Genomic DNA, 1153433 nt, shown 5'->3' on the forward strand with positions numbered 1-1153433 from the left:
TTCGAAATTTAGCAAAAGGTGAAACACTACAGCCACAGGAAATAAGAGTGGGTGTCCAGGTGAGATGGAGTGAGGGAGGGAAGTCAGAATGGTGGGAGCATTTATAGGTAGAGGCGACTAACCTATGGTGCACTGAAGTGAAAGTGTCAAGATAGTTCCAGCTTCTCCGAGGAGTGTAGGAGCGCCAGCTCCAATGCGCTAGTGAGGGGTGCAGGAAGACCTCCCAGACCCGACCAGGCAGTGGATACAAATAAACAGTTCAAGTCTCTGTAGGTTTCATGAAGAAAACAGAAATAATGTAAGCCACAATTTGATTTCTACTTTTCTATAAAATGCTCTGCTTTTTCATCCCAGATTGTTCTCCAGTTAAAATGGATAGTTGTATACTTCCATGTAACTGAACAGATTTATTTTGGGCCTTGTAGTTTACTGTGTACATTTGTTGCAGATGGTCTGCTGACAGCACAACATTTTCTCGCATATTTTTCTTTCATGTGTTTCTTGCAAATGCTTGGCACAGAATGCAATTAATATTTATTTTTCAATGTGACATTTTTATTTTCATCCTTTCGTATAGATTTACCCATATAATCCACCCTTTGCTCTAGTTCCTTGTGGCAGCAAAAGGGGAAAGGACACAGGATTCTTCAGACTCTTTCTGGATGGCTATGGATGATTCTTTCTTCCATCGTCTTTTCTTCATTTTTAGGAAACAAAGGTTTCTTTTATGGACCTTATCCCCGACTTTGACTTCAGATGGCTCCTCAATCATCCTCGGTGCTAGTCAATGGTGACCGCTTTTCAGTTGATTATATGGAACCATTTTACCTCAATCAGATCTCCGTTTGAGATTTGGACCTTATAGGTGACAGGACCTTTTTATCAACAATTACAAATTCTCCTTGTCAAGTTGGTGAAACCTTTTTTCCCCATGGAATGGTTCCTCTGAAAATGTGAGAGAAACACAGTCACCTACCTCATACTACTCGTTTGTTAGGTCTTCATCCCTTCAGCAGACTTCTCACTATTGCTTTGGACATATGAAAAAGCATGATGTAGGCGTTTTCTTAAATTCTCAATGTATTCATGAGCAGTTGAGGCATTACTCAACATCGGCACCTGAGTTTGGTAAAGCAGATGTTGATAGAATGTTCTAATTATGGTATCCTCCTTTTGAGCAGTGATCAAGTCTGCATCAGGCGCATAAGTACTGCACTCAGCAGCTGAAAGTTCTCTGTCAATGCGAGTTTGTAATCTGGTCACTGCCGTGACCTGGATTTCTCCCAGGAGGTGTTGGACATCTTAGAAGTCTCCTTGTAAGGCTCCTAATTTTGCTTAGTGGTCAACCAAATAATTTTCAGTTTTATCAGGACCTGTGATCGTGGCATGACCTTTGATCTTTTTTCTATAGATGGTCATTTCATTAGACATCACCAGATCATCAATAGTTTGGATCACTCAGCTATATTTTAAAAGTGTATTATTTGCACAAAGCATGCCTCTGTTTTTCCATTCACATGTTCCACAAAACCATTTCACACATTCCTAATCTGTAATTATCACCAGTTTTGTGATTTGCTGGTTTACAGCAATGAGGACAGCTTCTTAAATTGACATCAGCTTTGCCACCTGACTACTTTGGGGGCCTATTCTGTAACCAGCAAGGGGCTCTGGAAGATCATTCAACCACACTTTTCCAATGTCAGCAACTAATTATTTCTCCCCGTTGTTAGTCATATGGTAGGAACATCCATCCACATAAACTCTGTGCCCTGACAAGTTTTTTCTTACTATACCTTATGCAGAGATGCATGGTATGCATGCTCCATATTATCAGTGGTTTTTAGACTTTTGTCCTCAAGGCAGTGTTCTTCAGCAAAATCATGTAAGTGCCAACCCTTGAACTATAGGTCTCTTCTCATTTTGGCCGTATTTGACTGCCACAAGAAAGCCCTGCTTTGACAGAATCCAAGGAGTAATTCTTGAATTAGAAATATTTCCAGCCCCTATTCCATCACATGGTATATATTGTAATTGTTGATGGGAGGTCTGCGCTGTGATGTGCTTGCCCTAGATAAACAGGCAGTCATATTTCAATGCCTGCACCTTTGCCACAAGTGCTTTCTCGCAATAATTTATATCTGTGCAGGACAATGTTCTGCTCGCGTAGGAGATTACCTTGTTCACTTGTCATGTTTCTGATTCAACACCGCTGTGAAGCAGGTATCTCAGAATCTAGTCACTAAGATAAACTCCTCATTGGAAGGGATTGTGTCCTGATCACTTCCAGCTTGCTGGCCTCGAAAAACAAATTCAGTAGAGGGCGCTGCGCGTCGACGTTCCTCGAGTCGGTATCCCTCAACAGCCTCCTTATCGGCGTCGACGTCATCATGCGTATAAATAGACTGCTCGAGAGCCTTCCGAACCCTCGAGAAAAAGAAGTAAGACTGCGTCATCAACATCTTCGTCGAAGGCGCCTTCGACTCATAAATCTGCGTCATCAACGCCATTATCGAAGGGCCCGTCGACGCATAGATCGGTCGAATCGACACCATCCTCGACGCCGATGTCGACGCCGATAAAGGAGAAACCTACGACTGGAACTACTTTGCAGTCAATAGTCATACCGACGGCTCCCATCATGACCTCGAGAATGTCGTTGATAACCTCAACGACTCCGAGTAGGATTCCGATCCTCTCGAGTTCTTCGAGGTCGCTTCATACCTTTTCAACGCCCTTTTCGGTTTCTTCAAATCCTTTGACTTCTGCGTTGACGTCATCGATGTTTTCTCAACCAGTTACCACAAGCTTACAGTTACTAAAGCTTCTGCTTTAGAAATGGGTTTTAAGCCTTTTCCAAGGTCCGATTATTTCAATGCCTTGTCCTCAATTTATGAAGAAGGTGAGGATTCTGATCAGGAAAGACCTTTTGGGTTGCAGAGAATTACAACACCTGTACCAGAGGAATTGATCTCTGAAGAAAATATGTTGAAGGACCTGCAAGATTCCTTGCATGATGCAAGTGGGTTGGATACTTCCCCAGATGCAGAATTTGCCAAACCAGACCCAGGGGAACATGCTGAGACCCCTTATAGAACTTTAATGGCCAGAATAAAGAATTCATGGGTTGGTCTACACCTTTACCTACTTTTCAACAAGATGATCTTACAGACATCTTGATTAAAGGCCCACAGGAAGATCCTGTGGTTCCATTCCATACTGCATTGCAGAGGAAAATATAGTCCAACTGGGAAACTCCTGAGGTTATCCCGGCAGTCAACAAGAAACTATCTGCCAAATATAGGGTATCTGCTTCTGACCCTGAATATTTGTCAAAACATCCAACTCCAGAGAGTATGGTTGTTCAAGCAGCAAATTCATCGAACAGTAGATCTGCATACCCTACTGTTCCACAAGACAGGGATGATAAGAGATTTGATGCTATGTCAAAAAAGGTCTTTTCTGCATGTAGCATGGCACTTAAATCCATTAATGCTACTTGTACGCTCGCAAGATTCAGCCATACACTTTGGGAGTGCGCTTCATCAGCGGCTGACTGCCTCCCGGAAGGAGAAGAAAGGGAAGCTTTTCTGAACATCATTAAAGATGGTAAAGACGCAATGTGCGAATCCCTTCAAACTGGCATTGATTCTGCTGACAGTATCAGCAGGGCCATGGCGGCAAGTACTAGAATTCGCAGGTTTGCATGGTTACGAAAGTCTGGTTTTGCTCCAGATGTATAGGCCAGACTTTTGAATATGCCCTTTGACGGCTCTTCTTTATTTGGTAAAAAGGCTGATGACAGTCTAGAGAAGTTACAAACATCTAAGGCAGCAGCAAAATCCCTTGGAGCTGCAATCTGTCAAACTCCCTATCGCCCCTCAGGAACCTCTTGGAGAGGTAGGTCCTTTCGCTTCTATTCCGCATTCGGAAGAGGCAGGGGACAGCCGGCTCAAAGAGGCCAAAGGAAATTCACCCGAGATAGGCGGGTTAAAAGTACAAAAGCCACAGCAGCAGCAGGTGCCTCTTTACCCTCGGCATTTGCATCAGCCGCTTCTAAACCGCTCTGACGACTCTCCTCACAAAACACCAGTAGTGGGCAGGTTAACTCAACATCTGACGGAATGGCAGGCTATTACGTCAGATGCTTGGGCATTGGAGACAGTTGCCCAAGGTTACTGCCTGCCTTTTCTACGCACCCCTCAGAGTCATCCACTGGGGAACAACTCTTTAAAGTTTCCAGATCCGCTCCTTTTGCAGGAGATTGTAGACCTGCTGGGGAAAGGTGCCATAGAACCGGTACCTGTAGCGGAGAGGAACAAGGGTTGGTATTCCCCCTACTTCTTGATACCGAAGAAGGACGGAGGACTGAGACCCATATTGGACTTAAGAGAATTGAACAAATTCCTCAGGAAGGACAAGTTCAAGATAGTAACTCTCTCAGATCCTTCAGGCGCTCCAGCTTCAGGACTGGCTGGTATCTCTAGACCTTCAGGATGCTTATTTCCATGTGCCAATCCATCTCAAACAGAGGAAATACCTGAGGTTCGCAATTGGCAACTCTCACTATCAATTTCGAGTACTGCCATTTGGGCTGACCTGCGCCCGAGGGTCTTCACCAAGCTAATGTCGGTAGTGGCTGCAAGTCTAAGTAGGGAAGGGATCCACGTCTACCCCTACCTAGACGATTGGTTGATCGGAGCAGTATCTCCAGAACAAGCTCAGATCCAACTAGATTATGTCTGCCACTTCCTTCACAAACTGGACTTCTCCCTCAATTTAAAGAAGTCACAGATGATACCATCACAGAGACGCCAGTTCATTGGAGTGGTCCAGGACACTTCGCTGGGGAAAGCCTCGCCACCAGAGGTGAGGGCTCAAGATATTCTGCAGATGGTCACCAAGTTTCAAAATGCCCAACATCTCCCAGCCTTTGACTTTTTGAGGTTGCTAGGCCTCATGGCATCCTGCATTTTCCTTGTGCCAGAGGCTCGCCCGAGAATGAGATCTCTCCAGTGGGCACTAAGAACTCAGTGGTCGCAATTCTCAGGGAGAATGACCGCTCTCCTTCAGGTTCCGGACAAGGTGGCTCGAGACCTTCAGTGATGGGACTGTCATGAGAACATTTGGAAAGGAGAACTATTTTGGCAACCATGGCCGGAGATCACAGTAGTCACTGATGCATCACTCACGGGGTGGGGAGCCCATGCCAACGACTTCACCATCAGCGGTCGTTGGTCTCCATCGGAGTCCAGACTACATATCAACTTATTAGAGCTGAGAGCAATCAGACTAGCGCTTAAGGCTTTTCTGCCATCTGTACAAGGGAAAAATGTCCTGATAATGACGGACAACACAGGGGCCATGCACTACCTCAACAAAAGAGGAGGCGTAGGATCACTGCCTCTGTGCAGAGAGGTGATGCAGCTCTGATTTTGGGCAATCCAAGAAGGAATCTCTCTATCGGCAGTTCACTTAGCCGGAGAGAAGAACTTGACAGCGGACGCTCTGAGCAGGCAGAACACAGTCTCTCACGAGTGGCAGATAGCTCATGAAGTCCTTCAAGAGATCTTCGCCCTTTAGGGAACCCCTCAAGTGGATCTGTTCGCCACCAGTATCAACAGGAAGTGCGATCAGTTTTGTTCAAGGGAATTTCCCCCGAGAGGAGCTCTAGGGGACGCGTTCGTAGTGGACTGGGAGTTTCCACTTCTGTACGCGCTTCCTCCAGTCCCTGTCATTCCTCAGATGATCAGGAGGTTGAGAAGATTCCGGAAGACTATGATCCTAATTGCCCCAGACTGGGCCAGGAGAACGTGGTACCCGAACCTTCTGGACATGTCATCTGCCCTCCAATTCGTCTTCCACACAGGGAGGATCTTCTCTCACAGAAGGGAGGTCAGGTTCTCCATCCAGACATCAGAACCCTCAACCTTCACACTTGGTTTCTGAAAGGTTGAGATACAAGGATTGGGACCTCCCCTTTCAGCCAGAAGGCCAGCAACAAAGACCTTATACCGCTGCCGTTAGAACAAATTCTTCAGCTGGTGTAGAGAAAAGAATATGGACCCCTTTTCATGTGGTACACCAATGGTGCTATCGTTTCTACTCTATTTGGCGAATTCAGGTCTTCAAGTTGGTACAATCAAGGGCTTCCTTGCAGCGCTGTCGATCTTCAAGCGCACTGCAGAGGAGCCATCATATTTCAAATTACCATTAATAATACAATTTCTGAAGGGGTTAACTAATGTCTATCCCCCGAGACCGTTCCAAGTTCCCTTATGGGACTTAAATTTAGTTTTGAATTTCCTGATGGGTAATCCTTTCGAACCACTTCAGTCTTGTTCGTTAAGATTTCTCACCCTTAAAACTGTCTTATTAGTGTCTTTGACATCTGCCAGCAGGGTGAGCGAATTACAAGCCCTATCTTGCAAACCTCGTCATACAATTTTTCACAAGGACAAAGTTTTCCTGCAAGTGAGGCCTAATATCCTCCCAAAGGTGGTTTCTGAATTCCACATCACTCAGAAAATAACCTTACCCTCATTCTATCCTCCTCCCCATCCAGGGAAAGTGGAAGAGAGGCTACATAGGCTGGATCCAAGGCGAGCCTTGAGTTTTTATATCAGCAGACTGGCTAGGATCAAGCAAGCAAACCAACTGTTCATAGGTTACACAGGGCACAAATTAGGATTGCCAATTACAAAACAGACCATCTCCAGATGGATTATCTTAACCATTCTAGAATGTTACAAATTGGCAGGGAAAGAGCCCCCTCAAAATCTTAGGGCTCATTCAACAAGGGGTATCGCAGCCTCCGGCACTCCAGAGAGGGGTACCGATTCGAGACATATGTGCGGCTGCCACATGGTCGTTCGCACATACCTTTACTAAATTCTACAATCTGGATTCCTCCTCTAGTCAAGAGACTAGATTTGGCAAAGCTGTGTTACACTCTGTTCACTCTTAAAAGGGAAAATGACAATTTTACTCCCACCTCCGTTTACACACCAGTGCTATGGGAGTCTATCAAGATAAGGAATACGTCGGGAGGACACAATCCCTTCGAAGAACAAGTTACTTCTTACCTGGTAACGTTCTTTCGATGGAATGTTCCTCCGACGTATTCCTTATCGCCCCTCCCATCCATCCCCTCAGTAAAACGTCCCTTGTGGTTGCAGCTTACGCTCCTTCAAGGTCAATAACCAATTCATGAACAGATAAATCCAAACTACAAAACGGAACTGAGCAACGGACACTGAGCGAATCTATTTATACGCATGATGACGTTGGCGCCGATACAGAGGCTGTCGAGGGACACCAACTCGAGGGACGTCGACTCGCGCAGCGCCCTCTAATGAAAAAGATTTCTGAGGCCAGCAAGCTGGAAGTGATCTATCAAGATAAGGAATACGTCGGAGGAACATCCCATCGAAAGAAAGTTACCAGGTAAGAAGTAACTTGTCCTTCTTGATGGGTAAGCCAAACAAGGAGCTTGTGGCAGGCTTCTCTTGAAATGCTTTACTGCCTCGGGTTGTGCTTTTCCCCACTTCACCCTGGCTTTCAATAAGTGGACCAAAGGGTGAGTGTTCTTTGCATGATCCTTAATTAATTTTCTACTATAATTAGTCCAAGGAGGCTTCAGAACCCAGAGTTGTGGGGTTCTTTCATTTTTAAGTAGTGCTTCAACCACCCTTTTCTGAGAATTGAGGCCCTTGGCAGTGATTTAATGTCCCAGGAATTTCCCTCTGTTTTGCACCATTGTGTTTTCTGGGAAGATGATTCCGTAATAGCCTTTTGAAACTCGGCAAGACCATACATATCGGATTTCTCTCCAATGTTCTTCCACAGTTGAGCTTTTGATCAACAGATAATCCACAGGCCAAGTTTCCTTTTTCAGCAAAATCAGGTATGGTCATGTGAAGAAAAATGTACTCATTTCCTGAATTGATGTATCTCAATTGTGTACCTGTCCAAGTATATTGTTGCCCCCGAAGGTAAAAGCAAGCATATACTGATCTTCCCTATTCACGGGTACTGTTCAATACCCATTTGTCAGGTTAAGGGCTAAATACACCTTTGCTCCTTCGATCTGGGCCAGTGCTTGGTGAATATACCGAAGAGGCTCCCCAGATATATGGGCCTGTTTATTTAACTCCCTCGGGTTGGCACACAGTCTCCATTGTTCATTTGGGTTAAGGATCCCGAGTAATGGACTGTTAAAGGTACTGTGGATAGACCACATTACTCCAGATTTTTCTATGATCACTGTGAGCTGGTATTGCTGTACAAACACTGGAGCATTTTAAGGGTCCGTAGGTATTGTTGGTTGAATGGATGCCTGCAATCATACAAGTCAACTGAGAAGATACTGTGGAAATCCAGGAATACCTGTCTCAGTTGTTGTTAATTGGTCTCACAGGCATCATCAATCTGACCTATGCTTTGACCATCTGCTGGAAATGTTGAAATACCTCTGTTTTTGTAATTCAGAAGTATCCGGGTGGGGATATTTATTTTGATGGTGTTTATCTAGACAGGGGGGGTCCTTGGATTTGAGATAGTTATTATTAACTCTAAATACTACCTCATCTTCCAAGATGGCACAGGTAACCTCTTCTACCCCATAAAGGCATGAAGAATACATCAATAATTAATCCTTTCTGGTCAGATACTGTCTGTCTTGTAGCAATCTTCAGGAATGTGACCTAGGATTTAATTTTCTAATTCAATAGAAATAATATTGGGAGCCGACTGCCATTCCAATAGAGGTGTCTGTGCTCAAATTAGCACTTTGAGGATCAATATTCAAATGATGGTGTCATTGAGATTGACTAGTGGTGTTAGCTGTAGGAAAAATCCTTGTTACAAGTTAGGATTACAATTTATAAATGCTTCCTGATCCATCAGGGCTCTGCCTTTCTTTATTTTGAGTGCTACTGTAAATTGCTACACCTGTCCTGTGATAGTAACTGCTTCTTTTTCTTGGTCAACCGCATAGGTAACAGTTGAGCTGACCAGAATGCTTCCTCCACATTTTCAAAGCCATTGGGTTACACCCCCAATCTTGATCAAACATTAATAAAAATCCAAATAAATTGCAAAACAGTGGTAAATGTCACTTCTGAATTGTATCTGGGTAGTGACCTCTCTAAGGATCCAACAATGGTTTTATCATCAATTGAAATCTTTAACATGCACCTGCCAGGTGTTAAATGCTTTAACCAACTTCCCATTTATTCGTTAAATTAAGAGGGAATGGTTGGATCCTTTTAGAGTCACCGAAAACAGGTCTTTCACTTAAGAAGCTTTTTCCATTGCTTAGACTCTGGCGAGCAAGGGATCTTTCCCTCCATTTATCTGAATGGGGAAGAATGTGTGTTCACCCCTTTTCTGAATGTCTGAAATTGTGAATGTTTTTCTGGAGTCTTCTTGGGAGAACTTTTTTGGTGTCCTCTGTGATGGGTCAGAAATGCGAGACGGACACAAAGGTAACGTTTTCTCATTTATTAAATGAAAAGGGGGGGGAGATAAAGCCTATCTTTCCCTATCCTAACAAGGATGTTCCTATATAGCAAACTAAACTAAAGAAAGAGGGCCTAGTGTCCAACCATCTCTGACCCTTACACTAATACATACAACAAAATAACACTGCTGCCTTATTCTTTATGTACTGTTAATTTTTGCTTGTGTTAAACTGTAACATTACTGTAATTCTCCCAGATACCCCAGGGTTCGGTGCGCTTTATAAATCAATAAAACAAACACAAGTAATATTTGGCTGTCTTCAATTCAACATAATTAAATAAAAGTAAGTTCAAATGTATAGATTTTTTTAAAGTACTCCTTCTCCAGCATGGGGTCTGGCATGGATTCACATGCTCAAGAATATTCCCCGTCGTCAGACTGGGAATCCTCAGTAAAGAAAAAATCAGTTTGTTTCGTTTCTGAACTGCCTTTCTACTAGTAACCAATCACTGGTCTCTGGGACATACTACCCCCAGCCATTGACTGCCCTCTACCTAAGCCCTTCCTCTGGCAGCCATCTTCAGATTTTTACCGCACGTTCAAGTGTTGGGAGTCCTCGTGCTATAGCTCTCGAGCTTTTACTGCGTTTTGAGATTGTTCGAAGTTTACTCTTATTTTTTTCGGTCAATCGAGCCTCAAGCTCCATCGATTCTACTTCCAATCAACGGGGACCCGTTTCGGAATTATTGTACGCCCCTCAATAGCGGATTTTCATCGAGTTTCGCTTCTTGGAGGATTCCGGAAGATCTTTGAGGCCTACCCCGCGTAGACATGGCCCAGGACAAAGGAAACACAACGCCTGCATCCAAGCTGTTCAGGAGCTGCCCTGGATGCTGATTACAGAATGTCTTCAAGGAAGATGAGCACTCTCAGTGCCTCTACTGCCTTCACAGTGACAAATCGCACATGGAGAAGGACTGTGCGTTTTGTAAGAACATGTCCGAGCGGACAATGAGGGATCGTCATAACCGACTCACCAAATGGCTGGAAGGGAAAAGCCCAGCAGCAGGTGAGAAGAAGTCCGAGCAGTCTTCTAAGACCTTTGAGGGCGCTCCAGCGACGGGGGCCCAACAAAAGGCAAAGCACCGCGAGTCCGCGGGCACCGGGAGCGCCGATGGTTTGGGCTCTTTGGATGCAAGGCAGGGCGCGATGTCACCAACGCCATCAACCACGAGCCAACACTCTTGCTCGGTGAAGAGGAAGTCTGAGAACCCGGGTACGCTACGGGAGAAACCCTGGTCTATCCCGACGGCGGCAGCCGCGGGGGAGTGAGGTAATGACCCTCCCCCCAAGGTGAAGGCCTCAGGCGCGCCCAAAGTCGCTAAGGCCTCGATCGAAGGAGTCGTGGCGGCCCTGGCGAAGCCTGTGGAGGCTACCCCAGTGGAAGCTACCCCAGTGGAGGCGACTTCCGGGCCTAGGGTTTCCCTGCCACCCCAGAGCGAATCCTCTTTTCAGCCTATCGATAAGACACCCGTGAAACTCCGGGTGGAGAAAGAGGGCGGGGGGCATGGTAGCCATAACTGACACAGATACCACCTCCGAAGATGAGCTGGCTGGCGTCGCAAAGATCCTGGACAAGAAGTTCGAGGAAGCCCGGTCCTACGGGAGTTATCCCGACAAGGCGGACGTAGAAAGCAACAGTGGAGCCAATGAGGAGCCGCGGACCGTGGAGGAGACAGAGGACCCTACTCCCCAGCTGTCGCTCCCGACACAACCGGTGCCTGTGCCACAGGACAACTCGGGAGCAATCTTGATGGCTATCCAGGCCCCTGGGTACATAGATAAGGACAAGGTTGCCCTTAACCCCAGCGGACGATCCAGGGGCCCCTGAACCGTCGGGAAGCCCACCGAACAAAGCAGAGGCAAATCCATTCTCCCCCCTCCTTTCCAGCCTTCACTTCCTTCCCCTCCACTGAGGGATGAGACGGGAACTGCGACGACGGGGACGGACGACGACGACGTTGACGACAGATATCCCATACCTTCCTGCCTGGGCCTCCCCTCCTGACGAGATTGGCTCTTTCCACGCCATGATCGCTAGGGCTTCAGAGCTCTTCCAACTTTGTCACGAAGAACAGCGACGGGAGGCCAAGAGGAAGACCATCCTCTCAGTACCATTATTAAACGACATCAAGGGGCGAAAGACTGTCGCTACTCAAGAACCCGTCCACGGCTCCTGCGAAGAGGGACCGGTATTATAATAAAAAGTACCAGGTCCCAGATTCCGCCCCGATGTGCCTCAGAGGTCAGCCGTCTCCGGATTCAGTGGTCTCCGCAGTGGCCAAGAAGAAATCGGCAGGGGGGACAGGATCAACTTCCACTTCCCCACGGCGAGGGGAAGAAGCTGGATGCCATGGGACGAATCATCTCGTCGGCGGCGATGACCATCAAAGTGGCCAACGCCCTCGCAATCGTGGCACGCATACGAGAGGGAGCTGTGGTTCAAGAACGCTCTCCTCCTTGACTTCCTCCCAAATGACAAGAGGGCGGAAGCCCTTGAAATCCTGCAGAAAGGCGAGGTGGCTTCGGACCACGCCATCACGGTGACCACGGACATCGCCGACACAATGGCTTTCGACAGATGCGCAATGGTGATTGCCTTCAGCGGCGCGGTTGGCTTAAGGCCACCAATTTCCATCAAGATGAGCAGACCAGGGTGCTGGACATGCCCTTCGACGGGAACAACCTGTTCGGCAAGGCAGTGAACGAGTCACTGCAGGCCATCAAAGGCAGAGACCGAGACGGCCCGGGCCTTGGGTTCTCTCCATCAACGACGGCCGCCCTTTCGGACCTCCGGAGGCTAGTCCCAAGGTGCCCCCTAAGGATTTGGTGGCGGTTCCTCATATCGCCAAGCGCCCCTTTTATCATCGCAAAAGGCCTACAGAGGCCGCAGCAAGGCCAGAGGATGTCGTCGCCAAGGAGGCCAAGGCACCAAGGCCTCGATGAAGCAGGATTGAACCGTCCGCGGCATCGGCCCCCACCAAAGCAGCCCGGCGAGAGGCCGGCTGGCGAAATTCATCAGCATGTGGGAGTCTCCACCGATTGTTGGGTGCTAGACGCGCTGGCCCACGGGCACACTCTGGAGTTCCAAAGAAAGTGTCCCTGTCTACCACCTGTGGCCAGGAAGGAAAATCACGTCCCACAGCTACTTCTGGAGGTACGAACAATGTTGAAAAAGGGAGCGATAGAACTCGTCCCGAAGAGGCTCTGGGGCTCCGGAGTGTACTCACGGTACTTCCTCATCCGAAAGAAGACCGGCAGTTGGCGACCCATCCTGGACCTTCGTCATCTAAACAAATACATCAAGTCCCAGAAATTCCGCATGGTCACCCTCCAGCACGTGCTGGGACAGCTGGAGGAAGGCGACTTCCTATCGTCGCTGCACTTGGAAGATGCCTACTTCCACATCCCCATTCTCAAAGGACATTGAAAGTTCTTACGATTCGTGGTCCAAGGGCGACATTATCAGTTCAAGGCCCTTCCCTTCGGATTGAAGTCGGTGCCCAGGGTCTTCACCAAGTGCCTGGCACCAGTGGCGGCGCAGCTGCGCCTGCAGGGGATCCACATCTACCCCTACCTGGACGATTGGCTCATCCGAGCAAAGTCAAGGGAAATTGCTGTCGATCACACAGCGAAGACCGTCCAACTGCTCACAGATCTGGGATACTCGTTCAACTTCGTGAAATCCCACTTGGTACCGTCGCAAGACGCCCTGTTCCTGGGAGCCAGACTCGACACAGTGGCATGATTGGCTTTGCTGTCGGAGGAGAGGACGAAAGCCATCCTGGGCAAGGTACAACGGCTGTTGACCATGGACGGAGCCAGGATGAGTTCCATCAAGTCCCTACTTGGCATGATGTCCTTGTGCATCTACCTCGTGTGCCTATGCAGGTTGCGGATGCGTCCACTGCAGGAGTTCCTCGACGCCCGTTGGATGCAAGGCAGCTTCGAAGACAGGATCTCACTCAACAAGACTTTCCGCCAAGCAATCCGGTGGTGGGGCACCCGCGCGCATCTAGCGGCGGGCATGGACTTCCAGACCCCGGCGCATCAGGAAACAGTGACAATAGACTCCTCCCTGGAAGGATGGGGAGCACACACCAGAGATCTCCACACAAGAGGCCTTTAGCTCCCGCAGGAGAGGTCACTACACATCAACATCCTGGCGCTCCGAGCCGTGTTCTGGGCCCTCAGGTTGTTCCTTCCGTCCCTCAAGGGCAAGGTGGTAAGGGTCTTCACCGACAACACCACCACGATGTTCTACATCAGGAAGCAGGGGGGCACCAGATCCCCAGCCCTATCCAAGGAAGCGCAGGATCTGTGGCACTGGGTCGTTGCCCAGGGGATGTTCCTGGTGCCCTTCAATCTGGTAGGAATAAAAAAACACCATCGCCGACTCACTCAGCAGGGAGCGGCGCTCGTGCCACGAGTGGGAACTTCGGCAGGATCAAGTGGATCTCCTATTCCGATGATGGGGCAATCCCCAGATCGACCTATTCGCGACGGCGACGAATGCCAAGTGCCAGAGGTTCGCCAGCAGGTTTCCCCAGCCGGGGAGTATGGGCGATGCCTTCTCATTCCCCTGGGATGGCCTGTTCCTGTATGGGTTGCCGTTGCTGCTGCCACTCATCAGTCAACTCAGATGGTCCCGGGGCAGGATGATCCTTGTCGCACCGGCGTGGCCGAGGCAGATCTGGTTCCCGGACCTTCTGGACATGTCAGTGTCCCCCCTGGTCAAACTACCGACGGACACGGATCTTCTCACCAGGGAAGGAGGCGCCATCCTCCATCACGACCCAGGATCGCTGAACCTGCAGGCCTGGCTCCTGCAGCACTAGAGTTCGGAGGGTACGATATCCCAGCGGACTGCAAGGAGGTGCTTGCAAAGGCAACGGCGTCCTCGACTCGCAAGTGCTATGGACACAAATGGAAGAGGTTCTCTGTCTGGTGCCGTGCACAGAAGATTAACCCTCTGCGGATTACAGCCACTCAAGTGCTGCTATACTTGCTTACGCTGGCCAAGGCAGGGCTGGCACATGCCTCCATCAAGATCCATCTGGCGGCTATCTCCCGCTACACCAGAACTCCGGGACGGTCATCTCTGTGGTCTCATCGCCTGGTGAAGGAGTTCATGAAAGGACTGTTCCGATCGTTCCCGCCGGTGAAGGCTCCGGCCCCGGCGTGGGAGCTCAACGTGGTGCTGACCAGGCTCATGCGGCTGCCATTCGAGCCTCTGCGTTCGGCACCGTTGAAGTTCCTGTCGTGCAAGACAGCGTTTGTTGTGCCTCGGCGACTCGCACGACACGGACGGCTGCTCGAAAATGCCAGTCACTGACTGCAAAGGCCTTGCGGAAGAGGAAGCTCCAGATAGGTAGGGGCTTGAAGCTTGTTAAGTCCGGTCTTCCAAGTCCAACAGGATTTCCACCGATGACTCGAGGGGCGACTCTCTGCGTCGGAAGGAATCCCAGGGATCTCGGTCCCAGAGTGGTTTCCGCCACTCGTCTTCCTCGTCCCGGCACTTGCGGAAGCGCCATCACCGGTCGCCTCCCCCGTGCCTCGAGGAAGGTTACATGCCCTACGAAGTCCTCGACTCAGGAGCAATGGGCAGTGTTCAAGAAATATATGATGGTGATTTTTCAATTGCAGGACACGGGTCCAGTCGCGCCTTCTCGGGCTGGGGTTCGCGACTCGACACTCATCAGGAGGCGTCGAGGTCCCGTACGGACAAGGAATTGAAAGGTCGCAAGAGATGTGTCTCTAGGTCTCGGTCCTCATCCCTAGCAAGACCGCAGAAACCTATTGAGGGCTCGGGCCGGGGTCGACTCGTTCAGCGCCGTGTCCGTCCGATTCGGACATCGACGCCTTGCCGTCATATCAGCCCACGGTGCCGTCGGCACATGTGTCGACGCCGAAGCCTTCGGCGATCCCGACGTTGAGGTTGTCAAAGCTCTCGACGTCGAAGCCTTCGACGCTATCGGCACTTTTGGGGATTTGTTCTCTAAATTTGCCGTTGGAGTACCCAGACATCGTGGATCCTCCAAGGAAGGCTACATCGAAGTCGGTGAGGCCAGCTTTGGCCTCCAGACCCTCTTCTGTCCCCAGGCCTGGGTTTCAACCCCGTCTGGATGATCATTTTGAAGAGGAGGAAAGGTCTGAGGTTGAGGAACCTGGTGACCTTGATGATGCTCCAATTTTTTCTGGGGACAGTCAGTTGGAGGAGTTGAGGCAGACCCTCCATGATGCAAGTGGACTGGGCACGTCCCCTGAACTGGAGTTTGGTAGACCTCAGCTTGGGGCTCATGCTAAGTCTTCTTATAGGAGACTCATGGCACGAGTCTCGGAGTATCTGGGCTGGTCTAGTCCTCCAGAAGACTTTGTGCAAGATGATCTGACGGACATCTTGGATCAAGGTCCGTCCTCTGACCCTGTTTTGCCATTTCATTCTACCTTGCACAAAAGGGTGGCAGCTGCTTGGCAGTCCCCGGAATCTCTTCCGGCTGTGAATAAAAATCTAATTAAGAAATACTGCCATTCCATTATCGACCCCAACTATTTGTCTACTCATCCCACTCCTGAGAGTTTGGTGGTTCAGGCGGCTACAGCCACCTCGAGACAGGCGGCGAACCCTACCATCCCTCCGGATAGGGATGACAAGTGCTTCGACGGTTGGGCCCGGAAGGTATTTTCTGCTGAGCATGGCCTTGAAATCAGCCAACTCCACATGTGCCTTGGCAATGTTTTCACACTCTCTGTGGAATTGTGTTTCCTTGGCGGCTGAGCATATTCCCGAGGGGGAAGAAAGGGATGGTTTCCTTGCTCTCGTGCAAGACGGCAAGGATGCTATGTATGAATCCCTTCATTCGGGGTTGGATACGGCCGACAGGTTAGCCGATCCATGGCTGCGAGCACTGTGATACGCAGATTTGCGTGGTTGCGGAAGTTGGGGTTTGCTCCGGATGTGCAAGCCCGTCTTCTCAAGATGCCCTTTGATGGCGCACTTTTATTTGGCAGCAAGGCTAACGAGAGCCTTGAGAGGTTGCAGACCTCGAAAGCTGCGGTGAAGTCTTTGAGCGTCGCGGTGCATCAACCTCCGCCTTTTCGTCCTAGGGGACAGCAGTGGAGGGGAGGTTCCTTTCTGTACTACTCCTCCTTTGGTAGTACGAGAGGGGCTGCCAGTCCAAGGGGCAAGCGGAAAGGTACCTGTGGTGGACGAGGAAATCGTGGTGCCAGAGCCGCTCAGGCAGCTGCCTCTTTTCCTTCAGGCACTGCCGCAGCCGCTTCCAAACAGTCATGAGGCCATGTCCCATGGTTAGCCTGTTCGGGGCAGACTGTCTCAGCATCTCGAAGAATGGCAGGCTATTACTTCCGATGCGTGGATGTTGGATACCATAGCCCACGGCTACTGTATTCCCTTCCTTCAGAGGCCTCATGACAATCCACCGGGGAAACTCTCTTTGAAGCTTCCAGATCCGCTTCTTGTGCAGGAAATGTTGTCCTTGCTGGAGAAAGGTGCTATAGAACTGTTGCCTGTAACGGAGAGGAACATGGGATAGTATCCCCCTTATTTTTTGATCCCAAAGAAAGACTGGTGTTTGAGACCCATCATGGACTTGCGTTGGTTGAACAAACTCCTCCGGAAGGAAAAGTTCAAGATGGTCACTCTTTCTCAAGTCCTCAAGGCTCTTCAACTTCAGGATTGGTTGGTGTCTCTGGACCTCAAGGGTGCTGTTAGGCAGAAACCTGTGCAGTTCCCTTAGGGACCACTGCAAAAGGCTTAAGACTACAGGTGTTGGCAGTAAACCCAATTGGTATCAGCCTGTACCACCCAGATTTACCTGGTAGCTGTTGCTGAGCAGCCAGACTTCTCTCAAGAAGAGTTAGACAGTATATAGAGTATACAAGATAGGTACAAAAATACAGTAGCACAAGCAAACACTGACCAGAGCTTGGGTATAAAAGTATATCATTATTTATTTAAAAACACACTTTGTAAAATACACTAACACTTATATGGCAAGCAGGTTCAAACACAGTCACTATTAATATATATATATCCCTGATTACTTATTGAACAAGACTTAGTTAAAACACCACTTATTTACAGACAGAGGTTAGCGCTTAACCTAAGATGGCACTCCAATAAGTTAGTTAAAAAGGGAGGGGAAAAGGCAGAATTAAGGAAATACACAATACCAACACTTTAAGAGAACCAGAGCAAGTCAGAAAAGGCAGAATCTACTGAGGAGCAAGAAAGTCATAGGCCAGGCCCACTCTTGGAGAGAGCAAGGCGGAATGTGTCCAAGATCACACAGTTGAATAGTACTTTAAAGAGTCGTTGCAGATAGTTCAAAAAGGGTTGGATCAGTTCAGAAAAAGTTAGTTAGCAGGTCCCAAGTCACCCCAGGATAGAAAGTCAAGGATTTACGGGACACCTTGAACAGTCTGTTGCAAGGGAGACCAGGCGGGACACAGTACCTGAAATGGTGAGAAAGTTCCAGCGGGGGCAGTTGTTCCTGGCAGCGGGTGCAAGTCAGTGCTTCGTCCAGGGGAAGAGAAGATCTCGACGTGGAGGAAAGCTGAAGGTCGTTGCACTGCCAGGGAAGAAACCAGCCGCGGAGTTTCCCGGTTAAAAAGTACTACCAGGGCAAACTGGTTCTCCCCACCAGTTCAGAGGAAGAAGACTCTCCGGGTTGAAGATCTTCTCTGTCGTTGGGAAGTGGTGAGACAGTTCAACAGGGTTCCACCGGTGGTGTCGTCGTTGCAGGTCGGCTCAGCTTCTCCCTCTTCGGATTCTTTGGTCCTGTGGCGACTTCTGAAGTTCCAGTCCCCAAAGCCCTGCTTTTATGCAGAAAACCGCCATTCATCAGTCCTAGCTGTCACTCAAACATGCTAAGTGGTGAGCCGGGCGGCTCACCAATGGGCCAATCACACAAGAGTGCGACTTGAGTTGCCGAGGCAACTCAGTCTAGGGTGCCTAAAACCACCCCCCTCTCACACATCCTGTAGACCCAGACAGAGTGGCACCACTTTTGGAGGCTTCTGTGTAGAAGCCCGCCAAAAAGTGGAACAAAGGGCTCGACTTGGGTTGGAGTTACAGAGGCGAACACAAACGCCATTTTAAAGCCGAGGAATAAATATTAAATAAATAACCCAGCGGTATCTTTAACATTGCACCAAAAAAAGTGGTTTGTTTAAAATGAATGGGAAAATCCCCTAGGAAATATTCTGGTGGAATATTTGACGTGGCAACCACTGCCACCAGCCAGAAACTCAACGAGGGGGGACTGCACAGTGCCCCCTCGAAAAACAGACCCAGGGGCAATCTAATTACCCCTACCAGTACTTCCACAATATGATGGTTTGTACTGGTTCTGTTCACAATTTAAGACTAGTAAAGTCAATGGTGACTTTACATGCCCTGGGAGACAGTAGTCAGTCCCAGGGTATGGAGTCTATGTTTGCGAGTCACTATGACACCCCTGTGTTACTGCACTGAGGGTGCTGTGTAACACACTTACCAAAAATACATGAAACCCTATGGAGTAAAAGACCCCATAGCCCATAAAACACAGTCTAAAGTCAAAGTTTATCTCAAATCATGTCTGAGTGGGAGAAAAAGAGTCTCACTCTTAGCAGGAGAAAAAAATAAACCCCAAAAATCCAGCAAAGCTGCTGGGGGACTCACTAGGTTTGGGAAATTAGCCTTAACAGAGAATTCTCCCTAACAGGTGCTTACTTCCATGTGCCGATCCATCCCACGCACACAAAGTACCTGAGGTTTGCGGCTGGCGATTTACACTTTGTTTCGGGTCCTGCCATTCGGATTGACCTCCGTCCCGAGGGTCTTCACCAAGTTCATGGTGGTGTTGGCAGCGTACCTCAGGTGAGGGGGGGATTCACGTCTACCCCTACCTGGATGACTGGCTGATCCAGGCGCGCTCTCCCGACCTAGCTTTGGATCCTCTCGGTGTCACCTGCCGTACCATCCACAGATTGGGCTTCTCCCTGAATTTCAAGAAGTCGCACCTGACACCTTCCCAACAGCTCCAGTACATCGGGGCTGTGTTGGATCGTCCTTGGGGGAAGTGTTTGCCTCCCAAGGTAAGGGCTCATCACATTGTGCAGATGTGGACAAGTTTCATCATGCCCAGTCTCTCCCGACATTCGAATTCTTAAGGTTGTAAAATTGTAAATTGTAAAAGAAAGGCAGAATTTGTATTTTCAGCCTCATGGCTTCCTGCATTTTTCTGGTGCCAGAGGCCAGGCTGCGGATGAAATCCCTGCAATGGGTCCTCAAGATGCAGTGGTCGCAGTTCTCCGGCAAGATGACAGATCCTGTTCAGATCCCACGCTCGGTCTCCCAGGACCTTCTGTGGTGGATGAACGAAGGGAACCTGATGAAGGGGGAACCGTTTTGGCAACCGTGGCCGAAGGTGACTGTAGTGATGGACGCGCTTCCCTCACAGGATGGGGCGCTCATGCCAACAACTTGACCGCCCGCGGTCGTTGGTCTCCATCGGATTCCAGACTCCACATCAATCTGTTAGAGCTGAGAGCCATCAGGCTAGCCCGGAAGGCTTTTCTGCCCTCGGTACAGGGGAAGAGTGTCTTCGTCATGAAGGACAACAGTGGCCATGCAAAAAAGGGGGGTCAGGGTCACTCCCATTGTGCAGAGAGGCAATGCAGCTCTGGTTCTCGGCCTTCCAGCAGGAAATTTCGATCTCAGCAGTTCATCTGGCCAGCGATGAAAATGCGGCAGTGGACCCTCTAAGCAGGCAGAGCAGAGCCTCTCACGAATGGGAGTTGGCTCAGGAAGTCCTTCAGGAGATCTTTGCCCTTTGGGGAAACCTGCAAGTCGATCTCTTTGCCACCAGTGTCAACCAGAAGTGCAAGAGATTCTGCTCAAGGGAATTTCCTCTAAGAGGAGCCTTAGGAAACACGTTTGTGGTGGATTGGTCATTCCCACTGTTGTATGCGTTTCCTCCAGTCTCCCGTCATTACTCAAGTATTGCAGAGGTTACGGAGGTTTGGTTCCCACATGATCCTCATTGCTCCGGATTGGGCCAGGAGAGCGTGGTACCCGGACCTTCTGGAAATGTTCAACTGCCCTCCACGCTGTCTTCCCCACTGAGAGCATTTGCTCTCGCGCAAGGGGGTGGTGGGTCAGGTTCGCCATCCAGAGGTCAAGACTCTCAACCTTCACGCTTGATATCTGAAAGGTTGAGGTATAAGGATTGGGACCTCCTGGATGACGTGATGGAGGTGTTGCTTTCGGCCAGGCGGCCTGCAACAAAATCCCTGTACCGTTGCCGTTGGCGTAAGTTCTGCGACTGGTGCAGCGATCACAATGTTGATCCTTTTCAGTGCTCCATTCCTATGGTTTTGTCTTTCTTGCTTTCTTTGACCCACATGGGCCTTCAAGTGGGTACCATTAAAGGTTACTTGGTGATGCTTTCTATCTTTAAGCGCTCGTCTGAAGAATGTTCTTACTTTAAGATTCTTTTGATTTCTCAGTTTCTTTAAGGACTGACTAATGTATTGCCGCTGTCCCCTTTCCAGGTGACGGTTTGGGATTTGAATTTGGTTTTGAGATTTCTCATGGGTACTCCGTTTGAACCTTTTGCACTCTTGTTCTTTGAGATTACTGTCCTTCAAGACTATGTTCTTGGTTGCTGTTACTTCAGCCCGCAGAGTGAATGAATTGCAGGCACTTTCAGCTAAACCAACCTTTACTGTGTTTCACAAGCACAGGGTTGTACTGCGAGTACGTCCTTCTTTTCTACGTAAGGTAGTCTCTGAATATCTTTTGAGTCAAAGGGTGGTTCTTCCATCTTTCTACCCTCCTCCTCATCCTGGTAAGGAAGAGGAGTGTCTCCATCGGTTAGATCCTAGGAGAGCTCTTAGCTTTTACATTTCTAGGATGTCCAGGGTCAGAGTGGACTGTTAGGCAGAATTTTATGCAGTACCCTTTGGGAACACTACACACTACACACAATTAAGACTACAAGTGACAGTACAATTTCACCTTTGGTACAAGCCTACACTACACAGTTATTGGAGCAGTCAGACTTATCTCAAGAGTAAGTGAGCAGTTCAAATAGTTGCACAAAGGACATCAATTACTATGATTTAGGCAAACACTGACTCAAGGTTTCTAAGTAAAAGAATATATATTTATTTACTTATCAGTTGTATAACAGTTTGTTAGGCAGAATCCTGTGCAGTTCCCTTAGGGACCACTGCAAAAGATGTTACACTACATGTGTTTGGCAGTAAACCCACTTGGTAGCGGTCTGTACCACACAGATTCACTTGGTAGCTGTGGCTGAGCAGTCAGACTTCCCTCAAGAAGAGTTAGACAGTATACAGAGTATGTACAATAGGTCAAAAGAACACAGTAGAACAAGCAAACACTGACCAGCGCTTGGTGTAAAAGAGATATAATTATTTATTTAAAACACATCTAGTTAAACACACTGGCACTAATATCAAGCAATTCAAAAACACGGTCACTAAAAGATATACACTCCCTTCAACGATTATTAGACAAGTCTTAAGTAAAGCAACACTTCTTTTCAGACAGCGGTGAGCGCTTAACGAAGATGGCACTCTAATCAATCGGTTAAAAAGGGAGAGAACGGCAGAGCAAAGATAGAAACAGATCCCACACTTTCGGAAGAACACAGTAGGAGAAAAAGGCAGGTTAAAACCATAAAGTCAAAGTTAACAAGGCCGGACCCATTTTACGAGGCTCCGGTTGAAATGTGTCCAAGGTCACACGGTTAAAAGTGCCCAAAAGTCTCGCAATAAGTTCAGAAAGAGTTGGACTAAAAAGAAAGGGACCAGTTAGATGGTCAAGGCGGCCAGCCCAGTCCAGAAGGTTAAGGGATTATTGTTACCTTGTAGCAATATTTAGAAAGGGAGGCCTGGCGGACACGGTACCTTAAAATGGTGTGAATGCTCCAGCGGGGGCAGTTGTTCCTGGAGGGAAGCAGGAGTCCGTTGCACTGCCAGGGAAGAAACCAGCCGCGGAGTTCTCAATTAAAAGGAGCGGTCCTTATATTCGCGGTCCAGTGGTGAGTGGCTATCCGGTTGCCGGGGTGCTTGGCACGGGCAATTCAACCACAAGACGTCCTGGGATGCAAAAAAAGAAGGTAAACTGGTTGTGCCCACCAGTCAGGGGAAGAAGACTCTCCAGCAGTGAGATCTCCTCTGTCGTTGGGAAGTGGTGAGTCAGTTCAGCAGGGCTCCACCGGTGGTGTCATCGTAGCAGGTCGGCTCAGCTTCTCCCTCGTCGGATTTTCAGGTCCTGTGGCGACATCTGAAGTTCCAGTCCCCAAAGCCTTGCTTTTATGCAGCACACCCCCATTCACTCAGCCTAGCTGTCAATCAAACATGCTAAGTGGTGAGCCGGCCGGCTCACCACTTGGGCCAATCACACAAGAGTGCGACTTGAGTTACTAAGGTAACTCAGTCCAGGGTGCCTAAACCCCCTCCAACGCCCCCTGTGGTACCCAGACAGAGTGGCACCACTTTGGGAGGCTTCTGTGGAGAAGCCTGCCAAAAATTGGAACAAAGGGCTCGACTTGGGTTGGAGTCACAGAAGAGAACACAAACGCCATTTTAGAATCGAGTTCTGGCAAAAAATACCAACCGGCGAATTAATATTAAATAAATAAACCGGCGGTATTTTCGAGGCTATAAGAATTAAATAATTAAAGTTGGTAGCCTCGAACAATGGGAAAAACCCATAGAGATATATTTGCGGTCGAATATAAAAAGTAGTATCCACTGCCACCAGCCAAAACTCGATCAGGGGGGATGGAGACGTGCCCCCTCGAACAGTAGACCCCAGGGCAATCGAATTGCCCTGACCAGTACGTCCACAATATGATGGTTTGTAATGGTTTCTGTTCATAATTTGGGACTAGTAAAGCCAATGGTGACTTTACATGCCCAGGGAGTAAGTAGTCAGTCCCAGGGTATGGAGTCTATGTTGGGGGGTCGCTACGACACCCCTGGGTTACGGCACGGAGGGTGCTGTGTAACTCACATCAAAAAAACACATGAGGCTCTATGGAGTAAAAGACCCCATAGCCCATAAAACACATGGAAAGTTAAAGGAACACCTCAAATCATGTCTAAGAGTGGGAGCAAAAGAATCTCACTCTTAGCAGGAGAGAAAAAAAATAAGCCCCAAAAATCCAGCAAAGCTGCTGGGGGACTCACTAGGTTTGGGAAATTAGCCTTACAGAGAATTCTCCCTAACACAGTTCACCTTTCTAAGCAAGTTAAAAATCACAATCATAAATACACCACACCACTTCCCTTAAATTCTAGACAAGTTAGGATCACAAAATGAAGTGGCAGCAAAATGGCACTCAAGCAATTTAAAAGGGAGGGAAAAACAAAGGTGTCAATAATTAGGCAAAACCAACAGGTAAGTATTCTGAGCAGTTGAACAAGAGAGACTACAGTGAGGAGATCAGCTAGAAAAGGCTTAGGGCCAAAGTCAATAGGTCAAAAGTAATTTGCTCAAGATCACACAGTTAAGGGTAGTTCGCAGTAAAGTTCATGCCACAGATTCCGGACGAGGTTGGTTGGTAGAAAGGAAAGTTCAAAGTGAAGAGAAGGACAAGCCCTCGGATTGGAGAAAGATTTCAAACATTTTCACCGTGGCTGAGCGAAACGCACAACCGGATTTGCACAGTACCTTGAAACTGAGAGGGGGCTGTTGCTGAGGCAGACGTTCCGGGTAGTTCCTGCAGGCTCACGGTTCCTGAAGCGACTGTCGGACTGATCAGAAGTAGGAAGACTGGAGGGTCCTGCTTTACCCAGGGAAGAAACCAGCAGCAGCGCCAAACAATGAATATAAGGTGTGCACCCAAGCAGGGTTCAACCTTCCTGGCTATCCGTCCCACTGTAGCTCTGTACAGCAAATTTGACCAGAGGAGGGGTCCTGGCTTGTAGTTTGGGCGAACTGGTTGGTCCCACCATCTTAAGGGAAGAAGTTTCCCGGAGGATCTTCTGTCGTCGGATTTGGAGATTCGGACCTACAGCAGGGCTTCACCGGGCGGTTCAGTCTTTGGAGGGGTCCTCTTCTTCCAGTTCTTCGTTGGTTCTTTGATTCCAGTGGCGACTGTCTTTCCAGTCCTAGAGACCTGCTTTTTATGCAGTTTTCCCCCATTCATACAGCCTGGCTGTCAATCACACAGCACAGTGGCTGGCCTGGCAAGGCCAGTCCCCTTAGCCAATCAGACAAGAGTGCGACTTGGGTTACTAAGGCAACCCATGGCAGGGCTCCCTCACATCCTGCCTACCTAGACTATCAGGCGCCTTAAGGAGGGCTTCTGTGCAGAAGCCCGTAAAAAAACAGCGAACAAAGGAATCATCCCCGGTTTGGCGCACAGAGTAAAACACGAGAAAGACTTTAACAAAAAGAAATGGCGAGTAAACCCAGCCGGAGCCAAAATAAAATGTATTTGGTCAAACACAGGTTTATGTTCGAGGCTAATATAATAGCCTGAAACATTACCACATTATACAATATAATCGTGGTAGAAAATTTAGGGTAGATACCACTGCCACCTGCCAGGTCTTAACGTTAAGGGAGCAAAACAATGCCCCAAGAGGTGCAGACAAAAAGGGATAGTAGTTAACCCTTTCCAATACTCCATGTAAGATGGGGTGTACTGGGTCTGTGGTTTAAAGTGACTATATAAAGTTAATGGCAACTTTACCTGTTTCCGGTTGACAGTAGTCAGCCCCAGAAAAATTGAGTCAGTGGGAAGTCTCAAAGACAACCCTGTGTCACTGCACTGAAGGTGATGTGTAACACACACAAAAAGTGGGGCACATGGAGTAGGTGAGGCTCCAGTGCCCAAGATCACACAGAAAGTAAAAATACACATAGCAAAACGCATGTAAGAGTAGGAAAAAAGGCTCACACTCCTACCAGGTGAAATAAATGAACCTTAGAAATCCAGCAAAGCTGCTGAGGGACTCAGTAGGTAAGGGAAATTAACCATTTATGAGACTTCTCCCTAACATGGATGATCAACTCTTTGTAGGATATGCTGGACACACCGATTGGGCCAGGCTGTTACCAAACAGACCTTGTCCAGGTGGATTATCCTTACCATTACGGAGTGTTACCGGTTGAAGGGTAAAGACCCCCCTGAAGGGTTGGGAGCTCATTCCACTAGGGGCGTGGCTACTTCCACTGCCCTCCAGTGGGGTGTTCCTATTAGGAATATTTGTGATGCCGCTACTTGGGCTTCAATCCATACATTTGTAAAACATTATTCCCTGGATACAATCCATGGTCAGTATATGGCCTTTGGGAAAGCGGTTCATTATTCTGCAATCTAATTGGGTATTCTAAATTATTTTCCCTCCTCCATTTACTGGTACTGCTTTGGGAGTCTGTCAAAGATGTGGAATGCATTGGAGGACACAATCCATTCAAAGAACAAGTTACTTACCAAATGGTAACGTTCTTTCGACTGGATGTTCCTCGAACGCATTCCACATCTTTGACATGTAATGTCCACAGCTATGCACTTCGGAAACCTTTCGGCAGAGGGTGTCCTGTGAAGTGCACAGCTGTGGACATTACATGTCAAAGATGTGGAATGCATTCGAGGAACATCCAGTCGAAAGAACAATACCAGGTGGTAAGAAACTTGTTCTTCTGTCCCTTACACTTGCAACTAAACTAAAGATAAAGTAGACCACATTGGCCCAGAAGGAGGACTCTCCCCTTAAGAACTGGGGATACAAGTTCACTTCCAGGCTTGGACTTCTTCTTAGAGGAATGACTCCTTTCCATGAATCAGAAATTGTCATCGAACACAAAAGACAAAGTTCCATCACTTCTCTTTGGCAGGCACACTAGGTACCAGAAAGTCCTTGCAGCTTTGGTTACCAGGGTAATGACTCCCTTCTCCTACCATCTTGATTTTGCAGTTTAACACAACCAGAGGGAATGATTCCCTTCCTCAGGTCTGGTCAAGAGAATGCCTCCCTTCTCATGGCCTGGATGAATGACTCCCTTCCCAAGGCTCCATGTCCCTTACTCACAGTTAGGGTTACTAGGAGAATGACTCCCTTCTCCTGGTCGTTTAATATCCTCTCCTCACAACCAGAAGGGGAATGACTCCCTTCCCCTGGCCTTGGTTACCAGGAGAATTATTCCCTTCTCCTGGTGTCTTGCCTTCAGAGTTTGATCCAACCAGAGGGAATTACTCCCTTACCCAGGCCTCCTTTCAGTTGGTTGCACAGTTCAATAGTTTCAGTATTTCACTTTAAGGGTCCCAGACCCAGGTTTTCCCTTTTTCAGGCTTGGATAGACTTGGTTTACTCTCCTGCCCAAAGTACTGCCACGAGGAAGATGGTTGGTATGTCTCTTCTCTTGGGGGTGCACGTCTCAGACCCACATTTTTTGATTGCTTTACTTTGGCATACCTGGTTCACTCTCCTACCAGGTACTGCCACAAAGAAGATGCCTCGCGTCTTGATTTGGGTCACAGAACCTGGTTTCTCTTGTTCTTCGGTTTGGCCCACTTGGCTTACTCTCTCGCCAAGTAATGCCACGGAAAATATGCCTCTCTTCTTAATCTGAGTCCCAGACCCCTTTTCTCAACCTCCCACCAGCGTCTGTGTCGAGCCCTTTACCTTCTTGTGCTCTGGGACGCATCACTGGTCTTCCCTGGGTGCTTGCTGCTGTTGGGCTGCACAGGTGTTTCTCTGATTGACTGGTCTGGCCCTGCACCTCTCCTTCCCGACACCAGTTTCCAACTTATAGCTCCTCTCTGGACCAGCCCCACGCCACTGGTTTCTTCGCTTCCTCAAGGTCGGAGGACTTATTCTTCTGAGCGTCCTCTTCAAATCTCCCCCGGTCTAAGCAGTCCTTCACTCTTGTCTGCTGGTGCGGCTGTGGCTCTCCCGAATGCAGCATCTCGGGGACAACATCTTCTGCATGTCCCTTGTTGGTTTTTATCTCTGTCTCACATCCACGCCTCTGCAGAACACTAGAATGGTGTCATGGCCACAGGCCCAACAACGCAGAAACCACGCCATCTGGTGATGGGGGCAAGGGGTAACATATCTCCTTGTTGTCCCTTTGGAACATTTAGACACAGGGGGCCTGGTTGGACTATGTCCTGGCGTCGCGCCAGGCCCATGAATGAATACAAGCTGAAATGTTTATTTAATGCAGGAGTGCTTTATTTCTATTTACTGGAATTCTCCACTTGCATACTGTTTGGGCGTGTCAATGTGCAAACTGGAAGGCACTTGCAGAATCCAAGAGAGGCAGGGAGTGGAGACTGAAAAGAACGTGTAGTATCTAGGTGGGGCAGGGTGTGGCAGGCAGGCCAGAACCAATGGGTGTGGCCAAGAACTAGACTATATAAACCTGCCTATCCCTCAGACAAGCGCTTCATGTTACTTTGCACCTCCGTGCAACGTGACACTCACTGCCACCTGACACAGCTAACTTACCTTGCGGGAACCTGCAGTGGCTGCAACCTTACCTGGACACTGATTCTCATCAGCCTGGCAGCACCCTATCTTCTTGGCGGATTCTGAATCCAACGCCGCAGCATCCTCACTCCTGTGCCCAAAACCGAAGACCTGAAACGAGAAAGAAGATGAGACAAGGTTAGAATAATTAAGAACACCAGACCCAGAGTCGCACCTCGCGCAAAATCATACACGCACCCATAAAGATTGCTTACCAGCTGCCGGACCTTCGCTGCTCCTCACCTCCGTACCGCTGGCTGCATTTTGATCACTGCAGCTACCACCTGGACCGCTACAACACCTGCAAAGGAAGAGAGAGCAGAGAAAGTGACATTACATGTAAAACAGACTTAAGTTAAGAACAAACTTTACCAATTCAATTGTGAAAGTCGGAAGACAAGCAGGCAAGTGGAAACAAGGGAAACGCCAGCTAGAGAAGTGGATGAGTCGCAGCTGGCCTGGACTTCCACAGCACGGAACCAGTGAAGAAACTTGGTCACCTTCGGCAAGCGCCCCTGCCAGAAGCAGCAGGATGGAGAGCTCATCATTATCATTCAGCAGGTGAGCCTTCCAGAATAGCACAACCCCAGGGCAGCCACATCAAGGGAGAAGAGGTTGGGAAAAGGGATTATAACCACAGCCTGCATGTCATCATAATCCCACTTTACTTTCACGTAGGAACGGCGCTTCTAATCACTGCAGTTCCCATTTAGATGCAGAGACCAGGTGAGCGTAACAAATGGTCATTACAGTTCCACCAGGTGTTCTTCATGCCTCTGCGCCTCATCGTCTCAGTCCTGGACACACATGTTTCCCTTGGGTAGTCTGGACTCTTCCTCGTCCCAGTAGTTGTCAGACCTATGGCCCTAAGCATGTACCTGGGGGTGATGAGAAATGGTGTTGGGTTGTAAAGTGGGGGTGTGAGGGTTGGTTTGAAGGTGACTATACCATATTTTCCCTATATGGTCGTGCTTTTCCCCAAAGTGAGAGTCTATCTACTTGACAGCCTCCCACTGTGTACCAGCCCCAGGGGGACTAACGGGTAGTAGTCTCGCCTCCGTGGCCTCATGGGAAGAGGCTCCCCGTTGGGGTGAACTGACAACATCTAGGGATTCATCACAGTACCCTCTTAATGACTGGTTCAATTCTTTCCTTTTGAATGAGGGTTGAAAGACCAAGGTAGGAATGTTTGAGGGAGAAAGGACTGAAGATTATTTTTTCGAAAATAACCTTCAGTCTTTTCTCCACTGAACATTTCTGACTTGGCCCACACCACTAGCCACGCCCCCTCCCACGCCACTAGCCATGCCCCCAACCCCACCCCCACCCTCGTACTTACCTTTCTTCCAACTGGCTGGGTCTGGCATCACCGGGTGCTTTCCTTTTATTTTTTATTTTTTTGGGGGTGGCTGTGGGGGACATAGTGAGCAAGGATGCAAGGACACCCCTGCAGCCCACAGCACCGAATGCGTGATTTGGTCAAACATTTCGGCCGTTCGGATTTTTCAGCCAAGTAACGCATTCAGTATTTATTTTTTACCTTTTGGCCAAAGCCTTCCTTTTAGTAACAGCTTGGCATCAGTCAGCAAGATGAGTTAGCTTCCCTCCACTGCCTGGTTTCTCTGCACGTAAGCCTCTCTCAATGGTCAGCCAGCAATCAAAAAGCTATCCTTTTTTTTCCCCTCCGTCGTTCTTTCTATCTCGTTCCAGTCAATCTCTTAGTCCCCAAGTACATCAGTCTGTTCCCAAAGTCTATGGGTTTGGACTTTTATAGTTCAGTAACCACTCCCTTTAGAGGGGCATATCGTTTCTCTATTTTAATTGGTCGGTCTGTGATTGGAAAGTCTTCCAAAAGTGACATCAAACTAACAATCCTCCTTGTACTCCTTGGACATATTAATGAAGAGGGCAGTCCAATGTGTAACATTCTAATCCAGTGTCCCTCCATTTGATGTGGTGGTATCTTGGAGATTTTACATTAAACAATTGTGATTCTCTAAAACATTATGTTCCACATGTGATAAAGTTACTAATTAATTAACCATTTTTCTCTCTCGGGTGAATTAAGTGATGCTAGTCTCATCTCTGCACAATATGTGATGTATGTGTAACAGATTTTTGCTTTTTGTTCTCCGATACCTTTATACAAATAGTCTGAGATGGGAATAGAATATCTGCCTAGGCTGAATGGACGCTATGTAGAAATGTAAATGCAGCTATGCCGTCTTATTATATATCGGCCTAAGCGCACTCGTATCACTTTCACATCATGAAACAATGTCGCAACATGTGAACCTGAAACCATTGCTTGAGAAGCCATTTTGTGTAAGGAGGCCATTTTGAGTTGTTATTCTGCTCTCTGCTCATTGTGTATATATATATTCTGGTTTTCAGCTTGAGCACAGTAACCGACTGCTGCTTGAACTTTGAGTTGCTTGCATAGTTAGGAATGCCAGGCTGCCACATTCATTGTTTAGTCTTATAATGAGAGAACCTTGAAGCTGTACATAAGCACGAGTAATCTCCAAACCCAGGTGCCGCTCTGTCTAGTTAGGCCATTGTAGCAGGCAGCTAGAAAGAATTATACATGGCTGTATGTGCTCCCCCACGGGAGTTGTTATTAATTTCTGCTTCAGAACTGTCTGACCTTAGCACAGAGAGATAACATTGGCTGGTAAGGCAAGGAATGCCACCTCATTATAGGAAACATGATATGCTTTCCTCCATCCAGATTCACCCGGTTCTCAGATAGTACATTGTCTTGGCACTGGCAGCTAGAGTGTAGAATGTTTTAGTATAATGAATTACGCAGTAACCCCTTGAACCCTAGCCTGATGATGCCTGAACAAAGCAATGCCTTCTAATGCTGCAAAGTTTGCTATAGATGTGTCTGTTTTACTTGTGCTCTCTCTCTCTCTCCTCACAGTGTCCACCGTCTTACACATCGTGGGGCACTGAGATCCATTTGATCAAATGCTATCATTGAATAAATATATTGTAGTTTGGATCCTCATGACTGGCGTGTCATTAGTATATGGTTGGATGCCTTAATTCCGGTCTTTGATCCGTTAGCTAGGCTATACGATTCACTGATGTGCAACATTTCTGTGCAAAAATATCTACATTCATATAATTTTCATAATTAACAGAAGACCATATAAATATAGTTTTACAACCAGCTGATGTTTTTCACCCTGAGCAATTTCTAAATAAAAATGATGTCTGATCCCATATGTAAACATTTAAACATGCATTTTTTTCCTTAGTTTCTTCTTCCTTCTGTTAACCACATTTCCCTGTCCAGTAACAATGGAACCAATGGAGCAATATGACAATGTCGAAGGATTCCCTGAGAAAACTGTCCCCAAAAACCAAGTGTATCATAAGTGAGCACCCTGGCATGATTGCTTCCAGAACAGAGTTCCGTGTGATATCTGCTTAGGAGTGTCATTGGAAACCTATACAAGAACATGGTGTAAATCTTGCCATCTAAGTGCTTATCTTGATGGTGTGTCTCCTACTTTACGTAGGAAACAATTGAACACTCCATGTTGGCCACATGTTTATGGTGCTTATAGAAGCTGAACCGGGCTGCTATGGTGGTGGGATTTAGAGTGGACATTAATAGCAGCAAAGAGCATTCCTGTAGTATGTTCACTTTAACAGGTTTGCTAAGTATGTTGAGCAAGAAACTCTGGTGTTTGCGTTGCAATAAAGGTCAGTATTTTACATTCTGGATATCCACACTGGTGTATGATCTTCTAGGCCATATGTCAATAATACAATCTTTTTCCTGTTGCTTTCTTGTGATATGTTTTAGGGAGCACATTGTTCACATGCATACTTGCCAAAAGCACTCCTAATCCTCTGCAACAGGAGGTAAAGGACCTCTCAGCCTCAGTGCTCTGATTAACCCACATTGACAGCCCACATTAATCTAGACTATGCAGGAAGTTGGAACTTAACTCCACTCAGTATGGTGGCGTTCTCATTTTCTATGGCCTGCTTCAACACAATTAAGACCAAGGTTAATTCAAACCAGGTCTTGTCTTTAAGTATGTCTTGAACCCCTATATTGCCATTCTGCTACCTGCACCAAGCCTACCACAGTGACATGTTCCACTGCAAAATATGGTAAACTGCAGCCAGATTAGAAGGGCGTATACCAGTCTTTAGTATATATTGTCACAGATGGTACAAGGACTGTTCACTGTTTTTTTTGTTTTATTTCTTGTTATTGGTTTATTTAAAACTTTACAAAATTTCTAAAACATCAATAAAAATCTAAATATTAAATCGAAATTAGCAAATAAAAGCTCATTACTTAGCATCATACATTTAGATACACATTCTGTACATTTTCTTCAGTAAACCAATTCACAATACTTCTTATTCAATGTTACAGATATTTTTCAAGAAGGCATTAACTTCGATTTTCAGTGAAACTGAATTGCTGTGTAGTATTATGTACCAAAGTTGATCTCTATCAACATAAGAGATGTTATTAACAAATTTGCGAAAAATGTGTGTTTCTTTGCAGAGTCAATTTAGGACATATTAGTAACAAATGCATCAATGTCTCTTTCGCGCCTACAACTTGACGATGTCGACAGTATTTATAATCACCAGAGGTTGGATAGCAGATGTTGCATATCTCCTGCGTATTTAGAACGTTAAATCTGAAATGCATAGTACTATTCCTAAACACATGTGAAGGGTATTTTACATATATCTTCGGATACTATGTACCACTTCCTACAATTTGATGTAGGTGACACGGCTCTCACCCCCACCCACCAGTTCTTCTGCCAGCATTGTTCTCCACCCAATCAAAAGATTTAACCCATTTATTTTTTTTTACCTTGGATGGATTTTCAATAAGAGTTTGTAAAGATGATCCGAAATTCATTAACGTGATTTCTGCATCCTTTTTAAGATTACCCATAAATTGTCCAGTTTTTTTGTCACCTAGTTTATAATACATAGAGTTTTTATCACCGATTATACATTTTCTTAACCGAGCTAATTTTTTCCAATTCATACAGCTCTTCAGTGATTGCAGACCAAATCCGTAACGTAGGATTTCCATAGGTATACATTAAGGAAGAAGGAACAAAACATTTCTCCAAACAAGTGCTTCAATAGTTTTTAAATAGGATGATAGCTCAGAAGGGAAAAATGCTAAACCATAGGAAAGGCGGGGAATTACCTTCATACAGTAGAACTCCCTACATGGCCACATCGAAAACCTTCCATATTTTCTTTCTATCACTCTTAATTATTTAGAAGCATCCATAGCCTTCAGCCTTAGACAGGTTTTGGAAAAATTGCTTGACCAGGTACTAGAAAACGAGTACCCAAGGTAACGAAATGTCTGAGGTTTAATCCTTATTCCTTCACATCCCTAAGTATATTTGGAGATATTTTTATTTTGTTGACCCAAGTGTATAGCGATTGTTTTTAACTGATTAATTTTCAATTTCAATTCAGCAATGAAGCTCTCAAAAGTTTTTATGAGTCTCTTTACAGTCTCTGTAGGCCAATCTTCATACAATCAAGGAGTAAAAAATTGTCAGCATATGCGACCCATTGTACTCTAATTGAGCCTAACGTGGGTGCTATTAGGCCACTGTTGTCAAGTACTTTCCCCGTTGCAGATATTTACAGATTAAAAAGGGTTGCACCCAGAATACACCCTTGTTTCAGCCCATTATGAGTCATTATTTCTCTTGACATCAGACCATCGTTATTCAATCTTACTTTCATCACAGTATCTGAATATAGATGTATTAACAGTTCTAGTAGACCTTTGTCAATCTCAAGTTCAATTAGCCTTCTCCATAAAGTCGGTCTATCAACCCTGTTGAAGGCCATCAACAGGTCCATTGATGCAGGATAAAGAGGATGTTGACCTTTCCCCCAAGCATTTCTCTGTAACAACGTAACAAGAAGGCCACCAGCATCAGTCTCCATCTCTTTTCTAAATCCTATCTGTCTGAAGTCCAGAATTCCTTTCTCTTCAATCCAGGCAACAATTTTTTCCAATACTATCGAAGCAAAAATCTTTTACTCGACCTTTATTAGTGTGATTGGCCTGTAATTCATAGGGCATAAGTGATTACATTTCTTAAATATTGGTAAAACATAAGAGGTTTTCCATGAAACAGGAATTCTCTTACTTACAATGACATCAGTAAAGAGAAAATGAAGTATACATGCCCACATTGTTACATTCTGTTTTGGAGTTACATAAAAGAGATTATTCGGTCCAGGAGTATTAGATGACTTAGACCTGTTGAAAGTGTTCTGACCATACATTAATATTTATAGGATTTATATTTAGTTGTGTTTGAGTAACTTCAGTGCTGTTTATTAAAGACCAGAAGTTACGCGAATTATGTCCTTTCATAGCAGTTAGCATTTCCTGACTGTGTTTTTGTTGAAAAGCAGAACGATAATTAATAATCCAATTTTTAAAGCGTTGTCTGCAGTTTTTAATTTGTTTATTAAGACTTCATCTTTCTGTTTTTTTAACTCTCAAATTTCTTTCTTTAGCATGGCTTTGCGTTGTTTAATCTCTATATCAAACTTGTGTTTGTGATTATGTTTCGTTACTATTTGTCATAGGTAATTATTGCAAAGTTTTTGCATCGTGCAGCCAAGATGGTCATTAAATTTATCAACTGAATAATGTATCAATTTAGTTTCAAAAGAGTTCGAATTGAAGGTGTGTATCATAAAGTTGGTAAATTTTACAATCTTATGTGGTTCGATTTTACACAAGTACCTCCTACATTAACCTCGGTGGACTCACAATATGTCTCACTGCTGATTACTTTCTTGAAATAATCTAAATTGATGGATAGCATTGCATGATCACTATATGTTGAAGATTGTACACTCCTATCACCCAAGATGCCATAAAGTTGTTCACATACAAATTTGTAGTCAATTATAGATGACTCACCACAAGCTTGCCATGTTGATTTGATGTTATGCATTGGTTTTAGACTCTAGCAATTCACGAAAGACAACCATAAACTACCTCTATACATTTTGCTACCATTTTTGAAATGCCCTTCGCCCATGGTGGCCACTGCCCATTCCATATTAACGACAGTCAAATTACAGTCGCCGTTCAAGTCACCAGCCAGAATTATAAAGCCCCCATGGTTTATATCAAGCCAATCGTCTATCATAATGTTTAATTTATCAATCATTCTGCCCAGCTCAGTATCAGTATATTCTGATACATTGCAGTATATGTTTATCAACACCAGATGAATAATCCCTCTTTCAGTACTTACTTGGAAAGCAAGATTTGTCCTTGGCCTCAGGCCCACGGATTGTATCTCTCCAGGACTGAAATCTCTGCACTGGCTCCCAGTGGCTGCGAGGATTAAGTTCAAAACCCTCTGCATCGTCCACAAGGCCTTCTGGGGCTTGGGGCCTCAATATCATCAGCTCTCTCTTCCTAAATGTTTCTTCTCGTGCTGTTCGCTCATCCGCCTCCAACTGCCTCAGGGTCAGTCGCTTCCCCAAGCAACGAGTTGGTGGTAGATCTCTCTCCTCGGCTGGGGCCTCCCTCTGGAACAGCCTCCCTGAAACCTGAGGAGAACCATCTTCTGTTCCGGAAGCACCTTAAAACCTTACTCTTTGCTTCTGCTTTCTCTCCCCTGCTGAATTCCTGGCTGATGCTGAGACTGCACTGGTTACCTGGCCACCCTTCTGTTCTCGGGCCCTAGTTCTGCCTGTTGTATGCCTGCACTGCCTCCCTGGCAACCCCTGCACCTGGGGACTGTTTTTCCATATCCCTACAGTCCCCCCCACCAGCACATATGTCTGCACTCACCCTGCACTTGCCACCAGCTGGCCGTTTTTATTTATCTCGTTATTTTATTATCCCATGTACTGCACTCTCCCCTACCCCTCCCCCCCGCACTTTTTCCCTTTCCCCCTTCCCTTGCACTTGCGCGATCTGAATGTCACCTGGCCTAGTAAAATCGTTGTCTGTCTTCCCTTTGTTGCCCCTCCCTGCCTCGTCACACCTTGAAACACTTGTGTATAGGCGTGTTATAAATGCCATATCATATCATGGTATCATAACTAACATAGTGGAATCCAAAGTCTACAAACTCTAAATGGGGTACCTATTGGGAAAAATGTAGTACTTAGTTCAGATAAGGGGCAGGTCGACACCAAGACACCAGTATCCTGGCGATTTGTGAGGGATCAGATGATGCGTTAACAAGCCTGTACTTTCATTGAAGACCTTCAGAGATGGGTGGCGTCTGAGCTTAGCTACGCTCATCCCCCTGTCCTTACACCATCAAAAGACTACTCAATCAAAACTTGAAACTTTAGGAATGGACAAATCTTTGCAATCTCCTCGTCACCAATATGGCATCCATCAGCAGTGCCAAACAGCTTCTACAGATTCCCCCACCCCAGTCTCGCCTTCGCAGATGAAGGGCAAGTCATCACGAGAAGATCACCCTGTGCCTGAACATAATCATATTCAATCTTGTGCTAAGCAAAATTTAGTGGAGATCACCAAATCTAAGCAAGTGAACTTAAGGAGTTTGCACCTAAGGAAATCTCAGATGCCTAATATTGACAATTTGCGTACCATAACCTTTGTCATGGACCAAAGGAATTTTGTGATTTCCAACATTAATAGGATGGATGGAAAAGAGCCTACAGAAACTTTGCGAAACAAGGTCCTTGCTTGGCTACCTCAAGAACTGGGCCTGGGGTTGTCAGGATGTCAGACCGGAAGATCGTACGCAGGATCGAGATGAATGACTGGTGCTCACAGCAATCAAGTGATTGTGTTCTAGTGGGCTGTGGATTTAGCACCTTACCCGTATATCTTAGATCATGTAGCTACCTCCCAATGGGTTGCTCGGATTGTAAAATAATAATCTGATGATGTATGAACACTTGTAATCTATGCTGATTGGACCCATGACACTCTTTGGTCTTTTAGACTCCATACCCTCTATCCAGAGATTGTGTTTGCGTCTTTATAGTGTTTTCTGCCCTTTCTTTATGTTTTATGTTATTGATGCTTTCTTCATGTTTTTATGTCTGTATGCGTCATCATGCCTCAGGGTCCATTGTGCGCGATATAAATAAATGTAAATGTAAATCCAGTATATGCGATTTTGACACCATTTGAATTGAAGAGTCTATACGATATGCAAGGGCAAGGCCACCTCTCGGACGACCTCTAACTTTGCATTTTGCAAGTAAACATAAAACTACAAAATCAACCCATAACAATAGGCCTCTTGCCCTCGATTCTTGAATTAAGATGAAGTCAAACTGGGCCAATTCATCTCTTACTTTGTTGTTCAGTACTAAGTTAGAACAGCCTCTTACGTTCCATGGCACTAAATGGTAAGGCCCTTCTTTGCTAAAGAGGTTTTCCAATTGTTTTTAGCTGAGCAATTGACTCTTTTAAAGATATGGCTAACCATCGCCATTCCTGCATGTCTTTCAAGTTTATGCCCACTCCATCAACAGTCAAGTTACCAGCACTTTGCAGGGCTTTTCAACCGTCAGATCTTTAGGGATTACATTTTATGGCAGGAATCATTTTAGCAGGTTCATGAAAGTTAGATATCTTAAATCACTGCTTCTGTAGTAAGCCTGCTTCCTTCAAGATCAATGACCAGACAAGAGGCAATGAAATTATCAGCCAGACATAGTCCTATCTATAAGCATGTATATAGTCAACCAACTTTATATCGGCTGGCGTAATCAGGCTGAGCTGCAGAATTTTTGCAGCTAGACCAAGAATATAAGGTCTATTCAATGAATCGGGACCTCCATCATCAAACACATAGTTCATTATTAGTCTTGGCTTGTTTGAGTATACTGAAGGTCTCAGACAGTTCTCATTTTCAATGGGCTTTTTTTTATCAGTTATTTTTGTATCAGTGTCTGGTCTATGTCGAGACTCGATTTCATCATTGTTGTTTGCATGTGTGTCCTCATGAGCATTGTTTCCCTGGTGAACAGGGTAAATCTAAGGGCCAGAGTTAAGTATACCACCATATTCATTATTAACCTGATGTACAGATATAAGCGTAGGGACCTGAGCTAAGTGTACCAGAATAACTCAAGCCTTCCCTGGTGTTCCCCTGCTTAGTGTCAAGAGTTTTTTGCTGAAGTATATTTTCGATTATAAGCCGTACTGATTCCTCACTCAATCCACTGTCCGGCAGTGTTACACCACTCCCTACAGCCACATCATGTTCAACAAAGTTTGTGGTTCCTTTACTGTCTCAGTTTTAGAAAGTTTTTCTGGGTCACCTCTACCTTCTTTGGTACAGTTCTATTTTTATCATTAACTTCTGCACCTTTTGTAGAGTTAATCAGTCTTAGGTGCTTTGTTTATCACTATTATCAATTCCAATAGCATTTAACTCATGATTCTGGATAGGTATCAGAGCGTCTAACTCAGTGGGAACAAGTATAAGATATGGTTCCATATCTTTGGAGTTAACCGGACCCACTGAAGTTGGCATATTTGTACGGGAAGTCACATTAAAAATATTAATTATGTCTAGGACTCCCATCTCTATGGATTTTAGGTGTTTATCCTTCCAGGGGTCTGTGTATTCTTAAGAGCCTAAAATAATCTTATAGTTCCTTCTGAGTATTCACATTGAATGGCTCTATTTTCGTGAATCATTTTGTTTAAAGATGCATCGGGGGCCAAGGTGCTGTTCTTTCTTGGACTCTGTGCATTCGATTCTCAAATAAGTATGACGTCCTTTCCGTAAGTTTCTGTCTCTCAGAAATGTACAGGAGTTGTTATTGGATGCCTTCTGCACCAATACCTGTTTACGTCTGGGTTTTCATTCTGTTTTTTCAATATTTTTACAGTGAATTGGGCAGAATCATCCCTTTGTTCAGTGGAGTCAGCTTTAAAACTTTCCACATGTGTTTCCGCATTGGAATCAGGCTCGCTATTGTGTGGTCTTGTCTAATTTTTTCTGTTATTTCTTGCATATTGCGTGTGAATAAATCATCTTCCTTATAGGGAAGCCCCATACCAGAGACGGCTTTGTCACACATCTCCGGCATCGACGTTAGTACAAGCATAATTTTGTTTAAACTTCTTTTGTGTTTTTTTAATTCCACTAGAATCTGATCATTCAAGGTTCCGTTCATCGTCGACGCTTCAGGAGCGCAATTCATGTTACGTACAGTGTGACTGGGCACATTCGAATACCCAGACAATGTATCAAAATGTTGGCTAAGACCTAGTAAGGAAATTTCCCAGCGCAAAAAATGTGCCGTGTATTCATGTGAAGATAACTTCAGTCGAGGTCTTTAGGTAGAGTTACACTTTCAGAATCTGCAACAATATATTTAGAAGGTTCAATATAGCGATCCTCACCAAATCAAAATTGCGAAGTCTCAAGATTGTCAGTTATTTTTGAGTCTACACTCTCACTCTCTGTGTAAACTCGCTCGTTGGAGCACTGTTGTGCACATTCCATCAAGTCGTCGTCAGTGTCGGATGACACAGGAAGGGGAGTGCTGCTGCGCGCGAGATACTAATTTGGCGAGTCAATGGCACAGACAGCGCTGCCACAGCTTCTTTCTTTGTAGTGGCGTTTTTTCTCTTCATTATTCCGTCAGGAGCACGCCACAATTTTCCCAAATAGTACCAACACAGACCAACACCAAAACTACAAACACACTAAGTCATACGAGATTGCGCACCACTTTGCAAGAGAATACTTTTAGTAATAGTAGTCACAAAGCACAGTATAAAATTGTGCACCAACAGCAATTTACTCATATTTGTTTTTTAACAAGCCCCATGTATCATGCCCCATGCCTAAGAGGCGTAACAGGCCACTTCGAAGTCCTCTTCCACAAGGGTGTGCGTGCGCCTCTATGTAGGCGTACAATTACGGGGGACGTAGCTTCTAAAAAGAATTAAGAAAATAAGACTTGTAAATGTTGTCAAGTAGAAATGATGTATAGTCACTTAAAGCTGTGATAAAAATGTCCATCAAGGCGAACGTACAGACTCCGTAACGGTGACAGACACAGGAATGCTTTATCCAAATGCAGAAAGTTCCCAGGCGTAACAGGCCACTTCCACAGGGTTTTTAATAAAGTATTTGTGGGGCATATGGCTGTCCTGTCCTTGCCTCGAACCTTCTCCCTAACCCAGACATCCTTAGTTCCTGGTTAGTTCCATGAATAGTTGACCCTTACTGTCTAACAGCTGCATTAGTCTGATGGTGTTCCCCCTGAAGGTAGGCTCTCCAACTCACTCAGGGACTTACCAGGTTCCCTAATCTCGCCAGATGTTAGTGTTCTAACGGGAAAGTTAGGAATTGTGCCTTACAGCTACTCTGTAAGACTCACCTGCTTCCACTTGCATGTCCACTGTTACTCTCCCTTCTACACTTCCTTCTCCTTCGCACCAACTTCTTGTCCCTCTGATGTTTCACTCCTCCTCTTTCCTCCCATGGTTATTCTTCAGTCGATCTTACTATCACTACTCCCTCTGCACTACACCTTTTTATTCTTCACTGTACTTCGCTCTTCACACTACTGCTCATACACTCCTTGTACACTACTACTCTTCTTTTCTTCCTCTCCCTGCCGCACTCTCCTTCCCTGCCACACCCTCCTTCCCCGCCGCACTTTCCGCCGGTCCTGTTGACAAAATAGCCTCTGGAGGTTTCTGTGTGGCTATTCTGGGTATTGGTGTGGGCGGGGTTGGCGTTTGGTGTGTCCTTTTTTTGCGGCAATGCTACGATGCACAGAATTCGGACGTGTGAGGGTTTTGGTTGTGCTGCAGGCGGCTCCCACTTCCCTTTTTTCATTCTCTTATCTTGGTGGTTCCTAGTTCTTTCCTTTCAAGGCAAAAGAGTATATGTAATTTGAGGCAAGTCGGGAGACGGGGTTCATCACAGAAGCCATTCTAGCAGGGGGCGGCAGAAATTGGACCTCCCCTCTGTTATTTTGAGGGTAAGTGCCTCTGTCTCTCTACACCTAATCTCCCAGGTGGAGGGGCTTAGGCCTGGTTGATGAGACCAAGGATTTGACCTTTACACAATATGTAAAAATTGCTTACAAAATACTCCTCTAAAATGGTACATGTGTATGCTCCTGATAAATGGAATTAATAATAGCCTTCCTATCTACCTCGTAGACCCAAGACCCTTTTCACTCCAATTTTACAAGTGGTGATGTTTTCAAAATATGCACATGAAATCAAATATCCCCCCTCATTTTCGTGCACTTAAAACACCACACGCCACACCACAGCCCACGCCTCATTGATTCTCTCTGCCCTCGCTCACACCATAGACCAACACGCTCCACTGCAACCAATTACCTCCAAAATAGGTCAAAAACCCAACAAATGGTTCTCAGATTAACTTGTCTCACTCCGAAAACGCACACATGCTCTGGAGCACGCCTGGAAGCAATCCCCTGCACCAACTAATCTCGCTGCTTACCTCAATGCGTCCAAAACCTTCAAAACCTCCCTCATTCTGGCCAAAGCTAACTTCTTCAATACCAGATTTTCGGAGGCCAGGTCCAGTGCAGAATAACTTTTTTTTCATCCCCGAGGAGTTAGAAATCCTCTCTCCCACACCTTCCCTAGTACACATTGACAAATCCTGATGCACCAATATTCAAACCGCACCCTCCACCATAAAGAACTCCCGAGAAGCCAAAATCGATGCCAAGAAACATCTGCTCGTTGCTTAACCACCCTTTGACGCCCCTTACCAGGCCTGCACCTTTAGCCCCATGGCCCCATCTTCCGCTTCTCCCCTGTCACCCCAAAAGCTGTTTCCACTACTATCTTACACCACAAATTGCCCAATTGTAAAGGCAATGTTTGCCCTGCACACCCCCTCAAACTATGTGCAGCAACACTAGCAGCTGCGATCACTGACTTTGTGAATGCCTCCTTTGCCTCCAAAAATGTCCCCACCTGCCTCAAAACTGCCTGGGTGTCTCTGCTTGTCAAGAAACCCTCACTTAACCCTACCTTCCCCTCAAATGACCAACCCATTACAACTGTACCCTTCCTTCTCAAAATCCTAAACTGTATTGCCTACTCCCAAATCCAGATCCACCTTGAGCAACATCAGCTCCTTGGCTCCAGACAATCAGGTTTCAGACCTAAACACAGCACAGAAACAGTGCTCTTGGATCTCAAAATCCAACTTGACAACCTCCATGACTCAGGAAACACTGCCATCCTCTCCCCCTTCACCCATCACCAGCATTTGACCTTATTGATCATGACATCATTTGCCAACACCTCCTTACCAACTTCCACCTTTCACACCAAGCCTCCCAATGCATCAAATAATTCCTGAGGGAATGCACTTCAAACAATTTAACTGCCGACCCTATCCCTGTTCCATTTGATGTTCCTCGGGTATCCTGCATCTCACTTGCTCTATACAACACCTATAACAAGCTGCTCTTTGACCACCTTGATGCACTGGACATTCCATACACCAATTGTGCAGGTGATACGCAAGTCTTACTTCCATTATCAGGAGACTATGCCCAAGGCGTTGCAACTACCAACCAGACACAGTATTATCCAGAACTGGATGGCTAAACTTATGCCTCAATGACGAGAAGACCAAGCTTCTTTTTGTAGGCTTGGCTCGTCACCTAAGCGTACTGGACCCTGATTACTCTTCCATCTCCATCGATCGTAACACTATCCAAGTGTCTAAACATGTAAAGACACTCGGGGTCTACCTCGATACGTAGCTTAACATGTCCCTCCATCAGTGCCCTCGCCTCTACTACCGCCAACATCCCCAAAATAATTTCCCTCAGTAGGAAATTCATCTCACCCCAAAACTGCCTGACACTCGCCCAAGCTATTATTGGCAGCAAGCTCGATTACTGCAATGTGCTGTTTTCAGGTTTCTCAGCCAAAAACCTTGCAAAACTGCAACTCCTGAAAAATAAGGCCCTGAGATCAGCATTGGGACTAAACCTCTCAACCCACATTACAACATCAAGAAGGGAGGCTCACTGGTTTCCCATAAAAGCAAGAATTGAATTAAAAACATTGACTATCACACACCGCTGGCTGCGTAAGAATGACCCTTCTTACCTCATCCCAAGTATCTCACCAAAGCCTGTTAGACGCCCACTCCGCTCCTCCTCCAAACTGACCCTACAGATGCCTCGCTTCAACCTCAAATGAGCAGGGGGCTCCAGCTTTAGTGTCACTGCTCCCACTCTTTGGAACTCCCTACCAGACCACATCCAGAATGAACCTTCCTTCACTGTCTTTAAAAATAACTCCCCAAAACATGACTATTTAACAAATATTTATAACCTGTTGTACTATGTTCTTTTTCTGTTTTTGTTATGTAACCACTTGCTTTGTACAAGCGCCGCGATACCCATGGGACTGGGCGCTATATCAAATGAAATAAATGAATATAAATGCTGAAATTACCCATGCATGTTTGCAAAAAGCTTTGGTTGTGATATGTTGTCAGGTCATGTGCTCTGTATTACACTCTGTGTTGCAGTGCCAGTTTGGCGCTGTATGAAGTCTGCCTGCCTTAGCCTGCGTATGACCCTTTGTGGTGGCATGCGCTTACTATTAAGGCTGCAGTACCTTGGCTTTCCTTTGTGAGTTTTATAAGAGATTCTCCTAGGTTTCAGGAATCATCCCGTAGGCAGGTGCTACCAATGGGGATCCAGGAGAGAGTACCCAGCTTACTGCCAATTTAACTTCCACGTGAACATTTTTTGCCAGTTATGTATGTCCATTATGTTTAAATGTGTATCAGATGTGTTTGAATTTTTATTTATTAACAGTCTCAAATACTAAAGTTAATTTCACTTGTGCTTGTTTATAAGGCTCAATTTGGCCACGGGTGCCAAAAGTAGCTCCTGGTAGCTGTTGGTTTCAAACTTACCAGGCTCTCCTAGGCCTGAAGCAGGAGCTGAGTAGCACCCAACAATTTTGAACCCTTTGAGACACTCCACCATTGTGTTTGTGTACTGAGATACGCGCACAGAAGTACTGGGCCAAATCCGACAACACACCTATCCCCCCAAGCCTCCACAGAGGCCATCAGCGTTCGCAGCAGCACACTGTGATGAACTTGCCCTAACCCCTGCCCTCACCCCCAGACGATCGTACATCATTCCTCCGTGCCCCCTTCCACTGCTCAGGCTCTCAATCTAGGTAGTCCTCAGATGGTGAGACCAGCCAATCGCATTGGACCTTAGCAAAGCAACATTGAAGATTAAGTCCATCCGGGTTTAAAGTATGTATATCTTGCACCACAGCCAGCCAACCATGCACTTTAGAATACAGCTATGGCTATGCAAATCCAGTCTAGCAGCTCGCATAGCTGTCCATACTGAAATCCATGACGTGCCTCAACACTTCTGCCATTCGTATACAGCGGCAAGCTATAAAAAATGTCGTCTGGGCACACATCGAGTCTCCGGCACTAGTACTCTATCCTAAACCACAAGCAGCACCCGCCCACGTACCTGACCTCCAGGCTGCTTACTGGAGCCTAGCCAGCCCACCTAAGTCATAACCTGCCAAAATGCACACACGCATCATAAAAATAGTTCTTAGAATCTCCCATACATGGACTTTGGTCCCCGAGGGCGTTCCAACAACAAAGCGCATTGAGGCCATACAAATGGGGAAAGGGCACTATATAAATGACAAATACAATATTTAACAAAATAAATATAGTTCCCTTTCTTGGCCTGGCCATATGGTGTTGGTCCTTTGGGGCTCCGAGCCAATTTTTGATAGTTAAATGCCCCTTCAGTGATTACAGCAACTTGCTGTCACAAATGCCAGACTTTGATGTCTGAGTAAGCGTGAATGACATCCTTCAATGGAAGACTTGTTTGAAGCGATTTTTTTGATTATTTGGGGCAATCCACTGCGAGCCCATGTTTCAGGATATATTTCTCTGTTATTTTAGGGAATTGTTGGATAGGCCAGTGACAAATGGAAACTGTCAATAGGCATCATTTGTTTTGCGCCCCAAAGCCAGCTTCTAACATGTGTTCCTTTGGTGAATCCAGGCAGTGTCATCAAGTCTATAGCCCAACCTCAAACGCCTGGTTTAATTTCCTTTGTACAAACATCTCCTCAGTACAGTTGCTGAGGTCAGAGAAGATGCAATTTTGTTTACTGGCCCAAAGTTACTTTTGTTCACCAATGTAGCATGTAAAGTCACTTTCTTTTCCACATAAACATATTATAATTGGTACTTTAAACGGGCGCATAATAACATTTTTGCAATCTGCTCCTGTGGATAAGAATCTACACTTCAAGTCTGTGTAGCTTTCATGAAGAAAGCAGAAATAGTGTAGGCCTCAATTCAATTTCCACTTTTCTATAAAATTCTGTGCTTTTTCATCCTAGATTAACTGTTCTCCATTAAATACAGATTGCTGTATACTTCCAAGTAACTGAACACATTTACTTTGGCCTCGATATTTACTGTGAACAATTAACCTTTTGTTTTAAAGTGGTTTGCTGACATCACTTTTCCTCACATTTTTTTCTCTACAATGCTTTGCACAGAATGCAGTTTGTATATTTGTCAACGTGCAATTTATATTTGCATCCTTTCCTTTTGTATAGAATTCTCTACAGATTAGACACTTAATTTCAGATGGGATGAAGTTCCAGCTGAGTGAGAATGAACAAATGAAAGCTGGAAGCTCAATACTTTAAGTGAGGCAAAGGAATATCGATGGAGCCACATGATGGGGTGGAAGGATTCTATCCAACTTTCTCAAAACAAGAATGGACTTTTGAGTAGAAATGTAGGGTTCTAGTGGAGTGATGGATGAGGTCAGGAAAGATTTTGCAAACGTATGGATGTTTTCATTGGCAGCCATAGAAGTAGTTGTGCCAGATAAATGGAGTTTGATATCACCATCATAGATGGCCCCAGGTCCAGAGCCTTGTTAGAAGGGGTAAGGATATTAGGAAAAAGGATATGGGAGAAGAAAGAAAGGCTTGAAGGAAGAGCACCTCTGTTTTGGAAGAGGTCACCATTCCGTAGTTGAGTGCCAGCCAACTAACGCTTCTGGAGAGACCGCAGAAGGTGCAAGAAAATAGTTAATCTGCAAAGGGGAAACATAGGGTGTTGTCATATGATGACATTTTTATAGAGCAGACTGATACCACAGAGGCAGCTCCATGCGTTAATACGATCAGAAGTGAAAGAAGAGTTAACTAATATATGAAAAGGATGGAATTCAGCCTTTTTCTGAATTGGTTACCATAATTGTGTCCTCAGAGATTACGTAGTAGTATTTGCATTAGAAGATACGTTTTCCAAGCTAAGTGTTGGGGCATGAAGGAAAGCGAGCCGAGCGCCGATCCTGGAGAGAGACCTATTGGAATAGGGGTGGCAGAGGAATATAAATGGTTCCATGAGGTGGAGAAGGTGTGATTAGATAAGCAGAAGGCTATCCAAGCAAGGGCAGTGTTGTAAAAGGACCAAGTGAGGGGGGCAGGGACGGCAAGAGTGAAGGGAAAAAGAAAGTGCGAAGGAGATCTATTGGAACATATTTTGTTACTTAAAGACAACTATCGACGGTGTAACAATTATGTATGGAATGGTTTTCATACCACTATGTTGGCATGATATCTTGCCAATAATTGTTTGACACAATTATCTTATAAAGAAACAAGCCACTGATTGTATTCTATCAACAATCTAGCTAGACAAGTACATTTCAATATTTCTCAGTAAATATTAATATTTTATCTCTCTTCGCACACAAACATGAAATGCTTGATCACAGGAGATTAATATATGGCAAAGAAAGACTAATGAAAATTTCAAATCATTACCTGTGACCACTTAGTTGATCGTGTTTGTTAATGTCTACAACTAACAATTGGGCTTTTATAAAAAACAAAACTAAAAAAATAAATCCACTAAGTTCCAGTAGAATGATGGTGTGGCTATCAATTCTTCCCAGTTGTCTTCAGGACAAGAATTGTTCACTCCATTTTTTTTAGACCAGGCAGGTGAAAAATTCCCTGTAAAAGAGAAAGGAAAAAGCAAAAAGTGATAAGCTCACTGCTCAGATGCATGTTGAAAATCACATTCATCTAGAACGGCACAGACATTTTGTCTTACTCGACATTAAGGAACCAGTCATTCAATTTTTAAATACAAGTAAATGGTTATATTTTTAGCCCTTAACCTCAGTTATATTTATTATAATGTAAGGATATTCCAAATCAGCTGAACATATCTTTATCCTTCTAATTTAATATAAAGCTCAAGCCTGCAAGCAAGTATCTCCAACTTGCTAACAACTTCCTCATTTGAGTGCAAATAACATTAATGATTAACCCTATTGGGATCTACTGGCCCACTGTTTTACGTGTTGGCCACTACTATCCTAACATCAAATTCGTATCACTTTTGGCATACTGTCTTACCTATTGATTGCTTGTGACATAATTGGTAGTCCCTGGTCACTAAAACCCCCCACCACCACTTAAGTTCTGCTCCCTATTCTCTTGGCTACCAAACACAGAGCTATATCCCTGCTATTATACTCCTTGCTCCCTCCCTATCCATCCCTGCTGTCCCCCTATGGAAATTCCTCTTCTGTATGTCACTGCTGATCCCTCCATCTATCACTTTGCAAAAAAGACTTAATACTCTACCCACCTGAAATGTATTGGTTCCACCCTCCTATACAACCTATACAACCTCTCCCCCTCCCGATCATGTTCAGTGGAATGCCCAATCACTCTGCAACAAGACTTCCTTCTTCATTTGCTTATTACCTACGCCTCTGACATAGGGTGCAGAGACCTAGATCACTCCCCCTACCCTGCAGACAATGCAACAGGTGTATTTGTAGAGTACACATTGACCCCCACAGGGGGCATCTTGGCTCTTTAGACAGATAATGGATGTTACCATTGTTCTTCGCCTACCAAGCCATTACAAAAGGGGACAACCCATATACAAATGAAGCTAGGCCAAAGAATAATGGTCTGGAGGGTAGCCCAGAGCAATGCCAGCGGTTAAGATTAGTTCTAAACATTTCAGCATCACCTTTTGTTTTGCATAGTCCCCCCGAGTGGGACGGGTACGCCCAGACATGGGTCCCATGCCTGCTGGGCCTAGAGACCCAAGATACTCCTCACTGATGAGGCCCAACAAGGCCAAAACATTTGTGGGGATGATTGTGGTCTCATGCAGAAGTGATGTGACCAAGCAGTTTGGGATGGACTGCCCCTTTTGGGATTGAACCAGGCCTCATTTGCATATGGTTTTCCCCTTTTGTGATGGCTTGGCAGGTACGGCAATACCAGAGGTTAAGGTTAATTCTACACCTTCCAGCCATCACCTCTTTTGTTTTGCGCTGTCTCCATTCCCTCTTCACTTTCTCCTTCCACCACAATAACGAAACCTACATTCTAGCCTGACTCCATATCTAGATGTAGTTCAGTCCTCCTACCTGCCCTCCCCACCCAACACACACTCCATTGAGCTGGCCTTTATAGACTTCATCCCTGCACTTTCCTCCCAATTTGAAAGCCTTCCCACTGCTTGCTCTTTTACCTCCTCTTGTTTATGCCCTAGACCTGGACCACCACTGTTAAGACAATATGCGACTCCACATGAGACTCAAGCAAAAGTACGGAATTCTTGCTCCCCTTGCCATCTATAAAATATACCTTCTTGCCCTTTCAACTGCCTTTGACTCTAGGGAGGATAGCTAAGGGGCAACGCATTTGTCTTGGAAGCAGGACAACGCATAGCAACAGAGGTCCGAATCCATTAAAGAACAATGATAATTATAATTATAACCTGGCCCGGTATGGCACCTAGCCTGTTGGGTTTTATTGCTTAAACAATCCACCTTAGAACACACAGATTTGAAAAAGCTGCTAGGTGGCGCAGTGTGTTTCCACGGTTTCCACGGTTGACTCCATCACAGCTCCTTATTGCCCTTTGTGGTAGAAGTGAAGTTATCCGTACATATACCTCGGGCCACCAACCCCATTTCCATCAATACTTTATTTTCATGGTCGACTTTGGAACAGTCCCATTTTTTAAAAATCATTTCAAAGAATGGCTCCTCCCAAGTTAGGCTTTAAGCCTTGCAAAGTTTGGACCGATCCATTTCAGTTTCTGACCCTGAATTAGCGTATTAGTAACGTTCTTTTGAGGGTCACTCCTAAATATGTAATTCCTTTTTCTGCAATCTTTAAGTGCGTTCGGCTCTCAGCCTATCCAGCGTGTCTGGATGCACAGATAGGGTCAGGATTTCAGATTTCTGCCTTTTCATTTTTAACCCTGAGATTAACCCGAACCCTTCCATGTCCTTCAGCGCCGGCGTGGAGTTTTCCGGGTCCTATAGCGCCACTAGCATGTCATCTGCCAACGCTAGTGCCTTGTGCACCTCTCCCGCCATTACTATCCCTTTATCTGATCTGCTTTCTGAATCCTGGCCAATAGAGGTTCTAAATAGATAGCGTGCAGCAGCGGGAACATGGGGCAACCCTGTTTGGGGCCCTGCCCAATTGTCACCTTATTTGACAAAGTCTCATTGACTGCAATTCAAATTGTTGGGGATCTATAATTGGCCTGAATCATTTGGATAAATTATATCCCCTTTTGCAAAGTCTTCTTACCTTGACAACACCCCCACAAGAACCCTTTTTATCCCGTATTCGGGGCATATACTGAGGCCAACGTAACCTTATACTCTCCCAGGGTAACATTCAGAAAAAGGAATCTCCCTTCCTGATCTAACTGGGTCTCCAACACTTGTATTCCCAACCTGTCATGCAGTGCTGTGAACACTCCCACCTTTTTTTCCACCGCATTAGCCTGGTAGATTTGAAAATACCCTCTAACTCGTAATTAGCATTTGTCCCTTGTGCTTATATGTGTTTCTTGATGCATGACAATATCTGAGTTCTCCCCCCGCAAACATCTTTCCAATTGTTTCCTCTTGACAGAGGTATTAATTCCCCTTACATTATATGTCAATACTTTTAAGGGCCGACTAGGCCAGCGATGACATTTGACTATCGATTAAATCATAATAGCGTTATATTTATTGTACACATACAATTATATAGACATTAGCAATTACATCAACAGAGTTAGGCTCTATATGCCAAAAACACATCCCTCCATACCTTGTTCATTCAAAAATTTCCACACGCATTCATCATACCTTCCGGTACACTAGTGATATATCATTAAAACCACAATTTCAAAATAAATGTCAATTTGGCACTTTATCATTTTACAATGTGGCCCTCTGTCTAAGTTCAGGGGTTTAGAAAACTGTTGTCGACATGTTTAGGTTGAGTTCTCTCATCAAGGGTGGAGGACCCCGTGTCCGTTAAGTTGTGATCAACCTTCTTCAAGACGGAGAGCAACCGCTGATTCTGTGTGGCCTCTTCAAAACATACACAATAGGGTGTGTGTGGCTTGGAAGCCTCGGTTCTAAAAAAATAATGGAAGACTAAATTAGTCTTATATTGTCATCTCTGTTATTTAACCCTTTTCTAAATAAAGAATACTGCTGTGTAGCTTAGCTATATGTACCCGGCTCACCTCCTCTGAATAAACAGGGGACGCAACCCGGTGTGTTGGAATAAATCCTTCCGTGTGTGCTCTCACTTGTGGTGCCCCACGTCAAGTAGAGTGTCCTACAATGTAAGGGACAATGCATCAAGGAACTGTCTAAGAGCATCATAGTGGCTATATATGTCCACATGGGCTGGTACTCACTATTATGGAGAGTTCTTAATAGACCAATGCCAGGTCCCCTTGCCATCCAATATGCTTAGTGGCCCCTTGCTGCGTCTCTACGCCCCCCTGGTCTGAGGGTGGATGGGCCATCTCCTATTCTTCTTGAGTGCCCCAAGCTCTGATCTCTCTGCTCAGGGCTTCCTTGATCACCTGGTGCCCATTACCGCAGCTCCCCCCTGTTCTCCTTGTCACTCCTCCGGTTCTGGTCACGGGCACTGCAACACCCCGGCACACACTCTCCACTCTTCCTGGTTGGACCATTCCTCTGGGAGTCCTCCCCCTCCTCGTCGCCACCTCCAACTGCTGCTTTGTCCATGGCTGCACTATTCCTTCTCCCGGCCCTAGCTAATCCCCTCCAGCTGTGGGCCTGCACCGCACTCTGTCCGCAGCTCCAGTTCTTCCGCCTTTGTTACGGTGGCCGTGGCGGTCCGCTCCATCTCCCCTTCCTCCCTGCCGTTACTGGTTCACCTTTGGCCCTCGCTTCAGGTACCAAATAGCTTATCTGCTTGATCACGACAAGCTCCTCCCCTTCCTCACGTGATGCCTTCCAGACGGTCCCCTTCGGGGGGTAGAGGGGCGGTTCGCTATTCCTCCGCACTCTCAGCGATGTTGCAGATCTCCAAACCTCAGAACATGTTGCTTTATTAACTGCTTTATGTGTGGCCCGGTGGGGACGGAGACGCTTACACGTCCTCCTCCACCAGCCTCCATCTTGGAATCGCTTTGTTTTTTTATCAGGTTTTGTTAGTAGTTCAAATAAACCGCAATAAGGCAAAAACTTCACATGTTCAAAATGTAAATATGATTCTCCAACACAACAAGCAATTGCACTAGATATAGTATTATGTTATATTTATTTATTTTTATTTATTGGTTATTTGTAAAAATAGATTTAAGCTTTACAGTCTAACCGGGCAAGTAAGTGCGCTGCAATAATTTTTTGTATAAGAATGGGTGCCATACAACAGAAACGTTCTTAGCATTCCCACAAAGGTTTGCAGTCAATTCCGTCATAACTAACATATTCAGACTTTTATGAACCCCCCTCTGAGTCAGAAGTCCTTACTAGCTTGGCTGCTATCAGTAAGTGAGAAGCTTATTCTCCTCCTTAAGTTAAAAAAATTAAAATTGTTTTATCCTACAGCTCCTAACTGCTCAAGTTAGAGCCCAGAAGAAAACACCATGTATGGCTTTTTTAGACTGCACCCTGGCCTTTGACTGTGTTAACAGAAACAAGCTTTGTCAAAAATTATGAAATAGGAATTGTCCAGCTAATTTACTAAATATTTTAATTGCATTACATGCGGATTCGCAAATCCAAATTAGACTGGACAATAAGGATACATATAGCCAATTGATTAAGACTAGTCATGGCTTAAGACAAGGTTGCAATGGCACGGTTTCTTTTTAACTTTTATATACTTTATATTGGATTGGCTTTTAATAATCTTAACTCATTTGTCATGACTAGGGAGGTTTTATGTACAGTATTTGCTATATGTAGATGATCTGATAGTTAGTGATCAAACCGCAATAGGCCTGCAAAGTGGTCTTGCTGTGGTAAATCTTTTTTTAAAGGATTTAGGGCCTCATTCCGAGTATGGCGGTAAGGGATAGCGGCCACCGGTAACGAGACCGGTGGCGGTAATCCCTTACCGCCATACTCCGAGTTCCCTTTGCGCCCTCGCCCTTAACGCCTGCTTTGAGCAGGTGTTAAAGTCGAGGGCGGAAAGGGGCCTCCAAGCCAATAACGGTGACCGTAATGAAGGTCACCGTTATTTGCATCTTCCCCATTCCCATTGAGCCCTATGGGGGCTCATTTGGGAATGGGGAAGAGCCTTGGTGAATGGGGAATTACCGCCCCGCCAACCTTGGAATGGGGCGGTAATTCCGCCATCCACCAAGGCGCTTCCGGTCCGGGTACGGCATCAACCAAGGCGTTAATAGCGCCATTGGTTAGCGCCGTACTCGGAATGAGGCCCTTAGACTTGTCTGTTAACTCATGAAAGACAAAGGTGATTGTCTTGAAACACAGAAAACATGCCGTGAACCGTATTTATAACTTTAATTTTAAATCAAACAATCTGAAACTGGAAACCGTGATAGATTTTAAGTACCTGGGCACGACATTCAAAGAAGTTTGGAATAAATGTAAAGTATTCTGTAGATTGATGGCCCAGACAAACATTGCTGAAACAGAATTGCGGCTTTTAAATAAGCGATTTTCAAAATTCTCGATGAGACCATTGTTGCAATTTTAGCAACAAAAGATTATTCCTAGAATTACTTACAGCGTGCAGATAGTGTGTCGAGTGGGATAAAATAGAAGCTTCCATCTGGAGGAAGACTTTTGATCTCCTGCACAAACTCCAACTGAGTATTATCCGGCATGAATTAGGCTTGACTAGGTGTGTCTTATTTGACAAATGTTACAGCTGTATGCAAAAATGTTTTCCTCTCGTTTTTTCTTTATTTCACCAAATACGATCTCAAATAGAACTAAAGAATTGTAAAGTGTTAGTGAGCTGGGTAAAAGTTTGTAACAATCTGTTATTGCACATAGAAGCGATGGCTGAGGATTAAACATTGACTGCGTCTAAGGTAAAATGAAATTTATTTGAATTGGATTGGACGGACAATCATTAGAGAATGTTTAGCTATCGGATGTCAGACCATTTTATCTATGATGTTAGAGCTTTCAATGTGTTGCCAGTGTATTTATTCAAACATCCCTATTAGACAAGGTTTTCTAAGATTGAGACTTACAAATGAAGTAATTGGGGCGAGATCTGGGGTACTGTGAGTAGAGAGTTTGCCGACTTTGTAAGGTAAAAGTGGGGACTTTAAAACATGTAATAATTTAATGCACTCATTTAGCTGCACTAAGACATCAAATATTTCTTAGACATGTAAAATACAAAATGTATGTTACAGCCAACTTTTTGCCATTTTATTTTAAATTCTCAAAAATTGACTATTGCTGGTCTGAATTTTCTAAATATTGTTTTTAAATTTGATTTTATGAAATAGTAAAATGCTTTTATTGTTGAATTTTAGCAAAAGGTTTATGATAAGCCATATTGCAATAAATACATAAAGGCAAATGGATATCATGTGCAAATTCTAACAGAGTATACTTTGGGTTGTTCTGTATATCCAGAGCAGTTATGTCCTTAATGTTTCTTTCTTGTTTAAACATTAAAGCGTGTATCATACGTCAAATTAGAACTGACAGAAATTAATACATTAAAATGCCATTATTCATGCAACCTGATAACATTTGGAAATTCCCATAAACTGCAGCAGTAAATTCTGAATTCATTGTAACCACGTCACCTAATCCATAAAATCAATAGCACATTCAGAAACAAGACAGATATAAAAAAGCAAATAAATCAAATTTTCACACAAAATCACAAGTAAATAAAAACTCAGTGGCCCTGTGCAGAGCCCCCTTGCACCACAGGTTGTAACAGGCATGTTCTCTTAGCCCAAGATTTCTGCAGAAAGCTTGGCAGGGCAATCACCACCTTCCCCTCCGAAAACTGCACTAAAAACTGAAAGCAAGTTTATAATGCCTAAAACGGTTTATAGTGATAATTTCGACAACAAAAATGTCGAAAGTCAAAATTTCGAAAAAAAAATGATGACTTTTTTTTTCAATGCATTTTTTTTTAAATGGGGGGGGGGTTCCCCCCAACCCCCCTTTTTTAAATTTCGACATTTTTTTTTTCGACATTTTTGTCTGTCGACATTTTTTTTCGAAATTATGACTGCCCACCGCCTAAAACCACTCCCTCTCAAAATTTCCACCAACCCAGTTCTCCTTATGTCTACATGAAATGGACCAGTGTCTCCCATTCCCCACAAAGGCATAGGGAAGAGTCTCTAGGTGATAAATCATGATTCTATCTGTCCGCCACAGCCCTCCGTGGTAAAGCATTAAGCCTGGCCCTGGAAAGAAAAAGCCAGTGATGTGAGTCTGTGACCATTGACAAATACCTGGCAGCCCTGTCAATCGGAGAGAGAGAGAGAGATGTTTGTTATATGAGGCATCCTCTCATCCTCACAAAATCTAGCAAAATACTGCATAATCTTGTGTTTCAATATATGTTTAGGTACTCAATTTAGCAAAACTACTATATTTTCACAGTACATGCCCATACCCAGCTTCTAAAGGTGACATCTAACAAAGGCAAGCCATTCTACCTTGTACTAGCTTAGATGCTAAATTAAATTTGTAATTAATTCTAAACCTTTCAGCCAGCACCTCTTTTGTTTTGCTTTGTCACCCCAAGTGGGACGTTTATGCCCAGACCTGGGTCCCGTGTCTGCTGGGCCAAGAGACCCAAGCTAGTCCTCACTGATGATGCTCATTGAGACCGAAAACATGTTTGGGGATGCTTGTGGTCTCGTGCAGAAGGTGAGCAAGCAGTTCAGGCTGGACTGCCCCTTTTGGGGTGGGAGCAAGCCTGATTTGCATATGGTCTTTCCCCTCTTGTAAAGGCTTGGCAGGCAAAGTAGGATGGTCTGGAGGGTTGCCCAGAGCAATGCCAGAGGTTAAGATTAATTCTAAACCTTCCTGCCATCACCTCTTTTGTTTTGTGTAGTCACCCAGAGTGGGACGTGTAAAGAGACGTGACCCAAAACCCATACGATAAAAAAGAATTAAAAAGGCCAAATAACCACTTGACCGCTTTGCAAGGGAAAACAAGGTTTAATACATGCAAAAAAGTCTGACGGTCCCATAGAATCGAACTGACACAGAGCTCGCCATGCCCCAAGCAGTTACAGGTTATAAAGCGGAAAACATCTTGTTAGCATACATAGGTTACAAAAGTCAGCCCACCTCCCTCATTGGCTACCACCTATATGATATGCTAATACCCTGCTATAGACCCTGGACTAATTGACCACACCTTATCTAGGCCCATTCCCCTATGCACGTGGCCCACTGCATCGTCGCTATTGAATCCTAGTACATTATTGGCTAACAGGTATATTGATACACTAATAAATCGTAGCCGTCACTTGATGTGCACAGCTCCAACCCATGCACGTTCAAAGCCAGACTGGTGAGGCCCACTCTGCTTTGATAAGACAACAGGCCTTCTCATTATACCAGGCACCACAGTGCACACAAGCTGCATCCGACCTTAGACTAAGTTTACTGGCATCCCTTCTGCTCATACTATCCCAAATCATGCAAAGTTCCAGACACGGCTCCCCCCTTATATCCTTTAAGCCCTAGGTGCCCAATAATGGCGTGACCAGGGCACCAATCGAGTCTGAATTTCAGGGATTTATTTGCTTTGGTTGTGCATCTATTTGTAATTCAAATGGGATGACCGCTCCTTGGGTGAGGTTAGTAGTGCTCTAAATCTTCGCCTGGCCTATTGGCATTACAAATCCTTCATTCCCTGTTCTCATGAATTTGTACTTCAAAGTCCACATCCCTACCAAACATCCCCACAGCTAACATTCCATTCCCATCACCAGGCGCTGCAGCTCGATACAATTATTGTTTATCTGAGGAATGGAAAAGGTATTTGTTTTGGGACTGAGCTAAACCGAGCTGCAGATCCACATCAGGGCCTTCATTCTGTTCATTGTGTACTAGGTCTTAAAATCCGATATCGCAACACTCTTCCCATGTTGACCCGCTGACATCACAAAACCTTTCTGACTCCTCTTCCATCTACTTCCGCTCTCTCCTCGCAACACACTCAAAATGCAACTTTGTACACTACTTATAAACACAGGGCCATTAACACACTGCCCTATCTATAATCTCTGCAACCGCAACATTAATATATGTGTTGCTTATTGTGTGTTGCTATATGATGTATCTGTTGTGTCAAAACTAGCTGCAAGTGATAGGCGTGCTTTCTGCTGCGCAAAGCTCAACCTGCTCACACTGTGACATGAACAAATAGGTTTTTCTGAGCCTGAACCTTTATGCTTGGCTGGGATGCTGTAAGTGCCTCCCAACATTCCTCCCTTCAGATAATACTTCATTAACTAACCCTGCTGCTTTCCTTCTTCTATAATCCTATATACATGGCGTAAACTCCACCCCCGGCATGTTCTTCCAGAGTGCACGTTATAAAACAACACCCATCTCCTGCTAAGTCAACCCAGTGCTCCACATAGTTCTCAGGGTCAGGTGGAGGGAAGGTCAATGGACCCAGGGGTCCAAAATCCTGCTCTACTCTTAATATTCTTGGCTTTACAATGCCATCCCACTTATCAGTCTGGGTATGCACGTGCTTTGTGAGAGGAGGAGCTCTACCCATTGTGATAGACACCATCATAGTCGCACTCTTCAGCAGGGTCTTTGTACAGCATCTCACAATCATCTGGGAAAACCATGATAGGAACCAGTAACTTTACTATTTCCAGCCACGACGGGGCCCACGAGAACATCAAATCGAACCAGTCATCAGCATCTATTCCTGCTTCCTTCTCAAAGGCAATCCTGAAGTTGTGAAGATCTCCTATCATGTACGTCAGGCACTCATATCTGCATCATTTGGGAGTGGGGGGGCTGTATATGCAACAGGATAAGCCAATTGTCTTGCACATGCCCCCTTCAATAGCCATGAGAACGTCTGTGTTCTGGAGGGTCATGAGTCATATAGGCCATAATTCAGTCTCCGTACAATTAAGACCCTGCTATGACTGGTTTGCTAATTAAAGCATCTCCCACCTGGTTATCTGCAGCCACTTGGCATTTTCTGCATTTTGGACACCAGGCACCAGGATGGTGGCAAATAATGTTTCTTTCCTGGTGAACAAACAAAACTGTTCTGGGATCGCTTTTAGTTTGTCGGATGAGTCCTGCAACCAGTAAAATATTTTCTGGCAATGAGGCCTTGGTGGACAGGGACTTGGTTGTTCCTGGGGCAGCACGTTTATAACTGTCAGATGGGCGTCGGGAACTACCAAGACCGCCGAATGCTAGGTGGTCAGTGAACAGACGCCCCTCCAAGATGGCAGCAGGTTGAAGTACGCGTATTCTCCACACACCCAATACATATTCATCAATCCTGCTGTTCCTTCAGTTAGATCAGGAATAAATAAGGTTTTGTTACAACAACTATTCATCCCTACAGGTATAGTGCTATTTCCTCAGAAGCAAAAGGAATAATCCACGTGAATCTGCACTTTTTCTGGTTTATCGCTTAACTCGATCCATGTCAAGTTTGGCACATAATCTCCTCATATTCTGGCACAGTTCTGATTGATGCATGCCACTACATCCTATGAGAATCCAGTAAGCCTCCTGGTGCACAGCTCACTACTTCAGTCACCCATCTATCATTGGAAAACAACATACCTCCCATTTTCAGCAATGGTCTTATTTTACAACAGGCTTTTTCTTTTTCCTTGGCACACTCTTCCACATCTCTGCCCATTATGACAGCTTGGACCATATCCCCTTAGAAAAGACTTTGTACTCTGAACAGGGCCAGGTGTACTAAACATTGGGTGATAACAGACAGCATTTATTGAGGTATAAACAACGTGGGTGTGCCTGTTGTGTGTGGTTTCAAAGAGCATACATAGCAGCTCTCTCCCCATTTCGCGCATGTGATTATACCACATGTTGTCTGTCTCGGGGTGGTGCACATCTGCTATGGTATCCAAAATTACTCCTTTGAACTGATTGTACTCTACCTTTGTCTCATTTTCCCTTCCCCCCGAATCCTGTACCTCTGTGCCATTCCCATACCCCCTTTATAGTCCCCAACCATATAAAATGACCACAAACACACAATATAGAAACAAAGGTAAAACAACATATACAGCATATCATATATATTACGCAATGCTTGAATTTGTGAACCTGAAGAGGGGTAGAAAAAACAGAAAAACATGCAGAAACATCAACACATTTCATCAATTTAAAGGGACTGATCACTTTCAACATTGTAATCAAACAGGATGCTAACTATACTGTTACAGCTATCAATGTGTTCGTCGTTTTCCCGAGATGGTGGAGTGGTGCCAGGTGCTTTTTGAACATCAGACAAGTGAACCCAGTACCTCAGCTCCTTCACACGAACTGCGAATGGGGTGGTGTAGACTACGATTGGGGCCCTGGAACTGATGTTCATACCACTGCCTCACAAATTTCCAAACATACACCTAGTCCCCGAGGTACAGCTATGGCACTGGTAAGTTCACTGGATCAGTTGATGTTGTTGCAGCTGTATATTCTCTTTGTGGAGCAATCTGTCGAGACAAGAACTTAATAATTTTGGTCAGCTCCCTCAAATACCCCTGAAACTCCTCCCCCAATACTTCTTCTGCCCTGTGAGCATCTGATGCTGTGCGAGTAGGTGTATGCATTCTGCTCCCTGTCACTATCTCATGCAGGGACAAGTGGTTGTCATTACTTGGCTGCGTTCTCAGGCTAAACAGAGCCAGAGGGAGACAGTGTAGCCAATTCCTCCCTAACGTAGTACAAACCTTAGATAATCTCATTTTCAACAGTCTGTTCAATCTTTATACAGTGCTGTTCGCCTGAGGGTGGTAAATTGAGCACAACTTATGTCGCATCCCTAGTGAGTCCCATTATCTGAACCCCTGAGGGTGGTAAATTGAGCACAACTTATGTCGCATCCATCCCTAGTGAGTCCCATTATCTGAACTTCACATATACCCCAGTGAGGTAAGCTTGCGTACTAGAAATGTAGCTTCTGATTTAGCATCTGGTTGTGCACAAGGGCCAGCCTCAATTGTGAGGAATCTGAGGGCATCCACACCTTTTTACCCAAGATATTCTCATCCCAGGTGGCCAGGGAAAGACCATCCCTGTTGAATCATCCTGACCCTGTGGGTGCCTATGCGAAGTAAGATCACCTGGGCAGGGAAGACTCCAATGTTGAGACATGAAATTCCCACTTTATTTATTCCAATGAAATTGACCTTCCCCAGGTCTTTATAGGTTATTCCCAGTCCCTTCCCTATCATTCCAGTGTTTCCTATTCATATAAACACCAGTTAGGTACTGAGACGGGGAGGCACAATTAAATCAAAAGAAAGACTGGAAGAAGTAACATGAATGGTCTAGTTGTTGGGCTCATTATCCTCGAGTCAGGAACTTTAAAAGTGGCTCAGTGAGAAGTCGGGAAATCGGCGGAAAGAGCACCTCCAGTGGAGTTGTGGCAGTGACAGGAGGAGAAGGCAGAGCCAGAGTGGCAGCTGTGCTGATGAAAGCAGACACGTAGTTGGCAGTCCCCAGAAGCTGATGGGAAGTAATGAGAGTACCTAGACCCAGTATTATCAGGGCCTGGTTACCGGTTCCGCAATGATGCGTCTTCCCCAGAAGCAGGGTTTGCCCGAGGTCGAGCAGCAGTAAGCATGTGGGGAAGATACCGAGCTGCAGGAGAACCACGGATAGAGATTGTGCAGCAGAAGACCTGAAGGAGATGGTGGTAGGTGTCTAATGTGTGCCCTGTAGTCCCCGGACTGCGGTGACCCCTCAGTTTTTGAAAATCTACTTGCCTGAAGTTAAAATGGTCTTGCTACCGAGCTTGCCGGTGAGTAAATCGAACGCTCAGGAATTTTGTTTAAATGGGAAAAGGCAACAGTATCCAGTAGAAGCTCCTGCTTGTGACCGCGGGTAAAAGAAAGCCGCCCTAAGCCATTTTATTTAACCGGCCTGATACAAAAGTAGCACTTGCGAGGGAAGAAGTAACTGTGAAGTTTATTGAGCCTTATCTTGAAAGCCATATGGTGTGTGAGTAAAATTGATTCTGAAGGGTCTCTACAGAGAAGAAATGTTTTTCCACGTTACAGTTGTCATAATGTAACTTTGGGAAATACCAGAAAGTTGTATGCAAATAAATAGAGTCAGCATGGACTAATGTGAAGGCTAAGATAAGCAGTGCCAAGAGCCAAGTGAATCAACAGGTGTTGAAAAAAAGCCCTGAATAGTGGCGTAAAAGAAGTATAAAGACTGTGTACAAGATCAAGCTGAGCAGAAAGGCACCAGGTGTGGTATGAAGAAAATGTGCATCAGTAGCTGAGTTTCCTAGCAAGAGAGTATACTGGGAAATCTGTGATGGTTTATAAGAAGATCTGAAAGAAACAGTAACAAGTAGAGTTGTGTCTCGGTTATGTGACCTTTGGTGGGTGGACCGTGTGGTCCAAAAACTGTGTCTAGAACGAGGACAAATATCCAGTGGAAAAGCTGTTCTGACAAGATGGAAGAATATGCTTGCCTGGCCTTATTTTGTGAGCTTTGAGACACCAAGTAACATTGCTTTTTGAGCTTTCAGAACCAAGGAACAGTTTTTTGCGAGCTTTGAGAAACCAGAACTTTGTTTTGTGAATGCACTCCCTGCTTGTTGTGAAACTATAGTGAAACGGCTCTGTACAAACTGTGTCTCAGGGAAAGAAGATTCCCCTTTTGTGATAAACAGAGTTTGAATCATGGAAAAGGGACACCTTTTTTGTGATTGGAACAGTGTAAAGACTGGGCATAGGAGACCACACCCCCCCTCTCCACTTGAGAGCTGGAAGAAGAAGCTCTGAACTTTTGGTTAGAACACTTCATTTTGGTGTTGATATCCCTGAACATTGTATTCAGTTAGATGCGAGAGCAAGAATAGGTTTTGGGACACAGACAATTGATTTGGACATCCTGGCTTAGACCAAACTTAGTTTAATTTAGGTAGGGAGATCATCCCCTTAGCACAGGGCAAGTTAAGATTTATACCAACCCCCTTTATTTCATTTAAATAAAAGTGTATAGCCCAAACTATACTTTTGTGTCTGTGTCCACTCAATGAGGCCTTCACATAATCCATCAGAAAATGGGCAAACCACAGCAATAAGATGAAGGAAATTACTGCATCTATTTAACATATCCATGTAGTCAATGTGACGTTACCAGAAGGGTCCAGTTGGATGGGACAATGTGCCACGCAACACCCTGAAGGTGTGTCCTGTAGTATAAAGGTGACATGTAGTACAATTCGCCACAAATTCATTAACATATTGAGGCACGTTGAGGACAACCTAGTCCCCATGAACATCAGCTGCAATATTCTGCTTAGGAGTATGCACTGGGTAATGCAGTTACTCAAGAGCAATCATGAGTAATTCCTGTGGCGTTACTACTTTACCTGCAAAGTTTTGTCTCAATACCAAGTCAGTTGGTGAAAGTGAGCACCCCCTTTAAAACCACAGATCCTTTTCATCCTGGTGAGCTTGGCTTTGTACTTCAATTATTTGTGTATGTGGTGCTGCTTTATGCGTTATTGCTAACTGCAGCTGTTGAATGGTCACCTCAGGATATGCAGTGATATCAGGTTTTTCTTAAATATGCTGCTTCTTTGGCGGCCCTGTCTGCTGAATCATTTCCGAGTGAAAACAGTCTTTATTTTGGGTGTGCATGGCGCATTTAACCACTGCCACTAGTGTTAGGCGGGACAAAGAATGATGCATGCTCTGCAGGTGTGCCGTCTGATCTCCGAAATACCCTCCTTTTCCATCTAGACAATCTTGAATCTATGGTGGAGATAACGCATGCATAGTCAAAGTATATAGATGCCAAGCACCCTTGTGACGCTTCTAATGCTTCAATTAATGCAATCAGTTCTGCTGCCTGTGCCAAATAATGTGTTGGTAAACTCTTTTCAACCAAACCTCGTACTCCCCCTCTACAAGGCGCACCACGGCTGCACCTATATACTTCTGTCCCATCTCCTAATCAATCGCTGATGAACGATCAACAAAGAGGGCCTCCCCTTCTTCAAGTGCACCCTCCCTTGCATTAAATCATCCTCAGGACCTTCATATGTAACACAATCATGCAATTACACTCCTGGCTCAAAAGAAAAGGTATTGTAAACCAGGGTTTCCTGTGCGACACCTTACAATGTGAACAGACTGGCTTGACAAAATAACTTCATATTGTAAGTGATTTCAATCCGGCACTCACATAGGTCAATGCCTAGCGTGTAATTCACAACTGAAATCCTTATTTATTTGTGTCTAAAAGTTCTTTTATTCTGAGCGATGTACCACTCATATCACGCCCCTCTCCTGGAACCCCTCTCCCCCCCACCCCCCGGTCACACTGAACCAGGAATCAGGCTGGTTTGCAAAGTTAAATATTTATTTATGTAGTTACAAATTAATCACACTATGTTTAATGGGTATACAATAATCACAAATGGGGTGATGTAACACTAAGCAATCTCTTTAATCACAAGGAGTAATAGTGAGCAAAATCAATTTCAGCACAGAAATAATACTTTTCTGTGTGTGTTCAGATCAAAGAGCCGTGTGGTTACTATTTCCCCCTGCACACCCCTCAATCCCCCAATAAGCAATGTAAAGAGATAGGAGGAGAGAGAACAAGTATTCAGGAATGGTAAAATTCAAACAAATATCAATCCCAATTTCCCCCCAGCAACACAAGAGAAAAACAGAATTGATTGGCAAGCTGTCAAATGGTTTTAAAGTTATCTTGAGAATGGATTGGGTAAAACATAAAATATGGTTTAAATTGCTGAAATTGTTTAAATTCTTATGGGAGCCGCTTTGGATGGTTACACATAGCACTAGCAATGATTTGATACTAAGATACAATGTGAAATCTTAAAATTAAGGTCGGAAGCAATCAAAAGCTGTTTTACACGTTTCAGAAATTCCATAAACGAAAATTTGCGGCAAACGTTTCTGTGCGCGATAATCGCGATTACGGGAGAACTATATGGATTTGGATGTGAATTAAAGCTGTGTTTGTTAGCTACAAGCAGAAGTTGAAATTTCGTTTCTAGCATGAAAACTGAGGAAGTTATGGACATGTTAGTAGAGGTCGTTTTTTTCAGGTAGGCGCAAGAATGGGAAGCAGGAATGCACTTTAAAATGACAAAAAGGATTTCTTACACTAGAGGATAACTATGAATAAACGAATACCACACAAGAACACATCCTCTTGATCAGGGAGACTGCTTGCAGTGGAGCTCCCCTACTTCAGATGAGAAAGATCAGCGCAGAGATGGTTTTAACAATACTAACACAGGAGGAAAGATAGAAGGGCTAGGATAGAGGGTTCAGGCAATTCAAAAAGATTTCTAACAATGCAAGTTCTGAAGACAAGATAGGATGGATTTCAGATAGGGTTTGGACTAAGCCAGGTACATAGGCTAGTGACACAGTTCTATTCTATAGAAACTCACTAGATATGTTTTTACACGAACCATCAGGATTCTGGTCAGGGACTCTGATCAGGACAGACAGCTGGGCACACCGGATTGGACTGGGTCTGTTCACAGCACGGCACAGGACTGGATCGGGACGGCAATGGCTTTGGTCACAGCTCGGCACAGGACTGGATTGATCTCTTGGTTCTGATGATAATTTTATTCAGCAGGCAAGCAGTACAGCATAGCCCCGCTGTCTTTTGGTTCCTCTTAGGTTTCTGGGGTTATTGAATTGTAAGGCCTAACTGAGAATGGCTCCGCTATGTAATGGGCCTTTCTGCTTTACCAAGTTTCTGGAGTCTGGAGCAAGGAAGATGAATGGTTCTGCTGCAGGGTGCTCCGCCAACAATAGGTTAGTGGGTGAATCTGTGTGTGTTTTCTAAGTGCTGAGCTGTCTCTATTTATGCTTATGATGAAGGGGGGTGTGTGCTGGTTTATCCTAAGCGCGCCCCTTTGCCAGGGTTGGTCAGGGTCTCCTCTCTTCCTTGATAGGAGGAGAAGAACAGGGTGTTACCATGATAATGTGGGTTTATGAGTCCTAGAGTCCACCCCTAGCCTCTTGAACACAAAATCTACTTTTGGTACAATACATATTTCCATGTGTGCAACCTCTATAACAATCATATATACAGATTACATATTTTGTGTAGCAGATACTCCTCCAAACCCCGTCGCTGTACGATCTTGTGTCTGCATTTTACAGAATGTTGTCCTTTTTATCTGGAACACAATGTCCAATTTAGGAGCACATTTCTACAAATGTGCACATTGAACATGGGCATAAGTGTATGAAGTTTCATGCGTCTATCAAAAATACATTTTGTGTAATATCGTATTTTCCGCCGTTTCTTCCTAGAATATGTCACAAAGTTCCGGTGCCTTTTAAAATGTGCAACCAATATTTACATTAACAATGCTGTTATTTTTGTGTTTTTGACAATTTTACACAGTAAGTTATCAGTCTTTTTTTAAATGTGTTTTTGGTCCTTGTTAAGCAACAAATGGTTGTTTGTCTCCGCCTCCTTCTATCTCCCTGCATTTCAGAAGCAGTCTCCTCCCAGTTCCTCCTGGGCCCATGCCATTTTACGACCCTTCACACTTGGCAGTTCCTGTAGCTGGAGGATGTCCATTGTCTCCTTCCCACTGCAGCCCAAATTCTCCTCCCACCCTATAATCATCACTTAGGTGTGATTTTCTGGTGGAGGGAAGCAGAAGGGAGAGGCCTTGCCTCTTTGGGGGAAGCTGTTATACTGGTTTGGTTGCTTTTAGCCAGGCTTAATTCAAATGTTATTTCTGTTGCATTTTTCCTTTGCTTAAAACAACTTGTAATTTCAAACTAGCAGCTAGAACACTTATTTCAGATTCTAAACCATGGGATTACCAATTACAGCATAGGTTACTCTCAGGAACAGGCCACTTAGATTTCAAAACATTTGATTTCAGTTTATACAGGTTTTTAAAGTTTATCATACAGGCTTATGACAGCTGTCATTCTGGCGGCCAAGGGTACTGCGCCCAGATTTTGACAGATTCCACAGTCAGGCAACTTTTGCTGTGGATGTTTCTTTGACAAATTCAGCTTTCCAGGACATTGTAATATCACAATGATTTCTTGAACTAAATGAATTGGAGCACCCAGCAAAAATATTGGATGTTTGAGGGTGTTTTGTACCGGCATTCTGCAGTTTCATCAACCAAGGAAAAGGATATAAAAGCAAGATTTTGGATTTCTTTCAGCAAAACACTGCTTTTCCCTCTGTGCTCCATTTTTACTTGTTGTGAAGCCCTGTGGCATATTTCAGGAGTGAGATCTCTGTTCCACCACTGACAACCTGTGTTGTAGATTTGGCAGCCATCTTTTTTTGTGTTGCAAAATGCGATTTCCATAGGTTTTGGCGCGCACAAGGGTTTTTCGGCCATTTTGATATTTCTGGCACCATCACAACACCAGGACCCTCGCGTATGGAAACAAGTCATAATCGCCACACACAAACTGATACGCCAAACACGAGGTTCAATTCCCAAAAGATAGGGTTTATTGCAAAGCAAATAGTCTCAGTTGGCCAACTGGGTCTCACGTCCCGCAACGTGTGTCTCCAGACCCCGAGGGACGCAAGAGAGCAAACATTTTACATCAGTTACATATATACAAAATGAAAATCTCACTATCAGTAATGACATGTTCAATACCGCCCATAATGTATTTCCATTGAAATGGATTTGATGATTGACAATTGTGACAAATATGACACCTTCAGACATTCATTCAGCAACAGTTTGCAATCTGCGGACTTGCAGACATTATTCTTTGTTTTAGGGAACACACTGCTCTTATTCTTTCAAGCAAGCTGCGTGCAGGGGAGAGACACATTCCAGGCCTTGCTATCTTCTAGTTTCTATTCATGTGCTAGGGGTCAACTCGCTCTACAGGGCTCAGTGAAGGGGGGCCGTAAAAGAGAGCATAATTCAAGCCATTAATTGTTTGTTCCTACCATTTCTACCGCATCAGCGAGACTAGCTGGCACCTGCGTAGTGAGTAAATGCCTTGTTGCTTACTTCGAAGGACTTGTGAGGGAGGAGACCAGGCATTGCTGTCGAAATTGCCTGTGTTGTGTTTTAACATGTATCTTGTGGCCTTGCTCTATGCATGAGCAACAATGGAATAATGGAATAGAATAATCTTAAAGCAAAACTGTTTGAACAGAAAGCAAGAAGCAAAAATTAGACAAAATGGCGAATTCTATACCATCAAAATGGACGTACTCTGGTCATGCTTATGAATCTGTATTACTAATACCGAATATATGAGGCAGTTGGTCTTCGGCCAACAAAATACATTGCCTATGCTATGGGGGGGGGGTAATTTCTAAACTCACAAACCCTCCTCTTGGCCATAAAACAACCGCATCATCCATACATTGCATCCTCTTCTGACAAAGTATCTGATTCCGAACTTTGCATACTACTATAATCGTCATCATTGTCATCAATATTGATTGACATGAATTCTTTCACTGTCTTCATTTCATGATTCACTTGAGCATCCAACCCAGGAGTTTTTTTTGTGTTACTATATGTACACACTCCTCACTTATTTCAGTGCAAATTATTGGTAAACACTGTATGCAACAACAACATGTCATAAATATCCCTAGCACTGCTACCAGGATTGCAACTAGTTTCCATCCCCATGAGCGTAATATTTCCCAAAACCAGGAGCTTATGTTTCATTCCCAACTACCTTCTGGGGGATGGAGGTCGGAGCTCAAAACGTGCAACTTTTTTATTGCTTCAAAAATAGTAGGCGATGAGTCACTTACAAATACGCAACACGATGATCCCACGATTTTGCAACCCCCCCCCACAATCAGCCAAAATTATGTCAAGAGCCATCCTATTTTGGAGTGTCATCAATCAAATCCCTTTTTCCTCCAATGTCATGTTGTATAATATATCCTTTGTCCCATTTATCGGTTTCTCTAATATTCTGGACAGTTGTCTTATATTATAGAAGTTTATTGCTTGGCCCTAAAATGGTATAAATGATTTTGCTATGTCCTCCGCAATTAATCCTCCCTCTCGTCTCGTCGTGGTCTTGAGATGGATAGTTTGGCTATGTTAGCTGTTTTTGAAAGAAACACCCCTGGAAAGAGAATCTGCAAATAACAAGTACCTCCCCAATTTCTAGGCAACCAGGGATAAGCTTTTTCTCCACATATGAAATAGACAGCATCACCTATGTACACTGGTTCCTCCTCTCTCTTAAGGATTGCAATGTTCTTACACCGGGTGTATGTCCCTACTGAATAGGAGCCTTTTTTCTTTAAACAAAATGGAACAGAGCGTGGACTATAATTTACTGCATAGGAGGGGGGCACTGTATTTTTATTTACTTCTAGGTTCATATGAAACGTGATTACAGATGATTGATATGGCACATATAATCTTTCTTGTGGTGTGACTGCTGGTCTTATTAATCTTGCTTTGCTAAATATAGAGCAACCTACAGGTTTCATTACCACCTCCTCGAATTCATCCATATTTGTTCTATCTAATTGACCCGTTTCACTCTTATTCCATTTCCCATAGTACAATGCACTTAAGGATGCATAACATGCAAAATTTAATGGCAATGGCTGCACATACCAACCTATTCCCTTGCCACCATGCTGTGGTAAGTGAGCACACACCCAACAATTGTTTTTTCTCAGAATTGAGTGTGTCATTTTCATTATTAGCAGTAATGTGTTATTTCCATAGCCTTCCCTGTGTCTCTCTTCCATCGGGGACAAGGTATAAGTAATTACATGGACCGGGCTTTCAGTAGTGGAAATATTTCTAATTGGCAAGAACAATTCTAATGGGTGTATTTCTTCTAAATACCATAATACCAAGACTGTCATTATCGGTGCTAATATACTCATAACGCACAAGACTATTGTTAGAATCAGCATACAATTTTTTCGACAATGTTTTTTCTGTAACCTTACAGGCTCTACAGATAACTCATTATCAGCAGCGGTGCAGGAGGGGGCAAAAGCTGGTGCAGGCATGTTTCTCTCGTGGTCCTTCTTCTCCAACAATGTTCGTCGTGAATATCTCTCACCGTTGCTCTTGTTCTAATGTTAATAAGCTCAGGAATGTCAAAGTGTTTTGCTAGTTCTCAGCAGCCTGGATTGCTATACGTTGGGCAAGATTTATCATGCTTCTGCACATTGCTCAAAGAACTCCAGAGCGGTTATCAATTGCCTTCGTACCATATGAGCCCCTCTTGTCCGTGAGGGGTGATCTACACATGGATTTTCAAAGATGGCACCGGGGAGCCGCGTTCTTGAGCTGTCGGATTTTCACAACTCCCACACCTCTCTCCCCTAGACCTCCGGTTCCCACTTCATCCATGATGGGAAACAGAGGCAACAAAGATCAATAAAACGAAGATTTGATCACTCCTTGTTTCGAGGCTGTAAATTATACCGCCTTACTCCTGGTACTGTGTGATCAATGAATAGTGCGGGTGCACTTTCAGACTCAGTGCCATCCTGCGGCGCATCGATAAGTGGTGGGCACCAAAGTGTTGATGCCGGCTTTGTGTCAGCCAGCAGTGATGCAGATTCTGCTGGGCAACGTTGGGGCACTCGTTGCCCTCTTTCCTTAAAGAAATCTTTCCAGGCTTTGTTTCAGGATCAGACAGATTGTGTGACAAAGAGCTGGCAACAATTTCTTTCGTTTCTGGGGCCGCTGTCTCTCTTTGGTCATCTGGATCGGTCAATTCTTTCAGTGGCGATGGGACCTTCTTCGTATGCGTTGCATGTATCCACGCCTTCCTACCGTCCACACGGACTGCAGTCTATGTTGCCAAAATGATTTGGTAGGGTCCACACCACCTGGGTGCGAGCAATGACTTTCTTTCAAAGTTCCTCACTAGAACCCATTCTCCTGGTTGCAGTGAATGCCCCGGACCAGTATATCTGATGGGAAGAGCCTCCTGCACCAGCTGATGAATCAAACGCAATTTCTGTATTAACAGGTTACAATATGTACTGAGCACAGGATACTCGACTTCTCTCAATCGCCTCGGCTGTGGCACACACCAAACATTCGCCGGCCTCCCCATTACAATTTCATACGGGGAGAGCCCAGTCTTTGCCTGCACAGATGTGCGCAGGCACAATAACACTAGGGGCAATGCGTCTGTCCAACGCAACTTATTCCCCGCACAAATTTAGCTAATTTTGGCTTTCAATATGCCGTTTTGGCGCACCATAAGACCGGCACTCATGGGATGTGTGGCGCAATGGAATCGTTTGTCAATCTGGACACCTGTGCAAATCTGTAGTACCACTGTGCCCACAAAATGCAGGCCATTATATGACCATATGACCCGGGGGAAGCCAAACTGTGAAAAGTACTCCTTCAACATCACTCTTGCAGTGCTCATGGCAATGCAGTCCTTCAATGGATATGCTTCCACCCACTTACTGAACGCGCACACAACCACTAGAATGTATTTCAAGTTTTGACACCTTTCCATTTCTATGAAATCAAAATGGATTACCTCGAATGGCATGGAAGGTGGGCCAAAACTACCTGTTGGAGTTGCTGTCCCCTTCCCCACATTGTGTTGCAGACACCTAATGCAATTCTGTACCAGTCTTTCTGCATTTTTCTTTGTGTGTGTTTGGCCATACTGTGGCTAAGTGCTGGACTATCTTTTTTGCACAAATTTGTGCGGGACTGTAGGCCATTGTGACCATCGCGGTTACCTAGGAGTTGGGCAGCATCCAATTTCTACTTTTCTTGTCCACCCAGCAACCTTCTAGATCTAATTCTGCAGAGCCCTCAGCCCATTCTTGTATTTCATCAGCAGTGGCTTCTGCCTGCATCTCTTTCACCGTGGCTATCCCATTCTCTATCATGCAAGGCACTTCTTCTGATTGTACTATAAACATTTTGGTATTTAAATCAGTGGCCGTTTGCTTCGCAATCTTGTCTGTAAATGTGTTTCCCTCTCCCACTTTACATGTTACTTTTTTATGCGCCTCGCATTTCACTATTGCTAGGCGCTTTTGACACTTAAGTGCAGACAGCAATCGTACAATCAAAGGTCCATGTTGAATTCTGGTTCCATGTGATGTCAAATAACCCCTCTCAGCCAAGAGTCGACGAAAGTTATGTACCACCCCAAATGCGTATTGGCTGTCAGTAAATATGTTTACACTCAGATTTTCAGAAATTTCACATGCTCTGGTTAATGCTATTATCTCTGCGGCTTGTGTGGAGTTATAGGGGATTCTTTTACTCTCTACAATAGTTTTCTGTGTCGTGATAGCATAGGCAGCAGTTGATGGGCCATCGGGTAATTTGAAGCAGGAGCCATCACAAAACTGTTCTCCACCTGGCTCTTTCTGTGGGGTTTCTGTTAAATCAATTCTCCCTTTTGTTTCTTCCTCAGTAACCATTAAACAATCATGGGGCGGTGATTCACTCTCACCTCTTTCCCCATTGGGCAGTGGCATTAATTCTGCAGGATTCAAAGCGCTACACCTCATAATTTGGATGTGTGGTGCAAATAGGACAATTTCATATCTAGTCAATCTAACGGATGTGAGGTGTTGAGTCTGCGTTCTATTTAATAGAACGTCTATGGCATGTGGCACCATTAAAATTAAGGTGTGCCCCAGCACCATTCCTTCAGTTTGTTTCACTGACGCAGCAGCCGCTGCAACAGCTCGCAAGCGACAGAGTCCAGCGTGGAAGAAAAATAACCACATGGTCGATTTCTTCCACCTTGTTCCTGTGCCAAAACAGCCAACGCGCAGCCTTCATTCTCATGCACAAACAATCTGACATTTTTTTCATAGTTTGGTGGGCCCAAAACTGGGGCAGAGCACAATGCATTTTTGAGAAGACCAAATGCTGTTTGGCATTCTTCATTCCATTGCACAGGCATCACAGCATCCTTTTTTGTCAATGCCACCATTGGTTTCACAATCATTGCAAAGTTTACTATCCACTGCCGGCAATAGGAAGCCATACCTATTATGGCTCTGACTCCTTTCTGTGTTTTTGGAATAGGCACACCAGAGATACTCTCTATTCTTTCTGGTGTCAATCTTCTCCCCTCTTTCGAAAGTAGGTAGCCCAAATAAGCCACCTCCTTTCGACAATACTGGAATTTCTTCAAACTATCTTTATGGCCATGTGCTAAGTGTGACAATAACAAGATAGTACTTTCTTTACAAATTTTCTCCGTATCGTAGCAATTAACAGATCATCTATATATTGTAATAATACACAACCTGCTGGTAGTGCTAACATATCTAATTGTTCTTTCAATACCCTGCTATAAATACTCTGACTCTCTGTATAGCCTTGTGGAATGCGCATGAATGTGAATGACCGCCCTCCTAATGTGAAAGCAAACAAGTATCTCCTATGTTTGTGTACCGGGATGCTGAACAAAGCATTTTTAAGGTCTATCACGCTAAAATAGTCTGCCGAGGCGGGTATCATTGTCAAAATCGTGGTGACGTCTGGAACCAATGGAAATTGAGGATCAACCACTTTGTTCAATGCACGCAGATCAATTATGAAACAATACGGTATCTCATTCCCTCCTTTCTTATACACCGGAAGAATGGGGCTGTTACGTGTGTTATCTGTAATTTCTTCAATTAACTTCAATTTTACCAAATCTGAAACAATACTTTTCAATGCTTTCTCTCCCTCCATTGAAATCTTGTATTGAGGAATATGTGGCAATGTTACTCCCTCCTTCAAAACAATTTTTACTAGCTCTATTTTCAAGCATCCCACATCATTGTCATTCATTGCCCATATGCAAGCTGGTACTTCACTCAACTCCCCCGGAAAAGGTTTGGACAAAAATTCGGACCCTGGTATATTATGTGGCTATATTGTCAAGAACACTCCCATCAGGAGTGCAATGGATAACTGCACTCAGTTATTTCAAGAAATTTAATCCTAAAACATTCTCCCCACAATTGTCTGTTAAGAGAAATGGACAATATTCAGTAAATGGACCTAATGTTACTGGTAGGGATTGGGACACTGGATTGATTACCTGCGAACCCTACTGAAATATTCCTTTGCCCTGACAGCGGTATTTCCGGAACCAAGTGATGGTCTATTGAGCACTTTTGCGCACCTGTGTCTACGAGAAAGCTGTGCTCCCTATTCCCGACTTTCATTTCTATGTAGGGTCCTTTTTGATCCACGGGAATAGACACTGGATCCGACCCCTGTCTTTGCTGTCCTATTGGGGAAACAACACATCATCCGATGTGTAGTCGCCACTATAATATGTATTGGGTTGTGTGTCAAAAATGTTTCCCCTTCTGCCATTATTTTGCCCACTCTGATTTTGGTTATAAGGAACCTGACTTTGATCTTGGCTCTGATTCTGAGTGCCATTTCCTTGATTATTCTGGTGTTGCTGCATATTATTATTTCTATTCTGTCCATTTGTTCCCGGGTGTTCCCTGTGTGGTCTTCTCTGACCAAACCAATTCCTATTCTGCAAGTGTGGACATTGCGCTCTCCAATGACCCTCTTCTCTACAATATGCACACTGATTTAATCCCAGGGGCCCTCCATGCATGTTGGAATTACTTCTCCCTTGCGCATTCCCTCTCCCTCTGTTGTGTCCAATCACCTGCTAAAGTAACACCCTCGATTTAAAATTTACCCAGTCTTTTGCCTCTTTCTCTGGGTTCACTCTATTCTCAGAATACTGGGCCATATGCAATACTTCAATCAATGATTTTGCTTGCCATGCACTTTCCAATGTCATTATTAAGTTAGTTTTGAATTGGAGGTATTAACCCTCTCACATACTTATCAACAAATAGTCTTTTACCTGCCTCCGTGCTTACATCCTGTCCACTAAGATCTGTAAACACTTACTCAAATCTATTAAAATAATCTGTGGACAACTCATCTTTGTTTTGAACACATGCAGTTAATTTGTCCCATACAATTATTTTTTCTGGAACGATTCCCTTCAGTTTTTGTATTATTCGTCCTGGTAGCGCTGCCATATTTGGCACTGGTTTCTCGCCTGCTTTTCTATTCCTATCCTCTATTGCTAGATTTTCCCATGTGGCACCGTAGGCATCCTCATCATTTACTTTCCTTATTTGCTTCCATATGTCTGCTGGCACAATTACTGGGAATATTAAGTCTATATCATTCATAGTAAAAATGGACAATCTCAAATAAGACTCTATTTCCTTATAGAATCCCGCCGGATTCTTCCTCAAATCGGGAATCGTTTGTTTTATATTATTCACCTCTTGCCTGGAGAACTGGACATGTACATAATGTGCTGTATAATGGGCTTCCGTTACCTGCGCTGGTTGATTACCTGATGGAGGAATTTCTACTTTCGGCACAAAAGTAGGTGGGACTTCCCTCATAGGAAATACCGCACTTACTTTTCCTCCTCCCTCCCTCATATGCAATACTATTCCCAAATCAAGTGATAAGGCTGTTTTTCCCGTTCCGCGTTCTATTGCTCTTTTATATATTGCCATCAATTCGGGGGGACTAGCTTGTTTATTGTCTATATCTCTGTCCTGCAAATATTCAACCATCACATGCAATGCTTTTCTCTTCATTGGCAATGTGTATTGATCAAATATTTCGTGCACTTCCATCGTGGGAATACTAGGATCTGTAATCCATTTCAGCGCTTCCCGTGTACATATTTTTAATTTGTCACTCGCCTGTTTTGACGGCAGAAGAAATCGCCGCTGCACATATGGTACCACCTCTTTCCTTCTTATATCTTTGCCCCTATACCCCGGCATGGCAAACATTTCAGCATATGCATCATCAAGTTAATTTTTAAATTCAAAAAGCCTGTCCACATGTTCTTTTATCTCTTCATCTCTCTTTCTACATCGTGCTAAAGAATTCAAATCCCGCAACTTCTGCGGCGGTACCATTCCAATTAACTGCTTCCATCTCTCCATTAAATAGTCTCCCATACATTCCAACAATACCTGTCTTTCACTATTCTTCCTGAAATCATACATCAAGTCCAGCGTTGATATGTCATCATTTCCGTCTATATACATCTCTGCCTGTTCTTTCAACCCCCGTTTTCTCTCCTCGCTGACCGCACTACGGGTTACTCTAGTTCACTCACTTTGTGCCATCCCCTCTCTCCCTCTATTGTCTTCTCTTGTTACAGTGAATTCAAGTTCAATGGGCGGAGGGGGAAGTGGAATATCTTTGGAGGGAGGTGCGGATGGAACAACCGGACCGGGAACAGGGAGTGGCTGCTGCGGCGCTGGAGTTGCGGACCTCGGTGCTGCTGGCTGTATGATCTGTGGCTGTACTGGGATCTGAGCAGCTGGGAGGGGCTGGACAACTGAAGGGGGTTGAGCAATAGGCACTGGTGCAATCCTCTTAGTCTCTCTTTTTGGGCGCTCTTGCTTTGTCTCAGTTAATATTTTATTTATTACCTCATGTGATGAATGCAATTCTCGTTGAGGATATATTTTGTGTACCCCGAACTGACCACATCTCTCTGACTTTCTCAAATTTTCATCCCATTCCTTTTCATCCTGCTCTTTCACTCTTTCTGGTTTTGACTTGTGCCTGCACGCATTTTTCTCTCTGCTTTTCCAACGAAGCATGGCTTCCTTCCTTCAATCTCTAATGACGTCAAATGCCACAGGGCGTGTTTTCTTTCGCAGCAATACTTTTTCCAAATAATCTATCCTCACAATCTCATAACTCCTCTGTTTTGGCATTTGTAAATCTTCTTTGTGTCTGGTTTGCCTATGCCAAATTTCACAAAACATTACCGCCCCTACACCATACTTTACATACCTTTAATACGCCGGCGACCCCATGGGTGGCGCGACATGGCCAGTTTCCAAAAGATTGTCTACCACAGTGGAAAAAACCCACTAGGCAGGAAGACAATACCCCAGGCATGTTTTAACCTTCCCCTTGGTTCATTTTAACCTTACCCTGGGCGTTTGATTTTGCAAAACCAACTCCCAACCAATATCAGGGTTATTTAGAATCGTGGCACGACTCACCTGATCAACCAATTCGTCTTTCAAGACGCAATTTGTCCGTATACTGATGCAACCAAAAATCATTGTGACTGCGTATCTTGGATCACTCTGACTCATTTCAGGACCCTCGCCTCCTTTTTCTCTGGCCGGACACGTCGATCAGGGATCAGCTATGTACAGATCTGCAAAGGAGTCTCTCATCACTTTCACAGGGGCGCCCCGAACACCTCTTGATCCCGGCTCGACCGTCTCGTCCTTGCTTCGTTTTCTCCTCTCTCCTTCTTTATATTACAACGTACACGATGGAACAAGTGGGGGAGGGTCCCTATTCGGGCGCCATTTTGACGGGGCCCCTATGGGACCCTCGCGTATGGAAACAAGGCACAATAACCACACACAAACTGATACGCCAAACACAGGGTTCAATTCCCAAAAGCTAGGGTTTATTGCAAAGCAAATAGTCTCAGTTGGCCAACTGGGTCTCACATCCCGCAACGTGCGTCTCGGGACCCCGAGGGATGCAAGAGAGCGAACATTTTACAACAGTTACATATATACGAAACAAACATATCACTATCAGTAATGACATGTTCAATACCGCCCATAATGTATTTCCTTTGAAATGGATCCAATGATTAACAATTGTGACAAATATGACACCTTCAGACATTCATTCAGCAACAGTATGCAATCTGCGGACGTTTTAGGGAACACACTGCTCCTGTTCTTTCAAGCAAGCTGCCTGCAGGGGATAGATACATTCCAGGCCTTGCTATCTTGTAGTTTCTATTTGTGTGCTAAGGGTCAACTCGCTCTACAGGGCTCAGTGAAGGGGGGCCGTAAAAGAGAGCATAATTCAAGCCATTAATTTTTTGTTCCTACCATTTCTACCGCATCAGCGAGACTAGCTGGCACCTGTGTAGTGATTAAATGCCTTGTTGCTTACTTCCAAGGACTTGTGAGGGAGGAGACCGGGCATTGCTGTCGAAATTGCCTGCATTGTGTTTCAACATGTATCTTGTGGCCTTGCTCAATGCATGAGCAACAATGGAATAACGGAATAGAATAAGCTTACAGCAAAGCAGTTTCAACAGAAGAAGCGAAGAAGCGAAAATTAGACAAAATGGCAAATTCTATTCCATCAAAATGGACATACTCTGGTCATGCTTATGAATCTGTATTACTAATACCGAATATATGAGGCGGTTGGTCTTTGGCCAACAAAATACATTGCGTATGCTATAGGAGGGTAATTTCTAAACTCACAGCATGGCAGAGCAAAAGTGGGTTAAGACAGCCCACAGAGCCGCCCTCACGACTTGAGGTTGACCGCCCGTCAAGGGGAAGTCAGGAGATTAGGATGTCCTTTCTTTCTTTTTGGTCCAGATGGAGAAAGTAGTCTGCTTCTCCCATCAGTGCTGGATCGACAGGTTCTGCTCGCCGGTCCCGGATGGGAGTATGGAGCGATACTCCGGGCCCCTTGGGTCTTTCCTCCCGGTCCCCGAGTGGTCCTCCTTGGTGCTTAGAGTCCATGATTTCAGTACTATTAGACCGAACAGAGCATGGTTATGGACATTTCCCCACCACTATTCATGTAGTGGGGCAGATGCATACATTTGACATATAGTTGACAATCTTTCCCGCCTGTAATTCCTAATGATTTTAACAGGTGGAATGGTTTTAACAATTGGAATTTTCTAGGGGGCCGGAATGTCCCCCTCTGGGTTTCCGGATGGCTCCTTTATTTGCCGCAGAGTATGCCTAGGATGGCAACACTTCAGCTGGTTGATGTTGACCCACTTGTGTTCCCCTTCTGCCAAACTGCTTGGCGATGCGAATTTTTGTAGGCAAATGGCGAGATTCTGTCTACAATTTCAAAAGGACCCTGCCAGCTAGGGAGGAATTTGCGCTGTTTGGCTTGGTTCCTTTGGAAATTGTACAAGTAGAACCGGTCTCCTACTTGGTATTCTTTTTTAGTTGTCTTAAGGTCATTGTGGGTCTTCATACTGTCTGCAGTTCTTTCTAGATTCCGCTGAGCATAGGCAAAAGCATGTTGAAGGTGCTTTCTCAGATTCTCAACATACTCATGAGTTGTGGAGGCATTTATCAAGGTCTGCTCTTGAGTTCTGTAGAGCAGATGCTGGCGAAGCACCATCCTTCGTCCAGTCATCAGCTGAAACGGAGACATTTTTGTTGCAGAAGAAGGGGTAGATCTGATGGCCATCAGGATAAGAGGTAGTCGAATGTCCGGCCCAGAATCTGCCACAAACTGTTTTACTATGCTCACAATTGTCTTGTTGTATCTCTCAACTCCACCACTAGAGGCTGGCCGGTAGGCAATGTGTAGTTTCCTTTTGACCCCAACTATCTCCCACAGTGTTAGGCAGAAACCTGTGCAGTTCCCTTAGGGAACACTGCAAAACATTTAAGACTACAAGTGTTGGCAGTAAACCCACTTGGTAGCAGTCTGCACCACCCAGATTTACCTGGAAGCTGTGGCTGAGCAGTCAGACTTCCCTCAAGAAGAGTTAGGCAGTATGCAAAGTATACACAATAGGCACTCAGATACAACAATACAAGCAAACACTGACCAGAGCTTTGGTATCAAAGTATATAATTATTTATTTAAAAACACACAGTTTGAAACACTCCAGCACTCTTATTGTAAAATATTCTAAACACAGTTACTATTGTAATATATACACCCCTTTTTCCTTATCAGATAAGTCACTGTAAAACACCACTTATTTTCATACAGAGGTGAGCGCTTAACTAGATGGCATTCCAATAAGTTTGTGAGAAAGGGAGGGAAAAAGACAGAATATGGAAAGGTACACCACTCTAAGATTCAGGAACACTGTTAGCAAGGCAGAAGAGCAAAAGTCACTGGTGAGCCAAAGTCCAAAGGCTGGGCCCACTCTTAGAGAGAGCAGAGCACAAATGCGCCCAAGATCACACAGTTGCACTAGGCTTAGAAAGTCTTGCAGAGGGTTCAGAAAGGGTTAAGAGAGGCTTAGGAAAGTTTAGCCAGGGTGTCCCAGGCTAACCCAGGTTCAAAAGCCGGGGGCTAAATCTACCCCGTACAGTCGGTAGCAGGGGAAGCCAGGCGGGACACGGTACCTTAAGTGGGAAGGAACCTCCAGCGGTGGCAGTTGTTCCTGGTAGTGGGTGCAAGTTGCGTCGTCGTCCAGGGGAAGAGAAGATCTCGACTTGGAGGAAAGATGAAGGTCGTTGCACTACCAGGGCAGAAACCAGCCGCGGAGTTTTCCCGTTAAAGGTGGTACCTTTGTTTCGCGGTCGTGGTAAAACGTGGTATCCCGGTTGCCGGGGTGCTTGGCACGGGCAAGGCGGCCACGAGGTACGTCGGGAAAGCGAAAAGACGGTGAAACTGGTTATCCCCACTAGTCAAAGGAAGAAGACGCTCCGGCGGGAGATCTCCTCTGTCGTTGGGAAAAGTGGTGAGGCAGTCCAGCATGGCTCCACCGGTGGTGGTGTTGTGGCAGGTCGGCCCAGCTTCTCCCTCGTCGGATTCTTAGGTCCTGTGGCGACTTCTAAAGTTCCAGTCCCCAAAGCCCTGCTTTTATGCAGCAAACCCCCATTCACTCAGCCTAGCTGTCACTCAAACATGCTAAGTGGTGAGCCGGCCGGCTCACCACTTGGGCCAATCGGGATGGAGTGCGACTTGAGTTGCCTAGGCAACTCATTCCAGGGTGCCTACATTTCCCTCCACCCCTCCTAAGTACCCCAGACAGAGTGGCACCACTTTGGAGGGCTTCTGTGGAGAAGCCCGCCAAAAAGTGGCACAAAGGGCTCCACTTGGGTTGGAGTCACAGAAGAGAACACAAACGCCATTTTAGAATCAAGTTTTGGCAAAAAATACCAACCGGAGAATTAATATTAATTAAATAAACCGGCGGTATGTTCGAGGCTACCGTAAATAATTAAATAAAGATAGTAGCCTGAAACAATGGGAAATCCCATAGGAAAATATTCGCGGTTGAATATAAAAAGTAGTATCCACTGCCACCAGCCAAAACTTGATCAGGGGGGACGGAGACGTGCCCCCTCGACTAACAGACCCCGGGGCAATTGAATTGCCCCAGCCAGTACGTCCACAGTATGATGGTTTGTACTGGTTCTGTTCAGAATTTAAGACTAGTAAAGTCAATGGTGACTTTACATGCCCTAGGAGACAGTAGTCAGTCCCAGGGTGTGGAGTCTATACTGGAGGGTCACTATGACACCCCTGTGTCACTGCACTGAGGGTGCTGTGTAACACACATCACAAAAACACATGAAGCCCTATGGAGTAAAAGACCCCATAGCCCATTAAACAAATCTAGATTCAAAGAAACACACTCAAATCATGCCCAAGAGTGAGGGTAAAAGAGTCTCACTCTTGGCAGGAGAAAAAAAAATTAAACCCCAAAAATCCAGGAAAGCAGCTGGGGGACTCACTAGGTTAGGAAATTCAGCCTAAACAGAGAATTCTCCCTAACACACATCTTTGTCATAACTTCGCTAGTGAAGTGGCTACCTCGGTCTGACTCAATCCTTTGGGGTAGTCCAAAACGCGAGAAGATGTGGTTGATCATCAGGGCAGCTGCTGTTTCTGCCTTGCAATTTGGGGCCGGGAGACATTCCACCCATTTAGTGAACAAGCATGTTACGGTCAACATGTGCTTGTTCCCCCTAGAGGAGCGAATCACGGGCCCGATAAAATCGACTTTTAAATCTGACCAAGGCAGTGTCATCCCCCTCTTTTGGAGGGGAGCATGGTGTGTGCGTGATGTTGGCTGAAATTGTGCACACACAAGACACCCCTTCAAGTATTGGTCGAGGTCCTGCCTCATGTATGGCCAGTATGCAACCTCTCGCAAGATTTCTAGTGTCGTATGAAACCCTCTATGACCGGCTGTGGCTGCATCATGGGCGTGACTTAGCATCAGGCTTCGGAAAGAGGTGGGGACCACCCACTGGTCATGGACAGCTATGGATCTCCTTACCAACAAACCGTCTTGGATTCGGAACATTTTTGGACATTTCATCAACACTCTGAAGTCCTCTTTCCCTATGTAATCGGTTTCCGTCAGGGGAAAGTTCTCAGGGTTCAATGTGTTGATAAAACTTACCAATTATTGGATCCCCTTTTTGAGCCGTAATCAAATCAGCATCTGGGGTCTCCTTAATCCATTGTGCAGTTGAGAGTTCATTGTGAGCATTTTTCTGGTACCTAGTGATAACAGTGACCTGGATTTCCCCCTTTAGGGACTCGCTCTCAAGTAGATCCCCTTGGATGCCTCCGTTTTGGCCAGCTGATCAGCTAGGTCATTTCCAGTTTTGTCTGTTCCCTCTACTTTAGAATGACCTTTGATCTTTTTCCAGTAGATGGTCATCCCATTCGAGGTGACCAGATCATCAATATTTTGTATTAATTTCCAATGTTTCAATGGTTTGTTATTAGCACAGAGCATGCCTCTGGTTTTCCAGTTAATCAGGTTAACCACGAACCCGTTCCGTACATAATCCAAATCAGTGATTATGACCAGTTCGTGGAGTTGGTGTTGGACAGCAGTGAGGATACCTTGATGCACAGCAATCAGCTCTGCCACTTGACTACTTCGGGGACCGATTTTGTACCCAGCGGAGGGTTCTGGGGCATCATTCACCCATGCATTCCCTACGCCGGCCACAAATTCCTTTTCCCAGTTGTTGTCAACATGGTAGGAGCACCCACCACATAGACAGTGGGCATTCCCTCACACTGGTCTTCTTCATAGACTTTGCGTGGGGAATTAAGGTATGCCTCCATGTTGTCCTTGATTTTAAGACTTTCGTCCTCGAGACAGTTTTCTCTGGCACAGTCATGCAAGTCATCCATGATGGGAAACAGAGGCAACAAAGATCAATAAAACGAAGATTTGATCACTCCTTGTTTCGAGGCTGTAAATTATACCGCCTTACTCCTGGTACTGTGTGATCAATGAATAGTGCGGGTGCACTTTCAGACTCAGTGCCATCCTGCGGCGCATCGATAAGTGGTGGGCACCAAAGTGTTGATGCCGGCTTTGTGTCAGCCAGCAGTGATGCAGATTCTGCTGGGCAACGTTGGGGCACTCTTTGCCCTCTTTCCTTAAAGAAATCTTTCCAGGCTTTGTTTCAGGATCAGACAGATTGTGTGACAAAGAGCTGGCAACAATTTCTTTCGTTTCTGGGGCCGCTGTCTCTCTTTGGTCATCTGGATCGGTCAATTCTTTCAGTGGCGATGGGACCTTCTTCGTATGCGTTGCATGTATCCACGCCTTCCTACCGTCCACACGGACTGCAGTCTATGTTGCCAAAATGATTTGGTAGGGTCCACACCACCTGGGTGCGAGCAATGACTTTCTTTCAAAGTTCCTCACTAGAACCCATTCTCCTGGTTGCAGTGAATGCCCCGGACCAGTATATCTGATGGGAAGAGCCTCCTGCACCAGCTGATGAATCAAACGCAATTTCTGTATTAACAGGTTACAATATGTACTGAGCACAGGATACTCGACTTCTCTCAATCGCCTCGGCTGTGGCACACACCAAACATTCGCCGGCCTCCCCATTACAATTTCATACGGGGAGAGCCCAGTCTTTGCCTGCACAGATGTGCTCAGGCACAATAACACTAGGGGCAATGCGTCTGTCCAACGCAACTTATTCCCCGCACAAATTTAGCTAATTTTGGCTTTCAATATGCCATTTTGGCGCACCATAAGACCGGCACTCATGGGATGTGTGGCGCAATGGAATCGTTTGTCAATCTGGACACCTGTGCAAATCTGTAGTACCACTGTGCCCACAAAATGCAGGCCATTATCTGACCATATGACCCGGGGCAAGCCAAACTGTGAAAAGTACTCCTTCAACATCACTCTTGCAGTGCTCATGGCAATGCAGTCCTTCAATGGATATGCTTCCACCCACTTACTGAACGCGCACACAACCACTAGAAGGTATTTCAAGTTTTGACACCTTTCCATTTCTATGAAATCAAAATGGATTACCTCGAATGGCATGGAAGGTGGGCCAAAACTACCTGTTGGAGTTGCTGTCCCCTTCCCCACATTGTGTTGCAGACACCTAATGCAATTCTGTACCAGTCTTTCTGCATTTTTCTTTGTGTGTGTTTTGCCATACTGTGGCTAAGTGCTGGACTATCTTTTTTGCACAAATTTGTGCGGGACTGTAGGCCATTGTGACCATCGCGGTTACCTAGGAGTTGGGCAGCATCCAATTTCTACTTTTCTTGTCCACCCAGCAACCTTCTAGATCTAATTCTGCAGAGCCCTCAGCCCATTCTTGTATTTCATCAGCAGTGGCTTCTGCCTGCATCTCTTTCACCGTGGCTATCCCATTCTCTATCATGCAAGGCACTTCTTCTGATTGTACTATAAACATTTTGGTATTTAAATCAGTGGCCGTTTGCTTCGCAATCTTGTCTGTAAATGTGTTTCCCTCTCCCACTTTACATGTTACTTTTTTATGCGCCTCGCATTTCACTATTGCTAGGCGCTTTTGACACTTAAGTGCAGACAGCAATCGTACAATCAAAGGTCCATGTTGAATTCTGGTTCCATGTGATGTCAAATAACCCCTCTCAGCCAAGAGTCGACGAAAGTTATGTACCACCCCAAATGCGTATTGGCTGTCAGTAAATATGTTTACACTCAGATTTTCAGAAATTTCACATGCTCTGGTTAATGCTATTATCTCTGCGGCTTGTGTGGAGTTATAGGGGATTCTTTTACTCTCTACAATAGTTTTCTGTGTCGTGATAGCATAGGCAGCAGTTGATGGGCCATCGGGTAATTTGAAGCAGGAGCCATCACAAAACTGTTCTCCACCTGGCTCTTTCTGTGGGGTTTCTGTTAAATCAATTCTCCCTTTTGTTTCTTCCTCAGTAACCATTAAACAATCATTGGGCGGTGATTCACTCTCACCTATTTCCCCATTGGGCAGTGGCATTAATTCTGCAGGATTCAAAGCGCTACACCTCATAATTTGGATGTGTGGTGCAAATAGGACAATTTCATATCTAGTCAATCTAACGGATGTGAGGTGTTGCGTCTGCGTTCTATTTAATAGAACGTCTATGGCATGTGGCACCATTAAAATTAAGGTGTGCCCCAGCACCATTCCTTCAGTTTGTTTCACTGACGCAGCAGCCGCTGCAACAGCTCGCAAGCGACAGAGTCCAGCATGGAAGAAAAATAACCACATGGTCGATTTCTTCCACCTTGTTCCTGTGCCAAAACAGCCAACGCGCAGCCTTCATTCTCATGCACAAACAATCTGACATTTTTTTCATAGTTTGGTGGGCCCAAAACTGGGGCAGAGCACAATGCAGTTTTGAGAAGACCAAATGCTGTTTGGCATTCTTCATTCCATTGCAAAGGCATCACAGCATCCTTTTTTGTCAATGCCACCATTGGTTTCACAATCATTGCAAAGTTTACTATCCACTGCCGGCAATAGGAAGCCATACCTATTATGGCTCTGACTCCTTTCTGTGTTTTTGGAATAGGCACACCAGAGATACTCTCTATTCTTTCTGGTGTCAATCTTCTCCCCTCTTTCGAAAGTAGGTAGCCCAAATAAGCCACCTCCTTTCGACAATACTGGAATTTCTTCAAACTATCTTGATGGCCATGTGCTAAGTGTGACAATAACAAGATAGTACTTTCTTTACAAATTTTCTCCGTATCGTAGCAATTAACAGATCATCTATATATTGTAATAATACACAACCTGCTGGTAGTGCTAACATATCTAATTGTTCTTTCAATACCCTGCTATAAATACTCTGACTCTCTGTATAGCCTTGTGGAATGCGCATGAATGTGAATGACCGCTCTCCTAATGTGAAAGCAAACAAGTATCTCCTATGTTTGTGTACCGGGATGCTGACCAAAGCATTTTTAAGGTCTATCACGCTAAAATAGTCTGCCGAGGCGGGTATCATTGTCAAAATCGTGGTGACATCTGGAACCAATGGAAATTGAGGATCAACCACTTTGTTCAATGCACGCAGATCAATTATGAAACAATGCGGTATCTCATTCCCTCCTTTCTTATACACCGGAAGAATGGGGCTGTTACGTGTGTTATCTGTAATTTCTTCAATTAACTTCAATTTTACCAAATCTGAAACAATACTTTTCAATGCTTTCTCTCCCTCCATTGAAATCTTGTATTGAGGAATATGTGGCAATGTTACTCCCTCCTTCAAAACAATTTTTACTAGCTCTATTTTCAAGCATCCCACATCATTGTCATTCATTGCCCATATGCAAGCTGGTACTTCACTCAACTCCCCCGGAAAAGGTTTGGACAAAAATTCGGACCCTGGTATATTATGTGGCTATATTGTCAAGAACACTCCCATCAGGAGTGCAATGGATAACTGCACTCAGTTATTTCAAGAAATTTAATCCTAAAACATTCTCCCCACAATTGTCTGTTAAGAGAAATGGACAATATTCAGTAAATGGACCTAATGTTACTGGTAGGGATTGGGACACTGGATTGATTACCTGCGAACCCTACTGAAATATTCCTTTGCCCTGACAGCGGTATTTCCGGAACCAAGTGATGGTCTATTGAGCACTTTTGCGCACCTGTGTCTACGAGAAAGCTGTGCTCCCTATTCCCGACTTTCATTTCTATGTAGGGTCCTTTTTGATCCACGGGAATAGACACTGGATCCGACCCCTGTCTTTGCTGTCCTATTGGGGAAACAACACATCATCCGATGTGTAGTCGCCACTATAATATGTATTGGGTTGTGTGTCAAAAATGTTTCCCCTTCTGCCATTATTTTGCCCACTCTGATTTTGGTTATAAGGAACCTGACTTTGATCTTGGCTCTGATTCTGAGTGCCATTTCCTTGATTATTCTGGTGTTGCTGCATATTATTATTTCTATTCTGTCCATTTGTTCCCGGGTGTTCCCTGTGTGGTCTTCTCTGACCAAACCAATTCCTATTCTGCAAGTGTGGACATTGCGCTCTCCAATGACCCTCTTCTCTACAATATGCACACTGATTTAATCCCAGGGGCCCTCCATGCATGTTGGAATTACTTCTCCCTTGCGCATTCCCTCTCCCTCTGTTGTGTCCAATCACCTGCTAAAGTAACACCCTCGATTTAAAATTTACCCAGTCTTTTGCCTCTTTCTCTGGGTTCACTCTATTCTCAGAATACTGGGCCATATGCAATACTTCAATCAATGATTTTGCTTGCCATGCACTTTCCAATGTCATTATTAAGTTAGTTTTGAATTGGAGGTATTAACCCTCTCACATACTTATCAACAAATAGTCTTTTACCTGCCTCGGTGCTTACATCCTGTCCACTAAGATCTGTAAACACTTACTCAAATCTATTAAAATAATCTGTGGACAACTCATCTTTGTTTTGAACACATGCAGTTAATTTGTCCCATACAATTATTTTTTCTGGAACGATTCCCTTCAGTTTTTGTATTATTCGTCCTGGTAGCGCTGCCATATTTGGCACTGGTTTCTCGCCTGCTTTTCTATTCCTATCCTCTATTGCTAGATTTTCCCATGTGGCACCGTAGGCATCCTCATCATTTACTTTCCTTATTTGCTTCCATATGTCTGCTGGCACAATTACTGGGAATATTAAGTCTATATCATTCATAGTAAAAATGGACAATCTCAAATAAGACTCTATTTCCTTATAGAATCCCGCCGGATTCTTCCTCAAATCGGGAATCGTTTGTTTTATATTATTCACCTCTTGCCTGGAGAACTGGACATGTACATAATGTGCTGTATAATGGGCTTCCGTTACCTGCGCTGGTTGATTACCTGATGGAGGAATTTCTACTTTCGGCACAAAAGTAGGTGGGACTTCCCTCATAGGAAATACCGCACTTACTTTTCCTCCTCCCTCCCTCATATGCAATACTATTCCCAAATCAAGTGATAAGGCTGTTTTTCCCGTTCCGCGTTCTATTGCTCTTTTATATATTGCCATCAATTCGGGGGGACTAGCTTGTTTATTGTCTATATCTCTGTCCTGCAAATATTCAACCATCACATGCAATGCTTTTCTCTTCATTGGCAATGTGTATTGATCAAATATTTCGTGCACTTCCATCGTGGGAATACTAGGATCTGTAATCCATTTCAGCGCTTCCCGTGTACATATTTTTAATTTGTCACTCGCCTGTTTTGACGGCAGAAGAAATCGCCGCTGCACATATGGTACCACCTCTTTCCTTCTTATATCTTTGCCCCTATACCCCGGCATGGCAAACATTTCAGCATATGCATCATCAAGTTAATTTTTAAATTCAAAAAGCTTGTCCACATGTTCTTTTATCTCTTCATCTCTCTTTCTACATCGTGCTAAAGAATTCAAATCCCGCAACTTCTGCGGCGGTACCATTCCAATTAACTGCTTCCATCTCTCCATTAAATAGTTTCCCATACATTCCAACAATACCTGTCTTTCACTATTCTTCCTGAAATCATACATCAAGTCCAGCGTTGATATGTCATCATTTCCGTCTATATACATCTCTGCCTGTTCTTTCAACCCCCGTTTTCTCTCCTCGCTGACCGCACTACGGGTTACTCTAGTTCACTCACTTTGTGCCATCCCCTCTCTCCCTCTATTGTCTTCTCTTGTTACAGTGAATTCAAGTTCAATGGGCGGAGGGGGAAGTGGAATATCTTTGGAGGGAGGTGCGGATGGAACAACCGGACCGGGAACAGGGAGTGGCTGCTGCGGCGCTGGAGTTGCGGACCTCGGTGCTGCTGGCTGTATGATCTGTGGCTGTACTGGGATCTGAGCAGCTGGGAGGGGCTGGACAACTGAAGGGGGTTGAGCAATAGGCACTGGTGCAATCCTCTTAGTCTCTCTTTTTGGGCGCTCTTGCTTTGTCTCAGTTAATATTTTATTTATTACCTCATGTGATGAATGCAATTCTCGTTGAGGATATATTTTGTGTACCCCGAACTGACCACATCTCTCTGACTTTCTCAAATTTTCATCCCATTCCTTTTCATCCTGCTCTTTCACTCTTTCTGGTTTTGACTTGTGCCTGCACGCATTTTTCTCTCTGCTTTTCCAACGAAGCATGGCTTCCTTCCTTCAATCTCTAATGACGTCAAATGCCACAGGGCGTGTTTTCTTTCGCAGCAATACTTTTTCCAAATAATCTATCCTCACAATCTCATAACTCCTCTGTTTTGGCATTTGTAAATCTTCTTTGTGTCTGGTTTGCCTATGCCAAATTTCACAAAACATTACCACCCCTACACCATACTTTACATACCTTTAATACGCCGGTGACCCCATGGGTGGCGCGACATGGCCAGTTTCCAAAAGATTGTCTACCACAGTGGAAAAAACCCACTAGGCAGGAAGACAATACCCCAGGCATGTTTTAACCTTCCCCTTGGTTCATTTTAACCTTACCCTGGGCGTTTGATTTTGCAAAACCAACTCCCAACCAATATCAGGGTTATTTAGAATCGTGGCACGACTCACCTGATCAACCAATTCGTCTTTCAAGACGCAATTTGTCCGTATACTGATGCAACCAAAAATCATTGTGACTGCGTATCTTGGATCACTCTGACTCATTTCAGGACCCTCGCCTCCTTTTTCTCTGGCCGGACACGTCGATCAGGGATCAGCTATGTACAGATCTGCAAAGGAGTCTCTCATCACTTTCACAGGGGCGCCCCGAACACCTCTTGATCCCGGCTCGACCGTCTCGTCCTTGCTTCGTTTTCTCCTCTCTCCTTCTTTATATTACAACGTACACGATGGAACAAGTGGGGGAGGGTCCCTATTCGGGCGCCATTTTGACGGGGCCCCTATGGGACCCTCGCGTATGGAAACAAGGCACAATAACCACACACAAACTGATACGCCAAACACAGGGTTCAATTCCCAAAAGCTAGGGTTTATTGCAAAGCAAATAGTCTCAGTTGGCCAACTGGGTCTCACATCCCGCAACGTGCGTCTCGGGACCCCGAGGGATGCAAGAGAGCGAACATTTTACAACAGTTACATATATACGAAACAAACATATCACTATCAGTAATGACATGTTCTATACCGCCCATAATGTATTTCCTTTGAAATGGATCCAATGATTAACAATTGTGACAAATATGACACCTTCAGACATTCATTCAGCAACAGTATGCAATCTGCGGACGTTTTAGGGAACACACTGCTCCTGTTCTTTCAAGCAAGCTGCCTGCAGGGGATAGATACATTCCAGGCCTTGCTATCTTGTAGTTTCTATTTGTGTGCTAAGGGTCAACTCGCTCTACAGGGCTCAGTGAAGGGGGGCCGTAAAAGAGAGCATAATTCAAGCCATTAATTTTTTGTTCCTACCATTTCTACCGCATCAGCGAGACTAGCTGGCACCTGTGTAGTGATTAAATGCCTTGTTGCTTACTTCCAAGGACTTGTGAGGGAGGAGACCGGGCATTGCTGTCGAAATTGCCTGCATTGTGTTTCAACATGTATCTTGTGGCCTTGCTCAATGCATGAGCAACAATGGAATAACAGAATAGAATAAGCTTACAGCAAAGCAGTTTCAACAGAAGAAGCGAAGAAGCGAAAATTAGACAAAATGGCAAATTCTATTCCATCAAAATGGACATGCTCTGGTCATGCTTATGAATCTGTATTACTAATACCGAATATATGAGGCGGTTGGTCTTTGGCCAACAAAATACATTGCGTATGCTATAGGAGGGTAATTTCTAAACTCACAGCATGGCAGAGCAAAAGTGGGTTAAGACAGCCCACAGAGCCGCCCTCACGACTTGAGGTTGACCGCCCGTCAAGGGGAAGTCAGGAGATTAGGATGTCCTTTCTTTCTTTTTGGTCCAGATGGAGAAAGTAGTCTGCTTCTCCCATCAGTGCTGGATCGACAGGTTCTGCTCGCCGGTCCCGGATGGGAGTATGGAGCGATACTCCGGGCCCCTTGGGTCTTTCCTCCCAGTCCCCGAGTGGTCCTCCTTGGTGCTTAGAATCCATGATTTCAGTACTATAAGACCGAACAGAGCATGGTTATGGACATTTCCCCACCACTATTCATGTAGTGGGGCAGATGCATACATTTGACATATAGTTGACAATCTTTCCCGCCTGTAATTCCTAATGATTTTAACAGGTGGAATGGTTTTAACAATTGGAATTTTCTAGGGGGCCGGAATGTCCCCCTCTGGGTTTCCGGATGGCTCCTTTATTTGCCGCAGAGTATGCCTAGGATGGCAACACTTCAGCTGGTTGATGTTGACCCACTTGTGTTCCCCTTCTGCCAAACTGCTTGGCGATGCAAATTTTTGTAGGCAAATGGCGAGATTCTGTCTACAATTTCAAAAGGACCCTGCCAGCTAGGGAGGAATTTGCGCTGTTTGGCTTGGTTCCTTTGGAAATTATACAAGTAGAACCGGTCTCCTACTTGGTATTCTTTTTTAGTTGTCTTAAGGTAATTGTGGGTCTTCATACTGTCTGCAGTTCTTTCTAGATTCCGCTGAGCATAGGCAAAAGCATGTTGAAGGTGCTTTCTCAGATTCTCAACATACTCATGAGTTGTGGAGGCATTTATCAAGGTCTGCTCTTGAGTTCTGTAGAGCAGATGCTGGCGAAGCACCATCCTTCGTCCAGTCATCAGCTGAAACGGAGACATTTTTGTTGCAGAAGAAGGGGTAGATCTGATGGCCATCAGGATAAGAGGTAGTCGAATGTCCGGCCCAGAATCTGCCACAAACTGTTTTACTATGCTCACAATTGTCTTGTTGTATCTCTCAACTCCACCACTAGAGGCTGGCCGGTAGGCAATGTGTAGTTTCCTTTTGACCCCAACTATCTCCCACAGTGTTAGGCAGAAACCTGTGCAGTTCCCTTAGGGAACACTGCAAAAGATTTAAGACTACAGGTGTTGGCAGTAAACCCACTTGGTAGCAGTCTGCACCACCCAGATTTACCTGGAAGCTGTGGCTGAGCAGTCAGACTTCCCTCAAGAAGAGTTAGGCAGTATGCAAAGTATACACAATAGGCACTCAGATACAACAATACAAGCAAACACTGACCAGAGCTTTGGTATCAAAGTATATAATTATTTATTTAAAAACACACAGTTTGAAACACTCCAGCACTCTTATTGTAAAATATTCTAAACACAGTTACTATTGTAATATATACACCCCTTTTTCCTTATCAGATAAGTCACTGTAAAACACCACTTATTTTCATACAGAGGTGAGCGCTTAACTAGATGGCATTCCAATAAGTTTGTGAGAAAGGGAGGGAAAAAGACAGAATATGGAAAGGTACACCACTCTAAGATTCAGGAACACTGTTAGCAAGGCAGAAGAGCAAAAGTCACTGGTGAGCCAAAGTCCAAAGGCTGGGCCCACTCTTAGAGAGAGCAGAGCACAAATGCGCCCAAGATCACACAGTTACACTAGGCTTAGAAAGTCTTGCAGAGGGTTCAGAAAGGGTTAAGAGAGGCTTAGGAAAGTTTAGCCAGGGTGTCCCAGGCTAACCCAGGTTCAAAAGCCGGGGGCTAAATCTACCCCGTACAGTCGGTAGCAGGGGAAGCCAGGCGGGACACGGTACCTTAAGTGGGAAGGAACCTCCAGCGGTGGCAGTTGTTCCTGGTAGTGGGTGCAAGTTGCGTCGTCGTCCAGGGGAAGAGAAGATCTCGACTTGGAGGAAAGATGAAGGTCGTTGCACTACCAGGGCAGAAACCAGCCGCGGAGTTTTCCCGTTAAAGGTGGCACCTTTGTTTCGCGGTCGTGGTAAAACGTGGTATCCCGGTTGCCGGGGTGCTTGGCACGGGCAAGGCGGCCACGAGGTACGTCGGGAAAGCGAAAAGACGGTGAAACTGGTTATCCCCACTAGTCAAAGGAAGAAGACGCTCCGGCGGGAGATCTCCTCTGTCGTTGGGAAAAGTGGTGAGGCAGTCCAGCATGGCTCCACCGGTGGTGGTGTCGTGGCAGGTCGGCCCAGCTTCTCCCTCGTCGGATTCTTAGGTCCTGTGGCGACTTCTAAAGTTCCAGTCCCCAAAGCCCTGCTTTTCTGCAGCAAACCCCCATTCACTCAGCCTAGCTGTCACTCAAACATGCTAAGTGGTGAGCCGGCCGGCTCACCACTTGGGCCAATCGGGATGGAGTGCGACTTGAGTTGCCTAGGCAACTCATTCCAGGGTGCCTACATTTCCCTCCACCCCTCCTAAGTACCCCAGACAGAGTGGCACCACTTTGGAGGGCTTCTGTGGAGAAGCCCGCCAAAAAGTGGCACAAAGGGCTCCACTTGGGTTGGAGTCACAGAAGAGAACACAAACGCCATTTTAGAATCAAGTTTTGGCAAAAAATACCAACCGGAGAATTAATATTAATTAAATAAACCGGCGGTATGTTCGAGGCTACCGTAAATAATTAAATAAAGATAGTAGCCTGAAACAATGGGAAATCCCATAGGAAAATATTCGCGGTTGAATATAAAAAGTAGTATCCACTGCCACCAGCCAAAACTTGATCAGGGGGGACGGAGACGTGCCCCCTCGACTAACAGACCCCGGGGCAATTGAATTGCCCCAGCCAGTACGTCCACAGTATGATGGTTTGTACTGGTTCTGTTCAGAATTTAAGACTAGTAAAGTCAATGGTGACTTTACATGCCCTAGGAGACAGTAGTCAGTCCCAGGGTGTGGAGTCTATACTGGAGGGTCACTATGACACCCCTGTGCCACTGCACTGAGGGTGCTGTGTAACACACATCACAAAAACACATGAAGCCCTATGGAGTAAAAGACCCCATAGCCCATTAAACAAATCTAGATTCAAAGAAACACACTCAAATCATGCCCAAGAGTGAGGGTAAAAGAGTCTCACTCTTGGCAGGAGAAAAAAAAATTAAACCCCAAAAATCCAGGAAAGCAGCTGGGGGACTCACTAGGTTAGGAAATTCAGCCTAAACAGAGAATTCTCCCTAACACACATCTTTGTCATAACTTCGCTAGTGAAGTGGCTACCTCGGTCTGACTCAATCCTTTGGGGTAGTCCAAAACGCGAGAAGATGTGGTTGATCATCAGGGCAGCTGCTGTTTCTGCCTTGCAATTTGGGGCCGGGAGACATTCCATCCATTTAGTGAACAAGCATGTTACGGTCAACATGTACTTGTTCCCCCTAGAGGAGCGAATCACGGGCCCGATAAAATCGACTTTTAAATCTGACCAAGGCAGTGTCATCCCCCTCTTTTGGAGGGGAGCACGGTGTGTGCGTGATGTTGGCTGAAATTGTGCACACACAAGACACCCCTTCAAGTATTGGTCGAGGTCCTGCCTCATGTATGGCCAGTATGCAACCTCTCGCAAGATTTCTAGTGTCGTATGAAACCCTCTATGACCGGCTGTGGCTGCATCATGGGCGTGACTTAGCATCAGGCTTCGGAAAGAGGTGGGGACCACCCACTGGTCATGGACAGCTATGGATCTCCTTACCAACAAACCGTCTTGGATTCGGAACATTTTTGGACATTTCATCAACACTCTGAAGTCCTCTTTCCCTATGTAATCGGTTTCCGTCAGGGGAAAGTTCTCAGGGTTCAATGTGTTGATAAAACTTACCAATTATTGGATCCCCTTTTTGAGCCGTAATCAAATCAGCATCTGGGGTCTCCTTAATCCATTGTGCAGTTGAGAGTTCATTGTGAGCATTTGTCTGGTACCTAGTGATAACAGTGACCTGGATTTCCCCCTTTAGGGACTCGCTCTCAAGTAGATCCCCTTGGATGCCTCCGTTTTGGCCAGCTGATCAGCTAGGTCATTTCCAGTTTTGTCTGTTCCCTCTACTTTAGAATGACCTTTGATCTTTTTCCAGTAGATGGTCATCCCATTCGAGGTGACCAGATCATCAATATTTTGTATTCATTTCCAATGTTTCAATGGTTTGTTATTAGCACAGAGCATGCCTCTGGTTTTCCAGTTAATCAGGTTAACCACGAACCCGTTCCGTACATAATCCAAATCAGTGATTATGACCAGTTCGTGGAGTTGGTGTTGGACAGCAGTGAGGATAGCTTGATGCACAGCAATCAGCTCTGCCACTTGACTACTTCGGGGACCGATTTTGTACCCAGCGGAGGGTTCTGGGGCATCATTCACCCATGCATTCCCTACGCCGGCCACAAATTCCTTTTCCCAGTTGTTGTCAACATGGTAGGAGCACCCACCACATAGACAGTGGGCATTCCCTCACACTGGTCTTCTTCATAGACTTTGCGTGGGGAATTAAGGTATGCCTCCATGTTGTCCTTGATTTTAAGACTTTCGTCCTCGAGACAGTTTTCTCTGGCACAGTCATGCAAGTCAACCAGACCTTGCATGAGGGGACTCTTCTTTTTTGGCCATATCGGACCACCACAGGAAAGCCTTGCATTGACAAAATCCAGGAAGTAATTCGGGAATTACTCACAATTCCAGCCTGGATTCTGTCACTTTGAAGATACTGCAAAGGTTGGTGTGGAGTCTCCACTATGATGTGTCCCCCTGGATAAACGGGCAGTAATTCATCAATGCCCACACTGTTGCCAGAAGTGCCTTCTCACAATCATTGAATTTTTCCTCCACAGAGGATAAAGTCTTACTTGCATAGAAGATTACTTTATTGACCTTGTCATGCTTTGGATATAATACTGCAGTCAAGCATGTATTTGAGAACCCTGTCTCCAAGAAGAACTCCTTGTTTTTGACAGGGTAACCTAGGCAAGGCGCTTGTGAGAGACTTCTTTTGAGTTGTCTTACTGCCTCGGCTTGTTCTGGACCCCACTCCCACTTGACCCCCCCTTCAACAGGTGGATCAGTGGTCTTGTGATCTCTGTGTTTTCCTCAATGAACTTTCTGCTATAATTAGTCAGTCGAAGGAGAATCCTTAGTTCCCACAGAGTTGTGGGGTCTTTTATTTTCTGGAGTGCTTCCACTTTCTTTTCCTGAGGACAGAGACCCTGAGGAGTTATGTCATGCCCCAAGAAATTGACATGGGTCCTACACCACTGTGCCTTTTGAAAGGAGAGTTTTGCTCCGGCGGCCCTCAACTGTGTCAGGACATAACAAATCTCTGCTATGTGTTCCTCCACATTTGAGCTTTTGACTAAAACATCATCTACATAGGCCAGCTTACCCCTTTCACCCAGGTCGGGCATGGCCTTATGTAGAAAAATGTTAAATTAATTGCCAGAGTTGATGTATCCGAAGAGAGTCCGGGTCCACGTGTACTGCTGCCCCCGAATGTAGAGGCCAGCTTGTATTGGTCCTCCCTACTGACAGGTACAGTCCAGTACCCATTGGTCAGGTCAACTGCAGTAAATACCTGTGACCCTTTGATCTGGGCCAGCCCTTGGTCAATGTGGGGAAAAGGCCATCGGGAAGTATGCACCCATTTGTTGAGCTCCCTTAGGTCAGCACAGAGTCTCCACTGGCCGTTCGGTTTCAAAATCCCCACCATCGGATTATTGAAGGTGCTTTGGACTGGACGAATTATCCCACGGGACTCAAGGTTCTTAATTATTTCTGTAAGGGACTCCATTGATGCGAGAGGCAATCGATATTGCTTCACAAACGCTGGAGGCATGCCAGGGTCCGTGTGAATTGTTGTGTGGATGTCGGTGCGACCACAGTCGTATGAGTCCACCGCAAAGAGATCTTGAAAATCTAAGAAAACTTGTTTCAATTTTTGCTTTTGCTCCAGAGTCTCACAGGCATCAGCTAGGTTGACTCTCTCTTCAACCATCTGCCTGAAGCCTGGAAAGACTTCTGGTTTGGCTATCTCAGCGGCCTCCTCCAGCTGGGTGGAGAAGTCCCTGGTCAAAGTGCTGATCGTGACAGATGGCTTCAGGTGGGGAAGGCAGTCCTCCTGGACTTGAAAGATCACCTCATCCCTCCTGAAGTCACAGGTCACATCTTCCTTACCATAGAGGTCGGAAGTGTACACCAGGAAATTCCCCCCATACCGGGTGAAGATCCTGTCTGGTGTTGTCATCGTCGCTATCACTGTCAAAACAGTCTTTGGGGATTGGTCCTAACAGTTCATTACCTAAATCTATGGAAAAATGTCGGTCATCAACCGCCATTCCAATAATGGTACCTGCGCCCAGAGTGATACTCTTTAGGTCGCTGTTATCCACCTCTATTGGAATGGTGTTGTGTTCTATGTTGACTAGTGGTGTTGGGTTTACCCACAACCCTTGCTGTTGAAAATGAGCATTACGATGGACATAGGCGTCAGGGTTTTTCAGTTTCTGTCCTCTTTTAATTTTTACTTTCAGTGAGAATTGTCGGGTCCATTCTGGGATGGTGACTTCCTCTCCAATCAGAATTTCAACTGTTTATGGCAGCAGTTGAGCTGACTGAAATGCTTTCTCTGGGTCATCAAAGTCCATTGGATTACCCGCTAATCGGGACCAAGCTTTGAAGTTTATTAGGTCCAAACTAATGGCAAAGTGATTGAGAATGTCACTGCCTAAATAAAATGCAGCAGGGACATCTCGCACGACCCAACGATTATGGAGTATGCTCTTATTGCCTATGGAAATTTTGAGCATAAACCTGCTAGGCAGGAGATGTTTGGAATTGGGTGTTTCCAGGTCCATTTCCCATTTGTCTAACAGTTTAAATGTGGGAATGGCTGGATCATTTGGCAGTTTGTGGAAAATGGCCTCACTGATGAAGCTCTTACCGTTGTTCACACATACTCGATCGAGAAGAGAGTCCTTCCCTTCATTTAACTGAATAGGGATGAACAACTGCTCTCCAATTTTCTGAATATCACCCAAGCTTTGAGCTGATTTCTCGTCTTTTTGGACTATAGGAATGGGATTTTCTGATTGTGAATTAGTGCAGAATTTCAGAGTGTTTCCTTCCAGTGTGGAATGCCACCTTAGACTGGAAGGAAGGTTGATTTTCAGAAATAGAGAGGACTTGCCATCACAACTATGACCGGGTGTTTCACCTTGTGTTGACCAATTTTAATGTCCAAATCCGCAGTCCCCTCGACGGGAATTTCCTTCCCGTCGAAGTTCAAGTTGTCCAGGAAGAGGGGTGAGAGGAATTTGGTATTTCTCCCCCCTTCCCAAATTCAGTTGATCAAAGGCCCTTTTTGACAGAAGGGTGCTTGGGATCCAGTGTCCACCAGTGCCAAAATTGTACATTGCCCCTGTATTTGGACCTGGGCATAAAATCTTCCCTCCTTTTCCTCAAGGGGGCAAAGATAATGCACATCTTTGGCCAACTGGTGGGTTAATCCCCTTGCTTTGGTTACTGACAGAGATGTGATTTGGGCAGGATTCTGTTTGGGATCTTGGGAACCTGTAAGAAAAAGGTGACAGCTAGATATGGGGGAAGTTTTGGGTTCCATGGTTCTGATTCTGGGCTGCCCCCCCTTTTTGGAGGCAGTCACCAGCATGGGTTTGAACCCAGGGACTTTCCTGCTGGTCATTCTGTGTACTGATGATGGGCAGTTCTAACTCTGTCCCCACATCTAGTCAGTCTGGATTTGGATCCTTTGGAACCCATTTTTCTTTGGGAGGAGTTCCCCCATCCCTGAAGGAGAAGATCCTTTTCCCAGGATCCTCGGAACAAAATCTCAGGTTCCTGGGTTTCCAGAGGCTTTCCACAAGTGCGGAAGGAAGCTTCCTCCAAGGCTTTATACCCCCCTTCCCCTTGTGCCTCCTCCCTGGGAACCGGTGGGTTGTCGGGGTTCTTCCCCTGTCATTGTTCTGCAGCACCAGACCCTGGATTCGAGGAGTTCTGAGCCGCCATGCTCATCTGTGGGTTCTGTTGAGCCCTCAGCATGCGACCCAGATCCTGTGCCATGTTCTGGACCTGGCACTCTAGTTGGGACAGCTACTCTGGCTGGTACGGGGTCCTCAAGTCTCCCCTGGGTTGATCCCGGGAGGGGTAACTATCCTTTCTTGTAAAATACCTATGGTTTGGAAAGTTTGGGTACCCCTCCACCCTTGGCCTCCCCTCTCCCGGATTGGGCTGTCTGGGCTCAGGAAAGTGGGAAAAGAAGGATGGGTTGTTTTGGGGGTTGAAATTTGGCCGGTACCTAGGAATGAAATTTGGTCTGGCATTTGGGGGATTACTGCCCTCCTAGGGGAAGTGAGGAGGGAAGTTCCCTTGGTTTCCTGCTGTCTGGTTGGACCACCCCTTGGGCGGGAGGAGTCCACACATAACCCAGGATGGGTCTACTTCCCTTGTAGCATGGGCTGATGTAGTCAGGGGAGTTAGGGGTCCCATTTGTGGGGTTACCTCCCTGGCTCCCTGTTTGGGATTGGCCCGAGGGCCTTCTGGGTTTGGGGTTCTTTGGATTCTGTACAGGAAGGTTTTTAGACCCCCATCTCCAGATTTAAAATGGGGGCGACCTTCACCTCCGCCACCTTAGCAGCCGCAGGGGTGTTGGTTGTTTTGGGTCTTTTGCTACAATTTATATTTTCCAACGGCTTCTGCACCTCATAGATGCGCGTTGCTTGTTCAATGACCCAGTCTGGTGATCTTTTCTCGTGAACGTCCCTCACTAGCTGGGTCATAATATACTTAGGGAGAGCATGAAAGAAGGTGTTGACAAATTCTTTACTGTCAGTGCGCACCCTTCTAGTAGTCTGCGCAAAGACACGTTTTAATTCCTGAACAAATTCTTGCAGGGCCTGGTCTTCCCCACATTGTAAGTTATAGGATGCCTTGCGAGCCTCTTGAGGGTTCTGATTAATGGAAAAATGATGGCCGCCCTATGAGTGGACCACCTAGAATGGTTCTGATCCTCCAGCCCCGCAAAGAAGTTGGAATAGTCAGGAGAAAATGTCCACTTTACATACTGTATACAGCTTTGGCTGTCCTTCAGATGGAAAGTTTCCATCATCTGTTCAAATAACTCAAGGTGCTCCCAAACCGAATATTTAGCATTCTTGTGGTAGGGCATAATCACGCTCCTAATAGCTTTTATTTGTTTCAGGGGATCCTTGAGCAAGGCCCTATTGACCTTCTTAGCCTTTTTACTTCTTGTCACCCTGGTCCACTCATCCTCTGACTCACAGGCACTGCTACCAGAGGTGGCTGTCTGGTCTTCTAGGCTCTCCCGGATTCTGCAAGCCTGGGAATGGCTGGCAGAATGTGGGGGCCTAGTTCCTTGGGTCCTGTGGCGCTCAGAATAGTCTTCTGACTCTTCCTTGCTCCCAGGATTGGTCCCCACTGTCCTAGCTGGGAAGAGGTTTTTAGTATGCTCTTAGTGGGCCTAGTCCCATGGAGTTCCCCACCAAATTTTACTGTCTGATCTCTGGGTAAGTTACATTTCTGAGGATCCATTTAGCTGATTCTCCCCTCACTGGAGCCTCGCTCATCAGAGAAGATGGCCCTAACACTTGGGAACCCATACACAGATGCCCGCCCATCCATTTCCAGGAGGCACTGACCTATTAGCCCTATATTCCTCATTGGGTTGAAGTCTACCATCCCCATGGCCCTTGGCTCATGTGAGCAAGTGGACATGGGGGTGGCAGAGTCCATGGAGTTGAAGAGATTGAAGTCTCTGGTGCCAGGGTTCCTGAGGTTATGGTCCGGTCAGGGGTTTCTCTCTCCCATCTAACCTCATCTCTCTCAGCCCCTACTCCCTGTTGGCATGCAAGAATCTGACCCTTTTGTTCTTCTGTTAAGGCCCTACTGGTCTCTATTAATTTTTCCTGCATGGCTACCTGTCTATGTAGCCTGTCATTTTTCTCGCAGAGAGCCTCGTTGTCTCTCTGTGCTTCCTGCCTAATTTTGGAGTTTTGGGCCATTTTTTGCTGCAGGAGGGTCACCTCCTGAGTCCTGTCCTTACTGGACACACAAGAACACAGCCACTTGATCAGGGTGACTGCTTGCAGTAGAGCTTGCCTACTTCAGATGAGAAAGATCAGTGCAGAGATAGTTTTAACAATACCAACACAGGAGGAAAGATAGAAGGGATAGGATAGAGAGTTCAGGCAATTCAAAAAGATTTCTAACAATGCAGGTTCTGAATACAAGATGGATTTCAGATAGGGTTTGGACTAAGCCAGGTACATAGGCTAGTGACACAGTTCTGTTTTATGGATACTCACTAGATATGTTTTTACACGGAACCGGTAGGAGTCTGGTCAGGACAGACAGCTGGGCACACCGGATTGGACTGGTTCTGTTCACAGCACAGCACAGGACTGGATTAGGTCTGTAATGGCTCTCGTCACAGCTCGGCACAGGACTGGATTGGATCTCTTGGTTCTGATGATAATTATTTTCAGCAGGCAAGCAGTACAGCACAGCCTGGCTGTCTTTTGGTTCCCCTTAGGTTTCTGGGGTTCTGGTTCTAGAATTTTAAGGCCTAGTTGAGAATGGTTGAACTATGTAATGGGCCTTTCTGCTTTACAAAGTTTCTGGAGTCTGGAGCAAGGAAGATGGATGGTTCTTCTGCAGGGTGCTCTGCTAGCAATCGGTTAGTGGGTGAATCTGTGTGTGTTTTCTGAGTGCTGAGCTGTCTCTATTTATGCGTATGCTAAAGGGGTGTGTGTGCTGGTTTATCCTAAGCGCACCCCTTTGCCAGGGATTGGTCAGGGTTTCCTCTCTTCCTTGATAGGAGGAGAAGAACAGGGTGTCACCATGGTTGTGTGGGTTTTTGAGACCTAGCGTCCACCCCTAGCCTCTTGAACACAAAATTTACTTTTGGTACAATACATATTTCCATTTGTGCAACCTCTATAGCAATCATATATGCAGATTACATATTTTGTGTAGCAGGGACTCCTCCAAACCCTGTTGCTGTAAGATCTTGTGTCTGCTTTTTACAGAATTTTGTCCTTTTTATCCGGAACACAATGTCCAATTTAGGAGCAAATTTCTACAAATGTGCGCATTGAACATGGGCATAAGTGTATGAAGTTTTATGCTTCTTTCAAAAATTCATTTTGTGTAATATCACATTTTCTGCCGTTTCTTCCTAGAACATGTCACATAGTTCAGGCACCTTTTAAAATGTGCAGCCAATATTTACATTAACAATGCTGTTATATTTGTGTTTTTGACAATTTTACACAGTAAGTTATCAGTCTTTTTTTGAATGTGTCTTTGGTCCATGCCTGCTGAAAATAATAGTGGGGCTAACTCCTCTTGAGTATCTACCTTGGTAAATCTTCTGTAATGGGAACTGATTTTATTGCCCCCGAGAACCCCTTTTTGTCTATTACCTTTCATAATAAGGGGAAGCAGCCTTCTTTTATGCATGATTTTGTTGCACCTGCATCAACCGTAAAAATGAATGAGTAGTTACCTATCTTTACATCTATCAGGGGTCCCTCTTCCAGGTCAGCAGTGAGTGACAGAACTGGGCATGTCAGGTCTCTCTGTGGGCTATCCTAATCCGGATAAATGTTTGTCCTTGGAAATGGGAAGTGGTTACCTCCCACCGCACTCAGTCCCTGTTAGTGCATCACTGTGCCATGCGACCAAGCATTCTTGTCATATGGTGAGGATACTGGCTGTTGTGTTTGCTGCTGTATATACGCTGGTGCAGAATTTGGGGCTGGGGATTGCATTTATTGTGGTGATAACGCCTGATATTGATGATGTTGCCCCTGCTGGGACACCTGTGAAGGACCTGGTCCTCTGCGGTAGGCACAGGGATCACAAGAATACACTTGTCTATGTCTACATTTTCACACAAAATGGCCCATTCTCCCGCATGACAAACAAGGTCCCGGCCCTCCAAATCTTGGCCTCATCCCTCCAAATCCTCCTCCTCTATCTCCCCGTTCTCCTTGAAATCCCCCTTTCCCTCATTGATAACTTCCCTGATTCCCTCTGTCATCTGGATAACTTTGGTACCCTCCCGTCCAATCCGGTGCCACGCTCATGTCCCTCAGCCCAACAGGCGGGCTCATAATCACTGCTCCATCTATACTACACTTTGCTTATTTCTTCTGTATTAACCAAGCTTTAGCATTCTGCGCGTTGTCCACCACTTATTAGTTCCTGAATCTCTGTCCATCCCTTAGCCTCAATCCCCACCACTTTGTCCAAATCACACTGTACATCCTTTGGGAATCCCTTCTTTAACATGTTTTAAAATATTGCTATGTTTTTGTCACATGGTTCCCCTGTCTCAGCCCTCCACATCTCCTGAATTTGGGTGATATATTGTGCAGTGTCATCGTCTAATTTCATAGTGCGCACCATCATCAAATGTATGTCTGGTTTGTTGGGTATGTTGCCCTTAAGGCAACCCATACTTTTGCACAGCAATAATTAAAGTGTGCTCCATCATGATTATCATTGCCCATTTGTACCCCTATGAATCCCGCTTTCATCCAAATGTCCTCTGCTTGGTCTCCTAACAATGCAGCAAGCAGACTTTTCATATCTCCACTCCTAGTGTACTGCCTGCTGTCTGCTTTTCAAGTGCATATATCCACTTGCCTGCTCCTGCTGTGAGCGATGGCAGTGTTTATCACATTGTTTCTATCCATTTGTGGCCATGGCAGGTATTGTGATCTTACAGGGCCTTTATGTAGCAATGGAAGCTGTGTGCCCATCTGTTAGGCTGGTATTGTTCTCCCCCCTCGATTCCCCTTTGCCACCACTATGCGAGTTGGTCACACACAGAGAGACTCTCTACTCTTGGTGTCACCCTGAATGTTATCTCTTTCCCCCTTCTCCTCCTCTGCTACTCCTGCACATATGTCTGCTCTAATCAACTCATAGGCCCTCATTACGAGTTTGGCGGTAACCATGCCGCTATTGGCGGCATGGCTGCCGCCGAAATCGTGTCGGGGTCTGGGTCCTCGGAATGAGGACTTACCGGGCCATTCCGAGTTCGGAAGGCCCGGTAATTCCTCCCTCAAAGGACCCGGACACGGTCCTTCCCCATTCCCATTTCAGCCCCCATAGGGCTGAATGGGAATGGGAGAGGGAGCAAACAACGGGCCATTACGAGATGGCCCGTTGTTTGCTCCCTCTTCCCCTCACGGGACCCGGTAAGCACGGCTGGTTTTCCGAGGCGTGCTTACCGTGTCCCGCAAGGGGAACTCGTAATGCGGCGGTACGGAGTGAACGGCGCCGGCACCTTTTACGGCACCGTTCACTCCGTACCGCCAGGGTCGTAATGAGGCCCATAGTCTAAACTGTCAGCACGCTGTATGCCCACTCGATGCTTTTCATCGGTGCACCCAACATCCTTCACTTCGACATGTACGTCCACAATCGCCCTATCAATTTGAAATCAAATATCACCTGCTCTCCATTCATCTGTATCTATTGTCGCTCTGTGCCCCTTCTCCGTTCCAGCGTTACGCGCACAAGCTCTGCCTCTGTCCTTCGAAGCACTCTTTCTAACTCTTTATGCGCCATGTTCTCTGTCTCCATAACTAATAGGTCGCACGTCGCTTTCGCTGCTGGGGCCTGCAGGATGTTTTAGTAGGTGGCGGGGGCTCTCTGTCGTGGGGCTGCAGGAGGTACATACTCGGGATTGGTGTATCCTGTAGCTGCTTGCATGGAGTAACATCCCTGTTGGGTGGCAGGGTTGTAGAGGCATCACATGATGTAGGAGTTACACAAGCAGCAGGGTTAATGGGTGTTTTTCGGTTACAGTTTCTAATGCCTTAGGTTCATCAGCAACATCTTCCAAATCCTCAACTATCCTCCAAAGCTCAAGAATCTCAACTTTCTCCCTTTATACATTGCAGCCAAATATGTGTACATATGATCCAACACATCCTTATTATTGGTTCCTTTTTTGGGCCAAGGTTTAAAAATCCCTCCTCTCGTGACTCACGGTGGTACTTAACTATCTTTTCCCAGTTCCGCGGAATCGCGGTACACATGTATTCGAGTGAGGTAGTAATACTCATAGTTGCCACTGGTTATGCACTCATTATAGCTTTTTGTTTCCCTAATCACCAGTCCAGCAATGCTGTTTTAGCTCACCCCTCAACACTATATATATATACATATATATATACACACACACACACACACACACACACACACACACACACACACACACACACACACACACACTCTCTCACTCACTCACTCACTCACTCACTCACTCTCCCTCTCTCCCTGTTCCCCCTCCCATTTTATCTCACCACACACTTGTTAAACCACACCTCTCTTCACGCAACTCAACAACAACTACTCCACACTACAACAATTCCATAAACACCATAAACTACAATTCAATTAAATGCAATTATGCACAATGGTTTACACACTTCATCAGCCTCCTCTTTGAGACAGAGGAATTTACCTCCTTGCGCCCCCTTATGCTGGGTGAAGGGATCCCAGGCCTGCCATATAATTGACTTACACAACAAAAACACCCTTATTTACACAATGGTTTAGACCCTTCCTCTGTCCCCTGCCTCTGGACGAGGGAACTTCCCCTCCTCACACTCCCTTTTGACGAGTGAAGGGATCCTAATACCTTAATATATGGGAACTCTACTCTACTTGCAGTGCTGCCTTTTCCCCTGTAGTGAAAGGGATCCGGTTTCCTCTCACTTCTCTTTCTCTCGCACTATGCTACCGTGACGCACCTTTCCTCTTGACTGAGAAGATCCCTCTGGCCACCTCTATATAAAGAAATATTGCCACATGCTCTTTTACAACCCGCACACTCCCAATCAACTCTTTCCACATACCCTCTCCGCTCGTTTTCTCCCACAAAGGCGCCCTCACATCTATGCATTCTCCCAAGCCTCTCCAATATGGGATCCTTGTTAATTCACCTGCATAACTGGAGCAGGCAAGCCTACTGGCAACACAACGCCTGGGAACCTCTTCAAGTCGTGCAAGGGGGACTGGCCACTGCAGACCGGTGCCGCATCCTAAGATGTGCGGCTGGGTCACGCCCAACCTCACAGCGAGTCTGGGATCATGTTGGGTCACCAATATTGTAAAGAGACGTGACCCGAAACATGTATGATAAAAAATAATCCATAAGGATAAATAACTACTGCACCGCTATGCAAGGGGAAAACAAAGTTTATTACATGCAAAAAGGTCTCAGACGGTCCCGTAGAACCAAACTGACACAGAGCTCTCAATGTCCCAAGGAGTTACAGGTTATATAGCGGAAAACAGCATTTTACCATACATAGGTTACAAAAGTCATCCCAACACCCTCATTGGCTACCACCTATATGACATGCTAATTAATACCTGCATATAGTCCGTGGGACGTTTGGCCACACCTATCTAAGCCCATTCCTCTATGCACGTGGCCCACTGCATTGTCACTTATGAATCTTAGTACTCAATTGGATAACCGGTATATTGATACACTAATAAACCGTAGCCATGACGTGAGGTGCACCCCTCCGACCCAGGCACGTTGAAAGTGAGACGGGTGAGGACAATTCTGCTTTGATAATACAACAGGCCTTCTCATTATACCAGACGTTGCAGCACACACAAGCTACACCCCAACCCTGAACTAAATTAACTGGCATCACATCTGCTCCTCCTATCCCAAATCATGGAATGTTCCAAATATGGCTACCCCTTATCTCCTTCAAATCCCAGGTGCCCAATAATGATGTGACTGCAGCACTAGAGTCTGAATTTCAGGTATTTATTTGCTTTGGATGTGTGTATATTTGCAATTCAAGTGAGATCGCCGCTCCTTGGGTGAGGGCAGTAGTGCTCTAAATCTTCTCCTAGCCTATTGGCATCACACACCTTTGTGCCCTATTCTCATGAATTTGTCCTTCAAAGGGCGGATCCCTACCTAACCTCCCCACAGCTAACATTCCTTTCCCACCACCTTCAGGCTCTGCAGCTAGATACGATTAACATTTATCTCTGTAATGCGGGTGCCTCTGACCTCAGTTTCTCTCTTGGGGAATGGAAACGAGATTTGTTTTGGGACTTAGGTAAACAGAGCCGCAGCTCCACATCAGGGCTTTCATTCGGTTCATTGGGTACTAGGCCTTAAAACCCAATATGGTGGTACTCTTGCATTGTTAACCCGCTGACCTCGCTCTTACCGCAATACCTTTCTCACTCCTCCTTCCACATACATTCACTCCCTTCTAGCACCTTACTGAAAATGTAACTTTGTGTACTACTTCTAAACACAGCACCTATAAAACACTGCCCTATCTGTAACCTCTGCAACATTAACACATTTGTTGCTCATTCTCTGTTGCTATATGATGTATCTATTATGTGTCAAAATTAACTACAAGTGATATGTGCGTCTTCTGCTGTACAAAACTCCCTCTGCTCACCCTGTGGCACGTACCCAGCCTGAACCTTTTTGCCTGGCTAGGACGCTGTAAGTGTCTGTCCCAACAGACAGGTACACCCAGATGTGGGTCCTGTGCCTGCTGGGCCTAGAGAACAAAGCTACTCCCTCACTGATGATGCCCAACAAGGCCAAACACATGTCTAGGGATGCTTGTGGTCTCTTACAGAAGGGATGTGACCAAGCAGTTTGAGCTGGATTGCCCCCTTTGAGGTGGGATCACGCCTGATTTGCATATGGTCTTCCCCTTTTGTAAAGGCTTGGCAGGCGATGATCAATGGTCTGGAGGGTTGGCCGGAGCAATGCCAGATGTTAAGATTAATTCTAAACTTTCCAGCCATCACCTCTTTTGTTTTGCTTTGACACTCAGAGTGGGACGGGTATGCCCAGACGTGGGTCGCATGCCTGCTGGGCCTAGAGACCCAAGCTGCTCCTCATTGATGACGCCCAATGAGGCCGAAACATGTCTGGGGAGGTTTATAGTGATCATTTCAAAACCAAAAATTTCAAAAGTCAAAATATCGAAAAATCGCATTTTTTCAATTACATTTTTTATTCAAAATGGGACGTTTTTTATTCAAAATGGGGGGGGGGTTTCCCCAAACCCCCTTTTTTAATTTTTTTTTGTTTTATCCATTTATTTTTATTCCCGGACCCCAAAATAAATATATAATAAAAAATTAAAAAATCAATATTTTTTTTTGATATTATTGTTTCAACATTATTGTCTTTCGAATTTATTTTTTGAAATTATGACTGACCACCATCTGGGGATGCTTGTGGTCTTGTGCAGAAGTGATGTGTCCAAGCAGTTTGGGCTGGACTGCCCCTTTTGGGGGAGGAGGAGAAGCCTGATTTACACATAGTATTTCCCCTTTTGTAATGGCTTGGCAGGCAAAGAATGATGGTCGCGGGGGGTTGTCCATAGCAGTGCCAGAGGTTGAGATTAATTCTAAACTTTCCAGCCATTATTTTGCATGTAATGTCGGGGTCGAGCAGGAGAAGGGAACCAAGCAGTGTTGGAAAAGCAGAAAGCAGTAGTAAAGGTATGTTGCTGTGGTCTCCTTGGTCTGGTTGTTACACTGACTGTGGATGTTCCACGAAGATGAAACTTGCTGTGGACCTCGACATGTTTCGGGAGGTGAAGAAAAGTTATTTAGTTTCCATGGATGAACTTCAGTTTCGGCTAGTGCGGTGGCAGAAGTAGGTGTTGGGTTTCTTCAGTTTGCGGTTTGTCACAGTTCGGTTCTTCGGTACTGCAGCCACAGCATGGATGACAGAATGGCTTTTAATGAGTTGGACCCTGGAAATGGACTGCGCTGCAGATCTCCACAAAGTCTGGGTCCTCAGGACATGAACTTCGATTCAAAATGATGGGAAACCCCCTGGCGGGCACGTCCCTGCAGGCAGCGACACTGGGCTCCTTCAGCTGTGGAATAGTGTACAGATTTAGTGGTTGCAGTGCTCTTTGAGGATTTCTTGGTTGCTTGGAACTTTGCAAACTCTGGGTGTCGGGCAGCACTAGGCCAGGGTAACCCCTCTACTGGCTGATGCACAGTAATCTCCTTTTCTTCTGGTCACAGACAGCTCCCGGACACAGGATGATGCTGCAGACTTCTTCCTCCAGCTGGATTCAGCGTACAAGCTTCAGGAATACTCCAGGCTTCTTCTTTTGGTTTATAACTTCAGCTTCTGACACAAAGATAAGTGAAGGGGTCCCTTGTTATACACACATTCCCCCCATTCACTCAGACTGAACAAGGCTCAGCCAGCCAATCACACACTACTGAATTCAGCAAGCAGCATCCAATCAAGCTCACATGCATTTAGGCCATTCACCCAAACCCAGACACCCAAAACAGTGAATGTGTATTGGAGGCAACTCCCAGCCTTTCAGCGCACACACTGCATTCATTCTGGCTCAGGCAGACCACAGAAATTGTGACACACAACCAAAACCAGAAACAAATACATGATGTGATTTGACAACTCTCTCCATTCATTCAGGTCCCACTCCTTAGGTGTAGCCAAAACAAGCAGTCCCCAGGAGGGCTCCTACTAGTCTAGCAGGGGCATCCCCAGAGCCATGCACTGTTCTTCCGCCCAACATCAATTGGGGGAAGGAACAGATACATGGCTTCGCAGGACTTTGAGAAAAAAGGGGGAAAGGCAAAAGGCTACAGTGGTGTAGTGAAAAGGGAAACAGCACCCCCCTGGGGCCAGCCCTTAGTGCAATATAACTCCTAATCACCTTCCCTCACAAGTAAGAAACTAAGTGAGACACAATGAACTCAGTCTGGATGAAAGCCACTCAGAAGATTTTATGCTTGCATTTATGTACTACATAAACTAATCAGGCAGCAGTTTTCAATAGTATGGGAATTAAAGCGCAAGCAGAGTAATACAAATTATCAGTCACAGATGAATCTGCAATTATTCTTACGCTCCTAGGAATCATGGAACCGATACGATACAATCACACTCAGGACCCACGCCACTCTGTGCCCGGCAACGCTCTGGGACTGGTCTAGCCCCCGAAAGCCTGCACACGAGCGGGAATATGTCACTGGTTGCTCGCCTGCGATTCTTTGTCTCAAATAGAGCCCGTACACTGCAGCAACTAGTTTTTCAAGCAGTTTTTCAAGCAGAGTATATCTTGTCATAGAATCTGTGAGTTTTCTTGACCAAAAACCTTGCGGCACTCTTTTCTGTCCTTGCTTTTGCCATAAGCTCCACACAGCAACATCACTGTATACAAGAATTTCCAGTTCTAAAGGATCCGTTTTCGTCATGGGCCCCAGCGTAATGTAATTCTGCAAAGCATCCTTAGCCTGTTCAAAGACAGACTGTTGATCTAGGCCCCATGTAACATCATGTTTCTTTCTTGTGACTTTGTAGATTGGTTTCAGTATCAGGCTTAAATGAGGTATGTGATTTCTCCAAAAACCCATTAACCCAATGAATCTTTATGCCTCTTTTTTAATTTGCTGGTGGACTCATCTGTTGTACCATATCGATCACAGGTTCAGGGATTTTCTTAACGGAACCAGACCAGATTACACCTAAAAATGTCACCTCTGGAGCGGGCCCCTGTACTTTCCTGGGATTTATGGCCCACCCCCGGTTTTGCATGTGTGTGATCAACTTTTCAGCAGCTTCTTCCACATGTTCTTTCTCAACACTGGTTAGCATGATGTCGTTGATATAGTGAGCAACATACACATCATCCAACTGCACCATCTTCAAGTCTCTGGCAATCAATCCATGACACTGAGTGGGACTATGCAAATACCCCTGGGGCAATTTAGTAAATGTAAATTGTCTGTCCCCCCAAGTTATAGCAAATTGGTCTTGCGATTCAGCATCAATATCAATGGAGAAAAATGCATTGGCCAAGTCAAGGACCACATGCCATTCACCCACTTCTCTAATAAGGTTTTCAATCAGAGTAATGATGTCTGGCACCTCCATGGCCAAAGGTGGCACCTTCTTGTTCAAGGCGCGAAAATCAATTGTTAGGTGCCACGCCCCATCTGAGAGGCGGATGGGCAGGACCGGAGAGTTGAATGGACTGACTGCCGGCCTCATTACGCCAGCTTTCACCAATGACTCAATAGTTTCACCAATCTTTGTGCCCTCCTGGCAGCCTGTACTGTTTCACGCACACTGGCTCAGCAGGAGGAGGTAAATGCAAGGGGGACCATTTTGCATGCCCAACCACCACAGGGTTAACCACTCTTACATGGATTTGTCAATTGCCAAACACAAATTCACCCAAATCTGTTGTCACACTCTTTTCCAACAACACATCCATCCCTAGTATGTACTCGGGTATGTCTGCAATCAGGACATTTGCTGTGAAGGGCAATCCCTCGCCAATTGACATCTTTACATTAAAGGCTTTCGCAACAGTTTCCGGCCACCCATAACCATTGACCAAAACTCTGGGACCAGATAATTTATTGGGATTGCCATTCAGAATGGTTACCTCAGCTCCCGTGTCTAATAGAGCCAAAACCTGTGTCACTTTGTCATTCAAATACAATGTAAGTGGCACAAAAGAGCGTCTGTCTCTGGGACTGGTTATCTTTATTAACCGCACCTCAAAGACAGAGCCAGCCCTTCAATCAAAAATGGCGTCTGGGACCTCCCATTTGTCCTTTGCCAAATCAGAGTACATTTTTGCAAGCACTTTGGGCTTCAACACATCTTCCTCAGGGGGTGCAGTAGGGCTAGTTTTCCCTGGCCCCCGCTTCTGTAATTTCTTCCATTTCTCAAGCAGCACAGGTGTGGGTCTACTGTCTATCTCTTCCTTCGGAACGCCTGCTTTTATCAGGTCTGCCCACATTTGCCTGTGTGTAACTTTAATGGTGTCAGCTGTCTCTTTAGACTTTGCATTTTTGCCAAGCTTTTTCTCTGAATCATAACTCGACGCCACTAGGCGCACAGCTTTGCGCACATCCAGCCCTTCAAATTGTTCCAGTAACAGTGCGATTTCAACAATTGCTTTACCCTGCGCTGGACCCAGCAATGAAAGCAATGCTCCTTTCATCTGACCAAGGGCATTTTGCCTTAAGCGCGCGTGCATCCATGACGTAAACAGCTCCATATCGGGTCCTGCAAAATGTGCAGTGTACATCGCGCACTGTAACCCCATCTCTCTAAGCTGCTCTGTAGCCTCGGGCAATGAGTTCCATGGCCCCCAAGTTTCCTCCATGGCAATAGGACTTGCATACAATGTTATTAATGCAGTCTTAAACCAATTGAACAAGGAATGCGACCCTTGCTGCCCTAGCGCGCTGCACAACATCTGTCTCAGCATTGCATTAGTAGTGATTGAACCCATCTTCAATAATTCTTCTGTGGTTAAGAAGATACCTGCCGGTGTCCCAAACTCTCAAAAACCACTTCAAAATCAGTTCACCTGCTCTTTGTCTAAACAACTTGGCAATGTCTAAAAGCTATGTATAATCGCAGACAATTCTAGTATTCCACCGCCAGCTTGGCCTTTTGATTTGTTAGTGATTAATGGCTGCGCTGGAGAAACACATTTCTTTGGAGCACATTCCAGCTCCTCTCCCTCGGAACAGTCTAGCTCTGCGATTCTGACTTCAAATGGCTCATCCCAGTCAAATGTCCGTTCTAATTCACTATCGCTTGCATCGCCAGACCACAAATTTGGATCCCATGTATCTTTCCTAATTAATGCTCAAATTCTTATCTTTGACGGATTGCCTTGCCGCTGTCTGCGCTTGTGCATGGCTACACGCACAGCTAAAGAGGCACATCTATCCTTCATCTGATCAGCCCGCTTAACGGACGATTCCAGAGTTTCCCTCATTATATTCTGTTGCTACTGGAGCATGGTAATCTCATCAGTTAATTTCCGAATTTGTGCATCTTTAAGCAATTCCTTCTCATTAAACTTTTGGAGCGCCTGCAGAAACAACCAGCCTACGTTTCCTGCGGCATTCTGCTCCCTTCAACATTTCCGAAGCGGTAAGCTCTCCAAACACTCACTAATTACCACCGGGGAAACATCATTTTCAAGCATTTCCCATGCCCTCGGCGCAGAGTACCGATGCAAAATGTCTGCCACACCTGACCATGCATTTGTTACCGGCCACCCCGGAATGTGAGAATGCACTTTTCCCTTCATTGCATTCATCCTTCCCCTGTTTCTTCCAGAAAGGCATTGTGCTTGCAAATCCTGCTGACTACTATGCCAAATGTAGTGAAAGGGGAAACCGCACCACCCTGGGGCCAGCCCTTAGTGAAATATAACTTCTAATCACCTTTCCTCACAAGTAAGAAACTATGCGAGACACAATGAACTTAGTCAGTCACAGGTGAATATGCAATTATTCTTATGCTCCTAGGAATCGTTGATGCCGATATGATAGAATCACACTCAGGACCCACGCCACTCTGTGCCCGGCACCGCTCTGGGACTGGCCTAGCCCCCGAAATCCTGCACACGAGCAGGAATGTGACAACAGGAGCCTCTGCCCTCTAGTGCTGGCTGGTTGTCCAAGCGCTGTTTTCTACATGCACGCTTCTCTCAAACAGCCCAGGGAGAGTCCCTGCCTAACTTGCTCAGGTAAAGATCTCTTATTAGGGGCTGAATGTCAATCACTATGATGTACCAGCTCTTCGAGAATCTTCTAGGCCAAACCTTCCATGCAGCAAAACATGTTTTTGCCTGGAAAGTTCCAACTAGAAACTCCCAGTCTTGGCTCCCAGGTTCCGTTTACGTTGTTTTGGGAAGCCTCTTCTACATTTCTGTATTATCAGTGCACCTGACTCGCAGATCGCAGTGGAGGAAGGCTGTGCCTGGCTCCTAAAGGCTGCGTTGCAAAACTAGATGTTTATGTCTCAAAAGGGCCTTCTCAGTTAACCTCTCGCAAGCATGCTGGCTCACTCAGCTAGAGAGGCCTGGCTGGTCAGCATTTTCCTCCAAGCTTCGAATAAGCTCTAGATATACGCAAGATAGCTCAGTAGGTTAACACAAGTGCCTAGATGCTTTTCACTACAAGTGGTCATCTTGCCTTTGCTCAGGACTCCATTGATTCCTAGTGTAAGGCCTGGGTGTCCCAAAAATGGAGGACACCCAAAGCCACTGTCATGTTAGCATGTAGCTGCCAACAGCCCATACTCTGCTCTGTGGGCAACACACTAGTCCCTAAAAACATACTCTAGGGGTGGCATAGGGATATCCCATGAGGATAACGGATATGTTATCTATCACAAAAACACATTGACAGGATTAGGGGGTAGAGGGTTGCTATGATTGTCAGAGACTCCATCCATGTTTTCCCATCCACAATAACAAGCACAGGATATGAAATATTACATCATAAACACCCCCCCCCCACAAAAAAGTGTTGCATTAATATTATCCTGTTATACAGACCCCCCTATCTCTCACATCAGATTTCAATGACAATATTACACAGCAACTAAATATCCTGAAGGGCACTAACACTGCCACCCTGGTGCTGGGTGACTTCAATAGATGGTAAGCAGTCCGAAATATAGGGGGTGCTTACCTTGAGAAAGCATTAAATAACATAGACTTCAGAGACCAGTGGATATAAAACCATGCCAATTATCTGGTCTGCCTTTCCTCTCCTTCCCCGTAACGCTCACCTGACTCCCACGGAGGCGCTGGCCTGGTTTGCGCTGCTGTGACCTCTTCTAAGGTGAAGCGCAGGGTTCGGAAGACGGACTGGACCGGGCCCCCAAATCTGGCTTGTCTGGCTCGCAGAAGTATCCTTCTGTAGGCGAAAATAGGGGATTAACTGTCTGCGGGGTAATTCAATCAGCCTCCCACTTTCCCCTCTCACCCTCCTCGAAACCCTTCTGTGATTCCTCGTAGCGGCTCACCTTAGGGTCTGGAAGGACGAGCTCTCCAACCTGCTTCTGATGCAGGGGCACTTTGGTATCCAGTTACTTCACTGGATTTTCGGATTGGTGAGAACCAAACTTGCTTGGCTTCCAGGTAAGTTTTTTGATAAGAGGTTCCCCTTGTGTCCATGCATTAATGTACTAATGCTAGTGTCTTTTTCCCCATAGGGGCCGGGGTACGGAATGCCGGGGAACAGGCACCGACCCGAGATGAGAGGTGAAATCCTTGTAGAAATCAGGTAAGTCTTTAATGAGCGTTTTTTGGTAATGTCTTTTCATTCGCTCATTAACGCTGATGTCTCTTTTTCCTCTTAGGGGCCGGGTTCCGGAAATGCCAGGATGCGGCGCGGACCCGAAATGAAGAGGGAATGAATCAACAGGTAAGTCTTAACATGGAGATTTAGCTTTCCTTATTCCCTTCTCTCTCTCACCTTTTGTTCTAGTCTTTTTCTCCCTAGGCGCTGGGGCGTGACTGCGAATCCGGATGATCGCTGCTGAACATGGAGGCACCCAGTAAAGGTGAGTGGAATGCGGCGCTGCAGCGATCGACGCGATGAGCTTTTAAATAAAAGTCTTCCTTTTCAGGATTGACGGCGAGATGTCTCCGGGATGCGGATTTAGCAGGTAAGGACTTTTCCTTCTTCTGTTCTCTTCTTCTCTTCCTTTGCAGGTGATCCAGGATGCTGGCAGGCGTGGCAGAAGTCAGTATGCAGGAGCAGACACGGTGAGCGTCCAGCTGCTAGATGCAGAACAACGCGAAGCACGTGTGGCTGTTCGGGTGGGGTTTAAATAGCCTTGGAAAAAGTTCCAGATATGTATCCTTCCTCCAATCAGGTATGTATCCTTCCCCGACCACGCCCGGATGGTAAATTAGTCCCGCAGGTAAAGTAGTTCCTTTCAGGCCTCAAGGAGGCCGGGATCCTGCAGCATGGTCTGCATCAGGTAAGTGCACCCAAGCACATCCATAATGAGCCTGGCGCCTATGGCACCAGGACTGATGTCTTTTATGAGCCTGGCGCCATAGGCGCCAGGACACTGTCCAAAGGGCCCCTATATGGGGTTGCTGGGTCCTTCCTTGGGGACTGGATGTCCGCTTTCGGGGACGCAGGGCTTGAACCGGCTCCCCGGGAGCAGGCATCATGACAGCACTCCCCCCAAGGCCCCTCCCAAGCTTGTTCCCTCTGGGGGTTTTGGTTTGTCTGGGAAGAGTCGGTGGAATTTCCTGACTAATCGAGGTGCATGCACATGGTCGCTGGGTTCCCACGACCTCTCCTGAGGTCCGTACCCCTTCCAATCAATTAGGTAGAACAGTTTTGACCTAAACATTTTTGAGTCTAAAATGTTCTTCACTTCGAATTCGGGCTCCCCATCTATTAGAATAGGTTCTGGAGGTTTGAGTAGTCGGGTTCCGGGTACCACTGGTTTCAGAAGTGACACATGAAAAACAGGGTGAATTCGCATACTGGCTGGTAAATCAAGTTTAACAGCCACTGGGTTAATTATTGCCGTAATAGAATAAGGTCCCAGATATTTTGGGTTAAAAGTTCGAGGCCCTTTGAGTGATAAATGTCTGGTAGCCAACCACACTTGATCCCCAATCTGATACGGAGGTGCTTCACTCCGATGTAGATCAGCATTCTCCTTGTATTTTCTCTTGGCTTGTTGTAAATGCGTAGTTGCCTCTTTGAAGGCTTGGGTAATTGTAGAATGCAGATGTTCTACTGCAGGCATTCCGAGGTTCTGAGGTGAGTCAAGGTTTGAGGTTCGAGGGTGATGCCCAAACAAAGTATAAAAAGGACTGTGGCCAGTTCCAGAGTGTACCGAATTATTATATGCGTATTCGGCTACCCAAAGAATGTCTTTCCAGTTGCTTTCAGATTGCTGTAACATACACCGTAAGTATTGCTCAAGGGTCTGATTTGTCCTCTCGGTCTGACCATCGGTCTGAGGGTGGTGACTGGTCGATAATCTTACGTCGATCTGCGCCATTTGACAACATTTGCGCCAGAAGTGGGAAATGACTTGGCTTCCCCGGCCAGAGATTAGTATAGATGGGAATCCATGTAGCCGAACAATATTTTCGAGGAATTCTTTGGCTAGGACAGAAGCTGAAGGTAAACCTTTCAAAGGAATAAAGTGGGCCATTTTGGAAAACAAATCCACAATTACCAGAATAGTATTGTACCCCGAACAAGGAGGCAGGTCCGTAATAAAATCCATTGATAGGGTGTGCCAGGGTGCTGGCGGTATGTCTAGAGGTTGAAGGAGACCGGCTGGTCTTTTCTTTTGACTTTTATTTTTGGCGCAAACACCACAGGACCTCACAAAAGATTTAACATCTTTTCGCCAAGAGGGCCACCAAAATTGTCGTTTCACCTTTTCCTCTGTCTTGGCAATACCGGGGTGTCCCTCTATTAATGCATCATGATAACCGGAAATAACTAGTTTGTGTAATTCCTTATGTGGCAGGAATAAGCGTCCTTGAAAATAAGGTAAACCATTATCTATGGTAAAGTCTGATCCCTTTTGTATCCAATCCTGTAAGGTTGTAGGGTCCAGGAGTTGTTTCACTCTGACTTGAATGTCTTCAAGCGTCTGTAACAAAGTCATGCCTAGAATCCTCTGTTCGGGAATTATTGGTACTGGTTCTGAGTTTGTATCAGATTCTCCCATTCCAATTCGGGATAAGGCGTCTGCTTTGCCATTCTTGCAGCCAGCTGGATAGGTAATCACAAAATCAAATTCAGTGAAAAACAAAGCCCATCGGAGCTGCCATGATGACTGAGCCTTGGCGGTTTTCAAATACTGTAAATTCCAGTGATCAGTGATCACTGTGATGGTATGTCGAGCGCCAAGCAGATAATGCCGCCAGGCTTTAAAAGCGGACTTAATGGCTAACAGTTCTTTGTCCGTGATTGCATATTAACCTCGGGTGCCGAGAATTTTCTGGACCAAAATGCTACGGGATGCAGTTGGTTGGTTTCGGGATCTCTTTGGGACAGGACAGCTCCCATGGCTAGGCTGGATGCGCCAGTCTCGACGACATAAGGGAGATCTGGACGCGGGTGTTTCAATATAGGTGCGGAGGTAAACCTTGCTTTTAAATCCTGAAAGGCCTGCTCGGCTTCTTCAGACCATTCAGAACGTGTATATTTCCTCAAGAGTGCAGTAATGGGTTGTACCACGCGTGAAAATTCCGGGCTAAACCTGCGATAGAAATTGGCATGCTTTGAACCCCTTTTACAGAGCTAGGTGATGGCCATTTGAGAATGGCATCCACTTTTCTTGAGTCCATTCGGACTCCTTTGGGTGTCAGGATGAAACCTAGAAACTCGCCTTCTGTGGTATGGAAAACACATTTCTCCAATTTAGCAAATAGTTTGTGTTGGCGCAGTTTTTCAAGTACTGCCCTGACGTGTTTTCTGTGATCAGATTCCGAAGAGGAGTACACCAGAATGTCATCGATATATACGACAACACAAACATCGATGAGTTCCCGAAGGACATCATTCATGAAGTATTGGAAGGCAGCCGGCGCGTTACACAATCCGAAAGGCATCACCTGGTACTCGAATAATCCGTATTTAGTACGGAAGGCAGTTTTCCATTCGTCACCTTCTTTAACTCGTACCAGATGATAAGCCCCCCGGAGATCTAACTTGGTGTATATGCAAGCATCCTTCACCTGGTCAAGGAGTTCAGGGATCAGAGGCAGAAGATAACGGTTTTTAACCGTTATCTGGTTCAATGCGCGGTAATCGATACAAGTTCTAAGGTCGCCTTCTTTTTTGGGCACGAAGAACAAAGCCGAGGATGCCGGGGACTTTGACGGGCGAATAAAACCATTAGCTAGGTATTGATCCAAATATTGTCTCAAATGCAGATTCTCAGGTTCGGTAAGGGCATAAATCCTGCTACAAGGGGGTTGTGCACCGGGCACCAGATCGATTTGGCAATCGTACGATCTGTGAGGAGGTAACATGTTGGCCTGTTCCTTTTGGAAGACGTCCTGAAAGTCTTGGTATTCCGGAGGTAGTTGCCTGGAGGCAGAGGTTACAGATGCTAGATTAATCTTCAGGTTTTCTGGGTAGCAGGTTTGTGTACAATCTGGGAAGGTTATTCTCTTAGCTCGCCAATCAATTCGAGGATTATGTGTCTCTAACCAAGGGATTCCAAGAATAATCTGAAACTGTGGAGCCTTGATTACATCAAACACAACACCCTCCCGATGGCCGTCGGGACCAATAAGAGTCACCTCAGTAGTGGAATGTGTTACCGGTCCAGAGGCAATTTCAGTTCCATCGACTGTGGTGATGACATCTTTGCTGGTTTTAGGACAGAGAGGGAGGTTAATCCTAGAGACCAATTCACGATCCACATAGTTTCCAATAGCCCCACTATCGATGTATGCCTTTATTGCATGCAACCGCTTAGGCTGTTCTGGATCTACGAGAACCATTGGCACAATGAAATGCGAGGTCTGAGAGTTAGTTTTCAAGCTCGGCAAGCGGACCCCTACACTTGTCGGGCAGAGTCGTTTCCCGAAACAGAGTCTTCATGGTTTTTATCAGCGGCTCCTACCGCCTTTCGGGGCGGTTTTGCCGGGCAATCTCGTAGAAAGAGTCCAGAATTCCCACAATAAAGACATAATTTTAACTGCCGCCTCCTTTCACGTTCTTTTTGAGTTAAGGGTCCTTTAACCCCTCCATTTTGCATAGGCTCAGAGACATCAACTCCCTTGGGATTAGCATGGGTCTTGACCAACACCCGGGTCTCAAACCTGAACCGATCTGCTTTTCTGTTTTGAAGTCTGTGATCCAATTGGATCACTAAGTCTATATACTCAGTGCATTCTTGGGGCGGATTTACAACTTGGGCCAAGACATCTTTAAGTTCTCCGCGTAGGCCTCGATAAAACAATGTGACTCTTTTATCCTCTGGCCATCCCGTTTCCACAATTAGTCTATTAAAGGTTGCAATATAGGATAGGAGGTCCTGATTGCCCTGTCGCAGGGATAGAAGTTCGTCATCCAGAGCCTGCCCCTGAGAGTGTCGAGCAAATAACCTTTCCATGCTTGCTTGAAACCTTTGAAAATCACGGATAATCGGGTCATCTTGAGTAACCAGTGGAACTGACCAATCGGCAGCGCAGCCGCTGAGATATGACAATACAAAGCCTACCTTGGTCTGATCATTAGGGAAGGCCCCAGGTCTGCATAGGAAGAGCAAACTACACTGATTCATGAATACTGCGAATCGTTTGGGGTCCCCAGCAAAGCGTTCGGGTGGGGCCAGCGGCATGTTTCCAGGTAGATTAATCTGCACAGGGTTACTGGAAACCACAGGAGCGGGGTTCCCTCCGGAACCGGGTAGAGGAGTTTGCCCAGCTCGACCTTGCAAAAGCTGTCTGGCCAGGTCATCAGTTCTTTCCTTTGATATTATTAATTCCCTCCTGAGGGCATTAGTCTCTTGACGAGCGGCATGTACTTCGGCCCGTAATTCCCCCAGTAATTGGGCCAACTGATCAGTCTCAGAACTTTCCATAGCGCCTGGGTGGGAATTTGTAGGAAGGCTTCGCGTTCTGTAACGCTCACCTGACTCCCACGGAGGCGCTGGCCTGGTTCGCGCTGCTGTAACCTCTTCTAAGGTGATGCACAGGGTTCGGAAGACGGACTGGACCGGGCCCCCAAATCTGGCTTGTCTGGCTCGCAGAAGTATCCTTCTGTAGGCGAAAATAGGGGATTAACTGTCTGCGGGGTAATTCAATCAGCCTCCCACTTTCCCCTCTCACCCTCCTCGAAACCCTTCTGTGATTCCTCGTAGCGGCTCACCTTAGGGTCTGGAAGGACGAGCTCTCCATCCTGCTTCTGTTGCAGGGGCTCGTTGGTATCCAGTTACTTCACTGGATTTTCGGATTGGTTGAGAACCAAACTTGCTTGGCTTCCAGGTAAGTTTTTTGATAAGAGGTTCCCCTTGTGTCCATGCATTAATGTACTAATGCTAGTGTCTTTTTCCCCATAGGGGCCGGGGTACGGAATGCCGGGGAACAGGCACCGACCCGAGATGAGAGGTGAAATCCTTGTAGAAATCAGGTAAGTCTTTAATGAGCGTTTTTTGGTAATGTCTTTTCATTCGCCCATTAACGCTGATGTCTCTTTTTCCCCTTAGGGGCCGGGGTCCGGAAATGCCAGGATGCGGCGCGGACCCGAAATGAAGAGGGAATGAATCAACAGGTAAGTCTTAACATGGAGATTTAGCTTTCCTTATTCCCTTCTCTCTCTCACCTTTTGTTCTGGTCTTTTTCTCCCTAGGCGCTGGGGCGTGACTGCGAATCCGGATGATCGCTGCTGAACATGGAGGCGCCCAGTAAAGGTGAGTGGAATGCGGCGCTGCAGCGATCGACGCGATGAGCTTTTAAATAAAAGTCTTCCTTTTCAGGATTGTCGGCGAGATGTCTCCGGGATGCGGATTTAGCAGGTAAGGACTTTTCCTTCTTCTGTTCTCTTCTTCTCTTCCTTTGCAGGTGATCCAGGATGCTGGCAGGCATGGCAGAAGTCAGGATGCAGGAGCAGACACGGTGAGCGTCCAGCTGCTAGATGCAGAACAACGCGAAGCACGTGTGGCTGTTCGGGTGGGGTTTAAATAGACTTGGAAGAAGTTCCAGGTATGTATCCTTCCTCCAATCAGGTATGTATCCTAAAGTAGTTCCCTTCAGGCCTCAAGGAGGCCGGGATCCTGCAGCATGGTCTGCATCAGGTAAGTGCACCCAAGCACATCCATAATGAGCCTGGCGCCATAGGCGCCAGGACTGATGTCTTTTATGAGCCTGGCGCCATAGGCGCCAGGACACTGTCCAAAGGGCCCCTATATGGGCTTGCTGGGCCCTTACTTGGGGACTGGATGTCTGCTTTCGGGGACGCAGGGCTTGAACCGGCTCCCCGGGAGCGAGCATCATGACATTCCCCCAGCAGCTCATGGTATCCCAAGCTCTGGTTCTCTCTAGGTTGGACTATTGTAACAGCCTCTTTCTAAATCTACCTGCCTCTTCTCTCCGCCCTCTGCAATTAATCCATAACAGGACTGCGAGACTTGTCCTTGGCCTCAAGCCCTGGGATCAAAACCCTCTGCATTGTCCACAAAGCTTTCTGGGGCCTGGGTCCAAAATACCTTCAGCTATCCCTCCGCAAATACCTCCCCTCTCAAGCTCTTTGCTCCTCTACCTCTAGCTCCCTCAGGGTCAGTCGTTTTTCAAAGAAACAAGCTGGGGGTAGATCTCTGTCTTCGGCTGGGGCCTCCCTCTGGAACAGCTTCCCTGCCACTTTAAAACTTGAAGAACCATCTCCGGTTCCGGAAGCACCTCAAGACCTTCCTCTTTTCTTCTGCCTTCGCTCCCCCTCTCCCCTGCTGATCTGTTCTCTCTTGGCACGGTGGCACCAGGGATCATATCTCTCTATAGACCTATAGGAAGGGTATTTGTTAGACATAAAATTACTTTAACCAACAAATTAAGTCAGCTGACAACCCCGCTAGTAGATTGTTTGAAATCCTCAAATCAATTGAAAAGCCTAAAGCATTAGCTCCCAATTTTTCACCGTCCCAGGATAACTGCGATAAAGGTCAAACAGCCTTCACAGGTAAAATTTAAAAAGCCAGGGACTTGATAAAAGAAGCCCCAAAAACATTGCTAGACCAAGCAGAACCGTCTACAGGGAGAGAGACACCTAATCAACAGGAATTCTTCAATTTTCACAAAGTTACTACAGAGGATATGATTAAACCGCTAGCCTCGATGAAACCAACTACATGCGCTGAAAACATCTTTCCCCCGAAACTAATCCTGGAGAATATCAATATATTTGCTCCACTTCTGCCAAAAATTCTTTATGCTTTTATTGTCCCTGCTAACATCAAAACGGTAACCATTACACCATTGGTGAAGAAACCGGAGTTAGATCAAAGGGACCGGGAAATCTGAGGCCCATCACGAATTGCAATTTCATCCTTAAAGTGCTGGATAAGATTGCCACGTCTCAACTATGGGCATTTGTAGAAGCAAACGAGATCTTGCACAACCAGCAGTCAGGCTTCAGAGCATCTCACAGCACGGAAACAGCAATGCTTCACTTACAGACGCATATGCTGAGCATAATTGAAAAAGGGAACACATGGTTACTCATACTTCTTGATCTGAGTGCAGCTTTTGATCTCCTAGATCACAAACAGCTTAAACAAGCACTTGAGAAGGGGGCAAATTGCTTTAAAGAAGCAATTAGCTGGTTAACATCATTCCTCTCAGATAGGAAATTCAAGGACCATTGAGGGGACAATTTCCCCTACGAGACGACTATTTGCTGTGGTGTTCCACAGGGGGCAAGTTTATCACTGTTCCTCTTCAACCTTTACATCAGGTTCCTCTGCGTAGTTCTAGATAAAATCGGTGCATACTTCATCAACTATGTAGACGATACTCAGACGGGGGTAGAACTGAGTGGTGACAACTCACAAGATAGTGCAAATGGTAAGACAATTGGTTGTACATTAACAGCAAGAAGACAGAGCTGATGGTCATTGGAACTAATCAAGCTCGGGCCGTGTTAAATCATCAATATGAGTTCTTCCTCATTAATGACTCCCTTATAAAAGTAGTGAACAAAGTGAAAACACTTGGTTTGTTCAGGGAAGTATCTTTCAGTGCTGAGGCTCAAGTCATGCAAATGAGCAAGAACTGTTCTTATTATTTACGGCTCCTCAGAGCAATTTGACCTTACTGAGTGAGGAAAATTGTGCATCTGTTGCCATAGCAACAATATTGTCCCGATTGGACTATGGTAATACACTACTGTTAGGGGCAAACAAATGGTGCATTGCAAAATGCCAAATGATTCAGAATAATACAGTAAGAATCATTAAAAAAAAAGAAAACTAAGAAGGAACATATCAGTGAAGACAGAAGAGACCTGCATTGGTTATCTGTAGAAGACAAAATCCAGTTTAAGGCTCTGACCTTGGCACATAGGTGTATACACGGGAAAGCGCCAGCATACCTTAAAGAGAAAATTGTTTGCTATGTACCGGATCGAGCCCTCAGATCAGAAGCGCTGGGACAAATCTCAGTTGCAACGCATAAGAGAGCAAACGGACTGGGCAAAGCAGTCCATATTAAGGTTGCAACCAAATGGAATAACTTACCCGCACAACTAAGATTAGAGCCCACATACACCATCTTCTGCAAAAAACTAAAAACCCACCTGTTCAGGTAACACCAGCCATAGAGTTAGAATGGTATTCCCCTGACAGCTCCTATATGTTACATGTTATGTCCTGTTTGCTGTAAGCTTTCCTGTTCCCTGTTTACATGTTGGCACCCAGATGCCTGTGGGATTACGGCGTGGTACAAGCACATAAATAAATGAGTCTTGGGTCACAAAAAATAACAATGAAGAGCTGTACTGCGAGGGGTCCAAACTGGACTTCTGTGCAGAAAAACACACATAAAACACATACAGGGAAGTATTTGGACAAGGACAAGGAGGCCCTGTCCGTCCAAAAGCATGTCCAGCATCAGAAACACCTTGACCAGAACACAGATCGGTCTAATAAAGAAAAATGGTGTTTGGCACTCCATCGAGCCCTAGGGATTTGTGGGCCCTCTGCCTCAACATAAGATATGACATTTCCTTTATGGAGATCTGACTTATTTTAATATCTGCAAGGGGTCGTGATGTATGTAAAGGTAAGCTAGGCCAACCATTGTTAGCATAAAGTAATCAGTCAACGATGTGGATATCAGCCACATCACGGAAACCAATATCCAGTTCAGTTGAGTTCCTTGTCACTATATGCCAGTACATTCTACCATGCTTTCTACTGGCAGCATCACATAGTTATCCCAATTTTCTGAAGTTATCTTTGCTCTTCTTTTGGAAAGTTCACCTTTCGATATCTGGCATAGGATTCTTTAAAATAGCTAATAATGCCTTCTTTTTGAATTTGCATGTCGTCGATAGCCAAGATATTTGCTGTGTCCCCTGTGATTGCTTATCGGGTGTGGAAGCTTAAAGATATGCTGGCAGATCTCGATTATAATTTTTTAACTGTATTGCCATTTTAAACAAGTACATACACCCGGGGACAAGGGCAACAAGCCCATAACCAGCCTACCCCCCCACCCCCAGACCCATCATTCCCCATCCACCACATTGCGTTTGGGCAGTGAAAGAGCAAAATAAAACAAAGGGGCGAGGGTACACAAATCTTACATGAGAAAAGAGGGAGAAGAAGAAAAACCTGCAGCAGTTGGTGCATTGTTACCTTAGGATAGCATCGGGACACATTGCAATGCGAATCAGGCTAATCGTAGGACCCATGGACCCACAACATACCACGTGCCAGGACTTCCATTCTCCTCCGGACAACACCTTGTAGGATGGGTGAGGTCAGGGGGACTGCCCCTCTGGTCAGCATATATGATCTGAAAGGGGCCCAGAAATCCAGAGGTCTAATATTGAGTGGGAGCGATTGGGCCTATTGCATTTTTCTCCTCTTGCACATTCACATGTTGTGAAGCTATTCACAGAAGCTAGGGGGCTTACCCGCTCCCCAATATTTAGCGATACATGATCTTGCCACCACGGACGCCATTCCCACTAAGCATTTCTCAGACGGGAGACCGCTCTCCACCAGTGCCAGGAGCCATCATTCGGGTGAGTGCTGCACCGGGGCACCCAGCATCCTGGAAATCGCTACCTCAACATTTTCCCAGAGAACCTGTATCCGGGGACAGCAACACACCATGTGTTGGAAGTCTGCCGGATCCTGACCACAGTGCGGGGAGCTATCTGGGTAAAACCTGTTCAAGTGGGCCGATGAATAATACATCTGGTGCAAAAATGTAAAGTGTATCAGGTGAAACCACTATGTCCCACTGTTCTTCTGCCAATGCCTTCCCCAAGGAATTCTGCCACTTCCCCCTGTAGAGGCCCAGCTGAATGGGACTATTTGAGTGGAAAATGTTGTGTAAAGAGGAAACCAGCTTACTCGTGGTCGGCGGGAAAGGTAACATACTGCATTATAGGGGACATAAAAGGTGTGTTTGGGAAATCTGGCCATTTGTATCGGATCGACTCTCGAAGCCGGTAGTACAGGAGCATTGTAATAGGAGTCCATTCAACCCTTTCCTTCAATTCCTCCCACATGATAAACTTGCCATCAGGCGCCAAGTCCCCCAGGGTATTAATATTTAGTTTAACAAAGTGTTATCAGAAAATCTCATGCGTGATTGGGGTGCCCCTGACATAATATACAGCCATACAGGGGGAGTACCACTGCTTCAGGCCCACCCTACGGGCTAAATGGTCCCAGGCTTTAAATGTTATATCCAATGGTTGCACCTCAGCTCTCGATTGCCTCTCTGGGGTGCCCCACAACAACCCTCTCATATCATTGGAATGCAGTGTGTCCTTCTCAGGGAGTATATGCTGTAGGTCAATCGTGGGGGACCACCACCAGACCGAATATTGAATTTCAGACATCAGGAAGTAAAAAAATAAGTCTGGGAATTCAAGTCCACCGCGCAAACAGGGACGACATATTGCGTCGAGTGATATCCGGGCCTGGCCGCCAGGCCATATAAGTTTGTTCAGCAGCCCTTTGAGACTTATCCAAAATCCCTTAGGGGGCCAGATCGGGACATTATTAAAAATATATAACAATTTTGGTAGGATCACCATCTTAGCCAATGAGATCCTGGCTGCCTGGCAGATAGGAAGATGAATCCAATCATCCACGTTGTGCTCTAGAGACTCCAGCGCTGCCAAATAGTTTTCCTTGTACAATGTCCCCGGGGATGAGGATACCCGAATGCCCAGATACCGAATATCCGGTGGACACCACCAGATGGACTCCCCAATGTCACCCGGGGCAACACAGGGAGTCAAGGGGAGAACCTCTGACTTAGTCCAATTGATCCATAAGCCTGAGAGTTCTCCAAAGTCAGTGATCTCCCCTACCATAGGTTGCAAATTCATTTTGGGGTGTATAACATATAACAACATGTCATCCGCATACAGGGAGACAGCGGATTTGTGAGAATGTATCCTTACACCCCTATGCACACGATGCTCGTGTAGTGTGCACGCCAGGGGTTCAATTGCCAGAGCAAACAGTATGGGGGAGAAGGGGCAGCCCTGAGGGTTCCTCGCGCTGGGTAAATAGCCTCTGATTGTATACTGTTGGTATACACCAATGCTTTTGGGGCTGTGTATAGGAGTGGTATCCACTGCATAAAGGAGGTACCCAAGCCCGTTCGGCAGAGGACCTCAAAGAGAAAAGGCCACTCCACCAAATTGAACACCTTTTCGGCATCCAGAGCTTCAACTATGATTGTGATCTCTGGGTTGATGCTGTGCATCTACATAAACAATCTATGGAGATTATTTTGGGTAGAGTGACCTGGAATAAATCTGGCATGGTCTGGTAAGAGTTTAGCCAGGATTTTTTTGTCGGTGTTAATTAACAAGAGGGGCCTATATGAGAAACATTTGCAAGGGTCTTTCTCCGGTTTCAGGAGAACCGTCACCAGAGCAGTCCTAGTGGACTCCGGTAGTGTCCCTGAGGACCAGGCTGCTTCATACATCTCCCGTAAATGGGGAATCAATAGCTCTGGGTATGCTTTATACAGCTCGGCTGTGATCCCAACTGCGCCTGTGGCCTTACAGTTGGGGAGAGGGCGGATCACCTTAAGGAACTCCTCATCAGAGGGGGAGTCATTCAACAGCGCACCCTGAGTGGGATCCAGCCAGCCCAGTGCAATTCTATCTAGATATTGTGGAATTTTGTCATGTCCTGCAATGGTTTGGGAGGTATAAAGGCGGGCATAATATTCTCGGAAGGCCGCATTGATCCTTCCACTATCTCTAGTGATCTCTCCATTGCTCTCTTTGACCTCCCCTATTTTATCTAGTTGTCGCTCTTGTTGAATGTCCCAGGCCAGCGTCTTGCTCGGGCAGTCACCCTGTTGCTATTGGATCCCCCAGGAAACATTCCTCCCTGGCCGTCAGGATACCCATTTCCTCACGTTTAACCCTCAATTGGGACTGTATCACTTAGGAATCGCGGAGTGCCTGTTGGGTCTCAAGTCTTTTAATGTCCCGCTCCAAAGTGGTGATGGACCTGCAAATACATTTCAGAACCCCCCTTCATTAGACATACAGCAGCCCGGAATATATACTTAAAATTTCTCCCACACCACCCCGGGGTCGGGGACCGAACCTGCATTAATTTGAAAGAATGTTGTAATGGCTTGCCTGATCTCATCTCGGAAGACGGCGTCCTCCAGGGTGTGGGCCCTGAATCACCACCGACGCTGTCTGGGTGGGCGACTAGGGGTGACAAGGTGACCAAGACTGGGGAGTGATCAGAAAAGGTCCTAGGCAGGATACGGGCCTGCTGAGTAACAAGAGCCAGCTGGGGGACACCATGACGTAATCTATCCTGGAGGAGCTACCGTGAACTCTGGAGTAGAAAGTATATTCCCTAGTACTGGGGTGCAAGAGACTCCATGTGTCGACCAGGTCGTGATACCCCACTATGGTTGCCCGTTTCCGGGCTGCCCTTGAGAGGGTGGTCTGAGTGGAGGAGGATCTGTCCATATCCAGCCGACACTACCTTATAATTCGGGAAAGTGTGAAAGTGATCAGCACAATCTTGGAAGAAATCTGAGCTATCAAGGTTAGGGGCGTACACATTAATAATGAGAATCTGCAATCCCGCAATTTCCCCTGCAACCAGGAGCTACCGGCTGTCCCAGAACCCCCATCTGGTCATGTAGTTTAAACTCCAAGGAGCGATGTATGTAAGTAGCCACCCCACGGCAATGTGTACAGAAAGATGAACTATGCCTATGTATTCCCCATCCCAACAGGCTGGGAAGCTCACATTCCTTCCCCAAATGCATTTCCTGTAAACACAGAACATTAACCCTGTGGTTCTTGGCATAGTTTGAAATCAGGCGTGCCTTCTTCCCATTTTTAAATCCACATATGTTCCAAGTTAGCAATGTGATTTCATCACCACGGTCCTCCGCCCCCACTAGGGTGTTCGTCACAACCTGTTGTAATTCTATATAAAAAAAGCCAATCTTGGTAATCTCGATGCTCGAAAACTCACATATCAAGTATCGCCCATACGGTATTCTAAATAACCAGGGGAAGCTGCAACACCCCCCTTAACATTGCCCATACATTATTCCCATCGCCCCAATCCCCACAACACAACTTAACTTGCACTACACCCTCATGCCCCTCCCTCCAACCCCAAGCCACGCCAAAAACACCAACATACCGGCTTCCTAACTCCCACCCCCACCCTAACCATTCCAATCAACTTCCCCAAACAATGGCTTCTATGCCACTGGGCAAGGGGGGCTGTCAGCAGCTGTAGCGACTCCAAGTGGCAGAAGGCCTAATACCACACATGTTACTTTTTGACCAATTGCTAGCAATGATCCTACTGCGATCTACGGGGTTTCAGCCTGCATGGGGCGTCCACGCCGGAGTGCATCCTTAAATTCCACAAGACAGTGTTTACAGCACGATAATCATGGTGATCTGCGGGGGGATACCCTTGGGTCTGGGATGTCCACGGAGAAACGTTCAGCTGTTCCGAAAACGTGAAAAAGGTAACCCTGCCTTAGTGCACCACCCTAAGCTTGGCAGGGAATATCATAGAGTACCTTATCTCTTTCCTTCTTAGGATATTCTTTACCATCTGAAAGGTCTTTCGTTGGTCTTGAACTTGCTGGCTGAAGTCCGGGAACAGGCGAATGATCGATGATCCCCAGTGCAAAATCTTCTTTTCCCTGGCCGCTCGGAGCAGTATGTCTCTGTCCTTATGGTTAAAGATCTGTGCTATGATCGCTCTTTCTGGAGCCCCGGGGGGGGGGGCTTGGTTGCCAGGAATCGATGTGCGCGTTCTACCATGAACATGTTCGTGACCAGCGGGTTCTCGAGGACCTCCATAAGTAGTATTTCCACAAATAACTTCATATAGTCTATAGGGGTAGATTCAGCAACACCTGTTATACGAATATTGTTCCTTCTCGATCTCCCCTCGAGGTCATCATTTTTTGCCACCATCTTTTTAATTGTTTGCTGGAGGGTGACAAGCTTGTGTTGCAACACAGCCACCTTATCTTCCCCTTCGGCTATCCTCTGTTCAGCTTCTGACATCTGGCCACAGAGCTTGTCGATCTGAATTGCCGACACATCCACCTTGCAAGTCAGGGCATATATCTTGGCCCCAAGGCTGTCTGTACTGTTCTTCAATGCCAACAAAGCCTGATTCAGAGCAGAGACATTGAGATGGGAAGGACCTGGCATTTCCACTGGTTTGGAGGCGGCCTGGTCAGATTTGGCGAACTGATCCATCTTAGCTTGCTTCTTGGGGTTACCCATATTGAGGAAACAGTTTGTGGCTAGGCCTAGGATACCCCACCAACCTTCCTTCTTCTCTTATTTGTGGAGTTCTTTTGTCTCCCCCCACCTGTACATTCTCACCTCTCTTGCTCACAGCAAATCCCGGCACAAGTGATGGACTAGTGATGGACTGCCACCACGTGTTGGGCGTCATTGGCCGGTCGGAATGTGTGCCTACAGATCCCCTGGGGGGGACCTGAGATGATCACGTAGGAAAGCGCTAGTAAGCAAATCTGCAGACTTTGCATACTTCTGGAGCGTCCCGCAAGAATGTAACACAAGGGCGGTCAGCAGCGAGATTCAACGACGTATACACATGATATATGTCTGGGAAGGAGCCCCCACCGCTCCTGGGGGGATGCGTGAGTAACTCAGGGGCAAGCGGCTTTGCATCTAAGACAAGTGCTCCTCTTCCACAGGGGGACTGGCCTCCACTGGTCCTACCACCAGATGTAGATCAGCCCACTGCACAGGACCGCTTCCAGTGCCTGCCCTGGGTCCTGGGCTGTCGTGTTCACTTATCACTCCCTTCCGGCCAGATAAGATAAGGGGGCCTGACACCATCAGTCCTGATGAAGGAGATGTCCCCAGGACTCCCCGGGGAGAGACTGCAGTTGGCCTCTCGGGCTCAGGGAGGCTTTCCACTGCCTCAGCTACGTAGGATATAGGGAGCTGAGCCCCTGCTGTTGGTAGGGCCCAGGGCTCACAGGGTGTATATTCCCGGTTGACGGATCCTGCCGAGAATTCCCTCATTACTTGTATATCTATGCCGCCTCACACCGTAGTTCCCCGTGGGGGGGGTGGCCGGTGGGAGAATGCTGCTCTACGGCTCCAGTTTCCACACAAGTTGGGGCTATGACAAGCCTTGGCTGCGTATTGGTCGGCGGGACGAGCTCTGGGTTAGGATGTCGGGCATCAGAAAGGGACCGATGTGAGGGACAGCTCCACCTTCGCCCGCACTGCGGGCGCCTCAGCCCGGGGCCCCACCAGGAAGAGTGAGGCACTCGGCTCATGTAGTGGCAGTGGGGTCCGCGGGCGTGGAACCAAGCTCCGTATCCCAAAGAACGGGGAAGCTTCACCGATCGAGCTGCAGGCTGCGCCACGCAGTGCTATGGGGCACTCTGACTGCCTTGCAGGATCACGCCCCCGGGGCCTTCAGTGGTACTCGGCCCTCATCCCACACAGCATGGACCATCTGGCATGAAACCAACATATAATTACAGATCAGTGTTTAGGGCGTCGGATCACCGCTTCCTGCTGCCGTAGATGCAGGAAAGGTAGACCACAGGATGTTTCGGCCTCTCCCAGAGCCCTCCTAGGCGGTGGGCATTTATCAGTTGTGCAACAGCATCTCTGTGTGTAGTTTGCACAATGATTATTTGGCCAATCCTCCAATCCTCATCTGTAATATTACACTGCATTTCTTCAGGTATGTTAAATTATAGGCCCAGTTTCTGTAGTCATCAAGTGTCTCCAAAATGTATTATAGTTCAGATAGCAAGCCTTTCAAAATGTTTGCCTTTTGCATAGTTAATTCGAGAGTTGAAAGTGTCCTTATCGCTCCCTCCCATATCATGGGGTATAATACCCATGTTGGAGTTGAATCTCTTGCATTCTTCCAATCCAGAGTCCCTATGCCCTTTAGTACAGCTCCCTTTTGTCCACATATTCAGAGCTGGGGGGAATGTGTTATTCCTTAGACTTGTTGCAAAGTGGGATGGATGAGACAGAACCCTGACCGTCATGTGACTTTATTTCAGGCTTCTAGAGTGGTTTTCATAATCGGATTACTACAGAGGTTCGAAGACATTTGATGTTTTTTCAGCCTTGGCTGTTTCCAGAAATATTGTCCAACTATGGATTTTTCCATGTGGAACCAGTGGATATTTGAATCTAACTTGATTCCACTCTGCAACTACTCTCATTTGGGATTGTGGGTAGTGTGATGAATCTGATGATGTCATCCCCGGTGGTAGCATCTCCCCATGTGGCCAGGGCACGTCAGCCGCTATCTGATCCTTCGGCGGCTATATGAGGGAGGCCCACGTGGTGGGAGGCGACCCTCAGGGGGATGACACAACATCATTGACAAAGTCACATACCCCCATTCCCTTTTATGGATGTTCCTTCCATTCCTCATGTGCTGATGACATATTGTAACACTGTCCCTAAACCACTTGCTAGGTCTACTTCAAGGATTCCCCCAACATCACACAAGGAATAGTGTCTCAGCAACTGAGATGAGGAATAGGCAAGGAGTAGTGATGATCATTCCCAATGAGTATCAACATCCGCTTCCTCAACACCACATAAATAATAACATGGTAACAACTGAAACGAGAAAGAGGGTTGGTGCAATGAAGATGACTAAGACTGGTAAATGAACAAAACGGTCTAGTCTTCGAAAGTTGTACAATCATCTCAGAAGATTTAAATCTACCAAAGCTGACAGACAGCAGGGAGAGCAGCAGAGGCTGAGTTGCGCCGCAACCTGGGCTGACATCAGTCAGAACGCTGAAAGAAAGCATGCTGTGGAAAGCGGTATGGAGGCGAATCCAGACAGCGGTAAGAGGAGCCGGAAAGCAGAAAGCCCACCTTCTGAGAATTCGAAACAGTGGAAACTTGGCACCATAGATAAGGACACGGTGAAGGTGCATCGGCTAACAGAACGTATGCCGAGCCAGCAAACTGAAAGGAATAGAAGCAGAGAAACGCAGGGGACGCTTAAAGTACCCGGTAAGCCCGGGAAGATGGAAAGGTTACCGCGTTGCCTGCAAGTGTGTACTGTTTTGTGAAAGTAACACAAAAGAAACAATGTGAAGGCTGTAAAGCGGTTAACACATTTATGAACCATGCTACGAGTGAGTCAATGAACCCATATCGCACCAAAGAAAGCAAAGCAAATGCAAATAGTCTTGGAAAGGGGCAGAACTCCAATGTGTGAGAGAAGAAGAGAATATTGAAACAAACTTTATTAATAAAAGGCTCAATTAGCCAACATTGTACAATATAATATTTATTAGATAAAAGGAAAAGGAACTGCATACACGTCCTGGCAGGCGAGCATATCAGGCAAAGCCAAGTGTTTGAAAGGAACTGCAAGTCAAGTGTTTGAAAGACTGTATCAAAGTCCTGGCAGGAAAGTATACCAGGCAAAGTCAAGCATGTGTAATAAGTTACAGTAAGAGGAGAGCCATGCCCTTGAGAGCTTGAATGATAGTAACTGTAGAAAAAGGCCTGGCAGGGGAGTATACCAGGTGACCTGCGAGTTGGGTCCTGCACCCAAATTGTAATACAGCAGAACGGAATCCCAAGGTAGATACATTCCCTTAGGATATTTGAAGTATTTTTAATGTAAACAGAAACCTGGGGAAAGGTGCCATTTGCCCAGGAACTGTGAACAACCAGGTGACCTGCGAGTCTGGGACCCACACCCAAATTATAATACAGTGAAAAGAGAATCCCAAGGAGGATATATTTGTATTTGTATTTATTGTTTTATATAGCGCCGTATGCCCTTAGGATTTTGAACTTTCTTTAATGTGAATAGAAACCTGGGGAAGGGAGACATTTCATCGAGAAGTGTGAATACACCATGAGGAGGGAAGATGAGGGAAGCTATCCTCTTGGGTTTCAAGAAAATTGGTCATTCTTTGCTTGAATTTTTAGCATTAGTAAAAGGGAATTTGGGACCGAGAGCCATTCCCTAGAACTGTGAACTTTGTCTACTTAGGACCTTTTGGTTGGATTTATACCTTTATGTTGAATTTGAACACTTGTACACTTTGAAAACCAGAGACAGTGGGCCTCATTACACGGATTGCGGTAAGGGTTTACCGGTATTTTACCAGTACCGGTAAATCCTTACCGCCTTACTACGAGGTCCCTTTGCGGGTTGGGGAATTTAACGCCTGCTTTTTGCAGGTGTTAAAAACCAACCTGCAAAGGGACCCAGGGAGCTAATTACGGCACCGCAATTTGCGGTACCGTAATTAGCGCCTTCCCCATTCCCATTATGCCCTATGGGGCAAAAATGGGAATGGGGAAGGGCAATGGTGGAAGGGGGAATTACCGCCCCGCCAACCTTGGAATGGGGCGGTAATTCCCCTTTCCGCCAATGCGGTGCCGGTATTTTACCGGCATGAACCATGGCGCTAATAGCGCCATGGTTCTCCGCCATCCGTGTAATGAGGCCCAGTATCCTTTGCACCTTAGTTTTAGAGTGTGAGGAACAGGATAGGATTTCAGAGACAGGACATATTTTTGCTTAGGACATCTTCACAAAATACAGACTCCTTAGTTTTTAGTTCGGGTAGGGAAATATCTCCTACATTAGGGATAGCAAGGCATTTCCCAAATGCTTTTTGATTTAATACAAGTTTATGATCACAATCCCGAGTCCTCTGTCTGCGTCTCATTCCTGTCTCCTCAAAGTAGTATCTGCAAACTTCCAGAGAGGCCAGACCTCTTTTAGCAATGAGGTCAAATAGTATTGTTTTCATTAACTCGTGTCTCTCATCTCCCCAAATATATTTCATATTATTTGCTTGTATGATCTATAATATTTTCCATGGATTGATAAAAGGAATTGCCTGAAATGGGTAAAGAAGACTGGGCAGAATGTTTATTTTAACTGTAGAGATCCTGGCCAACCAGGTGAAGCACATTCCATTTCACTTCACCATATCTGAGTTTTTTGATTCAATGCGTTTAGGGTAATTTGCATTATATATTTCGATCTATTAACAATGACATTATTAGCAAATAGGCTTATTTTGTGTTGGTCATTTCCTATTTTGATTACCAACATATTATTGTGAGCCCTGATTTTATTTCTGCAAATCGCTCCATTGCGAGAGCAACAAGCATTGGCAATGCCTATAGTTTGGACTTTTGTATAGGCATGGGAAAGGCACTTGCCAGGCACAGCCATGATGGTCTTAACTGGCCATTGATGGTAGCAAGTGCAAATGATGTGAGTACCTGGGCATCTAATAGCAGTGCCTGGCAAATGCCTAATACCTATACACAAGCCAAAACTGTTGGCTTTGCCAATGCTTGATTTTAGCAGAAATTAATCAAAGGGCATGCATAGAGCTTATAAATCGAGTGGATGAAGGCAGACCTGGTTAAGACATTGTTATTACACCAGTAGCAGGTTTACAAATCCAATTAGCACTCAAGGCGGGGCACAACCAATCAGGTTCTGTGGATCGCAGGTTGAAACCTGTAATCTAGCCCACTTTCCACGGGAAACCCACATGCTGCCTCCACCACTGTGGTCTGCCATCTCCCCCTTCACCCTCCCTTATTTTTTGGGAGGGGGGAAGAAATATCCCAACCCGCGTCCCCATCCCCTCTTTACTGATTGCAGTGATGGCGCTGCTGCCGCCGCTTCCCTTTTCCGGCCACCATGGTCATAGAAGAGGGTCTCCGTACAGTGTACGTCAAAGAAATGGACACATGCATACAACCATTCCTCCATGCAAGCAATGCACATCCCAAAATGTCCCATCCTGGAAGACCATGTAGCAAACAGTGATAAACTGCAACTTAACGGCACACAGAAGCACACCCGGAGGATAGCTCAGTGGCAACACGTTTGTATTGGAAGCAAGACAACGCATAGCAACGCAGGTTGAAATCCTGGGCTTGCACTTAGAAACTGGTCCCCGGTATTAAGCGCGTTATGAACAATTATAATTAGAATTATGCAATTTTAGCTATAATTACTAGATCCTTCCTTTATACTAACTTTCTGCTCACATCCCCATAAACCCTCCTCTATCCTGCAGGGCCATGCTTGAACAACTCCATTTCCTCATCTGCTTATTCCACCTCTCCCCTCCTGTTGTTTTCACCTGTTGTTTTCACCCACTACCTAATATTGACCAGTATCCCTCCTCCCCCACTACAATCTCATCGCATCCATTGTCTCTGTAATCAACTCATTTCTGGTTTCCACAGCGGGTTCTCCACAGAAACTGCATTCATTCAAATATCAAACTTTCTTACCAGTGACCACCATGCCATACCCTCATTTTTACTTAATTCTGGATTTCGCTGCTGCTTTTGATAATGTCTTCCACCCCTCTCTTCTTACTCTTCCTACCCTTGGCATCTGCTCCTAAACCCTGATTTGACTGGTGCTTCTCTATCAGACCTGTCTTTATACATTTCCTGGAATACTGGCATATCCACTCCTACCTCCTTCCCTCCTGGATGTTCCTCCGGGTACTCTGCCCAATTCTCTTCACACTCTGCACCTGCACCTCCTCTCTTGGCAAACAAAGCTGTTCCTCTGGATTTTCATAACACCAGTTTGCTGATGACACACACATTGCTTTCTCCTTGCCTTTATGCACCTATCCTCTTGCTTATCTTGTCCTCATTGAGGCACTGTTTGGGTTCCTCTTTCCTCCTACCACCTCAGTACGCTTCTCAACCTCCTTTACTCTAGGTGTTCCTCTCCTTTCACCCTCCTCTGTTTTTATGATTTTTCTTCCTTTGATCTTTGCTGAACTTCCCCCTCAGAAGCCTTTTATTTTAATTGTTTATTGAAATTAATTGAAATTGTACATTTGTATGGCGCCTTTAGAGCAGAAAGTGTTTCCAGGTGCCACAAGACTAAGGGGGTACAGAGAAGGAGAAGGATAAACAAGAATAAACAGTCCTATTAGTGCAGTAAACAGGAAGAGCATGGAGGAGGCAGGTTGGGCAAAAGGAAGGGGGGGGCGAGTGGAATGAAGGAATACCTCCGGGGCTGGGTTAGTGCTGGGGGGCTGGAGGGCAACTGTACAGGGGGATGGGATGAGGGTCAAGAGTAAGAGGAGGGGGTGGACCAGACTCAGTAGTCTGATCAGGGAAGGGTGCCCGAAGGCAAGTGCTTGTAAAGGAAGGTGGCAGGGGGATAGTGCTTAAGCAGACTGGTCGAGGGAGGGCCTAGACCCTGTATGACTCAGAGGGACCAGGCAGCCAGTCGCATCAGCAGAGGGGCGTTAGAAAGGAAGGGGGCAAAAGGGGGAGAAAAGGAAGTTCTTGAGAAGCTTCCAGATCTTAAGGAGATCCGGCTCAAGTCTGTGTGGGGCTGGGAGGCCATTTCAGAGGGAGGCTTCTGCTGAAGACAGAGATCTCCCCCCCACTTTCTGTTTCGAGAACCGTCTGACCTGCAGAGAGTTACAACAAGCAGACCAAAGGACTCTAGCAGGGTGGTATTTAGGGAGAGAAAGTTGGATTTGGTGAGGTCCCAGGCCCCTGAAAACCTTGTGGGTGATGCAGAGGGTTTTCAATTTGAACCCTGCAGCCACTGGAAGCCAGTGGAGAGATTTTAAGGATGGAGAGATGCAGTCCCTTGGCTTGAGGCCAAGGATATGTCTTGCAGTCCTATTCTGAATTAGTTGAAAAGGGTGAAGGGAGGAAAGAGGCAGATTAAGGAAGAGGCTGTAGCAGTAGTTCAGCCTGGAGAGAACCAGAGCTCTGGAGACATTGAGACTCATTACGAGTCCGGCGGTAGCCGTGCCGGTAACACCAGCAGGATGTCGCTGGACTCGTGAATTTTTCCACCGCCTGGCTTGACGGTAACAGCGGGGGATTCTAACCACGTTGTACGGGAAGTCAGGTGCAGGAAAAATGGTATTCCCCATTCCCATTTGAGCCCCATTAGACTCAATGGGAATAGGTAACAAAGAGGCACTGACACCGTAAATAATGGAGCCGGTTCCTCTGTGAAATTTGCGAGCAGCTGTAATTCCGCCCGCCAGGTCAGACCAGGTGGGCAGGACGGCAGCCGCTCACAGAACTCGGAGTGTGCCAGTCCGGTAACAATGGTGCTGGTATGTTTACCGGCAGCGTTGTTACCGGATCAGCACACTCATAATGAGGCCCTTTGAGTTTCTGGGGAAAGGTGAGGAAAGGGAGAATACCTGTGAGGAGGTGAAGCTGAATGTAACTTTCTGCACCCCTGTGTATTTCTTTCCTTTCCTCCTTCCACTGCAGTGCTTTTTCCCCCCAACTTCCTCTTGTGTAGATGTTTGGTACCTTTCATGTGCCGTTTCCTCTCTCATCCTGCCGCTGCTATTAGTGTGCTGTCCTTTCTTCCTTCCCTGTTGCTTTCTCCCCAGTTTTTTCCACTCTCCCCTGTCAACCTCCTTACGTTCCTTTTCTGCTTCCTCCTGATTTCTCTTCAATACCTCCCTTTGCTCCCTTGCTTCATCTCTCCCCTCCTTCTCACTCTCTGCCACACTCGGCTTCTTTCTCCTTGCCACGCCTCAAAGCCACTGGCATCCTCTGATCAACTCCTTTGCCTGCCATTGGATGCTCAGTGTTCTGATATTATCGCCGACTTCTGTGATGAACCTGGTAGAGTCCTCACTGATTTCCTGGCGGTGACCTCCTCCCATGTGGCCATGGTACGGCAGCTGCTACCTGATCCTGACCCTGGGGGCAGCTATATGAGGGGGTATCACATGGGGAAGGCAACCTCTGGGGAGATTTCATGGCTTCCTTGGGTGAGATATGGTATCCCCCATTTCACTTGGAAATAACCCTCCCATACCCAACACCCTCATGGCTTATTTTCATCTACTCATTCTCCTCTGAAGAATAGTGAAGGCCTTTTCCCCAAACCTATAGACCAACCATCCACCTTTAGTCTATCTTGTAAAACCTTTGAAAAATGCTTATTCAAGTTTCTTTGAGTTAGTTTTCAACAATGGACTTCCTTTCCCAGAATTCTCCAAATACTGGGATGCAGAAGATGGGTTGAGCGATGCAGAATGAAGAAGACCACAAGCCCAGGAAGCGCTCTAGTATTTGCTTGCATGAACCTGTGCCCAGCAAGTTCAAAAAGCAAAACAGGGTCTGCATTGTCTGCTGCTTGTGGAAGAGAGCTGAACCTCTCTGCGAAGGTCGAGACACAGAAAGGTTGGGACCGGCATGGTGGAGCCACCCGGCTCACCGATGGAAAAAGAAAGAAGCTGCTGCACTGGGACATGCATGTTGCAGACCACAGTGCTTCACTTACTGGAGCCAAGAATGAAGCAAGTGTGACAACTGGAAAAAGAAGTGGCCGAAAGAAAGCATTTCACTGGCTGACTGCGGGAGAGTTAAGGAACGGCATCAAGAGACGCTGAGACCATTCAAGACAGCAGGGACACTGGGGCTACGAACCCTCGGGTATCTGAGTGCTGCATATTATTACCCAAAGTGTGTGGTGCTCATTTATCGACCTTGGAAGGATGAAAGGCTGTGTTTGGCTTTGCCGGGATTCAAACCTGCGTTAGCAAGCGCTGCATGGATGTCAAAGCAAGAGCTCTACTCGCTGTGCCACTTGACTGGCTTACTGTTAATTCCAACCAAGCTCAAACAGTACATTGCAGAATGGGCAATGGGCACAGCTGACAAAAGGTTCATTCCATGGCCACAAGGGGATCATTGTCAAAGGGAGTATTTTAACACCTGACCACATATATGCACGCTGCACACATGGGAAAGAAGTTAGAGAAAAGATTGGCAGTTTTAGAACTTTGGAAAATGTAACAAGAGGAGAAAGAAGACCCATTACAGGAGGAGTGGATGCTTAATCGGCATAAAGGGGAGGGCGTTGAGCCCCTCGCTCCTCTTACTCCACCCGAGACTAAGAACGTAGATGTAGAGGAGATAGGATTCTATCCTGTAAAGGAATGAAAAGCAGCGGTGGGGTATAGTAACCAGACATATGAATGTACCATTTATAGTAGCGATGACAATCCAGAAGATAGTAAAAGAAAAGAAGATGCCTATAAATTCATACAAGATAAAGAGGAGAGATATCGAATATATCAACAGATGTAGATAGATAAATCAAGAGATGGCAAGGAGAAAACGATAGGGTCGATGAGGTAATGCTTGTACAGAACAAATGGATGGGAGGACAGATACTACTCAAGTTAGATGGGAAAAGTATTGATGAGGTTAGGCAAAAGGAAGACAAAGATGAGCAAAAAAAGAAGGATAGGGAACAAGAAAATCAGTTGAGGGAGGATGAACAAGGAAGGAAAGGCAGGGAGCGATGGGAAAAGATATATAGAAAAGAACAAGAGAAAGACAAAAAGCGGGCAGAGGAACAAAGGAAGTAGGACAGTAGGTAGACAGAAATAGTAGAAAGGGATAGGAGAGAAAGAAAGAGAGAGGAAGAAGAGGCACTACGAGTGAAGGAAAAACGATTACAGAGAAGAACAACAACGGGTAGAAATAAGAAGGGAAGCATGAAGAAGAGAGGGCAAGGAGAGATGCAAGGGAGCAAAAGAAAGTGGAAGAAGGAATAGAACAGAATAGAAGGCAGCAAGGTCTTAATGCCAGCTTCGTTCTTAAAGAAAGAATAAGACAGAGCGATGAAATACAGGGACGATGGGACACAGTGAAGTTTTCCTGATGAGAGAAATAACTCAAGAAGTACCTAGAGTAGCACAGGAAGAGGAAAGATATGATGCAGAAAGTATTGGAGAAAGGATTGATAAGATATATCAGCAAAAGAGGCAGAACAGCAAGTATGGAAATCAAGGGAGCAGCAAACAATCCCAGATACCAAAATCACGGGATTAAGAGGAAAACATATTCAGTAATGAATGAAGAGCATTGTCTTAGACTAGATTAAATCTAGACAGAGCAGAGGAGGATGATAGTCATACCAGTTGTGGTATAGCAATGTCAGACAAAGAAAGGGAGTCGGGTCGTGGGATAGAAGAGGAGGGTACATGCGTTACCTTGGGAAGTTGAAATCTGGATAAGGAGGAAAGATGGTCAGATCAGGAACACCCTAAGGAAAGAACACCAGATCCTATACCATATCCTGAACTTCCCTGAAGTTGATAGTGTAGTGTGGGAGAAGAATCTCCACCTTGTGCGAATAGGTTAGGGTTGTTAGCAGCACAAAGACGGATAGGGATGATTACCCCTGCATTGGGAAAATGAATAATGGGATCCAGTTAATGGATGGGGTTCTCACAGTTCCCCTTAGTGGAGATGGGGGGCAAGACTGCAATGTATTTCATGGCCTCAGATGGATAAGGATAACTTAAAATGCAAGTTTCCTAGTTTGACTTCGGGGGCTGGAAAGTGGGTGTATGAATCAGAGAAAATGACAGGGGGAAACACGTTAGCCATAGGGGACATAAAAGGTTTATTGGCAGCTATTCTTGGAGAGAGAGCTGACGACACTTAGAGACGAGCGGGATATGCAAGTGTGACAGTACAAAACACAGTGCATGATGGAGTGCTATGTCCCGGGAGGATAGCTCAGCAGCAACGTGCTCACCTAGGAAGAAAGACGACATGAAGCAACACAGGTTCAATCCCCGGGTCCGCGCTTAGAAACCTCTGGGTATTTAAGCACATTGTAAATACGCAACTAAGACACCAAAAACAATTACGCAACTAAAAAAAAAATAATAATAATAATTCCTGTAAGAGCGCCTTGATGCCCGCGGGCTGTGTGAGTGCTTTGAAAAAATGCAAAATAAAAAATGTAACAATTGCAGGGCTCCCAGGGTGCAGTATCCTGATACGTCAGATGTGGCTGCAATTATGACACATAAAATTAAAGAAGATGAGGACCCTATTGCTTATATTCAGGATGTTCAAGAGAGATGGCAGTTTGAGTTGCCTGAACCATAAGAAAAGACACTAGCGCTATTCTATCACATTTTGTGTCAGGGGTTGCCAGAACAGGTACAGGTACAGAGACAAATGAAGAAATAAATAGGAATGGAAGCAATGCTGAAGAGGGAAAATCAAGACCAAACCCATGCCCCCTCACCCCAAGCGCATATATAGAAGAACAGCAGGAAGAACAAGGAGCGCACTTATCATTTGAACCAGGCCCCAGCGCACCCATGGGTGACAAATATGCTGAAACACACCCACTTCACCAACAGTGCAACTTCCATGCTACATTAGAATCAATGCTGCAATATCAGAATCTACAAACACAAAAATCCCTGTTTAAAGGCTTGCAAATGCCTATATGAATTAACATGGTCTAAATGCACAATGTAAAGTCATGTTTCAGGAAAATTACAACCAAGTTCATTTCACTCACTGAACACTGGCTGCGGGAGCCTCATCAACATTCCTCGCAAAAACCCAGTCCGACCTGCCAAGGCCGCAAGTTCAAGATAAAATTGCTTTCTGCAGACAGACATTTTTTAATTATCCACAAATGCGAATAAATCACGGCAACCCAGTGTGCTTTTTTTTCTTTCCGGGAAAGAAAGACATTTTCTCAAGGACTCGCACAACATGTAAAACATAACTTGTAACAAGAATGGCGCAGCCCAGCCAATCTGCGCCCAGAGCCCAGGTGCGAACTGTTTGTTCAGCTAAAAAGTTATGGGAACAAAGTCACATTTCAACAAGTTAAGAATTAGGTAATGGGGGCTGGCACAGCTAAATCAACCCACTGACGCAAGAGGTTAATATCCAATTATCAGGCTCTCTATAAAGGCTACATAGGTAACCTACCACTTTGCAGCCAATAGCAGGAGGAGATAGGTTTCTGGGAGCTGATCCAATTCTGTGAGGTCAGCCTGCAGTGTGATTATAAAGCTGACTTGCAAGACAGCCCCGGGGGAGACGGCGCCTGAACTCGTGATGCACGATGCTCTGTGCTTTTCTTTTGCTTTTTTTTGCTTTTTTCTTTGCCTAGAAATAAATGCAGTTTGAAACATGCTGCTGCCTGCTTGGGACTCTGTTGCATTTCTGGGGGCCGTATGGGAGGTGTTGGGGCCTCCCATAGCTGGTGAGGGTATGGCTGCTGGCCCCCCACTGCCCTGGGGGGGGATCCAGCTTCTCCCCAACAAGTTGGTGCCCTCTGTGAGGCTCATTGCTCATTGTAACATGGGTAAATGAGCTCTGCCTGCGCAAGCCCTGCGGTGGACTGAGCTCCCTGCCGCCGACTCAAGGAAGCTGTGGGACCCTCGCCTGCACCTGAAGACCACCGGAAAACGCGTAACCGGCTAAAGGCTTCGGGGGCCACTTGGAAATACCCCGCTTGAGGGCAGGTGAGAGCCCTGCAGGAGAAGGGGTCCGGTGAAGCGCATTGAGGGGGTGTCCAGCAGCGGTGCAACTGCCAGTGCAGCATAGGAAAATGTAAGTCAACCAGCAACATGGGCTTTGAGGGGGGGAAATGTTTAAAGTATTATGATGCATTGTTGATCAGTATGTTGCAGAAATGTTAAGTTTTTTTGTTTGGGTAGAAACTAAGGGAGGGATTGTAAATTGGGTGGTGGGTGATTGTACATTGTCGCAAAATTCAGCGCATTGGTGGTGATCGGCACGTGAATTGTAGTTGGGACTGGGGTGGTGGCAGTGGTCCCTTTTTGTGTTTTTGAGCATATTGGGTGGGGTAGTGACTCCCTACATATAGAACAGGAGTGCCGCGCTGATTGGTTTGGATGGTGATTTCATGTACGGGGGTCTGGATTTCCTATGAATTGACGTTATAGATCAATGAGTAGATGAGGTTCCCTGCTAATTGAGCGTTTTAGTTCAGTGAGTGGATGATGTTTTCCCGCAGGAGGTAGCTAGATTGTTCCCGAGTGCGGAAGATAGTTGGCTGGTTAAGGTCCCCTGGTGAGGAGCGTATCACACGTGAGGCGAAGCAGCGTGTGCAGTCCAATTATAAGAGTTTTTGTGGTTTACCTTGTTCCAGTTGAGACAGGAAGACAGCTGTGGGGATTGTGGGGTTTTATTTTGGGATTTTTGTGGGGTTGGGAGAAATGGGTTATTGTTCTGTGTATGCACATTTGTCTTTTCATTCGCATTGGGTTTTTAGTTCGGTGACGTCACCCTCAGATTGATGCATAGGACACAAAGTTTTGATGGTGAGGAGATAGTGGTGTGGTTTTGGATTTGGAGAATAGGTGACCCAGAGGTGGTGTGTGGAAGACACATACGCAAGATTGTGGGGGTGTGCCGGAGAAGGCAATGGTTTGGTGAAGATGGGCTGCACGTGGAGTGCACTGGCTAAGGTGCGGAGCCAAGAAGGTTCACAGTAGTTGAAAAATGTTCAATTATCTTCTAACTTTTGCTCCCTGAACAGCGGACTATCGAAAATTTTCGAATTGAATAGAGGTAAAATGTATCACACAATACAGAAATGACTCCCCTTCACCTGTTGTGTAGCACACAGCTTCCATGCCGAAATAAGTCAGTAAAACATAGTGTGCAAAGATTCAAAAGTACTGAAGGTAAATTAAAAAGACCATGGCTGCTCATAGGCGGCTTCTACAGAAGCGTGCAGCAATCGCTAAGGACACACATACACAGCACTTACACGGGAATAGCTTTAAAAGCACATGGCTACAGTTGAACTGTGTGCATGAAGGAAAGGGAAGATGCGAGGGGTCAGCTGATGCTGAACCAGCACGAGCAGAGGGAAGAGGGGACTCACCCTTCTGAACCTCTGGGAGTGTAATATTTGATGACACAGGGGCAGAGAAAGGCAGATGAGGACAAGTAGGCACAAAATAAATCATTCAAGCATGCGATGGGAGGGGCAGTTAAAAACAGCTTCAACACACACGCACAAGAATGACAATAGCAGTGTCAACAATCACCACAATATGCACCGCCCATGTGGGGAGGATACATGGGGCAGGATGGGATCATTTCAGCAGACACCACAAGCACCAACGCAGGTACTGTCACCACTACATGTACAGACACAACAAATGACAGCACCACTACCCCAGGACTGACTAGAATAACAACACAGGGGCACTGCACAGCAGCCAGCACCCATACAGAACACTGACACAATAGCAATGGTACCGGTTACATGACTGGGAGGGGTCTTCCTGATGGGGAACAAACTTTTCAAAGGACATAGATTGACATTATACCGCTAATAGGACAGCCCAAGACAACCTTGATTTGACTCACTCTGCCACACACACTCATGCTCCACCTCCCCGACAGAGCGGGCGAGACGCGCGCCGACACACACACTCACGCACACTTAATAATGCTGAGGACAATTGCATAGGGCTGGTGATAGGTATCAAAACATTTTCTTTTCTGGGTGACAGTGGGTCGACTAGGCCATGCATTAGGGAAGAGAGATTTGTGGCATCATGAGCAATGTGGATATGACCACCTTATTAACAGAGAAATCCATAACTTGTTAAACACCAGACATACACATGTTGAAAGTAAGGAAGATTGTTTAAGCATAATGGGGGTGCACGGTACAGAGGGGGGTGCATAATGATAGCGCATCACAAAAGAGTACATTTAGCTACATTTTGAGCACACATCTTTCAGTGAGGAGACTGGGCTCATGAATACACGATTAACACAGAACAATTAAATGAGACACACAAGGTGGAAGAAGGTGCACTTGAGGGGGGAGGCCTACATTTCATTGACAGTTCACCACAGGAGGAGAGAAATAGGGGTAAAGGGTGGATGATCCATGTTCCCAACAGAATTAATTTGGCGACACAATAACAGTGCAAGTGGTACTGCCACTAGCACTTTTGAAAATAACACTGGCACAAATGCATTAGCCAACACACATAGGGAAAGAGGTCATTGCTGCACGAACTGGAGAATAATGCTTGTATTAAAATTTGAGAGCAGATATTGGGGGGAGAAATATATATTGTTTAAATGTAACAGTAATTACAGTAGTGGAGTAATAAAATACTAGACTAAATGAGTAATTAACAGAGTAGGTAGGCTTTAAAAAGTGGACATGGGGTGGGATAGAGAGAATGTGAGTAAATTGGTAGCGGATTTCATTAGTACCAGCTTAAAGTGCCTGCAGTTCACTGCGAGGCACGCCCTGAGAAGTGTGAGAGGAGCCATAGAAAAAAAAGAAGGATTTAAAAACCCTGCGATTATTTTAACTAAGTAACATGGTGCACTTAATTTAGAAACACAGCCACCCTATATGACAAATTTACCACCCTGATGTTTCCCTATTTAGCTTGTCAGTGCCTGATGCCCCACGGGACAAAGGCACGCACTATAAATAGCTTACAACAAAAGCACAGTAAATATAAAGATCCAAAGGCCCATTTGTACACTAGCACCCAAATTGCATATATATGATCCAAGTGTGTAATGAGTATCTTCACATAAATTAAGTGCCTACCCATTTTCTGGGTACATTTCGAATTGTGTAACAATTTACAGTCAGACCGCCATTGAACGCCACCAGGTGGTGACAGGATGGTGCATAGGTGTACCAGTGGCTCCTCCCACTAGGACACTGAATAGTGTGAGAGTAGTGCAGAGAGGTTAGGTCAGAAATTGAAGAATATGTAAATTCTCAGGTCTCAAGCGCTTCCATTTCATTTCTCGCCAGATACAAAGGACCCAGGGCAGGCCTGAAGACAACGGACAACCAACACCCAATGGCTATGGACTACAGTGGGACATTTTCCCCTCCTGACAGACTTTGTTAGAAGTGTAAGGCGTCAAGCCCTACAAAGCGGTGGCCACCCTGGCAACGAGGGAGCAACGATCAACAGGGCCAACGCAAGAGATTTTCATGAACTGCAAAATAGCAAGAACACTCCCGAGTTAGGGAAACATGGCCATCCCATGGTCCAACGCACACTAGCAACTAGAATAGGGACTGACACACGCATTTCCAAAGTTTAATTGAGTTTCATATTACATTTTTTGCACCTACAGCTGTAACACTGTTTTGTTTCTTCTCTTTTCCCCGCACATGCAGGTTGTTGCGTATGTATGCTGTTAGAAATGTGTAGGAAATTTCCTTAATGTTATCCTCCATTAGAAACTGTGAGGCCTACTGATTAAAACATTGTGCAGTATTCCCCACTCAATTGCCCACCCTATCAAGAACCTCAGACCCCTTAGAGCATGTTTCACTGAAGTATATTTCCTTGCTTCCATTGAATAAACAGCCCAAGATTTTCCCTACCCATATTGAGAAATTTTGAAAACACGAAATGTCCAGGGGGAGGTTTGATTTTTGCCCTTAGTGATTGTTTAGTTCGCGGAGCTTGAGGTTACTAACAAGTACTAACGTATTAACGCCTTTCTTGCGATTTTCAGGCGGGCAACTTTATCATCTCATCAGCTGCAAGGACCCAGCAGCGTAAGTGGTTATGGGCACGCAAATAAGGACTTTTACCTTCACGATGGGACTGTTAATGATGAACGAAATTATGGGGGTGGTACTTTGAAAATTATTTGTAATAATGAGCATTACCGCTATATCCCCTGCTAACATTCCCTAACCTAAGCAGGAAGAGTTACGGCGTCAGTGGGTGAGGAAAAGCTGCTGCTAAAGTAAGGAGAGTTAAAGGCAGACACAAGGGGAGTAAAACATACACATAACACACATATCAGAAGTGACCAACAACATGCGCACATGTACAAAATTGATAGGGACACCACTGGAGAGAGCTGTCCTGACTGTTCTTTAACATATGCCGGAAGAGAATTGATTACAACAGAAATTACTACAGCAGAGCACGACGCCCATGTATGACAAGGTGCGAAGAAGATTGCAAGGGAAGACAGCAACATTGAGATTGAAAAATAAATAAATAAATAAATACTTAAAGAAGAAAGAAAAACAAAAAGAGAGAAGAAAAAATAAAATAAAAGAGACATAAATATGATAAGTGCCTAACGGAGTGGGAGAAAAGAGCAAAGATGGTTACTGAAGAAGGACGTATACTGTTAAGGTACCAACGTTATGTTACCAGCACAACAGTGACAAGAAGTGGACAATCATGCTGGATGCGAGAAGGTTGAGAGAAGTTGCGAGATGAGAGCAGGAACATCACTGCTTATGGACTACTATTGAGCACATGCATCCAAAGATCAAGAGAAACTACCACTGAATTGGGGAGGAGAGTGTTCATTGGTGCGCATCAGCATGCCCTTGTTGGTGATGACCAAGGAAGATGTGAAGAGTGACACATTAACAAAGATGGAAAACAACGGAAGAAGAGAAACAGACAGAGGAGTAAAAAGAGGGGGGGGATTACTTCGAGCGAGACAGAAGAATGATTGGGTGAAGTACCAGCATACCAAAGAATGATCAGCAAAAAAAAATGCATCTGAAAAGAGAAAGCAAAGAACTAGCTAGTGCTTGCATGGTAATGGATGACATCATGACTGCCTGGTTGATTGAAGGTGATAACGGAAGGACGAGTACCGAGCACAGCACCATTGTGCAAGATAGAGATACATTGCAAGAGAACAACAGAAGAAGACATCGGAATTCAAATAAGAGACATGGTGAAAGGAAGAGCCGGACTAAGATAGCGGTGTGCAACATGGTTCCAGCAGTAATAAAGGTGGCCACTCCCTGTGATAAGAGGAAGTACGAAGGGAAGTGAGTGTGGTGGAACACAGAAGGAGAACACTCCTATATGTACTGTTCATCAACAACAATGCAGAAAATTATGGACACTTCAAGGAATTGACAAAGATATGCAGAGCGGAAGGAGGTGAATGTTGCTTGGTGGTGTGGTCGACAAAGTCGACCAGAGGGGGGACTGAAGAGGGAAAATCGAGACCAAACCCATGCCCCCTCACCCCAAGCGCATATATAGAAGAACAGCAGGAAGAACAAGGAGCGCACTTATCATTTGAACCAGGCCCCAGCGCACCCATGGGTGACAAATATGCTGAAACACACCCACTTCACCAACAGTGCAACTTCCATGCTACATTAGAATCAATGCTGCAATATCAGAATCTACAAACACAAAAATCCCTGTTTAAAGGCTTGCAAATGCCTATATGAATTAACATGGTCTAAATGCACAGTGTAAAGTCATGTTTCAGGAAAATTACAACCAAGTTCATTTCACTCACTGAACACTGGCTGCGGGAGCCTCATCAACATTCCTCGCAAAAACCCAGTCCGACCTGCCAAGGCCACAAGTTCAAGATAAAATTGCTTTCTGCAGACAGACATTTTTTAATTATCCACAAATGCGAATAAATCACGGCAACCCAGTGTGCTTTTTTTTCTTTCCGGGAAAGAAAGACATTTTCTCAAGGACTCGCACAACATGTAAAACATAACTTGTAACAAGAATGGCGCAGCCCAGCCAATCTGCGCCCAGAGCCCAGGTGCGAACTGTTTGTTCAGCTAAAAAGTTATGGGAACAAAGTCACATTGCAACAAGTTAAGAATTAGGTAATGGGGGCTGGCACAGCTAAATCAACCCACTGACGCAAGAGGTTAATATCCAATTATCAGGCTCTCTATAAAGGCTACATAGGTAACCTACCACTTTGCAGCCAATAGCAGGAGGAGATAGGTTTCTGGGAGCTGATCCAATTCTGTGAGGTCAGCCTGCAGTGTGATTATAAAGCTGACTTGCAAGACAGCCCCGGGGGAGACGGCGCCTGAACTCGCGATGCACGATGCTCTGTGCTGTTCTTTTGCTTTTTTTTTCTTTTTTCTTTGCCTAGAAATAAATGCAGCTTGAAACATGCTGCTGCCTGCTTGGGACTCTGTTGCATTTCTGGGGGCCGTATGGGAGGTGTTGGGGCCTCCCATAGCTGGTGAGGGTATGGCTGCTTGCCCCCCACTGCCCTGGGGGGGGGGGATCCAGCTTCTCCCCAACAATGCGCTGAGATACAGTTAACTATAGTGCATCATTGTCAGTTATTACAAGAGAAGGACAGAAAGAAAGATGAGAACAGAAAAATCGAGGAAGCTAAGTTAGTTCTGAATAAAGTGTCAAAATTTGCTATAGAATCGGCAGTATTGACAAGTGGAGGAGTAGGAACGCAAGAAATAAAGGAGGTGTCACAGGTTAATAATGTACACCCAATGAATCAAGGTGGGTATGGGCTTTGGCCACTTGGTTTAGGTGGAGGATTTATAGGAATAGGAGGTGATTTCAGAACACCCAAGGTGGATTTCAAAATGCCCAGGGTGGAAGTCAGAATACTCAGGGAGGATATAAGGGTGGGTTTGCCAGAGGGCCACCCCTAGTTTGTTGGAATTGTGGGATAACAGGCCATATTGCACGTGTATGTCGAAGCCAAGGAAACACGCAAAATGGACTTTGCCCAGGATCACACATCCTATCAGACACAGGCACTGCAAGCACAGCAGACAGAGCAGCAGGGTTCAGTGCAAATGCACCCACCCTAAGGGCAATCACAACAATCACCTATGCAAACACAACAGAATGCGAACACGAGGCAAATATGAACACCTAGGATAGGGGGTGTCACTGTGGTATGAGGGAACATTTTATGGGGACAGGGATCAGTTTGTACCCTCAATAGGACAGCTCACAGGGTGACTTGATGTGTTCAGTATTATGCGTACCACCAGACCCACAAGAGGAACCAAGGGTCGATGTGATGATAGGAGGCAAATCTTTTTCTTTTCTTGTATTCACTGGGGCGACTTACTCTTGTATAAGGGAGGGAAAATACCCAATGTCAGGTATTGCCATGAATGCTCAAGGGTTCTCTGGAGCTACAAATTTAGTTCCTTTTACTGATAAACTACCTGTTTCTATAGGGGAATGTGACATGTCTGTCCTCTTGTTATATTCGCGACAAATGCCAGTAACCTTTTTGGGTAGAGATTTAATGACAAAACTTAACATGACGATTTCATTCACTGGTCAAGGAATATTGTGCTCCACTCCAGGAATACACTATTTACAGGTAGGAGAGTTTATGCTGGCATTTACAGGGCAAGGTGCTCTACGAGGAGTCCCACTAGATCCAGAAGTCTTCATGTATGTAGTGAGCATTATATTAACATGGCTAACTGGATTAGTGGGGAAAATTGTGAGGATACCTGATTAATTTTTATTTAGACCACAAGTACCTATGGATGAGGAAGAAGGGCAGACTACTCTTATAGAAATGGAAGATGCTATAATACAGGGCAAATAGCAATGCTTGAAGGAGTAGGTGACGAAGGTAGAGCATGGAGTACAGTGATATCTCTTGAGGAGGGATATAGATTGACTGACATAACAGATGAAATATGTTCAGAGATGAACCTATAGATGATGAGGTAGTGTTTTTATAAGCATTATATTTTGGATAAGAATTGAGAAAAGGAAAGTCCCACAGCGAATGAAACTAATGCGACAACGACCAGTGTTCTTTCAGGAAGACCTAGAAAAGGTGCCAAGTGTCCTTTGGACTACAGGCCCATATGATGTCGGACTATTGAAGGGAATAGGAGAGGTTAAAATAAAACTCAAGCCAGGAGCAATTTTACCCTGAGAAAAACAGTACCAAATGTCTCGAGAAGCTGATGAAGGCATATTTAAGATTATTTCAGCGTTGATGAATCAGGGAATCCTAGTGCCATCGGAGTCCTTGTGTAATACAGCTGTGTATCCGATTAAAAAATCTAAAGGAGGGTCATGGAGTTTTATCCAGGACTTGTGCCCTCTAAATCAGCACAGCTCAAGTTTTAGGAATTCCCAATTATAGTGAATAATTGTATTTGTTTTCACACACCAATGGGTCAGTATTGACAGCAGTACTCAGACAAATAACAACACTACAGTATAAACCTTTGGCGTATTCCAGTGGGATTCTAAATCTAGTTATGAGAGGACATTTTCCATGCGAATAATCTTTGGCTGCTACGACATTTACAATTAAGAAGTCCACAAGTATTACCATGGACTGTTCCATGACTCTATACGTGGAGCATGCCTAATTTGCCATTTTAGAGAAACACAAAGGTACATTGATGTCCCAAAGAGCGTCTTCATACGAAGTAATGATTTCCAATCCAGAGATTAAAATTGGTGTAAAATAGTGAACCCAGCCACATTTGTAGCGAAACCTGTAGAAGAAGGTGATCATGTGCATGACTGCTCTAATTATGTTGAATTTTATGATGATATACCCCGGGTGAAAGACAATGCTCTAGTGGGAGGGGAGATTCTCTTTATTGATGGTTCTTCGAAAATTGGCCAACCTAGTGCGGAGAGGCATTCAGGATCCGCAGTTGTGAGACACAGATTAAATGGTGAATTTGAGGTAGTGGCAACTGAAAGACTACCATTCCATTTTTTCAGCACAAGCAGCAGAATTGGTAGCAATTATTGTTACGCTACAGAAACACAAAGGTCAGGACTTGACGGTGTACAGGGACTCAGCCTATGTGATGTCAACGGTACACGCAGGGCTGTCACGCTGGAAAAGGAGGGGTTATCTCCATGCAGACAGCAATGCAGTGCAACATGCATCTTTATTGAACATGTTCACTAAGGCACTACAACTAGTAGCCATAGCGGTCATAAAATGTGCAGCGAATACTAAATGAACAGACTTTATCTCTCGCTGAATCAATGCTGCCAACTTGTAAGCCAAAAGGATTGCATATTCCTTAGAAATGTTGAGTTTTGAAACTGAAAATGTTAAAGAAGTATCGAATAGAAGCATGCTGCTACGAAAGGGGTTTAATATGCTGTCAATTATGCCCCACAAGAACAGCAAGAGCTATGGAGACGTAGGGGGTGTTCATTATCCACCACGGAAGCACTATGGAGATAGGAAAGCAGTGGAAGGCCAGTGATGCCAGTGGCATTACTAAAAGTCACACTTGAACAGCTGTATTATCCCGCACATATAACCCAATAAAGTCTTGCTGCCACCATTGTAAAAGACTGGTTTGTCTTTTAGAACACATTGCACAGTTTATTGTGAATTGCATCATGTGTATGAAATTCAGAGCTGGGCATACACAAAGAACAATCAGAGGTGTGATACCACATCCAAATGGCCCATTTCAGCATTTGCATATTGATTATGTCAATATGCTGCAGACATGTAATGGATATAGGTATCTATTAGTGTGGTATGTCGCTTTTCTCAATGGATCAAGCCAGGTCCTTGTACACATCCTGATGCCACCTGCGCAGCAAAGTTTCTAGTGCACAAAGTATTTCCAAGATGGGGAGTGTGTAAAGTATTGAGGTCAGATAATGGGCCACACTTTGTCAATGAGCTGTTTGAACAAATATGGCCCCTATTGAGCATAAAACATACATTCTTTTCTGCTTATAACCCACAAGCAAATGGAATATGTGGGAGATTCAACAGCCTGCTTAAGGAAAGGATAGCAAAGATCAGATTAACATTGAAAAAGGGACGGCTATATTGCCGACCCTTAGCCGTGTATGCCCTTCACAATCAGCCAGGTTCGGACCCTCACCTTACGCCCCATGAACTAGTAACTGGGCACTGCATGAGCATGTCCCTTATGCCCCGTCTAGAGGCAGGCGTGATGCCCAGAGTGTAGCACAGACTCTAGGTGATGAAATGCACGATTATTTGACATGTATGACTACCAGTGTTTTTTCATTTCAGATCAAGTCAAGCATCAGAGGGAGGGGTCAAGGACCACAGAAGAGGACAGCCCAGTAACCAACCCGAGTTAATTATTGCCGCCACCAAAGTTTTATGTTGGAGACTAAGTGCTTATTAAAACCTTTACCTGTAGATGGCACGAGCCAAGGTTTAATGGACATTTCTGTGTAGAAGAATGTTGCCCTACTGCAGTTAGGGTATCTGGAAGAAGCACTTAGTTGCATTTGGGCAACGTAAAAATATATAAATGAGAGACCCTCTATCTAGAATCCGCTGACCAAGAAGCAAGACAAGAAGAAGAATCTGTGTGCAGACCCGATCGATGACCAGGAACAAGGACGACAAAACAGTGTGCGATTGAAAAAGAGATTTCTTTTGGACTGTAATTCACTGGACACTCCCTAAAATTTTAGCAGGGAGTGCATGGACTTGCAGAGAATTTCAGAGCTTAAACATACATTTAGGGATTCTTTGAAAAAGTAAAATCATATCGCCATTATGCCCAAATGCCAATTCCTTATTAGAAATTGGAAGAGAGCTCAATACCAAGATTTGTTTTTAGGAGTATATCTGGTTCAAGGATAATACATGATACCTGGCAACAGTGACACACATAGGCTTGAAGGTGCTATTCTTGTGTTTATACTTCAGTTATACCCTACCCTTGTTAGGAGCAATGTTTCTATTTTCACATTTATTCATGATCCGAAGAGCGGCCCAGTTATAAGAAGACTTTTAATTGCAATAGTTGAGCAGATTTTGCAACTACGAATGTGAGTTGAACACTTATATATAAAATGATTCAGGATGAAGAAAATGCAGTTGCTGGGAGACTAGCAATTTAAAGAGAAATGGCGTAACACACAAAATGTTTTACTAGACTCTTATGCCTGATATATACATGCATGTGCTTTCTCTTTTTCTTTCTCTATCTTACATTTCGAAGTCTTTATCATGCTGATGGTTCAATTGAAAACACGACACATGTCATTTTTCCTTGTATGAGTACACATAATGATAATTTGGTTAACCTATTTGGGCATGTCAGATGACATAAGAGGGATGCAGAAGAGGATAACCAGGGGATAAATACCTATCTTGATAATTCAGCTCAACTGGGGAATAATATGCGGCACCAACGTATGAAAAGGGCGGGGGAGAGAGCATCTGATGAGAGCTGCTATGTCTGCTCTCTCATCCCCTAAGCCATGAGCACATTTACAACATTGATTTTAAAGGAGATGCCGGCACATGATGCGAAGTGCCTCAGCCATCTAGCAGCATGCACTACCAGATGGACAGTTCCAAGGGAACTGGCAACACTTGGGTGCCGATCAAGACAGTCGTTCCCATACCAGGATGACTATATCAAGACAAAGCAAATGGAAAAAGAGCCTGGATTGACAGACAAGATGCTTGTATATCCTTCTGCAGGACAAGACAAGGTGATAATCGAAGAAATGTAGAGGATGAATTGCTCTGACAAAACTGAAAAAACTGGAATGCCTGGATTCTGGGAGCGTTCACAAATGTTAGTCTATGGACGAGTGATTACGACTAAAGGATGGGAGGATGGAATGATGTCCTGTGCAGCTCGTCTACTAAGGAAGGAACAAGTGTACAAGGTGCAGAAGATGAATGATGAGTGCTTAAATGTGGGCCAAATACTCTAAACTGCTGACATATGGGTGGATGATGAAGCAAGACCACTGGCTGTGGTCCCATTGATTAACGCAACAATGTGCTTTCGAAGCACAGGTCAAATCCGAGTTGGAGAAAATAAGGGGTGCAAGAACATAATTGATGTCCCAGGAATGAGGAAAGGGACTGCTGTTTTAATTGATCAATATTGGGCTTGTGGGTCTAGAGCATATATGAAGTTGCCCAGGAACTGGGGAGGAGTCTGTGCCACAGTACTCATCCATGTTCCAGCCTTTGTGATTCCTCAAAGTGACCTAATGATCGAGGGATTTCCACAAGTGGATGAGCACTTGAGAAAAAGAAGGTCACTTGCACTGTGATGGATGGAAAGAGAGAACTATTTCTCATCGAAATTGATAAAGGCTCATAAAGACATTCCTGATGACCACAAGTTGATTAGCAGGACTGCTATGATAATGATATCTATATTCATGCCTGGACTCCAAACAGCAGTGCATGCCAAATGGCTTCAGATTACCATATGAGACAATCAATGCCACTTTAAAAGGATTTAATGCCATAAAAGAGGGCCATAATGTTAATGATCCGCCAGAACAGGTATGTCCTTAACATGATTACAGCAATAGAAGCAGGTGTTTGTGCCAAGATCGGGCCTTCTTGCTGTACATTCACACCATCTCATGATGGTGAGAACATGATTCTGACGGATGCTATAACTATGTTGACAGAATTGCACACGGAAATGGAGGAGGAGACCGAGGCTAATGGAGATGACCATTGGTTCTCATACCTGTTTTCATGGATTCCTGACTGGATGGCGAGTATATTCACGGTCCTTGGAGCAATATTCGTGATGATAATGTTCGGATTCTGTGTTATAAGGATAGTAATTGGACAATGCCAAAAAAACAGCAGAGAAAGCAGTGTGAATGGAGATCATGATCGGTGTAAAGGGTCAAACAGAAGACAACGCTCAGACTGAAAGTACCATCAAAGACTATATAAAAGCAAGTATTGTGGCACCTGATGGAACGAAGTTCCTGTATCCAACAGATCCCAAGAATTACGTGGGATGTTGGGTCTTCTGTACCCCCAGTGGAGAATGCAATTACATGACCTGGAGTGTGGATGAACATATAAAAAATGCAGGTACCCCTGAGGAGGTGATGAATATATGGATACCAAAGGAGCCTTTCTTCAAGAGGTGATCCAAAGAAGCAGAAAAACTCGAGGAGGTGGTCAAGGAGAGGGGGGAATGTAGACGAGCAGGCGTATATATCCACAGGAGATCCTACCCCCCCACCGCCCCTGTATTGGAGCCATGAGACCATATCCTGTCTAACTTCAGCTACTGTACCAATAATACAGCGAGCATATGGAAGACGGTATCCATTAAGACGGCCATATCGAATGTACCCTCGAGTTGATATCAGCCTACAGGAGGAACTCCCTGAAGGAATATGAGAAAGGGCAAAGAAAATGAAGTGATGACATCAAAAGAAAGTATGCACGACGTCCTGAGATACTGAGTGAAGACGATGTATGGATCCTGGAGGAGAAATGACGAAATGAAGAATCAAGTGAACCTTAAAATGAAAAAGAAGAAGATTACACAGTAAAACGTGTCCTAGAAATCAGACGTTTTATGACTATACAGACACAGAAACACAAGATAGATCAAGTCATTGTATAGGCTAGCTAGAAGTAGTGAATAGAATGCTGGCGAAGCTGCCATTCTATATAAACTGGACATTGATATCATGAAATAGTAAGCCAAAGAATCATTGAGAAAGGAAGAAAAGCTGTGTCGCAGTAGAAAAGCAGGCTAGTGGAACTGCGTGCAAAGGATGTCTGGCCTGAAGTCAAGAACTGAGAAGTCGAGATCAGCTATCTACACTGAAGAAGAACAAGGGTTTGGAGTATGAATCCGCTCACGTTAAGGTGCAAGAAAGAACAAAAAGGATGACAAGATTTAAAGCATTTAAGAGCTTGCAGAATGAACAGAATTGTGGTCTCTTGTCACGTGAGTCAAGGATGGAAATAGAGTTTGAACCTGGTGTTCCAGATACGATAGCGAGTGCCCTCACTCCTGTGCATTCCCAGGACAAGAATACTCTGCAAGGCCAAAGTACAACGAGAATTTAATGGCAGAAGGCATGGGTGAATAGAGATGCTGGGGTAATTGGAGTGTAGGGCAGTCTCATGTCCTATCTAATTGCACCTGGGGCTTGGCCTACGTGCTGCTAATTGACAGACTAATTGCTAATTGGCACAAGTGTGCCAAACCAATTGTATTAGTACGTATAACAAAGGACCTTATAGCTTAAGAAACCAATGAAACACTGTGTAACTGATTTGTCTTAAAATTATATGTATAAAGAGGTAGGCATCTGATATTGGACAGCCAATAACAAACATAGCTCCTATATGACTGTATATCTAGATGTGTCCCTTCACCAATCCCAACCCTTCATAGGTTTTTCACTATTGCCACATAGTATGATGTCACTCCGACGCATAAAGAAGTATATAACTGTGTTTTTTGTGAAAATCACTGTGAGACTCTGTACGTCCGTTGATGTTCGTTGTAACCTCCCTGTTGATAATAAAACAGCAACTTGCCATCTTCTTGAGTTTGTCTGGTTATTTGGACTCAGAATTATTCCTGTGTGATCCCATCCAGCCATAAATGCACGTTCCAAGAGCCATAAGTTCAATAACCGTTTATAATGTTAAATAGAAAGGTTTTTCCAGGGCTAAACAAGTTGGAGAATTCCTACTTGGAGGATAGACTTAGATATGACCCTATTTCTTATCTTGAATAATGATTCTGCAAAAAGAAAGTGAAATTCTAGAACTCAAAGTTTTATTTGAACACAAATAGGTATACTTTTTTAAAGAAGGCAATTTGATTCCTGTAAAATGTAAATAAAAATAAATACAATACAAAATATTATTGTAATTTTGTTACAAAGCATAATTCGCGTTTGAGCATAGAATGGAAGAATACGAGCAGTTTTCAGATTAACTGTAAAGAAGTCAGGTTTAAGTGGTTTGTAGTGGAGGAGGGTTATAGTAGTAATAGTTACTGTGGGAGTACATATTATGATGTGGAGTGTCTTTGGGATGGTATCAACAAGGAATGAGTGTTATAAATCTATCATTGGTAGGTGAAGAGCCATGTTTTTTTTCAGAATTAAATTGTATTGAGTTTTTGCAGAAACAATGTACAATAAAGTATTTTCCTTTTGCATTTAATGAAACCCCTCATGCTTCACACACACTTTTCCTGCTTTTCAACTCATCAAGTACCCATAAATGGTTAACGTAGAACTACATTTTAAAACTGTTCGGCATAACTGGAAGAGGCAAACATATTTGACTTTAAAAAAAAAAATCCTAACTGAATAACTTCTGGTCTTAAACACAGCTCCACAGTTTGTGATGCAAGTAATTAATCCAATCAGCTTGGCGAGACACAAATATTGCACCCCCGCTCACCTGCAACCCTCGAAAAGCCTCTCAAACACTTACAAGAATGATTTTCCCTGTAAACAACGAAAGTGAGTGTGGCATTTAATTGATGATCCTTGGCCAACCTGTAATTCTGATCATAAAGCTGCACCGATACTTTCTTTCCATGTCATTTCTATACCCCTGTTTGCCTTCCGAGCCAGTTTCTCTTATGCATTTTCTTAGAAAGGGGTGCAATTCCATTTCCAAACTACTAAGTGTTTCATTTATTAGAATGGTCAACTTGTCCATCACCTATGTCTGACGAGTTTTGTACACCCACTCCACATGTATCGTGGGAAATGTCTGTTGCTGGATGAGGTCAGGCACACCCTCACTGCAAGGAGTACATTATTAACCATATATAGGACTTCTTCCCCAAATGTCTGAACATGGCACCACTGTCATCCAAATATGTCAATAGGTCCCTGCTTCCCTGCATCCCCTCCAACACTGGGAACATTCGGGCCAGCATCTTAGGTGAATATTGGCACCTATGTAGAAAGTTGATCCCATGCATTGTTTATACTGGGAGAACAAGAATGCTCCATGCCAACACATCTGATCTGATCACCTTTGCTTGTCGATCTCCCCTTTTTCTATGGCCCTATCTGACTGTGTGATCCTTTCTTTCACCAACATCCTTTATAGCTGTGAGCTCTAACCGCTGGGAGTGTCCTGAGAGGTGAGTACTTTCTCAAATGGAGTAAAGTCCCTCCCAAGTCCGCCAGACCATTTAGAGTTCATCATCACTCCCTTCAACTGCATGTACATGAAAACAGATGTAGGCCCAATTTCCTTACCAGCCCAGCCTTATAACGTTCCTGAAAACTCAAGTGGCTATATATAGCCTCCTGAATTTGAGGTGCACAAATACTGCTAGGAGGCAATGGATTTGTGGATAATCTTATGTTATTGTCCCTACCTTGCCATAGTTCACATACTAGTGATAGTACAGGGTGGAATTCTATCCTTTTAGGTAATGCTTTAACTCAGGCCCAGAGTTTATCCCCTACCAATACCTGGGATAGAACGTAGTTCTCAATCTTTACCCACTGCTTATCTGTATTGTTGTTCGAATGGTCTACTAGCGCTCTAGGTTGGGCTGCTCTATGATATTCTTGATCAAGGGGAAACCACTGTAAGGAAGGCATGGTGTCAAACAGTAAGACGGATGCAAGTGATCACAGTTCAAGGGTGTTTATTGAACTTCAATTGGGTTTGAAAAATGCCTATCTAATCCTAAATCTAAAGATGGAAGCAAGCTGCTACCATCAAATAATAATAACGCAGTCCTAGTGGTGTCTTGTAAAAATAAAAAGGCCTATACTAATAAACATATTGCCTATCTTTTCTTCTAAATACAAATAGTGTGGGAAACAATGTTTATGAAGAAGATGAATGATGAGTGCTTAAAGTTGTGGGCCAAATACTCTAAACTGCTGACATATGGGTGGATGATGAAGCAAGACCACTGGCTGTGGTCCCATTGATTAACGCAACAATGTGCTTTCGAACACAGGTCAAATCCGAGTTGGAGAAAATAAGGGGTGCAAGAACATAATTGATGTCCCAGGAATGAGGAAAGGGACTGCTGTTTTAATTGATCAATATTGGGCTTGTGGGTCTAGAGCATATATGAAGTTGCCCAGGAACTGGGGAGGAGTCTGTGCCACAGTACTCATCCATGTTCCAGCCTTTGTGATTCCTCAGAGTGACCTAATGATCGAGGGATTTCCACAAGTGGATGAGCACTTGAGAAAAAGAAGGTCACTTGCACTGTGATGGATGGAAAGAGAGAACTATTTCTCATCGAAATTGATAAAGGCTCATAAAGACATTCCTGATGACCACAAGTTGATTAGCAGGACTGCTATGATAATGATATCTATATTCATGCCTGGACTCCAAACAGCAGTGCATGCCAAATGGCTTCAGATTACCATATGAGACAATCAATGCCACTTTAAAAGGATTTAATGCCATAAAAGAGGGCCATAATGTTAATGATCCGCCAGAACAGGTATGTCCTTAACATGATTACAGCAATAGAAGCAGGTGTTTGTGCCAAGATCGGGCCTTCTTGCTGTACATTCACACCATCTCATGATGGTGAGAACATGATTCTGACGGATGCTATAACTATGTTGACAGAATTGCACACGGAAATGGAGGAGGAGACCGAGGCTAATGGAGATGACCATTGGTTCTCATACCTGTTTTCATGGATTCCTGACTGGATGGCGAGTATATTCACGGTCCTTGGAGCAATATTCGTGATGATAATGTTCGGATTCTGTGTTATAAGGATAGTAATTGGACAATGCCAAAAAAACAGCAGAGAAAGCAGTGTGAATGGAGATCATGATCGGTGTAAAGGGTCAAACAGAAGACAACGCTCAGACTGAAAGTACCATCAAAGACTATATAAAAGCAAGTATTGTGGCACCTGATGGAACGAAGTTCCTGTATCCAACAGATCCCAAGAATTACGTGGGATGTTGGGTCTTCTGTACCCCCAGTGGAGAATGCAATTACATGACCTGGAGTGTGGATGAACATATAAAAAATGCAGGTACCCCTGAGGAGGTGATGAATATATGGATACCAAAGGAGCCTTTCTTCAAGAGGTGATCCAAAGAAGCAGAAAAACTCGAGGAGGTGGTCAAGGAGAGGGGGGAATGTAGACGAGCAGGCGTATATATCCACAGGAGATCCTACCCCCCCACCGCCCCTGTATTGGAGCCATGAGACCATATCCTGTCTAACTTCAGCTACTGTACCAATAATACAGCGAGCATATGGAAGACGGTATCCATTAAGACGGCCATATCGAATGTACCCTCGAGTTGATATCAGCCTACAGGAGGAACTCCCTGAAGGAATATGAGAAAGGGCAAAGAAAATGAAGTGATGACATCATAAGAAAGTATGCACGACGTCCTGAGATACTGAGTGAAGACGATGTATGGATCCTGGAGGAGAAATGACGAAATGAAGAATCAAGTGAACCTTAAAATGAAAAAGAAGAAGATTACACAGTAAAACGTGTCCTAGAAATCAGACGTTTTATGACTATACAGACACAGAAACACAAGATAGATCAAGTCATTGTATAGGCTAGCTAGAAGTAGTGAATAGAATGCTGGCGAAGCTGCCATTCTATATAAACTGGACATTGATATCATGAAATAGTAAGCCAAAGAATCATTGAGAAAGGAAGAAAAGCTGTGTCGCAGTAGAAAAGCAGGCTAGTGGAACTGCGTGCAAAGGCTGTCTGGCCTGAAGTCAAGAACTGAGAAGTCGAGATCAGCTATCTACACTGAAGAAGAACAAGGGTTTGGAGTATGAATCCGCTCACGTTAAGGTGCAAGAAAGAACAAAAAGGATGACAAGATTTAAAGCATTTAAGATCTTGCAGAATGAACAGAATTGTGGTCTCTTGTCACGTGAGTCAAGGATGGAAATAGAGTTTGAACCTGGTGTTCCAGATACGATAGCGAGTGCCCTCACTCCTGTGCATTCCCAGGACAAGAATACTCTGCAAGGCCAAAGTACAACGAGAATTTAATGGCAGAAGGCATGGGTGAATAGAGATGCTGGGGTAATTGGAGTGTAGGGCAGTCTCATGTCCTATCTAATTGCACCTGGGGCTTGGCCTACGTGCTGCTAATTGACAGACTAATTGCTAATTGGCACAAGTGTGCCAAACCAATTGTATTAGTACGTATAACAAAGGACCTTATAGCTTAAGAAACCAATGAAACACTGTGTAACTGATTTGTCTTAAAATTACATGTATAAAGAGGTAGGCACCTGATATTGGACAGCCAATAACAAACATAGCTCCTATATGACTGTATATCTAGATGTGTCCCTTCACCAATCCCAACCCTTCATAGGTTTTTCACTATTGCCACATAGTATGATGTCACTCCGACGCATAAAGAAGTATATAACTGTGTTTTTTGTGAAAATCACTGTGAGACTCTGTGTACGTCCGTTGATGTTCGTTGTAACCTCCCTGTTGATAATAAAACAGCAACTTGCCATCTTCTTGAGTTTGTCTGGTTATTTGGACTCAGAATTATTCCTGTGTGATCCCATCCAGCCATAAATGCACGTTCCAAGGGCCATAAGTTCAATAAACATGTATAATGTTAAATAGAAAGGTTTTTCCAGGGCTAAACAAGTTGGAGAATTCCTACTTGGAGGATAGACTTAGATATGACCCTATTTCTTATCTTGAATAATGATTCTGCAAAAAGAAAGTGAAATTCTAGAACTCAAAGTTTTATTTGAACACAAATAGGTATACTTTTTTAAAGAAGGCAATTTGATTCCTGTAAAATGTAAATAAAAATAAATACAATACAAAATATTATTGTAATTTTGTTACAAAGCATAATTCGCGTTTGAGCATAGAATGGAAGAATACGAGCAGTTTTCAGATTAACTGTAAAGAAGTCAGGTTTAAGTGGTTTGTAGTGGAGGAGGGTTATAGTAGTAATAGTTACTGTGGGAGTACATATTATGATGTGGAGTGTCTTTGGGATGGTATCAACAAGGAATGAGTGTTATAAATCTATCATTGGTAGGTGAAGAGCCATGTTTTTTTTCAGAATTAAATTGTATTGAGTTTTTGCAGAAACAATGTACAATAAAGTATTTTCCTTTTGCATTTAATGAAACCCCTCATGCTTCACACACACTTTTCCTGCTTTTCAACTCATCAAGTACCCATAAATGGTTAACGTAGAACTACATTTTAAAACTGTTCGGCATAACTGGAAGAGGCAAACATATTTGACTTTAAAAAAAAAAATCCTAACTGAATAACTTCTGGTCTTAAACACAGCTCCACAGTTTGTAATGCAAGTAATTAATCCAATCAGCTTGGCGAGACACAAATATTGCACCCCCGCTCACCTGCAACCCTCGAAAAGCCTCTCAAACACTTACAAGAATGATTTTCCCTGTAAACAACGAAAGTGAGTGTGGCATTTAATTGATGATCCTTGGCCAACCTGTAATTCTGATCATAAAGCTGCACCGATACTTTCTTTCCATGTCATTTCTATACCCCTGTTTTCCTTCCGAGCCAGTTTCTCTTATGCATTTTCTTAGAAAGGGGTGCAATTCCATTTCCAAACTACTAAGTGTTTCATTTATTAGAATGGTCAACTTGTCCATCACCTATGTCTGACGAGTTTTGTACACCCACTCCACATGTATCGTGGGAAATGTCTGTTGCTGGATGAGGTCAGGCACACCCTCACTGCAAGGAGTACATTATTAACCATATATAGGACTTCTTCCCCAAATGTCTGAACATGGCACCACTGTCATCCAAATATGTCAATAGGTCCCTGCTTCCCTGCATCCCCTCCAACACTGGGAACATTCGGGCCAGCATCTTAGGTGAATATTGGCACCTATGTAGAAAGTTGATCCCATGCATTGTTTATACTGGGAGAACAAGAATGCTCCATGCCAACACATCTGATCTGATCACCTTTGCTTGTCGATCTCCCCTTTTTCTATGGCCCTATCTGACTGTGTGATCCTTTCTTTCACCAACATCCTTTATAGCTGTGAGCTCTAACCGCTGGGAGTGTCCTGAGAGGTGAGTACTTTCTCAAATGGAGTAAAGTCCCTCCCAAGTCCGCCAGACCATTTAGAGTTCATCATCACTCCCTTCAACTGCATGTACATGAAAACAGATGTAGGCCCAATTTCCTTACCAGCCCAGCCTTATAACGTTCCTGAAAACTCAAGTGGCTATATATAGCCTCCTGAATTTGAGGTGCACAAATACTGCTAGGAGGCAATGGATTTGTGGATAATCTTATGTTATTGTCCCTACCTTGCCATAGTTCACATACTAGTGATAGTACAGGGTGGAATTCTATCCTTTTAGGTAATGCTTTAACTCAGGCCCAGAGTTTATCCCCTACCAATACCTGGGATAGAACGTAGTTCTCAATCTTTACCCATTGCTTATCTGTATTGTTGTTCGAATGGTCTACTAGCGCTCTAGGTTGGGCTGCTCTATGATATTCTTGATCAAGGGGAAACCACTGTAAGGAAGGCATGGTGTCAAACAGTAAGACGGATGCAAGTGATCACAGTTCAAGGGTGTTTATTGAACTTCAATTGGGTTTGAAAAAATGCCTATCTAATCCTAAATCTAAAGATGGAAGCAAGCTGCTACCATCAAATAATAATAACGCAGTCCTAGTGGTGTCTTGTAAAAATAAAAAGGCCTATACTAATAAACATATTGCCTATCTTTTCTTCTAAATACAAATAGTGTGGGAAACAATGTTTATGCAGAAGATGAATGATGAGTGCTTAAAGTTGTGGGCCAAATACTCTAAACTGCTGACATATGGGTGGATGATGAAGCAAGACCACTGGCTGTGGTCCCATTGATTAACGCAACAATGTGCTTTCGAACACAGGTCAAATCCGAGTTGGAGAAAATAAGGGGTGCAAGAACATAATTGATGTCCCAGGAATGAGGAAAGGGACTGCTGTTTTAATTGATCAATATTGGGCTTGTGGGTCTAGAGCATATATGAAGTTGCCCAGGAACTGGGGAGGAGTCTGTGCCACAGTACTCATCCATGTTCCAGCCTTTGTGATTCCTCAGAGTGACCTAATGATCGAGGGATTTCCACAAGTGGATGAGCACTTGAGAAAAAGAAGGTCACTTGCACTGTGATGGATGGAAAGAGAGAACTATTTCTCATCGAAATTGATAAAGGCTCATAAAGACATTCCTGATGACCACAAGTTGATTAGCAGGACTGCTATGATAATGATATCTATATTCATGCCTGGACTCCAAACAGCAGTGCATGCCAAATGGCTTCAGATTACCATATGAGACAATCAATGCCACTTTAAAAGGATTTAATGCCATAAAAGAGGGCCATAATGTTAATGATCCGCCAGAACAGGTATGTCCTTAACATGATTACAGCAATAGAAGCAGGTGTTTGTGCCAAGATCGGGCCTTCTTGCTGTACATTCACACCATCTCATGATGGTGAGAACATGATTCTGACGGATGCTATAACTATGTTGGCAGAATTGCACACGGAAATGGAGGAGGAGACCGAGGCTAATGGAGATGACCATTGGTTCTCATACCTGTTTTCATGGATTCCTGACTGGATGGCGAGTATATTCACGGTCCTTGGAGCAATATTGGTGATGATAATGTTCGGATTCTGTGTTATAAGGATAGTAATTGGACAATGCCAAAAAAACAGCAGAGAAAGCAGTGTGAATGGAGATCATGATCGGTGTAAAGGGTCAAACAGAAGACAACGCTCAGACTGAAAGTACCATCAAAGACTATATAAAAGCAAGTATTGTGGCACCTGATGGAACGAAGTTCCTGTATCCAACAGATCCCAAGAATTACGTGGGATGTTGGGTCTTCTGTACCCCCAGTGGAGAATGCAATTACATGACCTGGAGTGTGGATGAACATATAAAAAATGCAGGTACCCCTGAGGAGGTGATGAATATATGGATACCAAAGAAACCTTTCTTCAAGAGGTGATCCAAAGAAGCAGAAAAACTCGAGGAGGTGGTCAAGGAGAGGGGGGAATGTAGACGAGCAGGCGTATATATCCACAGGAGATCCTACCCCCCCACCGCCCCTGTATTGGAGCCATGAGACCATATCCTGTCTAACTTCAGCTACTGTACCAATAATACAGCGAGCATATGGAAGACGGTATCCATTAAGACGGCCATATCGAATGTACCCTCGAGTTGATATCAGCCTACAAGAGGAACTCCCTGAAGGAATATGAGAAAGGGCAAAGAAAATGAAGTGATTACATCATAAGAAAGTATGCACGACGTCCTGAGATACTGAGTGAAGACGATGTATGGATCCTAGAGGAGAAATGACGAAATGAAGAATCAAGTGAACCTTAAAATGAAAAAGAAGAAGATTACACAGTAAAACGTGTCCTAGAAATCAGACGTTTTATGACTATACAGACACAGAAACACAAGATAGATCAAGTCATTGTATAGGCTAGCTAGAAGTAGTGAATAGAATGCTGGCGAAGCTGCCATTCTATATAAACTGGACATTGATATCATGAAATAGTAAGCCAAAGAATCATTGAGAAAGGAAGAAAAGCTGTGTCGCAGTAGAAAAGCAGGCTAGTGGAACTGCGTGCAAAGGCTGTCTGGCCTGAAGTCAAGAACTGAGAAGTCGAGATCAGCTATCTACACTGAAGAAGAACAAGGGTTTGGAGTATGAATCCGCTCACGTTAAGGTGCAAGAAAGAACAAAAAGGATGACAAGATTTAAAGCATTTAAGAGCTTGCAGAATGAACAGAATTGTGGTCTCTTGTCACGTGAGTCAAGGATGGAAATCGAGTTTGAACCTGGTGTTCCAGATACGATAGCGAGTGCCCTCACTCCTGTGCATTCCCAGGACAAGAATACTCTGCAAGGCCAAAGTACAACGAGAATTTAATGGCAGAAGGCATGGGTGAATAGAGATGCTGGGGTAATTGGAGTGTAGGGCAGTCTCATGTCCTATCTAATTGCACCTGGGGCTTGGCCTACGTGCTGCTAATTGACAGACTAATTGCTAATTGGCACAAGTGTGCCAAACCAATTGTATTAGTACGTATAACAAAGGACCTTATAGCTTAAGAAACCAATGAAACACTGTGTAACTGATTTGTCTTAAAATTACATGTATAAAGAGGTAGGCACCTGATATTGGACAGCCAATAACAAACATAGCTCCTATATGACTGTATATCTAGATGTGTCCCTTCACCAATCCCAACCCTTCATAGGTTTTTCACTATTGCCACATAGTATGATGTCACTCCGACGCATAAAGAAGTATATAACTGTGTTTTTTGTGAAAATCACTGTGAGACTCTGTGTACGTCCGTTGATGTTCGTTGTAACCTCCCTGTTGATAATAAAACAGCAACTTGCCATCTTCTTGAGTTTGTCTGGTTATTTGGACTCAGAATTATTCCTGTGTGATCCCATCCAGCCATAAATGCACGTTCCAAGGGCCATAAGTTCAATAAACATGTATAATGTTAAATAGAAAGGTTTTTCCAGGGCTAAACAAGTTGGAGAATTCCTACTTGGAGGATAGACTTAGATATGACCCTATTTCTTATCTTGAATAATGATTCTGCAAAAAGAAAGTGAAATTCTAGAACTCAAAGTTTTATTTGAACACAAATAGGTATACTTTTTTAAAGAAGGCAATTTGATTCCTGTAAAATGTAAATAAAAATAAATACAATACAAAATATTATTGTAATTTTGTTACAAAGCATAATTCGCGTTTGAGCATAGAATGGAAGAATACGAGCAGTTTTCAGATTAACTGTAAAGAAGTCAGGTTTAAGTGGTTTGTAGTGGAGGAGGGTTATAGTAGTAATAGTTACTGTGGGAGTACATATTATGATGTGGAGTGTCTTTGGGATGGTATCAACAAGGAATGAGTGTTATAAATCTATCATTGGTAGGTGAAGAGCCATGTTTTTTTTCAGAATTAAATTGTATTGAGTTTTTGCAGAAACAATGTACAATAAAGTATTTTCCTTTTGCATTTAATGAAACCCCTCATGCTTCACACACACTTTTCCTGCTTTTCAACTCATCAAGTACCCATAAATGGTTAACGTAGAACTACATTTTAAAACTGTTCGGCATAACTGGAAGAGGCAAACATATTTGACTTTAAAAAAAAAAATCCTAACTGAATAACTTCTGGTCTTAAACACAGCTCCACAGTTTGTAATGCAAGTAATTAATCCAATCAGCTTGGCGAGACACAAATATTGCACCCCCGCTCACCTGCAACCCTCGAAAAGCCTCTCAAACACTTACAAGAATGATTTTCCCTGTAAACAACGAAAGTGAGTGTGGCATTTAATTGATGATCCTTGGCCAACCTGTAATTCTGATCATAAAGCTGCACCGATACTTTCTTTCCATGTCATTTCTATACCCCTGTTTTCCTTCCGAGCCAGTTTCTCTTATGCATTTTCTTAGAAAGGGGTGCAATTCCATTTCCAAACTACTAAGTGTTTCATTTATTAGAATGGTCAACTTGTCCATCACCTATGTCTGACGAGTTTTGTACACCCACTCCACATGTATCGTGGGAAATGTCTGTTGCTGGATGAGGTCAGGCACACCCTCACTGCAAGGAGTACATTATTAACCATATATAGGACTTCTTCCCCAAATGTCTGAACATGGCACCACTGTCATCCAAATATGTCAATAGGTCCCTGCTTCCCTGCATCCCCTCCAACACTGGGAACATTCGGGCCAGCATCTTAGGTGAATATTGGCACCTATGTAGAAAGTTGATCCCATGCATTGTTTATACTGGGAGAACAAGAATGCTCCATGCCAACACATCTGATCTGATCACCTTTGCTTGTCGATCTCCCCTTTTTCTATGGCCCTATCTGACTGTGTGATCCTTTCTTTCACCAACATCCTTTATAGCTGTGAGCTCTAACCGCTGGGAGTGTCCTGAGAGGTGAGTACTTTCTCAAATGGAGTAAAGTCCCTCCCAAGTCCGCCAGACCATTTAGAGTTCATCATCACTCCCTTCAACTGCATGTACATGAAAACAGATGTAGGCCCAATTTCCTTACCAGCCCAGCCTTATAACGTTCCTGAAAACTCAAGTGGCTATATATAGCCTCCTGAATTTGAGGTGCACAAATACTGCTAGGAGGCAATGGATTTGTGGATAATCTTATGTTATTGTCCCTACCTTGCCATAGTTCACATACTAGTGATAGTACAGGGTGGAATTCTATCCTTTTAGGTAATGCTTTAACTCAGGCCCAGAGTTTATCCCCTACCAATACCTGGGATAGAACGTAGTTCTCAATCTTTACCCATTGCTTATCTGTATTGTTGTTCGAATGGTCTACTAGCGCTCTAGGTTGGGCTGCTCTATGATATTCTTGATCAAGGGGAAACCACTGTAAGGAAGGCATGGTGTCAAACAGTAAGACGGATGCAAGTGATCACAGTTCAAGGGTGTTTATTGAACTTCAATTGGGTTTGAAAAAATGCCTATCTAATCCTAAATCTAAAGATGGAAGCAAGCTGCTACCATCAAATAATAATAACGCAGTCCTAGTGGTGTCTTGTAAAAATAAAAAGGCCTATACTAATAAACATATTGCCTATCTTTTCTTCTAAATACAAATAGTGTGGGAAACAATGTTTATGCAGAAGATGAATGATGAGTGCTTAAAGTTGTGGGCCAAATACTCTAAACTGCTGACATATGGGTGGATGATGAAGCAAGACCACTGGCTGTGGTCCCATTGATTAACGCAACAATGTGCTTTCGAACACAGGTCAAATCCGAGTTGGAGAAAATAAGGGGTGCAAGAACATAATTGATGTCCCAGGAATGAGGAAAGGGACTGCTGTTTTAATTGATCAATATTGGGCTTGTGGGTCTAGAGCATATATGAAGTTGCCCAGGAACTGGGGAGGAGTCTGTGCCACAGTACTCATCCATGTTCCAGCCTTTGTGATTCCTCAGAGTGACCTAATGATCGAGGGATTTCCACAAGTGGATGAGCACTTGAGAAAAAGAAGGTCACTTGCACTGTGATGGATGGAAAGAGAGAACTATTTCTCATCGAAATTGATAAAGGCTCATAAAGACATTCCTGATGACCACAAGTTGATTAGCAGGACTGCTATGATAATGATATCTATATTCATGCCTGGACTCCAAACAGCAGTGCATGCCAAATGGCTTCAGATTACCATATGAGACAATCAATGCCACTTTAAAAGGATTTAATGCCATAAAAGAGGGCCATAATGTTAATGATCCGCCAGAACAGGTATGTCCTTAACATGATTACAGCAATAGAAGCAGGTGTTTGTGCCAAGATCGGGCCTTCTTGCTGTACATTCACACCATCTCATGATGGTGAGAACATGATTCTGACGGATGCTATAACTATGTTGACAGAATTGCACACGGAAATGGAGGAGGAGACCGAGGCTAATGGAGATGACCATTGGTTCTCATACCTGTTTTCATGGATTCCTGACTGGATGGCGAGTATATTCACGGTCCTTGGAGCAATATTGGTGATGATAATGTTCGGATTCTGTGTTATAAGGATAGTAATTGGACAATGCCAAAAAAACAGCAGAGAAAGCAGTGTGAATGGAGATCATGATCGGTGTAAAGGGTCAAACAGAAGACAACGCTCAGACTGAAAGTACCATCAAAGACTATATAAAAGCAAGTATTGTGGCACCTGATGGAACGAAGTTCCTGTATCCAACAGATCCCAAGAATTACGTGGGATGTTGGGTCTTCTGTACCCCCAGTGGAGAATGCAATTACATGACCTGGAGTGTGGATGAACATATAAAAAATGCAGGTACCCCTGAGGAGGTGATGAATATATGGATACCAAAGAAACCTTTCTTCAAGAGGTGATCCAAAGAAGCAGAAAAACTCGAGGAGGTGGTCAAGGACTCAACCAGAGGGGGGAATGTAGACGAGCAGGCGTATATATCCACAGGAGATCCTACCCCCCCACCGCCCCTGTATTGGAGCCATGAGACCATATCCTGTCTAACTTCAGCTACTGTACCAATAATACAGCGAGCATATGGAAGACGGTATCCATTAAGACGGCCATATCGAATGTACCCTCGAGTTGATATCAGCCTACAAGAGGAACTCCCTGAAGGAATATGAGAAAGGGCAAAGAAAATGAAGTGATTACATCATAAGAAAGTATGCACGACGTCCTGAGATACTGAGTGAAGACGATGTATGGATCCTAGAGGAGAAATGACGAAATGAAGAATCAAGTGAACCTTAAAATGAAAAAGAAGAAGATTACACAGTAAAACGTGTCCTAGAAATCAGACTTTTTATGACTATACAGACACAGAAACACAAGATAGATCAAGTCATTGTATAGGCTAGCTAGAAGTAGTGAAAAGAATGCTGGCGAAGCTGCCATTCTATATAAACTGGACATTGATATCATGAAATAGTAAGCCAAAGAATCATTGAGAAAGGAAGAAAAGCTGTGTCGCAGTAGAAAAGCAGGCTAGTGGAACTGCGTGCAAAGGCTGTCTGGCCTGAAGTCAAGAACTGAGAAGTCGAGATCAGCTATCTACACTGAAGAAGAACAAGGGTTTGGAGTATGAATCCGCTCACGTTAAGGTGCAAGAAAGAACAAAAAGGATGACAAGATTTAAAGCATTTAAGAGCTTGCAGAATGAACAGAATTGTGGTCTCTTGTCACGTGAGTCAAGGATGGAAATAGAGTTTGAACCTGGTGTTCCAGATACGATAGCGAGTGCCCTCACTCCTGTGCATTCCCAGGACAAGAATACTCTGCAAGGCCAAAGTACAACGAGAATTTAATGGCAGAAGGCATGGGTGAATAGAGATGCTGGGGTAATTGGAGTGTAGGGCAGTCTCATGTCCTATCTAATTGCACCTGGGGCTTGGCCTACGTGCTGCTAATTGACAGACTAATTGCTAATTGGCACAAGTGTGCCAAACCAATTGTATTAGTACGTATAACAAAGGACCTTATAGCTTAAGAAACCAATGAAACACTGTGTAACTGATTTGTCTTAAAATTACATGTATAAAGAGGTAGGCACCTGATATTGGACAGCCAATAACAAACATAGCTCCTATATGACTGTATATCTAGATGTGTCCCTTCACCAATCCCAACCCTTCATAGGTTTTTCACTATTGCCACATAGTATGATGTCACTCCGACGCATAAAGAAGTATATAACTGTGTTTTTTGTGAAAATCACTGTGAGACTCTGTGTACGTCCGTTGATGTTCGTTGTAACCTCCCTGTTGATAATAAAACAGCAACTTGCCATCTTCTTGAGTTTGTCTGGTTATTTGGACTCAGAATTATTCCTGTGTGATCCCATCCAGCCATAAATGCACGTTCCAAGGGCCATAAGTTCAATAAACATGTATAATGTTAAATAGAAAGGTTTTTCCAGGGCTAAACAAGTTGGAGAATTCCTACTTGGAGGATAGACTTAGATATGACCCTATTTCTTATCTTGAATAATGATTCTGCAAAAAGAAAGTGAAATTCTAGAACTCAAAGTTTTATTTGAACACAAATAGGTATACTTTTTTAAAGAAGGCAATTTGATTCCTGTAAAATGTAAATAAAAATAAATACAATACAAAATATTATTGTAATTTTGTTACAAAGCATAATTCGCGTTTGAGCATAGAATGGAAGAATACGAGCAGTTTTCAGATTAACCCTAAAGAAGTCAGGTTTAAGTGGTTTGTAGTGGAGGAGGGTTATAGTAGTAATAGTTACTGTGGGAGTACATATTATGATGTGGAATGTCTTTGGGATGGTATCAACAAGGAATGAGTGTTATAAATCTATCATTGGTAGGTGAAGAGCCATGTTTTTTTTCAGAATTAAATTGTATTGAGTTTTTGCAGAAACAATGTACAGTAAAGTATTTTCCTTTTGCATTTAATGAAACCCCTCATGCTTCACACACACTTTTCCTGCTTTTCAACTCATCAAGTACCCATAAATGGTTAACGTAGAACTACATTTTAAAACTGTTCGGCATAACTGGAAGAGGCAAACATATTTGACTTTAAAAAAAAAAAATCCTAACTGAATAACTTCTGGTCTTAAACACAGCTCCACAGTTTGTAATGCAAGTAATTAATCCAATCAGCTTGGCGAGACACAAATATTGCACCCCCGCTCACCTGCAACCCTCGAAAAGCCTCTCAAACACTTACAAGAATGATTTTCCCTGTAAACAACGAAAGTGAGTGTGGCATTTAATTGATGATCCTTGGCCAACCTGTAATTCTGATCATAAAGCTGCACCGATACTTTCTTTCCATGTCATTTCTATACCCCTGTTTTCCTTCCGAGCCAGTTTCTCTTATGCATTTTCTTAGAAAGGGGTGCAATTCCATTTCCAAACAACTAAGTGTTTCATTTATTAGAATGGTCAACTTGTCCATCACCTATGTCTGACGAGTTTTGTACACCCACTCCACATGTATCGTGGGAAATGTCTGTTGCTGGATGAGGTCAGGCACATCCTCACTGCAAGGAGTACATTATTAACCATATATAGGACTTCTTCCCCAAATGTCTGAACATGGCACCACTGTCATCCAAATATGTCAATAGGTCCCTGCTTCCCTGCATCCCCTCCAACACTGGGAACATTCGGGCCAGCATCTTAGGTGAATATTGGCACCTATGTAGAAAGTTGATCCCATGCATTGTTTATACTGGGAGAACAAGAATGCTCCATGCCAACACATCTGATCTGATCACCTTTGCTTGTCGATCTCCCCTTTTTCTATGGTCCTATCTGACTGTGTGATCCTTTCTTTCACCAACATCCTTTATAGCTGTGAGCTCTAACCGCTGGGAGTGTCCTGAGAGGTGAGTACTTTCTCAAATGGAGTAAAGTCCCTCCCAAGTCCGCCAGACCATTTAGAGTTCATCATCACTCCCTTCAACTGCATGTACATGAAAACAGATGTAGGCCCAATTCCCTTACCAGCCCAGCCTTATAACGTTCCTGAAAACTCAAGTGGCTATATATAGCCTCCTGAATTTGAGGTGCACAAATACTGCTAGGAGGCAATGGATTTGTGGATAATCTTATGTTATTGTCCCTACCTTGCCATAGTTCGCATACTAGTGATAGTACAGGGTGGAATTCTATCCTTTTAGGTAATGCTTTAACTCAGGCCCAGAGTTTATCCCCTACCAATACCTGGGATAGAACGTAGTTCTCAATCTTTACCCATTGCTTATCTGTATTGTTGTTCGAATGGTCTACTAGCGCTCTAGGTTGGGCTGCTCTATGATATTCTTGATCAAGGGGAAACCACTGTAAGGAAGGCATGGTGTCAAACAGTAAGACGGATGCAAGTGATCACAGTTCAAGGGTGTTTATTGAACTTCAATTGGGTTTGAAAAAATGCCTATCTAATCCTAAATCTAAAGATGGAAGCAAGCTGCTACCATCAAATAATAATAACGCAGTCCTAGTGGTGTCTTGTAAAAATAAAAAGGCCTATACTAATAAACATATTGCCTATCTTTTCTTCTAAATACAAATAGTGTGGGAAACAATGTTTATGCAAAAGAAAAGTGTTCAAGAAACGATATGTTGGGATATTCAAGCCTTTGGTTTCCCTTTCCCACGTTTTCAGCACAGGACAAGGCGGCACACTCGAGTTTAGCACAGTCTCTGGCTTCCGTAACACCAGGATGCAGTTTGGGACATAAGCAAGGGCCTTCTCCGACAAAGTCTCTTTGCCATTCAAAGTCTCTTATTGCAGAGGGCCCGATGCAACACGACAAACACCAAAATTCACTTCTTCCCAGGATTTCACATGTACAAATTCTCTGGTGATTTTCTGTTCAATCCGGGCTCCCCTCTGCCGGGCTCAGACCCACTTTAACACAAAAGCTTCAATTGGTCTCCCTCTGCTGGGCTCGGACCAAATTCACATACTTTTCCAAACTTTCTCTATTTTATCAAAATCGAAGACTTTTGACTGTATGCTGGATTTTGCTTGACCCGTCGGAGGACCACTTCGATTCACATTTATTCAATCTCTTTCAATAAGTCTCCCTCCGCCAGGCTCAGACAAAATGTATCTACTGTTATTACTTCTCAGCTGGAGCCCTTACAGAAACCTTTGATTGAGCACCCACGCAATGCCGGACCACTCAGTCAAAGTTGTTGTAGCTGGCTTTAAAGTTAAATCACTCATCAGCAGTTTAACTTCACTCGCATCTCTAATCAAATGCGTTTTAACAATGTTTGTTCCAGCGCTCGCCATACAATATTGCTGCTTGAAACCTTCAACACAGACCGGTCTTGTATCGGTCTCCCCAACTCACCGGCTGTGTTGACTTTCTCTGATGCAGCTTTGTTTTTGAAGCCAAGGACGATTCCACGGCGGCTAGTGATTCTACCCACCTTGATTACACACTCTTGGAGGGCTCCGGGTATCTCCAAAACACAATGCAGGATTGTTCAACCTGGTTTCTTGGTCTTATGCTTTCTATTCTTGAGGGCTCTGGAAAGTAATGCTTCCTTGTCGAAAAGGTCAAGGGAATATCACTCCTTGCTATCCCCTTTGGTTTTGCTGTCTTTTCCCTCTTGCTCAGCTGCGTCTCGAAACTGCTGTTTCTGAGTGTGCTTTGCCTCACTCCGAGTGTGCTCTTGTGCTTCACCTTTTATCTGTGTGGGGAAGTGTAATGGAAGTCAGGCGCGAGTGATTGTCGATAATTGCCTGACCTCGCCTAACCATAGTATTGGGACATGTCAGGTACACGGCTCAGGTGCTAGTCTGTTTTCACTTATAGTGGGATGTCCGTGAGAAAGTGTTTGTGTTGTAAAAGGGGGGTAGGAATCCTAAATATCTTACCAAGTAGGATGAGTTAAAGGTGTTACAGGGAAGGGGATACCGCCTCTCACCATCCAGTGTCTCACTCCCACTCCCCGAAGAACCCTCACCCAGGTGATCCTCCTGCACTGGTCCACCCCCAGGAACTTGATCCAAAAGCGATGGCCAAAATCCCTGGGTGCTAGTGGGTGAGACACCGTCTGGTTTCTCACACCACACACCCTGTTCTTCTTTAGGTTTCATTACATTATCCAAATGCATTCTTGCCTTATTTCTATTCCATAGAAATCTAAGTAGGACTTTATTAACCTCTCTAAAAAATCGAGTATGGCACACTGATGGGCACCGTTTGGAACAAAAACAGAAATCGGAGTGCAATATTGATTTGAATTGTTACTAACCTCCCGATCCATGAATTTATCAGTTAATACCATCTATTCAAATCTTTTTTCATTGTGTCCCAGAGTGGTGCATAATTAGCTTCATACAGCTTACTTAATGCCCGCGTCAGGATCATGGCCAGCCATTGTATTTCTTCTGACTATATTCCAAATGGGAACTCAGACAGTCTCCAAGTGTGACCTGTATCCTTTTCCCAAGCGCATGTCTACTGACTTACTCATACCGACCTAAAACTGAGAAATTCCCAAAAACTGAGAAATTCCCAAAACGAGCAAGACAAGTATTTACTCTCTTCGCTCTTTTCTCCCCTGAACATTGCCGAGTTAACCAAACCCCCACCCACACCCCCAACGCACCCCCACCACACCCCCACACCCACCTCCCTACTTACCTGGCATTCCGTCTTGCCATGTCCCTGCAACGCCTGTTCCTGTTCGCTTCGATGATCAGGAACCGCCGCCGCAGAGTCCTTTCCTTGTTTTTTTCTTTCTTTTGTTTGTCAGTCCCCAGCACCAACGTTTGTGATTTGGTTGAACTTTTCAGCCGTCGGATTTTTCGAACAGCCGAAATTCGAGCAAATCACGCATTCAGTATTTTTTATTCAGTCATTTTGGCCGAAACCGTGTCTTATGAGGGATACATTATACGAGTTAGAAGAACAAAAGCAGAGGCCACATGTGAACCAGGCCCTCTTTTCTTTGTGCAGAAGGTGCGTCACTAACCTCTTGTTTGGTTCATCCTGCTGTTGTGTAGATCTCTGGTCCAGCGCAGAAGCAGCACGAACTCCTACCTCCCCTTAATGGTTTTAGTGTCTGGAACTAAAAGTGCACAGACCTCCGCAACCACCAAGGGGAAAGAGGGTTAGGGTCCAAGGATTGGAGCTGTAGGGGGTTGAAGGAAGACTGGAAAGAAGATTAGGCAGAGGTTCTGGACAGGGAAGGGGAGAACAGGGGAAACATGCTCCTTGGCTCTTGCTCCATAGACCTTGGAGCTTCTTATCTCACTTAACGTTAGCTTGAAGATAACCACCAAGAATTCGTTCTATTACACTTTCATAGAACAACCTATAGTTGCACCTTACATTGATGCACCATGAATGTACCACTTGAAAAGCTCACCACCCAGTTAGAATGCTTACAAATCTTTTAAATGGATCTGACCCTCTGACACAAATTCAGGAGTGAGAACTGGATTGCTCATACACAGTAACTACGAGAAGAATTGTCAAAATGAAGCACAAGCACTGCTGTGTGCTCGTACCAACCAAACATAGGATTTGCTCTCAGAACAATGGGCACATGCAAAGCGGGAAATTGGATCCCCAATTACAGTACACACACTTTACCCTTTCACCCTTCCCTTTTCTGTGAATTCACACAACTTAAATGCACAGCGTGCCAAATAAACAAACAGCACTTAGCTATGGTTGCTGCTCTGAAGTCCGGTGCCCAAATCCGGTTTCAGCAATGTCCGGAAGACAAGAAAAGCACACAGCGTCTGCCAGAAGAAAATACAATTAGTATGCGCTCACAGCGTATCGTGGTCTGAAGGGTTAACACAGTAGGATTAGTGCATCCAACATGCAGTGCCTCTCCGTTGCCATGCGTGTGTTAGTTCCCACAGAGGGTTAAGTTAAAGCGCTTCTGCGCGAGAAGTCACGTTCCCAAAGCACTTTCACAACATTACTCTCACGGCCAGCTGCGGCCGTAATATCAGTCACCAAACACTCTTCACTTGTATCGAGTCGGATTGCAACCGAAGGATTACTTATCTTTGCACTCGCGGGGCTTCAGGGGATGTCTTGAGGCGAGGAGCGGCCCTGCGTGTGTTTTCAGCCAAAACGGAGCTTCTGAAATTGCGTCTGCCCGGAGGAAAGTCTGAGCGCGAACAAGCGTCCCGTGTTCACGCATGCGCAGATGTTAGGGCGTTGGCGGGGGCGTTCCCAAGCAGGTTTGCAGGCTCCGTGTGCCTGTCCTTCCCGTTTAGGATGCATGGAGACTTCTGGAGGCGCTCAGCATGCTGGGAAATGTAGTCTTTGGCCCCAAGTTGCTGCAACACAGGTTTCTTTCCAGCAGATGCCAACTTTCCCCACCTGATGATCCTACAGGAGGGACAAAAGTGGCATCTGCTGAATAAATATGCCCCCATCATAGTGCTAGCCACAATTTGTCCCTTAGCACACTGGGGCTTTATGACACCTGCATTGGGCCTTGTTTAGTGGTGCTTTTTACCCTTTGACACATTGATCGTTATGCACCACTGTTCAGCAAGTTGGGCAGATATCATGCAGACTATCAGAAAAGACAGAGGCCTTTATAATATACTCTGCTATATGCAGACTCTTCCCAGATACCCTGTTCCATGTTCTTTGTGGCACGGATCACCGCAACATGGCCATAATCTCCCAAGTAAATGTCAGTTCTGCATGATGTCTCCCATAATGTTGCACTGATTTCAGGACATTGTCGTGGCCACAGTCTTGTCTCAGACTAAACCAGTTGTTCCTGGCTTTGCGTCAGCCGTACAGGCAGGGGTTATGCCTCTCAGTCTCACCGGACTGCTACTCGGGGCACTCATCCCTTCCCTTTGGTGGTGACACCAATTCCAGCCCCTGCCTCCACCATCAGGTACATTTTCTGGATCAGCCGGTTGATCACCCAAAACGCCAGCTAACCATGATCAAGGCAGAAGTATTGGTGGTAAACTGACTGATATGGATCTTTCCCTCCAGCTTCAACATTGGATGTAGCAGAAGGGGAGGATGATGTAAATTTGTGTACTAAGCCGCTAAGGACGAGGATTGAAAAGTGGGTGGAGAATCGGCCCCCTCTCCTGGCGCAGAAGGTCTTAAGTGGAAGACGGCAGAGGTTAACAGCAGTTCTGAAAACCTGATCCTTTGTGGTCACACTGGATCTAGAAGAATGGAGTGTGTTCCTTGATCAGTTTAACTTTTAAAGAATTGTCAATAAAAGAGTGGAAAGACCAAAGGAACTAACCCTTCCAATGGAAGGGTGGGGGAGGAGTAGGTGTGTGTGAAACATCCCCCTAGCCCTTACCCATTGAAGATGCATAAAGTGTGGATTTGTTCTGTGGCAGAGCGGTCCACCAAGGGCGTGCTCCAGGAATGAAAGATTTGGAGAACTTGATGTGAGGCTTCCTATTCATATATCCTGCGATTGAGTCTGCCTGCTATGTCCTTGAGAGGAACCCACCAGATGAGTGGTCATTTGTTAGGCACTTGTGTATGACCCAATTCCAGCAGTGATTGCTGATAAAAGTATGAAAGATATGGTTCCTGCTGCTTGTTTATTGATCATACCTCTGGCTCCCTTTTACCAATAAGAGGATGCTCTACAGCTGGGAAGATAGCCATAGGATCTAGTTCGTTTGAATGTAATATTTGTCATTTTCTAACCAAAGATCATGAACTTTAAGGGGATCCCATGGTGCCCCATTCCCAGGAGAGGAGACTGCACTCCCACCATCTGAAACAGAGGATAGACATTCAGGAGACAAATGCTCAATTAACTCTTGGGACAACCACCAGCTCACTTCTTCCACTTTATTTGTAATTGGTACAAGAGTTGACTAGGACTGGGTGTCCAGATATCAAGAATCCAGAAAAAGTCTACGTAGTTATCCGCATCCTAGTAAAGGGGACTACTAATACCGCTGGGGACACAACCCCTTAGCCTCTGGGAGTCTATGGCCCGAGTGACATTACCTTCATAAAACCCTTATGCCAAACTAACGCCAAATGGAAGCACCTTCAACTGGTCATGAACCCAGTATGTTGCAAACTGTAAGTATTTGCAGTGCAGGCCCAAATGGATCTGTGCATCATGCCACAATGGCACCCCCTCATCATTGCTTCAAGACTCCATCTCAGAGTGACATTTTGTTTTCTTTTTCAAAAGAAACTACAATTACAAGAGGTCCAGAATCCTGTGCACACCTGCTATGTCCTCCTTCGGGATTTCAAAGAATCTGGAGTAAAAGCCCTTGACACTGTTCTGTCTCTGGCACCTGCTCTATTGCTTGTAGCAGGTTCAGGATCGCACCATAAAGATTTTATCAAAGCTGTTGGAAGGGTGGGGGAAGGCAGGGGCAATGGAAGTGAATTTGGACCGAAGGGGTGAGGGGAGGAAGGTGAAGGTGGTACCGTGTTAGGACTGACCACAACCAAGAGTCCTTTGTTATTATTGTCCAATGAGTTGCAAAATAAGGCACGTGACCATTAAATGTTAGTGTGCTCTCTGGTTATAACTCAAGTCAATATAGATGCTGGTCTGATGGAGTAGAAGAGGTGGGGCAGGTGGGTTTGAGGGGAAGGGGTCCCTTGGTTTGCTGTTTTGCTTTGGTTGGGAACTAGAGGATATGTTCCGCTCTGTCTTGAAGCCCCTTGAGGCATTCTCTATCTCTTTCTGTATTCTGATCCTTTGAAGGTGGATTGGAAATGGGCAAGAGGGGCATGGCCATTAGCGAACTACTTTTCCCATTGTAAGGGTCTCATCGGCTTGAGTTGAAAAGCTGTGTCCCATCAAAGCGCAGGGATCTAATCTTGGCTTGCACCTCAGAGAGAAGCTTGTTAGTAAGTAACCATGACCCTGTTCTAATGTTTAATCCAATGTTAACGGAATAGTTAATGTTTAAGACCATTGGAGACTCGGGATATCATAAACATCCACAAGGCTTAGTGAACTCTGCATTTTGCATATGGCTGTCTTTCACAAAGAAAAGGGTATTCGTACATACTCACGTATCCTTTCACCCTAACACGGTTTCAGAATTTTGCTTGAACTAGATAACTTTGGTTCTCCCCACACACCCCGCCATACCCAACAGCAGTGAAAGCCTTTGGATATTTCTGGAACACTTTGCTTTTACATGGAAAGCACCAAGTAGTTTAAGGACTTGGAGCAGATTTGTCACCGTTTGGGGATTCTTTTGGCAATAAAGTGGCATTGTTGTCATTGCATCATGTATGTTCGAATGTTGCAAGTTAAGGAGGGCCACCCATCCCCTAACCCATTCTCCTAAGAGGATGCATGCACACCTCAGATAATGGCTAAATAAGTTTCGGGTGCTTTAGCACCCGAAACTGATTTAGCCATTATCTGAGGGGTCCACTTTTGTGGGTTGGGGGGCGAATGTGTAAATCTGTGCTTTCTCTGCTCTGCATGCATTTTGTAAACCCGACTCGATGTACATGGGATATGCATGCACCAAGCGCCTTCTGTTTGAATAAGCAATGCTGCTCCGTATCATTCTTCCCCATTAGTGTCCCGAAGGTCGCAATATCCCATGAGTAGGGTTGGGAGAGGGTGAGGGGGCGTTCGGACTTTGAACGAAAACTACAGTAGTCCTTGCCATGAGTAATCTTAATTGCTCTTCAGGAGTGAGTGCCGCTGAGGTCCAAGTTAGATGGCTTGATGGGCAGTGCTTGAGAAGATTTTGAAGTGGGAGTATTTGTTTGATTTTTTTCTTAGTACAAAAGTAATTCTTATTCCCAATGGGGGTTGCAGGGTTATGTTTTCTATAATTGCTATTAGCCAAATAAGTGCCCATCGTGTATTAATGGGGTGCGGGGAGTCATTGGATTTACAAAATTGTGCTGTTGTTGAGCATGCTTTTAAAGTACATCTTGCTCCCTGAGAGAAAAATCCTGCATTATCTATGTGCCCATGTAGTATGGCTAAAAGGAAGCTCCATCGCATTAGTAGTTTTATCCGGGATAGAGCCTCACTCCAGGAAACTTACTTGTACATCCGTATAGGTCCACCGTTTCTGTACTAAAAGTTCAATTTTCTCGATGGCTACTAGCATAAAAATGAGAAGTTGGGAAAGATCTTGCCTACCTGCTCAAGAGGCTTTATACCACCTGCTGTTCTCTCCATATACCAACAACCGAGAAAACGTGCAATTGGATGGTCAAGTGGACACGTACTATGTTTTGGCTCCAAAAGAACCCCTGTTCTGGTGTATGCAAATGACGCTGCCTTATTGCCAGGACATCATGTTCTCTTCAAAAACTCATTACTACATATGTGAATTTCATGGGCAGTTTATACCTAAGTTAATGCAACCAAATCTGTGGTAGTTAGTATCTCAACAAAAAAGAACCTCAAACGCCATTTCACTTATAACACAGGGACTGACGAAAAGATCCTGGTGAAAGACTTCTTTTATTTGGGTCGCCCTTGCAAAAAGGGGCCTTTGCACCTTTAGTATTGCAGTTTCAAAGATAATACAAAGTATCGGTGTCCTCCATAAATGTTGCCTACAGGCTTCAGTATCAATTATTTAAAAAAAAAGTATTTCTTATATAGGGCTACCCACCAATAGGTCAGAGAGCGCTGTGTGAGAAACCTGAAGATGTCTCCCTTACTAGGAGCCGGGGATCTGTCATCCAGGTGGCCATCACAATTGGATCCAGTTCCTGGGGGTGGACCAGTGCGAGAGGATCAACTGGATGAGGGGTCCTCGTGGAAGTGGGACACCGACAGGTGAGACGCGGTACACCCTTCATATAACACATTTTCCCCATCCAACCTCGTAGGATACTCCGAAGTCCCCCCCATCTCCCTTTCAAACACGGGACACTTTCCTACCCGAGACAGACAAAGGACCAACACCCGGGCCGTTTACCTGACATGTCCCAACACAAGGGTCAGGCAATTAATCATAACTATGCACACCTGACTGCCCTTTCCCTTCCCCACAGGGATACAAGGCGGAGCACGAAAGCACACTTCAAGCAAGGCCGAATGCATAAGGAAGCAGCAGTACCGGACCAGCAGTTTAAGAGGAGGAGAAAGCGGAGAGATTTGGAAGGACGACCAGAAGGGAATTGCCCTTTTCAACCCAGACCTGTAAAGCCTCCATGAAGGCAAACGCAAGACCAGGAGTCACAGCTGGCGAGTGGTGTATTGGATGTTTGCTGTACAAGGAACCCTCCCGCACTGATTGCCAGGACGGGGCGAGACGGTCCTCAACGTGGTACCGTCCTTGACTCCGGCGACAAAGGGAAACGCCAACGAGTTCAACCCAGCTGGTGAGTCGGAAGCAAGTGATGGTGAACCAGACTGTGTTGAGCCCAAGGTTGCAGTGGCAACATTGTATATGCAGACGGAAGATAATGGACAGAGGTCTTTTGTGAGGGAAGTTGGAAGCAGACATAGAGTGGTCCGGCGCCACATGGGTGCTCATTCGAAGGACTCTATATGGTATTCCTTTGATAACGAAACTGCATGTCCCAAACACCAAGAATTGCTCCCGTTCAACCAGTTTCACATGTAGGAAGTAAACCCTGAGACATTACTGTGTTTAATTTGCCTGAGATATTACTGTGTCTTATTCTGACTGAGACATTACTGTGTTTTATATTTCCTGCCCGACTCACCTAGAAATTGCTCCCTTTAGCCTAATTCGTACATATAAAAGTGCCCCAGGGATAATACTGTGTCTTATTCTGACTGAGACATTACTGTCTTTTATACTTCTTGCTCGACTCACCTAGAAATTGCTCCCTTTAGCCTAATTCGTACATATAAAAGTGCCCCAGGGATAATACTGTGTCTTATTCTGACTGAGACTTTACTGTCTTTTATACTTCCTGCCCGACTCACCTAGAAATTGCTCCCTTTAGCCTAATTCGTACATATAAAAGTGCCCCAGGGATAATACTGTGTCTTATTCTGACTGAGACATTACTGTCTTTTATACTTCCTGCTCGACTCACCTAGAAATTGCTCCCTTTAGCCTAATTCGTACATATAAAAGTGCCCCAGGGATATTACTGTGTCTTATTCTGACTGAGACATTACTGTGTTTAACTCTGCCTGTCCCACACTCCTAGAAATTCCTCCCTTTACCCTGATTCACTTATAGAAAGTACCCCCTGAGTTATTGCTGTGTTTCAATCTCCCTGAGATATTACTGTGTTTCTCTCTGCCTGAGATATTACTGTGTATTATTCCGTCTGAGACATTTCTATGTTTTAATCTGCCTGAGATACTACGTCTTATTCTGACTGAGACATTACAGTGTTTAATTCTGCCTGCCCCACACACCTAGAAATTGCTCCCGCTGCTTGATTCGCATCCAGAAAGTACCCCCTAAGATATTACTGTGTTTCATCCTCACAGAAATATTACTGTGTTTCTCGCTACCTAAGATATTACTGTCTTATTCTGACTGCAACATTATTGAGGTTTTATTCTGCCTGTCCCGCACTCCTAGAAATTGCTCCTGTTGGCCTGATTCACATCTAGAAAGTACCCCCTGAGATAGTACTGTGTTTCATTCTCCCTGAGACATTACTGTGTTTCTCTATGCTTAATATATTACTGTGTATTATTCTGCTTGAAACATTTCTCTGTTTTAATCTGCATGAGATTTTACTGTGTCTTATTCTGACTGAGACATTACTGTATTTGTATTTGTATTTGATTTATTTGTATAGCGCACTAGGCCCAAGAGCAACCAGGCTTATATCTTAAGGTCTTCTGAAAATGTCACTGTATTACAATGCTCTATTTTAAACCCTGCAAACATGGCGTAGATACAGTTACAGGCATCGAATAGATACACACGTGTTTATCTTAAGGCACATAGGTACAAACAGGCAAAAACATGAGTTCTCAAGCAGTGAGGTGCTGGTAGTACGAAAAGTGGAGCTGGAGGCTTAGGCTGGTAGTGGTTATTTACCAATAAGAGGATGCTCTACAGCTGGGAAGATAGCCATAGGATCTAGTTCGTTTGAATGTAATATTTGTCATTTTCTAACCAAAGATCATGAACTTTAAGGGGATCCCATGGTGCCCCATTCCCAGGAGAGGAGACTGCACTCCCACCATCTGAAACAGAGGATAGACATTCGGGAGACAAATGCTCAATTAACTCTTGGGACAACCACCAGCTCACTTCTTCCACTTTATTTGTAATTGGTACAAGAGTTGACTAGGACTGGGTGTCCAGATATCAAGAATCCAGAAAAAGTCTACGTAGTTATCCGCATCCTAGTAAAGGGGACTACTAATACCGCTGGGGACACAACCCGTTAGCCTCTGGGAGTCTATGGCCCGAGTGACATTACCTTCATAAAACCCTTATGCCAAACTAACGCCAAATGGAAGCACCTTCAACTGGCCATGAACCCAGTATGTTGCAAACTGTAAGTATTTGCAGTGCAGGCCCAAATGGATCTGTGCATCATGCCACAATGGCACCCCCTCATCATTGCTTCAAGACTCCATCTCAGAGTGACATTTTGTTTTCTTTTTCAAAAGAAACTACAATTACAAGAGGTCCAGAATCCTGTGCACACCTGCTATGTCCTCCTTCGGGATTTCAAAGAATCTGGAGTAAAAGCCCTTGACACTGTTCTGTCTCTGGCACCTGCTCTATTGCTTGTAGCAGGTTCAGGATCGCACCATAAAGATTTTATCAAAGCTGTTGGAAGGGTGGGGGAAGGCAGGGGCAATGGAAGTGAATTTGGACCGAAGTGGTGAGGGGAGGAAGGTGAAGGTGGTACCGTGTTAGGACTGACCACAACCAAGAGTCCTTTGTTATTATTGTCCAATGAGTTGCAAAATAAGGCACGTGACCATTAAATGTTAGTGTGCTCTCTGGTTGTAACTCAAGTCAATAAAGATGCTGGTCTGATGGAGTAGAAGAGGTGGGGCAGGTGGGTTTGAGGGGAAGGGGTCCCTTGGTTTGCTGTTTTGCTTTGGTTGGGAACTAGAGGATATGTTCCGCTCTGTCTTGAAGCCCCTTGAGGCATTCTCTATCTCTTTCTGTATTCTGATCCTTTGAAGGTGGATTGGAAATGGGCAAGAGGGGCATGGCCATCAGCGAACTACTTTTCCCATTGTAAGGGTCTCATCGGCTTGAGTTGAAAAGCTGTGTCCCATCAAAGCGCAGGGATCTAATCTTGGCTTGCACCTCAGAGAGAAGCTTGTTAGTAAGTAACCATGACCCTGTTCTAATGTTTAATCCAAGGTTAACGGAATAGTTAATGTTTAAGACCATTGGAGACTCGGGATATCATAAACATCCACAAGGCTTAGTGAACTCTGCATTTTGCATATGGCTGTCTTTCACAAAGAAAAGGGTATTCGTACATACTCACGTATCCTTTCACCCTAACACGGTTTCAGAATTTTGCTTGAACTAGATAACTTTGGTTCTCCCCACACACCCCGCCATATCCAACAGCAGTGAAAGCCTTTGGATATTTCTGGAACACTTTGCTTTTACATGGAAAGCACCAAGTAGTTTAAGGACTTGGAGCAGATTTGTCACCGTTTGGGGATTCTTTTGGCAATAAAGTGGCATTGTTGTCATTGCATCATGTATGTTCGAATGTTGCAAGTTAAGGAGGGCCACCCATCCCCTAACCCATTCTCCTAAGAGGATGCATGCACACCTCAGATAATGGCTAAATAAGTTTCGGGTGCTTTGGAAAGCACCCGAAACTGATTTAGCCATTATCTGAGGGGTCCACTTTTGTGGGTTGGGGGGCGAATGTGTAAATCTGTGCTTTCTCTGCTCTGCATGCATTTTGTAAACCCGACTCGATGTACATGGGATATGCATGCACCAAGCGCCTTCTGTTTGAATAAGCAATGCTGCTCCGTATCATTCTTCCCCATTAGTGTCCCGAAGGTCGCAATATCCCATGAGTAGGGTTGGGAGAGGGTGAGGGGGCGTTCGGACTTTGAACGAAAACTACAGTAGTCCTTGCCATGAGTAATCTTAATTGCTCTTCAGGAGTGTGTGCCGCTGAGGTCCAAGTTAGATGGCTTGATGGGCAGTGCTTGAGAAGATTTTGAAGTGGGAATATTTGTTTTATTTTTTTCTTAGTACAAAAGTAATTCTTATTCCCAATGGGGGTTGCAGGGTTATGTTTTCTATACTTGCTATTAGCCAAATAAGTGCCCATCATGTATTAATGGGGTGCGGGGAGTCATTGGATTTACAAAATTGTGCTGTTGTTGAGCATGCTTTTAAAGTACATCTTGCTCCCGGAGAGAAAAATCCTGCATTATCTATGTGCCCATGTAGTATGGCTAAAAGGAAGCTCCATCGCATTAGTAGTTTTATCTGGGATAGAGCCTCACTCCAGGAAACTTACTTGTACATCCGTATAGGTCCACCGTTTCTGTACTAAAAGTTCAATTTTCCCGATGGCTACTAGCATAAAAATGAGAAGTTGGGAAAGATCTTGCCTACCTGCTCAAGAGGCTTAATACCACCTGCTGTTCTCTCTATATGCCAACAACCGAGAAAACGTGCAATTGGATGGTCAAGTGGACACGTACTATGTTTTGGCTCCAAAAGAACCCCTGTTCTGGTGTATGCAAATGACGCTGCCTTATTGCCAGGACATCATGTTCTCTTCAAAAACTCATTACTATATATGTGAATTTCATGGGCAGTTTATACCTAAGTTAATGCAACCAAATCTGTGGTAGTTAGTATCTCAACAAAAAAGAACCTCAAACGCCATTTCACTTATAACACAGGGACTGACGAAATGATCCTGGTGAAAGACTTCTTTTATTTGGGTCGCCCTTGCAAAAAGGGGCCTTTGCACCTTTAGTATTGCAGTTTCAAAGATAATACAAAGTATTGGTGTCCTCCATAAATGTTGCCAACAGGCTTCAGTATCAATTATTTAAAAAAAAAAGTATTTCTTTTATAGGGCTACCCACCAATAGGTCAGAGAGCGCTGTGTGAGAAACCTGAAGATGTCTCCCTTACTAGGGCCCGGGGATCTGTCATCCAGGTGGCCATCACAATTGGATCCAGTTCCTGGGGGTGGACCAGTGCGAGAGGATCAACTGGATGAGGGGTCCTCGTGGAAGTGGGACACCGACAGGTGAGACGCGGTACACCCTTCATATAACACATTTTCCCCATCCAACCTCGTAGGATACTCCGAAGTCCCCCCCATCTCCCTTTCAAACACGGGACACTTTCCTACCCGAGACAGACAAAGGACCAACACCCGGGCCGTTTACCTGACATGTCCCAACACAAGGGTCAGGCAATTAATCATAACTATGCACACCTGACTGCCCTTTCCCTTCCCCACAGGGATACAAGGCGGAGCACGAAAGCACACTTCAAGCAAGGCCGAATGCATAAGGAAGCAGCAGTACCGGACCAGCAGTTTAAGAGGAGGAGAAAGCGGAGAGATTTGGAAGGACGACCAGAAGGGAATTGCCCTTTTCAACCCAGACCTGTAAAGCCTCCATGAAGGCAAACGCAAGACCAGGAGTCACAGCTGGCGAGTGGTGTATTGGATGTTTGCTGTACAAGGAACCCTCCCGCACTGATTGCCAGGACGGGGCGAGACGGTCCTCAACGTGGTACCGTCCTTGACTCCGGCGACAAAGGGAAACGCCAACGAGTTCAACCCAGCTGGTGAGTCGGAAGCAAGTGATGGTGAACCAGACTGTGTTGAGCCCAAGGTTGCAGTGGCAACATTGTATATGCAGACGGAAGATAATGGACAGAGGTCTTTTGTGAGGGAAGTTGGAAGCAGACATAGAGTGGTCCGGCGCCACATGGGTGCTCATTCGAAGGACTCTATATGGTATTCCTTTGATAACGAAAATGCATGTCCCACACACCAAGAATTGCTCCCGTTCAACCAGTTTCACATCTAGGAAGTAAACCCTGAGACATTACTGTGTTTAATTTGCCTGAGATATTACTGTGTCTTATTCTGACTGAGACATTACTGTGTTTTATATTTCCTGCCCGACTCACCTAGAAATTGCTCCCTTTAGCCTAATTCGTACATATAAAAGTGCCCCAGGGATAATACTGTGTCTTATTCTGACTGAGACATTACTGTGTTTAACTCTGCCTGTCCCACACTCCTAGAAATTCCTCCCTTTACTCTGATTCACTTATAGAAAGTACCCCCTGAGTTATTGCTGTGTTTCAATCTCCCTGAGATATTACTGTGTTTCTCTCTGCCTGAGATATTACTGTGTATTATTCCGTCTGAGACATTTCTATGTTTTAATCTGCCTGAGATACTACGTCTTATTCTGACTGAGACATTACAGTGTTTAATTCTGCCTGCCCCACACACCTAGAAATTGCTCCCGCTGCTTGATTCGCATCCAGAAAGTACCCCCTAAGATATTACTGTGTTTCATCCTCACAGAAATATTACTGTGTTTCTCGCTACCTAAGATATTACTGTCTTATTCTGACTGCAACATTATTGAGGTTTTATTCTGCCTGTCCCGCACTCCTAGAAATTTCTCCTGTTGGCCTGATTCACATCTAGAAAGTACCCCCTGAGATATTACTGTGTTTCATTCTCCCTGAGACATTACTGTGTTTCTCTATGCTTAATATATTACTGTGTATTATTCTGCCTGAAACATTTCTCTGTTTTAATCTGCATGAGATTTTACTGTGTCTTATTCTGACTGAGACATTACTGTATTTGTATTTGTATTTGATTTATTTGTATAGCGCACTAGGCCCAAGAGCAACCAGGCTTATATCTTAAGGTCTTCTGAAAATGTCACTGTATTACAATGCTCTATTTTAAACCCTGCAAACATGGCGTAGATACAGTTACAAAGTGCAAACATGGCATAGATACAGTTACAGGCATCGAATAGATACACACGTGTTTATCTTAAGGCACATAGGTACAAACAGGCAAAAACATGAGTTCTCAAGCAGTGAGGTGCTGGTAGTACGAAAAGTGGAGCTGGAGGCTTAGGCTGGTAGTGGGTGGGATGTAGAGGAAAGCCATAGCTTGGCTTTGTGTTTGAAAAGCGTGGCGGATGAGAGGGTTCTGATGGATAGTGGCACGGAGTTCCAGAGTTTGGACGCAAGGACTGGGAAACTGAGACCTCCGGCCGTCTGTAGGTTGTATTTGGGAATTGTGAGTGCATGCGCTTGGGCAGATCTGAGAATCTGTGAGGGAATGTACTGCGAGAAGCGGGAGGTTAAGTAGGTGGGGGCTTGGTTGTTGACACATTTATGAGCCAGAGTCAGTGATTTGAGCGAGATTCTTTGGGCGACCGAGAGCCAATGTAAGCTCTTCCTGGTGTCAGAGATATGCGCCGATCTAGGAATATTGAGGGCTGCTCTGATAGCATTATTTTGGGTGATCTGCAGTTTATTAAGATTATGTTGGTTGGTGCCTTGGTACAGTGCCTTGCAGTAATCGAGTTTAGACATAACCAACGTCCTGGCGAGAGTAATGCAGTTCTGGGAGGAGAGGAATGGGTGGCAGGCTGTGATTAACTTGCATGTGTAGGCCGATGCAGCGGCAACTGCGTTCGTTTGTCGGTTTAGGGACAGCGTGGAGTCCAGGTAGATACCTAGAGTTTTGGTCTCTTTAGCCACTTTGGTGGAGTTACCATCAATGTTGAAGGTGCTAAAGGCCGGTTCAAGCTTGCTAAGCCTTTGTTGGGTGCCAAGGATGAGGAGCTCTGTCTTGTCATCATTAAGACAGAGCTTGTGGTGCGCCATCCATGCTTGGACGACTTGGTATACGTCGTTCAACGCTTTAGCGTCTGCAATGTAGTCACCAGTGATAGGGATGAGTATCTGGGTGTCATCCGCGTAGTTGGTGTAGGTGACACCCAGATAGTCAAGCACATCGAACAATGGTTTGGTAAATACATTGTAGAGTGTCGGAGATACGCACGACCCTTGAGGAACTCCACAGGTGACCGGGGAAGGGTCAGCTGATGCAGTAGGTGAAAATACTCTCATGAGTCTATTATCCAGGAAGGATCTCATCCAGTTAGTAGCTTTTTTCGAAAAATGGGCAGCAGATTTCAGGTGTTGGCATACGATTTGGTGATTGACCAAATCAAAGGCTGCGGAGAGATCCAAAAGTAGTAGTAGGGCTAGTTTACCATTGTCTTTTAAGTCCTCTATTTGGGTTTTCAAATCTAGTAAGGCTGTTTCTGTCCCATGCCTAGGTCTGAAGCCAGATTGTCTTGTGCCAAGTAAGTTGTTAGTCTCCAAATATGTCTGTATCTGGAGGTAGGCCGCTCTATCTATGATTTTTAGGAGGAACGGGACCGTGGTAACTGGTCTGTAATTGGTGGGTATGGACGGATCAAGTGTAGGTTTTTTCAGCAAAGGGATGACCCACGCGTCCTTCAGATTATTGGGGACAATTCCAGAGTGAAATCAGGAGTTAATGAAGGTGGTAATAAAGGGAGCAAGGCTAGGCTGTGTTATCCTGCCTATCCCACTCACCTAGAAATTGCTCTCTTTAGCCTGATTCGCATATCAACTACTCAACTCCTACTTCTTGGAGACTTCAACATCCACCTGACTGTCTCCTGTCCCCTCTCTGACTCTTTCGCAAACCTCTGCGACTCTCTCTCACTCACCATTCTCCCCTCTGGCCTGACTCATTCTGCAGGGCACACTCTTGATGTTCTGATCTCCTCAGACCTTCCCCTCTCTGTCCCTCTCTCCACTCCTCTCTCCTGGAGTGATCACTTTCTCCTATCCTTCCACCTCACCCTCCCTACCCCTCAGGTCAAGCCACCTCCATCACTGCCATCCATCTTCTCGGTCATCCGATCCATGAAGCGCGTGTCAGTTGAGGCTTTTGCCGCCACCTTCTCACCTCCTCCTCCACCTTTGGCTGACTCTCACCCTGACACAGCCCTCTCCATGCTCCATTCTTCTATATCTGATACTCTTGATATCCTTGCCCCTGTCATGAGAATCGGCCTGAAGCCCAAAGCCAAGTGTAACTCCTGGTATGAGTCAGACCTCGTCACCCTAAAATGCAAGTTCAGGGTGGTCGAGAGGAAATGGCGTGCTTCTTGCTCATCCTCTGACAAACTGGCCTGCCGCCTGCTGCAAAGGCAATACCGGCTCTACGTCCTCACCAAGAAGAGATTCCATATCCAAGCCTGCATCTCTGTGGCATCTAACAACTCGTCTGAACTCTTTAAAATCTGCAAGGAACTGGCCAGTCCTGCTGCAGTCTATACCTCTCCTGTCCCTGCCCAGGCCCTCTGCACGGCACTGGCCTCTCACTTCATTTAAAAACTCAGGACATCCTGTCCTCACTCTCCTCCTATCGCTTCCGTCCCTCTTCTGTGCTCATCCTCTGGCCCATCTTCAGGCACCCCCCCCTCCTTCTCTGCCTTTCCCCTTTTTTCTGCAGACAAGGTTTCTAGACAGTCCGATCTATGAAAGTCTCATTGAAACAGGTTCACCCCTATTCCTCCAAAACTATCAAGGACCACATTGACTACTTGGCTCCTGCCCTGGCTGATTTCTGCAATCACTCCTTCACCACTGGAGTCTTCCCATCCCCCCTGAAGCACTCCCTTGTGCACCCTCTTCTTAAGAAACCCTCTGACGACCCCTCCTCCCCGGCTAACTATCGCCCAATCTCCATCACTCCTTTCCTGGGCAAGCTCCTGGAGAAACTGGCCATCTCCCAGCGTAATCTTCACACATCTTCACTGTTGGTTGTCTTCATGACCATCAGTCTGGCTTCAGAGCGGCCAGAAGCATGGAAACTGCTCTCCTGAACATCCGTGAAGATCTGCTCTCCAACCTTGACTCCAATACCCCTTGCGTCCTCATCTTGCTTGATCTCTCTTCTGCCTTTGACACTGTCAACCATGCCATCCTGCTCAACCATCTCCGTGATAACCTGGGTATCACCCTTCAGGCTCTGGCGTGGCTGACTTCTTTCCTCTCCGACCGACCCTCCCAGGTCCAACCTGGGTCCTTCTGCTCTGATATCTTTTTCTCTACCTGTGGTGTCCCCCAGGGATCTACTATCTCTCCCTGGCTGTTCAACCAGTACCTGGCACTCTTTGCCCACCGCATTGCCGCTCTCTGCCCCAACTTTCAGTGCTATGCGGATGATACACAGCTCATTTTCAGGCCACCCTTGGCCTCCTCCTCCCCTTCCCTCATCTCTGACTGTCTGTCTGCTATCCAGGATTTGTGTGCCACCAATGACCTCTGCCTTAATGCCAGTAAGACTGAGATTCTACTCATCGGCACACCCGCTCCCTCTTTCCCTGCAGCTCTCTGGCCGGCCTCTCTTGACCCACTTCCTGTTCCCACCTGCAAGGCTAAAAATCTTGGGGTTATCTTCGACTCCACACTATCCTTCTCATCTCACATCTCCGATGTCTCTAAGAAGTCACACTACCAGCTGCACCTCCTCAGAGGTATTCTTCCTTTCCTCTCCTTCCCCCAGAAGCTGACTGTCTCCAGAGCCCTGGTTCTCTCTAGGCTGTACTATTGTAACAGCCTCTATCTAAAACTGCCTCCTTCTACTCTCCGCCCTCTGCAACTTATCCAGAACAGGACTGCAAGACTTGTCCTTGGCCTCAAGCCAAGTGATCATATCTCTTTAGGACTGAAATCTCTGCACTGGCTCCCATACTTGTGCGAGGATTAAGTTCAAAACCCTCTGCATTGTCCATAAGGCCTACTGGGGCCGAAATACCTTCAGATCTCTTCCCAAATATCTTCTGTCTGGAGCTCTTCGCTCATCTGCCTCCAACTCCCTCAGGGTCAGTCGCTTCTCTAAGCAACGAGTTGGTGGTAGATCTCTCTCTTCGGCAGGGGCCTCCCTCTGGAACAGCCTTCCTGCCTCCCTGAAACTTGTGGAGAACTATCTCCGGTTCCTTAAGCACCTCAAAACCTTCCTCTTTGCTTCTGCTTTCTCTCCCTCTTTCCCCTGCTGGATTCCTGGCTGAAAACTGCACTGGTCAAAACTACCTGGCCACCCTGTCTGATTTCGGGTGCAGGCACCGCCAGTTGCCCACCTGCACTGCCTCCCTGGCAACCCTTACACCTAGGGACTGTTTATGTCTCCCTACAGTTCCCCTACCTGCACGTATGTCTGCACTTACCCTGCACTTGCCACCATCTGGCTGTTTTATTATCTTATTTATTCTACTACCCCTTGTACTGCACTTTCCCCTCTCCCTTCCCCTCTCACACTTTTCACCTTTCCCCCTTCCCTTGCACTTGCGCGATCTAAATGACACCGGGCCTAGTAGGATCGTTATCTGCGGTCCCTTTTGTTCCTCCCCTTGCCTCGTCGCGCCTTGAATCACTTGTGTATAGGCACGTTATAAATGCCATATCATATTATAGAAAGTGCCCTTGAGATATTACTGTGTCTTACTCTGCCTGAAACATTACTGTGTTTAATTCTGCCTGAGATATTACTTTGTCTTATCCTGCCTGAGATGATAATGTGATTTTATTCTGCCTGTGCCTCTCACTTGGTAATTGCTCCTGCTGGCCTGCCTGTCTTACTCTGCCTGAGACATTTCTATGTCTAACTCTGCCTGAGATATTACAGTGTCCTATTCAACCCGAGACATTACTGTGTTTCGTTCTGCCTGAGATATTGCTGTGTCTTATCCTGCCTGAGATAATACTGTGATTTTATTCTGCCTGTTCCTCTCATTTGGTAATCGCTCCTGTTGGCCTGATTTGCATCCTGAGGGTTCCCCTGAGATAATACTGTATTTACTGTGGGTCCCCCAATAATGTGGTAGTGTTTTGCATGTACCGCGCACTTAGAACTGCTCCTGTTGAACCTGGGCCACACCTAAAGCCTGCCACTGTGATTGATGCACTTCCAGAGATCTGCACTCTGTGATGCCTCTGTGATTTAGTTGCCTTTCCCGCCCACCGGGAACTCCATACCGCTACCTTCTTGGCCCCTCGGCCTGTGTCCAGAATCCAGTCGCAGTCGCTGATTGTACATCTTGGACCTTAGCTCACAAGTATCCTCCCCCTCCAACTCGTCCTGATCTGTATCCTCCCCCTTCCCGCTCACCCCTCATCACTCACCCCTCACGGCCCGGCCCCTGTTTGTCCCCCGCGATCACAACCCACCCCAGCCTCCCCTATCCCACCACACCCACTCCGCTCACCCCTCGCAGCCCATGGCACACGTTCTAGCACCCACTTTTGCACCCGCCATCTTTTTCCCCTGATCAAAACCCAAGACACCTCCACTCGTACTTCAATACACCCTGACGCCACCAGCCCACTCTCCTACCACCACCTTACATTCAACTCTAAAATCAAAGGTGCACTCTGGCGCACCAAACACCTCCCTCCTCAAATGCCTATTCCCCTTCCCACTCTAACACTTCAAATACCACCCGCCATCTGACACCTATTGAGAACACCTTGATACCCCTCGCCCAGACACCACGCCCCCTATCAAACTCCCAAACCAGGGGAGCCCTCTGGCGCTCCAAACAGCGTGAATCCACCTCCTCTCCCACCGTCACCATGCCCCCTCCAAGGAAAACCCCTCTCTCCCTTCCGATCCCCACTGCCACCCTGTCCCTCTCCCTTAACCCACCGGAGAACTCACCACCCTCTCGTCCACCCTCCCTTGCCAGTCTCTTCCCCCATAACCCCTTCCCGAACCCCGCCAACAAACCACCCCCTTCATATCCCTTCCCCTCTCTGAAAGGAGCACGTCTTGCCCTCGCTAGAACGGTAGCCTCATCTCCCTCCCCCTCCAACCACCCCCAAACTTTCTCACACACCTGTAGCACCAAAATGCAGAAAATGTGACTGGTCCGCTTCCTTGACGCTCTACTCCTCACCACTTCTGCCTCAACCCATCCTCCCATCCTCCCAACCTTCCCTCCCCTACCCCTTCTCACTCCCCTTTCCCCTTGCTCAGTTTCCACCCTGTCTCTCTTGACTTCCCACCATGTACTCCAGAACCCCCATCACCTTCCAGACTCACTCCAAAATCTAGCCACCCAAACCCCCTCACACCTACTGATCCTGTCTCCACTCTCCTACCCCCCTCGACCCTCCCCACACCTCTCACACATCCAACTCCGACTCTCCTACTCTTCCTAGCCCCCATCTAAATATCCACTTCTCCCGTCTCTCAAAATCCACAGGGACCTTGCCCCCCCAGCCCACCTCAACCTGTCACAGCGACCCTGAATAGTCCACCCTCACCCACCTCCCCTCCAAGCTCCCTCGCTCCTCAGGCTCTGACTCCGTTGTCCTCCACTAAGACCTCACCCCCTCACAAAGTCAACTGCATCCTTTTTAATGCCTGCTCGGTAGCAAAGAAACCGACACAGCATCTTTGACCTCCCGTCCTCTGAAAAGCCCAACCTTTTTTTTTTTATCACCGAAACCTGGTTCTCCGACGACTTTGCCCCTATTGCACATGAAGCCTTCCCCAGTGGCTATTCGCTCATCACCCTAAATAGACCCTCCACAGGAGGCAGAGAGGCAGTCCTCTTCAATTCTCATTTCTCGGTCTCACTCGTCGAATCTCAGACATTCATTGCCTCTTGTGAATCCCTTCTAGTTAAACTTGCGCTACCACCGACTTCCTACTCATCTACAGACCCCCTGGTTATGACAGACATTTTGTCAACAACATCTGTGACTCTGTAGCTACCATTCAAGTAAATCACCCATCTCTCACTCTCCTAGGAGACTTCAATATCTGGTTGGATATTCCCAACAACCCCATGACCCATCCTCTGGTTGACAGTCTTGATGCACTCAACCTCTCCCATCATACGACTGGTCCAACACCCTTTAGGGGGCATACCCTTGATGCAATTTTTAGCTCCCATGACCTGATTTATATATCTCGCCCCTTACCACTCATCTGGACCAACCACTATGCCATCCTCTTCTCTATCCACACCCCTGCCCCTCCCCCTACAACCCGCCCGAGACGTCAAATGCTGGAATAAAGTGAAGATCTTTCCCGACCTTGCCGAAGGCCTACTTCTTAGTTCCCCTACATCGACCCCCCCCCACCAGGCAGAGGCTTAACTGTCGACACTTTCGACTCTTGGCTCAATGACTCACTAATTCCTCTCAACCCCTTGCGCCCAGCTTCCTCACACACCGGACCATCCCCCAAATGGTTGCCGTCCCACCTGCGGAACGCCAAAAAACAAAATAACTCTCTGGAACGCAAATGGCGAGCATCTAAAACCGATCTCAGCCGATCCATGTTCGCCTTGCACCACCGTAACTACAAAGCTGAAATTCGAAAGGCCAAAAAAACCTATTACAACAAACAAATTCTCAACTGTGGCAACCGCAGCAAAGAACTCCACAGAACCATATCAGAATTCGTCAAACCCACTTCCACATATACCCTATCCACCCCATCTCAAACACTCTGCGATTCCCTCTCCCTACACTTCTTCACCACCACCTGGACAGGACGACTTCTCTCAACTCCAAGCTGTCCTCCCTCTCCCCAGTCCCTCCGCCGAACCACCCTCCCCCTCTGCTCCGATGCCCAACTCCCCTACCTTCGACTCCTTCAAACCCATCTCCAAAGACGAGTTCCTTGAGCTACTATATGCCAGCAAACCGTCCGGGTCACCCCTCGGCCCCTGCCCCGCTTCTGTCCTGAAAGAAATATTCTCATCTACCTGCACAGGAGAACATGCAAGAACCATACTAAATCACTCCCTCATCTCTGGCATCTTCCCAGATGCCTTCAAAATAGCGCATATCAAGCCTCTTCTTAAAAAGGCATCCCTCGACTCCCTTGACCCCAAAGGCTACAGACCAATCTCCAACACCAGATTCCTGGCAAAACTCATCGGCCGAACAGCATACTCCCAACTCAACGCCTTTGTAGAATCCAACAGCCTCCTCGACCCCGCACAAACAGGCTTCAGACCACGACATGGAACTGAAACCACTCTGACGTCGATCTGGGATGATCTTACGGTCACTAAAGATTCAGAAGGATGCACTGCACTAATTCTCCTCGATCTCTCTGCAGTCTTTGACACGGTTAACCATTCAATCCTCCTTCACCGCCTCCTCTCCCTTGGAATCCGTGGCACTGCTCTTAAGTGGATCGCCTCCTTCCTCAACAACAGGAAACAAATAACCCTCCTCTCCCCTTTTGTCTCAACTGCTCGCTTTGTGAACACTGGGGTACCGGAAGGCGCATGCCTATCTGCTCTCCTGTTCAACCTCTATAGGTCACCCTCCCTGGAATCATCTGCATGCACAACATCTTGTGCTACAACTACGCTGACAATACCCAAATCATCCTAAGAATCCCCAAATCAGGCACCAACCCCAACTCTGATCTCGAGACCTGTCTTCGAGATATTGATCGATGGATGACAATAAACCACCTGCTCTTAAACCCTACTGAAACTGAAATCATGGTGTGCAGCAACACTGCCCTCGTACCTCATCTGCTCCCATGGCACACGTCCCTCGGCCCACCTCCCTCCCCTCTCCGACACAGTAAAGAACCTAGGCTGCACTATGGACTCCGGCCTAACCCTCTCCCGTCTGATCAACAACGTGTCAAGATGCTATCACTACCACCTCAAACTTCTCAGCCGCATCTTTCCTTTACCTCTCCTTCCCGAACAGACTTGCAGCAGTCATGTCTATTGTCATGTCGAGACTGGACTATGCCAACTCCCTATACCTAGGAGCCCCAGCATACCAACTCAACAAACTCTAAATAGCCCGAAACGCTGCTGCAAAACTGCTCCTTGCCCTAGGTGCTAGATACCACATCTCACCTGCTCCCAGAACCCTCCAATGACTCCCGGATGGATGAAGGACCACTTTCAAGACACTATACATCACTCACTAATCTGTGCACAAGTCTGGCCCATTGTACCTACAAGAGAAGTTAAAACCGTACCTCCCATTGCGCACCCTAAGATCAAGCACCTCCCTCCTTCTGGTAATTCCAGCCGCCAACTCTGTCAGGATTGGAGGGTCCGCCTTCTCACCCTTGGCCCCAACTCTGTGGAACTCGCTTCCCCCTCATACTCGACACACCCAGGATTATATGACGTTCCGCAAAGCTCTAAAGACGTGGCTCTTTCCATAATACCAACCACAATTATTCTGTAGCGACTAACCTAGCATCCAACAACTAATTGCCTTGACGTGATTGCGAGCAATGTCGCTACTGAATATGCCTAATGACTCGCTACAAGTGACCCACGCCGGGAATCTGGAATGTTGATCTCCTTAGACTCTAACTCTACCAAACCCTCCCTCCACATACCGCAGTGCTTACTCTCTGCTCTATACCATCACACAGTTAGAGTGCAGCTATACCTCTCGATCAATTCGGCCTAGCTGCTCACATATGGACACTACCCCATTGACAACTCATCACTCTAATAAAACACAGCTATACCCCTTGACAAACCGGCCTAGCTGCCTACATAAGCGTCCTTCAGGCCTAACGCAGCCAGAACCAGTCTGGATGTCCACCTGCCAGACTGCACACATTCAACTGATGTCAAAAGCACCACACCTAATGCTAGGATGCAGCTACCATCTCCTGCACACATAACTGGTGCACTCATGCACCCTACTACACTTTCCTCTCTCAACTGACCTGGACTACGGTCCCCGAGGGCGTTAAACCTACCAGCGCTTTGAGGCCATACCAATGTTATATAGAGCACTATATAAATGCCAAATAACATAACGTAACATAACTCATATGATAGCTTCCAGAAGGCATTTAATACCCCTACCAAGAATGGGAAAGCTTCTCAACAAAATTACCTGTAAAGTGTGATGTTGAATTGGTCTCTACCTAGGGCCTTTCCTGGCTTTGTCTGCTTAATGATTTCATGAACCTCCATCTCCGTTATTGGTAAATATAATCCTTGTGGATCCCCCAACTTCGGGTGACTTACATTTTGCAGATATTTACATATTGCATCTGTTTCAAGATGTCTTTGTTCAGTATAGAGCAGATTATAATACTGTCCAAATTATTGGAAAATATCACAAGGACGTACTGTTCTATCCCAGTCTGCATTCTGTATTTTGGGAATTCCCCTCTCCCGTCTATGAATTCTGAGTCTGTTAGCTAGTAATGTATGGTCATAATCCCCCTTCCCATATTACCCTCTCTTGGAGATAGTGCATTCTCGTTATTTAGAAGAGCTTTCAGCACCTGTCACTTTGCCTGTATCCTTGCCGAAAGATCATCTAACGCCCTGCACCCACCTTTTTCACCTCTATGTATTTGGTTTTCCAGTGACTGAATCTTTCTTGAAGGCTGTCTTCTATCAAACCCGTCATTCTTCTTCTTAGAGCCTTCAGCAGTGATGACGCCCCTAAAAGGTGCTGTATGTAATGGTACCACATCTGTATGGTTGTGATCCCTAAAAAACTCTTCCTGTATTTTTTCCTGGAAGAACAAATCCTGGCGTAGTGTATCATTACTTTTGCAATGTTTCCCTCCTGGTATTAGCCCTCTGACATCGATTGTCAGGAGGACTATGCCATGGCCATACCTACCCCCGGGCTGTATCCATCAATCTGATGGTAAATATTACTTTCCCATTTCCACATGGATGTGGTCCATTCATGAGTATGTCTGATGAGGTTGTGAGCAGAAGGTAAAACCCTTATTTGTAATTTATTTTCTTCTTCCATGAACCTACTGAAGAATGATTTGCCAAATGCCAGTTTAACCTGTCTAAATGTCACACTGGTGCCTCAACTGCCTCTATGGATTTCCAATGAAGGAAGGGGTCCATTATTCTGTTGAAATGGCTCCACAAATTCAAAGGCCCCCCAGCCAGCCTACAACCCTTCTAAAAAGTGGATTGCACCTGGTGAGTGCAATATCTATGTTAATGTTATCAGATTACATATTTTCCCCTTACCACAAGCATTCTTCCTTCCAATGCTCTTTTGTTGTCTTGGATCTGAAACCTAAATGAACTGAAAATTAAAATCCCCATTACCCCCCTTCTTAGATTCTCTTGATGCTAAAATACATCCTATTTATCCACTTTTAATCAGGGGATCCTCTCCCTTCTGATATCTGGTCTCCTAAAGGAACATTTAAATATGATATTTTGTAAATTCACTAGCAGCCAGGCACTTTTGTTAGGTGAAGCAATACCTTTCCCATTCAAAGTAGCTACTTCCAAGGGTTCCCCTCTTCTTCTCCACCAAAACTGCCATCATTCCCACAAACGCATGTTTTTCACACAGTTTCTCTCCCACCAACCCTATGGAAGGTGAACAGGAGTTGCCTCCCTTCCAACAACTGGGATCCGCAGAAGGCATAGCAATAATAAACACACAGACACAGGGATATCAGAAGCCAGAATGCCACTCATAAACATGAAGTGATCAAACAGACACACTGATAAAAAAAAGGATTTGCACAGGTAGAGTTTGCAGCATAAGCAGCTGCTTATCTCAGACTGTCTTGGAAGGTCTCAGACCAGTAAACACCTTGCCTGGGTGCATCAGAGTTCTGAGAAATATTTCTGGATGAGGTCCTGCATATAGAGACATGGATGGGAACATGATGTTGTGCACATGCAAGGACAGTTCTGGGGATGCAGACGTAAAGAATGCGAAAAACACAGATTTGCAAATACACAACATGGGAGTTTTATGTGATTTTAATGCTGGAAAAACGGTCAGAGGCCATGCACGCAAGAGTCTGCCCACTGATTGCAAGTACTGAAATAGTATGTGGACAGGGCCTGCGGCAGCTGCCTTATTGGACTGCCCCGAGATTCTTGAGTGTATGAGAGTCTGCCCACTGAGAACAAGAATTGTAATAGTATGTGTACAGAAGTGGTCAGGCACTCGGGCACCTGCATTATGTGTGTGAGTTGTGGCCACTGGCCAGATTTTTGGGTGCATGGCTGTATTATGCTGTGGTGGTTGTGGTCTCCCCCAAGACTCTTGGGTGCATTAGAGTGTGCCTATTGTGTGCAATCACTATAATAGTATGTGTACAGAAGTGGACAGGGCCTGGGGCGTCTGGATTGTGTGTGTGGGTTGTGTGCACTGGCCAGATTCTTGGGTGCATGGGTGCATTTTGCTGTGATGGTTGTGGTCTGCCCCTAGAATCTTGGGTGCCTGGCTGTATTATGCCGTGATGCTTATGGGCTGCTCCTAGACTTTTGGGTGCATGGCAGTCTGCCCACTGGTTGCAAGATGAGTAATAGTATGTGTACAGAAGTGGATAGGGACTCGGGTGTCTGGATTATGTGTGTGGGTCTTGGCTACGGGCCAGATTCTTGGGTGCATGGCCGTAGTATGCTGCAATGGTAGGGCCAGGCCCTAGACTCTTGGGTGCATGGTCGGAGGCCTCCGGCCATGCACCCAAGAGTCTAGTGGCTGGCCACAACCACCGCAGCATAATACAGCCATACATTGAAGAATGTGCACACTGACATGAGCATTGCACAAACGTGTATAGAAATGCAATTTGCCCATTACAAAGAAGCATGACACCAATAAGCGTATACTCACTGTACATTTTGTTGTGCTACTGCATACCTTTTTGGAACACATTGACAGAATACCATTGAAGTGGAAATGGCACATTTGAATATTGTGGCACTGCGGGCACACATTTCCCTTTGTTCCATGTGGAAATGCAAGAGCAATCTTTGTTTCATTGTCTGTGATAAAAAAACATAACATGTTAGGGAAGGTACTTCATAATGTATTGTACACAATTTCAGACATTCATGTACTTTGTGGACCCTCATAATTAGTACATTACAAGTACAATGCTTCAAACAAGTGTACTATGCAATGTGCTCAGTTCCAGTGTTTGGTTGCTTAATCATTGGGTCTGTGGGAAAAAAAATCCATTCAGGATTAAGAAACAAAACCTTGTACATTTATTTGATGGTACGTGGCACACTATATTTCATTGACGTGTGCAGTACTTTCATGAATGTTTAAGGTGCACATCTATGTGGTCTTGCTATTATAAGCACTGTTGCAGTAGGAGGAAATGAAATGGTGCATGTGTTTTGCTTTTCGGAAGTGGTGGTACTAGGGTTGCAGTTAGATTCCAGTTGGCGTATTCTGTTTATCTGTTTCCTCCTTTTAACAGTATCCCTTTATGCTGTTAGATTGCTTTTAGTGTTTTCTAAGTACTGTACTATTGACAACTAATATTGCAGTATTGTGGGGGCAGTTAGATACCTGTTGGCGCATTCTAACTGTTGCTAGTTTGACAGTTCTCGAGGCTATGTTTTGTAGCAGTTTGATTGTTGAAGGTCGATCTTAGCAGTTTGACCGCTGGATGTGAAATTGTAATACTGTTGGTGTACTGGGACACCAGTTGACGTATTCTGGCTGTTGATACTTAATAAGTCTTGAAGGGCTTTCTCAGAAGAACTTCAATTTTTGCTAGTGGATTTTAAATTGCGTAATAATGGGAAGTAATATTGCAGTATTATGGTTGCAGTTAGATACCAGTTGGCGTATTCTAAATGTTTACAGTTTCACAGTTTTGCAGGGTATGTTTTCAAGCACCTTCATTCTTGTTGCCGGATTTCCATTTTCCACTATTGCCAAGTGCCATTGCAGCATTATGGGTGCAGTTAGATGCAGTTGTGTATTCATTGCAGTGGTATGGGCATAGTTAGACAGCCGTTGGCTTATTGTAACATTTGGTAGTTTTACAGGTTAGTGAGGACAGTAAGTAGACCTTCATACTCCGTACTTTTCTTTTTAAGTACTATGGGTGAAACAATGTTAGTGTGTGTTTTCCACAGTTGTTTCTGTGCCTATAATCATTGGTTCATTGGGTAAGAAACTGCATAGCAGCGCAACTGATGTACTCATGGGCCAGTTGGTTTATTCTAAGGTATTACAGTTTCACAGGGCAGAAGGTTATTTTTTGTTTACAGTTACATAACTATTGGTGGCTATTCGGCGTAGGCTATACTACTTTTGTAGGTCAGTGAGCAAATTTGGGTTTCAGGAATATTAAGTAGGCATTGGCAAGATTTGCTGGTAATCTCTGTTTCAGAGTAATGGCAGTATCATTGCATTCAAACCACCCACATTTCTTTTTAATGTATTTAGTATTGTGACCTGCACTGGTTGTGGCATCCGTGTGGTAGATTATGGCTACTATTGTGAAGGTTGTCTTGCAAAGTGATACTTGCCTGTGTGTGAAGCTAGTAAGCTTGCAGTTGTTTTTGGTACCATCTGCATTGTATCATAAAAGCATTACTATTATGTATTGGCTATGTGAGTTTATCTTTAAGGTGGAATGATTGTCTGAATTGCAAGTAGTACCTAATATGCCTTGATTTGCAGTTTGCACCAGTTACTGCAATTGAATGGATTCACGGTTAGGTATAGATATATACACAAAGCGCTCATTAGGGACTTGTTCCTGAGCCACATGGCTGCAAAGAGTGCATTTATGTTTCCACATGTATGAAATCTGCAAGATTTCATTTATAGGTATGTTTTTGCTTTCCAGCACCTGCAGTAAGCACATTAGAAATTCTTGTGGATCTTCTTGTGTGTTTATGGTGATTCTTACCATTCCCGCACAGTAGTCCAAGTCCTGCCTTATTCCTGAGACATCATAAGTGTTGTCAGGATTGTTTGTTGCATTTCTATGAAGGAGTAGCATTTTCAAACACAACTGGCCTGCACCGTACAAGTAAATGTTTTCAACAATTGGTGGCAATTGGAATAGAACATTGATTGCTACATTTACATAGCAATTTACACCAGTTGGGTTGGAAAATGTGAATGGAACAGACAGTTCTGTGTCTGAGTCATTTGATGGAACTGCACCTAAAGAGATACCTCTGTTTGTTTGTGCAGTTGGATATGCATTTGCCTTTTGACTACATCCTTGTGTGGTTGTACTAATTGATGGAGTAGCAGTTGCATTCCATTTCTTTAGTGGTACTGTTGGGAGATCTCTTATAAATTGTGTTTGCACTAATTTTCTTTTAGCAGGTTTTCCTTTTTGAGGAACATGGTATATTTTGAGATGGGGTGTGTAGAGTGCACGTAGTCTGTTGTACTCTACGATGCAAGGAATGTCAGCCTTTACTTTGTTTGTATCAAAATTAATAGTCTAGTAATAGTCCTTCAAGTGTACGTAGGCGTTACAGTGCTAGGTAACTCATGCCTTCTTTAAAGACTGTGCTGCCAATGTCAATCAATGCATGATCTAGGGTTAGACCTTGTGATTTATGAATAGTGACTGCATATGCAAGAGACAGAGAAAACTGTTCTCTGTGTATATACTTGTCTTTGAAAAGAAGGAATCGGGCTGTTCAGTGTTCTATCCTTTTAACTTCGGAATGTTTGTCAAAGTGGATGTTGCCAAACTGAATGTTGTTGTCATGTGGATATGTCTTGAAGCCAACAACTGTATCAAGTGCTCCATTAACTAAACTTTGCTCCGTCAAGGTTACGCTTTAGCATTGCTCAACAGTTTAAACACAATGTTAACATTTTCTCCAAACTAGCTCTGTTGGAGATAGAGTTTTCGGAGCTATTTACTAGTGTTGTTGCTTGTTGACACACAGGCACTGTCATACCATGCACTTCCAGTTTGTCTGTGGAGTTAATTTTCACTAGTGGTTGCATTTCTTTTTTCAACATTGTTTCATTGAATTGTGCACAGCTTGCTAAGGTTGGCATTAAGGACATACATTTTACATTTTTGTGTGCTAATTGATCCATGACATCAGTAGCAGATGTGTTTTGTCCGTATAGCTCATGGATGAGTATGCTATTTAGGATAGACTGTGCTTCCTTAGAAAGCACACCAATCCGAATGTTTTTCAAAATGTTAGCATAGTTGAGGTCTGCAGACTGACGCATGTTTTGAGTTAGTTCTCTTTATTGGAAATGTTGCCAGAGATTTATATTTCCTATGCTGCCAAGTGTGTTGCGGCACAGATTGTGTCCTAAGGTTTTAAAAATAGGTCCACCTTTCACTGGTGTTAATTGAGGAAAACCTCAGAAACCAATAATGTTTTTTCCTACAAAGAGTTCCTCATAGTTCGTTTCAAGGACCTCTTGCAATCTGAAGTGAATCAAAGCCAACATCTGGCCGCTGTACTTTTTAATCTATACCTGGCTGATATTGAGCAAATTCGGGAGGGAAAAAACACATTGCCGGTTACTCTGGGTAAGCTGCGTCTCCATTGGTTGGCATTTGCCGATGAAGTCATCCTATTTGAGAAAGTACCCTTTGGCCTTCAAAATAAATTAAACATCTTTCATGAGTATTGTAACCAGAACAACCTGACTATTAACTCAGATAAATCTCATATAATAGCATTTTCCCATAAGAAGAAAAATTTGAGATTTAAGTATGCAATAAACTCTCATCGTATTATGATGAAGGAAGAGATCACGTACCTGGGGTACCATATATCAAATGGTATGTCTGTCGGCAAGTGGTGTATAGTGTTAGAGACCAAGCTTAACCATCTGTCTGCACAGATGAGGATTATTTTCTCCAGGTACTGCAGATATTCGCTATTGCCTTTGCTGAATTACTATACCATGAAAGTAGAACCTATCCTCCTTTACACTTTGGATGCTTGCTTGGTACAGTTGGGTCCACTATTACATCTTCCCGTAGGCAAGATTTGGAAAAGGGTCCTAGGGCTTCCTGGTTATTTGCCCAATCCAATTCTCTTGCATGAACTGGGACTCTATCCCTTGTAAGACAAACACACTGGCGTATGTTAAATTCTTTTAGCAAAATGATCTTGCCTCCAGCAAATTCTCTGTATGAGGACTTTAGCTTAATGCTAAATGAAGACCATCCTGCTTCTATGGTTGAATTGAAGTTACATATGTCGGCGATCTTGAGATCATTAAACATGACACAACAGGACCTAATTGACTCTCCACGGAAAGTCAAAGCTAGATTTTTCAGGAATGCATGGGCTTGCAATGCAGATTTGATCTCAGGTTATTCCTCATTTCATACCTATGCAAAATTTAAGTTACAAAGGGTTGGGGCTGTGGGACTGTTGTTGGTTTTGCTCTATGGTTGGGGAGCGTATAACCCTGGAACACTTGACTATGTATTGCACCCATTTTGCTCACCAAAGGCTCTGCTGTTTGGGACCTTTTCTTGTATCGAATTCTAGTATGGAGCGACAGCTGGTTTGTCTGCGTTGTATGTGGGGCCAGTCTAACTCCATTATGTTAGCAATAGTGAGACTTGTGAACAAGATTGAGAAAGACCTCTTGCAACTAAACAAATCGATACAGATGAGGAAGGTCATAGATGCCTAACTGGTATACCAACAGCAATTGTCCATACCAACATACATATTACAATTGGCATTATTGAGGTCTATTGCTATTAAGGGAGAGGTAAATGTCTTGTTCTTCATTGACACACACTGGTGTTACTCTTGTGATATTTAGACGTGCATTCGCCTAAATTGTTGTATAAGTGAGTTCAAAAGTAACAAGTGTTCTTGAGTAGTGTAGTAATTTGCAATCATTTGCAACCATTATGTGGAGAAAGCATTTGAAGAAAAACTATTGTATCATGTGTCTGATGAATTTTTGAAAAATGTGTAGTTTATAAGTTTTGACGGATTTATAATTTGTGTTGTACATAACAAAATATTGAAGGTCTGTATGTATGATGTCTATGAATGATATTATGTTATTTAAGGAAAAACTTTTTGTTAATTTTTGTTAAAGGTCTAAATTTATTTTTTGCTACCAAATAACAAATAAAATAAAAAAAATAAAAAAAGCCAACATTAGGTTGGAGACCATGCTCACATTATCTATTAGGAGCATTTTCATTTGTTTCAGAATTCTGCGTAGCTCCATAGCAGCTTCTGCTGAAAGTTTGTAGTACTTTCATTTGTTTTGGTGTTCTACTGGAAGGAGTAGCAATCCATGTAAAGTAACACCACCTATGTTGTAGACAGCTAAACCTGTGGGAGCAGTTACAACAGCTGAAAGCTTGTTGTTTGTCAATTTTTGGAGGAACTTGCTGATGATTTTTATTAAGAATGAGGTGCCTGAACCAGCTTCACCACTTACATACAGGAGTACAGGTTTATAGCTTTGACAGGTACAGGTTTTAGTTTTGTGCTGCACACTCTATTCAATTTCTTTAGTTACTTCCAGGAAAATGCTACGCTGTTCATCATTCAGTTGTGATTTCAGTAGAGCAAAGTTTTCTTCAGATTCCTCATACTGACACGTGGTGTTTTCTCCTTCAGTCATGGCTAATTCTGCTTCATTCACTATGACTGGCTCTCAAAGTGGTTCTTGGCTTCCTGTAAGGGAAGGGTGAATGCCCTCAGGAGTGTCTACATTTAGAAGTTGAAGTTCTTCCTCTTGTTGGCGTTCATTGTCCAACATGTTTTTGTACTGTTCACTTATAAAATATTTGCTTTGGATGTGGTCTATTTCTTCCAGGAGTTCTTTGGCTGTGCCATGTAGTAGAATGTGATTTAAATGCTCCAGCGCTAAAGCAGGACTTTTTTCATACTGCAGTCTCTGAACAAGATTGTGTATAGTAGAATGGTGTGTTTCTAACATTTTAATGTGGTGGAAGGTGCTTCTGCAAGCAGGCCTGGAAATGCAGGCTAATGAATGTCCTCGCAGTCCTGTGTATTTGCGCACTGGACAGGAGTCCATGGTTTGTAATATTTTCATTCTTAATTTTTCTCTGACTTTCACATACTGATTGAGGAATTACCGTAAATATTTGAAGGATTGTTTTCATACGTTACTCATTAAGGTGCATGGCCATTTGTAGACGGGACAGATTGGTTCGGTGCAATGTAGGGTTGATTGTACGTTTGTTGGGGATATTCTTTCAATCAGTGTTTCTTCTCCCCTAATGGTGCGGCCTACCTTTTCATAACCTTGGCCACTGATATGTATGGCAATTGGGTTTGTTTGCTCTTGTTTGTATGCCTCTTCATTGAAATATGGGTCTGCGCTGGTTGTGTGAATCGACTCACCTGCACAGAAGTTTGCAAAGTTGTCTATGTTGATATGGCGTATGTTGCAAAGTACTTTTTGTAGTTTATTAATTAATTTTGTTAGTGGTTTAATTCTGTTTAAAATTAATATAAACAATTTCCTTTTGAGGAGCATTGCACTGTCTATAAGAGCTTCCAGGAGCCGGTTTCTGTAGTATGTTTTAAGGGTTGAGGGTGATTTCTCCCCTGTTTTTATAAGGTTATGAAGGACTCTATCGTGGAACATTTTTTGTAAAATAAATGTTTTGGAATGCATACCTGTGGCTACGTTAACATTGCTAGATGCAATGTTAGCACTACTGGTAGTTGCAGTCTTCTTAATACATTTCTTTTTAGTTTTACATTTTGGAAGAGTTTTCTACAGAGTTGATTTTTGGTAGGCATTCTCTTGTGTCTGTTGGAGAAACAAGGAAAGTGTGGGTTTGGAAGTTGTGCAATGTATTCGTGTGCACTGTGCATGACTGTCTGGATATGAGGGTAGGCATACATAGAGAGGTGTGTGATTGTGGAAAGGGCTGTTACTTTTAATTGGGATGGGTTTACTGGTATGTGTGTGGGTTTCTGTGTGAAAGGTTTGCTTCAGTGTGTATGACAGTGTACTGTGCCTGAATAAGTAAGGACATTACAATGTTTTCACAAAACTAGTTGGGGTTACCATACTGGTGTTCAGATGACAATGCAAAGAGTGGACCTGCTAAGGTGCAATGAGTAAAAGTGAAGCAAATGCTGTTGGGTTGGATAGAAATGTCTAGGCTACAATACAACAACACTGCAGTGTCTGAGTAACAAGCAGAACACAACTACAGCATTGCACTTGCTTTGTTGGATGTGAAGAGTAGGTTTCTTCTGGGTTTTATCTTCCAGTAGTAGAGACATCAATGGCTTTCAGGAGGCTGTTCTTCACTACAATTGAGCAAGAAGGAAGTTAGTGGGTATGTGTGTTAATTGCACAGTAATGGCATTAGGAGAACACATTTTAAATTGCAGGAGGATTTGATGGCAGGAAGAGTTAGCGTGTGTCCAGTTGTACAGCACTACATAGTAGTGGGGACTTTGGAGCACCAGCATCATTTCTATGGGGACCAGTGATGTAGTGATAACTGTGCCCTATGGGGCTGCAGTTTCGCAAGTGTGTGAGATGCTGTTGCCACTTTCCCACACATAGATGCGTGTTATATGAGTGCAGAAATCTTTTCCTGTTCTTGCATTTATTTATTAAAATTTACAGATAGCACTCTTGCCAATGTACATAGGCATTTCTTTGCTTTTGTTCCAATGGTGCATTTTGGTAATTTTGCAATGTGTGTACTTGCCATGCTTTGCTAAAATAAATGCAGTTTCCCTTTTCTGTGTGCATTCTGGGCATTTAACATAGGATCTGCCACTTGAATTTGCTGTGCAAATGTTCCCAATATGGCTTTCTTTTTTTGTTTTACAAGAACAACTGAGAGAGTGTGATAACATTGAAATATGTGGTTTGCAGCTGTTCTGTAAGTGGGCATTAAAAGACAACTTTGAAAGCACACAGTATTGTAAGTAACTACCACTTTATGTCAGGACCTGGGACAAATGAGAGTACCATTATTCAGTAGGTTATGCAGGTAAGTGGCAGGCAGCCTGTTCATATGCAATTTGTGACAGAGTTGCAAATGTACTCTACAAAATATATGCATACCTGTAGTTTGTGCTGATGGATGCAGAGGTGGATGAATCTGGAAGCAGAAATCTTGGAGAGTTTTGCAGTACCTTTTGATGGCGATGCTTTTGAATTACAGGAGATCTGTATTCTGAGAGTTCAACAATACATCTAAAGTGTTGAACTGTGATGACAGAGTTAGATGTAGATCGGTGGATGGTTGTGTGACTGCTTAACAGTAGCCAATGAGGTAGTGCTGCAAAGAGTGAAGTGGAAAGGGAAGAAGGGCTGCCCCTGTTTTACGGGGTCCACGGACACCACAGTAGTTTGCGGATAGGGCGTGTCACTTCTGTGGTTTTGCAGCATGCCTGGCATAGAAATGGGACTTTGGGGATTAACATTCAGGTGGTCAGGCTGTGCTTTACAGGAAGGGAGGGTAATATTTTCTTTCAATGCTTTGTTGGTTGTGTAGTGAAGATGGCTGGTGTTGGAGTGAGGCAGGGACTTAGTGTAAGGATAGTGGGAGATTCATTTGTGTATGATCTGGAAAGGTATGCCCGGGCTAGAGGTGTTTCTGGTGATTTTGAGTTTCCAGGCCCGCAGGCTTCATAGTACAGTGTGCCTGGCCGCAATTTGGGTATTTTTGATAGTCCTTATGTTTTGGTGGTGCACTGTGGAGGAGCATTTGGGCTACATCAGTGCTCCAAGTTTGATTTATGTGCTGAAGTTGTTGGTGGAAGAACTGATGCTGCTCTTCCCTACTGCAACAGTGTTTTTTTCTAAAATACCACCTAGAGCACAATGGAAAAACCCCAATGTCCTTAATCCCCAGCAAAATGCTGGAAGGTGCCTCATTAATAGAGGCATTGGTGTAGTTTTGTGACGTGCTGAGAGGTTTGTTTTCTCTAATGACATTATTGACTCCCTTAGTGTGCACTATTTTACCCAGACAGCGTTTCATTGTCCATTCTTTGAAATGTTCATTTTTTTCGCAATCTAAGGGATGCTTTGCAGAGGTTGATTTAAGTCAGTAAGGAGGAAAAGGAGAGAACCCCCTGGCCCCAAAAAAATGGAAAAGCAAAGGTGCTTGTTTAGTAGCACCTAAAAAAAGGCTTTTTTCAGAGCCTACCCTGGGTTAAATTTCTCTTCCCACCCCCTTGATTTGGCCAATTTATCTGTGAACAGTGCGGTAGTTCGCGGATCGAGCATGCCACATCCTAGACATTTAAGGATGGCAGGCATGGAAATGTGACTGTGGAGGGCAGGGGATTGGCCAAAAGGTTCCCTGGGTGTGGTGTGCAAAGAGAGAGTGTGGCAGAGGCTCTGTTTGGTGAGAGGAGTGCAGATGGCTATGGCTATTGCTGTGTGTTTTAGGAGGCATAGTGTCTGGATTTTGGGGGACTCCTGGAAACATTGGTTGCAGGTGTATGCAGAGCACTGTGGAGTGGCTGCACATCTTGGATTCCCTCATGTGGATGTGCGTGGAATGAAGTGGCTGGATTTGGGTCTCCTTTGTGCCACTTTGGTGACGCAGCATCATCCAGCCATTATTATTGTTCATTATGGAGGGAACAGTTTAGGCCATATTACTGGAATCTCTCTGCAGTTTGCAAGGAAGCAGGCACTTCCAAACTCCTGAATCATTTTTTTGCGTTTTGCCCTGGGACAGATGTGGCTGTGCTCTTGTTCATTTGGTTCGCAAATGGAGAAAGCCAGGAGCAATGTCAACAAGGCTGTTTGTGCATTTTTGCGAGATGTTGGCATGTCCTCCTTCCACAATGAAAACATTACATTTTGTAGCACCAACATTTTTTGCAGGGATGGCGTCCATCTTACTGATGTTGTCAATCACCTTTTTTTGCGAAATATCCAAAATGCTTTGCAGCCACTTCAAGCCTTCAAAAAACAAAACAAAAAGGCAAAAATGCTCTTTTCAGAGCCACCACGTTCTCCCATAAAATAATGCAATGGTTTACATGCTGCTACCACCTGCATGCTTTGGAAGTCCGCGGACTACCGCGCTGTCCGCGGACATCACGGACTGCGCAGGGACCTGCACCATTTCATTGACACTTCTATTTATAAACTGTGAAAGGTGGCTCTGAAAAGAGCAGTTTTTTTATATGTTTTCTTGTTTTATATTTATTTGGGTATTTTTTAACATGACACACAAGGAAGGGAAGGGAAAGGAGGCTAGGGAAGGGGCACCAACCACAGGGACGAAGGGGCAGATGGAGAGAGGAAGATGTTGGGTGGGACTCGTGCAGGTAGGGGGACCGTAGCCTCGAAAGCACTCCGGAATTGCTCACCCTTGCAGAGTACCGCGTTGCAGTACATGCTCAATGCAGTGACCTTTGAAAGGTAAGGGTCAGCTGTGGTGCGTATGCCCTGCAAGACTGGCTTATGGATCCACTGCCCTACAGGAGTGTCTCTTGTGGTGACAGGAGCAGACGCTGAGGATGCTGCAGAGGAAGTCAACCTACTACAATGTTCGAAGGGGACGACCATCCGAACTACTGCCTTGTGGTTCGACCTCAGGTGTCACTGCATGGAGGTGGTGCCGTAGCTATACAGCCCAAGTTTGCCGCAACTGAGTACTCATTGCAGCAAACCTTGGCCACATGAGCCTTGGCTACCCTCCAACGGTGGTAAAGAGCCTCCACACCCAAGACTCACGTTGGCAGCTGGTAGCGTGGACTTCCACTACCTCATCCTCCTCCTCTTCTTGATCCCCTCTATATCACCACGCCTGTCCCCCTCCCCAAACCCTCCAAAAGATGGTGATGGTGGGGTTGGGGGCGGTGTTGAGGCAGAGGCAGCAGCAGGAGCAGACATGGGTGCTATTATCCAAGTAAAAGTAATCAGGAACACAGCAATCTGAAAAACAGCCAAACAGCAACCTGCAGCAGCACTCAGAAGTCCTAGTCAGACAGAAACAGAATGAGGAGCAGCAGTGGGGTGGGGCCTTTTATAAGGGTGCAGGGGAGCACTCTACGAACAGTTGTGCGCTCTGCGAACACTTCAAACCCTGAGCTGGGCTCAAAAAGTTGCAAAAAGTCCCTAGATCACCAGGGGCATGGTCTGGGACCTCTGCAAGGGTGATATTTCACAGTAAAACACCTTGGATTGCTGTAAAAAGCATTTTTTCGGTGTCCGGGGGCCTAGACAGTGTTCGAGAATAAGGACTGATGTTCAGCGTGGGTGCGGTCACATGGTGACATTGTGAACGTTTGCGAATGGGACGGCTGTCCGTAGGACTCCTATTGCACGGTTTGCAGTTTGTGCATGCGCCTATATGGACAGGGCCGGGATCCATGAACAAATTAAAAGTGTGACACGTGCTGCAGACCTTGCGGACAGGCGCAGTGTTCAGAGGGAACAGGGGATCGTATGTGCATGCACCCCAGTGGCCGTAGGATAGGGGCGGGATCCCCAAACTAATTAAAAGTTTAGCACAACTTTACAGACAGGAGCAGTGTTGGGAGGGCACAGGGGATCGAATGTGCATGCGGCCAGGTGTCCGTATGACAGGGGTGAGACACCCAAACTAATTAAAATTGCAACACAACTTTACGGACCATGTGGACATATGCAGTGTTCGGAGGGCAGAGAGGATCAGATGCGCATGCGCCAAGGTGTCTGTAGGACAGGAGCAGAACCCCCAAACTAATTTAATTGCAACACAACTTTACGGACCTTGTGGACAGGCGCAGTGTTCAGAGGGCACAGGGGATCAGATGCACATGCGCCAGGTGTTTGCAGGGCAGGGCCCCAAATCATATAAAGGTGCGTCATCATTTTGCTGACATGTCCGGATAGGTGCGCTGTCCGTAGGACACCTCCGCTTTGATTGCAGACAGCCCGGACAGGTCTGGTGTCCGTAGGACACTGCCATTTTGATACAGACAGGCCGGACAGTCGTGCACGCTGTGGATCCCTAACAGGGCTTTTTAAATTAAAAAAAAAAAACACAAAAAAGCTCTTGCAACAGTAAACACATACAATTTATTAAGCCACATTAAACATTCCATTAAGAAAGGGGGTATCGGAATGGGAAACATACACAGGGGAAGTGGGGTTTTCCACAGGCTGGTTATCAGGGGAGGACGGGAAGGAGATATCATCATGCTCTTTACACGTGTTCTGTTTCTTTGATGCACGCTGCAACAATGTAAGACAACCCCTGAGCTTTTGGGCACTGCAGACGCTCCCAAGATCCGCAGACAGTCGGACAGTCTGCAAACTCTGTGACTATCACGTTGGGCAAGGAGGCTCAGTATGTTGCATGGTACATGTATACAAATTAAGGGTATACTGATAAAAACCTGTGAAATTCAGTGAAAAAATGTTGTTAAAGGGACATTATGGTTAAGTTGCGCTAATAAAAACCTATCAAATTCTGTGAAAAATCTTTGTTAAAGGAATATTATGGTTACTTTGCACTAATAAAAACCTATCAAAACCAGTGGCAAAAGTGTGTTAAAAGGATATTATGGTTACCATAACTGGATATAATGCTTACCATAACTGGTGAATTTCTGGGGTTTTCAATTTTACTTGTAACCATAATATCCTTTTAACACACTTTTCCCACTGGTTTTGATAGGTTTTTATTAGTGCAAAGTAACCATAACCTCTCTTTAGCAAAGTGTTTTGACTGAATATATATATGTGTTTCTTTGGTCCATATGTATGCTACAAGTTCTTTGTACCTTCCTGCAGACCCCTCTCCCTCTTGAAATAAGCCTGTCTGCTCTACCAATGCTACTTACCTTGAGTGGTACAAGCGTATACTAAATGTTGGAGCTCTGTATTGCCAAGTAGATAGTTTTATAAAGTCCTTTGGGTGGATTTTAGAAAAATTGTCCTAAAAAGCACCACCTAATAGCCAGAACTAAAAAGGTTTGTACAGTGTGTGAGCTCAGAGGTGGTCCTCACACTACTACCCAGCAGACAATACCCCATTTTATTGCAGCCTCGAAGTTCCGTCCACAAACACATTTACTGCATTAGGAATAGCATTGGCTTTGAGTGGCTTATACCATTTTTGTGCAATCATATTGGAGGGCGGCGGTGCATACAGTTGCTGTGGTACTCCTGGTGCTCCTACGCTTGTCATTACCGCCCCTTCCAAGGCGTATTTGGATATTTTCATCTGGCCACATCTTGTGGGCCATAATTGCACTAATGTTTGATGTGTCTGGGTATTGTGTCCTTAAAGTTTGCCATGCGGCTGCTCTGCAGTTTGCAAACGGCGAACCATTGTGTGCTGTGTCCTGGATGGTCACTCCTGGGAACCCTGCCCTTTTCCACACAACATCAGCACCCTCCTCTCCAAGGATCACCATTAGTAGTCCCTTTACGTCCCCCACTGCTAACCTCTGTCCTGCTGTCATTCTTTCTATTTCATGTATCCATTTCCCCACACCCGCAGTTAATGATGGTAGCCTGTTCTCACGTTATCCTTGTCAATGTGTTTCCATGGTATATATTGAGGTCCTCCCCCTCCCTTCTCCAATAGGGGCAATTGTGTGAACCCCACTTCACCATTCGCTCCTCAAGTCAACCTGATCTGCCGGTCAGCATCTCTAATGCCAGTGTATACATATGTTGTCTCTCCCCTGGGCAGTTGCACACAATTGTCAGATCCCCTTGTGATCCTATCACTAGAACATACTATAGCTGTCTCCCGCTTCCTTCCTGGGAGATCCCCGAGTCTCTCAATGTATGGGACTAGGTCATCGATGTTGCATAATTTGTCCACCGACCATGGAGTTCAAACCTCATCTCCCGTAGCTCCGCCAGTACTATTCCCCCTTTCCCATGTCACACATTTGTCCCCACTTGTCCCCATGGACTGAGGCTTGAGTCGCACACTCACCTCATCCCTGTTGTCCCTTGCTACGTCATCTGAATCTGAGCTCATATTACTATAAAAGTCATCCACAAAACTCCTAGAAGTGTTGTCTGTGTTAGGCTTCATGGTAAAGTCAATGTCATTCAAGTCGTGCCTGCCCTTCCCCCGCTGGACCACAGTCCTTCTCTATCTGGTACAGTGGTAGTCCTATCATGTGTGGTCATGCTGTCCAGCTCCGCTCGTCCACCTCCTCCTGCTCTGTCATTGTCATTTCCCCTGCTCACTGTCCACTGTGTCTTCATGTTTCCAATCGAGCAGCCTCCTCCTCCTCCATCTTGCGTGCGAGCGCTACGCTATTCGCTTTATCTGGCATTTCCTCTGTTCCCTGTCTAATAACATTCCTTTTCCTTCTCATCTGCTCCCCTTCGTCTCATGATCTCTTGTTGGTCCCTCCCGTCTTCTTTCCCTGGTCACCTGTTCTTTCTCTTCCTCTCTCTGCGCTCCCTCTCTAGTCTCTCTTCTCTTTCTCTCTCCCTTCTATCCGTTTCCTCCATTATCTCTTCCCAGTCATTGGCTTCACTGCTCCCCTTAAAGCCCTCTATTTATTTTGGTTATCCCTGCTGCCTCTCCCGTTGTCTTCCCTTCATATGTGGCTATGCCCTCTAGCCTCTTCTTTTCACCCTTCTGCGCCTCGCTGCTCGCTCCTTTTTCGCCGATTGGCTGCCCTGTTCCTTTCTGTCCCTCTTCCTTGGTATATGGTGGTGGTTTATATATATGGTTCGAATATCCCTCTGCTTCTTTTGACTCCCATGATGGGTACAACCCCCTGCTCATCGTCTGTGTCTCCGGAGGTCTTGCTTGCAGGAGCAGGAGGGGGAGTAGAGGGTGGGCCTCGGGGTCCTGTACCTCCTGCTGGCTCAGCATCCACTGACAGCTTGCTGCGTCCTCCTAGCCCTCCTGAAACATTCTCCATAACTTGGATAGTGCCATGCAGCTTTCTAGCTTCTTCCCCTTAAAAGTATCCTGTAAGTGTGTCAAAAGTGATTGCTGCGCAGCTTTAGAGAAACTTCTGCATGGTGGCCATGGGTTGACAAATTGCCCCTTGGTGCTTTTAGTCGATTCTATGTTATATTCATAAATCTTGTCTTTATAAAGTGGGAGGGTCTTACACAGGTGCTGTAGGGCCATGTCACCCATGCACTTCCCCTGATACATTGTTCTTGCTCTTACCTGACCTCAAATTGAGGATTTATTTCGATATTCTGCTGTTTAGGGAAAAAACACAGTACAATAGCAACTCCTTTAATTCTCTCTGAGCCTCTCTGGCTCCACAGTCACCTATTAGGCCTACTCTGTGCACTGCCCCTTCACAGTCTCTGCCTCCTCAGGCACACCCACAAATCTTGCACGTGTGCCTTCCGCGTGCCGCCACTGGATAACCTTGTCTACCAATCCCAAGCTTTCCAATGCTTATCCCTCACTGTGTCGTATTCTCAAGTCCTATGCACAGACCTTCAGGTGATATCACCAATTCACTAAACAAGGTAGTGCTAAGAAGTCAATTACAGCGTGCACAATGCTAGAATCATGTTGGCCAAAAATACACACAAACCCAACACAAACCCCACAGATGTCTTCCTGCCTCCTAGCAGAGTATGCCAATATTCTTTTGTGTTTGATCTGTACTTGAAGCGTCACCTTACAAGTAAAACGTTTCCTGAAGACTTAATCAGTTGACTGACCTTCCGCAATCTAGGTCAGCTCCCTTTGATTGATTGATAGTTTATTTGTATAGCGCCTATACACAATGTGTTTCAAAGTGCTTCAAGGCAATGGAGGGAGCAAGGGAAAACACAGTGACATTCCTACAAGGCCTTGAGACATTAAGAATGTGAAATTACTATTGTACTAATCCTGGTGCCATTTCAGATAGTGCAAGAACTATGGCAAAGATAAGGAGGCGAGGAGGAGTAGGAGATGGGACACACAAGCAACTACCGTACTGTCATGATTCCTGCGCCTCATGTCCCCAGCCCTCCAAGATGTCATGCTGGAGCCAGGCCACAATCACCTACATGGCCCTCAAGGGCCTCTCCATCCCTCCAAAGACCCACTTGGAGTCAGACTTTGCTCTTGCAGCACCAGACTCACTCATTCCCATAGGATAACATTGTGGATTGGACTTGTAGTGCTTTGATGGGGACAAGATGGATGCCCTCACGTATTTCGGTTCCCAGAACTGCATGTGCAGTCTAGTCTTTTGGGTGTGGTTCAGCCCAGAGACACCTGGGATACCCAGAGACTATTTAAGCCACGCCCAGGCTGAGAAACATGCTTTGTGTTTTCTGCAGCGTGACACTCACCGTGTTCAGATCGGTCTCCAGTAGGCCTGCATCTTTCTTCTGCGCTCAGCTCCTGCAAGAACAGGAACAGCCTGACCTTGCAGCGCTTCTGCCCATCATTCACCGCTTCTTCTGTTCTGCGGGCATCTTCGGCAGTGTCATTCCCATCCCGGCACGCCGCTTCCTAAGGAAAAGGGAAAATAACAGAAAAAAGGCATTAGTAAGCATTCAGCAAATATTCGCTTATTTTTAAAGACTGTACAAGCTTCAAACGCTTACCTGAATCCCAGCCGCTCTGGGGGAACTCTGTCTCCGGAACTTCTCATCCATCTGCAAGAGGTAAAAGACACTCCAGGTTAGCGTGGAAACATCTGGGGCGCTGCATACTGCGCTTACTCACCGCATTTCTTCTTCATAACCGGCATCCACGCTGAAAACGTCGCGCCACCTAAAAGACACAGAAAAAGAACTCAGTTCAATACAAATACGAAAGGGTTACATTGCGCTCTCACTCACCTTCAGTGCTACTCATCTCAGCAGCACGTCGCCATCCCCGGACGCCGGCCATCATCTAAGGAAGGAAAGGAACGAAGTTAGAGAACTATTCAAAAGACTCATTATACTTACCTGTCCGACTCTTGCCAGTGAAGTAACTAGGCAGAAACGAGCCCGCACCAATCAACGCGCCCCTGAGCTGAAAGCAGGACGGAGAGCACACTTTCCAAGAAAACAAGGCCCCATCTCCAGTCGAGTAGACTCCAAGGAAGGGTTCGAGGTCGTAAGAGGTCAGAACAGGCTGAGTGACGTCCCCGTGGATACCAGGTGAGCGTTACATGTACTAGGCCTGACAACATTTCTGGTAGAGCCGGAGAGTTGACATGAGGTGCGGGGGGGCAGTGGAGAGGAACAAAACAAGCGACTATCGTACTAGTCCTGACGACATTTCAGGTAGTGCTGGAAGGGGAGGAAACAAACAAGGAGGGAAGGGGAGGAAGACAAACAGCTACTATCATACTAGGTCAGATGACAATTTTGGATCTCAGGCAGTTCCTAGTACGGATTTAGTGAAGCAGTGTTAGCCTTTTATCGCTTGAATGGCCCTCAAGGAACCAAACTGTTTCCCAGTGATGGTCGTTAAATTGTGGAACTCAATTTCCATCAAACACAGACCAGAACAGTCCTATTTCCGTTTCAGGAAGAATACTAAATCTTGGCTCCTATTGCATGATGTCTAAATGTACTTTCTGTCCAAGCACTGGAAATATTCCTGCATGCAACACTGGCTCCTTGTAATTATCGTGTAAACATCTTACTTGACTTGTACTACTGTTCTGTTTCTAACGTGCTCTTTTGTAATTATTTGTAAAACCACCATCTGTCTCTATCACTATCTTGTTTTCAATTTATTTTATTTATTTTGATGTATAGAGCGTACATCTGCCTGGGGGCATCGTGGCGCTAAAGAAGTCTTACTTGTTCCAGGCATGCATGGTGAATATACAGATACACAGATTTGCATAGAAGCATATTTTCATACATTTGCTGTTATTTCTATACATACAGTGGTGAGAATACAGGTGAGGCGGGGTTAGTTGAACAGCGTGGTTTTGAGTAGTCTAAGGAAGGCATGGTATGATTTTTCGTTCCTTAAGGCGGTCGGGAGTGCGTTCCAGTTTTTGGGTGCTAGGTGTTGAAAGCTGGACCCTCCGGATTTGCTTCTTTTAAAGGTGGGTACATAGGTCTGGTTGGTCATGTGTGACCTGGTAGGTCTAGTGGAAGTATGGGGGTGATCCTTTCAGAAAGATAGGGTGGGGCAATGGCAGAGAGGCATCTGTGGGTGATGGCCATGGATTTGAATAGTATGCGCTCTTTTATAGGTAACCAGTGTGCTTCTTTTCTGGCTTGGGAGATGTGCTCCCTTTTTGGAATGCTTAGGGCTGCTCTTAAAGCATTGTGTTGTGTGACTTGCATTTTTTTTAATGTTTTGTGCAGACGTGCCCAGGAAGAGGGCGTTTGCAGTAGTCCAGTTTGGTACCTACTGTGGCTCTGGCTACATTCAAGCAGTTTTTCGAGGATAGGAAGGGTTTAACGGCGTTGATTATCTTAGTGGTGAGTGAGTGCAGCAGAAGAGGCTACGGCATTGACTTGCCGTGTCATAGAGAAAGTGGAGTCAAGATATACTCCTAGTGTTTTTACTGCAGTGGAGACTGTGATGTTGGAGTTATCAAACTTAAAGGATTTGTATAGAGGCAGGAGTTTGTTTAGTGTTTCTTTGGTGCCAACTAGTAGGATCTCTGTTTTGTCCCCGTTAAGGCAAAGTCCATTGGCTGCCATCCAGGTTTGAATGGCTGTGTATATTTTTTGCTAGTGCTGCAGCGTCTTGTTCATATACCCCAGTAAGGGGGAGCAGGACTTGTGTGTCGTCAGCATAGTTGGTGTAAGCTATGTGGCGATGGTCGAGGTCATTGAACAGTGGGAGGGTGAAAATGTTGTATAAGGTGGGTGCAGTGCAGGATCCCTGTGGGACACCACAATGGATAGTGGTTGGGGTAGCCTTGCCGAATCAGAAAGGACTTTCATAGGTCGACCCTTGAGGAAGGATTTGACCCAGGAGATGGCTTTAGGCGAGAAGTGAGCTTCATTTTTGAGTTGCATGCCTAGGATGTCATGGTTGACCAGGTCGAAGGCAGCAGATAGGTCTAATAGTAGGAGGAGAGCCGGTTTGCCATTGTCCATGATGTCATTAAGTTGGATTTTAAGGTCTAATAGGGCCGATTCTGTCCCATGCCCCGGGCGGAAGCCCGATTGCCTTTTGCATAAGATGTGATTTTCTTCGAGGTAGTGCTGTATTTGTGAGTAGGCGACTTTGTCGAGGATCTTGAGCAGGAAGGGAACTGTTGTGATGGGTCTATAGTTGTTGGCATTTTCTGGATCTAGAGTGGGTTTCTTGAGAAGAGGGTGCACCCAAGCTTCTTTTAGACTGGTTGGGACTGAGTTTGAGTTGAAGGAAGCATTGATGAAGGATTTGAGGAACGGTGCTAGTGTTTCAACGTCGCCTTTGCAATTGGAGGGTTTGATTCTGTTGACGATATCGATTACCTCTTTGTCTGCGACTTCTCTAAATTTAAAGGGTGTAATGTGACTTATCTTTTTGTTCTCATTCACTGTTTCCTTAAGGGATGCAGCTACGATTTCCTGAGTGAGATTTTTGTGATGGTTTAAGATTTTAGCTTGGAGGAGTTCGATTTTTTTTAGAAGGGCTGATTGTATGGTGTTGCACCAGGCTTGGTCTTTGACAATCTCTTGGGACTTAGTGGCCGGTGTGGAGAGTTCCTTGAAGATAGCGAAGAGCTGCTATAATGCTTTTTTTGTATTGGGTGGCCAGTGATTTGTAGGATGATAGTGAGGAGGCATTGGGTGCTTTTTGCCATAAGTTTAGGGCTTTGCATTTTTTGGTTCGTAGTTCTTTTAGTTCTGCTGAGAACCAGGTATTGGAGTGTTTGGAGTTTTTGGATTCTTTCTTTTGTAGGGGGGAGATGATGTCTATGGCAGTGCTAATGGTAGTTTTGTAGATATCTGCCAGTGCAGCTGGGTCAGATGAGGCAGGGAGGTTGTTCATGAGAGGCACTAGATAGGGTGAGATGCTTTCTTTGGTGACGTTCTGGCCATGGCTGGGGGTGCGGGCGTGAGTTTTGTTTCCAAGTTGTAAGGGGATGAAGAAGTGAATGAGAAAGTGGTCGGACCATGGGGTAGGCGTGGTGGAGCTGATGTCGATGCCGCAGTTGTGGTCAGCTACCCAGTCAAGAGTGTGCCCTTTACTGTGGGTAGGATGGAGAACTTTTTGTACAAAGCCCATTTCTTGGAGAGCTTGTGCTAGCTTGGTGGATGGTTTATCTTTCTGGTCGGGGAGCCCCAGGTTAAGGTCTCCTAGGAGAATGGTTTTGGTGGTGGTTTTAAGGTTTTCACCTAGCAGGTGTGTGAGGTTGTCCTGGAAGTTCAGTAACGGGCCTGGTGGGTGATATACTAGATTAAGAGTGATAGTGGTGTTGGGAGATCTTGGCTGATCGAGAGACAATGTTGTCCCCTAGTTTGGAGGGAGTTTGTCTTAATTCAAGGTGGTCTTTGACTTTGAGTGCCACTCCTCCACCCGCGGATAATGTTCTGTCCGGTCTGAGGATAGAGTATCCAGGTGGGATAGCTAATGAGATGGCTGGGCCGGCGGCGATGTGTAGCCAGGTTTCGGTAAAGGCGAGAATGTCGAGGTCAAGGTTGGTGAGAAGGTCATGGATTTCGGTGGCGTGGGCAGAGAGAGATCTGGCATTAATTAATGCACACTGTAAGTCTGGGCAGGGTGTGGGAGTGGTATTGGGCCTTTTGGCTACTTTCTTGGGAGTGGTCAGTTTCTTGTGTTCAGGGGTAGCTTTGTTTTCAAATCTGCTTGGAGGGGTTTGCTGTGAGTGTCTGGAGCGGAGGCCTAATTTTTGATTTCTAGAGTTTGTGGTTCTGGGGCGTGTTGAGAGTTGGTTGGGTTTGTGTTCTGTGGGTTTCGTGAAAAATTATGGGAGGAAAGGCGTAGGGGGGATGAGTGCGGATGGTGGGGGTGTGATGTTGGCCATGATGGGTGAGCACAGGGTAGCAGTCATCTGTGGGTGCAGTCATTTAAGGCACAGTGTGGCAATCCGGTAACAGAGGTTTGGGCACAATGCTGCAGTTCATTAGCAGTGTAAGGCACAGGCACAATGCGGCAGTTTACTAGCAGTGTAAGGTACAGGCACAATACAGCAGTTCATTTCAATGACTAAATGTATATAATTTGTAACCTGTAATGCGCCCAGATACCCCAGGGTTCGGGGCGCTTTATACATAAAGAAAGAAAGAAACAAACAAAGCATTAAGAAGCTCCTCACACATTTTTCCCGCGCTTTTCTGAGCTGGTCCAAAGAAGATTTTGAAAGAATAGAGAGATGGTTTTCTGTCGTGGAGTTATTGCAACAATTGCTCACCTAATATGGAAGCCCTAAACCTTGCTAAACCTTACGGGGATACCGTCATCTATGACCCAAGCTAAACCACCCAACCCACAGGAAATCCACTATTTACATAACTTCTGTCATCTGTACCCTTGAGTCACTAGTCTAGGTTATTCAACAGAACCTTTTACCTTGAAACCGAATGTGCCCTAGCCACATAAAATGACATCTACCTCCGCTCCTGTCCCTACTAAACATAACAATACTAGACACTACTAAACAATACTCAACTATCCTCGCCAAAATACTCCATAATACTCCATAATACTTAATACCTCCTTCTCACCCCCGTTACTCTCCCTTACCCTGGATTGCCGTGTGACTGTGGTCAATACTTACACTCTGTGTTCTGCTGGTGCTTTTCTGCTGCCGCGTCCCCCAAAGCTTCCACCACCCTTCTTGTATGCTGGATGCCTCACAGACTTCGGACAGGATATTTCCCAGGCTGGCTCCTGACAGCCTTTCCACAGGGCACGCATTCCCCGTTTTCCCAAAACACGCGAGAGGTCCCGCAGCCCTCCAGGCTCTGCGGTGGGATAGTCAGCTTCATGCCAGACTGGCGCAGCCCAACCTGATCTGCTACCAACTTATTGGGGTAATTCTCCCAGGTATACCAGAGTTCGTCTGGGGGTCTGCCCGACTCTCAAGGGCCCAACACCCTTCCCCAGAATAAGCAGAATACTCGGCCAACGGCAAATTAGAACTGCAGTTTATTACTACAAACAACAACAGGGATTATACAAGACAATCAAGATTCTCCACTACTTCTCAGCTCTCCATCGCGTGGGTGCCAATTCTGTGGACAAACCACGTCATTCCTAGGCCTTTCTCTGAAAAACCTATCATCACAAATGATTGGGTGCTGAGAGAGATATTCCATATAGGAGTACCCTATAAAGGTTATTCTACTGGTCCTTGCATGTCAGGTGGCTGGCCTCTCCCGTCCCCAAGAAACTATCCATTACATTGTTGCAGAGTAGTGAGCTTACCATTGGTTCTTGCCCCTTGCAATCCACCCCTGATTTTCTATTGTGTGATTGGCTAGAGTTGATCTCCCCAGGCCTGGGACTAAATTAGGTTCTCAGCTCTCTGTGCACCTCTTCAAGGTGATGTAAATGTCTGTATGGTATCTGTAGTGCCTATTCCTTTGCCACCTTTGCCTATGAAAGTGTGCTTCATGCTTGCAACACTTGTTTCATCCCTCAGCTGGTGTGCTGGGATCGGCTCTTCTTTCCCAACACGGGTGAATGCCCATTGTCTGGCTCAGCTGCATCACATGCTTGTAGACCACAAAAATCGAGCTCTTGAGGTTGCATTTATGAGGATTGATTCTGTTTCTCAGCAGCTGGTCCCTTGTTGTCTAAAGGTTGGAATGTGACTGCGTACCTCTGACCTTGACTGTGAGCCAGCTTTGCACTCCGTACAGCCTGAATCTGTTCTTCACGTTTTGTGCTCTGTGTCTTGAGGCGTTCTGGAATTTTCCTTAGACTTATATTATGATTTCTATATGCTTGTGTTATACTGAGTAACCTAGAGGGCAGTCACACATGGTCCTACCAGGCTCCATATATACACCTGTAGTTCCATTGGGTTATTTTGCATAATCATCTGCAAGCTTGCTCAGGATCTCTTGTTGCCTTGCATTTCTGTGTTACTGCACTTGACTGGTGAGAAGAATAAAAGCTTTGATAGTATGTGTATGTATTCCTCCTCTACCTATATAACTGTGTACGCATATTCTTTGTTTATCCAAAGGTGTGTTTGTGTAATACGGTGCAGGGCTGCGAGTATGCTTCATGACTAACACTGCTATGTCACTAAAGACGTCAGCATTGTGGCTTCTTGGTGCTTAATCGAGACTGTCCATCAGGGTACTCCCATCCACAATCTCTGTGGTCTCCCCGATACCTGTAACAACATGCACTGGATTGGGTCTGTATGGCTGAGTAAAAGGACATATTTCTGTGTACGTGTCAGCCAACGATGCACTTTCATCCGAAATAAGATGGATGACTACGAGCATTCCTGCCTCTACGTCCTGTCATGTTCTTGGGGGGTGAGGAGGAGTATTCCTGGGACCCTCTCTTCAGTGTAAATAGAAGCTCATGTAGCAGTCACTATGCAAGCAGAAGTACATTTAAAAACATGAATGAAGTATTGGGATAGGTGCTGCAGTGAAACATGTTTTGAAGCACAGAAAACCAGTTACTGTTGAAGTGAAGTTAAAGGCAAGGTTGTATAATAATGTGTACTATAAATGTCTGCTATAGTTTTCCCAGAAGGCAGGTCATTTTAAAAAAATGTAATTATTTGTTGATAATTGAGGTATTTTATAATTATAGAATTGTGCAGTGCTATAAGTAGTAGCCCATGTAAGTTGCTATGTAAGCAGAAATACTTTAAAATGCACTAATTAACTATTTGGATAGATGCTGCAGTGAAGGAGGTTTTGCAGCAGAGAAAACCAGTTGCTCTTGAAATCATATTATAAAAAACGTGGTATAGAATATTACTTTGAAAATTAAAAGATTGCTGTAGAATGTGTTCTTAAATGTGGATTCTGTTATGTAGATCCTCTTAATTCTGGAAATAGAAAACTTTAAAAATGTATACAGTAGGTTGTGATAGATCTGAATCACAGCACAAATGAACTCTCAGAGTTGAAAGATACATCTGCATTGTTGAACTATGGTGAGAGGGTTAGATGTGGGGTTTTTGGGTGTGATGGGTGTTTCACTGTTTGAATATAGCCAATCGGGGAGTGTTGTGGAGATAAGGGGAAAAATGGTAAGAAGGGATGTCCTGTGCCCTTATCTCCGCAGACATATGCAAATGTTTGTGGACAGACTGCACATGTCATCCGAGCTCTTTAAGCATGCCCTGCAAGGAATGATGTCTGCAGAGACTGCAGACACACACAATGTCAGGTTCCTGATGCCCATGGACGTTGGGAGACTCAACCAACCAGGCTTTTTCTTTCAATCTATACTGGTTTGGCCGTGGCACAATTTTTTGCAGCGGAATTGACCGTGGTCAATTCGGCCGCAAATCTAGTTTTCTGCAGCCAAATCAACCCAAGCTAAAACCCACAGACTCCCCCACCCACGCTCTACTTATCTTTTCACCGTACACTCATCTTCTAACCCTGCAGCGTTGGATCCGTCCCTCATACGCGGGATGGATCTGACGCCGCAGGATCCGCTTTTTTTTTCTTCCCGCCCCCTGCTTCCAAACCTCCAGAAGCAGGGCCACCCCTGCCACCCCAAAAGCCATCACTACCAAACATGGGGAGTGGGAACACCCCTGGAACCCCTGGTCCCCATGTTTGGTAGTTATTACCCGAACTTATAGTTTACAAACGATTGAATGGTACTGGCCGAATTTGGCCAGATTTACCATATGAACATTTGTAAACAATCAATTTTGGTAATACCTTTTCTTTCTGGAGGAGGAGTTGAACTGCAGTGGAGGACAGGGCAGCAAGTGCTTCATTTATTGTTTGAATTGCTGAAATCATGGAGTTCAACAAGAAGATTCTTTGGATTGTAGGTGATGTGTGGGTTAAGTCTCTGCTGATATATGCAGAGCAGCTTGGTATCTCACATAATCTTGGCTTTTAAAAATTGGACGTGGTATGCTATGGAGTTCGTGGCATGAAATGGAGTCAACTATTACCCATGTGTGAAGATATGGTGTGCGTTTGAAACACCGAGAAATGATTGCAAAACATTCTGGAGGTAATAGTTTAGAGTATGTAACTGGTGAATCTCTGCAGTTTGCCATGACAGATGCTTTCAAAAGTCTGAAACTTTTTTCCCAAACAACGTTTATTTTTTCACAAATTAAACAGAGGCAAATTTGGAAAAGATTCAAGCTGTTTTGTACGCAAATCGAAAAAAGCAAGGTTGAATGAGAATAAAGCTATATATACATTTCTGCGAGATTTTCGAATGTCATCTTTTGAAAATGATAATATACGACATGATGGAGTGAACATTTTTAGAAAAGATGGAGTACATCTTACAAGTGGTGGAAATTACCATTTTCTTTGCAATATTCGGAAAGCAGTGAACATTATTTTGTGACGCAAATTAAATTTGCAAGAAGAATCGTATGTAAAATAAATATGAGTACATATTGCATGTGTAAATATTAAGATCAGTCTTACAAGGACCTAAAGCCAACATTAAAGAGTACCAAAAAAGGAGTTAAGTTGCAGCTTCTTTTCTATGTTTTTTGATTGTATAGTCTGCAGACATTCTCCTGTACGCAGACATCAAGGGTGGAAATACATAGAAAGGGAGCTCATGTTCTTTAGTGGTGTAATCTGAATGGAAGGTGTAGAAGCCTTGAGTAAGCCTTTAACACCTTCTATTCCCACCACACTCCATTTTTAACTGTTTGTATGGCAGAGAAGAGGGATAAAACAGAACTTCATTTCTGTCATCTTTTTAACTCTGTGATATACAAATGCACCAGTATTTGCACTGGCATGGATTTTAATGCCGATGGAAATGCTGGAGATTCTTATGGAGTCTGCCTGCGTCATGCATCAACATATCAAGTAGTCGGACCCCATAAGGATCTGGTGTACACTTTTTTAAATTCTATTTTTAGACTTGAAAGGTGGTTCCCCCATGGAACCTGACTTTTAAAAAAGAAAGGAGGAGGAGGCAGAGGGTGGGTCACTAACCACTATAAAGGAGGGACAGGTGGAGAAGGGAAGATGTCGAGCACTGCTGATTAAATTAAGGTAGGAGGCAATTCCTTTTGTGGGCCTTTAAAGCAGCCATGAAGGCACTGCAGAATTGCTCCCCTCTGTAGATGAGTGTGTCGCAGTAGGTACATAACACAGTTGTCCTCTGAAGGTAGGGATCAACTGCCTCTTGTATAGCTTTTGATACAGCAGAGGGAATCCCCTGCCCCACTGAGGTTGAACGAGTGTGGGCAGGAATGGAAGGTGATGGTGCAGTAGAAGAAGTACTTCTCTGTCCTGAGAAAGGAATTGCCTTTCTCAGGGCTGTTGGGTGGAAAGCTCAAATTGTGCAATGCATGGAGGTGTTGCGAAGAGTACTGCCCCTTTTGGCCATGACTGATGGCGACACCACACGCAGTGAACATGGGCAGCTTGATCCTTCGGCACTCCCCCAATGGTTGTAAAAAATGCCCAAACCCAGGACTCTCTGACCACCAGACATAGAAGGCACCTCCTCCACTGCATAGTTGTCATCCTCCTCCTCTTCCTCCTGCAGCTCATCTGCTGCAGTGCCACTGTTGCCTTTTCCAGGTGCTCCAGGTCGTGGCCCCTGAGGGGGAGGGATAGCCATGACAGACGCTATTCTGAACAGGTTGGCAGCTCAGTTTAGTAGGTCCCAAAATGTGACTCCTCTCCCCTGCTCTACCAGATTGTGAATGAGTATAAGAAATGGGTGTGTCTATCTTTGGAGGAAACGTCTACAGTCTTTCCTCCTGTCTGCAACTGTCAGAGGCTGAAAAATGGAGGTTAAAAGTTATACAAAGTTTTGAGAACAACCAAGAAAGTTAGTAGCAGTTATGGAAGGGTAACGTTTCAACTTGAGAGTTGGTAGGGTGGGGGGAAAATTGGATTTAAAAATGTCCACGAAGCACAGACATCAACTGCAGACACGTCATGCCATCCACGGCTGTCCGTCACCACTTCACTGCATTCATGAACGTTAGCGCACCGTGTGATGTCACCCACATGTGCTGTCATGAACGTGGCTATGTCCTGACGTTCACACACTGATTAAAAGTGTGCCACATCATTGCAGACACGTTAGTTGTTTGCAATGTTTGCACAACTGGGTGAGTTCATTTTGGGTGCGCTATGAAGACCGCACCGTGACATTCACAAATTAATTAAAGGTGTGTCATTGCTGCCGCAGACATAGTGATCAGTTCTTGAATGTGAGTACGCCGCGTGCCGTCACTGTATATGATGGTGCGGACATGAACATGTATATAGTCCACAGACTTCAAATCACGGTTTTATAAAGAAATTAATTTAACAAATATTTACATCACATTTACCTCAATATACATCCCGATAGGGAGGGAGAATCAATGTGGGAAACAAAATTAAGGGAATTTATGGTTGGAATGTGTTCATGATTGGGTGAATTGGGCATAGATATCGCATCCAAATGTGCATCTGCAATGTCTCCTTGAAATGATTGGCGGAAAAGGGTCACATGTACAGATAGGGCAATGAAAAACAATATTTTGAATCACATGATTTTTTTTTACATATGTACATAGTTCTGTAATTTGACTTGTAACTTGATTCATACATACACATAATTTGTTCAGAGTTTCAATATTATTTAATCTATTTTTAATGTTTTTTTCTTTTTTTATTCATGATTGTGTTCTTGTTTTAGATAGTAAGGTATAAAAGAGTTTATAATGCATAGAGTTTAATAATTCATGTATACATACCAGACTTTTATTATTTTGGAAAACACATAAAATAATGTGATGTTAGTAGACTGGTCTTCAGTTATATCTTTTTTTGGGAAGTATAACTCTAGCCATTCCAGAGTGCTTGCCATTTCTATTAAAATATACAATGTTTATATTTAGCTATATAATGTTTTCAAACAGTTATTATAATTACATACTGCTTGTTTATAAATTAAATGCAAAGGCACCATTTACTTACTGAACTTTTTAAATTATCTTCCTTGCTGAAACCAATGTTGTGCTTCAGTGCCTGTCGGGTGTTGAAGTGAATTGTTTAAACAGGGTGTACAGTGTTCTTCAATATTTGGTACAATCCATAATATTGTGCTATCAATTTAAAAATATTATTTAATTTTCCAAAGTTATAAGGGATGTAAAACATGGTTGTACTCATTGTTTGCATTGTTGCTCTAAGTATACTTTTTCTACTAAAACCAAAAATTGAATATTGTGTCCTGTGATTTTGGGTAACATTGATGCCACCTGTCTCCAAGTACATCCGCAGACTATTGATACTATACCAGACATTATAGCTATTATGTGGCATAGGAGAATGCTTTTTAAGTGCAAAGTTTGTGAAGAGAAATTATGAAGTTGCTGGAAATGTAGGTTGCCCTTCGGTGAAAAAACATTGTTAAAGGGACGCTATGGTTAAGTTGGACTAATAAAACTCTGGAAATTCATTGAAAGAAACATTGTTAAAAGGATGTTATGGTTGCAAGGTAAAAATCAACCACCTTTGATTCCCTGGGTGTTAGTCCTAGCAGTGCATGGTGGTGGCATGGGTAATGGTCTCATAGCTTACCATAACTGTCGAATTTCTTTGGTTTTTGATTTTACCTTGCAACCATAACGTCCTTTTAACAAAAAATGTATTTCATAGGTCTTTATTAGTGCAACTTAACCATAATGTCCCTTTAAGTAAATATATGTATACTAGCTGTTGCCTGCGACTTCGCTCACGTGGATTTTGGGATTTGGTACAATAAAGCAGTCTTCCCTTAGGTCAATCCCTGTTAACTATAAAGTCTGCCCCTGAGACTTGTTGATGGTCATGGCAAAACAAACCTTTAAGGGGAACTGAAGTCTCTTGAATTCAAACGGCTATTCTGAAGGTATATGCAGTATTCGTGGTACAAACACAGACTCCCCCTGACCAGAACCGGTTAGCACAGTAGCCTCAATTACATTTCTGTGGAGAGCTTTCACTCACAATCTGGTGCCATTACAGGTGGGTTGAGGTGCCTCAATAAGATCACATGTGCTCCCACTTTGAGAAGAAGTTTGTGTTCTGGAAGAGCAGAGAACTCCACAGGGTTGTGGACTGTGCCATCACTTTGAACCACTGAGTTTACAGATTTGTACTCCATTTGGACTCCTCCGAAAGAATTAATAAGTATCTTATTGATTACGGCAGGCATGCTGTTCTTGGGCATTAAAATGCCATGCTCACATAACCATTCTGTAGATTTCTCCATTAGATTTTTTAATGTCAGGGCACATTTTGAATGTGAGGTCTGCTAGGGAATTTACGACTATGCCTAGGTCACAAGGGATGACAATTTTGCTCTGAAATACGGGATACTCTCTGCTACTAATTTTAAGAAGCAGTTCGGAAACTTACTTTATAAGATTTAAAATGTGCTACTTTTCTAACATCTTTGGTTTGTATGATATCGGTATCCTTAAACAAAAATTCACCGCCCTTTTCCACCACCCTTTACTGGATTTTCAGAAAATGGTAAAACACATGTTTCTCTATTTTTGAAAAATAATCTGAATACCAATTTTCACATCTGTAACATCTTCTATTTTTGAGATATAGGTATCCTCATTAAAAAAAATCACCACCTTTCCAAAAATCCTTTCTTAGTGGGAGCCTATGTCATGAAAAGAATGTACCCTACACATTTCATGTTCCTAGGTTAAACGGTTTGAGCTGGGCGTTGATGAGTCAGTCAGTCAGAACTTCTTTTATATATGCATAGATTGTTTAACCTTTATTCGAGCATAAGTTCATTTAGGTACAAATCTCATCAGCAAATAAATACACACAACAGTTAATTTACATCAATCCAGCAAGCACACAACAATATGAGACAATGATAGATGAAAATCCAAATATCTAAAAAGGATAAAATACCCCCCGCTAAAATGTCCAGCCATAATGGAGCAAAATCCATAAAGCTCAAAGCAAAAATTGATCATCAGTTTGCTAAGCTAGCTCATATTTATTTTTAAATTATTGACTAGTGCTGTAATTAGAGAGTTTCTCCTCAGCCTTGTTTGGTGCAAATATTACGATACAAAATGAACAGCATTCAAATCAAAAGTTGATTTGCAAAAGGCGAGGGCAGCCGGTATGGTGCGTAGTTGTAATACGTGTTTAAGGTGCCATTCTACGAGTGATTTGAACCCCTCGTAAATGAACATAAAATGCACTAGCATCTCCACATCCACATACGAGACACCATATACAAGACAGCTTGCACCAGACAAAGGTTTCCAGTTACCAGTGTACTTCGGCTCTTTAAGGCACCCAAAAGTAATTTCCAAATACATGGCCTGAGCACTTGGAGGACAAATGATATCTAGATAGCCCTCATGACCATGTTCCATCCCCTGAGTTAGGGGGACACTAGAACTCTCAATTTTTGTCAGCATGGTTTCACGTATGGCCTTCTTCACAGGTGCTTTGGATTTCCCAATGATGCTGGATGGCTCGTCCCAAAGGCTAAGTAGTCCCAGCATCAGAAGGCAGTTCCTCACATGGATAAACCATGGGCTATTTAATTTCCCCCATCTAGGGACATGATATAAGTCAATGCCATCCCATATTTACTCAATTGGGGGTTATCCCAAATCCATATCTAATAGTAGACTGGCCTTAATATAGCCTCGTCCTCTATTGGGCTCAAATCGCACTCCATGCAAACTAGCACTGTGGGTGCATTTTGTAGCTGATGCAGGATGTGTAGATTCAGAATATATATATATTTGAACTAAAAGGATCAGGGAGAGATCAAGGGCTCTGTCTCTTCAGGAAAAGGGTAATTTGACAGCTTGGAATTTGGTAGCTTCCAGAAACTGCCACCACCCATCCTGCATCTACTGTCTATTCGGGTATACGGATCTGGGATTCTACTCAATGGCACAGAAAGAGTCAGTCAAACCCAGGATGGTTGGAGGAGCACACACTAGCAAGCTTCAAGATAGTGCTGGTTAATCTGTTAAAGTAAGCAGATCTTGGCGCCCACTCAGGCTTGATGACATGGTGGTCCACATGAGATGAGAGGTGCTCCTATTCCACAGGCCAGTAAGGCCCCACAAGAGGAAAGGAGAATCTATTGGAGGTAGTGAACAGGCCTACAAACAATGTAAGTCCTCTGCAACACCTTTTTCTCCCCCTCCCAGGCCAGAAGTATTTATCAAAAGGGCTGCAAGTGGGTGGGGGGGTGTTCTGTTGAGCAGCTGAGAGATGAAGACGTGAGCTCCGAGCCACCACATTCAAATTCTGTCATTCTCAAACATGTGAAAATTCGTAAAGTTCGAAGCGGCACCAGGATCCGGATAACACAGGAGCAGAAAGTGAGATGTCTCCTGGAAAGACGCCCCTCAAAATTCTGAGAATCCAAAAGCTTCCACGCAATGGATAACCCAGCACCATCCTTTCAGGTGAACTGCTCATGCGGTGCAATCTGGCATAGATATCGCTTGTGCCTGAGACATTGCTCATTGATGGTGCACCAAGCGACTGTGCCCGCGGAGACAGCTGCGGTGAACATCAGAAGTGATGCAGAGATCAAGACCCAGAGGGGACAAGTGTGAAGGGGATAGCATGTAAGGGTAAGGGGTGCATTGATATAAGAACGGGCAGCAGGGGGCTCACAGACAGGGGTTCTTTGGCACACACTGGTGGGAGACAGCAAATTCGACCCTACTACCAGCCGAAAGATGAGATGGTGTTCCCCTATCCTTCCACTCTTCCCTCTTCTACCCCATGTGACACTGGGGCTCTCCGGTGCAATGAGGATGACGCACAATGCGGCATAGCATATCAAGAGATACACTAGCAGTGCTGAAAGATATAAGAGGGCCAGGAGGTGGCAAAGCGATTCTGCTGGGCACGCCGCTGAACCAGCAATACTATGCAGCTTTGACACACTGTCCCAGGTGCACCCGGATGACGTACTGCACTCAAGAGGAAGAGTGTCCCCCTCACCCTGCATATATATATATTGCGAAGGACAAAATTTAAAAAATGGGGACACAAAATAAGATGGATCAATGCACGATGGCCCAGCCAAGTCCTCCACAAACCTCCATGTGCCTCACTTATAATCACGTACATGATGACTGCTATCAATGATTCACAGACATCCCTGGAGGGCAAAATGGACGCACTTAGCTCGGACATTGCTCCCTCCACCCAGTTGATCGAGTCTCTGATATGGCACCTAGGGTAAAAATGCTTGAAGATAGGTCTGAAGAGAGCAAGGGACATTCCCGTAGGAGTAACATTTGAATTTTGGGACTTCCCTAAAAAACGGGAGGGCCCAGTGTACAACTATTCCTTGAAAAATGCTTGGCTGAATTGACGAAACCTAGAGGGCTTTCGAGCTTCTTCTCCATCGAGAGGGCATACCAGACACGGCCACCGGCCCACCTAAAACTGGTGCGTCACCTCGGGCCATTGTGGCCAAAACTGTTAAATTGTGATATGCTTTCACACAAGGCGCGCAACAAGGGGTGATAACATATGATGGAGTGAGGATCGCCTTCTTCTCGGATTACTCTAGAGCGGTCCAGAGATTTAGTTAAAAAGATGCAGAAATCCTTGGGAATAACATATGCCCTTTTTTCCTGCACAATTCAAAGTATACCTTAAAGGGAAAACACACCTCTTTACGGTCCCTCAAGAAGCATGGGCATGGATGAAACTATGGGCCTCATTACGAGGTGGGTGGTAAGGGATACCGGGCACCGGTAAGGAGACCGGTGCCGGTAATCCCTTACCGCCCTATTCCAAGGTCCCTTGGCGGGGACCGTAAGGAACGTGTGGTCTGACCACACGTCCCTTACGGGTCCCGCTAAGGGACCAGGGCACTAATAACGGGCTTGCAAGTCACAAGCCCGTTATTAGCACCCTGCCCATTCCCATTGAGCCCTATGGGGGCTCAAATGGGAATGGGGAATGGTTTGTTCAATGGGGACTTACCGGTCTGGCCAGGGTCGGACTACACCGGTAAGTCCCCATTGAACTAGACCAGACTCGGTCACGGTATGGGAGGCAGCCATGGTGCTACCACCCATCTCGTAATGAGGCCCTATGTCTTGAGAACGCGGAAGGAATCCACCACCGAAAACCTAAGATTACTCTCAACCGAGACCCTAAATCCTGTGATCAACAGGCCCACCCGTAAGAAGGTGCAATGAGACAGTGAGAAGGGAAGGCACCCTGTTTTAGGGAGTGGGCTGAAGAATCGTGCAATTGATATGTCTAAAAACAGGAACTATAAGATGGGATAACACATCCTGCAACAGAAACAGGGGCCAGAATGGAGTCGCTTGGTCTCTGCAGCTGTGACGCCATAGTTAATGTTAACAATTGTTGGTTGAGTCAATGCTGTTGGTGGGTTATATGTTTGGGTGAAAGGTACTTCATGTTGGGTTGAAGTATGGGGGTGAGGTGGATATGGGTTTTTATGTTGTTGAGAGGCTTAGGAAAGAATACTATGATTACTCCCTTTGCATGCCATCAATTGACTTGTTTCATCTTGATCATGCACATGCATACCCGTTTCACACACCAGCCACATCACACCATAGATGGCGGACAATAGGGGAAAAAAAGTATCGCTCCTCACATAGAATATAAATGGTTTGGGTAATAGGATTAAGAGAACAGTTGTCTTGCAATATATTAATAGACACACACCGGATATAATTCTCCTTCAGGGGATGCACTTGGTAGGATCAGAATGTAGGTTCAGGAGAACCAACTATAGGACCTCCATACACGCTGGTTTTTCACTTGCGAAGCAGAAACCCAAACACTCACACTAAACTGTACACCTTTGTCTCTCCGATGGGCATGTCGGATGTTTGGAGATCACTCCACACCCAAGAGCAGGAGTTTTCCTTTCAATCAGGAATCCATGCCTCACTGTCAAGATTAGACTATTTCATCATTCCAGAATGAGAAACGCATAGACTGACATTAGCTAGATTCCTACCAAGGGGAATATCAGATCACTCACCACTGCTAATAGAGATGGTGCTTAAACAGCTATTATTTGGGCTTCGCTTACATAATGGATTACTTGATGGACAAAACGGAAGAATACATTACGATTAATGCACCATCGGTTGAAAACCCAGTGACACTGTGGGAGGGTTATAAAACAGTGGTGCAGGGGGAAACTATAGCGTTAATCTCAGCACGACACAAGACCCAGCACAGACTTATTGAAGAAGTAGAAATGGAGGTAGGGAAGCTAGAGAAGGAATTCCTTGGCACAGGCTCCACTGACACAGACACACACTTGCTTATGACTAGAGACAAATACTGCAAACTTTCCTTCATTAAGATCACTGGGAAGAAACGAAGCAGAATCTACAACACAGAGGACAAGGCAGGGAAGCTGTGCAGAGCCTTTATCCACTCTAGATTGAGAAAAAACACAAACCTCTCTTGTGGACAATATGGGATCTATGAAGGTGGAGTAGGTTCATGACCAACATCTGATTCACCAAAAGGCCAAGGGAAAACTGAGCGCATGTCATCTACATAGATCTACTATCGGGGATTGGCCCAGCGAGGCATCCAATTAGGGAAATATATGCATTCCTGAAAGGTTTAAAAGCAACATTTTTGGAAATCCTGCTACCATGCTTTGCTGCATGTTAAGAAAATGGGGTGGGGGAAATAGGTTCCTGAAAGAGCGCTTACGTCGTATTTGAGAAGGAAAGTAGGTATGTCTGTCATGATGATTCCCCTGAACCTTTGGTAGGTGGGCGTGGGTTTTAGTGCTCAGCCATCTGTGATGGCTTCATAGAGGTGTGGCAGTTGCTTCTATGGAATGATAACTTACAGAGCCAGGGAAGTGCTGGGCTCTGTAGGAGAATGGGTTGGTGTAACATTGTCTGAAGAAGGGGTGCGAAATGAAGAAAAATACATGTGCTGTATATGGCAATTGGCTTGTTTAGATGCAGTGGTTTGGATAGTGCAAGAAGAGGATACATAAAAAGGAGTGAAAATAAATCATTGTAAATAGAATAGAAGGGTTTGCGTAATTGACCCTGATTAACATGGTGTGTTCTGGTTTGACCCTACATAAGATTTGTTTTTTTGGAACTGGGCCACGGAGCTGAGAAGATGCATGAACTCTGCAATCCTGTGAAGCTTTCACCAATCAACCATTTGTGTTCTTGGGGACACTCCTGTCTTGAAACTGACATTTTGAAAGAAAGACAATTGGCGTTTGAGAAAATAATGGTTATGGTTTTTATACTCCCAAGAATTCCTGGTGAGTCTCATTTATGTCACTGATGGTACAAACCGTGGCATACGGCGGCAGCAGTGGGATGCAAGGTATGCTGTAAGAATCATCACCCATTCAATTAATGGGACACACTCCAGGAGGCAGCTAATCAAATACAAAAGGTGGGAGAAAGCGGAGAATCCCAGAACTGTGGAAAATGGAGGAAGGATTGGAGGGCAGACACAATGCCATGGATGGGAAGAGGAGAATGGGTTGTCCCTCCTTGACAGTCCGAATTGGATATGTTCGGAAACACCCTTGCTTTTCAAAACTCCCTCTCACTTCAGGAAGAATGACTCCTCTAGATTGTGGCACAACAGGTAGTGATGGAGAAGAAAAGATTGCGAATGGAGAAGCAGCAACAGAAACAACAAAATAAAGACCAAGGATCAGTTAAAGGATTTAATTAAGGAGATGAAACGGGGGAGAAGTAATCCACCTGAGGCAACACAACTTAAATATCTTCAGCTGACCAGTGAGGATGGTATTGAGGCTTTTTTGTTTTCCTTTGAAATGAGGTGCAGGGCAAGTCAGAGGCCTTAGGACAGGTGGGTCCTTTGTTTATTGATAAATATGACTGGTTGAGCATAGAAAGACTATACTAACTTGAGGCCGGCTGCTGCAGAAAAATATGGGAAGATGAAAAGCACCATGTTAAGCCAAGCTCACCATCTCTGGCAACTACAGTGTTGACGTCATTAGGATCAACAAAATCTTCTGGCATGGATGGCCACACATGGCCTCTGCTTGAATGATGAGAAGACCGAACTTCTCCTTGTCAGATCACCTAACAATTTACAGAAAGTTAGCCTGGACTACACCAACATCATTATCGATGTTAACATTATCCCCATCGGTAAAAATGTGAAAACCCTCGGCTTTTATCTTGACGCCAATACAAACCTCACTAAACAAGTAAACGCAACCGCCTCAGCCACCACCTACACCAGGAAACTAATTAAAGCCTGCAGACCTTTCTTATCCACCAGCAGCTGCCTCACGCTGGCTAGGGCTCTTATACAATCCAAGTTAGACTACTGCAACAGCCTTTATCTAGGTGCCAACCAATCCATCATCAACAAACTACAGGTTCTCCAAAATAATGCGCTACCAGCAGCATTAAACATCTCTAGGCGCGAGCACATCTCTGCCACTGGAATCGCATGCAAATGGCTCTCCATTCAACAAAAAATTGACTTAAAAACCCTGTGCCTTACCTACAAAGCCTTAAACCACCGAGCCCCTCCCTATCTCACGAGCAAATTCACCATGAAGCCAGCCACCAGATCCTCCAACAGTCTATGCCTCACAGTGCCCAGATTCACCTCTAAAAGAGCGGCAGCTCGAGCTTCACGGTCCTCGCCTCTGAACTTTGGAACACTCTGCCTCTGAACATCAAGCTGACCAAATCCTTCCAATTATTTAGGAAACTTGCCATTGGATGGTTACTGAATAAAAAAAAAAAATCAACCTTAGTTTGATTTAGCCCACCACAAATTGTATATATTGTACATGAATAAAATGCCACAACTGTATGTCTAATTACCTCGGACTGTATATATTGTACATATTCTTACAAATGTATCATTGTAATTTCTATTTACTGTACCTGTAACCTATCCTTAAGCGCCCTTTTACTCCCGGGTCTGGAGCGCTATATAAATAAAATAAACAAACAAACAATACAAATTGTAGGGAGAAACATTTGAACAACCCTTCAGGAATTGCAGATTCACACCAGCTGAAGATGAGATGCTTATGCTAGGTTACTGGAGTTTCTGGAAAGCTGGGTAAAATGGGAGGAGAAAACTGTAGAACCAATATTGGTGTTGATGGCTAAGGAACAATTGCTGAAGAAACTGCCAGATGAGGTGGGTACAAGAGCATCGTTCAGAGTCCACTGGGAAATAAATCACTCTTGCAGAAGATCATGTCAAAATGTGCAGAGGAGGACAATGTCTCAGCTCGCCTGTACCTATGTCTCGATGTCTCCACACAGTATAGTGGTAGAGGAGTGCCTTCTAGAGAAACAAGAGTGCCGTCATCATTTTGAAAAGTTAGATATTCAGCTGGAGCTTGTAGAGAAAGCCAAAGTTAGTGGAGACAGAAGATGATTGAATGAACCCAGTGACTATCCTGGGGGGAAAACAAATGGAGGCTCCGATTGATCTGGGAACCCACAAGTCCTTGATTTGTTGGAGCTTACTATCTGGATTAGAAATTAGAAACCCGAGGGTATTCACTCTGTGCACGGGCCCAGTGAACTATGTAAACCTGTGGTGGTTATAAGATCAGGGCAAAGTGGAAGTCATGCAAGTAGGGATGGTTCGGAAGTTGTCATGTGGTGTTAGGGCGAGACATTCCAGAACTGTTGGTTATGTTACCCTAGTCAGTTGTGGTGGTAGTAACTACTCCTGCACAAGAACAGTGAAGAGTAGTTCAGAACTTGTAAGACTGTTCTCATGGGATAGCTTACATATAAGGACTTTTTTTTAGAAGAAAGTAAGAGTTTGGAAATGTTGGCGAGAACAAAGATTGAGGGGAGACCAGGAATGTGTACCCTGTAAGATATGCAAGCAAAATGTGGACAGGGACATAAATATCAGTGAGTTTCAACCGAAGGACCTCACTCTTAAGCTTTTTTGCCCTAGATGGTTCCAAAGGGCTAGGATGAGGTTTGAGAGGGGGTGGGGGTGGACCCCATGGTAAAGGATGCAGGAGAGGCCGTTTATACGAGTGAGGTAGACCATGAAACTAAGTGGCAGGTAAAACGGGTGTTGGTGCTTAGTATGTTATGTTCTGGAAAAGGTTAATTGGAAATGGCACACAAAGTTTAATGGTCTGGTCCAATGGGACGCGATCAAACCCTGAATCAGGTACTGGACTATATATGGTGGCCAAATGTAACAAACAGTGTACAGGAGTTTGTAGCTTCCTGTGAGACATGTCCAGAAGTTGTTCCAATGTAAGGAGGGGAGAGAGTGGGGCTAGTTCCTAATCCTGTGGTGGGGAAGATGCCTTTGAGAGGGTGGCAATGGATATTGTATGGCCCTTTGAAAAAAGGGAAATCAATTTATTTTGGTTATATATTATTATGAAACTCTTTATCCCAAAGCTATTCCTTGAAGAATGGTTAATGCACTTAGGGTTGCACAGGTGCTTTTGGAGGTGTTTACCAGGCGTGCTATACCACAATCATCTCCAATCAGGGACTCCTTTTACTTTTGCCCTGATGACAGTGATACATCTGTCTTTGAGGGGGTGATAAGGAGATGTTCGTATTGCCTACGCTGCTAATGGTACTTGAGTGGAGTGATTGCGAACTGTACTGGAGACTGGTTGGGTGTTTCTCCGTAGCACACCACTCGACAGAAAAGAAAACAAAAATACAAGCACAGTGTCTCACTGGGCGCCTTACTCAAGAATCAGAGAAAAGGGAAAGATGAAGATTCAAAGGATCATATTGAAATAGTACTTGCTGTATTGTGAATTAGTTAACAGATAATCGCAAGTTGATTAAAAACAACTATTATGTTTATGTTTATTGAGTTTATATAGCGCTTTACACCAAAGCGCTTTACAGAATAACAACAGATACACTAATGAATGAAGCATAATATACAAACGTGAAACAAATCAGTGGAACATTATCTAGAACAATTCGCTCAGGGGATGGAGCGGAAAGGAGGGAGGGGTGTTGGAAACTTTCAGGTGACCTACGCACTATGGTGGTTACAGTGTCCAATATGAAGTTGACGGGAGGAGGGGGAGGGGAAGGGACAACATAAGCATGAATCAGAATAGGCCAGCAAGGATGACTGATCCTGATTCAAGCGGAACAAATAGTACAAAATGATCTGATTTAACAACTCTCAAAACTTGAACAAAAAATTGACGATTTGGTCATAAGTGGACATATTTGGTCACATGGAACACAATGGGCCTCATTACACGGTAGGCGGTAACCATGGTGCTAATAGCGCCATGGCTGCCTCTAAAACCTTATTGACTCCGCCCTGGTGAATGGAGCCATTTCCGGTCCATTCCAAGGTTGGCGGGACCGGTAATTCCCCATTCACCAGGGCCCTTCCCTATTCCCATTTGAGCCCCCATAGGGCTCAATGGGAATGGGGAAGTCGCTAATAACGGTACCGCAAATTGCGGTACCGTTATTAGCTCTAAAGTCCCTTTGCAGATCCTGTCCTTAACGCCTGGAAAAACCAGGCGTTAAGGGAGGACCCGCAAAGGGAACTCGTAGTAGGGCGGTAGGGGATTACCGGCACCGGTGCCAGTAATCCTCTACTGCCTACCGTGTAATGAGGCCCAATAAGTGTGTTATTGGGGGTCATTCCGAGTTTGGAGGCAGCCATGGTGCTATTAGCACCATGGCTGCCTCCAAACCCAGGTCCGGGGTCTCTGAATGGGGACTTACCGGGTCATTCCAACCTTGGAGGACCCGGTAAGTCCCCATTCAGAAAACCATTCCCCATTCCTATTTGAGCCCCCATAGGGCTCAATGGGGAAGGAGCTCATAAAGGGCCCGCAATTTGCGGGCCCGTTATTAGCTCCAAGGTCCCTTAACGGGTCCCGCTAAGAACGGCTGGTCAGACCAGCCATTCCTGGTGGGACCCGCTAAGGGACCTCGGAATGTGGCAGTAGGGGGTTAATGGCACCGGCATCTTTACCGGTGCCGTTAACGCCCTACCGCCATACTCGGAATGAGGCCCATTGTTTCAAAGGTCACATGTGCGGAGTCTTATTGTTTTCAGAACATGTGTGTGTTCAGCCAACACGTATTTTCAAGCACAAGCTCTTCCTGAGGGCGGTGACTGATGCTGTGGCGGTTCCTTAGAAACCTGTTAGGTAGCAGCGTTATGATCGAATTCGCGTGTGAACGCTTCCAATGTTACAAAGTAGCGAATACCAGCCTAATAACTGGAGTGAACCAGATAGTACATTTGAGTTTAGCCTGTAGGACTCCACTTGTGACTGCTCTGCGTTACTTGGCTCTAAAGGTAGATGCTGCAGTGTGGTATAAACACTGCAGATAGGAGACCCATTTGTGGTGAGTCCAAGAATTGTAGTTGAAGCGCAAGTATATCAATCGAAGAGATTGGTTTAATTGTTGGATCAGTTTAAAGAGGTGTTTGTGTTACGTCCGGAGTGTATGGATTTCAGTGAGCATCTGATGGATAATAGAGAGGCACAAATATTATTAGATGCCTGAGAATCAAACCAGATTGATAGTGGATCAAACCAGATTGGTAGAGGAGGAAGTGGCGCAAATGAGAAAGCTACGAGTGATTGAACCCCCAAAAAGTTAATGGTTTTCCCCAGTGGTAACAGTGCCAAATAATAAAAGGAAAAAAATGAGTTTTTTGTGGGGATTACATGAATCCTAATCAGGTCGCTGTTGGATGCTTATTCTACACCAAATTAACTGTTGGACCTTTTGGGAAAAGCCAAGTACATTAGTACTTTAAATTTGACCCAAGGGTATTGACAGATTGCAGTAGAGGAAGGATCCCCACAAAATCTGTGCATTTACAACACACAGGGGGTTCTACGAATTTCGAACAATCCCTTTTGATTTTCATTGGGCTCCAGATACTTTTCCGAGGTATAATAAAGCGTTTGTTAGGACAGGAGGAGTTTCTTCTGCTTATTTATACAATGTGATCATGTTTAGGAGGAATAGCTGGAACCTCATTGATTCAGGCAGCGGGTGGGACCATTCATCCAAAAGTGCTCGACTTGATTTTCAGGAACATGGTACATGGGTTACATGTTGGAGAACAGAGCATTGAGACCTGCGAGTGATAAAATGTGAGTGGTTCGGTAAGCCTCCATACTCACAACAAAGAAAGCAGTGTGTTCATTCTTGCTTTTGGTGGGGTACTACTGCCATTTTATTCTACAACCGTACCACTGACTAATTTGACCAAGCAGTCTTGTAAAAATAAAGTGATCCAAACACAGGAATTTGAGTTGTTCAGACCGTTTTCTTTTTTTAAAGGCTACTGGGCAGTAGGCCTGGAGTAAACGTCCTGATTTCGGTAGAGGATTTCTTGTTCTTGTAGTTGCCTCAGAGGTTGGAGTGGGGGGCTATAAGGAGTCCAGTGGTGGATGGGGAAAAGCATCCAGTGATATACCCGAGTAGAAAACTGTATCCTAGAGAGCCATGTTATGCTACAGTGGCAAATGAATGGTAGGCAGGAAAATGGGCATTGAGTCAATAAGGCATTTGTTTGGGAGACCATTCTCCTTAGTAACACAATATCATGAAATGACCTGGTTAAATAGCACGAAAGACCAGAATGCATGTTTAATGAGATGCTATTTAGCCATGCATCCATATTAATTTAAGTCAGTTACCGACCAGGGAGTCAACATAAAAATGCAGATCTATCCAGTTATGGAACAGAAATTGAAAGGGTAGACATTTTGGCAGCCGTGTGGGACAGCTCAGGATATGCAATATGGGTTTGGTAGTTTTCACCTTTTGTTCTCATTATAAAGGAATCTGAGAGTAGGTGGGCTGAAGTTCCCAGCTCCCACCAGAGCACCCTGCAATGCGGATGCAAGAAGTGAGAGCAAGTATCATCCCTGATGGGGTGGATATGCGCAGGGTCACTGTTAACGTGCGAGGTTAAGGGCAACATTTAGTGAAACCTTTCCTTCCTCTCTTATTTTACAGAGTGCATTCTATTTTCTTTTCAATTTTGTTCTTATATTTTATTTTGCCTGCGAACACCTTTTCTAATTATTTCAAAAATTAACATTAGCAACAGAACTCTAGTTGCGACCCCGATATGCCTTCTCCCCCGCCCCCTCCAGCACCCAGCCCATAGAACAACATGAAACTATCGGAGGTTAGAGGCAGCTTTGTTTCTTTTGCATTCCCTCTCTGTTTCGGTCTGTCAATCTAGTTAACTGCCATATTGAGCAAAAAAGGGCAACCACATCTCTCCAATCTTTACCCTGGGCTCATTGAGAATATGCATCAAATATACCATTTCATAAATCCCCCTTACTTTCCGCAACCATTCCTTTTGTGTGGGGGTTCTGTTCAGGTTCTGTTCAGTTTCCAAAATTGTGCCAGACAACACCTAGTGGCCACCTCATGGTGCGGGTCATGTGATTTCCTTGGTCTTCCCTGTCATTTTCATCCCATACCCCAAACAAGAGCCCCCATGGGGACCGCTGTCGTGAAATCCCATCAATCCCCTTAATCCATGAGAGGACCTCCCCCCAATAAATCTATAAATGGGAGCATCCCCACCACATGTGGTACTAATTCATGCTGCAGTGTCAGCACCTCCAGCCCCGTGAGTCTATACCTGGGTACATTTTAGCCAGGCAGGCTGTGCCAACGATGAAGGATCTTGATCGCCTGCATTGTATATTGGAGGGAGGCCGTGGCGTGTGAGTGACCCTTTCGCACATAGTGAACCATAAATCATCATCTCCCGCTGAAAATCCTTGGCCCATCGTTGCCTGGCCGCTGGGCACAGTAAGGCGTATGCCCTTAACAGTGCCTTATATAGCCATACGGCCCTTCGAGTCTCTGCCCTGCAAAAGAAAGTTAAAATTCAAAAGTCGTGAAATAGTGAAATGGGGAGAGTCGACCTATCTGGAGACAGTTCTCCAGTGCCTCCATAGATAGGAACTCCCCCTTCTGTCACATCTGTCCCACACTACTGAGGCCCGCCTCATACCATTCCTGAAACTGCGGGGGTTCCGCTATCAGTTTCCTTAATGGGGGGCCCAGATACAGCTCAGTGGGGAGGGCCATGTCATAATCCTTCTTGTGCTACTTCCCTCTTTCCAAATCAACCACAAAAAAAGACAGTCACAAGGGGATGTAGCAGGGGATGATGCAACACCCTACATGGAATCTGCTTCTGGGGCACCTACAGCCATTCACACCCAGGGAGACCGGGCTGAGAATTAAATTGTCCATGGCTACCCATTGCTTCTCAAGTTGCGGCCCTAAATGGTAAATGAGTATCCGTAACTGAGCCATTTTATAGCAGGTCTCCAAGTCTCGGAGCACGACCCTCCCTCGTGAGTGTATTATATGCTATCCTGGGCCTCTTCCCCATCCACAAAAACTTCAGGAGTTTGCGTGTGACCATCTCAAAGAACGCTGTGGGAACATGGAGCATTTGGAACAGGAAGCAGAATTTGAAGAGGACTACCATCTTCATACAGTTAAGTCTGGCCATCCAGGACACGTTAAGCCTGGACCATCGGTCAATATCTGTTTTAACTTGACCCCATGGGGGAGGGGGAGTTTTTACTGAACAGATTACCAAGGACCCTCAGGATCTCCACCCCTAGGTACCGGAACCCATCACTCCTAACATTAAACCCCAGTCCCTGTGTATATTCTCTGATTTGGTCCCTCTCAGATCCCACCAGGTGGGCCACTGATTTACTGATCTTCACCTTGAACCCAGATAGTTCGCCATAGACCTCCAGCCTGTCTAATAGTTCCGGGAGGGCCACCTGGGGGTGGGTTATATATAGGCGGGCATCATCCGCACAAAGACTTGGTTTATATTCCAGCTCTCCTACCCGGACCCCATGGATCTGGCTATCCGGCCTAACATCTATCACCCATGGTTTCATTACCAGCGCGTATAGGAGAGGCGACAAGGGGCAGCCCGGTCAAGTGTCTCTTGCTAACTCGAATGGTCATAATTCCACCCCATTTACTACCACTTTCGCTCTGGGCTTTGAATACAGGGGTGATACAAAGTTCGCCCATTTCTCTCCCATTCCTACTTATGCCAAAACCCCCTGCAGGAACAGCTAGCTAATGCTGTCAAAGGCCTTTTCGGCCAAGGCAAGTGCTGCACGTGGAGGGTTTTACGTAAGTTGCCTTCCCCCTGCCTGTTCCTGATAAAACCTGTCTGATCGGGATGGATCAGCGTCAGGAGGTATCTTTCCAACCTTGTTGCCATTAGCCGCGCGAAAAGCTTGGCATCGGGTAGAAGTATCTTAATCACTAGGAAGGGATTTGTATTACTCTTGCATCTGAACACTCTTCCACCTTACTAAGTTATTGGGACAAATCAAAACAAAAAAAGAATATCTGGCAGCATATACTAGGTGGCTGTTAATGAAAAGGTAACAGAGTAGTACCTCCAGGCCAAAAGAAGAATGTTCTCTGGAAGCAACATTCAAGGAATAGTGCTTACAAAACGCACAAGTGTCCACCCTACAGACCTAAGAAACTAGCACGCCCCTTTGGAAAGCTACAGATGCTTCCATAGATCTGGTGGAGTATGCAGGTATTCTCTCACAAACCACAAGACCATATAAAGTGTATACTTTTTCAATATAAGACACAATCAATCTGGCAATTGGCCTTGAAAGACTTGAGTCAAGGTGAAACGCCATCCATGATTGTTGGATCTGTCTTTTACAAATAAAGCTTCAAGGCCTGGCCACACATGCAGAACTTTATCAGCTCAAAGGCTTCACATAAGGAAATACCAAATTATAGTCCCACTGAGGGGGAGGCTGTCTAACAAGGGGATATGGGTGAAGCAACCCATCGAAGCGGAGCTCGTTAGCTTCCTTCTGCAACGAGCGAACATTCTCACTGCTATCAAATAGACAAATGATAAAATAAGAAACAACAAGATGTTGTATATCGATTCCATCAAAGGGTTGATGATAAGGTGATCCAGAGCTCAATGACAGAACCTCGTACATTTGCCATTGTATTTCTTCTTGATTTAATGCTTTCTGGCTACACACCATTTCAAGGTTAGGCTCTGAAATCCCCTCATGAGCATAAAGTAGTATCTCAGGTACCAGGGTCTCAATCTGAGCAATGGAAGTGTCGAGTTGGGCCAACACTTTCAATTGGGACAGAAGGACTTACCCTATGGGACGATCAAGGAAAAACCCAGCCGAAAAATAGAAATAGAACCAAAAACTGGCCATGCAGTTTTAGGTTCCATCAGTCACACTGTGCCTGAACTTCTGTGGAACTTTACAAATTAAATGTCCTGTATGAAAGGTGCCTGACCAATCTAGAAGAAGGGCACCCTGCCTCCCACAAGAAATTGTAATCTTTCCCCATTTTGACAAAGGCAGAATATACCCAACTGACCCTGGGGGTGGCTATCTGCAGGAGGATCACGTAGGGGAAGAGCAATTCCAAAGAGGTAGGAACACAGTTTCAAAATAGACTTGCAGCTACAATTCCACATGACACTCGTGTGCCTTTACAACATACCTGTATGGCCTATTGCGCCATAGATAATGATTTTCCAGGTTTTCCCTAACCAATCACCCTATTTACTTCCCCGCCAACCCTTTTTAGTACTGAGACGAGGAGGGATAGAGCAATGAAGATGACTAGAAGTGGGAAGCTAACACTGCATTCTAGTCTTTGGAAACTTTTGAAAAATGCCGGGAAGTTTAAATTTGCCACAGTTGCTCCGTGTGCGAGAGAGAGGCAGAGTCAGAAGCTGTAGGTAACTTGTTCTGATGCCTGTCGGGATGCCAGCGATGAAAGGGTCATAAGAAGCAGCACAGAGGCTGACACAAACAGTGTGCAGGGAGACCGAGCTGGAGGAAGCTTACTGCTTATGGACCATGGGCAGCTGGAGCCACCCGGAGCTTAGGAAGGAAAAGAGAAAGCTGACTGGCTGACGAGATGCACACCCAGTCAGCAGATTGAGAGAGAAGTGGAAGACGAGACGCGAGAGCCACCAAAGCAGCCCAGTAAGCACAGGAAGAACGAATGGGTTACTGGGGCATGTGAAGGCAAATGCAGTGCTGCAGTGATAACGCAGGAGAGCACAATTGAAGACAGGAAAGAAACTGACACGGATGAAAACAGTTGAAAAAGGGGCACTGACCCAATGCTTGAGAAGAAGATTTGATATACATGCAAATAGTGTTGAGAGAGTGTCGGAGACCCAACATGTGAAAAGAGGCATTAACACAGTTCTGAACTTTTGCAAAGAAAGGGTCAGGGACCCAATATTGGAAACATATTGGAATGTGGATAAAAGAAAGAGTGAACATAGAAAGGTAAAACAATGGCAGGTTAGTGCACCGGGCAACCAGTGAGTCTGGGACTCACACCCAAGAAGGAGTGAGAATAGAAGCAAAGTAATATCCTGGCAGCAGAGTAAACCAGGAGGAAGAAGAGAAGCAATATCCTTGCATGAGAGTAAACAAGGAGTGAGAATAGAAGCAAAGTTAAATCCTGGCAGGAGAGTAAACCAGGAGTGGTAGGAGAAGTGAACCTGAAATTGTGAATACAAAAGGGAGGATTCATACCACTTTTAAGAATCAGTAAGGAAGTTGCAAATACCCTGGCAGGGGAGTAAACCACTGGTCGAAAGACGACAAAGTGTGAGAATTTGAACTGTGATTAAGTGACATTTAAACTACCAGAAGGATTCTAAGGGAAGGGGAACACCTTTCCTGGTGGAACTTATTTCCTTTCTATTTGGTACTTTAGGTTGAGAACTTTGAAAGAAAGTTAGAAATACATATTTTACCAGAACCCCCCCTTATGCACGTTATACTGAGTTTAGAGTGTAAGGGTCAGTTTAGTATTTTTGGACACAGAACACTTGTTTAACATCCGGACACAGACGTTCCTTAGTTTTGTTGAGGCAGGGAAACCCCTCTTAGGATTAGGGATGGATAGGATTTCTCCCAATCCTTTTCATTTTTCAGCTGGAAATAAGTCTATAATCCAAACCTAACAAGCCAATGTGTCAGAGTCTTTCTCTTGATCACTTACTCCATACACAAAATGTAAGACAGAAATGTTTATTACTTAACAAATATGACAGATCGAACAATGTTCTGAACTGCATCTTGGTTAAGCTCCCAATCGTAGGAGGAGTGACAAAGAGAACATGAGTCACCACATTAACACACTGAGCACATAGTGACTGTAAAGAGATTGTTCAAACTTGCCCAGTCCTGTGCCACTGCTGGACTGCCATCACGCACAGTCAGTGAAAGCAGGTGCACCTTTGTATGTCCAAGTAAAACACTGCAGTGGTGCAGTCCATGTGAACATGAATCCCCACTCCCCCAAGAACGTGAAGCAGCATTTATGGACAAAAGCATGGCCTTCTGGTCTAACTCATTTACGTATTTCCTTTGAACCAGCAACTGGTACTGCAACGCAATGGCCCACCCCCATTTGAACTCTGAAGCATCCATGATCCAAGCAATCAAAAGCGTAATGACTCCAAAATGTGACTCCTGAAAGTAGGTGTTCTTACTGAGTGCAACATAGGAGAGCATGTAACACCTGTGGATACATCTCCAACTGCTTGTGCTTAGAATCTTGATACTGGTCCTATTTTCCACACGGCTTAAACTGTATCTTCTGCATTCTGAGCCTTACAAAACATAAATGCAAAAGGCTACGAGACATGGGTCACGTTTGTTTTCCTCGCAGACTGTGATAGTTTTTGATATAAACATTTAATTAAGGGTCAGGAAAAGCAATTTTTGGTTAAGTTTGAAGAATAGTCCTGAAGAACAGAATCCTCTACACTGAAGCCAGGTTGGACTTCTTCTGGTTTATCAAAAGTCTGAGGTTGAACAGTGTTGCAGATCTTTTGGACATTCTCAAAAAGGACCACTGATCAGCAAAATGTCCAGGAAGCGATGCACATGGATCTGTGCCCCCCCACTACAACAAGACCTTTGTGGAAAACGTTGGGGGCATTTATTAGTACAAGGGGAAAACATTTGAACTGACAACCCCCTATTAAACTTAAGCAGTTCCAGTGTTTTTTCCTCACACAGATGTGAAAATAGGATTTCTGAAAATCTGGCACTGCCAAACATTTTCTTTCTTGTAGAGTCTCCAAGATGTCTGAAATCTTCACCATCTGATCCTGTTCCTAAACTGATCCGTCAGCTGCTCCTAAAAAATGTGCCAAGAACAAAACAGCAGCATGTAATTCTAAAATCTGACACAGCCACCTCATCCTGGTGAATAAAGAAAAGACATGGGAGAGCAGGTCGATTCGATCAGCATACGACCAGGAAAAAACCTGTCAGAAGGTAGTTGTGCATGGACAGGAAGAAAATCAAAGGCATCTCTGTATATTGGCCAAATAACACCACAAGCAAGGCTTAAAGATTAACCCCAGTAAGAGTGCTATGCTGGTAACCGATGTAGAGGCTAATCCCTGGCATTTCATGTTTAGCCCAGATTGCTTTTGCAAGTCCGTACTGTATTCTGATGATCCGACACCTTCAGTTGTTAAGTCTTGTGTTTATCATTCGAGAAAGCCGAGATTTTCTGTCCTTCCCTCATAAGGTTATGGTGGTCAATGCCTCTCTTGACCTCTGGATGCCTTGACCACGCCACTCCTCGACTCAGGACGTGGCATTGGTAGTACATATTATTTGTCAATACAACACACACACCCACCCACAACTCTGTTCCTTTTTACTGTATGCTCAGCAAGGTGTTTGAGAACACTTCTCACATTTTATGTCAGAAAAATAGTTTGACGACGACATGTTGGGCCAAAAGCCACCTAGTTTTAAGGGCTGCAAATCCGCAGCTCGAAAATGCCCATCACAGATCCGCACAGCATCTGTGTGTGGTGTCTCAGCGGGGAACATGTCAAGAAGTGCAGATCCTGTCAGCACATGCCCAAAACCTCAACCTCCCGAGAACCCACGAAATGGCAGGTATTGGGGAGGGAAAACAAATAATGGAGGTCAAAGACCCATTCCACCGGAAACTCTTCTTCCAATGCCCCCCTTGTTGGGAATTCCCATAAGCAAGACTGCTTGCACTTTGCGTCATCCTTCATGGCAAACTGATGCACAGATTGGGTTCCCCACAGGGAGAAGAGCTCTGCAATGACCTCCAGGCATATCTCCAACCGCGGGAGACACTGCTTTGCCTGCTCAGAGCATCCGCCAACTCGTTCTCCACCCCTGCTAGATGGGCTGCCGAGGCAGAGATCCTGTTCTTCAGAAGCCATAACCATAAATGCATGGCCTCCCAGCACATGGGCAGTGACCGAACGCCTCTTTCCTTATTGATGTAATGCATGGCTACTGTGTTGCCTGTCAAAATGAAGACTTATTTCCCCCGAGGGAATGCACGAAAGCCATCAAGGATAGCCTAATTGCTTGCAGTTCGAATCGGTTGATGTGGAAGCAGCGTTCTGCCAGGGAGCAAAGATCTTGTTAGGAAAGACGTTCTTTTAGCAACTTACCCACTATCGTTTTCTATGGAAACCCATTCATTTTGCTCTGTTTCGATCCTGTCCTGACTCTTTGAAGGGAAGTAAAGGCTTCAGCTTCTCATCACTTGCCTTTTACTCATTTGTGATGGGGAAACAGACTAGTCCTTCAGACCATCAGTGCTGGGAAACTCCATTTTGAATTCTTGTATTTTTAAAAATCGCACAGCACAGTGCGGAGGGAATACTTCTGTGTCAACCTAACATTTTATATATGGGATTTTTGGTTACTTTTATATGTGCCTAAAAACAAGCTGGTGACAGCAGATACATTTTGCATTATTATTGGTGCGCACATTCGTGTTTACCACGTATAACTAGTAAACGTGGCTAGTGCCCTAAAATGGCTGTACCACAAGGTTTTCACTTGTTCTTTGGCCCCATTGTTGTTTGGCCATCTTCCTGCCTGCAAATGTCAGGAAAGCCCTTAAAAGGTCATGCACCTTCCGAGGAAAGCTGCTACTTTCGCAGGTTAGTGAGCCTTTGCATGTTGCCCAGGAAGGGGGCTGGGACTGTGAAGTCCCAGTCCTCATCCCTGCTGCCAGAAATTCTGCTACTGGGGTAGATCTGAAACCAGTAGTTGTCCCCAATTGGACAACTACTGACTGTTTGAATGGTGCAAATCCTTTCTGTTGGTGGGTTTGGACTTGCTTTCAGCTCAGATTTTGGATAAGAGGATGACTCATGAAGCCATTCCTGAGATTTACGTTGGAGCCTAGAATCATTCAAAGAAGGGCAGCCCATTGAAGTCCCATGGACGACTTTTGCTGTACATAAGCATCCCCTTCAGCAATTGGCTCGGTGAAGTCCTGCTCCTCTGCCTGATCTCCAAAGATCCTCGTTGGTGCTTCAGCTCTTGCACTAGTAGGACCAACTCAGAGCCTTCAGATGTTTCCCTGTACTGCCCAGTTGACGGACCATCTCCCTTGTGGGCTACCTCGCCAGAGAATGAGAAATGACTTACCAGTAATTTTCTTTCTACGGTTTCTCCCACAGATTCCTCATTTTGATAGATGGCTATCCAGCATCAGCTGCTCAACAAAGCTATTCGACAGGGGGCATAGTGCCGCTCTATATGGTCTACAACTCACTCATATGCGGCCACGCCATTCCTCAACAACAGATGTGACATCAGGCGTTGTATAAAAGGATGCACTACACCCCCTTACCTCAGTTCCCACCTTTTCGCCCCAGGCTCAGCCTGTGAGAGGAAACATTCAATAATGGGGAAAGGTATAAAAACAGCAAACAAACATTGCTTGCTTAACTTTTTCTTCCAGATTTCAACTTTGAAATGCAACCAGAAGCAGGGCAGTCTAATCAGCAAAACGCTGCAGCACCAAAATGTAGCAGTCCTCATGTCACTGCACACAGAACTGTGACCACAGAATGCGATTAAGACCATGGACTTTCAAGCGGGATAAGCTGGGAGGGTGATGAGGAATCTGTGGGATAAGACTCAATAGAAAGAATATTACTTGTAAGTAATTTCTCCTTCAATGGATTGCATTCTCCCACAGATTCCTCATCATTACATCTGTGATGCTTGGCAAACGAGTTCCGAGAAGACCACATTGCAGCGTAGAAATTGCCTCTAACCGGCACTCCCCTTTGAAGGGCTGAGGAGGCCACAACCCCTCTGGTAAAATGGGCCCCAAGCCCTGCTGGAATCTCCTTACCTGCAGTCTGGTAGCACTCAGAAATGCATAGCACTATCCAGTGAGTGAGTTTGCTTAATAACTGCTCGCTCCAACCTGGATTTTGAAAAAGACACAAACAACTGGTCATTCGTCCCGGAAGAGCCTTTTCTAGCCAGGTAGAAACTCTGCGCCCTCTTGGGATCCAATCTGTGGAGCCTATCCATATCCTTTGAAGGATGGGGTGGAGGGTAGGCCGTTGCTCTAGCTCTGGTGAAATTCAGACAATACCTTTGGCATAAACTTGGGGCACACTTTCCAGGAGACTTTTTCCTTAAATAAACATCAGGAAGGGGGCTTTACTGGAGAGCGCTGCAATTCACTAATCCTTCTCACGGACGCAATTGCCACCAAAAATGCAACAGGACGGAAAATTTGCCAACGACCTCGAAGGTCTTAATGAACTTATTAACCCACTCAATTGAGGATGAATCAGAGATGGTTGTGAAAGAGTAGGATTTACAAGTTGTACCGGACGATTTAGGTGGCCAGTTGGGCCCAATAATTAAAGGCAATAACCATTTGAATGTTAGAACACCAGAAGCTGCAACTGCCGATTCCAACCTGGTATTCCAAACGCTGGAACAAAAACATTGTGTTCTCAAACAGAAGTAAAATCAATGAGGGTTAGCACCGTAGATGAGTCAAGTGTCCAACAAAGATCCAGACCTAAATCATATAACACTCAAAGCTGTTGTATTCGGCTAGAAAGACTTATAGATGATGCCCTGGTGTTGAATCGGGGGAAATGTCTAGAGGGTTTTTCATCATGTACTTAAATTAAGATCAGTAGGTTCAAGGGAATTTCCAAATGATAATCATTTGGACAGGGTGCTATCACATTTGTCCTCCAACCTGGTGAAAGAAATGCTTTTAGGGGAGAGCGAGGGGTTTTGATTTAAGGGAGGTAAGCACGCAATAGTTTCAGATTTTGGATAAGAAGGGTAGTTATGATGATCAGCAAAACAAGTCGGACAGACCTTTAGATGGTTCAGATAAAGATACAGGTCCCCCAATTATAACATCAGGTGACATGGGTCTGACTGGGAACATAAAAAATGCTGACATATCTAATCAAAGACTAACCTTTACAAAACCAGTCGGTAGGCAAGAATGCACACAAAGAATGGTGGGTCAGGAATGTCTAGGGGTGAAGAATGCCAAGCATTTAACAGCAAAGAGTCATGGGCATGGCTAACACAGGCCTTGGTCTTGAATAAGAAAAATGATCAACTGAAGGCCTGAGCAAGAGATGGTGAGCTTTCCCTCTTGAAATACAAGAAGCTGCAAGCATCTTTGTGCTCAGGGTGACTTTTGCTTTGAGTCCTTCGCTGTTTTATGTTTTCAGGAGACCTGGAAATGTGCCCTGCCAGCTCTTGATGGATATTCAGTCTTCCTGAATCCCGCTTTTAAAGGGTCAAAGGGCCGGCTGTGTTCTGGTTTATTGATGGCTTTGAAGTGCAGGTTAGAAATGGACGTATTTTCGATTCATCATCCTAGCCTTTTCATTCAGATACTGGTGATCTGGAGAAACTTTAAGGTACCTGATCAGTGTGCCTGGTACATAATGCACAATCTATACTAGAACCCTAACAGTATCACTGAACAAGACTTTATGGAAACCTTTGTGGACACTAGCTGAATATTGTGAGCCATTGTATGACCGAATATTGTAATTGTTGGGGATCTAAATATGTAATGTTTGACAGGTAGAAATGAGCTAAAAGGGGTTGAATGAGGCTATATTAAACCAAGCTGACAAAAGGGCTCTGTGGCTGGGAGAAAAGGGCAGCAGAAATTTGCATATGCTAAATGGGTTAGTTGAAGGAGACATTCTGGGGTGTTTGGCTTGGAAGCAAGAAGCCAAGAGTGCAATAATCAACTACATCTTTGTAAGTAGGAACTTTTTACTAGTGGTAACTAGATTTGAAGTCCTACACTCAAACAGTAGTGATCATAACATTGTAAATATTACCTGGCCCAGGAGTAAAGTGGCTGCTAGATCAGTTTATACAACAAAGATTGAGTTCATCCAAGGGCATAACCGCTTAAGGATGAACTCACACAATATAGAATCCTTGCACCATAAATGTCTGGAATGCTTAAATGACCAAAAGAACACAAATCCACTGTCCTCTATTGAATACGCACCGTTCTTGGTGGACTTTACTGTTTCCCTGGGTATGGGTAACAGGAACAAAAATATTACTACAAACATCGCTCAGGTCACAGCTTAAAGGGCACTTAAAGTGGATTTAAGGAAGATAAAATTAGACTGCAACCTGAGAATTTAGGCCTCTTAAAAAGGTGACATCATATGGGTCAGATCCCACAAGCGTATAATGGCACAAGACGCAGAAAGCATGTTGATGAAAATTTGCAATAAAAATTTGGGAGAAATTTAGCAACTAATGAACTCCACTGGAATGCCTCAACAGGCTATACAACTAAACGCAGTCTCAGAGGAGGCTTGGACAAATAATTTGTTTGGTATCAGATGAGAACTAGGAGCCACTAGTTGATGGTGGACTGGCTAATTGGTCATTTTGCCTTAAAAAAGCAGATTTGATCGCCTTGATCAAAGGGGTTAGTAACTCGAGGGTTCCCAGACCGGATGGAATTACTAATGTAATATTAAAGTAGGAGGCCAACGCATGGGCAGCATTTCTCTTGGTTCTGTGTACTCAGATCATCAATTTGAAGACCATAGCAGACTTATGGAAAACATCATTCATGGTCCCAATTTCCAAGAAGGAGTTTAGGGAGGATCATAAGAACTACCACCCTATTGTCCTTCTTGATGTGGAGAGTAAGTTGTTCACTTCCTTAAATTTAGAGAGGCTGTCAACTTGTGTGTTGAATTCTGGGTGATATGATTTACATCATTCAGGCTTCGTAAAAGAGGTTGGTAAGAGCTTAAATGTTTTCCTGTTAAATATATTGAAGACTTGTGACATCATGAATAAAGGGAAAACATATTTTGCTTTTGTTGATCTCGCACAAGGGTTTGACTCAATAGTCCGGGACCTTCTCTGGGCCAAACTAATGAAATGGGGGTGTCCATTTGGTCTGGTCCAGGCAATGATGGCCTGGCGGTATCTGTATAGAGTGCCATCATTGCCTGGACCAGACCAAATGGACACCCTCATTTCATTAGTTTGGCCAGTTTGGTACAGTTGTTCAATGCAGGAAATCTATCAAGAGCTATAGTGTCCAGGCAATGTCTGAAACAGGGATGTCCACTAGACACAGCCCTTTTTAATTTATTTATATCTGATTTGGTGGATACCATGGGCGAGTTTAGAAGCCTCCTCAACCTCCTGAGATTGAATGGCAGGCCTGTGGGGCATGTCCTTTACGCAGGCGATCTAGTCCTCACTGACCAGATGCCAATTGGGCTACAGCATCAATTGAATGCCTTACAGCTATTTGCTGAGAATAACAATCTAAGGATCAACGTGGTAAAAACAAAAGTTCTAGTACCTCACTTGGCTGTCGGTAGAAGTTCTAAAACCATGACCTGGAGTCTTAAAATCACTAAAGTGGAGTCATTTACCTATTTGGGTATGCTATTAAATATTAGCCAGAACGATACCCCAAGGGTTGCGGCATTTAAGGGCGAAAGCTAAAAATCTAGCCTCTAAGGAGCCAATTCTATTGAGGAGGTTTGGTTGATTATCATTAATACCAGTGATGACCTTCTATAAGATGAAAATGGTCACCACATTGACATAGCGCTGAAAATCTTTTATGAATTTCATATACCATATGGTCTGTGTTGGAGGGTCTCTTCTGGGGGGGGGGTGTTTTGAAGCTCCCCTGGGGGACTCTGATGCAGGAAATTAAACAAGAGTTGGGTCTCATCTCACTATACACAATGTTTTTGTGAAAGTCCCTTTCACTATACTGGAAATGTATAGCCAGGTGTCCTGTCAGAGGCTCTGAACAACCAAACTGGCTATCTCGGAGCAGGCACTGGACTGGCTGACTTCCAGCCTTAGTAACCGACCATACCAGGTTATTCAGGGCACTTTCTCCTCCCCTACTGCTTTCTCCACTTGTGGTGTTCCCAGGGCTCCTACCTCTGTCCCTGGCTCTTCTACGCTTACCTTGCTACACCTCATTTCCACCTTCTCTCCAAACTTCCAGTGTTAGCGAACTCTTCTTCAAACGCCCCACTAACCCTCTCCTTCCTTCTTCCATCATTCCGGACTACCTTTCGGCCATCCAGTCCTGGTACAATTCCAATTATCTCTGCCTCAATGCCAGCAAGACTGAGAGCCTTCCTATTCTTCCCTTCACTCTGGCCATCCTCTATGGACTCTCCCCCATCTCCTTCATCCGAAGCCAGACGCCTTGGAGTCATCTTCGACTCCTCTCTTTCCTTTCTCCATCACATTCAGGACCTTGCCAAGAAGTCCCCCTTTTAACTCTTCCTTCTCAAAGGAATTATCACTTTTCTCACTTTCCCACAGAAGCTCAATGTCTCCAGCGCTCTGGTTCCCTTTAGGCTAGACTACTGCAATAGCTTTTTCCTGAATCTACCCTCCTCCGTTCTATGACCCCTCCAGATAATCCAGAATAGGGCAGCAAGACTGATCCTTGGCATCAAGCCCAGGTAACGCATCTCTCCTGCTCTAAATACTCTCGACTGGCTCCCGATTGCTGCAAGGATCAAATTCATATCTCTCTGCTTCGTCCATAAAGTTGTCGGGGACTACACCATCTACAACTTGCTCTTACTAAATACTCACCCTCCTGACCCTTGTGTCCTCTGGTACCAACTCTTGGTGTGTCAATCGCTTTGCTAAAGAGAGGGCTGGTGGCTGATCCCTTTCCTCAGATGGCTCTCTCTTATGGAACAGCCGCCCCCTTCCTCTCGAGACAGATCTCAAATTCCAGAAGCTCAAGACTTTCCTTTTCACTTCCTTTGCTAATCAAACAGTTGCTGAGTTTTGTGACCATGGCCCTTATTTGTCCTTCTGGGCCCTGGCCTCCCACACCCATTCACCCTTCAGCCCTGCCCACTCCCCGCACTTGTCTCAGCACCCACTGGCCTATGCCAATATAGGCTTGCACTTACCTATTTATTGGCAACTGGCCTCTCCCTAGCACTTAGTCTACTGGGCACTTACATCTGCTGCTTACTCAGGAGCATGAGCCCTAAAGCACCCCCCTCGCTCTGCATCCTCTCACTGCACATGCATGTTGTGAATGCTCACAAGGTCTGCCTTTATCCTCTGTGTTTAAATTGATTCTGAATCCATGTTCCCTCCCTGTTGCCCTGTGGGCGCATTGAAACACAATTTACTTGCTGTATAAGCGCCTAACAAATGCACAATAAAATAAATAGCGAGCCAATTCTAGAGGAATGGCGTGCTGCCATAATATATGATTTAGACACAACTGAGAAAATGTTACTTGTTAACCCAACAGTGGTAAAAACCAAACTATGGAGAAAAGACTGGGCTGAAACACTAGAACAGAGATGGCAATTTAAGCTTTACCAAATTCTCCATGCAGAATGTCAACCCTATAATACTTTGCCCAAATACTTGTTGAGGTTTCCTTGTAGTTTCTAAAGATCACAATCTTTTCAGTTTCAAATTGATCTGTACCCTGCAAAGGATGTTTATTACAGGAGGCAATGGAAGGGAACAGATTTAACTTGTAGGTTCTGTAATGACATGGAATCGAGAGAAACACTGCAACACTCATCTTGCTCTGGTTTAATTGTTAAAAAAATATTTTATTTGGGTCAGATTTGTGAAGAAATGAGAATGATCACTCTAGATGATTGGTGGACTTTATTCATCTGTGTTGAGAGTGTCAATGGTAATATCCCTGATAACATTTTTTGATGATACATTTATAGGGGTGGACTCAGTGGGTTGTAAGAAAGGTTCTGTGTCAGTAAGGAAAGAGAACGCGTCTTCTGAAAATGATATACAAAGTTGGGGTTAAATTAGCTCAAAGAAGTGTGAGTAAAAAAAGCAAAGGTGTTCACTGAGATTGATAGACTAGATTAGATTAGGGTCATACCAGGAATATATGAGTGTTTCCATGATCATTACTGAATGGGTTTCCTTTCATGATTATGACAAGGGGTTTTAGATGTGTTAAATGTGTTTTTATGAAAGATAGTATTTGGTTTGTAAACTGTAGATTATGAAATGACAGTTTGTATTCTTTTTTTTATATGTGGGTGAAAGGTTTATAGTAAGCCAAACAACAATAAAAGAAAAATAAATACAGGAAAGCAGATCCCGGGGACACTGTTGGATTTCTGGAAGACACTGACCATATTTGATACCTTGACGACGCCTCAAGAGGAAAAGCCTTACCTTCCCAGGTGTTCGAGACTGCTCTGATGAACTCGAGCTTTTGCACTGGTAAAGTCTGTAGTTTCTTTAAGTTCAGGATGAATTCCAAGTCGTGCAGTAGTGAACAGTTGTCCTCGAGATGGCTTGAAACCTGTTCCGGCGACAGTGCTCTGATCAGCCAACCATCCAAGTATGGAAACACAAAGTTGCCGGCTCTCCTGTGATGGGCTGCAATAGCAGCCATCAGCTTGATAAAGACTCCGAGGACAGAGGTCAAAGCAAAAGAGAGCACTTTGAATTGGTAACACGCATCCCAGATTACAAATCACCTGTGCTTCCTGTGGATAAGCACGTGAAAAAGGGTGTTTCCTGAAGGTCTACTGACATCAGCCAGTCTTGGAACTGCAGAGCATACGGAATTTCCTTCAACGTCATCATCCTGAATTTGTCCTTCCTCTGGAATTTGTTCAAATCCCTGACGTCCAGGATGGGACTGAGTCCTCCTTCTTGGGAACCAGGAAGTATTGGGAGTACTAACTCGGGCTCACTTCCTCGGCTGGAACTGCATCTACTGCGCACTTCTAGAGAAGGGCCTGTAGCTCCCATTACAGCTGTTGGGAAGGAAGTGGAGGTATTTTCGATGGTCTCTTCAAAAACGGGAGGCAGCAGTCCCACTCAATTAGCTGAAGGACCAATGCATTTGCCCAAGAATCTGTAGACTCTCCCTCCAAATGGGGAAGTATGGGGGTCAGGGGGGAGACCTCAAAAAGGTTTCTGAGGCGCAGTCAACCTCACAGTAGTAGTCGACTGTCTCAACCCTACTCTACCTGGCCATGGGAATGTGTGTTGCCCTTGTTTGGCCTGTGGCACTAGGAAAGGTGCAGTACCTCCTGTAACCCCGTTCTCTGACCCCAAAGGCAAAAATCGGCCATGGAGGCAGCTGTAGCTGCACTGCCAGTTCTATTTGGCCATTAGCTTGGAGTCATTGAATTTGTCTAGGGACTTGTCAGCTTTGGGGCCAAGAGGATGTTCACCATCAAAGGCAAGTTCCAGCAGCTTTGATCGAATGTTGGGGGCCCCTCCAATAAGCAGGCCTGCGCAACAAGTACCCATAGCACGACCCATATAGTCTGCCATGGGAGAAAGGAATCTATTGGACTCGCTGTTCTGTGTTCAAGACTGGAACTTTGGCTGTCCTCACCTTGTGCCAAAAGTCAATTCCTCACGAAATGTCTGCTTCCTATCTTCAACCTGTCCTGTTTCTTCTCATAGGACTGAGATTGGAAGGACCTTGTCGTCGCCTGTGAAGGGAGACATCACGGGAACTCACCTTCCTCCATCCCATGAAGTATCCGGACGAGGTCTGCATTGTTGGAATCTGCATTAATTCTGGGTCAGGGACTGCATCTTGCAGTTGCACCAGACTGGAAGAATCCTCGAACCTGCAACTCCATTGCACCGCTCAACCGAACAAAGGATGGAAAACTGTGCTGCTAGCAACCTCAAGATGACTCATCATGATCCCTGGGGAAATCTCAGTGTGGGGAGGGTAAGTAAGCATACCTGTGCCGATATCCCCCACCCTGCTCCCTCCCCCATCCTCCATTGGATAACCTTGGGAACAAAGCCCTTTGTCTCCTATCTCCCTCTTACCTTTGGTCGATGAATCTGAGTGAAGTATCCTGTCCCTGAGACAGCCTTGGATCTGGCCAAGAGCTTACCTGTCTTCTGGTAATTTGTTTCTGAACTTTTAAATAATTTGAAGCTATTCTGAATCACCACCACAAGTCCATTGCATCCCCTTAGAGAATACATACCTGTGAGACACCTTGGTGTGCGAACGTACGACGTTTGGGCATTAGGCCCCATACTTCTTAGGGTTGGACTTCCAAAGCATAGAGAATTGAACTTGTGATTGGTTCTCATGATTTGAACTACATCTGCATTACTTGCCTTTTTCACTTGGGTTATTTGATAATGTAACATATATTTCTAACGTGCCTTTACACAAGTGTTTCTAGGCACCACAAGACAAAGGGGAGGAGACAGAGGGTTGACAAGACAAACAATCTTAGTAGGCCTTGTGAAAATCAAATTGTGCAAGTGCAATGAGAAGTGGTGAGAGAAGAATGCAGGGAAGGGGTTCAAGGGGAAGTGCAGTCAGGGCAGCCGGGCTCTGAGTAGTACGAAGACGGCAGGGCACTACACAGGTGCAGTCCCACACCAGAAGTGCTGGGTAGGCCTGAAGGTAGTGCAGGTGATTAGTCAAGGGGGGGGTGGGGGGGGCTTGGTACCGTATGAGACTCTGAGGGCAGCCACGCCACCAGTCAGGAAGAGAAAAGAGATAGATTAGCAGGGGATAAAGAAGGAAGAAGAGGAAGGTCTTGAGTAACTTCCAGAACTTGAGATGATCCAGCTCGAGTCCAACAGGGCCACGCAGGCCATTTCAGAGGGAGGTCCCTGCAGAGGAGATAGGTCTACCCCCACACCCCGCTCTCTGTTTGGAGAAACGTGTGACCCACAGAGTTTGAGATGGCTCTAAAAGGAAGGTATTTAGGAAGAGAGTGTTGGATATAGAGAGGACCACAGAACCCAGACAGCCTTGTGAATGATACAGAGGGTCTTCAACTTGAGCCTTGCGGCCACCGGGAGCCAGTGGAACGATTTCAGAGCTGGAGAGATGCAGCCCCTGGATAAGTCTCACAGTCCTGTTCTGGATTAGTTAAAGAGGGAGAAGAGTACAGTTGGGAAGATTGAGAAAGAGGCTTTGCAGTAATCCAGCCTGGAGAGAAGCATAGCTCTGAAGACAGCTTCTGGGTGAAAGTGATACCTCTGATGAGGTCCAACTGGAAGTGGGCCTTCTTGGTAAGGTCGTTGATGTGTGGATAGAAGGAGGGTGTGGAGTCAAAGGTTTTTTGCCTCCCATGAGGGTGAAGGGGCCCAAGGAGGGCAGCCAGAGGGAGAGAGGCAAAAAGCAGAAGCCGGGGTCCCAATGAGAAGAATCTGTCTTAGTGGCATTAAGGCAGAGATCGTTAGAGGTGCACCATCCCTAAATAGCGGATAGACAGTCCAAAAGGAGGGAGAGGAGCTGAGGGTAACCTGAAAGAGAGCTGTGTGTCATCTGCATAACACTGAAAAGGGAGAGGAGAAAGTAGAGATCAGGTGGGCAAGATAGACATTGAAGAGGCAGGGTGAGAGGAGAGAGCCCCAGGAGAACACCACATGTGGAGATAGAGGTAGTGGAGAGAAAGGACCCAAGTTGGACCTGGGAGGGTCGGTCCAAGAGGAAAGCCATGACAGAGCCTGACCAGTGATGCCAAGGTTCACGCTGAGACAGTTAATCAGGGTGGCGTGATTGACCGCGTCAAAGGCAGAGGAGAGGTGAAAGAGGATGAGGACAGAGTGAGAGCTGGAGTCAAGGTTGGAGGGCAGATCTTCATGAGAGTTCAGGAGAGCAGTTTCTGTGACTCCTGCCAATCTGAAGCCAGACTGATGGTCATGGAGATAACTAGCAGATTCAGTGTGGAGGTTCAGCTGAGAGATAGCCAGTTTCTCAAGGAATTTGCCCAGGAAAGGAGTAATGGAGAGTTGCCAATAGTTTGCAGGGTAGGAAGGATTACCACAAGGCTTTTTCAGGAAGGAGTGCACAAAGGAGTTCTTAAGAAGAGAGGGGAAAGATCAAATGGCAAAGGAATGATTGCAGAAATCAGCCAGCGCAGGAGCGAGGGAATCAATGCTGTCCTTAATGGTTCTGGAGGAGCAGGGGAGCACCTTTTTGGATGAAACATTCGTATACAGGACTTGTAAGCCCTCCACCTCCCCATAGCCACTCTGAACCTGCGTTTCAGAGTGGGCAGGTTTGAGTCATACCAAGAATAGCACTTGGAAGCAGGTTTCAGACAGATCCCCATGATAGGGGCAAGGATATCGAGAGCATTGGAGATAGAGAGATGAAGGTTGGAAAGGGCTCTGTCCGCAGGGGTAGGAGGTGATAAAGTAGAGGCAAAAGTAGCAACTGACACCCACTTCTTAAGTCAAATGACTGCAGAGGAAGGTGGCAGTGCTGGGGTAGGTTTTGCCAGGGGGACAGTTTCATGTGAGAGGAAAGCAGAAAGTGGTCAGTCCAAGAGAGCAGAGTAGTGAGAGGGTTCGAGAGGAGGGGATGTCTGAGATGAGAGCATCCGAAGTGTGTCCGGCTGAGTGTGTTGGACAAGGTGGAAGAATAGAGAGTGAGAGTCTCAAGGGTTGCGGAAAAGCCCAGTGCGGTCAGAGGAGTCAAAGTGGATGTTGAAATCCCAGAGATAGAGAAGCTTAGAGGTAGAGGCAAGGAGAGAGGAGGAGAGATCAGCCCATTCAGAGAGGAAGAGGGCGACCTGGCCAGGTGGCCTGTACATGGTGGTCAGAGTCCAAGAGAGCCACACAAAAAGAAAGTGCAGCAGTCTAGAATTCACACCCCTTCAACATAGCCCTACGTACAAATGGAATTTGAAAGCATCTAATTGTAGTTGATGTATTCATTTATTAATGAAAAGACCATCATCAAAATTACAGACATTGTGACATAACTATTTCAACCTACAAAGCATAATCTAACAAGGTTTTTTCAGCGCAAGGCCGAATATCCCTTAGAATTACAAAATCTCAAAACAAGGAACACAACCCTGACAATCTCATCTGCAACCATCCCATTTCATACACACCTTCCATACCCATGCATCCAAAAATCACTATAAACAAACATCTATGAATCTGGGGAAACTTGTGTGCCATTCCTACTTGAAGCATCCTTGACTTTTTCCAGCCGCCTATACTGGTTAGCAATTTCAGGAAAATGTACAGGACTTGCTGGTATGGAGAATGAATTGCTTTGAATACAAAAAAAAAGTCTGTTTGTATTTTGACGGTCAGATTTGTTGACTGTTGACTCTAGTTTCAGGCTACCAAAGGTCAGAGCAGTGACAAGCCCTGTGCAGGACAATGCCATTCATTCAACATGACAAGTCTGTCAAGCGTTTTACGGCATGCTGGAAACAGGTATCCGTCACCCGTGTTAGCACGTATCAAAAGCCGGTTGTGTCGGGCACCCTCTACTTGGGGGGAGGGGAGGGGATTTGTCACCACCACGTACGGAACGTGTAATTGCAAGTTGTTCTGCACCGCTGATGCAACGCCCCAGCGTAAAGCTTTGCTGGCACCAGGTACGATCCAACGCTGCTTCTCAAGCCAGAGTAAGAGAGAGGGCAAGAGAGATACAGAGCCTGCAGACCAGGCATTCAAAGGAGAATGACAGAGACAGGGACCCACTCAGGAAAGATCAGGGCAACTCCACCTCTGGCCGATTGGTCCTGGATTTGGATAGGATCTTGTAGCCCTCAGGGAGGAAAGAGTCGAAATTTGTGACAGAGTTGGCTGTGAACCAAGCATCAGTGAGAGCAATGACCATCCAGGTCAAGATCTTCGAGGAGGTGGCAGATGTCAGAGGAGTGCTCGACAGCAGGTCGAGCATTGAGAGTGGCTACGTGGACCAGGTTGCCACTTTTGAAAGACTTCTGGGGTGGGGTACAGGCGAGAGGTACAACCAGTGGAAGAGGCAGAGGGGGCCCAAGGAGGAGGTTGGGCTGAGCGCCCTGCACCATGAAGGTCCCATTTAGATAGACATTAATTATGGTTTTGGAGCCCAGGAAAGGACCCAAGAGCACCTCCCAGCTTGTGCCACCATTAATGGGAGATGAAGAGAAAGGAGAGAGAACAGCAACCATATATAGGGTCCATTGAGGGAACAACAAAGAGGATGTCAGGGAGAGTCTGAGAAGGCACTGACATAGGTGTCAGAAATGGGAAGGCCTGAATTGGAGACCAGGATGTCCTTCTTGAATTTCTTCATTCCAGACTGTGAGAGGGCTAAAATAGGCGATAGAAAAGCAGTTTGAGAAGATGGGTGAGACCGAGCGCACCATGGAGGGGTGTAGGTAGAAAAAAAGAGGGAACAGCAAGAGGAGAGGAAGCACAGCACAGAACTACACCACACAACGACACCTCACATGCTGCACCAGGTGGGACAGAGCGGTGGGCACCACAGAGGGAGGTACGGTAAGGAGTGCAACAGGGAAGCACAAACACGTAGACTCAACAGTGGGAACGATCACGCAGGCAAAAATAAGTAGCGAACAAAAGCCAACAGTAGCCCAGGTGTAACATAGAAGAGCAGGCTCCTAGAAGGGAGAGAAAGGCCTACTGGGCACCAACAATAACGAGCAGTAAATAGAGGGGGTAGGCCTAGGGGGGCACAACAGGAGCAGAGTGAAAGAAACAGCACAGGAACAACATAACCAGAGGGAGAGAAACGCAAAAGAAACAGCAGGGAACACAAAGTGAGGCAACCGTGAGAGAGGAAGCCTATTTGGTGCACGGATACAAGCGTTTAAGTGGAATACACGCAAGGGCAAAGCAGTTTAGTAGATAGCAGTAATGGCTGCTCCCCCTGCCTGCACCTTCTTAACGTACGGTCGCTGATGGTTGACGGCTGCGCAGTGTACTTGCACTCTGGGCTGAAACCCTTAATCGCCAAACACCTGCATCGCACAACATTGCACCCTTTGCCACGGATGGTCTGATCCTCGGTTCTTAAAGGAACCGCTGCGTGGGCATAGTGTAATGTGCTATGTTCAATTGGCCAGCATCTCCTACGTCGTACAACACCACGCACTTGGCCTATGTGGGCTTTGATGATGTATTGTGAAAGAACATACTGGCGATTGTTTATATATTAGTATTGTGTGATATTACTACCTGCTATTTTCATGTGTCAGTGTGTTCTAAAGGCCTAAATAACCATTTTTCTAACTGTCTAAGCTGAATTATTGTGTTATTCTGTTTTGACTCGGGAAGGACCACTGTACATGCTCACACTCTGGGACCAAGCCTTAACTGCGCTCCACACTACCTCTATTGGGTTTTGGCTAAACTCTCAGAGATCCCTGGTTCATCATAACTGAGGTTACCTCCTAATCTGTCCAACCAGGGCTTATTTTAGAACTCAAGACCGCTCACCTGCTGTTCCCCACAGTAAGCACCCCCACCCTTCAGGGACTCATCTGCGACCACTTGTACCTCTGCCCAACCTGGCTACAAAAGGATTCCCCTGCCATCATGCTCTCCCTGTTGGTCCACCAGGAAAGGTCACTGGCCCTTGACATTCTGAGTACATCCAAAATGATTGAGCCCTCAGAAGCCATTGAAGGGATCGCATTTGCAGACTAGCCTCTGGCACCAGGAATATGTAGTAGGCAGTCAGACCCAAAAGGAGGAAGGAAGCTGCTGAAAGGCTGTAGGAGTTCTGTAAAAGTGTGACCATCTCACTGAAGTTGGTGACTCCCTCCTCATGGGTTCGGGAGCACATACTCCCCCCTGACGCCATACACCTGGATGTCTAGGACCACTGCAAAGAATTGGAGCCTCTGAGTTGGTGTAATATGGGACTTCTGGAAGTACAGTGAGAAGCCCAAGCTGTGTAGCAGGGAACAGGTTCCCTTGACATGCCTCGATTCCTGTTCTGGGAACTTCCCACAAATCAACCAGTCGTCCAGGTAAGGTAACACATGGACCCTGGATCTCCTGAGCTGAGCCGCCGCCACCACCACCATCAGCTTGGTGTTAACCCTGAGAGCAGGGGGTTAGGCCAAAGAGGAGCGCTTTGAACTGGTAAGGAGTATCCCCAATGACAAACTTCAGAAATTGCCAGTGCTTCCGATGGATCGGCACGTGGAAATATGCAGCCTGAAGATCCAGCAACATCAACCAGTCCTGGAGTTGCAGAACATGGAGAATTTCTCTCAACATCACCATCCTGAACTTGTCCTTCCTCAGGAACTTGTGCAAGGCCCTGAGGTCCAGAATGGGATGGTGCCTTACCCTTTCTTGGGCATCAGGAAGTAGACGGAGTACCAGCCTGACACTCCCTCAGCTGGTACCTACTCCACTGCACCCTTAAAAAAAGTAAGGCATTCAGTTCTTCCTGGAGCTCTGGCTGCTAAGGGATGGTGGCCGTCTGTGCAGCGGTCTTCTGAACCACCAGGCACAATGACTTAGCTGCAAGCTTCGACTCCTTGAAGCTCTCCAAGGACTCATCAGTCTTTGTCCCCAAGAAGTGCTTGCCGAAGGGCGTTTTTAGTTTTATTTTTTTGCACTTATTTACAACACACATAACCCGTAGGTATCTAGGCGCTAGTTCCATTTTATAACGCGCTTGTTTTTTTTTTCTTTCTTCAAGCGCGGGTCCGTGATCCGAAACTGTATTTGCTCAGCGTAGCCTTGCTTCCAAGACCCCCACATTGCCTCAGAGCTATCCTACCGTCCGTCGGGGAAAAACTTATACCTTGGAGTTTGTTGTCCTACGGAGCACTGTTGATGTTCCCATCGAGTGGTCAACAGTCCACGGCATCAAGACCCGCCGGGAGGGCTTGGCATAGCATCTGCTTGAATGTTGATTGTGGTGGAAAAAAATAGACCACTCACTAATAGGTGGATTGATGAATAATGTATTAGTATAAAGCAAAACAAAACCAAGAGCACCAGACTCCGGCTCAAGTGAGAACCCCTTCCTGTGAACCAGTCTCTTCTACCCCAAAGAACACATGCCTTTCAATGGAAGGGGTGGTCTTAAATTGGCAAGTAATCATACTGAAACTTGCTGACAGAGAACAAAGCATCATTAAACAAGACTTTGATAACAACTGCGCTTTTTCATGTTAGGGTTATCAGAGAGGACAGCATATCTTAATACATTTAGTCAAGGTGAAAATGCTCCTTAAAGATTCACACTCGCGTTCTGAGCCAAGCGAGGACACTCGGACAATGTGCGAGTCCTTGATGGACATTTTCAAGGTGCAGTCATTGCAGCACCTAAAACCTGATGGCTTGGGGCCCAACATGTTGGTGTCGAAAAGTATCTTTCTGATGAAAAGCTTGAGAATCATAAGGCAGCATGCTGATCGTGTAGATAAAAAAGGAACGGAAGTATGGGGTGTAGTGACCATGTATGTGCTATCAAAATCACGTCCGGAGTCTAGGAATGGCCTGCTAAGGCATGCAGAGGTCGATGACGCTGAGCCACAATATGCCGTCTGTCAACATTTGCCGAGAGCTGTTGCTGGAAGGGATCTCTATCAAGATAAAGACTCTGCTGGAGAATGCAATCCATTGAAAAGTAAAAACATGACCTTTTTAGCTGGTAAGCCTTAGCTCTTGTCATTAGTTATCTCTCATCGCAGTTTGCTTAACTTTCTGCCTTACCAAAGCTCCAAGATGCTCATGGGTGAATGTCCACACTTTATAATGCCAACCAATACACAAACAAATACACCTCGTCAGTAAGCACAATACATGAATAATAATGACACTGTTCATCAGCCACAGAACATTTCACCAAAGACCAAGCCTGGTACCAGGGACTTCGGAAGTGCTTTGTAGGCTCCCACTTGTCTTCATCATGTCTCTTCTTTTTACCGTACAAATATGGAAATAAGCAACAGAGCAGCTCTACCAGTGGCAAATGCGGATTTTGTAGGCTGCCAGAAGCTTGTGAACCGGGGGGGTGGGGGCTGCTCAATCTCCAAATGATGAACCTGATGTACCATAACTGCCTTTTAGGGCGATTCAGCCACACCCTGATTAACCCAAGATCTGTGCCAAGCTGGGCAGCGGTTTTAAGACCCTTCCTCAATACCATAGTATTATAACGGAGATCATACTGTAGTTACTCAAGACTCCAGAGTCCGCAGGTAGACATTATTTACATAATTGCTTGCAGTTCCAGTTACTCTTAATGGTACAATGGGTCCATCGTCAGGCACTCACAACTCAGGTCTAACTGACATTCATGGAATCATACACACATCACATTCACCCAACATTCTCTGAGCTGTCATTCATCCACATGCACCAACATTCTACCAGCAGCAGGCAAGAAGGACCAGTGACAACATTCAAGTTAGATATAACACCTCCCTCTCTTCCACAACACACACACTTGACACTAAATATAACACAAAGTAATCTTGCCCAACAGGGAAAGGGTATCGGTTAATGAAGGATTGCTGGTGGTCACACCAAACACTGGTCTGCCAAGTAAGTAGTTGCGTGCCTGAAGATCCAGGCCTAAAATTCCTGAACCACCCTCAGAAGCCCACAAACAGGGGATGGTGCTTTTTGACAGGTACCAACAGACCCAACAGCAACCTGAGACCGAGCCTCCTATGTAAACCTCCTTACCTACGTCTAAAACACAGTGGTTCGAGGAGGAAATCCACTATCACCGCTGCTACTGAACTGCTTTATTTAACTAAATATGTTGAGACTACCCCCTTATAGGATGGTGGCGCTATTCCTGCACAGAAGACCCAAGACTGCACCAGATGTACATTACACAGGTATGTGATGCAGGTACTATGGGGGTTGACAGTCAACATGTGCATCAGATGCATGCTTTGAAGAGAGTGCATGAGGCATGCATCTCTGTGGTGAAAGGCGGTACTGTAAAAGAAAAATAATAAAAAATAGAAAAACGGGGAAACCAATTGAATTAAAGCTCCACACACATGCAAAGAGCCTTCTCTGTTAAATGCATCAGCAGGGACACATTATTTAAATAACATTAAGAAAACACCCAGATGACACACTTAAAAGGACTTGAAAAACAGATACTTGACCAACTGCTAAATGGAAGAAAAAGGAGCTGGTAGTTTGGCCCATGTGGCAAGTTACATAAGGCATTGGGGTAGCTGGGTGCTTAAAAGAAGGCTTGTGTACTGGAGAGTCTAAAAGTCTAAATTCTGAATTTGTTGTGCAGCATCTGAATAGGCATTCCTATCCTGTACGAGCAGGCTTTGAACAAGTTGGGAAGGAGAAAAAGCAGCTGGATATAAATATAACGTTTGGGACCTTGGGTGATGGTAGTACAGCGAATTTGTAGTAGAAAGCAAGGTCCCTTCAAAGATATAGTTCTCATTATTAGCCCTGTTTATTAGCATGGTATGCTATGGCGTTAGCTAAGAAATTGCTTAAATGGAAGGATTCATGAGATCATTGGCTCATGGGCTGTTCACTTGAATGAGGGGGATCCTTGACCTTTCTATCGGTGTTAGCCCATCACAAGATCCTTCGGGTTGCCCCAGTGTTACTGGCAAACACCTGCTATGCCCAGGATGGTACCTCCCGGAGACAATGCTGCCCAAGTAGTCATCTGGGTGACGTGGTTGCAAAAAGTGGGTTTGCAGTTTCATTTTCTCTACACGAACCCCTGAGAAAAGGTGGGGCCTGGGGGCATTACCCAAGTGAGAGAACCAGGAATCAGTCACAGAGAACAAAGATCATATGAATGGTCTGTGCAAACACTTAACACAGAGCATGAGAGCCCAACGATGGAATCCTCTGCTCATAAAACCAGAAAAGGAAAATACATTTGGGGCATAGGGTCTAGGAGGTGCTTTCCCAGGGATCATGATCAACATTAGTAGCAGATTCAAAGGTGAATCCTTTGGGAATAGCCCAATCAGTGAACGTTGAAGTAGTTGCACTAATTTCAGCAAATGTTCCTCTTGAAGGGGAACGATTCGGTTAATGTTGCTAGTTGTGATGTGAAAGAGCAGGCCCTCATTAGTTTGGGCATGGGTGTGGTCATTGATGCCCTCCTGTTGGTGCACCATTACTTATGTAGACATTCCTTATTCTGAATACCAGTTACATATAAAGGCATGTACTTGCCCACTTAGCTGTAGCTATGGCAGTAGGAGCATACAACTGGCAAAGCAACTCATCCTAGACTTACAATGTGTCTTTGTACACAATAATTGTTAAACACATTTGTATTGCCATCAACACCGTTTTCCCGTCAGTCTAATGTACTTTATTGCACCGTATATTTCCTTCTGTACTAATTTCTCCTTCATAATGATTTAATAATCATTTACAAATACAGTTCATTGTACTCCCTCTTAATATTGTCTTGGTACTCTGCACTTTGGCACAAACCTACAAGTTAATATGTCTACTGCAACACACAATGTAAAGCTTGTGGAATGTGCACTGAATGTGTTTTATTTACACAATACCACTGTTTAAATCCTGACAGTTTTATTTGCTTGCTTTGACACAAAGTTCTTTCCAGGAAAAACAAGATACAAATTAGCCAAATAGTGTGTTTTCCTGATATTAACTTCCTGCTTTGGAGAGGAGAAAGGATCAAACATCAAACTGTAAGCACACATTACTGTTTTCACTTGCATGTTCAAAATCATCCTACAATGCAAACATTATATTAAGTGTCAAAGCTGTTCGAACCCTCTGAAGCATCTTGTCATCATGGTAGATTATCAAGCATTTTCACCAAGGCCATCATATATTTCCATCATTGCCCTCAAGCTCTAATACAACTATGCTTTCTGTCCAGCTGCAGAGCGCAAGCAAGTCCTTTTTCTTGGGCACGATGTAACGCATCCAAGCTCAACGCTCTCTCGGATGGCAGTGACTAAGCTTCTGCAACAATGATGTCACGAGTCACTTGGAAGGCAGATATCAGAGAGCTGAGCTGGATCTTCTCACTTGTGCCTGAGGCTAGTCTGTACCTAAAGAGTAAGGAGGACATGCAACTTTAATTACTCACAGTGGCTTAATCCAGAAAACAATGCAAATTCAGATATCAACGGTCTAATGAATTTTCACCATAAACTGCAACAGTCTGAATGGATGGTTAATATAACGTTTTTAAAGGAGAAATTATTAAAAGCAATGGGACCATTGTTCATTTGATCACTCCCTCCAATGATCCAGACAACAGATATTGCAATATAAATGTTAAAGGGCGATGTGAGTCAGTTCTCTTAATGATGTGGGATCAGAATCGCAATGTTGCCTGCAATACAAATATTTTAAACAATCCAATAGACAATCCACAAGTGATGTCAGAGCTAGAATTCTGACGGCAGCCAGTTGAGGAAAACTCACTACAAGATGTGTCGCTCCAGTGGAGCAAATTCTTTTTGCCTACACATACCAACTGCATGCACATATGTGCTACGTTGCACAAGGTACCTGAAAAGCAGGATAGCACAAACCTCTCTGCTGCAGATATGCTGTTTGGGTATCCTTTGCTTCCTGTAGAGACGAACAAGCTGAGCAGGAGGCAACTCTGAGGCACATGGTGAATGACACGCAGTATAGAAGGCAAGGATTGATGCAGATCTCTTTCCCAGAACCCAGGCTCTATTAATGACTAACAACCTGTATGAATCTCTCAGCCAAGACCATGTTCCAGTCGAATTAAAGGAAGCAGCTGTGACTCCACTTAAAAAGAATATATAATTGAGCCCTCAAGACACAGGCAATTATTGCACCATCTCCAATCTGCCGTACATCGGAAAACATCTAGCGGGTGGTAGGGAACAAAAAATGTTAGGTATGAAGTAATGCTCTGCTCAACTTTCAGGGGCTGTCTGACTTGACAGGGGGATCAAATCAGTATTTATCTCATTACTCAAAGACCCTCCCCTTATATTTGACAGGGACTTTTTTTGCTGCAGTGGATACAGTCAATCAAGATATTTTGCACAAGAGATTGGCAGGCATTGGTGAGATAGCCATGAGTTGGTTTGCCTACTTCCTGCCTGAAAGGAGGCACCAGATGTCTGTATCGACCCCACCCCCATCTCTTGTCGTGTGGAGTCCTAGTGATTTACCCTTGCCCCGCCTCCCTTTTTCTAACATATACCTTATCCTGTTGTCAGCTTTGTTTCACTCATCTAGTATGCAGTTTGGAACTGTGAACAGTGACACCCATTATGTAAATCCCCCCCCCCTACGTAGCTTACTATAAAATCTGCCACCATTATGAAAGGTTTTGACACTGTAAGGCCAGTACGGTGGCGATGTGTACAGTATAATAGGTTCATCCTAATGTAACATCCTAGTATTAAACAATTGAATGAATAACGTTTTGCAACTCAATCCTACTAAAATGTTAGTCTGCTTGCTGGTAGCCAACTTTTCAGTGGACCTAGGCTACATCTGGCATTATTCTTGAATAGCTCTCCCATACCATCCTATTCGCCTCACCACTATTTCGAAGACCTCTGGCCTCCAAGGTGGTAAAGCTGGGATTTTTTAATAGGAAATCTCGGAGACTATATCCATATGAAAATGCCTACAGAGCTGTCATCACCCTAGTTCAGTCTGAATTGGACTATGCAAACTATATATAAGAGGGCGGCCAGGGAGGAAAAGAAAGTCGGAAGACGTTGGCCACCACTGGCCACACCCAGGGATCCCCAAATAGGCAATGCCAGCATGTCCGAGGTAGGGATAGCCTGCCCCAGTAGATTAATGTTCATCTGGCTCGCCCGGGCACTGCTTTTTTGGAGTGGGAGGGGTAGAAACCTGGCTGGTTTACTCCTATGTCTGCTGGGAAAGAAATTAGATTCGATTTCCTTTTCTGGTAGCCACGAAACTCACCAACGGACCTCTGTTGTGGCTATGGAAATTATTTGGAAACCGATTTAGCCCGGACCACCAGAGACTTGGCGGTTTGTGTACATATTTTACATTTGTTCAGTTCCAAATCGGTAGAGGCATTATACAGTTTGAGACGATCAAAGGGTAAGTCGAGTATTCCATGCTCAACCTCCTGTGTAATCTTAGTGAAATGAATCCAGTAGACCCTTCTCATATCTGTCTGCTGGGCCGGCCCATCTTGCTATGTCTATGTGATTCATGGATGCCTCCAGTATATTCTCCACTATAAGCTTGGCCTCCAAAAATTCACATTTAAAAGGCACCATATTTCACAGCTGGAAGGAAGGACTGGAAGTCACCCAACGCCCTCCAGAGCTCATGATTTCCAGCCGCCAAGAGAGCATTCGGCATTAGCCTGCCTGATGTGAAATGGAGCATTGCAATACATCATCTGACTATATGCCTCCAGTAACTGGTTCTTCTTTTTAAGGAGCACTGCTGAAGAAGATTGAGCTCTTGACCCAGCAGGCTTCGCATAGAAGGATGCAGCTGCTACCACAGAGGGATGAGGCTGTGGTTTGGCTGCTAAGAAAGGGGCTGAAAGTATTCTTCCATCCCTTTTCTTGCAGAAAGCAAGGTATGGGGCTTTTGGCCAAGCTTGGTGGCCTCAACATGAGCATCCCTTTGGATCACGCCTTCAGATCTGTAGGCTGCTTTAAGAGGCAACACCTCCAAAAGAACCCCCTCCCCCACCGACTCAAATGGGGGAGCCTCTAGAAACTCTGCCAGACCCAATCCGGCCATGGAATGCTCCGATTGAGTGGATAATGTCCTCCCTCCAAGGATTTCTTGCCGATATCCGCAGGCTGGAACCAGGACAGACACAGGAGCATGGACATTGCCAGATTCTTGTTTGGAGGGACAACTGTTGGTGCCAGAGTTGTGCTGGGTTGCAGAGCTACAGGCAGGGCATTAGTGCAGGCAATCTTACTGGCCCATGAACTGGAGTTGGACTGGCAAAAATCAGATGGGGAGCCACTGGATGGAGTCAGAGGCCGGAGCTCCTTAATTAAGCCCTTGAAATAGTTTGACATCGCTTTAGATCTCATAAGCGACTGAAAACTCCCTGGGCATGCACCCAGGAGGCCCAGACTATCCTCAAGGATGACGTCCACAGGAGTTCCTACACCCCTTTGGACAGCAACAAAGTCTTGGGTACAGAGATGGTAACTGAAGGACCTAATGGGCTGCTCCTCATTAAGAAACCCCCGGAAAGAGGCTGCAGCAGCAGGATTAAAAAAATTCAAAGAGGACTTTGCTCAGATGCATGGGAGTTGCTTCTTCGCCTCCTCACAAAAAATCCTCTAAAATCATATAAAAGATCTATTTGGCATTTATCTTGGGGATAATTGCCAAATGGATCAACCACTGATGAAACATCTTGCGAAGTGTGAGCGAGTCGTAAGCATCAGAGAAGATGCATACATCCCACTTACAGTCAGGCCTTTGACAATTAAAGCAGCCACAGGTATCTGCTGCTGGGAAACACCCGTTGTAAGAGGCATAGTTTGCAAACCCAGTTATCACAGACATACGCTGAAAAGGATCGAGGGTGGTGGTGCAACAGAAGCGTGCAAGGATCACACAAAAAAGCGGGAAACATCTGCAGAGTTCCTGATGTCAAGTTGGCACAGCATACCTAGGAGAATGTCATGGTTCACGGTGTTGAAGTTCACCAAACGATCTAATAAAATAAGAACTCTGGCACCACTGCTCCCACTAGTCTTTTGATCTCACTGACTATAGCTATGACCACTGCCTCTTATCGGTCAGTCTGAAGCAGAACTGCAGGTGGGAGATCTAGTATTCTGCGAGACTACACATTTGTGAAGCTGTCAAGTGGTTGTATCTTCCAGAGGTTTGGCTAAAAGAGGGGTATAGTCCTGAAACGATTGAGGTTACAGGAATGCAAAGGCAGCCTCTTTAAAAGGGGCTTCACTGGAGACCAGCAGGGGGTGCGGACCAAGACCTTTCATTTTTATGCCAAATCCCCTTGACCCGTGAGACCCCCCCCCGCACTTTTTTCTGGACATCTGGACCTTTTTCTTGTTCTCCTGAAGGAGGGGGCACATTTTCCCCCCACTCATTCTTTTAGCTCTGACCACGGGAACCCTGTTCATTGTGTTTTTATTTTGGTTTATGGAGTCCTGCTTTCCTCCTTATTTTTTAAAGTCATCTGTGTTTCATTGTTGTAGCAGACAGCACCTTTTGTGAAGTGTTGCCAAGAGCCATTTGGGTTCTCCTATTTATATTCTTTTATTTGCCTTAAGAAATACTGTTCTCAAGGTTAGGGGATACTATTTATTTATATAGAGTCGAAGGCATCAGGGTGCTTAGCATACAGACAAGAGGACAAGGTGAAATGGGACAACCAGAACAAAATCATCAAGATTCCGCGGATAGCAGGAAGTAAAAGAAAAATATGGTAAATCAAATAAGGTTTTCAAATGTTTTCTAAACACCAGATAGCGAGGCTCCAGACGTACCTTGGTGGGAAGAGAGTTCCAGGCTTGAGTCGCAAGAACAACAAATGATCGTTCCAGGCCTGATATCTTCTAGCCCTGGGGGGTGGTTAGCAATACTTGGGTGCTGGAACATAGCAACCTTAAAGGATTGTAAGGCTTCAGATGTTCCTCAAAATAGGAAGGAGCATTGTCATGAAAACACCTGTGGACTATTGAAAGAGCTTTGAATTTTATTCTCGCTGAAATAGGGAGCCAATGCAACCTTCTTCTCGCCTGCGAGATATGTTCGTGTTTCGGGATTTCAAAAACAGTACGAACAGCCTAGTTTTTTAACATTTGGATTTATGTATTATTTTTACTCGCACACAGAAAGAGGGTGTTACAATAATCCAGGCGAGGCCTAATGATAGCACGGACTTGCACTTAACGTTTTTCTGGGATAGAAGAGGCTTAATATGTCTCAGTACTTTAGGATGGTATTTCGAGCTGTTTAACACCCTCTCTACATGGGCATCAGCATTAAGGGAGGCATCCACATGCACACCCAAAGTTTTAACCTTGTTTAAAACATACAGGCAGTGGCCATCTATCTTCCACACTGTATATTCTGAGCTGAGTTTGGCACTGGCTTGAGGAGAGCCAAAAATCATGAACTCAGTTTTGGTGGCATTTAGACACAACCAGCTTTGGGACATCCAATCCTCTATGGTACTATGGATGCAGGCAAGTCTGGTTGAATCTGCTATGTAATCTCCACTCAGTTCCATCAGGAGCTGAGAGTCATCGGTAAAGATGGTAAAGTGGACACCTAGGTTGTCTAAAAGATTGCAAAAAGATTTTATGTATAAGTCGAATAGGAAAGGCGACAAACGGGCTCCCTGTGGAACTCCGTAGAGTATCATTCGATGTCCGAAGCAGCGTTTCCTCACACGCGGCATTGCCCATTACTCAAAAAGGAGCTCATCCAGTTTGTGGCGTCACTAGAGCCTTTGCCAGTAGTTAATAAGGTATCTAAGAGTTTCCTATGGTCGAGCAAGTAGAAGACTGCTGATAGGTCCAAGAGAATCAGCAAGCCAGACTTTACCTCTTCTAAGATCTCTAACATGTGCAATTGAAGACCTAATGAAGCCTTTTTCAGTACCGTGATTGCAACGAAAGCCGGACTGCATCAGATGGAGAATTCCCAAAATACTAAGGTGATCTTGTAGCTGAAGAGTGGCTATGTTGTCAGCGACCTTTAGAAGAAACAATGCACTTGTGATGGGTCGCAGGTTACTGGGATGCTTTGGGCTGAGATTTGGCTTTTTCGGCAAAGGGGAGACCACCACTTGTTTGATGGAACAATTTCATGGGTGAAAGAAGAGTTTACAATACGCACCAGAAAAGGTATAAAAATTGAGGTATTATTTAAGATAAAAGACAGAAGAATTTCCCCAGGGCAGTTAGTGGGGTGCATAGTTTTGAATGTATGGAGCATGTGCCCATCCAATACTGGGTGAAGGTGAAATGAGGAAGCCCGGTCTCTCATCCGATGTGGACAGATCTTCACAATGAATATTCTCTGTAATGTTGGCAATTGTATCCCTTGCTAAGGCAATTTTCTTAGCAAAGGCTTGTTGGATTGTGAATCAGTCTTCCCTGGAGGGCAAGAACGTTTGAGGTCTGAGAATAGGTTTCTCATAAACCTTGAATAGTTTCTTAGGGCAATTTCCTGCCATCTCGATTTCATGGTTCTAAAAGTTTTTTTGGGGACTTTATACATCTTTTATCGCAATTTCCAAATGGATTTATTTTCAATGGTCTGTTTTTTCCCCAGATCCTTTCAGCTTACCTTTTATCTCTTCTTAGGTCAGCCAGGACGAGGGTGAACCAAGAGTGTCTGCAGCATCTGTCTCTGACCAAATTGGATTTTACTGGGGCTACTCTGTCCACTAGCTAGTTCATTTAGCTTTGCTGAGTAAATGTTAATCAGAGTTGCAGGAGAATCGGTATACAGGGTGTTATCTATAACAAGTTTGAGACAATGGTTCAGATCAGCAGAGTTTATTTTATTTTAGAGTAACTGCACATTTTTGGCAGATTATGTAATTTGCAAGGTTTATTGGGGAGATGAAAACAAAACACTACAAAATGATGATCAGACCAGGCACAAGCTCTGGTGTTTGCAATGGCTATTTGAATATTTCTGGGCCCTTCCCAATCCAGTATGTTGCCGCCCTAGTGTGTTGAGTCAGTATTCAAGATGGTGAACTTTGAGATTTTGAGGCGTTCTTCTAGCTCCAAGGCATCCTTGTCCCTCAAGTCACCCAACAAGTGATTCAAGTCACCAAGCAGGATGCTGGAACTACAAGGGTCATCAAGGGAGGCTAGGAGGTGGCTCAGCTCCTCATTAAACTAGTTTTCGTTAGGGAAAAATTTCAAATGCAGTGTTTCACATACTGCACAGGTGATGATGCATTCAAAGAGAGGCAGATTTGATTTTGCTAATAAATCAGCAACTCCTCCCATTCCAAGGTCACGGTCTTTCCCAAAGAAACCATAAATGGGCGGGATAGCCATACCTACGTTGGGGCCGCTGAAATCTTTAAGCCATGTTTCAGTAATGGACATCAAGTCAAGATTCTCATGTTGGATATATATTCGTGAATGTCAATTGCATGTTTATATGTGGATTGTCCTCTTGCAAGAGACCCGTTAAACACATGGATTGTAGAGCAGAGTTGTTCGAGCAGTCCAAAGGGTAATGGCCCAAAATGTTGCCCTCATAATTGCAACGGCCGAAAAGTCTGATTTTTTTTTAACACCCCCTTACACTACATATATATGTGGGGGGGTATGTGATATTGTAGTAATATGGGGGGAGCTGCATGGGATCTCCCCCCACATATCTATGTGTTGTAAAGATGGATACATTAAAAAGTCTGCATTTTTGTCTGTCGCCATTATGGGGGTCGCTGGTGTTGATATAAATAGATCATGATGCAATGGTTCAGAAGAATTGACCTTAATCTGCTCTAAGTCTGATCTTATGGAAGACGTGTCAGAGGGAAGTAGTGGCAAGTCGGTCTGTAGTTCAGCAATACATTTTTCTACAATTCTCTCACGTCGCAGCATTTGAGATGCGAGCAGCACTGAGATGTCTGGATGGCGCTCCATACTAGCTAGTTATGAAGACAAGTACAAGGTTGAATGCTGAATTACGAGTAGTTAAAGGTTGCTCACCGTACCTATGGAAGACACCACTGGAGTTCTGAGGAGGCAGCAGCACGTCCGGCGTAGACCGGTTGGCTTTGAAGCACCGGCTCTGAAGCGCTTGATGATTCAACAAATAGCCCCGGAAAGCAAGGCAATGTACTTTACTCAGAGTGCTTTTTCTCTCTGCAATTAGTGATACGGTTACAGAATACAAGGTTAAATAAAACGACTATTCTTGATGCTCAATACACTTCCCACAAAACACAGAAGGAGCAATTCAAATCACACTGCAAACAATAACTATACAATAGCTTTTCCTTTTGTGAGATCAGCACACACCACCCTAAGTGGAGTGCTGAGCGGTTACCTTGCATCCCCTTTCTCACTGCTCCTGTAACATTTCTGTTACAGTGACAAGCATACCCCTATGGCTGGTGGCAGTGGATGTGTTCTACCGACTTTTGTGCAATTTCTACTCGCAGGCTGTCTTCACAGCTGGGGTTATGCAAAGAAGGATCACTATTAACCCAAATTGGTGGCTTCTTTCTTTTATCGCTGTTTCTTGTGAGCTTGTCCTTTCTTATTCCTTCTTCTACCACTTGGGGTGGGGGAGATCGTGGTTGGAATCTGATCTTTGGCGGGAATCCTTTATGAAGCCCGCTGAGCCTCCAGCGTGTCTGCAAGGACAGGAAACAGGGGAGCATCCCAACACTCTGCTATCCTTGGTCTTCTGGTGTGCCTGAGAGAAACCAGTTCCCATTGGGGATTGGACAGCCACCCGCCCCGTTCTGTAAACTTCAGTGACAGTTTGCAGAGGATGATTGTGAATTCCTGATAAAAGGCAAGGATCGTGAGGCAGAATGCATGTCGACCACTGGAACAGAAGAATCGAAGACGACAAGAGATGTATGCAAAGAAACCACTGCTGTCATGAGCCAGTTTTCTAATTGACATAGGAGCGCCAAAGAGGACTCCTTCCCTTTGGCTGGTTGGACATATCAGCCACAAGACTACCTGCAAAACGAGCCATCCCACGACGTGCTGCAACCTTCCTGGGCTGCAAACCGCCAATACCCTGGGAGCTCCGACCATACTGTAGTGCATCGTCTTCCCATAAATCGATCCTCGTACAACTTTGGTGGGCTCCTGTTGGACCACCAGGGGCAAGATCTCCCTCCTCAAAGTCCCCACACCAGAGTGCAGGACTGAAGAACTAAGCTGGACTGATCGGGAGGCAAACGTTCACTCTTGAAGCCTGTGAAAAAGCTGCCAAAACTGAAGAAATAATCATTTGCTGGGAGTTTTCACTCACTCCTGCTGCAACGTCCCTCCTTTTGTCACCACGACCAGGGAACAGGAGACCGGGTCCACCACTGCTGCACCGTGAAAGAATACAGCTGCATCTTCTTCACCACTCCTCAGGTACAGTGGCACTCGTGGTTGTACATACCTTGAGTCATTCTGACGTTCCTTTGATGCTGGAGTGCCGATTTCGTTGTTTCCCAGGCCTAATGCTTGTGCGTCCATAGGGAGCCTTTCCTAAGGCCCCTGAAACCTTTTTGACCAAAAAAAGTCCTTTACTTATTTGCTATTGAAGAATCCTCTGGAACTTTTCCTTTTCTGCATCTGTGCCTTACCTGCTTTAGCCCCAATCTCACTTTGAAAAACAGATACCTAGATAGGGATGAACCGCTAAAGCCTTAAGGCCTCTGACAAGTAATACAGATTTATTATTCTTTTATTTGTATATAGTAATTAATCTTTTACAAACATACACTTAATCAAATTACAAATTCCATTACTAAGCAAAGTTTAAAATCTAAAATCATTATTCTCTCATAGGACGAGTACTGTAAATTCAAGACATTAACAGTTACTGTTCCTCACGATTTGTCAAAGTTCTCAAAATTCATTTATATCAATTTATATTCCTAAAATCATAAATACTAAAAATGTAAGAATATCTATATATCATCTTACATAATAAAACCCCACACTTCATCTCCCAGTACCATCCTCAGACAGCCCAGATCCTGTACAAAAATTATTTATCTTATACCATCAAGCCTCTAGCTTTCAGATTGTACACTCGGCAACATTTTAACAATAATTTTCCACAACCTTAAATCGTTGGGTTCAGACAATATGTCCACAAAGCATCTGACTTAATAGAATCAATGTCGTGTACATAGCACCACAAGTTCGCAACTATGGGCGCCTTTAACCCGACACATTCGGTGAGCAAATGTCCAGCCGATTCCACCATATTTTTTATTACAAACCCGACATATGCAATCCTCCTGGTCTATATTATATATTGGACCAATTTTTAACAGAGTAAGTAACTGGTTTGTCTGAAGTTTTAACAAGAACATTCTGAGAGACGGGCTAGGGCACACCTTATGTACCTTTGAGCCTTGAGATACATATGCATAACATTAGATACTTCAGAATGGGACCGCAGCATATATAAATGGGCACTACAAGTAATACAAGTCTTTAAAAGTACTGACCTGATATTGTTGGTGTTGCTTAACCTTGTTATTAGAACAGTTTGAGTTGCTATGGTTAATTCACAAGAATTGCTTTGATTTGATATTGTGTTAGTTTGAAATAGCACTTACCTGAGATTTAACTTTAACCTTGTGTATATCAAATAAATAACTATTTTACTATAACTACAAGTGTGTGAGAGTTTCTTTGGGCCTATGTATTTACTGAGTTCATTGTACTTACCAACAGCTCACATCTCCCTCCCAAGATAAGCCTGCTCCCAACACCTTGAGCAGTACAGACTTCTACTAGAAGTTGGGGGTCTGTAATACAAGGGATAGGTTTATAAAGTGTTACCACAGGTAGAATTTGGGAAAACTCCCCTAACACACCCCAGCCCTCTATGTTGATCGATGCAGTTGTGCACTTGAACCTAATTGCAGTATTGCCGTGAGGTTTCCTGATGCGGGGGTCGAGTGCTGAACCACACCCCGCAACCCCCAGAAAGCAGAGTTGTGGTGGAGCAGTTGGAAGTCCCAGAGAAGAGTGCAGCAAGGCTCTTCTGGAGGGCGTCATCCCGCAAAGGTCTGACGGGCCCGATTGTAAGCCTGGAGCAGAATGGCGGTATGAAGGTCCCAGGACGTAGCTGGAAGCCTGGGGATATTGTGTCTGACCCGTGCCGGAGAGGATGAGATGGCCGTGGGGAGCCGAGTGGAGGCAGGCCTGGACGGTAGGAACAAGGTCCTTGTAGGAGGGGTCCTACACAGTGCAGAGGCAGTGAACCAGTTCTGAGATAGTCCGGAAGGACCTGGACACTGCAGGTGTTGCCGCTGCTGCAGAGCAAGGATGTAGGGCCCCAGAAGCGATCCTGTTGCTGGAGAGCATACAGACCCTGTGAGGAGCGTGGGCCCACTTGTGAGGTGAGCGTTAAAGGGGCTCAAGCCTAGAACGCAGGGCAATTTCAGCCTGAGGTGGAGCGTGCCGTTAAAGACACAGGTGAGATCCTGCTATAGAATGTGCTCGCAGATGTCCAAACAGAGGGGAGGTGGGTGCTAAAGACATTGCATTGCCTGAGAGCCCAGGGTGGCCATTTCGGGGAGCTGGTCACAGGGATGTGGTGGAAATTGTCTGGTAGTGCCCACGGAATACCTCAGTGGCAGACGCCCTGAGTGGAGGAGTTGTGTCTGCCGCTAGCCTTTGGACACACCCCCACCCACAGATCAGCGAGAATAAACTGAGTGGTATTGGAAATGTGCACTGGTTACCAGGTGGTACACACAGAGGGGGGCTGAGCCGGAGTGAACACTGGAGAGGAAACCTGTGGCAAGAATACAGGCCATGCAGCAATATAGTAAAGGGCCCATGATGGCAAATTAGACGAAAAATTAGACACTCCAGCTGTAACCGGGGAGAGGGTCGCAGAACTCATCCATGAAATAAGATATTAGAGACATTCTGCATGAGATATAGGCTCTGAAGGGGTGTGGGGATATCCAAGCTTGAATCGCCGATCTGCATGGAGAGTGGAGGTACTGGAAGATAAATAGGAGGGGGTAGAGAATAAGGAACAAGTTACTTACCTGTAACTGTTGTTCTTCAGCATGGGTCTGGCATGGATTCACATGCTCATGAATATTAATATTCCCCGTCGTCAGGCTGGGAATCCTCGGTAAAGAAAAAACCAGTATCAGTTTCGTTTCTGATCTGTCTTTCGTAGTAGTAACCAATCACTGGTCTCTGCGTCATACTGACCACAGCCAATGACTGCCCTCTACCTAAGCACCGCCTCTGGCAGCCATCTTCAGATTTGGAAGCACGTGAAGTGGCAGTATGACCAAGTGAAGAGCCGCAGAGGGGTAGGCGGGAGGGTTCGCATGTGAATCCATGCCAGACCCATGCTGGAGAACAACAGTTACAGGTAAGTAACTTGTTCCTTCTCCAGCATGGGGTCTGGCATGGATTCACATGCTCATGAATAAAGAATACATAGCAGTACACACATGCACAACCACGGGAGGTGGCAAAGGCTCAACATTAAGCATTACATCAAACTCAACATTAAGCATCTTACCTCCTCACCAGGCTCACCTCAGGCGAACAGGTTGCGCAGCACTGCTTGGCCGACCCTGGACTCCTCCCTGGAATCCCGATCGACGCAGTAGAATTTCGTGAAGGTGTGCGTCGACCTCCACGTAGCAGCCCTGCATATGTCCAGCAGGGGCACACCAGAAAGGAACGCCGTGGTAGCTGCGATCGATCTGGTGGAATGGGCTCTCGGACGGCCAGGCAGCGGTCGGTTTGCCAACCGATGACAGTACATGATACAGCCGGAGAGCCATCTGGAAATGGAAGCCTTCGAGCGAGCCTTCCCCAGATTGACAGGTCCAAAGTTCACAAAGAGTTGTGACGTCTTCCGAAAACACTTCGCGCGGTCCACGTAGAACTTCAGCGCTCTAGCCACATCCAGCGAGTGCAAAGTCCTCTCAGCCGGCGACGAAGGCGACGGGAAGAACACAGGCAACACCAAGGGTTCGTTGAGATGGAAGTCTGACGGTACCTTGGGCATGAAGGAGGGGTGCGTCCTGAGCACTACCCTCGTGTCGTGAAAAGTCAAGTACGGGGCCTTGCAGGAAAGGGCCTGGATCTCTCCCACCCGTCGTGCGGAGGTGATGGCCACAAGAAACGCTGTTTTCCACGACAGAAACTTCAACGGGGCCGAGTGCAGAGGCTCGAACGGAGGTCCCATGAGCTTGGTCAGCACCACGTTGAGCTCCCACGCCGGGGCCGGAGCCTTCACCGGCGGGAACGATCTGAACAGTCCCTTCATAAACTCTTTCACCAGACGATGAGACCACTAGGACGTCCGCCCCGTGGTTCTGGTGTATCGGGAGATCGCAGCAAGATGAATCTTGATGGACGCGTGTGCCAGTCCAGCTTTGGCCAGCGTCAGCAGGTACGGCAGTACCTGGGGAGCCGTAATCCGTAGAGGGTTAATCTTCTGTGCGTGGCACCAGACAGAGAACCTCTTCCATTTGTATCTGTAGCATTTAAGAGTCGAGGACGCCCTGGCCTTTGCAAGAACCTCTCTGCAGTCGGCCGGTATGTCGTATCCTCCAAACTCTAGCGCTGCAGGAACCAGGCCTGCAAGTTCAGCGATTTCGGATCGTGGTGGAGGATGGCGCCTCCTTCCCTGGAGAGTAGATCCGCGTCCACCGGCAGCTTGATTGGCGGGGACGTTGACAAGTCCAGAAGGTCCGGGAACCATATCTGCCTCGGCCACGCAGGTGCGACGAGGATCATCCTGCACCGTGACCTCTTGAGCTGGTTGACGAGCCGGATTAGCAGTGGCAAAGGAGGGAACGCGTAGAGGAACAGGCCCTCCCAGGGGAACGAGAAAGCATCGCCCATGCTCCTCGCCTGGGGAAACCTGCTGGCGAACCTCCGGCACTTGGAGTTCGTCGCGAACAGGTCGATCTGGGGTGTGCCCCACCGTCGGAAGAGGCGATCCACTAGATCCTGCCGTAGTTCCCACTCGTGGCACGAGCGCAGCTCCCTGCTGAGTGAGTCGGCGATGGTGTTTTTTATCCCTGCCAGATGAAACGGCACCAGAAACATCCTTTGGGCGACGGCCCAATGCCGCAGGCCCTTGAGGGACGGAAGGGAGGACCTGAGGGCCCAGAACGCTGCACGGAGCTCCAGGACGTTGATATGGAGGGACTTCTCCGTCGGGAGCCAAAGGCCTCTCGCGTGCAGATTTTCGGTGTGCGCTCCCCACCCTTCCAGGGAGGCATCCGTGGTCACTGTCTCCTGGTGGTCTGGGGTCCGGAAGTCCATGCCCGCCGTCAGATGCGCGCGGGTGCCCCACCACCGGACCGCTCGGCGGAAACTCTCGTCGAGTGTGATCCTCTCCTCGAAGCCGCCCGTCGTTTGGATCCAGCGCGCGTCCAGGAACTCCTGCAACGGGCGCATCCGGAGCCTGCACATGGGAATGAGGTAGATGCAAGAAGACATCATTCCGAGGAGGGACTTGATGGACCTCACCTTGGCCGCGTCGGAAGCCAACATCCGCTGTACCTTGCCCAGGATGGACCTGGTCCTTTCCTCCGACGGGGAGGCCAGAAGGGACACTGTGTCGAGCTTCGCTCCCAGAAACAGTGCGTTTTGCGCGGGTACCAGGTGGGACTTGGCGTAGTTCACGAAGAATCCCAGGTCCGTGAGAAGTTGGACAATCCTTGCCGCGTGCTCCACGGCGAGCTCCCTCGCTTTGGCTCGGATGAGCCAGTCGTCCAGGTAGGGGTAGACATGGATCCCCTCGCGGCGCAGCTGCGCCGCCACCGGTGCAAGGCACTTGGTGAATACCCTGGGTGCCGACCATAGTCCGAAGGGGAGGGCTTTGAACTGGTAGTGACGCCCTTGGACCACAAACCTGAGGAATTTTCGGTGCCCCTTTAGGATGGGAATATGGAAGTAGGCATCCTCCAAATCCAACGACGACAGGAAGTCTCCTTCCTCCAGCTGACCCAGGACGTGCTGGAGGGAGATCATCCGGAACTTCTGCGCCTTGATGAACTTGTTCAGACGTCGCAGGTCTAGGATGGGGCGCCATCCTCCCGTCTTCTTCTTCACGAGGAAGTATCTCGAGTAAACTCCGGAGCCCCGAAGCCTCTTTGGGACGAGTTCGATGGCGCCCTTCCTGAGCATCGCCCTTACCTCCAGGAGAAGCTGAGGGACGTGAAGCTCTTTCCTGGCCACGGGGGGGACGCGCGGGCACCTTCTTTGAAACTCGAGCGCGTGGCCCCGGGCTAAGGCGTCCAGCACCCAACGGTCGGTGGAGATGGACTCCCACACGCTGACGAAGCTCGCCAGCCTCCTGAGACGACGAACGGGCCGCTTGACGGTAGGTGGAGAAACCACCGCCGGAACCTTCGGAGGTGCCCTTGCCTCCACTGCTTCGAAAGGGCGTCCGTCGTTGCTGCAGAACCCCAAGGGCCCGGGCCGTCTCAGTGTCCGCTTTAATGGCCTGAAGGGAGTCGTCCACTGTTTTCCCAAACAGTTTGTTCCCATCGAACGGCATTTCCAGGACTCTGGTCTGTACGTCTTGATGGAAGTCCGTAGCCTTGAGCCATCCACGCCGCCTAAGGCACACACCGTTGCCCAACTGGCGAAACCCAGTGTCGGCGATGTCCGTCGCAATAGTGATGGCGTGGTCCGACGCCACCTCACCTTCCTGTAGGATCTCCAGGGCATCCGCCCTCTTGTCGTCCGGTAAGAAGTCCAGCAGGGGAGCCAGTTTGTACCATAGCTCCCTGTCGTAGCGGGCCACGATAGCCAAGGCGTTGGCCGCTTTAATCGTCGTCGCTGCAGACGAGATGACCCTGCGTCCCATAGCGTCCAATTTCTTTCCCTCGCCGTCCGGTGGGGAAGTCGATGTGGAGGCCGCACCCCCCCCCGCTTTCTTCCTGGCCGCTGCGGAGACGACAGAGTCCGGGATAGGCTGCGCCCGGAGGCACAGGGGGGCCGCGTCCGGGACCCGGTACTTCTTCTCGTACCGGTCTCTTCTAGCTGGCGTCGTGGAAGGGTTCTTGAGGAGAGCGAGGCCCTCATCCCAAATGTCGTCCAGTAGAGGCACCGCGAGGACCGTCTTCCTCTTGGCCTCGCGCCGTTGATGAAGGAATCCTTCCTTTTTCTTCTCCTCAGGGCAGAGTTGGAAAAGCTGGGATGCCCTGGCGATCACGGAGTGGAACGATCCAATCTCGTCGGGCAGAGAAGCCCTGGTGGGAGGTGACGAGGGTAGATCCTCGTCGTATACCTCGTCGTCCGTGCCCGTCGCTGCCGTGTCAGTCCCCGTATCATCCCCTCGGGTGGACGGGGAGGGCTGGACGGGGCGCGACGGCTGAAAAGGAGGTGGAGGGTGAATCCTTCTTTTCTTGGGCGGGGGAACACCAGAAGGTCCCGGTTCAGGATCCCCCGACGGGAGAGGTTCCTCCGTCGGCACGGTAGTCTCGTCCTTATCTCTGAGCATAAGGACTGTATAGCCAACAAAATGGCCGCCGAGTTGTCTTGCGGCGCTGGCAGAGGGGAATCAGATGGGCGATCAGGGGCCCCGTCGGCACCCTCGACGATGTCGTCGTCACCCGCGTCGGGATCCATCCCGACGGGCCGGTCTTCTTCCACGCCAAGGCCGTGGCTTAAGACCTCGATCAGCTCCTCCTCCGAGGTTGAAGCCGAATCTACGACGACGCCCTGCCCCCCCTTTTTCTTCCCCGCCGGGGATTTCACGGGGGTCCTATCGATGGGCACAAAAGAGGACTCCCTCCGAGGTGGCAGGGAGAGACTGAGCCCCGAGGTCGCCACCACTGGTGTAGCCTCCACAGGCTGAGCCAGGGTCGCCGCGACAGTATCGATAGAGGGCTTGGCCGGATGGATTAAGGCCTTCACCACCTTAGGTGCGCTCACCGCCTTATCCTTGAGGGGGGGGGACACTGCCTCGCTCCCCCTCCGATGGGGCCTTCGAGCTCGACCGGGGCCTCTCCAGGAGCTTTGCCGGGCGCTCGCCCTTCCTCTTACCCGACCTAGAGCGTTGGCTCGTGGCTGAAGGTGCTGGGGAGGGTGCGCCCTGCCTGGCGCCCGTAGAGCCCGACCGTTCGGCGCTCCCGGTGCCAGCGGACTCGCGGTGCTTGGCCTTGTGTTGGACCCCCGTCGCCAGGTCGTCCTTTAAGGTCTTAGAAGACCGCTCGGATTTCTTCCTCTTCTTCTCGCCTGACGGGCTCTTCCCTGCCAGCCAGTTGGCGAGACGTTGATGGCGGTCCTTCATGGTCCGCTCCGACATGTTGCCGCAAAACGCACAGTCCTTCTCCACGTGCGTCTTGTCCTCATGTAAGCAGTAGAGACAAAAGGAGTGTTCGTCCTCCTTAAAGACGTTCTGCAGCTGGCATCCAGGGCAGACCCTGAACAGCTTTCCGGGCGTCGAGCTTCCCTTCTCCTGGGCCATGTCCGGGCCTGAGAAGCTTCTGGAGTCCTCCAAAGCGTAGCTCGACGAAATCTTCACCCTTGAGGGGCGCAGACTAATCCGACACGGGTCCCCGTTGATCGGATGGAGAGTCGGTGGAGCTTGAGGCTCTTTTGACCGAAAGAAAAACGAAGTTTTTGAGCAAAAAACGTGAAAAAATAGCACTAACGCTCGAGAGCAATAGCACGAGGATCCCAACACATGAACGTGCGGTAAAAATCTGAAGATGGCTGCCAGAGGCGGTGCTTAGGTAGAGGGCAGTCATTGGCTGTGGTCAGTATGACGCAGAGACCAGTGATTGGTAACTACTACGAAAGACAGATCAGAAACGAAACGGATACTGGTTTTTTCTTTACCGAGGATTCCCAGCCTGACGACGGGGAATATTAATATTCATGAGCATGTGAATCCATGCCAGACCCCATGCTGGAGAACCACCTTAATGTTGACCTGTCTGAAAGGAAATACGAAGACAGGATGACTGAATCCTCAAAGGAGGATGACTTAGAAAATAGGGAGCAGAGATATAACTGGAGGGTCTTTGGCCTGAAGGAACAAATGGGGCAGACACCCAAGGATGTTCAACAGAAAGAGCAGTGTGAACCTCCTATTCACCAACGAGGGAGGGAAGGAGGTGTAAATCGAAAGGGCACAAAGAGGTGGCATTTGTAGGGAACAGGACTCGAGATCTGTGGTGGTAAAATTCCCCAGGTTCAGTGACAAAGCCGAAGTGTTGGACAGGCAGCAGAACACATCGTTTGAAGGTGAGAAAATCCAAATTTACCAAGACCTTTTGGCACGGACACTGACTCGTCGTAGAGATTGCCGTCCCCCGACATCCGGGCTTACAGAAAAAGGGATTCGCTATAGGGGGGCATATTCCTTTGCCCTGGTGTTTGAGAGTCACTATGGGGTCTGAAGCGCAGGCTTCCCTGCAACATCTGTCAGAGGAAGACAGATAGAGGGCGGCAGTCAGCAGAGGGCGACTTGACAGCTGTTTGAAGTGCTGTGAAGGGGCCCATGTCTCTTAGGAAGGCGCTCAGAGGCAGGACATTCCAGAGGCAGAATACCCCCTCTCCAGGGAATTAATGTGGATTTGCAGGAGACTATGTTGTCTAAGGAGTTCATGTTTGGCTGCTTAACAGTTGTATTATGTTCAAGTTTCATATTATTGTAGTGTCTGAAGCTAGGGCTGTGGTGGGAGCAAGTTCCCTATGGTGGCCCCTTTTTAGATGGGAGTCTCGGGAAGGACTGGGAAATGTGTGGGGAGTGGGGATAGTTGTGGGATGGGGTAGGGGAAGGAGGCAGCAGACACTATATGAAGTTGTAAAATTTGGAAACCGATATTTCCCCCCTCCCCGAGTGTACAGGAGAGGATGGGCTACAATGTCATGGCTGTGGTAGGAGCAAGTGGAGGGGGGCGGACTGACCAGCTTGTGGTGGGGACATTAAATGTTAAGGGATTGAATTTGCCCACCAAACGCTCTCTGATCTCAAGAGTTGAGGAGGTCTGGATTAGACATCTTAATGTTACAGGAGAAGAGACTACTGGATGGCGAGGAGCAAAGTATTATCTAGTGGACAGATTGGGCAGGCATACTGGGCATCGGGAGATACGAAGAAAGAGGTGGTTGGCCTTTTTGTTGCCAAAAAGGGCTGAGGATGGGAGATCTAAAGGTGTAGAAGAGAGCAGATGTACAGGGTTTGTGGTTTCAGGCACCGTAGGTGGGGTGCCGATGCCAGTGGCCACAATTTACTGCCATAACAAGAGCCAACTAGGGTTCTTTAGAGAAGCTATGATACAAATATTTCAGGAAATCAGGTGGGTATTCATATTGGGTGCCGTCAGACAGGCATGGTATCAAGACGAATGACAGACAACAGATGTACAATTTCAAACAAAACTTTATTAAAGATCAGGATGGTGCAACGCCTAACTTGACCTATGTTAAGATGGGAGGTGATGGCAGGAAGGTTTAGAATTAATCTTAACCTCCGGCATTGCTGTGGGCATCCCCGCAGACCATAGTTCTTCACCTGCCAAGCCATTACAGAACAGGAAAGACCATATGCAAATCAGGCTTGGTCCACCCCAAAAGGAGCAGTCTAGCCCGAACTGCTAGGCCAGTACCATACTGCACGAGAGCACAAGCATCCCCATTCAGGTTTCGGAGTCGTTGGGACTCATCAGTGAGGCGTAGCGTGGATCTCTCGCAACCAGTGACCCTGTACTTTATCTTTGGCTTGATGCTTAATGTTGTAACTTTCACATTAGGAGACTGTATGGACGAGGTGCTGCTGTCAGACCGTATGGTTCACCCATCAAAGGTCGCACAACCATAAATCTCCCCAAAGCTGTTACTTCATGAAGCTCAAAACAACTCTTCAATTTCATCATAGATCTTTAGTTGTTTTCGTATTGCGCTTTGCTGGCTGTGTGCACTTTGATTTGTCTATTTGACTTAAAGTGTCCATTTACCATTCAGCACACTGCAGTTTGGTCAAATATCAGCTTTCTTTCAGTTCGACATTCAATAAATACAGCGTTCACTTGCTCCTGTGGACTGTAAATTATTTACGGTTCCCAAAAGCACTCCAGTCTCCCTAGTGTCTTCTGAAACTTACCGTCTTTTCGCAGCTCCTCTCGGCCGCTCTCCCGAATTGGAAACCAAACCACCAGTTCACCGGGCACGTCGACATGCACACACCAGCTTCTGCGCTCTGCTCCACCTCAGCTATACGGCAGCACCTGCTGCCCGCCTTCTCATACGAGGGTTCCTGATCCTGCCCAGTCCCTCTGGCAGGTCTCCTGGGATTGTTGCTGGTGTCTCAGCTACCTGGTCCTCCAGCACAGCAGATTCTCCCCGCTCTCTCCTTCTGCTGCTCCTTGTATGCTTCTGGGCTTCACCTTTTATACTCTTTTACGTTCGTTGCAAGCTGCAGGTGGAGTGAGTTAAACTCAATTGCTTGACCATGTATAAGCCTGTTAGTGTGACATGCCTGATCTTCATTTCTGGATGCCTCCAGGCCCCTCTTCTTCGTCCCAGCACTAGAGTGGTGTTTGAAATGGGAAGTGTGCACTACTCTTAGCTGCCTCTGCCCCCCCCCCTTTCAGTACTTGGTAGGAAACAACAGGAAAGGATGGGATAAGATTGACAATATCCCATGAAGACTGAGGGAGGGTCAGGTAGCTCACTGTTAGTGAAGGGGGGATACCATGTCTCGCCTTCAGGTACCCCTCTCTCCAATCCCCAAGGATCTTCCACCGAGGTGATCCTCCCTCGCTAGTCGACCCCAGGGTTGGGATCCAAAAGCGATGGCCCTTTCTTGGCCACCTGAACAGAAGATCCTTGGGGAGTATATGTGAGAGTACCTTCAGGTATCTCAGAGTGGTGATTTCAGTAAATGGGTCAACCTGGGTTTGGACAGGTGTGGGACGGTGGAGAAGGAAAGTCAGGTCCAAAAGCAGGCACAGGTGAGTTTTAGAGAATACCTAAATGTGCAGGCTATGTCAGACGTGTCTTCTCCCTGCCACATGGTATGCACACGCGCATTGATTATTTGTGTTTTCATAGGGAGTTGCTGGGGAGGGTGGCTTCTTGTGTGCTGGTTCCCATTAGTTGGTCGGGTCATGATATGGAATATATGAAATGTGTGTTGGCAGGGTTACACACCCGGGATCGCCTCTGACGGTGTAATGACAAGTTATGGAAGGATGCAGTTTTTCTAAGGGAGATGAGGAAGGCAGTCACTGAATTCTTCCAATTTAATAATGCTGAAGTGGATTGCTGCATAGTTTGGGAAGCAGATAAAGTGACGTGGAGGGGGCATCGCATCAGGGAAAAAGCAAACAAAAAGAGGGAAAGGACTCTGGTTGGAGAATAAACTCAGAGGTGAGATCCGGTCTCTGTAGGAGAGAGGACAGGTCGATGAGCAGTCGGAGAGGGAAAGGATGAGGGTAGCTAGGGAGAAAAGGCAGGAATTGAAAATACTGGAGATGGGTAAGGTGGTGCGATAGTTACAGTTCCTACGCCAGAAATTCTATGAGAAAGGAGACGAGGCTGACACTGCTGGCAGGTGGCAGAGGGCAGAGCGTTGGGTGGAGGGAATTTTGGGCACACATGGGAAGCTTTGCTCGGCCCCGGAAGAGGTCGGGAATGAATTTGGGATGTTTTACAAATGCCTGTACGCTGTGGAGAAGGAGGTGAATGCTTCAAATTTAGATATATATTTGGAGGGTATCCCTACCCAGTAGGGGGTTAATGAGGCAGCAGGGATTGAAACTCCATTCACGCAGGAAGGTGTCTCGTGGATATACGCTTGGTTTTTACAAAACATTTGTGGGAGTACTTGTCCCCCATATGGTGATGTTATAGAATTACATCATGGAAATAGCAAGAGCCCCCGATCTTGTGGTCAAGCTTTTTTTTTTTTTTAAAATTTCTTTATTGGTTTAATAACAGAAGGTAACAAAATCGATATCATTAGAAGTTGGTCAAGCATATCACAAAAAAAAGAAAATAACCCCAACTCCACCCTACCCTCCCCTCCTCCCCACCCCACCCCCGAGACCACGGTAAGTTCACTGTCCTCTCGAGTCCGTGCCCAGGTCCAGGCAACCCTCTCCGCCCAGTTCACTGTCATCCACCTCAGGGTGGAGCAAGGGCACTGTCAAGGCCACCCAACGGTGCAGTTCCTCGCTGGAATCAAGCCTCTGCACTTGGATCGCCGTTTCCCATGCCGCGGTTTCATCTGTAATCCACTTCGTAAGGTCTCCCCACCATAGGGGCATATACAGTCCTCTGGGGCTTTTCCACCCCATGGCTATGGAACAAGTTACTTACCTGTAACTGTTGTTCTCCAGCATGGGTCTGGCATGGATTCACATGCTCATGAATATTCCCCGTCGTCAGGCTGGGAATCCTCGGTAAAGAAAAAACCAGTATCAGTTTCGTTTCTGATCTGTCTTTCGTAGTAATAACCAATCACTGGTCTCTGCGTCATACTGACCACAGCCAATGACTGCCCTCTACCTAAGCACGCCTCTGGCAGCCATCTTCAGATATGGAAGCACGTGAAGTGGCAGTATGACCAAGTGAAGAGCCGCAGAGGGGTAGGCGGGAGGGTTCGCATGTGAATCCATGCCAGACCCATGCTGGAGAACAACAGTTACAGGTAAGTAACTTGTTCCTTCTCCAGGATGGGGTCTTGCATGGATTCACATGCTCATGAATAAAGAATACATAGCAGTACACACATGCACAACCACGGGAGGTGGCAAAGGCTCAACATTAAGCATTACATCAAACTCAACATTAAGCATCTTACCTCCTCACCAGGCTCACCTCAGGCGAACAGGTTGCGCAGCACTGCTTGGCCGACCCTGGACTCCTCCCTGGAATCCCGGTCGACGCAGTAGAATTTCGTGAAGGTGTGCGTCGACCTCCACGTAGCAGCCCTGCATATGTCCAGCAGGGGCACACCAGATAGGAACGCCGTGGTAGCTGCGATCGCTCTGGTGGAATGGGCTCTCGGACAGCCAGGCAGCGGTCGGTTTGCCAACCGGTGACAGTACATGATACAGCCGGAGAGCCATCTGGAAATGGAAGCCTTCGAGAGAGCCTTCCCCTGATTGACAGGTCCAAAGTTCACAAAGAGTTGTGACGTCTTCCGAAAACACTTTGTGCGGTCTACGTAGAACTTCAGCGCTCTAGCCACATCCAGCGAGTGCAAAGTCCTCTCAGCCGGCGACGAAGGCGACGGGAAGAACACAGGCAACACCAAGGGTTCGTTGAGATGGAAGTCCGACGGTACCTTGGGCATGAAGGAGGGGTGCGTCCTGAGCACCACCCTCGTGTCGTGAAAAGTCAAGTACGGGGCCTTGCAGGAAAGGGCCTGGATCTCCCCCACTCGTCGTGCGGAGGTGATGGCCACAAGAAACGCTGTTTTCCACGACAGAAATTTCAACGGAGCCGAGTGCAGAGGCTCGAACGGAGGTCCCATGAGCTTGGTCAGCACCACGTTGAGCTCCCACGCCGGGGCCGGAGCCTTCACCGGCGGGAACGATCTGAACAGTCCCTTCATGAACTCTTTCACCAGACGATGAGACCACAAGGACGTCCGCCCCGTGGTTCTGGTGTATCGGGAGATCGCAGCAAGATGAATCTTGATGGACGCGTGTGCCAGTCCAGCTTTGGCCAGCGTCAGCAGGTACGGCAGTACTTGGGGAGCCGTAATCCGTAGAGGGTTAATCTTCTGTGCGTGGCACCAGACAGAGAACCTCTTCCATTTGTGTCCGTAGCATTTAAGAGTCGAGGACGCCCTGGCCTTTGCAAGAACCTCTCTGCAGTCGGCCGGTATGTCGTATCCTCCAAACTCTAGCGCTGCAGGAGCCAGGCCTGCAAGTTCAGCGATTTCGGGTCGTGGTGGAGGATGGCGCCTCCTTCCCTGGAGAGTAGATCCGCGTCCACCGGCAGCTTGATTGGCGGGGACGCTGACAAGTCCAGAAGGTCCGGGAACCATATCTGCCTCGGCCACGCAGGTGCGACGAGGATCATCCTGCACCGTGACCTCTTGAGCTGGTTGACGAGCCGGATTAGCAGTGGCAAAGGAGGGAACGCGTAGAGGAACAGGCCCTCCCAGGGGAACGAGAAAGCATCGCCCATGCTCCTCGCCTGGGGAAACCTGCTGGCGAACCTCAGGCACTTGGAGTTTGTCGCCCTCGCGAACAGGTCGATCTGGGGTGTGCCCCACCGTCGGAAGAGGCGATCCACTAGATCCTGCCGTAGCTCCCACTCGTGGCACGAGTGCAGCTCCCTGCTGAGCGAGTTGGCGATGGTGTTTTTTATCCCTGCCAGATGAAACGGCACCAGAAATATCCTTTGGGCCCAAAACACTGCACGGAGCTCCAGGACGTTGATATGTAGGGATTTCTCCGTCGGGAGCCAAAGGCCTCTTGCGTGCAGATTTTCGGTGTGTGCTCCCCACCCTTCCAGGGAGGCATCCGTGGTCACTGTCTCCTGGTGGGCTGGGGTCTGGAAGTCCATGCCCGCCGTCAGATGCGCGCGGGTGCCCCACCACCGGATCGCTCGTCGGAAACTCTCGTCGAGTGTGATCCTTTCCTCGAAGCTGCCCGTCGTTTGGATCCAGCGCGCGTCCAGGAACTCCTGCAACGGGCGCATCCGGAGCCTGCACATGGGAATGAGGTAGATGCAGGAAGACATCATTCCGAGGAGGGACTTGATGGACCTCACCTTGGCCGCGTCGGCCACCAACATCCGCTGCACCTTGCCCAGGATGGTCCTGGTCCTCTCCTCCGACGGGGAGGCCAGAAGGGACACTGTGTTGAGCCTCGCTCCCAGAAACAGAGCGTCTTGCGAGGGTACCAGGTGGGATTTGGCGTAGTTCACGGAGAATCCCAAGTCCGTGAGAAGTTGGACGGTCCTTGCCGTGTGAACCACGGCGAGCTCCCTCGTCTTGGCTCGGATGAGCCAGTCGTCCAGGTAGGGGTAGACGTGGATTCCCTTCGCGGCGCAGCTGCGCCGCCACCGCTGCGAGGCACTTGGTGAACACCCTGGGTGCCGACCGTAGTCCGAAGGGGAGGGCTTTGAACTGGTAATGACGCCCTTGGACCACAAACCTGAGGAATTTTCGGTGCCCCTTTAGGATGGGAATATGGAAGTAGGCATCCTCCAAATCCAACGACGACAGGAAGTCTCCTTCCTCCAGCTGACCCAGGACGTGCTGGAGGGTGACCATCCGGAACTTTTGCGCCTTGATGAACTTGTTCAGACGTCGCAGGTCCAGGATGGGGCGCCATCCCCCCGTCTTCTTCTTCACGAGGAAGTATCTCGAGTAAACTCCGGAGCCCCGAAGCCTCTTTGGGACGAGTTCGATGGCGCCCTTCCTGAGCATCGCCTTTACCTCCAGGAGAAGTTGAGGGACGTGAAGTTCTTTCCTGGCCACGGGGGGGACGCGCGGACACCTTCTTTGAAACTCGAGCGCGTGGCCCCGGGCCAAGCCGTCCAGCACCCAACGGTCGGTGGAGATGGACTCCCACACGCTGACGAAGCTCGCCAGCCGGCCTCCCACCGGGGTGCTTCGGTGGGGGCCCGACCCCACGGCCGGTTCAATCCTGCTTCGACGAGGCTTTGCCGCCTTCACCTCCCTGGCGACGACGGCGGGGTCCGCCAGACTTGACTCGTCCTCTGTAGGCCTCCTGAGACGACGAGCGGGCCGCTTGACGGTAGGTGGAGAAACCGCCGCCGGAACCTTTGGAGGCGCCCTTGCCTCCGCTGCTCCGAAAGGGTGTCCGTCGTTGTTGCAGAACTCCAAGGGTCAGGGCCGTCTCGGTGTCCGCTTTAATGGCCTGAAGGGAATCGTCCACTGTTTTCCCAAACAGGTTGTTCCCATCGAAGGGCATGTCCAGGACTCTGGTCTGAACGTCTTGACGGAAGTCCGTAGCCTTGAGCCATCCACGCCGCCTAAGGCAAACGCCGTTGCCCAACTGGCGGAACCCAGTGTCGGCGATGTCCGTCGCAACGGTAATGGCGTGGTCCGAAGCCACCTCACCTTCCTGCAGGATCTCCAGGGCCTCTGCCCTCTTGTCGTCCGGCAAGAAGTCCAGCAGGGGAGCCAGTTTGTACCAGAGCTCCCTGTCGTAGCGGGCCACGATAGCCAAGGCGTTGGCCGCTTTAATCGTCGTCGCTGCAGACGAGATGACTCTGCGTCCCATAGCGTCCAATTTCTTTCCCTCGCCGTCCGGTGGGGAAGTCGATGTGGAGGCCGCACCCCCCCCCCCGCTTTTTTCCTGGCCGCCGCGGAGACGACGGAGTCCGGGGTAGGCTGCGCCCGGAGGCACAGGGGGGCCGCGTCCGGGACCCGGTACTTTTTCTCGTACCGGTCTCTTCTAGCTGGCGTCGTGGAAGGGTTCTTGAGGAGGGTAAGGCCCTCATCCCAAATGTCGTCCAATAGAGGCACTGCGAGGACCGTCTTCCTCTTGGCCTCGTGCCGCTGATAAAGGAAACCTTCCTTCTTCTCCTCAGGGCAGAGTTGGAAAAGCTCGGATGCCCGGGTGATCATGGAGTGGAACGATCCAATCTTGTCGGGCGGAGAAGCCCTGGTGGGAGGCGACGACGGTACATCCTCGTCGTATACCTCGTCGTCCGTACCCGTCGCTGCCGTGTCAGTCCCTGTATCATCCCCTCGGGTGGACGGGGAGGAGGGCTGGAAGGGGCGCGACGGCTGAAAAGGAGGCGGAGGGTGGATCCTTCTTTTCTTGGTAGGGGGAACACCAGAAGGTCCCGGTTCTGGGTCCCCCAACGGGAGAGGTTCCGTCGGCAACGGTAGTCTCGTCCGTATCTCTGAGCATAAGGACTGTATAGCCAACAAAATGGCCGCCGAGTTGTCTCGCGGCGCTGGCAGAGGGGAATCCGACGGGCGAACAGGGGCCCCGTCGGTACCCTCGACGAGGTCGTCACCTGCGTCGGGATCCATCCCGACGGGCCGGTCTTCTTCCACGCCGAGGCCGTGGCTTAAGACCTCGATCAGCTCCTCCTCCGAGGTTGAAGCCGAATCTACGACGATGCCCTGCCCCCCCCTTTTCTTCCCCGCCGGGGATTTCACGGGGGTCCTATCGATGGGCACAAAAGAGGACTCCCTCCGAGGTGGCAGGGAGACTCTGAGCCCCGAGGTCGCCACCACTGGTGTAGCCTCCACAGGCTGAGCCAGGGCCGCCGCGACAGTTTCGATAGAAGGCTTGGCCGGATGGATTAAGGCCTTCACCACCTTAGGTGCGCTCACCGCCTTATCCTTGAGGGGGGGGACACTGCCTCGCTCCCCCTCCGCCTTCGAGCTCGACCGGGGCCTCTCCAGGAGCCTCGCCGGGTGCTCGGCCTTCCTCTTACCCGACCCAGAGCGTTGGCTCGTGGTTGATGGTGCCGGGGAGGGTGCGTCCAGCCTGGCGCCCGTAGAGCCCGACCGTTCGGCGCTCCCGGTGCCAGCGGACTCGCGGTGCTTGGCCTTATGTTGTACCCCCGTCGCCGGGGCGTCCTCAAAGGTCTTAGAAGACCGCTCGGATTTCTTCCTCTTCTTCTCGCCGGACGGGCTCTTCCCTTCCAGCCAGTTGGCGAGACGTTGATGGCGGTCCTTCATGGTCCGCTCCGACATGTTGCCGCAAAACGCACAGTCCTTCTCCACGTGCGTCTTGTCCTCATGTAGGCAGTAAAGACAAAAAGAGTGTTCGTCCTCCTTGAAGACGTTCTGCAGCTGGCATCCAGGGCAGACCCTGAACAGCTTTCCGGGCGTCGTGCTTCCCTTCTCCTGGGCCATGACCGGGCCTGAGAAACTTCTGGAGTCCTCCAAAAGCGTAGCTCGACGAAATCTTCACCCTTGAGGGGCGCAGACGAATCCGACACGGGTCCCCGTTAATCGGATGGAGAGTCGGTGGAGCTTGAGGCTCTTTTGACCGAAAAAACGAAGTTTTTGAGAAAAAACGTGAAAAAAATAGCACTAACGCTCGAGAGCAATAGCACGAGGATCCCAACACATGAACGTGCGGTAAAAATCTGAAGATGGCTGCCAGAGGCGGTGCTTAGGTAGAGGGCAGTCATTGGCTGTGGTCAGTATGACGCAGAGACCAGTGATTGGTTATTACTACGAAATACAGATCAGAAACGAAACTGATACTGGTTTTTTCTTTACCGAGGATTCCCAGCCTGACGACGGGGAATATTCATGAGCATGTGAATCCATGCCAGACCCCATGCTGGAGAAATGCCTTTTAGCCGTTATATATATAAGGTCTCTGAGCTTGTTTAGGGGTTTGTTCTTCCTGTTTCGCCTATATCTGCCCAGAATACAGGCCATTGGCTCGTCCACCTCAACTTCGATGTCTGCGCTGGCCACGCTTTCCTTCACTTGCGACCAGAATTCCCATCACTGGGCAGCCCCTGAACATGCGAGTCATTCCAGCCTTGGGCTCACTGCATTTGGGGCATGATTGGGTTCCAGCACCTGTAAATCTTGATATGACTTCCGGTGTGAGGTATGCTCCGTTGGTGATGTACAGCTGGATAAACTGCAAGCGGGCGTTTCTGGAGACTTTCTTATGGTAGTGGGTTATATCTCCCCAATATTTGTCATCGAAAACAAGGCCCAGTTCAGTTTCCCACTTACTCTTGCATTTAAGGTCACCCCTGGTCGTGCCCCACAGCAGGGCCTCGTAGATACCTTAGGTTTCATGGCCCCGCTCGGCGGAGTTCAGTATCGTTTAAATGTATTCATTTTCTACGGTCTGGTCGGCAGCGACCAGCCATCTATTGTTCAAGGCCTGTATAACCGCCCTGTGCAACAGGAACTGTCCTGCCGGAAGGCCCGTGGCCTCAGTGTTCGGCGAAAGTTAAGATTTCCTGTTCTTGGATCAAGTTCCCAAGTGTGGCCACCCTGAGGGGCTCCCACTGTGTGAGTGTTTCAAGTTGCCCCCACGAGTGATTAGCCATAAGTGCAGCAATGGGGATCTGTGGGGAGAACGGATCCTCCGACCCAACCAGCTTGCAAGCCCTTTTCCAAAGCCAGATCCCGAGCTTGGCGAGGTAAGGGCAGTGTCTCATAGCACCCTCCCCGGCCCACAGCATGTCTCTTAACAGCCGGGGAAGGGCCGGTTGGAGGAGGCGAGTGTCCGTCATGCTCTCATCGGCCATCCATTGCGTGACATGTCTCAGCTGGCTAGCAAGGAAGTAAAGCTCAAAATTGGGGATCTTCAGTCCGCCCCTCTCGTATGGTCTCTGGAGAGTCTCCAGTGCCACCCTGTGCCTACCTCCCTGCCAGAGGAAGCCCCTACAGAGTTTGTTGAGGTCTTTAAAGAATGATGGGGGGGGGGTGTTGAAGGGGACATTTAGTGAAGTTATGTAGTAGGCAGGGAAGGGCGACCATCTTAAGGAGACCAGCCCTCCCGGCCACTGAAAGCGGGAGCCGACCCCAAAATTCCATGGATTTCGTGAGAGAGTCTTTGGCCCTTACAGTTTTAAGGATATGTTCTGTGCAGGGGTTACGGTGTATGGTTATCCCCAAATATTTGAAAGATGTCGCATGCCATTCGAGGTCTAGAGGGGGGAGGGATCTATACTCATCACTGTATAGTGCTGCTAAAACCCACATTTTTTTTGTAATTCTTACCGACCCATATCTCTCAAAGTTTAAGCATTTTTCTTTTTACTAGGGTGTTGACTACTAGAATGAAACAAGTTATGCCCCGTTTGATTCAGAATGATCAGGTTGGATTTATTTTCGGATGACAGGGGATGGGATACATTAAGGAAGACCCTGCACCTCATGGATTTCGCAAGAGGAGGGGGTCTCCCTACGCTACTTGACTTGGATGCAAAAAAAGGCTTTTGAGAGGAGTGGACTGGGCCTTCTTATACGTGGCCATGTATAAATATGGCTTTGGACAGAAAACTCTCAATGGGATAAGGGCATTGAAGACAGACCCACGAGCAAGGGAGGAGGTAAATGCAAAATTTGGTCTGCTGAAGGGGGGGGGGGAGTGAATAGGCAGGGGTGCCTGCTTTCACCCTTGTTTGCATTATCTCTTGAACCACTTGCAGAGAGATTAAGGGGGATAGATGGTGTGTAGTGTATAGGAGGGGGAGAACAGGAATTTAGGGATGTACGCAGACAATATCCTCCTACACCTACGAAACCCACACAGTTCTGTTCCAGCAGCAATGGAGGTGATCAAGTAATACAGGTCTTTCTCAGGGTACTGTGTTAACCGGCAGAAATTGGTCCGGTTCCCCTTCGATGTGGATGGGCAGAGAGATGTATCAGTTCTCCAGTCATTGGGGTTGGAGGTCCAACTGGAAAGAATCAGATATTTGGAGGTAATATCACCAGATCCCGGGTCGGGTTGTGGTAAGCCAATTATCCTCTGCTGTTGGCGACATAAAAATGAATTTTCTTCCCAGAATACTGTATTTGTTTCAGATGTTGCCCATAATGGTGGCAGAAGCAATGCTGAGAGAAGCGAAAGGTTGTATGCTTCGGTTTCCCTGGGAAGGGAAAAAAACACGAGTGGCCTACAGCACGATACAATGTTGGCAAGGATATTTTAATTTATAACATACTACTGGTTTTTTCTAATAATTTATTTGGAAATGTGATGATTATTATACATGATATATGTAACTCTAGTCCTGTCTTGATAAAGACCAAATGGTTGAAACATGTGTGGACATAGGGGTAACATGATTAAAACTCTATTGAAGAGACACATAACCGATTGAAGTCAAATTATTGAATATGCTAATATATTATATCAAGGAAGGAAAAAAGGGGGCAGGCGCTCACAAGGGATGACGCACTTAGACATGCTTTAATCAAATAAGGTATTGGGGTAACTTAGTTCACCCTGTGATGCGACAGCCCGGCTACCATAACATATCTGGTAAGCGCAGAAGTGACGACATAAACCCCATCCCCAACCTATTTTCCCTCAACCTGTTTTGCAGCCCCTCCCCCCCCCCCAATAGGCAATCAAGACACGAAGTCTGAGACCTGTAAAAAGGTCTGAAATGTGGCCCAGAAACTGGGGCCACCAAAAATGCAGTAGCCACTGGAGTAACCTCATGCATAGCTGGTCCAAGGCACCACCAAGATGCATGCTGTTAGGGAGCACTCTCAAAAAGGTGCTAATTCCCTTCACCTTAGAGACCCCCAGCAACTTTGCTGGATTTTGAGGACTTGATTTTTTTACCTGGAGAGATTGTGACCCTTTTTTCCCCACTCTCATATGTATTTTCAATGCGTTTTACTGTTGTGTTCTTTGATTATGGAGTTTTAGACAAATCCATAGGCATCATCTTTTTATGTGTGTCACACATCACCTTCAGTGCAGTGACACAGGGAAGCCTTTCAGGCTGTCCCAAGGTTTAAATACCTTATCTGGGATAAACTACTGTTTCCCAGAGAATGTCAAGTGAAATTGACTTTGCTAGTCTTTTCAAATAGCTAGACTTAGCACACCCTATCTCACAATAGAGTGCTGGAGGGGTTACCTAGTATCCCGTGTCTAGAAACTCTGTAGCAGTCAAATGCTACCCTTTCCTCTTGATGGTGGCAGTGGTTTTACAACGAACTACCATGATTTTTCCCGACCACGAACACCGGTAGAGTTAAATCACGGGAGCCATGTTTTTCAAGATGGCGCCTGAGCACCCTTTGTTTAAACAGGTTGCAGTATTCTTTTTTCACAGGTTCTTTTTGGAAAGGTCGTTCAAGAGTCTGTCTCTGCACGCCAAATCAGGTTTGGTCCCTTTGTTTCATCGCCTTTGGCGGGCTTCAGGACTGAAGACCGCCTCTGGCGCCCGAGTGTCTGGGGTGGGCAGGAAGTGAGGGAGGTGCCCGAGACTCCCTGTGCTTAGTCTCCTAGGAGACCCAAATGCACGCTGGCGTGATTGGCTGGCTGACTGTCCGGCATTGACAGCCACCCTGCTGGGTGAGTGGCAGCTAGGCTGGAATGAATGGGAGGAAACTGGATAAAAGGCGAGCCTCTGGGCTTGGAAGGCAGAGTCGACCACTGGAACAAAAGAACCGAAGACGAGCTTGAAGTGGGCGGCTGCTGCAACTCCTGGACTGTTGGTTTGCCTGGTGAAGCCCTGCTGCAGGTCTGAATCGCTAAATTCATCTCAACAGAGAAGCCCTGCAAGGACGACTTCTCCCATTGAGTTGGTGGGACCAATCAACTCGTAAGTCACCTGGATACCATTCTCGGAGCTGGTTGTATTTTCCTCAGAGTGCTGTTGGAAACTCAATAACCAGGGAGAGGGACACCAGTTTGTGCGCTTGCCTACAGCTACCGGAATTGAAGATTTGCAAGTGCCAGCATTTCAACCAGTCCCAGTGCAGTACAGGAGTCCCCCGACGTCCTCCCTCTTGTCCGCACGACTGAGGCTCAGGAACAGCGAGATCTGCAGGAACTGCCAGGAACAGAAGTCTTCAGCTGCATCTTTTTCTTCATTGTAAGGTACTGTTAAAACCCGACCAAGAGAACTTACTTCTTACTGCGAAAGTGCATGGAACTTTGGCAACTTGCAGGCCTAGTCAGGTTGTTTCCCAACATATGAATCTTTCTTTTACAAACTACTTCTGAGAACTTTGGCAAAGACTTTTCTGTTTAACTACCAGAACTGCTTTATCCTATATAAGATTTTAGCCCATTGACTTTGGCCTAACCTATTGGATTGAATTGACTCCTCTGGTGAACTCAAACTATTTGAACTGTCTAAGAGTAACTGTATCTTCTTTTTATTAACCTATGCCTTTTTGCTCCTCCTTCAAAGTAGTTTACATGCCTCAGAACCGTACAGTGTAAAGTATTGAAGTATATTTTGGTGTGATAGATTGCCTCCTTTTAGTGAATGTTTTATAACTGACTGTTGAATAAATTAATAAGCGTTTAACCAAGAAACCTCAAGTGTAAGAGTTTATTTGAATACTTGTGATTGTAGGCCTCTGTGTAACATCCTTACAGCTCACATTCCCTCTTGAAATAAGCCTGGATGCTCAGCTCTGCTACCAAAAACTGTGTAGTACAGACTTCTACCAAAGGTTGGTTTTGCTTACACCTGTAGTCATAGTCGTGTGTAGTTGTCTCAAAGGGTACTGCATACAAACTCTGCCTTACACACGCGGCCCAGAAGACGCAGAAAGGTGGATGCCTGAAACAAGCCTCTAGGACTGAAAGACAGACCATCTGAAGGAATTTTGCCGCACTCCTCCCCCACTCCTCATTAGTAAAAGCCCTGCCCAAGACCACTGAACTGGGAGCAGGCTTGAATGGGAAGAGAAGACCATGCTTTTTGGTTAGGTCAAAATATATTTCAGGCACAGACGTTAGCGTCTCGCAGGCTGCCAAACAGGACTGCACAATGTTTGGTTGAAGAGCAAAAGGGTGTCCTGTGGTGGATGCTTGTCCAAAATGTCCATATGGTCATGATGGACACTTGATTTAGTAGGACTGGATAAACCCAAAGTCTCCACAACCTTGGCAATGGTCCTCTGAAAATGCTGTTCGGATAATATTCAGCTCTGGAGATGTGTAACATACCACTAACCTCCTGTAGGTCTATAGCCAAGTCCAGTAGATACTCCCTATCATAGAACTACTCATTTGGAAGTCCTCGGCACCACCGAAGTAAAGAGGTTCCAGATCACAAGGCATACATATCTCCCTCCTCATCCAAGATCTCACAATTGAAAGGCATTGACCTCTCAAAAGAGGCATAGTCCAGTAAGGCCCTGAACGAAGCAGCCGCCAATGACGCTTCAGCACCCGAAGGTGTAGATGTACAGTGTCTGTGTGGCATAGTGACCATTGTCAGAGCCAGAACTAAGGCAGCAGGTGTAAAATTGTGGTCCAAGGAGGTGCCTCTGACGGCTTTGGGTGTGGACTCTGCCACAAGCACCTGGGCCAAAGCCGCCGGAGTCGAAGACTTAGTCGGAAACTGTTCCTTAGGTGCAGGTTGCGATTCCTCCTAGGCTCCTCTGGTGTATGAGTGAGGACTCCACTACCTGGAGGAAGAAGAGTGATGCCTAGGAGTGTCGCTGGAGGAACGGGACCGCTACCTGTGCTGTTGGCACTTCTTGTAATTCAACCACAACATTCTCTGCCTCCAAACCTGGGTAACTTGGAAGATGCACAGTCTCCACTTTTGTGGAAATAAGGACATTTTTATGCAGCATGATCCCTGGGGGGCCTTTGAGGGCATGGGCTGGCAGCAACCGCAGTCCTCCAGGTTGTGGTTCTCCGAAAGGCAGTACAAATCTGTGGGGGTCCAACTGGATATTCTCCTCCTGCAGTCGGAGAAGGGCTTGAAGCCAGACGTCTTTGGAGGGATATGCATGACACCACAAAGTAGAAAAATGTATGTGGCCTTCCAGAAGCATACCGAGTTTGTGGAAAAAGAAATTGAGCTGGGGCACGGCGACTCGCCATATATTGATCTAGACATCACATCTGGAGTCGGGGTATGCAGCGCCAACAAGGGGCTGCTGGGACCCCCGTTAAGAGAAAACATTTCTGAAAAGTACTGGTGCCAGATAATGACATACATTACTCACCGTAATTGTATTTCTGATTATTATATCTGCTTAGATTCACGTGCTGTGCATGTAGTCCGACATCTAGTGGTGATCAGTATTGCATCTTTTTTCCAAGATCGAAAAAAGGGACGTTGACATGGGCGTGACTGTCACACTATACCCAACGTGACGTGTAGTGTACCCAAAATCCTTCACATTTTGTGGTCCCACCGATTGATTTTGTTCTGCCGTGAGGGAGACTTACAAAAGCGTGTGTACAGAAGAAGGTATAAGATGTCTATGTTCTTCTACTCCAAGAGGGGAGGAAGGGTGGGAGCATGTGAATCTAAGCAGATACAATCATCAAAAATATGAATACGGCGAGTAATGTATGTCTTCTGATGCTTGTGAATCTGCTTAGAATCACATGCTGTGCATAGACTAGCGAGCAGTACCAGCAAGATGGTGGTGGAATGCATGAAGGAACAGTAGCAAAGAGATGTCTTAGCACTGCTTGTCCCATCTGAGAATCAGACTTGGAACGTGTGTCTAAGCAGTAGAGTTGGGTGAAGGTATGAACAGAACTCAGTAACACCCAATTTGATCGAAGCCAAAATAACCGGACATCAGGAGCAGGGGCTGCAGGGGTGTCCCACGCTGCCCATGTTCAGTATTTTGGGGTTTCGAGCGTGCTGGGGACATGCCCGCAGCCTCCGCTACTCATGTTCGGTGAGTATTGGTGGCGGGCAAAAAAAAAATAAAACCATGAATGAAGAATACGTGGGCCCGAGCAATCAGACTGCAGGCTGTTCAGCCACAAATGAATTGCGCACAAATAACCCAGATCCCAGAGTCTAGAGGAACATTTGCAATGAATGCTACGGTAGCCTGTGTGCCACGAGTAGAGTGAGCTCTAGGCGCAAAGGTTAAGTCTCTCTTGGCCACAGAGTAACAGTGTGATGCAATTAACAACCCATTTGGAAATAGCCGATTTAGAGACAGGGTCCCCTTCTCTACCAGCTGCCACAGAAATAAAGAATCTTTTTTCTCCAGAGGTTTAGTCTTTTCAAGGTAGTAAGGCAGTGTACGACCGTTCTCTAGTGTATGGAGGCTTAGTTCAGCTGAGTTATTGGGGTTCTGAAAGAAAGTAGGAAGTTTGATTGATTGGTGCACACAGAACTTCGAGATCAATTCAGTTGCAAAATGGGTGTGTGCGTGCAAAACCACCTTATCCTTGTGAATAGTCACAAATGGGTCCTGAACAGAGAGCCTGCAGTTCACTAACTCTCCTTATAGAGGTAATGGCAACCAAGAAGGCAGTCTTATAGGTTAGGGGCTTAAGACTAGCCGTATGCATTGGCTCAAAAGGAGATCCCATTAATCTTGTGAGAATAACATTCAAGTGCCATCCGGGAGTTGGGTTGGAAATAGGGGGTTGAAGTCTTTTTAATGTCTCTCGCATGAAGGCTTTAATCACACAAATCTTCCATCATGAAACCTTGCTCTCAGAAATTGTTATACGCAGAGAGGGCTGCAAGGTGGACCTTTACGGAGTTAAAAACAAGTCCTGAATCTGAAAGGTGTGTTGGTTAAAGGACTATGGGCCTCATTACGAATCCGGCGGTAACCAGGGGGTTTTACCGCCTCGGTTACCGCTGGACTCGTATTACTATTCCGCCTCCGTGACTCACGGAAATACCAGGGCATTACGACCCTGGTGTCCCGGGAATTCCGGGAGGCGGAATTCCCATTGAGTCCATTAGGACTCAATGGGAATGGGGAAGTGGAAACACCGGCACCATCTCGTGATGGTGCTGGTGTTTCCACGTCTGCCTGCAGGCGGGCAGGGAACATCACCTCCCGCCTTCAGGACTCGGGATCGGACGGTCCGGAATTAACAGTGGCGGCGCGTTTACCGCCACTGTTAATTCCGGACTGCCCGACCTGTAATGAGACCCTATATCTTTAGGTGAACAGTCAATAGTACTGACATTTTTAGTATTGCACCAAATGACAAAACGTTTCCATTTATTGGAGTAACAATGTCTGGTGTTCGGTTTCTGTGGCTCCGAGTATGGAACAAGTTACTTACCTGTAACTGTTGTTCTCCAGCATGGGTCTGGCATGGATTCACATGCTCATGAATATTCCCCGTCGTCAGGCTGGGAATCCTCGGTAAAGAAAAAACCAGTATCAGTTTCGTTTCTGATCTGTCTTTCGTAGTAGTAACCAATCACTGGCCTCTGCGTCATACTGACCACAGCCAATGACTGCCCTCTACCTAAGCACCGCCTCTGGCAGCCATCTTCAGATTTGGAAGCACGTGAAGTGGCAGTATGACCAAGTGAAGAGCCGCAGAGGGGTAGGCGGGAGGGTTCGCATGTGAATCCATGCCAGGCCCATGCTGGAGAACAACAGTTACAGGTAAGTAACTTGTTCCTTCTCCAGCATGGGGTCTGGCATGGATTCACATGCTCATGAATAAAGAATACATAGCAGTACACATGCACAACCACGGGAGGTGGCAAAGGCTCAACATTAAGCATTACATCAAACTCAACATTAAGCATCTTACCTCCTCACCAGGCTCACCTCAGGCGAACAGGTTGCGCAGCACTGCTTGGCCGACCCTGGACTCCTCCCTGGAATCCCGATCGACGCAGTAGAATTTCGTGAAGGTGTGCGTCGACCTACACGTAGCAGCCCTGCATATGTCCAGCAGGGGCACACCAGAAAGGAACGCCGTGGTAGCTGCGATCGCTCTGGTGGAATGGGCTCTCGGACGGCCAGGCAGCGGTCGGTTTGCCAACCGATGACAGTACATGATACAGCCGGAGAGCCATCTGGAAATGGAAGCCTTCGAGAGAGCCTTCCCCTGATTGACAGGTCCAAAGTTCACAAAGAGTTCCGAAAACACTTCGTGCGGTCCACGTAGAACTTCAGCGCTTTAGCCACATCCAGCGAGTGCAAAGTCCTCTCAGCCGGTGACGAAGGCGACGGGAAGAACACAGGCAACACCAAGGGTTCGTTGAGATGGAAGTCCGACGGTACCTTGGGCATGAAGGAGGGGTGCGTCCTGAGCACTACCCTCGTGTCGTGAAAAGTCAAGTACGGGGCCTTGCAGGAAAGGGCCTGGATCTCTCCCACCCGTCGTGCGGAGGTGATGGCCACAAGAAACGCTGTTTTCCACGACAGAAACTTCAACGGGGCCGAGTGCAGAGGCTCGAACGGAGGTCCCATGAGCTTGGTCAGCACCACGTTGAGCTCCCACGCCGGGGCCGGAGCCTTCACCGGCGGGAACGATCTGAACAGTCCCTTCATAAACTCTTTCACCATACGATGAGACCACAAGGACGTCCGCCCCGTGGTTCTGGTGTATCGGGAGATCGCAGCAAGATGAATCTTGATGGACGCGTGTGCCAGTCCAGCTTTGGCCAGCGTCAGCAGGTACGGCAGTACCTGGGGATCCGTAATCCGTAGAGGGTTAATCTTCTGTGCGTGGCACCAGACAGAGAACCTCTTCCATTTGTGTCCGTAGCATTTAAGAGTCGAGGACGCTCTGGCCTTTGCAAGAACCTCTCTGCAGTCGGCCGGTATGTCGTATCCTCCAAACTCTAGCGCTGCAGGAGCCAGGCCTGCAAGTTCAGCGATTTCGGATCGTGGTGGAGGATGGCGCCTCCTTCCCTGGAGAGTAGATCCGCGTCCACCGGCAGCTTGATTGGCGGAGACGTTGACAAGTCCAGAAGGTCCGGGAACCATATCTGCCTCGGCCACGCAGGTGCGACGAGGATCATCCTGCACCGTGACCTCTTGAGCTGGTTGACGAGCCGGATTAGCAGTGGCAAAGGAGGGAACGCGTAGAGGAACAGGCCCTCCCAGGGGAACGAGAAAGCATCGCCCATGCTCCTCGCCTGGGGAAACCTGCTGGCGAACCTCCGGCACTTGGAGTTCGTCGCCGTCGCGAACAGGTCGATCTGGGTGTGCCCCACCGTCGGAAGAGGCGATCCACTAGATCCTGCCGTAGTTCCCACTCGTGGCACGAGCGCAGCTCCCTGCTGAGTGAGTCGGCGATGGTGTTTTTTATCCCTGCCAGATGAAACGGCACCAGAAACATCCTTTGGGCGACGGCCCAATGCCACAGGTCCTGCGCCTCCTTGGACAGTGCTGGGGACCTGGTTCCGCCCTGTTTCCTGATGTAAAACATGGTGGTGGTGTTGTCGGTGAAGATCCTCACCACCTTGCCCTTGAGGGACGGAAGGAAGGACCTGAGGGCCCAGAACACTGCACGGAGCTCCAGGGCGTTGATATGGAGGGACTTCTCCGTCGGGAGCCAAAGGCCTCTCGCGTGCAGATTTTCGGTGTGCGCTCCCCACCCTTCCAGGGAGGCATCCGTGGTCACTGTCTCCTGGTGGTCTGGGGTCCGGAAGTCCATGCCCGCCGTCAGATGCGCGCGGGTGCCCCACCACCGGACCGCTCGGCGGAAACTCTCGTCGAGTGTGATCCTCTCCTCTAAGCCGCCCGTCGTTTGGATCCAGCGCGCGTCCAGGAACTCCTGCAACGGGCGCCTCCGGAGCCTGCACATGGGAATGAGGTAGATGCAAGAAGACATCATTCCGAGGAGGGACTTGATGGACCTCACCTTGGCCGCGTCGGAAGCCAACATCCGCTGTACGTTGCCCAGGATGGACCTGGTCCTTTCCTCCGACGGGGAGGCCAGAAGGGACACTGTGTCGAGCTTCGCTCCCAGAAACAGTGCGTTCTGTGCGGGTACCAGGTGGGACTTGGCGTAGTTCACGGAGAATCCCAGGTCCGTGAGAAGTTAGACGGTCCTTGCCGTTTGCTCCACGGCGAGCTCCCTCGTCTTGGCTCGGATGAGCCAGTCGTCCAGGTAGGGGTAGACGTGGATCCCCTCGCGGCGCAGCTGCGCCGCCACCGGTGCAAGGCACTTGGTGAATACCCTGGGTGCCGACCGTAGTCCGAAGGGGAGGGCTTTGAACTGGTAGTGACGCCCTTGGACCACAAACCTGAGGAATTTTCGGTGCCCCTTTAGGATGGGAATATGGAAGTAGGCATCCTCCAAATCCAACGACGACAGGAAGTCTCCTTCCTCCAGCTGACCCAGGACGTGCTGGAGGGTGACCATCCGGAACTTCTGCGCCTTGATGAACTTGTTCAGACGTCGCAGGTCTAGGATGGGGCGTCATCCTCCCGTCTTCTTCTTCACGAGGAAGTATCTCGAGTAAACTCAGGAGCCCCGAAGCCTCTTTGGGACGAGTTCGATGGCGCCCTTCCTGAGCATCGCCCTTACCTCCAGGAGAAGCTGAGGGACGTGAAGTTCTTTCCTGGCCACGGGGGGGACGCGCGGACACCTTCTTTGAAACTCGAGCGCGTGGCCCCGGGCCAAGCCGTCCAGCACCCAACACGCTGACGAAGCTCGCCAGCCGGCCTCCCACCGGGGTGCTTCGGTGGGGGCCCGACCCCACGGCCGGTTCAATCCTGCTTCGACGAGGCTTTGCTGCCTTGACCTCCTTGGCGACGACGGTGGGGTCCGCCAGACTTGCCTCGTCCTCTGTAGGCCTCCTGAGACGACGAGCGGGCCGCTTGACGGTAGGTGGAGAAACCGCCGCCGGAACCTTTGGAGGCGGCCTTGCCTCCGCTGCTCCGAAAGGGCGTCCGTCGTTGCTGCAGAACCCCAAGGGCCCGGGCCGTCTCAGTGTCCGCTTTAATGGCCTGAAGGGAGTCGTCCACTGTTTTCCCAAACAGGTTGTTCCCATCGAACGGCATGTCCAGGACTCTGGTCTGTACGTCTTGACGGAAGTCCGTAGCCTTGAGCCATCCACGCCGCCTAAGGCACACGCCGTTGCCCAACTGGCGAAACCCAGTGTCGGCGATGTCCGTCGCAATAGTGATGGCGTGGTCCGATGCCACCTCACCTTCCTGTAGGATCTCCAGGGCATCCGCCCTCTTGTCGTCCGGTAGGAAGTCCAGCAGGGGAGCCAGTTTGTACCATAGCTCCCCGTCGTAGCGGGCCACGATCGCCAAGGCGTTGGCCGCTTTAATCGTCGTCGCTGCAGACGAGATGACCCTGCGTCCCATAGCGTCCAATTTCTTTCCCTCGCCGTCCAGTGGGGAAGTCGATGTGGAGGCCGCACCCCCCCCGCTTTCTTCCTGGCCGCTGCGGAGACGACGGAGTCCGGGGTAGGCTGCGCCCGGAGGCACAGGGGGGCCGCGTCCGGTACTTCTTCTCGTACCGGTCTCTTCTAGCTGGCGTCGTGGAAGGGTTCTTGAGGAGGGCGAGGCCCTCATCCCAAATGTCGTCCAGTAGAGGCACCGCGAGGACCGTCTTCCTCTTGGCCTCGCGCCGTTGATAAAGGAATCCTTCCTTTTTTTTTTTTTTTCTCCTCAGGGCAGAGTTGGAAAAGCTCGGATGCCCTGGCGATCATGGAGTGGAATGATCCAATCTCGTCGGGCGGAGAAGCCCTGGTGGGAGGTGACGAGGGTAGATCCTCGTCGTATACCTCGTCCGTGCCCGTCGCTGCCGTGTCAGTCCCCGTATCATCCCCTCGGGTGGACGGGGAGGAGGGCTGGACGGGGCGCGACGGCTGAAAAGGAGGTGGAGGGTGAATCCTTCTTTTCTTGGGCGGGGGAACACCAGAAGGTCCCGGTTCAGGATCCCCCGACGGGAGAGGTTCCTCCGTCGGCAACGGTAGTCTCGTCCTTATCTCTGAGCATAAGGACTGTATAGCCAACAAAATGGCCGCCGAGTTGTCTTGCGGCGCTGGCAGAGGGGAATCCGACGGGCGATCAGGGTCCCCGTCGGCACCCTCGACGATGTCGTCGTCACCCGCGTCGGGATCCATCCCGACGGGCCGGTCTTCTTCCACGCCAAGGCCGTGGCTTAAGACCTCGATCAGCTCCTCCTCCGAGGTTGAAGCCGAATCTACGACGACGCCCTGCCCCCCCCTTTTCTTCCCCGCCGGGGATTTCACGGGGGTCCTATCGATGGGCACAAAAGAGGACTCCCTCCGAGGTGGCAGGGAGACTCTGAGCCCCGAGGTCGCCACCACTGGTGTAGCCTCCACAGGCTGAGCCAGGGTCGCCGCGACAGTATCGATAGAGGGCTTGGCCGGATGGATTAAGGCCTTCACCACCTTAGGTGCGCTCACCGCCTTATCCTTGAGGGGGGGGGGGAACACTGCCTCGCTCCCCCTCCGATGGGGCCTTCGAGCTCGACCGGGGCCTCTCCAGGAGCTTTGCCGGGTGCTCGCCCTTCCTCTTACCCGACCCAGAGCGTTGGCTCGTGGCTGAAGGTGCCGGGGAGGGTGCGCCCTGCCTGGCGCCCGTAGAGCCCGACCATTCGGCGCTCCCGGTGCCAGCAGACTCTCGGTGCTTGGCCTTGTGTTGGACCCCCGTCGCCGGGGCGTCCTTTAAGGTCTTAGAAGACCGCTCGGATTTCTTCCTCTTCTTCTCGCCTGACGGGCTCTTCCCTTCCAGCCAGTTGGCGAGACGTTGATGGCGGTCCTTCATGGTCCGCTCCGACATGTTGCCGCAAAACCACAGTCCTTCTCCACGTGCGTCTTGTCCTCATGTAAGCAGTAGAGACAAACGGAGTGTTCGTCCTCCTTAAAGACGTTCTGCAGCTGGCATCCAGGGCAGACCCTGAACAGCTTTCCGGGCGTCGAGCTTCCCTTCTCCTGGGCCATGTCCGGGCCTGAGAAGCTTCTGCAGTCCTCCAAAGCGTAGCTCGACGAAATCTTCACCCTTGAGGGGCGCAGACGAATCCGACACGGGTCCCCGTTGATCGGATGGAGAGTCGGTGGAGCTTGAGGCTCTTTTGACCGAAAAAAACGAAGTTTTTGAGAAAAAACGTGAAAAAAATAGCACTAACGCTCGAGAGCAATAGCACGAGGATCCCAACACATGAACGTGCGGTAAAAATCTGAAGATGGCTGCCAGAGGCGGTGCTTAGGTAGAGGGCAGTCATTGGCTGTGGTCAGTATGACGCAGAGACCAGTGATTGGTTATTACTACGAAATACAGATCAGAAACGAAACTGATACTGGTTTTTTCTTTACCGAGGATTCCCAGCCTGACGACGGGGAATATTCATGAGCATGTGAATCCATGCCAGACCCCATGCTGGAGAAGTACAAACATCTTTGAGGAAGTTGGAGATGCCGTAACTCTAGGACTTCAGGAGCCAAGCTGCTAAATTGAGTGTTTGGGGGCATGGATGCAGTGTTTTCCTACGTCTTGTGATAGCATGTTGTATGGGCAGGGCTACTTCCCGAGGGGGGAGACTGACATTTTCATGAGCTGGGAGAACCATGGCTGTCGAGCCAACATTGGTGCCAAGAGGATCATTGTGACTTGTTCCTGGCGCATCTTGTGCACTATCCTTTTGAGAAAGGGAATCGGGTGGTAAAGCATAGGCAAATCTCCTGGACCATGTTTTCCAGAGACCGCTCCCTTTGGACCGTCTCCGTGGGTACCTGGAGGTGTAATCTGGGCATTGGGCTTTCTCCAGAGTGGCGAACAGGTCAATGTCTAGAAAACCCCATTCTGCAAGGACGTCGAGTACAATGTGATCTTGCAAGCGCCACTCGTGCTTTACGCGTAGGTGCAAGCCTCTCCTGAGCACGTCTGCCAGAGGATTGTGTTCCCCTGGAACATTTTGAGATAGTAGCAACATGTTCCAGAGGATTGTGTTCCCCTGGAACATGTTGAGATAGTAACAACATGTTGTGTTTGAGTGCCCAATTCCAAATGTTCTGGGACAGTTTGGATCGCCCTGGAGAGTGAGTGCCCCCCCACACTCCCCCCCGTGTGTTTAGGTAATACATGGCTATGGTGCTATCTGTAAGGACAAGAACTGTCTTTCACTATTGGCGTGCTTGGAAGGCTTTTAACACCAAATAGTTCCAGCATGTTGATGGGATTGGATGCTCCTAATGGGGACTACATACCACGTGAGCAGTCTGTTGAAGGAAGTGAGCTCCCCACCCCAATAGAGATGCATCCGTGGTGAGAGTGGCCTCTACTGCGGGGGTGGTAAAGGGTTTTCCCTGCAGAAGGTTTTCCTTTGACCATCACTGCAGAGACTGAACGAGAGCTGTCGAGACAACCACTAGATTATCCCGCTACCCTGACACCATTGGCTCTAAAGCCACTCCTGCATGGCGCACAGACGGGCGTGTGGAACTAGAAAGACGCAGGATGCCATAATTCCCAGCAGCAGCATGGCTTTGCATACAGTTACCTGGCGACTGGCTACATAATCTGGAACAACATGCTTTGAACCATCTCGTTGGAGGGAAAGACGAGACTGTCTTTTTTGCGAATTAGGGACCCCCGAAACTGTTTGACTTGGTTAGAGACCAGGCTGATTTCTTCTCGTTGATGGAGAACCCTAGATTGAAAAGGAGATCTACTGTCCTCTGGGTATTTCCCAGACATGTTCCATACGAGTTTCTGGTTATGAGCCAGTCATCAAGGTAAGGATACATGGGGATGGATTGCCTGCTCAGGTTAGCCGGCACTAACGCTAGTACCTTTGTAAACAACCTTGGGTCTGAGGCAATGCTGAAGGGGAGAACCTTTAACTGATAGTGGGTGTTGTCCATCTTGAACCCGAGGTACTTTCTGTGCGCTGGCAACATTGAAATACGAAAGTATGCATCTTTCATGTCCAATGTGGCCATGTAATCCACCTGTTGCAACTTTTCAGGGTTGACATATTTGTTCGCAGGACGCAGATCTGAAACAGGGCGCATGGTTAGATCATTTTTGGGTTCAAAGTAGTATATTGAATAAATACCCTTGTTTAACTGGAGATGAGGGACGAATTTGATGGTTCCCTTTTCTAGAAGGACCTGGACCTCTTTCAATAGGATATGTAGATGCTCTGCTGACAGTCATCTGCTCCTGGGTGGATGGTAGCAGGGTGGCTGGAGTACACCCTGATTTGACATGATCCTCCTCCCGTGGGTAAAAGATGTTAGACGTCCCCCGACTGGGGAAACATGGGAGGAGACCTGTCCTGAAATCCACTGGAGGTACCCTGACCAGAAGACCAATGGGTTCCTCCTTAAACTGTACTGTCCTTGCGGGGAGCGGGAGAAAGACTGCCTGTAAAAGGGCCAGCGGGTATTGAACACTCCTATCTGAAAAGGAAGGGTTTGGCCGAGATCCGATTGAGTGATTTTAAGGTCTTGTGCTCCTTCTTGGCGTTTTCCAACACATCATCGACCGCCTTACCGAACATTGCGGCATTCTCCACCAGCCTATTGATGAGGGGAACCTGGGTTTCTGGCTTAAATACCAGAGTTCTTCAGCCAGGCGTGGCATTTTAGAAGGGTCCCTTGAGCAAGGACGCGTCCCGCTGGCTCAGCAGAGTCTAGTGTGTTTTTAAGAATATTTTGCGTGGCCTGCCGTCCTTCTGCAACTATGGCAAGAAGTTGGGTGTAGGCTGGTTCCGGGACATTCTGGAAGCTCTCTTGAATGAGTCCCACTGAACGTCACTGTAGCTTGCCAGGAGCGTGGTGTTGTTAGCTATCCAGGTACAGAAGGCAGCAGAGGTGGCGACATGTTCGCAGAGAGCGTACAATTTTTTGCAATCCTTATGCAATCTCCACCCATCGACAAGTCAACTCCAGCACTGCACCCCACCTTCTCGGTTATCCGACCCATGAAGCGTGGGTCAGTTGAGGCTTTCGCCACCACCTTCTCACCCCCTCCACCTATGGCTGACACACCCTGACACATTCCTTTCCATGCTCCACTCTGCTATATCCGACAGGACGTTCTTGCCCCTTTCATGAGGACCTGCCTGAAGCCCAAAGACAAGTGCAATTCCTGGTACGACTGACCTTGTCACCCTCAAACGCAAGTGCAGGGTGGCTGAAAGGAAATGGTGTGTTTCCGGTACATCCTCGGACAAACTGGCCTGCCGTCTGCTCCAAAGGCAAAACCGGCTCTGTCCGCACCAAGAAGAGAGCTCACATCCAAGCCTGCATCTCTGCGGCATCTAACAACTTGGCTGAACTCTTTCAAATCTGCAAGAAACTGGCCAATCCTGCTGCAGTCTCTACCTCTCCTGTCCCCTCCCAGGCGCTCTGCACGGCTCTGGCTTCAACTTTCGTCTCAAAAACTCAGGACACCCTGTCCTCTCTCTCTTCGTCTCCCCCCCTCCTCCCTCTACTCCCTGCTCTTCCTCTGGCCTTTCTTCAGCCACCTCTCCTCCCTCCTCCTCTGCCTTTCCCCTGTTCTCCCCAGACGAGGTTTCTAGACAAGTCCGATCTATGAAAGTCTCATCAAAACAGGTTCAACCCTGTTCCTCCAAAACCATCAACGACCACATTGACATCCTGGCCGATTTCTTCAACCACTCCTTCGCCACTGGAGTCTTCCCTTCCCCCCTTGAACAACTCCCTTGCGCACCGGCTTCTTAAGAAACCCTCTGCCGACCTTTCCTGCTGGCTAACTATCGCCCAATCGCCATCATTCCTTTCCTGGGCAAACTCCTGGAAAAGCTGGCCATCTTCCAGATTAATCTTCACACTGAATCTGTTGGTTGTCTTTATGACCACCAATCTGGCTTCAGAGCTGCCATAAGCACAGAAACTGCTCTCCTGAACATCTGTGAAGACTTGCTCTCCAACCTTGATTCTAACACCCACTTTGTCCTCATCTTACTTGATCTCTCTTCTGCCTTTGACACGGTCAACCATGCCATCCTGCTGAGCCGTCTCTGTGATAACCTGGGCATCACAGATCAGCTGGCTTGGCTGACTTCTTTCCTCTCAGATTGTGCTCCCTCGCCCCAGGGCCAACTTAGATCCTTCCTCTAATCTATCTCCATCTCTACCTGTGGTGTTGCCCAGGGTTCTAACCTCTCTCCCTGGCTGTACAACCAATACCTGGCACATCTTGCCCACCGCATTGCCGTTCTCTGCCCCAACTTTCAGTGCTATGCGGATGACACTAAGCTCATTTTCAGGCTCCCTTCAGCCACCTCTTCTCCTCTCATCTCTGACTGTCCGTCTGCTATCCAGGAGTGATGCGCCGCCAATGATCTCTGCCTTAATGCCAATAAGACTCAGATTCTCCTTATCGGCATACCTGCTCCCTGCTTTCCTGTCACTCTCTGGCTGGCCTCTCTTGGCCCTCTTCCTGCTTCCACCTGAGGCTAAAAACCTCAGGGTCATCTTCGACTCCACACTCTCCTTCTCTCACATCTCTGACGTCTCCAAGAAGTCACACTACCAGCTGCACCTCCTCAGAGGTATTCTTCCTCTCCTTCCCCCAGAAGCTCACCGTCTCCAGAGCTCTGGTTCTCTCCAGGCTGGACTACTGCAACAGCCTCTTTCTAAATCTGCCTGCCTCTACTCTCCGCCCTCTGCAACTCATCCAAAACAGGACTGCAAGACTTATCTCTAGTATCTCTCCAGGACTGAAATCTCTGCACTGGCTCCCAGTGGCTGCAAGGATTTAGTTCAAAAGCCTATACATTGTCCACAAGGCCTTCTAGGGCCTCAATACCTTCAACTCTCTCTTCCTAAATATCTTCCTTCCTGAGCCCTTCGCTCATCCGCCTCCCACTCCCTCAGGGCCAGTCGCTTCTCCAAGCAACGGGTAGGTGGTAGATCTGTTTCTTCGGCTGGGGCCTCCCTGCCTCTAAAAAATTGAGGAGAACCATCTCTGGTTCCGGAAGCACCTCAAGACGATCCTCTTTGCTTCTGCTTTCTCTCCTCCTCTCTCCTGCTGAACTCCTCTTGGCTGAAACTGAAACTGCACTGGTCACATGGCTACCCTCTGTTCTCGGGCCCAGGTCCCCTCCCCACCAGTTGCACACCTGCACTGCCCCCCTGGCAACCCTTGCACTCTCCAAGTGATTATGTATCCCTAGAGCCCCCTACCAGCACGTGACATCCGAGGTCTGCACTTACCCTTGCACCTGCCATCAGCTGGCCACACTTCTTATTTATTGTTTTTATTCATTTACTGTTCATCCAGGTGGCTGCATGGCAGATGTCTGGCAGCGGTATTCCGGAGAGAAAAGCAGTAGTCGCAGCCACCACTCTGGTGGAGTGCGCCCTGGGCCTGCCGAGCAGCGGCCTGCCGGACTGTTGATGGCAGAATTAGTTGCAGGCTGCAATCCATCATGAAACGGAGGACTTCGAGAGAGCATTCTCAGGCCCAGAAAGTCCAAATGAAACAAACATTGTACGGAATTACTTAGTACATGCCACATAGCATTTGAGGGCACGCACAACATCCAGCCTGTGCAGGGTTTCGCTCCGCTCGAGATGTCGGTGTGCCAAAGAATATGGGTAAAACCACTTGCTGATTAAGATGGAAAGAGGATGGCACCTTTAACATAAAGGTTGGGTAAGTACTTAGTATAGCCTTGTCCTTATGAAACGTCAAGTAGGGCGGCTTTGATGAAAATGCCTAGATCTCACCCACTCGCCTGGCCGATGTAATGGCCACTAAGAACGCAGTTTTCCAGGAAAGGTATTTAATGGAGGCTCGGAGGGTGGCCCCATGAGCCTTGCGAGTAGCACATTCAGCTCCCACGCCAGAGCAGGGCGAAGGATAGGTGGAAAAGAAACAGTCCATGCAAGAACTCCTTCACTAGCTGATGGGACCACATAGATGGCACGTCTGTGGAGCGGTTGTACCTGGAGATCGCTGCCAGGTGCACCTTAATGGAAGAATGCGTCAGGCCAGACTGAGCTAGCGACAACAGATAAAGCAACAGGTCCTCCGGCAGGATGGTTTTTGGTTGCAGTCGATGGTTCCTGCGCCATTCTTGAAAACTTTCCCACTTGCTTTTGTAGCACTTCAAGGTGGATGGAGCTCTTCCTCTGGCTAAGACCTCCTGACAGTCTTGCGGAAGGGACAGAGCCCCAAATTCTAAGAACCCAGGAGCCAGGCCGAGAGGCCGGGTTGTGGTGTAGGTGCAGCACCGCCCATTGATTCCTGGACAGGAGCGATTGGTGCGGGCGCAGCTAGTGCCGCTGATGAGAGGGAAAGGAGGTTGGAGTACCAAAACTGTCTCAGCCACGCTGGGGCCACTAATATCAGTTTGCACCGATATAGTCTGAAGGTGTGTAGGACTCGAGGCACCAGAGAAATGGTGGGGAATGCATACAGAAACTTCCCTTCCCATGGAAACAAAGGCGTCTTCCATGGTCTCCGGATGGGGGAAGCGGCTGGCAAAGGTCTTGCAGCGACTGTTGTCGTAGTTGGCAAAAAGGTTGATTTCCGGAGTGCCCCACGAGTGAAACAGGCAAAGCTGACCGTCGTGCAGCTCCCACTCGTGACAAGAGAGATACTCCCTGCCGAGGGAGTCCACCAGAGTGTTCCGAAATTCCCGGCAGATGAAGGGGAATGATAAACTTGTCGTGCTGTAGAGCACAGTGCCACAGAGCTTGGGTCTCCCTGGAAAGCTGTGGGGACCTTGCACCTCCCTGCTTGCGGACACAAATCATTGATGTTGTGTTGTCGGTGTAAATCCGAACCACCTTCCCTGTCATGAGGGGAGGAAGGACTTCAGGTCCCAAAATATCACCTGTGGTCCCAACAGGTTGATGTGCTGGCTCTTTTACTCCTCCGACCAAATGCTTCTGGTGTGTTCAGATTTTTACTGCACGCTTCAGTGTTGAGTCCTCGAGTTAGCTCTCCAAACTATTTGTACTTTTTTGTGTTTTTCGATGAGAAAAGTTCAATCTTTGTTCCAAAGTGCCAGTGTGCTCTTTTCCTCATCTGCCGGCAACGGGAATCCGTTATCGGTGAAGTTACACGCCCCTCAAGGGCGAAGAATCTAGAAGGCCATCTTGAGCCTACATTGCACCTTCCGACCATGTCCGAGGAGAAGAATGCGTTTGTAGAAGACTAACACCTACAATGCCTCTACTGTCCACACCTGGACCATAAGGTGGTAGAGTGCGAGATACCCCAAGGGTTTTCTAAGACGACGAAAGACAGGCATAGTAGGCTGGCGGCATGGCTTAACTCGAACAAGGCCTCTGACCCGTGCTCCGAGCAGGGTCATGCCTCGTCCGAGACCGGTCGTTCCAAGGAGCGGTTTTGCAAGTCCTTTGAGGGTGCCCTATTTGTGGGGGTCTAAAATAAGGCCAAGATCTGCAAGTCCGCCGCTGATGCGGGTCTCAAAGTGGATAGGGCACAATCAACATCACCCACTGCCTCCATAGCCAGCCTACCATAAAGCTCCTCTTCGAAAGGAAGTCATTCAACCCGGCAAATCTATGGGAGGGATTGATAAGCCAAGGGCAGAGGAGAAGAAGGCCGAAGCCCAAGCAGGCTCAACTGGCACAGTCAAAGTCTTTGTGAACAGCTACCACTATCATGGCAGCTGCAGGTGCTGATCCTACAAGGGTGGCTCCCGCGGGGCAGAAAGTGTCCCTGCCCCCAATGCGCAACACTGCTGCAGAACCCTTGGCGAAGGCTGCAAGCACCCCAGAAGGGGTTAGGACACCAACCCAGATCCCGGTACAGGCTTCTCAGGGGCGGGTGAGGTGGGCAGGGTGCGTGGAGGCCCCCGAAACAGTCCTCCCAGGTCTCTGCTCAAACTATGGAGGTTTCGTCCAAGGACGCTGAGGATCAAGAGTCCATGCATACGGTCCACAAGGACGATGACGGCGCAGGGCCTAGTTTTCCTTCTCTGCCGTCTCAGCAGAGGGACATTTCCGTGGACAGTCTATTGACTCTCCACACACCTTGGTGTTGGAGATCCAGATGTGGATGCCCCCGGCACTGGTACCTGCAGCGCCCCTGGTCCGCGACCAACCGTCGACGAAAAAGTGGAAGCGTCATTTGATGCCCCCATATCAACAACCTCCACCACGTGGGGCGCAACTCCCCCAACGGACCCAGATACGGCCATGACTACGGATGAGGACGACGACTTTGTCCCAGCCGACAATGAATCGCCACATTTGCATGCTCCTCATATGGTTTCCACACTGGACGAGGTGGGATTTTTCCACTCCATGATCGCCAGAGCATCCAAGCTCTTCCAGCTGGTTCCCAAGGAAACTAAGGAGGGCCTTCTTGTATCAGAGGCGAGAGGCCAAACAATGACGATCATGGCTGTACCCATTCTGGACGATATTTGGGAAGAGGGCCTGGCCCTCATGAAGAACACTTGCATGGCTCCAGCCAAGCAGGACAGGCTGGAGAAGAAGTATAGGGTGCCATACTCCGCACCCAAGTGCTTGAGCTCACAGTCCTCACCGTACTTGGTGGTGTTGGCTGTAACGGTCGGCTAACCCGTCTTCGTCGTCATCAGTCCCGCCTGACAGCGAGGAGAAAAGGATGGATGCCATGAGGAATAAAGTGATTTACACAGCAGCATCCACAATCAAGGCGGCCAATGTAGCCAGGTACGAGAGGAAATTGTGATAGAAGCTAGGACCGATTCTGGAGTTCCTCCCAGATGATAAAACAAAAGCCCTCGCCCTCTTCCAGGAAGGAGAAATGGCATCCGACCATGCCATCATGGTGGCATTGGACGTCACCGACACGCGGTTCCGTCAGATGGAGCACAGTGTTTGCCTTCGTTGACAGGGATGAAGGCCACCAACTTCCGTCAGTAGGTCCAGATCGAAGGTACTGGACATGCCCTTTGACAGGGAGAATCTGTTTGGGAAGGTCGTTGACGAGTCCCTACAGGACATCAAGACTGATATGGAGGTCGCCCTTTCCCTCAGCACCCTCCAGTAGCACCACTCGTCTTCTTTTCGCTCATGCAGGGGAAAATCGAGCAGGTCATCAAAAGATTTCTCAACATCTTACAGACAGCCTTCCCAGTCCTCAAAGCAAGAAGCCTACAGAGGCTGTTCCCAGGCCAATGGTAGCAGGGTGCCGGCGCCCAAGCAAACCTGAACCGGCCAAGACGTCAGGTCCCCACTCGTGCACCCCAGTGGATGGCCAGCTGACAAGGTTAGTCAGCGAGTGGAGAAATATCACCACTGACAGATGAGTGCTGGACGCTCTCGCGTATGGGCACACGCAGGTGTCCTCATTCTGCCAGTTCCCTGCCAGGAGCAGCACATCCCTCCGCTTTTGGAAGAGGTTCGTACCATGCTGCGAAAAGGGGCGATAGAGCTAGTTCCCCAACGCCTCCGGAGTCTGTTCCAGATCATTCAAGATCTTCATGTTGCAGCACGTGCTCGGCCAACTGGAGAAAGGGGATTTCTTGACGTTGTTGGACCTGAAGGACGCCTATTACCAAGTCCCCATTCACAGGAAACATCGAAAATTCTACGCTTCATGGTGCAGGGACAGCACTACCAGTTCAAGGCCTTACCATTCGGCTTGAAGTCGGCTCCATGAGTGTTCACAAAATGCCTGGCACCAGTGGCAGCCCATCTATGTCTACAGGGCATACACGTATACCCGTACCTGGACGACTGGCCGACATGCACACACTCACAGGAGCTGGCCGACGAACAAACCAAGACGATCTGGGATTCTCCGTCAACTATCCGAAATCCTGCTTAACGCCATCGCAGAACGCACTGTACCTCGGTGCCAGACTCAACACAGTGTCTTGCCTGCGAGAGGCGAGGCTAGCAGCCATTCAATGAAAGGTGCAATGACTGTCGTCGGCGAAGACGGCCACAGTGCAAGTCATCAAGTCGTTACTGGGCATGATGTCGTCCTGCATCTACCTCGTCCGTCTCTGCAGATTACAGATGCAACCCCTACAGGAATTCCTGGATGACCGTTGATACAGGTGTCTGGAAGTTTCACAAGATCACTCTCAACAAGGAGTTTCGACGGGCGATAGAGTGGTGGTGGGGTCTGCGCCCACATCGCCCAAGGCACAAGATTTCAAAACACACCAGACCGTCACCACGGATGTCTCCCTGGAAGGTTGGGGAGCACACACCGGATGTCTACACGCCAGAGGCCTGTGGCTGCCAGAGGAGAAGGATCTGCATATCCACATCCTAGAGCTACGGGCGGTGTTCTGGGCCCTCAAGTCATTCCTTTCGTCTCTGAAAGCCAAGGTGGTGAGGATCTTCACGGATAACACCACTACCATGTTCTACATCAGGAAGTAGGGAGGCACTCAATCCGCAGTGCTCTCCAAGGAGGCCCATGACTTGTGGCACTGGGCTGTTGGACAGGGGACGTTCCTCGTGCCTCTTTACCTGGCGGGAGACAAGGACACCATTGCAGACTCCCTCAGCAGGGAACTGTGCTCCTGCCATGAGTGGAAGCTTCCTCAAGATCAGGTGGATCACATGTTGGTCGAATGGGGCAGACCCAAGATCAATCGGTTTGCGACAGCGGCGAACTCCAAACGCCAGAAGTTTGCCCTGCAGGTTCCACCAGCCGAGGCGCTTGGGGGACGCGGTCTACTTCCTGTGGGAAGGACTGTTTCTGTGCGTGTCCCCTCTCCTGCTACAAGTCATCAACACACTCAGACAGTGTCAGTGCAAGATGATACTTATCGCCCAGGCTTGGACAAGGCAGATTAGGCATCAGGATATTTTCAGCCTGTTAGCAGCACCGCCAGCCAAGTTTCCGGATCTTCTCACCAGAGAGGGAGGCACAATGCTTCATCACGACCCAGAATCGCTGAACCTGAAGGCTTGGCAGCCTTGAATTTGGAGGTTGCGAGTTGCCAGCGGACTGCAGCAAGGTCCTTGCCAAGGCCAGGGTGTCGTTGGCGTTGAAGTGCTACGGCCATAAGTAGAAGCGTTTTGCTACGTGGCGCCGGTTGTTAGGCAGAATTCTCAAAATGTGCTAATTTCGCTTACCTTTTGAGACCCCCAGCAACTTTGCTGGATTTCTAGGATTTTATTTTTACCTGGGAAGAGCGTCAGCCTTTTTTCCCCACTCTTCCATGTCTTTTGTGTGCGTTTTACTTTTGTGTTCTTTGGTTATTGAGTTTTAAAACAACTCCAGTGGCATTATCTTTTTCTGTGCGTCACACAGCACCTTCTGTGCAGTGGCAGAGGGGTGTCTTTCAGACTCCCTAAGGTTTAAATTCGTTCTCTGGGACTGACTACCATCTCCCAGAGCATGTAAAGTTAAATTGGCTTTACTAGTCTTTTTTAATTTACTGACCCAGCACACACTATCTTCCTATAGAGTGCTGGAGGGGTTGCTTAGCTTCCCCTGAGTCAAAACACTCTTGTAACAGTAAAATGTTAGCTTTTCCTACTTTAAATGGCTGGTGGCAGTGGTTTAGATCAACTGCCGTGATTTTTCCCCGACCGCTAAGAACGGTAGCAAAAAATCAGGTGTTTTTCAATATGGCGCCCCAGACCTGTCTGTAAAAACAGTCTCTGGTCATCTTTTTTCGCCATTTCTTTTAGGAAAAGTCCTTCTTGTGTTTGTCTCTGCACGCCAAACCAGGTTTGGTCCCTTCGTTCGTTGGCCTTTGGCGGGCTTCAGTACTGAAGCCCTCCTCTGGCACCTGAGTGTCTGGGGTGGACAGGATGTGAGGGAGGTGCCCGAAACTCCCTGTGCTTAGTCTCCTAGGATACCTGAATGCACTCTGGCGTGATTAGCTGGCTGACTGTTCTGGAAAGGACAGCCTCCCAGCTGTGTGAGTGACAGCCAGGCTGGAATGAATGGGGGAAAACTGTTTAAAAGCAGGTCTCTGGGACTTGGAAAGCAGAGGCGACCACTGGAACGAAATAACCGAAGACTAGCTGAAGGAAGAGGACTGCTGTAACTCCTGGACGAGCGGTGAAGCCCTGCTGCAGGCCCAAATTGCCTGAAACTCCAATTGTCAGAGAAGCCTTTCAAGGTTAACTTCTTCCCTTGAGTTTAAAAGGAACAACCAACTCGTAAGTCACCTTGACACCGTCCCCATCTGGTCGAATTTTCATCAGAGTGCTGTTGAAAACCGGATAGCCAATGGGAAGGAAACCAGCTTGTGGTCTTTAAGGCACTCGCACCTTAAACCAACGTCTTGCTACAGCTTTTGGCCTCATCCCTGACGTCATCCTTCTTTTACCCACTACGGAGGCTCAGGAACAGCGAGATCTGCTCGAACTGCCAGGAACAACTGGCTCAGCTACAGCTTTCTGCATTAATAAGGTACTGTGCAAACGCGGTCCGGAACTATTTTCGGCTATCGAGAAAGTGCGTGAAACTTTACTCAACTTCAAAGGCTTGTCCTTCCCTAAACATTCGTCAAACTTTTCACCTAGCCAAATTCTTCTAAACTCTGTGGCAAAGACTTAACCGTTATCTACCAGAACTGTGCTATCCTATACAAAGACTCTGAACCATTGACTTTGACCCAGGCCTATGAGAAGAATTGCTGGTTATATTTAACTGAAACGCTTTGCACTGCCTATTAATGTATTTGGGCTGTCTATTCTTATAACCTTGTCTTTTTATCCCTTTAATAAGTATCTGAAGTGCCATTTTGCTCCCACTTCACAGGAGCTAAACTTGTTCATTTACTTACCGGTTGACATTTTGTGGTGTATTAGTGTGTCATATTGAGCTGCTTATGCTAGTGTAATGTTTTCTAATTGAATGAGTAAATAAATGTATATTCTTTTACCAAGAAACCTTGACTAAGTGCTTACTTGAATCACTGTATTAGTTGGTCCTTTGACTAACGGGCTTGTACCAAAGGTGAAATTGTGCTTACACTTGTAGTCTTAATTGCCTGTAGTGTTCCCAAAGGGTACTGCGGGTGATTCTGCCTAACACCAGTCACAGAAGATTACCCATCTGAGGGTCCCGGCTCCTGAGATCCTGCCATACTTGCTGTCCTTGGAAAAGACTGGGCTTGTACACGCATCCATCAAGGTAGATCTGGCAGCTACTGTAACTGGTTATTTATAACATGCTCAGTAACCAGAGGTTTCCAAGCGCGGACCCGAGGATCGAACCTGTGTTGCCCCGCATCGTCTTGCTTCCAAGGCGAGCGCGTTGCCCCTGAGCTATCCTCCTGAGACTATCTCCTGTCACAATAGGTCCCTCGGGGAGATCCTCATTGTGGTCCCAAAGACTTATCAAGGAGTTTCTCAAAGGAATTTTCCGATCCTTCCCGCCAGTGAAAAGCAGCTGCTCCGGTGTGGGAACTCAATGTGGGGCCCCCTACGTGCCTGTGCATCAGGCCCTACTCAAGTTTCTCTTGTGGAAGACGGCTTTCCTTGTGGCCATCACCTCTGCCAGACGTGTAGCTGAGCTCCAGGCCCATCCTGCAAGCAACCAAACCGGACTTCCAAAAATCAATGGTGGTATGCGTACGCACCCCTCTTATGCCAAAGGTTCCGTCAGAATTCCACCTCAACAAGCCTTTGGTGTTACCTGTTTACTTCCCGAAACCTTTGTCACCAGCGGAGAGGGCCTTCAGAGTTTTCGGAAGACTTCACAATTGTTTGTGAACTTTGGTCCTGTGAGCCATGGGAAGGCCCCGTTGTAGGCTCCCATTTCCAGATGGCTCTCCGGCTGCATCATGCACTGTCATCGGTTGGCGAACCGACTGCTACTGCGCCGTCTGAGAGCCCACTCCACCAGAGCGATTGCTGAGACAGGCGTTCCTGTCTAGTGTGCCCCTGATAGACATCTACCGGGCTGCTACGTGGAGGTCCAAGCACACCTTCACGAAGTTCTACTGCGTCGACAGGGATTCCAGGGAGGAGTCATAAGTCGGCCAAGCAGTGCTATGCAACCTGTTCGCTTCAGATGAGCCTGTTCCAGGGGTATGTTTAATTGCTTCTGTTGAGCCTTGCCCCACCTCCCGTGGCTGTGTCATGTTGTACTGCGGTGTATTCGATATTCATGAGCATGTATACATGCCAGACCCCATGCCAGAGAAGGTTTAAGTTACTTACCTGTAACTTTTGTTGTCTGGCATGGATTCAGATGTGAACCCTCCCTCCGGCTGCTCTGCGGCTCTTCTTGGTCATACTGCCACTTTACGTGCTTACCAAATCTGATGATGGTTGCCATTTCTGGGGCTTAAGGAGAAGACTGCCATTGGATGGGGCGGTATGACCCAGAGGACAGTGATTGGTTTAGAGAAGGAATACAGTTTGAAAGTGAAACTGTTTTTTCTTTTACCGAGGATTCCTAGCCTGATGACAGGGAATATTCACGAGCATGTGAATCCATGCTGGATAACAATAGTTACAGGTAAGTAACTTAAACCTTCCCTTTTGTCTTTTTACTTGTTTGGGTAACTTTTTAACAGTACAAACATCTTACAACGCAGTGGGCTGGGTATACTTTTGTATCACCTTAGTCTAACACTGTGGATTTGGTTACTCTTATATGTGCCCAAAGACAAGGTGGTGCCAGCAGATACATTGTTTGCAGTATTTTTAGTATGCACATTCGCGCTTACCATGTCTAGCTACTAAACGTGGCTAGTGCTCTAAAATGGCCGTGCCATGATGTTTTTCGCTTGTTCTTTGACAATATTGTTTCTTGGCCTGGTCCGGAAATCCCTTATATGGTCATGCATTAGCCCAAGAAAGCTGCTGTTTTCGTGGGCTACTGCATGCTATTTGTGTGCGGGCCCAGCAAGTGGTGCCAGAGAGTCTGGGTGTGTGTGCATGAGTGAAACCCACAGTGGTCCCTGAAAGAACCACTGCTGGCTGTTTGAATGGTGCAGATCCTTACCATTGGTGGGATTGGACTTGCTTGCAGCTTCCAGCCAAGATTTGGGCACAGGTAGAGGAATACTGTAGCCATTTCTTTAGATCATGGTTGGAGCCAAGTACCCGGTGTTGAAGAACAGTCAACTGAAGATCAGTGGATGACTCCAAAAGAGGCCCGACATCCCTTTCTGTGTTTGGTTGCGGTGAACTGGTGGGATCAACCAGTCTTGACGCCTTCTTGAGATCCAGCCGTTCTGATCCCTCAGAATCATTCCTGGACCACCTGTTGGACCGACCAGCTCTCCAGTGGGCTACCTCGACTGAAGCGTCACCGCTCTGAGTTTTCGTCCGGAACTTCAGTGGTCACCAGCATGTTTCACAATTCGTCTTCCTGCCAAGTTTCTGCTTCCCAGCATGAAAGGATCCTGTCCTGGAAAATCTGATTCTACCGCAACTGGAGAAATGCCTGCTGTCGCCTGTGTGCGGTGACTGACACTGGAACCAGCACCCCCCCTAACCCCCAATCTGGTAGTGTGTCCTGAAGAGACATGCATTGTTGCCTGCTGCCTTGCATCATCGCAAACTGTTGCACTCGGCTTCTGTACCCGACCGGAAGAATCATTGCACCGGCAGCTAATGGGCATCTTCTACTGGATCCAGCAACAGAAAAACCTAATTCCATTTACTCCCAATCAACCTGCCTAGTCACTTGGGAAAATCAGAGGCAGGTGGGCGAGTACTTACAAACCATTCAGCCTCCCCAGTCTTCCCTATAAAAAACCTTAGAATAAACTTCGGTTTATTACATTCCATCGCTTTTTGATTCCAAGGCTGTTCTAAAGGATAGGAAAATAATCGTACTTACTGCTAATATTAAGTCTTATGGTAAATATTTCACCACCACAAGAACTCTTCCTACATCTGCCCCTCTCCTAAGCAGAAGCTTTGTGACTTTTGGTCATAAGGCCCCACTCAGCATAGGGATTGGATTTATAAAGTTAGGCTGGGTCTTGGTCTACACCGTCTTGTTTAGTAAGAATGACAAGACTGTCGAATGGAAACCACCGACACATAATCACTGGGACTTGGTGTTCGAAAGAGACGACATCCTAAGCGCAATCAACAAAGCACGTCCCTCAAGAGCGCCCGGACAGGACGGACTGACTAACTATACCATCAAGCGTAATCTGGAGATATGAGCAGACTTTTGTGCGACCCTTTTTGAAAGAATTGTCATTAGATGTGCCACCCCAAAAATGGGGAAAAGTGCGGTAATCGTTCAGATTTTCAAAAAGGGTGACATGGCCAACCCAAAAATTATAGACCAATAGCTCTTCTCGGCGTTTTAGTAAACATCTACGCAACCCTTCTGCAACAAAAGCTTCTAAAATGGTCCATCGAAAGTAACCATGTGGACCCGAGACAAGCGGGGTTTGTAAAGGGTGTGGGTTGTGGCCTAAATTTATTACTGTTGAATTTGATCAAGATGGAAGCTCTAAGAACTAACACCAAAGTCTATTTGGCATTCAGAGATTTCTCCCATGCTTTTGACAGCATCAATTGAGATCTGCTGTGGAAAAAACTAAGCATGTGGAACTGTCCTCTTAGTTTCTTTAACACAATTAGAGAACTCCACATTGATACCACCATCAAGATCAGATTGGACTCTAAAGGGACGTTATCCGCTCCAATTTGCACACTCAAGGGCGTCAAACAGGGATGCCCTTTGGTCTTCAACCTGTTCTTATCAGACATCGGCGGTGCCTTTAACAATGTCTCTACATTTCCACCTAAGATTCACGGATCCCATATTAGTTGGCTTGTTTACGCTGATGACTTAATTCTATTTGACATGACCCCCCATTGGGCTACTGTGTAAACTTGACATCCTTGAAATCTATGTAGTAAATAATGGTCTACAAATCAACAAACTAAAGTGCAAAATAATGATCTTCGAAGAGTTGATGGGCAAAAGCAATAAGCGAAACAATGTATGTATGGCACCTTGAAAATGAAAACTAGAAGACTATAAGAAACACTAACTACTTGGTCATGAGGGTAAGTGCCAACAGAAATGATGCCCCATGGGCCGAAACCGCGAAGAGTAAGTGCCGGCAGCTGGCCTGCCAAGCTTCCATGATAAACAAGCAATATGGAAAATGTTCACTGAGGCCAACTATTGCCTTCTACCAACAAAAGGCAGTGCCGGCCCTAATCTATGGTGCGGAAAACGCATTTGGGTGCTCATACGACTTGTGAAACACATTGGGAAACATCTTTTGGGTCAAGGTACTTCAGTTACGTAAAAGAACATCAACTGTTTGCATACGTTACGAATTGGGTCTCATCTCAATCCATGCAAGAGTATGCTAGAACTTATTAAAATTATTCAGGAAAATGATGTTAACAATACCAGTACCTCAAGTACAAATATCACACAACCCAGGTAATGACAAAGTGTATACCGTGTTATGAATGTGGAATAAACAACGTCTTGAATTCCTGAAAGAACATGATATTGCCTTAAGAACACTCTTAGATAACCCGGACGTGGCCAAAAAAAAAAAAAAAAACTATGGAGATCTGACTGGCGCCAAACATGTGACTCAAGGCGAAACTCAAGACTGATGAATAAGGTCCCTAGTGAAGCAAGAGCCTATGGTGAGCTGCAAGTTAACTTATCCCGATTTTCTGATCAAAAATCGAGATTGCTGTACATGCAGTTCAGGCTTAACATGCTGGCAACCAAAGAACGTCTAGGTACATGGGCTCAACATGCAGAACTGGACTCGATGTGCCGCTTCTGTAACCTATATAGGGAGACATTGAAGCATCTAACGCTGTTTTGTCTAAAGTTACGGAACCTGAGAACACAAACTTTGGTTCCAGTGATTAATAAGCACCAAACATTGAACGCTGACAACTTTTGGCACGCCATGTTCGACGGGTCAGACAGAAAACTTATGTTTGCACTGGTTGTCTTCTTGCGAGCATTGTCGGAACGTCTTGATGCCAACTAACAAGACTGTCTTGATGCCAACAAACAAGACTGTCTTGATGCCAACAAACAAGACTGTCTTGATGCCAACAAACAAGACTGTCTTGATGCCAACAAACAAGACTGTCTTGATGCCAACAAACAAGACCGTCTTGATGCCAACTAACAAGACCGTCTTGATGCCAACTAACAAGACCGTCTTGATGCCAACTAACAAGACTCTGAATTTGGACATCAATGCGTGCTCGCTGGGGAAATGTGAAATGAAAGTTACTTTGGTGTTAATTCTAACAGATGATATGAAGTACCGGAGTGTAAAAAGATTTTATCTCGTTTCTTTTTCTCTTTTTTTAAAGGTTTGAACAAACCCAAAAAAAAACAAGTTAGGCTATCGTTCCTGTGAACTGGTTTTACATACTGTGTCTCTACGTAGCTTCTTTCAGTTGAATAAGTTATTGTATGCACTTCTACAAACCTAAGGAGAATGTATATATGTTTGATAACACTGTTGTGTGATAATACTACTTGCTGGATTCATTTCTCTAGTGCATGTTTCTGGGCCTTCAATAACTAGAGTATTTCTGTACCTGCCTGTCTAAAGTGGACTATTGTGTGCTTCACTGGGTGGATTCATTGTGGACCCCTGACAGCACTCACTTCTGAGACCGAGCCTATACCACTCGCCACACTTACTTTGATTGCGGTTGGCTAACCTCTCAGAGTATTCATATTCATCAGAACTAGGGTGGCCTTCTAATCTGTCCACAGATAGTAGAAATCCATCTTAACGAGGAATCTGTGAAAGGAAGGAGCCCATTAGAAATATTGTTTTTTTAAGACCCTTTTGTATTCTGTCCTGGAATGAAAGGAATAGGAATTGCGCAGATTCAGCTGAACTTTCCAAAGCGGTTTTACTTTAAAATTAAGGTCTTAAAAGTGCAACAACATTAGCTATGTTTGGGATCAAATGACTACCACTTGGCAGGAGTACAGGGATGAGTTGTGGCTACGGCGCCTACTCAGATTCCCTTGGCAGGTCCTTCTTATTACTAAACATCAAGTTACACTTTTACTTTGATCCCTATGGGTAAGCGCTAAATAAATCAATAAAATAGAAAAAATAAAACTACTACTGAAAGGCTGATGAGCATTTGGGAACAAAAGTGAACCCCTTAAAAGGCAATACTAATATCAATAAGGAATAATCCAAACAATTCAATGGGATGTCATTACTGGGGTCTGGAATGGTCTTGAATGTATGCAATGCAATTCTTGAAAGATGATCACTGTTAGAATGTGCTTTCAGAACACAGTGTATACATTTGGGGAGGAAAAGTCGTACTTCGACAGATATTGCATAATTCTTCCACTGAGATCCTCTCGATGTGTGACTACAGCCAGAACCCTGACTTTATTTTACAAATTAAACAATAGTGTGGGAGCCCCTCTACTGAGGACAAACATGGTTCAAATACCCTGTTCAATGGAATTTCTGTTCTTCAGTAGGGGGCTTCCATACACTTGTTTAATTTGCAAAACCTGGGTTTTCACCCCAAGTAGCCAAGGGTAATCCAGATGTAAACCTCTTGCTCACTTGCCTTCGAGAGGCTCAGCTTCACCTTACTGAGGAGCCCCAACAAGGCGAAACATGTGTCTTTGGTTGCTGGTGGTGCTCTTGTTCAGAGGAGAATTGTCTAGCATTTCGGTCCTGGACTGCCCTCGTGGATGGAACCAAACTGATATGCAAATGGATATTCCTACTTCTGAATGGTGTAGTGAGCTAAAACAAGGTTGTAGACATTCATGAGTGGAAGAATTCCATACAACACGTTATTTCACTCACTATACAACACCAGCAAAGGCAGAATCAGGAATATCTGGCCTCTGCTTGCACATGGCAACAGGCCACACCATGAGGGACCCAGCAGCATCAAGGTGAGGCCTAGAAGGCTCGTCTCTCCTTAATCCTGCATGTCCCATCTTCGATGTGGTGAGCGCTGAAATAGTTTTTCCCCCCCATCACACTGATTACAGCGCAGTCGCGTTGAGCGCTACCCACCGCCCTCTTACTTTGTTACAATATGTTGGGCTGTTTCAGCACAGTCGGGCTGTGTATGTGTGTAAGCGCAGCCCTTCACCATATTTCAAACATGGCCACCTCCTCCTCCTTCGAGCACCGTAATGCTCTGAAGCAGGCCCTGCCCCCCCTGTGATTCACCAAACCTGGCACATAACGCCCAATCAGGGAGCCAGCAGGCGAGAGCCGTCCCCCCAACAAGGCCCACGGTAAGGCCCTTGCCTGGCCTGTCAGGCTGTGGATGCTGGTGCCGCCCCACATGAGCCATCTACCTGCTGCTTTACTTTTCAAGTGGGCAAGTGCTTTCAGCTGATTTTTTCTCCTCTGCACTCCTGGCCCAGCTCCTCTGCCTGTCTACAGCCCTCATTGAGCTCTCTCTGAGCTCAATGAGGGCTGTAATCTCCTCTTACCGCCATGCCATTGGCCCTGGACCAAAGCCAGCATCTGACACCCCTTCCCACCAGTTTCATTTCAACCGGAGCAACGCTCCTGTACCTCAACTCGAGTATACAGTTTGCAGTTTCTTCCTCTAAAACAGCACAATAATCCTTCAAACAATGACCTATACAACTTGTGAGGGACTGGGCTTCCTGCACTGCTGCTCATTTGCTGCTTTCTCATTCTCCCTAATCTGGATGTACCTACACATGTAACCTGCTGTGGCATTTCTTTCTTATGCAGTCTCTCGAATCTTTGTATTCTGACTTAGCTGGCCTCACCTAAATTGTTAGATTTCGATTATCTGACTAGAAGCTGAACCTAACTGCTCTTATTCTCGGTTGTGCACCCACCATTTTGCACTGCTTTTAGTGCTTTTTGGAAATATTCGAATTTAGGTGTGCTGTCCAATTTGCATGTGATCTGTAAATCTAGGCATTTCCAGTGTTTTCACTGATTTTGTATACCAGGCCGCCTGGTGAGATTTTGATGCATAGTGCTCCTGCCCTTCTCCCATGCTACAAACCGCCGATTCTCTCCCCCTCCCCCATCCCTGCCCCCATGGTGCTCTCTGTCTCCCCTATCTTTACTAACTGCTTTTCCCATCACCTATCCTCCCTCTCTCACGAAGTCTGGATGTAAGAAACTTAAAAAGGCACTGCTTCATTCCAACCCTGGTCTTCCCATCGCAGACACCGACATCAATGTTTCTGCCAGACAGACTATCACCAACATTCTCTTTGCTGTTCCTTCTTCTAACCTATGGACACCCTATATGGTCTCTGTCCTCTCCCCTTTCTGCTCCTCACACATTACAGGCGGCACCAGATGGGAAGTGCTCTTGGCCCACTTCATATCGTCCAAATGCACCATTAATGGCTATCACTATGGCACTATCATGGCCCAGGGTTCTCAGCCCAACCATCTCCTTCTTGACAGGCATCTTCCATCTCTGTTCAACTCCCCCTCCTCCTGGCACCCCTTCATCCCTCATCTCCCCTCCCTCCCTGTAGTGCCCCCCCACCATGTGCCCCCTGCAAATCTTTTAAAGGGGGCAAACCACTTTACTTAGCGACCCTCAGTTATCGCTCTGCTATTAAAATGTCCTCTCACATCTGTCGCCTCCTTGAAGACCTTGACATCCTTGCTCTCACCGAGATGTGGTTCAAGGCCACTGCTTTTGATACTCTTCTCACCGAGAGCTACAAGATCCTGTCCAATCCCAGGCCCTCCAGGTCTGGTTCTGGAGTGGCCCGATCTTCCACGAGTTGGTTCCTGCCTCCATCATCCCCACTCAAACCTACTCATCCTTTGAACACCTAGACTGCAGGCTTTGTCTCGCCTACCTTCTCAATTACCATCACTACCATAGATAGGCCCCCTGGACCGACCTCCCTCTTTCTCTCAGAATGGGCTGACCTGTCCTCTCTTCTTGCCTCCTTCCCCAATCGTATCCTCCTTGGGAAATTTAACATCCATCTCGACAGATGTGGCTACTGTTCTCTTGTGAGACCTCTGCAACACTCTTTCCCTCACTATCCTTCCCTCTGGCCCAACTCACTCTGCCGGACACACCTTGGATTCTCTCATCTCAACAGACATCCCTCTCTCCAACTCTCTTCCTACCCCCCCCCTCTCCTGGTCGGACCACCCTCCTCTCTTCCCACCTTGACCTCCCCTGTCCCCTGAGGATGCCTACGGCTGCACTACCAGTCTCCTTCTCAGTCTTTTGATCAATGAAGTGTCAGTTGCTGCATTTGCCTCTTCCTTCACTCCCATCCCCTTCTTTTGACTTTCCTTCTGACTCTGTTCTAGATAACCTCCATCTCTATCTCTAACACCCCGAACATCTCCTGGCCCCCATCATGAAGATCTGTATGAAGCCTGCCTCCAAATGCAACTCTTGGTATGACTCCGACATGGCAGCTTTGAAACGCAAGTGAAAAGCGGAAGTGGCAGGCATCTAGCTCATCCTCTGACAAACTGTCCTGCCGCCTTCTCCAAAGGCATCTGCTCCAAGAAGAGCAACCAATAAGATGGCTGAACTCTAAAATCTGTAAGTAACTTGCCAATCCTACCACAGTCTTCTCCTTTCCTCCTCCCCCCCAGGCCCTCTGCTCTGCACTGGCTGCTCATTTCTCCTCCAAAACTCTTGACATCCTGTCCTCTGTCATCCGCTCCACTCCAACTGCCCTTTCTCTCACCTCCCTTGGCCCCCCCACCCCATACTCTCCTCCTCTCCCACTGCACCAGATGAGATGAGTTGTCCGCTCTATGAACGTCTCCTCTAAACATTTTGCCCCCTCCCCCCTTCTGCTCCTCCAGATCCATCAAGGACATCGCCTCGCTCGCCCCAGCTTTGGCTGACCTCTGCAAGCATTCATTTGCCACTGGCTCCTTCCCTCAACCCCTTAAGCACTCTCTTGTGCACCCCCTCCTAAAAAGCCATCTTGCCCGGCTAACTATCGCCCTATTTCCATCACCCCTTTTTAGGCAAACATGGCGAGGCTGCTCATCCCTCAACTGACCCACCAGACCGAAATGGCACGGAAACTGCTCTCCTGAACACCTGTGAAGATCTACTCTCTAATCTGGACTCAAACACTCCCTCTGTTCTGATCCTCCTCGATCCTTCTTCCGCCTTTGACACAGTGAACGACTCCATCCTCATAAACCGTCTCCATGATACCCTAGCCATCACGGACAGGACACTGGGGTAGCTTACCTCTTCCCTTTCAAACAGACCATGCAAGTGCAAATGGGTCATTTTCTCTCCTCCACCTCACTCTCTACCGTGGCGTCCCTCAGGGCTTTAACCTATCGGCATGGCTCTTATATCTGGCCCACCCGATCTCCACTTCTCCCCTCATTTCCAGCGTTATGCAGACACGGCTCTCTTTCAAGAGCTGCCATCCTCTACCTCCTCCTCTCCCCATACCTTACTGCTATTAAGGCGTGGTGTTCTGCCAATGATCACTGCCTTAATGCCAGTAAGACAGAGATCCTTTGCACTGGGACGCCTGCTCCTTGTTTCTCCCCCACTCTTATGGCCAGACTCCTTGGGTCCCCTCCCCTCACCCGCTTTTGAGGCAAAAAACCTTGGGATCATCTTGGACTCCTCTCTCTCCTCTCCACACATCACAGACCTCGCAAAGAAGTCAACTTTCAGCTGCACCTCCTCAGGGGAATTCTACCGTTCCTCACCTTCTCCCAGAAGCTCAAAGTCTCCAGAGCCCTGGTTTGTTCTATGCTAGACTACTGCAACAGCCTCTTCTTTAATCTGCCCCTTTCCTCCCTTCGCCACCTTCAACTAATCCAGAAAAGGACTGCAAGAATTATCCTTGGCCTCAAGCCCCGGGACCGCGTCTCTCCAGCCCTAAAATCTCTCTACTGGCTCCAGGTGACCACAATGATCAAATTCAAGACCCTTTGCATCATCCACAAGGCTGTCTGGGGCATGGGACCACTACATCCAGTGTTCCCTCCATGAATACCTCACGGCAGATTCCTTCCATCCTCTGGCTCCAACTCTCGGCTGGTCAAACGTTTCTCCAAGAAGAATGGGTGGTGGATCGACTAGCTCCATCCTATGGAATGCCCCCCACCCTCCCAAGACTTGAGCTGGATCTTCTTAAGTTCCGGAAACTTCAAGACCTTTCTTTTCTCTTCCTTCCCTCTCACCCTCCCATGCCAACACTCCTTCTGCCGCTGCGACTGGGGCCTGGCCCCTTCTGAGTCTTACAGGGGCCAAACCACCCCCCCCACCCATCAGTCCCCCCTGCATCGCTTGCCAGCATTTGACCTTGGGCTCCCTTTCCCTGAATAGCCTCCTGTTCACCGGACTCCTCCTCAATCACCCCCTCCCCCTGGCACTTGACGCCTTAGCTCGCCCAGCACTTGCCTGCCCCCACCGTTGCGGGGCACCCCTTTCCAGCACTTCTCCCTCTAGCCCCCTCTGCACTTACCATCTTGTTCATGCACTTGCATGGTAGGATTGTCACAAGGCCAATATAACAGTTTGTTCTAATTTTGTGATTCCCATGCCCTCCTACCACCCTCGCCCCATCCTATCTTGTGCAACCTGCAAACACTTGTATATAGGTGCTGCGCCATACAAATGTCCAATAAGTACATTTGACCCATGTTTGTTCTCAGTAGAGGGGCTCCCACGATCCAAATACATTAACTAGGTGCCTAATATGTCTTTCGTTTGTGTTGACATGTGCTTAAGGTATAGCACAGGTGAATTTCCATCCCATAAACAAGACTGGAACAGTAGTTTGACAACCACAAAAAAAGACTGCTTCTCAAACAAAAAAAATTACTCACTCAATATCTGCCATCTTGCTTAGTAAATGGATCCGAACCGAGGGTGGAAAATCAACTGTGTAGAAGGAGACAAAATGTAGGATGAGTGTGATAAGTATGAGAAAATAATGTTAAACAATACCGCTAAACTTCCAGCGCACCAGATGTTATTGCTGAATAACGACAAACAATTCAGACTGTGACAATTCTTTCACAATCTTTAAAACAAATCTATATCCAATTGTGAGAACAGGACTACCTGATCCAGACAGTGGAGAATGTGCATTCATACATTTATGCACACTAGCCAGTCATGTATTTTGCAAAGTGTAACACATGGTAACTTGTCAACATGCAAACTATCTAAATGACAATGCTTGAACAACCTTAAGGCAGGCTTTGGCAATCAAAAAAAAGAAAGATTCTAGAAAAGACTTGTTATACAAACATCCATTTGAAAATATTACTTCTATATTGCACTGACTCAGGCATGGAACTTCACCAAATATGATAGTCAAATCTGAAAACTTTTGCCAAATTTGGTGTTTTGTTATTTTCATGTAGAAAACATATATATAGAGGAAAAGTGTTTTTTGCGCTTAGTATTCCATCGACCCACCAAAAAAGCTTCCGGGACTCGCATCTCAAAATGGTCCCCTACAATTTGAGAGATTGTTGTCACACCTAACCCTTGCAGCCAACATGTCAAAAATCTGATCTGACAAACATGGAATATGTAAAAAGTTATTTACCTGTTACTATGGTTCGCCAGCATTGGTATCTTTCATAGATACACATAGTCAGGCCTCCAGATAAGTATTGCACCAGGACTTTTTATGCATTTAAATGTTGTAAATACAACACCTTTTGCATTTCAATTTGTGTCATTTATGCACTAGTTGAGAGCATAGGGCAGTGCAAAGGACATGCTAATTGACAGAAACCAGAGCACATCTTTTGATTTTTATCAGCATGGATAGAATTGGAAGCCATGGAGGAGCTCAAACGTATTCTCTCTGAGCTGTGTGCACTTGAGCGCTGAGCCTGTCAGAAACAGCACACTGGTGAAATAACAAATTGTTTGTTTATGTTGAACTTTTGCCATGCTTTGTGTCTTTAGTTGCCCATGTGGTGGTGGAGGGGAAGGGGACAGGGGGACACAGGGACACATTATGCATTTTAGGGCCCTTTCAGGAATACAATTTCCACAAAACACTGTGTGAGGTACCAGGAATGAGACACGGACACAGAATTTATGGTTTTGGCAATTGATACAAGAAAAGGGTTTGGAAAATGCTTTTCTGTCCCTGAAATAAGAGGCGTTTCCTTATCGCAAAAAAAACTAAGGGTCTGTCAGATGTCAGTGTTCAAAGTAAAAATACTCTGCATCCAAAGTTCTATTCTGGCCCTCACCTTCTAACAAAATTAACTCCAAGGTGAAAAGGGTAATGTCTTGGTCCTCGACCGATTTATAAATGTTCAAAAGGAAAAATGCATAACCCCAACAAAAAGGTCCAGAAGGGCAGATAACCTTGTTCAGGAGAGTGGTTCCCTTCCACTGGATTTCTCTTCCCTCTGTGGTATATTGAAAGCTATCAGTTCCTTGAGTTTCTCTTTATCTACAACATAACTGGTACACAAAACAACTTGGCTCTTTATCTTTGTCCTGTGAGAATAACTGGTGCATCCTCCTGCCAGGTTTTTACTCCTCTTTTCTTGACCCGCAACACAAATGGTAAACAAAAATAACTTGGCTGTAAGTCTGTATCTCTCTTTGTCTAGTTAGGATACCTGGTGTACTTCCTTGTCAAGTTTTCATTTCTTGTTTCTTGTTCAACAATACAAATAACAAGCAAAAACAACTTGGCTGTGAGTTTGTATTTTGGCAGGATACCTGGGATACTCTCCTGCCAGGTTCTCACTCCTCTTCTTTTTAGCTCCGCACAACATTCTGCTAGTCCGGATATATCGTTCTCAGGACCCCCTTTAGGTGATGTATTTCTTATAAACTTTTCAGTTCATCTTTCCCTGGTATGCTTCCCCACCAAGGCTTTCCCACGTGAATACATTTGCACTTGCCTGGTATATACTCTCCTACCAGGACTTTCTTACATGAACACGTCTCGGGAGGATAGCTCAGCAGCAATGTGCTCGCCTTGGAAGCAAGACGACACTGAGCACCACAGGTTCGATCCCCGGGTCCGCACTTTGATACCTCTGGGTATTAAGCACATTATAAATAACCTATCATATCATAACACACTTGTAACTTTATCCTTGCCTTGTGCATTTCCCTAAAATGACTTTCTTATGTGCACACACTTGCAATTGCCTGGTATACTCTCCTGCCAGGGCTTACCTAAATGCACACACTTGCAACAGGCTTTCTTAAACACACTCGCAGCTTTACTTTGCCTGGTGTACACCCCTTTCAGGGCTTTTCTCGTGTGGACTCTGCACACACTTCCTAACGTGATATATTCCTGTATTTACTTTATCTAATACGGGGTCTGCCTGGTACACTATCCTGCCAGGGCTTTTCTTAAAAGTGTATTGCATACACTCACAGATTTGAAGGTCTCTTACTTTCCTTCTTGTTTCCCATTCAACAAAATGCTTACTGGCCTCTTCTCCTTCCATCACTTAATTTGCTTTCTTAACATGTATTTGCATGTGCCATGGCTGCCAATATGCTGCGGTGTCCCTGCTTCCCTTTCGGAGACTCACTGGCTCTTGCTGGCATACTTCCTTCTCCCTGCAGCAAGTCGGTGGTGCCCATTCTGCGTCTTTTCCCGTCTTGCCGCCTTCGTTCCTCAGCTTCTGTGGCTTACACGGTTACTAGTGGGCTCTTCTGTTCCAAGTCCGTCTTTGATCAGGTAAGCGATGTCGCTCAACAGCTGTGAACACCCAGGAGTACTGCATTGGCTTCTTACGTTTCCACAGTGTGTCTTCTTTCGAGCACAGCCTTCCTCTTCTGCCTCCTTGAGCCGGATGGCTCCATGGCACTCTGTAACCTCACGGTCTCTCGTCCAAATCGAGAGAAGCCGTTTATTTCCTCCAGCAGTGCGCCCCAGTCAGCTGTGGCTCTGGTTTAAATCTCCCGGCTATAGGTGTGCACAGAACAACTAGAGCACAACCTGTATTCTTGTTCTTATACGCTCTGCATTGCTCGGTTCATCTTCCTCGTTCCAGTAGCCTTGTAGTTATGGGAATGGTAATCTGGCCAAGTGTTATTTAAGGGCAAGCCAGTTCTGAAAGACTTGCAGGTAGAGTCTGAAAATATGTTTTCATAAGACTTCCATACAGATCTTGAGAAAAGGTCTTCTGTATTCTTCCTAGATGGATGAGGGGATGTGCAACAATATGCCATTAAGGCATTGGGTATGGATGGGGTATCCTCAAGAGAGGAAGGGGTATACCATGCCTTATCCAATGGTGCCCTGTTACTTTCCCGGAGGTTGTCACCCTCCATGTCATCCTCCCTCATATAGCCACACCCAGGTTCAGGATCAGGTAGTGGCTGCCGTCCCCTGGGGAGAGGTGAACACCAGGAAAGAAGCGATGCCACCATCAGATTCATCACAACTGTTTGAAGTCGTACATCTTTGCTACATAACTCTGGTTTGTTTTTAATGTGTTCTATTGATTTTTAATTCTAGTCATGTTTTGGGTGCCTGCCGCATTTGTTTTACACTCTTGCAAAGCCAAATCATGGTTATTCATACAATTTAATTTACACTCAAATAATAAAAAGTGCATAAAATACCCTCACTTCAAAACCTTATCTGAGGCACGGATAAGTATGGCATATCTAGTTTTAACATCTATTCAACCTTAACTTGGAGACAATGTTGTAAATGGTACTTAAATGGTCAGAGGCAACAGGGTCCTTGCTCAGGTTTGAGTGATTGCCATAACTATCACAGGGGCCACCACAGCCTCGTTCAGATCTTCAAGATTACAATTAATACATTAAAAACCTTACTCCCCAACCAGCGCAAGCGTTTTTACAAAACAAAAAGGTAGTGATAACATTTATAAGTGAAATAGAAACTCAGCATGTCTCTGTAGTGGCAATCCACTTTTTTTTTAACGTAGCGGTTCACGCAGAGTTCATTCAATTCTAAGCACTGATTAGTACTTCTTTCGATAATTTACTGACTTCTGAAGGATGTCAGGCTAACTGTCCAGTCAACATTTAACCATGACATTCATTACATGTAAGGAATGCTCAGCATTAGTGCTGATCCGTTGCATTGGTGAGAGGGTGCTAGCGCACACTGTGCTTGGTCTCATTATTGTGAGAAACTGCCATTTCTGTCACAGTGTGGACTAATGTATAATAATGATTTTCATAGTTTTAACTTTTAGCACGCGTCAGCTGGATGTCGCAATATTTACACTTGCAAAGGAGAAAACATTTTGAATCCCTTGAAATTGCATTTACTCAGTTTACTATGGGGAGAAAAATACCCTCTCAAAATCTTATCTGGAGCACTGCATATTGCTGAATATTCCACCTCATCAGGCTGTTAATACTCAGTATCAGTAAAAAATCAGTTCCAGTTCGAAGCACAAGAAACCTGCATTCACTTTAGTGTTCTCTTAAGACTTTTTGGGCCTTTTGCCCTTTAGTCAATAGGCACTCTCCCTTAGCTTCACCCCTGGGAGTCATTTAAAGATTCTTTTCAGAGTTGGGAGCCTTTTCCAGAGTGCTCACTATTCATCAACACTTTTAGTACTATCTTTCAAGATACAAAATCAAGATTCAATTTATTTTGAAGCTTGGGACAAGTTTTTCCACAATTGCACTCAGACTCTCCGTGCACAAGGGCAAAGATGCATCGGTTGTTCCCTCAAGGTTAGAGTCCTCTGATGTGTTGTTCCCAGTCACCTCACCATGACTGATCACAAACCAAAAAAAGAGCCTTTTTAAACCTTGCTCCACCTGCAAGTTAAAATAAATGTATGTGGGGGACAAGCACGAGGAGTACTTATATTTCCTGTACACTGGACGCGACATAAGGGCCTACTCCACTGGTCAGTCTTTCTTAAACAATAGTTTAAAGGACAGGAAAAGAAGAATGATTGCATGGCTGGATGAAGACACAATAGCTTTTTATTCTGCTCCAGTTAGGAAATCTGCTTCAGTGCGTTGTAACCGACCATTAGAGAAGGTTACCACTAAGAGGTCACAATCCCCTGACAACCCCTTAGTGGCGTAAAGGAAATATTCCACCAAGGCTCAAAAAGTCTCAGATAAGCCCTCCCTGCTTGAAAAGCCTGCTTCTTAATCTTCATCTTCATAAGGACAAATGTCACAAGTCCAAGTACTCGACAATGTGTCCATATAAGACTCAAATGTTTCTGCACAGTCAACAAGTCAAAAGTCTTCTCATCTGTCTATGACACAGTGAACAAGAAATAACATACGGACGGCAGTTAAAGCAGAAACAAAAAGGAGTCTGCGACACAGTTGCCTCATCGACAGCCACGCCACCAGCAAAGCCTTTGATGGTGATCCAGTCAATGGCAAACTCATCAGGATTACCAGCCTTGTTTATGATATCAAAAGCAGGCCCATCGATGACACAACCTCCAAAACGTATACTAAATTCATCAAGGCCAAAATCTAAAGGAATCTCAGACCAGTACGGCCACCTCACCATTGCGGAGTCCTCGGACATCACATCAGAGGACATTCTAGAACACAGGATACTCTGATGGGCCAATGCTGGAGAATCTATTTTCAAGAAAAAACTATTTTTTTCTATATTCATACATATGCAGTAGGTCCGGAGTGACACAGATAAGTGAGAAAGGATCAAAACACTTAGTGCTGGTTGAAATGATTAACACACCACACGTATGGAGTGACACCAATATGTGCAAGTGTAGAATTGTTTTATGAAAACACAAGACATTTGATGGATGAAACTAACAGCTGAATATTGCTAAAAACAACCCATGTGGATCAAATCTCTTCTCTAGAGCAATATACAGTAAGAATTGCAAAATAAATAACAAGCATGGAATGAAACTATGAACAAACACATTGCATGAGATAACAGGGAGAAAAGCCACAGACATTTGGTCCAATGTATGTACAGGCATTAACAATGCGATATAACAATTTAAACAAAGGAAATTGATGGAGAAAAAAAGTTAGAGCATCTGGAAAAAGATAGTCTAGAAAAGTTAGGAATGCCATCCTTTATGCATACACACACTTTGAAGTGAGTAACATTGTCATTTCCACTTTCTGAAAACTACTCTTTTGTGCATTGCCATTTCAGCCAAGTCTCAGAACACCGCTCCACGCAGTAGCCAATACTGGAAGTTCACCACCTGTTCAATTCTATTCATCACCCCTTTTTTTGTCTTTTTTTCTAATCGGGTACCATGAATTCGCCCTAATGAAGGTGGCAGTTCAAGACCACCAAAACGCGAATAATACTAAGGGGAATCTGCTTCTAGATTTTGGACAGATGAAACATTTTCCCTCCTGTGGGAACTAACAGATTGTCTGGAAGCAAACCCTCTCTGGTTCTCTTTTGATTGTATTCCCCTAAATACGCGTTGGCAGACCCAATGGGGGTTTCCTCATGGAATCCATGGAGTGAATCATTTAAACTTATGAACTCCAGCATATGAGTACAACATAACAAACCAATATAGTAGCAAGAACTATAGAACTGATTGGTTGGACTATCTACAAACTTGGATTTAGCACTGCATTTGTGAAAATCAGACTAACCTTGAATTTAAAATACAGGGTAAATGTGTATACCCACTGGACTCGAAGTATACACAAATAAGTTTCTGGTGTAATAGCTCAATACCCAGAATTGTCATTGTAAATTGCTCCTTTATTAATTTTCATTCAACTTTTGTTGTGAGAACATTTGGCTTAGATTTCACCTTGAAACCAAGCCCTCCACTTCCAACCTTTCTCTCTGACTTTACTATACTCAGAGACGTTTGTTTATTTATATTTCTTTATTTATTTCTTCTTCCCTCCAGCACTGGGTTTCTGTTCACTTGCATTTTTGACCCTCTTATTTCCTTTTCTACTCCATTATCTTTAAACAACAGGATTGTTAAACGAGTTTCTACTATTTCTTCTTTTGTACTCACATTTTGTGTTTAATATATCAAACTCTTGTCTGTATACATTTCCTTTTTATGTAACTTGAAATGTGCAAGTATCATATTAATAATTATCTACTCAAAATGTTATGGCTTATGTGGCATTTATTTACATGAATCATGCATGAATATGATGGAGTTCGGGGCAAGATTTGGCACATTAGCCCCGGCCAAAAAGGTACTTTACTAATTTAACAAATGTCTAAGGTAAAGAGTACCATTTCTTTTGCAGCTATTGTTTTTGTGTTATCCACCACCAGTTCAGAGCCAAGAGGGCAATTTATTGTGGGTATGTATGCATATAAGCTCAAATGTTAAAGGATAGTTCCGGGACTTTTTTTTATTGTCCCTACGGTTCGGCCATGTGTTTTTAAGCATAACTCGGTAGATCGTAGAAAACTTTCCTATGGACCTTACCCGACTTTTCGTCCATTAACGCACTCGAAATCAGCCGCCATTTTCTGATAATCCTATCATTTCCCCCCATCGCCCTGGCTCACCTGCTTTTGCGGCACTAAATCAAATCCCCCGCCCCTGAAACAGACTTTATCAAAACATTCATATTCCCCGCCTCTATCCGTGACGTGACTGAGCTGCGTAGGCAAACGCGCCCAGGCGTCTTCTACGCGACTCCACACAGAACCCGGAAATCAACACAGATGAGCTCACACAACACAGCGCGCCACAATTGGGAATATGAAACTGTACTTTTAAATTAAACCGCAAGATTGTAAATTTGGTAAAGTACATTTATTTGACATCAAATGTTTTGAGAATATTCAGCGATTTTCATTTTTATTTGCTCACGTTCCAAAAAGTTCGTTTTGAGGCACGCGATGTTCCTTTGCTGTACACAGGGTCTTAGATCATCTCACAATACAGCGCCACAATTCGGAATATGAAACTGTGGTTTAAAAGCAAACGGCAAGATTGTACATTTGGCAAAGTACATTTATTTGACATCAAATGTTTTGAGAATATTCAGCGATTTGCATTTTTATTTGCTCTCGATCCAAAATAGTTCGTCTTGAGGCAAGCGATGTTCGTGTGCAGTACACAGGGTGTTGGTTTACGATAAAATAAGCTCTTTGGTCGCACTGATAATCGCATGGCTGTTCCAACAACGAGGCACTAGGCCACCACAACGGTCTGTATGTTGCATCTAGCCGTTAGTACCGCGTAAGGGCATACTTGTACTTGGCGATCGTCCCATAAAATGGTCAGGGTGGTAACGTTGTTCACGCGGAGAAGCAGCTGGCGGTTAAAAAAGCCATCCGCCGGTGTCTGGTACTCGTGACACATATAATGAAGGATGTACCCGTTTTAAAAACATAAAAAATGAAATTAGTCTCACCATCAGATCTTTATTAAAATTATTCATTTTATATATTAGGTCGGGAAATTATTTCATAGCTAGGACAGTGCAACTGGGTATTATACGTCAAGGGGGGGCTGTAGGATACTGAGACAGTCCCCCAGTGCAGGGGTTGACAGGGAGGCAGTGCAGGTGGAGAGTGGAAGGGCCCAGGACCGAGGTCGCAGACAGTGGACCAGTTGTAGCAGGGGAGAGGGAGAGAGAAAGCAGAAGCAAAGAGGAAGGTTTTGAGGTGCTTCCGTAAAAGGAGATGGTTCTCCTCAAGATAGTGCGCGGTACAAAACAATATGCCACATAGAACGAACAAGTACAACTTAACCCGTCTTTAAAGCTACTGTATAGTAATTAAATTGCGGTATAAACTCATCTAAAGAGTTACTTATATTATATTTGCATTTTCCATTGTGTCTGTGCGTAGGGCAGCCCCGAAATACCACTCCTATGCCGACGTTATTTCTTCTAATGAACGAACATTAAATGGCTTTCGTTTCTGAAATTATATTCATTATCGTTTCTTACGTTATTGCCCCACACCCCCAAAAAGAAGTCTTTCGGGATGGTCCCGGCCTGTCAAGGTCAAATAACAATAGAACCTTATACTGAGTCGTGGGCCATTCCGGCACCCGAGCAAAAAAATCAAAGCAGCTGACCTTCACTTTGAACGAGCACACATTCCTAGTTAGCTACATTCAGTGTAAGGCCATCTCACAGGACTTGAAATTTACACTCCATCTTTGCATTTTGTCTGCGTGCATTTGCAGCCCCAGAGAACCATAAATACGGAGACATTCTATATTTTTTGAAAAATGATTTATATTACTGTTTGGTTTAATTTAATGCGCAAATGAACAAGGTTGGATAGACACATTGCATGTAAAAATGGCAGAGTGACCAAGAGTAGCAAGGGAGCCTTACCCAACCAAGGGGCACTTTGGGGGCATTTAAAAAATAATCGTTTAAAATTGTTCATTTTAGAGCACACTTTTTGAAATATCGGGTAAAGAAAATCCAATAGATTAAAGTCACCAACAGTGCATGTGAGCATTTCGCCAACACATTTTAGTGATCCCTTTGCCCGCAATATATGAAAGGATAAAAACATTTTCATGCTGGCTGTACCTATACATTTCCATGCTGGCTGCACCAATATATGCCAGTACTCTCATATAAGAACATACTCCTGTTTGCTGTGCCCCCAATGCCAGCAATGATACTATAAGAAAACATGTCCACGCTTGTTCTGCCAATATATGGCAGTATCCCCAGGTGAGAACATACTCCACTCAGCTTTATCATCAAAAAGCCATGCCACAATATGAAAACATGTCCAAACTGGAAGCATCAAAATACCAATCTAGCCTTATTGCACTTATTTTGTATTGGACAGCTTTGATAAAGAAAGCATGCATGATGTCATGCCACAGAAAGAAGTGGCAAGACCAGCTGCAGCAAAATGCCAGTCTAGCCTCATAATAACACTAGGCTTGCTTTTATCAACGATGCCCAATACAAAATATGCCATAGTATGAAATGGCAAGACTGTCTGCACCAAAATGCCAGTCTAGTTACACCATAACACTTAACATGCTTACTTTATCAAAGATGCCTAATACAAAAAAGGTATACCACAATGATATGATATGGGATATATTACTGACCGTAATCCTGTTTCTGGTGCTTGTATCTGCTTAGATTTACATGCTCTGCATAGTCCGGCATCTAGTGGTAGTTGCAGAGTATTACAAGATTTGTTTTCCAAACTCGAAAACGGACGTCGACATGGCGTGTTAGCAATACAATCCCTACTGTGACGTGTACTGTACCCATGGTCCATCACACGTCGAGGTCTTCAGATTGTTTGTTTCTGACATGCAGTTGCATGAAGTGTAGCGCGAGTACAGTTGTGATAAAGCAGAAACATTGAAAAAACCCAGAAAACATGCATGCACCTCCTACTCCAGAAGGGGAGTCTAAGCAGATACAAGCACCAGAAATAAGAACGGTGAGTAATGTATCCCTTCGGAGCTTGTGGATCTGCGTAGATCACATGCTCTGCATAGATTAGCAAGCAGTATCTGGAGAAGGAGGTGAGAAGTGAGAAGGTACATCGGCAAAGAGATGTTTTTAGGACTGCTTGTCCCACCTGTGAATCTGCTTTAGAGTGTGTATCAATGCAATAATGCTGTGTGAACGTATGGATGGAACTCCATGTAGCAGCTTTGCAAATGGCTTCTAGAGGGACCTTTGCAGTGAAAACTAGGGTAGCTCCTGTACCTCTGGTAGAGTGAGCCGTGGGGGTGAAAGGTAAGACTTTCTTGGATAGGAAATTGCAGAGCTGTATGCAATTGACTATCCATCTGGAGATGGCGTTCTCTGATAAGTGATCGCCTTCCCTTCCAGGTGCTATGGAAAGAATGAGTTGGTCTGTTTTCCTTAGAGGTTTCATTTTGTTCACATAGTACAAGACCGCCCTCCGTACATCAAGTGTATGGAGGCTTCTTTCTGCAGAGTTAGATGAATTTTGAAAGAAGGTAGGAAGTTATATGGATTGATTAACATGGAACTTTGAAATATACTTGGGTGAGAACCTAGAGTGCGTTCTGAGGACAACCTTGTCCTTGTGTGTTATGAAAATAGGGTCTTGCATGGACAAAGCCTGTAGCTCACTGACTCATCTTATAGAGGCCATAGCTACTAGGAATGCAGATTTGTAAGTCAGGTGTTTTAGGCTGGCCTTGTGCATAGGATCAAAGGGTAGACCCATAAGCTTGTAGAGCACAGCATTAAGAACCCAACCCGGAGGAGCGTTGAAAATTGGGGGGTATAGCCTCTTCACCCCTTCCATGAATGCTTTAATGACAGGAATTTTCCACCAGGACACCTTGTTTTGTGAAGTGGTGCAAGCCGACAGTGCCGCCAGATGCACTTTGATGGAGATGAATACTAGCCCGAAGTCTAGTAGGTAAAGCATGCAATGTAGAATGTTAGCTGGGGAACATTCTGTTGGGTTTAGTGTTTGTGACGTGCACCAGGTCACAAATTTCTTCCACTTATTGAAATAGCAGTGTCTGGTGTTGGGTTTGTGTGTCCCTTTTAGGATATCCATACACCTTTGTGGAAGATTCAAGTGGCCAAATTCTACTAAATTCAACTTCAGGACCCAGGCTGCCAAGTTCATAGATTGAGGGCGCGGGTGGAGGGATTCTCCCTTGTGTTAGCATGTTGTACGGGCACGGGAGCTTGATCGGTTCGCACATCGCCAATTTGAGCAGATGTCGAAACCAAGGCTAACCAAGGCTGTCTCGCCCACATAGGAGCAACCAGGATTAGAGTTGCTTTTTCCTGGTGCATCCTGTGCACTATTTTGCTCAGGAGTGGTGTCGAGGGAGGGCAGGGGTGGCGTAAGCAAATTTCCCTGACCAGTTCATCCACAGGGAGTTCCACTTCCTGTGCAGATGTGCTGCCACTACTGCAAGTACTTTTGTGAATACTGTTGGTGCTGAGGCGATGCCGAAGGGGAGTACCTTGAACTGGTAGTGAAGTCCCGCTATCTTGAAATGCAGATTTTTTCTGTGCACAGGGAGCATTGAAATATGAAAGTATGCATCTTTTATATCCAATGTTGCCATGTGGTCACCCCGTTTTAGGAGTGGGATTATTTCTTGGAGAGTGGTCATGCAAAACCTTTGGGGTTTGACATATTTGTTTGCAGGGCGCAGATCTAGTACTGGGCGCATGAAAAGGTCTCAGCGAAGTACTTTGAATAAATACCATTGTTTACCTGATTTGCTGGGACGATCTCCATGGTGTCTTTTTCCAGCAGTGTCTTTACTTCTTCCAACAATATGCGTTTTTCTTCTGTTGACAATTTCCTGTTTTGGCGGACGGTAGGGTGGTTTTTGTTACAGCTCAATACAGTACCCGCGTGCCACGGTGGACAACGCCCACTTGTCCAACGTTATCCTCTCCCATGCATGGGTGAAGTGTGAAATTCGGCCTCCTACTAGAGTGGCATGGGAGGGGACCTGTAGTGGTGCGTCTGTTTGGAGGAGTGGAGCCTCTCCCAGGTGAGTTTTTGCCTCTTCCTCTGGCCCTTTTATTTCCTCTTTGAAAACTGGAAGCAATTTGTCCTTGGGATGGGTCCCGCAATATATATATGATATGATATGGCATTTATAACGCGCCTGTAGACAAGTGTTTGTAGGTGCGACAAGACAAGGAGGGGGAAACAAAGGTAGGACAAAATAACAATCTTACTAGTCCTTGCGTCATTCAGATTGCGCAAGTGCGGGGAAGGGGAGAAGTGACGGAGGAGAAGGCGGAAGTGCAGTTAACTCACAAGTGTAGCCAGCGGGTGGCTCATACGTGCAGAGAGAAGGGACTGTAGGTTTGCAGATACAGACCCTTAAGTGCTGGGCAGCCTGGAGGCAGTGTGAAGATAACTGGACATGCAGGAGCCTGGGCCCAAGTTGAGAGGGTGACCAGGTGACCAGTGCACGGAGCAGTCAGGTGCATCAGCAGGGGAGAGGAAGAGAGAAAGCGGAAGCTAAAAGGAAGGTCTTGAGTTGCTTCCGGAACCAGAGGTGGTTCTGCTCAAGTTTGAGAGAGGCTGTTACTGACGGGGGCCCAAGCCGAGGAAATAGATTTTCGCCCAACTCTTTGCTTGGAGAAGCGCCTGAGAGTTGGGGATGGATGAGCGGAGAGCTCAAGAAGGAAGATGTTTTGGAAGAAAACGTTGGAAGTAGAGCAGTCCCAAGACCCAGAAAGCCTCTTGGACGATGCAGATGGTCTTGAGGTTTGTCCTTGCAGACACAGGGACCCAGTGAAGAGATTTCAGAGCTTGAGAGATATGATCCCTGCGCTTGAGGCCAAGGACAAGTCTCGCAGTCCTGTTCTGTATAAGTTGTAAAGGTTGAAGTGAAGAGGCAGGAAGATTTAGAAAGAGGCTGCTGCAATAGTCCAGCCTAGAGGTTCCATGTGTTAATATCCCTGTAAAGATATTGCGATACAAAAATATCGCCATATTTTTGCGGCGATATTGACCCATCGACCCTGCGAGGGACCCCCCTGCATTATTTTAAAATGTGCGGGGGACACCCCCGCTCCCACAAATTATCCCCCCAAAAAATATCGCCTATGGGGAGACAAACGGCCATATGTACGGCGATATTTTTGGTGGGGATATTTTGTAGGGATACCAGCCTAGAGAGGACCAGAGCTATGGAGACAGTGAGCTTCTGGGGGAAAGTGAGAAAAGGAAGAATTCATCTGAGGAGGTGCAGCTGATAGTTTGAATTCTTAGAGAAGTCAGAGATGTGAGGCGAGAAGGAGACAGATTCAGTATGTATATTAAGCTGGGAGATGGCCAGCTTTTCCAAGAGTTTTCCCAGGAAAGGAGTGATGGAGATCGGGCGATAGTTAGCCAGAGAGGAAGGATCGGCTGAGGGCTTCTTTAGAAGGGGGTGCACAAGAGAGTGCTTAAAGGGGAGGGGAAGTTCCAGTGGCAAAGGAGTGATTGCAGAAACTGGCAAAGGCTGGAGCAAGGGTGTCGATATGGTCCTTGATGGTTCTGGATGAGCAGGGGAGAACCTGCTTTGACAAGACTTTCATAGATCAGGCTGGCCTAGAAACATTGTCTGTGGTGAACAGGGGAAAAAAAGAGGAGGAGAGACGGCCTCAGATGGGCCAGGAGTGGTAGTGCAGGTAGAGGAAGAGAGAGTGGACAGGGTATACTAAGTTTTAGTAGCAAAATGAGAGGCCAAGGCAATGCAGAGAGCCTGGGAGGGAACAGACGAGGTAGAGACTGTAGCAGGATTGGCCAGCTCCTTGCAGATTTTGCAAAGTTCGGCTGTGTTTTTAGATGCCGCAGAGATGCAGGCTTGGATGATTTTCTTGGAGAAGACCAGAGTTTTTGTACTGCCTTTGGAGCAGGAGGCAGGCCAGTTTGTAAAGGGTTGTGCCCGTTACCCTCCACTTCCTCTCTGCTGCCCTACACCTAGGTCAGAATTGTACCAAGAGTTGCACTTGGTTTTGGGCTTCAAGCGGATCCTCATGACAGGGGAAAGGACATCCAGAGTGTTGGAGGGAGAGAGAGAGAGAGAGAGAGAGAGAGAGAGAGAGAGATGAAGGTTAGAGAGGGCTGTGTCAGGGTGCGAGTCAGCTAAAGGTGCAGGAGGAGAGAAAGTAGCAGCAAAAGTCTCAACTGACACACGCTTCATGGGTCGGATGACCGAGGAGGTAGGTCCCAGTGCTGGAGTCGGCTTGACCTGCGGGGAAGAGAGATGATTGTCCGCCCTGCGTACAGCCAGAGGAACGTTGAGCACCCTGACCCCGAAGAATTCTAGAGTTTCAGGAACACTGTTGAACATAGGGCTTGTTTGTTAGCTGGCTAAGGGATTTGAGTGTGTCATATTCCTCCTTAGCACTCTTAAGGGTGACTTCGGCAGCCTTCCCAAACAGTACATTAGGCTCCACCGGCATGTTTAGGAGGGTGGCCTGAGTTTCTATCTTGAATCCCGCTGTTGATGAGCGTTCCCTCTGCAATGATGTGTCCTGCATCAAGGTTATTTTTCAAGATGCAGTTTGATATCTGCTTGCCCTCTGGAATAGTATTTAACAATTGAGACTTTAGGGGTTCCGGGACAGCTTCAACTTGGCGTTCCAGGTCATCGCATTTGTGGCACCCATAACTAGCTAGAAGCTCAGTGTTGGATATTCTAGTTTGGTATGCTGCTGAGGAGGCGACCTTTTGCATAAAAGTATAGATTTTCTTGCTTTATTTGTCTGGCGGGGCCTCAGCCAATGCCAGGGGAGTGCCTTCCCCATTTCTGGTAGTGGTGACCACTAATGAATTAGGTTTAAACTGACCCCTAATATACAGAGGGTTAGTGGGTATCGGCCTGAATAGTTTTTCTATTCTGGGGTTGGCCACCCTTGTGAGACTAGGCGCAAGTAGGGAGGCCTGGATGCGTCTTTGTGCAGACTGCAGAAACAGAATAAACTGGGTGGCAGACCTTTTGTCCCCCAGAATGTCTTGTACAAAGTCTTTATCGACTTTTGCTTCCTGAGAGTTGATGTTAAAGTTGTATGCAGCGTGTAGTAGCAGTTCATTCTATTGTAGTTGGTGATCAACGTGAGAATCTGCTACCTGGTGGTCTGGCGACTGGATTACGTAGATATCGTCATCATAAAATTGGTTGCGACTATAATGGTCACCTTGAGACCCTGGGTCTTGTGACCCTGAGGCATCATTATAGTACATGTCCTAAAAGCGGTCTTAGTAGGCTGGGGTGGCTGGAGCAGTTGTGCTAGGATGTGGCTTAAGGCGAGATTTGTTGGCAGGGGGCTGGTGTGCTGAGGCCCCTGGCTGTGAGGCATCTTTAAGGGATGAAAGTTGAACTGGGTGTCTGTCCATAAAGTCCACAAAACTTGACATCCGCCTTAAAATGTTATTAAACTGCTCAAGAGTATAATCACATGAAGGTGGGAAGCCCGGCATGATAGATGTGGCCTGGGAGGGACTTCAGTTTTTGTGGTGCATAGCCCCTGAGAGAGTCTCTACGGGGGGGGGGCGGGAATCTGAAGCTTGTGTGCTCTTGGAGGCCAAAGGCATTGAAATTCTTTTTCGGTGACCTAGCTTTAAGTAGGGTAACACCGACATGTTTTATGATTAACTCTTGCATCTTCGGCATCTTCTCGGGGGACGCTGATGCACCTTTCGCCGCCTGTTTTACGGTGCGCGACAGGAGGGCCTTTTTGTGTGCGGTGTCCAAACTGACCTTGGGATCCGGTTTCAGAGGCCTGTCATGAGAGGAAAGCGTATGCAATAGCCTCAGGTTCTCCACTGTCCTTTAGGCCTTCTCTGTAGACACTGTGTGCGCTTCAACGCTTCACGGTTTGCGGAAAGTTGGCTGTGGGGTATGTGTTTAGTGTTCTTGGGCTTATGAGCGCCGGCCTGCTTATTGGAGTCGGGGGTCCCCGCATGGGGTTCCGACGAACCCTTGCCTTCAGCGTCACTAAGGACCCCGATACTGCTCTTGCTGAAGTCTTCTGTCACATCAATGTAGGCCGCAGTCTGCATTGTGTGAGCGGCCCAGTGTTTAGTGCGTCGATCCTTTAGAGTTTTAGGTCGGAAAAGTTTGCAAGATTTGCAAACTTTTTCGGGGTGGTCCCTGAGGAGACAGTAATTGCACACTTGTTGCATGTCCTTCCACAGGAATTTTGGTGGCAGGTGTTGTGTACGTGGTACACGAAGCGCGCATGCGCCGCCCAGCGGGCCGGCGCATGCGCGGTAGTTAATAAAGGCGGTGCCCGGGCAGTTCGCGCCGGAGCACCGGAACGAGCGGACGTCTCTGGCGTGTGTTCTTGCGCGCCGCCTACGCGCGCTGGTGTCCGACCCTGGGAGGCCCGCGCACCACCACAGGGCTTCCCCAGGGCACAACAATGGCGACGAGGAGGTACAGACTGCTTCCGTGCTCCGACAGCCTTGGAGAGACGGAAAGTCTTCTGTATTACGGACCCACGGAGCGCCGGCGGCCATCTTGATTTCACTCGCTCTTCACACGTGGCGGCAGTGGTTGCGGCCCGAAAGGGTGCTCGTGCGCCACCCACCAGCTGTGTTGGAAGGATACAGACAATTTTTGGAAAGCCCACAGTCCTGCAGGCGCAGGGCTGTGGCATTTAAGAAGAAAGAAGTGGGTTTCTACACCCCAATACTACCACGAGACCAGGACAGGCCGCCCTTCTCTCAAGAAAGACAACTGTGAGTACGTGACGCAGAAATGGGTGAAGAGACTGACGATGAGGGTGCCGCTGCCTCAATCCCCCGCAGATCTCGCAGCTCCCTAGCCCCCAGGCCTGAATTCGATACTACTGGCCCCCCTTCCAAGCTGGGCCCAAAGTGGCTATTGTGGGTCAAGAGGCTAGATATGTTCTTCAGGGCATCTGGGGTGAACGATGATGACACCAAAATTGCGACTATGATCTACTCGGCAGGCGCAGAAGTCCACAAGATCTACGACTCCCTCGTCATCCCCGTGGTCACATATGACGCAGTCAAGCAGGCACTCAAAGACCATTTTCTCCCCATGGCTAACGTGGATTTTGATAGATTTGTCATGGGTGCTGAAAGACAACTGGACGACGAGCCCCTAGACAAATTTTGTGCCCGTCTGAGATACCTGGCGACCACCTCCTGCAGATGGGTCAATGAGGAAGAAATGGTCCGCAACTAACTACTGCAGGGGTGCAGCTCCGGCAAGCTTCGAAGGCAGGTATTGAGAGAACCTGGCCTGACCCTCCAGCAAATTTTGGACCTGGGAAGAGCACATGAGCTGGCGGAAGCCAGGGGTGCGAAAATGGACGCCGCCACGCGACCGAAGATTGACGAGGAGGCATTTGCTGTGGGACGGTCAGCAGCGGGTAGGTCAAGGTGGGCGTCGAGAAGGCCGGATACCCCGCCCATGCCAGGCAACGCCTCATCGTGCTTCTACTGTGGGTATGACCTCCCCCGCAGCGGTGATTGCCTGGCAAAGTCGAGAACATGCGGCCGGTGTGGCACACCGGGGCACTATGCCAGGATGTGCCGGGCTGCCTCCCCTGTTGCGGCAGGAAGAGGACCGGAGAGAGTTGGAAGAGGAGGCGCTCGCAGAGTGAGAGGCATCTCTTCGATCGATCAGGGCCTGCAGGACCTGGACATCGCGGAAGAAGAAGAGGAGGAGGAGGAGGAAGAGGTTTTCTTCATCTCCAGCAACGTAAAAGATCCTGGCACGAGGCGTCAACTTACATGCACTGTCAACATCGATGACGTCCCCACCCCCATTCTCATTGACACTGGGGCTTCGGTCTGCGTGCTAGCCACCAAACATTATGAGGCCCTGCCAGGCCCACCAGAGCTGTCAGCGTCCACGGCGCGAATATATGCATTCGGTGGGGAAACACCCCTACCCATCCAAGGTGTGTTCGTGGCCCCGGTTTCTCATGGACAAAACACCATCAAAGCAAGGTTCTTCGTCACCAGCGTCAGCCCACATTCCCTGCTGAGCTGTGTGGCGTCAGAAGCACTCGACATTGTCCACTTCACGTTTGGGGTATACCACGCCGATCTGGAAAACATGCTACACAGGTTTGAAACTCTCTTCAAGGGCATTGGTAAACTGAACGCAGAGCCCATTCGCCTACACATCGACAAGTCCGTTAGGCCGACAGCCCTCAAACATCGCCGGATTCCTTTTCACTTAAGAGCCCAAGTGGAGGAGGAGTTGCAACAGCTGGTCGACCAGGACATCATTGAAAGAGTGGAAGGGCCCCACCCCTTGGGTTTCGCCCATCGTAGTAGCCCCAAAGCCGAAACAGCCGGGGGCAGTACGCATCTGCGTGGACATGAGGCTCCCAAACGCCGCCATCAAAAGGGAGCGTCACCTCACACCCACTCTAGACGACATCGTCGGAGAACTCCAAGGTGCCAGTCTTCTCCAAACTGGACCTCAGGTCCGGGTACCACCAGTTAGAGCTACACCCCGAGTCGAGGTAAGTTACGACATTCACTACTCACGAGGGGTTGTACCAGTACAAGAGACTAAACTTTGGAATCTCGTCCGCGGCAGAGGTCTTCCAGAATGCCATCAGAGGAGCCCTGTCCGGACTGAAAGGTGTCATTAACATGTCCGACGACATCTTAGTCTTCGCCAGGTCGGAAATTGAACACCTTAAACGGCTAGAGAACACTTTTGAGAGACTACAGGCGGTGGGCCTGACCCTGCACCAAGAAAAGTGCGAATTCCTCAAAGACCGACTGGAATTCTTTGGGTTCACCTTCCATGCGGGGGGGCATATCCCCGGACCCTGGAAAAGTGAAAGACATAAGGGATGCGCCTCCACCCACATCACCGGCGGAGGTTCGGAGCTTCTTGGGGATGGTCAACTACTGCGGCCGCTTCATCAAAGACCTAGCCTCTCTGTCGGAACCACTGAGGGCACTTACGAGGAATGACGTGGCTTGGCAGTGGACTGAGATTGAACAACGATCCTTCAAAGCCATCAAAGAAGCCCTGTCAGAGCAGGAGACAATGGCCTATTTCAACCCCAGCCGGGAATCGGAGATTGTGGTCGATGCCAGCCCGGTGGGACTGGGGGCAGTCCTCACGCAGGCAGACGAACTAGGGGTCATGAGGCCCATAGCATATGCCAGCAAAGCCCTCACCGACACGGAAAGGCGGTACTCCCAGATAGAAAGGGAAGCCCTCACCATCCTGTGGGGGTGCAAACACTTTAGAATTTACATCCTCGGCAAACCCGTCGTCGTGATCACGGACCATAAACCCCTGATTCCTATCCTGTCAGGAACGTCATCCAAGCCACCTCCCCGCATCGAAAGATGGATGCTATCCCTCATTGAATACGGCGTCAAGCTAGTATACCGCCCAGGAACCCATAACCCAGCCGACTACCTTTCTCGTCACCCAGGCACGAGGGACACCCAGAGTCCCGTGGAGGTAACAGACGCTGGGGACGCCGTGCATCTTGTCATTGAATCAGCCCTGCCAGTAGCCTTGTCGAGAGAGGACATTACGGACGACTCGAACTCCGACGAGGCGTTCCTAAGAGTGAAAAGGGCGGTGGCCACAGGAGAGTGGCGGGACATCCTTCTAAACAATGCCAGGAGGAACCCAGAGGTACAAAGGGACCTACAACTGCTGTGCTGTGGACAAAAGCTCTCGGTGTCCACGGACGGCCTGTTGCTGCGAGGGAACCAGATCGTGATCCCCAGGTCGTTGGTCATGAGAGTCCTCCAGTTGGCCCACACAGGGCACCAAGGCATGGCCAAGATGAAGGCACGCCTCAGGCTGAAGGTCTGGTTCCCCGATCTGGAGCACAGAGTAGCCGAGTTTGTGAGGACCTGCATTCCCTGCCAGGCCACGAGTCCTGTGGACAGGGGCCCACCCATTCAGGCCATGGAACGGAGCAACGTGCCATGGGGAACGGTGCACGCAGATTTCGGCTCGACCGGAAGAGGCCTACATTTCCTGGTGGTCACAGACCAGTGGTCGAGGTATCCGTTAGTGGAACTCGTGGAATCCACCGCCAGCGATCACACCATCCTGGAGATGGACAAAATCTTCGCCACCCAGGGGTTCCCATTTGAGATCTGCTCAGATAATGGAGCGCCGTTCCAAGGACAGCAGTTTGCCAGATACTGCGCGGAACGAGGCATCAAGCACCGGAAGGTGACCCCGCTATGGCCAAGGGCCAATGGAGAGATTGAGCGCTTCATGCGGACACGAAACAAAATTTTTCGTATTTCTGTCAATGGAGGGGAGGACCTGCGACACAACCTAATCGACTTTCTCCGTGAGTACCGGTCCACCCCACATCGATCCACCGGAATCGCACCCGCCGAGGCGCTGTTCAGGCGAATACCCAGAGAGCTGATACCCGAAGCAGGAGACCGACGCCCAGGAGTGATCGATAGCGCACGGGTAACAGCAGACAGAGCAGCGAGAAACGAGAGCGAAACAACAAGGCGGAGGCTGCCGGGAAAAGAGATAGCAGTAGGAGACACCGTCCTAGTCCGGAACAGGAAAACGGAAGGAAAACTCTTGATGACTTACGAAACCCAACCAATGGGAGTAACTCATGTCAAAGGTTCAATGGTCACAGCTGCGAACGCGCGAGGAACGGTAACCAGAAACGTGACCTTCTTCAAGCGCATAGGACCCGTGGCAGCGGAGGACGAAACCAATCCTGCCCAAGGACAAGCGGCAGAGGTGCCGCAGGGAAGCGGTGAACTGCCCGAGGACCCTGGAGGACCAGAGACCCTCGAGAGAGGCTCGCCCAGGTACCCGCGCAGGGAAGGACGCCGTCCGCCGCAAAGGTTCAAAGATTTCATCATGGACTCGGCAGCCTGAGTAACGAAGTCTGTTAAGTACAGTTTGATTTGAGCCACGTTGGCTCCCCTGTTTAATGTGTTTGTTGTTTGGGGGGAAAAGGAGGGATGTTGTGTACGTGGTACACGAAGCGCGCATGCGCGGCCCAGCGGGCCGGCGCATGCGCGTTAGTTAATAAAGGCGGTGGCCGGGCAGTTCGCGCCGGAGCACCGGAACGAGCGGACGTCTCCGGCGTGTGTTCTTGCGCGCCGCCTATGCGCGCTGGTGTCCCGACCCTGGGAGGCCCGCGCACTACCACAGGGCTTCCCCACGGCACAACAGCAGGTAGGGCACAATTTAAAGGGAGTTCTGTTCCTTATTTATTACAAGGGCAGATTGGTGGGAAAAGGGGATGGCAGAATATGCATTCTCGAAAGAGGTCAGTATGAAGAACCTCCCCACTGTCTCCCAACTATAAGGGCCAAAGCCCAAAGAGGCCTGTGTAGGCCGCGTCTGGTCGATCAGTCAAGTAGTCGACGAGGATATGGCATTTATAATGCAACTGTACATAAGTGTTTCTAAGAGGTTGCCTGTCGAAAGCCGTCCAGCAGTCTGTTGGCCGTGCGGCAAAAGCAAATAGTAAGGGAAGAAAGAAGAGTCTACTAGTAAACTTTCAAATTCAATGGCGGAAAAAAACAATCTCAGGGATCTCGACGCGTGAAGGACCATGGGTACTAACTAGGGGTGTACCGAATAGTACATTTACCATTCAGCCGAATGCCGAATAGTTGACCAAAGTATTCTGCCGGAACCGAATAGAGGTTTAATACTAGAAATGTGCCGATATATGTATAGAATAGATCTTATTGATTGGGACAGTTGGGACTATGAGACTGCGCTGGTGGTAGGATAATAATCAGTGCTTTAAATGGGGGAAAAAGAAGTGAAGATCAATAAGCTACTAAGCCGGACATTCCAGTCCAGCATTTTTGGCACATGCATGATTTCAATGTTTAAATGTAGAGTATACCACTCCATAACCTTCACTATAGGCAACAACCTCTTAGTTACAAGTCACAATGTATATAGCATTATTTTGCATTTCAAAGTGTGGCTGCTTCACAGGGTGTGTTATGGTGTATGGGATGAACACAATTGCTAGGAAGACACCTATGTTGATAAAGATACACGTTTATTAGCAACAATATCAAAATGATATACTAATAATTAGGAGTACATTTTGAAAGGTTGAAGTTCAGCTTTTGCACTAAGGGGTTTATCGTTGAGTGGTGAGTTCAGCAACTGAAGCTTACCATATCAACATGCAACTGCCCGGTATTGAACGTGCATTCCCTGCTCAAAGCTTCACATTTTACCATTTGCACTGCAAAAGGCACATGGTCCCAGCATGTATGTTATAGTTGTGTAGGGACGCATTTAAAAAGGGACATTCCTCATTTGAATGGCGTGTTGCCCATGCACATTATGTAATCCCAATAGCCCCTTTTTATGCATTGCATTATCAAAGCATGCAACAGGGCAATCTAGCAGAGAGGGTTATGTCTGCAAGAGTGCCACCCAAAGGATTTTAGTTTGCTCATAAGAATAGTTTTGAACTGGCCTCCCACATAGCTTAATAAAGAGTGTGAACGGTTCATGTTTTGAACATGACATCTTTGTAAAAGCTGTTGTATCTGCTGTTAGGGCATCAACGCTTTAACATATCTACGTACATCACAATTGCCTATGAAACAATGTTAAAAGCAGAGCCATTATGCAAATCGCAGTCCATATGCAAACCCCAGCTAGTAAATCACGTAAAAAGGTGAAGCCCACTTAGCACAGAGGCTCAATGTTTGAACTCCTTTTGTTCTGCAGTGTGGGCCCTGAAGGGGACTTGATGGACACTAGGGGTGGTTGAGCATTCGTGTTTGGCAGCTGGCTGGGCACTTAACATGAGTGTGTCTGACAAGCACCTAGGCAATTTCATTGTACCTCTCCAGCTGACATCCAGCACTGGCTTTTCAGGCAGGCCCCTTACACCATCTCAATGCCCTTCCCTCTGGAACACATGTACATGGGGCTGCCCAGGTTTCCTTTTTAAGAGCACAGTGCCAGACCCGATTATTCATTGTTGAAAAACCTTAATGATTGTGAGACTCTGGAGAACCCTTGAAAACAAGTTACCATGCAACACAAACTGACACCGTATTAAAGGCAAAAGAAAGGACGTTTCTGCTGCGTGATGCGGGTAAGTGACACCTCTCTGGGCGACAAAGCAGAGTCAGAACAGAAACAGACCAATTCCTGGCAACCTAAAACAAAATATAACTGCATCAGCAGCATTGGTCCATATGTAAGGAAGAAACGGGTGACAAAGAATGCATAAACATTAGGTGAAAGAGCTTATGTAGCACAAAAGATTAAAGCCCACAGGCAGCCATCTCAAAAGTGGCAGTACTTTAAAGACTCATATTCTTATTTCATTAAACCTGAAAATGCTGTTTAGCAGCAAAATACAAAGACAGCTAAGTACATAAGCTTGCCTTCAGTGCTTGGTGTCTTGAATCTTACATCTAAAATCCACACCAGTGGGCTGTTCATACTGCGAGCAGTGACCAATTCCTCTGTGTTATGGGTTCTTCCCAATTTACATTTGAGCCGCCAAATTGCATTTTACACTGAGGCAATTATTGGAAAAGGGAAAAGAAAGGCTTTATTGTCGTGTGATCACACCTCTCCAGCTGACATCCCGCATTGGAGTTTCAGGCAGGCCCTTTACACCATCTCAATGCCCTTCCCTCACATGTACATGGGGCTGCCCAGGTTTCTGTTTTAAGAGCACAGCGCCAGACCAGATTTTAAAGTCCTTGCAGCTGCCTTTGCATCAGGGAGTTGAAACGGGAGAAAGGCGCCTTCAGTTTCCCTCCTTACCCTGGCCAGGTCAGAGAGCACTGACCTGTCCTGTGGATTTCCGCAGGGTGGTTAATGTTTTTATTACCTCAATAGCAAAGAAACATGTGCTATTATTCACACCTCCCTATCTTTGCTTTTAACGTTCAGGGACCTGCATTCACATTTAATTGCTACATTCTTTTTCTGGTCGCCGAGTTTCTGTCCGGTGACCTCATTGATGTCCCATGCTCTAGACGGCCCCTCCCCTGCCCCTTACCTATTCGGCTTCGAGTTATAATTAAGTGTTCGGCCGAATGCTGAATAGCTAATTTCAGACGGAATTCGGCCGAACACTTACTCAAAGCCGAATTTTGGTACACCCCTAGTACTAACACGCCCTGTCGACGTCAGTTTGAGTTTCAAAAACAAATCTTGTAATACTCTGCAACTACCACTAGATTTCGGATTATGCAGAGCATGTGATCTAAGCAGATCCACAGGCTCCAGAAATGCCATTTATAATGTGCTTGTACACTAGTGTTTCTAGGCGTGACAAGGGAGTTAAGACAGAGGGATGACAAGACAAATGATCTTACTAGGCCATGTGTCATTCAGATTGTGCAAGTGCAAAAACAAAGTGCGGAGGGGGCCAGGAGGGGGAAGTGTCAGGGAGAGGGAAAGGGGGAAGTGCAATCAGGGCAGCATTGCTCCGAGTAAGTGCAGCCAGGCTCTGGGTGCAAGGAGGCAGGGGACTTTGGGTAACAGTTACAGCCCTTAAATGCGCGGTAGGCCCCGAGGCAGTGCAGGGGAGACAGATCATGGAGGAACCTGGTACCCAGTGGACTCCGAGGTTAGACAAGCAACCAGTCGGCGCGGGAGACAGGTAGGTCAGCAGGGCATGCAGAGGAGAAAGGGCAGGTCTTGAGCTGCTTCCGGAACTTCAAGTGCTCCGGCTCAAGTTTGAGAGGAGAAGGGAGGCTATTCCAGAAGGAGGCACCTGCAGAGGAGTTAGATCTACCCCCCTTTCTCTGTCTGGAGAAACTACTGTCCCTCAAGGAGTTTGAGGTAGATTAGCAAAGTGCTTGAGAAGAAAGGTATTTTGAAGAGTTGGATCTAGTGCCCCAGAAAGACTTGTGGATGATGCAGAGGGTCTTGAACTTAATCTTTGCAGCCACCAGGAGCCAGTGGAGAAATGTCAGGGCTCGAGAGATCCGGTCCCTGGGCTACATGTCAAAAAAATTATGCCAAAAAAAAAAATGTTGAATTCCGTTTTTTTAATTATATATTTATTTTGGGGTTCGGGATAAAAAAAAAATGGGTAAAACAAAAAAAAAATTAAAAAAGGGGGGCGGGGGAGCCCCCCCATTTCGAAAAAAATGCATAAAAAAAATAATGTGACTTTTTTTTCTCGAAAAAATGACTCGACATTATTGGTTTCTACATTATGACTATAAAACGCCGAGGACAAGTCCTGCAGTCCTGTTCTAAATTAGTTGCAGAGGGCGGAGTAGAGGAAGGCAGATTGAGAAAGAGGCATTTTCAGTAGTCCAGCCTTAGAGAGAACCAGTGCTCTGGAGATGGTGAGCTTCTGGGGTAAAGTGAGAAAAGGAAGACCTCTGAGGAGGTGCAGCTGGTAGTGGGCCTTCTTGGCAAGGTCCGTGATTTGAGGACAGAAGGAGAGAGTGGAGTCGACGATGACACCAAGGTTTTTAGCCTCAAAGGAAGGAAAAGGAAGAGGGCCCAAGGAGGGCAGCCAGAGTGAGAGAGGGGAAAGCGGGAGCAGGGCTCCCAATGAGAAGGATCTTCGTCTTACTGCCATTAAAGCAGAGATAGTTTGAGGAGCAGCAATCCTGAATCGCAGATAGACAGTCAGGAATTAGCAAGAGAGAGAAGAGGAGGAGGATGAGGGTAGCCTGAAAGAGAGTTGAGTGTCATCAGCAGAACACAAAGTTAAAGCATAAGGTAGAGATCAGGTGGACCAAAGGGACCAGATAGACATTGAAGAGCCAGGGCGAGAGGATAGAGCCCTGGCGAACACCACAGGACCTTTTTCTCTGCACCACAGAGAGGTGGTGGAGAGAAAAGGACCCAAGTTGGACCTGGGAGAGTCGGTCTTGGAGGAAGGAGGTCAACCACTCCAGAGCCTGATCCGTGATGCCCAGGTTCTCATGGAGTGATTTGATCAGGATGGCACGATTTAACGTGTCAAAGGCAGAGGAAAGGTCAAGGAGGATAAGAATAGAAGGGAGGATGGAGCCAAGATTAGTGAGCAGATCTTCACGGGTGTTAAGGAGAGCAGCTTCCGTGCCTCTGGCTGCTCTGAAACCAGACTGATGGGTTATGGAGATACCAACAGATTCAGTGTGGAGAGTAAGCTGGGAGATGGACAGATTTTCCAGGAGTTTGCCCAGGAAAGGAGTGATTGAGATCAGGTGATAGTTTGCCAGACAGGTAGAATCGGCAGAAGGCTTTTTAAGGAGGGGTGTACAAAGGAAAGAGGGGGAGGATCCAGTGGTGAAAGTGATTGCAGAAATCGGCCAAGGCTGGAGCAAGGGTATCAATGTGGTCCTCCATGGTTCTGGAGGAGCAGGGAAGCACCTGTTTGGATGACACTTTCATAGATCGGACTTGTCTAGAAACATCGTCAGGTGTTGTCAGACAGAAAGAGGAGAAAGTCGGAGAAGAGGGGGAGGGAGAGGCAGCCAGAGGGGGGCCGAGAGAGGTAGAGAAAAAGGAGAGAGGGGACAAGATGTCCTGAGTTTTAGAGGTGAAGTGAGAGGTCTGCAATGTACAGAGGGCCTGGGATATAACAGAAGAGGTGGAGACTGCACAAGGATTGGCCCGCTCCTTGCAGATTTTAAAGAGTTTGGCTGTGTTGTTAGAGGCATCAGAGACGCAGGCTTTAATGTGGACTCTCTTCTTGGACAAGACTGAGAGTCTGTATTCCCTTTGGAGCAGACGCTAGGCCAGTTTGTCAGAGGGTGCGCTCAAAGCCCTTCACCTCCTCTCAGCCACTGAGTGCTTGCGTTTCAGGGTGGCACAGAGTCATACCAAGAGTTGAACTTGGAGGTAGGCTTCAGACGGATTCTCATAATGGGGGCAAGGATGTCCAGAGTGTTGGAGATGTAAAGATGAACGTTAGAGAGGGATGTGTCAGAGTGTGAGTCAGTCGCAGGAGGAAAAGAGAAAGTAGGGGCAAAGGTATCCACTGACACGTTTCATGGGCCAGATGACCAAGAAGGTAGGTGGCAGTGCTGTGGTAGGCTTAGCCTGAGGGAAAGAGTTTCAGGTGAGAGCAGAAAGTGGCCAGTCCAAGAGAGAGGAGTGGCGAGAGGGGTACAGAGTCGGATGTCTGAATAGATGAGAACATCCAGGGTGTGACCAGCATAGTGTGTCGGACCAGAAGGAAGAATGCAAAGAGTGTCACAGAGGTTGCGGAAGAGCCTCTAGGAGGAATTAGAAGCATCCAGGTGGATGTTGAGGTCTTCGGGAAGGAGAAGTTGAGAGGTAGAGACAAGGAGAGAAGAGGAGAGGTTAGCCCACTCAGAGGAAGAGGGTAGCCTGGCCAGGTGGCCTGTAGATGGTGACCACAGTCAGAGAGAGTCCAGAAGAGATAGAGAATCTGCATACCAAGCATTCAAAGGAGAAGTAGGCCTGCGTAGGAATGACAGAAGCATGGATCCACTTCGGAAAGATCAGGGCTACTCCACCTCCAGATCGGTTGGTTCTGGGTTCAGAGAGGATCTTGTAGCCAAAAGGGAGTCAGGAGGAGAAGAGTAAAGAATTCCAGTCAGCGGGTGGCAAAAGCAGGCAACGTAAATCCAAGCGCTCTGCTTCCCCATTACAGGCTCTGTGAGAGAAATAAACAAATCAGCACATGGAGCTTCCAGATTAACAGCCGATCGATTCAGTCAGCTGAACGTGCAAACAACAATTTTGCATATCACCTTCTGGCCCCCATCGCCTGTGCCGGTGTTATGTTGGTGCCGTGTCTTTGACACATCCGTCCGCCCAGCGTCAGCGGTATCGGCTGCCCTCCTAGGGATATGTACAGAACACCTGCAGCCTGTACTTGGCTACAATGCATCTGCATTCCCACTCAGGGGATCTCGATGTGCGCACGATACAGTATTCCTCCTATGTAAACGTTCTGCATGCCACTGTGCAGGATAGACGTCGCTTTTCTTTACCGGGTCACACGCTGCAGCTTTATTAGTGAGCTTCCAGGTATTATTTCAGCCCTTTACGCAGCACCCTGATCTGGCTCGGTCTGTGGCCCATTCGGGACGAAGCTTGCGGGCACACACTGCAGCCTCGTACTGAACTGTCCATTCTAGTCCCTTATCCCTGTTGCCGGTGTCCCCAATTCCAGTTTACATCTTCCAATCTGGGGTGGTAGCTCACTGCTCCGTTGCTATATTCGGTGAAGTCTCTGTGTGTGGGTAGAAAACTAACGCCGGCTGGCTCCCTTATCTGCCGCGTAGTTCCGTTTCTGACCTCCTTTGTCCTCACGTCGCCATCTTGGTATCTCACGGCTTGGGCTCTCCGGACTTCAGAACCCCCAAATTCACTTTCTGCACGTCGGATGTTCATGCATCCGTTAGTGCCGCTTGAGGCTTCCCTGCTCGCTTCATGTGCCATCTATTATAAGGATTATGGCCGGATCTGCAGGAGCACACGGGAAACACTACCTCCTACGTGGCCATGTAGCCACGCCCCCGCCTAATGGGACCCAATTCACAGCACAACAGTAACCGCAATTGAAAGGGACCTGGAGAAAGGACAACAAATCCAATTAGGGATCCAATTAAAAATGGCTAGACTGGCTGCACCAAAATGCCAGTATAGCCATGTAATAACACGTATCATGCTTGCTTTATCATAGAAGGCCACTAAAATATGCCTTCCCCTGGACCCCCCCAGCGCCTTGCATGCACACAAAGCGATTGCATGTGACGTGCTTGGCAGCCCAAGGGGGTGCAACAAGCCCCCTCTGCCCAACATCCGCTCTGCAGCCCAGCACAAACACACATGCACACACATTCACACAACATTCAGACAGAGCATACACTTGTTCATTTACACGAGCCCCCATCATCATACTCGCTCATTGCACACAACACAAGCAAACACGCATACATAAACATTTAAATGAACGTACCTTCTGCCCCGGTCTTTAAGTTTCCTCCCAGTGCTCCAGGTCTCACGAATAGGAACCAGAAAACAAAAAGCGCTTCCTGGTACCTGCACATGCGTGCAAGAGCAGGATCACTGAGGACAAGGAGCCTGCTTTATTTGCATGTGTGTGGAGGCTCAGGATCACACACACCCTCTCGCATATACAAATGTGCAGTTCTCCAGCCAGCATCCCCAATAGGCCATGCAAGGTTGGGAAAGCAAAACACCTCTGGCTTTGCAGAGCTCATTTGACATGCATGGCTGGGGAACAGAACTGTCAAATGGAAATGGCGTTTCCCTTTGACAGTTCAAGCCAGCTTAGAAGCACTCCCTCAACTGCAAAAAGCAGCTGAGAGCGCTCAATGTTTACAGTGAGCTGGCTGCTCCATGATGGGCGAGGGTGCCCGTGGGTCTGAGCTGCCTCTCCCATTCTGGACTAGCTGCCACTGGTAGACCCTCAATAAATCTATGCACAGCGACAGCGTGGCTGGAGATGAAATACTGTTGACTTTGAAGTCATGCAAATGAATTGCGCTGTTGGTAATGCAGTGATCTTGAGCACATTAAGGGATCTGTAGACACCTCCTACAGTAACATGCTACCAGGGCAGCTCAGCAGGTTGAGTGAATGTTGCTGATATGTAATAAATTTTAAACTGTCTGTAAATCATTTGACTTTTTACAATTCCTTATAAAAAAAACAAGTGCTATAAAATGTTTTCTGCCAGGGGATGAGTTAGGCTTATCGCTTTCTTATCTACATGGCAAGTGGTGGTGGGGAAAGTCTTGTAGTGAAAATAAAACGTTGGCACTCATGAACCCATAGTTTAATTTACTAATAACTGCTGTCGGCTCAACAGAAGAATTTATTTGCGATTAAGCAGTTTGACAAGCATATAATATCTTTATAAATATATCGCATTTTAGGAATTATTTTTGTTTGTTTTTCTATGCAAGTGTTAGAGACCCGTCTCGAAAACAAATAGTGTGCCCAGCACGTAGGAAGCCTGCTTTTAACAGTGATGGCCCCAACCCCACTGATATTCCAGACCCATTGGTTCCAGTGGTAGCCAGAAGAAAGAGTACACGCCAAGCCAATAGGTGAAAACATGTAAATGACGGCTGGGCAAAGGAGCACCTTTATGACTTCTGTGAAGAGTTATTTGCTAGAGGGGGCGCCGGGGGCAGACCACCAATTATGGACATAGCAGCAGATAGGGGTTGGGGGCGCAACTGCCGTCCTTTGCACCCCTCTAGGGACGTCTATGCTAAGAGCATCTCTGACTTCAAGCCACACAGCCATAGCTCCAGATCACACTGTCAAATGATGTACAGATCCTACGTGTGTTTTGCCAATATTGCCACCGCGCGGAGATAAAAGGCTTTAGCAGAAGATCTTAGTTTTGTACAGCGCCACAAGAGGGCAGCATTGGACATTACGTCTTAGTGAATAAGGCGCAGATACTGATTGATGTGCAGCGTGTTACAAGGAGCTACTGATACTGATCTGAAATACAATAATGTTATTTTTTTATTGGACATTTCTATGGCAACTATACACAAGAGTTTCCAGACGCCACAAGACAACATTTGGAGGTGGGGGGAGAGCATAGGAATGAAAAACAAAAAAACAAAACCATAACGGTTATATTGGCCTTGTGACAATCCTACCTTCAAGTGCAGTAGACTCGACAGGCGGCAACTTGCCTATGTGCCATTCCTTTGTATACACTAGAAGCAGGGACACATGACCGGCTACTTGACCTCACTTTAAGGCTAAGTAAGTAACCTGTCATGCGACTCGAAAGACCGGATAGCCGCTGTAGCGGGAAGACCTACGTTGCATCCTAGAGTCGGCTCAACGTGAGAATGTCTGCAAAAAGGAACCCTGTGAATCCAAATAATGGCACATCTTTCCGACTTAACTGGATGACGTCCTTCATTGGTTCACGTGTCCCAAGAAAAGGCAAAGTTGCTACCACCAGACTGAGAAATTGGACCAGAGGGAAGGGTTTCGCCCGGCCCTACCATGCCGTGGCCGCATAAAGTGGAACCACAAAGGCCCAGTCTGCAATTCAGGAACTTTAACACATCTCTTCCCACATGTTATTGGTAGAAATATTGTTTGTAAAAGGCCTTTCTGAAACTTTTGTTTGAAAACACCATCTGACTGTGGAAGGCATTGCAAAATTATGGCGATTGTGTTTTGCTAATGGAAGTTAACTGCTTTTTTTTGCAGGCATTTTATTTTCATTGCATATATATTAGGCCATATTGTCCAAACTAGCAACATGATTTTATTTCAGAAGCTACAGATGAGGGTTATTTTGGCTGTCAAAATAAAATCCCAAGCAGGCTCCAACGATATCTGATCAAGGAACGGATTGGCCCTGGGGCGGTAAGGGGAGGTTGCATCTACTGCAGGATTGCCTTATGGTGCGATAGAGCCGATTTACCTGGGAGGTCTTGAAGCACGGAAAGGAAGCAATTTTACAGGTATTCAAAATGAACAGGGTTCAAGTCCTAAAATAAGTTGGGGGCTGAATAATATGTGCTAAGTGCATGGGCGCAGAGGGCGTAGTTGCACCAGTTCTCCTTGCCATGCTCATCTACATCACTGGTTCGTTGTCTTCTCTCCTGCTGGATTCAGACTTGGTGACGTGTTAGCATGCATCTTGTAAAATTAGAAAGTGCTGCTCAATTCAAAATGGTAAGTGAGCCTCATTAATAGACCACCTGACTCTTGATTAGAGGGGTGGACAGGCCAAGTCTGTTTTGAGGGATTAGCAAGGGATCCTATAGGAGAATGCTTCACAGACAACTCAGCAGGTTAGATGACTGCTGCTGAGATGTTATGCATAGACCTTCCTGTAAATTATATGGCTTTTTTCCTATTCCTGCTGCAAAATGTGCTGTAAAATGTGCAGTTTCTACCAGTGTATGGGTACGGCTCCTTCGCGTCGCTCAGTGTGGGACTCTCTGCCCTGTAGCGAAAACCAAAAGCTGGCACTCATGAACATAAGCACAATAAGTGAACATATCTTGAAGTGAAACACTTCTAGTTCAATTGACTTTTCCCCTTAGAAGGAAGCGCACAAGGCAAATGAGCATTGGCCTTTCAAGGAAATCAACCTGGAATAATAATCAGAGGAGAATTTCCAATAACTATGCTGGCAAAGTATAAAGGGTGCCCGCCTTTTAAACTCAACTATTTATAATGAAATATTCAATGGAAAAGAAAATCCCAAAAAAGGAGGCGTGTGCTTTAGTGACACTTTTATGTGCTCTTGTGGATAAGCATCTGTACTGGAAATATGACAACTTAGGGTCGAATCCTGGTACCGAACACTTGATAAGCAAACATTTTGTTTAATACTGCCCCAAAAACACCCAACTGGGGTTGTACCCACCCTCTGAAAAAAGTGGGCTGATGCTGTTAACCCACATGATGCCTCAATTTGTGGCTTGAATAGCCCATGCCCCAAACCAGAGTAAATAACCCCTCCAGTCTCCAAGATTAACCTCTCTGGCCACATCCTGGGAAATATTCATGACTCGCTTGCCCTCTCAACCTTTTCCCCTCACCCCCGCGTTTGGCTTTCAAATAATTTTATAAAGATAACTTGAAAAGTATGCACACCATGGTAAAGTACTTGCGCAGATGAACAAGTTACTTACCAACTGGCAACGTTCTTTCGATTGGATGTTCCTCCAACGTATTCCTCATCTTAGATGTATTCCATCCAGCTTTGCTGCTCTTCGGAAATGTTTTCGGCAGAGGGCACCGTGCGTCGATGTCGTCGAGTCGATGGTCCCTCGAAGGCCTCCGTCGAGGGTGACGTCATCAGGTGTATAAGTAGCACGTGCAGCGCCCGTTGGCCTCAGTTCTGTTTCTCCCCTTTTTATCTTTGATCTTGTACTGTGTAGATTGTGCCAGCAGACAGGTATGTGCCTTTGCGAGATCTGAGATGGCAATAACCCGGAAAAATCTACAGAGGGGTAGGCTGGGAGGGCGATGAGGAATACGTTGGAGGAACATCCAATCGAAAGAACGTTACCAGTTGGTAAGTAACTTGTTCTTCGAGTGGATTGTGTCCTCCAACGTATTCCTCATCTTAGATAGACTCCCAAAGCAGTATGGACAATTCCTCTGGAGGAGGGGGTAGATTTTTCGATACTCTTAGATGGCTGAGTATAGTACTGCTTTTCCAAAGGTTAGATCCCTAGACTGGGAAGCATCCAGGTTATAGAATTTTGAGAAGGTGTGTAGCGAAGACCAAGTTGCTGCTTCGCAAATCGATCTTATTGGAACACCTCTTTGAAGGGCCGTGGAGGAGGCGATGCCTCTGGTTGAATGAGCCTTTAACCCTTCTGGAGGGTCTTTTTGAGCTAGTCTGTAGCATTCTGAAAAGCAAAGCACAATCCAGCCTGAAATTGTCTGTTTTGTCACTGATTGACCCAGTTTCCTTCCTGTATAACCTATAAACAGCTGGTTGTCCACTCTAAGTCTGGAAAGACTAGAGATGTAAAAGCTTAAAGCTCTTTTCAGATCCAACCTGCGTAATCTATCCTCCTCCTTCGAAGGATGGGGTGGAGGATAGAATGCGGGTAAGACAATTTTCTGACTTAAATGAAAATCCGATATTACTTTCGGTAAAAATGATGATTTTACCCTCAACACAACTCTGTCCTTATGGAACACAGTATAGGGTGGCCCAGAAGACAGCCTTCTTGGTTACTCTAACATCAGCAAGAAGAGTGAGCGAATTGCAGGCACTGTTTTCCACGTTAGTAATCTTAATGGACACGTGTGCATAGGCTCAAAAGGAGCCCACATTAAGAATTTTAGGACTAAATTTAGATCCCAGATCGGTACTTGAAATGGGTGTGGAGGAAACACATTAGTGAGTCCTTTTAAGAATTGTATTATCAAAGGAATTATGAAGTAGGAGCATTCTTCCGATGAGCGCTTGCAAATGGAAAGCGCCGCAAGGTAACCTTTTATTGTTCCGATATTCAGACCTCTATGTGCTAGGGTCAGAAGGAAAGATAATACTTCCGGAATAGAACATAGTAAAGAATCGACATTCTTTTCTCTGCACCAGTTGCAAAACTTTTTCCAACGGCAACGGTATAAAGACTTTGTTGCTGGCCTTCTTGCCGAAAGCAACACCTCCATAACGTCATCTGGAAGGTTCCAATCCTTGTATCTCAGCCTTTCAGATACCAAGCATGAAGGTTGAGCGTTTTGACCTCTGGATGGAGAACCTGACCCTCCATATGAGAGAGAAGGTTCTCTCTCTGAGGAAGACGTGCTGGGGGACAGATGGATATGTCTAGAAGGTCCGGGTACCACGTTCTCCTGGCCCAATCCGGGGCAATTAGGATCATGCGGCTCCGAAACCTTCTCAGCCTCCTGATGACCTGAGGAATGACGGGAATCGGAGGGAACACGTACAATAGTGGGAAATTCCACTCCATCACGAACGCGTCCCCCAGGGCTCCTCTCGGGGGAAATTCCCTTGAGCAATATCTTTCGCCTTTTCGGTTGATTCCGGTTGCAAACAGGTCTACTTGAGGGGTTCCTCAAAGGGCGAAGATCTCTTGAATGACTTCCTGAGCCAGTTCCCATTCGTGGGATACCATGCTCTGCCTGCTCAGAGCATCTGCCGTCATATTCTCTTCCCCGGCTAGATAAATTGCCGTTAAAGAGATTCCTTCTTGACCCGAGAACTGGGACCACTGAGTCATTAGGGCCCATTGAAGAGATCTCATCCTCAAGCGTGCCTCTGGCACCAGAAAGACACAGGATGCCATGAGGCCGAGCAACCTTAAAAAGTCGTAAGCCTGGAGATTTTGGGCATTTTGGAATTTGGAAACCATCTGAAGAATGTCTTGAGCCCTCGACTTGAGAGGCGAGCTCTTTCCCAAGGACGTGTCTAATACAGCTCCTATGTACTGAAGCTGTTGGGAAGGTGTCATCTGTGACTTCTTGAAATTGAGGGAGAAGCCCAGTTTGTGGAGGAAGTGGCAGGTGACTTTCAGATGATCCAGTGCTTGCTCGGCTGAATGCGCTCTGATCAACCAATCGTCCAGGTAGGGGTAGACATGAATCCCCCGCTCTCCTGAGGTGCGCTGCCACCACTACCATTAACTTGGTGAAGACCCTCGGGCCAGAGGTCAACTCGAATGGCAGGACTCGAACTGATAATGTGAGTCGCCAACTACGAACCTCAGGTATTTTCTGTTTGAGATGAATTGGCACATGAAAATAAGAATCCTGGAGGTCCAATGACACCAACCAGTCCTGAAGTTGAAGGGCCTGACTGATCTGAGAAAGGGTAACCATCTTGAACCTGTCCTTTCTGAGGAACTTGTTCAAGTTTCTTAAGTCCAAGATGGGTCTCAGTCCTCCGTCCTTTTTGGGGATCAAAAAATACGGGGAGTACCATCCCTTGTTCCTCTCCGCTGCAGGTACTGGTTCTATGGCACCTTTCTCCAGCAGGGTTAAAACTTCCTGCTGTAGGAGCGGGTTTGAAGACTACAACGGGTGTCTCCCTGGTGGATTGCTTTGAGGTTGCGTTAGAAAAGGAAGGCAGTAACCTTGGGCTATTATTTCTAGAGCCCAAACATCTGAAGTAATGGCTCGCCATTCTTGCAGATGCTGTGACAGCCTGCCCCCTACAGGTGTTTTGTGATGCAAGTCCTCAAAGCGTTTTTTGTGGCGGATGTTGCAGCCGCTGATGGCAGAGAGGCTGCAGCCGGAGCTGGTTTAGCACGTTTCCTCGTCCACCATGAGTGGCCTTTTTCTGGCCCCTTTGACTGGCCATTCTTCTTGCCTTTCCATATGAGGTGTAGTAACGATAGGATCTTCCCCTCCATGACTGTCCTTGCGCACGAAAAAGCTGAGGTTGCCTAATAGCAGCTCCTAAAGATTTGGCAGCTGCTTTTGAGGTCTGCAACCTCTCAAGGCTCTCGTCAGCCTTGTTGCCAGAAAGGTGAGACGCGTCAAAAGGCATGTTCAGAAGGCGGTTCTGTATGACCGGGGCAAAACCCGACTTCCGTAACCACGCAAATCTGCGCATTACCGTGCTAGTGCCCATGGACCTGCAGTGTCCAATCCAGATTGAAGGGATTTCTGCATGGCTTCCTTTCCATCTCTAACGATGGCTAGGGACCCTTCCTTTTCTTCCCCTTCTTGTATGTGCTCCGCCGCCATTGCACTCCCAAAGAGTGTAAGAAAATTTTGCCAAGGCACATGTGGAGTTGGCAGATTTTAATGCCATGCTCCCAGCTGAAAATACCTTCCGTGCCCAACCATCCACCCGCTTATCGTCCCTGTCTGGAGGGATAGACGAGTATGCAAGTTTGTTAGAAGCTGTGGCTGCCTGCATGACCAGACTCTCAGGAGTTGGGTGTTTGGACAGATAGCCAGGGTCGCTACTGGCCGGGCGGTATTTTGAGGTGAGGGATTTATTTACCGGAGGAATAGAATCCGGAGTTTCCCAATTCTTGGCCACCCTGTTTTGCAGGGCTACATGAAAGTGTAGTACTGGGTCTTCGGTGGGACCATGGTCCAATATATCTTTTGAATCATCCTGAATTAATTGGGCTGATGGTTTAGCCCAACCTAAGTAATCTACTACCTTTGTCATTAATTGACGGTATGATGGCCTGGCATGCTCTCCTGGTTCTGGTCTGCCAAAGTCGTTTTCAGGAGATGTGTCAATTCCACTTGCATTGTGTAATGATTCTACCAAGTCCCTCATTCTGCTTTCTTCTGAAATCAAGCATTCTGGGACATTTGGGGTGCCATATTCCAGCCCAAAAGGTACATTCTCCTCATCAGATCTCTCCTGTTCCTCAAAAATTGAGGTCAGGGATTTGAAAAACTCCTTTCCGGGGAGAGGCTTGAAAACCTTCTCTGGGAGAGGAGGAGGAAGAGGTCTAGTAGCTGGCTCTGAGGATAATACAGGTTTTGTAACCATATCCTTCTCTTTTTCTGGCTTCCCTGGCTTGGCTGGAGCCTTTGGCGCCGAGGGTTTCGGCATCGACAATTGCGTCGACGACATCAGGGTCGTCGACAGGGTCTGCTTCAAGGGCGTCGAGGCGACCTTCGAAGATTTTCCCTTCGAGGTATGATGGGTCTCAGACGGCGTCGATGACCTCAAGCGGTCGACTCGAGCGTTTTTCACTCGGCGTCCTGGAAGGTTCCCTATCCTTCCTTTTTTTCGATCACCCGGGCTCGAGGGCGCACGAGTGTCGGAGCAATGACGCTCCCGGCCGGCTTCCAAAGAAGGCGCGGACCGAGGTTTCGCTTTTTCAAACACCTCCATCATCTTGACCCCGAATGCTTCCCACTCTTCGGTAGATGAATGTTTCGTGGGGCATTTCATCTTTTTTGGAGACTCGTCCGACGACGAGGTGGAGGGAGACCTGTGAGGTCGTTTCTTAGATCTTTTTGACGAAGACGAGTGATGGGAATCGCTACAGGACCTCGATCGATGCCTTTCGCGTCGAGGAGAATTCTCCTCACAAGATCTCAACTCGACTCTAGAGGTTTTTCGACCTACCTGTAGCTTTCCTCTCCTCTCTCGCAAGGCCTTCCCCGTCATCGCCTGACACTTCGTACAGGCCTCCATGTCGTGGCCTTCTCCGAGGCACCACAAACACTCTCGATGCGGGTCCGTGATCGACATTTTTGACCCGCACGATTTGCACTTTTTGAATCCCGATTTCGGGGGCGTGGTCGGCGTCGATGACGAGGACATATTTAGTTTATTATATATTCTCACAGAACTCGAGGCGCGCCGAATATCCGAAGCAACGTATACTGTGGAAAAACGGAACTGAAGTCAACGGGCGCCGCGCGTGCTACTTATACACCCGATGACGTCACCCTCGACGGAGGCCTTTGAGGGACCATCGACTCGACATCGACGCATGGCGCCCTCTGCCAAAAAAAATTCCGAAGAGCAGCAATGCTGGATGGAGCACAATCCACTTGAAAAATAAATCCCTACAGGAATATACTAGGCAAAAAAAATGTGCAATTGTGGCATTTTTCCCCACACCTTGAATGGTAATCTACAAACACCAGAACGCAATTCAGCAGAAGGGAAAAAATGGCCTGTGGTTTTGGAAAATGTCCTTTCAAGACTTAAAGACTCATTACCAAAGGTAATGTGTGAAACAGTTTCTTTGTGTTTCAATGTTTGACAAAGGCATGTTTCATATATAATGTGAGGAAAATGTTACATTCGACCTAAAATAAATGTTCTGGGGTGTATTAAATATGAACATATGACAACAAGGCAGAAGGTATAAACCGGTTTTGTAGTGTGATCTGTTAATTGTCATGGAGGAGGGCACATATTTTAGGCAACTAACTCGTACTTTCAAAATAAAAATGCCCCTTTGTACTTCTTAATACGGAAACGTTGAGAACGTTTTTTCAAAAAATGACCTCTTAATGGGCCATCACGTATATATTACTCTACTTGAATAAAGTGATCAGCAATGCCTTAAGGGGGGGTCACAGCGTCTAGTGGGCCACTGGGAGGGGGTATTTGTCTCTAGAGAGTTGCAGCAGGAGGAGGAGAGGCGACACATTGCTTCACAGGGACATACAAAAAGGAAGCCTCACACAGAGGCAGCACAGCCCCTTTTGAAAACAATATTCCTATGTATGCTGCAGTCAGGTGGGCTGGTGCCGTGGGCCCCTGTGACCGCGGGGCCTCGGCCAGCTGCACAGACTGCCCATTCCTCAGGCCAGCCCTGGCGGGAAGACTCCCACCCCTCACCCTGGCGCCCACATGACCTCTGTGCAACCCCACCCACATGACAGGGTGTTCAGTGTTGTGACCAGGCTCACATACTTTGGTCAAGTGGGGGATTTTTGTTCAACAGTCGGGCAGAGGGTTACAACTCCTTCCATCTTCAGTTGCATTTCAATGTAAAATGTTTTCTACATGTTTTTTTTTTCAAACGGTACATACACTAGCACTGCGTGCCTAGGGACAATGCGGTCGCCGTGGGAACAGGACGAATGCTGCACATCATGGGTTTGATTCCCAGAGTCCGATGTTTAGAAACTGGAGGAGAGCATGATATCATAAGAATATTCATTTAAGAAAGCCACGGGTGCACCTAGGCTAACATTTCGCGGGGCCTAACCCTGCAAATGAGGCGCTAACTTCAGAGACTTTGGGGAGGGGGCAAACATACTTGTGTGGAGGCAACTTCTTTACACATTCTAATGGAGAAATGACTTTCTATAGATTCTTCTCCCGCAGATTCCTTATCTGATCGATATCCTCATCCAGCTCTGCTGCTTTGGAAAAACTGTGACAGGGGGCGTAGTGGACCTCGACTCAGCCGCCGATAGTAAATACGTCTTGCTCGGTGCTTGATCGTCGTCTCCGAATGCAACATTGGGTGTCGTATATATACCACGTCACTACACCCCATACCTCAGTCCCCCAAACCCCAAGTTCGACCGCTGTATAGAAAAACAAAGAAAAAAGGGGTAGCCAGCCCATGGGAGGTTAACACAACAATAAGCTTCCCAAGGGATGAAAAACCTTGCAAAAGATACCACAATCTGTAGCATCTGAAATTTTACTTTTTATTTTAAATAGAGAGAGAGAACATGCAGCATGAATGACAGAGTGGTCATCTTATGACCATCACCAGGTGTCAACCCACTAAAAGAGATGCGCACCAACCGCCAAACTTTCTGAGCGGGGACGGATGGGCATAGAGATGAGGAATCTGCAGGAAAAGAATCCATAAAAGGAAAATTACGGTAAGTAATTTCTCCTTCAATGGACTGCCTTTCTCCTGCAGATTCCTCATCTAATAGACTCCCCAGGAAGTGAGGCAAAGGAGGCAGGCAGAAAGTTCTAACAGATTTTGCAACACAGCCCAGCCAAACCGTGCAACAGCCCCACATGCAGGCCATGTTGCCGCACGACAAATATCCCCAACCAGGACCCTCCTTTTTAAGGCAGTCGAAGCAGTGACCCCTCTAGTTGAGTGTACCCTGATGCCAGAAGGCAGCTCCCGGCCTGCAGATTGGTAGCACTCTGCTATGCATAAAATGATCCACCAGGACAGTATTTGCTTTGTTACCGCCAGACCTTTGCGGGCTAGAGAATAGGCCACAAAAAGTTGATCAGATTTCCGAAATTCAAACATACTTGCAACATAGAAACTCTGGGCCCTTTTGGGATCCAGCTGATGGAAACGCTCCTCTCGTTTAGAAGGATGCAGAGGTGGATAAAATACTGGCAAGTATATGGCCTGTGACAGATTTAACTCGGATACCAGCTTCGGCAGAAATCCTGGCCTTACTTTAAGTGTGACCTTCTCTTGAAAGAACCAAAAAGAGGGTGGTTTGCAGCAAAGGGCATGTAATTCACAAACCTGCCTGGCAGATGTTAGGGCAACTAAGAAAGCTGAAAGAGAGCAACCGCAAAGTACAGGTATGCATTGGGTCAAACGAAGCCGCCAACAGGAAAGTTAGAACCAGGTTAAGATCCCAATCTGGGACGACAAAGGGCGTTGGCGGAAACTTATTCACAAGGCCCTTCAGGCATTGAGCCATAACTGGGATTGTAAAATATGAATCTTGATCCAGGGACCTCTTGAACACAGACAAGGCCCCCGAATATCCTTTCACTCTGGTGACCTGAAGTGCTGCTGAGGCCAGTGACAGAAGGAACTCCATCACTGTCGTGGTGGGGCAAGAGATGGGGTCAATCTAACGTTCCCTGTAACACGCCTCAAATCTTCTCTACCTGCACGCGAACAGAGATCTTCTCAATGGTCTGCGTGCAAACAGAACACCTCAAGTACCTCCTCGGAGAGGTCCCAGTCATCATTTCTCATCCTCTCAAGAGTCTCGCGCATAGGTTGAATGATTACGGGTTCCGGTAAAGCACCCGATCTTCCGACTCGGTTAGGAGATACAGGCGCAGAGGCAACCGGAGAGGTGGGTAGATGGTCAGATCCAGAAGGTCCGAGTACCACGTCCTCCTCACCCAGTCTTGGGCAATCAGGATCATGGTTGCTCGAAACCTTTTGAGCCTCCTGAGAACCCAAGGAATGGCGGGAATCTGAGGGAAGGAGTAGTGGAGAGTGAAGGTCCAGTCCACCAGAAACGTGTCCCCCAGCGCGCCGTTCGCTGGGAATGCCCTCAAGCAAAACTGTTTACACTTCCTGTTGGACTCTGTGGCAAACAGGTCCACTGATGGGGTATCCCGAGTGATAGAAGGCCTCCTCTAGGACTTCCTGGCACACTTCCCACTCATGTGAGAACGTGCTCTGTCTGCTCAGAGCATCCGCCAAACTGTTCTCTGTCCCCGCCAGATGAACTGCAAAGACCGAGATCTGGTTCTCCAATAGCCAGAACCACAGATGCATCACATCTCTGCAGAGAGGGAATGGGGGGATGGGGGGGGAACGCCTGCCACCTTGCTTGGTCAGGTAGTGCATGGCCACCGTATTGTCAGTCAGCATCAGGACATTCTCCCCCTCCCCCAGAGACATAGCGAGCGATCTCAGGGCTAACCTTGCAACTCCAGTCTGTTAATACGTGGCTTCCATCGCTGGCCAGAGGCCATTGACCTCCAAGTCTTCATAGTGAGCGCCCCAACCCTTATGAGACGCATCTGCAGCCACGGAGGCCAGAAGGGCTCCCTGCCATGAGGTTGCTGCTGTCGGCCCACCAACCAAGGTCGACCACTGAGTCCGAGAGGGCTCCGAGGTACTGGGACCACTGGCCCTCTAGGAGCCATTGAATAAATTGCATTCGCAGGCTGGCCTCTGGCACTAGAAAGATACAGGAGGCCATGGGGCCTAAAAGGTGGAGGAACAAAGTAGCTGGTAAGGCGTCATGGTTCCGGAACTGGTTCACCATCTGCAGAATGCAGTTGACTCGCTCCTCAGGGGCTAAAGGCCTTCCTCAACCGAGTGTCTAGGACTGCTCTGATGAACTGGAGCCTCTGGACTGGCGTCACGTGGGACTTCAAGTTCAGGGATAAGCCCAGCCTGTGGAGTAGTGAGCAGGTGTTCTCTAGGTGAGACAAAACCCGCTTTGCCGACTTCCCCTAGATTCGCCAGTCGTCCAGGTACTGGAAAACATGGACTCCGGATCTCCTGCGGTGAAGCGCGTCTACTGCCATGAGCTTGGTGAAGACCCTTGGAGCAGAGGTCAACCCAAAAGGTAAGCACCTTGAACTGATCGTGCTTGTCCCCTATGAGGAACCTCAGGAACTTCCTGTGCTTTCGATGTATCAGCACATGGAAATAAGTGTCCTGCAAATCTATAGACACCAGCCAGTCCTGCAATTCGAGAGCATGGAGAATTTCTCTCAATGTCACCATTTTGAACTTCTCTTTCCTCAGGAACTTGTTCAAGGGACAGAGGTCCAAAATGGGACAGAGACCTCCTCCTTTCTTGGGTCTTTGATCCGCTCTGATCAGGTGATACCTTTTCCACGGCACCCTTCAACAAATTAGCACTGTTCTTCCTGGAGCTCCTGTCCCAGTTGGCTTGGAGGTGGTGGGGGTCTGTCTGGCGGTTTCCTTAAGAAGGGCAGACAATAACCCCACCCCACCCCACAAGCTCCAGGACCCAGGCATCAGAGGTAATCTCCTGCCATTGGGGCCAGTTCCCCGACAGCCGTCCACCAATCGGCAAGTTGTGGGAGGGGAAAATAAAAGCAGCTTAGAAGGCAGAGTCTCCCCTGCCGCTGCTGGTTGGCCTCTGGAATCCCCCTTCCCCCCCATGTCCTTTCCGTGGTGCGGGAAACGCTTCTGCCCTTGCCTGGCCTGCAGGAACTGCGCCTTCCTGCCATAAGGCACATAACGCCTGTAGCCCCTGCCCCTAGAGGTGAAGCTGAAGGCAGGTTTGGCCGGCTGCGCAGCTAGGTCCAGTGACTTCGCAGCGATCTTTGACGCCTTAAATTTTTCCAGGGAAAAGGAATTCACCCTCAAAGGGCCTGTCCAGCAGTTTGTTTTGGACATTAGGCAAAAAGCCTGCAGCCTTAAATAGGCCTGCCTCCTCAATGCAATAGCTGATGCCATTGAATGGCCCACTAGTCGGCCACATCCAGGCCCGTTTGCAGCAACTACCTGGCCACCTCTTTCCCATCCTCCACCAGCTGTACGAAGCCGCCTCTCATTGCCCCCTCAGGGATATACTGTGTAGCATGTTCACTGCCTTTCAGAGGCCGTAAGAGTATTTTGCGAAACCACTGGCCATGTTAGCAGCTTTCAGAGCCATGCTGCCTGAAGTAAAAACTTTCTTGGCCATGGCGTCAATTCTTTTACCTTCTCCGTCAGGCGGCAGATTGGAAGTTGAAGATGCTGGTCTGGAGGAAACTGGCAGCCTGCACGACAAGACCGTCCGGGGAAGGGTAAGAAGAAAAAAATGGCAGGTCTACTCTTGCCAGCCTGTACTTTCTGGTCCTGGTGGAGCGGATCAGGGGAACGGAGCAGCGATGCTGCCACAGGGAGGCTAAAGGATCGGCAATGGTCAGGTTCAGAGGAATATTCCTCTCAGTAACCAGACCCTCGTCCGGTATATCGGTCAACTCGTAACCTTGGACTGGCACTGCCACAGCCTGCAGTCCTAAGGGGTCAACCACCCCATCTACCAGTGCACGAAACTTGGCATGGGTATAAGGTTGGCCTTGCTGGAATTCCAAGTCAGGTGATGTGTCCAGCCAGCTGGCATCTTAGAGCCCCCTGTGCCAACTCTAAAAGTTGAGCTTGGTCGTCAAAATACTCGATGCCCCCTGATCCCCTGTACATGAAATCGACTGCCCTCTGATCATCCGTGTCATCGACGCTGAAAGTCGATGACATGGTACTGGAAAATGTTGTCTGGGAGAGCGGGGTAAGGGATTTGTCGTCGAGCGTCAGTGGCTTGTCCTTCGGCGCCGATAAAGTGACTGTCAGAGTCGATCATGCAGTGGCACCGAGATGTCGTTGGGGAAGCACGGACCTTGACGTGCGCGGGAAGGCCCCGGCATCGACGGCTTCCCTTATGGCATTGGCACTTGGGCTTGCGTGGGTTCAGCTGTACCGAGCGCTGCTGCTGCTTCCGAGGCCTGCTACTTGGGGGTCGACGGAACCCGCACATGCATCTTTTTGGAACATTTTTTCGGTCTCAGCCTCAGGGGACCAGAAGGTCGACCGCGCCAGAGATTTTGAAGGCGGTCAGCCCAACACGTGTTTAGCATCCCACTTGCGCACCGATTTCAGGTGAATTTTTGGAGTGGCAGTTGAAACACTGTTTGAAACCCAAAATCCGAGGCACAGACATCTCATGGCCAAACTAAAGATACAATTCAGATGAAAATACGTCAGCAAGAGTCAAAGACTAGATCACTGTGTTCCTAAAGCAGCGTGTCGAACGCACAGATCAAAGGAACTGAGGCAAGGGGAATAGTGACTTGGTATATATATATGACGCCCAACGTGACATCCAGGGATGACGATCGAGCAAGACGGATCGACGATCGAGTCGAGGTCCACTATGCCCCCCTGTCAAAGTTTTTCCGAAGCAGCAGTGCTGGATGAGGATATCTATCAGATGAGGAATCTACACGAGAAAGGCACTCCATTAAAGAGACTATTCTAGTGCAGCTTTGATGTTACAAGCAGTTAACTCTCCCCTTCACGTCTGAAACCACACACTTCAGGACTTCTGTGAGACTGAGGTGTCTCATGCCCCCTTCCAATTACTCACGACTTGCAAGCACTGACTCCACATCACAATTTCAATTGCCCAAAACGGTATACATATATATATGCAGATGACAACAATGAAACGTTTTACATTAGTAATTGCTGGGCCTTTCCGGCACCCGACTTCTTCCCTTCACTCTGGCCTTCTTTCTTGGGCTCTTCCCCTGCTCCCTCTTCGGAAGGCAGAAACCTCTGAGTAATCTTCGACTCCTCTCTCTCCTTCCTCCCTCATACTCCGGACATTGCCAAGAAGTCCCACTTTCAGCTTTTCCTTCTGAAAGGAATTATATCTTTGCTCAGCTTCCCCCAGAGACTCAATGTTACACGGGCTCTGGTTCTCTCTGGGCTCGACTATTGCAATAGCCTCCTTCTTAATCTCCCAATTGCAGCACAGATTAAATTTGTATACCTCTGCATCATCCAAGCTGTTTGGGGCCGGAGACCACTATATGCAACTCTTCCTGAACAAATACTCCCCCTCTAGACACCTGCGTTCCTCTGGCACCAACTCCTTGTGTCTGAAGCATTTTGTTAAACAGAGAGCAGGTGGTCGATCGCTTTGCTCAGCGGGCTCCCTTCTTTGGAACAGCCTCTGCCTCCCTCTTGAGCAGGACCTCCTTAAGTTCCGGAAAAGCCTCAAGACCTTCCCCTTTACCTCTTCCTTCCCTCCCACTCTCCCCTGCTAATCGCACAGTATCTTGACTGATGTGCAGGGCCCCTATGCATCCTTGGGGCTCTGACTTCCCACATCTTATCCCAGCTGCCGTCTATCCTCTGCACTTGCCTCGGCTCACCCTCCACCACTGGAGGTTGCACTTACCTTTCCTCATAGCAATTCACCTGCTGCTCTCCATGAGCACAACAGCACCTATCCTATACCCCTCTCCCCTCTGCACTTGCACGTTCTGAACACTCAAGGCATAGTAGGTTTGTCTTCCCCTCCCCATTGTCTCTTCTTTTGTTGTATTTAATTATTTAACTTTGTTGTAATCACACTATCATCCTCTGTCACCTCCCTGTTGCAACGTGGGTGATTTGAAACAGTATTTGCTTGCCGTTAAGGGCCTAACAAGTGAACAATACAATAAATAAATAGTGGTTAAAGCCCAGTCTGCCCAATGAACGTTGCACCACTGAATAAAGCAGACTTGCAAAGAAGCGAACCACATTCTGTCGTACAATATATCCATTGCAAGGAAGGGAAACAAAGGTGTACATATTGCAATCAAAGAACTACACCGATTTGCCATAAATACCTTTTTGCGAAGATTACCAAACTTGGTGAAAGAGAACATACTTCCGATAACATTTAGCGATTGATTAGTGTGATGTGCTCAGACACATGCAACAGGCAAAGATGGCAACATAGCTCGCTAGGTTGAGGGCCTGCTGCAGAGATTGTATGTGTGCGTGCCTGCGCTGCTCCCCAAGTAACAGATTTAAATCTTTGCATGGCAAGCATGGTGTTTTATCTTCCTAAGGTCCGAATACCAATTAGATCAATCCTAAAACCAATCAATGACATGCAGAGAGCCTAAAATACTGACATGGTTTATTTGCACACTTTCTGCTACTACACACTAACAGCCATTCAGAAGATCTAATCTCACGGGGCCAAGAAATAAGAGCACAGACCGCCAAGTGGGTAATGAACTACTGGCCGCGGCATAGCGCAGCCAAAAAATGGGAGAGGTGTAAGTATGATGAGCTTTCCCATCTATCAATGGGTTAGAAGCGGTAAAATTTGGATTGTTAAGTCGCATACTGGTAATCTATACGCAAAGTATCTCCTGACTAAGAACATTTGGACGGCAAAGAATGTTGACAAACTACTGTCCACTTATGTCCTCCAACTCCACTCATTCATTTACACTAATTAGAGCTACCGTATCATCCGAGGCCGATAGCAGATTTGCTAATCGGGTTTCTTAGCTCATGCCATTTTGCATCCTTAGACAATAGTATTTGTATTTATTTTATTTATGAAGCGCACCAGGCCCAAGAGCATCCGGACGCATCACTTAAATTACAACATGGTACGGGCAGACAAGGCATAACAGTAAATTACAAGTATATACATACACAAAGTACAGGATAGAAAGTTACATATTTACACAGGGTGAGTCTGGAGGCTATCGCTTGAATGGAGGCTGGCGAGTGGTTGGGGGCGAGTCTTGGGCAGAAAGCCAGGTTTTGGCCATGTTTTTGAATCTCTGGAAGGAAGGTTCCACTCTTAGGGGGTTGGGGAGTGAGTTCCAGAGTTTGGCAGCCATTACTGGGAAGATTGTAACGCTCACCTGGTTTCCACGGGGACGTCACTCAGCCTGTTCTGACCTCTTACGACCTTGAACCCTTCCCTTGAGTCTACTTGACTGAAGACTGGGCCTGAAACACAGGATTGGTAGAGTTTAACTCACTATTGTCTCTGTGTGCTTGAACCCCTTCTTCCCCGGGGTCCAACCCTTCCCTTTGATCCACAGCTCACCTTGTTTTCTTGGAAAGTGTGCTCTCCGTCCTGCTTTCAGCGCAGGGGCGCCTTGATTGATGCAAGCTCGTTGCTGCCTAGTTACTTCACTGGCAAGAGTCCGACAGGCAAGTATAATGAGTCTTTTGAACAGTTCGCTAACTTCATTCCTTTCCTATCTTAGATGATGGCCGGCGTCCGGGGATGGCGGCTTGCTGCTGAGATGAGTAGCGCTGACGGCGAGTGAGAGCGTGATGCGCGATGCCCCCCTTTCGTATTTGTATTGAACAGAGTTCTTTTTCTGTGTCTTTTAGGTGCTGCAACGTTTTCAGCGTGGATGCCGGTTATGAAGAAGAAATGCGGTGAGTAAGCGCTGTATGCAGCGCCTCTAGATGTTTCCACGCTAACCTGGAGTGTCTTTTCCCTCTTGCAGATGGATGAGAAGTTCCGGAGACAGAGTTCCCCCAGAGCGGCTGGGATTCAGGTAAGCGTTTGAAGCTTGTACAGTCTTTAAAAATAAGCAAAGATTTGCTGAATGCTTACTAATGCCTTTTTTCCGTTCTTTTCCCTTTTCCTTAGGAAGCGGCGTGCCGGGATGGGAATGACACCGCCCGGGATGGGAATGACACCGCCGAAGATGCCCGCCGAACAGAACGAGTGATGAATGATGGGCAGAAGCGCCGCAAGGTAAGGCTGTTCCTAATGGTGTTCTTGTTCTTGCAGGAGCTGAGCGCAGAAGAAAGATGCAGGCCTACTGGAGACCGATCCAAACACGGTGAGTGTCACGCTGCAGGTACAGAAAACACAAAGCATGTTTCTCAGTCTGGACTTTGCTTAAATAGTCTCTGGGTATCCCAGGTATCTCTGGGCAGAACCACACCCAAAAGACTAGACTGCACATGCAGTTCTGGGAACCAAAATATGTAGGGTCATCCATCTTGTCCCCATCAATGCACTACAAGTCCAATCCCCAATGTTATCCTATAGGAGTGAGTGAGTCTGGTGCCAGTGGGAAAATCCCATAAGAAATATTCCGGTGGAATATTTCGCGCGTTATCCACTGCCACCCGCCAGAAACTCGACAAGGGGGGACTGGACAGTGCCCCCTTGAAAAACAGACCCAGTGGCAATCAAATTAACCCTACCAGTACTTCCACAATATGATGGTTTGTACTGGTTCTGTTCACAATTTGAGACTAGTAAAGCCAATGGTGACTTTACATGCCCTGGGAGACAGTAGTCAGTCCCAATGTATGGAGTCTATGTTTGGGGGTCACTATGACACTCCTGCGTTACTGCACTTAGGGTGCTGTGTAACACACATACCAAAAACACATGAAGCCCTATGGAGTAAAAGACCCCATAGCCCATAAAACACATTCACAATCAAAGGACATTCTCAAATCATGCCTAAGAGTGGGAGAAAAAGAGTCTCACTCTTAGCAGGCGAAAAAAATAAACCCCAAAAATCCAGCAAAGCTGCTGGGGGACTCACTAGGTTTGGGAAATTAGCCTTAACAGAGAATTCTCCCTAACATCCTCCTCTATCAGATTGTGGTGCAAGGAAGTGATCATCGCGGCGGAGTGGTCCTGGACTTTCTTTTTATTTGCCCGGCGCGGGGTCGTTCCAGGACCGCCTAAGTTTGTGAGGAGCTTGTTAGGCATGGGATTGAGCTAGGTGGCAGTGGCTGCTGCCGGTTGTATTTATCCTGCTCTTTGCACCCTCGGAATGACGGTTGTGATTGCCCGCATTATTTAACTGTTTTTTATTGCAGGCTGGCGAGCTGTTCGCCACGCCGAGAAATGTTGTGGGTTGGTACAATTTAAACATGTGGGAAGATTAGGCAGCGAGTAGGGCTGCAGCCACAAAGCGCCTTTGTTCGCTCTGAGGTGGGGCTTCGCTTTGGGGCGGCGGGAAGAGTGAGCATAGTCCGGTTGGGAGCAGACTATGTACAGTGGATTTCAGTTACCAAGTGTATGTGCAGGAAGTTTTACACTTATTTTCAGTGCCCCGCGCCACACGTTTTATTTCCCGTTGGGCGTAACCATTGGGGAGTTTGGCAAATGATGCGACTTCATCAGTGTGATAAGTATTTGAGACATTGGACTGGGCAAGCTATAGGTTCCTTTTGTCACACGACACAACCCCTGGTACGGGATGGTCACAGGGGTTATGCCACTGGAAAAGTTCTGGGGTTCAAGGGAATATGGAGGTTTTGGCGCTCGCTGGGCGCAACACTGGTAGGAGCGGCAAACAGGGCGACTCAGGTACGGGTCAAACTTTGACTGTTCCTCCCTCGGTCTGCTGCCCGCCGCGCTGTCCAACTAGCATGGGCACACGGTGGCTAGTAGAAAAATACAGCTGGGCAACCATCCCCCTGGGTCGGGATGGCTGCACCAGCAAATGGAGCGGATTCTTTGTACAGCCTTAGCATGCGGCGGAGGGCCGCTTTCTTGAATGAAATTTGTTCTGCTTTCGTCATAACCCAGCTTAATTTGAAATTGTTTCCCTGGTCGGGCGTCGGCATGCGGCTGGGACCGTTCGTTGTATGTTTTTTTACGGCTCACGTTGGTTTTAGTGGCCCAAATCTATTTGGAATGCTTTCCGCGACGAGGTACTTGGTGAATAGAATGCATCGTGTTTTGATGGGAAGGCAGTAAACGAGGGACGGTGCTGAAAGTGGTTTGCAATTTTAATGTAAATTAAATGTTCCTGTTTGTAATATGAAAAGAATTAAACCACGGTGGGATGGGGGGGATGTGTTCCGGAATTGGAAGCTTGTATCGCGTCCTTTCTTTGAAATGCACTAAAACCGTGGTGCGTTGCGGAGAGGGGGGAATGTATTTCAATGGGTAAATCAAATGCATGGTGTTTTTGCTTTAAATGTATTTCACTGCATTGCGGTGCAGAGAGTTGTATCAAGTATGATTTAAATACATATAGTTGTTAAAATGTTTAAACCCGCGGTGCGGGGAAGGTGTCTCAAGATTGTAATTTTGCATCGAGTCATTTAAATGGTTTATAACACGGTGCGGTGCCGAAAGGGGGTATTGTCAAACCGGTAATGTAAATGCTCCATGTGTTATGGGCGACGGTGTGTCCATGGCCAGATAAGATGGCGTAGTGGCCACGGTGCTGGATGCTACGTTTGTCAAAAGTATGAGGTGTTTGTGTTTTGGCGCTTCTAAGTTGTTTGGTGTGGGGAGGGGGTTTCGATCTGGGTATATAAAGGCCATCTGTTTGCGTTTAAAGGGGTCAAACACTGGTGTGGGGCAGTTAATGTTTCAAGCGGATGCATCACGTTTGTGTTTTTAAAGGGTAAAGCGTGGTGCGGTGGATGGATTTCAACAAAGGGATTGTGTAAAATGGGTTTCATCAGTGTAATTTAAATACATTGCGTCGGTACCTTGGAAAGGGTTACACCGCAGTGCGGTGCGGAGAATGGGTTTTCACTTTTATTTCAAATGTGTTGGCTTCTAAAATTAAATGCATCAGGTTTATTCCGGAAACGGAGGGAACCGCTGTGCGGGCAATGCGTTTCTATTTGGGAATTCGAATGCTTAGTGTGTTCTGGTTTCTGAATTTTAAGGCAGATACCTTGGGCTTGTTGTTTGAAACAGACTGTTGTAGTTTCTAGGACTTGTGCTTGCAAATCGAAGACAAATATGCCGGGGGCATTTCTCACACAAGAATGGGGCTTTCCATACTTGCCAACATTCTGTGACCAAAAAGATGTAGGATTTTTCAAGTTGGAAAAATAATAATTCCCAGAACAATTACATCACAGGAAAATACAAACAGCACAAAATGGAAAGATGTTGAAATGTTAAACATGTATAATTCTGAATGGTAACACTAAATTGTCAGCAGATGCTGTGTGATGGTGTTACACTCTGCCACTTGCTTTCACTGCCGATTCACCTAAGGGTTGCCCCATCAAGAGTGCAGGACAGAGTCAAGTAGCTGTCGGGTCAGTGGATTGGTCTGAGTGCAATCAAAGTAATCACCTACCAGTTCATTGTATAGACAGAATAATTAATATGTTGCATGCTTTGTCCTGGAGCCTGCCTTAGAGTCACATAAGAGTCACATAAATTACTTGCCACTGTAAAAAGCAGTAGGATCTGTCACTGTAATCTGTAGGCGGTAGGACTGCTTCAAAAGCAGTAGCATACTGCCTAAATCTGTAGGGTTGGCAAGTATGGCTTTCTAGAAAGCATACAGGCCTCGGGTCTAGTAAAGACACCCCGTTTTGTTTGATCCCGTTTGTGTTTTGATTTCGTGCGTTTCTCATGCTGCAGGCGTACTTTTTAGCAAGCCCTAGGTTTTCCGTGTGCAGGGAAAGGAAGGTAGTAAGTACTGTGTGGGTGGATTGGGGGGACTCGGCAAAGGGTTGTTTTCATTTGGAGTCAGCACAGGGTTTGGGATTTCGAGTATCTTTTAGCTCACTGCCCCTTTCTCATAGTGAATGATACATTTTGTTTATCCGGGTGGAAACAGGCGTAGGGAACTAAAGGGTTGTTTGGGATGCGCCTCCTTGCGCCCCCGTCTGCATCGACTGGGGTGTGCACAGTTTTGCATATGTTGGGAAGGATTTATTCACGCACAGTAATTGGTTAGAAAAGGATGCTCTCCAAGTATTGAAGGGACATACAAAGGCAAATGGAGGTCATAGCTGCGTTCATGCTACTGTTGTTCCATAAGGAATGAGCCATGCAGGATTTGATTTGGTTAGGGCTGATGTATGGAGGAAAGATTTACTGGGTTTTTATCAGGTCTGCACATGAGGCGTTGCGCATTCTGGCCCACGATAGGTTTAAAGCGCAGTGCGGTGAGGGCGAGGGGTATCAATAATAGTAATGTTAATACAGAGTGTTGTGCTTTTGAAATGTGTGGTTGGGAGTGGGTTGTTTGAATTTATAATTTAGGTTGCGTGTTTCAAGATGCTAATGTAAATGCACAGGGCCAGTGTTTTGTAGGCCTTCTTGGGGGGGATGAGAACGAGAGTTACAACGTGTTTATAAATAAATGGTTAGCCCTGCAGGCACCTCTATTTAGTGCAGCACAATGGGCCGTAAAAAGCGATGGTGATACTGCTTAGATATGTAAGTGCCGAGCTGGTGCAGACAGATAGCAAACCTGGTTGAAAACCACGTGGACAATGGCGGCCGGCATAAGGGGTGTTGGCTCAGTCAGAGGCGGGGAAAAGGGGCAGTCACTGCCACGGTTTAATGCATATTCGTTACTTACGAAGGGATTGCCAGCTACGGCCATAAACTCTATTAGATTAACGAGGGCTGTCCAGCTCCCGTCGCCTCGGAGGGGCACATTAAAGCAAGCGCTTTTCGGTTCGGCATACTTTGTTCTCGGATGGTCGTTTCTTTGATTGTGCGGCTACATGCGGCATTGACCGCTTCAGTAAAATAATAATGATGATGGTTGTTTACTGTTGCCATTGCACGTTGCTTGGGTGACCCAAATCTAGTTGTAACGTGAAGAGGCATGTGTGATGTTGTTTTTGGTTACGATGATTCATGAAGGAAATGATGTGCAGGGCTTAGATCGGGCCTTCACTGTGCTTGTGGGCATTTGGGCACACTATGGGTTGAGGCCGCGCTTTGGTTTCAAGTGGTGGCAACATGTGCATCGTGTTCGTTTCTTGGAAAGGAGCAGACCGCGGTGCGGGGATTGGTTTCCAAGTTGTAATTCAAATGCATCAGGTTTGTCTGAAATGGATCGAGCCACAGGGAGAGGAATGGGTTTCTATGTAATTTGAATCCATCGTGTGGGGGTGTTGGTTTTTAAATGAGATGGGTGAACCTGGTGCTACATGCTGGAACGGAGGGTATCACTGCTAACCAGTAAGGCTTCGAGGGGGTACACATAGCTCTAGTTTAGGGTGAAGTGTATGTTGTTTTTGATCTTATATTGTTGGAGGATAGGGGTCGACACTGGCAGAAGGCTAGAGATTTGGGCTACAAGAAAGTGGGCGTGCCTGCAATTCCAGGGGCACGGTGTAGTGGGTGGTTTGGGGTTGGATAGCTATAATGATCAGGATAGTTCAGGGTGTTCAGTGCTCGCTGCTGCAATATGCATGCTTCCATCCTGCTGAGCGCTATATAATGAAACGTTATTATCGTTGCCCTTGGGCGTCTGCTTGCATTCACAGTAATTTGGTAAATGGGCCTACTTTTGATGGTATTAAAAATACATATGGTGGTCCATCCTGGTATAAAATATGTAGTCTAAGTAGAAACAATGCTGGGTAATGCAACTTCGGTTGAGGTCAGAGGGTGAAAGGTCGCCTCTCATCGCTTCCGGGGACGTCACATCGGGATAGGGCCAAATGGCATCACTTCCTGTTATGTCATCAGAGGTCAGGGGTGATGGTAGGTCACTTCTGCCACCCCTGACAATTTGTGTGAAGGAACAAGTTACTTACCTGTAACTGTTGTTCTCCAGCATGGGTCTGGCATGGATTCACATGCTCATGAATATTCCCTGTCAGGCTGGGAATCCTCGGTAAAGAAAAATCAGTATCAGTTTCGTTTCTGATCTGTCTTTCGTAGTAGTAACCAATCACTGATCTCTGCGTCATACTGACCACAGCCAATGACTGCCATCTCCCTAAGCCCCGCCTCTGGCAGCCATCTTCAGATTTGGTAGCACGTGAAGTGGCAGTATGACCAAGTGAAGAGCCGCAGAGGGGTAGGCGGGAGGGTTCGCATGTGAATCCATGCTAGACCCATGCTGGAGAACAACAGTTACAGGTAAGTAACTTGTTCCTTCTCCAGCATGGGGTCTGGCATGGATTCACATGCTCATGAATAAAAGAATACATAGCAGTACACACATGCACAAACACGGGAGGTGGCAAAGGCTCAACATTAAGCATTACATCCAAAACTCAACATTAAGCAATTCTTACCTCCTCAACAGGCTCACCTTAGGCGAACAGGTTGCGCAGCACTGCTTGGCCGACCCTGGACTCCTCCCTGGAATCCCGGTCGACGCAGTAGAATTTCGTGAAGGTGTGCGTCAACCTCCACGTAGCAGCACTGCAGATGTCCAGCAAGGGCACACCAGATAGGAACGCCGTGGTAGCTGCGATCGCTCTGGTGGAATGGGCTCTCGGACGGCCAGGCAGCGGTCGGTTTGCCAACCAATGACAGTACATGATACAGCCGGGGAGCCATCTGGAAATGGAAGCTTTCGAGAGAGCCTTCTCCTGATAGACAGGTCCAAAGATCACAAAAAGTTGTGACTGTCTTCCGAAAACTCTTTGTGCGGTCCACGTAGAACTTCAGCGCTCTAGCCACATCCAGCAAGTGCAAAGTCCTTTCAGCCGGCGACGGGAAGAAAACAGGCAACACCAAGGGTTCGTTGAGGTGGACGTCCGACGGCACCTTGGGCATGAAGGAGGGGTGCGTCCTGAGCACTACCCTTGTGTCGTGAAAAGTCAAGTACGGGGGCTTGCAGGAAAGGGCCTGGATCTCTCCCACCCGTCGTGCGGAGGTGATGGCCACAAGAAACGCTGTTTTCCACGACAAGAACTTCAACAGAGCTGAGTGCAGAGGCTCGAACGGAGGTCCCATGAGCTTGGTCAGCACCACGTTGAGCTCCCACGCCGGGGCCAGGGCCTTCACCGGCGGGAACGATCTGAACAGTCCCTTCATGAATTCTTTCACCAGACGATGAGACCACAAAGACGTCCGTCCCGTGGTTCTGGTGTATCGGGAGATCGCAGCAAGATGAATCTTGATGGAAGCGTGCGCCAGTCCAGCCTTGGCCAGCGTCAGCAGGTACGGCAGTACTTGAGGAGCCGTAATCCGTAGAGGGTTAATCTTCTGTGCGTGGCACCAGACGGAGAACCTCTTCCATTTGTGTCCGTAGCATTTAAGAGTTGAGGACGCCCTGGCCTTTGCAAGAACCTCTCTGCAGTCGGCCGGTATGTCGTAACCTCCAAACTCGCTGCAGGAGCCAGGCCTGCAAGTTCAGCGACTTCGGGTCGTGATGGAGGATGGCGCCTCCTTCCCTGGAGAGAAGATCGATCTGCGTCCACTGGCAGCTTGATTGACGGGGACGCTGACAAGTCCAGAAGGTCCGGGACCATATCTGCCTCGGCCACGCAGGTGCGACGAGGATCATCCTGCAACGTGACCTCTTGAGCTGGTTGATGAGCCGGATCAGCAGCGGCAATGGAGGGAACGCATATAGGAACAGGCCCTCCCAGGGGAACGAGAAAGCATCGCCCATGCTCCTCGGCTGGGGAAACCTGCTGGCGAACCTCCGGCACTTGGAGTTCGTCGCCGTCGCGAACAGATCGAGCTGGGATGTGCCCCACCGTCGGAAGAGGCGGTCCACTAGATCCTGTCGTAGTTCCCACTCGTGGCACGAGCGCAGCTCTCTGCTGAGCGAGTCGGCGATGGTGTTTTTTATTCCTGCCAGATGAAACAGCACCAGAAATATCCCTTGGGCGACGGCCCAATGCCACAGATCCTGCGCCTCCTTGGACAGGGCTGGGGATCTGGTACCGCCCTGCTTCCTGATGTAGAACATGGTGGTGGTGTTGTCGGTGAAGATCCTCACCACCTTGCCCTTGAGGGACGGAAGAAAGGACCCGAGGGCCCAAAACACTGCACGGAGTTCCAGGACATTGATATGGAGGGACTTCTCCGTCGGCAGCCAAAGGCCCCTTGCGTGCAGATTTTCGGTGTGCGCTCCCCACCCTTCCAGGGAGGCATCCATGGTCACTGTCTTCTGGTGGCCCGGGGTCTGGAAGTCCATGCCCGCCATCAGATGCGCGCGGGTGCCCCACCACCGGATCGCTCGTCGGAAGCTCTCGTCAAGTGTGATCCTGTCCTCGAAGCTGCCTGTCGTCTGGATCCAGCGAGCGTCCAGGAACTCCTGTAACGGGCTCATCCGAAGCCTGCACAGGCGGATGAGATAAATGCAAGAAGACATCATTCCGAGGAGGGATTTGATGGACCTCACCCTGGCCGCGTCCGCAACCAGCATCCGCTGCACCTTGCCCAAGATGGCCCTCGTCCTTTCCTCCGACAGAGAGGCCAGAAGCGCCACTGTGTCGAGTTTCGCTCCCAGAAACAGTGCGTCTTGCGCGGGCACCAGGTGGGACTTGGCGTAGTTTATGGAGAATCCCAGGTCCGTGAGTAGTTGGACAGTCCTCGCCGTGTGCTCCGCGGCGAGCTCCTTTGTCTTTGCTCGGATGAGCCAGTTGTCCAGGTAGGGGTAGACGTGGATCCCCTCCAGGCGCAGCCGCGCCGCCACCGGTGCGAGGCACTTGGTGAACACCCTGGGTGCCGACCTCAATCTGAAGGGAAGGGCTCTAAACTGGTAGTGAACTGGTAGTGACGCCCTTGGACCACGAATCTGAGAAACTTTCGGTGTCCCTTTAGGATGGGGATATGGAAGTAGACAGGAAATCGCCCTCCTCCAGCTGACCCAGGACGTGCTGGAGGGTGACAATCCGGAACTTCGGTGCCTTGATGAATTTGTTCAGTCGTCGTAGGTCCAGGATGGGACTCCATCCTCCTGTCTTCTTCTTCACGAGGAAGTATCTCGAGTAAACTCCAGAGCCCCGAAGCCTCTTTGGGACGAGCTCGATGGCGCCTTTCTTGAGCATCGCCTTTACCTCCAAGAGAAGTTAAGGGACGTGATGTTCCTTCATGGCCACGAGGGGTACGTGCGGGCACTTTAGAAACTCGAGCGTGTGACCCTGGGCCAGGGCGTCCAGCACCCAAGGGTCGGTGGAGATGGACTCCCACACGCTGACTAAGTTCGCCAGCCGGTCTCCCACTGGGATGCTTCGGTGGGGGCCCGACCCCACGGCCGGTTCAGTCCTGCTTCGACGAGGCTTTGCCGCCTTGTCCTCCCAGGCGACGACGCGGGGTCCGCCCGACTTGCCTCGTCCCATGTAGGCTTCCTGTGACGACGAACGGGTCGCTTGACGGTAGGTGGAATATCCGCCGCCGGAACCTTTGGAGGCACCCTGCTTGCCTCCGGCGCTCCGAAAGGGCGGCCGTTGTTGCTGGAGAACACCAAGAGCCCGGGCCGTCTCTGTGTCCGTCTTGATGGCTTGTAGGGAGTCGTCCACTGTTTTCCCAAACAGGTTGCTCCCGTCAAATGGCATGTCCAAAACTCTGGTCTGCACATCCTGCCGGAAGTCCGTTGCCTTGAGCCATCCACGCCGTCTAAGGCACACGCCGTTGCCCAACTGGCGAAAACCAGTGTCAGCGATGTCTGTCGCTATCGTAATGGCGTGGTCCGACGCCACTTCTCCTTCCTGCAAGATCTCTAGGGCCTCCGCCCTCTTGTCATCCGGTAGGAAGTCCAGCAGGGGGGCGATCTTGTACCACAACTCCCTGTCGTAGCGGGCTACGATGGCTAAGGCGTTGGCAGCCTTAATCGTCGTCGCTGCCGATTAAATGACTCTGCGTCCCATCGTGTCCAATTTCTTTCCCTCGCCGTCCGATGGGGAGGTTGACGTAGAGGCCGAAGACCCCCCCCCCGCTTTCTTCCTGGCCGCCGCGGAGACGACCGAGTCCGGGGTCGGCTGTGCCCGAAGGCACAAGGGGGCCGCGTCCGGGACCCGGTACTTCTTCTCGTACCGATCCCTTCTCGCAGGCGTTGTGGATGGGTTCTTGAGGAGGGCGAGACCCTCATCCCAGATATCGTCCAGTAGAGGTACAGCGAGGACCATCTTCCTCTTGGTCTCGCGCCGTTGATAAAGGAAACCTTCCTTTTTCTTCTCTTCCGGGCAGAGCTGGAAAAGCTCGGATGCCCTGGCGATCATGGCATGAAACGATCCAATCTCGTCGGGCGGGGAAGCCCGGGGAGGAGGTGATGACGGAAGATCCTTGTCGTAAACCACGTCGTCTGTACCCGTCGTGGCCGTGTCCGTCCCCGTATCATCCCCACGGGTCGTGGACGGGGAGGAGGGCTGAGCAGGGCGCGATGGTTGAAAAGGAGGTGGAGGATGAATCCTTCTTCTCTTAGGAGGAGGGCTCCCAGAAGGGCCTGGCTCCGGGTCCCCTGTCGGGAGCGGTTCCTCCGTTGGTGGTAACGGCAATCTCGTCCTTATCTCCGAGCATAAGGACTGTATAGCCAACAAAATGGCCGCCAAGTTGTCTTGCGGCACTGGTTGAGGGGATTCCGACGGGCGGTAGGAGCCTCGTTGGCACCCTCGACGTTCTCGTCGCCTCCTACGTCGGGATCCCTCCCGACGGGCTGGTCTTCTTCCACACAAATGCCGTGGCTTAAGACTTCGATCAGCTCCTCTTCAGAGGTTGAGGCCGAATCCACGACGACCTCCTGCCCCCCCTTTTTCTTCTCCGTGGGAGGTTTCACGGGGGTCCTGTCGATGGGCTTGAAAGAGGACTCCCTCCGCGGTGGGAGGGAGACTCTGAGCCCCGAAGTCGCCTCCACTGGTGTAGCCTTCACAGGCTGAGCCAGGGCCGCCGCGACTGTCTCGATAGAGGCCTTGGCAGGGTGGATCAAGGCTTTCACCACCTTAGGTGCGCTCACCGCCTTCTCCTTGGGGGGAGGGTCACCGCCTCGCTCCCCCTCCGATGGGGCCTTTGAGCTCGACCGGGGTCTCTCCAGGAGCTTCGCCGGGTGCTCGGCCTTCCTCTTACCCGAGCCAGAGCCTTGGCTCATGGTTGATGGTGCCGGGGAGGATGCGCCCTGCCTGGCAACCGTAGAGCCCGACCGTTCAGCGCTCCTGGTGCCAGCGGACTCGCGGTGCTTGGCCTTCTGGTGGGCCCCCGTCGCCGGGGCGCCCTCAAAGGTCTTAGAAGACCACTCGGACTTCTTCTTCTTCTTCTCGCCCGACGGGCTCTTCCCTTCCAGCCAGTTGGCGAGACGCAGATGGCGGTCCTTCATGGTCCGCTCCGACATATTGCCGCAAAACGCACAGTCCTTCTCCACGTGCATCTTGTCCTCATGCAGGCAGTAGAGGCAAAGGGAGTGTTTGTCCTCCTTAAAGACATTCTGAAGCTGGCATCCAGGGCAGACCCTGAACAGCTTTCCGGGCGTCAAGCTTCCCTTCTCCTGGGCCATGTCCGAGATGGGCCTGAGAAACTTCTGGAGTCCTCCAAAAGCGTGGCTCGACGAAATCTTCACCCTTGAAGGGAATAGAGGAATCCCACACGGGTCCCTGTTGATCGGATAAAGAAACGTTTGAGTTTGAGGCCGAATCCACGACGACCTCCTGCCCCCCCTTTTTCTTCTCCGTGGGAGGTTTCACGGGGGTCCTGTCGATGGGCTTGAAAGAGGACTCCCTCCGCGGTGGGAGGGAGACTCTGAGCCCCGAAGTCGCCTCCACTGGTGTAGCCTTCACAGGCTGAGCCAGGGCCGCCGCGACTGTCTCGATAGAGGCCTTGGCAGGGTGGATCAAGGCTTTCACCACCTTAGGTGCGCTCACCGCCTTCTCCTTGGGGGGAGGGTCACCGCCTCGCTCCCCCTCCGATGGGGCCTTTGAGCTCGACCGGGGTCTCTCCAGGAGCTTCGCCGGGTGCTCGGCCTTCCTCTTACCCGAGCCAGAGCCTTGGCTCATGGTTGATGGTGCCGGGGAGGATGCGCCCTGCCTGGCAACCGTAGAGCCCGACCGTTCAGCGCTCCTGGTGCCAGCGGACTCGCGGTGCTTGGCCTTCTGGTGGGCCCCCGTCGCCGGGGCGCCCTCAAAGGTCTTAGAAGACCACTCGGACTTCTTCTTCTTCTTCTCGCCCGACGGGCTCTTCCCTTCCAGCCAGTTGGCGAGACGCAGATGGCGGTCCTTCATGGTCCGCTCCGACATATTGCCGCAAAACGCACAGTCCTTCTCCACGTGCATCTTGTCCTCATGCAGGCAGTAGAGGCAAAGGGAGTGTTTGTCCTCCTTAAAGACATTCTGAAGCTGGCATCCAGGGCAGACCCTGAACAGCTTTCCGGGCGTCAAGCTTCCCTTCTCCTGGGCCATGTCCGAGATGGGCCTGAGAAACTTCTGGAGTCCTCCAAAAGCGTGGCTCGACGAAATCTTCACCCTTGAAGGGAATAGAGGAATCCCACACGGGTCCCTGTTGATCGGATAAAGAAACGGTGGAGTTTGAGGCTCTTTTGACCGAAAAAAGAGAATTTTCCTCTAAAAAAGCGCGAAAACGCACTACAGCTTGAGAGCAATAGCACGAGGATCCCAACACATGAACGTGCGGTAAAAATCTGAAGATGGCTGCCAGAGGCGGGGCTTAGGGACATGGCAGTCATTGGCTGTGGTCAGTATGACGCAGAGATCAGTGATTGGTTACTACTACGAAAGACAGATCAGAAACGAAACTGATACTGATTTTTCTTTACCGAGGATTGTTGGGTGTCCTGACCCACGTTTAAGCTATCCTGCTACAACATTTGGTGCTGTGGGCTTAGGAAATTCAAGATGGCGGAAAACCCACATGTGCGCCGAAATCCAGGAAAGCTGCGCAGTTTGTGCGCCCACCAAAATGGTTGCCTCACTTGCCACCCACCAGTGCGAGAATGAAAGGCCGGGTTGCCATGAGGGAAATGGGTTGCCAAAGGAAAAACAGTAGCGCCGGTTAGCTTCAAAGCGCTTTAAAACCACCATTGGACTACCCGCACAGTAGTCTGAAACCATTGGGAGTGGCAATGCTGATTGCCAAAAGCAAACCCATAACTGTTGGGAATTCATTTTCTTAAATCCCAAAAATGGGTGCAGTACCAGTACTCACCACTATCCAAACGCCGGCGTTTTAAAACCACTCTGTGTGTTTTTCTGAAGGCAAGCAAAATGCCTATTTCAAACCTTGCAATATGTGCAAAATATTTACTGAACACCAGCAGACATTTGGCAGAATGGAGTTTTGTGTGCCTACAAAATCTGGGAAATGAAGAGCCCAAAAACAATGCTTATAACAAAAATGCTATGGAGTCAGCAGCTTAAGCCTAACTACAACTGGATTTAAAACCACCAAAATCGAAAATGTTAAATCAAATGAGTGACCTATGTTTGGTGTCACATGCCTTTGTAACTGTTGAAATGTCATAGTTTTGCACTTAGAATCAGCATTCTAGCTGCATGTGTAAAATTACAAGTTATTTTAAAAGCAACAAAAAGTTAGCTGAAGGTCTGGCTTAAGGAACTTGATTTTGCCTAGCAACGGATCCCATCAGCAGTGAAACTTGAGTCACCACTGTGTTCCCAGGCCAACCTTCCTTTTGCTGCCCAGGCTAAGGATATGCCATCTATCTGATAATTGAATTATCTGTGCTCTGCAAGAGAGTGAACAAAGCCCTCTTCACTCAGGCAAAGGTTTTTATTACCGCAGTCGTAAATTGTAGCTTCCTCTTGGCAGGAGCTGGGAGGAGCACTGCCTGTGAGAGCAAGCTGGCTTGGCAGAACTGGAAAGAACCAGAAATTCAACCTGGTGCTGAGGGTAAACCACACCCCTTTGGAGCCAGAACATAACTTTAAAAAGATGAATAACTCATAGAGCGGACATGTGAAAATTTTATAAATGATACCATAATTCTTGTGATTTTTCTGCCCACAGTTTAAGACGTGGTAGGAACCGGTGGTATGTTCAGGGGGGTTTTAGCGGAAAAGTGGATATTACTCTAAATGTGTGCATGTTAAAAATCTGAAACTTCATCAGTTAATGTCCCTACCCCCTGCACACATGTATGTAAAGTTGGGTCCATGTCGGAAATTGAAAAAGCAGTTAAAAAGTGAAATATGTGCCAGTTCTGAATGCAAGCTCCCAGGAAGAGCAGAGTTTGAACAGGGGATACCTCCTGTAATGCATGATGGGTGCATATGATTTTAAAACAATATGTACCTCTGCAAATATGTATTTGTTTCAAATCTAGATTTGTGTGTAAGTTGACAGGAGGAGTGGACTTTCTGCAGACTGTAAAATGACATCAATCTGACTCACAGTTCAGTTTGCCAATCAAGCGGAGGAATGGAAGTTTGACCAATTAGAAGCTGAGAGAGAGGTAGGGTCAGTGATGCTAGAACACACCCACATTCTAAACACATAAAAGCAGACAGTCAGGACACATAGAGACCTTCAAAATCCATCTGCCGCTGGAAGCCCTGCCGGAAAAATCCATACTTACCTCCATCAACCTCCAGAGAGCCAAACTAGAGACTTCAATCTATCCAGAGCAGAGAGACCCAAAGAACCGGTGCCTAGCAGAGACCAGACCCCTGTGAGCAGTTCCAGAGGCCAGGCGCTGTGAGCAGAACCCGGAAAGACCTGACCAGACTGAAGTCCGTGACCAAGTCGCTTTCCTGTTCAAAATCTCTTGTGAGTACTTAGCAAAACTCAGAACACATCTCTTAGTTTAAATTCATCTAATTCAATCTATTTAACCTAAGTAGAACTGCCTCCTAGCTGTCACCTGTCATTCTAGCTGCAAAAATTTGTCACTTGTCATTTTGAAAAAGTGTGCGTTTAAAATTTACAAAACCAAAAACGACCTTTACTAAATTACTCATATCTCCGCAACCGTTTGGGCTAGAGACTTGCAATAACTTTCATTTGGAAGCTTAGATCCCAGGCTTTTCTAGGACCCCAAAACGGTAGAGATAGTCCTTGCGGTTCCTTTGTAATAGCGCTCGGCGCATCCGCGAATTTTACCGCGATTTGCAATTTCTTCACATGTAAAAACTGCTGCTGTTTGCTTTCCATTGGCCAGAAATTCGTTTAATCTGCTAACTATCCCTGCATCATTGCTAGTGTGAGCCTGGACTAATATTAACTAGATACCACTCACCCTGAACCTCGATAAGGGAATTAAAAGCAAATTTAGCATATTTCTCATTCATTGCCAGCACATATCCAAGCATTGCCTGTGTTTTCAAAACTCCTATCTGTTTTCTGTTGTCTAAGCTTGCTGGATTGAACTGATTACATTGATTGCATTTCTGAGAACTGTGTGCTTCCTCCCATTTCCTTGCATTGCATAAAGAGGGGGGGAGTGAATAGCCAGAGAAAAGTGATTACCTTGTTTGTTGAAATCATATTGAGTATTTTCTGTATTGCATTTTCATTCAACATTACATCCATTTGAACTCTATAAAGCATTTTCTACCACATTATACTTCTGTACCTATTTACCAGTGTGCTACCTTATCCATTTCATCTCAACTCCTTAGTAATTATAAAGAAGTGTGCTAGTGCCAGATTCTCCGTTGTTGATCTTTATCATATCAGATTAAGTGTGCTATTCAATTATTAATTTATTATAAAGCGTGATATATATATCTATTTTAAATTATCAAATAAACCTTTTAAACTTGCAAAACAGAACTACTTCTTGGCTCAGTGGGGTCAGGGGGATTCCAAGAGAGGGGTGTTATACAGGGGTAGTCATCCAGAACGCATGAACTGGACCTAAAGATATATCAATAAGGGTTTTCATTCAGTATTCTAGACTAGGCGTTAACTTAGCTGTAGTGCTGAATTGAATCCTCTTACAAAGTGGGGGCTCGTATCCGGGATTCTGGGTTAGAATACCACTTGTGCAGCTTAATACAGTGTGCTAACTGACGGGATACATACATCCAGTCGGATCACCACGCTGCATTACGCTGTGAAGCATTCCTCAAAAGGGACACTCCAAGAAAAGTTCTGTTCTGCAAAACTAAAATACTAACTTCTGTAAGTCAGGACAGAGACCAATCTCTAGAATGACGACCTTGGTAGATATGAAAATAGCCAGAGAGCACTTCTTACACAAACTATTCGTGAGAGGTGAATGGACTCACCAGGACCAAACAGTCTGGTTGCAGGCCATCATGCAACAGGTCACGGAAACAGGGTCAGATATATATAGAGATCAGGGTCCATTACACGTGGCCCTGAGTGAACTATATATGGCTCCTAAGGCCAAAGATGAGCACAACAAGATTGTTAGGATAGCGGCATATTTATATTTATACATGGGAGCCATACAGAATAAATGTGCTGAAGGCCATGATCTGGCAAAAAGGCAACAGATGGCGTTAGAGAAGGCCCAATCTGATCTGGACTCTTCTGAGCAAAGGCTGCACAGAAGCCAGGAGTCAGAAAATGAGACCAGACAGTACATCACTAAAATAAAGGAGGATATGGATGTGCTGCAAAAGGAAAAGTCAGAACAGGATACCAGATTTCTGGCCTTGCAGAAGGAACACCAAGAAGGTTTGGACTCCCTACTGCAAAGCCAGAAAAAGCTGGAGCAACAGCTAGACTTCAATAGGGCATGTGCTGAGCACGTAGTCACCCTGCAAGGCCACCTAGATAGAGTGAAGGAGGAGAGCAATAAACTGATTCTGAAAGACCTGGATACCCAGGCAGAGTTTGATCAGGAGCGCCAGAAAGCTGGTGCCTTCCAAAGGCAAAGGGACGACCTGGCGGCACAAATGCAGGCGCTTAGTCAGGAAAGAGACGCCTTAGGCCAGGAAGTCTGCCATTTAAAAAGAAAAATGGAAGAAAATCACCTGGCCCACCAGGGGCAGGGTGATCTCCAAAAAGAAAACCAGAACTTGGTAGAGCACACCAGAAGGGTGGAAGATGCTCTAGCAAGAAAGGAGCAGGCCAATAGGGACATTGCCCAGGAGGTAAACCTCCTGCAGCAAAGACTGGCCCAGTTCTCCAGGACCAACCAGGAAGCACAGAGGGAGAATGAGGCCCTCTGTCAACACAATGATAGGCTCCAGCAACAGGTAGCGATGCAGGAGAGACTGATAGAGTCTAGTAAGGCCTTAACAGAGGAACTGAAAGCACAAATGCAGGCTCTTGCATTGCAACAGGGAGCAGGGGCGGATAGAGATGAGGTCCGCTGGGAAAGAGAGACTCCTGACCATAACCGCAGGAGCCCTAACACCAGGGGCCTTCATCTCCCCCAGTCCCTGGACTCTACCACCCCCATGTCCCCTGGCGCACATGAGCACAGGGCCGCAGGGATGGCAGATTACTATCCAGCTAAGAGTATGGGGCTCATAGGCCAGTACCACTCAGGAATGGAGGGGTGGGCATCCGGGTATGGGCACCCAAGTACAGTACAGTTCAATGGGGAACCCCAGGAGAGTAGGCCCATTAAGGGCATCCTGAAAACCTCTGCCCAGTTAGGTCAGTGGAGGGGGTACCCATCAAATCCTGGCAGCAAGGAGGAATCTGAAGACTCCTCTAAACTGTGCAGGACACAGGAGACCAGGTCCCCACATTCTGCCAGCCATTCCCAGGCTCGCAGAATCCGGGAAAACCTGGAAGAACAGACGGGAACCTCTGGGAGCAGTGCCTCTGAGTCCGAGGAAGAATGGACAAGGGTTACCCGAACCAAAAAGGCCAATAAGGCAAAAAGGGCCTTGCTTAAGGACCCCTTAAAGCAGATTAAGGCGATCAGGAGCGTCATCACGCCTTACCATAAGAACGCTAAGTATTCTGTTTGGGAGCACTTAGAGTTGTTTGAACAAATGATGGAGACTTTCCATTTGAAGGACAGCCAAAGCTGCATTCAATATGTAAAGTGGACCTTCTCCCCGGAATACTCCAGTTTCTTTGCGGGGCTGGAGGACCAAAATCATTTAAGATGGTCCACATATAAGGCGGCCATCCTGAAACATTTTTCTGTTCACAGAAATCCTCAAGAGGCTCGCAAGGCGGCCTACAATTTGCAATGTGGGGAGGATCAGGCCCCACGAGAATTTGTGCAGGAGTTAAAGCGTGCTTTTGCGCAAACCACCAGAAGGGTGCGCACAGATAGTAGAGAGTTTGTCAATACATTTTTCCATGCCTTGCCCAAATATATAATGACCCAGCTCGTGAGAGATTTTCATGAGAAAAGATCTTTAGACTGGGTCATTGAACAGGCTACCCGGATCTATGAGGTGCAGAAGCCCATAGAAAATAAAAGCAATGCCCAGAAAAACCCCAAAGCCAACAGCACCCCTGCTGCTGCCAAGGTGGCAGAGGTAAAGGTCACCCCCGTTTTGGATTTGGAGATGGGGGGGCCTAAAAACCTACCTGCACCTAATAATGCTAGGCCCAGAAGGTCCTCGGGCCAGTCACAGACAGGGAGCCAGGGAGGCAGCCCCACAAATGGGGTCCCTCGCTCTCCTGATTATGTAAGTCCCCGTTACAAGGGAAACAGACCCATCCTGGGTTATGTGTGGACTCCTCCAGCCCAAGGGGGGGGATCCAGCCAAGCACCTAACCCAGGGAACTTCCCTCCTAACTTCCCACCGGAGGGCAGAAACTCTCCAAATCCTGGGCAGAACTTTTTCCCCAGGTATCCACCCAACTTTCAGCCCCAAAACCATCCATCCTTCTTTCCCCAATTCCCTGAGCCCAGACCACTGAATCCGGGAGAGGGGAGGCCAAGGGTGGAGGGGTACCCAAATCTTCCCAACCAGGGGTACTACCAGAGGAGGGACAGCTACCCTTCCCGGGATCAGCCCAGGGGAGAAAACAGGGCCCCGTATCAGCCTGAGCGGGTTTCCCAGTTAGAGCGCCAGGTTCAAAACATGGCGCGGGATATGGGTCATATACTGAGGGCACAGCAGAACCCTCAGATCAGCATGCCGGCGCAGAACGCACCCAACTCTGGACCTGGTGCTCCAGAACAATGACGGGGGCAGCACCCCGATAAATCACCGGTTCCCAGGGAGGAGGCACAAAGGGAAGGGGGGTGTAAAGCCTTGGAGGAAGCTTCCTTCCTCACTTGTAAACAGCCCCTGGAAACCCAGGAACCGGAAACAAAATCTCTTGCCCCTGAAAGTCTGCCTCCTAAGGAGCAGAGGGGGGGTAGGAGAAACAAAAGACCCAAACAGACTCAGTTTGAGGAGGAGGTACAGATCTTCCAATTTGAGGGAGAGGGATCCTCAGAGGATCCTGGGAAAAGGATCTTCTCCTTCAGAGAGGGGGGAACTCCTCCCAAAGAAAAATGGGTCCCTAGGGATGCAAATCCAGACTGGGGAGATGTGGAGACTGAGCTACCGCCGCCCACCATCTCATCCCAGAACCAACAGCAAGAAAATCCCCTGGTTCAAACCCATCCTGGTGACTGCCTCCAAAAAGGGGGGGGCGGCCCAGAACCGGAACCAGGGGAACCCACAATGGCTCTGATCTCCAGTTGCCAAATTTTTCTTTCAGATTCCCAAGACTCTCCACAGAATTCTGCCCAAATCTCCTCGCTAGCGATGTCCAAAACCAGAAAATTAGCCCACCAGTTGTCCAAAAATGTACATTATCTGTGCCCCCTTGAGGAGAAGGAGGGAAGATATTATGCCCCGGTACAAGTACAGGGGCAGGGTACAATCTCAGCACTGGTGGACACTGGATCTCAAGCTACCCTTCTGTCCAGAAGGGCCTTTGACGAACTGAATGCAGGAAGGGGAGAGAATTACCAAATTCCTCTCACCTCTCTTCCTGGACAACTGCAGAACTTTGACGGGAAGGAAATTCCCGTCGAGGGGACGGCAGACTTGGACATTAAGATCGGGCGACACAAGTTGAAACACCCGGTCATAGTTGTGACCCCAGAGGGCACCCCTTGTTTACTAGGGAATGACCTCCTGAGAAGGTTGTCACCCCTAATAGATTGCGTAAACAAGGTCCTCTGGACCCAGACTAGCCGACCAATAAAATTAAAACAGAGTGCCAACCATGTTAGTTTAAACGGCACATGCCACATGGTTGAACAAAAATCTGACCAAGTAGAATTTCACTTCCAGAATAGCCAAATTCCAGACGTGACAGTAATAGCAGTAGGACAACAGACTGGTGATGGGGGGTCCTCTCTATTTCTGAAAATCAACCTTCCTTCCAGTCTAAAGTGGTACTCCACGCTGGAAGGAAACACTCTGAAATTCTATACCAATCCACAATCTGAAACTCCCACTCCTATAGTCCAGAAAGATGTGAAATCAGCTCAGAGCCTGGCTGATATTCAGCAAATTGGAGAGCAGTTGTTCATCCCTGTTCAGTTAAATGATGGGAAGGACTCTGTTCTCGCTCGAGTGTGTGTGAACAACGGTAAGAGCTTCATCAGCGAAGCCATGTTTCGCCAACTCCCAAAAGAACCAGCCATTCCCACCTTCAAACTGATAGACAAATGGGAAATGGACCTGGAAGTACCTAATTCCAAACATCTCCTGCCAAGCAGGTGTATGCTCAAAATCTCCATTGGCAACAAGAGCATAGTCCATAATTGCTGGGTCGTGCGAGACGTCCCTGCCGCCCTTTACTTAGGCAGTGACATTCTCAATCGCTTTGCCATTAGTTTGGACCTAATAAACTTCAAAGCTTGGTCCCGATTAGCGGATAATCCCATGGGCTTTGATGATCCAGAAAAAGCATTTAGGTCAGCTCAATTGCTACCTTATGCAGTTGAAATTCAGGTTAAAGAGGAAGTCACCATCCCAGAAAGGACCCGACAATTCTCCCTGGAAGTGAAAGTTAAAAGGGGACAAGAGTTGAAAAACCCTGATGCTTACATACATCTAAATGCTTCTCTCCAACAGCAAGGGTTGGGGGTAAACCCGACTCCATTAGTCAACATAGAACATGACCCCATTCTAATAGAGGTGGATAACAGCGACTTAAAGAGTATTACTCTAGCCGCAGGCACCATTATTGGAATGGCGGTTGATGACCGACATTTCTCCATTGATCTTGTAAATGAACTGTTAGGACCCATCCCCAAGGACTGTTTTGACAGTGACAGTGATGACAACGCAACACCAGACAGGATTTTTACCCGGCATGGGGGGAACTTCCTGGTGTACACTTCCTGCCCCTATGGTAAGGAAGATGTGACCTGTGACTTCAGGAGGGATGAGGTGATTTTCCAGGTCCATGAGGGCCGCCTTTCCCACCTGAAGCCTCCGGTCCAAATCAGCACTCTGACCAGGGACTTCTCCACCCAGCTGGAGGAGGCCGCGGAGATAGCCAAACCAGAAGTCTTTCCAGGCTTCAGGCAGATGGTGGAAGAGAGAGTCAACCTAGCTGATGCCTGTGTGACTCTGGAACAAAAGCAAAAGTTGAAACAAGTTTTCTTGGATTTCCAAGATCTCTTCGCGGTAGACTCATATGACTGTGGTCGCACCGACATCCACACCACAACAATCCCCACGGACCCTGGCATGACTCCTGTGTTTGTGAAGCAATATCGCTTGCCTCTCGCATCAATGGAGTCCCTTACTGAAATAATTAAGAACCTTGAGTCCCGGGGAATAATCCGTCCCGTCCACAGCACTTTCAATAATCCGGTGCTGGGAATATTGAAGCCAAACGGCCAGTGGAGACTCTGTGCCGACCTCAGGGAGCTCAACAAACGGGTCCATACTTCCCGATGGCCTCTGCCCTACATTGACCAAGGGCTGGCCCAGATCCAGGGGTCACAGGTATTCACTGCAATAGACCTGACCAATGGATACTGGACTGTGCCTGTCAGTAAGGAGGACCAATACAAGCTGGCTTTTACCTTTGGGGGCCAGCAGTACACCTGGACCCGGACTCCCTTCGGATACCTCAACTCCGGCAATGAATTCAACATTTTTCTACACAAGGCCATGCCTGACTTGGGTGCAAGGGGTAACTTGGCTTATGTAGATGATGTCCTCATCAAAAGTTCATCTGTGGAGGAACACATAGCAGAGATCCGTTATGTTCTGACACAGTTGAGGGCCGCCGGAGCAAAACTTTCCTTTCAGAAAGCACAGTGGTGTAGAACCCGTGTTAATTTCTTGGGGCATGAGATTACTCCTCAGGGCCTCTGTCCCCAGGAAAAGAAAGTGGAAGCACTTCAGAAACTGAAAGACCCCACAACTCTGCGGGAACTAAGGAGCCTCCTTGGACTGACTAATTACAGCAGAAAGTTCATTGAGGGCTATGCAGAGATCACCAGACCCCTGATTCATCTCCTGAAGGGGGGGGTCAAGTGGGAATGGGGTCCAGAACAAGCCGAGGCAGTAAAACAACTCAAAAGAAGCCTCTCACAAGCTCCTTGCCTAGCTTACCCTGTCAGAAACAAGGAGTTCTTCCTGGAGACGGGGTTCTCTAATACGTGCTTGACGGCAGTATTATACCAAAAGCATGACAAGGTCAATAAAGTAATCTCCTATGCGAGCAAAACTTTATCCTCTGTGGAGGAAAAATTCAACGATTGTGAGAAGGCACTCCTGGCAACGGTGTGGGCATTGAAGAATTACCGCCCGTTTATCCAGGGGGAACACATCATAGTGGAGACTCCACACCAGCCTCTGCAATATCTCCAAAGTGACAGAATCCGGGCCGGAAATGTGAGTAATTCCCGAATTACTTCCTGGATTCTGTCAATGCAAGGCTTTCCTGTGGAGGTCAGATATGGCCAAAACAAGAAGAGTCCCCTCGCACAAGGTCTGGCTGACTTGCATGATTGTGCCAGAGAAAACTGTCTCGAGGACGAAAGTCTAAAAATCAAGGACAACATGGAGGCATACCTTAATTCCCCACACAAGGTCTTTGAAGAAGACAAGTGTGAGGGAATGCCCACTGTCTATGTGGATGGATGCTCTTACCATGTTGACAACAACGGGGAGAAAGAACTGGTGGCCGGCGTAGGGAATGCATGGGTGAATGAGTCCCCAGAACCCTCCGCTGGATACAAAATTGGTCCCCGAAGTAGTCAGGTGGCAGAATTGATGGCTGTGCATCAGGCCATCCTCACTGCTGTCCAGCATCAACTCCGCGAACTGGTCATAATCACAGATTCGGATTATGTACGGAACGGGTTCGTGGAGCACCTGGTTAATTGGAAAACCAGAGGCATGTTATGTGCTAACAACAAACCCTTGAAACATGGGAAGTTGATCCAAAACATTGATGATCTGGTCACCTCGAATGAGATGACCATCTATTGGAAAAAGATCAAGGGTCATTCCAAAGTAGAGGGACCAGACAAAACTGGAAATGACTTAGCTGATCAGCTGGCCAAAACCGGGGCCATCCAAGGGGATCTAATTGAGATTGAGTCCCTGTTGGGGGAAATCCAGGTCACTGCTATCACTAGGTCCCAGACAAATGCTCACAACGACCTTCCAATTGCACAATGGAGTAAGGAGACCCCTGATGCTGATTTGATCACCGCTCAGAAGGGGGATCCAATAATTGGTAAATTTTACCAGCACCTTGAGGACCCTGAGAACTTTCCCCTGACGGATACCGATTACATTGGGAAAGAGGACCTAAGAGTGTTGATGAAATGTCCAAAAATGTTCCGGATCCAAGACGGTTTGTTGGTAAGGAAATCCAAAGCTGGCCATGATCAGTGGGTGGTTCCTACCTCATTCCGAAGCCTGATGTTAAGTCACGCCCATGATGCGGCCACCGCCGGTCATAGGGGGTTTCACACAACATTGGAAATCTTAAGAGAGGTTGCGTACTGGCCACACATGGGGCAGGACCTCGACCAGTACCTGAAGGGTTGCCTTGTGTGTGCACAATTTCAGCCATCATCCCTCACACACCGGGCGCCTTTACAAAAGAGGGGAATGACACTGCCATGGTCAGATTTACAAATCGACTTTGTAGGCCCTGTGATTCGCTCGGCTAGGGGGAATAAGTACATGTTGACTGTGACATGCTTGTTTACCAAGTGGGTGGAATGTCTCCCAGCCCCAAACTGCAAGGCAGAAACTGCAGCTGCCTTGATGATTAACCACATCTTTTCCCGTTTTGGTCTACCTCAAAGGATTGAGTCAGACAGAGGTAGCCACTTCACCAGTGAAGTAATGACAAAGATGTGGGAGATACTGGGGGTCAAAAGGAAGTTGCATATTGCTTACCGGCCAGCTTCTTCTGGGGCAGTAGAGAGATATAACCGGACAATTGTGAGCATATTAAAGAAGTTTGTGGCAGATTCTGGGCCAAGTTGGGATATCCGATTACCTCTTGTCCTAATGGCTATCAGATCTACCCCTTCATCTGCAACCAAAATGTCACCATTTGAGTTGATGACTGGGCGCAAGATGGGGCTTCCGCAGCATTTGCTCTATAGGACCCAAGAGCAGACACTAATAAATGCCTCCACTACTCATGAGTATGTAGAGAATTTAAGGAAACACCTCCAACATGCTTTTGCTTATGCTCAGCGGAATCTAGAAAGATCGACTGATAGCATGAAGACCCATTATGACCTGAAAACTTCCAGGAAGGAATATCAGGTGGGAGACCGGGTCTATCTATACAACTTCCAAAGGAACCAGGCCAAGCAGCGCAAATTTTTGCCTACATGGAAGGGACCCTTTGAGATCGTCGATAAGATCTCCCCTGTGGCCTACAAGATCCGCATCCCCAAAGGCGGTTCGGCAGAGGGGGAAGACAAGTGGGTCCACATAAACCAGTTGAAATGTTGCCATCCCAGGCACACTCTGCAACAACTGGAGGAATCCTCTGGAATCCTAGCGGGCACTGTCTCAGACTAATTCAGTTCCAACCATAAAACATACCACATCTAGTCTCTAAAATATTGTGATTTGCATGAAACTGTCTCTTAGTTATACTGTTTTTTTTTCTCAAAATAAGAATGTAATGTTTCGTTATGATAAAATGCATATGCTGCCCCACTACCTCAACAGTGGTGGAAAAACGTCTATGAGTAGATATTGCCGCTGTTGCTTTATCATCCTAGGAGAGAAGAAAACCTTGAGACGGGCCAAGGAGGACGATCCGGAGACCGGGAGCTGAGACGCAACGGGCTCGGGGTACCGCCCAATCTTCCCATCAGGACCGGCGAGGAGAACTGATCGATCTGACCGGATGGAGAAGAAGATGCTGAACTGTGCCATCTACAGAAGAGGAAGAAGATTATGCGGACAGACCGGTGCATGGGTCAAAACCCTTGTGCACGCGACTCCCCATCGACTCAAATTCAAAGTGCAGTCGCGTGGGGGGGACTTGTTGGGTGTCCTGACCCACGTTTAAGCTATCCTGCTACAACATTTGGTGCTGTGGGCTTAGGAAATTCAAGATGGCGGAAAACCCACATGTGCGCCGAAATCCAGGAAAGCTGCGCAGTTTGTGCGCCCACCAAAATGGTTGCCTCACTTGCCACCCACCAGTGCGAGAATGAAAGGCCGGGTTGCCATGAGGGAAATGGGTTGCCAAAGGAAAAACAGTAGCGCCGGTTAGCTTCAAAGCGCTTTAAAACCACCATTGGACTACCCGCACAGTAGTCTGAAACCATTGGGAGTGGCAATGCTGATTGCCAAAAGCAAACCCATAACTGTTGGGAATTCATTTTCTTAAATCCCAAAAATGGGTGCAGTACCAGTACTCACCACTATCCAAACGCCGGCGTTTTAAAACCACTCTGTGTGTTTTTCTGAAGGCAAGCAAAATGCCTATTTCAAACCTTGCAATATGTGCAAAATATTTACTGAACACCAGCAGACATTTGGCAGAATGGAGTTTTGTGTGCCTACAAAATCTGGGAAATGAAGAGCCCAAAAACAATGCTTATAACAAAAATGCTATGGAGTCAGCAGCTTAAGCCTAACTACAACTGGATTTAAAACCACCAAAATCGAAAATGTTAAATCAAATGAGTGACCTATGTTTGGTGTCACATGCCTTTGTAACTGTTGAAATGTCATAGTTTTGCACTTAGAATCAGCATTCTAGCTGCATGTGTAAAATTACAAGTTATTTTAAAAGCAACAAAAAGTTAGCTGAAGGTCTGGCTTAAGGAACTTGATTTTGCCTAGCAACGGATCCCATCAGCAGTGAAACTTGAGTCACCACTGTGTTCCCAGGCCAACCTTCCTTTTGCTGCCCAGGCTAAGGATATGCCATCTATCTGATAATTGAATTATCTGTGCTCTGCAAGAGAGTGAACAAAGCCCTCTTCACTCAGGCAAAGGTTTTTATTACCGCAGTCGTAAATTGTAGCTTCCTCTTGGCAGGAGCTGGGAGGAGCACTGCCTGTGAGAGCAAGCTGGCTTGGCAGAACTGGAAAGAACCAGAAATTCAACCTGGTGCTGAGGGTAAACCACACCCCTTTGGAGCCAGAACATAACTTTAAAAAGATGAATAACTCATAGAGCGGACATGTGAAAATTTTATAAATGATACCATAATTCTTGTGATTTTTCTGCCCACAGTTTAAGACGTGGTAGGAACCGGTGGTATGTTCAGGGGGGTTTTAGCGGAAAAGTGGATATTACTCTAAATGTGTGCATGTTAAAAATCTGAAACTTCATCAGTTAATGTCCCTACCCCCTGCACACATGTATGTAAAGTTGGGTCCATGTCGGAAATTGAAAAAGCAGTTAAAAAGTGAAATATGTGCCAGTTCTGAATGCAAGCTCCCAGGAAGAGCAGAGTTTGAACAGGGGATACCTCCTGTAATGCATGATGGGTGCATATGATTTTAAAACAATATGTACCTCTGCAAATATGTATTTGTTTCAAATCTAGATTTGTGTGTAAGTTGACAGGAGGAGTGGACTTTCTGCAGGCTGTAAAATGACATCAATCTGACTCACAGTTCAGTTTGCCAATCAAGCGGAGGAATGGAAGTTTGACCAATTAGAAGCTGAGAGAGAGGTAGGGTCAGTGATGCTAGAACACACCCACATTCTAAACACATAAAAGCAGACAGTCAGGACACATAGAGACCTTCAAAATCCATCTGCCGCTGGAAGCCCTGCCGGAAAAATCCATACTTACCTCCATCAACCTCCAGAGAGCCAAACTAGAGACTTCAATCTATCCAGAGCAGAGAGACCCAAAGAACCGGTGCCTAGCAGAGACCAGACCCCTGTGAGCAGTTCCAGAGGCCAGGCGCTGTGAGCAGAACCCGGAAAGACCTGACCAGACTGAAGTCCGTGACCAAGTCGCTTTCCTGTTCAAAATCTCTTGTGAGTACTTAGCAAAACTCAGAACACATCTCTTAGTTTAAATTCATCTAATTCAATCTATTTAACCTAAGTAGAACTGCCTCCTAGCTGTCACCTGTCATTCTAGCTGCAAAAATTTGTCACTTGTCATTTTGAAAAAGTGTGCGTTTAAAATTTACAAAACCAAAAACGACCTTTACTAAATTACTCATATCTCCGCAACCGTTTGGGCTAGAGACTTGCAATAACTTTCATTTGGAAGCTTAGATCCCAGGCTTTTCTAGGACCCCAAAACGGTAGAGATAGTCCTTGCGGTTCCTTTGTAATAGCGCTCGGCGCATCCGCGAATTTTACCGCGATTTGCAATTTCTTCACATGTAAAAACTGCTGCTGTTTGCTTTCCATTGGCCAGAAATTCGTTTAATCTGCTAACTATCCCTGCATCATTGCTAGTGTGAGCCTGGACTAATATTAACTAGATACCACTCACCCTGAACCTCGATAAGGGAATTAAAAGCAAATTTAGCATATTTCTCATTCATTGCCAGCACATATCCAAGCATTGCCTGTGTTTTCAAAACTCCTATCTGTTTTCTGTTGTCTAAGCTTGCTGGATTGAACTGATTACATTGATTGCATTTCTGAGAACTGTGTGCTTCCTCCCATTTCCTTGCATTGCATAAAGAGGGGGGGAGTGAATAGCCAGAGAAAAGTGATTACCTTGTTTGTTGAAATCATATTGAGTATTTTCTGTATTGCATTTTCATTCAACATTACATCCATTTGAACTCTATAAAGCATTTTCTACCACATTATACTTCTGTACCTATTTACCAGTGTGCTACCTTATCCATTTCATCTCAACTCCTTAGTAATTATAAAGAAGTGTGCTAGTGCCAGATTCTCCGTTGTTGATCTTTATCATATCAGATTAAGTGTGCTATTCAATTATTAATTTATTATAAAGCGTGATATATATATCTATTTTAAATTATCAAATAAACCTTTTAAACTTGCAAAACAGAACTACTTCTTGGCTCAGTGGGGTCAGGGGGATTCCAAGAGAGGGGTGTTATACAGGGGTAGTCATCCAGAACGCATGAACTGGACCTAAAGATATATCAATAAGGGTTTTCATTCAGTATTCTAGACTAGGCGTTAACTTAGCTGTAGTGCTGAATTGAATCCTCTTACAGGATTCCCAGCCTGACGACGGGGAATATTCATCACATGTGAATCCATGCCAGACCCCATGCTGGAGAAATAGATAAGCCAGAAGACAGGACTGTTATTTGTAACACGCCTGTACAGCGGGGCTTCAGGGATCCTGGGGCGAGGAAAGGGGGCATGTACACGCCTGCACGCAAGTGTTTCAGTGACCCAGTCTAAGCCAGAAGGTGGGTCATTTATTATAACTCGCCTATGCACAAGTGTTCCAAGGGGCACGGGATCTGCATGAGGGCATGTAATTTATTTTAAAACACATATGAGATAAGTGTTTTTGTGTTCTTCTTGCTCCATAGAAGTAGTACAGGGCAGTTACTTGGTTACGGAATGAGTTGTTCGGGAGCCATTACTTTGTAAACAGTTGGGGCCAGACCGGCGTGTTGCAATTTTCACCTACTATTGTAGGAGGAGGGCAAATTAATCAAATGGGTGACATTTTATGTATTGGGTGGCTATCTATCCACAGGTTAGGTTTCGGGCAAGCAGAGTAGTCTCAAAAGGGTGACAGTAGAACACCCATGACCACCTTTGTGGTTATTACAAACTGATGTATGTGCAAATACAGGTTCAAGGATGCATAAGTGGGGAAAGGATCATTAGGAAAGCTGTGCACAATACAGGTAATGAGCTCAAATTAAGGGTAAGGTGTGCCGCGTATAAAAAAGGTAAAAGAGGCACTGCGGGACAATGAAGGTTGGATCAGGGTCTCCGTAAATGAACAATTTGCATCACATTGCATGGAGGGACCTTTACTGAGATGGCTTCTCAGCAGCATCTTGGTTCCTGCTCAAGCAGTATGTTCACCAGCAGCGGGTTTGGCCATGGGTACCTAAAGTCGATGGACGTGGGGATCCCTTGGGGGTTGATGGGGCCAGCTGGGGGACACTAGTATGCAGATTTACGGTGTGAATAACGGATTTGTGCTTATGTGTTATCATAGGATGTGAAACAATGTGGACTCCTCAGTCGGGGGCCCAGGAGTGTTACGGGGAATGCAGCATAATGATCCTGAAAGGTCTGGTAAACTGTTGGACACTCCCACAATTACATACCAGTGGTAAGACTGGAGGATGGCACAAATCTACGATATGTTCCAAATTCTGCTTTTTGTGCAGCGGTAGGGTCTGCCAGTACCGCGGGCCAACGACCGCAAAATAAAAAAATAAAAAGCTAGGTGGCCTCCCGTAACGTGCATGCACATGGTAAACCTGGACAGTGGAGAAGTTACTTATTTACATCATTTATGCATAATTTGAGATGACAAAGCCCAAGGTACGGTGAACAGAGCATACTCATCGGTAAGGTGGTCATGGTTTTTGGAATTGCACTCCTTTAAGACAAACTAAGAAAAGGCTGGCAAGGGGTAAGGTAAACAGGCCAAGGCAGCTGGCTGTGTCAATGCTGGTTTTAACGGGATTTCAGCAAAGGTGGATTTACAAGGTAGATTGGATGTTGAAAACCCCCATGATATGGGGGAAATGTGGTTTAGGTGAGGGTTGAAGGTGCAAGGATACGTTTTATAGAAGCATGGGGGTATTGGGGGTAGCAGGGTGTGCATGCCTCAGTTTGGTCCCAGGTGTGCTACCAGGAATGCAGCGTAACAATCCCGAAATGTCTGGTAAGCGGTGGGACACCCCACAATGACATACCAGTTGTAAGACTGGAGGATAAATTCGGAAATGGTAAGATGGCAGACACACACAGGGCATGCGGGTGTTAAGACCGTGTGATGGCGTACTTGCACTGTAAGTTGTAAGGGTGGTTACAGACAACTGAAAGGTAGGTCCAGTAACATGGCACAGTGAACCTGTGAGGTTGGCCAAGCTGGGGGACACCCCCTCAGGATAAATTCAACAGCATAACTGGGGATAAATGGGGATCTACAAGGTAAAATTTGCATCCTTGAAGGCACAGTGAACTTGTGAGGTGGGGCAAGCTGTGGGACATCACCTCAAGATAAATGCCACAGCATAACTGTGGATAAATGTGGATCTACAGGATAAAACTGCGTCCTGGAAAGGTTTGGTAAACTGGGGGGCCTTACACAAGGTGGATTTACATAGGATGTTGAATAAACCCTGTGATATGCAGAATTGTGGTTTAGGTGAAGGTTGAGGGTCGTTTGCCGCTACAACAAGGAGAAGTGTTAAACTACCAGTACATATTTACTAAGGCAACTGGGTTAAAGCATGCCCCGCGGGAAGGCTTGGTGCATATCTAGAACAAGGGTAAGCAGTGGGGCCTTACACAATGTGGATTTACAAGGTAAAACTGGGTGTGGAAAACCCTGTGATATGTGGGAATTGTGGTCTAGGTGAAGGTTGAAGGTCGTTTACTGGCTAGAGCAAGGATATGTTTTAATGAAGCATGGGGGCATTTGGGGTAGCGGGGGGGCCACCCCCAAAGCGTGGCAGAGTTAGGGGCAGTCCTAGCCGGGGAGGAGTACGCTGCGGCTTGAACCATGAGCGGTTTCCCAATGGCCGTACTCGAGCCAAACTCAGACGACTGGCATTGGATCCCTATGGACACTGGAGACTTCTCACCTTCATGTGCAGTTGCCCGAGGGAGAAGCACTCTGTGCACCAATCTGGAGCAAATGTCCGCTGCCTTGCAACATGCATGGAAGCGGCAAGGGGACACTGGAACATTCAGAAGTATTGCCCCACTTTTTGGGGGCTAGGTGTTTTTGTGGTATAGATGGTCATGAACCATGATGCTTTAGGGCTGGGACTGCCCCCTTTGTGTTGTATGCTCCAATAAACTGATATGTGTTTCCAAAAATGTAAAACATTGTCGGACTATTATTCACTCGCTGCTCAGGTTTTGGTTCCCAAGGTATGCCATCCTCACATGACAAGGGGAGTGGGGGGGCAATGGGGGCTGACACCGCTATGCATATTGTGACCCCTCCTGGTTTGTCCAGACCTTGGTCAATATGAAGGAAAAGGAATATGGAGAACGGAAGAGAATGGAAACGCGGGTGCAAGATATGCACTGTGTTTTTGATGAACTTTCACCAAAACTATGAATGCAAAACAAGTACGATGAATATACAGCCTATACTATTTATCACACCCGTTGCACAAATAAAGGCCATTTCGAACAGACCTTGAGTCTACAGGATACATGAGCTGCACGGCGTTGTATATGCTCGGACAAGTATATAGAGCTAGGGGAACCATACCAATCGCATCTGTGTGCTATACAAAACATCCTTGACACGGAGTCCTTTCATCCACCAACTGAATGTTGTCATGTCGAACATTTAAAAAATGTCACAGGCACAAATGAAACGTTTTTGATAAAAACACAAATGTACTCCAGACTCGTGTGCAGATCACCATCTGGCCATCTTTGTAGATTCCCAAGCAGCAGGTCTGCTAGGAGACGTGTGGAAGAAAATGCCTTCCGAGCCCCCCTGGGTGCGCCCAACCCAATGGTGTTTAATAAGGAGTTGGGGTGAGCGTGTTGCATCTGCTCTTGGGGGCAGCTCGGGATCCCCGATGATGCACAGATGGCGCACAGTTCAGGCTCAGCGATTCCTCGGTGGCTTTCTCACAGCCATGCAGCAAAACAAGGCCACCTGTGCACCCAGCGGAGCGCCTTCCAGACGTCATAATGACAGGCTCGCCGCCACCGGAGACCAAAAACCCTGCAATCCAACTTCCAAAGTGGGCAGCAACCATATCACTACCGCTCGCAGACCTAGTCCAGCATGGGAGCGCTTCCTGCTGTCTGTGAGAGAGAGAGACAATGTAAGCACTGACAAACAGGAGTATTCAAGCACCCGTCCTAAAGAAAAAACAAATGGGCCTGCCTGGGGGAGACAGAGAGATCCTATGTAATGTTTGCGACAAATAAAAAGTGCACACCTTTTAAGCCCAAAAACATGTATCGAAGAATCCCTTGCAGTTCAACATCCCGATGGCAAACACTGTACACTCCTTTCAATCTCACACTCCTGTGGTTTAGGGATTATGTTTCTTTCCAGAAATCTGGGTTCAAATCTCATCTTGGCCATGGATCATAGCCAAACACTCAAAACCAATCATTAAATGAAAGGTAGCACACTTCGCTTTTTGACGCCTGGCATTAAAAAAACCAAGGGGAACACTGTCCACCTGCGTTTACCCTTTGTTTGGGAGCAACAAAAGCAAAACTCGCACCAACACCGTGGTCTGAATGCTGGGATGGATTTAGGATGGAGGGGGAGTTTTAAAAAAAAAACAACGTTTCAAAGGAAAGTATCACTGATGTGTGAAACTCGACCTGTCGTAATGACATCCGCATCGCGCCATATATCAATATAGTATTTATTTAGCTGAGCATAACTGCAGCACGATACATCTATTGTCAATTGCCCTAGAAGCGATAAATCAGAGCACACGCTCCAGCTTTTGACCTCAGTTTACGCAGCTTAAAAATCACACCCCTGGTCAGGTCGTCAGCAGGTCTAAGCAATGTATTCACGTGTTGCCATGCTCTAGCTGAAAGACCTGATGGAATACATGGGGGCGATGAAAGAGGATATTAGCCACAGCATTAAAGTGGAGATGAAGGCTGTAACAAAAAGGCTACTTGCTTCTCTCAGTGAAAACAAGGCGGGAACATTGGGCAGAAGAAATTATATTAAAGAGATGGTTCAGTTGAAGAAAAACTCATTCGCTACGACTCTAGACCAAGTTGAAGACTTTGAAAACCGCCAATGACAGGAGAAACAGCATTTTAAAGGCTCGGTTGAGGGAACGCATTGAAATTACACTGAGGGATGAATACAATAGCTCCTCCAACATATAGCCTGGAACTTCCATGTAGCTGGGATAACAATCGACATAATCCAGAGAAAGACCCCTGTGTAAGGGGGAAGACGTTGCTGCAAGAGAAAACGTATTTGAATCTCACTCCTTTCTAACTAAGGAACAGGTACTGAACATGTAAAACAGGCAATATTTCCTTCTAGGGTTAGTCTTTTGCCATTCACCAACACTTCGCTCCAGTAACTCTGCACAAGGGATTGTTTTTTAGAGCGAATACAGAAAAAAGAGCTTGAACACGTTACATACAAATTGACATGCTCAGATTACCAATTACCAGGATGAACAAAATGGGCAGTGAAACGGGTGGCAGCAGCAGCCTGCACCTTAGACTTACCACTGTCGGTCTCTTCCGGCTGGAGCCACACCAATACTAAATGACACCAAGATCGAAGGAGACCAAGGACGACTGACGTGGGCAGTAGGTTATCGCGATTCCTTTACCTAAGTTACAAGAGGGTGCTTTAATTTTTCCTTGTCACATGTGTGGTTCACCCTGATAGTTCACTAGTGCAGTGACAGGGGACTGAGGGGAGCTTTGTAAAAGGGCTGTTCACTACAGAGCCCCTCTGATGAAGTACCCTGCTTGGTCGTGTAAGATGGATGAAGCGGTTGCCAACGTGGCTTGTGGCCACATCAAGCGATGTGATGTTGGGCCCAGGGGCGGCATTTGGAAAATCCCAGGGTTACCCCATATACAATACCCAGAAGGCAGGGACTCATCACACAGTACCTATAGTTGCTCCGGCCCCTTTAAGAGAATTGAGGAGCAGCATTCCAACTGAACCCGGAGGGCCTGTATGCCCCGCTACCCTCGTGCAGGTGCTAAATACACAAATGAGATCTGCAGTATGACATGGTATCCTGGTATCCGAGAGGCAAGTCATCAAGCCTCTATGCCAGCAACATAAAAAGCAAGAGGGAGTTAGTAACTCCAATACTGCAGCTGTGGTTGCTGAAGCTGTAGTCCAACTGACGCTGCAGACCCAACCAGGCTCACAAAACTAGGACTCTGAAGTACCCTATATCAAACCAGCACCTCTGAGGTCTCTCAACACAGAGAGAGGCTGGCTGGATCACTGGGAGCAGGGTTTGTCAGGGCAGAAAGCCGAACACCCAGGGTGAAGGACGAGCCAATCCCAAGTCCCACCACCAGGGCTGTAAAGCCATTCCTAGATGTAGAGTCCAGGAGCCAATCCCCATTCCGTTTACCACACCAGAGTCCCCTTATTCCAGAGGGAGGCTGGAATGAGGGGCCAAAGCTATATAAATAAAATCATCGATGGGCTCTGTCAGTACTTGGTGGAACAAGGAGGAAGAAGCCATTTGGTGCCGACTGGAGAGGGGAGAAGTAGCTGGAGAAGCAGCCTGCGATAGGAGAATGGAGCAGAGCCTCTGGAACCTGGGGAGTACATGAGACAGGAGGCTGGAGGAGAGACCTGAAAGGCTGGAGTAAGGAGACACTGGGAGGCTGTGGCGAAGTCAAATGAGGCTGGGTAAAGGCAGACATTGGCCCTCATTCTGACTCAGGCGTTAAGGGGTTTACGGCGCCGTAAACGGCGTCGACCCTTAACGCCTGATTACAAGGTTCCCTTTGCGGGATGGCTTTTAACGGCTGCTTTTTTGCAGCCGTTAAAATCCATGCCGCAAAGGGACCTTGGCGATAATTACGGCACCGTAATTTACAGTGCCGTAATTATCGCCTTTCCCCATTCCCATTATGCCCTATGGGGCGAAAATGGGAATGGGGAAGGGTGAAATGGGGATTTACCGCCCACTCACCTTGGAATGGGGCGGTAAATCCGCCAACCACCATGGCGTAAACGTAGTTTACGCCATGGTGGTAAGGGTACGACCCAGGCGGTAACTTACCGCCTGGGTCGTAATGAGGGCCATTGTATGTGGGGAATGAGGAGTCCCAGTGGGCTGAAAGGAGAAAGACACAAAAGGCTTGAGAGAGAAAGGTCTAGGAGGTTGGGAAGAGATTGCCCATAGGGCCAGGAGGAGAAAGGCCCACCGGGATGGAGGGAAGTAGGTACCAAAAGGGGTAACAAAGGAGAAAGATATAGCAAGTGTTATGAAAGTTCTCAACTTTCCCTCCATTTCTATGGACCCCCTAACGTTTTGCTTTAGTTTTTTTTAACTCTGTCCTGACTTTTTCCAGTGAAGTGAAACCATCAGCTTCACTCCACTGCACTTTTGCTATTTGTTATGGGGAAACCGAGGCTGTCGGTACTGCAAAACGGTTTCCCTTTTCTTGATACATGTTAACTATTTTTTGGGTAACTTTCTATCATTGCACAATGCATCTTACAATGCAGTGTGCAATGGGGTTTCTTTTATATGACCCTAGACTACACGAAAGGGATTTTTTGGTTAACTTAGACTTGCCTAAAGACAAGCTGATGGCAGCAGTTGCATTTTGACTCTTTTTGCAATACTTTTCTTCAGCCTTATCGCGTTTGGCTGCTAACTGTGGCTATTGTCCCAACACGGCCAAGCCAAAAGGTTTTTGCATGGTCTTTTGGCCATCTTGTTCTGTGGCCTTCCTGCACTGCCAGGTCAGGAAAATCCTTTTATGGTCATTCACATGCCCGGTGAAGCCTTGGTTTTTGCAGGCTAGTGTGGCCATGTGTCTGTTCCCAGGAAGAGGGCAGAACTGTCTGGTACCAATCCACAAACTGGTTTCTGTATGTCTAAGGAGTATGCATGAGATTCACCATCGGTGCTCCTGTCTGGACCACTGATGGGGGTGTGTGTGAGGAGCAGATCTTCCATTGGGTGAGAAGAGATTCTGTCTCACCCGAGTTTCTGGATAGGAAGAGGAGTCATGCCCCAGAGATCCTGGAGAAATCCTGCAAGGAGACAAATATACGGCCCTGCTCTAAAGACTGTGGACCCGTCCTAAGAAGGCCTGGTGACCAACCTTTGCTACAGTCCCTGTGGAACCCTGTCTGGCTGGTAATCTTTAGCAGTCCTTCGGTGGAGCTTCGACCCTGGGAGTGAACGTAACATCCATTCCCGATGTCTGCTAGGTGTCCTACGATACAGACGAGGTTCCCCATAGCTATTCATTGGATAACCAGCTCGAGGTTTGGGCTCCTGCGCTGCAGACGTCGCTGTTCTGTGTTTCAACCTGGAAGCCTGGGGACCACCAGCTTATATTACAAGAATTGTCTCTGCAAAATGTCAGCCTTCAAGCGTCCAAGTGACCCAAGATACGAGGCTGACTGACCGCATCAACTGTTCCCTACGGTCGCTGTGCAATGGTGACAATCGCCAGAAACTGTTTTCCCGCACCCAGTTATGTGCTGAGAGGAGGCCTGCACCCGAGTGAGCTGCATTCTTCAACTGGAACACGTTGCACCACCATCTATTGCCAAGCCTGGATTTACTCGAACCTGCAACTCCTGGGCACCAAGGTCCAGAAGAAACGGCGGGAAACACCTCTCACAAGCTGCCAAGTCCCAAGAGAAACCGGACTACGGGGGATGAGTTACTGTGGTACTTACCCAAATCCCTATTTCCCCTTTTAAAAGTTTCCCTAAATTTTAAAACTTTTACAATAGTTTGGCTTTGCCATTGCGTGTTAGCACAAGCACTCTGAAAGCCGGGGACAGTTTTATTACCTAGAATAGTCCCACCTCACTTTTGGAAGTCATTTCCCCATCCACAAGAACCTCCTCCTAACGTTTTCCTGACTCACAAAACTACTTGGAACTTTGTGAACTTTCAGGGCACAAGTTACCAGTCAATTTAGGGTTGTACTACCAAAGTTAGGGTTGAATTATTGTGGGACTGCCATTGGAAATCTAACCATCACCTTTCCTTTCTGTATTGTGGGCTGGGGGTATTGTGGTTTTATTGCACTGTCTACAGGGGCTGTATAGACGTATTGTATTAGTTTGTGTGGTATTACCTGCTTGTAGTAATTCCTATAGTGTTTGGCCATAAATATAGTATTTTTATAGCTACTTGTCTAATTGTAATCCTTGATTACTTAGCTTGTGGACTCATTGAGGACCCTTGACCAGGCTCACCCCTTCCTGAGACTTAGCCTTGACCACTTTCCATGCTACCTTGATTGGTTTGGCTGCAGCTCCCAGTGTTGTTCCTGTTCACCAATGAGGCTAGCCTTCTATACATCTGTCCACCAGGCCAGAGTATAGAACTCCCGCCCTAACAGCAAGGAATTGGAGAACCTGAATTGTTCTAAGGGTCATGCTCAAAGTAGTGAAGGGGAGAGAGATAGAAGGGAGCTGGAGAGTCCACATTAATCCAAGAGAGATGCCCAATGGGGTGAAGAGGGTGGAGATAAGAACAAGGCAGCTGAAGCAAGAAAATAGTGATGGGAGATAAGCAAGGAAAGAACATGAGTTAGAAGACAACAAAGTGTATCAGAGTGGGCAGAGGACCTGTTGAAAGAGGTAGCAGGGAGATGCATCCCAAAGGTGAAAATAGCTAAGAAAGAAATGAGGGAGAACAGTGGCCAACCCCAGGAAGTTAGTAAAATGAATTGTAGAGGTGAAGTCAAACCATTAACAGTCTAAGGGAGTAGAGGAAGACATAACCAAGTGAAAAGCTTTGTGGGAGCGAGACTGAAGGCGAGACCTAGCGGAGGTGAGAAATTGATACACAGGTGGGGCTGGAGCAACAGAACACTGAATGAGCAGGAGGCAGTGTCAGGAAGCTGAATCCACAGAAGCGGCTGAACCCCACAGTTACCGCCCCCCCCCCGACTCATTTCACAACTATTTTTTACTTTAGCTGAAGACAACTCTTTGGGAGGAAAGAGCAAGTGAATAAACAAAAACACACAGGCTTCCGCTCAGCAAATGGCAGGAATGATTTGGGGAAGAGTAACAAGGCAAGTTACTAACCTCCATTTCTTTTTGCAATATCTTTTACCAATCCCTGATATGTTGCATTACCTGTGATCCTCTGTAATGAGCCGGGAGGAAATGTTTAGTCTTCCCAAGCTAGAGGGTTACCTTCAAGACTGACTGGTGTAAAGGGTTCTGTACGGAGTGTTGGAAAAGGTCTTGAGTTTTCGATGTTCTTTTATAGTAAACAAAATCCAGGCACGATTAGAAAATAGCATCTATACCTTACTATAACTACACCTATACCCCCCCCCACCCCCGGGCATTTTCTGGCAGGAAACAGGAAAAGCTATGCAAGTCTCTTCCTTTGGCTTCCTCTCTTTTGACCCATGTGATTTAATTTGTTTCTTTGTGCCTTTTCAACCTTCATGAGGAGTCTGTCCTTTGGATTTCATTTACTTTGAACTGCGTCCTTATGGAGTTCACTCAAATGCTGTTCTGTGCTGTGACTCCTGCAGGCTTTCAACATGGGATCTCTGTGACTCTGATCTTGGTTCCACACTCATGCTACAAGCTCCTCCCCGAAACAAAACGAATGCAAAGCAGGGTTTGGGAAGGTGAAGGTCACTAAGAGAGCCACCAATCTATGATCAGTTTAGCCTCTGTGTGCTCACAAATGCTGATGTCTTCGAACTCAAGTTGTCTCGCTGAACAGTGGCGAAACAAGAAGGAAAGTCTTGTTCTCTTAACAGAATTCTTGTTACCGATTCACTATATACCAGTTGCAATTAGAATGACCTCAGCATTCTTGCAGTTCAGGAAGTCCCTCAAAACACAGATCTTTAGGGAATACCTATGGAACATCTAGGACCCCAAGTTCCTCCTAGAAGAATACTAACATGGGGGACCAGGACCTCACAGACCCAAAGTTGGAACTGGTTTCCTCTGGGGCAGGCTTAGACGTTTTTTGTAATTCTCAATCAACATAGTACAGCACTCAATTGCTCTCTAGCTAAGTCCACCTGTATATGCCTAAACACAAATACTGATAGCTTATTATAAAGGGACTAAGCCAGAGTGGTTAATAGTAGTATTTAAATTGGGAGATTGCACACAGCCATCATCATTGAAGAGATGTACCTAAGGCCTATTTACTATTTAGGGATTTAAAAAAGTAATACATCGCTGCACTCTTCTAAAAGAGTGTGGAAAAAGGAGTTCCACATTATCATGTTAGAAAGAGAGATATTAGACGACCTGGTGACCAAGGTGGAACTTCTAATAGAAACGTCCCCCTCTTAAAGGCCAACAAACCCCCCGTGTTGAACAGAGCCTGTGCCAAAAGCAGTTGATACAGTTTTGAAGTCAGGTGGTGCAGTCATGTGGTTCCACATTGTAGTCTCTTCCACCTTTCCAGGAAAATATCCCTCAACATTATTATGCCTACGCCACTCACAGTCTGATTCTTCTTTTCACAGCCTTCGGACAACCAAACTAAGTAGAATGGGTTGAGAGGTCGCTCACTCTCTCTGCAGCCTCTAGCATGAGAATCCTGCTCCTCGCTGCCTCGGATACAGTCAGACAAGGGTATTCTGTATGCTACATTCTCCAAAGCATTGGCTAACTTCAGGGACACCATTATTCATCCTCATCTTCTCTGGCACCCTTCCTGTAGTCCTCTTACATATTAAGAGGAGGGGAGAGAGGCTCTAGATGTTCCACCAGAGTAGGTGGCTTCTCCATTCTACCAGAACCTATTGCCCCCCCAATTGGACCTTCAAAGGTGATATGATAGACTTTAGTCTAGGAGCTAGCCGCCTTTGAAAAAAAAGGGATACTTTAAAGGTAATGCCTTTCCATGGCCCAGCAACTCCCATACATAGCAACCCGATTTAACACCAACACACAGGCCAACACAGTAACACCCTCTCCCGACCCCCAATCTCCCTCCCCTCGAGATCGGACACTTCGAGGAGAGGATGTGAATTTGCTTTACAAGTTTCACAAGGTTGCAAAAAAGTAATTTATACAGTGTGAAGAGGGCTTTAAGTTACAGATAAGGTTATTTGCAGCTCACCACTGGTTGCTGAACTGAGGCATGAGGGAGGGAGCAATTGGGTCCCTAGCCCGCTTTGGAGATCAGGTCCATGGGTCTATGTAGAGATGAAGGCTAGTTTTTCAAAATGTACCACTTTCAGTCAAGACAATCCACCTGCAGGTCGATAAATATATCACTTTGCATATCGCAGGCAACAAAACTGAGTGGAGGTGTTATAAAAATAAACAAGGTGTTATTTATCCTTCTGAAACATCTTCAGTCCACACAGGACCTGGAGGATATTATGTGGTCGTCCTTCCTAGACACAAACAAATCACACAAATGTTTCCGTAGATTAGCTGAACTTGGGATAGAATACCATAGATGAGGAATACGTGGGAGGAACATCCATCAGAAAGAACGTTACTGAGAGACTTTATTTCTGATGGATGTTCCTCCCAAGTATTCCTCACCTATGATATTCTATCCCCAGCGCAGCTGATCTCCAGAAACATTTCCACCACCAGGAGAGGCCGCTGAGCTCTGCCTGATGCCACAAATAGACATGACATCTGGGCCAGCATATGTCGAGGCGCCACGCCCCATGACTTCATTTGCACCTTTTCCATAGCACTCTGTTGCAGAGTAATCTCAGAAATTAAGAAATTGTACTAGCTATATGCCAAGTGGGGCAGGTTGGGAGGGCAATGAGAAATCTGTGGGAGGCACCATCATAAAGAACATTACCAAAGTGTAAATAATTTGTTCTTCTAATGGATTCCTTCCTCCTACGGATTCCTCATCCATGATAGACTCCCGCTGGAGGACGGAGAAAGGCAAGAGGACATCACTTAAACCACCAGAAAACTCTGGAGGACTTCTCTGCCGAAACGGGCAGCCTGTCCTGAAGGGGAATCCAAGCAGTTATGTTTGGCAAATGTATGCAGAGAAGCCCACATAGCATCTTGGAAAATATCCAAGAAAGGGAAGGCACTCCTGCCAGAGGTGGCAACAAGACCCCTGGTAGATTGAGCCCCGAGAACTTCAGACATATCCATCCCAGTCAGATCATAGCATTCTGAGATGCAGGGAAATGATAGACCTTGACAGGGTCTGTTTAGGCACAGCCCTGCCAGCACGGCACCAGCATAACCCACAAAAAGGTAGCGCTCTCTCCAGATGCCCCTCAGCCAAGGGAAGTAGTCGCAGATATCCCATGCTGGGTCAAGCTGATGCAATTGTTCCTCTGCCTTGGAAGGATGAGGTGGAGAGAAAAAGACACTGGAAGATGGATCTTTTAAGAGAGATGAAATCATGAGGCCTACTTCAGGAGGAAGGAAGGTCTCACTCAACATTACCCTCTCTATGGAGAAAAAGAAACAGATTTAACAGAACATCTGAAACTCTCTCACCAGTCTTGCAAAAGACATAGCCACCAGGAAAATCATCTTAAGGGTGAGCAATCTCAAGGAACATGAATGCAAGGGCTCAAACTGAGCACCCATTAGGAATGTCAACACCAAATTCAAACCCATGCCGGAACCTCAAACTGGCATGTTGGAAAGAGGTAGTAGAATCCCAGCAAAAATTACTTAACAGTGGGAATTGTGAAGTAAGACTTGGTCAGATACTACGATCTCTGAGCACAGTCGGAGCGATCAAACTCAAAGTGGCCTCAAACATATGTAGGCTCCTGGGAACCAGCGGAATGACAAGGATTTCGTAAACGTATTGTGGAGGTCGAACATCCAGTCTTCTAGCAGAAGGAAATTCCCTATAGCATAACAACTCACATTTACGGCTAACATTGGAAGTGAAGATCACCCAAGGAGCCCCCAATGGAAGAATATTTCCTACAAACCTCCTGGCAGAGCTCCCACACAAGGGAGTCCGAACTCTGTCTCTTCAAGGCATCCACAGTGATATTCTCTGTTTTAGCAATATAAGTGGCCGTCAGACAAGTCATTCCCAGAATCACAGTCAGGTTTGTCTGCATAGCGGCAAAGACCCCACACCATCACACTTGTTGAGACCACTGTGTTGTCCGTCAGGACCAGAAAACACTTGCCCTTTACAGAGCAAAGGAATCCAACCAATCCTAGCCTTGTTACCCTCAATTCCAGCAAACTGATGTTCTCAAGGGACTCCCGGAGATACCACAATCCGCTAACTTTCAGATCCAATAGGCGAGCGCCCCAACTTTTCAAAGACGCATCTGAGACTACCTTTACTTGAGGCCAGGATTGCCAAGGCAATCCTCCCTTCAACATGTTGTCTTGCAGGAACCGCCATGCAAGGTCTCAAGAAACTCTGCTTGAGAATTGCAAAAGGTCTGAAATATTGTCCTGAAACTGAGACAGCTGGCAATGAAGGAGTCCAGAACCATCAGAATGCAGAAGGCCATAAGACCAAACAAGTGCAAGAATGATGAGGCAGGAACTTGTCACTGTGATTGGAGGACTTCCATTATCTGAGAGATGTTCACAACTTGATTCTTGAGCAGAAAGACACTGCACAGGTGAGTTTCCAGGACCCTGCACCCCACACCCACTCCGGTAAACCGCAGAGATTGGGACAGTGAAACCTAAGCAAAGCCCAAGCTGTGCAAGAGGCTGCAAAAGTGAACAAATGTGCTGATGTCTGCCTAGTCTGGAGAGTGAGCTCGTACCAGCCAGTCGCCCGGGTAGGGAAATACATTAATTCCTTCCCTCTAGAGGCTATCGGCCACAACAGCAGGTTGCTGAAAACCCTGGGTGCCAGGAAAAATACCAAACAACGGGACTTTGGGCCAACAACATTGCCAGTTCAAACAAACCTAAAGGTACTGAGTAGGCACACAAATGTAGGCATCCTGAAGATCCAGTGACACCAATCATTCTTAAAGATTGAGGGTTTGGAGGATCTGGGCTAGAGTTACTATCTTGAATGTGTCCCTGTACAGGTACACATTCTGCAGTCTTGTATCCAGGATGGGATGCAAACCTCTGTCTTTCTTCGGAACGAGAAAGTAAATTAAATAGCATCCCTTGCCTCATATCGAGTGGGGTACCAGCTCGATCAGGCCCTTTACTAGAAGCTTTCATACCTCCTCCAACAGGAAAGAGTCCAGAGACAAAGGAGGACTAGAAGGAGCATGGTGTGTAGGATGTTGAACGAAAAGGAGAATGTCCCTGGTGAACAAACTTTAAGGCCCAAGCGTTGGCCATGGTATGGCATTGTGAGCTGCAAATTTCTCCCTCCCACTGGGGATTGGTGAAAGAAGTGCCCTTCCGAGGAGCTTTGCACATGGGGCGGAAAGAGGGCACTAAGGAGATTGAGAACCTGCCTGTGGGAGTCCCTTCCCCCTACCTTTGGGGAAGCTCCATAACTGCTCCAACCCTCCTCCCCCCCAATGGTGCCTGAAATCTTCCACAGTGGGCATACGAGGTGGAGGGCTGAATTCCTCTAGCTCTGCAAGCGAGAAACATTGGTTGCTGCAGCCAGACCCAAGGACTTTGCAGAAATCTTAAAGGTTTGTAATCTCGATGGAGTCAGTCTTCACACTAAAGACATTATGCCCATCAAAGGGTACATCTAGGAGCTTTGCCTGTATGTTCTGTGCGAACCCCAAAGCCTCTCTGCCACTTTGAACCAGGGCCTCTCCATCAGAAAGGCTGTCAGATGCCCCAGACACTGCTGACCAAAGGGCGAAAGAAAATTTTGGAAAGGCCCAGGAGGAATTTATCGCTCTACGGGTGATGCTGCCCAGTACAACCGATAGTTCTCTGTCGAGGGTTGGTGCAGCCTGGAGAAAAAAAGGTTGATGTTCTCAGATGCAGCCTTAACCACCAAGCTCTCACAGGAGTCGTGGGTGGGAGGAAAAGCTAGGTCTGAAGGAGACGGGTAGTGTTTCCTTGAAAAGTCTGTGTCAACTGCCAAACAGAGTCAGGGGTTTCCCAGGCTTTTAGCACTAGGGCCTCAACTGATGGGTTAAAAAGGCAGTTAAGTTTTACAGGGGTGCACAACTGGTTTAGCTGGATGGCCGAATGTATCACACAACTCTCACCAGGGACATTCTCCTTTTCGGACAATCCATGGGGATGTACAGGTGATGGAGTCCTGAGCAATTTTGAGTAAACAAAACAGACTTTGAGGAAACCTTTTTATTTATTGTACTAGTTTCCAACTCCAACCTGTTTTGATATATAGTCTTATAATGACATTATACTTTGATGTATTTGTATTATGGGACTGAAATCATGTTTTTATACTGCAGCCATCAAAGACAAAAAAAGAACCAGAGAGGCTTCACGAGAGAATGACTTTAGCCAGGCTTCATTTCATCACACAACTCATGTGACCTGGAGGGACACAAACAATGTCCTCACGGGCCGCATCTGGCGCGCGGGCCGTATGTTGTGTACCACTGCCTTAGGGTACTATCATCCTGTATGCCTCTAAGTTCAAAATTAACTTTTGGCCTGGAAGGAGCGGACAACCCCAGGGTGTCAACCAACTTGGCAATCAGGGATTGGAATGAGGACCGGGGCTTCCCCAAAGTCAGAACCAGTAAGATGTCCAATTCCAGAGATTTCCAGACTACTGGCTGCCCGCAAGTCGGAACCCAGTTCCAACTATCCTTCCCCCTCCACCTAGAACTCCTCTGGGAATTCTCTCACCTCTTGTGGGAACAGGGATTCCATCCCAAAGGGGATGGGATCACCCTCATCAAAGATTTCATCCATCTTCAACATGAGTGCCCAAATTGGGTTTGAGGGATATTCAAGAGGAGAACTGGCAGCGCTGAGGTAGAGGGGGCCTGCGCCGACAGCAAGTGTTTGGCACCAGAGTGCCCAGCATGTTGGTGCAGGGATGGGTGAGTCCTCACCTATAGGAGCTAGGGCTGAGCAGTTCGTCTTGAGGTTGCTGCTTTTTTCAGGACCCCTGCCACTTTGTCCAAGCGCGGTGGGCCCAGGTGGTGCCGATGCTGCAAGGGCCTTGGCAAAGAGTCAAGCATCTTCATCCTGAAGGCCTCCCCCTGCACTTTGGAGGAAGACTGGGTGGGAAATGGTACCTGTGGAGCCGCTTCCAGGTAGTCCCTGCAATGAGGACTCCTCTTTGTTGAGGAACAAGAGTGGTGCTGTACGAAACTTCTCTGTGAACTAGACCACTTTCAGGTCTGTGATCAGTCTTCTGACCTTCGCTCCACACCCAACAACCTCAAATGCGAGCTTGTTTTTTTCCTTGTGAAAAAAGGTAAAGAGTTTTGCAGCTCTGAAGAGCCTTCTGATGCATCGAATGACAAGGCCTGCAGTCATGGGAGTCATGTTCCTCACCCATGCCGTATAGACAGGTCCTGTGGGGGTTGGAGACAGACACCAGTCGACCACAATCAGCAAAGGGCTTTAAGCCCAAAGGCCTTCGTGGAAGTAGCCATTTCACAAAACCTTCAAAGTAGCTGTGTTCCTGAAGCGAATTGTGTGCGAAGAAAAAAGGAACTTGAGGTAATAAGGCGCGACCGAGGAATTGCCATCCCGCAAGGGTGTAGAAGCCATGGCTTTTTTAATTTTTATTAATTAATAAAAGGATCTGAGTAAAGCCATCTCAGAAAGGGTAATCTGTTAATCAGATCTCGATTACATACGCTCCATGCCAACAGTATAGTGTACACCTTTGCCCTGCTTATTCAGTACACTGATCTGCAGCGCCCAGGGGGTCACAGGTGCCTTCAATAGCTTCAGTGACATCCAAAGCCTTTGCAGCACAGAGGCTGCTTTAATACCTGGACACTGTTCCAAAAACTACATAACTAAAATGCTATACTGGTGGCACATACAACTGTAAATATAAACCATACCCGAGTTACAGGTATGGTGGCTAACATCTCATTTATCCAAGCCAGATCAATTTGTATGCTGGGACGAATCGCAGGGTTCAGTCACTTTTCCGCAACGGGGAGCCTATCCCTGTAAATCTAGGGAGGCGAGCCCACTACACAATACCCTCCCCTAGGGGTAGAGGCAAGCAAAACCTGACCGGGAGGGACTCCCCCCTCCGAGGACAAGGACTTCTGTTTTTATGAGGAACTCCCTAAGCAACATGTCACTAACCCACCTTTAAAAACATCTAGTGAAAGAAGATGTGAAGAACAAACCAGAATCTGTTATTGCCAGCCAAAACACACTGATTGTACCTGTGAAGGAACACTTACATGGTACCGAGACAAAGGAAACGACTGGAAGAATACAGAGCATGAATCAAACAGAGAATGACTTTGACACTACACCGGGGAAGTCCCATGGCAGAGTTATAAAACTTGGAAGCGGAGACCTTGAGAGAGAGAGAACCCACGAGTTTTAAATCAGCTAGGAGAAGTACGCCGAAGTAAACTTGGGCAACTGGCGTCTGACGCTTGAGAGAAGCCCAAGTGCAGCTTTAGACACGCAGCGTCGGGAAGGAGAGGCGACACGAGAGGCTGAGGTGTATGCAAGGTATCCTGAGCTGAGATAAGCGGTGGTGTGAGCGCAAGCAAGTCGTGGTGGACCTGGATGCCCGTGAACACCGATACCACTTCCATTAAGGTATCGTGGAGTGAACCGACTGAAGAAAGAACGTAGAAACTGTATGCAACAGTACCGAAGGAACAAGAAGCCAACCCGACAAGCAAAGGAGAGGGTCCCAGCCTGGTAGAAACACCAGTGACATCCCTGACCAATCCAGATAACTGGAAAAGCAGGAGATCAAGGAGGGGGATCAAAGATAATTACTGGAATGCTCATACTTGACCCAGTCGAGATATAGTATTAAGAGTGAATGCGGGACAAGAGAATCAACACTGGATGCCTTAAACTCATTAGAGTCAAGATAAAGAGTGGACATTGAACAAAGGGAAAACCTTAAATCGGAATAAAGACAAAGGAATAAACTTGTCCCATGGAAGGAAAGGGATAAACCCAACTGGAATAAGACAAGATAACAAGGTGGAATAAACAAGTAATTGAGTTAAAGACGTTTGAGACCTTGAAGAACCCAGTATCAGAATTATGTGATTCGGTAACATAACAAGAACTACCTAAGGATACTTTATTGAACTGCACTCAGTCTCCTGTGCTTTTGTTGTTCTAATAGTGGTAAGGTTAGGATAGGTTAGTTTGGACAGTGGATTGATCTTGATTTGGACTCTCCCTGAAGACTGACAAGCACATTAGTTTTGTTAGGTAGGGAACACCATTAGTACAGGGAAAGAGAGGAGTTTTCACTTTCATTTAATAAACATCAACAGTGAGATGAAAAATCATAGTATGTTCTTCTTCTGACCCCCCACACAGCCCTGTGAGCCCAGCTCAGCTGTGGATGGGTTATATGTATTCCCGCAAGCCAGGCTGTCTTTAGCACTGGGGCTCCTCCCCACCCCCAACAGAACCGCCACTTAGTAGAAAGCAGCCCTGGGAACAGGAATCAAAGGGCACACGGTTAGGAAAGATGTCTTTTTTGGAATCTTTCCCTCCATAGTTTATATGGATCCACAATGTAATTGCTTTGTTTTTTAACCTGTTCTGACTTTTTGAGGGGAAGTAAAGCCTTCAGCTTCCCTTTGCTAATTTGTTAGGGTAAAACTGATCACTCCTTCAGACTATCAGTACTGGGAAGCTAGGTTTCCCTTTTATATTTTACATTTTTGTAACTTAAACCTTGTACACAGCATCTTACAATGCAGGTCAATGGGGATACTTTTATATCATCCTACATTTTTACACTTGGCATTCTACTGAGAAGGGAAGTGGGCAGGGTTAGTGTAGACCGGGGGAGCACCTTAAAGCTGGAGGAAGATTCCAGTCTTTCTTTCCTGTCCCCTCCACTTCCTGTAGCATAAGCAATTTGGGTATGGTGGCAGAGGCAAAGTCCACATGTTCCAAGAGAAGGCACTGGACCCCTAGAGCATTGCTTTTGAACAATCACCTGTAGACCTTTTCCTTTAGAAGGTATCTCCCACTCCTTTGAATCCTCTCTGGACTACAAACATTCAAGAAGATTTCGTTTGGAGTGCAGTTCTTTCTAAAGTCCTCAGGTTGTCGGGTGGAGACAGGTGTTCCAAGGCAGAGGCAAGCTCTGTAAATCATGCCCATGGTACATTAGGCGTGACCTTCTGCTAGCGCAAGACATGCTCCTTTGGCAGCCACACTGCTGCCCAGGATCTAACTGTGCCGAAGGACACCTGAAGGTATGTGCCAGCCTCCCCTGTGTTTGCGAGTCCGGGCTTCACTTGCCCAGATACCTTGGAGTGGGACTCTCAGCTCATAAGAGCTCAGATCAGACAGCCAGGATTCCTGCTCTTTCGCCATCTAACTGTAGCGAGCCGTGATTCAAGATCGTTCAACATGGTTTTTGACCCAACAGGACTGCCGGGTTTATCCTACCTTTATCACTGAGGGTTGACTACCAAACAGGAAGTCTGTGAGGTAACCCAACCCACCTCCATGCCCGTCACTATTGAATCCCAAATCCTACTGAAAGTATCATTAGTGGGGGAGAAAGATGGCAGGATGAAAGTGCATCCACGCCACAAACCCCCAGGCTGAAAATAAGACAAGTATTACATACCTGTAATTGTCTTTCTGATGCTTCTATCTGCTTAGATTCACATGCTTTACATAGGCCAACATCAAGTGCTTGGTGTAGAGTATTACATAAGTTTTTTTTATTACAAAAAGGGACGTCGACTGGGCGTTACTGTAATACTATCCCTACTGTGACATGTACTGTACCCATGATCCATAACGCATCGAGGACCTTGGAATGATATTTGTTCTGACCCGGGTTGCGTGGATTATACAGTGAATTGCGAATGTGAAGAATTGTTTGAAAAACATCACAACTTACATGCTGTCTACGATGGTTTTACTCCTGAGGGGGTGGCTGAGTGGGCACATGTGAATCTAAGCAGATACAAGCAACAGAAAGATAATTACAGGTATGTAATATTTGTCTTAGGAGGCTTGTGGGTCTGCTTAGAATCACATGCTTTGCATAGACTAGCAAGCAGTACCAGAAGAAAGTGGTGGGTTGATAGAAAGAACCGAGACAAACAAATGGTTTAGCACTGCTTGTCCCACCTGTGAGTCATTCCTTGTCTGTGTGTCAACACAATGTTTTGTGAAAGTGTGCACTGAACTCCATGTGGCAACTTTCCAGATAGCTTCTAGTAGTCCCTGTACCAAGGTTGTGGTGAGCCTTAGGCGTAAATGGCAGGGTCTTGTTTGACAATGTGCAACAGTGCTGAATGCACCTTACAAATCGATCTAGAAACAGTAACCTTTGAGACACGGACCTCTTCTCTTTCAGCTGCTAAGTAAACAAAGAAATGATCGGTCCCTCCCTCCCCCATCCCCCTCGAGTGGTTTAGTTTTGTTGAGTTAGTACACGACTGGCCTTCGACCATCCAGGGTGTGAAGTGCCTGCTCCCATGAATTCTGAAAGAAAGCTGGCAGTTCAATTGATTGGTTGACATGAAATTGTAGAAAAGTATTTAGGTGAAAATAATGGAAGTGTTTTATTTAAACCACCTTGCTTTTGTGTATTGTGACAAAAGCTTCTGCCACAGATAATGCCTGAAGCTCACTTTCTCTTCGAATAGATGCAACCGCTATGAGAAAAACGACCTTGTAAGTGAGATCCGTGAGGTTTGCATTATGCATTGCCTCAAAAGGGTGCTTGCTTAAGACAATATTCAAATCCCAACCAAGGGGTGGGTTTGGAATTGGCAGGTAAAGTCGTTTGACTCCTTAGATGAAGGCTTTGACGACTGCGACTCTCCACAAAGAGACTTTAATCTGAAAAGTTTTATAGGCAGATAGAGCTGTTAGATGGGCCTTTAATGAATTAAAGCAAGAACAGAGTAACATGTGCATTAAGTAGTGCACTATATAGGATGGAGAACAGTCAATAGGGTTGACATTTGATGTTTTACACCATAATACAAATCATTTCCATTTGTTAAAATAGCAGTGTTTAGTGTTGGTTTATGTTCTTCCTTTACAATTTCTATGCATCCGACAGGCACATTAAGGTGGCCAAATTATGACTTCAGGAGCCAAGCTGCTTAGTTGGTTGCTTGGGTTGGAGGATGAAGGATACACCGTGGTTCTGTGCCAACATATTGTAGGGATATGCTAGTTTCATTGTAGGACAAATGGACATTTTGAGGAGGTGGGTAAACCACATCTGATGAACCCACATTGGAGAAATTAGGGTCATTGTCAACTTCTCCTGGTGCATTTTATGGATTACTCGGTTTAACAGTGGTGTTGGAGGAAAAGAGTAAGCGAAAATCCCAGACCAAGTGATCCACTGTGCGTTCCCCTTGGATTCCGTCTGCACAAAACTGGAGACGTAATTTAGACATTTTGCATTTTCTTTTGTGGCAAATGGATCTATGGCTGGTTGCCCTCAATGTGTAAAAATGTTGCTTAGGATGTCTGAATGTAACTCCCACTTGTGTTCTGCGGGTTGATATCTGCTTCTGCTTAGCATGTCTGCTAGGCAGTTGTGGTCCGATGGAACATGTTGGAATTGGAGCTTTATTCCTCTTTGGAGGCTCCAGTTCCAGACCTTCTGTGTTAGTGTGGATAGACGGAGGGTGTGAGTCCTGCCCGGGTTGTGGACGTAAAACATGGCTGTTGTACTGTCTATAATGATTAGCACATTGTTCCCAATTAACTGATGTTGGAAAGGTTGCAGCGCCTTGAATAACACTGCTAGCAACTCTAGGGTGTTGATATGTTTCTTGGCAAGTTTTGTGTGACCACATGCCCTATAATGCTTGGTGGAGACAATGGGCTCCCCAACCTGAGAGTGATGTGACTGTTGTGATTGTAAAGTATGCTGGTGGATTGACAAAAAGTGTTCCTTGTAATAGGTTTACTTTTGTGCACCACTGAAGATCAACACCAGTAGATTGTCCCAATTGTCATCCGTCCGCAACCATTGTTGTGCTAAACATGCTTGCATCGGACACATTTGAAGCCTTGCATGTGGCACGATGAAGAAGCATGACACCATCATCCCGAGAAGGTACATAGCCTTTCTGACTTATTTGACGACGGACTGTATAACAAGGTATTTGTGATGAATCAAATTCCCAGTACCAGCAGTCCAGGGGTGAATATCGGTTTCTAAACCATCAATCATCCCCACACCTCTAATACGCCAGAATGATACAAACAGATTGGATTAAACAAGCATTCAATTACAATTATAAACCTCCTTGTCCAATTTTGTTAACGTGGACAGAATGGCAGGCTTATCTCCTCTAAAGGTTGTGGATCATTGGTTATTTTCAACACAGCGAAAATACAATTATTACCCAATTATAAAAGGAGTGTCCAGTCAAGGTTGTATGAAAATATATACTTTATTATCACAACATACAATGTAGTAACACTACTACTACAACCCACCCTGTAAAGGAATGCAAAGAACAGACAGATTCTACGAAGGAAAAAGGTATGTACTCTGAACACTGACCGGAGGGTGGTTGGTATGGTTAATAACCTTGGGAAGGGTTTTTTAGAGCAAATACGCAGATACCGAAAGGGCAGCCAACAGACCTACAATACAAAGCAAGTGAGATTTCGAGACCCACCCGTGTCCAATATGCCAATACCCAGCACTGCAGCACGGGTACCAGGGGAGGCAAACGGAAACGCAAGACTAGACCTAAACTCAGGTCGTACAGGTATTTTGACCAGGACCAATGCCAAAAAGCAATTGAACAAATAGATGTGCCAAACCTAGTCGTGAATTTATCACATATTAGTTTGACCAATGATCAAATCAGGGTTCTCAACAAAGGACTTTCCTATGCACCAACAAGCAATACAGATCATGTCCAATTCCAAATTGATCTTTTTAAGTTTATTAGAAAGTTGAAACTTAAAAATGTTTTTGCTAATCAAGTAAGAAGTTATGCGCCTACAGAGCCTCTGGTACCTCCAAGTCACATACTATGACAGATATTCACAATATTGAAACTCTCATCTATTGACACAGATGCTGTTCTGGACAGATCGTTACTGATGGATCATTTAGATATACGTAGTAGCCACTTGGAAATGATTGAATTAAAAAGCAAATCTAAATTTACACCAATATTTGGTTCTGAAAATATTATTGATACTTTCCATGCTGCAATGATCAAAGATATACACGACATTTTGGATAATCCAGCCAAAAAAAGATACTGTTCTAACTTGGATCCACAAGAACAAAGAGCGCTTAAAGAATTAGAGGAAGACTCTACGATTACCATTAGAGAAGCGGACAAGGGTGGCAATATTGTTTTACTAAATACAGTAGATTACATTTCAATGGGAACAAAGCACTTAAGAGACGCCAGGATGTTATATTAAACTAAGTAGTAACCCTACCAAAGAACAAGTTACTTTCTTACCTGGTAACGTTCTTTCGATGGGATGGTCCGACGACGTATTCCATATCTATGACATGTAATCACCGCAGCACAGCTGCAATCCCCTCGAATTGATAGTACAAAACCTACTAAATCTCATTAACCAGTGGCACTTCACAGGACACCTTACTGATGATGAAAAACTATTTCTTACTATTACAGAACCTAGGATGCCTACACTTTATTTTCTACCCAAAATACACAAACAATTTACAGAACTACCAGAAGTCAGGCCTATAATGAGTGGCATAGGGTGGGCAACTGAGGCAATCTCAATACCTAGATGAGGTTTCCCAACCCTATGTCATGCGGATGAGTAGATATTGCAGAGACAGTACACAGGTTTTACAATACCTCCAAAGGATAACTTGGCAATCCAACTTCTGTCTGGCAACTTTAGATGTTACAGCCTTATATTCCAATATAGACCATGACTTAGCAATACAAGCTATATACTTTACCTTCTGAAACTCTGCCTTGCATTATCGGCATATTCAAAATGATTAAATACGTCTTAAAATTTGCTTTACACAACAATGTCTGTCTCTTCAACAACACATACTATCTCCAATCAGAAGGGGTAGCTATGGGTGCTAAATTTGCTCCGTCATTAGCTAACCTTTTTATGTCACATTATGAACAGACCCATATATTCAACAAACCACAATTTTACAATCAACTTATTTGTTGGAAGCGTTACATAGATGATATTTTGATAATCTGGCACGGCTCTGCCATTACTTTTCATCAATTTGTCTCACATGCTAATTGCAACACTTTTGGCATTACTCACTCTGGGCACTGTAACGTGACCAATATCACCTTTCTTGATCTTGAGATTTTTATTGAAAATAACATCGTGCAGACTAAGACATTCAGAAAACCGACTGCAGTAAATCCAGTCTTGCATGCTAAAAGCTGTCATCAGAAGTCAACCTTGCTGAATATACCAAAGGGTGAATTTCTATAGGGCAAGGAGGAATTGTTCCAGAGATGCAGATTATGCTGGTGAACGTATTAAGTTGATGGAAAGTTTCAAACAAAGGGGTTACTCAAGAAAAACAGTACTCACTGCTTCTCAACAATATTCTGACGTCAAACAGACAGACTTGTTGGTTCCTAAATTGCCTATTGACAAAAAACCTCAACAAACTGCAATTATTACGCAATATTCTAGAGATACCCCCACTTTGTACAAAATGGCTAACAAACATTGGCATCTCTTGCAATTACATCCAGATCTTCAACCACACATTTCTGCAAAGCCCAAATTTACTTATACTAAAGCCAACACTTTGCGGAATAGACTTAGTCCTCTTTCTTTGACCCTGCCAAAACCAGTGCTTCCCCAACATGGCTTACTAAAACTAATGGGTTTTTCAAGTGTACCAATTGTAACCAATGTCAATTTGCACATCAAAATTGCCAAATCTTTACTGATAAATCTGGAATCAAAATTACCATCAATGATTTCATCAACTGTAAGACTAAGGCTGTGGTATATGCCATAATATGTGTTTGTAACAAGTTATATATTGGCAGCACCATTAAACAGCTTAGAATTCGCATAAGAGAGCATCTCTCTAGTCTCAGCAAAACCGACACTAACTTGCTAACTTGCCATTGGCATTACATTGGCAAACCAAACATCAACTTGACAATAAGGCAGATATCCGTTTCATTGGCTTAGTTCGTGCCAGAAGTGGGAAACGTGGTGGCAATCTATGTTTAACACTGAGGCAATTGGAGTCCAAATTGATTTGTCTTTTTCGTTGTACCACATCTGGCCTCAATTCTGACAACGTGCGCATGACATCAAGGCTGCGGCATGCCTCCAACGCTATCACCACCACAAGAGCTCATTTCTCTTTTAAACGTTCACTGAGGCGAACGCAATTTGACACGTTTGTTAGGACTGGGGATTTGGCCCCTTTATACTCGAATATACAGGTACTTTGACAGTCTCTGACTTGCTCCTTGTTACCTTAGTCTAATTAGCTCAATTCAAATGTCTCATAACTATGCACTCTAATAGAATAGTAGATTAGTTGAGTGCTTTATTTTGGCTGACCTAGAATTCTTATGATGTGTTTATTTGACAGCTGTTCTCACCTTTCACCTGCCTAGCATTAATGCTACATTTGGAAACTTTCTCCTGCTAATCAGCTTTTAGGGTAAGCTTTTATCGGCGTTATTTCTTTTTCACTAATCTCTTGACAGTTTCATGACATCTGACCAATTGCTTTACCAATTTCCAGGTGACATTACAGTCTTATATCAGGCTGTCATCCATTTTCATATACTTATTTTCGCTATTATCCGTCCATACGGTATGCCATTTTCATCTTATCTACCTTTGCCCGGTTTTGTTCCACACCTTTGCGGTTGGTAATTAAATAATATATTTTTTCTTTTCCTAGCACGGTTGTTTTAACCATACTTCTTTCTTTTTGTGCTTTTACCTTGTTAACTAATCCTCACCAAATTCTCTTTCCTTTATCTCATTCTATTTCAATTATTGGTCAATTTTAAATTATTTACACATTATTTAAATAAGTTCAGCCAATTTATGCGCATTTCATTTTGACATATGTCTGTTTGAATTCAACACGATTTTGCCTTTCTCATCTGCACTACTGAACCATGGTATGTTGACATTCCAAACTATTTTTTGTTAACCGATTATGTCAATGTTTTGTTCATGCTTTTGTTCTTATTTTGAATATTCCTTTCTTGTTAAACCTACCATGTGACATTACTTTTAATTTTGTTTGCCCACTGTGCAGCCCTGAGAACGACCGTGAGGGTCGAAACACGTGTCGGCTGTTCACTTTTGAAGATTTTCCTGATAAATACTTTCATTGCTACTACTATTTGATTTCAAGAATAATTTTGTATTTAATCCGATTACTGCAGTTCGTGAACCTTTTTTGGATCAGCGCACTGATTCTTCTGGGAAGGACCAGGGGGACAGAACCACAATTTACCTTTTGCTGCAGCTGTACTTTGTGCTCAACAGGGTTGAGACGGCTTCAGGGCTCTTTCCAGGCCCCTTCGACAGAGTTTGAGATGGGAGTCAGAGGTGGGTATCAGATGGCAAGACGGTTCAGTGAGCGAAGCTGTACGAATGGCTGCAGGCTGGCCTGAGTAGTGACTCGAGAGTCAGGAATTCCTCTTGGTGCTGATCAGCGGTTCTGAAGCGCTGGCCAAAATGTCTCAAGTTTCTTTTTAAGGGACTGCGGCTTGAAGGCGGTAGCTCGAGGCTTGACAGCTGTCATCTTTGTAGTCTGTTGCGGATCGAGGTACTCTACTTGCTCAAAAAAAGACCTTTAAGGCGGATGGCGGTAGATGCTGGTAATTGCACTTCTCCTAGCTTCAATAGGCTTGCGTTGTCCTTTAAGGTGGACAGTCCTAAGCTTGGGTGTGTGTTGCAGGCAGCTTCCTAGTCCTGTGTGCTGGCTTGGTACCGGTTCTGAGGCAGCTGGAGGGTCCCAAGTAACTTTCTAGGTCTGTTCCATGGGAGAAGTAAAGGGGCAGGATCTTCCCTCTTTGGATGCTCCTGGCCTTCGTTTACTGGCGGAAGCTGTAAGGCAGACTGTACCTTCAGCCAGGGTCCAAAGATGGAGTCTCTCTGGTTAATGAATCTCATGGTTTTTGATTAAAGCGGCAGGTCTCCCTTGTTGATGCTGAGAGACCAGACTTTCTGGTTTTCCGCAAACCACATTCTGGGATCTTATGAATGGGGTCTCCCTAGCGGGGGTGGCCTACTGTAACAAAAGTCCCAAACATGTCAGTTCACTGTATTTGATACCAATGGCGGGAGCTGGCTTCAGGTTGACAGATATGAAAGGTTGTGGGGATTCCGGTCTACTTTGTTATCCTTTGCAGCCAGGCCCCATAGGGGCCTGTTTGAAGTACCATCTGTTGGTATGTTAATTGCTGCCCCCATATGCATGGCGCCTAACAAAAGAGCAGGGCGGTTCCATGGAGCCTTTGTCAGTTAATCAGGCTGACCATTGCAGGGGGAAGTTGCCCCCCCTCCTCCTTGGAATGACATTGAACACTCCTCTGCTGTCACATTCCAACTAAATAGGAGAGGGGTGGATGGTACCTTTTTGGAGTGTGCAGCCCAGAGTACACAGGTCTGTGCTGTTGTTGTGGTGTGAGCATTTTCCTGAGGTCGGTCTACCATCATCCATTTATTAAAACATTTCTAAAAAGCCCAGGCAAGAGCATGCACCCCCACCTCCCCCCCATGCGGATGGTCAAATTCCTCACAGTATTTGTTGGATTAGGTTTTGGAGCCTCTCGTTGGGGGGGGGGGGGGAGACCAAGGTGTCTTGTCCGAATGAAAGCCCCATAGAACTGTTTTTGCCGACTGGGAATTAGGTTAGACTTCTTTTCGTTGATGGAAACAACCCAGTTTGTGCAGAAGATTTGTTTTCTAAGTGTTTAGCTGACATATGTCTGTGTTTCTCCTTATTAGCCAGTCATCCAGATAAGGGTAAACTTGAATATTTTCTCTGCGTTGGTGCGCTGCCACCACCAATAGTACCTTTGTGAATACACAAGAGGCTGATGCAATCGCAAAGGAGAGCGCTTTGAATTGATAATGCACTTAACCCACTTTGCACATCAAAAATACCTATGGTTCAGATAGCATTGAAATATGAAAGTATACATCTTTCATATCTAGTGTTGCCATTAAGTCTCCTTTCTTGAGCAGTGGGATGACTGCTTGAAGCGTTGTCATCCTGAATTGGTGTGTCTTTACTTGCGTCGTCTTTCTTTGGCACAAGGAAGTTCACAGAGCAAATACCCTTGTTTACCTCTGATGGTGAAACAGGTTCTATGGCTCCCTTTTGTGGCAGTACCTGCAATGTGCTGAACGTGCGCTGCCCGCGCACACATTTAATCTGATCATCTGTTTGTTCTCCTCTTCCTGTCTCACGGTCGACATGGGCGTTTTGGTAAACTTGGATCAGCTGTTTTCCTCACATCCTCCCCCTCCCCGCTGCCGACGTGCACATTTCCATTGGTTTAAGCGGTTTGTCGTGAGTCTTCAGCCTTGCGCTCGTCGCTGGCATTTGTATCCTGATCAGCTGTTTTGCTGGAGGTTTCCGGACATCGCGCTCACAGCGGGTGTACATTTTGGATGTGGATCTGATCCTAAAGATCCTTCTATGTTTGTGCAGAGAGCCAGGCATAACTAGGTAAGCCCTGTGGCAATCACTCTTACCTCAGGCCCTGTATGTTTGTCAATGTGTGCAATATTAAACTTGGCGGAAGGAAGAAAAAGGAAGAGTAACTTAGTTTGCACATTCGAAATGCAGCTGCTTGCACACGAAAAGCATGTGTGTTGAAACACATGTATTGTGCCCAATCAATCGCTATGTGTGCCTCTGAATCTGCTGGTCCTCTGTTCCTTTGGCCATCACTACAGCAATCATCAACCAACTCCAGGATGGCTGCTGGCTTTTTTCAGGCTGTCTCTGTAGCCTTACCGGGCCCCCTGACCATTGGCTAATCTTCCATTCATCTCCCAATTGGTCGGACCGGGAGGCGGGAGCCGGCCCTTTGTTCAAAGGCCCATTTCTAAGACCCCTGTCTGCTTCCCTGTCCGCTACCAGGACACTACATAATTCTACTACCACATCCTGACCCTCCCTGGGGCTGCCAAACTCACTCCGCTATGAAACTGGACTACCAAGACCCTCTTACTTCCCTCCTCATGGGTTAGTCCCCTCCTTCTGCTTACCCTTTCATTTTCCCTTCTTTGACCATCACTCTCCCCTTTGCCTGCTCCAACCTTTCTCCCTGTATGCTCCCTAACACTCCTTGTTTCAGCACTCTCCTCTAACTCTTACCTCAGTTGTTTTACCTATAGAGCCTAAGCATTTGCTTCTGGTATTCTAATTTGGGTGTGTTTTTCATTCTACTTTGGCCCTCAATTGTAACTTGCTAGACCAGTGACTGTTCCACACCGCTGTACTTGCTTTTTCTCCCACTGCCTCCTCTCTCTACCTGCCGATGGTGCTATCTGTTTCTCCTATCTACTCCAACTGCTTCTCTATCAACTATCCTTCCCTTCTCACTACGTCTAGTAAGAAGAAATTTAAAAAGGCTATCTTGGCCTCCAACCCAGGTCTCCCATCGCCGATACCTATTCCAGCGCCTCTGCCAGACAAACCCTCACTGACATCCTCTGTCGTTCCTTTGCCAGATCTCTGGACCCCTCACATTATCTCTGTCCTGTCTCCTCCTCTCCCATTAATGGTGGCACCCGCTGGGAAGTCCTCATGGATTTCTTGGACTCCTCTGGAGTCATCATAAACATCTACCTAAATGGCACTGTCATGGTGCAAGGCCCTCAAGCTAATCTCCTCTTTGATAGAAGGTTCTCTCGCCTTATCAACTTCCTCTCATCTCCAGCTGTCCCCTACTCTCCTCCCTTGGCTACCTTGCCCTCTTCTCCTTCCTCCTCTGCCCCTTCTCAAGCCCCTTCCACACCTCTGATATGTACCCTGCCCCGGAAGGTCTTTAAGGCTGGCAACCTTGTTCATCCTCCCACTCTCAACTCTCGCTCTGCTGTCAAACACTCATCTGACATCTGCCACCTCCTTGAAGAACTTGACCTTGATGTCCTTGGTCTTACCAAGACATGGTTCACTGCCAGCTCTGTCACAAGTTGAGACACTCTCCTCGCTGAAGGCTACAAAATCCTCTCCGCCCCAGATCCACCCGGGCCGGAGGGGGTGTAGCCTTGATCTTCCCTGAGTGGATTCTGGGATCTATCATCCCTACTCAGATTTACTCCTCTTTCGAATTCCTTGTCTGCAGGCTCTCTCTCACTCTCACTCTCTCTCCTAGCCACTCTCTCACTGTTGCTACTCTCTACCGGACCCCTGGTCCACTCACCTCTTTTCTCTTCGAGTGGGCTGACTTCTCCTCCTCCCTCCTGGCCTCAACCACTCAAATCCTCCTCCTTGGGGACCTCAATATCCATGTTGATTCTCCCCGCTTCTCAGCTTCGCTCATTCGCAACCTCTGCAATTCACGCTCCCCCTCTATGCTCCCCTCCGGCCCGACTCACTGAGCTGATCACACAATGGATGTGTTGATCTCCTCTGGCCTCCCCCTTTCTACTCCCCTTTCCACTCCTCTCTCCTGGAGGTATCACTACCTCGTCTACTCTCATCTTTCTATCTCCTCCCCTCAAGACAAGCCTTCCCCAAGATTGCCACCCACCTTCTCGAACATCCGGCCCATGAAGCATGCATCAGTCAAGGCTTTCACTGCCACCTTTTGCCCCCCCCCCCTTCACCCCAGGCTGACTCTCACCCTGACACAGCCCGGCCTCTGCTCTACTCTATTTCTGCTATTCTTGATGCTCTTGCCCCTGTCATGAGGATCCACTTGAAGTACAAAGCTAAGCGCAATTCTTGGGTGAACTCCGACCTAGCTACACCAAACTTAAGTGTAGGGCAACCGAGATGAAATGGAGGGCTTCTTACTCATCCTCTGACAAACTGGCCTGCCGCCTGCTCCAAAGGCAATACCGACTCTCTGTCCGCATCAAGAAGAGAGTCCACATTCAAGACCATGTCTCTGCGGCAACTAACAACTCAGCCAAACTCTTTAAAATCTACAAGGAGCTGGCCAACCCTGCTGAAGCCTCCACCCCTACTCTCACCTCCCAAGCTCTTTGTAATGCCCTTGCCTCTCACTTTATCTCTAAAACCCAGGACCTCTTGTTCACCCACTCCTCTGCTCCCCCTCCTCTCCTTCTCCGATTGATGACCCTCCTTCTGCTATCCCCTCCCTCTTTCTCCTCCTTTCCTCTTTTCTCTCCTGATGAGGTCGCTAGACAAGTCCGGTCTATGACAGCCTCATCAAAACAGGTCCATCCCTGTTCCTCGAAAAACCATTAGGGACCACATTGATACCCTCGCTCTGGCCCTTGCCGGTATCTGCAACCTCTCCTTTGCCACTGGATCGTTCCCCTCCCCATCTGAAGCACTCCCTTGTGCGACCTATGTTCAAGAAACCCCCAGCTGATCCTTCTTGTCCGGTTAACTATATCCCAACTTCCATTACTCCCTTTTTGGGTAAGCTCCTGGAAAAGCTGGCCATCTCTCAGCTTAACCTTCACGCCGATTCTGTTGGCTCTCTCCATGACCACCAATCTGGCTTAGAGCTGCCAGAAGCACGGAAACTGCTCTTCTGACCATCCGTGAAGACCTGCTCTCCAACCTTGACTCTAACATTCCCTCTGTCCTCATCCTACTTGATCTCTCCTCTGCTTTTGACATGGTCAACCATACCACCCTGCTCAATCGTCTCTGTGACAACCTGGGGATCACTGCTCAGGCTCTGGCATTACTGACCTCTTTCGTCTCTGATCGTCCCTCCCAGGTACAACTTGGGTCCTTCCTATCTTCTATCTCCCTCTATACCTGTGGTGTTCCCCAGGGGTCTAACCTCTTGCCTTGGCTTTTCAACCAATACCTGGCAACCCTCACCTACAGATTTCCATTTTCTGCAAAAAAATCCAGTGCTACGCTGATGACACGCAACTCATTTTCAGGTCAGGCTTCCTTCAGCCACCTCCCCTCTTTCCCTCATCTTTGGTTGCCTAATCGCCATTCAAAATTGGTGTGCCGCCAACAATCTTTGTCTAAATGCCAACAAGACTGAGATCCTCCTCATTGGTACACCTTAACAATCCTTTCCCCTCACTCTATGGCGGGCCTCTCTTGACCTTCCTCCTACCCCTACCTGCGAGGCTAAGAACCTAATGGTTATCTTTGACTCCACACTTTCCTTTTACGCATACATCTCTGACGTCTCTAAAAAGTCAAGCTTCTTACTGCATCTCCTTAGAGGTATTCTGCCTTTCCTCTCCTTCCACCAGAAGCTCACCGTCTATCAGGCTCTGGTTCTCTCTAGGTTGGGCTACTATAACAGCCTCTTTCTAAATCAACCTGCCTCCACTCTCCGCCCTTTACAACTAATCCAGAACAGGACTGCAAGACTTGTCCTTGGCACTTCATTGGCTCCAAGTGGATGCAAGGATTAAATTGCAAACCCTCTGCATTGTCCACAAGGCTTTCTGGGGCCTGGGTCTAAAATACCTTCAACTATCCCTCCGTAAATACCTCCCCTCTCGAGCCCTTCGCTCCTCTTCTAACTCCCTCAGGGTCAGTTGTTTTTCTAACATATCTCGGTCTTCGGCTGGGGCCTCCCTTTGGAACAGCCTCCCTGCCACCTTGAAACTTCAGGAGAACCATCTCCATTTCAGGAAGCAGCACAAGACCTTCCTCTTCGCTTCTACCTTTGCCCCTTTTCTCCCCTGCTGATCTGCTTTCTCTCTCTGCACCATACACCTGGCCACCCTCTGTTCTCCGGGCCCAGGTACCTGCTCAACCTGTCTCCCTCTTGCACTGCCTCTGGGCCACCCCCTGCACTGGTGTCTGTATCTGTACCCATACAGTCCCCCACTCTCTTTGCTTCTGCACTTATCAGATACACCCTGTCTAACCCTGCACTTTGCCCCTTGCTGGCTGCACTACCACTGTTTATCACCATATTTATTTACTTTTACTTATTATTTATTCTGTTCTCTCCTCTGTTACGCACTTTCCACTTCTCCCCCTTTCCATGCACCTTCCCCCATTTTTCCCTTCCCCCTGTACTTGCAAGCTCTTAACGTCACGCAGCCTAGTAAGATCCTTGTTTTTGTTCTCCCCTGTTCCCCTCCTTTTGCTTGGTCGTGCTCTGAAATACTTGTGTATGATTGTGATATAAATAAAATATCAATATCTTGTCTTGCAGAATCTGCCAATGTTCTGCTGGTATCCTGTGTCTTGGCGGGTTATTGAGCGTTTTATTCTTGAAAATCTATGCAATACCCATTTTTTTATTACTGTTGACAGCACCCACTTGCCTGTAGTGATCCTCACCCATTTGTGGGTAAACAATGTTATGCAAACCCTTACTGGCCTTACATGAGAGGAGACCTGGAAAAGGGAGTCATTGTTTTGTGGAAGTTGCCAGACCACTTGAAGTTTGGCCTCTCCCCAAACTGCCTTATAAATGTGGACTGAGAGGAAGACATTTGACCTTGGTTTCGGAACCATCAGTTACCTGCACCAGAAGAGTAACTCTTCGGAGCTGCATACCTTCAGTAGCTTTGCCCACAAAACTCTGCCAGCTTTATTGTGCTCCCATCCGCTGAAAAAGAACGCTTGAGATTGGATTCAATATCTTCAGAATTTCATGGTCCTTTTTTGCAGTTTCTAGGGCCTGGTTGACTGCTTTGCCAAATAGAACCGCATTTTCTATTGGCATATTTAAAAGGGTAGCTTCAGTCCCTGCTCGAAAGCCTGAGTTCCTGAGCCACGCATATCTTTTTAAAAAATGTGCCCTCGGCAATGATTCTCCCAGCAGTATCTGCTGGGTCTAGGATGTTTTAAGTTCTGCATTAGCAGTTTGTTTCCCCCCTGATACGGCTTAAGGTAATTCAGACTTTAGGGGCTCTTGAACGTTAGCAGTAAGTTCCTCTACAAGGTCTCACTAAGCTTTATTAAAACTCACCATTAAGGCTTTGCTGTTGGCAATGCGCATTTGATATGCTGCAGTGATAGCCACTTTCTTGCCTAGGACAAAACGCGTTTTACTCTCCTTATCAGGAGGGGCCTCAGATGTAGGTAAAGGGGTACCTGCCCTATTGCATAATGTGGGTACGACCAGCGTGTCTGGTTTTAAGTGGCCTCTAATAAAGAGAGGGTCGGTAGGCACCGTTTTAAATCTTTTCTATACTAGTGGGTTAACTGGTTTGGTTACTACCGGAGTTGACAAGGAGGGGCCTAGTTGTCTTTTTACAGATTTAAGCAATGGGATGTATTAGCAAACCTCTTTCTTCCCCACTGAGTAAGTAATAAACAAAATCTTTGTCTTCCTCCGATGAATGTGAGTCTATTTTAAAATGACAGCCAGATTTCCTAAGTATGTCATTACGCAGTAAACTGTCATGAACAGGTGAAGAGTAGATGAGGTTCTCTGCATCCGGTGAGGGCACAGGGAGATCATCTAGGTCTGTAACAGTGTTAGCCTCCTCAAAATCCTGATCTTTGTAAAGCTATAATTGTCTCATAAGGAACAAAAGGTTCAGTTCTTCCCTCCTTAGATGGTACTTCCTCCTTTAAAACCCCTCCCTGTTTGTATTCAAGAGGGTGTTTTTATAAGAACTCTATACATTAAGCCACTGTGTTCATGGTTAGCTCAAACCTTTCTTTTGTCCATTCCCCTGAAGAGCCCAAGGGTTCTTGCAGTGGATATTCGTCTATGTTTTGCCTTGTTCTTGTGGTTGTTTCTTCTCTTTGAGAATATCGGACACATAATTTGAGTTTTGTATTTATTGTTTGCTTGCTAGGTGCTTATACAGCAAATAAATTCAGTTTCAAAGTGCCCACGGGGCAACAGGGAGGGGACATGGGATTGCAGTACAATTAAAATATACAAGGAATACAGTGGCGGAAGGGACGGCTGAACCAACTATGGCTTGTGAGTATTCAAAACGTGCAAGTGCAGCAAGGCAGAGGGCAGTGGGGTAGGTGCTGGGGTGTTCATGCTCTAGGGTGAGTCAGAGAGGAAGTGCAAGGTATGGTAAGTGCTATGCGGACAAGAGCCGCGTTGAGTGGAAAAGTGCAAGTCTGCAGTGCGTAGGGTGTGCCAAGGCAAGTGCTGAGGGTAGACTGTGGAGATTGGTTGTGAGTGGCCAGGGGCCCAGAGGATGCATAAGGGTCCAAGACAAAACACAGCAACTGTGAAATTAGCAGAGAAGGGAAGAAAGGAAGGAGGAGAAAAAGAGGAAAGTCTTGAGGTGCTATCAGAACTCAAGAAGGTCCTGCTCAAGATGCAGGGGTAGGACGAGACTGTTCCATAGCAGAGATCCAACTGATGAAAGCGAACAACCTCCTGCTCTCTGTTTAGCGAAACGCTTTACACAACAGGAGTTGGTGCCAGAGGAACTAGAGGTATAGAAGGAGAGTATTTTGTAAGAGAGAGTTGCAGATAGTGTGGTCCCTGGCCCCAGACAGCCTTATTGATGATGCAGAGGGCTTTGAATTTGATCAGTGCAGCAACCGGGAGCCAGTGAAGACTTTAGGGCCGGAGAGATGTGGTCCATGGGCTTAAGGCCAAGAATAAGTCTTGCTGCTCTATTCTGGATTAGCTGAAGGGATCACAGAGTGGAAGAAGATCGGTTGGGGAGGAGGCTGTTGTCAAGCCAAGAGAACCAGAAAAAGGAGCCGGGGGAGACCCCAAGTTGGGAGGTCAGAGAGAAGGGAAGAAGGAGGGAGCAGGGGTCCCAGTCGGAAGGATCTCAGTTTTGCTGGCATTGAGGTAGAGATCGTTGTAAGTGCACCAAGCCTGGTTGGCAGATAGGCAGACAGGGATGAAGGAAGGTGCAAGTGAGTCAGCAGGAAGCCTGAAAAAGAGTTGTGTCGTCTGCATAACTCTCGCAGTTGGGGGAGAAGGAGATAAGGAGTGCCAGCTGATTAGAACTAGCTTCGACATGTATATGTTTTCTTTTTTCAACATGCATCAAAAAGTAGTTTTCGCCTTGTGTTTTGGTTTAATTGCAGTATCCTTCGGTGCAGAGGCAGTCGGCGTGGACGTAGGCTTTGGCAAATGCGTCGAGCGAGAAACTTAAGGAACAGATGTCCTTTGTTCAACTGACTCAGAAGGTTCTGAGATTGCAGTCTCTGCGTAGGACTTTCGATCCTTCTAACAGAAGCGCTGAAGTCCCTGCCTCAGATATCTCAGGGCTGTCATGTTTTGGCTAGTCCAAAGATGCTTGAGCCTGCATTGCAAAAGCCACCCAGCGTTTCGACCGTCGATCTTTGTGTGTTTTAGGCTTAGAAATCTTACACAACCAGCATTGGTCTTTCTGTTGATCTCTAGGAAGGCAATAATTGCAGACCTTATGTGCTTCTTTCCACAGAAACATTTTGTTATACATGGGGAAACCTTAAAGGTGGCATTTTCCATGTCGGAAGCGAGATGGAATGTAATATACAATATTAGTAGAACGCAGACTACGTCTCAAGGGCATCTAGGTGCTGTAGAGGAACCAACTGGTGTGCTAGAACCAAGGAAAAAACACCCCGGAGAAAGATGTTTTTAGCACTTTCCGAAACTGGAGGTAGCCTGCAATCTCACGCAAGGAAAAAGGCAAAGCATTCCCGAGTGGGGCAAGGACCGAAAAGGACCGGCCCCCTATCCAAGCTCACTGGTAGCATGGAATTTTTATCTACATTTAGGAAACAGAGTGAAGACACTGAGTGGGCTGAGGGTGCTCCAATTTAGTTTGTAAATAAGAAGCACCCGTATTATGAACTGCCCGATGGGCACACCCTAGTGTGAAGGTCAAGGCCTGTAGCTGTAGACGAGTGCCGATCTCCAAAGGCAATAGGTGTCTGGTGCTCCGTTGGTTTTGCGGTCGATGTGCTCAGTCGAGAGCCATTGGGAGAACGCAGGACGCTTATACTAAACTTTAATATATATAATTCGAAAGTGTGCTCAGTAATGAGGAAGTAATCACTTCAGGAACAAAGAGTGCGACCAACCCAATGGTGGAAAAAAAAAAAGTTAGGATCTCAACATGTGAGGGATCATGGGTACAGTACACATCACAGTAGGGATAGTATTACAGCAATGCTCAGTCAACGTCCGCTTTTTAAAATAAAAAAACGATTATGTAATACGCCGCTGTTAAGACAGTTTTTCTGAAGTTCAACTAAGGGCTTAGTAAAACCATTCAACAAGACTCCACTCTTAGTATAAGGCTGTTACACCGGAGTATATGGTAACGCAGACAGAGCAGCCATGCATATCTTAGAAGGGAGAGGGGGCTGCAGGAAAGTACACTGAACCTGTAGTACACCAAGGATTCAATAGAAAAACTTACCACCAGAAGTATTATAAAAAATGAAGGTTTATAATAAAAACAAGTAGGCCAAGTTAAGTCTTGCGGTAAACACTGGTTATAGAGTCAAACGCATTCATAAAAACATGCCACAATGCTTGAAGGTACACAGACCAAAGCAGAAAACCTTCTTCAGAATACATACCAGTAATTCTATACATTAAGTATAGGCCACACCTATTCATGGGGAGTAAAACCAATGGTTACTTTTTGATTAATTCCAGTAATACAAGGGTAATAGGCCCTAGCAGTTGTACCGTGACGCTCAGCAAAAAAACCACTTCATAAACCAACCTGCAAGTATACTTTTCTGAACAGTGTAAAACTCCTTCAAGAAACAGTAGAAACCTAACCTATAACTACTTTGAGGATAACACAGTTATACTAGGTGAGTAAGACCTTTTGGTGTATTACACAATTAAAGTTGCTTTTCAGCTCAGTGGAACACACCCTAAGATAAGCCAGAACTCTTTACACTAATTTAGGATGCACCAGGCAGACCAAGGTCAGGTCAGGTACACCTAAAGAACCCTTTTCAAGAATGGCGCACAGGTATTCTAGACAAGTAAAACCTAATGTTGTAATTAACCAACTTATAGTTTAAGGAAAGTAAGGTTTTCTGTAGATTTATTAAGAATGGCACACAGCTATTCAAGGTAGGTGAAATCTAAGGCAGACCTAGTCTAAACAGGATACACAGCAAGTTAGGGGAAGCAAGACCCAGTTGGTAAACTGATACACTTATTTCCTGAAAGAAATAGTTAGTGAAGCAAACAGCATTACTTTTGGGAAGAGGCGTAGCCAAATCACAAGTAAATTAACCTTATATATACTTTTCAGAATGGCATAACACACATTCAAGTTAAGTAAGAACACTTGTAACTGTCCACTCTCAGAGTTACAGTTACCAAGTAACTCACTTACAAGTACACTTTTAAACACTTGTTCTCTTTTCTAGGCAACAGGCCCAATCCTTAGAAAGGCTTTCCCCTATTCTTGGAGCATGAGTGTTCTCAGTGGCAGAAGGGGGGCATTAGATCCAAAAGACAGTTCAGGAAGGCACAGAAGTAGCAAAAGTCAGAGATCCTAAGGAATACTGGTCAAACAAGTAAGGATTTCACTTTAGAGTTAGTTGGGGGTGCAGGGACTCCAGAGAAGACACCCTAGGAGGATTCCAGCAGTGGGCCTTGGCAAACCCGATGAGGACTCTCACAAACATACCCCAAAACTTTACAGAAATCACAAAGGCTTAATGTAAGTAAATACTTCAGCCAGCACAGTACCTTAGCACGGAAGAAGATTTCCAGCAAGAAGACTTCAGGATCTGCAGCCAAAAACCCGGTCCCTGAATTCCTTGTCATGAAGACGAAAGATAGGAAGGACACTGGAAGGGCTTCTGTAGCAGGGATCAATGGGGAAGTCTTCAAGCAAATGTTTATTCACGTCTGGATCCGGCTCTGTGGTTTTGGCGCCCTTTTCAGGAGCCAGAAGACTAAACATTGATGGTCGGATTCTCATCGTTTGCCAGGTCAAGCACTCTTGTGAGGGGACTTTTCAGACTCAATTCATGTCTCTGGAGGTCCAGCAGAATGCCTACAAAGTTTCAGCAAGATTCGGAAGACTGTGCGCCGCACAATGGCTTGAGGACCCAGGGTATTGCAGCCCTGCAAGGTCGAAGCATGACATGGGTTGGCTCAAAACGCAGGTCATCTTGAGTCTAGTGGGACTCACCAGGCTCTGGGTCGGGGGCGTCCGTTTCGCGATCCCCAGGTCGATTGGAAGGAAGGCTTACAACAGGCTCTGGTTACACAGAAGGCTCTCCGGTCGCTGGAAATCGCTACAGCCTTTGTTTCTTCCTCTTCGGTTCCAGCCCCCCACTGGGAGTTGTTCTATTTCAGGCAAGGTGGAAGATTAAGGGCTGCAGAGTTTTGGACTCCTCCCTCACTTCCAGCCTTTCCAGACACTCTGCAGCCCAGGTGAGGAATCCACAGGTTTCGTGCCGAAGACAAAACAGCCACTGAAGTCATTCCCACCCAAAATGGCAGGGGAAGACCTCAGAAACAAAAGCATGCAAGAAATGGCATAAAAGAAGGAGCCCACCATTTTAGCAAAATGGTGGCCTTTAAGTGTATTACTGAGGCTTAATTAACAGCCTGCTAGTAATGAAGACTAAAGTCATAAAAGAAGTTACACTGCCACCAGTCACTCAAGGAAACTTACAATTGTATCATAATGTTTCCAGATCCATTATATCCCCCCAGCACTCCACTTAAGGTGGGGTGTGCTGCTGGCTCACTATATAAAATGTAAAGGGGGGATGAAAATCCCCATTTACTACTTGGGGACTTTCGTTCACCCAAGTACATGAAAAAGAAATTAACAGGGGTGCCCATAGGCGCTACCCAGCCTGAGCCCAAAAGTTGTAGGAAACTAACTTCAACCATACACTATGGAGAGACATAAAAAGGTCACCCATAAAAAGAGTAAAAGAGTAGGTTAGAGTGGAAAAAGCAGGTTTTGGTGATAAAATAGTTACCTAAGCAAAGCAAAATGTTCTGGGGTTGACACCAGTCAGGAAGATTTACCATAAATATGAAAATCTTACCCAAAATCTGCACCAACCACTAGATGTCGCCCTATGCAAAGCATGTGATTCTAAGCAGATCCACAAGCCTCAGAAATAGGCATATATCAGTATATGGGTTGGTAATTTAGTATACAGAAGCAGATTAACAGGGCACCTACCCACCTAAGGTTGAGATGATGATCATCAGTCTACCTAGTTGGATACTAGATTCCTGCCTCCCTTTGTACAGAGCCTTCAGACCAGGAAACCCACACGGACGGCATAAGGCATGACAAACACAACAAGCATTGGCAAAGCCAACAGTTTGGGCTTTGCACCTGCTACTATCAGCATCCAGTTAATACCACTATGGCAGTGCTTGGTTTTTCAAATGTTTTGTGGTATGCATTAGACAGGAAGCAAGTAGGAGTCTGCAAGTAAGTCTTCAATGCAAGTTCCTTATTTAAGTTCATTTTCCCAAGTAAATATGAAGTACATAGCAGTGACCATACATGTATTTTACACCAAAGATATTTGTTTTTCCACTCACTCATTGCAACTTCTTGTAATGTCCCTTCTCATGCTGTCACTAAATCGAGCTGGCATAGGCAGGGAACACTGGGGTAGGGCTGAGCCAGGACCAAGCCTTTGCGTCCGGCTCTAGAAGCCCAACGCGGGCCGAGCCACAGTCACTTGATGGCTGGCCAAGGGGGATGGTGATGATTTTTATGGGGAGAGTGCTGGGAAAGAGAAGAGGATGCTGGTGCTGGGAGAGCGGGACAGCATTGTCTGTTAGTTTGTGGGATTTTGCTCGCATTCAGGATTTCTAGCTCCCCGCTGCCGGCAACGTGGCGCATGCTGGCAGTGGGGAGGTAGAAATCCGAAGTGTGAGAAAAATCCCACAAAAACACAGAGGACCGTGCAGAAGAACCCCTCAGTGCTCACTTCGGAGCCCTGAGATCCTCTCCGACGTAAGCACTGTCCTCTGTGTGTTCATGGGATTTTGCTCGCACTTTGGATTTCTAGCTCCCCGCTGCCGGCATGCACCATGTTGCTGGCAGCAGGGAGCTAGTAATCCTGAATGCAAGCAAAATTCCACAAACACACAAGGGGACAGTGCTTACGTCGGAGAGGATCTCAGGGCTCCGAAGTGAGCACTGAGGTGTTCTTGGCAAATTCTGCATGACATCTAGTGGCCAAAACTGTTTTGTAGTGAAACTTTGAGTGGGGGAGGGGAGGGCAATTGGTGGTGCAACGCATAGCTTAATGTTTCCGTTGGATCCCATTGCAGGCGCCATGCCTCAATATAGTGTGATTGAAGCTTATTGCGTAGGTGTATCTGCTTACTCTGCATATTGGTGGGTTCCTCCAGAGTAAACTTGCTTCCGAGGCATCACTGAATAAACACAGCAGGTGAATAGACCTATGCAGTAAGCATCACATGGCCCTGATGAGATCAGCTCTTCCCCCTCTTCACTTAAATAGGTTCTCTGCTTTCATTCAACACTTGAATGTTCATTTTAAAAATGATTTTCCATAGGAATTTTTGAGTGAACTACACCTTTAAAGAGGAAAACGGGTCAATTTAAAGGCATGGACTTAAATTGTATTTAGCAAAACAAAAGGTCAACCATATTCTGAATACAGATTTTCCACACTAAGATGCATGGTACCTTTCGCATTCCAAGATGGCCACTAGTTACAGCTTATTTCCAGAGAGCTTCCCAAGCGACAGTAATCCAAGATAGCTGCCTAATGAAAGAGCTCAAAGAGTTCCGAGATGGGCAGGAATGGGTGGGTGGGATTAGCCATAGGGATTAGTATGGCTAGGGGCAGGGAATGGAAGGGATTCAATAACGGAACAACTGTGCATCCCTCCTATGTCATCTGGCATTGAAAAGCATTACAGACCCTCATTCAAAGCCCCTATTTGAAGCTGTTAGGGAGAATTCTCAGAAATGTGCTAATTCCCTTCTACCTTAGAGACCCACCCCCAGCTCTTTTTGTTGGACTTTAGGACTTTTCATTTCTAACCTGGAGAGAGTGAGACCTTTTATCCACTCTATCATGTATTTTACTGTGATTTGGACTCAGTTTCTTTTGACTTTGGAGTCTGACAAACTTCATAGGCATCTTCTCTACATTGTGACACACAGCACCTTCAGTGCAGTGGCACAGGGAAATCTCTTCGATTTCCCAAAGGTTTAAATACCTTCTCTTGGTGAAACTACTGTTTCCCAGAGCAGTGAAGTGAAATTGACTTTACTTACATTTTGTAACTTTCTAGACCCAGCACACACTATCTTATAATAGGGTGCTGGAGGGGTTACTTAGTATCCCCTTTGTCTAGTTTCTCATGTAACATTTTTATGTTACCCTTTCCACGAATATTGGCTGTTGGCTGTGGTTTACATTTTCCTACCATTGTGTGTTTCTACTGCGGGCTGCAATTGCAGCCGGAGTAAGGCACCCATGCGTGCCCATTTTGCAGACCTACACAGGAACAGAAGCCAGCTGGAACCAATTTCTTCTAACCAAAAGGTACTGCAAAAACTAAGGGGACTTACCTCTTGTCGTGTAGCCTTGCTAGTTCTCAGTTGAGACTTGTCTTGCTTGTTTTTGCAGAGTTGCTTGCAGATTTGCCCCTCACAAGCCTCCCAGATTGTGGCCCTACAGTGATTCTATTTTTTCTACAAAGACTTCTAAAACATTGTGCAAAACCTTTACTTACCTGTAATAAGCGCTTCAGCTCACCTAGACTTTTGCTCAAATAACATTGGCTGGACTGGCCCCCGGAAAGGCTCTTCTTACCTCTGACTTTGAGCTTTACCTTTCCTACAGGGAAAGGTTAATTTACTTTGCATTGGGGGGTTTAAAAGTACTTACCTGCTTCAGAATATTTGTGTAACCTTTATTGTATTCCCAAACCCTTTTCTTTGAAACCAAACTCAGCATTGCTCTAAATGTACCAGTGATATGAGATACATTACTCACCGTAATCATATTTCTGATGCTTGTATCTGCTTAGATTCACATGCTGTGCATAGGCCGACATCTAGTGGAAGCTGTGGAGTATTACAGTTTGTTTTTCGAAACTCGGAAATGGGCGTCGACACTGGGTGTGCCAGTAATACTATCCCTAGTGTGACGTCCACTGTACCCATGATCCCTCACACGTGTAGGACCCTCATATTGTATTTTTTCTGACATGAGGTAGCATGAGGAGTAGCGCGAGTACAGATTATCCAAGCAGGTAAAGGAAGATAAGACTACAAGCATCCAAGCGCCTTCTCTCAGAGGGGAGGAAGGGTGGGTTGCATGTGAATCTAAGCAGATACAAGCATCAGAAATACAATTACGGTGAGTAATGTATCCCTTCTGAGGCTTGTGCAATCTGCTTAGATCACATGCTGTGCATAGATTAGCGAGCAGTATTAGAAGGAGGTGGGATGTGAGAAGGGTCCTGATCTAACAGATGTCTTAGAACCGCTTGTCCCACTTGGGTATCCGTCTTGGAATGAGTGTCAATGCAGTGGTGCTGAGTAAAGGTGTGTATAGAGCTCCAAGTAGCAGCTTTGCAAATGGTGTCAAGGGGTACATTTGCAATGAAAGCCAGAGGGGCCCCAATGCCTCTTGTAGAGTGGGCTCTTGGCGTGAAAGGCAGAGTTTTTTCTGAAAGGGAGTAACACAGCTGGATACAATTAACAATCCACTTAGAGATGGCACCTTTAGAGATGCAATCTCCCTCTTTGCCTGTAGCTATGGAGACAAACAGTTGGTCTGTTTTTCTTAGCGGCCTGGTCTTGTCTACATAGTAGAGGAGCGCTCTTTGCACATCTAGAGTGTGTAGTTTCACCTCAGCCGAGCTCTTGGGTTCTTGGAAGAAAGCCGGAAGCTCAATGGACTGGTTAACATGGAATTTAGAAATAAACTTAGGTGAGAACCTAGGGTGTGTACGTAGAACCAGTTTATCTTTATGAACCGTAAAGAAAGGAACCTGCACTGACAGAGCCTGAATTTCACTGACCCTTCTTATGGATGTAATGGCTACTAAGAAGGCAGTTTTATAGGTCAGGTGTTTAAGACTGGCTTTATGCAGGGGTTCAAATGGTGGCCCCATGAGCTTAGCAAGCACCACATTAAGGTCCCAACCAGGTGGTGGGTTAGAAATTTGAGGGTGGAGTCTCTTTACCCATTCCATAAAAGTTTTAACCACTGGTACCTTCCACCCCAAAACCTTGTTATGGGAGGTGGTGTAGGCTGACAGAGCTGCCAGGTGTACCTTAAGTGAATTAAATACCAACCCTGCGTCCAGCAGGTGGAGCATGGAGGTGACAATATTGGAAGGAGTGCAATCAACCGGGTTGATTTGTCTATTCTGGCACCACATAACAAATCTTTTCCATTTGTCAAAATAACAGTGCCTAGTGTTTGGCTTCCTAGATTACTTTAGGATGTCCATGCACCTCTGTGGTAAATTGAGGTGTCCAAACTCTATGACTTCAGGAGCCATGCTGCGAAGTTCATTGAGCTGGGTTGAGGAAGCACTGTTTGACCTTGGTGCTGGGATAGTAGGTTGTACCAGCACGGGAGTCTGATGGATTTGCACGCTGCTAGTCTGCGCAGGTGTGGGAACCACGGTTGTTTCACCCACATGGGAGCAACCAGGATGAGCGTCATCGATTCCTTGTGCATCTTGTTGACCACCTTCCTCATTAGAGGAGTTGGTGGAAAAGCATAAGCAAACATCCCTGACCAGTTCGTCCACAGGGTGTTCCCCTTGGAGCTTGGTTGGGGAAACCTGGATGCAAAGTCTGGGCATTGTCTGTTTTCGCTTGTGGCGAATAGGTCTATAGTGGGGAAGCCCCACTGTGAGAAAATGTCTTCTACGACTTCTCTGTGCAGACACCATTCGTGTTCTGTTGGGAGGGGATCTCTGCTCAAAGCGTCAGCTAGTGAATTGAGCTCCCCTGGAACATGTTGAGATGACAGGTAGATGTTCCATCTGAGTGCCCATATCCAAATTTTCTGGGCAAGCTTGGACAGATTTGGTGAACAAGTCCCTCCCTGCTGGTTTAGGTAAAACATTGCTGTTGTGCGGTCTGTCAAGATCTGCACTGACAGGTTCAGCAGGTGGGGCTCGAACGCTTGAAGCGCTCCGAATACTGCCAGAAGCTCTAGCAGATTGATATGATTCTTGGCCACTGTGTGAGACCAGAGACCCTGAGCTGTGTGGTGAAGAAGGAGTGCTCCCCACCCTGACAGGGATGCGTCTGTTGTGACTACAGCCTGTACCTCGGGATCGTAAAAGGGTTTCCCCTTTGACAGGTTCTCTCTTGTCCACCAGTGAAGACTTTCTACAAGTGTTGGCGAAACAACCACTAGATCGTCCCACTGACCACTTGCCCGAGACCACTGTTTCGCCAACCATTCTTGCATGGGACGCATGCGCAGGCGCGCGTGGTGGACCAGGTAAATACATGACGCCATCATGCCTAGCAAACGCATCGCTTTGCGCACCATTATCTGGCGACCAGCCCGATAGAGGAATTTGCAGCAGTAGATTCCGAATTCTTTCCTCCGATGGAAAGGCCAACCCCTCTTGTGTGTCTAGGAACTGTTTGGAGGTGCTTGGCACCAGACTTGATTTTTTCTCATTTATGGAGAAACCCAATTCGAAGAGGAGGTCGATCGTTCTTTGAATGTTTGCACTGGAAATTGCTGGGGTTTCCCCCGTGATGAGCCAGTCGTCCAGGTAAGGGTACACTGGGATTGCGTCCCTGCGTAGGTGCGCCACCACCACCGCCAGAACCTTGGTGAATACCCTTGGAGCCGAGGCTATACCGAAGGGCAGCACCTTGAACTGGTAGTGCTGACTGTCCACCTTGAAGCGCAAGAATTTTCTGTGCGCTGGGAACATGGAAATATGAAAATAGGCATCTTTCATGTCCAATGTTGCCATGTAATCCCCCTTTTTTAGGAGGGAGATTACCTCTTGGAGAGTAGTCATGCGAAATCTTTGGGGCTTGACATACTTGTTTGCAGGGCTTAAGTCAAACTGGGCGCATTGTCAAATCTTTTTTTGGCACAAGGAAGTAAGTTGAATAAATACCCTTGTTTACCTGTTTGCCCAAGACGAGTTTGATCGCGTCCTTTTCTAGAAGATTGACGATCTCCTCGAGGAGGATCTTCTGGTGGTCTAAGCAATGTACCTTTTGTCGTGGAGGGTGGTTTCGGGGACGCTCGAGCAGCTCTATGCAGTATCCTGCGGACACTGTGGACAGCACCCATCTGTCTGATGTGATCCCTTCCCAAGCTTGAGTGAAGTTGGTAATGCGTCCCCCTACTGGAGGTGCGTGGGAAGGGACCCTGATCTCGGAGTCACTGTTTTGCGGGAGGCGTGCCGCCTCTGCTGGGGCTGCCTCTAACCCTTACCACGACCCCTCTTACTTCCCCTGTTGTAATATTGGGTAGACTGCTGGTTGTTACCCCATGGAGTACCCTGTCCCTGAGAATAGTTGGAGCCTCTTTGTGAATTTTGGCCGCGTGGGCGATGAAAATTGCCATTCCCTCTTTGATTAGGGGGCTTGTTGGTCAACTGTCCCAGGGATTTCAGAGTCTCGTACTCATCCTTGGCATTTTTTAATGCATCCTCTACCACCTTGCCAAACAGTAGCTCAGGCTCCACCGGCTTGTCTATTAAGGGCGCTTGTGTCTCGGGTTTAAACCCCGATTGTCTTAGCCAAGCATGCCTCTTAATAACAGTGCTCTCTGCAATCAGCCTGCCGGCGTAATCCGCGACATCAAAGGTTGCCTTAAGGAAGCAACTGGAAATGGCTCTCCTCTCCGACGCAACCTGTGCCAACAGGCTTTTTAAAGGTTCCGGTGCGGAGTCGATGAGTGCCGTAACTTGTTCCCACTGGTGGCAGTTGTAACTAGCCAGCAGAGTGGTGGAGTTGGCAATCCTTGCCTGGTAGACGGAAGTGGAGGCTACCTTCCTTCCCAACCCGTAGATCTTTTTGCTCTCCTTGTCGGGGGGAGCCTCAGACGATAAGGGCATTCCCACCCTCTTTTGGGTATTAGTCACTACCAGGGAGTCCGGTTTCAGTTGCCCCCTTATGTACAGCGGGTCTGACTGGGCTGCCCTGAACAACTTTTCGATCCTGGGGTTTACTGCCCTGGTGAGGTTCGGAATGAGAAGGGAAGGATCAATTCTCCTTTGTATAGACATGAGAATGTGGCTGGGCAATGGGTCTCTTTTCTCCCACTAGTTCCTCTGCAAAGTCCCTCTCCTCCTGAGCTCCCTGAGTATCTATGCGGAAGTGTTCTGCTTCTCTAGACAAAACCTCATTTAGGAGAGGTTTGTTATCGACTGGAGAGTCGCTAACCGGAGGTTCCTTGCCGACTGGGGAGTCTACTCTGTAGACTTCGGGGTCATCTTCGTCCTCTTGGTCCTCGTCATCCCCGTACTAGTCCAGCCCAGTTTGGTCGTCCAACGTTGCCAAATCTGGATCCTCATCTAGTAGTGGATCCTCATTATACTGAGAGTATGGCTGTACGTAGAAAAGGTCAGAAGACCGACTTTGCGTTGGTGCCTCAACTCGAGGTTTCTTAGTAGGGGGTTGCGGGTCCCTTGACCCTGAGGGAGTAGCCCCGTCAGGGGTATAGGAGAGGAAGTGATCTGGATTCTTGGCATAGAAGTCTGCTAGGGATGACATTCTAGACATAACTCTGTCTATATCCTCACTGGACCATTCTTTAGAGCTTGGGATTATCCTTTCTTGGGAGGGATTCCCTGCAATATCTTGACTGGACCCATGGGCTTGTGTAGGGGTCTTGGTTAGTTTAACAGAAGACTGTGAACTGTCCTTCTGTTTCTGTGGTGCAGAAGAAGGCTGAGAATGTTTCTTCTGCTGTTTTCCCCCCTCCCCGTGAGTGGAAGAGTGCTTCTCTGGTGTTTTCACCTTCCCAGGGATTTTTGACGTCTGGCGTCGAGATTCGGGTTGGGACCCGGGAGCAGCCGTCACGCGGTCTGCTGACGCCGACTCCTGGAGTGCAGCCTGGGGATGATGGTCGGCTTCATCTTCGGACGATCGTACCTCCATTACTTTGGTGAGTGAGGCACTCTTGGCAACAGTGGATGGTTGCCTGGTGTCATGCGGCGATCTTGACCGAGAACGCCCAGAGGACACAGATTCGGTGGACCGTTCCCTTTGTGCCTCTTTCCGAGAACTCGACACGCACGTCGAGTCTCGGTTGGACTTCGAGTGTTTAGTGGAAGTGGTGTGGGTAGCGCTCGTGTCGCCGGGTGTCTTCCCCATAGATGTCCTGCCGGACAACCTTCCGAGGTCCGGGACTTGCGCTTGGCTGTCTTTCGATGCCATGTTGCCCTCGCCGTCCATAGTACGGCGTTGCTGCCATCACTGAAGGCGCCCTCCGCTTCCATGGCCTCTCGTTGCCTGGTGTGGTGGGCCCAATGTTTGGTCGAACAGTCCTTTAGAGTCTTAGCCTTGAACCGGCTGCACGCTCTGCAGTTCGGCTCGGGGTGGTCCCTCGACAAGCAGAGGTTACAGGTGGCGCCTGTCAACCCAAGGGTACTTGCGATTGCACTTGGGGCAAAATTGGAAAGGGGTACCCTCCATACGCACCCTGTGGCAGCGGCTAGTGTGTAGGAATATATATGAATATAAGTGAGTGAAGAGTATGTACCACCCCCCACTTGCGAGGCCCAAAGTCCGTTGTGCAGCTCTCAACGGTATTTCTCTTCTCCGGGCCGGCATCAAGCTTCAAACTTCGATGACTCGACGTGGGTATGGAAGAAACGGGGAAATATTATAACTTTTTGCAAAATTATGGCTAAAGCCAGGGAACTCTGCGGAATGCTTCCGACCGGTATGGCGGAAAAAACAATCTGAGGGTCCTACACGCGTGAGGGATCATGGGTACAGTGGACGCCACACTAGGGATAGTATTACTGGCACGCCCAGTGTCGACACCCATTTTTGAGTTTCGAAAAACAAACTGTAATACTCTGCAGCTTCCACTAGATGTCAGCCTATGCACAGCATGTGATCTAAGCAGATTCCACAAGCCTCAGAAATCAATATACACAGTGTCCTAGTTATTCAAGTCACCTCAGGGTGTAGGAACCATCTGTGTGCCATCACAAATGGGTACATGCTGATTTCGAGAAACTAAGAGTGTGTATTTTGAAGTGTATTTCTGTGTTACTTATTGCTCCCTTCTGAAGACGGCTTATTCAATCGACTGTTAAATAAATTAATAACTGCTTAATCAAGAAACCTTGAGTGTACAAGTTTATTTGAATACTTCTCACTGTGAATATCTGCGTAAAAACCCTTCTGCTCACATTGATCCCTCATGGGATAAGCCTGGCTGCTCAGCCACACTACCAACCTGTGTAGACAGACTTATACCAAAGGTTGGGTTACCTAGTGCCAGGAGGACAAGTTGGTGTAGTCCCCCAAAGGGTACTGCATACAATCTTGCCTAACAGAAGTTTTTATGTTAAAGCTTTTATTTTAATGACAATAGTTTTGGCTTAAAGGCAGAGCTTTCAGCACCACCTAATAGTCCAGACAATAAATGTGCAAGGACGTGCCCCGGTGACAACAGGACAAAGTTAAGGGAACAAATAGAGAGTGTACATCCAGCAAAGGAATACACAGCAGAACAGAACTCTGACCATACGGGTGGGTAGAAGGAAAGCTAAGTACTCGCAATCCAAGACAAATCTGTAAAACAGCCAGAGGACAAAAAAACAGCAGGCGGCAGTAGTCAACACACAATCCAAAAGAGAAGTCCTGCCAACAGGCAGAGATCGAGGATTTATAGCGTGGAGAGACTGAGCATGATAAAACAAGCAAGGGTAGGTCAGTATAGAAAGGGAAAATGTAGGGGATCAGAGCAAACAGGAATCAAAAGGCAACACGGCATGGAAACGCAAGCGCAGAAACGTACTCATTGAGGAGCACCGCGGTCTGCGCCCCGTGTCTTATACTTCGGGCAAAGCTTGTATTGTGTGGAGAACGTTGCGGTGCACCAGCCTACCGCAACATCAGCTGACCGGTGTGGTGCTGTGTGTCGGAGCTCGAGCAAGGCATGCCAGGACATGTAGTCGTGCCTTGCAGCGAGCCTCCATAGTAGATTGCTGTGCTGCCTCCATACAGAAATCCAGACAATGACCCTTTGGAGCCACCTTAGGCAATCACAGACTTTCTGTTCGCAGTGGAGCCTGTTCAAACCAGTTTGCTGCAGCACCTAGCCAGCTAAAGCTGTTGCCTAGACCCGAACAAAGCAGCTTTCGCTGCACTGGCATCGCTCCAACAGCCGTTTGAACCACCAATCTCTTCATCATCAATGTCTTCGACAGTGTTCGCTCCGAATCAAATCCTTCAAACCCAGCATCAAATTTGCATGCTTTTGCGTCCAGACATGAGCCTGTCCACCATGAAACCTAGACCGTCTAAAGAACCTAGTGACTGCCACAACCCGCATCCCTCGAACACCGTAGCCTTCTTCCATTCAACTCGGCCTCAACAGTTGCTTGCCATTTAACCACCATGCCTCCCGTACTTTCGAACCGAAGAAGCCTGGTTCACAGTTGTCGAACCGCTAAGAGAGCTCAAAAGTATCATTGCCTGTAAATTGACCGACTGGTACATTTTGGGCCCCAGAGACTGGCTAGGTCACATGAACCCCTTTTCGCAACTCAAGAACATATCCATTTTGAACATAGTGGTTTTTATTAACTTTTCTCCCTGGTCTCATTGCCTGGATGGCTGTATCTTACATAGTCTGTGTTCTTCCTACAGGGTGGGTTTTTGTAGTGTTGTCCAATTAGTTATTCTTGCATATGGTGTGTTTAATTGGAGTATACATATTTCTATAGAACCCTGACTGGATATTCTTTTATTTTGGACTTTTATACCTCACTGTTTGGGTTGCTACTCATCACATTCACACCCCTTTTCAGAATATAGCCTTTCATTGGCCCACATTACCACAAATAGTGAATGAGGTTTATCTCTTAACTCTGCTCATTTTAGCTTTATGATTGGGTTTACGCTTGGTTTTTAGAAGTGTAATGACTCAATAGGTGCTTTAACCTCTGCTTCCGAGTTAGTCACAGCAACACCTTGATATATACTAGCCCCAACGTCACGTCGGGAACAGGGTGCATAGGGACGACTGCTGGAGCCATGCTACACCCTGTGGTGGCAGACAGTTTTACAGAGATCAGCTACACTGGGGATCGAATATCAGATCAGTAATCCATTGGGGCATGGGGGTGGAATTCATTAGAAAGTGAAGTTCATCCAGTCAAATATCACCACATACTTTCTCCCCTCCCCAACAGCATCTTCCACTACACACTACCTATTCCTTTTAGTATTTCATCCCTGTAAATCCGGCTGAAGTCACCAAAGATGTAAAGACAACAAAGGCCTTTGCAGCCCAGCTCTTACTTTGCCCGCCTTCCACCATTTAAGAAAGAATTAATGCCTAGCTCCCAGCCTGGCTTTGCAAGTTAACAGCTCGTTCAGCGAGGAGTACCTCCCCCAGGCCTTGGGAAAAAACATGCAAACCCCCTGCTGAAGACAGACGGTCCAACCATCTTGGGAAATTATTGCCCCATCGGCAACGTCCCATTCGTTGGAACAATTCTGGGGAATCAATGGCCACCGAAAAGCTGATGTCCTATTGTGAAACCAACACAATTGTTGCACAACCATCAATCAGTTCTTGACGGACATGCAGCTGTTTCATCGGATAAGCATTCCACATTCTTCTGGACCAATCCGCCACCTTTGAAATGGTCAACCACTCCACCTTAACTGCTTGAAGGTCCTATTGGGGTTTGAAGTCCTGGCTCTTGAATAGTTTGCCTTCAACCTCCATCAGAAGAATCTCCATGGGGATTCTGGCCCCTCTCTCTCTCTAACCCATTCACACTGACTTACAGAGTCTCCCAAGGGCCTGTCCTGTCAGTGTGGCTTTTGTAGCGCATATGACAAACCTGATGCAGGCCTCAAAACTATGTTCTCTGCTTCCTTCAAGACATACACATCTAGACCCCCTCCTCCCTATGCACTGGATAATGCTCCTCTGAATGCAGCAATAATATAAGCTTGCCTGTCCAACGTCAACAACTGTGTGATCATTAACTGCCTTTGCCAAAATTCATCCAAAATAGAGAGAGAGTACTTCTCTTGGGTCCCTCTCTAGCCCACCATATGTGCTCTTCTGCAAACATTCATGAGCATTACCTTCAATGGAACCCACTCTTTGCCCCACATGCTCAGTGTCACAAAGACAGGTCACCATTCCCTCCACATGCTGAAGCCCATTCCACCGTACCTAAACAGGTCATCCAAGTAGAGGTCACCAGGGTGCTGGTACTCGCACACTGACTTCTGTAATAGTTTGTAAACAATAACCCAAATACCACTCTGCAAAATGTATTAAATATTTGCATATGTAAAGGCATAATATAATTAAGTGAATTTAGGGTGCCTTACTACAGCCATTGACTCATTTATTACACAATCAGCATTGGACATTTTCACATCTGATCAAATGAAAGTTCACCTTTCATTATAAGGCAAACTATAGTTTTCCTTCCCCTGGTAGGTTGCCTTGAAATCTCGAATTCTCATCCATCCTTCTATGCTCCATTTTAGACATGTATTTCCCCATTCCAGATACTACATTGAACTCTACAGTATCTAAATTTACATTTTACTCCATCAGTACTATAAAAGGTAATATCTTCTCACATAGATTTTAATTGTAAAGCTGTTACTTCCAGACCCTATGTATTAGTAAAATTGGGTTAAATTCCCTTACCATTTAAACAAAGAAACAATTGTGCGTTTTATTAACACTATGTGCCGTATTACACGGGCTAATACATTTCATATTACACAAGGATTGTTGTGATTTTTTTTTAAATTGTCTTTGTTACTGTTATTATGCATTGTTCATCTATTTCAAGCCCCAAAATAATGTATACAATCGTTTATACTGGTTATTTACCAGATTTAGAAAAAAATGCTCATGATGAAAGTATTTGATTATCCCGAAACACAGTGAGCTATGGAAGTGACAGAACAGAGGAGCAAGCGGTTCTCATGATTAAAACATTTTGTACAAAAATCCTCTTTGGTTTATATGCATTACGTGTTTGTATTAAGATTATTCTTCACAAAAACATTGAACCTTTGATGTTGCATATGATATGGTGATCTTTCAACTTTTGACTGTTTCAGTACATTGGTGTGCAGGGGCAAGAGGAGTATCGTTAAATTTATGATACTTTACTTTGCTACTGTAATAGGTTTTACCTAGGGTTTCCTACAACCCTTGTCCATTAGGTCAAATGCAATCAAAACAGGGCCTAAAATCCAGAGATCACATCTTGGATCGCCCTTGCTTCTCTGTAGTGGCTACCAATAGAAAAAGTGATTGCTTTCTAAACTCTGTGCACCATCCACTGGGTCGTTTTTCAGGAGTCTGGCCCACATGACCCTCAACAGGAGATGAATAAACACTGCAACTTCGAGCCCCCAGGTCATCTTACTCCCTGACGGCAGACCGATTGAAGAAGTTTGGAGGCAAGCTAGATAACACAGTGGGCGTATAAATCTTCCCATTAAACAGAGTTTTAGACAGCCAGGTATTGCTCTGCAGGCGACATTAGACCAAACCTTTCAAGCTCGATTTTTCCCAAGACACCTGTAGGCCTGTATATTCAATTGACTAGTTGCCAATGTTGCTATATCGCACTTTGGCTGCTCCCCTAGGTGGGTAAAGAACCTTGTTGCCTGAACATATTGTTTCTACTTACCATGCAAGTCTTATTTCTGTACTGCACTTCGTCCCCTCTCCCTGCAGTTCACCTTTGGTGAATGTTCCAAGGCCCTTCATAACCTCTCTCCTGCCAGCCCTCTTTCCTCAACTTGGGGAGCTATGAAGCAACAGTTTGCAGTAGTCTCTTGCAAACCAATAATAAAAGGGAGAGAGGGCGGAAGATAGTCTGATTAACACAGAAATCAGCGAACACTCCTGCAAACAAGGAGCAAGGCGTAGTAAGGGAAATACTTTTAACTCTTTCTAAGAACATGTTTGTTTCACTTAATTGAAATATAGATGATGGCAGGAAAGTTAATTTTTACTTAATGTTTAGCTTCCACAGATCGATCGATCATAACTGAAAGCACAAGCCATTTCCCATGACTCAGCTGTAAAAAAGGTGCTGCAGACTGTTAGGGCAGTTTTTCTAAAGTCCACCCAAAGGGACTTTATAAAACAATACTTTTGGCAATACAGAAAATCCAATTCTTAGTGCAGGCCTGTACTACTCAGTAAAGGCTATGGCAGACCAGCTAGGCTTATTTTAGGAGAGAGAGAGGGCTACATGAACGTGCAAAGCACTTGCAGCATACATATGGTCCAAAGAAAGACTTACACATATATATTGTAAACATAATGGTTTATTGTATAAATACAAAGGCAAAGAACATTCTTTAGAAAGGTAAGTACTGTTAGTCGAATACAATATAAAAGCCAACAATACTTATGGTAAGTAAACCAAAGTATATGACACATTTAGAATGGCAGAATGTATTCTAAGTAAGCAGACCCTATTGGTAGCAAACTGTTACACTTATTCTGTTTCAAGAAACAATACAGTTATGCTACCAACATTACTTTCTAGAATAGTGGAACACAATTCAAAAGGTGAGTAAAGAACCTTGTAATACTTTTCAGAATGGCAGTAAGCAATTCACAGGTAAGTAATAACTTTATAAATACTTGTAACTTGCTTGTTTGTTTATTTCTAATGCGCACCAAACCCAGGGGTAGCAGGGTGCAGCAGTAAGAAAATGCAAAGCTTACATCGTTACATAGTTACAAGTGTGGTTACAATGAAGCATGACAATGCATTACTTACCGTAAAAGCATTTCTGATGGTTGTATCTGCTTAGATTCACATGCTGTGCATAGGTCCGACATCCAGTGGTCACTGCGGAGTATTGCATTTTGTTTTTCGTAGTCGAAAAAGGGGACGTCGACAAGGCGTGTCTGTAACACTATCCCTATAGTGACGTGCGTTGTACCCATAATCCCTCACGCGTCGAGGTCCCTCTGTTTGTATTTTTCTGCCCTGAGGGAGCCTTCTAGACGTGAGTGAGTACAGAAAAGAGAGAGATATAGAAAAGGATGTCTATGTTCCTTCCATCCGAGCGGGGAGGAAGGGTGGGCGCATGTGAATCTAAGCAGATACAACCATCAGAAATGCTTTTACGGTAAGTAATGCATTGTCTTCTGATGTTTGTTAATCTGCTTAGAATCACATGCTGTGCATAGACTAGCGTGTGCATCTAGACAATAGTGTTTTGTAAAGGTGTGCACAGAACTCCAGGTAACCGCTTTGCAGATGGACTCAAGGGGAACATTTGCAATGAACGCTATGGAAGCCCCAGTGCCTCGAGTGGAATGTGCTCTTGGCTTGAAGGGTAGTTCTCTCTTAGCAAGAGTGTAACAGTGTTTGTAGTCTCTGGATAATGGCCTTGTTGGCGCTACTGTAAAGAGCATTACAATAATCTAGCCTAGGGAGTATTAGTACTCTGAACAAAATCATACATCTGTCATTTGAGAGGAAAGGTCTGCCTGCCCTGATAAGCTTGCAGGTGTAAGCGGTGGTAGAGGCCAATGATTTCACCTGTTTGTCAAAGGACATGGTAGAGTCGAGGTAAAAGCCAAGGGTTTTCAACTCCTTGGCTACCCTAATGATGTTACCGTCGATGACGAATGATGAATATTCATTGCCTTATTTCTTTAGGTTAAGGTGGGTGCCCAGAATGATGAGCTCTGTCTTATCATTCAGACATAGACCGTGGGTGGACATCCATGCCTGGATGATGAGGTACACTCTACTCACCAATGCTAAATCCTTGTCATAATCCCCAGAAAGCGGGAGGAGAATCTGAGTATCATCTGCATAGTTAGTATAGGTTATACCCAGAAGATCCAGATAATCGAACAAGGGCTTGGTGAATATGTTGTATAATGTGGGGGGAGACACAGGAGCCCTGGGGTACACCACACGTGATAGGGACAGTGTCTGCAGCAGCAGATAGAGAGAAGACCCTCATAGTTCTGTCGCTCAAGAATGCTTCTATCCATCTGATGGCCTCTGTGAAAAAGTGGGCTGCTGATTGCAAAGGACCTTGTGATCCACTAGGTCAAATGCAGCTGAGAGATCTAACAGTAGGAGGAGGGCTGTTTTACCTTTTTCTCTTAACTCATCAACCTGTGTTTGTAAGTCGATGAGGGCGGTTTCTGTCCCATGTAGCGGGCGAAAACCAGATTGTCTTGCTCCTACGACCTTATGCAGTTCTAGATATTTTTGGATCTGGGTGTATGCGACCTTGTCAAGTATTTGGAGTAAGAATGGTACCGGTGTGATGGGACGGTAGTTAGTGGGAATAAGTGGGTCTAGGGATTGCTTCTTTAAAAGTGGAGTACCCAGGATTGCTTCAAATTAGAAGGAATAGTGCCAGATGCGAAGGAGGCATTGATCAGTTTAGAAATGAATGGTGCCAGATCTGTAGCCGCATCCTTTATAATCTGAGCAGGGCAAAGATCGCCTTTACAATTGGACGGTTTGAGAGATAGGATGACTTTCTCTACCTCTAATGTGGATGTTTTAGTAAAGTGGAATCTAGCAGTCTGGTCAGTGAGTGTTTCGCTGGGAGGGGGGAGGTTATTTGATTGTAGTGGTAAGTTCAAAGTCTTTTTTTAGGGTAAAGCTAGTGCATGTTGAATATCTGAACACCATGTCTTATTTTTAATGTAGATGTCAGGTGTGGGAATAGGTGACTCTTCTTTTAGTATAGTGAATAATTCCTTCATACTAGAATTTGCTTTGGCAATACGTTCGTTATAGGAGTTTCGTATTGCCAGACAGATTTCATTTTTGTATTGTGAAGATATTTTGGCTAACTTAGATTTGTTGTCATTGGAAGGGAGTAGTCACCAAGTGGTTTCAAATTTCCGTTTCAGAAGACGTAGGTCCTTTAGCTGGGGGGTGAACCACTTATTTAGATGAGATTTAGGTTTACTCTGTCTAAGTTTAAGTGGAGCAATTTTGTCTAGTGTGGTAAGCATAATTTTGTTGTATTCTTGAACCAGTATACGGTGGTCTCGGTTGCCGGCTAGTGTGTTTAAGGTAGGGAGAATGGCAGGGATCACTGTGTCCTCCTCAAATGTCCCAAGTGGGCCAGGCGGTCTGTAGATTAAGTGGATAGTAAGTCACTGGGAATCGGTTAATGGGAGTTTAGCGGTGAGGACTTGACACGATTGAGTGATTTGTAGGGGGGCTAGTCTCAAGGAGAGGCTAGATCTGGATATGATAGCTAATATCCACCTAGAGTTTCATCTCTGTCTTGTCTAGCTATCGTATATCTGTCAGGGATAGCTAGCATAAGCGCAGGTCCTGCTGCATCATGTAGCCAAGATTCTGTTATAGCAAGGAAGTCCAAATTACCTTCTAGTATTAAGTCAGAGATATCTGTTGCGTGGGCAACCATAGATCTGGCATTTACGAGTACTCCTTTAAGGAGAGGTACCTCAATTGTGACTGAGGCATGGACGGGAGAGAGTAAGTTAGGGTCAGCTAACTTAGGTTTGTGTGAAGTTTGCCGATTAGTGTTGTCATGAAGAGAAGGTGAAGAGGTGGCCAGGATGGACTTATTAAACATCTTACCAGTAGGGCAGTTGATTTTCTTATTTCTCGGGGGTAATGATCTCGTAAGTGGTTTGTGCAGTTTGGTGAGTCTGGCACGTAATTTGAGATTTCTGTCATTAGTTGTGGATGGGTAAGATGCATAGGATCCTGAGCCTGTTGCAGTAAGGTGGTAGGGTTGGACAGTAGTAAGGTTGTTGACTGCCATTTTGGTCAGAGTAGGTGTGGCTTGTACCACCTCAGATGGAGGGAGCAGTCAGTCACAGTCTTCTGAGAGGCTAGTTTAGAGAGCATGATGGCAGCAAATAAACTGTATACTGTGTCGGTTTAGCATAGTTAACAGGTAGTAAGATGGGAGTGGGGTGAGCCTGTAAGTTGGATGAGTCTAGTGAGCAGATTTAAACGGCACCGGGCGGTAGGAGCATGTTCACATGGCAGGGCAGTAAATGGTATGCATATGGCAAGTAAGGACAAAGAGTAAATTCAAAAGGCACAAGCAGATGAGCACAGTCACATGCAACTAGGATCAATAAGATGATTTGGAATGGCATGTGATGATGATGATGATGATAACAGGTGGAGATATGAGTGCAACCACAGGCAACTGAGAACAGTGGGCAGAATTGAATAGCAGATCAAAGTGCACAAATTTAAATGGCATGGGGCAGTCTGTGCAGTTTCAATTGGCAATGGGTGATAGGAACGCAGACACAAAGCAACTAAAAGCAATGAGCAGTTTTGAAATTGCAGGTGAACACAGAGCTCAGGTTCACATGGCATAGGTGATATAAGCGCAGTCACAACACAATAGGCACAATCAAATGACCCCAAGTGAGTGAACCCAATTGCAAGGCAGATGTGGGAATGAGCAGGGTGAAAGGCGAGTAGGCACCAAGTTATGCAATATACTATCTAACATGAAATGTTTAGACATTAATCAGTCTTGTAATGTACAGACACTTTTATCTTGTAAAAGAAAAGCGACACATGACAGTGTATCATAGTGAGCATAGGGCTCAAATGCCGTAACCTACCAAATCATGGTAGTCAGAGGGCTAGAAAGAGGTAACAATAGCCAGTTAGGCTAAGCTGCAATATACTCCCATGGACCTGGTAACGGCATGATAAGTAGCATGCATCAAGTAAATGAGCACAATGTAGCCTGATAGACTTAAATCAACAAGCTTTCTTACTCACATAATGGCATAGTTAAATAGTGACATTCATGCTGATGATGAGGCAGCATAGACGTACTACCGCATAGTGGGCTGAGTTTCGTGGCAATATTTTCTAAAGAGGAGAGGGGCTAAATGCAAAATACGCCCCGTGCACAATAGTCGGTGGGAAGAATGATAGCGGAGTGATGGGTTGGCGGGATGTTAGGTGCAAGTCTTGTTTCTTTATGCTGGTCATAGGACGGTAGAGATCAAGACGGTCGATAATACAGAATCAAGCTGTACCTGGGAAGCTGAGGCACTGAGTCAGGAGCCTAGCTGGATGATAACTGTAGGCGGTCGGGGAAGAGTGCATGGGGGCACTTTGTAGCATAGTAATCACTAATGTCATGCTGTGGGACAGCTACACGACCATCCGCGGACAGCCGCAGACAGGCCCTTAAAACCGCGGCCCTTGTAATTGAGCGGCCCACTTCCGCCTCCGGTCATGGGGGCAGGAGTAAATGAATGCAGCAACCAATCAGCTGTGTGTAGTCGGCGGGACGCAAGTCTCCAGCCGGTTCAGAGAAAATGAGGCAGTCATGATTAAAAGGAGGACGTAGTAGAGACGAGCAGTGGGAAAACCTAAAGAGCAGATGGAAGTGCTCATATGCCACACTGTGTGCCCAGCTGCACTTACATGCAGAAGCAATGATGCAGTAGTCGGCCTGGTCCCATCATGTTGGTTAGGTCACAGATCTGGTGCAGGCGGCGAGTCCTCGTGTAGAGGGGCTCCTGCCCTTCCTTGGAGGATTGTGTGGAGAGTGAGGGCCTCAGCCGCAGACAGGCCCTTAAAACCGCGGCCCTTGTAATCGAGCGGCCGGCTTCCACCTCCGGTCGTGCTGCAGGTAAGTACTTTGCAACAATTGGTACATTTTCTTCACAGAGGCCTTATACTTTAGCAGTCATTCCCTAATCTAGGGCATGAGTGTTCGCAGAGGTAGAAGGGGGACCCGGGTGGACCATGGGCCAGCTATAGGCAGAACAGCATAAGGCACAAACTGTAGGAAAGTCAGCACTCCAGAGGATTTCTCGTCCAACAAGTAAGTATCAGACTTTAGAGTTGGTAGAAGTGGTCAGGGACTTTGTAGAAGGCACCCTAGATGCGTTTCAGCGTTAGACCTGGGAGAACGGTATGGGTAAACTCCCAACTACACCAGTGACCACCCTAGCCACACAGGAGCGACACAAAGACTTTAGGTAAGTAACACAATGAATTTGAAGATGCACGCCTTTGTGATGCAGCAGCACAGGACTCAGTCTAAGGATACTTGGACGTGGCAACAAAAGAAATGACACTGGATAGGAAATTGGAGCATCAGTCGAGAGGAAAGGCTCCGAGCAGAGGATTCTTCAGTGCTTCTTGCGCTCTGGATCTGGTACGCTTTTCAACGTACCAGATGAAGAATGGCTGTCATTTGAGTGATTCGCTTCACTACCTCAGTCCAGCACACTGGTGAGGGGACTTGCTTGTGGAGGTCCAGCAGGAGTCCACCGAAGTTTCAGCGAGATTCGTTCATGGGAAGACGATGCACAGTACTCAGCCTCAAGGTCCGAGGGAATTGGCGGCTTGCAGCCCAGGTAAGTCGCAGCTCGTCGCGGGATGCTCGAAATGCAGGCCTTAAGACTGATTGGCCCCACCAGTCCAAGGGTCAGAGTCGCCTTTGGGACTCCTCTGTCGCACTGAAGAAGAGGCCAGAACAAGCAGCGGTTACACAGCAAGCATCTCCAGTCACTGAAATCAGCGATAGGGACTTTTCTTCTTCCTCATCAGATTCAGCACCAGTAGTCGACTTGTCTTCAGCTTCCAGATCCAGGCCATTTAGTCAGGAACCCAGCCAATCCGCACACATGCTACACAAACTTTAGGAGGTGGCTGTCCTTTTAGTACAGCTAGCCTCCCAGTTGGGACTGGTTCCAGGCAGGCATGCCAGAAGACAAAGGACTGAAGTTTAGAACTCCTCCCTAGTTTCCCATCTTCACAGCACTGTGGAGTCTTTGAAGGGCTTCACAAAGGATTCCCACCAAAGACAAATCAAAACAGGACCTCCCCCTCCCAGGATGGCAGAAGGACCAAGAAAGGACAAGCAAATGGCATAAAAAGATAGAAGCCACCATTCTAGATGAATGGTGACCCTTCTGTGCGTTGCCACAGCTGGGTTGACAGCCTGCAAGTAAAAATCATGCAAAGGTAGGTAGAACACACCCACTGCCGCCAGCCATAAATGTATGCTTGTCTCTGTAACAGTAACGTTACAGTAGCAATGAGGAAGGAGATACAATGGATCCCCTCAGCATTCCACATAAGGTGGGGTGTGCTGATCTCGCAATATAAAACAGAGAATAAAAATATCTCTACCCTTGAGAACATGTGTTCTGCAAGGTAAGTAAATGACTAACAGAAATGTTAAAGAACCAGTGAAAAGGGGGATACAATGTAACCCCTCAGCACTCTACATAAGGTGGGGTGTGCTGATCTCACAATGGGAAATGTAGAAAGTACAAAAAAGTATCGTTCTCCCTTTGGAACAAGTATGATTCCAAAAATATAGAATGGAGAGTCACAAAAATAACTTCCATGGAAAGAGTAAAATTAAGGGTGAGGTGTGAAAAAAAGGGTCCCACTCACTCAGTAACACAGAACGATAATCCACACATCCAGCAAAAAGTGCTGGGTGGTTTCAGAAGTGAGGGAGACTAAGCATAGATATGAAAATCTAACCTAACACTGACCAGATTTCCCTATGATTGTAAGGTATGGCATCAGTGTCTTCTTGGCTGAAGCATGGAACAATTATTTTTGATGCACAATATAATTGAGGGCCTAAAATGTCACAAAGTTTGAAACAGTTACTGGGTTGTGCACTAGTGGCTGAGATTATCATCCATCAGGTCACATAACAATGGGCCTCATTAGGTGTTTGGCCGTATTCCGTTGGTAAAACAGCAGAAAAACTGCCAAACTCAATTACCGTTACCACCGGATCACAAGTGCTAATTATTGCCCTATTTAGGAGTCCATAGGACTTTTGGCGTAATTACCTCACAGTAAACTTGCAGATTGTTGGGGGAAGAGTTGGGGACAAGCTGTCGTGCATCAAAAAGATTACACTGTGAATAGCATAGACCTTTTCAAAACTGTCCTCATGCTTGTCCAGAGGGTTGGCAAATTGTTGCATGTACTGTTCACAGTACAGTTGCTCATATTTCAATGCACTTTCAAGGCCACAGCTGTATGTTTTCTCTTCCTTGCCTACACAAGACTACCACACTTGCAGAATAGCTGAGCGCAAAATCCAGAAGGCCATGATACTGGTGCGATCTTGAAGATACCTTCTGCAGGCTAACTGGAGATACTCTATCAACTAGGCATCTTCATTAAATAGTCAATATCTCAGCAACGGTGTGCAGAGTTCTGAACACTTTACGCGAGAAAATTTTTGTGCCGTGTTAGACCAGTTTTAAAAAAAACAACAACAAAAAAATCCAAGTTTTGACAACTTGTGTTGGACTAAAAATATTATGCTAAAATGGTAGTTCCACAAACTTTCTAAGCCCCAGAGACCGCCTAGTCATATGGAAGTTACAAGACAAATATGAAATAAAATAAAAACCAAACAGAGCTGGACATCACTTTCACATTGTAAAAAGGGCAAGGGACTCTCCAACTTTAAACTCCATTGGCGGCAGGAAAAAGTATGCCAGATAGTCAGTCTTGCAAGGCCCATTTATCTGAAGGGCCTGATATTGACAAAAATCAGGAACTTGACAAAATGTAACTGTAGGGAAATCGAGGACTAAATATGGTGCTTGTGTCTCAGTGAATATTACCTTGGGCATAACAATGAGCAAAGAGCTGGCCCAGATTATGATGCCACGACAAAAAGCTCAACACCTCCATCTGGCCGCAGTCTGAAACTTAAAACATATATCGACTCTCAGAAAACGTGCAAGATCTGACATACTCGAAAAACTAAACTAAACAAAACCTTACCTACCAAGAATGATGGGCAATAAGAAAACTCCAAACGAACACCAAAATCATAAAACCTGCAGACAAGGGTGGAGCTGTCGTGGCCATGTTTATCCAGAACTATAAAGCAGGGGCCTATAGAGACGTCTTGACAAGGAGTATTATCTGAAACTGGGTAATGTCCCTACATGGAGTTACAAAAAAACTATAAACCAATGTATCAAGTCCATGCCAAGCAGTGTGGAAGAACACTGCCAACATCTGATACCAAACAATCCAATTCCTGGGACATTCGATATGCTCCCCAAGATCCACAAATGAGGAAATCCAGGCCGTCCAATCATCTCTGGTGCCAATACACTAACCAAAGCCACATCTGGATATATTGAATCAACTCAAACCTCTGGTGATGGACACAAAGAGCTTTGCATAGGGGCACAACACATTTCCTCAGGAAGATTCAAGAGGTAGAACGTATATCACCTGATGCACTATTGGCCACGTTGGATGTCACATCACTTTATTCCAACATTCCACATGAATGGAATGGAATAGCTGCATGACAGAGTTCCTTGCAAAACACAACCCCCCACAAGACAGACATCCCAATTATAGCCTTACAGGTCTCATGAGGTTCATAGATATACAAAATAATTTCTGCTTTAATGGAAGACATTTCCTACAAAAGACTGAAATGCCATGTGCACACAAATTGCACCCCAGTATGCCAACCTTTTATTGGCAGACCTCGAGCAGCGGTTTTTACAACAATTCCAGAAACCACTGCTCAACATCGATGACATTTTCGTCATTTGGACAGAAGGCAAAGATTCCCTAAAACAGTTCTATGAATCCCTAAAGAGCTTCCACCACTGCATTAATTTCACCATGGAATACTCCAAGGTGAGCATACTGGTGGCTGGACACCACCTTTTCTTGTGGAGGCAACAGCCTCCTAGAAACAGGAAAGCAACAGACAGGAACAAATACCTTCACAGAAAACTTTTTCATCCAAGCCACTCAAAATGATCTATCATCTAGTCAAGCCATTCAGTCCAGTAACAACATATATGCTCCAACTGGGACAACCAACTTGCCACGTGCACCTGCAAAAGGGACACTCAGCCAGACAAATTGACAAGGAATTTGATCGGGCATTGCGAATACCCAGAAATGACCTGCTTATACAGAGACAGTGAAACCACAGAAAGAATACCCTTGGTCGTAACATATAATCCAGAACTAACGTCTGAATAGAATTGTTAAGGACCTACAATCAATTTTTAACAGAGATGAGTGACCGCTTCAAAGAAACCACTTTAATTGCATACAAACAACAAATAAACCTTGCACGGTACCTCACCAGAAGCAGTTATACCAGATCAAATACATACAACAGGGAAAATCCCCATGCAATGTTACGAGATTCAAAACCTGCCAACACATCTGCACCGATCAGCTGTAAAAACTCTACAGTACCAAAGATTACAAGTATAAGGAACAAATAATTGTAAATCATCTAATGAGGCATACCTCATCCAATGCAAGAAATGTCTTCAAGGAAAGTATGTTTGTGAGACTTGCAAGGAACTACGTCAAAGAATGAACCTGCACAGACACACCATCTTGAACCATAAAACAGAAACACCTTTTGGCCAACACTTAACACAAGAGGAGCACACGCGGCAGGACCAGTCAGTGATGGTACTGAAAGGTGACCTCTCGAATACCACACAAAGAACAACATGGGAGCTCAAGTACAAAGATTCTCAACCTGAAAAATGCTGGTCTGAACATAGAAAGGATTTATGTCACACTATGGCCTACTTTGAGCCAGAGACCTGAGCCAGGCAGCCACATTGACAGTACCCAAATATAACCTGCTCCTACTACCCCTCGCATACAAATGTAGGCACAATGTTTAGATCCCCAAATGAGTAAGGACACAGACATTATGTATGGCAATTTTTGATGTCTGAGCACAAATTATTGGTACCCATTATTAAAGAAGAGGCATCCCCAGCCAACAGTAGAAGCTTCACCATTGGAACAGTGGTAAAGTATTTTTGTATGTGCCACTTTGTATGTGAGTCATTGAGAAACTGTCAAATATGAGGCACAACTAGGATACATTTGGACATAGCACCTTGGAAGGTTAGGGAATAGTTCTGTATTAATCCCACAATTTACATACAAATAGGCCTAAGCAAGTCTGTCAGGTTAACCTATTTACCACCCTAGCACAGCATAGAGGCTTCAGAAACAGGCAGCCCGCACCAACCAGGAAGATGATGGAAGATGCTTGTACACATTGTAATTTTTTTTTAAAATTTGTTTATTTATAACACAGCACAGAGGAAACAGGACATTAATAGCATGTAAGTCTCACAGGCAAGTCAAGCAAAATAGATTCGAATCCCCCCCCCCCTGCCTCCCCCCTCAGGATCCCGCGTCAGCGGCAGGGGAAGTCTCATTCGGCCTGAGCAAGATGGGAGCCCCCTTCCGACGGGGAGAGGGCCCGGGCGATCAAACGTGGTTTAAAAGTCAAGGCTGGGTAATTCCGGTCGTAGTCCAAAACTGGGGCCCACATGTCAGTGAATCGGTAGAGCAGACCCGCTTTGGCTGCCGTGACTTTTTCGGCTATTAAGATATCCCATAATTTAAGCCACCAGAGGATTATCAGGGAGCCTTCTGCAGACTTCCAGGTGCGAGCCACTGTAATTTTTGCAGCCAGTAAAACTTGGGAGATCAGTGCCGCTCTTCTCCCTGTTCTCGGATAGAAGTCTGGAAGTGGGATCCCCAAGAGAACCTGTTCAGGCGTTGGGGGGGATCTCCACCTGAGTAATCTCTCTGATAATGGCCAGGCATTGAGTCCAGAATTCCTGCACTCTGGGGCAAGTCCACCACATGTGGAAGTAGGAACCTATAGAGCCAAACTGGCGCCAGCATTGGGGATCCAGGGCCCGCTGGAAATGATGGAGGCGTAAGGGGGGGTAGTACCAGCGCAACAAGAGCTTATGGGCGCATTCCCGATTGGTAATGCACCGGGACGTCGTACGTGTTCTCGTCCAAACGTCTATCCATGTGTGGTCTTCGATCGCTCGACCCAGGTCCGATTCCCACTGGGCCATATAGGAGGGCCTGAAGAGGAGGGGGTAATCCTGCAAGAGTTTGTATAGGGCCGAGATTTTACCCCTGGCCGGCAGGGCCTTAATCATAAGCTCTACGGGGGCCAGGGGTCTGGTTGCAGCGGTTCGAGTTTGGGGGTGAGTGCACCAGGGCCTCAGTTGGGCATAGGAGAATCTATCCGTCTCTGTAAACTGGAAAATCGTTTTGCATTGTTCAAAGGTGAGAGGAGCATCGTTCTCAAAGAGCTGTCCCAAAGTTTTGAAGCCTCCCGCCACCCAGTTCCTGAAGTTTTGCGGGCGGGCTCCCGGGGTGAAGGCAGGGTTAAGAAAAATCGGGGAGGCTGCGCTAAGGGATCCAGGGATGCCTCCACGCCTGTGGGCCCACTCCCATTCTTTCAAGGTCTGCTTGGTGGCAGTCAGTATCCCTGGCCAGTTGCGTCTAAGAGTGGTGGGAATGAACGGGAGGAAGCAAAGGGGAAGAGGAAGGCGAGATTGTTCAATTTCCACCCATTGCGGGCGATTTGAGGCAAGATCCCACGCTTGAAATTCGGCCAGTTGTGCTGCAATGTGATATTTCTGGAGGTCCGGGACTCCCAACCCTCCCAGTTTCGTACTGGACATCATTGTTCTCCGGGGAATCCGGGCTTTCTTGCCTTTCCATATAAAGCCAACGATTTTCCTCTGGAGCCGCTGCAGAGGGGGAAGGGGGATTGTGGTTGGGAGGGCAGCGCATAAGTAGAGGAATCGGGGGAGGAGGTTCATTTTGCTTGCCATAATGCGCCCCAGAAGCGAGATTTCCTGTGTCTGCCAACGGGCTAGGTCCTTCGCCAGTTCCGCAAAGAGTGGGGGGAAGTTGGCCTGGTAGATCTTTGCAGGATCAGCGGGGATCTGGAAACCCAGATAAGGGATCGCCTGAGTACTCCATTGGAGTGGGCTAAGGTTCTGCAAGGCTTCTCTCTCGCCTGGGGACAGTCACACGCCGAGGGCAACGGACTTGTGGAAGTTGATAGCGAAACCCAAGACGTTCCCAAAAGTCTGGATCTCTGCCAGGGCCGCCGTCATGGAGTTTTTGATGTTTGTGATGGTCAGCAGCACATCGTCCGCGTAGAGGGCAATCTTGTTTTGGGTGGCGCTGATCTTCGGGCCAGAAATGAAGGGGTTCTGGCAAACTCGCTGGGCCAACGGCTCCATGGCCAATGCGAAGAGCAAGGGAGATGGCGGACATCGCTGTCGTGTGCCGCATGTGAGGGAGATCGGATCCGATATGAGGCCGTTGACTCTCAGCCGGGTCCTCGGGGTCTGGTAGTTCGCCAGGGCCATCCGCATGAACGTTGGTCCAAAGCCAAATGCCGTTAAGGCGAAAGAGAGGTAAGGCCAGTCTATTTTATCTAAGGCTTTAGTTGCGTCCAGGGAGATCAGGGCTAGTTGCTGGGAACCCTGAGCAGTGACTTCTATTAGGTCTAGAGCCCTGCGGATGATGTTCTTCGTTGATCTGTGGAGGTTGAACCCAGTCTGGTCCAGATCTATAATGCTCGGGAGGATTGGGGCAAGGCGGTTGGCCAGGACTTTGGAGTAGATGTTAGCGTCCAAGTGCAACAAGGAGATTGGTCTATAAGAGCTATTTTCAAGGGGGTCTTTTCCAGGTTTGAGAATTAAAACGGTGATAGATTCCTGCATCGATGGGGTGACGGTGCCAGAGACCGCGAATGAGTTGAAGAGGCGAGTCATGGGGGCCACCAGCTGAGGGCAGAAGAGTTTATAGAAGCGTGTGGAGAACCCGTCAGGGCCAGGAGCCCTCGGCATTAGGCTTTTGATGGCTTCCTCCACCTCCTCGATAGTAATCGGGGACTCCAGTTCCACTCTCTCCTCCGGTTTGAGGGGCAGAAGCGAGGCCTCCTGAATGTAGGCGCGCTGTACATCTGGGTCTCGCGGGGTCGCGGTCATTATCTCCAACAGGTGGGCTATCGCCAACCGTAATTTCTCGTCTTCCGAGTGATGGGTCCTCCCTTGCGCATCACGCAGGCCTGGGATGAAATTCCAGCTCTTCTCCTTGGCCAGTTTACTGACCAGTAATTTGTTAGCTTTGTTGCTGTGGACGTAGTACCATTGCTTGGTTCTGGTCAACAGATTTGCTGTAGCGTCAGAGTAATGCGCCTCGAGCTTCTGCCGTGCCATCCGTAGGGCCCTGTAGGATTTCGGGGGCCAGCCTTTGCTTTTATATGAGTGGCCTCCGCCTCGCGAACCTCCGTTTCTAGGATAGTCCGTGCTGCCTTCTTTTGTTTGTGGTAAGAGGCGCCTTGGGCAATCAACGCCCCTCTAAGTACTGCCTTCATAGCATCCCAGGTATTGGCCGGGGAGGTGTCTTCGTTGGGGTTTTCAGCGAAAAAGTTTTTAATCGTTGTAGCAATCGTGTGCCTTATAGCCATATCTCCCAAAATGGGGTCGTACAGGCTCCACTGGCGGCGGGGAAGTGGATCCGGGTCGCGAGCCCGCAAGGCGAGCAAAACCGGGGCATGGTCCGAGAGGATTCAGGAGCCAATCATAACATTATTTGTGAAGGATACAATCTGGGGGGAAACCAGCAGCAGATCGATCCTGGAGAAGGTACGATGAACATATGAATAGAAGGTGAAGTCTTTCTCTTCTGGAGTCAACAACGTTCAGCGCACGGAATAAGTGGAGCAGAGCTGTGGCCAGCTTCAGGTCTCTAGCTGGCGAGGGGTGAGACCTATCCCTGAGTGGATCCGGGACCCCGTTGAAGTCGCCTCCAATGATCACCTGCCCTTCGACGAATGGAAGAAGGGAATCCTCTAGGTCCTGGCAGAAGCCCTCTTGGTGCTCATTTGGGGCGTAAGCTGAGACAAGGGTGTAGAGTTGACCAAGGACAGAGCATTTGACCGCTATGAAGCGGCCCTCGGGGCAACTCAGCGAGTCTAGAATCTGAGGTTTCAGGGTCCTTGCAAATAAGATCGCAGTGCCTCCTTTCTTGGTGCCTCCGGAGGCCAGGAATTGTAGGGGGTAGAGTCTGCTTCGTAAGCGAGAAAAGTCCGTCGGGAGTAGGTGCGTTTCTTGCAGGAATGCGATAGAGGTTCCCTCATTATGCAGCATGTGTAGGATGGATTTCCTCTTTGGGGGAGAGTTCAAGCCTCTGACGTTTAGAGTGGTAAGCTTCAAAGTTAGGTGCGGGGGCTGAAGCCCTGAGTCCGCTGTTGCGGGGGGGAGTGGTGCGAGTCGAGTTAGTCAAAGCCGTGAGGGACATGCAGGATTAAGGTTTCCAATGGCTGAAACTACCAACAGTGGCCTCCAACGGGAGGACCAGGCTGCAGCCGAGGGAGCAGATTTGTAGTGTCGGTCCTCGGCAGAACCAACATGGTCTGGGGACTCTCCAAGGGTAACGTGGTGGCACCCACCTCGGAGGGGGGTATGGACCGCATGGGGTCCGCGGCATGTTTCAGGGGGTTTGAGGGGGTTCCAGTGCTATATGCCCCTTACGGGTATCTTCACATATCATTTGGGTTTGCGGCTCCTCTGCACTCTTGACCAGGGAGCCCGTTTTGGTTTCGGATAGGAGGTACCCGGAGACGGGCTCATATGGCCCGAGCGGGATGGGTCTGAAGTCCCAGGGGAATCCGGACGGAGAATCAACACCGCGTCCTCGAGGTGGCTGATGGTGCGTTGGGTGCCTTTGTACGAAAATTGCAGTGCCGTGGGAACGATCCATCGGTAGCGGATCTGCTGCTCTCTAAGGAAGAGCGAGAGCGGGTGTAGCATTCTGCGCTTCTGAAGGGTAAGAGGGGAGAGGTCCTGGAAAATCTGTAGGGGGACACCTTGAAAAGAGAGTTTGTCCTTCGAGCGGCTTATCGCCGCAATAGCCTCCTTGGTGGTGTAGAAATGGACCCGTGGGATTACATCCGGGGGGGGGGTCAGTGTCTACCCCCCGGCGAGGAAGCAGTCTATGGGTTCGGTCTAACAGAAGCTGGGCCTCCTCTAGATCCGGGAGGAGAGATTGAAAAAGGGTACTAACATATTCAGGAAGCTCCTTGCCGGTACCGGAAGAAGGCACCCCTCGGATGCGCAGGTTGTTGCGGTGAGAACGGTTCTCCATGTCTTTCTGTTTATACTCAAGAATTTCGGTTCTCTCCGTTAGCAGCTGGACAGCGCGCTGCATCTCCGTTAGTGAGCTAGTGTGGTCCGTGGTCAGGTCCTCTACTTCCCCGACCCTTTGCTCAATGCTGCTGACCCGTTGTTCTGCTTGCTCCAGTTTGGCCGAGAGTTCCGTCAGGCAGGTCCTAAACTCCGACTTGATGTCAGACATAAAGGCCTGGAGGTCCTCTTTAGTTACAAGCGTCCCTCTGTCGTCGGTCGCCTTTTGAGGTGTAACTTAAGGGGGGGGGGTCGATCTTCTTCCCTATTTCCAAGGGCTGCAGCATGGTTGAAATGTCAGCTGATTTAGGGGGCCTCAGTGTTTTGGACAACATGGCTCTGGGGAGGGCAAGGTGTGCCGTAGTGGGGCAAATCAGCGAGGCAGGGAGAATATTCAGAGAGCGGACTGCGACACCAGGGGCCCTCCGGATGAGGAAAAGTGGAGGTGGGCAGGGGCGCCCCAGGAAGTCGAAGGGGGTGTCACTCCGTGCCCTGGAGGCCAACATTAAGGGGCTCCAGGGCCCGTGCTAGAAGGGGGGGCCCCCGGAGATCCAGAGGGCCCTGAGGCAGAGACCACCGAGTGTCCCCACCAAGGCGGGAGTGAGATTGGCGGGGGGGACCCAATGAGGGGCCCCTGGGCACACCCGGGCGCAGAGCGCGACCCCCACTCAGGGGTCGGGGGCCACAGGGCTGCCAGAAGTTCCAGTGGGCCTCAGCGGGAGTCCGACGTGATGGGCTGCCTCGAGAACGGAGGCCATCAACGGGGCCGAGGCCACCACAGCAGGCGGGTGTACAGCATGGGCAGGGGCGCCCCAGGAAGCCAGGGAAGAAGCACCGTCGGGCTACCGGAACTTAGAGGTGAGGAATGCAAGCTGCTCCGGGAGAGCCCTCAGGCAGAGGAGGTCACCCAGGATGACCAGTAGATGGGCCGGAACAGCGGGCTGGGGGCCCCGGAGCCAAGAGCAAGGAGGGAGAGACCCCAACGCCCCAAGCAAGAGAACGCGGGTTCCGCCGCCATTCCGCGCTGGGGGCAGAAGGGTTCACCTGGGTGGAGCGCGGCCCTTCCTCAAGAGCCGGGGCTGTGCGAAGTGGATGGGGGGGCCCTTCCTCCTGGAGGGAGCACGGCTGGAATGGATCCCCGTCAGAGGCCCCGCAGATCAGGCTTGCAGTCTTCGGCGATGGCAGGTGCAGCGGGGACCTCCCGCCACGGTCCGGCAGGCCCCTGTGCATCAAGGGACCAGGAGGAGTCGCCCTCTAGGCAGGTGAGGGAGCCGTTGGTGACGAGGGGCTTCGTCCGCGCCTCTCGGGTCCGTGGGAGCAGGGCGGTGTCAGGAGCTCAGGCAATCCTCAACCGAAGCGGGGCAGAGCTGGCGAGAGGGCGGAGCGGGCACCGTTGATGCACTTTTAGTGCACGCCAGGGAGAATCCAGTCCCCAGGGTCCGCAGCGCCCCGGTGAGGGGATCTCGAGGGGGCGGGTTTGGCGAGGCGGCCGCCATCTTGGTTTCGGCGCAGGCCACCGGGGGAGAATGTCTTTGCCGCGTTTATAGTGAACCTGGGGGCGTTAAGCTCCCAGGTTGCAGCTGGTGGTGCTGGAGAGGTTCCGCTGCATCCCCATAGTAAGATTCATGTTGGGCATAGCAGGAGCCAGGAAAAAAGTCTGTTACAGCCGCGGACCCATGCGGAGGCCATTAATGCAGCTTCCTCATCGTTGGCGCTCCAGGCCACGCCCCCTACACATTGTAATTTTAAAGACGTTAGTCTGCTTAGAACTTTGGAATAAAATGCTTACCACTATATATGTGAAAAACCTTACTGCAAAGGGAAGATACGAACAAGCATATCCTTTTCCTTTCTCAACCTGTGTGCCTTTGCATACAACATGTTGGGCTACAAAAGCATTACTGTTTTTTGTATGCTGGATTAAACTCGTTAGAAAACGTTTGGACACATTCCACGCTGCATAAGATGTGCTTAAAATGTAACTTCTCAGCAAGAGAAACTGTCTTAGTGCATAGAAACGAAAACAGACATATGTGGACTTTTGAGATTAAAGGGGCCTTGCAAGACTAAATTCCTGTCATTCTTTTTTTCCTGCAGCCAATGTAGTTTAAAGTGGGAGAATCCCTTGCCTTTTTTGCTAAAGAAAAAGACTAATTTCCAGTATGTTTTGTAAGCGTGCCACGTTTCATTGTCAGCCTTTTACTCAAAAAAGTACCTTAAAGTGTGGTCTTTAAATTAATCGTTTCTTTTTATAAAACTTAAAAAGAACAACAAAATTGAGAGATAAGCCATCATATTAAAATGAAAAAACGCTTTCAGTTGAAGGCACGCAAGCTGCAATAACATTCCAAGATGCACCAGTGACAGTTCATGTTTGCGTTTCAGTTTGAATTTAGAAATTCAGTCTTTTTATGTTTTGGTTGCTTTCATCCATTTATCAGTATTGTCTTTTTATGAGATGTTTTGTGGCGGTAAAACGGTAAGACTCCCCCTGCTGCTGATTATTCACCACAAAGCTTGTTCCTGCCTTGCTTCGTGGATGTCTTCTTTACATCATATGAATAGCCATTGGTGGGAATCATGATTACCCATATTTCTAAATCACTTCAAAGACGGAAAAACAAGTTCATTCATCCAAATGTGATGGACATAAACCAGTAATAGTTCAAAGTAAGCTATTAAAAGCAAAACATAAACGTTACTTACCTCTGTGTACAAAGAGATGTACTTCAGTCAGGATGTCGTGCAAGGCGAGGCCTTTTAGAGTCTTCAACTCCATAATATCTGAGCTGTGTCAAGGATAATCGTACAAAATACTTGACACATGGACGAACATTACACGAACATGGACGAACAGTTTTGCGGGTGGCAGGAGCTGCACCCTTGCATGCACACAACTTCAACAGCCCCAATCCTTATTGTAACAGTGAATGAGTAGGCACAATACAGACATCCATGCAGGACGTCAAACAATTATCAGGGACAAACAGCACTAGACATAACAATGCAGTAGCCACTTTTAATCCCTAAAAACAGGCAAATTACTCCCAACTACGAAAAATAGGGAGTAAAAAAACTCCAGGCACATAGTGACCTGCCCCACTGTTCGTTACATTTTTCTAAAGTAGTCTAACAGGTGTGGCACTTTATAATACTAATATTTTGGTATTAGGCACCCAACTCTTATTATAGGCCTGTACTACACAAGTCGGTAGAGTGGCTGAGCAGCCAGGGTTATTTTAGGAGGGAATAATGTGAGCTGTAAGGTTCACACAGGTATCCAAGTAAACACTTACTCAATGTTATATTAAAATATATGTATTTATATATACACACACAAGGCACACAAGCAAATCTATAACACAGCAACCAACAATAACATTCAGTGTGAAATGGAATCAAGTTATATAAGAAAAAATAATCCAGGTGAGTAACGTTGTATGCTTTACATATCCAGCACACAGAGTGATGTCAATTAAGGTCAGAATCAGAACTTCTGCATATCACCTTTTCAAAATTGAGCTGGGAGAGAAAGCTAGAGTTAGGCAGATCACACTTTAGCAACTGCTAATAACAAATATACTCTCCCAGAGGGATATAGGGAGTCTGTTTCCTAACAATAAGTGTTCACAAAAGCCTATGGAGGAAACAGCATTGCCAAAGCCAATAGGACCAGAAGACGGCCTTTTGGGAAACCAGCACAGCCAAAGTCAAATGGACTGTTCCAGTTCTGATCACGATCTTCCGCAGATGGATGTTTGTTTCTTTATTTGTAATGCGCCAGACCCAAAAGGTATCAGGGCGCAAGAAGCATGAACGTTTTAAGTTTAGGTTACATAGTTACAGCAATACATAGTTATAATACAGTTAAAATGTACTTTACAACAACACAATATATACATATAGTAAGCGGGTAGGCAGAGGGTGCATAAACATAGTGGTCGAGGAAAAGAGTGGTCTATTTACAATCTGAACTCCAATGTTTATTTACAGTGTGGGCAGAAGGAAGAAATGCTAGCAAAAGATGTAGGGGTTATTTACTGTGAACCAGTTGATGATGTTACATCAGTTAACCAGTCAGTGGTTCTTGACGAAACACAGGAGCTCAAGGGGAGCCTACCTGATAATACACAAGCTGCAAGGCCTGCACAAAAGAGATGAGGTTAACTTCTTGTTTGAAGAAAACCGCACTTCCCAAGCCAGAAGTGTTCAGATGGATTTCTGACTTCTGACCTGGTGGGCAGAGGTTCACAAGGCCAGCCTAGTTTCTTAGAACAGGGTAACCTTCTGGACAAGCCAGACCAATCAAGGTAGCATTGGCGCCAGTCAAGACTTGGTCTCAGGAGGGGTGAGGGTGATTGAAAGTCCACAATAAGCATACACAGCAAACAACACCACAAATTACTCTCAATCAGGCGTATATATAAAACAAAAATATACATTTATTAAAGGCCTTTTAACTCAAACGCAAGATGAACTCAGCAATATTAACAATACTAACACAACACTATACAAGAAAGAACAATTTACTTTCCTACCTGGTAACGTTCTTTCGATGGGATGGTCTGACGACGTATTCCATATCTATGACATGCAATCACCACAGCTGTGCTGCTTCGGAAACTTTTTTCGGCGTCTGCGTCGATGACGTCGATGCGCCGTCGTCGAGGACCTCCTCCGACGTCCGATGTCATCCGATGTGATAAGTAGGACGCACGACGCCCGTAGCCTCAGTTGTAGTTTTTTCCCCCAGAACGTGTGACATTAGTCAACTGCCAGTCAGACACAAAGCCTTGCGGAACGTAAGCTGCAATCGCAAAAGAAATTCTGCAGCGGGGAAGGCAGGGCGGGAGCGATATGGAATACGTCGTCGGATCATCCCATCGAAAGAACGTTACCAGGTAAGAAAGTAACTTGTTCTTCGAGGGGATTGGGTCCTCCGACGTATTCCTTATCTATGACAGACTCCCAAAGCAGTACCAGAGCAAGGAGGAGGGAAATAATTTAGAATCAAAATTTAGAATAGCCAATCAAATAGCAGAGCAAAGGACCACCTTGCCAAAGGCCAGATCCTGTCCTCGGATGGAATCGAGGGAATAGTGACGTACAAATGTATGTACTGAAGCCCAGGTGGCTGCATCACAGATGTTGCGAATAGGAACACCCCTCTGCAGGGCAGTAGATGCAGCCATACCCCTGGTAGAATGGGCCCGCAAGCCAGCCGGTTGGTCCTTACCCGCCAAGCGGTAACACTCCGAGATGGCCAAAATAATCCAGCGAGACAAAGTCTGTTTCGTCACAGCTTGCCCCAAACGCTTTCCAGCGTAACCAATAAAGAGTTGATCGTCCACTCTGACCCGGGACATGCGTGAAACATAAAAGCTTAAAGCTCTCCTAGGATCAAGCCTATGGAGCCTCTCCTCTTCCTTACCAGGATGCGGAGGAGGATAGAATGCCGGAACAACAACCTTCTGGGCCAAATGAAATTCCGTCACTACCTTCGGAAGAAAAGAAGGACGAACTCTAAGGACAACCCTGTCCTTGTGAAATACAGTGAAGGGTGGTTTAACTGAAAGTGCCTGTAACTCACTCACTCTGCGAGCGGAAGTAACCGCAACTAAAAACACAGTTTTCAGAGTTAACAGCCTCAAAGGGCAAGAATGTAAAGGCTCAAACGGAGCACCCATAAGAAACTTAAGAACAAGGTTTAAATCCCAACCGGGCACCAGGAAAGGTGACGGAGGGAACACATTAGTGAGCCCTTTCAGAAACTGTGAAATTAAAGGGATTTTAAAGTAAGAACACTCTTCAGACGAGCGCTTAAAGATGGACAGCGCCGCCAGGTAACCTTTAACGGTACCCACTTGCAAGCCCCTGTGGGCCAAAGAAAGTAAAAAGGACAGAACCATGGGGATGTCACATGCAAAAGGATCCACATTCTGAACTCTGCACCAATCGCAGAACTTACGCCAACGGCAACGGTACAGAGACTTTGTTGCTGGCCTTCGGGCCGAAAGCAACACCTCCATCACGTCTTCAGGGAGGTCCCAATCCTTATACCTCAACCTTTCAGAAGCCAAGCGTGAAGGATGAGGGATCTGACCTCTGGATGGAGAACCTGACCCCCCTCCCGTGAGAGCAGATCGTCTCGGTAGGAAAGACGACGTGGAGGGCAGATGGACAAGTCGAGAAAGTCCGGGTACCACGTCCTCCGAGCCCACGCCGGGGCCATGAGGATCATCCGGGAACCGAACTTCCGTAACCTCTGCAGCACTTGCGGGATGACAGGGACTGGAGGAAACGCGTACAGCAGCGGGAATGACCACTCCACTACGAACGCGTCTCCTAAGGCTCCTTTTGGAGGAAATTCCTGCAAGCAAAACCTTTCGCACTTCCGGTTAACACTGGAGGCGAAGAGATCCACTTGAGGGGTCCCCCAAAGGGCGAAGATCTCCAGGAGAATCTCCTGAGCCAACTCCCACTCGTGAGAGATCGCACTCTGCCTGCTCAGAGCGTCCGCCGTCACGTTTTCGTCTCTGGCCAGATGAACTGCCGAGATCGAAACTTCCTGCTGGATGGCCCAGAACTCGAGCTGCATCGCCTCCCTGCACAGAGGAAGTGACCCTGCCCCCCCTTTTTGTTGAGGTAGTGCATGGCCACTGTGTTGTCCGTCAGGATCAGGACACTCTTTCCTCGCACAGTCGGCAGAAAAGCCTTCAGGGCTAGCCTGACGGCCCTCAGCTCCAACAGATTGATATGGAGTCTGGACTCCGACGGAGACCAACGACCGCTGACTGTCAGCCCGTTGGCATGAGCTCCCCATCCCGTGAGGGATGCATCCCTCATGATCGTCACCTCTGGCCAGGGAAGCCAAAATGGAGCCCCCTTCATCAAGTTGTCTTCGACGGCCCACCACAGAAGGTCCCGGGTGACCGAGGGCGGCACCTGAACCGGGTCCAACATCCTACCGGAGGACTGCGACCATTGCGTCTTGAGTGCCCACTGCAGAGATCTCATCCGCAGGCGAGCCTCTGGCACCAGAAGAATGCAGGATGCCATGAGGCCGAGCAACCTCAAGAACTCGAACGCTGGGAGCGTCTGGGCATGCTGAAACTTGTGCACCATCTGCTGAATGTGAAGAGGCCTCACCTGGGGAGGAAAACACTGCCCCAGGGAAGTGTCGAGCACTGCTCCGATGTACTGGAGCCGCTGTGTTGACGTCAAATGGGACTTCTTTAAATTGAGGGAGAAGCCCAGCCTGTGAAGGGAGTGGCAGGTGACGGACAGATGATCCAGGACTTGCTCGGGAGAGCTCCCCCTGATCAACCAATCGTCCAGGTAGGGGTAGACGTGAATCCCCCCTTGCCTGAGATGCGCTGCCACCACCACCATGAGCTTGGTGAAAACCCTCAGGGCGGAGGTCAATCCGAACAGCAGGACCCGAAACTGAAAGTGCGAGTCGCCAACCGCGAACCTCAGGTACTTCTTGTGCTTGGGATGGATCGGCACATGGAAGTAAGCATCCTTGAGGTCGAGTGACACCAACCAGTCCTGAAGCTGAAGGGCCTGGAGGACTTAAGAGAGAGTAACCATCTTGAACTTGTCCTTCCTGAGGAGTTTGTTCAAACCGCGCAAGTCCATGATGGGTCTCAATCCCCCGTCTTTCTTCTAAATCAAAAAATAAGGGGAATACCATCCCTTGTTCCTCTCCGCTACAGACACCAGTTCTATGGCGCCTTTCTCAAGCAGGGCTTGAATTTCCTGCGCAAGGAGCGGATCCGGACTCTGCAAAGAGAGGTTCCCCGGTGGATTGTCGCGAGGCCTGTGTCGAAAGGGAAGACAGTAGCCGTGGGTTATGATCTCCAGAACCCACACATCTGAAGTAATGGCTTGCCACTCTACAAGATGCTGCGCCAGCCTTCCCCCACCCGGCGAACCATGGGACATGGCCTCATGACTGAGTGGGAGCGGCTGCGGCGTTACCTGAGGGCAAAGAGGCAACTGCCCGAGCGGCCTTGGCACCACGGGTACCCTGTCGTCCACCTCTGGTACCCCTGCGTTGGCCTCTTTGACTGCCAGCCCCTCTCGCTTTACTGAAGGACGAGTAATAGCGAAAGGAACCACCCCTCCACTGCTGTCCCCTAGGACGAAAAGGCGGAGGTTGGCGAACTGCAGCGCCCAACGACTTTGCTGCAGCTTTTGAGGTCTGCAACCTCTCAAGGCTCTCGTCAGCCTTGCTGCCAAAAAGGTGTTCACCGTCAAAGGGCATGTTGAGGAGCCGGGACTGCACATCAGGAGCAAACCCCGACTTCCGCAACCACGCAAACCTGCGTATCACGGTGCTCGCCGCCATGGACCTACTGACGCATTCAGCTAAGTCCCAACCCGAATGAACGGACTCACACATGGCATCCTTACCATCCTGGACCATAGCAAGGAAACCATCCCGTTCGTCCCCTTCGGGAATATGTTCAGCCGCTAATGCAACACAGTTCCACAGAGTGTGTGTGAAACGAGACAAGGCACAAATGGAGTTGGCCGCCTGAAGCGCCATACCACCAGAAGAAAACACTTTCTTCGCCCAACCATCAAAACGTTTGTCGTCCCTATCAGGAGGGATGGTAGGCTACGACGCCTGCTTTGCCGGGGCCGTGGCCGCCTGCACCACCAAACTCTCCGGAGTGGAGTGCCTGGTCAAGTAGCAGGGGTCGCTACTGGCTGGACGGTATTTTCGCAACAAGGATCTGCCCACCGCCGGGAGACTCTCCGGAACAGACCAAGCCACCGCCACCCTTCTCTGTAAAGCCATATGGAACGGCAGTACCGGGTCAGTTGGGGGACCAACATCAAGGATGTCCGTTAGATCATCCTGCACAAACTCCCCTGGGGGAGCAGACCATCCCAAGTACTCAGAAACCCTAGCCATAAGGCGCCGGTACGAGGAATCGGCATGAGAGCCTGGCTCGGGCCTACAAAACTCCACCTCCGGAGAGGTGTCCAGTCCACTGGCATCATGCAGTGACTGCCTCAAATCGTCAAACTGACTATGGCCCGAGACAATTTCATCTGGAACCTGACTAGGAACCAGGCCATCAGAATCCTCATCCGCCTCTGAAATATATTCCAGGTGGCGAAAAGAAGGCATCCGAGAGTGCTTGCTCTTAACCAGAGCCTTCCTAGGGGGTTCCCCTGTGCCACGGGGTACTTCCGACACGAAAGGCGTCGAGCGAATCGGCGCCGGTGTCGAGAGAACAGGCATCGGCGCCGAGAGGATCGGCGTCGACGTCAGATGCAGCGCCGCCAGCATCGGCGGCGTCGACACAGCCCTCGAAGCCGGAGCCCCGAGCGTGTCCTTCGACGACCTGAGCGTCGATGGCTTCGACGACTTCCTCGGAGCCGGAGCCTCGAGAAAGCCCGTCGACGCCTCAGACGTCGATGTCTTCCTCGAAGACCTCACAGGTGCACACGGTCTCGAACGCGTCGAGGACCGGGACCTGGAACGGGTACGTCGAGAACAAGTCTCCTTGTCCGAACGGGACCTCTCCCGTGACTCGTGCCGACCACTCTCGCGAGCGGTGTCTCTCGACCTCTCACGACCGACCCCACTCGGGGGCGCGGACGACTTAGTACCCTGCGACTCAAGAATCGCCAGCATTTTCTTCCCGAAGGAAGCCCATTCCTCCTGCGTCGCACGGCTGGTGGGGTAAGCGACGTGCCGGGCAGAGTCCTCCGAAGAGGACCTGGAAGATGACCGGTGTCGGCGCTTCCGAGAATGCCTCGAAGAGGCTGAGGAGTGGCGAGACCGACTCCTAGAAGGAGACCCACGTGACTTCCGACGATGATGCGGAGAGTCACCCCTCGAATCATCCGTCGAAAGCCCCGCAGACCTCGACTTCAGGGGCTTGGACACCCGACCTACCGACAACTTCTTCTTACGTTCGCGTAAGGCTTTGGACGTGAGCTACTGGCAGTCGATAGTCATCCGTGTCGTGGGCCTCCCCGAGGCACCAGAGGCAGGCGTCGTGCGAGTCCGTCACCGACATCTTGGACCCACACTCCCCGCACTTCTTGAAGCCCGGACGCGGGGTCGAAGACGAAGTAGAAGACATCTTCACACGAAGGATTTTCACAAAAACGAACAGGTTCGAAGAACCGAGAAGAACAGAACTCCAAAGAGTCGAGGCGTTAACCGAGATTCACGAAGCAGAAAAAACGGAACTGAGGCTACGGGCGTCATGCGTCCTACTTATCACATCGGATGACGTCGGAGGAGGTCCTCGACGACGGCGCATCGATGTCATCGACGCAGGACGCAGAAAAAAGTTTACGAAGCAGCACAGCTGTGGTGATTACATGTCATAGATATGGAATACGTCGGAGGACCCAATCCCCTCGAAACATACATACAGGAACTATTAGTCTAAAGTATTATTCAACAAGTAGAGATCCACAACCTGCAACAGAAAGGAGTCATACAGTGCAAATATACTTTAGGCAGTCCAACAACTCAAACCCTAATTAATAGGCCATCCAGTCCCTACGAAGTTTGGAGCTTTGTGCTCAAAAGTACATTCAGTGCCAGGGCACTTGATCGTGCAGTTAAGTACAAAGCGGGTCTCTTCAAGGGGCTGTTAGACCAGAAACGACCCTATAGTATGTATAGTATGTATATTATGTTGGCCAGAAACCAATCGCATCATGTGACAAGCATCGCAATCGCAGAATCGTCAATGTAACCAGAGGGTGCCCATTTTGTGAACGTATCAGCCATTTGCTTTTTTCCCTTCTGTCAAACGCTTTGCAAAAATGTATTCTATATTTCAAACTCATGCATGGTGCAAGGTCACGGCCTGCGTTCTGAAAGACTAACACAGACAGGAATGTTAGACGCTACAGAAATACATTTTTTCCTCCCTCATGAAGTCCTTGAAGGCGAGCAGAGCCGCTACTAATTAGCAGGCCAGGTGCCTGCCTGTCTTGCAAACGATGTAGTAAAAGGAAGTTAATGCATGAATTATATTCTTTTCGTGGTACTCCTTCACGGAGACTGATATTTTCTGCTTCAGAATGACCCTTTGTTTCTTGAATCTAAACACATAGATAATGTGCTAAGGAAAGTTTCTCTCCTACGAACATGATACCCTTGCTGAACTAAGAGCTTTATGTTCCCCATAACAGAAAGTGGTCTCTGCTACTGTTGCTAGAAATAACTATATTTAGACTGAATAGAGACTTGTCATAAGGTGTCATAATTGTGATGATTATCAATCACCGAACCCTAGCCTGAATGATACATTTATGGGTGGATTGATTTGCCTTAAAAGACTGGATGTTATGTATATATATTGTTGCTTGAGCGGTGCTCGCTCTCTTGCGTCTCACGAGGTCTGGGTACACATTGCGAGACGTTAGACCCAAGTCGGGCGACTGAGAAAACTTTAAAATAAACCGGACTTGTTTGGAAATCGAACCTTGCGTCTGTCGTGTCACTAGAGTATATGGTTATTGTGCCTTAGTTTCCATATGCGGTCTTTATGGCCTAGCAAATATGGTGCCCGAATAGGGACCCTCCCCCTTTTGCTCCATCGTATACGTTGAGTTTGAAGAAGGCAAAAACGAGTCGAGGACGAAGCTGTGGAGCTGGGATCGAAAGGTGTTCGGGGCGCCCCTGTAAAAGTGATGAGACTCCTTTGCAGATCTGTGCACAGCCGATCCCTGATCGACGAGCAACGCCCAGAGAGCATTGAGTCGAGGGTCCTGGAACGAGGCAAATTGAGCCAGACACGCACTCGCGACGATTCTTGCTTGCGTCTGTATACGGACGAATTGCGCCCTGAGTGACAAATTGCTCAGGTGAGTCGTGCCCCGATTCTTAAACGTTCTGATACTGGTTGAGAGTTGCTCTTGCCATCCTGAACGAGGGCAAGAAAACCATCCCATTCCTCTCCTTCGGGAATATGTTCACCCGCTAAAGATACACAATTCCACAGAGTGTGAGTGAATCTTGCCAAGGCATAAAGAGAGTTGGCTGCCTTTAAAGCTATACCCCCAGAAGAAAACACCTTCTTCGCCCAACCGTCAAAGCTCTCGTCGCCCATATCCGGAGGGATGGTAGGGTACGCAGCCTGCTTTGCTGGGGCCATACCTGCCTGCACCACCAAACTCTCCGGAGTGGGGTGCACAGACAAGTAGCCGGGGTCGCCACTGGCTGGACGGTATTTTTTCGGTAGCGACTTATTCACTGCCGGGAGACTCTCCGGAGCAGTCCAAGCTGCCGCCACCCTTCTTTGTAAGGCCATATAAAATGGCAGCACCGGGTCAGTGGGTGGATCTTGGTCCAAAATATCTGTCAGGTCACCCTGCAGAAAATCCACGGGTGGAGTAGACCACCCTAAGTACTCCGTCATCCTCGACATTAGACGCCTATATGACGACTCGGCGTGTGTACTAGGTTTAGGCCTGCCAAACAACCTCCGGAGTGGTGTTCAGACCACTGCCGTCATTTAAGGATTGACGCAGGTCTTCCATCTGGCTATGACCTGATACCAGGAATCAGGTCATCAGGAACCTCAGGAGGAACAAACCCCTCCACATCTGACCCGTCATCCACCTCTGAGTTGTAATCCAAAGGCTGGGCGAGGTGTCAGAAAAAGGCTCAAACACAGGCCTCACTGATTTACTCGGGGCCTTCCTCAGGGTTTCCACCGGTCTCTGGGGAACCTCCGACAATGCCTCCTCAAAAGGCATCGAGGGAATCTGTGTCGACGTCGAGCGAGGCACTGACAACTTCGACAGCGGCTTCGAGGCCGGAGCCCCGAGCCCCGAGCATGTCCTTCGACGGCCTCGGCGCCGATGACGTCGAAGACTTCCTCGGAGGCGGAGCCTCGAGAGAACCCCTCAACGGACAAGGCGCCGATGGCGTCGATGCCTTCTTAGAAGGCCTCACAGGCTCCAACGGTCTCGAGGGCGACGAGGACCGGAATCTGGGGCGGGCATGGCTGGAGCGATCTACCATGTCCGATCGGGACCTCGACGGCTCCCGATGATCGAGGCGACCACCCGAGCCCAAAAGCATGCGAGCGGTGGCCCTAGCGCTTTCCTTGCCAGCTTCTCTAGAGGGCGCGGACGGAACGGAGACCTGCGATTCGAAAATCGCCATCATCTCCTTGCGAAATGCGTCCGATTCCGCCGGAGATGAATGCTTGTTGGGACAAGCTACCTGCCGTCTGGTGGAGTCCTCGGACGAGGAAGGCGACCGGTGACGGCGCTTCCGAGAGTGCCTAGAAGAGGTAGAGGAATGGCAGGAACCACTCCGGGACCGAGACCCCTTGGACTTAGGCCGATGCGGAGAGTCGCCCCTCGACTCATTGGTCGAAAGCCCAGCGGATTTCGATTTACGGGGTTTGGAAACCCTACCTACAGATAGCTTCTTCCGCTCCCGCATGGCCTTCGACATCAAAGCACGGCATTCATCACAGTCATCAGTGGTGTGGAATCGCCGAGGTGCCACAGGCAGACGTTGTGCGGGTCCATAAGCGACATCTTGGAACCGCAGTCGTGGCACTTCTTAAAGCCCGATCTCGGGGTAGAAGAAGACGAAGATATAATTCTCACAAGAAACCAAGAACGAAGAACCGATTCAACAGGTAGAAGAACCGAGGCGTGCCGAGATTCCGAAGCGAACGCGTTCACGGAAAAAACGGCACTGAGGCTACAGGCGTTGTGCGTCCTACTTATAACATCTGGTGACGTCGGCTCGACGGAGGCCCTCGATGGACAGCATATCGACATCATCGAAGCAGACATATTTTCCGAAGCAGCACAGCTGTGGCGATTACGGTCAGAGATGTGGAATACGTCGGAGGAACCAATCCCCTCGAAAGCATCTCTGGTATGCCTATTCCAAAGACGCAGAAAGAAGTCAGGGCTTTAATTGGCATGGCTTCATATTGTAGGCAATGGGTTACAAATTGCTCCATGATTGTGAAACCGATAGTGGCATCGACGAGGAAAGACGTTACCTTACCTTTCCCATGAAACATGGAATGTCAAGAAGCATTTGACCTGCTCAAAGCTGCATTATGTTCAGCTCCAGTTTTAGGCACGCCAAATGACGACAAGAATTTCAAGTTGTTTGTGCATGAAAATAATGGTTGTGCTTTGGCTGTATTGACGCAGGAGCAAGGAGGGAGAAATAGACCATGCGGCTACTTCTCTTCCACGTTGGATCCTGTTGCATGTGCTTTGCCACACCGTTTGCGAGCTGTTGCTGCAGCTGCCGCGTGTTAGGCAGAAACCTGTGCAGTTCCTTAGGGACCACTGCAAAAAGTTTAAGATTACAGGAGTAAGCAGTAAACCCAATTTATAGCAGTCTGTACCACCCAGATTTACCTGGTAGCTGTGGCTGAGCAGTCAGACTTCCCTCAAGAAGAGTTAGGCAGTATATAGACATATAGACAATCTATACACAATAGGGCTAAAAATACAGTAGAACAAGCAAACACTGACCAGAGCTTTGGTATAAAAGTATATCATTATTTATTTAAAAAACACACTTATGAAAATACACTGGCACTAATATATCAAGCAAGTTCAAACACAGTCACTATAAGTATATACACCTCCCTAGTTAATTATTCAACAAGTCTAGGTTAAGACACCACTTATTTAGCAAAACAGAGTTGAACGCGTAACTGTATATGCCACTCCAATAATTTGTTTAAAAAGGGAGAGAAAAGGCAGAGTAGGAAAATAAGACAGTACCAACACTTTTAAGAAACCACAGCAAGTCAAGAAAGGCAGGGTCTACTGTAGAGCAAAAGGTTCATAGGCCAGGCCCACTCTTGGAGAGAGCAAGGTGGAATGTGCCCAAGATCACAGTGGAAATGCACTCAAAGTCTTTGCAGAAAAGTCAAAAAAAGAGGTTGGGTCAGTTCAGAAAGGCAAAGTTAGCAGGTCTGAGGTCAACCCAGTTAGAAAGTAAAGGATTTACGGGACACCTTGGACAATCTGTTGCAAGGGAGACCAGGCGGTACACAGTACCTGAAATGGTGAGAAAGCTCCAGCGGTGGCAGTTGTTCCTGGCAGCGGGTGCAAGTCGTGGCTTCAACCAGAGGAAGAGATGATCTCGACGAGGAAGAAAGCTGGAGGTTTTTGCACTGCCAGGGAAGAAACCAGCGGCGGAGTTTCCCCAATTAAAAGGTACAACCCTTTTATTCGCGGTAGTGGTGAAGCATGGCTATCTGGCCGCCGGGGTGCTTGGAACGGGCGATTCGACCATGAGACGTTCCAGGAAGGCGAAAAAGGCGAACTGGTTGGTTCCACCAGCTCAAAGGGAAGAAGACTCTCCTGGAAGAAGATCTCCTCTGTCGTCGGGGAAGTGGTGAGTTTGTGCAGCAGGGCTCCACCGGTGGTGTCCTCGTCGTAGATGGCTCAGCTTCTCCCCTCTTCGGATTCTTTAGGTCCTGTGGCGACTTCTGAAGTTCCATTCCCCAAAGCCCTGCTTTTATGCAGAAAAACCCCCATTCAACAGCCTAGCTGTCACTCAAACATGCTAAGTGGTGAGCCGGGCGGCTCACCACTGGGCCAATCACACAAGAGTGCGACTTGAGTTGCCAAGGCAACTCAGTGCAGGGTGTCTAATCCCGCTCCCACACATCCTGTAGACCCCAGACAGAGTGGCACCATTTGGACGGCTTCTGTGAAGAAGCCTGCCAAAAAGTGGAACAAAGGGCTCGACTTGGGTTAGAGTTTCAGAGGCGAACACAAACGCCATTTTAAAACCGAGTCCTGGTAAAAAGACCCAACTGGGGAATAAATATTAAATAAATAACCCGGCGGTATCTTTAACATTGCACCAAAAAGTGGTGCGTTTGAAATCAATGGGAAAATCCCACAGGAAATATTCCTGTGGAATATTTCGCGTGGTATCCACTGCCACCAGTCAGAACTCGACAAGGGGGGACTGGACAGTGCCCCCTTGGAAAACAGACCCAGGGGCAATCGAATTACCCCTACCAGTACCTTCCAAATATGATGGTTTGTACTGGTTCTGTTCACAATTTGAGACTAGTAGAGCCAATGGTGACTGTACATGCCCTGGGAGACAGTAGTCAGTCCCAGGGTATGGAGTCTATGTTTGGGGGTCACTATGACACCCCTGTGTTACTGCACTGAGGGTGCTGTGTAACACATACCAAAAACACATGAAGCCCTATGGAGTAGAAGACCCCATAAAACACATTTACAGTCAAAGGACCTTCTCAAATCATGCCTAAGAGTGGGAGAAAAAGAGCCTCACTCTTAGCAGGAGAAAAAATTTACCTCAAAAATCCAGTAAAGCTGCTGGGGGACTCACTAGGTTTGGGAAATTAGCCTTAGCAGAGAATTCTCCCTAACACCGCGTCAGTAAAACAAACCGAGGGAATGGTCTTAGGTCATGCTTTAAGCATCATGGTACCCCACGCAGTGGACGTTCTTTTAAATAGAACGCAGACTTAACACCTTACATCAGCCAGATTAACAAGATACGAAATTGTCCTGTTTACACTGCATATCCAAATTATGAGGTGTTGTGCTTTAAATCCGTTCGAGTTCATGCCCCCTCCCAGTGAAAAAGGGGGTGAAAAAGAACTCCCCCATGATTGTTTGATGGTTACTGAACAAGAGACAAAAGGAAGAATTGATCTGATACCCCACAGAAAGAGCCAGTTGGAGAACTGTTTTGTGACGGTTCTTGTTTTAAATTACCCGATGGTACATCAACTGGTGCATATGCCATCACAACACTGAAAAGTATTGTAGAAAGTAAAAGAATCCAATACAACTCAGCACAAGCTGCAGAGATAATGACGTTAACCCGAGCATGTGAAATTTCTGTAAACCTTAATGTAAACATATATACTGACAGCCAGTATGCATTTGGAGTGGAACACAATTGATTATGGGCTGAAAGGAATTTCCCCGACCAACACGGCACTTTGATAGTGAGACTGTTGTTGGCACTTGCGCTTCCCAAACGAGTAGCAATAATGAAATGTGAAGCACATAAAAAAGTAACATGTGATGTTGGGAAGGGAAATGCATTTGCAGACCAATCTGCAAAACAAACTGCCACTGATTTGCACACAAAAATGTATGTTGAAAAAATGAAAGTACCACCCTGGATGATAGAAAATGGGATCGCCACAGTTAAGGAAATGCAAGCAGAAGCTACTGCAGATTAAATAAAAACCTGGCCTGAGGGTCCAGCAGAATTGGACTCTGAAGGTTGTTGGGTGGACAAAGAGAACAAAAGATGGATGTTGCCAAATGCTTATGTAATGGCAATGGTCACTATGGCCCACAGCAGACATATGTGCCAAGAAAATGATTCAACATCTAGATTCCGAATGGCAGAATCCACACATTACAAAAACTGCTGACAGATTGCTCCAAAATTGCATGACTTGTTTACAACATAACATTGGGAAGGGAACAGCGACGCCAGTAGGAAGTTCCCCCCCCATGCCATTTGAAGTCATCCATTTTGATTTCATAGAAATGTAAAGGTGCCAAAACTATAACTATGTCCTTGTGGTGGTCTGCACAGTCAGCAAATGGGTAGGGGCCTATCCCCTGAAAGATTGTACAGCTATGTCCACAGTTAAAGTTATGCTAAAAGAGTACTTTTCCCGTTTTGGCCTACCCCGCGTCATATGGTCAGACAACAGTCCGCACTTTATTGCAGCTGTGATATTACAAATCTGTGCAGGCCTCCAAATCAACAAATGATTCCATTCGGCCAAACACCCGATGAGTACCGGTCTGGTGGAATGCCAAAACGGTATCTTGAAAATTAAATTGAGTAAAATCTTTGAGGGGAGCAATTTGAAATGGCCCGATGCATTACCGCTAGCTTTGTTGTGCACAAGAACATCTGTACAAGCAAGGACTGGACTCTCCTCCTATGAAATAGTCACTGGGGAGACCAGCAAATGTTTGGAATGCTCCGCAGCCGAAACGGCTGAGAGACATAGAATACCCGTTGCTTATTAACTATTGTAAACAGTTAACTCAAAATGTGTGTTTAATTCATCAGCAGGTGCAGGAGGCTCTTCCTGTCAGATATACCGGCCCAGGACATTGTCTACAGCCTGGGGACTGGACACTGGTTAAAAACTTTGAGAGAAAATCTTCGCTTGCACCGCGATGGAAGGGGCCCTACCAGGTGCTCCTGGCTACACAGACTGCAGTCCGAGTGGATGGCCGCAAGTCCTGGGTCCATGCAACACACACGAAAAGAATTCCATTTCCTTTGAAAGAGCTACCCGATCCTGAAGTCGAAAGAAATACAGCTGCACTTGATCACAAAGATACCATCGCCAGTTCTCCGCCAGAAGTGCTTCCTAAGCCCGAGAAAGGGGCTGGGGAGATTGCAACAAAGATTGAAAGGCTAAAAGGTACCTCCACCTTGTCCGTCTGCTGCTGCATCATCACTCACTGCATCGCAAGCTGGCACTGATCCTGTATCTGGAAATAAGAGTGCATTATTCATTGATCATACTGTACCTGGAGCCATAAGGTACAATCTACGTTCACAAAATCGGAAGTGACCTGCGTTTTTGTTCTGCCTCTGTTCCCAACATGGATGAAGTGGGAACGGAGGCCTAGGGAAAAGGAGCGTATGAGCTGTATCAAGCTGCATCAAATTGAAAGCTCTGAAATGCGGTGCTACCATTGAAAAGTGAAGAACCAGTGCAACCCCGTGGGGACAAGTGGAGGGCATATGGTACCAACACAATTGATGCTTGCTCCTGCCTTTTTGGAGCTCTGTGAAAAAAATCACTTCAGCTTGCTGTCATTTACTATGTAGGCTAGCCTGAACTGGCCTGAACGCTTTGCTGTTAACATGTGTTGCTGTGGAGAACTTTTCCACGACGAACATTGAAAACTTTTCCTGAGATAAACATTTCAGACAATACCTACACTCACTCCTGCACCAATGCTGCTGATATTGTAGAAATAGAGACTAAGCCTGTTCCTAGAAAAACTTGGTTTGAAAGAAAGAATATGCTAATGATTATGATACCGCCTTGCATTTTGATTACGCTGATCCCAATATCCTGATATTTGGAAACTGTGCATCCTTTGAACTCTCTTTTGCCTGCTACCAATGCTCTTACTGCGAGCAGCCCAGTACATGTGCTCTCTTATACTCTCCCCTCACAAGAAGTGAAACATAGAAAAGGATATGATAATAATACCTTCTATTGATTAGGAATACGACACATACTATCTTGAATAGGTCCAATTATTGGGTCTGTTCCCATTTACCCCAGCATGGTGGAAAAGGAATGGGTTGGTATGTAGATCCGTTGCCACTTAATACTGCATGTTATGCATCACAGAGCGTTATTTTATGGAAAATGGAATGACAGTGATACTGGTCAGATGGATGGAACAAACATAAATGAGTTTGAAAAAGTGGTATTGGAACCGGTGGGTTGTTCCATATTTAGAAGTGCAAGCAAAATAAACACGGTAACAACAAATCTAGTAGATAGGCTCTTTAGGCCTTAATAACCCCCTAATAACTTTTAACATGGCCCCAGTAGGGAATAATGATGTTGTGCCTCCCTCCTATACTATTAATCACAGTCCACGTTCTGTCCCGGTTTGCTTACGGAAAAAGGGTTCCCATCCAGTGGGAACGTTTACTAGATGCATGAGTACTGCAGTACTTGAAAAAGAAGAAGAACCATTCTATATAGGAGGTTCTGTTTATTTTGTATGTGGAGAGCAGGCCTATCCATGGTTACCTAGATCTTGGGAAGGGACCGGTTATTTAGGGATACTTTTTCCTGGTGTATTTCTTTCCAAAACCTTCTGGATAGTTTTGATATTTCAGATCTAGGCCACGACAAGATGATACCGCAGGACAAATTGCAGGGGATATAGCAAAGTCATTCATACCATTTTGGGGACAAGCAATAAATATGTAATATAAGGAAACTGTCCAGGGTGTTAGAAAAGACGATAAATGAAACTACAGATATACTCTAGAATATGACACTAGAACAGAAAGCAATTAGATTAATTGCGCTTCAGAATAGGATGGTCCTTGATATAGTTTTGGCTGATCGTGAAGGGGTATGTAAAATCGTGGGGTCAGCGTGCTGTGTATTCGTAAGTGAATCCTCCCCCACGATCTTTGAAGCAATCAAGAAATTGCATGTCCTGAGTTCTAATATTCATGCCCCCACAGGTGGTTGGAATCTGAATATAGGTTTATGGTTTTGGGAACTGCTGTGATCATGGGGATGGAAACAAATTGCAATTCTGGTCATGATATTTGGAATCCTCATGTTCTGCTGTTGTTGCATACAATGCCTGCCAATCCTCTGCTCCCAAATTACACGCCGTCATATCGAAACCTCCTCGCATGCTAAGTGAAGATGCCCAGCACAAAAATTAAACCATCAAAGAATTCATGGCAATTAATATTTCTGATGATGATTACAGTAGTATGGGTAGTTCGGAATCAGACACGTGGTCAGATGAAGATGCAATGTATGGTTGATGCTCTTGGTTTATGGCCAAAAGGAGGGTTTGTTAGACCAGAAACGACCCTATAGTATGTATATTATGTTGGCCAGAAACCAATTGCATCATGTGACAGGCATCGCAATAGCAGAATCGTCAATGTAACCGGTGGCCGTCCATTATGTGAACCCATCAGCCATTTGCTTTTTTCCTTTCTGTCAAATGCTTTGCAAAAATGTATTCTATGTTTCGAACTCATGCCTGGTGCAAGTCCACAGCCTGCATTCTGAAAGACTAACACAGACAGGAATGTCAGACGGTACAGAAATACATTGTTTTCCTCCCTCATGAAGTCCTTGAAGGCAAGCAGAAGCCGCTTCTAATCAGCAGGCCAGGTGCCGGCCTGTCTTGCAAACGATGTAGTAAAAGCCAGCTCAAGCATAAATTATATTCTTTTCGTGGTACTCCTTCACGGAGACTGGTATTTTCTGCTTCAGAACTGTCTGACCCTTAGTTTCTTGAATCGAAACACAGATAACGTGCTAAGGAATGTTTCTCTCTTATGAACATGATATCCTTGCTGAACTAAGAGCTTTATGTTCCCCATAACAGAAAGCTGCCTCTGCTACTGTTTCTAGAAATAACTATATTTAGACTGAATACAGACTTGTCATAACGTGTCATAATTGTCATGATTGTCAATCACCGAAACCTAGCCTGAATGATACATTTATGGGCGGATTGATTTGCCTTAAAAGATTGCATGTTATGTATATATATTGTTGCTTGGGCGTTGCTCGCTTGATTGCGTCTCGCGAGGTCTGGGTACACACGTTGCGAGACGTTAGACCCTAGTCGGCTGACTGGTAATACTTTGAAATAAACCAGACTTGTTTGGAAATCGAACCTTGTGTCTGTCGTGTCAATAGAGTATATGGTTATTGTGCCTTAGTTTCCATATGCGGTCTTTATGGCCTAGCACTGTAGTGGCTCAGGAAGGTGGGTGAGGTGATGAAGAATAAAGTTCCACTATTCAAGGAGGGTCTCCACAAGAGGGCCGAGCGATTTCCAGGGATCGGGAATAGGATGGTAGCACAGGCTACCTTAGCAAAGGAGTGGCCCTTGTGGGACCCTTGTGTGTAAGAGTCCATGGATGCAGCCGGGACCACTGGTAAGGGATGCAAGTACTTACCAACCCTCGATGCAGTCCAGAGCAAACTTCGCCAGTCTAGTCCAGTTCACTCACAGGTTCGAATCCCGCAGTAGCTCATCTCTCTGGCTTTTAGAGGCTGTGTTCCGGGACCTCAGTCTGTGGCAGGACAGTGGCGATTTCTCTGCTTCTGGTGAAAGGATCGGGTCAGTTCCACTGCAGCTCGTCTTAGGGCACAGGGGGCAAAGCAGCAAGACATCCACGAAGTACGTCACCACAGCGGGGCCACACGGGAACTCCCTAGGCTCGGGTTCAGGTGGATTCTCCTAATTCCAGACCTAGGAATGCTAGGTGTACGAAACTCGCGGGAGAGTGCCTTCTACCAAGAGCTTACGGTTCCCAAAGGCTCAAGTCGAAACTCAAGATGGCAGTGGCTCCAGAGCAAAGGTCCCTAAGAGCTGGTCAGTTCACTGGGCGGTTCAGGAACACTTCCAAAGGGGCTCGTTTGCAGGTTAAGCAGGAGGTGCTGAGAGTAGTTTGTCCCACTACTCCAACGGGTTGAAGTGACCTTGCAGGCCTTCTATGATCGATGAGAAACAGGGGCTTCAAGGGAACAACAGTGGGGTCAGGGTGCCAAATCTTCCAGCAGGTCACCAGCGGTTCCACGGATCTGCTTCTTCGGTTCAGTATACTTGGCTCGTTTACTAAGTTCGGTGTGAACTCAGATCGACCTGGAATAGGTTTAGAGTGGCTTCTCTTATACAGAATCGCCTTTGTGCCAAAATGAAGAGAAACCAATAGGAGATCTGCCGACATTCAACCATTCCAGACGTAGATCAATCACGGACCATGGTGGTCCAAGTCAACCTAGCACACCAGACCTCCTGGCACCCGGGATGTGTATTGGAACTGGACAGCTCGGGCCCACATCCTGGATACACACACACACGCACGCACGAAAGCTTCAGTTTGGACAGGGGTCTGCATGGCCAAATATGGAATTTCCTGTGTCTGCTCGACCTGGGGGAAGGCAAAATGGCCAAAGGACAAAACAAAGAACCTTGTGGCATGACCATTTCAGGCACTGGCCACAGTCCTGGGCCAAACGCTAAGGGAAACAGTCTCCCAGTTTGACAGTCTGAAGGGCATGTCATTTTCCCCATAACAAAATGAGCAAAAGCCTGGCAGAGTACAGCAGAAGGCTGGGCTCCACTGGTAAAAGTCAGGCTAGGATGGTCAGAAAAAGTTTGGGGGTTCACAACTGGAGTGAATATTACCAATAAATGGAAATCTTTCCTAAAAGGAATCACCGAAAATGGCACAAGGTAAATTACAACCCAAGCCCCCATAGAACTTTTGCCGTGAAGAAGAAATTGTAGCTGGATTCCTTCTAGGTGCAACATTGCAGACCCTGATTCTTGCTCCTTGGTCGTGGTGACGAAAGGGGGAACTCTGGCGGGCTTCTGCGGCAGTACTCGGGAGAAGGGGTCAGCAGCAATGAATTCAACACACTCCAGCGGCTCTGTGGTTTTGGCGCCTTTTTCTTAGTGCCAAGAAGAAACTAATATCGCTGGTCGGATTTGCCGTGATTACTCAGTCTTGAACTCTGACGAGGGGACTTTTGGGGAAGAATTCCTGCCTCTGGAGGTCCACACGAATACCTGCAAAGTTTCAGCCGGATTCGATCTTCGGAATACGATACACTCGATGATGGTCCAGGTACCCTAGGTATTGTGATTCTGCAGCTCAGGAAAGTCACAGCAACTCGGGGGAATGGTCCAAAATGAAGTAGGTCTTGAGGCTAGTTGGTCCCTCCAGCCTAAGGGAGGAAGTCCTCCCCGGTGGGTCTTCCCTGTCTATTTAAAAACAGGGTCAGCACAGCTGCAAGGCTTCACCAGTGCTTTCGAAGTCCTAGAAGGTGCTGCTGGCATCTCCGCTCGTCTTCTGTTTCGGATTCCTTGTTCCAGTGGTCGACTTTCTGTAGTCCAAAAATCCTCACCTTTTATGCCGGATCCCAGTCATTCACATACTCACAGCTGTCAATCACTTGGGGGATGGCTGTCCTTCATGACAGCCAGCCGCCCAGCTAGAACTGGTTTCAGCCAGGCATACCTACAGAGCAAGGACAGTGAGGTTTAGGGCTCCTCCATCACTTCCTGCCTTCCATGACACACTGGAGCCTGGGTGGGCTTCAGGGCTGAAGCATGCCAAAGGCAAAACTCACAAACGACTCAAATCTATCCTAACGGATGGAAGAAAAGGCCAGAAGGAACTGACAATTGAAAAATGGCAAAAAAAAGAAAATGGGCCATTTGGAGAAAATGGTCATCCATGGGTGCTTTACTTCAACTGAGAAATCAGCCGGCAAGTAACCTGCACAAAAGGTAGTAGAAGGTAACCACACCCACCAGACATTTAAGTTAGCCAGATGTAACAAACGTTACATGAGGAGTGGGAGAAGGAGTTACAATGTAACCCCCAGTACCCCAAATAGGGTGGTGTGTGCTGGACACATAAAAGAAAAGGTAAGTAAGATAAAAGTTATCTTACTATTCTTGGCAACTATAGTTCTCACAAGAAAATGTATTTAAACATAAAGATGGACTTTTCACGGACACTGCACATAGGGTGCTGGGTGTCACAGAGCAAAAAGCAGATGCCTGTATTAAACATATGGAGTTTACCAGACTCCATAAAACAGTGAAAATAAAAATCCCAGTCAGAGAAAAAGAATGAGTGGCAAAAAGTTCCACTCGCTCATGAGATTAAAATCAAAAAAGTTCAATCAAAGTCATCAGTTTAAAGGGAGTTAGCACAAACTAAAAATTCTCCATAACATCCAATGCTTCCACCCACACAGCTACACATACATTTTAGGAATAGTGGTATGAGCATAACAGTCCCGCCCCAACACAGGACGGAACGCTACTCTTAGAAATGCCAGATCTGAAGATCAATTTCAAGACAAAAATGCATCTGTTCATTTGCATGAACTACTAGGTGCATTTTGGTATGATTAAAAATAAGGACCAGTCTTCAAATTCAAATTTATTTTTACTCCCCTTAAAAAACAACTCTGTTGGGAATAAGAATTACTTAATCTCCTAAAAAATAATTTAACTCCCAACGTAAAAAAACAAGCACTGGCAAGGCCAATAGTTTTAGCATTTGCACGTGATCGCAGGTTATATGACATGCATTACTTACCGTAATAGCATTTCTGATAATTGTATCTGCTTAGATTCACATGCTGTGCATATGGTCCGACATCCAGTGGTAAGCGCAGATTATTGCATCTCGTCTTTTGGGGACCGAAAAGGGACGTCGACATATGCGTGTCTAACACTATCCCTATTGTGACGTGTAGTGTACCCAAAATCCCTCACGCGCAGAGGTCCCTCCGATTGTATTTTTTCTGCCATGAGGGAGCCCAAGGCTATTGTGAGTGAGTACATGAAGAAGAGAGAAGTAGTAAGACGTCTATGTTCCTTCCACCACGAGCAGGGAGGTAGGGAGGGCACATGTGAATCTAAGCAGATACAATGATCAGAAATGCTATTACGGTAAGTAATGCAGGTTTTCTGATGCTTGTTAATCTGCTTAGAATCACGTGCTGTGCATAGACTAGCGAGCAGTACCCGGAGTTGGAGGTGGGTTGTGAGAAGGAACAGTAGAGAAGAACAAGTTACTTTCTTACCTGGTAACGTTCTTTCGATGGGATGTTCCTCCGACTGTAACGCTCACCTGACTCCCACGGAGGCGCTGGTCTAGTCTGGGTTGCTGTGGCCTCTTCGAGCGTGATGCGCAGAACTCGGAACACCGACTGAACAGGACCCTCAAATCTTGCTTGTCTGGCCCGTAGGAATATCCTTCTGCAGATGAGAAAGGGGATTAACAGTCTGCAGAATAGTGTGCTTGCTCCCCCCACCCCCCTCTCGTTCTTCTCGAACTTCCTCCGAAATCCCCGGTTGAAGCTCACCTTATGGTTTGAAAGGATGAACTCTCCATCCTGCTTCTGGTGCAGGGGCGCGTGTTTGTCCAGTTACTTCACTGGTTTTCAGAATGGCGCTGGCAAAATCCACTTGGCTTTTCCGAGCGGAACGCCGTAAGTATGAAGATTGCAAAAGTTCAAGTGTTGAGCCTCCTTTTCTGTTGCCTTCCTAACCTGTGATCTGTCCTTTATTTCAGGTGCAGAATGAAGGCGATGCGTTGAGGGATTGAATTGCCGATGGTAAACTCAGGTGAGTTAGCGATGGGGGCAATCCCTCTTAATGTCTTTATATTCCCCCAGTAATGTCTTTTGTCCTTTCCCCTTAGGGGCCGGGGTGCGGTGCCTGTCAACGAAGCGGCGCCGACCCGAAATGAGGAATGGTCCACCAACAGAAGACAGGTAAGTGTTATGGCGGAAAATTAGGCTTTCCTCATATGTTCCTTCTGCTCACCTTTTGTCTCCTCTTCTCTCCCCTAGGCGCAGAGATGTGGCGACCGGTGCAGACAGTCGCGGTGGAGCCGGAAGAACTCCCGAGGACAGGTGAGTGAAGCGCGGCACTGCAGCGAGCAACGCGGTGCTTTTAAATTAAAGTCTTTTCTCAGGAACGCTGGCGTGAAGGTTCCGCATGCAGGTAAGAAGTTTGATAAAATTCTTGGTTTTCACCTTTCTCTTCTCTTCTTTCCTTACAGGTGTTCCAGGATCGAGGCGGGCGTGGCTGGAGACCAGATGCAGGAGCAGACACGGTGAGCGTTCAGCTGCTTGGATGCAGAACAACGCGAAGCGTGAGCTACTGTCTGGGCGTGGCTTAAATAGCCCCCAAAGTAGTTCCAGGTAAGTATCCTTCCCTGGCCACGCCCGAGTGGCAAAATAGTCCAAATGAAAAAATAGTCCCTTTCAGGTCTCAGGGAGGCCTGAATCTTGCAGCATGGTCTGCATCAGGTAAGTGCACAAAACACCTTCCTTTATGAGCCTGGCGCCTATGGCGCCAGGACTGATGTCCAACATGAGCCTGGCGCCAGCGGCGGCAGTAAAGAATCCAAAGAGCCCCTATAAGGGGCCGCTGGGCTTCTACCCGGGGGCATGATGCCTGCTCCCGGGGGTGCTGGGCCTGGCCTGGTGCTCCGGGTGTAGGCATCATGACACCGACTTATTCCATATCTCAGAGCAATGTGCGAAAAAAATGTAAGCATCGGTGTCCTGCGTAGATGACCTCGATACGCTGTCCCTCGAGGGCCTCCGTCGAGAGCCGACGTCACCGGATGATATATGTAGGACGCACGATGCCCGTAGCCTCAGTTGTAGTTTTTTCCCCAGAACGTGTGGCACCAATCTTCTGCCAGTATGAAAACAGAAAGCCTTGCGGAAACATAAGCTGCAATCGCATAAGAAATTCTGTAGAGGGGCAGGCTGGGAGGGTTCGATGTGGAATACGTCGGAGGAACATCCCATCGAAAAAACATTAACAGGTAAGAAAGTAACTTGTTCTTCGAGGGGATTTGTCCAACGACGTATTCGATATCTCTGACAGACTCCCAAAGCAGTACCAACGTATGGATGTGGGAAAAGAATTTAGATTGTTAGAATGCCCAATCAAATAGCTGAATAGAGGACCGCCTTACCAAAGGCCAAATCCTGCCTATGGATGGAATCCAGGGAATAGTGTCTCACAAAAGTATGGACAGAGGCCCATGTGGCTGCTTCACAGATATTACGAATGGGAACACCACTCCGCAGAGCAGTGGAGGCAGCCACACCCCTATTAGAATGAGCCCGTAAGCCTACCGGAGGGTCCTTATCAGAGATCGTCAAAATGATCCATCTGGACAAGGTCTGCTTAAAAACAGTTTGACCTAAATGCCTTCCAGAGTATCCAACAAAGAGCTGATCGTCCACTCTGACCCGGGACATCCGTGAGAAATAGAAACTCAAAGCTCTCCTAGGATCCAACCTATGGAGCCTCTCCTCTTCCTTATCAGGATGTGGAGGAGGATAAAACGCCGGAAGAATTACCTTCTGGCTCAAATGAAATTCCGACACAACCTTCGGAAGAAAAGAAGGACGAACCCTAAGGATAACCCTGTCCTTATGGAACACTGTGAAAGGTGGCTTAGCAGAAAGTGCCTGCAACTCACTCACTCTGCGAGCGGAAGTAACCGCAACTAAAAATACAGTCTTAAAGGACAACAGTCTCAATGGAGAAGAATGTAAGGGCTCAAACGGAGCTCCCATTAGGAACTTTAGAACCAAATTCAAATCCCATCCCGGCATCTGGAAAGGTGAGGGTGGAAACACATTAGTTAGCCCTTTTAGAAACTGAGAAATCAAAGGAATTTTAAAATAAGAACACTCCTCAGACAAGCGCTTAAACACTGACAGCGCCGCCAGGTAACCCTTAATGGTACCCACTTGCAGGCCCTTGTGGGCTAATGAAAGCAAAAAAGACAGAACTACAGGAATTGAACATTGAAAAGGATCCATATTCTGTACCCTGCACCAGTCGCAGCATTTTCTCCAACGGCAACGGTACAGGGACTTTGTTTCATGCCTTCTGGCCGAAACCAACACCTCCAACACGTCTTCGGGGAGGTCCCAATACTTATACCTCAACCTTTCAGATACCAAGCATGAAGGCTGAGGGAATTGTCCTCGGGATGGAGAACCCGACCCCCTTCTGTGAGAGCAGATCGTCTCGGTAGGGAAGATGGTGTGGAGGGCAGATGGACATGTCGAGAAGGTCCGGGTACCACACTCTCCTGGCCCATGCCGAGCAATGAGTATCATTCAGAAGCCAAACCTCCGTAACTTCCGCAACACTTGCAGAATGACAGGGACTGGAGGAAACGTGTACAGCAGTGGGAAGGACCACTCCACTACGAACGCGTCCCCTAAGGATCCTCTTGGAGGAAATTCCCGTGAGCAGAATCTTTCGCACTTCGGTTGACACTGGTGGCGAAGAGATCCACTTGTGGGGTCCTCCAAAGAGCAAAGATCTCCAAAAGAACTTCCTGAGCCAGCTCCCAATCGTGAGAGACCGTGCTCTGCCTGCTCAGAGCATCCGCCGCTGCGTTTTCGTCTCCGGCCAGATGAACTGCCGAGATTGAAATTTCCTGCTGGATGGCCCAGAACCAGAGCTGCATCGCCTCTCTGCACAGTGGGAGTGACCCTGCCACCCCCTTCTTTGTTAGGTAGTGCATTGTCACTGTATTGTCCCTCATAATCAAGACATTTTTCCCCTGCACAGACGGCAGAAAGCCTTCAGGGCTAGCCTGATGGCCCGCAGCTCTAACAAATTGATGTGGAGTCTGGACTCCGACAGAGAGCAACGACCGCTGACTGTCAACTCATTGGCATGAGCTCCCCATCCTGTGAGGGATGCATCCGTCACAATAGTCACCTCCAGCCAGGGTAGCAAAAATGGTGCACCCCTCAACAGATTGCCTTCGAAGGCCCACGACAGAAGTTCCAGGGTGACTGAGGGCGGCACCTGAGCGGGATCCGACATCCTGCCGGAGGATTGGGACCACTGCATCTTGAGAGCCCACTGCAGAGATCTCATCCGCAGCCTGGCCTCTGGCACCAGTAGATTGCAGGATGCCATGAGGCCGAGCAACGTCAAGAACTCTAACGCCGAGAGGCTCTGGGCACGTTGAAACTTCTCCATCTGCAGAATGTGATGAGCCCACACCTGGGGAGGCTAACACTGCCGCAGGGATGTGTCAAGCACTGCTCCGATGTACTGGAGCCGCTGGGTAGGTGTCAAATGTCACTTCTTTAAGTTGAGGGAGAAGCCCAGCTAATGAAGGGAGTGGCAGGTGACGGACAGATGATCCAGGGCTTGCTCGGGAGAACGTGCCCTGATCAACCAATTGTCCAGGTAGAGGTAGACGAGAATCCCCCCTTTCCTGAGATACGCTGCCACCACCACCATTAGCTTGGAGAAGACCCTCGCGGCGGAGGCCAATCTGAATGTCAGGACCCGAAACTGAAAATACGAGTCACCAACCGCGAACCTCAGGTACTTCCTGTGCTTGGGATGAATTGGCACATGAAAGTAAGCATCCTTGAAGTCGAGAGACACCAAGCAATCCGGAAGTTGAAGGGTCTGGAGGACTTGAGAAAGAGTAACCATCTTGAACTTGTCCTTCCTGAGGAGCTTGTTCAAACCACGCAAGTCCATGATGGGTCTCAATCCCCTGTCTTTTTTCGGGATCAAAAAATATGGGGAATACCATCCCTTGTTCCTCTCCGCTACAGGCACCAGTTCTATGGTGCCTATCTCCAGCAGGGATAGGATTTCCTGTGCAAGGAGCAGATCCAGACTCTTCAAAGAGAGATTCCCTGGTGGTTTGTCGTGAGGCCTCTGCCGGAAAGGAAGACAGTAGCCATGGGCTATGATCTCCAGAACCCACACATCTGAAGTAATGACACGCCATTCTACAAGATGCTGCCGCAGCCTTCCCCCAACCGGCGAACCATGGGACAAGGCCTCATGACTGAGCTGAAGTGGCTGCAGCAGTGCCTGAGGGCAAAGAGGCAACTGCTTGAGCGGCCTTGGCACCTCGAGTACCCCGTTTTCCACCTCTGGTACTCCAACGTTGGCCCCTTTGACTGGCTGCTCCTCTCGATCTACCAAAAGACGAGTAATATCGAAAGGAACCTCCCCTCTATTGCTGTCCACTAGGACGAAAAGGCAGAGGTTGGCGAACTGCAGCGCTCAACGACTTCGCTGCAGCCTTTGAGGTCTGCAACCTTTCAAGGCTCTCGTCAGCCTTGCTGCCAAAAAGATGGACACCATCAAAGGGCATATTGAGAAGCCGGGCTTGTACGTCATGAGCAAACCCCGGCTTCCGCAACCACGCAAATCTGCGCATCACGGAGCTCGCCGCCTTGGACCGGCTGACGCAGTCTGCCATGTCCAGACGAACGGATTCACACATGGCATCCTCGCCATCCTGAACTAGGGCAAGAAAACAATCCCGTACCTCCCCTTCGGGAATATGTTCAGCCGCCAAAGAGACACAATTCCACAGAGTGAGTGAAACGTGCTAAGGCACACACAGAGTTGGCTGCCTGTAAAGCCATACCCCCTGAAGAAAACACTTTCTTCGCCAAGCCATCAAAACGTTTCTCGTCCCTATCAGGAGGGATGGTAGGGTACGACGCCTGCTTTGCCGGGGCCGTAGCCGCCTGCACCACCAAACTCTCCAGAGTGGGGTGCGTCGTCAAGTAGCAGGGGTTGCTACTGGCTGGACAGTATTTTTTCCTCAACGACTTGCTCACTGCCGGGAGAATCTCCGGAGCAGTCCAAGCCGCCGCCACCCTTCTCTGTAAAGCCATATGAAATGGCAGCACTGGGTCAGTTGGTGGACCTTGGTCAGGGGTATCTGTCAGGTCCTCCTGCAGAAAATCCACTGGTGGTGCAGACCACCCCAAGTACTCCGTCACCCTCGACATGAGGCGCCTGTACGAAGATTCAGCATGCATACCAGGCTCAGGCCTGCCAAACTATCTCCGGGGAGGTATCAAGACCACTAGCGTTGTGCAAAGACTGACACAGATCTTCCAACTGGCTATGACTAGGTAACAGGTCGTCAGGAACCTCATCAGGTACCAAACCTTCCTCAGACCCTTCATCCACCTCCGAGATATAATCCACAGGCTGGAATAAATCCCTGGATGAGGGCACAGAAAGGTTCAAATACAGGCCTCACTGACTTTTTCAGGGCCTTCCTCAGAGTTTTCACCAATGCACGGGGTACACGGGGTACCTCCGGTAAAGCCGAGGGAATCAGCGTCGAGCGTGGCGCCGATGGTTTCGACACAGGCCTCGAGGGCGGTGCCCCGAGTGGGTCCTTAGACGGCCTTGGTGCCGATGGCATCGACGACTTCTTAGAAGACCTCACAGGTTCCGCTGGTCTCGAGGACGTCGAGGACCGGGACCTGGAGCGGGAATGGCTAGAGCGATCCACCTTGTCCGATCGTGACCTCGAAGGCTCCCGATGATCGTGCCGACCGCCCAAGCCCGAAGGCGTGCGAGCAGTGGCCCTAGCTCGTTCCCCGACGGCTTCTTTCGAATGCGCGGACGGAACGGAGCCCTGCAATTGGAAAATCGCCATTATCTCCGTACGAAATGCATCCCATTCCGCAGGAGAGGAATGCTTGTTGGGACAAGCAACCCGCCGACTGGCGGAGTCCTCGGACGAGGACGGGGAAGGCGACTTGTGACTGCGCTTCCGCGAGTGCGTCGAGGAGGCAGAGGAATGGCCGGAACCACTCCGGGACCGAGACCCCCTGGACTTAGGCCGACGACAGAGAGTTGGCCCTCGAATCGTCAGTCGAAAGCCAAGCGGATTTCGACTTTCTGGCGTTTGGAAGCCCTACCTACATTAAGCTGCTTCTTCCGCTCCCGCAAGGACTTCAACATTAACGACTGGCAATCCTCACAGTCATCGGTGGCGTGGTCCTCTCCGAGGCACCAGAGGCAGACGTCGTGCGGGTCCGTAAGTGACATCTTGGAACTGCAGTCCCGACACTTCTTGAATCCCAACCGCGGAGTAGAAGAAGAAGACGACATGATATCTTCACAAACACCAAGTTCGAAGAACCGATAGAAGTTAATAGAAGAACCGAGGCACGCCGAGATCTCCGAAGAGAACACGTTCGCGGAAAAAACGGAACTGAGGCTATGGGCGTCGTGCGTCCTACTTATAACATCTGTCGGCTCGACAGAGGCCCTCGAGGACAGCGTATCGATGTCATTGACACAGGAGGCAAAAATTTTCCCAAGCAGCACAGCTGTGGCGATTACCTGTCATAGATGTGGAATACATCGGAGGAACCAATCCCTTCGAAAGGACAAATGTGTACTCCGATTTGCTTATTGGGCGTGCGGCATGGCCAAAGCACTAGGTTTGAATGGGAAAATATATTCTGCTTGCTGCTACAGCCTGGAGTGCTGGATTAGATTACAACAAGCCTACGCAAGGAGCATCAGCAAGGACCTGAAATCATGCTTTTGCAAATCCGTCTTGTGTTACATTTTTTCAAAGTGCCAAAAATTGTGATAGAACTGCTTGCTGGGCAGTGGGCCTGGACCTCGGCAAGAACAAATGTCCATTCTGATTTGCCTATTGTGGAATGCGGCATGGCCGAAGCCCATTGCCCCATGGGTTATGGAGACTGGCCATGGCTGCAAGTCATGAGCACAGGCCATTGGTCACATTATGAGGGTATAGGGGACACTGAACTAGGATGCAGGAAAGGTGCAGTGGATAACGGGGGTGGTTTGGTGGGGCTGGGGTCATGGTCGAGCCTCATGCCCTAGGCAATTCAACTATGACTTGCATCCCCAGCAGGCGCTGCTGATAACAAAACAATCAGTATGCGTTGCAAAAAATATGTTTGTTAAAGGAGGTTTACAGTTATTTCATAAATGTTAAGAGGAATTGTTAATAACTTATTTACAGTAATGTAACATGAAACATTTTCAGTCAAAAACCTAGGAAATTCACAAAAAAAAACATTGTTAAAGGAAAGTTATGGTTACAAGAAAAACTGAACAATCCCAGAAATTCAACAGTTACGGTAAGCTAAGCAACCATAAATCGCGCCACCAAGACTAACACCCAGGACATCAAAGATGAAATCACATGTCACTGATGACATCACATATGAAATTAATTTTAATGAAAAGTCCCTAGAAGGGGTTGTGTTTATAATGTTGGTAAAATGTCAGGAGTGATCGGGAGACCTTTCATGAACTACTTAATGTATTAAAGAATGTACTCATCTAAACAAAACATGTATTGGAGTGTTGTTGTTAATACATGAACCTAATCATACATAATACCTAATCATAGGCAAGTAAAATATTTTTCATCTGGTAATTTTGGATAGTAAAATATTGAATGCTACCTCAGCAGAATTTTCAGTAATGTCAAACTTGGAATAAATAGCTAACGATACAAGGCTTACTACAAACAATACATATGAAGAACCACAATGCATACAAAATCAGAGGCACATACAGCGAAACAAAAGTAAGGAAGAAATGAACATCACCACCAGAAATTATCAGTAACATTGAAGTTCATCTTCATGTATACAAATGAATTGTGTGTTTGAGGCCTGCTTATTGCGCCATGTATGTGCACCATGAGCTGAGACCAAACCCTAAGGAAAGTACTGTAAGAAAATTCAACAAGGTTAGCATTTAGATATATAGCACCTTTTGAATTTTCATATTCTGCCAGTAAACAAAAACACCTGGCCTAGATGTGTGATGTCATCAGCGATAGTGATGTTGTTTTTGATGCCCTGTGTTTTAGTGTTAACAGTGCACAGTGGTGGTGCGAGTTATGGTTGCTTAGCTTACCATAACGGATGTCTTTGCGGTTTTACTTGTAACCATAACGTCCCTTTAACAAAGTTTTTCCCCTGAATATATATCATACATTACTCACCGTAATCGTATTTCTGATGCTTGTATCTGCTTAGATTCACATGCTATGCATAGGCCGGCATCAAGTGGTAGTCGCAGAGAATTATATGATTTGTTTTCGAAACTCGAAAAGGGACGTTGACTGGGCGTGTCAGTAATACTATCCCTTGTGTGACATCTACTGTACCCATGGTCCTTCACGTGTCTATGTCCCTCTTATTGCTTTGTTTCTGACATGAGGTTGCATGAGTTGTACAGATGCAATAAAGCAGAAAAATAGTGATATAGCAAGAACATCTATGCACCTTCGACTCCAGGAGGGGAGGAAGGGTGGCCACATATGCATGTAAGCAGATCTACTTAGATCACATGCTATGTATAGATTAGCAAGCAATATCTGGAGCAGGAGGTGGGTTGTGAGAAGGTACAGCAGCAAAAAGATGTTTTAGCAATGCTTGACTCACCCGTGAATCTGCTTCAGAATGTGTGCCAGTGCAGTAGTGCGGAGTAAAATTATGTATGGAACTCCATTAGCTGCTTTACAAATGGCATCTAAGGGGACATTTGCAATAAATGCTAAACTAGCTCCTGTACTTCTGGTAGAGTGAGCTCTTGGTGTGAAAGGTAGGGTCTTCTTTGACAGTGAATAGCAAAGCTGTATGCACTTGACTATCCATCTGGAGATGGCGTTTTTTGAAATGTGATACCTTTCCTACCAGGTACTATGGAAACAAAGAACTGGTCTGTTTTCTTTAGAGGGTTTGTTTTGTTTACGTAGTACAAGACCACCCTCCTTACATCTAATGTATGGAGGCTTCTTTCAGCTGAGCTAGGTGGATTTTTTGATAAAAGTAGGTAGTTCAATGGATTGGTTGACATGGAACTTGGATATGGATTTTGGTGACCACCTAGGATGTGTTCTGTCCTTGTGGATTACAAAGAAAGGGTCTTGTACTGATAATGCCTGTAGCTCACTAACCAGTTTTATCAAGGTGATGGCTACAATAAAGGTGGTTTTGTAGGTTAAGTGTTTAAGGCTGGCCCTGTGCGTAGGCTCAAAGAGCGGACCCATGAGCTTTGAAAGCACAACATTAAGGTCCCAACATTGTGAAGGGTTAGAAATGGGAGTATAGAGTCTCTTTACGTCTCCCATGAAAGCTTTGATAACAGGAACTTTCCAACAAGACACTTCTGCGAAGTGGTGTATGCGGAGAGGGCTGCTAGGTGTACCTTGATGGAGTTAAATACCAGGCCAGAGTCTAGTAAATAAAGTATTTAGTCTAGAATGTTGGATGGTGAACATTCAATTGGATTTAAATATTGTGATCGGCACCATGCACAAACATTTTCCACTTTTTGAATGATACAACAGTGTCTCATGTTGGGTTTCCATGCCTCTTAGGATATCCATACACCTTTGAGGGAGGTTTAAGTGCCCAAAATCTAGGACTTCAGGAGACAGGCTGCAAAGTTCATAGACTGAGGATGTGGATGGGGTGTTGTCCTTTCGTGCTGGGACAGCATGTTGGCAGGGCACGGAAGTTTGACTGGTTTTCACATCGCTAGTTTGAGCAGGTGTGGAAACCATGGTTGTTTTGCCAACATTGGAGCCTTCAGGATTAGCGTGGCTTGTTCCTGGTGCATCTTGTGCACTATCCTGGGAGAAAAGTAAGCAAATTTCTCTGACCAGCTCATCCACAGGGCATTCCCCTTGAACTCTGGTTGGAAAACCTGGATGCGAAGTCTGGGCATTGTGCGTTTTGGCTTGTGGCGAATAAGTCTAAAGGAGGATTACCCCACAGGGACAAGATTTCATCTAGAATATCTCTGTTGAGTTGCCACTTGTGCTCCTCGGCTAGAGGATTTCTGCTCAGAGTGTCTGCTAGAGCACTGAGTTCCCCTGGAACATGTTGAGAGACTAGGAACATGTTCCGCTTGAGTGCCCACTTCCAAACATTTTGGGATAGCCTAGACAGACTTGGGAGAGTGTGCACCTCTGTGCTTGCTTAGGTCAAACAGGGCAGTGGCGCGGTCTGTAAGGACTTGCACTGTCTGACCTACTAGATGCTTCTGAAAAGCTTGCAGAGCCTTGAAAACTGACAGAAGTTCTAGAAGGCTGATGTGGTTTTTCACTGTGGTGTGTGTCCATGCCGTGAGCTGTGTGGTGAGGTAGTGGTCTCACTATCCGTAGAGTGAGGCGTCAGTAGCTAATATTGCTTGAACTGGTGGATTGCGAAAGGGCTTTCCTTTGAACAAGTTGTCCTTGGACCACCATCAAAGAGCCTGTACTAGGGTTAGCGAAACAACCAATAGATCGTCCCACTGACCGCTTGCCTGAGATCATTGTTTTGCTAAATACTCCTGCATTGGGTGCATGTGCAGCCGTGTGTGTGGAACTAAGTAAATGCATTAGGCCATCATCCCAAGCAGGTGCATTGCTTTGCATAAGGTTATTTGGCGACCGGCTAGACAGTGAGCTATTTGCAACAGCATGTTCTGAACTCTTTCGTTTGAGGGAAAGACTAGCCCCTCCTTTGTCTTTATGATTGCTCCCATGAATTGTTTTGTTTGACTGGGTACAATACCTGATTTTTATGTCGTTGATGGAGAATCCCAATTGGAAAATAAGGCTGATTGTTCTTTGGGTGTTGCAAAACAAGAGGTGTTCTGGGAGTTCCTCTACCAGCACGAACACGGCCCATTGACCCGTTCCTGGGTGGATGGCCCCGGGAGAGTCTCAACCAAGTCTTTAGCTCACTGTCCCTTTCACAGAGGAGCAATACCCATGCATATCAGTCTTTGTCCTGCCCTGGGGCAGTCCAGCACTGAATTGCTAGTCAACAAGAGTACCAACAGCAACCCGAGGCATGTGTTTCGGCCTAGTCTGGCCTCATCAGGTGCCTCTCCAAAAACAGTGAGCAAGGGGTCCACGTCTGGATTCCCCTGGTAACTTAGGGTGAAACCCAAAGTTACTTAATATGCAAACCAATGGGGGTTCTGACTCCCAGAACCCCCCTTCTTTGGGTGTTGTCTTTGCAAATTTGAGGGGACTCCCCTGTTATTAGCCAGTCATCCAGATAAGAGTACACTGGGATTGACTCGCTGCATAGTGCGCCGCAGAACTTTCTGTACACTGGGAACATTAAAATATGAAATTATGCATCTTTCATATCCAATGCTGCCATGAAATCCATCACTTCCTGAAGCGCAGACATGCAAAACCTTTGTGGCTTGACATACGTGTTCGCTGGGCGCAGGTCTAGTACTGGGCACTTTGCAAAGTCTTTCTTTGGCACAAGGAAGTACGTTGAAAAGATACCCTTGTTTACCTGGTTTGCTGGGACGATTTCCACCAGTGTTTTGAATCCCTCTAGCAGAATGCACTTGTCCTCTGGGCGGGCAGTTGGATTGCCTTTGTAGACCGCCCGCTACGGTGGATAACACCCACTTGTCCAAGGTGATCCCCCTCCCATGCGTGTGTGGGTGAATTGTGAGATACGACCTCCTACTGAATTAGCATGGAAGGGGACTTGGAACGGGGTGTCATTGCTTGGGTGGAGTGGTACCCCTGGGGGAGACGGATCTTCCTCTACTTCTGGCCCTTTTGTAGCCTCTTTGAACGCTGGGGGAGTACTGTCCCTGAGAGGTGCCCCATGAAGGTGACTAGCTACCCTGGCTGTAATCTGAGGATCGCTGTGGGCTCAGCCCACAGAAGAACGTTTTGGTATTAAAGGCCCCTCTTTGGACAAAGGGCTTGTTGGGAAGCTGCCCGAGAGACTTCAGGGTATCATTCATCTTTGGCACTCTTTGAGAGTGTCCTCAACTGCTTTAAAGGCATATTTAATAGTGTGGCCTGCATTTGCAACTTAAACCCAGACTGCCTTAGCCGGGCATGATATTTTATCAACGTGCCCTCGGCTATGATGCACCCTGCATTGTCTGCGGCATCCAAGTTGTTCTTTAAGTTGCAGTTGCTTGCCCTCTGATAATGTATTTAGGAGCTGTGATATTTGAGGATATGGAACAGCTTCAATTTGTTTTTCAAGCTCATCCATTTGTGGCAGTTCCAACTAGCCAAAAGGGTGGTGTTGTTGGCAATCCTAGTTTGGTAGGCAGCAGAGGAAGCCACCTTTCTGGCAAAGGTGTAGATTTGTTTGCTTTCTTTATCAGGAGGGGCCTCAGCGGAGACTACGGGTGTGTCTGGCTTTTTTCATGTTTTGGTGAAAAGAGGAATCCGGTTTGAGCGGACACCTGATGTTCAGAGGGTTGGTGGAGGCAGGCCTTAACATCTTTTCAAAACAGAGGTTAATGACCCTGGTAAGGTTGGGTGTAAGGAAGGAGGGTTGTATGCGCCTTTGGACAGATAGAAGAACGGGGATAAACTGTTCAGCAGTTTTTTGTTATGGGGGGCTGATACTCAAAACGGGTTATTTTAGTAGACAAAATAAACAGAGTATACATCTACCCCTCCCTCTTCTGTGCAGGTCTAGTGATTCCTCTCAAAATACAATGCAGATGTTGGAAACACTGCACTAAGGAACGTATATTAAAAAAAAAAAAAGACGTAATAGTTTATTAAACAGTTTCTCATTAATGTAAATCAAAAAACAGAATACAATAAAACAAATACACTTTAAAAAGTGTGGGTTTAGTAAAGGTGTGTTCTTTTCATCAGTGGGGCACATTTAGATGGTTGATACATATTAGATCTAACAAGGTATGCTTCTAGGGTAAAAAAATAATATTAATTCCTTCTGTGTTCCAGTTTTGGGTGCAAACAGATGAAATTTGTTGTACACAGGAGGTTCTTCCAACACATTAGCCTGCGGGGTGTTCAAGGAATGGCTCTGTTACCATCTATGGGATGTTATGTATGGAATATTGTCAACACAATGTGTTGCAGCCCTTCTTGAGGCAATTCGATTTCGCACATCCAAGCAACCACCTATTTAAGTAAGTGGGGGCCTTCATTAGGACGGAACATAAAATGTGTTTGTTAAACTGGTTTGGTAATATAACCCTTTCACTTATGGATATCTGTAATGACACAAGACAGAGCAAAGTGAGGGACATTGCTATGGAGATGGGTGCATGTGAGACCCAGTGAGAGGTAACTACTGACCTAAAGATAATTACAACACATGGGGAAACGGTTCAGGTTGTGGGTCCATGCCGTTATGCTGGACAAACATTCCTGAATGGATATTATCCTAAATTGTTGTTGGTGCCTGCAAAAGAGACAACTGGGTCTCAGTGAGTGATCTTGGGCACACTTCTATTATACAGTCAAGGCCACTTCTGAGGTGGTCAATTACTGACCTTAGGACACTTTTTTCCAAGCTGAAGGCAAGGGATGTGAGTTGAGTTCACTATAAAATCCTTTTTCCTTCTGATATTCTTCCGTTATGCTGTAAAGAAAGAAGCATCTTCACCAGTGCTCTGCTATTACATACACACGTTCTAACAGTGCCTTAGAATGTTAGCCAATTGTAGGAATGTATCCCAACACACACACTGCTATACATTAAAAACTCACTTCACCGGATTGTGTGATAAGGCACTTTATCTCAGTTCTGTGTGCCTATGCATGCAGAAGACCCGCCATCGCCATCATTGTGCAGTATGTTGAAAAAAAACGGAATCAGCGGTCAGAAAAAACTTCCGAGCTCCTTGATGTGGATGATTTGCTATATAGCATGCAAACAAGTTTACACCCACGGACTGACTAGAAACTGGTCGGACAGGCGGAGATATGTCATTTTTGAATAGGAATGCAAAACATGTCTGCGTGCCCTACGGTTTTGGTCTTATGACCGTCTACGCTAGAGTTTCTGAATTGTTTTGCTTAAAGACATGAAGCACCGGGCGGATTGACCGAAAACTGTATACACTTTATTTTGTCTATTTTGTGTGGCAAGGATATCCTCCATGAAATCCTTTGCGACCTGTACCTCATGGGTGTCAATTTTAAAATGCTGGCCCGGCCTTGAGAAGAAGCTCATCATATTGGAGCTGGTTATCAATCAGCTACTGGTTGATCCTGGTTATCTAGGGATTGGATGATGTAGATATCATCATCATAATAATACTGATCCTGGTCATACTAGTCTCCTTGGTCACCCTGGGAATTGGGGTCCTGACCACCTGATGGGTCCACCATATAGATGTCTTGAGAGGGGTCAAGAATCAATGAAGTGGGCTTGGCTGGAGGTGCTAGGTGGAGAGGGGTCTAGATGAGGCACTTTGGCAGGTGGTTTGTCCCTGGTTGCCCCTACTCCCTGTGTTAAGGCCTGGGATTTCTAAATGTATCAGGGTGTCTGTCAATAAAATCTACAAAACAGGACATCCTTCTCATGATCTTATTAAAGCTTTCTGGGGTTGATTTTGGGCAGACTGCGGGGGTACGAGTGTCCTGCACGTTTGTAGGCCAACGTAGGATATTGGAGAGGGGGTCTTGGGAAGTAGCATAGCTACTGACCTTAGAGGTAGAGGCCTGGGAAGGCAGGGGCGAAGACTCCAGTGTTTGACGTTTTAGGCCGTAGAAGGGTGGATGGGATGTGTTTTTTAATGAGCTCTCTCATTTTGGACATGTTAGAGGGGGGAGTTGAAACTCCTTTTGACGCACATCCTTCGGCGCGGGGAAGGAGCGCCATTTTAGGCACAGTGTCTAAAACGGGGCGTGATGGCGCCGGTTTCAGAGACCTGTCATGCAGATAATTTAGAGGACCTCTCCTAAGACAGAATAAAGCTCGAACCGGTTGACCACCCTGCCGACGTGGAGTGGTGGGGTGTGCGCTTAGTGTGCCGTGGAGTGAGGGTGCCTTTGCTGCCGGGTGACTTCATAGTCACAGGACAGCTGGCCTGCTTGTTGGAGTTGGGGGCCTGCACATAGGGTTCCTTATGAGCCCGATCGCCCTCTGCGTCACCTAGGTCGCCGATGCTGCCTTCATTAGATTCCCCTGCCACGTCTATGGAGGCTTCGGCGTGCAGGTGATATGTGGCCCAGCGCTTTGTTCAGCGGTCCTTTCGTGTTTTTGGCCTGCAAAGTTTTTTCGAGGTGGTCCCTCGGCAGACAGTGATTGCACACTTTGTGCATGTCTTCCAGGGGTATTTCCTATTACAGGATGGACAAAATTTAAATGGCGTATTCTCCATGGAGAAAAGGAAAGGCAGCGCAGCGATGGAAAGGAAGATAGAGGGTCAGATGATGCCTTCTCTAGCAACGAAAGTGTGTAAGAAACCTCCCCCCACTCTCCCTACAGTGAGGGGACGAGGATCAGTGAGGCCTAGGAAGGCTCCAGTCGTTGATCGTCGAGACGGTTGTAATCGTCGACAATGGTGCCGTTCATCGAAAGCTGCTGAAGCAGTTGATAGTGCAGCGGGCGATGGGCAGTTGAAGAAAGGATAGGAAGACAGTCTAAAGATAAACTTTGTCTAGCAAAAGGTGTTAACCTAAGGAACTATATTTATCAACCGACACTATGGCGGGAAAAAAATATCTGAGGGACCTCGACACGTGAAGGACCATGGGTACAGTAGACTTAACACTAGGGATAGTATTACTGGCGTGCCCAATCAATGTCCCTTTCAGTTTCGTATCATGTAATACTCCACGACTACCACTAGATGTCAGCCTATCCATAGCATGTGATCTAAGCAGATCCACAAGCCTCAGAAATATATATGTGTATATATCCATCTCATGGCTTTATGACAAAGGTTTTTCAGAAATGAAAATCCACCTTTTTTTGCTCTATGCGATCAACGCCCGTGATAATATTGGGAGAAGCTGAAAATGAAGTGTGCAAAATGCTATTTGGAGGAAGAAAAGAGGTGAGGAGAAGGAAGAGGACAACAGTACAATTACATATTTCTGCAGTAACAGGAAAACTGGAAAAGGAAAAGACAGTCTTCACCTGCCACCCGCACTCACCATGTGCCCCCTCTTTTTTTTGGTCCCCCACTAACTTGCATTATGTTTTCTCTCCCTGACACCACTACTCCCTTTCAATGTTCAGTTTGTGAGACCCATTTTCTTTTGTTCAAGCGGGTCTTGCAACAGTGTGGGAATCCAATAGATTCCCCCAATAAGCAGAACATGTACTAATCCCAAACAGGCTCCCCAGGCCAACGAAAACTCCCCCACTTCCCATATTGCCGTCTTTCCTCATCCCCCACCTCTAGCCTGATATGAACACGCTCATTTTCCACCTCCAAATAGCATTTTGAGCTCTTTTCATTTTTGGCTACCCCTGGTATTACTGTGGGAATCGTTTGAATCAAGCAGAAAAATAAAACATCTGTCGATTTCATAAAAGCACCATGGGAGGAATATATGTATTTTGGATGTAAGCAACACCCCCTTCGCCTGCAAATATTTTTTAAAAACGACTATACGGTTTTACTCAAATCCAGCAAAATGCACATCTGCGGTGCTTTGTGCCCAAGTTGTTCCTTATTTGGTCCAAATCTGTCAAGGGGTTTTCTCGCCATGTTCAATTGGTGCACAGCATCAGCTTTTTAAACTTTTAACACATTTATTCCAAACTTTCCCGTTTCGGTGGAGGAGCGGGTGGTGGAAACACGACCTTTGGTTTGGACATACATTTTCACCCAAATCCATCCAGTGTCAAATGTTATTGCCAATAGAATTTTGGGAAAAGTCTGTACACATGCTGCACCTTAACTATAAGGCAGTGACCACCGCCCCAGAATATATAAAATCCCTAGGCCATAGGCTCACAGTCTCCACGTCAAAATAAGGTATAGACCGTCTCTGCCAATGGACCTTTGATGCATACTATTGAAGGAGGGTGACTGTGATTTACAATCTCTCATCTCGGTTTTCTGCCACCAAATTGATTTGCATCAAGATAACAGACTGCGGCAGTGAGAAGTTTACTTTGTTTCGTTATATGACATTTCTGATAAAAATACATCTGCTTTTATATTTGTCTCCAATCTATCCTACCATCCATAAGATGGATCTCCTCTCTTAACATATTATTCTTGTTAGGGAGAATTCTCAGAAATATGCTAATTCCCTTCTACCTTAGAGACCCCCCCATCTCTTTTGCTTGACTTCAGGACTTTTAATTTCTAACCTGGGGAGAGTGAGCCCTTTTCCTCGCTCTCTCATGTATTTTTATTGTGATTTAGACTCTCGTGTTTCTTTTAACTTTGGAGTCTGACAAACTCCATAGGCATAATCTTTTACATTGTGACACACAACAGTGCAATAGCACAGGGAAGTCTCTTAGATTTCCCAAAGGTTTAAATACCTTCTCTTGGTGAAACTACTGTTTCCAAGAGCAGTGAAGTGAAATTGACTTTACTTACATGTTTTAACTTTCTAGACCCAGCCCACACTATTTTACCATAGGGTGCTGGAGGGGTTACTTAGTATCACCTTTGTCTAGTTTCTCATATAACATTTTCATGTTACCCTTTCTACAATTAATGGCAGGTGGCAGTGGTTTACTTTTTACTACCATTGTGTGTTTTTACCGCATGCTGCGTTCGCAGCCAAGGCACCCATAGGTGCCAATTTCGTCAAAATGGCCCTGGTCGTCTTTTTTTCTCCATTTTTTGCTGGAAAGGTCCTTCTTGAGATTTACTCTGCGCCCCAAACCAGGTTTGGTCCCTTTGTTTGTTTCGTCTTTGGCGGCATTCAACGTAGACGACGCCCTGGCCTTGGAAAGTACCTCCCTGCAGTCCGCCAGAAGATCATAGCCACTGAACTCTAATGCTGCAGGAGTCAGGCCTTCAGGTTCAGAGACCCCGGGTCTTAGTGTAAAATTGCACCTCCTTCCCTGGCAAGACGATCCGCGACCACTGGCAGCTTGGCTGGAGGGGACGCTGGGGGGAATGCTGACATGCTGAAAAGGTCCGGGTACCAGATCTGCCTCGTCCACGCTGGTGCGACGAGGATCATCCTGCACCGGTACCGTCTGAGTTGACTGATGACTCGAATAAGTAACGGCAATGGAAGGAACGCAAACAGAAACAGGCCTTCACAAGGGAATGTGAATGCGTCCCCCATGCTCCCCGGCTGGGGGAATCTGCTGGCGAACCTCCAGCACTTGGTGTTCGTCGCTGTCGCAAACAAGTCGATCTGGGGACTGCCGCATTTGAGGAAAAGGTTGTCCACTTGATCATGCCAACGCTCCCAGTCTTGGCAAGAGCGCAGCTCCCTGCTGAGGGAGTCAGCGACGGTGTTCTTTATCCCTGCCAGGTGAAACTGAATGAGGAGCATCCCCTGGGCGACAGCCCAGTGCCACAAGTCCTGCGCCTCTTTGAAGAGCGCTGAGGAGCTGGTGCCCCCCTGTTTCCGGATGTAAAACATTGTTAATGTTAAAGGATATTTTTACAGCGCACTATCACCACCGGAGTGGTCCCCTGGCGCTCTGGCGGTTCTGAAAAGGGATGCAGGTGAGTTAGTGGCAACAAGCAGGAAAAGTGCGAGAGCATTGATGTGCCATTGGCAGCCTCAAGCTGATTAACACTGTTCGCTGGGTTTTGGGTGCATTCCATTTGGTAGCCGTTGTGTGCTGTTGTGCAAGTTTATGTGTGGTTTGTTTTGTTGTTGCGGTGTAGTGAAGTTTGTGCAGTTTGTTGTGCTATATGTTTGTGTTTGGTTAGAGTTTGAGAGGTGTATGCAGAGGGGTGACATTGCTAGTGGGTCGGTTATTGGCATTGCTGTCTAGAAGTGATGTGCTACATTTCCACGTTCTTTCTAGATGTGGCACGTGAATATCTCTGCATTTCTATCTAGATCCAGTACTGGCTAATATTCACAATCCTATATACGACACCACCGTGAAGACCCTCACCACATTGCCCTTGAGGGATGGCAGAAACGGCTTGAGGGCCCAAAACACTGCCCCTAGTTGCAGAACGTTGATGAGTAGTGTCTTCTCCGGCAGCCACAGGCCTCTTGCGTGAAGACGTCTGGTGTGGGCTCCCCATCCGTCCAGGCAAGTGTCCTTTGTGACTGTCTCCTGGTACGGGGGGCTCTGGAAATCCGTGCCTCCGGGGATATTGGAGCGCACGCCCCACCACCTTATCGTTCGACGGAACTCCTCGTCGAGCGTGATCCTGTCCTGGATGCCTCCAGACACCTGGACCCAACAGGCGTCGAGGAATTCCTGCAGCGGGCGCATCCGTAACCTGCAGAGCCGAATCAGGTATATGTATGATGACATCATGCAGAGACTTCAGTGGCAACAGCTGTTGCACCTTGCCCAAGATGGCCGATATCCTTTCCTCCGACGGTGACAGCAGGCAGGACACAGTGTCAAGCCTGGATCCCAGGAACAGCGCGCCCTGCAATGGAGTCGAGCAGGCCTTTGCATAATTCTCCGAGAACCCCAGCTCAGTCAACAGCAGACGGTCTTTGCCGTATGGTCGAGGGCGATGTCCTTTGATCCGCTCGGATGAGCTAGTCGTCCAGGTAAGGGTACACGTGGATCCCTTGCAGTTGTAGGTGGGCCGCCACCGGAGCCAAGCACTTGGTGGAGACTCTGGGCACTAACTTCAGTCCGAAGGGAAGAGCCTTGAACTAGTAATGCTTCCCTTGAACGAAACATGCAGTGTCCTCTGTGTATGGGTATGGAACAAGTTACTTATCTTTAACTGTTGTTCTCCAGCATGGGTCTGGCATGGATTCACATGCTCATGAATATTCCCCGTCGTCACGCTGGGAATCCTCGGTAAAGAAAAAATCAGTATCAGTTTCGTTTCTGATCTGTCTTTCTTAGTAGTAATCAATCACTGATCTCTGGGTCATACTGCCCCCAGCCAATGACAGCCCTCTCCCTAAGCCCCGCCTCTGGCAGCCATCCTCAGATTTGGTAGCACACCAAGTGGCAGTATGACCAAGTGAAGAGCCGCAGAGGGGTAGGTGGGAGGGTTCGCATGTGAATCCATGCCAGACCCATGCTGGAGAACAACAGTTACAGGTAAGTAACTTGTTCCTTCTCCAGCATGGGGTCTGGCATGGATTCACATGCTCATGAATAAAATAATACATAGCAGTATACACATGCACAACCACGGGAGGTGGCAACAGGCTCAACATTAAGCAATACAACAACTCAACATTAAGCATCTCTTACCTCCTCACCAGGCTCACCTTAAGCGAACAGGTTGCGCAGCACTGCTTGGCTGACCCTGGACTCCTCCCTGGAGTCCCGATCGACGCAGTAGAATCTTGTGAAGGTGTGCGTCAACCTCCACGTAGCAGCCCTGCAGATGTCCAGCAGGGGCACACCAGACAGGAACGCTGTGGTAGCAGTGATCGCTCTGGTCGAATGGGCTCTCCGACGGCCGGGCAGTGGTCGGTTTGCCAACCGGTGACAATGCATGATGCAGCCGGAGAGCCATCTGGAAATGGAATCTTCGAGAGAGCCTTCCCTTGATTCACAGACCCAAAGTTCAGTTGTGACGTCTTCCGAAAACTCTTCGTGCGGTCCACGTAGAACTTCAGCGCTCTAGCTACATCCAGCGAGTGCAAAGTCCTCTCGGCCGGCGTCGAAGGCGACAGGAAGAAAACTGGTAACACCAAGGGCTCGTTGAGGTGGAAGTCCGACGGCACCTTGGGCATGAAGGAGGGGTGCGTCCTCAGCACTACCCTCGTGTCATGAAAAGTCAAGTATGGAGGCTTGCAAGATAGGGCCTGAATCTCTCCCACTCGTCGTGCAGAAGTGATGGCCACGAGTAACGCTGTCTTCCATGACAGGAACCTCAAAGGCGCCAAATGCATAGGCTCAAATGGGGCTCCCATGAGCCTGGTAAGCACCACATTAAGTGTCCACGCCAGGGCAGGGGCCCGTCCCGTAGTCCTGGTGTATCGGGAAATGGCAGCCAGATGTATTTTTATGGAGGCGTGAGCCAGTCCAGCTTTGGCCAGCGACAGTAGGTACGGCAGCACTTGAGGGGCCGTAATCCGCAGAGGGTTAATCTTCTGTGCACGGCACCAGACAGAGAACCTCTTCCACTTATGGCCGTAAAACTTGAGAGTCGAGGACGCCCTTGCAAGAACCTCTCTGCAATCAGCCGGGATATCGTACCCTCCATACTTTAGTGCTGCAGGAGCCAGGCCTGCAAGTTCAGTGACTGTGGGTCATGATGGAGAATGGCACCTCCTTCTCTGGAGAGAAGATCCGCGTCCGCCGGCAGCTTGACTAGTGGGGATGTTGACAAGTCCAGAAGGTCCGGGAACCAGATCTGCCTCGGCCACACCGGTGCGACGAGGATCATCCTGCACCTGGACCTCTTGAGCTGGTTGATGAGGCGGAGCAGCAACGGCAACGGAGGGAACGCGTATAGAAACAGGCTGTCCCAAGGGAACGAGAAAGCATCGCCCATGCTCCTCGACTAAGGGAACCTGCTGGCGAACCTCTGGCACTTGGAGTTCGTCGCTGTCGCGAACAGATCGATCTGGGGTTTGCCCCATCGTTGGAAGAGTCGATCCACTTGGTCCTGGGGCAGTTCCCACTCGTGGCACGAGCGCAGCTCCCTGCTGAGTGAGTCCGCAATGGCGTTTTTTATTCCTGCCAGGTGGAAGGGAACCAGAAAAATCCCCTGGGCAACCGCCCAGTGCCACAGATCCTGGGCCTCCTTGGATAGGGCTGGGATCTGGTGCCTCCTTGCTTCCGTATATATAACATCGTGGTGGTGTTGTCGGTGAAGATCCTCACCACTTTGCCCTTGAGGGACGGAAGGAACGACTTGAGAGCCCAGAACACTGCTCGGAGCTCCAGAATGTTGATGTGGAGAGACCTCTCCTCCGGGAGCAAAAGGCCTCTTGCGTGGAGGTCTCCGGTGTGAGGCCCCCCCAACCCTCCAGAGAGGCGTCCGTTGTCACGGTCTCCTGAAACGCCGGGATTTGAAATTCCGTGCCTGTCGTGAGGTGAGCACAGATGCCCCACCATAAGATCGCCCGACGGAACTCCTTGTCGAGAGGGATCCTGTCCTCGAAACAGCCCCTCGCTTGGAGCCAGCGGGCGTCGAGAAACTCCTGTAGCGGACGCATCCGAAGTCTGCAAAGGGGTACAAGGTAGATGCACGAGGACATCATCCCGAGGAGGGACTTTATGGACCTCACCCTGGCCACGTCCGTGGCTAGCAGGCGCCGCACCTTGCCCAGGATGGTCTTGGTCCTCTCCTCTGAAGGGGAGGCCAATTGCCCCACTGTATCGAGCTTCGCTCCCAGAAACAGTGCTATCTGCGGTGGAACCAGGTGGGATTTGGGTTCCCTTGTCCTTGCCCGGATTAGCCAGTCGTCCAGCTAGGGGTAAATGTGGATCCCCTGCAGACGCAGCCACGGCGCCACTGGTGAAAGGCACTTGGTGAAAACCCTGGGTGCCGACTTTAATCCGAACGGTAGGGCCCTGAATTGGTAGTGGCGTCCCTGAACCACGAACCTGAGGAACTTCCTGTGCCTTTTTAGAATAGGGATGTGGAAGTAAGCATCCTCCAGGTCCAAAGACGATAGGAAGTCGCTTCCTCCAGCTGTCCCAGCACGTGCTGGAGGGTGACCATCCTAATTTCTGCGCCTTGATGTACTTGTTTAAGCGACACAGGTCCAGGATGGGGCGCCAACCGCCTGTCTTCTTCCTGACGAGGAAGTACCTCGAGTACACTCCGGAGCCCCGGAGCCCTCTGGGGAAGAGCTCGATGGCACCGTTCTTGAGCATTGCCTTTACCTCCAACAGTAGTTGAGGGACGTGATTCTCCTTCCTGGCCGCGGGAGGAATGCGAGGGCACTCCTTTTGGAATTCCAGCGAGTGCCCGTTGGCCAGGGTGTCCAACACCCAACGGTCGGTGGAGATGGACTCCCACGCGCTGACGAACTTCGTCAGCCGGCCTCCCACCGGGGTGCTTTGGTGGGGGCCCGACAACACGGCTGGGTCAGTCTTGCTTGGAGGCGGCCTCGCCGCCTTGGCCTCCTTGGCGATGACTGCGGGATCCCCCTTGTTTGCCGCGACCTCTGTAGGCCTCCTGGGAAGAGGAGAGGGCTGCCTGTTGGTAAGTGGAGGAGCCACCGCTGGATCCTTTGGAGGCACCCTGTCTGCCTCCGGAGCTCCGAAAGGGCCGCCGCTGTTGAAGCACCCACAGGGCCCGGGCCGTCTCCGAGTCGGTCTTGATGGTCTGTAGGGACTCATCCACTGCCTTACCAAAAAGGTTGTTGCCGTCGAACGGCATGTCCAACACCCTGGTCTGGACGTCCTGGCGAAAGTCTGTCGCCTTGAGTCATCCTCGTCGTCGGAGGCAAACTCTGTTGCCCAGTTGGCGAAATCCGGTATCGGCAATGTCCGTTGCCACCGTTATGGCATGATCCGACGCCACCTCGCCTTCCTGCAGAATTTCTAGGGCCTCTGCCCTTTTGTCATCAGGCAGGAAGTCTAGCAGGGGAGCAATCTTGAACCAGAGCTCCCTGTCGTAGCAGGCCACGATCGCTAAGGCATTGGCCGCCTTCATCGTTGTCGCCGCCGACGAGATGACTCGTCGTCCCATAGAGTCCAACTTCTTGCCCTCGCTGTCCAGCCGGGAGGTGGAAGTTGAAGCCGGCGCACCCGCCGCCGCCTTCTTAGCTGCTGCCGAGACGACCAAGTCTGGCGTGGGCGGGGCCCTGAGGCACAAGGGGGCGGCATCGGGGACTCGGTACTTCTTCCCGTACCTGTCCCTCTTGGCTGGTGTCGTGGAAGGGTTCTTGAGGACAGCAAGCCCCTCCTCCCAGATGTCATTGAGTAAACGCACCGCGAGGACTGTCTTCCTCTTGGCCTCTCGTCATTGGTAAAGAAACCCCTCCTTTTTCTGTTCTTCAGGACAGAGCTGGAAGAGCTCGGATGCCCTGGTTATCATGGCGTGGAAAGAGCCAATTTTGTCGGCTAGAGATGCCCGCGGGGTGGGGGGGCTAGGGGTGACGACGGGATGTCTGCTGTGTCATCGCCACCGTCATCGTCCGTCCCCGTGGCTGTATCCGTCGCCGTATCCTCTCTAGGGTCCGGCAAGGGGGATGAGGGGTCCACCGGTCTCGTAGCCACGAAGGGCGGAGCAGGGTGGACTCTCCTCCGCTTGTTCGGAGGGCTTTCCGACGGGCCTGGTTCTGGATCCTCCGTCGAGGTCCATGGTAATCTCGTCCTTATCTCAGTGCATAAGGATTGGATTGCCAACAAAATGGCCGCCGAGCTATCCTGGGGCTCGGGCAACGGCTGCGACTGACGGGATGGCCGTTCCACTGGGCCCTGTTCGTCGTCGTCATTGCTATCTTCGATCACGTCAGCAGGGACCGCCCCCTGGGATCGAACCTTCTCGAACCTCTCGTTGAGGCCTATGAACCTCTCGCTGAGGCCCTCTCGTTGAGACCCTTCTCGGTTTCCACCAGTTCCTCCTCAGAGGCTGATTCCGAGTCTGCAATGTCCACCGCCCCCCCCCCCTCTTTTTCAGCCGGGGGTTCACGGGGGTCTTAGCGATGGGCTGGAAAGAGGAATCCCTCCGCAGTGGCAGGGTTACTCTGGGCCCGGCGGGCGTTTCCACAGGCGTAGTCTCAGCCGGCTTCGCAAGGGTCACAGCGACCACTTCGACAGAGGCCTTTGCCGGGTGGATCAAAGCCCTCACCACCTTAGGTGCGTCCTGGGTCTTCGCCTTGGGGGGAGGGTCAGCGCCTCGCTCCCCCTTCGAGATCGACCGGGTCCGCTCCAGCGGCCTACCCGGGTTCTCGAACTTCCTCTTCCCCGAACCAGAGCGCTGGCTCGTGGTCGAACGTGCCGGGGAAGTAGCGCCCTGCTTTGCAACTGAAGAGCGACCTTTTGGCGCTCCCGGTGCCCGCGGACTTGCAGTGCTTGGCCTTCTGTTGGGCCCCCGTCGCCGGGGAGCCCTCACAGGACTTAGAAGTCCGCTCAGACTTCTTCCTCGCCTTCTCACCTGCTGTGCCCTTCTCCAGCCAGGCGGCGTGGCGGGAACGACGATCTTGTTTGGTCCGTTCCGAAAGGTTCTTGCAGAACGCACAGTCTTTCTCCACATGTGTCTTGTCCTCATGGAGACAGTAGAGACATCGCGAATGCTTGTCCTCCTTGAAAACGTTCTGTAATCCACATCCAGGGCAGCACCTCAACAGCTTGGATCTGGGCGTCGAGCTTCCCCTGTCCTGGGCCATGTCCGCTGAGGTAGGCCGTAGATCTTCCGGAAACCTCCAAGAAGTATAAACTCGACGAAAACTTTACCCTTGAGGCTCGATTAAACTGAAAAAATGAGAAAATCTCCTGAAAAAGCGTGAAAACGCAGTAAAAAACCAGAGAGCTAAACACGAGGACTCTCAACACTTGAGCGTGCAGTAAAAATCTGAGAATGGCTGCCAGAGGTGGGGCTTAGGGAGAGGGCAGTCATTGGCTGGGGGCAGTATGACCCAGAGATCAGTGATTGGTTACTACTAAGAAAGACAGATCAGAAACAAAACTGATATTTTTCTTTACCGAGGATTCCCAGCCTGACGACGGGGAATATTCATGAGCATGTGAATCCATGCCAGACCCCATGCTGGAGAAGTGGAAATACACGTCCTCTAGAGCAGACGACGAAAGAAAGTCCCCCTCCACCAGCTGGCTGAGCATGTGCTGCAGTGTGACCATCTTGAACCTCTGGGACTTCATGTACTTGTTGATTGTTGAACCGTCGTAGGTCGAGGATGGACCTCCAGACCCCAGTCTTCTTTCTTACGAGAAAGTACCTTGATTAAACTCCGCCCTGTAGTTGCTTTGGAATTAGCGCTATCGCCCCTTTTTTTTTAAACATGGCACAAACTTCCAGCAGCAGCTGAGTTGTTCCTGTCGGGCCACTGGTGGTATTCACGGGCACTTCCGTTGGAACTCTAAAGTGTGTCCATGGGCGAGAGCATCCAGCACCCATCGATCAGTGGAGATTGTCTCCCACACGCTGATGACCTTCACCAGCCAGCCTCCCACCGGGGTGCAGGGGCCCGACGTCCTGGCCGGTTCAATCCTGCTTGGCGGTAGGCGCGCCGTCCTGGGAACCTTCTCGAGGACGACGGCCACCTCCGAAGGCCTTGGAGCGACCCCTGTTGACTTCCTGGGTTGAGGAGCGGGAGGGTTGGCGGTAAGAGGATGAGCTCCTGCCGAAACCTTTTGAAGACCTGCTAGACTTCCCTCCAGATGAATGAAAGGACGGCCGGTGTTGCTGCAGAGTGCCCAAGGCACGGGCCATCTCTGCGTCGGTCTTGATGGCCTGGAGGGATTAATCGACGGCTTTTGCGAACAGGTTGTCTCAGTCGAACGGTATGTCAAGGACCCTCGTCTGGACCTCCTGCCTGAAGTTGGTGGTTTTCAGCCAGCTATGACGGCGAAGGCAAATCCTGTTGTCCATCTGGCAGAAACCCGTGTCCGCAATGTCCAGTGACACCGTGATGGCATGGTCAGACGCCACCTCGCCTTCCTGGAGGATCTCCAAAGCCTCGACCAGCTGGTCATCGGGGAGGAAATCCAGGAGCGGAGCCATCTTATACCAAAGCTCCTGGTCGTATTTGGCCACGATCGCCAAGGCGTTGGCCGATTGTACTGTCGTCGCCGCCAAGGAGATTACCTATCTACCCATGGAATCCAATTTCTTCCCCTTGTTGTCCGGGGGTACAGATGAAGAAGGCTATGAACTTGACGACTTCTTCCTGGTGGCCACCGAGAACACAGTCCGGCACCGGCTGAGACCGCATCTACTTGGGCGCAGACTCTGGCACCCGGTACTTTTTCTCAAGCCGGTCTCTCTTCGCTTGGGCTGAAGTAGGGTTCTTCAGCAATGCCAGCCCCTCATCCCAGACGTTGTCCAGGAGTGGTACCAACAGGATAGTCTTCCTCTTCGCCTCCCGGCGTTGCAGGGTCTCCCAGCCCTGCGTCATCGTCTGTTTCTGTCGTCGCTGTGTCCGGGGGGGGGGCAACAGTTGGAATGGAGGCGTAGGGTGTCTCCTCTTCTTCGCCGGTGGCTGCCCCGGTGTCAACAGGGCCACTGGTCGTGTCGCTGGAGCTGTTGGAGCCGTCAGCAATCTCCTCTGAATCTCCGACAACAGCATGTGGAGTGTCGAGAGGATATGCTGCGACAAATCTAGGGGGCACCTGGGGAACAGGGTCACTGGGCCCAGCGCCAGAGTCGTCGTCCCCGTCGACGGTATCAACATCGTCGCTTCTGGCGGGGCTCTCTTTGGCGTTCCCATCGTCATCATAGTCACCACCGTGGATGGTGTGGACGGAAAGTATCTCCTCCTCGGCGGACAAAGAAATGTCCGTGCCCTACAGTTCTTCCCCTCCATCCCCCATTCTTCAGGCTGAGGTCCGGCATCCTCTTCTCCAGAGTCTTTTTGATTGGCTTTGATGAAGGCTCTCTCCTGGCCGGGAGAGACACTCTGGCTGCCGCTGGGGGACCCTGGATGGGGGTCAGCCCCTTTTGCCTTTGAAGGGGAGGCCACCACCATCTCGATCGAGGAGGAGGAGGAGGATTTGGCATGGACCACCTGGGCCTTCAGAGGCAGGTCGGCCATCTTGGTCTTCTCCACTGGCAGCTCGGACACCTTGTCCTGCTTGGCCTTCGTCACGGGCGGTTTGGACACTTTCCCTGTTTGGCCTTATCCGGCGTTCTCCACAGCTTTCCTAGGGTAGCTGACTTCCTCGGTGGCTGGAGATCGAGTCCGACGGAGACGATGAACGCACCTGGACTGTCGCAGGACTCGCTGAAGCGGCGACCCCGACAGAAGCAGACTCACGGTGCTCTGTCTGGTTTTGGGCCCCATCAAATGGCAAAGGACTTAGAAGCCTGCTCAGGTTAGCTGGATCCGGAAGAGGCATGCCCCTGTGAATCGCCTGGGGTAGAGGCCCTGGCCTTGAGCCACACTGCCAACCCGACGTGTCGATCCTTCATCGTGCGCTTGGTGAAGCCACGGCAGATCTCACAATCTTCTTTATGCGCCGGGTGTAGACAATACAGGAACTGGGAATGCTTGTCATCAGAAAAAACATTCTGCAAACCGCAGCTGGTGCACAGCTTGAAGAGGTAGGTTCCGTCCTTCTCCTCTGACATGATCCGGCGCGGTGTAGGCCTGAAGACTTCTGGAAGCTTCCAAGAAGAAAACTTGATGATTTCCGCCCTTACAGCGCGATGAAAGATGCCAAAAAATGGGTTGCCGTTAATCGGAAGGATAACCAATGGAGCACACAGACTCGATTGACCGAAAAATAGAATGTTCCTATCGCAAAAGCAAAAAAACACAGAAAAGGCCAAAGAGCAAAACATAAGGACTCCCAACGCTTGAACGTGCTGCAAAAATCTGAAGATGGCTGCCAGAGGAGGGGCAGTCATTGGCTGGGGGCAGTATGACCCAAAGCTCAGTGATTGCTTTATATGAGAAAGACAGTTTATAAACTAAATACACTTTTTTTCTTTTTACAGAGGATTCCCAGCCTGACGACGGGGAATATTCATGAGCATGTGAATCGATTACAGACCCCATCCTGGGGAACTACTAATATTAAGTTACATAGAAGTGGAACTCTGTTCCCACTGGTTTCCCCTCACCCAGACCACTGTTGCTGAACTCCAGTTTGTAATACCCACTTAATAACCTGTGTAGCGCATGTGGGTGCATACTCGCGGCGGATGCTTGCCTGTGCCAATGTCGGGGTAGCCGTGGTAGACTTGCGATCATACTGCAGTGAGCCAGTGTGTCATTCTTTGAATTAACAGCTCTCCAGGATTACCTCATTGGTACAGATCGCTTCACTGAAAAGGAAAAGCTAGAAAGCTGACCAGCAACTACACCTGGCCACGCAAATGCAATATAATTAGCAGTGCAAACCTTACAAATACCTTTCTCCGCTAGCAACCCCATCATATTCTTAGTAACAGCAGCGGAGGGATGCAAAAGTTAAGAGATCATCTTGTGCCAGGAGATGACAGCGCCAACCGTGGCGTGAAATTCACCACAACCATTTATCACAAAAGATTACAATATTAGCAAAAATAAAGAATTGGGTGACATTATGAGGTGATATGTATTACCGAATTACATTTTACTCAGGATAAACGATTTTCTGCAACAAAGTGAAAACCAGAAAACGGTAACAGTATAAACGAAAATTGGCTTTACTTTAAATATTTGGATGATTGGCACATATGAGATGGTCATTGCAGGGGTCTTACAAAGGGCTGATAATGTGCCATAACTATTGGTTGACAATTGACACAAGGCGAGTAAGAAATGGTGTGGTGTGTTTATGTGTAGAATTGAGGTAGCTAGTGACTTTGTATGGCTGGCTAGCAGCTTGCCACCTGAAATTGTTACCCATGCGCTTACCCACTTTTTCGGTTTGTGATGAAGCACTTCCAACCTTTTCTGTATAAGTGACGCATGGTCAGGGTTGCAGTGGTCTTGCCCATGCCGTACCTGTTCTTTGATGCAAGAAAAAGTGAAGCTTACACTGATACTGTTCAAGCTGTACTCATTACAAATGCTGGAGGAAGCCTGCACGACTGATCTACTGTGTTCTATCTGTACTGTGTGCAAAGAAAGCCTAATCTGTTATACCCCCAACCATGTGTGAGGTACTGTTTAAGTACTGCTCACTCAGATCGGTTATATAACCTAAACAGTTGCAGCCTGTATATTTTCTACGTATGTGAGCAAAGATGCACTGATGCTGTCCTTCTCCGATATGCAAGATGAAACTTTAACATCTGTTACTATGATATTTTCCTTTTCTTTTGGGGAGAAACTTACACTGCTGCTGTCCATACACTGCTTATCGGTACTTGACTGCGTATGTGTGCTTGTCTGTCTGTTTGGCTATCCACGTGTCTATGCTTGTGTGTGCTTGCGTGCGTGTGCTTGCATTTGCGTTCGCCTGAGCGAGTAAGAGGCCTTCTTAAAACCTGCCTCCCGTGTTCAGGATTTCGTAGCCCTGTCATATAGAAAGGCTGTTTCTAACCCAACTTGATATGATTAGTTGCATTTCTGCCCGAGTATGGGAGGTATTAATCAATGAATGATTCACATTTAGTTCCATGTGGACAGGGTCAAAGAAGTTTATAATGTTATCTGTTTTGTGGAACAGGACAGAAAGTCAAAGATGCTGCTCTTATAGGTGGTACAGGTGTTCTTCAAGAATGTATATCAAGTTTAAAGACATTGCCCAACCTCCAAGTGAAAACAGAGGCAATGCAAAGCAGAGTAGGTGAAACGCTGCTTCAGTATTCTTCCACCCTCACTAATTGAGTATGGACTCAAACCTTAATCCAGGAAGCAAATGCAAGGATACTTTTGTAGGCTGTGGTAAAATCCACATTCAGCATCCAGTTTAGGATATTGGCGATGTCAGACTTCAGTGGATGACCGGTACAGGTGTAGACATTGTGCTCTGTGACGGAGCCATATGCCATGGCAGTACTCTGAAAAACAGAAAGGTAAACCAGCAGCATTCTTCAAAACTGACAAAGATCAAAGCAGAGCAGATTTCACATAAAAATTTCAGTTGAGTCTGAATTGTTTTATTATAAATGCTGTACATCAAATGCATAATCTCAGGAGTCACCAAACACTAGGAACGTTTTCATTATAAAAAAAAGCCAACAGTACCTTTGCTAAATATCATGACTAAGCATTAAGTGCTGCCCTATACTGGATTACCTGGAGGGGTCATAGAGAAGAAGAGGGTAGATTAAGGAATAGGCTATTGCAGTAGTCTAGTCTGGAGAGAACAGAGCTCTAGAGACATTGAGCTTCTGGGGGAAAGTGAGGAAAGGAAGAATTCCTTTGAGGCGGTAGAGTTGAAAGTGGGACTTCTTGGCAAGGTCCTGGATGTGAGGGAGGAAGGAAAGAGGAGTCGAAGATGGCTCCAAAGTTTCTGGCTTCAGAAGGAGGAGAAGGGGGAGACCTAGAGGATGGCCAGTGTGAGTGGAAGAAAGAGGGAGTATGGGTCACAATAGGAAGGATCTCTGTCTTGCTGGCATGGAGGCATAGATCATTGGAGATGCACCAGGACTGGATGGCGGATAGGCAGTCAGGAATGATGGAAGTAGTAAGGAGAGGGTCAGAGGGAAGTTTGAAGAAGAGTTGCGCGTTATCTGCGTAACACTGGAAGTTAGGGGAGAAGGTGAAAATTAGTTGTGCCAGTGGAGCAAGATAAATGTTAAAGAGTCAGTGAGAGAGGTTAGAGCCATGGTTGACACCGCAGGTGGAGATAGAGGTGGGGGAGGAGAAAGAGCCCAGTATAACCTGGGACACCTCGGAGCCTGCAGCAATTGCATCTGCGTGACTAAGACTTGCCCACTGCCATAAAATCCTGGTGTGAGCCCTGGAGCAACAAAAACCCAGCTGGTGCAAGTGCAGCTGTTTGCTGTTGTAGCTGTGTACTCCTCGCTGCTCACACCTGGGAGCTTGCAGCAATTGCCTCGGTGTGACTCAGACCCACCCACCACCATAAAATCCTGGTGTGTGCCCTGCAGCGGCGAAAGCCCGGCCGGCGCAAGTGCAGCTGTTTGCTGGCGTGGCTGTTATCAGCAAGTTGTTGAAGCAGCCAACAACAGCAGAGGGGGGCACAATTACTTGGTCGCTGCTACCTGCTGGATCATTGGAATGCAGCAACAACCCACAAACCACAAGATCTTGCAAGCCGTTTTAAGTTATCTAGCTTTGCTCGAGAGGTCGGACAGAAGGATCTGCCGGGCAACCAATGTGTCCAAGCAAAAGAACCTACGGTAGGACAGTTACCGCGGACAAACTAATCGAGTAATCAAACGTGAAAGATTTAAGTAACTGCCGACCTGTTATCAGTGTCAACACGTAGAGACAAATTGATTGCGATCGCAACGTGGTTACTAAGGTCAATGCTCTGGGATATTTTTTACTCTCGTATACTAGTAGGGAGATCAGTTGCAGGACTGAGGAGGGGGAGATGGACTAAGGCGGCCCCTTAAGCCATTGGGCGTGCCTCGCTCTGCTCCTATTTTAGCTGGGCTAAAGTCATTTCTGTGATTCATTTTAAGTAATTATAATTTATAACAGCTTTCTATCAGTTTTCGATTGGTGCACTTACAAACTTTGTAAGAAGCTTTTATGAACTACTTTGATTGCTTTGTAAGTCAGGGATCAAAGCACTGGATACAGCAAAGTGAAGTTTCGGGCTTGTGGGTGCTAAAAAGACAGCCGGGTGCACTGGCTGTTTCGTCCAGGTCTGGGTCCAACCTATGGAGTCGCTCCTCTTCCTTACCAGGATGAGGAGGAGGGTAGACAGATGGAAGAACCACCTTTTGACTCAAATGATATTCAGAAACTACCTTAGTTAGAAAAGAGGGACGTACCCGCAGTACAACCCTGTCCTTGTGAAACACAGTAAAGGGTGGCTTAGATGAAAGTGCCTGCAATTCACTCACTCTGCAAGCGGAAGTAACCGCAACCAAGAACACAGTCTTGAAGGACAGTAATCTCAAAGGCCAAGAGTGCAAAGGTTAAAACGGAGCACCCATGAGAAATTTCAAAACCAAATTCAAATTCCAAACCGGCACCTGGAAATGGGACGGCGGGAATACATTAGTCAGTCCTTTAAGAAACTGAGTAGAGCGTAGAGCTCATTTGAAATTATTGATTTTGAAAATATTGGTTTTGAAAATATTTGCTTAAAAAATTTGTTGGAGTTTTTGGTAGCTTTTTGAATTTGTTTGAATTCCTTTTAATGGTTTAAAATATGTCTAAAGAAATGGCTTTGAGTGAATATAACTCAAAAGAAATAATTATATTCTTTTGTAAAATATGTAATAATACTATTAGTAAAATAATAGAAAAATAAGTTTAAAACTCTTGACTGCAAACTTTGATTGAACTATACATGAAGTATTTGTCGATTCTGACTGGTTCTAAATAATTCTGAAAATACTGAGAGAACAAATGGTGGAAATTATCAAAAAAACTGAGATTTGTTTGGAAAGTTTTCTTTCCACTATTGAACGGTGTGCAGGGGACGGGAGTTCCTATTACCAATAGGAACTTCATTGTGTCCACAGAAGACTGGCCTGCACATCCGGAGCAAACCAACTTCCGCAACCACGCAAATCTGCGTATAACGGTGCTCGCAGCCATGGATCGGCTAACACTGTCGAAGGGATTTGCACATGGCATCCTTGCCCATCCTGCACGAGAGTAAGGAACCCATCCCTTTCTTCCCCCTCGGGAATATGCTTAGCCGCCAAGAAACACAATTCCATAGTGTGTGAAAACCTTGCCAAGGCACACGTGGAGTTGGCTGATTTCAAGGCCAAGCTCCCAGCAGAAAATACCTTCCGGGACCAACCGTCGAAGCGCTTGTCGTCCCTATCCGGAGGGATGGTAGGTTACGCCGCCTGCCTCGAGGTGGCTGTAGCCGCCTGAACCACCAAATTCTCTGGAGTGGGGCGAGTAGATAAATAGCTGGGGTTGCCAACGGAAGGGTGGTATTTCTTGGTCAAAAACTTTAACAGCCTGAAAAGATTCTGGGGACTGCCAAGCAGCTGCCACCCTTTTCTGCAAGTTAAGATGAAATGGCAAAACAGGGTCAGAGGATGGACCTTGATATAAAATATCGGTTAGATCATCCTGCACAAAGTCTTCAGGAGGACTGGACAAGTCCAGATACTCCGAGACTCTTGCCATGAGCCTCCTGTACGAAGACTCTGCATGTTCCACTTCCGGAGAAGTGTCCAATCCACTGGCATCATGGAGGGTCTGCCTCAACTCCTCCAACTAACTGTCACCAGAAAAAAGTGGAGCTTTATCAAGCAGGGTCCTCAAACTCAGACCTTTCCTCCTTTTCATAAATGTCATACCGAGGGGGCTGAAACCCAGGCCTGGAGACAGAAGAGGGCCTGGAGGCCAAACCTGTCCACACAGACTTCCCAGTAGCCTTTCCTGGAGGATCCACGATATCTGGGTACTCCGAAGGCTTCGACGTCGACACAGGTGCCGCCGCCGCCGTGGGCTGCTATGATGGTAAAGCCTCGACGTCCGAGTCGAACGGACACAGCGCCGACCCAGTGGATGCTGGCATCGAGCCCCCAGTAGGTAGCTGCGGTCTCGCTGGGGATGAGGACCGGGATCTAGAGACAAGTCTCTTGCGACTTTTCGAATCCTTGTCCGTATGGGACCTCGAAGGCTCCCGATGTGAGTCGCATCACAAACCCGAACCCGAAGGCGTGCGAGCCACGGTACGAGACTGATCCTGGCCGGCTTCGTTAGAAGGCGTGACCTGACCTGTGCCCTGTGATTGAAAAATCGCTATCAGATTCTTGAAACGCCGCCCATTCCTCCGGAGTCCAGGACTTCGTCGGGCACTTAACCTTCCTTGAGGCACCCTCCTCTGTGGAGGACGCGGAAGGCGACCGGTGACGGCGCTTCCTAGAGTGCTGCGACAAGGAAGACGAGTGGTGGGAACCACTCCGGGACCGAGATCCCCGGGACTCCTTCCGACGCAGAGAGTCGCCCCTCGAGTTGTCGGTGGAAACCCCCTTTGACTTGGAAGTATGGGACTTAACAGGCTTAGAGCCCCTACCTACCTGGACCTTCCCTACCTACTGGAGCTTCCCCTTCCGCTCCCGCAAGGCCTTGGCAGTCAGTGACTGGCATTTTGAGCAGTCGTCGGTGTTGTGCGACTCGCCCAGGCACCACAAACAAATGCGGTGCGGGTCGGTGAGTGACATTTTCAACTTGCAGTCTTGAAGCCACACCGCGGAGTCATAGGGGTCGAAGAGAAAGACATCTTAACGATGAACACACGAGGCACGCAGAGGCTCACGAAGTTAACACGTTCACAAAAAAAACAGAACTGAGGCTACAGGCGCCGTGCGTCCCATTTATAACATCCGGGACGTCGCCCTCCACGGAGGCCTTCGAGAGACATCGACCCGACGCAGGACACCCGATGCCAAAAAGTTTCGAAAGCGTACAGCAGTGGACATTACATGTCAAAGATGTGGAATACGTTGGAGGACACAATCCATTCAAACTCGTTTTTCTAGGGGCTTTCGCAAATTGTACACATTGAATAATTAACCTTAATTGAACTCTTGCCCAGTGTTGATCATTACTGCTTTTTTTTGTCGAGTAGCAATTGACCTTTGCGCTAGCATGCTCCTGAGCAATTGAAGCAATTCAACCAATTTTAAGCATTTTTGTACGCATCATAAAATTGCTTTTTAAAATGTCTAAGAGGAAAGCTACATCAGAAATCTCTCCAGGAAGGGCAGGGGGGGAGTTGGGGGGGGGGATGAATCAAACGCACTTTTAAAATGTTTAAATCAATACAAGGTGTGAATGTTTTAATTACTGAAATAAAGGACTTGCTACAGGACATTGAGGTAGGTCCTGTATCTAGGAAGGTAAATCAAACTGCATAATTGGTGAGCAGGATAAGGCTATTATTGAGATCAGCCCTGATTGCGCTACCTTTACTAGGAATCTAGCATTAGTAGGATTGGGAGTGGGGAAGGTGCCACCTCTACAGAGAGAAACCCTTGACGAGTTTATGGAAGAAAAGAAAGCTGGGCAACAGGAGGGTAAATCATGCTGGTTAATGGTAGGGAACCCGAAGATCAACAGGAGGGTGGGTCCCTGTGTAATAGAACCAGCTCCAACATTAGGGATGTAACGGTATAATGGTATACCGTTAAAGATACCGTGAACCACTTAATTGAACAATAATAACTGTCACATTGTTTATACCGGTATACCGTTTATATCGTTAAGTGTGCTTTTCAATCTGATTTGGAAAGGCTGCAGTAAGCAAGTGCTGCACAGTCTTGGTCTTGCACCGTTGGATGTGCCATCTGCCAAGTAGTTTCAGTTGGAGCAGTTCTTAATGCCATTCAATAAACTACACGTGCCTGACACAAAATAATTATGTTAGCAATAGGAAGAATAGATACAGTGTTAAGAAGGAAAAGGGTTTACTTTGGGTTGGCGGCTTTGGGGTTTGTATATTTATAATGGATAAGGTTCTCTAAACATATGACAATGGGAGATTTCCCTGGTTCTATCATTGAATTTACATATAATAAGTAACACTGCGAAATTCACTAATCTCTGTGGGTATTCCCTGCTGCCATACCAAAGGGTAACATGTCTGTGATTACTTAACACCTTTTGGCCCGAGCCTAAATGACCACTTAAGAAAAGCAATTCAGTTTGCTTTGCCAGTCGCCACAGGGCTGCCCCCCCCCCCCTCCTCCTCTCCACACGTGTGTTTGTGTTTGGTGGAAGCAAGGGGTGGCATTTCAGTGGAAAGTATGTTGAAAAACCCAATTCTGTCCCTGGGTGTCTGGTTTTGTTTGTGATGATAAATCTGACAATGTATGACCTTTTAGAAAATATTTGTTAAGGTTAGTCAACTCCACCTGCTATACCGTGATAACCATGATATACCGTCATTTGTCAAGAAGGTTATCGTACCGTCATAAAACTAATACCGTGACACCCCTATCCAACATGCACTCAGTATGAGGTTTTGGAGGACACGCATGTAGAAGAACTAGCATCCCCATTGAATAAACATCCTCAGAGGACGGAAGATTGGAGAGTCGCATGGGGGAGGAGGGTGATGAGGGGGAGGTGGAAGTCAGTCTATCAATACCCACAGCAAATAGGTTTTCTCCCCTGGTTGGCCAGTATGTTCCAACAATAGGTCACCTAGGAAGGAAAGCACGGACCATCGAGGGGAAGGGGTGGCAGGGACCCTAATAAGGGGGTGGATGCATGCCCACCAGCTAAAAAAAATAAACAGGCCCCGCACATTGAATGTACAAGATCAGACAACAGCAGGCGGCCTAAAGACTAGGGTCAGAAAACCCAAACCCCCTCCCAGGAATACCCTTGGTAATTTGGAACTGATAATGAGGGAGGAACGCACAGGGAAGTCAACTATTAAGATAGGGAAAAAAGGGAATAAAGGGGCAAGGAGCAAGAAGATGGAGAAGGGGAATTTAGAATTAATTCCTCGTCAGAATGAAGGGGCTATCAAAGTACTTATACAAAGAGTGGCATCCATGAAAGAAACGATGGAAGGAATATTAATGTATTTAGGCAGACTGACAAGCACCATCACAGAGGTGTATTTACGGAACCTGCATGTACAACAACCGACAGGGTGATAACACTGTGGAGCCTGCAAATCACATCCCCATCAATATAAATCAAGATCGCCCCAAGGAAACCCCAATGCTAACCCAGTAGGGATCACAGAGTACTGTTCAGGGACCTGGGGGTCCCAGCAGGGCAAAACAACTCTTAGAGGTTATACAAAACCATGCTGCTAAAGGGGATTTGTGGGCTAGGGATAATATGTGTGGTTTAAAACCACCTTTAGTGTTCAGGCTAAATAATGACCAGCTAAACTCCAGGGCCCAATACTTATCCATGCCTATAGGAAGGGACATAGACAAGTACCGCTGGGTGTGGACGGTAAAGGGACAGCCAACCCCAAGCAAAAGAAGCATTTGAGGCCCTGGTCAATGTCCCGAGACTACTGGAGGGAAGTTACGAAAAAGGAACAAGTTACTTATGCTTCTTTATATGCTTATAGCGCACCGAAAGCCTGCAGGCATCAGGGTGTGCGAACACAAAACACCCTAAAGACGAAACACATAATTACTGCAGGTGCTAACAGAAGATTCGCTAGGCATGTGTAAACTCATTTAAACAGGTGAGTTTTCAGGAGTTTCCTAAAGGTCGGGTAATAATTTTCCAGCCGGAGCATAGTGGGCAGCTTATTCCAGTGTTGCACTGCCAACACTGAGAAGGCTTTAACCAGGCCAGTTGCTCGACTAAAACGCGGCACATTTAGCCAGCCCTGATCTTAAAGACGTCGATGGGATGTATCTAGAAAAATGTTTCTTAAAGTAACTGGGGCCGTGCTGTGTAAACACCTATGGACTATAGTCATAGTTTTGAATATAATTCTGTCCTCTATTCCCAACCAGTGCAATGATTTCCTTCCTTCTGTTATAGGCACTCTGTTCTTGATCCCTTTAATGATACGAACAGCGTTATTCTCGATAACTTGGCATCTCTCAAACTCTTTCTTTGTTGCCCCTAGCAGCAACTCATTTCCATAGTCCAATCGCGATAGGATGATAGCCCTGGCAATGGTAGCTGTAATTTCCTCATTTAAGAACAGTCGGATGGCTCTCAGTAGGCGCAGATAATAAGCATTGTTCTTACGAAGAAATTTGACCTGTACCTCAGACCCCACTGATGGTTCCACCATCATCCCAAGCGTTTTAACCTGAGTCATTACTGGGATGCTTGCATCCATAATGACCAAGGCTTTATATTCTGCGCCTAACTTTGCTCTGGTCTGGCGTGTACCAAAAACCATCAGCTCAGTTTTGGTGTTGTTCAAGCACATCCAATTGTACTTCATCCAATTATCTATGATGTTATAAACTTGTTATTTTGGCACTGTCCATGAGATGATCACCCACTAATTCAAATACTAGCTGGGTGTGGTCAGCGTAGTTCGTGAATAACACTCAGACGCTTTCCAAAAGGTTGCAGAAGCATCTCATATATAAATTAAATAGCAGTGGTGATAAACTCGCTCCCTGTGGGACTCCAAAGTTGATATGAGCGGCCTCAGAAAATGTATCCCCCCCCAGTGCACTCTTGCTTTCCGGTCCGCTAGGAATGAGGTCAACCATGCCATGGCCGCCGGAGAACATCCCGCTATTTTATCCAGTGCCTTTTGCAGTAATTGGTGATCCACCGAGTCGAACGCGGCTCTGAGATCTAGAAGCATCAAGATCCCCCCCTTGCCGCTGTCCAAGCATGTGAGTTTGCAGATCTAGCATAGAAGTTTCGGTGCTGTGAGCCGCTCGGAAACCTGATTGTTGCTCATGAAGAATTCCCTGGGCTTCTGCTTTTGAAATTGGTTGGTTGCTAGCTTGTCCAATATTTTTAAGATGCAATTAGAGTTTGTAATGGGGCGTAGGTTACGTGGATCTTTGGGATCCAGGCCATCCTTTTTAATGGCACGATGGTCCCTTTTTTGATACATCTGGGTACTATGCCCTCTTGGAATGATGCATTTACTATTCTGGTAAGTACTGGAGAGAACAGTTCCTTCTCATCTAAGATAACTTTGTCCGGAAAGAGATTTTCAGCACACAACGTAGGTTTCCTCTTTATAAATACTGAGGACAGCTCTTCCTCTGAAACAGGGAGGAATCTAAAACTGGCCCCTTCACACTGTTTAGAGTCGATGACATGTGATATTGCAGCACTTAGATCCTCTCTGGATGTAATGATATTGTCTCTGGCCTTCTGTATCTTTGCAGAGAATGCCCTTTGTACGACCTCACAGTCCTCCTCAGTTGGAACGAAAGGAGGGGTGAGGACTTTAGGTTTTTCTATGTTTTTGAGGATCTCAAAGACTTTACTTGTGGCGTTGGGAGCTGCTGCTAGCTCTTTATCATAGTTATTCGTCTTAGTTTCTCTGATACCTTTTGTATATTTAGAATTTATGCATTTCCATCGATCTTTATTGGCTGGTGTAGGATCTTGTAACCATTTCCTTTCCAAGCATCGTTTTTCAAGCTTCAATTTATTATGCTCTCCATGAAAACATTTGTGGTGGTTGTCGATCTTCCTGACTAGTTTGAATTTCAGGGGTGCAAACTGTTCCACTAATTCACAAATATGTGTGGTATATTGCTGCAACATATTTTCACACAAATCTTTATCCTGGATGTTGTCTGGGATCCTTTTTAAGCAGGGTTTCAGTTGATCGGGACCTATGTTTTTAAAATTCCGGCTGCGCACCTTTACATGGGAATTACTTGTTTGTTTTAATGGATTGTTTAAAAGGACGTCGAGAGTATTCGAGAAATGGCCTGACCAGATACAAGGGTCCGTGATTACATTTTGAGTATTCAGATTTTGAGTTATAACCCAGTCTAACTGGTTACCTTTCAGTGTTGTAGGTACATAGTTTATCACTGTAAAGTCTAGATTTTTAATTGCTTTTTCCAGTAGGGTCGCTTCCTTATCTAGTTTGTTCCCTCTCCATCTATTAAAATCACCCACCAATAATGTGGCCGTATTTGTGGATTTTAGGTTGTTTAACTGGAGAGTTAGCTCATTACAGAAATCGGACACAAGTGATGGCGGTCTATATAAGATTATATTAGTGCAGTCATTAGGAGTGTGTGTGAATTTGAGGTGTAGTGTTTCACATCCACTACATGTTAAATTGGATTTAAATAGCTAAATTGAATCTCTTGCTATAACTGCCACTCCTCCACCTGCCCCGCTATCTCTGTTTCTATTATAGAATATGTATCTCTCAGGCACTGCTATGTCACATACTGGGCCTCCCGGATCCTTTAGCCACGTTTCAGTAATGCACATAAGATCCAGTTTGTTCTCCTGGATCAAATCGTGAATACTAAGGGCATGCTTAATCAGAGAACGAGTGTTCAGCAGGCAAACTTTCAGAATTGTCAGCGTTATAGTAGAGATACTACACCCATCTCCTACTGGATCTAATGCCAGTTGGGGTACTGAAGTATGGGGCAATAAATCAGAGGATATTATAAAGACACTTTATTTAGTTTTTACTATTTGCATACAATATTAGTATATAAGGGGATATGAACGGAGCGGCATTAGGTGAGTCCTTCAGCTACTCCAACCGCCAGCTCTACTGTCCTCTCCATTCCTCTTCTTGATTCCTTGCTACATCATCACCAGACGTAGTATGCAATACTACAGGTACTAAGGTGTTCCCTCCACTTTCCCCTTTATTTAAGCTCTCGTTTGCGTTACTACTGTTATACTGCTATCATCGATACCCAGGTTCATGTCCAGGCCCTAGGCTCCTCTGGGGTGTTAGCAAAGTTAGTCATTGCATCGTGCTCCTTTACCTGAGACATAAGGAACAAGTTACTTACCTGTAACTGTTGTTCTCCAGCATGGGTCACATGCTCATGAATATTCCCTGTCGTCAAGCTGGGAATCCTCGGTAAAGAAAAAATCAGTATCAGTTTCGTTTCTGATCTGTCTTTCGTAGTAGTAACCAATCACTGATCTCCGCGTCATACTGACCACAGCCAATGACTGCCATCTCCCTAAGCCCCGCCTCTGGCAGCCATCTTCAGATTTGGTAGCACGTGAAGTGGCAGTATGACCAAGTGAAGAGCCGCAGAGGGGTAGGCGGGAGGGTTCGCATGTGAATCCATGCCAGACCCATGCTGGAGAACAACAGTTACAGGTAAGTAACTTGTTCCTTCTCCAGCATGGGGTCTGGCATGGATTCACATGCTCATGAATAAAGAATACATAGCAGTACACACATACACAACCACGGGAGGTGGCAAAGGCTCAACATTAAGCATTTCATCAAACTCAACATTAAGCAATTCTTACCTCCTCACCAGGCTCACCTTAGGCGAACAGATTGCACAGCACTGCTTGGCCGACCCTGGACTCCTCCCTGGAATCCCGATCGACGCAGTAGAATTTCGTGAAGGTGTGCGTCGACCTCCACGTAGCAGCCCTGCGGATGTCCAGCAAGGGCACACCAGATAGGAACGCCGTGGTAGCTGCGATCGCTCTGGTGAAATGGGCTCTCGGACGGCCAGGCAGTGGTCGGTTTGCCAACCGATGACAGTACATGATACAGCCGGAGAGCCATCTGGAAATGGAGGCCTTTGAGAGAGCCTTCCCCTGATTGACAGGTCCAAAGTTCACAAAAAGTTGTGACGTATTCCGAAAACACTTTGTGCGGTCCACGTAAAACTTCAGCGCTCTAGCTACATCCAGCGAGTGCAAAGTCCTTTCGGCCGGCGACGAAGGCGACGGGAAGAAAACAGGCAACACCAAGGGTTCGTTGAGATGGAAGTCCGACGGTACCTTGGGCATGAAGGAGGGGTGCGTCTTGAGCACTACCCTTGTGTCATGAAAAGTCAAGTACGGGGGCTTGCAGGAAAGGGCCTGGATCTCTCCCACTCTTCGTGCGGAGGTGATAGCCACAAGAAACGCTGTTTTCCACGTCAAGAACTTCAACGGAGCCGAGTGCAGAGGCTCGAACGGAGGTCCCATGAGCTTGGTCAGCACCACGTTGAGCTCCCACGCCGGGGCCGGAGCCTTCACCGGCGGGAACGATCTGAACAGTCCCTTCATGAATTCTTTCACCAGACGATGAGACCACAAACACGTCCGCCCCGTGGTTCTGGTGTATCGGGAGATCGCAGCAAGATGAATCTTGATGGACGCGTGCGCCAGTCCAGCCTTGGCCAGCGTCAGAAGGTACGGCAGTACCTGGGGAGCCGTAATCCGTAGAGGGTTAATCTTCTGTGCGTGGCACCAGACAGAGAACCTCTTCCATTTGTGTCCATAGCATTTAAGAGTTGAGGACGCCCTGACCTTTGCAAGAACCTCTCTGCATTCGGCGGTATGTCGTATCCTCCAAACTCTAACGCTGCAGGAGCCAGGCCTGCAAGTTCAGCGACTTCGGGTCGTGATGGAGGATGGCGCCTCCTTCCCTGGAGAGAAGATCCGCGTCCACTGGCAGCTTGATTGACGGGGACGCTGACAAGTCCAGAAGGTCCGGGAACCATATCTGCCTCGGCCACGCAGGTGCGACGAGGCTCATCCTGCACCGTGACCTCTTGAGCTGGTTGATGAGCCGGATCAGCAATGGCAATGGAGGGAACGCGTATAGAAACAGGCCCTCCCAGGGGAACGAGAAAGCATCGCCCATGCTCCTCGGCTGGGGAAACCTGCTGGCGAACTTCTGGCACTTGGAGTTCGTCGCCGTCGCGAACAGATCGATCTGGGGTGTGCCCCACCGTCGGAAGAGGCGGTCCACTAGATCCTGTCGTAGTTCCCACTCGTGGCACGAGCGCAGCTCTCTGCTGAGCGAGTCGGCAATGGTGTTTTTTATCCCTGCCAGATGAAACGGCACCAGAAACATCCCTTGGGTGACGGCCCAATGCCACAGATCCTGCGCCTCTTTGGACAGGGCTGGGGACCTGATACCGCCCTGCTTCCTGATGTAGAACATGGTGATGGTGTTGTCGGTGAAGATCCTCACCACCTTGCCCTTGAGGGACGGAAGAAAGGACCTGAGGGCCCAAAACACTGCACGGAGCTCCAGGACGTTGATATGGAGGGACTTCTTCGTCGGAAGCCAAAGGCCTCTCGCGTGCAGACTTTCGGTGTGCGCTCCCCACCCTTCCAGGGAGGCATCCGTGGTCACTGTCTCCTGGTGGCCGGGGGACTGGAAGTCCATGCCTGCCGTCAGATGCGCGCGGGTGCCCCACCACCGAATCGCTCGTCGGAAACTCTCATCGAGTGTGATCCTCTCCTCGAAGCTGCCCGTCGTCTGGATCCAGCGCACATCCAGGAACTCCTGCAACGGGCGCATCCGGAGCCTGCAAAGGCGGATGAGATAAATGCAAGAAGACATCATTCCGAGGAGGGACTTGATGGACCTCACCCTGGCCGCGTCCGCAACCAGCATCTGCTGCACCTTGCCCAAGATGGCCCTCGTCCTTTCCTCCGACGGAGAGGCCAGAAGCGCCACTGTGTCGAGCTTCGCTCCCAAAAACAGTGCGTCTTGCGCGGGCACCAGGTGGGACTTGGCGTAGTTTATGGAGAATCCCAGGTCCGTGAGTAGTTGGACGGTCCTTGCCGTGTGCTCCACGGCGAGCTGCTTCGTCTTTGCTCGGATGAGCCAGTCGTCCAGGTAGGGGTAGACGTGGATCCCCTCTCAGCGCAGCTGCGCCGCCACCGGTGAGAGGCACTTGGTGAACACCCTGGGTGCCGACCTCAATCCGAAGGGAAGGGCTCTGAACTGGTAGTGACGCCCAGGGACCACGAACTTGAGAAACTTTCGGTGTCCCTTTAGGATGGGAATATGGAAGTAGGCATCCTCCAAATCCAACAACGATAGGAAATCGCCCTCCTCCAGCTGACCCAGGACGTGTTGGAGGGTGACCATCCGGAACTTCTGTGCCTTGATGAATTTGTTCAGTCGTCGTAGGTCCAGGATGGACGCCATCCTCCCATCTTCTTCACGAGGAAGTATCTTGAGTAAACTCCGGAGCCCCGAAGCCTCTTTGGGACGAGCTCGATGAGCATCGCCTTTACCTCCAAGAGAAGTTGAGGGACGTTACGTTTTTTCCTGGCCACAGGGGGGACGCGCGGGCACCTCTTTAGAAACTCGAGCGCGTGACCCTGAGCTAGGGCGTCCAGCACCCAACGGTCGGTGGAGATGGACTCCCACACGCTGACGAAGCTCGCCAGCCGGCCTCCCACCGGTGAGCTTTGGTGGGGGCCCGACCCCACGGCCGGTTCAGTCCTGCTTCAAAGAGGCTTTGCCGCCTTGTCCTCCTTGGCGACGACGGCGGGGTCCGCCTGACTTGCCTCGTCCCCTGTAAGCTTCCTGTGACGACGAACGGGCCGCTTGTGTAGGGGAGGACTGGTCCAAGAAGACCCCCCTCACCTATGCTTTCTCCCCAGGTGAGGACTATGGGTCCTTTGGGCGTCCCCTCATGCCACCCGGGCCCAGGTGGTGGAGGGTTCACCCACTGGAGACATTGCCCGCACGTATTAATTGCCCACACGTATTAAAATTTAGCTAGGCCTAGAAACCATTTTGTCTGGTAAAGATGGTGTGAGCTCAGCGCACTGTAGCGCGGCCCCCATCCTTGGAGGGTTTCAGTCCTCCTTGTTGCCGCAGCACCCTGGTAGATCCGCTGCAAGCACGTTCCCACGAACAAGACGGACATGAGCTAGTGTAATACACTAACATTGTAACAATTCACCTCCCGCAGTGTATCATCGCTCCCAGCATGACCCGGCCAGCAGGCCTAGGCAAATGAAAAGAACAGTAAACTGGTCGTTATATGACAGACAATCTTTGTATATTAATGTTGAGACTACCTGCAAAGGATGCTTTTCTTCCATAAAATCCCTTATATTACAAAGCCTGTAAGATGTATAATTACAAAAGATCATGCCCCCATGATATAAGCGATGGTGAGCATATACCATTGCAGTTGGGTACTAATAATAACGGCACGCACCAGGAATCTGTTTGTTACGTGTGTGACTGGAAAACTTACACCCCATGGGCTCGCGCCATAACTGAACTAATGCTGCTAGAGGACACAAGAAAACGAATGTAACCATACAAAGGGCCCATGTGAAGAACACACGAGAAGGCACATGTCATGTGTGCATGTCTAGGCCCCACATGCGCCACCACCGTCACGGACAAGTGGCGGGTTACTTTCTATGTTCTCCACCAATCCTAACTCTACCTCACTTACTGCAAATATATATGCATATAACTAAATACTGTACTTGTTAAAACATAATGTATGAATAAGGTACTCAGACTGGGTATAATCGAAACACATCCAGCAAAGTTTAAATGCATGTTTTGTAATGTTTTGAATAAGTATTATAGAGTGTTCAACTGTTTGGGATGTCTTTACCTAAATCGGCAACACACGAGGGAGATACCTTTGTGAAATATGTGCAAGGCCATTCCCCCTCCAACCCTACGAAGGCTGCCAAGGCATGAGAGCAGAGACCGCGCTGCGTTACCTCCCCCAACCAGACTGGAGTCGCTTCAAAGATTTGTAACCCCCTCTGTAGCACCCAAGGCCACCACCTGCCACATGCATTATTTACAGCACAGCAGTAAACCTCTGCCTGAACACACGCGCCCCCTCGTAAACCTCACAACCCACCGGACCATCTCAGACTTATGGCCCCGTGCAATCAAGACACCCAACACTTTGACAACACACAGCGGAACATCCATAACAACTTCTAACAAGGCAGAAAGGCATGCACCACCCGTCCCAGGCCCTGAAGCTTAGCCCCTCGACCTATGGCCCCGGTCAACAGGACACTGGTAACCATGCCCTGACGTATTACCTCCAGTCCCCTCACAAGGTGCATTCCTCCTGTGTTGCATTAACCTGTTGTATAACCTATCGAAAGATTTACTAAAGAAGATAATACCAGAATGTTTGAATGACTGCGGTGTGCACGGCTTAGGGCTAACAAGTCAAGAAAAGACATTCATCTCTGCCACTGGCCGCGATGGCCCCACAACACCGCCTGGATGAACTCTGCCACCCTGCCAGGCCCAGCCCAACCCACGAGGCTGCCCAGTGACGTCTTCCAGCCAAAGCCAACCACATCACAGCAGCACCTATAGTTAGTCGTCGCCACCCAATCCCCATGAACTTGTGCCCCCTATAGTGTGTAGGTTCTTATGACGTTTTTTATAAATATATACGCCTGTCTTTGCTATTGTCAGACAGAGCGCTCTCGGAGTTTGCAGAGTTCTTTGCATGCCCTATTCTGATTGATAAACTCCCATTTACGCTCACCCGCACTCTGTCTTGGCCTTATTCCCATCTTGGGAGAGTCCTTCATTGTCTCTCATTGCGGGGAGGATCGTGCTGTTTGGGGACGCTTGCCTTCAGTGGTGACCCCGATAGCGTGATTTTATTTCTTTCTAAACTCGTTATAACCGTCCCCTTTTTGGCACGAGAATCTCCGGTCGAAAAGGGATACGCACGGTGAGCCGGCTCCGGGAGGCTGCCCGCCAACGGCGACCGGTACACTAAGAAGTGCGCACTCATTAGAGAAAGGGTACGGGATCCCGGTTGAAAAATCCCCTTTGAGTACCGCTCGCCGGAGTCGGGGCTGACTGAAGACGGGCACGTGAGTACTGAGTGTGAGCGATTGTAAAGGGAGCGGGGAGAGAAGTGTAGGACAGGGAACGAAAAGGGGGTACGAAGAGATACTAAAGATTATTCTAAAAATTTCCTTTCTTTTTCTTTGCATATGGCCATTAGGATTACGAGGTGAATAAGAGATAGAAGTGACGGGAACCTAGCTCCGAAAGGGGGTGGAAGGCGGCGCCGCATAGTGCTATATTGACTAGTGCTGGGAATATATGACGAAGTGAAATATAAGATAAAAGTGTTCAGCAAAAGGGGGCACTGAGAATATATTAGTGATCGCTATTACTTCTTTCTTTTCTTTTTCTTTAAGGGTAGGGGGAGAATAAAAACCAAGATTAGCACGAACTTGGGAAGAAAGTAAGAGAAAAAGGGGCCTACTAGGAGGGGAAGAGCAGGTTAAAACATATAAATATATGCATATGCGCATTCATCTATCTAAGTAAGACAGACAGGGACAGCCGGCTAGGGAGGAAAGGGAGGGCAGCATGAATGGTGTACTGAGTGTTACCAAGAGGTGTGTGCACCTCGTATGTGTCAGGGGACAATTTAAGGTTGCGAACGTGTAAAACGGCTATAAATGTATAATTGTCAAATGGTCATGGTAAGTGTGACCGGATGAAACTTTTTTGAAGGCGACGGTGATACAGTGACGTGAGTGGGTACCTTTTAATTTCCGGGTTGCTATTGTCAAGATAAATGATGGGTTGCTCTTGTATGTGTCCCCCAAAGAAAACAAAGTAGAAATTGTGTACAGTCAGTTTTGTATCGTGCAGCCAGGGGAGGGAAAGCCCAACCGAGCATAACATTGAATGTAAAGTAGAACACAAAAAATAATATTGATACTACATTCACATTGGAGTTGCAGACACACAGAGACACATAAGCACTAGGAGGGCCCACAGAAATGGGGGCTGAAACACCCTTATCACATATTTGTAAAAGTCTTCCAGGGTACGCGGAGCGGATTAAGAAATATCACGACCAATGGGTAACTGAGTTGAAGGGAGAGGGGCTACCCCAGATATGGCCAGAGGGAGGGTCATTTGACAAAAGCGTTCTGGATATGGTGATGACATGCATTTTCTTGAAGTACCGAGGGAAGCAGCTGCAGAATAGGAGGGAAATATTAGATCTTTGGCGGTTATTTGAAGAAGTACCACCGCCTAAAGCGCCAGCACCAAATCCTGATCTCCCATCCACTACAGACAATCCACTGATGATACATAAAGATATCAAAGAAGTGCCAAGTGTGGCGCCACCAGTAGAAGTAATAAGTTTATATCCGATATTAAAGAAACCTGTACCCGCAGAAGGATACAGTGATCCTACGTATGTACCTCCCCCGACAACTACTACACCCCACCGGCCCACTGCACCCCCACCATATGAAAGTACAAGGGAGCGAGGCCAGGCGAGTACCCAAAGGGTGGACATAGAGAAACTCACAGATGATTTACAGTCAAGACTCTCAATAGCAAAAGATGAGCTCTCAAGAATTAAAGACATGTGCGGACAAACAGCACTTAATGCGACTAGATCAGGGCGCACGTCTAGAGCGCCAGGCGAGACAAGAAGAGCTGAAGAGGGGTGGAAGAAAGGTGAGATACTGTTCAGAATTGAGGAAGAACCAACCCGAATAATTGAAATAGAGACACGTGAGGGAGATCCTGACAATGATGAAAGGCCTATGGGGGATAGAGAGGAATTACTATGCGATATAAGGGACGAATTAGAAGAAAGTGACAGATTGAGCATGGCTATGGGAGAGGGAAGCGAAGGGGGGATGGCACATGTTCAGTGAGAACACTGGACGATGAGTGGTCGGGACGACTAAGGAACAGAGTGGGGAAAATGGCATCACTAGAAGCATCAGCACCCACATCGGGTCCGGGTGCCATAAAGAAAGGGAAGCTACAGCTCCCGTTGATACACAGAGGAGGAGGGAGACCTAACTATATCCCATGGGCACAAATGGACAAAGCCAACCTATTAAAGCTATTGCCCCCGTTATCAGGAGGGGCAAGTAAGTGGATATACGCCTTTGAAAAGAATACTGCTGGGGTACCCCTAGCTGTAGGAGATGTGAAAAGTCTGCTCGTATCAGCGGTGGGTGATCAGGCTGAAAGAGTATGGGTTAAAGCCGGTTTCCCAGGAGTTACGTAAGATTGTGACCGCCATGATGGGGCCGCCTTCAACACAGTGCGGGCTAGGGTGTGGGACGCCTTGCGCGAAACATTCCCAGATACACCGGACTTGCAGTCGGTGATGCAATGTACCATGAATGAGGGGGAGGAGGCTATGGATTACATTTTTCGGGTTCAAGAGATGTGGAGAGCGGAGACGGGCACGCCCTGGTATCAATCGACATCTTTATTTTACTTCATTATAAAAAGAGGGCTCCCCAAGGAAGTGCAGAAAGCGCTCGACAAGATTGCAGGCGTTGAAGCGAAGGGATGGCCAGAAATACAAAGCATAATAATACACCATTGTAAAAGAATAAAGGAGAGGGAGAAGGAGGTGGCACAGAAAAGGTTGGCGGACGAAGCAAAGTTAGTACAGACAAAATTGGTGAAGGTCGCAGCAGCAGTAGCTGCACTCCCACACAGCAGGGAGGGAGACGATGAGGAGGAGGGGCTGATAGCAATACAAGGAAGGATGGCAGCTAATTGGGCGGGAGCAGGACAGCGGCAGTGGAATGAGCAAGAGCAAGGTGGAGGTCCGCAGTGGCAAGAGTGGACCCCTCGAGGGGGACGAGGTGGGTACAGGGGCCGAAGATGAGGCGGAACGGGATATGGGGGAATGGGAGGAAATGGATGGCAGGGCCCTAGAGGTGCACAAGGAAGTTGCTGGAACTGCGGGCGATGGGGGCACTATTCTAGAGAGTGCAGAAGCAGACCCACTAACGGGTTCCAAGAGGTAGAACAATATGGCCATCCCCACCCGGGAAGCCCATATGGCCTCCCAATGGGACAACAACAACTAAGAAACCCAAGCCAAGGTAATGCCGGCCAGCAACAGGGACCCCAATATAGAACACAGAACCACCCACAAAACATACAAAACAACGACAGTATGCAATATACACCAGGCAACCCTTTCGCGACAGCAGCAAATGGGGCCCCCGCACCAGCACCTTACAACGGCATGTCAGTGGTCTCAGGTAACGTATTCAATGAAGGGGGGGCGGTGAGACACCCCGCATAGGACAGCCCACAGAGAACACTTGCGTGTCCAGTTCTATCTACCACCCACAGTGCAGCAGAGGAACCATTGGTAGGGGCGCAGATAGGAGACAGGCAATTTGTATTCATGGTTGATTCGGGAGCGGAGAAATCATGTGTCAGGGAGGGCCGGTTCCCGTTATCTAACAGGAAGTTAGAGACGCAGGGGTTCTCTGGGGCTGTAATTGAAGTTCCTTACACAGAAGTTTTAGATGTAACCGTAGGAGGCAAGACTGTAAAGGCACCCTTACTGTATTATGAACAGTCCCCTATAAATTTGCTGGGAAGGGACCTTATGAGTAAACTTAACATGACCATATCCTTTACCGAAGGAGGAATAGTGTGTTCTACACCCGGGATATGCCCCTTGCGTGCAATGTTGGTAGTGCAAGCCTACACAACCACACAGGAAATACGAGGGCTGCCACAAAATGAAGAGATGTTTATTGAAGGGCTAAAGACTTTGGCCCTTATAGTTCCAGAGCTAAAAAGCATGGATTGGAGGATTCCAGCAGAATTCCTCTTCCGCCCCATAGTGTGTCCAAATGGAGCACCAGGATCGGTGGTGTCATTGGATTTGCACGCTGTGCAGGTATCAACGAAACGGATCGCTGTGATTGGAATGGACAGAGAAGGATGTGAGTGGCGCACCGTGCTGTGTACAAACGCCAACCTCGCCCTACGCGAGGTAACAGATGAGGATCTCTTTTTAGACACAGAAGCAGATGGTGAGATAGTAATGGAAATAGCTATGCCCTGTGACATTTTGATCCAAGCCAGAGAGATCCCCGTCCAATTGATGGCAGTGGTAGGAACACCACCGTCATTTTTTGATGACGACATGAGGTTAGTACCAAACAGACTATGGACAACAGGCCCCCATGATGTAGGGCTGTTGCATGGAGTACAACCTGTGATAATAAAACTAAAACAAGGAGCTATCTTACCCCGAGTCAAACAGTATCCATTGTCCCGTGAGGCTGAAGAAGGGATAAAAGAGACGATAAATGCACTACTAGTACAAGGGATAATAGTGCCTTCAAACTCACCATGTAACACATGTATTTATCCAATCAAAAAAGCGAAAGGGGGGTCTTGGAGGATGATACAGGACTTACGCCCCCTCAATGATGTAATACAGAAAGAGTTCCCTCTAGTCCCGAACCCTGCATCAATACTATGCAGTATCCCAAAAGTAGCATCACATTTTACAGTAGTGGACTTGAAAAACGCATTTTTCTCAATACCCCTGGCGGAAGAGAGTAGATATCTTACAGCATTTACACTGGGGGGAAAAAGATATGAACATTGCAGACTGCCACAGGGATACTGTGAGAGCCCGAGCATATTCAACCGCATATTGCATGAAGACTTGGGAAACCTATCAGTAGAGAGTACGATTATTCAGTACGTGGATGATTTATTGGTGTGTGCACAAGACGAAGCGACATGTAGAAAAGATTCAACAACGCTCCTGACTTTACTAGCCAACAAAGGATACAAGGAGAAGCTACAGTATTGCCTGACTGAGGTCCTATACCTGGGACAGCTCATATCAAAAGATGGAAAGAGAATAATTCCTGACAGGGTGGAGGCAATAAGGTCAGTAGGAGAGCCCACGACAGTGAAAGACATGCAGAAATTCTTGGGGATGTGCAATTATTGCCGAGCATGGATACTAGACTATGCAGCATACACCAGGCCCCTCCTACAAGCACTCAAAGAAGCACAACAGGAGAATAGAAAAATAAAATGGTCAGAAGAAATGAGCATATCGTTTCAATCACTGAAAGAGCTAATTTCAAGCGCTCCAGTACTAGCAAACCCCGATTATGGACACGAATTTTACCTATTTTCCCATTGCAAAGGAACACTTATGACAGCAGTACTGACACAAAAAACATCCTTAGGACACAAGCCCCTGGCGTACTATAGTGGTACTTTGGATGCCGTGATGCAGGGTCATTTCGCGTGCGAACAATCGCTCGCAGCAGCCGCATTCGCGATTGAGAAAAGTGCCACAATAGTAATGGGATGCCCTGTGACATTGTTTGTGGAACACTCATTATTTGCAATACTTGAAAGATCGAAAAGCACACTGACCACACAGCGGGCAACTGCATACGAGATCATATTGTCCAGCGCCAACATCCACATAGTGAGATGTAAAACAGTGAACCCTGCCACATTTATTACAGAAGCGTGCACATTGGAGGATATGCAAAATCACGACTGCGCAACCCACACAGGAGAAGGAGGGGATGACACAGTGGTGTGTGAAAACGCTCTCAGCGAGGGGGAAGTGTACTTTGTGGATGGGTCCGCATCAATTGATATGGACACGGGAGAAAAACACGTCGGCATGGCGGTAGTGAGATTAGAGGAAGGTGAATTTGAAACATTAGTACAGTACCGCCTCCCGTCGCATTACTCTGCACAGGCAGCAGAACTGATTGCGCTCATAGAAGCACTACATGCAGCAAAAGGCTGTGCAGTAACAATATATACAGACTCAGCTTACATGACGACGACAGTACATGGAGGTCTAGCAAGATGGGGCCGTAGGGGATTCAGACGGGCAGACGGAACACCAGTGCAGCATGCAGAATTGTTAAAAGAATTAATTGAGGCCCTACAAAACCCTACTGCTGTAGCAATAGTGAAGTGCCAGGCCCATACAGCCAACACAGACGTTGTGTCTTTAGGGAACGCGGCAGCGGACGCTGCCGCCAAGGAGGCTTCCTATTTTCAGAAATACGACACAGGTGAGTTTATGATCAAGACCACAACAACCGAAGAACTGTCAGAAGGGTACAACATGATGTCCTTATCACAAATACTAGAATTACAGCAAGGAGCGAGTACAGAAGAAAAATTGACGTGGACAAAACGGGGATGCAGCCAATCAGGAACAGACCTACTATGGCGGCAAAATAACTCAGGGAAAGTGGTAATGCCACTGCAGTTACTAGAAGTTGCATTTCAACAGCTGCACTTCCCAGCACATAACACTAAACAGCACATTGCAGCAGAAATACAGGAAGAATGGTTTGTGCCCTGTCTCCAGGAGCATGTGTCTCGATTGGCAATGTAATGTACCACATGCCAAATATACAACTCAGGAATGACATTACGCACACTCCGGGGAACAATTCCAAAACCCATTGGCCCCTTCAGAGAACTGCATATAGATTATGCAGACATGGGGGAAAGGTGTAATGGCTCGCGGTACATGATCGTGGTGGTGTGCCCATTTTCAAGGTGGGTGGAAGCGGGACCATGTGCGCGACCTGATGCCAAAAGCGCCGCCAAGTTCCTAGTAAGGGAGGTGTTCCCGCGCTGGGGAATTTGTGACGTGATTCGCTCAGACAACGGCTCTCACTTTGTGAATGAACTCTTCAAGGAAGTGACCACATTACTGGGTATAAAACATAAATTATGTTCGATTTATCATCCCCAAAGTAATGGCGTAGTGGAAAAGATGAACGGCCTGTTAAAGGGCAGGTTATCAAAACTATGCTTCTCATTGAAGAAAAATTGGATTTACTGTCTACCCCTGGCGCTATTTGAACTAAGAAATCAGCCAAGCAAAGACCACCATTTGTCCCCGCACGAGATCGTGACTGGGAGACGAATGAACACAGCACACTCTACACTGCGCGAACACTCAGATGCTCACAGAAGCGCCGCAATATTGGGAGATGAGTTCACAGACTATCTAAGAAAATTAACAAGGGCAGCGCGCGCAATATCAAAGCAACTCTCCCCACCCTTCACTAGAGAAGAGGGAAACATAACAGGACCTGTCACGGAACCAGAGCAACAGCTACAGCTGATGCCAGGGGACTCAATTTATGTCAGAAGCTTTGTACGTCGGTGGAATGCACCACGATTCCATGGTCCATACGAAGTAATATTTTGCACGCCCACAGCAGTGAAGGTAAAGGGCTTGCGGTACTGGGTGCACTTGACCGACGTACGAAAAGCATACAGCAATGTACAGGAGGAGATAGATGAGGAGGCACAGACACAACAGCAAACAATGCAAATGAGTAGGATTTCTAAATATCGACTTGCGTGAGTGTGTATGTCAGCACTGGAATTGAATGAAATAATGACTGACAAGGATATCAAAAAAAAAAAAAAAAAAAAGTGTGTGTGAGAGTTCTTTTTTTTTATTTATCTTGTTGAGTGGTATATAATTAATGAAATAATACTGTTACAACTTGTATATACCCTTGTCTGTGAATACCCCTCCCCCGCACCCCCACCCGCTTCCATTCCCCGTCAAATGTATTGGCACAGATGGTGCCAGCAAAACGTTTACATGCATGCACTTAATGCACTTTTATATCTCAAACAGGAGCTTCCATGGCATCTAACGGGCAGCCTGCAACGGATAGAATTAGTAGAATGAGAAATTTAGTATATGAGAGATGTAGATATTCGTATGAGTGTGGATTATCAGTATGCATCACATTGTTTTTTATGATAATGTTTGGCTTGGTTACATATTGGTTTATAGCGTTCATCTCTATCGAGATGTACGAGGGGGGAGGGAGTAACAACACTACTGGATCAATTAACAGTACCACCGGGCCCAATACAACTGCAGGTGTCAATACCAGGGAAGGCGATTTTTTAATATGGGACGGAACTAAACTTGTGTGGGGGTATCATACCACACCATCCAGTGTTGTGACCTCACAAAGAGAACAGCCACGAGGTGGAATACAGAGCAACACAGTCTCTCCACCAGGGGTATCCACTTACAATGCCCACAGTCTCAATGACCGAAACCCGTCTGCCATATTATGGTTATATAACACCCCCACCAGCCAGCTTGCCCCCACCCCAGAAAACAATCTGCCAGATAACGTCAGGAAAGAAGACGAAAAGCTACTAGAAATGCACGAAACATTATATGATGAATGGGTCAAGGGGGGCGGGAATGAGAAAGGGGGGTCTAGTTTGTCCACTGCCCAGGAGGGTGGGAAGTACATTAGTAACAAGAACAACAGACGAAAGAGAGAAGCAGGGAGGAGAAAGTACGATGAGTACTATGGGCTAGGTCTAGATGAGATGGAAGACCCACGACACCCCCATCAAACAAATAAGTGGTATGCAGACATGAGTGCCACAGCTAAACAGACAACAAACGAGAGCTGTTATGTCTGTTCCCTCATCCCCCATGCATCAGGTACACCCAAAGTGTTGTTACCAAAAGAGTTGCCTATTGTGGATGCCCAATGTCTCCTTCATCTCACGCTGTGCAGGATTAAGAACACCTTCCAGGCACACGAAGTGACTTTTCGAATGCTGCAGAACGAGAAAACGTGTTACCCAAAAACGGCAGGAGTAGTATGTTTGAAAGAACCATTTTTTGTGATAGAAGGGACACTTTTTTCTGACAACAAGCGGAAGGATGAAGAAGTACTGTGCAAAGCGGAAGCACTAAGAGGTGTGGCGCCGGATAAATTGCAGTGGATAGAGGAAACATGTACACCAGTATGGAGAGAACACATTTCAAAGCTAACTTGGGTAACTGCCATTGAAAAGCCGTTCAAACTGCAGAGCGAAATGGACTATAAACTGTGCTTTAAAGGAGAAGGGAGAACCCCCATGGGAACAAACAAGAACTGCAACAAGACCCTCACCATCCCAGACCTAAGGAAAGGGACAGCGGCCCTGATGGACACGTACTGGGTGTGCGGCAAACAGGCATACCTACACCTCCCCCAGTCATGGAGTGGCAGCTGCTCAATGGCCACTCTGCACTCAGCACTAATGGTGATACCGGAAAGCCACGTCGATGGGACACAGGAACGCATGCAGAGTGTGGCTCAACCAACTGCAGAGACACAAATATATGTCCTGTCTTCTGGAAACAAGGAAGAAGTGCTGACCCGTAACAGGCGAGCATCAAATTACATATCAAAGGCATCATCAGAACTATTGGCTCAGATCCCAGACAAATATCGATTATTCAGCTCAGCAGAAACATTTTTTGCCTCACTCGTCTCAAGTGTCCAAGCACGGGCAAACGCAAAATGGCTCCAGATAACACGCTGGGAATTGATTCAGCTGGCGAACGACACTGAAGAAGGATTCAATATTATCAAAGTTGAACTAAGAGCTTTACGACTAATGACCATGCAAAACAGGTATGTTCTGGACCTGTTGACGGCGATGGACGGTGGTGTTTGCCGAAAAATAGGAAGTGCCTGCTGCACTTTCGTACCTTCTGAAGACGCAGAGAATGGCTCCCTGTCCCATGTGATTGAAGCAGTCCACAACCTAGGAGAAAAAATGAAAATGGAAGGCGGAGCAGAAGCGAGTACATGGTTCGACAACATCTTCTCCTGGGTTCCCTCATGGCTTGGAACAACTGTGAAATTTTTAATACCAGCTGTTGTGTTCCTCCTTCTACTCTTTTGCCTGTGCCAGGTGGGTCTTCGAGTTTGTGCTAACGCAGTACCAAATGGTGCAATGATGATGGTGACAATGGGCAACTCACGGTACAATAAAAACGATGCAAGAAGCACAAGTACAAACAGGGATAGATAACTCGCCCAGGTACCAACTGGTGCCTATATACCACGATAAAGATATTGTAGATAAGTTGTGGCACACCACCATCAAAGAGCCCCGTATACTAGAATGGCATGAGGAAGTTTGGGTAGATTTGGGAGGAGATGGTGGGTGCATATACCTAATGTGTACCCCAGATGAATATGCCCGGAGAGGTGAGAGCTTAAGGGGGGTGTGCAGAGCATGGATGCCCATCAAAGGAACTCCTGCATGGGATGAGGCGGTGATGGACGAAGCAGAATGTAGGAGGATAGAAGATTTAAAGAATTCGTTACTTTAGTAACGAAAGGGGGGAAATGTAGGGGAGGACTGGTCCAAGAAGACCCCCCTCACCTACGCTTTCTCCCCAGGTGAGGACTATGGGTCCTTTGGGCGTCCCCTCATGCCACCCGGGCCCAGGTGGTGGAGGGTTCACCCACTGGAGACATTGCCCGCACGTATTAATTGCCCACACGTATTAAAATTTAGCTAGGCCTAGAAACCATTTTGTCTGGTAAAGATGGTGTGAGCTCAGCGCACTGTAGCGCGGCCCCCACCCTTGGAGGGTTTCAGTCCTCCTTGTTGCCGCAGCACCCTGGTAGATCCGCTGCAAGCACGTTCCCACGAACAAGACGGACATGAGCTAGTGTAATACACTAACATTGTAACAATTCACCTCCCGCAGTGTATCATCGCTCCCAGCATGACCCGGCCAGCAGGCCTAGGCAAATGAAAAGAACAGTAAACTGGTCGTTATATGACAGACAATCTTTGTATATTAATGTTGAGACTACCTGCAAAGGATGCTTTTCTTCCATAAAATCCCTTATATTACAAAGCCTGTAAGATGTATTACAAAAGATCATGCCCCCATGATATAAGCGATGGTGAGCATATACCATTGCAGTTGGGTACTAATAATAACGGCACGCACCAGGAATCTGTTTGTTACGTGTGTGACTGGAAAACTTACACCCCATGGGCTCGCGCCATAACTGAACTAATGCTGCTAGAGGACACAAGAAAACGAATGTAACCATACAAAGGGCCCATGTGAAGAACACACGAGAAGGCACATGTCATGTGTGCATGTCTAGGCCCCACATGCGCCACCACCGTCACGGACAAGTGGCGGGTTACTTTCTATGTTCTCCACCAATCCTAACTCTACCTCACTTACTGCAAATATATATGCATATAACTAAATACTGTACTTGTTAAAACATAATGTATGAATAAGGTACTCAGACTGGGTATAATCGAAACACATCCAGCAAAGTTTAAATGCATGTTTTGTAATGTTTTGAATAAGTATTATAGAGTGTTCAACTGTTTGGGATGTCTTTACCTAAATCGGCAACACACGAGGGAGATACCTTTGTGAAATATGTGCAAGGCCATTCCCCCTCCCACCCTACGAAGGCTGCCAAGGCATGAGAGCAGAGACCGTGCCGCGCTGCGTTACCTCCCCCAACCAGACTGGAGTCGCTTCAAAGATTTGTAACCCCCTCTGTAGCACCCAAGGCCACCACCTGCCACATGCATTATTTACAGCACAGCAGTAAACCTCTGCCTGAACACACGCGCCCCCTCGTAAACCTCACAACCCACCGGACCATCTCAGACTTATGGCCCCGTGCAATCAAGACACCCAACACTTTGACAACACACAGCGGAACATCCATAACAACTTCTAACAAGGCAGAAAGGCATGCACCACCCGTCCCAGGCCCTGAAGCTTAGCCCCTCGACCTATGGCCCCGGTCAACAGGACACTGGTAACCATGCCCTGACGTATTACCTCCAGTCCCCTCACAAGGTGCATTCCTCCTGTGTTGCATTAACCTGTTGTATAACCTATCGAAAGATTTACTAAAGAAGATAATACCAGAATGTTTGAATGACTGCGGTGTGCACGGCTTAGGGCTAACAAGTCAAGAAAAGACATTCATCTCTGCCACTGGCCGCGATGGCCCCACAACACCGCCTGGATGAACTCTGCCACCCTGCCAGGCCCAGCCCAACCCACGAGGCTGCCCAGTGACGTCTTCCAGCCAAAGCCAACCACATCACAGCAGCACCTATAGTTAGTCGTCGCCACCCAATCCCCATGAACTTGTGCCCCCTATAGTGTGTAGGTTCTTATGACGTTTTTTATAAATATATACGCCTGTCTTTGCTATTGTCAGACAGAGCGCTCTCGGAGTTTGCAGAGTTCTTTGCATGCCCTATTCTGATTGATAAACTCCCATTTACGCTCACCCGCACTCTGTCTTGGCCTTATTCCCATCTTGGGAGAGTCCTTCATTGTCTCTCATTGCGGGGAGGATCGTGCTGTTTGGGGACGCTTGCCTTCAGTGGTGACCCCGATAGCGTGATTTTATTTCTTTCTAAACTCGTTATAACCGTCCCCTTTTTGGCACGAGAATCTCCGGTCGAAAAGGGATACGCACGGTGAGCCGGCTCCGGGAGGCTGCCCGCCAACGGCGACCGGTACACTAAGAAGTGCGCACTCATTAGAGAAAGGGTACGGGATCCCGGTTGAAAAATCCCCTTTGAGTACCGCTCGCCGGAGTCGGGGCTGACTGAAGACGGGCACGTGAGTACTGAGTGTGAGCGATTGTAAAGGGAGCGGGGAGAGAAGTGTAGGACAGGGAACGAAAAGGGGGTACGAAGAGATACTAAAGATTATTCTAAAAATTTCCTTTCTTTTTCTTTGCATATGGCCATTAGGATTACGAGGTGAATAAGAGATAGAAGTGACGGGAACCTAGCTCCGAAAGGGGGTGGAAGGCGGCGCCGCATAGTGCTATATTGACTAGTGCTGGGAATATATGACGAAGTGAAATATAAGATAAAAGTGTTCAGCAAAAGGGGGCACTGAGAATATATTAGTGATCGCTATTACTTCTTTCTTTTCTTTTTCTTTAAGGGTAGGGGGAGAATAAAAACCAAGATTAGCACGAACTTGGGAAGAAAGTAAGAGAAAAAGGGGCCTACTAGGAGGGGAAGAGCAGGTTAAAACATATAAATATATGCATATGCGCATTCATCTATCTAAGTAAGACAGACAGGGACAGCCGGCTAGGGAGGAAAGGGAGGGCAGCGTGAATGGTGTACTGAGTGTTACCAAGAGGTGTGTGCACCTCGTATGTGTCAGGGGACAATTTAAGGTTGCGAACGTGTAAAACGGCTATAAATGTATAATTGTCAAATGGTCATGGTAAGTGTGACCGGATGAAACTTTTTTGAAGGCAACGGTGATACAGTGACGTGAGTGGGTACCTTTTAATTTCCGGGTTGCTATTGTCAAGATAAATGATGGGTTGCTCTTGTATGTGTCCCCCAAAGAAAACAAAGTAGAAATTGTGTACAGTCAGTTTTGTATCGTGCAGCCAGGGGAGGGAAAGCCCAACCGAGCATAACATTGAATGTAAAGTAGAACACGAAAAATAATATTGATACTACATTCACATTGGAGTTGCAGACACACAGAGACACATAAGCACTAGGAGGGCCCACAGAAATGGGGGCTGAAACACCCTTATCACATATTTGTAAAAGTCTTCCAGGGTACGCGGAGCGGATTAAGAAATATCACGACCAATGGGTAACTGAGTTGAAGGGAGAGGGGCTACCCCAGATATGGCCAGAGGGAGGGTCATTTGACAAAAGCGTTCTGGATATGGTGATGACATGCATTTTCTTGAAGTACCGAGGGAAGCAGCTGCAGAATAGGAGGGAAATATTAGATCTTTGGCGGTTATTTGAAGAAGTACCACCGCCTAAAGCGCCAGCACCAAATCCTGATCTCCCATCCACTACAGACAATCCACTGATGATACATAAAGATATCAAAGAAGTGCCAAGTGTGGCGCCACCAGTAGAAGTAATAAGTTTATATCCGATATTAAAGAAACCTGTACCCGCAGAAGGATACAGTGATCCTACGTATGTACCTCCCCCGACAACTACTACACCCCACCGGCCCACTGCACCCCCACCATATGAAAGTACAAGGGAGCGAGGCCAGGCGAGTACCCAAAGGGTGGACATAGAGAAACTCACAGATGATTTACAGTCAAGACTCTCAATAGCAAAAGATGAGCTCTCAAGAATTAAAGACATGTGCGGACAAACAGCACTTAATGCGACTAGATCAGGGCGCACGTCTAGAGCGCCAGGCGAGACAAGAAGAGCTGAAGAGGGGTGGAAGAAAGGTGAGATACTGTTCAGAATTGAGGAAGAACCAACCCGAATAATTGAAATAGAGACACGTGAGGGAGATCCTGACAATGATGAAAGGCCTATGGGGGATAGAGAGGAATTACTATGCGATATAAGGGACGAATTAGAAGAAAGTGACAGATTGAGCATGGCTATGGGAGAGGGAAGCGAAGGGGGGGATGGCACATGTTCAGTGAGAACACTGGACGATGAGTGGTCGGGACGACTAAGGAACAGAGTGGGGAAAATGGCATCACTAGAAGCATCAGCACCCACATCGGGTCCGGGTGCCATAAAGAAAGGGAAGCTACAGCTCCCGTTGATACACAGAGGAGGAGGGAGACCTAACTATATCCCATGGGCACAAATGGACAAAGCCAACCTATTAAAGCTATTGCCCCCGTTATCAGGAGGGGCAAGTAAGTGGATATACGCCTTTGAAAAGAATACTGCTGGGGTACCCCTAGCTGTAGGAGATGTGAAAAGTCTGCTCGTATCAGCGGTGGGTGATCAGGCTGAAAGAGTATGGGTTAAAGCCGGTTTCCCAGGAGTTACGTTAGATTGTGACCGCCATGATGGGGCCGCCTTCAACACAGTGCGGGCTAGGGTGTGGGACGCCTTGCGCGAAACATTCCCAGATACACCGGACTTGCAGTCGGTGATGCAATGTACCATGAATGAGGGGGAGGAGGCTATGGATTACATTTTTCGGGTTCAAGAGATGTGGAGAGCGGAGACGGGCACGCCCTGGTATCAATCGACATCTTTATTTTACTTCATTATAAAAAGAGGGCTCCCCAAGGAAGTGCAGAAAGCGCTCGACAAGATTGCAGGCGTTGAAGCGAAGGGATGGCCAGAAATACAAAGCATAATAATACACCATTGTAAAAGAATAAAGGAGAGGGAGAAGGAGGTGGCACAGAAAAGGTTGGCGGACGAAGCAAAGTTAGTACAGACAAAATTGGTGAAGGTCGCAGCAGCAGTAGCTGCACTCCCACACAGCAGGGAGGGAGACGATGAGGAGGAGGGGCTGATAGCAATACAAGGAAGGATGGCAGCTAATTGGGCGGGAGCAGGACAGCGGCAGTGGAATGAGCAAGAGCAAGGTGGAGGTCCGCAGTGGCAAGAGTGGACCCCTCGAGGGGGACGAGGTGGGTACAGGGGCCGAAGATGAGGCGGAACGGGATATGGGGGAATGGGAGGAAATGGATGGCAGGGCCCTAGAGGTGCACAAGGAAGTTGCTGGAACTGCGGGCGATGGGGGCACTATTCTAGAGAGTGCAGAAGCAGACCCACTAACGGGTTCCAAGAGGTAGAACAATATGGCCATCCCCACCCGGGAAGCCCATATGGCCTCCCAATGGGACAACAACAACTAAGAAACCCAAGCCAAGGTAATGCCGGCCAGCAACAGGGACCCCAATATAGAACACAGAACCACCCACAAAACATACAAAACAACGACAGTATGCAATATACACCAGGCAACCCTTTCGCGACAGCAGCAAATGGGGCCCCCGCACCAGCACCTTACAACGGCATGTCAGTGGTCTCAGGTAACGTATTCAATGAAGGGGGGGCGGTGAGACACCCCGCATAGGACAGCCCACAGAGAACACTTGCGTGTCCAGTTCTATCTACCACCCACAGTGCAGCAGAGGAACCATTGGTAGGGGCGCAGATAGGAGACAGGCAATTTGTATTCATGGTTGATTCGGGAGCGGAGAAATCATGTGTCAGGGAGGGCCGGTTCCCGTTATCTAACAGGAAGTTAGAGACGCAGGGGTTCTCTGGGGCTGTAATTGAAGTTCCTTACACAGAAGTTTTAGATGTAACCGTAGGAGGCAAGACTGTAAAGGCACCCTTACTGTATTATGAACAGTCCCCTATAAATTTGCTGGGAAGGGACCTTATGAGTAAACTTAACATGACCATATCCTTTACCGAAGGAGGAATAGTGTGTTCTACACCCGGGATATGCCCCTTGCGTGCAATGTTGGTAGTGCAAGCCTACACAACCACACAGGAAATACGAGGGCTGCCACAAAATGAAGAGATGTTTATTGAAGGGCTAAAGACTTTGGCCCTTATAGTTCCAGAGCTAAAAAGCATGGATTGGAGGATTCCAGCAGAATTCCTCTTCCGCCCCATAGTGTGTCCAAATGGAGCACCAGGATCGGTGGTGTCATTGGATTTGCACGCTGTGCAGGTATCAACGAAACGGATCGCTGTGATTGGAATGGACAGAGAAGGATGTGAGTGGCGCACCGTGCTGTGTACAAACGCCAACCTCGCCCTACGCGAGGTAACAGATGAGGATCTCTTTTTAGACACAGAAGCAGATGGTGAGATAGTAATGGAAATAGCTATGCCCTGTGACATTTTGATCCAAGCCAGAGAGATCCCCGTCCAATTGATGGCAGTGGTAGGAACACCACCGTCATTTTTTGATGACGACATGAGGTTAGTACCAAACAGACTATGGACAACAGGCCCCCATGATGTAGGGCTGTTGCATGGAGTACAACCTGTGATAATAAAACTAAAACAAGGAGCTATCTTACCCCGAGTCAAACAGTATCCATTGTCCCGTGAGGCTGAAGAAGGGATAAAAGAGACGATAAATGCACTACTAGTACAAGGGATAATAGTGCCTTCAAACTCACCATGTAACACATGTATTTATCCAATCAAAAAAGCGAAAGGGGGGTCTTGGAGGATGATACAGGACTTACGCCCCCTCAATGATGTAATACAGAAAGAGTTCCCTCTAGTCCCGAACCCTGCATCAATACTATGCAGTATCCCAAAAGTAGCATCACATTTTACAGTAGTGGACTTGAAAAACGCATTTTTCTCAATACCCCTGGCGGAAGAGAGTAGATATCTTACAGCATTTACACTGGGGGGAAAAAGATATGAACATTGCAGACTGCCACAGGGATACTGTGAGAGCCCGAGCATATTCAACCGCATATTGCATGAAGACTTGGGAAACCTATCAGTAGAGAGTACGATTATTCAGTACGTGGATGATTTATTGGTGTGTGCACAAGACGAAGCGACATGTAGAAAAGATTCAACAACGCTCCTGACTTTACTAGCCAACAAAGGATACAAGGAGAAGCTACAGTATTGCCTGACTGAGGTCCTATACCTGGGACAGCTCATATCAAAAGATGGAAAGAGAATAATTCCTGACAGGGTGGAGGCAATAAGGTCAGTAGGAGAGCCCACGACAGTGAAAGACATGCAGAAATTCTTGGGGATGTGCAATTATTGCCGAGCATGGATACTAGACTATGCAGCATACACCAGGCCCCTCCTACAAGCACTCAAAGAAGCACAACAGGAGAATAGAAAAATAAAATGGTCAGAAGAAATGAGCATATCGTTTCAATCACTGAAAGAGCTAATTTCAAGCGCTCCAGTACTAGCAAACCCCGATTATGGACACGAATTTTACCTATTTTCCCATTGCAAAGGAACACTTATGACAGCAGTACTGACACAAAAAACATCCTTAGGACACAAGCCCCTGGCGTACTATAGTGGTACTTTGGATGCCGTGATGCAGGGTCATTTCGCGTGCGAACAATCGCTCGCAGCAGCCGCATTCGCGATTGAGAAAAGTGCCACAATAGTAATGGGATGCCCTGTGACATTGTTTGTGGAACACTCATTATTTGCAATACTTGAAAGATCGAAAAGCACACTGACCACACAGCGGGCAACTGCATACGAGATCATATTGTCCAGCGCCAACATCCACATAGTGAGATGTAAAACAGTGAACCCTGCCACATTTATTACAGAAGCGTGCACATTGGAGGATATGCAAAATCACGACTGCGCAACCCACACAGGAGAAGGAGGGGATGACACAGTGGTGTGTGAAAACGCTCTCAGCGAGGGGGAAGTGTACTTTGTGGATGGGTCCGCATCAATTGATATGGACACGGGAGAAAAACACGTCGGCATGGCGGTAGTGAGATTAGAGGAAGGTGAATTTGAAACATTAGTACAGTACCGCCTCCCGTCGCATTACTCTGCACAGGCAGCAGAACTGATTGCGCTCATAGAAGCACTACATGCAGCAAAAGGCTGTGCAGTAACAATATATACAGACTCAGCTTACATGACGACGACAGTACATGGAGGTCTAGCAAGATGGGGCCGTAGGGGATTCAGACGGGCAGACGGAACACCAGTGCAGCATGCAGAATTGTTAAAAGAATTAATTGAGGCCCTACAAAACCCTACTGCTGTAGCAATAGTGAAGTGCCAGGCCCATACAGCCAACACAGACGTTGTGTCTTTAGGGAACGCGGCAGCGGACGCTGCCGCCAAGGAGGCTTCCTATTTTCAGAAATACGACACAGGTGAGTTTATGATCAAGACCACAACAACCGAAGAACTGTCAGAAGGGTACAACATGATGTCCTTATCACAAATACTAGAATTACAGCAAGGAGCGAGTACAGAAGAAAAATTGACGTGGACAAAACGGGGATGCAGCCAATCAGGAACAGACCTACTATGGCGGCAAAATAACTCAGGGAAAGTGGTAATGCCACTGCAGTTACTAGAAGTTGCATTTCAACAGCTGCACTTCCCAGCACATAACACTAAACAGCACATTGCAGCAGAAATACAGGAAGAATGGTTTGTGCCCTGTCTCCAGGAGCATGTGTCTCGATTGGCAATGGAATGTACCACATGCCAAATATACAACTCAGGAATGACATTACGCACACTCCGGGGAACAATTCCAAAACCCATTGGCCCCTTCAGAGAACTGCATATAGATTATGCAGACATGGGGGAAAGGTGTAATGGCTCGCGGTACATGATCGTGGTGGTGTGCCCATTTTCAAGGTGGGTGGAAGCGGGACCATGTGCGCGACCTGATGCCAAAAGCGCCGCCAAGTTCCTAGTAAGGGAGGTGTTCCCGCGCTGGGGAATTTGTGACGTGATTCGCTCAGACAACGGCTCTCACTTTGTGAATGAACTCTTCAAGGAAGTGACCACATTACTGGGTATAAAACATAAATTATGTTCGATTTATCATCCCCAAAGTAATGGCGTAGTGGAAAAGATGAACGGCCTGTTAAAGGGCAGGTTATCAAAACTATGCTTCTCATTGAAGAAAAATTGGATTTACTGTCTACCCCTGGCGCTATTTGAACTAAGAAATCAGCCAAGCAAAGACCACCATTTGTCCCCGCACGAGATCGTGACTGGGAGACGAATGAACACAGCACACTCTACACTGCGCGAACACTCAGATGCTCACAGAAGCGCCGCAATATTGGGAGATGAGTTCACAGACTATCTAAGAAAATTAACAAGGGCAGCGCGCGCAATATCAAAGCAACTCTCCCCACCCTTCACTAGAGAAGAGGGAAACATAACAGGACCTGTCACGGAACCAGAGCAACAGCTACAGCTGATGCCAGGGGACTCAATTTATGTCAGAAGCTTTGTACGTCGGTGGAATGCACCACGATTCCATGGTCCATACGAAGTAATATTTTGCACGCCCACAGCAGTGAAGGTAAAGGGCTTGCGGTACTGGGTGCACTTGACCGACGTACGAAAAGCATACAGCAATGTACAGGAGGAGATAGATGAGGAGGCACAGACACAACAGCAAACAATGCAAATGAGTAGGATTTCTAAATATCGACTTGCGTGAGTGTGTATGTCAGCACTGGAATTGAATGAAATAATGACTGACAAGGATATCAAAAAAAAAAAAAAAAAAAAGTGTGTGTGAGAGTTCTTTTTTTTTATTTATCTTGTTGAGTGGTATATAATTAATGAAATAATACTGTTACAACTTGTATATACCCTTGTCTGTGAATACCCCTCCCCCGCACCCCCACCCGCTTCCATTCCCCGTCAAATGTATTGGCACAGATGGTGCCAGCAAAACGTTTACATGCATGCACTTAATGCACTTTTATATCTCAAACAGGAGCTTCCATGGCATCTAACGGGCAGCCTGCAACGGATAGAATTAGTAGAATGAGAAATTTAGTATATGAGAGATGTAGATATTCGTATGAGTGTGGATTATCAGTATGCATCACATTGTTTTTTATGATAATGTTTGGCTTGGTTACATATTGGTTTATAGCGTTCATCTCTATCGAGATGTACGAGGGGGGAGGGAGTAACAACACTACTGGATCAATTAACAGTACCACCGGGCCCAATACAACTGCAGGTGTCAATACCAGGGAAGGCGATTTTTTAATATGGGACGGAACTAAACTTGTGTGGGGGTATCATACCACACCATCCAGTGTTGTGACCTCACAAAGAGAACAGCCACGAGGTGGAATACAGAGCAACACAGTCTCTCCACCAGGGGTATCCACTTACAATGCCCACAGTCTCAATGACCGAAACCCGTCTGCCATATTATGGTTATATAACACCCCCACCAGCCAGCTTGCCCCCACCCCAGAAAACAATCTGCCAGATAACGTCAGGAAAGAAGACGAAAAGCTACTAGAAATGCACGAAACATTATATGATGAATGGGTCAAGGGGGGCGGGAATGAGAAAGGGGGGTCTAGTTTGTCCACTGCCCAGGAGGGTGGGAAGTACATTAGTAACAAGAACAACAGACGAAAGAGAGAAGCAGGGAGGAGAAAGTACGATGAGTACTATGGGCTAGGTCTAGATGAGATGGAAGACCCACGACACCCCCATCAAACAAATAAGTGGTATGCAGACATGAGTGCCACAGCTAAACAGACAACAAACGAGAGCTGTTATGTCTGTTCCCTCATCCCCCATGCATCAGGTACACCCAAAGTGTTGTTACCAAAAGAGTTGCCTATTGTGGATGCCCAATGTCTCCTTCATCTCACGCTGTGCAGGATTAAGAACACCTTCCAGGCACACGAAGTGACTTTTCGAATGCTGCAGAACGAGAAAACGTGTTACCCAAAAACGGCAGGAGTAGTATGTTTGAAAGAACCATTTTTTGTGATAGAAGGGACACTTTTTTCTGACAACAAGCGGAAGGATGAAGAAGTACTGTGCAAAGCGGAAGCACTAAGAGGTGTGGCGCCGGATAAATTGCAGTGGATAGAGGAAACATGTACACCAGTATGGAGAGAACACATTTCAAAGCTAACTTGGGTAACTGCCATTGAAAAGCCGTTCAAACTGCAGAGCGAAATGGACTATAAACTGTGCTTTAAAGGAGAAGGGAGAACCCCCATGGGAACAAACAAGAACTGCAACAAGACCCTCACCATCCCAGACCTAAGGAAAGGGACAGCGGCCCTGATGGACACGTACTGGGTGTGCGGCAAACAGGCATACCTACACCTCCCCCAGTCATGGAGTGGCAGCTGCTCAATGGCCACTCTGCACTCAGCACTAATGGTGATACCGGAAAGCCACGTCGATGGGACACAGGAACGCATGCAGAGTGTGGCTCAACCAACTGCAGAGACACAAATATATGTCCTGTCTTCTGGAAACAAGGAAGAAGTGCTGACCCGTAACAGGCGAGCATCAAATTACATATCAAAGGCATCATCAGAACTATTGGCTCAGATCCCAGACAAATATCGATTATTCAGCTCAGCAGAAACATTTTTTGCCTCACTCGTCTCAAGTGTCCAAGCACGGGCAAACGCAAAATGGCTCCAGATAACACGCTGGGAATTGATTCAGCTGGCGAACGACACTGAAGAAGGATTCAATATTATCAAAGTTGAACTAAGAGCTTTACGACTAATGACCATGCAAAACAGGTATGTTCTGGACCTGTTGACGGCGATGGACGGTGGTGTTTGCCGAAAAATAGGAAGTGCCTGCTGCACTTTCGTACCTTCTGAAGACGCAGAGAATGGCTCCCTGTCCCATGTGATTGAAGCAGTCCACAACCTAGGAGAAAAAATGAAAATGGAAGGCGGAGCAGAAGCGAGTACATGGTTCGACAACATCTTCTCCTGGGTTCCCTCATGGCTTGGAACAACTGTGAAATTTTTAATACCAGCTGTTGTGTTCCTCCTTCTACTCTTTTGCCTGTGCCAGGTGGGTCTTCGAGTTTGTGCTAACGCAGTACCAAATGGTGCAATGATGATGGTGACAATGGGCAACTCACGGTACAATAAAAACGATGCAAGAAGCACAAGTACAAACAGGGATAGATAACTCGCCCAGGTACCAACTGGTGCCTATATACCACGATAAAGATATTGTAGATAAGTTGTGGCACACCACCATCAAAGAGCCCCGTATACTAGAATGGCATGAGGAAGTTTGGGTAGATTTGGGAGGAGATGGTGGGTGCATATACCTAATGTGTACCCCAGATGAATATGCCCGGAGAGGTGAGAGCTTAAGGGGGGTGTGCAGAGCATGGATGCCCATCAAAGGAACTCCTGCATGGGATGAGGCGGTGATGGACGAAGCAGAATGTAGGAGGATAGAAGATTTAAAGAATTCGTTACTTTAGTAACGAAAGGGGGGAAATGTAGGGGAGGACTGGTCCAAGAAGACCCCCCTCACCTACGCTTTCTCCCCAGGTGAGGACTATGGGTCCTTTGGGCGTCCCCTCATGCCACCCGGGCCCAGGTGGTGGAGGGTTCACCCACTGGAGACATTGCCCGCACGTATTAATTGCCCACACGTATTAAAATTTAGCTAGGCCTAGAAACCATTTTGTCTGGTAAAGATGGTGTGAGCTCAGCGCACTGTAGCGCGGCCCCCACCCTTGGAGGGTTTCAGTCCTCCTTGTTGCCGCAGCACCCTGGTAGATCCGCTGCAAGCACGTTCCCACGAACAAGACGGACATGAGCTAGTGTAATACACTAACATTGTAACAATTCACCTCCCGCAGTGTATCATCGCTCCCAGCATGACCCGGCCAGCAGGCCTAGGCAAATGAAAAGAACAGTAAACTGGTCGTTATATGACAGACAATCTTTGTATATTAATGTTGAGACTACCTGCAAAGGATGCTTTTCTTCCATAAAATCCCTTATATTACAAAGCCTGTAAGATGTATTACAAAAGATCATGCCCCCATGATATAAGCGATGGTGAGCATATACCATTGCAGTTGGGTACTAATAATAACGGCACGCACCAGGAATCTGTTTGTTACGTGTGTGACTGGAAAACTTACACCCCATGGGCTCGCGCCATAACTGAACTAATGCTGCTAGAGGACACAAGAAAACGAATGTAACCATACAAAGGGCCCATGTGAAGAACACACGAGAAGGCACATGTCATGTGTGCATGTCTAGGCCCCACATGCGCCACCACCGTCACGGACAAGTGGCGGGTTACTTTCTATGTTCTCCACCAATCCTAACTCTATCTCACTTACTGCAAATATATATGCATATAACTAAATACTGTACTTGTTAAAACATAATGTATGAATAAGGTACTCAGACTGGGTATAATCGAAACACATCCAGCAAAGTTTAAATGCATGTTTTGTAATGTTTTGAATAAGTATTATAGAGTGTTCAACTGTTTGGGATGTCTTTACCTAAATCGGCAACACACGAGGGAGATACCTTTGTGAAATATGTGCAAGGCCATTCCCCCTCCCACCCTACGAAGGCTGCCAAGGCATGAGAGCAGAGACCGTGCCGCGCTGCGTTACCTCCCCCAACCAGACTGGAGTCGCTTCAAAGATTTGTAACCCCCTCTGTAGCACCCAAGGCCACCACCTGCCACATGCATTATTTACAGCACAGCAGTAAACCTCTGCCTGAACACACGCGCCCCCTCGTAAACCTCACAACCCACCGGACCATCTCAGACTTATGGCCCCGTGCAATCAAGACACCCAACACTTTGACAACACACAGCGGAACATCCATAACAACTTCTAACAAGGCAGAAAGGCATGCACCACCCGTCCCAGGCCCTGAAGCTTAGCCCCTCGACCTATGGCCCCGGTCAACAGGACACTGGTAACCATGCCCTGACGTATTACCTCCAGTCCCCTCACAAGGTGCATTCCTCCTGTGTTGCATTAACCTGTTGTATAACCTATCGAAAGATTTACTAAAGAAGATAATACCAGAATGTTTGAATGACTGCGGTGTGCACGGCTTAGGGCTAACAAGTCAAGAAAAGACATTCATCTCTGCCACTGGCCGCGATGGCCCCACAACACCGCCTGGATGAACTCTGCCACCCTGCCAGGCCCAGCCCAACCCACGAGGCTGCCCAGTGACGTCTTCCAGCCAAAGCCAACCACATCACAGCAGCACCTATAGTTAGTCGTCGCCACCCAATCCCCATGAACTTGTGCCCCCTATAGTGTGTAGGTTCTTATGACGTTTTTTGTAAATATATACGCCTGTCTTTGCTATTGTCAGACAGAGCGCTCTCGGAGTTTGCAGAGTTCTTTGCATGCCCTATTCTGATTGATAAACTCCCATTTACGCTCACCCGCACTCTGTCTTGGCCTTATTCCCATCTTGGGAGAGTCCTTCATTGTCTCTCATTGCGGGGAGGTTCGTGCTGTTTGGGGACGCTTGCCTTCACTTGACGGTAGGTGGAAAATCCGCCGCCGGAGCCTTTGGAGGCACCCTGTTTGCCTCTGCCGCTCCGAAAGGGCGGCCGCCGTTGCTGGAGAACCCCAAGAGCCCGGGCCGTCTCCGTGTCCGCCTTGATGGCTTGAAGGGAATCGTCCACTGTTTTCCCAAACAGGTTGTTTCCGTCGAACGGCATGTCCAAGACTCTGGTCTGCACGTCCTGACGGAAGTCAGTAGCCTTGAGCCATCCACGACACCTAAGGCACACGCCGTTGCCCAACTGGCGAAATCCAGTGTCAGCGATGTCCGTCGCAATCGTAATGGCGTGGTCCGACGCCACCTCTCCTTCCTGCAAGATCTCTAGGGCTTCCGCCCTCTTGTCGTCAGGTAGGAAGTCCAGCAGGGGGGCCAGTTTGTGTTTAATTTCTTTCCCTCGCCATCCGGCAGGGAGGTCGACGTAGAGGCCCCGCCCCCCCCCGCTTTCTTCCTGGCCGCCGCGGAGACGACCGAGTCCGGGGTCGGCTGTGCCCGAAGGCAAAAGGGGGCCGCGTCCGGGACGCGGTACTTCTTCTCGTACCGATCCCTTCTAGCCGGCGTCGTGGATGGGTTCTTGAGGAGGGCGAGGCCCTCATCCCAAATATCGTCCAGTAGAGGTACAGCGAGGACCGTCTTCCTCTTGGCCTTGCGCCGTTGATAAAGGAAACCTTCCTTCTTATTCTCTTCCGGGCAGAGCTGGAAAAGCTCAGATGCCCTGGCGATCATGGAGTGAAACGATCCAATCTCGTCGGGCGGGGAAGCCTGGGTGGGAGGTGGCGACGGGAGATCCTCGTCGTAAACCTTGTTGTCTGTACCCGTCGCGGCCGTGTCAGTCCCCGTATCATCCCCACGTGACGGGGAGGAGGACTGAACAGGGCACGATGGCTGAAAAGGAGGTGGAGGATGAATCCTTCTTCTCTTAGGGGGAGGGCTCCCAGAAGGGCCTGGCTCCGGGTCCCCCGTCGGGAGCGGTTCCTCCGTTGGTAACGGCAGTCTCGTCCTTATCTCCGAGCATAAGGACTGTATAGCGAACAAAATGGCCGCCGAGTTGTCTTGCGGCACTGGTTGAGGGGAGTCCGACGGGCAGTCAGGAGCCCCGTCGGCACCCTCGACGTTCTCGTCGTCTCCTACGTCGGGGTCCCTCCCGACGGGCTGGTCTTCCTCCACGCCAACGCCGTGGCTTAAGACTTCGATCAGTTCTTCCTCAGAGGTTGAGGCCGAATCCACGACGACCTCCTGCCCCCCCTTTTTCTTCTCCGTCGGAGATTTCACAGGGGTCCTGTCGATGGGCATAAAAGAGGACACCCTCCGCGGTGGCAGGGAGACTCTGAGCCCCGAGGTCGCCACCACTGGTGTAGCCTCCACAGGCTGAGCCAGGGCCGCCGCGACTGTCTCGATAGAGGCCTTGGCCGGATGGATTAAGGCTTTCACCACCTTAGGTGCACTCACTGCCTTCTCCTTGGGGGGAGGGTCACCGCCTGGCTCCCCCTCCGATGGGGCCTTCGAGCTCGACCGGGGTCTCTCCAGGAGCTTCGCCGGGTGCTCGGCCTTCCTCTTACCCGAGCCAGAGCGTTGGCTCGTGGTTGATGGCGCCGGGGAGGATGCGCCCTGCCTGGCGCCCGTAGAGCCCGACCGTTCGGCGCTCCCGGTGCCAGCGGACTCGCGGTGCTTGGCCGTCTGTTGGACCCCCGTCGCCGGGGCGCCCTCAAAGGTCTTAGAAGACCGCTCAGACTTCTTCTTCTTCTTCTTCTCGCCTGACGGGCTCTTCCCTTCCAGCCAGTTGGCGAGACGTTGATGGCGGTCCTTCATGGTCCGCTCCGACATATTGCCGCAAAACGCACAGTCCTTCTCCACGTGCGTCTTGTCCTCATGTAGGTAGTAAAGACAAAGGGAGTGTTCGTCCTCCTTAAAGACATTCTGAAGCTGGCATCCAGGGCAGACCCTGAACAGCTTTCCGGGCGTCGAGCTTCCCTTCTCCTGGGCCATGTCCGAGATGGGCCTGAGAAACTTCTGGAGTCCTCCAAAAGCGTGGCTCGACGAAATCTTCACCCTTGAGGGGCGTAGACGAATCCGACACGGGTCCCCGTTGATCGGATGAAGAAACAGTGGAGCTTGAGGCTCTTTTGACCTTAAAAAGAGAAATTTTTTGAGAAAAAACGTGAAAAATAGCACTGACGCTCGAGAGCAATAGCATGAGGATCCCAACACTTGAACGTGCGGTAAAAATCTGAAGATGGCTGCCAGAGGCGGGGCTTAGGTAGAGGGCAGTCATTGGCTGTGGTCAGTATGACGCAGAGATCAGTGATTGATTACTACTACGAAAGACAGATCAGAAACTAAACCGATACTGATTTTTTCTTCACCAAGGATTCCCAGCCCGACGACGGGGAATATTCATGAGCGTGTGAATCCATGCCAGACCCCATGCTGGAGAACTAGCGGTGTCACTAAGGTAGCTGACCGGGTATATGACTCACCTCTGGCTTTGGAAATAGCTTCTAGCACTTCCTTAATGCCCATATAGACTGATTTAGGCTGGGATTGTTAGGGGTCTTGCTGCATTTCTGCGTCCTTCCACGGACTGCCACAGACTGCCCGTTTGCACAGGGTATGAAGGGAAATCGGGCACCAAGACTACAAACACCCTGAGAACTGTAGTTCTGAACGGGTGAAACCAGGTGCATGCATCGACTACTTTTCTGTTTTTAATCGCACAAGTGGGGAGCGTGTAATTTAATGGATTACCACAAACAAGTCTTGCAGGCAACACAGAAAATAACAGCAAACAATTTTAAAAGATTGTTGAGATTATCACGGCTAAAATGAGTTACAAGAAATTTAATTCACACAATCTCATATACAAACAAATACAAGTAACAGTGTCTGACTGTACTTGCAACTATTGTTCTTCAGCATGGGTCTGGCATGGATTCACATGCACATGAATGTTCCCTGTCGTCATGCTGCGAATCCTTGGTAACAGAAAAACAGTTTCACTTTTACTTACAAAAGTATTTCTCCCATAAACCAATCACTGTAATCTGGGTCATACTGCCCCAGCCAATGACAGCCCTCTCCCTAAGCACCTCCTCTGGCAGCCATCTTCAGATTTGGCAAGCACGTAAAGTGGCAGTATGACCAAGAAGAGCTGCAAAGGAGAAGGAGAGAGGGTTTGCATGTGAATCAATGCCAGACCCATGCTGGAAAACAATAGTTACAGGTAAGTAACTTGTTCCTTCTCCAGCATGGGGTCTGGCATGGATTCACATGCTCATGAATAACAAATACAAAGCAGTACAACATTACACAACCATGGGATGTGGCAAGGCTCAACAGAAGCAATTCACTCTTACCTCTGGAACAGACTCACCTCAAACGAACAGGTTGCATAGCACTGCTTGGCCGACTCATAAATGTGTGCGTGGACCTCCACATAGCAGATCTGCAGATGTCTAGCAGGGAACACCGGCCAGGAATGCCATTGTTGCAGTGATCGCTCTGGTGGACTGGGCTCTCGGACGGCCGGGCAGCAGTTGGTTCGCCAACCGATGACAGTGCATGATTCAGCCAGAGAGACACCATGAGATGGAAGACTTGGACAAAGCCTTCCCATGGTTCACAGGACTAAAGTTCACAAATAGCTGTGAAGTTTTTCAAAAACTCTTTGTGCGTGCCACGTAGAACTTCAGGACACTAGCAACGTCCAGTGAGTGCAAAGCCCTCTCAGCCGGAGACAAATGTTTTGGGGAAAAAACAGGTAACATCAAAGGTTCGTTGAGGTGGAATTCCGACAAAACCTTCAGCATGAAGGAATGTGCATACGCAGCAACCCCCTCGATTTGTGGAAAGTCAGGTATGGCTGTTTGCAGGACAGGGACTGTATATCACCTACCCTCCTGGCAGAGGTGATGGCCATGAGGAAAGCCGTTTTCCACAAGAGGAACTTGAGAGGTGCCCGATGCATAGGCTCGAAGGGGGCCCTCATGAGCCTCGTCAGCACCACGGTGAGGAGCCTTCAATGGCGGGAAAGATCGAAAAAGTCCTTTGCAGAACTCTGACTAGTCAATGAGACCAAATTGAAGTTCTTCCTGGAGACCTGGTGTAGCAGGAGATGGCCACTAGATGTACCTTTATAGAGGCGTGCGCCAAACCGGCCTTGGCTAAGGATATCAAGAACGGAAGAATCTGTGGGGCTGTGAACCTCAGAGGGTTCATCTTCTGCGACCGGCACCACGTAGCAAAATGCTTCCACTTGTGACCGTAGCACTTCAGAGCGCAACTCCATGCGGAGGGAGTCCGTGATAGCATTCTAGACTCCCGCTAAGTGAAGGGGTACGAGGAACATTTCTTGTCCGACAGCTGAGCGCCACAGTTCCTGCACAAACTTGGAGGGGGCCAGGGGAGAGAGTGCCCCCTTGTTTCCTGATGTAGAACATCATGGTGGTGGTGTCCGTGAAGATCCTCACCACTTTGCCCTTCAGGGACGGAAGGGACCACTTGAGTGCCCAAAACACTGCCCGCAGCTCCAGGATGTTGATGTGGAGATTCTTCTCCGGCAGCCACATGCCTCTGGCGTGAAGACGTCCAGTGTGGGCTCACCAGCCTTCCAAGGAAGAGTCTGTCGTGACCGTCTCCTGGAATAGAGGGTTCTGAACATGGGCCGCCATCGGTGCCAGACATTTCCTGAACACTCTGAGGGATGGACTTTAAGCCGAAGGGTAGGGCATTGAATTAGTGCTGTCCCTGCACCATGAAGCATAGAAACTTGCTGTGCTTCCTGTGAATGTGGAAGTAGGCGTCCTACAGGTCCAGCAACGTCAAGAAATCCCCTCTATCCAGTTGGCCGAGCATGTACTGCAACATGACCATCCTCACTTTTTGAGACTTTAGGTACTTGTTTGGATGTTGCAGGTCTAGAATGGGCCTCTAGCCACCCCCCTGCCCCCCTCCCAGTCTTATTTCTTACCAAGAAGTATCTTGAGTAGGCCCCAGGTGCAGTCGTTGGGGAACCAGCTCTATCGTCCCTTTACGCAGCATGGCCTGTACTTCCTCCAAGAGCAGAGGGACCTGCTGCTCCTGACGAACCACTGGCGGGATCCGCGGACACCTATGCTGAAATTGCAGGGTATGTCCTTGTGCGAGAGCGTCCAGCACCCATTTGTAAGTGGTGATCTTTTCCCACTCGCTGACTAACCTCGACAGCCGGCCTCCCACTGGGATGCATGGGTGGGGCTGACGATTTGGCTGGTTCAGGCTTGCTTCGGCATCCTGCCTTGCTGGGGAGGACGACGCGGACCACCTCCTGCATAGGCTGGGGAACAGCCTCGATGGGCTTCGTGGGTCATGGATAGGGACGGCTGACGGCACAAGGAGGAGAAACCTTTTGACAACCTGCCCGACTTTCCTCTGGAAGAACGAAGGGAAGAGCAATGCTGTTGGAGCGTGCCCAGGGAACGGGCCGTCTCTGTATCCACCTTGATGGCCTGTAGGGACTAGTCAACAGCCTTTCCGAAAAAGTTATCCCTGTCAAAAGGCATGTCCAGTACCTTATATTGGACCTCCTGACGGAAATGTGTGGCCTTCATCCAGCCTTGGCGACCAAGGCAAAAACTGTGCCCCATCTGGCAGAGACCTGTGTCAGCAATGCCCAGTGCCACTGTAATGGCGTGATCTAATGCTATCTCTCCCTCCTGGAAGAGGGCGATCGCCTCCATCCTCTTGTAGGAGAGGAAATCTAGAATAGGCCCCAGCTTCTACCACAGTGCCCTGTCGTACCCGACAAGGATCGCAAGTGCATTGGCCGCCTTGATTGTGGACACTGCGGTGCAGATTACCTTCCTCCCGTGGCATCAAACTTCTTGCCCTTGCTGTCTGGATGGACGGAGGACGAAGAGGACGGATTAGATGACTGCTTCCTCGTGGTTGCCGAAACCACTGAATCCGGTGATGGTTGCGACCTCAGACACTTGGGTGCAGATTCCGGTACCCAGTACTACTTCTGCAGTGCAGTCTCTCTTCTCTTGGCTGGAGCCATGCAAAGGTTCTTCAAGAGGGCCAGGCCCTCCTCCCACGTCGTCCAGGAGGGGTAGTGCCATAATCTTCTTCCTCTTGGCCTTGTGCCTCTGTTACAGGAAACCCTCCTTCCTGGTCTCGTCAAGCACGAGCTGGAACAGCTCGGAGGTTTTGGTGATCATACAATGGAACGGTCCCACCTAGTCCGGTGGGGACGCCCTATGCTGCGGGGACCCGCTGCCCGCTCCGACATCTTTGTGGCCGTATCTGTCCCTGTACCCGTATCTGGGTATGCTGGGGAGATGGGACCAAACGCAAGTGTGGAGGCTGAAAAGGGGGCGTCAGATGGTGCTTTTTCTTCATAGGAGGCGCTTTTTCTTCATAGGCGGTTGATCAGGGATTGGGGGGGCATTGGAACAGGCCCTTGTGGCATCCCTCTTCTGGTTCTCTGACACCAAGGTGAGGAGGGTTGATAGGATGTCCAGAGACATCGCTCGGCGGAACTGGCATGATGGGAACTCTGTGCCCTGCACCCTTGTCGTCCTCTTCCACGTCCTTGTGGACCGTGTGCAGGGACTACATATTATCGTCCACCATGGCCAAAATTTTCATGGCTTGAGCCCCCGGCCTGGGACTGATCTGGGGGCCTCTGTGCCCCTCCCCCTTTTTCCTACCCTGAGGGGCTGGAACCAGGTTCTGAGGGGGTGTGCCCGGAGTACCAGCAGACCTTATCAAGTCATCACTGTGGCTTCTCGCCTTGAAGGGAGGGATCCCTTCAGCGCTGTGGGGGTTACCCTCTCTGGGTCAGCCCCTTTAGTTTTCGAAAGAGCAGCCGCCACCAGCTCTATCATCGACAAAGACTTTTCTTGTGCCGCCTGGTCCTTCTTGGGCAGCTCTACCTTCTTCTCCTCTGTCCGTGGCTGCTCTGGTTTCTCCCGCAGCTTAGCCTGTTTGGACGACTTCCTCTTCGAGGAGGAGCTCGATTGCTGGCTGGCAATGGAGGGTAATGTCAATCGGAGCTTGCCTGCCGTTGGACCCGCATCTGCGGTGACCCTGGGCTTGCAGTGCTTGGCCTTACTTTGGGCCCCCCACGGATGAGGCATCCTCACAGGATTTAGAAGCCCGCTCATCGGATCAACCAGACCGACCGGCCTTGGGTGAGGCATGTCCCGGCTCAGGCAGAGGGCAGAGGCCTTGGTGTTCAGCCATGCCACCAGTCTATTGTACCTGTCCTTTGTCTTCTTAGACAAGCTGCAGCAAATCTCGCAATCCTCCTATTTGTGGTCCAGATGCAGGCAGTATAGGCATTGTAGGTGTTTGTCCTCCACAAACACGCTGCGGAGCCCGCACTTGGTCCTGGGCTTGAAGAGGGATCTTCCTTCTTTCTTCTCCTGCGTCATGGTCGGAGGGCGCAAAGTAGGCCCAATAGTCTACTAGAAACTTTGATGATTTTTGCCCTAGAGGGATGCTGAACTTCACAAACAACTGATTCCCGCTGTCGGCAGATGTAGAGAAGAGCACACAGGCTTTTTTGGAACAAAAATAGAACCTTTTTCCGTGAAAAAACATGAACAACCTAGTAGTAGCTCGGAGAGCAAATCTCGAGGACTCCCAACACTGAAGCGTGCAGTAAAAATATGAAAATGACTGCCAGAGGAGGAGCTTAGAGAGAGGGCTGTCATTGGCTGGGGGGCAGAATGACAGTGAATGGTTCATGGGAGAAATACAGTTTTGTAAGTGAAAGTGAAACTTTTACTTTTACAGAGGATTCCCAACCCGACAACGGGCCTGTACTGTAGTTACTTAAGGATATAGGAAAAGAATCTTAAAGGAGGACCACAAGGGTCCCCAGCAACACTGCCCATAAGGAGATGTGTGCTGAAGTAGTAAAACACAGATGCCCTTAAGAGCTATGGAGCAGACAGACTCCATAGTAGGTAGATTTACAAAGAATAGAGTGCCAAAAGACAGAGCCGATAAGAATGAATGAGTGGAAAAAGGCTCCATTCATTAAGGATTCAAAGAAAACATGTTCAGAAGTCCAGCAAAAAGTGCTGGGGGTCTAACTAGGAGAGGGCATGAAGCACAATAATGATAAATCTCCCTAACCCCAGTCTTACTAAACATCTTAGTGACAGCGAGAGGGTAGGATCATTGGAGTCTTCCAATGTAATCCTATTCCAAGAGACATGGGCTCTACTGGATGTGGCGATCCAGGGATATGAGATTTGAGATCAAGCCCATACAGCGCCCAACTGGGAGGCAATCAAGGGGGCTGGCTGTCTGGGTAAAGACAGCAATGAACTGGGAAGTTAACCAGTACACAGGGTCCCTGTCCTTGCTTGCATTGAAAATGATTATCCCCAACTGCAGTATGTTCCTCCTGTTTGATATCTATAACAGACTCAATGGTAAGTTGAATACTAATGCTGTGACAGCATTTTGTGACATCATTGAGCGTAGAGGAATGGTTGATAGCGGGAGAAACTGTATTATTGCCCTGGGGATTTTAACACCCAATTGGAACCAGCCAAAGGCTTTGGAAGGCCTCTGGGATCACCAGTATGAGGCCAGGAGCATCTCTGAAGTAATAGCCAATCTGTCAGTGAGAGCACATCCAAAGTCGCTAAAGACCCCAAGGAGCCTATATAATGCCGGCTTGAGGTGTTGTCGGTTTATTATTGACCAACCGGCAAGGCACACATTATGGGCTAAATGGCAGATCTAGGATAGATTATGCTCTTGTATCAGGTTCCGATTGGCATTGAGTGGAAGGATTTGAGGTACTCAAGCTAACGGAAATAGCCCAATCATGCTTCAACTAAAGAATCCTGTACTCCCATCTGCTAAGGTGGTTGACAGAGCAGCAGCCATGGCAGTACATGGCCATGCCAGACAAACTGTGAAGTGGGCGAACGTGAACCTAGAGGATTTAGCCCCATCATTAAATGTTAAAATCATAAATCAGATTGAGAAAATATGTGATGTAAACAGCCCTACAGATAAGGTGCGTATCTTGGCTTTATACGCATGTAATTAAAGCCATTATGGAGCATTTAATTTTCTTCTGTGTACCGTTTACGCTGTATTTATTTTCATTAAAAAGCATACTTTCCTCCACTAGATGGCAGTAGAGGGCAATAATCTCCATATCTGAGTGTATTACACAACTTCTTTTATTAAATCACTGAAAGTACAGTGGGGTGAACTAAATGTTTTGGGACTTCTAGTTTACCATTCAGGCTTAACATGTTGATGTAAGGATTTACATGTTGCCATGTGGTGTTATTATGCAATTTGTGTTTTTGGAAGTAAACTATTTAAGACATCATTACTGTAGGTCTTGAAATCCAAACGATTTGTACTGAGTAACGCTTGGAAGGCATGTGGTCAAATTTGCAGAGTGGATTAAAATCCCTGCTTCACTGTTCAGTTAAGGTTTGTGATCCTGGTCCCCTGTCCCCATACTCCACCTTTTTTCCACTTCCACCACTGATGTGATTAGCGGTCATGGGCTGAATTTGCTGTGATGCGTGTTATGTCCGAGATGCAGATTCTTGGCTATCTAGGAGGAAACCTCTCGGGCAGAGTGCTCTCCTAGGATGGAAGTAGAAGATGGGGGAAGGTACAGACAAGTCTTTAATACTTGAGGAGTTCATGTGAAGTTATATTAAACAAGCAGCAAGGAGTAAGCTAAGAGGCATTAACTTTGACATGTGCATTATATAAATGGTCACTACTATTAATGCTACAGGTTGAACAGTGGAACAGAGGCCAGCCAGGCTTTTTAGTAGTAACTAGTTGGAAATAAATCACTTGTAGTAGCGATTTCTATTTTTGCTAAAAAGGCATAGTGGCAAAAGTATTTGTCCAGGATCACACACTTTAGTGTTGAAGTAGGGCTTTGGGACCAGTCTTCAACTTATGCACTTGCCTGCATTTCTTCCTAACTGTAATTGCCAGAATTATGGTTTTTGGCTTTGTACACAAACAAACCAGTAAAACTATAAATATGCCTACCATAATAAAATTCAGCTTGCAAGCACTTTTTGGTTACTTGAAGTGATATTGCTAACTAGTGTCTGGCGATCCACATTAATTTCCTGCAGCAGACAGTAAGAAAGGTAGATTAGCAGTTTGCGACTTTTGCTAAGATTATGGGTGCAAGTTCCTGTAAGTAAATCGTATGCCAACAATTGCTTATTCACACTCCCTGTGCAGGCAATACATCAGTCTCCATCTATAGTAGTTCATAACAGAGTTTCTAGGCTCTAGAATTTTGAAAATGAAGCTGTGTAAGTACCAGGTACTTGTAAGTAATTTTATGGCAGAATATTTTCCACAAGTGTAATAAAATGGTTAAAGCCAAGCCAGACAACTTTGATCTACAACTCTTTTGGGCTACGGGTCTGATTTTACGTATGCATTGGGTGTATGTTGGATAAGTTTTACTCGCTTGCAGAGGAGAAAACTCATTTTTACTCTCTTGAAATTGCATTTATGCTCCAATTTGAAAAATCATGCGTAAAATACTCCCACCTCAAAATCTTATCTGGAGCACTGGGTGTAAACACTCCTTAAGCATAAATGTATGAACTGTGTCAGCATGCTAGAAGTGGTTGGCCATTTTCTGACTGTCCCAGTCAAACGAATTCGATGGGGGGTTTGGGGGTCAACAAACCAGGGACATGGTTTAACAGGGACTGCAGAGAAGCAAAGCAGACCTTGACCAAATACATGATAAACCCAGTTCATGAGGAGCATTTACGACTACTGAGGTCTTATAAGAAGGTCATAGCAAATACAAGTCTCAGTATTTACATGACAAATGGGCAACTATGACTGAATGTGTACAGAACAGGGATGATGTCAGATTCTGGAGCCTGATCACGGATACAGACTTAAAGGGTGATGTAAATGCCCCTGAATTTATAAACTCAAAAAGGTGGCGTGACCACAATGAAGGTCTGTATACCTGCCCACTAAGGGGTGAAGGCGTGTGCCTGATGGCTGACCTGGAAGACTAGGTTGACGCAGAGAATGGTGGCGACAATCATTTGGTTAGTACACTGGTGGACGTCGAGAGGGCATTAAGAGAGCAGCAGGCACCGGTGGATCCCTTAAAAAGCAAGGTTGTTATCTGGGCCCCGGTTTTAACAATGATATTCAATGCTTTCTTGCAGCAAGAATGGGTCCCGGTAACCTGGACATCGCCTGGAATTTTCCCCATTTTTAAGAAAGGGGATAGGGTGGACCCCAGCAATTATCGACCCATTTCATTGCTGGACGCTGTGGGAAAAACTTTTGCGAAGGTGTTGCAGCAGAGCCTAGTGACATGGGTGGAGGATACCAAACAACTTAGCCACCTACAGGCTGGGTTTCAGGTTGCGAAAAGCACGGTGGACCTGAGCTTCAGGTTTCACTTATTGATCGAAAAGTACCGGAGGATCTCAAATGTCAACTTATAAGGAGTATTCGTGGACCTAAAGGCAGCATTTGATAGTGTACCAAGAGACACTATAAGCAGTCATCTGTGCTAAAAATATTCACAATGAATGATTGCGACCAATATAACTTCTGGACAGTAACAACACAGCAGTTGTCCACTGGGGGTTAGGAGGTGAAGTCACTGATCCATTCCGAGTAGACAGAGGGGTCCGCCAGGGATGTGTCCTTGGCCCTATTCTATTATGTTTGTACGTAAACTCAATCATCGAGAGGCTATAAGCATAGAATATGGATCCACCAAGAATGGGGAAGGAATGCATTCCGGTTTTATTTTTTGCGGCTGACGCAGTCCTATTATCTACAACACTTATGGGACTGCGTTCTGCCCTGTCCATTTCTGCAGATGCGTGTACCAAATTGGGATTGGAGATCAACCACAAAAACCAAGGCCATGATTTTCTTCCCAAAAAGCAGCACCACTGAACATGGAAGTGGGTGGTAAAATGCTAGAACAAGTGGACTGGTACAACTAACTGGGAATTGGGTTTACAAGTGGGGGGTGATGGGGCAATCGGATCATCAATTCCAATATCATGTTACAGAAAAACAGTGGGGCATTAAAGGTTTACCACACAAGACATGGTAGGGGTGCAATAGAACCGGTTCTCAAATTACATCAGGCACAGGCCAAAGCAGCAGTGATTTATGGGGCCGAGATCTGGGGTTATACGGATACAACATCTCTAACAGTCTCTGATTTTTTTTTTTTATTGTAAACAATCCTGCTGCTCCCGCAAAGCACCCCAACCATTACCACTCGCATGGAGCGTGATCTCCCCCTACTGGTGAAGAAATAGGGATCAGACCGGGATACTATTGGGTCCAGGATTGGGGTAGCCAGGGGCTGGAGAAATATTGCAAGACCCTAGAGCATGTTATTCGCTGGGAGGCCGGCACAAGATTCCCTGGCTAGCGCATGTAAAAAAGTGGCTTGCACTATTGGGTCTGTCTGCTTACTGGTATAACCCACGAACCATGGAAAGAGATATGAAGGATAGGGTGAAGGCAGCTTTCCAGAAATATAAGTTGACTGGGGTAATGACAATCTCACTAGCCCTAACCTCTAGGCCTAGCTGTTTAGACAAAGCAGATTCAGGGATTTGAAAACTATTTAAATGTAATCGAGCCAGCATACGCTCGCACCCTGTTCTTGAAGTTGCGCTTAGGCTGCTTACCAGTGAAAGAATACTTAAGTAATTGGGATGGGAACAGGAGATCTGTTTGCCCATTGTGTGGCGATGGTGTAGAAATCATCGCCCACTTCTTGCTACTTTGTAAAAAATCGAAGGAGCTCAGAATTCGGTATTTGAAACCTTTCTTTCAGCTATTTCACATCTCTACAATCGGGGACGCTTTGCAGTTTTGCAAAATGACTGCAGACTTAAATGTGGTTTACTTTGTTTCGAAGTATATCCACAGGGCATGGCTGAAGAGAATCAATGTATTGCTGTCCCATTAGCATGGGACGCTAATTGCTTCCAAGAATACGATTAATCCCTAACATTTGTATCTGCAAGTGTTGTCAAAACATGTGAACTGATGTGATGGAAATTGAATCCTGAGTGTGTTTGTTTCGATATATATTTGGTTATTTGCGCTGTGGGCTTGTGACTATTAATTGTAATAGGTGTTTTTACGGGACTAAGTGAACCTGGATTGTTTTTATTTAATTATTTGCAATGTGGTTTTGTGATTTTATCAACTGTTATAAGTGCATTAATTTGTATTCTGTTTGATGTACCTTAAAGGTGTATGCCGAATAAAGGTTTGCAATAAACATTAATTTAACTAACCAGCTAATGCGACAGCCAACTGGGCCAGAAGGAGGCATGATCTACTGGAGTACAAGTCATTGTATACAGTTTTGCCACAAGTTTTATTTTTCCCCTAATTAGTTTTTTCATTAAAAATATTCATCGAAAAATAAAGGGGTGGTGGTTAAGGTGATAAAAAGGGGTAGGGGATTAGGGATTAAATAATAGGTAAGGGGGACAGGGATGGAACTCCCCCAAATGTATGTTTTTTTTTATTATGCTATTTTTTTCTATGAGATTTTCATAAATAAATGCCTCGTTAAAAAAGAAAAAACCTACGGTACGAGTACATAGAACCCCCTATCAAATTGGACCAAATACTTGTACCAGGAGACCTCCAGCAAAAGTAACTCCAGGGAATAAAAGTACTAAAAAAAAGGAGCATACATCAAGCAGGAAGTAACGCAAATATATTGGACCCAAACAGCTGGGAAGCGCGGTTCAGTCAGCCCTGTGGAACTGAAACAAATTAAGTGAGCTGTTGACGCAGCCCACTGCGGCTGAACATTTTATACATAACTTGCTAAATTAGAATTCAACATTTTAGTTACATTTTTCAGGCAGGTTACAGCAGCTGATTGGTAGGACTATGTCAGTCCCTTACATCCAAATATATGTTGAGTGATACTAATTGGATGCTACAACTTTTGGCCACACTTGCATTAACACACCTTGTGACGTCCCAAACCTTTCCACACCGCCCTTCAATTATGTGATTGTGCCGATCAGTCAAAAACAGTTGTTTGCCATTGTTTGGCAATGTCAGATATACAAAATGGCTTGAGATGGCAAGGACGAGACATTCACACTGAGTCAGACCAATGGTGTGCCCTGCAGACATCAGCAAGGGCACTGTACAATGGTGCACATTGGAGACACAGAAACCTCTCCGTGATGATTGGCTCCACGTCTCACACCCCATCACCCCTATCCCAGCACTCTGACCACCCCAGCTCCCTTCTCATGCCTTGCTGCCGAGTTTAGTCTGAAAAAACTATACCCCACCATGGCAGCAGTTTAACAGCATTTAATTTCCATTTCTCTGCCACTTCTCCTTGTGCACCCATGGGCCTAGCTCATTGGCCTCGAAAGTATTGTTAACCGTGACTTTGTTGTGGCTGCGTGCTCCTGGGACACTTCAGCCGTGCAACATTTCACCACCATTTCAGCTGAGCGCTCAAGAAATGTATACTGCTCGTCACACACAGGCCTGCAGCTCTTTTCTTATGAGCTTTCTGCGACAAATGCTTCCCTAACATGGGCCTACAGACATAATGGCTTCTCTATTGTTCACATATTGCTCAAAAGCACCCTTATCATATACCCACCTACAACATCTTACACCCCACCCCCAGTGCCCACTCTATACAACTACCCCCCACTATATCCAGAGAACCCACCCTCTTTGAGTTGAGCTTGCTTTGGTGTCACATTATGCAAGCAGCAACACATTCAATGACGTTCCCCCACCCCCTTGATGGTACCCCACCCACACCACTCTTGACGTCACCACTTTAGTTGCGCAACTGGTATGTGCACATCCCCCCCTTGGCAGCGTTGAATCTGGACCTTTACAACACACTCATGTTTTCAAATTATCATTATACATCATTTAATAAACACATGAAACTCCCATCACATATTTAAACGTGTGTGATGTGATGCGACAATCGAGGGGGTGATGCAGAGAAGCACAGAAGTTGGCCACATTTCTATATAGCTCCAGGCTTTCTGCTGGTATATTGCTGCCCTGAACTGTTGGATAAGAGTTTTCATTTTATGCAAAATCTCCCTCACCCGCGAGACCCGCAGAACTTTTTTCTCGACTTGTGGATTTTGCATCTATTCCTGGCTGAGTGGGAACTCTACACTCTCTCCCCCCGCCCCCACCTTCTTTTACTCTGGCTATGGGAGTCTTTTTTTGTGTCTCTCCATACCTTTTTTTTTGGAGTCATACTTTCCTCCAACTTTTTGGGCATCTAAATGTCAGTGTTGCAGCACACAGCACTTTATGTACAGTGTTGCTGGGGAGCCCCTCGGGCTTCCCTTTTTATTTTCTCTTATTTTCCTTGGGAGAAATAATGCTCCGAAGGGTAGAGGGATACTTTTTATCCCTTCTACATTTTATTTTGTGAGTTCAGCACACAATACATTATGTGGAGTGCTGGGGGGGTTAAACGTTATCCCCTTTCTCACTGCTCCTGTAACATTTTTGTTACAGTGACAAGCATACCTAAAAGGCTGGTGGCAGCAGACATGTTCTACCAACTTTTGTGTAACTGTTACCCACAGGCTGTGTTCACAGCGCGGTAATGCATGGTCAGCATTGACCCAAAATGGTGGCTGTATTGGTTTTTTTTGCCATTTCTTGTGTGCTTATGCTTTCTTGATCCTTCTGCCGTGCTGGGTGGAGGAGGTCCTGGGTTGACTTTTGTCTTCGGCGGGAATCCTTTGTGAAACCCGCCATACTTGGAGATTATTGCCCAGAAGGTCTTGTTCCCAAGTGGCCCACAGGAGTTCTAGGTTACACTCCAAGAGCTCTTAAAAGTTTAGATCACCAGAGATACCAATGAAGAGGATGGACTAGTAACAAAATACATTTAGGTGAACAGAAATTTATTTAAAAAAAAAATAAAAACGGCTCATAAAAGCTCTATAGCATGTAATGAATAACATCATTCCCATCACGCAAGTTAAAAGCTGACTCCATCCATGCCCTGGGGCCTAAACTCTCAGCCACGAATCACTGCAGTCTCCTCTAGCACTGGGTGTAGGTCAAACGTTCTACCCGTACCACCGCAGATCTAGTTTCGTTAATCAGGAACATGCAAAAGTGCTGCAAATGATAAATGTCATATGGATGATGGAAACTGGTACAAAATAGTTGTGTTACGTTTCAATGTAACATCCACATATCTTCAATAATAGGAAACATGCATGAATGTTTCTTTATAATGAATTCTTGTGAGACATGATCAGGGTGCTTTTTGCATGGACGATTCTCAAGTACTGTATCTTTGTATGCACACACACTTCACTCAATATCTTACCACAGAAAATTACCTGCAAGATGTTCAAAGCTCTGCGCATGTCGCCCATTGAGAGTGTCACTAGGGCCTTCATCCCATCCGGACTTAGGTCAACACTGGAAAAGAAACAGGAAAGACAATTTGCTACCAGTAAGAGCATGCAATTTGGAAATGTACACTAGATAAGAAACTATATTAACAAAAACAGCTGTGCAGTTTTAATGGCTTCTATTTGGATCTGTACGGCATCTTTGATTTCGATGATGTTTCTTTGAGTTGGATTTCTTTTACAGGCCTTCCTTGCCATGAACGTAAATGTTTGAATCTGGGGTAATGTTCTGCATTAAAATAAAGAAAGGCACTCCCGATGCATGCGTTGTGCCATTTTGTTTTTTTAATAGATTGCTGTGCATCACATTATGGCCCCTTATACTATTTGTACAAATCCATAGCTTTAAAAAAAATGTAAAAAAAAAAATGTTTAATAACATTTTATAAACCATAAAAAACAACAAGGAGCAACCAGTTCTGTTATGATATACATCATTTGTTTAACATCTATGTCCATCAGCTCCCACTACCACTGCATAACCTCCCCTACACCCCCCCCGTGGCCTATATACCTATCCAGTCAACCCATTCCATTGTTCTTCATACATCATCATCCACCAGTTGCCGCTCAGTCTCCCCTTCCCTTGTATTTGCAAACCATGGTTAGCAGTATCCAGCTTTGTATGTCTATTCCTGTCTCTGCGTTTTGCGCTCCAAGTGCCTTGTCCCACACCCCCGTCTCTGCAATACACCACTTTTCCAATTCCTTCCACCATCTGATCACACTCGGTTCTCTCGTATCTTTCCATCCCATGGCTATGCTTTGTTTAGCCATTATGTACATCAGATCCTTGAGTTTTTTCAGCGGTTCATCTTTCATGTTTTCTTTTATCGGCTCAGCATGCAGGCCTCCTGTGTCCCAACATCTAAGTCTATGCCTCCTTGGGCCACCTTGACTGCTACCTTCTGCCAGAACCTCTGCACTACCGGGCACACCCAGAACCTGTGCGAGCCCAGCTCCCTCTGCCCTACATTTCAGATATTCTTGTCTTCCGGCCCCTTTAAAAGTAGAGGTAACATCAGGTGTGAGGTATGCTCTCTGTACTATATATACTTGTATTAGCTGTAATCTGTCATTCCTGCAAACCTTCTTGTGGTACAATTTCATTTCTCCTATTCTCTATCCTCAAACGTCTTCCCCAATTCCAGTTCCCATTTCCGCCACTTTGAGCAACATCCTGATGCCTTCGTTTCCAATATCACCTTGCATGCTATTTGGCCATCTCCTGAGCAGGACACTCAAGACTATGATACAGCAAGAACTGTCCTGCATGTATACCTGTGTCCTCTCGCACTTCCTGATATGTCTTCCACCCTCCCTCCCTCCCTCGTTCCATAGGTCCCCCACCGTGGCCACACTGCACATCTCCCACCTTGTTTCTATCATAGTTCTGCATGCCGTCCTGCCCTCTAAGATTGCCGCTATTGGTGCCTGTGGAGAGAGCGGGTCCACTATTCCCATGAACCCACAGGCCCTATGCCAGACTCGGATGCCTAGTTCACTAAGTAGGGGTTCTCATTCTGCTTCTTAGAGGAGACCCACAAGAGGTATCTTGGGTATCTGCGTCATACAGCGGGCTGCAGCAATGCTGTCTCTGCCGTGGGGTCGTCTGTGATCCATTTCATCACGTACTACAGTTGGCACGCTAGGAAGTACAATTAGAAATTCGGCATCCTTAACACGCCCTGGTCATACAATCTTTGTAATGTGCTTACGGCTACCCTGTTCCTCCCCCCTTGCCACATGAACCCCCTACACATCTTTTCTAGATCACAGAAGTACCGCTTTGGAATATCATACGGGACATTCCCAAAGCAATGCATAAGTCAACTTCCCCAACCTGTCCCATTGTGCTAGGCCTGTTTGTTTCAATGCAATTATTTCATCAAGGTGTTCCTTGCTTGTCAAGGCCTCCCCCTCCGGCCTTTTCAATTCCTCCTCTGTCTTCTCCAGATCCCTTACTAAGACTTTCTGCACCCCGCCCGACTCTGCTATCATCACCCCTCTAATAATCACTTTGTACACTTCCCAGACTGCACCCACCTTTTGCACACTCCCCTCGTTTACTGTGATGTATTCGACAGTGCTTCCAGACATGCTCCGCGAACACCATGTCTTGCAGCGATTCACTTCTCAGTTTCCATGTGGTTATGGGCGGCCTTGGGGCAGACACTCCATCTTGCCACAAGCGGTGAGTGAGCCGACGGTACTCTATTTAGGTACTCCAACTTCGAAAAAATTCAAATTTGCGTTACACTCCCGTAAACATATAGTCTATCCTGGTGTATACTCTATGAGGTGCTGAGCAATGTGAATATCCCCTTTCTTCTCTATGCTTGGCCCTCCACAGCTGAAAGTGCTCCACTAGCGGGTTCAATGTCTTGGCCGGGGGGGATGGCTGCCTTTTTGGTAGCTGACCCATCTATGACTGGGTCTAGCATACAGTTGAAATCCCCCACCCCTCCCCCCCAGATCAAGGTTCCATTTCTGAATGGGCTTAGTCTTGCACATAGCGATCTGAAAAACATCATGGTTAGGGGCATAGGTATTAACCACACAAACCTCACGATTTTCCAATAGACCATGTAACTTGGCCACCCTCCCCTCATTGTCAGTTTTCACTGTCTGCACTTTAAACAGTCAGTTGGGGGCTATCCGAATGCATATGATGAATATGTGGAGGCCACGATCACCCCTTCCCACGCCCTTCATTTGCTTCTGTGCATCTAGGTGCGTTTCTTGCAACAGCGATATCCCAACTCTATTCCTTCGGATGTACATGTTCACTCTTTTGCGTTTCACATAATTGTGAAGCCCCCTGTCATTCCAAGTCATAATTCTAATAGTGCTAACCATTATAGTCCGTGTCTAAGACGTCAGTGGGGCCACCAGCTTGTGGCCATCCTCAGTAGGAGTTTGATGCAGTCCACAATTAACTTTAATAGGTCCCCCGTTACTGCCCCTCCCTCCAACCCCACACATACACACTTCAAACTTAACTTGTCCCGCTATGCCATGCATGCTGGAATAATCCCATTTCCACTCAATTCAACCTGATCTCAAGACTATTCTCCTGGTGCCCTATGGGCGGGCCCTGTACAGTAGCCCTTAACAAACTGGGCCGGGGAACGGGTCTGCGTTAGCGTTCCCACTACCGGGTGTCTGTGGTTCTCTATAATGCCCCCCCCCCTATTTTATCTTATCAATGCCATTGCGTTCAATTGTTCACTTATGTGGCATGGGTGTACCCCACTCCGCTGTTTAATTACTCAGTTTCTTTATTATGGTATCAGCCCGCACCATGTCTATAAACATTGTCCAGTTCCCTGGATCAGCTCCGTTTCATCTGGCATCTGTCCTGCCCATCCATTCTTGCGTTTCCTCCAGTGATTCGAAGAAAAGGGTCTTGCCGTTGTGGATCACTTAGTTTTGCTGGATATATAAGCATATACCTAAGTCAAGCCTTCCGTAATCTGTGCTTTCCGTGTCTGGACTTGAAACATATAGTCAGGGTACACTGCTATCTTCACTGAGTCTCTTTCTATCATTCCCCCTGGCCCTGGAGAAAGCCAGCATTTTTTCTCAATCTTTGTAATTCAGCACCTTGGCAATTACTGGTCTGGACGGAGCGCCCGGGGGGTGGCCTCCTAATGAGGGAGCGATGCACTCTTTCTATTGTAAAGCCTTGGGAAAGTTAACCCGCTCCAATTTCCAGTAGCAGTAACTTTTCTGCATAGGTTGTGGGGTCCGACCCTTTGATCCCTCTGGTAGACCGATGATGCGTATAGTTTCTGTGGGCTCGGCCATCCGCCTTCTTCGCTCTGTCTTCTAGTAATTTCACTTTTTGTATGAGGACATCTATGTCTTTCACTGTCTGCACTCTGACCTCTGTATTTTCTTTTACTTTCTCTTGCAGCTTACTCGTGCGATCCACAATTGCTCGGACATCTTGGCGCAGCAGTGCCACATCAATGGATATAGCATCCATCTTGCCCTCTGGAAGTCCATGCCCGCCATCAGATGTGCGCGGGTGCCCCACCACCGGATCGCTCGTCGGAAGCTCTCGTCGAGTGTGATCCTGTCCTCGAAGCTGCCCGTCGTCTGGATCCAGCGAGCGTCCAGGAACTCCTGTAACGGGCCCATCCGAAGCCTGCACAGGCGGATGAGATCAATGCAAGAAGACATCATTCCGAGGAGGGATTTGATGGACGTCACCCTGGCCGCGTCCGCAACCAGCATCCGCTGCACCTTGCCCAAGATGGCCCTCGTCCTTTCCTCTGACCGAGAGGCCAGAAGCGCCACTGTGTCGAGTTTCACTCCCAGAAACAGTGCGTCTTGCACGGGCACCAGGTGGGACTTGGCATAGTTTATGGAGAATCCCAGGTCCGTGAGTAGTTGGACGGTCCTCGCCGTGTGCTCCGCGGCAAGCTCCTTTGTCTTTGCTCGGATGAGCCAGTCGTCCAGGTAGGGGTAGACGTGGATCCCCTCCAGGCGCAGCCGCGCCGCCACCGGTGCGAGGCACTTGGTGAACACCCTGGGTGCCGACCTCAATCCGAAGGGAAGGGCTCTGAACTGGTAGTGACGCCCTTGGACCACGAATCTGAGAAACTTTTGGTGTCCCTTTAGGATGGGGTTATGGAAGTAGGCATCCTCCAAATCCAACAACGACAGGAAATCGCCCTCCTCCAGCTGACCCAGGACATGCTGGAGGGGGACCATCCGGAACTTATGTGCCTTGATGAATTTGTTCAGTCGTCGTAGGTCCAGGATGGGACGCCATCCTCCTGTCTTCTTCTTCACGAGGAAGTATCTTGAGTAAACTCCGGAGCCCCGAAGCCTCTTTGGGACGAGCTCGATGGCGCCTTTCTTGAGCATCGCCTTTACCTCCAAGAGAAGTTGAGGGACGTGATGTTCCTTCCTGGCCATGGGTGGGACGCACGGGCACTTCTTTAGAAACTCTAGCGCGTGACCCTGGGCTAGGGCGTCCCGCACCCAACGGTCGGTGGAGATGGACTCCCACACGCTGACGAAGTTCGCCAGCTGGCCACCCACCGGGATGCTTCGGTGGGGACCCGACCCCACGGCCGGTTCAGTCCTGCTTCGACGAGGCTTTGCCGCCTTGTCCTCCCTGGCGACGACGGCGGGGTCCGCCCGACTTGCCTCGTCCCCTGTAGGCTTCCTGTGACGACAAACGGGCCACTTGACGGTAGGTGGAATATCCGCCGCCGGAACCTTTGGAGGCACCCTGCTTGCCTCCGGCGCTCCGAAAGGGCGGCCGTCGTTGCTGGAGAAGACCAAGAGCCCGGGCCGTCTCTGTGTCCGTCTTGAGGGCTTGTAGGGAGTCGTCCACTGTTTTCCCAAACAGGTTGCTCCCGTCGAATGGCATGTCCAAAACTCTGGTCTGCACGTCCTGCCGGAAGTCCGTTGCCTTGAGCCATCCATGCCGTCTAAGGCACACGCCGTTGCCCAACTGGCGAAAACCAGTGTCAGCGATGTCCGTCGCTATCGTAATGGCATGGTCCGACGCCACTTCTCCTTCCTGCAAGATCTCTAGGGTCTCCTCCCTCTTGTCATCCGGTAGGAAGTCCAGCAGGGGGGCGATCTTGTACCACAACTCCCTGTCGTAGCGGGCTACGATGGCTAAGGCGTTGGCAGCCTTAATCGTCGTCGCTGCCGATGAGATGACTCTGTGTCTCATTGTGTCCAATTTCTTTCCCTCGCCGTCCGGGGGGAGGTTGATGTAGAGGCCGAAGATCCCACGCTTTCTTCCTGGCCGCCGCGGAGACCACCGAGTCCATGGTCGGCTGTGCCCAAAGGCACAAGGGGACCGCGTCCGGGACCCGGTACTTCTTCTCGTACCGATCCCTTCTCGCAGGCGTTGTGGATGGGTTCTTGAGGAGGGCGAGACCCTCATCCCAGATATCGTCCAGTAGAGGTACAGCGAGGACCGTCTTCCTCTTGGTCTCGCGCCGTTGATAAAGGAAACCTTCCTTCTTCTCTTCCGGGCAGAGCTGGAAAAGCTCGGATGCCCTGGCGATCATGGCATGAAACGATCCAATCTCGTCGGGCGGGAAAGCCTGGGGATGAGGTGACGACGGAAGATCCTCGTCGTAAACCTCGTCGTCTGAACTCGTCGCGGCCGTGTCCGTCCCCGTATCATCCCCACGGGTCGTGGACGGGGGGGGGGGGGGGGAGGGCTGAGCAGGGCTCGATGGTTGAAAAGGAGGTGGGGGATGAATCCTTCTTCTCTTAGGAGGAGAGCTCCTAGAAGGGCCTAGCTCCGGGTCCCCCGTCGGGAGCGGCTCCTCCGTTGGTGGTAACGGCAATCTCGTCCTTATCTCCGAGCATAAGGACTGTATAGCCAACAAAATGGCCGCCGAGTTGTCTTGCGGCACTGGTTGAGGGGATTCCGACGGGCGGTCAGGAGTCTCGTCGGCACCCTCGACGTTCTCGTCGTCTCCTACGTCGGGATCCCTCCCGACGGGCTGGTCTTCTTCCACGCCAATGCCATGGCTTAAGACTTCGATCAGCTCCTCTTCAGAGGTTGAGGCCGAATCCACAATGACCTCCTGTCCCCCCCTTTTTCTTCTCCATCGGAGGTTTCACGGGGGTCCTGTCGATGGGCTTGAAAGAGGACTCCCTCCGCGGTGGCAGGAAGACTCTGAGCCCCGAAGTCGCCTCCACTGGTGTAGCCTCCACAGGCTGAGCCAGGGCCGCCGCGGTGTCTCGATAGAGGCCTTGGCAGGGTGGATCAAGGCTTTCACCACCTTAGGTGCGCTCACCGCCTTCTCCTTGGGGGGAGGGTCACCGCCTCGCTCCCCCTCCGATGGGGCCTTCGAGCTTGACCGGGGTCTCTCCAGGAGATTCGCCGGGTGCTCGGCCTTCCTCTTACCCGAGCCAGAGCGTTGGCTCGTGGTTGATGGCGCCGGGGAGGATGCGCTCTGCCTGGCAACCGTAGAGCCCGACCGTTCGGCCCTCTCGATGCCAGCGGACTCGCGGTGCTTGGCCTTCTGTTGGGCCCCCGTCGCCGGGGCGCCCTCAAAGGTCTTAGAAGACCGCTCGGACTTCTTCTTCTTCTCGCCTGACGGGCCTCTTCCCTTCCAGCCAGTTGGCGAGACGCAGATGGCGGTCCTTCATGGTCCGCTCCGACATATTGCCGCAAAACGCACAGTCCTTCTCCACTTGCGTCTTGTCCTCATGCAGGCAGTAGAGGCAAAGGGAGTGTTCGTCCTCCTTAAAGACATTCTGAAGCTGGCATCCAGGGCAGACGCTGAACAGCTTTCCGGGCGTCGAGCTTCCCTTCTCCTGGCCCATGTCCGAGATGGGCCTGAGAAACTTCTGGAGTCCTCCAAAAGCGTGGCTCGACGAAATCTTCACCCTTGAGGGGCGTAGAGGAATCCGACACGGGTCCCCGTTGATCGGATAAAGAAACGGTGGAGCTTGAGGCTCTTTTGACCGGAAAAAAGGGAGAATTTTCCTATGAAAAAGCGCGAAAACGCACTACAGCTCGAGAGCAATAGCACGAGGATCCCAACACATGAACGTGCGGTAAAAATCTGAAGATGGCTGCCAGAGGCGGGGCTTAGGGAGATGGCAGTCATTGGCTGTGGTCAGTATGACGCAGAGATCAGTGATTGGTTACTACTACGAAAGACAGATCAGAAACGAAACTGATACTGATTTTTCTTTACCGAGGATTCCCAACCTGACAACGGGGAATATTCATGAGAATGTGAATCCATGCCAGACCCCATGCTGGAGAACAACAGGGCCTCTATCTGAAGGTCACAATGAGGAGGGGTCTCTGTAGTTCGAAATGGCGGACCGACCCATCTGATCCTACCCCTGATGGCAGTACATGGTCATACTTGGAACATCAAAAAACTCAATTGAAGGCTGCAAAGGAGACATTTTATCAACCTGGCATGGGACGGCAGATGGAAGGAGTAGGGTCCCCAGGGCTACCTCAGCACCCTGGATATCATGGGAGATATGAACGAATAAACAGGCTGAGGATGTTAAGGGCTGCCTTACACTGCAGCAATGGACCACATGCAGAAATGGGCAAAGCCCGGAAATTGAGAGTAGAGGAGTAATGTTGTAATGAACAGGCCAGCTGGGAATGAGCAAGTGGCGCCCCACGGGGTAGGTTTAAACCCCAACAATAGTTCCAACTGTAGACTGAACTATCTTGGTCGGCTTGTGCAAGTTTAACAGCTGGTGGTTGGCCCTGCTTTGAAAAGCCCCTCCCGCCTCAGTTGGTAATATCAGTGTACAGGAGCAATGTAGCTTTGGTACTCTTGGAAGGCCGTTTGCCATAAAAAATGTGTGCTAATGGTTTTGTTGTGTTTAGGGTTTGTGATACACCCGATATTGACGTGGGATGAAAGGATGGGGGATGAAAAGAGCAACTTGGGGTTTGACGCAGGCGGTTAGGAGGCAAACATGATTGGGAATCTGGCTTACTGCACTTGGACATTGTTCATTATCACTGTCGCAAGCTTCCTTGATAAGGGAGGGGATGCTGGTTTATTCATCATGATGGCGATACTGGTTGAGTGCCTAACATAGAATGTATTGGGGTTATACGATTTTGTCAAGAGGTGGTGTAGAGCGAGAGCATATTTGAAGAAACACGGGGTGGGCATAGCATTCATTCAGGAGACACATTTTCTCCCTGAAAAACTAGTAATAAGACCAGTACCCAAATGAGAAAGGACATATAGAATAAGGAAGCTGGAATAGTTTGCTGCAGCCACCATGGTTATTTAGGGATAACAACACAAGTAGCATAGAGTTAGTTTTGTCACACTGTGTTACACTGTCGGGAATGTTAAGAGGTTGCTGAATACACAGAGATGGAATGTAGCAAACGGCAGCAGGCATAGCTAGGTAGGGTACATGCAAGAATATTGAACATAACAAGAGGACTGCCATTTTGAGTAAGCAAGGCCCTGCAGGATTCACAGTTAAAAATACACAACACTGGAGGTTAGATTGCTAAATAGAGAGTTTGTGGTGCACATTGTGTCTGGTAGGCAGAGAATGTCAAGGTTGAGAAAGGAGGGAGGATGCGGTAAGGAGCTGAAACTGCACAAATTGGCCTTGCCGGGGTTTCAGCCTAGATATGCACCTATTAGTTGGCTTCTCTCCATGGCAGGGTAAAATACACAAAGCTTTGATTGCCAGGTGCACACAGTAACATTGCCAAAGATATTGAACATACAGCGCCTCCCATGGTAGAAGGTTTAGTGTGCACAAGAGGAACATAGTAGCACAATGAATACACTGAAGAGGCAGCCTTGTGCATTGTCCCTGCACCACGATAAAGTAACAATTCGGATTCAATTATACTATGCACCTGAAAGAAACTATGTGTTCCGCGAATGACAAACTGTCCAAGGTTATCAAAACTGTCTGGAAGATGGGGCCTGGCGTGAGAAAGCGAGATGGGAGTACGTTTGTTATTTTGCCCATGCTAGCATTTCGATCTCGTCCTGCACACTGACATACAATTGTATTGTTGTGGATAAATGCCAGATCCAAGGCTGTATGAGTAACAACCGACCAAGGGCACACCAGTTTTGCAATAGTGTCAGCATGTTATGGTGCGAGCCAATTGAAACTTCCAACGATGTTCATGAAGTGATGTCTCAGTTAGAGGGAAGGGCCATGGGCGGATCTAGAAATAAGGGTCAGAACAATGAGCACTTATAATATACAGAATATAGATGTTTGCTTTTTAATATCCAAATGAGCAGGCTGTAATATTTATTTTTAGAATTATGATATGTATTGTGTTTGGTTTATAACCCCAATATAACAGAAGATCTTTGAGAATGTTTTGTACCTTGTGCCAGCCAGGTTATTTTATGAATAAAGAAACTAAAGCTGGTTCATCGTGCACTTTGGTCTGCTCCATTATTTTTGGATAAGTGAGTGTTTGGGAGCCTGAATTCAAACACAATAGATCAAGCTGTTATATGCCCTATCCCTGCCAGAGTCAGGACAGCGAAATTGATTTATGAAAAATAGGTAATAGGGAATGGTATGAGACAAGGCTGCCCTTTATATCTAATGTTTGTCATAGCACTGGAGCCTTTGGCCTGTGTGCTTCAGAGGGCTATGAAACAGACTGTGTGAGGGAGATGAATCTATTTTATGCCAAATCCCCTCTCCTTGAGACCCCCTCAGCACTTTTTTGCTGGACTTCTGGACCCTTTTCTTGTTCTCCTCAATGAGGGGAGTCCTTTCCGCTCATTCATTCTTTTTGCTCTGACCATGGGAAGCCTTTTTATTGTGTTAGTTAGTTCCGCTTTCCTCCATACCTTTGAAAGGCATCAGTGTTTCACTTTTGCAGCACACAGCACCCCTTGTGCAGTGTTGCTAGGAGCCCTTTGAGCGCTCCTTTTTAATAGTCTTATTTTCCTTAATAACTACTGTTCTCAAGGTTAGAGGGATACATTGCATCTTAGCGTTTCCTTTTTAGAGATCACACACCACCCTGTGTGGAGTGCTGAGGGGTTACTTAGTATCCCCTTTATCTCTGCTTCTATAGCAATTATGTTACAGTAACAAGCATACAAGTATGGCTAGTGGACGTGTTCTACCGACATTTGAGCAATCTTTGCCTGCAGGCTGTTTTCACAGCTGCGGCTATAGAAGGGTCTCCTTTGTTCCAACTTAGTGGCTTCTTTCTCTATTCACCATTTCTTGTGCGGTTCCTTCCTGGTCCTTCTTCTACCTTCCTGGGAGAGGGAAGTCCTGATTTGTTTGTTTGTTTATTGAATTTCTAATCCACACCAGACCCGGAGGTAGCAGGGCGCAGCAAAGGATATGCAAGCTTACAAAGTTACAGAATGGTAAACATATAGGTGGGGCTCAGAATGTGAAGGTAATAAATTTCAACAAAGTTATTTACATCGTAATATACAGAGGTATGCAAAAGTATGCATATATAGTAGATTTCAAAAAGTTATTTACATCGTAATATACAGTAGTTTACAATCTTGGAGGTGAAGTGTGCTGTTGTGCAGTAGTTTGAGTTGGGACTAGTATTCGGTCAAATTAAGATGGGTGATGAGGTTCTTTCTGAAATGTAGGTAGGGTTGATCAGCTGTCAGCTCGTTTGGCAATGAGTTCCAAAATTTGGCGGCCTTCACATGGAAGCTGTTGCCGCCGATCTTGGAGGACTTTAATCTTGGTACCACCAGGCAGTTTATGTTGACAGCTCTGGAGGGCCTGCTGGGGGCTTTCTGGACAATTTGTTAATTAGGTAGCGGGGGCAGCATTATGTAGTCCTTTATGGGTCATGGAGGCGATTTTTAGTTTAATTTTGTTATCGGTAGATAGCCAATTATATTGGCGTCTGATTGCGGTCATGTGCACTCTTTTGTTAGTGCCTAGTGCGGCTCTAAGAGCGTTGTTTTGGAAAATGTGTAGTTTTTGGATACTGGCTTTGTTAGCGCTACTATAGAGAGCATGACAGTAGTATAATCTGGAGATAATTAATGCTCTGGCCAGTATAATGCAGCTATCGTTGGAGAGGAAGGGCTTGCCAGCTCTAATAAGCGTGCATGTGTAGGCTGTGGTGGAGGCCAGGGATTTCAGTTGCATTTGCTTATTGAAGGACATGGTGGCGTCCAAGTAGAAGCCTAGAGTTTTTAACCTCCTTAGAGACTGTGATATTGTTGCCATCAATGATGAAAGAAGACCACATCTGAGGAGAAATGGGCTGCTGAATCAAGGTATCTGCAGAGGACCTTGTGATCCACCATATCGAATGCAGCTGAGGGATCAAGTAACAGCAGTAGTGCTGCCTTCCCTTTGTGTCTCAGCTCATCGATCTGTGTTTTCAGCAGCTTCCGTCCCATGTAACGGGCAGAAACCCGATTGTCTGACCCCTAGGAGTTTATGTAGCTCAAGGTGTTTTTGGATCTACGAGTAAGCAACTTTGCCCAAGATTTTAAGTAGCAATGGTACCGTCGTGATAGGGCGGTAGTTTGTAGCGATGAGTGGGTCTAGGGTTTGCTTCTTCAGAAGTGGGAGAACCCATGATTGATTGAGATTGGCTGGGACGGTGCCCGAGGCAAAAGAGGCGTTGATCACTTTAGAAATGAATGGAGAAAGGTCTCTCGCTGCATCTTTTATGATGTGTGCAGGGCAGACATCTCCTTTACAGTTGGAAGGTTTTAGTGATAGGATCGTTTTTTCAACTTCTAGGATGGAAGTTTTGGTGAAGCGGAATCTATTGTTATGACCAATGGTTTTAGTATTAGGTGGGAGAGAATTAGTTGGCTGTGATAGGTTCAGGGCTTCTTTCTTATTTTTTCTTTTGGTTTGTAGGGTGGTTATTTTGTTGGTTAAGGCTTGTTGGATCCCTGAGCACCCGGTCTTATTTTTGATACAGATATCGGGTATGGAGATAGGGGACTCTAGTTCTCTTAGTATTATAAATAGTTCTTTCATACTACAGTTGGAGTTGGCAATAGGTTTGTTGTACAAGTTGCGTTTTGCCAGACAAATTTCCGTTTTGTAGTGTGATGCCATGGAAGTTAGCTTCGTTTTATTCTCGCTGGAGGGACAAAGCCGCCAGCCACACTTGTCTTATGCAGGAACCTTTTGTGTAGCCCACCAAGGCTCCAGTGTGTCTTTGAGGACAGGAAGCATGGGAGTATCCCGGAACTCTGCTATTCTTCGTCTTCGGGTGTGCCTGAAAGGAACCAGTTCCCACTGGGGACTGGCTGTCCTGATACGACAGCCACCCGCCCCCTTCTGTAAACTTTAGGGAGATTTTGCAGCGGATGAGTGCAAAATTCTGATAAAAGGTGAGGTTCCTAAGGCATAAGGCAAGTCAACTAGTGGAACAGAAAATCTGAAGAAGATTACTAGATGCCTGCAGCCCCTTTCAACAACCTCGAAGAGACGATTGCTGTCCTGACCCCGTTTTTAAAATCAAGAGAGGAGCTCTGAAGAGGATGACTCCTTCCCTTTGGCTGGTGGGGCCAACTAGCCATAAGACGACCTGCAGAACGAGCCATTCCCTGACGTGCTGTGGCATTGCTGGGCTGCAAACCGCCAATACCAGGAGACCTCAGACCCAATAGCAGTGCATCATCTTCCTATGAATTAATCCTCTCAGATCTTTGGTGAGCTCAAGTTGGACCTTCAGTGGCAGGATCCCCTCCTCAAAGTCCCCTCACCAGAGTCCAGGGCCGAAGATTCAAGGCGGATTGACCAGGCGGTAAACGTCCACCCTTTGAGCATTGTGAAAAGGTGCCAAAACTGCAGACAGACATGGGAGTCCGAAGAATTCTTTGCTGAGAGTCCTTGCTCAACTGCTGCAACATCCCTTCCACAGTCCCCCCCCCTGTTGTCCCGACAACCAAGAAACGGGTGACTGGGTCAGCCGCTGTTGCACCGTGACAGAATCCCCAATGCATCTTCTTTATCACTCCTCGGGTACTGTGGGACCCGGGGTAGAATTTACCTCAAGCCATTTTGTCGATCCTGGAGTGATGATAGTGTTTGGGTGTTCACCCATACTGTTGGTCCCGGTCTAATGCTTGTGCGCTTATAGAGAGCCTTAACAAGGTCCCTGAAACCTTTCTAACCTACAAAAGTATTCTACATACTTGTAATTGAAGAATCCTATAGAACGTTGCCTTTTCTGCTGCTGTGTCTCAACTGTTCTCCCCCGCCAAACTGACTTTGAAGAACTCGTACTTAGTTAGGGATGAACTGCTAAAGCCTTAAGGCCACTGAAAAGAATAACAAGTCTTCTGAATAACTCTTTATTCCTAAAAGAGAACACTTTTTGAGTTGCTATAAGAAGTGATGTTACTTATCATGAAACTGCGTTCATGACCCGTATACTTCCATAAATGGGGTTTACACACCTGACGTACTGCTGATGTGTTCTATTGTGTTTATTAGTTTAAATAGTACTTACTTACCCAAATATAACTTTTCCTTGTGTATATAAAATACATGTCTATTTTACTAGAACTACATGTATGTAAGAGTTTCTTTGGGCCTATGTATTGACAGAGTTCATTGTACTTGCCTACAGATCACATCATCCTCCTAAAATAATCCTGGCTGCTCTGCCATTCCACCAATTATTTTGGGTAGTACAGAACTCAGAGTTGGGGCCTGTATACCAAAGGATAGTTTTACGACGTCTCACTTTTGGTTGACTTTAGGAAAACTCTCCCAACAGGCGGGTATATTTGAAAATGGTGAGCTGTAATGCGTGTGCGAAAATGAGCTAAAAACGTGGCGCCGGTTCGCACCCATTTTGGACATTAATTTCCATAACCACAATGGAAATCTGTGCTTCTAGGAGCTCAATTAGCAGACATGAGTTCTGCCACGGTTGCGATGTGTATATTTGAAAGCAGATGAGCTCATTATGGGGGATAGTTGGCGCATTGAAGGGAGTCGGAGTTGTGCAGGTGCAGCTATAAGGGGTACTTGGAACGAAGGTGCAGGAGGCGAGCTGGGTTTTTCCACTATTAACTGGATTTTTCCACTCTGTGCCCCCATGTTTGCAGTCTGTCCTTCAGCCGGGGCGGTTGGCAACCTATGGTGGGCGGGGATTCGTTCCCCATAAGAGAAGGGGTATGCAGGTAGTAGAATCAGAGTTGGAACCCCTGGTGATGAAGTCTCGCTGAGAGGAAGGACGCTCTGCTTCAGTCCCCGTTAGCACGGGTGATCTCTCCGCCAACCTGCCTCAGGACTGGTTAGTGTCTTGGTGGCCTAACTGAGGTTTTCTCCTTCAACTACACTAACAGTGATGTAATATCTCTATCCCGACTTATTTTAGGTGTATGTCTATGTATAATCAACATATGCATTTACAGAGTGGTGTGTATGTTTAAATCCTATGTAAATAAAGGGCCTGTAAAGGGTCAATTATAGTCTATTGGTCTAAGTGTGGGTTATTGCCTCCCTGAGTGTAGGAACATTTGGTTTGTGAGGTCTGGTAAGTGGTTTCTGGGGTAACTACACACGACACAAAAGCAAAACATTTTGGTGCTGCGAGCAGGGTCTTTGTGCTGTTGATGCCAAAGAACCCCATGACCTTGGAGCTTGGACACAAAGGCAATTCTCTTTTTGTGGTCAGAAGGGAAGCGAGTTTGTTGTGCGGTATTGTGGATAGGGGCCTCGAAATATTCATTGACATCATTATCTCCCTTTTTAGGAAAAAAGGAAGCTCTGCAGACGGAGACTGTCCTTCGGTGACATTCCCAGGGTGGACAAAGAGTACATATGATTTATTGGCACAGACTTGGCCATGTGGCGCAGGTTTGAGTGAGACCTGGGATACGAGTTTAGGAGAGGCGAGTCCGGCCGAAGTGGCGGGGTAACTACAACAGGTGCCCTTAGAAAAGGGGAAGGAGTGTTCTGCCCTAGGTAGACGAGGGTGGATTTTGTTGCATCCATTTAGAAGGATACACCAACAGAATGTAGAATTGCAGGTGCATGTTTTAAGATTGGAAAAAAAAGCTGGCTGCTGAGAAACTGACTGCGTTAATGCAACAGCTTCAAATAAAGTTGCATCATGACAAGGCTGATAAATATCAAGCAGTAGCCGAGCGAGCTGCTGTGACAGTTGCTCGATATAAATACCGAAAGAGAAGAGGGAGGGTGAACATCCGAAAGGTGGCAACAGTAATTGCCTCTGCAGGGGTTGATCGGGACCCCGACCAATGGGACAGAGATATTTTCAATAGTACCAGTTCAGAGAGTGGGTCGGAAAGGAAAGCGCCGTCCAAACTAGAACCTGGTTGGAAAGAAGTGACTGTTCAACCAGTCAAGCGCAGGCGAGCTGGGCCAAATCTGAATAATCCGGGAGGTGGTTTAGTGGATATGACAATGTTAGAGGATTACTCTCAGCAGGAGTTTGGGGAAATAATCAACTGATTGAAACAGAGGGGTGGTGAGCTTCTGTTGACTTGGATGGTTCTATTATTTGATGGCGGTGCGGCGGGTCATCTTGTTGATACGACAGATGCTGCAAGGTTTCTACCATTGTCACGGGAAACACATTCAGGAGACTTTGCGTGCGGGACCACCTCATGATCAGGATGGGAGAGCAACTGTCGCTATTACAGTTAGCTGCACAAGTGTGCAATTGCAAGTATCCGATGGCATTGACTAGCCTAGTGAGGAGAAAAAAAATGGTACACCTTGAGAGGAGCGATTCAGAGGTTGAGAGAACATGCCACGAAAGAACCCATTCATGTTGAGACCCCCGAACATATGGGGGTAGTAGCATTATCGGTCTCAGTCCGAAATACCATTATGCGAACTGCTCCTCCGGCAAACAAAAATATCATTATGACTTTGCTGGTGGGGATGACTGGTAAGGTAACGGATGAAGTAGTGCAATTGGCTAATCTGGGGGAATGGGATAAGGCAGAAGAAAGACCCAGAGAGAAAGAAAGAGAGGCGTAGCAACAGACGAACCCCTGGAAGAAGGTTTGAGAGCCGAGAGTCCAGAGTATCTAGAAAGGATATGTTTTTGGTGCTACTAAAAGATGGAGTGCCGCAGGAAGACATTGATGGGATCGAAACCCAATAAATGTATCGGCTCTATCAAAAGAGAGGGCTAGAAGGAAAAAAGCGGTACAAGCAAGTGAAAAGGCAAGATGTCAATAAGTCCAACGGGGGAAAGATTCCTTCCGCACCACCCGAGGAAGAAGCGGATGAGGAGTCCTTGGGGACGCCTTTACCATATCAGCTGACTTATGCTGAGTTACGGAAGGTTGTGAGCGCAATGTTGGAAGCAGAGTCCAAATATGTGTATTCAAAATACGAATAGGATTGTGGTCAAACTCTGGTAGCGGCTGCCCGACTTAAGGTAGACAGGCGGCCTCATATGAATGTACAATTATTTTGGCAATCGGAAAAATACACAAGAGGTTTGAGCCTTAACGGATACCGAGGAGGAGGCCTCTTTGATTCACAGGAATCCCTCAAGGTTTAATGGTAATACTTTCACCATTACAGGGTTGGAAGGTAAAGAGACTCCCGCAGTCTAAACCAGAGTTGACATGAAAATTGTTTATTTGAAAAGGAATAAATATCAAGTGCTGATTGTTCCCATACCAGAATACATCATTGGCTTTGATATTCTGAAGGGGTTGACACTCAGGTTAGAAGGTAAAACCTATCAATTTGGGGTGAGTGCATTGACATGTACTCCCAACCTCAAAGGAAAATTGAAAATGCCCCCCATACAGGTTCCCCTAGCCGCAAAACAAGTATCTGTGACACAATATTGTATCACTGGGGAGCAGAAGGAGATTTCAGACACCATTAAAGGATATGATAAAGCAGGTGTATTACGACCTGTGACTACAGCTTGGAACAATCCGGTCTGGCCGGTTAAAAAGCAGGATGGAAGCTAAAGGATGACTGGATTATCGCAAGTTAAATATGTACACTCCTCTGTTAGTCCATGCAGTTCGATAATGCGGATACCTTGACTGAGAATATACAATAGTTCGAAGGAACTTGCTATGCAGTAATCAATCTGGCAAATGCATTTTTCACAGTACCGATTGCGGAAGAATGCCAAGAGCAGGTTGCTTTCTCTGGAATGGGAGGCAGTATAAGTTTCAACGTTTGCCCATGGGGTACATGCATAGTCCGACCATCTGTCACCGGCTGTTGGAAGAACATTTGGATAAGATTCTATGCGAAACTGAGGTCGATGAATCTTGATACAGGGAAAAGATGAGCAGAGCGTGCGGATGCACATAGAACTCATTACCGAGCGACTGATTGGGAAATTAATGAGATGAAAAGCCAAACCACATTTGGTGCAGATTTGTGTACCCCTTTACAGGATGCATGAAAGAAATTTCACTTTGGGTGGGGAGAGGAACAAGAAAAAGCATTTCAATTGGCGAAGGATACCATACAGAGAGTGCTTGATTTATGGCCACTGAGGGCAGGGGGAGTAGAGTTGAATGCGTCGGTGCAGGAGAACTAAGCAAACTGGAGTTTGTGGCAAAAACAGGACCGGCAACGTGTCCCTTTGGGATTCTTGAGTCGCAAGTTACCAGACTGACTGATATACTCCTTTTGAAAAACAGTTATTGGCATGCTATTGGGCTCTTGTGTGGATACAGAACAAATGACGGTGGATCATAATGTATTGATCAGACCGGAAATTCCGATGATGCAGTGGGTACTGAGCTCTCCTAAGACACATCGAATAGGGCATGCACAAGAGGCAAGCATTATCGACGTCGGGTCGTCAACGGATCCTTCTTGAGCTGCTCAGTTTAAGGCAGGAGCCACGGATCGTCGAGATCCCTTGATGAAGGGGTGAACAAAGGCATTGAGGCAGCAGCTTTGGCCCTGCGAAGACGAAGCGTGCGGTGTACCTCAACGACGATAGTTTGTTGCCGCAAAGAGTCACTGAAGAACTTTGGGCCATCAGCGTCTCTGCAGTCTTCGCGTGCTGGAAAACCCACCGGCGGATGCTCCTCGGCGGCCTTGACTTTCTCCGGCGGGACAAAGCGGTTGGCGGTTTTGGCGAGAGCGTCCTGGAATTCAAAGTGTCTTAATCAATGGATTGTTACAGCTCCGGTCGTCTGCGACTCGGGGTCAATCGGTTCCCACTTTGGGGCAACACAGCTTCGCCGGGCCTCCAGCGATTATAGCAAACCTGCAAACCCTGGTCGACGACAGTGGACAGCTGTCCGGTGCTTCTCTTCGTTCTCCTCGGCGGTCCCCGTCTCCGGTTGACAGTCTTTCGAAGGCTGACTTCCAGGGCGCTTTGGCGAAGGTTAGTGATGCACGATGGTCCCCCGTAGCACTGGGAGAGGTCTCCTAACCAGGGCCTCTCTCGGATCAGTCTCGACAGCACGACGGCTTTCAGATTGCAGTGAAGGTAACAGCAGTCAACCTTCTTCTTCGGGCTCGGCTTCGAGATCAAGCCTCAGTATCGACTTCAGCTTCTGAACGATTTCTAGCAGTGAGAGGCCCCCAGATATACGGTTTGGACGCTCATTCATTCTGCTGGGTCACACTCAGGCAACCAATCACTCAGACGGGCATTCAGCAGTCAGGCAGCCAATCAGGCTCACAGTGCATTCAGGCCATCCTCCACCCCTCTCAGACACTCACAACAAAGAATGTGTATTGGGACAAATACCTGTCACAGCCCTTAACCAAACCCCCCACTGGCATGTCCACATACCAGGTACGGTCAGGGTTCGGGGTTCCATTAGGGTCTCGGGAGCCTTGCACTACCTTCCAAGACTCTCTTGGAATCAGTCCTGGCGCCTATGGCGCCAGGCTCATATTCTGTATAAGGAACATCTTTGAGGGGGACTACTTTCCCTTCGGCCTGCAGCCAACATGGAGGCACCCCCACAGTCTAGTTCACTAGAACTAGACTGTGCGGTATAGTGTTTTGGGTGTGGTAGCCTGGGACTACTTTACCTGGACTAAAATGGAGCATACTCCGAGCACCTTTCAAATTCAGCATGGAACTGCCACCAGCCCATACCCTGCTCTGTGGGCCATACACAGGTGCCCAAAAACACACACTAGGGGTACAGGGTTGTACCCCCATCCATGGGTGCCATAAGGGCATTCCGAGGGTCTGTACACCAAACCAAAAATAGGAAGAGCTGCACGGCCAGGAGTCCCTCATGGACTCCTTGGCAGAAAGTAACACAGAACATACACAAAAAAGGACTACAGAACAAGGACAGGGAGGCCCTGTCCCTCCAATGCATTTCCAGCATCACAATGACCATGCCAAAATTTCAGTCATGGACACAAGATCTGAGGAAGATGATCTGGAAGGGATTGCTAAGTGGGCACACCAGAAAAGTGGGCATCTCAGAGAAAAGACTATCAGGTGGGCACAAGATCAAGGAATTAGTCTTCCATTAGGGATTGTAAAAACTGATTTTACAATGCCAGGTGTGCCAACATCACAAACAAAGGTCTATCCAGCATATCATTCTGGTGTACTAGGAAATGTCACCTGAAGCACTAGCTCCCCATCGAGTCACACCAGAGTCTGCAGGTGTGGATTTACATGCAAAGGAAGAAATTACACTAAACCAAGGGGAATCGGTATATCTAACACAGGAATTGGAGTACAAATTCCATCAGAGCATAGGGGATCAATTGCCCCTAGATCTGGGTTAGCCTTAAGAGAAAACCAGGTATTGGGAGGGATTGTTGACACAGCCTATCAAAGGGAAATAAAAGTAATTCTGATTAATAGTGCAGAGAACATGCTACCTATTCATAAGGGTGATAGGTTTGCGCAGATAATCATTGTACCTATAAAAATGTGTACGATGAAGTAAGGAGAGCCACCCACTGTGATGACTACAAGTGGCTCATCAAACAAAATGGTTCCGGCAGCGAAAGTCTGGGTCGCGAAACCTAGTGGTCTGCCGGTTCCGGTAGATGTAATTACAGCAGGAGATGACCAAGTAGTTCTTGTGATGGAACCGGGGAAGAGGAAGTGGAGTCATGTTCCCGCTGAGAAATGTTATTTACGCGAGTGATGTACTCCACTGATATCTTGATCTCTCTTGACATCTTGTTTTAAGTCCATGGTTTTGGTGTTTGCGCTTGTGGATGCGTGTGGAGTGCATTCGGGCGGGTCTGGGGACATGCGAGAAACTGTGTCAAGTGTCCCCACGTTGCAGCTGAATTCAACGATCTGGACTACGAATGACGATGGCGACATAATCGCTCCGCCTGCTGCCCGTTACGCTGCAGGGTATTGTGGCTCCTGGAGGAAACATCACGGGCATGATGTTTTGGCCCCTTCTGCTGTTTACATGTCTTTTGTTCGGCTTTGCTAGGTCACCATAGTGAATCAACCTGAAAATATATGGGTCTTCCTGGCCTGTCGTGTACTGAACATCTTGCATTTCTGTTTGGCTGATGTCCACTATGCTATGAATTTGATATCAACGTGACTTGTGTGCCTACGCCGGCCCCCTGTGTTGGAGCATGTTTTTGGAGTACTGCATAATGACGCCATTGTGGAGAATGCAGATGTCAGGAGTTATTTTTCTGTCTCAGAGTACTGCCGTTTTTGCGCTCACACAGATCGCAAATGGAGAAATATGACTTGCATTATTACCTGCAATACTGCTCCCGCGGATGTGTGCTTTCTAATGACTTGTGATCCTCAGTGCATTGGCAAGTGTCAACAACTAGACCAGACTGGTGCTCAGAGCGGCACTGACGAAAAACATTTATGTGCCCGATCTATATCTATGTGTGATGTGTCTTGCATTTTCACTGTTTTGGCAGCCCGTCACACATGTTAAGCTCTCTACTGGTTGGCTGTTGTCCTGTGATAACAGTACCTATTCATATATTCCTGCTAACATTTCTGGTGGCTCTGGCACCTTAACACGCCTTAGCTTAATGAGGTTTTCTTTGCAGCCTGCTATTCGCCGCTCTATGCATGCAGTTCACCATATCGGTTTATCTCTCGAATGTGATTCTAATGTGCGATTGATATCTGAAGCTGAAGTGTTAGCACTGGCCATTTCTTTGGTGGGGGTGTTCCGGTTAGCTGCTGGGGTCTATAAATCCTTAATTAAGCTGGCTTGTGCGGTAGTGAAAGGGCTTAATGAAACCTATCCAGCTTTAACTGAGCTGCTGTTCGACAACAAAACCTTTAGAAAAGCCATTTTGCAGAACAGGGCTGCCATTGATTATTTGTTTTTGAAACACAACTTGGGTTGCAATGCCGTTGAAGGCATGTGTTATTTTAATTCAGAGGATCATTCCCGTTCCATCGAAAAGCATATTGGTGGTTTAAAAGACCCGATTTCCCAAGTCACTCAAGATCGGGGGTGAGGGGGAAGCTGGGTGGGATCAAATGTTTTCATGGATTCCAGAGGCATTGCTTTATATTTTTGTTTGGATTTTTGCTGTATTGATGGTTCTTATTTGCTGCTGTTGCATTTCCTGTATCCCAAATTTGTTAGGTATATTTCGTTGGTGGCAAAGACTGGCTTTTCATCCCTTCGGGTATGGAAATTGAATGTCCAAGGGGTGGAGTGTAACGCGTGTGCGAAAATGAGTTAAAAAACATGGCGCAGGTGTACGCCCCTTTTGGACATTCATTTCCATAACCACAATGGAAGTCTCCGTTTCTGCGAGCTCAATTAGCCGACGTGTGTTCTGCCACGGTTGCAATGTGTATATTTGAAAGCACATGAGCTCATTATGGAGGATAGTTGGCGCATTGTTCAACCAAGGATGTGCCAAGAAGGGAGTCGGAATTGTGCAGGTGCAGCGATAAGGCATGCTGGGAACGAGCGCGCAGGAGGAGAGCTGGTTTTTCCACTATTAACTGGATTTTTCCACTGTGTGCCCCCATGCTTGCTGTCTGACCTTCGGCCTGGGGACGGTTGGCAACCAACGGTGGGCAGGGATTAATTCCTCATAAGAGAAGGGGTATCCAGGTAGTAGAATCAGAATTGAAAACCCGGGTGATGAAGTCTCGCTTAGAAGGACGACGCTCTGCTCCAGACCCCGTTAGCACGTGTGATCTCTCTGCCTACCTGCCTCGGGACTGGGAATTGTAGTGGTGGCTGAGAGGTGGTTTTCTCCTTCAACTACACTAACAGTGATGCAACATCTCTATCCTTACTTATCTTATGTGTAGGTCTAGGTATAATAAAACTTATGCATTTACAGAGTGGTGTGCATGCTTATATCTTATGTGAATAAAGGGCCTGTAAAGAGCCGATTATATTCTAACTATTGGTCTAAGTGTGGGTTATTGCCTCCCTGAGTCTAAGAACTTTTGGTCTGTGTGGTCTGTTAAGTGGTTTCTGGGGTAACTACACACAACACAAAAGCAAAACAGGTACATCATGTTATTTCTTTATATACAGACGACAAGCTGCTTCAAGGCATGGCTCTGGAATGAAATGTCCCTATTATAATTGAAGTGTTGGACATCTTTAGCAATTTGTCAGGAATATGTAGGGGAAAAAAGCATCTTTCCCTTGGTGGCCTTAGCCAAGGTCCGACCTCATTGTTACTGGTACTTCCAGTTAAATGGGAGGCAGACAGTTACCTATTTGGGCATTAGGATACAGCGGAATTTTCAGGACACATACAGCGATAATACCATGGGGGACATTGAGAGGATAGGAAAAAAACAGCAGCTTTCTGAATACGTTATCCTCATCCTGAAATGTACAATACTACCGTCGAAAATGGTCATGGTTATATTATTTCACCAATGTACCATATATTAGGAAGCGCTATGGCCGACTATCTGTGAAAACAGCTGGGCATACCTGATAGAATTGGGCAAACTGGTTTGGGAATGGGCATGCAAAGCTACTGGAGGTCTACAGCCATACTCCTCTAATATCCCTCTGAGCATGAATGTGAGCAGCATGAGGGCATAGAGTAGAAAACTGCCGGAGGATTGGGAACAGAGGGGACTGTCTAGTTATTGATTATTATCGTACTCTCAAGTCAGTGATAACTGAGGAGTAGATAAGGGACATTGGGGGTCATTACGACCCCGGCACTAAGGGATTACCGGTACCGGTAAGGACATCGGTACTGGTAATCCCTTAGCACCCAATTGCCATAACGGCGGCTGGAACCAGCCGTTATTGCAGGGACCCGCAAAGGGACCCTGGCAATTACGGTACCGCAATTTGCGGTACCATAATTACCACCTTTCCCCATTCCCATTATGCCAGATGGGGCAAAAATGGGAATGGGGAAGGGCCATGGTGAAATGGGGAAGTACCGCCCCGCCAACCTTGGAATGGGGTGGTACTTCCCCATTTCACCATGGCGGACTCGTTACAATACCGGCAGCAACCATGGTGCTAATAGCGCCATGGTTTAGCGCCGGTGTTGTAATGAGGGCCATTCTCTTTATGCTCGATTTAAGAGCAGGGCTCGTAAAATCTGGACTGCAGTACCCAAACAGCCCCCGAGAGCAACCCTGTGCTGAGAGGCCTTTATGAGGCAACTGAGGGACGCCGACCTGTCTCCACTATATACAAATTGCTATTGGAGAATAAAAAGAAATAAATACTTACAATTAAAGAGGACTGTGAACAGAACCTGGGAATACTTATGGAGGACAAGTAGGAAGAAATTGTGTACACATAATCTGCATCTCAATGCATGACTGCAACTAGTGCAATACAATATACTGCAAATAACATACTTGATGCCAATAAGACTACATAGAATGAACCCGACTATATCTACAAACTGCCCTAGATGCGGAGACAGGGGAGGCCTTGTTTCTGAATAGGATATGGTCTTGTGCGTGTTTGCACCAATTCTGGGAGTTAGTAGTAACTCATGGGAGCGATGTGGATATTATTAACACGGATAATGTGCTTATTGGGACAGTTCCCACAGAGTAAACCCTCAAACCAACTGAATAATATGGTTGACTTGACCCTGGTACTGGCGAAAAGATGCATAGCTATGTCCTGGTTTAATCGGGCAGGTCCCAGGTCCACAGACTGGTAGAGAGACTTGAGTGAGGCAGGACAGAATTGGCAGCATTGATTAGAATAGAACGCGGTCTACACCAATGTACATATGTTGTACAGAAAGGGCAATATTACTAGAGGGATTACTGTACCCTTCAGATGTCAGGTACCCTTGAAATCATTGCTGAATGGTGGTATTTATTTACGGTCTGTGATTAGACGTGAGAAACTGGATGGCTCGACATGATGGATTGGTGGATTAACCTTATGCTGCCTGCTTGGTGTATGCATGTTTGAGGTTTATCTGGGAGGGAAGGAGAGAATTGGGCGGGTTATTATATGGGAATTTATTGGTGTTTGTAGTCTCCTCCTTTGAATATCACGATAAGTGGTGGGAACATTGTAAGGAATAGATGAAGTTTACTGTGCCAATAAAATATATTACTTTTTTTTAAAGCATACTTGAGGTCCTCATGCGTTCAATCACTACACTTCGTAATAATTGACAAGTCTCCGAACTCGACTAGAAAACAATCCAGTTAGCACAAAAAGTTGTGCATATGCCATTCTTTCAACATTAGCTCTACTGTCTACCAACAGGAATGACATGGACCCATTTTAACGAAAAACGTCCTTTCCCTTGCTGTATCTCTCCCTTGTGTTTGTAGCACATGTTTTCTCTGGCACAATGCACCACACTTCGAACAAGCCAGGTTATCCGAGACGACTATGGCATCATTCTTAGCAGAGGTGTTCGCAAATGTATGTGAATTGTGGCATTTGCGCATTATAAAAGCTGATTTAATAACATGGGGCGATCAACCTCTACCCAAATGACAGAGCCAACAGAACACTTAGCAGCAGATATGTTGCCTGGGTTTTGGAAAAGACTGAGTTTTAGACATGGCTAGCAGGAATCACCAGTCTGATTGTTATCAATGCTCCACTGGGTTGTTAAGGATTCCAATCGGGCGTCACACACCGGACCAGGGCTCTTGCCCTTAGCCTAGGATGTAGCGCTCAATTAGAATACTTTTTTTTTATTTTCTACGAATTCAGATTGAGCTGGCACCCAACCAGTCTCACACCCCCTTTTACAACTACCCCGGGTCACAATGGACCATGAACCAGGCCAGTGGGTGGTAATACAACAGTTATTTTAAAATCAAAGAAAAGCACATCATTTTAATATTGGGCAGCAATCACCAATGGGATGATAATTACAATGTAAACTAATGAAATACACTTGGTTGACCTTCTACAAGAATATAACATATCACCAAAGCACAAATGAATAAGAGCACTTTCTATTCGGGTAGATAGAACCCGAGTTAAGATTTCCCCTGCAACGCTCCCTCAAACCCCAATTAAGTGAATTTATGTGAATAGAAAGGAGCAGTAGGGAGTCATGGATATTAGGCAGCAAACAGAATCAAAATCTGACCTTCCTTCCCAAAATAAAAAGGCAAAACCGGATTTTAAAACCCTTTGCAGTTGGATAAAATGACACTCGGAATTAGTAAATAATTAATTTGCGTGCAGTATGGGATAAATTGTCACGATCCTCGGCCCTGACCCCCCACTGGCAAGCCCACAAGCCAGGTGGAATCAGGGCTCGGATCTTTAATAAGGCCAGACTTCCACTTTTCAAGCCCTCTTGGGGCCAGTCCTGGCGCCAGGCTCATCAGTAGGGAGAGGCATCTGCTTAAGGGACTAGTTTATTAAGGGACTAGTTTATTAAGGCTTTCAGCCAACATGGAGGCATCCACATAGCTGGGTTCCTAGAACCAAGCTTTGCGGTCTAGTGCTTTGGGTGTGGTGGCCTAGAGACTACTTTACCTGGACTACTTTACAGTGGCTATTTAAACCACACCCGAACAAGAACACACGCTTCGTGTTACTTTGCTTCTAGCAACTTGACGCTCACCGTGTCGAGCCTCTCGCGAGCCCGACAAATTCCAGACCTGCAGGAAAAACAAAGAAACATCGCGTTAGCAGCAGAATCTTACCTGCAATCTTCATCCATCTCTGCTCACAGCTCCTGGCCATCTCTGTTGGAGGAGTTTCTTGCCCAGATCGAGGGACCTGAGAAAAGGAGAAAGACATTATTAACACAGTTACTAGAGACATTACAACCATAAAAGACTTACCTGACTGGTTACTTCTCGACCGGCACTGCGCCGGAAACCCCATCTGCGCTGGGTACTCTCCGCGACCTACGAAAAAGGAAAAACACAGGTCAGTGAGGACAAGGCATCGCTGCGCTACGCAAAGCGCCTCCTTACCGCATCATAGCGCTATATCGCGCCATCATCTCCCGGTGAGAACCAGCACATCCTGTTCTCCGAGTGGACACTCCACGCCCCTAGAGAAGATAAAAAGAGACATTTGAACAGACAAAAGGCATGCAAGAAATACGACGCCATTAATTGCAATAAGACCTACCTGAAAGACACTACAAGGGCCGCAGTCAGTGAATTAACTGGACTGCCAGCGCCCACAAAAGCCAACGTGCCCCTGCCCAGAGAGCAGGACGGAGAGCCCACAGATTCCGGCAACCAGGCAGAATTCCCTTGACACCGAGACCACAGGGGAACCATCAGGAAGGGCATCAGCGACCAGCTGGCTGCGTGGCGTCCCCGTGGATACCAGGTGAGCGTAACAGAACACGAAGCCTCACATAAATAATCCACCTGGGCGCCATGGAAACATCAGAAATTGACCAATTGGCCCAATTGTTGGGGGACCTTCGTGCTGAGGTTCATTCAGCCCAACAAGAGACTAGTGCACTCCAGAGAGACTTAATAGTGACCAGGGAGCGCACAAACGAAATCAGCAGACAATTCTTGCAATCGCAGGCAGGGCACACTCCTCTGCCTGGGGGAAATCCACTGATGCAAACTCCTGTTCCACCATCTCATGCCGCCACACCAGTACAGATCACGCTGCCTGGAACAGTTCCCTGGCACCACCAGAAAGGTTTTCAGGGGACCCAGGGAAGTATGCAGCATTTATAAATCAGTGTCGCCTTCATTTCCTTTGTCGCCCTGGGGCATTTCCAAATGACCAAGCTCTGGTAGCTTTCATCCCATCATACTTGAGTGGAAGCGCAGCGGATTGGTCGGTGCCGTTGATGACCCATAACGATCCGTTGTTACAGGACTATCGGGGATTCCAGAAAGAGATGGAAAAACTGTTTGCTCGCCATACCCAAGAACAAGCAGTGGATAACAAACTTATCCCTCCGGCAGGGAAACCAAGACTTGTTGACATATATTGCAACCTTCAATAGACTGGTGGCTGAAGCCACGTGGGCAGAAAACAGAAGAACCACGTTATTCCATCGAGGCTTACGAGGGGAATTAAAGGACGTCTTGGCCCAGGTAGTTGATCCTCCCAGAGACTGTACCGAATTCATAAATCTAGTCGTGCACCTAGATCATTGTCTGCAGGACAGAAAAGCAGACCGGTCCAAAGCAGACTCACGAATAATTTATGTTCGGCCTAAAGACAATGCACCACAGGGGGGGATGACAACACCGTAGAACCCATGCAGATCGGAGGGTTACGACCTCCATTAACAAAACCAGAGCAGGAAAAAAGATAACAACAGCAACTTTGTTTGTATTGCGGAAAACCAGGACATTTCCTGAAAGACTGCCCCATTAAACCCCCTAGAAGAACAGTCTGGGCCACAGAAAAGGATGAAGGTAAGGAATCAGAAAACTACCAAGCTCGGCAACCGTAGAGGTCAGTTTGTCGAGTGATGAGAAAGAGCCACTGACCTCACACTTTGCGATACCCGTGATCTTAATAAATCATCAACAATCGTCAAAGATGCATGCCGCAGAAGCGTACATCGACAGTGGAGCAGTTGGGAGCTATATAGATCAAGAGTTGGCAGCAGATATGGGGCTCCCTTTGTGTTCTAAATCTACGAGGGACAAGGTGACGACCGTGGATGGGACAGAAATCGCCTCCGGGCCAGTAACCCAGTGCACAGCAGTAGTAACCTTGCTGTGCCAGGATGGGCATCGGGAGTGTATTTCGTTCGATCTAATAAAGGCACCTCAATTCTGGTTGATACTAGGAATGCCATGGTTGGTTGCTCACAACCCTTTGATAGACTAGCGGGCATGAAAATTAACCTTCTCCAGCAACTGCTCCATAACCTGCTACTCTCCTGACCCGAAACCCAACTCCTGTGTCCCCAAAGCTTCCAGTATTAAAGCCTCTACCTTGGGAGTAACTAATACTTTGCCAGATGAATATCGTGACTTTCAGGATGTATTACAAAAAGACCAGGCTAACACGTTGCCCCCGCATAGGCCTTATGATTGTCAAATTGACTTTGTTCCTGGGGCACAAATCCCATGCGGCAGGATTTACGCTCACACCGAGCCAGAAAACCTTCACCTGAAAACCTATTTGGACCAGTACCTCGCAAACGGATTCATCCGCCCATCTAAGTCTCCAGCAGCCAGTCCTTTGTTCTTCGTACCGAAAAAGGAAGGGGACTTCAGGACCTGTATTGATTACCGCGCAATAAACCAGATAACTGAAGAACCACTACCCCTTGCCTCTTATCCCGGAAATGCTAGACCAAGTCAAAGATGCCCAGATCTATACCAAATTAGACCTTCGGGGAGCATACCACCTGGTCATAAGCGGAGATGAGTAGAAAACCGCTTTCCGTACCAAATATGGCTCGTTTGAATATCAAGTCATGCCCTTTGGCTTGTGTAACGCTCCTGCAGCGTTTCAATATTTCATGAATGATGTCCTGAGAGAACTGATTGACGTTTGCGCCTTAGTATACATAGATGACATCTTAATCTACTCAGCCTCAAAACAAGATCATATCAGGCATATTTGTTCAGTCCTCACCAAGCTCCGCCAACATCGTTGTACGCAAAGCTGGAAAAATGCTTTTTTCACGTCACCGAAGTAGAATTCCTTGGTTTCATCCTTTCGCCGAAAGGCATTAGAATGGACGTGCATAAAGTGGACGCAATTTTAAAATGGCCCTCACCAACATCTCTGAAGGGAATACAGAGCATGTTAGGCTTTGCGAACTTTTACCGCCGGTTTATTCCAGACTTCTCTCAGGTTGTGCACCCGATCACAGTATTGCTATGAAAAAGCAATAAAATGTTTGCTTGGACTGAGGAAGCAGAAAGAGCCTTCCAGGAACTAACAAAGGTTGACCTCTGCTCCAATCCTGCGGCACCCGCATCCAGACCTCCCTTATGTCGTAGAGACAGATGCTTCAAGTATGGCGATGGGAGTGGTCCTGTCACAGAGGGACCCAGAAACCGGCCAGCTGCATCCTGTGGCCTTCTGGTCGAAAAAGTTTTCACCTCCGGAACTAAATTACGCTATCACGGACAAAGAACTCCTAGCCATCAAGTCCGCTTTTAAGGCGTGGCGGCACTATCTTCTGGGAGCTAGACACACCATTACAGTGATCACAGACCACCGGAACCTGCAATATCTCAAAACAGCCAAAGCCCAGTCTTCACGCCAGTTACGGTTGGCCCTCTTCTTCGCCAAATAGGACTACGTAATCACCTTTCGACCTGGGGTCAAGAATGGGAAAGCTGACGCCTTATCTCGAATGGGCATTGATGAAACAGTGTATACAACTCCAGATCCGGTACCCATCATACCTGAAGACAAACTCTTGGGCATCACAACAGCCTTATCACAAGCCGAATTACGGGACAAAATTCATCAGTCAATGAACCCGGATGCTTTCCTTGCATGGTAAACTCAGAGCGAGCAGTATTGCATCAAGGATCAGTTACCTTACTTTAGAGATCGGCTATATGTATCCGAGAAGGAGTTGCAACAGCATATCATTTCAGGTTATCATGACTCCCTGATCAAAGGACACCCTGGAATCGCTAAAACCTTAGCCAAGGTAAAGAAGAACTTTTGGTGGTCTACCTGGCATAAGGATATTGTCCAGTATGTTCAATTCTGCAGCGTCTGCGCACAAAACAAATCACAGAAACAGAAACCATCAGGTCTGCTACAACCACTGGACATCCCTCCCACTCCATGGCACACTCTTTCCCTCGACTTTATCATGGATCTGCCACCAACACCATTCTTGGAATCGTGGATTTGTTCTCAAAGATGGCACATTTTATTCCTCTTAAAGGCCTCCCAGATGCATCCACTCTAGCAGGAGCATTTCTGGAAAACATTGTCAAGCTGCATGGCTTTGCATCAGTTCTGGTCTCCGATCGAGGCAGCCAATTTATATCCAATTTTTGGAGAAAATGTTGTGCGATGGCTCAGATTGACGTCCGGCTATCCACCAGTCACCACCCCCAGACAGACGGCCAACCTGAGAGGACCAACCAGACCCTCGAGCAATATTTGCGATGCATGCTGCACCATGACTTAAGAGATTGGAAGGATTTACTGTGGATAGCCGAGTACCCATATAACAACTCTGTACATTCTAGCACAGGCCAAACTCCCTTTTACACCTTGTAAGGCAGACATCCACGTACGTCAGAGCTGGACCTTCCTGCCAGCTTGGAAATGCCCGCAGTAAAGACTCTTCATACAACCATCACTCAAGTGTTCAGAAAGGCAAAGGAACATCTTATTCATGCTAAAGAAAAACAAAAGCACTTCGCCGATCAGCATCGGAAAAAGGCTCCAGACTATCAAGTAGGAGACCAGGTTTGGTTAGCTGCCAAATACGTCCCCATCAAAGGGACCCGGACCTTCCAGCCTCGATATTTGGGACCCTATACCATCAAGGCAATTATCAACCCAGCAGCTGCCAAGTTAAATCTACCACCTAATCTACAAATCCATCCGGTATTCCATGTATCCCTCTTAAAACCAGTACAACCCGGTACACAAATCAAAACACCACCTCAACCTATACGAATAGTCGGAGAACCAGAATTCAAAGGCATCCTGGACTCCAAGTACTCTAGAGCCAAATTGTACTCGTCGACTGGAAAGGATTTGGGCCGCAAGATCGGTCCTGGGAACCCAGCGAAAACATTCATGCACCACGTCTGATCAAGAAGTTTCATCAAAACTTCCCAACCAAACCTGGACCAGGCAGAAGACACACCTTGGGAGGGGCCAGGGGGGGTGGAGGGGGCATGCCCCCACTGGCATGGCCACAAGCCAGGTGGAATCAGGGCTCGGATCTTTAATAAGGCCAGACTTCCACTTTTCAAGCCCTCTTGGGGCCAGTCCAGCACCCACAAAAGCCAACGCGCCCGTGCCCAGAGATCAGGAAGGAGAGCCCACTGATTCCGGCAACCAGGCAGAATTCCCTTGACACCGAGACCACAGGGGAACCATCAGGAAGGGCATCATTGACCAGCTGACTGGGTGGTGTCCTCGTGGATACCAGGTGAGCGTAACATAAATATGACTTATCACAGCATCAGGGATGTAATATCACTAGCAACTATAAAAAGGCAAGGTATCAACAAAGGGCATACAGTTCAAAAAGCAACTTGAAAGTAAGAACACAGTGCGGCCAAAATCACATGTTGAAAAGTTGCATTTTTCTCTTTTGCTGTTTTAAATGTCAAAACAGTTTTTTAAAAAAACAGTTCAAATAGACATAATCGGAATGCAGTTTTTAGGCTGGGGGTAGATGCACATCACAGGGATAGATCACAGGGATGATAAAGAAGTGAAAGAGTGACTCTAGCTGAAGAATTGAATGAGATTTTCAATATGGAAGGAGATTCAGTTTTGGGAAAATAAAGCAGTTAAAAGAGAAAATCAGCCACATTTCCCCCCTTCTCCCTGAAGTTAGTGGGATTTTGTTATGGGGTTTAGTGCTGAAGGGTGGTTCTGCCTGGATAGGAAGGCATTGATTAACTACCCCTTTTCTGCCGGTGGGGTCTGGAATCTTGCAGAGAGAAAGTCGAATGTCTGGATACGCAGGTGCTGACAAATTCAGAAGAGAGTACCCCTTGTGAGCTTTCCCCCTTTATTTATAAGGTGGGTGACATCACAGGGTTTATTGTTGGGCAGAACTAAGCTAGACCTACCTCCAAGAACCGGATAGGTCAACCTATGCTGGTCACCTCCTCAAGGAGGGGACTCAGATCATGGGGCTGTGTTTTATGAGGTACAAAGCCATCCCACAGTCATTTTTGCCAAAAATCAATTTAGACATAAATTGCTCCTTTTTACAGTTGTGGCACTTTTGCAAATTTCATAGTCGGATTGCATATTTCAGACAGAACATGGAAGTCCAACTCCCAAGTTTATAGGACTTTGTTTTGCATAAACTATTACTGTTTACACTCACTAGGGTCATACAAGATAACCGCGGCAGATATGTCTGGGTGGTGGGTGAGATCTGTGGAGAAAAGTTTGGCATTTTAAATGTATATGCTCCACCCCGACTACACACGGAACTCCTGCAGGAAATCCAAAACCTGTTAATACACCATCCGACCGATACATGGATCATGGAGCGCAGACTTTACTGATGTGATGAACTGTGAATTAGACACTACTCACTTTTTGGGTTAGACCCTCGAATACACATACTAAACTGTACACTTTTGCCTCAGCAATGGGCATGACTGACTTATGGAGGTGTCTCCACACTCAAACTAGACGGTTCTCTATTCATACCAGGGTTCATACATCCCTATCATGGTTAGGCTACTGTTTTATTCCACAAGGTGAAACACACAGTACTTGGGCAAAATTCCTACCCAGGGGCATTTTGGACATTCATTGTTGATTGCGATTGGGGATAATAATCTTAAAACACAGAAAACATGCCATCTTAATAGCTAGTACCTGGGCTACCTGAAACGATGGAAGGCTTAACGACTAAAACAGAAAAATACGTTCCTATTAACAGACGTCAGACAACCCAGTAACACTATGGAAGGGGCTCAAAAGTGGTATGGGGGATGCAATTTCCCTGCTCTCAGTGCGTCAAAGCACACACGAGAAATGTGGAAGAAATAGAGGCCGATTTAATGCGACTGGAGGGCGAGTTTCTCTCTACAAACTCCAGTGATACACAGTACTCCTACGGAACGGGGAGAAGTACCAATACCTTGCTCTAGACACTGCACGCCAAGCGCAGTGGGCTAAAATAAGTCGAATCTATGATATATGATATGGCATTTATAACACGCCTATGCACAAGTGTTTCAAGGCGCGATGAGGCAAGGGAGGGGGAACAAAAGGGAGGACAGGCAACGATCCTACTAGGCCAAGTGTCATTCAGAGCCTATGAAGTAGGAGATAAAGCCAGGAAACTACTGGTATGGCTCGAGAGACAGGATCAGGTATCAAGATATATCAGGGAACTGGCTGCTGAGGCGGGAGGACAGACATCAGGTGACGGGTAGAAAGTTAATGTACGAGGAGCTCTGCTGGACCCCCAGATCCCAGATGCTCCCGATGACTGCCTCCATAAATGAGCTTTTGTTACCACCGATCATGCAACAACAAAAACTCGAGCTAGAACGAGACATTACTGAAGAAGTCGCTCGGGCGATGTCAGATAACCAATCCGGCAAAGCACCAGGTCCTTATGGAACTCTGGAGAAAAAACTTTCCAATAAAATCACCAAACTGATGCTTGACCTCTTTAGGAAGAGCAGGGACTTGGACGAACTCCCCCCGGATCTTCGTCAAGCCACAATAGTGGTTAACCCCAAGAAATATAAACCCCCTACTGAATGCACCTTCTACAGACCCATATCGCGCATTAATGCTGAAGGTAAGATCCTGGCCAAGACCCTTGTCAACCACTTGTTGCAGGTTATCCCTTCAATAGTTCACCTGGATCAATGTGGATATTAGGTGGCTCGATGTGTCAATAGACCGCGCCCATCTCATTCAAGGCCCACTCTCAATCCTCTAACCAAAAAAGCGAAGGGTGGAAGGTTTTGAATAAATCTGAACTATTGGGACTGGCCTGGCCAACCTTCAACACCACTTTTTTTAGCTAGTCTGCGTCATCACAAACCAGGTTTCAGCCATATGCAAATCAGTCAGATACTGCCACCGATGGGAGAAGCCCAGCACGAACTGCTAGGCCAGGTTCCCTCTGCAGGGCAACACATGCAACCCCAGACATGTTTCGGTCTTGTTGGGTCCCATCAGTGAGGTGAAGCTTGGTTCCCTATGGCGCAGCGAGCAAGGAACCCACGTCTGAACATTAACTTAGAGAATGGGCCTCATTCCGAGTCATGCCCGTAAGTATCTGTATTTTCCGGCATGGCGTAAAGTACGACACCGTGCTGGTTGAAGTCCGAAAATTACGGGCCATTCCGAGCTCACGGACACGCGCTTTCCGCCATGCCGCAAAAGGACCGCGCGGCCTGCCGCAAAACCCCCCGAAAAACCCCTACCGGCATGCAACCGACACGTAAAGTACTACACCGCCCTGTAAGCATTAGCGACAGTGCATAACGGTGACCGTAAATTACGGTGACCGTAATTTACAGAAACCGTAAATTACGGTCTCCGCCGAAAAACGGATCCGGAAATTACGACATCGCACAGGAACAGGAAGGAGAGCGGCGGCCATCTTTAAAAACACAATCCATTGCCATCCGCAGCTGCCAGCAGCCCTGTGAGGAAAGTAAAGTCGTGAACCGGACCAGGCACCGCAGGACATGCCGAAAGCACCAAAAAGGGCGGCGGATCGCATCCGCAAGGTGAAATTCTCCACCGATGAACTGCAGGTCATGGTAGACTACCTTGCAGAGCATGCTGATGTAGTTTTCAGCGGCGACATGCGCAAGGAATCAACCCTCCGCAAGAAGACCATCTGGGCGGAACTGGCACAGAGGGTGAGCGCTGTTGGAAGCACCCCCCGCACCCCAAGGGACTGCCGCAAGCGGTGGGACGACCTGCGGGTGCGGGGCCTCCTCTCCACCAACCGCAGCCTGGCCCTGCAGACGGGAGGTGGGCCAAGTACACAGGTCCAACTAGAGCCGTGGGAGGAGACCTGCGCACAGCTCATTGGCACGGAATCCATAGAGGGCGTGGGGACCATGGAGTGCGGCGTAACGACTTCTGCAGAAGGAGGTGAGTGTTGACAGTGCACACTGGCAATGTCCATTGCATCATGTAAACTGACCCAGGGGCCATCGAAGGCACCCTCTCGTGTTGCCCTCCCCCCATCCAACGCATCCCCCCATCCAACAAATGCTGAGGCAAGTGCTGCCTAATGCTGGCCCAAGTGCAAGTACATAACGCACATCAACCATACTGGACTGACTTGCACAGCCCATCATGCACACCGTCCAGCGTGGTAGGCATAGTACCTGCCGAAATGTACATGAACAGGGCACAACGAATCACTCCCAAACATGTGTATATGTCATCACCATGCACATGTACCACTGCCATAGCTACCCCCCAAACTGAACAACCCGTGAATGACTGAAATATCCATGCAACCATGTATGCAAATAGGACATAGCACATACACTAATGTTGTCCCTCTCTCCTACCCCCACAGGCACAGACCATGACAGCACAGAGCCCCAAGGAAGCCGGCCAAGCACCTCCGCGGGTAGTGGCAGGGCCAGGCCGAAGCCAGCAGCCAAGAAAACCTCCCCTCAGCCTACGGAAAGGCCACTTGAAGCTGGCAGACCAGCAAGCCACACAACATCCGCGGCAGCAGCCGAGCAGACCCCTACCTCAGCACAATCGAGCATTTCAGGGGAGGCTGCCGCTACCGCACCAGATGAGTGGGAGCCCAGCCCGCCACCCATCCAGGGGCCCATGTCGGAGGAAGACCAGGAGAGCATGCAAATGCTGGAACCATGCCTCGTGACACTGGCGTCATGCAGTGACTCCGGGGATGCACCATCACCAGTGCACAGCCTTGAACTTGACCCGCTGGGGTGTGACGTCGTTCCCCCCGTTCCACCCATACAACCCCCTGCACAGCATGCTGGTGCAAGTAGATCATCTGTTGGCCCCCCTTCACCTGACCAGTTCAGAGTTCAGCAATTGAGCGATCTCATAGGGAACTATATTGAGGATATTCGCCAGACCAGGGCTGGACTGCATGAGGAACTCGATCAAATGCGCCAGTCCCTCAACGACTGCACCACCAGATTGTGCGACTCCCTGACGGACAATACAACCCGGCTATGCCATGTCCTCAACCGCATTGCGAATGCCCTTGAGGCAGGGAGTCAAAATACGGAGCCACAGAAGGAGGGCACATCCGAGACAAGTGAGGCCACGCAAGGCAGCCCGGAGAGACGCCTCCGGCGTTCCTTGCGCAAACGGGATTTGCCTCCCCCAGACAAGGGCTCCAAGGGACATTAGCCATTCCTGCCACATGTGGTCCCAAGATCCTACATGGGACGACTGCTCGGGAGTTGGGGGGAGGGGGGTGGCGTTGTGTTCTGGAGTTGGGGGGAGGGGGGTGATGTTGTGTTCTGGGGTTGGGGGAGGGGGGTGATGTGTTCTGGAGTTGGGGGGAGGGGGGAGGGGGCATGGGCATTTGCTGAAGTAAGCACTGTTTTTCATTTCTTGTTATCTCAATACACAATTGGTGTTGCAAAGTTGAACCGTTGTGGACATTCTTCATTGCACTTTTTGTCCATCTGCACATATGGCATGAGCCCATTCGACACCAGATATCAGTGGAGGGGTCAGCCACCAGTCCTGGTTCGCGGGCACATATGTGCATCACGCAAACCTGGTGACTGCTGCATCTACACGCATGCACGGGTATGGCCATGGTCTGGTTGCCCCATGGGTCTGTTCAGGGGGTTCATGACAGGGGTCATGTGGCTTGCTGTTAGGGTACATCCACCAACAGCTGCATGTGTCGCAAAATGAGGTGGGTGTGTGGACTGTCATGGTGGTGAACAGTACTTGGCTGTCATGGCAGGCTTTCGATGATGGCCATATGTACATGTACATAGATATATTCGGCACGATCAGGGACACAAATATGTGTCCGATGCAATGTAATGCTGTGGGGTGTCGTGTCTACATGATGGTCTGTGAACGGTGGTGTGGACATCTTGGGGTACATGTTCCTTTGTCGCATGCTGCTGTTCTGATGTCGGATCATTCTGGTGCTGTGTACTGTGTACATTCTCATTTGGCTGTGGATCATGTCCATCATCCAGCTCTGATCCATTCTATGGTGATTCCCAACACTCCTATGGGGGTGCCATGCCGGTGACGTGATATCGTACCCCTGCTGTCCTCCGTGAATTCCACTTCCAGGGGTGGGTCTCCAATGTGGTGCCAGGCTGGGGGATGCCGCAATGTGAATGTGCAGTGTGCCCTCGGATATGCACTTGCGGTTGTGGTGTCCGCAAATGAGTGGTGCTGGTGTAGTATGCCTATCCCTTGTCAGTTGGTGTAGATGTAGTGTGATGTGGGTGCCTTATTCTGGCAAAGTGAAAATATGTTCATATGTGCCGTTGCCCTGGTTCTTTGGCAGGTTTGTTGTCGGGGTGAACAACGTACAATGGCTCCATCTTTTCTACGCAGTTGGTTCATGCAGGCACCCACCCTGTGGCACCAGTGCACTTGGTGCAGACGACTCAACAGCCAGCCAGACAGGTCATCCTGCATGTTGGGCCATGTGGCGCGGTAGCGTGCTGACCTCTTTCCTTTTCAATCGACCCTCCCAGGTCCAACTTGGGGCCCTCCTCTCTGACATCTTTTCCTCCACCTGTGGTGTTCCCCTGGGATCTAATCTCCCTCCCTGGCTGTTCAACCAGTATTTGGCACTCCTTGGCCACCGCATCGCCACCCTCTGCCCAAACTTTCAGCGCTATGCGGACGATACCCGGCAAATTTTCAGCCTACCCTCGGCGTCCTCCTCTCCTTCCCTCATCTCTGACTGTCTGTCTGATATCCAGGAATGGTGTGCAGCCAATGAACACTGCCTTAATGCTAGTAAGACTGAGATTCTCCTCATCGGCACACCCACTCCCTCCTTCCCTTAAGTTCAAAACACTATGCATTGTCCACAAGGCCTTCTGGGGCCTGGGGCATGAATACCTTCTACTCTCTCTTCCTGAATGTCTTCCTTCCCAAGACCTTTGCTCATCCGTCTCCGACTCACTCAGGGTCAGCCGCTTCTCAGAGCAACGAGTTGGGGGTAGATCTCTCTCCGCGGCAGGGGCCTCCCTCTGGAACAGCCTTCCTGCATCCCTGATATTTGAGGAGAACCATCTCTGGTTCCGGAAGCACCTCATGACCTTCCTCTTTGCTTCTGCTTTCTCTCTCCCTCTCCCCTGCTGAATTCTGCACTGAAACTGCACAGGATCTGGATCTGGGCCACTCTCACCGACCTCGGTCCTGGGCCCAGCCACTCTCCATTTGCACTGCCTCCCTGGCAACCCCTGCACTGCGGGACTGTCTCTCTATCCCTACAGCCCCCCCTTCCCAGCACTTGTCTGCACTTGCCTTGCACTTGCCACCAGCTGGCCCTATTAATTTATTTTTGGATATTCGACTTACTTTGTACTGCACTTCCCCCGTCCCCTTGCACTTTTTCCATTCTCACTACCACTGCACTTGCGCGGTCTGTGTGACACCTGGCCTAGTGGGATCGTTGTCTGTCTTCCCCTTGTTCCCCCCTCCCTGCCTCGTCGCGCCTTGAGACACTTGTGTATGGGCACGTTCCAAATGCCATATCATATCATATGTCATTTCAGCAGGCCCTTTGAGTCATGTGTAGTTGTTTGGTGTCCGGCCCACCCATGTGTGCGGTTCTTGGTAGTGTTGCATTCCATCTGCACGTAGGGGGAGTGGTATTGTTTGCAGTTGATGTCCGCAACGTGCATGCCAAGCTGGTCCACATACGACCGGTGGGTGCTGTCAGGGGCAACATTGTCATTTTCCATGCCTCCATTTGCTTTTGGTCCAGCTTTACTGTTGTGTGTCTCATGGGTGGTCCATGTTGGGGATCAGTGGACCCTTGTGTTTGGGGATGTGTTTGGGGGGGTGTAAGGGCACTTGGATATGTGGCCGCATAATGGACGGTTGTGACATGCCACTGTGTGCTGGTGGGTGCCTTTGGCATGGGTGTGGGGCACAGGCAACACCATCACTTGTGCCGGGTTGGCACTGTACATTTGTATGGTGCTCGCTTGTCTTGTGTCTGTGCCGCAATATGGTGGTGACGGTGTCACAGTCTAGGTGGTCAGTGGTGTCTGTCTGGTAGGCCTTCTCCTAGAGCGTCAAGTCATGCTACGTGTGCATGGGGGCTGCAGGGGTGGTAACGGAGGATGCACTGGTGCTGCATGCAGGGCCTGTCTCCCCCCTCCTTCTACCCCTGTGTCTCCTCAGTGGGGGGGCCTGGTGTTGTTGCAGGGGTTTGTGTGGTTGTGGACTTGATTGCTCAATTGGTGTCATCTTGGTGTGGGAGGGTGGTGGTGTGTGGGTGTGTTCCTTTTCTACTATGCCAGACTCCTGGCCTCCGTTTGTGTTGCATGTGTGCACCTGTGGCTCTGGGTCCCACTGCTCAGGGTTCTTTACTCCTTCTCCGAGATGCCTGTATGTACTCCATGCCGGTAAGGTACTTTACGGCCTTGAGGAGGACGTAATTTACGTGTGGTCCTTACTTGGAATCAGCTCCGGTTTACGCCATGGCGTTAATTTCGCCATGGTGTTGCGCGCACGCGACCCAAGACCGTAAATTACGGCATTGTAGTTTACGGTGCCGTAATTTACGGTCTGAGGGGTCGGAATGGCATGGAGCGGAAAACCATGCCGGTAAATCAATACCGGCATGGTTTGTACCTTACCTCCAGACTCGGAATGACCCCCCAATGTGTTTCATTCAGTGGTGTGGGGTTTCCATGGGAGGATATTGCAGTGAATGGGACTGGGTGCTGGATTTATATGTTGGATCAGGCTATTATATAACAAACCAATAGCGAGGGTTAGTGTTAATGGCACGTCTTCTCGAACATTCCCGTTGGAAAGTGGACTAGACAAGGTTCCCCTTTCTACCTGCACGCCTGTTCAAACTAGCCATCAAACTGCTGACAATATGGTTGAGATCCGACCAGGCGTTGCAGGGTTTGGTATGGCCCACAGGACATGAAGACAGAGTGTCCTTACCCGCAGATCTCCTAATTTATCTGGGGGAACCCCGCTCGATCTTACCTGAGAGTGACAAAGATTCTGCAAGAGTTTGGGAAGATGAGTGGCTTGTGGTCAATTGGCACAAATAGATACTGCTCCCCCTACAGGCAGATGGCCTAGCAATCCCCCCCCACTATGTGCTTAACACAGCCTGTGAATTGTTTAAATACCTGGGCATATGGGTTTCTATAGACCAACGGGTATCTCTCAAACACAATTTGGAGCCGCACGCTTCCTTAACAATGTTAAACACTGGACATCTCAGCCAATATCCTTTGTTGGGGAGGGCTGCACTCTATAAGATGCTGATGCTTGACAGGTACTTATGTCTTGCAACATAACCCCATTGCTATTCCCAAAATTGAATTTGATAGAGTGCTATTCTCCAGGATCTGCTGTGGCAAGGAAGGGGGTATTGGGTTACCCAACAAAAGGAAATATTACTGGGCATGCCAATTGGCAACAGCCAGTGGATGGTTGCACCGTAACCACCAGTTAGCACACATAAGGAGAGAATGCGCCTGGATTAACGAAGTTTCACCACTACAGTTCCTATACGGTGGAAGGGGGATACATGTACTGCCTAAGAACACACAAGTGGTTAACATCAGGGAACCAATCACAATGTATGGGATGGGCAGGTAGACTCACATTATCGCAACCATTGTGGCATGAGGGACTTGCAACTTACAAAGCTGGGTACAGTCTTGTTGCGTATTCGAAAAATCTGTGTCTTGGGTATGCAATTAAAGAAAGGAATCTTCTGTCGTTACAACTGCTATGGATTAAATATCGTTTACCTACATCTGAAAATTATCATTATTTTCAATTCACACACCCTCCGCTGCCACTTGAGAGACTTTCACGACACTTCCTCCTAATTATCAATGGAGACTAATCGAAGACCTGAAAAGATGGCGTTTAAATCTAGCTCGATCTTGTACCAGGCCATTTTGTAGTTTACATTTCAGAGACCAGAGTGACTTCAAATTAAATGGCAGGTGTCAGCCACATCATCTAGACTATGCCTAGTACAGGTAAAGATTCGTCGCAGGATCTATTACAGCCATACACTCCTTTTTAGGGTATCTAGTGAAAGTCGCCCCCAAATGTGCACTACCACGAACATCAAGCACTTTCTCAAAATATTCTAGTACTAGAGTTAGAATAAAAATGTTACCCATGTAGAATATGAGGGGGAAGGATGTTGAGGGAAAACGGTTGCCTGCCTATCGACTTTTCCTAAGGGGACATGTTCATATGGAACCCTTTTTAAATCTGGTCGGCATGCCACCAATGCCGTTTACAGCAGGGTTCTCCAACCGTTGAGTTACCAAGAGCTACTTGTAGTAAATGGACAACAGGCAGGAGCTACTGTGGTGGTGATGTCCATGAGTATGACAATTTGGAAGATTTTTTTTCGGATGTTTATTTGCTCTTTAAATTAAAAAGGAACCTTTACCATGTTATTAATAACTTCAAAAACATGTATTTAATTATTTATTAGTGTGGTCTCCTGACAATTGTCAAGCATAACAGAACGTAGGCAACCAATCGAGACATTCAATGTGAAAGCTGACATTGCATTCTACCCACCAGTGCGCAGTAATCTGGTGTGTAGTTTCAAAATGCAACAGCACTCAAAAGCAAAGTTTTGATTTCAGGAAGGTCATGTCTGAAGAAGGCAGATCGCAGAGATAAGCAATAACATTGGTCGATCCATGCAGCTACCCTCCTTGCCATAGTGTTTGCACCTAACAGCACACCTGACACGGCAGACAAATTCAGGACAATTTTAAAAATCTTACAGCACACTCAGCCACGGAAAGCTTGTTTTTCATCACGTAATTAGCAACTTTAAAGGATGCCTCAGTAACAGCATTTGCATTGAAAAATTTAGTTTATACCTAATTGCTAGGATCCAGAACAGCTTGCTTTGGGGAAATTATTTAACTGGATGAAAAAAACAGTGGATGGAAATGGTACATTTCTTGCCTTTTGTTGGATGGTGCGTCTGCATCTGCTTACTTGATGTATACAAGGGTACTATATTGTTTCTTTTGGGGCTGCATGTGTAAAAACTGAGGACTGTTTCAATCAATGTGTTATACGGTATTAAAACAATTCCGCATATACCATCTTCTGCTTTCTCAATACATACAATACACTGGCAGTTTAGCACATTTCCAATTCATGCAAATTGCTCAAATGGCAAGTCAAAGAATTCAGCCATGCAAAAGTAAGCCAATTTCTACGTTGTTGACTACTCTTAAAGGTTTTTATGTCAGAATAATTGGTAAAATGGAAAACATGAAGTATGGGGAAAATCTATGATTATGATATATGCAACAAATGTGTAAATCACAGGGCTAAAATAACATTCAGTTTCATAGCTATAACACAAAACGTTTATGAATCATTTAGCCAACCAGACAATATATGAATCGTTATATTAACATTTTGAGTAAGGGTTGTAGCCAGGGGCGACAAATTCATAAGGGGTAGCGACCTGCCACCAATCTGCCCTTTATGAAGGAATCAGTATCAGGATCGCTGCCTCTCCGTGCAGGAATCATGCAGATCATTCTGGTGCATGACCAATGGGCCATGCATGGCTTGCATGTCCAACTCTGACATATTGAGGGCTCCACCATCACATAAATTGTTTAAAATGTCAATGAGGGGGCGTGGCTTGGCGCCGAAGAGAACATGACTCCCTGAGAGCTCCTGACTGAGCCGACCGTTCAGGCAAACTTTAGCAGTGACTCCTCGTCCGTTTTTACCCCAAAAACGCAGCATGAGATCCTAAAGCATCCCCCATCCTGGCGCTCCGCACAGCTTGCAGCGAAAGATTCCCATGTTCGAGTAATCGGCACTACGAAGCAGCGCCCGCGCTCAGGAACAAAAATGGCGGTCGCAGGAGCCCAGGATGGAACGCACATCGAGGAGCAGCAGAAACATGGCCACTATGAACCCCGCCGAGAGATCGCCACAAGAGAGCTCCGTATGAATGACGCACTCATACTATACATAAGGACCGGCTCGCTGATGATCAGGACCCTCACGGGGTAGAGAGTACCTCCTCCGGACAGAGGGGACACTAATTGAGAAGATCCCCCAGCCGTGGGCCCTCCGGCGGAGATCCCTGCTCAGCCTCAACAGCGTCGGGAACGGACACGGGCCACACAGGACCCGAGCGGTGAGCAGCATCCACCCCGAGCCCCAAGCCCAATACGCTCAGGCGTCGGAACACGGAGCGCGGCCCCGCACGCCATCCAAAGGCTGCCGGAAAGCATGCTACAAGCAGCCGCAGCACCCAGCATCGCCCAGCAACCAACAATCCCGGCCCCCATGGAACGGAGCACCCCACACCCGGGTTGAAGGGACACGGCCAGTAGGAGCCCTCCCAGACTGCTGCTACACCCGACAGTCACGGGCTAGCCACCTGGGAGTCCCTACCCAGCAGCAGCGACGCTGAGAACAGACACGAGTCGCACTCAAGGACTAACGCGTTCGGGGCCCGGCCACCCAGACGCGAACAGACCGGGACGCGAACGCCCTGCACGAACACCATACCCCTCCGGCATACACCCGGATCAGGAGGAGCCCAAACACGCCGGGTCCTGAACCCCAAATGAGGCAGCCCCAGCGGCACCAGACGGGGTGGGCCAACCACAGCGTCCTCCCCAGGCCCTAGGTGTCCACTAAGCAGCCGCAACAACCCGCAATGCCCACCTATGGCAACGGGTACTCCAACACCTCCGACCCCCGATTTAGCTCCAATATCACCTCCAAAACGATCGGACCAGCCAACAGGCCCCCTTCCAGACACAGCCTAGAGGAGCTGCACTCCGCAACAGCGGCGGTCGATCTGCCAGACACCTGCTGGGAGGCCTAGCATGCAGAGGCAAGGATCCCAGATTCGGCGAAGAGGTGAGTCATCACCCCTCTGCCCCCCCAAAATCCACCTGGAAGAGGGCCCCCCCACTACCACGCCACACCGGTCCGGGAGTAAGTCCACCAGCTAAACGAAGGAATGTATCAGCCCACCACATCCCCTTAAACAGGGGCAGAGGTCCCACCACCGGCACAAAACAAAACAAGCCTCCCCAGAAGGACCCACAGCTCACACCTCCCGAGCAGCCGGAGTTGCACTAAACGCATGACCCAGGTCCAGGGACCCTAAAAACAGCGGATCTCTGGTCCCCATCCTCCAAACAATCCACAAAGAAGGCTCTGCCTCCACAAAGGCCACCTCACCCCTCCACAAAACAAGACGACTATCTCACACCAAGAAAACAGAACACCTGCCCACCTATAGCACCAAAGGACACGCAACCGCCTGACTGCCCTGCCAAGCCGCCGCACTCCCCACCCACTACCTACCCAAGCACCACCATGGCAAAGAGCGGCAAAGCAACAAAACAGACAGACATTGCAGCCTTAATGACCACGGCAGCAACAGATAAGCCAAAGAAAACCGACCACACACTGGACCCAACCTCAGAACCAACCGGCCCCCCCACAGGCCTAGAGACAACCCAATCAGCAACAAAATCTGATCTGAAAGATCTACTGTCTGCAATAACTAAGGAAATTCAGAAAGGGACGGAGGAGGTCACAAAGAAGATCACTGCCCTAGACAAACGGGTATCAGAGGTGGAACAACACACCGGAGACCTAGAGAACACCATATGTGATCACGCCTTCGATCTGGAAAAGAATCTAGCCAGAATATCAACACTAGAGGCAAAATACGAGTTACTAGAACTCAAACAAGAAGACGCCGAAAATCGCTCACGGAGGAACAACATCCGCCTCAGAGGAATCCCCACAGCAATCGCAGACGCGGAGCTGGAGGCTTTCACCAAAGAGCTATTCAGATTCATTCTAACCCTCCCGGACAGCTCCCCCCCTGGAGATCGATCGAGTCCACCGCACAAATCAGCGGCAACCATCACAATTCCCGCCAGACGTACTAGCACGAGTGTACTACTTTAAAAGTAAAAGAAGAGATCATGAGAGAAGCCAGAGGAACCAAACAAATCCTCTTCAGGGGAGCACAAATCGCACTATACCAAGATCTATCAGCACTGAACCTGCAGAAGAGGAAGGCACTCCGTAACCTCACAACATGGCTGATCGAGCGCAAAGTGCAATACAGATGGAGCTTCCCAACAGCTCTAAACTTTACCTGGGAAGGGACCAGAAAACACATCCGCACCCCGAAGGAAGCAGACAAATTTATGGGGACAGAACCGGAAAGTGAAGCCTCAGAATCCAAGGCACATGACCAAGACAAACGGAAAGCCGCAAATGAAGGGGCTTGGTCCAGAGCCACCAGAAAACGCAGGCTCAGAGACCCACAAAAAACTAAGGACCCAGACTGAACTACATGAAGGAGAAATGCCTATGAGGTAATCCTGCACCAAAAATCATTTACCACGGAAGCAACACCACAATACCAACAGAGGACCCCGCACGGGGAGAAACTGAAAATACGGCAAGTCTCAGCAATAACCAAGCGCCCTGTTCCACAAACAGACACATATTACCGTCCACTCCAAGGCACCGCACCGGAGCCGGACTTAGAATATCTATCATTGAGCTCCCCGAACACTACATCGGCGACTCTCAGGCCCAGTTGGCCACAAAGAGCCCAACGTTGCGGCTCAGCCAGTCACCCCCGTTGGATGAGGCTGGTCTTGATCCAAAGAATTGGAAAAATGGGAGGGGGAGGGGTAGAAAGATGAGGGTGGGGGGGAGGGAAAGTTGGGGCACGTTGCCCCGTGAACGAGGTACAGACAACATGCATCAGACGTACTCAGAAACACCGCAAACAGTTTCGCCAAAGAGCGACATGCAATCACAGGCCCACAGAGATAGCGCAGACAATCCTGCAAGAATTACTCAGCACAAACTAGCCAGTCTATATGGAGGATAGGAATATCCGCATCATCACCTGGAATGTGGGCGGTCTCAATTCCCCGCGGAAAAGCAAATCAGTGGACGGAAGGCTGAATAGTCTAGACAGAGATATTATAATCCTACAAGAGACCCATCTACTGGCAGCTGACGAACATCGCCTCAGGCTACGCCGATACACCCAGGCCTTCCTTGCCACTCAGGGGAAAAGAGACGGGGCGCCTAAGTAAGAACTTCCCGCTTCAAGGCCTTACAGTGAAAAAGGACCCAGCAGGCAGATTCCTCATGTTGAAAGGGAACCTAATGGCACAAGCAATCACTATAGTAGGAATATATTGCCCGAACATAGACCAAGCCAAATACCTGCAGGACCTAACTCCAAAAATAGCAGCATTCACCATGGGGCACCTAATTATATGAGGAGATTTTAACAGGGTCCCAGATACCGCCATGGACAAAACCCACCCAGCGTCCAACACGACTATGCCCGCGCCCTAGCCCTAGCAAAACTGATGAGAGCAACCGAAACAGTAGACGCATGGCGACTGGCGAACCGCGGCACCAAGGACTTCACCTTCTACTCCAATGCCCACGAAGGCCATTCCCAAATCGACCTACTGCTGATAACAGGTACATTATTTCCATGCCTGGAAAAATTACAGATACATACCAGAATACTCTCAGACCATGCACCGGTATCGGCGGACCTAGCCATCAACAGACTCGCAGCCCCACCACCAAGATACTGGAAGCTGAACGACTCCATACGCCTGGACACCGCAATCAAAACGGAAATTAAAGAAGCACTCACAGCCTACTTCCAGGAAAACGCAACCCCAGACATGCCTATTGGCACCCTGTGGGAAGCAATGAAACCAGTAATCAGGGGCACCATAATCAGCACAACGACAGAATACCACCGATGCTCAAAGATCCAAGCAACAAGGCTTGAGTCCAAAGTATCAGAGATAGAAAAAAAACTAAAAATCAGACACACCAGAAAACTAGAAAGAGCTGAAGCAAGCCAGAATCGCGCTGGAAATGCACTGGGCGGACAGGTCAGCCAAAGCCCTCGCATACACCAAACAGTTTTATTACAGTAAAAGCAATAAAGCTAATCGTATCCTGGACCGCATACTGCAAAGGATCCATAAAAAGAATAATATATTATGCATCTTGGGGGAAGACGAGTCCATCCATTACTCAGACCAAGGGAAAATGGACGCCCTCACAGCCCACCACAAAACGATAATGACGGGCCCGCCCACTAACCCCGAAACACCAAACCGATGCAAGCAATACCTGCAGCCATTCATAATAACCCATGACAAACAATAACTCGAAGCCCTCGAAGACCCGATAACATCTGAAGAAGTCGGAGAAGCCATCAAAACCCTGAAACACACCGCCCCCGGTCCCGACGGGCTAACAACGAAATTCTACAAATCATTCTCACATATCCTCGCACCACAACTTTCCCAAGTGTTCAACTCATTCCTAGGCACACAGACCATCACCAAGACCATCGGACAATCTCTCACGATCCTGATACACAAGCCGGGGACAGACCCAAGCAAAAGCATACAGACCGATAACTCATGAACTTAGGTGGAAACATATATTCCAAAGTCCTAGCCGCCAGACTGGGACGCGTGCTCCCAAACTTAATAGACAGGGACCAAACTGGATTATTCTACGGAGAAGCACGTTCGACAATATCAGGCGAACAATAGACCTAATAGAGAGTGCCAACCGGCGGCGAGAAGAACTAATGGTGATTTCCCTAAACGCCCACAAAGTGTTCGATCTGGTGGAATGGACATACATCAAACACACCCTCGAACACATGGGATTCGGACCCAAATTTACAACCTGGATAATGGCAAATTATCAATCACCAACAACCCAACTGAGAGTAAACGGCCACAGGTCCGGCAACATACACATCAACCGAGGTACCCGACAAGGATGCCCGCTCTCCCCCATGGTGTTCGCACTATCCATGGAAGCTTTCGCCGGAAGAATCAGACAGAACCCGAACATACATGGCATTACTGTAGGCGGTAGGGAATACAAGGCAGCACTATACGCTGATGACGTCCTACTAACAATCACCCGCCCAACCATCTCTATCGATCCCTATACGAGAAGAGATTAAAGCATTTGGCAAGGCATCAGGATTCAAGGTGAACTACGATAAATCAGCCGCACTAACAATCAATATCACAAAGAGCCAAAAGAAAGATCTAATCTCCCAAATTCCCCATCCCATGGGCCAAGGACGCGATCCAGTACCTGGGAATACGCATCCCTAAACACCCCTCCCAGATATATCAAACCAACTTTCCACAGCTATTCAAGGAACTGAAAAAAGACCTAACACACTGGACTAAATGTTAGGAAGAATTCTCCGTTTAGGCTGAATTTCCTAACCTAGTGAGTCCCCCAGCAGCTTTGCTGGATTTTTGGGGTTTATTTTTTTCTCCTGCCAAGAGTGAGACTCTTTTACCCTCACTCTTGGGCATGATTTGGGTGTGTTTCTTTGAATCTAGATGTGTTTAATGGGCTATGGGGTCTTTTACTCCATAGGGCTTCATGTGTTTTTGTGATGTGTGTTAGACAGCACCCTCAGTGCAGTGACACAAGGGTGTCATAGTGACCCCCCAGTATAGACTCCATACCCTGGGACTGACTACTGTCTCCCAGGGCATGTAAAGTCACCATTGACTTTACTAGTCTTAAATTCTGAACAGAACCAGTACAAACCATCATATTGTGGACGTACTGGCTGGGGCAATTCCATTGCCCCGGGGTCTGTTAGTCAAGGGGGCACGTCTCCGTCCCCCCTGATCGAGTTTTGGCTGGTGGCAGTGGATACTACTTTTTATATTCTACCGCGAATATTTTCCTATGGGATTTCCCATTGTTTTAGGCTACTACCTTTATTTAATTATTTACGGTAGCCTCGAACATACCGCCGGTTTATTTAATTAATATTAATTCTCCGGTTGGTATTTTTTGCCAAAACTGGATTCTAAAATGGTGTTTGTGTTCTCTTCTGTGACTCCGACCCAAGTCGAGCCCTTTGTTCCACTTTTTGGCGGGCTTCTCCACAGAAGCCCTCCAAAGTGGTGCCACTCTGTCTGGGGTACTTAGGAGGGGTGGAGGGAAATTTAGGCACCCTGGACTGAGTTGCCTAGGCAACTCAAGTCGCACTGCATCCTGATTGGCCCAAGTGGTGAGCCGGCCGGCTCACCACTTAGCATGTTTGAGTGACAGTTAGGCTGAGTGAATGGGGGTTTGCTGCATAAAAGCAGGGCTTTGGGGACTGGAACTTCAGAAGTCGCCACAGGACCTAAGAATCCGACGAGGGAGAAGCTGAGCCGACCTGCCAGGACACCACCACAGGTGGAGCCCTGCTGGACTGCCTCACCACTTTTCCCAACGACAGAGGAGATCTCCCGCCGGAGAGTCTTCTTCCTTTGACTGGTGGGGATAACCAGTTTCACCGTCTTTTCGCTTTCCAGACGTACCTCGTGGCCGCCTTGCCCGTGCGAAGCACCCCGGCAACCGGGATACCACGTTTTACCACAACCGCGAAACAAAGGTACCACCTTTAACCGGAAAACTCTGCGGCTGGTTTCTTCCCTGGTAGTGCAACGACCTTCATCTTTCCTCCAAGTCGAGATCTTCTCTTCCCCTGGACGACGACGCAACTTGCACCCACTACCAGGAACAACTGCCACCGCTGGAGGATCCTTCCCACTTAAGGTACCGTGTCCCGCCTGGCTTCCCTTGCTACCGACTGTAAGGGGTAGATTTAGCCCCCGGCTTTCGAACCTGGGTTAGTCTGGGACACCCTGGCTAAACTTTCCTAAAGCCTCTCTTTTTGAACCCTCTGCAAGACTTTCTAAGCCTAGTGTAACTGTATGATCTTGGGCGCATTTGTGCTCTGCTCTCTCTAAGAGTGGGCCCAGCCTTTGGACTTTGGCTCACCAGTGACTTTTGGTCTTCTGCCTTGCTAACACTGTTCCTGAATCTTAGAGTGGTGTACCTTTCCATATTCTGTCTTTTTCCCTCCCTTTCTCACAAACTTATTGGAGTGCAATCTAGTTAAGCGCTCAACTCTGTATGAAAATAAGTGGTGTTTTACTGTGACTTATCTGATAAGGAAAAAGGGGTGTATATATTACAATAGTAACTGTTTAGAATATTTTACAATAAGAGTGCTGGAGTGTTTCAACTGTGTGTTTTTAAATAAATAATTATATACTTTGATACCGAAGCTCTGGTCAGTGTTTGCTTGTATTATTGTATCTGAGTGCCTATTGTGTATACTTTGCATACTGCCTAACTCTTCTTGAGGGAAGTCTGACTGCTCAGCCACAGCTACCAGGTAAATCTGGGTGGTGCAGACTGCTACCAAGTGGGTTTACTGCCAACACCTGTAGTCTTAAGCCTTTTGCAGTGGTCCCTAAGGTAACTGCACAGGTCTCTGCCTAACACTAAACAAGAAATATCATGGCTGGGGAGAGTAGCTGCCACAAAAATGAACCTAGTCCCGTGACTACTCTACGACTGTATGGCACTGCCAACCCATATCCCAGAAAAACAACTCAAAGAATTACAACGAGCGATAATGAAATTCATATGGGGGGGAGGAGCCCGGATAGCGAGACGCATAATGATTAGAGGTCATAACATAGGAGGACTGGGAGTCCCAGAGGTCACCAGATACAAACAAGCGGCGCAATTAGCCCCGGCAATCACATGGTCACAAACTGCAGACCTCCCATACTGGACACAAATAGAAGAAGCGTGGTGCAAAGTCCCTCTGCACGACCTCCCACACGTCCAGATAACAAGAGGCCAAACAAACCTCCGACCCCTGCACGCAACATCAAACACAATAGTAAATTGGAAAGCTGCATCACGCAAATGGGGACACACAGGCGTCATAGGCCCATTATCACCAATCTGGGGCAACCCAGACTTCTTCCCAGGCCTACATCACCAGGCCTTTGCCAGATGGAAATCCGGGGGCCTTCGGACAATATCAGACTTCCTGGTGGAGGGCAGCCCTCCATCGTTCGAGGAATGCAAAGCCAAATTCAAGGTCCCAGAAGTGGAAAGATTTAGATACACTCAAATAAGACTTTGGTTATCGCAAAGGACCATTAAGGAGAAAGGCTCCAGAGACCTAACACCGTTAGAACTCACAATGACAACAGATCCACCCAAAGGGAAGGTCGCCACGCTATACCGGCTGCTGGATAAACACGACATCGCAACCAAAGAAAAGTACATGACTGAATGGGAAAGAGACCTGGGGCGACCCATAGAAGAGGACACATGGACCAAGATCTGGACCAGGAATCAGAAAAGTTCCCAATGCACCACCAACAAAGAATGCAATTACAAGATCTGCTACAGATATTACATCACACCCGCCCGACTGCACAAAATCGACCCGAATATCCCGCCGGGCTGTTGGAGGGGATGCAAATCCGAAGGAACTCTGTTCCACATGCTATGGACATGTCCACAAGCAGAAGCCTACTGGCGAGAAATTCTGAACCACATAAGAGCAATGACAGGTCTCACCATCCCCTGGGACCCAGGGATAGTACTGCTGGGCGACGGCGATCTTCCCCTCACCGGACACTTGGCCCGCCTATGTACACATCTCCTAACAGCAGCGAAAATCGCGCTTGCACGCCTTTGGAAGAATCCAACAGGCCCATCAATCCCGCTGTGGTGGGCCAAGTGTTGGGACACAGTAGTGGCAGAGAAGATCACGGCCCTACGTGCAGGGAACCTGAACAACTTCCAGAACACCTGGGCCCCGTTTATGGACTTCGCGGAACAATTCCCAACTCTATCCCGTAGACCTCCTCTTACCCGCTGGCTAGGCTAAAGAAGGACTAAGAAGTGTCACAGCAAACGAACCTCTCCTCCCCACCACATCACCAGAAACTGAACTGAAGCAGAACCCAGCACCCAAACCCCACCTACACTGGCGGAGGATTAACTAAACTAAGAACATAACGTGCGTTGAATTGCAGAGAAATCTTATGAAATGCCTGATGTACCTCTGTAATGTTAAATCTCAAATAAAATGTTAAATTGAAAAAAAAAAATGACAATGACCTATTATTTTCAATGGCATTAACATGTGTTTTAGAGTGGCAGCACCAGCATATCCCGCGTACTGTTGGAGACCAGGCATCTATTGGAATTTTGCATGCGTTAGAGAATTACTTGTAAATTCTATGGTGCTCTGTCCAATTTTGTTCTCCAAAACAGTGCTCATAAATTTCACCATTTCAACCCAGTATTAAAAGGCTGGAAATCCCCTGGCAGAATTTGAATATATGCATGCAGGATCCCCACAAATAGATCTACCGGTTTGTGTTCATAGCCAAAGGGGATCAACCCTATTAATTTTTCTCCCATCCCGTGGATCTCCTCAATGCTCTCCCCTGAATTCTTCACCCTGTTTTGTACAGTGTTCTGTTACTTAGTAACCAGGTTTAAGCTTTATTAACGCTATGCATATCAAAATATAAACATATAAACCACTGCTCACATTTTTCTCATCCAATTTCTTCATTCATACTTTTGTTTCGTAAAACATAGGCTGAAACAAAACTCTCAAATCATGTTTTTTAAGTCCTGGCATTGATAGTACATGGCATTTTAAATTCCTGTTTAGTTTTATAAATGTAAGTAGACAAGCGCCAGAATGCAGAGCAGCTCGTAGTTTTCCACATTTACTTGCATGTAAAATTGCTGTTAGCGCTTGTGACGTGGGATACTCCTTATCAGAGCAAATTCCATCTTTTAATACAATTGGGGTACTACTGCCATAAGACAAAGCAATTAGTATTTCAATAACCACAACAAAAAAAATCTGTTTCACCATAAACAGTATCACATACCGCTTGATGTACACACACACTCAATTACAGCTGTAGCTTCATTGTATCCATTTTGATTGACAGCCTACAATTACCAACATGCAAAGTAATTCTAACTGAAATATATTTAACGAAACGAGAGAAACGATCACAACTCAAGCTTTGTTTCACATGGCATGCATGCAAATTGGTTTGTGGCCATTGTCACTAGAGGTGCAAATGATGGCCGATTAGAAAGGGAAGGGGTGCATACATCTATATGCACCCCTTTCTAAGTGGGATGAATACTTTTAATCGCTACAAAAAAACTGTTCCTAAATACTGCTACGATGATAGTTAAAACACAATATTGCTATGCGATGCAGAAGTGATGAAATGCCAACTTGTGCTAAATGGCACTGTCATGGATGTTTGAGGAGCACGTTCTAACTCCCGTGGGTGCCCCCACACATTTCTGAAGATATAGGACAGTTGCAAAAACACATTAACAGGCCCGGATGACCGTACTGGCGAGAAGGCTAAAATAACTAGGATGACTATGTAGATCAGTTATGTAGGCCTTGTCGGGGCTGTTCGCTCCCCCATGGCCCTTTTTGTGAAAAAGCAATTTATATATATATATTACATGTTACATGGCCTCGATTTATACAGCATCTTTGCAAAGAAAAAAGTTCGTTTTTCCATTACTGTCACCATGTGGCCAATCTTTCTGCACCTTTATCAACAATAGAAACATTGATCCCTGCTAGAGGATCTAAAATAGAGCCAAATACACCATAACCATTGTCAGCAACATCACACAAACACATTTCAAAAGTATGAGCTACTCAATGTACTGTCACCATATAATCTTGTCTCCTGAATGATCTGAATACACATTTCTGTTATGGTTGAAATTCTAGTATAAATACTTGGACTCACTTCTCCTGCTCCACTACATACTCCAACCGTGGGACCATAAGTTCAGGACTCAAAGGGCCAAAGCGGAAGCGGGTGCATCGTGACTGCAGTGCAGGGATGATTTTCGAAAGGTAGTTACAGATCAGGCAGAACCTGGTATTCTCTGTGAACTTTTCAATCACTGAAAAAGAAGTAATGCTTTATATCCGTTTGGGTCATTCCTAATGCCGCACTAAAAACAAAGTCGAAATCCAAATATTGATGGGAAAGAGGCCCTGCATCAATCATCAATTTATTTGTTTTCAGTGCTCCTCTTGAGATAGATTAAAAATGACTATTATAAAATGCACAATAATTAGAAGAAGGGGTTTGCAACCTTTGGCTTGCCAGATGTTTTGGACTACAACCCCCATCAAGACTAGCCAGCATGACCACGGTGAGTTCATGGGAGTCAGTCCTAAAGATATGGGAAGACGTAGGTAGCGGAGCCCTGAACTAGAGCTTTAAAAATATCACATTTTAGCCAATATCCAACTTCCAGCTTTTCTGACTCTGAAACAGTGAAAAATTGCCGTTTTAAAAGCACTTGGCATTAAGAAAATATATCAAAGTAGGAGAAATAAGAATTAACAGATCACATAAATACACAAAAATTGCAGTTTTCAGAGTTTCAAATGCTCAGCAGTATATTGCAGAAGTTGGTCATTGGCAAAGTGACTGGGGGACAGGGGCAAACAGTTTTTACTGCACCCAGGAAATATTGAAGCAATCCATCCAAAAATAAATCACTCCAGTATTACACAAACATTAAACTCACCAAATTGGTGAGGAGGTCGATTACACAGAGATAACAGACAGTGCAAGGAAGAGGATTGACAAAGTTGAAGTACAGTCCAATACAATTTTAAGAGCTTATAATGGAAATTCCCCTCACTCATTAGCTTATTGTCAGAAGTGGGTGGAGCCGAATGGTACCAGTTCACTGTTTGGACCTCATACTTTCCCTGGTAGCAGGCTTTCTTATAACTAAGATTAAAAGAACCCTAGAACAAACCTATGAGTCTAGGCCTGAGCTGGAGAAAGTACAAATAGTCTTACCTCGTCGAAGGGCATTCTGTGCATCCTGTGTCATGGCATCAGCTTCATCCAGGATCACAAGTTTGAAGCCTTTCCTATAAAGTCCAAAGGAAAATCAAGTGTTTGGGCAGATATACTGATTAAATGGGATGAAGGTTAAGTCCAGAATTGTCAGCCCTACCCCCACCCAACCAATGTATCCACTCTAGCCCATTCTGCCCAGCTATGCACTTCAATAACTACCCTCTGCCCCCCATTCTGGTAGTCCCACCATGCTCGGAGATCAGCTTCTAAATTGGGCAGCACAAACAACTGCTGTCAAGAACAAATTACTAAACATTTCTGTAATATTATCAGCAAGTTGTAAAGTAAATTACGTACTTGAATATCGTCCTGGTACTGGCAAAGCTTAGAACAGGTCCTCTGACAATATCTATCCCTCTATCATCGGAGGCATTCAGCTAGAGCAGAAGACAAAGCAAGTACGGGGGAATTACTGAGTGCAAGGCAAAAAACTTTCAAACGGTTTCTTGAGAACATTAGAGTCAACATTTTAGCATACATCTAAAGCTTAAAAACATCTGCCACACGTTATTAGGGAGAATTCTCATAAATGTGCTAATTCCCTCTAATTTAGAGCCCACCAGCTCTTTTGCTAAACTTTAGGACTTTGAACTTTTCAAATCAATGTATTTGCTGTGTTTACTTCTTTTGGTTATGGAGTCTAAACAACTCCATAGGCATCATCTTTTCATGTGTGTCACACAGCACCCTCAGTGCAGTGACACATGGAAGCCTTTTAGGCTGTCCCAAGGTTTAAATACCTTCTCTGGGATAAACTACTGTTTCCCCAGAGAAGGTAAAGTGAAATTGACTTTACTAGTCTTTTTAAATTCCTAGACCCAGCACACCCCATCTTTCAATAGAGTGCTGGAGGGGTTACTTAGTGTCTAGAAACTCATGTAGCAGTCAAATGCTACCCTTTCCTCTCGAAATGGCTGGTGGCAGTGGTTTTACAACCAACTACCATGATTTTCTCCGAGCGCGAACACTGGTAGCGTTAAATCGCGGGAGCCATGTTTTTCAAGATGGTGTCTGAGCCCCCCTTTGTTTAAACAGGCCCCGGTCTTCTTTTTTCGCCATTCCTTTTTGGAGAGGTCCTTCTAGAGTTTGTCTCTGTGCGCCAAACCTGGTTTGGTCCCTTTGTTCCTTCGCCTTTGGCGGGCTTCAGGACTGAAGACCGCCTCTGGCGCCCAAGTGTCTGGGGTGGGCAGGAAGTGAGGGTGGTGCCCGAAACCCCCTGTGCTTAGTCTCCTAGGAGACCCAAATGCACTCTGATGTGATTGGCTGGCTGACTGTCTGGAAAGGACATCGACCCTGCTGGGTAAGTGACAGCCAGGCTGGAATGAATGGGAGAGAACGGAATAAAAGGTGAGTCTCTTGGCTTGGAAGACAGTCAACCACTGGAAGGAAAGAACCGAAGACAAGTTTGACGAGGACGACTGCTGCAACTCCTGGATCGTTGGTTTACCCGGTGAAGCCCTGCTGCAGGTCCAAATCACCAAGTTCACCTCGACAGAGAAGCCCCTGCAAGGACGACTCTTCCTTTGAGTTGGTGGGACCAATTAACTCAACACTAAGCCACCTGGATACCAATCTCAGAGCTGGTTGCATTTTCCTCAGAGTGCTGCAGGAAACCGAATAACCAGGGAGAGGGACAACAGTTTGTGTGCTTGACTACAGCTACCGCAATTGACGATTTGCCAGTTGCCAGCTTTTTTGACCAATCCCAGTGCAGTACAGGAGTCCCCAGACGTCCTCCCTCTTGTACCTACGACTGAGGCTCAGGAACAGTGAGATCTGCAGGAACAGAAGTCTTCAGCGGCATCATTTTCTTCATTTTAAGGTACTGTGAAATAAGACGTAGAGTACTTACCTCTCGCGGCGAAGTGCTTGAAACTTTCCCAACTTGCAGGCCTAATCAGCTTGTGACCCAACATATGATTCTTTCTTTTACAAACTACTTCTGACAACTTTGGCAAAGACTATTCCATTTAACTACCAGAACTGCTTTATCGTATCTAAGACTTTAGCCCATTGACGTTAGCCTAACCTATTGCATTGAATCGACTCCTCTGGTGAACTCAAAACATTTGCACTGTCTAAAAATAATTGTGATCTTTTTATTCACCTATGCCTTTTTGCTCCTACTTCAAAGTACTCTGAATGCCATTTTGCTCCTCCTTCAAAGTAGTTCAAATGCCTCAGAAACGTACAGTGTAAAGTACTGAAGTATATTTGTGTGTGATATATATTGCCTCCATCTACTGAATGTTTTAGAACTGACTGTGAAATAAATTAATGCGTGTTTTACCAAGAAACCTTGAGTGTAAGAGTTTATTTGAATACTTGTGATTGTAGACCTCTGTGTAACATTATTACAGCTCACATTCCACTCCTGAGATAAGCCTGGCTGCTCAGCAACACTACCAAAACTGTGTAGTACAGACTTATACCAAAAGGTTGGTTTTCTTACACCTGTAGTCCTAGTTATGTGAAGTGGTCCCAAACGGTACTGCATGCAAACTTTGCCTAACACACGTTGAGACAGTTTCTCTCTGGCTTGTGTTCAGGGAGTGAGAAGCATCCACCCACAGATGAGTGTTTCTGCACGCTTTCCATGTCTGACCTAGTGGTAGCCATGGCTAAACAGTCATCAGCAACTTCTACGTAGGGATTAGGGAAGTTCAAGATATAATAGGATGAATTACTAGAACTGGATTCATTGTCGCCCTCTATGCAAACTAGAAAAGCCTTTAAAACACTAAATGTCAGTGTTATTAAATTGGAAATACATTTTGAGAACGGTGTTCTTTCTTTTCAGGCACTCATACATGCTTTTAGGAAAGGTTTTTCAACTTGCATCCATTGACTTCAATGGAGTCACAGTATATCTGCTTTCCGTCTTGATCCGTGCAGATTTTGAACAGAGTGATGCCCTTTTTGCCTCAACAACTGTACTCATTTCGGAATGCATTTCCCTGCATTTTTCTCATTTATTGTTTTACTGAGACTATGTCCCTTTGGGTATCGTGCATGCAAAAGGATTGGGATGCAGAATAACTGACACCAAATAATCGAACAAACTCAGGAAGATGGCAAGGTTGCTGTATTATTTACAATTATCTAAAACTCTAGTTACGACATCAACGGACATTCGCTCGAGCTCTCAATGCATTGCTCATAAAAACAACCTTATATGCAAAAAAATACATCGGACGTGATGTCATACTACGTGGAAGATAAGAAAAACCTATGAGGGATTGTGATACGTTCAAGGGGAACATCCAAGTATACTTTCTATAAGGAGTGGGACTGTGGTTGGCCCTCTACTATCAGTTGGACAACTTATATCATCGGTCTTCAAACTAGAAGGACCTTTGTTATGCGGCCCTCTATAATTGGTTGGCACGGTCGTGCCATGTCTGGAACATTCAGTTCATTTAGCAGCACATAAACTCATACCCAGGTGCCAGGAGGTGGACTTGACTTTACCTGCGCACCCAATTAGCCCAACATCTACCCACCCCTGCTTTCTGCCATGCAGATTGTCTTTGAACTTGGCCTTGCAAAGTATTCTGGTCTCTGGGAATATATTGGAGTGCGAGTACACACACTATCGTTGTCTTAGAACTCCAAGATGAACTCTATTTCCATCCTTGGCTCATGTGTCAGGAGACCACGATTTGGACCATTTTGCAGCATCTAAATGTCTTAAATTAATAAAACTTGGCAAGCTTTGTTTTCTTTCTTTGCACCTTAACATGGGATGATTCCGTTCACACGTTCCCTGCCTTCAAGAATAGATAACCGACCTTGGTTGCTTCAGCTTTGGTACCAGGCCAGACAGCCTTGCTATTCGTTTCAACGATCTCAGCTGATTCTTGCTGCGACACAGTTCTCGCCTTTTCTCTCCATGGGTCCTGGCTTACTAAATTCATGACACCAATGTCCAGTTTCTATACAATGGCAGCTCCACCTGAAGTCTATTCATTACATATAGCCACCTTATAAGATTACTCAATCTACTTGCGTTACAGCATCTGTACAGTTATTTAACGGGTTGCATTTTCTGCAGTGCTTCGCACACATGCAATCTTCTTTTCACATATGAAAGTTTACTCTATTCTTAACTTCGTCATCAGTTTCTTTAAGATCCATACATTCTCTTCAGTCAGTGTGTCACTCTCATCTCTTGTGATATCACTAGCTCCTCTTTAGCTCCTTTTCATATTCCTTCAGGGAGTTTTCTCAGTGGCTATCGTCTTTCGAATACTCGCCATGGTATGGTCACAACAACTGGTGTTAAGCATGGCACGATCTCAGGCGTCCAACATACAGGTGGTAGGGGTGCAGGATTTCCTGCAGAGGCATGCAAGTGCTCCTCTACATTACAGTGTAGCACAAGCCAGCTAATTTGGAGTATTGCAGGGCAACTGTGTTCCATTTATTTTTCTGCAAGTAACATCCCAGTTACTTTTTTGATACATAATTAACAGGCTGGTGGCAGGGAAACCTTTTTCAACTTTTTCTGCTGCACAGCCATCTATCTGCATTTGTTTTACAGATATAATGCCTTTTTGAGCTGCTGTAAATGATTTCAATCTGGCATACACCCAAATCAAGCCCAGCAAGTAATGCGCAATTGAAACCCTTATTAATTTTTATCTATAGTTCAATATTCTGAACGATATACCACTCATATCACACCCTTCTCCTGAGACCCCCCCAACCCCGGTCACACTGAACCAGGATTCAGGCTAGTTTGCAAAGGTAAATATTTATTTGTGTATTGAAGATTTAATCACAATACATTTTAATAGGTAAACAACAATCACCAATGGGGTGACAGAATACAGAATAATATCTTTTAATACACGAGGAATCAATTAATGCGCACCAAAAACATATGCAGCACAGTAAAGAATAGGTTTGTGTTGGTTTGGACAGATGGCACTATGGTTAAAGGTTCCCCCTGCAACACCCTTCAATCCCCCAATAGGCGATTAAATAGATGTTAGGAGAGAGCAGATATTCAGGAATAGCACAAATCAAACAGACTATCAGTCCCAGCTTCTCCCTTCAAACACAAGAAAAAAACAGAATGGACTTTTCAGCTGTCAGGATGGCTTTAAAACTGTCTTTAGAATTGACTGGGCAAAAACACCAAATATGGTCAAAAATACTTACATTGTTGTAAATTCCTATGGGAGCCGCTTTGAACAGTTGAGCAAAGTCACAAACAATGATTTAGTCTAAAGAAAGCATTTGAAATCTCAAAGTCCAAGTCAGAAAAAATTTAAAGCCATTTCTCACGTGTAAAAACCTTTCAAACTTTTCCTTGCGCGATTTTGGCTATAACGGGAGAATCGCGCGGTTTGGCTTCTATGGATAGCTATGGATGTTAGGTACAAGTAGGAGGAAATTTCGTTTCTATCATAAAAACTGAGGGAGTTAAAGGTTTTAGTAAAGGTTGTTTTTGTGAAATAGGCACGAGAATGGAAAACAGAAATGCACTTTTGAAAATGACAAATGGGTTGGATAACACTAGATGATGGATCTTACAGTGATCAGTGTAACCCGCCTGCTGTGGAAACTCTACTTCCTCAGATGAGAGAAGAGTCAGCGCAACGATAGTTCTAACACTACTGGTTCTGAATGAAAGATAGGATGGGTTTGAGATAGGGAGAACACAATGCAAAAATAATATGCATCACAGTCTAGTTCTGAATGAAAGATAGGATGGGTTTGAGATAGGGATGAGACAATGCAAATATACTGTGGGTGACAGTTCTTCCCTTTAATACTCACAGGATAAGTTATTAAATTGGACCGTCCGCTCTGGTCATGGAATTTGGTCTGGTCTAGGACGGACAGCACTTCAGGCACGGTACTGGATCAGCTAGGCCGGTCGCCGGATTGCACAGGATCTTCCCTCCTAGACTGTGGGTATTTTAATCAGCTGGATAGCGAGTTCCTCGGGCAGGCCTAGTGGTGGCAAGCCAGAGATTTTCAGGATCTTAGTTCAAAAGGCCTTCTCACACCACACAGCTCTTCACTGGGTGGAGAGAATAAATGTGAGTATTTGGGCCTTGCTGGAAATCAATAGTTCTCTATTGCTGGCAAGAGTCTTGACATCTGGAAGAATATTAAAGCTGGATGTAGAATGCTGGATCAGAGTGCTTCGCCGGAATCAGGAAAGTGAGTGGATCTGTGAGTCCCTATGTGTTGTCAGCTGTCTCTATTTATGCTTTAAAATGACATCACAATGTGGGTGTATGGGCCGGCTTAGCTAAGCTTGCCCCTGTTAGCTAGAATAGGGTCAAAACTTCATCTCCGCCTTACATATGGGTGATTGGATCAAGGCCAGATGTCACACTTTATGGTTTGCTTTACAGTCCTCAGAGACCTCCCTTTAGCCACTGGCCTCAAAATCGGATTTTATGCTAAACACACATTTTTACATTGATCACCTTTATACAAATCACACACAAAGATGCCATATTTTATGTAGTAGCTGTTCATCAAAATCTCGCAGCTGCAGGATCTTGTTTCAACTTTCTACAGAATTTTGTCCTTTTTGCTATGAACACAAATGTGCGTTAAACATAGGGATGTGCATGTAGATTTTCACAAATCTAACATGAATACATTTCACATAAAACCACATATCTTGCCATTCCTGTCCAGAACATGTCACACAGTTCGTGCAGCCAGAAATTAGATTAACAGATATGTCTTTGGCATACTTTTCACCACTTTGAAGAACAAGTTATAAGTCTTTTTAAGATTGTTCTTTGTTCATGTTTAGCAACAGATGGTCCGTCCCTTTTTGTCTCCCTGCAGTCCAGGAGCATCCCCCTCCTTGTTTGTTCCTTCCAGGAGCCATTTACGACCACCTTCAAACCTCAGCTTCCTGGGCTGAAGGTCTGTCATTGTTCCTTCTCTCTCTAGAGACAAAAGTCTGGGCTAACCCGCAATTAACACCTCGACGTGAGTTTCTGCTTAGAGGAAGGCCCTCCTCCTGGGAGAAACCTGCTTTTCCAGTTCTTGCAGCTAAGCCAGGCTAATTAACTTCTTAAATCCAGTAAAAACCCTCACTTGTTGCATCAAACATAAATACATTACGTTCTTGGCTTTACATCTGGGGAATTAAAACACAACTAAGATCTGTATTCCTTTTAGCAAAAAATTATTTTTATGTTCGCTAGTCCAGCAGACTTTTTAGTTTTAGATCACTTTAAAAGTTTCAGCAGTAACTCATCTGACAGCTGTCATTCAGGTAGCCCAGGGTACTGCACCCAGATTTTGACAGAGGCTGTCAGTTTACAATCCAGTTTTTCTGAAGAATGTTTTGCTCTTCATATTAGGACTTTATATGTTCACAATGCTTCATTATATACATGAATTTTAGCACCAGGCAAGATTTTGAATGTTGAGAATTGTTGCGTTATAAGCATTTTGGAGCTTTTAGCAACAAAGCAAATGTCATTTGTAGGCACATTTTGGGGTTTCACTTGCAAAGTGCTGCTTCTCTCTCTGCACTCGGTTTGCTGTTCATGAAGCCCACTAGCACATTTTGGGGGTGTGCTCTATTCTACTGCACATGCACCATGGGTGGCAGGTTGTGCATCCCTCTTTTTGTGTGCTGAAGTACATGGTTTTTGTAGGTTTTTGTGCGCGCACAAGGGTTTTGCCGCCATTGTTGCAGTTTCTTTCAGCATAACTGGCAGGTTGATGCCGCATAGCGGAGTGGGTCAATACATCCCACACTTCATATACTCAAAATGGCTGTTACTCGTGGTTCAAGATATATTCTTTGTTCCATCTTCCTTCTCAGGTATAAAATTGCCAATTAAGGGCATGCTCTTCTGCGGCATGCGAGTGTGTATTGTATTGGTCCCGAGTCACACTTCAGCCATAGTATGTCCTGTTGCTAGGCAAAATGTGAGGTGGCAGACTGTCCGATTGGACAGCTTTCACCTATTTGAATACTGTAGATCCCTTCAATGGGCGAGGTGGGTCGAGTTGCCCCAAACCGCAAATCTGGATAAAAGGAGAGTCCCTGGAGCCATTCGAGATCTTCGACTGTTAGGACAGTTTTTCTGAAGTCCAGGAGTTTAGTAAAACCATTCAACTGAGACAGTACAATACTCCACTCTTAGTATAAGGTTTAAGTTGCTTACCTGTAACTACTGTTCTCTAGCATGGGTCTTGCATGGATTCACATGCTCATGAATAGTCCCCGTCTTCAGGCTGGGAACCCTTGGTAAAAGAAAAACAGTTTCACTTTCACTTAAAACTGTATTTCTCCTCTAAACCAATCACTGTCCTCTGGGTCATACTGCCCCATCCAATGACAGTCCTCCCCCAAGCTCCCCCTAAGCCCCTCCTTTGGCAGCCATCTTCAGATTTGGTAAGCACATAAAGTGGCAGTATGAGCCGCAGAGGGGTCGGAGGGAGGATTTGCATGTGAATCCATGCCAGACCCACAATGAAGAACAATAGTTACAGGTAAGTAACTTAAACCTTCTCCGGCATGTGGTCTGGCATGGATTCACATGCTCATGAACAATGAATACATAGCAGTAGAACATTACACAACCACGGGAGGTGGAAAAGCTCAACAGAAGCAATAACTCTTACCTCTGGAATGGACTCACCTCAAGAGAACAGGTTGCGTAATACTGCTTGGCCGACTCTGGACTCTTCCCTGGAATCCCTGTCGACGTAGTAGAACTTCGTGAAAGTGTGCATGGACCTCCACGTAGCAGCCCTGTAGATGTCCAGCAAAGGCACAACAGACAAACATCGTCGTCACAGCGATTGCTCTGGTGGACTGGGCTCTCGGATGGCCAGTCAGCGGTCGGTTCGGCAACCGATAACAGTGCGTGATGCAGTCAGAGAGCCACCTTGAAATGGAAACCTTGGACAAGACCTTCCCATGGTTCACAGGACCAAAATTCACAAACGGTTTCAAGTCTTCCAAAAACTCTTTGCGAGTGTCACGTAGAACTTCAGGACACGAGCAACATCCAGCGAGTGTAAGGCCGTTTAGCCGGTGACAAAGGTTTCAGGGAAAAAACAGGTCAAATTAAAGGCTCGTTAAGATGGAATTCAGACAGGACCTTCGGTATGAAAGAGGGGTGCGTACGCAGCACCACCCTCGAGTCATGGAAAGTCAATTATGGTTTCATGTAGGATAGGGCCTGGATCTCACCTACCCTTCTGGCAGAGGTAATGGCCACAACAAAAGCAATTTTCCACGAGAGGGGCCTGATCCATATGCTCAAAGGTGGCCCCCATGAGCCTCGTCAGAACCACGTTGAGTTCCCACCCCAGGGAAGGAGCCTTCACCGGCAGGAAAGCTCAAACAAGTCCTTTGAGAAATACCTTGACGAGTCCGTGGGACCAGAGCGAATATCTTCCTGGAGACCTGCTGTAGCGGTAGATAGCTGCCAGATGTGCATTGATAGAGGCATGCGTCAGTCCCGCCTTGGCCAAGGATAACGGTATGGAAAGATCTGCATGCCGTAAGCCTCCGGCATCACGTCATGAAACTCTTACACTTGTGACCGTATCACTTAAAAGTCGAGATGCCCTGGCATTGGTGAGGACCTTCCTGCAGTCAACTCGTATCCTCCAAAATCTAGGACTACAGGAGCTAAGCCCTCAGGTTCAGTGATCCTGGGTTGTGATGAAGGATTGCGCCTCCTTCTCTGGTGAGAAGATCTAGAACCATGGCAGCTTGACAGGAGGCGACGCCAACAGGCTGAGAAGGTCCAGATACCAAATCTGCCTTTGTCACCCCGGGGCGATGAGCATCACCCTGCATGGACACAGTGTGTGTTGATGACTCACAGCAGGAGAGGGAACGCGTACAAGAACAGTGCTTCCCACAGGAAGGAGAAAGCGTCACCTAGGCTCCTCGGCTGTGGAATCTGCTGGCAAACCTCTGGAACTTGGAGTTCACCAATGTCACAAACAGATCAATCTGGGGTCTGACCCATTTGACGAATAGGCGGTCCACCTGATCCTAACAAAGCTACCACTCGTGGCAGGAGCGCAGTTCCGTGCGGAGGGAGTCTGCGGTGGGGTTCTTGACTCCCGCCAGGGGGAGAGGGACGAGGAAAATACCCTGTCCGACAGCCCAGTGCCACAAATCCTGCGCTTCTTTGGAGAGCGCCGGGAATCGAGTGCCCTCCTGCTTCCTGATGTAGAACATGGTGGTGGTGTTGTCTGTGAAGATCCTTACCACCTTGCCTTTCAGAGAGGGTAGGAACGACTTGAGGGCCCAGAACACTGCCCAAAGCTCAAGGATGTAGATATGAAGATCCTTCTCCTCCAGCAGCCACAGGCCTCTGATGTGTAGTAGTCTGGTGTGCGCTCCCCAGCCTTCCAGGGAGGCGTCTGTGGTGACCGGCTCCTGGTATGGGGGGGTTGAAGTCCCATGCCTTGGGCGATGTTGGAGCGGACGCCCCACCATCCTATCGCCCGACAGAACTCGTTGAGAGAGACCTTGTCCGTAAAGCATCCGGACACCTGTATCCAGCTAGGCGTCAATAAATTCCTGTAGGGGTCGCATGTGCAACCTGCAGAGATGGACGAGATAGACATCAGGATGACATCATGCCCAGTAATGACTTGATGGCCCGCACTGTGACCATCTTTGTCCACAAAACAGCCGTTGCACCTTTCCTTGTGTTAGGCAAGATTTGGTGCAGTACCCTTTGGGTACACTACAACAACCTTGACCTGCTGGCAACAGGAACCCAACCTCAATGTCAGCAGTAGGGTGGTTGCACAGAGATTCACAGTGACAAGTATCCAAATAAACTCTTACACACAAGGACTCTTGATTAAACAATTATTAATTTAACAGTCAGTTTGAATAAGCCTTCTTCAGAAGGGGCAATATAATAGTAACACAAATACACTCCAAAGTACACACTCTTAGTTTCTCTAAATCAGCAAATACCCTTTTGGGATGGCACACAGACACTTCCTACACCCTCAGGTGACTTAAATAGCTAGGACACTATGAACATTAATATATCACTGGTACATTTAGACAAATACTGAGATGAGTGTTAAAATAAAACAAGAGATCACACAAATATTCTGAAGCAGGTAAGTACGTTTAAGCCCCCCACCCCCAATACAAAGTAATTCAACCCTTTCCTCGAGGGAAGGCAAAACACAAGCAGAGGAGAGGAGTGAAGAGTCAATCAAGGAGCCAGGCCAGCCAATGTCAATTGGGCAAAAGTCTAGGTGACCTGAAGCACTTCTTGCAAGTAAGTAGAAAGTCTTGCACAATGTTTTAGAAGGCTTTGTAGAAAAAGTATAATCAAAGTAGGGTCACAAGCTGGGAGGCTTGTGAGAGGTAGAAGATGCAAGCAACTCTACAAAAGCAACCAGGACAAGTCTCAACCGAGATCAAGTAAGGTTACAACAACAAGAGGTAAGTTCTCTTAGACTGTACAGTACCTTTGGTTAGAAGAAATGGTTCCAACTGGCTTCTGTTCCTGTCTGGCTCTGCAGATCCTTTTGTTCCTGTGCCTACGTTGTGGGGACAAGAGGGAGGACATCTGGGGAATCTTGCAACACAACAGGGCGGTTGGTGACAGAAAAGGACAAACTTCTATTCAGCGGCACTTCGAGGTTTCAACTCCTCGCGTCTCTGCAAATAGCACCACTCGGTCTCACGGATACCACTCTGGACTTTCCTCGCATCTGGGGTCCAGCAATCTGTTGGGGTGGCTCAGGCTTTGTCAGTCCTGCTTACTGGGAGTCTGGGGGATGTTCCAGCAGCTCGGGTCAGTCTTAAAAGTGATACACTCCATTTGGTGTTCCTCTCTCTGGTACTTCGGTTCCAGCAGCAGCAGAAGTACAGCCAGCTCAGAGAGGATGTCTAAACGAGTTCACTTTGGAGTTGATTGGTCCCACCAACTCAAGCGGAGAAGTCGTCCTTGCAGGGCTTCTCCAGTCGAGGCGAATTCGGAACTTGAGCACAGCAGCAGGGCTTCACCGGGCAAACCAACGTTCCAGGAGTTTCCGCAGGTGTCTCTTCCAAGTTCTTCTTTAGATTCCTTCGTCCAGTGGTCGATTCAGCCTTCCAAGCCAAAAAGCCTCACCTTTTATGCAGGTTTCTCCCATTCATTCCAGCCCAGCTGTCACACAGCAGGGTGGTTGTCTTTGCTGCACAGCCAACCAGCCAATCACCTTTGGGTGCATTCCTGTAACCAAGGGGATTGAGCACAGGGGCACCGCCCTCACTTCCTGCCCCTGCCAGACATACTGGAGCCAGAGGCGGGCTTCACTTGTGAATCCCGCCAAAGACAAAACGAACAAAGGGACAAAACCTGGTTTGGCACGCAGAGTTAATCTCAAGAAGGACCTTTCAAACAAGATGGTGAAAAAAGAAGACCGGGCCATTTTGACAAAATGGGCCCCCATGGGTGCTTTACTGTAGCTGCGACAAAAACACAATGGTAGTAAAAAGTAAACAACTGCCGCCAGCCATTAATTGTAGAAAGGGTAACATAAAAATGTAACATGAGAAACTAGACAAAGGGGATACAAGTAACCCCTCCAGCTCTCTATGGTAAGATAGGGTGTGCTGGGTTTAGAACATTACAATTTGTAAGTTAAGTCAATTTCACTTTACTTCTCTTGGAAACAGTAGTTTATCCAAGAGAAGGAATTTAAACATTTGGGAAATCTGAAAGACTTCCCTGTGCCACTACACTGAAGGTGCAGTGTGTCACAATGTAAAAAGATGATGCCTATGGAGTTTGTCGGACTCCAAAACCAAAAAGAAACAGTGTTAAATCACAGACAAATATACAAGGGTGTGGGAAAAAGGTCTCACTCTCTCCAGGTGGAAAATGTAAAAGTCCTAGAGTATAGCAAAAGTGCTGGGGGTCTCTAAGGTAGAGAGGAATTAGCACATGTCTGAGAATTCTCCCTAACACCTTGAATGTCTCCTACCCACTCCTGCGAGGGCGACACGAGTCAAGAAACCGTATTGAGTCTGGCGCCTAGGAACAGCGCGTTCTGTGATGGCGTTAATCAGGCCTTTCGATAGTTGACAGAGAATCCCAGCTCCGTCCGAAGCCTGGCAGTCGTCTCTGTGTTTCCATCGGCCAGCCCTCACGAGCGAACATGAAGCAGCCAGTCGTCCAGGTACGGGTATACTTCAAACCGAAAGGTAGAGCCTTGAACTGGTAGTGCTGTCGCTGCACCACGAAACGTAGAAACTTCCGATGTTTCTTGTGAATGGTGACGTTGAAGTAGGCGTCCTCCAGGTCCAACAACAAAGTCTCCCTTTTACAGTTGGCCGAGCAAGTGTTGCAACGCGACCATCCTGAACTTTTGGGACTTTAGGTATTTGTTCAGACGTTGTAGGTCTAGGATGGGCCTCGAGTCCCCTGTCTTCTTTCTGACCAGAAAGTATCTGGAATAGTCTCAAGCCCCAGAGCCGTTGGGGAACTAGCTCCATCGCCCCGTTTTGCAGCATGGCCCGTACCTCTTGCAGGAGCAGAGGGATGTGCTGCGCCTGCTGGATAACCGGAGGGATCCGTGGACACCTGCGTTGAAATTCCAGGGTATTTCCTTGGGCGAGAGCATCCAGCACCGTTTCATCGGTGGTGATCCTTCTCCACTCGCTGTCGGAACTAGTCAACCAGCCTTCCACCAGGGTGAACGAGTGGGGGGGTCCAACGTCCTGGTCGGTTCAGGCTTGCTTCAGCAACGGTGTGCTGCCCTGCGGGTGATGGCGACACGGTCCTCCGCTACCCTAGGCCTGGGGACGCCCTCTGTAGGGTTCCTACGTTGTGGATCTGGAAGGCTGTCGGTACGATGCAGAGAAACCTTTTGTAGACCTGCTTGACTTTCCCCTGGCGGAGGGAAAGGATGAGCGGTGCTGCTGGAGAGTGCCCAGGAATGGGCAGTCTCCATATCTGCTTTGATGGTCTGGAGGGACTCCTCAACGACCTTTCCAAACAGATTATCAAACAGCATGTCCAGCACCTTGGCTTGGACCTCCAGATGGAAATTTGTGGCCTTTATCCAACCTTGGTGACGAAGGCAGACACTGTTCCCCATTTGCAGGACCCCGTTGTGGGCAACGTCCAATGCCACTGTGATGGCGTGATCAGACACCACTTCCCCTTGCTGGAAGAGAACGATTGTCTCATTTCTTATCATCAGGGAAGAACTCCAGAATCGGCCCCACATTGTACCACAACTCCCTGTCGTATCTGGCCAGGATCGCCAGTGCGTTAGCCGCCTTGATAGGGGACGCGGTTGTGTAAATCACCTTCTTCCCCAATGGCGTCCATCCTTTTCCCTCTTGCTGTCTGGAGGGACCGAAGATGACGAGGACGGTTTGGCCAACCTTTTCCTTGCAGCCGCCGATACCACCAAAACCGGCGATGGCTGTGACCTCAGGCACTTGGATGCAGCATCCGCCACCCTATATTTCTTCTCCAGCCTATCCCTGGCTGGAGCCGTGCAAGGGTTCTTCACGAGGGCCAGGCCCTCTTCCCAAACATCGTCCAGAAGGGGCACTGCAATGATCATCTTCCTCTTGGCCTCGCACCTTTGGTACAAGAAGCCCTCCTTCTTGGTTTCCTCGGGCACCAGCTGAAATAGCTTGGAGGCTCGGGATACGAACAATCCTACCTCATTCAGTGGGGACACCCTATGTGGAGCATCCAAATGTGGAGATTCAGACTCTGCTTTGACGATATCCGTCGTACCCGTACCAGTGTATGGGTCTGCTGGGGGAGAAGGGACCCGACGTGGTGGCGGATATTGAAATAGGGGCATCAGATGACTCTTCTTTGCTGGAGGCTGCTCGGGGACCTGGGGGACCACAAGTACTGGGGACGGAAGCATCCTCAACTGGATCTGACATCAAGGTGTGTAGAGTTGACAGAAATATCCAAGGAAATGTCCCTCGGCTGGGAAGTCAGAACAGGAAAACTAGGCCCTGCGCTGTCGTCCTCTTCAACGTCCTTGTGGACTCCTGATCCTTGTCATCGTGGATGATACCTCCATGGTTTGGGCGACGGCCTGGGAGAGCTGCTTCGGGGCCTCCTCGCCCCCCCCCTTTTTCCACCTCTGGGTGTCTTGAACCAGAGCCGGAGACAGTTTCACCATTTCTGGCGTGCCTGCAGACTTTGCCAAAGTTACTGCAGCGGTGTCGCAGCTTGGGGGTAGAGACACTTTCTGAGCCGTGGGAGCTACCCTCGCAGGATCAGAGCCCTTAAACTGTTCTGGATGTAGCAGTTGTGGACGGAATCGCCAACGAGGTCTCAGCCTGTGCCGGTTGAGCCTGCTTTGGCTTTTCAGCCTTTTCATCCATCTGCGGCTGCTCAGATTTCCCACGTAGTTTAGCCGGGGTAGATGACTTCCTCTTCGAAGAGGAGCTTGACTGTCGGTTGGCAATGGAGGCGTAAGGTGATGCTGATCGTGCCCTATCCACCTTGGAACCTACTTCTGCAATGAACCCGGTGGACTTAGACTTGCAGTTCTTGGCCTTATCTTGAGCCCCCAAAGGATGAGGCGCCCTCAACACACTTGGAAGACCGCTCCTCGGACCGGCCGGTCCTGGGTGAGGCATGACCCTGCACGGAGCACGGGTCAGAGGCCTTGGCGTTAAGCCATGCCGCCAGCCTACTATGCCTGTCCTTTGTTGTTTTCTTGGAGAAACCAAGGCATATCTCGCATTCCACTTCCTTGTGGTCCGGGTGCAGGCAGTAGAGGGCATTGCAGGTGCTTGTCCTCTACAAAAACATTCCGTAACCCGCATTTGGTGCAGGGCCTGAAGAGGGACCTTCCCTCCCTCTCCTCCATCATGGTCGGAGGGCGCGAAGTAGGCTCAAATGCCTTGTAGAATCTTCACCCTTGAGGGGCGTGGAACTTCACCGACAACTGATCCCTGCTGTCGTCAGATGACGAAAAGAGCAAACAGACTTCTTTGAAACAATAATAGAACCTTTTTCCGTCAAAAACACGTAAAAACGTTCAAATAGCTCAGAGAGCAAACTAAAGGGCTCTCAAACCTGAAGCGTGCAGTAAAAATATGAAGATGGGTGCAGGAAGAGGGGCTCAGGGGGAGGACCAGTCATTGGATAGGGGTAGTATGACCCAGAGGACAGTGATTGGTTAGAGGACAAATACAGTTTTAAGTGACAGTGAAACTGTTTTTTTCTTTTACAGAGGATTCCCAGCCTGTTGACAGGGAATATTCATGATCATGTGAATCCATGCCAGACCCCATGCTGGAGAAGGCTGTACCACCTGAGTTCAGGGTAGCGTAGACGGAGCAGCCAGGCTTATCTTAGGAGGGTGAGAGGGCTGTAGAATCAGTACAAAGACATGGTAATACAAGTGGTCCAAAGAAACACTGAAACACTATTTATTGTAAAAAATAAATGGTTTATTTAAATACAAGTAGGCCCAGATAAATCTTGGGGGAAATACGTACTATCACAGATCATATAAACCCATTATAGAAAAACACAACACTATGCTTGAAGGTACACAGACCAAAGCATATAATCTAATTTGGAACCTCTAACAGGAGTTCTAGGGAAGTCAACCCGATAGTTACTTTTTTAGATTACTTTCAGTAATATAAGGGTAGTAGACCCTAGCAGTTATACCGTGTCGCCTAGCAAGAAATCCCTTAGTAAATCACCTGGACAATATACTTTTTGGGAATAGTGGAACACTTATTCTAGGTACAGTAAAAACCTATAACTTCTTTTGGGATACCATAGTTATACTCAAGGTAAGTAAACCCTTTTGTGTAAATCTTCAATTACAGTTGCTTTTCAGTGCACAGACTAAGGAAAGCAATACATTGTTAACTTATTTTTGGAAGGCACACAGCTAACACAAGGTGAGTAAAACATAGAGACATCTGCCCTGCCATGCGGATCAAAGAATGTGTAAAAAATCTAGCCCTGTTCATCACATCTTTAATTAACAACTCCTTTCCTGCCAACAAAGTGCCAGAAAACCTGAAGGAAGCGTGGGTACTTACCCCTACTGAAGAAACCACACTGGACCCTAATGTACCAACCAACTATAAGCCCATTACCACAGTTCCCTTGCTATTAAAAATATTCGACAGAGTGGCCTATGTACAAATCCAAAACTATCTCGAAAAGCATACAAATCCAAATGAAACAATTTAGAGACAGAGGTGACCTAGCCATCCTCCTCTTACTGGACCTCTCGGCGGCCTTTGATTCGGTAACATCTTATGTCGCCATCTAGCTATCGACACCCACTTCTCAAATAATGTCATAAACTGGATACAATCATTCCTGTCAAATCGTTCAATGAGAGTCTTCTCCCCAACAGCGGCAGCACCCCCCAGCCCAGTCAAATGCAGAGTCCCACAAGGATCTTGTGTCTCGCCTACACTACAATGCGTTCACTAAACCGCTCTTCGATGTGCTAGACAAATTGGGTGTCACAAACTCAAACTATGCTGACGACACCCAAATACTCATACTTAATCACGGGTAATCACGACACCAACTCCAAATCCCTGAACGCCATCTACTCCGCTATACAAGACTGGATGGCTCAACACAACCTGTCAATGATAAGAAGACAGATTCTGATCATAGGCAGCCCTTCTAGGCTGAAGAACTTCCCATCCACTTACAAATCCTTTGACGTCGATGGGAGCATCATAGTTGCCAAAGAAGTCAAAACTCTGGGGGTTTACCTAGACTCAGCACTAACTCTCACCCAACAAGTCAATGCCATCACATCAGCCTCGGCATACCCTGCGAAACTCATCACCGCATGCAAACCTCTATTAACAGTGGAGAACCGGACCACTCTGGCCGGAGCCTTGATCCAGGATCAATTACTTTAACGCCATCTTCGCAGGCCCCTCAGCAAAAAACATCACTAAACTTCAGATCGTCCAAAACAATGCTGTCCGAGCGGCACTCAGCATCCCAAAATCAGATCACATAACTACAACCAGAAGAAATATCCATTGGCTCCCAGTCAGAGACTGCTTCAAATTCAAAATACTTTCAATCACACGTAAATGCCTGTACAACACCACCAAACGCTACCTCTCTAACCAAATCGCAACCATCTAGACCAACCAGATCAGCCTATCTGGGGCAGCTGACCACACAGAGATACAAAAAGACAAAAAGCAGGAGGCTCCAGCTTCCTTGTTATCGTAGCCAACTACTGGAATGCCATGCCCCCGGAGCTAAAGACTGACCCTTCACTCCGGTCATCCTGCAGAAAAATCAAAACCTGGCTCTTGACCAAAACAACAAAAATTACCCCTGAGCACTAAACACCCACCTAGCCCCCTCAGACGAAGCACTTCTAAGGGATCTAGGAAAAATATGATGCATTATGTTTATTTGCAAGGATATGGACTAAGCCTGAAACGTAACTATAGTACAATTTATCTTCAACTGTACTTGCATCTTGTACTTGGACTAAGCATGAAAAGTAACTGGATGTTACCGTCTCCTTAAGTACAAGACTAAAATGTAACTAGTTGTAACCATATTCTTAAGCACAAGCACCCAGATGCCCAAGGGTTAGGTGCGCTATATAAATGTAATAAATGAATACATTTTAAAGGGAGCTACCAGCAACTTAAAGGCAGGTATAAACCTCAGACTGTATTTGTGTCCATCTAAAACAGGCCAGGTAACGCAAAACCCAATGTTTCACTTTATGAATGACCCAAAGTTATTTTAGATAGATAAAACCTAAGAGAGACTTCATCTAGACAGGCTAACAGCAATTCAGGGGAAGTAAGACCCAGTTGGGGACACACACAGTTATCCTAACAGGATCAGTGAAGTGAAACCAACAGCATTACTTTTGGGAAGAGGCATAACCAAATCACAGGTAAGTCATATAACCTAACATCTACTTTCTGTTATAATGGTGAAACAGTTTCTAAGGAAAGAAAGATTTACATATACTTTTCAGAATGGCAGAAAATTACTAAGGTAAGTAAAATAACCTTAAGTAATAACTTTTGTAACTGTTCACTCTCAGAGTTACAGTTACCAACCAACTTCTTTTGCAAGTAACTATTTTTTTTAATTGCATTTAGTTTATTACAAAACTTTTTACAAAGCATTCATCCATCTCAATACACATTTTTCCATCCTCGATAAAGTAAGTCAAATTGAGTTTTCACACGTAACTAAAAATGACAGTTCCTTACTGACAAAATTAAAGCCGCACTGGACGAAGATCAAAGAGATTTGAAAGGAGAGCCTGGGCATGACCAAATGGTCTCAGTCTCTGAAAAGGGCTTCAGACCAAAATTCAAGAAATAATAAACTGTCGATATAAGCGATAACTGCACATGTCAACATCTGGTTGGTCCCAGACACTATGCACAGCCACCAATCGTCCATATTGTCATTCAGTGGAGCAAATCTCTCCAAAACCATTGATCTTTCTGATTTTAGTGCCAAACAATCAAGTGCTTCAGGGATTCGACTTCGTTCTCACAGAATTTATAACAGCTATCCACGGTGCTTTGGTCATGTTTTAACAGGAGCACCTCCTTAGTTGGCAACTGATTCAGTCTCAGCCAAAGGAATTGATCCTGATGATGTCTCGAACATTTTTGTAAATAGCTTGGGACAAACTAAATCCCTCGTGATTCAACTCCAAGAGGAAGACTGGATTTCAACCTAGCTCTACAGTTTATAGTGTTGATCCAGTCTCTGTTCATCACTTTTTTCTTTACTGCACAAGGATTTGCGTGTAGTAGGTACAAATTAGAACCAACGTGTTCCAGCTGATTTGTTAGTTTGTCTATCCATTCTTTTAACAGACCATGATGAATTTTGTCTGTAGTTTCTTTTAGGATGTTATACGAACAAGCTGAGTCTTGCATCGTCATCTTTCTAAGCAAACACAGCGATTTCCACAAAACTGTGGAACTAAGGGGTTTGTAAACCCCAGTTCATATCGAATTGCAGCAATTTATGTTTTTTGGCAGCCTTAGAACTTTCCGCCAAAACTTCGAGCTGGTTCCATAGAATGTTATCTTTAATCCTGCTTCACTTCCAAAGGTGATTGCAGCTACCACCTTTTCGCGATACAACATTATTGGAAGGAACGTAAATTTCCCAAATTCACTGTGAAGTTTAGCGCATTGTAGTGATAAATTGGTCATTTTCTGAGTCAGCTCTTCAGTCCACTGCCATTCTCTTATTGAGGCGTTAAAAATTAACCCAAGATATCTTATCTGTTGCGTATACTCCAGTTGTTTCCCGGCTACGTACCATTTAAAGTTTCTTCCTTTTACTCCTAACTTGTGCCGAAGACTAGAATCTTTGACTTATCGACATTGACTTCCATGTCGTTTCCGGCTAAGTAGAACTCAAGCTTCGTTCGTAGGCGTTGTAAGCCTATTTGCGTTGTAACGACCAGAACTAGATTGTTGGCATATGTTGCCCAACCGATTTGGTTACTGTCAATTTATGCAGGAAAGGCTTACATGTAGGACAGGGCGTCGGGCATGTCGGCAATGTATAGTTTGAAAATTAGTGCAGCAAGAGGGCAGCCTTGCTTGATGCCTCGTTCTGTGGGAATACTTTTGGTTAGGTCACCCTTGGCGTTTAGTCTCACTCTAATGGTAGTGTTGGAGTGGAGTTCTGTGATGACTTATATTAGGTCAAATGGACAATTCAATTTTTGCAACTTTTGCAACAATATTGCCCTATTCACTCGATGAAAAGCTTGCTCCGTGTCGATAAACGCCAGGAAGAGCTTTTTATTATTTTTCAGGGCGTCTAGTTTCAGCATGTTGAGCAAAAAAGATTTAACTCCACGTCCACCCCTCTCGTGAAGCCCGTTTGCCTCTCCTCAATGATTTTTGCCTGCGTTGCCCATTTATCGAGACGATGTTTCAGAAAAGATGCAAAATCTCGAGCAAGGCAATCGGACGGTGGTTAGATGGATCATTTTTTAAAGATTGGCACCACTACCGCCGATTGCCAAGTGCTAGGAATTTCTTTGGTCAGAGAAATGTTCCTAAAATGGCAATCCAATAAAGGAAACCCACTGTGGTTTGTGTTTCTTGAACAGTAAGTTGGTTAGACCGTCGGCTCCTGGTGCTCCAGCATTTTTTAACTTGTCAATTGCTGCCTCGATTTCAGTCTTTTCCCATTCAAATTTCCACACGACTGTCCGACTGCTCGTGCATTTGAGCTGTGGGAGCTTTGAATACTTCGGCAAAATGTTTGACCCAAACGGCTTTGTTTGCTCCAACCATTGTGTTGGCTTTCTGGGTCAAAGAGCCAGCATTTAGGATTACCCAGGTTTCTCGACTTTGCCTTGTGCATATGAGTCTCAGCAAAGTTTCGGCTTGTTCTTGTTTGCAAAGATGTTTAAACGAAATCAACCAGTTCCTGTATTGCTGTAACCGCTTTCGTCTCTTTTCCAAGAAGATCTCAGCAGAGAAACTGCGCTTTAGTTGCTTGAGCTCGTCACCCAGCTTTTTTTCCACAGAATCATTTTACTGCAAGGATATTTGTGTTTTATATGGTCATTTTTTAAACCTGATCTTCTCGTTTTGAACTGAGCTAGCAGTGGCGCATAATCGGATGCATTCTCACCACTCTCAGTATAATTTTCAAGCTCATCTACAAGCTCTGTCATCTGCTGTGGTCTCAGTCTTAGTCGGTTTAAGCCTTGTTGTACTTCTAATTTTGCAGTGTAGTTAACTTTCTCAAGCAATGGATGTACCTTTGTAAACCAACTCATCGTTAAGGCATCGTGGTCACTGTTAGTCATCTTACAAACAGCGAGGTTGTTTATTTTCTGGATACATTCGCGTAAGGCCCATATGTAGTCATGAGTTTTGTGGCAATTGTTCCTGGACCATGTGGGACGTGCTGGAATGTCACCACTATTTTGACCATTTAGCATTTTGCAGTTCCTGTTTAGCATTGCGTCTCTCCAATGTTTTCCACATGCAGCCATTGGGTCATTATTTTGTTCTTTAATTTGACCAGCTTCATCTACCAATGAATAGTTGAGGTCGCCGCATACAATGACGGAAAGATTGATGTATTCCAACATCGATACATCTATTAGCGACGTGATTGATGTCAAGAATGTATTGGTCGATATTTTTGCATGATTCCAGTATACATTTACCAACAGGATATGCTTTCTGATAAGTTGTACGTCATGCGCTCGTTGGATAATTGTACCTAGCACAAATGCATTCGGCTGGAAAACTTTTAACACACTCCAACCTGGAGTGTTCTTTACTAAAGTTAATAGTTCCGAAAAAACACATTCTGTTTTCTAGGCAAAAGGCCCAATCCCTAGAAGTCTTTCCCTTATTCTTGGAGCATGAGTGTGCGGAGTGGCAGAAGGGGGGACACTGGGGTCTAGTGTCCAACAGGCAGGTCAGGATAGGTTCCCAAGTAGCAAACGTCAGAGTTCCTAAGGAAGACTGTTACAAGTTAGTACTTTACTTTAGAGTTAGTTGAGGGTCCAGGGGCTTAACAGAAGACACCCTAGTAGGATTCCAGCAGGGGCCTGGGTCACTGGAAGAGAGGACTCCCAATCACAGAAATCAATTCAAAACTATACAAGAATCACAAGAGATTTAAGGTAAGTAAATACCCAAGCCTGCACAGTACCCCAGCACAGACAAGGATTTTGCAGAAGGACGACTTCAGGATCTGCTGCCAAAAACATGGTTGTTGAATTCCTTCATCAAGAAGACAGGACACTGGAAGGACTTTTGCAGCAAGGATCAAGGGGAAGGCCCTAGGCAAGGTTTTCCCCGTGGCTGGATGCGGCTCTGTGGATTTGGCGCCTTTTTCAGGAGCACGGAAGACAGAATATCGCTGGTCGGATCCCCGTCGAATCCTCGTCGTTTGCAAGGTACAGCATTCTGGTGAGGGGACTTTTCGGACTAGAATCTTGCCTCTGGAGATCCAGCAGGAAGCCCACGAAGTTTCAGCAAGATTCGGAAGACCGTGCACTGTAAATGGCTCAAGGTCCCAGGGTATTGGGGTATTGCAGCCCTCCAAGGTCGCAGCATGGCATGGGAAGGCTAAAAATGCAAGTCTTCTTGAGGCTAGTGGGTCTCGCTAGGCTCTCGGTCATGGTCATTTTCGGAGTCTCCCAGTCGATTGGAAGGAAGGGCTACAGCAGGCTCCAATTACTAGCAGGCTCTCTGGTCGCTGGAAATCGTTTCAGCTGCAAATTCTTCATCTTCCTCTTCTGTTTTGGTTCCAGTCGTCGACTACCTCTTTAGCTTCCAGGATCAGACCTTTATGCAGGAACCCAGCCAAACAGCCTTGCAACATTCAAACTTTGGGGGGGGGGGAGGGGGGTGGAGGTTGGTGAACTTTTAAGGACAGCCAGCCTCCCAACTGGGATCTCACAGTCAGGCTGGAAGACAAAAGGCTGCAGAGTTTTGGACTCCTCCCTCGCTTCCTGCCTTCACAGACACTATGGAACCTGGGCAGGGAGACCATAGGACTCCAGAAGAAGATAAAAATCGCACAATTTCCCACCCTGGATGTCAGGAGAAGGAACAAGAAAGGACAAGCAAGGACAAGGAACACTAAAAGGGCAAACAAAGAAGACGGGGGCCATTTTGGTAAAATGAGCACCCATGGGTGCCTTTATCTGGGCTGGCCGCGGTAAAGGTGCACCAAATAAAAAGATTCACTGCCACAAGCCATTAAAGTTAAGTCTGTCCTTGTAACTTAAATGTTACATTTAAATGAGAAGGGGAATACTCAGCATCTCCCCAGCACTCCACATAAGGTGGGGGCGGGGGGGTTGCTGGTCTCATAGAAAAACAAGGAGGTTGAGGGGGAGAACTGGGTCACACGCAAAACCTCAGTTAAGGGTAGAACCCTTATCACACAACAAAAAGGCTTGTGACTCCAAACGTAACCGCTTTCTTAAAGTGCAGAGAAAGACTAGCCTGTGTCCACAAACTATATCCAATGCAACAAAGATGGAAAGCGACATAATTGAATTATTTAAAACATTTGCATATTTTATTTAATATTCAAACACAAGTGCATTACGTGAATTCAATGCAAAAACAATGTAAATGCCCTCTCATAGGGCTAAACACTGTACAAGAAACAAAGCAAGATAATTCCACAAATAAGTCCCCAGAAATTGGGGGCTAGGATGATTAGGTGGCTTATGCAATGTAATAATACATAATCATACTTCAGTTAGTCATTCTCCCACTCATCATCAATCGTCCCACACACATACATTCATGAACTATTATGCATTCATACACACATGATACATTTCAACAATGGTAAAAACAAGGCCAACATGTTTCTTTCCTAAAAGGGGTTCATCCATGGAAATTCATCAGGGGCGGAATTAAAGTTGGAAACAATGCATAGTAACAGTGACTCAATGTTCTTGCGTTCAATAGATTTTCTCAGAGCACAAATTCTCGAGTTGAACACTTAAATAATCCAATGTGTGAATTCAAAGAATTGAGGGGTTGCTGGTCTCGCCTAATAAAACGTAAAAGGGATCCAAAGATCCTTTCTACCCTTGGGAACTGTAGTTCTCACAAGGCTAGCCAGAGACAGTTAAAAGAGGAGCCCCCTAGGGCAACCCAGCAACAATAGGACCTTATTGCCAAAAAGTTCTCAAAGAGGATAACTTTTAAAAGACACTATTGAGAGTCTTGAAAATGACACCCATAAAAAGAGTAAACAATTATGTGAGGGTGGAAAAAGGTTCCCACTCACAGAGGCATAAGGAAAGATAATCCACCAGTAAAAGCAAAAAGGTTCTGGGGTTGACATAGGTCAGGAAGATTTATCATTAGTATGATAATCTTACCCAACGTCGACCACAAGCTCCAAGGAGCTAAAGCCAAAGGACTGTCAGTGGACTGATTGCTGCAACCAGCACTGGCTAAGCGAACCCCTGTGTTTTGCACCTCTGCCTTCAAAATCAACTGGAAAAATACCTCCACTGGACTGGTGGAACAAACCAGTCTGACGCCCTGGTTCTGCATCAATCTCTATTCCAAGGTAAGAGTTTTCACCAGGTCTGCATTTTGCTTGCTCCAGACTGGAACTGGACTGGCCCCCTTGTTATCTCGGTGCCAAAACCTTTCCTGGCATCCTCAAAGCTGTGCTGGGACCTTGCCAACCTTCTGCTGCCATTTTTCACAAAGAGGAAAGGCCAGCTGGAACCCAAAGTTCGAAGCCTACAAAAGGGGACCATATGGATGCAAGAAGACATCATGCCAGACAGACTTGATGGATGGGACTGTGGCAACGGCCACTGCAGACAGCCCATGAACTTTCCCTAGGATGGTCTTCACCCTCTCCTTCGAGGGGGGTTGGCAGACATGTGACCGTGTGGAGGCAGGCGCCCAGGAACAGAGCATTCTGTAATGGCACCAAGCAGGACTACGGATAATTGATGAAGAATCTGAGCGAAGTCTGAAGGCATATGGTGTGTGTGCTGGGTCGCCAGTGCACAAGAGCGGGGCTGAATGAGCCAGTCATCCAGATAAGTGTAAATGTGTACACCATTGTGGTGTAGATGCGACGCTAATGGCATCAAGCTTTTTGTTAATAGCCGAGGAGGTGATTTCAGGCCAAAGGGCAGGGCCTTGAACTGGTAGTGCGGTCCCTGGACTGCAAAACACAGAAACCGTTTTTGTTGAATGGAGATGTGGAAGTATGTGTACTCCAGGTCCAGAGCTGCCAGAAGATTCCCTTCCTCAAGCTGGTTGAACACTTGCTGCAACGTGACCATTCTGAACTTCTGCGACTTTAGGTACTTGTTTAGGAGCCTTAAACCTAGGATCGGTCACCACCCAAAAGACTTCTTCGCCAGAAAGTATCTGGCGTACACTCCAGAGCACCAGAGGCACTGAGGGACTGGTTCTATTGCCACTTTTTGCAACAGGGCCTGAACCTCCTGCAGTAGTTGGGACATGTGAAGTTCTTAACGTGTCACACAAGGAATGCTGGGGTACCTGCTTTGAAACTCTAAGGCGTGCCCTTGCCAAAGAACGTCCAGCACCCATTTGTCCATGGTGATCGTCTCCACTGCTCGACCAAGTTCGATAGCCAGCCTCCCACTGGGGTGTGAAAGTAGAGACACGGGCACACAGCCGGTTCAGGCCTGCTCGGGCGTTTGCATCCTGATCTGCAGATGTCGATGCTGGCCTCCACTGCCGTAGGCCTGAGAGTTGCCCCTGTAGGCTTCCTCGGTGGTGATGCGGGAGGGCTAATAATAAGGGGGTATTGTACCCATTGGAGGACCTGTAAAGCCAACCCCTTGTGGAACGAAAGGACGATCTCCTTTGCTGCAGGGTGCCCAGAGAGTGTGTCATCTCCGTCTCAATCTTAGTAACCTGGAGAGTCTCTGTCACTGCTTTCCCAAACAGGTCGTCTCCATCAAAATATTTGCACTGGAGTTTCACATTTTGTTTCCTCTCGCACCAGCTCATGTTTCAGATCATCTTACGTTTTACATGGGGAAGAGCTGAGGCAGAAGGCCTTGGGTGGGCTTGATTTTGCAAAGGTTCACTTTGGGGAGGGCCGTCTCTGGGGATCCTGCTCCGTTGGAAGAGGCAGGATTTGGGGGGGGGGAATTCTCGCTCCACTGTCTCTTGACTTTCTGGGTCACCAGCAGTGGAAGCTGAAGAGCCGAGGCTGTCTTTCTCCTCATCGCTCTGCTGCCCCCGAGCAATCTGACCTGTACCAGACCCCCCTGGATGAGGTTCAGCAGGAGCAAAAGCCACGGACATCAAGCCAGGAACGGTTTATTACCTGCTGGATTGAATCACCTCCAGATCTGGAGTTTACATAGAATACAGACCTCAGAAAGGCTTGCCCCCAGTATCCTAATGGGCCATTACACCCTATTGGTATCCAAGTGACCACCTCAGCCATCTGGCATGCTGTCCATATGTGACCGAAGCTGAGAAATTGGGATTTACAGTACCGGCAGGGTCCCCGATCAGGAGCTCTGATGAAGGCGGACTTGGTACACTCAACGACAGCCAAAACGTGAAGTGTACAGGGTACAATATAACTAGCCAGTTTCCCGGTCTACAGATTTTGCTTAATAATATCTGCCACGTTGGCAAAGATACCTTTTACCCTATGACCCTGGAACATTTACTGTTTGCTTTAAATTATTCTTCAATCCTAAGTGTAACTTTGTAACCCTTCTAGTTCCAGTGTGCATCGGACTTGTTGAATTATTAGTCTGCATCTGGACCACAACTTGTGCTCAAATGCTACTTATTTTTAATCCACGCCTTATTTTTTATCACCATTGATTAATGTTTAGATCAACACAGTCAATGAAATATAATTGACACTTGTACACAATCTTTCAGATTATGCACTGTTTTGTTGTTCCTTTATGATGTTGTTGCAAATGTCACAATTGTTAGATTTGATGTCTAGAGAACTGAATAGAATTTATGTTGAACTGAATAAATATGTTTGTCAGTACAGAGCATAAGTAGGATAATTTATCAGTGCTGTTTTCCTCTTCCTCTAATAAGCTTCCTTGACACGCGTAATTGTCAGTACATTGATACAGTGGGTTGGATTCACATTAAGGATCCCCAATTTAGGAGACCTAATCATAAATCACTAGACTAGATCTAAGTTACATAGTCTATCCATTAGACTTTCCTCCTTTAGTATTGTCAGTAAGGGTACACGCATCTGTTGATTTGTCTCCATCAAAAGGCATGACCACGACCTTGATTGCATGTCTGCTTGAAGGACCGTGGCCATCAACCAGCCATGGCGCTGAAGGGACATGCCATTTCTCACCTGGCAGAACCCAGAGTCTGCCATGTACAGTGCCACAGTAATTGCGTGATCCAACACCACCTCAACCTCCTGGAATAGGGTACGCACTTTGGCTTTCTTGTCCTCAGGAAGAAGTCCAGAATCGGCCAGAGCTTGTACCCAAGCTCCCGGTATGGGTAGGGCATTGACGGCCTTGATGGTGGAAGCTGCAGTGTAGATGATGTGCTTAATAACCGCATCCTGCTTCTTGCCCTCCTTGTCTGAAGGCACCATGGACACTGCCAAGGAACTGGGCAAGTGCTTCGAAGCAGCGGCAGAGTCCCGAGAGGGCTGCGGCCTGAGACACCTTGGAGCGGAATCCAGGGCCCAGTATTTCTTCTCCAGTCTGTCCCACTTTGACAGAGTGGTTCTTGGAGTCTTTATCGGGGCCAATTCTTCCTCCCAAACGTCGTCCAACAACGGGACCGACAACAGTCTTTCTGGAGGACTCACACCGTTGGAAAAGGAACCCTTCCTTCTCCTCCAGCACCAGACTGAAGTGTTTGTTTGCCTTCAGGATGTTGGTGTGGAAGGATCAAATCTCGTCCTGTGGCGAAGCCCGGGCGGGCTCGTCCACATTCGGAAGGTACTCGTCAGCAGGAGCATAATCTTCGTACTCATTAGTATGAGTAGCCATGGTATCTGTGTCAGTGTCTGTATGCACAGGCTCCTCCTCCTCCTCCGCTGGGGTCAAGCCCCTAAATCCAGATCCAGGTGTGACAGATGCTCCATGGGGCAGCGTTGGCTAAAGCTTTGACCTTGGAGGGCTCCTGGCTGGTGGCCGGGGAGGACTTCAGACCAGACCAAGCACAGGAGCAGCAAGTAGCCTATGCTGAATGTCTTCTACCAAGGCATGCAGGGTGGTGAAGATGGAAGATGTCCAATGACAAGTCTCTTGGTGCTGGCGTGGTGCCAACGATGCATCCGGGGCAAACGGCTGGTATGGTTCCCGGTACAGAGATCCTTCTTGGGACATGGGTCCCTGGCCCGCTTCACGGTCTGAGTAGAAATCCTCAGGCATGTCCTTGTCAGAACTACTATATATGTGAGATTTCCTTGGTGCCCCCACAGGAACTGATGAGGACATGCTCGATAGCCTTGGCAGGAAATCTGACGCTGGAAGCAAGTCCCTCACATTACCACAGTACTTCGTTAAGGAGGCGACAATGGGCATCTGCAGAATGAGTGCCGGAGGCAGCGAGGTCGTGGTCGGTACCGTCAACAGAGGACTTGGGGGCAAAGAGACCCATGGAGTCGTCGTCATTGTAAAGGTTGAAGCAACGGTTGCTGTCGAAAGTTTCATTGACGAAGGAGCCGATTTCGTAATCTAGTTAGTTGAGGAGGGGGCCGTGGACGTTGCCGATGAGGCAGTCGACGAGGTGGTGGTCTTGGTAGACGAGAATGTTTTAGACGGGGCTTTTGACGCATCAGACATGGTCAAGGTGAAAATATAGGCCCAAGCCTGGGCCTGCTGAAGTCACGGCGAGAAGATACAATAATGGAAAAACAATCTTTACCAACAACTGGTCCCCGCTGCCAGTAGTCACTGTGTGACGGTAGACGAAGAAGAGATGGGAAAAAAAGCGATTTAAACTATCCAAAAACAGGCAAAAAACCCACACAGACTCCCAACACTATAAACATGCAGTAAAAATCTGAAGATGGCTATCAGGGGTGGAGCGTAGGAGGATGAGCGTCATTGGCTGGGGGAAGTATGGCCCAAAGGACAGTGATTCGATATAGAGGAGACAGGCAGTTTTCAGTCTAAAGCTAAACCGCTTTCTTTTTACTGAGGATTCCCAGTCTGACCAGGGGTAATATTCATAAGCATGTGAATCCATCCAAGACCCAATGCTAGAGAAAATGTTGTGTAGTTTGGTTTTGTGCCTACTTAATTATTATATAGATGGCAGAAGTTAGTTACCAGTAAGAGTCTCTGTGACTTTTATTAGTTTAGAATATGATGCTTTGCATAGTTCACCATCTAGTGGTTGGTGCCGAGTATTACAGTTTGTCTTAGTAAAGTGAACATGGCATCGATACCAGTGGTGCTGCAACACTAACCCTACACCAAGTATGTTCCCATGATGCTGCATAAGTCCATATCCTCAGATGGCTTCTTTTCTGCAAGATGCCCATGTGTGGGAGCATATAAAATTGAAAGTAGCTACTGTGTTCTGCAGCTCCGAAGTGGGGAGGACAGATGGGCGTATGCGATTATAAACCTATACAGGCCACAGAAAGACTGTTAATGGTAATGTCTGCTTTGTGAGTTTTGTCAATCTGTTTAGATTCACACCCTTGCACATTCTAGGAAGCAGTACTTGAAGATGGATGAGCTGAAGGTATAGCAGTAAAAAGATGATTTAAGCTAGCTTGCCCAACCGAGGGACGGGGTGGGCAAGAAACGGAGCAGGATGTGCACACTCTCTAGGGCAGCTCTAGAGCTGCTAATTATTGAGTGCATGCCATTTGGGAGGCATCTGTAGATAGGAAAATGACACGAGATACCCAAAAGCAACAAATGGTGGTGGGGGAGTCAGAAGGTTTACGTGCCTGCCTTTCAACAGATCTGTCCTCTGGGGCACAGACCTGTGACCAATTGTCTGCACACCACAGAACTGAGCCATGGATGCCCTATAGTAGAGAGACTGGGGCTTCATCTGGATCCCAAGCATCGTGCTTCTGGCAATGACATCAAACAGACATGCATTACTTACCGTAAAAGCATTTCTGATGGTTGTATCTGCTTAGATTCACATGCTGTGCATAGTCCGACATCCAGTGGTCACTGCGGAGTATTGCATCTTGTTTTTCGAAAGTCGAAAAGGGGACATCGACATAGGCGTGCCTGTAACACTATCCCTATAGTGACGAGCAGTGTTCCCAAAATCCCTCACGCATCGAGGTCCCTGTTTGTATTTTTTCTGCCATGAGGGAGCCTTTTGACTATCGTGCGTGAGTACAGAAAAGAGAGAAAGTAATAAGACGTCTATGTTCCTCCCATCCGAGCGTGGAGGAAGGGTGGGCGCATGTGAATCTAAGCAGATACAACCATCACAAATGCTTTTACGATAAGTAATGCATGTCTTCTGATGTTTGTTAATCTGCTAAGAATCACATGCTGTGCATAGACTAGCGAGCAGTTGGAGGTGGGTTGTGAGAAGGAACAGTTGAGAAAATATGTCTTAGTACTGCTTGTCTCACCTGGGAATCAGATCTAGAATGGGCATCTAGACAATAGTGTTTTGTAAAGGTGTGTACAGAACTCCAGGTTGCTGCCTTGCAAACGGACTCAAGGCAAACATTTGCAATGAATGCTATGGATGCCCCAGTGCCTCGAGTAGAATGTGCTCTAGGCTTGAAGGACAGTTCTCTCTTAGCAAGAGTGTAACAGAGAGTGATGCACTGGACAATCCATCTAGATATACTGGATTTGGAAACTGCATCTCCTTCTCTTCCTGCCGCCACTGAGACAAAGAACCGATTAGTCTTTCTTAGTGGTCGAGTTCACATCAAGTGTGTGCAGGGTTGGGGGGCGTGGCCAGCAGGCCATGTAAGAAGTTGTGTGGCTCCAGAGCTCCTGCCGATCCGGAAGGAATCCTTCGATGCCTGGTTGACAAAGGCAACAAAAAATGTAATCACCAAAATCATCTAATGCTGTGGGAAGAAGAGTGGTGGGCGGCGCGCCGTGCCGGAGCTTGAACCGAGCTGGGAGAGCAGAGTGAGAGGCGTCAGAAAAATGCCGAGCTAACGAAGACGCCCAGCCAAAATGGCCACCACAAGAGAACAAAGAAAACAGGAAGCGGGCTCCGTGGATCCCACTGGGCATTGAACGGCACACCAAAAACTGACATGAAGTCCTAGCCAGCATCCGAGCAGCAATATATGTGTATCGCTGCCACAGGAATATGAACATGTGTGGTGGCTGGACGGCACCTTGAGCCCCCGCTAAGGGACGCGAAGAACGCGCTCGCCAGTGCAGGACCGGGGAGCAGCAGAAAGCGCACTGAAGGTGAGCGGGTGCACAGGACACTGATGTGCGGAGCGCCGCCCGCGGTGCCGACACAAACGCAGCAGCAGCCTGACCGGCAACAACAGCTACGCCCTGAGCACCGGAGTGCCCCGAGGGGAACACGGACCCGGGCTACGCCGTTCGTAAGGCGGCCCAGCCACTCCCCCCCACCCAAGTCTTTGCTGCGGCCCCAGCCAAAGCGCCCTACACCCATACCCACACGCGCTGCTAACGTTAGCCCCCCCCGGGGCTGACAGACTCCCACTCCCTCAGCTAGCGTGTGCCTGGGCGCCTGGGCACCCGGACACAGGGGCCCATGGCAAATTCGTACTGGAGCCTCGGCGGGGCTCACAGCTGCTCAGGAGCTCTGGCATAAGCACGAGCATCGGGGACTTGATTAGGGATGGGTTTCTTCCATCCCACATAAACTACGAAGTGGAGCAAGCTGGAGTGAGATACAACAGGGGGCCCCACGGCACCCCACGCCTTCTACGGGCAGGGCTGTGCACATCAGCACTCCCTCCCCCAACACAGCACAAAACTCAAAGGGGCAGCAGCACATCATAGGAGGCAAGCCTGAGCCAGCAAGGAGCCCGGGCTACTGAGGCATATGGGGATCAGCGCTGCACAGAGGGTTCAGTACTCAAGGTACCAGCTAAGGACCCCCCCTGCAAATGCACGGACAGTGCCTCACACAGAGAAGGTAACAGCGCCACAGACCACCATTTGAGAGGCCAGAGATCTGGAGACTCAGGGGGGAGAGGCAGGAACCCACTCCTAGAAAAGAGAAAGAGAAAATAGTAAGGGCTGGCGGTGAGAGGGGCCCAGAGGAAGCGGGGCAGTACACAAAAGAAAGCCAGTGCCCGGTAAAGTAGTTCCGACACAGAAACCTGGACATGATGGCCTAAGAAGGAGCTCTAAAGCGCTGAGGAGGAGAACGTGACCACTAAAAACTACAGGGGTTTCATTAACTGCATGCACATCCGGGCTCTGGCCAGGACCACCGGAAGCCCCCATAACAAGAAGGAGGGCAAACAAGCCAGCGCAACCTCGCATAACATGACTATGACTAGACGAGGCAAGGACGCCTAGAGACACCACGAGGGCCCCGTATCGCCGAAAATAGAAAGGAAGGCCACTAATAACCCATAGCAAAGGCCCCCATAGCGGAGGGGACGCGCCTGTAGTCCCTGGGGCGAGGACAAGTTCAGAAAACTCCTGCCGCAGGCAGAGTATCAAGAGGGCTCCGGTTCGTGGGAGAAGGATCGTGATAAAGCTACCCCTAGGGAAGAAGGTGCCAACTAGCACTGGAACAAACTAAAAATTACAATGGCGTCCAAACTTCCCAAAACCAAAAAGGGAAGCAACCCACGATGGAGGACTATACGAAGACCCCACAACCAGAGGAAGGAGCCAGAAACAGAGAAAAGAACTTGCAGATGGAAGTGACCCCTAAGCGCAATGACTAACAGATCCTAGACGTGATTGCGGACTTGAAAACGACGTGGGAGACCAAACTGGCGGCAGCTACAGCCGAACTTAAGGCAGCGCTGGAACTCAAAGTGGGGGCAGTGCAGGAGGAAGTCAACCTACTCAGACAAGACGTACAGAAATTAGCGGAGCGCACAGACGAGCTGGAGACAGAAACATCCACAAACACTGCAGCTCGCGCGTCCCATGCCTCGGAGATCCACATACTGAAACAGCAAGTGAGCAATCTAGAAAACAGAGCCAAGGAAGCAGAAGGATGTGCCCGAAGGAACAACGTACGCATAGTGGGCCTCCCGGTCTTCTTGCAAGGGCTCTGTGTGCGATCTCCACCGCGAACCCCTGGGTGAGCGTCCATCCTCCTATCTCCTGGAGTGGCATGGTCTCAATGTAGTCCGTGGGGTTGGGGCCTTCCGAGACCAATAATCGCAAAAATTCTGAATTACTGTGAGAGAGAGAAAATACTTGAACACTTCCGGAAAGGAGGCACAATACAGAGAGCTTCCGCATCCATCACGGCGTATCCAGATTACACACTACTGGTGCAGAGACAGCGGCTAAACTATAGGACAGTGAAGAAAAGACTGTGATGCAGGCTTCAGATATACGTTGATGTACCCGGCAAGGCTGAAGGTGTTCCACAACAACAAAGCCCTGTTCTTCAAGACCCCAGAAGAGACGACGGAGTGGTTGGATGCCCAGAACTGTCCGTCGGGAGCAGAAGGCCAGAAAGGGGACAACACGGAGAAGTGAGTCGCAATCCCGAAGCAGAGGTGCCATATAAACTGTGACTTTGGGACTTGAACATAGGATAGGGCACTGTAGCATGGAAAGGCAGCGCCGCACACCAAATATACACTACTTCATGAGCATGAAGCAACATGGCTTATTTTTTTTTTTTATTTATTTGCATTTGTTAAGCGCACTTGCAGCCCATGAGGCATCGAGGCGCTGTTACAGAGGAAACACAGATTTAAGATTACATTCGGAGGCTCTTAGTTACAAGTTAGCAGGCATAAAGGCAGAAACAGGTTAAAGTCACACAAAGAGTCTGGTTTTGATAGCCTTACGAAAGGCAAGGTGGGAGGAGTAGCAGGAGACACGATAGACCCAGTCTTCTACCCCCATAGATAGGATAGTCGGGTTCCCGCTAGTGTGGAAACCCCCTGCTGGGTCCCTAGTATTGGCATCGCCAAATAGGAACCAAATGCGGGAAGGCCTGAGATCCAGGGATGGAGCTGGGCAACAGTTGGGAACGGGAAGGGTGGAGGGAGGGCAGGGGAGGGGAGGAAGTTGGGAGGTGTGCAGTGTATTTTATTAGGGAGTCTGGGGGGCGGGGAGTGAGTTGGGGGGGTTTAGTTGGGAAGACCGGGGGGGGGGGGCGGAGTTGGGGAGTTAATGTTGAAAAAGCACGGGGAACGAGCGAATACTCAGGCCAAGTCAACTGGAGCAGGGGACGAGATGGGCAGGGGGAAAGGGATGAATATGGAAGACGATGGGAGAACTTAGAATAGTGACCTGGAACGTTAGAGGCCTCAACAGCTACCTGAAGAGGAACAAGGTTATGATGTACCTGAGAAGGCAAAAAATAGACATGGCCCTGCTGCAAGAAACCCATCTCACTAGAGAGAGACAAGAGGTGGTGGGAAGAAAGTGGAGATGGACCACCATCGGCGCGACATATTCAGCTTACGCTAGAGGGGTGATCACCTGGGTGGCACCACATGTGCCCTTCCAATTGCTCCAAACCACAGTAGATCCAGATGAGAGGATAGTAGCGATACGGGGGATGCTAGAGAATCGAGAACTGTGCATCATAAACACATATGCCCCCAACCAAGACACAGTGGCCTATTTCAAAACACTATATACCACAAAATTAGCCCCCACTTAGGAGGCGCGTTCATATGGGGAGGGGACTTTAACTGTACGTTGCACCCCAGAATGGACAGGTCAGATACTAAGCTAGACAAACCCACCCCCGCGGCAAGGACATTACAGGCCTTGCTGAGACACTTTAGATTAGTAGATATATGGAGGCAGCAACACCCAAATGATAGGCACTACTCGCACTATGCTGCCCTACACAACCTGCACACGAGACTGGACTATATGTTCGCTAACCAGGAACTGGCCGGGGAAATGACTGACTCAGAATATAAGACATACATATTATCGGACCATTCCCCTCTGGTCCTGCCTGGCGACACCAACCTCCCAGAGCTAGAATACCCACGTGGAGGCTTAGGGCCAAGGCACTGAAGGATACCGCTTTCCGAGAGGACCTCATGGAGGAAATAACTGGGTATTTCGACAACACCACAGGGAGTGTAAAGTCAGAGGGAACCCTATGGGAGGCCTTCAAGGTGGTGGTCAGAGGGGCGGCTATATCTAAATCCAGAGGGCTCCAAGGGGGTATAGAGCAAGAGTTGCACAAGACTGAGAGGAAACTAGAAGGAATTATGCGGAAAGGGAGCACCTCACAGGAGGACGCTGAACGGGTGGGCCAATTCCAACAGGCGTGCGTGGCACTCTGGGAGAGGCTCTGTAATCTGAACTACAAAAAAATACGTTGAGAGACAGCATGCGGGGGCGAGGGGGACAAACCGGGGAGGCTGCTTGCATGGCTATATAAGAACGAGATACCGAGGCCAGCGATCAGAGAGATACTGGGGGAAGAGGGCCAGGTCTGGAACACCCAGAAGGGAGTGAATGAGGGATTCTGTAGATTTTATAAACGCCTGTACGGGGACGCAGGAGAGCCCGCTGCACAGGAGATACAGGAAACGCTGGAAGACATGGGTTTACCAAAATTAAGCGAGGAAGAAAGGGAGAACTTAGATGCCCCCTTAACTCTAGAGGAGTTGGAGACAGTGGTGTTACACCTGCCCACGTGCAAGGCCCCGGGGACGGATGGCCTCCCCAGCCTACAAAACATATAGGCAGGAAGTGCTCCCCCCACTGCTGGCAATGTTCAACGAGGCCTTTGAGAGGGGGACTCTGCCGGAGTCCCTAAGGAAGGCGATGATCATCCCGCTTTTTAAACCCGGCAAGCCAAGCATGGATTGTGGGTCGTACAGACCCCTGACCATGCTAAATCAGGATAGTAAAATCCTAATGACAGTGCTGGCTAATCGACTGAAAAAGGTGATTACCAAACTCCAACACCCTGACCAAATGGGTTACGTCCCAGGCAGGAGCATAATGGATAATCACAAAAGGCTGCACCATGTCATAGAACATGCAAAGAAGGACCCGGGCGAGATAGCAATAGTCTCCCTAGATGCAGTAAAGGCCTTCGACTCGGTGAGGTGGCCATGGATGCTGGCGGCCCTGAAAGAGTACGGGATGGGATGGGACAAGGGTACCTACGATGAGCAAAAATGGTGTACAGCTCTCCAATAGCCAGGGTTAAAACGGGAGCGATTATCGGACAAATGGCAGCTCAGCAGAGGGACGAGGCAGGGATGCCCATGGTCCCCGATGCTGTATATCCTGGCCCTGGAACCGTTAGCAACCTGCCTAAAACAGCAATATGAGGAAATAGGGATACAAACTAAAGGGGGACCGCACTTGATATCGTTGTATGCAGACGATATGTTGTTGTACCTGTGTTTCCCTGAGGAGAACCTGCAATATGTCCTAGAGGTGATGGAGAACTATGCCACCCTCTCGGGCATAGCAGTTAACCCAGAAAAGTCATGCATGTTCCCCCTGGGCAGGTATGCAGGAGCCCCACAAGGTAGTTTGCCCACTTTGCAGATACCATGGCAGACCAGAAGATTCCGCTACTTGGGGATTAATATATATCATACGACCGCAGATGAGCTCAAGTATAAAACACACAGGGTAGTAGAAGGTATTAAGAACAGCATGCAGTTCTGTACAAAACTTCCCCTAGCCATGGTGGGGAGGGCGGCACTGCTCAAGATGGTGGTCCTACCCAGGCTGTTACATTACTTCGTAAACATCCCGTGCATGTTGCCCAAACGTTTCTTCACCAAACTCCAGAGCCTATGCAGAGGGTTCCTATGGCATAACTCTAGGAACAGAATAGCCTCATGGAAACTGCAGAATACGTACGATAGAGCGGGCATTATGCTGCCGAACTTCGAGATGTACCACCTGGCAGGGCTGCTACAATACGAGGCCAGATGGCTGTCGGAAGACGAGACAGAGGAATCCAGACTACTTAGGGGCGAATGCGAACGCTACTTCCTAAAAGAACTAATACGGATACCTAAATAAGAGCTGCGGGGGCACCCGGGATTACTGGTACTGGACTGGGAAACATGGCGGAAGGCATGCCGGGTGGTGGGGAACCCAACCCCTAGCTCCCCGCAGGTGCCACTTGCGGCGCTATGCGGGGCGGATGAGCAACTAAGGAGAGGGATCCGCAAATACTGGGAGCCGGTGTGCTTGGCGACCCTGGGTGATACATGGCAAGAGGGGAGGGTGCTAGATTTTCATGCGATAGTGGAGGATACGGGGGGTGCACAGAGGGCAGTACATTACGTACACTAGAATAATTAAATGGGTAAAGGGGACGTGGCCTGAGGCAGCACTGGCGGAGCAGCCAGATGCAGCCATTGAGACAATGTACGATATCTCGGAGGCAGGGCATGAAATATCTCGGATATACAAAGTACTGATGTCCAGAGTGAGCAAGGAGCTGCCCCAATTGAGAAAAGAGTGGGAGGAGGATGCGGGAGAACTCATGCTAGACGGACAGTGGGTAAGAGCCCAGAGATGCCACAAAAAGGTGTCTAAAAATGCCAGGCTGCAGCAGATGCAGTTATATGTTACCCACAGGGCATACATGACCCTCCCAAGGATTGCCAGATGTGGGGGCCCAGACGTACAAAAATACCCCAGTTGCGGGGAGGTGGATGCTGGGATGATCCGAGAAAGGGATTAAGTTAGATGTGGAATCTATGTGGGCATGTATGTTGGGGGGGATTTGCCAGACCACAGAATTTAAAACACGTTAGTAAACTCAAGGACCTGGCATACATCCTGGCCAAAAGGAGAATAGCCATATAGCCATGGGGTGGAAAGCAGCTCATAGGCCCAGAGTGGAAGTGTGGTGGAACGACCTCCTGAAATGGGTTGACGCTGAGACCACGGCGTGGTATGATGTAGTCAGTAGGGGGGGGGGGGGGGGGGAGTGGGCCCACTTATTGCTTGGAGGCAAATGGTTGCCACACTGGCGGGATCTTCCATCGTTGACTCCATCGTTGACTCCAACAAAAGTGATACGGAGTGGTGTGAGAGTGGGCAGTCTGAGGCAGTCCACAGTCTTTTCTCGTTTGGACACTGCAGTTTGGCGCCATTTTTCTATAATAGTCACTTCCTGGAGCAAAGCGGAGCAGAGTGGTGCGAGAGTGGGCAGTCTGAGGCATTCTAATGGCGTCTGGGGCAGATGGGGGAGACCTGAGACTCATTACCTCGGGTGGTGAAGATGAGCCTCGTAGGCTGCGGAGTGCAAACAGCTCTTCTTTACCCCTGTCATCCTCACCCTCCTACGACGTTCCTTCTACCCTTCAAATGATCAACCTACCCAGTGCAGGCGCACTAAAGTGGCAAATTGCAAAACAACCCGTCAAAAAAAACGGCCAAACTCACAGTCCAACAACAAACTGCAAAAATCAACTATTCATCTCAAAAACAAAAACTCTTGCCTGCGGGTTGGTTTGAGCCCGTGTGTGGCTCCACTTCAACAGGAGAGGTCGGCAGTGGACACGGTCAGACGGAGGAGCTGGAGGTTGGCTGCAGCACCAGCGGAGCCGTAGCACCTGGTTCCAGCCCCTGATGGTGGACGACACGGTGGGGCCACCTGTGTCGGAAGCCGAAGGGAGCGGGGGGCGGTCTTCGTGTGCTCCGACTCGCAGCCTGTGGCTGGCTGTGGGCCCGTGGAGGAGCAGAGCTGCAGAGGAGTGTCCCCGCTGCGGCATGTGCAAGAGGGAGCCGGCTGCGCTCAGGGCTCCTGCGGGGCCGGCGGAGCCGTGGTGCCAAGGCCGCGGTCTCTGCGGATGGGGGAGGACGCGGAGGAACCTTCCCTCCAAGGAGGGGGGGGGCCACCTGCGTCAGAATCCGGGGGGGGGGGCCGCGGCCGGGCATTGCGGTCTCCGTTGCGGCCGCGGAGGACCGGTGCAACTTGACAGAGGATTGGAGCGACGACGACCCGCTCCTGGCTCGGCTCTCATCCGAGCAAACCAGAGACTCGGGGAGGCGCAGTCTCTTAACTTGACGCTTCCCATCACAGCAGCCCCACAGTACCATCTGGTGGCTAAAGCTGTGACTACACCAACCCCTTCAGAATCAAACACAAAGGCACAGATACACAGTACACCACCTTTGACATCGGCTGAAAGCACAGTTGCAGAACAGAAAGAAAGAAACAAAATGCAGCCTCATGAGGGGGTTTTTAAGACTTTGGGATGCCCTGGTGAGCCAATGACAACGTTCCCTGCAACAACAGCCTCTTCGGTCCCTTTGCACCCGGAGAGCACCATATGTGAGTCCGGTAAACCTAGTGATCTGAGAGAGGGGATTAATCAAGGGCCACACAACAAGCATGCAACTGGAATTCCACTCAGGCGGATCACAAAAACAAAACTTTGATCTCCCAACGTCTAACAAGCGAGCTCAAGAAAAACAATGTTTGAGATCTACTAATACGTCAACTCCATCGGCGAGTTTGCGCCTGGAAAACTCCCTGAAAACACTCTTTCAAAGACAAGCAAAAAAGAAACTTCAACAAACAGGGAACGGTGAAATTTCAGACGCAGACTTGCTAGAAGCACTCCTTGAACCTCTACTCACAGCCTCATTAGGCAACCAGAAGAACTCGTAAGGGTGCTGCAACAACAAAAAGAGCAAGTTAAAGAAATCTCTAATCTGGTACCAGTAGTTCTACCGACCATTGTGGAAACTCAAGAAAATCGGCTTGGGGAAACTTCTGTCTTTTCACCCTCGCCAGCTCAAAACAAGATTCCGAGTGAAGATTTAATCTTATTAGAACCTGATCAGATAAGCCATTCTCCACTGGGAAGTTCAAAACCAACGCCCCATTTGGATTCTACAGACTCGCTAATGGCCTTAACAGTTCGATTTGGAACAACTGACCTGGATCTACAGAATAATGGAAGTCTACCGCCTCAAACTCGCGGGAAAAACAACTCGGCAAACAAGCCCATGGAAACGGCAGATCGCCTTAGCATTGGGGGCCAAAGGGGAGACGGAAGCAAGGAAGCTCTGTCAGAACCTAGAGAGGGCTCTCTTCCAAGAATGGCTACCCCAAAACAAAAAATCCATCAAATTCCGCGCTTATGGCCGCCTACATCACCAATAAGTTCTTCAGCAAATAGGAGACTAAGTGAGCCATCTTTCACCATTCCAAAGGAGACTCCATCGAAAAAAGCAGACTTCATGTACATTATGTCTGCGGTAACGATTGCATTGGCCCCATTCTGCAAGCTATATGAGGCGATAAATGACTCCTTGAAAGATCACACATCTATCTTTGCGATGATGAACTCAAAGCTCATATACCTAGAAGGTTATATCAACGCCTTGGAGAGAAGGAAAAATGACCTAGCCGGAACTCCTCTACTTCATCAACCGGAGTTAATGGAACTTTAATCAGAATTAAGAAATAACAACAAGGGCCGGCCTAGGATAGATGGAAGTTCTCAAACAACAGCACATGATACTCTTCGGCATGATGTCTCCCACAGGGACTGCGGGACAAGGCCAAAACTTGGTTCACGTACTTTGGAGGGCCCTTACAACTCGGCATTCACCAGACCGGACTCTGTGTACATCAAGCCTGGAGATTACGATGTGATGTGTATAGATGACTTTTCTCCTCACAAAGCCCAGTCAAGCACGAGTATAATTCAGGGAAAACCTCCAAATCCCCTGAATGCAGGGACAATTCTTGGTGTGAACCAAGACATGGGAAGTAATCGGCAGCCTCCGACCTCCCAAGTCTGCCTCAAAACGGCCCCCCTGTTCAAGCTTATCCCTGAGACTCATCAACTTGCACAGCACCATGAGGAGACTCTCAAAGACTATTCATAGTCTGGGAGCGAAGACTTTAGCTCCTGCAACCGCTTCAAACACCCATGAACCAGCGGTAGTCCTCCCTCAGTCACCAAAATCAGTAGACGATTTCCTCACCAAGAAAGACTTGATGGATCTAAGCCAGCATCTAGATGTCAGCGTGGACAACCAACAGAAAGGAGAGAACTTGCATCTACCCAAGATGACCCCTAACCTACAGATAGTTACTAGGGACCTCTCAGGCTTTACTTCACTAAACGAGCGCTTTAAAGCTCTACGAGGCGAGAAATGGGCACACTCCAACAAGCCCACAGGCAAAGGTATTAAACAAATCTCCCATCTAGACTCACCACCCCGTAGACAAAAGGCGAAATATACTTCGAGAGTCCATACCCAAACAAAATCTGAAGTACTGGATAAGAGCAAGGACTCCAAATATGCGCAGCAGAGAAATGGTCTCCATGATAATAATCAACAAGGGAGAGCGACTCATATTCTCCACCAACAGAAGAAACAGCACGAAGGGGCTAACAGACAGAGGTTGAGTCCCTCTGTCAAAATCCGACAATGGTCCGGCAACCAAAAATACTTGGTATTAAACAGACGCACTGTGTTGAGTCTGTTACACAGTATTTCTACGCTAAGGAATCTAAAATCAGAAGATTTCAAAACGGTGGAACCTTCCTACGAGGGGCACAAGGCCTTGTGCTTGCTCTACATACATCAGACAGAGTAATTACCTTGTTGTCAGCAGCAGCAGAGGTTTTATGCAAACAAGGTTTTGGACTTAACTTTACTCAGGTCAAACAAAACAGACTACGACAGGACAAAAGAGGACACAAGGGATGGCATTTCTTCATGAGAGGAACATCAGCATTTTAGCACAAGAGACGATTCACAACTAAATTCTTCAGTACCCGCCCGGCTTGACAATGTTCAATCAGTCCCCCATGGGCAAGATATTTCGCCACGCCTATCACTTAGTACAAAAGCGAGCACATTAACAAAAGAAGATCAAAAGACCTCCCAGGCCAGACCAACCAAAAGGTCTCCCACATGGTCCTGGCTACCAAAAGTCTTATCTACTCGGCTCCACAAATAGCCACCAGTACACACTAAGACTGTTAAAGAGCATCAATCACTCTCTTTGGCGAGTTGGAACACAAGAGGGTTCCTACATTTAACAACACCTGGAGATATCAACTTGGGGGATTACGACATCCTATGTCTGCAAGAGGTTTGGCTAGAACCAAACCAACACTGGATGGGTTTGAGATCGTCTTTTCAGAAGCTCTTGCAGGAAATAAAGGAAGGCCCTCTTCAGGACTAATTATTGCGGTCCGGATGGGTATGGGTCTTGAAATAAGCAAAATCATCCTAAAGTCCTCCTTTGTCCTGGCAGTCCTAAACTCTTGGCTGTGAAAGGAGTCCGCGCATGATCAATCCACGCACACCTCCCTGCTGGTGATGTCCATCTACTGGAACCATAAAGCAATACAAAAGACAGCTTTGTTTGACATAGTTTCAGCTACTTTGGACTCGGTATACCTGGAGCATGGGCCATGTGAGGTCATCGTTTGTGGAGACTTAAACATCAAATGTCCCATGGCCGGTTCGAACGCCACGGGCTTCCTACACCACAAACCCTGTACCCAAGGTACAGCTTGGCTTAAACTGATGACTGACAGGCAACTTTTTAATACTGCGACCATACTTCCTGACTCCATCACCTTACCATCATGGAAGCGTGGCACGGCTTATTCAACTATAGATTACATCTTTGCCTCTGAATTCCTTCTAGCTCGATTGACAGATTTCAGCATGCACCACTCAAATCAAAGTGACCACAATCTTCTGGCTATAAAATGGACAACTGCAAAAGCATTATCAGCTCATTACCCAGGAAGGACTGAATTAGAAGGCAAAGGCAACCGGGTAAGAGTCAGTCGGGCAAACATCCGGGCGATCACAAATTCATATGGAAGTAGCCAGTCTGTATTAGAGGTCGATTACAGACCACTTTTGGAACCTTACAGAGCCACGATGAAAGGTTTGAAGGGGAAAAACAAAGAACATCTTTATCATGCACACAATTTTGATGCCCTCTTGGTGGCACAGCGAAACATACTACGCAGAGCAAAAAAGAGGGCTGCAAGAAACACGCACTCCAACAGATTACATGTCACCGAGACAACAAGAGTCTACAAAAGTTGGCTACGGCACCATCATCTAACATTACATCAACAGGACTCTGAAGCTATGTTAGACCAAATCCGAAAATCTAATTCCAGAGATTTTTGGAGACTTATCAATCCACGAGCCAAAGAAGTAGACTCAATGTTGCAAAATTGCATCTCGGAAGCAACATGGATTGGGTTTTACTCAATATTGTTCAGATCTCCTGACTCTTGCGATGTGCCTTTTCCATCACTGTCAACAGAACCTTGGGTCGACCTTTCGGATAAGACTGAAATCCTGGGTAAAATCTCCAAGTTAAAGAAATCGAGGGCCTCGGGCCCAGGGCCCGATGGTCTATCCAATGAAAATCTGAAATCCGCGCCAGAAGATTGGACAAATTTATTGAGTATGATTTTCCAAAAATGCACGAACTTGAGTACAATGCCGCCTTCATGAACCTCAGCGGTCATCATCCCCATATTTAAAAAAGGTAGGAAGGATGATCCTAGGAACTATCGTCCAGTGGCTCTCCTGGACGTTATAGGGAAGGTCTATGGATCCCTATTGTTGGACCACTTCAACCATTGGGCGAAATAGTGCACCATGTAACGACCCTCTTCAATCCGGGTTCAAAAAAGGAGTAGGAACCAGCATCAACATCTTTATTCTCAGCCTATTAAAAGCAAAAGTCCGAGAATCAAATCAGAACTTGTACTTGGCATTCATAGACCTCTCCCAGGCCTTTGACTTAGTCAATCGAAGGAAACTCTGGGAAAAACTCAACAACTGGAACTGTCCACAGGAGATCTTGAATCCCATCAAAGCTCTAAATGCTGCTACAACGGCGCAGGTGCGTTTGAATACTAGTGGTCTCCTTTCATCAGCCATAACAACTAGCAGAGGGGTCAAACAAGGTTGCCCTCTAGCTCCGGCTCTTTTTCTTTCATCCTTTGGGGATTACAAAGAAACATCAACTACAACACGAGCATTTTCCCCACAATTAGGCAAGGAGAAGATCCCAAGACTCTTGTACGCGGACGACCTTATTCAACTCGATAAGACCCCAATTGGCCTACAACGCCAGGTAACTGCACTGACCACATATACAGCTGCCAATGACCTGGAAGTGAACAAACAAAAAACAAAGATCATGGTGTTCGAAAAAAACAACAAGAGGAAGAAGATCAATTCATGGTTCTTGGCGGGAAACAAACTTGAACAAGTAGCAAAATTCAAATATTTGGGGGTTCTCATTGACTCGACAGCTAAAGACTTAGCGATGCAACACCACCTCTTCGAAAAAAATGAAAACCCTCATCGCACAAGCGAAAATAATGGACAAAAAATATGGGCATGATGTCAGCTATGATTGTAGTTCTGCCTAAAGAGGGCAAGGATCCCGCGCATTGCCAATCCTACCGCCCCATAATTAATACGGACGTTAAAATACTGGCCAAGCTCCTAGCGAATAGGCTGGCAAAGTTCCTCCCTACCCTAGTGCAAGGGGATCAGGTGGGCTTTATCCCGGGGCGCCAGGGGTCCGATAACATAAGAAAAACCCTCGATCTTATACACGAGACATCCAAGCAGGGAGTGGAAGGGTATCTCCTCTCACTCGACTCAGAAAAGGCTTTTGACCGTGTCGAGTGGCCTTACATGGGCAGGGTTCTCCGAAAGATGGGCCTGGGGGACAATTTTTGTGGGTGGGTAGCGGCACTCTATAACGGTCCCTCAGCGAGAGTGTTGGTTAACGGAGGCACTTCGGAGCCCCTTTCCCTCACTAGGGGCACCCGGCAAGGATGCCCCCTGTCACCCCTATTGTATGCCTTGGCAATGGAACCCCTAGCTATAGCGGTCAGGAACGACCCGGAAATCACGGGTATACGATGCGGAGAGTGTGACTTCAAACTCTCCCTATTTGCAGACGACATCCTGGGTTACCTAACCAATATTCAGACATCCCTACCCAGACTGTTCGACCTCATACACAGCTTTGGCTCTTTCTCTGGGTTGAGGATAAACACTTCCAAATCAAGCATCATGCCCATTGGCCAGAGCGATCGAGACGTCGGGAGCAATTCCGATATTCTAGGGGTCAGATTTGAAAGAGAATCCACTAGGTACCTGGGCACTACCATCCCCAGAGACCTGTCACAGCTATACCAGTGCAACTTCCCAGGGATCCTTGCCCAGATCAGCCACGACCTTAAAAGATGGGCTCCCCTCACGCTTTCCTGGCTGGGTCACATGGTCACAGTCAAGATGAATGTCTTGCCCCGCCTTCTCTACCTCTTTGCAGCGCTTCCTGTTGTGATGCCCGAGACTTTCTTCGAGGTACTGCAATCCCGTGTCCTCCATTTTATTTGGAGTGGTAAGAGACCTAGAATCAAAACCTCCACCCTAACCCTCCCGAAGACACATGGTGGTTTTGGCCTCCCCGACTTCCGACTCTATTATAAGGCAGCCCAGCTCAGGGTGATGTTGGAGCATATGCAAGACGACATGGGCACATACTGGACATATGTAGAGGACATACATGCCCACCCGAAAAAGGTTAGAGATTATTTTTGGGCCTCTCCTAAGGTTCTCCCACCCCAGCTAAAAACGCATCCTACCTTGGCAGCCCTGTGGGCGCTATGGAAACCTAGCAAAGCCAACAAACACCTGTCCACCTGGCCTTCCCCGCTATCCTCACTCTGGGGGCCCCCCCATCGACTTGGACACAAGGGGTTTCCGCGACACGCAAGCCTGGTCTGACATGGGCTTGGAAAGAATCTCCCAGCTGTCACGAGAAGAGGGCTTCATAGAGTATGGTAACCTGCTCGAGGCCCTGGTAGATAGGCCCCCCACGATTTTTGAATACTTACGATTGAAGGGGATATTGTCCCAACCCCGGTGGTCCGAACAGCTGAGTCGCCCCCTCACCCCATTTGAATCCATCCTGGCCAAAAGTACATCACGAAAGGGTGCGTTGTCCAAGTTTTATAGTGTTTTGATAACATCCGACCTAGAGGGCAGACAGCCCTTCAAACGCATATGGGAGGAAAGACTGGGAATGCCATTGGATGACCATACCTGGAGGGCCGTTTTTAAAGGTATTTTCACGGGTTCTCTGTACACGGCTGCCATGGAACACAGCTTCAAAATTCTTCACTCTTGGCATCGCCCCCGTCCCTGCTGTCTAAAATGTTCCGAGACGTGTCCCCTTTCTGCCCCAGGGGCTGCCACCAGAGGGGAACCTGGTTTCACATGTGGTGGGGTTGTCCAGCTATACAGGTTTACTGGTCGGAACTACTCAGCTGGATCAAAGATATTGAGGGGTTCGGTCCATCCTTGCACCCGTTAGAAGTCTTGCTGGGTACTCCCTTGCCGGAGACGGAAACAAATGTATACCCCAAGGTCATTGGTGCCATGCTGCGAGCAGGAAGGTTGGCGCTTGCTCAAAAATGGAAGAGCGGCCTGGCCCCCTCCAAGGAAGAATGGCTCTGCAAGCTCAGGGTGATATTCTCGTACGAAAAGCTTACAGCAATAACAAATGATACCATGACGGGTTTTGTACAAGAATGGGCTGCAGTTCTTTTGCACGATGACTGTCTCCATGCGCTTATAGGCGGGACATCGTACTGGCCCATAACAGAGTGGTCCAGATCTGTTGACTCTTAGTATCACTCACCCCACCATACCCTGCAGAGTTAACTACTGAGGCCAATGCCGCCCGTCTCTCATTACCATGCTGTGTATATGTTTGGTGGTTGATTGGTTATGTTGTACGCATTAGACCTACTCTGTGCCCACCTGCAGCTGAAGAATGAGGGAGAAGTGTTGTATCACTGCTCTATAGTTGGACATGCAGATCAGTGCAACTATGCAGAGTTGGCAGGCCTCCACACACCCCTCTTAGACCCGGCCTAGCCTCCGCTCACCTATCTCTCATATGGACCCCACTGTCTCGAGTGCTAATCTTAATAACCGAATGGCTTGCAAGTGTTCTTCCCGGAATTTTATAAGTTTGTAACACCTCTAAACTTGGCTTGTTAATCGTTTGGGGGGGTGGGGTGGGAGTGGGGGAAATGGGAAAAGGTGTTAAGATAAAAGTAATTGAAAATGTTACTGACAATGTGATTTATTCTGATGCTTTTGCTGATCGGGTCGGATGTCCGGCCCGACCTCATTTCTGGCTATTGTCAATAAAAACGAAATTGGAAAAAAAATATGGGCGCTTCTCATTGATGCCCTTACTTAAATTCTATCCGGGCAAAGTTATCCCAACGATTACCTATGGAGCGGACGCTTTGCCATCTTTACCTATCTCACTGTGGTCCAAACTGGAGAGCCTTTTTTGGCGTTCTGTGTTGAATCTACCGCCTTCCACTCCACTAGCTTTGATAAAACGTGAACTGTCTCTTTCATCTCTGGAGTCAATAGTAACTAGGGCTTCTGTTATGTTATACAGGAAGATCAAATATCCTTCTTCCCCGATCATTTTTTCATTGGTGCAGGCGGAGATGAATCTAGGTACTAGTATACTTCTGTCCAAATGGGAGGCAATGTGCATAGCACAGCTTGAAATCTGCGGCAGCTCTATGGAAGAACTTTTGGGTAATCCAACAAAAACCAAAACTCGCATGGAAGAAATGGATTGGATAAATACACTCGACAAAGCCTCCGAGTATAAGCTGACTAGCAACCTACCTCCAACATGCAGAAAATTAAATACAATCCAACCATTTTTGATAAAACATCAAAGCAGAAAAACCTGGAATACTCTACTCTGTGCTAGGCTCAATTTGCTCCCTACGAATGAAATCCTGCATACAAGAGGCCTTTCTTCAACTAATATCTGCCGCTTTTGTACTGACGCCCAACAAATCGAAACAGTACGGCATCTTCTTCTATTGTGTCCAGGAACAGACAAATATAGATCGCCGTACCTGCTCCACCATTTAAAGCAAGCTTACTTGGTCGACGAAGCACTCTGGTGGGATCACCTAATAGGAGGCTTGAGACCCTCTTGGACAATAGCAGCCACCAAAATTTTAGATCAAATCTTTCCTCACACAGATTCGCAGTCTGGGCAGAACGGACCCATTTAAGCACATGCACAAGGGGTGAAATGTGAGGTTGGGCGTTGGATGGACCACTCACCAGGAGGGCTGAGTGTGTCTTTGAACTTGCTTTGAACTTGCTCATACTTCCCTTAGCTACAGCTTCTCCTGACTTTGGATCTGTTCTCTGCTTCAACCATTCTGTAACGATTTTTTTTTTTTTTTAAATTGTAAATTGATTTTTTTTTCTCATCCTCTTGTAAAAATCACTTTGGTGATTATATACTCGTAATAAAAAAAAAATGTTTTAAAAAAAGTGATACTAGTGGACATGACGATGGGGATTGCCCCCGGATGATAGAAATTTGAGGCGATGAGGGTAAGCTCGAGTTAAAGGGGTGGGAGGGGGTATAACTAATATGTAATATGAAATGAACATCATGCTGGAAGGAACCGCAACAGTCGGGTGTGTTGGTTATGTTTTGTTGTTGTGAAAACCAATAAAATATGTTTTTTAAAAAAAGTGTGTGCAGGCTTTTTTCCTCCCAAGTTTGATGGGTTTTGAAAGAATGTTGGTAGTTCTATAGACTGGTTGACATGAAACTTTGAAATGAATTTCGGTGCAAACCTAGGGTGTGCGTAGAACCACCTTACCTTTGTGAACCGTTACAAAGGGATCTAAAATAGAGAGCGCTTGTAGTTCACTCACTCTCCTAATGGAGGTGATAGCTATCAAGAAAGCAGTCTTAAGAGTGAGATCCTTAAGGGTCGATTTATGCAAGGGCTCGAAGGGGGAGCCCATTAGCCTGCTTAATACAACATTCAGGTCCCATCCGGGAGCTGGGTTAGATATAGGAAGGTGAATTATTTTCACTCCTTCCATGAAGGCTTTAATAACTGGAACCTTCCACCATGACACCTTATGTTGAGACATAGTGTAGGCGGAGAGTGCAGCTAGGTGAACTTTAATAGAGTTAAAGACTAGACCTGAGTCCAGTAGGTGAGTCAGGTATAGAGCAATATGTGTGGGAGAGCATTCAGCGGGGTTGATGCTCGAGTTACACCAGATGACGAACCGTTTCCACTTGCTAGAGTGGCAGTAACGAGTGTTCGGTTTCCTTGCCTCTCTGAGAATGTCCATGCATCTCTGAGGGAGCTGCAAATGTCCAAATTATATGACCTCAGTAGCCAGGCTGCTATGTTCAGTGTCTGTGGGCATGGATGCAGCATTTGGCCCCTGTCCTGTGACAACATGTTGTACGGGCAGGGTAGTTTCACTGGAGGAGATAGAGACATCTCCATCAGATGCGTAAACCAGAGTTGGCAGGCCCACATGGGGGCCACCAGTATCATGTTAAATGGTTCCTGCGGTTCTGGGGGTACCTGGAGGCGTAATCTTGTCATTGGGTGTTCTCCAGAGTTGCTAACAGGTCGATCTCTGGGAAGCCCCATTCTGCGAAAACGTTGGAGATGATGTCTTTGTGTAATCGCCATTTGTACTCTGCGGGAAGTCTCTGCTGAGTCCGTCTGCCAGAAGATCGAGTTCCCCTGGTACATGTTGAGATAACAGGAACATGTTGTGTTTGAGAGCCCACTTCCAGATGTTCTGGGACAGCTTGGACAGTCCTGGAGAGTGAGTGGCCCCTTGCTTGTTCAGGTAGTACATGGCTGTGGTGCTGTCTGTGAGGATCAGCACTGTTTTCCCCTGTAGGTCTGGAAAGCCTTCAGTGCTTTGAAGACCGCCAACAATTCCAGCAGGTTTATGTGTTTGGACGCCACACTTGGAGTCCAAACTCTGTGTGCAGTCTGATGGGATAGGTGAGCCCCCCCATCCTGTGAGGGATGCGTCTGTGGTTAGAGCGGCGACCACTGCGGGGGTTCGAAGGATTTCCCCACCACAAGGTTTTCCCCTCGACCACCGTCACAGCGAGAGAACCAAGGCTTGCGAGACAACCCCTAGATCGTCCCATTGTCCGCTGGCCCGACACCACTGGCTGTTGAGCCACTCCTGCATTGGGCGCAGGCGCGCGTGAGGGACCAAATAAATACATGACGCCATCATTCCTAGCAATCTCATGGCTTTGCGTACCGTCACCTCTGGACCAGCCACATATTGAGGGATCTGAGACATCATATTTTGGACCCTGCCGTTGGAGGGGAAGTCTAGGCCGTCCCTTGTTCGAATAAGAGCCCCTAGGAATTGCTTGATTTGGTTGGGGTCTAGACTGGACTTCTTCTCGTTGATGGAGAAGCCGAGGTGGAACAAGGTCTACAGTCTTTTGGGTATTTGAGAAGCATGTTTCGTAAGAATCCCCTGTTATGAGCCAGTCGTCGAGGTAAGGATAGACCGGAATGGACAACCTGTGCAGGTGTGCTGCTGCCACTGCCAGTACCTTTGTGAATACCCTTGGCGGTGAGGCTATGCCGAAGTGTAGCACTTTCAACTGATAGTGTTTGCCTTCTATCATGAACCTGAGGTATTTCCTGTGTGCTGGCAACATTGAAATATGAAAGTATGCATCTTTCATGTCCAGTGTTGCCATGTAATCCCCCTATGTCAGCAGGGGGATTACCTCCTGCAAAGTCACCATACGAAATTTTTGAGGTTTTATAAAAATGTGTTCGCTGGGAGCAGATCTAATACAGGGCACATGGTTAGATTCTTTTTGGGTACAAGGAAGTACACTGAATAAATACCCTCCTTTACCTGTGATAGAGGCACGACCTCTATGGCTCCTTTTTCCAGCAGCAATTCAACTTCCTGAAGAAGGATGGAGGGGTGTTCTGGTGATAGGAGTCTTCCCCTTGGGGGTCTGAATGTTGGGGACCGACTGAATTCGATGCAGTAACCGTGGGCTATTGTTGACAGTACGAACAGTCTGCGTAATTCCCTCACATGCTTGCAGACATTATTTCAACCAGCCCCTGACCGGAGATGCATGGGAGGGGACCCGAACTTTCAGGTCATTTGGTGGTGGTAGCCGGGGAGCCTCTAGGAGTGGGCCCCCAACCTCTCCCCTTGCCACGACGCTGTCCATTTTGAGCATACTGTCCACTGGTTCCTTGAGGGGAGGACCAGTTGCTGGCCTATGTGTATTGTTGTTGCTTTTGTCGTTGGCCACAAAAATAAATCACCTGTTGCCCTAACCACGCTTATTAGGAGGTCTCGTGATTTGGTCCAGCGTTTTTAACGTTTCATGCTCCTTTTTAGCTGTTTCCAATGCAACATCAACTGCCTTACCAAACAAGTTTGAGTCTTCAAGGGGTTTGTTGATGAGCGATGCCAGTGTTTCTGGCTTGAAACCAGGGTTTCTGAGCCAAGCATGTCGCTTAAGTAGTACGCCCTGGACTAGGGAACGGCCAGTCGTTTCTGCAGCATCTAAGGTATTCTTGATGATGCTTTGGTTTACCAGAGTACCTTCTGTCACAGTGGCTAATAAGCGGGTGCGCAAGGGCTCAGGGACTTCTTGTAGGCCTTTGCGCAACAGTCCCCATTGGGCATCAGCGTAACTAGCCAACAATGTTGTATCGTTGGCAATGCGCGTGGCACACGCTACCGAGAATGTAATCCTCTTCCTAAGGCATAGAGCTTCTTCCCCTCTTTGTCCAGAGGTGCTTCACTAGTAGATAGCGGAACCCCTGCCCGTTTCCTCGTGGTAGTTACTACCAGGGAATCTGGTATGGAATGACCCCTAATATATAAGGGATCAGAAGGTGAGGGGTTAAAAAGCTTCTTGATTCTTGGATTGACGCCTCCGACTAATGCAGGTGTAGATAAAGAGGGAACGAGGCGTCTCTTGATAGAGGCGAGGAGGGATATGGCTTGGCTAGCAGGCGGCTTTTCCTGGTTTATTTTTTCAACAAAATCTACCTCTGGGGTAGTCTCCCCCGTATCAATTTGAAAATGTGCTGCCGCCTTGAGTAGCATTGCATTAAATGTGGGTTGATCGTCCACAGGTGAAGGTTCTCTGACCGGCGTGGTCTGAGGAGAGGGCAGATCTAAGACATCAGGGTCTGTTGACGCCCCTGGGGACTGCCAGGGCTGTGGTCACATATATCCAGTCTTCCTCAAAGTCCCCTTCCTGTAAATCTTCAGCATTTAGGAAATCTTCCTGTCCCTGAAAATGGGGATCCTCTTCAGCGAGGTCATATGTATTTATGTCTTCCTCAAGTGGGTCAAAAAGTCTTGGAAATTTGGCTCCAGGGTCTTCAGGGAGCTCCTCTCTTGGCCTTTTAGGTGAAATGTGTTAAGAAGTGGACACAAACCTATCTAGTCTGTCCATACATGATTCCAATCTTTCCCTAGTTCACTGGGATGACCCTGAATGTGGTGGGAAGGCTTGCTCCTCCGCCTCTAGGCATCGAGATCTCTCCCATAGCGTGGAGGATATACCACCGTCGCCCTCTGAGAAGCCTTCTCATGGGCCCAACGCTGGGGACGTATCTCTGGGTCTTGCTTTCGACGGCGGAGGCAACCGGTTGATTCGGCCTCTCCGTTGGCGCTGAGGCCTTGTTCGATTTACTCGACGAATGGCCGTGGGTTGTGTGTTTAGTGATTTTTCCGTGTGTGTCAGCGTCGCCGGGGTGTACATCCCCATAAGTAGGGCCGGAGCTGAGCTTTTCGGGGCTGGGGACAGACGCGATGGAGTGGGAGCGCTCCAATGAGAGGTCAACAACCTCCGTTACGGAGGTAGCGTTATCACCATCCCCCTCGTCACACTCGGCAGCGGCCACGGGTGAGGAATCAGCCTTTGACATGCCGTAGGCTTCCCACCTTTTGACCCTGCGTTCCTTCAAAGTTTTTGGGTGAAGGAGCTTACAGGCCGCACATCCGGCCTCGTTGTGGTCGAGGGGTGAGCAGCAGTTACACCGCTTATGCTTGTCCTTCCATGGAAATTTGCCCTTACAACGTGGGCAAAATCTAAAAGGAGTCCTCTCCATAGCCGAGGACGTAACCAGCAATAACGAACTGGAAGGAAAGGGGGGAGAAAAGGAAAGGCATTCTAGAAAAAGCAGAAATGTCCACCCCGACTCCAACTCTCCCTACTGTGTAGGCCGGCGAAGATGGGCCACGTGTTCGGCAGCGCCGATAGGATCACCTCTGTCAAAACCACCGCCGAAGATCTTGACTCGGCGGGGAAATTGAATGGCTGTCGAAAGAGGGCTGGAGGTGGTATAAGTTAGCAATAACTTATAAACAAATCGACCAAGGGTCGAGTAAATGGTAAATGGCAATGTCTCTTACGAGCTCTGCATAAGGCGACCAGTATTCTGGGCGGAAAAAAACAATCTGAGGGACCTCGACGCGTGAGGACTGTTTTGCACAGTCTCAAACCTTTGTGGTCCCAGCCACAAAAGATTGAGTAGGACCAAATGTCAGGTATGGCGTATTGGGCGAGTACAGGGCATGAGCCGGTGGGCACTTAACTGTAAAGAACTAAGGAAGCCATGGGTGTTTCTATAGTAATGGAGGTTCTGAATCCTGCTCCAAGTGCATACGACAGTGCAGCATAGTGCCCCCCAGGGATCGCTTCAGCCCATGCTGGGTACCTCCAAAAGCAAGGCATGATTTGATGGACTCATCTGCTTGCAATTTGGAGACAAATAGTCCACTGCGAAAACAATTCTGCTTGTGGTTTGTGGAGATCCGCTGATACTGAGCACGTTGGAAAAGCTTGCATAAATCTGGAGTGGAGAGAGGCGCTGGCATAGGCTCTCAGCAGGTTTGATTTGTTCTAGAGACACCATAACGGGCCATGCAACATGTAATAGCAACTTCTGACATGACACCCCTGGTGTGCGGAGGAACACGCACCACTAATCCACTCAATGGAGACTGGCTTCTACTGAATTGCATAGTATTTTGAATAATCACCATAGGACACAGCTCCTGTGTCAAGACATTCCCAGATATGTCATCTTTATCACTAGTGCACTCCACACTTCAGACTTTGAATCAAGCTGCAGAACTAGTAGAAGTACTTCCGCTGCAATTAAGTCACCTAGAAGATCAGCGACAGAGGCTTGGACATCATGACACCCAACTGCAAGCTCCCATTAGAAATGAAAATGCTGAACAAGAGGATGTTCAATAGAAACAGTGGCCCAGATGTGGCAAAAGAACATAAGGAATTGATTTTTCACATGAACCTGCAATTGGATCGCACAGCAGACACGCACCACATTAGCAATGTAGAAGATCTTTTGGATACACTGGCAAACTAAATGGATTTGACAGTCAAAGAACTTCAGCACCTGCAAGCCAGGATTGAGAATTAATAAAACCTATTGAGAAGGACCAACATTCGGGTGACCAGAGTGTTAAGATGGATTTCTGAACTCTGACTTGGTGGACAGAGGTTCAGAAGGCCAGCCTAGTTTCTTGGAACAGGGTAACATTCTGGACAGGCCAGACCAATCAAGGTAGCATTGGCAGCAGTCAAGACTAGGACTCAGGAGGGGTGAGGGTGACTGAAAGACCTCAATGAGCACACAGAGTAAAGGACACTACAAATCGCTCCCAGTCAGGTGTCTATATATTAAAAATACATGTACATTTATTCAAGGCCTTTGAACTTCAACACAAACAATTTTTCAATAGTAATACATGAAACCAATACAACACTACTATAACACATATATACAATACCAAGTGGCCTAAAGGGTTAAAAGCACAGAATGAGCCCACAACCTTAAAGGGAAGGAAACAAGCAGTACAAATAGTCTTTAGGCAAATCTTCATTAAATTAACCCTAACTGAGCGGCAGTCCAGTCCCTACGAAAAGAGGAGCCTAGCGCTCAATGTACTTTCAAATGCTGGTGCACGCAATAGTGCAGAAGGGTGAAAATAGGGTTTCTTGCAGGGGCTGTAGCAGCTCAGGAAGGTGGGTGACACAATGAAGAATAAGTTCCCACTATTCGTGGAGGGTCTCCCCAAGAGATCAAAACAGTTTCCAGGAGTTGGGAATGGGGTGGCAGCACAGGCTACCTGAAGAAAGGTGAGTGGCCCTCAGGGGACACTCGTGCGTAAAAGTGGATGGATGCGCTAGGGGCCAAACGGTAAGGGTTGCAGGTACTCACCGACCCCCGGCGCACTCCAGACCAAACTTCGGCAGTCGAATCCACTTCGGTTGCAGGTTCAATTGCGGCAGTTGTGCGGCGGTGCAGGATTTCAGCTGCCAAGTTACAGTGATGATTGGCGATTTCTCCGCTCCTGTTAGATGGATCAGACCAATTTCACTGTAGCAGGTTTCAGGGCACAGCAGCAAGGCACCTGGAAAGTTCGTCACCACGGCTGGGCGACACGGTAACCGCTCTGGTTCAGGCGCTCTCTCTTTATTCCAGACCTGGGAAAGCCAAGTGTACGAAAATAGGTGCGAGAGTGCTGTGAACACAGAGCTTGCAATGTACCAAGTTTTAAGGGTCTCCTTGAAACGGAGGCGTGTCAGAGCAAAGGTCCTGCGCAAGCTGGTCAGCCCACTGCTTGGCACAGGAACACTTCTGAGAAGGCTTACTTGCAGGGTTTGATGAAGGTGCTGAGAATAGTTGGTCCCACTATTCTAATGAGTCGAAGTGTCTTCGCAGACCTAATTCGATCAGATGCAGAGGGGTTCAGCGGGACAAGAGCGGGCTCAGGGTGCCATACCTTCCAGCATGTCACCAGTGGTTCCTCGACTCGGCTTCTTAGTTTCAGGATAATTGGATCCTATCCTAGGTTCAGAGAGAACTCAAGAGATCGACCTGGTGTGGGTGTTTGAGGCCTTCTCCGATCCAAAATCTCCTTTGTGCCAAAACAAAGAGGACCCAATGGGAGATCTGCTCACATACAGGCACACCAGACGTGGACCAATCACGGGCCATGGTGGTACCAGTCAATCACAGCACACCAGACTCTCTGGCACCCAGGATGTGTATTGGAACAAGACAGTCCAGCCCACATCCTGGAAGCACACACACCAGGCATGCAGAAGCCTGCAAAAGCTTGGCGTTTCGCGTGAGAATGCATGCCCAAATAAGGACTGAACCGGGTTGGCCCGACCTAGAGAAGGCAAAAGGGCAAGATGGCCGAAGGACAGGATAAAGAACCTTGTGTCATGGTCATTTTGGAGCCAGGCCACCTTCCTGTGCCAACCGCGGTAAACACGGTTTGCATGGCAAGAAAGGGTTAAAAATATGTGAAAAGAGAAGCCGACACCAGCCCTGTGCAAGGCACATCTGCACTTCTCCTTTGGAAATGAAAGGAAGACCCAAGCGCACTGTACTATAAGGTACATTGTGCACTTGTAACATGTTGCAGAAAAGTTGCAACATTTGGAAAGGACTAAGGGAAACAAAGTCTCCCAGTACAGACTGTCGTTAAGGGCATGTCAGTTTCCCCATAACAAAGTGCGCAAAAGCCCAGTGGAGTGCAGCTGAAGGCTGTGTTTCACTGGCAAAGTCAGACCATGGTATAAAAACAGCAGCAAAAAATTAGGGGGGTACACAAATGGAGGGATAATTACACATACATGGGAATCTTTCCCAACGCTCGCCCCTCCCAGACCAAGGACAGGGGGAATTAATCCACCCCTGGATGAGTCATGTTCAGGTCGGTTAAACATTCTGGACAACCCATCAGCATCATTATGTTGGACACCTGGCCTATGCTCAATGGTGAAGTCAAAACCTTGCAGGCTTATTGACCACCTGAGCAACTTTGGATTCTCTCCCTTCATGTTCATTAGCCACTTTAAGGGCTCATGGTCAGTTTGCACAGTGTACGGCCCACACAACAGAGAAACATTCTTTCTCTACTGTGGACCATTTGAGCTAGGTCCTTAAGCTGGCGACTAATTAATCCAATAGGGTGTTCCTTACCCTTCTCATCTACTTGTGATAGTACAACTCCTATCCCAGTGTCAGAGGCATCTGTTTGCACAATAAAAGGTCTTTGGTAATGAGGGGTCCACAGAACAGGGGCCTGGCACAAGGAGTCTTTTAAGCCACTGAAGGCCGTTCCACACTCTTCAGACCAAGTTATCTTCTTGTTGTGAGAGCAGTCAGAGAGGCAGCAATGGTGCCATAGTATTGCATGAAATTTCTGTAGTACCCTGCAAGTCCTAAAAAGGCTCTCACCTGGGTTTGTGTAGTGGGTATAGGCCAGTCTTGTACTGCTTGTACTTTACAGGTAGAGGCGGTATCCTCCCTCCACCTACTTCATGTCCAAGGTAGACCACTGAACCTTGAACAATCTGGCACTTACTGGCCTTTATGGTCAAGTGGGCCTTGTGAAGATCCTGCAACACTATTCTAAGGGGTTTCACATGATCCTCCCAGGTTGTACTGAAAACTGCTGTATCATCCAGATATGCAAGCCAGAAATCATCAAACCCATTATGAACATAATTCACAAGCCTCCGAAAAGTGCCAGGTGCATTCTTCAACCCAAAAAATTACCCTGAACTGGTAAAGACCCTCTGGTGTTGAGAAAGTGGTCTTCTCCTTGGAATGTTCTGCAAGAGCTATTTGCCAATAGCCTGCAGCTAGGTCAAATGTGCGGAGATATTTGGAGGCACCCAAAGTATCCACCAGCTCATCTTTTCTAGGCAAGGGGTGTGCATCTTTCTTGATGACAGCATTCAGAGCCCTCGAATCCACACAGAACCTCAGCTCAGAGGTACCTGCGTTTGGAACCAAAACCACAGGGCTGGACCAAGGACTACTGGCGGGTTCCATCACCCCAAGATCCAATATTTTGTTGACCTCTGTCTTAATGCAAAACCTTACTTTGACATTCTGCATCCCCTACTTTTAGTCGGTTCACCAACTCCTGTGTCAATATCATGTTTGCGCCAAGATGTCAAACCAGAAGCTTGTGAAAACAAGGCAGAGAACTACCTCAGCAAACTTCACACCTCCTCTTGCTGATCAGAAGTCAGGTGAGGGGCCACCTCGGCAGCCTCAATGGAGTTATCTGAAGGACTGCCCTGAGCAGGTCAGGGAGAGGTTCTTACTCCTCCCCCTCAACCTCTGAAGCCAACAGCAGTGCAGCGATTTCAACCCTTGGGATGAAAGCCTTCAGTCTATTTAAATGGAACACTTTTGGAGCCTGTCCAGCCAATGAGAAGACAGAAAAAATACTGATAGATAGCAAAACACTGGAAGAAGAAATAAAGAAAGCCATCCCATTGGTTCTGTATAAAAAACAAGTTGATGCATTACTTCTAGGGGGGGTATGGGGAGCAGGTGTCCCAATGAAGAGTCTCTCAGTATTACTGGCATTAAGGCAGAGGTCATTGGTGGCACACCATACCTGAATTGCAGCCAGACCGTCTGGTATGAGAGACAAAGCAGAGGTGGCTGAGGGGAACCTGAAAGCGGAGTGTCATCCGCATAACATTGAAAATTGAAGTCGAAAGTAGCGCTGCAGTGGGCAAGAGGTGGCAGGTAGTGGTTGAACAACCAGGGAGAGAGCTTAGACCCCCAGGGAACACCACAAAGACAGAGATAGAAGAGAGGAAAGACCCCAGTTGGACCGAGAGGGTCAGTTGGTGAGAAAAGAGGACAACCAGGCCAGGGCCTAATCAGTAATACTAAGGTTGTTGCGGAGACGATCAAGCAGGATGGCATGATTGGCCATGTCAAAAGCAGAGGATATATCAAGGAGAATGAGGACAGAAGGGAGACTAGAGTCAAGATTAGAGAGCAAGTCCTCATGGGTGTTCAGGAGAGCAGTTTCTGGGCTTCTGGCAGCTCTGAAGCCAGACTGGTGGTCATGGAGGCAACCAACAGATTCAGTACGTAGATTAAGCTGGGATATGGCCAGCTTTTCCAAGAGTTAGCCCAGGAAAGGAGTGATGGTGATTGGGCGATAGTTAGCCAGAGAGGAAGAATCGGCAGAGGGCTTCTTTAGAAGGGGGTGCACAAGAGAGTGTTTAAGGGGGAGGGGAAGTTCCAGTGGCAAAGGAGTGATTGCAGAAATTGGCCAAGGCAGAGAACGCACTTTTTAGACCGCTTGTTACTGCCAGAGAGGAACGGTCAGCTGATCTACCACGTATGGGACTGGCCTCAGGCAAGTTTGATGTATCGGCCAAAAAGGTGAAAGAATACCTGGATGCTTGCGTGGTCCATTTTACATTCCGAGCTACCTCTTATGCGACCGATCAAGCTCGAGTGGGATTCATGGTGTCTAACATGATCAGAAATGCACTGTGCTCCCCACACCTTTGGTGACCTCGGCTAACCCTGTGTTGCAAGACTACTGTGCCTTTGTTGCTCTTCTAAGGCAGACGTTCGAAAGACAACAGAGACGTGAACTCAGTCTCTGTATGTATTGCGGTTCTGGGTTGCATCTACTTTGAGACTGTCCTGAAGTCCCACAAAGAAGGTCGGGAAACAAAGACCCCGTTCCTAGAGGAGACCTCAAGCTGGGTAAATAAAAAAGGTCTCATGATAGCAACTCAGACCTGCTCAGATTCACACGACTCCCGTCTCCTTGTGGTCAGTCTGAAGCTACACCTGCCCAAAAAGACCATAGAATCATTAGCCTTCATCAATGTTGGTGCAGCAGGAAATTTTGTGGATACCATTTGGGCTGAACGGGAAGGCATCCCCCCTGCAAGCCTGCCCTGAAAATCAAGCGGTTGAAGGGTTTGACTGTAAACCATAGAGTTCCAGGCTCATCATACACACTTCTGTACCCATAGGGGTCTCAGTATTTTATCACAGTGAGACGATGCGCTTTAATATCATCCGGGCAGCACATTTCCCAGTAATACTAGGTATACCCTGGTTACAGATAAATAACCTCCTCATTAACTGGGACAAGAATACTCTGTACTTCCGCTCATATTACTGCGTCAGCCATTGTTTACAAGGTTCAATGGAAGTGTCTCTTCTAGCAGAGGGAACTCCATCTCAGTCATCCGTGGTTGGAGTACATTGCATACCAAAGGATTTCCAAGCATTCAGAATGTTTTTCTTGGATAAGGTTCCCAAAGAACTTCGACCTCACCGTCTGGAGGACTGCACTTTGGACTAACACCAGAAGCGTTGGTACCTTTAAGCCGCATGTTTTCATTGACCATTCCAGAAAAGAAGGCTCTAAAGAATTACCTAGAAGGGAATCTCCAGAATGGTCTTATTATGCCTTCTAAGTCACCAGCCAGGGCCTCCTTGTTCTTTATACCCAAGAAGGAATCAACAGAACTCCGGCCGTGTATGGATCACAGGGGACAGAACCGCGTCACAGTTCGGGGTCGGTATGCCATGCCCTTGATCAAGGACATTTTGGAGATGGTACAAGTGGCTGTCATTTTCACCAAACTTGACTTGTGTGGTGCCTACCATCTCATACGGATTCGATAAGGGGATGAGTGGAATACAGCTTTCAGAACCCCTGTGGTTTAATCGAGTATCAGATCATGCCGTTTGGTTTGGTAAACACCTCTGCTGTCTTTCATCGGTTTATGGATCGTTTTGTTTTCAGACTGACTTTTCCAATCTGTCATTGTCTATCTAGACGTCATCCTAGGGTTTTCTAGATCCAAACGATAACCATCAGAGCCATGTGTCAGAGGTTCAGGACAAACTACAAAGAAACAGACTTCTTGTGAAATCAGATAAGTGTCCGTTTATTGTCTCCTCAGTGCCTTACTTGGGATGCATACTATCTGACAAGGGGATAGAAATGGACTCGTGCACGGTTTCGGCGGTCCTACAATTGTCTTTGCCATCTTCAGTAAAGGAGGTCCAGCGATTTTTGGGACTACCCAACTTTTACCTCAAATGTATCCCTGACTTCTCCAAGACCGTACTACCTATTACAGCTTTATTGAAGAAGGATATGCCTTTCCTCTGGTGTCCGCAAGCTGAAGAATCGTTCATGTTCATCAACACTCTATTTTGTTCTACCACGGTTCTCAAACATGCAGATCAAAGCCACCCTTTCATTGTAGAAACTGGCGCCTCTGCAGGAGCGCTGGGAACAGTCTTAAAACAAGCTTTGAGCTGTGAGCAGTATCCCATTGCTTATGTTTCAAAGACTCTCAGCTCCAGTGAACTGCACTTTTCCATGATCAAGAAAGAGCTCCTGGCAAACGCTTGTGCAGAGTGATTTATTACAAGGCGCCACCTATCCCTTTGAAATCAGAACGGACCACCGCAATTTACGGGTCTTGCAGCAGATCAACTGTCAATGCAAGACAAGCTTGATGGGCCTATTTGTTGGCACAATTTGTTTTTTTATTTTATCACCTACATCCCTGGGTCGGAGACCAGTGTGGCGGGCGGCTTGTTACGGAGTATTACAGGGGAGTCTGAGTGTCACGAAGATGGAACCCATCTTCTCAAGAAACAAGTTCCTAGGTACCGTCACTACCTTCTTTCAGAAAGTTAAAGAGGCCTTTTGTGGCTTCATACCCTCCCTTCCTCATCGCTCTCTAACCAAAAATGACGATCTCCTGTTTCAGGATAAACTCTGGGTTATTCCGGAAGCTTCACTGCAGAGAAAGGTGTTATCATGGTGCCATGAAGGGAGAACTGCGGGTCATAAGGAATAGGAGGTAACCTTGGATCTTGTCCAATGTACCTTCTGGTGGCCTACTCTATATAAGGATGTTAAGTCCTTTGTGCTTACCTGTCCTTTATGTTCTCGGAGCAAATATCGCACTGGCAAACCGATTGGCTATCTGGAACAAGGTCCCACTCCTAACAAACCTTGGAGCGACGTATCCACAGATTTTGTGGTTGAGCTGCCTCCCTCACAGGGTTGTACCACGGTGATGTTAACGGTGGACTCCTTCAGTAAGATGGCCTATTTTGTGCCTCTCCCAAGATTACCGACTGCATCAGAGATGGCTAGGGTGTTCTTTCGAGAGATCTTCCGCCTTCATGGTATCCCAGAATCCATCATGCAAGACCGGAGTTCGCAGCACACAGCGCTTTGGAAGACCTTGTGCGATCTATTGGGAATCCAACGGGCCATTTCCTCAGGGTATTTCCCCCACAAACTAATGGGCAAACGGAAAGGTTGAACCATACCATGGAACAGTACCTGTGCTGCTTCGTTAACTCTCAACAGGACAATTGGGTAGACCCCTTACCCATGGCAGAAGTCACCTACAACAAAACTAAGCAGACTGCCATTGGAATGAGTCCGTTTTATTGTACCTATGGCCGGCATCCACGATTTCTCCGTGATAAGGTCTTCCCTGTTTCCACAGTTCCCTTGATTGACACCGTCCTAAATGACATTATGCAGGCACAAAGAGCAGCATATGAAAGCCTCAAGAAAAGGAAAGAACAATTCAAGCGACAGGCTGTCGTACACAGGAATCATTCTCCAATTTGGGAGGTTGGCTCTAAAGGGTGGCTATCAACTAAACATCTGCCTAGATGGGTGCAGCCCTCTAAAATTGTCTCCCAGCTATTTCGGGCCTTTCAAAAAATACTGACCAGTATCAACCCTGTCGATTTCAGATTGAAACGGTCAGCTGCATTATGGCGCATGCAGCCTGCGTTTCATTCCCCTTTGTTACACCCATTCACCCCAGTCCCTTTCTCTCGCAGTCCGAGACAATGCTTGCCTGCACCTTCTCCTACACCTGAAGAATACAAGGTTTCTGGCATCTGCGATTCACGATATCGCAAAGGAGTACTTCAGTATCTTGAAAGATGGAAGGGGTACTCGGTCTCAGAAGATTCATGAGAACCTATGTCAAAGCACCGTTACTGATCAAACGTTTCCATCGCCTGCATCCCGGCAAGCTTGTTACATCTAGACTTAAAGTGGGCATACTGTCACCGTCCATCCACCCTGGAAGGTTTTGGTCCATTGGCGCTGGGGCCATTAGCTTGCCATCACGTTCTCCTGAACGCAACGCTCTAGTGTTTCTTCCAAGATGGCGCTGCGCACCATCTACAACTAGTCTACAAACTGAGCGCGGTGCATTGCAACCCCTGTTTTTCTTGCTATCGGGTAAGACGCCGTTTTCCTTTTCACATGGTCTTTGCTCTTTCCCCAGCCTTGCTTCTCTACCGCTCCTCGTGTGGACCTTCCGCTTCAGCTGCTCTGCCGCACTCACCTGAGCCTTCTTGTTTTCTTCCTGCTTTTCCTGCCTTCTGCTGCCTTCCGCTCCAGTCCAGCCTCGGATCAGCCTTCTACCTCAAGCTGCCTTCTTTCTCTGCCTCCTGTTGCCAGTTCATTATACTGCACGGATGCCGTCTACCTGGCCAGTAGAAATCTACCTTCAATGGATTAACCTTGCTAAACCTACCAGAGACTTTCATCTCTACAATCCGAATACTGCTCTACAAAAAGATTGAAAGGATTTTTGCAGCCTTTTGGCTTTTTCCTTTCGCATTGCCATTTTATGGGTGGTGGTCCCTTGCCTTAGCTGGTGTTGGCAGGCATAGTGGCTACTCCTCGAGACCGGCCCTACCTCTATAAAGATCAGAGATCTACCTGGAAGACGACGACCCCAGTTCCCCAGGAAGAATCACTTGAATCGTCTACGGAGGAAGATTGAGGTGAGGGCGAATTCTTAACCATTGCCACATTGGTCCTTTGGGCTAAAATCTTCCAGGGGGTCTAGCGGACCTCCCTGAACCTTCTTTCAACTAACTATTTTACCTACTAGCAACTGAGAAAGAATTCTGCTAAATAGCATCTGCCTTGCTTTGTTTTCCACTCCTGGGCTCAGTCACCACGTTTCCCAACTGACTTTGAGACTCTCATCCCCAAATAGGATTGGATAAGTGTAGGCTGTCTAAAAAACTTGCTGGGTTACTTTAAATGTTGGTTAAAGAATTGATTTGCTAACTTGTATACTACTCTGACTACTTACCTTTATATTCTATCACATATAAAAGTCTACTATTGAACTGAGTAATACTTAAACGTTTTATATATATGCGGGTGTGAATACATTTACTTAACTGTAATTCTAGTATTATAATAGTCAATTGTGTTTCTAATAAATAACCATATTATTTATAAACCTACAGTGTGTATGTGTATTCTTGACTACAGGTGTACACTAAAGGCTTTGCACTTACCTACAGCCCTTCTCCCTCCTAGACTAAGCCTGGCTGCTCGACCATAATTACCAAACCTTTTCAGTAGTTCAGGCCAAACCTAAGAGTTGGAGCCCTGTACTCCTAAGAGTGAGTCTTCTACAGTCCCACCACAGGTGGACTTTAGTAAAACTCCCTAACATTCACCTTCATGCCTTGCAATTCTGGTGATGAACCTCCATATGTGTTTGTGTGTCGGTCCGTTGCACAGCTAGAAAAATTACCTTTTAAAAGCTGATGTACAGCAACATTTTCCCCATCCCCCATACCCAATGTACTTTCTTGGGTGTGGATGGTATAAAGTGCAAATGTCCAAAATGCCTGATGGGTGAAGATTGTTAGCCTGTTCACATAGCTTGCCCTCCTCCATGATGGTCACCAGCATTCCAACCTAGGCACTCCATTCCACTAGCCAAAGACAAACTACAACAGAAGTAAACATTTTGGTCACTAATGGCATGTTTAACTGCACACCGGACCTTGTCTTCCAGAAAGCTGTCATGATGCCTGCTCCCGGGGAGCCGGTTCAAGCCCTGCGTCCCCGAAAGCGGACATCCAGTCCCCAAGGGAGGACCCAGCAACCCCATATAGGGGCCCTTTGGACAGTGTCCTGGCACCATAGGCGCCAGGCTCATTATGGGAGTGCTTGGGTGCACTTACCTGATGCAGACCATGCTGCAGGATCCCGGCCTCCTTGAGGCCTGAAAGGAACTACTTTACCTGTGGGACTAATTTACCATCCGGGCGTGGTCGGGGAAGGATACATACCTGGAACTTCTTCCAAGGCTATTTAAACCCCACCCGAACAGCCACACGTGCTTTGCGTTGTTCTGCATCTAGCAGCTGGACGCTCACCGTGTCTGCTCCTGCATCCTGACTTCTGCCACGCCTGCCAGCATCCTGAATCACCTGCAAAGGAAGAGAAGAAGAGAACAGAAGAAGGAAAAGTCCTTACCTGCTAAAACCGCATCCCGGAGACATCTCGCCGACAATCCTGAAAAGGAAGACTTTTATTTAAAAGCTCATCGCGACGATCGCTGCAGCAACGCATTCCACTCACCTTTACAGGGCGCCTCCATGTTCAGCAGTGATCATCCGGATTCGCAGTCACGCCCCAGCGCCTAGGGAGAAAAAGACCAGAACAAAAGGTGAGAGAGAGAAGGGAATAAGGAAAGCTAAATCTCCATGTTAAGACTTACCTGCTGATTCATTCCCTCTCCATTTCGGGTCCGCGCCGCATCCTGGCATTTCCGGACCCCGGACCCTAAGGGGAAAAAGAGACATCAGCGTTAATGAGCGAATGAAAAGACATTACCAAAAAATGCTCATTAAAGACTTACCTGATTTCTACAAGGATTTCACTTCTCATCTCGGGTCGGTGCCTGTTCCCCGGCATTCCGTACCCCGGCCCCTATGGGGAAAAAGACACTAGCATTAGTACATTAATGCATGGACACAAGGGGAACCTCTTATCAAAAAACTTACCTGGAAGCCAAGCATGTTTGGTTCTCACCAATCCGAAAATCCAGTGAAGTAACTGGATACCAACGCGCCCCTTCATCAGAAGCAGGATGGAGAGCTCGTCCTTCCAGACCCTAAGGTGAGACGCTACGAGGAATCACAGAAGGGTTTCGAGGAGGGGGAGAGGGGGAAGTGGGAGGCCGATTGCATTACCCCGCAGACAGTGAATCCCCTATTTTCGCCTACAGAAGGATACTTCTGTGAGCCAGACAAGCCAGATTTGGGGGCCCGGTCCAGTCCGTCTTCCGAACCCTGCGCATCACCTTAGAAGAGGTCACAGCAGCGCGAACCAGGCCAGCGCCTCCGTGGGAGTCAGGTGAGCGTTACAAAAGCAGGCACTAAAAACCAGCCTGCTGTTGCCCAGCCTCGTCAACTCTCTATCCCCGTTCTTTACAAGGGGACTGCCACAACCCCTATGCATGGGCGATCCTTCCTCCAACCACCAACCAATACTTCACCCTCCACTCTAAATGACCATGGAGTCACTCTGCTCATATTCACTTCAACCTGAACCTCATCTACTGTACTAGTATTCCTACCAGAGGCACACCATCCCTCACACACCATTCCTCCCCTCCCTATTTAACATACTTTCAAGCTCTAGAATGCCCAATCACTCTGTAAGATTTCTTTCTAACAGACCTCTTTGACTAACAGTGATGTCCAGCAACAAATGCTAGATCATTCCCATAGACACAGCAACACTAGCAAGCCTTCCCATTGATGTTGCTACCTCCCCCCACTCCCCTTGCTTATCCAAGCAAGTAGGTGGAGTGGTGCTCTTGATCAGTAGACACCCCTTGGGCCACTCTCCCACAACCTCTGTCTACTTCAATCCCTCTTTCAACCCGTTTGAACATTGGTTGGCATCATACCCATCTACCTACCACCTGGCACAGTCTACTTCTTTACAGGACGTAGATCTCCTACATGAAATTTGCCCATCTGAAGTCCCAAACTTACTAATGGTAGAGTTACCTCCCTATTATGACCAAGACCCATCGTCTCCCACATGTACTCCTCCCTCTCAGACTGCTCTCCGATCAGCCTCCACAATTAGGGAACACCTCAATCTGATCTAGGTCCTCCTCTCCTCGGCCCCCTTCCTTATTCTCTCCATTTATCCACCCACCTCTGTCCACTTGCTCCTGCACATCACGGTTTCTGTACCGCCGTCAATCTGCTCTCTTTCCCATCCTTGATCAAGTGTAAATTCAGACGTGACTGTTTGAATCAAGCACAGTCCTCGACCCAGACTTAATGTCCACCCATTGCTGACCCCAGTGAAAATGTCTTCCAATACTAACACTTGCGGATCCCTTAGATTACCAAAACCACAAACATGCGTGGACTCTTTCCCACCCTCATACTCCGCTCTGGATCTCACCTACGACACAACAGCTGAAAGAAATGTGCATCCCCACACCCTGCTCTGTTTTTGCCGCATAAAAAGTAGAAGGAGAATTCCATTTTTGGGGATTCTATTTTTTGTTTTGAGACCCCTAAACTCCTTTTCCTGTTGGTTTTCTTGGGCTTATTTTTGTGGTCAAAGGGATTTTTACTTGAGCCCTCCTACCACTGCAACCCGTTTGGATGTGCTGTCTTATGAACTTTATATGGCTCTTAGGGCAACAGTGATTTTTAAGAACCCCATTTTGACCCCTGGGCGATTACATCATCCCACAATGGCGTTATGGAGTAGGCTGGTGTTAAGACGGATTTCTGAACTCTGTCCTGGTGGCGCAGAAGTTCAGAAGGCCAACCTAATTACTTGGAACAGGGTAACCTCTGGACAAGCCAGACCAATCAAGGTAGCGATCGCGGCGGTCAAGACTAGGTCTCAAGAGGGGTGAGGGTGACTGAAAGCCCGCAATGAGCACACAAAGCAAGAGCGCTTACAAACTACTCCAAACAGTTGTTATATCAAAAATAGATACACATTTATTTTAAGGCCTTTAAAACAATGACCGTAGCGAGAAAATCACAATATCACCATATTAAACCAACACATACCATATCAACACAATATATATACAAATACACAGTCGCAAGCGTTTAAAGCACGAAATATGTAGTCCACCTGAAAGGAAAGGAAAACAGGCAGTGCGATAACGCTTTAGACTCAGTTCGCTTTCAGAGGCACCTAACTAGATGGAAGTCCGAGCTCTGCGAAGAGTGGAGCCTTGTGCTCAAAGTACCTGCCACGCCGGTGCCAACGGGCAACAGGGGAAGCTCTTCGGAGGAAGTCAGGCAGTTCGGGTTAGTGCACAGCATAAGGAGAACAGGTTCCGCAACTCAAGCGCAGCCTCCACAGCGGGCAGAAGCAGAGCGCGAGTACGGCCAAAAGGGTGCTGTTTTTACACAGCAGGGAAAAGCAATGGGATACTGCAGGAGGGCGACCAGATCCTAGCTAAACTACTCACCGGTCCCCGAAGCAAGAAGACCCAGGCTTCTCCACGTTAGTTTCAGCAGCTGGCAGGTTCAGAAGAGCAGGGAACGCCTCGTAGTCGTGTAGAGCAAAAAGACGTCCCAATCGACGAAACCAGCACAGTTTGTTGCCGCAGCAGGACAACGGAGCGGCCGTGTGTATTCGAGCCAAATGTACACTCCTCCCTTCAGACTTGGGAACGCCAAGTGTACGAAGCGTGGGAGAGTGACAAGGACTCGGAATACAACACAACCTGGCGGCAGTTACAGAGCAGGACTCCCTTGTAAGCTGGTCAGTCAACTGGATGGCCCAGAGACACTTCCGAAGGCTTACTTGGCAGGAGTTGATGAAGTCGCCGGGAATAGCTGTTCCTGCTATTCCAAAGGTCGAAGCACCAGTACAGGCCTTCTGGTTCGATCCAAGGAGGAAAGGGTTTCACAGGACGACAGCAGTGCAAAGGAGGATTCCTTCAGCGGGTCACCAGCGATTCCTCGGTCCAGCCTTGTGGTTGCAGGATACTTGGCTCCTGTATTCCTTCGTTCGTGAGAACTCAGGAGATCGACATGGTAGTGGTGTTTCCAGCCCCCTCTTATCCACGGTTCCCTTCGCGCCAAAACGGAGGGGAGCCAATGGGAGATCCGCTCATCAACACACATACCATACGTGGACCAATCACGGACCACGGTGGTCCCAGGCATTCACACCACCCTAGACTCTCTGGCACCCAGGATGTGTATTGGGACCAGACATCCCAGGCCACACCCTGGAGGCACACAAACGACATGTAGAAGCCCGCGAAAGCAACCACGTTTCGCGGGAAAGTACATGCCCAAATAAGGAAGGCCCCGGGTCGCTCGACCTGGGGAAGGTGAAGGGAGCAAGACGGTCAGTGGACAAGACAAAGGAGCCTCGTGGTCTGGCCATTTTGGGAGCCAGGCCACCATTTTGGGTTCAGTGCGAAAAACGTGCTCAGAACGCCAAAAGGAGCTCAAAATAAACAAAACGATCGCTGCCACCATTCGAGTCCCTGAATGACTTGCACCGATCAAATACCATCCTAAAAGAGTATCTAGGGCCTGTAGAAAGCTAGAGACCCAAGAGAGCTGTAACTTAGCTTACAGTGCCCTCTTGTGTCATGTTGCGCGAAAGCCGCAAAATGATAGAAGAAACTACGGGAAACAGCGTTCCCCGGTACTGACTGTCTTAAGGGCATGTCAGTTTCCCCATAAGAAAAGGAGCGGTAGCCCAGAGGAGTGCGGCAGAAGGCTGCACTTTTCTGGCAAAGTCAAGAACAAGGTGAAAAACAACAGCAAAAAGTTTAGGGGTTGCCACATGGAAGGAAAATTACCTACAATTACGAAATCTTTCCTAACAGCTGGTGACAGCTGTATTTTAGTTTTGATTCCACCACGGTTGCCACCCGTTGTACCATATTAGTAGTGCAGTGTAGCAGTATGGTAGCCATTGGGGTACTTATGCACTCTTTAAGCCCTACGCCCAGACATTTTGTGTCTGGCCATCCCTTTGTCTGAGGAGCAAATGAAGCAGGCCTAAAGTGGCCGTTGTGCAAGCATGGGATCCCTGAGCCCAATCATGCACTCTGTAGAATAGAGCTACAACACAAATCCTCGGTGGGTGATGTTAGGTAAGATATTCATATCAATGAGAAATCTTCCTTGCATGTGAAACCCAAGAAGGTTTTGCTTTGACTAGGTAACTATTTCACCTTGTCCCTAGGTGAAGGGGAATCTTTTTCCACTCTCACCTAGTCTTTTACTCTTTTGATAGGTGACCTTTTTATGTCTGTTCAAAGTGTTTGGTTGAAGTTATAGTTTACTACAACTTTTGGTTTTAGGCGGGGTTGCCCCTTTGGGCTCCCCTGTTAATTTCTTGTTCATGCACTTGGATGAACTACAGTTCCCAAGTAGTAAAGAGGGATTTTCATCCCCCTTAACATTTTATATAGTGGGCCAGCACACCCAACCTTATGTGGAGTGCTGGGGGTATACAATGTATCCCCTTTCTTACTTATCTGGTAACATTTTGTTACAATTACGGGTTTTATATGAATGGCTGGTGGCAGTGGTTTGACCATTAGAACGTGAAGTCTTTTTACTCGCAGGCTGTTGATTCAGCCTCAATAAAAGGACAGAAGGGCCACCATTTTTCTAAAATGGTGAGCTCCTTTTTTCGCCATTTCTTGTGTGCTTGCCGCTTCGGAGGTCTTCCCCTGCCATTCTAGACAGTAACGACATTAGTGGCTGTTTTCTCTTCGGCAGGAATCCTTTAGATTCCCGTCCAGGCTCCTGTGTGTCTGAGAAGGCAGGAAGCGAGGGACGAGTCCAAAACTCTTCAGCCCTTTGTCTTTCACCTTTACTGAAAGGAACAAACTCCCATTGGGGGGCTGGCTATCCTGATTGGACAGCCAGATCACCCCTTTGCTGTAAAATGCAAGGAGAGAATGCAGAAGTTGTGCTGTAGTTCCTGATAAATACTCCGATCCTGGAAGCTGCTCACAAGTCGACCACTGAAACAAAATCCAAAGTGGACGATGAAGAAAACACGGTTGAGACGACTTCCACTGACCGGAGAGGCTGCTGTGTAACCAGAGCCTGCTGTAGCCCTTCCTTCCACGCGACCTGGGGACTTCGAAAAGCGACAACCTCAACCCAGAGCCTGGTGAGATCCACTAGACGGACAATGACCTGCATTTTGAGCCATCCCACGTCTTGCTGCGACCTTGCAGAGCTGTAATAACCTGGGTCCTCGAGCCATTGTGCAGTGCACAGTCTTCCGAATTGAGCTGAAACTCTGGTAGCATCCTACTGGAGTTCCAGAGACACGATTCAACCCCTAAAAGACACCTCATCAGAGTGCTGGACCTTGCAAACGACGAGAATCCAACTGGCAATATTCAGTCGTCTTCTGGCTCCTGAAAAGGGTGCCAAAACCACAGACCTGCATTCAGCCGTGAAAAAACTCTTGCCTGGAGCCTTCTCTGTTGATCCCTGCTTCAAAATCCCAGCCTGGAGCCTTTTCCATTGATCCCTGCTTTAAAATCCCTTCCAGAGTCCTGTCTTCCGGCTTCATGACAAAGGAATCCATCAACTGGGTTTTTGGCTATGCAGATAAAGAAGTCTGCAACTCCTATGCAGATAAAGAAGTCTGCAACTCCTTCTGTGCTGAGATACTGTGCTGACTGGGGCATTTACTTACCCTAAGTCTTTGAGATTTATGTAAAGCTTTGGGGTGTTTGTGATTGGGAGTCCGCTCATCCAGTTCACCCAGGCCCACCGCTGGAACCCTCCTAGGGCGTCTTGTCAGACGTCCATGGATGCTGCTTACTTGTTTGACCAGTCTTCCACATGAACTTTGACTTTTTCCTGCAACAGAAGCCAATCTCACCCTGCCTTCAGCTGCCTCCTAGACCATTAGGGCCCCTCTTCTGCCCCGGAGTGAACTCATGCAATAGACTAGGGAAGGACTGGATAAGTAAAGGATTTGTCTTGAAAAGAATAACAAGAGTCTGAAAAGTACTTACTTGTGAAAGAGTTAGTTGGCCACTATCTCTGAGAGTGAACAGTTACAAAAGATCTTACCCACCTTGAATGTGTGTTGTGCCATTCTGGAAAGTATATATAAGGTTAATTTACTCACCTGTGAATTGGTTGTGCCTCTTTCCCAAAGGTAATGCTGTTGGCTTCACTGGCTTCGCTATTTCTTTCACAGAATAGGTGTATACGTTTCCTAACTGCGTCTTGCTTCCCCTAACTTTCTGTATAACGTGTTTAGAAGTCTGCCTTAGGTTTTATCCACCTAGAATAACATTGAGTCATTCATAAAGTGTAACATTGGGTTTTGCTTTCCCTGGTCTGTTTTATACAGATGATAAAACAGTCTGAGGTCTATACATACCTTTAAGTTGCTGGTAGCTCTTTTAAACAGTTTATACGTTTTACTTATCTTGATTTAGCCGTTTACCATCCTAAAATAAGTGTAGAGTTATTTCTTACCTCAGTCTGTGTTCCACTGATCTGAAAAACAACTGTAATTTTATATATTACAACAAAATTAGATTTTACCTGCCTAGAATGAGTGCTATTTGTGAGAAACCTGAAGGTGTCTCACCCGCCAGTCCCCGGGGATCTGTCATCCAAGGCCAGGACGTTTGGACCCAGTTCCTGGGGGTAGACCAGTGCAGGAGGATCACCTGGATGAGGGGTCCTCAGGGAGTGGAAGTGGGACACCGGAGGGTGAGATGTGGTATCCCCTTCCCAATAACACCCTTTTCACCATCCTACCAGGTAGGATACCTAGGAGATCAACACCCCCCCCACCTTTTCTGACACAAACACTTTCTCACGGACATTTCAACATGAGCAACAATGGACTAACACCCGAGCTGTACACCTGACATGTCCCAATACAAGAGTCAGGCACAGTCAGCCAATTACTGATAATTACACACCTGACTTATCACACTTCCCCACACGGATAAAAAGGTAGAGCACGAAAGCGCACTATCAGCAAGGCAAAACACACAAGTAAGCAGCAGTTCTGAGATGGCAGTTTAACACGAGGAGAAAGACGGCAAAACCAGAAAGGGTTGCAAGGAGGGAATTGCCCTTGGCCTTTTTAGAAGAAGAAAACCACGACTTTCACAAGCCCTACAGAATAAGAAACTTAAGACCGGGAATTAAAGCTGAAGAACGGTGCATTGTGTGTCAAAGGTACCCGGGCTCCCCGGCATCGATAGCCGAGGGGAGGACAGATTGCCACTGTGGTACTGTCCTTGGCTATGACATCAAAGCCGCTCCAGCACAGTCAGGACAGCCGGTGAGTCGGGGAGACTGATAGCAGACCGGTATGTGCTAGAACCAAGGTTGCAAGCAGCAACATTGTATGAAGAAATCTGCCAAGAACCGAGTAAGGCGTATGTGATGAGCAAAGAGGAATATAATTGAATATCGAAGGAGTGAATGAACTTTTGAAACCCTAAGATACCATATACAGAGTGGTCCGGAACCACGTGGGTGCTCATTCGAAGGACTCTGTTAGGTATCCAACAGAGTGTGGAAAATTGCGAACTGTGACATCGAAGTGGTCCTGCAACGGGTCAAGCCAAACAATGCACATTTGAAAGTCTTCGATAGCTAATAACTGTAATTAGTCCGAACCCGGCTGAAGGAGACTAATTGTGTAAAAGGTATCTGAGCCCAACTGAGGGAGATCAAGGGTAAACCGTGAGCCACCTGAAAAGGGATTGTGGAAGCAAAAGGGATCTGAGCCCGGCTGAGAGGGATCCAGGGTGAAGAGTGAATTGCTCTACGTGAATACTTGGAAAGGAACTTTTCATTTGTTTGAGATATATATATCAAGCCCTCTGAAGCCAGAGACTTTTGATAACTTAAGAGACTTGGGCATAGAAGGCCCTGATACTTGTAATTGAACTGTGTCCTCGTGCCGAAGAAGCCCAAGAGTGTGCTATGCTCGAGTGAACCACCTTGTCACGTGCTGAAAACGTGGGGAAGGGATGCCCACGGCCTGAACATCCAGACTTAATCATTTTGTGAATACTTCTTTCTTTTTCATGAACATTACCCTACACTATTTGTACTTTGCGGTAAGGATTGGCAATAGGTCTTTTAGTATAGGCCCTTTTATTTTGACGAGACTCCACTAGGACTGCATTAGCGTTTCTCACACCTTTGATAAAGTTCAATAAACACCCTTGAACTGTGGTCACTTGCGTTTGTCTTACTTTAATACCATGCCTTTCTTACACATTCTAGAAAAGTGTTCTTTAGGTGTAGCTGACCTTGGTCTGCCTGGTACATCCTAAATAAGTGTGAAAAGTTCTTGCTCATCATCGACTGTGTTCCACTAAACTGAAAAGCAACTGTAACTGTATATTGCACCAAAAGGTCTTTTTCACCTAGTATAACTGTTTCATAAATGTAGTTATAGGTATATACTGTTCATTAAATGAGTGTTCCAACAATCAGAAAAGTATCCTGGTAACAGGGTTGGTTGATTATGTGATTTTTATGCCGAATATCACTGCATAATTGACAGGGTCTACTACCCTTGCATAACACAAAGTAATTTAAAAGTAACTTCTAGTTTTTACTCCTCATGAATAGGTGTGGCATATACCAAATGTGTATGATAAAGTCTGACTTGCCAAGAAATACTGTTAGTGCTCTTAACAAGGTCTATGCTTTGGTCTTATAACTTTAAAGTATAGTGTTGTGTTTTTATAATGCGTTTATATGATCAGTGATAGTACTTATTTACCCAAAATGTACCTTGGTCTACTTGCATGTAACCCCTTAACTGCGGAGGATGAAGGATGTCATCCATGGCAACATGTTTCCAATTCGGGGGACAAGATACCCCCCTACGCAGTGTTTACCTTTGGGGGAAGACTTCCCCTTCCGTGCCTGGGGGTCGGTGCCATGACGATGTTGGTGCACGCTACGCGTGCCGATGTCACCAGGAAATTAAATTTACATGCTGAAGCCATTGGGCTTCAGCATGTAAATTCCGCAAAGACGCATTTGCGTCCTACAAGGGCATTTTTTGTCCAATTTTGACAAGTGAGGGCTTGTTGGAAAGGGGAGACTGTCTGGTCGAGGATCGTTCAATCCCCACTGGACCACCAGTGGATTGATTTTGCGGGTGGGCACCCCCACACCCAAGCTAAACAGGCCCCCACCAAAATATTTTAAAAAAAGGGGGCACAATGTTTTTCCTTCTTTGAGGGCAGGTGGGTGCTGTTTTGCACCCATTTGCCCCCAAGGAAGGCAACAAAAATAATGCAAATTATTTTGGGCAGACCTGGGGGGGTGTAAAGGATTCCAATCAGGCGTCACACACCAGATCAGGACTTTTGCCCTTAGCCTAGGATGTAGCGCTCAATTAGAATAATACTTCTTTATTTTCAACGGATTCGAATTGTGCTGGCAGTATTTGTAAAAGGGGGTGTGAGACGGGTTGTCTCACACCCCCTTTTACAAATACTGTGGGTCACAATGGAGCATGAACCAGGCCGGTTGGTAGCAATACAATATTTTTTTAATTTCAAAGGAAATCACACAATTTTCATATTGGGCAGCATCACCAATGGGGTGATAATTACAATGAAAACTACTGAAGTACACTTGGTTAAACTTCTACAAGAAACAACCCCAAGCACAAATGAATAGGAGCACTTTTTCGATTAGGATAGATAGCACCTGAGTTAAGGTTTCCCCTGCAATGTTCCCTCAAACCTCAAGCAATCGAATTCTGAGTGGATAGAACGAAGCAGCAGGAGTCAGGGATATGAGGCAGCAAACAGAATCAAAATCCGACCGGATTTTAAAACTCTTTGCAATGGCATAAAATGACACTCGGAATTGGTTAAATAATTAATTATATGTGTGGTTAAATAATGAGATACATATGTTTTCTCACAGGATCAGGGATGTAGTATCACTAGCTACTACAAGGCAAGGTATCAACAAAGGGCATACAGTTCAAAAAGCAACTTGAAATGAAAACAGTGCAGCCAAATTCACATGTGGAAACGTTGCAATTTACACTTTCTTTTGTTACAGTTTTAATTGTCAAAACGTTTTTTTTTTTTTGAATGGGTGAAATACACCGAATCGGAATGCAGTTTTTTGGCTGGGTGATGGATGCACATCACAGGAACAATATAGAAGTGAAAGTGACTATAGCTGAATAATTGGATGAGATTTTCAAGGTGAGAAATTCGGTTTGGAAAGAAAAAGGACAAGTTTCACTTACACTAGATTTAATGGCTAGAACAGAGGAATGCCACCCGTGAATGTAAAAGTTACGCTGCAGTTGTAACCCTACCCGCAGTGTTCCCCTTTTCCTTAGGGAAAATGAATTTATTTAATCAAAATATTGCTAAGGAGTTACAAGATGGGGTGAATGAAAGGATGGCGCCAACACTAGGAAATTGTTAAAATGATGGATGGCAGCTCAGGTATGCTCATAATGAATTCTTTACTAGGATAATAGAGATAAAGACCCCCAGGGCAGCCAGAGATCCTCAGGCAAAAGAATACAAACTTTAACTGACAACTTTGGAATGTAACAAGTAAACAAGAACCTTCTGACCTCACTAGAACTGTGAAGACAGAAAGGTTCCATGTATCATTAACCATTTCACAAACAAGTTACATACCCAGACAAGGCACATTACAACACATCTTCCCCTTTAAAAAAAAAAACATGAAATGTAATATCAAGAACACCCTCACACACTTCCTCTTTTCACCAATGCAATTCTGTTCTTATTCCAAACTTGACCACCCGCAACTCGCACTGCTCCTTTCAACAAAGCCACAACCGATCTCCCTTCTTCTTAACTCCCTTTCTGATTCTTACCCAATCACCACACTCCACGTGTAACACCTTCTTGCCACGCCTCTCATTCTCGCGCATAACCCAATTCTCCTTCTTTTTCTTTAACATATTTCTCACCTCATCCACAACCAAATCAGATTCTCTACTCCTCCCCAACCACGGAGGACTCGTCATGGAATAAGGTTTGCATCCCCTCATCAACTTAAAAGGACACAACCCCGTAGTAGGGTGAGGCGCCATCCGCATTGCCCACATTCTGTTTTGAATACTCCCCATCTTGTCAAATACGCACTCCATTTCACACCTGTTCATCCTTTCGACAACCCCATTGGTTTCGGGATGATATAGTGCAGCCTTTTTATGCTTTACCCCACATTTTCTTAGATATTTTGGAAAACCTCCTCCAGTACACTGTGTGCCATTATCAGTAAGAACACTTTTCGGAACACCCTCACTCGCAAATAATTTTTGCAGGACATCCACCATGCTCTTCCCCGAAATTTCTCTCACCACTCTGAAATCACACCACCTTGAAAATAATCAATGACCAAAACTACAAACTTACCCCTACCGTAACCTAAGTCAACAGGACCAAGAATGTCCATAGCCACATCACACCACACCACACCTTTGACGGTTCTCCAACATCTACCAATGGTTGCTTCCTAGCTCGATTCCTTTACCAGTTTTAATACACATTTGACATTCACCCAATCGTTTCTCAATATCTCTGTCAAAAAACGCCCACCAATAGTCAGACCTTAAAATACCCTTTGTCTTGGAAACTCCAATATTTCCACTGTGGGCTAAATAAATCACCTTAGCACGGATACCCTCAGGAACCACTGCTCGTTCCCACATAAACAAAATACCATCTGATCCGGACAGCTCATCTTTCACTTCCCAGAATGGCCTCTAACCTTCCACCAAATCACCTTTTGGGCCATACAGAGTTCATCACTTGAGTTATTACTCTGCTGATCACGCCATCCCTCCTCACTTCGTCCAGCCACTCCTCAGACACAATTGCTTCGGAATTCACGACCACCATCTGCATTTCGACATCCTCCGCATCATGCTCAACACCTTTACTCTCGACAAACTGTCTGCTAAAGTATTCTACTTCCCGGGAATTACCTGCATTTCAAATCTATGGTATTGCATTCTGGTGACCCATCCTGCCACCCTGCGCGAAACTTTATCTAGACCCTTACTCTCAAAAATCACCTTTAAAGGTTTATGGTCCGTCCGAATAACAAAGTTAGTTCCCTAGACAATACCTCTGAAATGCTCTACCGCCCAATAGCAGGCTAAAGCTTCTTTCTCTAATACAGAATAACGCAGCTCGGCACCCTTCAGACCACGAGATGCATGAGCAATCACTTCCTCTGATCCATCATCACATCTCTTTGAGAGATTATGCTAGTTCTCAAGGTATTGAAACAACCCAACGGCCGAGCTAAGTCTATCTCATTTTTTATCTTTTGGAATTCCATTTCACAAGCATGATTCCACACAAACTCGGTGCCTTTCTTCAACAGCTTTCTCATTTCTAACACCTTCACCGCATAGTTCTCCACAAATTTCTGGTAGAACTGTCATGCCGAGAAAAGATTGCAACTCAACCTTACTTGCAGGACTCTTAACTTCCTTTATCGCATTCACCACTTTCCTTTGATTTCACACCTCATGGGTAATAAAAGCTGTGAGTTTTCCGCTTCCCTCCTCCAACTCGACCTGATATGCTGAAGCCATGTCGAGTTTTGTGATATCTTACCACGTCCAAAGCTTGTCAGCATCTCTCCCATGTTAGGCAACGGGTGCCTATCCACTAGCACGCATTTGTCGAGTTCACGCAAGTCAATACAAAGCCTCAACTCGCCAGACCGCTACTTGACGACTATTACCAGTGAAACCCATTGCACCCCTCCTGCCTTCTCCATCACACCCATCTTCAACAATTTTTCAAGTTCCTGCTTCACTCCATCTCGCAAAGCTAATGGAACTGATCTTAGCTTAGCTACAACAGGTTTACTTCCTCTTTTTACCATTATCTGATGCTGTACTCCTCTTATTTTTCCCAAAGTTTTACTGAAAACCTTGGGGTGTCTTGTAACAGGTGTACCTGACACCTGTAGAACCTGCTCTTCCTCGTTGGGATCAAGCTTAATTCTCAAGTTCTTCTGCTCTCTCCAACCTAGCAAGGTTTGTCCCTTCTTAGTGATATGTATTTTACCATCACAACACTGCCCTTTGAACTCAAATCTTTCCAGGGTATACCCCGATAATTCAATCCTGTCTTGATTATATCCCCCAGGGTTGATGTCTGGTTTCAACAGTTTAGATACTTCACCCTTAATTTCCTTTTCAAGCACACCTCGACACTAAAGTGATTTTAGACCCAGAGTCAGCCATTATGCGTACCATATGACCATTCACACTCACCGTGGCATACGGATGCTCGCATTCATCCACATTCTCACCATTCGACACAACATTCACTGTATTGGCAATAACATTCTGTGAAGGCAGTGTAACATCTTCCTCTGATGACCTTGCTTCCTCTTCCTCGTTGACGTGCAACACCCTTTTTTGAGTGAACTGGCCGAATTGATAATTTTTGCAACAGTTTGCAAAGTGACCTCTTCTTCTGCACTTTGAGCAAATGGTTCTCCGACCTGGGCACAACACGGATGATGCGAAATGCATGTTACTGGCACACCGGAAACACAGTCTTTCATCCTTCCTGTCACCCTTTTGCAGTGTACCTTGTCTTATTTTATCTTCCACACTTTCACGATTTGTTTGTTCACTCTTCTTTTACTCTGTGTGTCAACTACATTTAAGATTTCTGATTTGTCCTCCTGTAACTCGCCAGTTTCTCCCCTCGATAGCTTTGCCACACATGCTAACGAGTGTTCTACACGTCTTACAATGTCTAACACCTCATCACGGTTGGGTTCATCCCTCAACCATAGCTCTTCACAAATTTTATTGGACTTGCAATGAGTCATAAACTGGTCTCCAATATGTTCATCAAACTGAAACTTGCATGACAAAGCCAAATGCTGCAAAGGCGTCACATATTCCTCTACCGATTCCCCTTGTTCTTGCACCCGCATGCGGAAGTTATACTGTTCCAATATCGTACTTGTCTCTGGGTTGAAATGCAAATCCAATTTCAGTAGAGCCATATCAAATTCATTTACAACATTGCTGCTTACGTCTCCAGATGGCTGAGACAGTGTTTCATAAATCCTTTGCCCCTCGTATCCCAAAAAATGTAGCAGAAGGGCGAGCTTTCTTTCATTAGATTATGAGGTGCCACCAGCTGCCTTGATGTAATGCATAAAGCCTTTGCGCCACTGATGCCACAAAATCTTTGCTGGACCAGGAGTAGGCATAAATATGGGAGGACCGGCTATGCCTGGTAATGCCATGTCGCCCTATTTATCTTCCAAAACTTGTTGCACGCCCAAACAAAAAAAAAAAAAAACTTTCCTCCTGGATAACCTGCCCACACTCCAACTGAGTGTTTGCGAAAAAAAATATACACTACAGCTGAGTAATGGTGACTGGAACAGCAGGAGGCTTCCCTTAACAACGATCAAGGTGCCCCTTGATACTCTGAGTCCGTCTCCACTTGACTTCACAGGGAAAAAGAAATAGAAGCTTGCCGTCTTGCTTATGGCGCTTAAAGTTTTTTTTTTAAATCTAAAACCCTGGAGGTTACAATGACACTCTGAGGGTGACCGTAATGAGGCTGGATACAGTCACAGCCTCTATCCTGTACAAGTCTTCTGTAACGCACTGTGCAGAGTATTACAGCCCACTTCACTCTGCTTCTGCAGAATATCGCGTGTTTCTGCTTCTGGAAGAATATTTCACCTTGCTCAATTCTCCAGGCTGAAGCTCTAAGACCTCAAGCTTCAGTAGTGCTGCTTTACTTTAAGAGGAGGATATCATCTTGCTCTGCCTTGATACTGCACCACCGGCTCTTTGTGTACTTGCCCCCTGGGTGTCACTACTTTCATTAGTAAATATGGCTCCACTTGAAATGAATGCTCTTCTCTGCCCAGCCCCTCCCTCCGTTACTTCCTTCTACTCTTAATGTCAGCGGCGCTGTGCCTTGAACATGAGTGAAACACTATCACAACACAGCGAAAGCAGAAGGGATTTCAGTTGCGCCTCTGCACTGTGTTATATGGTAAAGCCAGCGGCTTTCTCGGGAGACGAGAGACAATGTTCGTGACGGCTGCGGCCGCTGGCAGAAGCTCTGAGGGTTCCACGGGTGCTATTCTAAGCACCGGAGAGGCTGGGGACACATCAGGGGAGCACTTACTTGGGAAAAAGAACGGCTCCGGCTCAAACGTCCCTCGATGGCCGCTGCTACACTCAGGCGGAGTGGAGCGGCATCGGTTCCTGTAGCTGCTGGGGGTCTTCGCGCTATCCCATCCTCCTCGCCATTGTTAAAATGATGGATGGCAGCTCAGGTATACGCGTAATGAATTCTTTATTAGGATAATAGAGATAAAGACCCCCAGCGCAGCCAGAGATCCTCAGGCAAAAACATACAAACTTTAACTGACAACTTTGGAATGTAACAAGTAAACAAGAACCTTCTGACCTCACTAGAACTGTGAAGACAGAAAGGTTCCATGTATCATTAACCATTTCACAAACACGTTACAAACCCAGACAAGGCTCATTACAACACAAATCAAGGACAGGATACACAAAGAATTCTAGCAGTTTTAAAAGTCACCAGGGTATGAATAGGATTCGTTAGAGGGTGGAACCAAGACAAGGTATCAAGATAGGGTAGGCTATGGGTTGTTATGGGATGGGGAGATACTCACAATCAGCGCTGGAGTTTGGAATTTGGGGCAGCCATCTGGGTTTCTGGGCTCAAGTCTCTGGTCACTGCACAGCAGACTCTCCTGGCAAAAGACAGCTGGGCATGCCTGGTCACTGGATGGCAAGGGTACAGCGGGCATGCAGGTAGTGGGCAAAAAGCCAGTCTGGCATCAGGATGCTTCCAAAAGGGTACCACAGCTTTTCCCCTTCGTTATTGGGATTTTTGTGGGGTTTCTGGATCAATGGCCTTGCTGGGTTAGGGTCAGCTATGCTTTGGCCTGGCAATAGAGTCTGGAATCTTGCAAAGGTGGGTCTGGAATGTCTGAATACGCAGGCGCTGAAAATTCAGGTGAGAGTGTGCCCTGTCCCTGTGAGCTCCCACTGCTTATATAAAAAGCGGGTTTATTATTGGGCAGAAATAGGTTAGACCTACCCCCAAGAACCAGATAGGTCAGCCCCCGGTGGTCGCCGCCTCCAGGAGGGGACTCAGTTTAGGGGGTTGTGTTTTATGAGGTGCAAAGCCATAAGACAGTCCTTTTTTTGCCAAAAATCAATCTCAACATACATCACACAGTTGTGGCACTTTGGCAAATTACATAAGAAGATTGCATATTTCACACAGAGCATGGCAGTCCAATTCTCATGTTTGTGGGACTTTGTTTCGTCCGTCTTATAATTTTTCGTCATTTTCAATTAAACAATTTTACCTAAAATTCTATAACTTTATACATGTGAAGATATTATCATAAGGCAGGTAATTATTGAATTTCAAAGTGGCATCATATACACTTTCGTCAGATTCTCTGCCATTTCTGTCCACAATATGCCAGTGAACGCTACCGTGCGAAGTCCTGTGGCAGAGATAAAAGTCTTAAAGGTTTTATTAATAAACAGTCGTTTCAGCCAAATGGCCAGCATGGTCTACCAAATAAGGGTTGTCTACTGGGGAGCCTTGAAGCTCCCCAGTAGAAGTTGTGGGGAGGTGTTACTTGAGTTTTCACACGTAGGCATCCCAGAATCTATTGTGTCAACCTGGAGCAGACAGAAGTCTGACAAGCGTGTGATATTCTGCCTCCTGGTCCATTCAAAGTTTCAAAGGGCATAATTAACACAGAGGTGTCCCAGAATCTACTGTGGTTTCTCTTGGGGGTAGGGCACTCTTGTTGCCAGCACCCAACTGTCCCTTGTGCCATGGCAGAAACCTGTTTGGGCCGATTTCCCAGACCAGCCAATGCAATTATTTCTTTATTTAATTTTCTTTTGTTATGAATCAGAAGCCAGCCTGTTGAAATAAAACATCCCATATATGTTTCCCAGTAAAATCCCCTTTGCATTGCTAGGCAAGGACAGGGCATTATTTGACATTGCGCTTTTAAAACAGGTATTTTTCTTATTTGCAAAATCACATTTTGACACGTGGTGAAGTCTGCTGGGATGTCCATCTCAAATTCGGTTTTTCTCTTCCATCTGAATTCCCAATATTGTTTTGCAGCCCTAGTCAGTTTCTCTCACAAAGCAGTATGTTCAAGGCAAAGGTCCAATGAAATTGACCTATGCGCAGAGAGCCAGGGTTTGATTTGAAGGGTTTATTTTGCCATTTTGTAGCACAAAAGTCAAGTGTTTTCCCGTGCGGCTGAAAGTAAAGCATCTGTTGATTTCCCAGATCTGGTCTGACACAGCCTGTCATTCAGGGATAATGTTCTCTTCTTCTAGAGCACAATTTGTATATGGATGGGCATGGCAGGGTCTCGCTGATAGAAGCAGTGTAATGGAGAACAGATGGAGAGCATTTTGTCAATAGGAAACTTTGGACTAGCATCAAAGCAGCACTGCTTTTCACTTCGCTTCTTTAGTACACACAAGAATACACCCTGGCAGCCTTTCTCGGTGTGTTCCCTGTTCGACCTTGCCCACTAGGTGCTTGGCAAGACAGTGCAGCCATCATTTTGTAGCTGCAAAACGCAATTTTGATGCACGGCTGTGGTGCTCAAAGGAGCCAGCGCGGCCATTTTGCTGTTAACTGCTGAAGTGTAGCTTGGTTATGGATGGGAATTCTGCTGAGTGGGTCAATGTATCCCACAGGGGAATCAGGGGGCTGGACCCATGCATGTGAGCCTTCAGCCCCCCCTTTCTGCAGACCCACCCCTCAAAGAGGGGCAGATCCTTTCTGCTTCGCCCGCCGGGCAAAGTGAGGGTCCAGCCCCATTTGCCACCCCTGGAAAGCAGAAAGGATCACTAGACCACCAAGGAATTGATGTTGTTTTGCCTTCTTTGGGGGCAGATGGGTGCACCCATTTGCCCCCAAGGAAGGCCATTCCACATTCCACTATATTGTTAGTGGCACACTTGTGGGCATCAGGGGGCTGGCCCAGTCCCTGGAGGCCAGCCCTCTCAGGAATCCTCCCACAGAGGGACACATCCTTTCTGCTTCCCAGGGTTGGGGGGACAGCACCCAAGCCCAACGGCTGTCCCGGGGATCCCCGGCAGGGACTCTGTCCCTTCCCTGGTGGAAAAGCTGTAACGGGACAGGAACACCCAAGCCAAGAGGCAACACGCCCGACCGTCCCTGTGCTCTAGCTGGCCTGCGTTACAGCTTTTCCCATGGAGGGTTGGTGACCCAGCCAAGGCTCCCTGGGACCCCCGCTGAACTTGGGGATGGTCGACCAACAAGGGAGACAGGCGCCCAAGCACAGAGGCAACACCACCGGCCGTCCTGGAGCGATAGCTGCACTGCGTTAGAACTTTTCGCTTCAGGTAGTGATGGTGACCCTGCCAGGGCTCCCTGGGAATGGGTCAGCTGCGCAAGGCCAGCGACATCACCCCCGACTATCCTGGAGCTCTGGCTGGGATGCCTTACAGAATTTCCCTCCGGGAAGGGATGGTGACCCTGTCGGGGATCCCTGAGAATGACACTGCACTTCGGGATGGTCAACCCACATGGGAGACAGGCACCCAAGGCCAGAGACATCCCACCGGCCCTTCTGGAGCTCTGGCTGCGCTGCATTAGAGCTTTTCCCTCTGGGTAGGAATGGGGAGTCTGCCAGGGATCCCTGCGACTGCCGCTGGACTTGTGGACGGTTGACACTTTCTTTTCCGCCTAATTAGGTGCACCTTCACATGTGAGGTATCGTTTTCGTCGGGACATCTGTGGGAATGTGGGAAGGTAGGACATGTGTTGGTGGCGCGTTTCAGTTGTTTCCTGGTGGCAAATGTCTGAAAATTGTGTTTTCCCCCCCGATTTCTGGACTTTGCCGGGCATTGTGGGTTATAATTCATGCAAGTCAGACCTCTTTGGATTCCCAGAGTGGTCTTTTCAGAAATGCATGGAGTTCCCCGTTTTCCTTGGTGGCTGCGACACCCCAAGCACATATCTGTGGGTTGTCCACAAAGCCAAATCCAGCCTTCCCGAGGGTGTTTGATGTACCTGTGGTTTAACCTTCGCCCTTTGCACTCAGGTAGGTCCACCCACACACGTGAGGTACCGTTTTCATCTAAACACCTGTGGTAATGTAGGACATTTGTTTTCTCTTGGTTTTGATAACATTTTCATAAATTTGCTACTGCACTTTGTTACACAACCAATGTTACCTACATTTAGTCACTGCTTTAGACACTGTACGCTTTTGTTTTCCTTATTTTCAAATGTTAAGTCTGTTTAGGCCTTCAGCATAAAAATCCTATGTACCCTAGCTCAGTTTTTGGCTTGTGGTATTGCTTGTTTTGTGAAACAATACGAACAATGTGTGATTTCCTAACTAGAAGAGCTGGGGGAATGCAGTGGTGCAATGCTTTTCTCAATATTCACAGAGGCCATTACCTTACAGGTCCAAACAAGTCCAGCAGATACCTTTTTTCTGTCATTTTCCCATTTTTATTCCAAACGATAGGAATTTTACCTACATAGTTGTTGCCCAACCTGCGCAAATTACCCCTTCACAAACTTGTCTACTTTCAAGAAATGTATGCCTTTCTGTCTTCCCATTCAGCTTTCCTACCCTCCTCTTCCATTCTGTCCACACATGTCCTATTGAGAAAAAAGGGAAAAATTGCCTACCTCTCACAAAACTGATGGTAACCTTATAAAATATGTTTTTATTGTTTCCACTTAACCTGTTCATGAAAGCCTGGAAAATGGTGAATTCAGAACAGCAAGCCATTTGTTCCTAGCTCTTACAAGGAAACATTCTCAGGCTTCTTTGTACATTTTATTGGAATTTACTGGAGAAAAAAAAACAAAATGTGCTCTTTTTTGTTATTTTCTCTCACTAAATGTGGGGAAAAAAAGGGCTGAATTTGGCCGACACATCTCTTGTAACAAAAACATTACAAGAGATTGAATGCGACGTAACGAAATCTCCAAAAAAAGGCGCAGCACTGCGAAATCCCTGTGCAGTTAAGGGGTTAAATAAAGCTTTTTATTTTTACAATATATAGTGTGTTAGTGTTTCTTTGGACCATTTGTGTACTACAATTTCTTTGTACCGATTCTACAGCCCTCTCTCCCTCCTAAGATAAACCTGGCTGCGCTACAATATGGGTGGTACAGCCTTAAACAAAGAGTAGAGTCTTGTTTTGTCTCAGATGTATGGTTATACTAAGCCTTTAGTTGGACTTCAGAAAAACTGTCTTAACAGGTGAGCCTTAGTGTTTGACAGCTTTTGTGGGCAGCTGGATTGGCTGGCCATCAAAACCTTTGTTTGTCTACCTGATGCGTTACTGAAGGGCTGGCTGAGGCCTGACAAATAGGAACTGCAGATACCATGGGAGTCCCTGTGGATTCATCAGTTGATGCTTACCAGAATGTGCAACAAAGATGGGCTGCAGATTTTGTAGGACCAGGTTTGGCCATGGGTCCGTGGTGTTAAACTCTTATTTCTTTAATTAGCTGCTCCAAGTACTTCTTGGGGTATTCGTCGTTCTCCCATTGGTCCTTGTTAGGCAGAATCCTGTGCAGTGCCCTTAGGGACCACTACACACAATTAAGACTAGAGGTGTTAATACAAGTTCACCTTTGGTACAAGCCTGTACTACTATGTTAAAGTGGTAGCAGTAGCGGAGCAGCCAGGCTTATCTCAAGAGTGTAGAGCAGTAGCAGAGATTACACAAAGGGACCACAATTACTGTGACTCAAGCAAACACTGACTTAAAGTTTCAGGTAAAAAATATAAGTACACTTATTTTTAAACCATTTGTTATAAACACGACACTTCTATTAATTCAAAACCACACGTAAAATATACTACAACCAACCAATTCACTTAGTACAGTATAGTAAGTACCCTATGTTTTAACGGACCGGTGTTGTGAAACAAAAGTCGTTACCGGGAATACATATGCGATCACTTTTTGACAGTAATGACAGTTCAGTCTTACTAAAGATACACGTATCCGCGGCAATAAATGTTACCGGGGCAAAAACACACTTAGCACCCGAGTTAACCAGAGAGTTGGGGGCATAAATCATAGGCAATACTTTTGTCAACGCAGACAGAATCAGAGAACACTCGTTGACAGAAATTCAAGAGTCAATAGGCCGGAGCCAGGGTCAAGTGGAACCTGGTTCCTGTTGTCGAGGATCACACAGTCACAGTTCAAGATTCAACGTAGCCAAGAGTACTTAGATATTGTCAATAGAGGAAGCAAATGTTATAAGAAGGAGGGAAGACAAGGGCAAGCCTTGGAGGAGGAGAAAAGGGATTCACCCCAATTCCTCAAGCAGAACGCAGTACCTTATTCAATGAAGAAGCTGGTGCCATGGCAGTTGTTCCTAGTAGTTTCCTGCAGACCCACGGTTCCTGGAACTTCGGTACGAAGGAGGACGTCTGAAGGGGTCTGCACCACAAAGGGATGAGACCGGCAGCAGCGACAGTGAATAAAAGGTGCGCTCCTTAAAAACAGGAGAGGCTCTTCAGATGGCTATCCGGACCACTACAGCAGTGTGCAGTGATTTCGACCAAGAAGAGGGTCCTCTGGCTGAAGAAGATGAGCTGATTATCCCCACCAGGCTCAAGGGAAGAAGACTCCGGACTGGATCTTCTCTGGTCGTCAAAGGGTAGATAGCTCAGGTCTGCAGCAGGGCTTCACCGGGACAGGATAGTTGCAGCAGCCGTCTCCTTCTCCGCTTCTCTTCGGTTCCTTGTACTTCCAGTGGCGACTCTGACTTCTAGCCCAAGAGTCCTGCCTTTTATGCGAAAATCCCCCATTCACACAGCCTGGCTGTCAATCACGCTGCAGTGGGGTTGTCCAGCCCGGACATCCACCTCAGCCAATCATGGCAAAGTGCGACTTGTGTTTCCTAGGATACCCTGTGCAGGTGGTGACTACACCCCTCCCTCACATTCAGCCCACCTAGACACCCAGGCGCCTGGAGGGGGGCTTCTTGGCAGAAGCCTGCCAAAAGACAGTGAACAAAGAAGGCAAACCTGGTTTGCCGCGCAAAGTAAAACACAAGAAGGACTTTACAAAAAGAAATGGTGAATAAACCCGACCAGAGCCAAAAGAAAGAGTATTTGGTCAAGCGGGTTTATGTTCGAGCCTAATATAATAGCCCAAAACAATACCACGTTTATATAGTATAATCGCGGTAGAAAAGTTAGGGTAGATAACACTGCCAACAGCCAAGTCTAAATGTTAAAAGAGCGAAACAATGCTCTATGAGGTTCAGATAAAAAAGGGCTAAGGATTAACCCTTTTCCAGTACTCCATGTAAGATGGGGTTTACTGGATCTGTGGTTATTTGACTAAGTAAAATAAATGGCAACTTTACCCGTTTCTGAGGGACTGTAGTCATCCTCAGAAATGGAGTTGGTGGGAAGTCTAGCCCCCTTCTTTTGTGTAACACACAAAAGAAGGGGGCTACTGAAGTGGTGTACTCCAGAGTCCACACTCACAAAAACAGAGAAAATACACATGGCAAAACACAGGTAATAGTGGGGAAAAAGAAGCACACTCTTACCAAGTGGAAAAAATAAACTCCAGAAATCCAGCAAAGCTGCTGGGGGACTCACTAGGTGAGGGAAATTAGCCATATAATGAGAATTCTTCCCAACAGTCCTTGCTAGCTAGACTGAAAACCGTATTAGCCAATTCAGATTACTAAAAAAGTGCACTTTTGGAATACTATTATGAATAAGACTGTTGAGCCGAGTAATTAATCGCAGATAACAGTTGCATTGTACAAATGACAGGTATGAAGGATTATTAAATAGGAAAAAAGCCATTTAACCAGGGGAAGGTGAAAAGAAAGCATGCATATGACCAACGGGTCGTAGCCAGAAGGAAACAACATAGGTCAGAGATTAGATGCCTTCAGAAAGAAGATAGCGAAACTAGGAAAGGAAAAATCAAAGTGTAAGCAAGCATAAAAATTGGATGAGAGCCACCAAGGCAGAAAGAGTCCAAGGTGATGCGGAGAAAACGCCGGCGGCGAGATCTACCAGTAATGCTCGAGGCTTATGGGAAATAATTAATGGAGGTGATGATTTCCAAGCAGCGTTTTCAGTAAATCAGGTATCGGAAGCCACCTGGATCGAAGATTATGCAGAAGTATTTAAAGAGAAAGGAAAACCGGGCTCTGACATTGATAATGTGAGAACAGACACTGAACCCTGGAGAATAAAATGTGATCAATTAGACATCGAGCTGCTCATTCAAAAACCTAGTACCTCAAGAGCAGCCGGACCAGACATAGCTCTAATATGGAAATAAAAACAAATAAAGAAAAAAAGGGGAGAAATTATTTTCCTGTTATTTTCCCAAATTGTACGAACGAAAACAATTCCGCTATCATGGAAAGAAGAGATAATTATCCCAATCTACAAAAAGGGTGATTGGGGGGGCCCTAGTAACTACCGCTCTATTGCCCTACTAGACTCTATAGGCAAATTATTTGCCATGTTACTCCTGAGGGATCTCAAGAGGTGAGCGCATAGGGCAGGTATCCTGGACCCACGACAAACAGCTTTTCTGCCAGGAGTAGGAACTGCGTTGAATATCTTCATATTAAGCCTGCTGAAGCAGAGGGCTATAGACACCAAGAGCCAAGTCTATCTTGGGTTTATCGACCTGGAGCAGGCTTTTGACGAGGTTTGCCGTGGTAAGTTATGGAAAAAGCTAGAAGCATGGGGTTGCCCGAAGGATTTAATCGAGGCAATGCAAGCCTTATACACGGACACTTCAATCCGGATCCGTTTAACGAGAGAAGGTCTTCTATCAACTAAGATAAATACATACCGCAGTATAAAGCAAGGCTGTGCCCTGGCATCCGGTTTGTCCTTTACATGATAGATATGAGAGACTCACAAAATCAAATACGAGCATTCCCCCCGAAAATAAATGGAGATCCCATTCCTTGGATATTATGCGCAGACAATCTGATCTTTACTGACCAAACATCTATCGGTCTGCAAAGACGTCTGAACACTTTCCAAGGCTTCCTAGAAGCAAATCAAATGAAGTCAAATGTTAAAAAATCTAAAATCCTGATCATGAACACAGCCTGTGGTCATAAGAGAAAAGGGAGAATCCTATGTGTGGTTTCTGGATAACCAAAAGCTGGAAATGTGAATACTAACTATACCTAGGAGTTAAAATGAACAAGAATATAAATTAGTCCAGCTTATTAAGGAGAAACTAACTAAGCTGACAACTCAAGCCAGAGCCATTTACAACGGTATGGTACTTGCTCTTTGATTCCCATATTGACTTTCTATAAGCAAAAGGTGGTGGCAGTCCTTACTTATGGAGCAGAGGCAATATTAAATCTGTCCTGGAAGGTATGGGAAATCTGTGAAGGTTATTTCTGGCGAAGGGTTTTGAGGGTCCCGAATTCATTACCAGGGTATGATTAGAGTGGAGTTAAGACTACAGTCTCTGACATCAACAGTGATGTGGAAAACTATATCCCTGTACCGCAAGTGTACAATGGATCTACCACAGATACCATATAATATTGTTAATAACCCACAAGTGAATAACGATAAATATCTACACCACTCGAAAAAGAGATGCAGTGAATTGCTGGAAAGTAATTATATTACAGAGGAAATGTTAAAGATCGATCCTCTAAAAACGAAAAAGAAATTGCAAAGAAATGACTGGCAGAACTCCCTAGAGCAAAGGAACCGATATAAGCTAGGCATCAACATCATTTGGGATTGTAAGAAGCTAAATGAACCTTTGAAGTACCAAATAAAATTCCCATCAGCACACTATCGGGATCTGCTCATAAGGAGTAGGCTGGACATGCTTCCTACGGCAGAGGCCGGACTAATGAGAAAGCAGATTGAGGAGAAAGACTCTAGATGCCGCTACTGTGACCAAGACAATAATATACAGACTATAAAACATCTAATGAAATTCTGTCCTGCATTGAACGGGATTCGAAGAAAACTGCTGGGCACTTATGTGCATCGTTATCAATCAATGTCAAAGGAGATGTGGTGGGAGGAAAAAATGTCAGCAGAGAACTTTGGCATAACAATCTCTGAAGTAATCCAGATTAAGGATTGAAAGAAGGGAAACGATGCGAGGAGTAGCATCATTAAGGAATTAACCGAATGTTTTAAATATTGGATGAAATAATGTTAGAGGTTTACAATGTTTGAACCAATTAAAAAAATAAAAATAGATTTTAAGACAAGACCATGAAAATGAAAGGTTTAACTTGTAAACTATATCATTTTAAACTAAATAAAAAAATGTTTTGAAAAAAAGATCTTTTTTGTGAAATACCAATTGCCCAGTCTAGAGCCATAATGAAAAAAGGCACGATACAAAAGGTGCATGTTGTAGCAACGTACTGTTTTAGTCTTAAATGAGATGGGCCACATACGGGAGAATAGTTTGGGTTCTGAGAATCAGGTGTTGAGCAGAGTCCACTGTCACGACATTAGCATCTAGTGAAGAGGGCATTCAACATTAGGAGAGAGTGTGGAAGTACAGAACCAAATGTTGATCAGTTACCAGTACTCTGCTCCAGACCGTCCTCCGCAACACAACCCAAGAGTTATTGCTCTCAAAGTGCAGGTGACTTTTCGCTACACAGCAGGAATCCCTTTATAGAGGCCAGTAAAACATTGCCTTGACAAAGTGTGCACATTTACCAGAACATTAACTATCCAGCAGTTTCGATAAATTAAATTTACCTCCAAAACCATTGAGTTGTACTCTTTGTCTTTGTAGAGTTGCTTGGCACAGGCCAGGATAGTTGAAGTTTTTCCAGTCCCTGGTGGTCCATAGAACATAAGATGGGGAAGCTTGTCTTCACTGATAAACTTTTGAACTGTGGTGTGAAAGAGAAAATATCAGCTAGTTTATTGTGGTGGTGCAGGCAACACTTGTGTAGTTACAGAGGATGCATCCCTCTACCAATTTCATGAATTATTTTGTTGTGTTCTACATCACTGCTCCCAAAACTGGCCCAGGGTGAGCCTCGATTAGTTTATACATGGAGATACTCAGGGGTGAGAGGGAGGGGGTGACTAATACTTATGTACTTTTGTACAAGGACACCCACATCAACAAACACATTTACAGTAAGTAATACACAAATAACCTGACATTGCCTACAGAGGATAGGATTATAGAGCTGCACTGGCGTCCCAGCTAGTCTAGAATACACTTTATGAATGCCTGCATTATCTATAAGGCAACGACTGCTTGCACACCTGCCTTCCTATCTGTGAAACTCAGTCATTTGCTAAGGTGGGTTGCTCTCCTCCAGGAGCCATACCATTGCTAGCCTGGAGAGAAAAGTGCATGCAAGAAAAGAAACAGATAAGCAGCCTTCGTTTGCTATGCTCCCGTTTACAGGAACACCAAATCAGCCCAACACCAATGCTCCTGCAGTTCAGGAAGCAGCTCAAGGACTTACTCTTCAGCAAACACATACGTGCCTTCTAGGTCACTTGCATTCCTGCATCATATCCCCCAACTGCATGACTGGAACCTTCTGTGCCCCATATCCGAACTCCTACCCCTTCCGGATGTCACCCTAAACAGAACATACAATGCTCCGTTTTTTAAGAGGAAGATTTGCCCTATTATAAACACAAATAAAAATATGGATAGGTGTACATGTTTTTTAAACTTCAACGCCTCCATTAAATTGATGAATGGTGAACATTGCCCAATGTAAATTACAATCGAAAAATCTCTTTGAAATAATTGACTGATGGGGCACTACAGCTCTGTTGGCCAAGTTAAGACACAGGGCTCTGTGGCCCAGCTCTGAGCACCATTAAGCATTTGACCCAAAGTTCAGAGTGAAGTCAGTCAGACTTATCTCAGTACAAAACTATAAAATCCACAATAACACAAACATTTCAATACATGCAACAGAGGCTTGTGACCCGTATCTAACAGCGTTATTGTCAGGTCTCTCTCTTTTCCAGTCTCTGGTCTGGAAGTAATATAGAAGGGTGCAATACTCTTCTATAACAAACGAGTTCCACGCATGAAAGTCCACCCACTCTCTCAACTCACTCTTCCATGTTACAGCCCCCGCTAACTCCACCTCACTCTTCCTTGTCACAGTCCCCAACTAACCCCACCTCACTCTATCACAGTACCCCACTGCCATCACATCACCCTCTTCGTAGAGCACCACAACCACCAACTCTCTTCCTCATGACAGTAGCCCACTTACACCAACTCACTCTTCCTCGTCACAGTACCCAACTACACAACTCTTCCTTTTCACATTACACCATTACTAATCGCTTCTTATCTAGCGGGCATAAAAATAAACCCAATGTTGGGTAGCTGAACAACAGATATTTAAAAAACACACGATAGAACATCAAATATGTTATCAGAAAAAAGTACAAAATTACAGGTGGTGGGAGGTATAGTAGAACAAAACACTTGAAATTCAGTGAAAAAACCTCAACTATGAGGCCTGTATTGCGCAGCCCATAAGCCCCCCTTCATGAAATCACAAATAACATCACTGAGGAGGTCACATAGGACATTACTTATGGCATCATGAGTGACATCGCTGGTATTGCAGATCATGCTTTTTTTTAAACTTTATTTGAACATATCGCAATGCAATATACCCTGTCTTGTGTGAGGGGCTGAAAACATTTGTCAAGCGTGTTAAATAATTGTAGGGAAACTACAGAAGGTTGCTCTTGCACACAGTAATTGACAATTTAAATGCAATATTTGACAAGTCTGCAAGCGTTGGATCTCCAGAGGTTTTACATTACAACGTCCACTAGCCCTACCCAGCACAGACAAAGGTGAAGATAAATGAGTGCAAAACGTGTTGTGGAATTCCGGCTTCAAACCCCGGCAATAAACAGATTACGTTTGTCAATCCAGTACTTTAGACACTCTGGTCCAGATTACTAGGTATTGTTAGGAGTCAGAAATGCGTGACAGACACAAAAGGTATAGTTTTCTCGAGGTTTGCCATTTATTAAAATGAAAAAGGGTACGATAAAGACCTAGCTTTTCCTATCCTAACAAGGATGTCCCTTCCTAGCAAACTAAACTAAAGACAGGTTGACCTAGTGTCCACAAATCTCTGACCCTCACCCGAATACATACAACTAAATAGCATATGTCCGTCTTCAATTCAACACAACAGTGTAGAAGTTCAAATGTTTAAAGTTTTGAAAGTACTCCTTGTGACTAGGGTTGGGTTCACTTCCCCTGGATCAATGCAGGAGTACCTTTGGAAAAGTTCTGATTCAATTAAGTTACGTTCAATTTAACACAAAAGATCCTTTCCTTCCAATGAAGCCTTCCACTTGGCACAGCAATAGTCTCTTTCATAAACACTTGTTCAAAACTCAAAGCAATTGTTGTTCTCCACAATATCCTTCTTGATAAGGCCAATGTTTCTCTAAAAAAACACATAGGGCCTCATTACAAGTTGTGCGCAATGCGTTTAACAGCGCCGGTAATCGTGCCTGCGCCGTTAAACGCATTCCGCACTATTACGATGTTCCCTCGCGGGACCCGATGCGGATGTCTGGTTCATCCAGACGTCCATAGAGGGTCTCGTGAGGGAACCAGGGAGCTAACAACAGGCCCTCTTGTAATGGGCCCATTGTTAGCTCCCTCCCCATTCCCATTGAGCCCTATGGGGGCTCGAATGGGAATGGGGAAGGTCCGGGTTCCCTGAATGGGGAAATACCGGGCCCTCCATACTCGGAATGGCCCGTTATTTCCCCATTCAGGGAACCCCTACAATAGCGCCATGGCTACCTCCAAAGTCGTAATGAGGCCCATAGGTTCATAAACCAAAGCAACTGATGTCTTAAAGATGCAAAGCAAATATTAACTTAAGCTGAATACTTTTATCAGGATAGCACAGCAACTACCTTTGGTGAAGTAACAGTTGATCAGAATGATAATATGGTTAACAAGTTCTTTCCACCACACCTTTACAGGTTTTCTCAAGTTGGTATTCCAAAGAAGGGGACTTGTGCCTTTGGTGTCTTTGTACTTCTTCTTTACAGCCTCTTGGCAGTGGGCAAAGCCGGTTACAGGTTTCCCCAAATTGGTATCCCAAAGAAGGGGAACTGCACCATTGGCACCTCTTCACTTTATTAGCTCGGTATTCAAAATCATTCATTTCAGGGTCACCTTTGACTTCGTGGCAACTCAGCGGCCTGTTATGGCATCTCCGTTTCACTTTCTGCTGCTACAACGAAGCTTCTGCACTCAGCCAGCTTCCATGCCAGCGTCCGCGTGATCTTCAGTGGTCTGCCCGCCTCTTTTCCAGCGCTCTGCCAACTCTGTTGCACCTACACATCCTTCCGCTCACTGATGCTACAAACGTCGAGCTGGGAACACGTTTTACACATGGTTGACCTACTTCAGTTGCCGTCCACGCCATCTCCTCCTATTACACACACTCTGCAGTCTTGCCCGCCTTCTCTGATCAAGTTCTGCTGACGTTCTTCCTTCGGCTGCTGCAGCATTCTCAGGACTCCAGACTGCTTCTGCCTCTACTACTCCTGCCACACCGTTACTCACATGAAGCCGATTCTTGGGTTTAAATGTGCCGATCAAATGCCTTGCTCTACAACTAGACTCCACCTTCTGTTCAACAGTACTTTTGATCCTCAGTAGCTCCAAGTTCCTCTTCCTAACTCCAGTACCACATGCATTATGGATATTGAAGTCTGCATTGTATTTTGGGGTTTGCATTGTATTTTCATTGGTTTGTTTTACTTTACAACATAACATTTATACTTCAGAGAGAAGAGTTGAATAAGTCACCACTTCCCCCGGATAGGAGTCTCCTCCCACATAATACAGCCCCCAGGGACAGGATCAGGTAGCAGCTGCCTTACCCTGGCTACATGAGAGGAGCCCCATACCGGGTACTTAGTGATGGTCCCACAATATTAATCACAGTATCCTCACAACATAAAGTGTTCAACATGTTTAACCCTTGCAGGCCACCTACCCTCGCCTTTACTATTGTACATGGGCATGGCCTACCATTCGATTTGTTATACTGACATTATGTTTTCTGACATATGCAGATACGTTGACTTCGGAAACTGCTCCTTTTTAGGCATGTTGAATTCTTTTGTAAAGTCATAATTGGAGTACTCAACATGTCTTCTTTGCATAGGGGACTGTTTTTAGAACAGAATGATAAAACGTAGTAGAGTATCTCATCATGGTGAATGCTTGATCAATACAGAGTAACTCTAATGTGCAAGAATACCATGGTTGTAAATGAATAGTATTTTTAAATGCAAACTCCAACCAAGCGTTTCACCTGAATCCACCCTTATGTGCAGAAACACATGTTTTAATATTGCTCTCTTTTTTGCACGTGTGATTTACTTACCAGAGATGTCATTAATGATATCATGAGGGTGTTTACAGGCTTCACAATGCAGCCCTCATAGTTAAGGTAGCCTAGTTTCCAACACCTACCGAATGTCAGGGGTTTTGTGGCATTAAATAAGCACCCTAAACACACACACACACAAACCCACACACACATTTTTGGTTAGCCAGGCCCTCAAATGGCCAGGGTGGTGATGATTTGGCAAAGTATAAAAACCCTGTAACAAATATTTTGGAATTCTGTGAAGCTCTGCATTGTAATTGTTTCAGAATAACGTGGACGTCATAACGTGGTACAATAGTTTGGGCTTTCGTTGCCTGCCAAATACCTAGTACTTTTACACTAGCCAAAACTATTGTCATGCACCAGCCCTGGAGAATCGCTAGTCGTTGGAGATACTACTAGAATGGCGGCCTGTTCCATTCTATCGGTCTAGTTTATTCCAACATGGCCGACATCTTCTATAACTAGCGGCCCGTAGCAACGCTCTGCGCGTTGTATCGTTTCCGTTACGTGCCCAGCAAGTCGCTCTCAGCGTCTAGCTTTTTCAACAGTGCCTTGCGTTCAAAGTCTTTACTTTACCTACCTTTCCTTTCCCTACACAGGAGGTTATTTCAGGTTTTCAGGTAAGGTGATTAGGGACTTTTTCTTCTATCCTTTCTTGCACAACGCACTCTACCCCGCGTTTTCCATGTAAGTATTTTTCCTGACTTTTTCATTCAGCCAGCGCTTCAGCGTTTGTATCTTCGCTGTTAGCGTTTTCGACTGACCATACTTTCCTGTCCTTTTCCTTACCCCTTCCTTTCCTTCCTCCTTTCTTCCGTTCGTAACGCCTCTTCGGTGTTCCGACGGGCCGAGACCTCCCTCCTATCACAACTCAGCCGATACTACAGTTGAGCAAGGTGTGGACATTTACACTACGTGTCCGGAGCTCTGCGACTACCGGAATCAAGATCTCCATGTAATTGCCGGACATCAGTATTCCACGGACACCTGAATACTGATCAGGGTTTTTTGCCAGGAGGCTTTTTCCCCATTCTTTAGGGCGTGCTCCTCGGGTATTCCCTTGGTCTGTTATCAGCCAGATCACGGAGGCTACCGAGGGAGCGCGTCCTTACCTTCGACAAAAGAAAAAGGAGAAGAAACCCACCGAAGGAGAAAGGGAGAAGAAGAAGAAGGCTGTAGTAAGGACGGAAGAAGTACCGGAGAAGAAAGGTGAGGAGGAGTTGGGGAAGGCTGAGACGATACGTGACAGTATACAACGCCCAGAAGACACAATGGCGTCACCAGAACAAATTCAAGATATGTGTAATGCCATTCAGAACCTCAGAGTCGATATGCAATCACTGCACGCGGAGAACCTTCTTTTACGACAACACGCAGACACTAGGGAAGCTGGTAGAGATGATTTACCTCCGATGCCATTTACATTTGGTAAATACGATGGAAACCCTAGGTATATCAAAGAATTCCTCGATGCTTGTACAGTCTATTTTTCCTTCCGACTTCGGGCATTCGAGTCTGGAAGGGCCAGAGTTGGGTTCCTCATAGCCAACTTGACAGGAAGCGCCCTAGCATGGGCTACCCCTTTGGTAACCAACCAAGACCCTTTGATTAACGATTATGCCCAGTTTATACAAGGTTTCAAGAACCGGTTTGAGCGTTCCGAAGTACAGTATTCCAAATATGATGCTTATCTGGATGTCAGACAAGGAAACCAAGATTTACAGGGTTATGTTGCACAATTCCAAACACTGGCGGTATCAACTGGATGGCCGGATACGGCACAACAAACTATTTTCCGGAGAGGGCTAAATGAGGAACTGAAGGACGAACTGGCTAGAGCAGTACGTCCCAACACCTTTCAAGAGCTGGTTACGCTAGTACTACAAATCGACTACCGTCTACAGGAAAGACGGGCAGAGAAGAGTAGAGGAAGAAGATCAGTGCCACGTTACAGCCCGCCTTCAGGAAGGAGGGAAAGACCTATATCAGAAGAACCTATGCAAATAGGGGCAACCAGGGGACCGCTAACCAAGGCTGAAAGGAGAAGAAGGCAGGAGCTCAACCTTTGCATGTACTGTGGTTCATCCACTCACATGCTTAAGGATTGTCCAGATACCCCCTCTAAGAGACAGGGAAACGCCAGACCCCGGGTTTTTGCAAGGGAAGCCATGGGGACCACAGTACAAACCCTTGCAACCTCACAAGACCCATTAATGAAGGAATAGAGGACAATCGTCTGATGGTTTTCCAGCTGTCCATTTTCTACAGTCTGAAACAGAACCTATCGGTCTTGGCAATGCTCGACTGCGGAGCAGCAGGAAACTTTATAGACGTAACATGGGCTCAGGAAAATCAGATTCCACTGAGGAGGAAGGACAGACCGATACCGGTCGAGGGAGTAGATGGCCGTCCACTTTTACCTGGACTCATTACCATGGAGACGGAACCTATAACAGTAAGGATGGATCATCATGTCGAAACCCTCACATTTGATGTCATCAGAGCAGCTCATTTTCCGTTGATATTAGGTGTTTCATGGTTAAGAAGACACAACCCCAAGATTGACTGGACTAATAACAAGTTAAGCTTCGACTCCGAATACTGCCGGGAACACTGCATGAATGCTATGGAATCCCAGAAGGAGATACATTCCAGTCTCCCTACAACTCAGTGCAATCTCTCAATATCCGCTATACCTAGACAGTATCTGGCTTTCGCTTGAGTGTTTGAAGACATTAATCCCAGACTCCTCCCACCTCACCGCCACGAGGACTGCAACATAGATCTAAAGGAAGAGACCTCCTTACCCTTCGGTCGAATGTATCCACTATCCTTATCTGAAAAGGAAGCATTGAAGGAGTACCTCAACTCCAACTTAATGAATGGACTTATCCGATCATCAAAGTCCTCAGGAGGGGCATCATTGTTCTTCATATCAAAGAAGGACTCCAAAGAATTACGCCCCTGTATCGATTACAGGGGCTTGAACAGCATTACCATCCGAGACAGGTACCCAATGCCTCTTATCAGAGACATACTGGAAGCGGTCAGAGATTCAAAAGTATTCACCAAGCTAGATCTCCGTGGTGCATATCATCTGCTAAGAATAAAGAAAGGAGACAAGTGGAAGACCGCTTTCAGGACGCCGCTGGGGTTGTTTGAGTACTGTGTTATGCCATTCGGACTGGTAAACGCCCCAGCGGTATTTCAGAGATTTGTAGATAAGATCTTTGCCGATATGTTATACATATCGGTAGTCGTATATCTGGATGACATTCTTATTTTCTCTCCGTCCTTGGAGCAACACCGGCTACATGTGTGCGAAGTACTTCGTAGGTTATTGGAAAACCAACTTTTCGCCAAGCCAGAGAAGTGCCTCTTTGAGACCACAGAAGTACCTTACCTGGGATTCATATTATCGGAGAAGGGTATCCGCATGGACCCCAAGAAGGTGTTGGCCATAGACAGATGGCCAGAGCCCTCGTCTGTCAAGGAGATTCAACGTTTCCTAGGTCTGGCAAACTTTTACCGCCGGTTTATACCCAACTTCTCTGATCTGGTATTACCCATTACAGCACTTCTCAAAAAGGGTATAGTATTCCAGTGGGGTTCGGTGGCTCAAGCAGCATTCAAGACACTAAAGAGACGATTCATCACTGCCCCGGTTTTAGTTCAGCCCGAGGAGAATAAACCATTTATTTTGGAGACCGATGCCTCTGGAGGTGCTTTAGGGGCAGTCTTGTTACAAGAAGGAAGCAATGGAGAAGAACACCCTGTCGCCTATTACTCTCGCACCCTAACTGGAAGCGAAAGAAACTACTCAGTTCTGGAGAGAGAATTATTAGCAATGCGGGCAGCCTGTCAGGAATGGAGACATTTGCTCCAGGGAGCCTCTCACCAATTTGTGATTCGTACTGATCATAGGAATCTCAAGGTTCTCCAACAAATGGAATGCAGGAATTCCAGGCATGCCCGTTGGGCCTATTATTTTTCAAGCTTTGATTTCCTGATCACCTACATACCAGGATCCCAGAACAGTGTGGCAGACGCGTTATCCCGAAGTTGGTTAGAGGAAGATCTATCGGAGGTTAAAAAGGAGAAGATTCTGCTTGAGAACCACTTTCATACCATTGCTAACCTATTCCTTGAGAAAGTTCAAGGTGACCTCAAGGATTATGATCAGGAAGAGAAACAGTCATACAAATTGCAGGAACGCGAAGGATTGTGGTTTCATCATTCAGCATTGTTCTTACCCACCACTGATCTTCGCAGACAGGCTATCAGCTTCTGCCACGATCTACCCTTGGCTGGACATAAGGGGGAGAAGGCAACATTCGAGTTGGTGTCCCGGAGTTTCTGGTGGCCGTCGATGCGAAGAGACATCACCTCTTATGTGTCGACTTGTCCCATCTGTGCCATCAATAAGACCCCTCGTCACAGACCACTCGGACTCCTACATCAAGCCAAGGCTCCCACACGCCCCTGGGAGGACCTCTCATTGGACTTCATAGTAGAACTTCCAGTTTCCCAGGAAAAGAAGGTGATTCTAGTGACGATTGATTCTTTCACCAAGTTAGCTCATTTCGTAGCTCTCGCAGGAATTCCTTCAGCCTCAGAGACCGCTACAGTCTTCCTTCGCGAGATAGTAAGGTTACACGGTTTACCACGGTCCATAATTTCGGACAGAGGAACGCAATTTACTTCTAAATTTTGGAACTCGCTATGTAACCAGTTGGCTATACAGAAAGCGTTATCCTCGGGATATCATCCCCAGTCCAATGGACAGACCGAAAGACTGAACGCTGGGTTAGAACAATACCTTCGCTGTTATTGTAATAGGGAACAAGACAACTGGGCTGCTCTGTTGCCAATGGCAGAGTTCGCTTACAATAACACCTTTCATACGGCAATTAAGATGAGTCCTTTCAGGTGCACCTATGGTTATGACCCGCATCATCTAGGAACCTTATCTTTCAGCAGCCAGACCACAACTCCCGCCTTGGAGAAGATGCTGATGGATCTCAAGCGTACACATAAGGAAGCCCTACAAACCTTAGAGGAAAGCCGCAAGAGGTATAAGACCTATGCGGACGCCAAACGTAATCCGGTTCCACTTTGGAAAACAGGAGATTTGGTTTGGTTATCTACACGATATCTACCTCGCTGGACGCATAAGGGAAAATTCACAGCACGATACATAGGGCCCTACCCAATCCTGGCCCAGATCAATCCTGTAGCCTTCAAGCTAGGATTACCTCACTCTCTGCGGAGGGTACATCCGGTCTTTCACTCCTCTTTACTTAAGACTTATCAAAGAGATCTGTACAAGAGACCTTTGAGAAGGACGGTGATCACTCCGCCCGAAGAACCTGAGGAATATGAGGTGGCCAGAATTGTAGATTCCCGCTACAGGAAAGGAACCCTTCAATATTTAGTCCATTGGAAGGGATTTCCCATGGCCGAAAGATCTTGGGAACCAAGATCCCATATGCACGCTCCCAGACTTGTACAGCGATTCCATAGGCTGTACCCAGGAAAACCTGGAGGAGGCAGGTATCGAAGGGGGCATACTGTCATGCACCAGCCCTGGAGAATCGCTAGTCGTTGGAGATACTACTAAAATGGCGGCCTGTTCCATTCTATCGGTCTAGTTTATTCCAACATGGCCGACATCTTCTATAACTAGCGGCCCGTAGCAACGCTCTGCGCGTTGTATCGTTTCCGTTACGTGCCCAGCAAGTCGCTCTCAGCGTCTAGCTTTTTCAACAGTGCCTTGCGTTCAAAGTCTTTACTTTACCTACCTTTCCTTTCCCTACACAGGAGGTTATTTCAGGTTTTCAGGTAAGGTGATTAGGGACTTTTTCTTCTATCCTTTCTTGCACAACGCACTCTACCCCGCGTTTTCCATGTAAGTATTTTTCCTGGCTTTTTCATTCAGCCAGCGCTTCAGCGTTTGTATCTTCGCTGTTAGCGTTTTCGACTGACCATACTTTCCTGTCCTTTTCCTTACCCCTTCCTTTCCTTCCTCCTTTCTTCCGTTCGTAACGCCTCTTCGGTGTTCCGACGGGCCGAGACCTCCCTCCTATCACAACTCAGCCGATACTACAGTTGAGCAAGGTGTGGACATTTACACTACGTGTCCGGAGCTCTGCGACTACCGGAATCAAGATCTCCATGTAATTGCCGGACATCAGTATTCCACGGACACCTGAATACTGATCGGGGTTTTTTGCCAGGAGGCTTTTTCCCCATTCTTTAGGGCGTGCTCCTCGGGTATTCCCTTGGTCTGTTATCAGCCAGATCACGGAGGCTACCGAGGGAGCGCGTCCTTACCTTCGACAAAAGAAAAAGGAGAAGAAACCCACCAAAGGAGAAAGGGAGAAGAAGAAGAAGGCTGTAGTAAGGACGGAAGAAGTACCGGAGAAGAAAGGTGAGGAGGAGTTGGGGAAGGCTGAGACGATACGTGACAACTATTGGCAACGTTTGCAACAAGACCCCAGAGAAGGATGTGCAGTGCTCATACATTGAGTGGCTGAAGCAGACCAGGTTTTATTATTACACCAATAGTGGGTTTAAAACTCCATATTAAGCCATTAACTCTTGCATGGCTACTTTGAAAAAAAATTGGCAGGCCCTTCAAGCCCACCATTTAATGGTAAGGCTGGGTTACAGCGAGCTCAAAGACTTCCCAGGAAGAGTTTTTGGCGGCAGGGGTAGGAAATGGGTGGGGATGGCCATAGGGATTAGCATGCTATGGAGAACAGCGCTGTGCTATTATGGTAATTTGACAATAAGTCATTCATTGATAGGGTCCCAGGAACCAGTCCACTGCATAAATAATGTTGTCACTATGTGAAACAGTAGCAATGGTTTCTGCATCTATTGCTATGAAAGGGCGTTAAACTCTGACGACATTGCAACTCATGGATAGGAATGTTTCTATTAATAACAAGTCCCAAAAACTGAGAGCAGTGATAGGCAAGCCTTATGAGTTTCCTTAATTGACGACACAAGGGCAATGGAAGGTTGGAGGAATTATTGCATTTCTTTATGAATGCTACAGCTTTGCATACATAGTGGAATTAAAATCTGTTAAATTTAATTTGCATACAGTAACGTTACCAAGGCTTTTACAAATGTGTTGGCTACCTCGAACACGATCTGCCTGTGATCAGACTATGGAATATTTTCAAGATTAATCCTATAGCAAGTGAACTTTAGAATAAATCATTAATTGACAAGCTTCGAAGAAATACTGCAAAGTAGATATTTTTGACCCTACTGTATGTCCTTCGCTACAGACATCCCTTTCCGGGAAATGTCTCCTTAAATTGTCAGTAGCCACTTGTGCAAGGAAGAATTCACAAGGCAGCGAAAGTCACAGAAGGAAAGTGTTCCATAAGAAATAAAAAAGCTGTGCACCTTTTATTATGGAAACACCTCAGTAAATGTAATACCTAATATCCACAGAGTTTGTTTTAGTGTGCTTATAATATAATGATGCGCTCATTCAAGTGAACAGAAGCATTTTAAATCTAACGGCAAGGAGCTCCTGTAACTACAAAAGGCCCCCCAAGAAAATAACAGCGTAGGAAGCGCTCTTCTTCCAGACTCAGAGTGGACATGTGTGCCGTGCTATAGGCTCTGTCACCATGGTGTGCACCTTGGTCGACTGAGGAGCACAATGTTCAGGCTTAGAGATGCTTACAGACACCTGGACGTGTCAAAAATGGTTTAAAAATAAAGTGCCTCTTGTGCTGGCAAAATGCATTCAACGTTTTAGCCGGCAGCCTTGTCCCATACAAACTGCTTCCTACTCAGGCCCATACCACGCGTTTGTATATTCATATCAACAATTCGTCTTGGGTGGGAAATGTTTGCAGTATGCCTCAGCCCTTCCTACATCTTTGAGACACACAGCACCACAGTTAAACTCATGGGAAAACAGCACGTGTCTATTATAAACATAACCTGCCTCGGGCTAACTTAATTGTAGTTGCTGAGATCGGCATTTCACAGACACTGAACCCGCGAATTAATCATTGGACAGCTTTAGGCAACGCACAGCCATGCCAGTGTGGGCCTAGCCGCACGGAGTTCAGCACACCTCACTGTAAATGCACTCTAAATGTAGGTCACGTGCGAGAAACGCACTTTACACATCTGTTGTCGTTCTGACCAGGACACTGGTGGCTCTGGCTCTGGCTGGAAAGCGGCTTTCCACCTCCCGCCCCTCCCTGTCTGAGCCGGTCACATGGCAGTGGGATGTCACTGTAATGACAACGTCACCTGCAAGACCGGGAGCAGCCAACCCCTGTGTGGATGATAAGAGCAGGCTAGAAGGGTGAGCACGAGTCCCAGTGAAATAATGCTCCTGGTTGCAAAGCAGTAACAGCAAAATGCCTGATTTTTGTCTTAAAGCACATTTTAGTATATATTCAACAAAACAGAACCGAAGACAATAAAATGCAATATCCCATACTTGTAATAATGGTATCCCATACTTGTAATAAGGGTGAACTTAATATGATTTCACAATAAACTAGCCTTCATTTCATTACAAAACAAACTCCCAAAATTCAAATTACTTTACCTATTTTAAACACTATCATTTTATTTGGAAGATGCATGGTATCTTTCTCATTCAAAATTGGATGGCTTGTTTCTGGTGAGCTTCCTTAGAGATAGTCATCCAAGATGGCTGCCTCCTTGGAAAAGCTCACTCAAAATCAAGGAGTTCTGAGATAGGCAGGAATGGGTAGGATTAGCCAAAGGGATTACATTGGTTTGGGGCCGGAGGGATTACAACAGTGTATCCCTCCTCAAATGTCTCCATTGGAAAAGGATTACAGACCCTCATTCAAATCCCATATTTGAAGCTCTTATGTTAATGACAATAGTTTCAGCTTTTGCCACCTAATAGCCCAAACTAAAAACCAGTACTTATCACAACAAATATTTGTCAAACTTACTCGTGCTTAAGATGTCCTGGTGTGAAATTAGGTCATTTAGTGTCTGCGGACGATATTTTTCAACCCTGCAATGACAAAATATCCATGAAATAACAGTTTTACGTGCAAAAATATTATAACAAGTGCAAATGTGCAAGTTGAGTAACCCTCCCCCAATACTAAATAATAAAAAAATATAGGATTTTCTGGAGAAAACACTGGTTTCTACGAAGCAAATGCTAAAGGGCAAATATGTACTCGCACCAAATTAAATAAATTCACATTACAAAAATGATTGGACGAGAAGGCTGAACGTGTCATGCATGCGCCATGGGCACATCCATTTTTGCTCCATTTGGACTTTACTAATTAATGATTATGGTAATCTAACTACGCATACCATAATGCACCTGGCCGCAAGCATTGTTTTCTGGCCTTTCCTATTGGAATTCTATGGAACTACACCCCCCAGAAGCCTTAGAGTCTGGTCCTGCTTCCACCAGCCCAGGAACAGAAAGGGCGGTGGCCGATTGCCTGCAGGTGTGATTCGCCAGGTGAAACCAATTGGCCTGCCTCTGTGCTGGGCTAGGCAGTATATAAGGCGGCTGTCTGCAGTGACTCGGCCTCTTGCATTGAGAGTCCTTCCTCCACCTTTCGCGAGTGTCTTCGGATCCTTGTATGCTGTTTATCCTCTCTCCTGCTGGGACCCTGCCTCACAGCTTGTTACACCCTGCTGCCTACAGCCCTAGCCCTTTGGGCTCCCTGCCTTGTTGCTTGCTCCACCCTGCAGCGGATCACGCTCTGCTGCCTTCCAGTCTCCGCCCTTGCCCTGCCGGGCTCTCCTCCCTGCAGCGGATCACGCTCTGCTGCCTTCCAGTCTCCGCCTTTGCCCTGCCGGGCTCTCCACCCTGCAGCGGATCACGCTCTGCTGCCTTCCAGTCTCCGCCTTTGCCCTGCCGGGCTCTCCACCCTGCAGCGGATCACGCTCTGCTGCCTTCCAGTCTCCGCCCTTGCCCTGCCGGGCTCTCCATCCCGCAGCGGATCACGCTCTGCTGCCTTCCAGCCTTCGCCCTTGCCCTGCCGGGCTCTCCACCCCGCAGCGGATCACGCTCTGCTGCCTTCCAGCCTTCGCCCTTGCCCTGCCGGGCTCTCCACCCCGCAGCGGATCACGCTCTGCTGCCTTCCAGTCTCCGCCCTTGCCCTGCCGGGCTCTCCACCCCGCAGCGGATCACGCTCTGCTGCCTTCCAGTTTCCGTCCTTGCCCTGCCGGGCTCTCCACCCTGCAGTGGATCACGCTCTGCTGCCTTCCAGCCTTCGCCCTTGCCCTGCCGGGCTCTCCACATTACAGCGGATCACGCTCTGCTGCCTTCCAGCCTTCGCTCTTGCCCTGCCGGGCTCTCCACATTACAGCGGATCACGCTCTGCTGTCTTCCAGTCTTCGCCCTTGCCCTACCGGGCTCTCCACATTGCAGCGTATCACGCTCAGCTGCTTTCCAGCCTTAGCCCTTGTCCTCAGGGCTCCCTGCTCTGCAGCCTCCTCTCTCCGGCTGCCTTTGCCCTTGTCCTCTGGGCTCCCCGCTTGCAGCCTATCTCACACCGGCTGCCTTAGCCCTTGTCCTCAGGGCTCCCTGCTCTGCAGCCTGCCTCTCTCCGGCTGCCTTTGCCCTTGTCCTCTGGGCTCCCTGCTCTGCAGCCTTCCTCACTCCGGCTGCCGTAGCCCTTTTCCTCTGATATTTCTACCTTACCGTCCCACTCTTGTGGGCTTTCTCCTTGCCTTCCTGCTCCTCTGAGCGCTCCACCTACCTTTCTGTCCTCTGTTATTCATATCCTGTTACTCGACTTTCCCTTCCTATCCTTCTGCTAGTTTGCTATCATCTCCTTTCCTGGATTTGTCTGTTGTATCTACTCTTGTACTGTTTGTAGACCCTTTGTACAGAGCTTGTCTGCTGGTTCCCATCAGACAACCTCTGCCCCTTCCCTTGTCTTGTTTCTATGTCACAGACACCCATAGCTGCTGTTCCAAGTTATGAGCAAACAGCGTGGGACTCTGTTATAGCAAACTGTGCAGAAGGCTAGAGTATTTCCAAGGTTCGTGGAATACTCTTTTCCTATTCTGCATACACCCCAAGAGGGTATTCACTCTATACCTTTTCCCTTGCTACTCTTCCCTACTCTTCACTCCCTTTCCTTTCCACGGTGTGTGTTCCTATCTGTCCACTTTATTTCAACACCCAAACTTGTCTGGGTGTCTTGTGCCACTCGTATTGGAGTGCCATCCTTGACAGAACGCTACAGTGAAACAGAATTAAAAAACCTTTCGTATAATATGATTTGGTATGTGCAAACATTTGTCTTGGAGTCCAGTTTATTCTGGAATATGTCATACCAAGTAGAGCATTTTAAACTGAAAAAAAAAATGATTTGCCACTCAATTTGCCTCATGGTGAGGGATTGGACTTCAGCATGGACTAATCATCTGGCTGTCGACTTAAGCTACACCACAATCGTGTTCCTCTGCAGATCGATCTCGAGCTCTCTCTCCTTGAGTTTCACTACCTCATGCCTGTGTTCCTTCTCTTCCTCCTGCACTTTCAACTTACTCTTCCGTACCTTCCAGGCTCTGCCCATTCATCTCCTCCTGCAATTTAGACAGGCTGAACAGCATACAACAACTGTTTCCAGCACATCGCGTCAGTGAACTAGTAAGGGATAAAGAAGGTGCTGAGAGAATAGAGTCCAGTCTCTGTTGCAGCGTGGTGGAGGCTGCAAGCTGTGACTAGACGGAGAGCAGTAGTCCACTGCCAGCAGGGTAGGTGGCCACACAGCTATGCAAGCCAATTCTTTTATGTGGGAGACTAGGGATGGAAGAAGGGTGAGGGTAAAGCACAGTCCAGGGTGTGGAAGACTAGTGGCAGCAGCACTTCACCATCTTCAAACTATTTATGCTAATACTGTCAGATGTGCGTTAACATACATAGTAAGAAATGTAATGGTGAAGTGCAGTTATAGATATATAAGAGAATTCCTACCTGCGTTATGGTGCAATGCCAGGTTGCAAGGAGCTGAGGGAACGCTGCAGATTTTAGGATTCACTGACCTGCTTCACTATCGGTCAACATCACCTTATTTGTATTTGTTTTATTTGTAGAGCGCGCCTGGCCGAAAGGCATCTGGGCGCATATCGTATGTTACAGTTACATATACGCCACAAGGTGCAGTTTCACACATTTACAATAGGCATGAGCAAAAGGTATGCAGTCTACTAGATAGCAAGTAGAAACGTAAAAAGACTATACATCAGGGAGGCATCTGGAAATTAGCGCAGACTAAAAATTACCATAGTAAGAGAGCTACAGTATAAATCCAGAGTTAATGTACAGCAAGACGGCTTTAGACATCTTAGGACACCAGCCATATCTTGGCTTGGTGCTTAAAGGAATGGAAAGATGGCTCATTCCTAATGGGGTTGGGCAGCGAGTTCCATCATTTAGCGGCGAGGACAGGGAAACTCACACTACCCGCTTTTTGAAGTTTGTATCTTGGTACGTTTAGACTATGCGTTTGGGCAGATCTCAGTGGGTGAGTTGAAGAGTGATGGACAAAGCGGTTTACCAATTAAGTGGGGCCCGATTGTTCACACATTTATGTGCGAGGGCGAGAGTTTTGAGTGATATTCTAGGGGTGACTGATAACCAATGAAGGCTTTGTGTAGTGTCTGAGATGTGAGAGGATCTGGGAAAGTTAACAGCAGCACTAATGGCATTGTTTTCAGTAACCTGGAGTTTATTTAGGTTACGTTGACTAGTACCTAGGTACAGTGCATTGCAGTAATCTAGTTTAGACATAACTAATGTCCTGGCGAGAATAATGCAATTAGGCGTGGTCAGGAAAGGGCGGCAGGCTGAGATCAGTTTGCAGGTGTATGCGGAGGTTGCAATGACAGCGTTAGTTTGTCTATTGAGTGAAAGTGTAGAATCGAGGTAGGTTCCGATGGTTTTGGTATTATTAGAGACCTTGATGGTGTTACCATCGATGTTGAAGGCTTTGAAGGCTGGGTCCAATTTGTTAATCCGGTTCTGTGAGCCGAGGATGAGGAGCTCAGTCTTGTCATCATTAAGACAGAGCTTGTGTTGGGTCATCCAAGCCTGTATGACTTGATAGACCTCATTCAGAGCCTTAGTGTCTATGGTGTGGTCACCCGTAATAGGAATAAGTATCTGGGTGTCATCAGCATAGTTGGTGTATGTGACACCCAGATAGTCAAGTATGTGGATGTCATGGTCATGACATCAGGGGCACAGGTATGCAGGGGTTGCATGCACAGGAGACCTGGGTGGACACTGTCCTGGCACCTCTGCCCTGGCGCCTTTGAGCATAGCTCTCATGACCAAAAGTAAACAAGAACATCCATTTAACACCAAAAAGCTTTTATTACGGACATAGCACTTCAGATGCATTAACCTTGAACATTTCATCCATTAAGCAGGATGCATTCACCTTGAACATGCCATCCATTAAGTAGCCCCAAGTGTATTCTTGGGTGTGGCTGCTAATGAATTGCATTTGCACATGCTCACTCTCTAGGAGTGGCAGGGTGTGGCTGGTAAGCTGGCCCTAATGGGCGAGCCCACAATCTCAGCTATATAAGCTCTCCTGATCCTCAAGCCAGACGCTTTGCGTTATTCTGCACTTGCAGGCAGCGTAACGCTCACCGTCGCCTGAGGTCAGTCTTACCTTTGAAGATCTTGCTGCCTGCACATCCTGCTTCCTGCCGGCTTACTTACCAACTGGGGGGAAGCTGTTCATACCTGTACATCTCTTGGGCGAACCAAGTATTCATCTTTACACTTTCCAGAATGCCGAAATCTTCATCTTGGCACCGCAGCACGACACGCTTCATTATCGACAGCAGCGCCTGCAAGGAAAATCAGAAGACAACGTTAGACATCGAAAAAACAGTCAGTTTAAGGTTGCGCTTAGCCATACTTCGCGCTTTTCCTTAAACCATCACTTACCTGCTGTCGAACATTGCGGTAGCATCCATCTTGCATCCGGCCGCGTCTCACGTCTCACAGCTGCATTGAGGCTGCATTTCCATCTAAGGGAAGAAAACAGAAGAGAGACATTATTGCGGGCATAAATAGGAGCAACACAAAGACATTAAACAGAACGAACAGCATCACAAGAGCTCAATAAATACTTACTAATCATAAGGAGAAGCATAGTCGCAGCTGGACTGGACTAATCCTTATCAGGGATCAATGAAGGAACTAGATCCCATTCAACGCGCCCCTGCCAGAAGTAGCAGGTCGGAGAGCTTATCTTCCATAATTCACAGGTGAGCTTTATGGGCCAGCGTATGCTCACAGAAACCGTACGGTGAAGGGTTCAAGAGGTACAACAATCACAGATTGGCGCACACACACACTTATCTCCACGCAGGAGCAGTATCACCACGTACCACTGCTCACAGGTTTTCTACTGAGGGAGAGGCCTGAAGGGGGTGATTCAAGTTCAGGGAGGGCTGCAACCGTGCCCCAACGCCTCCGCAGAGATCAGATGAGTAACAGTGGAATAGGGGTTTGGTGAACACATTATAGAGTGTTGGAGAAACACAAGATCCTTGGGGGACCCCACATTGGACTGCTGATGGTTCGGCCGAGGCGCAGGGGGAGAAGACCCTCATGGACCTATTGTTCAAGAACAATCTGATCCAGGTAGTGGCTTTGTCAGAGAAATGAGCAGCAGTTTTGAGGCGTTGACAGAGGATATGGTGGTTGACCAAGTCAAATGCCGCTGATAAATCGAAGAAGTAGCAGGGCCAATTTGCCATTATCTTTGAGGTCCTCAATTTGTGTCTTAAGGTCGATAAGCACAGTCTCAGTTCCATGCCTAGGGCGGAAGCCAGATTGTCTAAGGCCTAGGAGATGGTTAATTTCCAGATAGTACTATATCTGCAGATAAGCCGCACAATCTAGGATTTTGAGTATGAAAGGTGTGGGATGTTTTTACCCATGCATCCGAGCCCTACCTCAAAAACTGTGCAGTACTGGCACTGAAAACATCATGATGGCCAGAGCTTCCCAGAAAATGCCCAGGGAAATGCATGAAGAATAGGCTGCCACCCATTTTTGCCGATGTTATGGGCACAGAAGGGCACTGCCTAAAACCACCATTGGACTACCCACACAGTAGCCTGAAACCATTGGGAATGGAAATGCTGATTGCCAAAAGCAACCTAGAACTGTGGGGAATTCATTTTCTTAAATCCCAAAAATGGTTGCATTACCAGTACTCACCACTATCAGAAAGCCGGCGTTTTAAAACCACCAGACTTTTGTGTAAAACTGAATAAATGAACCCAAAGCAGGTCAAAGAAAGACTTACTGAGAGGTGGATACAATGTGAAGTTATATTCTGAAGTGACTTGAATGTTCATAACAAGACTGGCTGAGCTCTGCAGCAGCCTAACTGAAACTGGATTTAAAACTACCAAAAATCGAAAATGTTTAAAAGAAATGAGTGACCTACTTTTGAGTGTCACATAGGTTGCAATTGTTTAAATGTCATAGTTTTAAACTTAGAATCAGCATTCTAGCTGCATGCGTAAAAATTAAGTTTGATTTGGACAGGAAAACTGGCAGCCAAAGAGACATTTAGCTGAGGCCTGGCTTAAAAAGAGAGGGAATTTTGCCCACCAGCTACCCCCGACAGGAGTTGAGACTTGCACAACAGCTGTGTTCCCAGGCCTAGCTGCCTTTTGCTGTTCCCACCAAAAGGGATATGACACTTCTCTGATTGAATTACCTGGGCTCTGCAGGAAATTGAACAAAGCCCTGTCCTGACTCAGGCAAATGTTTTATTGGGGGGGGGTCGTAAAAGTGGCTTCCTCCTGGAAGGAAAGGGGAGGAGCACTGTCTGTGAGAGCAAGCTGGCTTGGCAGAACTGGAAAAACCAGAAATTCAACCTTGTGCTGGGGGGAAACCACACCCCTTTGGGGCCAGAACATAAATCTAAAAAGATGGATCATTCATAGAGCGAAATTGTGAAAATTTTATAAGTGATATCATTATTCTTGTGATTTTTCTGTGCACATTTGAAGACGTGTTAGGACCCGGTGGTATGTTCAGGGGGGTTTTTAGCGGAAAAGAGGATATCACTCTAAATGTATGTATGTTAAAAATCTGACACTCCACCACCTAATGCCCACATGCTTTGCGAACATTTGTGTAAATGCGGGGACAAATCCAATATTGGTAACCCGACCAAAAAGTGAAATATGTTGCCATTTTTTAACCCAAGCTCCTAGAAACGACAGAATTGGAACAGGGGCTACCATCAGTAAATGCATGATGTGTGTATGCAATGCCAAACAACTGTCTATTGGGGAAGTATGTATTTGGATCAGATATAGATTGTGTGTAAAGTTGACAGGTGTGGGTTCGCTGTATCATAAACAGACCTCATCATGATGACACTTCATTTCATTCCCCCAATCAAGGGGAAGAGGAGGAAGTGGCCAATGACAAGTGGAGAGGGGTATGGCCTAGAAAGCTAGCCTCTCCACCCACTTTCAAAACACATAAAAGCAGACAGTCAGGACAGATAGAGACATTCTATTCCATCTGCTGCGGGACGCTCTGCCGGGAAAATCCATACTTTACCTCCATCAACCTCCAGAGAGCCAACACAGAGACTTCAATCTATCCACCTTCAGAGACCAAGACTTTACTTCAGAATTTGTAGCAGAGAGGTCAACTACAAGCTAAATCCCTCTTTAGCAGGCCTCAAATCATTGCAACTATTCACAGCCAGGCGAGCTGTTTGAATTCTTTGCAAGAACTCTTGCCATTTTCCAGAAAGCAGTGTTGTATCCAGAGAGAGACCAGCTGAACCGGAGACCGCTGTATCCGGACCCACAGACCTGATCAGAACCAGAGACCCAGACCAGACCAGCAGAGTAGAGCTGACCCAGACGCTGTGTGCAGAGACCGTCCGTGGCGAGTGAAGAAAACCTGCTGACCAGATCGTGACGAGGCCCAGTCCTTCTAAAAATTAGGAGTGAATATCCGCCAAAACTGTGCAGAACCCAATCTCTTAGTTAAAATAATCTAATGCAAGCTATTTTAATCTTACCAGAACTGCCTCCTAGAAGTTGTCACCTGTCATTTTTAAAAGCTGTCACCTGTCATTTTCTAGCTGCAAGCTGTAACCTGTCGCTTTGAACTTTTAAAATTTCAAATCCGAAAAACAACCTTCACAAAATCGTTCATAACTCTGGAACCGTTTGTGCTAGGAACTTGGTTTAACTTTCCTCTGAAAGCTTAGAATCTTACCTTTCCAACAAGCCTTGAACCGACTTCCTACTCCTTATGCTTTCTCCGTAATCACGATTCTCGCACTCGTGAATTTTACCGCGATTTGCGATTTGGTTAAAAATCCAGCCACGTGTGAAAACAGCAGCTTCCTTGCTTTCCTTTGCCAAAAATTCGTTTAACCTGCTAGTTACTCCTAGATCCTTGCTAAAGTGAGCCTGAACTCATCCCAGGTATATTTCACTCACCCTGAACCTCCTGAAGGGAATTAAAAGCATGTTCAGCATATTTCTCACTGCATTGTCACTATATTCAAAGAACTTGGGTCTGTGTTTCAAAACTCCTATCTGTTGTATAAGCTGCTGGGGGGGGAATTGAACTGAACTCTATTTGATTGCATTCCTAAGAACTGAGTCCCATTCTATTCATCTCCTTACATTGCATTAAAGGGGGGGGGGGGTGAATTGTCCAAGAAAGTGATTACATTGTCTTTTGCTGAAATCCTATCAAGTTTTTTTTCTGTACTGCATTTTCATTCCACCTTGCATCCATTTGAAACCATAAAAGTATTGTTGCTATCTTATCCATCCTATAACCACTCATCATTGATTATAAAGAAGTGTGCTAGTGCCAGACTATCCATTATTGATTACTGCTCAGATTAAGTGTGAGAATCAATTATTAATTTATTATAAAGTGTGATATATATATTGTTTAAATTCTCAAATAAACCTTTTAAACTTGCAAAACAGAACTACTTCTTGGCTCAGTGGGGTCAGGGGGATTCCAAGAGAGGGGTGTTATATAGGGGTAGTCATCCAGAACTCATGAACTGGACATAAAGATATATCAATAAGGGTTTCCATTCAGTATCCCAGACTAGGCATTGACTTAGCTGTAGTGTTGAATTGAATCCTCTTACAAAGGGACGGTGGTGATGGGCCTGTAGTTGCTAAGTTTGCGTCCAATGTTGGGTTTTTAAGAGGGGAATGGCCCAGGCGTCCTTGAGGTTGTCAGGGACAGTAACAGTATTGAAGGAGGAATTAATAAGGGCTGTGATGAAGGGGGCTAGTTCATGAGCAGCTTCCTTGATGATGGGGGCAGGAGAGGTATCACCCTGACAGTTAGGGGGGGTTTAAGATTACCAATGATACTTTCAACTTCTCAGATGGTAAGTGGTGAGAAGTTGAATGGTGCCTGAGTGTGAGCCCATCGAGTGGTTGCATGATTAGGTTGTGTAACATTTTGAAGGCAATTTTTTTTATTATTGATTTTCGACTGGAGCACAGCTATCTTGTCTAAAAGTGTTTTTGGATGTTGGAACACCAAGCGCTGTCTTTGCTGCAGGGGTCAGGGGGGAGGAGGGCGATTTGAATTCCTTCAGGATCTTGAAAAGCTCCTTAGTATTAGATTCGGAATGTGTTATATATATGTTGTAAGTCTGTTTCTTTGCTTGGAAGATAGCTTCCTTGTAGTTGAGTGTAGCAACAATGAGGTTGTCTTTGTTGGAAGGGCAGGGGAGACTTTTCCAACAGGTTTAAGCCGTTCGTTTTTTCTTTGCGCAACGCTCTCAGTTGTGGGGTGAACCAAGAGTTGAGGTGCGCTCGCTGTTTAGGTTTCCCGAGTTCAGTGGGGGCTATAGTATTAATGGCCTTGAGCATGGTGCAGTTGTATGCATCCACAAGGGTAGTGGGGTCAGTACATGATCGTTCGATTTTGTTAAGTGTGGGACCTGGGAGTGTTAGTACCTGGGAGTGAAGCTCTGAAGAAGGAAAACGGAGTATGTGCCAATAACTGCCTACCTGATTCGCTAGCTTCACCTACAGTGTAACGAGAAGACTAGCAACTGCATCGCTGGCACATGTGTGCATGAAGCTTGATGTGGGTCAGGCGAGGAAAATCACAGGACAAGAGACGCAGATGTGGACATTACAAACTGCGCACACTGCAGAGGAAACACAGCCATAAAACGGATGGATGCTAATGTATAGGTTGCAGGTGACAGCTCTGTGTGTCTCCTTCGCCTCTGGGAGACTAGAATGCCAGACCCAAAGATCAAGCCAAATATTTCACACAGCCTCCGTTCTTCACCTTCCCTCTACATAATATTGTATTTGGATGTTTTTATATTAACATTTACTAATACTGCAATTTAAAAATTACCAATAATCTCAAGTATCTAGACGTTATTATTTGCTCATTTGGCTAATAAGGTAAGGGTAACCAGATTTTAAAAAAAAAAAAAAAAAGACATAACAGACATAAAAGTAGGACTACCGTAAATAGAAATAAAACAGTAGTTCTACTTCTATGTTGCTGGCCTTTTGCAGGGAGCTGGCAGGGGGTGTGCTCCCAGGCACAATCCTCCCATTGGAGGGGTGCGCCGGGGAGCGGAAGGGGGAGGAAATAGGGGCGTGAAAAGCATTTCACGCCCCATTCGCAGCTGGAAGAGTGGCACAGGGACCCAATTTCAGGATTTTGAAATCAGGTCCCGGTAAAAACTGGGACCGTAACTCCAACACTTGGAAACCCTGGACAGGGTTTTTAAATTAAAAAACTCCCAGGACGCACAGCGATTTCCCCGCACTGTCCCGGGAAAACCGGGACGTCTAGTCACACTAAGTAAGGTTCAAATTACTGCGGCTGAATGTTTATCCTTGGGGCGTGTGACCAAAACAAAATGATGCTACCATTTACTGCACTGACCAAATCAAAACAAAAATGGCAAATAAAGCTGCAAGGCCCCTAAAGGAAGTGAAGTGCGTGGCATAAGGTAAGATTAAACAGGACCTTGCAGTGTTCGAAACTGCCAGGAGCTGGGAGCAATTTAGCTCCGGTTTATTGCCACAGGCAGCCTGGTTAGATTGAAACCAACAGCTACCAGGAGCAACTTTTGACTCCTGTGCCATATAAACCTAGCTATGTGATACTAACTATGTAGGTTTGTGGGCGTATATAAAGGATGGTAAAACACACTTAAGTGACATTTAGAGCATTGTTGAGGATTTCAATCAGGCAATACACCCGGATCTCAGCCTAGCATGCAATGCACAAATTAAATACTTATTTTATTGTGTCTATAGGTTCAATATTCTGAGTGATATACAACTCATATCACACCCCTTCTCAAAATACCTCCAGGTCACAATGGAACAGGAATATGACTGGTTGGTAAAGGTAATATTTATTTATTTATAATTCAAATCAAACGTACGTTTTAAGATATGGGGCAGCAATCACCAATGTGGCGACATTAGAAATAAGAAAGTAGGTAATGCAGTTGAATTCACTTTTTAGCAACACAGAACATAAAACACAGAAAAGAATACTTTTAGCTTGTTTGACAGATAGTATTTATATTAAGATTCCCCCATGCAAATTTCTCAATTCACAAATAGGCAATTCTATACAGATGGATGGGAGCAGCAGGTATTCAGAAATAAACAACAGTGGACAGGATTTGAATACAATCTTCCCTCCCCAAACAAGAGAGAAAAACGGTTTGGAAATCTGACACTTTTAAAATAACATTCAAAAATGGCTGAGCAAAACAATGAAAAGTGTGCAAAAATCCTTAATTCAATATAAATTCCTATGGGAGCAACATGGAAAAGATACCAACAATCATAAGCTTTAGTATGAGCAACAGTGAACACTTTGAATCTTAATGGAAGTTTGGAAATAATTGAAATTGAAAATCACACGTGTAAACTTTCGCAGAAATGCGAATTCCCGCCTAAAATTCCCTAAACGGTTTTTAAGAAAAATGGGTAAAATACACTATTTTTGTGTTGGGATGTAGCTACAGGTCTTATGTTTAAGTCAGAGTTGAAATGAAGTCTCTAGCTATTAATATGAGGAAGTTATGCAAGGTTGAATGAGAGGTGTTTTTAGAAAAATAGAACAGAGAAACACAGAAAAAAATCGGTTTTAAAATGACAGGTTGATTTTAGATTTAATGGCCAAGAAAAACAGAATGCCACCAGTGAATCTCCACAGTTACACAGCCGCTTATAACCCTTCACCTGGCGGATATCCCGTTTTCTTTATGGGAATTACTTTATTTAATCTAAATCACTAATGGCTTATGGTCTAGTAAAACAAAAATGAGAGAAATCGGCGCTAACACTAGGAATCACAGACAGGGATGCAAGAATGGTTTTGACAATATTATAGGTTCTTAAGGTAAAGACAGGATGGTTTAGAGAGGGGGATAGGACAACGCAAGATATGCTTTAGTTTACTATGATTCCTAGTTATACTTACAGTCCACTTTAATTTAAGATTTGGACCGTCAGGTTCTGGTCATCAGACGGGTCGGGTCTAAAGGACAACAGGACACATCTGGCGGATTTAGGTCAGCTCGGCGGTTCTGGTCACCTGAACTAGCACCTCAGACTGGACTGCACCAGACTGCGCTGGTTAATGGAGACCGGAGATCAGTGGGATGGCAAGTTTGGAGCTGGCAAGCATTAATGGAAGGAAGCCAAACTGGATCAATTGCTTCCCTTAAGTTTTGGGATTGCTTCAGAATGTGGGCCTAGCTGAAAAGGAGTTCAGCAATGCAGAGGCCTTGGCTTTGCGCTTTGCAAATAAATCTGGAATTAGGAACAGAGATGGAGAATTCAGGAACAGGGAGCCATGCAGAAATCAGGGTGGAGTCAGGAATCAGTGTGTTTCTGTGTGTTGTGAGGTTCCCTTATTTATCATGCCAAATGACATCACCAAGTTTATGGTAGAGGCAGACCTACTACCCACACCCACAATGCTATGATTGGTCAAAAGCACAGTTCCCGCCTTGCTCTTTGCTGGTTGGGTGACAGAAAGGGCAGTCAAGTTTTATGATGTGATGTAAACCTCCCATAGTTATTGGGACCAAAATGTAACTTTCCCACAAATACATATTTATGTATTTATGCCATCTAAGAAAAACGGATACAAAAATTACATATTTTGTGGGTCACATTCTAATCCAACTCCCAAGTCGGTGGGACCTGGTTCAGTCTTTCTGTAGAATTTTGGCAATTTTCACCATAAAAGGTTTGGCCTAAGATTTCCCAATTCTGTACATATAGGCACTATTACCCCTAGAATATTGGTACATAATATTATATTTGCAACATTAATAGTTTCTGCGCAATTGGTCATTCTTCATAACTTCAGTTCCTTACGCAGTAAGAAATTCTACCAACTTTCCAAATGAGTAGCAGAAATTCAGATTTAGATGCATGCACTTTTCACTCTTTTTCTAATTCTTGCTGCCAAGTTAAATGTCTTGAAGTTCAGTGGCAAAATAAGCATTTTAAACCCAAAAATCACATGTTCATTTTGTTTTTTTCTTCCCAAGTGTGAGCAAATGGCAAATCCTTTTAAGTTGAGTAAGGGGCCTCTCCCAGGAGAGTGGAGCTTCCTGCCCGTCCGCTGGAAGGGGGAAGTGTCCAAGCCTGCCATTGTTTTCACCTGGGGCACAGACAAATGTCTAATGAGGTCCTTTGTCATGAGTATGTAAAGCCTCCCAGCAGTAATTAGACTTTGCTGCCAGCAGTGGAGGTGTCAACCTTTCTCAGGCTCAGAGCAGGGTTGTTTTTGTTTTCAAATAGTTGATGAACCTAGACTAGGCTTAGCTTTAAGTTTCACCAAAATCTTATATTTAAACATAGAAAATTAACACAGTTTATAGGTGGATTTTTTAACATTAGCAATCCTTTGACATTCTTAAAGAATTAAGCCTTTAAACGAGAACATATTTTCAAACAGGCGATTTTGCACTTCATTCATGAATAAACACATTAAACTGATCTCTTTAAATCCGATTTTACTCTGCAGCAAATACACATTTTAGTCAGCATTAGTTCTTCCCTTGAGTGCTGGAATGGTTTGCAACCTGGATACATGTACCATGCCTTTGTTTAGAGTTTCTCTCTGCACAGCCGATTCTGCTACTTGTTGCAAAGTTTAGCCGCTTGTCACCCCCACCCCCGTGGAAAATGAAAACAAGGGTTCCTGGGTTGCTTTTTTAAGGATACATTTTGTAGCAGCTGTGATTAAATGAGGCCCGGTTCCTCTGAGCCACACTGGATGGTCCTGGGCATTGCAGGTCCCTTTTAATCTCAATGATTCATTAGAAATGAATGGATCTAGCGCCAAAAACAGTACTTTTGAAGGTTGAAGCTAACATTTTAAAAGGCATTTTCGGTTTTCAGCACAATTCATTCACTTTGCTCCATGTTGACTGTTGCAGAGCCCACTGGCATGCTCCTGCAGTGAGAACTCTGTTTTCACCCCCCCTGACGGTGTGTGTGGCATCTTTTTTATGGTTGTGACCCAAACCCAGTTTTGAAGATTTTGGTGCGCACAGAAGCGAGCACAGTCACCATTTCAGTATAGGGATGTAGTGGGGCACATTGGAATGGGTCAAAATATCCCACAGCATATTGGATAACATGAAATGAAAAAAAAAGTTAGAGTTTGCATTTTGCAGAAAGTTAGATTTGCTGCGCAGTATGTACTAGCTCCTCGTTCCCCAGAGGTAGCTCCTGCCTAACTAGTTATGCCGGATACTGAGGAGCTGCTTTTTGCTCCTGGTCAACAAATCCCCATGTCGATCCCTGCACAGACTGCCTTAGTGCTGCCAAAGCATCCTGTTCCCATTTACAATGGCTGATGGGAATTTCATGGCATCAAAGAAGCACATGTTTAGGCCCGATACATAAAGCTTGCTCTCTTGCAGATCTGTTGCGTGCAAACTTAAAGGAATAGTGCACTCAAAAATGTTATTGTACTGATCGTTTGGGCATGTGGTTTTAAGCAAACTGTGATGGATCGTAAAAACATTTCCTATGCACCTTACCTTCGTTTCCGTACTGTTACACATGCAAAATCAACTAACGCGGCCCGGCCACCTTGTGCTAATCTTATCCGTGGATCGATCGCACTAAGTTCAAGTGCCCCTGCGGCACTAAATCATATCACCCGCCCCTAAAGCTGACATCACAAGACGAGTACGGCCCATTTCACAACGCGAATGCACGTCTCGTGTCAACGTTCTCTGTGCGCCAGCTAATGAGGTGTCTCCATGGGAATGGGTGGACGCCTCTTTCCTCAATTAATATAAACGGACCGTTTCTCATCAGACAACATCAGAGTTGGTTTTTCAATTGTTTCATTGTTTTTTTTATAGCCTGTGACTAGTTTCTGCTTTGTTCAGCTTTCTCCATTGCTCGGAGCCCCTGCAAACAGATACTTATACTAGCATTACTATCTATTTTAATTTTGTTGTATAATGGCAACAAGACAGCCCTACCAGTACGAACCGGAGTATTCCAAGACGTAATTAGTTGATAGAGAAAGATGCGAAAATGATGGGGTATCGGACGACAGTTGGGAAGACGCATCACTGGATCCTGAGCCAGAGCCTGGTCGCATGGAAGACGTTTCCACCTGGTGTACCTGCAATTGGTACAAGGTCATGTCAACTGAGCAGGAGAACTGCTGCTGCAGAGAAAACTCTGGGTGCTTGGTCTACATATCGGAAGAAGGCAGACTGCCCTGAAGTCATGCAGCTTGGTAACACATATCGGCGGTGTGTCTTCTTCACAAGGTCCGTGGTGAGGATTATGATGGTGCTTATGCACGAACTTCGCGCAACAGTTCGCCCTTGCAATCCAAGTAACGAGTAAGTGTACTCTAGATGTGATGTAACTTTCACCACTGAGGCCACTAACATTTCTTGTTCGTCTCCAATATTGTCGTAACTTTGATCTATCACTGCCAAATGAATGTAGTCTGCCAATTGAATACATTTCTCACAGGGATACTGAAAAAGGTAACTTCAAGAATGGATTGGTGCTTTCGGTATAAATGTGTCTTACTAAGGTTTGCATATTTACCAGATTGTATTACATTTTAACTATACCACATTATACTATACATCTGTCCCTGGATTATGGAGCCTCAAATGAAGTAATTATGACCATGGAAAACAATGCCATAGTGCCCTTCACAAGAAGCATTATGTTTTTGAAATCGGTTGCTTGACATGTCAATTTTTTTAGGAAAGCATACTGACGGAAGCACAGACCCTCGCAAGGGACAAACCCACCGACACGTCCAGTATACCAATGGTGAACCCTACAGAAGTTCATATTCTCGACAGTTGGATCTTCCCACAAATCTAATGCAAATCTAATTTTCCCTTTTAGCACTTCACGACAACGAACTGAAAACGAAGGAGCAAGTTTCTGCATCCATTTATTTTCAGAAGTCAACAACAACTTCAAGCGCCTATCGGGTAATTTTATTTCATTTTTCAATTACGAGAATGTATTATGTTTGCAATTTCAAATAATATTAAATCATTTATGTATCCTGTTGGTTGTTTACACTAGGTGTCATTTATGGGTTTCTCTTTGTATGTACCATTGTCTGCATTCCATTGTCTCTGTTCCGTTTCACTGTTTTTATCCGTACTAAAAACAAGTAGGGTGTTACTTTGCAGCTGGTCCAGAGTATGAGGTATGCATACTTACAGTTCCCTTGAATGAAAGAAAGTAAATCCTACATAGGATACTATTAGACAGTGACAATCGTATAAACGTGCAGTCTTTCAAACTTTTCCGATTTCACTTCTGATGTTACATTTCCTCACTATGCAGAATTCATTACAGCATGTTTAAGTGTAACATGACAATCAGTATGTTTTGCACAGTGATCTCTGATCAAGTACGCTTGCCATCAATCAGGGGAAATGTATATTTTGACTAAATGACTTGTTTGCGAGGGTATGTGTGTAAGCTCTGCGTGCAATGAAATATTTTAATTTCCAATACGATTGACTTTTTTTTTGTATGTGTATTCTATTCAAGGAATGGACACAAGGTGTGGAATTAGAAGTGGAGGCACATGGATCAGAGGTGGTGGATCATTCTGCTGGTGCGGTCGTTACAGAGAAGACCATGCATTCACAGAAATTCAATAAAACAAGGGTAACTAACACAAATTTCATTTTCTAGAAGTGTTTTGGGCTGGTGTTTTCTTCATAACAAGTGTTTGTATTTAAAGTGCTATCTGCTGTATGTGTGCTATGCACTGAACATGTTTTTACAACACATCTCCTAGAGGCACAGAAGGGAAATAAGTATAAATACACAGACAACAAATAAAACCAAACGATGTTGCTTGCCAAACCGATTTCACCATGGAGCAACTACTATTTGAGGTGCAGCGTGGTCCAGTCAATAAGCAGACTTGTGATGCTTATGCCCAATGTTCTGAAACTGTATTGAATGTGACCGGCTAAGCCAGCAAAGTGTTCTTGGACCATTGTTACAATGTGAGAATTCGACAAGATGAAACTGAATATAATGAAGATGCATTGGAATTCCTCGCAGACCACTTGACACAATCTACACCCGCAAACAAAAAGGTCCACCCAATAAACATTCGAATTTGACTGTTTCTCCAATTCGTGGGCTGAAGCTTCAACGCAATTGACCGATGAACTTGCCAAAGATCTCGACTTCAGTTTGGCTAGTTTGGGCGATTTGTCCACCACACTTGAGTCACAAACTTGAGTCACAAACCACATTCATGCAGGACTGGCTAATAAAGGAGCAAAAATACATTGTATTCAGCAGCTGCTTGGTCGACATTATACTGATGCTGAAATGTGTCCAAACATTGAGGGGGGAAATATGCGAGCAGCCATTGGTGCATGTGTCTCGTGTATTACAAGGCACTATCCTGAAAATCCAAGCCAGCTGTGTCCACCTCCATCATACATTTTCATGGTCCGCACAACCGATGCTGGGTGAAGTGCCAGCTGAATATCTTCTATGTTCAGCAGCTTTACTTTTCAGTGGGTCTACTTTCAGTAAAATGTCCAGTTTCTGTAAATTTGTGAGAGTTCAGTTCCTTGCTAAAACCCAGTACTACAAATATCAAAAGGGGAATTATTATTCCACGCTATTAGTCAAGCCTGAAAAATTGAACAGATGTCAATTGAAAGCACATTCTCTGGCAAACGGTTCAGGCTAGCTGGCGACGGACCGTGTGACAGCCCTGGATTTTGAGCAAAGTACTGCACATACCACTTTTAAGACATGGAAACTTAAAAGATTGTGCAGGTATTCCAATGTAAATCCTCAGTGGCCATGGAGAAACATTGTTTCATAAAATCCCTCGAACATCTTCAATCGAAGGGAATGCAAATAGACCTCATAGCCACTGACAGACATGTTTCAATAGCCAAGGCCATGCGAGAGCAGTTTCCAAACATTTGTCATCAATTTGATGTATGGCACGTTCCCAAATCAGTGAATAGAAAAAAAAACACAGTTGCTGGTAAAAAAAAAAAATAAATAAATAAAAAGCGGTTCGCTAAATATTTTACAGTGGTCTCAGTCTTTGAGCAACCATCTTTGGTGGAGCTCAAAATCTTGTGATGGGTCTGTGGAAATTCTAATTGAAAAATGGCGCTCATTGATGCACCACTTTTCAAACGTTCACTCATGGACAGAAAACCAACATTTTCAAGATGTGCACACGGACCGTTATCGGAGGAACAGGAACGCAAGAAGAAGTGGTTGGTGCCATGTTCACCTCCACACAAAGCTCTTGAGAAGATTAGGTATGACAAAACTCTTTCAAGAGACCGAAAGGGACTCCCTGAATTCTGTCACACCGGAGATTTGGAGGTGTTACACAATATGTGCCTAAAGTACAGGCCCAAAAGGTTGCATTTTGGCATAGGCGGTATGCAAGCCAGACCATTACTAGCCGTATTGGCGCATTACGAGAACCTTCTTAGAAGACAATCGAAAACTGGCGGAAACATTGGGATGCTTTGTTACACCTTGGCCTTTGCAAAACGAAGCAAAAAATGATTGGCATTGCCACCATACCAGGAAATGGAATTCGATTTTGTGAAAGATCTCACTTTGACTGTGTTGGCCATGCATACTCATGGAATGGATACTAATTTTGTTCCTAGGACACATACAATGCCACAAAACATTGCAAACGAGCCCTGTCCACCTAAAGCTGAACTTGTTGAACAGCTGACTTCCCGGTATAAATGATTTGCAGCGGTGTTCTTAGTGTGCTCACTATAACTTTCGGGATATGTTCCCCATTGTGTGTACATTGTACACCAAGAATGGAATGCTATTAAACTCTAATTTCAATGCTACAAAAAGTATTAAGAAGTGTTTAATAATGCAGATTTAATATGGTTTAAGATTCATTTATATCTTTTGCCTTCCCTTCATTTATATTACTAATCCTCGGACGATAACATACATGTCTGGGGTTGCTATGTGCCTGTAAATCCCTCTGCTACACCCAAACCACATCCACACATGTAGTGCATGGCTCTGGCGTTGATGGCCTAAATTGTCTTTCCAAATGGATCCTCTTTGTCAACTTTTTGCCCCGGTCTCCCCCCCCCCCCCCCCTACTGGACTTGCACGATCATCTGCCCTGCTGGGGTCCTCAGGATATAGGCTGACGTGTGTTGCTTTTTACGAGAATATATTACTACATGGGATAAGGGCTGAGATGTGGGTCCTTGACTGATCAGGGCACAGGACGGTCAGATGTATATCGGCATGAAAGGAACTGCAGGGTCTGAGCTGGTGGGCTCAGGCCTGGCAGGGTGGAGGTTGTTAGTGCACGGGAAGTTCAGTGGAGATGAATGGGCACTTGGATGTATGACTTGTCAGTGTCTCACGTTCTGCGCAGAGCACATTCCTCCGCGAGAACAGGGCGTGCGCAGACGTGGCAATGGCGAGGAGATGGTGTTGGCTGGCTGAGCGAGCCGCTGTGGATGGGAGAGCTGCATTTGTACAGAGATGGATTTTCGGGCCTAGTAGAAAGATGTCATTCGGGCTATTTCAAAATGGTTTCCTAATCCTGGGCTTGAACTATAGTGTATGTGTTATTTCAGATGGGGTGTGGTGTAACAGAATATTGCAGTGGTTGGCTATGCCTCCCCCCTTGGTTATTACATATGTTATGTTTCGAGAGGGATGAGGGAGGGGGTGCAAGGATCGACTAATTCCCAAAACTAGTAAGATCGTTGTCTCGGTCTTCCCTCTGCATTGCGTGGTCGCACCTTGAAGCACTTGTGCACTGACGCGTTATAAAGGCAATATAATATCATCATATGCTATCAGGGTCCGTTTCAGACAGACACAAATGGAATCTTAGGTTACACCAGACTTTTCAGTGGCTTGTATTATCTGTTTTACTGACCTTCATTGTAATTGGTGGATGCCAGCAAACAATTGGTTAATTTCTCAAACATGTTTCGAATGCCACATTGGTCAGCCGGGCTCATCACTCCCATGGAGTGAAGGTCACGTTGTTTGATGTTGCTTGTGGGGAGTTCACACCGACGCGTCTTGTACAGTATGTTTTAGATTTATGGTTTAACTTCACAAAAACAAAAGCCAGCCAGACATACACGCTCCAAAGAAGCTTCAATTGTTATTCGACCTTGGACGAAAGGGAGGATTCGCCGCAAAAATGATAAGATTCACTATTTTAAAACTGGACATTGAACATTTATTTTCATTCTCTGAAAACTTTTGTTCTGAGCGGACAGTCTGCGTTACGCCAAGAGAATGGAAATACCAAATGTTATGTAAGTTTAACTATTCAGTTTAAAGACGAGTTTATAGACGAACGAGTAAAGGTTTCATTTTCTGAGCGGTATTGCCTGCTTACATTGTTATGGGTTGTTAGTTGGAGCATATTGTGACGATTATTCATCGACGATCCGCAAACACAACCTGTATGCAGGCTAGTGATATCTAAACAACTTTGTCCCTTGGCATATCAAATTGTGCCATCAACGTTGTATTACTGGATGAGCCGGGTGCAGAACATTTTCCAAGGGGACTTGGTTTGCCTGTCAAAATTTGATGTCGCCAGCTGCGTTAGATTTTATTTTATTTTTTTTAAAAGGTAGCAGGTCCATCTCGCTAGAACGAACATGGCATGATAACATGTTATGTGTTTTTTTTCACACTTTGAGTGTTTCCTTCCATTGTTTGTGGTTTGTGTTCGTTATTAGTTTTCACCCAGTGCAGAATTACAGAGTAAATGGATAAAGTTGAATAAAGAACGGCTACTAAAATATATTTTTATTGTTTTCTACACAGCTACATTTTGCTGTTTTGCAAATGCCATCGCTTCAAGATATCGACAGATGATTTCTTCAGCCAGAAGAGGCAGATGCGCCAAAACTGATGGATTTCCATTACACTGATGTGGGACGATCGCCTGGACCGATATGCCCTTTTGGGGTACCAGCGACAAGGTGCAACCTGTCATTGTTTACAGTGGTCTAGCAAGAAGCTGATGCCAAAGCCTTGCGATTCCTGGTGCATCGAATACGCATCTTCTGCCGAAAGGAACACTGTGTGCCTCATGATAAAATGCTGATACTATAACCCAAGGACTCAATAATTGCTGGTATAATGAAATCACTGGATGTTCTCCAAGCGTTTTTTGTGAAATAAAAACACATTGAGTATTGATGTTTCCTTTAAAAATAGTGTTTTCTATTCAGATTTGGGACGCGCTGTGCTGTGAGAGGATGTGTGTGTTGATATTCCGGGTTCTGCGTCAACTGACTTTAAGACGTAGGTAATGACTGGCCTTGTTTGGCTATGCTGCCCACTAACGTCATGAAAATAGGTGAGAATATTGCTAGGAATAGTGATGTCAGCCTCAGGGGCGGGTGATATGATTTAGTGCCGCAGGGGCACTTGTCCTTAGTGCTATCGATCCACGGATAAGATAAGCACAAGATGGCCGCGCCACGCTCGTTGATTTCGCATGTGTAAAAGTGCGGAAAACTAAGATACGGTGCATAGGAAAAGTTTTTACGATCGATCACAGTTTGCTTAAAACCGCATGCCCGAACCATCGGGACAATAACTTTTGAGCGCACTATTCCTTTAATGGATCCCTCTGCGTCAGATGCTAGATAGAACTAAAAGGTCATCAGCATCAAAAGGAACCTTAGAGATGCAGCCACTTAATCCCAATTGTGTTTCGGACACAGGTCGCAAAACGTTGCATTAAATATCTAAGGAGGTCTAGTCTGTATTCTGAATTAAGAAACTATTCCATTCACAGGGAGGACCTCCCACCTTCGACCACACCCACTTGTTCTCCAGATGATAAAAACAAAAAGGAGTTGCCCATAAGAGACAAGCAGCAAGAGTATCCCTGTTGATATGATGTGGCATTTATAACGTGCCTATACACAAGTGTTTCAAGGTGCGACACGGAAAGGGAGGGGGAACAGAGGGAGGACAGAGACAACGATCTTAGTAGGCCAGGTGAAATGGAGATCGCGCATTAAGAATGCACCATGTAGCCCCCTTGTTTCTGCTGCCCTGTGGGATACTGGGGAATTATACTCTTGGTAGAAACAGGCAGGGTACGTATGGTACATTGAAAGAAATGGCTTCTTCCACCACAGGCGCAAGTACAATGAGGGCAAAAAAGCCAACTGTCCCCTTGCTTCTGTAGCAACAGGAGCAGAACCATACGTTGCCCCCGAAGAGATGCTTACACTTTGAAGCTGACGACTTCCCATATGAGACTGCACGTATTCTCAACGCTGGAAGAGATAAACATGACTAGCTTTAAGCCATGTGCATACACTGCACTATTAATAATGCAGACTTTGAGCAGTAACAGTGGTCCACCAGCAATGCTCATTTTTTCAGTTTAGTGACAGTCCCAAAAGTCTAAAGCTGCAAGGTACCAGGCAGGTGAGGTGGCGGTACCCGAAATATTGTATGTGGAGATCTACTTATACTATACATTCTAAGTTTTTTCGAACTCTTTCTGTATATTATAAATTCCATCGTTTCCACGTGGGAAAGGGGTTGGGCGTCCTCAATCTTGGTTGATTGCTTTTATTAAGGGTGGGTGCAGAAGGCGTGCGGTTGTCCCGATACTAGGGGGAACCTAAATTGGGCACCCATGACTGTCACGGAAGTTGGTACCTCGTTATTAAGTACTGGGACGAGCAATTCAATTTGGAAGACATGATCACCCGTCTACTCCTAGAAAGAGATATTTTAAAATCCGTCGCCATTGCTTAAAATAATATACATATTTGGACTAACGCACATGTCCAGTCTATGTTCGCGCCAGTTCCCGATGGTGCGCCTAATTATCAATTTTAAGTGTACACCATTTCGCGCTCCACGTCTACATGTCCCACCCCTCCCTCCCTGCGGCAGTCACATATGAAGAAGATGTAGCTTCCTACCATGGCAGATTTCTTTTCTGTGCCACCGGCTCCTGGTTTTGCCCGATGCCGCTGGAGCTCTCCATGACTTCGGTACTAGTTCTCATCAGAGAAACGGACCTTAGCAGCGATGCGCCTCCACTTCATCACGTGGCTTGTACGGTCGGAGGGGGCCTGGTAAGTCACGTGTCTCGAGTTAAACACACTTCATCAACTCGTCTTCCTTAGGCTTTCCATGACCGGTGCACCATCGCGGGCGAGAGGCCAAGACCATCGCTGCAGAGAGCTGATGAACACCGTCGTTCTTTCGCTCTCAAGCCAATTTGGTTTACAGTATTTGTTGAAGCTTGTGTTTGTGGGGCGCGGTGATTTAACCTGGCCGGAGCAGGGGTTATTTCGATGTATGTATGTTGGGAATTCCTTATGTGCAAGGGAATATTTTTGTGCAATCATGAGGTTGAGTCGGGTGTGCCTCCGGGTATTTTGGGTATTTATTATGTGTAACAGAGGGCATATGAGTTTTGTGCAGTGAGACACGTTTGACTATCCCCTGCAGATGGACACATTTGGGTACCAATTTCCATCATAGCAGTTTACAGTACTAGGCGGATGTTTTTTTAATGGTTGTTTTCTCGTCCAGAGGCAGGGGGTTATTTTGTGGATCGCTTATGTGCAGAAGAAGGGTGAGATGTGTTTAATGCAGTGGGGCACAATTGAGCATGGCAGCGCCCTTCTGTTTAGCGTGGTCAAGGGCTGTTGAATACGACTATACTGAGTAGTTATCCTGTACAGAGGGACACATTTGGGTAGTGAAGTGTGTCGGACTACTTGTGCTCCCGTATAAGGAGCAGTTTGTCCTGTGCAGAGGGCGTATTTGGCCATTTGTAATGTGTAACAGAGGGGGGCTATTGTTTGTTTTGTTGCAGTGGCAAACGTAGGCATTTGTCCTGTGCTGAGATTGCAAACGTATATATTTGTCCTGTACAAAGAGACGGGGAAGTATGGGATGTGTAGTCTTGAACAGCAGGGGCAGTGGTGGAAATGTAAAACATGTAAATAGGGGATCCCGCGTGCGCGGGGGCAGAGTTTGGAGGAGGGGCAGGCTTACGTGGAGGCACAGTTCACAGGGGGACGAACTGGCAGTGAAACTCGGCTGAAAGGAAATGTTAAAAGTAACATTTTAAAAATGGTGCGATTTCTTTCATACTGCATCTTTCCAAAAAGTACACTGGCAAAATAAAAGGTGCTCACCTTTTAAACCCAGCAATCTATAGTGCAATATTCCCTGGAAAATAAAATATCCAAATATGAGACGTGTGCTTTGATGACAATTTTGTGTGTTTTTGTGGGTCCGCATCAACACTGGGAATGCGCAACCTGGGTGAGCTCCTGGTAGCAAAACACTTGAGCAAGATTGCCGGCCTCAAAAACACATAATGGAGCTGTATCTGCCCTCTTAAATAAATAAATGTGGCCCTGTCCACCCACATGTGTCCTTTCCTTATGCCCTGAAAGGCAGCACAGTGCCACAAACACGGAAAATAGCTGCTCCAGTATCCAGGATTGTGAACGCCCTTTGTACATGACATCCTGGGCAAATATTGACGACTCGCTTGCACTCCTCTCCCCCTCTGATTCCCCCCTGTCTGGCTTTCAACTTTTAACAATGTTCTGCTTCATAAAAAATTGCCTGAAAGTACACAAACCATAGTAAGGTATGCAGAAAACTATATTTAAGGTTTTATATATTTGCGTGCGTACCTTACAAAGGTTTGTGTATTTTTCAATATGAAACCAGCAGGTAGGTTTGCCCCATTAACACTAGGGTTTGTAATCATGATGATACAACAGGAGGTGTGTCTAAGGTTGCCGACAAATACACGACAAAATATAAATCCCAGTTTCATGCATGTGCATACAATTAATTGTAGTCCAAAATACAGATGACAGTTTGTAAATACAGAGTGCTCCCTCTGTATGCTGGAGGAGGTACGGTAACATATGACAACATATATATGTATAGAAAACCTGGTTCGTATTTCATCCAGGTTAAAAATGACAGGTGCTCAAACCAACTTGATACTTTTACAGTAGTAGGTCCATGACATTAACACAAAATTTATTTTGGTTTTCCAATTCTTGTGATCAAAATAACATCAGTCTACTAGAAGAAACAGCTAAATGTTTGCCTTCATAGATGAGTTCTGGCAAGGGCCTTATTAATTCGACCCTGCACTAGTTTCAACCATAATAATAGCTAATTTTATATAGTGCTACAAGCCCGCAGGCATCTGAGTGCTGAGATAAGTTGATATTATTACCCCACGGCGTGATTCCTAATGTATAATATATTTATCAATCTCAAATTGCTTGCAGGATACTCACTGTTCCAATGTCACAGCTGCCCGTTGGTCGCTGTGGCATCGATGGTGTAGAGGGAAGCGACCAACCTACAACGCGGTTGTTTCTCTCGGAGCAGCGTGTGTTCCATCACAATATGCTGTGAGTGATCTAGTTATTTTCCAAGATGGCCGCTCGCAGTTGCAACTTTCCCCATTAGCTGGCAAGCCACGGCGCTCCTCGCATTGCAACCCTCTTCGCTCCGGCTTTGGGGAAAACGCTAGTTTTCCTTCTCGTTTGCCTCCTCTTGTGCCTTGCTTTCTCGCCTTTGTGACTGCTCCAGATCTCCTCTCTCTCTCTCGCCCGTGTTTCCCTTCCTCCTGGATCCTTACTGGCCTTTGCCATCTTTCCTTCTGTGCCCTCGCTCCCTTGCCCTTTACCTAGTTCTCTTTTGCTTACACGTTGGGGTTTCTCTCCTTACTCTCATTACTGACATTTTGCTGTGGGGCCTCTTCTCATTGGCCCTCACTTGTCACTCCAGCTACAACAGTGCCTGCATCACTGCATTCTATCCACCTGGATAGGGTTTTTGTGCCTTCAGGCTTTTTCCCTCTGTGATATTTGGGCATATCCTTCCTGCCCACCGCTTTGTCCTCTATTGTCATCCACAGTTGGCATAGTGGCGGCAGGCCAGGCTAGGCCCTTCCTCTAGGAAGAGTGTCTTTGTGACAAGACTAAGATGAAGAAAGCGAAATCTAAAACCTCTTGGTAAGGTTCCGACTCATCAGACTCGGGTGAGAGTTTGCAATGCCAAAAGGATTCTGTCATGAGGGCTCAAATGCAAGAGTTAATCAATGCCAGTGCTTTCTGCAGAGGTGCAAAATGTAAAGGCAGAGAATGCCACATTAAGACATATGTCTGCACGAGACTCCTTGTCCTCTGATGTGCCATAGGTGCATTCCCCTCTGGACAATTTGAGGGTACTCTAGAACGTTTGAAGGAATTCCTGGACTCCTGTACTATTCATTTTCTCTTCCGGGATACTACCTTTGCCACTGACGTGGCGAAAATTGGCTTCATGCTTTCTAACTTGTCTGGCAATGCATTGTCTTGGGCTACACCTTTGGTGATATCTGCAAGTCACTCTGTAGCTTCCTATATGCAGCCTTCACTCAGGCTCTTGAGGACATGTTTGGGGGACAGGAGTTGACTTTCTATGCCTATGAATCGCTCTTAGACGTTAGACAAGGGAACATGGAGGATTTGACCTATGTATCGAAATTCAAGCATCTGACATCAGAGGCAGCATGGCCTGAATCGGCCCAATATGACATTTTCCATAGAGGATTAACAGAGAAAATAAAGGATGAATTGACACAAGTCCCAAGTCCTCCGTACTTGGCGTAACTGATCTCATTCGTGTTACAGACAAGTTTCAACAACATGAAAGAAGAGAAGAAAGAAAGACGAATCGAGGTTGTTCTCTGGTGCCTCGTCAAAACCCGTCACCCATTGCAAGGGACTGCCCTAGTCGGGATTAACCAATGCAGATAGGTTCAGCAAGATGACCACTCATCCCAGCTGAAAGACAAAGACAGAGGGATCCAGTCTCTGCTTGTATTGTGGTACCAAGGGTCATCTCCTACGAGACTGCCCTGAAGTCCCTCTTTGGTAAAAGGGAAACTCCAGACCCCGGCCCTAGTGGGGACAGGTGACTGTGGTGTTAGTCCCTACATCCATATTGCTGCTTTCAAGGAACTAATGGGTGATCGCCTCATGGTCCTTCAAATAGTCCTTCACAAACCCAACAAATACCCTTTAACAGTTCTTGCATTGTTGGATTGTGGTGCCGCAGGCATATTCATGGATAGCGAATGGGCAACTAATCAGGAAGGAAGCTCAGCTGGCCGAAGGAGTAGACATCCGTCCGTTATGTTCTGGCCCCATCACAGGACAGACGATTCCCCTTCGGATGGACATTAATCACCACAAAGAAGAACTTGTCTTTGATATCATTCAGGCGGCCTATTTCTCCTCTTATTCCAGGGATACCTTGGTCACCACATCACAATCTCTTATAAATTGGACTAACCATACAGTACAGTTAATTTCTCCCCTATGTAAAGAGAAATGTTATCAATCTCAAGGCACTCTTGGCATGGGGCTTGTCAGTTGTGGGGCCCGATCTTGCTTGCCCCCTCGTACAAGAAGTTACCAAGATTCTGTCTGCATACCACGAATATTTGGAAGTATTCGAAGACAAACTGCCACCAGAACTCTTTCCTCATCGCCCAGAAAACTGTTCTATTGATCTCAAACCGGACAGTGTGGTGTAATTCAGTAGAATGTATTCCCTTTCTGTGCTGGAAAAGAAGGCACTGCGTCAATACCTTGATGAAAATTTGGCAAATGGTCTTATCAGGGAATCTAAGTCTTCCACAGTGACCTCACTATTTGTTATCCCCAAGATGGATACCAGCGAACTCAGACCTTGTATTGACTACAGGCGCCTAAATCAGATCACTGTTAAGGACAGATACCCAATGCCCCTTATAAATGACATCCTAGAAGATGTGCATTCTTCCGTAGTGTTTACTAAACTTGACCTACGAGGAGCCTACCATTTAATTTGCATAAAAGAGGGAGATCAATGGAAGACGGCTTTCTGCACACCTTTCAGCCATTTTGAGTATTAAGTGATGCCCTTCGGCCTGGTCAATGCACCAGCCGTATTTCAAAGGTTCATGGATAGACTATTCTCAGATTTTCTTTTTCACAATGTTATTGTCTATCTGGATCACATTTTGGTTTATTCCACAACTCTATCTGCGCATAGGAAACACTTCACTGACGTCATACTATGATGGCAGCATCCTACTTCAGTTAAGGAAGTCCAAAGATTCTTATTTATTTATTTTAATTCTGGTTACGCGCCACATGCCCGTGGGCCTCAGGGCGCACAGAAACCGAAAACAAGACAAACATTAAAAGACTGAAGCAGAGGAAGTGTGCAAAAGTCATAAGATTATTCTGTTAAAAAGGTGAGTCTTTATAGCTCTTTCAAAAAAGAGGGTAGTTTTGAACCTGGCGTATTGCAGGTGGAAGTACATTCCATAGGAGAGGACCCTGGAAATTGAGAGTGGTGCCTCCAAATTTAGCGATTTTTGAATCTGGGGGAAGCAAGTACTGTAGCAGTAGAGGAACGAAGGTTCCTGCCGGTTGTCGTCACTTTGATGTGTTCTAACAAATATAAGGGACTGCTTAAGGACACACACTTGTGTGTCATTGTTAGCACTTTGTGTTATTCTGTGTTTACCTGGAAGCCAATGTAGCTTCTTTCTGTAGGTGGAAATGTGAGTCTGGCTCGATTGGTTAAAGATGGTGCGCACAGCATTATTCTGAGCCACCTGCAAAGATTGTATGTTGGCAGCGGTGGTGCCGGACAGTAGGCTGTTACAATAATCTAATCTAGAATGTATCAACGCGGTGGACAGAAGTGCACTCGTTTCAGTTGTTATGAATGGGCGAATATAGTGTATTCGCTTATTAATCAGTCCACAGCTAGATCGAATACTGGAGACATGGGACTTCATGGATAGTTCGTCATCTAGAACGCCGCCTAATGTTTTTACTTTCCTTTGGACCATGATGACATTGTCCGCGATGGTGAAGTTGGCATAGTCGGTGGCTAGCTTGTTTCGGGTGTTCTTAGAGGATACTATCATGAGCTCTGTTTTATTGTTATTCAGGGCCAAAGAGTTGTAGGCCATCCAGTCCTGGATGGCTTTATAGATGGCATTGATAGTTTCAGCATCCTTTTTATCGTGACTGCTCAGCTGGATGACAATCTGAGTGTCGTCCGTGTAGTTCGTATATTGAACACCTAATTCATTTAAAAGATCCAGTAGTGGTCGTATGTACAAATTGAAAAGCAGAGGCGACAGGACAGGCATGAGCCCTGTGGAACACAGCAGGTTTGAGAGATGGGGATGGAGTGATTATTACCCACACAGGCCCTTACCATGTGAGGGCCCAAGAAGGACGCTGTCTATTTGGATGCCAATCTGGAGCAATTCGCGACCTCTCCGAGTCTTGTCACTAGCAAGCTATGATCAACAAGATCAAAGGCTGCAGAGAGGTTGAGCAGCATCAACAATGCAGCTTGATTTTTATCCGCTATGCGAGCTAGAGTAGACTTTAAGTCGAGCATGGCGGTTTCTGGTCCGTGACGAGCCCTGTAGCCTGACTATCGAGTGCCTAAGATGTTGTGCTCTTCGACATGGACCTGAAGTTGGATGTATGCACGTTTGTCCAAAATCTTCAATATGAAGGGTACATTAGTTATTGGTCTGTAATTGTCTTTATTGGTGGGATCTAAGTTCTCTTTTTTCAACAAGGGGGTTATCCAGGCGGATTTAAATTCAGCCGGTGCCGTGCCTTCATCAAAAGATACGTTTATTATTTAGTAATCCAAGGGACCAGTAGTTCTGTCGATTCCTTGAAAATATTGGTGGGGCAGTCGTCTCCGGGGCAAGAGGTGGCTTTTAAATCCTGTATCACCTTGAGCACATCCTTTTCCGAGTAATGAGAGAAGGAGAGTTGTGATATATTGCTCTGCGCATTGGTGGGATGCGTTATAGTTTTTGTGGTAAGCGACGGGGTCAGGTTGTTAAGGGATTTATTATTTTTTTCTTTATGGGAATTGATTTTAGACAGAAAGCCATCATGGATGTCTTGGCACCATTCTGAATCCTTTATTATGTTGTTAGATGGTGGAGGCTGGTCTTGAAATTCTGCCAGAATCTTAAACAGCTCTCCAACATTAGATTGGGCGTTAATGATTCTTTTGTTATAGTGTGTCGCTTTAGAATTGGTGATGAGTTTTTTAAATTCTTGTATGGATTTTTTTGTAGGCGGAAAAAGTATTAGCTTTGGGGTTGTTCCTCCAAGTTCTTTCTAGGGCCCTTTTGGATTGTCTGGTGGTGACAATTTCTCCAGAGAACCAGGTGTTTTTAATGGCTTCCGATTTAATTACTTTCATCTTCAAAGGGGCTAAGTTCATGAATCAGTTTTCTGAAAATGTTGTTCCCATTACCAGACTTCTAAAAAAGGGATACACATTCCAGTGGGATGAAGCAGCTGAACACGCTTTTGTTTCACTCGAGAGCATTTTGTTCAGCCCCAATACGTTGTCAGCCAGATTAATCAAAGATGATCATAGTTCAGACTGATGCCTCATACAGAGTCTTGGGAGATGACAACGTGGAACATCCAGTAGCCTTTTATTCTCAAACGTTAAAGCCCAGCAAACTGAACTATTCAGTTATTGAAAAAGAGCTCATAGCCATCTGGACAGCATGCACAGAATGGCAACATCTGCTCTTGGGATCTCTACATGAATTTGAAGTTCATACTGATCACAAGAACATACAGATCCTGCAGCAAATGGAGTGTCACAATAGTCGGCAAGGCCGGTGGGCTTATTTCTTTTCCCAATACCATTTAGAATCACTTGCATCCCAGGGAACCAAAACACTTTAGCCTATGCGCTTTCTAGGAGGGAAGAAGATGGAAGAAAGGAACCCCAATTTTCTGAAAGGATTTTAGGTAAAAAGAACTTCATTTATGAGAACTTCTTTTCTACAGCAGATCAAAGTAGCTATTAGGAATCCAGACATCCAATGTCTCTCCCTAAATTTGTCCAGCAGGATGGGATATACTGCTACCTGAACCGCCTTGTGGTACCTACCTCTTCTTTATAAACCAGGACATTGTCTTGGTACCACGATAATCCCACTGCTGGTCACAAGGGCATAGCTTCTACACTAGATATTGTTTCTCACTCATTTACGTGGTCTACAGTTAACCAGGACGTAAGGGAATATGTGTTGTCTTGCCCAGTTTGTGCCAGGAGCAAGTACCTCACTTCCAAACCTATTGAGAAACTGGAACAAGCTCCTGTCCCTTTTAGGACCTTGGACTCATCTCTCCTACGACTTCATTGTGGATCTTCCACCTTCCAAGGGACATATGGTAACAGTAGATTCATTTAGCAAAATGACTAATTTCACTCTCCTTCCGGGTGTTCCGTCTGCTCCTGATATGGCAGTGGTATTTGTCTGGGACATCTTCCGTGTACATAGTCTTCCCTTATCAAGAACCACTGATGGGAGATCCCAATTCACCTCCAAGTTTTGGAAGAGACTCTGTGATCTGTTGGGTATGGAAAATGCGCTATCTTCTGGGTACCATCCCCAATCAAATGGGCAAACAGAGAGACTTAACCACACTGGAATAATATCTCTGTTATGTTTATGTTTACAAATTCATATGGTGGTTAGGTCCACAGGCATCAAAGCGCTAACATGGACAGAAAACAACAGAAATGTCACAGAAAAGTGAAGAGAAGTGAGGCCATCAAGGAAGAACAGAACTAATTAGCCAAAAAGCAGGGTCTTGTCACGGCTCTCTCCCTTCGCTCCCGTTCCCGCCACTTGGGGGCATGTTTTGGGGTTTATTCCCTACTGGACATTTCCTCCGAACCTTATGCTACAGTGTTCTGATGAATTGGGAGCGCTAAAACCTTATTTTCCAAGTTACTTCCCTTCCGGATCCATTCCAGGTTTTTGGCAGCCAGCATGCTACATTAATCAAATGACTATGCTTCCCAGAATGCCTGGCTCACTGCTTCACCTCCTCCCTTGCAGGACAAGGTTGGGTGGAGGATAGGCAACACCTGTGGCTGCAGGTGCAGCAGGCGGCACACCTGAGGGGTGTGCTCGTTAAGCAGCTTTAAAAGCCTCGGTTTGCTTCAGTCCAGCGCTGGTCATTGTTGCAGTGTTCCTGTTGTGACTGGTCCCTTGTTCCTTGTTCCTAGCTTTTGTGCCTAGTTCCTAGTTCCTGTTTCTTGTTCCTCTGCCCTGGATTTCGGATTTATGTGCTTAATTGATTTCTGCTTTCTGGATTTCCCTTTCTGTCTTCCTCTGCCTGCAGGCAGCCTTTCTCTGTGCTTTACCCTTTGATGCTGCCCAATTTGCCTGTGTTCTCTGTTTCTTTGATGCTGTCCTTTGCTACTGAAAAACTTGATGCATTAGTCTTTCCCTTTATAGATTTAGCTTCCTGCCTTAAGGTTTCCTTTTGTGATATCATTTTCCCTGCTCCTGATCCTTACTTTCTATTGGGATCCATTCCATGTTTTCCATTTCACCCCTGCATTTATTTCCCATTGATTATTAGGTGTGGGTGTTGTTGTAACTAGTCCCAGTGTGAATGCCCTTTTGTTTTCCTCACTATTTTATAATCACTATTCCTACTTGCCCCTTGACTAGGGTCTTATGTATTTAGTTTCCTCCACCCATTGCTGTTATAGCCTTCAGGGTCCCTGTTTGATCAACTGGGTTCGGGAGTTTACTAACATTCAAGTGGTCTTTCCGGTCCTCGTGAGTACTGTTTCTAAGTTCCTTATTCAGTATCATCCAGAGTGTCAGCTCACAGATCCTGTCCTTGCTTGCCCTCTACGTGGGCTTAGCGCTGTCAGTATCTGTAATAGCATAGTGGGTAAGGAGTTTGCCGACTTTCCTTTCAGTCATAAGGAGGTTCTAAGTGCTTACCCCACATCCCTTTTCATATATTGGTATTATTGTTTCACTCTATTTTGTACTCCTGGGTTTTAGTATACACGAGTCTTGGGTATTGTATGCACATATTTAGATTCAAAGTTGTACACTGTGCGATTCCGTGCACATTGCCTTCTTCCTTTCCTAACAGGTCTTAAGCCTTTCGCAAAATACAGCAAGATTCTGTGTCATGTGCAGATTGACTGGGAGTGAATTCCAGCATGCACAGGAAATGAACGCCCCCGCCCCTTATCCATTTAACTCGAGGGCAGGCCAGTCTGTAAGGTCCAACAGATCTGGTTGCAGGTGAGGAATGTTGCAGCTTCACACTTTCTTTCAAGTAGCGTGGAGCCTGGCTAAAAACACATCTATGACTAGAGTGTTATGTTTAAAGGTGATTCTGGCTGGAATCAGGAGCCAATGAAGGTCCTTTCAAAACTGTGAAACATGCCCTTTTTGGGGGACATACTTTACAATACAAACCACATAATTTTAAAGCACTTGAAGCTTGTGTACATTCGATTTACTGGCACCACAGAGAAGAGCATTGCAGTAATCTATTCGAGGCATGATTACTGCCCTTACAAGAGTTTCACTATTTTTAGGGGAAACAAAGGGCTCACGTCCCTTAGCAACCGCCTGTGGTATTGACATTTTTTCACATCACTGTCTACTCGGGCATCTGCTCCCAGTGATGCCTCAAAGAAGACACCAAGAGTTTCACCTTATCATGAATTTTAATCTAATTTATTTTCAATACAGAAACTAGAACATTTTGGGTGTAGTTTTTACCGGGCCTGGGAAGAGCCAAAGTTCAGAAACTGTCTTAGAGCTATTCAGATATAACCAATTGGTAGTCATCCAATTTTTGATGATACTATAGACGTTCTGTACTTTGTGTAAATCTGATAGGTAATTATTGCCTGTCAATTCTATAAGGAGTTGAGTGCCATCAACATAGTTCGCAAATGCAATCCCAGAGTCCTCCGAAAGCTCACATAAAGAGCGAATGTAAACATTGAACGGAGAGGGTGACAGACAGGCACCCTGTGGCACACCACATGTGATTCTGGATTGGGGGGAAGATGCTTTATCCATAACCCCATGGGACATGCAGTCACCTAGAATGGACTAAAACTATCTAATCAAGTTTTTAGAACATAGCGCCTTAGCCTGTAGTGCGCCAAGAGCAATCTATTATGATCTTCAAGGTCCAATGCTGAGGACAGGTCCAGAAGCATCAGAAGACTGGATTTACCTTGGTCCACCATATCTAGCATTTGTGATTGCAGATCAACCAATGCACTTTCCGTGTTGTGATTGGCACGAAATCCAGATTGTATAGGATGTAGTGCATTAGATGCCTCAAGGTGTTCTTGAAATTGACTGATGGCCACTTTGTCAATAATTTTTAATAAAAAAGGAACATTCGTGATAGGTCTAATGTTCCCCATGTTAGACGTGTCGACCCCTATCTTTTTAATCAAAGGTGTGACCACTGCATGTTTGATAGGGTCTGGTACTATACCATGGAGGAATGATGCATTCACAAGGCGAGTGACATATGCTATGAAGAGACTGCAATTATCTAAAACAAACTTGGAGAAGATGGTATCACCAGGGCATGATGTCGGATGCATCTTATTTAATATCGTCTCTATTTCATCTTCTGAAACAGTGTTAAAGTTAAACAAATCACCTGTATCACAAATAGGTTCTGGGATATAAGCCAAAGTGGGGAGTGTGATAGCTGGCGAAAGATACTCCACAATTTTGGCCCTTGCTATATTAATTTTTATCAAGAAACGCCTCTTGAATATTATCTGTCCGACAGACCACATTTGGTTGAATATCAGGGTTTTCTAAGTATTTGAAAATAGAGAAGAGCTTCTTAGTACTATTAGCATCCTTCTCTCTTTGCTAAAGAAATCTTTCTTGGCTTTGATAAGCTGTTGTATATATGTTTTTTATAGAGATTTCCAGGCGAGCAAATTACTTGCAGAGTTATCTTTACTCCATCGTCTTTCAGCCCGTCTTTTCCCTTGTTTAGACAAGTTAAAACGGGATTAAACCAAGATTTGGGTATGGAATCATTTTTGATGACCATCCATTTCCAAGGGTCTACTTGATCCAGGAAGGTACTTGGACAGTCATTATATAATGAAGCTAGCCTAGTGGGAGATCCAGAGTGTCCATCATGATGCTATTAAGACAACAATGGAGATCCACAATTTTATTTTCTTCAGGTTACAGAAGATGAAACTTTTCAAAATGTTATCCCTAGGGGCGGGTTTCCCTATTAGGTATAACCTGAACACAAGGAGTGATCTCTCAGCTGTCTTAATGAAGGTTTCTTGACATGACCCAATCTAATGTGTTACCTAGGATGTGAGTAGGAGCACTATTGTGTATGATCATACCATTGTATTTAAACTGGTATTCCAGGGTGGACGCTTCAGAATCTTCTGAATTATTCCACCATCTGTTAAAGTCACCTAGGAACAAACTCGACCTATCGTGTTTGTCTAGGGTAGTTAAGATATTCATAATGGATTCTGAAAAGTCAGGTGTGTCCCTGGGGGGACAGTAAATCAAAATAGAATCAGTACAGGTAATAGCAGAAGAAGGAATTTTCAGGTGAAACAACTCAGTCTTCACAATGAATTGGGGAAGGGAACAAATCCAAATCTTCCTGTGCTATAAATGCCACCCCACCACCATTCCCTACTAGGTGATTAGTACTGTAAAATGTATAGCCTTTGGGGGTTAGTAAATCAATAATGGGACCGCCCGAGTCTTTCAACCACATTTCTGTAAGGCACATAAGGTCAATCCCATGATCAATAATGTGATCGTGTAGGTCGGTGGCATGTTAGCAGATCAGGTGTTCAATAGAGAGACAGTAATAGTGTGAGCCTTAGCATCGGGAACAGTACAATCTATTGCAGTTTGTATAAAAGATCAGCTCTGTCAGGTAGAGTGAAGCCCTGACGCTGTTTTGATTGGTTCGGGACAACATTTTAAAGATCCACACAGACATTATCACCATCACCAATAACCAAGTGCTCTGGCGATGATCGTACTATTTGTGTATCATGAACAAAGCCAGTATGTAAAGGAATACCTGAAGTGGGATCCAAAGCATTGTGAATATGCTTCCTACCAAGAGACTCACAGACAGGTTTCCCAACTGATAAAGGAATTTGAGATGTGAACAGCCCCGCCATACTGAAGCAGAAAGCCAGACACGGACACAAACAAACAAAATCCGCCACTAACCGGCTTTCCCCTAAGACGCCTGAGGACTATGAAAATGCGCGCCAAAACTAGAGTGCCGAAGGGACTTGTAGTCCGGAAGCACTCAAGAACATTTTACACAGTACGGTAAGCAAATAATGTAGTTTAACACATGCGAACTAGCATGCACACCATACAGAGTAAACCGAGGTAAGCTACAACACAGCTTTAAAATATATAAAATGCTGCAAATAGGGTGAAGCTGACGTACGGCGCATAGTAGGACGTATAAAATGACCAAAGATATACCACCAATCTGCATTCAGCCTGGTCTGATCTACTTCCACTCGCAGAATTCTCCTATAAAAATTCAGCTGACACTGATACAAAGATGAGCCCTTTCCATTGTCACTCAGGTTACCATCCCAGGATATTTCCAGAGAAGGTCTGTCCACCTTCCAACATCCCTTCCTTGAAGGAATACCTCTTGTTTTATCTAAAATGTCTTATGTAACCGCAGTGAATATTTAGACTTCTATTGTATTAGTAACTTGTAATATGACTCTTTATTTATATAACAAAAAAAAATATATTGTAAAATTGATTTTTTCCAGCCATAACAATAAATAAAAAAAAGAAAAACAAAAAGTAGCTTACCATCATGAAGATTTCTAAAAAAATGAAGCAAGAAGCACATAGATTTACACCGGAATGATAACCCAGAATGGAACATTGGAGGCGGAGTATGGTTGTCTACAAAGTATCTGCCAAGATGGATACGACCATCTAAATTCTCTCCTCGTTATGCTGGACCTTTTTCGATCACTGCCAAAATAAACCCGGTGGCCTTTAAACTGAAATTACCACCCTCATGGAAACGCATAAATCCGGTTTTCCACGCATCCCTCTTCAAGAACTACTGACCTGATTTATTCCATCGTCCTTTGAAATTGCTGAAACAAGAACCCCCCCACTTCTGAACCTGCAGAGTATGAAGTTTCAAGGATCTGTGACTCACAATACTACAAAGGTTCTTTGCAATAAAGGGTTTACCATATCTCAGCGCACTTGGGAACCGGTTTCCCATTTACATGCACCTAGGTTGGTTCGCCAGTTCCACAATCGGCTTCCCTGGAAACCCAGACCCAGTTGGATGAGGCAGGGACATACTGTCACAGCTGCCCGTTGGTTGCTGTGGCATTGATGGTGTAGAGGGAAGCGAACAGCCTGCAACGCGGTTGTTTCTCTCGGAGCAGCGTGTGTTCCATCACGTTCTGCTGCAAGCATTCTAGTTCTTTTCCAGGATGGCCGCTCACAGTTGCAACTTTCCTCATTAGCCAGCAAGCCGCGTCGCTCCTCGCGTTGCATCCCTCTTCACTATCCATGTTTCCGTTCCTTCTGAATCCTTACTGGCCTTTGCTATCTTTCGTTCTGTACCCTCGCTCACTCGCCCTTTACCTGGTTCTCTCTTGCTTACCTGTGGAGGTTCCCCTCCTTATTCTCATTACTGGCATTTCACTGTAGGACCTCTTCTCATTGGCTCTCACTTGTTACTCCGGCTACAACAGTGCCTGCATGATTGCATTTTATCCACAGGGAGAGGGTTTTTGTGCCTTCAGGCTTTTCCCTCTGTAATATTTGGACATATCCTTCCTGCCCGCCGCTTTGTCCTCCATATTGTCATCCACAGTTGGCCATAGTGGCGGCAGGCCAGGATAGGGCCTTCATCTACAAAGAGCGTCTTCGTGACAAGACTAAGATCAAGAAAGAGAAATCTAAAACCTCTCAGAAAGGTTGCGACTCATGAGACTCAGGTGAGATACAAGGCTATTTCAACAAGAAATTGTGCCTTGAGAATGAAGGGGATTTACCTACAAAAAAACCACACAAACCACAGTGTGCTGTAAAGCATGTGTTCCAGGACATGGCTTATATTAAAAAGGGCCATAGAGAGACCAGAGATAACATATTTCTATGCAGAGAAATTGCACTTACATCTGTGAAAAACGAGGTGCAGATGTCACCTATGTCACGCTGAAAAAGAGGTAGCCTAAGAGGCCATCATGGTAGAAAGTTTTTGCAGACCGTGGATCTAAGACACAAAGAGGATAGTGTGTCTTGAGCCATCAGAGTACCAACGCTAAATGAATGTCAAATTAAATAAAGAAGATCAGTAAGGTGAGACGGCACTGAGCTTACCATGCTGTAATGTTATGCAACGTTCGCTTTTCGACCGTGAATGGGATCTTCAAGGATGGAAAGAATCAGCAGGTGTGCAATGCTGCGTGTCGCGGGTGCACTGATAGGGAGGGTAAGAAAATCAAGTAGCAGCAGCGGTTAGAAAGTAACCTTCCGAAGTAGGAAACGGCCCATGTCACGTTCATGTTGTCAGACGATGGACTACGGACCCGGTTGGTGTCATTCGTTGCCTAGTAACATTAGTGAACATAGCCCAAGTAGTGGACCTGACCATGCAGGTAATAGACTTCAAAAAGGGGCACCTGTTGAGTCCAGTTATCAGACCACACCAGAAGGAGCACATATGTATCATCAAGCCATTGCCAGGTGACGCTGTGAGTGTCTGAACAATTTACGTGCCTGTATTCTAATGTACAAAGAATAGGGACATCCACATTCAGAAGCAGGTGCAAATAAATTTAAGCTGTCTGTGGTGCAAGGGAATATGTGTGGCCCTTGTGAGAAACATGATGGTATTCTCTCACCTAATCCCCTGGGATCTTCCATTCGGGTAGCCAGGGAAGGGCCATCACTTGGATCCCGACCCTGGGGGAAGACAAGCCAGGGAGTATCACCTCAGTGGAGGGTCTCTGGAGATTGGGAAGAGAATACCCGAGGGCAAGACATAGTATCTGCCTTTCCCAACTATACATCAACCCACTCTCCGTCAGCCTTTATGGGATATTACCAGTCCTGTCCCGTTTCCTCTCTCCATTTCCAACGCATGCTGTGACAAGGAAAGGCGTCCAAAGAGTAAGAAAGATTACCTATGGGAAAAGTCCCTATAGTACTGTGAGGAGGAAGATGAATGGAGAGGCCTACTAAACCCCACTACCAACATGTCCCTTTTATGATGTCAGGCACTTGACAGCAACTATGCACACCTGAATTTTAGTGAACACAACCAAGTATAAAAGGTGGGTTCGGCATCGGGGTAAGAAGGAGACTGCGAAGGTAGCTGAGGTCCACGGGGGAGAGATAGCCACGACTCCTAACCCACAACTGGCCACGAAAGATCATCTGCAGCAATGGGTAACCGAGATTCGGAAAGACATTCAGTGCAGCCTGGCGGAGATGGCAGGGAAGGTGTCAGCTATCGATAAGCGCCTGGCCGACACCGAGCGAGAGTGGAAGACATCAAAACAACCCTGTGCGAGCTAGCTTATTAAGCCAGTGGGCCAAATGCATGGAAGTGCTTGAAAATAAAGTGGCGTTTCTGGGGGACAAGTATGAGGACTCGGAGAACCGTTCTCGGTGCAACAACATTCAGGTCAGGGGGCTTCCCTCTGGAGTACCCGAACGGAAACTGGAGGCTTTCTTCAAAGAGTTATTTTGCCTGATTCTGCACGCCCTGGCAGAAGAACCAATTGAGGTAAACAGAACACACTTGGTCTGGTAGTTGGCCCAGAACAGCATGATTTTACCCCCAACGTTCTCATGAGAGTCCATGTTTACAAAGTGAAGGAGAAGATCTTATCCTGAGCCCGTCAGGCATATGAAATTCGCTTCTGCGGACCCACCCTGGTCCTCTTCCAGGCACAACCTTATTTAAGCGCAAAGCACTTTGGCCACTAATGGAATGGCTCAGTGAGAGAGATGTGCTCTACATGTGTTGTTTCCCCACGGCTCTCCACTTCATCTGTCGGTCTGCTCCTGGTCTGTCTCAACGATGAAGGAGGCTGACCAACTCCTTGCTCCTGGCACGGCTGGTCTGCCAGCAGAGGGGGGCCCAGACCCGGATCCGTCGGCAAGGACTGGAGCTCGAGCGCGTGTAACGCTCACCTGACTCCCACGGAGGCGCTGGCCTGGTTCGCGCTGCTGTGACCTCTTCTAAGGTGATGCGCAGGGTTCGGAAGACGGACTGGACCGGGCCCCCAAATCTGGCTTGTCTGGCTCGCAGAAGTATCCTTCTGTAGGCGAAAATAGGGGATTAACTGTCTGCGGGGTAATGCAATTGGCCTCCCACTTTCCCCTCTCACCCTCCTCGAAACCCTTCTGTGATTCCTCGTGGCGTCTCACCTTAGGGTCTGGAAGGACGAGCTCTCCATCCTGCTTCTGATGCAGGGGCACGTTGGTATCCAGTTACTTCACTGGATTTTCGGATTGGTGAGAACCAAACTTGCTTGGCTTCCAGGTAAGTTTTTTGATAAGAGGTTCCCCTTGTGTCCATGCATTAATGTACTAATGCTAGTGTCTTTTTCCCCATAGGGGCCGGGGTACGGAATGCCGGGGAACAGGCACCGACCCGAGATGAGAGGCGAAATCCTTGTAGAAATCAGGTAAGTCTTTAATGAGCGTTTTTCATTCGCTCATTAACGCTGATGTCTCTTTTTCCCCTTAGGGGCCGGGGTCCGGAAATGCCAGGATGCGGCGCGGACCCGAAATGGAGAGGGAATGAATCAACAGGTAAGTCTTAACATGGAGATTTAGCTTTCCTTATTCCCTTCTCTCTCACCTTTTTGTTCTGGTCTTTTTTTCTACCTAGGCGCTGGGGCGTGACTGCGAATCCGGATGATCGCTGCTGAACATTGCGGCGCCCTGTAAAGGTGAGTGGAATGCGGCGCTGCAGCGATCGACGCGATGAGCTTTTAAATAAAAGTCTTCCTTTTCAGGATTGTCGGCGAGATGTCTCCGGGATGCGGTTTTAGCAGGTAAGGACTTTTCCTTCTTCTGTTCTCTTCTTCTCTTCCTTTGCAGGTGATCCAGGATGCTGGCAGGCGTGGCAGAAGTCAGGATGCAGGAGCAGACACGGTGAGCGTCCAGCTGCTAGATGCAGAACAACGCGAAGCACGTGTGGCTGATCGAGTGGGGTTTGAATAGCCTTGGAAGAAGTTCCAGGTATGTATCCTTCCTCCAATCAGGTATGTATCCTTCCCCGACCACGCCCGGATGGTAAATTAGTCCCACAGGTAAAGTAGTTCCTTTCAGGCCTCAAGGAGGCCGGGATCCTGCAGCATGGTCTGCATCAGGTAAGTGCACCCAAGCACTTCCATAATGAGCCTGGCACCTATGACGCCAGGACTGATGTCTTTTATGAGCCTGGCGCCATAGGCGCCAGGACACTGTCCAAAGGGCCACTATATGGGGTTGCTGGGTCCTTCCTTGGGGACTGGATGTCCGCTTTCGGGGACGCAGGGCTTGAACCGGCTTTCCGGGAGCAGGCATCATGACAGCGGGCCACTGTTCCAAAGTAGGGAAAAACCAGAGGAAGAAAAAGGAAAGTTCCCGGGTGACCGCAGAGGGCATGGAAACTTGCAGTTGGAATGCCTCTGGCGGCTCCCGCCAATCTACTTCTGTGTGTGTGTGGGGGGAGGGATTCCATTACCCTGCTGGCCTTGGGGCGAGATACTCCTAGTTGGGAGAAGCAGTCACGGTTTTTTTTTCTTTCTCTTAATGCTTATGCAATAGGCTACCCCCTGTCACAGGTTCCCCCACTTTCACAGGTTCCCCCACTTATCCATTGGTAACTTAGCGACCAAGATTCTTAATGTTAACTAAGTTTGTTGGGAAGATTCTAGTTTTGTTTGGGGGGGCGTGAATGGAGGGAACTTGGGAAGGGATATATTTTGTGACAGAGGGTGGGCAGCACGGGGTGGTACTTTTAGGGGGACTGGCGTAGATGATAGCTGGACATAGGGTTGGCCCCGGAAGCTGGATGGCTAGCACTGACACTGTCTCACAGGATAGTATACTGTCCTTGCTAACCTGGAACGTACAGGGCCTAAATTCACCTGCCAAGTGCTGATCGGTGCTGGCAAAGTTGGGTGATTTATCACCCTCAGTGGTCTTCCTACAGGAGACCCACCTCTTGAAGGCAGACAAAGGGAGATTCTTGCACGGCCACTTCTCGCCTGGGTGTTTCGTGACTAGTGGAGCAAAAATAAGGGGGGGTAGCTATTCTTTTCAATAAGGGCACTCCCTTCACTAGAACAGCGATCCTGTGCGACCCGGTGGGGAGATTTATGCGGGTTAAGGGCACCTTCTTGGGTAACACATTTACGTTTGTCCCTGTATATGCATCCCCAATGACCGACGGGAGCTATTCTTGCAGGGCCTCCTGGACACATTGACTGTTTTTGCTGAAGGTGCCCTTGCTATAGGGGGGTATTTCAATGTGACACCTGACCCTAACAACAATAAAATTCTCCAGGGCTCTAGAACAGACTCCAGGAACTCACTGGCTCTCATGCGGTTATTGTGTGTGCTGCAGCTAGTGGACATCTGCAGGCTATGGAACTACACTGCCAGAGACTACACACACTACTCGCACGTATACTTGTATACTCGACCTTCTCTTGGTCTCTACCTCCTTGACCCCCTCCATCTCTGGGAGCAACATTCATGTTGTCTCCATTTTTGACCACGCACCAGTCTCACTTTCCCTCTCAATTACTTGCCTTCCTCTCCCAGCCTGTAGACCCTGGAAGCTCTATAACCCGATCCTTAGAGACCCACTCATCCGACAGAAGATCGGGACCGCTATCACCACTTCTTTAGGGGCAATGTTCCTTAGCTACGGGACAGTGGTTAGCAGTGAGATTATAAGCCTTACCTCTTCTTACACAAAGGCTAGAACCCGCTTGAGGCGAGACCTAGAGGACGAGGTTCAGCAGCAGGAGACTGCACACAAGCTGTCGGACTCGCTCAGGACAATGTACCTCCTTAATGTTGCCAGGTCTAAACGTAATGCTTTCCTAGCGGAACGATCATCCCGGGCCCTCTTTAAGGCCAAACAATACTACTATACCAGAGTGATTAAAGCCAATAAGCTACTGGTCCGTAAACTAGCTAAGTATAGAGCCCGCAACAATGTTCAAGCCCTGCTTGACGAAGAGGGGGGGGGTTCCTTCACCCTGAGGAGGATAAGCTAAATTGGGACCACACTTACTAAAAGGATGCAGCATCAGCCTCACCACCTAGCACGGATATCCTGAGGGACTACTTTGAGTATGTCACTTTCCCAGCCCTAGCTCCCACTCTGATCACGCAACTTGAAGAGCTGAAATGAGTTGCGGAAGTCACAGCGGCCATTACATCTCTGAAAAATACAGCCCTGGCCCAGATTGATTCACCTCACAATTTTATAAGGCCTACTATGAGACACTCTCTCCTCACCTGATCCTTCTCTTTAATTCTTTCCCTAAGGCAAGCAAGCCCACCATGCTTGAAAGCTCCACCATTCCAATTGTGAAACTGCATAAATATCCCTGCCGGTTCGACTCTTATTGACCAATCTCTCTTATAAACATAGATGCGAAACTGTATTCCAAAGTCCTTGCCACACGGATGATGATGGCTCTTCCAACTCTGATCCACTCAGACCACACTTGCTTTATCTCCCTCCAGATGTATCGTCCCTTCGAATTCACTCAAGATAACATCCAGAGGACCCTCAAACTGGTTGAGATAGCGGTCAGGGCAAAGATCCTTTGGCCTTGGATGCTCACAAGGCTTTCAATAGGCTGATCTGGTCCTACCTTGCAGCTGTCCTTCAGAAGTCAGGCCTGGGACCAAACTTCTGGCAGTCAGTTCTGGCTATGTACTCGGCCCCATTGATACAGATTCTACTCAACGGCATGTCCAACCCCGCCAATAAAAATGTGCAGACTCACAAGACAAGCGTGTCCCCTATCTCCTCTCCTGTTCGCCCTCTCTATGAGACCCTTGGCGGCTCGAGTGCACAATCACCCAGATGTTTGGAGCACCCCCTATCAGAGTCAGGACTATAATATATCTATATACATATTGCTCTCCTTGACGGAAGTGCTGCACTCAATTCCGGCCCTGATGGTCGAACTGGTGGAATATGGCCGTGCCTCAGGGTTCAGACAATTAGGCAAAATCCCTTGGCCTGGCAATCACATTAACACCCGGGAACTTTGACACGCTTGTTGGCATCTGCCCAATTAAGTGGAACCAAGATCAATTCAAATACTTTGGCGTATATATTCCCAGTTCCATCAAATAACTGTTCTCTGCCAACTTCCCTTCTCTTTTCACCGGGGTGGAATCAGACTTGAAATGGTGACACATACAAACGACCTTGTGGCTTGGGCACATCAGAGCTGTTAAAATGCCCACTGTTCCTAGGACTGTTTTGTAACTTCTTGGCCCTCCCTACCGGTGTCCCAATTCAAAAACTGCACGAGCTACAGGGGAAAATCCTGACCTACATTTGGCAACAAAGCAAGCTGAGGGTGGCCAAAAGAGTCCTAATGTTTACAGAGAATCTGGGGAGACTGAGGGTACCCAACATTTACCGATACCATCTCGCCTCACACCGGTCACACATTTTTACATGGGGTCAGTTTGGGGATATCCCGCGTTGGGCGCAGATTGAACAGGCAGCATCCCCGATGCCCCTCCCCCCGGAACAGCTGCTGTTTGTTAAACTGAGCAGCAGCCCGATCAGACCCGCTATCCTCTCCTCGACACTCCACACACTCACCTGCTGGAATCTGGCAACCAAAAAATGGAACACTCCCACAGGTCTAGGCTCACTATCACCTGTCATCAACAACCCATAGTTTGTCCCGGGCAAAAACACAGCAACATTTGCAGCCTGGACCGCTGGGGGCCTGAGGGAACTTGGACAACTTTTCAAGGATGGGACCCTGCTCACATTTGAGGATTGCAAACAGTCATTTTTCCTTACGGGAAGTGGAAAGGTTCTGCTACCTCCAACTGCGACACTGGGGGAAGTCACCCATCGGTTCGACAGAGAGGAACTAGGGCGGTGAACGCTCTGGAACTTACTTGCTTAGCGGGCAGATCTAAGGGCAGAGTTTCCAGGCTTTACGGCCTGCTTGACCGCTTGATCCACAAAAATGATTAGCATATATGGTGGGCTGGGAAAGGGACCTGGGGGTGGTTTTTGAAGAGGACTCTTGGCCGCACATTTGGGCACAGAACCATGAGGCCTCTAGGTACACCACAGACAAGGAGTGCCAGCTCAAACTTTGCTACCATTGGTACTATGCCCCAGATAGACTCACCTGCATGGCCCCCTTCTACCCTGAGAACTGCTGGAGATGCTGTCAAGCAAGCAGAACCTACCTCCACATGTGGTGGCTATGCCCAAAGACCAAATCTTACGGTAAGTAGGTCAGAACTATGCTAGCAATTAACTTGCCTTTGGACCCTCTGATCATTCTGTTGGGGGACTGCAGGGATGGGCTTTATCTTCTCACAGGCCGTAAAGCCAGGCTCCTCACTCATCTTCTCCTTGCAGCTTAGATCGCCCTAGCTAGAAATTGAAAAGCTGTGGATGGGCCAGTGCTGGATATGTGGTGGAGGAAGCTATGGGAGATGTTGGCTTCGGAAAAAATTACTGTTCTTACAGAAGGGAGGTTCTCCTCTTATGTGGCAACCTGGCTGCCCTTTATAGACTATATGCAAGAGGTCTATCACGGCACGCACAAGCCTAAGCTATACAAATAACCTAGCCCTACACTAAGACTGGGAACGGACTTGGGCACCACCAGTTGATATGCTTAGCATACAATAATCCTGTGTCTACATGCTTACTCATCATGCTCTTTGTTATCAAAGGTCTGTGATATCCGTTTACATCTGCATATGTTATCAGTGCTGTCACCCATGTCTCATAAAAATGTATAAATAAAGATGTTTAAAAAAAGAAATCCATGTAGCTGGTTGGTGTGACCCTATACATAGGCAGCCTACTCTATATGGGGTGCCAGGTCATTGGTCCCAGCTCCTCCTGTCCACCTTCTTCCATGTGGGGCTCTTCTCGCTTCGTCATCCGGTGCGGGGCTTGATAATCACCAATTAAGTGTGCAACTCCTAGCATACCCTATCAGCGGCCTAATGTGCACCTGGTACTGCAGACTTGGGCGCAGAGGCTACATTCAAGGTCATCTTATCTTAGCAAACCCCAACTCGATCCCAAACGCATCTACGCCGTTCCAGGCCTTCCCACCCTGAGCGCTAAATTTGTTACTTTCCCTCCCTGGCATCTCGCAGCACAAATCACAGGGGCCTTCAATATTCTGTTTGTGATCTTGATAAGGAATGGGTGCTCAAACTGTTTTATGGTCTGGGGTCTTGGGCTGGCTGGTGCGCTGGAATGTTAGGGTCTTTGGATGGGGGCACCTGGTCACTATATTTTAGGATTTGGGCTGGACTGGGTCAGAGGTTCGTACCCTCCTTCTCCTGGAATAACTGCTCGTGGGGAGTTCTCGGCCCCCTCATGGCCTTGCCGGGCAAATTCTTTCTGGGTTACATGTGCTAACGATATGAGACAATGAGAGATTTATGGATCTGTGTGAGCCTGGCCTGTCCCACTCCCGTCCCAGTCTGTGTTCTGTGCCCTGGCTTACTGTCCTGGTTGCAGCTCAGCACAAGGCCTTGATTCAAAGATGGCTGCCATTTTCTAAAATGGCATGTTTTGTCTAGTGCAATCTACATCTATTCTCGCTATATCCCATTCCCAAATACAACTCCTACTGACACCCCTCTCACCCCAATGCACTACCCAAGCATCTAAAAAACAGCCTTGGGCCTTTGCCGCATTTCAAACCTCTTGCGGGGGTCTAGGATGAATGCTCCCACTTCCCAACATTCCCTCTTTCATTAATCCCATATTAACGATCTGCCGGTATGCAATTCCCTGTCCGCCTGCTTCATCCTCTCCTTCTTCAACCCTTCAGCCACATGCTTTAAGCTTTCTCCTACCTGCGCATACTACTGCGGGGTGCATGTCATATATACATCCCTCACCGCCGGCTAGATAAACCCAGTGCTCTACATAGTTCTCAGGATCAGGTAGGGGAGTGGTGCTAGTGCCTGGAGGGTGAAGGTGTTGCTCTACTAAGACTATGCATGATTTGTCAGGGTCCTCTTTTTGCACTGTAGTGTCTTGTACCACGAGGTGCCCCGTGTACCCCAATTGAAACCACCACCATTTCGCTGTTAGGCATTGATTTAGCAGAGCACTGAAGTCCCATCTGGCAGGTACAGCACATCACCAACTCTATTACTGGTACCAGCAGCTTCACAATCGCCCCCATCCATGATGGTGCCCAGGAAAAAAGGTTGTCGAACCAGTCACTTTTCTGAATGCCAGCTTCTGTTGGCATGTGAATGCTGAGATTGTGCGGGGCCCCTATTATGTTGGTGAGGGACTCGCTGTTGCATCATTAGGAGGCACGTAGGTGAAGCAAGAATCGCCAAATTTTCTTGCAGACCCCTCCTTCCATGGCCGTGAGGAGGTCCAGCACATAGCGATTCTGCAATGTCATCAGCCAGATCGCTTGCATCTCCATCTTAATAGTGTTGAGGGCTTGTTCGTTGTCACTGGCCAGCTGGATCACCTCCAACGTACAATCTGAAGCCATTTGGCATTCTGGGCTGTTTGCACTCCTGGTAACAATAACGATGCAAAAAGGGTTTCTTCCTTGCTGTATAGTCTATATTAATGTCGTATTTCTTTTAGTAAGTGTAAGGAATTTTAGGACAAATAGTTGGACCTTCTCTGCAATTTTTCTTTCTTCTCCTTTTCTGGCAGGATACAGAATATAAGTCGCTGCGGCAGCACTGTTGTGGAGACATCGGACACTGGTGTTGGTACTGACAAGGCACCTGGTCCCACTATCAAGTGCTCTTCAGGGACCAGCAGGAGTGCTGAAGACAACAAGGCCAGCGAACAGGTGCCCCTCCATAGTGGCAGGAGGTACAGAAATGCCTCCTGGCCAGACACCCAATAGTAATCCATCACTGCTGATGTCCCTTTTATTAGGTCTGAGATGTATAATGTCTTATTGCACTTGTTAATGGTGCCCACAAAGATGCTCCCTTCATTGTAAAAACACAGTTCATATTCTTCCTGCTTTTGCACACTTACTGGTTTTTCCATTGCCTCGACCAGTTTCACCACATTCTCATTCCAGTACTCACTACATACAGCATTCACCATTTTGATCACGTCTTCTCCGAATGCTAACAGTCCTCCTTCCATGCAGCTCATTGCAGTTTCTTGTCATCCGTTTGCCACGAATTTCACACTCTCCAACTTCAGGTAAGGTCTCTGTAAGCACTGTGTACTCATGGGGTTTTGAGCACACTGCAACTCGTCCAGGTCCATCATCACAAGTTGTACACTCCGTGCTTGGAAAGTGTTTTGCAGCCTGCATAATGTTAGATGGAGCAAACATTGAGCCTCCAAGAGCGGAATCAAGGAACAGACCTAACAGCCCCCATTTAACCTTCTTTTTGCCCACTGAGCGCATGTATGAGTACCAGCTATTGCTTAACTCTGGATGGTGCACATCTTCTACAACATCTACACCCAATCCCCTATATTCATCGAATTAGTGTCTTCTTAGTTGTCTATTAAATCTTTTTGAATCACTATTGTTTAACACATTCGAACTTGCAGTAATGTTGGGAAAGAGCATGGGGAAAAATAATGACATGACCAATTCAGTGAGATTGCTAATTTGCTCTCTGCTATCATTGGTGTGCACAAAAGTTGCATTTATGTTTTCAATTTCTCCATGCAATGTAGGCATACTAATCACGTTAGCATATAATGGGGGCAGGGTGGCTTAAAAATTGGTGATCTCCCCATATAAAACGACTTCCTAAATAAATCCCTAATATAAAAATTTAAAAAGCAAAACCCCAGCACCACAATGCATGATGGACATACTTGGATGAAAACTTATTTACCATAGATTGGTTATTTGATGGCAGATGTGTACAGACAGCAACAAGCGTTCATTTTTTATTATACGTAAGAAAAGGGATAAGGAGGGAGAGAGATGAAAGTGAAAAATGTGCTGAGCAGTGTTTGTATTTTGTAAACAATTTTTAAAAGAAAACTAACAAACAAAATGGTAAAAAATACATAAAAGAAATAAACAAGAAGAATGAACAAGAACAACTAGCTGTGCTTCAGAATATATACAAACAGCAGCACGTCACTTTAATCAGTGTACATTATGATAATTTTGCAGCATACATTCTATCTGTGCGGGGTGTGTGGCATTCAGTGGCTTGCAGATGTCCGAAAAACGCACCCAATACCGCAGCTCCCTTGCCTTCACCGGCCAGATGAGTAGCATAGACAACAGTGTATAGACCGTTGTTCCTAGGCTTGCTCCACCGACGGACACCATTTCTAGCATAACTTAGGACGCCGAGGAGCAGCTGAAGAGGTGGTGAAGCCACTGAGGTTGTTGCAGCACTGGTTGTGTCTTCGGATCATGGAGGTGCAATCTGTTGAGAGATACATTTTATTGCTTTTGTTAAGGTAGACAAGTAAGCCCTAAATGTGTCCCCCAGAACGGACGCACCCTTGTCAGCATCCACTGCTTTCCTTATGCGAGATACAGGCGTATGCATGTGCCGTCCAGTCACCACCTCATGCTGTGATAAACAATGATCCTTACAGGGCTTTGTGCGTAAGCTAAACAGTGCCAGGGGCAAACAGTACACCCACTTCTTCTGTAACGCAGTGCACAGTTTAGACAGCTACCCCCTTAACAGGCCATTGACCCTATCAACGACCCAAATGGCCTGGGGGTGGTAAATTGTGCACATCCTATGCTTGATGCCCAGTAATGCTGTTTTCGAAGGGATAGTGTCCTCCGACGTATTCCTTATCTTTGATAATACGTTTCCAGCTTGCTGGCCTCGGAAATTTTTTCTGTAGAGGGCGCTGCGCATCAACGTCTGCCGAGTCGATGTCCCTCGACGGCCACGGTATCGGCGCCGACGTCACCATGCCCATAAATAGCCACGCGCTGCTTCAATTGCTCAGTTCCGTTTTTCCGCGCTTCGTGGGGCCTCGGAACGTCGTTGCTCAGTTCAGTCAGGTTTACTATCTATTTCGACTCGAATATTCCTTATCGTTCTCGATGGCTTCTTCATCAGAACCGACGACTCCGCGATCCGGCTTCAAGAAATGTCGAGACTGCGGTAAAGAAATGTCAATAACGGATTCACACAGGGTCTGTTTATGGTGCTTGGGGTCCGAGCACCATTGTTCGGAGTGTGAGGACTGCATGTCCATGACGGCGAAAGCCCTGAAGGAGCGAAAGGGGAAGCTCGAGAGAGGTAAGTCAGCCAAATCCTCCTCGAAGGTTTTGTCGGCTGAGTCGAGGCATTCGTCTCCTCGCCGTCGAAAACACTCCCATTCTAGATCTCGAAGCAGCTCCCACCATTCGTCGAGATCTAGACACTCAAAAAAGAGACGTTGAAGGTCCCATTCCTCCTCGTCGTCTTCTGTGTCCCCAGAAAGAGTTTCCTGTCCCACCAAACACAGTTCTCAAGCTGAGTGGGAGGAATTCAGAAAGAAAATGTTAAGCGTCTTCGAGAACGCGGCCTCGACCACCTCGAAGACAGCTGAGGGTGATACCCCGGGTGAAAAATCCAAAAAATGAAAACGCTGCCAGTCACAGCACCCGGCGAAACATTCCACCCGAGAGCGCCATGAGCCATTGGGTAAGAAGGCACCGTCTTCGACGCACAGATCAGCGCCATCTACGCCGTTGTCGAAGGGTTCCTCGATGCATCGGTCGATCGACTCAACGCCATCGTCGACGCCGATGAAAGAGGACCAAGGCTCCTCAGCCAACGATTATTTCAAGGGCCTCTGGCACGACGCTGAGATAGTCGTCAATGCCCTCGAGTAGGATCCCGATCCTCTCGTGTTCTTCGAGACCCCTTCCAGTTTTTTGACGCCATTTTTGTCGCCTTCGAAGCCTGTTACATCGGCGTCGACGACTTCGACATTTTCTCGTCCAATAACAACGAGTTTGGCTCCTTTGGCCCTAGAGATGGGCTTTACTCCATTTCAGAGATCAGAATACCTTGGTCTTTCTTCAATTTATGAAGAAGGGGAAGACTCTGACCAGGAAACATTTGGTTTACAGAGAACCACACTGCCTACTGCAGAGGACTTCACCTCTGAAGAAAGAAGGCTGAAGGAACTACAGGAGTCACTTCATGAGGCAAGTGGACTAGACACTTCCCCAGAAGGAGAATTTGTAAAGCCAGACCCAGGGGAACATGCCGAAACACCATATAGAACCCTGATGGCAAGAATAATTGAGTTTATGGGTTGGTCTGCGCCTTCACCTGTTTTCCAACAGGATGATCTAACAGATATATTGGACAAAGGCCCACAGGAGGACCCGGTGGTCCCCTTCCATGCAGCCCTACAAAGAAAAATTGCATCCAATTGGGAAACTCCCGAAGTTATCCCAGCAGTCAATAAAAGATTGTCAACAAAGTATAGGGTAGTGGCTGCTGACCCTGAATACCTGTCAAAACACCCGACCCCAGAGAGCCTGGTGGTTCAAGCGGCAACTTCATCCAGCAGTAGGGTATACTGTCCAACAGGATAGGGATGACAAGAGATACAACTCTATGGCAAAGAAAGTCTTCTCTGCCTGTAGTATGGCGTTGAAGTCCATCAACGCCACCTGTACGCTCGCCAGGTTCAGTCACACACTATGGGAGTGCGCTTCATCAGCGGCTGACTGCATACCCGATGGAGAGGAAAAGGAAGCCTTCCTTAACATCATTAAATGATGGCAAAGATGCTGTGTGCGAATCACTTCAAACGGGCATCGATTCTGCTGACAGTATCAGCAGGGCCATGGCGGCAAGTACAACAATCCGCAGGCGTGCGTGGTTCCGAAAGTCGGGCTTTGCCCCTGATGTACAGGCCAGACTTTTGAATATACCCTTTGACGGCTCTTCATTATTCGGGGAAAAGGCTGATGACAGTCTGTAAAAGTTACAGACTTCTAAAGCAGCAGCAAAATCCTTAGGAGCTGCTATCCGCCAAACTCCTTTTCGCCCCTCAGGAACCTCTGGGAGAAGAATGTCCTTTCGCTATTATTCCGCATTCGGGAAAGGCAGAGGACAGCCGGCTCAAAGAGGCCAAAGGAGATCCACCCGAGGTGGACGGGTCAAAGGTACTAAGACCGCAGCAGCAGCAGGTGCCTCTTTACCCTCGGCATCTGCATCAGCCGCCCCCAAACCACTCTGAGGCCTTCACACACAAGACACCTGTAGGGGGCAGGTTAACTCACCATCTGACGGAATGGCAGGCTATGACGTCAGATGCTTGGGCGTTGGAGACAGTTGCCCAAGGTTACTGCCTACCCTTTCTACACATCCCTCAGAGTCATCCACCGGGGAACAGCTCCCTAAAAGGTCCAGATCCGCTCCTCTTGCAGGAAATTATGGACCTGCTAGAGAAAGGTGCCATAGAACCGGTACCTGTAGCGGACAGGAACAAGAGCTGGTACTCCCCCCTACTTTCTCATACCAAAGAAGGACGGAGGACTGGAACCCATCCTGGACTTACGAGAATTGAACAAGTTCCTCAGGAAGGACAAGTTCAAGATGGTAACTCTCTCTCAGATCCTTCAGGCCCTCCAGCTCCAGGACTGGCTGGTATTCCTGGACCTTCAGGATGCTTACTTCCATGTGCCAATCCATCTCGAGCACAGGAAATACCTGAGGTTCGTAATTGGCAACTCTCATTATCAATTTCGAGTTCTGCCATTTGGGCTGACCTCCGCCCCGAGGGTCTTCACCAAGCTGATGTCGGTAGTGGCGGCGAGTCTAAGGAGGGAAGGGATCCACGTCTATCCCTACCTGGACGATTGGCTAATCAGGGCCGTATCTTCGGAACAGGCCCAGACCCAGCTAGATTATGTCTGCCTCTTCCTTCACAAACTGGGCTTCCCCCTCAATTTAAAGAAGTCACAGATGATACCATCTCAGAGACTCCAGTTCATTGGAGCGGTCCTGGACACTTCACTGGGAAAAGCCTCGCCACCTGAGGTAAGGGCTCAGGATATTATACAGATGGTCACCAAGTTTCAAAATGCCCAGCGTCTCCCAGCCTTTGACTTTTTGAGGTTGCTAGGCCTCATGGCATCCTGCATCTTCCTTGTGCCAGAGGCTCGCCTGAGAATGAGATCTCTTCAGTGGGCACTGAGAAGTCAGTGGTCACAATTCTCAGGGAGAATGACAGACCTCCTCCAGATTCCAGACAAGGTAGCCCACGACCTTCAATGGTGGGCCTATCCAGAGAACATCTTGAAAGGAGAACTATTTTGGCAACCATGGCCGGAGATAACAGTAGTCACAGACGCCTCGCTCACAGGGTGGGGAGCCCATGCCAACGACTTGACCATCAGCGGTCGTTGGTCTCCATCGGAGTCCAGACTACATATCAACCTATTAGAGCTGAGAGCGATCAGACTAGCGCTGAGAGCTTTCCTGCCATCAGTACAGGGGAGAAATGTCCTGATAATGACGGACAACATGGTGGCCATGCACTACCTCAACAAAAGAGGAGGCGTAGGATCACTGCCACTGTGCAGAGAGGCAATGCAGCTCTGGTTTTGGGCAATTCGGGAAGGAATCTCTCTATTGGCAGTCCACCTAGCCGGAGAGAAGAATTTGACAGCGGACGCTCTGAGCAGGCAGAGCACAGTCTCCCACGAGTGGGAGCTAGCTCAGGAAGTCCTTCAAGAGATCTTCGCCCTTTGGGGAACCCCTCAGGTGGATCTGTTCGTTACAAGCACCAACGGGAAGTGCGATCTGTTCTGTTCAAGGGAATTTCCCCCGAGAAGAGCTCTAGGAGATGCGTTCGTAGTGGACTGGGAGTTTCCACTCCTTTACGCATTCCCACCAGTCCCTGGTAGTCCTCAAATGATCAGCAGGTTGAGAAGATTCCGGAAAACCATGATCCTAATTGCCCCGGATTGGGCCAGGAGAACGTGGTACCCGGACCTGCTAGATATGTCCATCTGCCCTCCAATCCGTCTTCCACTCAAAGAGAATCTTCTCTCGCAGAAGGGAGGTCAGGTTCTCCATCCAGACACCAGAACCCTCAACCTTCACGCTTGGCTTCTGAAAGGTTGAGGTACAAGGATTGGGATCTCCCTGATGACGTCATGGAGGTGTTGCTTTCGGCCAGAAGACCAGCAACAAAGTCTTTATACCGCTGCCGTTGGAACAAGTTTTGCAGCTGGTGTAGGGAAGAGAATATCAACCCTTTTTCATGTGGTACACCAACGGTGTTATCGTTTCTACTCTACTTGGCAAACTCAGGCCGTCAAGTTGGCACTGTAAAAGGCTATCTCGCAGCGCTTTCTATCTTCAAGCGCACTGCGTAGGAACCATCGTATTTCAAAATTCCTCTAGTGGTACAATTTCTCAAGGGTCTAACTAATGTTTACCCTCCAAAACCATTCCAGGTTCCATTATGGGACTTAAATTTAGTCTTAAACTTCCTAATGGGCACTCCATTTGAACCACTTCACTCTTGCGCATTGAGATTTCTCACACTTAAAACTGTCCTACTGGTAGCATTAACATCTGCTAGGAGGGTGAGTGAGCTACAAGCTCTCTCCTGTAAACCCCCACATACAATCTTCCACAAGGACAAGGTTGTCCTACAGGTGAAGCCTAATTTCCTCCCAAAGGTGGTTTCTGAATTCCATATTACTCAGAAAATTACCTTGCCTTCATTCTACCCTCCTCCCCATCCGGGGAAAGAGGAGGAAAGGCTACACAGGCTGGACCCTAGGTGAGCTCTCAGCTTTTACATCAGCAGAATGGCTAGGATCAGGCAAGCAGACCAACTGTTTGTAGGATACTCGGGTCACAAGTTGGGACTACCCATAACAAAACAAACCATCTCCAGGTGGATTATTTTGGCCATCCTGGAATGTTATAGACTAGCAAGGAAAGAGCCACCCCAAAATCTCAGGGCTCATTCAACCAAGGGTATCGCAGCCTCTTCGGCTCTCCAAAGAGGGGTACCGGTCCGGGACATATGTGCGGCTGCCACATGGTCGTCCACATGGTCGTCCGCACATACATTCACAAAATTTTACAATCTGGATTCCTCCACAGAGACCAGATTTGGCAAGGCCGTATTACATTCGGTCCATCCCTAAAGGGATACATAACACTATCACTCCCTCCTCCAATTACATACCACTGCTATGGGAGTCTATCAAAGATAAGGAATACGTCGGAACACACTATCCCTTCAAAGAACAAGTTACTTCTTACCTGGTAACGTTCTTTCGACGGGATGTTCCTCCGACGTATTCCTTATCGCCCCTCCCATCCATCCCCGCAGTAATAACTTCCCTTGTGGTTGCAGCTTTCGCTCCTTCAAGGTTACTAACCGATTCAGGCATGTCTTTTCTTATGCTACAAAATGGAACTGAGCAATGGACGCAGCGCGTGGCTATTTATGGGCATGGTGACGTCGGCGCCGATACGGTGGCCGTCGAGGGACATCGACTCGGCGGACGTCGACGAGCAGCGCCCTCTACGGAAAAAATTTCCGAGGCCAGCAAGCTGGAAACGTATTATCAAAGATAAGGAATACGTCGGAGGAACATCCCGTCGACAGAACGTTACCAGGTAAGAAGTAACTTGTTCATCTCCTTAAACAGCCCATTGAGAAATTGAGTGCCGTTGTTGGATCTGAATACATCGCACACTCCCCATCAAGGAGAAAACCTCCCTGACCAAAAATTGTGCAGCACACTTAGTATCTGGATGTGCACAAGGACCTGCCTCCACCCATCGTGACGAGGGGTACACGACCACTATCAGTGATACCCATTGCACCTTTCCCCCATGTCCGCATAATCTATATGCCACTCACAGAATGGCCTAGTATGGTGGGGTAAAGTTAATTGGATTGTTCTCAAGGTGTGTCCAGTACTGCAAGATTAACACATCGTACATTTAATGACCCATTTTAGACAGTGACTCCTGTAGATTGGGGACGAACCAGTCCTCCTGCAAATCTGCGGCGATATGATGCTTTGACACGTGACGGATGGTGAGCTGTTCTAAAGTTACCAGTAGCAATTCCTGCTGCATTACCGATTTGACGGTTATTTCCTGCCACCACAGCAAATATGTCGGGGACTGTCTACAACCTCTTTTCACCCACAAATCCTTTTCATCCCCGTGGGGCCCATCCCTGTTGTTCGATAATTCAAGGAAGTGGTAGTGAATTATATGATTTAGGTAGTTGAGCTCGGCCCTGTGCTATCACTGGGTATTCAGAAACATTGGGCACAGGGAAATATGCCGCCTGTTTGGCCCGAGTCAGACCTCATCTGTGTCCTTTGTATGGGTGGTGCATTTTACCACCGCCGTCATGGAGGGCTGTGAAAGTGGATTACTGTGAATTGATCGAAAAGAATTGAACTTCCTGGAGAATTGACCCATTTGTTTTATTCCACCTCCCTTAACCTATTCCCTTACCCCACCCCACATCTATATTTAATAAAAATTAACCAAAATACCTAATGAGTTCGACCAAAATAATTTAGTCAATTCTGAGTAGGTCAATTTGGAATTAGATCAATTTGGGTAATACCATGAAAATTATTAGCTTATCTATTAATGTGGCATGCTGCACTGGGGATCCATCAACCCTCCTGAACCCCCTCGGCTTCCAGCGTTTCAAGCCATAGTGCACCGTTGTGGTGACACGCAGGTGGAGTCAGAATAAACAGTCCTGTGACACCTCTGGGATGCCAGGAGCGCCTCAATGAGGTTAATAAGCTCTACTGCTTAGGACAAATAATGCATAGGCGTTTGTACAATCACTTCATATTCTCCGTCCACTAGGCAGAAAACAGCCACAGCAGTGTGCCTCAGGCCTGTCTCCTGCTCAGTGGTTGCGGCCACGTGAAAAAGCGGCCTGTCCCTTGCTTTGGGAATGTCCTCCTCCTCCCTCTCAAATGTTAGGCAGTTGTGTATTGCGAGGTCCTCGTCAGTGCACATTTCCATAAGAAACATGGCAGGGTTTACAGTCTTACACCTCACCATGCGTAAGGAACTCATGGTGGCAACAGTAAAGACAGACACAAGTGATCACAGCTCAAGGGTGTTTATTACACTGTACGGATGGGTGAGAAAAATGCCTAATCTAAACCTACAGCTAAAATGGGAGCAAGCTACGACCATCCAATAATTATAAGGCAGCCCTAGTAGCGTCTTGTCAAATAAAAAGGGCCTATACTAAAAAAAAACGATTGCCAATCCTTACCACTAAGTTATAAAAATAGTGTGGGATAATGTTCACCAGAAAAGAAAGAAGTGTTCACAAAATGATGAGTCAGGATGGTATGGCGGGGTCTCCCTTACCCCACATTTTTAGCACGGGACAAGGCGGGACTCCTGAGCACAGCACACTCCTGGGCATCTCCAGAACGGGGTTCACAAGTCTATTTCACGATACGAGAACCTTCAAGTGTCAAGTCTCTTTCTTCAAAGTCTCTTGCCCTAGAAGGCCTGCTTGATCAAAACAAACAAATGTTCCTTCGGTGGTGTTGCACCTTTGTGGGCGGTTGTTCTTCACCCCTAGGACCTCCCTCCACTTGGCTTGGATCCTCTTTGCAAAATGGGTCTCCCTCCGTCGGTTTCAATACAGCCTCTCAAATATCGCTCATAATATTCGGGATCTTAAATGTCCCTTTAAACAAACGACACTGTAGACAACCCTCAACCGGGTTCACTCTCGTCGACACACTGCTCCCAGGTGTATTATTCTTCACCCCTGCTCGTAAACAGCAAACAAACAAATGTTTCTTCAGTGATCTTGTACCTTGGGAGAATGCTTTTCGCCCCTTGGATCTCCCTCCGCCCTGCTTGAATCCTTCTTGCAATTCGGGCCTTCCTCCGTCGGGTTCACTATGGCCTTTCAAATGCAGCTTGCTTGCTTCATTCAAGAACCTTTAGCACAGTTCATGATTTCCTAATAGAGTACGTGATTTGATTCGTCAACAGAAAGAGTGGACTTCCTTTTCCTAGCTTTCTTTCAGCATCCCTCTGTCGGGTTCACACTTGTGTTAATCTACACAGTGTTCTCGTTTGCCAAATATACAGTTCACTTTACTTTCTCACGATGCCGGATTCCCTTCCCTTAGCTTTCTCTTGCCAATGGGTCAGAGACTTTTGAGTGTAGAAGGGATTTGACGTGAGCCTTGTAGGACCACTCCGACACCTCACACCCCCCTTTCCTGGGGTCTTGCAGTTTCAATGAAAAAAGGGGCCAGCGAGAGTCCTTCGAATGAGCACTACTGTGGTGCCTGACCACTCTGCAGCTGGCCCTTCTCGGGCTTTCCCAAAAGTTTCAACCACACTAAAGTTCTTTGTTCTCAAGTTCTTGCGTTCATCTAATGTTGCCACATGCAACATTGGACTCAAAACAATTCAGTTTTGCTATCAGCTTCCTCTGACTCACCACTTGTGTTGAGTCCGCTGGCTTGGCTTGCTTCTGGAGTCAAGGACAGTACCATGGTAGCTAACGTGCCTCCCCGCCTGTGTTATCAATGCGGTAGGCCTCTGTGCACCGTTGACATCTGTTCCTCCCAATGGCAGCTGTAACTCCCAGTCTTATGATTTCCCTTTCGGAGGTTCCTGAAAAGGGCAAGGGCGGGTTCCCCTTCATTTTTCCTCCAGGTCTCACCACCCTTCTCCTCCGTTTGCACTGCTGGTTCTGTGTAACTGTTTCCTTGTGCATTCGCCTTTCTCGACATGCGCTCACGTGCTCCGCCTTTTATCCCTGTGGGGAATGTAAAGGGCCGTCAGGGGTGCAGGGTTATTGTCAATTGTCTGACTCTGCCTCACCTGGGTGTTGGGGCATGTCAGGTAAACGGCTCTGGTGTTAGTCCGTTGTCTGTTACTGTGTAAGAAAGTGTTCATATCCGAAAAGGGTGGGTGGTAGAGCTTCTAAATGTCCTACAGGGTAGAATTGGGAAAAGGTATTACAGGCAAGAAGATACTGTGGCTCGCCCGTCGGTGTCCCACTTCCACTCCCCAAAGACGCCCCCAGCCACGTGATCCTCCCTCACTGTTCCACCCCCAGGAACTTGATCCAATAGCGATGGCCGTGTCCTGGCCACCTAGATAACAGATCCCTGAGGACCAGTAAGCGAGACACCTTCAGGTTTCTCACATACCATTCCCCTATGCGAGGTGGATATTCCTGTTCTTTGACCCGGTCTTCTTTTGTTTAGACCTGGAGGAGAACAGGGATGAGAGATGTCTACGAATTCTCGTGTGGAGTGGTTTTATCGCTCTCTTTACTATAACCTATGAATTGGGGTTTGAGGTTCATATTGGGTTTCACAGGTTCGGGATTGGCCCAGTCTCATGTTGGAGAGTTTTGCCTGCCAAGAACTCTGGGGTAGAAAATCTCCATATGGAGGTGGAGGTTCCTGTAAAAGAGTAGAGAATGCAGGGAAATCCCTCCCCAGGATGGTTCTACATGATTTCATCGCCGCACTTTTCATCGCTGGGTTTTTTGCTGCGATTTTTTTTTTTTCTCGAAAAAAAACATCAAATTGTATTATTTTTTTTGGGGGGATAACCCCCCCAAACCCCACTTTCATTTTTTTCTTTCTTTTACATCCCGAACATCCAAACCCATTTTTTAAAAAATGTACCCCCCAAAAAATTCGTTGTTTTTTTACGAAAACAAAATCGCGGCAAAAAACACTGCAATGAAAAGTGAGGAGATGAAATGACAGTATACCCCCAGGATAACTTCTTCGGGGAGTCCCAGAATTATAGCTGATGATACCTCACAGAATTTGCCCCGGATTTCAATGTTTATTGGTATTTCAGTACACACTTCATTGTCTCCATGTACACATTTAACTGACTAGGGCTGCGTTATCTAGATCTTTCATTGAAACCAAATCGGCCTGTATAGCAGTTTGCCCACTGCCTGAGCCAATTAAAGCTTGTACTTTTCTCCTGTTTACCCAAGCTTTTTCATAGGAAAAACAGGTAGGAGTTTGGCATAAACAGATGCTTAAGGTCTCTAGCTCTTCCTCGGGTTCCTCCCACTCTTCGCCCTTTAAACAACCTATTTCCATAGGTTCATCTTTTATATTCTTTGGACAGTGTCTAGCCAAGTGTCCTGTTTCTCTACAGGAAAACGGACTAGAGGAGGTGGTCTGCCCCCTTTTATGTCCTCCCTTCTAATTTCATTTTTAGCTTTTGGATCGGTCTTCCTGATTTCTGGTCTCTCTCTTGTTAAGCTCTCTTCTCAGACTTAGGTGTGTTTTTCTGCGGCATTTAAATTGCACTGTGAAAGTTTTTGAATTGCATTGTGAAACCTGGGCCTTTTCCCACTATGCGGGACTCTCGGACCAAGGTGTGTTGTCTCCAGGGTTTAAAATACATTGGGAAAGTAGTGCTGTTCTTTGGTTTTGCCTTCTTAGCAAAGCATTCATCTAGCAAACCTTTCTACTATTGTCTGAGCTCCTTTCGTCCTGTTCAATTGTCTACTATTGTCTCGTCTCTCTTTGTTCCGTCCATTTGTGCCCCTCCCTGTGTCCTTTCCTAGTGTCCTCCCCCACCCCTTCCTCTTCTCTCCTCTCCCTACCTACTCAATGGTGCTCTCTGTTTCTCCTATCTTGTCTAACTGCTTCTCTATCGATTATCCTGCTCTCCTCGCTAAATCTGGTAGAAAGATGTTTAAAAAGGACATCCTGGTCTCCAACCAAGGCCTCCTTATCGCTGACACCCACCTATTCTAGTGCTTCCTCCAAGCAAACCCTCACCGAAATCTTCTTTGCATTGCCTCGCCAGACCTCAGGACTCTCCATATGGTCTCTGTGCTTTCTCTTTTCTCTTCTTCTCCCATTAATAGTGGCACCTGGTTTGAGACCCTCCAGGCCTCCTGCCACTCTTCTAAGGTCATCATTAATGTTTACCTGAATGGTACTGTCTTGGTCCAGGCCCTCAGGCTAACCTTCTCCTCTTTGATAGATGCTTCTTGTGCCTCATCAATTTCCTTTCTTCTCCTAGTGTCCACTCTCTTCCCTTCATAGCTTCCTTGCCTCCCCCTGCTGTCTCCTCCTTGGCTAACCTGCCCTCTCCTCCTTCCTCTTCTGCCCCCCCTCGGGCTTCTTCTACACCTCCGCAGGACGTACCTCTGATTTGTACCCTTCCCTGAAAGTCTTTCAAGGACAGCAGCCTTCTCCATATTGCCACTCTCAACTCCGCTCAGCTGTCAAACACTCCTCTGACATCTGCCGCCTCCTTGAAGAACTTGACCTCGATGTCCTCAGTCTCACCGAGACATGGTTCACAGCTAGCTCTGTCAAAAGCTTTGACACACTCCTCCCTGTGTGGGATGTCTTAACCCACTAATCCAAGCCCTGCAACATCACTGTGCATTGCTGGCAGCAGAAACATCATAATGGCCGCCGGAAAGCATGCTGCTCGCCAGAAATCACCAGAAAGTGCACAGTGAAAACCTGAAAAATAGGCCACCATCTACTTTTGCCTATGTCAGTGGTAACACAGGAAACCACTGCCAAAACCCATCATTTGGCTGCTCACAGAGCAAAATCATTGCAAAGAAACTGAGCTGGTTTCAAAAATCCGTTTTTCATTTGGTGTCAAATTTGCACTAATCATAGCTCACAAACCACCCAAAAAGATCCAACCTCCTTGTTGGGTGGTCAACATCATTCTCCCGCAAGAATCTACATAAATATAAGGTCCACAGAAGTGTATCTATATCTGAACAAAGTCCACTTTTGAGGATTGCTTGCTGGAAGAAACCTGTCAAAAATGGGTGTAATACCGTTACTCACCTCTACCAGAAGCCGGTGTTTTAAAACCATTTTGTGTAAAGTTGTACATTGAACTCAAACTATGCCAAAGAAAGACTTGCTATCAGAAGCCTAAGAGGTGGATATAATTTAAAACTATATTCTGAAAAGGCTTGACGCAAGAAATTGTTTAATGTATGTGTTAAAAATGTGAGTTATCTTATGAGAAAAGACAATTTGTAGACATTGGGTTAAGAGTTAAAAGTTTCCCACCCTGTGTTCAAACAAATTCCACACCTTCTCCATGGACAAAGGAGACTTCCCCATGCCCTTGGCTAAGAGATTGACAGGCTGGTGTCAAAAGGAACTGGGAGTGGCACCCTGGCCTGTTGCTCTCAGTGCAGACAAAGGAATCCTTGGGCTGAATAGAAAATGCTAATTCGGGTGTGACTGACAACAAACTGCTAGCAGGAAGGAGAGACATGTGACCTCTGAATCAGCCAAGACCTTGGAGGCGGAGACAAACCATTGTGTGGATTCAGAAAGCACAGCACATGTATGTTTTAGAAAAATGCTTATAACAAATTGCACTGAACTGACCAAAATGTGAAACTTTGAGATTGTTAAAATGAAAATTCACTCACAGTTGAAGACTAAGCTGGACGCCGTGCGATGTTCTGAGACCAAACCCTGGAATTATTCATATTGTAGCCACTGGGTTTATGCTATGAAGAGAAAAAAATGACAGAAAAGTGCTCAGATTGGGTGTGCATACATGTCTAAAAATTGGTGCAGAACTAATATTGAGAAACCCACCAAAAGCACGAAAAAGTGGTCATTTCTGAACCAAAGCTCTTAGGAAGATGAGGGTTGAACAAAAATGTACCTTAATTAATCTGTCATTGTTACGCTCACCTGGACCCCACAGGGGTGTCGATCGGACCCAGACAGCTGCGGTCTCCGTCAACGTGATGCGTAGTGCAGAGATGACTGTCTGGACTGGCCCGCCTAGTCTTGTCTGCTGGACCCGAAGAAGTATTTTCCTGCAAGTGGAGACCGGGATTAGCCACCTGTGTGTTTTAGTGATGGCCTCCCAACTGTTCTCACTCTCCCCCACTAATCACCTCGATATCCCCTTAGTAACCTCACCTTACGCCACTTACCTTGTACTGCACTTCCCCCCCCCTTCCCTTCCCCTTCCACTTTTCCCCCTCCCCCACCCTTGCACTTGTGCGATCTGAATGACACCTGGCCTAGTAGGATCGTTGTCTGTTTCCCCTTGTTTCCTCCCCTCCCTGCCTCGTCGCGCCTTGAAACACCTGTGTATAGGCGCGTTACAAATGCCATATCATATCATATTATGTTTGTAAAAGATGAACTCTCCATCCTGCATGTCTTGCAGGGGCGCGTAGATACCAGTTACTTCACTGGCTTGAAGGCGTTGGGAGAGTTCTGGTAACCATTGACTCTGAAGTCCCAGGCGGGATTGGTAAGTATCAAGTTCAAAGAGTTCAATGTGCCCGATGTTCACTCTTGTCCCCTTCCTTCCTTAAGTTGCAACTGAGTTCGTGAGAAGAAGGTCTCGTAGCTGCTGCTGGCGTTCAGGTAAGAGTCTGTGTTACCCAACACTGTCCGGTAACTATTGCATGCGTTAACGTGTTGTTTTTCTCCCTCTTTACAGATGCGGCATATGAAGATATGGAGAATAATACCGCCGGTGGTAAATCAGGTAAATCTATGGTGGTAAGAAGTATTTGTTGATTCCCTTGGCTCACCTTGTTATTCTTGTGCCCCTAGGTGCCGGAGTACGGCGAAGAAATGATGGAGACAGTGCCGGATCGAAAGATGCTGTGAGAACTGGTGAGTATGGTGCCGTGCTGGAACTAGCAAAGAGACGCGTGCAGGACTGATGTACTTTCCAGGCCGGGAGATGAAATGGATCCGGAATCAGGTGAGGAATTTGAAATAAGTTTGTTTTCTAACCTTATCCTTTTCTTCCTCTTTATTCTAGGAGCTCCGGATTCGAGGCGGGAGTGGCAGAAGACTGGATGCTGGCTGCAGGCACGGTGAGAGTCACGCTGCTGGATGCAGAATAACACGAAGCATGTGCTGCTGTTCGGGCGTGGTTTAAATAGCCTCCAAAGTAGTCCCAGGAAAGAAGTTCCCCAGGACCACACCTGAGTAAAAAATAGTCCCATCCAGGCCTCACGTTGGCTTGGATTTATTTGCAGCATGGTCTGCATGAGGTAAGTAAAGTCTATGAGCCTGGCGCCTATGGCGCCAGGACTGATTTTTATTATGAGCCTGGTGCCTACGGCGCCAGGACTGAACCCAGACAGCCCCTAGCTGGGGCTGCCGGGGCTTTTGTAAATGTCTGGATGCCTGCTCCCGGGGCTGATGGGCTTGATCCGGATGCCCGGGGGTAGGCATAATGACAGTCATGTAATTTATGTAATAGTAACAGGCTGTGCAAATTGTAAATATGTGTTTTATGACAAATAAGATATACTGTACAGAGACAAAGGGGAGTGTTTTCCCCCAAGCCATAAAGATGACACAGGATGACCCGCTGATCCTTTCTCCAATCATGGGACAGGGGATCCTCTAACCTATCAGATCCTTACAGGGTTGGGCATTGTAGAATCAGCCTCCCCACCCACTTTGGAAATACATAAATAGGGACTGCAGAGGACAGATAGAACATGCACACTTTTTCACTACTCAACTGATTTCTTGGCGAGACACCCTGCAAAAAGATCCAGACCAGATCCAGACAATATCCAGACAGAGACTCTAGAACCAAACTCTAGAACCTTGAAGCAGAGAGGCCTAAACCGCAAGCTGAACCATTTAAGGCCTCAGAATCTTTTGCAACCTGATTCTAACCCCTAAACGTCCAAGGGGCTCTCACATTCAACAGCCGGGCTGTGCTATTTTGCTATTCTAGCCAAGAACCCTGTGCTAGAACCAAGATCCAGACCCAGAAAGCAGAGCTCTATCCAGAACCCGTCAGATCCAGTCCCAGAGGCCACGCAGACCGCAGTGCAGTGCTGAGAGCAGAACTGAGACCTGTCCGGTGGTGAGAGACTCCCAGCTAAATCCTTGACCAGATCTTTGATGGGGCCCACTCCATTCCAAAGCCATAGGAGTGAGTATCCAGTCTAGAACTGTACATAACTAATCTCTTAGTTTAAAGTAATACTATTCCATCCATTTCAATCAGTCCAGAACTGCATTACAGAACCTCTGTTGTCTATCCTAAATTCTTCTCCCCTCCACATAATCTTTGATCATTGTCGTGATAATCATCTTGGCGCTAATATATATTTTCTGGAGAAAGGCAATCGTCTCGTTCAGACAGAAACCATCCAGAGGCGCCTCTGTATAGGTGGCTGGGCTGTCGTGTAGTTTGCGGCTCCATAGACTCTTTAGTGTTAAGAAATCTTTGTTTCAAATCTTCAATAGCGCATCTTTCATTTTGAAATCTTGACTCTGTTTCTGAAAAATCTACCTTTCCAAAAACCTCTAACTTTTGAACTGCACGTCCTAGAACCGGAATTTAACTGTCATTTTGAAGCTAAGATCATTGATCAAGATCAAACGACATTACAGGTTTTTCCGTAATCGCGTTTCACACACGCGTAGAAATTGCTGCGAATTGCAATTTAGCTCAACTTCACCACATGTCAAAATAGCTGTTTCTTGTTTTCAACTGCTGAATTTTGTTTTCAATCTGATAATCATTCATGAACCATTGCTAGTGTTAACCTGAACCCATCCAGAGTAACTCTCACTTCTCCTGAATCTCCTTTAGTGAATTAAAATCATTTTAGCATATTTTCCCTTACATTGCAATCACATTCAAAAGTATTTTTCCCTCTTTTAAATCATACCTGTTCTCTCTAAGCTTGCTGGGGGAACTGGGATTGAACTGCATTATTGAGTGTATTCCTGAAACCTGTGTGCCCTCATTTCCATCTCTTCATATTGCATGTTGGGGGGAGTGAGTAGTCACAGGGGAAAGAGTGATCATATTGCCTTTTGATTGAAATCGTATCAAGCTTTATTTCTGTGCTGCATTCTTTCCTATTATTGCATTTCATTGAATCCATATCAAGTATTCTCTGCTACATTATTCTCCTATTCCTACTCCTGATTAAAGAGAATGTTGATATTGTAATATTACCCATTGCTGATCACTGTCATATTCATAAGTGTGCTATTCAGATATTATTCTATTCATAAAAGTGTGATATATATATTGTTCAATTCTCCAAATAAACATTTTAATTTGCAAAACAAACCTACTTCTTGGCTGAATGAGGTCAGGGGGATTCAAAGAGAGGGGCGTTATATAAAGGTTCATCATCCAGATTTAAAGAACTTTGACATAAAAATATATAAATAAGGGCTTCCATTGGGCATCCCATACTAGGCATTGACTTAGTTGGAGTGATGGATTGAAGTCACTTACACCTGACGGCTACAAGATCCTCTCCGCGCCCAGGCCCATTCGTGCCGGAGGGGGTGGAGCCCTGATCTTCCCTGAGTGGATTCCTGCCTCTGTCATTCCTACGCAGTTTAACTCCGCTTTTGAATGCATAGCCTGCAGGCTCTCTCTCTCCTAGCCATTCCCTCACTGTGGCTACCATCTATCGACCACCTGGTCAGATCTCTTCCTTCCTCTCTGAGTGGGTGGATCTCTCCTCTTCCCTTGTGGTCTCGACCACTCAACTCCTCCTTCTTGAAGACTTTAACATCCACCTGGGTGCCTCTTGTCCCTCCTCCCGACTCTTTCGTGACCTCTGCGACTCTCACTCTCTATCCTCCCCTCTCGCCCGACTCACTCTGCAGGGCACACGCTGGATGTTCTGATCTCTACAGACCTTCCCCTTTCTATCCCTCTCACCACTCCTCTCTCCTGGAGTGATCACTTTCTCCTTTCCTCCCAGCTCACTCTCTCCACCAATCAGATCAAGCCAACTCCAGCACTGCCATCTACCTTCTTGGTTATCTGATCCATGAAGCGTGCGTCAGTTGAGGCTTTCTCTGCCACTTTCTCACCCCCCTCCTCTGGCTGACGCACACCCTGACGCAGCCCTTTCGTTGCTCCACTCTGCCCTATCTGATACTCTTGATGTTCTTGCCCCTGTCATGAGGATTCACTTGAAGCCCAAAACTAAGTGCAGGGCGGCTGAGAGAAAATGGCATGCTTCCTGTACATCCTCTGACAAACTGGCCTGCCGCCTGTTCCAAAGGCAATACCAGCTCTCTGTCTGCACCAAGAAGAGAGCCCTCATTCAAGCCCGTGTCTCTGCGGCATCCAACAGCTTGGCCAAAACTCTTTAAAATCTGCAAGGAACTGGCCAATCCTGCTTCATTCTCTACCTCTCCTGTCCCCTCCCAGGCCCTCTGCACGGCCCTGGCTTCTCATTTCATCTCTAAAACTCAGGAAATCCTGTCCTCTCTCTCTTCCTCTCCTCCTCCTCCCTCTAGTCCCCTCTCTTCCTCTGGTCCTTCTGTGGCCACCTATCCTCCCCCCTCCTCTGCCTTTCCCCTGTTCTCCCCAGACAAGGTTTCTAGTCCGATCTATGAAAGTCTCGTCAAAACAGTTTCTCCCCTGTCCCTCTAAAACCATCAAGGACCACATTGACACCCTGGCTCCTGCTTTGGCTGACTTCTGCAACCACTCCTTCGCTATTGGGGTCTTCCGTTCCCCCCTGAAGCACTCCCTTGTGGACCATCTTCTTAAGAAACCCTCAGCTGATCCCTCCTGCCTTGTTAACTACTGCCCAATCTCCATCACTCCTTTTCTGGGCAAACTCCTGGAAAAGCTGCCCATCTCCCAGCTTAATCTTCACACTGAATTGGTTGGTTGTCTCCATGACCATCAGTCTGGGTTCAAAGCTGCCAGAAGCATGGCAACTGCTCTCCTGAACATCGTGAAGACCTGATCTCCAACCTTGACTCCAATACCCCCTGTATCCTCATCTTACTTGATCTCTCTTCTGCCTTTGACACGGTCGACCATGCCAACCTGCTCATCCATCTCTGTGATAACCTGGGTATCACAGATCAGGCCCTGGTTTGGCTGACTTCTTTCCTCTCTGATCGACACTCCCAGGTCCAACTAGGGTCCTTCCTCTCCTCTATTTCTACCTGTGGTGTTCCCCAGGGGTCTGACCTCTCTCCCTGGCTGTTCAACCAATACCTGGCACTTCTTGCCCACTGCATTGCCGCTCTCTGCCCCAACTTTCAGTGCTATGCAGACGACACTCAGGTCATTTGCAGGCTCCCTTCCCCCACCTCTTCTTCTCTCATCTGTCCGCTATCCAGGAGTGGTGTGCCACCAGTGTGCTCTGCCTTAATTCCAGTAAGACTGAGATATCGGCACACCTGCTCCCCCCTTTCCTGTCACTCTTGGGCCTCTTCCTTCTCCCACCTGTGAGGCTAAAAACCTTGGAGTCATCTTCGACTCCACACTCTCCTTCTCTCCTCACATCTCTGACGTCTCTAAGAAGTCACACTACCAGCTGCACGTCCTCAGGGAGCATTCTTCCATTCCTCTCCTTCCCCCAGAAACTCACTGTCTCCAAAGCTCTGGTTCTCTCTAGGATGGACCACTGCAACAGCCTCTTTCTAAATCTACCTGCTTCTACGCTCTGGCCTCTGCAACTCATCCAAAACAGGACTGCAAGACTTGTCCTTGGCCTCAAGCCCATGGATCGTATCTCTCCAGCACTGAAATCTCTGCACTGGCTCCCAGTGGCTGCGAGGCTTAAGTTAAAAAAAACCCTCTGCATTGTCCACAAGGCCTTCTGGGGCCTCAATGCCTCCAACGTTCTCTTCCTTCCCGAGCTCTTCGCTCATCCGCCTCCAACTCCCTCAGGCTCAGTCGCTTCTCCAAGCAACGAGTTGGTGGTAGATCTCTTTCTTTGGCTGGGGCCTCCCTCTGGAACAGCCTCCCTGCCTCCCTGAAGTTTGAGGAGAACCACCTCTGGTTCCGGAAGCACTTTAAAACCTTCCTCTTTGCTTCTGCTTTCTCTCCTCCTCTCCCCTGCTGAACTCCTGAATGAAACTGCACTGGTCACCTGGCTACTGTCTGATCTCGGGCCCAGTTACCCCCTCCCCCACCAGCTGCACACCTGCACGGCCTCCCGGGCAACCCCTGTAATTGGGGGCTGTTTCTGTATCCCTACAGTCGCCCCAGCTCTTGACACTTGATGTCTGCACTTACCCCTGCAATTGCCACAAGCTGGCCGCACTTAACCTATTGTTTTTATTTATTTATTCTTCACTGTTGATCCTATGTATTGCACTGCCCGCGCAGTTTCCCTTCCTCCCTCCCCTGCACTTGCGCAATCTCAATGTCACCTGTCCTAGTAAAATCATTGTCTAAGTCTTCCCTCTATTCCCCTTCCCTTACCTCGTCGTGCCTTGAAACACTTGTGTATAGGCGCGTTATAAATGCCATATCATTATCAAGCCTTCTTTACTTCAGAGTGCCCCCCCCCCAGTTTATCTATTCTCTGAGGTTGAGGTTGGTGGATAGGTTTACGATCCTTCCGTTCCTCCTAATGATGGACCGAGTGGAAACGTTTAGCTGCATCTGAATGTTTTTGTGCAGTTTCATTGGCTATAGCTAAGGTAGGTCGATTTAACTGCAGAACAGCCTTTTACAAAAACGGGGGTAAGGAGTTGGTGAATTGTTCCAGGGTGATCATTTCTGTCAGTTCTTCTAAGGATTTTTCACTAAACCACAGGGCCAGAGTATTTTTGACCCGTTCATCCATTTCTAAGGGGGATTCTCCCGGGTTCAACCTAATGGCCCTCAATTTATGGCGATAAAAATTGCACGTTTGCCACACTCATTTTAACAGCCCTTCTTTGGTGGCTCCCTGTGCAAAATTAAGTAGCTGATAGGAGGTTTGTAGTTCGCCTTTCAGTAGAGGAGCTAAATAGCATCTTTTAAGGTTCTCTTCCCATTCTAGTTGTTCCGCAAGGCGTTTGAAGTTGAAGAAAAAAATTCCCAAATCTTCGCCTTCAAGGTAGGGTTGCAGCACCCTGTGCAGTAATAAGGGTCTTGCTTCCAGTTCAATTAGCTTAACTACATTTTCTTAAAGTCTAACCTCGGCTTGCATCTCACTGGTTGCTAACTGGGCGATGACATTGGCTAAGTCGTCCATTTCTTCTGGGGGTGTAAGAGTCCCTTCTGTAGATGGTTCTGAATCAGAAAGGAAGCAACTCTCAATTCCTTCGGATAAGGTCTCAAAATCGTCCGACTATGAGTCTGTCGAAGTAGTGGGTTATGGTAAATTGATCTCTAATCCTGATGGTTCCGCAACAGATAATGACTGGGTACTATGGTGAAAAAAAAGGGTCAGAAGGAGGGAGATTCAGAGCACTAGGTCTGATGAAGGATAAAATGGGCCGAACGTTTAGGATTCTCTGGTCCCATTATTATACTGCGCAGGGTCTTCATCATCCTCCATGGTGTATTGCATGATGGACTGTAAATCCGGCATGTCGGGGTATGTTCACAGCTAGGCATCCCACACTTTTGCCCTGATGTTGTTAAAGGGCACCCTGTCATGTGCCTTATCATCTAGTTTAACTCTGGGGTATCCAGCCTTAACCCATACATCCCCAGCCTGATCTCCCAAAATAGGTAAGAGCAAGCTTTCTATGTCTCCCACAGCCAACTGGATCCCAGCTGTGTGTTTTTCAAATGTGTATATCCATTTCCCAGCCCCCAAAATAAGATGCAGGAATGCCGTTCTCAGATTATTCTTGTCCATCTAGGCCCAGCGCACATCTTGCGCCCTCCCGGGGCCTTTTTTGTAGCAGCAGCAGCAGCTGCGTGCCCATTCCACACCTTACTTTCTGGTTGTCACTTACTTTCTTCCGAGCTAATGCCATCTGCCAAAACCTGTTCCTCACCTATTCGGGCCACAATCTCTCCACCTGTGGTGTAATCCCAGGCTCCTCCTCTTAATCTCTTAATTTATCTAACTCATCCATGATGTCCCATTCTTCGTCCATTAAATCCTTGACAGCATCCCTGTCTGACCTTACTGTCCCATAACCTGCACTCTCCGATCCTCAGTTATTACTTCTGCTCTTCTCTTATGCATGTCTTTGATGGTGGTGCTGTCCAACCTGAACAGAATATCTCGGTCCCTCCATTTGTTCAGCCCACACCTTGGTTTGCTCTCCCTCTCCCAGAGAGCCCTCAACCTGGCTAGTTCTGCTTGCGCTGCTTCTCTAAATCCTTCTGCGGCTTAGTATCTTGCTGTGTTAGGTGTTGTGTCATTTATGTGGTATGGGGGTGGTGGTGTGGTGGGCGTAGGCAGATACGTTGGGTTTGTGTATCCTGTGGCTGGGCGGGTGATAAGTGGATACATTCCTCCTCCAGCCGAATTCTGTTCTGCTGCTCTGGGGGCTGTGGGTTATATCGTACTTGTGGGGGGGCTGTCTCCACTCTGGGACCTGCACTCTTCATTATCCGCTAAGTCCTCCACCATTTTCCACAGGTCTAAAATCTCCTTTCTCCGCTGAAGCTTTTTACCTTCGTATTTGTCCGCTAGGAAGGTGGACATGTAGTCCAATATCACTCTGCCGTTTGTACCTTTCTCTGGCCATGGGCACTATACATATACTCCAATGGAGACAGTTTTTATTTTATTATCCGTATATATCGCGCCAGAGCCCACAGGCATCAGGGCGCAGAAGAAGAAAAGAAAGAAGAGAATGAGAAGCCAGAATCACCCCCATATAAATGATCGTTACATTCAATACCTTTTTTTGTTATAAATTGTACACCACTTACTACCAGTCCTCTGTCCCCGCTCCCCAGTTGCCCCCTATTTCCACTCCCGCCCCCACACACGCTCTCTCACTTCTCACACTCGTACTACTTCCGCAGGCCCTCCTGCGGCCTCCACTGATTACACAAATAATAAAACAATAAACTAAAATATAAAAAGCCAAAACAACAACCACTACTTCATCTTATTCCCCCAACCCGAAATATACTGTGCACAGGAATCCGAGGTCTCTAATTAAACAGAGCCCCTACTTTTGTTTCCTCTTATCACATATAAAAAATATGGAGCCACCTTCTCTCCTAGCTCGTAAAGGATCCCACACTTCTATTTCTTGCCTCTTATTCTTACAACCATATCCTCATACAAATAAAAATAAAAATAAAAACATAAAAAACACACTCCTCAACTCAATCGCACACCAACTCACTATTTGCCCTCGCTCCCCCCTCTCGCATTCTTCACCACACCGTTTCCCTGTTCACCCCCTTGTTGTTATAGCCTGCAAAAAAAGGTGTACTTACATCTGCGTGTTCACCCGAGCTCCTCCGTCACAGGGTCTCCAATAACGGTTTGGACGTTCCTAGGAGCCGCGCCCCACTCCAAAGTCCAGACAGGAATTCTGTAAAATCGTCTTCTGTACCCCACTGCGGGTTGCGTGCTTAGGACTGGTCACTGCAGGTGGGCGCGGTCCCTGCAGAGATGCGGCCTGGAAGCCCCTGTGTTACACAAGAAAAATCTGTGATCACGTTGGGGTCACCAGAAATATAGAGAAGCCCGTCAACGCTCACACCAGAGAAAATACCCACTAGGGAAAAAAGCCCAGCACACCTCTTGCAAGGAGAACAAGGTTTATTCTCATAAAAAGTCAAATATGCGATAGCTAAGGACTCTGCTGCCACGGAGCATTCTAACTAAACCAACATGGACCGCATCTTATAAGGGCGAAAAGCGTCACAACTGACGTACATCACATAGGGTACAAATCCGCATAGCTGGTTGATGTGACCCTATACATAGGTGGCCTGCTCCATATGGGATGCCAGGTCATTCGTCCCAGCTCCTCCTGCCAATCTTCTTCCACATGGGGCTCTTCTCGCTTTGTCATCAGGTTTCAGGCTTGACAATCTCCAATTAAGTGATTTAGTGTGTAACTCCTGGCATACCCCATCAGAGGTATAATGTGCACCTGGTACTGCAGACTTGGGCGCAGAGGCTACATTTGTGGTCATCTTATTTTAGCAAACCCAAACTCGATCACTGAGCATTAAATTTGTTACTTTCCCTCCCTGGCACCTTGCAGAACAAATCACAGGGGCCTTCAATATTCTTTGTGTGATCTTGATAAGGAATGGGTGCTCGAACCGTTTTATAGTCTGGGGTCTTGGGCTGGCTGGTGCTCTGGAATGTTAGCTGTTTAGGATGGGGCACCTGGTCACTATATCCGAGGATTCGGGCTGGACTGGGTCAGAGGCTCGTACCCTCCTTCTCGTAGGATAACTGCTTGCGGGGAGTTCTCAGCCACCTCGTGGCCTTGCCGGGCGATTCTTTCTGGGTTACATGTGCTAACGATATGAGACAATGAGAGGTTTATGGATCTGTGTGAGCCTGTCCTGACCCACTCCCGCCCCAGTCTGTGTTCTGTGCCCTGACCTACTGTCCTATTGCAGCGCAGCACTATGCCTCGGTTTAAAGATGGCTGCTATTTTTAAAATGGCGTTTTGTGTCTAGTGCAATCTACATCTATTCTCTCTATATCCCATTCCCAAATACAACTCCTACTGACACCCCCCTGCCCCTATGCGCTCCCAAAGCATCTACAACCCAGTATTGGGCCTTTGCCACATTGAACCTCTTGGGGGCCTGGAATGATCACCCCGCTTCCCAAAAAGTAAAGAACCAAAAATGCTCTCTTCTAGCCAACAGTGTGTCTCTCATGTTGCTGTCGTTTGTGTGGATTTTGTTGATTATTTATTTATTTGCATTTATAGAGTACTCACAGCCAAGGGGCATCGAGGCGTGTTACATGAAGATGTCTTAGTTGCAGCACAGAGCTGGGCGATATGTTACATTAGCCCACATGAATTATTTATAGAATTCAGGCATGCATACAATTATTTACAGTATTTAGATAGGGTCTTGGTTACAGTTGCCCTTCATGGGTTTCATTACAGTGTGCGGGCTTGGAAGCATCGTTTGAGCAGCAGGGTTACATTAGAGCTGCAGTACACAATAAACCTTTAGGCAAACAGCCTGGTTTTGACGGCCTTGTGGAAGGCGAGATGTGAGGGCTCAGTTCTGATGTAGTGAGGCAGTGAGTTCCAGTGTCTAGAGGCAATGAATGGGAAGCTAGCGCCACCACCCCTCACTCGTTTAATTCTTGGGACAGGAAGTAGATTGGCATATGGGGTTCTAATGGGTCTTGAGGCCGGTTGCAGGAGGATTCTGTGGGAAAGGTAAGGAGGTGCAGTGTGGTGGATGCATATGTGTGTGACAGCAAGAATCTTGAACAAGATTTGTTGGCGGACAGGCAGCCAGTGTGCTTGTTGTCTGGCTGCAGATATGTGATCCCTTTTGGAAATGCCCAGAGCAGAGCGGAGGGTGTTATTCTGGATGGTTTGTAATTTATCCAAGTTTTTTGCCGAGGTTCCTTCGTAGAGTACATTACAGTAGTCTAGCCTTGAGCCTACTATGATGGCTCGTGCAATTGATAGAGAGTTGGTGGTGGATAAGAATGGTCTGGTGGCATTAATAAGCTTTGAGTAGTAGGCTGCCGAGGTGGCTATTGCGCTTACTTGTCTGGAAATTGATAGGTTTGTGTCTGGGTAGACTCAGAGGGTTTTTAATGACTGCAAGACCGGGATGGTGATGATGTCAATGGTGAAAGCTTGGTATTTAGTGTCCAGGATGATATGTGAGTCAGTGGGGGCTAGCAGTAGTAGTTCTGTCTTGTCCCCATTCAGGCAGAGTCAGTTTTCTGCCATCCATGTGTGGATGGTGGCGTAGATCGAGTTAAGGGTGTTGGAATCATTCTCATAGTTGCCAGAGAGAGGAATGAGGACTTGAGTGTCGTTGGCATAGTTAGTGTACATGAGGCCGAGTGAGTCAGGTAGGTTGAACGGGGAGATAGTAAAAATGTTGTACAGGGTGGGCGAGAGGCAGGAGCCTTGTGGGACTCCAAAGAAGATGGTGTCTGGGTTTGCGGCGGCTAGGTCTGATAAGACAAACATTATTCTACCTTCAAGGAAGGAAGCAATCCAAGTGATTGCATTTGGAGAGAAGAAGGCTGAGGAGGAGAGATGTTGACATAGTAGATTGTGGTCCACCAAGTAAAATGCTGCCGATAGATCTAGTAGTAGGAGAAGGGTGGATTTGCCAGAGTCACGGATATCATCTATTTGGTTTTTCAGGTCCAGTAGGGCCGTCGCGGTGCCATGACCTGGACGGAATCCTGATTGCCGAGTGACTAGGATGTCCTTTGATTCTAAGAATTCTTGGACTTGCAGGTATGCTGCTTTGTCCAGAATCTTGAGCAAGAATGGTACAGTAGTTGTTGGGGTTGGATTGGTTGAGTGAGTTTTTTTTATAGAAGGGGACGAACCCAGGCTTCTTTTAGGCACCAAGGAACTGATCCTGATGCAAAGGAGGCGTTGATGAACGCCGTGATGAATGGTGTGACGAGGTCCGCGCATTCCTTGAATAGGGATGCAGGGCAGATGTCCCCTTTGCAAGAGGAAGGTTTGATGTTCTTCATGATGGCAGAGACTTCTGTCTCGTTTATGTCTCTGAATGAGAAGGGGGTAGTGTCACTGGTCTGCTGGTTAGTCGAGTAGGCGAGGAGTGGGTTGGGTTGATTAGCTCTGATTTTGTGCTGCAGAGTGTTAAGTTTGAGGAGTATGGCTGCTTGTATATCCATGCACCATCCTTAATTTTTCAGTGTGGCTGAGGGGGGAGGTGGGAGTTTCTAGCTCCCTAAAAATTGAGAAGATTTCTTTACAGTTGGACTTGATGTTGTCTATTCTAGTGCTGAAAGAGTATGCTTTGGCATGGACAATAGCGTTTTTGTATTCATTAGACAGTTTATTGAACTCAAGTTTGTCTAGTGCCAGTTGGCTGGCTTGCCATTTGGGAAGGGCTGCATGCTTTTTGATGTGTAGCGCTGAGAGTTCAGGAGTAAACCAGTTGTTGGCATGTTTAGTGTGTTTGGCTTTGCAGACTTTTAGGGGCACAATGGCATCAGTTAGGATAGAGTTGAGTGTGAGAGTAAGGGCTTCATGGTCATTGGAGAAAGGAGCCTCAAGTGCTGGGACCTTGAGATAGGATGCTAGTCTTTCCCTGGTGAGGAGGCGTGCACTTCTAGTAGATGCCGAGGGGAGAGGTAAGGTGGTGAGTTTTAGGACCTTTGGTGTAGAGTGTGTGAAGAGGTTAAGGTGGCGGTCTGTCCAAGGGAGGGGGAGGTTGGCTGTGACATCCGGGGCACAGTTGTGTTGGGCTAGCCAGTCGATGGTGTGGCCCTTATTGTGGGTGGGGTTGGTGATGGAGTGTGAGAAGCCTAGAGATTCTAGGAGATTTTTGGCAGGAGTGTCTTTGGGGTTGTGAAGCCCTAGGTTGAGATCACCTGCTAGGATGATCTTGGAGGATGTTTTGAGATTGTCAGAGACCAGGTGCATGATGGAGGAGTGGAAATCAGCTATGGGGCATTGTGGGCGATATACGATGTGAAGTGTGATGGTGCAGTTGTGTGAGGTGGCGATTATTAGGGATAAGATATCACAGTTGTGGGCATTCGAGTGGTCTATCTTCAGGATTGTAATGCAGTCTATGGCTATGAGTTCCACTCCGCCTCCTTTGGTGAGAGGGCGGTCTTGGCGGTATATGGCATATCCCTGAGGGACTGCTGTAGTCCGAGCTGAGCCAGAGGTTTCCTGAAGCCAGGTCTTGGTCACAGCACATAAGACTACATTGTGGGTGGTGGTTAGGTCTTGTAGCACCCATGCATGAGCAGGGATGGATCGGGCGTTGATGAGGGCGCAATTAAGGTGTTTCGGTGGCACCATGGCATGTGGTGGTGTTACGCAGAATTACATGCAGTACCCTTTGGGAACACTACACACAATTAAGACTACAGGTGTAAGCACAATCTCACCTTTGGTACAACCTTGTGGTAGCAGTGGCCGAGCAGCCAGACTAATCTAAAGAGGGATGTGAGCAGTACAAGATGTTACACAAAGGACTTGCAATCACAGTAGTTCAAACAAACAAGGTTTCTTGTAAAAGAATATACAATTATTTACACATTTAGTTAGAAAACATTCCACTAGCAAGAAGCAGCTCAATATCACACTATAATACACTACAGTACACAACCAATATGTTTCTGAACAAGTGTCATGGTCATGAAGTCAGGGGCACAGGCATGCCGGGGTCGCATGCACAGGAGACCTGGGTGGACACTGTCCTGGCGCCTTTGGCGCCCGGCTCATGAACAAAAGTAAACTGGAACATCCATTAAACTCCAAAAAGCTTTTATTATGGACATAGCACTTCAGATGCATTAACCTTGAACATTCCATCCATTAAGCACTCCAGATGCATTAACCTTGAACATTCCATCCTTTAAGCACTCAAATGCATTAACCTTGAACATTCCATCCATTAAGCACTTCAGATGCATTAACCTTGAACATTCCATCCATTAAGCAGCCCCAAGTGTATTTTTGGGTGTGGCTGCTAATGGATTCACATCTATATAAATTGCCCTGATCCTCAAGACAGACGCTTTGCGTTATTCTGCACTTACCAGCAGCGTAACGCTCACCGTCGCCTGAGGTCAGACCTGCTTACCTTTGAAGACCCTGCTTCCTGGACATCCTGCTTCCTGCCAGCATACTTACCAACTGGGGGAAGCTGTTCTTACCTGTCCATCTCTTCGGCGAACCGAGCATTCATCTTTACACTTTCTGGAACGCCGAAATCTTCATCTTGGCACCGCAGCATGACACGCTCTATCGTCGACAGCAGCGCCTGCAAGGAAAAACAGAAGACAAGATTTGACATCGAAAAAAACAGTCAGTTTAAGGTTGCGCTTCGCCATACTTCGCGCTTTTCCTTAAACTATCACTTACCTGCTGTCGAACGTTGCGGTAGCATCAATCTTCCATCCAGCTGCGTCTCACAGCTGCATTGAGGCCGCATTTCCATCTAAGGGAAGAAAACAGAAGAGAGACATTATTGCGGGCATAATGAGCAACATATAAAGACATTAACCAGAACGAACAGAATCACAAGAGCTCAAGAGACACTTACCAATCATAAGGAGAAGCATAGTCGCAGCTGGACTGGACTAATCCTTATTAGGGATCAGTGAAGGAACTAGATCCCATTCAATGCGCCCCTGCCATAAGTAGCAGGTCAGAGAGCTTACCTTCCATAATTCACAGGTGAGCTTTATGGGCCGGCGTATGCTCACATAAACCGTACTTTGGGAAAGGGGTTTGAGAGGCACAACAATCACAGATTGGCGCACTCACACACTCTTATCTCCACGCAGGAGCAGTATCACCACGTACCAACGCTCACTGCTTTTCTACCGAGGGGGAGGCATGAAAGGGGGTGAGTCAAGTTCAGGGAGGGCTGCAACCGTGTCCCAACGCCTCCACAGAGCCCAGGTGAGCCTAACAACAAGTTAGGCTCCCCTGAAGTGGGACCAAAATGGCACTTCGTTAACTTCCAAAAAGGGGTAGAAAGACAAAAAGGTTATAAGAATCAAAACACAATTACTTTCAGAGGCAGAGCAAATAGTTTCAGTTCACTACAAGCAGCAATTCAATTCAATAGGCCTGGGCCAAAGTCAATGGTTCAGTGTCTTGGATAGGATAACACAGTTCTGGTAGTAAACGGTTAAGTCTTTGCCTTTTACTCTGAAGAAAATTCGACCAGAATGGAGACGGTGTCCAGGTGGCTTGCAAGTTGGTTGTTCCCACCAGCTCAATGGAAGAAGTAGTTTCAGGCAATATGGGCCTGCAGCAGGGCTTCCCCGGGCAAATCAACGGTCCAGGAGTTGCAGCAGTCATCTTCCTTCAGTTCGTCTTCGGTTCTTTCGTTCCGGTGGTCAACTCTGCTTTCCAAGTCCCAGAGACCTGCTTTTAAACAGTTTTCTCCCATTCATTCCAGCCTAGCTGTCACTCACTCAGCAGGGTGGCTGTCCTTGCCGGATAGTCAGCCAGCCAATCACGTCAGAATGCATTCAGGTCTCCTAGGAGACTAAGCACAGGGAGTTTTGGGCACCTCCCTCACATCCTGTCCAGCCCAGCACCCTCAGGCGCCAGAGGAGGGTTTCAGCACTGAAGCCTGCAAAGGCCATCAAACAAAGGGACCAAACCTGGTTTGGCACGCAGAGACAAACACAAGAAGGACCTTTCCTAAAAGAAACGGTAAAAAAAGATGACCGGAGTCTGTTTTTACAGAGGGGTCTTGGACGCCGTAATGGAAAACATGGCTGACCTGATTTTTAGATACCCGTGTTCGCGGTCGGGAAAAATCATGGTAGTTTGTTCTAAAACCACTGCCACCAGCCATTTCAAAAGGAAAGGGTAACATTTGACTGTTACATGAGTGTTTAGACATAGGGAAATGCTAGGCAACCCCTCCAGCACTCTATAGGAAGTTAGTGTGTGCTGTGTCTATAAATTTAAAAAGACTAGCAAAGTCAATTTAACTTTACATGCACTGGGAGACAGTAGTCAGTCACAGAGAAGGTATTTAAACCTTGGGAAGTCTGAAAGACATCCCTGTGCCACTGCACTGAAGATGCTGTGTGACACACAAGAAAAAGATGATGCCTATGGAGTTTGTCTAAAAACTCCATATCCAAAGAACACAAAAGTAAAACACACATCAAAATACATCAAAGAGTGGGAAAAAAGCTCACTCTTTTTCCAGGTAAAAAATAAAGTCCTAGAAATCCAGCAAAGTTGCTGGGGGTCTCAAAAGGTAATGTAAATTAGCACATTCTTGAGAATTCTCCCTAACAGGTGGTGGTAGTCATTTCCTGCTTGTGGGTGGGGGAGGCTTGATCAAGGTGGGGAGCTCAGGAGGGGCAGGCAGTGAAGGTGCATGTGGCTTGGTTAGGCTCAGGAGGTGAGGTGTAACTGTGAGGTGGACTAAAGCTTTGTGGCCCATGTCCCTGGAGCATAGTCTAGAGTTGCGGCAGGAGGTTCTCATGGGTTGTGTGCTATGCAGGAGTGAGAGGGTATAAGATTGAAGGTGCATGTTGCAGTGATCAGGGTGCAGGGGGGGGTGTGCCTTGGTGGAGCACATGATGCTCACTGTCATGGTTACTAACCTCGGGCTCTCATATAAACCCTTCACCCTTTTAGCTCTGGCAAGTGGAGGCAGTTGGGGAAGTCAGGTAGGGGCCAAGTTGGTGACGGCCTGGCAGTCAAAACACTCACATCAGTTACTCAGAACTAACCCTCCCATCACATAGGAAGTTTTACTTCACTTCCTGCCACTCCAATATGGTCATTATGGAACATCCTGGCATCCTGAAAACTACAGTGCATTCTAGTGTTTGGGCGTGGCTGCCTTTAAAAGCCACGCCCGGAGATCAGCCCGTGCTTCGTGCGCTTCCTGTAAGCTTAAGAGCACACGATTACCGCTGCTCGGTCTTCAGCCTTCAGTTTCCCGATCCAGCTTCTTTCCTGCAGCCGAAGTCATTCAAATCTCTGCGCAGCGCGCTTTAAGGCAGAACTGTAAAACTTACCTCGTGCATCGCTTGGAGCAGGAACCAGCTTTCCCGTCATTTCTCGCACCGTTCACCCGACTGCGGGCACCCTGCAAGGAAAGAGAAAAGCAATTAGAATTCTTCCGCCATCTCCGTTCACTGCTATTGCTGCAGTCCAGTGCTGTAAACTATCACACAAATCAGCAAGCGCTACTGCAGATCTGAAATACTATATTGAATAACCCCAGTGAGGTAACTGGGCAGTCACGGACTTGGTGACTCTACAAACCTAGCACTTACCTGAACCTTACCGGAACTGAAAATCCCAGTGCAGCAACTGGGCAATCACAAACTCGTGGAACTAAAGCAACGAACGGTTGGAGGCAGTTCTCAAGAACAGCAACATCCGAAGCATCACCCAGAAAATAGAACCCCTGCACGAGCAAGATGGAGTGCGCACCAAACTAAACACACAGGTGAGACAGGCACTGTGACGAATTAGGTATCTAAGTGGGTTGGGGGAGGAGGAGGGTTAGGCAATCCCTTTAATTCAATCCTAACCATTCACTCTTTTGGCAGGCCAGACTTCCCACAAACTGAGGGGTGGTGTAGAACCAGAGACTCTTGCTCCTGCAGAGACTGAGGTAAGCATGACACTCACTGCACGTCAGCAGGTGATTAGGAACACTTTATTAGGATGAGCAATAGATGGCTCGTGTCAGATGAGTTATCGTGGTTGCCGGGTGCAACAGTCAATGTTTTCCTAGCATGGGAGGGTGCAATAATCAGTATTTCTCAGACAGTGCAAAGAGCCCCTTGGCTATCAATCAGTACTACTCAGAAAATGTGCCAAGCTCTTCCACTAAAAGTAAGTATTTCCCAGATAATGCAGTGAGCACTTAGGTTAACAAGCAGTGTTACTCAGAAAAAGCAATACGCCCTTTGGCTAACAGTCTGTTTCTCTCAGACAATGCACTGAGCCATTTGGCTACAAGTTTATAAAAAACAGCAGGCTAAGAAGTTGCGCTAATACACAGGTGGATAGTACTAATATGATGTGAACAGATAATAGCAGCAGGCATGAAGTATAGCGGGCTGGGTGGAGGGAACTTAACAGCAGTCTTTTACAGTACCGTCAGTGGCGCAATGAGCTCTTCAGCGGCATGTTTGGGGAAACAGCAAGCAGGGTAATGTGGTTCTGAGAGCATAGCAATTAGGGCCGGATGTAACCAGGGGGTGGTGATTGTCGTGTATGCAGTGTGTACGGCGGGTGCAGTCAGAAGGGCAGCTTCTATGATAGGTGATGTGTTAAGATGCTATAGGGTTCAACAGTGGGTGGGAGGCTATTGAGGAGCACCCAGACATACGTAAACAGATGGATATAGCAATGGTGTTCGCTGCATTCTCAGAGACAGTAGATGCGAACAGTGATATGTTCGCTCTTTTGGGTCGAGCAGGACTTTCAGGCAAAGAGGTATGTGCCGGCTCCGCGGCAGGTGAGTTTGTATTCGTGCACACAGGCACCTGGCTGAGACTATAGTAGTTCATGGAGATCCGGCGTGGGAAGATGAGGGAGTGTCGTGGTTGTAGATTGCAGTAGTTGAGCATAAGTATGCTTGAGATATGGGGAAACACCAGACGCGCTGCCTTCAAAGTGCGAATGGTCACCGGCAGTTTGAGGGAGGCACGGTGGTACTTACAGATTTGGTGTCCAAGGGTGGAGGGGCATCTCGTGACTGGCCAGGGCGTGCTGACGGGCACAGACAGGCCCTTATCCTGCAGACCTTGCGCTGGCCGGCTTCCGCCTTCCAGTTCAGCGGATTGGGTGATGAAGGAGCACTCATCCAATCATGGCGTGCAATGAAGTGGTCTCGCAAGCCACTTACAACGGCGCTTGAGGGACGGTGGCCATTATTGAATTTCACCACAGATACCTTAAAACACGGTATCCCAGCAATGAATGGCGTGCAATGGGCATGTACTGCCTACAGTGTGCTCAAATGGAGCAAAGTTATGGAAAAGGCAGAGATTAAGAGAATTATTAGCCCAGAGGGCTCTTTGCTTCGAGATATGTTGGGTGATCCTGGGTGGATCTGTATCTTGCTGCGACGGTCATGAAGAGGAGGGTCGTGAAGAAGGGAGAGGGCACCTGCACTCCCGTGTCGTTCTGGATGCTGGTTTGAGTATCTTGAGCACAGACAGGCCCTTATGCTGTGGCCCTTGGCTGTCCGGCTTCCGCCTTCCGGTTCTGCGGATTGGGGGATGAAGGAGCACTCGGCCAATCAGGGCTTGCAAGGTAGTGGTCTCACCATTTAAGGTCTTCCTGACTGTGTCCATGTGCCAAAAAATGCTCCACTAGTAGTTGTCATCATCCTGATTTTGGAACAATGTTAAAAGATCCTGGTTTTAGCCTGTCTGCTAGTTTTTCCCCACACAGAGCTTACTGCAGGGACATTGAATTACATATATGACATGCCTGCCATAGATGCCTCCATGTTGAAGTTTTTAGTGCAGTGCAGTTCCGACTGATTCTTAGAAATTGACCGAAAGGAATATTTTGCCTTAATGCTCTTGGATGAAAGTTGTTGTTATGCAATATTGAGCTCCTATCTATCAAGAAAAAGAATTCAATTCAAACACTGTATGTGTGACCACATTTTGCAGACAGAGCAATGCAATAATAAAATGAATAGAAAAACAGTGGCACATACTATAATTGGACAACGCAGATATGTAAGAGCCCCTTTTCGCTTTTAAAAGGGGGCGAAACATAAAACAACATTTGGTAAAAGCTGACTGTCAGTCCAGTAAACCTATTTATAATTTGTGAAAAACCAAGAGGGTGTTTAACAACCTAGTCCCTGGATTTCCTGCAAGGCATAAAACAAGCAGTGTTGTATACGAATTTGCTATAAAATTCTGTAAATTTGTTAATTAAATTGACACTTGTGTAGCAACAATAGCTATTTAAGTTGCCCTGTTCAATGAAAGCACAGCTCACCCTGCATTCCTCTCTTGCCCTCAGGCCTCTTTCCACTCATGTTTTTCCTCTGTTCACTGCAGTAATCATCTCCTCCACTCCTAAGTACCAAAGACCTATGTGGGCGTGCTAGTCAAGAAATGTTTTTCTTCAAATAATGCCAAGCCCGAAGTAATCGGGATGACACTTGTATTAAGCCAGCTATATCCTGTCTGGCAAAGACCAGTTTGTGTTAGCTTTATGTTTTTTTTTAAAACAGTCATGCAATTGCATTCCTTACATAATGTATGGTTGCAGTATTGCTACTGTAAAACACTGCAGTGTCTCCATGCTATACAGTAACGTTTAGGTTAGTATATCTAAATCTCAGTGTCAACTAGATTTCATTTTATTGGGGAAGATGCATCATATAGACGATTGCCACTTTTGAAAATGTACATTATTACACAGCCAAATACCTTTGATGGCAAACCTAGTTCTGTGACCTACTGGTTGCACAGATCTGCAACTGGTGTTCAACCCATGACTGAACCCATACTTGTGTACATTCTATCATATCGCCCTGTTACTATATACCGGCTTGTCACGACCCTTGACCAAAAACCCCACTAGCATGCCCACATGCCAGGTAGGGCCAGGACTCGGGGTTCAATTGGGGCCTCAGGGGCCTTGCACTATCTTCCTGGACTCTCCTGGAGTCAGTCCTAGTGCCTTTGGCACCAGGCTCATGTTCAGAATAGAAAACCTCCTTGATGGGACTACTTTTTCTGTGGGGGGCCTGCAGGCAACATGGAGGCACCAACACAGTCTAGTTTCTAGAACCAGACTGTGTGGTGCAGTGTTTTGGGGTGTGGTAGCCCAGACTACTTCACCTGGACTACTTTACAGAGGGCTATATAAACCACGCCCAAGTTACAGTTCACGTTATTCTGCAGCCAGCAGCGTAACGCTCATCGTGTCCAGTGACCTGATACAGGTGATCCTTGAACAACGGACCTGCAGAGGAGACAAAGAACATCATTATTAGTCTCTACTTACCTGCGAATTCCATCCCGCCTCTGTTCGTCGTTCGTCCATCCTTCTGCTGCTCGCGGTCATCCATCGAGTCATCAGCAGCTTTGGGACACCACGAATGCACCGGAACGAAGCAACCTGGAGGGAGAGAGAGAGAAAGACAACTTTAAAACAAGTCAACTACAGGGTTGGGCATTTCTCGGCCGGCATCAATCCGGAACACCTTGCACGCCAGAAAAGACCATTGCGACCTCAAAAGGAAGAAAGAGCACAGGTTAGCAAGTAAAAGACAAAGCAGTGCCACACTACGCACATTACCTACCAAAATTGTAGTACGCTCTTGCGTCCTCTATTCCGGCAAGAGCCCGATCCCAGCTGCGCACACCCGAAACTTTGCTCACTTAGGGGAAATAAGAAAAGACATTAATCACAAGAAAGAAAGGCAAGGACATATAAAAACTGCTGCAATCAGACTTACCTACCTTAAAAGACACTTGAATGGGCTTGCACCAGTGAAATTAACTTGGTCGCTCAAGCCAGCAGAAGACTACGCACCCCTGCAAAGAAGGCAGGACGGAGAGCACGCCAGACATTACAACAAGGTGAGGAGAGGGCCATCGGCTCGAACCCAGAGCAGGTGGGAGGAGACTGATTCTGATCCTAAATCCAGCCCTCCTGTGCTTTCAGGCCCGACTTCCATCGAAGGCACCTGTCATGATCTCTGCTTCCAAAAGGTCAGGGTTTTCCCAACTCCCTTGGAAGCAGATCCATAACCCAGGTTCCGAGTGCCAACCAGTCCCAATTGGGACCTTTTGGACCCAGTCCTGGCGCCAGTGGCACCAGGCTCATAAATATGCCCAGTCCCAGCGCTGGAAGCGCCGGGCTCATAATGCTTGGGTGGACTTACCTGCAGCAGACCATGCTGCTTACTTGCCTGCCAGTTGAGCCTCTGATCCTCTTCTGTTTGGAACTACTTTTCCTGTTGGGTGGGGCAGGAGCCACTCCCTAGATTCAGAACACTGGAACTCTTCTGGAAAGCAGGAACTCTTTTCTTACCTAGGCGTGGCCGTGGAAGGAGACACCTAAGCACTACAGGAGGCTATTTAAACCACACCCGATGGATGAATCTTGCTTTGCGTTATTCTGCATCCTCAGCAGCAGAACGCTCATCGTGTCTTCTGCATCTGATCCTGGGCCTAAGGAAAAAGGCTTACCATCCTGAATCCAGTCTTCAGCAACACCTATAAAGACAAGAAAGAACAGGTTAGCATTACAGTCTTCAGTGACTGCTCTTCACTTACCTGGTCCATCGGCTGTCACCAACGCCTCGCGCTGCATTCCGGCATCTGAAAGACAAAGGCTTACCTACTCTTCGTGCGCTCCGGAGGTCTTCACACTGCATTCTGGCATCTGAAAGACAAAAGTTTACCAACTCTTCGCACGCTCCGGAGGCCTTCGGCGCTGCATCCCGCATCTGAAAGACAAAACAAGGTGCGTTTAAAGACATTGGGGAACTTTAATACTCACGTGCCATTACTCCTTTCCACATCTAACCCAGTGGGTATTCCGGCACCCTGCAGCCGCTCGGAACTTGTACCTGCAAAATAAAAAGACAGTTAGAGCGCATCGTGAAGCAGGCAACAAGCGCTTACTTACGTGCTTCCAGGCGCTTCTATTCATCACACGGGCTCCATCTTCAACTCACTTCAGCCCGTCATCCGCCATCGCCGGAACCCTGCAAAACAAGAGACATCATTACTAAAGACTTTAAAGACATTAGAATTACTCGAAACTTACCGTTCGTGCAGTAAACGACGGACAGCAGTCCTCTGAAGTCAAGAGGCCTGCTCCCCTTATCCAGTGAAGAAACTGGTTACAGCACCCTGCCTCGAGGCAGATGGAGAGCACGGCGTTCACTTACCTAAGGTGAGAGCGTTAACCTTTGGGGTTCTACAGGAGAAGAGAAAGGGAAGAAGAGAGACATTCAATAACCCAGTTCATTAATCCCATACTTTCTATCTGCAGACATCTTACCCTTCGAGTCAGACATACAGTGCACAGAGGTCCAGCCCAAAGAGCCAGCCGTGTGTTACACATCACCTTTGAAGATACGGTATACGCCCAGTCAAGACCGGCGCCTCTACGGGAATCAGGTGAGCGTTACAGCACCATCCGGGATCGGGAAGGGGTCCAGGGCGAATCCAGCAACCAGGGCTGAGTGGCGTCCCCATGGATACCAGGTGAGCGTAACACCAGCTACCCTGAAAGTGAGATGCAGGGTTCGAAATTGAGGGGAGCTGGGAGCTATTTAGCTCCTGCTTCTAGCATAATAGAGCCTGCTTAACTTGAAACCAACAGCTACCAGGAGATATTTTTGGCTCCTAGGCCAACTGGTGCCTTCCAAACATAAATGTGACATTAACTTTGAGTATTTGAGAATGTTAATAAATAAGAATTAAAACACAACTAATAGACATTTAAACACAATGGTTGATACAAAATGGACAATGAGTTAATGGAGCGTTTCTGGTAGTTCCTGGTTCCCCTGAGGTAGCTCCTACCTACAGCGTGATGACCGAGACCCAGGAGCTTGTTTTAGCTCCTGCTCATCGAATTTCAATTTTGAACCCTGGAGATGGCCACAAACTACAATTTTCCACCTGGTTTGTCCAGTTATCTGCCTGCTACTCCATCCACTCTGCTTATTCTCGTACATTCCTTCCTCTTACATAATGAATACTCAAAACTAACTAGATATATAATGTAAAGTAGTGATCAATAGTTTCATCCAGTCTGTCCATCTACAGATCTGCTGCAATACCATCCACTGTATTTAGCCTCCAGAGCTTACATTGCTCTAAGATTATGATTGCCTTGTATAACAGCACACACTTTAAAAGGTAGCCAAACTGTTTTCAGAGCCTTATTGTATCTATTTGTGTCCATTCACAGAGTTAACCTTTTGTATATTTGAAACAAATTGATCAGAGCGGACCCGGTTGTACAAAAAACCCCAAAACAATTTAATGGTAATTATAATATAAGCCTCGTACAATACATTTCATGCAAATAAGTGCCTCTGTGTGCAGATCCATAAGAAATGACCCGATCGTACCGTGCTCAGTCTAAGTACGATCAGGTAATTTCTTACAGAGCTGCACACACAGGCATGGAGGTTCACTGAGTAAAAGAAGCTACAAGGAATGAAAAAGGACCCTCAACAACAGGACATAGAAATTAAACTATGTACATGAGATATCACCCGTGAGTGGGGTCTCGATCTAGGACAACCAAGTGTCCCATTACGCGTGGCCATAGCCAGTGGTGCGGTAAAACATCGAAATTACGTGCTACATTACTCAGGCATGAATTCCACTACAGGAGAGTTTGTCTGAACCTGGATACAATTTCTGGTCCTAATGGAGGCCGTCTTGCCTACAGCCATCAAAATAGGCTGAAGGCCGAAACACATTTGTGTCAACCATTTATAATGTATAGTGTCTGTTACACATACTGGACACTTACTATTGCTTGATGTTTCAATCAATAGCAATACCAGTCCCCCTTTAAGGATAATCGGGACGTACTGTAGAGTCATTAGACAGTCCAAAGATGCACTGATGGTTACTTTGATTGAAAATGTTATGTATGTTTTTTATTGGGAATGGGTCTATTAACCTGTGGTAATCACTGATTTGTATGCAATGTATTGGATGAGGCTTATGTACCATTACATTGTACTTTTTTTATTTTTGTACAACCGGGTCCGCCCTGATTATTTTGTTTAACATATTCTATGTTACCTTGGGAGATCAGGGAATAGCCAGGCACCCCCTGTTTACGCTAACCTTTTGCAGACACCCATCCAGGACACACAAAGTCTACTCGCCCACTCATATAGTGGAATAGATTTTATAAAGGGTGAGTACCACTTGCATGGGGAATTTGAAACTTTTATTTAATATTTACTTTGTTTGCAGTAAAAGTCAAATAAAGTTTCACTTTGCATGGCTGACCTCTGGGTGGCAGCTGCATGCCAAACAAAGTGGGTTTTTGGTGACTTGCACCATTTTACAGAAAGCACATTTAGATGTGTTGTCATCTGTTGCCAAGGGTCAAGTGCATTTCTCTTAGATCGAGTAGGTAAACAAAGTTACTAGAACTGCAGATCTAGTACAATTTTAAAGAATGTGTAAGTCCTGACTTTTTACTACTGTCTTACTTAAGCAGTACAGAAAAATGCTGTATTGTTGCTTGTTTTATGTCTTGGGTACAAACAACTTCTGGTGACATTACAAATATGAGTATACCATTGCTAATCAAATGGGTTTGTTTGCTAACCAAAAACATTTTGATAAGCAAACTCTGCTAATCAATTTTTGAAAACGAATGAATGCCTTGATCCCATACTCAGGTGGCCAGAGAAGGCTCATCGCTTTTGTATCCGAACGCTTGGGGTGGACTAGCGAGGGAGTATCACCTGGGTAGGGTGGTCCTTTGGGCAGTGGGGGAGAAGAACATGATGGCAAAACATGGTTTCCCCGTATTTCCACCACCCATCTAACCCCCACTATCCCTGCCTATTTTATGGGAAACTACAGCTCCAATAATTCTTCCCTACCTTTATATTGGCAACACTACTGAGCCGAGGAAGATGAGGAATAAGGTTTGGCAGATTACCTCCACTGACTTGCACTGGCTCTGTCCCTGTAATGAGGTCAGGCAGTGTCGGGCACGTAATACTAACTATATACACCTGCCACTTGTTAATACTCCCGTTCAGATGAATAAAAGGTGGCACACTCTGAGCAAGGCTGGGTACGAAAAGGAACAGCTCTTTCGGGGCTGATGCAAATCAGGCATTGGAAGACGGAAGGCCAAGGGGCTGATCTGCAGTAATGAAGATCGAGAGAGAGAGCCAGGCGAAAATACCCCAGTTTTGAGAAGCCGTAAGCGTTCCAAGACTGAAACCGAGTAAGCAGAAGAAGGAAACCTTCAAGGTACTTGAAAGCAGCCCTTGTCGTTGGAAACAGTCTTGACTGCTGCATGAAGAGCGTTGATGAAAGAAGGCTGAGTAACACAATCGATGAGTTATCGAAGGCAACAAAAGTCTGGTTTGTGTTAAAAGCACAAGTAACTCCAAAGTTGGAGGTTGCGCGTATGCCCATGAAGCACATAATGGAATTGTTCAACTGTAAAAGGAATGGATACAAAGTAACAGAGTGGTACTGCGAGGTGAAATTGCACTTTTGAAAGTCTCTGTGAAATGTTCTCAGTTGATTGGGAACCAAAGGCAAGAAAGTAATTGTGATCCCGAAAGAAAGTTAAATTAGTGAAAAGCAAAGTATGTGAACTTTGAATATGCCAAGAGGGCAAAGTATATGAACTTTAAAAGAAGGCAAACTAAAGAAAATAAGAAACTACAAATAAACCACAAATACCAAGAAATATGAACTAGGAAAGAGGCCAAGAAGGCAATCCAAAGAGAATAAGAAACTGCAAGTACCAATAGGCATTGGTGTTGTAAGAGGAGGAAGATTGTGGTTTGTAGAATTATTGAGAGATAGGTCGAAGTGGTCATGCAGAGGTGTATGTAAAATCCTTGCAGCTTCTAAAGTCTTCGACAGTGAAAATGACACCTGCGACAAAACATGGGCAAGGGAATATCCACAAAATGAAAGTCAGGCTTGAGTCCGGCAGAGGGAACCCTGTGCAGAACTGTTGTCAAAAGTGGAACTGTATATTTATGACAAGGCGGACGTAGCCTAAGAAAGTGATTGAACTACCAGAAGCTTGACGCCCAAGCCTGAACTGTTAAATTATGCCAGTAAGCCTAAGTGTGTAAGACTGAAAGAACTGTTCCACCCACCTATACTTATTAAGAAACTCTCTAGACCTGTGGTGCTGAACGTGGGGAAGTTGTTCAGTTGTGGAGTTGTTATTTAAAAGCCATTCTGACCTTTCTTTTCAGACACTATTTTCCTTTTGAATTCCCTTAGCACATTTGTCATTTTGTTTAATGGTCGAGATTACTCCCATTCTAGAGTTTGGGCCAGTTAGGAATTCTACCAACCCAACCAAATTACCAACAAAAAGGTTTTTGAAACTTATATCCATTGTGTCTGTATCTACTATTGATACCATGCCTTCATTACAAATTTAAGAATATTTTTTGGTTTACCCATGACCACAGGACATTTTGTTATAGATTATGTTTAGTTTCGGTATTCATATAGTTAATAGGCTCCTTATTATAAAGATACAAGTATCTGCCTTGATATTCCATGCATCGTAATGGGAGCTTTGGAACAACGTAGCTCACTACGGTTTGGAATTTTGTGGAGAATGATTTTGTTCATAAAGGGAGACAGTTGTGGAGATGGTCAGGGGTCTGGGGCTGCTATCGTATAATCTGGAAGGAGGGACAGAACAGAAGGGGGGATAGCCGGCACCTGGCAAGCAGGGGAAGCGAGCGAGGGAGTCCCTGAACATGAGGTAGTGAAGGGCACCAGGATTCTGCATTCCAATCAGCGAGCAAGCAAAAGTAAACAAATCAGACAGACGTTTCCCAAAGCGTGGTGAAGGAGAACATATTACGGACAATGACGTTGCCAAAAACGTTGTAAATCACGTGAGATATCGGGCCGCCATTTTAACAAGATACCATTTTTCAATAAGGGATCAGAGAGTCAGAGAGACAATTGAAGAATTTGTGACTGTCCTTCGCGGCTTGGCCATCAAGCGTGACTACACTCATTGTAGGGACGAACACACTGGAGACCAGATCATGATTTGATGTGCTGACCACAAAATAAGAGAAGCCTTGTGGCGTGAAGGTGCGAGTGATGTGGACTTTTCATTGGAGCGGGCAATAGACATAGCGAAAATGGTGGAGCAAACAGAAAAATGCATTAAGTCATTGGATGCTGAAGCCACCAAAAGCACTGTCGGATGTGGAAATGTGGTGGATCAAAGTAAGGCTTGTGTATTATATAACAACAAAATTGAAATAAAACAAATAAGAAGAGAATGGATCCCAAGCAGCGGTTGGAAGGAAGATCAGTGTTTGTCAAGAGATACTACAGATGTGGAAACCCAGACAATTTGGCTAGTAATAAGCAGTCTTATGCATACCATGTGACATGCAATGAGTGTGGACGAAAGGGTCATATGGCTCGATGTTGTAGGCATTGGAACAAACCTGGTAGTGTTAAAATGGTACAGGATTGTTCAGCTTCTTGGCTGGATGTAGGGAATGAAAATGTTGATGAGGTGTGTGTGGTGAATACTGTTAATGGTAAGCCTAAACAAATAAATCCACATGCAGAGATATCAGTTAATGCAGTTCCAGTGAAACTGCTGATAGATAGCGGGGCAGATCACACTTTGGTAAACATGGAAACGTGGAAGGAAAAATGTAATTGTGAGTTGCAAGAGGCAAACGTAAGTGCCCATGCCTATGGGGATGTTCCCATCAACATAATGGGCTCAATTTAGTTATGGCAGGAGTAATGCTCAAGGCATGGTCTGGGTCACGTCCAAGGGAGGGAATCTACTTTCCCGGGATGCCCAGGCTGACCTGGGGTTGAGACTTGATCCCGAGCATCTCTCACAAGTAATTGTCCTACAGAAGGTCCCAGCATCGGCACATTCAGTGCAGGTGAAAGGGCATGAGGTGTTTCCAGTCATCATGTTTCTGGAGGTTTTTGTGGAAAGGATGGGGTGCCTTAAGGGATTTCATCACGTTGAGACCTGAGGCTATACCAGTAAGAGTGAGAGCACGCACTATACCCCTAGCATTAAGGGAGGATATAGAAAATGAGTTGAAAAGGATGTTGAAGGAGGGTATAATTGAGGAGACGGATGCAACTGGAGTTGTAGGCTTTGCATTGACCTCAGGGGTCTGAATAAAAGTGTAAAACCAGATTGATTTCCACTTCCCAAAATTCATGATATGTGCCATTGTGTAGATTGAAAATTGATGGGGCTGTGATTTTCTTTTTTTTCTAATCTTGATTTAAAGGCAGCGTACAACCAAGGTAAGGTACATCCGGACTCCATGGATCATCCAGCTTTTATAACTCTTTTTGGCCTATACTGATATAAGAGGATATGATATGATATGATAGGTTATTTATAACACGCTTAATACCCAGAGGTTTCTATATGCGGACCCAGGGATCGAACCTGTGTTGCTCAGTGTCGTCTTGCTTCCAAGGCAAGGACGTTGCCCCTGAGCTATCCTCCCGGATGGCATGTGGTTTGGTGTCCGCGTCAATTGTATTTCAGAGAGTAATGAGCAAGTTGTTAAAGGGATTGACAGTAACGTGCTGCTACCTGATCATATATTGCTATGGGGAAAGAATGAGGAGGAGCATGACATAAAAGAGGTATTAATGAGAATAGCATATGCAAGTTCAATACTTGGGCCATGAATTATCGGCGGAGGGGGTGAGACCAAAACATGCAACTTTGGTCGCAATAAGGGAAATGAATGCTCCACAGGATAACAAGGAACTGTCTTCGTACCTGAAGTTGGTTGAATTTTATGGAAAATTTGTGAAGGATTTGGCTGAGAGGACGATAAACATGGGAAGTTTGGTGAAGCAAGGTGAGAGATTCATTTGGTGTGAACTATACAATGACGAATTTGAAGATATAGGAATACTCTAGTGAATGCGCCTATATTAAAAGGATTTAAGGATTATTGGGAGGTGGAGTTGTATACTGATGCAAGTGAGAGTGGGCCTGGATGTGTCCTGATGCAAATAAAAGGTGAAGAGCTATCTATACATGATTGCTTATGCTCACGTGTATTTAAAGATGCATACAGGCAATATTCGGTTGTAGAGAAGAAGGCTTTGGCCTGTGTGTGGGGAATTGAGAAATGTCAGCAGTTTGTGTGGGAGAGGAGGTTTGCAGTGGTGATGGATCACAAGCCGGTGGTCGGCATCTTTGAAAGAAAAGGGTTGGATGGAATTTCAAGGAGAATTGTGAGATGGATTTCTTCTCTCCAGGGATTGGACATGGAGGTGAGGCATGTGAAAAGTCAGTTGAATGTTATTGCTGATGCGTTATTGCACAATGCCATAGTGGAGAAGGAGGATATGGTGGTGGAAGAAGAGGGAGAAGTTTTTGTGAACTGTAAGGTTGCCAAGGAAAATGAGTGGAGAGAAGAGGGAGATAAGGATACAGTGTACAAAATGGCAATGAAATATGTCCAAGAAGGTTAGCCTATTGGAGAAGTGGATGAACAGTTGAGGTTACAGGAGAGTGATTGAAGAGTTGGGTGTGGAGAAGGGATTTCTGGCAAGAGGGGAGCGATTAGTGGTGCTGGAGGGCATGAGGAGAGTGGTGTTGGAGATCGTCCATGAGGGACATTTCAGCGTCAGCAGGACAAAAGGGCTGATAGAACAGGATTTTGGTGGCCAGGGATGGGCAATGATGTTGGATTGTTTTTGAAGAGTTGTGAGGCATGTGTAGCTAGTGATAAAACTTTGTGCACCAGGGTGCCGCCTGTGAGGATTGTGGAACTGCCCAGTTCCGTTTGGGATGTTGTGGCAGTGGATATTTTGGGGCCTGTGGCAGTGAGGGGTGCCCGGGGTGCATATTTGATTGTCATGATGGATTTGCTATCAAAATGGCCTGAAGTGTGCATTGTGAGAAACATTCGTTTGCGCAGGATAATACAATTCTTAGAATCGGTCTTCTGGATTGGAGGTTTCCCTAGGAGAATTGTTTCAGATAATGGTCCTCAGTATGTGAGTAGCGAGATGCGAGAATGTTCAGATGACAATGGCATTGAACATTCCACCACGGCCCCCTATAATCCTAAAGGTAATGCCAACATTGAAAGATTCAATAGAACATTGATGGAGGTGATTAGGATTGCCATTGCGTCTGGTGGTGTTTGGGAGAGGACACTTATGCAGAGGGTGGTTCAATATAGAGTCGCACCTCACCAAGTAACAGGTGTGTCGCCATTTGTTTGTTTGTTTGTTTATTTATTTATTATGCGCGCCAGACCCGGAGGTAGCAGCGCGCAAGTGACACAAGGGCTTACAGCTTGGTTGCAGATGTTACAGGATTACAGAAGTTACAAGAGTTACAGGTTTACAGAAACATGGTATGACAGTATTCTTGGACCTCAAGATGGGGGTGAGGCAGTAGGGTACAAGTACAGGCGGTATGATAACAACAAGTCAGCAGGCTGACGTAGCAAGAGAGCAAATCTGTCACAGGTACAATACAAGTACAGGCGGTATAATAACAAGTCAGCAGGCTGAGGTAGCAAGAGAGCAAATCTGTAACAGGTACAATACATGTAATAGGAGTGTAGGGAGAATGCGGGTTACATAGCATTTTCGGTTAGCCATTTTATTGTGTTCTTTCTGAATTTGTTGAACGTTAGGTCAGATCTAAGTGCATGAGGTAGGGAGTTCCACAATTGAGCTGCCCTAACTGGGAAGCTGGATCCTCCAATGGTGGAAAGTTTAAATCTGGGCACTATGAGGCAGTTGGGGCTGGTTATTCTAGATGGTCTAGTAGTAGATGGTCTCTGTTAAGTAGCTAGGGGCTTTATTGTTTAAGCATTTGTGGATGAGGGAGGCAGATTTGAGGTTGATTTTTTCTTGGGTGGAGAGCCATTTATGTTTCCGTCTTATTTCAGAAATATGTGCTCTTCTGGGGATACTTAGGGCCGCTCTAAGTGCGTTGTTTTGGAGCACTTGAATTTTGTTGATAGTTTGTTTAGATGCCCCTATCTATAGGGAATTACAATAATCTAACTTTGAGAGGATAAGGGCTCTGGATAGAATTAGGCAACTGTCATCTGATAGGAATTGTTTCCCGGCTCAAATTAATTTGCATGGATAGGCCTTGGATGAGGCCAGTGAGTTTACCTGTTTGGTAAAGGATAAGGTCGAATCGAGGTAGAAACCTAGTGTTTTTACTTCTCTTGCGACCTTGATGGTGTTCCCATCGATGATGAATGCTGAATAGTTAGGGTTGAGTTTAGAGATGCGAGCTGCGGTACCCAGGATGATGAGCTCTGTTTTATCATCATTCAGGTATAGGCCATGGTTGGCCATCCATGCCTGAACAATGCTATAGACTCTGTTCACCAAGGCCAGATCTTCCACGTAATCCCCAGTAAGTGGTAGGAGAATCTGGGTGTCGTCTGCGTAATTGGTATAGGTGATGGCCAGATTGTCAAGATCGTCAAAGAGTGGCTTGGTGAAGATATTGTAGAGTGTTGGCGAGACACAAGATCCCTGGGGCACTCCACAAGTGATAGGTATCGGGTCTGCTGCCGCTGAGGGGGAGAACACTCTCATGGTCCTATCACTGAGGAATGACTGTATCCAGACTATAGCCTCCAGTGAAAAGTGGGCCGCCGAGTCCAAGTGATTACATAGGACTCTGTGATCCACCAGGTCAAAGGCGGCTGATAGGTCTAGTAGGAGGAGGAGTGCTAATTTACCCTTGTCTCTGAGTGAGTCTATTTGGGCCTTTAAGTCGATAAGGCAATCTCTGTACCATGTTGAGGTCGGAAACCAGATTGGCGGGTGCCAAGGAGATGGTTTACCTCATGGAAGTTCTGAATTTGGGTATATGCTACCTTATCTAGTATTTTTAATAAGAACGGCACCGTGGTGATGGGCCTGTAGTTTGTGGGGATGTTAGGGTCCAGGGTTTGTTTTTTCAGAAGGGGGAGTACCCAGGATTCCTTTAAGTTACGCGGGATTGTTCCAGTAGTGAAGGAGGCATTGATAAGTTTGGTGATGAAGAGAGCTAGATCTCTAGCAGCGTCCTTGATCAGTTGTGCTGGGCATTGGTCTCCTTTGCAATTAGATGGTTTGAGTGCAAGAATAGTTTTCTCTACCTCGAGCACTGTGACTCTAGAGAAGTTAAATTGGGTGAGTTCTTTGGGTTTTGGTACAGGTGTTTTGTTCCGGGGAGATTGGGTTTGGGCTGATAGTGAGGCTTTCTTTAGAGCAATTTTAGTTTGGAGATTGGCCACTTTGTTGGTTAGTGCCAGCTGAATGTCTGTGCACCAGGTTTTGTCTTTAATGGAGTCATCCTGTACTGCAATGGGGGTTTCTAGTTCTTTTAGAATAGAGAAGAGCTCCTTCATGCTGGAATTAGCTTGGGTAATCCGGTTGTTATACGGTTCTTGTTTAGCCAAGATGATATCCTTTTTGTATTGCGTTGAGATATTTTTTTTAATTATTTTTTTTTGCCCCTCTCCCCATATATATGGTCACCCAAATAATATCGCCACAACCTTTTCCTGGCGATATTATTTACGGCAACCATATATATGAGGATAATATTACCTGATACCGATATTTATTAAGTTGGTTTTATTTTCTGCGGTGGGAAAACGGTTCCATACCGTTTCGAGTTTTCTTTTCTGGAGTTTTAGGTTTTTTAGGTGGGGTGTAAACCAGGAGTTGAGATGCTTTTTTGGTTTACTGTTCCTAAGTTTAAGCGGAGCAATGCTGTCGAGAGCATTGGTCATAGCATTATTGAATTCCTCCACTAGGAGGCTTGGGTCGGTATGGTCCGGTAAGGAGTTGAGATTAGGTAGGATATGGGGCAAGATATTGTCCACTGTGATATTTTTCTTGTTTCTGGTTAATGTGGGTACGACGAGGGGTTTCAGAGCCGTGGGTCTTTTAGTATTGAGAGTAAAGGAAATTAAGTGGTGGTCAGACCATATTTGGGGGGTGATGGATGTAATGGTGGGGGTTACAATTGTGGCTGGCAATACAATCAAGGGTTCTCCCTTTGGAGTGGGTGGACAGATTCACTTTCTGTGTGAAACCTAGTTCTGTCAGGATGTTGGCTACGGAGGTGGCCTGGTGATCATTGATATCATTGTACCCTAGGTTAAAGTCTCCTAGCACTAGGGTTTGAGAGGAGTTGTTTAGCTTCTCAGCAATAACAGTAATGATATCTTCATTGAAGGTGCTTATTGGGCCTGGGGGTCTGTAGAGGAGATGGCTATTTAATGTTTTCGAGTTGGCAGTGGGTAGTTTAATGGAAAGAGAGAGACTTGCAGGATTTAAGGTTGGGTGTAGAGGTGAGTCTCATGGAGAGATTAGTTTTGTAGATGATTGCTAATCCGCCGCCTCGTGCATCTAGTCTGTCAGCTCTGAGGACCGTATAGTTGTCTGGGACTGCTAGCATAAGTGCTGGGCCTGCTGCCTCATGGAGCCAGGATTCAGTCATGGCGATGAAGTCAAGGTCATTTTCCAGGATAGTATGTGCTATGTCTGTAGCATGAGCAACTAAGGATCTAGCATTGATTAAAGCGCCTTTAGGGTCGGGTTCTGGCTGTATGGTAGGACGTAGGTTGGCGGTGGTAGGTAGGTTAGTAGTGGGCTTGTTTCTTTTTGGATCAGGTTTGCGACTAAGAGGAATAGAGGTTTCTGGAGGTGGAGGTAGTTTTGGTCGAAGGTGATCCAGGTTAATGTTATATTTATTGATAGGTTCGAATATTTTGGGTAGTCGTGCCCGGAGTCTGAGGTTTCTCTGTGCTAAGTTGCACGGGAAATTGGAGATAGGTTGCATATGAGGGGCTCTCACGCCCTCTGGGGGCTGTATGGAGGGCATGGAGAAGTAGATGGTAGTGATAAGTAGAGCTATCAGATTAAAGAGTGATGCTCGAGAGACTGGTGTTGATAGGTGAGAGTACATAGTGTTGTGGCTAGTCGAGTTGGGGCCTACCATTACATACATCGATCGTATAGAAGATAGCATAGGGCTGGATATTCGCCAGAGTAGGCTAGGTATGGGCAGAATAGCCTACATGCAGCAATCGGGTATTGGGCCAAAATATGCTAGTTGTAACAATCAAAGTATTGGGCAGCATAGGCTAAATGCAGCATACGAGTATTAAGCCAAAACGGCTGGGTGCAACAGTAAAATATTAAGGCAGCGTAAGCTAAATGCATCAATCAAGTATATAGGGTAAAACTATGCTGGTTGTAACAATGAAGTATTAGACAACATAAGCTGGAAGCAGCAATCAAAATATGGGCTAAAATAGGCAAAATGTAACAATCAAATATTAAGGCAGCGTAGGCTAAATGCAGCGTTCGACAATTGAGCCCAAAAGGTTAGATGCAACAATCAAATATGGGCTAAAATAGGCTAAATGCAACAATCAGATATTAAGGCAGCAAGGCTAAAAGCAATAATCAAGTATTAGGCAAAACTATGCTAGTTGTGATAATCAAGTATTAGGCAACATAGGCTAGATGCAACAATCAGTGTGCTGAACTAGAGCCGCTTAGACCTTTCCGCGCAATGGGATTACACTAGGGACTTCACCAGGCAGAAAGCATGTTAGACAGAGGATCCTGACATGCTAAGCCCAAAGGGTGCTGGCAGCTAGATTTGAGTTAGGTGCAGGTTGGAAGGGACACTCGGACTAAGTTGTGTAGGCATCTGGTACAGATGTCAACCATAGGGCAGGCTAGGTGTTGAATTCCAAGCCTAATTTAGACAGGCAGTGATGTGTGGGAGGCTCAGGGTGACATATGAATACTGTCACGAGGCAACAGGGTATGGAAATACATGGTAGGTAGCATTGAACATTGCATACTGTGAGTGCCAGGTGGCTTAGTGGCAAGCAAGGGTAGAGCAGCATGCGCTCGTGTAGTCTCTATTGAATGTACCTTGTGTCTGCAGTGCAGCCGGCAGAGTGACTGGCCGACGGCCGCAAAGGCCTGGACAGGCTAGGACAGGCAGAAAGCCTTACTGCTGCAGGCCTTGATGCTGGAGGCTGGCAACGCCTACCGGCTTGTCGATTGGCTCGTTAAAAGGGCACGAGAGCCAATAGGGGCAGGATAGCAGCCTGGAGAGGCTCATGCCGGGATGCAGCCGGGCTGGTGATTCCGGGCGGCCATCTTGGAATGGCGATCATGTCTTTAGCTGAGGCAGTGAATGCAGGATCAGCAGAGGGATAACACGGGATAGCAGACATTCTGTTATCCGTGCTGTGGATTACACAGCACACGGGATGGTGCGCAATAAAGTAGCGCTATTTGGAATTATTTCCGATTTTGGGATCGAGTGGAGGGAAGCACAGGGGCCTACCTCTGATGTGTTGGGAGAAGCTCCTGCGATGAAGCACTGCGGAAGAAGGTGCCGAACTCCAGATTGCGTCCTGGATGGTTGAAGAAATTTGTGAGGGTGTGGGATGAGGTGAGAATAGAGATGTTGCAGGAGAGGGTGTTGGTTGGTTGACATTAGTCAAGATTAGAAAATGAAAGAGGGTAGGTAAAGGAAAAGGGACATGTTCGTTGCCAGTGCAGGTTGGTAGAGATTTGGGCAACACGATTTTGTTGAGTAATGGCGAAAGATGAAGTAAGGAGAGGTTGGCTGTGATGAAGTGAGAGGGTGGAGGGCGATATCTGTCAACATTAATGGTTAGAGGAGAGGGGGTGTGATATAGAGTATATTTAGTTTATGTATGTATATAGTTATAGGCTTCTTGTTCTAAAGATACAAGTATCTGCCTTGTCTTATGTTTACAATGTATGTGATGAATCTGATATTCCATGCATCATAATGGAAGCTCTAGAACAACGTAGCTCGCTATGTAATTCTGTGGAGAATGTTTTTGTTCATAAAGGGAGACCGTTGTGGATATGGTCAAGGGTCTGGGGCTGCTATCGTATAATCTGGAAATAAAGCAAGTATTCCCAGACTTACCGTGTTGATTGTTTATCCAGACTTAATACTTTTCCCTTGTGGAAATTGCTCTGTCTGCAAGTTTACGGTCAAAAAACATCTTTTGATGTCAATGGAAAGGACTGGATGTTTACATTCCACAGCAATTGTAACGGCATGTATGTCATATATGTACAGTAAGCTCTATGTGGGAAAAAAAACAGACAGAATAAAACCAGGATCCTTGCACATCGTTCCAAAATCAGGACGAAGACAACTACAGCTCTGCTAGTGGAGCATTGTTTGGCAAATGGACACAGTCAGAATGAGGTTAAATGGTGCATCATTGACAAAATCCACACAAATGACAGCAACATGAGAGACATACTGTTGGCCAGAAGAGAGCACTTTTGGCTCTACATTTTACAGAGTCCTATCCATGGCCTTAATGATAGAGAGGAATGACAACCTTTAGGCTGCATCCGATACCCATTCTATGACCAATTGTCTCACAGTATGGATTTTCTACCTGAACATAGGGGGTTGCCGCCCAGCCGTAGAATTCCATCACACACAGAACACCACATCAGGCCGGCCATCATGCCCTGCTATGGGTTTCCCTCTGGTTCATTACGCACTGACATTTCTGTACATTGGCCAGCGAATGTGGGCTTCCGCCTGGCCGCTTCTGAAATCTATTTTTTCACTGGTTTTCCTACCACCAGTGATTGTCCTACCTGCACTCAGGGGAACACATTCCACACAGAAAATCACAAAAGCACACTTTGTGTTGTTTCCTGTCCTGAGCCTGTACACACGGGCCACTTGGAGAACCCCACGTGCAATTGCTTCTTGCGCTCACATCCACTTCTCCTCCAATTCGACAGTGTCTTTTTGCTTACAACTATGCCAGTGGACACCACTTCCACTGTCATGAAGTCAGGGGCACAGGCATGCAGGGGTCGCATGCACAGGAGACCTGGGTGGACACTGACCTGGGTGGAGACTGTCCTGGCGCCTTTGGCACCAGGCTCATGAACAAAAGTAAACAAGAACATCTATTTAAAACCAAAAATTATTATGGACATAGCACTTCAGATGCATTAACCTTGAACATTCCATCCATTAAGCAGATGCATTCACCTTGAACATTCCATCCATTAAGCAGCCCCAAGTGTATTTTTGGGTGTGGCTGCTAATGGATTGCCTTCACACGTGCTCACTCTCTAGGAATGGCAGGGTGTGGCTGGTAAGCCAGCCCTAATGGGCGTGGTCACGATCTCAGCTATATTAGCTGCCCCGATTCTCAAGACAGACGCTTCGCGTTATTCTTCACTTGTAAGCAGCGTAACGCTCACCGTCGCCTGAGGTCAGACTTACCTTTGAAGATCCTGCTTCCTGGACATCCTGCTTCCTGCCAGCATACTTACCAATTGGGGGAAGCTGTTCTTACCTGTATGTCTCTTCAGCTAACCAAGTATTCATCTTTACACTTTCCGGAACGCCAAAATCTTCATCTTGACACTGCAGCACGACATGCTCCATCGTCGACAGCAGCGCCTGCAAGGAAAAACAGAAGACAAGGTTAGATATCGAAAAAACAGTCCGTTTAAGCTTATCTCCACGCAGGCGCAGTATCACCACGTACCACCGCTCACAGCTTTTCTACTGAGGGAGAGGCCTGAAGGGGGTGATTCAAGTTCATTGAGGGATGCAACCATGCCCCAACGCCTCCGCAGAGACCAGGTGAGCGTAACATCCATCTGTCGGTACTAGTCTGCTTCCTCGCTTACATTTACCTCACTAGTGGACAGTATCCCCTATTGTCTGCATGAAATTTGGATCGCTCGTCCTTGCCACTATCTTTGTGTTCAGTTCCCTTTGCCAAAATGAATTATTTACTTCGGCTCCATTGACGGACCACATATATTCCCTTGTGCCACAGACAGCTTTCATTTATTTGCACCTGCTTCTGGATGGGGATGTCCCTATTCTTTGTACATTAGAATACAGGCACGTACATTGTTGAGACACCCGCAGCATCCCCTGGCAGCGGCTTGTTGGTACATACGTGCCCCCTCCGGGTGTGGTCTGTTGATTGGACCCAGCGGGTGCCCCCTTTTGATGTCTATTACCTGGACGGTCAGGCCCACTACCAATTGGGACTTCAGTAGTCCGCCGTCTGACACCATGAATGTGACGTAGGCGGTTTCCTGCTTTGGCAGGTTACTTAACAACCGCTGCTGCCACTTGATGTTCTTTCACTCCCTATTGGTGCACCGGCGACACACGGCTTTGCACACTAGCTGATTTTTACATCCTCGAAAATCCGATTCACCATTGAGACGCGACCCGTTTATTACATTGCAGCAGGGTAAACTTGCCGCCATCTCACCTTACTGGTCTTCATTCAATTTGACATTAATTTAGTGTTGGTACTCCGACGGGCCTAGACACACTATCCTCTTTGTGTCTTTTAGATCCACGGACTGCAGAGTTTTTCTACCATGATGGCCTCTTAGGCTACCTCTTTTTTTCAGCGTGACATGGGTAACATCTGCACCTCGTTTTTCACTGCTGTAAGTGCAATTTCTCTACATAACATTTCTTTATCTTTGCCTCTCTATATCCCTTTTTAATTTAAGCCATATCCTGGAACACATAATTTATAGCACACTGTGGTTCGTTTCTGAGTTTATTTGTAGGTGCATCCTCTTCTTCCTCAAGGCACGATTTCTTGTTGAAACAGCCTTGGAACAGTGAGTATCCCGCAAGCAGTTTTAGGTTGATACATATATTATACATTAGGAATTAGTATTCTCCTCACACACTGATTTCTTTGTGTGCTTTGTATCCCTAGAACCCTTTGGAGTTGCCTTTGGACAAGATTACATTTCTCGGACTACATTGAAAATGATCTATTGTGAGAAATCTGAAGTTGTCTCACTCCCTAATCCCCGGGGATCTGTCCTCCAGGTGGCCATGACACGGCCATCGCTATTGGATCCAATTCCTGGGGGTGGACGAGTGGGGGAGGATCACCTGGATGAGGGGCCCTCGTGGAGTCGAAGTGGGACGCCAAAGTGAGAGACGCGGTATTCCCTTCCTTGTGACACCTTGTCCCCATACTACCAAGAAGGATATTTAGAAACTTTACCCCACCCCCTTTTCCAACACAAACACTTTATCACACTGTGAGCAAAAACAGACAAAAATCTGGGGCGTTTGCTTATCATGTCCCAACACAAGGGTCAGGCAAAGTCCTGCAATTGACCACAACTACACACACCTGACCGCCATTTCCCTTTCCCATCGGGATAAAAGGCAGAGCACGAGAGCACACTGTGAGCAAAGCTGAATGCACGAGGAGACAGCTATTGCAGGACAGCAGTTCAAACAGAGGAGAAAGGAGCAAGACCTGAAAGGACGTAAAGGAGAGAGTTGCCCTGGCCCTTTTTGTCCCAGAACCACAAAGCCTCTAATGAAGGAAACATAAGACCGTGAATTGCAGCTGGCAAATGGTGTGATGGATGTCAGAGGTACAGGGCGGGATGACGCGGTTGTCTTAGTGGTACCCTCCTTGGATCCAGTAGCAAAGGAACTGCCAATGAGTTCAGCACAGCCGGTGAGTCAGAGGGACCTGATAGTCGACCGTACTGTGTTGAGCTCAAGGTTGCAGTGGCAACATTACAAAGGTAAACAGACAAGATGTATTTTGTGAACAAACAACTAGGTACAAGAGATAAAGTGGTCCGGCACAACGTGGGCGCTCAGTCAAAGGTCTCTGATCGGTATCCCTCTCCTGAACAAAGAGACTGTGCTGAACATTGTGAGTAAAGAAACTACAAGAGACCATAGGGAAGTCCGATATAAGGTGGTCATACAAGGGTCAAGCCAAACCTCTTGTGCAATCGAAAGTCCTTGACAGCAATTGCAGAAGTTGTGACGATTGAGAAACAGGTGTTTGCACCCGGCTGAGGGGATTGCCGTACGAACTTGTGAAACACACACTTGCCGTAGACTAACAGAGTGACCCAGCAAGACGAAATCGCCCTTTGGAAGCCTCTGTTTAAGAAAGACAAATGCTTTAGAAGGTCTAAGCCCGGATGAGGGGGACCTCACTAAACCAAGGGGGACCTCACTAAACCAAGGGGATTATTTAAAACGACATTGAGCCTTTTGAATATTGCAAATAAAGTGATTGTGATTGAAAGACGATAGTAACCCCGACTGAGGGATGTCAAGGGTACAATTGTGAAGAAGATAAGTGAGCAACATTGTGATGGCTAGTATGAACCCGACTGAGGGATGTCCACAGTGAGTGGTTGTTCTGATCCCGACTGAGGGAGGCTGATGACAGAGAAGGCTCAGAGCCCGGCTGAGGGGATCCAAGGGTGAAGGGTAATCACCTGACGTAAAGGTTAACAGACAAGGAACTTTTTGTTTTGTTGTTTTGGCGTATCGGGCCCTCTGAGGCAAGAGACTTTGCATGAGAAGAGACTTGGGCACAGAAGGCCCTGATACTGACGAAAGAAACTGTAGATACGTACCAGAGAAGCCCTGGCGTGTGCTTTACTCGAGAGACCTGCTTTTCCTGTGCTAAAAACGTGGGGAAGGAAGACCCGGGCCATAACATCCTGACTTATCATTTTGTGAACACTTCTTTCTTTTCTTGTGAACATTATGCCGCACTCTTTTGTAGCACAGCGGTAAGGATTGGCAAGTATTTATTTAGAATAGGCCATGTTATTTTGGCTAGACTCCACTAGGACTGTATTATTATTATTATTTGATGGTCGTAGCTTGCTCCGATCTTAGATTTAGGTTTAGATTAGGCGGTTATCTCGCCCATCTAATATCATCGCCCAGTTAGTGGCCCATCAGATGCAGGCCGAAGCTAGACTCCAAGAAAATTTGACTAAACTGATCGAATTACAAGCAAGACCTTTACTACCACAGGCGGGTACTTCAACCATATCTTGAAGGCGAAGATTTAGGGAATTTCTTCTTAAACTTTGAACGCCTAGCTGAACAACTAGATGGGAAGAGAACCTCAAAAGATGTTATTTGGCCTCTTTGTTGAAATGAGAACTACAAACCCCATATCAACTACTTAATCTTGCACAGGGTGCCACCTTTCTATCCATCAAGGAGGGACTGTTAAAAAAGAGTGGGGCAAACCTGCAATTCTTATAGGCAGAAGGTGAGGTCCATTAGATTAAACCCAGGAGAAACCCCCTTAAAATTGGTTGAATGTGTCAAAATGACTGTGGCCCTGTGGATTAACAACAAATCCTTAGAAGAACTAATAGCGATGTTAATCCTAGAACAATTCACTAATTCCTTACCCCCTTTTTTGCAGAAAGCCATTCTACAGTTAAATCGATCTACCTTAGCCACTGAGACAGCACAAAACCACTTGGATGCAGCTAAACAATTCCACTCAGCCAATTGGTGGAAGGAATGGAAAGATCATAAACCTATCCACCGACCTCAACCTCAAGAAATAGATAAACAGGGTTGTGGGGGGGGCGGCGTATAGAATTAAAGAAGGGATGACACAAGACAAAACAGAAATTAAAAGAACTGATTCTAAAACTAAATATGAAAGCAGAAGGAAGGAAATAAAAGAAGGTAGACCACCTCCTCCTGTCTGTTTTTCTTGTAGAGAAACAGGACATGTAGCTAGGGGATTCGGTCGAAATGACCGAATCCAATGTACTTACCCCACCAAAAGACCTAAAATGCATACCATCAAAAGTTTGAACCTTTTGTGGTATGTTTGTTTTGGTGGGGGAGGTAAAATAAAAAAAGAAAAACAAAGGCTGTGGGGGTGTCTCCCGCAACACCCCGCTCACTATACTTTATAGTAAAATATAGTGAGCAGGGGTTGCCGGGGACACCCCCACAGTTGCCTGTAAATAAATAAATAAATAAATAATGTAAATAGGCTGCAGGGGTGTCCCTCGCAACACCCCACTCACCATACTATACATTATAGTGAGTAGGGGTTGTGGGGGACACCCCTGCAGCTCGCAAAAAAATGAAAAGGACCCTGTAGCACCAGTTCCCGATCACGGAAGTGAAAGGGAACAGGCGACTCAGGGTCCAGCGAGACAGAAGGCAAGGTAAGTAAGGGTGTGGGGGTGTGTTGGGGATGGGGGTAGGGGTGTGGGTGGGGGTTGGGCTAGGGATTTGGCTAGGGGTTTGGGCACATCGGCAATGTTCAGGGGAGAAATGACCGAAGATTATTTCGAGCAAATAATCTTCGGTCATTTCTCCCTCGAGCATTTCCGTCGTGGGAAAATCACACCGATTCTAGCTAGACACTGTCCAAAGAATCTAAGGAACGAATCTATGGAAATAGGGTGAAGAATGGGAAGAACCCAAATAGGAGTTAGAGACCTTTGGTATCTGTTTATGTCAAGCCTCTACTAATTTTACTTACGAAAAGGCCTGGGTAAATGGGAGGCAAGTAAGGGCCTTAATTGATTCTGGTAATAAGCAAACTGCTATAGGGGCTGTTTGAGTTACAACAAAGTACTTGGAAAATGCAGCCCTAGTTAGGTTTACATGTGTAAACAGGGATAATGAGGTGTACCCCAAAATACTGCCACACATTAATATCCGGGGCGAATCCTGTATGATTTCAATCGCCATAATTCCTGAACTCCCGAAGGAGTTTTTCTAGGGTGGGATTTCCCTACCTTTTCTACTCTCTTACAGAAAACTCCTGCTCAATTTGGAGGCTTTCTACTCCAGAGCTGTTGGCAAGCAGACTACTACTCCCAACACTCTCCAATATGGGACTGGGAACATTCTGACCCTAGGAGACCTGAAATAACCCTTAAGAATCAATTCATTGGCTACTGTGGAGAAACTAATAAGATCATTACACCTCTACCGACACCGGCCACAACAAATCAGTGGAATATGCTAGGGTTCTTGGACATCTCTCATCCCTGTTCTTTCCCAGGTCTTAACAATGTGTAACCGGGACAAAGAACAGGCATATCCACCTCCCATAGGGGAAGGGCATGTGAGAAACCTGAAGGTGTCTGTCTCACTCACTAGTCCCTTGTGATCTGTCATCCAGGTAGCCAGGACACAGTCATTGCTATTGGATCCAGATCCTGGGGGTTTACCAGTGAGGGAGGATCACCTGGATGAGGGTACCTCGGGGAGTGGAAGTGGGACGCCGAAGGGTGAGACGCGGTATCCCCTTCCTTATGACACCTTTTCCCCATCCTACCAAGCAGAGACGTTTTTATGGGAGGGCAAAAGGGGCACTTGCCCAGCGCCCCCGCCTTGGAGGGGTCCCCACAAGGCTACCTGATCTAAAGATGTAAAATTCCATTGTTCACCAGACTGGATATTTTATGGCATGCTGCTGAGGTTCTAAACCCACTGTTTATCTGTTTTGACAAGAATATTGTGCCTTGATGAATTCATCATGTAATACCTAATGTGTCACTGTAGTATACATAGTCTGTGTGTTCCTAACAGCACAACTCTGTAGCATTCTTTCCTTCCCGTGGGAATTATGTTGATCATGTGCAATAACCAAAGTTGAAATGCATATTGATAGATTGAATGCCACAATCGTTAAGACGTTATCTCAGTGTGTTAAGCATTCAATGCAGAGATATGTAGTCAGTCATATGCAAGATTAGAATAGCACATTCCAGCAAATCTGGCTGAGCCCTATGTTTGAAGTTCACAAACCTGCCTGCATATTTACTTGGTTTCATAGCACAACAGGTGCTACTTTCAGAAATGTTCCTGCACCAGGTAGAGGCTGCTATAAACTAAATTATCATCTCTATGGTGAAGGTCTAGAAATTGGTTTGTTCGGATGGGGTGTTGTAAAACCTAGGCATTCACCTCCAATGATGAGCATAATCAACTGTTAGTCCAAGAGCTGAATAAGTATCCAATTTCAAGGCTGTGGAACAAAAGCGTTTGTGCTTTTTCAGAAGATGATACAGTGATCCTGGTCAAATCATCTAATATCTCTTACATTACTGTGCTGTCTTCTGTGAGGTTTGCCTTCTAGCATGTAGTGGCATTGTTTAGCCCATTACTTGATATTTCTTCTTATGTAGGCCATTTGACTGGAAGAGAGTGGACCAGGTGTTGCAGGCCTCGGGCAAGCATATTTTAAGGTCAGCTCGTTTGACACAAAAAATGGTTTGCTTTTTTGTAAACGTCAAAGGTTTTTATGCAGGTTAATAAATGGCAATGTCACAATCCATTGTTTTGGAAGTATGTAAAGCTTTAAAATACGAAACAGAAACCCCGATCAAATCGATTAGTATACTTGTACTCATATACTTCCCTTGGTGATGGAGAAAATGAAGCTAGAATCATTCCCATTTTGTGTAACACCCTTCTATAATATTTTGTTTTTTAAAATGGTCATGTTTGGTAATGTTATTTGTGTACTTTCCAAGTCAGTTTTAGAAAATGAGATTGTTTTGGTTCAAGGCAAGAACTGGAAAAGAGTGTTCAAATGCAGAAATTGCTGAGTTGGCACACATCCACCCCTTAACCAATGTGGGATCCTGGGCATCTAATTTAATCTTGTATTGCCTAACCTCTCAAAATTGCCAGTCCCTAAACCTTTCAAAATTGTTAGCCCTCCAGAGTGATTTCCTTCTCAGGGTATGATCTTCATAAAAGCCTCATTCATTGTTTCACTGGCTATAGTGTTGCTTCCACTATAATAGTGAGCATTGATATATTGCACATCACAGACACTTGTTCCTTTGATCTCTAACGGCAACACTATTTGAAAACCATCTCCCACTTCTTATCTCAGTTTGTCTGGATTCAGACACTTGACACCTTCCTGGTAGCTTCTAATCTGCATCCACTATCTATGCTATGGTATGCGTAGATTTCTCCTTCCTTCCAAGTGGTCTCCTCTATCCATGCTTGAGCACTTTTGCATTCTGTGAGGCAGGTTATTGAGTTCTCTGTCTATTCTGGGTTACATGTACCTTGTATATATAGCCCTGCATTAATACTACAGGCTGCATACCTTCCTGGAGTCTATTGATAAAAAGTATCAAGTATCTATTCTAGAATAGAAGTAACCTCTTCGTAGACTGCTAATGTTGGCATTCAAATGCTATTTGTTTATCATTCTGATTGGAGCAAGAATGAAGAGGGTAAGGGGACTTAAAGGGCGTAATCATGCTTATTTTGAATGCTGCAAGGCAGCATATTGACCTATAGGTTGTGATCGCGACAAGAGGGTTGGGGGTTGGGGGGCATTTGGCGCAAGTAGATATTCTTGATCAGTTAATTCCTTTGGTTTGGTGGAGGAGGGCCCCAAAAATATCCAGGCCCAGGGCCACAAAAGTAGTTAAGATGGCACTGCTACCAAGAAGGATATTTAGAAACTGTACTCCCCCTTTTCCAACACGACCACTTTATCACACCATGAGCAACAACAGGCTAAAACCTGGGCCGTTTACCTGACATGTCCCAACACAAGGGTCAGGAAGAGTCAGGCAGTTGATGACAACTACACACACCTGACCGCCATTTTCCGTTCCAATCGGGAAAAAAGGCAGAGCATGAGAGCACACTCCGAGCAAGGCCAAATGCATGAGGGGACAGCTATTCCAGGACTGCAGTTCAAACAGAGCAGAAAGGCAGCAAGACTTGAAAGGCCGTCAAGGAGGGAGTTGCCCTGACCTTTTTCGTCCCAGAATCACGAAGCCTCCGATGAAAGAAACATAAGACCGGGAATCGCAGCTGGCAAATGGTGTGATGGATATCAGTGGTACATGGCACTCTCCTGCACTGATAGCCAGGGTAGGGGACATGGTTGCCTTCGTGGTGTCGTCCTTAACTCCAGTAGCAAAGGAACCGCCAACGAGTTCAGCACAGCTGGTGAGTCGGAGGAACTGTGTTAAGCTCAAGGTTGCAGTGGCAACATTATGAAGGTAAATAGACAAGAGGTATTTTGTGAACAAACTGGGTAACGGAGATAAAGTTGTCCAGTGCCGCGTGGGCGCTCAGTCAAAGGTCTCTGATCGGTACCCCTCTCCTGAACAAAGGGACTGTGTTGAACATTGTCAGTAAAGAAACTACAAGTAACAAGAGGCCATAGGGAAGGCCGGTATAAGGTGTTAAGGTGGTCATACCAGGGTCAAGCCAAACCCCTTGTACAATCGAAAGTCCTTGACACCAATTGCAGGAGTTGTGACGATTGAGAAACATGCATTTGTACCCACCTGAGGGGAATGCTGTGCGAACTTGTGAAACCCGCACTTGGCGTAGACTAACAGAGTGACCCAGCGAGAAGAGATCGCCCTTCGGAAGCCTCTGTTTAAGATTGGCAAATGCTTTAGAAGATCTGAGCCCGGACGAGGGGGCCCTCATTAAACCGAGGGCATAGTTTAAAAAGACATTGAGACTTTTGAATATTGCAAATAAGGAGATCGTGATTGAAAGACGATAGCAAACCCGACTGAGGGACGACAAGGGTAAAATTGTGAAGAAGCTAAGTGAGCAACATTGTGATGACTAGTCTGAGCCCGCCTGAGGGAGGCTGACGGCAGAAAAGGATCGAAGCCCAGCTAAGGGTGATCCAAGGGTGAAGGATAATCACCCGACGTAAAGGTTAACGGAAAAGGAACTTTTTGTTTTGTTGTTTTGGCGTATCAGGCCCTCTCAAGCAAGAGACTTTGCATGAGAAGAGACTTGGGTGTAGAAGGCCCTGATACTGACAAAAGGAACCTTAAGCTTGTGCTGGAGAAGCCCAGGTGTGTGCTGTGCTCGAGAGCCCCGCCTTGTCCTGTGGTAAAATCGTGGGAAAGGGAGACCCCGGCCATAACTGTCATGCCTGCCGACTCTGCTCCTGCAGTGGACAAGGGCGTCTTGGTTCTCGTGTTCAGGGAACCTCATTTGCTCATAGATCGTCCGCCAGACTGGTTTTCACACAGTGGAAGGTGTTGGCGTGATCACCATGGCGATCTTATTTTGTCCCGATACGCCATCCTGCGAGATGTAAGCAGTCACAGAGTCACGTGATACGGGAAGCGACTCGTCACACCGTTCCTGCAGCCAATCTGAGTCAGGCAGCTTTTTAAAATCCTGTTTGAGCAACAATCGGGTGCTTCCGATCATCTTGTATCCCGAAGCTGCGTTCACCATATTTCCCGCTTCTGCATTTCTGTGTACATTCGTTTGTTTGATCTGAACTCCTTAGCTCCACCCAACATACTGGTTGCTACACAGTAAGCCTTTACGATTCCTATGCTGTATTCTGTGTTGTCTGCCTTGCTTTCTGAACCGAGGCATTTCCAGTTGGGAACGTATTTCTACGCAGGGCTCATTACACTGTGGTCTTGCAGTTAAGGTCCTGGTCAACAGTGCGTTCCGGCCTCATTGTCCACTCTGAGGCTACCAGTACTGACTATATTGATTTTGGCTCCTGTGCTGAGCTGCCATTGACAATTCTTCATACAATCAGTCCGTTAGCTTCAATTTCCTCCACTGGGTCTCCTTGACTATCCCTACGTTGCCTGTGATTCTTCCAAGAGACACTATTGAGGAATTAGATTATTCAAGCATTACTCACGCTCCAGCTCGAGGATTCACAGAGTCAATCCATTTCTCCTCTACCATTTTCCACGGGCTACAAAATAGTGCACTTAACTGTATAACTTCAGTGCACCAATCCGACCCTAGTGCGTCCCTCGTACCATTCGGGTTATTATCTCCTGTACTAACCTTCCCAGTCTCTTTTGTTACGTTTTCTTCAGCCATGGTAATATTAAAGGAACGCCGAATTTCTGCAGTGGTAAGAGAACACACGTGGGGCAACTCCAAGGGTTCTAGGGAATGGGCAGCTTATTGGTATTATTGTCCTTACTTGTATTCTTAGGCGAATTAAGAAGAGATCCTCTCCATTCAACAGTGAAGTTCCAGGGAAGGTCCAATATCCCAATACAACAGGTTAGTCTAGTCTGCTTGGGGGTTAAATGTTTCAGTTACTGAAACATTGTTTTCTTCTTACAGCCTGGTGCCATTTCCGTTCTTGTGGATTCCTCGCCCTTCCAAGAGCTTAATTTCACAAGCTGGTCATTTCTTCATAGCTCGTTAGATACATCACTGGGAAGGTCTTTCTTAGTAAGTGCTTGGGTGTTTTGGGGCTGCTCATTAATATCTGGATCCACCTGGTATTCTCCTTACATCTTTGCTCTCAGTAAATCATACCTTGAACTCAATTGTTTCTTCAAAGATATTGGCTTATTATGACAGAATCAGAAGACTAAAATGGAAGTCACCGAAACCTTAGCTCAGTCAATGCAACTGGTCACTGATCTACGGAATGACATGACTTCGGCTCATGATTCAATGCGCCATCGCATTGATGTATTGCAAGACGCGGTGCGGACATCCAACCAGGGTGGCACATCGTCTGGGGCCACCGCATCAAGTTCTGGATTCTCAAATCCTCGGCAGGATCCTGTACCTGTACTCATGTCGACTCAGTTTCCCTTGGCTCTTCCGGAAAGGTTTAATGGCGACCCAAAGACTTACAGAACCTTCATGAAACAATGTTGGTTGCATTTCCTCTGTCGGCCCGCCTCGTTTCCGTATTCCACAACCAAAGCAGCGTTTGTATTGTCGAATCTTGGGGGAACGATAGCCGCGTTGGTCAACCCATTACTGGAGAGAAACAGTTACCTCCTTTATGATTGTGATGCTCTTCTTACTGTCATGAGGAAGGTGTTTGATATGAGATATAAGACTCAAGCAACCGACCTGGAGTTACTCAGTCTGCAACAAGGCAATCTTACCCTTGTGTCCTATTTGGCTAGATTCAATCAGCTTGCAGCTGAGACCGATTGACCTGACGATAAGAAGGCTCCAGTGTTTTATGAGGGGTTGTCTGATGATCTAAAAGACACCCTTGCCACTGTTCCGGTTGTCCCTACAGGATTCGTTGAGCTTCTGGATCTGATCCTTCAAATAGACGCCCAGAAGACAGAAAGGAAAGGAGAGAAGTAGAACAACACACATCCTTTTCCCCATAGTGACAACCCTTCCATTGTTCCTACGGAGCCCAAACCCATGCAGAAAGGGCGATACAGGGACCTCCTTCTAGCGCAGAGAGAGAAAGTCACAGAAAAAACAATCTTTGTATGTACTGCAGGTCACCCGATCATCAATTAAGCACTTGCCCCAAAAAAACTCCAAGACGTTCGGGAAACACCAGAGCTCAGCAATAGATGGGGTCTCGTTGCCGGATTTGAACAAGGGCCCCTCTCTTTCTGCTACTGCAACACCAGTCGTGATTCCAGTCTCTCTGAACTTTCATACCAGGAGGATCCTGTTAGAAACTTATAGGATACCAATCAAATGATCTATTTCTCACTCTTGATGTTGGCCGATGGGTAACACAATCAAAGTACAGCCTACCTTGTCTTCGGAGCTGCAGGAAGTGATGAAAGTTCACCTGACGCACTCTCCTCGCGCTTGTGATTAAAGCTCTTGGAGACCACAGCAGGGAAACCCTCGAAAGGGAAAAAACCCTGGGCTGCTTGAGAGCGCTGGTCAATAGAAATTGGGGTGCGTGGCTAGAGAGCGTAGTTTGATCCCCAATGTCTAGCAGGTGTATTCTACTTCACGTGGAGGTAACTATAATATAAGGAGAGAATTACTAAGATGTTTTTGACGGAAAGGTATGTCAAAGGATATAGGAAATGAGGATACCTTTCCGGACTGTATTTCTGTTAGAACGGGAGAATAGACGGATGGGAAGTCCTGCTGTTTGAAACACGCTTGACTCCTTTGGGTAAAAGAGTAAGGGAAAAGAGAGGTTTGAAAGAAGGGAGTAGGAAGTCTTACTCAGAATACCTATTGAGGAGTTTAGTTTACCTAAGTTGACGAGGACAAGGTTCGTGACTTGTGGAGAAGGGGTTATGGGAAATGTAGTCTGATACCACGAATCCTCGTTAGCAGAAAGGAACACAACCTGAAAGGGTCGAGAATTACTAACAGCAAAAAGTAGCCTGATGGGAGTCAAGTATCTGACGAGGTACGCGACCTACTTGAAAAGAATCTTCCTTAACAACGGGGAACGCTGCTTGAAAGGGTTCCTGCGATAAGCTCGGGGCCGTGGGAGTACTCTCTGCGCTCGGTGGGCGCGGAGGAAAAGAAAACCTGGAAATCTAAAGGAGTTTGAAAGGTAAGAAGCAGAGGAGTTGCGGAAAGGTAGGGAAGCAGGAGGAAAGTTCGGAACTATTCGATTACTCGATGCGCCATTTTGGAAGAACTATACGTCAACTTGGGTTTAAAGCGATATGTTGACGAGATGTGACGCCAACGGTGCCAAACCGACCAAGTCCGCCGTCGATGCATAACAGTATGCCCCCTTCCAAGGGAAGAACCCCCCGGTTTGCCCGGATGATTTCTGTAAAACAAGCGAACCAGGCGCGGGGCATGAACTGCTGAAGCGGGTTCCCAAGAGCGCTCAGCCATGGAATATCCCTTCCAGTCCACCAGGAATTGAAGAACCCCGCGATAGTAGCGGGCGTCACAAATTCCCGACACCTCGTATTCAGGGGCAGAGTCTAGCAAAACAGGGGGAGGCATACCAGAGTGTTTAGGATGAAATTGACTCCTCACATCCAGTTTCAATTGAGACACATGAAAGGTAGGGTGAATGCGACTCCATGACAATGGTAACTGTAAACGATAAGCCGCTGCTCCCTTCTTTTCCAATACTGTGAATGGGCCATAAAATTTAGGTGACAATTTGGAAGGGACCAGTCTTCTGGGCAGGAACTTGCTTGCCAACCATACTTTGTCTCCGATATTTATAAGCGGTGCTGGAGTCCGGTGTCTGTCCGCTTGCCTCTTGCTTGCTTCTTGGGCAGCTTGTAGGGCCGTAACCGCTTTGGCGTGTCCCTGTCGGATTCCGTCAGCGAGTTTCTCCAAATTCGGAATAGGCAGGGATTGAGGTAGAGAAGCAGGAAATACTGACGGATGAAATCCATATGTACAATAGAAGGGGCTGGAACGGGTTGCGGAATGTTGTGCGTTGTTATACGCAAATTCTGCTAACGGTAGAAGTTCCTTCCAATTGTCTTGGGCCGACGATATGTAACATCTGAGGTAACCCTATAGGGTCTGATTGAGACGCTCGGTTTGCCCATTGGTTTGTGGGTGGTAGCCCGAACTCAGGGCTCGTGAGATCCCTAAGGCGTTACACAGGTGGCGCCAATAGTTGGAGGTATATTGCGGACCACGGTCTGATATGATAATATCAGGGAGTCCATGCAATGAAAAAATACGGTCCAGAAAAATTCGAGCCATCGTACTTGCTGAAGGTACGGAAGAGAGAGGAATAAAATGAGCCATCTTGGTCAGAGAGTCAACCGTGACCATAATCGTGTTACAACCCTCTGACAAAGGGAGATCCACTATAAAGTCAGTGGAGATTATTTGCCATGGCTTATTGGGGAGTGGCATTTGAGTCAATTCACCAATGGGGGGTTGACGTGATGACTTGGTTTGAAGACAGACCGGGCAGGAACTGATGTATAGTCGTACGTCCTGTTGCAGAGAAGGCCACCAGAAATGTCTCTGGATCAATTCCGTAGTGTTTACAAAACCCCGATGTCCAGCAACACGAGAATCATGACAGAGTCGTAAGACTTCTTTTTGCAGGATTTCCTCCGGAACAAACATCTTTTCATCTTTGAACAGCAATCCCTTGCTAAGTGTAAGACCATGTCGTGCGATAATCCCGGGGTTAGAAGGGACCCAAATCTTGCTTCGGTCTTTCATCCTTTGCAAGAAGTTATGGAGGACTGAAATGAAAAGCGCCTTGGGAAACAAAGGTTCAGGTTGAAAAGCTGTCTTCTCCCAGGGATCCCGTCGAGATGGTGCGTCCGCCCTTTGGTTGTTTCTTCCTGGAATGAAGGTGAAAACGATGCGAAAAGGAGAAAAGAAATGTGCCCATCTCGCTTGTCTGCTGTTGCAGGTTTGCGCGTATTGTAAGGTGCGGAGGTTTTGATGGTCCGTTCTCACCTCAACAGGATGTTGTGCTCCTAATAAGAGATGGCGCCATTCCTCAAAGGCACGTTTGATGGCCAAGAGTTCTTTCTCGAGGACTGTATAGTTCAGTTCCGCAGGGGTCAGAGTCTTGGAAAGATAGGCGATGGGTTTCTCATTGTTTCTATGGTCCGGTTGTAAAAGAATAGCGCCGATGGCGTGATGAGAAGCATCGGATTCCACAATGAAACGTCTCCTTTGATCAGGGACCGATAAGATAGGTGCAGCAGTAAACAATCCTTTCAGGTCTTGAAAAGACCTTTGTGTTTCAGAAGACCAATTGAAGGCAACTACTTTTTTCAACAAATGAGTTAAAGGCATGGTAAGCTTAGAAAAATGGGGTATAAAGCGCCTGTAAAAATTTGCGAAACCTAGGAATCTCTGGATATCCTTTACCGATCTTGGTGAGGGCCATTCAATGATGGCTGACACTTTTGTTGGATCCATAGCGATACCCTGAGGGGATAGAATATAACCCAAGTAGGCGACAGTTGTTTGATGGAACTCACATTTCTCCAGTTTACATAATAGGTGATTTTGTTGTAATCGATGTAGGACTTCACGCACATGTCGTATATGTTCGGACAAGGAAGGAGAAAACACTAGTATATCGTCTAAGTAGACGATAACATAATGAAGAGAAATGTCTGAAAAAACATGATCCATAAACCTTTGGAAGACTGCGGGGGCATTTGCCAAGCCAAAGGGCATTACACGATATTGAAAATGTCCAAAGGGCGTTCGAAACGCTGTCTTCCATTCGTCTCCAGTACGTATGCGAATCAGATGATACGCACCCCGTAGATCGAGTTTAGTGTAGATTTGGGCTCCTCTGATCGCCTCCAAGATGTCTGGTATAAGCGGCATGGGGTACTTATCAGGTACTGTGATTTTGTTTAGTCCTCTATAATCGATACACGGACGAAGTTCCGTTGTGTTCTTCTTTGGAATGAAAAACAAAGACGCGGCCGCTGGGGAGGTTGATTCCGTGATCAAACCGTTTTGTAGATGGGTATGAAGGTACTCTTTTAAGGCTTCCTTCTCTTTGGCTGATAGGATATACATGCGACCGAAGGGCAAGGGACAGTCGGGAAGCAATTCGATAGCACAGTCGTCCCTTCGATGTGGTGGGAGAGATGAATATTCTGACTGAGAAAATACTGACTGGTACATCTGGTATTCTGGGGGTATTGAAGAAACCTGATTAAGTATCTTGCTGGAAATGCTGTCATCTGGAGATCTTTTCGTTTCTTGACAGTGATGAACACAATGTTCTGAACCCAAAAAAAGAGTACCCGCTGACCAGTTGATGTATGGGTTGTGTCTCCTCAAACAAGGTAGTCCGAGTATGATCGGATAATGTGCAGTGCGAATTATATCAAGGACCACTATCTCCTGGTGGGCAGATATGTGAAGACCAAGGGAACAAGTCTGTTCCTTAATAGGGCCAGATGTTAATGGACTACCATCTACACTTTCAACTGGGATTTCCACGTGTTTGGTTTCTCTGGGTATCCCATGATTTCTAGACCAAGAGTCATCTATAAAGTTACCTGCAGCGCCACTGTCTATCAATGCGGATACTCTCTCTAATCTAATGTTCTTCCAAGACAAGGATACTTCAAGAACCACCATGGAATTATTGATGAAGTTGGGAGGATGAGACTCCTTCTTAAGTAGGGAACCGGTAACTCAAAGAAAGCCCTGCCCCGTCGTTCCCTTTACGGTCGGGCTTTGGCGTTTCCCGGCTTCCTTTGTGGAGCCACAGTACATTCTTTCACAGTATGGGTGTTGGAACCACAGTACATACAAAGTCCCTGTGTCTTTCGCCTAACTCGTTCTTCTGCCGAAAGGGGGCCTCTGGTAGTCCCCAACTGCATAGGTTCTTCAGATGAAGTGCCTTTGTTTGAGGAAGTACCACCTTCTGTCAGCTGTCTAAGAGTACGTCCCTTCCTTCTTTCCTTATTCCGTTCTTGTAGACGAAAATCCAGTTGCATTACTAAGGAAATGAATTCGGCCATGTTGTGTGGTCTCGCTACTCTGGATACCTCGTCTTTAAGTTCCTCAGAAAGACCTCGCCTGAATATGGTGATCTGAGCATCGCCTGCCCAAGAGGTGTCTGCAGCCATTTGTTTAAATTTGGTTATGTATGTTAGGATATCTTGATTTCCCTGTTTTAAATCCAATAGCTTCTCTTGGGATACAATGGTAACTTCTTGTCTCCCGAACATACTTTTAACACTATTACAAAAGGCGGGATAAGAGTCGAGAATGGGATTGTTGTTGGTCACAAGAGGAGTGGCCCATGCCAAAGCGGCTCCCGTCATCTGGGCGATCATGTGACCTACCTTATCCCTGTCGGTAGGAAAAAACGCTGCTTTGAAAGTAAATTGAACTGTGCAGGATTCTAAGAATTCTCTCACCATATGAGGGTTTCCATCAAATCTGCCACAAGGCAAGGGACCCGGGGGAACCCCTGAACTCTGTCCTGACTGCCCTATAGTCTGACGTAAACTGAGATTTTCTTGTTTAAGTTGTTGCATTTCCGCAGATAGTGCTTGCATGGCAGAAACCAACTGTTGCACTTGTTGCTCCATAGTAGGGCTACACTCGGTTGCGTTCTCCAACCGCCAACACCAGGTGATATTGGGCGTTGCTATCTGTTAGAAACTTATAGGATACCAATCAAATGATCTATTTCTCACTCTTGATGTTGGCCGATGGGTAACACAATCAAAGTACAGCCTACCTTGTCTTCGGAGCTGCAGGAAGTGATGAAAGTTCACCTGCCGCACTCTCCTCGCGCTTGTGATTAAAGCTCTTGGAGACCACAGCAGGGAAACCCTCGAAAGGGAAAAAACCCTGGGCTGCTTGAGAGCGCTGGTCAATAGAAATTGGGGTGCGTGGCTAGAGAGCGTAGTTTGATCCCCAATGTCTAGCAGGTGTATTCTACTTCACGTGGAGGTAACTATAATATAAGGAGAGAATTACTAAGATGTTTTTGACGGAAAAGTATGTCAAAGGATATAGGAAATGAGGATACCTTTCCGGACTGTATTTCTGTTAGAACGGGAGAATAGACGGATGGGAAGTCCTGCTGTTTGAAACACGCTTGACTCCTTTGGGTAAAAGAGTAAGGGAAAAGAGAGGTTTGAAAGAAGGGAGTAGGAAGTCTTACTCAGAATACCTATTGAGGAGTTTAGTTTACCTAAGTTGACGAGGACAAGGTTCGTGACTTGTGGAGAAGGGGTTATGGGAAATGTAGTCTGATACCACAAATCCTCGTTAGCAGAAAGGAACACAACCTGAAAGGGTCGAGAATTACTAACAGCAAAAAGTAGCCTGATGGGAGTCAAGTATCTGACGAGGTACGCGACCTACTTGAAAAGAATCTTCCTTAACAATGGGAAACGCTGCTTGAAAGGGTTCCTGCGATAAGCTCGGGGCCGTGGGAGTACTCTCTACGCTCGGTGGGCGCGGAGGAAAAGAAAACCTGGAAATATAAAGGAGTTTGAAAGGTAAGAAGCAGAGGAGTTGCGGAAAGGTAGGGAAGCAGGAGGAAAGTTCGGAACTATTCGATTACTCACGTAACGTAGCTACAGTAAGCAGTAGCAACGCACCCTCCTCCTGGCTTCTGCTTCAGATGTACCGTCTCCAGGAAAGAGGGAGGAGCCTCTTGTCCGCCATTCTGCAGGACTAGACTGTTACTCTCAGTTCGATGCGCCATTTTGGAAGAACTATACGTCAACTTGGGTTTAAAGCGATATGTTGACGAGATGTGACGCCAACGGTGCCAAACCGACCAAGTGCGCCGTCGATGCATAACAGATCCAGTCTCATGCCATACTAGATTCGGGGGCCACTAACAGCAACATGGATGTCCAGGATGCTAAGGCCTCCGGAATTGTCACACAATCTGCTGTCACACGCAATGCACACCCTGCACTCACCACCACTAACACCCTTAGGGTGTCAAGGAGTTCCCCCCTTCTCACCTGGGTCCGTTCTTTGCTGGAGTCCTTGGTCGCTGCCTTCTTGCGGACGGACCTGGTTTTGAACAAGGCTGCCCGAGTCTCTTCCGACTCCAGAGTGCGTTCAGTTTCCGGGACGCTGGTCCAGGAATCCGGGGAACTAGGAAAGGTGCAACTAGCACACAAGTCCAGGAAATAGGAGGAAAGGAAGGGACAAGGAATGGGTAGATGGACAGGTACAAGGGAATAATACTGCGAGCTACGGGACACACGTCGGATCGCTACTTTGCAATAGCATTGAGACGCGTCGAGCCGCGGAAGGTGTGGTCTATTAATAGAATATGTTATGTCCAGCACGTGGAGCGAGAAAGGGGTTTCACGCTGGACGACCATGTTGGGAGTATTATGGAGTGCAAGCCCCGTTGTGACAAGGACCAGGAAGTCCAAAAGGGACGTGTTCTGTAGTTCATGACATAGGGTTCCCTTAGCCGACCATGTCCCTTGATCTCTCCTCATTCCCCTCATCAGGTTCGGGACTCACGTTTACAGCTGGTTGTCCCTCAAGGATGTCCGTGGCATGCCACCGACATTGCGCAGTCTCGATTGCGCCCATTTTCCCGTTGGCAATTACCTTGGCGCTTGAGAGATGGAAGAATCAGACGAATGCTTCCGCGTCACGGGACCACCGGTTCCCGCACACGTGATCCGGGATCCCGTTCACGTGATGCGGTTCCATGTCACGTGTCCATGAAGCAGTGAGTACTAAAGCACTAACTTCCCGTACGGTCACCGCTTCACAGTTGTTCTTTGAATCTCTGTTTTGACAGGAATATCCTTTGTAACTAAGGCAATCCCATAATCTGTTAATGTTGTTGATGGTATGGCTTTGGTCTTACGGTTCTCTCAGATCACGTGGTCTGCAGTTGCACGACAAAATCTTTGTTTAAGATGCTATTACTCAACTGGGTGACTACTAAACCTAGGGAGCTGCAAGAGCTAAATCTTGATGTCTAAAACAGTATCCCATTTATCCAAGGGATATTGAATTTGCCAACCAAAGAAACCTGCAAGCAAGCACTCCAGTGGGGCCAAGATTCATTGGTCGCTGCCCATCCTGGCAGAAAGAAGACATTGGAGATACTTCATTGGTGGTGTTGGTGGCCAACAATGCATCGCAATGTGGTGGATTACGTTTCATCTTGCTCCGTATGCGCACAGTTCAAGTCTACTCCTGGTAAACCTATGGGTCTACTACGTCCATTAGCTGTGTCTCATAAACCATGGCACATGGTGTCCATGGATTTTATCATCGAATTACCAATGGATCGTGGTTTCAACACCATTTGGGTCGTTGTAGACTACTTTTCTAAGGTCGCCTTGTTTGTTCCCTGCAACGGCATTCCGTCAGCCCCAGCAATTGCTGATCTGTTCATCCAGCATGTCTTTCACTTTTTTTGCTTACCTTCCATTATCATCACAGACAGGGGATTGTAGTCTACCTCACACTTTTGGAGGGTAGTTTGTGCTGCTTTTCTCATTGATGACAGGTTTTCCAGTTCCTATCATCCGAAGACTGGTGGCCAGACTGAACGCACAAACAGTACATTGGACAATATATGTTGTCTGTGCTTACAGTATCAGTCTTCTTGGTTGTCGGTGTTGCTGTTTGTGGGACTCGCCTACAACAACTTGTTACCCTCCATTGGTACATCACCGTTCTTTGCTTTGTATGGGCAACATCCCAGGACTGTTCGCTTGGATCCGGCTTTATCCTTGTCCACACCTGCTGCATCAGCACGTGCTCAGTATATCGCTTCTGTTCACAAGACTGTACTTACTCAACTGAAGAAGGCGCAGGTCCGTATCAAACAGTTTGCTGATGCCCACAGGTCTCCTTCTCCAGTTTACCATGTGGGTATGCAAGTATGGTTGTCCACCAAAAGCCTAAAAATCCCTGGTAAGAAGTCTTTGCTCCCATGATTTTCTGGCCTGTATGTTGTTTCTGGTCTGGTCAATCCGGTGGCTGTGCATTTGAAGCTTCCATCCCGGTGGCGTGTCCATCTGATTTTTCATGTCTCGCTCCTTAAGCCCTGTCTTGATTCCATGTGTCTGCCTGTTTGTCCCTTCTCTGTCACTATATGTGGCTCAGAGGAATACAAGGTTAGGGCTATCTTGGCCAGACGTTGGTGTTCAGGGGTGCCATATTACCTGATCGACTGGAAGGGTTATGGTCCTGAGGATCGTACTTGGGGAAACTCTTGCCAACATCCTTGCTCTGCTTCTTCTTCATCGGTTCCACACCTTCAGGGGTGTGTCAGGGCCTTTGAAGGATGGTACTATCATGCCTGCTGATTCTACCCCTGCAGGTGGACAATGGCGTCTTGGTTCTTGTATTCAGGGAACCTCATTTGCTCATAGATTGGCTGCCAGGCCGTTTACAGTGGAAAGTGTCGGCACGATCACCATGGCCACGTTTTGTCCAGATACGCCGTCCTACGAGATGCAAGCGGTCACAGAGTCACGTGATACGGGACACGACTTGTCAAACCGTTCCTGCAGCCAATCGGAGTCAGGAAGCTATTTAAATCCCGTTTGAGCAACAATCGGGTGCTTCTGATAATCTTGTATCCCGAAGGGGCATTCACCATATTTCCTGCTTCTGCGTTTCTGTGAACGTTCGTTTGTTTGATCCGGCTTACCGTTCTGAACTCCTTGGCTCCGTCCAACATCCTGTTTGCTACACAGTAAGCCTCTACGATTCTTACGATGTATTCTTTCTTCCGTGTTACGTTATAGCGAGTTGTGTGCCTTGCTTTCTGAACCAAGGCATTTCCAGTTGGGAACATATTTCTACGCTGTGGTCTTGCAGTTAAGGTCCTGCTCAACAGTGCGTTCCAGTCTCATTCTCCACTCCGAGGCTACCGGTACAATATTCATTTTGGCTCCGGTGCTGAGCTGCCATTGACAATTCTTCATACAATCAGTCCGTTAGCTTCAATTTCCTCCACTGGGTCTCCTTGTCTATCCCTACGTTGCCTGTGATTCTTCCAAGAGCCACTATCGAGGAATTAGATTAATCAAGCATTACTCATGCTGCAGCTCGAGGATCCACAGAGTCAATCCATTTCTCCTCTACCATTTTCCACGGATTACAAAATATTGCACTTAACTGTATGAACGCTCTGATGCTGAACTCTTCAGTGCACTAACCCGACACTAGCGCGTCCCTCGTGCCGTTCGGTTATCTCCTGTAATAATCTTCCCAGTCCATTTTGTTACATTTTCTTCAACCGTGGGAATATTATTAGAATGCCGAATTTCTACATTGGTAAGAGAACACACGTGGGGCAACTCCAAGGTTTCTAGGGACTAGGCAGCTTACTGGTATTATTGTCCTTATATCCTTATTTGTATTATTAGGAGAATTAAGAAGAGATCCTCTCCATTCATTGTTGAAGGTCCAGGAAAGATCTAGTATCCCATTACAACAGGTAGTGTAGTCTGCTTGGGGTTTAAGTGCCTTCGGGGAGTTCAGTTACTGAAACATTGTTTACTTCCTACAGCCTGGTGCCATTTCCGTTCTTGTTGATTCCTCACCCTTCCAAGTGATTATTTACGCTAGCTGTTCATTTCTTCATAGCTAGTTAGATACATCACTGGCAAGGTCTTTCTTAGTACGTGCTTGGGCGTTTTGAGGCTGCTCGTTAATACTTGGATCCACCTGGCATTCTCCTTATGGAAGGCCTTTTCTTTGCTCTCAGTAAGTCATACCTTTAACTCAATTGTTTCAGCAAGGATATTGACTTATTGTGACAATAACATCCTGACTTCTCATTTTGTGAACACTTCTTTCTTTTTTTGTGAAAATTATACCACACTCCTATGTAGCATAGTGGTACGGACTGGCAATAGTTCTTTTTTTTAGTATAGGCCCTGTTTATTTGACTAGACTCCACTATGATTGTATTATTATTATTTAATTGTTGTAGCTTCCTTCCATCTTAGATTTAGATTAGGCATTTCTCACCCATTTTACAGTTTAATAAACACCCTTGAACTATGATCACTTGTGTCTGTCTTACTTTGATGCAAATAACAAGGGGGGTCCTGGGAGTCTCCTTGCCAGATATTAGTCCTGGTTACGAGAGCCTTACCCAGAGTCTTTAGCTCACTATCCTTCACAGAGGAAAATATCCAAAACAGATCAGTCTTTGTCCTGCCCAGGGGCAGTCCAGCACCGAAATGCTAGGCAATTCTCTGAACAACAGTACCAACAGCATTCCCAGACACGTGTTTTGGTCTGGTTGAACCTCATCAGTAGGGTGGAGCTGTGCCTCTCTAAGAATAGTGAGCAAGGTGTTCACGTCTGGATTCCCCTAGTAACTTAGGGTGAGACCCAAAGTTACTTCAAATATGCAAACAACAAGGGGGGTCCTGAGAGTCTCCTTGCCAGACATTAGTCCTGGTTACGAGAGCCTTACCCAGAGTCTTTAGCTCGCTATCTTTCACAGAAGCTCACTATCTTTCACAGAGGAGAAATATCCAAAACATATTAGTCTTTGTCCTGCCCTGGGGCAGTCCAGCACCCAAATGCTAGGCAATTCTCCTCTGAACAAGAGTACCAACAGCAACCCCAGACACGTGTTTCAGTCTGGTTGAACCTCATCAGTAAGGTGGAACTGTGCCTCTCTAAGAATAGTGAGCAAGGGGTCCATGTCTGGATTCCCCTAGTAACTAAGGGTGAGACCCAAAGTTACCTCCAATATGCAAATAACAATGGGGGTCCTGGGAGTCTCTCTGCCAGGTATTAGTCCTGGTTACGAGAGCCTTACCCAGAGTCTTTGGCCCTCATTTCGACCCTGGCGTTGGACCATGGTGCTAGTAGCACCATGGTCCATGCCGGTAACTTACCGACTCCACCATGGCGGAATGGGGAATTACCGCCCCATTCCGAGGTTGGCGGGGCGGTAATTCCCCATGCCGCCATGGCCCTTCCCCATTCCCATTTTTGCCCCATAGGGCTCAATGGGAATAGGGAAGGCGCTAAGTACGGTGCCGCAAATTGCGGCACCGTACTTAGCACCAAGGTCCCTTTGCAGGTTGGTTTTTAACGCCTGCAAAAAGCAGGCGTTAAAATCTCCAACCCGCAAAGGGACCTCGTAATCAGGCGTTAAGAGGTTAACAGCGCTGCCACCTTTTACGGCGCCGTTAACCCCTTAACGCCAGGGTTGTAATGATGGCCTTTAACTCACTATCTTTCACAGAGAAGAAATATCCAAAACATATCAGTCTTTGTCCTGCCCTGGGGCAGTCCAGCACCGAAATGCTAGGCAATTCTCCTCTGAACAAGAGTACCAAAGCAACCTCAGACACGTGTTTCGGTCTGGTTGAACGGTTCCATGTAATAATGTCGCCACAACAATCTCGCCATGCAAAAATATTGCCGAAAAATAGCTGTTTTTTTGTGGCGACATTATTGCATGGAACATGCGGGGGATACCCCCTCAACCCCCAAACTTTTTTTTTTCTTTTCTTTTCTTTTACATTTTTTTGTGCCTCTCTAAGAATAGTGAGCAAGGGGTCCAGGTCTGGATTCCCCTAGTAACTTATGGTGAGACCCAAAGTTACTTCAAATATGCAAATAACTAGGGGGGTCCTGGGAGTCTCTCTGCCAGACATTAGTCCTGGTCCAGACGTGGACCCCTTGCTCACTATTCTTAGAGAGGCACAGCTCCACCCTACTGATGAGGTCCAACCAGACCGAAACATGTGTCTGGGGTTGCTGTTGGTACCCTTGTTCAGAGGGGAATTGCCTAGCATTTCGGTGCTGGACTGCCCAGGGCAGGACAAAGACTGATATGTTTTGGAGATTTCTCCTCTGTGAAAGATAGTGAGCTAAATAATCTGGGTAAGTCTCTCGTAACCAGGACTAATGTCTGGCAGAGGGACTCTCAGGTCTTACTACTTTGATGCCATACCTTCCTTACACTATGCAGTCCTGATGAAAACTAGCCCTTCCTGGGAACACGGTTGAAACTAGTGCAGGGTCGAATTACCTTGCCAGAGCTCATTTAAGAAGACAAAAAATTAGCTGTCTCTTCTAGTAGACTGATTGTTATTTTGATCACAAGATTTGGAAAACCAAAATACATTCTGTATTTTGTGTTAATGTCATGGACCTACAACTGTAAAATTATCCTATTGGTTTGAGCTCCTGTCCTTTTTCACCTGAATGAAATAAGAACCAGGTTTTATATATATGTATTGTCATATGTTACTGTACCTCCTCCAGCATACAGGGGGAGCACTCTGTATTTACAAACTGTCACCTGTATTTTGGACCTCAATTGTTTGCATGTAACTGTGTCCACATGTATGAAATTGATAGTTGGGGGAATCACATATTATTGAATAAATAGAAAAAGTTTGGGGATTTATATTTTATTGTGTATTTGTCACCAAACTTGGACACACCTCCTGTTATATTCTCTTCTGTACTTTTCAAGCCATCTTTTATAAACAAGGAGAAATATGCTAGGCAAAACGTGTAGAATGATGACATTCCCCCCATCTTGACTGAGCTTGACTGAGAGAGTACAAATACCAGAATCATTGCTGCAAAATTTCACCAAGCCCCCAGATTTGCGTGTGCTCCCTCAGCAAAGCTGGGGGCTCAGTAATGTAATCTGTTCTTCGTGCACTCGCACAGAGCAGATTTAATCACAGAAGCGCCAGGCCAGGCTGGGGCTGAGGCAGGCCGGGTCCCGATATCTGGCCAGACATCTGATGCTGGATCTCAGACCTGGCAAGAGCCGGCCCATTTACCAACGCTGACCAGGGGGGTATTTGGATGTTTGACCAGGGGGCAGGTATACTTTACAAAGGTACAGAGTTGGGGGTTTGCTAGGTAAAGAGAGCGGGATGAGATTACCCTGCCCAGAGGGGGTATTTGGGGATTAGGCCTGTGCAGCAGAAGTGTGGAACCGTTATTTGATCTGTGCAATGAGAGGGACATGTTTCGGCATAGATTTATTCTGGTCTGTGCAGAGTTGTGGATTTTCCCTGTACAAAGGGGCAGCTTTATTATAGTTTTGTGTAGAGTTAAATTGCAGTAAACCATGTTACATTTTGGGATTAGGTTCTGTGCAGAACAGTCTTCATGGGACTAGGAAAAGCTTTGTACGTTGAAATGTGAAAGTGTAGCATCTGTGTGGGGCTTTGGAAAGGGGGTACATGGTGTTTGTAAAGGAGGGTTAGGATGGTCCTTGTAAAGGAGAATTCTAACTACCTCCAACAAAGGGGCAAGTGGCTTTGTAGGAGTGGTGGCAGGGTGTAGAGGTCAGATTTGAGCAAGGGTGGATAGAGCTATGACACCTTGTTAGAAATGTTATGGAAGATGCAATGTAAAGTGGGGATAGAATTGGATCATGTCATTGCTTTTCGCTGGTGCTTTGCAGAGAATATAGCAGGATTGTACTTTGTTGGCAGTGATTTGAATGGAATTTATAGAGAAGGCAGCACTTTTGGATCTTTGCAGAACTGTTTCATATGATGCTTTGTAGAAAGGGCAATTGTATTGGAACTTGTCATAGTGCTTTTGCATGGGGCTTTGCAGAATGGGGGCAGGACTGCGCATTTGTATAGGTGTTCTGGTTGGGGCTTTGTAGAAGACACCAGGAGTGGAACTTTTTCCAAGGTTTCATTTTGTGGGGCTTCGTAGAGGAGCCTTCGGTTAGGGGTATGCCGGATCGGTTTTGAGTGGGGTTTTATATGTGGGACAGGTTTGGACCTTGACTGAGGGGTTTTGGATGGCACTTTAGAGAGGCGTAATGTGACCTTGCAAAGCAAATGACTTGGGATTTTTAGAATCAGAATTTGTAAATAAAAGGGCATGGATAGGACCTTCTAGACGGTTCAGGACTTTTGTTGAAGTGGCATGGTTGGGCCTTTTTTGAAGTGACGCCTCAATGTACCGTTTTAAGAGTGTGTTTGGATAGAGATTTTTGTTGATGGATGTGTGGATGTTATAGAGAAAGCTATATATAGGGCAGGGAAAACAGGTATATGGACTGGGTTTGTGCAGATTGGGGTTTAGACGGGAGTTGTGCACAGATGTCTCGGGATCGGGCTGTAAACAAGGGGTCGAGGTGAGGCTGGGCAGAAATATCTATATGTTTTTGTGGGTGCCTCTGGATAGGTCCTTGACAGGCGTTTAGGTGCAGCATTGCACAGTGGTCAGGTTGGGGGTTTTCGCAGTTATTGAAAGGGTGATTATTTATGTTATTTGAATTTATAATATACTAGTAAAAAGTACCCGTTTTCTGAACGGGTTCTGTGGACAGACATGACAAAAGTCTTCAATTGTTGAAAATCAATGATCCTGTAGGTCACTGTTCCGATTCGCTATCGCTTGATGTGCCTTGCACTCGGAAGTAAACTGCAATGAGAATGGGAGTGTGTGGCTGTCTGACATACCCCAGAGCAGACGTTGGGGGGGAGGTGAGAGTTGGTGTGCTGATGCATACTGGGATCTACTGTGCTCTCTCCCCACCTGTTGCCTCACCCTGGCGTGGTGCAGTTAGTTGTGGTGCATTGCAGTGCAAATGTCTCAGGAACTGTGCATTCTAGGGAGTGAAGACTGGTCTTCTACGACCACATTGATGTTTCTCCATTTCCAGCACACCATCTCATGTGTGAAGGTGCTGAAATCTGGGGAAAGGGATGAGGTGTCCAAATGTTATGTGGCCAGTAATGTCCAGATCGTCCTAACAGGAAACTATGCAAAATGTGGTCCGGATTGGTGAAACGGTGTGGAATTGTATAAGGGACAATGATTTGCCAAGCCACAAACCCACACATTTTCACTTTTATAAGTATATATTTATATGGTGGAGACCTAGCTCATAAGCAGTGGAGCGCTGTACAGCAGAATTAGGGTGACATTAACAGGCAAGAGTTTTGAGGGGCAGGCAGTAATGCAGTATTGTGTCTCCACGAAACAATGAACACGGTAGCACTTTGTTGAGTAGTAGTCTCTGAGTCTAGGTAATGTCAAGGTGTGACTGAAATAGGAAGGGTTCAGTTCTTTACAGAGCAGGAGGACAGAGGCAATAGTCTGTTTTGCTGCTTTGATGGAATTCGATAGGAATAGAGCGTAGCAGGAGAATGGCTGCCTCCTAGTTTTCTCCTTGTGGGCTGATCTAGCAGAGTCTGTCAATTATCTGTGAGGAGCCAGGAATGAGATGCAGACTCATGGTTTTGGTTATAAACATTTATTAAATAGTAAAGGGGTTGGTAAATGCCTCCCTATCCCCATTCTAGGAGGTGTTTGCCTGTCTAGACTGAAGGGTGTCGCACAACCCCTCGCTAACCACATAAGCCAAATGAAACGCAACCCCACCCACCATGGTTGGCACAGGTTACTAATTTATATATAACAGGTCTCCATGTGGCAGCCGAAGAAGGATAGGGAGAGGTTGTGGATGGGAAGGGGGAATTGGGGAAACCAGAAAGAGGGTTAGGGAACTTGAATGGATAGGAACAGGGAAGCTCAGGGAAAAACCTGTAAGCTCCATAATTAAATTCACCTGAGTACCAGAAGTCTTTAACCGTGATTTTGTCTTGCATTTCTCTTGAAATGCACAGCTCTTCTGCGCCTGGAATGCCCCATAATCACCCTACATGAACTGGCAATTACTCAATATGAATGCCACATACAACACATAACTGTCTGCACAGGAAACAGTGTGGCTAGCATAACACAGATGTAACAAATTAACATGATTGCCTCTGAAATGGTATAAAATGAATAATACACACATGAATGCAGGAAATGGTGACAAAAGTGCAAACAGACTGAAAAATCTCCCTGTCCCACCCTGCTAGTATCACAATTGCCCGAACTATACTCAGGACTTCTGTTTCCTTAGAGGTGTATACTGTGAATCATAAGCAAGCCCGTGAATTACGAGCTCAGGTCCTGCTGAAATAGGAGGGCCAAGTAAAGACCCCCATGAGTGCCAAAATCAGCAGAAAACACAATCACAGTTGTTATTCCAGGAAACACTTATCTGGGGTCCAGGAGGCCTTTTGACGACCTCCCGAGCGCGCTGCTACTGGCAGCAGACAAGGTGATAATGAGGCTGCATCATGCCTGACCACCTTCACCAGCGTTCCAATGAGCGTCCGTTCGCCTGCCGTAAAACTGGCTATGAGAAGTCATCAAACACTGCTTTGAAATCCCCACCCATGTCGTGCACACCAATTAGCTTCAATCACTATCACCAGGCATGGGCAAGGAATGCGCACTTAACGGCTCCTGAGCGTGACGTGCCTGATGTGACGCGCCCCCAAGCATTAAGGTGACTGTAGTTACCTCTTGGTCCAGAGCCAGAAATCCGACCGCAGATGTCCCCAAAAGCCCCCACCACACCACCATTCCTGGCACTACACCATACATAGCAAAAACAAAGAGGTGATGGCTGGAAGGTTTAGAATTTTCTTCATTATTAATCTTAACCACTGGCAATGCTCTGGGCAACCCTCCAGACCACCGTTCTTTGCCTGCCAAGCCATTACAGAAGGGAAAGACCATATGCAAATCAGGCTTGGCCCCACCCCAAAAGGGGCGGTCCAGCCCGAACTGCTAGGCCACATCCCTTCTGCATGAGACCACAAGCATCCCCAAACATGTTTCGCCCTTGTTGGGGCTCATCAGTGAGGAGTAGCTTTGGTCTCTAGGCCCAGCAGGCACGGGACCCACGTCTGGGCATACCTGTCCCACTCGGGGTGACATAGCAAAAACAAAGAGGTGATGGCTGGAAGGTTTAGAATTAATCTTAACCACTGGCAATGCTCTGGGCAACCCTCCAGACCACCGTTCTTCGCCTGCCAAGCCATTACAGAAGGGAAAGACCATATGCAAATCAGGCTTGGCCCCACCCCAAAAGGGGCGGTCCAGCCCGAACTGCTAGGCCACATCCCTTCTGCACGAGACCACAAGCATCCCCAAACATGTTTCGCCCTTGTTGGGGCTCATCAGTGAGGAGTAGCTTGGGTCTCTAGGCCCAGCAGGCACAGGACCCACGTCTGGGCATACCCGTCCATACACCATACATGCCAACATTCTGAGGCACCTGGGAGGGAGATTTCACGAGAGAATTCGGGAGAAAATTATTTCCCCATAGGAATGCATTGGGGGTAGAATTATTTTAGGCGGGAGAATGTGAAAAATAGCAATATTTTGCAATATTTTTCATTTCAAAATCGGGAGGGTTGGCATGTCTGCTACACCCCTTCTTAGTAGCCTCGAAGATCCAGGCTTGACCGGGGGACGACAGTGGAATTGTCTTACCAGCTGTCGAGCATGCACAGCTTCTGCTGGTTCCCAAAAGTGATCCTCCGGTCCATAGCCAGCCCAATTCACCAAATACCAGAGTTTTCTCTGCCTCCTCCTGGAATCCATCATACGCTGAACTTCAAACTCCTCCTGGCCATCCTTTACAATGATAGGGGCCTTCCAAGGTCCTGACTCTGACGTCTGCGGGTCTAAGTAGAGACACGTGGAACACAGGGTGAGTTCTCATCTTATGGGGGAGTCGTAATCTTATTGCAGTCCTCGAAGTGCATTTCTCACCCTCATATGGACAATGAACCTGGGCAAAAATATACGTGGCCCTAATAACGTATGTTCTGTGTAGATAACCGCTGCTGTCCCCTACTGGCTCCTTTCAGCATACTTCTTCTATGTCTCCTTTGCGCTCCCCAGATTTTGGCGTGCCTGCTGTCTGGACTTGAGAAGCATCTGTTTGCGCTCGGCTACTGCCAGAAGAACGGTTGACATTGGCAGTTGTTCGGGAATCATGTGCTGTTCTTGGCCATATAAACACGTTAGGTGACGTTTCTAGAGAGACGTTGCGTATTGTTGTAAATTAACTCAGCCAGCCAGTGAGCCTTCACCCGGGAATCAATGCCCTCTGCCAATAGACATCGCATATACTGCACCATGTTTTGATTGACTCATTCAGTCTGACCGTCTGTCTGGGGATAACTAGTGGATAGCACAGATGATTCCCAACATGTCACAGAACACACGCGAAATCCGTGAAGTGAACTGAGAACCCCTATCTGACACAATAGACTTCGGTAACCCATGCAATCTTACAATGGCCCTCATTACGACCCCGGCGGTAAGTAATGGACATTACCGGCATGGCGCAACTAACGTGTCCGTGCTGGTCATGAACCGTTAAAAGCGGTAAATTACGACTCCTCGGGCACGAGCATTGCGCCATGCCGTTAATGTAATCAGCGCCATGCCGGTAACCTCCCAAAAACGTCAGCTACCGCCATCGTATGCCGTGTAAACTGCACCACTGCCACCCTACCCACCGATGTTAGCGACCACCGCTATTAGCGGTGACCGTAAAAAACCGGACCCGGAAATTACGCCATCGCACCGGAACGGGAAAGAGAACGGCGGCCATCTTTAAAAACACAATCCATTGCAATCCTCCACAACCACTGCACATCTGACCCCGAGACCTTGCAGAAAAATACACCCACATCCACACAACCCCACAATGCCAAAAGTTGTCAAAAAAGCCTGCGATCGTCAGCGGCAGGACCGCTTCAGTAGGGAAGAGCTAACAATGTTGGCGGAAACGCTCCAGGAAAAGGCGGACATTGTATTCTCCACCGAAATGAGCAGACCGGCAATAGCAAGGAAAAAGGCGATATGGGAACTAGTTGCACAACGGGTCAGTGCCGTAGGAACTACACCCTGCACCACCAAACAGTGTCGTAAAAGGTGGGACGACCTCCGGCTCTGGGTAAGGAGCATACTGTCGGCCAACCGCAACATGGGCATGGCAACTGGCGGAGGACCAGACTCCCCAATTAAAATGCAGCCGTGGGAGGAGATATGTGCCACAACGATCGGCATTGAGAGCATCAAGGGGGTCGGTGGAATGGAGAGAGGAGCCCCGACATCAGGTGACACAGGTAGGTGCCTCAAATTAAGCCATGCGAAACCCCCTGAAGTCCACATACATGGGAATCACAATCTTGCCCTATAGGGTTAACGCAACACATCAGCAGAAGACTGACAACAGGCATCATTGACCTACACCCTGTACACATGCAGTATGCACACTCCACAGTAGGCACCCACATTCCTGCATGCTCAACCCACCCAAAAGGTAGACCACCTGTATGTCACATCCTACAAAGTGCACCATCTATCCATCAAATTCATGGCAGTCATCACAATGCCTGTTCAATGTCCGCTGACCCATCAATAACACTTTCCCTCCTCTGCTCCACCACAGGCTCCCAATCGGACACCGGCAAGGACGAGACTGGCACCACACCTGCCAAGAAGGCCAGGCCAGAGGCAACAGCACACCAACCCTCCACCTCAGCTGGACCCACTAAAAAACCACAGCAGCCAAAATTGCCTGCCACAACACAGCCCAGGGCAGCGACGATCCCCAAGGCAAGCAGCATGGTACCACCAGCAGAGGACATGCCACAACTGGTGGCCACTGAGGGGAATGTGTCTGCAGGAAGCAGTACAATTGGGGAGACTGCTGCCATTGCAGCCTGCTCTGACAGTGATGTGGGGATTGATGAGGATGACACAGAATGTCCCCCCACTGCCCACCTTCAAGGAGGGGAGTAGCCCAATGACCCCAGCAATTGCATCATCCAATGCCCCAAATTACCAACAGTCACTGGACCAAATATTGACGAGGCAACAACAACTGTCCACACTCCTCATGCAGCATGTGGCCGATTGTGGAGGTGCCGGTGCAGAAATGCAAAGATGTGCCGAGACTGTCAAGGCAGCCATCCAATCCTCCAGCAAAGACATCTGTGTTGAACTAGCCGCGCTGCAGAACATGCTCAGTGAGCTCGTACAGACAATGAGGGACATGCGTCGTAGCGAGCAGCCCAGTACCTCCTCCGCTGCCAGTTCTGCCCCAAGCAGCCCCGTCCGCAGGTCGGCCAGGAACCTGCGGAGTACAGGCAGGGGTGACCCGGGGGCCGGCAGAGGGGGCTGCCAGTAGAGTCCGCCCAGTGGATCAATTCCACATTAGGCACTTTGACACAGGGATCCACACACTTTTGTGGGGAGTTGAGGGGGGGAGGTGGGAGTGGGTGTGTTGGGGAGTTGAGGGGGGGTGGGTGGGAGTGGGTGTGTTGGGGAGTTGAGGGGGGAGGCGGGAGTGGGTGTGTTGGGGAGTTGAGGGGGGAGGCGGGAGTGGGTGTGTTAATTGAATTCACATTTATAATACAAGTTTCTCTTTATCACAAGTCACCTGTGTGGACATTGCTCATTGTGTATGTGTGCTTTATTGGTGAAGAGTCCACAGTGTCCATATCCCAGACACACACAGTGCCCTAATTGCCATCTCCATGTGACACCCCCATTCGTGTGTGCTAGAAACATTGGTTGATCAGAGTCCGACGCATTTCACGCCCCTCCTGTGCATCGCTGCCTCCCTGAATGTGCTGCCCCATCTCCACCCTCCTCATCCTCATCGTCAGGTGGTTGCAGTTCAGCGTCAGGGGGCAGGGCCACATTTCGTCTGATGCACATATTGTGTAGCATGACACATGTCATGACGATCTTTGCAACCTTCTCATGGGGGTACAGGAGTGCCCCACCAGACCTGCTGAGGCAGCGAAAACGTGCCTTCAGTAGGCCGAATGCCTGCTCAATCACCACATGGGTACGGGTATGTGCACGGTTGAAGTCCTCCTCGTGCTGGTTCTGTGGGTTCCGGACTGGTGTAAGGAGCCACCTCTTCAGGGGATAGCCTGCATCACCTGTATGTGGGCAACAATGTATGTCAGTCATGACATCAAATACCAAACATGATGTGCCACCATGGCATGCATTTGACTGTTACTTCGTACCAATTTAACATGCACAAATGGATTCACACTATGTGACCGGTATATGTGTATTACTCTCATGGACTGTTTTGCATGCCAACAACCAATGTATGCAGGGGGGTCAAGTGCCTTGTGAGTGCCTATCCACTGTGTTCGTTCATGGCGTTTGTTTTGGTGACCTGGCACGTGTCCTGTGATATCAACGCTCACGTCATGGCAACATTGCTGTCAGCCTCATGATGACCCCACTGAGCACTACTGATGTTGATAGGTACATTTTTGGGGCCTTGGTGTCTGTGTAATGGTGTATTGATGTTTCTGTCCGTCATGTGCCTCCTTTGTGCGGAGTTATGGGGGACAGGCCTTTCAGTTGATGGTGTTTGGTGCCGTGCATGTAGGTGCATTTCGTTGAAGTCAATGTGGTCCGAATCGGTACAATGCACTTGCAGATGGTTGTGTCATGGTTTGGACACACCTTCATTCACATGGTAGGGCTGCTTACATCGGGCATTATGTGTACAGGTGTCAGCTGACGTTTGTGCTGCTTTAGGGTATGAACTGGCTCCATTGCCTCTGCTACTCGCAGCCAGGTAAAGTATGCATCATTCCCCCCCCCCCTTTCAGCCAGGTAAAGTATGCATCATTCCCCCCCCCCCTTTCAGCCAGGTAAAGTATGCATCATTCCCCCCCCCTTTCAGCCAGGAAAAGTATGCATCATTCCACCCCCCTTTCAGCCAGGTAAAGTATGCATCATTCCACCCCCTTTCAGCCAGGTAAAGTATGCATCATTCCCCCCTCTTTCAGCCAAGTAAAGTATGCATCATTCCCCCCCCCCCCTTTCAGCCAGGTAAAGTATGCATCATCCCCCCCCTTTCAGCCAGGTAATGTATGCATTGGTACGTCGATCACCTACCCACTTCACATTTCCATGGCCATGACATGAGACTCACCGAGTAGCCAGGATCTTGGCCCTGCATGTCGCTCCATGTAGCGTGGTATTGTGGAGTTCCTGAGGACCATTGAATCATGGGTTGATCCGGGGAATCGGGCACACCAATGTGTGAAGATCCTGTTGGAGTCACAGACCATTTGCACGTTGATTGAGTGAAATAGTTTACGGTTGCGGTACGATGCCTCCATGGCATGTGGGACCACCAATTCCACATGGGTGCAGTCGATGGCACCAATGCAACCAGGTATGCCGGCTAGTGCATGGAAACCCACTTTGGTGTTTGCAATCTCCTGGGCAGACCGTGGTAATGAGATGTGGTTGTCTGTGTGCTTGAGGAGGGCATCGACCACTTGGATCAGTGTACGTGAGAATAATGTTTGTGAAATGCCATGCAAGTGCCCGCCTGTGGCCAGGAAGTGGAGCATGGACACTACCTTCAGTAGGGGTGGGATGGCGGTGGGTGTTTCTATCATGCTGACAATGTTGTTGTGTATCAGGTCTACAATGGTGGTGATGGTGTCCCGGTCCAAATGGTACAGGGTGTGGATCTGCTCAGCGGTGAGGTTGAATGGACTGGCTCTGATGCGTGGTGGCACTGGCTGTGCTGGTGGGGCTTGCTGGCCCTGCCCTCCTTCTCCTCCTGCGTCTCCTCTGTGCTGCCTGTTGTTGTTGTAGTTGTAGCACTTGCATTGCAATCAGGTCCTCCAGCCCCAACATTGCTAGTCGTATTGGAATCATTGTGGAGTGTGACTGGGTGTGGGAAGGGGCGGGGTGTGCTCTTTTTGTACTTGGTGAGTCTGTATTGCCTCCACCTGTGTAGATTCTGTGCACCTGTGGCAGCTGGATACACTGCACATGGCCATTTACGGTTGGTTCGCGATGGCGGAATTAGCACCATGGCGGTAAGGTACTTAACGGCCTTTGTGATGGCGTTAAGAGCATGTCCGCTTGGTTCGTGATTCGCGTACCTTTGCGCGATGCCGGTATTTACGGCGTGAATGGTCACATGCGCGCGACCTTGGTGCAGTTAGCGGTACCGTTAACTATGATGCTGCTAATAGCACCTTCACGGGTCATGATCGGACCTAGCGGAAAACGATGCCGGTAATCATTTACCGGCATCGTTTTTCACTTACCGCCGAGGTCGTAATAATGAGGGCCAATGTGTTGTAAAAACAGAGTAGCCAACTGCCCATGCGTAGGCACTCCCCAGCAGGTTATAAAATGTGCTTGTTTTAAAAAATAACCTACCACCACCATGAGGGCATTTTATTTCTCATCTTCGAGCTGCCCTACTAGAATGAACTTCCTTGTATCTCATGCAAACATTACATTATTGAATGTAGGTACTGTGAGGGGTCAGAAATGAGAGGCAGACACAAAGTGATAGTGTTTTGAACATCGGACCTTTTTATTGAAATAAAAGGGTTTGGATAAAGGCTTATCTGTCCCTATCCTAGGAAACTGTAATAAGGAAACTAAAACTAAAGCTCAATCTGGGTCTCGTTGTCAAAATTATATACACTGTCCCTGTATCCAAAACCTTAATCTGACCCTCACACTAAAGATGAACAACTAAAAGTATAAGGAAAGTGTCTGTGATGTAAATTTGGTAATACAAAGTGTTAAAAACCAAATTAATAAATCCAACAAAGTAATCATTGGATTCAGAGGGAGAATACCCTTCCCCTGCATGTCTCAGGTAGGATGGCAAAAGTGTCTCTTGAAGATAATGATTCCTTGAAGACGGCAAAAACAAATGTCCCAATCAAATAATCACTTCTTGTGGTCATTGTCTGTTTCAAATTATCACTTCATATGTGTAACCTCCTGATATACTCCCCTGCCAGGAGGTCTTTCTGTCTTTCAAATGGATTACCTAGTGTACTCCCCTGCCAGGAAGCCCTTTCTGGGGGCCACATATCTCCTGCCAGGTAGCTTCTCTCCAAATGCTTACTGCCTGATGTTCTTCTTTCAACAGGGCTTCTTCTTAAAATGTTCTCAATATCTTTCAGTATAATACAGTTGTATTTCTTTACTGTCTATACTTTCTTGTCTTAAGATATTACTTGTTCCAACTTTCCCCACATTGACATCTCCTACATGGAGACTTGTTCAAGTTCACCGTTCTAACTTCTTCAAAAGTGTTCAGTGGATTTTGGTAATACTTGCTCCAACTTTCCCTCCATTGACCTCTCATATGTGGAGACTTGTTCAAGTTTGGTCTTTTAATTACTTCATCAACATGCATTGTGTTGTGGCAATACTTGCTCCAATCTTCCCCATACTGACATCTCATATATGAGGATTTGTGCAAATTGTGTCTTTGTTTTTTACTTGGTTGGTGTTCAAATAAAGTTCTTAAATGGTACCCACGCCTGTCGGCAGTGCCCCAGATAAGATTTTGCAGTGGGAGTATTTTACTCCCCATTTTTTAAAGTTTGGAGCAAAATAATATTTTAGGGTGTAAACACCAAGTGCCATTCCCAATGGGATTATTTAATAAGCAGGTGAATATATGTTTTAACTGTAAAACAGTAATGTTTTTTTAATAAACACTTCTTTGCTATTTATGCAAATGTTTACCATTTTGAATCAGGCAGTAGTAACAGTAGTTTCTTCCTCTGGCACTCTGTGCACTACTGGTCCAACCATATCCATGGAGCTTTGTGGACATAAACCAAGGTATGGGCTTCTGTGTGTCAATTTCCTAATTTTGTTGGGGGTATTTTTACTTCCTACTTTTATTTTTGGGGAGTATTTGCCTATTTTTAGGGAGTAAAAATCTGTAGGGCTGCCTGTCGGTATGTCCCGGGGTTCCGAACAGCGCTGGCCTAACTCACCGGTCTCTGGCAGTTCCTCAGACTCTTGACGTGTTGTTGCTGTGAAGCTTTCACCTCGGGATGGTGTTCTCTGCTCTGCAAACCCTCTCTCAGCTCGTCTGCTGTCTCTGGGTGCATCTGCCGGTAAGCCTGCTGCTGTTGGGTTTGACCGTGCTGCCGGCAGCTCTGCTGTTGTTGCTGGTATCCCAGTGGTCTTCTCCAGGTGCCTGCAGGATCTTCTGTGGCCTCACACCACGCTGTTAAGCACTGCCTACAAGCGGCATCTTGAGAACACTTGCCTTCTCCTGTGACTCTGCTTCCGTCCGTTGGACATTTCTCTCTTTCTGTTACAGACGCCAGCACCATTTTTAAATGTCCTGCATAATGGGATTTCACTGCAACCACTAGTTAGCCTGGTGCTTCTGTGGATACTTATTGACTCCTTCCTCTTCCTCGTTTCAGTACTTGTGGCTTTATGGAGTTGGAGTCCATAGGTTTTATAGGACTTCTACAGGGATTTTGTTTGGGATTTTTGTTAAGTACAGACACATCAAAGATGGGAGGTGTTATGTGTGTGTTATGTACATATGAGTTGTGAATGTTATCCTGCCTGGAATGTCTGGTAAGAAGAGGTGTTAGGGTTTAACAACTGGAGGGATTTGGATATTGACAGTATGCCATCAGGAATTTAGGAAATATAGGGTCTTCTTCACATGCAAGGGAAGAATGCTGCATCCCTCCCGAATGGGTCACCACATCTTCCCAATAGCTGTTTCCTCCCATGTGATCCTCACTCATGATACCACCCCCAAGGTGAGGATCAGGTTGCGGCTGCCGTCCCCTGGCCACATGGGAGGAGATCCCGGGTTAGGCGTCAGTGATGACTCTACAGGAGTTATCACAGTATGCATTTCAGTATGTATATCGGCTACCAGAAATATCTTCTCTACATATGTCTGGTTTGCTGTTCTCCTGAATGACCAGCAAAGGGAGACTGGTTCCACTAGACTAGAGCCTTCTTCCTCAATTAAATTGTAGGCTGTGAGAAACCAAAGGGTGTCTCACTTGCTAGTCCCCGGGAATCTCTCTCTCTCTCTCAGGTGGCTAGGGCACGGCCATCGTCTTTGGATCCAGACCCTGGTGGTGGACCAGTGTGGGAGGATCACTTTGGTGAGGGATCTTCGGGGAGCGGGGGTGGGACAACTGATGGTGAGATGCAGTATCCTGCCCTTTCCCAAGCACATACCCCATCATATTTTATGGGATTCTCCGACATCCCAACCGCCCCTTTCTACACAAGAGGAGCAGCCAACTGCCCCTGCAGGAAGTCCCACCCCCCTACTACCTGTATGCTGGCAGCCTGAAATTGTGCCATGCTTGACACCAGCAGTTGTGACTATTCCACGTCGAGTCTTCGAGAAAAGGTATCCACTAAGATAACCCAGATGGGTCCCTGCCTACTGGGCCTAGAGACCCAATCTACTCCTCACTGATTAGGCCCAACAAGGCCGAAACATGTTTGGTGATGCTTGTGGTCTCGTGCAGAAGGGATGTGACCTAGCAGTTCGGGTTGGACTGCCCCTTTTGGGGTGGGACCGAGGCTGATTTGCATATGGTTTTTCCCCTTCTGTAATGGCTTGGCAGGCAAAGAACGATGGTATGGAAGGTTGCCCAGAGCAATGCCAGTGGTTAAGATGAAGTCTAAACCTCCCAGCCATCACCTCTTTGTTTTTGCTTTGTCACCTCGAGTGGGATGGGTATGCCCAGACGTGGGTCCTGTACCTGCTGGGCCTAGAGACCCAAGCTACTCCTCACTGATGAGGCCCAACAAGGCCGAAACATGTTTGGTGATGCTTGTGGTCTCGTGCAGAAGGGATGTGACCTAGCAGTTCAGGCTGGACTGCCCCTTTTAGGGGTGGGACGAAGCCTGATTTGCACATGGGTTTTCCCCTTCTGTAATGGCTTGACAGGCGAAGAACGATGGTCTGGAAGGTTGCCCAGAGCAACGCCAGTGGTTACGAGTCAGTCTAAACCTTCCAGCCATCACCTCTTTGTTTTTGCTTTGCACTAGGGGTTGGCATGAATTGTCCACCTCACTGTAGAGACCCAATCACAACCCGATCACTTATAGAAAGTATGCTTAGGTGTTCCCCTTGAGCCAACCATAACCCCTGTGGGTTTTTCTTATTTGCTACGTAGTATGATGTCACGTATGCCGAGTTTTTACTATAAAAGTGTTGTTTTTTTGTGAAATGCTTGGCGAGAACGCTGTGCGACATCCATTGATGTCTGATGTAACTCCCTGTTTTAGACAATTGATAATAAAACAGTAAAAGGACTTTGCCATCTTCCTGAGTTGGTTTGATTATTTGGTGTAAAGAGTTACTCTACATCCCATCTAATGCATGACACACTACCCGCCAAGGGCCCTAAGCTCACTTGGTAGCACTGGTAGGATGGTTTAGACCCATTGATCAGTTAGCTCCAGAGTTTCGGAAGATCGGACATCCTCCGCCATCTAGCCAGAAGATCGCAGGGTTTCCTGTGGAGAGCGGCCAAATAGAAATCTTGCAAGAAAAACCGAGACAGTGGGCAGGGTCCCTCTTTGATGAAATCCCTTGCTGGTTTCCATGGGCGCTCTGTGGACGGAAGGCGAAAGTGGTCGGTTGGAGGAGAAGACGATACCTAAGGCCTTAAGTCAAACGACTTAAATGGTGAGTAGACTGAGGGGAATGGCAAATTAAGGGGACGGGGTTGTGGTAATTTAAAAGTAACGGGAAATATTGTATGGAGATAGAGATAGAAGCACCCAGAAGCCTGAGCCGAGGGGGTTTAGAAGAAGTTGTCTCACACTAGGAGGAGTAGGAGTCACTAGGCTATCTGTGAACAGGTTCACATAAGGAGACAACATAAATCCTGTGACAGCATATTTGAATAGGGGCGAGGAGAAAAAGGGTGATCACGCAGTATTTTTAATAAATGCGTAAAGTCGACTAGTCTGCCTATGTTATGTGTTGAGTTAGGTATTACCCAAATTGGTCGTTTACAATTGTTCGAATGAACAATTGACCGAATTTAAAGGGTCACAATTGACCTTTTCACAATTGACCGAATACATATATATAATGGTTTGGTAATATATATATATATATATATATATATATATATATATATATATATATATATATATATATATATATATAGGTTTTGGGGGGTTTGGCGTTGGGTGGGGGGTTGTGGGGGGTTTCCCCCCACATATATGGTACAATTGACCTTCACAATTCGGTCAATTGTGAAAAGGTCAATTGTCATTCGAGCAGTTGTAAAACAATCAATTCGTATACAACCGTTGAGTTAAGGTGTTGAAGAAGTGACAAAAGTTGGAAAGGAATTGAAACGAAGTTAAGGAGGTAAAAAGACTATCTAGGAAAGTGGTTGGTACCAATCCAGAGATACAGATAATTGGAAAGGTAGATGCTTGAGCAGCGATTGTTGGAGCGCGCTCATATTTGTTGTTTTAAGAATATTAAAAAGTGGCAAACTTATTTTACAAAACCTGGTAAGTATTGACAGTCAATTGAAACTCATCACAATGGGAGACACTCCCCTGATGCATTTATGTAAGACACTGACAAAGCACATGGCAAAGCTCAAACAGTATAGTGCGGAATGGGTGAAAGGCACAGCAGATAAGATGTTCATGCCGTGGCCAAAAGGGGGATCACTTTCAAAAGCCGTATTACAACACATTACCACCTACTTGCACGATGCGTACATGGGGAAGAAATTGAAGAAAAGATTTGTGATTCTAGAGCACTGGAAGATGTACCTGTCATGATGCATACCCCCGGGCATCCAGACCACGTCCATCAGCCCCGGGAGCAGGCATCATGTCGCCTTGAGAAAACCCAGCAACCCCTGCTAGGGGCTGTCTGGGTTCAGTCCTGATGCCTATGGCGCCAGGCTCATATGGGACATCAGCCCTGGCGCCATAGGCGCCAGGCTCATAGTTGCACACTTACCTGATGCAGACCATGCTGCAAGAAGATCCAAGCCCATGTGAGGCCTGGAAGGGGCTACTTTACCTTAGGGACTATTTTGTTACTCGGGTGTGGTCGGGGAGGAATACCTACCTGGGACTACTTTGGAGGCTATTTAAACCACGCCCGAAGAGCAGCACATGCTTCGCGTTATTCTGCATCCAGCAGCGTAACGCTCACCGTGCCAGCAGCAGCATCCCGCCTACTGCCATGCCCGCCTCCAACCTGGAGCACCTAGAAAGAAGGAAAGAAGCAAAGGTTAGAACAAGAGTATTACCTGATTTCTTACCTGATTCCGGATTCATTGCATCTTCAAACCAGAGGAAAGACTTGGTTTTAAACGCGTCGCATTGCCAGCAGCAGCGCCGCACCATACTCACCGTTCCACGCAGCATCTCTTCGATCCGGCGCTGTCTCCATCTTTACATCGCCGAATCCCGGCACCTAAGGAGGACAAGAAACAACAAGGTGAGCAGAGAGAACAGACAGAGACAATCTCTTTAGCCCCCATATGCTTACCTGATTTTACCGCCGGAGGTATAATTCTTCAGCACGCCTTCTAATGCCGCACCTGTAAGATAAGGAGAAAGCTGCAAGTTTAACCCTTGGCATTATTTACCAGACAGTTTTGGGTAACACAGACTTTTACTGGAGCGCTTTCAGCTGTCAATCTTCTTATTGGGTCAAAGCTGCAAGATAAAAGAGGAATTGGACAGGAGTGAATTCCAGACATTTTGAACTCTTACGAACTATATACTTACGGCTCTTCGCCAGGACCTTTTGGAGTCAGGATTCATCTACAACTCTTCCAATATCTTCAGGCCAGTGAAGTAACTGGTCATCAACGCGCCCCTGCGTGCTTTGCAGGATGGAGAGCTCATCCTTCAAGAATATAAGGTGAGATTGCTGAGAGGGCGCTTCAGAGGTGGGGAGGACAGTGGGGGTGCTATCACTTGAATCCACAAGTGGCTAAATCTATCTCTCCACTTGTAGGAGAATATTTCTACGGGCAAAGCAGACGAGATTAGGAGGGCAGATCCAGTCAGTCATCGCTGCACTACGCATCACGTGGGTGGAGGCCGCAGCAGTCCGGGTCCGACCGTCGCCCCTGTGGGAGCCAGGTGAGCGTAACAGTACCAGGAAAAAAGGGAAGATCCGCCACCTGAAGAGTGGATGCTTAATCAGTGTAAGGAGGAAGGTGTTGAGCCCTCAGCTCCCCTTACCTCACCTGAAGTAAAAGGGGCTAGTGTGGAAGAAGTAGCGTTGTACCCTCTAAAGGAACTGAAAGCAGCGACATGGTATAGTAATACGATATACGAACTGCCTGCTTATAGCAGTGACTATAGTCCAGAGGAGAGTAAGAGAAAAAAGGAGATCTTTAAGATCATGCAAAAAAAGAAGCCCAGAGTGAGCGATCAAACGCATCGACAGATTTAGAAAGGGGGATTAAGAGATGGAAAGGGGAAAAGGACAAAGCTGACGAGGTAACGCTCATGCAGAACGAATAGGTGGGAGGACAGATATTACTCAAGGTAGATAGGAAAAGCATTGAGGAAGTAAGGCAAAGAGAAGATAAGAACGAACAGGATAGAACGGACGGAGAACGACAAAAAACGTTGAAGGGAGATGAGCACAAAAGAAAGAGCAAGGAGTGATGAGAACAGATGTATCAGGGGGAGCAAGAGAAAAAACAGGAGCGGGCAGAGGTGCAAAGAAAATACGACAATAGGCAGAGAGCAATAGAAGAAAGGGATAGAAAAGAAAGAAAGAGAGAGGAGGAGGAAGTGCAGAAATTATGGGACAAAAGGATACAGAGACGAAGAGAAGAGGAGAAAAGGAGAGCAGAAGTGAGGAGAGAAGATCGAAGACAAGAAGAAGAGAGAATTACAAGGTAGGCGAGAAAATAGAGAATTAGATGAAGAATTAGAATGAAGAAGGAGACAGCAGGACTTTGATATTGGCCTTGTTCGTAAGGAACCACTAGAGCCAAACCCAGCAATATGATGGGACAGAATAGAAGAGTTTATTCCGTTAAAGGGAGCAACGTCAGGGGCATCGAGAGTAGCATTAGAAGAACACTTTGATATAGGAAGTATCGGAGACAGGATCGATAAGGCCTATCAAGAATTAAAGGAAGATAGCAGATCTGTAACCCGAGTGAAGGGAGATCAGTCCCTAGTATCCCAATCATGAAGTGAAGAAGAAATTCCATTTAGCCTCGAGCACAGAGCCTTATCCTAAAGCAGACTGAACTTAGATAAGGGTGAAGGGGATGAGAGTCACACTAGTTGGGGACTAGACATGTCAGATTAGGAAAGAGAATCCTTCCTTGGGGAAGAGGGAGGGAGCGTGTGTGCCCCCGAGAGAAGCCTGCAGACGGACAAAGAAGTAAGATGGTCCGATCTAGAGCAACCTAAGGATAGGACGCCAGATCCCATAGCATATTCAGAGAATTGCAGAGGACGATTGTACAGCGAAAAAAGAGAATCACCTCCATATGTGAGCAGGTTAAGATCGCAACCAGTAAGGAGACGGACATGGATAGAAAGACGATGGGAGTTAGGGTTTACGCAGTTTCCCTTATTGGAAAAGGGGGAACGAGACCACAGTATATTCCATGGCCGCAGATGAATGTGTTCGGGCATTGGAAAATGGAAAATGGATATATGAGTTAGAAAAAATGACAGAAGGAAAACACACAGGCCATAGGGGACATTACGTGTCTCTTGGCAGCTATTCTTGGGGAGAGAGCTGATGACATATGTAGGAGCACAGGCTATGCGAGTGTGACAGCGAAAAACACAGCGCACAACGGAGCGCCTTTCAATAATTGCAGTGCAGATGTTTTCAGGGCTCTCAGGGTGCAATATCCTGACACATCAGATATGGGTGCAATTATGACACGTAAGATGAAGGAAGATGAAGACCCTATTGCTTACATTCAGGATATTCAAGAACATTGGCAACTTGAAATGCGCAAGCCTTGGGAAAAAACTGTTGCATTATTTTACCACATTTTATGTCTGGCGTTGCCTGAGCAAGTACAGAGGCAAATGAAGAAACAAGTGGGAATGGAAGGTAAGCCGTGTGCTGAAATACAATTGACGATAGTGCATCACTGTCGGCTATTGCAGGAGAAAAACAAGAAGATGAGGCTAGGAAAATTGGGGAAGCCAAGTTAGTTCAGAAGAAATTGTCAACATTTGCCATGGACAGGGTGGTACTGACAAGCAGAGAAGGATTGGGAATGCAGCAAGTAGGTGTATCGGAGGCGAACAATCCATGTCTGATGGAGCAAGGAGGGAATGGGTTCATACCAAAAGGCAGCCGTATGGGCTATAGAGGAAGGGGTGGATTCCAAAACAATGAAGGTGGGTTCCAAAATGCACAGAATGAGAATCGGAATGCGCAAGGAGGATTCAACCAAGGGGGACTAGTCAGGTGGCCTCTCCCTGTATGTTGGACTTTTTTGATGACATGACACGTTGCACGCGTATTTGGGAGCCAAGGGAATGGACAGAATGGCCAATTATCAAGAGGTGGGACAGCTTATCCTCCACCTTATAACACACTAGCTTTGGAAGGGTTTGCCCAAGATCAGACAGTGTATCAGACACAAGCGCAGCAAATGCAACAGACCCAGCAACCAGAGCAAGTACAAATGAATCCACCGAAAGGGCAGTCGCAACACGCCCCCATGCAGATACAACCGTATGCAAACACGGGACAATTACTGACACCTAGAATCAGAGGTGCCACTGTGATAGGAGGACATCCTTTCACAGGTACGGGATATGCATGTACCCACAATAGGACAGCTCACAGGGTGACTTGATGTGTTTAGTACTATCAGTGACACCAGACCCCCAGGAGGAAGCAAGGGTTGATGTGACGATGGGAGGCAAATCTTTTTCTTTTCTGGTAGACACTGAGGCTACTGGTTCATATATACGAGAGGGAAAATATCCAATGTCAGGAAATGCCATGAATGCTGAAGGATTCTCTGGAGCTACGAGTCGAGTTCATTTTACTGATGAATTACCAGTCTCTATAGGAGAATTTGACATGTCTGTTCCATTGTTGTTTTCATGACAAACACCAGTTAACATTTTAGGAAGAGATTTGATGACAATACTTAACATGACGATTTCATTTACTGACAAAGGAATAGTGTGTTCCACTCCCAGAATACACTATTTAAATGTGAGCAAATTCATACTGGCGTTCACAGGGAAAATGGCTCTGCGAGGCATTCCAGTAGAGCCAGAGGTTTTTCTTTATGGAGTGAGCATTCTACTAACATGGCTACCTGGTTTAATGGGGAAGACTGCGTGGATACCAGACAAATTCTTGTTCAGACCACAGATACCTATGGACGAAGAGGGGTGACAGAGTATCCCTCTAGAGTTAGAAGCAGCCATTGTATGAACGGCAATAGCAAAGCCCAAAGGAACAGATGATGAAGGTAGACCACGGAGGACAGTAAAGGGTCTCGAAGAACGGTACAGGTTGACTGACATTACTGATGATGATCTGTTTAGCGAAGACCCAATAGACGATGAAGTAGTGTTCTTTATGAGCATCACATACTGGATAAGAACAGAGAAGAGGGAAATCCTACAGTACATGGCAATAATGCTGCATCGTCCAACATTTTTTTTAAGAGGACTTGGACAAGGTGCCCATCGTCCTATGGATTACAGGCCCTTATGAAGTAGGATTATTAAAAGGAATAGGGGAAGTCAAAAAGCTGAAGCCAGGAGCGATTTTACCTCGAGCCAAACAGTACCCCATGCCTTGAAAGGCTGATGGGGGTATATTTCAGACTATTTCAGCACTGATGAAACAAGGTATTCTGGTGCCATCAGAATCATTGTGCAAAACCGCAGTGTATCCTATCAAAAAATCAAAGGGAGGGTCGTGGAGATTCATACAAGATATGAGACCGATTAATTAGATTGTAGATGCAGAGTTTCCTCTAGTTCCTAACCCGGTGGCGATACTATGCAGTATCCCAGTAGAAGCATGATATTTCATGGTGATCGATTTGAAAAATGTGTTTTACTCAATCCTGTTGCACAAGGACTCGCAAGACATGACTTCATTTACTTTTCGACAAACTCGACTGAAACACACTAGACTGCATCAAGGGTTCTGTGAATCTCCATCAATCTTTAACAGGGTCCTCCAGATAGACCTAGGCAATGTTGATTTGAAAAGTGCGGTGATACCATACGTAGATGACATTTTAATTTGTAGCACTACAGAAGACGAGTGCAGTCAGGACTCGATTCAGTTGATGACTATCTTAGCAAACAAAGGATACAAGGTAGACAAGGACAAGCTAAAATATTGTCAAGTAGAGGTGTTACACATAGGACAAATTGCACACGAGGGAAAAAAGGTGACACCTGAAAGAGCTGAGGCGATTATGAAACCTGCAAAACCGCACACAGTAAAAACAGATCCAACCATTTTTGCGACAATGCAATTATGTAAGAGCCTGTGTGTTTGACTACAGTTTGTAAACAAGACCCCTTTTGCAAGCTTTAAAGAAAGCACAGCTCAATGAGGGCAAGATAGAATGGACTGAGGAGATGGAGGAAGGGTTTGAGGAATTGAAGAAAGCAATTTGTACAGCCCCTGTTTTAGGAATTCCCAATTATGCTGAGGAATTTTATTTGTTTTAGCACACAATTGGGACAGTCAGTGCTTACACAGAGGACTCCATTGGGGTACAAGCCTCTAGCGTATTGTAGTGGGATTTTAGACCTAGTTATGAAAGGACACTTTCCTTGCGAACAGTCATTGGCAGCCACCATTTTTGCAATTGAATAGTCTACAAGTATTGTGATGGGCTGCACCATGACTCTCTTTGGGGCGCATGCTCTGTTTGCCATTTTAGAGACATCCAAAGGTACATTGATATCTCGGAGAGCCTCAGCCTATGAAGTAATGATTTAAAACCTAACTAACAAAATTGTCAGATGTAAAATAGTGAATCCTGCCACATTTGTAGCTGGACCAATAGCAGAAGGTGATCATGTATATGACTGTGCAAATTATGTTGAATTTTATGATATAACTTGCGTGAAAGAAAATGCTTTGCCAGGAGGGGACAGTCTCTTTTTTGACGGTTCTTAGAAAATTGATCAGACTAGTGGAGAAAGGCATTCTGGTGCAGCTACAGTGAGGCATAGATTGAATGGGAAATTTGAAATTGTAGCAAGTGCCAGGCTACCATCTCATTTTTCAGCACAAGCGGCAGAATTGGTAGCGCTCATTGTCGCACTCAAGAAACACGAAGGGCAGGAAGTGACAGTATACAGTGACTCTGCCTACGTGACATCAGCCATACACACAGGACTAGCATGTTGGAAAAGGAGGGGCTACCTCCGAGCGGATGGCACTCCAGTGCAGTACGCATCCTTATTGGACAGGCTTATTAAAGCACTACAACTCCCAGTAGCCATAACGGTCGTTAAATGCACCACTCACAATAAGCTAACCGATTTTATTTCTTGCTGGAATGAAGCCGCAAATGCAGAAGCCAAAAGGGTTGTGTATTCCCCAGATATCTCAAGTTTTGACACTTCAAATGTCAAAAGAGAAAGTAGTGACGATTATGGTAATGCAAGAAGGGTTTAATCATTTGCCAAAGACCCAATTAATGGAGATTCAAGGGAGTGCACCGCAGGAAGAGCAGGAGTTATGGAAATGGAGGGGGTGTTCTTTATCCCCCAGAGAAGCATTATGTTGACAGGATAGCACTGGAAAGCCGGTGATGCCAGTAGCATTGTCAAAAGTAGCGCTAGAACAGCTGCATTATACCATGCATGTAACTAGCGAAAGTCTTGCTGCAACGATTGTGGAAGACCGATTCATTCCAAATTTGTTAGAACATGTTGCATTCTTCGTAGTGAATTGCATTGTGTCAAAAGTTCATGGCTGCACATTCACTGAGAACAATTAGAGGAGTAATACCTTGACCGAATGGTCCAACTCAGCATTTACATATTGATAATGGTCACATGCTGCAAGTATGTAATGGATACAGGTATCTGATAGTGGTGGTGTCCCTTCTCTAGGTGGATCGAGGCAGGTCCATGTACACACCCTGCTGCCACTTGCACAGCAAAGTTTTTAGTATGTGAAGTCTTTCCAAGACGGGATGTGTGTTAAGTGCTGAGATCCGATAATGGGACACATTTTGTTAATAAAGTGTTCAAACAGATCAGACTATTATTGAATATTAAACACAAGTTTTCTTCTGCTCATCACCTGCAAGCAAACGAGATATGTGAGAGACTCAACACCCTGCTTAAAGAAAGGATTGCTAAAATCAAGATAACTTTGAAGAAGGGATGGCTATATTGCCTGCCCTTAGCTTTATATGCCCTAAGGAATCAGCCTGGTTCGGACTACCACCTCACCCCACATGAACTAGTGACAGGGAGGTGAATGTGAATGCCTCTTACACCTCCATCGAGAGTAGAAGTGATGCCCAGAGTACAGCAAAATGGTTAAGTGATGAACTGCACAATTATTTGACATGTATGACCTCTAGCATCTCTCTCATTTCAGATCAACTCACATGTCTCAGAACAAAGATGAAAACAATCCAGCAACAATCCAGCAACTGAATCTCCTGAACTTTTATCGGCAACTAAATTGTTTGTCGGTGACACCGTTCTGATTAAAAATGTCACCCGAAAGTGGCACGAGCCACGTTTCAAGGCCCCTTTTGTGTTGAATATATAACCCCCTCAGCAGTAAAAGTCCAAGGCACGTGAGCATGGCTTAACTTGAACGACGTGAAATTGTACAATGGGCGAGACCACCCGTCCTACTGTTGCCGATCCAGAAGCAAGACAAGAAGAAGAAGAATTTCAGTGTGTGCAGACTCGATCGATGACAAAGAAGGAGTACGACAAACCAACCAGCTGATAATGCAGATTTTGTATTCGAACTGTGACTCATTCCAACACTCCTTATAGATATTGGGAGTGCAAACCTTTGCTGAGAGTCACAGGAATCTTGAAAAAATGAACTTTAGAGATCACATGGATATGTTAAACGACAGTTCCTAGTTAAGAATTGGAAACGAGAGCAATATCCAGATTCCTTTCTCACTGAGTATCTATTTGGTTAGCCCCATGGTCCTGACCGATGGGGATGTACGCAGGCTTATATTTGCTGTTTTTGTATTTATCCTTCACACTTATTCTGCTTATGTCAGAAGAGACGTTGATGTTCGCACTTTTGTACAGGATCCTAAAAAGGGCCCTGTAATCAGAAGATTGCTCATAACAATAATACAGGAGATATTTTTCCCTTAAATTATCACAGTAGAAATGAGTAATGATGAAGCAAAAACGATTTTAGGGAATGAACAAGCACGGCCAGTTCTAGGATGGCTACGAGAGGTGGATGTCAATGGTCTTATGCATAGAGTATGCATGTACAAATTCTCTTTTTTGTCTTTCTGTTTCTCCTGTTTCACACTCTTTATCACATTAGTCCAAATAAAGCAGACATCCCATTGGTGCTCCCCAATATGAAAACTGTTTTTGATTTGCTTATTCCACTGAGGTAGAAGCGCCTATAGTTCTCCCAAGCAGAGAACTCTTTTTGATATCCTCCATGATTATTATGCAAGCTCTGAATTTGCATATGGGAGAGTTAGCAGAAATGCAGAGTAAGATAATGAAGGAATAAACACTTATCAAGATAATACAGCACACTTGTGTAATAACTTGTGGTATCAGCACATGAAAACGGTGGGAGAGAGCACATATAAGGAGGGTTGCTACGTGTGTTCCCTGATACCTTATACTTTGGGAACCTCTCAAATATTCATAGCCACAGAAGTATCTGTGAATAAAGCACACTGCCTGACCCATCTCGCACTTTGCCTGACAAGAGGACAGTTCCATGGCAGAACAGCATCCACGGTGTGGATGAATAAAGCAACATCTCAAAGAGTAGATAATTATGTGCAAGATTTAAAGACAAGAGAGAAGCCAGAAACAAAGCATCAAATAGTAAGATATGAACAGCCTGGAATGACTGTTGCTGGAATCAAGATTGAAGAAAACAAGATTCTGCAATGCAAAGATAAGAATGGGAAGGCAATACGAGAATTTTGGGATAGAGGTGAACTACAAATCAAAGGAACAGTGCTTAATCATGAAGGATGGGCTGATGGACTGTTTGTGTGCAAAGCAACAGCATTAACCGGACAGTGGGAAGCAGTTGTGGTAAATGCAGAAAAAGAATGCAAACATCAATGGCTGAAGATTGCAAGATTGTTGACATGGGGTGACCATAAAGGAGGACCAGTGCAGATACTATCCCTGAAGGATGCATCCTTATGTTTCAGAAATAATGGTATGAGGAACATTGGACAGAATCGCCAGTGTGGCCAAATTTATGATGTATCAGGCATGAAGGAAGTGACCGCCATCCTGATGGATCATTATTGGGCTTGTGGGTCCAGAGCCTACACAAAGCTGCCCAAGTACTGGGGAGGGACTTGTTCTTTAGATCCACGTTCCAGCGTTAGTAAAGCCTCAGAGTGACCTGAACATTGGAGAATTTCCAAAAGCAGATGCACATTTAAGAAGATCGCTCAAATTTCTCAATCGAACAAGGAGGTAAAATTAGTTCTTAGGAAAATCAATAGAAGCCTTTGATGCTATCCCATATGAGCACAGGTTGTTCGGCAAGACTGCCTCAATATTCACGATTATCTTTATGCCTTGGATCCAGACGATGGCCAACACCAAATGGTTACAGATTACCAGATGGGAATTTCTGCAGACCATCAACACCACCATAAAGGGATTTGATGCTATCAGGGAAGAATTGAGGGCCATAAGATTAATGACCCTGCACAACAGATATGTGTTTGACATGATCACAACGATGGATGGTGGAGTTTGCGCCAGAATCGGGCCATCATGTTGCATTTTCATACTTTCTCACGATGACAAGAATGAGACCTTGGCAGAGGCTGACAAACCTGCACAACAAGATGGAAGATGAGACAGAAGACATCACAGATGAGGGATGGTTTGTGTCTATTTTCTCATGGGTTCCACAGTGGATGGCAAACATCTTCAAGTTTCTTGGAGCGGTATTAGTGATGGTGATGTTTGGATTCTGTGTGATCAGGAAAATAATTACACAGTTACAAGAAGACAGCGAAGAAGGCAGTAGGAATGAAGATCATGATCAATGTCGAATCAGGGTTGAGACCTAAGGAGTTGCAGATGAAGATATCAGAAAATACATATAGAGGCCAGCATCGTAGCACCCAAGGGAACCAAGTTTCTGTACCCAAAGAATCACAAGAAGTATGTGGGATGATGGGTCTATTGTAATCCGAATGGACAGTGCAGCTACATGACCTGGAGTGTCGATGAACATGTAAAATCAGCAGTATCCCTGAAAGGAGTGAAGAAGATTTGGACCCTGAAGAAGCACTTCTTAAAAAGAAGAAATCAAAATGTGGAGATTAGGGAAGGTGTGGGCGATGAATTAACCAGAGGGGGTAGTATAGAGGAGCAACCAACTGCCCCTGCAGGAAGTCCCGTCCCCTACTACCTCTATGCTGGCAGCCTGAAATTGTGCCATGCTTGACACCAGCAGTTGTAACTCTTCCGCGTCGAGTCTTCAAGGAAAGGTATCCACTAAGAAAACCCTATCAGATGTATTCCCGAAGAGATGACAGTCTCTTGGAGGAGATCCCCTGAAGGAATATGAAAAAGAGAGAAAGAATTTGGTGACGTCACTAGAAACAAGCGTGATGCTCAGAGAAGACTGACTGAAGAAGAGAATGTATGGACCTTATACAAACTGATGATGAAGTAAAGAACCGAGTAACCTTTCATGTGCAAAACAAAGATTGCATGTGTGAAGAGCACTGTAGAAAATACAAGCCATTCAATAACTGTACAGATGCAGCAACGCAAGTAGATCAAGTAATCTTAGAAGCTGGATATACGTAGTAAATAGACTGCAGGCAGAGCCACCAATATATAGAAGCTGGACATCTGTGTCACAATTTTAGTAAGTTCAAACCCATGAAGAGAAGGGTTGAAAGCTGTGTCGCAGCAGACAATTAGCTGGGAGCATGGAAAAATGGAGAAGGGCTGTCTGGCCGGTGTCAAGACTGAAGGCAACCAAGAATGGTTATCTATTCTTGAAGGCAGAGAATGTGAGAAGCTGAATCATTCCTTGTTAAGGTGCAAAGAAAGAACACCATGAGTGCAAAGTTTTATTAATTCAAGACAATTAAATGCTGCAAAAGGGGCCGAATTGCAATTTCCTGTCACGTGAGCCCAGGATGAAAATAGAGTTGGGCACATAGTTCCAGAACTATGATAAGCGTGTGCTCACACTCCCTTATATTCCCAGAGAAGAGAAAACATTGCAAGGCCAAGTTCGAAGACAATCTTCATGGCAAAAGGCATGGGCAATGAGAGATGTTGGGCTAATTGGGTGGGGAGGTAAAGTCATGTCCACCTCCGGACACCTGGGGTATGAGCTTACGTGCTGCTAGTGAGCCGAATGTTCCAGAAGGGCACGAGCGTGCCAACCAATTGTAGCGGGCCATATAACAAAGGGCCTTATAGTTTGAGAGCCAATGATGTGCTGTGTTTCTAATAACTGTTGAAGATGACTTGCACTAGGGGTGGGCATGAGTTGTCCACCAGACTATAGAAACCCAATCACAAACCGATCCCTTATAGAAAATATGCTGAGATGTTCCACTTGAGCCAACTTTAACCCCCCGTAGGTTTTTCTTATTTTCCACGTAGTCGGACGTCACGTATGATGAGTTTTTACTATAAAAGTGTTGTCTTTTATGAAATGCTGTGCAATGTCCGTTGTAACTCCCTGTTTTAGACAATAGATAATAAAACAGTTAAAGGACTTTGCCAGATTCCTGAGTTGGTTTGATTATTTGGTGTAAATAGTTACTCTACATTCCATCCGCGCTACCCACCAAGGGCCCTAAACTCACTTACATATCCCATTGGTCATGACCTGTTAACAAGGCCAGATAAAGTCAGACACTTGAACTTAATCATATACATCTGATACCAATTAGCTCTCCCCACACAGATAAAAGGCAGAACGTGGAGCCACACTCTGAGCAAGGTGGAGCATGCGAAGGAGCAGATCTTGTGGGGTGTAGGTGAACCTATTGGAACAGGACGACTGATCGAGGGACCAGAGTGAGGGGCTGGGAAACCCTTAGCATCCCTGCAGGGGGTTGTTGCCTCTGGGAAACTGTGATAGATACCCAGAGAAAGCCAACGTCCAGACAAGAAGAAGCCTGCACTGTGTTTCAAGGCTGCCAGCTACCATCCTGGGTGAACGGCACAGTTGGGGAGGCGAGGCCAAGCTGGTGGTATTAAGCATGAGAATCAAAGCAACAGAGAACAGAAGAGAAAGCCCACAACCGGTGAGTTAGCAAAAGAAATGAAAGGCCGGGTTGTATCATAGAAAGATTGAAGCTACAACAGTGTATCTAACAATTGAAGGTTGTGTGCATCCTGGTGAGAGGCGAAAGAAAGCAAACCTGTAGTGAACTTCAGGCTCAGTGGTAACTGTGATACCACTGATAGAGAGTGGAGGAGTGATCCGGCAAAAGGAAACAGCCCACTCGAAAGTCTCCATGAAATGTTTGATGCTTGCAACAAAGTGAATAATTTTATTGATTCGTGAAATAACTTTTTTGGGAACTTAAGTGACTTAAACGTGGAAGGCCAAGCGGGCCTCGACCCACGTTTTGAACTGCCTTTTTTTGAGTGTGTCATCCAGTCTACAGGGGCAGCCTTACTCCATGTTGTCCAACGTGGGGAGGAGAGCTGACTCAGCCCTCTTGATCCTTTGTTATAACACTGACTTTCCTTTGCATACAGATTTCCCTTTATACACTTGTTGGTATAAGAGATAGGGCAGGCATTCGTTGTTTTTGGTATAGGCCATTTTGATTTGACATAGACTGACTAGGACTGTGTTTTCTTTATTATTTGATGGTAGAGTCTACTCCCATCATAGCTATAAGACAAAGTAGGAGTTTTTCCAAACCCCAAGAATTTAATAAAGGTTTTGAAACTTGTACCTCGTGTGTCAGTGTCATACTTGTAATACCATGCCTCCCTTACAACGCAAAAACAGTTTCTGGGCATAGTTAGGTAACCCCTCCCTGCTGGTCCATAGTGGTTCTTTTGCTGTCCAAGTTCGCAATTAATTCGGGTGAAATACTTCATTACTTCCTCTAGCAGCCCCTGCATGACTGCCCGGGCTATTTTCTCCACAGGAATTATGGCCTGATACTCCAATCACTGGGCCTTCCATATTCTGCTGTCTGGTCAAAGCATCCGCTTTAACATTTGTCTTCAGGCGGAAATGTAACCATGAAATCAAATCCACTAAAATATTGGGACCAACGTAATTGCCTGAGACTCAATGCTATTTCTGTTTTTAGGTACTCTAAGTGCTTATGTTCAGTCAAAACAATGATTTGGTGGTGTGCCCCCATCAACTAGTGCCTCCATTCCTGACAAGCTGTTCTCATGCACAACAATTCCTTATACATAATAGTTCTGTTCACAACTTGTAAGCTTATGCAAAAAGAATGCTGCGGGATGTAGTATTCCCTCTGAATCCCTTTGCGAAAGCATTGCTCCATTCACCAGATTGGAGGCATCTGTTTTGACCTGGAAGGACTTCTCCAAATCTGGATGCCGGAGAATGGGAGCCTCAGTTAATGCTGTTTTCAATTCCTGAAATGCCTTTTCAACCTCCTCCCTCCCTCACAAAATGAGACGCTTTCTTGAGTAATCTGGTGATGGGTGCAACAGTCTTTGAAAATACATTAATGAACCGATAGTAGAAATTAGCAAACCCCAAAAAGGATTGAATGTCCTTGACGTACCGTGGGGACGGCCAATCCGTCACCGCCTGCACCATTGTGTGATCCATCACTACTCCCGTGGGGGCGAGGTTGAACCCTACAAATTCCACCTTGGTTGTATGAAAAACGAATTTCTCCAATTTGACAAACAATCGAAACTTTGCAAAACTGCCTGGACATGCTGTTCCACTGTGTCAGAGTAAATGAGGATGTTATCAATAAATACAATCACAAACTGGTCTATTTAATCCCTGAAAAAACTCCTGCATGAAATGCTGAAAGGCTGAAAGGCTGCTGGAGCGTTACACAGACCAAACTGCATAACCAAATATTCAAATAGCCCAAACTTGGTTCTATAGGCTGTCTTTCATTCATTCCCCTCCTTGACCCAAATCAAATGGTATGCTCCTCTGAGATACAACTTTGCATACATCACTGCTGTCTTAATTTAATCCAGCAAGACTAAGATCAATGGTAACGAACACCTGTTCTTAATAGTCACCTTGTTTAAGACCCTATAGTTAATGCAAGTTCGTAAGGTGCCTTTTTGTTTGTCTACAAAAAGCAAAGGCGATGAAACGGGGGATTTAGAATGCCTTATAAATCCACAAGCCAACATTTCATCAAGGTATTGTTTTAAATGCCGATTCTGCTTTTCTGTGAAGGCTACAGGGTAATTTTGCATTGTCTTCTAAATCCATCACACAATCATAAGGTCTGTGTGGAGGTACTGTCCCTCCATTTTTCTTATTGAACACCTCAGCATATCTCACGTCCTTTGGAATCATGGTTTGTACTGCTCCCATAACACTGGGGGTTACTTCCCCTTCCACTAAAAATGCTGTGGGGCTTGTAACCTGATGTAAATGTCCTACACACTGCTTGGCATTGAACGTCAATGTGCATTCCCCCAATCAATAGATGGATTTTGAGCTACTAGCCAGGGTATACCCAGGATCAACCCAAAATATGGTTCTGCAATTACATCAAAAAATAACACTTTCTCGTGTCCTGGCAAACATCATGTGAAGAGGAACAGTCTGCTAGGTGAGGGGTCCCAATGTCAGACAGTAGCCATCCACTGCCAGCACTGGATCGACCAGTCTTTTCATGGGTGGGAATGTTTAATCTCTTAGCTAATGTCAAATCAAGAAAGTTGCCTATAGCCCCAGAATCTACCATAGACGAAACAGTTTCCTTGATGCCTGCGAAGTAGAGCGTGACTAGGACATGTATATGTGAGGCTTTGTCGCATCGTATTGGCAAATGAGGCAGACAACTCAGGGGTACCTGGGCCTCGGCAATAGGGTTCTTTCTACTGCTGAGCCATCTCTCTCTTTTTTTTTTAAATACGTTTTTATTGGAATTTCTTTAAACATGAACATCGGGACTCAACATTGTCCCATTTCCAGGCCCAACCCAGTCCCTCCCCCCTCACCGGTTGTATTGTTCTTCGCTGTCCCACTGCTTCCCATTCCTTTGTTTCAGTCTTATCCTGTGAACATGTCCAGTATGCAGATTTTATGTGGGCACCATTGGAGCATGTAGTCGCTTTGTAAATATTCTATCGCTTCCCCCCGTCAGTTGCGAATCTCTGTCTGTCCCCGTGTATGTTGTATGTGATTCTCTCCATTGCCACATATGTCCATATTCTGTGTAGCCATTCTTGATTGCTTGGGGGGTCTTTTGTTCCCATTTTTGTGCTATTGCTAGCCATGCTGCTATGAGAAATCCCATAAAGTTTCTCTTTTGTGTCTTTGTGAGAGACCTGTCTCGGGGGTTCCACATGCCACACATCCATACTTCCTCTCCTAGGTTAGCTGCTCCCTTGAAGATGTTTTGCATTTGTGATTTCACCTCTGACCAGTATGGTTGCAGTACCTTGCAGTCCCACCATATGTGTCTCCAGTTCCCTGTCATGTTGCATCCTCTCCAGCATTTTGCTAGCGATGTGGTGAACATTCTGTGAAGTCTTTCCGGGTGTAGTGCCATTGGATCATCATTTTTGTCCATGCTTCCCTTGTTTGGAGCGCCCGTGTCCATTTGGGGATTATTTGCCAGATGTATATCCATTGTTCCCTCATAACTTGTTTCCCTAGGGTCGTTTCCCATTTCTTCATGTATTGTCATGTTATATTTTCTGTCTGGGCATTTATGAATTTATAGAGGGTGGAAACAAATTTCCTTTCTCCTGTTTAGGTCATCATATATGTCTCGAATGGGGTCAGGGTTCTTGTCATTGCCTGAGTTATTCTTGGGGTGGTGAGCCAGTGATGGAGCTGTTCATATTGGAATCGGTCCTTTTCTGTAAGGCCCAGTAGGTCTTGACATTCAGTGAATGATCTGATCTGTAGTCCGTTGTATATGTCTCCCACTTTTATGCAATCTGCCTCTCGCCATTACTGGAATGCTCCTTTTTCCGTCCCTGGGGGAAAATATGGGTTGTCGAGGATTGGTATGAAGGGGGCTGGGTCTATTGTGCGTATTTCTTTCTTAGTTGACTTATCCCATATCTCCATGATAATCTCATAATCTTGTTTATTTTGACATTTTGATGTCTGTGCTCAGGTTTGCTCCATAGTAAATGGTAAATGGCGTAAATTGGCGTAAAGTGGCTCTTGCTACTGCTCTTGTTACTGCTCTGTCCTGCGCTTCTCACCATTTTTCTGATGTGTTAGTAATCCATTCGTTCAGGACCCACAATTGTGCGGCCTCATAGTATTTCTTGAAGTGGGGGGGTGCCAAGCCTCCGTCTGATTTTTGTGCCGTGAGCACCTGTTGTGACAGTCTTGGTGTTTTGTTTTGCCAGATGTATTTTGTTACGATTTTGGTGAGAGTCTTGAAGAAAGTTGCCGGTATCCGTATAGGGAGTGTTTGGAAATAATACAGTAGTCTGGGGAGTATTGTCATTTTAATGACTGTTATTCTGCCCCACCAGGAGATTGCTAACAAGTTCCATCTGTCTAGATCTCTTTTTACGTTTTCTATGAGCTTTGTGTAGTTCCCTGTGTAGAGGTTCTTTATTGTGGCTGTTAGTGTGACTCCCAGATATCTTACCCCATCTTCTGCTGTTTGTAGGTGAAGATCCTTCGTTTTTTTGTATATCTCTCATTTGTCTCCGGCCAAAACCATTACTGCCGATTTTTGCTTGTTTATTTTTAGGCCTGATATTGATACATAGTCGTCGATCTGTTGTATTAAGAGGGGGAGTGTGTTGGTTGGGTCTGTTATGGTCATCATCATGTCGTCCGCATATGCCGCTGTCTTGTGCGTCTGCCCGCCCATTTCTATGCCCTTTATGTCAGGGGCCGCTCTAATCTTTGCCAGTAGGGGCTCGAGGAATATTGCGTACAGCATAGGAAAGAAGGCCATCCCTGTTTGGTGCCCCTTCCTATTCTGATTGGATCTGAGAGTTCACCGTTTACTGATATCCTGGCCATTGGTGAGTTATAATTGGCTCGCACCAGGTCTATATATGAGTTGCCCATGCCCATTTTATTTAGTGTCGCAAATAGCATAGTCCATTCTACCCGGTCGAATGCCTTTTCTGCATCAACCGATAATATTGCTGAGGGGATTTTGGTGATTCCTGCTTTCTCTATAAGATGTACTATTTGTCTGATGTTGTCGTGGGTTTTCCTGTTTGGGATGAACCCTGATTGTTCTTGATGAATTTGTTTGGGGAGTAGGGGTGATAGCCTGTTGGCGAGTACTTTTGTGTATACTTTAGCATTGATGTTGATTAGGGCTATTGGGCGGTAGGAGCTTGGGTTTTCTGGGTCTTTCACTTTCTTGTGAAAGACAAGGATCTTTGCCTCGTTCATCGAGGTTGCAATGTTGGATGTGTCTTTAAAGGTGTGAAAGAGGGTTGTCAAGATGGGTGTTAGTATTTCCGCGTATGCTTTGTAGAAGGCTGCTATGTAGCCATCCGGTCCTGGGGCTTTATTTCTCGGTAGGTCTCTAATTGCTTTTGCAACCTCCTCTGGTGTTATTGGTTCATCCAGTGCTATTTTTTCGTCTGTTATGGTTGGTAGTGTTATCTCCTTTAGGAAGGCTACTGGCTCCCGTTCATTTGGGTTCTGTGGTGTGTACAGTTCCTGGTAATAGTCTCTGAATATTTCTTTGATGTCTTTTGATTGGTTTTCTTTGTTCCTTGTCCGTCTTTCAGTGTTTGCACCATTTGGTTTTGCTGTTTGCCTTTTAATTGTCTTGCTAGTAGTTTATCTGCCTTATTTGATTTCATTGCATACCAATGTTTTGTGTAGAGTAGTTGCGTTTCCGCTCTTTTGGTCCTGAGGATGTCTATCTGGCTCTGGATGTGTCAGTATGCTCTCTTTATTTTCTGGGATGTGTTCTTTGTCATTTCTTCTCTTATCTCTTCCAGTTTTTTTCCTAATTCAGTTTCCCATTTGTATGATTACTTGTCTTTTTGTGCTTTTAGCGCTATTATTTGTCCACGGATCGCCGCCTTAAAGGCTTCCCAGATAGTGCTTGGAGAGAGTTCCGGAGTGTCGTTCTGTTCGAAATAGTCCACTATCTTTTCTCTGGGTCTTGAAAAAATGTCTCTGGGGAGCGTCCAGCGCAATAGACCGGAACGTTTCTGTATTTTGGGGAGGGTGATCCATAGTGGGGCATGGTCAGAGAGTGAAATTTGACCTTTCTCTATGGCCTGGATATCTCCAACTAAGCTTTCTGTTGCCCATATATAGTCGATTCTGGAGCTTGTATTGTGTACGTGTGAGTGATATGTGTACCCGGGGTTGTTCCTCTGAGTCTCCGCCATACGACTTCCAGTGCCATCCTGTGCATCATCTGGTTTAGCGCTGGTGAGAGTGTCCCTTGTTGGGTGTTTTTGGGGTTTGAGCGGTCTTCCCTCTGGTTCCATGCGAGCTTAAAGTCGCCTGTTAGTATCACTTCCCCTTCTGCAAAGTTTTCTAGTTTGTTCATCATATCTTTGATAAAACCGTCCTGGCCCGTGTTAGGGGCATAGAGGGTTGCTAAGGTTAATAGGCGATTTTCTATCTGGGCCTTTGCGAATATGCATCGACCATTTTTGTCCCCCATTGACGCTTTGATTTGTATATTGAGGTGGTTGGCGAATGCTATCATGACTCCTTTTTTTTTCTCTTCGTCGTTGGATTGGAGAATTTGGTTGAAGCCTTTTATACAGATTTGGCTTTTCCTTTTTCTCTATGTGTGTGTTTCTTGGAGCATTATTATATCGTATCTCTCTGTGTGGGAAGTGTTCGGTTTTTTTCCTTTTTACTGGCGTGTTCAGGCCTCTGATATTATACGTAAATATTTTTAGCCCCATTCTTTCTTTTGAATTTGCTGTTTCGTTTGGATTTTTTCGAGTGGGTCGCTGTGGTTTGCTTTGGTTCCGGTGTTTGGCTCTTTCCCCCTTTGAACTTCCCCCTCAACCCCCCACCCTCCTGGCCTCCCAACTTTTTCCCTGAGGAGTGCGCTGGGCCCCATGGTTGCTCGAGCGTGCTGCCTTTGCTCCATGCCCTCTAACATCTCAGGTTTACAGTTTCGCAGGGAGTCCTAAACCCTGCTTGTGTGCGGATTCCATAGATGTCCCATGGCTCTGCTGCATCTTCGTGTATTCACCTGCCCTGTGGGTGCTTCCTTTTCTTTGTTGTGCCTCCCTTCATTTGTTCTTGCTTCTAACCTTCATTTCCGGAGTGGTTTTAGTTTTTCTCTGGTTTGCGAGATTGGAGTCTTGTTCTTAGTTTCTCTGTCTGCCATCCCCTCTGTTCTCTCCTTCGTCTCTGTGGTTCTCTATCTTTTGGTGGTTCCGTCCCTTGTTCTTGGCACCCCATGATCTTGAGGCCTTCCTCGCATGTTGTGATGCGGTATTGTCGTTCCTCCCATGGGATCAGGAGGCCAAATGGGAAGGTCCATTTGTAGCATATTTGTTTCTCTGTTAGGAGTTTCGTTACTTGGAGCATCTCTCGTCTCTTTCTGAGTGTGGATTGTGCTAGGTCTTGGTATAGCTGTATTTTTTTGCCGTTCTTTCTTATTTGCTCTATTGTTCTGGCCTTCCTGAGGATTTGCTCTTTTTGTGTGTATTGTGTCAGTGCCACCAGCACATCTCTTGGGCGGATTCCGGGCTCTCCCGATCTTCTGGGTCCTACTCTGTGTATTCTGTCTATTTGAATTTCTTCCACGGTGTCATCTGACAGTATGACTTGGAACACCTGTTGTATTGTTGTGCGAAGGTCTTTATCCTCCACCGTTTCCGGCATATTCTTTATTCTTATATTTGATCTCTCCGGGATCTGTTTTCTAAAACTTCACATTGAGATTCTAGTTCCAGTGCCAGTCGGGCTAGTTGGTCTTGTGCTTCTGCGTGTTGGAGAGTTTCCTCATCTAAATTGTGGACCGTCCTTTCCAGTGTGTCTGTTCTCTCCTCAAGGTTTTCTATATCACTCTTCAGTTCCTGGACTGCTTGTTTCATTTCCCCCTTCATGTTTTCAAATTGCGCCTGTGTGGAGGACATGAATTGCTCTTGAAATTCCTTGAACCAGGTTTTCATGTCGTCTTTCGAGGCCATTTCTGTGTCTTCTTCCTGCTCTACTGTATTTCCCCCCTTGCTTTTTTGTTTGTTAATCTGTTTTGGCACTGTTTTTTCTACGCCCCAGATTTGGATCAGGTCTTGATCTTGTTTGGGTTTGCTATTGTTTACTGACAATGCCTGTATCCTGTGTCTGGTCCTAACTTTTGACATGTGTGCATTCTTTGTGATCTAGGCTTCTTGTATCGTTGGTTGCTTGCTCCTGGGGTCGTGATTCGTGTAGGTGTTTGTGCTGATCCGTGAGTTTCTGATGCCTATCTGGGTTCTGCCGCGTGATGTCTTTTAGGATTGTGAGTTTTGCTTCTCAGGCTCCGTATTCTGGTGTGCGCGCGGTCTCCTCTGATCCTATTGGGTTTCGACTATGTGTCTGGGGAAGCTTTTTTGATGGCTTTCCGGGAGTCCCCTTATGGTTCTCTTGAGGGTGTAGTTGAACCCCCCTTCCCTTGTTTGGAAGTGGGCCTCTGCGGATTCTAGTTCGATGTGGCCCCTCCTTGTTATGGGTCTAATCCTTTTATGGCCGTCTCAGACGATTTGTGGTTTCCCCTCCGTAGGTACCCCGCCGTTGTTTGATGGTTGGGGGTTTCTCTATGGGGGAGGCTCAGAGCCTCAGGGTTGATTGTAGTCCCTTTCTAATTTGGGGCTGGGCTTCGGATGTCCGATCTTGGCCTGTAGCCCCTCTGGGTGTGTATGTTTGTGAGTTTGTGGCTTATTTTCCCCTCCGGGCAACGTTCGGTTTTATTGTCTTTCCTTCCCTTAATGCCCTGTGAGGTTTCTCCCTCGTTAGTGCCCGGGGGCGTTCACTTATTGTCTATGAGGGAGGGGGGTCTGGGTAGACTCTGCTTATTGGCGACTTCCTTCAGGCCGCTCCTCGGACCCGTCTGGGTATGCGGTGGAGGCGTGCCCGGGTCTCACCGACGAGCCCCGCTTCTCGCCCCCCGCTCTTCTTCTTCTGTCAGTCGTTCTCCGCTTCTGGGTGATAGCGGGGCATGGAGGGCTCTTCCAACGATTTGGTTCTCTTCTTGTTCCACGCTGCTGGGCAGCTCTGTGGCCGGATCGCAGGATCTGGCCCATCTTCTGCGGCCGGAATCTTCGGAGGGGCTCGTTCTCCTGCGCTGGGGCTTCTCTTCTCCCAGTCTTTTCCTCCCGCCTGGCATTGGAGGGAGGCTACGCTTCACTGGGCTCGGTGAATGCTTATTTACCAATGTTTATTATTGCGGCCTGAGCTGGGGGACGGAGCTCCACTCACACACGTCTACCCGGCTCGACCGCCATCTTGGAATCTGAGCCATCTCTTTTACCACCTCCGGCTTCTGTTTATCTGATTTATGGGTGGACGTGTTTGGACAGTTCCTGATGTAATGTCTTGCCTTCCCACAATACAAACAAAGGTTGTTAATTCTCCTTCTCCTCAGAGGACAGCGACTCCCTAACGCTTCCAATCTGCATTGGCTCCCCCTCACTAGGCCGAGGACTAGATCCCTTCCCTTGTCCAACCTGACAAAAGGTACCACCTCAGACTTCTTCTCTCCCTTGGGTTCACTCATGCTATGGTCCAACCGTAGTGCCAAATCAATTTACGCACTACATGACTCTGGCTGTTGTTCTACATGGGCAATGGCATCTTTTAATTCCTCCCTTAAACCTTGATAAAATAGGATAGCCTGTTTGGTAGTCGAAACCGAGTGGTCCGAACCCAATCTGTTGAACTGTGTAACATATGTGACAAGATCCTTTGTCCACTGTCGTAAAGCTAACAACTCCTTGTCTTGCACCGAGGATACATTCCTTTTGTCTAACAGCCTTCAAAATTCAGAAGTGAACATATTCCAGTCATAGAGTAACTGGTCATCCTTTTGAACCAGTGGGATTGCCCAAGCTCCTGCGTCCCACTAAGGTAAGAAATGACAAACCTGGTCCTTGCTTGGGTGGATTCAAAAGCTGTAGGTTTGCATAAGAAATGCAATTGATACTGTATTAGAAATGCTATGTATTTCCGGGGGTCCCCAGAAAACCATTCAGGTGGAGCTAATGGAACTCCCAATGGTTGTTGTACTACTACCGTAGTTGGCCTACTTGCGGATATTGGAGACGGAAATGCTGATGTAGGCCCCTAAAAGGGAGGGCCGTTTGCCACTTACCCATTGACTTGAGCATTTAGTGCACAGGCCTCTTGTTTATTATGTGTTAATTCTACCGGAATGTCTTGTAGTGTCTTCAGAACTTCTGCTGAAGAGAGGTGGAATATATTTGGGCTGGCCCCTAAAATGGAGGGCCGTTTGCCACTTACCCATTGACTTGAGCATTTAGTGCACAGGTCTCTTGTTTATTATGTGTTAGTTCTACCGGAATGTCTTGTAGTGTCTTCAGAACTTCTGCTGAAGAGAGGTGGAATATATTTGGGCTGGGTGGTTAAAATACCCCAATTCGGGGGCTTGTGATTATGTCGAGAGGTGTTTGGCAGTAAACCCACTTGGTAGCAGTCTGCACGGCACAGATTCACTTGGTAGCTGTGGCTGAGCAGTCAGACTTCCCTCAAGAAGAGTGAGGCAGTATACAGAGTATTCACAATAGGTCAAGAGAACATAGTAGAACAAGTAAACACTGACCAGGGCTTGGTGTAAAAGAGATATAATTATTTATTTAAAACCACATCTAGAAAAACACACAGGCACTAATAGTAAGCAATTCAAAAACACGGTCACTAAAAGATATACACTCCCTTAAAAGAATATTAGACAAGTCTTAAGTAAAGCCCCACTTATTTTCAGACAGCGGTGAGCGCTTAATGTAGATGGCACTCTAATAATTTGTTTTAAAAAGGGAGAGAAGAGCAGAGAACAAGTTAAAACAGATCCCAACACTTTTACCAGAACATAACAAGAGAGGAAGGCAGAGAAAAACCGTGAAGTGAGAGTTCAAGAGGTCGGATCCACTTTCAGAGGATCCAAACGAAATGTGTCCAAGATCACACGGTTGCAGTGCACAAGTCTTGTAAAGGTTCAAAAAGGAGTTGGACCAAAGAAAGGGACCAGTTAGCGGGTCAAGGCAGCCAGCCCAGTCCAGAAGGTTAAGGAGTTATTATTACCTTGTTGCAATCTTTAGAAAGGGAGGCCTGGCGGACACGGTACCTTAAAGTGGTGAGAACGCTCCAGCGGGGTGTAGTTGTTCCTGGCAGCGGATGCAAGTTGGTGCTTCGTCCGGGGGAAGAGAGGATCTCGTCGTGGAGGAAGACAGGAGTCCGTTGCACTGCCAGGGAAGAAACCAGCCGCAGAGTTTCTCAGGTACAAGGAGCGGTCCGGTGACTCGCGGTTCAGTGGTGAGTGGCTATCCGGCTGCCGGGGTTCTTGGCACGGGCAGTTCGACCACAAACCGAGCTGGGGTGCGAAGAAAGAAAGGAAAACTGGTTGTGCCCACCAGTCAGGGGAAGAAGCCTCTCCAGCCGGGAGATCTTCTCTGTCGTCGGGAAGTGGTGAGTCGGTTCTGCAGGGCTCCACCGGTGGTGTCATCGTGGTGGGTCGGCTCAGCTTCTCCCTCGTCGGATTCTCAGGTCCTGTGGCGACCTCTCAAGTTCCAATCCCCAAAGCCCTGCTTTTATGCAGCATACCCCCATTCACTCAGCCTAGCTTTCAATCAAGCATGCTAAGTGGTGAGCCGGCCGGCTCACCACTTGGGCCAATCACACAAGAGTGCGACTTGAGTTACTAAGGTAACTCAGTCCAGGGTGCCTAAACCCCCTCCCGCACCCCTTGTGGTACCCAGACAGAGTGGCACCACTTTTGGAGGCTTCTGTGAAGAAGCCCGCCAAAAAGTGGAACAAAGGGCTCGACTTGGGTTGGAGTCACAGAAGAGAACACAAAAGCCATTTTACAATCGTGTCTTGGCAAAAAATATCAACCGGAGAATTAATATCAAAGAAACCGGCGGTATGTTCGAGGCTATGAGAATTAAATAATGAAAGTTGGTAGCCTCGAACAATGGGAAAATCCCATAGGAAAATATTCGCGGTCGAATATAAAAAGTAGTTTCCACTGCCACCAGCCAAAACTCGATCAGGGGGGACGGAGACGTGCCCCCTCAACTAACAGACCCCGGGGCAATCGAATTGCCCCGACCAGTATGTCCACAATATGATGGTTTGTACTGGTTCCTGTTAATAATTTGGGACTAGTAAAGCCAATGGTGACTTTACATGCCCTGGGAGACAGTAGTCAGTCCCAGGGTATGGAGTCTATGGTGGGGTGTCACTATGACACCCCTGTGTTACTGCACGGAGGGTGCTGTGTAACACACATAGGAAAAACACATGAGACCCTATGGAGTAAAGGACCCCATAGCCCATAAAACACATTACCAATCAAAGGAATACCATAGATCATGTCCAAGAGTGGGAGAAAAAGATTCTCACTCTTGGCAGGTGGAAAAAAACAAACTCCAGAAATCCAGCAAAGCTGCTGGGGGACTCACTAGGTTAGGAAATTCAGCCTAAAGAGAGAATTCTCCCTAACACCCCCCTAACCACAGAAGCCAAATTACCCCTCCTGCTGTGGTTGGCACGGGTTCTTGATTTGTATATAACAGATTTCCACGTGGCAGCCAATGGGGGGAAGATGGTTAGGGAGCGGTTGATTCTGTCTTGCATTCCTCTTGTAATGCACAGCTCTTACTTCTGCACCTAGAATGCCCATGAACTGTCCAAAACATGCCCTACATGAACTTGTAGTTACTCAGTATGAATGCCATATACAACACATAACTGTCTACACAGGAAAGAATGTGTTCCATCTGTGTTATGCTAGTCACACTAACATGAGTGGCTCTGAAATAGTTTGAAATGAAGAACATAAATGCATGAATGCATGAAATGGTGACAAAAGCACAAACAGGCTGACAAATCTCCCTGTCCCACTCCTGCCAGTATCACAATTGCCTCAACCATACTCAGGACCTCTGTTTCCTCAGAGGTGTATACTGTAAATCACAAGCAAGCCGTGAAGTACGAGCTCAGGTCCTGCCAAACTAGTAGGGCTGTGTAAAGACCCCCATGAGTGCAAAATCTGTTTTGCCCGAAAATATCGATGGTGAAGAAAGCTGAATACAATTTACTGCGCATTCGACATGGGAAAAATATCAAACAATGGGAGCGGGGGTTGCAGTGGTGTCCCCCACTCCCCTTGTTCAGCATTATGATTTTGGGGGTGTCCCCCGCTTCCATAACAAGCAGAGGGGAAAAAAGTTCAAACATTTCTTTTTAAATGGGACCCTGTGTCAGAAGTTCAGCCCCACAATTTGGAGAGGGAAACGAACTTGGGAAAGTAAAAAAGATAAGTGCAGTTCACGTTATATAGGGGTTTTAGGGGTGGCGTGTCGGAGGAATGCTGGCAAGGGTAATCAATGTGATTACTGCGCGCCATCATTTTCAAATTTGGAATTTTCTGATTCGAGATTTTCGGCGCCGCAGTAATCAAGTAGATTCCCAAACTCAGCAGAAAACCCAATCACAGATGAAGCCCGGGAGGCCTTGTGACGACCTCCTTAGCACGTTGCTGCCAGCAGTAGACACGGTCTCAATGAGGCTGCATCATGCCTGCCTGCCGTAACCTGTGTTACAAAGAGAATCTGTTCGCCCACTGTAAAACTGCCTTCGAGAAGTCACCAAACGCAGCTTCAAAATCCCTGCCCATAACGTGCACACCAATTAGCTTCAATCACTAGCACCGGGCACAAGCGAGGGAGGTGCTCTTAACGGCTCCTGAGCCCAACAGTAAGTGCAACATAGCACCTGATGTGTTTGATGTGCCCTTCCCCCAAGCATTATGGGGAATGTAGTTCCCTTGGTCCCGAGCCAGTATTGTAACTGCAGAGGCCTCCACCGCACCACACCACCATTCCGACATTCCCTACCTCAACCAAAACGAAGCATCTGTCCTGGCAAGATGTCCAAAGCAAATATCTCATGTGTCTGAAATCCTATCCTAGTCCTCATATTCTAAAAGAAACTCTAAGGTTAAGGACATTGTGTTTGTCCTTGAAAGTGCACAAAACGTTCAAATCCAACAAAAAGGTATAAACTCAACAAAAGAAGTCTCAGCTGTGTGGCGCCGCCCGATGACGGGCGCATGCGGCGGCGTGACGTATCACGCCGCCGCAGTTTGTATAAATAAAGGGGGCGTTCCCGGCCGCGGTAGAGCGACCGGGAAGCCCGAACTGGAAGGACTGGTGCCCGTGTGAGTCCTTGGGTGAAGGGGCTTACGGGACCGCGTGGGGGCTCTGACCCGCCCCCAACAGTGGCGACGAGTGATGAGGGAGACCCGGGCCCGGCGGTGAAATTGTTTATTCCGAACTTTTGAATGGAAGCGGAACGAAGCATCGCTTCGCTTCATGCCGGGTCGCGGGACGCACATGCGGCCGGCGGCCATGTTGTCTTGTAGGCCGTGAAACTTCACAAGGCTCCGGTTTGGAGCGTGAGTACATCACGGGCCTAATTTTTGGAGAAATTGGAAGTGGGAGTTATGACCTGCATGCCCATGCTGGTTTTGTGCATTTTTACACAATTTTGGAACTCTTACGTCGTGTGAAAGCCAGGAGAAGGACCAACATCACAGGGCCTGTACAGGCCCATCCAGTGCCTAGGCTCAATTTTTGGAACCCCCAGGCCTATATGGACTTTGACAAGGGGAATTCACTGCTTTCTCTTTGTCTCCTTCATCATCAAAGCGCTGTGGTTTCTTCGCTGGCTCCTTCATCATCAGGTTTGGCTGCATGTTGTGCCTCCATTGGTGCCCTGCCTAGAAACCTCCCTCAAGTTGGGTGCCTGGAGAGGAAGAAGTTTGAGTTGCGGCCCTCAGGACAGTAGGTAGGGGGTGCCTGTGCGCTCAAACCCATGGGTGACTCTGATGATTCGGACAGTGGTGGTGCAGCTGCGTCATGTCCCCGCGATCGTGGCCAGGCTGCTGCTCAACAACAGGCTGTCCTTCCACCGGTGATCCAGGCCCCTGCAGGACTGCTGCCTGGACAACCAGGGCTTCCCGTTATGGCCCAAGCACGCGCACCTGCGGCCCATGCCGCCCTGCAGCCCATTCCTGAGTTCGATGCATCGGGCCCACCCTCGAGCATGGGGCCCCGATGGAGAAGATGGGTGAGTCGCCTCGACATGTATTTAAGGGCTGCTCAGGTGACGGATGACGACAGCCGGATTGCCACCATGCTATACTCGGCCGGACCGGCAGTCCAGGAAATATTTGAATCACTTACTCCCATCAATAACTCCTACGATGCGGCCAAGGCGGCGCTCCTCGCGCATTTCCTCCCCCTTGCGAACGTGGACTATGAGAGGTTCGTTATGCTTTCGGCCAAGCAGAAGGAAGAGGAAACACTGGACACTTTCTACGGTCGCTTACGCCGCCTCTCCCTCGGATGTGCATGGGGAGACGCAGACGACATGATGCGCACGATGCTGATCCAGGCATGCTCCTCTGGCAAGCTCAGGAGGCAGGTCCTGAGAGAGCCAGGCATCACGCTGCCCCTCATACTGGAGCTGGGCAGATGCCATGAGGTAGCGGAGGCCCGAGCCAGCAAGATGGAAGCAGGGTCTCGGTCGGGGAGGCCTGAGGAAGTGTGTGTGGTGTGGCGAGGTGGCCGAGGTGTGAGACGCCCAGGTGGAGGACCCCGAGACAGGGCAGGAAGGAGTGGGGAGTCGTGCCAGAAGTGCGGGTATGACCTCCCCCACATGACAGAGTGCCCTGCGGTCGGAAAAACCTGCGGGAGGTGTGGGCTGGCCGATCACTTCTCACGGGTATGTCGTGCGGCCATGCCAGTGATGGTGCCGAGGGGTCAGGCACGGTTGTGGACTCCGCGCCAGAACCAACCTCCCAGTGTAGCCCAGGTGGAGCAGGGTGAGGTCGAGCCCCAGGCGGAAGGAGCTGAGGAGGAAGACGAAGAGAACGTTTTTTTTGTCTCCAGCGTAGAAACGCTCGGAAGGAAAAGCAGGAGACAGCCAAGATGTGTAGTGGAGATCAACCACTCCCCAGTCCCGGTGCTCGTGGACACTGGTGCTTCCGTCAATGTGATGGCCAGAGGATATTTTGACTCTCTCAAACCCCTCCCGGGTCTGGCCACACCGAGAGCCCGCATATTTGCATTTGGGGGCCAGGAACCGATACCGCTGGACGGTGCCTTCGTGGCTGACGTGGAACATGATGGCTCACACATTAAGGCTCGATTCTACGTGACCCCGGTGAGCAGTAATACCTTGCTCAGCTGTGCAGCTGCAGAGGCATTAGGGATTGTGAGCTTCGCCTACTCCGTCCACCTTGAGGATATACATGACCTCCTGGACAAGTACGCTGCCCTCTTCAGCGGCATCGGAAAGATGACGGGGGAACCCATTCGACTACACATCGATGAGTCGGTGCAACCCATCGCACTGAAACACCGGCGAGTACCCTTTCACTTAAGGGGGCTGGTGGATAAGGAGCTGGACAATCTGGTGAGCCTGGATATCATCGAGAAAGTGGAAGGCCCAACCCCTTGGGTGTCCCCGATCGTGGTGGCCAGAAAGCCCAAGCAACCTGACTCAGTGCGCATATGCGTGGACATGAGGCTCCCGAACAAAGCGATCAGAAGGGAGCGGCATCTTACACCGACGATTGATGACATCATTGCGGATGTTCAAGGGGCTCGATTTTTCTCCAAGCTGGACCTCCGAGCTGGCTATCACCAGGTCGTCCTTCATCCTGACTCCCGGTACATAACGACTTTCACCACCCACTGGGGTCTGTATCGATACAAGCGGTTGAGCTTCGGGGTGTCGTCTGCCGCTGAAGTGTTCCAAAATATCATCAGGGGCGCCCTAGCAGACCTGGAGGGTGTCCTTAACATTAGCGACGACATCCTGGTGTTTGCCAAAACTGAAGTGGATCACATGAGGAGGCTGGGAAAGACCTTAGAACGACTCCAATCTCTGGGCCTCACCCTTCACCGGGAAAAATGTGAATTCATGCGCTCATCCATCGAGTTTTTCGGATTCATCTTCAAGGAGGGGGGGGGTGTCGCCAGACCCGAAAAAGGTCCAGGACATCAAGGCGGCGAAAGCCCCCGAGTCGGTGACCGACGTGAGGAGTTTCCTGGGGATGGTAACTTACTGTGGGCGGTTCATCCAGAACTTGGCGTCGAGATCTGAGCCACTCCGGGCGCTGACCAAGAAAGAATCACCATGGCAGTGGGGCCCCCTTGAACAAGCCGCTTTCGAGGACATTAAGGGTGCCCTCACAGCGGAGGACACGATGGCATTCTTCGATCCAGCATTAGAATCTGAAATCGTGGTCGATGCAAGTCCCTTCGGGTTGGGAGCAGTGCTGACGCAGGTGGACCGCAACGGGAGTGTTCGACCTATAGCATATGCTAGCAAGGCCCTCACTGAGACTGAACAGAGGTACTCCCAGATCGAGCGGGAGGCCTTGGCGGTGCTGTGGGGCTGCAGGCACTTCCGGCTCTACGTCCTGGGACGCCCGGTGACGGTGGTTACTGACCACAAACCACTGCTTCCGATCCTGGTGGGCTCCTCTTCGAAACCACCGGCGAGAATCGAGAGGTGGATGCTCGCCCTCCTGGAATATTCTGTTACCCTGGTGTACAGGCCCGGGGCCAACAATGCCGCGGACTATCTATCTCGTCACCCGGGAGTGTGCGGGGGAGAAGGATATGACACCTGCGGAGAGGAAGCGGACAGTCATGTTCGCATGGTGGTGGAAGCGGCAACACCAAACGCCATGTCCCTAGAGGAGTTGGAGGCTGCGGCAGCTGAGGACGAGTGCTTTCGAATTCTAAAAGACTCGATGCACAGTGGGTCGTGGAAGTCCATCCTCGAAGCAGGGGCCGGACGCACGCAAGAAGCCAAAACAGTATTGGAGCAGCTGTGGAAGGTAAAGGAGGAGCTGTCGTTCTCGGACTCTGGGCTGCTGCTCCAGGGTGACAGGATTGTTGTCCCACAGGCAAAGGTGGTGGAGGTGATCCATCTCGCCCACCATGGACATCAGGGCGCCGCCAAGACCAAGGCGCGGCTCCGCTCAAAGGTCTGGTTTCCAGAGTTAGAGAAAAGGGTGGATGACTTTGTGGCGGCCTGCGTATGGTGTCAGGCGGCCTCCCCTCTGCAACGTGAACCTGCCATTGAGGCCATGCCCCGAGGCACGAGGCCGTGGGAGATCGTCCACGCCGACTTTGGCTCAACATCAGTGGGTACCCATTTCCTGGTGCTAGTCGATGAATACTCGAGATACCCCGAAGTGGAGTTCGTTGACTCAGTGGCCTTTGTGCATGTGGTTTTAGCGATGGAGAAAATGTTTGCGGCCCATGGTTTTCCCCACACCCTATGCTCCGACAATGGATCGCCCTTCCAAAGTGAGCGATTCTCCGAGCTGCTGGAGAGCTGCGGAATACAACACCGGAAGATATCCCCCCTGTGGCCTCGAGCGAACGGGGATGCAGAGAGACTGATGCGGACCCTAAACAAAACCTTCCGGATTGCTCAAGGGCAGGGCCAATCTTTACAACGGGCCCTCTATCAGTTCCTTCGGGTGTACCGCACCACCCCACATGCAGCCACGGGAGTGGCTCCGGCAGAGGTGTTATTCAAGAGATGCCCCCGGGGGCTGCTGCCGGAAGTGGGGGAGAAAGAACCGGGGGTCATCGATAATGAGCGGGTAGAGGCTCAAAGGCGAGTCCGAATTGAACAAGAAAACCTGCGCCGGGGTCTCCGCCCTCAGAGACTTGAACTAGGGGATGAGGTCCACATCCGTAATCGACACCCCCACGGGAAGCTATCACTCCCCTATGAACCGGAGCCCTGGATGTAGTGGCGGTGAAGGGGTCCATGGTGACGGCCTCGGATGGACGATCAGCTGTCACCCGAAACGTGAGCTTCTTCAAGAAGCTGGGTGATCCACGAACTGACACCCCACCTGAACCGGATCCACCAGACACGCCGGCTGACGGAGGCCTCTATGAAGCGGCGCCCGAATCCCCCGTCCGGGGAGAGGCGGTGGAAGGACGTCACGTGCCGGAGGTAGGCAGGAGGTACCCCCAGAGGGCTGGGCGAGGGAAACCTGCCTACCTCAGCGAATATGTCGTGGGACAAATGGCTAGTGAACTGGGGTGAGCAGATCTGGGTGGATGACATTAAAGGGGTTTTTTCTTTGGGTGTGCAGTAGCGTTTAAAGTAGATGTGTGATTTTCTGATTAATAAAGTTAATGTTATTGCGTTCTGTTGTTCCTCCCGGAAAAGGAGGAGTGTGGCGCCGCCCGATGACGGGCGCACGCGGCGGTGTGACGTATCACGCCGCCGCAGTTTGTATAAATAAAGGGGGCGTTCCCGGCCACGGTAGAGCGACTGGGAAGCCCGAACTGGAAGGACTGGTGCCCGTGTGAGTCCTTGGGTGAAGGGGCTTACGGGACCGCGTGGGGGCTCTGACCCGCCCCCAAAAAGCTGGTTGATATTCACTGTTCCAGGGAACGACTCCCTTCCTCACATTTCGTTTCTCCAAAAGACAAGTTCAAAAAAACAATCAAGCTCCCTCCTCTTGTTGTCGCAATCCACTACCAGGGAAATGGCTCCCTTCCCCAGGTTTCTTTCCAACTTCAATGTAATTCACAATTCTAAGGGTATGTGTCTTTGTTGGGATTCATTCTTCACAATACCACTACTTGGGCGCGGGTCCCAGACACGCAGAACACCTGGTTTACTTCCCTGCCAGGTTCTCTTACACATGTATTTCAAAATCCTAAATGCGTGGATTTTCTTATGCAGTTCATTCCCCACATTTGGGTTTGCCCTATATTCTCTTCTGCCAGGACTTTCTTGTGCAGTTTACTTCATACACTTGGCTTTGTCTGGTATACTCTCCTGTCAGGACTTTGCTTCAATGCACAATTTTTAAATCGGTGCAGGTCCCAGACTCACCCCTGGCTTAGTCTTCTGCCAGGACTTGGTTAACATTTTTCCACCTGCAACAATAATTCTAAAGTTTCATACAACCAAAGAGATGGTTTTTCTTCCCTTAGTTTTGTTCTGCTTGTAACCACCTTCCATTATGGGTTCAAATTTGTGCTGAGCCTCTGGGGTTCCCCTTCCTTTCACACTGGGCTCCTTGCCTGCTTTTCAAGCCTCCACCAAATCTTGATCGGTCCATATACGTTGTCTTGCGGTATGCATATGCCGAGCTCTGGGATGCTTCTACGCGGCTCTTGTAGTTGTCTTGCACCGGCATCTTTCTTCTACCAGTCGGCAAACACATGCGTCCTCCCAGGGATCTTCCTTCATTCCCCAGGATATCCAGAGGTTGCCCGAACAGTGGGTTACAAAGTCCTCAAATTCTGGACTTGTAACGGCTTGCCCCCATGCTCTGTGTCCGATGTTTCTTTTGGCGTGCCTATTTGGCATAACGTTCCTCACTGCCTGTCGGTTGCGGCCCAACCCCCCCACCATTCTTCTCCTCTACCTCTATTCTCTGAATGCATTTCAATCTCGCATCCCCTAGACAGATCCGGCAGTTCGTAATGACGATCTCTCTGTCTCAGTCTTTGCTTCTCTTTTTTAGTCCTTTCTCCTTTTTGGTTTTGGATGGCAAACCGTGGTTGGCTGTTCATGCTGAGTCCCTCCTCACTGTTCATGCTGAGTCCTTCCTCACTGTTCATGGCTCAGTGTAATCATCTTTTCCTCCGAAGAGCCACCTCGTCCCAGTACCTGCAAGTCTGGTGCTATTGATGCAAGTGGTTTCGTCTTTATAATATTTATTTCATTGTAATCTGTCACAAGGACAAGTCAGACACTGACGCAGCGCTACTTGTATTTATTGAATGTGCCGTCACGTTACCATGTCAGTATGTGAGAAATTGGTGCAAGTGCTAAATGAGATCAACAAGGTTGTGCCACTGAGGAGGTGCAATTGTGAGAACATTTAAGGGAAATTCGAAAGTTGCGGAGAGACCTGATAAGAGCATCAGGTTGTGAAACCTTTTTTTAAAGAGATATCTGGCAGGGGAGTACACCAGGGGATGTGTGTGAATCAAAAGGGGGATATTCCTAGCAAGAGAGTAAACCAGGATATCCAGAGTTTTCAGTTGTACCTTCTTTGGGAAAAGATACCTGTTGGGAGAGTACACCACGGGATATGTGTGAGCCAAAAGGAGGATATTCCTGGCAGGGGAGTATACCAGGAAATGTAATGTTGTCTTGAAAATGAGTTTTTGTTCTATTAAGTATTTGTTGAAATTGGATATTTCAAGAATCAGTATACTAGATATACTAGAATCAGTGCCCTGACGACAGTTTGGTGCCTACAGCAATTCTGCCTATTCCACGCAGTATCTGTTTTAGTTCCATTTCTCACCGAACCAGAAACACCTGAATTTATGTGTCAACAATGATTGCGTACCGCTATCAATGCAGCAGTACATGAAATAACAGTCACTCTTCTTACTAACCCACATATATGCATATTGACTTGTGTTGTGCATTTTCTTATGGACCAGATAGGCACATGTATATATATTTTCTAAATGTGTGTCTATTGAAGAAATTAAATTTTGTTTTAAGATCTCTCTATTCCTTGTGATCTTTTGGGCTAGTATATATTAATCTAGCCTCACTGCAAATACGGGGACACCTCCTGTGCGCCAATGATAAGAGTAGCCTTTGACTATATTCTTTCCTTTGCTAGTCCCTCCTAACCCTCTAGAGTCAGGCCCCCATACAAAAAAGAGGGTTTCCTGCGCCCTATATATTTTCAATCTGCCTGAATGTATCCCGCTAACAGAAATATGAAATGTGAATATTATTTATGAGGAAGAAAATCAAAGCGGTCCTGTGAAGGTTTAAGTCAAATCCTTTGCACAATCGAAAGTCTTCTGTTTGCAGTGAACTGTGAAAGGGAAATAGGAGTCTGAGCCCGACAGAGGGGGACTCAAAGTGAAAACTGAAAGTCGTGTGCCATACAGAGGCCCGAGTCAAATGGAGAAAGGCCTATGGTAAATTGTAAAGTGAAAAGAGAGTCTGAGCCTGGTCGAGAGGGACTCAAAGTGGAAGCAAAAGACTTGTTGTTTAAAACGTAAACTCCTGAGGAAAGGAACTTTGAACAATCTTTTTTGAACTTTCGTCTGGCAAAGGGGGAAGCCTTCCTTGATTGAGAAAGAGACTTTTTGTTGCAGAGAGCTGATATATGAACTGGAACCGTGCACTTGTGCTTAGCCAAGCTGAAGTGTGTTCCTAGCCCAAGTGTGCCGCCTTGTCCCGTGGTAAAAACATGGGGAAGGGGAACCAACTATCCAGTCATCCTGACATATTGTTTCAAGACACACTTTTTGTTATCTACATAATTTCCCACACTGTTTATTGTTTAGAAGAAGGGATTGGCAATATTATTGTTTAGCATAGTCTCTTTTATTTTGACAAAGACAGTACTAGGACTGTGTTATCTTTATTTTGATGGTCGTAGCTTGCTCCTATCCTTAGATTTAGGTTTAGACAGGCGTTTTTCCAACCCTACTGAAGTTCAATAAACACCTTTGAACTGTGATTCCTTGTGTCTGTCTTACCATACCTTCCTTACAATGCCTATAGGCTTTTCCCTCTATGTTTGTGAACACGTCCCACTTGTCTGCCATTTTCCCCTTTTTGCTAATCCATACAGAGGGTCATAGTGGCAGCGGGTCAGGACTGGCCCTGTTGCTTCAAAAAAAAACTTTGAGACAAGACAACGATTAAGAAGACATTCCACAGAACTTTCAGCAAGGAATCGGATTCATCAGACTTAGTTGAGAATATTTCCCTACCGCAACCAAAACTAAGGATCTGTTCTGTGTCAAGATGTCCAAAGCAAACATTTCCTGTGTCCCTAATACTATCCTACCCTCACATTCTAAAAGTAACTTGAAGGTGTTATGGGTATTGTTCTTGGCCTTCAAAGTGCACGCAAGTTTAAGTTCAAAAGAAAGGAATGAATCCAATAAAGGTTTGAAATGGATAATGTTAACAGTTCCAGGGAATGGCCCCCTTCCACAGGTTTCTCTCCACCAAAACAAAAGTTCCAAAGAATTACCCAGTTCTTTATAGTACAAGAGGATAACTCCCTCCTCTTGGTGTTGTACTCCACTTCAGGGAAAACGACTCCTTTCCTCAAGTCTTTCCCACATTCATGACATTAAAAATCCAAAGGGCATGAATCTTCCTTGGGGGATTTCTCTTTCACTCATAAAACACCTGGTATACTCTCCTGCCAGGTTCTCTTTCACCTTCAATGCAACTTAAAATCCTAAGGGGATGATTCTTCCTTGGTATTCTCTTTTCTTTTTCAGCTTATTCTACACACTTGGCATTGCCTAGTATACTTCCCTGCCAGGGTCTCTTATGTAGGCATTCACTGCTGGGCACTACTGTTCCCCACTCGCTCTCTATAAACTCAGCGTGTGGTTTGGGTACTCCTTGTGCCTGTCCTTCCTCCTTTTCTGTTTGCCGGCTCAGCGAGTGTCCGGTTAGCCGGTTGGCCTTTGCACTGTCTACCTCTACTGTCGGCTGCTTCATCTGCCTGTGGGCATTCTGCTCTGTGCTTCCGTAGACACGGTCACTGTGCGCAGCCTCAGTGAGAGCCTTCATGCTGCATTCCCCGGTTTGCCTGTTTCCAGGATTCTGGCAGGTGTCAGAATACAGTTATGAAGTTCTCACCCTTGTTACAGTCTCACTGCTGTCTTTCTCTGCGTCTGTCTTTCTTGCTCTGCTCGGTGTCCGCATACAAAACAGAGTGTCTCTGTATCTCTCTAACTCGCTGATCAGCTGTATCCACTTTCAACTTCCTGGCACTGCTCAATAGCTTCCAAAAACTAGTCCTCTGCATTTGCTTGCTGTTTCTGGCTCTCTTCTGGGCTGCTGCACCTACCCGACCCAAAAACTCGTCAGTCTGCTTTCAATCGAGTCGTGATGCCACCACCCCTGGTTACCCTGGCAGACCGAAGATGTTGGAACTTCTCAGCCATGGGTGGCCTCCCCTGCGGGAAGACACCAAAGCATATGTTGAAATCTGTTACATGTGTGCTCAATGTAGCTGCTGCTGAAACCTTGGCACACTGTTGGCCTTGAGTTTCTTACTGACTTACCACTGGTGCAGGGTCTAACTACTGAACTGGTAGACAGTTTTACCAAGTCTGGACATTTCATAGCTTGTACGGGAGTACCATCTGCTGTATCCTTGGCTAAAATATTCATACAAGATGTATTTCATATGCACGGTTTACCCTTGATTTTGGTTACCGGTAGGGGACCTCCGTTCATGGCTCATTTCTGGAAGGCATTCTCAGTACTCCTGGCTATGGACCATAGGTTGTTCTCGTCCTACCATCCACAAACGGATGGCCAGACAGAATGACTCAATCTAAAGATAGGAACAGTTTTTACATTGTTTCAGTCGACAGAATCAACAATAGTGGCTGTGAAAAAACAGAGGGTGTGACCCTGGGAATCCCTTACTCAGATGGCCAAGGCACGTCCATCACCTTTGGATCCAGACTCTGGGGGTGGACAAGTGCAGGAGGATCACCTGGGTCCTTGGGCACTGGGTGCGGAGCGTCTGATGGCGAGACATGGTATCCCCCTTTCCAAATACCCCTGTCCCATCCTATTTTATAGGATATTCCAACTTCCCAGACCCCCCTTTCCTACACAAACACTGAGCGAGGAAGAGGATGTCTGAAGCTGAAAGGAGTGCCACCCATGCAATACACTGGATATGTCCCACTAATAAGATCAGGCAGGGTTAGGCACTTGATCTTAATTCCATATATCTGGTACCTATTAGCTCTCCCCACATGGTTAAAAGGTGGAACACTGAGATGCACTCTGAGCAAGGCGATGCACGAGAAGGAGCAGTTCTTCCAGGGCGACGGCAAACAGGGCGGAGCAGAGCGACAGGTCGATGTACAGATATCGTTACCTCCGAAGGGCATTGAAGGCTGCACAAGGAAGCCCAGCTAGAGAGAAGGGACAAACCTCTTTTGTGTCTCAAGGATACCAACCACCCTCTCGGGTGAACGGCAGAGTTGGGGAGGTGCAGCAGCAGTTGTGGTATCAGCCTGACTTCAGGATCAAAGCTGCGAAAGATGAAAATGAATTCACACAGCCGGAGAGTTGATTAAATCAATAAAAGTCTGGTCTGTGTTAAATGAAACTTGACAGCAACAATATTCAACGGATGAAGGTTGCGCGTGTGCCGATAAGATGCGAGAGAAACCAAAGCATTGTATAGAACTGTAAATTAAAGATACAATGTAACAGAGTGGTCCGGCGAAAGAAGATTGCCCAATTGAAAGTCTCTGTGAAATATGTGATGCCGTAGAAGCAGTGGAAAGAGAAAGAAACTGAGATGCAAGATTTGAACTGTTAGGTTTGATCCCGGCAGAGGGAAACCTAGATGTGAGAGATCTCTTTGACCTTTGAAATAGGTACTGTGCTCAAAACTACATTTACCAAGAGGTCTTGGTGTAGAAGAGGAAAAGTGACGCTTGAGGAAAGAATCTTGAAGTGGTCATGCCAGGTACGAGCCAGAGCCTTGCAGATTCCAAAGTCTTTGACAGCAGAAGTAAAGTGAAAGGAGGCTTGAGTCCGTCGGATGGAAGCCTATGAAGGTGTGATTGAAGCTTGGGGAAGGGAACCCCCACAAATTGTGATTGAAAGGTTTGAGCTCGGCTGAGGGAATTCTGTACTGAATCGTGGTAACCAGAAGGAAACAAACTTTGGTTCAACTGTATTACAAGCTAAAAGGTGACCTGGGCTGAAACGAGAGAAAGCCGATAAGTCCTGTAGATAAACTAGTGACTTTTCGTGGAAGGCCAAGTGGGGCCTGGTCCACGAAACAAACTGCATCCTTGTGTCCAAAGCCAGAGTGTGTCGCAAGGTCCATGTGTGCCACCTTACCCCGTGCTAAAAAACGTGGGGAAGGTAGTTTACTCAGCCAAACTGACATTTCTTTTAAACACTGATTTTCCTTTTTGCATTACACATTCCATTTATATATTTATTGTTTTAGAAAGAGGGTAGGCATTTGGTTTATTAGTATAGGCCATCTTATTTTGACTAAGGACAGACTAGGACTGTATTTTCTTTTTGTTTGATGGTCGAGAATACTACCATCTTAGTTACAGGGCACGATAGTGGTTTTTCAACCCTTTTAAACCATCAATAAAGGTTTTGAAACTTGCAGCTCTTGTGTCAGTGTCTATTTGTGATACCATGCCTCCCTCACAGTGGCCAACGTTACTGCCCTTATTGCAGTTTTGCGTGCAACAATTCACAACATGCTTCAACATGGCTATCTCTGTTCTTTGGTAGTTACGTTTTTCATCCTTGCATGTTGCCTATCAATATTCCACAGGTGACCAACACACCAACCAAGTCCACTTGAGAGATGCACAAAATCGCACCAAGATTCAGGCTGACAAACGGCATACTCCTGCACCCATATATACGATGGGTTCCAAGCTGTCCCATTAGGCCAGCTCAAAATCTGGCCAGGGCAATGAGGAGCATGAAGTCTGTGATATCCTGGGCTTACGTTATGTCCGGGGCAAGCCTTATTTGTTGGTTAATTGGGTTGGTTATGGTCCACAAGAAAGAACGTGGGAATCATGGGAAAAGGTCCATGCTCCTCAGGTACTTTGTTGTTTCCTGCAGTGTTCCAGCAAGGGGGGAAATGCCAAGGTTTCGTGATGCAAAACTGTGCAGGCCCATAGACCACTCAGGAGACAATGGCAGCTTCAGTGACGCCTGAGAGATGGACCTTCATTTCACAGGACAACACGCACGAAAGTGCATTGCGTGTCTGCCACATCCCACAGCACATTGTGTCCTGAGGGGGCGGTGCCACCAATGCGCAATGCATTTAGGCAGCTGTGACGGAGAACATGGCGCTAAACAAAGCTACGCTAAGTCCTTGGTATGAGCTAGTTCCCTGTGCGTGCTGCCTCTTTTACTCTGTGCTAACATCTGCCCTTTGTTTGCTAGCTCTCGCTGCAGTGTGATTCTTCTCCCTCACTCTGTCCTGTCATCCCCTTGGAGGATTCCATTGCCTGTCATTGGGCTGCCTTAGAAATTGACTTATCTGATATTGCTGTGCACCAGACAATGGCGGTTTACGGATTGCCTTTGGTGACGTCCTGATACTATTTTTGGTATACCTGTCACTTGCCTAAAACCTCTCTGACTACGTTCTTTCCTGTGTCACTCCAGCGGTATTGATCTATCTTGATCTCGCCTCCCCAACTTTTGGTTCCGGCTTTCCTGTGTTTTGTTTTTTCTCTCTATGTTTGTTCTTCCTCTCTCGCTTTACTTGATCAGGATTCGTTCTGGACATTTCTTCACTTCCATGGATTCTTCACATTAACTTCCATGGATTCTTCAAATTAACTTTTGGACTTCCTCACTCCATCCCTTTAGTTTTCATCCTCGTGCCTGCCTGGAGGTCCCTGCGTTCCATTTTCATTTTATATCGTCCTCGTTCCGGCTGTTCGGTTCTCCCATTCCCATCCTTCCTGACCTCCTTGTTTCTTCAACTTCTGCAGCTTACAAGGTGACTATATCCCAGCGGTTCGGGGGCAGAAGGGGATACGTATTGTTCAGTTTGTATGATGAGAAAAATTATATCATTGATTGGCTGATTGCTTTTAGGTATGCCTGTGAAGTACAAGAAGTAGGAGAGCCTGAAAAGATTGCTTGATTGTTCAGTAGACTACCCCATTCTGTTATGTGCCACTTTGGTCGATGCTCTGTGTGGAAATGGTGGAGAAGGGATCCGTGGTTCATTTTCTGGTATGCAATTATACGCGCAAATGCTGTGTACCGGTCTAGTTGTTGGAAGGTCACATGATGAAGTCAGACGATGATGGCTTTCCGACCCGGAAGACTTCAAAGGCAATGTTTCCCCAGAATCAGACGCATCGCTACGCTCCTTTCCACAGTGCTCCTCATAAATTTGTTGTTAGGATCTCTCAGCCTTTTAGATCTATTTACTGCATTTATTTTCCCTCTTAATCTATTCACACGACTTCTCCTTGCTAACCTATCCCTTTCTGCTTTAGTTTAGAACCGGTGAACACTGGCACTCTTCTGTTCTACTGGCTGCCACCTCACTCCTGCAGCACTCTTCTGCCTTCCCCACTGAAGTCCTCCTTTGCTACTGTGCTTTCCAGTCCTGTCTCCAACTGAGCTTTGTATACCAAATAACTCTTTCCTGATATGGTGGCTGCTGCAATTCCTCAACATAGAACTTCACCTAATATCCTGGTTTTCTACTCCTTGAATCTTTTTACCTCTTGAACTCGACTTCACCTCAGCAACAGAGTAGTTCTACAGGTTATTGTTCCCTAGAGGGTTTCCCTGGGGCTCTTGTGTTTCCTGTACTTATACCATCAGGCTCACAAGTGTTTCGGGGCACCCTTACTGTCAGCACACCAACTGCTTGTTTCTGATCAGGTAAGTGCCATTTTTGATATCTGCATTAACATACTCTGGCTGCAGTACCATTATGGAGATGTGTAAGGAGGACAGAAAAGATTTTGGCGAATTGAAACAGGCTCTACTCTTGACGTGTGGGAAGACTCCTGCCCAATATTTAAAGATACTTAAATAGATTTAGAGAATACAAGAAGAGAGTCTTTTAGGACTGATTCCTTAAATAATCTGAGTGGCTGGGTAGAAGGCCATAAGGTAACCACTTTTGAAGACCTGCTCAATTTGATCATGCTGGAACATACGTTTACATCCTGTTCCCCTGAGGTAAAGGGGCTCTTGGCAGATTCAAAGGAGTTAGAACCAGAGAAGCTGGCCATTGCTGCTGGTCATTGGGTTTCCCATAGAGTGTCCCATAAGGACAAGCATGCTTCTGGTAAGCATGATGAGTAGAAAAAGCAGAAAGAGAAAGAGGGTGGGTCTACTGAAGAATCTTCTTCCTATATGGCCCACAAACAATTCATTAAGGGTCGTAAGCCACATGAACATGGAAAGGGTAGTGGGACTCACCATCCCAAGCATGAAAGTAGACACTCTAAGCCTCGCCATATACAAAGTCCAGTGGATCTTGTGTAGCCTGTGGAGCAAGTGACCACTTGAAGGGGCCCCATATGTAAGGGTAAGACTGTGGGAGTCCATTCTGTGACTCTGGTACTTCCTTATGAAGAGCAAGCGACTATCACTATCTTTAGATACCTTGCCCAATGGTGAAGGATCTGAAGTAGATTTCATTTCCCTGGAACCTGGATTCTAGCTTCTGTTTCCATACATGTTCATCCCCAGAATTATAATCTTGGGGATAGTGTACTGGTAGATGGTCTAAGTGCCTCTACTATTAGGAACACTGGGCCCAGTCCAACTGTGGTAGATTCCCCATGGTAACCCCAGAGGCTCTGGCCAGAGCTCCTCTGGTGACTACTCAGTTGACTCATGGTCGCTCTTGCAACTTCCCAGAAATGCCTGTCACTTTAGCTGTCAGAAGTGAAGTGCATAGGACACTTGTCAGTGTGAGGAGGAAAGTTCCTAGAAAAGGTTGTCAGATATAAAACCCCAAGATGTAGGTCCTAAGAGAAACCTGCAGACTTTTACGAACCTGATCTTGAAACCAGGTTGCCTTAGCCAAGTCTAAAGGCCAGCCTAAGCCAAAGGGGAAACCTAAAGCTAAAGGAGAAAGGACACATCAAGGAAGAGGGAAAGAAAATATTCACCCTGCCATACCTACAACTGAGGTTGAGATAGTTGATGAAATACCTGAACCTGACGAGGAAGAAGGATTGTCAAAAACTCTACTCCTATGGGCCACCTGCACTGTTAAGCTTGCTTGGAGGGAAAAGAGGGTGTCTCTAAAGAGGGGATTAGTAAGGGTCAACATGGAAGACCATCACTTAAAGGCCTATGAAGAAAGACCTGCTTCCAGTTGGAGGAGGAGCCTCCTGTGAAGCCACAAGTCCAAAAAGGAAGGTGGGATATTAGTTAGTAAGCCTGCAGAGCCCACTAGAGGATACCATAAGAGTATCAAACTAAACACACAGAGGGGAGTCCCCCAGATGAACCACTTAGAAAGATGATTCAATAGCATGGTTGTTACTTAAACCAGGCGACACTTGATGGGCTTCTAATTATCCTCAAAGACAGCATGTAGATATGTTGAAACAATTATTCATAATTTATTACGTAGGCCATGGGTCCTACAACAAACACCATAAAACACTTATTAAACCTGTTTATAATTTTACAAATAAAACACATAAAGGAGTAAAAATGAAGAAATTCATAAATTCACTCTGATTACCTATACCCCAAATCTAATATTTCACATTTATCAATGGGTTATTTACAATCATATCATTTGTTGCAATTTTGTAAGCGGAATGTCAGAACAGAGGGGAACAAATCCCAAAACGGGTAGATCGGTGACAATGTGAAGTTTATAAGCACACGGTCTAATGGCACAATTGGGTCAATACAGTTTGGAAAAACACAATGTGAACCTGTATAACTGTCCCTATCTGACTAATAGATTACAAACTCTTAATATGCCAGTGCCGCGTAGCATGTATATAAAACCATTATTGAAGACCAAAAACACATCCCAGGTCTATGTCCCCAATGTAGATGTCGTACCGTGCTGATGTACATGATATCACAGTGTTTTAAACAGGACGTTTCGGCAGGAAGTAAATAGCACTGCCTTCATCAGGACCCCGAGGGAAATGAAGCTCTGTGGATGTGATAGAATACATTTTACTATCATATAAAAAGAAGAAATAAACCTTTTAAAATCAGTATCAAAAAGAAAATATAGTAGAGGGAGATGTGCAAAGAAGAAAAAGAAGAAAAGAAAAATAATTTTTGATTAAAAAGATAAAACTAGATGCATCTCCCACTAAGTGTGCCATCACCAAGGTTTACACAGACCTCGAATGTATGTTTGCGTACATTTCCTAAACATGCCAAGAGAAGCCAAAACCCAGAAAGAAAAGAAGACCAAGCTTAACATTTGATTCGGGTGGTATAGGGTGAGAACCGACAACATGGTGTACACCTCCCAAAGACCCAAGTGTCCAACCAGCCAATGTTCATGAAAAATTACGAAAGATAACTTACTATGCTCTCACAATGGAGGCACTCAGAATAATTGCTTCTTCATAGAGGTCGACCACATATATCATCTCTTACTCGTTCAGAGCAGAAGGCTTCTATTCAACTAAAAGTAGAAATGATATATGAAGCCAGATGCATATTTATATACACATGCCTCGCTGTCACTATAGCATACTTACCAATATTAAATTGTTACTTTGATCCAATAGAAGGGCTCAAACAACTAATGTTAAATTGTGGCCCAATGGGGCCAATTGTTACTTGTCCCCATCACAACATCTGTAGGGGTAGCTCCCCAATGGGCGAGTTCATTAATATGGACCAAACCGGAACAGGCTCGACGTAATGAAAGGTAGCAGCAGGAGCCGCTGGGCCAGGACGCCGAAGACTGGTGAGTGTCAGGGAAAGGCACTTAGAAGCTAAGGCGTTGTGGGCAGGCGGCTCATGAATAACAAGGCACCGCATGAATGAAAACTGAGTTATGCACATTGAATACTGAACTAAACATGTTTAATACTGAGCTGAAATACAACTTTACGGGCAAAGCACTAATGAAAGTCAAAAGGGAAAGTTCCCGCATAAAAGCAACCTATGGGAAAAAGAGCAAGTGTGAAAGAGTGCAACTAAAGGTGGGGCATGAACACCACCACCACAAAGTGAATCTTATGAATGGATACAGTGCAGCAAAGCCAAAGACTGACAAGAGGTGTGTAATACGTAATGGCAAAGCCACAAGGCTATCTAGGAGAAGCCAGAAGAGTATAAAACTACAGATAAAGTCAAGAGGCCGACAAAGAGGATCTAAATGCATGGGCAATTGCACACAGGGGCAAATGCAGAAGAACATGTGTGGGCTGAAGAGTCTGGGGGTCCTGGTTTGCACGACCTGTGATGAGTGGACTGTGTGGTCTGACAACTCCGCCTAGAACAGTGAGACCTGCATACCGAAAGCCAAAGACATTGTGAAACAAATCAAGAAGGAGCACTGTTATTGAGCTGGTGACGTAAACCATAAGGAGGGTCAGGTTGACCTAGAGCTAAGTTGAATTTTGAAAGACTGAAACAAACATTGGATGCAACGTTGAAGTCTTGGGGAAGGGAACCCTGACACTTGATGACCTGCAAATGCTTTCTTGAGGACAGGGCTTCAAGACCCTTTTTATTTGAACTGTGCTACTTTGAACTTGGAGAAGGGAACCCCGAGGATTGTGTGGACTGTTTGAACTTGAGCAACATGATCTTAAAACTTTTGTGGAACTTTCTTGAACTTGGGGAAAGGGAGCTGAAGAGGAAGATGAGAGCTGGAAGAAGCTCAGAACTTTGTGTTGATCATCATTTCTTTTATCATTAACATCCCTACAAATAGTGTAGCTTTAGCTGTGAGGTCAAGGATATGTTTTGTACACAGACAGACTTTTAAGTTGAACTCTTTGACTCCGACTTTCCTTAGTTTCATTCAGGTAGGGAATGAAAACCTTAGTAAAGGGCAGTTTTGGCCTTCTACCATCCTGACATTTCAGTTAAACTATTTTGTTGTGAACTTTGAATCTGTTATCTGTATCTTGCTTCATGATGCCTTCACAGAAGTCCCCCACGCAATCATGTTGGCCCAAGATGGGTTCCAGTGGAAAACCACTACATGTTTGTTTCTTTGTTTGTTTTTATTATTTGTATTGCGCACCAGACCCAGGGGTATTCGGGCGCAAAGGCAAAAAGAGGGTTGTTCAATTTAGGTTACAGGTTACAGATTAAACATGGTGGTACAGCTACGGTTACAATGCTGTAGACATGTATTGTCAAAGAATCACAGATGTATATACAGTAAATTTACAAGAATGCATGTGTGACATATAAATAAAGCACAACAAATATACAAAATATACATGCGATCCCAGGTGTCAGTGGGGGGAGGTTAGTCCTCATGTTCTTTTAGCCATTGAATCAGATTGGATCTGAATTGCCGGTAGGGGGATCTTCCCTTAGAGCAGGGAGAAGGGAGTTCCAATATTGTGCTGCTTTAACAACGAAGCTGCTCCCACCAGATTTAGTGAGTTTGAATCTGGGTACTAATAAAAGGTTGGAGTTAGCTTTTCTTAGGGACGAGAGGCTGTTTGTCTGGTGAATATGTCTATAAGGTATTGCAGGGCTGCGTCGTTAAGGCATTTGTGTGTAAGAGATGCTGTTTTGAGGAGGATTTTGTCTTTTGTGGAGAGCCAGTTAGTAGATCTCCTGAGGTCTGATATATGGGCATATTTAGGGAAGTTTAGGGTGGCTCGCAGGGCATTATTTTGAAGTGTCTGTATTTTGGCGGTGATGTATTTGTTACTGCCTATGTAGAGGGCGTTGCAGTAATCTAGTTTCGACAGTATTAGTGCCCTTGCTAGAGTGACGTAATTATTAGGTGAGAGGAAGGGCTTGGCTGCTCTAATTAACTTGCAAGTGTAGGAGGTGGCTGAGGCCATGGCATTCAGTTGTTTACCAAAGGTAAGCATGGAGTCTATGTAGAAGCCGAGGGTTTTAAACTTTGGCCACAGTAATGATGTTATTGTCAATTATAAAGGAGTCATAGTTGGGACCTAGATTTTTGATGTTTGAGGAAGTGCCTAGAATGAGTAGTTCAGTTTTGTCATCTTTCAGGCATAGACCGTGGGAGGCCATCCATGCCCAGATGATGAGGTAGACTCTATTCACAAAGGCCAAGCCCTTGTCATAATCTCCAGTCAACGGGATGAGGATCTGTGTATCATCTGCATAGTTAGTGTAGGTGATACCTAGACCGACTAGATCATCGAAAAGGGGATTTATGAAAATATTGTAAAGGGTAGGAGATACACATGATCTTTGGGGTACGCCGCATGAAATAGGTGCGGGTTCTGCAGCTGCTAAAGGAGAGAAAACTCACATTGTCCTGTTATCTAGGAAGGACTGGATCCATGTGACTGCTTCATGGGAGAAGCAGGCTGCCGTGACCAGATGATTGCAAAGTATTGCATGGTCTACCAGATCGAATGCGGCAGAGAGGTCGAGGAGTAGTAGGAGTGAAATCATAGCTTTATCTCTTAGTGTGTCTATTTGTGCCTTAAGGTCTAGGAGTATAGTCTCAGTACCATGTTGTGGTCTGAAGCCGGACTGTCGAGCTACTAGGAGGTGTTTTAGTTCCAGGTGGTGCTGAATTTGTAAGTAAGCTACTTTGTCTAGAATTTTCAGTAGGAACGGCACAGTGGTTATGGGGCGGTAATTGGTTGGGATGGAGGGGTCCAAAGTTTGCTTTTTGAGGAGGGGGAGGACCCAGGAATGTTTCAGGTTGCTAGGTATGGAACCTGATGTGAAAGAGGCGTTTATGAGTTTAGTAATGAAGGGTGAGAGTTCACGGGCGGCGTCTTTTATGATTTGGGCTGGACATGGGTCGCCTCGCCCTGGCAGTTGGAGGGTTTGAGAGTGAGGATGACTTTCTCGACTTCTTTAGTGGAGACTTTGCGAAAGTAGAAGGGAGGGATGTCCAGTGTGGGTGGAGAAGGAGTGGATTTCAGAGTTGGTAATGAGTTCGTGGTAGCCTTGGAAGGGGTGCCTATGTTGACAGTATTTGGGACAGTTATGGAAGCTTTTTTGTTGTTGTTTTTTTGTTGTTGATCTTCACCTGAAGCATTGTTATCTTATTGGCAAGGACATTTTGTATGCCTGTGCACCAGTTCTTATCCTTGAGGCAGGAGTCGGGAGCTTGGATAAGGGATTCTACTTCCTTTAGGATGGCGAACAATTCTTTGGTGTTGGATTTGGCTTAAGTGATACGGGTGTTGTAGGATGTTTGTTTCGCAAGGATGATTTATTTTTTGTAGAGGGTAGCTAATTTCTTCAGGTTATTTTTTATTGATGTCTGAGGGGTCTGATCTCCAAGTTTTTTCACTTAGGCGTTTCATTTGTCTGATGCCTTTCAGTAGGGGTGTGAACCAGGTATTTAGGTGTTGGCGGGGTTTGCTCTTCCTAATTTTCAGTGGTGCGATAGCGTCCAGTGAAGCAAGCATCACTTCATTGTACATTTCTACCATGGAGGCTGGGTCAGACTGATCTGAGATGGAGTTTAAGGTGGGGAGAATAAGGGGGATAAGATTTTCATGGGTAATATTTTTTCTATTTCTGGTAGGTGCGGTGGGAGCTGGGATACTATTGTTCATGGGTGTGGTGGCTTCTAGGGTGAAGGAAAGCATGTGGTGGTCGGACCATAGCTGAGGCATTATAGACGTGATAGTGGTTGGGCAGTTATGTTCGGCAATCCAATCGAGGGTCCTTCCTTTGACATGTGTAGGATCTATAATCTACACCTAGTTCCTAGTTCCTGAAGGGTCCTGTTAATTTGTAAGGCATTGGGGTCGCGTGAGTCATTGAATCCAAGGTTGAAGTCACCTAGGATGAGACAATGAGTAGAGTTTTTTAAATTGTCAGATAATAGGTTCATGAGGTCTTCCTCAAAGGAACCTAGAGGGCCTGGTGGTCTTTATATCAGGTGGATGGTGATAGTTTGATTGTTGGCAATGGTAAGTTTAGCTGTGAGGGATTCACAGGAGTTGGTGTTGTGGGGTGAGGAGAGTCTTAGGGCTAGGTTATTTTTGACAATTATAGCAAGGCCGCCACCTCTAGACGTGGTGTGATCCATGCCTATAAGGGTGTAATTATCTGGGATGGCTAGCATGATGGCTGGTCCTGCTGCGGGATGCAGCCAGGATTCCGTGATGGCCAGGAGATCTAAGTCTCAATTCAGTGGCATGGGCTACCATAGAACAGACTTTTATTAAGGCGCCTTTTATTCCAGGTAGGGTAGGTGGAGCAGAGGGCGGTTGGACTTTGTGTTGGCATTTTGAGAGGGAGGTGGATTCTCTAAAGATTCGCCTGTTGAGTTGTAGTCGGTGTTGGCCAATGTTATCTGTGTGTGGAGGAGTGTTGGTGGTATGCAAGGTGTGCCTATTGTGATTAGAAGCGGGTTGGGTATTAGATAGAGGGTCATAAATTCTTGGGAGTCTGGCGCGGAGTCTTAGGTTTTGCTGTTAGAGACTGCAAGGTTTACTGGCCATGTTGGCTTGCTCCGGGGGTACACTTCCGTGAGATAGCTGGTTCTGTGGCTGGGATAAGTTCATGTTGTGAAGGGTGGTCAAATAGAGGATGGTTCTGAGTAGAACTGTGTAGAATGGTGGTATATACATAGTAAGCTAGTGTAGGTGGCTTGGAGTGCTGGCAACCTAAATGCAACTTTGATAGTGCAGGCGAAGATAGGTGAACACTATCTGATAGCTGTTGGTCATGTAAAGGCAACCTAAATGCGAATTTACTAAAACAGGCAACCTAAATGCGAATTTACTAAAACAGGCAAGAATAGGTGGGCTGGTGGCTAGTGGACAGATACAGGCAACCTAAATGCAAATTTACTAAAACAGGCAAGAATAGGTGGGCTGGTGGCTAGTGGACAGATACAGACAACCTAAATGTAAATGTACTAAAACAGGCAACCTAAATGCGAATTTACTAAAACGGGGCAAGAATAGGTGGGCTGGTGGCTAGTGGACAGATACAGGCTACCTAAATGCGAATTTACTGAAACAGGCTAAATGCAGGTTTTCTAAAATAGGCAAGAATAGGTGGGCTGGTAACTGGTGGGCATATACAGGCAACTTAAATGGAAATTTACTAAAACAGTCAACCTAGATGCAAATTGACTAAAACAGGCAGGAATAGGTGGGCTGGTAGCTAGTGGATGAGTAACAGGCAACCTGAATACGGATTCTCAGAACAGGCAAGAATAGCTGAGCATTGGCTGGTAGCTAATGGGCATTTGTAGTCAGCTTAAATGTAGATTTGCTAAAGCAAGCAGGTATAGCTAAACATTGGTAGATAACTGTTATGCATGTGCAGGCATCCTAAATGCAAGTTCGCTAAAGCAGGAAAAGGTCAGCAATGGAGATACACATGTTAGCAGAGTGCTACTTGGCTCTCTATGTGTACCAATAGATAGGTACATGTGATCTATTGGGCGGGCGGGTTGGTTGCAAATGCAGTCTTACCTGCGTTTCGGTGAGGTTTTGCAGTTAAGAACGCAGGTGAGTGGGCAGGGGCAGGATAGTGAGTTTGCAATCTTTGTGCAATGCTAGTAGGGGAAGTGGGCGTATGATAGCTAAATGCATCGGAGAGGTTGAGCACAGCAATATAGAGCACACATTATATAGTCAATATATGAGCGCCATACGCATAAGGGATGAGCAGTACTTAGGTACCTGGGGGTACTTAGCGCTATATAATTGTCCAAGCGGGCAGCATCAGCAGATCTTTCACTTTAGTCAAGGTCTGGGACGAATATGCGCAGCAGTGCGGGTCTGATGCAATACAAGACAATATGTGGGTTGCAGTAGGGCTAATCGAGCAGCATCATCGAGAAAGTCGCAGCGATTTACCTTTTGATACGGCCGGGGAAGGGAGCTGGCCCCACGAGCGCCACAGTATGCAAACAGGGGCAAAACAGGCGTTTTTTTATTTGCAGCGCTTTTCTGGTAGGCGCGGGCTTCTGCCTGCCGGCGGATGTGCCTCGTTAAAGTAGGTTGCTGTTGCTAGGCAGCATGACAACAACAACGAGGAGCGGCCATTTTATGGCAGGGTGCGTCCGATTTCGTAGGACTAAATGATGTAGGGAACAGAAGTGAGCCCGCGGTCTGGGCGAGGGGCAGGGGTGCTTAATATAGCACGGATGCAGGAAGAATGTATTGTAGCACAAGCATCATGCTCACCTCTTAGGATCCTCCTGTTGGTGCTATGGATGTGCGGTGGCAGGCATCAGCGAGGGGCTCCTACCTGCTCCAAGGGTCTTCCTGTAACATGGGTTACCCTTCTTGTCAGCAGTCTGCCAAAAGTGGAACAGGGATTCAGAATCCACCAGAACCACTACCAGTAGTGGGCACATCCTTTGAAGAGTTAGGGGCTACCTTAGTTAGTCCTCTGATTCCTTTCACATCCCCAGGCAATAAGAGTATACTAGTGGTTGCTGATCACACCACAAGGTATCCTGAAGCCAACCCACTTATAGTGAATGCCAGGTCAGTTACTATAGCTTTACTAGACACCATTACCAGGGTAGCTTCCCTGAAGTAGTTGTGCCTGTTACAGGCAGAAGCTTCAAGTCTAGTTATACCCAGGACGTCTGAAAGGAAGATGGGGTGGTTTATCGTTTGCCATTCCCATATCCTCCACAGTTAGCTGGTTTGGTTGAAATATTCCTTGGAACTCTCAGACTGGCGCATTTGAGGAGCCACAAAGAGGCAGTTGGACCTTCTTCTGTTACACTTATTCCTATTGAAGGATTTTATCATTCACAATGCAAGAGGAGCCTTTCTCCTGGTTTCAGAAAGGGAGGCATAGAACTCTATCTTTCCCTGTCTTGTTCCAGGGCAGTCCTTCTTATGGCTTTATTGAGGGTGACCTTGTGTCACCTCGAATAACTGTACAACAGCAAGGCATGGTAAAAATGTACAAGAGACAAATTTTCTCCTTTGTGGCCCTAACTCCAGGCTCAACACCTTGGTGTGAGCATGACCTTGTCACTGGCAGTGGTGGGCTTACCAAGTGTAAGAGTTGTAGTAGTTCAGATCAAGTAAGGACTTGCATCAAGATTGAGGTCAACAAGATGTTAGAATTAGGGGTGATAGAGGCCTCCAGTAGTACTTGGTCCCAAAAGCAGGAACTTCTGTCTTAAGATTCTGTGTCGACTACAAAGCTCCAAATACTGTCACTAGCGCCCAATTACCTCCGGGTCAGGTGCGCGATATTAATAAAATAAACGAACAAACAAACAAGATAGATGCCCACCCCTTCAACAAACTGGTGAGTTAGTGGACAAGCTAGGTGCTGCCAAGAACCTTTGTCTTTACTGCAAGCTATTAGTAAATATCCCTGACAGAAAATGCCAAGGGGAAGACAGCATTTTCAACACCTGAGGGACTTTACCAGTTCAGGGTAATACCCTTTGTCTTAAAGAGCGCACCTCCAGCTTTCCAGCCATGTCCTGAATGGGTTAGATGAATTCTACCTGACATATCTGGATGATATTGCAGTTTTCAGCCCTAATTGGGAAGAACATGTAAGACACCATTGGATTCTGTTGCAGGCTCTTCAGCAGGCCCACTTGACCATTAAGGCTACCAGGTGACAGATTGGTCAAGACTCAGGGACCTAACCTGTGCATGAAGTTTGTGGGGCCAGGATTCAGCCTCTTCCCAGCAAAGTACAGCCTGTACAAGACTGGGCAACCCCTACAACCCAAACCCAGGTGAGAGCTTTTCTAGGCCTCACTGGGGACTACAGAAATTCTATAGCAGACTATTGTACCATAGCTGCCCCTCCGACTGCTCTCACAACTCCTAAGAAACAAAGTAAGTCACTTGGACTGAGGATTGTGAGAAGGCCTTTCAAGGCCTGAAGGATTCCCTTTGTCAGGCCCCTGACTACCAGAGACATTTTATTGTGCAGACAGATGCCTCTGACACTGGAATATGTGCTGTCCTTTCATAGTTAGATGACAAAAGTAGGAAACATCCTATATGTTTTATTAGTCGCCAGTTTAAGGACAGGGAGGTCAGGTGGGCGACCATGGAGAAATAATGTTTCTCTATTGTGTGGACCCTTCGGAAGCTGATACCCTACCACTTCACTGTGCAGACTCACCATTAAAGTGTCTAATGAGCATAAGTGGAGAGAAAATTGTGCAGGTGGTCCATTAGTCTTCAAGGCTTTGACTTCACCATCCAGCATAGACCAGGTGCAATGCTGATGGTCTGTCCAGGATGTATAACTGACTGGTACAGGAAACTCATACAGGGGTGGATTAGCTCCCCTTATTCTTCGTCGTGGTGGGCGGGTGAGCATTAGGAAAGATGTCTCTTTTAGTAACTTTACCCTGTTTCTATGGACCCCCAACATGTTTGCTTTCTTTTTGATTGTGTTCTGAAGTTTTTAAGGGAAGTAGCTTTACTTCCCTCGATTTTTGATAATTGGTTATGCAGAAACTGATCAGTCCTTCAGACTTTCAGTATTTGGAAACCATGTTTCCCTTTTGCATTTTATGACTTTGTAACAAGGCACATAGCAAGATCCCGTTCGTCGATTCATGGAACACTATGCGCAGGGCTTACCTGGGACTTGAGAGGAATCTGCGCCGGTCCGACATGTAAATGCAACAGCACAAATGCCTTGCGCAAGACCACAAGCGAAGGGCCGTCCAGTTCTGCGCAGCCACCTAAAAAGGGGGCAGAACATGTGGAATGGGGAACAAGGGAAAATGTGGGTGTTACGAGGGACGTTACACAGTCAAACAATTGCAACGTCCATACGCGCACAAAGACACTGTAGTCATGTATTCAAATAGGGATTGACGGCAGGTGAAATAGTATGTGCAAATCCCGAAACAGCTACGCCATGCGATAGCTGGCGTAAACATCAACGCGCACACAAAAGATGCATGAAAAGCATGCGCGATCAACAAACGCACGTATATTGCCACCATGAATGTACCGTTTGTTGCAGCAGTGATTGTGGAACACTGCAGGAGGAGGAGGATGGCCAGGGCCCTGATTTTCCACGCAAGGACCAACCTTTTTGGGATGCTTGATGACCAGGTCTATGCCAGGTATAGGTTTCCCCCTAATATCATCTTAGACCTGGTCACAGAGTGGGAAGATGACCTTACATCACCCACCCTGTGCTCCCAAGCACTGAGCCCCTTGCAAAAGGTGCTCAGTGTACTGCATTTTTTGGCCACTGGCTCATTCCAGCGGACCACAGCCATAGTCGGGGGCATTTCACAGGCCACGCAGTCATGCTGCCTACACCAGGTGTTGGCAATAATGACTGCACGCTCCTCAGTGCGCCAGCACATCTATATGCCCAGAACACCTGCTGAAAGGCAGGCCGTGGTCCAGTATTTTTATGGGGTGGTGCACTTCCCTAAAGTGCTCAGTGCCATTGATTGCACCCATGTTTCTCTACATCCACCTAGGGCAACAGAGCATATATATCGCAACCGGAAACACTGGCACTCCATCAATGTTCAGGTTGTATGTGATGCCAAGGGCATCATTACTTCTGTCTATGCAAACTATAGTGGCTCCACCCATGATAGTTATATATTCAGAATTTCACCCATACACAGGGCCCTGGAAGGTGGGAGGCATGGCACCACATGGCTCTTTGGTGAGTATAAATGGCCCTGCACATACATATATGTTAGACACAGACAAATAGACACCAATGACAAACATTCTCACCTCTCCATGGGACAGTGCCTTCCCTCTGAGCACCTACATGAGGACGCCAATATCGAACCCCACCACACCTGCACAGGTAAGATACAACACTGCCCATATTGCAACTCAGGCCATAGTGGAGCGCTCATTCGGAGTACTGAAGTCACGTTTTCGCTCCCTTGACCACTCTGGTGGTGAGTTGCTATATGCACAACCAGTAGTGTGCAGGATCATCATTGTGACAGCATGTGTCCTGCACAATGCTGCAACACAGTGTGGTGTACCGGTGGTCATGGTGGTGCCCCCACATCCACACCCACAGGCACGCCGCTTGCGTATGGCTGGCCAAAGGGCATGTTCAGAGGCTGCCCGTACCCAGCTTGTGGCTACTTTTTTCACCTAAACTCCATCCCCTGTGTAGTGCACATGACCATGCCACATTCCATATGCCATTTAATGATGACAATGAGCCAAATAACTGTGCCCACCAAACCACCCTGAGCATGTGCCCCTGGATGAGCAAAACTGTGTGCATCCCTTACAATTTAAAAGACATTCCTCTTTTACCACCACAAGTAACACAATGACACCACTACCAACATGCCAAACCTTCAATTAGGTTACCTCTGTGTCACTCAACCCATCCCATATGTCATGTAAAATGATCATTATACTGTGTCATGGTATGGCACGTCATGCAAAAGTATATTTCAAAATGCATGATACACAAGGCAAGTGTCTCAAAGCGCTCAAGTATGGATGGAACGGGGGGGGGGAGAACACTCGTACAGAGTCCTAGAATCACTGAAATCATAATAGTCACTCCAGGCCAGCTCTGTGCATGTTAATCAACAGTGGTGGCAACAGTGATTATATTTGATGATGAAGCTACAGTTTCATTAAGTGCATGAATGTGCCACCATGCAGGGAGCGAGGACAGGGTGGAACAGACAGACGCTGTACAGGCATGGTGCAATCAGAATCAGAGTGGTATTTGGAGGATGGGAACAAGTCCAGGGGTGGTCAAAGTGGTTCATGTGCGTCCAGTCAGTGGAGGCGGGGGTAGGTTCAGAGAGATGCAACTCTCTAGGGTCATTCGCCAAGTACAGTGATGATGACACTAGTTCAGGTACCAGATGCAAGGATATAAGACATTGCCTGGGGTGACAGGATCCTGTGAGATCCTGAGGTACATCAAGCAGCCAGTCATCAACCTGCAAGGAAAAACGTATGGAGAGAGAGAGAGCAGAGGGATCACTTAGCACGGAAGAGGGAGAGAGAAGGAAGAGTAGTTCCAGGAACTTAAGGATATGAGGCCCCAAACAGAGGGTGGGCCCTACTGACGATAAGGATTTCCCTAAAAAAATATGCATCATAACTGGCTCACTTGAAGAAGGCTGGAGTCAGATGACGATAAGGGGCAACAAAGAGGTATGAATATTTGCAGATAGGTAGTACACAGGCCCCACAAAGCCCCGTGTACAATGCATATTTTCTATGAATCGACCCTTTCAGTCATGGCTAGCCAGTGGAGGAAAATCAGTGGCAGACAGATGTGGTCCCTGGTCTTGAGGCCAAGCATAATCCTTGCGGTCTTGTTCTGAATGAGTCACAGAGGGTGTTGATTAGAAGCACGGACTAGGAGCAAGAGGCAGTTGCACTAGTGCAGCCTGGCTAAAATCAGGGCTGTGGAGACAGTGACCTGCCGGGGGAAAGTGAGGAAAAGTGTGGTACCTCAGAGGAGGTGTAGCAGATAGTTGTAATTTCAAGAGTTGACTGAAATGGGACATGAGCAGGAGAGAGTTGAGGTGAACATGACCACAATCATTAATATCTGTGCAGGTGGTTGTGGCTGTAGGCCCAAGGGAGTCTGGCCACATAGAAAGTGGGAAAGCTGGTCCTGGGTCCACAATGCAAAAGAACCCAGTCCTGCAGGCGTCAAGGCAGAGTTTCTTTGTAGCACACCATGACTGAATCATGGACAGACAGTCAGATATGAGTGATGAAGATGAGGTGGCTGAGGGTATCCTGAAATAAAGCACTGTGTCATCCACAGAACACTTGAATCCAGAGGTGAAAGTGCTAATCACATGTGCAAAGTCAGCTATGTACATGTAGAATCACCAGGGAGATAGCTCACATACCTGTTTAGCTCCACAGTTTGAAAGAGCCATAGAAGAATGAAATATTTTCAAGTGCACGTGGGATGGGTGGGCAGAAAGTAATGAAGTTAACCACACCATAGCTTGATCCCTGAACCCTGTGCACCAGAAACTGGCCATCACCCAACTTAATCTCCACACTGAATCTGTTGGTTGTCTTCATGACCATCAGTCTGGCTTCAGAGCTGCCAGAAGCAAGGAAACTGCTCTCCTGAACATCCGTGAAGACCTGCTCTCCAACCTTGACTCTAACAGCCCCTGCGTCCTCATCTTGCTTGATCTCTCTTCTGCCTTTGACACTGTCAACCATGCCATCCTGCTCAACTGTCTCCGTGATAAGCTGGGTATCACTGGTCAGGCTCTGGCTTGTCTGACTTCTTTCCTCTCTGACTGACCCCCCCAGGTCCAACTTGGGTCCTTCCTCTCTGCTATCTTTTTCTCTACCCGTGGTGTTCCCCAAGGGTCTAACCTCTCTCCCTGGCTGTTCAACCAATACCTGGCACTCCTTGCCCACCATATCACCGCTCTCTGCCCCAACTTTCAGTGCCACGCGGATGACACCCAGCTCATTTTCAGGCTACTCTCTGCCTCCTCCTCTCCCTCCCTCATCTCGGACTGTCTGTCTGCTATCCAGGAGTGGTGTGCTGCCAATGGCCTCTGCCTTAATGCCAGTAAGACTGAGATTCTCCTCATCGGCACACCCGCTCCCTCCTTCCTTGTAGCTCTCTGGCCGGCCTCCATTGGCCCTCTTCCTGCTCCCACCTGCAAGGGTAAAAATCTTGGGGTCATCTTCGACTCCACATTCTCCTTCTCTCCTCACATCTCTGACGTCTCTAAGAAGTCACAATACCAGCTGCACCTCTTGAGAGGTATTCTTCCTTTCCTCTCCTTCCTCCGGAGCTCTGGTTCTCTCTAGGCTGGACTATTGCAACAACCTCTTTCTAAATCTGCCTGCTTCTACTCTCCGCCCTCTGCAACTTATCCAAAACAGGAGTGCGAGGCTTGTCCTTGGCCTCAAGCCCAGGGATCGTATCTCTTCAGGACTGAAATCTCTGCACTGGCTCCCAGTGGCTGCGAGGATTAAGTTCAAAACCCTCTGCATTGTCCACAAGGCCGTCTGGGGCATCTATACCTTCAACTCTCTCTTCCTAAATATCATCCTTCTCGAGCTCTTCGCTCATCCGCTTCCAACTCCCTCAGGGTCAGTCGCTTCTCCAAGCAACGAGTTGGTGGTAGATCTCTTTCCTCGGCTGGTGCCTCCTTCTGGAACAGCCTCCCTGCCTCCCTCAAACTTGAGGAGAACCATCTCCGGTTCCAGAAGCACCTCAAAACCTTTCTCTTTGCTTCTGCTTTTTCTCCTCCTCTCCTCTGCTGACCTCCTAGCTGTAACTGGAACTTCACTGGCAACCTGGACACCCTCTGATCTCAGGACCAACTCCCTCTCACACCTGCACTGCACACCTGGCAACCCCCACACTTGGGGACTGTTTCTGTATCCTTACAGTCCCCCTCCCAGCCTGTGACACCTGCTGTCTGCATTTATCCATGTACTTGCCACATGCTGGCCGCCACTTACTTTTGTTATCATCTTTGCCATGTACTGCACTGTCCCTGCCCCCTTCCCACGCACTTTCACGATCTGAATGACACCTGGCCCAGTAGGATCGTTGTCTGTCCTCCCTTTGTTCCCCTCCCTTTCCTCGTCGCGCCTTGAAACACTTGTGTATAGGCGCGTTATAAATGCCTTATCATATCACATCATATATCATATACACACTTTAGTGTACACAAGCTGCATTGGTGGATGTCAACAACTAACATGCCGGTTAAAACTGTAACCTTACATAACAATCAATGTAAAATAACATCTTACCTGTTCCCTTGCCATGCAGTTGACACTTCAATTCATAAAATGAAATACCCACCATTACCAGACATAAGGATCTGCAGACAAAGAAAAACATGAAATATTGTCATGTACCACATAAATGCATACAAATACTTGAATACACACAGGCACCCCTCAGTGAAATGAAACACATGCAAACCACAAGTTACAATTCAGCCAGGAACATGTGTCCCTGCACACATGCAGAAACACCTGTACACTGCATGCAATTCAAACACACAATACACACACCAACAATTTCTCACACACTGCCCGTCCCCATCAATGACATACAGCAAATGTGCATGCAACACATCCACAATCATTGCACGTTGTCACATACACAATGCACACTTCACTCCACATGCCGCATGAAACTGTGAAGACAGCACATATGTGGAAAATGTAACCAAAACAAAACATAAAACACCCTCGGAACACTACCAATGTCTAGATAAGGCAGTCCATCACCTGCGTATTATAGGGACATTGTACTGCACAGAGTCATGGAAGCACATTACCAATTAACACATGTGTTGCGCATTGCTCAGGCATACATCCAATATCCAAAAAGGTTTGCAAGGGCACACAGGACAACAGGTTGGGGACAGGTGAATGTACACGATGATTTACTGACACAGATCAATCAGACAATCAATAAGATATAAGATAGCATGACATTCACTGGAAGGGGAGACAAGGCCACAATAGCTTGTGAGTGTTTACAGTGTGCAAGTGTACAGGTGATGTTGTTAAGGCAAAAGGTTGGGATTAGTGCATGGAGAACATCGTGTGCAGAAAAGACAAGAAAATAATACACTAATGGAAGTTATTAGTCGCGTGTTGATGCTGATCATGAGCAAGTACACTATATACACAGTACTTCACATGATACATGTGGGGGGTCAGGGCAAAAAGGACACATAAGGCACATGGACATGATGCACGTTACTGCATCAATAGGATGGAATTGAGTGGGAGAAGGAAGTGGAGAAGAGAAAGCACTACATGATCAATGGGACCTTAAGGAGTACTTGCTCAATGTATAGGGGGAGAGTGAGTCTATTACACAGAAGGCATCACGCATAGCAAATGGACCCACCACCATCCCTTCCAATAACTAAGTGCTTCACACACAGGGAGTTGTTGCCTGAGGAATTCAGGAGTACAGATTCAGATTCAGGAGTACACATACCGGTATAACTATGTAATAAGTGCAGAGTCCGTGAGCCTCTGAAGCATTCATATTGCAGGAGAGACGTTGGCCCTGAGTCAAATGACGAGTAACGCATACATAATCTGGGTAAGTTGTAGGGGTCACAGGGTACACTAAGGAGTCGGATGTTGTAGTAGTGTAGCATGGAGAGTACCATAGCACGTGTAACATTACACCTCTGTGTAATGTTGTAGAAGTGTACATGAACTGTGTGCATCAAGAGCTGCAAGTCGGACTCTTTGACAATCTCACAAACATGCGGCAGTAAGGGAAGGGGGTAGTCGAAGATGAATCCAAAATTCTTGCCTTCGGATGAGTGGGCAGGGAGTGAGCCCATTTAGGAAGGACAGAGTCAATGGCAGAAGTAGGCTGCAGTGGAGCCAATTGGGACACGCACTTTTGTAAATGGTGCATAAGCCAAGGTCATTTGCAGTGCATCAGTCCAGAATGTTTGTGAGGCAGACATGGTGAATAATGGTGCAAGGTGTCACTAGGAACAGTGCTGAAGACTAGTTTATCCTCATCATGGCAGATGAATCAGTTGTATAATGGTTCAAATAAGCATTGCAGCAGGCAAATGTATATGTCAAAGATGCATGGAAAAAGAATGGACACCTGCATGATGCCATAGGTGGCGGCCGGCTCAAGTAGGGTAGAAGAAAGGACACAGCAGGGTATATCTATGGAATTGATTTTTTGGAATGACCTAAGCAAGACCACTGTCCGTTCATGGAGCATCAAAATGAGGATGGAATGCATCACTGTGTGAAAAGCATACGAGACATCAAGGATGATGAGGACTGCAGAGCATTATGAATTGAGGGATGCTACCATTCATTCATGTGACTCTTGTAGAGCAGTGTCTGTTGCTCCGGACAGTTTCAATCCACACTGGTATCCATGTACATCCCTCAGAATGACCTCATGGGTGTCCATTTGTGTGCGGGCCAACTTGGCAAGCAGTTTCTCCCGGAAGGTGTTTAAAGCTATTCCCCAGTATGTTAGTGGTCAGGAAGGCTGTGCATATATCATAGTAAGGATTGTGCATACAAGTGAGTGCTTGATGGAGGATGGAAACTAAACACCAGGAAAGGAGTGTTTGCATAGATCATCAAGAGCATTTGACAGAAAGGTGATGCTGGCGGTGATGGTTCTGTAGGAGCAGCTGGACACCAACAGGGATGACACCTTCATGTAGTAGTCAACTCTGTTGACTACTTCAGGAGAGACGTGAGTGAATGAGGAGAATGAAGAATGATTGACAGTGTCAGGGGGTGCAGAGGTGCAAAGGTTTGTTTTTAAAGAGCCTATCACTAGTCGGTTCAGTCAGTCATGTGTATTTGCAAGACATATGTGCTGCGAGCGCATACCAAAGGTACTGTGAAGGAGTTCTTGGAGAATATACAGTGGATGTCTTGCCAATCATTGAGCCACTCATCTCTTGCACCTCTGCCAGAACAGAGTCAATGGCAGAAGTAGGCTGCAGTGGAGCCAATTGGCACAAAGTACTGCTGCACGCCGATGGAGCTGCAATGGAAGACATAAGCAGACAACACAAAGCAAATTGATAAATTGATCAACTATTAATTCATGCTAAAAGTACACTGTTAACCACCAGACCATGGTCAATGCAGACTTCATTGTCACCGCATTGCAGTGGTCTAATACTGCATTTATTCCAATGCAGCATCACCATGCACCCAGACACATTGTACTAGAAGCTGCATACACCATGGTGCTGTATGCATGAGAAATGAAAGAAAACCCACTAACAACACGAAACCTGATGTGCTTTTAGACCAAATATCCAACATAACATCAGACATATCAACATGTTTGTGGCTTCACAATGCTGTAGCACACCCTAATAGTTGATCCATAATTTGGACATGCCAAATGTGACAAACAGCCCCAATCCCACAAACCCTGCTAGGGAACTGATGTGTCACTCATTAGACATGCTAAAAGTTCCATGAGGCACACCTCAGCCCAAACATCTGCACTTGCCACAGTCCACAAACTGTTGACCATGCTACACACTCCCAAACAACCATGAAAGCCCACCGCACAGTTAAAAACCACAGTTATCATAATCAGTGCAAAAGTGGTCCCTGCAATCCATCTGAAGAACATGACCATAGCCATCATTAGAATCACCCGGGTGTGAAACATGCCCCCCTCAAGGAATAGTGTTTGAGCACAAGGTAAGTCAATCCAAAGTAAACATACACAGTGCCACACTCCCATGGAAACACCACAGAAGTGTCAGCAAATGCCATGCAGCTACCTGTCCATGGAACTCACCTGCTTTGCATACGATGCACACCATCAGGAAACGCTTCACCTGCATTGAATACTATGCAGAGTAACAGCACAAACAACATGCACATACATGATCTGACATGATCACTGAAAGAAAATATGCATACAACACACAGTGCAGGAGCAACACAGGGTGAATGGAAATCAATAGTGATTCGTCTAGGAGTACAGTGTACCACAACAGAGAGAGTGACACAGAGAGGGAATACCAAGGAAATGACAGATCAAGGAGTACACAGCCTGGTCTTCAGATGTACAATGACATGCTGTACAGCATGGTAGGTACACCCAGAGAGGTATACACATAGGTAGGTAACACAGTGACATGAGCACCATTCAAATTACCATACAGCATGTCAGCATGGAAAGGAAATATAAGACAACCAACACATGCAGCAAACATGCACACCAATGATGCATGCTCAACATGCAAGACAGTACAAACGCTTACCCGCTGACTGTGCCTGCATGGTGTCAATCCCACATAACCTTCACCAGGAACTGTGTTTCCTAATCTGGTACAGGAAGGACAGTGTCTGGTGGAGGGCATGGGGAGCATGGACTTGAAATGGTGCAGGGTGTCTCCCCGGGACAGCAGTCACCGCCACATCACGGATTACAACAACATGGGAGAACACATTAAAACAGCCATTGTGAAGTACCATTGACACAGCAAACACGTGCAACGGAACACCAAGCCTATAATTACCTGCGCATGCCATCCTGTCACCACCATGCAAACATGCTAGTTGACTTAACTAGGCATGCCTGCATGTTCACCACAGCACACGTTTTGTCCTTGAGGAGTTCATGGCACACCTCAAGGGAAATCAAGATAAAAATGAAAAACTAACAACCAGCAAAGGGCAAAACAAAAATGTCCATCATGGACTGGGGGTGGGAGGGCAGGGTGCACGTCAACTCCCACATGGCTGGATGTTGTAAAAAACCATTCCCTCCATGGGCTCATGGACCGCACGGCTATCTTGGTCCAGGAGGCATGTCTCTGCTGTGGCCAACTTCCTGGGTAGAATCAGAAGGTGATAGTGGTAAGGGAGGTTGACAACGTAGTACCCTGGCCTGGCCCTCAGTGACATCATCCAGGTGGGACACTGATAAATGCATCTGCAACATGAAGCCTCGGAGGTCCTCATGCAACACCTCACGGGGTGCAGGATTTCCTCCGAGATGGTCTGCCTCAATAGTTGCATCTCCTGTTGGTACTGTGTCCTGCGGGCTGCCTCTTGCACTTTGATTGAAGCTCTGAGGGCCAACAATGTTTGCAGAGAACTCAGATTGGCCTATCGGCTCCTGCTGCTGGCCTCCATGTGCAGCCTGTGTGAGCGGCATGTGGACGCAATGCCTGCAGCTCATGCTCTACTTGTGTTTCTGGTGCTGTCATGAAACTGGCCACCCTATCCATGCCCTCAGCCAACATCTCATAGGCAGCACCATTTTGTTGCGCAATACTCAACATCGACTGCTCCCACACTGACTCCCCAGCCTGCACCCGTCCACCACATGTGCAGGGCACATGCCTGCCTGACCCAAGGTTGCATGGTCTTTGCTGTGATGCCACTGTATGTGGCTGCAGGACTGCATCCCTCCCTTGGATATCTGGCCCAGGACCAGAAACCAATGGTGTGGAGCGTGGCCTTGCAGCCATAACCACCACAGACAGAAGTGACACCACTGACTGGCCCTGTGAGGGCACCTGACCCCCTGCAAACACATGGGCATGTCTCGAACCGAGACATTCCCCGGATGGACTGTAGCACCAGTGGATTTTCATGGGCTGCCACACCACGTCCTCCACTGGTGGTCTGTTCCGGCTCAGACGCCCGTTCCTCCTCTACCTCCTCCCCTGCATCTAGTGCCTCATCACCTGCACAAGGACATATAAAGACATGAAGAATAATGTTAATGGCTTCAACAATATACATTGGTATCACAATGCTGTCCTGCAACACATTGCCGTGCATGTTACCATGGCAGAAATCGCATACACACACACTATGTACAAGAAGCTTTCAGATCATGGCGTATGCAGACTTGCAACATCCCATGTTCCTGACCATTTAGCCAGTGACATCGGATATGGTTCTATGAAAGCAAATTCTAACCCATCGTACAGCAAACTATTGACAAATACGTACTAAATGGGCATTGTAATGTGGCTATGTAACGTGCTATTACATGTGTACACAAACGCACATATTCACAGCCAAGTGCACATCATTGACATGCCACACCAGTGGAGAACTGGCACACGGAGCGTTAAGACTGATTTCCTATACTCTGGCCTGGTGGACAGATGTATAGAAGGCTAACATATTGTGACAGGGGCAACTGTGGGAAGCTGTAGCCAAACCAGTTTAAGGTAGCAGTGACAGGCGGTCTAGGCTAAGATCTTCAGAGAGGTGAGATTGTAAAGGGTCCACAATGAGGTCACACAATGGGAGTCACAAATTACCCTTAGACAGGATGTATAAAAATACAGTTATTTAATTATGGCCAAATACACCAAGAAAAATGAACACAAGCAAGTAGACTTATAAACCAATACCATCAAACTAAAAAACATATATAAAATCACAGGTTCAAGTGCATAATACAACTCAAGATACTCTTGCAAGGGAATGAATAGATGAGTATTAAACACAAAAAGGTCCACAGAGAATTAACCCCTAACTAATATTGTCCAACCCTAAGTTGCCTGGGGCCTTGTGCCCTATTGTTCAGGATACAAAGATACAGCACTCAGGAGGCAGAAGAAAATGTAGGTAGGGTCTCTGGGGTCCAGTGATAGATTCTTAGAGCCAGGGTTCAAGATAGACAGTGTCCAAAATTCCCTGCAACAGTTAGAAGTCTTGCCAAGGCAAGGATGGCAAAGCCAATAGGTTTATGATAAAGGATATTATAAGTCCATTGACTTCCAATGGGAGTGTAGGGGTATGTTAAAAGCTCAATAACTTACCCCCTCACTCCAAATCTTCCCAAGACTTTACAGAACAAACGGTGTCCTGGCTTGCTTTTCCCACCGAATTCCGCGGTCCACGATTTTCACGGGTTGCAGGTTCGAGTGATTGTCCGGTTAGGATCTTTTGCTGGTGCAAGGACTCTTGATGAAGAAATGCAGAAATAAATGATGCAGCACCCTTCTCAGGACTGGAGGTTGGTCAGAAAAGCAGGTTTCAGACTGTGCACACCGCACAGCGATGCAGCAGGACTCAGTAGCCACGGTCGGACTTTCCAGTCTTTCTCGGGTCCCCTTGGTGCTAGGATGTCGAAATTTCGCAGAGGATGTCTTTGCAGTGGCAGCCTAGGGTGTGCCAAGTTTCAGGTGGAAACTCAGAAAGGCAACAAAGATAACCCAATAGCCCAAAAACGAAGCTGGTCAGCCACAGGATGATTCCCAGGCACTTCCAAAGGCGGTTTTTGCATTGGGCACTGAGTAGGCTTCGGGCATGGATAGTCCTTCCAATCCAGGGGTCGTAGCACCTTCGCAGGCCTACTGGAGATCAAGAGACAGACAGGGCTCCACCAGGACTGCAGTAGAAGTTGGTTGCCAGGCCTCCTTCAGACAGGTTACAAGTTTCTTTGCAGGTCTTCTCAGCTGGACGGATTCTTGGCTCCTTCAGGTTCGTCCAGGAGCTCTGAGAATTGCATGCAGGGACCCTCTTCTTATCCTAAAGTTCAGGTAGGAGTCAAAACTCCCACTAGCCAATGGCAGAACTAGCCCCCACACACACACACCCCAAAGTGGTCCAATCAGGCCCACAGGCGGCAACACTCATGCATACCACTCAGACACACAGAAACCAGGATGTGGATTGGGGTCAGACTGACCCAGCCCACATCCTGCCTGCAAACACACAAAGCCCTCCAGTAGCCCGCCAAAAGCTCCTGCTTTCCCGGGCACTGGAAGTCCTTATAAGGATCTTTCTGATCTCTGAGGCCAGGAGGAAGGCTAAACAACAAGATGCAAAAAGAATGGACGAAAAACCTTGTGGCACGGCTATGTTTGACCAGTAGCCACAGTAAGTAGCCAAACGCGGTAAACGCGGTTAAGCTAACACGAAATTCCCCAAAAAGTTGGGAAAAGTCACTGCTGCCACCAGCCCATCTTTTAAGCACCTCAGAATAACCAAACAATCCTTTGAGTGTTAGTCTAGGACAAAACAAAAATGAACCCCATTGCACTGCAGTGTAAGCTGCTGTGTGCAATGATAAAAAGTTACCACAGGTGATACAAAAGTAACCACAAGTAGCAACAGAGTCACACGACTAAGGGAAACACTGTTTCCCAGTACTGATAGCCTTAAGGACATATCAGTTTCCTCATAACATGTGAGCAAAGGCCAGTACAGTGAAGCTTAAGGATTCACTGTACTGCAAAAAGTACAGGTCAGATTGCAAAATCAAAGCAAAAAGTTTAGGGGTTCCATAAAGATGGAAGGAAAGGTGCTGTAAAGAGAATCTTTCCTAACAGGGAGTGCACACAATGTGGACATGGCCTGGGTGTGGAGTTCCAGGTGTGTGATGTGGAGAGAGCAATTACATGCACTGGGAAATAGGAAGAAGGGACAGTGACACATTATAGGGACAGGGGCATGGACCAATGGAGTGTGTGCTGAGTGTGGGGGTTAACATGGATGAATCCTGGCTAATATTTGTCTACAGGGTCAGTGCCATAGCTGCACCGGGGATGTGCACAGTGTTGAGAAATGCAATGTCACTCATGGCACACTGTGAGGCCAGCTGGTAGTCTTCATGGAAGTTATCTGTAGCAAGGAACCACTCACATACATGTGTGGATGGAATATCTACACCATGTACTGAATGATGTATAACACGTGCTTCAGACAGAAGCACTTGTCTAGCAGTGCAGTTACTGACATCGCTGATGCTACTAACCAGATGCCACGTTGTGGTAGCATGTTGAAAATGTTATTTGTGTATGGTGGTGGGCGATGACTACTATCACAATGCCATGTGCAATGGATGTACGACACATGGGTTGTATCCACTCTAGAGTACACTGTGCACAAGTCAGTACACCATGACATCGTTCACCCAGGGCAGTCATTCAAATGCAGGCACAAGTGCAACACAATCATACTTCTTGTATCTTTTTACCCTCCACATACTGAGGATGCAGAAGCTTGGTCACTCACCGGACTTGGCCTTGTAATCTTCCAGCTCTCCCACACCTTGCACCTGATCCGTATAAATGAACTGGCTCATGACCTGTTCATGCTAGGTGAGCTCCTGCTCCTCTGGTGCCCCCCCTCCAGAGTAGAGGCGAGGTTGGCACCCATCTTGGATTTGGTGTGACGGTTGAGGTCATTCCACCGCTTCATGACCTGAGAAGCAGTGCGCCTCTCATACCCTAAGGCATTTATGTCATCTGTGACACAATGCAAATGCATCATACGCTGAGCAGGTGTTTGTGTGTTCCCTGGCTGCGTGCACATGTCACGTGTTGTGCGCCCACGTAGTCCACAAGGATCTGTAGATCCTCATCCTCGACGTGGCGGTGTCTTGTGCCATGCCATGGGGCTGAGCCTCTTCCTACTGTGCATGCTTTGCCTTCTTGGCAGGTGGTGCAGACCCTGTGGGGCTGGTACCACTCAGGGAACCAGATGCTGGAACACTAGTGGCCTGGGCCATGCATCACACACTGATGCTGGGACAGCAGCTTCCCCCGCATCTCCCTGTCCCTGGGGGGACCACAGCTTTCCCTGGATGTCGCTTACCCTTTGAGAGATGGACAGCAGCTGCCCCTGCATGTCTGTGTACCTGGGGGGTGACAGACAGGCAATTCCCCCACCAATATAAGAGGTTTGTACTGTCACAATAGTGAACGAATTGCGTGACACCCCAACATTCTCAGTAATGCACTGATCCGTCCACTCTCAATCGAATGTACTGTTGGATTTGCTTCTACGCACTTCTTTATCCTGATTCTGGCGTTCTGAGTTACACGCTGAAGGCCTTTCCTCTGATTTCACGTGTCTGCGCTAATTCTGAACGCGCAAAGTAACCATCACTCTGTTTCCGGCTGCCCATGCAATAGACACAGAAGAGCCACGTTCCTGCCTGCAAGCATTTTTACCTGCCTCCTACTGCCCTGAGCTGCCTCCTACCAAGCCATCTGTGTGTGCCTGATGCCCATCTGCTCTGCATTTTGAATGCCTGCTGTCCAGCAATTGCCAGCGCTCCTGTCCTTGGCCCTGTGACACCTCAGCTGATTCACCAGACTCCCAAAGTGCCAACGTGTCATACCACTACCACCGCTCCACAGCCCATCCCCAGGACCATCTTGCCTGCCCACACCTGCCTCAGGGGTTGCCATGTCTCAACCAACATCTTCTGAGGTAAGTGACAACCCTGTGGCAGCGAGGCAGAGGGCTGTCAACTTCATTGCCAAGGAAGTTGACATCCTGGTGGAGCAGGTCCTGGGGCAGTATGATGCCCTCTTCAATGCACCAATGCAACGTGGCAAGGAAGGACGTAAGCTGATCTGGGATGGGATCGTGGATGCCATCAACGCGCAGGTGGTGGCATCCCCCACCTTGAAACATGTGCACAAGTGCTGGGAGGACCTGCAATCCAGGACCCACAACAAGGCGCTGTGCTTCCTCCAGGCCAGTGCCACCGGATAGGGGCACAGGTGCCGGATCAACACCACCAACATGCGGGTCCTGGAAAAGTTCTACCCGGCGGTGCACACCCAGGTCAGCGAGTTGCAGCAACATCTGGAGTCGTCAGGTGAGTGTCCATGTGTTGCCAGGCTCCACAATGCACGTGCATGTTCCTGTATGTTGGGAGTAAGCTCCTGAGGCTTACAGCAAGCATGCCTCTTGTACAGATGTCTGTGTGCATGACCCAGACAGTGCTTTACATGTGTGCAGTAAACCATGTGTAATTTTAATGAGATTTTATTGGCATTGTGTGTTGTACTGCTGCCTTTCACAACATGCACGTGTTTTGTTACAAGTGTCTGAGATGTGCACGTGTGACAAGTGTGGCAGATGAGGTGGTGTTTGCAACTTTATGTGCATGCATGGTGTTCATGTGTTTGTGTCAGAGATGTGATTGTGTGACTGGCCATCACTCATGGCTGGATGAAACAGGTGCAATTCAATGTGTGATGTAGTCATGTGGTGGGATTTCCGTTGGCGGTACTCTGATGTGATTGCTCCTCGCACTGCTTGAGGACTGTCAGTTGATGTGTGTGCATGACATGTGTATGAACACATGATGCATGTGTGTAGCATGCACAATTGATAGGTTGTGACAGTGCCATGTCCCCGGATGTGATTGTTGGGATGGACAGGCAATAATTAGGCCCGTATTCAATACTTATAGTACTTAACGAACAACTACCCGAGTTCCTAATAGCTCTGTTTTACCCACAGACAGCACGGACAGCACCACCACTGGTGCCCCTTTTCCTGACGAAGGCCAGCACAAAGACGGCTACAACCAAGCCACTTTCTTTGGCCGAAACACACCCTGTGTCACTCCCTGTGTCGAACTTCCTATCACAACTGTATCATTACTTGCACCCGTTAAAATTCAAAGATTGTTGTGTGCGCTTTTTGTTTTGTGTAACTGCGGGTTCCTATACCCCCTCGATATATGAGGCAACATGTATCCCAGTGTAGTGCTGACCTCTATACTTCAGAGGCCTACACCCACCTGTGTCACGACTGCATAAACCAACCCTGTCCGTCTTTTTCATCTAAACTTTCGTGCTTATCGGAAGTAATGTAAAATAAATTGTGAAGCTATCTACCACGTCCTGTGTGAATACATAATAAACCCACACACTTAGCACTTCTGTGTCGTTGTTTTGGATCTCCCCATCCCGATTATTTTGTTTATATTGTGTATTACATGTACATGTGTGTTGTGGTGGAGGATGATGGTTGTTCCCTTTACTAGTGAACTTCATGTGCAAGTTTGTGTTCCCACGCACATATTGGTGCAGTACCCTGATGTTTGTGTTCTATGTCTCCTTATCCACAGTTGCGTTGGACGAAGAGGGCGGAGACAGTGCTGTGGATTAAGGCAGCAGGGATGCCTCCACCAGGCAGAGGCGCAAGGCCCAACCACGCCACCTGGACAGCACATCATCAGGGAGCGAGGAGGCTGGTGCCACGTCGGGATCATCGGCCAATGCTGCTGGGGGTAAGTCCAAGAGGGTGAAGGTGGACGTGGACTCCTCAGCAGCGGAGGGGAGGTTTGGCACAACACAGGGGCCATCCAGTGCGGAAGAGGCTCGATAGTCCTCCAGGTTGGCGGGAGTGGAGGGAGAGGAGGCGGCCATAGTAACAGCCCATGGGGTCAGACGCGGGTCTTGAGGCGGGTGCGATTATTGCAGTCCTGCCCCCGGGCATTAGGCTGTCCAAGCCCCGCTTGCGGTGCCTGTTTAAATTCCCGTCCCTGGGCCAGCGGCTACAGCTGTATGCACTTGCCGACATGCCTCAACTTGGACTCAGCCCCAGGTTTCAGATGCTTCCACCCAGACCGACACCCGAATGCTGGTGGCTGTTGCCATTCAGGACAGAGTGGTACCCCGCTGGTCGGTGTTGGGAGGCGTACCGGCGTGATACGTGATGAAGTGCAGGCTTGCTGTCGAGTGCTTGCACATCATCACAATGACGTATGGCGTCTCCTCAACTGGCTAGCAACATTCCTGGTCCAGATTGTGCTGCGTGGGCTGTCCAGTAATGCAGCCCCGTCCTCGTCTTCCTCCTCTGTGCGCCAGTCGTCCTCCAGGGCACCTTCCAGGCCCAGATACCATCAGGGCCCCCTGTGCACCAGTCCCACGCATATTGGCCCGTCTGGTGGAGCCAACATCCCTGTCTGAGTTGGGAGTCAACAGTGAATCAGCTGATGTGGTCACTCTGCCGATCCAGGCACCGACAGGAGCACCAGCAATGGAGGGAGAGCAGGAACCCACAAGCAGGGCAGAGGCCATACACCCCCAGGTAACGTCATCAGCCCGAGGGTGTACACACGAATCAGGCACTGGGCGCTATGGCAGCAACAGGCTCTGAGGAGGCTCTTTTTCTCAGGGTGTACCATTGCAAGGGGGCAGGTACAGGGCATCAGGCAGGACGCAAATGTGGAACTGCGAAGCAGAATGTCTTCCGTGTTTGTGCGCTATGGGCAGCGTATTGGATCAGAGAGGCAGCTGGCTCAGGAGGCGAGAGTGACAATGGCCTGGGCAGAGGTTGCACTGCATCAGACAAGTAGGTGGGCTGCCATCCTGGAGGTAACTTGCAGGGAGGCAGAGGGGTTGGAGAGGAACATGCTGGAGGCCCTGCAATCCCTCCAGGAAACAACGGAGGCCCGTCTGGGGGTAATTGACGCAGTGCTCGATGATGCCCTGGTGCAGAGTTTGAGTGAAATAGGTGATGAGGAGATGGACTAGCCTGCTGCCTGTGCACATAGTTTTGTAGGTGTATGTTTCCTTTTATTTGTTGTTTCTTTGGAGCTGACAATTTGGACAATACTCAATTTTTTGTTTGTACATAGTTCTTTAGGTGTAGGTTTTATTTTTTTTAAACCAGACTTTATGGACATTTATTTATACTTTACATTGTACATGGTAATTTAGGCATGTGGATGATAATTGTTCTGATGATACACATGGACACCTTTATCTTTTTTTACAGTCTGTATGGCGTGAATACTTCTGTATATTACAGATTAGTATTTTATTATTTACTCAAATTCATTGCTTCTTACTGTTCTTTTTGGTGTGTGCCTGTTTGCTAGTCTATTTGGAAGCCGTGCTTCTCTCCATTGGTAGTCATGTGTCTGGTTGCCTGCATGCCTGTGTATTGTTGCTGGGTTGGTTGGCAAGGCAGTATACACGTGTGGCTGACCGGTGGTGGTGTGTCAAGTGGACAGATGGTTGTGCACTGTCAAATGGTATTTCCTTTCACATGTGCTGCATCACTCTGTGTTTGCCTTTGCTGTAGTTGAGGTGAAGGGGGGTGGGGTGACTGTGGGAGTGTTACATGTTCACCATCAGGGGACATGACTTAGTTAATGCTGTGTAAAACACATGTTGTGTATTCACCTTCACCAGCATGTGTTTCCACAATTTTCATTCGCTCAGGTGTTGGTCAACCTCTTACACTGGGATAGAGTAGTGGTATTTTTTATATTCCACAGTGGCTGCCCATTTCACCATTCTCTGTGAGTCGTGCACTCTCTGACTGCCCTGTCCTTCACACATGCCCGGAACGGTGATGTGATTGTTAGGGAATATTTTGAAAACTATGAGCTCATTGATGCTCAGGCTATGACACACCTGTCCATTGTTTGTTTATGTAGCACACATTGTTGGTATGTTTGCTTCGGTCATTGGCAAACATTCAGCCACTGGGGCTTAATGACATGCCATTGTCAAATGGGCAGCAGGACCTCACTTTAACATTCACTCGTCACATGTGTATGTTGGGGGATGGGTAAGCCAGGAAGTGCGTGTGAGCAGATGCAGCACTCATGGATGTAGCTCCGATGAATGCATTTATTTTGGTTTGCAGGATACATGTTCCTGATGATATTCAGGCTGATGTCACAACACGGTGGTCCATGTGCGCAACACACAATTGTTGCAGTGATGATGTGTCACAATGGTAGGGTACGGCCTGCAGGTGATGTCCCTTCTGGACGGGGCTGCCTGCAGGAGTTGTCACAGGTGAGGAGGGCTGCTGGGTGGTGTCCCTTCTGGGGGGGGCTGCCTGCAGGGGATTGTCACAGGTGAGGGTGGCTGGGGGGTGGTGTCCCTTCTGGTGAGGGCTGCCTGCAGGGGGTTGTCACAGGTGAGGGGCATGGGGGGTTGTGTCCCTTCTGGTGGGGGCTGCCTGCAGGTGGGGTCACTTCTGGAGGGGGCTGCCTGCAGGTGGTTGTCACAGGTGAGGGAGGTTGGGGGGTGGTGTCACTTCTGGAGGGGGCTACATGCAAGGGGTTGTCACAGGTGAGGGGAGCTAGGGGGTGGTGTCACTTCTGGAGGGGGCTGCCTGCAGGGGGTTGTCACATGTGAGGGGGGCTGAGGGGTGGTGTCCCTTCTGGTGGGGGCTGCCTGCAGGGGGTTGTCACATGTGAGGGGGGCTGTGGGGTGGTGTTACGTCTGGAGGGGTCTGCCTGCAGGGGGTTGTCACAGGTGAGGGGGGCTGAGGGGTGGTGTCCCTTCTGATAGGGGCTGCCTGCAGGTGGTGTCACTTCTGGAGGGGGCTGCCTGCAGGTGGTTGTCACAGGTGAGGGAGCTAGGGGGGGGTGTCATTTATGGAGGAGACTGCATGCGAGGGGTTGTCATGGGTTCAGGAGGTTCGAGGGGGTCATTTCTGGAGGGGGCTGCCTGCAGGGGGTTGTCACAGGTGAGGGGGGCTGAGGGGTGGTGTCACTTCTGGAGGGGGCTGCCTGCAGGTGTAGTCCCTTCTGGTGGGGGCTGCCTGCAGGGGGTTGTCACAGGTGAGGGGGGCTGTGGGGTAGTATCACTTCTAGAGGGGGCTGCCTGCAGGTGGTGTGACTTCTGGAGGGGGCTGCCAGCAGGGGGTTGTCACAGGTGAGGGGGGCTGGCGGGTGGTGACTCTTCTGGTGGGGGCTGCCTGCAAGGGGTTGTCACTTCTGGAGGGGGCTGCCTGCAGGGGGTTGTCACAGGTGAGGGGGCCTGGGGGGTGGTGTCCCTTCTGGTGGGGGCTGCCTGCAAGGGGTTGTCACTTCTGGAGGGGTCCGCCTGCAGGGGGTTGTCACTTCTGGTGGGGGCTGCCTGCAAGGGGTTGTCACTTCTGGAGGGGGCTGCCTGCAGGGGGTTGTCACAGGTGAGGGGGCCTGAGGGGTGGTGTCCCTTCTGGTGGGGGCTGCCTGCAAGCAGTTGTCACTTCTGGAGGGGTCTGCCTGCAGGGGGTTGTCACAGGGAGGGGGGCTTGGGGGTGGTGTCACTTCCGGAGGGGGCTGGCTGCAGGTGGTGTCACTTCTGGTGGGGGCTGCCTGCAGGGGGTGTCACAGGTGAGGAGGCCCGGGGGTGGTGTTTGCACTACAGTGCAGTGGGTGGTTATGTGAGCAGGCTGGGTGCCGAGGGTGTGGTAGGGGGGAAATCATGTTTTTGAAATGGGTGTAGCCTGCACTTACGAGGGGGCACACGATTTCGCTGGTGTACGGCCTGGGCTTGCGTGGGAGGGCATGCATTTTCTCTGGAGTGCGGCCGGGGATTGCGAGGTGCTGATGCGTGATTGCCCTGGGGTTGGACGGGAATTGTGAGGTGTTGACGTGCTCGCTGGTGTACGGCCTGAGCTTGCATGGGAGGGCATGCGTTTTTTCTGGGGTGCGCCCGTTGATTGCGAGTTGTTGGCGTGTGATTTCACTGTGGTACTGCCTGGGTTTGCTTGGGGGGGCATGCGTTTTCTCTGAGGTGTGGCCGGGGATTGCGTGGTGTTAGCGTGCAATTTCGCTAGGGTGCTGAATGCTGGGCCAGGGATGGCGTGAAGGCTTGCGCCGTGTTAGGCCTTTCACTTGCTTTTTGGTGTGCCTGGAGGCGTGTTGGGTCGTTCCTCGCAGAGCGTGCTGTTAATTGCACAACGGTTACTGATGCCTCTGGGAATCCATGAATACGTGTGCCGCGCAAGTTTTTATCTGCGCCACTGCTCGTGCAGGGTCCTTTTCACTGCACTGCCCTTGCGCCATTTCTGCACCCAATTCCATGAATCGGGCCCTTAGTGGTTAGTCCTGGCAGGCAAGTTGACCAGGAAGGAGAGAAGTTCGACTACTGCAATGTGGTAGAAGGTTGTGATGGAAAGAAAATGGAACATCCAGTGGTGTGCTTTGTTGAACTATTGTGAAATCATCCTCCCAAAAACTGTTGCTTACAAAGGAATAAATGTGATGTAATGAAAAGTGATTGCTCTTCAGAAAGGAGAATAATTATATTGCATACTGACTTGATAGAAGAAGAAATCTTTTTGGCTTATCAAACAGCTGTTTGTGGACACTTTGACCATTGCTTTGAGGAGTGAGAAATACTATTTGAAAATAAGACAATTGCCACGTGAAGAAAGTATGGAATTAGCAGAACTTTGTCTGATACTTTGAGTGGAACTTGGCTATTGAAAGAACTTGCTTGCTTTTGACTTTTAGTTGGAAACATCCTGAATTGATAAATACGAAGGGGATTGAACCCTGGATACAATGATTTATCTTTATCATTTATGTGTTTGAATCTAAATGCTATTTTATGAAGTTCGAACAGCCAAATAATCCCTGTATGCTTTTGTTGTATGTATGAATTTGAGGGACAGATTTTTGGACATTAGGTCATTTACCTTTAGAAATGGGTTTGTTAGGTTAGGGAAAGTTAAGCGTTTGTTGCACCCTTATTGTTTAATAAATGGCTACTTGTGAGAACTTGTCCGCCTCGCTTTTCTGACCCCTCACAGTATTATGTTGTGTGGACCATATTGAGGGGACCTTACCCCACTCACACACTCCTGAGAATAGCCGTTACTGCTCTTCATTGCTACCTTGATTAGGTGTTGGCTAACCTCTCAGAGTTCTGTGTTCACTATAATTAGGGTGGCCTCCTAAATTCTGCCCACCATGCCAGATTCTAGAAATCCATCTTAACAATTCTCACCAATTTGATGACTTCCGTATTTCTGAATGTGGCCATAGGCTTGTATAGAGTGAGCCCAGGGCCGGCTCAAAGGGCGATCGAGCAGTGCTGCCACAGAGAGGCAAACACCATTTTGGGTGCAACGCATCGCCCTCAAACTTTCTGAAGTTGCAGTGCATATGCTCCGTCTTCAAAAATAAATTATCCGAAGGCGAGTGCATGCGCTCCAACTACGTTACTTTCTATCCGGACCCACTGCAACAGTAAACCAGTGACAGGAAACCAGTATTCGGGTTTCCAGTCTGTAGTGGAGGCTGGATCCTGGAGCGCATGAGTTGGCTGGAGCTGAGACCTTCCTGCCAAACTTGGATTCGGGCCCTGTTAGGGAGAATTCTCAAAACGTGCTCATTTCCTTTACCTTTTGAAGCCCTCCTCTGGCGCCTGAGTGTCTGAGGTGGACAGGATGTGAGGGAGGGTTGTCTTTCCCTGAACATTCGTCATACTTTTCACCTAGCCAAATTCATCTAAACTCTGTGGCAAAGACTGAACCGTTATCTAGCAGAACTGTGCTATCCTATACAAAGACTCTGAACCGATGACTTTGGTCCAGGCCTATTGTGAAGAATTGCAGGTTGTAGTTAACTGAAACCCTTTGCCCTGCCTATGAATGTATTTGGGCTGTCTATTCTTATAACCCTGTCTTTTTACCCCTTTATTAAATATCTGAAGTGCCATTTTGCTCCCACTTCAGGGGAGCTAAACTTGTTCATTTACTTACCGGTTGTATTTTTGTGGTTTATTAGTGTGTGATATTGAGCTGCTTATGCTAGTGTAATGTTTTCTAACTGACTGAGTAAATAAATGTATATTCTTTTACCAAGAAAGCTTGAGTAAGTGTTTGTTTGAATCGCTCTATTAGTTGCTCCTTTGTGTAACTTGTTCTACTGCTCACTTGAACTCTTGAGATAAGTCTGGCTGCTCAGCCATCGCTACCACTTCACTGTGTAGTACGGGCTTGTACCAAAGGTGAAATTGTGCTTACACTTATAGTCTTAATTGCATGTAGTGTTCCAAAAGGGTACTGCATGTGATTCTGCCCAACAGGCCTGGAGCAGGAAATACATCTTTTTTTGTGTGTGTGCATGCATCTTTATGATGTATGTATTGTGATGAATCTGTGGCTGTCGATCCTTCTACCCTGGGGCCAGGACGGCACGTCCACAGTACAATAGTCGCCCTCGAGGCGGTGTACAGGTGAAGGATCAGATGGGAGAGGAAGCCCTTTATGGGATTAGGGACGACCATCCTAGGAGAACACAGTATTTCTCCGCTTTGTTACACCCTCCTTCTTTCCCAAAGCTAAACTCTCCTTTGCTCTTTCCGACCATTGCCAATATCCTTTATATTAAAGTCAACCAACCTAGTATGTTAGACCTGACTAAGGCACCAGAGAACACAATTTGCCTTCCATATGTTTCCAATGCAAGTACTGTGAAGAAGATGACCGTGAGTAGGAAGATCACTGGGTCTGAGTCTGGGTGCAAAAAGAAATATATGCTTGGCAGGAGAGTACACCAAGCTATTCTGGGACCCACACTCACAGGAGAACCAGGGAATAAGAGGGCCTGGAACCCGGGAACGCAAAAGAGACCGACAAGAATTAAACACATGCTTGTAAGGAGAGTACGCCAAGCTGGCATAATACATCATTGCGAGTTTGGGACTTACACCCATATTAAGGTCTAAGAATAAGGTGAAGCTCATTCAAGAAAGTGCAGGGTCTGGGACCCAAGAAGATAAAAGGAAGAGATGACCAGAGACTATCCATTATGATTTCCCAGGGTGTGTTGACAGGAGAGTGAACTGGACATGAACCCTCTGAACAAAAAAGAGGTGTTCATGGGAAAGCTGGAACCCGTTGTCATGCTTCTTTGGGAAAGCTTGGAAAGTCCAGGGATATGGAGACAAGTCCCCTGACTAACTGAATTCTCTGCTTTCTGTTGTGTTCATTTTGCAAAGCAAAGGAAACCACATAAGGAGGAGACAAGCTCCTAACTGGTCAAGTAGAACAAGAAGGAATCCAGGGGAAAGGAGCCAATCCATGATCATTGGAATGTTACATTGTAGAAAAAGGAACACTTGTTTTATTTTTTTTGACACCCTGAGACATTTGTAACTTTCTGAGGGCAAGAACCGTCATCATCACTTTAGTTCTGAATATTGCACATTACATTTATGTTACTAATGTTAGGGTCAGAAGAAGGTTTTGGACACGAAAGTGACTGACTATTTACTTTACATCATCACATGTTCCTTAGATTTCTTTGAGGCAGGGGAATCCCTCTTAGCTTTAGGGACAGAGAGGTTGTTTTTCCAACCCTTTTACTGATTAATACAAGTTTATAACCAAAACTATGGGCCTCATTACAAGTCTGGCGGTCTGGAAATAAGGGTGCCAGTAGCGATGCCAGACTATGATAATGCCTGCAGGGGCCGGTGCTCCTGGCAGGCCAGACCTGCTGGAGCACCGGCCCCTGCAGGCATGCTTCCATGTCCCCATTCCTGTGTCGGACTCCACTGGAATGGAGACTTACAGTTCCTGCCGCCTAAAATACTGGTTTGCCGGGACTTGTAATATCCCGGTGGCACCAGGATATTAGGCGGAGGAAACAGTGTTAGGATGTCAGCGTCAAACCAGGGTTACCGCCGTCCTTGTAATGAGGCCCTATGTCACCTTTGTGACCGAGCCTTACTTCTGCACCCTGTAAGGAAGGCATGGTATCAAAGTAAGACAGACACAAGTGATCCCAGTTCAAGGGTGTTTATTCAACTGCAAAATGGTTGAGATAAACGCCTAATCGAAACCTAAATCTAAGTTGGGAGCAAGCTACGACCATCAAATAATAATAATACTGTACTTGTGGAGTACACTCAAATAAAAAGGGCCTATACTAAAACAGAATATTTCCAATCCTTACCGCTATGCTACAAAATAATGTGGGATAATGTTCACAAAAAGTAAGAAGTGTAAACAAAATTATAAGTCAGGATATGTAAGCAGGGCCTCCCTTCCCCACATTCTTAGCACTGGACAAGGTGGGTCACTTGAGCACAGCACACTCCAGGGCTCCTCTGGCACGAGGTCACAGTTCCTTTCACCAACATCAGGGCCTTCTGTGCCCAAGTTTCTTTAGTGCAAAATATCTTGATTTTAGAAGGCCTAATATCCCATAAACAAATAAAGAAAAGTTCCTTTCTTAATCTTTTCGTAAAGTGATTTCCTCTTGGCCCAGCATCCCCCTCAGCCGGGCTATGATCCTTGCTTCACAGCTAGCCTCCCTCCGTCGGGTTCAGACCAACGTCATTATGTAAGCATCCCTCAGTTGGGTTCACATTTGCTACCACAATTTTCTCAGGTGCATTACTGTTCACCTGGATCCCCCTCTTCTGGACTCAGACCCTTGCTTTACAATTAGTCCACCTCTTCTGGGCTGAGACCAACTTATCTACAATCAGTCTCCCTCAGCCGGGCTCAGACCAACTTCAGTTTGCAAACAATCGAAGACTTTTGAGTGTGCGCGGGATTTGACGCAACTCGCTGCAAGACCTCTTCGATTTTACAGTTCAACAATTCTTCCCCGCTCGGACGGGGGAGTAGCAAACAGAGACCTTTGAGTTACCACCCACGCGGCGCCGGACCACTCTGTATCTGGTACTATTCTTGGTTTTACAAAGTTCAATTTTATTCAAGCTCTCTTTCTTCACACAATGTTGCCGCATGCAACCTTGAGCATAACACAGTCCGGTCTGCTATCAGTTTCTCCAACTCACCGGCTGTGCTGAACTCTTCTGTGTTTCTTTGCTGTTGGAGTCAGGGATGGTACCACAGTGGCAATCGTGTCTCTCCACCCTGGCTATCAGAGCAGGAGGGGCATGTTTACCATTGAAACACACCACACCATTAGCCAGCTGCAATTCCCGGTCTTATGTTTCTTTTCCTTGAGGCTTATTAAAAGTCACAGTTCTGGTTTAAAGGGGCCAAGGGTAATTCCCTCCTTGGCGTCTTCTCAGATCTCGCCACCTTTCTCCTCGCTTTAAACTGCCGTCTCAGGATAGCTGCTTCCTCGTGCATTGGGCCTTGCTCTGAGTGTGCTTTCGTGCTCCGCCTTTTATCCATGTGGGGAAGTGTAATGGCAATCGGGTGTCTGTAGTTATCAGTCTTTGCCTGAATCTGTCTGTTCCGTGCATTGGGACATGTCAGGTATACCTCTCTGGTGTTAGTCTGTTGTCGCTCACGATGTACTGTCTGTGAGAAGGGGTATGTGCTGGGAAAGCAGGGGTTGGGGGGAAAGGGCTGAATTTCTAGATATCCTAGGATGGAGAAAAGGTATCATAAGGAAGGGGCTACCGCATCTCACCCTTCAGTGTCCCACTTCCACTCCCCGAAGTGCCCCTATCCAGGTGATCCTCCTGCACTGGCCCACCCCAGGAATTGGCCACCTGGATGATAAATCCCCGAGAACTAGCGGGTGAGACACCTTCAGATTTCTCACAACCCTTAAAGTATGCAAGGGTGTGTTATGCAGTATGTAATATGTGTTTTTTGAATGAACAAGTGTACGATGTATGGGTGGCTGGTTGTGCGTGTGAATGGTGTATGGGTGTGCGAGGGAATGGTTTGAGTTAATGAGCAAGTAAATAGGTGTGTGCATGTGAATGTGCTGGCCAAGCCGCGGAGGAACTGGCCTTGGCAGGTCAGGGGACATAATGGCACTGCCATGTTTATGGGCGGCCATGAAATGATAAAGCAAGCATGGTATGTGTTATTACCGGGGTAGAGTGGCATTTTGGGATAGCCAGTCTGGCCCTTTCTTACTGTGGCTTGACTTTTTTCTGGGCATCTATGATAAGGCAAGCATGGAATGTTTTTGCTTGGCTAATCTGGACTTTTTGGGGCATCCAGTCTAGCCCTTTTTTATGGTGACATTTTTTTTAGGTAACATTTTTCCTGGGCATCTATAATAAACCAAACATGCTATGTGTTATTATGTGGCTAGACTGGCATTTTAATACAGCCAGTCCAGCAGTTTGTATTGTGGCATTTGAGTTTATTGAGTTTATTCTGGGCCTACTACGTACGCAACAAACGTGGATATTGAGGCCCCCCTGGCCATCCACGCTAAAGTCTCTCCTTCCACTTTCAGATATATAGTTCAACAAAAAGGTTCACGCTGGTCTCTCTCAGTCGGGCTCGGACCATTTCAAAACACAAAGTTCAGGTAGGTCTCCCTCTGTTGGGCTCAGACCTTTTAAAGCACAATGGTTCACGTAGTCCCCCTCCATCGGGCTAAGACGTCAAAATGAAATTTATCTAGGTCCCGCTCTGTCTGGCTCAGACCTCTTTAAACAATGTTCAACAAGACTTGCAAGGGGGCTCCCTTCCCCAAGCTTATTACACTTCATGTCTCCCTCAGTCGGGGTCAGACCACTTTCGGATGTCGAAGAATTTTGAATGTGGGTGACTTGCTTTACAGACCTCTGCAGGACCACTTCGACTAAATGTTCATTTGTTTTCTCCTTACAAACAATGCACCCTTCACAGAGACTTTCGAGTGGGATACTCCCTTTCACAAGACCACTCCGTTACTCAGTACCACTGATTTCACAGCTATATTTTTCACAGGTCTGCCACTTCAATCTTTAACACACACCGGTCTTTCAGGTCGCTTGCCAATTCACCGGATGTGTGCTTTTCTTTCTTGGTTTTCTCCAGGGGTCTCCCTCAGTTGTGCTCGGACCCCCTCCAAAGGTCACAGATGGGTCACCCACAGTCTGGCTCGGACCCCTCTAAAAATATAAATATCCTTGGACTTCCAGTCCCAGAATCCTTCATTCTGATTTTGCTCCCACTTTGCTAGCTCCCCTTTTGGCATTCTGGTGGTTTTGGGAGCTGCAGGAGTTTATGGGGATACTTGATTGATTGATTTGATTTATTTATTTATTTATATAGCGCTTTTTACCAAGGCGCTGTACAGTGGAACAACAAAATACAAAATAACAACAACATTTAACAATGAGAACAAAATTTACATCATGAATCATTCAACAAAACAGTGCAAAGAGCAATTAACTTAGGTGGGGGGAGGGAAGAGGTGGGTGCGGAGTAGGAGATTGACAGGGCGAGTGAGAATGGAAGGGGAAAAGAGAGGAGTAGGAGAGGGGAGAGAGGAATCAGATGAGGGTAAGAAGAGGGGGGAGTGGGAGGAAGTGAAGAGGGCGGAGGAGAAGTTTTCAAGGAGGAGAATGGAGGAGGAGGGATTTAAGGGAAGTGCGAAATGAGGTGAAGGTTGTGGTAGAGCGGATTGTAAGAGGGAGCGAGTTCCAATGCAGAGGTGCAAGGAGTTGGAATGAGCGGAAACGGGAGGAAGCGCAAGGGGAAAGAGGAACAGTGAGAAGGAAATGGTCAGCGGAGCGAAGGGAGCGGGAGGGGGAGTAGAAGGAGAGGAGGGAGGAGAGATAAGGAGGAGCAAGACCATGGAGGGATTTGAAGACAAGGCAGAGAAAGTAGAACTTTAGTTGTGAGTGGAAAGGTAGCCAGCCAAGGTGAGAGAGTGAGTAAGAGATGGCGTCACGGGAGGTGAGGAGACAAAGGTCAGGTCATGTACTTGTTGAGGTCAGGATCTCGCCACCTGCCCCTCAAAGGCATGGGCTGTCCTGCTTTGCCCAGGGGAGGAGGTCCGGTGTGGGCACTGCCAGGTAACCCCAGCCTCCCCTGGCTTGGCCTCCTGGATGTATAGTGCCCTCTCCACGCTGCAGCCTCCCCTCTGCTCACAGGCCCAGCAATCAGGCAGACCTTCTTCCTCCAGGCCTTCCAGAGTCTCTCCAGTTCGAATTTTCTCCCTTTGGCTTCCGTTCATCATCCAGCATCCCTAGCCCGCTCAGAGTGTGCCTGTGTGCTCTGCCTTTTATAGTGAGGGGGAGGCTTAATAGGTCTCAGGTGAGACTGATTGTCAAGGGAGGTCTGACCTTGCCTGTCCTTATTAAAGGGACAGTCTGTTGTTAAAAGGAAAGAGTCTGTCTTCTGTCTCTGAGTGTGTTTCTTTGCAGTGGTCTTCATCCTCTCAATCTCTCAATGACTCTGTAATAGACCTCAAACCTAATGCTGAACTCCCCAGTAGCAGGATTTATGCCCTTACACAAAAATAAAATCAATATTTACAATACATTGACGACATAATAGCATGTGGGTTCATACGACATTCCAAATCAACAATTTCTTCTCTCCTGCTTTTTGTGCCTAAGAAGGAGGGCATGCAATGGACCTGTATAGATTATCGTGCCTTGAATAAGGTTACGATAAAGAATAGGTTTCTGTTGCCATTGGTACCTGTTTTATTGGACCAACTGAAGGCAGCAGTGGTGTACACCAAGTTAGATCTAAGAAGGGTGTACCATTTGATTCAAGTGAAGGAAGGTGATGTGCGGAAGACAGCATTTCAAACCAAATTTGGGCTATTTGAATACCTGGTAATGCCCTTTGATTTGTGTAATGCACCTGCGACCTTACAGTATTTCATGCAAGAACTTCTGAGCGATTACTTGGATGTATGTGTAATCGTTTACATTGAAGACATCTTGATCTATTCATAGACATTAGGGCAACATGTACATGATGTCAAAGCAGTGCTTCAGTACATGCAAGAGTACAAGTTATTTGCCAAACTGGAGAAGTGTGTTTTTCATTCCACAAGGGTGGAGTTCTTGGGCTTCATTCTTACTGTCACCAGGGTGGTGATGGTTAGCAAGAAAGCTCAGGCGGTTACAAACTGGCCCTCCCCACAATACGTCGAGGACATGCAATCCTTTTTGGGGTTTGCACATTTCTATCGATGTTTCAAGAGGGCATCTTTTTCTGTGTGGGATGAGGAGGCAGAGAAGGCTTTTAGAGGTCTAAAAAGTGCATTCACCAAGTTTCCTATCTTTTAGTATCCGGATTTGGGGGAAAAATTGCAGGTGGAAATGGATGCATCCAATGAGGCTATTGGGGCAATTTTATTATGAAAGGACTCTGAGGGAATTAGGCATCCAGTGCCTTTTTTTCTCACAGAAACTCACTAGTTGTGAGCAAATTACTCAATCACTGACATGGAACTGTTGGCTATGAGAGCTGCTTTCCAAGAATGGCAGCACTATCTCATGGGACCCAATCATCAAATAGTGCTGACTGATCAGAAAAACCAACAGTATCTGAAGACAGCAAAGACATTAAGTCCAAGACAATTACACTGGTCGCAATAATTTAGTGAGTTAGATGTCATAGCGACTTACCATCCAGGAACAAGCAATGGCAAGGCTGATGGCTTGACTGGGCAGCAAAGTACAGAGGTTCCAGTTCTGGAATGTCAGGCTATAATTCCCATGGAGAAAATAGTAGGAACTGTCACCAAAGACTTTTTGGAAGAAGTGTGAAGATGTTTCACTTCTAGTGAGCTGCAAGCCTAGTAAGCCAAAGAACACCTCAGGGCTACACAGGATGGGTTGCCCTATCATGCACACAGAGTGTTCCTCTCTACGCTACCTTTGAGGGACAACGCCTTACTCTGGTGTCACAAGCCTCCATTGGCTGGGCACTCTGGTAAGCAGAAAACTATAAACATGCTAGGAAGGTACTTCTAGTGGTCAGGCATGAACAGTGACATGCACACACATATACAACAGTGTTACATTTGCATGAGATATAAAGCAGATCATTCCAGGGGGTTGAGATTGTTGCAACACCTGCCTACTTTGAATGAGCCCTGGACACATAACTATGGACTTTGTTAATGATTTACCTCAAGATGACTGGTATGATATCATCATGGTCGTGGACTACTTTTCAACGCGAGCCTATTTTGTACCTTGCATAGGTGTGCCTAACATGGGGAAATTAGCTGACTTGTTTCTGCAACATGTAGCGAGATTACATGGTTTACCAAAATTAATAGTATCTGATCAGGATCCTCAATTTATGTCACGGTTTTGGTGTGCATTCTCTGGAATGTTGAGATTCAACTGTGCTCTTTCCACTAGTTATCACCCACAGACCGATGGACAGACCAAGCAGGTTTTAGGTACAGTACCCACAACTACTCACGATTTTGTTGCAGCAGAGTGTAGATGTTTTATGGGTGAATCCCACCAGTCCAGAGTCCTTGTTGGATACAGGACTCCTTCATCCGATGGCCTATGCCCTTGGGAAACCCTCACAAGGAATAAAACCCAAAGTTGAAATGGTGGCCAGTAGATTAGGTAGTCCAGTCCAATGAAGACGAAATTGAGGCGAGTAGATTCGGCAGTTCAACGGTATGATGGTTGTTGTAGTTCAATGGTATGGAACTCGTAGTCCAAGGCAGGATAACAAATAGGTCTTTAAGGAAAAACGGGAGAACAGGGAGAAGGAAGAAAAGTAGCAAGAGCAACGCTTGGAGCCACATGAAAGAGACAGAACAGAGCGGAGCGGGTTAACCGCATAGAGCTTACATGAGGCAGAGCAGAAAGTGCAGAGCACTAAAGAGGCAGGGCAGAGTCCTGAAATGCTGCACCAGCATGAGAAGGGCAGCGCAGTGTCTTAGAAAGCTGCACTCGCTGACACGGCAGTGAAGACAGACAGCTGAATGAGAATCTTGCGAAATACGCATAAAGAAAGCACCCCATACATAATGCGCACAACCGTCTCAAGGAAGACATTGAATTACATGTTCAAAGTACAACAAACACAATGGGAATAGGTTGCATGGCAAAGAACGATGGCCAAGTAATGATGACGTAGCAACGCACCATTCTAACATGTGCCTCGATTAAAATAGCTGTTGGGAAGATTACAAGGCACCATCTTAAGAAACACTAGAATGCTCACTGCAGATATGAATAGCATGTATTAGTCGACACCTTAGATGAAGTCTATAAGAAAGTGGATGGCAATTTCTACATTGATTCAATAAGAAGCAAGTTGCTAGTTTCATAACAGTATGCCCCCCCCCGTGCAGTCAGAGATCCAGGTTTCGAAAGGTGAGTATGATGGTATCTCTCAACAAGTCTAAAGACGTAAACCTGAGAGGCTAGTTCCCATGTACGATCGGAGGGTCCATAACCTTTCCAATCTACGAGATATTGTAGTCTGTCCCTGAAGAACCGAGAATCGCAGATTGAAGATACTTCGTATTCTATTCCACCATTGATAGGAGGTGGTTTTTAAAGTTGTTTTCTTTGAAAGCAGTCTGCTGCGTGAGCCTTGAGTTGCGAAACATGGAAGACCAGATGTATCTGTTTCCATGAAGTGGATAGTTGTAGTTGATAGGCTACTGTACCCACTACATGCAAGACTTTAAAAGGACCAAAGTATCTAGGAGATAGTTTAGAGAGAATCAATCTCTTGGGTAAAAACCGGGATGATAACCATACCAATTCTCCTGTTTTGAACACAGGTTATTGTGACCATCTTTTGTCAGCGTAGAATGTATACTTTGCTCTAGCTTTGCCCAAGGCTTGATGGGCAGTGGCATGTCGTGTTTGTATGTCTGTTACCAATTCATCGACTGAAGGCACTTTGGAAGACGGAGAAGCAACAGTGGGTAAGATTGAAGGATAATAGCCATAGGCACAAAAGAAGGTTCTTTTACGAGTGGCAGAGTGAACAGATTTATTGTATGCAAATTGTGCAAATGGTATCAAAGAACTCCAATTGTCTTGCGCTGCTGACATTAAACAGTGTAGATACTGTTCTAATGGGGCGTGGCCTGGGCTCATGGCGTGAGCCCCCATTTGAGAGGAGCTCCTGCCGAGATCCTTCATGATCCTGAAAAAACACATAAAAATAGCAAATCAAGCACCTGCGAGCACACCCACCGAAGCTACAACCGTTTCCCCGACCCCCGACCACATCTGGTCAGTAATCGGAAAGAAGACTGCAGTGGAAGGTGGTGGAGAAAGGAGGCCCCTGCAACCCCAAGATGGCGGACGCAGCACGCTGGAGATGAGGAGAGGGAGCAGAGAGGGCTATTAGTGGAAGCGGAGGCGAGAGGCGAGGAGGGTGCTCAAGCACCGCGGTCTGCCTGAGACACGAAGTGTGGCTCTGCACACCGCAAGAAATAAGACGACCGAGCACTTAACGGCCCGCGGACTACGGCCCCAACAAGCTGCACCACACCGGAGCCAGGGAACGGCTGATGCGGCACGCCGACCCAGGAAGAAGGTACCCGGCACAGCGGAAGCTCCGAGACAGAAGCCATCGGGTGGGGAAAGGGGCAGTGTGAGAGCAAGCCGGACAACAAATACCAAGACGGCGGGGACCCCAAAAGGCCCCCGCACTAGAGACGTGCACGTAACAGTGCCCAGCGGCCCCAGGACAAGACATCATCGAGGAGGCATCCTGCAATTAGAGCTGGATGGAGGCCTGACCGAAGGGGTAAGGCAGCCGCACACCCGAACGCGAGTCGAGCACCCAGCACTACAGGGGCTCGAGACTAATCGTGCAACGAAGCACCAGGCAAGGCAGCAAAAAGGCAAATCTGGAACCATCCCAAAGACCCTGAAGAAACATAAGGGGGATCCCGACCCAAACAGACCGCAGCGGCTGACTGCAGCAAGGGCTTCCCCACACACCGCACTGGCTGGGGCCTGAGATCACAGGGCCAGACCGCACCACCAAGTACCAACACGTCAACCAGCTGGTCTGTTGCACCAGAGGAGGACAGCAAGCAGCCGGAGCCCCAAGCCGACTCCGGGACGGAGCCGGGGAACCGAGAAGAGGGGGAACGAATGAGCCCGCACCTAGCCGCGGACACAAACAGTAACCGGAACAATACCCTGCAGACAAGGGGGGACGCAAGGAAGACGCAGATTAAGCCCAGAAAGAAGGCAACCGCAAAGCCCCAATCTGAGACACACACAACGAGGGGCAGTAAGTAAGTTCTACTCCAATACACCAAAACTAAACCCTCAGAGTGAGACTCAGAATAAGAGAACGCAACAACAGGGCAAATTGGCAGCCCTGTGACTGGGCACTGGACAATTCTGAGGGATCCCCACACAGGAGGGACACTGAATAACCAATGAGTGGCACGCCACCTGGACTGCATCCATTGTGCACCAAGTGTGGGCACTGGTGGCAAGAAGCCTCCAATACCACAAAGGGCAACAATCATATCAGGCTGCACGGGATGCGCACAAAGCCACGCAGAGTGCTGTGACCACGAACAACAGAGCTGCGCCACCACAACCTGCGGCCAGTAAAGTGGGTAACCGGACCTAAGGACGCCCCAAGCAAACAACTGGGCACATGAGAGGCGCATGCAATACAGACCCGGCGAGCAGCGACACTGCGCAACAAGACAGAGACCCAGAAGCCTGAGATTAGAACCTAAAGAACAAAGCACAAAAACACACAATCAACATATTTCATAAACAGGCACTAGACATATCTAAGAGAACCCACAAAGGAGTGATAGCAGCACGACCTGGAAGCATGCACACTACCAACACTGTACTCTAAATACAACCAGGTGATAGCGAAATTATGCCTACAACGAAGAATAAGAAAGACGCCGCGATCATGGACTCCTTTAATGCCGCCAAGCAGAAAGGGCAAAGGTTTTAGTTTGGTTTGGAAGTTGTGACGGTTGGAACCCTACACGGAGCGAGGTATGTGTAAAAGAAAACGTGTGAATGTGGTTTTACACGGTGGGGCGGGGGCCGTGGCCACCCGGTGAATGAAGCAATTGGTGAAGTTGGGGAGATCGACTAAAGACCAAGGTTTGGGGCCCACAAACTGAAATGGCCAATGAACTCAGAGTGATAACATGGAATGTTCGAGGTTTGGGGACATACATGTGTAGGAATCGGGTGAAATCCTTCATTAACGGGAAGAGGGTGGTCCTCGCATTGTTACAGGAGACCCACCTGACTAAGAAAACTATGGCTTCAGTAACAGAACACTGGGTTGGGCAGTGCTATGGTGCCCCCAACTCCAAATACGCCAGAGGGGTGCTCATTTGGATAAACCCGGGAATTCCATTTAAACTACTGAGTTGGGAGGCAGACCCGGAATGCAGGTACCTAATAGTGAGAGGATGCATTGAGCTGGTGGAGGTCTGTATAATAAACGCATACTTCCCCAACCACGGGATTCCAAAACACCTAGACACGCTGGGGGCCAAATTAGCCCAATGCTGAGAGAGCTTTTTCATATGGGGAGGGGACCTCAATTGTGTTAGGGATTGGGAGCTAGACAGGTCAAAACCAACGCCAACTAAAAACAACGCCGCAACAGGGGCACTAAACACATTAGTAGAAGCCCTAGATCTGGTAGATGTGTGGAGGGAGCTGCATCCCACAGACAGAGGTTACTCTTACAACTCATCACCACACTCACTGCACACAAGAATTGACTACATATTTGTGGCCAGGGGGCACCAAACGCAAATTGAATCAGCACAGTACTTAGGCAGGTCAATATCAGACCACTCACCACTGCTGATTAATTGGAAAACACGGGGGCCTAGACCGCCCATACCACAATGGCGCATGCCACCAGACACCCTAGCAGTCCCAGCCTTTACGGAAGAGCTGCGAGATAAAATAGAAGAATATGTGGAAAAGAACGATGGGGCACAGTCTGGGAAGCAATGAAGGTAGCGGTGAGGGGCGAGGTTATCGCGGGAGCGGGGGGCATACGGACAACACAGAGCCGTACTGGAGAAACTGGAGGAGGAGATAAAACACAAAGAGTTAAACACAAGGGGGACAAGAGAAGAGGAGGTGGAACTAGCAAAGATACGATGGGATTGCCAAGACGCATGGAGAAGGCTCACCAAATTTGATTACTCAGTGAAAACCGCTAAAGTACACGCCGAGGGCGACAAACCAACTGTTAATGTGGCTCTGTAGGAGAGAGCACCCACAATCTCAGACCACAGAGATCAAAGACACAACGGAGACAACACGCAAAACGCAGCAGGAAATCAATTACATTTTCCGAGAATTCTACTCACGCCTATACAGTCACGACCACCAGGTGCCACAAATTGACATACTAAACACACTGGATGAAATAGGCCTTCCTAAAATAGATCCGGCACACAAAGAATACTTAGAGACCGAAATAATAGGGGAAGATATCACAGAGGCAATACGATCACTCGCCTCCAGTAAAACACCAGGAAGCGACAGACTCCCCCCAGAGTTCTATAACACATACAAGGCAGCCCTCACGCTGGTGCTGATTGAAGTTTTCCGGGAGGCATACTCCATGAGGGAGGCCCTAATTATACCAATACCTAAACCCGGGAAACCAATGAACAAATGTGATTCATATCGCCCACTAGCGATGCTGAATTAGGACGTCAAAATCTTAATCACCATATTGACCAAGCGCCTGAACAGGATAATGGGGGGCTTGATACATAATGATCAAAACGGCTTTATAGCAGGGCGTAGCACAGCGCTGAACTTACGCAGATTACAACACATACTTGAGCAAACAGCGGCATCCCAAGAACAGTATGCCATACACTCCCTGGATGCCACAAAGGCATTCGACTCGATATTTTGGGAATGGCTGGTAGCGAATTTGAGGGAATTCGGATTTGGGGAAGGATTCATCCGATGAGTGCAAATATTATACATGAACCCAAAGGCCAGGGTTAAAACAGGGAGGTTGCTGTCAGCAATCTGGGATATCAGGAGAGGGACGAGACTGGGGTGCCCACTATCCCCAATGTTGTACGTACTGGGTCTCGAGCCTATATCAATATACCTTAGGAAGCAACACCTGGATGCTGGCATCTGGGTTGGGGGAAGGGGACACCTGCTGTCGCTTTACGCAGATGACGTGGTGCTGTACGTGAGAGACCCGCACCTGACGTACCGGTGATCCTCGACATACTCGATAATTACGCGAAAGTGTCAGGGATCCACTTCAGCAAAACCAAATCCTGAATATTTCTGTTGGCAGGCAGAAGGGGAAGAAAGTTGACGAGCTACCTGTGGTGGGACTCAACTGGGAGGTGGACACGTTTAAGTATCTACGGTTGAACAATAGACATACACTGGAGCAAATGCATGAGCACAATACAGCAAAGGTGGTGCAGGGTTTGAAGAAGTCCATGAAGTTCTGGTGGAAGCTGCCACTATCACTGTTAGGTTGGGTAGCCATCGCCAAAATGATCATTCTCCCAAGGTTCCTGTACTTCTTCAATAACGTGCACTGCTACATAGGGGCATCCTTCTTCGGTTCCTTGGAGGGGCTGCTCCAAGAGTTCTTGTGGGGCAATAATCGCCACAGACTTCCATTAGCAAATTTGTATTTACCATACAACAAGGGTGAGGTGAAACTGCCAGATCTAGAAAGGTACTACCTGGCAGCGCAGCGTAGCCACGTAGTTAAATGGCTAGCAGACGGGTCCACCTCAGAAACAGACCTACTACAACACCTAGTGGCTCCCATCCAACTGAAAGAAATACTGTGGGTTAAACAGGAGGGCCCGAAACACACACCGCTAATGATAACACTGGGCATGAAGGTCTGGAGGAGAGCGCATAACCTACTGGAACTAGTAAACCCCTACTCACCGAAGGTGCCGATAGTGGCTGGCACATGCAAAGACAGCACTGACATGGCAGTAGCAAGAAAATGGGAAGAGATGGGGATATACACATGGGGTGATGTATACGACGATGTGGTCTTTCGGGAATTCGATTCATTACAAGGAAGAGAGGGGCTACTGAGCGGGCAATTATTCTGGTATCGCAGAGTCTCGGAAACAGCCAAAGAAAAATGGGAGGGTTGGCCAGAGGAACCACAAACAAGCCCGTTACTGACCCTGATGTACAACTTGAATGACGGCTGGAGGCCGACTTCTATCTAGGCTGTACTGTATGCTGATAGACACACCCAACCCCAAAGACACAGTACTGAAAGAGCAATGAGAGAGAGACCTAGGCACAACCATAACGGGGAAAGAATGGGAGAGAATACTGGGCTTTCCTAAGGCTGTATCAAGGAACCAACGCCTCAAGTTAATACAATTGAATGTGCTGTATCGCACATACATGACCCGGCACAGAATAGCTATGTTTAAAAAGGAAGCAAGTTCCCAATGCCCGTGGTGCAGGGGCGAGGATGCTGACATGCTACACATGTTCTGGGGGTGTGTGCATGTGCGAAGTTTCTTGGCATGCATAGAGCGAGCATGCAGGGAGGCTGGAATACGGAGGTATGAGTGATCACTCTTAGAATGTCTGCTTGGCGCCTATCCCCGGATCAGCAAATACAAACACGTGATCAGGTTCATGGACCTGGCATGCATACTAGCCAAAAGAACCATCGCCATGTCCTGGAAAGCGGCTGCCGGGCCGCAATACGAAACGTGGCGCAAGGAATTTGAAAGGTGGGCAGAGGCGGAGACCAAGGCGTGGGTGGAGGGAGCGAACAGGTCAGAAGCAGAATGTGTGGCATGGAAAGCGCTGCCCTGGGACATGTTTTACCCGTCCGACGATAAGCCCTCATGAATGCACCAATTAAGACAAGGTAACACCTGAGATGTGCCCAATTACTCACCTCCCGACAACAAGTGGCATTCCCCAATTGAAATACGAGTAAGGAAGCTACAGCCCCGACCATTGAAGCGCTTGCCCCAACAAAGGTCACAAGTAACACAAGCACGTGTAGGAAGTTGTTGTTAAGGTTATTTGTTGTCGCTGATTAAATGCAGGCATGTGATATGGAAACTGAAATGCATGATTGTAACTATGCGAATGCCAATAAAAACATTTAAAAATAAAGTAGATACTGTTCTAATGATTGATTTAATCTCTCTGTTTGTCAATTGGACTGTGTATGGAATACAGACTTGAGAGCTCTTGGTATAGCCAGTGACTTACACAATTGCTTCCAAAAGAAGGAAGTATACTGGGGACCACGGTCGGATAAGATCGTTTTAGGGAGACTGTGCAATCTGAAAATAGTGTGTATAAAACAGGACGCCATTTGGGCTGCAGTTGGTACCTTAACCATTGATATGAAATGCGCTATTTTGGTCAGGTAATCAATGGTTACCATAATTGCAGTGTTGTCGGAAGAAGACGGTAATTCCACGATGAAATCAGTGAAGATGTGTTCCCATGGCTGTGATGGTAGAGGAATTTGGACTAACTTCCCGACTGGTGCCTTACAGGGAGTTTTTGTCTGAAGACATTTCATGCAGGAAGATATTTAATCCCTGACATCAGTTGCAAATTTTGGCCACCAGAAATGTCAAGTGATGAGTTCCTGAGTGATATGAATTCCTCTATGTCCAGCAGTCTTATGGTCATGGCATAGTCTTAGAACCACTTGTTGCAAGAGAGGGTTCGGAATGTACAAATGATGTCCGTGAAACAAGAGACCGTTCTCTGCATGCAATTTGTAGGTGAACACCTCTTGCCTTGCAGAGTCCGACAATGTTTGGCATTGTTATTTAATGGTATCAGGTAATATCCCCACCAAAAATATCGCTGTCGGGAACGGCCATAGGCGATATTTTTAGTGGGGATAATATTAGGGTTTTTTGGGAGCAGGGGTTGCGGGGGTGTCCCCTGGTCCTTTTAAAATAATACCAGGGTTGCGGGGGTGTCCCCCGATGGTTCCATGCCTTAATATTGCACAAAAATATTGCAATATTTTTGTATGGCGATATTTTTGTGGGGATATTAACACATGGAACCTTTTTAGTGTATTGTAAGAAGTCAGTGACAAGAAAAAGAAGGAAACATCTTTTCTGGAATGTGTTAATTTCTTCCTCTGTACTCCTGGACAAAGCATCAGCCAAATGGTTGACTGAACCAGAAATGTATGTGAATTGAATACACTACTGCACGCCTCACAGAATCTGCTGCATATATGCACGTTTCTACCCTCCACCATCAACTGTACCTAGCCATTGGACGGCTCTGACCGTTGCTAAGTTTGAACTAACCCATTTTGTTGTTAGGATGTACCTAGGCACTTTGCCTGCTCGTAACCAGTGTAAGCCTATCTCTGCCCCAACCATACCTAGGCCCACTGCCAATCTGTACCGATCACTGATTTACTGAGCCATTGATGAACACTGTACCTACTATTGCTTTCTGATTCTTCCCATTCCATTGCCTCGCCTATCGTAGGCCTACTGTTGATCGGCTTCCACTGTTCATTTATTGTGAATTTGCGCTATCCTATTGTCTAGCCCCACTAATGCCGACTCACTGCATTTACTGTTGATATCCTGAACCACTCTGCTTTGTCGCACTATCCCATATAGATTTACTATTTGATCTCAAATATTACTGTCATTGTCATTTTGCAATTGTAGTCACCTTCTTGCTATATGAAACTCAAAGCACAATGTTGGAGTGTAACCATTGTCACCACTCCTGTACTAGCCTGTACCAATTTATTTAGATTTATGACGAAGTAACTATTTATGATTGTAAGTAGTGCCGCGACGCCTGTACTAGCCCATCCCGTTGCTTAAATTTACTTAGATCCTTGGGCAAGTGCTGATACTGCAAACAAGCCTATCTGTGCAGACCAGTCCCACTAGGCCTCTGCTTGACTATAACTGGCTCTCAACACATAATACTGCCCCTCAGCGATAATCTACACACCATGGTGAGCATATTCCTCCTCTTCCCTCTGCTACTCCATTTCATCCGGTTCGACACCTGTTCATGCAACACTGTCCCGATGGAGTATCCATTGGACACAAACCAAAGGTCTACCTCTACCTTCACTTTGATCAAGGCAACCACCTAACCTCTCAACAGACATACCTACTACTCACCCCGATACCATTGACCGGAATTACAGACTAAGAACTAAGTTCCTTACGGGTTATAGCCGTCCAGTCAATCAGAATCCCAAGTCTATTAGCAAACCACCCAAAGAACACACTGACCAAAACGTGTACCATAAAAGACTTCACTGCAAGCCCAAAGAGATTCCGACCAATAAGAACCCCCACATCACTCAGAAGCACCTTATTAAAGGGCTCTACTAAATGCCAGGTCCCTCGTGGCCCACGCGACAGAGATCGTAGACACCATTTTGCACAACAATTTCGACTTCATTGCAGTAACGGAAACCTGGCTGCATGATGCAGCTGGCCCATCTGTTGCCCTAGCAGACCCTGAAAACTACTCTATTCTTAGAGCTGACAGACCTAATTCCAGAGGAGGAGGCACTGCTATAATCTTTAGATCCACATCAGACATGAGAAGAGGCACCTTGTCTCCAGTTGTTTTATGTGAACTCCTATCGGTCAAATTCCCAACTTCACCTAAAAGTACTATCACCCTCCAAATTATATACAGGCCCCCTGGCCCCTTAGGATCATTTGAAGAAGACATCTCTAATATAGCAGCGGACAACACCAAATTCACGGCGTAAAACATTATCTTAGGTGACTTTAACCTAGGCTACAATGATCTTGAGGATTTACCTGCCAAATCGGTAGCTAATGCTTTGGCAGAACATGGCTACTTACAAAACAAATCACTCAACCTACCCACGTGAAAGGTAGGACACTCAACTTTTAGCGGACCTAAATTGCAATATCACAATAAAGGAGTCATCACCCCTATTATGGACCAACTACCACCTCCTTCCCTTTGAGCTCAACATCAACAATCTAGAGATGATAAAAAGCCCTGTTGCGCCACCTTGCCTTACTAGAAACAAACGTAATATAACAGCTGAGGCCATCCTACCTCTAGTTATCCCAAGACTCAATGCTCTACCTCCCTCCAGTAACCTGAATATGATGGTAGATCTGTACAATTAATCTATGATCAAAGCCTTAGATACTATCGCCCCTCTAAAAATGCGCAGTGGGAAACCAAGAGTACACCTGAACTCCTGGTTCACCCCCGAACTTAAACTACTACGCATAGAAAAGAGGAAACTCGAAATACTCTGGAAGAACACCCCTTCCACTGAGAACAAAACTAACCTAGCAAATATCACTGCTACTTACAAAAGTGAGATTATCTGTACTAAAAAAGAAACCTTCAATGATAGGATAAACCAAGCAAGCTCCAGTTCCAAAGAACTGTTTAACATCCTAAGAGAGTTGGACAATCCTAACCCACCTGCAGACTCCTGCCTTAAGGATAAACCTTGGTGCACCAGCATCCAAAATGCACTCATCAACAAAATCACTGGTCTCCAGACTAAAATAGCCAACAAACGACACCCAATAACCACCGTTAATCTACTCACCTCGGCACACCCGCCCCCACAAACCCTGACTCAGGCTTTAAATTTACCAATGTAACAGTACCAGAGGTACAAAAAATTATAGCATCTTTGAAACCTTCTAACTGCAAAGGTGACAGTTGCCCCGCACAGATTATAAAAGATGTGGCCAGAGATCTGGCCCCTTTTATCACCAAACTAATTAACTCATCTTTCCAAGTAACTCTGTACCATGCAACTTAAAGGAATCATGGGTGCTCCCATTACTCAAGAAACAAATGTTAGATCCATTGATACCTACAAACTATTGACCGATTACAAAGGTCCCTTTTCTTTAAAAAAGATTAGATAGGGTTGCATACCTGCAAATCCAAGACTATCTTTTTTTTATAATACTTCTTATTGGTTTTAACAACATTCACAGTCGACAAAAACAAAGAAACAAGGTCAAAACATACGCATTCAAAGAAGGAATCAGTAAATTAAAGCAAGGTTAGAGTCAGTTGGTCCCCACACGCAGCCAAATCCATGTGCTATTTGATCGTGTTCTTTTGGGCATCCCTGAGAGTCCTGTTCTTCCCATTTTCTCCATACTATGAAGGCTTTAGTAGGGCAGCCTCTTGCCTTGTTCCAGCATTGCCGACTTATCCATATCGGCTGCCCATTGGTCCAGTGTTGGAGATTCTGGGGCATCCCATTTTTGTGCGATGTTTCGCTTCATCAGTCCTCCGGCCGTGGATAGGAGCAATCCTTTCCATTTGTTAACAGTGTTCTTGTCAGGTGTACCCAATAACAACACTTTCTGATCTAGTGGTATGTTACGGCCTCCCACTCTGGATAGTTTGTTGCAGCAATCGCCCCAGAAGGTCTGGATTCGAGGACACTCCCACAGGATGTGTATGAATGTTCCAACCTCTCCACCACATCGGAGGCAGTTCGGGTTTGGGGCTCGCTTCCAGTTGTGTATCATAGTTCTAGGATAGTCTATTCTGTGTAGGATTTTTAATTGTACCAGGCGGAGTCTGGAAGAAATGGCGATCTCCCTGGGATGCATTAGGATCTGAATCCAGTCCTCCGAGTCTATGGCGCCCACATCCTCTTCCCATTTGGATTTAAGATGAGGGAGTTCCGGAGTGGCAAAGGAGGACATGGCATTATATAAAATAGAAGTGCATTTAGCAGGGATATATGCTGGGAATATATTGCGCTCTATGGGTGTGTTCTCGGGAATAGTGGAGTCCCTCCGGATGTCTATCCATAGGGCATGAATCAGATGAGTATAATGGTATTGTTCGGTCGTTGGGAGCTGCAGTGCCTTGAAAGAAGCAATTTCCCCACCTGCCATGACATCCCCGATCTTTGTGATTCCGACCATTGTTTGTGGTGGGGGTCTGTGTAAGGGCAGATAGAGCAGATGTAATGGATCTGTTTCATGAATAGCAGCAATTTCGGCCCTAATATGTGGTAGCTCTCGGTCCCCGTGTAGAAGTCGTTGACCACCGCCAGTTGGGAAGCCCAGTAGTAGGCTCGGAGGTGGGGCACACCGATACCCCCCTCTCAGATTGATCACTGGAGCGTGGCCAGTGCAATTCGGGGCTGTCCCCCTCCCCATATGAGTTCTCTAAGGAGACCGTCAAGGCGGTCAAATTCGGCATCTTGGATCTCAAGCGGGGCGTTCTGTAATACATAAAGAAATCTAGGTAGTGTCATCATCTTAAAGAGGGCGGCTCTACCCATAAGGGTAAGGGGAAGAAGTCTCCAGTGGCGGACATTGTCTTTAAAATGGTCCATGATTGGCTGGAGGTTATAGGTTGTATAGCGGATAAAGTCCTCCGATATCCATATCCCCAGATATCGAAAGCCGCTTGGTTCTACTTTATATGGGCATTCCTGGGGGATGGCCTGTGTACCACCCTTCACCGGGAAAAGGATAGATTTGCTCCAGTTGATTCTCAGTCCACTAAACTCACCAAAGCGGACGAGCATCTGCATCACTATGGGGCAGTTTTGTATCGGGTCACCCAAGTACACCAAGAGATCGTCAGGGTACAAAGAAACTGTTACGCTCACCTGGTATCCACAGGCACGCCACCCAGCCGGGTTACTCGCTGGTATACTTCTCAATGATGCCCAGATGTGGTCTGTGGGGAAGGTTCTGCCTGAAAATACAGGAGGACTTGGTTCAAGACTGGCCGACCGGGGTAAGTATCCTCCCTCAACCCCCATATGATTTCAGCCGCTCTGGGGCCCCCTCCGCACCTTGTGGTAGAGTTAGGTGTGCTCTCCGTCCTGCCTTCTTTGCAGGGGCGCGTTGCCTTTCGTGAGCATGTGCGGTCCAGTTACTTCACTGACGCCGGCCCGTTTGATATCGTTCAGGTAGGTCTTATTGGTGTTCTTTAGTATTGTTGCTATCTTGCATGCCTTTCTTTGTTTAATAATGTCTCTCTTTCTCCCTTAGGTATGCAGAGCTTCAGCGCGGTGAACTAGCTTGGTTGAGCCTCGCTGGTAAATGATGGCGCATTAAGAGAGCTATGATGCGGTAAGTAAGCGCTATGCGCAACGCTGCTATGTCTTACCTTTGCTAACCTGTTTTTTTCCTTCTTTCCTTGTAGTTCTTCAGCACGTGTGGAATTTCCGGAGTGGTGGCAGCCGAGAGGCGACCAGCCAGGTAAACCTTTAGTTTAGAGCAGTTCGTAATTTGCAATGTCTCTTATGCTTTCTTTAATGTTGCCTCTATCTTCCTCTTTCAGGTCGTTCAGTCCGGGAGGCGTGCAGATTCAAGGAAGCTGTTCTCAGGAGCTGCGAGTAACTAAAGATGAAGACTACAGGTAAGACGCTGCTGCTAATGATGTTCCTTTTGTCTCCTTGCAGGTTCTGCTTCTCCGAGGTTCATGGGTATAGCTGGTCACGGTGAGCGTCACTTTGCAAACTGCAAAGTAACATGAAGCGTGTTGTCTTGCTCGGGTGTGGTTTAAATAGCCCCAACAAAATAGTCCAGGTAAAGTAGTCCCTAGGCTACCACACCCAAAACACTAGACCGCATAGCTTGGTTCCTAGGAACCAAGCTATGTGGATGCCTCCATGTTGGCTGACAAACACAATAAAGTAGTTCCCAAGCACATGTTTTCATGGTGTATGAGCCTGGCGCCATAGGCTGGCTGGACTGGCTCCAGGAGGGCTTTAGAAGAGGATGCCAGGCTCTAGATTGTAATTGGGCCATGGCCTCAACAATCTCAGTTTCAGTAAGACCCGGGTCCAGTTGTGTTCCCTGCTGTTCTGATAGGTGCGGCAGAGTAATGTTTGCTAGGAGGGAGGGATCCAATGGGGATACAGGAGTGCCATACAAAGTAGCATTAGCTATGTCCCGACCTGAGTGGCATCTCCCATCCTGCAGGGTTATAATCTCCCTAACATGGCGTTGACCCTCGTCTCTCAAGCCAGGCCAGCATTTTCACGGCTTTGTCCTCGTGTTCATAGACTCTTGCTCTGGACTCCCGGTGGGCTTGTCTGGCGTTGTCTAGCTCAATGTTCCGAAGTCTCTCTCTAGTGCCCTTAAGGGATCTGAGGTTCTCAGCGCTTGGGTCAAGAACATATTTGGCCTCCCAGTCGCTCATATCGGCTTCTGCTTCCGATAATTTTTGAAGCCGTTCCCTCTTCTTATCTGCTATCCAGGAGATCACTTCCCCCCTCAATACCGCTTTGTATGTTTCCCATATCATGACTGAATTATCGACCGTGGTGTTATAAGTTTCAAAGTATTCATTATTTATTTCCTGGAGATGGTCGACAAGATCAGGGAAGCCCAGATAATAACTATTCAGTCTCCATGACTTGGGGGGGAGTTTCACTTTGTATACATAGTATCATCATCAAAGGTGAGTGGTCTGAGATGCCACGGGAGATTAGATCTGAAGTGGTCACCCATGTATATCGATGCTTGGGAGGAACAGATAGTCCAGTCTGGACAAGGAGCCATGTGCCCCCGAGTGGAACGAGTAAGCCTCGACTTTAGGGTAGAGGTGCCGCCACACATCTTGAAGGCCCAGGGCCGACACAAATTTAGCCAATTTGGTGGGGGTGTTCGGGTTAGGGTCCCTGATGTGAATGCAATCTTTAATGTTGCACATGACATCGTTAAAATCGCCCCCTAAAATCCACATATCAGGTTGGTATTTTGCCATAAGGATAACTAGGTCGTCTAGAATTTCCTCCCCCAGCCCAGGCGGGGAGTACACTGATGTAATGGCCAGGGTTTCTTCCCCCAGTGTTTCTATGACCATCACATAACGACCTCTGGAATCTTGTTCTACTGTCAGCAGCATAAATGGGACACGTTTCAGCATCATAAATGGGACACGTTTATGTATCAGGATGAGAGTCCCTCTGGATCCCATTGTGTATCCTGCGTGTAATGCTAATCGGTAGTTGGTTCTGCAAAAGAAGGTGCAGAGATTTGCATGTGACATCAATATCTCATCAGCTCATTTCTCCGCCGTATCCCACTGCTGGTAAGCTTTCTGTTCTTCAGTTGGCTGGGTTTGCCACCCGTTCCAGTAGTTCTGGCTCCAGGGCTTCTGGGTGCCTTTTGGGAGGGGTGCAATTCGGTCTGGGCCGGCATCTCCCTCCTTGGTCTGTTGGGCTTGTCGTCCAGTCCCCTTCAATGTGCGTTTCTGCCCATATTCAGGCTTCTTTCGGATCCGTAAAATGAACTGTGGTTCCTTTATGGTGAATTTTGAGTTGGGCCGGAAACAGCAGTCTGTATTTTACTTTCATGTGAAATAGTTGCCGCTTCAGCGGTTCAAATGACTGTCTCGCCCGCTGCACCTCCCGAGTGTAGTCAGGGAAGAAGGCGATTCGGGGGCCGTTATGGGTGATCGTTCACTTGGAGCGGGCCATCTGGAGGAGTGCATCCCTGTCTCAGTAGTTAAGCAGTTTGGCTATCACCGTTCTGAGTGGTGCGCCTGGTATAGGCCTGCCCAACGGTATCCTATGAGCTCTTTCCACCGAGAAAAACTTAGAGAAGGGGTGGGGTGCGAAGACGTCTACCAACCATTGCTCCAAGAAAACCTCCATGCTGGGTCCCTCTTCTCCCTCCGGAAGGCCGGGGATGCGTACGTTGTTATGGCGCAATCTTCCCTCCCCTTCGTCCATACGGGCTTCTAGTGTCTTCAGACAGTTTAGTGTTTGTGAGAGCTGCTGGTTGATGCCTCTGATGTTGTCTTTGGTTCCCGAGATGCGTTGTTCCACCTCCCCGGCGCGGGCAGTGAGCTTCTGTAAGTCCTGATGCAGAAAGGAGACGGCTGTTGCTATGCTGTCCATCTTCATCTCCATCGAGGAGCGGGAATTAGCGATAGCGGCCATCACATCTCTTAGGGAGAGGGCAGTCTCATCTCCGGGGGGAGGGGCCGGTTGTGGTGCGTGGGTCTGTGAGGTCTGGGCCTGTGCCACCACAAATAGGTCCATCTTGCTTTGTGTTGAGGCTTTTTTCAGTTTGTCTTTACCATCTTTGGAGGTATGGGAGGGGGAACAATTGATTTGTGGCAGTGTCTGGCGCCGGCTGTCACACTTTAACACAACTTGAAAAAGGATACAGACTTATAAAGGATACAGAATCAGCATCCACCTTGGGAGCCCCTCTGCTCTGGGATATCTTGAACGCGATGTTAACAAGACTTTCCCCCCAAGAGCGCAGCCTGTAGAAATAAACTATAACTAACAGGCCAGGGGCTTGAGTGAAAAGGCAGGTGCAGCGACAACAGAGCTAAGGGAACAAAGCAAAAACGATAGTTCAAGAGAGTAGCCAGAGTTACCAAAGTGCAGCAATCACCCGCCCGCAATTACCCTCTCTTACCTGCTTAGCCAAAAGGAAGTCCCGTAACCTATGTGAGTTCAGCAAAGTGATGACAAGGTGAAGAAGGAAGAAAGTCTCAGTTGAAGGAAGTCTGTGCAATAATCCACCTAACCCGAATGGCACGAGGGCGCAACTAGATAGTCCAAATATAATCCCCAAGGAATTCAGCAAAGCGCCCCCAAAGTGAAAATATCCAATCCAAGTAGTGACCACCAAATCAGGAGAGCGTCCAATCGGTCACTTCGATGTGTAGAGCAGTGTTTCTGGTGATGAGAGCAGCGTTGATGGTAGATCCAGAAAAAGAGTGTTTTGTGGGCTTGTGACACAGGTGAGGTTGAAGGGTTCAGAAAGCCAGTGGAGTTAGCAGCCAGAAGAGAGAAAAGAAACTTGAAAAGAGGTTTAGTTCAGATTTTCCTAGTGTTCTGTATTGCGTTGAACTTGAGGTTAACAAATTCCAAGGCGTCACAACAAACAAGGGCAAGAGGGAAACAGTCCGTTAGGAAAAGCCGTGAGTTTGTTTACCAAGGGAAAACAGCCGAGGGAAATGGCGCCAGAAATCGTAGGGGAAAAACGTTCAAGAGTAATCCTTAAAGCATAAGCCGGGCCAAGGAAACACGGAATCAGGATGTCAATAAATCGGGCACTCAAACTAATTACTTAGTTTAGGAGCACCTGTTGCAGGGATACGTCGTACTAAATACTGGTATCATTTCCAGGACGCAAGACACGTTGCGTGCGCTTCATGTGACCGCGGGAAGAAGGAATGCTGGATAATGTAGTGCGGTGTATTCCACGAACTGAAAGAAGTCGCCAGGGCAGCTTCCACCTGGAAATAGACGCCCCCGGACGTCTGTAAGCAGGAATGCGGGGCATGACAGTACCCCCCCGTAAAGGGCGACCACTCCTAAGGGCACGCAATCTTTCGAACCAAAAGGCACGCAGGAGTCGGGGTGCATGCAAATTGGAGGCCGGTTCCCAGGTCCTATCCTCGGGACCATAACCTTTCCAATCAATCAGGTAGGAACGCACTCCGTGACGTAGACGGGTGTCTAGTATAGCATGTACTTCATATTCGTCTTCTCCCTGTACAGTGATTGGAGCAGGAGCAACAGAAAGCCGGGTGCCAGGCACAAAAGGACGGAGCAAGGAAACATGAAAAACAGGGTGAATCTGCCAATGGGACGGGATGTCCAAACGGACAGCAACAGGATTGAGACAATGAAGTACCTTGTAGGGGCCTACATAGCGAGGCAACAGCTTCCGTTTACCCCAAATAGTGAGGTACTTGGTCGCAAGCCAGGCACGATCACCCGGTACATAGGAGGGGGCTGGTGAATGATGTTTATCTGCTTGCGTCTTTGCCCGGGACTGTGCTGCCTATAGATGAGAAACAACTAAATCGCGTATAGCAACCAGAGTGTCCCTCGTGGTTTTTGCAGCAGGGATTTGGTCCAATGAAGGTAGGACGGGTGGAACGATTCTTGGGTGTAACCCGTACAAGTCCTAAAACGGGGAACAACCCGGATCCACGATCACCCGGTACATAGGAGGGGGCTGGTGAACGATGTTTATCTGCTTGCGTCTTTGCCCAGGACTGTGCTGCCTGTAGATGAGAAACAACTAAATCGCGTATAGCAACCAGAGTGTCCCTCGTGGTTTTTGCAGCAGGGATTTGGTCCAATGAAGGTAGGACGGGTGGAACGATTCTTGGGTGTAATCCGTACAAGTCCTAAAACGGGGAACAACCTATTGAGGTGTGTCGGGAGTTATTATATGCAAACTCTGCGGTTCCCAAAACGGATAACCAGTTGGTTTGATGTTGCAAGCATAGACAACGAAGGTACTGTTCCATGGTGCCATTGGTACGTTCGGTTTGTCCGTCCGTTTGGGGGTGGTAGGAAGATGAAAGTCGTGCGTCTATGCCAAGGGAATGGGTAAGGGCTCTCCAAAACCGTGAGGTAAATTGGGCGCCCAATCGGAAATCATGATTGTAGGTAGACCGAAGAAACGCACCACATGATCAAAGAACAAACTGGCCAGTAATGGAGCAGTAGGTATACCCGAACATGGTATGAATCGTGCCATTTTTGTGAAAACGTCCACCACCACGAGCACAGTTGCCATGCCCCTGACCAAGGGGAGTTCTACCACAAAATCGAGAGTAACCCTATGCCATGGATGTGGTGGCAGGGGCATGTTCATCAAAAGACCGAAGGGTTTCCCCGGTTGTCTCTTACATTGTATACGTATCGCACACTTAGATACGTATGATTCGGTATCCTTCTTCATACCAGGCCACCAGCACCATCGATGTAGCAGGTCATAGGTTTTAAGTTGACCCGGGTGGGCAGCTAACGGGGTATCATGTGCCCATTCCAAGGCCTTCCGTCTGGTTTGGTTATCAGGTAAGTACAAAAGTCCATGAACATAAGGAAGACCTATAACAATCTGGGCACCCAATGTGTCAAGAAAAGAGACATGGTCTTTGGCCCACTGCCGCACTCGGTCAAGGAGTGAGGTGGAAACCGAACAGACACAAACAACTGAACCTGAGGGCAGTATAGGTGATACCGATCTTCGGGTGTCAAAATCTGCACCAACACGGGACAAGGCGTCCGCTTTCCCATGTAGAGGGCCAGGGCGGTATGTGACTGTGAAGTCAAATAGCGTGAAAAATAAATGCCAATGTATTTATCGAGCATTGGTACATTTTGCATGTGAGAGAGCCTGGAGGTTCCGGTGGTCGGTGTATACTGTTACTGGATGTCGAGCACCCAGAAGATAGTGTCTCCACTCCTTAAAAGCCGCTCGAATTGCTAAGAGTTCCCTCTCCATGATGGTGTAATTGCGTTCAGCCGAAGATAGTTTTCAGGAGAAATAAGCCACCCAGGGGTGGACTGGGAACTTAAAAAGGCCCTGGAAATAATTAGTGGGGACGAAAATATGCCCTGGAAATAAAGTTCAAAGAGGCCCCATATGACACATTTTCAGCAAGCCCAATGCTTTTCCTATGAGAACATTTGGAAATACCACACAAAAGAGGCCCAGGGTGCAGAGGCCCACCAGGAAATCTCCAGAGTTCCCTATAGGCCAGTCCACCCCTGAAGCCACCGGATGTGACTGCTGTGTAGCGGGGCAGATCTGTGACAGGATGGCCCCCACCGCTATAACGGAGGCATCTGCTTCCACTATAAAAGGGAGAGAAGGGTTTGGGTGTTGCAGAACGGGAGCAGAAGTAAAGGCCTCTTTTAATGCCTCAAAGGCCACCTGGGCTTTGTAGTCCCACAAGAACGGAACCCTGGGACTGGTGAGACGGGTAAGGGGTGCCACTATTTCAGAAAATGAGGCAATAAAGCGCCTATAGAAATTTGAAAAACCCAGAAAAGATTGAAGCGCCTTTACAGAGTCCGGAACCGGCCAGTCCATTACTGCTTTAACCTTAGAAGTGCACATGAGCACCCCTTTTGCGGATATTTGAAACCCCAAGAACTCAACTGAGGATGCGTGGAACACACATTTTTCTAACTTAGCATAGAGAGAGTGTTCACGCAAACGCTGCAGTACGGAGCGAACATGTTGGATGTGTTGAGTGAGTGAATCCGAGAATATCAGAATATCATCTAGGTAAATCACTACATAACAGTCCAGCATGTCTCCAAAGATGTCATTAACGAAGTGCTGGAATGTGGCTGGAGCGTTACAGAGCCCAAAGGGCATAACGCAGTATTCGTAAAGCCCAAACTTCGTTTTGAAAGCGGTTTTCCATTCGTCCCCGCTTCGCATCCTCACCAAATTGTATGCCCCTCTGAGATCTCATTTAGTGAAAATGGTAGAGGATGTCATTTTATCGAGTAGTTCCGTTATGAGGGGCAACGGGTATTGGTTCTTAACCGTTATTTTGTTCAAGGCTCTATAATCTACACAAGGACGTAGATCCCCCTCCTTTTTTGGTACGAAAAATATGTGAGAGGCTGCAGGGGACCGGGAAGGTCGAATGTGTCCCAAATGCAATGCCTTATCCACATACTCTTTTAGATGTTTCTCTTCATTAACGGTCAGGGAGTAAACACGACCATGAGGTATCACTGCCCCAGGTACCAAATCAATGGGGCAGTCATAGCAACGATGTGGAGGGAGTTTCTCTGATAGCCCTTTGTCGAATACGTCAGAGAAGTCCTTGTACACTGCTGGTAGTTCGGATGTTGGATCACTCAGCGTGGCACTAATGGAGGAGACATTAGCCACCAAGGCTAAACAAGGAGACAAAGACGCCACATCCGGGTTTTGAAAACAATGTTGGGTACAAAACACAGAAGAAAAATGTATCGTTTGTTTGATCCAGTCAATTACAGGGTTATGAGTCCGGAGCCAGGATAGACCAAGAATGATCCCAAACTGGGGAGCCGAAATAAGGTTGAACGCTATTTGTTCAGTGTGACCTTCTGTGGTAGACATGCAAAGCGGGACCGTCTGTTCTGTTACCCATCCGGATACCAGACGAGAACCGTCTACGGCATGTACCTCCTCAGGTCTACCCTTAGGAACTACCATTAAACCATGGCGTTTAGCCAATTGTATATCCATATAGTTCCCGCTAGCCCCTGAATCAATCATAACTGGATTGGTGAAGGGCTCAACACCAGGGATCAAAAAATACATGACAAGGTAGATGTGTGAGAAGGGAGGACATTGGCCCGAGCCGTCCATTTGATGACTCATCCTTAGGGCTCGGCTTAAGGACGAGTCTTGGTGTTTCCCGCATTCTTAACAGGTCTCCTAGGGCATACACGAATGTAATGGCCAGAGTGGCCACAGTAGAAGCATAGGTTGTTAGCCATACGCCGTTCTCGTTTGGCTTTGGTTAGCGGACATCTGATTGCCCCTATTTGCATTGGTTCGGCTTCTCCTGCAAGGGCAGGAGAGGCCGTTTCTGACTTGGCTGTGAAGCGAAGGTCAGGGATACGCCGTTCGCCACGTCTTTGTCGCAGCCGAGTGTCAACCTGCAGGACCAAGTCCAATAGTTCCGGAAAACCAGACGGTAGAGCAGGCTAAACTGACAGAGCGTCCTTTAGTTCATCTGAAAGTCCCTTATAGAAGACGGCTGCCTTCTTCTGTTCGGGCCAGGTGGTTTCCGCTGCTAACTGATTAAAGCGGGCAAGATAGGACAAAAGGTCTGTTTTGACGTGGCTGATAGCAAGGAATTTAAGATCTGAAGTTTGCGCCTTGTAACGCATGTCAAACACGCTATTCATAGACTGAATAAGGGCATCAAAGTCATACAGGGCTGGGTTGTTGGCTTCGAGTAATGGGTTAGCCCAAGCCACTGCTGTTCCTCCCAAATGGGAAAGAAGAAACGCTGCTTTAGTAGTAGCATCCGGAAATGCCAATGGTCGACAAAGAAAATGCAGACGGCATTGATTTACGAAGGTCCGATAGGTTTTTGGATCTCCAAAAAAGCGTTCCGGAGGGGCCAAGGGAAAGGGTCCAGGAAGCACAATGGGTGCCGAAGCAGGTGGTGGCGCATGGGGTACAGGAGGGGCTGCTGCAGCAGCAACATCGCCAAACTCCTCATCGGGAGGTAACGGCTGCACAAAACTCTGTAGCACATCCATGCGTTGATGGAGAGTCGCATGTGCGGATGCCATGTCGGTGCGTAAAGCCGTAAAGGCTTACATCACGGCAGCCATTGGATCGGCTCCGGTTTCCATGGCCGACAGGCAAAAATAGGCTCCTAAATCTGTCACACTTTAACACAACTTGAAAAAGGATACAGACTTATAAAGGATACAGAATCAGCATCCACCTTGGGAGCCCCTCTGCTCTGGGATATCTTGAACGCGATGTTAACAAGACTTTCCCCCCAAGAGCGCAGCCTGTAGAAATAAACTATAACTAACAGGCCAGGGGCTTGAGTGAAAAGGCAGGTGCAGCGACAACAGAGCTAAGGGAACAAAGCAAAAACGATGGTTCAAGAGAGCAGCCAGAGTTACCAAAGTACAGCAATCACCGCCCGCAATTACCCTCTCTTACCTGCTTAGCCAAAAGGAAGTCCCCTAACCTATGTGAGTTCAGCAAAGTGATGACAAGGTGAAGAAGGAAGAAAGTCTCAGTTGAAGGAAGTCTGTGCAATAATCCACCTAACCCGAACGGCACGAGGGCGCAACTAGATAGTCCAAATATAATCCCCAAGGAATTCAGCAAAGCGTCCCCAAAGTGAAAATATCCAATCCAAGTAGTGACCACCCAAATCAGGAGAGCGTCCAATTGGTCACTTCGATGTGTAGAGCAATGTTTCTGGTGATGAGAGCAGCGTTGATGGTAGATCCAGAAAAAGAGTGTTTTGTGGGCTTGTGACACACGTGAGGTTGAAGGGTTCAGAAAGCCAGTGGAGTTAGCAGCCAGAAGAGAGAAAAGAAACTTGAAAAGAGGTTTAGTTCAGATTTTCCTAGTGTTCTGTATTGCGTTGAACTTGAGGTTAACAAATTCCAAGGCGTCACAACAAACAAGGGCAAGAGGGAAACAGTCCGTTAGGAAAAGCTGTGAGTTCGTTTACCAAGGGAAAACAGCCGAGGGAAATGGTGCCAGAAATCGTAGGGGAAAAAAGTTCAAGAGTAATTCTTAATGCATAAGCCGGGTCAAGGAAACACAGGAATCAGGATGTCAATAAATCGGGCACTCGAACTAATTACTTAGTTTAGGAGCACCCGTTGCAGGGATACGTCGTACTAAATATTGGTATCATTTCCAGGACGCAAGACACGTTGCGTGCGCTTCATGTGACCGCGGGAAGAAGGAATGCTGGATAATGTAGTGCGGCGTATTCCACGAACTGAAAGCAGTCGCCAGGGCAGCATCCACCTGGAAATAGACGCCCCCGGACGTCTGTAAGCAGGAATGTGGGGCATGACAACGGCGTTAGTAAAGCCTGCGGGGTCGGAGGGGCATACCCCCGGGAGGTCTCGAAGCTGTTGTAGGCTGTAGGTCGTCTCCGATGCGGCAAGGGCAGTTCAGAGCGTTCCGCAGCTGTTTTAATCGAGTGGGTTCAGTTCAGGGCGCCGGCCGCAGTCGTTGTACCCTTTCTTACTGTTAAGGTTTCGCCAAGCCGTCTAGTGGAAGGAGACTCTTTCCCAGCAACCATCCAGTTTATGTTTGCAGTGGCTGCAGGCGTCACTCACTTCGCTGCACTCCCATGTATGTACGTAGCGTCGCGGTGCACCGGTTCCACCCTCAAGAGTCTCAGATCGGGCACAGTGTCCAAGGTTACTAAGGAGCGCAGCCTTGGAGGGTAGGGATGTGGTCGGTTTTAGTGTTCTTTTTTAAACCCCCAGTTGCAAATTCCCCAACGATTGGGGATATGGAGGCTTTGTCCAGTCTCACTCCCAACATTTGGTATGTTGCATCATATACCCAGCCTCATTTCATAAAACACACTGGCGTGGTGTCTCTACCCTGATGCCCACTTTGTCGGTAATACCGTTGTCACTGCAGGGCAGTTTTGAGTCAGATCAGGCTTAATTTAACTACGCTCACTTGTGGTCTGCTGGTGGCGTTAAGGGAGATTGACTTCCTTGTTCAGGATCACACCGCATAGGGTCCTAGTTCCTGTGCAGCCCGCTCATGCCAGGGTATTCCAATGTGAGTATTGGGGGGTAATTCCCTCCTGCCAGTCCCGGTGGGCCACCACGGCTCTTAATGGTCTTTAATCCGGGCTCAAGCAGATCACATATTTTTTCCGGTGCCCCAGCTGCACCCGAGCCAGCAGCCCTGCGGTTACACCACTGCCCCGCGCCACCCGTGCCTCTTCTTAGTGCCGAGTTGCTCTGCAGTGGGTTCGGGGGGGTAAGCGTAGAACACTCCGGGATTAGCTGTGCACAGAGTGTTGAATGCGTGCCTCCTCAGTGGTTGCCCACCTCGCAGGGCCCCCGTCTTCTGTGGCAGCCACCGAGGCACACAGGTTCTCGCTCCCGCACTCACGGTGCCCCCCGCTGCTGCCCCCACTTGTATTTGTGGCTACGACGATGTGCCCCGCAGTTGTCCTCGGGCTCTCCCACACAGGCGCCAACAGCAATGCGTTCCCGGCCATGCGTGTCTCTGCAGGTAGGTCCGTTCTGCACTTCCAGGGCATGGCAGACACAGACGCCGAACGCAGATTCAGATGTCCCCGTTCAGAGTTCACATCATGGGCAGAGTGTCTCCCTACCCGGGCAGCCCAGGTAGGCGGTGGCGGCCATTTTGGGAAAATGTTTTGCACCAAGGGTGCGTTTTAATTTGTCCTGATTTATTGGTCAGGGGTGATTCGTCCTCATTCCTCTTCTCCCCTGTGGTAGTGTACGCTTTCCCCTTTTGGCGGGTGAGTTTCTTTCCTGTATATTCCCACAGAATCAGGATAGTATTCAGGATATCTTCGGCGGTCGCAGGAGCTCTGACGGGCTCACGTCCTCACAGCTCTCATGTCAGCCACGCCCCCATCCAAGACCATCTTGAGACTAACAAATTACTTGGATCACAACAATCTGGCTTAAGACCACAACATGGAACGGAAACTGCCCTTGCTGACCTTAAAAGCCAGATTGATGAACTGAAAGATAAAGGTAGAGTGGCCATCCTCCTCCTCCTTGACTTGTCGGTGGCCTTTGACCTGGTCGTCTACACAGTACTTTATGACCACCTCGCATCGACTGCCCATTTTTCGAGCTCAGCTATCAAATGGATCCAATCATTCCTTGATAACAGGACCATACGGGTCTTCTCACCCTCGGCAGCTGCTGATCCCATTCCCATCACCTGTGGCGTCCCACAAGGCTCTTGTGTGTCACTTACTTTGTATAATATCTTTACAAAGCCACTATTTGATAAACTGTACAATCTGGGTGTCACCTACACTAATTATGCAGACGGCACTCAGATATTCCTACCTCTATCAGGTACCTATGACACAGATGTAGCCAGGATTAATGAAATTTATACCATCATTCAGGCATGGATGGCCCTCCACGGCCTCTGCCTGAATGATAAGACCGAAATTCTCCTGGTTGGATCACATACCAACCTACAGAAACTCGGCCCAAACTAATTCAGCATCTGAATAGATAGGAACAACATTCATATTGCCAAAGATGTAAAACCCTTAGGCTTTTACTTAGATGCAAACTCCAAACATACTAAACAGGTAAATATGACTGCTTCAGCTACCACCTATACAGGCAAGCTGATCAGATCGTGTAGACCACTTCTTTCACCCAACAGTTGTCTAATACTAGCCCGAGCACTTAAACAATCCAAACTGGATTATTGTAATGGTCTATACCTAGGTGCCAACAAGTCCATCCTGAACAAATTGCAGATTATGCAAAATAACGCTCTTAGAGCCGCCCTAAACATACCTAGAAGAGAGCATATATCTGCAACTAGAAAGTCCTGCAAATGGCTCTCTATACGAGATAAAATCAACCTCAAAACTGTTTGCCTCACCCACAAAGCACTGAACCATAGAGCCCCACCCTACCTGACTGACAAATTCACCCTGAGATCTTCCACCCGTACCACAAGATCTTCTAACACCTCCTGCCTCTTGGTGCCAAGATACAAACTCAAATGAGCTGGCGGCTCTAGCTTCCCTGTCCTGACTGCCCAGTTATGGAACACACTGCCACAGGACATAAAAACGTTACAGGTTTTCGAAAAATTCAGAAGATGTACTATCACCTGGCTAATCAATAAGAATTAACAATATCTCCATCCTTGCCTTCTGCACCAGCATGACTTTATATGTCCCCACTTGTTCATGTATGACTTTACTTCACTGTACTTATGCATGTACCAGAGCACAGATTCCATCTATTGCCTTGTATAATATTTCCTAAGTATTTTCCTGTATGATCTAAATTAAGTGACTTTGGTAATCTTACATGATTGTAATATGTATAAGTGACCTATGTACTGTTGAAAAGTTTTGTAACTTGTAACCAATCTTTCATTTCCTAGGGCCCAGATACCTATGGGACAGGCGCGCTACATAAATAAAATAAACAAACAAACAAAAGAAGAGACGAAATACGCCCCTCTAGCCTGATGACTATTTTGGCATTCAAGGTTTTGTAAAACTTTGAGATTTTGATGGTCCGTTCAAATGGTGAAAGGGTGTTGTGAACCAAGCAGTAAATGTCTCCACTCTTGACATGCTCTTTTGATAGCCAAAGGTTATGTTTCTAAGACAGTGCAGTTGTTTTCAGAGGATGACACCATCTTAGACATATATGCTATATGGTGTTCGAATCCTGTAGGAGATACTTGCTTAAGAACTGCCCCAGTGGCTGAATTTGAGGCGCCTGTTTCCAGAATAAACGGTCTTCTCTGGTCTCAAAGTTTCAGAATGGGTGCTGAAGAAAAATGCTCTTTTGAGTACCTCAAAGCTGTCTTGTGCTTTTCGTTCCAACAGTATTTTTTACCTTTTTTTAACATGTTTGTGAGAGGTTTGATCTTGTAGGAAAAGTTGGGAATGAATTTCCTATAAAAATGAGTAAATCCTATAAAACGTTGGATTTCCATGCTGTTTTGTGGTACCTTCCAGTTCATGATGACTTTGACAATGGTGCCGGTAAGCCTGCCGACACCGTTGTTTCCGGATTTGCAAACTACACGTTGCCAGCCGGAGCCGCTGTGCTCGACAGATATGATCCTGCCGGGCGCAGCGGCCACAGTAGGCAGACGTGTCACAGGAGCACCAGCACTGTTTAGGGTGCCGGTGCTCCCGTGTCCCCATTCCCATAGAGTCCGTTTGGACTGTATGGGAATGGGGATTAATGAAGTTGCCAGCGCCTGGCTTCCCGGCTGCCGGACTTGGAATAGCTCAGTGGCACCGGGAAGTCAGGCACTGGTAATTAATTCAGAGTCTGGCGGCAACCCACTGGTAGCACCGTCATTGTTACTGCCAGACTCGGAATGCGACCCATGGTCTACAAATCTCTGGAAAACAGAAGGAGCCAAGCCAAACAGCATGACGCGATACTCGTAGTGCCCCAATGATGTGCGAAACTCTGTCTTTCACTCATGGGCCTTACGAATCCTTACCAAATGATAAACACCCCTTAGATCAAGTTTAGAGAAAAGAGAAGCAACCTTCACAGCTTCCAGAATATCCTGAATGAGAGGCAAAGGGTACCGATCTTTGATGGTTAGCTTATTTAATTCTCTGTAGTCTATGCATGGTCGTAGTTCCTTGCAATCCTTCTTCGCGAAGAAGAATAAAGAAGCACCTGCCTGAGATTTAGACTCCACAATGAGACTCTTCTGTAAATTGGTCTGTAAATATGTATGGAGTTCTTCCTTCTTGGGGTCAGACAGTGTATACATACATCCAAAAGGGATCTGTGAATTAGGGAGCAATTCAATAGCACAGTCCTCCTCTCGGTGGGGCAGTAATTCTTCTAATACATTTGAGAATACATTAAGATATTCATGATAACATTCTGGCAATAGATGTAGATTAGAGATAGTTGTAATGACAGCTTCTGTTTTTCTGTTTCTGTATGAATACCAACCGCTTCTTATAACTGGGACCTGCTGTCCAATTTATAAATGGATTGTGTCTTCGTAGCCACAGTAAACCCAGTAATACAGTGTAGTGTGCTGCCTTAATCAGATCAAAGCAAAGTTGTTCCGAATGTGAAGCAATGGACATGCTTATCAGCAAGGTTTGTTAGCTCATTGGTCCAGAGGTTAAGGGAGTGCCATCCACCCCTTCCACAGGTATACATACGTCCTTCTGGATTCTAGCCCACTCAACATCCATAAAGAGGCCAGCTGCCCTGCATTCAATGAGTGTAGGTATAGCTGTCAGTGTTTTGTCGGACAAAGACAAGGATACCTGTAAAACCACTGTGTTATTTGGTTCATGGATGCAATCTAGGGACCTCTTTTGAAGAAACCCACCCGTTGTTCCCTTCACGGATGGGGAGAAGTGTTTCCCCAACGCTTTGGAGGAGTGAGTGGACAGTCCTTAAGAACATGCGTCTTGGACCCACAATACATACAGAGACCTAAGGTTCTTTCCTGCGATTCCATTCCTCTGGTGTCTTGCCCGTGCAGATTTAACCTTACTCTTAATGAGGTCACTGTGGAGAAAGAGTAATATGTTTAAAGGTCCTTGTGGGAGACCCCGTTTTCTCCACCATGGGGTCTGGCATGGATTCACATGCTCATTAATATTCCCCATCATCAGGTTGGGAATCCTTGCTAAAAGAAAAAACAGTTTCACTTTCACTTTAAAATTGTATTTCTCCTCTAAACCAAACACTGTCCTCTGGGTCATACTCCCCCATCCAATGACAGTCCTCTGCTTACGCCACTCCTCTGGTGGCCATCTTCAGATTTTTATTGCACGCTTCAGTGTTGGGAGTCCGGACCATGATGAGGAGGAATGCAAGGTCTGCCGTGGTTTTCTTAAAAGACCAAGAAGGATCGTTACAGCAGGCTGGCGGCACAGTTAAAATCAGGTAAGGTCTCTGACTCGGCCTCCGGGCATGTTCATGCTTCCAGCCGGTCCCACAAACAAACTCCCTCAGAAAAGAGGTTGAGGTCCTTTGAGGACGCCCTGCCCTCGGGGGTCCAAAAGAAGGCAATGCTGCACGCCACTGCTCCTGCTGGGTTCGCAGCTGCTGCAGGTCCCGACTCGCAAAGGACAAAGTCGCCATCACCGACCACATCCACGGTGAGCCTACCAGTGAGGGATGCCCCCTCTAAGAGAAAGTCCTTGACTCCTTCGAAACTCTGCTTACCATCGACAGAAAAGACGACGAACGAGAAATCCAAGGTAGACCCTTTGCTGCCTCCCTCTGCAATGCCATCAGCATCGGCGTCTCAACCAGCCAAGACAATGTGTCACGTCTCCCGTTGCTCGCCCCATCAAGAACCGCACAACCACACGCCCCACACCACACCTAACAACAAGAGCAGTCTTGCACCCAGCAGTTTTCCTGGCGTAGGAGGACACCAGCCTGTAGCCCCGGCGTCTACCGTCCTTTGTTTCGCTGGCAGTTACCATGGAGGCGCGCTCATGGCTGGTCACGCCCACGGAGACTCCCACGGCAACGAACATCCAGCGTCCCGTGAACACGTGATCACGTCACGTCTCACACGTCCATGAGATACATCACGTGGTTACTTAATCAGTTTAAAAGCATCTTGGAAACGTGGGTACAGCGCTTCACAGCTGATCTCTTGAGGATTGTGTAGCGCTTTGGTTTACCTGTTTCTGATCACGGATTTTGCGACCTCGGACTGTTCTTCGGATTTGTCTTGCCTGCCCCTCGGATTTCTGTTTCTTGGATTCCGCCTTGTTTCCTCGGCTCCTTGACTTTGGAACTCTCTTGGACTGCCTTTGGATTATCCTCTCTGAACTTAGAATCTTGGAACTTGGTTTTGACCTTCTTGCCTTGCTGGTCCATCTACATCAGACCCAGGTGTGTCTCACCTTCGAGCCATGCAGAACGCCTATTTCACCACCATCAACAATCTGTGGCTCTTACCACATTTAGGACCCTACTTGCAACACTCCTGGGTAAGCCTTGTTAATACTGATTGTTACCCGTTACCCGTATCAATTGCACTGCTCCTGTTTAACCATTAATCATTGCCTTGCAGCGGTCAGGGGTCCTTCCGGCGTTCCTGCTACCTGATTGACGGCTCAACACACCTGTGGCCTCAAAGATTGCACAGACAGTGTATCCTTTCTGTCTGTGCGGTACTTGGGGACGGAGGTTCAATAATCTGCACGACCATCAAGATCAGAACAGACTGTGAAGCCCTCCTGGTCGTCCAGATTATGGATCCCTCCTCCGGGGACCCTGTGGCCGCTCTAATGCAAGCGGTTGCGGCCCTTATGACCGACATGGCCGCAGCCACAACGGCTATCCACCATAGACTCGATGCCCTACAAAGCACACGTGCCCCTTTACCCGCAGATGCCGAGTTCAGCGACCCCACCCCCCCCAGATCCGCCTGCACATCCGTCCACAGCACCCACAGTCCCCACTCCAGTGGTCCTTCCAACCTCCTTTCCTCTTGCTGCCCCCGAACGTTATCAGGGGGATCCCAGGAAATATCGTACCTTTCTCAACCAGTGCAAACTTCACTTCTTGTGTAGACCCCATCTTTTTCCTGACTCTGTTACCAAGGCAGCTTTCCTTCTTTCTCACCTGTCAGGTGTAGCGGCCATTCGGGCGAACCCATTACTAGAGAGCAATCACCCTGCTCTATACAATTTCGATCTACTGGTGTCAGAAATGGCAAAGGTTTTTGACACCAGGTATAAGGCACAATCCCGAGACCTGGAATTACTTGATCTTACACAGGGAAACCAAACTCTGATTGAGTACATCACCCATTTCAATCAATTGGCTGCAGAGACCTCGTGGCCTGAAGAAAAGAAAGCCATAGTGTTCTACTGTGGTCTCTGTAGCCACATGAAAGACGCTCTTTCTGTAGTGCTGGCTCTTCCCTCAGTCTTCCCTGAGTTAGTGGACCTGGCCCTACAGGTGGACGCTCGCAGGTCTGAGAGGAAAGCAGAGACGGCTTTTTCCAATCAGACACTCCCAGCCCCATCCGTCTCTGCTCCGGAACCCATGCAAATCGGCGGTATCCGGAGTCCCATCACTCAGGCCGAACGGGAACGTCGGAGAACCGATAACGCCTGTTTCTATTGTGGTACTTTAGGGCACTATGTTAAAGAATGTCCTCCCCGCCCAAAAAATAAAACATCGGGTTTTCAGAAGGCTCGCCCCTAGGCATGGGGGTACGGGCGAGTCCTTCTCTGACCCCCAATGAACCTGTATTTGGTCCCATCAGACCGATTGCGGTCCAGGCCCAGCTGAAACCAGCCGGAGATTTGGCACACTCAGTACAGATTGTGATCGACTCCGGGGCCACTGGCTGCTTTATTGATATTTCGCTGGCTCACGACCTTAATCTACCCTTGATCAAGAAAAAGTATCCAGAGCCGGTACAAGCGGTCGATGGTACCTCACTTGTCTCTGGTCCCATTGAGTACCATACCGCTCCCATGTTAGTGGTGATTCAGGGCACGCACCAAGAGACGCTAGCGTTTGATCTCATTTCCACGCCGCAGTTCGGTATCATTTTAGGCATTCCGTGGCTCAAACAACACAATCCCTTGATTAACTGGGGCAATGGACAGGTCACCTTTGAATCTGAAGTTTGCCAACACTTCTGTTTGATCGAGTCCGCTACGATTTCATCCCCGGCCACTGTCCTTGGGGCTATGGCCTCCGCCAGCCTTGAGGAGACAGATCCATCTATGAACGTCCCACACACTGTGGGGGCCATTACAGCTGGGATTCCCGCTGTCTATCATGAATTCCGAGAGGTCTTTGACAAAGTCATGGCAGAAGGCCTACCACCACATCGACCCTATGATTGCCCCATTGATTTGGTTCCTGGGGCAACTATACCAAAGGGCAGAATATACTCCTTATCTCCATCGGAAGAGTTGGTACTCAAGGAATACATCCAACAAGCCCTACGCTTAGGTCACATACGACCCTCTAGCTCTCCAGCTGCTAGTCCGATTTTTTTTGTGCCCAAGAAAGAGGGTGACTTACGTCCCTTTGTTGATTACAGACGATTGAACGCCGTTACCATCACGAATCGGTATCCCTTACCCCTAATCTCCACGCTACTAGACCGATTGACCAAGGCATCCATCTTTACTAAGTTGGATCTTCGGGGGGCGTACAACTTGGTTTGTATGCGTAGCGGAGACGAGTGGAAGACGGCATTTTGTACTCGACAAGGGCTGTTCGAGTACATTGTAATGCCTTTCGGTCTCTGCAATGCCCCCGCTACGTTTCAATGTTTTGTTAACGAAGTATTCTCTGACGTCTTAGACGTTTTTGTTGTGGCCTACCTAGACGATATATTGATATTTTCGTCCTCACTGGAGGAACACATAGGCTATGTCACACAAGTCCTAACTCGGCTAAAAAGACATTCCTTGTACGCCAAACCCGAGAAATGTGTGTTTCATACTAGGGAAGTAGAGTTCCTAGGCTTTCTTATTACACCTGGAGGTCTATCCATGAACATGTCCAAAGTCCGTGCCATCATCGACTGGCCCGCTCCAACCTGTCTCAAACAGCTCCAGTCGTTTTTGGGCTTTGCCAACTTTTATCGGCGTTTCATTGCCGGTTTTTCATCCATTGTTTCACCACTGACTGCCTTGACCAGTCCTCGGGTCCAGTTTTGTTGGACCTCAGAACATCAGCGTTCTTTTGAGACACTCAAAGCTAGATTCACCACAGCTCCTGTACTACAGCATCCCGACCCCGAACTCCCGTTTGTTGTGGAGGCCGATGCCTCTTCCTTTGCATTAGGCGCAGTGCTCTCCCAACCCTGTCCCTCCACGGGTCAGTTGCATCCCCTAGCATTCCACTCAAGGAAATGTACACCTTCCGAGTCCCATTACACAGTCACCGAGAAGGAGTTACTGGCCATTAAGGATGCATTACTGACCTGGCAACACCATCTCATTGGGGCCAAACATCAAACCGTGGTTTACACAGATCACAAAAACCTGCAGGACCTGGCCTCCCTTAAATGTTTGAACAGCAGACAAGTGCGTTGGCACCTGTTTTTTGCCACCTATGACTTTGTGGTAAAACATAGACCAGGGCTTTCACATGGTAAGGCCGATGCTTTATCTCGCTCGCCCGGAGGGGATTCTTTGCCCCTATACCCAGATACTCTTCTGAACGAAGGTCATGCCATATGCATGTGCACTCCTCCTCCCTCCATGCTAACTCTCATCCGACAGTGGGTTTCACATCATCCACAAGCACTAACAGAATGGGATTTGGTACTTCAGGAAGGGTTGCCCTTCATACAAGATAAGTTATTCCTCCCCACTAGCGATGTATGTAACCAGGCACTTGCTTGGTCTCACAACGCGGCCATCAATGGGCACCCTGGACAGCATCGCACCTTGGAGTTACTAAAGCAATGGTGTTGGTGGCCATCTATGAGACGCGACGTGCAACATTATGTAAACACTTGCTCCATCTGTGCACAGTGCAAGACGCGCAGGGGTCGTCCCGTGGGTCTCCTTCAGCCCCTACCTATTCCTCCCAGACCATGGCATACGGTCTCTATGGACCTCATTACAGATTTGCCTTGCAGACAAGGGTATGACTCCATCTGGGTGGTAGTCGATTCCTATACTAAGATGGCCCGTTTCATTCCTTGTCACGGGATTCCCTCAGCCCCTGTACTGGCCCAACTATTCTTCAAGCCGATCTTCTGTCTCTTTGGTCTTCCACAAGTCATTGTATCCGATCGCGGTACGCAGTTCACATCCCGTTTTTGACAGGCCCTTACCAAGATCCTTGGCATTGATGCCCGCTTCTCCTCAGCCTACCACCCGGAGAGGGATGGCCAGACCGAGAGGGTAAACCAGGCTCTCGAACAGTACCTGCTATGCCTGACCCTTCAGTATCAGGATACATGGTTGAACCTGCTCCATTTGGCCGAATTCGCATACAACAATGCCTGGCATTCGTCCACCGGGTTCTCCCCCTTCTATTCGCTCTATGGGCAGCACCCTCGTTCTCTCCCTCTCCCCGATTTTTCTTCCTCCTCCACTCCCGCCGCCAATTTTTGTGCTCGGGATCTGCAAACTATCCATGCCCAGACACTGGTTCATTTGCGGGAAGCCCAAGCCTCTATGAAAACCAAGGCCGACAAGAAATGGGTGGCGGCTCCTGTTTATCAGGTTGGGGACCGTGTTTGGCTGTCGACTCGCCATTTGCGGATCCCTGGTTGCCGGAAACTGTTGCCCCGGTTTGTCGGTCCCTACAATATTTCAAATGTTCTGAACCCGGTAGCCCTATGGCTCTCTATTCCCTCTTTCTGGCATATCCACCCGGTGTTCCACACTTCCCTACTCAAGCCCTGTCTTTCTGGCACCCGGATGGTCCAATCTCCTGCCCCTGTTTCTGTGTCCTCCCTGGATACGTATGAGATCAGTGCTATTCTGGGTTCTCGTCTCTGCAGAGGTCGCCTCCAGTATCTGGTTGTCTGGTTGGGGTATGGCCCTGAAGAACGCTCCTGGGTTCCCTCCCGGGATGTCCATGCCCCACGTCTGGTTGCTCGCTTTCATCGGGATAACCCGTCCAGCCCACGGGGCCGTGGGCCTTTGAGGGGGGGCTCTGTCACGTCTCCCGTTGCTCGCCCCATCAAGAACCGCACAACCACACGCCCCACACCACACCTAACAACAAGAGCAGTCCTTGCACATAGAAAGAACCAGCAGTTTGCCAGGCGTAGGAGGATACCAGCCTGTAGCCCCAGCATCTACCGTCCTTTGTTTCCCTGCCAATTACCATGGAGGCGCGCTCACGGCTGGTCACGCCCACGGAGACTCCCACGGCAACGAACATCCAGTGTCCCGTGACCACGTGATCACGTCACATCTCACACGTCCATGAGATACATCACGTGGTTACTTAATCAGTTTAAAAGCATCTTGGCAACGTGGGTACAGCGCTTCACAGCTGATCGCTTGAGGATTGTGTAGCGCTTTGGTTTACCTGTTTCTGATCACGGATTTTGCGACCTCGGACTGTTCTTCGGATTTGTCTTGCCTGCCCCTCGGATTTCTGTTTCTTGGATTCCGCCTTGTTTCCCCGGCTCCTTGACTTTGGAACTCTCTTGGACTGCCTTTGGATTATCCTCTCTGAACTTAGAATCTTGGAACTTGGTTTTGACCTTCTTGCCTTGCTGGTCCATCTACATCAGACCCAGGTGTGTCTCACCTTTGAGCCTTGCAGAACGCCTATTTCACCACCATCAACAATCTGTGGCTCTTACCACATTTAGGACCCTACTTGCAACACTCCTGGGTAAGCCTTGTTAATACTGATTGTTACCCGTTACCCGTATCAATTGCACTGCTCCTGTTTAACCATTAATCATTGCCTTGCAGCGGTCAGGGGTCCTTCCGGCGTTCCTGCTACCTGATTGACGGCTCAACACACCTGTGGCTTCAAAGATTGCACAGACAGTGTATCCTTTCTGTCTGTGCGGTACTTGGGAACGGAGGTTCAATAATCTGCACGACCATCAAGATCAGAACAGAATGTCATCATCAACAAACTCATCAACGGCCACCACTGTGTCGTCTATGACTTATGTCACCACCTCGTTGATGACTAAGTTGACTCCCTCATCGACAACCACTACTTCAAAAGAGGAGCAGGCCAGGAGGGTGGTGTCTTCAGCCGCGGTGACGACTGCTCCACAGGTGGCCCTACCGCCATGGCTTGAGGCAGCTGCCGTGGCTTTGGCGAAGGCCCAGGGAATGGGGACAGCAGCCACTCCCCCCAGACATCTCCATAAAGGGGAAAGACCAAGATCTAGCGATACAGGGTTGTGAGAAACAATTTCACATAGAAGCGTGGAGGTTAAAGAAGGCCTCAGTGATCAGTAATAAGGAGGAGGTACACAGGTTAAGACAGGACTACAGAAATTGGATGAAGGGGAGGTAATTTGTGTTGTACTTTAAGGATGCTGAAAATATGCTGGCTTGTATGTCAGGGAACAACACAGGCAGATTCTGGCAGTTAATTAAGCTACAAGGTAGAGATTGTTTTTTGCAGTCCCATTCAATGCTAGAGGAAACTTGGGTCAAGCACTTTAATGAATTATACATGAAATTGGGGGTTGAATAGCTCTCTTGTATGGTCACAGGCCAGGTGGAAGGGGCACTTAATTGGGATCTGGAGGATATCATTTTTTTGATGAAAAGGAGCAAGCAATCTAACGCTCCGGTCCCTGATGGCCTTTCAAATTTGACATTTAAAGATAATTTGGTCTAAATTATTATCAGATTTATTTGCAAGTATTCTAGCTAATAAAGTGTTCCCCGAAACCTGGTTTGCTGCTACCATAATTTTGATTTTCAAAGGTGGGGCTAGGTCATCTCCTTTATTCTATAGGCCTATATCACTTTTGGACGCCTCAAACAACATTTTTGCAAAAATGATCCTCATAGAGCTCCAACAATGGACGCGTGAATCTAATTCCCTTGATGTCAATCAGTCGGGGTTCCGACAGGATATAGGCATGGCCTTAAATAGTTTTGTGCTGGATCTACTCTCACATCAAGCAAAAGCACAAGCTAGAGCAGTCTTTCTGACCTTTTAGGATATTAGCAAGGCATGTGACCATGAAGAAAGGGCTTTGCTCTGGAAAAAGCTATATGAATGGGGTTGTCCACCCCTGCTGGTGAGGATACTTGAGGCATTGCACACGTGTACAAGAATCAAGGTGAGGCTGGATGCCTTTGGAGGTTATTCATCATGGATTGAGACTAACAGGGGTTTGCGCCAGGGGTGCGTGTTAGCCCCATTTCTCTTCTGTTTTTACATATTGGGTATATCGGGCCATTTGGAAAAAGTTAGAACAAATCCACCAAGGCTGGGAGTACAGGTAATACAATATTTATTGTATGCAGATGATATTGGAATTAGTGATCTAACCGCTATAGGCCTACAAAGAGCCTTGGTTGCAGTAAACAGTTTTTGGACAGCTGGATTTGTCATTAAATACATCGGAATCGAAGGTTTGGGTGTTAAAGGGTGGTAGGAAAACATTTAAAATGACTCTCTGGAAACTAAAAACTGGTAGCCTTGAGGTGGTTAGCAAGTGTATATACTTAGGCTTGCCTGTTTATGATCATTTGGATGGCCCTGACCTTGTGGTGGACCTCAAGGGCAATTTCTTGGGTGCACTGGTTAAGTTAAGCCTATATGACGCTAAATTCGGGAGATTTTCGATTCTTCCAGTTTTAAAATTGTATAAACAGCAAATGGTGCCGAAATGGATATGCAGAGCCCAAACAAGGAGTATACAAATGGTTTGGCCTAAATTGGAAGGTTTAATCTGGCGAGGGCTCCTCGGGTTACCTCAGTCAGTCCCACTAGTGGGGATACTGTATGAATTAGGGCAGCTCCACATTCAGACCATGTTTGTCTGGGGGAAGCTGCAGTTGTTTGCAAGTATTCTGTCCCCACTGGCTGCGTCAATATATGAGTTTTTGAACGCCATATGGAATAAAAGCTCCTATATGGTTTTTCTAGACTGGGCTTCTGATTGCCTAAAAACATTACAAGCAATAGGTGTATCCCTAGAAGAACTGGAAACTACTCCCAAATTGGCTAAAATAGAATTATCCAGATATGTGTAGGCTAACTTAAGAGAGTCTTTTTTATGCAATATCAATGTTTTGGTGATCATTTTGTCTGGACAACTAAACATTTTAATACTGTTGCACCATACTTGAAAAAGCATTCCTCAAGGCACTTTAGGTTTCAAATCTTAAGACTGAGGCTAAACCTAGTGCTAACACAAGAAATCCTGGGACGTCAAAAGACGACCCCACGGCTCTGTCGCCACTGCCACAAGCATATAGAGACTCTAAAGCAATTGTGCATACAGTGCCCCAGCCTATGGACTTTGCTGACTCAAATTTTATCTATGAATTTTGTCCCTACAGACCAAGAATTGTGGAGGAGAATCTTAAATTGGAATGAATTGCGTCTATCTATTCGTATTTTAGAGTTTCTAAAGGCCTGTGCAGTGGATCTTTAGTACATGATGTTGAGGTTGACAGATTGTTTAATGTTTGTGCTATTGTTTGATTTTAGATGAGGGTAAATTGTGATAAACTATGATGAATTGTTATGATTGTTGTTTATGTCTTTGTTTTCTGTTAATAGTACAATTTGTACTTTAAGACACAATAAATAAAATAAAATGAAAAATGTAAAAATAAAATAAAAAAAAGAATAAGACTTCTATGACCCCTAGGAGGGGTACAGAAAAAGGGGCTGAGCCTGGGAGACCGGGGCAAATTTATACTAGCTCTGATTAGGGCGATGACGACCTGCCTGAGGGCTACTATTCAGACCACAAAGGGGTCCAGGGACCCTTATCGGAAGGTGGGTCACTACGAGGTGAATCCTGTTGTCTACCTTGCCATAAGAGGCATACCAGCCTCGAGCCTCCCCTCTCATTCCTCCTACACCTCAGCCTCGGACATTCTGACCACGCTGCACACGCTGGTATCAGAAATTCAGCAGAGACTGCCACCCACACCAGGCACTGCTCTGTCTAGGAGTCCCCCAAGACCACTTCTTGGAAGCCTGTCTCGGTGCACACGCAAGTCAAAGGAACCTGCTGGTTCAAGGCTCCGAACCGACATCACCACCACCACCACTGCCTTCTCCTCAGGAATTGACTCACACAGACACAGGCACCTATACGGTGAATACGGCGACTGACAAGGACAAGGCTGATGACTTTCTGCCATCTGACGGGGAGCCAGTAGGCATGGATGACCCGCACAGGGCCTCTCCTCTGGATGAGGTTGGCTCCTTCCACTCAATGATATCCAAGTCCTCTGAGCTTTTCCAACTGGTGCCTGAGGCGAAGAAAAAGGAATGGTTCCTTTATCAACATCGTGAGTCCTGACAGAAGACAATTATGTCCATCCCCTTGTTGGACTATATCTGGGATGACTATATCTGGGATGAAAGCCTTTGAAGAATTTGAGTACTGCCTTACCCAAGCGGGATAGGCTCGTTAAGAAATGCAGGGTCCCGGACTCGCCCCCCAAGTGCCTGAGGTCCCAGCCTTCACCTGATTCTGTGGTCTCAGCCGCGGCCAGAAAACGCTCTGCTAACTTGTCGTCCTCATCCATGGTACCTTCGGACTAGGAGTGGAAGAAACTGGATGCTGTGGGGAAGAGGATTATCTATACGCCTGCCAGCACCATTAAGGCTACTAATGCCATTGCCATTTTGTCCCGCTATGACCGAGGAACTCTGGTGTAAACTGGGCCATATTCTGAACTTCCTACCTGATGACAATAAGGCAGAAGCTTATGAGTTGTTCCAGGAGGGGGAAGTGGCCTCAGACCACACCGTAACAGTGGCGGTGGACTTCGCGGACACCGGGTTCTGTCAGATGGGCAACGGAATGTCCATTCGTTGGCAGGGATGGCTGAAAGCCACCAACTTCAGGCCGGACGTTCAGTCTAAAGTGTTGGACATGCCATTTGACGGAGAAAACTTATTTGGCAAGATGGTTGACAAGTCTCTTCAAATCATCAAGACTAATATGGAGACGGCACGTTCACTGGGTACCCTGCAGCAACGTCGGTCATCGTCCTTTTGCACCTGTAGGGAAAAGCCCGGCAAGTCCTCCAAGGATTACACCACCCGGTATCGGCAGCCTTTCCGCTCCATGATGCAAGAGGCATGCAGGGGTCGCTCGCAGGCATACAGTGGCGGAGGACAGAGCTGGCACCGCCAGCACGGCAGGGCCCTGAAACCAAAACAGGTGTGAACCGGCTGTGGTCATGGGCCTCCACTTGTACACCCCAGTGGAGGGCCAGCTGGCGAGGTTCGTCAGCACGTGTAATACCAACACCACCAAACAACGGGTGCTGGACTCTCTCGGACAGGGGGGACACCTTGGAGTTCCAATGCAGGTGTCCTCGTATTCCCCATGTGGCTCGACAAGAACAGCACATGGCGCAACTGCTGCAGGAGGTCCATGCCATGTTAACAAAGGCTGCTATAGAGCCCATCCCCAAGCACGTCCGGGGCTCCAGAGTGTACTCCAGATACATTCTGGCCCAAAAGAAAATAGGAGGGTGGAGGCCGATCCTGGACCTGCGATGCCTCAACAAGTACTTGAAGTCCCAGAAGTTCAAGATGGTCATGTTGCAGCATGTGCTCGGCCAGCTGGAGGAAGCTGACTTCCTGGTGTCTCTGGAGCTGAAGGATACCTACTTCCACATCCCCATACATCGGAAAGCACTGCAAGTTCCTGGGTTCATGGTCCAGAGGTGACACTATCAGTTCCTGGTGCTTCCGTTCGGCCTGAAATCGCCCGAGGGTCTTCACAAAGTGCTTGGCGCCGGGGGCGACGCATTTTCATCTCGAGGGCATTCACATCTACCATTATCTGGATGATTGGTTAGTTCGATCCCCCTCCCGTGCTCTAGCATGCCTTCACATGGCGGGAACCGTGCGTCTGCTGACAGATCTGGGATTTTCCATAAATTATCAAAAGTCCTGCTTGGAGCCATTGCAGAACACTCTGTTTCTGTGAGCCCGTCTCAACACAGTGACTTGCCTGTCGTCTCCCTCAGAAGAGAGGGTGGTAGCCATCCTAGGGAAGCTGCAGAGCCTGTCTTCTGCACGGTCGGCAGCGGTGCGTGCCGTCAAGTCTCTGCTGGGCATGATGTCCTCCTTCATCAACCTTGTCCTCCTTTGCAGAATACAGCTGGTGGTGGTGGCTTCTCCAGGAGTTTCTGGATGCAAGGTGGCTGCAAGTCTCAGGATCCTAGACGGACAAGATCACCTTCAACGACAACATCACCACCATGTTCTAGATCCAGAAGCAGGGCGAGACGCACTATCCTGCTCTCTTCAGAGAGGCCCAGCATCTTTGGCACTGGGCCATTCGTCAGGACATGATGCCCGCCAGGTGAAAAGGGACGAAAAACAAGAACACCATTGCAGCCTAGCTCAGCAGGGAGCTGTGTTCTTGCCACTAGTGGGAGCTTAGACAGGACCAGGCAGATCTTCTACTCCATGATGAGGTCGACCCCCACAGCGATGAATTCCAAGTGTCCGAAGTTCGCCAGCAGGTTCATGCAGCCGAGGAACATGGGGGATGCATTCTCATTCCCGTGGGAGGGACTTTTTCCATACGCTTATCCTCTGTTCCCACTCCTAATATGAGTGATCAACACACTCAGACAGTGTCACTGCAAGATGAGACTCGCCGCTACGGCGTGGGTGCGGCAAACCTGGTATACAGATCTGCTACATCTGTCGGTGGCTCTGTCCATCAGGCTGCCAATAATTCTGGGCCTTCTCTCCAGAGAGGGAGGGGTGATTCTGCACCACGACCCAGAGTCCCTGAACCTCAGGACCTGGCTCCCCTTCAATGGTGGCATGCTGCGGCCATAAGTGGAAGCGTTTCTCTGTGTGGTGCAGGGCTCAGAAGATTACCCCTCAGCGTGTCGCAGCTTCTACCATACCTCCTTTCCTTGGCCAAGGCTGGACTAGCTCACGCCTTTATCAAGTTGCACCTGGTCGCCATATTCTGTTACAAAAGGACACTGGGTAGGTCTTCTCTGTGGTCGCACAGACTCATCACGGAGTTCCTCCAAGGACTTGTCAGGACTTTTCTGCCAGTGAAGGCTCCTGCCCCAGTTTGGGAACTCAATGTGGTCTTGACTAAGCTCATGAGGGCACCCTTTGAGCCGATGCATCAAGCCCAGCTCAGGTTTCTAACGTGGAAGATGGCTTTCCTCATGGCAATCTCCTCGGCCAGGCAGGTCCGGGAGATCCAGGCCCCGTCTTGCAAGCAGCCGTACTGTGGAGGGTTTTGACCCATGTGGAATCATTAGACGGGGTAAATATGGGGATTAAGCTGTCGCTGCCCATCATTTTGCCCCAGAACAAAAATAAATAATTGGAGTGGGTAAAGATGGGGATGCGCTGTCGCCGCCCATCATTTCATCCCAGAATCCAGGAGAGCTGCGCAGTTGTGCGCACACCAAAATGGTTACCTAACTTGCCACCCACCAGTGTAAAGAAAGGTCTTTGTTAACAAAATCCACTGTTACTGATGTCAAAAAGTTGCTGAAATCGTGACTCATCGGACCACTTTAAAGATTCAACCCTTTTTGTGGGGTTCCACATAACCATTTTACTGTAAGGAGCCCCATCAAAACAATGTTAAGCAAGGATTTACTACCATGTAAGAACCATTCCTGTTTAGAATGCATTAATCCAAGAAAATCCCAAAATTGCATGCAGTACCAACAAAATCCTCAAGGGGGAGCTGGCGGTCTAAACTCTGACAGGAGAACTGAGTGCAGTAGCTGACAAAGGGATTTGACTTAGCTGACTTCAAAGGCTGCATTTTAATTAAAAATTAGCCACATGCTGTTCCCAGAGGCCTGAAGCCTGGGAAACCCTCTCACCTCAAGAGTTTCACACCAGGAGTTAGAATCTCACATGACCTCTTGATTGATAGAAGGCAGACTGGCTGGGAGCTTCCCAGAGACCACACAATGGCCCCTTTCCTCTGAAAGGAATATGTTGATTTTGACTGTTAATGCCAACAAAGCCCTGCCTGCCCAGAGGACTGACCCACCCAAGTCTTGGAGGCGGACCTCAACACTCTGAGGACTGAATTGAAAGGAAAATATATATTTTACAAAAACACTGATAACTCTTTGTAATCAAATGACAGAAATGTATAACTTTGAGAGCTTTAATTTAAAAAATGTACCTTTAATTCAAGACTAAACTCGAATTTGTGTGATGTTCTGGGGCAAAACCCCATTGTTTATTAATATTACAGACTCCCTGTTTCAGCTAGACAAACGAAAATGCATTGGTATGTGGGTAGATATGTGAGGAACAGTTGTATAAAATTTAATGAAGATCCAATGTTGTTTAGCACATTAAAAAGTGCTAGAAGTTGCCATTTGTGAATGCAAGCTCCTAGAAACAGCAGATTTGGGACAGAGTATACCTCATGTGATAGGTGACATGGGTATGTAATTTCAAACAACTGTGTAACTCTGAAGTATGTATTTTGATCATATATAGATTTGGGTGCACAGATGATAAGGGAGGTTCTTCAAGAGATCATAAATGGCTGACATCACTCTGACACAACTTAGTTCGCCAATCAGGGGACGAATGAAAGTTTGACCAATTAGAAGCTGAGAGAGAGGTAGGGTCAGTGATGCTAGAACACACCCACATTCTAAACACATAAAAGCAGACAGACAGGACAGATAGAGACCTTCAATTCCATTTGCTGCAACGCACTCTGCCGGACCATACAACATCCAGAGATCCAGACTTCAAATTCATCAATCTATCCAGAACTAAGAGACCAGACCAGAGAGAAAGCAGTGCTGTACTAAGAGACCAGACCAGAGAGAAAGCAGTGCTGTACTAAGAGACCAGACCAGAGAGACCCAGACCAACAGAGAGAGTGACCAGAGCCCAGTCTAAAACCCTGACCAGATCCGTGACGAGGCCCATTTCACTCAAGAATATAGTGTGAGTACCTAGAAAACTGTGCAGAACCAATCTTTAGTTAAAATAATATAATTCAATCCTATTTAACCTAAGTAGAACTGCCTCCTAACTGTCACTTGTCATTTCCTAGTCGCAAGCTGCACTTGTCTTTTTGAACTTTAAAATTTCAAATCTGAAAAACGACCTTCACAAAATCGCTCATATCTCCGCAACCGTTTGTGCTAGAGACTTGCAATAACTTTTATTTGAAAGCTTAGAATCTTAGCTTTGAATCGCACCTAGAACCGCATTCCTACCCCTTATAATTTTACCGCAATCGCGGAACACGCATCCACGAATTTTACCGCGATTTGCAATTTCTTCACATGTAAAAACTGCTGCTGTTTGCTTCCCATTTGCCAGAAATTCGTTTAACCTGCTAACTATCCCTGCATCATTGCTAGTGTGAGCCTGGACTAATATTAACTAGATACCACTCACCCTGAACCTCTGAAAGGGAATTAAAAACATTTTAGCATATTTTTTAATTCATTGCCAGCACATATCAAAGCAATTTGGGCCTGTGTTTTCAAACTTCTGTAGTCTAAGCTTGCTGGATTGAACTGATTACATTGATTGCATTTCTGAGAACTGTGTGCTTTCCTCCCATTTCCTTGCATTGCATAAAGAGGGGGGGAGTGAATAGCCAGAGAAAAGTGATTACATTGTTTGGTTGAAATCATATTGCGTATTTTCTGTACTGCATTCATTGAATATTGCATCCACCTGAGCTTACATAAAGCATCCTCTACCACATTATACTTTTGTTCCTATTTACCAGTGTGCTACCTTATCCATTTCATGTCAACTCATTAGTGATTATAAAGAAGTGTGCTAGTGCCAGATTCTCCATTGTTAATCTTTATCATATCAGATTAAGTGTGATATTCAATTATTAATTTACTATAAAGGGTGATATATATCTATTGTTTAAATTATCAAATAAACCTTTTAAACTTGCAAAACAGAACTACTTCTTGGCTCAGTGGGGTCAGGGGGATTCCAAGAGAGGGGTGTTATATAGGGGTAGTCATCCAGAACGCATGAACTGGACCTAAAGATATATCAATAAGGGTTTTCATTCAGTATTCTAGACTAGGCGTTAACTTAGCTGTAGTGCTGAATTGAATCCTCTTACAAAGTGGGGGCTCGTCCGGGATGTTGGGTTAGATTTACCACTTGTGCAGCTTAATACAGTGTGCTAACTGACGGGATACATACATCCAGTCGGATCACCACGCTGCATTACGCTGTGAAGCATTCCTCAAAAGGGACACTCCAAGAAAAGTTCTGTTCCGCAAAACTAAAATACTAACTTCTGTAAGTCAGGACAGAGACCAATCTCTAGAATGACGACCTTGGTAGATATGAAAATAGCCAGAGAGCACTTCTTACACAAACTATTTGTGAGAGGTGAATGGACTCACCAGGACCAAACGGTCTGGTTGCAGGCCATCACGCAACAGGTCACTGAAACAGGGTCAGATATATATAGAGATCAGGGTCCATTACACGTGGCCCTGAGTGAACTATATATGGCTCCTAAGGCCAAAGATGAGCACGACAAGATTGTTAGGATAGCGGCATATTTATATTTATACATGGGAGCCATACAGAATAAATGTGCTGAAGGCCATGATCTGGCAAAAAGGCAACAGATGGCGTTAGAGAAGGCCCAATCTGATCTGGACTCTTCTGAGCAAAGGCTGCACAGAAGCCAGGAGTCAGAAAATGAGACCAGACAGTACATCACTAAAATAAAGGAGGATATGGATGTGCTGCAAAAGGAAAAGTCAGAACAGGATACCAGATTTCTGGCCTTGCAGAAGGAACACCAAGAAGGTTTGGACTCCCTACTGCAAAGCCAGAAAAAGCTGGAGCAACAGCTAGACTTCAATAGGGCATGTGCTGAGCAGGTAGTCACCCTGCAAGGCCACCTAGATAGAGTGAAGGAGGAGAGCAATAAACTGATTCTGAAAGACCTGGATACCCAGGCAGAGTTTGATCAGGAGCGCCAGAAAGCTGGTGCCTTCCAAAGGCAAAGGGACGACCTGGCGGCACAGATGCAGGTTCTTAGTCAGGAAAGGGATACCTTAGGCCAGGAAGTCTGCCATTTAAAAAGAAAATTGGAAGAAAATCACCTGGCCCACCAGGGGCTGGGTGACCTCCAAAAAGAAAACCAGAACTTGGTAGAGCACACCAGAAGGGTGGAGGATGCTCTAGCAAGAAAGGAGCAGGCCAATAGGGACACAGCTCAGGAGGTAACCCTCCTGCAGCAAAGACTGGCCCAGTTCTCCAGGACCAACCAGGAAACACAGAGAGAGAATGAAGCTCTCTGCCAGCACAATGATAGGCTCCAACAACAGGTAGCGATGCAGGAGAGACTGATAGAGTCGAGTAAGGCCTTAACAGAGGAACTGAAAGCACAAATGCAGACTCTTGCATTGCAACAGGGAGAAGGGGCGGATAGAGATGAGGTCCGCTGGGAAAGAGAGACTCCTGACCATAACCGCAGGAGCCCTAACACCAGGGGCCTTCATCTTCCCCAGTCCCTGGACTCTACCACCCCCATGTCCCCTGGCGCACATGAGCACAGGGCCACAGGGATGGCAGATTACTATCCAGCTAAGAGTATGGGGCTCATAGGCCAGTACCACTCAGGAATGGAGGGGTGGGCATCCGGGTATGGGCACCCAAGTACAGTACAGTTCAATGGGGAACCCCAGGAGAGTAGGCCCATTAAGGGCATCCTGAAAACCTCTGCCCAGTTAGGTCAGTGGAGGGGGTACCCATCAAATCCTGGCAGCAAGGAGGAATCTGAAGACTCCTCTGAACTGCGCAGGACACAGGAGACCAGGTCCCCACATTCTGCCAGCCATTCCCAGGCTCGCAGAATCCGGGAAAACCTGGAAGAACAGACGGGAACCTCTGGGAGCAGTGCCTCCGAGTCCGAGGACGATTGGACCAGGGTTACCCGAACCAAAAAGGCCAATAAGGCAAAAAGGGCCTTGCTTAAGGACCCCTTAAAGCAGATTAAGGCGATCAGGAGCGTCATCACGCCTTACCATAAGAACGCTAAGTATTCTGTTTGGGAGCACTTAGAGTTGTTTGAACAAATGATGGAGACTTTCCATTTGAAGGACAGCCAAAGCTGTATTCAATATGTAAAGTGGACATTCTCCCCGGAATACTCCAGTTTCTTTGCGGGGCTGGAGGACCAAAATCATTTAAGATGGTCCACATATAAGGCGGCCATCCTGAAACATTTTTCTGTTCACAGAAATCCTCAAGAGGCTCGCAAGGCAGCCTACAATTTGCAATGTGGGGAGGATCAGGCCCCACAAGAATTTGTGCAGGAGTTAAAGCGTGCTTTTGCACAGACCACAAGAAGAGTGCGCACAGATAGTAGAGAGTTTGTCAATACATTTTTCCATGCCTTGCCCAAATATATAATGACCCAGCTCGTGAGAGATTTTCATGAGAAAAGATCTTTATACTGGGTCATTGAACAGGCTACCCGGATCTATGAGGTGCAGAAGCCCATAGAAAATAAAAGCAATGCCCAGAAAAACCCCAAAGCCAACAGCACCCCTGCTGCTGTCAAGGTGGCAGAGGTAAAGGTCACCCCCGTTTTGGATCTGGAGATGGGGGGGCCTAAAAACCTACCTGCACCTAATAATGCTAGGCCCAGAAGGTCCTCGGGCCAGTCACAGACAGGGAGCCAGGGAGGCAGCCCCACAAATGGGGTCCCTCGCTCTCCTGACTATGTAAGTCCTCGCTACAAAGGTAACAGACCCATCCTGGGTTATGTGTGGACTCCTCCAGCCCAGGGGGGGGGGGATCCAGCCAAGCACCTAACCCAGGGAACTTCCCTCCAAACTTCCCACAGGAGGGCAGAAATTTACCAAACCCTGGGCAGAACTTTTTCCCCAGATATCCACCCGACTTCCAACCCCAAAATCATCCATCCTTCTTTCCCCAATTCCCCGAGCCCAGATCACTGAATCCGGGAGAGGGGAGGCCAAGGGTGGAGGGGTACCCAAATCTTCCCAACCAGGGGTACTACCAAAGAAGGGACAGCTACCCTTCCCGGGATCAGCCCAGGGGAGAAAACAGGGCCCCGTATCAGCCTGAGCGGGTTTCCCAGTTAGAGCGCCAGGTTCAAAACATGGCGCGGGATATGGGTCACATACTGAGGGCTCAGCAGAACCCTCAGATCAGCATGCCGGCGCAGAACACACCCAACTCTGGACCTGGTGCTCCAGAACAATGACGGGGGCAGCACCCCGATAACTCACCGGTTCCCAGGGAGGAGGCACAAGGGGAAGGGGGGTGTAAAGCCTTGGAGGAAGCTTCCTTCCTCACTTGTAAACAGCCCCTGGAAACCCAGGAACCGGAAACAAAATCTCTTGCCCCTGAAAGTCTGCCTCCTAAGGAGCAGAGTGGGGGGTAGGAGAAACAAAAGACCCAAACAGACTCAGTTTGAGGAGGAGGTACAGATCTTCCAATTTGAGGGAGAGGGATCCTCAGAGGATCCTGGGAAAAGGATCTTCTCCTTCAGAGAGGGGGGAACTCCTCCCAAAGAAAAATGGGTCCCTAGGGATGCAAATCCAGACTGGGGAGATGTGGAGACTGAGCTACCGCCGCCCACTATCTCATCCCAGAACCAACAGCCAGAAAATCCCCTGGTTCAAACCCATCCTGGGGACTGCCTCCAAAAAGGGGGGGGCGGCCCAGAACCGGAACCAGGGGAACCCACAATGGCTCTGATCTCCAGTTGCAAAATTTTTCTTTCAGATTCCCAAGGCTCTCCACAAGATTCTGCCCAAATCCCTTCGCTAGCGATGTCCAAAACCAGAAAATTAGCCCACCAGTTGTCCAAAAATGTGCATTATCTGTGCCCCCTTGAGGAGAAGGAGGGAAGATATTATGCCCCGGTACAAGTACAGGGGCAGGGTACAATCTCGGCACTGGTGGACACTGGATCTCAAGCTACCCTTCTGTCCAGAAGGGCCTTTGATGAACTGAATGCAGGAAGGGGAGAGAATTACCAAATTCCTCTCACCTCTCTTCCGGGACAACTACAGAACTTTGACGGGAAGGAAATTCCCGTTGAGGGGACTGCAGACTTGGACATTAAAATTGGGCGACATAAGTTGAAACACCCGGTCATAGTTGTGACCCCAGAGGGCACCCCTTGTTTACTAGGGAATGACCTCCTGAGAAGGTTGTCACCCCTAATAGATTGTGTAAACAAGGTCCTCTGGACCCAGACTAGCCGACCAATAAAATTAAAACAGAGTGTCAACCATGTTAGTTTAAACGGCACATGCCACATGGTTGAACAAAAATCTGACCAAGTAGAATTTCACTTCCAGAATAGCCAAATTCCAGACGTGACAGTAATAGCAGTAGGACAACAGACTGGTGATGGGGGGTCCTCTCTATTTCTGAAAATCAACCTTCCTTCCAGTCTAAAGTGGTATTCCACGCTGGAAGGAAACACTCTGAAATTCTATACTAATCCACAATCTGAAACTCCCACTCCTATAGTCCAGAAAGATGTGAAATCAGCTCAAAGCCTGGCTGATATTCAGCAAATTGGAGAGCAGTTGTTCATCCCTGTTCAGTTAAATGATGGGAAGGACTCTGTTCTCGCTCGAGTGTGCGTGAACAATGGTAAGAGCTTCATCAGCGAAGCCATGTTTCGCCAACTCCCAAAAGATCCAGCCATTCCCACCTTCAAACTGATAGACAAATGGGAAATGGACCTGGAAGCACCCAATTCAAAACATCTCCTGCCAAGCAGGTGTATGCTCAAAATCTCCATTGGCAACAAGAGCATAGTCCACAATTGTTGGGTCGTGCGAGACGTCCCTGCCACCTTTTACTTAGGCAGTGACATTCTCAATCGCTTTGCCATTAGTTTGGACCTAATAAACTTCAAAGCTTGGTCCCGATTAGCGGACAATCCCATGGGCTTTGATGATCCAGAAAAAGCATTTAGGTCAGCTCAATTGCTACCTTATGCAGTTGAAATTCAGGTTAAAGAGGAAGTCACCATCCCAGAAAGGACCCGACAATTCTCCCTGGAAGTGAAAGTTAAAAGGGGACAAGAGTTGAAAAACCCTGATGCCTACATACATCTAAATGCTTCTCTCCAACAGCAAGGGTTGGGGGTAAACCCAACTCCATTAGTCAACATAGAACATGACACCATTCTAATAGAGGTGGATAACAGCGACTTAAAGAGTATTACTCTAGCCGCAGGCACCATTATTGGAATGGCGGTTGATGACCGACATTTTTCCATCGACTTAGTAAATGAACTGTTAGGACCAATCCCCAAGGACTGTTTTGACAGTGACAGTGATGACAACGCAACACCAGACAGGATTTTTACCCGGCATGGGGGGAACTTCCTGGTGTACACTTCCTGCCCTTATGGTAAGGAAGATGTGACGTGTGACTTCAGGAGGGATGAGGTGATTTTCCAGGTCCATGAGGGCTGCCTTGCCCACCTGAAGCCTCCGGTCCAAATCAGCACTCTGACCAGGGACTTCTCCACCCAGCTGGAGGAGGCCGCGGAGATAGCCAAACCAGAAGTCTTTCCAGGCTTCAGGCAGATGGTGGAAGAGAGAGTCAACCTAGCTGATGCCTGTGTGACTCTGGAACAAAAGCAAAAGTTGAAACAAGTTTTCTTGGATTTCCAAGATCTCTTTGCGGTAGACTCATATGACTGTGGTCGCACTGACATCCACACAACAACAATCCCCACGGACCCTGGCATGACTCCTGTGTTTGTGAAGCAATATCGCTTGCCTCTCGCATCAATGGAGTCCCTTACTGAAATAATTAAGAACCTTGAGTCCCGGGGAATAATCCGTCCAGTCCACAGCACCTTCAATAATCCGGTGCTGGGAATATTGAAGCCAAACGGCCAGTGGAGACTCTGCGCCGACCTCAGGGAGCTCAATAAACGGGTCCATACTTCCCGATGGCCTCTGCCCTACATTGACCAAGGGCTGGCCCAGATCCAGGGGTCACAGGTATTCACAGCAATAGACCTGACCAATGGATACTGGACTGTGCCTGTCAGTAGGGAGGACCAATACAAGCTGGCTTTTACCTTTGGGGGCCAGCAGTACACCTGGACCCGGACTCCCTTCGGATACCTCAACTCCGGCAATGAATTCAACATTTTTCTACACAAGGCCATGCCTGACTTGGGTGCAAGGGGTAACCTGGCTTATGTAGATGATGTCCTCATCAAAAGTTCATCTTTGGAGGAACACATAGCGGAGATCCGTTATGTTCTGACACAGTTGAGGGCTGCCGGAGCAAAACTTTCCTTTCAGAAAGCACAGTGGTGTAAAACCCGTGTTAACTTCTTGGGGCATGAGATTACTCCTCAGGGTCTTTGTCCCCAGGAAAAGAAAGTGGAAGCACTTCAGAAACTGAAAGACCCCACAACTCTGCGGGAACTAAGGAGCCTCCTTGGACTGACTAATTACAGCAGAAAGTTCATTGAGGGCTACGCAGAGATCACCAGACCCCTGATTCATCTCCTGAAGGGGGGGGTCAAGTGGGAATGGGGTCCAGAACAAGCCGAGGCAGTAAAACAACTCAAAAGAAGCCTCTCACAAGCGCCTTGCCTAGCTTACCCGGTCAGAAACAAGGAGTTCTTCCTGGAGACAGGGTTCTCTAATACGTGCTTGACGGCAGTATTATATCAAAAGCATGACAAGGTCAATAAAGTAATCTCCTATGCGAGCAAAACTTTATCCTCTGTGGAGGAAAAATTCAACGATTGTGAGAAGGCACTCCTGGCAACGGTGTGGGCATTGAAGAATTACCGTCCGTTTATCCAGGGGGAACACATTATAGTGGAGACTCCACACCAGCCGCTGCAATATCTCCAAAGTGACAGAATCCGGGCCGGAAATGTGAGTAATTCCCGAATTACTTCCTGGATTCTGTCAATGCAAGGCTTTCCTGTGGAGGTCCGATATGGCCAAAACAAGAAGAGTCCCCTCGCGCAAGGTCTGGCTGACTTGCATGATTGTGCCAGAGAAAACTGTCTCGAGGACGAAAGTCTAAAAATAAAGGACAACATGGAGGCATACCTTAATTCCCCACACAAAGTCTTTGAAGAAGACAAGTGTGAGGGAATGCCCACTGTCTATGTGGATGGATGCTCTTACCATGTTGACAACGACGGGGAGAAAGAACTGGTGGCTGGCGTAGGGAATGCATGGGTGAATGAGTCCCCAGAACCCTCCGCTGGATACAAAATTGGTCCCCGAAGTAGTCAGGTGGCAGAATTGATGGCTGTGCATCAGGCCATCCTCACTGCTGTCCAGCATCAACTCCACGAACTGGTCATAATCACAGATTCGGATTATGTACGGAACGGGTTCGTGGAGCACCTGGTTAATTGGAAAACCAGAGGCATGTTATGTGCTAACAACAAACCCTTGAAACATGGGAAGTTGATCCAAAACATTGATGATCTGGTCACCTCGAATGGGATGACCATCTATTGGAAAAAGATTAAGGGTCATTCCAAAGTAGAGGGACCAGACAAAACTGGAAATGACTTAGCTGATCAGCTGGCCAAAACCGGAGCCATCCAAGGGGATCTAATTGAGATTGAGTCCCTGTTGGGGGAAATCCAGGTCACTGCCATCACTAGGTCCCAGACAAATGCTCACAACGACCTTTCAATTGCACAATGGAGTAAGGAGACCCCTGATGCTGATTTGATTACTGCTCAGAAGGGGGATCCAATTATTGGTAAATTTTACCAGCACCTTGAGGACCCTGAGAACTTTCCCCTGACGGATACCGATTACATTGGGAAAGAGGACCTAAGAGTGTTGATGAAATGTCCAAAAATGTTCCGGATCCAAGACGGTTTGCTGGTAAGGAAATCCAAAGCTGGCCACGATCAGTGGGTGGTTCCTACCTCATTCCGAAGCCTGATGTTAAGTCACGCCCATGATGCGGCCACCGCCGGTCATAGGGGGTTTCACACAACATTGGAAATCTTAAGAGAGGTTGCATACTGGCCACACATGGGCCAGGACCTCAACCAATATTTGAAGGGTTGTCTTATGTGTGCACAATTTCAGCCGACATCCCTCACACACCGGGCGCCTTTACAAAAGAGGGGGATGACCCTGCCATGGTCAGATTTACAAATCGACTTTGTAGGCCCTGTGATTCGCTCGGCTAGGGGGAATAAGTACATGTTGACTGTGACATGCTTGTTTACCAAGTGGGTGGAGTGTCTCCCAGCCCCAAACTGCAAGGCAGAAACTGCAGCTGGCTTGATGATTAACCACATCTTTTCCCGTTTTGGTCTACCTCAAAGGATTGAGTCAGACAGAGGTAGCCACTTCACCAGTGAAGTAATGACAAAGATGTGGGAGATACTGGGGGTCAAAAGGAAGTTGCATATTGCTTATCGGCCAGCTTCTTCGGGGGCAGTAGAGAGATATAACCGAACCATTGTGAGCATATTAAAGAAGTTTGTGGCAGATTCTGGGCCAAGTTGGGATATCCGATTACCTCTGGTCCTAATGGCTATCAGATCTACCCCTTCATCTGCAACCAAAATGTCACCATTTGAGTTGATGACTGGGCGCAAGATGGTGCTTCCTCAGCATTTGCTCTACAGGACCCAAGAGCAGACACTGATAAATGCCTCCACTACTCATGAGTATGTAGAGAATTTAAGGAAACACCTCCAACATGCTTTTGCTTATGCTCAGCGGAATCTAGAAAGATCGGCTGATAGCATGAAGACCCATTATGACCTGAAAACTTCCAGGAAGGAATATCAGGTGGGAGACCGGGTCTATCTATACAACTTCCAAAGGAACCAGGCCAAGCAGCGAAAATTTTTGCCTACATGGAAGGGACCCTTTGAGATCGTCGATAAGATCTCCCCTGTGGCCTACAAGATCCGCATCCCCAAAGGCGGTTCGGCAGAGGGGGAAGACAAGTGGGTCCACATAAACCAGTTGAAATGTTGCCATCCCAGGCACACTCTGCAACAACTGGAGGAATCCTCTGGAATCCTAGCGGGTACTGTCTCAGACTAATTCAGTTCCAATCATAAAACATACCACATCTAGTCTCTAAAATATTGTGCTTTGCATGAAACTGTCTCTTAGTTATACTGTTTTTATTTTTTCAAAATAAGAATGTAATGTTTCGTGATGATGAAATGCATATGCTGCCCCACTATCTCAACAGTGGTGGAAAAACGTCTATGAGTAGGTATTGCCGCTCTTCCTTTGTCGTCCTAGGAGAAAGAAGACCTGGAGACGGGCCAAGGAGGACGATCCGGAGACCGGGAGCAGAGACGCAATGGGCTCGGGGTACCGCCCAATATTCCCATCAGGACCGGCGAGGAGAACTGATCGATCAGTACCAGATGGAGGAAAAGATGCTGAACTGTGCCATCTACAGAATTGGAAGAAGATAATGTGGACATACCAGCGCCAGGGTTCAAAACCTCCCTTGCAACCGACTCCCCCTCGACTCAAGTCAAAGCGCAGTCGGGCGGGGGGGTTTGTGGAGGGTTTTGACCCATGTGGAATCATTAGACGGGGTAAATATGGGGATTAAGCTGTCGCTGCCCATCATTTTGCCCCAGAACAAAAATAAATAATTGGAGTGGGTAAAGATGGGGATGCGCTGTCGCCGCCCATCATTTCATCCCAGAATCCAGGAGAGCTGCGCAGTTGTGCGCACACCAAAATGGTTACCTAACTTGCCACCCACCAGTGTAAAGAAAGGTCTTTGTTAACAAAATCCACTGTTACTGATGTCAAAAAGTTGCTGAAATCGTGACTCATCGGACCACTTTAAAGATTCAACCCTTTTTGTGGGGTTCCACATAACCATTTTACTGTAAGGAGCCCCATCAAAACAATGTTAAGCAAGGATTTACTACCATGTAAGAACCATTCCTGTTTAGAATGCATTAATCCAAGAAAATCCCAAAATTGCATGCAGTACCAACAAAATCCTTAAGGGGGAGCTGGCGGTCTAAACTCTGACAGGAGAACTGAGTGCAGTAGCTGACAAAGGGATTTGACTTAGCTGACTTCAAAGGCTGCATTTTAATTAAAAATTAGCCACATGCTGTTCCCAGAGGCCTGAAGCCTGGGAAACCCTCTCACCTCAAGAGCTTCACACCAGGAGTTAGAATCTCACATGACCTCTTGATTGATAGAAGGCAGACTGGCTGGGAGCTTCCCAGAGACCACACAATGGCCCCTTTCCTCTGAAAGGAATATGTTGATTTTGACTGTTAATGCCAACAAAGCCCTGCCTGCCCAGAGGACTGACCCACCCAAGTCTTGGAGGCGGACCTCAACACTCTGAGGACTGAATTGAAAGGAAAATATATATTTTACAAAAACACTGATAACTCTTTGTAATCAAATGACAGAAATGTATAACTTTGAGAGCTTTAATTTAAAAAATGTACCTTTAATTCAAGACTAAACTCGAATTTGTGTGATGTTCTGGGGCAAAACCCCATTGTTTATTAATATTACAGACTCCCTGTTTCAGCTAGACAAACGAAAATGCATTGGTATGTGGGTAGATATGTGAGGAACAGTTGTATAAAATTTAATGAAGATCCAATGTTGTTTAGCACATTAAAAAGTGCTAGAAGTTGCCATTTGTGAATGCAAGCTCCTAGAAACAGCAGATTTGGGACAGAGTATACCTCATGTGATAGGTGACATGGGTATGTAATTTCAAACAACTGTGTAACTCTGAAGTATGTATTTTGATCATATATAGATTTGGGTGCACAGATGATAAGGGAGGTTCTTCAAGAGATCATAAATGGCTGACATCACTCTGACACAACTTAGTTCGCCAATCAGGGGACGAATGAAAGTTTGACCAATTAGAAGCTGAGAGAGAGGTAGGGTCAGTGATGCTAGAACACACCCACATTCTAAACACATAAAAGCAGACAGACAGGACAGATAGAGACCTTCAATTCCATTTGCTGCAACGCACTCTGCCGGACCATACAACATCCAGAGATCCAGACTTCAAATTCATCAATCTATCCAGAACTAAGAGACCAGACCAGAGAGAAAGCAGTGCTGTACTAAGAGACCAGACCAGAGAGAAAGCAGTGCTGTACTAAGAGACCAGACCAGAGAGACCCAGACCAGCAGAGAGAGTGACCAGAGCCCAGTCTAAAACCCTGACCAGATCCGTGACGAGGCCCATTTCACTCAAGAATATAGTGTGAGTACCTAGAAAACTGTGCAGAACCAATCTTTAGTTAAAATAATATAATTCAATCCTATTTAACCTAAGTAGAACTGCCTCCTAACTGTCACTTGTCATTTCCTAGTCGCAAGCTGCACTTGTCTTTTTGAACTTTAAAATTTCAAATCTGAAAAACGACCTTCACAAAATCGCTCATATCTCCGCAACCGTTTGTGCTAGAGACTTGCAATAACTTTTATTTGAAAGCTTAGAATCTTAGCTTTGAATCGCACCTAGAACCGCATTCCTACCCCTTATAGTTTTACCGCAATCGCGGAACACGCATCCACGAATTTTACCGCGATTTGCAATTTCTTCACATGTAAAAACTGCTGCTGTTTGCTTCCCATTTGCCAGAAATTCGTTTAACCTGCTAACTATCCCTGCATCATTGCTAGTGTGAGCCTGGACTAATATTAACTAGATACCACTCACCCTGAACCTCTGAAAGGGAATTAAAAACATTTTAGCATATTTTTTAATTCATTGCCAGCACATATCAAAGCAATTTGGGCCTGTGTTTTCAAACTTCTGTAGTCTAAGCTTGCTGGATTGAACTGATTACATTGATTGCATTTCTGAGAACTGTGTGCTTTCCTCCCATTTCCTTGCATTGCATAAAGAGGGGGGGAGTGAATAGCCAGAGAAAAGTGATTACATTGTTTGGTTGAAATCATATTGCGTATTTTCTGTACTGCATTCATTGAATATTGCATCCACCTGAGCTTACATAAAGCATCCTCTACCACATTATACTTTTGTTCCTATTTACCAGTGTGCTACCTTATCCATTTCATGTCAACTCATTAGTGATTATAAAGAAGTGTGCTAGTGCCAGATTCTCCATTGTTAATCTTTATCATATCAGATTAAGTGTGATATTCAATTATTAATTTACTATAAAGGGTGATATATATCTATTGTTTAAATTATCAAATAAACCTTTTAAACTTGCAAAACAGAACTACTTCTTGGCTCAGTGGGGTCAGGGGGATTCCAAGAGAGGGGTGTTATATAGGGGTAGTCATCCAGAACGCATGAACTGGACCTAAAGATATATCAATAAGGGTTTTCATTCAGTATTCTAGACTAGGCGTTAACTTAGCTGTAGTGCTGAATTGAATCCTCTTACAGTACTTGTCCTTTCAAGCTTCAAGGGTGGTACTGCGTACACACCCCACCTTTATGCCGATGGTGCTGTCAGAGTTCCACCTCAACAAGCCTTTAGTGTTGCCTGTCTTTTTCCCAAATCCGTCGTCACCAGTGAAGAGGGCCTTGAATTCGCTGGGCGTTGCCCGTGCCTTGATGTGCTACGTGGCACACACGAAGAGCTTTCGGAAGACTTCTCAGCTGGTCCTCAATTTTGGACCTGTGAATCTCAGAAAGGCCTTGCCCAAGGCTACCATCTCCAGGTGGTTCTCCGGCTGCATCATGCACAGTCCTAGTCTGGCTAACAGCCCACTCTACCAGGGCCATCGCAGCAACGATAGCATTTCTCTCTGGTGTGCCCCTGCTTGACATCTGCAGGGCTGCTACATGGAGGTCAACACACACCTTCATATGGTTCTACTGCCTCGACAGGGATTCCAGGGAGGAGTCCCGGGTCGGCCAAGCGGTGCTACGCAACCTGTTCATTTGAGGTGAGTCTGTTCCAGGGGGGATTATTTCATTGCTTCTGTTGAGCCTTGCCTCCTCCCGTGGTTGTGCATATGTACTGCTGTGTAATAGTTATTCATGAGCATGTGAATCCATGCCAGCCAGACCCCATGCTGGAGAAGGTTTAAGTTACTTGCCTGTAACTAGTGTTCTCCAGCATGGGTCTGTCATGGATTCACAGGCAAATCCTCCCTTCTTCCCCTCTGTGGCTCTTCTTGGTTCATACTGCCACTTTATGCGCTTGCCAAATCTGAAGATGGCCACCAGGGGTGGAGCTTAGGGACAGGACTGTCATTGGATCAGGGCACAATATCACATCGAGGACAGTGATTGATTTAGAGGAGAAACTCAGTTTTAATGTGAAAGTGAAACATTTTTTTCTTTTACTGAGGATTCCCAGCCTGACAACGTGGAATATTCATGAGCATGTGAATCCATGCCAGACCCATGCTTGAGAAAAATAGTTACAGGTAAGCAACTTAAAGCGTATACATTTTTGCCATAATCGTTCCCTGTTAAGCAGGTGAAATGCCAATGACAAATCAATGTAAAGCAGAGGTGTATTTTTCTTTCAGGCTTCATGCTGGAGACATCTATTATATGGCCGTTCAGTGGGGTTGCAACCCCCTTTCGAAACCCTGTTTGGAATTTTTTTAATGGCCTGTCTCATTTGCCAATTTTTCCAAGTCCCTTCGTATTAATGAAGAAAACATTTTGCTGCCTTCGTCAGGTCTCCAATTTGAGGGATCCGTTTTTCCCCCTTTTTGAAAATTATATAAGACCGTTTCCATGATGTTGGGATTGTCCTTGCTGCCACTGGTTGATGAAAAGAAAGTACAAGGGATACTCACCCATAAATCTGGTGCTTGCTTAAAGATTTTATTGCACACGCAATTTGGACCAGGCGCTCTAGAGTCACTTACTTTTTTAATGCAGCACAAAACACCCTACACATCAAAAACAAGGGACCAAATACCGTCTGATGACTATTTAGGGCATGTACTCGCCTTTGTATAGAGAGATGAAAAATGCTGATGTAAGGCTGTCTCTAGAATTGGGTTCTCTTTGGCAATTGACACATTTGTTCCCATGTCGTTTATCAGAGACCAAATAATGTTTATTTGATTTGTTAATGATACATACTAGCATGACCTTCACATCTTTTTGATGCAGTCTGCGGTTTACCAATTTAATTCGATGTTTGTAGTTTTGGCAGATCATCTTGATAATACTCATTGTCACAGTCCAATCTTTATTGCTTTTCTTAGTAACTTTAATGTATTTTCTAATTTATTTTTATGTTCTTGAAATTCGCAGTTATAAATATAGGGGGCCCTTGTGAATCGTAATTGATTGTTTCTAGTATGCATCTCCCCCATCTTCACAAATGTTGAAAATGTTGCTAAAAACACAGTATACATTTTCCATTCAAGAGGGTTTAAGCCAAAAATATTTTGCATCTTCATTTACAATTTAGAAATACTTCCTGGGTGCCAGTTTCAAGCGGTTGTTGCCAGACGAGATTTCCATATCTATATTGCGCATAGAATGTATTACCCTTGAGGCATCAAATTATTCAGCAACTAGAATGTTATGGTCGCTATAATACGACGCTCTTATTGAAAAGGATTTGCATTTTAAAAAAAGAGGGCCTCTGTTACAACAAGTAATCTATACATGATTCTGAATCGTCTCTACGCCATGTGGTTTTTGGAGGTATATCCATCCCATCATTCCTTTTCAGTCTATGAAGGTTCAGTTTGGAAAGAACTTGTAACCAAAAGGAGTCACAAAGTGTATGCTTTTTTTTTTTAACTAGAGCATTGAAAATAATGCTATGTGCAGGCTACAGGCAGTTAGTCAATTATAGTTAAAATCACCCGCCATAATTACTTTTCCTCCGGGTTAACCTTCATTCCATCTTTCCAAAATGTTAGCGAGGTGTTTAACAAAAACATGTAAATCAGAATGGATCTTGTTCCGATATAGTGTGACAGTGCCAACTCTGTGGCCCTATCCACAAGAAGGGAGGGACCACAAACCTATCTGTGCCCGGATGCATGCAAGCCTCCTCCCATCCCTCCTTACCTGCAGCGACAGCGGCCTCCAGGGTGCACCAGAAGACGGAGGAGGGGCACTGCACAACAGAACGCTGACTGAGAAGCAGCAGCGGCATCCCTTTTAGGGGGTGCGACCAGGCAGCACAACACCGGGGAATATTTAAAAAATAATAAAAGACCCCGGGGGAGGCCTCATCCACTATGCCACCAGGGATTACAATAATATTATTTAAATGGACTTGCAGACCTTAAGAAGTCCAGCGTCCCGGGACCCTAGCAGGTTCCAAGTTGGAAGGGGACGGGGCTTATCAGCCCTTCTAAACCCTCCTATGTCCTTCTTCTGTCACACTCCCTGGAGCCAGGTATGCTATTAGTTAAGATAAGTGGCCAATCCTGGGATGTGGTCGGAAATTTAAGGAAGTGTGTGTTAGTTGGGTAAGGATAGGAGGCGCTGGAGGGCGTCGAGAGACCAGTGAAAGAGAGCGGAGGCTATTGTTAGGAGGGCGGTATGTAGAGTTTTGTGAGAGAGAGAGAAAGAGAAAAAGAAAGAGAGAGAGAGAGGTAAAGGTGGAGTAGGAGTAGTGGGGTGGGGTTGTAGTGACGGACGGAGATAGTAGTGGTTGGGAGTAGAGGTGGTAGGTGGTGGGAGTAGTCAGAGTAAGACATTAGTGGGAGTTAGTATTAGAGGGGTGAGCAGGGCACCCTATCCCCGAGATCTTTAACAGTGAGAGTGGCGCACAGCGCACCTTATCTTGGAATAATAGAAACAGAGAGAGGTAGTGATAGTTGTGATGCTGGAAATGCATTGGAGGGACAGGGCCTCCATGTCATGTACTCCTTTTATCGTGTGTGTTCTGTGTTATTTTCTGCACAGGTGTCATGATGCCTGCCCCCGGAAGACCAGACCAGGCCCAGCAGCCCCGGAAGCAGGCATCATGCCACTTGGAGCATGCCCAAAAGCCCCAGTTAGGGGCTGTTTGGGTGCAGTCCTGGCGCCTATGGTGCCAGGCTCATAAAGATAAAGTCAGTCCTGGCGCAATGGGCGCCAGGCTCATTATTGATAACTTACCTGAAGCAGACCATGCTGCATACTCACCTGAGGCAGACCATGCTGCATGAAGACTCAAGCCAAATGAGGCTTAGGAGGGACTATTTTACTGAAGGGACTATTTTGTTACCTGCGTGGGGCTGTGGAAGAATACTTACCTGGATCTTCTTCCAAGGCTATTTAAACCACGCCTGGACAGCCACACGTGCTTGGCGTTATTCTGCTTGCTGCAGCGTAACGCTCACCGTGTTTTCAGCAGCTCCAGTATTCAGCCACGCCCGCTTCAGTCCTGGGACTCCTGAAACAAGAAGAAAAGAAGGATGAAGGTTAGAACAGGAGTTTTAACTTTAATCCTTACCTGAATCCTGATCCATTTTGCCACGGAGCTGAAAGACAGAAGCATCGCTTCGCATTCCTACGGCGCCGCGCTGAACTCACCAGCTTGGTGGTACTTCAGCATTCCATCACGCTCTCTCCATCTCGCGGCCGCCCTCTGACACCTAAGGAGACAAAGACAGCAAGGTGAGCAAGGGGACTCTCTAAGGCTATACAAGCTACCCCCAAGGACTTACCTGATTTACCACGGGGGGTACTCACCTCATCTCGGGTCGGCGCAGTCAACTCTGCTTCATCACCGTACCCCGGCCCCTAAGGGGAAAACCACAATAGACTTACCTGAATCTTACCAATTGCCATTTGGAAATCTTCGAGTGGATTAATCGGCAACCTGCAAGGAATCGGACAGAGTGAAGATCAGACATTTGAACTCTTATGAACAATTGGACTTTAGAGTCAATACTGGAACTCACCAATTCCTCTACGCCAGTGAAGTAACTGGTCATCAACGCGCCCCTGCGGTCGACGCAGGATGGAGAGCTCATCCTTCCAAACCATCAGGTGAGACTAAGGAGGGGACATCAAGAGTGATCTGTGGGAAGACAACGGGAGTGGGGAAGGTGGGTTGACACTCAATTCCACGGGTGGTTAATTCCTCTTCTCCTTTGCAGAAGAATATTCCTGCGAGCCAGACAAACTAGGCTGAGCGGGCCAGTCCAGTCAGCCATCTCGGCGCTACACGTCACGCTGGTGGAAACAACAGCGGCCCAGTTCCGGTCGAAGCCCCCGTGGGAACCAGGTGAGCGTAACAGAACGCTAAGCCTACCCACAAAAACCCACCTGGGCGTCATGGAAACCTCGGAAACTGATCAGTTTGCCCAATTATTAGGGGAATTAAGGGCCGAAGTGCATTCCGCCCGCCAAGAAACCAATGCCCTCAGGAGGGAACTGATAGTGTCAGAAGAACGAACTGATGAGTTGGCAAGACAACTATTACAGAGCCAGGCTGGACAAACACCTCTACCAGGACTTGGGGCAAGTCCATCTCCTGTACCATCGAGTAACCCGGTGCAGATAAATTTACCTGGAGCCGTTCCTTTGGCTCCGCCTGAACGCTTTGCCGGAGACCCAAAAGGGTTTGCAACATTCATGAATCAATGCCGCTTGCACTTTTTATGTAGACCTGGAGCTTTCCGATGAGGCCAAGGTAGCCTTTGTACTGTCATATCTCAGCGGCAGTGCGGCGGATTGGTCCATTCCACTAGTTAACCAGGATGACCCGATTCCTTGAGATTTCCAGGGTTTTCGAACAAGCATGGAAAGACTATTCGCCCGACACTCCCAAGGACAGGCTTTGGACAACAAACCTTTATCCCTACGTCAAGGTAACCAGGATCATTTATCTTACATTGCAACTTTCAATAGATTAGTAGTGGAAACCGAATGGCCTGAAGCCAAGCGAATCACATTATTCCATCGAGGACTTCGGGGAGAACTCAAAGATGTTTTGGCCCAAATCGTGAACCCGCCTCAAGACCGTGCTGAATATATAGATCTAGTGCTCCAGCTCGATCACAGACTTCAAACCAGGAAGGCTGACCGAACCAAGTTTGAGAACAGGGTGTTGGTTAAAACCCACGTAAGCTCCAAGGGAGTAGATGTCTCAGAACCTATGCAAATCGGGGGGGTTAAAGGACCCTTAACCCAGAAGGAAAGAGATAGAAGACGGCAACTGCAGTTATGTTTATATTGCGGAACTACTGGTCATTTTCTTCAGAACTGCCCTGTAAAACCACCCAAGAAAGTTATAGGAGCAGCAGACGAAAACCATGTGAAATCTGACTCGGGAAATGACCACGCCCGGCAAGCGTAGAGGTCCGCTTGCCGAGCTTAAAGAAGGACACTCTGACCTCGCATTTCACCATACCCATGGTCCTTGTAGATCCAGAGCAGCCATCACGCATGCACGCGGTAAAGGCGTAGGTAGACAGTGGAGCCATAGGAAATTACTTGGACTGGGAATTGGCTACCAGGCTGAATCTATCTCTCACCCACAAGACCACGGCCGATGTTGTCACCACTGTAGATGGAACGGAAATTGCCTCTGGACCCGTAACTCATTCCACTGCAGAGATGACATTGCTGAGTCAAGATGGGCATCGAGAGGCTATGGTGTTTGACTTAATCAAGGCCCCACAGTTTCAGCTGATACTGGGGATTCCTTGGTTGGAAAAACATAATCCCTGTATTGATTGGCGAGAGAAGAGACTAACCTTCCCAGAATGTGCTCACACCTGCTACCCAAGGAAAACTCAAAACTCAGTCCTGGCCCCAGTAATTCCAGTAGCCATACAATTACCTGTTGAATACCAAGACTTTCAGGATGTCTTCCAAAAGGAACAGGCAAACACCTTACCACCTCACAGATCGTATGATTTTCAAATAGATCTTGTACCTGGAGCACAACCACCTTGCAGCAGAATCTATGCCCTTACGGAACCCGAAAATCTCCATTTGCGCCAGTACCTAGACCAGTACCTTGCTAATGGCTTCATTCGCCCGTTCAAGTCCCCTGCATCTTCAGCTTTGTTCTTCGTACCGAAAAAGGAAGGTGGCCTTAGAACATGTATAGACTACCGCAGACTGAATTAGATAACCATCAAGAATCGATACCCACTGCCTTTGATCCCAGAACTACTAGACCAGGTGAAGGATGCTTGTATATACACGAAACTAGACCTTCGGGGGGCATATCATCTGATACGTGTCAAAGAGGGTGACGAATGGAAGACTGCATTTCGCACCAAGTACGGACTATTTGAGTACCAGGTGATGCCCTTCGGACTATGCAATGCACCAGCAGCCTTCCAGTTCTTCATGAACGATGTCCTCCGAGAGCTTATCGACGTTTGTGTGGTCGTTTACATCGACGACATTTTAGTATACTCTTTATCAGAATCTGAGCATGTAAAACACGTCCGAGCAGTCCTAGAGAAGTTACGCCAGCATAAATTATATGCTAAACTGGAAAAGTGCATCTTCCACACTACGGAAGTGGAATTCCTTGGATTTATTCTGACCCCAAGAGGAATCCGGATGGATACACGAAAAGTGGATGCCATTCTTAATTGGCCTTCGCCAAGTTCAATCAAAGGAGTTCAAAGCATGCTTGGCTTTGCCAATTTCTACCGCAGGTTTATCCCAGACTTCTCGCACATTGTACATCCCATTACGACGCTATTGCGAAAAAACAAACGCTTTGTGTGGACAGAGGAAGCTGAGAACGCCTTCCAAGAGTTAAAAGCTAAATTCACATCTGCTCCCATATTAAGACACCCGCGCCCCAAGCTTCCCTACATAGTGGAAACAGATGCATCCAGTTCAGCCATGGGAGCAGTCCTTTCCCAAAAGGATCCCGAAACTAACCAGCTTCACCCAGTGGCGTTTTGGTCAAGAAAATTTTCAGCCCCCGAATTAAACTATGCCATAACCGACAAGGAGCTGCTGGCCATCAAGTCCGCCTTCAAGGCTTGGCGGCACTATCTACTGGGTGCCAGACATACCATCGCGGTCATCACCGATCACCGCAACTTACAATACCTAAAGACAGCCAAAGCCCAATCTTCGCGCCAACTCCTTTGGGCATTGTTCTTCGCAGAGTTTGATTTTGTAATAACCTATCGACCAGGTTGTAAGAATGGTAAAGCAGACGCCTTGTCCCGGATTGGAATGGGAGAAGCAGAAATAACTTTAGAACCCGTACCCATAATTCCGTAACAGAGAATCCTTGACCTGACATCCATACAGACACTGGAGGACATTCAAAACAAGGTCCACCAACTCTTTGATTCCATTGCCCTACAGGACTGGGCAAAGAAAGGTCCAGAGTACTCTGTCATCGATGATTTACCTTATTACCAGGGCCGGCTATTTTTACCGCAAAAAGAACTACAGGAACTTGTCATTTCCCATTACCATGACACCTTAATAGAAAGGCATCCGGGTATTGCAAAAAACTAAGCTAAAATTAGGAAGCAATTTTGGTGGCCCACCTGGCGAAAGGATGTCAAGTCATTTGTCATGTCTTGTGGCATTTGCGCACAAAATAAAGGGCAAAAGAAAAAATCTGCTGGATTATTGCAACCATTAGACATACCACCTACCCCTTGGCATACCTTGTCATTAGACTTTATCACGGATTTACCCCCGTACCAAGGTTACAATACCATTCTAGTTATTGTAGATCTTTTTTCTAAAATGGCCCACTTCATTCCTTTAAAAGGGATACCTTCAGCTTCAATCCTGGCCAAGGAATTCCTTGAAAATGTTGTCTGCCTGCATGGCTTTCCTTCAGTGTTAATTTCAGATCGGGGCAGTCAATTCATTTCACATTTTTGGAGGAAATGCTGCCAACTGGCACACATTGATGTTAGGCTTTCGACCAGTCACCACCCTCAGACCGACGGTCAAACGGAGAGGACCAACCAGACTCTTGAACAGTATCTCCGTTGTATGCTACATCAGTCTGAGGGGAATTGGAAAGACATTCTGTGGATCGCAGAGTATGCGTACAATAATTCCGTACACTCAGGAACTGGACAAAGTCCTTTTTTTACCATTTATGGGCACCATCCTTGAACCTCGGATTTGGACTCACCCCAGCATTTAGAGATGCCCGCAGTGGACCATCTCCACGCTGTTATTACACAAGCCTTTAAAAAAGCAACCATCCATTTGCAAAAGGCTAAGGAAAAATACAAAAAGGATGCGGATCAGCACAGAAGTGAAGCTCCTCAATACCAAATAGGGGACCAAGTATGGTTAGCCACTAAGCACTTACCACTCAAGGGGACTCGGACCTTTAACCCCAGGTATTTGGGACCTTTTTCTGTCAAGGCAATTATTAACCCAGTGGCCGTCAAGTTGGACCTACCTGCTCATATGCGAATCCATCCCGTCTTCCACGTGTCTCTTTTGAAGCCAGTGCAACCAGGAACTAGGCTAACCACTCCACCTGAACCTATCCTCATAGACGGGGAGCCCGAGTTCGAAATCAAGAATATTTTGGACTCAAAAAGAGTGAGATCAAAACTCTTTTACCTAATTGACTGGAAAGGTTATGGTCCGCAGGAAAGGTCTTGGGAACCTAGTGACCACGTGCATGCACCTCGTTTAGTGAAGAGGTTCCATCGGGAATTTCCAGACAAACCATGGCCAAGGGGGAGAACGACTTTAGGAGGGGCCTTGAGCGGGAGTGCTGTCATGATGCCTGCCCCCGGAAGACCAGACCAGGCCCAGCAGCCCCGGAAGCAGGCATCATGCCACTTGGAGCATGCCCAAAAGCCCCAGTTAGGGGCTGTTTGGGTGCAGTCCTGGCGCCTATGGCGCCAGGCTCATTATTGATAACTTACCTGAAGCAGACCATGCTGCATACTCACCTGAGGCAGACCATGCTACATGAAGACTCAAGCCAAATGAGGCTTAGGAGGGACTATTTTACTGAAGGGACTATTTTGTTACTTGGGTGGGGCTGTGGAAGAATACTTACCTGGATCTTTTTCCAAGGCTATTTAAACCACGCCCGGACAGCCACACGTGCTTCGCGTTATTCTGCTTGCTGCAGCGTAACGCTCACCGTGTTTTCAGCAGCTCCAGTCTTCAGCCACGCCCGCTTCAGTCCTGGGACTCCTGAAACAAGAAGAAAAGAAGGATAAAGGTTAGAACAGGAGTTTTAACTTTAATCCTTACCTGAATCCTGATCCATTTCGCCACGGAGCTGAAAGACAGAAGTCTTTGAAGCATTGCTTCCCATTCCTACGGCGCCGCGCTGAACTCACCAGCTTGGCGGTACTTCAGCATTCCATCACGCTCTCTCCATCTCGCGGCCGCCCTCCGACACCTAAGAAGACAAAGACAGCAAGGGGACTCTCTAAGGCTATACAAGCTACCCCCAAGGACTTACCTGATTTACCACGGGGGGTACGCACCTCATCTCGGGTCGGCGCAGTCAACTCTGCTTCATCGCCGTACCCCGGCCCCTAAGGGGAAAACCACAATAGACTTACCTGAATCTTACCAATTGCCATTTGGAAATCTTCGAGTGGATTAATCGGCAACCTGCAAGGAATCGGACAGAGTGAAGATCAGACATTTGAACTCTTATGAACAATTGGACTTTAGAGTCAATACTGGAACTCACCAATTCCTCTACGCCAGTGAAGTAACTGGTCATCAACGCGCCCCTGCGGTCGACGCAGGATGGAGAGCTCATCCTTCCAAACCATCAGGTGAGACTAAGGAGAGGACATCAAGAGTGATCTGTGGGAAGACAACGGGAGTGGGGAAGGTGGGTTGACACTCAATTCCACGGGTGGTAAATTCCTCTTCTCCTTTGCAGAAGAATATTCCTGCGAGCCAGACAAACTAGGCTGAGCGGGCCAGTCCAGTCAGTCATCTCGGCGCTACACGTCACGCTGGTGGAAACAACAGCGGCCCAGTTCCGGTCGACGCCCCCGTGGGAACCAGGTGAGCGTAACAACAGGAGTCCATGTGCAGCTCTTCCTCTTTTTGGTTTGGTTGAACAAACCCTTGTGATACCCTTATGGCACCAATTGTGGTCCCTGCACCCAGAGTGTATGTTTTTGGGCAACTTTGTGCAGCCCACAGAGGAGGGTATGGGCTGGTGGCAGATCCAAACTGAATTTGACAGGTGCTCTGAGTATTTTCGATTTTGGGATACCCAGGCCCTGCCATTGGGATCAGTTGGTTCCTGATAGGAGACAAGATGGCCCCTGTGGCCTCTTGCTTTCTATTGCCTGTTACCTTGTTTTCCCCAAATCCTGGGAAGCCCTGACTCTCTCTCTTCCCTGATTGGCTGTTGGGTGGAAGTTCCATGTATGGTTTTGTGGGGAAGTCCAGGCCAGACTGGCTGGAGCCTTCCCAGAGACTGTGTGTTGTGGGTACGCTCTTGGGGTGGGACCTGGGTGAATGGGGTGTGTGACCAATATGCATTTCATGTTATGGGTGTCTGGTTTCTGGTATATCACGCAATGACTGAGACAGCCCTGCTCGAAACTGATATGAATGCAGTGGGGAGTGGTCAATGGCTGGGTGCTTCTCCCAATCCACATTCCTTGTTGTGAGTGTCTGGATGGAGACGAATGGCCTGAATGCACTGTGAGCCTGATTGGCTGCCTGCCTGCATGAATGCCCTGCTGAATGATTGGCTGCTGAGCTTGGCCCAGCAGTGTGAATGAGAGACAGAACAGTATATCTGGGGACCTCTCACTTACTGGAATTGTTTAGAAGCTGAAGTCAAACTTGATGCTTAACCTTGAAGCCCAGCTGGAAGAAGAAGGCTTTGCTGCTGCTTTCCTTCGACGCAATCTGAAAGCTGTTGTGTCTCCAAGAACCGATCCAAGAGAGGACCTGGCTAGGAGACCTCTTCCTGAGCTACGAGGGAACATCGTGCACCAGCTATCCTTCACCAAGGCTCCCTGGAAGTCAGTCATCAAAAAGCTGCCAACTGGAGATGGGGACCGCCGAGGAACCTGAAGTGAAGCGCCAGGATGTCGAGGTCATCAACGACCGCCGCCGTTGACCGAGGTTTGGCAGACCGATGTAACTTCATCAAAAGGAGCAGCAACACTCCATTGCCTAAGACACTTTGAAATCAAGGACTCCCTTGCTCATCACCGTCCATTTGTCCCGCCGGAGAAAGTCAAGGTCACCGACGAACCGAGGAAAATTCACCAGTGGTTTTCTCACCACCAAAGTCCACAAAGGTGCCAACGAAGATCCGAAAGCCAGTCGAGGTCAAGTCCTGATCGCAGATGCCAACCGCCGATGACCTGACGCCCTTGCTGGGACTACGTTCTTCATTGATCTGTTTTGCAGCAATGAACTATTGTCGTCGAGGTGCATTGCACGCCTCATCTTTGCAGGACGTCCATGACCGATCGTCGATGAGCACCGCAAGGACCGAAGCCACTGCCTCGACAACATCATTCACCCTTTTCTTCGTGGAATCTCGACGCTCCTGCCATAAAGGGAGTTCATTCAAGAAGGATCCATCGACGACCCGACGTCGAACTCTGCTAAATCAGCTACATTGGGGTAGTAGAACCTTTTTAGAAGGAACAAAGACTGTATTAAACAATATAAGGACTGGGCTTGTCAATATACTTCATTTACAGGTTGCCCAGGTGGGGGGATCCTCACACAGAACTGTGTCTTTGGTAGGGACAAGTATTCTGACAATTATTTAACCACTTGTTTTCCTCCTATGTCTGGTGTTGGTTCCAATTGCTATTAGACTTGTATATCATTGCAACTGTCTACAGTTGGTGCATTTTTAAAGGAGTCAAGAGTGAATTGTGGTACCACATAGATATTGTACAGATCCCTTTGTGCCGCTAGAATCCTATCCATTAGATGAACCCCCCTCTCTCAATCTACACTGGAGGAATTTATCAGACTGGCACAACTAGGAGATGATGATACCCCAGGATCACCTACAAAGCTCAATCCTCAGAGAGAGGATACCATTATGACCAGAGTAGAGGACAACAGGGCACTGGCAGAAGGGAATCACCACTCGCATAGCGAGGCAGTAGAAACATTGAATGGTCAAGCTCCTGATCCAACTACACAAAAGGACTCAAAACAAATGAGTGACATCAGTAAGAAAAAGCGGAAAAAGAAGGAAAAGTCAAAGGATGCAAGCCAAAGGAATGCCACTGATCAAGATACATCGATAACTACCACTCGGCAACAGAAAACCAAAAATAAGAAACAAGGCAAACAAAAGGCATCTGGGAAAAGGAAGTTCTTTACCAACCTGAATAAAATGGCAGAACAAAGCTCCGTAGAGAACTCAAAGTTGAACTTGGTGAAAGATAAAACAAAGGAACCAGCACAAACATCCCAAAATGCCACAAAAGATTTGTCCTTAAATAAGGAAATATCTTCTACAGACCTAAGGATTGGGCCTGTCAGTGTGGGCCTTCAAACAGAAGATCTGAAAGGGGAGGTTAAGAAACCTCTCAAATTGGAATTTGAAGAGTTGAACCCATGTTCATGCTCGATCAGTCAAGATCAGATCTGGAATATGAAGTTTGATGAAAATCAGATTTACAATCTCATTTGCCATTCCTCAACATTTAGAACAGTGGGACCTAATTATCTGACAAATGAAACCATGCACCAATCATCGGGTTTGTGGTCTTCCTCATTGTTTGCCCTATTTAACAACATCCTAAGCTCTCGTGAAATTCCATCAACCTGGAGCACGGCACTCATCATCCCCATATTTAAGAAGGGTGAGAGATCAAATCCAGCGAATTATAGACCTATTAATGGATGTGGTGAGTAAAATATTTACAAGATTAGTTCTTAAAGATCTTGAGGACTGGGCGACCAAGCAAATATAATATCAAAATTCCAAACAGGTTTCCGCAAGGGTCTCTCCACAACTTTAAATGGCTTGGCATTAAAGGTACTTGCAGCAAACAACTCAAAGCATAAATGTCTATATGGGGCCGGGATAGATCTCTCTTGTGCATTTGACACCATCAACAGTGGCAAGCTCTGGTGTAAACTGAGCGATTGGGGCATCCCACAGGGTCTGTTGGCTATAATTATTCTTCTTCATGAATCAACCTTTATACAAGTGCGCTTGAACTTGGAAGGGGGCTTGTGCTCTAGAATTCCGACAAACAAGGGTGTAAAATGGGGATGCATTGTGGCTCCCTGTCTTTTCAACATGTTTATTGCCGATCTGTGGAATTACCTAATGGGTTTCTCATTTGTAGCACCAATGACGGGAGATCAAAGAACATGCGGATTGGGATACGTAGACGATGTAGTTTTGATAGACTGCACCGCAATTGGCCTGCAGAGACTGCCTTTGCCAAATACGCTAAGGAGAATGATCTACTGATGAATCCTTTCAAAACTGCTATAATGACAATACGATCACCGAACAAAGTACTTCTAAGGAACTTTAGGTGGTGCCTCAATGATATCAAATTACCCCAAGTGAAAGAGTTAAAATATCTGGGTTTTTAAATTAGAGCTAATCCATCATTGTCTGCCATTTAGATCTACATTAGTGGGAAAATTAGTCAAATGTGTAGTCAAATGAAATCGATTCTATACAGGTACTGTCAATTTACCCTTTGGTCCACTGCTTAAGTTCTACAGTGGTAAGGTATCCAAATTCTAATGTATGGGATTGAATCAGAAACTGTGTCTGTTAAAATCAACTGGAATCAGTTAGAGGGTGGATTGTGGAAAACAGTTGTTAACCTGCCACCCTCTCTTCCGATGTCCAGACTGCATTATGAACTGGGTATTCAATCCTTGGGCGCACATGTCACATAGAATAGAATGTCATTGTACAGATTAATCTTGGTCCTGCAGCAAAAGTCACTATATGTAGACGTTAAGATTCTAATGGAACTTAAAACCAATCCTTTCATAAAAGAGCTAAAGCAAGAGGTCTTGAGTCAATGAGAATATTGTGCCTCTTCTGAAAAAGAACTGATTGAGAACCCATTAAAGGTGAAAAAAAGCTGGCCCAGTCAGACTGGATGGTATCAGGTAATATTATCCCCATATATATGGTCGCCGTAAGTAATATCGCCGGGAAAAAGGTTGTGGCGATATTATTTGGGTGACCATATATATGGGGACAGGGGCAGCGGGGGTTGCGGGGGTGTCCCTCGCTCCCCATGAAGAAAAAAAAAGGTTTGGGGGTTGTGGGGGTGTCCCCTGCATGTTCCATGTAATAATGTCCCCGCAAAAAACGGCCATTTTTCGGCCATTTTTTTGCATGGCATTATTTTTGCGGGGACATTATTACATGGAACCGACTGGATCGCAACAAGGGCCTTGTTTGTAAATAATAAATGCTTTGCATCGATGCTACCACTTGATAGATCGATAGGCCAACTGCCAAGGTGTCGTGTTAGATTTCCAAAATGCTATTGGTGTGCAATTTTTAAGATTCAGAATTAATTTTGTTGCTACCAGAGGCCTGCTAAGAATAAGAAACAAAGGGACAGAAACTGATGGACTCTAATCTATGTGAGCTGAGGTCTACACAGACTGTAAAACATCTATTATTAGTCTGCCTGGGCACGATTGTCCTGAGAAACAAGTACCTCTCTCGCTTTGTCCATACAAAGAACTGGTTCAACATAGATGAGTTATGGTTACGTCTGTGGAAGGGGAAGGAGACTTTTCTCATCCTGGAAGCACTCAGAGTTTTACAAGAGATTGAAACTTCTAAAGCGAGTTGATTGTACTGTGTTTTTGTCTCTTTCTGGCCATACGATATATGTTCCGTTCCGATCAAAATTTGGTGCACTTGAATTATGAATGTGTTCATTTTAAGGGAATACAGTGAAGAATGAGAGCAGTATATTGGTTTAGATGGGTAGTTTTCATATTTCTCAATTTTTTTCTTTTCTTTTTATATTTGGTATTGAATGGATTTAAATGTGTTTTATTTGTATGAATTAAGTATTATTTGTGAAAAGTCAAATTTTGATTAAGACACAATAAAAAATAAAAGATATTGTGCATATTTATCATTTTAGTATTGCCTGAGCACACAGTTTGTTATTGTGGGTGTTTATAACTTGAGACTTATTTATGTTTAAAAACTGTGTTATCACTAACAGTGTGTGGACATTCCTTTGTGGGGGCTCGGGGACTACACTATACTTAAGAACCAGCCTGCATCACCTCCTGAGAGTTAAGCCTTGATTGCTCGTCCATTGCTACCAATAATAGAGAATCTTGGCTGGGGTGCTCTGTGCTTCTACTCTGCCATATAGAGGGCAGGAGTACAGATAAACCCCCTCCAGTCTTTACAATAGTAGCAGAGTGGGAACAGTAGTTGTGGTGGTAGCAGGAAGAGCGACAGTGGGTGTGAGGCGTGGAGTAGATATTGGTATACAGTTGAATAGGAGTTAGAAGTATAGGAACAGTAACAGGCAGGGAAGTAGAGTGAGAGGAAGGAGGGGGAAATGAAGAATGGAAGCAGAAGGATAGTTGGGAGTAGATAGGTTAATAAGAATAGAAGTGGGAAAGGAACTAAGATCAGAGGGTGGACGTGGAAAGGTGGCGTGACAGATTGGAAGGGACAGTGACGTGGTGGGAGAAAAAAGCTTACAAGGTCAGATTCGTGAAGGGTCAGGAGGGAGAGGTGGTGAAAGGAGTGTACGTGACGCTGGGTGAAAGAATGCACTATTCCCAAAGGCACTATTTCCTATTTTCCCAGCAACTAACCAACAATAGAAGAGGGAGAGGTAGAAGTTTCCCAGGGAGCCAGATAGCCAATGATTTAGGAGAACACCATTAGACATAGTGAGAAGAGAGACAGCTAGGAGTTACCGATTCATAGTCACTAACAGCCTGTTAGGGCCGTCTGGGGCTGGGGGGTAGGTCCCAAGCCTAAGGGAGTGAAGACAGAGAAGAGACAGCCCTAGAGCCAACTATTCCCCAGTCCTTTGGACCCCAAAGGAATCAAGAAACAGGTATTCTGAGTATGTAATTTTCAATAAACACCCTTGGATTTTATTCAAAGAGTCAGAGTGGTTATTTATTGTGGGCCGCCCGTCACAATAGGTTAATCAATGAAATATCACATCAAGAAGGAACATGACATGCACGGATGGGCAAAATCTGAAAAAGTAGAATTATCAAAGATGGAAACTTTGAACCCTCAGCGAGACATAATGGCAATTACTAGGCCTCCGAAGTGCCGCCCTAATGCGCTCTGTCTGGCCAGTTGGCACCAGGTCCCAAAGCCATCAAACGTAACATCATCAGTAAGCCAAGGCTCCTGAATAACAATTAAAATAGATTTCTAATGGGTTATTGTAATTGTAATGGGTTATTTATAATGTGCTTAATACCCAGAGCTTTCTAAGCGCGGTTTCTAAGAGCGGACCAGGGATTGAACCTGTGTTACTAGGCGAGCATGTTGCCCCCGAGCTATTCTTTGCAAAGGATGGTTTTTGTATCCCTTCCATTCCTTAATTATGACATTATCTATATGCTTATGGAAAGGGAAGCTTGTAGAAGGCAGGCAGATCACTACATTGTTTGAATACCTTCTTCTCTTGCAGCACATTGTTTAAATACCTTCTTCTCTGGCAGCGGGGTGGACTCAAGTTTAACGTGGATGTGGTCAAGGGCAGCTCTTAGGTCCTCTCCTATATGTATTTTCCTTTAATGACAGCACCTCCCTTATCCAATGACCATTTCTGGGAGGTATCACCTCCTCCTTGTTTTTGCCCCATCTGGTCTGCGGGGTATGCTACTGGTGTCTCTGTGCCGACCATGTCTTTTTGGAAAGCCACTGTAGGTATGCTTTGGCTTCCTTTAATGATTCTGCCACATTTGTTTTCACCAGCTTGACAGTGTGTTCTTCTATTAGATAGGAGGATGCTCTAGATTGCTGATGACGATTGTTTAAGGTGTTTGAAGTGATGATACCTTGCTCCAGGGATTGTACCCTAAAATATTAGGTACAGGCATTAGGCATGACATCCTTTTATGGCTACAGGGCCCATAATGAAAAATGTGGATTGGAGATAATAAAGAGCGGTTGAAGCGTCCATGGGATGCTGGACGCCTAGTGCCTGAGCTTCCAATAAAGCCTTTAATTCACCTGCTCAGCTTTATTAAAACCATCTTTGTCTTCGTACACATTCACTTAACAATTTTCCTAAGTGAATAATTGCCTAGCTCAAAAATCACAGTCCCTTTGTTTCTTACCGTTAGTCAGTTTTGTATTACTAAAACAATGTCAAGGTATCCTCACGCTCATCCCCCCCGGTTCACTTCCACTGCTAGAGCACCGTATGAATACTTTTCTTCAATGCTCGGCAGGTGACAGGTAGCACACGCGTGAAATGTCACCGTTTGGCCTCCTACGGAGGAGGCACACAGCGAACAATTAGAACACTCCTTCCTCTGCCTTGGGCAAAAGCACTATACCTGCTGTGTGCGCATCACCTGCCTTTATAGCCACCGGATCTTCCGCTCTCGCGAGATCCCGGTGCATCACTCTGTTCTGCGCTGAGGAGCGCTAGTCAACTGTTCGGGCGCGCGCAGTTTCTCGGAAACCCTCTACGCGCTGTTCTCACCCCCGCCCCCAGCAGCCTATCCCCCAATCGGCACTAATTGCCCTATGAAACGCGCGCTCTAACCTGGCGCGCGCACTCCTATAGCGTGAGTCCGGGCTCGCGCCGCTCTTTCCATCCACTGCGGGCGCGCGCGCAGGCCCTGATTGACAGGCAAGATGTCGGTGAGGAGGAGAGAGGCGGCGGGGAGGGATGCGGCAGCTGGGGACGGGCGACGGGCCGCAGCGGCGCGATGATGGGCGCGGGACGGAGCTCTGGGAAAGGCAGACGGGGCGTGTAGATACCTTCGGGTGAGGGTGCCCAGAGATAGGAAAAAGCAGAGAGCGGGCGAGCAGCCCGCAGCATCAGCACCGGCAGCGCCACCTGCACCTCTGTAGGGGAGGGGGACGGGCACCATCAGAGAGAACAGCATCATTTGGGGGCGGTCAGCACCAGAGCGAGGGTGCCGTATCAGTTGGGTGTCCCTCGGCGGGCTTGACTTCAACCGTGCGCCGGGCAATACCTGGGGCAAAGGGTGGAGCACCCGGGAGGGAGAAGAATCACCTGCGCACGGGGTACAACTATCACCCGGGGAATAGCATTAGCTGAGGCGGCCAGCATCGGGTGGAATATCGTTGGGCACAAGAGGCTTCAGCGTAATCTAAAAGGGGACAGCGTCGCTTAGGGACGGGCATCACCTGGACGGGGATAGCATCTTGTGAGAGTAGTGCATCATCTTCTGGGAAAGAAGGAAGGGTAGGCGTACCCCTGAGAGCTCAAAGGGGCTCACATATATCACCTAGGGGAGGAGGGAGGAGGCGACCCTGTCGTTACTTGAAAAGGGTGGTGTTTGGGGGCACACAGGTGGCCGCATCACCTTTGAAAATTGGGAGGGGCAAAGCATCATTTGGAGGTTGGCGGGCACAGGCGAGTGCAGTATAGTCGGAAAAGGACGGGTGGCTCAGCGTCACCAGGGAAAGTACATTATTACCTGGCGTTGCACTGCACAGCACTACTAGGGTGCACTGAAGTTGGGCCAGCCAGGAGGTGGATTAGCATAAGGGAAGGTGGGGGCTTAATCTCCGTGGAAGCACATACAAGGGCGGGTGCAGAGTGAATGTGGGCCTCACATGTAGGGCTCTACGTTTCCTGAGACTACAAAGAACAGAGTAGAACTTCACCTGGGGCACCAACACCTGGTGGGAATAGTAAAGTCTCACAGGTGGCAGCATCTCCTGAAAGGGGTTGCACTGTCGTTTGAAAGGTAGATGGGGGTTGGAGAATAACTTGAAGGTGGGGATCCATCTGTTGGAGGGGATTGCGTCACCCAATTGGGGGGGACATCATCTGAGAGAGGGGGTACTGTCACCTACTCCTGGGTACACAATATAGCCTTCTAGGAAGAAGGGAACAGAACTTCTGTTGAGGGTGTTTCTTGAATACCCCCATAGATCTCTTATAACAGTGCTTGGACTGCGGCCTGCTTTGTGGTGCTTTGCTGAGGGGATTGTTGGAAGCTTTCTATACATAAGTTCCTGAGGTGGAGGAGGTCTGCGCTGACCCCGGAGTGGGGCTGTTTGTCACGGGCCCAGCCATGGACGATGAGCGCTTGCCGCGAAGCGAGGAGCTACCACAACCTCTGAGTTTGCAGAAAGCCTTGCAGCAGTGCGAGCTGGTACAAAACATGATTGACATCAGCATATCCAACTTGGAGGGGCTGCGGACAAAGTGTGCCACATCCAACGACCTGACCCAGAAGGAGATCCGCACCCTGGAGGTAGGTTGGCGCGCCCACCTGTCCTCCAAGACATGGGGGTGCCTATTGCATATGGAACAAGCATGTGTAAGTCACACAGAAACGATGGTTATGCAAGGTTTCCTCTCCAGTACACGGAACTCTCTTCAGATGGTCATTTTAACTCGGTGGGTTGAGTGCCCTCTGCAAAATCTGTGTTAACTTCCTCTCATAGTTACAAACTCTAGCGAGGCCAACTCAAGCGTTCATTATTTTATAGTCACACAAGGAATAACACTAACTCGTTTCATAACAATACTGACTTCTATCTAAAGAGAAAGTAGGATTCGGATTGTGGGTTGTGCACCTTGCTCACGTTTAGTGCATGCATCCAGGACTTTGGCTGGGAGCAGGGATTAGCAAATCACGTTGGGGTTATTGTAGGGGTCAACTCTTCCATGGCTATTCCGATGGGGTTATTTTTGCATTGCATTTCACAATTTCTTCACAATGGTTCTTCGTGGTCTCAAGGTGGAAGGACCTTGTTTTACATTTACTATAATGGGGGCAGGGGTCTCCATTTGAATCCGAAGAGCCATTATGAATGTCCCCTAAATTGGTACGTGTTTTCCGAGTGGGTGGTGGATATCTTCGTGGATTAATTTAAAGATTGCAGAGCTCTGTGTGTTAGCTTTGGATGTCCCCCTTTCGGCCTCAGTAAAGAAATACCCCTGAGATGTCTAATACAGTTGTTAATGGTAACACATACCTTCAGCGCCTAGTGACCAGTACTCCCTCTGTGTAGTTATTGCATTGCAATTATTATCACCACTACTGTGGATTTGGGTTGGCTAAATTGGCTATTTATTTGCCTTTATTTCCTCTCGTCATTTATTATGTTGGCTCACTGTGCAGAATACATGCATTTGACTTTGCCTTGCTCTTTCTTGTGGGTGGGGGTTCTCTAGCGTTACGTGCTGCAGTAATGAGTGCATTTCATTGTAAATGACGTCCTTTACTTCATCATTGTTTTCCCCGAACTCCTTGGCCCATAGCACACTTTTACCCCTGCATATTTTTTTGTGCTACGTTTATTTTTGCATCTTTTTTTGTATTTAGAAAGGCTCCCTTTACTCGTGGCCTTTTTCTCTTAACATCTTTGCTTGCGGCCTTGTCTTCCTCTTGTTTGCTTGTGGGGCATGTATTCAAGCACCCTGTGCGTGTGGCGTTCCCCTCCTTTGACCCACTCCGTCTGCCTTATTTTCCCACTGCACTTTGTGTTATAATTTTTCCATGTTTATTTCCTTTTGCACTTTCATTTTCTGCGTGTTGTCCTGGTGCTTCTTTGCGTGGAATGCCATTTCCCCACTGCCCCGTTCGCCTGTGGCTGTTTTCCCCTACACTCCCCTTCGACCGCTCGACAGTGGTTTGATAACCCAGTGCCCCATTTCTCCGTGTCTCATTTTATCTTGCCTTCATGTCTTTACGGCACCCCGGCCTATGGCCCATTTTCAGCGTCCCTCACACATGGTTCGTTTCCCAGTTCCTTCGCTCGTGGTATATTTCCCCGTGCCCCAATGCCATCGTGTATTTTGCAGGGTGTAATGTTTTTTTTCTTCTTCTTCTTAATTATCGGAAGCGTGACGTTGCCCTCGACCTTTGCACCTCTCCCTGGCCCTGAACTGTGCCTCATTCGCCAGTGCTTTCTCTCTCTGCTGCTTTCTATTGGTCGGCGGCTGCGGTTTTGTTTATATTCTGTCGTGTGGCGTGGCTCTGCGAAGTGAAGCAGCTGCAGTGGCTGGATTGAGACTGCGCATTCTGCAGGTGGTCGGAAGGTGCTCGTGCTCCAGGACTCTGCGCACCGCCCCCATCGCTCGGCGCTGACAGGACACGCAGGCATGGTGTGGTGGGCCTGGGGTCGACAGCACGGACACCCGCGGTCTTCTCCAGGACCCTCGTCTCGTTTAGGAGGATCCCTTATCGCAGAGGGAGAGAACGAGGAGGGCGATTGCATTGCAGAAAACCCAGCTCTACGTCAGTAGCCGAAATTGTAAACCAGCTTTTCAGGAACGGACTTGAAAGGCGAGATAGCAGTCTGCTGGTGCAAATCACCGAGTGAAATTGTTACGTTTCCGATGGGAAGTGTGTTTCTGGGCATAGTTTTCTGGGGGACTTGGGCATGGTGGTAAACGGCAAACTGTGGTATTTTTAAATACCTCTTGGGTTTGCATGGGCTAGTTAACTGTCATTTGCCATTGACAGCTGCCTTACAAAGCCTGTGACCAGTCACACGCTTTGAAAATTAACTGGGATTTGGGGGCAACCAGCGGTTATAACTCTTTCCCCATGCTTACAAACTATAGGATATACACAACTTTTACACGCTCCAAGAACCGTCTGCCCATATCCTGTTCCACTAAGCAGACCGTGGCATGACTGTGCGATTTAAACATTGAACTCACAGGCATTAAACTTGAGAACCATTTTAGACTGCCCCAGTGGAAAATAAAACATTAAAAACAGCATTACCTTGCAAAATCCTGGGCTCAGTGCCCTCCAAAGGAGTTTTGCATGAGGGCTATTTTATGTCAGTTGTAATATCTGAAGTTAATACACTTGTGTACGAGCGATATATAAATAAAATATCATTTCATTTCACTGGGGCTTCCAGCCACACCCTACCTGTTTTTCTTTTTAGTACAAGCTTTCTGTTAAGGCAGTGGGGAGTATGGCAACCCCGATTTTCCACCTCTTACATGGGTAGCACCATAACGCAGCTTCGAATGACCGGTATTACGCCTGCGCAACTGGCACATGCATGGATGGGTCTAACCTCGTGAAGTTTGAAGGCTGCTGACCAAGAGATAGACACGTGTGGATGGTCAGTATGAGGACTTTATTTAATGTGGCGTTGACATATTTGGTCAATTATAGAAGTTGCTATGAGGGGTGGTCTGTTTTGCATTTTCAAAAACACTGCACAATGTCTAAAATGTTTCTGAAATAGTTTAAATCGGCCATGCACGAGCAGTTATCTCTAAGCAAGACCCCACACACACTTTTGATATGTGAAGTTTGTGTGGGCGTTTGTCAGGCGTGTTTGTAGATAGTTTATTGAGAGAATACTTAAAAAAAAATCATTGTACCCCATGAATTGAATGCCCCTCTGGACAGTAAAATAGTATTCTTGGGGTTGGCAAATATGGATTTTAATTTCTTTCTGCAGTGCATATGGTTTAATTCGATTTATATTTCGGCAGAGTACTGAGTACCATCCACAGTCCAGATATGTTGTCGTATGTCCTCCAGTGGTGTTTTCAGCTCCCTTCACTTTGTATTTGGGTACTTTCAGTTTCACTTTTCCAAACCTATTGAGTGGGCATATATTTTACTCCTGAATTAAATGGGAAATCATGGTAAACTGTGCCGACTCCTAGCTTTAGGAGGGATTACAGGCCCTTGCATGCGATCTGTCTCTATGCACATTTCACACATGTCATCAGGCTTGGAGTGGCCTTTAGGGCAATAGGACAATGCCCAAAGGCCATCATTCTAGTATGTGCTCGTTTTTCTGGACAGAATAAACCACTTTTTTGACCAGAGTGGGCCAGTTTCAAAAGCAAATGCACTAGTTTTAATCAATGGTACTAAGAAACTGTTTTTAAACGCATTTGTAACATATTTTACCAAACCTACTCCCTTGGATCATGCTCAGCCTGTTCTGGATGGCAATGAATTATAATGCGTGATTGTGGGCTACTTTTTCATTGGTGCCTGGATCGTGCCTGGACCCTACCCATCATGAGGCAATTTAAGAAGTGTGTGGAGTAGATTTTGGTGGCAGAGCAGAAGTATCCTGTTGAGGTATTTGTAAATATTTAATTCCGTACACAATTCACTGAATCGGAGGGCCTTGAAAGTCACCTGGGTGTGTTTGAGGTAGGATTGGATGACTCCATTAAACAAAAAAAAATGTGCAGCCACTTGATGACTGCAGTATACAGAAGATATTTAATGTACATTTATTGTTTTGTTTATGCATTACAAGATGCCCTGGAGTTTGGTTAGTCAAGTGCAGTATTTATGGTTGTAGTACCAATTTCCTTTTGAGGATGGTGAAAAGGACGTTGGAGACCCAGAGGGTGGTCTTTATACCTCATGGAGGTTTGGGGAGCCTCAATGGTGGATATCCTTAATCTCCTAGTTTGCTGAGACTACCCAACACTCAATCTAAAGTCATTGAAGATCTTTGACAACCCCTTCATCATTTAGTAGCAAGAGTCAACTGTCCTTTTGTACTCTATCAAACGTATTTGGGTGAGTTCAAATTACGACACATTAATTATAACCAATCTAAATGACAGTACGGGGTCTTAGTACGTTCATTTAAAATGTAACCTTTTTTACTAAAAATAGGCCTATAATTATGCTCTTCCTTAACCAAGCTCTGTGTGTAAACTTTGCAATAAAGTAGATGGCATTCATGTTGTTTGTACTTTTATAGAATGTTACAGCTGTTTCGGTGTATCTTACACCCATTAGCCTAAACAAAGGCACAAGGTAATGTTTCCTGAGGTCCAAGTACCCACTCTGTATTAAGTTCTATCGAAAGATCTTCACACATTTCGATGAAAACTTTCAAATTGTCTTAAACCCATGGCAGTGGTGGCTAACGGTACTGTGTCATCTGCATACAAGAGTCCTGGGAATATGCATGTACCAAGCTTCGGGAAATCTAGGCCACGAGCGAACAATTCTTCAGTTATTACGTTTATGTACTGGCTGAATAAGAGGGGGGCTAGCACACATTCCTCCCTCACCCTACTCTCTACTGTAAATGTGTCAGTTTTTCCCCTCCCACAGACTTGTTTTTGTGAACCAGTGAAGTCTACAAGTGACAAGAGTGGGGAAGTGTCCCAAGGAAGTGTATTCTTTTGCAAAACTGGAAGACTTGAACTCTTGGGGAACGGAACCCTAGTCTTTGTGAACTGTTTTGAACTTGGGTAAGGGGAGCTGAGCATAAACCAACAGCTGGAAAGGCTGTACACTTTCTTTTGAAGTTTTGTACACTATTCATTTTGAAGCTGATATATTTACACATTGTATACAGTTAGTTGTGAGGGCAAGTAGAGAGTTTTGGACACAGTTACCTGATTTGGGCAACCTGACACAGACTAACTATCCTTTTCTTTAGGTAGGGAAAATCCCCCTTTAGCAGAGGGCGAGTTAGGCCTTACTCCATCCCGATTTTTAAGTTAAATACAACTTTTGAGTACACATTTGAATCTGTTGTCTGTCTTGCTTCATGATGCCTTCACAACACATACCACCCTTTCATCTCACACAAGCCAGGTTGCAACATACCTCCCTTCCTTTACCACAGAGAAGGGAGTCCAAACCACTCCCCAAAATCACACACACACATTCAAACCATCTATGCAGGATAAACAAGAGAGCAACAAGAGATGGTAGAGACAAGACATCACTGACAGTCCACACTCAACCACAGTAGCATGCAAAACAAGAAAGCTCAATTCGAATCAGATTGAGGTTTGTTGGTGGCAGAAGTGTGCCCTGGAATTAAGTTCTTTGGTCTGCTAATATAGGTACCTGGCCCCTATCATCTGTTTTGGTAAAAAATCTGAGATTAAATCTAGAAAATTATTTGTATAATGCATCTCGTGTAAACCAGGTGGTAACAAGCTGGTTCTTTGGAAAATACTCCCGTTCCCACATCCTGCAGCTGACAGGACAGCAGTGGTTTTGGCAATAATTTCTTACAGATTAGGTTATGGTAATCCCCCCTCTTCATTGGTTTGCCTATGTTGATTAATGGGCTTCAGATTGTTCAAAATACTGCAGCGTGACTAGTGCAAGAGCTGTCAGAGTTCGTGGAGAATGGTAATGATGTGCCCCCATAAACGTAGTTGTGGGTAAAGCGATATAAATGGGTTACCTGGGATCCCGACCTGAGCTCTTGACCAAATGGGATAAGGCCAACCTGGTATTTATATGTACATTTCTAAAGCACGCGAAGCCCAACGGCATCTAGGCGCTTAGACTTAAGATGGTTACACGTTTTTTGGAGCTTCACGAAAATACATTTACTCAATAGAAACACATATACGTTACACAGGTATAAACAGACAGGGAAATGGGTTGCAAATACGGAATGGCAGGAATGCTGGTCGGATTCCACATTCCAGGAAAATTAACGTGATTGCAAAAATGAATACTTGACTCCAGAAATAAGAATGGAAGTCGGAACACGTTTTAGTGGCAGGTCTTCACAAGGATAATAGCAGAACAGAGTGGGCAGATTTGCATTTACATACACAGCAGGGGTGTGAGAGCAGTACAACGGGTTTCCCATGTATTATACAGTGCAAGGACTTTTTACAAAACAAAATGAACACTCAAGGCTTTTCCATTATAGCAGCTGTACTGCATAAGATGTTCAACGGTTTTCCTTTCTGTAATTATGAAGATGTTGTACATGTCTGACAAATGTCTTATGAACTAAAATGTATTTTTACACACAGTTTATCACCTGTTTTTAAAACCACAGTGTGTTTGGGGCTGCTGTCCTGCATGTGGCAGCTAAGTTATCTTTTCTGTGCTCTGAAGCTTAACTAGCTGCTTCCCAGGGATTTGACAAATACAACACAATCAATGTTCTAGGACTAACCTGTATTGACAAACAAACCTAGGGTGCCTTTCAACTTGAGCTTCCTTTTGTAAATTTAAATCAGGTTTTGCATCAAAATGACACTTTATGCACAACTTACATGATTACTGCACTAGCTTCCCACCTTTCAAAACTTCTGGGGCCAAGACAAACCACAATCCTTTCTCGGAGCAGTGAACTTTGTTTCTAACAACTGATTTACAGCACAACTCAGCAGTAAACCTCTTTACAGCATGTTAACACTTGAGAAGGTCACAAAAGGCTTAAATACCGACAGAACTATCCCAAACATCAGGAGGGCGGTCTGAAACACCCCAACCGTGTTCAGAACATTAGAAATGGGGGCATACATTAATTCAGTGGCTCAAGGGAGGCACCCCTTAGATGTGCTGCACTTAAACTAAATCTTAGAAATACATCCCTTAATGGAAATGTGAACATAGCACCACCTTTAGCGGCTGAGGTTACTGCACCAGGGTTGAGCAAAGCTCATAACTCAAACTATAGGTATGTGCACATGGAAGAAAGGGAGAGGTGTACGGGGTACACCAGACAAGGCCACTGACAGAGCAGGGACTTCCCAGAAACTGGGAAATACAAGTATATTCCGTTGGTAGCAGCTCTTACTTGTATCTGGGCTGCTCATAAGAATTCCAGGGACCATCACACCTGCTGTGGCCCCAGCAGTGGAAGGGTGAATAACAGCAAGGCAGCACACATGGGGTCTCAGAGCCTGTCAGGGGAATGGACCTCCAGCAGCATTAAGGGCAAGCCTGGCGGCAGAAGGGGGCATGCCTCGGGCAGGTCTGACAGCAGAAACAGGCTGGCAGGCTCTCTCCAAAATGTCTCAGGTGAAAAAGCCACACTGAATGCCATGTGCTTGAGTTAAAATAACCAAAGGGATGGTCCAAGTGGACGTGCTGGCGGGGGCCACCGGGACAGTACCACTTACTAAAAAGGGGTAGAAACATCAGGTCTCCACATAACGGACTAACGTGCGCTACAACAACACTCCTAATACTAAAATGATGCAATAAAAGGAGGAACTACTGAACCACATGACATTTTCTGAGTTGATAAAATACATAAATAAATGCAGGTTCCAGAAAGTGTCTGACATCCTTCAGCTAGTCACAGGTGGGATTTATCTTCCTGAGTAGGGAAGGTGGCCTGGAACCTTCCTTCATTATAGGGATAGGGAGAGTATAAAAAAACAATGTAATATTTTACGACTGTCACAAACTGAACTCTCTGTTAAACAGGATCTAGGGGATGGGCTGGCACACTCGACATTTCCAGCCCGTTGAAGTTGTTAGGCAGAATCACATGCAGTACCCTTTGGGAACACTACACATAATTAAGACTACAAGTCTAAGTACAATTTAACCTTTGGTACAAGCCTGTACTACACAGTAATGTGGTAGCAGTGGCTGAGCAGCCAGACTTATCTCAAGAGCAAAGTGAGTAGTACAAGAGGTTACATAAAATACTAGCAATCAGTGGTTCAAACAAACAATTACTCAAGGTTTCTTGGTAAAAGAATATACATTTATTTACACAGTCAGTTAGAAAACATTCCACTAGCAAGAGCAGCTCAATATCACAATCTAATATACTACAATACACAACCAATCAGCTTCTGAACAAGTTCAGCACCCCCTGAAGTGGGAGCAAAATGGCACTTCAGTTACTTTAAAAAGTGGTAAAAAGACACGGTTAGAAGAATCAAAGCACAAATACTTTCAGAGGTAAGGCAAATAGTTTCAGTTCACTACAACCAGCAATTCAATTCAACAGGCCTGGGCCAAAGTCAATGGTTCAGAGTCTTGGATAGGATAGCACAGTTCTGGTAGTAAATGCTTAAGTCTTAGCCACGGTTTTTAGAAGTAGTTGGTCAGACGAAAAGTTATGTCGGTTTAGGGAAGGACAAGCCTTCAAAGTTGGGAAAGTTTCACAAACTTTCACCACGGCAGAAAGGATTGCCTGACCGCGTTTGCACAGTACCTTTTTAAAGTGAAGAAGAGCTGTAGCTGAGGCAGTTGTTCCTGGCAGTTCCTGCAGATCTTGCTGTTCCTGTGCTTCAGTTGTGGGGAAAAGGAGGACGTCGGGAAGTTCTATTTATCGACTCCTCCAACCAAGCATGATTACTTCTTAGGCGAGCCTCCAAATTTCGATGCTGCCCCTCGATCTCTCTGTTCAACGGGGGATCCTCAATGCCTCTTTATAGATTTTCTGTGTGGACTTTTCCCCCTAAAGATCTTTGCCCTCCTTCAGGGCTTGAGCATTGAATGAGCAGAGATGGGCTCTTTTCAAGGTGAGGCTGGTCATCCTTCAGTTCCTCTAAGCATTGATGAATTGTAGAAAGGCTTTTCCGTCTTTGTGAATACATTATTTCGGTAAGGGTACTAAGGTCTTTAGACAGCTGCGCAGCCAAAGCAGAGTTGCAAAGGTTTTCCTGGCTCATTAGGGGTGTTTCATTAGTTTCATTGATTTCAGGTGTTTTGTCCAGGTCTGTAGGCACAGTATTCCCTACAAGCGTACATGCATTTCCCGAAGGTTTTGCATGGACTAGGGATATCACAGCCCTAGCCTCTTCTTTAGCCAAGAGGCTAAGGCTCTCCATCCTTCCAATTGGGCTTTGGGTTTGGAGCAAGGGAGCCGCACAGTCACTATTCACATAGTCGATAAGACGACCTCTGCTGTCTGTAGATGTCTGATTGCCAGGATTATAGGAGCCATCCGGCACTTCAAACACCTCCTCATGCCACGAATTGGAGGATGGCTCCACCAACATCTCCTCATACCTAACGTTCTGAGACGTTTGCTCCACATGTAAAGTACTGGGCTCAGACCAGTTGCCTCCATTCCGCAGATCATCCAGCGGGGCTCCTCCCCTCTGCTCCTAGCGCTTTTGCCCAGGATCACCTCCTGTTTTCCCCCGGGGCCTTCTTTAGATTGCAAAATCTTTGTTGATTGCAGCGTCGGGGTCTGACTAGCTGCCAGAGAAAACAAAAGAGAGGGCAAGGCAGTGGGCGGCGCCATTGCCGGTTGTAGTGATTTCAGGGCGAGGTTCGTAGAGTTATAACAGGCTTCAATGTTATAAATAGCAGCAGATGGTAAGGTGAATCTTCTTACTTGTTGTCTAGTTTGTGCGCCCACTAGATTTGAGCTGTCAGCCGCCGCACTCTCCATACTGAGGCGGAGGTCCGAAATTGGCAGTTTGAATGAAGGTTTCCCTTTCACTTGCCAGCGGTGGAAAGTTATGCCACAGACCAGTGCATTCCGGTTCTGTTGGGGGGCCGGTTCAGTCACCCCTCAGGTGAGAAACGGGTACATCCTCGCCACCTTACCCCCCAAACACCAAAGCACTCAGCCTCACTCCGCTGAGGCTCAGCCAAACTCTGTGATTGTATGCTCTGCCTCCCAATGACCTGCAATAATGGTGAACAGACTACTGTCTGTCTTCACAGAGTACAGCCGTAAAAGAAGTTGTAATGTCTCTCACAAAGCACTGTGGTTACTTGTGTCTGCCTTTACTGTTGCCACCATGAGTTCCTTACAGACCCCACCAGGAGATATTCCCCCTTTGGGGATAAGGACTCCCGTTCCCAGAGGAACTCCCTAGAGGACCTTTCAAAATTCCTTTTAACCTAAGGACAATATCTGTAAAGAGAAGGACAATTGGTCTCATTACAAGTCAGGCGGTCTGGAAACAACAGTGGCGGTAAATCCACCGCAACTGTTGTTTCCGGACAGGCTGATTCCGAGTCCTGCAGGCGGGAGGTGTCACTCCCGCCAGGTCTGACCTGGCTGGAGTAACACCACCCACCTGCAGGCGGACATGGAAACACCAGCTCTATCATAGACGGAACCAGTGTTTCCATGGGAATGGGGATTTACAGAATTCCGCCTCCAGAATTACCGGGTAACCAGGGTTGTAATGCCCTGGTGATTCCGGCAATCCCGGAGGTGGAATGGTATTACGGGTCCGGCGGCAGCCTGCCGGTTTTTCCGTCACGGCTACCGCCAGACTCGTAATGAGGCCCAATGTGTTATTGCCAATATGAAATAGCAAACCTCCTTCTAAGCTCCCATTCCACTGGGACGAAGAAGAGGATGTATGGAGAAGAGAACCTACAAGAGAAAGGACCAAAGACGAATGCTGGGAAAGCCCCATCAGTCCAAGTCAGTCCAAGAACGGCAGGAGCCTTGGGAAGTGAAGGTAGAGCCAGTGAGTTTCAAAAGGGCACATATACTGACTTTAGAGAGAAGCCTAGGTCAAGACGTGCAGCGTCCTGCAGGTCTGAGAGACAGAGAGGTGACTGACGTACTACAGTCAGTAGCAAGGAAGCTAGGTGATGTGAAGTTAGAAGTGTGGTGTCCCAAAGCCAAGAAAGAGAAGCAACCCGAAACTGGTGGCTTGACCATAAGAGGTTTGTGATGGACCAAGGGTTTTCGCAACAACACCGAAACCATTCTGCCACGACAGACTTGGGACAATCTGGTACACAAGCTACTGGATAGCCATCCAAGACAAACTTAGGGATGAGAAGCTGCCAACATGACACGAGGTCCAGATTAGCAGAGGAAGCCGATCCTCAATGAAGGGGAAACCATGATGACGTTAACCCTAAGAACGGAAGGTAATGGGGGCAACTGGAGACCCGGGGGAATGAATGAGAACCATTATTGGAACACTCATGCTCGTCATAGTCAAGAGAAAGAAAAGCTAATGCTTGCAAATGAGAATCATTATTGTAATGCCCATACTCGTTACAGTCGAGAGAGAAACAGGAATGAATGAGAATCACTATTGGAATGTTCATACTTGTCACAGTCAAGAAAATATAACAGGAGTGAATGGGAATCATTTTTGGAGTGCTCATGCTCTTCTCAGTCCAGCGGGAAATATTGTGAAGTCAGTACAAAGAGGTGAATAAGAAATATTCTGGGAGTGACCGAATTTGTAGCATCTCATACCAAGAAGGCCTAAGTCAAATAGGTCAAATTATAAAAGGGAAATCTGTGAACAAGCTGGACATTGTAGATATATATCCAGACACAGAACAAAGGGAAATCGAAGACTATGAACTATCCAGGAAAATAAGAAAAAAGTGCAGAGGGAAAAGAGACTTGTTGGATAAGTTCACCAGAAGAAAAGACAAGGTTGTATAGAGGAATGAAAAAACAAAAGTACAAGACAATAATGAAGGAACTGTATGAACTGATAAAAGTGGTCACTACAGACTATCTAAAGATCATCTTTTGAAAAGTGGTTGAGAGTTAAGCCAACAAACCTCAGGAGAAGAGACATTGTCCTGATTTTGAGTTGTTATAGGTTGGAGTTGCACGGTAGACCGGTTCATTTATAAACATTCACTGACGACCAACAAGCACCTTAGCTAGTTTCGTTGGGTAGGGACGCCTTATAGAATATGGAAAGATAGGCTTTATTCATATTCTTTAATACAAATATCAGTGAAATGTCTGACCAAAGTCAGTGTTCTGACCTACCACAGTAGGCTGATCTGGCCCTCCTGATGCTCCGAGACTCACTCCAGGGGCCCTAGGACAGGATGAGTCAGTTCAGGATCTGCTCTCCAAGCTTAGGAAGGTTAGATGCAGAGTGGCAGGTCCTGGTCCTCAGACCTGTACTGCTCCTTCACCTCAGTGGATGAGGGCTTTGGAAAAGTCCACTCACTAATGTTTCCTTAACTGTTTGTCCTAAAGAGAATCAAAGGAGTGGGAGACCCTCTCTTATCGACAAAAGCCAATAAGTGATTGAACTAGAGCAAGCCTCACTTAAGGGGTCCAATCCCTGTCCTAGAGACAAGTTGTCTTTGCCTTTAACCTCACACCGAAAGGACGTGTAGGAGATGGGAAGGAAAGAGGTATAGAGAAACAAGATGGTGGCTCTTCTGCAACTATGCTTAGCTCCCTCTGTCTACACTAACTCCGCCCCTTCCCTTCTCTATTGGATCAAAAGCCCATTTGGTATGAAATACCCTGGTGTGAGGCTAGTCCTTTTGTGTAGGGCATGCCCTTTGATTCCTGTTTCCTAGGACAGTGCCTGCTGGGGGCTGTCTTGCTGGAGAGAGGTGTTACCTGACCTTACAAAGGATCAAAGGAATGGCAGCTCTCACAGGCTCCTGTCCTGTTGGGTGTAGAAAGATAGCCAGTCTAGGGCGAATACACATGGCTTGTTCATGGCTGGGCTCACAAGGTTGACATTATACCAATTTGGTGTTGCTTTCATAATTATGAGAGATATTAGCGACCAGACCTTAACTCTGGTATGGCTCATATTCCAAGTTAACAAATGCCACTAGGATAGTAACTCTCCTAGTAATGTGATTTGGGAAACAGGGGTGCATATATTAAATGCAGCCCCTGCTCTTAAGTGATTTGGCTGTCATTGCAGCTGTCACAGGGCACATGTGACACTTAAACCTGCCAGAGAGCAGACATTGCAGATCAGGATACTGATTCAGCAGGGCACAGATTTACATTATGCTTTTGGCATGGAGTTTGTTGAAAGGAGGGTCTGGTCAGCAGACCACCTTTTCTGAGCCGGAAGTAACCACATAATTTTCTTCTTGATAAAAAAAAAAAGCCTGGGCTTCTACACACTTGCCAGATGGCAATCCTCTCTGATTACAGCATCATCTGCAAGAAGTGCCTGCACCACCACTCTCTCCTCATTGTTCTCTGCAGTAATGCTCTTATGTCATAAATCATTGTGTTGTGAAACAAATCTCAATTGAACCAGGATATGGGTGCTGCATCACAAATGTAATCACTCAAGCACAGATCATATCCACTGAGATCCCATAAGTTTGATCAGAAATGATGATATATCAAAAGCCCATTAAACTGTGTAAGCTTCCTGATCAATGCAGGAAGGTATATGATATGATAGGTTATTATTTTTGTTAAATTTTTTTTTTAAAATGTGTACAATCAACTTGTGATTTTTACAAGGACGAATTGAACATTAAGGTTACTTATTGATGATGAAGGTTCTATATCTGGCGTCCTGCCATGTTTTGATTTCTCTGCAAAATTATTTTGTCTGGGGCAATTGTCAGAAGTTTTGCCGTTGTGTTGGTCCATTTGGGATTCTCCCCAGACAGTAGTCTGTTCCACCAGACGTCCTCGTCCAGAACCGACAAGGTCATCCCAAGAGGCGAAAGATATGCAACTCTTTCCTGATTTAGGGCTTTACAGTGCAATAATAAATGCCTCAGGTTTTCAGGTTCTTCTGGGGTCGCACATAATCTGCATTCTTTAGACGCGGATTGCAGTCTGATGCCCAGGATTTCCCGCGTGGGCAGTAAGTTCAGGCGTGCTCTCAAAAAGATCTTTGAGGCTTTTATCTGGAAATTTGGTACAATATAACAATGGAACTTTCAGTTTTTTGAAGACTGGTGGCAAATGTGTGGTCAGTTTGTTTGCCTGGGCTTTATCGATTGTACTGATCCAATCCATGAGTTCCATTTTGTTTTTTATTCTCTGAGGGTTCACTGCCAGATCTTCTTCAGTGCAGGCTATTTCTTCTAGTTTTGCTTTTTGCTTCAGGCACCAATTTTTTAAGATGTTAATGTGGCCAGTTGTCAGTTCTGCGGCAATCAATTTATATATCGGGAGTGTGTCTGAGAGAAGGATTCTTCTGAAAATGTGCATTGAATTGTGCTCGACTGTTGATAGTAAAGACAGTAGCCCTAGATCACGCCTAATATTTACAATTGCAGCTGAATTTGGGAGACCCAAGACTGATCGCCACAATAGTCCTTCCAATTTTGTCCAGATTGAGTTTGGCATAGTCAGGGTCGCACCCATTCTGTAGGTTAAGGCTGGGACAACTTTGCCTTTGTAAAATTGAATTACAGGAACCAGCGAGAATTTCCCATATTGCTTATCAATGGCTCCCATCTGTGCCGCTAGATTCCTGGCTTTGGCCCACAAGACGGCTTGCATGGTTGATTCCTGTGCTGAGCTATCAATCGTTATGCCCAGGTATTTGTAGTGAGTAACTTCTTCTATCTTGGTGTTTTCCAGGAACCAGCCCCTGTTGCGTCTATTGTATGGGTGTTTTTTTGCCAAAATCATGACTTTTGTTTTGAGTTTGTTAATTTCCAAGTTGTTTGCACTTATATACTGCACCAGATTTGTCAATTGACGTTGTAAACCAATCTCCGTCTGATCTAATAAAATTATGTCATCAGCATACAATAGGCAAGACATATTGGTGTTTCCTATTTTTGGCGGAAATGCTCTTACTGAGGATTCTGTGTCCTTAAAGTCGCCTAGGAAGCTGATAAAGTGAGCCAGGGCTAAAGGACAACCCTGTTTGACCCCACGCTCTGCTGGAATCTCCAATGACAGTAATCCTTGGTTGTTGAGTCTCACTCGAAGTTTGGTAGCCGTGTGGAGTGTCATAATAGGATCCAGTATTTCATTTGGGCACTTCCATTTGTGTAGTTTGGACCAGAGCAGACTCCTGTCCACTCTATCAAAGGCCTGTGAAAGATCTATGAAGGCCAAAAACAACGGCGGGGTTATTTATAACGCGGTTAATACCCAGAGGTTTCTAAACGCGGTCCCAGGGATTGACCCCGTGTTGCTCCGTGTCGTCTTGCTTCCAAGGCGAGCACGTTGCCGCTGAGCTATCCTCCTGAGACCTTATATCCTTCTTGCTTTTCCAATCACAGGAGATCCATTGTTGCAGTGCTGTTGCTCATTCACTATGGTAAAATCTTATTCGTGGTCCAGGTACTTTGCAGGCAAATGCTTATGTTATGAATGTTTTGACTCGTGCCTGCAGTGTGTGGATCTGCCAGTTACTCAGTTTGCAACTTGACACACTGCAATGTTCTTGGGGGTCACCAAAGCACATCCCAGTTACTCCACAGGTAGCTACAGTGTTTTCCAACAGCACAAAGAGGCACAATGTGGTAGCTACAGTGTTTCCCAACAGAACACACGGGCACAGTGTGTTACTAATGCATTGGGCTGCCATCAGGAATTATAATGTTTATTGCATGTTAGTTTATTTATATATGTATAATAGTCAGACTTGCATTGCAGGAGGAAAAAGGCAGGCACAATGATACAAAAATGAAAACACAAAAATAGTTCTGGATTGCAGGCGTCGGAGTGCCTAGGATGCCTGAGGACGACACTTAGTCTCCAAGTTTTCTACTATAGTTCTTTGTGAATGGCCAACTGCACCAAGCATCGGTTCTAGGACGTTTGAGGTAATTTTAAGGTGCCAAGCTGCCTCACGGGTATATTTCAGCATCAAGCATGTATCAACAAAAGGGCACCTTCAAGGTTTGCTAGAGTTTGGTTACTATACTGGTGGTGATATTTTCAAGGTGCACAACTTGACATACAGCTAGATGAAGTTGGCAAGCATCTTGAAGTTGCTTGATCACAGCTGAACACCTTTGAACCAGTTAGCTTAACTGGTTCTCTTGGGCAGCACGACTGGCATAGCTCAAAGCTTTGAAGGGAATAAAGTACATTTACCAAACGTGCATCACGTGGTTCGACATGGTTTGAAACCTGCTCAAAATCCTTTTCTTGGTTTGCTGAGAAACAGCAAGTGCCAGATATAATGCCTCCTGGACTTTCAGGTGCTGGGGTCCCCTCAGGAAATCCACATATATACTGATGCACCTTCAGGCATACAGACTCCCTCTGGGAATGTAAGAGTCAGTTTACGTTGGTCTTCAGTTGCTGGCAGAACTCTTCCAGCAGATATCCTCTGTGACCCGGGGACTTTGGGAGAAGGATATCTCTACTTCTTTGGATTAAGTATTTTTGCATTCATGGATGTAGACCTTGAGTGGCAACAGCTCTAGCAAATAACGAACATAATTGGTGGCTTCTTTACAGATTAATCCTAGCAGGAGATTGCTGGTTTATAATCCCCCTGTTAAGATCCAATGGGGACCTCATTAGAAGAGTGTGGATCCTATTTTGCAGTGCTTTTCCAGAGTGCATTACTCACAGGGGAGTTGTTGAGGGACAGAGAAGCATGTAGGGAGAATCCAGAATGGTGCAATGGTTATTTCATGTGCCAGAGTTGCCATGCTGCCATACATCTACCCTGTCAACAATGCTCTGTCTGCAATTATTTTTCTTTACCCATCGCGTCCCCAGCCAGTGGCTGAGGCAGGAGGACAGGGGGGTTTGGGGTCAGGAGGACGGCAACCCCCCATGGGTCCCCTGTGGTGTCCAGTGTGCCTCCCTCTGGCGCCCTATTATCTGCCCCCACCATCAAAAGCTGCCTCTGCTACAGCCCCCAGCTGATCAGGGTCCAAGGGTTTGTTATGGGTTCAGTCCAATCTAAACCAGTCCTGCTCACATGCTCGAGATATGTGAAACTGTCACATTAGGATTCCAAAGAGTTTCCTGGGACGGGCTGAAAGCATCTGGTATTTCTGAAGGCCAACTTTCACCGCTAATGTTCTTTTCTTTGTGAGAACCATTGTGTTTGTAGCAAGTTTACTACCTTTTTTTTATTTTATGAAAGGAGTATGGCCCCAACTTCTATTTCTAACCCTAACACAACATTCTCATTTGGCAGAATGTTGCATTATGTTTAGTTATACCCCAATGTCCAATTTATGAGATGCTGGCTCCGTAGCACCTTGTATGATGGAACATTGTAAATTCCAACAGGTTTTACCACAGAGCCGTATCAAATTAAATACTGTTCCATTGTAGAGGGTTTTGGCATTAGCTGACTTTCCTTAGTAATCTCATGGCCCTTTGATAGTACTGATTGAGTTGGAGATGCTAGTAGACATCTTTATGGCATTACACAATCTTTCTAGTGCCCTACTGGGAAATAAAACAAACCAGCACTGGACAAAAGAACTTTATGTGAGACCACAATAGGAAGACCAACCTTAACAGGAAATCTCAAGAAAAAAACAGAAATGTGTAGCACTTCAGATGAAAGTATTGAGCAATAGCATTGATATGCATGTCACCTTCAAATTAAGATGCATATGTGATTTTTGGTGATGTCGAGCATCAGACTCATTTGAGGAGTGCCACAGGTGGCCACAAGAAGACACCAACTCTCGAAGACAGTTCAAGGGTCTTTATTAAAGAACTTGTCAGAGGACTCAAAAAGGGCTATCCTGCTCTCACATCTAGCATGAGTGGTGTCCCTCAGCCCCAGCATGGTCTTTAGCAATCAGTGACCCCCACAGTCTAATATTCGGCCTGGCTGGGCATGATGGCCTATGGGGAATTACCCTTTCTATATGTCTCCCTCTGGGAACAATCTAGGTGAATCCTGACCTAGGTCCCACATTACAATCTATTACAAGAATAGGTGCCTTCTTGACACTCTGATCCCACTTTGTACTTCCTTCTCACCCCCTTGTACTCCTTGCCCTGATGTTCTATTCATCCTCTCCCTTCCTTCTACTCTACTCCAGTTCATCCTCCCACTCTTCTTTTCTTTCCCTATTTGTCCCTCAGGTATTCTCTCTCTACCATTACTACTCTTCCCTCTCCATGCTACTTCTGCCCCCACACCATTGCTGCTCTCCCCCCTCTCTATGCCATTGCTGCTTTCCCCTCTCTCTACGCTATCACTGCTCTTCCCCACTCTCCACACTTCTGCTGCTCACTGTCTCCAACCACACATTCTCTAACAGTCACCCTCCTTTCACTCTCCCAGTCACCTTCTCATTAACTCTCTCGTCTGCTAGTCTCACTTTCACTCCCTGCAATCACACACACACACCCAAGTACTAATTTCTCCCACTACATGCACATGACTTCAGCAATCCTCCTCTGTGCTCCTCTACACCATCCTTCCTGTGCTTGGTCCTCCTCCCTTCACCTCAGCTGAACAATCCACGCTTTCCTGTTCTTTGTAACCCTTGTAATCGTCCTGCTTCCCCTTCCATTGGTTCTCTTCCGAAGTTGGTTCCCAGGCCAACCTCTGATCTTTTCTTCACCAGGGAGGTATTACAGTTAAGCAAACACATCAAGGGGTTTTAAGCACTGCCCCCACCTCATATGTGGGTCCGCCGCCTTTGGCAATGGCAGCCCTCTACAATCATTAGCAATGTCCCTGTTCATGTTGGGACTTGCTGAAGTGTTTAGTATCCAGGTTTGACTGAGGGACGGCTGCACAGCCCTCCTGCAGGTAAAGAAACAGTCTGTGTATATCATGTATAGCGCTGGGATTGCTGGTTAGTTTTGTGAACTGCCCCGTAGTTTCGCTGAAGGTGAGATTAATTCCCCTGCACATCTGTCGCACAGTGTTTGGAGATCCTGTGTGCTTTGTGGGTTGCTCCGAAGTCTGTCAGTTCTTCACTGGATTTCTGAGTCTTGTGATAAATCCAGGTAATTTGTCTCCTCTCACCAAGGCGGAGCCACCCCCTTTGGAACTAGGGTGTGAGCCCACTAAGCTTAACACCCCCTAGTGGACAGGACAAACGGGATTCCACTGGGGGCATGAGGGATATTACCACTTCCTAGACCAATGGCTGGTTTGGTTTCTGACCCCTTTCAGGTACCGCCTACAGCTCAGGAGAAAGATTCGGCACCTAGACCAACCCCCTGGTTGTGTGGAAGATAAAGACTCAGTAGATTTGCTACAGGGGACGAGAGGAACCTGCAGAACTGCAGAGGAGGAGAGACCTCCCCCCTGAGAGGTGTCAGGGAAAAGCCAGCGCATGTCCGGTGTGGCACATCAAAGCGTGATCAACCCTGCGGAATGCTCAGCAACCCTGCTGAGACACCGACCGGAGAAGCCCGGTTCACAAGAACCCCAGTCAGTGGAGAATGCCCAAGTGGCATGACGAGGAATCAACAGTGAAGCCCTGCTGGAAGACTGCGGGAAGGGAGCATCAGCTCTATAAGTTGCAGAACTCCGTTAGGAAACCGAAGAGAACCTTCATCAGCCCCCTGCAAGAGCAGCTGGGAGGAGCACCGCATGGAGACAGAAGGTACTCTCCAGGGATCCGAGTGCAGGATGGAAAGGCCCAGCCAGAATGCAAGGCAAGGTGAGAGACTAGAAGCCCCAGAGTGGGGAGAGAAACAAAGCCCTGGTGTGGGGAAAGAAATGAGAAGCCCCAGGATGGGCAGAGCAACAAAACCACATGGTAGGCTGAGACCTGAGACCCCAAGACGATACAAGAGAAATTAAACCCAAAGCAGGATAGGAGAAAGAGACTTGAGACACCAAGATGATGCAAGAGAAGCAAAGCCCCAAGGCGGAATTAGAGAATTCCGACGCCAAAACTGGGTGAAAGAAACCAAGCCCAGAGGTGAGCTGAGAGACCCACTATCCCAAGGCGATATCCCAAAGAAGAATACCCAGTGCAGTTTTAGGAACAAGGCGTTTCCAATGATGGAAGAAAACCAGAGACTGTGAGAAAGTGCTTTGTCAAAGTGCAAGGACAAAGATACTTTTTATTCTTTTGATTTGAAATGCGCCTTTGTTTTGATAAACCTCCGTATGGGGTTGGAAACCAGCCACAATTCTTTCCTTTACTACCACTTCTGTTAAGGTTAGTCTTTTTGTGTTCATAGTGGTAGGGACAGTAATCTGGTTAGAATAGGTTTTCTGGACAGTGTACTTTACTAACTTAGATACGGTTCAAGAGAGGATCCTGGCTACCTTGCATTGTTTTGTTTGGCAAGGATACATTTCCACACTGAATGCGGTTGATAAGGTGTACGTTTATTTTAGTGAAGACTCTTGGTCTGGAGTTGGTCAGCCGATCTTGGTCTGGAGTTGGTCAGCCGACACGTGTTTCGACCACTGAGGTCTTTATCAAGGCTGATATTAAAAGTAAACGTATCCAGTAATAATTTGATATGGGTGACAATTGTGAGGTAAGTGACATGTGTGTGCCAAAGCGTGAATAAGTGAATCATTTTGTACATCCATTTATGTGTACATAGGTAACAATTGGAGGGTAAGTTACTCGATAATTTATAGTACATGATACATACATTTATTATTGTTGCATTAGTTCAGGACATTGCCAATGAGGAAGGAAAGGGGGGGGGAAGGAGAACAGAGACGGGTTAGTATGGTATTCCCTTATGATTTTTGGTGGGTGGGGGGGTCAAGGTATATTGGCGGTTCTTACCCATGGTCTGATTTGGGTAGGTTGGGGCTCTGTATTCCCGTATGGGATCCCCTGTTGGGGATGGGCTGATCTTATGTGGTCCCAGTCTTGGGTCCTGGATAGGGCTGTGGCTGAAAGTAAGGTTGGTAGTACTTTAATACATTGTGTGACAATTTTGCAGGTTAGTGCTTTTATTTGTTCTTTTGCAAATTGCTTGTTGGGTGGCCCATGCATGCCTTCCTGTGTTGGTGGTCCTGGCGTGGTTTCGAGTTGCATTGCTCATGGTGTCGATGGGTGTGAGAGGTGTTGATCCCTGTGCATGATTGGCGTGTGAAAGTGAAGCGCAGTGGTCTAACGTGTGAGTGATCATTGTTAAATGGGAGTTTGCGTCGTCTTGTGGTGGCATATTAGCCTTGTGACTAACTATCATTACTCATTGTGCGTTTCTGCATTACGGGTGTGCATGGTCCTTCTGGGGGTGAGTAGCCCTGTTGCTTCCATCATATGTGGGGCATTTCGGCATTCCTGGTGTGCGTAGTCTTTAGTGGCTGAAAAGCCCTGTGACTACCATAGTTCATTGTGCATTTCGGCGTGCTTATGGATAGCAGGTGTTGGGGTGAGACGTGGTGAGTGGTCTAGGGCGCCCTGGTGAGTTTGGAATTGCACTGTGCATATATGCTCACTGGTGCAGCATATTTCTACTGTTAGGTATACCTTGCATCTTGGGTGTTAGGGCATGTTGGAGGCAGTGTCCTTGCCTTGCGTATGATAAGGTTGCCCATTGCTAATAATGTTAAGCTCTTTTTGAGTGTCGCGCTATGCGGTCCTCTGTGGTCCATGTGGGTTCTAACTAGGGGGTGTTTTGTGACGGGGTAGTGTGGCATGTGAGGCAGATACCTCTGAGGAGCGACTGTATCCCTCATTTGTTACGTGATCATATTGGTCATTTACGTGATTGCTCTATTAGTGCTATATCTGACTTCACTTGCAGCACAGAAAGTGATGCCTTCAGTATTGGCAGTATTCTAGTCTGAGTGGCAGCTATTGGCAGGGTACAACCACCGAAACAGGAAAGCCCACGGGCAAAAGTGCTGAAAGTTCATTTTCATTGGATAGTGGGTCACCTACTTAGTGAGACCTTCATCGCCTTTATCCTTTTGTACATCTTGTTTGTTTTCATATATTTACTGTTAGAAAAGCACAATCTAGATAATTGAAATAATTATAATGCGTTGCTGTATTCCTTTTTTTTTAAACTTTATTTAACAAGTGGCATCAGCATAAAATACATGGTTTCAGCATGTAACAGGTTAGAAAAGGTTACGTTATAGTGTCATGCAATGCCAGTGATATATGCAGTTTACATTAATGAGTCTGTGGAGCATGTCTCTTTTGTGTGATATTACATTCATGGGTTTTCATCAGTGATTCTGTCCTGTAATTTGGTTTTGAGTTCTCTTCTCGACAAATGTGCGATATGGGGCCCATATGTTTTTGGCCTGGACGTAGCGACCACCGTTTGTACATATCCCTCCTCTTTTTCATATTCTTGCGCCATTTCCTTGAGCCACTGATTGAGTGTCGGGGCTCCTTTTGCTTTCCAATTTAGTAGAATGCATTTCTTGGCAATGATACACCCCAAGTTAAACAATCTTCAGGTTTTTATGTCAGTTTTGCCAGTGTCCTCTAGGAGGTATTTGTGGCTGGAGAGTAGGTGGGATTGCTAGCATAGCAGATAATGTTTGTGCAATTTCTCGCCAGTAGTCAGCAATTAGTACACGATTCCATAGCATGTGAATTGTATCAGCGTCTTCAGACTTGCTTTTTGAGCAGGTTTGTATGCATTGAGGGTTGAATTTCATGATGTGTCTGGGAGTATAATGTAATCTAATTAGGATCTTATATTGGATTAGCCGTAGTCTTGAATTGAGCAACACTTCCCTAGTTAGGGTACACATCTTCTGCCATTTGACACTGTTCCTGTATCTTTTTCCCATTTTTCTCGGAGTTTAGGTTGTAATGGAGTTTCGGTTTGTATCTTGGCATACAGTCTCGCTAGAAGTCCTTTCCTGTTATTATGTATTACCATTTCCATGCATTCATTGGTTTCAGGTTCATTCGGGTAGGATGGCCATTGTCGTCGAACCGCTGCTCTCATGCCATAGTATTGTAGTATCTTCATAGGGTTGGCACCCAGTTTATCCTTGAATTGGTTTCTAATAACACATCTACCTTCAGGGAAGAGATCTCCCAGTCATAATGTTCTGTCTGGGTCCCACGCAGCCCGGATGTCGACGTCCGTTGTGGGAGGAAGGTCCAGGGCGTCCCATAATGGGATGCTCCCATTATGGTTTGATGATGATAAGTCTTTTCATTATGCGCCTCCACGCCTCTAATATAGTGCACAGTGGTTCGAATGGGCAGGGGTCAATCTAGCGTGAGCATATCAGTGTGGATTTAATGTCATACGGTGCTGCAGAGCGTTTTTCTATTTCAACATGGGAGTATTTAATGTCGGGTACGCACCATAGCCCTGCATAATGTGCATGTGCACATGTCCAAGTAATATAGTTCAAAGTCGGGAGCAGGGAGTCCACCGCATTAAGGTTCTGTGAGAGATTCCCATTTCACTCTTGCCGTTTTATCTCCCCAGATAAACCCCACTGCTAAGCTACAGAGTGTATTGAAGAACTGTCGCCCTGGCCATGTCGGGATGGTATTAAAAAAGCACAGCAACTTCAGCGCGACAATCATTTTCAAAACTGCTATTCTGTCGATTAACGATATGAGAAGTTTACTCCATAAAGTAAGCTTATGCTCCAGTGTGGATAGGTAGTTTGCGTGGTTATGTTCGTGCAGGAGCTTGTATGATCTCTCTACCTGTATTCCTAGGTATTTGACTTTTGTGCTTGCCCATTTCATTCCATACAGTTGCGTGGGTTGTATGGTTTTGTCATTTAGAGGGAACAACTCAGATGTCAAGGTGTTTATTTTATATCCTGAATGCAGGGTAAAGTTATCAATTTCTGCCAGTATCTGTGCTATATTGTCTTCAGGGTGTTAAGTATATTAGGGTGTCGTCGGCATATAGCGAAATAATTTGTGGGGGCCCTTGTATATGTATGCCTCTGACCATGGGATTCCTGGACCCTACTCGCAAGGAGTTTGATCATCAGTGCAAACAGGATTGGGGAGAATGGGCACCCCTGCTTGGTCCCTCTGGCGAGTGACGGTTTCTCAGTAATTCTGGTTAGTGCGGACCATGGCCCATGGTTCGGTATATAGTAGTCTGACGAATTTACTGAACTAACCTCCCCTTCCCATGCGTTGCAGAACCCCAAAGAGAAAGTTCCATGATACAGTGTCAAATTCTTTCTCCTCATCTAATATCCTCGATGCTGCCGGGAGTTCGGAGTTTATTTGTGCCATAGTTCCAAATAGCCGTCGTAAGTTTAGAGCTGTTGATCTTCCAGGTATAAAGCCCGACTGGTTGGGGTGTACCAAGTCAGGCATGTATGGCATCAGTCTATTGCCGAGAGTCTTGGCAAAGCTTTTCATATCCGAGTTTATCAAAGGTCGGTATGAAGACATTTCGTTTGCAGGTTTCCCTGGTTTAGCAAGTACCATTATCACAGCCTCAGTAAGGGAGATTGGTAATTTCCCAGTGACGCATGCTTCTTCCCACACATTAAGGAGTTTCGGAGCCAGGATATCTTTATATGTCTTATTATTTATTTATTATATTTGTAGAGCGCACAACAGCCCAGAGGCATCATGGCGTTTGTTACATAGAATGAACAACACTTAGTTACATATCATGGACATACAGGCATAGTTGATGTGGACTTTGCATGTGAACCCATGGTGGGTTAGTTAAAGAGTAGTTTTGAGGTTTTTTCGAAAGGCTGTGAGAGGTTTCTGCTCTGAGGTCCAGGGGAGTGTATTCCATAGCTTGGGGGCTATGTAGGGGAAACCTATGCCTCCAGCTTTGGCTCTAGTAATGCCCGGTACAGTTAACAGGTTAATGTAGCTTTCTCTGGTAGGCCTGCTCGAGGTAGGTCTAGATATGGTCTCAGAAGGATAGGGTGGTGCTGTGTAGTTCATGTGTTTGAGTGGTTTGGATAGTGGAGTAAATTAGCCTTAATGCTGACGCGTCTTGGTGATAATCACCTGTTAGGGGGAGGAGCACTTGGGTATCTTCAGCATAGTTAGTGTTTGTGATCCCAAGTGTATTACGTTTATCAAAGAGGGGCTTTGTAAAAAGATTGTATAAAGTGGTAGCTGTGCAGGATCCCTGTGGGACACCACAGTGGATGATGGTGGGAGCTGCATTAGTGGTGTTAGAGAAGACTTTCATAGCTCTTCCTTCGAAGAAGGAAGTGATCCAGGAAGCTGCTTGGTCGGAAAAGTGTGCAGCATTCATGAGGTGTGTGGTGAATGTTTTGTGATCCACAAGATCGAATGCCGCTGAGAGGCCCAGGAGGAGGAGAAGAGTGGGTTTACCATTGTCAATGATGTTTGTTTTTTTGGGTCTAGAAGGGTGGTATCTGTTCTGTGCCTTTTGCGGAATCCTGACTGTCTTTTCCCTAAAATGGAGTTTGTTTCTAGGTAGAGTTGGAGCTGGCAGTGAGCAGCCTTGTCTAGTAGTTTAAGAAGAAACGGGACGGTTATTATAGACCGGTAGTTGTTTGGCTGGGATGGGTCTAGCGTTGGCTTTTTTAAGAAGGGACGCACCCAAGCCTCTTTAAGACTGGCAGGGACAATGCCTGTTCCAAAAGAGGCATTGATGAAAGCGGTCAGCAGTGGAGCAAGTGGCTCAGCACATTCCTTGATGATTTTAGCGGGGCAAATGTCACCTTTGCATTGAGATGTTTCAGATGTCTGAGGATGTCTAACTTCTGAATCAGAGATGTCTTTAAAGGTGAATTTGGGGCTGTTGATAATGTCGATGTGCCGGGTCTTGGTAGGCTGGTTTTGGTTCACTAGGGCGTTGTAATGGTCTCTGATTTTATTTTGTAAAAGATTTATTTTATTAAGCATAGCCGCTTGGATGCTATTGCACCAAGCTTCATCTTTTATGTCATCAGTGGAGATGGGATGGTCTGTAAATTCATTAGCGATGGATTGGGAGTTGGATTCTGTGATTCAGTGATCATATGCTTTGGATCTAGCTTTGAATATGGCATTTTTGTAATTTTCGGCCGTAGCTTTGAAGTTGTCTTTGGTGGTGTCACGGGTTTGCCTGCCATTTTTTGAGCGCCATTCGCTTGTTATTTCGTAAGTTTTTGCAGATCTTCTGTGAACCATGAGTTGGAGTGTAAGGACTTCTTTTCTTTCTTGTCTTCTAGTGGGGCAACGGTATTAATTGCATGGGTAAGGCTATCCTTAAGTATATCCGCTAGGATGTTGGGGTCTTGTGAGAATGCAGGTGCTAGATGAGGTTTATCAAGATAGGGTCGAAGGTTCTCAGCAGTTACATTTTTTAGCGTTTCCGGCTTGGGTAGCTGGTGCATAAGTGTTATTGGGGCTGTAGGAATGGTGACTTTTTTGCAGCTATGGTCTGTCCGCGGGTAGACCATGTTGGATGTGATGGAAGCTCCACAGTTGTGGTCGACTAGCCAGTCCAGGGTGCAACTTTGGAGTGGGTCGGGGTCAAAACCTTTTGGGAGAAACCCAGGTCAGTGAGGTCCTTGGTGAGTGAGGTAGCAACCTTGTCATTGGAGACTTTGAACCCTAAGTTAAGGTCGCCAAGGAGTAGGGATTTGGTTGTTTTTTTGATAGTTTCACTGAGTGTGTGAGTGATGTGTTCTTGGATGTCTGCTGGGAGTCCCGGGGGACGGTAGATAAGATGAATGTTAATGGTGCTTGTAGGTGAGAGTGTCAATTTAGTTGATGGGATGTCAGTGTTGCCCTCCCAGAGGTGGGTTGTAGGTCTCAGTTGTATGGTGTTTTTGAAGATTATAGCTACTCCCCCTCCAATTTTAGAGGGTCTGTCCTGTCAGAGGATAGAGTAATCTGTAAGTAAGGCCAGGGTTATGGCCGGTCCTATGCCTATGTCATCCGGGCCTGCGGCTTTACTTGATGCAAGGGTAGCTAAAGCATCTATGATTTATTCAACTGTGACGGGGCTGTTCAGTTTTGCACTACTGGATCATCTATCGTGGGAAGTTTGGTCTGGGATGGGTACTGTTGAACCTCCTCTATAGTAATGCTATCGTTGTTGGAGTAGAGTGAGTGATAGTAGTCCCTGACCATATTGTTTATTTCTTCATGTTTAATAGTAGTCTGACTATTAGGTTTGTGATTCCGCCAACGTGCTGCATATTGCGTTCTCCTTGAATTATCCCGGCTAATAATCGCCCGGGTCGGCTGCCTTGCCGTATCATCGTGCTTGCCCTTTCATTGTCATGAAACGGGTTTCACGACTAGCCAAATCGCAGAACTTTTGTCTATTACCTTTTGATTAATCACAGTAGGGCTTTATCATGTGTCTTGTATTTGTTTTCAAGTTCCCTAAGATTTCCTTCTATCTCTTTCAACTCTGCTCTAGTAGTCTTCAGAATGCCTGTTGTTGTGGCAATCTCTGTTCCTCATAGCCGCACTTTGAATGTTTCCCAGACTGGAGATTTTTGGGACAGTTTTCATTTTCAGCAAAGAACACTTAAATGTCTATTCTCAGTGTCTCTACAAGCGAGTCATCAAGTAGTGCAGACAGAGGCATTTTCCATCCATGGAGGTCTTGAAGCTGCAGTGCCGTCTTGTAGTATTTCCAGAACTATGGGTGAGAGATCAGACCAGGTACGTGGAAGTATTGTAGACTTACATTTTCCATTTTACCATGCTTCAGATACCAGCCAAAAGTCTATCCGGGAAATTGCATTGTGTACTGTGGAATAGTAAGTATATTTCCTGGAGGTTGGGTGTTCTATTCTCCAGATATCTGTTAGGCTGTATTGTGCCATGATCTGATTTATAGTGGAAGCTGCTTTGGTTTTGTTTCTTTGCTTAGTGCTCGATCTGTCCATGGAGAGGTCCAAGATTACATTGAAGTTGCCGCCCCATATATTGGGAACGTCTGCGGTGCGGTCTAGTATAGTGGCCTTTTTTGCATTGAAAATGGAATCCTCTAAATTGAGGCCGTATGTGTTAATGAGGAGTACGGGTCTAATATTGAGGGTGCCGGATACCAGGATGGATCTACCTTCAGGGTCTATATTCGTAATGCCTACCCTGAAGTCGATATTTTTGTGTATGTGTGTTATCACTCCTCTCGATTGTGAGGAGAAGTTGGTATAAAACCTGTTCTTTCCCCATTTGTACACCATCTGTTTGTGCATCATTTCCAGAGCATGGGTTTGCTGGAGGATCACAATGTTCGGAGCGTGGCGTTGCAAATACGCCCAGTTTTTTCTGATCTTGATAGGATTGTTTAGGCACCTCTTGTTCCAAGAAATCATTGAGTTGTAAAGCCATGTCGCAGTGCTTGCGCATATATTCATTTTACCCTTTTGTTTCATAGTCCGGTAATGCAGAATTATTTTCTGGATTGTATGCCCATTGCCACAACTTTTTGTAAACTTTATAACCCCCCCAACTTCCAGGATGATTGCAGCCTGGACTCTTTGAATGCTTGCTTTTCCATGGTCAATCCCTTCTCTCCCCCACCCTCACCATCTGCCCCAACTTGATGATGTGCCCTATTCAAACTCATAAATAATCCCTGGGGGGCATGTCGTCAGCTTGCCTTTTTGTCAGCTCATTTGTTTATCTCCGTTATAGTAGGTTGTTGGAGTCTCTGGTCAGCCTTGTCATATGTTCATGTTTGTTAGTCGTTTTCATCTAGATCTTCTTCCACATTATTGCGCGGTATTTTGGCTTCCGGGTGTGTCTGTCTCGGGGGCAGAGGTATTTTTGCTTCCACATAGGATAATGCCTGGCCGGGATCTTCGAAGAAATGAGCCTTTCCCTCATGTTGGATTCTCAGTTTGGCTGGGAATATGAATGAATATGGGATATTTCGGGCACAAAGGAGTCGCTTCACATTGTTGTAGGATCTTCTCTGTGTTTGTATGCCCTCGTGAAGTCGAGGTATATATGAATTCTGCTAGACTCAAACTGCCACTTTCTCAGGCGAGCCGAAGCACCAAGTCCCTGTTGCGGTATTTCAGCAGTCTGGCAATTATTGTCCTCCTGGGAGCCCCGGGGCGCGGAGGAGGGCCGAGTGTTCTATGTGCTCTTTCTACTAGGAACTGTGGTGAAAATCTGGAAGGATCAAAAAGTCTTTTGAGAAGTTTCTCCATGAAGGGTTCCGTGGGTCCCTTTGTTGCTGCCTGAGGGATCCCGATCACTTGAATATTATTGTGCCTGGATCTTGACTCCGAGTCCTCGCATTTGGTTGCCATTTTCTTGATTTCCGTTTGCTTGAAGTTCAACGTACGGTCATGGCATGCAATAATGTCTTTGTTGGTGCTGATGTGCAATAAATGGTCATCTCTCGCTCTCCTCTTCGCCCGATGCTTGTGAGTTGCCTGGAGAGGGGGGGTGTTTGGGGGGTGGGGGCCTAGGTCCTGTGAATGAGTCCATTGGACCCTTCTTTTTATTGGTTCCTTTGGTCATGGTGGTTTCTCTAAGAGTTAGCTGTGGATAGGGTTTGTTCGCGTTGTTTTTCGTGTCCCTGTCAATTACTTCTCTCTGTTTGATAACTGCTTTACAGTTTCGGCCGGTTGCGGTAAGTATTTAGTCCGGATACAGCTCCTGGTCTGTAGATCGCCTCCTTAGTCGTGCTATATTGTGGTTCTATGACGCGGTGGAGGACGGTCCCTCACCGGGGTTACAGGCCTGGTGTATACGTGACCACACTTATCATGTACTCATGCTGTGATTGCCATCCATATGGTATAGGTAAGCATGTGTTCTTGCGGTCCGGAATGGGCTTGCAGCATTGAGCTTCTGTAGTGTCCCACGTGATGTTAGACTGCGTAGGTTTTAGCTCAGCACAGGGGGTTCTGGCTGGATACCCTATGGGTTTGATCTCATTGCTATGCTCCCACTCTGGGGCTAGTGTCCAGCCCAGTAGTTTATGATCTAGGTGCCAGTTCTTAGTTAAGGATATGGCAGGCTATTGCTGGGCGATATCTGGCGCAGGAATGTTATTGGTATGTGGTCCAGCTACTATGCTGATTCCGGGTACCTGGCATGTGAATAACACAGTTAGATAAGGTTGCAAGTCTTCCCCTGTGTTTTTGCCTGGGCCCATCAGCATCTAGCTCCGGTCCTCCTATGCCAAGGATGTGTTCCCACTGGTTGCCCCAGCGTCTGTCGTCCAGACCCAAACGGGGAAGGGGTCCAGTACAGTATACAAAAAAGGCTGGCTCAGTGCTGGTAAACTGGCAGGGGTGTACGGGTTGCCAACTGTGGCTAGTAGTGATCGCGTTTGTTCTTGGTTTATCCGCAGTACTTCGGCATGAAAACTGGGGTATCGCACAACAGTTCCCCTATTGTCTCCTTTCATGTGGTGCCAAAGGGATATGCTATGTTGCGGCACAGTTCGTGGTGGGCTGTAGGAAGTGTTTAGACCTCGCCACAGTCTGTTTCCCCCATCTCAATGACTGCGTAGCATGTTGTGGTGGTAAAGTTGTTTAACATGTTATTGTAGAGCTTAGTGGGTCAGGGTCTGTGGGTACCTTATTGGATTCTTTCTGAAGCCAGCCAGTTTCGCTTCTCTAGGGGTGGGCCGGTTGTTCGTACCCAGCGGTGCAGCCTTTATGATGTTTCCGGGACACGGTCTTCTCTTTTCTATCTGTCTCCGACTTAGCCCACCAGGGAGACGGGGGTGTCATGGATAAGACACTGCGTTGCTGTGCTGTTTGTGTGTCTGTTGTGGGTTCAGGCTGGTTCTGTGTCGCCTGAGGTGCAAGGGGAGGTGGTTTCCGGGACGCTATCCCCAGTGGCTTCTCTCGGGCGTTGCACTCAGCCCGAAGGCGGGCTGTGTTCAGGAGGGGAAAAATGGAACTGCACGTCCACTCAGGCAGATGCGGTGCGGGGGTGAACCGCACCAGTTGTTAGGTGGTACCTTGTAAGTGGTTGTGGGTCCACCTGCTTGCCGTTCTGGATTGGGCACAGACACCGATTGTTTGCAGCCTGGCGAGATGTTCCTCTGGTACTTCACTGATAGTGGTTCAGGACTGCGGGGTGTCTCAACCGATTTGGAGACGCTACTGCGCATCGGATGGACTTCCCGCTATACTCTGGCTGCATTGCGGAGTCGGGTCTCTGGTGAGTCCGCTCTGTCCTCAAATCAGTAGCTGGCCAAGAGCCAGGTCCTGCAGGCTTCCTGTATTGTGGTACGCCGGCCCTCGTGTGTATTGTTGGGCTGAAAGCGCATCTGTATTTGATCTATTGGTGGCTCCGCCCCCTGCAAGCCACGCAGACCGGGTGCTCGCGTCTTTTCTCTATCACAATGTCCTGGAAGTCTGACACGGATTGCTGCTTCCCGACGGGCTGGGCTGTTTTCGTTGTAGGATATCTTTGCCATCTTCACACCCGGTAACTTGGGAGTTCGCTAGACTTTTTTTTAACAATCTTTTTTATTTGACTTGACAGCACAACAATGGGAGTTCGCTAGACTTAGCATGTAGTCTGTCTTGGTCTTCAAGGAATATGGGCTTGTTTAGTAGACTGAAAGCAGGATATTTTGTTATTAGGATTTATCCCCTGGACTGGGCTTCACAGTTAGGCAGCCATTGCTGTGGCTGCTCAACAGCGCCCCCTAATGCGTTGCTGTATTATTTGAATGTGCTCTATCTGACCTTAGTAGTAGTGTTTGGCAGAATTAGTAGGCAATTGGGCTTTGTTTCTGATTCAGGCAAGCTGTGAAACTATTTAAAACGTTCACAGATTTCTTTCTTCTATTGAAAGGTGCATCTTGACCAACAATTATTTCTTATGTATTTTGCACCATTTATTCACACTGATAATTTGTGTTGTGCTTCCTTATCTAGCCCCTACTTGCACCTTGACCTGTACTGATCCATATGGATGTCTATGAAATGCAGCAGTGCAATTGTTTGGCAGTAGTTCAGTAGATGATATATCATGGGGAGACCTGAATCTAGATTTGAGTCGGCCATTTTTGTTTCGTCACATCTTTTTTGAATAAAGTGACATTGGCTGACAGGTTGTTGTAGAACAATAGTTGTGATTTTGTTTATCATCTGGCGGTGGTAGCTGTTCATTGAGTAAATGTTTCTTTTGGTTATGGCATTGACAAAGTAGAGTGTGTGTGTCTGTATATCACTGGTGGCAACAATCCAGTTTTACTGATACTTCTGTTTTCCGTAAATGATTTACAAGTGACTTCCTAAAAAATGCCCTTGTTAATATCAAGGACATAAACAAGTTTGTGGGTTCACAATTTTATCTTATAATATTCTTGTGAGTACATGTAAAGTTCTGAAGATTGTGTTCACACGCTTATGTATATTGGTGAATCATCTAATGTATGGAATTTAGGGACAGCAAAGAACCTGTGTAATTATGTTGAATTTTGAATGATTTATATAGCACACACAACAAACTTAATCGAATCCTGGTGCAGATGGTACCATAGGATGGAGAGCAGAGGATCAGCCTAAAAAATACTAAAGCAATTTTGTTTCTTCCTAATGTGACGGAAAATTCTTAATTCTTAAACCAGTCCTATAACAATGATTGACTTTCACTAATTACAGTTTAATACAATGTTGGTATTTAATAGTTAACAATCCCTTAATCCACCCAGGAACATGTGCATTGGCAAAGGATTACAATAGAAGTTGCTTTTGTATACCTTTGTCCTGTGGTTCCATTAAGCATTACCTAATGTTGCTCAAGGCATCATAGGTGATGTTTTGATTACAGCTCTTTTAGTAGCTTAACCCTTCCTCTACCTGCTCCCCCTCCCTCCTCACCCCTTCTCCTTGCCCCCAGTCCAATTGTTTAGTGACGCAACACTTAGGGCATCTTGGGGGGCCAAGTTACCTAGGACGTTGTCCATTGCCAAACACCCCAGGGGGCTGAGTGTCATTACATACTTCCCCCACAAAACACATGAGGATCCCCACAATGCCATTTGAGGAGGACACTAAAGTAGCTGAAGAGCTATTGGCTTCGGCGGGTGTCTGGCACACATGCTTTATTGGATCTGTGCTTGTTGCCACATTGAGCTGCAATGATGGTTTGAGTAGTGCTTCACCATTTGCCATCTAGTGTCTTCCCCTCTGGAACCAGTGGAGTTCATGCGCCCAACAAGCACATCAGGGGAGTTTTAGCCAGTAACTGCGGTGTTGGATTTATTGCCTCTGGTAAGAGCTCTTTAAGCCTACGTTCCCCTGCTTTTCATTAGGCTTGCTACACACACCGCTGCACAATTACATTTAAAGTAATTTTGCAACATGTGTTCATCTACTTCTAAATTAGGCTATAACCAACAATAAGACTGTTTTGCATTTTAAAATGTCTGGTACCCCCTGGAGCCATACAGTGCTAATACTGTTTGTAGACCACTAATGCACCTTGCAGGGACTGCTAATGTTTCGTTGAACTTCAGTATAATGTGTCGAGTTCTTTTGTCCAGCGTCACATAGATGTACTGATACTAAAGCTGTGGGGCTGTGAGTTTGTGTTGACAGAGGACCTATCAAAAGGGTGTACCCATGTATGGTGCGAAACAGTTAGTGGATTTACGGGATTCCTCCCCTTTCATTATCCTGGGGCCAACTCTGTGCCAAATCCTGAAAGGCCTTGTTCACTGTGAACAGTAGGCAATGGGCTGCCATGGTAGTCTGAGATGTGGACGTTTCTTCACTTTGTCTCGTCGCTTGAAATGCTGTCTCCCCTTTTTCCATTGGGTGCATTTTCCCACTTTTTGGCTTATTCCAAGAATGTTCAGATATTGCCCGTAAATATTTACTAGGGGTGGAAGAGTACCCTGTGAAACTAGGCAGTTGTTCAATAGAAACTTGGTCACCTGAGGAGACCATACGTAACTGAAATATGGCTGTCTGGCCAAAAGCATATGGGCATACAGGTGGGAACGTGATTAATGGCTTAGAAACTAGTATGGGGGAGATGCAGATGTCTCAGTGAACGTCTCCTCTTCCCAGAGTCTGCTCCCCCACCCCCAAGAAGCCTCCATTGGAGGATAACATACCCCCGGCGAGACGTGTGAAGGCTGGGTGTATCCCCCGGTCCAAATCACAGGGCGAAGGGTGCACAGAAATGCAAAGGAAAGCCCGAAACACCACACAGCGGGGAGTGTTGAAGTCCTGAGCCGGCGCAGGGAACCAGGAGGAAGGAACTCCCATGGGCTGGCAGAAAGCAGCCCAGTTCGTTTGCACATCTTGGCGAGCTCCCTGAATCGTGGGAGGACGCCGAAGGAACAAAGGCTGGCCCCCCAGTCCTCATCTGGGGGGGGGTCGATTCAAGGAGGAGTAGCCCCAGAGGGTAGCAGAGGGAAATCTCCCATTGAGGGCCTAAGTTGTGCGGGGCTCATAGGCAAATCTGGTGAGTACCTCCCACCCCCACCCTCCCGAGGGGGCCCTGTTTCACCCATGGTGAATTCGCCCCTATGCCGCACACGATAGGGAGTGCTGAGGGTTCCCGAGAAGAGGCGTCCTGAGCACGGGGAATGGGGTGGTGTCCCCCTCCCTCTCTGGTGCAGCAGAAGCTATCAGGGGGCCTCCTCCCGCCTGTGAGTGGTGGAGAGAGAAGTGGAACTTTGCAACAGGAGCTACAGCAGGAGTGTGGCCTTCTGAACCATAAAACAGGTACCCAGACCCTCCCACCAGAATATAGCGGGGAAGCCCCGGAAAGTCAAAACAGCATCTGCCCCCCCCAATGGACTCGCTGCGGCTTTGCCTGGGGCCCTTCTCCACTTGCCCCACTTGGGGAAAGAGGTGCCAGAAGTGAACGAGGCATGGGGGACACTGCAGGAATTCAATAGGGCAGCAGAACTCCTGCCCGCCATCGGCCAGGAAGTGCGTCCAGAGATACAAGAGGCCCACGAAGGAGGAGGAATAGTTTAAACCCCCCCAGGCTGATGGATGAGGACTAGGTTGGTTACGCTAACAGAAGCAGTGACACAGACTGGGGGGCCGCCGGCAGGAACAGAGGGTGAGGTGGTGGCCACTCAACAGGGCAGCTAGGAAGGAGCAGGGCGGTGGGTGAGGTGTGGGCTCCCTGGGATTGCACAGGGGTGTGTGCACGCCTCCCTGTTAGGCAGAATCATATGCAGTACCCTTTGGGAACACAACACCCAATTAAGACTACAAGGACAGTACAAATTAACCTTTGGTACAAGCCTGTACTACACAGTAAAGTGGTAGCGATGACTGAGCAGCCAGACATATCTCAAGAGTAAAGTGAGCAGTACCAATATTAACACAAAGGACAGCAATTTCTATGGTTCAAACAACCATTGACTCAAGGTTTCTGAGTAAAAGAACATACATTTATTTACACATCAGTTATAAAACATTTCACTATTATCAAGCAGTTGAAAAATCACATTCTTAATACACAACAACGCACCCAATAGATTCTGGACAAGTTAAGCTCAAAATGAAGTGTGAGCAAAATGGCACTCCAGTAGTTCAAAAGGGAGGGAAAGACAAAGTTAGACAAAAGTTGAGCAGCATCAACAAGTTAGTAAGCAGGGCAATCTAGAAAAAGTAACTACAGTGAGGAAATCACATCAAGAGGCCTGGGCCAAAGTCACTGGACCAGAGTCTTTGCAGAGGATCACACAGTTCAGAGTAGTTCACGGTTAAGTCTTTGCCAAGAGTTCAGAACGAAGTTGGTCGGACGAAAAGTTACTTTAAAGAATAGAGAAGGACAAGCCCCCGGATTGGCAAAAGATTTCAAACACTTTTACCGTGGTCGAATGGAACGAACGACCGGATTTTAACAGTACCTTAAATGGAGAAGAAGGCTGTAGATGAGGCAGACATTCCTGGCAGGTCCTGCAGGATCACGGTTCCTGAAGCGACTGTCGGACTGACACGAAGTAGGAAGACTGGAGGGTCCTGCACTGCCCAGGTAAGAAACCCGCAGCAGAGCAGAACAACCAATAAAAGGTGTGCTCCTTAAAACCCAAGCAGGGTCCGTTCCTCCTGGCTATCCTGTTCACTGTAGCTGTGCACAGCAAATTCGAACAGAGGAGGGAGGCCTGGCTTACAGTTTGGTGAACTGGTTGATCCCACCCGCTCAAGGGGAGAAGATTCCTTGCAGATCTTCCCTGTCATCGAAGTTTGGAGATTCGGACCCGCAGCAGGGCTTCACCGAGAGGTTCAGTCGTGGTAGAGGTCTTCTTCTGTCAGCTTCTCTTCAGTTCTCTCTATCCAGTGGCGACTCTGCCTTCTCAGTCCCAGAGACCTGCTTTTTATGCAGTTTTCCCCCATTCACACAGCCTGGCTGTCAATCACACAGCAGGGTGGCTGTCCCACCGGGACAATCACTGCAGCCAATCATACCATAGTGCAACATGGGTCTCCAAGGAGACCCTTTGCAGGGAGTCTCAAACCCCTCACTCACATCCTGTCCCCCTCAGACATTCAGGTGCCCAAGGAGGGCTTCTGTCCTGAAGCCCGTCAAAGGTCAGCGACCAAAGGAACCAAACATGGTTTGGCGCGCAGAGTAAAACACGAGAAAGACATTTTCAAAAAGAAATGGCGAATAAACCCAGCCGGAACCGTATACAAGTAAATATGGTCCAGCAGGTTTAAGTTCGAGGCTTCCAAGATAGCCTAAAACAATACCAAGGTTATTTAAGATAACCGCGGTAAGAAACATAGGGTAGTTACAACTGCCACCAGCCAAGTCTTGATGAAAAGGGAGTGAAACAATGCTCCAAGAGAAATGGACAAAAAGGGATAAGCATTAACCTTTTCCAGTACTCTATGTAAGATAGTTTGTACTGGATCTGTGGTTTTTAAAAGACTAATAAAGTCAATGGCAACTTTACATGTTCTGGGAGACAGTACTCAGTCCCAGAAAATGGAGTCTGAGTTGGGAAATCTAAAAGACAACGCTGTGACTGCACTGAAAGTGCTGTGTAACACATAGTAAAAAGTTGATGCCTATGGAGTAGGTGAGGCTCCACAGTCTATGAACACAAGAAAATGTTAAACACACATAGCAAAACGCAAGAAAAAAGGCTCACACTCTTACCAGGTGAAAAAAATAAATCCTAGAAATCCAGCAAAGCTGTTGAGGGACTCAGTAGGTAAGGGAAATTAGCCACCCTGGAAAATTCTCCCTAACACCCTCCTTTTAATGTTCAGGATGTTTTTGAAGCTATAAATACAGCAAAATCTGCCTCACCCTTGGACCCTATTCATTTGTCCACACTTAAGAACATCTCCACCCAGATCATCCCTTGGATTACATCCACAATCAATGACTCGTTTGCAGCAGGAATTATCCCGGAGGATCTGAAGCATGCCCTTGTTAACCCGCATCTAAAGAAACCACAATTAGATCCCTCTGTACCATCTAACTTTCATCCAATTTCATTCTGGCATTCCTTATGAAATTGATGGAATATTTGATCACCCCCCAGATTAGTTCCTTTGTAGAGTCTTCTAATCCCTTCAATGCGTTCTAATCCGGCTTTTGTCCAGATAGTGGTACGGAATCCATACTTGCATCACTAGTGGATGATCTGACACACCTTGTTGACCAGTGTGGAGTGGGGGGTGCTGATATTATTAGACCGATCGTCCACCTTTAATACTGTTGGCCTAAAACAATACCAAGGCTATTTAAAATAACCACGGTAGGAAAAATAGGATAGTTACCACTGCCACCAGCCAAATCTTAATGAAAAGGGAATGAAACCATGTTGCATGAGAGACAGACAAAAAGGGATAGCCATTAACCCTTTCCAGAACTCTATGTAAGATAGTTTGTACTGGGTCTGTGAATTTAAAAAGACTAAGTCAATGGCAACTTTATATTTTCTGGGAGACTGTAGTCAGTCCAAGGAAATTGAGTTTAAAGTGGGAAATCTGAAAAAGACAACCCTGTGTCACTGCATAATTCTCCCTAATAGTCCACCCGACCCAAGTGAATCAGGACATTACAGGGGTGCAGCTGGGATACAGAGGCACCTGGGGTCACCGTAATCAAGGGCCTCCATCTGGAAAAAGAAACATCCAGATGAATAGGAGAGGAGGCGGGGTGAGGGCCCCGCAGTACCATCATGGGCACGTGTGCCCGCCCATCCACTAGAGCTTCAACCCTGCAAGGGTAGACCCAGAGGAGTCAATTTGGAAGACAAGAGATTGCCTTCTACTCTGGGTGTGGACCCCGGGGGGGCCTGAGGTGCGGACCACGATTCCAAGTCAAAAGGACATTTACCCGCGCTCTGTAGGGGCCTCCCTCCTCGGAAGCACTTAAAGTGGTAAAGAAGGCGCCTGTGTCGGATATCGGGGCCCTGGGTCCGTGACCCCCCCATTCTCCATCAGTTCCGGGGGGCATAGTAGCAGCCAACCGTCGACACAGGCTGTCCTGCGGACCCGACAGCACGGGTGAAGTGAGGGGTCGAGGTACATGGATGCAAGGGAGAAGCTGGCCCACCTGTGAGTACACCCCATGAGCCCCAAAGGAGAGAACGCCTGACAGAGGCAAAAGATCAACGAGGGGAGAATACGCCGGCGCCACCACAAAGGATGTAGCAGCCATCCTGGAAGAGATCAGAAGTATGAGGACAGACATTGCGGGGAGAGTGGACAAGATCACCCACAATTGATAAGATGGAGGAAAGATTAGAGGAGGTGAAACATAACCAGTCCTCCCTGGATACGTTGGAGACCCAAAAGGATGTGCATCTCACAGAGGTAGAAAGAACAGAGGAGGAAATCCTCCTTAAAATAGATGACCTAGAGAATCGAGAGGCGCAATAACATCCGGTTATTTGGGGCCCCTGAGAAAGATGGGGAGACTGAGAAAGACTTGCAGTGTCTTACTAGCCATCACCAAACTCATCTTTGATAATGATGCCATCGACGAGGTTAAGATTGAGAGGATACACATGGCCGGTGGTGTGGCGGGTGGCCCCAGATACATTCTTATTCGATTTCATAGCTATCGCGACCGACTCCAAATTCTGGAACAGGCAAGAAAAAAGGGCTCAATAATGTATGGTTCGGCAAGGGCGGCGGTATTCCGTGACCTGTCTTCCCTCACCCTTCTGATGAGAAGGCACCATACCACCCTCACCAGGTTGCTGAATGAAAAGGGAATCAGATATAGTTGGGGGATCCCTTTTTCCATATCGTTTGAAGCGGAGGGGAGCAAATACAGACTTACCTCGAACAGGAGATTAAGAGGGCTATGAGCAACCTGATAGGAGAAGAGACCCCGCTCACTTCAAGGGAATAGAAGCCTGACGGGGGACAGTGGCAAACACAGGGATCAAGGAGAAGGCGTATTATGGGTTCGTGGAAGTTCAGGAAGCTGAACACTCCCCCGGCTGATGGGACCTGATGCAACCTGTGAAGGCCTGCAGTCATGGGTAGGCTGAGAAATGGATAAAGAGTGTCTTAAGGAACCTGGACCTACAGGCCCGGGTAGCCCTTTCTGTTCCCCAACATGGGTGGGGACATCCCAGATTACCTTTTTTGAGGGGGTAGTTGCATTTATGGGTCTATACATTAAGGGAGGGTGGGGGATCGCTAAGTAACTGTAAGGGGACAATTGGTGTGAAGTGGTGAAGGTAGGGGGCTCAAGAATACATGGTGTGGAAAGGAGGGGCCCTTCCCGGGGGGCAGGGGATCCCATAGGTTTTTCAGCCTTCATCCGGTGATGTCAACAGGGAGGGGTCAAACGCCGGAGCGGGTAGGGGTGTTTGCAGGTTCAGGGTGTGGAGTGAGGGGTGGGAGCCCACCTGGTATGGGCTGTTGCAGCAGTAGAGATAGGTTTGGGTAGGGTTCAGGCTTACGCACTGAGGTCCCAGAGGTGGAGGGAACGGAACTACCGGATAGGGATAACATGATCACGCCAGTGGGAAATAGGCCCGGGATGAACACCTACGTGTAGGTACCCTGAACGTGAAAGGTTTGAACTCACCCACCAAATTATCCATGGAGGCAAGGGAATTTTCGAAGTCGTCATGTTCCTCCAGGAAACAAAGTACTCCAAGTGGGAGTAAAAGTGTTCCATGTGGGCGGGTCAGACGAGAGTTCTGGGGCTCTGGCCCCTTGAGAAAGGCAAGAGTGGGTATTTTGGTAATGAAGGAACTTAGAATGCAAGTCTCTAAGGTCTGGTCAGATGTGGAGGGTAGAGCTCTATGGGTCTCTGGGGACATTATAAAGACGAGGTTCACGTTTACCACGGTGTATGCTCCCAACCAGGGACATTTAAGATTTTTGACACACAATGGTAAAAAGTTTGGTAGAAAGCTCAGGGCACTTGATCATGGGGAAGGATTTCAATACATGGGTGGATCTGGACATGGATAGGTATAGGCACGGGGAGAGGGCGCGGGAGCCTCCGGGCCCGGGACACCAAGCGTTTCATGACTCACTGGCAGAGTGGGGGTTGAGGGACATATGGTCCCACCTTCCCCCGGAGACAAGGTGTTGCGCGTTTTTACTCCCCACTGCATGGGACTTGCACAAGGATTGATTACATCTACATCTCAAGACACATATGGGAGGAAGCACAGGGCTCGGAGATCATTCCGATCTCATGGTCCGATCATGACATGCGGACGGTGGATATACAGTGGATGGGTCTTTTCCCCCCAAAGGGTCCAAATGGAGATGCACTGACTCCCTTTGGAAGGACCCTGTGATCTTCTAGGAAATGAACAAGGAAAAAGTGGAATACCTTAAGGTTTATGATGATGGGGAGGTGGATATGAGATTCGTTTGGGAGGCAGAAAAGGCCACTTGCAGAGGGATCCTAATTCAGGAAGGTGCCCGCAAAAAGAGGGAAAGGGGCAGTAGTTGAGCGGAGATTGAGGGAAGAGATAAGACACCTGGATGCGAAAGCTCATGACCCCCCCCCCCAGGGAGTTGGGAGGAGAGCTTACAGGAGGCAAGGAGCAAAGGGAGAAACTGAGACTCTTGGCAGAAGGGAAAGTCATCCGTAGCCTGCTCTTTCTCAGACGAAAGTTCTATGAGAAAGGGGATAAAGCAAACTCCCTACTGGCAGCGCGGCTGAGGGGTCAGCGTGCAGATAGATCGGTTTTGGAAATTGCGGGAAGTGACTGGGCAGCAGGTCTAACGGGGGAGGGAATTCCAGAGGCTTTCGCAGCCTTTTACGAGAAGTTGTATGCCTCAGAGGTTTCCCCTGAAGCACAGGACATTGATGCCTATCTGGGGTCCATTAACCGGCCCAAACTCTCCAAGGAAGAATCCTCTGCAGTTAGGAAGTTAGAAAGATGGGGGCAAGATTACCCTTGGGGAAGGCACCAGGAAAGATGGCTTCACTGCTGGGTTTTGCAAAAATGTCTCTCCGCCTTACTTCCCTTCTTGACCAAGTTGTTCAATTACATACTTGATAGGTGCCGGGTCCCGGAATCCTTCTCCCGCGCTCTTATCACAGTGATTCCCAAAGAGGGAAGAGATCATCAGAGCCGCGGGGCATCTAGGCCAATTTCTCTCCTTAACACAGATGCCAAACTGTACACCAGGCTGATGGCCATGAGACTGGAAGGGTATATGCCGATATTGATTACTTCCGATGGAGTACGGTTCATTAAGGGGTTACAGGGGGCGGACACAATGAGGAAGAAATTACATCTCATACACACATCACAGGATATGAGGGGGGACCCGTCTTCTTTCAATAGACGCTGAGAAGGCCTTTGATCGGGTGGAGTGGGGCTTTCTCAGGGCGGTCCTAGTTAAGTTTGGTATTGGGGAAAGGCTCCTTCGTGGGGTCCTGGCGGTATATACATCCCCAATGGCCTCAGTCATGGTGAACAGAGGGTTCTCGCGGTGGTTTGCGATTGGGAGGTGAACCAGGCAGGGCTATCCCCCTTTCTCCTACACTGTATGCTATGTCAATAGAACCCCTTGCCCAGAGGATCAGGGATGACCAAGGGGTGAGGGGCATTCAAATGGGAGGGGAGGACTATGAGGTAGCCTTATATGCAGACGATATACTGCTACATTGGAGTGAACATCTGGTCTCCGTACCTACGGCACTCGGACTGATCGAGCATTATGGTACTATGGCCAGCTGAAAATTAATAGAGCGAAGCCGGTTCTTTTTCCTTTGGTCAGGGGAAGGAACAGGGATATTGGGAGCTTCACCCCACTTGGGGTCCTCTGGCAGGGGAAGAAGCCCAGAATCCCTAGTGCTACCCTGACGTTACCAATGGAGAAGGGAGGGGTTGGCCTTCCCGATGTGCGGCTCTATTACGAGGCAGCCCAGCTTAGAATTCTGATTCCCCACCTGAAGTTCCAGTTATACCAACAATGGGTGGCAATGGATAACTTTCACCTGAGCCCGGCCCCGGTTGGGGAATGGTTGTGTGTACCCAGGAATAAATAGTCAAAGAAAATCTGCGATCACCCCATCTTGGGAACTGTGTGGGATATCTGGAGACAAGGGGCGGACATGAAGTGGGTCACTACGTGGCCATCGCCCTTGGGTCACATCTGGGTACTGGGAGTTCGAGACACCCTACCCAAACCCAGGAAGATTTCAGGGATGGTTTGAGGCTGGCCTAGAGAGGATAGGGCAGCTTTTCAGGGGGGTACTTTCATCAACATTACGGACCTAGAGGAGGCCCTGGGCATAGGCGAACTCTGGGTATTCCTGTTCTTGCAGCTAAAAGGGGCCCTCACGGATCCAAAGGTCAGGGACAAGACCGAGAGAGAGCTCACCGCTTTTGAGAAATTATTGGACAGGAGCACTGCAATGAGAGGGTTAATATCAGCCATGTGTGGGGCCTTGGTTGGGGCAGGAGGTGGGACCACAGAGAACTTGAGTGCGATGGGAAAGAGACTTGGTGGTAAAAGTTGATGAGTGTCACTAGAACAGGCTTTCTAGGGGGTTACTAAGATGTCATTATCTTTCCAGTTTAGACAGCGCGCTATTAAGCTCCTCCATAGGCGGCGGTATGACCCGGTCAGACTGTCAAAGATGTTCCCCGATACTAGTTCCAAGTTTTGGAGGGGTTGTGGAGAGAGGGCCGACTATTGGCATTTGTGGTGGGGTTGTCCCAGGATACAGGTCTTCTGGGATGAGGTCCTTGGATGGATTAGCGACGTAGAAGGGGTACTCTGAGATATAAATCCCCTGATGGCTTTCTTTGAGGAGGTGGACAGGGAATACTCCAGGCTTCCAAAAATGGCAGCATCCTTATTGCTGGCCGCCAGGGCATGCATTGCGACCAAATGAAAAAACGAACACATACCCAGCAGGAGAGAGTGATCCAATGTGGCCAAGAGCATTTACACGATGGAAAGAATCACGGCGGGGCTCCACGGAATCCTGGGGCCGATTGAGATGGAGTGGTACCATTTTATTGTTAGATATATGAATCCAGACCGGCAGACGGGGTAGAAGGAGGTGGAACTCGCTAGGGAAGGGGTCACGGTGTGGAGGTGAAGAAATGGGGGCGGGAGGCAATGGAGGAGAGTCGGTGTCGTTCACAGGGTGACCTTGGAGTAATTAGGGCGGGTGGAACGGGGGGGGAGCCTAAAAGTAGATTGTTCATCAGACAAAGGCCTTGGAACATTAACATTGAAGGGATAAGCGGTACTGCTGGGGCTGGGGGGTGGGGGTGGGAGAGAAAGAGGGGGAGTTGGCGGGGGTTTTCTAGTTGTTGATGATTTCTTCTGTCTTTTGAAGCATTAATGTTGTAATATCGCAATCTTCTGCAAAACAAAATAAAGCCAAATGTAAAAGAAACTAGTATGGGATAGTCTGCTGTAAATGTTCTAGCATATTTTCCGATATTTGGGTGATGTTCTGACCTCTGTTTCACCATAACATGGAGCAGGGGTCTCACGATTAAAAACGTCCAGTGTAAAAACGTCCAAATAAGAGCTGAATCACTCTAGATACCATGAATTAGTCTATTACTGTACTAATCCTGCTCCTTTCTTTGGCACAAAACCTACCTGACATTGTTTTCTGATCCTTCTGCTACACACTGTCACATGAGATGTGGGTAGTAATAAAGGCCAGATCGATCTAATCTTCATAGTCCACTTTCCTTTTGTGGACGGGTTATTATATAGCTGTCATGTGCCAGTGGTCATCCTCCCCAGTTTTTTGCCTTTAATGGTGGTGCTATTTTTAGTGTGACGTGAGCTGTGACTGATGAATTGAGATAGGACCAAGAATTGTATCCCACCTTTTGAGGCGCTATTCTGCACCTTTGGCTTGACAATTTGGTTTGGATTTCTAAACTCCATTAAATTAATGCTTCTTAGAGCATGTGCTTACGTGTTTCACAGAACTAGCAACTAGAACTAGCAAGCAGTAGACCTTATTGAAATGCTTGAAACACCATTTGTGCAAAGGTTCTGAGTGGCACGATTCCCCCTTCTGGTTAGTAAAAAATAAAGGTAGGGAGTAAAACCTGGCTTTCAAATTTTTTTTACAGGGATCAAGGAAAGAGTAGGTAGGGGAAGAAAGATGGGTACTCATAATGTTGATCACGACTAAAAACATTGTAATTTATCTACTACAAACAGGTAGATGGGGATTTGGGGTATAGTGTAACGTGGGATTGGGGGTAGATGAGTGGCAGGGTGGGGTGTGGGGTCTCATCCTACATTTTGCGGTTAAACACATTTGGTAAAAACCAAATTCAGCCATGTTTTTGTAACATAGAAATGAAAGATCAGGGTTTTCGCTAGCAAAGGAGCGCTAATTCTATGCAGGAAATGTTTGAAGACCTGTTAGAAGACCTAATTTACAAATAATTGTTGGGTATTTTGGAGTCTAGAATAACTATATATGGTGCCCATTCGCTTGTATTCTTGAGAAAGTCTCAATTATTAGGAGGATGTGCATGTTAAGCATGAAGCTATGTGAGTAAACCTACACTCCATCAATTGGCAGACCTAAATTACTGTGTAGACTAAAGTGATTCTGAGCGTCATCACTCGTAGATAAAGTGGTGCTCCATGGCCGCTCCGATGCCATGAAAAGTTTTAATAGAACCTTGTGGGCTTCCCTTCCACGTTGTTCTTCCTAGATGTATGGTTGGTCACTACTATTCATCTTCATTTATGGTGCTGGAAGCTTTCTCGCCCTGATTCCTTAGAGAAAATATTCTCTAAATGTATATCAGAGCAATAAGAGGAATGCACCAATAAAAGCAGGCTCCTTCCATTAGCTAGGCAGCAGTTTGTGCACGAATAAGCATGGTTCACCAGAGATCTTCTTTCTTCCACTTGGTTAGGAAGTATGTGGTAGATGGCGTGGCTAGATTATTCACTTGATTTATACTTCTTTTGGCCATATAGACAGACACTCTTGCTGATGCTGGACATGCTGGGGTTTGATTTGGGCCTATTTCTCGCAGTTTGTACATAAATATGAACAATTGCTAGCATGTCTGCTAGGATACTGGTGGGGCTTGCTCAAATGGGATAATCTCAGAGTGGTCTTAAAACTGGGGATTGGCCTTACTGATGTTTAATATTTATCTGAAGGACCTCTCATGAGCTTTCTTGAAAACAGAGCTTTTTTCTCATGTTTTAGCAATCTCCTTTTACATTGTGTGATGTATGCTGTCCTCGGAGGATAGCTCAACGGCAACGTGCTCGCCTTGGAAGCAAGACGACACGAAGCAACACAAGTTCGATTCCCGGGTCCGCGCTTAGAAACCTCTGGGTATTTAAACGCGTTATAAATACGCAACTAAGACAAACAATTATGCAACTAAAACAAACAATTCCTGTAACAGCGCCTCGATGGCCGCGGGCTGTGTGAGCGCTTTAAAAATGCAAAATAAAATAAAAATAAAATAAATGATAAGAGCCCAGTAATGTCCAGGTGGAAGTAGGCAAACAGTGGCAACTTAACTGGCTTGAATGGTGTCATGGTAAGTTGATTGACATCCACTTACTAAAAGCTCTAAAAACGTTCCGAGTAAGGTCAAAGTGAAGCCTTTCCCGATAAGCTCCTTGAACAGATTAACATCGTGTATAACAGAAGTTTATGTAAGGTGCAGATTACTCGAAGGGCCCTGACTGTGTTTGAGGCACTGGACCATCCAGTGTTCTCTGCAGTGAGTGCCGCCAAGTAGTTGGTGGTGAATGAAGAAGAGTGGGACCATTTGGACCAGATCAAAACATATAACTAAATCAGTTGGCCAGGAATTAGGATATTTAGGCTATTGGTGTTATAACTTGGGTAAAGCTTTTATCAAGTGTTTTAAACAGTATTCTGAAACAGGATCTCCCCGAAATATAATGGTGCAGGGACGAGAAATAATTATGGGGAGCTTCAGCATAGCCTTGATACACCCAGAACGGAAGATATGAGCCCCGATGACGACCTGGTTGTGAAGGTCGAAACACGTGTTGGCAAACCATTGGCATACTAGTAAAATAACAATTATATAATCAACTGAATTGTCAATCTTTTCTAATATATTAATACTTATTCTAAAGCACCTGAAAGAGCTTTAAATATTCAAATGTCCCGCTCATGTGTGGGTCATTAGAACCACTAGACTGCACACTTCCCAATGTTCTGGTTTATTTTTGCATTAAATGCTTGAGTTTTAACCTCCTTTAATTCATTCAGCCTATAGAATACACTTTTTGGGGAGGGAGCTAGAGGAATTAAAGGTTGGTTCTTGATTTTATACTTCAAACCTAAGGGGGAATCAATATTATCAGAAGCAAGGGTATTAAGACTCTGCTCTTTACATATACTATTCCCAGGTTGATCATGAGGGTTTTCACTTCTAACAATGTGGGTAATTGTGGGAATACTGCGTCTCTCCTAAAGGAGTCTTGGCCTTCTCCACCCTGGTGATCCACCAGGCTAATACCACCCCCAGGGTTAGGATCAGGTAGCTGGTCACTGGTGATAGCAGAAAAAATAAAAACCAGGCTGGGTTCCCTTCCTGTAGTACAGAGGATAATCTGCCCAAGTTTTGAGACCTATAAAGCAGCATGAATCGTGGCGGCTACAGCTGTGTTGAAGGTGGTGCTATGGCCAGACAAGTACAAACCTACCTTCATGGTGATAAGTCTGTGGATCTGGCATGAGGTTGTCCAATATGGCTGATAGTTACAACACCTCCTGACTGGTTTGACTGACATGTTGAGGCACAATTGGTTGTACACCTAGCAATGATCCCAGTGTGTCTAGGATCCTCCCCCTCAGCACTTAATGCTTAGCTGCAACCCTGCAGAGGTGACACATGGCCACACGCGTCAAGCCATGCCCAAAGCATATTTGTTCATCTGAACCTTGAGGCAGCTGTGGGGAATATGGGCTTTTGACGCTTAGCTATGTAGCTTACTGGTAGTTAGGCTGGAGCCATGTGATCATGCTATGCTTCAATGCCTTCAGCCTGTTTTGATGCCACATACTGTAGCAGCCCCAGGTGAGGGATGACTTGGTTCCAGGGCCACGTGGGTGAGGTTTTGCATCTCAGATATGGTGAATGACACCCTAAAATTGTTTGTGCTCCAAGAAACTTGCACAGCGCACACCGGAGGTATCTTGGCACTATAGAGGGAGGTACAAGAATCATCATCCAAAGCAGCAGTAAACTAAAACAAAGATGTTTTTAGCACCTTCCTGAACGGCAAGTGATTTGACAGGTTTTTTTACTGTCAATGGCAAATCGCTCCAGATTTGCGCAGAGACAACTGAAAAAGCCTGCCCACTGATGTGTGATCGGCAAAAAAGTAGGGGCACACGCAGCAGACCGGCCGAGGCTGAACGCAAAGCGTGGGTAGGAAAGCAGGGCTACCCCCTGTCCATGCAGCGTCTGATGGACAATGCAAAGTACCTTAAACTCAATCCGCTGCACCACCGGAAGCCAAGGGACCCGGGCGGCCAGATTTCTTAGGTGCTGAAGCCGTTGAATCATACCCTTGGGCTGAGCAAGGTATAAAGAATGACAATAATCCAATCTGCTTAGCACGAGGGCTGTAACCACCGGGGGACGGAGGGTGCGGGTAGCATGGGAAGCACCTTTTTTAGTGTTTTTAGATGAAGATGACCTGCTTTACAAACTGCAGATAATTGGACATTCATGTAGAGAGAGGCAGAGAGAATCACTCCCGGATTCTTCACCTTGGTCACTGGAACAGGAAGAGAGCCAAGAGACAAAGGCCAATAAGAAGACACCCTGAGTGCATGATAGGGGGCGCCTACCACCATCACCTCCGTCTTGTCTGGATTCAACTTCAACCAGTTGTGACTCATCCACTCACCCACAGCAGTCAGGCACTGATGGAGGCACAACGACATCTCAGTCCAATCAAGATCTATGCGGATCAGGATCCGAGTGTCGTCGACATAAGAATAGCACCTGGACCTGATGGAGTGGAGGAGGAAAATTAAAGGCCAGATGTAAATGTTGAAGAGAATAGGAGACCAGGGCAGAGCCCTGCGTAGTCCCACAGGTGAGGCAGCAGGAGTCCGAAAGAAAAGAGAGGAAGAATGTGCATGTGTAAATCAATGTAGTCTCTTCTGTTAACCTAGGAATATTGCAAATTAGCACATGCACTTCATTGCTAAAATAGTGCAAAGGTAGATTTTGTTTTGCTTTACAGGAGGTCAGGACGTTCGCAACCTAAAAGTGGCTTTTAAGGTGCCAATAGTGGGAAGCCAGCAGTTTTGTTCTCAAGCGTCAAAAGGGACCAACTCATCTTACTTTGCCCAGCTGCTGCAGCCATCCACTCCAGTCAGCATGGGTACGTGCCAGAGATGTAGTGAACATGAGGGGAGATGGAGTGTTTCCATGAGAGGAAGAAGGAGAAAGAATGAGGGATCAGTGTGTCCCCTGTGCAAAGTGGCAATAGGGGAATCCGATACCTGTCCCCACAAAAAAAGAACAAAAAGGGGGGCACAATGAGGGCCCCACCATAGATGGGCCCAGATGGGCATGTCAGATAAGACGATCGTGAATGTGAAGGGTGCTGGTTTGCCAAGTGAAGAAGTATATGTAAGGTGGCAGATTTCTTGAAATGCACTCACTGGATGAGGGCCAGGGCCAACCCGGGTTCTTACTAACGAGTTCCTCCACGAAAGTAGCACTGACTGAAAAAGGGGTAACTTGATAAATGTTCAGAGTTTAAATCAACAGTGCAAATGTAATAGCTACTGTGCAAATCCTGCCAGTGTGAATGCCTGGAGGAGGTAGAAGTGGAGTGGGGAGCTTGGTGTACAATAGGTAATAGAATGGGCAATAAACAACCAATGAGAAATAACCATAGCAGATGAAACACATTCACAATGAAAGGCAATGGTTACTGAGGCAAGGGATGCCAGTCAGAACTTTATTTTAGTACAAATGAGTTGGAAGAATAACATGTAAGGTAAATCTAAATGTTTTACAACCAGACAGAATAATATGCAAGGTGAGTGCAAATGGTATGTACACCAGGGCAGACCACTTAGTCTGATGTAGGTGATGATATGAAAGTAGTATTTAAACATTGCAATGGGGAAAACTTTAAATCGGGTTAAATATTCCACATGTGGATTAATTGCAGATAGCTCAAAATACATAGGATATTCTGTATAAAGGGGCAATTGAAACTGTTCAAATGATATACTGCACACTTTAACTTCAACAGGGACACTGATTCATCTTTCTATGATAAATACGGGCGTTTATACTCGCACGCAAGATAATATTTAGAACATCACACTATTTTTCAAAACAATCACTAGGTGTCATGGTTAACTACAATGTACCTTGTATATTATCACATATGGGAAATGAAGCATCCAGATATGTATCCTAGAATACATATGCTGGGGATCTGTTTAACTATATATGCATTTTCCAAAATGTATAGGGAACAAGTGAACCCACCCAGTATCTTCTTATTACACAACTACAACTTAAATATTGATGTTCAGCACCTCAGATTGTTTGCAATCGTTTTCCTCGTGCCAAGTTAACCAAAATGTAAACTTGGGAGGTGTAGGGCAGACAAACTCGTATCTCCCCAGCAGGGCCTTTCTGCAGAGTGGGTAAGTAACTTACTGGGCCCGCAATTGGGAGGCCCTTGATTTCTTCTCTGGTCTTGGGACACTGTAACCAGCAAGGTGGCCATAGCAATCTTCTCCTTGGGGCTAGAGTGCTCGAGCTCACCTGATTGGCAGCTATAGCGGTAGTGGCAGATTGTGTCCTTCACTCCTGGTTCTAGGCTTTGGACATGGAGCAGCTCCCCCAAAGTCTGAAGTGGGCTGCAGTTCAGCAGAGAATGCAGGTACTGAAATTGTATTCCGACAACAGCAATCGAGTCTGGGTGCAGGACAAGACACAGGGCCAAAACACCAGGCAGCAAGGCCCCATGGTAAGATCTAGCTCAGGGCACAACTGAAAGCAGGAACATTCTCCTTTGAAGAGAACCGCAAAAGCCCAGGGTGACACAGTAACGGGCACCTATGGAAGGTGCTGGGGCCTTGCTGCGGTTTTATTCTACACCCCAGGACCCCTGGCGGGGGTGAGCTGAGATGGGGGTTAGGAGGGGGTGGCGTGGCAGCTTACTAGTAATGCTGTTGTGTGTCCCGATCTCCTTCCCGGTCTCACCTCCTGGCCCGGCTCTACCATAGTGGTCTGATTTGACTGGGGTGGACCTGCCTGGATAGGTACACTGCTTCAGCTCTGGTCAACGTGTGGTGCCCCTGCACTCCCCGCTTCTACCTCTGGAGTGGGTTGGATGCTGCATTAGAATGTTGCCGGGTCCTGTAGAGGTGTAGCTGTTTTCTGCTGCTTCAGGGAGCACCTCGTCTCCCTGTGGATGGACGATCCTCTGCCAAGGCCCTTTGTGATGTGGCCCTTGCCGCTCCGGGTTGCTCTTGCCTTGGTTGATTGTCCGGAGCACTTTTGAGCCGCAGGGTCGACTGGCGTCCTTCCTCCCGTTGCCCGTTAGCACTTCGGGTGTGCTTTCTCTGTAGGTCTCTGCACATATATAGGCATGGGCTGGGAGCCCCTGCTGTTGGTTACAGGCGGCCCGAGTACGGCTGGCACGGTGGTTGTATCTCCCCCTTCCGACTTGGTCCTTATGGCGAATGTGCGCCATGTCTGGCATTGTGCCGTTGGTCTGCTGCCGAGTCTAGTTTGGGAGACCCTTGCTCCTGGTCCGTGGATGTCTGTTTATGCCTGGGGAGGTTTTTTTTGGTTTTGGGCATTTATTCAATGTTTCAGCGCAGGGAGGGGTGGAGAGCACCTCTTCAGTGTTTCCACTCCGTCGGCCATCTTGTAATCGGGCAGTACCGTTTTTAACGTCTATGGCTATCTGATTAAGGTTAAACTTGGAGTCAAGACATCAAGCACTTGGTACATGTGTGGTTCTAGAGAGAATATTTAATGCATTCAAATCTGATTCAGTCAGGTAATTTCTGGTAAGGAAACTAATATGATGACCAGATCATGAATCTAAGCTTCCTATCGGTCATCCTACATATGATGTATAGAAATTATATGATCAATGTGCTGTTTATAATTTCAGTGTATGTGTACCAGGCGAACAGGCCATATCCTAGGTGAACTGACATAATCCCATTCCCAAAGATTAAGGCCTGCCTATGCAGCACTTCCAGTATGTCTACCAAGCTCTCAAAGCGCCACCTAGCGGTCAACGACTTTGCTTGCTGCTATTAAAGAACATATTTTTGGGGGCATAGAGCACTTTGTACACTATATGTATATGTCCTGCTAAAAGGGCATCTCAAACTAGACACGTGATTGGTATCCAAGTTGATAAAATCTTGTATGTAATATTTCCTTTTTATGTTCTCAATTGCAAAATGTGGATGACCGCTCATGCAATGTTGGAAAAACCCCATGGATTTCTGTAACCAGTTCTCATGGCGTTTCCCCTTTTCAATAAAACTGTATTTACTTATGGGCTAACTTTAAATGGCTGCAGTGTGGAGGGTTGAAAGACAGAACAGGGATGGGATCCCACTGAAGGCCCATACTGAGGGATTATCTTGAATGGCTGCAACCTGCTTGTGATATAAGTCATTTATAACGCTCCTGTAAACAAGTGTTTCTCGGTACGTGAGGTATCTGGAGGGCTGTCGTGGTGGATACTGAGACTGTTTCAAAGACTGAAAACCCATTAAACCCTTGTGATCTGATCTGGAGCTGAAGTGACCTGGAAAACGGTATCCGGCCACAGAGGCAGGACCCAAATCACAACAGACATCAACATAGAAGGACCAGTTTGGCCTGAAGGCAGTTTACTGGAAATTTGTTCTGCTGCAGGAGTGGCCATATTGGAGAAAGGAACTCCTGAAACAGTAAGTGGGTTTCCCCAGGGGCCAGAGATCCATATAGTGGGATGGAATTCAAATCAATGAAACAAATAGTGATGGGATTCTAGAGACACAATAGGAAGCTGCTTATTTTTGGCACCCAGGTTTAGCCGGGGTGCCACACAATAATTTTAATAAATTTAGGTTTGCGTCAAGTCAGTTTTATTTTGAGGGCTTTGTGGATGGGAAGGAGGGGTCAGGTGGGGGCTAAATCTACCTCAGTATCAGTTAATGGTTACTGCTCAATCCCGGTTGTTCATGGAGAGCACTCATAGAAAATTATGCCTAGACTTGAAAGTGGGGAAGGGGCATACAGTAAAGTAACCTTCTCCAGCTCTGGCAGTATGGCTATTCCTATATAACATACACTGAAAGGCCTCTGGAGTGGAGACACTCTTAAACTTGGTACCTAAGGTCTGGTGGGTCACCCTGCCCATGCTACTTGTACATTTATACAGAAGGGCAGTAAACTCATACCAAGCAGGCTCTCACCTCCCGAAGGTTTACCTGTATTTTGCAGCATTTAGAATAGGACACCGATCTTTGTCATCATCATCATAATTATGTTTATTTCAGAAATGCAAATTGCATGCCATAAAAACGCCACAAAATACAAAATGCAATACAAATACGCTACATTAAGAACCATTTCCTTAACTCTAAAAAGAACCTGGAGACAATTCACAGCATAGCACAATGATAAATATACAAATTCACGTATTTCATGCTCCTTCGAATTATATTTCTTCAGGTAAAGTGCAGTTTTTAGGTATGTAAGCAGGGACCAGCCCACACGAGGTGAGTCTGCCCACAATAAATATATTAAAGCAGGCTGATATTGTACAAATCCAATTTTCAGCACTAAGGGCTGTAGGGCAGAGCCTCTCACTTTTGCATATGCAGGGCAGTAATCACGTACCAAGCGGGCTCTCAGCTCCTGAAGGTTAACTTTTATTTCTCAGCATTTAGAACAGGACACTGATTTCTTTTTGTCAGCAGAAAGAAACTGCACAATAGCAGCAATAATAAGCAATGTATGAAACAGCCTAATGCAGCATCCTTGGATAATCTTTCAGTTAAGTTTAATGAGGCTGCGATGTCCAACCCCTCCCCGAAAGCTTTTTATGATTTGCTGAAGTCAATGGCACATGATAGATCATCGAAACAACATATGAAGGACACCATATCATATTTATCCAACATTCTAAGTCCTCCTAGCAAATTGGGGATTGCATGGATAACCTGGAATCTAGCGAACATGGGAATAATGTATGGATTGTTGGGGATCTTGAAGATTTGAAGCAGGCAATATGAAAACGATATTCTGACTCCTTAATGCAACACTTAAGTTACAGAGGCTAACTTCTTCAGTGATTGATGTGGCTTGCCAAACACTTTGACTCTAACCAGATCCATGCAAGTCTCCACAACCGATAATAGTTTGTTTTCCATAAAATGCTACCCATGAATAATTGTTGCAGTTTACTGAAAAGAAACCAATCCATTGGGAAGGTCCCACAATGTAATTGATCAAGATCTTGCACACACAATCCTTGAGAAAAGAATGCAGTTTCAGGAAGAAAAGTGCTAACTTTAGGAGAAAGGAATGTGTTACACATGAGGATTTCCTCCGGGTTCTTTGAAACTGTATATTAAGAATAACTCTTTTGAGGATTCTGACCCAATGGAAGTGACCACCCTATAAGGGCATCACTCAAGCAAGAGCAGGTAGTGCTCAACTCTATCCCCAACAGCTTGCCTCTCAACTGAGGAAATAGCGGCTTATTCTAGCAAGCCACCTGCTGATAACTGTCTAGAAATGACTGAATTTATTAGAAGCAAGACTTATCAGGAGCTTTGAATTTTAAGATGCAACACTGTTGTTCTACTTAATATTCTTGATTAAATCTACTTAATATTCTTGATCAAATCTACCACTGGTATTCAGCTTCGTACACCAATGGATCTCTTAAGAAATTAGACCTGTTGAATGCCTTAGGTTCCTGCTACTCATAATGAGATATTCCGTTAGTAATACATTTCTATGGAAAAGAGCAGTGTTATGGCAATATTCCAAGCCTTTTTGTAAGTTTAATGACTTGCCTGATGCTTAACATACTTAGCTTGAACATCAACAGGGTTGTTGATCCTGTAAAACCTGTTCTGACCTACTTAAACAGCAAGCTGAACTGATGCTTCAAGAGACACTTCACTATGGAAGAGCATGATAACTTGGGCTTGAGACGGAAGGGTGCTTTGTGTGTTCATATTTTGTTCAGCTTTGAACTGGCCCAGTAAAAGTGTGGCGTGGCGGTTCTTATAGGTGTGTTCCTTTTGTAGCAACATGTTATGAGTGTTGCGAAGGGTCTATGGGTGGTCGTCTGTGGGATATTAAACTTCCAAACTGTCACTTATGCTTAGGTTTATGCCCATAAACAACCAGATACCTTATTTTGCTGTGTCGTAGATTCTTTGGCCCCTTCTTGGGGCCACTCGATTATAGGAGGGAACTGGAATACAGTTTTGGACATTACTAATGATAGGACTTCACCATCCCAAGTAAAGGGTAACCCTACAAGGCAAGCTATAAAGAGGATGATGGAGAATGTTGGTTTAATGGATGCATGGAGAATAATTAATCCCCCAGGGCGTGATTAACTTCTAAGGTAAGAAATAAAAAAAAAATGATTTTCTGGAATACATTTCATATTAGTAACGTCCCCAGTGCTCAGCCATGGTTCTAGATTCTTGGGGGCATCACAGACAATTCTCAAACAATCCTTCTCTATTGTGTTGAAGCTATTCCGTGACCATCTGAAGGTTGGAAGTTTAATAGAGATGTTGTAACAGAACCATGATCTTTCTGAATTTCAATTTGCACTATAGGAATATTTTACATTATATTGTAGGTGAGAGGATTCTCCCAATATTGTGGGAAGTGTTAACAGCTTTAGTTGGCTGTGGCAAAACAGAAAGGCTTATATTGCAATATGGGGCTGAGGAACATTTGACAAAACTTGAAAATTCAGTTAAACCTGTGGCTAGGAATTGCCTCTTAGATCCATCCTTGGGGACTCTCAAGAAATGTAACTCCAAATATGAGCAAAGTTGTACACAGAGAAGGTGATATTTATGGATGTAGATTTTATAGCCAAGTAAATAAGTCAAGTTGACTGCTGGCTTCTTTGACTAAACAAGGGCAGTTATGTTGGCCTATCCTGGCAGTTCTTAATGGACAGGGAAGTGCCATCACAGACTAGAAATCAGAGAATGTAGTCCTTTTTATAGTGTGCTGTAAACCGACTGTGCTCCATAATTTCAGGCTCTAACTTTACTATCCCTACCTCCTGAAAGTGCATGGGAGCTGGGACACCCGATTAGATACCAATGTTCAAGAGCTCCTTCCTAAATGTTCTAAGCAGTGAGTTGAGGCTGCAGTGCCTCATTTAGCTATCTAATATAATTATATACTCTATCTTTGGGCACTCTCCCAGACACTATGAAACTAGTCCATATTTGTTGTTTTCAAAACCTGGAAAGGACCCTTCTATTGCAGGATTTCCACCCAATGTCACTGCTTCAATCATAATTCCTACCAAGATCCCTGCAGAGATTTCAGAAATACATTCATCAGATTAACACAGATTAAGTATGGTTTATTAATGTGCACTTGCATGTCGTCTGACCATCTCTGATAATAATACATTTCATTAAATAATCAATGCAAATGGAAGGTTCCCCTGGCTTAACTTCTTTTGATGCTGAAAAGATGTTTGATAGTGTTGAATGGCCTTGTCTCACCGCACACTCGTAGAGTTTAGTTTTCCCTTTACATTTATAACTTGTATCAAAACAGTGCACCTCGCTGGGGCTGCCTTGCTACTGGCAAGCTACAATCTCACCGTCACGCTGTGCTAACAAGAGGGACAAGTAATAGATGACATTTGTCTTTGCCTTTTTTCCATAGCTTTGGAACCATTAGAGGGCAACTCTGACTCTAGACGTCTACTTTCTGCGCACAACATTTTGTTCACACTCAATATGTTAGGGACACTAGAGACCAGATATTTATCATTGGCAGAACACTTTGGTACATGTTAACTGAAATAAAATAAAACTCCAACATTTAACTCAAAGTATTTTGAGGGGAAAAATTGGGGATAAAATACAGACTTCAGTATCTTGGGATAGACCTCCCAGAAATGTACACTTTGGTAAAGATTAACTTTGATATGTTATGGCAGAAAACCAATGGGGATTTACAAAGATGGGAGACCTCAAAATGTCTTTCTTAGATATCTTTATTTCAAATGATTGCCCTCCCCCAAAGCAATTACCTATTTAGTAGTATTCCCCTCCAAATGTATAGCAAAGAACTTCACATTTTCGATGGGCGTCTGGTGATTTTCTCCAGGGAGCTGGGGAAACCTAGGCTCTCATTTCCAGACCTGCATTAAGACCACTGCAGGGGTGATATCAGTTCCCAATTTACAATTGGACATTTGGGCTGCTAAAGTGGATCAACTTGCAAGAATACAAATGTTACTCAATGATCCACCGACTTAGGTGAAATATGAATAGAACGTTTCCAACCATTTAGCTCTTCAGTGTTTGAAGATCAGCACTGTCCTAGAATCCTCTTCTGCAATGGTCAAAAGAAATATGTGGCTTTCAATCAGCAAGGATTTGGGCTTCTCAGAACCCTTCTCATACAATTACTTAATGTGGAATAGTGATCAGATTAGGATAGGAGGTGAGGCCATTGCCTGGAAGCAATGGATGGAGAAAGGACTCTTAAGCTTGTTTTTTGGGGAGGATAGATTAACTTCTTTTGAAGATCTTTGAATCACACAAGATGCCATGTATTGGACTTGCTGAAAATACTATGCAGAGATGGAACAAAGCATTAGATTTGAAGTCCCACAGACTTCTTTAGAGGAGTAGCCACAAGCCCCTACTGGAAGTCCTGCCCCCAACTGGACTACATGTTGGGAGCCAGAACAAAATGACAAAAAGAACACCTGTAATGGTGCCCATAACACAAAGAGCCTTTGAGGAAAGGTATCCGTTGAGAAAACCATTTTGTATTGTAACTACGATGAGCTGACTGCCTCTTGGGAAAGATCCCTGAAGAGCATGTAAAGACAGATGGAAGAGGAGACTCGTGACATCAAAAGAAGCAAGTTGACATGCCAAGAAGAGATGCTAAGAAAGAAGGTGAATTGACCATATAGAATTTGATGGCAAAGTAAAGAATCGAGTGACCCTTTATGTGCGGAATGAAGATTGCACATGTAAAGAGCACGGGAGAAAATGCAAACCATTTTATAATTGTACAGATGCAGTAACGCAACTTAACTAAGTATTCATGAAGGCTGGCTATACGTAGTGAATAGACTGCAGGCGGTGCCGCCAATATATATGTGTGTATAGAATCTGGATGTTCCACATTGTATTTGAGTAAACTGGGAGTCTATGAGCAGAAGGGCTGAAAGTGTGGCGCAGTAGAATAAGAACAGCTGTCAATGGAGGGAGAATTGAGAAGGCTTGCCTGGCCCAGTGTCAAGGGTTGAGGCATCCAAGAATCTGGTTATCTATCATGGAAAGATAAAATGAACGTGAAAGCAGAGGCGAGCTCCTGTTAAGGCGCAATGAAAAAACAATGAGTGCCAAGTTGTATTCACTTTAATCGTATTAAATGCAAAGAAGATGCACAACACGTGGCACCGAGTCACATGGCATAGCTGGAAATAGACTTGGGCATACTACACCGAGACTTGAAGATAAGGGTATGCTCACACTCCATTCCATTCCCAGGAGCAGAAATACTTGCAAGGCCAAGTTCAAAGACTATTCTTATGGCAGACAGCTTGACTGATGATGAATGATGGGCTAATTGTGTGGGAAGGTATGATCAATTCCAACCCTCCAGCACCTGGGGTACCAGCTTGCTGGCTGCTAGCTAGTGGAATCTTCCAGAAGGGTACAAGCTTGCCAACCAATTGTAGAGTGCCACGTATCAAAGAGCCCTATAGTTTGAGACCCAATGAAACGTGTCATTTATGACACTGATGATGACTTGCACTAGGGGTGGGCATAGTTGTCCACCGGATCGTAGAGACACAATCACAATCCCATACCTCATAGAAAGTATACTTGGATGTTCCCTGTTGTCCAACAACTATGCTATTGTATGTCTACATTGATGATTAGATCAGCCATAATGGTCACAAAGATAAATCTCTCAGGAATGTGGGATTGGAAAACCCTAGCATAATTTATTCTACAACCATCTTTAGATTGTTCGATGGATCACTTAAGGAAAGATTGGGAATGGGAATTGGGAATTGAATGGAACTAAGACATATAGCTAGACTGTCTGAGATGATGATGCAGCGCCAGAGACTCAAATACAAAACTATTTTTTTGAATGTACTGCATAGAACATATTTGTATCCAACAGAGCTCCATAATATAGATCTCACATTCGTTCTCCAAATTACTGTAGAGAATGTGGGGAATCTGACATTTTTTTACACTTACTCTGGAATTGTCCGGTAATCAGAAGATGTTGGGTGGATGTATACATTCAGGTTGAGGGGTGGGTGATACCTGGTTCTGTGGTGATTACTCCAGAGTTAGCTTTGCTAGACAGGGATTGATCAGGTGAGTTATTGCAGGGCAAGGAGGCCAAATGGAGGAGCACTGCCCAGTGGGTGCAAGGCACAGAGGTATGACTCTGGAAACAATCCAGTAAGGTCATGCTGAAGGAGAGGTTGGGTTTAATGTCTTTGGTAGTGGCTTTTGAGGAGAAGTTGGTGAAGGAGAATGGCTTGGAAAATAAGCTTATTGATTGTAGTCCAGGTTCGTGGTGTAACTATATGTGACTAGTAAGCATTTATAAAGTTTACCTTAACATTCCATCTGTGCTTTGTCAGTGAATAAAAGGTAAAGGGCTTGTCATGATGCCTACCCCCGGGCATCCGGATCAAGCCCATCAGCCCCAGGAGCAGGCATCCAGATATTTAATAAAACCTCAGCAGCCCCGGCTGGGGGCTCTCTGGGTTCAGTCCTGGCGCCTTAGGCGCCAGGCTCATAATAGAAATCAGTCCTGGCGCCACAGGCGCCAGGCTCATAGACTTTACTTACCTCATGCAGACCATGCTGCAAATGAATCCAAGCCTACTTGAGGCCTGGATGGGACTATTTTACTACAGGGACTATTTTTTTACTCGGGTGTGGTTCTAGGGACTTCTTACCTGGAACTACTTTGGAGGCTATTTAAACCACGCCCGAACAGCGCACATGCTTCGCGTTATTCTGCAACCAGCAGCGTAACGCTCACTGTGCCTGCAGTCAGCATCCAGTCTTCAGCCACGCCCGTCTCGAATCCAGAGCTCCTAGCAATAGAAGAAAGAAGGAAGGTTAGAAAACAGATATTATTTCAATCCTTACCTGAATTCCGGATCCATCACGTCTTCGAACTTGAAAAGGACATTATTCTACACACGCCGCATCGCCAGCTGCAGCGCCGCGTCATACTTACCAGTCCTCACAGCATTTTTCGATCCGGCGCAGCCTCCATCATTTTCTCCGCCGAATTCCACCATCTAGGGGACAAAAGAAACATAAGGTGAGCCGAGAGAGCCAACAAATACAACCTCTCCACCATAGACTTACCTGATTAACAACCCGAGGCATTATTCCGTAACAAACCACAACTTCTTACGCCGCACCTGTAAGGAGAGTGAAACCAGCAATTTAAACACACAAATCTTTTGCCAGACAGTGTTGGGTAATACAGACTCTTACCTGAACACCATCAGCTGCCACAAGACAATCTTCCCTTGGACCCAGCTCCAACACAAGAAAAGAAGGTACAAGAGTGAACATCGGACATATTGAACTCTTTGAACTTTATACTTACGGGTTCTCGCCTGGAACCTCGGAGTCAATATTCATCCTGAACTCTTCCAATACCTTCAAACCAGTGAAGTAACTGGTATCTACGTGCCCCTGCATTCCACGCAGGATGGAGAGCTCATCATTTACAAACATAAGGTGAGCTTACTGAAAGTGAATATCGGTGGTGATTAGTGGGGAGAACAGTGGGGTGCCATTACAAAAATCCAAGGGTGGCTAAATCCCTTTTTCCACTTGCAGGAGAATACTTCTACGGGTCAGGCAGACGAGATTAGGCAGTCCAGTCCAGTCTGTCATCTCTGCTCTACGCTTTACGTTGGAGCAGGTCGCAGCTGTTCGGGTCCGATCGACGCCCCTGTGGGAGCCAGGTGAGCGTAACAGGGCTTTGGTTTTGGCCAAATTGACAAAATCCAAATGACCTAACAAACCAAAACTCCGAAAGAAGGTACCACCAAATGTTCAAACTTCTTTTGGACGTTTGGTTGGGTAAGTCATTTGGATTCGGTGTAAGGCTGCGGGGGTGCCCCCCAACCCCTGCTTACTATACTGTGAGCGGGATTGCGGAGGTGTCTCCTGCAGCTGTCCCACAGTCAAAAAAATAATAAAAAGGCTGCAGGGGTGTCCCCTGCAACACCCCGCTCACTATAGTATATAGTATAGTGAGCGGGGGATGCGGGGGACACCCCTGCAGCTGACCTGACAGGAAAAAAAGGAAAGGACCCTGCGGCGCCGGTTTCCGATCACGGAAGTGAAAGGGAACTGGCGTTGCAGGGACCAGTGAGACGAAATTGAAGTTTAGTAGGGGATGGGAGATATGGGGGTGGCAGGGGTGTGTTGGGAGTGGTGGGTAGGGGTTTGGTCACATCAGGAATATTCAGGGGAGAAAAGACTGAAGATTATTCCGAACCAATAATCTTGGTCGTTTCTCCTTCGAACATTTCCACCTCGGTCAAACAACCCCAAATCATGTTTTTAACACAAGGTTTATGTAAAAGAGATATAGGGAACTTTTTTGTAAAATCACTCTTAGACCTCTGCGACTTAAGTAAAGTAAACCAGTTTTGGTGGTGTCGCAATGGTGCATGCAGGAAAACTGAGACAGAGTTCCCCTACTCCGTTTGTCAGAATTGAAAAAGAAAACTGCGCCACAGTAAGAATTAGATTCCAATAGATTGATCTTGTTATATTTCATATTTATTGATAGCCCTTTTCGATGACACGTGTTTCAGCACCGTTAGTATGCCTTCTTCAGATCAGGGCAATGTCTGTTGCCATTGGTTGGCTTCTCAGCTGCATATTATCCTGGTGGTTGGTTGAGTCCCATCAGACTCATGTAAGTGGAAATTGACTTCTGTAAGTTTCAGGATTCGTGCATCACGCGTCAGTTTGGTAAATTCTTACTGTGGCGCAGTAACTGATGTGTGCAGTTTTCTTTTTCATGTTAACACGTCAGCCTTAACTGAAGATTCTAAAAAAAAGAAACAATATAATTTTTGGTCAAAACAAATTCCTTCATTTCAAGTAAGACATGATTTCTAAAGCTCAATGGTTGATCTCTCATGAAGTATTTGAAAGCCCAGTGCCCATTAGGATTGTTAATTGCAGTTAATAATGATGTAAAATCTAAGGTTACTAATATGTAATCTTATTCCCTAAGTGCATATCTACAATCTTTCACAAAGTAATACGACTGAGTTACATGAGGTCGTAAAAGAATGATGTTCATAAATTGACATGACTTCCGTTAGAGTTATTAGAGCTCACAATAGGTTGGCCTGGTGGTTTAACAGTGGACCTATGCTTTTTTGGCAGTCTAGAAAAGGTGGGGTTATGTGGGAAATGTAAGATATCCATAATTAATCTCTTTACAAATCAAATGCACACTTTGCAAATCGTTATATATGTGTACATACATCATATTTCTCAAAAAGGTAGTGGGCACCCCTCTCCAGAAAGAACTTGGCATGATAACCTGTTCTGTGTTTTTTTTTCCCACTTTGAGAGTTCGCAGCCATCGCTTTTTGCTCACTGTACCTTTCATAGATGGCAAATATCCATCTGCATATCAGTCTTTGTCCCGCCCACATGGGCAGTCCAGCACCAAAATACTATGCCAATTCCCTTCTTAACAAGAGTACCAACAGCAATCCCATACATGTGTTTCAGCCTTGTTGGGCCTCATCAGTGAGCTAGAGCTGTGCCTCTCTGAGCACAGTGAGCAGGGAGTCCATGTCTGGGTTCCCCCAGGTAACCCAGGGTGACCAGCCCCAAGTTCCTTGCAAAAATTACATACTATAAACAAAACCGTCATTTGGGACATTAAGAAATGAGAGCAGGACGGAATTTATTTTTTCCTGCTATTTTATTTGTGCATGCAGGTCCACTGTTCATTAAACCCCAGTGACATCTGAATGACAAATCCATGTAATTAACGTTATGCAATATAATCAAGCTATTCATGGTTTATGTAAAATGCATATCCCCCTCGTACAGTTAAAAATCTTAGTAATGCCAATGTGTTAATGCTTACATTGAACATAGATGTGGGAGAACATTTTGAAAACAGTTGGAAGGATACTGCTATGGCTTCTTTCATTTGCTTTTATTAAGTGTTTAGCAAAGTAACTGAGAACTTTTTTTTCAGATTTTCTAATGAACATGGAAGTGGAAATCTTGCAACTTTAGAAATGGACACCAGTGTAAAGTTAGTCTTACTCCACTTCCTGGGGTATGCACTGAAACTTTTTTTTCCCAGTGGTGACCTCCCCCATGTGGCCAGTGGACGGCAACCGCTACCTGATCCTGACCCTTGGGCCGGCTATATGAGGGAGGATCACATGGGAGGAGACAACCACCGGGGAATGTCATGACTTTATTGGATGAGATACTGTATCTCCTTTTTCCCATCAGAAAGATCTCCTTATACTCCAAACTCTAATGGCCTATTGCCATGCATCTGCCCCCCCCCCCTTTTAGGGAAAAAAGTTTTAAAAAAAAAATTCCAACATCCTTTAGGGCAAACTCCCCTCCCTGGTCTGGAAAGTAAAAGCTCCAAGGAAACTTTTTTCAATTCTAATTCCGCTTCATAAGGAACTGATCTTTCATCTAAAATCAATGTGAGAGATTCTCTAAGTACTGTGCATCATTTTAAATTAGTGTACTCCAATTCCCACAACCACATTAGTACTGAGACGAGGAGGACGAAGGAAATTATGCAGAGCAGCAGGAGCCTCAAGCTCCATGTGCAAGCTAGTTGTTTGGCGAAGGCATCTGTGCGTGGGACATTAAAAAACGGAACCCAATCTATGAGTGGTGGCTCTGGAGAAGATGTCCAATCTCCCTTGGAGGCATGATTCGGTGTGGTGGAGTCAAAGGGCTCGCCAGCAAAGAGGGACAGAGTTGTTGTGCGAGAAAGCAGGACTGCAGAAACACCAGGAACGACAAGACGAATCCCGGGTGTTCTGTAGCTGGAGGAAGCCGCGTTACCCTCACCGGGACCAGAAGGGGTGCAGGAGCGGAACCGCGGGAGATGCCAGAGAGACATCAAATTGGTCCGTAGTGCAAGGCAAGAGGCAGAGCTATGCTGCATAGCACAAATGGGACCGAAGACCCCTCCCAGAGCTGGTGAGTCAGCCCAAGCGAAGTGGGGACCCCCAGGCATTTTGGCCACCACGCCAAACACAATTTGAACTTTGTAAAGCCACAGAGACAAACGATAAGATTTGAGTCAAAAAGGCAGAATACAATTGCAACCCCTAAAAAGGTATGAGTGCTGGCAAGAGAGGTCCCAAGAAAGGACAGTGTTTAATTGTACAAAGAAGGAACTTTTTAAAAGAAGGTAACTGCAAGGCTAAACAGCTTTTCATCCAATAGGATTGTTTTGGGCTAAGGAGAGACACAAAGAACTATTAGAACATTGCCATCCCATTGAGGTATCCAGGGGAAGGGAACCATCCTCTGGAACCAAGTTTCTGTAACCTTGGAGAACGTTTATGTTGGAGCTGTTATATCTTTATTAACAGTTTTTGCCAATACCAGGTTAAAGACATTTCCCTTATCACCTGATTATTTAGTTTGTGGTGTGAGGTCAGGATAGGATGTTTTAACACAGGTAAGATTTTGATTTCTGACATCCTGACAAAGACCGATCCTTAGTTTTTGGATTTAGGTAGGGAAATTCCTCTTAGAGCAGAGTCGGGGAGGAACTTTCCCAGTCCGTTTTTTAATAAGTCTTTAACCAACAACATGACAACTTTTTGTGTCCGGCTTTCATTTCTGACTCGTCACAGGTAATGCACTACCCATGTATAAATTGACCATAGAAGAAATTGGATCATCAGAGGTGTAAAATAGTGACATTTAATTTAGCATTTGTCGATAGGCTAGCTGGTTCTGCTTGTATTTAGCAGCCTATTTGTCCTCTGAAAATTCAACCATACAATATTTATCATGTCATAAACACTGACAAATAATTGTCCATTTAGTATTATAGATGTCTTATGCTGTATTTTTTTAACCCCCATCTTTTCCAGTCATTATTTTGTCTTACTTTCTTTTATCCTTCCCTTTTTGTCATCTTTTTATTCTTCATTCTCTGCTAACTCTTTAAGCACCATCTCCCTCCTCTTAACCCCATGATAGGAACATTAGTTAGTCAACTTTTGTAGGAAGCTATAGTATTGGTTTTTAACTTATTCATACTTTATTCAATATTTCTTCACAATATGTTTATATATTACATTGATTTCCGTGTTCATATTAGTGATTTTTGGAATGTACTTTGAGGGGTCAGAAACGTGAGGCGGACAACTTTGTGAACGTTTTTCAACAGATGCCATTTTTTAATTCAAAAGCAGTGCACTGCTGAGTGCTGTTTGGCTGTGGGGACTCCCCTGGACATTTGTGGATTATCTTTGAAATAAACATTGGAGTGATTTTCGTATACAACCACTGTATAATTCTTTGCCACACCCCTCCCCACCAGAAAACATAAAACAGGTGGGTGCACGCACTAACAGAGTGTACCAACAGAGTGCACAGTTGAGTGCTGTTTGGCTTTTGGGCGGTTCAGAGGTTGATACTTTTATGCTCTGAGGCTGCTTTCTTTAGGAGATCATAATAGATATAATTTACTGGTATGCCTTGTAGTGTATTGATGCCGGCAGTTAGTAAAAAATAACAATTGCGTATCTCCATAAGAATGGCTTGTAAGAGGGCCAGAGGCGTGACCGGGGGTAACAAGGCAATTAACAAAAAGAGCTAACCGTTACTGGTAGAAACTCCAAGCTACAAACAATTGGGGCTGCAGTGGCTGTGGTGCAGGCTGTCTGGGATAAGAGGTGAGCCCCATCTGCTGAAAGATAAAATTACAACCTATTATAGGAATTGAGTGTTGAGCCTTGGACTTCATTACAAGCCATAAAAAATGTTTGACCGCATCATACTGAGGGGTTGGAGGATGTGAATGAAATAACTGAAATACCTCATCCCGATCCCATAGATGATAATTTGTTGCTTAATTTGGTTCTAAATTTGAAAAAGGTTACCTCTGTAAATAATGAGACAGAGAGATCTGATCCAGTCGATAATATTACAGGGTCTGTTACCTTTAACACATTTGGAAAGATCACCTGATCTTGGGAAAATTGCTGAAAAGGCTTACGCCTCAGCTCCTATAGATGAGGATTTGTATTAGTCTAATGATTATTCTGATGACATTGCACCTGAACCCGAGCAGATAAAAATATTAAAAGCCCTCTTTACCTTGTGTAGTTTAATTTATAAGGCACAGAAATCATTAAAAGAGGACGTTGATAAATTAGAGGACGCTATCCTACAAATAGCAATTGGAAATGTGGATGGCAGAATTGAGACAAATGGTGTAGTAACTCCTAATGTGTCTGATCAAGAGGGAGCAATGGTTAATGGTGAGGATTCTATGGTTACACTACATGTAGAGGTGGGGGGTGATGATATAGTGGTTAATCGTCCATCAGTAAGCAACATTAATAGGGAAAACATTTGGCAAAGGTTAAAATGAACTCTGGGAAAAAGCTTTACTGGGGAAAAAAGAGCAGTATGAAAAAAGGTTTATCCAGAAGAACCGTATCTTTAACAGAAACAACAACTGAAAGTATGACTTGTGTTGAGATGGATGAGATTATTCCATTGTTGAACAAACTAAGCAACAAGTAACATTAGGCTCTACGAAAAGGAAAAAATACCAATAAAGGCAATAAACGAGTGAATTTATGATATGGCATTTATAACACACCTATACACAAGTGTTTCAAGTGTTTTAAAAAGTGGCTGACTAATGATAATGGAAACAGGGAATCTCCTAAGAGTACAGTATTCGGAAAGACAAGGACATATTTGATGTAGATAATGTATTGCTTTAAGAAGATTCAGAAGCATCTGATATTGACAATAGAGTGAAATTATTGAGGGACTTTAGAAAAAAACAGAATAATGTGATCTATATAACACAGACCCAACACTGCAACCAGCTTGCAGTCCTGACCTTTAAAAGAACCAAAGCAGGAGGCGCAAGTTTTGCAGTACTAGCTCCAAAAAATTGGAACATGCTCCCACCCACACTCAGAAAAGAGACCTCCTGCACAGTGTTCCGCAAGGCTCTCAAAACACAACTCTTCCACTAGCCAGATGGAGAGGACAAAGACATGCACCCTTGTCTAAACGTGAAAACCGATTGTTGCCTCTCTCAGTGCATCTCACCTTTGTATGAGTGAGAACACATGCTGTAAACTCCTGTATACTGTTGTAAACTTTACTCTATCTGTTGTTCGTCTAAGCAAATATCCTGTAACAGCGCCACGATGCCCAAGGGCCGATTTGCACTTTATAAATGCAAATAAATAAATAAAAGATATACTCTGTTCTTCTATGCTTCAGACCACTACAATTACAATGGATACATTTGCTATGACTAATAGCCCTTTCCTTAATAGGAGTAACTTACTGGAATTGATGCATCAAGTACCATAATTAAAAGCGGTCTCTACGAAAGATATTAAACTAGTTGAGATTCCTTTTACATCTGCTGAGGCAAATTGGGGCATGATTCAGCTTTTGTCTCCCGTTTATCTCTGAGTTCATACTAATATATGCAAATGTATTTAAGGAAATGAGATATGAGTTCATAAGAGCTGAAGAGTATAATAAAATCAGCTGTAAAGAAAAAGGATAGCTAGGACGAGAACAGTGATTAGAACATCCCCTTTGATGTTGATACCTTGGTTAGGAAAAATGCATCAAAATTAAGAACGAATATGTACTCCAACTGTGAGGATGTAGATTGACCTAGGGAGCAGGGAATTGTGAATTTGATTATGTTATATTGTGGAATACAAGAGGTTTTCATTCATTTATTTTCTACCATGTAGGTAGAAACATGTTAGGTGCTGATGTTTTTGCGCTTCAGGAAACATGAATGTCGGATGACTGTTTGTTTGATTGATGGGTATACTGTATTACATAGGAAAGCACAGCGAAATAAACGTGGTAGACATTTTGGTGGTTTACTGGTTAGGGCTAGAAATCATCTTGCTATTATTGAATTCTGCCCTCACGGTAAATGTTCTTATAGATTGGCTGTAAAATTGCATGTTGGGCAGGGTTTGGAAGCTAAGAGCATTCTGATTATCAATTTCTATAACCCTCCCAGTAATGGTTGTACAACTGCTTTGATAGAAGATTTGGAGAATATTATTGAGGCATGGCACTATATCTGATTGTTGGGACATAAATTATCAACGGTGGAAGCCCAGGATGAACCATGGATGGATAATAAACTAGGTACAAACAAATTAGGTGCGAAGATTGTACAATCAAATGAAGAAGATTCTTGCACAGCTGACCATTGGTTAACATTTATTAATACCAACACTGTCCCAACATTTTGTAAAACTCACCACTGAAGGTAATCTCCCGTTTACTTGGTTTGTTAGGGAGAAACGCACCTGGATTTATTATATATTCTCAGATTGGAATGACAGAAAGAATAGGACAACATAGGCTTATATCTAAGGAAATTAGTAACCATGCCGTTCAGAAATTTGGATTAAGTCAAAAATCAAATGAATCAGACCATGTTGGGACTATGTAACCTAAATGCAGCTGGTAACAGAATAGATCGGTCACTGAACCATATTCAAAGATATGCTGAATTCTTCAATGGAATGTTAGAGGTCTTGTCTTGATGGCAAAATAGATTCAAAAGCCTATGAAGTAGGTATGGGTATTCTAAGCAGTTTGTACAGGACAGAACTAACAATATTAGTAATACAATTTTGCATAAAAGAAAGTGTTATAGAAATGCAATCTGCACAAAGAGATAAAAAATGCAAAATCCATATAATTGATGATTACGAGAATACAAATCTAATATCTCATCTAAAAACTTGATACAAAAATTATGTTCGTCGACATAAGGCTTCTGAACATTCAAAGAAGTGGGTGCTAATGAGGAATATGTTAAGACAAGCTGATGGTTGGAAAATTCTGGTACACGTGTAATTCTTATAATACTGGAAATGGTGTTATAAAGCAAGAGATTTATGGTATTAGTGAGGCCGATTGGGTGAAACATATTATTAAAGAGGTGTACTATAATGATATTCATACCATACATTTTATTTGGAGATGTAGATAAGACCAAAGATATTATATTTAATACGGAAAATATTGAATGTATAATTAATGAAACAAAAGCCTCAAGGGCCCCAGGACCCGACAGAATACCTAATCTGATATTCAAATATAATCCTGGATATTGGGCAAATATTGTCTCACAATTGTTTGTTACATGTACGGGATCCCTACCTACCCATTGGAAGGCTACTATTTTAATTCCGGTATATAAGAAAGGGGTGCGAGATGACCCTCACAATTACAGATTGTTGGCCATGACACATGCTTGTTCTAACATGTTTGCACAACTATTCTTAAAAGAGATGACTAAATGGATAAAAAATAACATATTATCCAAGCAACAGTCAGGATTCCGTTCAGGTATTTCTACATTACATAATGTGTGGACATTAATGTATGCAATAAGGAAAAATCGGCGCTCTGGGTTTAGGCTTGGGTGCCAAGAAGCGGTGGGCTCGTTCCACCAGAAGTTGAGCCGACAGCTTAGGGTTGTCAAGCAAGGTGCGAATGGTCTGCTCCACAAATTCTTCCATGGAGCCTTCCACATTGTTTTCCGGACCCCAATAATGCAGATATTTTGACACAATTGGAACTCAAGCTCATCATTCTTCCCGGTTACCACCTGAACTTTCTTTGTCAATGTAGCAGCGCCAGCCTTCAGCAGGGAGACTTCGTACTCCACCACCCTCAGTCAACCTCCATCAGACCTTCATCGGTTTTCTCTAGGCAGGACCTGATCGAGTTGATGGTATCATTCATGTCGTCTAACTTCGTGTCAACTGATATTGAATTATCGATGTAAATATCACTAACCTGGGCAGATCGCGGTCCGCAACTGAGGCAACCAGCAGAAATTGGAAAGTCCCCTGTGGGAATCTTGCTCCCTCTCTCCCTGTAAAGAATACCAGTGAGGAGGAAGGGAAGACCCCCAGGGAAACCCTCCTGGGGAAAAAAACCCTGAGTGGCTGTTACTCTTCGGACTGGACGGTAGAAGCCTGGACGGGTCCCTCTAGACGAGCTGGAACGCGAAGAGGATCAAAGACCTTACCAAGGAAACAAGACAGAACAGGTAAGTGCCAGCAAGAAAGACTGCGAGGAAAGAAGAACACTGAGTATGGGAGAAGTGACGTACAAGGAGTTTAGAATGGAGTCCTTAATGGGGTCCGGATATTCTCTGAGATATCCGTAAGTCCAAGGAGTCTGTTCAGGTTTGTTAGAGCTGTCGTGCTAAAGCGAACAGAAATGGAGAGGGAAATGTGAGGTACGGCGGGAGAGAGAGAGCTGGAGGGGAAGTAGAGTTTAGTTGCACTCACTGACAGGTGCGGAACTCCCGACACGAAATTAATGGTGAATGTGGAATACAGCCAGAGTATATGCCTGTGGGTATGAGATGCAGAGAGAAGGCAGAAGTTAGAGATAAGAAGGTAATGAGAGTCTGAAGTTTCAGAAGGTGGAAATCCTAGATGCAAACTTACGGAGCATCGGTAAAGGCAGTAGCGACGCGTATGCTAGCAACACTTCCTTCCTTATCAGGAGTCACATGAACAGGTACGGGTATGTCAGATGTACGTGAAACAACTAGACCGTTGTCTTCCACCTGCAGAACCGTCACTTTGGGAGCCTGCATGAATACATTATGAGCTGTTCTTCCTATTCTCCTGCTCTGCCACCATGAACAACGTTGGTAATGTGTAAAAATATGACCCTTCCTCAGGGGAGGTGAACCCGGCTTTCCGGGATGAAAGTGATAGAACTTTCTCACCAATTTGGGCGCATGAACCCCCGAAGCAGCTTCCCATGTCCTTTCTGAAGGCGAGTATCCTTTCCAGTCAATAAGAAACTGAAGGCGACCTCGTCTGTATCTTGAGTCACAGATGTTGGCTACCTCATATTCCAGACCTGTCTCAGTGTTCACTGGTGGAGGGTGAGTCTTAGGTGTCTGAGCAAAACGGTCCGGGATGGATAACTTGATCTGGGAAACATGAAAAACTGGGTGACCAGGAACGAGGCCGCTCTAACCGAACCGCTGATGACCCTACTAGGAAGAGGATCTTGAAGTGACCAAAAAACTGAGGAGACAGTTTGGAAGGAACCAAATGTTTGGGGAGAAAACGGGAAGCTAGCCAACCCATTTCTCCCTTCTGAAGTGGAGGTAACTTTCTGCGATGACGATCTGCATATCGTTTGGCTCGATCCTGGGCTGCTTTCAAAGATTGACGGGCCAGTCGATGACCTTCCTGGATGTCACAAACAATGCGGTCAACTCCCGGACAATGCGATGAAGGAGGAGAGATGGAGGGTAAAAAGGATGGATGATACCCATGGGAGCAGTAGAAAGGGGTAGAGTTCAAGGCAGAATGATACGCATTGTTGTATGCAAATTCCGCTAATGGAAGTAATCCCAACCAGTCATCTGGGGCTGCGGACACGAAGCACCGAAGATACCCTTCCAACGTTTGGTTGAAACGTTCTGTCTGACCATTGGTCTGTGGGTGATATCCCGAACTGAGGGATCTCTTTATTCCCAATTCATGACACAAATATCTCCAGAATTTAGAGGTATGTTTGGGACCTCGATCAGAAAGAATCGTGTCCGGAAGACCATGCCGGGAGAAGATTTCTGCTAAAAACATCTTTGCCTATCTGTTCTGCACCAGGAATCATGGTAAGAGGAGTAAAGTGAGCCAATTTAGTAAGATAGTCAATATTTACCATAATAGTGGTATGTTGAGACGAGATTGGTAGATCAACAATAAAATCAGTAGAAATATACTTCCATGGTTGATCCGGGATAGGCATATGGGATAATAAGCCGTAAGGTGGAACTCGAGGAGTCTTGGACTGTTGACACACTACACAGGCGGAAACATAATCCCGGACATCAGTTCTTACTGTAGGCCACCAGAAATGTCGAGAGATCAGTTCCAAGGTGTTTCAAAACCCTCGATGTCCGGCAGCTCTGGAGTCGTGGCACATTTGGAGCACCTCTTTTTGTAAAGAGACGGAGGGGACAAAGACTTGAGCCTTGTGAAAGTAACAGCCTTGAGTGAACTTAAGTGGGTGATGGCCCGCTAGTTCTTCACAAGTCTGTCTATTCTGTGATGTTGCAAGTTTCATATCTTGAAGAAAGTCAGTTATCATCGCTACAAATGTGGCTTTAGCGAATAAGGGTTCTGGGGTGAATTGGTAAGGGGAGAAATCTTTGCGTGAAAGAGCATCTGCACAGAGGTTTCGATTCCCCAGGAGGTAAGTAAACTCTATTCGAAATGGCAAAAAAAAATGTGCCCATCTCGCTTGTCTGCTATTAGTTGTATAGGCTTGCTGCAGAACCTTGAGATTCTGGTGATCCGTGCGTACCTCGACCGGGAATCTTGTTCCCAATAAGAAATGTCTCCACTCTTCAAATGCTCTTTTAATAGCCAGTAACTCCTTTTCAAGGACAGAATAATTCTTTTCCGAGGAACTAAATGTCTTGGATAGATAAGCTACTGGTTTCTCGTCTCCTTGGTCGTTCTTTTGGAGTAAAACCGCCTCCAGCGCTTGGTGGGAAGCGTCCGTCTGCACCGCAAAAGCTCGATTTTGATCTAGGGTTGCCAATATCTCTGCTGAAGTAAAAAGGCATTTTAGCCTTTCAAAGTCTTTCTGTTCCTCTTCAGCCCAATCGAAGGAGACCCCCTTTTTTAGCAGCCTAGTGTTAGGCTGAACTGTTTCAGGAAAAACTGGGGATGATTTTGCAATAGAAATTCGTGAAACCCAGAAATCTCTGGATTTCTTTTATGGACGTTGGTGGAGGCCAATCCAACACTGATGATACCTTTCTAGGATCCATAGAAATCCCTTGAGGAGACAGGACAAATCCTAAATATGTTACTTGTCTTTGATGAAATTCGCATTTTTCCGCCTTGCAATATAGTTGGTTTTCTTGAAGGCGAGCCAACACCAAATTGACATGACGGATATGTTCTTCTTTGTCCTTGTAGAAAATCAAAATATCATCGAGATATATTATGACAAAGTGAAGCAGAATATCCGAAAATAGATGGTCCATGAATCTTTGAAAGATTGCCGTTGCGTTGACCAGGGCAAAGGGCATAACATGATATTGGTAGTGTCTAAAAGGAGTACGGAAATCCGTTTTCCATAGTTCTCTGGGAGTAATTCTGATGAGATGATAGGCTCCTCTGAGGTCCATCTTAGTATAGAATGAGGCCCCTTGAACTGCCTCCAAGATGTCTGGAATCATCCGCATGGGATACTTGTCTGAAATAGTGATCCTGTTCAGACCGGGTAATCTATACATGGTCGTAATTCTTCTGAATCTTTTTGTCGAATGAAGAATAATGAAGCTCCAGCAGGAGAATTGGATTCAGAAATTAACCCGTTTTGGATGTTTTGTTGAAGGTACTCCTTCAACGCTGCCTTTTCTTTGTGGGATAGATAGTACATACATGCGACCGAATGGAATTGGTTGATCGGGCAGTAAATCAATATGGCAGCCATTTATGCAATGTGGTGGAAGAGTCGGAAATCTGGGAGTACAGAAGACTGATAGGTATTGTTGATGGCAATTAGGAATCTGTCTGATGTGACTAATGGACAGAATTTTCTGACATCTTTCTATCTCTGACGGGATATGTACTCCTACCGAAGAGTGGGACAAACAATGAGAGACACAGTACTCAGAACCTAAAAATAGAGTACTGGCTGACCAGTTGATGAAAGGATTATGTAATCTTAACCACAGGAGACCCAAGATAACCAGAAAATGGGCCGTTCTGATGAGATCGAATTCCATGGTTTCTTGGTGAGTAATCACCGAACAGCTTAAGGGTATGGTTTGTTCCCGGATGGGACCGGAACTCAAAGGAGTCCCATCAACTCCTTGAATCGGAATGGCTAGTGGTTTGGTTACTCTAGGAACCCCTTTCTTGGTTGCCCATTCATCGTCCAAAAAATTCCCAGCCGCTCTGCAATCAATAAGTGCAGGGACGTTTTTTAGGATAGTATTCGGGAGGGTTATTGTCAAAGATATCACCACCAAAGATTGATCAGCAAACCCAATGTCTGAGAGAGATTCATTTCTAGTAGGGGAACCTCCTTCTGTGGTTCCCCTACGGTAGGGGTTTGGCGTTTCCCGGAACCTGGGATTGGTTTCTACGAAGTGGTACTAGGGGGCAGTCTCTTAGAATGTGTACTGAGGAACCACAATACATACAGTCCTACGGTCTTTCTCCTCTCCCTTTTGGTGTTGGATAAGGGACCCTTCATAGTCCCAATTTGCATGGGCTCTTCAGTAGAGACTGGCTTTGTGTTTCCGGGAAGAAACTCAGAATGGGCTCGAGGGCTCTTAACCCTTCTTCCTCTCATAATGGCGTTCTTGTAACCAATAGTCTATCTGCATAGTAATAGAAATCATCTCGGCCAAATTTGCTGGTCTAGGAATCTTCGAGACCTCGTCCTTGAGCTCTTCTGACAGCCCTCGCTGAAATAAAGTGATAAGACCATCTGGCCATCCGGTCTCTGAGGACAATTGTTTAAAGAGCGTGATAAATGAAATGAGGTCTTTTGATCCCTGTTTCAAATCGAGTAACCTTTCTTGTATGGAGACCGAAATTTCTTTTCGACCAAACATGGTCCTCAAGCCATTAGTAAAGGTGGGGTAGGAATCAAGGATGACATTTCCCGAGGTAACCAAAGGGGAAGCCCATGCTAATGCTGGACCCGAGAAATGGGAAATCACAAATCCCACCTTATCTTTCTCTGTGGGAAAGAATCTGGGTGTAAATGTGAACTGAATAGAACAGCTGTCTAGAAACTCTCAACTCGAGCGGGTTTCTGTCAAACTTTTCATTGTGAAATGTTGACGGAGTTTCAGAAAAGGCACAACCTATCCGCTGTTTTAATTGTGAATGATCTTGTTTTAGGGCCTGCATTTCTAACGGCATGGACTGCATTGCAGCCATGAGTTGTTGCATCTGTTGCTCCATAGCTGATCGCCTTCCGCCCTGGCAAGTCGATACTTTAGGGCGTCGCTATCTGTCAACTGATATTGAATTATCGATGTAAATATCTCTAACCTGGGCAGATCGCGGTCCCCAACGGAGGCAACTGGCAGAAATTGGAAAATCCCCTGTGGGAATCTTGCTCCCTCTCTCCCAGTAAAGAATACCAGTGAGGAGGAAGGCAAGACCCCCAGGGAAACCCTCGTGGGGGAAAAAACCGAGTGGCTGTTACTCTTTGGACTGGACAGTAGAAGCCTGGATGGGTCCCTCTAGACGAGCTGGAACGCGAAGACGATCAAAGACCTTACCAAGGAAACAAGACAGGTAAGTGCCAGCAAGAAAGACTGCGAAAAAAGAAGAGCGCTGAGTATAGGAGAAGTGACGTACAAGGAATTTAGAATGGGGTCCTTAATGGGGTCAGGATATTCTCAGAGATGTCCGGAAGTCCAAGGAGTCTGTTCAGGTTTGTTAGAGCTGTCGTGCTAAAGCGAACAGAAATGGAGAGGGAAATGTGAGGTACGGCGGGAGAGAGAGCTGGAGGGGAAGTAGAGTTTAGTTGCACTCACTGACAAGGGCAGAACTCCCGACACGAAACTAATGGTGAATTTGGAATATGGCCAGAGTATATGCCTGTGGGCATGAGATGCAGAGAGAAGGCAGAAGTTAGAGATAAGAAGGTAATGAGAGTCTGATGTTTCAGAAGGTGGAAATCCTAGATGGGAACTTACGGAGCGTCGGTAAAGGCAGTAGCGACGCGTATGCTAGCAACACTTCCTTCCTTATCAGGAGTCACGTGAACAGGTACGGGTACGACAGATGTACGTGAAACAACAAGGCCGTTGTCTCCCACCTGAAGAACCGTCGGTTTGGGAGCCTGCATGAATACACTAGGAGCCGTTCTTCCTATTCTGCTGCTCTGCCACCATGACCAACGTTGGTAATGTGTAACACTTCGAGTGGATAGTTGAAAAGTCCTCCTGCACGCAGGCCAACATGTGCTGTGACTCTGGGCTCAGTCAATTCTGTGGACACTACTGCCACCTCAAGGAATCCTCGTAGTAGTTTTAGCAAACATATGGATAGAGCTCTGCTTGCTCCCGGCACGTTTCCTCATTCCCGGAGCTGGAGCATTCAAATATGTGGCCTCCAACTCCCAAGTCTTGATCTTCACAAACCACCTACAGGGGCCCAGAAGAGAGCTTGAGGCATGGGTTCCACAGCATCAGCAAACGTATCCAGCAGGAATGGTGGGGCAGAGAGCGTTCCCAGAGATCTAGCCTCCGCTAAACCATCCACAGCAAAGTCAGCACCACAAATATAGTTGTGAGCACATACAGTTGGCCCCCATCCACAACACGCACCGTATACTATGGACTCGGTCTCACTGATCCCTGCGCAGGGTCACAGGTTCATACCACATCATGCCTCACCTTACACTACTCCGCCCCAGCCATCAGCAATTTGTAGATAATGAAAGGTTAGTTGGCTGCCCACCCCGCAATGCAGACATCAGCAGTGTTAAAGTACTGAAAGTTACACTCCTATAAAGCCTGGTTGTGTGACACTCAGGCAGCAAACATGCATGGCTCACCAGGATAACTGGCCATCCAGTCCAGTAGGCACCAGTCTGTGCTGCCAATGTGCGCTAACAAGCTCTCCCTACTCAAGGGTAATCCAGACCCCAACATATAGTGCATAGTTGGTAATGGGGTAAGCAGGCCTCCAGCGGCACCAGCGCCGCACAAAATGAGCTGTGTTGGGCTCTCCAGGAGCCAACACAGAATGAATGGGGCAGCCAGGAGAGGCTCTGCAGTCTCTAGTGGTCTCTGCTCCGACGCGACATAACGCCTCCAACCCCGCTGACTCAGCCAGCAACAGGGACACGGCCTGGCTCCAGGGTCTCGGTAGATGACAGGGAGACAGTGCAGCTCTGCATGTATCACTATCCTCCAAGGTGGATCAGTGTTCGCCATCAGACGAAGCCTCCAAAAATACTCACTCCTACTCAAGACTCATAACGGCCGCCATCCCGCAGCGCATCAAGGCCCTGGTTTTCCCAACCCCTCGGAGCAGATTGCACACCCAGCCCTGCTGGTCCCCGAGCAGTGTAAAGGACTGCTGGCACCTTCAAACCCACGTCACAACAGTTGAGCGGTGATCAGGTAGTGCGCAGGAGAAAGTAAAAGCTGTGAAGCACTCCGGGTCGCAGGAGCTTCAACACCAAGCGGCCATCTCGGTCCGTGCATGACAGCGCCCCCTGTCTTTAGCTTTATGCACAGAAGTTACCAAAAGTTACCACAGTGTTACACAATTAGACAGCTGGTCAACAAAAACTAAAATAACCTGCCTGCATGATTAATCACACAGGCATCCATTTCCATGATCAATTATTTATATGCCTTTTAAGTTCTGTATAACACTAGACATTTTTGTTAAATTTACCAACAAGCAGTAGAAGTGTGTATCAAGATCCTTGACTCCACTTCAAAACATTTCCCAGTTACACATGAAGTTGCATTTGCAAGAAATGCAGAAACATTGCTTTCCCCAATTACACATATACATGCTAGAATGAAAGAATGTTTCCAGTCTCTTGCTTCACTTGTAGACAGGGTGCCATAAACTGATACCGTTTGCATGCAGTCCTAAATAGGCTTACTATAGCTTGAATTGGAGTGCTACAGGTATTGAGTTAGAGAAGTAATGTGTTCAATTTAGAATGTAACAACTGTTTTGGCCCTCCTAACCTGGGAGAATCGTTTCCAGATTGGATTGAACAAATATAAATACCCCCACCCCCTTCAAATCACATATGAATCTCACTGTGCAATTTCAGGATGAGTGGGAGCATGGAAATAATGTTTTTGTTTGTATTGGAATAGAAATTACTCCTTTTAAACTTGTCCTCCTTTTCGTATTTAATTTAACGTCAGCCTTCACAGAACATATATTTTCAAACTGGTCCTCATTAGGCCATGGTACACGGCTCTCGAAGCATGGTCTAGTGCCATCTTCTTTGGGTACTGTAAGGGTGCAGAAGTAAGGCTTGGACACAATGGTGGCATATTGTTGGATATAGATTTGTATTAATAACAATGAGGTTGGAAAAATGCCTCCCTATCCCTAAAGCTATGTCCTCATAGCATATTCCCCTACCTCAAAAAGAAACAGGTTCTCAGCCACTGGCTGCTGGGAACTAGCGGCTCGCTCGATTCCTCGTGAGTGATCCTCCGCCTCCTGATTATCTTCTTCATCACAGTACCAGTCTTAAAGTTACAGGCACAATAATTTGTATTGACTAGGTTTGCATTGTGATTATGTAACTCGGGTTGGCAAAAATATATATTGGGCATCTTCTTTGTCACAGTATCAGCTTTCAAGCTGCATGTGCTATTCTGACCTATCCAAGTTAGGATAATTAACTGGTTAACAATAGTTTGGCTGACTTGGCAACAATATATATTAGCTTCATCTACAGAGGGAACAGGAGAATTTGTCAAGGGGTTTGGACATAGTACAGTGAATTTATACTGCATTCACTGATGATGATTATCTGTTATCCCATAAGGGGATTTCTCCCCCATGCGATCCTCCCTCGGTGCACCACCCCCGGGGGATTATTGTACTGTGGACACACCACCCTGATCCCATGGGGAAAAGTCTCCCCCTAAGGGAGAAGGGACGACATCCTCTGATTCCTCACAGTACCATTAATGAGATTAATTTTGCAAACAACTCAAAAAGCTAATTTTAAATTGGAGTAAATTGACATCTGACTTAAATTTTACATGCAGTGAGATTCCACTGTTCACTTCCCATTTAAATCAATGTATTTCCCAAGCCATCTCCCTTCTGGAATTAGCAGGAAAATCGTTATAGAGCATGAATCTTTTCTTGTGGGTACATCTCATACTCAACTTTGATTATTTTTTAGAGGCATGAGGCCAGGAGAAATCCTTGTGTTCCCATGAGAAGTCAATCATTCTTGGATTCCCTTCTGCAGCCCTTAAGTTTGTCTCTATCTTTAATCTAATAGGAACAGGTAATGTATTTTTTATTGGCTCTTCACATTGTCAGAATCCCTCTACTCTTTACTTGGTGGTTTGAAGTGTCCATAATTCCCACCTTATGTCATAATTATGTCACAATATATGATTGGTCTAGTTCTTCCATTGGCCTCCTCCTATCTAGACACTCCTAGTGAATACACCCCCAATCAAATCTTTATTGGATGATTGCAATTTTATTTGTGATAAAGCAAAATGGTGAGGGGCCAAAACCACTCAGACTTTTGACTGAAATGTATTTTTCATATAATAATTCATGACAGTAATATGAAAATTCAATAAAACAAAGATGACCGAAATCTGTGTTTGTAGATGCACATCTGAGTATGCGAGATAGCTGTTTGGTATATTGCTTCATACATTTATGAAATATTGATAATTGTACTAATAAATTGTATATGATGCAAATTTTGTGGGCGGAATGAAGAGGCGTTCTGAGCTTTAAAACCCACTCTTAATTATTTTTGTAAGTCATATCATTGAAGAATTATGACTAATCGGGGGAAATATACATGTTAAAACTTGCCCTGTAATTCCCCTAGGAGCCTCATGTTCAGTACATGAGAACAGCTTTGTGAGCCCTTGATTATTATGAGCCGGTTGTTCTTATTGCATTAGTCCAACACACATTTTGTATTTTATGGTAAGCAGGGTCAGTAGGTTACCACCTAATGCACACATGTCCCTTTGTAAAGAGGGACTACTTAACATAAGTAATCCGAAAAAGCTACAAAAAGTCCTCCACAGAAGATCGACACTGTGCAGGAAAAAATAACACATGTATTAACTCCCCACAGCTGGGACAAAGCAATTTAGGCAGTTCTGCAAGCTGAACTCATTGAAAAGTTCTCAAACTTCGACCACTACAGTTACAACATTTATAAGGAAAAGCCACAAAATGTCCATAACACATTATTTAGAATTGGGGCAGGTCGAAAAAAAAAATGATTGGGGAAATATCCTGAGTCCCTATAGTGCTACGTACATTGGTTATCATTGATTGGGCAAACATATTTCCTGGAACAAAACCCTTTAACACCCATTTCATGATGACCTAATATTAATGTGCACCGCCCCTCAATCACATCACTTAGCTGACCAGCAGAAAAACTCTTTACTATATTTAATACATGTTTGGCCTTCTAATCTTGCTTGAGTTTACAGGTGCCTAGCACCATGGCCTTAGATGTATCTCATGAAAAGCTTCAGCTGGATTGTATTTTTCCTAAGAAAAACTCCCCTTACAACATTAATTTGGCATCACGTGTCATCCTGACCTTCACTGCTCAGTTTGCAAAAAAATAAAATACAGGAGAAATGAGGCCTGCAGCCTTTTAATATGGGCTGGCTAGGAGACTGCTTTTTCCAGCAGAGGCCTACAAAAACATGGCTGAATTGTGGACTCCTATTTTACTGCTACCATTAACTGTCTCTATGTAATACTAAAAATGTGCTCACATCAGTTTTTAAAAAACAATATAAAACCTCAAAGCAACAATTATGTTCCACCTATACTCATAAAAATAAACAATAAGCAAAACCCTGTGTACATATGTGCCAAAAAATACCTAGATGCATTTGTTCTATAAAAAAAACACAAACACATATACTATTATTGTTACACATGTAATTATTCTCCACAATCACTGTGCTCCCACCTCCCTATTTATATATACCCCAGCACCACATCTCTGTTGGGTGTTGTTGCATGTGTATCCTCCTGTGCAGCGCCCTGTTCCCTGTCATGACACATTAGGTATATTGTACATGCGTCATGACATCCTGCTTGTCACTTATGTTATTGTCATTTTCATAGCTGGTATGTGCGCTGCCCTCTTGTGGACACTACATTTACCTCTCTTCACCTTTGAGGCTGGCCATAAAATAGCCTGGGCTCCAGCCATCAGGGTAATTCCTAAGTCAATCTTGTGCAAACCCCATAGATTTTATATTTGTGGAATTTTAAGGTGTTTTTTTGTTTTTTTTTTCTACATTCTCCCCTGGAAGACTTCCAAAAGTGGGAGGGATTTTGCACTGAGTTGAAATGTAGGTCCACGTAAAGTCAAGTGTGGCAACCCTGGAGTCAGACTCAAGGATATCACTATCACTTCAAGGGTGTTTATTTAACTCAAAATAAAAATGCCTTTCTGTCCCAATTGCTAAGAGGGATTTCCTAAACTAAGGGTGCTCTTTAGTCAAAAATAAAAATAGACCCCAGTCCAAAACCTACTAACTGTCTGACCCGAACACTTTTAGAAAAAGAACGTAAATATAAGCCATGTACTATGCCCTCTGCTCAGGCTTCTTTATACCAGTTTATTGTGAAGGATTCCAATCAGGCGTTGCACACCGGACCAGGACCCTTGGTCTCAGCCTGGGATGTAGCGCTCAATGAAAATACTTTTTCTTTATTTTCTATGAATTCGAATTGAGCCGATACCCAACCTATCTCACACCCCCTTTTACAAATACCCCATGTCACAATGGACCATGAACCAGGCTGGTGGGTGGTAATACAATATTTAATTTAATTTCAAAGGAAATCACACAATTTTTATATTGGGCAGCAATCACCAATGGGGTGATAATTACAATGAAAACTATGGGAATACACTTGGGTAACCTTCTACAAGAGCATATCCAAAGCACACATGCATGGGAGCACTTTTTCTATTCGGGTAGATGGCACCCGAGTTAAGGTTTCCCCCTGCAATGTTCCCTCAAACCCCAATTAATCGAAACGAGTGGATAGAAAGACGCAGCAGGCGGTCAGGGATCTGAAGCAGAATCAAAATCAGACATTCCCTCACAAAATAAGAGGCTAAAACCCTTTGCAACGGCATAAAATGACACTCGGAATTTGACAAATAATTAATTATATGTGTGATTAAATAATAATGTACATATGTTTTATCACAGTATCAGGGATGTTATATCACTAGCAACTAGAAGGTAAGGTATCACAAAAGGCAAGACAGTTCAAAAGCAACTTGAAATGGGGAACATAGTGCAGTCAAAATCACACGTGGAAAAGTTGCAATTTACACTTTTTGAAGTTTTAAATGTCAATGTTTTTTTAAACGGGTGAAATAAACAGAATCAGAATGCGGTTTTTAGGCTGGGGAATAGATGCACATCACAGGGACAATATAGAAGTGAAAGTGTGACTATAGCTGAATAATTGTATGAGATTTTCAAGGTGAAAGAAATGTGGTTTTGGTAAAATAAAGCAGTTAAAAAGCAAAAATCGGTTTGGAAAGAAAAAGGATAAGTTTTACTTAAACCAGACTATCAAGAAGATAGTTCTGCCCATGAAACAGGTTAAGCGGCAGCGTTAACCCCCTTCATGCCGCGTGTCTCTTTGTGGAAATTCATTAAATTATTCAAAATATGACTAAGGATCTATGCAAGACAGAGATAAATAGAAGACTGGCACTAACTCTTAGAGATCAAGGACAGGATGCACAGAGAGTTCTAATAGTTTTCAACAAGTTACAAGGGTAGGAATTGGATTACTTAGAACATAGAACAAAGACAAAGGGTCAAGATGGGATAGGCTATGTGCTGCTGTGGGATGGGGAAATACTCACAATCCGCACTTGAGTTTGGGATTTGGGACAGCCATCTGGGATCTGGATTCAAAGGGCTCTAGTCACAGCATGGCTGGCGCCCCTTACAGCAAATCGCTGGGCAAGTCTGGTCACTGGATGGAAAGGGTACAGCAGACATGCAAGTAGTGGGCAAAAAGCCGGTCTGGTCACAGGATACTCCCAAAAGTGTACCACAGCTTTTCCCACTTTGTTATTGGGATGTTTAGTGGGGTTTCTGGATCAATGGCCTTGCTGGGATAGGGTCACCTATGCTTTGGCCTGGCAGTAGAGTCTGGAATCTTGCAAAGTTGGATCTGGAATGTCTAGTTTCGCAGGTGCTGGAAATTCAGGAGAGAGTCCCTGTGTGCTCCCACCCCTTATATAAAGTGAGTGACATCACTGGGTTTATTGTTGAGCAGAACTAAGCTAGACCTACCCCAGGAACCGGATAGGTCAGCCTATGTTGGTTGCCTCCTCCAGCAGGGGACTCAGTTTATGTGTTTGTAGTTTGAGACGTGCAAAGCCATCCCACAGTCCTTTTTGCCAAAAATCAATCTTAACATAAATCACACATTTGTACAGTTGTGGCATTTTGGCAAATTATATAGGCAGGTTACATATGTCACACAGAGCATGGCAGTCCAACTCTCACGTTTGTAGGACTTTGTTTCGTCCGTCTAATAATTTTTTGTCATTTTCAATGAAATTATTTTACCTAAAATTCTATAACTTTATACATGTGTATATATTGTCATAAGGCATGTGAGTATTACATTTCAAAGTTTCATCATATACACTTTCCACAGAATATCCAATTCTGTGCCAATTCTGTCCCCAATGTGCAGTGAAGGCTACCACGTCTTAAATTAAAGCCACCAAAATTGCATCTAGATTGTGAAACCTTCGCATTACTGCGTTGTCCAATTTTTGGAGATAAAATGTCTTGACATTTATTCATAAAATAGCCTTTGGAGCAAGATGGCCAGCATTGTCTAACAAATAAGGGCATAATTTCCAAGGCTGCTCCGGAGCTGGCTTTGAAGCTCTCCAGTAGAAGATGAGGGGAGGTGATTTTCCAAAAGTGACACGTAGGCGTCCCAGAATCTGTTGTGTCAACCTGGAGTACAGACGGAAGTCTGACGAGCATGTGATATTCTGTCTCCTGGTACATTCAGAGTTTCAAAGAGCACAATTAACACATAGGTGTCCCAGAAATCCCTTGTAGCTTCCTTTTGGGGGTAGACAACTCCTGTTGTCAACACCCAAATGTCCCTTGAGCCATGGCAGAAAACCTGTTGGGGCTGATTGCCCAGTACAGCCAATACATTCATTTCTTTATATTGTTTTGTTCTGAATCAAAAGCAAGCCTGTTGAAATACAACATCCCATATATGTTTCCCAGCAAAACCCCCTTTACATTGCTAGGCAAGGACAGGGCCTCATTCAACATTACACTTTTAAACTAGGTATTTGTCATATTTGCAAAAGCACATCTAAACACGTGGTGAAGTCTGCTGGGATGTCCCTTACAAAAGGTTTTTCTCTTCCATCTGAATTCCCAACATTATTTTGCAGCCCTAGTCAGTTTCTCTTATACAGCAATCTGTTCAGACACGGGTCCACTGAAATTGACATATGTCCATAGAGCTAGGGTTTCTTTTGAAGCATTGATTTTTGACATTTTGTAGCCCAAATGTCAAGTGTTTTCCCGTGCGGCTGGAAGTAAAGTTTCCGTGGATTTCCCAGATCTGGTCTGACACAGCCTGCCATTCAGGGATAATGCTCTCTTCTGCTGGAGCACAATCTGAGTATGGATGGGTAGGGCAGGGTCTCACTGATAAAAGCAGTGTGATGTTGGACAGATAAAAGGAGTGTCAGGGCAGCATTCTTTTCAATGTAAAATATTCCCTTTTCAATGGAAACTTTTTAGCAAGCAGCAGAGCACTGCTGCTTTTCAATTTGCTTCTTTGGTGCACACAAGAACACACACTGGCAGCTTTCCTCAGTGTGCTTCCTGTTCCAACTTGCCCAATAGGTGCTTGGCAAGACAGTGCAGCCACCATTTTGTAGCTGCAAAACGCGGATTTGATGCGAGGTAATGGTGCTCAAAGGAGCCAGCACAGCCATTTTGCTGTTAACTGCTGGAGTGCAGCTTGGATATGGATGGGAATTCTGCTGAGTGTGTCATTGTATCCCACACTATAATCTGCTAACTCAGGATTTCTTCCGGAGTCTGTCACAATCCCAATGTTCATGTTCTCAGTTAATTAAGGAAAAGTTCCTTAGTCTTTCCTTGGGATTCTCAAGATTTTTTTTTTGTCTTTAAATAAACCAAATGTCTCAAGTTCTTTAAATGGAGGGATGATTCCCTTTAATTCATTTCCACCAATTGGGTCGCTCCTTTTCTTGTTCTGATTGCATACAAAATTAGTCTCCCAGTTCCCCTAGTTTCTCCTCTTGGCTTGGTTGACTGAACCCTCCAGGTTCCCTTTTACTTCTTACTTGCTGCGTTCCACTTATCTTGATAGGGCTCTCTAGACCCCTCTGGTCCTCTGACTTTCTTAGCTCTTGGGGCTTTTCTTGAGCCACTACCAATGTTCAGTACTCTGGTTTCTAGAGCTCCTGTAACCCTCTAGGATTTTTCTGTCTATGGGAGTTGGACTGACCTGTATGTGGTTTTACTCAACTAACTCCTCTTTCCCCTTTTTTAAGTTTTGTTTGGTTTGCCGCCTCCACCCTGGGCAACCCTGGTACCTTTACTGTCTTCGGGTGTGCTCCACCAGTGGGTTGGCGTCTCTGAGGGAGCACTGGCATTCCTTGATCAGAGATTTGAAGGTTGGGGAAGTGGGGTCATGTATCCCGATTCTGATACTTCTGGTTCCGTTTGAGCTGTATCCCTGTGGGTGGGGTTGTTGCTGATTCCTTATAGGCTGTCTCGCTGTGGTGTGTGATGGTGTGGCGCGGATCCAGCTGTATCCTAGTGAGTATTGTATGTAGTGATAGGTATGTCTGAACCTTTCCTTTGGGCGTGGAACTGATGTTGGTACTATCTATTCTCTTGTTATCTAATGTGACAGTGGTCTGATTGAATTTTTCATTTGGTTTGTCTCAATGCACCCTTATGTTTGTAACAAGAAGCTTTTCTGCATTGATTGATTGCAGTACTCCTGTCACTTGGCAAATCCACGGTTTTGTAGGAGCTGTGACACTTCAGTGCCGTCTTGGACTCTCGCACATAGTTCATCAGTTTGCATCTTCCAAGACTTGGAGAGTGTTGTGGGGGCAGCCAATTGATTTGCAGTGGCTTTTTTCTGGTGTTACTGCACAGGTAAGTTTGGAGACGGTTATTGGAATCCACGGTTTCACACACATGGAGCTCTTGGCATTTCTCTGTTACATCGCCAAAACTACTCTGGAAGGTGCTCCAAGGTCTGCCAGTGACAATCCCTGTTGGGAGTTGGAGCTCTTAAATATCCCTGGTGGGACAGTGCAGTGTCGTGGTGGAGCAGTGAGCCTGCAGAATTCTGCTGCAGCCACAGTGGGTAGCCACCGGACCAACACTGCCCTTTTTTACGGCGCAATCTTTCACATACAAGGATGGGGAGTTCTTTCAAAACACCACGGGGTGGTAGTGTTGTGGTTTGTTGGCAAAATGTACAATGGTGAGGGTGACTGTTGGGGGGGGTTGTAGCGTTCAAATAGCTGGGGGGCTGCAGTGTTTATCTTCTCTTTGTGTACTTAGTGTTAGGTGTGTTAGTGAAGCGGGGAGTTGGAGGTTAGCTCATGTATGTGAATACTTTTGGATACTGTTTTGATTAAGCAGTACCAACACATTCTCCTGCTTCTTCGTGGTTATATTAGAACCTTTATAAGGGAAAAGGCGTTGTCTTGCTTTTGTAATCAGACATTCATTTTACCAGTCTTAAGTAAGCAGCATCAGAAAAACATACTTACTTATATTATGATGTGTGTCCTCTAATAACGATTTGACTAGAATTTACCGAAAAGGCATTTTCTTTCATATTTCTCATTGATTCAAGAGGCAACCCCAGAGCTCTCAAGTATCCCTTGGCCACCCAGTTCCGTTTTTCCCTGTGGATCCTGGGACTTGTAATTTTTCTTT

The 1153433-nt window shown here is 46.8% G+C and overlaps 2 protein-coding genes across 2 annotated transcripts in view; one reads left to right on the plus strand and one right to left on the minus strand.

Moving 5' to 3' along the window:
- Positions 1-271446: 271446 nt before the first annotated feature.
- Positions 271447-785169, minus strand: RFC5 (replication factor C subunit 5). Its single transcript, XM_069619205.1, has 11 exons — positions 785028-785169; positions 761439-761503; positions 747782-747918; positions 656040-656119; positions 655680-655753; positions 654603-654762; positions 600146-600227; positions 542686-542815; positions 488972-489049; positions 338593-338647; positions 271447-271954 (listed from the first exon to the last, which is right to left on the minus strand). Exons 1-11 carry the CDS (start codon positions 785111-785113, stop codon positions 271858-271860), a joined length of 1044 nt encoding a protein of 347 aa, XP_069475306.1. The 5' UTR covers positions 785114-785169; the 3' UTR covers positions 271447-271857.
- A 279868-nt stretch (positions 785170-1065037) lies between these two features.
- The window catches only part of KSR2 (kinase suppressor of ras 2), a 2560931-nt gene continuing 2472535 nt past the window's right edge, over positions 1065038-1153433 (plus strand). The window contains exon 1 of the mRNA XM_069619206.1: positions 1065038-1066816. Within this exon, the coding sequence (XP_069475307.1) occupies positions 1066634-1066816 (183 nt within the window). The 5' untranslated portion in view covers positions 1065038-1066633. The remainder of the gene's footprint in view (positions 1066817-1153433) is intronic.

The sequence above is a fragment of the Ambystoma mexicanum genome, chromosome 10, assembly GCF_040938575.1.
Source record: "Ambystoma mexicanum isolate Mex_15411 chromosome 10, UKY_AmexF1_1, whole genome shotgun sequence".
NCBI classification, from domain to species: Eukaryota; Metazoa; Chordata; class Amphibia; order Caudata; family Ambystomatidae; genus Ambystoma; species Ambystoma mexicanum.

Bases quoted from the DNA above. Each gene is read 5' to 3' on its own strand.
- RFC5 (XM_069619205.1), bottom strand. From the start codon at position 785,113: ATGAGAACTAGTACCGAAGTCATGGAGAGCTCCAGCGGCATCGGGCAA. The intron at 761,504-785,027 runs GTAGGAAGCTAC...TTGTCATTGCAG, and splicing joins CAGAAAAGAAATCTGCCATG to GGTTGAAAAATATCGTCCGC. The intron at 654,763-655,679 runs GTAAGACTATTT...CTTCTTTTTCAG, and splicing joins ACAGAATGCCCTTCGACGAG to TGATTGAAAAGTTCACAGAG.